Source organism: Bombus affinis, chromosome 15, assembly GCF_024516045.1.
Source record: "Bombus affinis isolate iyBomAffi1 chromosome 15, iyBomAffi1.2, whole genome shotgun sequence".
Taxonomy (NCBI): Eukaryota; Metazoa; Arthropoda; class Insecta; order Hymenoptera; family Apidae; genus Bombus; species Bombus affinis.
Window position 1 is genome coordinate 279,506 of NC_066358.1, and position 1,047,019 is coordinate 1,326,524.

Genomic DNA, 1,047,019 nt, shown 5'->3' on the forward strand with positions numbered 1-1,047,019 from the left:
TGAAGACAATGAAACTGTACAAGACAAGATTATGGCAATTTTCCATGTACAACCGGTTTGATTTTTGTAGGTCTAACAAAAACAACCTTCTAAGGTTCTTTAGGTTCCTTAGGTTTCCGCTCACTTCGCAGAATAAAATAGGTGAAGATATAACAATATTAAGTTTTCTAAAGGGAGTGTTCAGGTTAATGTCTTCGGCGCCTAAATACATACACACGTGGGATGCGACTATGCATCGTACTAGACTAGTTAATAAAATTTTATCCATTGAAAGAAATTTTCTGTTAGGACCTATCGCTAAAAGCGGCAGTTTTATTATTTAAATGCAGCCTAATCTTAAGTATTAACATTAAGTACAGTCTATAGGACACAAACCCTAGCGAATATAAAAATATAAAGCTATCTGATATTTACGTGACGTAGGAAAAATTAGAAATCAAAATTTCAGAGGCAATCTAAACGTCGTGGTCATATTTCGATCTTCATAAAACATATAAATGTGACTAAATCCTTAAGAGGTAACGTAAATAACTTATTTGTGGAAAAGCCACACGGGGCTATTGGGATTCAGGCAGTTAACAAATGGATTAAATCGATATTGGCAAAGAGCGGAGTTGATATGTCAATTATTTCAACTTCTTAAAACTTCTTAGAAACTTATCAGTTTTTTTATCACAGTCGAAATAATTGATAACCAAAAAAAGGTTGCACTTAATTAACTTCATCGGATACGAAGGATATTCTACATTGCGGAATTTATATCCACCACCGTTACTGTCTTCAGAAACATTTAAGGAGCTAATCAAGCTCGTGAAAAATCACCTACAGTCAAAACCAAGCATTATAGCTGTCGGGTTTTCGTTAGAAATTTTTGGCGCGTAATAATTAATAAGTATAACAAAAGCTATTAACAATGTTCCTGGGCTCAATAACGAATCCACGGTCAACGGGTAAACTCTTTGTACAATAGAATACATTTTGTAGCACGCAGACACGATAACTCAGACGCTGGGTTACTTTTAGACTGACAGCCAAGACGATAACAGTAAACTCTCCAAGGTGATTGCAAAATAAAAGACAGATACGGTCACAATTGTCAATTACATATTGATCGGGAATATCAACAAATTCCCAAGCACCGTTACTAGGCAGCTCCGCGTAAAACCAACATTGTTCCTGACCGGGGCTTGATTGTTAATTGTTGTTGTCCCTCAACATCCGTACTTCCTCTGTTAGATATATCGTTCATCCCGTAACTGTGGCTACGTTCGGCGACCAGTTATGTCACCTCGAGCCTAAGTATTGGGGATCTTCCCAAAGAAAGGACCGATGTCCCTACATCTCCGACATAGCCGAACGTTATGAATTCGAGAAATCTTTCCTATAAATCGGCAAAAAAGAAAGGATTCACACCGACTAGTACGACAAACGGGATAAAGAATCGGGAGGTGCCTACTCTTGCGGTAACCGAATCATATGTCTACAGTTATGTACAAATAGTATGTGGCAGATCCCCCAGGCTGCTCCACGACGCGTTGCTTCACCTTGAACTGTATCTCAGAACGAACCAACGAATGTCGATTCAAATCCTTACTCGCTTGTTTCTTTTACGTACTCTAAGTGACGGCACGAGACTGTTACTGGACGAGGCATCTTCGCGGATCTGTTTCGCATTGTCTGTACATAGCTTAATAGCTGTCGTTTCAAAGGCTAACATTACAATAAGTGTGATAAAGTTGGACACCTAGTTGTAATACGTATGTACGGCTAATGTACCTAATAGAGGTGAGTCCGAGAGCAAAGATGTGAATGTTACTTTCAAAAAAAGTCCAAATGCAGTAAATATAATTTTTTACAAGAATGTGATTATTTATCACATGGAGTTTGGTAATCTTCTCTATTAATGAAGGCAGTGGCAGTAGTGTTATAAATAATGCTACGTCATTCGAATACAAATTAGAAGTACAAGGGAAGATTATGAACTTCAAAATTGACATAGGTTCGCCAATTATAACAATATCCGAGAAGTGTTATAAAAGTACTATACTTATATAGTACCAATCATATGATCTTAAATATAATTCTTTTGTTCGTTTTAACAATTCTCTATATTTATCGATGTCCAACTTCCTACTACTGGCTATACTATGAAGAACTTTTCGATTAGTTGTTCATTAATTTCTGTTACTTCACAGAAATTAGAATTGAAAACAGATTGCAAACCGTATTTCCGTCGTTTGTTGATCGAAACCAATCTTCTAATTGTTCGATTTCTTCATTTATTGTAGCTTCCTTATTGCGGACAAGTTCTGTATTTTATTTTATGAATAGAAACTTTATTGCCTTACAAACAAATATTGATTCAAGACGCGGATTCACCCACAATACCAACCATTACCTAAATCAATCAATTTATGTAAGACGAATGCAATTGCACGTAAGTATATACTCATCAGTCAGTTGTGAATGATTAAGAACTGCTGTTAAATCTTCATTTGAATATTAATTTTGCAACTATATGGTTATTAATGGAAATTAATTTTAAAATACTGCTCATACTGATATTTAATATTTCTTGTAGTTGCATATGTGCTGATATTTTTATAATTGAAATGTTGTGAGGCAATAGTTGTTTTTTTGTTTCTTTTAATCATTACTGACTTCAGAAACAATCATGTGTTGCGCAATGTATTCGCGACTGTTCTCGGAAGTATATTGTATTCCCTTTCTGGTAGATCTAAATCAGAGCATAAAGTTATTGCCTGTGTCAGTGTAAGGCATTTATTGTTTTTCTTTTTTTTATGTAGATATTTATTCCCGTTACAGTACCACGCCAAAAGAATTTACTTATAATTCTCAATGAGAATTGATTGTAAATAGTCTACCAAATTAAAAAAGAAAAAGGGGATTTATTCCTTGAAAACGTGCAGATGTACCTGCAGCGAGGGAGAGTGATTTTATCATGACGGATTTTATCATGATCGGATCAGATCAGTGTACTCAAAAAATATAAACCAGATTGACATTGGTCTCCTTATATACGGCCCGAAAAAATCACTGACCCAAAAACAGTTCATAGCGCAGTATTAGCATAGGCGGACCTTGTTTTCGTAAAAATCGAGTTTGTCAAGTATGTTTGGACTTGTGGAATTCCGGAATGGACAGGAGTGTATAATCGACAAGAGGTTACGTGTGAAAATAAGTCGAAAATTTAGTGCAGAATTTTTTCATAGGACGTTCCATTTTTGAGAAAATAAGGTTTAAAAAATTCAAGCCTGTTTTGAACTAAGCACGTACAAATTTAATTTTTTTAAAAACGGAACTTTAAGCAGAAAAATTTTATTCTACTGTGGCGGCACTCAACAAGCCAAATACCACCACTTGACACTAACTAGTGTCGGACGACGGCAGCGCAGTGGTTACGAACGTTCGAATCCCAGCGACCGGAGTCCGATTTTTCTTCTACGCAACTAAATTAGCAAAAAAATCAGCAGTACCCCAGCAGCGACATCTACAGCCGTACGCAGAATCTATCTCGGTATCTCAGTCGGCCTCCACACATCTACAGCCCCTTAGCGACAATTACTCTGGACGAGGCCCAACAACTATCACGGACATATACCATCTCACTATATTTTTCACATATCTTTACATGTAGAATAATCTCCTGTTGATTATTTACTCGTAAATAGTTAATAATTTTACAAAATCATATATGCTAAACAAATTTCCAAAATTGATTTTCTCGAAAATGAAGCCTCAAATGAAAAAATTGTATTCTATATTTCCGACTTATCTTTTCATGTAAAATCATCTCCTATCGATTGTTCCAGAGGTTACAGGACCTGTATTAGCACAGAATTTATTGGCCTTAAAATTCATTTTATATATATCACTAATGATAATTAAAATATACAATTGTCACGTCTCGCGCCCCATACGAAGCGTAACGTGATACGCCGTAACTCGCGTATAGCACGAGCTACAATTCTAAGCAAATGGAATTAAAAAACAGAAAATTTAAAGGAAATAAGAGATATGGTACGTACAAATACTTTAATACCACAAGAAATTAATAAACATATACACAACATTATTATCGAACAATATTGAAATCTAACTAAGAATATCGAAATAGAAACAAGGAACAATGAAAAGTCCGTACACGACCGCCTTGCGCGCACTCTCCCCACCACAATATAGAGTACAATAAGCAGATAATGCTTCTCACACAACATCTGCAGTGACAAACAACTGCGCCAAATGATCAAGTATCGGCATCAACAAAGGTAACCACGTGTTTAGCAGAGTACGACCTATCATCAGCAGAAACTAATACTGCAAGAAGAATGCAACAACAAGGACTTCTAAAAAAAAGGAAAATTTCAATAATACTTCCACAAAAACCACATCAGCTGAAACCTTAATACTTCTGAAAGGACACTAGCAAAACCAAAGATTGCAGCGTCCACAGAAGTAATCGTATACCAAAACTCCGCGCTATTATGAAATAATCCGTCACGTGACAATTATACCATGATAGTCTTAGTATAAATTTCCGTTACACATTGTCCGTTACACATTGTAATGCTGTGTCGTTTATGCGTAATTCGCGTCAAACTCTGCCGTAGAGAGAAACAGTACTGCACAAAATTCAACCGTACCTAAGAAGTTAATTGTGAATTGTGATTAATACAATTAGTCTTGCAACAACTATACTAACTCGACTAATTCGTAATCGACTATACATATAAGCAAGGTGAGAAATTAAACATTGTAATTTTCTTCTTCGATTTCAGACTTATACATGTACGACTTCAATAAAATTATTCATTGATTATTATTGTCAATAATCAAGAATATATTGAAACTATTTATTTACTTCAAGAAAACTTTAATCCCTCCTGTGCTAGTACTCCTGCACATAGCGGGTAAGCCGAAACGTGGTATTTAATTTATCAGCTGTATTGATACGCTAATTAATGCTACCCATACGGTTACATCAACGAATTAAAACATCAAGGATACAACAGTTTGGAAATTCAAAATAGTGCCGCGCCTTCAAAGGGTGCGACAAGTTTTTGAATCCATTGCATTCAGTCGTTTGCCTTGTTTCAAAAATAATGAATGAGAGTCGAATCAAATCGAAATAGTTAATAACTATTTCTGGTGGCAGCAACTACCGTTTTGATTTAAATATAATTCGAGAAACCCGAGATTCGGCATCTAGAATAACATATAACGGTTACGAACACCGAAGATCAAGACCAAATCGTAACATCAATACTTAAATATTTAATAATTTTTTAATTGTAAAACACAAATTAATCAGTTTTGATAATTCTTTATTCTACTGTACAGTATTATAGTATTTTGTTTTATATTATATATATACAATTATGTTATACGACGCTTATCTTGTAAAAGATCCTATTATACGTTACATGAAGCTTTGTAATTTTTTATTTATATACAAACTTGGTAAGGAATTTATGGAACGATCGAGCATGGATCGTGATTACATGGACATGACTTTTAAATCTTAGATCGAAACTTACGTATAAACTACTTGTTTGAGTATTGTGAATAAGCGCACATCGTCATGTTGAAGTGTCTGAAATATTATTACGAAGCTTATATTTTAAGCTCTTTAACTACGTGTTTGCACTAATCATATATAATTTTGCTGATATATGAAGTATTTTACAATCCTTTCCAAGTAAAAATTTATAAAATTATAATCCTAAATATTTTATTTAATAATGAACCATTCTGTATATTAAAAATAACAAAAAAATTCATTTATACATAATTCATTATAGCTTTTAATTTATCTCACCATTTTTTTCTGTAATATTAATATTTTAAAAATATCTATTGTACATATTTTGTATAAATTCCATTTATTATTTGACTTTATTGAAGATCATAGAGAGATTAAAATTATAAGCAACTTTAACATGACGACACCAGGCATGCTCCAAAGCATAATAAAGTAAAATAACATAAAGTGCAACGCACTATCCTCCAATTTAACAACAAAACGATCACAATACACATTTTACAACTACCTAAAATGCAATTTTTTGTTTCCCCTTTTGATTAAACGTGATTATTGTCAAAACAACAAAATATACAATAATCCGTTTAAAAATGATATGAAACATAATTTCATGTGTACAACCATTTTATTTTTTTTCCTAAAAAATCTAGAGAAAGTAACCCAACCAGATCATTAAGCGAGTATTTCATTATTTTTGTCAACAATATACAGCAACATAATTAATTAACAAACGAATCTTAATGTATGTTCCGGATGAAACAACTAATGATACATAACTAAAAAATTCTATACTCTTTTTTTCGTCCTATTCATTTTCCTATTCATTTATTAACACATTGCTTTCCACTTTAACATTATTTGATAAAATAGCATACAATAGAATACAAATATAAATATAGAATACTTAGATATAAAATTTCTATATGATACATACATTGGCAAATTTATATTTTATAATTGAGGAGATAGAGAATCATTCTATTTCCAGTAAGATTAAAATGTAATAACGGATATTATATAAAAAGCTTAACGTTGAAAAATATATTAAAAGATACTCTTAGTTAATAAGCAATGTGTTAACAGAGATTAGAATTAAAGTTTTACATCCATGAATCTATGTAAAAGATGACACGGTAAACTTTTAAATTTGGCCACAGGTGCGAGTGACTCGCTATAAATTATTTCTTAATATGTATCAATGTCATGAATGTACACAATGAACACGTGTGAATACATACTTGATGTTTTGACTTTGGAACCTTGTATATTTTATGGTTACAGTCATCAACAAAAGATATTTAAAATTATTTCTCCTTGAAATTAATATTTTTTAAAAAATTAGATACAAAAGATATTAAATTTAAGGTGAATTGAAAATGAGAAATAGTTGTATTAAATTTTTTTACTTAACGAAATATTTTATCAATGCTTAAAATTCTTTAGAGTTAGTAATTCTTTATTTAAAATTAAATTTAATGTCTAATTTTAACTGTGTTTAATATTAGAATAAAATAGCAAGAAAGTAAAACGAAACCCCCAAAAATTTAGTATTATTGAAATTGTTAAGATTTTTTCAAAAATTGTAGTATACCCAAATAAACTCGTTAAACATTAAAGCTTATGACAAAAATATTATTCACACGTGCTTTACAAAGAATGAGCAATAGTACACTGGCTAATAATACCAAAGAACAATTTTTAGCAATGGGATGTGGTATTGAATGTCAGTGAAATGCTAGCGATAAAATTGTACTCTGAAAGCTATTTCTTCAAATTAGTGGAGTATTCTGCTTATCTTGATCATCAATTACATTAAAACTTCGAAGAAGCAGCTTGCACGTTAAAAATCAATTGTCACACTTCGAAACTTGTAATAAATAATTAAATCGGTTGGTCCATTTTTTCTTGAATATGCGCATAAATGTTTCTCATAATATATTACGTGCTTCTGATTTCGACTCGAACTACAATACACTAATTGAATTTCAAATTTTCCAAGAGAAGAAATATAAATTGCTAATATTAAGTCTTAAACTTTGACATTATTGTTTCTTGTAGCTCAGTACTCGTATAAGTAAAAATAAAAAAATCTTCGATCATATTTGATAAAAAAAAAAAGGTAAAAGAAGTAGTATTAACTAATAATGCAGGTATCTGTTCACAAGTGTGTATAAACAACGTATTAAAAAATTAATCGACCATTTTCATGATTTAACATAATATGATTTATGAGAATGGAGAAAGATTAAAATTAACAAATCGTAAATTTTTTCCTATTCTAATATTTCTCTCGACATTATATTTCCTATTATTAATGATTTCGATTAATGTAATAAATAATGGAACGTACAAAATTGATATTTATCTTGTCTAACTTATTAATTATTGCAATGTACGTTGTTTGCACGCTCTTTAGATATTCTGCTTACGGCAAAAATTGTAAAAAAACTAAATCCTTAGTAATAATAATATCAATAATACTAATAGTAATAACTAATAGGATCACATCTTTGGTACACGATACGTCAGTTTCAACAATCTTAACTAGTTTCTCTATCAATTATCTACGGCAAGATGGGCGAAATTAGATCATCTATCTTTGCACTGAACTCTTATTGTTATCAATATCATCAACTTTCGGAACAGAGAAAGATCTTTGTTTTCGTTATCACTCATATATCAACTTTCTGTCAAACAATTCATCATTTAAAAACGACTATTTTACATCAGCATAACAGTCTTCATTTGCATTATTAAATTTCTCTTAGATCCTTAATAGTAGGGTTTTACAAAGTTCATCATTTTTCCAATACTATAACATTTATCCTGTTCGCCTCGTATTATTTAGAATTTTATAAATTGTGCTGTTTTAAAGAAATGTATCCTACACGAAAGTATATGATCAAATTTAAGTTATTCTGTAATCATTTAAAAATAAAAATTTTATAAAGTGCAGCGTATTGCAAAAAATCCAACATATCTTACCTAATTATTGGAATGTTTATGATAAATTAACATATACTAGAAATTCCATGAGTCAAGCTCTTTTCAAGGACAATGTGAAATTCGCTTAGTGGTTCAAGAATGTGAATAAGGAAATTTAATAATGTAGTATTTCTTAAGAAAGAAGTTTCTTCATACATGTCTGCAGTAGAGCGTGCTTCACTCATTGGCCGAAGCATTGAATGAAGAAGCTGTTCTCTGGAAGAAGAAAGTAGCAATTAAATTTGCAGTAATATACCCAACAAATATTTAAGCTATTAAAATTATAACTTATATACCTTGCTGCTAAGCAAATGAATAACTGAAATTTTCCATCTTTACCAAGAGTTTGACTGAATAAGTTAATTTGATCAATAAGATGACAATAACATCTTAAAGTTGTAAATCTTTGATTGTTCTCTACGTGAATTCGTCTATCTTTATTCAGCCTCTGTGAATATTCGTCCATTTCTTCCAGCAAAGAAATTTCAAAATTTTCTTTTACACGTACTGAAACAAATAAAAGTTAACTATTTTATTTATTTGACAATAGAAGGTTTAAAATAAAACTAAAATGAAATAGCTAAAAATAATAACTTACAGAGATAATCCCAAACGTAAAAATTTTTCCCAAATATTCTTTGATTCTTGAAACCAAATAAAAATATCTGCTCTAAAGATGGCACAAGACCACCTTCTCCACAAAGTAAAGCAGTTAAAGAACCATCCTGACATTCTCTTCTATAGTGGAATTTGACAATAGCGTTTACGGATTCTCCTATAAAATTACGTAAATTTTCTTGAATGAAAATTTTAGAAATTATAAGTTACAATATAACTTGTATATAGGAAATAATATAATAATTTTGGCAGAAGGAAAAAAGGAGATTGTGGAGATCATAAAGAGCCTGAAGAGATACCTGAAAGAAAAAAGTCTGATGCTAAACGTAAAAGAATCGAATGTGATGAGATTGAAGACGAGAGGTGGAAAAGTGAAAAAAGTGAACTGGAAATAAAAAAGTGAAGAAATAGAGGATTTTACATATCTAGTATACAGAATGGAAAGAAATGGGAAAGAAAAGGAAGTACACATCGGAAAAAAAAATTAAGTAAGTGGCAGTTGTAAAAAGGCAGATATGAAAAAGAGTTGGGAAAAGGAATGTTTGGAAAAGATTGGAGAAAATGAATATGATTACTCGATAAACTAATCTGAACAATCACAAAATACAGAGTAAGATGTGGGCGTGGAAAGAGATAAAGAGACTCTGCATGGAAGATATTTTAGATTGATATATTCAAGGATACTTGGTAAGAGAGGAACTAAAAAGAGACATGACGAGAATGAGAGCGAGAATAAGGACATGGAGCTTTGAAAGAAAACTGAAGGGTGGAGAATATAAAAAACAGAGAAGGGAAATATAAGGAAGAAACTAGACAGAGACTGGTAAAGGAGAGTGTGTAGAAGAAAATAGAGGGAGTAGGAGGAAGAGAGGAGGAGGAAGGTGGAGATAAGCATAAAAATAGGAGATGGAAGACATAGAGAGAGAAAAGCAGAATGAAGAAAGAGGAAAGAAGATATACGAATTAAGATACAATAATTGATATAAGGCAAAGAAATGCCAGTACACCTGAAGAAAGGATGAAATGAGGATAAAGTGAGGAGACTCACAAGATTCAGATTAAGCAACGAGATTGGGGAAGGGAAATATTGGTTAAAGTAAGAGAAAAAGACTGTAGACTGTGTGGAAAAGAGGAAAAGACATAGGAATATGAGCAAGAGATATATTCGAGGAAGAACCGAAAGGATAGCAGGAAAACATAGAGAGGATATTAGGAGAGGAGAGGAAGGCGAAGAGTGGGTGGACAACATAGAGAAGGAAAGATTGAAAATGACTGAAGGGTAAAGGAAGAGTAAGAGGGAGCAGAGTAATGAAATAAAAATAAGGCCAGAAAGAGATGGTGTAGCCAATAAGTTAGATGGTGTAAGGCAGGTGCAATAAAGATCAAATTCGAGTATCAAACACGAGTATCTAGTGTATAGATAGGATAGAAATGAGACAATTAAATCTAGGTTAGCATAAGATAGAATAAGCTAGTTAAGTAGATAAAGAAATACAGAAAAAGGATTATTATAGAACAAAGGGCATTTTGTAATCCCAAAAGAAAAGAAATAAAGCATTATAACTACTATAACTTGCATATGTACAATGTGAATCACCTAAGAATTGAAATTGAAATATTTTTGATACTATTATATCGAAAATTTTTCAGATAAAAATTGTATGGTTTCAAGGGAGGCATGTTCTAATGTTATTAATTTTTCTGCAGGTGGGTGTTTACAGATTGTATGAAGCTTAGCTTTGTTTTTTTAAATGGAATCATGTATTTTTTAATGCATTAATCGATATAGTTTAGAGATTCTTTACAAAAAATTATTTAGCTACTTGTATCAAAAAGCTATTAGATCTTTTATATGATAAATTTTACAAAACAAAAGTTAAAATATCTACTAAAGTAATAGTTTTCGATACAAGTAGGTAAATGATATTTTATGGTAAATCTCAAGCTGTATCCCTTAAAGCATTAAAAAATATATGATTATATTTAACAAAAAAAAAAAAAACAAAGTTAATCACAGCACGACTTTTAAGCGCCCATCAATAGACTAACTAATAATAAATAATAAAGCTAATAATATTAAAATATCTAAAACATTTTTTAATACAATTAATAGTTTCGAAAATATTTCAATTTCACCTTTTAAGTGACTCAACCTGTATATAAGTGAAAATATATAAATGATTACATATGTATGTATATATATTATTTTTCGTTGGCATAATATAAACATTTAAATTTACTTTCTGAATTAGAAAATCAAAGATGTATGTACTTCAATAATATTTACCTAACATATGTTGCAGTTCGACTTGAGACACTATAGGACGTCTAGGTATACTAGGAGACCTACATCTTGGTGGTGTTGAACATGATTCAACCAATTCTTCACTATCGATATTACGTGGTACCAGGGCACCTACTAATAATCTTTCAGTAGATCCATCATCAATACCTCTGCCAAGCCATCTACCACAAGGGAATTTAAATGTGTGCCCTGTAACTTCATTTCTCACCACAACATGTTCTACCATCCATTTTGGCGAAAGACCTGTATTGTCATGTCCTATACGTAATGTAGAGAGCACGCCCAAATTCTTATGCTAAAATAAAAGTTATAAAATTATGTAAAGTCATGAAAAATAATTAATTCTCTTAACATTCTATATTTTCTAAGGTTCAGAAAATATTTGCAAATATAGTAATGCATACATTTGAAAAGTCATGAAATGTTAAACGTGAATTATAAATTTATAAGAACATACATGAAACACAAATTCCAATGCTCCCTTGGGAATTGGCACTGGATTTGTTTCACACAATGTACCAGAAATAGCGATCCAACTGTTTGCCGAAGTAGTAGCTGCGCTAGCTTTTCGACTAGGAAATATAACGACCCTGTATGGCAATTTTGTAGTTGGATAATTGTTTGTAAAGCAGAAGTAATCGACAGCATTCAAAGTTAAAAGATGGTATAAGAATTGTTCCTTTTCTTCTTCGCAACGCAAAAATGCCGAACGCTTATATTGACTTCTAAAAACAAAATTACATAAAAAATCTTCAATTTTATTACTTATATAATATTCTACAATATAACCAAAAATGTTAACTATTATTTATGTTAGTTGTAAAACAAGTTGTAACAACTAAAAGCCAATTTGTCAATATTATAAAACTTAAGTAATTAGTAGTATTTCTACCAATCTTACCTTAACAATCTGGTATCTGATAATAAAGTTTTCAAGTGACGAGAAAGAAGTTTCTTTTCAAGTGCTAATCGAACCCAGGCTCTAGCATACCCAATATGCGTTTTAATATCAGTCATTGCCTGCACATTCCGAATATCAAAAAGCAAAGAATTAGGCAAAGGCCTCAAATGTTCAGGGCCAATTTTTCTATCGCCAGGAGACTTGTGCTTGTCCGTGCCTCGTGTAGGCGAGTCGATCTCCAATGCCAGGTTTGGTAGATCTGTTATTGTTAACAAACATAGAAATTACACAATAATTTTAAATAGACAAAATAATTGACACTCATTTTTCATACTTTTATAAAAAAATACTTTTAACAATGCATGCAAATGATAATCTCATGCTTTGGACGAAAAAGAAATAGATGCATCCTGGAAGAATCATTTCAGGCATTCCATGTACAAAATACAAATGTTTTTATTTTTAATTTAAAATTACGTTATACATGCTAATTATTTCAATATTTTTGTACTCGATTCGTAGTACGTCACTAATAAATTAATAAAAGGAAATCGCTTTTGATATTACATATCTACAATACCTACAAGTTGTGTGAATATGTATTAAAAACAGTCTTTTAATGTTTAAGACATATATCAAATCATGCGATTTACTAATATTTATTATGATTATTAAATTTAAATATAGAAATAGTGTGTATATATGTATTAGAGAAAAAGCTGATCAAATTACTTGCGGCAAGCCAACGCTAGGGCTTACCATTAAAATTCTCCTTGATATAAGAAGCAATTTCAAAAATATTTTTGCCCTTTAAGGATGAAATTAAACGCTCTGGTAATCCAAAAAAGCTACTTGGTGATTTTTTGGCTATTTACAACAAAGAAAAATGAAACGCAAATAAAAATCAACTGAAAAAGAAACATTGATCCACGTTTTAAATAATATTGTGACTCAAAAAGCAATATTTCTAATTTCAATAAAGTAAAGAATTATACTTTATTTCGTTATGAAAAGAAAAAATGACTAAAAGATGAAATTATTAATTTGTATTAATATTACTTTGATACTAGATAACCAGCTCTTTGCTAGATCTTTAATATTTGAAACTACTTAATATTTGGAACTATTTATAAAACTTTAATATTTAAAAATGTTTCAATGATACTTTAAAATTATAGTTCAAAATATATTTACTCTTTGAGTTACATTACCATCATAAGTAGAGGACAATATATTTAATACAGTCAACCCTCCTATTACACGATTAATTCGTTTTGCATTGTACCGAAACCAGAACAAGCGAAATGAGAACAATGTAGTAATACATACATACGTGCTATATGAATGTTGTTCATATTTATTAAGTCGTGGTATATAAAATCGATTTACAATTTTTGTGCTGTGTTATATCGAAACCGAATTTTTATAGTGCCGTGTTATAAGAGGTTGAGTGTAATAGAACCTATAATAAATAAAATTTTAAATAAAATGAAAATGGATAAGACCTGTCAAGTAAACATGAAAAAGGAAGTAGCTAGCAATTTAATTATATAAAGAAATATTTGTATTATGTTCTGCAATTCTAAATTATAGTTCATAATAGCAAAACACTATATTTAAAACGTATAATTTTACAGAATCAATATTCTCTCGGAAATAACAGTCAAACATATTCACTATAGTATGTGCACGTTTAGCAAAACCATGTAGAATCAAATAAATAATTATTTATGAATAATGTGTCACTTACAACTAAGAGAGTGCAGAGTATCTACGTATGAGAAACTAATCTCTACTTTTAACACTTTATCTGAAATAGAATAAGACACGTACAATCGAGTCGTTTCCGTAGGACGCACCACGCTAACGCTGCATTTCCAAACGTCATGAATTTTAGTAAATGTTACAGTTTCGATGATAAAGTGCGATGTGTATAACAGATATCAAAGTATAACAAATTTCCACATACCAGGAGAAAGAAAATTTGGATCTATTGGTTTACTCGGGTCATTGCACTCTTCTTCTTGATACATGGCAAGATGCGACCAAAGAGCGCTTTTCCCTTGTTTATTTTGCAATCCATGACTCCAAACTCGTTCTAGAAGATCACAGAGACTGGCAACTAGCGTATTTTCTTCGACATCGGATAACGATTCACCGCCATGACCTAATGCAACGGCTTCAGAACCCATTTTTTCAACCAACATTCTTTTTGTTTTTGATTTACAATCCTTAAAATAAACACAAAAAAGCAAATTAACGTAACTTTCTCGTGTTAATAAATTTACTTATTTTATTTTCATTTTAGTAAATATACTTTGAGCAATTTTTCAACAAATGTCCAATTTGCTTGTGCTATTAATGCTGGACTCATATCTGCAGAAAGCTTAGTTTGAGGTCGAGGTGATTGTGTTTCTTGAGGTACTGAAGTTTTCCCATTTGACTCCATAGATTTCATTTTATACTTCCACTGAGTCTGACCTCTCCGACTACTGTTATAGATATAAAATTAATTAAACTCTAAGAATAGAAATAAAAATTAGAAATAAACGAATAAATAAAATATTTAGACAATTAATAATTATAATAGCTGATTTTCAGGATACTGCAAATAAAAAATAAAATAGTGAATCAAATTATATGATAATATATAGTAACCTCAGATATACATATATAATGCTGTAAAATTTCAAGTAAATTCTTACCGAAGTATACTACACGTGAAGCAGGGAATAAAATAATAAACGTTAATATTTCTTGTGTTGGTCTAATTGTCAAAAAAATGCATTTGTTCAAAATATTTACCTTTGAGTTGGCTCCTTATTTAATGCTACACTATCTAACAAGGGAAAACTTCGAAAATACGCTGCTCTATGAGGAACGATCTCTGTAGGTGGATTCGTTTCAAAATCTACGTTTGTCAATCTTTGTTCCAATACCTTTTGCGATTCTTCAATACTTGTACAAGGTTCATAACGTGTCGATCTTACAATACCTTCTCCAACTTTTTTCCTATAATAAACAAGAATAACTTTATCATTTGAGAGAATATCACAGAATAATGGTACAAAAAATTTATCTTTCTTATGCTTACCTTAAGAGAGAAATTCTTTGATCAAAAACTCGTGTGTTAAAGTCAAGCTCACTCCACGTTGACATAACTTTGCTGTCGACAAGAGATGCGAACATTTGTGTTTCTAGAAACCTTGATAAAAATGGCAAATGCTGTGTGGGTTGATCAGATAAAAATGTAGCCTTATCAAAAACATGCATACTATCCCTATTATTCAACCATTCATCTTTGTCCTGAAAGAAACAATCGTTTTTCTTTCTCAAATACAGTTTAATATTTATGTTAGATATTATTTATATTTTATAATTCATATTATATAGATGTCATTTATATTATTATAGATATTAGATATTAATTTATATAAATATTATTTTCGTAGATATTCATTTATATCAATATAAATATTAGTAGGTAAAAAAGGTAAAAACAGATCGAAATAAACATATTTATTCTTATTTTTAAATTAACGAGTAGCGAGATTGCTTTTTAACGAACTACATTTGCTTAATTTTATGATAGGGCTTCGAAATAATATCCTTGCGCATAAACATAAGTCTGCAAACGTTTTACTATTGTCTGTCCTACTCTTCTTATTTGCATAGCTTGAATTTGTTGAAAACTTTCTTTAGTTTTGTTGTGAAATATTTAAACACTATCAATGTATGTTTCACAAGTCCGATTTAAATCGTGGAGCGAGCACAATAGGAAATAGGATCTTCACGACTTATTCAACTACTTGCAAATCGCTTATTTCAAAGTAGCCTAACTGCTTCTAACTGAAATGCGTTAGAGCATCATCCTGCATAAAATATATACATCACATTTAAATGTGTATGTATTTAACAAATTAACACATGATTCTTCGGCTCATTTCCCATGGAGAAATGAGTTCGAATAAAAACTCACTGTAACTTAAAAATGATAATGAATAGAACATATGTTTATACGAACTTTTCTTATCTTTTTCACGTACTAAATCAATTTCTAAAGAGATTCTTATATATTATGAAGCAACTTATATGAATACTCTTCGTACCTGACTTGGTTGAATAACGAAGTGTTCGTAATTAGAAAAAATCTGTACAAAACGGTTCAGAAAAATCTCTCTAATGGCATTGTTAAACATAAGCATCTCTTGATATTCTTCTTGAGGTGAGAGTATCTGCTCTTTCACGTTATCTTCCACTGAATCGATATCTTCCACGTTCACTCCTATAAGAAAAATGGATACTAAACAAAAATTACCAAATGATGCTCTAAAACTAAATATATTTATATTTAGTTAAAAACCTTTACTATATTTAACATACAATGACTATAAAAATGTTTAATTCACCTAAGTAAATCTTCTATTATTAGAGCTCTTAGAAAGAAAGCAGAAAAATTTTATATAAATAAATTTAAAGAAATTTATATACAAGAATTTATATAAAAATATATACAAATAAAATTATATAAAATAAAAAATCTTTACCAGTTCTTTTAGCGATATCTACTATCCTTTGTAACGTGTCTGATTGTGGCGTTGGTTCCGGTCGATTCCAATCCAAGACATCGTGTAACGAATGTTTTCTGCGAGGAAGATGACATCCAGAACCAGGAAGCGTCAAACTACTAGTCATAATGTCACCGTTATAATGATTTATGACCGTGTTATCAGTCCTGAAAAAACATTTTGATCTTAACAGTTGAAAAATACTCATATAAAAAAGAGAAAGATGAACATTTTCAACTTACTTTCCCGCGTGTGGTACTTTGTACTTGTTTAAGAGAGCTCTAATCTCGGCAATAAATTGCATTTTATGTGGAAATACAGGTAACTCTTCTGGAAATTGGCTACTTTGCTTATCTATATCTACATAACAAAGATTTGCCTGTAATCAAGAAATAGAACTTAAAATAGCGTCATCTCAAACACAAAATAAAAAGAAGAAAAAAAGAGAAGACATTTTAACTACATCAGGCTAGATTAAATAATATAAAATAATCTTAAATACAAACTAGTTCACATGTTTCGCACAACTTGGATTAGACGATTTTAAAATTTTTGCCAAATTCTCTATCTTAGTAAATCTATTCTATCGTAAAACAGAAATGCATACAAAAGAAAAATGACTAATTTTTTAAATGCCCGCTCCAAATAACATATTCGGTGTTACTAGCGCATTTTTATTTTTGTATATTTCAACAAATAATTTTAGGAACACAAATAAAACAGTGAAATAGATACATTTTCAAAGAAAGAAATATACAACCCCTAAAGAGAGGTATTCCTTTATTTTAATAGTGGAGAATCAAATTTTTTCCGGATCTAAAGCATTTGATTTTCCATTTAATTTTCATAATAATTTTCAATGTACAAGATGATAGAAATTTTAAGGCGCTGATTTTGAAAAGCGCTAAACACTCACTTCGCTGGCAATTTTCAATACACCGCCCTCACTTTGCGCGTGCAAACCCATTATAAATGGTACCGGCGCGTCCAAGAAATGATGTAAACTGGCAGGCAATATCGGCACGTACACATGTTGCCAGGAAAACGGAAAGAGAAGCGCCGTTATGCATTCGGATACCACCATCAACTTGTGGAAATCTGAACTTCTGAGTAATACTTGATTCTCCAATAGGACACATGTAAACAATTGAATCACGCAATCCGCTCCAAGCCATGTGAATATATCCTTCAGAGGGTAATCTAGCATCTGTAACTCCTGCGATGGCGTTGGCTGATGGATAACCAGCTCTAATGGCGATTTCGCTGGCTCGTCATTGGGAATGAAGAACTTTAACGACTTTCCAGGCAATGGTACCGGCACATTGTACAGCAAATTGTATACGTATGACTCTAAACTAAGACCAGGTCCTGGATGTCTAGGAACACATCTATAAAGATAAATATTCTATTAGCTTCCAATAAGTAATGTATATATAATAGGAATGTAAGTTTCAATATTGCCTTAAATTTTACGTAGTTTTAAATGTATATAGCTCTAACTTTCTCTCACCCGGGGAAATTATAGTTTTGAAAAAACTTATATTTCTTGATAGATAATTAATTTCCTAAAAGAATTTTCTGATTCTATAAATTCCACTTAAAATGTGTGATGGTGTCCATAGTATATTAGTTATCCATAGTATATTAGTATAGCTTATTCTTTGATTTTTTGTAAGCAAAAACGTTATTTTGCGTTATCTATACTTTTTACTGCGTGATAGTATATTGATTGATTGGTTAAATTATACAAGCTTCAGCTTTCTTTAATATTTAACTTCATAAAAGTAATAAAGGAGTAAAATGAATTTTAAAGAAATTTACAAAAATAATACGAATCATTGGAAATTTTGAAAAATTTATTTGAAAACTAAAATTTCATACTTCTTGTCACTAAAAATGTTAATTTATAATATCTTCAAAGGAAACATAACTTAATTTGGTTTGGGATAATGGTCATTTCAAGGATGAAAGTAGTTTATTAACGATCTTCTACATTATCAAACTAGCGAGAGATGATGGAGTGTTGTAAGATGATAAGTTAGATATATACTCACTTGTAGAGATTAGTCAGGAACGTTTTCGCGGCATGGAGGTAAGGCTGCTGGCATAGCAAGGATATCGATTTAGTCACTAGCAACTTGTCTTTGGTGGAGTCGTAGTAGCCTAACGCAGCACCTGGCGAATGTGCTGATAGCTTGAAATGCCGTGGCAACGATCGCGTGTTATGTCCATCCTGGCCTTTTCTTGCCCTGCTAACGCATTTATATTACATCTTTATGCATTCGATTCTGCTAATCCTTATTTAAATTGAATTTCTTTCATTATTTTACGCTAAATTGATAATCTCAAGTAATACAGAATATTTAAAGTAAATTCCTACGTGGAACATTAAGGGGCAAATAGTAGAACGAACCCATTAAAAGTATTTAAACCTTTTAAGTATGTGTTTTACATACGGCATTTCTGCACAAAAATCCTAGATCACGTACCAAATGGAAATGTTTTGTTTTTATAGTTGAATATAAAAATATATCTATGTCATTTTAAATTTGTTGTAACTTTTAGAACGTTTAATTCAAGAATCATTGGTAATTTATTAAAAATGTATTAATCTACCTCGAAATAATTAATATTTGGTACCAATTTCTTTTGTCCTTTCGATAGCAGAAGCAGAAGTAGGATATTACCGAATAATTTTTTTTTTTTTTTATTAAACTTATTTCGTACATTCTGTGCAATCTTTAATATCTTTAGTTTGTACAAGGTTTAGTATTTCATACAATTTATTTGCGTTTATCGTTTCCTTTCTCATGAAACATTCTATATATATTTTACAACATTTAAGTTAGGACGCTATTTATCAAACAATTTAAAAGAAAATTTATAAACTAGAAAAAAGCAACAAACACGGTAATAATTAAAGATTCGCTTTTGCTAATATCATGTAAGAATATTTCCCGAATGAAAATATTTTATGTGAAAACATGATCAATTGGCAAAACGAGATCACTATTCTAGATGACTTAAGGATTTTGCACAGCAGTGTGTATTTATTACATATACTAATAATCTTCTGTTGTCATTCTGTTTCATATGTATATATCTCGATATTATAAATAAGCAATGTCTAAGGAACATTTTGGAATCGCTTATTCAATGAAAAAACGAAAACTCGAATAGTTTAATAGGAAGGTAGAAATATATATTGAAAATTTTAATTAGATACTGTCACGTCTCGCGCTCCACACAAGCCGTAACGTGATACGCTCGCGAATAGCTCGAGCCACACTCTAGACGAATGGAATTAAAAAACAGAAAACTTAAAGGAAATAAAAGATACTACACGTATAAATACTTTAATATCGCAATAAATCAATAAACCAATACACAACATTATTATTGAACAAAATCAAAATCTAAGAATATCGAAATGGAAACAAGGAACAATGAAACGTCCACTGATATATACTGCCTCGCACGCGCTCTCCCTGCCACAATACACAGTACACAGTACGATAAGTAGATAATGGAAGTTGAGATGCTACGACCTTCTTACACAGCATTAATGGCGACAAACAACTAGACGCGCCAAAAGATCAAGTATCGGCATCAGCAAAGGTATTTAGTTATTCAGCAGAGTTATAGAATTCAATCCAGTTAGTTGAAATTTTCGTCGAGTTGAGTTAGAGTTAGTAAGAGCTCAATCAATTAAAAATTTGTCAAGAGTTAATATCAAGTTCAGAAGAACAGTAGTCTTTGCGAAGACGACAATTGTTTTAATATAATCTTTGAGTAACGTCAAGAAATAGAACCGACCATTTATTAATCGTCAAAGATTCATACAGACAGTCTTCCAACAACTATGCTAACTCAGTACGATATTCCAAGAATGCGATCGACCATACATATAAGCAAGGTGAGAAGCTAAACATTGTAACACTTTCTTCTTCGATTTCAGACTTGTACCACATGTACGACTTCAATAAAATTATTCATTGACTATTATTGTCAATAATTAAGAAAATATCAGAAATATTTATTTATTCCAAGAGAACCTTAATCCTTCCCGTGCTAGTGCTCTTGCACATAGCGGGTAATCCGAAACGTGGAATTCAATTTATCAGTTGTATTGATACGCTAATTAATGATACCCATCAGGTTACATCAACGAATTAAAACATCAAGGATACAACAGTTTGGAAATTCAAAATAGTGCTGCGCCTTAAAAGGGTGCGACAAGTTTTGAAAAAATCCATTCGGTTGTCGCGGAAGTAATTAGAGCAAAACCTCCTGGGATATTCAGAATAATGCCACGCTCTAGAAGGGTGCGACAAGTTTTTGAATCCATTGCATTCAGTCGTTTGCCTTGTTTCAAAAATAGCGAATGAGAGTCTAACTAATCGAAATAGTTAATAACTATTTCTGGTGGCAGTAACTACCGTTTTGATTTAAATATAATTGGAGAAACCCAAGATTCGACATCTAGAGTAACACATAATGGTTACGAACACCGAAGATTAAGACCAGACCGTAACAAATACAGATATTCGACTGTATATATACTGTCGACTCTATATATACTAATATATAATATTTAAGTATACATTTAAAAAATAGTTATAATAAAGAAAAAGAAAGATAAAATACACATAAACATCCGTTTTCAGCGGGACAAAAGTATCGGCACACTTATGATTTTGCGGTATAAATTTATCGTAACATTTTATTTACTACTTATGCAATTCGTTTTTTTATAACAGCTTTCAGCTTTGCTTGAACGTAATATGATGTGTTTTAATCCTTCTGCCTAGTTCAGACCAAAGATCCTCTACAGGATTTAGAGCTGAGGGTTGTGGAGGAGTCGTCAAAATATCCGATGTATTAAAAATGATCCATTATTTAACAATATAGGTTATGTATTTGGAATAATTATCCTGTTGAACATAACAGTCTTGTCTTAAATTTCATTTTTCTCGCTCTTTTGCTTTAAAATATTTAAATACATATATTTGTGCATAGTATTATTTAATATGGTATCTAATAATAATGTAATGGTATATTCAATAAAAATAAACTCTTCTATAGCAAAAGACATTCCCCACTTGCTTATTACTACCCTAACATCACTGCATTTGACGCTTTGGATAATGCTTTTTTCATCTAATCCTGTTGAGGTTTTATATCTCGGAATAGAGAGAGCAAACGCGTGGATGAATATGTTATAGAAATTCTTTATTCAGAAATGTTAGAAATTAGGATTTCAATGGTTTCTATTCTATGTGATAATGTATTTGTATTTTCGAGCTATCGCGGGGAGACGCGGTCGTTAGAATACGCGTCAACGGGAGTCGTAAATTCCCGTTACGATTAGAATGATCGACACCACGAATAGTTCGATCCCCGTATTTCGGTTAAGATAATAGGGGTGATTCAGGTATGATAACACTGTGGCTCACAGAATTAAAGTATATATTTCCAACACTTAGTATACACGATTGAATAGATATAAACACTTAATAACTTATCGCACTGAAATAATATAGATGTAAAAGTAGCACGGTATGAGACTTAATGTTAGAAGTTAGGCGTTAGATCTTTGACTAATTGGGCGCTCTTGCGTTGAGACGGAAGAAAGTTCAGTGTGGGTGTGCCCTTTTGCATGACGAACGCGGATTCGTTGTTCACACTTTTCGTTAAGAAAAGTGAGGGTAACGATCAGCGATGTCGATTGGTTATGCCCTACGCTGATGCTTGAAGGGATGGGTAGAAGGCCTCCTACCATCGTGGTTGATAGGTGACCTTGTCCATGGGAAAACCTGATTGTTTTATTGACTAGCTATTCGATTCTTCCTAATGGGTGCGTGTTCGCTTTCTCCGTATTTTTTCAGCGCACCTAATAAACCCAAGGACCTCTCTAAAAACCAGATGTGCTTCGAAAAATATTTTTTGGCTTAAGAAATTCTTCAGGACAAAGGTATTGACTGAAGACGCCTGTTGATACAATACAGTGACAGCGAAAGACTATATTGGGTCCTTAGGTTTATTGAGGGTCGGAGTGACGTTACGCAGGCCGCTGGCTGTCCGGTCGCGAAGGCTGGCATGTAGATGTTTAGGCGACGTAACATCCTCCCCCCGTTGAGAGGGCACCGATCAAAATTCTGGCTGTGGAGTCAGGTGCGTCGTTGGCGAATCTCCTTCGCTCCGTGTGAGTGGTCGGAAAAGTCTGGATCTGGGTGAATGGGTAAGGGGACCAATCTTTTGACGCCACGACCCAGGGTAGTTGTTGCCGTCTGCACAGTAGCGGTCCGTATGATTCCGTCGACTCCTGGATGGACCTTGATCACGCGGCCCAAAGGCCATTGCATGGACGGTACGTTATCCTCCCTGAGAACTACTACGGTGCCTTCTCGTATATCGTGTTTGCCCTTATCCCATTTGTTGCGGCGGGTTAGCTCGTTGAGGTACTCTCGATACCATCTGCTCCAGAAATACTGTTTGATCTGGTGGATGCGCTGCCAACTTGATAACCGTCCTGATGGAACTGTCCTGAAATCACGCTCCCGTAAACTTGTGAGTGTGTCACCGATTAGAAAATGACCGGGAGTGAGGACAGGGGGATATTTCGGATCGGATGATATGGGAGTCAGTGGGCGTGAATTAAGGATGGCTTCAATTTCAACCACAAGAGTATGAAGGTGCTCAAAGGTCAATAGCTCCGTGCCGACGACGCGGATGAGATGGCGCTTGAAGGATTTCACCGCTGCTTCCCATAAGCCGCCAAAGTGTGGTGAGTTTGGAGGATTGAAACGCCATTGTATCTGTCGGTCCGCGAAAAAATTATGTACCCTCTCCTTGTGGTCGTCAGACTGCAATAGGGTCCCGAGTTCTTGCAGCACCCGGTTGGCCCCGACGAAATTGGTGCCATTGTCGGTAAGGATGGTTGCGCAATGTCCTCGCCGCGAGATGAATCGGCGTAGAGCGGCTAGGAAAGCGTCGGTGGTTAGATCGCTGACTAGTTCTGTATGGACAGCCTTTGTTGCTAGACAGACGAATATGGCAGCGTATATTTTTATTTTACGTCGGTTGCGATCCCTCCTCTCCTTGATGTAGAATGGGCCGCAGTAGTCGATTCCGACGTTCGTGAACGGCCGCGATTCGGTAATACGCGCCTCTGGCAAATCACCCATCAAATATTCCACTGGTGGCGGGTTGGCTCTGCAGCAGCGGACGCACCTTTTGATGGTACGCCACACTTGGCTACGACCGTCGATCGGCCAATAGCGCAATCTTACCGCGTACAGGGTAGATTGTGTCCCGGTGTGGTAGTTCTTCCGAAGCTCCTGGTTTATGATGAGCTCTGTAACAGGTGCTTTCGGTAATATAATGGGGTATTTTTGATTGAAGGGTATAGACGAGTTGGTTAGTTGTCCTCCGACTCGTAATATCCCATCTTCGTCGAGGAAGGGATTTAATGGCTGTAGTTTTCCTCCAACGTCCCTGCTTCGATCTTTCTGTAATGTCCGAATTTCCATCGCGAAATGACCGGATTGTATGATCTTGATCACCCTGTTGTGGGCCCTGGTTAATTCGTCTGTTGTTAGATGGGCAGATGGGTTTTGTTTATGTCTCCGTCGAAGACACCAAGCGACGACTCTGATTAGTCTGGTCCAGGACGAGTATCGGTGGAGGAGGGGGTTATCGTTGTTATTCGTCGTTAGACAGATCGTTTTTTTCTGTTCCGGGATGTCCCCCGACGGTGTAGGAATCCAGATCGGCCAGTTCTCCTGCTGCTGCTTGAGCCATTCGGTTCCGTGTTTCCAGATGTTTGGACGCAGGAATTCCTTGGGAGTCTGCCCTCGGGAGATCAAATCCGCTGGGTTGTCGTCAGTAGGCACATGCCGCCAATCGGCGATGTTGGTTTTCGTTTGGATCTCGGCCACGCGGTTCGCTACGAATGTTTTTAACGTATGTGGCGAGGACTTGATCCACTGGAGTACGATAGTCGAATCTGTCCAATATACGATCCGAGAAACGTCTATAGTGAGGGAATTCTTTACCACGGACATTAGGGAGGTGAGGAGCAATGCGCCGCTTAATTCGAGTCTTGGGATTGTCAGAGATTTTAGCGGCGCGACCTTTGATCGCGCGGTGAGTAATTGGGTTTCGATATGTCCATCCGAGCTGAGACTGCGCAGATATATACATGCCCCGTATGCCTTTTCACTGGCGTTGCAAAAACCGTGTAATTCCATCTGAATAGCTGCTTTGACCACCGCTTTGCGAGGGAATCGAATATCATTAAGCAAGGGTAGTTGGATATAGTATCGGTCCCATTCTGTATGCAACTCGGATGGCAAAGATTCATCCCAATCTAGTTTTAATGCCCAGACGCGTTGAAGCAATATTTTGGCTCTGACAATCACTGGCGCGAGCAATCCTAGTGGATCATAAATTCGGGCTATCACCGAACTCATTGATCGCTTTGTGACACGGGTGGTAGTCGCTGTGGGTTCAACTGAGTAAACTATTGTGTCGTCCTGGGAATCCCAATAGATACCTAGAGTCTTCAATGTCTGTGACTCACCCAATTGTAGTGTTCGATTTGTATCTCTCTCGGATAATTCACGCAGTATGTCCTTATTGTTAGATGCCCATTCACGGATGTTTAAGCCACCCGATCTGAGAAGGTCCGTGAGTTCGTGTCGTACCGCTATTAACTCTTCCTTTGTATCGGCCCCGGTGAGGGCGTCGTCGACATAGAAATCACGCTGTACAACCGATGACGCTCGCGGGAATCGATGTCCTTCGTCTTCGGCTAATTGTTTCAGGCAGCGGAGTGCTAAATATGGGGCAGCTGATAGTCCGAATGTGACGGTGTTGAGCTGATAAGTATCGATTTCCCCGTTGGAATTGCGCCATAGAATCAGTTGATATTTACGATCGTCTGGGCGTACGAGAATTTGTCGATACATCTTCTCGATGTCACCCGTTAGGACATACTGGTGTGATCGGAATCTCAGCAGAATTTCAACCAGATCTTCTTAGAGTTTGGGTCCGGTATGCAGAGTATCGTTGAGAGAAACTCCGGTGGTGCTGATTGCTGATCCATCGAACACTACCCGGAGTTTAGTGGTGTTGCTCGATTCCTTTATCACGCCGTGATGCGGCAAATAGTAACCATTGTTTGAGGGATGATTGTGCGTAATCTTGGTCATATGACCCAAGTCTAAATATTCTTGGATCACCGTGTTGTACGCGGCTTCGAATTTCTTATCGCGTTGGAACCGGCGAGAAAGAGCGGCGAGTCTACTCATTGCAACGGACTTTGATGTCCCAAGAGTGGGAAGCTTCTCGTTGAAGGGCAGGGCGACGATGTATCGCCCTTCCTTGTTGCGTCGGACATGGTTACGGAAATGTTCTTCGCATTGTAATTCCGATTCCGATAAATGTATGGTGGATGGTCCCTCATCGATTTCCCAGAATCGCGCGAGATCCGTTTGTAGATCGGCTGTGGTAATGTGAAGCGAATGTGTGCCCGATTGCGTGGGTGGTCTCCCCCCGATAACCCAACCGAAGCGAGTTTTTTGCAAACATAACTCAGTGTCGATGGATTGTGGTATTTTAATCTGCCCGACACATAATGATGCTAACGTTGGTCCCGAGCTTAATAATATTTCGATCGGGCTTGGTATGTGAAATGTTGGATCGGCTAATTTTAGATTTTTGGGTATCTGGAGAGCGGACCGATCGATTGGGTGGTCTGGGACTGCCGATGATATTGTTGGGATTACTAAGAACGTTGCTGTGCGTTCATATTTGCCATCCATAGAAACAATGGTTGCCGTTAGTTGGCTCCTTGCGATGGTGGTCAAGTCGTCGAGGGCTCCGATTGGGACCGAACATCTCTTTCGTTTTATACCGAGGGAGTTTGCGAATTTCTCAGTCATAAAATTCATACTAGAGCCAGTATCTAGCAGTGCTCTGGCTCGAATTGGTGATGCCCTCTTGTCTAGCACATCGATCTGTGTTGTGACCAGCAGATCATGATGCGGTGTAACGTCTGAAGATATATGTGTCACTTCGGTCCCTCCCTTTGCGGCCCGTTTGTCTAGTCAGTTTTGTTCTGGTTGGGTTTTGGACGAGGAATCTGGGACATTGCCCTTGGTCCGTGATGCGCGTGACTAATACGAAGTGTGAACTTTCGTATCGCTTGGAGCCGAAGGTGTATGGTTATTTGAATGTTTGGAGGGTCGTCTCGAATGGTGAACCGAACGCGACTTCGATGATCCGGATGGCGATTGTCCATGAGAGGATCGTTTGTGCGATGAACGACGTCCCGACGACCGACCGCTCGATGAACGACTGCCCGACGACCGACCGCTCGACGACCGAGAATTTTCTTGTATTTGTTCTCGGTGTAGGTACGTATGATGTCGTCGCCCACAGATATGACACGAACGCGCGGTGCACTGTGTTATCGAATGTCCGTTGCCTAGACAGTTTGTACACAGCGATGCCATTTTTACGAGTTGAAGGCGTTCTATGGTTGATTTGGCTTTGAAAACCTTACAATCTCTGAGTTTGTGGGGTCCGTCGCAGGTCGGACACACCAGCGCCCTGCTGGTTGTGGCATAGGTTCGTCCATGTGGTAGGTTATGTCGGTGACTATGATGTTTGGGGGATGACTCCTTTGTTTTCTTTACTTTAGAGAGGAGCTGATTCCCGTTGGCCCGTGTTTTTAGGAATTCCATCAGCTGATGGTGAGAAGGTACTTCCTGATTTGGCAACGTACGTTGCCATTTACGCATACTGGACGAAGGCAATTTTGACGCGATCAACTCGATAAGTACTACATCTGAAGTTACAGACTGTCCTAATCTTTCGAGCGCTTTGAGATTTACGCTGATGGTTTCCAGCAAATCCTCAATGGCTTCGGGAGTTTCCTTTTTTATTTCGGGATAACTGCGCATCAATTCCCAATGACGCATACAGATCCGAAGGGGGCAATTAAATTTCTCCTTCAATGTGTTAAGCGCGATGGGGAAGTTGGCATCTGTGAGTTCCAATGATTGGATGCTCCGTGCGGCCCGTCCAGTGATATCTATCACTGGAGCGTAGATATTGAAATTTCTGAACATTTGTTAAATTTTTATTGCGATCCACAGTGGATGAGAACGTGTCATAAAAATAGGTCCAGTTCTCGAGGGCACCGTCGCACTGAGGAGCGCGGACCTCTGGTAAGGTGATTGGTATCGGCTCGGGCTTCACGCATGAATCGCGCATTTTCGTTGGCGAGGGGTTTGGTGCGGGTACTTTATCAAGGAGATCTGTGAACCGTATGTCAATCTCCAGCTTCTCTTGATACAACGAGGCGGCCCGATCAACTTCCCCTTCATCTAACCCTTCTAACTCGTCTTGAACCGCGATTAACTTCTTCCAGACCTCGTCGAACGCTTGACGGCAAGCTACTAAGTAGCCGTTGTTTACTTGCCCAGACTCTTCGTATTCATCGAGTTGACGCTTCGTGATTGTAAAGCGGTTGGCGAGGCCGCTTCGTCTCCGCCTCAATGTGCTGATCGAGTCAGGTTGAGCCATATTTGATTTTAATGGTAGGAACGATCTTACCTTGATCAAATGAGCGTTGGTCTGAGAGTCGGTTTTGTACTTGCTACAGTGTGGCGTGGGCTCGTGTAGATGCTGAACGAAGGAGGTGTTCCTCTCCGGTGGCTGCTCCTTTGGTTAGTTGACTAAGGTGTTGGAATGTGGATTTCACGTGACACTGTATAGTCACTGGTCAGTGCACTTCTTTGATGGCACGTGATCCGGCTCGAAGGACCATGTATTTTCGAGCTATCGCGGGGAGACGCGGTCGTTAGAATACGCGTCAACGGGAGTCGTAAATTCCCGTTACGATTAGAATAATCGACACCACGAATAGTTCGATCCCCGTATTTCGGTTAAGATAATAGGGGTGATTCAGGTATGGTAACACTGTGGCTCACAGAATTAAAGTATATATTTCCAACACTTAGTATACACGATTGAATAGATATAAACACTTAATAACTTATCGCACTGAAATAATATAGATGTAAAAGTAGCACGGTATGAGACTTAATGTTAGAAGTTAGGCGTTAGATCTTTGACTAATTGGGCGCTCTTGCGTTGAGACGGAAGAAAGTTCAGTGTGGGTGTGCCCTTTTGCATGACGAACGCGGATTCGTTGTTCACACTTTTCGTTAAGAAAAGTGAGGGTAACGATCCGCGATGTCGATTGGTTATGCCCTACGCTGATGCTTGAAGGGATGGGTAGAAGGCCTCCTACCATCGTGGTTGATAGGTGACCTTGTCCATGGGAAAACCTGATTGTTTTATTGACTAGCTATTCGATTCTTCCCAATGGGTGCGTGTTCGCTTTCTCCGTATTTTTTCAGCGCACCTAATAAACCCAAGGACCTCTCTAAAAACCAGATGTGCTTCGAAAAATATTTTTTGGCTTAAGAAATTCTTCAGGACAAAGGTATTGACTGAAGACGCCTGTTGATACAATACAGTGACAGCGAAAGACTATATTGGGTCCTTAGGTTTATTGAGGGTCGGAGTGACGTTACGCAGGCCGCTGGCTGTCCGGTCGCGAGGGCTGGCATGCAGATGTTTAGGCGTCGTAACAGTATTGATAGATGGATTTATTACAGTGGATTAAACAGAAAACGATGATTATTTAACGTGAACTTAATGCCGTAGTGTGATATGACAACTCTCGATTAACGACTTCTGACTCTTGACTCTCGGGTGGTTAACTGAACATCAACTGCTGCTGTGCCGAAATATATTGATGGCCGTTAGGCCTATTGAAGTTTTCCGACCCTTTCGGCTTTTCGGCATTTGCGCTTTATCGTCGATATTGTCTGTATGTTGATGATCTTTCCGCAGCACTATAATAGAAACTAAAGAAGCTGCTGAAAGAGAATCGTTGTGCCAAAAACTAAACGCTAGAAATTTTTTTTTTTATTAGAATATTTACAATCAATTCTCGTTGAGAATTTTCAGTAACTTAATTTGGCGTGATACAATGACATGGATTATAATAGCTTTATATTGTTGGTTCTAGTAGAAACTAAGGATTTAATCTAGAGGGTATTTTCTTTTTAGTCTGCGGATCTGGTCCGTCGTGTCCAGTAGTTGGATGACTAGTGGGTTGTGGTGGTTGTTGACTCTTGTGTTATATCTGCTTCTGGACTTGTGTATTTCATCTTTCACTGTAGGTATCTTGAGGTCACGGTGGATTGTTTCGTTGGTAACATACCAGGGTGCATTTAATAGGGATCTCTCTGGAGTATTTCAATGTTGGAGTTACTTGCTGTTCCCCACAGTTGGATTCCGTAGGTCCAGACAGGTTTTATTACGGCCTTGTAGAGGGTTATTTTGTTCTGTATGTTTAGTTTGGAGCGTCGGCCCGTGAGCCAATAGAAATTTCTTAGTTTTTCCTTTAGTTGCTTTGTTTTTTCTGAGATATGTTTTTTCCAAGTTAGCCTCCTGTCCAGGGTCATGCACAGGTATCTTACGGAGTCCTTGCTTGGGATTATTGTGCTGTTAATGGTGACCTGGGGGCAGGTTTGTTCTCGGAGCGTGAAGGTTACATGAGAGGATTTTTTTTCGTTTATTTTAAAGCCCCATTTTTGGAACCACTTTTCCATGGAGTCGAGACTTGGCTGGAGAGTGGATGAGGCAATTGCCGGGTCAGCGTGGGTAGCTAATAGTGCTGTGTCGTCGGCAAATGTTGCTACTGTTACCTCGTTTGATATGGGTAAGTCATCAGTGTAGATGGAGAACAGTAGGGGTCCGAGAACACTACCTTGTGGTATGCCGGATTCTATTGGGAATGTTGCGGAAGTGGCGTCTAGGCATTTAACTATGAATTGTCTGTTGGTTAGGTAGGATTTTAAGATGGAGTAGTATGGATGGTGTAGGATCTTTTTGACCTTGTAGAGTAGCCCTTCATGCCATACTTTGTCGAATGCCTGTTGGATGTCTAGGAATACCGCTGAACAGTATTTTTTCTTTTCGAGGATTTGGCTGATCATGTGGGTTATGCGGTGGATTTGCTCTACTGTTGAGTGTTGTTTTCGGAAGCCGAATTGGTGGTCTGGGAGTGTTTTCAATTCTTCTAGGAGTGGAAGGAGACGATTCGTGAGCATCCTCTCGAATAGTTTAGACAGGGTAGGTAAAAGACTGATTGGGCGATAGGAGCTGGTTTCATATATTGGTTTACCGGGTTTGGGGTGAGGGTGATCAGTGAGATTTTCCACGCCTTAGGAAAGTGTTCAAGGTGGAGGATGGCGTTAAAGATTGATGCGATGAGAGCAATCCCTTTTATGGGAAGTTCCTTGATTGCTTTATTTCCTATTAGGTCGTGACCTGCTGCTTTCTTGGGGTTTAGGCGACTGATTGCTTCTATGATCTCTGCAGAAGTGAAGGGTTGAATAGGAGGGGACATTTGGAAGGGAGTGTGCAGGTATTCAGTGACGTCCGCTGCAGCTATGGAGGAATGGGGTTGGAATACTTCAGTCAAGTGTTTGGCAAATAGGTTGGCTTTTTCTATAGGGCTACGCGCCCATCCACCCTGCGGACGGCAGATTGGAGGTATTATTTGTGGGGGGCGCGTGAGTTTCCTGGAGGCTTTCCATAGTGAGTAGTTAGAGTCGGCTGTGGGGGACAAGCTGGCAAGATATTTGTGAAAACGGTCATTATTGTAGTTTTTTATGGTTTTGGATAGTTTTCTAGTTGCGTTGTTTAGTTTGCGTTTGTCCTCCGGTGTTCTATGGGTCTGCCATATCCTTCTTAGTCTACGTTTTTCAGCTATTTTTTTTTAGTATGTACTGGGGGTATTCGTGATTGCTGATGGACGTTTTTGCCGGTGTGGAGACGCGGATAGCGTTTATTATGCTCGCGTTTAGGTATTCCGTGGCTGCTTCGATTTCTTCATTGGTTTTTAGTGAGGTTGAGGCTGAAGTTGTGTGGGTAAAGACTTCTCTAAAGAGCTGCCAGTTGGTGTGTTGGTTATGAATGGAGCCATTAGGTGTATTCTCGATGATAGTTGAACTGACTGTTACTATCACGGGGGAATGATCAGAGGAGAGATCAGCCGAGGAATTGATTTGGACGTGTCTTGACGAGATATTTTTAGTTATGAGGAAATCAAGGAGATCGGGTATTTTGATTGTGTCGGTGGGCCAGTGTGTGTGTTCGTATGTGGTAAGCTAGTTGAGGTTGTTGGTTATTATGCTGTTGAGGAGGTTTTTGCCTCTTACTGTAACCAGTCTGCTGCCCCATTGGGTGTGTTTAGCGTTGTAGTCTCCTCCGGCTATGAATCTATTGCCCAGGGTGTCCAGGAAGTTGTCGAAGTCTTCTTTGGCGATGGAGTGTCTGGGAGGGCAGTATACAGCTGAAGTGGTGATTGTACCATGACAGTCTTCTATTGCTACGTTTGTTGCTTGGAGGTAGTCTTTCTGGAATGGTGGAAGTTCGTAGTGCTTAATGTTTGATTCGATTATGATTCCTGTGCCGCCGTGGGCCTTTCCGCTGGGGTGTTGGGTGTGGTAGAAGTTGTAGCCGTGTATTTTGAGGTAGTTTTTGTCGGTGAAGTGGGTTTCGGATATGAGCATCACATCGATTTGCTGTTGTTTTAAGAATAGTTCTAGTTCAAGTTTGCGTTGCGCTAGACCGTTGGCATTCCACAGAGCTATGAGTCTTGGTTTTATTTTGTGTCGGGGCGTATTAATTTATCCATGATGAGTGTTAATAGCGATAGCAAATTGTTTATTTGCTCTGATTGTTTCTCTATTAGCTTTTCAAGCCTAGAGACGTTATCTGAATTAGGTGAGGTGGGGGCACTATTTTGGGGAGGATCCCTGTGGCTATTTGGTGTATTTCGAGTGCCTTGTACCGCTTGGGCATAGGAGGTTGAGGGAGTGGTGAGTTTGGTAGGGCTGGGTGTTTGATTGGTTGGGGGGATTGGGGTAAAGGTGAATTTCGGCGAGCTGGGTGTTTGGTAGTTTACCTCTTTTGTTCTAAGTTTGGGGTACTTGTTTGAGTACAGAGTTTTGTAGGCTGAGCAGCCTTTGTAGTTGGCAGGATGGTCACCTTGACAGTGGATGCACTTCGCTGGGGTTTCCGGTGATTTCCTGCATTGGTCGGTGGGGTGTGTTCCTGCACATTTGACGCAGCGGAAGGTATGGTTGCAATATTTCTGCGTGTGCCCGTATCTTTGGCACCTTTTGCATTGCACTATCTCCTTTTTGATTTGCGGTGGTTCGAATTTTACGATGGCGTTCATTAGGCGACTGATGTTGTAGATTTCCTTGTTGTTGGGTTTCTGTTTTAAGTCGATAAAGAATAGGGATAACGGGTCTTTCGTGACTCTATGCCTTATGTTGCTGACATTGATGACTTCGTGGCCGAGTTTAGATAGTTCGGTTTTTAGCTCGTCGATGTCTGCGGAGTGGTGGATGTTTCGTAGCACCACCCGAAAAGGTCTTTCTTCTTTGAGTTGATAGGTGTGGAAATTGGCGTTCAGGGCCCTAAGCGTCTTGGTGAGCTTCTGTAGGCTTCTGGATTTGTCGGCAGGATTTTGACTTGGTTGTTGGTAATCTTCAGGTTGTAGTCCTCCTTGGAGATATCTCTCTCTAAGGACTTGATCATTGTCTGGATGTCGATGACATCATTAACAAATATTGGTTGGGGAGGGGGGCTTCTCTATGCGTGGTGGTTTGGTGGCGGGCCTGCGATTTGCATGGCGTCGTTTGAGGATTCCAGTATTGCGAACCTATTGTGAGTGTTAATTTGTGTTGTTTGCTGTTGGTTCGAGTTTGTGTTTGGTGATTCAATTTTGCGTTTTTTCGCCTTATTGACGTCGTTGGCGCGTGGGGATCTGCTGCACTTCTGCCACGGGGGGAGTAGTGCGGGGTAGTTGTGAGTTTGCGCGGGCGAGCCTGGTGGTGATTGCTGGGCCATCATCGAGCTAGCTATTTCAATATGAATAACTAGTCGTGAGGCTATAAGGCAAGGTTCGGGTTGGGGTTAGGTGCGTAGGCTTTTCTTCTTTCTGGCGGATAGGAAACACTTGGGAAGATAGGAGCACGCTGTGTTCACTTTCGACGGTTGGGTGACACGTGTTACTTTCGAACTTCACTGGGCACTAGAGACACGTTTGCACGCTTCGGCACTCAACAGCGAACTGAAACGCTAGAGATGTAGAGTTTTCCTAGAAGTGAGATTCACTTCAACAAATTCAGTATTCAGTTTTCGCTAATCTAAAGCCCGACCATCGCATTGAAAAGTATTAAATTTCGTTTCATTTGGAAACAGTAATTTTTTCTAAAATGTTGTATCTTCGTCTGCATAATTAGTAGTGAACTCCAATCTTGTATTATTATTGTTGTTGTTATTATTGTTATGGTTATTACTGTTCCGGTTATTAATTTCCGAGTAAGATTTTCTTTGCTTATATACACATATATTTAATACATTTTAATATAATCATATATTAACATAATCTTTCTTTTAGCTATTGTTGTTTCTTTTCTCATTTTATTTCCCATTATTCAGGTTTCTTTTTTCCGCAAAACAATCTTACTAACTAAAAAAATGACAATCAGTTTGAATGGTGAAACTTCCCGCGAGATAACAGATGTGACAAAATTGGGAATATTTAGGACATTTAATAATTAGGAATAAATAATATTAGGAATAAAAGGACATTTAGAATATTTAGAAGGTAGAATACACGTAATAACAAATTTTTTAAGTGTGCCAATGCTTTTATTCCGTTGAAAACGGACTATGATTAGTCCGTTTTCTATTTTCTTTATTATAACTATCTTTAAATTTCATAATTCATAGTATAGTTAAACTTTAGAGTCGATAGTTGTATTTTGCAAAAACATTAAATAGAGAATCACATTTTTTGCAGATCTGCAAAGAATTTTATACGAAGATACTTTTGTTTGATACTGTATTTGTATTGAATGAAACTGAAAATTTTTTTAATTAGTTTCACTTCATAAATATAATACTGTGCAGAAGTCTTACGATTAGGCTACATGTACATTGCTGATCTTATAATGTTAATCAAACATAATCTTTGCAATCGTCTTCACAGGCTGTTATACAAAAACGAATATTTAAACACCCTCTTCTTAGTGTCAAATCATTCCTAAGTTCAATAAATTTTTAGAAATGTAATCAATATAAACTTGATACAAACCTTACAGAACATATATGGAATTGTTCGAAATGAGCCATAAAAAGAACAAGTGTCAAAAAAATAAATAGCTTTTGAAATGAAGTTTTTCTAAGTAGAATGGTAGAAAATGGAAAATAAATTTATTAAAAAGGTGTTCGACAATATCCTCGAAAGGACAATGAATGTAATGCAATCGAGAAATTATTAATTTTTAGATTTATACTTCTTATTGAAAATTAATAATAAATGACCTTAAATTTTTTCAATAGAATTTAGATTAGAGAAAATAAATATAATAATAATAAATAATAATAATAGTAAATTTATCGTTCATTAGACTACATGCCTATTGCAAGAAATTTGTTTGGCATATATTATATAGTTTATGCTTATATACCTGCATCGATAGATATTTGCATAACAATTAATACTATTTTCTTAATCTAATCTAATCTAATTTATATTATAATAATAAATTTCTATATATTTAATACAGTATAAATTTATCCTTGAATCTTAGTTTCAACAAAATGATAGTTACACGATTAATGTACGATTCCAACCCTATTGTCTTCATTAATGCCTGGATAAAGTACACGAACTCTTTTGCTTACTGGATGTTTCTTAAAATCAGCATTTGTGGAAAATTCCATTCTTCTCCCCTCGCTCTATTGAGCTGTGGGCATACACTTAAAAGATGATTCAAATTTTCTACTTTGTCCATATTACAAAGTCGGCAAAGCTCAGTCATTTAATTTTAACGTACTTCCATTATCATAGTCAATCCACATCTCATGCCTCGTGGACAATCTTACTTGAGCTATAATTCTGCTATATACCCTTTGGGTCTTCAATTTTGGGTATTCTTCACAGTTGGGCTTCGTTAGATCTTTAATATATTAAAAATTGGCCAGGTTTCAATGTTCTTGTCGGTCCTCTGTAAAAAATTTAGTTTCCACTCTATTGCTTAAAAAATATACCAACTCCGAAAATTTATTTTCATGATTCAGAAATCCAGCAAACAAACTCCATCAAATACCTTAGTCTTCATTTGGACAACAAACTAAACTAGAAAATCCATATTCGAGAGAAAATTACGAACTCAGTTTCGTGCAAAACGGCTTTGAGAATTTTGGAAAATCTATGAATGCTGCTAGTAATTTCCCATTTCTTCCTTTTAGTTGAAGTGCTTTTTTGGTATTCAACATCAACAGGTTATCTTTGGACCCCTTTGTTTATTCTAACTCTTGCTTGTCCTTCCAGAAGGATTTCATAATTATTATGATTTATTATAATAATATAACTCTTGCAAATGGTTTTAACAACATTTTCCAATATTGAATCACAATCTGTTTCATGAATACAAAATTCTGATTAATCGTTTCCTTGATAATTTAATTTAAATGTTACATGAAACCGTACTTCTAAATTATTACAGATATATAAAATATATTTTAAATGGAACATTTTAATCTAATTTTTGCTTTCGATCTTATCTCAGGCAACCATATACATATTGTTAATAGATATTGACAAATAATTAGCAATAATTATAAATAAATAGCAATAATTGATATTAGTTAGTAGAATTAAAAGAGCAATAATCGAAGGTGAATGAATACTAGTCCTACAGAGATTAATAATCATTCAATGTTGGTGTGTTATCGCGATTGGAACAACTCTATGTTTCCAGCTACATTCTAAAAGTTTATATAGATTTTATGAAGTGTTAGATATTTAATAGTAATAAACGGGATTCCTGAGTGATGTAGATATATGTCTTGTTTTAATTTGAATTTTTCAGGGAATTTGACCCTACTTATAACAGGTAATAACAGTAAAGAAGCGTTCTTCAATCATATTTTTCGAAATATAAAAAAATATCAATCTTTAAGCGAATTGCGACAGTTGTCCAAATACTTGTGCACGGTATCGTACGTAGGTAAGATTTAAACTTCCTTCTGAACCATCTTGTACGATACAAAAAATATCAATCGATCTACTATAGAATGATCTAAGTTGATCGCTAGGCTGCAGATTTTTATGCATTGATAAGAAATTTGAAGGTACTGAAATACACAAAATGAGTATGATGTGCAAAATGAGTATAAAGTATTCAAATTAGAATATTCGTTATATTCTTTACTAGACAAAATGTTCTTGTGTCTCGTTTCTCTAATCGTATTCATAAAAATATGAATTCGCATAAATAGGTGCAATCTGCTAATCACGTTATCCTTAACGTAACAAAAGGCTCAACCGCATCATGGAGGAACTTAAGCAAAGGAAAATAAACAACGGAAAGAAGACTCACGTTGGTGGTGTACCGTTTTGCCCGCTGCTCAGTTCTGTGATGTGCATCGCTTGCAGAGTTTGCATAGCCGCGCATATCTTGCGATTTCGGCACTCCTCGTAGAAAACAAGACTAAACCCGTAGGTTCTGTGTCCGTCCTCCTTGGTGAGCACGAACGAGTGAAACGTCGGTTCCACCGAGTGTTTCTGGGTTCGGAATCTCAGGCCGCTCGGCAAGCAGAGCTGCAAGATTGAATATCTAATGAACAGACGTTGCATACAACGCCTTTTCATTTCTCCACTACTTCTTTCCTTCGTCTTTTCTTCCTCTACTTTTTAGCATTCGCAACTAGGATGCGTTAGCCTATATAACGCTGTTGATCGCGAACAATGTGTACCCAGTTTACCATATATACGTCGAGTATTTTGCACTCTTAATTTTACGCCCCAGTAATTCTGTTAGAGCTTGGCGAAAAGTACCTACCGTGCCTTTTCCTTTTTCTATATTCAAGGGTGTTTTCGAGAGAAGCCACTCGAAGTTAAGTTTCGTGGGATCAGATAGATAAATGAAAAATGGTTTCTCTATTGTAAAAGAACTTTTTAATTGTTACGAAAATAAATATTTCATCTCAAAATCAACTAAAAACATTAAATTTTAAAAAATCCTGTTAAAGAAAATGAAAAATAGCTCAGCATCTTGTCTCTTCGTGTAAGATATCAAATTTATCTGAAAAAAAGTCATTGATATTGTAAAAATAAAATTAAAAATATAAGAAATATAATTTGTATAATATGTTAAAGACAAGAATATAGCTTATATTCTTTAGGTATTTAAACGACCAACTATGAAAATATCTTCACTATATGTATATAAAATACTTCATACTTTTAATCTTTCAATTTACTGATTCTATCAAACTTTGTCAAAAGCATTGTTCCTCTTCTTTCTTTTATCCTTAACAGAATTTTCAATGGAACTACATGAAGTTACGCGATAAAGATGGTTGAATAAATAAAAAGCAGTAATGTTCTTTCTGTGTGAGTATATTCCGCGGTGAGGAACTTTTAAGAAAGTATAGTTTGAGAAACGTATATTTTTCGCGGGCACTTTTAGGGCGTATAGAGTGTTGAATTTTTATAATAATTATACGTTATTAGTATTTTATAGATACGTTTAAAAATACATAAATTGACGAGTAGAGTAAAAATATGTAGAAATTGGCATTATTAATACGATTCTCATTTTAGTTTTTAGATCGTGAAATGATGCATTAGTATGTTATCTGATGAAGTTTAGAAAGTATTAATATAAATTTACAAGATTTATATGAGTTTCATGCCTACTTGTAACTCCAATACGAATTTGAGCTATCTTTAAAGGATGAACACAATAATAATAATTCTTTTTTAACTTCAATATCGTTTAACATATAGGGTACAGGATATAAGATATCGAATAGGAAATATTATACTTATACCGAAGATGCTAAAACATAATCCATTAAAACATTAGGTGCAAACATTTTGACTGTTATTGTTCTCTTTTTCCTTGCCTTCATTGGTGCCCTTTGTTTTTAGATTTTGATGGTTAATTACTGTCTATATTTTTAACATTATATACTGAGACATTAAATGGTAAATGGTAAATACATATACAATTTCATAATTTTATCTGTACCATTCAAGAAATCATGGTATAATCATATAAGGATGTGACATCATACACTGATCAATTATGTGATTATGTAATTCGTATGAAGATTGGTAAAACATAATTGAAACAAATTTCGTTTATATTAAGCTAAATTTTCTTTGTAATCGCTTGAAACCATTATTTCTTTGTACTTTTAAATAAAATATGTTAATTGTTTCAACTTTTGATAATTATAATAGCCAATCATTCGTTCTTTACGTTCTTATAATGCATTTACACTTTGAAAAAAGAAATTGATGAAAACTGTTATTGAATATCACTCTGCCAAACAATATTTAGAAATACCCCATAATGATTATTAAAAACATGCACGAAAAGAAGAAAATCACATATGGTCCAAATGATCTGTGATAAAGTTCTAGGTAATACGAAATTCCCTAGTTTCTAAGGTTAACAAAAATTAAAATCAATTCGTGCGAATATCGTGAAATTTTGAAAAAATTGTGTTTCTCACATTATGATTCTCAGAAACGATAATTGTTGTTAATAACGTACCATGCACACAGCGTGTTCGTCGAAGGGGTTCCATGGTACAGAATCAGGATAATGCCCCAAAACTTTGCTTTTATACGCTCGATCCAGAGGAGTACATTGTAAGGAGTCGCCTGAAATAAAAAGGACAATATTTTGTTAAATTTCTAAGTTATATAAAACATTTTAATCACTCGCATACATGTGCATGTACATAATTACCCACATATAATTATGATATGAAAAGGATAATAATACAAAAAATTTATGTTTTCGTAATATTTTTTCTCTCCTCGGATTTCATGCTATTTTCTTCGTAATAAACATTAATTTATATTAATTTGCTCTAATTCTGTCTAACCTAAACAAATCCAAAGGATCCTTTCTTTTTCAAGGACGTTGGGCCAAAAGATAAAAATGCATGTATTGTATTACATTACATTATATTATGTTATGTTATATTATGTTATATTATGTTATATCATGTTATACTATGTTATATTGTATTATATTATATTATAACGAATATTCTTTGAAGAAATATTATTTCTTTAATAATTAATATAAAAGTGACAACATTTATGAAAACTGAATAATTTAGTTATTTTTATTTTTACTGATTAATAATTAATCCTCGACTGATATTGATGCGTTAAATGACCATAACTAACTAGATTAGATTCCTTAACTTTAAGGTATTCAGGGTATTTTTATTATTTTGTTATGTATATAATATATCGCGTAAAATATAGAACACAAAATAAAATTAATATTTTAATATTAAGCAATCCCTATTTTAATTTGTAGTGGTTATTTATGTCCCAACGATAGCACTTGAGAGATAAAATCAGATAAGTGCATTTATTAATCAATTTTTTAGTTTCTTTATAAGCATCGACTTTCTTTTAATACTAGATCTGCCAACTTTTCATATGCAATAAAATATATTATACATAGTTAACTAAGACTAAATATTACTATTAAAAAATATACTTGCAGGTTTTTGTAATTAGAAAGACAAAATATCTGATATTAATCATTTTGATTGGTTTGGTAGTTCTAGTGTTAATTATGTTAAAAATTTATTAATAGTGATCATGTTCTTTAAAAAAACATTAACAATTTAGGTGATGTAACTAATATGCTCATTGTTTGCCTTTTTGATTTAATAAATCTTTACAAAACTGTTAATTATTCCCCATTTCAAAGAAATTAATTATTTTGTAACGGTAAACTAAAAAAAATGCATGTTAGAGATTAATTAAATTCACATGTTGTGCGTACATTGTCTTCAAGTAAGTTAAAAGCCTGAAATTTATGATCATAAACAACATGTTACGAAAATGATGAGTTGTAATGCTTGTTAACGATAAGTGGAAACCGTGACCTTTTAACCAAATACTTAAACATGTTCTTCTTTTTAATCAATCTTCGGGTCTTTTCTTAGAGCTAAACGAAGTAGAATCTACATATGTTACAAATTTGTTCAAAACTTGTTCTTTCCGTTTCTTATAAAATCTTATATTGTACTTAAATAATTTTCAATGTCATACTAGAAAACAAAAAAATTACAATAACGTAACACAATTATTTGTCAGGAATTGCACGACTGCAATCTTCTGTGTAAATATTTTTAGCATATTGAACAAGTTGCATTGATCTTACAGTAATTGCATATTATAATCACAATAAAATGATATATTTTTTATGATTTTATATGTATCTACTATCTTAATTCAATGATAGCTATAATACATGAACTTTAAAAAGATAAAAGCCTAACCTAGGATATTAAATCTAAAAATTCAATTTAATCGCATCATAATATTTTATCATATACAGCTACGACGATTATACAGAATGATTATATACAGATTATACTGAACATTACAATTCGAGGCCCCGCATATTAGCGACAATTTGTCCTGCGATAGTTTTATCGTTTACGATTAGGGCAACTGTCTATATGAATGTGCGCGTATTTGACGACACGGTTACTGATCTTCTATTTTTGCTCTGGCTCGCATCAATCAAAGTTCAATTTTTTCCTCTAATAATGTCATACACAAATGCTAAAGCAACAGCTATTTTGTCACTAGTGCTAGCCCGATTCATCTGACCTGTAATTTTAGAATTAAAGATATGCACTCTACTTTTGAACACTAGTGTACATTTCTATACCCTCGATCGCAAAATATTCCAAAACATTATATAATTTTCAACGCCTACATTCCCACACAATAATGTCCAATCTCCAAACCTCGTAACACTTTCGATCCAAGTATTTGACAGAAGCCTCTTTTCATAGACAGAGTATCATCACAGCGAAATAATTAGTGTAAATTCCTCGTTGCACGAGAAACGTTCAAGTCGGTCAACCATTCTACGAGAAAAGTGATGTGCATACGTGTTCCAGATAAGACAAAAAAGACGCACACACATATAGAAAAGGGAGAGATTCAACATTTGAAAAAGAGTTTTAGCAGGGGTGCATTTACTTTATTCCAGTTTGCACATTGTTCCAAGAACAATTCAGTGCAGCCTAAGTTCATCTTGGAAGCTGCAATTCCTACAGCAAGAAAAGGAGTGAGTGAGAGAGAGAGAGAGAGAGAAATAGAGGAGGAAGAGGGCTCTCCTCCTTTCCTCAGAAAAATTAGAGTCTCTCCACGACAGCGTCGGCAACTTGTTATTGAATGTGGTACATATCCCAGAGCAGCTCGACCTGAATGAGACTGTTGAAAGTCTTGGCAATGTTCCAGTTGCCTCGCACACGATAGACACAACAGCACCCTTGTACAAGGTTAATCGTTCGTGATCGAACAACTGTCAGGGAAGGCAGTATGATGGAATGCATATGATGTGGGCTCGTCGAGCGAGAATTTGATTACACGGGGTGCATAATTGTTGGCTAACGAAAACGGATTCTCTGCGAAGACAGGACATTATCAGAATAAACTCTTATTCAAATATTTATTTAAATAATAACATATTTAGAAAATAAGTTATTTTAATATTTTTTATTCTATTTCAGTGATTTTTAACCTTTTTTATTTCGTGACGCCCACCTGTCGAAAGCGAATCCAACACACATAAACCAATTATTAAAATTTTGCGTCATATTATGTATTTTCGAGCTATCGCGGGGAGACGCGGTCGTTAGAATACGCGTCAACGGGAGTCGTAAATTCCCGTTACGATTATAATAATCGACACCACGAATAGTTCGATCCCCTTATTTCGGTTAGGATAATAGGGGTAATTGTTGTGGTATAACACTGGGATTCACAGAGTTATAAAAATATATATTTCCAACAATTTATACAATCATACTAAATAATAACACCGTTGATTAAGATACAGATAACGAAGCGAAGGATTATTCTTAGATGAGAGAGTGAGAGCTATAGGAGCTTTAGGCCCGTGAGAGCTGTAGGAGCTGTCGGACTTCTGGATACTGTGAGAGCCATAGGAGACTCTAAGCCTTGTAGGCACTTTGAGAGATGAAGGAACTCGGAGAGATATAGGAACGGTGAGAGCTATAGGGACTGTAGGAATTCTAGGCACCGTGAGAGATGATGGAACTCTGAAGTTTATTCTGATGGAAGAAAGGAGGACAGCTCGGTATGGGTGTGCCCTTTGAACGAAGAACGCGGATTCGTTGCTTACATTTTTAGTTAGGAAAGTGAGGGCGATGATCCGCGATGCCGATTGGTTATGACCAATGTTGGGAAGGAAGATAGGAGGAAGAAGTCTCCTACCAACTTGGGTCCTAGGCGACATTGTTTATGGGGAAACTCGGATTTTCCGTTAGGTAGATCTCTGCTTTTTTCGTTAGGCCACTACCCGCTTTCTCCGTAATTCTTAAGAGAGCGTAATAAACCCAAGGACCTTTCTAAAAACCGGCCGAAAACACTTCTAGAATTAGAAAATCTTTGCGGGCAAACAGATTGACTTAAACCATATGTGCGAACAATGCAGTTAGGATTTCAACTTTATGGTGGGTCCTTCAATTTGCTGGTGAGTGCCGAAGCGTGCAGACGTGTGTCCAGTGCCCTGTGAAGTTCACAAAACTACACGTGACGCCCACCTGTCGAAAGCGAATCCAACAAACCTAGTTAAGTGTTCACACAGCCTCTCGACTAGTTTTTTCATATTGAATTAACTAGCTCGATGATGGCCCAAACATTCCAAACAGGCTCTCCGGAGCTAAGTTATAACACCGCCGTTCTTCCTCCCCCGTGGCAAAGGGGCAACACATCTCTCTTTGCAAACGACCAGCACACGAAAAAAACGCAAGCTGGAAGCATTCAAGACAAATGTGAACAAGAGTCAAACCAACCCACCAGCTAGTCAAGTGACCACCCACAACAGGTTCGCGATACTGGAAGCAACAGAAGACGCAATGGACACAACCGAAGCGGCAAATACACAACATACCCAAAAAATTCCCCCTCCCCTGCAAATCTTCATTGACGATGTCATTGACATTCAATCAATGACATAGACAATCGAAAAAGAAATCAGCAAGGAGGAATATAAATTGAAAATCAGCAACAACCGTGTAAAAATTCTGCCGACCAACCTAGACGCCTATAGAAAATTAACAAAGTTGTTAAAAACCCTGAATGCCAACTTCCACACTTACCAGCTCAAGCAAGAAAGACCATTTCGTGTGGTGCTACGCAATATCCACCACTCAGTCGACCTAGACGAACTAAAGTTCGAACTTCAAAAACTTGGCCATGAGGTAACCAACATCAACAACATTAGACATGGAGTCACAAAAAATCCACTATCGCTATTTTTCGTAGATATAAAACAAAAAGAAAATAACAAAGAAATCTACAACGTCAACCGGCTGATGAACTCCATAGTTAAATTCGAACCACCTCTTGTAAAGAAAGAGATAGTACAATGCAAAAGGTGCCAAAGGTACGGTCACACGCAGAAATACTGCAATCATAACTTCCGGTGCGTAAAATGTGCAGGTAGTCACCCCACTGACCAATGCACTATATCCCCAGAAACCTCCGTGAAGTGCATCCACTGTCAAGGAGAGCATCCTGCGAACTACAAAGGATGCTCAGCCTATAAAACTCTACAAAATACTAAGTATCCAAAGCTGAGACCCAAGGAGATAACCATACAAGAACCAAGACCCCAAAAACTCACCATACCATCAATCTCCTATGCCCAGGCAGCACAAGGAAACATAAAAAATTCGAAAACCCACAGTGGATACTCAGAAAAGAGTGTTCCCACCCCACAAAACACAGACAACTTCACCAGACTCGAAAATCTTATCGAGAAGAAAACTGAGCAAACTAACAACTTGCTGTCACTACTCACACTCTTCATGGACAAATTTATACGCACAGAAGCAAAATAAAACCAATGCGAATAGCTCTGTGGAAAGCCAATGGTCCAGCTCAGCACAAATTTGAACTAGAACTATTCTTAAAACAACAGCAAATCGACGTAATGCTCATATCTGAAACCCACTTCACCGACAAAAACTACCTCAAAATACACGGCTACAACTTCTACCACACCCAATACCCCAGTGGAAAAGCACACGGCGGTAGCGGAATCATCATCAAATCCAGCATTAAGCACTACGAGCTTCCATCATTCCAGAAAGACTACCCTCAAGCCACGAGCGTGGCAATAGAAGACCGCCATGGCACAATCACCACCTCAGCAGTATACTGCACTCCCAGACACTCGATTGCTAAAGAGAACTTTGACAGCTTCTTTGACGCCCTAGACAATAGATTCATAGCTGGAGGAGACTATAACGCCAAACATATCCAATGGGGCAGCAGACTTGTCACAGCAAGAGGCAAAAACCTCTTGAAAAGCATAACCACCAACAATCTCAACTACCTCACCACATATGAACCCACACACTGGCCCACTGACACTAATAAAATCCCCGATTTATTCGACTTCCTCATAACCAAAAATATCTCGCCTAGATATGTCCAAGTCAACTCCTCGGCTGAACTCTCTTCCGACCACTCCCCCGTAATAGCAACAGTCAGTTCAGTAATAATCGAGAACCCACCTAATGGTCTTATTCACAACCAACTCACCAACTGACAGCTCTCTAGAGAGGTCTTTAATCCCTCAACCTCTGCCTCAATCTCACTAAAAACAACGGAAGATATCGAAACTGCCATAGAATACTTAACATGAGCATAATAAACGCTATCCGCTCCTCAACTCCTCAACTAAGACTACTATCAGCAAACACGAATATCCCCATTACATATAGAACAAAATTACAGAAAGAGGAAGACTAAGAAGAGTATGGCAAATCCAAATATAGAACACCGAATGACAAACGCAAACTAAACAACGCAACTAGGAAGTTAACCAAAATCATCAAAAAGTATAAAAATGACGGTTTTCAAAAATATCTTGCCAATTTGTCCCCCTCTGCCGACTCCAACTACTCACTATGGAAGGCTTCCAGGAAACTCACGCGTCCCCCCCCCCCCCCCTCCAAATAATCCCATCAATTCGTTGTCCGCAAGGCGGATGGGCACGAAGCTCTATAGAAAAAGCCAACCTCTTCGCCAACTACCTATCCAACGTTTTCAAACCCCACTCCTGAAATAACAGAATACGTGCATTCTCCCTTCCAAATGTCTCTCCCCATTAAACCTTTCACTTCTCTAGAGGTTACTGAATTAATCCATCGTCTGAACCCCAGGAAAGCACCGGGACATGATCAAATAAGTAACAAAACAATTAAAGAACTACCTTTAAAAGGGATTGCACTCATTTCTTCAATCTTCAACGCAATTCTTCGCCTTGAATACTATCCCAAAACCTAGAAAACGTCACAAATTACACTCATCCCTAAACCCGGAAAACCAATACACGACACTAGCTCCTATCGCCCAATTAGTCTTCTACCCACCTTGTCAAAACTATTCGAAAAGTTACTAACGAATCGACTCCTTCCACTCCTAGAGGATCTGAAAACCCTGCCAGATCATCAATTCGGCTTTCGGAAGCAGCATTCCACAATAGAGCAAATCCACCGAATAACACACAATATCAGCCAAACCCTCGAAAAGAAAAAATACTGCTCAGCGGTATTCCTTGATATTCAACAGGCATTCGACAAAGTATGGCATGAAGGGCTTCTTTACAAACTTAAAAAAGTCCTACTACACACTTACTACTCCATCCTAAAGTCCTACCTAACCAAAAGACAATTCATGGTTAAATACGTAGACGCCATTACCACAACTTTCTCAATAGAAGCGGGGATACCCCAAGGCAGTGTCCTCGGACCCCTTCCATTCTCCATCTACACTGCCGATTTACCAATATCAACAGAAATAACCATAGCAACATTTGTCGACGACAAAGCGCTATTAGCGTCCCACACCAACCCGATAATAGTCTCATCCACTCTCCAGCGAGGTCTCAACTCAATGGAAAAGTGGTTCCATAAATGGGGCTTCAAAATTAATGAAAAAAAAATCTACACATGTAACCTTCACGCTGCGAAAACAAACCTGCCCACAGGTCTCCATTAACAATATAACAGTTCCCAACAAGGACACAGCCAGATACCTGGGCATGACTCTGGACAGGAGATTAACTTGGAAACAACATATCGTAGACAAATCTAAACAACTCAGGGACAAACTCAACAGATTTTATTGGCTCATTGGCCGTCGCTCTAACCTAAACACGCAGAACAAAATTACGCTCTATAAGATCGTAATAAAACCAGTCTGGACCTACGGAATCCAACTATGGGGAACAGCAAGTAATTCCAATATTGAAATACTCCAACGCTTCCAATCGAAAACGCTAAGATCCCTATTAAATGCACCCTGGTATGTTACCAACGAAACAATTCACCGTGACCTCAAGATACCTACAGTGAAAGATGAAATACACAAGTCCAGAAGCAGATATAACACAAGAGTCAACAACCACCACAACCCATTAGTCACCCAACTACTAGACACGACGGACCAGATCCGCAGACTAAAAAGAAAATACCCTCTAGATTAAATCCTTAGATTCTACTAGAACCAACAATATAAAACTATTATAATCCATGTCATTGTATCACGCCAAATGAAGTTACTGAAAATTCTCAACGAGAATTGATTGTAAATATTCTAATAAATAAAAAAAATAAAAAATGGTGGGTCCTTGGGTCTATGGAGGGTTCGAAGGAAGGCACGTAGACTGTTGGCTGTCAAGCCGCGCGGGTTGGAATGCAGATGAGTTGCGCGGCAGAACATACTAAAAAATATATTATATTTGGTTCAAGACGGGACATTTACACTCTATAACTATGATTGTATTTGCTGTTACCATTTTTTTATTTGTCAATATAATTGAATAAATTATTACATACTTTAGAAATTTTAGAAGATCGCTAAGTTTTCGTTATTTTAAGTAATAAATGAAAATATTATGCAACAAGCTGAATCAGATGCTGCTAGGTCAATCAATATATGGAGATGATTCATAATTTCCCAGTCTAATTCTTGAACCCTTTTTGAAATTATAAAACTTATAGATACTTACGAGTTTTCAAAACAAAAAATACTCAATTTTACTATCTGAAATTTACTCAATTAAATAAATTGCGTCAATGTTTAGATATAGGTTTCTAATATATAGCTACGTCGGAGTTAATAGTTAACGTAGTTAACAGTGGTGTGCAAAAGTTTCCGATCAGATATCTCGCTGCATGATATTGTGCATAATTTCCTTTCTTAATTCAATTTTTAAAAGTGGACCAATCCTTTGAGCAGAAAATACGGCCAAAACCATTATATTTGCTTCATCGTATTTTAATACTGGTATCTAATACTGGTATATTTCACATCATATTTTTGCAACAAAACATCTCCTATATTGTCTTCTGCTATTCCAGAATAGATTAAATTTTAATTTACCAGAAAATGCCACATCTTTCCAATCGTCGATTGTTCAGTTTAAATTCGGATTCATCTTACTAATGAAAGGATATTTTGTACCTGATCTAGCTAAAAGATCTAAACGTTTTGTCACAGACGAGCGACTAATATTAGCAATTCCTTCCTCACGTATTTCGTAGGCTATTTAAAGAGTAGTCTTTTTTGCATCTACTGTAGATTTTCTTTATATTAGTTGGTCAACGCTCTTAATACTTTTTCATGGTCTTTTACATCGTGGTTGCTCTTCTAGGCTTTTTTCAGAACGATATTTTTTCATAATGTCATTTACGGTAGATTTCCCGATTGTTAATATTGCAGCGATCTCGTGTGACGGTTTGCCAGTTTTTGACAAATCAACTATTCTCTCGATAATCAATAGAAGTATTTTCATGTCTTCCTTAAGTGCTGCGGCGACGCATTAGTAACTAATTCTCATATGTTGACATCCATATGCAACGCAAATAGAGCGTAATAAACTTTGAATAGATTTGGAGATAGGCTTGGCAACTTTTGGAAGCGTCGTATTAACTCGAAGAGTTAATTAAGTAGTTAATTAACTCGAAGAGTTAACAAGCAACTATAAAAATCTACTGCAACTTGGTAAGAGACATGCAAAATTTGCATAATACTTCCGTCTAGACGATTTTTCTAAGATGCGCCTTCCTAAAGACGCGAATGTATCGGCCGCATAAGTTTATGAACATTTGTGAAACTCTTTGTAGAAATCTCTATTTCACGTGTAACACGTTCGTGTTTTATTTCGTGCAGTTTTTAACAGGTGCATGGGTGCACAGATATAAAAATATGCGGCTATACATGTAATAATACATAACATCCATATTTTATTTCGCGTGATTACTAATATAGAACAAAATAACCGAATATTTAAGAACGTTTATGCAAGTAATTTGTGAAACAAATATGTGGATACAAGCATTGAATTTAAAACATATATATATATATATGCCCAATTCACGACTAACTATTAAGAACTAAGAACTTGCTAAAAAATATTTAACGATACTAACAACGTCGATTATATCAGATTAGTGTTTCTCAAGAACCGAAGATATTGTTACAACGAAAATGAATCGTTTGTTGCCAGAATATATTAATAGATTATTTCTTTTTTGTAACAAAACGATTATATGATTAATCTTTGTTCACTGAAATTATATATTTATGCAACTTAGAATATCATAAGCCTTTTCTGCAAAATACTTATTTTAATGTATTTAAATATTGAAATATTTTATTATATGGAATCTTCGGAAATGACTTGTTACGATCACCATAACGTTATAAAAAAAATATAGCAGCGAAATTAACGTTGAGCTTGACCTTAAAATTCAGGGCGAAATTTTTTATTGCATCGTATTCTTCTCATAATGAGAATAAAAAGTCTGAAAAAGATCATGGGATGCAACTCAATCATTCTCTTGGAAGAGAATATTAAAGTTCCATTGATTCCATATATAAATGTATAAATGATTTTATTTATAATATATTTAGATCTCGCAGTCAGATAGACTTCACATAGTATACTTTTGATGAAGCTGCTAGCATCTACTATTACTTATTCTTATTCTTTAACACGTGAAATATACCGACAACTGGCAAGGAATAATGAAAGAACGCTTCGGCCCAGAAGAAGCTCCAATTCGTTGTGATTTCCAATGCTTGAATCAATTCAGTGAATCATTTCAGTTTGGATGTACGGATCATATTCACCGAACAATTAAAACATTAGATTGAATATTTAATCTTTCTTCTCACTTCAAATCAACGCATAATCTTAGACATAAACCTAGCCAAAATATAGAAATACAATGGTAAGTATGGCCATTACGTAGATCCGAAAAGACAGAAAAAAAGGAAAAAGTGGAATATCTAATAGTTTTTAACCTCGGTTTAAAACGGTTTTTAACCTCATGGAAAGTAAAATACGATGCAGTAAAAAATATTTAACCTTCAATTTCAAGATTAAGGTCAATTTTGCTGGTAGTTTCTATACAAATCTTCACCGATTCATAAGTGTAGAATAATGTTATAGTAGATGTGACAAATAATTTTCGAACACCCTGAACAACGCTTATAATCACACAAAATATATAAAATATGAATATGTAATTGCACTTATATACATGTATTTGTAACATACGTTCAAAATCATGACCTCTACTCTTTAGCAATCAATGGAGATGCGCAACGTGTTCCAACCAACGATATTATCACGTGTGTGACTTGGAAGTAATTTCGGAATCGCTGGGCGATCGGGAAAAACGTGATTCCTCGCGTAAACAGAAGTTAAAAATACAAAATAAAATTTGTTCGCGTGAAATTGCGTTTTTGATAATATCGCATTTGAAAATTTGCTACGAACGTATAATTACGAAAATTAGTATTCTCAATGATATCCATTAAAGTTAAGAATTATAATCATTCTTTTTTATGATCTTACTAGTACTTATGATCTTACTAAGTAGAGTGCAACATTTACACCACACAGTCTAAATTTTATATCATGAATCATAAGAGATTGACGCATATGAAAGTAATCCCGAAATGCTAAACAACTTTCAGCGATTCGAACACTTCTAACTAAATGCATAAATGTACGCTATTTATAATCTTTTCTAATCTAAAATCATCATTTTGATTTTAATTTAAATAAAAAAAATTTTCCACGATGTCTTTTCTTGCATGACCTCACATTTCTAGATTCAAGGTCATTTCAAGATTATAGTATAACAGCTCGTTAAACTCGTCTTAATATCAGGTATTACGCTGTGAAGTAAAAAATATATTATGCAATTTAAAAAAGTCATAGCCACCTCGTGATACCACCAAGGTATGTTTGCAGTAATTGTAAAGAAGAAAATCTGAAGTCCTTCATTTTGACGGATTTGATGGTTCTGGTGTTAAGGAATAAAATAACAATTGAATATATCCAATCCGGCATTTCTAAATTGTTCAAATTTCTGTGCGATCGGTGGATACGTGGTTTAACCCTTTGCGCTGTGGGCGCATATAGGTGTCTGGCGAAAGCTATCGGTGTGGACTAAGGACATATATATGCGTTTTCTGTAAGTGCCCGGCATGGACTAAGGACGCATGTATGGGTTTTTCAATTTTTCCGTACACCTACGCAGAAGTAATACTATTACGTTTATGTGAAATAAATATAAATGCATTCCTTACGGCAGTAAACAAATGCCAATAGTGCCTCGTTATTGTTGATGTGGTCACCACTTGTAAGAAAACTCTACATCTGGTTTTTTTAGTTTTCTCAAGCACTGAATTTTTCACACACAACTAAGTTATTAACTTGTGTTATATTTACTAAATTTAGTTTTCTAGTTTATTACCCAAATTCTAGTTAACTTTAAATTTCAATGTTTATAATAAACAATTAAAAATAATTAAAAAATAACGCTCTTGAATCATTTAATCTCGTGCAAAAGAATTACTATAACTTATTACGATTTTCGCTTTGAATAGTCAATCAACAGAGTTCAGTCTAACGAAAAAGTATTCCGTCCACAGCGATCGTCAGCGCTAGACGCGCGCCGTCCGTACGGACTCAGTATTCAGCACTCAAAGGGTTTTAAGGGTTGTCACCGTAGTTTCTCTCTTCCCGTCGAAATATCTGGTCCAAACACTTTTGGCATTCTTCCCCGTCGAAATTACCGAGGATTGCTACACCAGTCATGACAGTTATCATCGATGATGCAATGCTGCAAAAATCTTTATTCTCCTTAGGCTGAAGTTACGTGACGAGAGTTTCGTCTCTCCGTATTTCCTCAGCGATATTCCCGGTTTCTAGCCGTAATTCCAACTGATTGTTCTGAGGCTTTGAACAAGCCTTACATTGTATTCAACCATTCAGCGTAATTTCTTTATCTTTGCTTTAACTCGCAGTCCTTTATGCGATAACAAAGTGTTCGTGTGAATCTTATCAAGATTTTGGTTAAAATTTCTCAACTGCATAAAAGATTATGTTTTAGAAGAACGGAATGGAATTTTTATAGAATTGATAGTCCATTAAATATGTATAAATTATCTATAGGAAAACTTAGTAATTATATATTTTGCTATATACTATGTATACTATGCATATAATGGCTCACGAAAGTAATCGAACACTCTTAGAAATATTTTTATAAGTTATTAGATATTATATTAAAGATTTTGAAATCTCCTTAGCATTGTGACGAAACCTGACTATCGTGATTAAATTGATTAAATTTGAAACAGATCTGAGAATGTATATAGAAATTACAAGATATTTATTGGACGCATACACTTTTCAAAAATCACCAAAGTGTTTGATAAGTTAATTGTTCACTCCTGCTCGGACAGCCGAGGAGGACGGACGTGTCTAGACGGTCGTCCTCTCCAGGTATAAGTGAATAGTGAAAAAGTGCTTCAAAGTAATAGTGCTGCAAAGTGATAGTGAGGAGGAAATAAAATAACAATGCAGATACCAACTATAAACATAGCAACAAAAGGTGAAACATATTATATAAAAACCAAACAAATTAACATGGAGACAGAAGAAACAAAAGAGCATCGGGGACAGGAAGATAGCAATTCAGAATATGAAAGATACTACCAGGACGAAAGCTGGAAGCTAGCGAAGGCTAGCAAAAAACGCAAAACAACTACAGACATAAGAGCCATAGGAAACCCAGCTACAGAAAAGCAGCGATGCAAGAATTACCATTAAGTAACTCCTTCAGCTCACTAACGGAAGAAATAGACGCTGACCCCGTAAATAAAACCACTATCCAAACAAATCATATTACAAAACCACCAACAATCTTTGTTGAGGCCCAAATAATAGACCCGCTCATCGATCTACTAAATAATCTAGATGAGAAAAACAATTACACAATAAAGCAAACAAAATTGGAACAAGTAAAAATACAAACAAACACTCCAGAAACATTTAGGAAAGTTATAAAAGCATTAAAAGAAAAAAATGCTATTTACCACACGTATCAGCTTAAAACTGAAAGGAGCTATAAAATTGTCATAAGAGGATTGCATCCTAAAACGAACATACATAAACTAAGCGATGAGTTAGCTAAAATTGGTCATCAAACAAGAACAATAAACAATATAACAAGATTCGACACAAAGCAACCATTACCACTATTCTTAATAGAACTGGAACCCAGAAACAATAACAAGGAAATATATGATATCAAACAAATACTAAACACAATAGTAACAGTCGAACCACCACGATACAAAAAAGATATACCTCAATGCATGCGGTGTCAACAATACGGACACACTAAAAATTATTGCAACAGAAGCCCAGCTTGCGTCAAGTGCGCAAAATATCACTTAACTATACACTGCCCATATTCTGGAAAAATAGAAAAAGTTAAATGCTACAACTGTAACGGAAACCACCCAGCCAGCTATAAAGGATGTGAAGTAAGAAAACAATTACAACGTAAACTGTTCCCGCCCCTACGAAGCAGGACAAGCACTAACACACAAGCCCATCAGGACAGCACAAAACCTGAAATAATACCAAATACAGAGCAAGCAATAAACACCAAACCTATCAGCACCAACACCATTGGTGGTCTAAGCTATGCTCAAGTAACCAGCCAACCAACACATACACACAACCAATACCACAGCAATAGTAACAATGACACTGCAGAAATCAAAGAACTGCTCAAACAATCCATAAAGAACACCGAAATGCTAACCAGAATGATAAACGAACAAAACGCAGTACTCAAACAGCAAACCCAACAAATCACAGTCATGCTACAACTAATTACAAACGTGCTACGCAAAAAATAAAAACGGACACTCTAAAAATAGCAGCCTGGAACTCAAACGGCCTACGACAACGGGCCCTCGAAATTAAAACATTCATATACAATAATAATATAGACATACTACTTGTCTCAGAAACACACTTCACTACAAAAAGCTACTTGAAAATACCATACTACACCATATATGATACCAAACACCCCTCAGGAAAAGCTCACGGAGGGACAGCAGTGATAGTCAGAAACGATATCAAACATTATCTACACAGCCAAGTTAACAAAGAATATTTACAAGCAACCACTGTTACAGTTCAAACTAGCAGCAACTACTTCCAGTTGTCAGCAGTATATGTGCCTCCGCGACACAAAATAACAACACAAATGTGGGAAGAATACTTCCAGGACCTAGGGGACAAGTACATCGCAGCGGGAGACTACAACTCAAAGCACACGCTTTGGGGGTCAAGAAACATTACACCTCGAGGCAGAACACTGGAAAAATACATTAGAAATAATAACCTCAATATATTATCCACAGGAACACCGACACATAGGCCGACTGACCTGAACAAAAAACCAGATCTTCTGGACTTTGCAGTTACAAGGGGACTAAACACAAATAAACTAAAAATAACACCCAACTTCGAGCTCAGCTCCGATCATACACCCATAATAATTGAATACAGAAACAAACCAATACACTATAGCAAACCAGAAACACTATGCAACAAAACCACCAAATGGCAAACTTTCAAAGAAATAATAGAAAGCAAAATAAACTGCAACATCCCGTTGAAAACTCCTGAACACATAGAACAGGCAGTAGCAACATTGACAGCAACTATTCGAGAAGCAGCAAGGACAACCACTACACCCGAATCAACCAGCAGACAAACAATAACAATTCCGCAAGAAATACTCGACAAAATCAGAGAAAAAAGAAAGCAAAAGCAAAATAGCAAAAATACAGAACCCGAGAAAACAAAAAACACTTAAACAAACTTGCAAAGGAAATAAAAAACAAAATAAAGGAGCACAACGATAACGAATTCGCAAAGTTCATAGGGACACTCTCCACACACGAGAACACCAACTATTCACTATGGAAAGCCACGAAAAAAATAAGGAAGCCAATAATACCCGTCCCGGCAATCAGAAAAGCAGATAACACATGGGCAAGAAGCAACGAAGAACAAGCTGAAGAATTCTCCAACCACCTCTGCAACACATTCACACCACACATTATCAACAACAGCAACCTCAAAAGTCATACGGAGGAGGATCCACAAACCACTACTACCACAGCCGACAAGGAATACACCATACCTAAAACATCGGCACAAGAAATTAGAAACATAATTGATAAAACAAAAAACAACAAAGCGCCAGGAATCGACCTAATCAATGGTAAAATCTTGAAAAACCTTCCGCCAAAAGCAATAAGACTAATGACAATAATATTCAATGCAATTCTAAGAATTCAATACTTCCCCAAACCATGGAAATTAGCACAGATCAAAATGTTACATAAACCAGGCAAAGACCCGCACCAAACTGCATCTTACAGACCAATATCACTGCTTCCAGTATTTTCCAAAATACTGGAAAAGATAATATACGACCGCATAAAACCAATAATAGTGACAAAAAAACTAATTCCGGATCACCAATTTGGTTTCAGAAACAAGCACTCCACGATAGAGCAAATGCACAGGCTTATAAACGAAATAATAGTAGCACTAGAAAACAAGGAATACTGCACAGCCCTCTTTATAGACATAGAGAAAGCATTCGATAAAATTAACCATGAAAGTCTACTACAAACAATTAGGAAACAATTCCCGGAGCAAATACACCAATTAATAAAATCCTATCTAAGCAGCAGAACCTTCGTAATAAAAATCAAGGACACACATTCTCAAGTTAAAGACATCAAGGCCGGGGTATCACAAGGAAGCGTCTTAGGCCCAATACTATACACATTATACACGGCGAACATACCAACAACTACCAACAGCACAGTATTGACATTCGCGGACGACACAGCTATACTAGTCAGGCATAGTAACCCAGAAACGGCAGTCAAAATACTACAAGAACATATCGTAAAAATAGAAAATTGGCTACAAGAAAAACAAATAAAAGCAAACCCCAATAAATGCAACCATATTACATTCACGCTACGGATAAAGATACCACCAAACATCCTATTGAACGGCACGCATATAACGCAAACAAAGCATGTCAAATACCTAGGACTCCACTTAGATCAAAAACTCACCTGGAAACTACACATCAAATCAATAGTAGAAAAAATACAGAAAACAATGAGACAAATGCATTGGCTAACAAGCCGAAAATCCAAACTAAGCACAGAAAACAAATTAAAAATATATAAAACGATCATAAAACCAATCTGGACGTACGGAATACCACTATGGGGGACGGCAGCAATGAGCCATATAAACAAAATAGAGGTAATACAGGCTAAAATCCTCAGAACAATAGTAAACGGACCTTGGTACGTCAGAAACGAAGATATACGAAGGGACCTGGGAATGCCAACGGTCAAGGAAGAAATCAGCAGATACTCCGAGAAATACAAATCAAGAATAGCAACACACATAAACCGGCTAGCTGCGGAAACATACAAAATCATAAATATGGACAGAAGAATAAAAAGGAGGCACCCAGCAGACCTTATAAAGGACATAACCTAACAAACACGAGGATGGTACCCCGCTGGGGGTAGCCACCAACATGCTAATTTAACCGCTAAAAAATTCCACCAAATGTCCAAATTGGACAAATTGTGAATTTAAATAAATAAATTAAAAAAAAAAAAAAAGTTAATTGTTCGCTATATCTATTAATAAGCTACAGTATGTAACAAGACTGTTTTAGTTATACCACCATTAATTGTATATTTAAGATTATTATTTATGCTGTATACTAATTCTTCTCTATGTGCTTGCAATCAAATGTATTGTAACTTCTATATACACCTTCGGATTGTTTTTAAGTTTTTATTATATTATAATAACAATACATTTGTAGATCATACTTGTGAAGTATTCGACCTATAACAATTAGTTTCGAAGTTCAAAAAAATATGTGTAAAGTTTGAAAATTTCAATAATTGTGATGTGAAAACGAATCATCCCTTAGCGAGTAGCAAATGGTAATTGAATTATGAAAATCAAAAGAACACTATCATTTCGTTGATTTCTTACATGTTTAAGAAGAATTCAGATATTTACAGATGATAAATAAGATTCCAATAATTCTATTTTAATTTTTGCACTTGTAATTTCAAAATAATATTTCTTTTTTTTGTTCTTACTTCATTTCTCCTCCTATTTATTTATTTTTATCAGATAAAATTATAAATATTAGAATTAGAATGTATGTTTTTTCTTAATCTAATTTAGATTCCATCATGTTGATTTAATTTGAATAATTTTTTCTAGTTAGTCATTTATATTATATTTAAGATTATTATTTGCAGCATCGATTGAAGAAATCTCATACAATTATCATAATTACTAATCTCGAACGAATTCATTGTACTCATCTATTATGTGTCAATTAAGTTTTCTACTTATTTCATGAATGGCTTTATTCATTCCCTGATGCAAGCTACACAGGCAGAATCGATTCTAACTGATTGTTTTGAAAGGACACATAAGATAAAATTTGAAATTCTTCTTATGTATGCATTGTCTCAATTCTTAAATTAATTTTAAAACTTACCTTAAAATTTTATGTTCAATAACTTATCTGATAAGTTTTATTACCTGAAATTAAAATTAAACTTACTATACCGTAAATTCGACCAATCGCGGGGAGACGCAATTGCGAAGAAACACGTCAACGGGAGTCGTAAATTCCCGTTACGATTATAATAATCGATGCCGCGAGTAGATCGATCCCCTGATTTCCGTTAAGATAATAGGGGTGGTTGAAATGATATAATTCCGTGATTAACAGTGTTATAACTTATATATTTTCCAACAACTTCGTATAATCACACACTTTAGTAACGTCGCTGAGTATGAGGACTGCCTTGATTGGTACCGCCTTGATCTTGCTCAGATTCTTACTGACATTCTGATAGATGTAGACCCTCGTGTTGTAATAGACGTAGCGATTGATCTGATCCGACTTTGAATGAATCGAATCAACAGAACCAACCGAATGACCGAATGACTAAACGTTGACTGCTTGACTTCGACTGCTTGACTTTGACTGTTTGACTCTTCGTTGGTTGACTTCTACAGCTTGACTTGACTGTTTGTTGGTTATGCGTACCAGTAGAGTTGACCCTCTTGATGGCGTAGAAACAGTAGTAGCAGTAGTAGCAATAGGAACAATAGGAGCCGTAAGAGCCGTAGGAACTGTCGGGACTCTAGGCACCGTGAGGGCCGAAGGAACTGTCGGAACTCCAGGCACTGTGAGACCTGTATGAACTCTGAGAACTCGTTCTGATGTGATTACGGAGGAAAGCTCGGTATAGGTGTGCTTTTTGAACGAAGGAAGTTGATTCGTTGTTCATACTTTTCGTTATGAAAGTGAGGACAAGGATCCGCGCTACCCATTGGCTAAGACGTCGATGATTGAAGATGGGAGGTGTAAGCACCATACCGACGTGACTCGTGGGAAAATCCAGACATTTCTATTATATAAATATCTGATTTTCCCTACTATGTAATTATCGGTTTTCCCGTGATAACTACCAGCTTTCTCCGTAATTTGTAAGAACGTACAATAGACCTAAGAACTTTTTAAGTACCAGTTATGAACCGAAAATACTTGCAGGATTAAAGATTCCTGCAAGCTAATAAGACTCGGTTTATGATGGGGCCTTAGATTTATTGAGGGTTTCTCTAACGGTGCTTGGGCCTTGACGGTCAGACAATGAAGGACGTCGCGCGGACCTTTTCACGCGACGTAACAATACTTTTAAAAACATATAAAATCGTAATTGAACGGTGAACTTTAATCGTGAAGGCTTCATCTTTGTCTTTACACATATATGGTTGTGCCGTAAGTTCTCAATTGAGAATCATAGTTTTTTTTTTTTTTTTTTTTTATTTATTTAAATTCACTATTTGTCCAATTTGGACATTTGGTGGAATTTTTTAGCGGTTACATTAGCATGTTGGTGGCTACCCCCAGCGGGGTACCATCCTCGTGTTTGTTAGGTTATGTCCTTTATAAGGTCTGCTGGGTGCTTCCTTTTTAGTCTTCTGTCCATATTTGTGATTTTGTATGTTTCCGCAGCTAGCCGGTTTATGTGTGTTGCTATTCTTGATTTGTATTTCTCGGAGTATCTGCTGATTTCTTCCTTGACCGTTGGCATTCCCAGGTCCCTTCGTATATCTTCGTTTCTGACGTACCAAGGTCCGTTTACTATTGTTCTGAGGATTTTAGCCTGTATTACCTCTATTTTGTTTATATGGCTCATTGCTGCCGTCCCCCATAGTGGTATTCCGTACGTCCAGATTGGTTTTATGATCGTTTTATATATTTTTAATTTGTTTTCTGTGCTTAGTTTGGATTTTCGGCTTGTTAGCCAATGCATTTGTCTCATTGTTTTCTGTATTTTTTCTACTATTGATTTGATGTGTAGTTTCCAGGTGAGTTTTTGATCTAAGTGGAGTCCTAGGTATTTGACATGCTTTGTTTGCGTTATATGCGTGCCGTTCAATAGGATGTTTGGTGGTATCTTTATCCGTAGCGTGAATGTAATATGGTTGCATTTATTGGGGTTTGCTTTTATTTGTTTTTCTTGTAGCCAATTTTCTATTTTTACGATATGTTCTTGTAGTATTTTGACTGCCGTTTCTGGGTTACTATGCCTGACTAGTATAGCTGTGTCGTCCGCGAATGTCAATACTGTGCTGTTGGTAGTTGTTGGTATGTTCGCCGTGTATAATGTGTATAGTATTGGGCCTAAGACGCTTCCTTGTGATACCCCGGCCTTGATGTCTTTAACTTGAGAATGTGTGTCCTTGATTTTTATTACGAAGGTTCTGCTGCTTAGATAGGATTTTATTAATTGGTGTATTTGCTCCGGGAATTGTTTCCTAATTGTTTGTAGTAGACTTTCATGGTTAATTTTATCGAATGCTTTCTCTATGTCTATAAAGAGGGCTGTGCAGTATTCCTTGTTTTCTAGTGCTACTATTATTTCGTTTATAAGCCTGTGCATTTGCTCTATCGTGGAGTGTTTGTTTCTGAAACCAAATTGGTGATCCGGTATTAGTTTTTTTGTCTCTATTATTGGTTTTATGCGGTAGTATATTATCTTTTCCAGTATTTTGGAAAATACTGGGAGCAGTGATATTGGTCTGTAGGATGCAGTTTGGTGCGGGTCTTTGCCTGGTTTATGTAACATTTTGATTTGTGCTAATTTCCATGGTTTGGGGAAGTATTGAATTCTTAGAATTGCATTGAATATTATTGTAATTAGTCTTATTGCTTTTGGCGGAAGGTTTTTCAAGATTTTACCATTGATTAGGTCGATTCCTGGCGCTTTGTTTTTTTTTTGTTTTATCAATTATGTTTCTAATTTCTTGTGCCGATGTTTTAGGTATGGTGTATTCCTTGTCGGCTGTGGTAGTAGTGGTTTGTGGATCCTCCTCCGTATGACTTTTGAGGTTGCTGTTGTTGATAATGTGTGGTGTGAATGTGTTGCAGAGGTGGTTGGAGAATTCTTCAGCTTGTTCTTCGTTGCTTCTTGCCCATGTGTTATCTGCTTTTCTGATTGCCGGGACGGGTATTATTGGCTTCCTTATTTTTTTCGTGGCTTTCCATAGTGAGTAGTTGGTGTTCTCGTGTGTGGAGAGTGTCCCTATGAACTTTGCGAATTCGTTATCGTTGTGCTCCTTTATTTTGTTTTTTATTTCCTTTGCAAGTTTGTTTAAGTGTTTTTTGTTTTCTCGGGTTCTGTATTTTTGCCATTTTGCTTTTGCTTTTCTTTTTTCTTTGATTTTGTCGAGTATTTCTTGCGGGATTGTTATTGTTTGTCTGCTGGTTGGTTCGGGAGTAGTGGTTGTCCTTGCTGCTTCCTGAATAGTTGCTGTCAATGTTGCTACTGCCTGTTCTATGTGTTCAGGAGTTTTTAACGGGATGTTGCAGTTTATTTTGCTTTCTATTATTTCTTTGAAAGTTTGCCATTTGGTGGTTTTGTTGCATAGTGTTTCTGGTTTGCTATAGTGAATTGGTTTGTTTCTGTATTCAATTATTATGGGTGTATGATCGGAGCTGAGCTCGAGGTTGGGTGTTATTTTTAGTTTATTTGTGTTTAGTCCCCTTGTAACTGCAAAGTCCAGAAGATCTGGTTTTTTGTTCAGGTCAGTCGGCCAATGTGTCGGTGTTCCTGTGGATAATATATTGAGGTTATTATTTCTTATGTATTTTTCCAGTGTTCTACCTCGAGGTGTAATGTTTCTTGACCCCCAAAGCGTGTGCTTTGAGTTGTAGTCTCCCGCTGCGATGTACTTGTCCCCTAGGTCCTGGAAGTATTCTTCCCACATTTGTGTTGTTATTTTGTGTCGCGGAGGCACATATACTGCTGACAACTGGAAGTAGTTGCTGCTAGTTTGAACTGTGACAGTGGTTGCTTGTAAATATTCTTTGTTAACTTGGCTGTGTAGATAATGTTTGATATCGTTTCTGACTATCACTGCTGTCCCTCCGTGAGCTTTTCCTGAGGGGTGTTTGGTATCATATATGGTGTAGTATGGTATTTTCAAGTAGCTTTTTGTAGTGAAGTGTGTTTCTGAGACAAGTAGTATGTCTATATTGTTATTGTATATGAATGTTTTAATTTCGAGGGCTCGTTGTTGCAGGCCATTTGAGTTCCAGGCTGCTATTTTTAGAGTGTCCGTTTTTATTTTTTGCTTAGCACGTTTGTAATTAGTTGTAGCATGACTGTGATTTGTTGAGTTTGCTGTTTTAATACTGCATTTTGTTCGCTTATCATTCTGGTTAGCATTTCGGTGTTCTTTATGGATTGTTTGAGTAGTTCTTTGATTTCTGCAGTGTCATTGTTACTATTGCTGTGGTATTGGTTGTGTGTATGTGTTGATTGGCTGGTTATTTGAGCATAGCTTAGACCACCAATGGTGTTGGTGCTGATAGGTTTGGTGTTTGTTGCTTGCTCTGTACTTGGAATTATTTCAGGATTTGTGCTGTCCTGTTGGGCTTGTGTGTTAGTGATTGTTCTGCTTCGTAGGGGCGGGAACAGTTTACGTTGTAATTGTTTTCTTACTTCACATCCTTTATAGCTGGCTGGGTGGTTTCCGTTACAGTTGTAGCATTTAACCTCCTCAATTTTTCCCGTGGATGGGCAGTGTGTCGTGAGATGATTTTTTGCGCATTTAACGCATGCCGGGGTTCTATTACAATAATTTTTGGTGTGTCCGTATTGTTGGCATCTTATGCATTGTGGGATTTCTTTTTTATGCCTGGGTGGCTCCACTTTTACTATTGTGTTTAGTAATTTTTCTATATCGTATATTTCCTTATTGTTGTTTTTAGGTTCTAGTTCAACTAGGAATAGCGGTAGTGGTTGTTTGGTATCGTATTTGTTTATGTTATTTATTGACCTTACTTGGTGTCCGATTTTTGCCAGTTCTTCACTTATTTTTCCAGTATTTGTTTTTGGGTGTAGTCCCCTGATTACTGCTTTGTAGCTTTTGTCTGTTTTGAGCTGAAAAGTGTGATATGCTGCATTTTTTTCCTTTAGTGATCTTGTAATTTTTCTGAATGTTTCTGGGGTGTTGGTTTGTACTTTAACCTGGTCTATTTTTATCTGTTTGATGATGTAGTTGTCTTTTCCTGCGATGTTGTTTAGCAGTTCGATGAGGGGGTCAATTATTTTTGCGTCTACGTATATTGGTGGTGGTTTGGGTGTACGGTTTGTCGGACTTTCCGTTGGGTCCGTTGCTGCCTCTTCTGGCAGTGCGCTGAATGGATTGTGCAGTTTGATATCTTGTAGCCATTGTTTTTTTTCATATGTATCAATTTTCCTCGCGCTTGCGAGCGGGGTTACCTTCCGTTTTTTGCTGGAGGTTGCCACCGTCCAGCTTTCTTCCTGGTGTATTGGTATGTTTTGCTCTTCGTCGGATTGTGTTGTTTCCATAATGTCATCATTTTTCTCTACATATGTAGAGTCTGTAGCTTTATTTATGAAAAATGTTTCACCGGAGTTAATTATTTTTATTGGTGGAATCTGCATGATTCCACTTTTTGTCTATTTTTGGCTTTAACTTTGTCCCTATCTCTTCTCTCTTGCCGCACTTTCACTGGAGCACTGTTTCGCACGTCCGTTTAGGTCGCCTGCCCAGGCGGAACTGAGAATCATAGTGACGTAAAAGCTTGTTTAGACACAACTCGTAGTTCGGTCTAATAGCAAGTAAAGCCGAATTTATATTGTTCACTTTGTAGGATTATTGCAAATGAAACAAGGATGAAACCGACGTTTTTCAATGAATCATTCGCGGTAGTCATTTACTTGCTACTTGACTAAACCATGTCTGAACTAGCTTTAAGTCAAACAATTACTATTTTTAATATATAATAGTGTTACGTTTTATTATTATTTATCACATTTTTCATTATTTTTCAATGTATTTCTATGTGTTTTTATTATGAAATATATCTGAACAAAGAGTGAAATTATAATATAATTGATGATAAAGCTAAAGGAATAATGCTTTTAACAATTGAAATACATAATTGACCTTCAGTTCTCAAGATTTTTATTCATACCACTTTAATTCTCAGTCCGTCATTAATTCTATATGAAATTGTGATTAAATAATAATATTATATAAAATCTTGAAAATCGGTAGCTCGTTATTGTTTTATTAATTAAATGGATTTTCAGGAGCAAAACATACTTCTTTTGAATTCAATCAATTAACAGTTAAGACAAAACAAAATATCAAAACATTACCACTCTAAATGATAGGTTATAAACTTATCAGACAATTTTGGCAAAGATAGCGACGTTGACTCTAACCTGCTGATAAATAACATTAAACAAAATTTATTACGTGCTTATTATAATAATTTGTATCATTTATTGTACGAAGTAATAACTTCTTCTTTGGCATCCAAAATTTTATTTTCTAAGAATTTTATTTAAACTTTTAATTTGCATTATATATTTGAATCGGCATGTAACGTATGTCACAAAATGGCTTATGATTCTTTTATTTGTAAACGTTAACTAAAATGAAACATTATTTGGCAATAATTGTTAATTTGGTAAGAATCTGTAATTTTCATGTAGATGTAAAATTATTTTCTGCAAATTATTTTTAATATAATAAATATATAACGTAATATAATAAATAATATTTATTATTTATATTTATTATTATTTAATATTTATTATTAATATTTATTATTTATTATTATTATATTTATTTTATCTAATTTTCACGAAAATTATTATTGATTGCGAATGTTTATGCAATTCATAGGAAATTCAAAAGTACAAAACAAACAGAGTGCATATAACAGTATGTAAAAGTATATAAAATATTCAAATACTTGTTATAATATTTAACATATAAAGAAAATTTTGTTTTGCTCCTATCTTTTTAATTACGACCATTCAAAATATGAAGTTGTGTAAACATCCGCAATCTTATTACTTACAGTTATCAAAATGGTCAATATTACAGGTACGTGTCCCCACCTTGTTAATAATTATTGTATCTGCAATCCAATTATGTATATCATTTGGAAAACAAATTATGTCTACAGTAACTCACATTAATATGCGCGCGAGTATCTGAATATTAGTTTGACATAAAAATATGACAATTTTTGTTTAAAATTTTTTGTACGATAAAACATTACTGTTAGGAAGAAATTATTTACTTATCTTCAAGCTACAATAAACAGTTCATACTAGAATAAGTAATACGATATTTAAATCATCCTCGTATATAAAGGAACAAATGCAGAGATATAATGCTATGTTCGAATATTAATGATGTATAATGAGTAACAGTACATAACATACATTCTGTCATACAGGATGCGGCCAAATAACATGTACAAGCGAGTATAAAGTGATTCCTTATAAAAAAACAAGAAGAAAATATACAGTCAAATTTTTTCGTTTGGGTCTTAGTTTTCGAGAAAATTGTGTTTAAAAATTTATCATGTATGGATATAAGTAGTTTCAGTCAAGTAGAAAAAACTAAGTAGGAAATATAGAATAAAATGTTTTCATAAGACGCTTTGTTTCGAAGAAAAATAAATTTGAAGATTTATCATGCGCATATGTTCCTAAAAATGAAACCTTAAACAGAAAAATTGTATTCTATATTTTACACTTATAATATTTTCGCACATAGACTAACCTTCTTCTACTTGTTTACTTGTGCCTAGTCGGTAACTTGCTGAAGTCACATATGTCAAACAAATTTTTAAAGTCGGTTTTTTCGGAAACTAAACCTCGGACGAAACAATTTTATTCTATATCTTGTTTTTATTTTTTCATAAGAAATTTCCTTGTGCTCGCCTGTACAGGTTATGAAGCCACATCCTGTATATATCATTGTTCAATTATAACGAAAAAATCTGTAAGCGCTAATGATATAATTACGGAGAAACTCGGATGTTTACAACAATACCCTATAAGATCGTTCGATTTCGATTTAACTTTAGCAGGGTAATAATTCCCGTTCTCAACTTTGCAGTGTAATAAAGCAGCATCGCAAACGCGATTCGGTCTAATAAAATGGTCGTATTTACCAATTCAAGGAATCAACCGAAGATTAACTCCGCTTGATGACTTTGATTGCCACTATCAATTGCTCTACGGGCTAATCTCCGTTTGAAAATTTCATGAACGAAGTAACGACGATAATCCAATAGACCGTGCTATTTGGCAATCATCGAGGCATTTCGATAAATGCCACTTGCTTCTTTCTTTCATTCCAAATTCGTGATTCCTTCGTGCGATTTGATCGAAACATCGACCGATGATGGATCACTTCGTGACCATTGTATCATAATTTTATAACTGAACACGAAAATAAAAATATTGCGAATGGGTAGGAAAAACGAATAGCACGGAATATTTAGAATATGGTAATACATGTTATAAAAGACTTTATATTTCGGCTTCTTTATATATATTACTATGTATCATATTATATATCTTACTTCATATCATTATCTTTAATATTTGATATGTATTAGAGCCCTACCTATTTTATCGATTTCATATGGATCGTTTACTTTGGGATTATTATTTATATATAATAATTATTACTCTGTGTAAGTCCATTTTTTAGAAAAATCAAGAAAACGAAAAATTCGCATACACTTTAGTATGAACTTTTTATTTGTAAGCAATTTACAATTAAAGTCTTAGAATAGTTTCTTGTTTTAATCAATTAAAATTTCGATAATAAATGGAGTTGCATAGAAATTTATTTTGAAAGTGATAATTCACTAATTTTGAAAGTGGTGTGTAAATCCATTCGTTACCATGAAAAGCGGTATTGGTCTAGTTAATTCTCGAAAATACTATTTATATAATGAATTCACATCCACTCAAACACATTATAGAAACATGGCTAAGTAGACCTTATTAGGATTGTTCAGTTGATGGAAACTCGAACACTTCAATATCTCTAAATAAAGGAAAATGGACTTACACTATTTTCAAAGTAAATGGTCCACATGTGTTTTGTTGTACAATTTATCAGAATCATGTGTATTTATTGAATATGATTATTATTTGAATAGAAAATGTCTTACTTTAATTTACTAATTTCAGTTATATAAGATACTTTGTTCGATTACAAATAAAAAAATGTACCTAACAGGCCAGAAGTAATTGTCACATCTTTTAATTTATAATTATCTTCTTTAAGTATGAGATAGTTATTTTTTAAAAATTTCATTCAACAGAAAAAATATATATGATATTTGTAACCCTAAAAACAAGAAATATAATAAATAAATAAATATCTGTTTTTATCGTTTTATCATTATTAGACGACCAATATGTCACAATAGTATCCTTACGCAACGGAATTGTCAATCGCCGGTAAAATAAATAATACAATTTTTATTAAGACACTTGGAAAATGAATGAATGATTTTCGACTTAAGGTCGGTTTATTTTATCTGCACATGGAACGTATCAGTTCAACACCGATTAGACAAATATTCTTTAATGCATTTGAATTTTCATGCAACATAACATAAACATGTATCCGGTATCCGACATTCGCTCGAAGAACGCTTCATCTGAAGCGGAATAGGTTGGGACTTGCCGAAACGTATCGATGTTGACAGTGTGCATATATTTCGGTTCGATTAGAACCGATTAGACGTGATAGCAAGCTAATACTAATGATGGGTTCTGAAAAACTTATTGAGTTTGTCAGAGATTGTACTTACTAGATATATTTTTTTATATAACCAACAAGATAAAAATTTTTAATGATAATAAGGATTAGTGATAATGAGAGAAAAGGAGCAGCATGGAAGTTGGAAAGAAATTAGGGCAATGTGGTAAATATAATAGGTATATATTTATACACATAGTTAAATGAGAAAATATTTTTACTCGGTATTATATGCCTTTACAGATCGCTTTTTGTTGATTGTTCGATCGGATGCCATTGTACGACGAACGTATAGATATGGATAGTGTCCATATCAGAATAACCCCGATACTGAACCGTTCCATCCGAAAACAGGGATAAAAATAATGAAACTAGATTGGTAATTGAAAAACAGCAAAAGCATTCCATAACGCTTGGCCATCGTTGCCTTCAGGAAGATTTATAAAGAAAAAAGAAATCAGATATTACCGTAAATAGCGGACGCGCTTTTCCATGGCTAAGAGGACTTTTGTCGTCATAGACGTGTTATGTTATTGCGCTATCGCTTAGATTGCAGTTAGTACAGTCCGTGGCTCGAAGAGAAAGCACCTACGCGTTTCCTTCACGATGTACGCCGCGCGTTATGCACTTCTGTCGTCAGTGAGCTTAATTGACCGGAGAAAATTGTATGGCGATTGCTTAGTTAAACGATGGGTGCTGCCGGTGTCTTCGAACGCGCACGAAATGTAACATTTCCTTTTATTTCATAGGAAAGAGCCTCTTCTTACGTGAGAAGAATTTCTATTTCTTTCGTAGCCTTCATTCCTTTCTTAATTGTTTGCACTTTGAGAATTGTGTTCTACGATCGATCAAAAACACTGCCACATTTTTTCGATAAAGAAATCAAAAAACATTGTTTTAAAAAGAAAAAATATAAACATCTGTAAATTTACTTATTACTTACATAGTAGTCAGTTGTTTATTTTTCATGGATAAAAATAAAAACGAGTAACAATTTGCGTCTTATCAATATCGCTATGATACTGTTAGTTCAATATAAAAATTAGTATCGTAAAGAGTTCTGAAAACTTGAAGATCTCGAAGTCTTAATTTTTATTTCATTACAATATCCCATTTTTTCTACGCTATCCTTTTAGTTTCTAGTACAATTTTTAAGGCTTAACATGTTCTGAATTTCCTACATATATTCATAAAAGAAATTAAAAGCCTTTTGAGAAGAATCAATATTTTATAATAAAAAAAGATATTGATAATACATTATTTGAAATTACTACAATATCTTCCTGTTCTTTACTAATGTAAGAGTTTATAATACTTTATATCTATATAGTTAGATTTGTGGATGTATATGCATACATATTTTCGTGAACATAATTAAGATGTTCCTATTTCACCTATTACATATAATCATATGTATTATATTATATATAATGTGTATAATGTATATATGTATCCTACAAATTTTTTCATCTTCAAATTTCTCATAATGCACATATATTCACCGTCTAATAATAACAGTTAAGAACTTTGCTATCATGAATTTCTACATAATTTTTAATTCTAATAAATTATAAGTCTGACGAAATTCCATTTTAAATTACTTTTAATTCTATCAATTATCATTTTTCGTAAACTATGATGAAAATCTCCTAAAACTACGTGAAATTTATTATTGATTTCTCATTTATATGTTATGATTATAAAATGTGCTGCATTTCAAAATTTGTTAATTGAAAATCAATCTCAAGTATTCAAAAAAACATTGACGTTGTTGAAACTTGTATGCAAAATATTCATGATTAGGTATGGAAATATGAAGGTATTTCGCTCGAGTTTCTGGTACAATCGTCACGGATGACGTCGTACAATTTAATTATACATATATATAGTCGAGACAAAAAAGATTACTCTAATATTCTTGCTTTCCCCTTCGACTTTAACTCCAATCAAACAACAGATCGGTTTACTGATATATATATATATATATATATATAGATGTTAGTGAAATCTACACTAACTACAAAAAATATTTCTCCACCATAGTATTTATTACAGCATTTATATAGTACTAATTCTTTATTCTTTATTCAATTTTGAGTATTAGAGGTGTGCCTCGTCTCACTAAATATAATTAATTAAATTCAAGTACATATATTTTATTTCGGTGAACCTATCAAAAAGCTACCTCATCACCAATTTTGGTGACCATGAAATATATTGGCAAGATTATCGTTCTGAATAACTTTTTGCTATATGTATAATGGATGCTCTGTTTTAATCTTCGAATTATATACAAAAGTATGTACATATACAAAAAGTGGAAACACAAAAGTATCATATATGTATATATTTCCTTTCCATATACAAAATTTATACATTTTTATCTATTTATATACAAAATTGTACATTTGACAAATTTACTAATAGAGCACACATCATACTTATCCGTGAGCAACCCTGTATTCATCCTATTTTTTATATTAAATAGCTTAATCCTCCTGCAATTCAGAAATTTGGGCCGAAACTTTTATTATTTTACCTGTTACGTCGCGTGAAAAGGTCCGCGCGACGTACTTTAATGTCTAACCGTCCAGACCCAAACGTCATTAGAGAACCCTCAATAAAATTAAGGCCCACCATAAACCGATTCTCATTAGCTTGCAGAAACCGTGAATCCTGCAAGCATTTTCGGTTTATAGCGGGTGCTTAAAAGGTCCTTAGGTTTATTGAACGTTCTTAAATATTACGGAGTAAGCTGATAGTTATGACGGGAAAAATTGTTAATTATATGATAGGGAAAATCAGGCATTTAGAGATTAGAAATATCTGGGTTTTCCCACGAGTCATGCCGTTAGGATGCTTCCATATCTCAACTTCAACCGTTAACGTCTTAGCCAATGGTAACGGGGATCTGTGTCCTCATGTTCATAACGGAAAGTACGAACAACGAATCAGCTTACTTCGTTCAAAACCTCCATCGTCATTGACACAGGTAGACGTACGAGTCAGACAGTACGAGTTAGTCGTTCGAGTAGTACGAATCAGTCAGTCGTTCGAGTCAGAAGTCAGTTCAAGCCACTCAAGTCACACAGTCGGAGTCAAGCAGTCGACGTCTCCTCATTCAGTCGTTCGGTTGATCCTGTTGATTCGATTCAGTCAAAGTCGGATCTGATCAATCGCCACATCTACTACGACCCACGAGCCTTCCTCTCTCAGATTGGCAGTCAGAATCTGAGCAAGGTCCAGGCAATCTTCATACTCAACGACGTTACTACTGTGTGTGATTAAACGAAGCTGTTGGAGAAAAATATAATCATAACCCTACAAATCACGGAGTTATATTAATTCAACCACCCCTATTATCTTAACGGAAATCAGGGGATCGATCTACTCGCGGCGTCGATCATTAGAATCGTAACGGGAATTTACGACTCCCGTTGACGTGTTTCCTCGCGATTGCGTCTCCCCGCGATAGCTCGAAAATACATTCCCCATTGTTTATAGTTATTATGAAGATATTAAAATATTAAAACAGATATACTTTTACGTATAACTCGAAAACTAAAACCCATTATATGTATAGAAAAAAGTTGTTCAGAACGATCACCTCAACAAAATATTTCGAGAATACCGAAATCGATGAGGTGGTAGTTTTTCAATAAATTAACCTTTATATCATATCATTTAATAAAACAGTAAGGATTCGATTATCCCAACTAATTACATACTTACAAAAAAGGAGAATAATTGAATTTTTTTGATAATCAATCGACTAAAATTGTAATTGATTGTTAAATTAATAATTCTGCAGGACTACTTTTCATTCGCACTTCATACCACCTGTTGGCTGTTTCTGTAGCAATTCATCACTGTTTCTGCTATTGTACAATTTTCTTTTAATTGTTTCAATAATTTCATTGCTTATGCATCTATATAATGACGAATTGAGAACGATAACTTGGTTGAGGACTATATAGAGAGTATTATAGTTAACTATAATTAACTATAGATATTTGGAACATATATTTGTTTCCTTTTACTGCTCGACATTATTTGGACAATAGAATGATCCAGTAAGTGTTCGAATAGTGGAACGTTCGGAAAATCGGCGTTGTATTGTACTTTCATATGATTACAAAAAAGTGATATGTATTATGAAAATGAAACATTATAACTTACTAAAAAAAGCGCTTCATTGGAAAAATAAGTTGTAGTCGTTATAGCTACACACTTTCGTTACTTTCTTTATATCAAATTCACAAAAGAATAAACTCCAACTTTCTCAGATAATTGAATTCTTAAGTAAATAACGCATCTCTCCTTTCCTCTTTTTATCTCTCAATTTGGTTACCTCTTAATTCATCATTTTTATCCAATTATATTGTACTTTGTAATTGTACTTCAATTACAATTACGAATTGCATTGTAATTCAATTGAACGAGAGATCAAAATTATGAATTACAATGTAATTGAATACGATGTAATTGAATTATATACAATACCCTGTAATTATAATTCATTGAGTAATACAATTGTAATTCTGTACAGATTCTTTACATACATATATACATATGATGCTACGTTATATCGTCATAAAATCATAAGTATTAAAAGATACATCAATAATTATCTGTAATAATGCAACATAGATATCTAATTTCTGAAATAATATAGTATAATATTTCACCAACAGGTATGGAACCTAACGGAAGAACCGAAGATTCTATTACAATCGTATGTATATTATGCAAAACCGCAATATTGTTGCAAACAAGTTGAAAAACTGTAATGGACACATAACTCTTAACAACAGAAGAAACAGCATTTTTGAAAATGCACAATTTTAAACATGAATTATTATTAGATATTAGTTATAAGTTATTTTAAGTTCAGTTGTAAGTTGTTTTTAGTCAAATAAATTGATACACAACTCTACAAATAGTGGTATAATTATCTAATAGCTTAGATAGTAAAAAGTTTTTGTTTTATTTTTCTAAAAATTGAGGTACGTGAAATATTATGATGTAATATTACCATATACAGTTTAAATATTAAAAGTATAATTTTTATTTTTTATTTACCTTTTGCGGTACAACCAACTTCTAATACGCATGTAACTATACTATATTTCAATAATTATAACTAAGTGGTATGAGGAAATAAAATAAATGTGTATATGTATACGCATGACCATTTGTCAATCTTAATAAAAGTCTATATCAATGTTTATCAAAAGTTTCTATATAATATAATATCTAGTAAGAAAAGAAAGGTCAAAGTCTTTCATTATTTTGTTAGTTTGATGAATTTCATAGTTCTAGTGTTAAGATTTAACATTCTCCTCGCTTAAAATTAGATGTATCCAAATTGTATCCTTCAAAATCCAAATACCCATTGAAAATAATATTCAAAACATCGAACTTGATACAGTATAACTTAGGAAATATTTTTTATAATCCTTTCTGCTTCTAATTAAGTTTTCTACAGAAATAAAAATCAAGAATGTGTATTCGCTGCTTATCTATTTCTTTAGCTCACAAAAAGGCAGAGAGAAAAACGAAATTTATGTAGGAGAAAGAAGCTGAAACCACTTCGCTTTGTTTAACTCTTCAACACTTTCTTGGAAAGTTTGTTTCCTACAGTCGTTATACAACTTGAAAAAGCGGTAAATTGTTTCTTCGCCGAGTGTTAAAATCTTTCTGAATGTTACAAATCGAATAACAAAATAACACACGATATCTTTTATAATTTCTTTGATAGTAACTTCATAAGCAGTTCTCAAAAGACGTATTGTGAGGATACAGATGTTCTTATGAACATTTATATTGTACTTAAATGATCCTTATCATTAAACCGGCAAACGTATATATGTGTTTTTTTATGTAATTTCTGCATCTTAATTTTTGCTTCATAATTTGTTTACAAATTATAACTACCGATTAAAAAAAAAAAAGGAATAGTCTTCACCACGGTTGCTTCATATCAATTAGACTAAGAAGAAAAACAAATTGAACAAAAAAAATGATAGAAATTGTACAATTATTCTTATAAAATTGTAAAGTACGCACATGCATATGCATATGATACAATTGAAGTAAATTGTGTAAGAGAATATTATAAAATCAAAAGAAATGATACACAAACATATAATATTTAATTAAACACCAATGTAGCGTCGTACGATATACATTCATTATAGTATGATTATTTAGCTTTAAAATTATTTTAATTTCTCTATAATTTTTTATTTTTATTTTTCATTTATGTCGTTTTTTTTTTATATGATGATTTCATTATACAAATGTACTTTATCATAATAGCTAGTTTCCTTTGTTGTGTTATTCTTAACTTTGTAATTTTGCAAAGTAATATCCAAGGATCAGTTACTACTACGTAATGTGCCTATCATAGCGTATCAAACTAAAAAGATGTGGCCTCCGATACAACCGCGTGCACGACAGATCAGCAAGGATGAAATGTAAGAAGAAAAGAAGATTACAGCCGAAGAGGGTAACGAAAAACGAGCATTAAACGTTAGGCGTACTCCTATAGTGCAGAAAGTATTGATTCGAAGTTACGTTACACGCGTGAGACACTATGTAACAAGTATTATCCACGAACATAAAGGGCACATCCTGTTCGGGTCAAAATTTTGCAAAACAAAAGCGAGATACATTCATTATAACTAAATTTTTAACTTATATTTTTTATCTATATGCATATAGCTATTTTTTTATGAGCTTTTATTTTTATTTCCACAATATTCTCAGATACAATTACAAAATTAAATAATGATATTAAACAGAAGAAATGAAGATTGAAAAATACATATTTTTATGGTGTTTAGAAACTTTGAAATTTTATATCTCTATTTCTTTATTCTTCTTCGCACTATCCATTTTATCGCACCCTTTTAAAACACAACATTAATCTTACTTCCATTGACCCCGTTTCCGACTCTTCTCAAAATGAAACTTGATTTGAATGTGTTGGAACATTAATAATCTATCAAGTTTATTTACTACAATTATTGTTCATAATTAAAATAATTTTTATTCAGAAAGATTACACGAAAGTGTTACATTTAAATTAATTGCAATATTACCATAAAAATGGACGTTATACGATTCCATACGTTATTACATTACGTAATATAGCTACTTGTGTACGTCACTTATAAATTGCACTGCTTATTTTAGAATGATTTCACTTCGTAAACAGTGCTTTATCTCCAGCTCTCTTCATATGAAACACCGCAAAATATATACAGTATGGGATTCAAGACACTAATAAAAATCAAAAATAAAATATTAATGGAAACAATAAAAAGTTTGAATTCCACTAACAGACGTAAGTAGGTATTCAATTAATAGTTCCTCGTCGTTCCCCGCTTATAAATATGTGCATTACACTATCTGAATTAATATATTCTAATTAATACATTCCAGAATAATTTTGGTAATATTGTACAATGCGATATAGCAAACAGTAATAGTAATATTAGTAATATAGAACAAACACTGTAGAGACACACCTCAATCTTTGATTTTCTTTTTAATTACATTATATGATTCCTTAATTTAACCTTTATGAAAGTTACAGAAAATAAAAAATTCTATCGAATAATATTAAATAATAATAATGAGTCGTGACAAGAAAATTTGTGAAAACTCACTATAATTTTTTTATTTAATAACCTTTAAATTCTTTATCTTAAATATAGTTTAAGTAATTAACGTTTTACTTCTAATAAATTAACTCTATTCAAAATTCAACGTTTCTCAGAAATGATTTGCTACACATCTTCCACTCACATCTTCACGATAAATCATCCCCCTTTCGATGATACCACGAATTACATATTATATTTCTACCTATATATTCACACATATTTTCTTGTCAATTTAGTGCAATAAAAAATCATTATAGTCGAGTTGTATATATTTTTATCGACTTGTTGCTTTAAATTGCCTTCCATCATTTCACATTTACTCGACACACCCTTATCGAAATGCATGAATGGGTACATGACAATCGATAAACCAATGAAAGAGTTAAACTGTTTTTCATCGGTATCCTTCTTTTTGCGAACCTCGACGTGGCTAAAAATATTTTGCCAACTGGAGCACGATTTGTCCTAGTTCCTCACTTCATTCTGAGCTTGTGGAAACGAGACTGAACCGCATAACAAACGTTTGTTTAAATAAAGACTACGAGAAAACAATCCAGAAAGAAATAGCAAACAAGAGAATTTATAATTTAGATAACGATCAGATACAAATCAAGGTGCTAGAAAAATTCTGATATTCTACAAAACTTCAATTAGATAGATTGGGGTTATAGATTTATGTATATAAGGTATTGTATTTAGTATTGAAAAAAATGATGATATTTTTATGTCCTACATTTCTTTTTCAAAAAATTTGTAGTAAAAGCAAAACTTTTGATGGTTCCATTTATCATACTATAGTCCAAAAAGAAAAGATACAAATAATTTCCAAGTGTAAATTCTCTTCTGAAAAGTATCGAATTTCTATTTAATCCATTTTCATCTAAAAATAATGCACCTTAATAATATTTATATCTTGAACATAAGCCAGAATGATAAATTCAAGTCCTCTTTCACCTCCTACAGTTCGTTCCAAAACACAAATGATTAGAATGTTAAAATAGATGCTTCTTAATAAAGTGCAAATAAAAAGATCAATCTTTGAAAATAATTTTCAATTTTTATATTAATTGAATTTCTTTTCATTTTTCACGCTGTGTTATCAGTATATTGCGGGTTTTTATACACCTATGCGAAATTTGAGGTTGAAAAAATGCATAAAATTCATATAACATATAAAAATATATGAAATATCCAAAACATTCATAATTGTTAGGACGTGAAACAAATTCTATTTAGATCTTATTTCTTGACTTGTACAGATAAATAAGGAAGATCGATAAAAGTATAAATTTGCATAAAAATCCGTAGTTTATTTATTACATACAATGTCTCTTCGTACAAATTATGCTGATAACAATTTTCAATTAATACAGAATTAAAGTATCAACTAATTATTAATAATAACGTCGGTAGAATTTTTAATTATCATAAAACTATCTATCACTTCACATTTCATCCCTTTTCCTCCAAATACTACACCTTTTTCTCAATCTACGAAAGGGTTGTATTACCTTACCATACGTGAAATGTTTTTTTTTAGACATATTGGTTTCGAGTGGAAAGAAGATACGATTCTAGTTTAGACCGATTTCGACGAGAGTGTCTCAGTTACAGGATCATCCCCTTGTTAAACTTCCACTTTGGCTAATTCTCCCCATCTCTTAATTAACCTATTCAATTAGGTTGGTACGAAGTAATTGAAAAAGAAATTTATAAACTTTATCGTTTGATGGCATATGATTTTTACAAATAGGATACATTAACATAATTATCATTTATGAAAAATATTTGCGAAACTAAACGGGGCATTCAATTTGTTTAATTAAAAATTCTTACGTATGTACTAAAAAAGATGTACTACTTTTGTACTATGTACAAAATTATTAATTATTATTGACATATGATCCACACACACATTTTTAAGTAAAAATATATTTGTCGTGAATAGATTAGTAATTACAATAACATGATTGTTATTTCAATAATTATGTAAAAAATAAACTATATATAAGAAGACACGTCTTTTTACATTAATTCCTGTGATTTTTAACGATTAGATTATAATTTCAAAAGAAAGGGGTATTATATGTAAAATGAATCTATCTTCGCCACCACTCATGTAATAACGAATCTATACAATGAAAAAATTTTTTACGGCACTATGTACTTTCAGAAAACATATTTTTCGCGCTTGAGACATTTTCTCATGCCACTAAAGACAGCATTATTTTAAGCTCTACTACCAGATGACTCATTCTCTGTAATAACGTAGTAAACTAACAGTCTTAAATTTTTATATTAGAAAGATAAATCATATCTAATATCTCAATATGCTTAATGATCTAAAAACAAGATCTTCGTATGTAAGTATAATTTGTATAATTATTTTTAATGATATTTGTCTCTAACATAAATATATAATATATAGCAAAATAATGATACTACAGTAATACATCGTAACAATGTATTATATAAAATAATAACATAAAATTCAGTAGAAATAATTTTAAGAAAATGTGTTGAAATGAAACAAGCCTTATGTCATTAAGCCTTATTGTTGTTAGCTCGATACTATCTTTCAGAAAGAGTTTCGATTTCTATATTTGTAATAAAATAAGCGATAAGTAATATTATATAGCTGCGTTTTAAAGGAATCAATGTTCTGAGAACAAACTGTTTAAAAGCAATTAGTATAATAAAATATCAACATGACAAGACTGCATAAATTGAATGAACAATCCAAGATAAGAAGAACAATCCATGCAATAAGTGAATAATCCAAGTTTATAAGTATTTTGGAACACATAGGAATGATTGCTGGTGCAGCCCATACGTATCATATGAACTTGGCTTTGCAACTATACTTCCGCCCTTTAAATGCGCACTTAAATGACGTGGACCCTTCGTGCATAAATGACCCCGTTAATGATGACGTCACCCACGCTCGCAATGAGGGAGAAGGAAACATTGGGAAAGCACGAATAATATATTTTCTATGGTGAATACACCATAACGTGTTAGAAACTGACACTTTATCACCTATCAAAATACCTCTTCCACTTTTTACCCTTAATATACCACTCTTACCATATCAATTTTTTTCTAATTAAATTAAAATATTACCTTGCATGATGGACTATTTAATGTTCAGACGTAATTGATCAATATATAAATGTTAAAGAGAACAGAACATAAAACTATTGAAAAGCTAACTACTCACTAATCTCGATGATCTTTGGATATGTTGTAGAAATGGATATTTTGAATAACTTGTTCCTATATATGTAAGAAGTGAACTCATTTAGTTTCTGTGATATTCGCAAAAAATTCCTGGTGTCGCTACGGCGAATTCTGCCTATAGTTGTGCGTCTGTGTAGTGTATGCGTCAGTTTGGTTCCCTGCCGCTTATCGTCTGTTTATAAACGAGGGTCGAGAGAGCTTAAAGACCTCGTGCGCAGCGTGCATATGCGACGCTGTAAGAAACGTCTGTTACAACTTATAATTCAATTAAAAGTGTATATCATCAATGTATTGGGTTTGGCTTCGGCTTAGACTCTCCAATCTGGCCGCCACGAGGCAACGCTTGCGTAAAATAACAACAAATTAATTATAAAAATAGTAGGCGAATAAATAATTGATATTACTTTACGAAAGGAATAATTATTTTTATCTCACGGAAGCGTAGGCGGCCGCCTCATGGTGACCTGATTAAAAAAAGTAACTCAAACCCAACACATTAATGATATTCACATTTAATTGAGTTATAACAGACATTTATTATAGTCTTGCATTTCACGTTGTGCACAAGGTTTTCGAAGAAGCACGAATTCTCCTTTGTAAACAGAAGATAAGCAGTTAGCGGCCGGTAGCTAAACCGACGCATACACTGCCACAAACGCGCAACTATAGGCAGAATTCATTGTAGTGGTGGTACCGACAGTTTCTTACGAATATCTCGGCACTAAGCGAAACCGACGCCAATATGCATAAGAAAAAGTTGTTCGAAATCATGTTCCTCGGCACGTATTATCATCAAAACATCATCAAAATCGGCGCATAGTTAGCTTTTCTGCAGTTTTACCGAAAAGAACAAACGTGTAAAATACTGTACAAATATTTTTATACACACTGTACGCGTATATGTTATATAACCGCTGATAAGTATTCACTTGATAGATTCACGGTAATAGTACATACACATATATGAATTTTATTAAATTTGTAAGCAAGTTACAAATTGCGGACTAAAAGTAATTTTTACTATTCGAACCAATGCATTGTAAGTTTAAATTTTGTTTAAAAAGCAGCAGTAATGCAGATGTACATTGTTTAATTGAATTACAATGTAAATTAATTTAAAATTACATCATGTTTATTCACAGTTTGGAATAATGTCGCTGGTCCTGGTGTTAATAGAAAAAAAATCTTCATATGATTTATAATTCAGAAAATATAAATAGTTCAGAACTCTTCAAACAACAAAATAGTTCCGCAAGTTCCGACAAGGCAACGAATGTCAAGTAAGTTATAGCACGTTATTTTTCGCCGATTTCAATAATTTTTAAGTATGTGACAAGAACATGATTCTGAACAGCTTTTTATTGTTTCCGCCTTAGCTTCAAGAGATTCGCAAAAAAGCTGTCGGTACTACTACAGTGAATTCTGCCCATGATTGTGCATTCGTGACAGTTTATGCGCTAGTATTAGTTCTCGGCCGCCTTACGACAATGAGATAAAATAAAGCCTAATCCAAACCTAATTCTTATCTTTTGTTTATAATATATATAATAATATAAAGATTTGGGTTAGGTGACATTTTATTCGGCCATATTTTTAAGACGTTGTCACGGATGAACAATTATTGACAGAATTCACTGTGGTGGTATCGACAGCAGTTAAACAATGCGACGGTCCTATACATTTATATGTATAGGAAAGAATTGTTCAAAATGTTGATTTCTACAATATATTAAAAAATCATACATCATCAATGAGGTGAGGGACATATCGATAATTACCTAATATTCTACTATGTACAGTTGTAACTATGTAAATCAAAATCTCATCAATGTTTTATAAGAGCATACATTATGATAAAAAATATTACTGCAGTATTAACATCGTACTTAACATTAATGAAAGGTCCATTTCATGAAGACAAGTTTATTGATCATTAAATCGTCGTATAATAACTGACTTAATGCGTCTTTATCGATGCTCCTCGTGATAGTAATGGTGCACTATGCTACTATAAAATTAATCGCAATTCTAAATGTTAGGTTATAAAAATCTAACGATACATTATTGTGTCACCCTGTATAGCAATAAAAAGATAATCAAATGATTACCTACTATTTTACGAATATATACTAGTGACATAGATACATGTTCCGCGTACTTGCTAGATGAATGTGTTTTCCTTGCGTAAACAGCCATCGTTTACTGATAACCTATACTGTTTACCGGAAACAAGACTCTTCTAGACAGAATAGCTCTCCCTTTATTCCGTCGTGAAATAAAGGAAAAATAGAACAACGTAGGGACTAAAATATAAAAAATTCTTTGTGTATAACCAAATATGTATATTTTTAATTGATATTCACAGGCTAAGAATTGTAAATGTCGTTGATGTGAGTACATAGTACAATCATAACTTCAAAAGCTGTAATCATCTTCGGTTATGATGCAAGTATTTAATTGTGATTACACATCACAATGTATTTGGCCCCTAAAAAAGAATGCTGACTTAATTAAGGAAATGTATTTAATTTAACTTTTAAATAACTAATTAGATGCTTACCAGAAAATTGTCATACGTATATAACCATTCAAATGTAGTATACTATATATTATGTGAAAATAACTTAGTGTTAAGTTATATATTGTCCTTTAAATATAGTGATACAGCTCTCTATAAAGTCTAATCTAACTCTGCTGCATCGCTCGAATTTTTATATATGTACATACGTATTTCAATCTTACTTTTGTTTTAGTAAGCAAGAAACATTTGGAATATTTTAAGATGTTTAACATAAAATTAAAGCGAGAAATCGTACATATAGGGTATCGAAATAAGGACTTGTTCATGTTTTGTTCAAATTTCAGATATTTGTTAACGTTAAAAGAAACACAACTGAGTTGAAAAGAACAGAAAGAGCGGAACAAAATTAAAAAGAAAGAAATATTTTAAACAATTAACAGTAAGCTGCAAGTTCAGTTGAATTCTACTAATGGATAATAATTATTTCTACTAACTACAAGAAATTCAAAGAAAGATGACTACGATATTCCGAGACAAACTTAATCAGTCATCAACACAGCGTAACGTTATTTCCTAAACCCACCATTGGCATCGACATTCGTTCATATTAAATTCCAAAAGTCGGTGATCTTCAAATCAATGATACGTCATAGATAGTTGGTATCACGAGGCGATTCAATGAAACGTAAAGACCCGTAGAATTCGTGAGCAGACAAACAACGATAAAAATAAATGCGTTATATGAACACAAATCATTTTCCATGAAAATGGTGCGTGTACACAAGCGCTTTTTTCATCGAATATAAAAAAAAACGAATCAGAATCAAAGAGAAAGTGACGCATAGCCGAGTATTTTCATAGAGCTGATCAAAACCTAGAAGATATTCTCAAAATATGTGCGCATATATGTTCTTACTAAAAGCTTGTGCCATCTATATATTCTGCATCAAAATAATAAATTACTTTGCTTAAATGTAATTTACATACAAAAATAATTTTACGTAAATATCCTAAGAAATATTAGTTTCGATATAAAACATAATATTCAATTAAATGTTGATAAGAATTTAATATTTCTTTTTTTTTTTACATAGTTAAGTGAAGTAAGAAAAGTATTACAAGAATGATAGCAAAAGTAAAAGTAAAACTGATAGTAGCAGATTAATGCGATCCTTAATTTCCAACTTTATAACTTGTTACTTGAATTATAATTTTAAAATTTAAAAACACCCGATTTTCAGTAAGAGATACTCAAAATAAAAATTGTTAAAAATTTTCGGTGTTGCAAAATGAAATTTTCAATTTGAAACAAGTACTAAAATATGTCAAACACTTAAGGAAAGAAAAATTAATTCATTTGCAATATTGATGCCAAAATATTGTCAGTTTACCGTAAAATAAAACAAACGCTGACATTGGATGATAGATATCATCGTTTGTCTGAAATAATCTTTTACGTATCTATTGTATTGCCTCCAAGTCCAGCTATAAGTAAAAAATTAACATTGTAGATATAATGAAGCTGTTAAAAGCCTAATTGTAAAAAGAGTGGTTAAATTACGTGTTAAATGTTATAAGGATCTAAAAGATTAATAAAATTCTCATTGAAAAAAACATGAACATATCCCAAATAACAGCATATAACAGTACATACATAAAAGTTTCACGCTAGGATATCGATATAATAAAATTATAAAAGGAATTCGAGTAAATATGTAATACGTGACATATGATCAAACGAAGAAAGTCAGTTTATCAGTCATTATTATCAGGCTATTAAATGTTGATTATTTTTTCGAACAATTTGTATGTTTTCTGGCAAAATGGATATTCTAATACTTTCGTAATATTCATTCTCAATAAATTCACAATAAACTTGTATACATCTGTGTCAAAATTACATTTTATCTTGCCAAAGTATTAAAATGTCATGCTATGTGACGTACGCAACATCAACTCCATACATATTTACAATATTTAGACATATTTCGATAGTGCCTGCAATTCTAGCAAAATTGCTTTTTTGGAAAGTTTCAATTCTACTGCGATATAACAGCAAACATGATTGCACAGGTCTATATGTTTCCTGTTAAATTAAAGTGAATCGAGGACTGTTACATGTTAATGCAATGTATTCTTCCCTTCTTTTCATTATACCGTACGCCGATCGAATTATGTATGCTCAGTTAAACATACACGTACCTAACTACGTTTGCTTCAATTGAAAAAACAATTCGCAGAAACGAACGGCAATTAGATGATTTTATTGTGGATTAGATATTATACATAGATTATATGTTACCTTATTATTTGTTGCGTTAGTTCTTAAATTAACTCAATATCACTTTGGAAGCTTCTCTTTTTTTATGGATTATATGTGATCTTGAAGCTTCTAAATAATATACATATATATACTTCTTTTATAGCAAAAATCTATATTATCGTTAAATACATATAATCAAAGAAATAATACAGAACTATACTATTATAATACTATACATTGTACATTATATTACAACACCGCTGAAATACCATCCGTAACACTAATTTTAGGAGAAATAAAAAAATAAGTTTACAAAAATTGATATATGTACAATTACTATTTATATTCGCACTCTATAAAACAGAACAATTTTTTTAAAAAGGGATCGAATGATTTGACTTTTTTCTTTTTTTAATAAGCTAGAAGGTCTAGTTTATGTACAAGACATAAATTTCCAAAATTTGTTTAAATTTTCATTACAGAGCCATATAACAAAGTTGTAGAAAGTCTTTTAAAAACTTTTTTACGTCACCTAGTAAATAAATTCTTCTAACTTCTAAAAAAGAACTCAAGTCATTCGGTTCAATTCTGAAAATGTTATTCTGTTTTAAACAGTGTATATCATACGTACATCTACGTAAGCGATTCTCCTATTTAGCACAACATTTCTATCGTACTTTCTCCTGCATTTATTATGTCTTTTATTTTCATCGTTATCCTCATTTTAAACTATACGAAATAATTACCACACCGAATATGTGCGTATCTATAATTAAACTTTCCAGAAGTAATCACAATAAGAAAAAGTTTTCTTAAAACTGATCGAATCAAACGATTTCTTCAATATTTAAGAAACATGTGGAAACACAATTTACTATATTTCCATAGATACATATGTTCTTTAATAAAAAAAACTACGAAAGTTGAAAACTCTACTATCAAAACGGTACGTGTATGTAACGTTTGACAATATTCACAAAATATAATATAAGTAAAATATATTCCACTAGTTTATTAAAAATATCCAATTAATATATGCAGATACGTGATACGAAAAATCTATAATAATTTACCATAGATTTACCAATATCAGGGGGATTATGTAGTCCAAAATAATATTAACAATAATGCAAAAACGAGGAATAATGTGAAATAATCAAATTGCATTGATGTCTCCATTTTCGAGCAAATTGTGTTTAAAAGTAAATATACGAAAATTTAACTAATTTCTAACTAGATAGGAATAGACGATCGACCGAGGATTACATATCCTAGATACCAAAATATAATAAGTTAAAGATTGATGAATTGATTGAATAAATTGATAAGTAGAATAAAATTTTGTACTTAAAGCTTCGTTTTGACAAAAGGGAAGTTTGGAAAGTGGAGAAAGTCATTTTGGAAATATCGAGTCAAAAAATAATTCAGTACACATGTACTCGAAAAATTTTTTAATTCTAACATATTTTATCAAGAATGAAACTACAGGCGCAAAAATTTTATTTCACATTTTTGACTTATCTCAACATGTAGTATAACTTCCTGTTAATTGTTCACCCAGATGCAGTCAGGAATTAGTTAAATACAGATGTTACTTGCCATGTTTCCAATCTACTCAAAAGTGAAGCCTGTAACGTAATTTTCTCACACTTGACTTTCTTCTAATTTTGAGCTATGGAATTTCTCTGACATCGCCTATATCACAAATCTAAGCCCACAGTATAATTCTTATACAATATAATATATAGTAAATTGTTTCAGCAATCTTGTTTATTTTCATCTATCCCTGATGAAATGATAATTTTATCAAATATATTTTCTCGTACCATTTGCATGTTTAATGTTTTTTACAATATTCCTTTTATTTTCCTTTTAATTTTACCTTTCATAATAACACTTTGAAATTCACTTAAATACATATCGGTAAATATCAATAATGCAGATGCTACTAATAATTATCGGCAAGGTATCGCTACGATAAACATCGATTTCAATATTTATCGGTTCATATGAACCATTTGAACCATTTAATCATTGACGTTTCTGGTAACTTTAAAATATATAGACTCTCTTTTATAAGATACATTGCTCACAAATAGTTGCAAAGTAGAATTTAATTAAGAAAAGTCATTTTTCTGGCTTATTATCATCCTTCGACAAGCATCGTTTACCATAACGAAGCAGACGTATTTAATAACTGAACTTTGCGAGCGACTGGATCGATCGAGCCGTCTTACTATACCAACATATTAAATTGACGAATGGGTGAGTTTGAGCATACTGGCTGCCTCTATTGGGATTGAGAGATATGTGAATCTATTGTACCCGAAATCATCCAAACCACAAAGTAACAAACCTGTAAATGATAACTGTTTTATTCGATACACTACTATTCATTTTTAAAATTCAATTATCTTCTTAAAATAAATTGTATATAATTCGAGAACAAATAATATTTACAATATTTATAATTTACAAAACTATTTGTTTATTAGCAGATAGTATATATCTATCGATATAAACATCTTATATAAATAATTTAGAAAATTAACATGTATTATTTCAAATAGTAAATACTTAAAATAAAGGTTGTGGGAAAAAATACATAACGAGTACATCTTTGTTGATTTGTTGAATTTAATATCACCTTATAATTAATGCTTAAATATAAAATAGATAGAAGTGAAAAGAACCTGTTAGATTCAAAGATATATTTAACAATATGTAAAAGTTAAAAGTATAACTATTAAAGAAAAAAAGAAGCTGAAAAAATAAATATTTATTTTATTGTATATTTTATTGTAGCAAAACTAATTTTGAGATCAAATAGAAAGATAATTTTAATAACAGGGGATTAATTGACAATATATTGAACTTTAAAACTATCCATATATGAAAAATAGAAAGTGTGACATATCTTCTTCCGCAGTTTTCTTTTGTTAGTATGTTATTGTTAGTACATAGCAAAAATATAATTTCCCTTTTAATTTTCCGACACTTACGTCACTTGATAACTAAAAGATAAAGAAGAAAAGATATTTTAACATAAAATAATTGAAAGGGGGAATGACTTGATACATTTACAGACACAAGTCTTTTGAAAGTAGGAAATATATCTACGATGTTTTTTAAGAAATGAATAATATTGACATCGTCCTTATGTTAATTTAATTTAAGTAATACTAGTGTGCAGAAAGAATAATCTTATTAATATTTTTGTAATGTTCACAAAGATGATAAAAATACATAATCTGAAAGTCAAATGAAAATATAGGTTTGAAAATTGAATCAAACTACTTATTATGTTTTACACCAATGACTTTTAAGAAAAAAGAACAAATAAATATCTATTAAAAATCTAGCCTGTATAACATTTTTTAAATCTGCGTTTGCTATTTAAAAAATGTTTTAATATAATAAAAATATATTATTAGGAATATATTTGATATGATATCTTGAATTCAATTGACTAAAAAACCTTAGATAACATCCTAACTAGATTATTAATACCGCACTAAACAAATAAATGAACTTCGTTTCGAAACGCTCTTGTGTTCTGATTAATTTTGTTACCCTTGAGGGTGTTCAGGTTGCTCACGATGCATTGCGCTGCATCTGTTGCAGCTGCTCTCAGCGTGCAGTATCTTTAGAATTCCCCTCCGTTTCTTTGTCGCACCGCGCTTTATTCGAGAACTTTCTTTTTTAGAAAAACTCGAGGAAGCTACTATCACGAAATATATCATACGGAAAGCTACCTAACTTTTCCTTCTTTTTTTCCTTTTCTTTTATTCTTACAAATTTTCTTACAAATAAAACAAGTTGCTTTTGTTAATAATCCAAATGCTTTTTCATTGCTTATAATTATCCTAAGATACAATACGCATAAAACTATTTTTGTAAACATATAAAGCAAACAATTTTTTTTCATTAATAATTTGAATTCATCGTGTATTTGTATAACATATTACGACAATAAAAAATGTCTTTTTTTTACAAACCAAATACATTTCACGGATCGTTTATTTTATCAAAAATCTTTCTAATTAACAATTTCATTCAATTGTCAATTATTTTATATTTACATTTTACCCCAAACTTAACTTCATCCACTATATTCATCCACTATATCCATTCCAATTTACCATAATTTGTGTACCGTTCTATCAGAGTTCATATTTTAGCAAAATTATATTTGATATAACAAGGTGGCTACGCAATTTTGATATGATAGCTATTATGAAATGTTTGATATCTGAACATTAAATAGGTTTCATCAGCAACTCTTTCAACGCGTCACTAAGAATATTCATTTTACGCGACACGGCTAGACACGTCGAACGGACGAGGTCGAAGGTTACAATTCAACGAAAGCGGGAATTATCTCCTTCTTGTTGCCATTGTTCACAATTAGCCTTTGTTCATCGCGCAGAATAAGATACGCTTCTGGGGCGCGCCAGAATTACATTTCAATTTATAGCCCGAGTATTTTTCAGTCGAACGTTGGTAAAAGTACAAACTGCGTCTCGTTTCATGCCGCGTTTCTTTCAATTTATACTGGCAGTCTCTACACGTTCTTTTATCCCTTTCGGATAAGATTACAACATTTACTTCTGCATAAAGAAATTCGAAACAAAAGAAAAAAAAATTTCCCCAAAAAAAAAAATTGGAGAAGTGTAGAAACATTTTACGTATTATTTATTTTTAAAACATTCAAAATTAATCTATAAAAAGAAGTTAATTTTCGAGATCTTTTCAATATTTTGGATTTTCTGTAGTATTATAATTAGTATATAAATTTGGAAATTGAGGAATTTAGACTAAAACTGAAATTTTTAATGACAAAGAAAGTAAAATAATATCTATTGTAATCTAATTATGGTCTAAAACTTTTTTTAAAACTTTTTTCCAAAACATAAATAATTAAAACTTAAAAAATTTCAAATAAATAAATACACCTAAAATATTCTAAAAGTAAATTAAATTCCTTTCAGCAAAGATTCACCTAACTAAAACCTCATAATCGTCTCATTAACAACTAATTGCTAATCTATTGTAATTTTCTTGTAACTAGGAGCTTAATTCAGGTCAAAATTATTAATTGAAATCATTACTTTATATTTGTTAGAAACTTAAATCATAAACGTAGAATGTTAATGTATAACACTAGAAGCTAATGATAAATTGCGGTATAAAATAGTAGAATATAGTAGAATACCATACACCACGATGCACACACGTGTTGCATTTAACAACCGTAGAAATTCATAGCGAAACAAGTGTGTCGTAACTCAATACTAGCCACTTTCATCGGCTAGTGCGCGAGTTTTCAGGATTGAGTTACGCCTCACGTCCGTCCACCTTGGAAAACTAACGACATTACATAAATTCTTCCAAGAAGCTGACACGATCGACTAAGAACGACATTTGATGCTCTTATATGAGAACATATGTATCTCGTTTGAGTACGTCTGTTTGGAAATAGTAAGCACATATAACTTGATCAAAATATGCTTTTAAGGACAAAGCAATTACTCATTTGTAAATTGTTTTGTTTCATTGATATTCAACTGGAGATTTTATATGTACTTAACAAAAGAATTTAATAAATAATGAGAAATATAAAACATGATAATAATACTATAATTATGTATTGGTTGTATATATGATTAAATACAAGTTATATCTACATACGGTTTTAGTCACGAACATCTGTGTATACTTATTGAATTTTGTACATCTAACTTAACAAAGAAACTGAAAATGCATTTTGTCATAAAATTATTTATATTTACATAACAACACAATTATTATTATTATTATTATTATTATATATTTCTAACAGGAATGAAAAGAATTGAAATCTTGGGATAAAATTAGATAAAAAATTATACAACTTTTCAATTTTTTCAACATCGAGAAGATAATAAAATACTATTGATGCTTACGATAGACCTGCAAGATATTAATACATACATTGATAAAAATATAATATTGAGCCTACTATTTTTTTATCTCACGTAGATATAACACTATATGTATCTTTTGTAACAGGGTCTCTTATATCTCTTTTTAATTCTTATTTCTTAATGAAGGTGAAAATGAATAAATTGTATTATATTTTATCAATATGTGTCTTAGAGTGTCGAAAGACTTCGTAGGACTAATATTTTCACCATATCTAATATTCTCTATTTAAGAGGAGTACGTTTACTTTAGTAACTGACTATATATAATATGTATATAATTCAATAATAACTAAGACGCGCTTTATGTCTTTAATAGATATAATAAATTACTGTCTTTATCAGAAGCTTTGCTTCGTGTTTTGTAATATGTACGTGATATATCTGACAATGTATTTATGATAATACAAATACGTAATTCTTGTTTCGAATACAAATGAACAGAAATGGAGACAATAGTAAAAAGCGATCTTTAATTGTACTATGTAATATTTAAGCAAAAACCCGCAATTGAAATTTTCTCTAATTTTTTATTCAAAACTGCATTTTCACAACTTCCTATTTCCCACCATATAAAGGAAGCAAGTCTTCTTTCGAAGAATTAGTAGTAAATAGAGTATAAGGGAGAAACAAACATGGCCGTGAAATGCTAATCTAAATAAGCATTGCGCCAAGTTTGTAGAAATTACATAAATAAACACAAGAAGCTGCGGTCAATCGCTATAACAGAACGGATGGTCATCACTCCACACGTGCAGTTTCTAATGTGGAATTTTCTCAACGATGACATCCTACTATACTCTGTAAAACGATCTTCCGAGTCGTTCTCAGGAAAATTCGTTCAAACGAGAGAAACATCTTTCTTCCCAAGAAGATCCGTTGCTTCCTGTGCCCTCATTGTTCGCGTTTCCAGCGGTTTTGCACGGCTGAGTGTTGCTAACCGTCAGTCGACCAACAGTAAAATATTCAACAAAGTTGACTAACAAATTAGGCTAGTAATTGCATTTTCAACGACTCCGCCCGTTTTCTCATCTTGCTACGAACTATTAATCATTGCATATAAACAGTGATGTTTACAAGTTTTGTACGAAAATGAAGATAGTGGCTAATCAGACACGTGAATAACCGAAATATAATTTCGTTTCGTCAATTATCAATTTATCGATAACAATCAGTACACCTAATAAAGTATAAGCACCTAATATAAATCGAGACAAATTTTATTGCTTAAAATAATATATTATACAAATATTTCGTAATTTAATTAATAATTCTATTTATAATAATGAGTTATATTTTCGTGGCAAAAAAATCAACTGAATAGATAATACCAAAATCTTTCCTTATACTGATATGTTGATATTATATGATAAAAAATATTTATTAGACGAACGCAGTTTGGGAAATAGATTTTAATAAAATATACTGTACTACCGTAAAGTGTAATAAGTATTGTATAATTTTAACTGCTGTGTTGTAAATCAGAATAAAAATGTTTAAGACCTGTTACTCTATTTGTAATTAACTTGAAATTACGAGTAACATTAGAATTTATTTCGCCGAAAAATTATTTTAAGGTAACCTACATACTTGACACTGCTACAAAGTGGAATCGTTTAATTCTAATTATTATTTTAGTACAAATAACAAGATAATCTGAACATATTTTCCTCTAATGTATCTATAAATGCGTATATCTAAATTATCAAAATAATAATTATATAATAACGTACCAATGATAAACGAATACTGTTTATTGCACTTAACATTTAGTAATATTGATAATGGAAACATGTTGAAGCGTGCAACGAACATCCTCTTTACGGAAGATTAAAATACTCAACTGAAAATATCGATTTAAGTGGCATTAAAAAATATGAAAATAAAAATACACTATGAACTTGATTATTATCGAGCGTATAAGGTTCTATAAAATGTGGCTTCCTCCTATGTTACTAACTTAACAAGATTATATATGATATGTTGACATTGATGGCTATTTGTATTTGAAAACATATTAAGAATAACAAATTCATTCAGGAAAATATTATTACAGAAGATATTCTATCTAGCATACCTGAATATAAGACGAATATCTAAAATTTTAAAAAATATTTTATCACTTTATATTACGAGAAGATATTGACGATGTGTTTGGTAGAACTGTCAACGAGTCCGCTCAAAGAGATATATTTTATAAACGGTGCAATGGCATCGATTGAAATTCACGTGTCAATCACGTGCAAATAAAATAAGTAGTTATACAACTTATGCTTTACATAAACCTCGCATCTTAATTAACAAAGAAACTAATCTTACAAATAACAACAAAAATTCGATAAACCAAGAATGAAAAGATAATGAGAACTAATTAATCTTTTTGGACTCTTGAATACAAGCTATCTTACAGACGTAAATAACTGACAGTGCTCTGTGATATTATCTATCATTGCGCAATCTAGCGATTTCGAAAATCGCAACAGTAGCATAGTCTTTCTGTCAGACCATAAAAGCCACCGAACATTCATAACAGCGATTCCAACTCTCGTTGGAGATTAAATAAATATTAAATATTATTCGTATCAAGAGGACCATTGTTCATTTTACCAAAAATGCTCAGAAAAAGGTAGTGGAACTCACCGAAATACTTGTCTGGCTCTAGGCCTGAATCTTTGTCTAATCCGCATATGACAAAATAATCCGCGAATCTCTGAGGATGTTGCTCTGGTCCGCGCATTATTCCCAAGCTCCCGTTCATCTTACTAGGAGAAAAAGATCAGATACGGCTCACCTCCGCGGTAGATGAAGAAGCACCCTCACGAAAACGATTTCCACATTATGAACCTCCACGAAACTGTCATTTCACGCGACAGCGAAACAACAGCTGATGTTGACGCGCACAGAACGTAAGGCACGACTCCGCGGAGTGCGGATCTCTCGCCGCGAATAATTGATCTTTACTTCGTCACGTGAACTTGCCTACAAATCGATTCTCGTAGTCGGGGCTGAAAGCTGGCGCGTAATTTTAAATTATAGGATCCATCTGAATTTATAAATTAAAATACCGAATACATACAAATAAATAGTTTCACCATCATTTAGAGTTCTATATTTTTTCATTTTATTTGATTTGAATTTGTTCAACGAGTTCGAGTATTGATTGATGTTCATTGAGAAATAAAATTTATTGAAAAATAAAACTTATAATCTTTATATAAAATAAAATGCCTACGTTATTATTTTCCAACGTTATTTTTGTAAATGATAGATTTATGAAAAAGATAGAAAAGGGCAAAGTTTCACTATGGTTTAAATAGATTTTTTAAAAGATAATTTATATAATTGTTTAAAACACTATGAAGTAATAATCTGAACAATTTGTACATATTATATATATACATATATAAAACAATTTTTATCTTGATTTCTAATCAAATATTTTTGTACAAACATAAATAAAAGCAAAAATTAATTATTATCACGTGATAAAAAATGTTCAAGGATTTTTGGTACAATAGTAAATCTGGTTATTTATTTGCATAAAATACAAATTTAAGAAAAGATTTGTGGTTGCTTTATAACTTTATATAATATTACATTATATGTTATATATTATTTTCATTTTGTCTCAATTATGGTCATGAAACTTTATCTCTTTTTCGAGAATTATTATATAAATCACAGACGAGAAATAATGAAACGATTAATATATGTGTGTGTAGTATGAATACATTTCGCGTTGGTAAAACTGATAATTTATCGCGCCATCTGTATAATAGTGCACAAATGTTTGTTCACTCATGGACAGGTTAGATTTGTGCAATTCAAGTTAAATTTCTTTCAATAAAATAATATAGTTAAAGAGTATAGGATTTTCACATTTTTACGGATGATGGAGGAAGTTGACAATATAATTATTCATTCATTGCGTCAAATAGGCTGGTAAGATCTATTTTCTGCGACGTTTTATGCATTTAATAAATTCTTGATATCTGATGTCAACCGGTTTTATGGTGGGCGGTGATGTTTATACGAATTATATTTTATACTTACAAATAATAATTTGTAATTTATTTTATCAAACAGGAAAACATTACGATATTACCTAATATATATATAATAATTATTATATAATTATTATATAATAATTAATATATATATATAAAATATATATATAATATTTATTTGACATATATGTTATGTAAATTACACTACTTATCTCTGCTTTAGCAATTCAATATTAAATAAAGTATTATTCATACAAAAATACTTTGCAAATTTTTAACATTAATTTTTTTAGTGACATAACAGAGAATATAACAAATCTCAGTGGTTTTAACACAGAATTGGTAGTAGAAGCAACGGTAAAATGTTTAGACATAATAAGACCAGGACTTGGATTGTCAACAATTTTACCTATAAATATGGCAGCCAGATTTCGACTAGGTGCTACACTTGCTCAAGCATGTTCAGTAAGATTTTATAAACATATAAATTATTTATGCAATTTTGATATTTTATTTTTATTGACATCTTGTTTCTAAATTTAGGAATTAGGGTACAAAGGTGATATTGGTTACCAAACATTTTTATATAGCTCAGAAGCAGACCTAAGGAAAGTTTTCATGTTTCTTATTGAAAAATTACCGAAAGAAAGTGATAAACCTCTAAGCGAACCTGTTAGCAATATTGTATTACTAGAAAAATCTATAGCAACAGCAATAGCACAGAGTCTATCAGTTTCATGGTTACCACATTATTGTCATACAAAGGGATTTAGAAATAGAGGACGAGCAAAAATCCCTTATAAATCTGTGAATTTAGAAGTTCCGAAAATGGAGAGTAAAGAAGGTAATATTGCTTACATTTATTATATTTTAATATTATAATGATATTTTGATTAGAAAATTTTGTTTGTCATAGAATATCAAGATTATTGCATACATTATCTGCAATCTGTGCCTGAGCAAGTGCAAAATGAATCATCACTTCTACCTTCTTTGATATCTTACAATGCAAGAGCTCTTCATACACATTCAATGAGCATTCTTGATCAAATAAATTGGTTAAATAAACAATATTGCGATAAAATTATTGAGGTTAATATATCTGGTGATGTCAATTTTCTGAATGGGAATTCAATAAAAGATAGAACATTAGCTTCCAAAGTAAGCTTCAAAAATATTGGTAATGATGTTCACACAGTCTCATTCTAGACTGTTTTATTAATTTTGTATTATCTTTCTGTATATAGCAACCTCAGATAAAAGATAATGGCACTAAAGAAACTAAGATTATACAACAAGAAGTATTAAATAAGATGGAAAAACAAGACTTACAGATAGAAAAAATAAAAATAGAATGTGAGTGTTCCAGAAATGACATAGAAAAATTGCAAGATGCAATCAAGAACCTAAGTACCAGTGTAGCACAAGTAACAATAAATTATCAAAATGAGGAGAAAGAGTTAACAATTAATGAAGAACAAAAAAAGATTAAAGCAAAAATTTATGATCTGTTTCAAGATGGCGAAGAAAATATTAAAAAACTAGAGGCAGCAATTGAAGTTACTACAAATAAATTAATCAATTTAGGTAATCAGTGGGAGAAACATAGAGTGCCTCTAATCCAAAAGTATAGGCAAGAAAGAGAAAAGCATTCTACTAAAGCTGTAAGTACTATCATCTTAATATAAAATAAAATTCAAATTATTCACGTAAATTCAAAATTTCATGTATTGAATATATATATTTAGAGTGCAAGTCAGAAGAAGCTCGATGATATTAAGTTACTAAAAGAGAAGGAGAGAGAATTACAAGAAGAATGTCGTAATAAAGATCAACAATACTCACAATTAGTAATCGAAGTTCAAAAACTCCCTAAAGAAGTGAATAGGTCCGCATATACCCAACGAATTTTAGAAATAATTAACAATATTAGAAAACAAAGAGATGAGATTAATAAAGTATTAGCTGACACGCGTGAAATCCAAAAAGAAATTAACACACTTACAGGCAGATTAGAAAGGTCCTTTACTGTTGCTGATGAATTAATATTTCGAGATGCAAGAACGAATGAGGCATCAAGAAAAGCTTATAAATTATTGGCCACACTTCATTCTGATTGTAGTGAACTCGTAAGTTTAGTAGAAGAAACAGGTGCGACTATAAGAGAAATAAGAGACTTAGAAGAGCAGGTAAATATCGTATAGTATAAAGGTAATAATATCTTTGAAGATGACTTTTATATTGCTGTCAAATTATTGAAACTTAATATACTTAGTGTGTTACAATGGATTTTAGATTGATTCTGAAGCTACAAAAAATGTTGGAGCAAATTTGGAAAGAATAACTGCTGATTTGAGACAAATGAAACAAGAAACAGCAGAATTAACGGCACAATTACAGAGTAAAACTTCGTGATTTTTACATAATCTGTGATATTACGATATATTATTTGTAATAACAACGACCAGGTAAAGTTCCATTAACACTTTGACTGCCACGTTGGTCATATATGACCGGCCATGGTTTCTCTTGTGACGCCACGGTGGTAACCGGAGCTCTTGAACTTCTTACAATTGTAAAAATTGTATAAAAATTGACAGTTAGGGCATTTTGAATATAACCGATAAATAGAAGATACTTTGAAACAAAAATTTCCCCATTGAACAATTAAACATTTTTATTAGAATATCAAAAAAAAAGAAAAATGCGAACAAATCTTGCATCTAATGGTTCACTGCGTTTGCATCCATATCTTTGAGGGGTAATCTACGAATATTATTATAAACACAGCTTAGAAAATAATCGTAAATGCTGCTTTATAATCATATATGTAATTGAAGTTAGAAGTGTGCACATACCTTACCTTATATTATATACTGATGAATGAGCAAATACTGTTTACTAATATCTTCTACACGTTTCAACAATATATTCTGGACGTTTTGTTTACGACGAAATAACGAATGCGAATGGTTTGTTGAAATAAACGAAGCCTTGTTATAATATGTCGCTATCAACTATTACCAAGGCGACACCTTTTGCCATTATATGCTTTGAATAATAAAAATACTCCCGTAGTGTCTTGAGCGAAACATGTGATTTCGGCGTGGCAGTCAAAGTGTTAATGTTAAAGATAGAATGAACTAAAGCTTTAATTAGAAAATTTTTACCAAAAGTGAAATTATATTATTGTATTTACAGAACATTCCTCATAAACGAATACGATTACGAAGACCAAATTTTATAGTTATGCAGGATTTGATATATTGCTGCCTATAAAATAGTTTTTAACAGTTATTCTAAATTTAAACATAACTGTTAAAACTGTGCCTTGGCCCAAAGTTGTGTGTAACGTAAAATTATACGTAATTCGCTAATCGTGTTTATAAGAGGGCCAAGATGTAACATAAATGGATTCAATATCAACGCTCAAACAGAACGTTATTTGCTACAAAGCCTAATAATTTTTTTAGCATAAACTTTAATTGTACAGTTAACTTTCATATTTCTAAGAAATAAGTGGCTTTGGAGATCCGTTATAAACTTACATAATAAATATTTAAGAAAATACTTTAAGCAATTATGTACAAAATATGAGAGATAAATAATATGATAGATATTTTGACTGTTTTTTTATTATTATAAACCCTTCAAACATAGTTTTCGAAAGTATTTAATTTATTAAGGTTTTAACTATACATATTTATTAAAAAATTATAAATATGTCAAAAATTACTCTTTCTGAATTTAAAGCATTGGTGGTATATATTCTTTTTCTCCTTCTAATTTCTTCAGTTTCCTTTGAGCGCCATGTTTACTAAGGAGTTTTTCCATATTTTCCTTTTCCTTTGCTTCCATTTCTTCTATCTGTAGTTCTATTTCTTCTTCATTTTCAAAGAAAGTTAAAAATCGTTCTTGTTTCTTCATTTCTTCCTTCAACTTGTTTATTTCCAGCAATTTGGCCTGTCGATTTATTTCCTCGATCTGTTTATCTAATATTAATTGTCTTTTTTTTTCCCATTCAGTATATTTCTGAAATATTAAGCAAAATAATAAATAATAGATTTAATTAATACTCCTTTTGTATTTTTTAATGTATTTTCAATTACCTGCAACTGATCATTTATATCTATATTGTGTTGCCTTTCAACTGCAGATTTAACATTATTTTCTAATGCTTCAATTAAATTATCCTTACACAAATTCTTTTCTTTTAATGCATTGACTTCTAACATTAATTGTTCAAATTCATTTGTTGCTTTTTCTTTATGTACTTTCTCTTTGTCATTTTCAATTAGGTCAAAAACTTCATTGTAAACAATATCTCCTTCGACTTCATTTAACCATTGTTTTATTGACTTTGATGCATCTTGATATTTTTTATATAATATTAAACCTCTCAATTGACAAGTCCTTCCTAGTGTATTATTCATAAATTTTCCCTGGAAAGCCAGTGTTTTTCCAATTAAATCAATCGGATCAGTAAGATCAAAATGGTCATCAAAGAAAGGATTTCTAAGATAATTCACACGTATTTTTATTTCTTCTTTAGTATCTTCTATTGGTTCTGATGGCTTTTGCCATGTATCTGTATGTTCTAAATACTTATGACAAGCATATATGGATAGTGCATTAGTTATCAAGTTGTCAGTATCCTCTTGCAACATAGGCAAAACAGCAACTTTTACAGCACTGGCATAATCTTCTTTTTTTATATATGCATCCATGAGCATGTTATAACACACATAATCAGGAAAAATACCATATTTAAGTCTGTCATGTAACACATTCATAAGTTGTTCAGTAAGATCATTATCAAATAAATATCTTATGACAGCATGATGCGTTGAATCTAAGGTATTTGTTGTTTCTGCACTTTTTCGTAGTTTCTGGATTATACTCAATAATTCTTCTACCTGATCTTTGCTTTGTATGGTATTTGCAAATATATCTATGTCTATGGCACTAACTTTTCCATCAACAAAAAATTTATTGTCCAAGGTTATAAATAAATCCTCCGGTTTGTATTTTTGGAGTAACGGAAATTGCAGACGAGCTTTCCATGCATTGTCGCACCGATACGCTTCTGATAAAAAAGATCGTTTTTGCACCACAGTTTTGTAGAACTCATGATACAATTTTCTACCGGACCTAAATATTTTCAACATTTTGTATTCCATTTTTTATCATTAGATCATATTCTTAAAAAGGTAGCTTTGATATCTTTTTATTTGTGCAATCAAATCAAACAGAAAGGTTACAATTACAATTGTAATATAATGTATAAAAAGAAGTATGTTATGTTATTTTAGATGTGCACAGTACTAATAAGATCAAGCTGTAATTCTTATTTATGCGTTTCTATTTACATTACCCATTATAAACTATTTTATATATTTCCCAAAATTTTGAGAGTACTTTCAACATAAACACATTTGATTTCAATAAACCCAGCTGCCTGTAGTCAGCTGCTATCGCGCATACGCATGTGGTGAACTCTCGGATATTTAAGTTACGTATGCGTGTGTTTATAAATAGATAGTATGTATATATAGTTAGAGAACAGTATATTTAGTATTAGATCAAAATCGTTTTTAATCATTGTTTGGGAGATAATACATACTTTCTAGAATGGTGAGGAATATAAATGAATTTGCAAATTATTACGATATAAAGGTTATGTTATCCATGATATGCGACAGTTGCAAAGATGAATTAAAAATTTTTTCAGTATTCGATAGTTAATAAAACTGAAAATGCTCATGAAGATAGCATTTGGACCTGTGCTTGGGGCTGTTTAAAGAAGAAAAAGGAATTACAGCAGGATAATGAAGATTCACGGTAATTAATTTCGATGTATTTTTTATCATTTATATACTCCTGTACAATTTTCTTCATTATATGGCAGTGAATCGATGCAGTTTAATGGGAATGAGACAGTGGAATATTTAATAACCGGTTCAGTCGATGATGCCGTTAAAGTTTGGGAACAAAAAGACAAAAGTTTACAACTAAAATATAAATTAACTGGTCACTCGCTTGGTGTGGTATCTGTTGCAGTTAATTCAGATGGTTCAAGTGAATAATTAATAAAAACACAAAATTATTTGCATGTATCTTATTTTAATGAATATGTTAATGTTAGCAGAGCAATATGATATGTACACACATGCTTTCAGAATGTGCATCAAGTTCATTAGACTCAAGTTTAAAACTATGGAATTTGCAAACAGGAGAGAAAATATCCAGCATTGAAGTAGGTCCTGTAGATATTTGGACAGTGGTATTTTCTCCAGATGATAAATTCATTGTATCTGGTAGTCATTCAGGTAAAATACATTTATATGGAACAGACAGTGGCAAACAAGAACAAACTTTAGATACCAGAGGTGGAAAATTTATATTGAGTGTTGCTTATGTATGTATTTTAAACATTTATATTATATAATTTTATGTAAAAATAACACAAGATAGTTTTTGTATTCTATAATTACTTATTTCAGAGCCCTGATGGTAAATACATTGCTAGCGGTGCAATTGATGGGATTATCAATATTTTTGATGTTACATATGGAAAAGTTTTACGTACATTGGAAGGTAATAACAAATTTTGTTAATAAGTTATTGATGATTTATAATTATTAATATGTATTTGAAATATTTTAGGTCATGCAATGCCTATCAGGTCTCTTTGTTTTTCACCAGATTCTCAATTACTTCTTACCGCATCAGATGATGGACACATGAAACTGTATGATGTGTAAGTAATTCATAGTTTCAGTTCGCATAAAATAGGAATATAGTTAAAACATTGAAACATTAATATATTCCTTCATATTCTTACATATAGGAAAGATGCTAATTTAGCAGGAACTATGTCAGGTCATGCCTCATGGGTACTTGGTGTTGCTTTTGCTCCAAATGGTCAACAATTTGCATCTAGTAGTTCAGATCATACAGTTAAAGTATGGGAACTAGCCCAAAGACAATGCTTACATACATTTAATGAACACAATGATCAGGTGAGATATCGTATTACATACAACATTATGGAATTTTTATTGTAAATTTATAAAGCAGAAAAAGTAATCTGCGATTTGGAGTTGTGAACATTTTGCTTTTCTAGGTATGGGCTGTAAAGTACAATCCACAAAGAAATAACATGATTGCATCAGTATCTGAAGATAAATCCATTAATCTTTACGAATGTCCATTATATGACAAATAAATTTTTGTATAAATATGAATAATTATTAATAAAGTATATTTATGTATATTACAGAACTTTAAATGTTACATAACTTTAAGTGTTTTAATATGAATGTAATATTAAACAATATAGATATTAGTATCTATAAATTTTATTGTACTGTAATTATTAATATACAAATCATTAAGATGTCTGCCGAATCTAAAATACAGTATAACAAAAGATGAATACTTAAGATCTAAGTAAAAGACGAAGATTACAAAAGAACCCTGAAAAGGAATTCTGGTGTACAGATCAAATCCTGTATGAAGAAAAAAATATAAAGGTACCCTGATGTGGCTCCAAGTTGGAAGGGTTAAATCTAATTAACTCGAACTGGAACAGGGTATAAGACTTGTGTAACAAATACGTAAATAATGAATAGTAAAATCTATTCTATATCGTGTCAAACAGTTTCCTTCTAATGAAATTTTAGATCGATCGGGTGCATGTAGAAGGGAAGATGACGCGATATAGAAACAAACTTAAAGTATCGTACGCATTAAATGCTTCGAACAATAGCAAATTTTCCAATGAAACTAGAAAACAAATGAGAACGTGTGAAAGTAAAATTATTAAACGGCATGCCAATATCTTAAACCTTCCGAGCTATAAATACATAATTGATCCGTACACACTCTTAATTATACCTACATGTATTTTAGAAAGGGTAACAATCGAATCAGTAGACACTTGTTACATGCAAATCGATTTTTTTATGTAATACATATATGACCAAAATAGAAGCTATTTTAACTGTAAATTTTCAAGTAGACTAGAAACTTAAAGTAAGGGTTTACAAAATTTTGTCTCTTCACATAATGCCAGTTTAGCGTTACTTAGACCGCTACATCGATATAAACATCACTACTGCTTTTGTCGTAACATTTTGTTGCGCTGAAAATGTCCAAATTTCGTCCAATGTGTGTTTCTATCAGTCTTTAAAAAGTAATTAGACTTTGTATTCAATTAAAAGAATACAAATCAGTTTACGATGGAAACAAAATACAGATCTTATTCCTTGCAAATTTATCTATTACGAAGATGTATAGCGACATATTTCCATATACATCATGCGTCGTAATACATATCACTAAACTTTCTACATTCTTCATCGACGTTTAATATATACAAAATTGAATTAAATAATCCAGCATAATTACTACTACGTACTACCGATTTTTAATTTTCTTCGTAATTATGGAATTTCTCAATATATGTATATACAATACGCAAAGTGAATAGGAATGATATATCAGGATTTTCGGCTATGTCACATTTTAATTATACCTCTTAAAAAAAGGGGGGGAATAAAAATTGCATTGCCAATGCACATGCAACGAAGAAAAGTATTCAAACGGTTATTCTTCTTATCTTTAGTGTGTAAAAATTAATGAGATACCATGAAGATTTTCGGTGTCCTCTAAACGATGTGTGAGGTAAGAAAGAAACCTTCAACTTACTTAAGTATTCGTAATATATGTACTGCGTGTTGATTTACGATCAATACAGCAGTAAATCAAATGTACAATGACTAGCCTGAAACAGAAAAGCAATACTACGAAAAAAAGTTGTTTAGTTTATAACAGGCTTTCACTATACCGTTGTTACTCTCGTAGAAGCTGTGACTATGTCGCTATGACAATCTGTCACTCTGAATTTGCTTTCAGTTTCATCCGGCGTTACTTTGGCTATTTGCAAAGGGATATCTTGCTTCGGGTTGTAATTAAAAGGTGGGACAATAGCGGACGCGGGTGTACGCACACCGGACCCATTAACGTATGTTTGTGCAGAACCTTCTGTATTCGGAGAGTCTACTCTTATAAAGGAACCAAGACGTGATATTCGTTTCATAGGATCTACCTCTGCCGTGGAGGATTCGGTATGCTGTGATTTTCGCAGAACAACTGAGGTATCAACTACATCTACGATGTCTTTCTTGTACGTAGAAGCGTCACTAGACTTTACAGGAATCTTGCAAGGTGCGTCGTTTGCGTTCATTCCGCTCAAGTCACAAGAGTTTCTGTATTTCACTTTACTAGGTTGTACGCCCATTACCAATGGTCTCTTCAATTTCGATTTGTACAAAGCTGATTCGGGATTATCATTCTCTTGGGGCACTCCTTCGAACGTGGAACTACGAAACAACCTAAAAGCTGGCGGATTGCTCACTGGAGATGGAGTATCCATCTCGTTAGCACAATTACCAGGCTGTAGCCACTGCCTAGTATCTGGTTTCTCAAACCGTTGCTTATTTTTACTCTCCTCTACCTTTTTCCAAAGGCTTGCAATTTTACTAGTCGCTTCCTTTGCCAATTTTCTAGTTTGCATTCCGGTCGAGGAGTTGGATACAATACTTGAATTACTGTTAGATCTCTGACCAAGGGGACCTACCTTTCGAAAGACTTTACCGCTTTCTATTTGTGCAGTATTTTGATTATTGACTGATATTTTTGGAGTTGCAGTTGTTTTTCCTGTAGGTAATCGTTTTGGAGCCACCAGTAATGGTAATGCTTTCGAAGATTGAATCTTCTCTGAAGCGTTTCCCTTTGACGATTTTGATTGGTGCGCTTGATGTGTCTTTGGCGTAAGTTTTGGTTTCCCAGTTGTTGGATGTACCTTGGATGTTGCACCTTTAATGGGTTTTGCGATTTTCGTTTTTATCGGCGAAGGAGACGAAGACTCTACGGTGGGCGCATTCTTCACTTCTGGTTCGTCTTTGGTAAATGTTCCTTGTCGTTCCAAGGGCTTAATCGTTACGTCCGTCTTAGTTTCTTGTTGATAGTTCGAGGAAGAACACGTTGGAGGTGTGCTGTGCCTCTTTACGGACTTTGTGAAAGTTAATGACGATCCTTTCTGTGGAACTGATGCTCTTTTTGCAGCCACCGATAAAATCTTCGTTCGTTTGTCATCTGTTGAACTGGGATTCATTTTAGGACTTATATTTGATTTTGTTGATTCCTTCGTCGCTGTACCTGGACTATTGTTATTTTGTCTCAGCGTGGTAGCTCTAGTTGCTCTTACAATAGGTGAAGTGTTGCTACGACCTATAGGTATTCCACTGACAGGATTCACCTGTTTCAATGGAGATGATTGTGGCGTTGGTTTTCGCGTAATTGGATTTGAGTAGAGAGCTTTTCTTCTTCCGCGAATGGCCTTTGGACTTTCTGGGTCTGATTTATCCGTAGCGTTAGAATCATTACTGGGATCTCTCACCATTCCTGGTTTAATTATTCGGGGCCTTTTTGTTTCTCTAAGTGGTCCCTCGGTATTATTAGATTCATCCTCGCTCTCAGTTTCCACATTATCTGTATACCTGATGTCTTCTTGCGACCTGGGTTCTTCGATCTCGATTGTTTCCTTATGAGCGTCCTCTGGTTCTTGTACATTGTCCATTTGTTGAACACATGAACCTATTAGTCTTTTAGAAACGCCGTTGACAAACCGCATCCGTAGGTTCCGTTCTGATTCTGATTCATTTGATACTAAACTAATAGTCTCGCAATCTAGCAACCCATCCTCGCCAGTTTCATTTATGTTATTTGATTCGTTTAATGTATTTAACACGATGGTTGCATTCTGTTCCAACATGGTTTGAATTTCATCCGATTCGATAGTGTGCGTTGAATCTGGTAATCTATCTTCTACCGCGTTTGTAGTAGTATTACTTTCTGTATCTCTGAATATGCGTTCTGAATCGTTCAAAGTTCTTGTACGATATCTTTCCCTGTTCTTCTTTTGCTCGGCACGCTTTTTAATCAACGTTTTACAAGCAGATAGTTTTGACAATGTGGGGATAGCAGATTTTACCGGGGACGTTGCTCCCGTTGTCTTTTCAGAATTCTCTTGTTCATAAGTAGCATTAACTTCCTGTTGATTATTTTGATCTTGATTCATGTCGGGGAAGGGATTTTCCAATACCTGTGTTTGAAACCTGGCTCTATCTTCTTGTCTACGTTGTTTAGGTGTCAATTTGGAAAAAGGTGAAATTTTCCCCCGTGCAATCTTCTCCTGTACTACGTTTTCCTGTCGTTCTTCTTCCTTTTTGTCGAGTTCCGCAGCTATAGTATACGTCTTATATCTTTCCTTGGCCAAAGTTCTTTTCTGCTTTGGTGTTAAATTTCTGTGTAATCGCTTCCTAGGTGTGGACTCTGCCGAGCTAGTAACGCAGTATTCAGACGAAATTGGTGTAACTGCCTCATCGGTATCACCTGCTTCGTCGATTCTGTCTATCATCACAGGATGTGGAGCTTCTTCGGTATGTAATTCCGCATCAATACACAACGTATCGCTGCATATAGTTTCTGTAGCTTGTTCCACTGTTGACTCATCCATTTCACACACTTCATTGAACAGCGAAGGTGGATTGATGTTCTCCAGATATTCACTCAAACTATTATTTGCACTATTCTGCATAGCTTCGGCATAACGCATGCACGTCATGGATAACACATTTGCGACAGGTTTTAGTAAGTCAAAAACAGCGTCGCTCCCGCTTAAGTTCTGCGAGTCTTGATCCTTAGAATCTGCAACCTCTGATGTAATACTAGCCACGCTTAACATACTATTTTCCATATCGCCAACGTCTGGTAACTCGTCCATCATTGATGGTGGTTTGACACTTTCTAAGTGCGAACCAGTACATTCGTTCAACAAATTTTCGAGACTACCGGTGTGGCTTTGAGTTTGACTCAGAGCTCTTTTAGCTACGACACCCAAAGGAAGAGATTTCTTACGACAGCTTCGAGAATCTGTCGAAGATATATTCTTCGTCTGGATTGGAGGCAAGGACGTAGAATTACATCTGTCTCGATTAACGAATGACTCACTACAGTCACCTGAACCTGCGTAGCTAGCTGTCAGTGATAGTAAGCTTCCCATCGAGGAAGGTGGTTTTATTGCTTCTAAATCCATGGACGTCATACTGGTTGTATCTAGTTCGTTCTGTCGATTCATTTCTGCATCCACCGCTTCAGCCAATTTAATCGCTTCTCTTTGAATAATTTTTGAATTTGTCATGTGCCCATTGTCGCTACTTACTGTTTCATAACACTCTGAGGTGATTGTTCCTGGTTCTTCTGGTACATCGCTTTTAAATGAAGCGATTATAGGGGCACTAATACTTATGCTAGGAAAAGATACATCATTAGGAGAATCTTCATTCCATGTATCACTCAATATGCTCTGTTTCATTGCGCTTGAATCTCGTTCTCGAATTGCTTCCGTTTGTTGCACGAGAGTCGCAGTTAAGCGATCTAACGAGGCAATCATAGCATCAGGATCCCTTTGACGCCGATATACATCTTCCTTCTCCACATATTTCGTTGAGTCTGCAGGTTTCTGTGCCAGTTTGTGCTTTGAATCAACTTTTTCTTTATTAATGCCATCTATTTCACACGTGTCATTGTACATTTTACTGCTTTCATCAAAATTAGTAATTTTTCGTTCCCCAAATTCACTGTCGATTTCATTCATCGTGGTTTTGTTTAGCTGAATATTGTCCATAGTTTTCGTTAATCCAGGTTGTATACACAATTCTAAAAGTGCGTGTTCTGATTGTTCCACAGAATCAATCGATTCGCTACTCTCTGAATCTGTTACTTTAGTATAAGATTGTTGCATAGACGAATTCTCCATCGCTTTGTCTTTTAATGTTTTTGATGTTTTATCATTTTCCCACTTACTAGAATCATCATCTATATTTTGATCATTGTCAATAAGGTCATTATGTATCAGAGACGACATTTCTTCGTTCGATTGGGTATCGATACTAGATAGATATTGCTGCTGTGTAGGTTCTGTGTTAAACACTATTGTTTCATGTAGTATCGGGCTATTCCTCAAGTTCGAAGGTAATGAGAAATTGCACAGACTATCATCGCCTAATAATGAACCGCGTTCCGTGTTTCTTACTTTGTCCAACTCATTCTGCAAAACTTGATTCGATTGTTGCACTGGAATTTTAGTTTCTATCACCTGAAATAAGAAAATTCGACGTTTATAAGATATGCGCATGCTTTTGTACATTTCTATTGTAATATTTCAAATAACGCACGAAGATAATTAAATTCTGAAATTAAATTTATAAAAATATAAAATTGTGTGCACGAAATAGATATGTCACCTTTTGCATAAATTTGGCCGTACTTTGACTATAATCTGGCACAATATTCATATTCGATGAGTTATCATTAACGTTATCAGTACAAATATCAGGATCTACCATTTCTTCAGATCCAGATTGTTTTGTATCAAGACTGTTCATGGTAGAATCGACAGATGAATTGCACTCCATTTGATCTAGTGCAACGCTTGTTTGGTACCTGGCAAGATTGCTTTCATTTCGTGGAACTTTTTCAAAATTATTTCCTATAAACGAATGCCTATGCCTAAAAAAAGAGATAACGTAAGAATTATTTTTCAATTAAAAATTATTTTGTTTAGCGAAGATAATAAAAAAATGTGGTAAATATATATGTCGAACTCGACCTCTTCGATTTCGATGATTTTTTAATATATGGAGCATGTATTCGCAAAAAACTGTCGATACAGTATTCACTACAGTGAATTTTACCTATAATCATGCGTCTGTGACAGTGTATGCATCAGTATTGGTTGCCGGCCATCGACTGCTATCTTCTGTTTATGAACGAGACTATGGTCGAGCTTAAAGGCCCTGTGCACAACTATATGTATTTGCGAGGCTGCAAGAAATGTCTATTATAACTCAATTAAAAATTAATATCATCGATGTATGTATTGTGTTTAAGTCAGATTTCCCAATTCGGTCGCTGCTAAATTATAAAAATGATAGGCGAATGAATAATCGATATTATTTTACGAAATAAGGTAACTGTTATCATTTTATGCAAGCATGGCTGGCCGGATTAAAAATACTAATCTAAACTCTAAATTTTAAAAATGATATTTATTTTTAATTAAGTTATAGCAGATATTTCTTACAGCCTCGCTTACGCACGTTGTGTACGAACCTTCATCTCGGATACCCCATTCGTTCCACTCTCCTTTGTATACATAAGCAGAAAATTCCGACCAGGTCATTTTATTCGGTAGTTGGCAACTAAACAGACGTATATGTTGTCACAGATTTGTGCACAATTCAACGTACAATTCTCTGTGGTAGTAACGATAATTTTTCGCAAATATCTCGGAAATTAAGGCCGATCGCCAGTTACATATATAAGAAAAAGTTGTTCGGAATCATGGCTCCACCACATATTAAAAAATCATCGAAATCAGAAAGGTTGAGTTCGATCTGTACATTTACCAAGTATGTTGTTGATAATTATAGTACATTTATACCGAATCAAAATATTTACCTATTATTTTGCATTCCAATATTAATGCAAGCTGTAAGCAGATCTTCGTCGTCCTCATCGCCATCACTGACTTGATCTAAACATTCGGAAGAGTTGTTTATATTTAATATATAAGGCATGTTACGGGTATCTCCTTTTAGTTCAAATTCCTTACATCCTGAATCGTTAGAAGCCTTCAATGCACTAGTCACGTACGAATTAACACCGTTGCTAGGATAACTTTTATCAAATTTATCGTTTTTTTCAAACATGCCATTCTGTGTATCGTATTTTTTCTCTATAATAAGATAAATACATTTTTTAACTGTTTCAATAAAATCCTATATTTTTAGAGAAAATTTTTCAGTATCGTTGAATTTCGAATCGTGCCGTATCGAGAGTGAGTATAAACAATTTTTTCTGTAACTTTACCTGGTTTATTTTCTGTAGAATTGGGCGCTATAGTATCACTCTCAGCATATTGTAAGTTGCTCGAGGATACTTGTGTAATTGTTGTTCTTACGCTGCGAATAGGAAAATACAGAATTTTCATTTATTTTTTCATATATTAAATATGTAGAGTATCCTCAGGTTAAAGAAAATAACAAGTGATAGGAAATGCGTCACTTAGATGTACGTATATGTATATATTATATATAACTTATATTATATATAACATATAATATGTATATATAATATATATCATGATATAACCATGTGTAATCATATTACATATATAATCAAGATTATAGTTACGATCCAAACATTTTTTGTTAAGAAAATAAGTTACTAAAAATTTTCATTTATTTTTTAAATAAAATGTTCTTTTTGCTAATTTTAATATCTACATGAAAGTGTACAAACCTCAATGAACTTTTCATAGAAGTGTGATCATCTTCCTCAACATTATTATCCTTGATATTCGTTTCAAAGTACTGCAACATTTGACTTCTCTTCTTGTCACTCGAAACTTCCGTACATTCCATTCTGGTACATTCTAAATTCAATTCCTCCGTATCTTGCAGTTTACCTTGTTCCTGAATCTTTCTCAATAAACTTCTCTGTCGACTATCCTCTTGCAAGTCAGAAGCCGATGCCGCTCTGGAAGAATTTAAAGACGTTCCATGTGGAGTTCCTTCTGTGCAATAGGTCTTTACTGTATCTTCGTGGATAAGCTCTTGATCGTTACTCGGGAAATAGTGAGAATGTGGTTTTTCTTCGTCTTCCAGACTTCGTTCAGCATAACGCAAACTATAGTCAGTTGGTTGATCCAAATCCGTCTCGGCATAATCACTGAACAGATTTCCCTCTGTTCGATAACTGACAGTCGGTGAAATAGCCTGTTGTATAGTATTCAACGAACTGTGCTGATGCAAAACAGTCTTGTTGTAGACGTTTCCAAAGTTGATGTTGTCTTTCGCGGGAGAGCTGTTGTTAACGAATGATAACGAGGTCGAGGTTTCTATTTCAGGCTTCGTGCTCACGTACTCGGTTTTTGTGCAAACGTTCAACTCCGTTTCCTCGGAAATACTGGATTGACTACTAGTCTTTAGCACAGACGTGATGCTTTGTGGCAAGTTGTCTTCTACGGAAGAGTGTAGCAAATTCTGTGAACAGGCGGATTCTTGATCCGGAGCCGAGGACCAGGAAATGGTAGAATTAGTGCTTCTAAGGTCGACGAGGCCATTAAAACCGTCCGACGACTTCAAACGATCCGGGATGGCGTTTTTATAGCGTAACGTATACTTCTTCTCCGAAGAGGTCTTCGAGTGAGCGTCACTGGACATTCCGCTGTCGAAACCGACTGCGGAGTGTAGCGACGAGGACTGTTGTTTTATCTGAATATCAGTAGGAGATAGTCCATTCAATACGTGTCGATTTACCCTTTCAAACATGGTGTCAGAATGGGTGCTTGTTATGGAGCGCATAGAATCTCTACTCTCGCTTCTGGCGACTCCGTTGCACTTCATATTGGATGTGCTAGGTTGATTATGTAGTTGATAGGAGCGTAAAGTTCGCGTGTTGATTCCCAAAAAGCTATGTTCCACCTTGAACGAAAATTTATCGTCTTTGTTAGTCGGAGATGTGCTAGGTTCGATGTTATCGCAAGTTTCAGCCAAGCTTTGATCTATTTCTTGCTCCAGAGCCCTTTGTCTGCGTGCAACTAAAGTTGGTAGAGTTGGAAGTCCTAATCCGCGTGCTGTCGAGTCTAAGTGAACGAGATTATTACAGCCTGGTCTGGCACTCAGTAAATTCTTCAAGGCTGCGCTTGAACCCATTGAAATCATCTTGTGCTTGGAGTGAATTAGACTACGAAGCATTGGAACTGCGCCCAGGTCCCATAACAGACGCTGATCCTGTGGACATCGAGCAGAAAGATTCCACAGAGCTCCACAAGCGTTACTAACGACGGTTAAACTAGGTGATCGCAATTGTTGTAACAATACTTGTAAACATCCCCTCTCTCTTACAATGGCTCGGTAATCTTCTCTAACAGCAATGTGACTAGATACATTCCTCAAAATACCACCGGCGTTTTCAACAATGGCTAAAGTTTTAGATGGTGCTTTGTAGCTCAACATATCCACGAGGAATGCCAGTGCCCCATCTACGGCACAAATATCCACTTTATTCGTACTACAGTGTGCCGATAGGTTCCAAAGTGCAGAGAGTATTGACTTAAGAGTTGATTCCTTCCTACCCTCCATCGCAGCCTTCATCAAACCAGTTACTGCTCCCACTTCCCTCAACGTTTGCTTGCTACTAGTATCAGCTCGCCACGACAAATTTCTCAATACAGACGCTGTGACTTGTCTGAGATCGTCGCTTGGACTTCTCAATTGCGAAACCAGAGCCTTCATGAACTCCCGGAAGGAACAAAGCAATGCTTTATTGTTTCCATCGCCGAATGTCAGATTCGTCAGAGCCATTCCGGCATATCTACGCAATGTGATGCAATTTTGATCGTCGCATTCGCTTCCATGAGCCATATGATCCATCTCGATCAGCTCTGCAACTGCATGAAGTCCACCGAGCTGGCACATGGCGTGACGATGAGCTTCATCGAAGGAAAGTTTCATCAATGCCGCTATCGTTGGCCCGGGATGCCTCTCTAGGTCATCGGGAACCTGACCCGTTTCTAGGGATGTTCTTAGAGTCTGGCAATAGTCCCGTAACTGTTCTAGAAACCGGAGAACCCTCGCCTCCCGGCGTCCAGCCCTCTCGTCGCTTTTGGCATACACTATATTATGCAAAGCTCGAGATGCCTTTTCTCTGGTTTCTGGATCTTGTCCTGGAGCGTGAATTAGTTGTACCAACAGTGGAAGGCATCCTGATTGCCTCATTATGAGGCAATTGTCTATCGAATTGCTCATAGAGAGCAACGTTGCACTCATGTCCTCTCGGCCCTCCGTGCTACCGAGCATTCCCAGTAGATTGTACACTACGTCCACTTTCGCCCCTAGCCTTCGATCGCCTTGCATTTCCGTAGAACAGCCGAGGACCCCGCCCGAATTCGACGAAAAGCTCATCACACTGGCTACGTCCTATGGGAGAGGATGGAAATTAATGTTAGGATTTTGATTTAGGAAGAATACTGTCACCTCTGAAGTCCTTTCCTCTTTATTAAAAAGTAATAATTAAATTAGTTTTTTTAGTAATTAAGAACTCTTTCCTAGTTTTATAGGACTTACATTTACCAACAATCGAAGAATATTTCTTCTACTATCTTCGTAAGGTTTCCGAGGAAATTTAAACTGACCTTCAACTTATGTATTTACTTTATACACAAAGGGCTATCTATTCTATTTTCAATTCTTTATTTATATACTAAGCAAAGTTGTAAATTATTTATTAAATTGTAATTATTCACTCTTTCTAATTAATCGTTTCAATTAAATAACCGTTTAACGTTAACATATTAAACGTTTATAATGATATAAACTATATAAAATTATAAAAAACTATTAATTATTATATAAATGTTTTGAATATATTATAGAAAAATAGTTCAACTCGCTTATATAATATTCTATTATATAAAATATATTTATCACACCTTCATTACATTATTATATGTTAATATTCGCGTTAATTTTTCAAATATGTAATATTATATGTCTTATGACTTAATAAAATGGATTTCCATAGTAATAAGTTATTAAATCATTCATGGCGATTTTAGCTTCGCAAATCGATTGTGTAATAATGATAATGGTTAGTACGATGAGTCAAACTTCTTTTTCGCAGGTCATGCTCTCTTTTCAGCGTCGTCTTTATGACAGGTTACGTATTTATTAATGTCGTCCTGTTCATTCAACTCACGATATACATGTATGTTCCATATTTATATATTTATATCCTTACATTTTAGATGTATTTTCCTTTTTTTAATATAATTGTATTCCTTAGGATTCTTCAAAATATTAACAGTATGAAGGAAGAGTAATAATCAAATAAAGATACTGCTCAGAAACTTATTGTATGATAGCGTGAATAATTGCAGAAAAAGATAATTTTTGAGTCAATTAATAAAATATCTTTTTGAATGTAACTCCTGCACTTGTCACATCTCCAAAGTGAATAATGATATTACTCCTCTACGATTCTTCAAAAAATTACATGGCACATAATTTTGGAGATGTTTAGTAAAATCAGTAAAATAACAAAATAGATTTTCCTTAATGTAATATAATTTTGAGATTATTTGACTATCAAGATAAGAAATGGCCACTATTTTTCGTAAAATGCGATTATATAACGTATAATTTTGAAATCGATTTGTAAAACTATTAAAGTAATAAAATACTATTATTTTTCCCTAAATTCGATTGTGCGATGTACGGTTCAGAAAAACAGTGACTTACGTTGTGTACAGTGATTGATGTGCTTTGTTGAGTGGAAAAGCCCATTTGTTGATTGGCCCATATGTCTCTTCTAATGGGCCACGTTCCCCGATAAGAAGATGGTAATCTGTGGCCCTGTAGGGATGTATCTGGTTTGCTGTCTTCCTCGCTACTTCCACCTTCATTATAACGTTTATTTCTTCTTGTATAAATCTGCTAAACATAGTTAAACAATCCAATTAACGATGAATTCATTGTATGGCGACAAAAAATTGTATTCGTGAAAATATAAAACAAGTAAAACAGTAAACAAGTAAATATACAACAAGTTGATAATTTATTATTAACACTCGATAAAAAATATGAAAACAGACAAGATTTTAGTTATCCTCAGCACGAATCAAGAGAAATAATAATAATAGGAATTTACCAATTTTTATAAACTCATCTATTTTTTTTAGAAATTTTTAATCTACGACATGAACACCTTTAAAAATCTTTTAAAACATTGATATGTATGTTTAATACGATTATGTTCGTCCTCCAAAGAAAAAGGAAACAAAATAGAAACACTACACTCTAGAAACAATTCAAATTTCCCGCTAAAAACAGAACGGAAGCCATGGAGTTAACTCAAGTCTACTTGCCCATCGTGAAATTCGTACTCTAAGCGTCTTACGTTCACAGGCTACAGAAAACGTACGAAATAAATTCTTGCAGAAATGTTTAGGGTGACAGGGCGAGTTAAAGCGGGAGGTGGAGGGGCGAAAGAAAAAAGCGCAGAGATAGAAGCGCAAGCGAGAAAGGATATAGATATATGAGTAAACGTGTATAACCAAGGGTAGAGAAAGACAGAATGAGCTCTCCGTAAAATCAATACGGAGCTACGTTGGTAGAAGTGCATGTAGGAAGAACTCGTACTCTAAAAGCACGAGGCAATACCAGTGGTTTCCAACCATCTCTTTTTAATTACTCGACTAAGACAAAATAATATTAAATTTGTTTGAATAGCAGAAAACATCGCCGATGTATTGTAGACAACGTAAGATTTAACGTAATCTTTGTTTTTCAGATATTTCGGAAGTAGTTATATAAGAATGCAATAGTTTATTGAACGATTAATTAGCTATAGAGAGTAAGTAATGTGTGTAGAAATTTTAATTAACATGCAACCAACTAACGTTTTAATAAACGTACAACTTTTGTTGCTCGCTTAATGGAGAATCTTGTACGTCACGCATTTTCGTTTACACACTCTTGAGCATCCTCATAGGTATTAATTGATTTACACACTCGTTATGGCACGGTACTAGACGCTGCGCTTGTACTTTTAGGAACTGCATTAACTGTCTTCGATACAATTACCGTTGCCATCTGAAGATAGAGGTTTACATAATGTCGGACAACACGATGATATTTTGTCATCATAAGAGATAACGAAATGTAATGGTAAATGGTAATTTCACTTTCATCACTGACAGTTTATATACCAGTATACAGAAGCTACAAAACACTATGTAAGATTCGAGCAAATATGAAAAAGATCCAAATTAACATCGATAAACATCGATTTATTTGGCACGTCGAATCGTGCAAAAGAAGAAACGATAAAATATTGCCGGAGATTTTGCAATCGCTTATAAAGTTCTTCCAATAACAAACAAAGAAACCAATACACCACAATGTACAATCGCATTCCCTCGGAGTATTCGAATTCACCTGTTCTATCTGCGCATTACAGGCTTCTCTTCGATTCGGAAAAACGAAGCCACACAACGGCCACTCGACAAAGGAAAAAATATACACAGTCTAGTCCGATCAATTGCAGTGTCATCTCTCCGTAATTGTTCTATGCGAACCTATCAGTCACACGTCGTAGCATGCATCAACGAGGCTGGAGCAGAAAAGAAAAGAAAAAAGAGTATGCACGAGATAAGCAAGAAGATATAGATAGGAAGAGAGTAAGAATGGAAAGACAGTAAGAAGATAAAAGAATTACCTCGGGGCTCGGCGTGGACGACCTTCGTTCGTCCTCCTCCTTTACTTCTGGCTCCATGGCATCCTCCTTACTGGTCTCAGCGATCACGGAGCCTAGGTGCAACCTTGGCCTGATGTGGGCATTGACAGGCAGAGAAATGGAGGTGGATGACGGCGTTTTCAACGTGTTTTTCATCAGCGAGCATCTCGCGGATGTCGTCGCCGCTACGGCGACAGGGTTGAACGCTGCGCCGTCCACGGACAACTCCAGCTCGTGCGCCGCGACGCCGATCAGGGGCGTAGATACCTCAATGTCGTGAGGGCGCCTCCGAACCCTCCACGAGCCGACACCTTCCACGTCGACGCCTATCGCCCCGCGAAACACGCGACACTCCTCCGACAATAATCTTTCCTCTCTTTTTTGACAATCCTCCGCGTCTTCCTGCAATAATAATAATCAACAAAATGAGTAGTTTGATGATTCCCGGATAAAAACCACAGTATTACGCGATCGTTTTACAGACTACGTTGTGTGTCGGTACTTGGCATACAGTTTACAACCGTGTTCTTTTTAAAAATTCGTTGTTTATTTTGTAAAAAAATAACAATGCGAAATAAATCACAGACAAAGTTGGTGTTGAGATTTTCCATGAATTTTTTTACGATTATCTCTTTAAGTGTCTTAGTGTACTTAAAGAATTTGTATAGAGATTTTGTATAGAGACTGTATGATAGTAGGAAATAAATGGGAGAGAAAACTGAAGTCCAGGGTTGCTCGAGAGATTTTGAATGGATATTTGTTTTAGGATGATCTTTCCTAGTATTTTGGTTTAGGTAGGTAAATAATTTGCATGAATCTCGAGGGCAGATTGTGCGATAATAGAAATTTACTTAAAGAATTCAATTTTAATTATATATTCAAGCGATTCTCGTTTGTTTGCAATGATTTTTTGGACATCTTTGTTATTTCAATTTTTATTTAAAATCCGAATTTTTAACTTTTAAAAATAAAAAATTCTTTTATTACGGCAAATTCATATGCTAAATAATTATCATTGTTCGTTCAATAGATGTACAAAATATGTTTTCATCGTCCTTCCTTATTATTTACTTCATAACATTTACCGGCTTTGTGGTTTTTAATTTCAGAAGAAACACATATTTTTGATTTAAAATTACAAAATATACGAAAATTAAAGTAAAGGTTCTAACCATATGCAAAACAGAAATGAGAATTAGGAAACAGAATTATGCATAAGTATGCAGGTCTAATTGTTTGTTTCTGACAGATGCAAAATAATCATAAGGATAAGCTCACATACTGGCCGGAAGTGTCACATATACGTAAGCTATATAGCAACGTTTTCTTGTTGTTCCGCTAATCATCTTTCCAGCTCTGTACAGTACAGTCATAAAGGTTTCAAAATCTAAAACGAATGAAATTTTCTACTAGGTAGAAATATAACAAAAATCGTTATCGAGGAAACGAAAAAAAACAAACGTAACAAAATGTACAATTATAATGTACGAATATGTGCAAATATTCACTGTGTACGTGTTAATAAGATGTAGATATTGATATTTGTAATTCTAGAGGACTTTTCAGATACGCGTTAGTTGTAAGTCAGCCAAGAATAAGCGTAATTTTGGATAAAATATTCGATTTAAAAGTCAAATTGCGGAGAATTGATTAACAAGATGTAATGCAAACGTTTGGAATTTTTATGAAGATGTTCTTAACCTTATTTTCACTCATTTCTTTCGTGGCAATGATGATATTGTCAAAGATTTTTTCCCTTCTATTAAATATTTTACGCCTAATAATTTACCGTTTAGCCATTAATGATTGAAATTCGATTGACTGTATGACTTAGGAATGCAGTCGTTCCTTCGATTGGTATAGGACGGTACGCGTTAGCATAATATTCTGGTTCGATATTTCATAATTCAGTATGTAATAAGCCTAATATATCAGGCTATTTTAATAAAATTATATATTATAGGTTTTATAGGTATAAGTTTATTCTACTACATACCTGTAGTTGTCTTAGATTCCTATTTAATTTTTTTTAATTGTAAAATAAGTTTGAATTTTTGGCTCTGAATTTTTTGCTTTTTGTCAAGAGTTAAGTCAGAGTAAACAATTTAAATAGTACTTTACTTAATCAATTTGGTTTTGTTGTCCCGAGACCTACCATAAACCATAATCCATCCCTCGGTTAAGATGGCCACTATCTGTATAATTATATTAACTCGGACTCGTAATAATCCTAAGGAATAGTTATAAAATTCAACTTTTTATCTTTCTGTCAAGGCCCTTAATTGCTACAAACACTTTATTTGCTATCATCCCTTCGAACAGAATACATTTCAACTTGCTCTTAACGCTTCGCTGAAAACACTTGTATACGCATCAATCGCATTCTTAAACGTTGTTGGAAATAAAGAGTATATTAAATTCAGTGTTATAATCATTCAACCACCCCTATTATCTTAACTGAAATAGGAGATTGGTTGATTCTCGGCGTCGATCATCGTATCGTAACAAGAATTTACGACTCTCGTTATACGACGTTGAACGTGTCTCCCCGGGGAGCGGTCGAACAGATTTTGTAACAATTATAATAAGATATTATACTAAGATAATACTAACAATAAGATTGCGATATGTAAGATTAAAAACATGAGAATGCAAAGCAATTTGTACGTGCGTATGGTAGGTGTACACTTTTTGTACTACATTGCAGTAACTACAATAAATGAAGTTTGATAAATTGCGATGATTTTATGGTACCGAAACCGTTGTATACGAAACGTAAAACGTGAGAGAAAATGAAAATGTCAAGACAATATAAAAGACAAAGAAAAGAGGATATAAGATTTTATTATACCAATTTATCATATAATATATGATTTAAAAAATTTCAAGTGAAATTGTAAGAAAATGAATTATACATATATGTATAACATGTATAATGACAATTAGTATACGTTTCAGGACATAAGTTGTTATATAACGAAGCGTAGGCAGTGCGTTCTTAGCATGTAACATCCTCGTGCGGACAAAAGGCAACGCAGTGTCACTCACAATTGCCTGTGCTAAAAATACATTCATATGTGTAGACTATAAGAATTCTTTGAATGAATATCTCAGATATCAAACATTAACATATAATGAATCACCTTTTAATCATTCAGTATCCTTTCCATGAAAATCAGTCTCATTCTAATTAAATATTTTATTGCAGTAATATTAATATTTATGTCTTTAGGATATAATACCAAAAGTATAACACTGTTTCAATATAAATTATTAGAAAAGTTACTTATTTTAATTATTGGTAATATTTAATGTATTTGAGATATTATTAAAAATATTCTAGTATAAATTATAAAAACGTTCCTTATTTGAAGATTAGCTTTCAAAAAGACACTAATTGGGTATTTTAACCCCTTGCTTTGTGATATCGAATCACATTATAAATCAAATTTAGTGAGATGCCTTCAAAGGCAGGCGTCAACTGTATTAAAGTTCAATTCTAATTTTGACTTTAATACGAAACAAGACTGTGAATTAACAAATACAAATTGCATATAACATTTCAATGTTCTATTTTAAACATAGAGCTATTACTTCATTAATTGATACACATATGCTTATATGCAAGCATATGGAGTTAATTAAAAAAAAGTAAGATGCATCAGTTAGATTAGCAACCGAACCGATTACTATGCTATTCATAGAATTTAATAAAAATTATTAAAGAAGTATTTTATATTTTACTATTTTACATCGCTTAAATGCAAAATTGAAGTTTTTCTTTGTTCCTAAGAACATATTTCACATTACAATACTTTTTAATCTATATTAATTATTAATATATTATATTTTGAACGTGGCGCTGTTTGGAGCAGAGGAATGGAACTGGAACATGGAAGAAAGACTGGATAGAATACAAAGAAGATATGTGAAATAGATCTTAGGTTTAGATATGACAACAGCAAATTATACATTGATAGAAGAATGAAAGCTAATAAAAATCAAAGAAAAAGCATTAAAAAGAGCAGCAAGGTACGAAAAGAAAGCCTTAGAATCAAAAAAGGAACTAGTAAAGGAGTGTATAAAGGAAAAAGAGGGAAACTGGGGAAATGACCAAGAAGGGAAAAGAGCAAGAAAGAGAAAGAAAGGACTAGAAGAAGTGAGAAATGGAGGGACACAGATAGAAGCAAGAGAAGAGCCGAAAAGGATGATAGCAGACCAAACTATAGAAGAAAGAAGAAAGAGAAAAGCAGAAGAAAGGGGGGAAAGGATAAGGGAATCCAAATATAACATACATTACAGAAAAATCGCCAAAGAAGAATTAACAAAGTACTTAGAAGGGAGGATGAAGTAGAAGGACAGAAGAATATTAGCGAGATTCAAATATGGAAACGAGACCAAAGCAAGGGAATACTGGAAAGAAGAGGGAGCAAAAAGATTTAGAGAGATTCCTACGTAAAAGGAAGGAAGAAGACCTGAGGTATGTAATAGAAGAATGTGAAATAACGGGAGGACCAAAGGACATAGAAAACACACTAAATGAGACTGGAGAAAGTCTAACAGAACTAAAAGCAATAATAGAGAAGAGAAGGGCAATACAAGACGGAGAAGAACGATAGGAAGGAGGCAAAAACCCAAAGTTGCAATAGTTTTTTAGTCATTAGTTTTTAATTTTTAGAATTAGATTAATTAAGAGAGTGCAATATAATAGAGTGGATAAGAGGGGAGGTAGATATATAAGAAGCGAAATAGGTATAAGAGATGTAAAACCGAAAGTTCGTCCAAAGCCGAAAGGCACGGACTAAGCAATAATAAATAAATATATCATATTTTTTCAATTTTATAATTCAATTATCCTTACAAATAAATTTACAACTTATTTTTCTTGCAGATATATTTTTAAAGATATTAAGATACATGTTAAGCTTTTATTATTTGTCTTTTAATTATATGTAAATTTTAAAAACATCTTTTAATATTAGAATTTAGATCTCCACGAAATATTTAATCATATAAGTTCTAATAAAAGAATGATTTATATGGAAGTATTATTTATACAGCATGATTCATGTGTGATACAAGTGTTACGACGCATATGCGCAACTGGCTTTAAATAAATAAATAAATAAATAAACAGAGATTTGAAATGTGTATAATACATACATGTATCTCTTAGATGCATAAAATTAATCTTTATTATATCTCAGAATATATATACACTCCTCGTCAAAAAGATAACCCAGGTGTGCTATCTTTAATTTCTCAATGACGCGTGTAAAGTTTTTTGTATGTAACGTATAATATCAAAATATTATGAGCTCATAATATGCGGCTTGCTGGAAATAAGTCACAATGTCGTAGATGTTTGTATACAAGAAAGAAAAACTGTTCCATACTGAGGTCGAAATGATAACACACTCTGTTAATATGTTTAGAAATTGCTCAGTAGTTCATGATCTATCAACGAGTAAAGATTATAGTACAATATTATATAAATTTGTAAATATGGGAAGCGTAAAAAAATTAAACGAGTCTGAAAAAAAGCAAATTCCTCAACTAAAACAGCAACGGTTATCAGTAGCAAAAATATCGAAAGTAATAAGAAAAAGTCGTAGAGTAATACATAATTTCTTAAAAAATGTTGAGGGTTACGATAAAAAGAAAAGTACTGGTCGGCCGTCATCGTTATCCGATCGTGATAAGCGAGTAATTTTGCGTGTAGCTTCCAACTCACAGTTAACAAAGAAACAAATAATGGAAAAATGTAGTATTCGTGCTAGTGTTTCAAGTGTTCGTCGAGTTCTACTATCCTGCAAAAATATCAAGAGGTTAAAATTGAAAAAGAAACCTTCGTTAACAACGAAACACAAAGTAGAACGTTTACGCTTTGCAAAAGAAAGAATGTATTAGAAAAAGAAATGGAGAAGGGTACTATTTTCAGATGAAAAAGATTCAACTTGAATGGTCTTGATGGGTTCCAATATTATTTTCATAATATAAGAAAAGAGACAATGCCAGCAATTCAACGACAAATGGGAGGAGGCAGCGTGATGGTTTAGGCCGGCATCGGTTATTTCGGCAAAACAAGTATCAAGTTCATCGATGAATAGTGTCCGATACATAAATTTAATCAAAGAACAAATAAATAATCATGCAGAACGCATTTCTGAACCTGATTATATCTTTCAACAAGACAATGCATCAAGATTGGTACAATCATATTTTAATGAAAATAATATATCTATTTTGCCGTGGCCTGCACGCTTCCTAAACCTTAATATTATTGAAAATTGCTGGGCAGAACTTGTTCACGGCGTATACGCGAATGGGTTACGTTAAGTCAAAATCATATCCAGAAACTATATAAATCGATACCAAATCGTATAACAGAAGTACCCCCGCCACAAATCGTATAACAGAAGTAAAGGGGGATGTACCCATTATTAAATAAGTATATATGTTTGATAAGTAGTTATTGTTAGTTAAATTTATGTTGACTATTATTTTCTTGTTGTACATGTGTCATCATTTTGTTTTTAAAATAAAGCAATTTTTTTTGTTAGACACTAAACCTCATAATATTTTTAATCATTTTCGACGAACCACATATTCTGAGCTCATAATGTTTTGATATTATACGTTACAGACGAAAAACTTTACACGCGTCATTTAGAAATTAGATATAGCACACCTGGGTTATCTTTTTGACGAGGAGTGTAGCTAATATGGTCGAAATTTACAGAAATTTGATCAATTTACCACATATTTTTAATACAACTCTGTACTAAATAAGGTGTTTTACTAACAAATATACATTTGGATATACATAAAAAATAAATACTGCAAGTGTAAGCAGTATTCATCATTTTCTTTTAATATTTATTCTAATCTCAATCAGGAAAGGCGTATGAGTTGTTTCATTTGTGTGATGCACCTTATACATAAATATAGTCTATCACATAAGTCTGGATACACTTCTTAAATATAAAATATTGTAGCAAAAATGTCAGAAAACGAGCTTTTTTGGCACATTAAGACACATATGTATTATTAAAATGTAACACGATTTATTCACTATGATCTTAAATTAAAGAAGAAGTACTAAAATATAAAATACAACGTTACGAAAGTTATATACACCTGTTACATCTGTATGAAATCATAAAGATGGTTTAGTATTATATTAAGATCTTGTAAGTGACCTACGCAAAACGCGTCTATAATTCCTTTGATAAGTTAGATACACAATCTTCGATAACTGAACATACAAGGTGTACATTTTTTCATTTAAGGATTCGTTGTCGAAAAAGATAGGTTTGAAAATCTGCCAGGTAAGCGTACATTAGTTTTACTATTATTAAACATGGATAATGTTGCGATTTTCTTTCTATTACTTTTTTCCTAGTACTTTTATTTCCATGACGTCAATCTGCACTATTACTATTATTTACTTTTTTAATGTCTCCAAGCATAATAATAGCTTTGAAGAAGTATAATTCATTACAAAAAGTGTAGAATAATTTACTTCAAAGAGCAAAGTTGTATATACAACAACATGGTTAACATTTCGAGCACTCGTTAAGTTACGAAAATGATTTTTAAACAGTACCAATCTTATATATAATATTTTTTTAATATTTTTGAAACAATTCAAATTAAGTACAGAATGAAAGAAAGTGATAAAACGGATCGATATCGTAGAAAGTTAATACACGGATACGGTTGATGACGGATTCTCAAACTATCTTTTTTCAAAGCAAAACGAAGTCTTAAGTAAAAAAATATTTTTCTATTTTTTTCGATTTGTGTTTGCATGTAAAATTAGCACCCGACCAGCGTATCACAATTTTAGAATACCCCCGTATATTTATAAACCTTCGTGACTGATTACATTTTTATTTTTTTACGAATCACAATATCATACCTATGCTGACTGTTTCCTACCTCTTTCTCTCTCTATCAAAAAAAAAAAAAAAAAAAAAAAAAAAACAAGGAAGAAGAACAATGAACTACATGAAAGATATGGAAGTTTTCACTAACCAAACAGTTCAACGTTTGAAACCGATCCAAAAACTGAGAGCAGCCGTACGATATTGTCTGGCTTAGCATTATCCGGCCGGGAATTATTGCTTTCGTGTATTCCATAGGGTTCACTCATTTTGATCCCACTCAATTTAGCCCTGGCAGCCGCGTTCGTTTCCTCACAGTTTCGCTCTCTTTAAGCAAAGCAAACAAACATAGCCGGGGAAAGCGGTATTGCTCGAATTCGCGCTGAAAGACCTGGCAATTTCGATTGGTTGTACTTTCTCTCCAGGTTCATGGACGTTCCTCTCGAGCTTCCCGAGCTCATCATTACGACATGATCGAGATTTAAACGCCGCGCTGCGCCGTTCCATTAGACACCGTCACGAAACGTACCACTGCGTGCAACAAGCAATTAACCCGCCACGTTCCGGGCCAACGAAAGGTCATCGCTATCGCAACTTGCCAGGCACTTGAAAATGCCATCCGGAACATCTTACGGATCCGGAGGAATTTATATCGCGTCCGTATTAATGACGGCAAAAAAGTTAAATACTTAATAGAGAAGGAACCAGGGTTGTTGCGATGATCTGGGTATGGAGATATTTTATGAGAGTGCAGGAATTTGCGGATTGCACGATGTTCTAAAAATGGTATTCGCGATATTCTGCAGAACCAGAGGAATTTAAATATTATGCAGAAAAATCAAACACTAAATTAACGGCACGATACAGATTTTTCAGTGTTCTAAATATGGAAATAGGTGAGCACAACTTCATCGTGGCACAAGTGGAGTTAGGAATATTCTATTGGTGGGCCAATATCATTGGTGGCTTCATCTTCGAAAAAGTCAAGTTTGAAAACGCGTCAAGTATATGTGAATTTACCTAATTTCCAATTACATAATTGTTGGAAAGTAGAGATCCCTATTTTACGTATGTTTATATATATATTTAATACATGTATACACGTGTATTTAAATTTTACATTTAAAATGTTAAATACATGTATATCAACATATTCGTATTTTATTTCGCGTGTCTCTAAATATATGGATATCCGAGAAATCTAGGAGATTGCGAAATTAATAAAAGAATATTTCGATATATTTACTGGAATAATATGGGGAAAAATCACACGAATCAAAATATGGATTTATTAATACACGTGTATTTAGATACGCATGAAATAATACACGGATAACCATGTACTGAACATATATAGATTGAGATACGGATATTGAAGCATACGTGTGACGAGCCTTTTTAATAGATATACCATACCGTAATCTCTACTATCCTATATAATATGAAGGTTATCCTACATGCAAAAATAAATCGATAACGCAGTCGGTGATAGTATATAGAATAAAATTTTTATGTTTAAAGCTTCCATTAGGAAAAATTGTTATCCTTTATGAACTAACCTGGCACGCACATATTCGACGTTTTCAAATTGAATTTTCTCAAAAACAAGGCTTCAATTGAAGCAGTTTTATTATGCATTTTTGAATATATCTAGATTAACTTTCTGCCAACTATCCGTGCTATTTCAATCAGGTATGAGTCAAACACACATACAAGTTTTCAAATTCAATTTTTTATTCTTGATCTTCTTCTTATTCTGAACCACAGAATTTTTCAGACTTCGCTTGTACCACGAACTTAGAATCACAGTATTTCTTATCAGGTTGTAAGAATTTGCTTATGCGTGTACCACAATATTTTAAATAAGGTATCTGCGATATTGTACAAAATCAAAGGAATTTGCATTCTACAAATATTAGTCTTTTGCAGACAAGGCTATCTCCGTTTCTTTTACAGACGGACTATGTCATCGATACTCATGTCTATCTTTTTCTTACTATTCTAAGTTCTTATATATATATATATCTTATATATATATATATATCTGACAACATTCTAGAATATTAATTTAAGTTTTTCGTATATTATATAATCGTTTCAATGGTTTTTCGGGAAGAATAAAAATTCGCTTTGAAGAAAATCACGAGTGAAATTTCATTTGAGCCCATTTGAGGTTTCCTACGCAGAGTGATAATTATTTATTTTAGGGCACGCCTCATTGATTTTCATAATCTTGAAATACGTTCAGATCATCATTCTGAACACTTTTTTCTATACATGTTACCGCATTATTCGTAATGATATTCGTAAAAATCTTCAATAGAATTTAGATTAGGTACGATTATAGTTTATTCTGAAGTCGTCCGCATTTTTATATTTACATATAGTCCAACCTAAACTTATTGATGAGAGAGATAGCCATTCTTAATATTATATAAATAAAAAAGAAAAAGTAATGGGTTATGAGTTCAGCTAAATTAGTACTCGGTCGTCATTAGGCGACCAGCAATGCTGACATGAAATAATTTTCGATCATTGATATGCAGAATGTTACACTTCATTTTGATTTTCAAGTGATCAAAAGATGTATATATGTATGTTCTAACACGCAATCTGATGATAATGACACACGGTCTTAATTCGTGAGTTACACACAGAAGTATGTTTGATAGTATATATATGATACGTAAAAGTAAATGGTAGTAATCGGATTTACGATACATTTACAAAATTGAATGAAATAAAAATTGAGTTATGCTAGAATGGCCTCATGGCGACCGTATATTAATCTAATCCAACCTAAAATCCATTATCTTTCCCATTTATACTAAGGATGATTAATTTTTTATATTAGAGTCAGGTTTACGCTGAGGTTATACAAAAATGGGGTCTTACTTTAGCTTACTAGCACTTATATGCTAGAATGAAGTGTAATAAAAATTAAACTTAATTGAAGTATTTGTTGAGTATGTCGGAAATTAAGGCTAAGCAGCGGTAACATGTATAGGGAAAAGTTGCACGGAATGATCTTCATAACATATTTCAAAGTCATCAAAATCGATGAGGTATGCCTTGATGTAAATAATTACCCGCAAAGTTAATAAATAGAAAAATAAGTATTTAATCGAGAAACAGAGATTTTTTAATGTTCTAAATATCGAAATATTTCAGGGAATTAAAAAGTTTGTAAAAATCTATTTTACAACTTTCTGAATATGGTATCTAAGGCATCGTGCGAAACCGAGGAAATTTGTATTTCCTAGATATTAGTAAAAGAAGATTAAAATTGTTCTCTTAAATACTTCACAAAATTTGAATCATAGTAAATCGTGATCGATAGAAGACACATACTTAATCGGGCAATGGATTTTGATCATGTGCTAAATATGTTAATACTATGAGATTGATGAATTTGCATCAAATGCATCAAAATGGAAGCGAATTTGAAATATTAGGTCATCCCATAAGTTCGTGCCGACTTTTGTGTATACATTTCATGTGTCGATTTATAAACATACGGCGATAAGGGACCAATGCACTTGAAAAATGGGAAGAAGTTGTACAACGAGAGGGGGATTACATTTTTTCATGGACTAACTAACTAAAAGGTATGTAAACAATCTTAACATATATAACCGCTCGAAAAACGGAACGAACTTATGGAATGACCTAATACATACATTGTACATAGTACGTCAAATGTTCAATAACAATAAAATATTGAGAAAACAGCACAGAATTCTATCAAACTCATAGAAAAGGAGTTGAGCAAATATTAATATTAATTATTTTTAATTAATAATTAATTATTAATATTAATAATAGAATTAAAATTAAAAAGAAAATAAAAAAAGTGAGAGAGAAAACTAAACGCCATGTAAATTCAAGAAATAAATTGAATGATAATGAGAAAAAATCGTTAAAGATCATACGTATTAAACGTAATTAAAGATCAACGTAATTAAAAAGTAGTATTGATTATGATTAAAAAATATTTATTTTACGTTGTTCTTAAAATGGATATGGAATATTCACTCACAGCTCGCTTCAGTTGAATAATTACAAAAACAAACAACTAAAAATCATAGCAATAATTGAAAAATAGTTATTTTACAAGGTGTTGAAAATAGAAAAAATGTTGTAAATCTGACAGACCTTTAAAAGAAATAACAATGAGAGCAGATCGGCAGAGAATAAGTATTGTGGAGGAATTTTGCCACTTTCACTTAGTTTTCTCCAACATTCGAGAAGTTCAAGAACAATGAGTACGCTGGTAACACGGGTAACCACGCGTAACGTTGTTTCAAGCACGATCTTAGAATCACGTTAAATTATAATGAGTTAATTGTAGATGTGTTTGAAGATGGCACTAAAGATTGTTAAAGTACAGCTGGTCGTTAATAGAGAAGTCCATAAGAAACTGATTAGATGAGATTATATAAATTGCTTCGAAACCATTGATAAGTTACGGTTCAAGGTAGAATTTTGCGTTAGGTGATACAAATAATATCTACGTAAGAAACGTAAATCAGAGAGTCGGTTGGTGAAAATAATTTTATAGTCGAGGGTTTCTCTTATGGTTTATGGCTACGATTCTGGTTTTCCTGATTTTCACAGACTGTTACAATTTCTGATGTGAACGCTGAGAGTCGAGTAGTGTAACGATTTTTATCAACTGATTTTTACATAAAACATGGCCATTTAAATCGAGTATCTAGAGTCAGTCATAAACAGAATAGTTGAGAAAGTGGAATAATTTAATGCAGTGTTAGATTACTTATACGGCAAGAAATTATAAATGGTAATATAATAAATTGTGAACTTTATTTTTTTTCCTGCATTCTTCAAAAAAATATTTGATTACGCCTCGCAATCTTTTTTACAGTATGCTTGAATTAAAGTATTAATTTAAAATCCTATATTCAATATCATATGATATTAATTTAAAGATTAAAATATATGTATTAAAATAATTTCAATTGTTGAAATCTCAACAGTTCAATTCTCTATTTACTCATATTTACCAATGTACTATTGTATTGCATACACACACACATCACATCATGTTACGTTATGATTTATCATCTTCACGTTACTTATCATGTTATGAGTTTACTTATAGCCATTATTACACATATACAGTTTTACGAATAATTATCTAGATAGATAAGTAGATAGATAAATAGATATAGAGAGAGAATTTCAGTAATTTTACATTCTAACAAATTTAAAATAGAGTAAGAAGAAAATTGAAAAGAGAAAATAAACATGAAGGTCAAATTATAAAAATAGATATAGAAAGAAGCGTAGAAAGAATTAATCGATCCTTCTTTGGCTTGATTAATTATAATTCGATCGATCAATTATATATTTAATAAATTAATAAACGTCCCGTTGTTCATTAAAATCATTTATTCGTTTCACGCACTATTTTATCGTGAGACGGAAAAACTTTAATATGTACTAAACCACTGACTTTCATCGAGTTATAAACTCGTTTGCTGCGAACGATAGCAAATAAACGTAACAAGCGTATATTAGTTTCCTCGTGTAGCAAGTTTTCTAAAATTGTGTACGATACAAAATTCCATTCTGCAGGCGACAATTTTCCGTATAGGAGAAAATTTTCATTCAATGTAACTCCGCTATCGTCAAACTGTGAGTTATTATTCACCTCGTAACTTGCGCATATTAAGTAAGAAATTGACGTTCCACCGACGATGGTGAATCATTCTTAATTGGCTCGTGATTCACAGCAAGTACGTTCAGACGTTAGCCTCAATTTTGCATTTTCGTTTCATTTACCCCTTTAAACATCATCAAGTCGTTTGTTATCATCAGTGTAATTTTCGAAATACATTCATATCGTTTATCTTAGACCGAGAAAGATTTATTCTATTAAGAACTTTTATTACATAGTGCTGAGACATTTTTTCACGAAATTTTAAGTAGAAGAAAAATAAAAATTAGATTCTTACGTGTTAGTTAAGACGTTTACTATGATGTTAATAAGAAGTAACATTATTTTATCTTTATATTATTATAATTATAATTAATTATTATTATTATAGTACAGAGTGGTATATCTATGCTTTATAAGCATTAGGTATTTCCTTTCTTCAATGCTCTATTATTATATTGTATTATTGCATTGCTATCAATGTAAATTAATACATAGTAATAATATTCAAATAACTAGCAGTAATGATTTTTATCAATTTTAAAATTTTAAGATTAATAATTATAAGATTTACTTGTAAAAATTTATTTGTTTGATTATTAAATTTATTATTAAGTTATTATTATTAAACTCATTATTATTGCCACAATGTGCAAGGGAATTTGTTGATACTAATACTTCGTAATTTGAGATTTGTAAAATTTCACAAATAGTATTAAGAAAATTATACAAGAGGGTCTTGAGGATTCTTCGTGACTTCTAATCATGAAATTCTTTGGATGAAAAGGAGAAACAGTAATAGAACATAAGAGTGACATAGGAAATCCGGTATTTTAATATCTACTTCACTATTAGGTTATTTTACAAGTAATCCGGCTTTTTCAATATGTATACATATAAGGTAAAAGTGAACGGCTATCTGTTGGTAATTAATAGACTGCGTGTGTGTATGCCAATTCAAATTTATACGAATACATATAAATAAAAGAATAGAAATCAAATACATTTTTGTTTCATTCTCTAAATATTATAACGAGTATTCTATTTTAGACAAGTTGTACACTCGTGTATATTATGTGCATTTTTACATATTTAATTTTCTCATAAATGTATAAATATCCGTAGTTCAGTTAATTAATCAGTGGTAAATTTTCTTTTTATTTTCTACAATTGTCTATTACTTTTATAAAATTGTTATCACTTTGAGTTTCATTCTTGTAAGCTTTTAGTAAAATCGCATTATTGGTAATTACTTACTTATGATTGTAATAGCATTAACAACAAATTTTGTTAATTACCTACAAAATTTTTCATTAAAATCACCTTAATACTCTTGTTCTAAACAATTCTCTTAATCTTACAATTTCACTGATATCTGATTACAGTATTTTATCATCGATAATTGATTAAAATCTTATTAATTACCTACAAATCTTTTATTAAAATCACCTTAATAGTTTTACTCTAAAGAATCCTTTCAATCTTGCAATTTCTTTAAAAATATAATCAAACCGTTCATTTTCGTCTCTACTATAGTTTATTATTTAACTATCGATAATTTCAACTTTCTTTAATTATCCATAATTGTTTTACTCTTACTTCAAATAATTCTCTCAATACTATAATCTCCTTGAAGCAAACGTGTTTTCGAGCACAATATTCCTCGACTTCCGGCTCAGATCCAAATTGAAACCACGAACGAAGTTTCACCAGTAATTCCCAACGACTTTTCGCCAGTGGAATCCTTCGAATAAAAAGACTAAATAATAGTAGACAAGAGTAACCAAGGAATTTATCTAGCTTTCACCCTGGAACCTTCGCTTCCTTTCTCCTGCCTGCTTCTTATCCGGCCATCTTACTCTGCCATTGGAAAGATAAGTCTCTAGTTCTCATGTAAATAAACTGCTAAGGATACAGAGCCCTTGCGGATCGTGTCTGTGAGTATCAAATAATTACGTAAACCGTTTATCGCAGAATAGACAACTGTTTTTACAATTAAACCGATGATCAAAACTCGGATATACCTATAAATCGGGTTCTGGCTCATACAATTGTGTGCCGTTACGTTAGTGTCTGCATGGTTGAGGAATTAAGATAAAGAGGGCCGCTTTAGGAAGAGGAAGATGATGAAGCACAAGAAGAAACGAAGAATGCGAATAAAAATCGTACAGACGGCTTGGTACGTTGATGTCAATGAACTTTGGTGATTTCGGTGTTTCACGAGACTTTTGGTGTTATACACGTACATGTTATTTAATCCTGCTACATTCTTTCCTTCACTTACAATTTACAATCCCATTATATTTTTCTAACAGTAAAAAATACCTTAACAGTTTGAACGAAATATGAAAAAAATCTTATCGCTATGTATAATTTTCTCCTTCTACATTATATTCAATATCTTCCTAACACATTACAAGTACTTTTTGTTTGTTGAAATTAAAGCGGGATTGAAATATGAAAATTCGAGAATCGTGGCAGGGTTAAATGAAATATTTGAAAAGTTATTAATATATATTGAGGAGACAAAGCCTAATCCTTTTAAACTGTAAAACTGTGATAAAATATCCAGAATGAACAATTTAGAGAATAATTATTTACTTGTCATCAAGATTTCTTGCATTTTTGGTATCAAAAAGTGTATACTTGCAATTTTTTGTAAAAAAAAAAAAATATTAAAAATGTAAAATTCAATATATGAAATTTAGAATAATACATTGGATAGTTTGCCAAAGTCTCCCTCGAACTATACTATAAATGGGGTAAGATGATCATCTTATTTGGTTAAATGATATTACGGAATAATTGTACATTAATTTGTTTGAACAAGATGATCTTCCTTTGAATTATTTCTATCTATCAAATGGAATAACATTTTGTATAGTTTTTTAGATAAACAAATATTTTCCGAACTACTTCCCTGAATAATTTCTGATACAACTTACGTTAATTACGTCAGAAGTACAAATTTTTAAATAATCTAGATTTATTGTTTGTTATTCAAATACATTTAAAAAGAGCAATTAAAGCGAAGTAAAGAGTTATTTGAAGATGATTTCTTTGATTTCGACATAAAATAAAATTACAATTCCTGATTATATCTTATTTTTAAAATGCAGATGATAAATTGGTCGAGACACCTTAGTATTTTAAGATAATATGTTTTATTCCGATATTAAATCAAATTTGTCCACATCTGGTTCCCTACTGGAAACGAGAAATGAATGCTATTTCTTTCTGAGCGGTAATGAACTTGGAGGAAAATTACATATTTCCATATTGTTTTTAATTTTTAATCAGAAGTTTGTGTACCTAAATTTTTTATTTTTCATTTTTCCTCAGAATCTTTTTTATTTCCAAATTTTGTAGGTTGTTTGTTTCTTAGATCTTTAATTTCTAGTTGAAAATCTTTATACTTGTATATTTATTGTTTTCGACGAATGCAGAACATCGGAATCATGCTCTGCGAGTGCTATTCTTATTTTTGACACGACCAAGCAAGGAAGTGTATTTTAGTCACGTGCAACACGTATACGAGCAAAACACTTCACGTTTCTCATTGAACGTTCAGATTCAAAGACATCTTTCTTTCTTATCAAAGTTATCAGCGAAAGGAGAAATAAACTTCTTAATAACTCACAGATAAGTCAATTTTTTTTAAATTCCAACCACAACACAAAAACTAGACAAATTATAGTAATATATAGTGACATAAAATCAGAGCACGCTGAGATAAATATCTATATTTTTAATGGCTTTAAAGTTATTAGGATATTTAAATAAAGAAATCATCTATGAATAGTTTTAAGATATAAATTATAATTTATATAAGAAAATGTGTAATTTATAAAAAAAAATTTAATAGTGAAATAAATACCTATAATAAAGAACACATATAAAGAATTACAAATCAACAAGTTTGAAAAGCTTAAATTACGTGATGAGTTGTAATTAATTTAGAATAAAATATCAGTAAAAACAGTTAAAAATTTGTTTATCGGAAAGTTTGAAAATAATACTAGATAATACTATAATAATTATAGTTTATAAATGAAAAGAGAGGACATTATTTCCATATAATATTTTAATTCAAATTCGCGTAAATTCTTCCTTATATATGAAGAATATTAATATGTTTTCAATTGTGTTTTACTTTAGAACCTACTTTTGTGAAATGCGATACAAACTTAATTCTCAAAATAAAATTTTCCATTATTCCACAAATTTCTACGATATCGAAGAATTGGAATCATAGATCACGATATAAATTTAAATCCGAGCTGAGACTTGCTTTCGAGCGGTCACTCGAGGAATCCTCTACTATTTTAAACACGGTGCTAGCGTAACAGGATTAAATCTCTCGAGTATTCTTCTTTGCCCTACTTTGGTCTAATTCTAAGAAATAAAGCGACAAAGCCAGCGAATGTACCACGTATTGTGACGAAATAGCATCATTGTGAGAAGTAATGAAGAATGTACGCGATATGCCACAGTGAAGCTACAGCACCCAGTTTAAACTACTTTAATTCATTTAAGACATCGAAACTGCATATATACGGTGTTCTAATATATTTACAAATGAAACTTTATTAAAACTGCTTACGAGAAGAAATAGAGTAAATAGAAAAAATATTGTTTAAAGATTTATCGAAATACTATATGATATGACACTTTAAAACCAAAGTTTATTACTATTATATAAAGAACATATTAGCATACAAAAGTTTCAGAAAGCATTTCTTTCTATAAAAAATTGAATTCATTTTTCATCTTTTAAATATACATATAATTCCTAATGTGATGCCATGTACAGATTCTATCGTTCAAAAATTTATTACAAATACAAAAATAAATTTCTTTACGTATTATAAACATGCACTTATATAGTATTAAATATATAAATTTCTCTACACATAAAAGTTTAATTATCAGAGGATTTTCATTTATTGCTGCATTTTGAAAGTTATCTACTGTTTTATCTGGTGACTGTAACGTTTGCCATCATATCGTACGCTAACTGCAAAAATTTCTTAACCGTGTTATACGAAACTATGTTTTGTTAGTACCATGTTATACGAGAGTTTACTGTATGTAATTACATAGATTGTTGACTTATTTTTATCTTGTATTATAACAAGAGCGAGTTCGTTATCATTTCCTCCGTCTTCCAAGCTATTACATTTTTTAATGAAGACTCGAATGATTTATTGAAATGAGTTATATCTTCTTGTCTGATTTATATTATTCTATATTAGAACCTATAGAATAGACGAAATAAAAATTAAATAAGAATTTATAATTCACTTTATTTTCTTCATTTTCGATCATAAAATATATTAACCAAGTTTAGTCAAAAAATTCAAGAATACATTGTGTGCAGTTTATTGAAAACGTTGCTTATAAAGTAAGATTAAAAGTAATTAAAAATGGGAGACTTCAGCTAGTATGTTTAAAATGTTGAATCCAGAATGATGAAGAACTAAAAAACTTAGGTAAAAATATAAATAATCACAAAACGTACAATTGGTACACAATATCAGAGGAAAAACTAACAGAGCTATAAGAATCCGGAATGCTATAACTGGAAGAAGAGGAGGAGGTATCACACCAAGTAGCCAGTATAAGGAGCACAATCGAAATTACAGCATTTTTGGATGACAGAGATATAAAGCACTAAGCTTAAGCTATTGTCCGATATATCAATATATAAAGAATCTAACAGAATTAAACAGAGAAGAATATCTAAATTACATACTACGAATAGTTTACAATAGGACAATTGCTCAAATACGCCTAGCCGGAAGGCATGAATTTAGTATATCAGGAGAGAAAGGGGGAAAGAATAAAAATAAATGGCACAGGGCGTGCTAGCTATATAACATAGGAAGAAAAGAAACCTTGAAACATGTTATATCAATGTGTCCCCAGTAATGTGATATGCAAGGAGAAAGAAGTTCAAAACAGAAATGATTTCCCTAGATACTAATTATTAAGAACAAAGAAAAAACAAAAAACATTTTCAATTACGTGCAATTAGCCATAACGATCACAAGACTGTACTTACAATTAGATGCACAATAAAGCTTGACATACGGAAATGATATTTCTATATATATATTATTATTTAATACGTTATATTATATTTCTTAACTTTTTCTTAATATTTAGTATGTATTTATCTTTGTGTATGCAGCACAGTGGTGTATATATATCATAAATCTTGATATATATATCAAGATTTATTATTTATCTAACTATAAGTTCAATTTTCTTATGATTCATTGCATATAATTGAAAGTGTTTTTCGCTTCCTCTCTATTGTTAATGATTAGTGTCTGGAAGGAGTCTTTTCCTTCCTGAAATATTTTCTCCTTGCATATCATATTGTTGGTATGTACACAATACGATACAATACTATATGTATGTCGGAGATGGAGAGACACCGGAGCCTTCCCGTTGAAACCGGGGAAAAGCCCCTAATATTGTAATTTGGATTCTACCATAGCCGTAGTTAAGCAATCACCGTCCTTCAGCCCGATTGTAATTGTCTGAAATCTATGAGAATGAGTTTGGGTTCGAGGTGACAACCAGTCACCGAACGTAGCCGCGGTCAAGGGACGAACGTTTTGTCTAACAAAGTTATGGAAAAAGTCTATAGCCCTCCATAAAAAGAAATAGTTGTAACGTCACTCGACAGTAAGCATACTAACGGTCTCTGTCTCGTGGCCCGTCATACGCAGACCCTATTCTTTGGGTAGGTCGATTGCCGGTTGTCGAGACATATTCGCAAAATATCTTCAGCCAGCCTGATGACCTGTCATAAACCTTAAGCTTTAATTAACGAAAATAAGCAAACAATCTTTTCCGCGAATGACACTTCCGAAGACTGACCAATTAACAATAACGGCAATTTCCCTCACTCTCCGAACGAAGACTTGTCTCCACGAATATAAAAGACCTGGTGCCGCGAGAGAGTATTGCAGTTTTTCCCTGGTTTCAACGGGAAGGCTTCGGTGTCTCTCCATCTCCGACATGTATATAAGTATATATACGCAATTGTGTACACTAGCATAGATAGCATAGATAGACAAAAATTAAGTAATATAATTTAAGTAAATAAAACACAATAACATAACAATATAGTATAGTGTAAGAAAGTACTAAGAATGCAATTATCTCCTTGTAATAGACCCTAGGCTTTAAGTATAAATAAATTGTTATTATTATTAAGTAATTAAGGAAACAATACGGATCAATGATAATTAAAGACATAAAATACAGAAGTAAGTAAACATTATTTTAAGTACCACGTTTTAGCATTAATTTCTTATGTAATTGTAAATTTCTCTCGAATTGTAATATAATTGTAATAAAATTCTTTATAGTAAGATAGTTTGAGGTAATGTAGAAAAATAACAGAGAAATTATCATGTAATTTGCATTGTGCGCTTTTGTGGAAAGTCTGCACTGGAAGAAACACGTCTATCAATTTGTTCAACGAGTTATCAGAAGTTATTGAGTCATGCGTTGAAAGAGACGTAGAATAATCAAATAAAAAGACGTCTTTATGAATCATTTGATGCATAATCTAATTTACGATTTAATTGTCGTTTTAATTAACGATATTCAACGTTGCATATATTCTGTTACATACATTCTAAACGGAATTATCAATTTCGATTCTTTGCGTTCCTTTTAGATTCATATCGCTGAGAAATTAAAAATAAATTCCCTTGTTCCCAGCATGTTTAAATGTTTACAACATTTGCGTCAATATCTTTATATCGAGTATGGATAAAAAGTAAGTGTAGAAACTAGTATCACTACTATTAGTTTCACACCTCTATATCTGTGGAGATCTGTAAAAAGAAATCCGTGCAAAATTGACCGTAACCTTGAAATTCAAGATCAAATTCTTTCCACTGAGTTTCACTAGTTTTTGGACTCGCTTTATTTACGATATGATTACATATATATATGCCGGGTTCACATTATGATTAAGGCTAGGGGCTTGAAACGAATCTTCATTTGGATTAGGCATTGTTGTTATACAATAGAGAAAATATTTACTAGCGCAAATACGATTATTACAGAATTTGACAAATAACCGTGGTAATTAGATACTTGAGATGCAAATGACAATGATCTTAGGTTCAATAAAGAAACCGCGGTCAACGAGATAACTCGTCTACGGTACAAGTATTACTGAACTAATTCTTTGTTAAAACGTAGAATATCCACCGAGCGTAAAGACGCTATGTAATTCGCTAATGTGACCTCACGAGAGAATGGCTTTCCGTCACGATGATGCTGCAGAGGAAAACTATATGCCTTCAAGAAAAGCCTTCGTTCGGAAAGTGAGGGAAATTGACGTTGCTGTTAATTGGTCAATTTCCATGTTGGTGGTTAGAGAAAGATGCTAGCCGCCCTTGAGGGAAAGTTGCTAGCGGGAAGCGTCGTTCGTGAGAAAAATAGATTTCCCCTATCTTCCCGTAGTTGGGACAAAGACTGTTTGCCTGTTTGAAGGACTTTAGTTAACTAAATCTTAAGATTTGTAATGGGTCCTCAGGCTAGCTGAACATGTACTGTGGAGATGCATCGACATCTGGTAATTATCTTAACCGACGAATAGGGTCTGCGTGTGGCGAGCCACGAGACAGAAACCGTTAGAATGTTTACTGTCGAGTGCCGCTACAACTATTTTTTTTTTAAGGAGAGCTATACTATTACTCCATACCTTTGTTAGACAAAACGTTCATCCCTTGACCGCGGCTACATTCGGCGACTGGTTGTCGCCTCGAGCCTGTGGCGGCACTCGACACTAACTAGTGTCGGACGACGGCAGCGCAGTAGTTAGCGCCCGAAACCAAATAGACTAACGAACTGTCCTGTATTTACGACCAGGTTTTCAGGACAGAGATGGAAAGAAAAAAAAACAATATCGTACATAAGCACCGCTCTACAGCGACTTAAATTTAAGTTACAAGTGTAAACCTAAAAAAATGTAATATTGCATGGCTATGTCATACCGTCACGTATCGGTACTTTTGCCTGAACCACCTCACAACCAACGAATTCATCGTTTATAATGGAAAATACACATATGTAATGCACAAATACTGGTCAATAAACACTATAAAAGTAAAAAAAAAAAGCAGTAGTTAGCGCCTTAGGTTACGAACGTTCGGGACCCGGGTTCGAATCCCGGCGACCGGAGTCCGATTTTTCTTCTACGCAACTAAATTAGGAGGAACATCTACAGCCAGCAACAACTATCACGGACAGATACCACCTCAAGCCCAAGCTCACTATCACAAATCTCGGACAATTATAATCGAGTTAAATTATAGAGAATAAAATATTCAGTGTTTTCCGAAGAATTCCAAAGGGAGAAGGCATCGGTGTCCTTTCATCTCCGACATATATATATATATACACACACACTGTGTGCGTGTGTGCGTACGCGCGCGTGTGTGTACACCTGATATACCATTATATATCACATTTCTTCCTTTCTTTCTTTCTTTTTCAATCTACGTAATTGCGGTTCCTACGTGTCACCTTCTACATGGCCATCACCGTTGTTCAAGTCAACACTGAAGCAGTTCCGAATTTGTATTTCTATAATATATTTTGACCACGTTTTTTAAGAAAATTACGTGTTAATTTTAGGCAATGGAAAGCACGTTTAATCTAATGGTGTAATTATTCAATTCAATAGTAAACTTTATCCGAGATGTAAATATATTATAAATAACATTAGTTTTATATGAATATAAAATTAATGAAACTCTAACATCATTTTGTAAGAGAACGGTTGAGTTGCCTTGAATCTTAAAGTCGAGGTCAATTTTGAACGGACTTTTACAAATCTCTATCGATCCAAAGGTGTAGAATCCCGTTGTGGGGGTTACACTTACAATTTATATACCCTTTATACAAGAGACTTTAGTTTAGACCAGATTATAGTTTTTTAATGGGCGAAGACATAAGAAAGTATTTTAATCTTTTAATGATAGAAGTCTTCTAAAGATAGAAGAAAACATCGCAAAGTAAGATTAAACGATTTCGAATGGAATATTTCTTGATATGGAGTCTCTTTTAAAGGTGAAGGTATTTTACAAATTCATTTCGTGTTTTTTAAATATTTTTTCCAAGGCATAATTTTAAACGCGTTTATCTCAAAAAATGATTTTCACGCGTTTAATTCCTTTTTACCAGAGCATGTCATATATACATAGTATACATAGCATACATACATGGTATAGAAGCTACAACTGTTACAAGATATTTATTGAAAATATACATTTCGGAAAGTGCATCAAATTATTTGGATAGTCAATTATCCATTGCATTAATAAGCACAATATGTAACGAATAATGAGACAATCTTTATCATTAATTATATGGTTAAAACTACTATTCATGCTGTATTCTAATTTTTCACGAAATGTATGTGTAATTTGTACGTACGAGGGTAAGTTTAAGCTGAAATATTTTCGATGCTATTAATTATGTTGGAAAACGTTCCGGATAAAAGTTGAATGGCTTCAAAAGGAACAACATGTTTTAACGTTATGCAGTTTTTTTGTAGGTGGGCGAGCGAAGGAGAAAGATTATGCGGAGTTCAACTTCGTTCTTTTAAATGAAATCATATATTTTTTAATACATTAATCGACGCAGCTCGAGATTCTATATAAAAAATTACTATCCTACTTATGTCAAAAAGCTATTAGTTAAATAGATATTTTAACTTATAGTTTGTAAAACTTATCGTATGAAAGACAAGGAAAAACGTAAAGCACAACTTTTGTATTCGTTTTTCTTGTGTTTCATACGATAAGCTTTAGAGACTAAAAGTTAAAATATGTATTAAACTAATACTTTTTCTCAACCTGCATCGCTTAATGTATTGAAAAATATATGATTTCCGAAAGAAGCTTAAATTCTTAGATGTCTCACTCCGTATATTCGAATTGATTTCAAATTTTACTATTATAATTACGATAGTCGTATTTTATTATACAGCTAACAAAATTTAAAAAATGTTTGCATAATGAACATAATGTATTCCTAAAAAAATTCTGTGGTAAGTGTCGAATACTTTCACGAGTATATAAATAAAGACAAATTTCTGTTGAAACATTTATATACAAACAAAGGTTCGAAGGCGAAACTCAGACAAAAAACATAGCATGCTAATCAGTTGTGCGAAAAAGACGCAATCTTCCGATTGTCGTTTCAAAAAGTGTGACAATAAGCGTAACTCGATGTCGGGTGAAAGATTTAAGTAAATTCATTGAAGATCCCTTGTGAAACGCAAAATACTCTGAGAGAACAGTTCGAATCTTAAAAGTGCGGTGACTCACGGGTGAGAGAAGTGAATAGCTGTGGTTCAGAAAATTTTCAAGTGGAGTGTTGTCTGTGCGATGTATTTAATACATCAAATTAGAGACGATGAACGATAATTGAAGAAGTCAAGGCAAGAAAGAGATAAAGCGCATTTTTGGCGAAATTATGTCGTTAAGCGTTCCTTTGTGTCTGTCCGAGAGCAATTTCTTGGTACTGTGAAATAAATCAGAAATAAAAATGAGAAGTTTACTCTGAAGATATCGAATAACATTATTTTAAATTAATATTTGCAAAGATAATATGTTTAATTGGATATAATATCCGTTTAATATTTTAGTTGCCATAAATTTAATATCAATTAATATAAAGTAATTAAAAACCAATTTACTAACATAAACGAGAATAGTTAGTAGAAAGTAGAATACTAGAATATAAATAGTAGAATAGTTGAAAATATAATAGTAGAATAGAAAATAGAACAGTAAATAGAATAGTAAAAAGGTATTAAAAGAAGTATATTATATTAAAAAGTACAAAAAAGTATTAAATAGAGTGTTAGTATGAGTAAATCTATCTTGATAATATCGAAATATTATTTTCAATTAATTTTCACGAATTTGTCAATATCATAAATTCATCATCGACTAATATAAAATTGATTTAGTCAAAATCAATTTCCCTATATTGGAAAGAAAACATAAAGTCGAGCATTATTACCATATCTACTTTAAAAATGTTTAATGATATTATCCGCGATCAATATTTCCAAGAACGATAACCTACTCCCACAATACTACTTAAAATTTTAACTTTATTATGCAGTAACAAAAGCATCAGCGACCCAATATCAGACTATTAATAAAATATTGATCTCGGCATAAACTAGCTGCGTAAAACAAATAAAAAATATAAAGAATATCGATAAAATCTCATTTTGATACAAATCCAAAGTCAACGATTGCATAAAACGAATCGAGAAACAAAAAGGCAATTCACAAACGACTGCTACTAAGCAAAGATAAGATTTAAACTAAAAATTGGAAAATGAGAACTAATATAATCATTTCTATGAATATGATTTGATACAAAACCCAAAGTCAATATGTAATTACTTAATACATTTTATGAAAGATTACTACGAATGAAACATAAAATCCAAATAAAAGATCATTACAAAAAAGAAACGTTGAATTGGACCAACGTAATTCGATATAAAACACAAAATCAAGACTCGCGTGAAATAATTGCTAAAAGATCAACGTCGAAACAAAGACCATTCCAAAAAAACGAACCAATATAATCAACGCGGCTAACATAGTTCGATACAGAGGCAAAGTGAACAATCAGATAAAATACCTTGGAAAGCTAAACAGATATCTCAGGAATAACGAAAGATCATTATAAAAGGAAGAATCATAAAATTCACCTAGTCCGCTCCAGAAATTTGTTCAATAACCTGCCAGGAACGTGTCATATTCTTCCTCAGCTACAATAAACCCTTAAAAACCGACCACGTTCACTTATTATCCAATCACGAAACAAGGAATTGACACGTTGTAACTCTCACCCCAATGCCGTGGTAAATCCTATTAGTTTCTATTTTCGTCGATGACCGATGACAAAGAAAAAAAAAAAGGAGAAAAAGGAGAATCTTCAAACGAGGAGAATCACCAATCACCTTTCGTACAGGACATCGATACACGTTGCAGGATAGGTCGCAGTATCGCGGTGTAACCGGCTCCCTGATGGCAGACACTCGATAGCCCATCTCATCCTCGTCCACGTTGATCCTTCGTTCCTTCTCCGATGTATCTACAAATCCTCTGTTGTTCTCCATGATCAGTCTTAGACGATTCTTCTCCGTTTTAACGGTCTTTGGGTTCTGTGGCATCACACGAGGAAGAGGGATCATCGAGCTGCCGCGTGTTCTTACTTCGAACTCGCTCGTCTTTGACGGAGAAAGCTCCCTTACATCAGACGTTGTTTGTCTTAAGCTCCTTTCCCTATTTTCACCCGGCATAACTTTTCTTTTCTCCGATATTTTATTATATCCCGTATTGTTTTTCCACCTTTCTCTGTTTTGTCGTTTTTATCGTATTCTGTCTTCCTGTGATCAGCTGATCGGTCAAGGAGCTTCGATCGGACAGAGAAATCGAGAGGTTAAATCGAAAGTTTAAGTCGAGAGGTTAACACGAAAGAATGGTGGAATGACGCGTCGCGGCGCCCGGTGTAGCCTGGCTGGTCCGACGTCGATGCACACCATCAGAAAACCTCTCTTCTCCGGGTCTCGACCCTTCTTCATCCACCGAGGGGCAGCTTCATCGCGCTCCATCGGGCGTCGAGTGCGTCGGCACGCATGCGTCGAGGCAAAGATTTTCGAAATGTCCCTCTGGCATTTCATCAGCATCTCATCTCGACTGCGCCAAGAGCCTCCTTCATCTGCCGGTTCCTTTCCGCGGCTTGGTTAATTATTATTTTTCACGTGTCGTTTCGTTTGTACTTGTTGCTTGTCCGACCGCTTCTTGCTTCGTTACTCGAAAACGTAGCGACAGACCGTTTCTACGAGCCTTAATTGGTACGCTGACCTCTTGAGAATTTGTGGAATGTGTCGTCGAGCGAGGAACTATTTTTTTCTTTGCACTTCTGACGCTGGCGTAGAGAACGATCAAACGATACGATTTATAAAAAGGACCGGTTATTCACAGTGATCGCTATGCATCGTAAAATCTTGAAACTGGCATTAGGAATGTAGTTACGTACCTGTCAAGTACAGTCTTTTTCCGGATACAGTGCGAGGAACTTTCTTTTCCCTTCTTATTGTAATTTTTGTCTTTTAATGCGAAATTTTTTGTTGTAGTTAACCTTTATCACACTCTATGTTTGGAAGGTAATGAGTGATCTTAGAATTCTAATTTGTAGAATTTCGGACGCTATTTTATCGAAGGAACAATCTTTCCGTATACTTAATCTTGTATGCTTGGTATTACGCTTTATAATTCTTAGTATTATATCTATCGTAGTATCTAGCTGAAGTTGATCTAAGAAGAATTTCTGTTCTCATTCACGATTCTTTAAAAATTTCGTTTCCCTTCGCAATGTTATTTTCCTCGTGACACAGTCGATGGTTTGGCATTACAGGTTCCATTTATAGTTGCACGGTACCACTCGACCCGACTCGTTTACGACCCACGTTTTGCCATTCGTTTCGCAAATCAACCGGACGCGCCTTTTGCGGTGAGAGATAAAGAAGTAAAATCAGCTTTCTTCCTTGTCTTTCCTTCCTCCGAGAAAAATTTCAACTGGATATCAACGTCTTACTTGATCTTATTTTTCATTACCTTATTCGGTCCTTAATTCCCAAATAAATTTCTCCAAAAATACAAGAGGTGCATGGTTTGTCCAATGCATCTCTCACTTTCTTTAGGCTTTCACTGTTCTAAAAGAATCTTGACACCACGCGAAATCGTAGTTTGCTCTTCCAATTTCTTGCGAATTTTATTTTAAAAATTTAGTAGATCTCGAAAGAAAATCACTAGTTACCTCGATAAATCTCGTCATTCGATTTTCTTCCAGAATTTTTCGAATCATTGGTCGTAATCCAAAAAGATCGCCCATTCTATTCAAATCCTCTGTTCAAACATACATCCTTTTCAATTTCCGTACGAGCGTTTCTACTCTTGCCACGCTATTTCCCAAGGAAATCTACTGGTCTCTTCTTTACCGATCTGTGCTCGTTAAAGAAATTTCGGTTCCTTTTCAATTACAGGGATTGTCGAGGACTTCTTCGTACTGTGAACATGCTCCACTCCGATTCGACTTGAAAATACGCGTTATCCTGTGAACAATCACGACTCGCTGGAACGTCGCGTTCCATTCGTTATTTTCTCGCTCGAACGAGATCGAAAAGTGCCCGAAGGCAAAGGTATCGCGGTTCAAAGTGGTTCATCCGTCAAAAAAACCAAGATAACGACTGACAGAGTCGCGCACGTTTTCCCATAGCATGGAACACTCATACCGATATATCATCACGGGAAATTCGTTTTCAAGTACGATTCAATCGTCACTGTGGCTTCATAGCCGTTTCCGGGGAGCATGGAGCACCGTTCACAATCGATTCACTGTTTTATACGAATAAAGCGTTCTTATCTCACGTTGTTCGCACTTTGTCTTCTTCTTTTCCTTTCTTCCTTCGTTCTGCCAGTGAAATTACGAATCGGAACGAAAAAATTACGATGAAAAAACGTTAATGAATGGAAGGCGATAAAACCAGAAGATCGAGGGATAACGAGGTATCGACGGGTACATGAAAGCACGGAGCGCGTTCAGGACTACGTAGTGTTCGTAGCTGAAATAAACTGACGTAGGTTAGGGGATCGAAGAACAGCTGGGCTCGGCCTGGCTGCTGTACGCCATCACTGACTCACTCAACCTCTTCTCTCACTCTTCCACTCGATCCTTTATGCAATACCTCTCGCTCTTCCAACACTGTGTCTTTTTCTATCTCTCTTTTTATCCTGTTTTCTCTCTATTCTCCCTCCCTCACTCGTGCACACTCCATGGATCCGTGACTCTCCTTTTCCTTCTTACGCTACTGGATAAATTCGTTTCTCTCTTGTTCTGCTGCTGCCGATGGTACGTACGTTCTTTCTCCGCTGCGTGAAATTGTCCTGCCTTTTTTGACGTTTCGATCTGTATCTTTGATTCATTGGTTTTCACACAAAGGATCGTTCTCTTTGTCTATCAAGTAATATTAAGTTTTCTTTTCACTTTTACGACAGTTTAGCCTCTTTTAGAGCCGCTTTTTATTCTCTCTTATTTTTTATTTTCTTGGTTGCTTCTGTTTTATAATAAGCTTTAGAACACGTTATGTAATTGGATTTTTGCGTGCATCGTTTCGTTATACAAGAGGTTGTTTCGTTTTTAATTTTTAGTAGAAGTAACGTTACGTCATCCGTCATTTCATCGACTTCCTTGCTTTTTTATATTTATGTACTTGAGATTACTCCTTTGTTCGCATCATACTATTATTCTTATTTTTCTTCTTTTTTTTACAGTTTACACCATGCACAGCAAAATAGTGAATATTTACTCAATTTACAATGACCGATTTTATTACATATGACAAGAATTTGTTACTAAATTTCTGTCCTCAGCCTAAAATAATTTTTTCCGTGCTTCTGCGTAAATCGCAATCAATTTCAGGCGAACCTGTGAACGGAAAAATCTTCGCTTACTTACTTTTCACATACCTACTAATATAATGTATGCAAGGTTATTTATTTCCCCTCATTCACGCTTTTCTGTAAACTACATTTTCTCCTTTTTTCCACACAAATTCCTTTCTTCTATTTGCTGTATCTTTAAGAAACTACATACTATTTTATACTTAGAATTATTATCTTTCCTTTCAATTGTATCACCTCCATGTTTTACTTTATTCTTATCTTTTTTCTGTTATATTTACTCTGTTTCACGGTTATTGAATGTTTTATCTGGGATATCTAATCAAAATCTTCTTTTTCACCTCATTAGGGTCGAGTTCTTGAGCGTAGATTGATCAGGAAACGGATTGGCGCCTTGGTATATCGATTAGAATGCAACGTGCGTCAAGTGGAAGCTGCTTTCTATTGTTCTTCGTTATCGCTGGTTATCAAATACTTCGCATATTATTCTGTATACCGTATTTCCTTTATTGATAAAACGGTGTTTGTGATGTGTGATTTAATCAGTGATTTCGCGATTTATCCGTGAATTTGTTCCGATTGCTCTACTTTGTGCAATATGTACATTACGTTAATAATAATACTAACAGGAAAGGGTCGAAGATGATATTTCTTTTTCTATTAAAATTCATGCCACCTTCCTTAATAAAAAATCTTCGTATTTCAAATAAAAAACATATAAAAGGTTTAAAATTCTTTATATAAACAATATACTGCTTTGTTTTACTGTTTTATTTTTACTTGAAACGTTTGACCCGTAATCATTTATAAAGGCAGAATAATTGTATGCCTATTGTTACGAAATTGATGATACGATGACTGTTATATTTAATATTTGTGTCGCTTACATGTATTATATTAATAATAATATTCTAATCAATAATGATGATGATAATAATAATAATAATAATAATAATAATAATAATAATAATAATAATAATAATAATACACTTATAAAATAATAAATAAAATAAATATATTATATATGTAGTACTATGTAGTTCTATATGTAAATAATATAAATTTTATTTATGGGAAACAATTGATGTAAGCTTTCGAGATCTTTAGAAATTTATCGATGTATTCATGCATTTATCCTTTTTTTATATAATTTATATGATTTTTAATTCTTTATAAATTGCTCGTATTTAAGATTTTTTAACTTTATTTTTGCAGAATTCAGTTTCCATAAGATATCGTATAAACCCAAGTATTATTTTGCAAAATTAAAGTTACAATGTTTTTTAAACTATCGTTTCCAGACACAAAAACCTTGACCTCTTTTTTTTTGAGAATTAGATCCATCTTTAAAAATGGTATTGACCTGCTAATAAATACATAACGCGATATTCGTACAAAACCTCCATTCTAAAAAAAAATATTTCTTGAACGAAAAATATGACGATGACCTAATAATTTTTCCAAGTACATAGATATTCCAGAAAATTCAGAAGTTTATATCAAATCCAACAGCCACAGTTTCTACGCTGGAAGCAAGGAGGAAAAATCGTAGCTCGATTCCCCATGGCGTGATACACTTGAGCCATTTCGTGGGACAGAAGAAACTCTGATCAATAACATTACCCCAAAGAGAGGCGGCAACCCCTCTGCAACGACTACTCCCCCATGATGGTGAGCGCATGCCCACGAATTAAACGGCATCCCTTCTCGCGATTTCACCATGCTAGCTTCTCCTCTTTCCAAGAGGTAAAAGACGAAAAATAAATATGCAGCAGAGCAAGAACAAAGAGACGCCGCGTTTGTACGCGACTTTTATTCAGGCTAATCAGCTGACCTTGATCGTGAAAATATTTTTGATGAAGGAAAACCGGATATAAAATATGATTTCGTACAGAACCGTGTCAAATATATTTTCCATTGCATTATTGAAAACTATAAGTTGCAAGAAAATGTAAATATTCGAACGATCGGAGCGCTCACCTTCGTTAACGTCGATTTTTTAGAAGAAAAAATGAAAACACTCGAGGGACTATAAATTAGGCCCTTTCCCTTACTGCGAGGAGTCCTAGCGGGCTCTAACGATTTTACAACTGCAACGACTAGGATACATGGTATTCTTTGTACAATAGTCAACGCGGACGAATTTCAAGCAGTATTCTACGCGATTTCGAATATTACGAATTAACGTGGAGTTTTTATAAATTTTTATAAATTTTGCGATTTTATATACATCTTGTTAGTTTTCCACACATTTATCGTAAGAGTATGTATGTAAAGATTATGTATGATTGTAAAGCTGATAGTTGGAAGCGATTCAAAGTCAAAAGGCAAGAACGAAATAAATAAATATAAAAGAAAAAATAGTTTGTCTTATATAATCCCAATTCTGATATGCGCGAAAAGGGTCTAGTTTATGATATCTTCGAGTGTCTTCATTTCCTCTTCTTAAGCCCGACGGTGACGAAGACCAGATAACTGATCCCATTGTTGGGATTTTGAGTTTTCTTACAAAATTTATACTTTTTAGTTGAATGTTTTAATATGAAGAAACTTTTGCTTCAATTCTTTTCCTTTTCCTTATGTCAAGGTTGATCGATATAAAATTTCAAACTTTTACATGATATCATTGTATCATATAATTAGAACGGGAATGTTTACAAATTTATAACAAATTTAATGGCCAAAATGTATAAAATGAACTTAACGCGGTGAGAAAAGTTTGTAAAATGTTCGAAATATAGTACTTGTTACGATATTTAACAAATGAAACAAATTTCTGCTTATATTCTACTTCTTTGTACCAAATGTCCAGCTGGACAAATTGTAAAGTACAAATTAAATAATAAAAAAAATATATTCTACATGTTCAATCGTGTTCGTGAAAATACGAATTTGCATAAATATCCACAATCCGCGGTCTAATTATTAAAGTTGAAACTTTCGAATATGTGTCATGAACGAACTGCGAACTTGTATGCAAATTCATATTTTTATGAACACATTTAAAGAAGAAGTAAAATCTAAGTAAGCTTCTAAGTTTATAATTTTACTTTGGATATTTTATACATTCTTACATATTATGTTTGTTTCGTATATCTCTGCATTTTTTAATTTTTAATAAATACATAAAAAGACTAGTTGTGAAAGAAATATTCCAATTATAGATACTAAACGCACGTGCCAATTCAGTGTATCTTTCAAATCTTAATGAATCTAATTGAAACATTGAAACGTATAATCTTTATTTTTATATCGATTATATTACTCAAACTTAACTATACAATTTGTGATACTTTTAAGCTGAATCGTATGCAATACAGATTTTTCAATGTTTTGTACATTATAGTGATACTAGTGTTTAAATAAAGTTTATTATTTTTTAACATAGTGACAGCATGATGAATAAACGAAACAGAGAACGTTAACAGCAGCGAAGATTGTCACTTCTGAGCTATCACGAAATGAGTAATAATCTGCTCGAAATAACATAAATAAAGTCTACCCTAATCTGGACATCACACGAACCTTTCTCCGCTCCTTTCGTTCTTATTTCTATCTATTATCGCCAAAAGGGTGGTTCAAGGGTCGTTGACTTAAATCTATAATAAGAATGAAAAAACTGGGAAACCTAACAGGTATAGAAATATAACAACTAATACAATCGTTCTATACTTTTTATAAAGTTCGTTAGATTTCACTGTCTTATAATAATTTCGAACGAGTGATTTTGTGACGTTATTTTAATTGACCGATTATCTAGCTATTGCTAAATAATACGCAAATGTTACGTAAAGATTTCCATTTTCCATAAAAATTAAAAATATTATAATAAACAAAGCAAAACGTTCAACTTACTGATAATGATTTGTTGTTGAAAAGCAATAGAAACAACTAATAACAATAATGCAAACAATAACGATACTATTTAATTGTAATCAAAAATCATCAAATGGTTTGATATCGGTATTTCATTGTTTAAGGTCGTTTCAAGATCACAATGTCATCAAAGTCGTGTTGATGTCCATTATAACATGTAATTATAAGCAATATACTGAAAGCAAAAAAGTGTTTATGGTCTTAGAATAACCTTCAATATGAGTTTGAGGCACTTTAATTTATCGTGATCGTGTCTTGAACTCGTGTCAGTCCTTCATAGCCCTTTTTCCTTATTTTCAATAACAAATAATACAGTTGTTTAATTCAAGTCAGAAATCCTACGCAACACACATTTATATATGTGAAAAATTGCCGCCAATGCCATAAAAATCAATAGTGGAATGCTTAGAGGGTATCGTTAACGAGTGTGTATCGATTTTAAGTTAGTTCAAAACGAGGATTATCTATGATGACAAATTGCAAATTACAGTGGGACAGTTTAACGCGGATGCTGCGTATTATCTTGTTCGCCACTTCAGCGTATCATCGTCATTAATGTATAGCACGCCATGCTCGATACTTTAACGTGAGTGTATTAGTTCGCTAGCACTGAGAAAATTTTTACTGAAGTTTATAAAAAAACCAACACACAGAAAGACAAAAAGAGGGAGAAGAGGGAGAAGAAGAAGAAGAAAAACACAGCAGTGCAAACATACTTGACGTGAGTACCCTCGTTAAAAATCTCATCGCCGAGAGGTAATTTACTGCGAAATTATAAATCATATTTTGGCTTTGCTAATAAGCTCACGTTTCTCTCGCCTCAATTTTACTCTCGTTTGTAAAATTAAAAACGCAGGATAACGTAGCAGACAAAATTTTAATAACTCTAACAAATTATAACATTGAATATTCTCTTCTTTATTACGTGTATTGCTGGGAAGTATATTTGTTTTTTTAAATATGTCGGAGTTCTGTTTGTGGTTAGTCATTCTGTACGTGAAATATCTATTTGCTCCGTAAGGTATTTTCCATGTGGACTCGCACTGATCAAAAGGAAATATTGAACCAGCTTACCTGCAGCTTTATTGGACGATGGCTTCGACTTCTCCAAGTCAAGAGACGGCTGGTTAGTTCTCCTGCTCGTATGCCTTCAGTAGAATCTAAATTTTGATAAAACCTTGGTCGAAACCGGAAATTTCTGTAAAACAAATATAAAGAAAATAGGATAATATTGTAATATCAGGTTTATGTTGTAATATTGGAATATTAAGTTATGTAATATAAGATTAATTAAATATACAAATATCGAATGTAAACACTAAACAATAAAACTCAAACAAAATTTCATTTAGAGGGAGTGAACTTTATTTTATTTCTCTGTCATTATAGTATTGTACTGTACAATAAATCTATTTGTACTTCGTTGTTGGATTTTAAGGAATATTATAGAAATATTACTGGTTAAAAAACAAATAATATGGATAAATCTTTACCATTTAATGACAGGAGAAGCAAGAAAATGGATATTACGATATTTTAATAAAATAATTATTTGTTTTATATGCCATACATATGTATATATACATTAGACTACAGACTTTTTCATGACATAACAAAGATTAGATTTAAATATTTACTGTGCTATGAATATTAGAAACGAAAGAGTTTCTTTGCAATTATATAATTATGATATAATTTAGAGAATAAAGAAATATACATATCGAAAGTTTTTGATAAAGATACGAATATCTTGGAATAATGGAAAAAATAAGTTGCTCAATCCATTTGCAAAGAATAATAGAACAAGAATGATATATCTTATATAAATACGATGCTTTATTAAACTTATTACGCAATATGATATTGATATTATCATATTTCATTAATATACCATTATACTAGCGCCGAATTATTTATTTATAATAATTATTACTTATTAACTTTAAAATTAAAAAACAAACTTGTTATAAAGTATAACCATTTCCTCCCGTAAGAAAATAAAATCTTATACATATAAAATACAATTACAATTTTTTTCATTGACGAAGTAAACAAAATTTGGATAGAATTTCTGTGGTGATTTCAAGCATCTATCAATGATACTCGGTAAAACGGTGCAACAAGATGGCTACAATTTCCCGCATTAAGTAATACGCTTCTGTCGTAGCGAGTGCAATTCTGAAGCAGAAGTATCTTCAAAGGCAAGTTTAATGCTTGTACTCACTTGTATTCTGCCAATGGGTTCTGTCCTGCCTCGTCTTTTCTACTTCTCTCGCACTGCTGTATCACGTTGTCCGTTAGGTGTCTTCCTGAAACATGATATTTTATAGAAAGTTAGCGTTGAACTTGCAAAATAACGGGGAATTTTGAAATTATAACCAAATCAATTAAATTTTGCAATGCGTGCAAATGTGCAACCGTTTAGTGACACTAAAGTGGTTTCTTTTGTTTTATATCCTAAAATTAAATTTGCAGTTTATGACCACAGTAAAGTCTTATTATATTATTAAGATAAGGAGTTTGTTTTTTTAAATAAATGTCCAATATATATGGAAACAAACATACAGTACAATGTACGGTACAACAATATGAAATGATTTTTAAATTGCTTTATACATAATAATCGCTTAACAATTAATAGTCATCGATAAATTATATTGCTTCAGATTAATTTTTTATTAAAAGATGTATAACAAATACTTAGATGAATAAATGACAAAAATAAAATACTTTTGTTATGAAATCCTATTAATTGGTAAAGATTATCATTTTGAAATTATTTCTATCTTCTAAATAAAACTATATTGTTTGATGTGTACAAAATTTGATTTTTCTTTAAATAGGCATTAAATTAAGAAATATAGTATTTAGATTATATGATTTATAAAATAAAAGATTATTAAATTCTTTATAAACAGAATTTCGTCGATATTATGTTAATATGAAAATATAACTTGGCCGGAAACTTGTAACAATTACTACTTTTCGAAAAAAATTAATTAATCGCTATTCTTGAATAATACACATACAAATTTCTTGAATTAATAAAATCTTAAATTGAACAAAAACACAGTTCAAGGAATAGCAGGAGTCAGAAGCCAAGTTGGCAGAATCTACAAGTCGAAGACAGTCAATCGGCAGAAGATACCTCATCACAGTCGCCAACACGAAAGGAGTCTCAGGTCATACTCATTCGTAGCTGTTATTTCACATACGTAACCTTGTATCACATTGAAGTTGTTGGATCATTTAAAATATATATTAACCTGTCAATAGCAGCGTTATATTCAATCAACCACCCTTATTATCCTAAAAGAAATAAGGGATGCTTCTTCGAGATCACGTCTCCCCGCGAACGTCCGAAAGTTCAAAGGGTATGTTCTATCTTTGATTATTCGATAATTTTAACGCAACGGATATCCGCGGACACTTGAAACTTAATTGAATGCGCTTGTTCCGCAAGCAACAGTGCTTGCTTTTTACCTATCAACGCGCTTCACAAAAATAACCAAATTTTCAGGGAATAGAGAGAGAAGAAAAATAGTAAACCGTCAGAAGATGGTAGACAGAAAAGCGCGGTCGGTCGTGACGTAAGCGGTGAGAACTAAAAAACGGCGAGGATGCAACACTCCGACGGATGTTTCATGATTCCACGCTGAGAACTCCGAATTACAGGCGTGTACGTACTCTTACCAATTCTGTCATCGCGCAATACATAATTACGAGAAAGAAAAACAAATTCATATTTCGCTTGTATTTTTTTCATGTTTCTTGTGTCGAATCGAGCAATTTATATAGCAAATTTAATTTCATAAGTTACGAAGTAATATCGAAAACACTTTACGTAGCAAATGGAACATCAAAGATAGAGTATAAATGATACAATTTGTCATCCACTTCTATCACCGATAATACGAGAAATGCTTTTGTAAATATGGGGTAAATTAATATCACATATTTATACTTTTTCCTGCTTCTCTTCTGTATTTTCGCACCTAGTTTGTAGAAATAGCGTAGTTGTTTCTTCTCGATTAGTGTTTATCTTTTACTTAACCTTCGTCTTTATTATTAATATATATATAGTATAGTGTAGTATGGTGGATGAATTGCCTGGAGATATCGGGTGTATGTTGTAAGCGTATTATAAAGAGAACCGTTGTAACGAGAGTAATTAGTGGCGAATGGTGCTGCGTAAACATAGATTGACGGAGCATTAAACCATATTGTACCAGTCATACCGTTATCAAACCTGCTAGCATTATATTATTTCCTACATATATTATTATTATATCTCGTTCGTCCTTATTTAAGTGTTACATGGAGTTGAGCGTACCAGTAACTATAATATACTTTGTTGGATTTGATACACAATGTATAACCGAAATGAGTTTAGTTTACTTTTACTTTATTTTTGTCATTTTTAATTTGATAAATTAGATCGAATTAAAAGAAATGGATAATATAAGCGAAAATAGTCAATAACTCCATTTTTTAATATTCCCAAACATTATTCTTAAATTATTTATGGGTCGCAAACATTTGTCTGCAGTTTCTCTACTTATTATACATATTATATGTAATAAATAAGCTATTCGTACAAATACTTTAACAATTTGAAAACATGCAAGAGGAGGAATTATTTACAAACAGAATAAAATTTATCTATACTGCTATAGCTAGTTTCTGAGATTATTATTCTACTTGATAATTCTTTATGTGCAATGACTATCGTGGAAATAAGAGTGTTAACTAAATTTACCAGCTCATATTTTATTTGTCGTATATATTTTTTTAAATATATTCACCGATCCTTTTACACAGGTTAGTTTATTTCAATAAAAATTTCTCGAAAATTGATACTAAGAATGTTAATAAAATAACGAATCTACCAAACTTCTTAACATTTTGAATTTTCCATTTTGTATTTTTCAGCTCCTCGCGCATTCACTTCCTGAGTCTTATTCTACAGTTTATTTCAAGTAAATGATAATAATCTACTTCCAAAAGCTGTTCACAATTTGGCAGTATTTTAATCATTTCGTGAATAGTAACATATGCATGTTGAAATATTTCCATCAAATTAATTTATAACTCGAAAGAGTATGTTCTATGTGTACGTATATTAAAACTGGTATCGATTGAAACGCATGGAATTTCGAATCTTAATTCAGCACAGGACCGTAGAAAGTTGGTACAATAAAAAAAAGGATGTATTAAAAGCGTGTTTCACAAGTTGATGATCGATTTCCTGCTTTAATATTCATTTATCTCAGTCTGTTTCAACCGTAAACCGAAGTGCATTGTATGTGAGCTTTTACACACAGCACCGGTGACGAAAGTGCATAAATATGCAGTTTATTCACACGTTCGTATAATTGAATGCAGTTTCAGACGAAACAGCCAAGCGCTCTCCTTAAATAGAACAATCGAAAAGTATTCTCTAACGTTCCCAATGTAACTAAACTTTTGCTCGTAATAACAAACATAGAGGACACATAAATTTATCGAAACTACTTATTTAGAAATCTGCACGTCGTTCCATTTTTACTTCAAGTGTGTGTTTCTCAAGAAATGTATTTACTTTTGCGAAAGCTTATTACACACATCATTATAATACTAGAAGTACCAATGTTCTTCACTTGGTTCTGTCAAGTATGTTTTCTTTACATCTTCGAAACGAACACTAAAGAAAGAGCTTACAGTATTAAAAATAATTTGTTACAAGTAGACTACGAACATTCATGCAAATCTACAAATTTGTTAAATAGAGATTTGTTTTACCCACTAAATATTATGACTACTTTATTTTTAATATTTTCTGTATTTTTGCATACTATATGTATTCTGGATATTTTTGAATTTTTATCTGACATCTAAAATCTGACATCTGGTTATGAATTAGCGACAAGGATTATAATAATCGGTAGAAACGATGTTTGTGCAGAATGGTCGGCAGGGTACAGACTGATAAAAAGCTTTAATAACTTGAAAACGAAAAGCGATAACGTCAATTTTTTGTCCTCATAATACAAAGAAAATTGTCATCCCTATCCATCACGACAGTCACGAAATTTTTTAAACTTTTGATTAGATGATTCTGAACATTTCTTCAAACACGAAGAAAAATTCCTACACCTATTTTGCATATTACGATATGATTAAAATGCGAAACAAAGTACGATTGAGCAATACAAAAAATTTTCAACTAATCGAAAAATGGAGAAAATTAAAAATTAAAAAATTAAAATCGGTTGGTACTCAGGACCCTGCTGATTACCCTGTGAATGTTAAAAACTTCAGGAGTTCAAAATTTATAGGTTTATAGCACGTAAGAGACGTTATATAGCGTTAAGAGACGTAAAAAATGCTAATTGAATAAAGGACCTAAAATAAATTTTTCATAACAGAAGTAATCTCATATCATCTGTAAGAATCGTCATATATTATCAACTAAATGTAAGGATATGCACAGAGATTTCATAACATATAAATAGAAAAATTAGTTCGTAATTAAGAAAGGGTAATAAAAAACGATAGAGAAGATGTTTATAATTGATTATCGAAAAACAAACGAAAAAAATACAATATCGCTAATTTTCTAAACAATTGAGAATATATTTAATATTATTATTACATATTCGATATTATCACAATTTGACATTTGTAAGATCTTTGATAGAGTGAAAAAATATGTTTGGTCTCATATCAAAATAAACGAACAGTTTTAATAACACAGAACTATTTAATTTAATTTTGAAAATTGTGATCATGTGCTTTCCTTGTGGTTTTCATTTAAACTCATAATGGTTATTTTATGATTTCGTTGCAGTAAATGAAATTCTAGCGTACGATCAAAAATATAAACTTACTTATATATTGCATTAGAAACGACACGCTCATTTCCAGCGCGTGTCGCACGCGAATCGAACGTTGTTCCGAACTTTCCTGTTTTCACATCTCTTCCAGTGTCAGCCAGGAAAACGCGGTAACCTCGACGAGTTCTCCAAGATAGACCACAGCCTACGTGTTCTCAACGATCATCGTAAACCTTCCGACTCCGTAAAATAATGTTGAATTTATTACCGGCTAAATATAACACGGAAAGTATTCGTGAGCCGCTTGAATCGAGTACAAAACCGAATTCTCTTTCTAATTTTGAGGTTTTGACATCAGCATCGTATGAATCGCAACTGTTTCGCGCAAACGAACGCGTAAGTCGATTATGCAATTACTTGAAGATTGTTATATAAACAGGAAAAGTATGTATGCGGACAATACAGGAAATGGTTCAAAAATAAATTATCACTTCGAACTCGGTAAAAAGTTTCTTCTAATAATCTAAAACTAGATGTATGTACAAAATATTAAAAAGAAGAAATCTGATTGTAAGATTTTAATACGATTTTAGCGAGTTACGAGAAGAAAGAAAATCAAAAAGGTAAATAAAGTGTTTGAAATATTCAAAACAGAATGATACTATGCAACAAGTTTATGAAAAAATTATTTGCTAATTATTGAGAATAAGGACGATGTCGCTAATCTCAGTGACCTTGAAATATATCGTCATGGTCAATATTCCGAACAATTTCTGCCTATACATATAATCGTCGCTTGGCTTTAGATTTCAAGTTATAAGCAATTTATATTTAATACTACATGTATTGTTTAACGATTTCTTTCACAAATATTTGTACTGTAAATAATATTTCAATGACGGTAGGTCATATTTGTTAAGTTTTTAAGCAATTCCACATACCAATTTATCGAAAATTATTCCACGCCAGCGTTGCCCGCCGGCTATTGGCAGCAGGATATTACTCCCGCCCAATCTATAAGCCAGTGACTTTCTTTTTTTATTTATACAATATTAAAACTGGTTATCATTCTCATCAGTGGGTTAAGTTTAGATTGGTTATATAAAAATGCGACTGTTTACTTTAGAATAGGATGCAATCGTAATCGTAATTTAATCGGAGCTTTTTTGCAAATATCTTGAAAAAGAAGGCTGTGCAACGGTTGTTATTATTGTATTATTGTATTATTTGTATTTATTTGTATTGTATTTACAGAATTCTTGAGAACATATTTCAAGGTCATTAAAATTGAAAGCGAAAAATTCTTGCTTTCAAGAGAAGAAAAAAAGTCACACAAACTATTGTTTTAATTATATTAATTTTTCTAAACAGATTACCAACAATTGTTATAATTATAAAATATTTCCAATTTGTATGAGGCTTAAGATCTCTTCTATTAGAAGAACATAGAAATATCGAAAGAGAGAAATTCTGAAAAAGAAAATTACTGAGCATGCTAATTTTCGAACACGAAAGTTCTTTCAAGTATAATATCATTCTAGAGTATAATGCCATAAAAAACAGTAATATTAGATAGACCGCCGAAAAATAAAGTTTTTAAGTATGCTTAAATAAAAATAATCCCACCATGTTAGAGTCCTGTCCGCACAGAGAGCGCAACCTAATTCGAAAGGTAATTGTCACATTACAATTTAACGCACTGGATGTCGCTTTAATTTAAACGCGACGCATCGACCGTATAATGTATAATTCGTTCTGCACTGGATTGTCAACAGGAAATTTTATTTTTTACGTTGGGTGCTTGTGCAATGAGTATCGTTTGAGTTTTTGCAGGCTCTTGTCTTGTATGAATACTACCTAATCGATTATTTCATCAGAGGATAAACGAAGGTGCATACAAATGACCTATCACAATCTCGAATTCACAATATCCAATTCAGTCAAAATTAACCATTTTACTTAAAACGTATCCAATCGAGCATTTACAAATATATAAATAAGAAAAATAATTTGTATTATTTGATATATCAAATATATAGGTAATATTATTATTTTCCTTGTTACTAAGGATTACAAGAGATTTCGCTTCTTTGATTTATTTTACCACTATGTTTACACCTAGTAATTACTATATTATGTATCCGCTTCTTATTAAAATGATTGAAATACAAATCTTCTATCAAGCTTCTATCAACTACAATACAAGATACTCTTTAAACTAACTAGATATACCAAATATATATACAATAAATAATTAAACATCGACTTAAAAATAGAATTAAGCAATAATTTTTCGTTAATTGCTTATTCCCATCCCTGCGTGTAATTTAAAAAGGTAACTGATATAATACACATAATATAATATAATTAGCTTATTTTTAATTTGTAAAATTTAGTTGCAATATTTTATTTGTTTCGCAGTATTTTATCTAATTTGCTAAATTAACGAACGTTATGCAAAAGAATGGATCAGTACTAGTAAGTTGTGACTTTATCAACTGCATAATATTCTAACATTACTGCCCGATAATAATATGGCAACAATTCAACATTTTGCTTTTTTTACACATTTTATATTCTCTGCCAATTCATATCTTGCGTTAAAAAGAAGAAATATAACTTGTCCAATGAAAAACGCAGAGAAGTAAAGATACTCGCATCACAGGTGTTGTACGTGCAGTTTTTGCTTTTAAGCCTGTGAAAGATCCGGCAAACGCGTTTTTCTCTCGATGTCTCGCGCGGACCAAAAGTACATACGTACTTTGGCATGGTATGGCATTGGTCCCAACCGTTTTGCCTCTCTTGGACTCGAAGACGCCACTTTCCAGACAGCATCCAACTTCGTATATACGTCTCACGCTGATAATATTGAGGAACTGTGCAAGAAACGGAAAACGATTGTTCTCCGTCAAAGCAGACACGGAAATAGACGCGACCGAGATGAACATCTTCTGCTTCAATGAATTTTGTTATTCGAACAATATATTCGATCGCTTGCTTCGCCATCAAAGATAATATCTGCTTTTTATAAATTTTCCGTTGAAAACTTGAAACTAATTATCGGTGAATTCGTATCGAAACTAGTAACAGTAAATTCATGTTAAAATTAATAATTGATCGATTGACATTGAAATTAGCATGGATAATTCGACATAGCTGAAAACTATGCACAAATTTTCAAGGAAGAATGGTAAATCAGTTTTGTAAATCAAATTTTGAAACATTAAAAGCTACTAACGAAATTTTAGTTAATATTAACATTATTAATATATTGGTCTAAGTAAGGGGACAAAAGGAGAAACATGGGAGAAGAATGAGAATTTAGAAAAAAATAAGAGTAAAAGGAAAAATAAAATATAGAATTCAGTGTCAACGGAGGTGTATAACAACTGGATGATAGACATAAAAGTTGAATGTGTATTTATAGCAGAAAGGTAAGGGCATAAGGTTAAAATCGATTATAAAATTCAGAAATTGTAACGAGTAAGACATAATAGTTACTGGGAATATGAAAGTAAGAGAACATATCAACAGTTTCTCAAAGAGTGAACTAAAACTAAGAAAATACATGCAAAGGAAAAAAGAAGATTATATCACAGGAAGTCGAAGCTTGTAGTGGATGTTAAAAATGACCAAGTAGAAAAGAGGGACAAAATACAAAAAGCATGAGAAAGAAAAAGATGTGAAAACCGTATAAAATAAATAAGAAAGTGAGGCAGAATAATTTAAAGTAACATATACGGAGGTAAAATTATGTATCTTGCAAGAAGGGAAATATTACATTTAAAAATATATATTATAAAAGAAATTTATATGTCGTGGTCTAAGTTACAATTAGGTAAATACAAAATTTTAGTTAATTATATACCGGTAAGATAATAAGTTTTACTTATAAAATTGTAACACACGTGGAAGATTCATAGGGTGTAACGTAGTCATTTAATTCTTAAAAATGATTTAATTTATATGAGTAACTTATACAGATGTATAAGGTCCCGATAATATGTCAAAGTAATGTTTTAAACAAAAGTTAGTTAGTTTTCGGTTCACTACATATTTAGAAATGAAAAAATAAAACAAAATTTTTCAGTAAAGAAATCAAGAACATATTGATTTTTTTAAATGGCACCATATATTTTGGGCTTCACAGAATTATAGCTGATATCAAGATCAATTCAATGACCTACTACACTATGATCTTGAGGTGATTTTGAGATGAACTTTAAGTTCGATTAACAGCAATAGTTCATCGTAGCGCTCAATGCAAAACAATATTATTGTTACCTTTGCATATTTCTAATAAACTTATTTTATTTTTTCCTCTTCCTAAGAACGGATTTGTTCATTCCAACGAGCTTAGGTCAACCTAGAACGGGATATCGAATTTTGTTGTCTGTAGGAAAAAGCGAACTATGTTTCAGGTTCTTAAAATGATTCATATGATGATGAATGCTTGTGTTTATTAGTAGTTATTCGAGATGGTCTATTAATGTGTACGGTGTAATTGCTGTTATCGACATAATGAGTGGGTACTATTATCAGGTACTTGTTCCTGATTTCATATTTTTTCTACTTTATTTTTTCATTGCATTTTTCTATTACGTTTCGTGTTTAGTAGTATGGATATATTTATTAGGTAGATTATCTTTCGGTTTTTGTCTTGAAGGGTGATGATTAACCTGTCGTATAGTATTGCTTTGTCTGTATGTATTGTAGTGTAAGGTCACTTATCTCCAAGTATAGTTTGTAGTGTTCGTTTTCAAGAATAATAGTTGGATATACTTATAGTACGGTATGTCGCTGAGTAGTCTGCTTTTATTCACTATTACTTGGTGTACTATCTTTACTGCTGTTGTTATTATTATTAATAAAATTCAGATTTTATATTAAGAACATAAAAATTCACTATTTATGTATTACAAATAAACAGTTATGATAATTAAATAATTGATACCTGCTCTAATAATTTAAGAAACTGCCATTTTAAATTACCTATTACTTTACTATTTTTTAATGCGCACCAGTGTAAAAACGAAAACAAGGTTCATTTTCTCATATTAAACGCAAGATTAATGCTTAAATTAAAAAAGATTATTCAAATTAGGAAAAAAGCTTGGTTAAGTTGCTCTGGATTCTAACGGTATAATACTAACTCTTATCGTAAGTTCAACGGACTTTCAGCAATGTCGCGAGCTATATTTACGATGCAGTAAAAAACAATCGATCCAGTAACCGTTATGGCAAATATCCGTTTTTGTTCCGTAGAGGTATATTAAATGTAATAAAGATTTTATTGATATCAAATATGTTTCTTACGTGTTATATATGTACAACAGATCAATCGATTAATTAAAACAAGCTTCTAAGTAGAATTTTGTTGAAATTAACACTGGAAATGATAGGATTTTCTCTCTTTGATATTGCTCTTAAAAACAATTGTTGAGTAACTGTTTGCTACTATTTTCTTTTTTGTTTTTCTGTTATTATTTTAAACAAGATTTATTATTAAACTAAAATGTCGATGTTCTTTCTATGTTAATATATCGTAATAGAAGAGAAATAAATTGTCATTTCTTTTTACAAAACTTACCGTTTTCATAATTCTTTTGTCCGAGAGAGAAATTGTGGTTTACATCTGGCGGATCAGCATTGTCGAACAGGTCAGAAGACAACTGTCTTTGCAGACGGATCGTTTCATGCGTCAGCTCCCGAACCTGAATGAGCAATTCCTGATAATTCGATACCGGAAGCGTCATTGCTGTACACTGTATCTTTCACTGCGCCCGTGCGCCCAAATTTTGAAAGAACAGCCATCCGATTTGAATCTGTAACAAAATGAATGTTGCTTATCAATACAAAATGCATCTTATTTGTATAATTAAATTGTGAATGTTTACGTATGTTAAATATATAACAAGTATATGACATTTATACATGTAAAATATGCAAATATTCACGAAGAATATGCAAAATATGTTAGTAACATGTGTGATATAAGTTTAAAAATGCGAATATTATTTACGATACAATATTTAATAAGAAATATTTAACAATACTTTTGTAGTCATCCTGATATGTTACAGCTTATGTTACAATAAATTATAAGCTTTTTCCTCAAGTTTATATAATCGACAAGCGAATTGCCATACATGGTAAAAGTAATGGACTCAGAAAATAATATTAGCTTGCGTTATTTAAAAGAAAATAATAATATGATACTTAATATAAAATTTTATACTATAAAATATCAAGTGAAATGTCGATATATTAACGCCAAAAACTACAAGTGCTGCATAAGCAAATATAATTGACTGCTCGAGAATAAGAAGACAATTTCGTGAATCTGTAAATGGTAATCGGCGTATTGAGCGTTGCTCGTATATCGCTGCGATAATTTATTATTTATCATATGCTAGATAATGGCATTCATTATGAGGCTTGTTGAGATACTCAACAAAATCTTCAATGTGTTAGTAAATATAATGTAGTTAGTAAATACTGTGATCAACAACGACAGCGATGAAGATTGGTAATATTAGATAAGACATTTTAAAATTCACTCATTTAATAAAGGTAAAACTATTTAAAATTGCATATAACATACGATATGCACACTATATCAATTATACAAAGTGGATCAGTCATCCATATACGGTAAGAAATAATGGATTTCAATTTTTTTTAGCTATGACACGCCATTCCATGATCAAAAACCCCACAAAAATTATAATTTAATAAACATGTCAGGCAACTTCTAATAAATATATATAAAAATAAATAAATATAAAATAATAAAGTAAAAATATAAATGTCGTCATTTAATAACTTCGATAAAAAATTTGGCATTTTGAAACCTTCCTAATTTTTTAAAAGTAGGTTTTTCAATCAAAAGATCTGAAAAAATCCCTAGATATATAACACTGCAATTATAGTAATCTCAAATATTGTTACGTAGTAGGAGTAGGAGACTGAAATTTTGTCAAAATGGTTTTCCTAGAAAACTCTCTCGATTGACGTACCATAAATTTAAATTGGTTTTGGGATACTTTTATCGTGTTTATTCGGTTATGCTCTTTATATTTAGATTTCATTTCTCTACTAACCTTCTGTGAAGGTATGTATTTACATAAACACCCATAATATACAAATAATATATAAAATGTTAAACAAGTCAATAATTATTTTAAAAATTAACACTTGAGGAATTAATATTTCATTATCTTAAAAATAGCTACATTAAACGATCAAGTTTTATTAATGCATAATCAAGTAGTAAATAATTAGTACGAAAATTTTATTATTTTCGCTCAAGACAATATTTTACTTGAACCAAAACAAATTATCATTTATCTATTAATATACAGAACACGATAAGAATACAAAGAAATAGAACTAAATGATTTCTCTTAAATAAATCAATTCCGTGATATAAAGATATTAGAGTTAAATGATCGAAAACAAATTAATTCACAAGATATACCAAGCTTTTACAGAAAAATATATTCCTTTAAATTTATACGATTAAATAAAATATATTTGATAATTAATGTGACTAAGACTGACTAAAAACCAACATATAAATAATATGTTAAACTATATCAAGATTCTAAAAGATTTTAAATGTAGTGAGGAACCTTATACAATAAGCATCTTTTCTAATATGAAAGCTACTCGAGTTTATGGATAGAATTACGATGGATAAAGAAGCTGTTTACAATTACGTTTTATCAAAAAGTGAAATACCAATAAATATCAAATATATCAAAATATCAAATGGAAATTTGGAATGGAAAGATGGAATATTTCGTAAATTTTATTTAATTTTTGTTCGTCTATCCTTGATACTAATAATAGTGTATGATTACATAATAGTACATAATTGGATATAAATCCAAATCTAATGTAAGAAATCGACTAAAAATATTATACATACACAGCTGTAACACATTATCGTTACTATAATATTACTGTATTATTTTATTTATATTTTATATGTAGTAGTGATATTGTTATATTTGTTACAGTGGTACTTTATATCGATTGGGGTTAGGGTTTGTAGAATTTCGTGACTGGCTGTACATTACATGAAATTACAATTGTTAGTTTAAAATCTTATTAACAGTATATTGAAACTAAATGTATGACTCGTCGAAGTATAAATCGATTTCAAATATTATTGTTGAAATTGAGAAGAATGAACTTCATAATGTTTAACAATTACAAATGCCAACATTTAAAAATATATCTTGTTGTGTCATAATATTCTACGACAGCTCTAATAAAGAATAAATTCCATCCGACACCTTCTATTTGTAATTTTCTAATTAAATAACGTTTTGCCAAAAATAAACAACTATCCACATACTTTTGGCCGCTAGTGTGCATCATCTAATTTCGTTTTATAAATTTTATTCTATCTCTAATCACTATAAAAATATGTCTATCTAGAGATGCGAAATATTCTGTATTTGTAAAATAATTTCACATACTACACCTAGAAAACTAGATTACATTGTGAAAATCCATTCTAACGATTGTCATTATAGAATTACAAATGACATCAAAGTCTGGAAAACCGCGAAGAGCGATACCGTATACAGTATACAAGCTAGATTCTGAGCTGTACAAACTCGTCACTCTACACGCGGAGAACCCCTTTTGGTTAAAATGCTACGAATCACGAGTCGTTGCAATTGCAAGTCTCCGTGTTCCACGGTTATGCATATGTACGCTTAAGTACTGTACTCGTTCGTGTTTAAAAGAGCTTTTGTCGATAGGGAGGAAACGCTGCAACCCCTTCCATCCCCGTCGGTACTAGCTCGACACGTGAAAAGCGTGCGTGCGTGCACGCAAATCGAGGGAACCCTAAACTTACCACATTCGTTCGCGTCAACCGGTTTGTTTGTGCATCGTCTAAGACTTGGTAACCACGCTCAGTAGTTACTTCGTCTAATTTTGTGCTAACATTTCTCACGAATTTTTCCCATGTTTCTCACAAATTTTTGCTAATTTTTTCAAATGTTGTTATGGATGTCTTTGCAATTGCGCCAAAGTTTCATACAGATTAAAAATTACGTTCTTATTTTTGTGTAAATCGGTTTGTAATATGTTTTAATTTTCAAATTGTATTTTGAGAATTGGAAGCAAAAATGAAAAATAATCGTAATATGGATTAAGATAATTTAAAGATCATTTTTTCAAATTTTGATACTTGGAAATTTCAGTTTCAAACGTTTATACAGATATTGCGTTGTTTAGAAAATTTGTAGCAACGGCAGGGAAAATTTGTCCCTAACGGATACTGATATCGAATTATCTGATACATTTTCTGAAAATGAAAGTAGTTTTTTGTCATAAACTTCAGTTAGATAATAAGACGTATAAATATATTAATTGAAAAGCAACATCACTTGTTACATACAAAATAATCCAATGGACGAAGAGTTAAGGAATAGCTGATTTTTGGTTAATTACAATATTGTAAACAAATCCTCAAAGATTCATGTATAAAAAATTGCCTTCGTTACTTTATTTAAATATAACATTTAAAAATGTAATTATCTTTAAGGAAATCATCATTAAAGACTTAAATTCTCAATCCAAGTTATTCAAATTCCCAAAAATTTAACCGAAGGATAATAAAATACACAGTTGTTGTAAATACCATCATATAAATATCATCCGATAGAACGATGTAGTATACTTAAAATACCTTTTGATAATAGTACATAAGATGATTTTGAACGCAAGAACCATGAATTCTAGGTGAACCCATAGAAGGAACACAGTTTATAGAAAATAATGTCGCGGAATGAAGGCGTAGCAGGTCTGCCAGAGCGCGTCTGTCTCGCTTCGTGGTCCCCATGACTGGAACCAGTCTAAATTGCAATAAGAAACTTTGACTGAATGCATTCCATAAAGAGAGAGAGAGAGCTTTTCATTTGACTTTTCAAAGCCAAGGTCGAAGGTATTCAATCGATGAAGTACCATGGTAACTCATCGAGTAACAATCAAGTAACATAATTGTATAAACACGACAAGTACATAATTTTGTTACACAAACCAAGTTGCTTTTAAGTGTATTAAAGAAGAAATTTCTCGAGAAATCTTATATTACATTAAATTTTATAGAAATTTTATATTACATTAAAACTTAAAAAAAGAATTTAATTGCTCATAACTTCAATGAGGCACTTAAGGCTAGTAAATAATTGCAAATAGGTAATTATATATTCTGCTAAATAGTAATATTTAAATAATCAAAGAATACTAAATTTCTAATATTATATTTACATTACACCTACGAAGAATATTACTATACCAACTAAGTTATTGATGATAAATTATTCATGGTCAACTAACTTATTACAGTTGCTTTTATAGGATATCGGTGTAATATTAATATTAATGTTTAAAGAGTTAAAATGTAAAGTTGGTAGAAGTTAATGACTATTTAAATTTATAATTACATAATCAAGAAGCGTATAAAATTCTGGTGATGGTGATCGCCAAGTTATATGTAAATAAATTATCCGATTATAATTGACCAAGAAGAAATGAAAAAACTCATTAACTTGATAAATTAATTATTTTGATAATTTATTGTTATTCCTTTAGAAATTATATTAGAACAACTAAACTGGCAACTTTGCAGTATCTGCTACCTACGATGAAACCTTTTCAGTGCCATTATAAGGGAATCATGGAAACTCTCTTATGCAATCACACATAATTACCACTGATGTAAATATCATATTGCTGTGTTTGACAAAATATCGGGAATGAAATCGATGATTTCATTCATCATTCATTTATTTTATTCATCGCTAAGACAATGGACTTAAAAATTGTTATTTTACATATTAAAACGTAATATTTCAACAATTTTAATTTGGTTATTAATAATTCGGAAAGCATTCACTGTAATTGAAGGAAATTATTAAAAAATTCTCAATATAATTTTTTAATTTCAGCATATTGTAATAGGATTAACGTAAATATCGTTAATCTGTTTCTATCCTTTATTGACAGAATAGCGAGAGTCCATCGTTACTGTGTATTACTCTGTATTTCTGGTATAACTTTTCAAGAAGACATTTTCTCATTACTTTTACTCATATATCTTATACGTTAAATAATATGATTGTATACAAGAAAAGACTGAATAGACCTTGTGTAATTATTTGGATATTTAAATATGTGAACGTAGAAATTTATAGATATAGGTATTTTATAGATATGTTGATATTTAGATCATAATAGTATAATTTCGGAATCTATATTGATTAAATATACTTTATATTTTCGTAAAGTACAGTAAGCACTTAAAGGATATTCTGTACAATACTATAGTTACAGATATTCTTCAAAATAATCATACTTGTTCAATCATTAATTACAATGTCGAGACATTATTAAAAAATAAAGGAAAAATATTCAAAAATACCTATGTAAGATGACAGTTTAAAATACAATGTATAAACATGCAATGTGTGTACATATGTATATTTAACTAAGACTATTAGCTATTCGACGATTTTTCACCCTTGCAAATAGTTAAGTTCTTCGAGCGCCAAACTTGACCTGGTCACGTATGCGAAATGTATGTGCAAGATCTACGTTCTACATAGATGTAGACTTCTATTTCGTACGCGCTTAATGCCAAAATTGCGTTCTAAAAATACAGCATCATGTCAGCGTTGTCCTCTTTACCGTGTTACGTGGAATTTATTAACGCGGTCAACGCTCAGTCATAATCACTTCACGTGTCAAAAACACTCCTCTTTCCCCAGATATATACTATGAAACTTAACGAATTCTATTTCCTAAAATACTTCAAACTTTGAAGTAACTTCTGACGTAAATATAACAAAATAGTACACCTCGTCGAAAATATAAATTAAAACCCTTCCTTGAAGATAACTTCGCAGACGAAAAAATACGATTACTCCTTGTCTTCCTAGACAATAGAGTAAAATCGAATTAACGTTTTACACTCTGGAAATTTTTACGATACGATCGATTAGCACCTGCAGCATATTTTTACAGAGAAACTTTTCCAAATCAGGGGTCTCGTTTCGAAGAGAAAAATGTAATAAATGCGTTTAAATTGATTTATAAGGTGGCCTTCTTCCATTTTTTAATGATGGAAACATAATAGAAGATGCAATAGACAGGTTCACGTGATAAATGTTGTTGTAGTAACAACTGTGCAATACAGGGTTCTATGTTTTTGATGGAAATAATTCTATGCTTTTATAGAGAAAAGTTAAACATCTCTTTCCCTTTTTGCTAACGAATATTGTCTCAGCGTTCAACTTTTTATGAGAATTGGTAAATATTTTAGTAGCTAGAAATATTGAAAAATATGCTATTGAATAGGACTAAAACTGAATGTGATAAATGTAATGGGAGGTAACTGGGAAAGAAAAATAATAAAAAATCATAATTAAAGCATTTGCGTCGGAAGCGGTACAAGTTGGTATTATTCGGCCATATTACAACAGTTCAATTAATTTGAATTTTATTTTGTATTCTATGTATCTGTTTTACACGGTAAACATCGTCGTCAGTTTTTACCATGTAAAATATAAAATACAAAATAAAATTAACTATCCTAATATTCAGTAATGTAGCCAAAACTACAGTAATCATTGTGATACCAATTCAGAGTTCTAAGTTCATCATTACGGTTATCGCTCAGTTTTTCATATTGCACACGTGAAAACTGCAAAAGAAAGAAGATTAAATCACAGACAGACCGTAAACTCATCATCAGCAGATTAACATTTTATGACCATATTATACTATGGATGTTTAATTTTACTCTGCATACCGTTACGATTCGTTCGAAAGAAAAGTGCACTGACCGACGTGGAAGCCTTGTTATAACATAAAAGTCAAGCAGATAGACTTAGAAAAGACCATCTTCTAGAAAACCGAACTTGTTTACTGGCTCCATGCATGTTATTTTATGAGAAGAATAATCTGGCGATTATGAAATTATTTCATGCACTTGGTCTCAAATTTGGAGTAATGCAGATTCTAATATTGAATCACTACAAAAGAAAGGAATAAGAAGGAAAAATAATTTTTAGCGATTATGAAGGAAATTTAGGATAACAGATTTTGATACTTGATCACTAGCTTTCGCGCTGATACTTTAAGAGAATCAAAGATATATTTATAAAATGCATATAATATGTAAAGTGTAAGATTGTGGTTTAATATGTGAAAACTTTTTCTCATTAAGTGCTTCTATGCAAATCCACATAATCATGAAATATTAATCAACGCGTTTATGAAGCTAATCCCTCTGAAGATGCTGATAATTAACAGGACGAAGATTATACCGCATTGTGTAACGAAATTTGTAAATAATTACTGTAACCTATTTAAAGTTCCAATGTTGATTACTTGCTAGCCCGTAAAAATTAGTTGATTATTTTCATTTTCCTAAAATTAATTAATAACTACGATAAATATGCAATCTTTTTAACATACCTATACTTCCAGTTTTAAATATACTTCTAAGTACTATACTTAAAAATAATTGGAGCATTGTTCGCTTTATACAAAGAGTAAATCACTCGTGTTACAAATTTTTTATTTTTTTGTGAGATTCTCAAAGCTTAAAATGTACATTATCGAATCATTTACTGAAAAAGAAGATTAAAAACATTAGACAAGGTTGAAACGTCAAATTTTTAGTAAAAGTTTACAAATTTATGTAATCGATATTATTCAACATTTCCTGAGCTTTGTGTAAAACCAAATGCTTTTAATATTTTATAAAATATTAAAACAAAACAAAAAAGAAAATTTTTAGTAAATACCTTATGAATTTAAGTTATTTGACTCTCTGTTTAAAGTAAAATATATTCGACTTTTCTGTAAAAACATCGATCAACTGCTATTACAAAACCGAAGTTTTCTAAAAATGGAAACATTAATTCGGTGTAATATAGTAAAATAATGAAAAGTAAGAAATTTTCATTACAAATACAAATTTAAATAGTCCCATTTGTAAACTTCATCCTAACCTACTTATAAACAAACGGACCATCTATCATCACAATAATAAATACTATATGTACTTCAACGATGAAGAGTATATGCACTTCGATTTCCTAGTTCCCTAAAAAATACTAAAAACAATACGTATTACAATTTCCTATAAATTAGTAAAGAAAGAACGATTCTTAGTTAACTTCAAAACACGACCTTTCTGTTAAAAATAAAATTTACAATAGCAAAAACAAATCCTCTAAGAGATACTAATTCTCCAATTTTGTAATATCTTTGATCGCAATATATATAATTCCATAGCGATATCTAACCAGAGATTGAAGCTTTAAAATCAATTACCTTATAATTATCCGTCATGAGGATCTCAGAAATCATCGACTGTCTCAAAATGATCTTCGATCTTGAATCAGAAGTAAACGAATTGTCTCTTTCACAAGATGGCAAGGAATAACAGCTCGTGTCACATTCTAAGTTAAACAAGACGCTACGGTAGAATTATACATAGAGGAGAAATGCTCGACATACTGTGAGGCAGACACACGAGCAGAACCTTCTCCTTCTGCTGTCCAACGAAAACTCATGGTGCACGCTCAACGCGGCTACGAAGGCCCTTCCACCCCCCCCCCCCCACTCCAGCGATGAAAGTTAATCGTGGTGGAGAAACCCCTCGTGTTGTTTCTGGTTCGTGTTTAGCAAGGGACAGACTCGTTCTTCGAACATGTGACGAATGCCCTGAATCGCTCCAAATGTTATTCGAAATTAAGAGCTTCGAAAACCTTGAACCACCTAACTTTCTTAATAAATCTTGACACAACTGATACCTAAAATTTTACTGCCTAGTGGAACCGATATATAGTATTTTTAACTGTTATCGTAAATTTACTGACTGAGGTGTAATTTAAAGATATGCAAAACAATCAGAAGGAAATGAGATCTTATTACAGCAGTGAAAATGTAAAAATAGCTTATGATAATTTATGTGTAATTTCATTCGTGTAACAGAAAATGTAAATTGTTGATATAATATTAATTTGGATTTGATCCTTGGTGAAAAATTTACGGATAGACGACCAGTTGAACTACATAATAATAATAATGATATAATGATAAAAATATAAAGTATATGGTAATTCTGGAATACATGTGACAAAATAATTTATAGGTTTAATTAACCGTCCGTAATACTATTTTATTATAGTTTGTATAACAAATTTAAAAAGGAAACGCTTTTTATTATTTTGTAATAATGCTAACATCCCTCAAGTTTCTTTTCCTTGTTTTTTTAAATTTCCTATTTTTATCTATCGATGGAAACATATCACAGAATTCTATTTAATTTGCAGCCATGTATGTCATAAATTGAAGGAACATCAATTGTAGCTATTTTTGGAAAAGTATTAACATTTCCTAAACTTATTTCCTTCTCTTTTTCCATCTTTATGGACGGGGCATTAAACTATACGACTGTTTGATGGTACATCGAATAGAGAGTGACGATACAAAAGTGAAAACTAGTTCTACTTTCGTGCCAATTTTTGCTTTATACAACGAAGATCGTAAAACGTTTTCGATGACTCAGTATGCTTCAGAGTCTGATCGTGCTGAAATCGAGTATATACAGAAAACTATCAAGATTGGGGTATCAAAATTGTTGCAAAACCACACAAAAAGAACACAAAGACGTATATATACATATTAAATTAAAAAGACACAAATATAGTAAAGTAATAAATAAAGTAGGAATTGCCTCTATGCCCTTCGTTCGAAAAATTTGAATGTATTTCATTATCAAAATAAAAATAATAAGATTTGGAAACTAAACGCTATACGTTTACTGTATCATGTGATTTTGAAATGTAAATATTTTTTACGTTAAAAGGTAATGCGATGTTCAATAAAAAATTTACATGCATGTTTTGGATAAGAAAAAAATAAGAACTGTCCAGCTATTATTTAATTTCAAAAGAATTATTGTTTAATATTTAAAAAATGATAATGAAAGATTTTAAATAGTCAAGATTAGAATAAAATAATATAAAGAATTTAATACAGTAAGAGATAAAAAAAAGAGATAAAAAAGGAGATAAAAAAATTTTTTTAATTTAACTTAACTCAAATTAAGCTATGACTAATAAAATAAAAATTATATTACTATAAACATATAAAAAAGGAAAGAAAAAAAATTGACTCGGATGATTTTTATTTCCACTAAAATGTTTCATCTCCAAATGTCGAAACTGTACATTTCAAAACAACATTTATTATAAATCAAGCTAATATATTCTTCGATTAATTCGATTAAATTAATTTAAATGCATCTTTTTAATTAATTGCGAAAGGTAATTAAATAAAAAAAATGTTAAGTGCATTATCATTTCATGATTTAAAAGTTTGGATATTTTTTTATGGTAAAAGATAATTTAAATACCTAATAAGACAAAGAAGAAAAAAACAGAAATATCAGTAAATACTAGTATAATCGTATATAATATGATTCTCGTTGCGAAGGTTACATGCGTCTTTTGACCGAAAGAGAAGAAACGCCATCAAATTCTTCGTCGGTTAATTATAGTTACAAGGTTTGTTACAAAAACAGAAAATGCCTTGGTGGAAATGTCTACCGGTTTTCGTGGAACACCATAAAAGCACAAATTACCATGTGTGACCTGCAACTGGTTGATCATAAAGAAAAGTCTCTCGCATTCGACGAGACCTCGTTGCATCGCATTTGTAAACCTATGTCGAATGCGATCACCTACTACACATTCCTAATTCGAACAAGAAAACGAAGTGAAAAAGTTTTTTAAAATCTAGGGCAATATGTATCATCATTTTTAGACGAACAGGGAAATCATTAAAATGGTATTACATAAGACAAATAGATTTATGATACATAATCATTTTTTACTTTATTTTATTCGAGCAATAATAATCTATTTGTACAATTCTGCTAAATATTTATTGCAATTAATACCATTTTTAAGTATATTGCACCATGTTATTACAACAATTGTACAAATATTGTTCTTCACAATAATTTTAGATAGTATCATCTGTTTAATTTTTATTACAATAGGCTTAAATAGAAATTTTAAGTAGAAATAAAATAGAATTTAAAATTGAAATAGAAATAACATTAGAATTTTTTAAATTTTACTTCTTATCGAAATTTTCTTGCTTTCTTCTATTTGATTCGGTTTGGGTTTTAATTAAAGTCACAATTAAAATGCTCTTCGTATAAACTATGCTTCTTCTAATCTACTCAGATAATACTCAGGTTTTGATTAAATTACTGGTTTTAATAAACCTTTCGTACATAAAAAAAAGAAAAATACAGATGCACCTACGATTATTTGGAACGTTTTGAAGAATCATTTAAAAAATACACAGTAAGAACTTTCTACACCTTGTAAGATGTAATTTGTAAATACATTTAATTCGAAAAAATTACATTCGTATCTATGTAAAAATATTGTAAACTAATTCCTTTCTTGGTTGTGAAATCGAAAAAAACAAAAATATATATACATATATATATATATCAATACATGTACATAAATTACGTTACATTCGAGAGTGTATGAAATTCTCGCATTAACAGGATATAATACACCTTTTGCACCTGAATAATTACATATGAAATTATTTCACATTGTTTAGAAAACTGTTTAAAGCATAAATGCACAGAACAACAAATACAAAATTTCCAAGTAGAAAGGGATCCCAAATAGAAAATAACGAAAATTACATTAAGTTCAAGAATATCTTATGTTGCATTTAAGAATTTATATTCAAAAATTCATATTGAAATAATGTATACTACGAAATGTGTTTTAGATGTAGAAGACCAAAAAAAATTGTATATCGGTGGCTCACCTTCGCTAAACTCGCACACGTCCTCCAAAATCCCGTATCGTTCTCATAATTTCCCTCTTGATGTAGAAACAGGACAGAGCACTCTTCATGTGCGTGTGTTCTCCTGCGTACAGGAAATAGAAATCCAATACGGTCACGGTAGTCTCGAGCGAGAGGGCAACTTCGGTGTTTCACCTTATCCTGTAAATTAAAACACACACGTCTGGTTTAGACAAATAAGAAAGAAGAGAACACTATTCCTTAACGAACCGGGACGTATCGCTTTCTCGTTTTAAATCAGATGATATCGAAGCAAAAAGAAGATTACAAAGATAATATATGTATATTAATATAATATGCAATACATTGCATAACTTGTATATTTATAATAATAATAATAATAATGATATATAATAATATTCTTAAAAAGTATGTACAAAAATTCTTTGTTCAAATTAAATGTTAATACAGATTTTGGAATAAAACTTGTTTACAACATATAGCAGCTGAAATAGAAATATTTTGTTTTAATGGTGAAATAAGAATCGTAAAAATACTCAATATCAAGAATAAAATCGTAATATTTGAATTGCAGCTATAGAAAAAGGTTTTAACAGAAGCATATATGTACCTAAAAAGAGAAAGAATTCTTTTTTTGAACAACTAAGAATTTTTTTTCATAAATTCTTCTTATCATTTCCTGTTATTGTTATTAATAATTAAAATACATTTAAAATTACTCGTTATAATAAATAATAAATTCAATAACAAATATTGAATTAAATTATTTACATACACGATATTTTATCCATTTTGAATTCTTTAATATCTTAGCTACTTTCACCGATACAAGAGATTATGTCAAGATAAAGTCAAATGGTTCAAAATGACGAATATTATGATTTGCTATAGGATATTTTTTTCAGCATGACTAAATATTTTGTTATACACCAACATGTGGTTTTATTTCCTATAAAAAAATATTGATATATTTACTTGTATTTGAAAACTATTGATTTAAAAGATATTTTAACTCTAATTTTGTGAAATTTCTCATACGTATGAAAGCCAAGGTAAAATGCAAAGCAATATACTTGTGTTTATGTCCTTATTGTCTTGAAACTAATTGTTTTCAAATAATACTTTGCATAGAGAATAAAAATTCATATCGTTTGATAAAATAATATCGCCCAGTTTAAAATCTCGAACAAAAAATCATGAATCGCAATGTTCCTTCTTTTGAACCAGCTAATTTTGTTCTAGCAGAATTTGTTATGTCAGCAAAAGTATCTAAGTTGTTAAAAAAAAACAAGAATTCAAATACTCTGTATAATATATAAAATTGAAATAATTACAATGGTCACAAAATGTATCTGTACACCACTACATTTATTATTGCATTTATATACTGACAGTTTAGATCCGAGTGTGATAAATTTAGAAATAGATTTTTATATGATTACAAAAATTTGATGATGGAAATGATATATAGAAGGTGATAAAAAAATCTTTTCGTTGAAAAATGAAAGTATGTACAAATATTTGTTGTACTCACTGTGTATGAATATAATTAAATTAACATCTTGATTATTCGTTTAGAGTTGTACTGCTGGAAATCAAACAGAGCTAAAAGTAATTTAATTTGATTTAATATGATTCTCACACAATCATTATTCAAGCTATTGAGAAAGAATTCTCAAGATCGCTAGATTGATATAACAAACTAAAAATTAAATATACTTCCACTCTTTTTAAACTTATTCTCAAGCAATTTTCTAAACCAAATTATCTACTAAAAATTTTAAGATAATTTAAGTTATGTCCTAAATTATAACTATTATAACTATTTACTTAAATTATGACTATTATGATTATAAATTATGAATATATCACTAATAATAATTTATTGTATTTATGATTGATTATACAATGATCCTACAGGTCGACTTAATAACTCAAAGGTATCCCTGGAACAGTACATATATGTCTTCACGAAAAGTAATTACCTACGCGCGGCAAATTGAAGAGAACGAGGATTCATAAATTCATTCGCATCGCATTGTCTGCTTTATTATCGCCAGAACTTTAATTGCAACTTCAAACAAGCGGAGAACCGGCGAGATGCGTTTATTTATACCGTTCCAGAAGCTCGACGTTAATAAACAATTCATCACATATTGGCTGTTACACTCATTGTTGCGAAATCAATTCATGACGCAAATGGTCGCCTGCTTCTTCTGTTATTATTTCGTCTGGGGGGAAGGGAGGAGCTTGATTAGCGAATTCATTTGAACTGTAACGATTCTATGGTTCACAAGCGTATAATCTGGAATGGATCAAAGACACTTCCAACAAATTTACAATTGCAGATGCGAAATTGCAGATACGAGATAGTAAAAAAATTGATTAGAGAAGGAAAATCGTGCAAAAACAGAATTGATCAAATAATCAAAATAATTATTGTAACATAACTCATTGTTATTTATTGTTAGAAATTTTCAATGTGAATTTTTTGAATAGACTAACTTCAGTAGTGTATACCGCGAAATAGATAAAATGAAAAAGTTAGGAAAAGATTAATACTTTCTAATAATTAGGCGTATATCATTATTGGAATAAAAGTTTAAAAAGAAATTGTCATTTCTTTCATAGAAATATATTCCAGAAAAGAATAGAAAATTGTATGTAATAATACAATGAATAAAAAATAAAACAAAGGTACACGGATATCTTATTAAACATATAAGTTATATTTAAAAAGTTCAATAACCTATTCGATGTAATAAAAGATAATCAACACACCAATGGGGCAATAATTTTATCGATTCTATTAACATTTTCTAGTTTACATTGAAATACGAGATTTCACGACGTGTGCAGAGAAAGTTTTCCACTGTAAGATATTCCACTGCATTAGATCGCCGATTCCGGTTATCCGTTTAAATGCATGTGTCGCTTTCACGCTTTTTACATACATTTTACAATTTCTGCATTGAATACGCAAAGAATCGTCTTTGTTATAAACATGTTTCCTGTTTAGTATCTTTTGGATTAATATGAACATTTTGCTAATTAATGGATTTGCTCATTGTTTCATTGCGAATAATAATGGGCCTATAATGAAAATTTAAACAATACCTTTTATAAATTTACGTCAGTTATTGTTAATAGATGTTAATAGATTCAGTATACATATATGTAGTATCGTGGACAAAAGGCCTAAGATATCGGCCGAATCGTAAACAATGTCGCGAGAGCCGCGGCATCGTCGGGTACATCAATGTGTCGTCGGTCTTCTTTTTAAGTGGATAGTTTCGTGGAAAGGGCCTGCGTGACCCTGGCCACGGGCATTTCGGGACACGTGTCTCTAACGACGGGGAAAGACAAAGAGATGTTAAAGGCAGTGTTAGTTGAGAAGCCGGAGAGAACGGATGCAAAAGTGCAGTGTGAGTTGAGAAGCGAGAGCGAGCGAGTGTAGAAGCCGAAGAGTGTGAATCGGGAAGTCGGAAGCCGCGTATGAGAATAAGACGTACGACAGCATTGTAATCATTTCGTTGCTTCGAATATTATTAATTAAATCAAAACATCATTACTTGTCCTGTCCTCTAAGACCCATTTAGATACTACATATATGGAAAATTTAACCGAAATCTGTTGATGCGGAAACAAGCCATTGTGAGAAACAATTGGAATATAAACTTAAAAAGAAAAATATATTCTATATTATTACATGTAGTTAAATATTCTATGTAAATGTATAATATAGGCAAACATTATTTAGAATAGATTATAAATGTATAAAAACAAATACTAATGATATCATTCGGTAACTTATAATTATACAAATTTCAAATAACGGTAACATTTTATCGTAATATAGTCAGATAAGCCGTGTTACAATTAATATTTCATGACTCTTCATTTCAGCGAGTGACTGCCTGCAATCTATTGGACATTTGTAATATTAAATTTTTAACAAAATCTGGTTCTATATTTTCCCAATTTTTGTTTCCAAGTTTCTTATGATAATATGTATATTCAATATTATCTGACACAAGCTACTATATCTTTTTTCATCATCATACAAGCATCATGTATTCAATTATTGTTATATTATATATTTATTGTTATACAATATGATATATGTATATTATAATATTATTATAATTGTTATAAATATACATATTATAATTATACAGTTGGGAACAGAAATAAATGGACAAGTACACGTAGGTATAAATGAAGCTTAATCGAACGTATTTTTATTACATTGCATTGTAATACTAATATTATATATTTAAGTTTTATCTAATAAATAATTCAAGTTAATATTTACATTTTATGTAAAGAAGCCATACTGAATGGAACTTCATTGATATCTATTTCCATTACGTATCCACTTAGTTTCATTCCCGACTCTATTATGTTATGTACATACATATTTACATATGTAATATATGTATAACGAAAACTTTTGTTATTTTTCTTCTTTACAACGACAAAATAACACGTCGTTATACGAATGAGAATTGTCTATGTACTTACTATTTCAAACAAGACTAAGGCATTATTCAAACAGAACATTCGAAAAATGAATTTTTAAGGATGATTTGATGAAAATGATTTAAAAATGGTTATTTAAATGATATATTATCCCATTTGATTAGATGTCATTTTGAAATAATTATGTGTTGGTTTATTTGAATGGACAAATGATTTTTCTGAGAATTATTTTATTATTTATCTATCATATAAAATAAGTTTTTATCTTATTTGAAATTTTGCGTTTGAACATTGTTAATTGCGTCAAAAACACTGATTTTCTCACAACGTCTTATGTATATCATCTCAGACATTTATTATTCAAGGATAATTAAAATTAAAACAATACTGACAACGGATATCATTACATTGAAAAGTAATTAAAATTAAAAACATTTCATATTTCATCTAAGAGAGTTAACTAAATTGGAAAATTATTTGAAAATATGAATAATCTGATCTTGACACATAATAAAGTTATTTTATGTTATCTGTAAAAGGAAAATAATAACGTAATTGAAACAACTCATTTATTCATATTGCTATTTCTTATTTTTATGAAAAAAAATTACCTAACCGTGTTTTAAAGGAATACACAGAAGTGCTATAAAATAAACCAATGACTTATCTATAATGATCTCCCTAATTATTTATCTTCTTAAATCTTTTTCATAAATGTTAATAAAGCGATCTTACTTATTTCATTATTCGACGAGTCGTTTTCTACTTCATGCATCGTGTATACACGGTCGCGCTAATTAAGCCCCGTTTGCTTTCACGCGCGGTGACAGATGTTGGATTACGCTCCGGAAACTTTAATTGTAGGTAAATTCGTAGAAAGAAATGCTGTGGATGGAATGGGTAATATAATGCCGCGGAATGAAGGTATAACGAGTCTGGTAGAGCGCGTTTGCAAGTCTGCATTGCTCTGTGGTCCATAACTGAAACCAGACTACGCAGCAACAAGAAACAGGTAGATACGTTAGCTGGACGTGCCTCTCTCGAAAGAGGATCCACGTCAGTTTTCTTCCGCGGTTAGATGAATGGGGGGGGGGAGTCCTGAATCTCGCCGTCTGCAGTATCTAATAATAGCGGCACGTTGCATGTTTCTCTTTCTAGCCAGTGAGCCAGCGTTTCGAGAATCGATACCAATGCTCTTAACGTACGTGCAAAATGGTGCACGTGTACATTCTACATGCATATATACATGTATACGTATTGACATTGAAAATGAGTCAAGTATATCATGTCTCGTTTGTATTAGTTAAATTAGTCGAATCCAAATCACTTGACCTGAAGTTTGTGTTTGTACAAATCAAACATAAAACTAATTAAACAAGAAATAACAGTATGTTATGCATTGTAACGCTAGATTTATGATATAAGTAAAGTCAGGGAAAGTCTATGATTCGAAATAAGGTGAAATTGAGAATAACAAAATTGAGCAAGAGCCTTTACTTCAGAGAATTTGGAAATTTCTCTACTTTGAGACTAGTTCTTAATTAGACAAGAGTGGACAATTGATAGGAGATTTCTACATGACATAATAAGTTGAATACGTTGATTCAAATTTTTTCAGGTAAGTCAAGAATTATCCCGATACACATATAATCGATAAATTTTCAAATTTAATTTGAATTTTCAAACTCGATTTTTTAAAATATAAAGCCTACAACGTAATTTTATCATTCTTAATTTTAGTCTTATTTTGAGTCATAGGGTCTTCTTTTACTTCGCTTGTGCCATAAATTTAGGTCCACGATGTACAGCAACTGTTATTCCTTTCAAGTCAAGGCATATGTATTTGAAAGAACTTTAGTTTCATTCGAGATCGTATTTCAAGTCAAGCAAGATAATAATAAGTTCGCATTGGTAAGGTAGTATTAGTACTAATTACGCAATTAATATTAAGTAGTATTAAGTACTCGAACACAAGTAACCTGAACTCGAGTGTCTTAACTAATGAGAACCATCATAGAAACTTGTAGGAATATTTCAAAACACGTAAACACCAGGTTCACACTGGTAAAGTTGTTTGAATTCAGATGCTTGAATGAATTATAGTCTTTGTAAATATAAAGACAAAGTTCTTCCAAAGTTCTTCATATATATGGAAATACAATATGTTTTCACTGATGATCAACTTTAAAAATTGGAAATAGCAGTATTTTAGGAATTCCTTTTGTCATATGTACATCTTGCTGTTTTATCTTTCAAGTATGTGATTTTTTTGGCTAGGGACAATATCCAATACAATGCAATATTAATGCTTATAACAATTGCAAGAAATGATTAATAGTAAAATATAGAATGCTTTAAAATGCTAGAACAACTATAGTACAGCAGTATGGAGGGGAGCAAGAGGAAACAGGTGCAACGGGACACCAAGGCAATAGACGATAGTTTTGGTCTTAGTTTAGTCGTTAATTTTTAATTGCGAATTAGTTTAAGAGTTCTATTTGCTGTAAACTGAGCCAATTAAGTTCCTTTTTTAAGGCCATTGAACTAGAAAAGAAAACTCAAGCAGAAGAAATGCAGTATAATAGTATCATTATTAAAACATTAACTATAGTATATTTTTATTGTGAATATATAATAACTTGATACCGGTGTTATTTTTAGAAAATATAAGAAAATTTTTCTACAAATTGTTGTATTTTTTAAACTAATTGAAATATTGACATGAAAAAATATAATTGAAACATATAATAAAAACCTTCCAATTATTATTTGCACATATTATTTACTTAATATTATTCGAATTAAATATCGTTTGAAACAGTTATATGTATTTTATATTTACACATGAAAGTGCAATTATTATTATTATTCTCACACTTGGTGAATTTGTCAGGAAAATAAATGCGATAAACGGATACAAAATGTATTCTTTTATATATATCTTTAAAAAATGCATATAAAATACACAAAATATGCAAAATGTGCAAAATAATAAATAAGATTTTTAAGTTCCACTATACATATTATCTATTTTCTACAAGATGTATTTGCAGGAACATCCGTACTTTAGTGTTTAATCGCAAATATGACGTGTCACGATTTTCTCGAAGTGTTAGAACATTTCCATTAATAGCTCCAAAATTTTTCATAATCGAGTCAATGAAACATACACAACTATAGGAATACTAATACAACTATGTATCAGTGACACCTAATAGAAAATAAAAAATTTTCCCACACAGTGAACAACGCGATACCATCGCCATCCTTAACCCCTTAACCTACGGTTTACATTCGAGAATTTTGGGCCGAAAAGCTCATACAGCCTTCGAGCCAAGTTCGCACGACATGTGTAGTATGTACTACGGGCCGTGCCCGTAATATTTACGTTTGGTCTGATTATCTACTCTCTATAAAACTATCTTTATAAAACTACTAAATTAAATAAAACGTACAATACCTACTTATACTTATTCAGTAATAGTATTATTACGGAAGGCAATAATTGCTGCATAAATGGAAACACAGTAACGTGGATGGTAACAGCTGCGTCGATTGCAGCAGTGCTAAATAATAGCGACGCGACAGCAGCAAATACCGCAGCTGATCGAATACTAATTAAAAAACGTACAGAAGAATCTCGTATGCACTGTGTTTTATTTATCTTTTCATGAATTTGTTCATATTATCGTTACTCCGGTCGGTACAAAAAATTCTGTCAGAATTAAATTAATTAGTTCAAGACGACAAACATTGTAATTTCTTCCTTCTTGATAAAAAATATAAATACAGGTATCTGTGTTTGAAAATAATTGCTTGTATTTTTGCACCGTTTATTTTAACTTTATAAGTTAAATTATATTTTAATTTTATTGAATTTATCCTACGAAATGTAAGAAAAACATAAATATAAAAAAAGCTCTACGTCATTTCTCATTTTACATACGTAATAAGTACAAACTTCTAGTTCAAATATCTTTTAAATTAATTATTTTTAGACAAGATATTACAAACACTATTATTAATAATTTTAATAATTTCTTATAAAAAATCAAAACTTGCATTCATTAGCGTATAAAAAAGAATGTATTCTTGCTGAAGAAACTGATGAACTTGAAAACGGTAACCTTAAAGGAATAAAGTCGCGAATCGCAGTATTCACACTTCTCAATCAACAAACGTAATACAATTCTCTGCCTCGAAAGAACTAATGAAAGTACATATTTAGGAATCCAACTGCTGTTCAAAAATACTCAGATATGTGTCTATTTTTTACCATTTAATTAAAATACTGTGAATAAAAAAATCAGATATTATGTGGTTTATATATATGTGGTTTATTTAGGAATCCAACTGCTGTTCAAAAATACTCAGATATGTGTCTATTTTTTACCATTTAATTAAAATACTGTGAATAAAAAAATCAGACATTATGTGGTTTATATATCAGTATTGAAATAAAATATATAAATATATTAAAGTTCCGTTTTTTAAATTTAATGGAATTACTTAAATTCAAATTTTATTTCAAGTTTATGCAAAAAAAATTAGTTTAAAATCGTTTAAGATTTTTATAACCCGACGATGTTTCATGGTACCTCTCATATAAAAATGAATCGTATATGCTTTAGTATAAGATGGTACCGAATCTCAAAGGTAACACGTTTAACTCGACAAAGAGAAGATTTCATTGTGTACACGTGACTGAGGCTTTTTGATATTAGGTTAATTTATATTGTTACATTTTTTAAAGAATTTAGTGTTATAATCAATTTTTTCGGGATGGTAATTTTTATATTACCCACTTGTTTTATATTACACGTGATTGTTAGTTATCACCACCACTATATGCATTTATGCCCTACTGATTATGATAAATACTTATACTTAGGATATAATATTATTTGAACAGCTTTTAAATATCTAGAATAAGAATTGTAACACCTAATTGAATATAGATGTCAGAAGTTAATTTCGAGTGAAATGAAATTATTTTTGATTTAAAAGAAACAATTGTTTCTTTTTTAGATATCCATTTTCGTTATGTGCCCGCTTGCAGTCAGGTTACTTAAATTCAAAACTTGTATAAACAAGACATTCATAGACCCGAGTCATTTAAATTCTAGTAACTTAACCGACCTAGAGAGGGATTCAGTATTCTTATACTTGTAAACGGTAATATACATATACAGGATCCGGTAGAATAACATGTAAAAGCGGACACAATGTAATTGTATAAAAATAAAAAAAAAGAAAAATAAAATTTTTTAATTTTCGGTTTAGTTTTCGAGAAAATTGAGTTTGAATATTTATCAAGTATACTTGAACATGGCTAATTCCGTACCGAACAAAACTAAATAATCGACAGGAAGTCATATTACGTACAAAAACAAATCGAAAATGTAGAATAAAATTTTTTCTTGGGACGCTGTATTTCAAATAAATTGAAAATTTATTTCAAATAATTTGAAAATTTATCATACACATGTACTAGGCCTATTCTTAGCGAAACATGTTCAAACTACATTTTCTTAAAAATGAAGCTTTAAGCGGAAAAATCTTATTGTATATTTTCGATTTATTTTCACACGCAAAATGACCGCTTGTCGATTATTTAATCCTGACCAGTCCGGAATTAGCCATGTTCAAGTATAAATTTTTAAATTTGATTCTTTCGAAAACTACACCGAAAATTAAAAGAATTTTATTCTATCGTTTTTTCTTATTTTTACATAAGGAATTATATCGTTCTTGCTGTTACTTGTTATTTGATCGGACCTTGTATATAGCCATTTACACAACGATACTACGCGCATCGTGTATCGCGGTAAATTAGTCTGGCTAGAATAAAAGTCGTCAACGAAGCGTTACAAATGCACGTTTTTTTCAATCTACATTGGCTGTGGATTGCCCGCTAATTATTAAAGAAGAAATTCTCTCAATTATACGCCAGGACGTTGACCTGTCTATTTGCAAATGTCGCGACGGTGAAAAGTAGAGTTTATCGGACGTGGATGGTAAGAGATCGATAGAACAACGTGTATAACGTTCCGTTCACGTGCGAACATACTAAGATATAAGCAGGTACACTTTTATGACTTACAGTAAATTTATTTCACAATGTATTTTCCCTCCCTGGCATGGCCAGTTTTCATGTTTCTTGGTTACAATTTTGGAGAATTTGTAGTACTGTTACGAATGTTTCATAGTTATATGGTAAAGTAAGTTACGAATTGAATGGATAAATGTATTAGGTTGTTGCATAAACATGCCACTTTTCTAATAAACAAATTATTTGTATATTGTTTTGCTTAAAAAGCATCGATTTTATCAATTCTAAGACACCAAGATCCATTACTATCTTCATTGATTTGATAATATTTTTAAAGTAATTATATACATATTTTTTACTTTTTTCCAAGTATAATATACAGTTTCCAGATCATTTTTCCTTTTGAATATATACTTAACTGAACTGCTCCGAAATAATAAATGTATGGATACAGATGATTCTTACTATAAATAAAAATTTGTATTCTAACTAAAACAAATTACGCTATTAATGCCATAAAATAAGTATTACCGAGAATAGTATTTATTATGAAACAACCTGATATTAGATTATCCTATATGTATTGCAACTCTTTTCATATATGTATGTATTAAATAAAGATAAACAATTACGTATCGATAATTAATCACTGATATATTTTTTAGATTAATTTTGCTATAAAATCACAAAATCTTAGGCGTATGTTTCGTAACATTCTGCATATCATTACCTGAATTACGATAGCTTTTCTATCAGCTTAATAGAATTTTCTGTAAATACTTACTCCATTGCTTGGAAATTAGATAATAACAACAGAAAATACAAATATGATAACAAGAATAAAACAAACGACTTTTTTAATGTAATTATTTTAATATTTTTATATAATAATTTATTTATAATTTATTCAAGTATCACTTTATAAATTTTTAGATTTTTATAATTTCTATTAAATATTTGTTTGAAACTAGAATCATCGTTTACGACTCATAAACATATTATATTTATTAATATATATTAATCACAAAAAGCAATTGTATAAACATTTCGTTCACAATTTCAAGCTTTTTTCGCAAATTTTTCATTTATTATAATAACCGATGGATATAAAATAATTGAGTAAAGAAATTAATGTTTAACACGTTGAATGCCACGCTAGTTTTTCAGGGATTGCCCGTAGCGCCACGATGAATTTTTTAATATGCGATACATATATAATGTTCAAATATTACCTATAAGAAATATGTTACAATGGATTTATCTCACTGAGGTCACCGGTGACCCCCGTGGCGCTGAAATGCGATATATTGAAGAGTTATTGCTCATTAAGGTAAAACACGGAAAAATCATGAACAAAATATCATGATAACGAAATTAAGGTTTCCATCTTTCCATATGAAAGCTTGCTGAGAAAACCACGTCATGAATTAAAAGCAACATTGGGAAAGGCTAGAATTGTGCGACGATTTTGCAAAATATGTTATGAAAAAAACTAAAAAACGCTAAGGAAGACAACTACAAAAAACTGTAGTAAAAAAAGTCGTGACATATTGTGAAGACTGTGCTAGTTCACCCTTTCTTTGTTTGGAGTGTTTTCAATACGACACATCGCAATATGTACACATAATGGATCTATATTTCATGTATAAATAGAACTATTTTTATGTGTTTTATACTGCATTAATTTCATCACACCATTGTAGTAACGATATTAATGATAATGATGTTTATAACTATTAACATTTGTTCAAATTATATGTTTCTACTAATCTTGGCGCGTCGGTCACCGGTGATTCCCCTGGCATTCAATGTGTTAAGTATAAGATTAGGTAGTATACTGTCACTGTAGTTTTTACATTTAGATGCATATCCAAGTATGTGTGTACATTGAAAACATTGGAGAAAATTTATTAATAAACCGAGTATTTCAGCATCGCGTCCGTCAACCTTGTTTCGTTTATTTGCTATATTCGGCTATATTTAACGTTCGTTACATTACAGCACTCGCGATTCGTGATAACCCAACATCGCTACCCTTGATTAATCATGGAAATTGGCGGAGAAATCATAAAAAAGGACGTAAAATCAACATGATGATTGAAATATAATTGTAAGATGAAACAAAACAAATATATGATTATAAATTTACTAATGTTATATAGGTACATGTTATCTTAACTATCTTAGTATATGTAACATGGACATAAATTAATGTAAAATTTTTAGAAAGAACATTTAAATAAACTTCGTTTTTGCAAAAATCGAGTTTGAAATTTGTAAAATATACATATTTCAATATGGGTAATTCCGGATTGGGCAGGAACGAATAATCGACAAGAGGTTATTCTACGTACGAAAATAAGTAAAGAATGTAGTACAAAATTTGTTCATAGAGCGCTTCGTCTTTAAAAAAATAAGATTTGAAAATTCCAGGCCTATTCTTAACTAAACACGTTCAAATTCAATCTTTTTGGAAACGAAGCTTTAAACAGAAAGATTTTATTGTACATTTTTCACTTATTTTCATATGTAAAATGTCCTCCTGCTGATTGATTACTCCCACCCGGTTGGTAATTACACAAATTCATATATACTAAATAAATTTTCAAACTAGGCTTTCTCGAAGACGAAGTCTCAAATAAAAAAATTTTATTCTATGTATACATTCGATTTATTTTTTCATCTAGAATCACTCTATATATGCAGCCGTTTTAAAATAAATGTTCTAGTAAGAAGTAACCGAATAATCTAAAATGAACATTAGCCAACAAATTACATATACAATAATTATTTAAATTACAATAAGTATCGTAATTAGTTCGATCTTTAAACTTATATGAATATTGCTACTGATTTTTAATATGAAAGTACAGAAAATGTATTTTAATAATTCAAAGAATAATTTATTAATAACCATTCACTTCAACATTTGAAATATATATTTTTAAAAATGTTAAAATGGAACCGATTCTTTAATTTTTCTATTTTATGCAAATATACTATGTACATAAACCTTTCAAAATATTTCTTACTTTCATTTTGCAAAATGCCTCTGCAAAATGTTTTTGCAAAATTATTTACAGTTTGAACCCTAAATATTAATTAATTGTTAAAACCCACCAACCTACATTCTAAACTTCCAAAACATGTCGCACGATACAACGTAGAGACACTGATCCTATATCGATTGCGTCCGAAAGTGTAATTTGATAACAAAAATAATACTACAACAACGACGGGAAAATATCGCAATATCTCTTAAACTTTTTCAATACTATATATCATTTTACCACGAAAAATTAATACCAGTAGAATAAAAAATAAATAAATAATGAATTTAGCAATAAATTTAATAAGTATCGGAAACATAAATACAACGAATAATATTTCTAATATTTTATTTCAATACTGTATAAACTGGAAGAATTTTGCTGTTGGGCAGATTATTTCAAAATACTGTCATAAAGTCTTTCGTGTATTGCCTTACGGGTACATTCAAAGAAATATTCAGTAGGTAAAATGCTTCTTTGTGACACCAATTCAATTCTAGCTAAAACAATGCACGAATTTCAGAGGTCAGAAGAGTACTAACTCGTGAAAACCATCAACCAATTCTTTCAATATTTCTTCTACAATACTATTTTAAATATTAAAATATATGTAGAAAAAACAATTACTTGTCTTGAGTAATCACATGTAAATAAACACAAAAAAGACCAATAGAATAGTTATCGCTAAACTGCAGATTTCTATGCAATATCATGTTTTTATGAATGTAACTACAGAAGTAGAACCCAGTTCCTGAGTTTAATGTTTTATCCAACTGTATCTTTCCAACATCGGATAATATTTCAGAAAACAAAATATGGAAAAGTTGTTAAAGGTATGCATCATTTTCCGTTCAATTTTTCTTAAAACATTAAGAATCTTCTTTGACAAAATAAGAGTAAGATTGAATTTTAAAAATTCATAATCGGATTAAATAGAGATTTGTGTCATCCACCAAATATTATAACCAATACTTTATTTTACATTATATTTTTATATAGGTATTATGCACACTCTGTATATTTTTACACTGTATATGTTCTACGCATAGACGTTCCAGTGAAGATTATTCGCTTTATCTGAAAGGACTTACTTTATAGATGGCTAGCCTGAAGATTTTTCAAGTCACCGACCTATGTTAAACCAGATCAACATCTTCTGTCTTGAACTCCAATAATAAGTGTTTTTTTTCTCACGCGCGTTACTTTTTATCAGTTTTTCACGGTAGAAACTTAAAAATTGTTTTCACGTATAAATTTCTTGTAACTGTGCAAAAGAAACATTTCTCGATAAAAATAATACTGGCAAGAGACGAGAGAGGTGTACAAGAGACCTGCCTCCTACCGTTGTCGTTCGAAAACTCATGGTGCGAGCTTGATGCGATCGTGTGCTGCTTCCCCCACTCCTATGAAGTTAATCGTAGTGGAGAAACCCCTCATGTTGTTCGTATTTCGAACCTGACTCTTCGTGTATACACGAATACGTGTGTATATACACTATCGCTCAAAAGTTGAATACATATGTTACTGATAAAGGATTCTTCAATTTTGCACACATTACTTGCAATTGACACTTTTATTTTATATACAATTTTGTATATACATTTATTATTATTATTATGTATGCATAATAACGCCTTGTAACGCCATATTATATGTATACATGTACATAATTTCTAATTTCTAATACTACACCTCTAATTTCTAACCTACATTATCTAAACCTTATTATTCTAAATCTGTATGCGAGTTACAAATAATACGTGATATTAATATCTTTGCACATACAGAAATTGCTAAATGCGAATAAAATGAAAGTTCTAAAATTCTAATTGTCCTTTACACATACAGAAACTTTTGACGGATAGTGTATGTATGTATATACACAGTCTCAAACAGAACGTGGTCATTACATATTCACGAACCGTGTATGTGTACGACGTAGAGCATAGTGCTCCAAGATTTTTTATAAAAATTTATTTTTTGAATACTATTTATAAATAAGTATAGTAAAGACAATAAATATAGTTAAATCGTAAAAAACGTATACGTTCAATTATATGAAAAATAATAAGTAATTATATATGCAAATATTACTTAATTAATTACATATACATGTAAAATCATGACTATTTGTAGCGGTGGTACACGTAATAGATGCGGAGTATACGAAGACATCGATATACGTACATATAATAATCACTCTTTAATATAAATATATTAAAAATATAATCCTAAGAATATCTGTGTTTCAAAATATCAATACATATCAATTTTGCCTATTACGTATTTTAGTTTCTAAATGTTAGTTAGCATTTCTTTATTATTTTCAGAAATTATTTTCATCATTTTCAGAAATACTGCATGAAAACCTCCGGTACACTTTAACTTTGATTAAACTCACATTGATTTTGTGATTTACATAGTAACACAAAATTTAAAACTGCTTGCAGATATCATTAAGGATCATTCAAGCATGCTATGCGGAATTATAAAAAAAATCGTGACTGTTATTGCCATACCAGCAAGGAGTCTAGATTATATGATAGGACGTATACATATGTATGTATATATATGGTATTACATTACACAAGTATACACACGTATATGTATGTGCATAGTAACTATGCACATGTATACACTACACTGTCCGCTTATCTATACAATATAATCTACGTAATCGCGATTTCATTTTTCTGTCTCGAAAATATCAGATCTACTTCAGACATAGCTTTAACAATTACAGTTAAATATTTAATTATTACAAACTAGATGTTAATGTTTCAAGGGATTTTTCTTTTTTTTATAGTAGTTCTTTTATAGTATATTTTTAATTTTACAATCTATTGTATTTGCTTGAAATAATTTTTGGGGTGACATATATTTTTTCACATCCTTTCACGCTTGATTTCTTTTTACAATGAAAAGAATCTTTATACTGCTCTGCCCCTCTTTTGAACGCCCTCCGTGCCCTTCGATACACGTGATTTGTTCTGCAACACACTTCCATGAATAAGTAACATGACAGACGAGGAGACTATATTAGAATAGGAGGCGGGGCCTTAGGGCGCCTCACGTAAATACTACTTTACACATACACGTGTCTCCTTGCAGTATTAAAGTCTTTTCTATCTGATAGGAAGTATACACAAGACCTGCAAATCATTCTATATTCTAATTGCATACATGGAAATAAGTTACGTATGAAAATATATACATATAAAATATTTCACCTATGTAACAAAATTTAATCGCACCTAAAAACAATTATTCAAAACTGAAACTTTCTAAGATTAGACTTAAAAATTTATACGTTTAAATTTCTTAATATGAATAAATGTTGATTGAAGTTGCAATATATTGTTATTTAAACATTATTCATCTATTCCAAAAAAGGAAGTATTGAGAAATTGACACTTTGAAACAACTTCCGGTTTCTAGAATTATGCAATACACGTAGAGGAAACTATTTAATATTCTTCTAAGTCATAAGCACGTGTATTTATTAATACTGTGAAAAAAACGTGATAAAACTTATGTACCCATACCCTATAAATTAATCATTGATATTTGACATTCATTAATTTATGGATCCTTGTAATAATGATATATAAATGAGTTAGTAAAAGATACAGGAAATATAGTTTCTTAATCAAAATATATATCTTTTAAATGACGTGAACATGTCAAAAAATTATAATAAAAAGTAACCTTTTTTTAGGTATGTATTTTTTTAAATCAATAAAATATTTTATATATGTATGATCAAATTTTTCATTAAATCTTTCTTTAATTGTAACTTTTAATTAATTTCAATTTTCAATTGAAATTTACTCAAAAAGTTTATTTTAAATTTCTTAAAAGATGTTTTATGTAATGTAAAAAGAATTTGAGCATTTTTTCGAATTGGACGTCGCCGCAGTTAATTCCGTTTCAGCGGCGCTCCTGTCGTATTAACACAAGTAATATCCGGCCACGTTAAAATAGCTTGTTTGGTTAAAATATTGGCCGGGTCCTTGATCAATTAATTGAATAGTGTATCTTAAAATCTTTTCCGAATTTAAATGTGAATAATTTATAAAAGACACTAAACTAACGAAGAATGAACTACTGGTCAATTTGTTTGCTGCTTGTCTCGTTGTTTGGTACTATATTACGTACTGGTGGTGTCGAACTATCCTTCGAACTACCTGACAATGCGAAACAATGTTTCTACGAAGAGATCAAACAGAACACGACAGCAATGCTCGAATTCCAGGTACATAGATTATTTATTATTTAATAAGATACTTCTTTTGGTAATGTGTAGTTATTAAAATAAAATTTACAAGCAATATATGTAGTTTATTTCGACGCAATAATGTCAGCCACATTTAATTTTGTAATCGTTACCAACTTGTCATTGAAACACAAACATGTTGCAACTTTGCAATATTGACACTAAAATTTAACATGTTTTCCGAAGAATTCTTTTATAGGTTATAAAGATGATGTGATTTCAATCAAATAAATGTTTTTTAGGTTGTAACAGGTGGACAATATGATGTTGACGTAATTTTAGAAGCACCGAATACAGAAATCATTTATAAACAAATAAAAACACAATTTGATTCTCATCAATTTACAGCATCAATGTCAGGAGCATATAAAGCCTGTTTTAGCAATGAATTCTCAACATTTTCACATAAACTTGTTTACATGGATTTCAGAGTGAGTGATCAATTATTAGTTGGGGAGCATGTAACTGTTATGACACAGGTAATATATGTGTCAATTATTTTTATATTATATGTAAAATATAAAATATCTTGTTTGTAAGATCAAAATAAAAGTCATATAAATATTTTGTTTTAGATGGAGTCTTCGGTTGAAGAAGTACATAAGCATTTGAATAGTATTTTAGACTATCAAACACATCATCGATTAAGAGAAGCGCAAGGTCGTAAACGTGCAGAAGATTTGAATAATCGTGTGCTTTTATGGTCCGTTATGGAAACACTTACAATTTTGATCATATCTGTGGGGCAGGTGTATGTTTTACGGACCTTTTTCACAGAAAGAAAGCGTTAATACATTCATTAGTGCATCTGAAAATAATAATACATTCTTTGTTCGCAATACAATAATTAATCCGTCAGAGTAATGTGGGACACCATCATATTTAATGTTTCACAAATTCTACCAATTATGGTGCCATGTTAACTTTGGCCAGTTGTTTGTTGTGTCCATGCCTATTTTGGGCTGAAAAGTACAACTCCAAAGATACGAAATAATTTAGCAGCAGAAACATGTGGTTTCCTGGAGTATGAGGATGTTGTGTATGCGCGTTCATGTGTGTATAATTTAAATTAAGTTATATAAAGCCTAAGACATTTTAACAAGTACCTGCTCTATTACGAGCTATAAAGGGAATGTGGAATCAATTGGACTGTCTCTTTTAATGATAAATTTTTAAGTTATAACTGTACTTTGGCATTGACAGTGTAACATTGTCATGAAAAATACATTTTTCTTACTGTGAATGTGTAACAATAAACTAGAACATTTGCGTATGAATGTGTTACTTTTTACGATTACTTTTCCCATCTTACTGAAATATTAATATAACTTGTTACAATTGTACTTAATGTATTGAGTGACAAATAAAGAATATCTCAAATCTGCATTTTGTATAATTAACAGAGAAATATGTATAAATTTTACTTTCTGAGTTCTCCTATATATATCCTTTGCTTTACATAACTTAGGATTTATATAAAATAAAATGGCAAATCCTCGTATCCGAAGAATTAGTGCATTATCTTTTTTAACTAATTTATAAAAAAATAATTTTAGCATTTAAAGGCGTAAAATATAGTATATCTATTACTAATTTTTATCAATCTGTAATTAGAATATGTGGAATATGTATTCCTACATACACACAATAATATTAATATGTAGTAATCAATTTAAATTCCGTTTTCACGGAAATACGTATCTTTTAGACAGCCGGCAGAATAACCTTACTGTTACATTCACTTTAATATGTTGACACGACACAAGCAGACTAACAGCTGTTATAACCAAGAAAGAGACGTAAACAAATTTTAGTAAAACTATTAAAGTTTTATATTATGGAGGTAAATTTTTGAATTCTCACGTATCCAATTCAATATTTATTTTTATAAGTTATTAAAACCCATTTATTTTATTAAATGTATATATAATCAATAATTATTTTTTAACAAAAAAATATTGTATTTATTTAATGCAAGTATAATGATAGTATTTCCTTGTATTTTTTATCACAATAAGGCTTATAATCTTTAATTTTATAGAATTTATAGAATATACTTCTATATGTCATATACTTTATAGAATTAATTTATGATTAAAAATATATTAAATTTACTAATAATATTTCTAATGTGATAGTTTATTCATTAATGTTTTCATAATTTTATATAATAACTTTCTTATTTGCAGTATGTGTAATACTTAATACAATTTAAATTATAATTGATGTTATATCTTGTTTAGGAACAGGATATTCCTATTGATATTAATATTGGAAAATTATTAGAATGGTTAATAAACAGAAGACATTGCTCTAAGGACTGGCATGTAAAAGTTTTAAATATCAGAGAAAAAATTAACAATGCAATACAAGATATGCCTGTTCATGAAGAAATTGCAAAATTACTATCTGGGTCATGTATGCTACATAAATATTTTACATTTTATTTTGTTCATAATTCAATTTACATTTATTATTTAATTTTTATTCTTTCAGATATAAATTATTTTCATTGTTTGAAAATAGTAGAAATATTGAAAGAAACTGAAGCTGATACAAAAAATGTATTTGGCAGGTATGGCTCACAAAGAATGAAAGATTGGCAAGAAATATTACGATTATATGAAAAAGACAATTTATATCTTGCAGAAGTTTCTCAGATACTTATAAGAAATGTTAATTATGAAATTCCAAGTACTAAAAAACAAATTCAAAAATTGGAACAAATACAAGCTGTGGGTATTTATTATATGTACATTGTATATTATTATATTTTTATAAATAATATAACATATTTTTACCAGGACTTCGAAAAAAGAGAGGCAGATCATAAAAAATCAGAAAATGCAGCTAGGTCGGAATTTAACTCATTTTGTAAGCAGCTAGGTATTCCTGGAAAACAAATTAAACAGGAATTATCTGAAAAAGTAAAAGAACTTCCAGAAATTTATGAAAAAATTGCTAAAAAGATTAAGTCATTAGAAAAAGTTGTAGAATTCTATTGTGGTTTTGTTAATTATACTCTTGGTAGACAGTATGATGATGGTTGTGTTCCTATGATACGATACATAGTTGGTATGCTAAATTAATAAAAACATTTTTTAAAAAATGTCATACATATATTATGCTAAAAATATTATAAATTAATTAGATAAAGGAAATACTACTACATATGAATGGATTTATGGCGAAGCTCCATTATCAGTTAATGAACCACCTTTAAATATAAGCTTAGATAATGATGATCTGGAGAAGAAGAAAGTCGAAGATATTGATAACGTTGTATGTGAATCATTGTAAAATGTTACAAATAACTTAGAAAATTTTTCTAAATGTTATCGTCATTAATTTAGGGAATTGATTTTGGAGAAATTGACATAAATGGCGGCATAAACTTCGGCGCTGTTAATTTAGAAGCTGGGGGTGAAATTGATTGGGGTGATGGAAATGTAGAAGAAGCTGTACTTGGAGATATTGATTATAATATTTCTTTAGAAGAATCTGGTATAGTCGTAGAAGCAGCTGGTCATGAAGGTGGAATTGCTACTGGTATTGAAGCATACACAGTCCTTGATAATCCATCTACTAGAAATGATTTTATTAACCAGTTGTTTGAGGTATATATGTTTTTATCTTTTCTAGTTACAAACATAATGCTTTCAGTGATGATTAAAATTTATTTTCTAAAACAAATTATTTTCTTATAGCTGGAAGCATTCCTTAAATTACGTTTATATGAATTCAAAGGTGACGATAGCGTAAATTTCTTAAGCTTCAGTCAATTACAAGATTCATCTTGTATTGTACAAAATTCTACATTAGAAAATAGTCAGAATATGTTAGATAACGTTCAAGTTGTCTTATCTGAAATTTTGGATACTAAAGTTCAGCACTTACATAACATAAAACATTCTGCGAGGTAAACCAAATAATATAAACATTATATTTATATATTATTTTAAAGAAAATAAAAGTTTATTTTTTTTCATAGATATGTAGATGTCTTAACTTCATCATTAAAACAAAAATTAAGTTTAGTTGATAAAATGATAGCTTTACAAAAATCTGTGAGAGAGAAACGAGAAAAGTGTGCACAAGAAGTTACTACTGTTCGACCTCTTCTTCAACTTCTTATACAGAGAACGAAAGGACTACAAGTAGAGGTATCTGCAATAATTTTTGTTAATAAATTTCATCTGTTAGCATATATTTATTTATTAATTTTCTTTTTCTACTTATAGATTGAAAAAGATATCTCGAAAAAATATAAAAACAGAGTTGTACATTTAACTGGAGGTATAAATATGTTGTAAATAACTAAAATAAAAAGGAGAATATATCTACTGTAAATAAGATTTTATTGCAGAATATATAATATCATATACTATGTAAACAAATTTTCTGTATGCCTTTTTTACATTTTAATGAATACTTACTCCTTTAATAAAATAATAGGGATAAAATGAAAGACGACTGTTTCAATGTATTAGGTTGTCCCAAAAATTCCTTTCGTTTTATAAGGAAATAATAGATGCACAACATTTTTTGTTTTATATTATTTTATTGAATTATGTATGATCCATTTTGTTCTACTACTACGAAATTTGTTCTATTACTGCAAAGTAGATCATACATAATACAATAAAATAATATAAAACAAAAAATATCGTACTTCTATTATTTCTATATAGAACGAAAGAAACTTTTGGGACAACATAATATATTGTCTTGTTGATTTCTGATATTACAGAAAAATTTGTACCTTTCATAATAAATGTTACAATATTTATTAAAGTACGCTTCTTATCTTTGGTATGAACACAATATTATTAAATCATAAATTAATGTTCAATTCAGTTATTTATATTTTACAATTCCATACCAAATATTACATGATCATAAAAAGATTTTGCACTAATCTCCAAGGTGAAGAAGTGCATACAGCTTTGGTTGTTGGACACGGATAACGTTTTAAACATTCAGCAAATGAACGATCACATTCGCACAATCGCTGAGCACATGATCCAGATCCTCCCCAATTTCCATGTTCAACAGCTACGATATAGAGAAAAATATACTTCCAAATAAAAGTAAGTTATTTAAATAAAAATAATGTATTCTACGAAACTAACCGCATACTGGTTTGTAACCGCGATAACATCTCCAATAATATGGTACAAAGTATTCTGAAAATGTTGGACATTCTGTAGCATCATAGCACCAATCATGCATTTTACAACATCTATAAAAATAATTAAATTGTAATTTAAATTAATGTAATTTGAAATCTATGTTTACATCTTTTTATATCATTGTGAATTCAAATATTTATGCATAGAGAACTTACCTATCTATTCCATCTATTACATATCCTGAACCTAAAAAACCACAGTAGCATCCATATCCCTTATAAGCTAAAGGATTACATCCAGTGGCGCATACTACCATGTTATACAAATGTATCACACCTCTTTTAAATCTTTTGTGAGTTGAGATCTGTTCACTATACATTCTAAAACAATGTACATTTTCTGAATAATTAAAAATTATTTTTCTTGTAGTATAAAAAATTTTATACAGGGTTTCGGAAAGGTGAAGATAAGTATAAGTAAGAATAAATAAATTTATTAAAAATAGAAAAAAGAACTTATACTACGTGTTAATGAGATTAAGTAGCTAAAAAAAAGTTTACATGAATTTATGTCCAAAAATACTTCGTTGAAAAGTTACATAAGCGTTCAAAGATTTCTTTCTGGTAAAGTTGTTCTTAAGGATATTCTCAGATTATTGATATATGTAGATTGTCAATATTTCAAAGTTCTCAATTAAAAGGATCAGTATGTTCTGTCAATACAATATTGTTAATGGTTATTAATAAATTGCATTTTCGATGAGAACCTTATTGACAATATTCATGATTGGGGGCATCCTAAGACTCGTCATACAGATTCGTAAACAGACATAAATCTACCATTATTTCTACAACAGCAACAACAACATTCTTGTAGAAGAATGAAATTTCGAGCGTTTGTTATAACTGCCAAAACACTTGACAAAAATTTCTGAACGCTTATAACTGTTCAATAAAGCATTTTTGGACATAAATTGATATGAACTTTTTCTACCTATTTAATTAATAAGTTTTATCCCTACCTTTCCGGACACCTTGTATATGTATATGTAATTAAAATTAATATATCTTATATAAATATCTTTATTAAAAGAAGTAATGCTACACAAATTAGTATAATTTTATTAAAATAAAAGATTGCAAAGTATAAAAAGCATTAAACTCTTACGGTAGTTTATTGTCTCTTGTATGATTGTGTGTAAAATTAACAGATGGAGATTCATGTATATATCCATTTTTCTTTTGGTATTGTATAGGTATCGCATCCCATTTTTCATCATTTTGTTTTATATGAAGATTTTCTTTCTTCCGATCTTTCGTGTAGTTGAATAAAAGTTTATCTTCAGGTAACTTATACGATTCTCTATTTCTAATTAATTTCTGAGTACTTGGATTATTCTTGGCTATAACAAATATTTGGCAATAAATTAAGTAAGATCAAGAAACGTAATAGTTATTATGATATTATGCAAAAACAGATTAACTCGGATCACTTAATGATCGCCCTGCACGAAAATTTCTCTGCATATTTTCGAAGTTATTTTCAGAATAAACTATTCATTGCACGAAACGTACTTATGCACGCGCATCGTTTATTGTCATTACAAACTTATTTTATCTCCTTTCCAAGCTAGTTATCTTTGAAATTATTGTAATTTCTCTAGTAATTTTATGGTTCATCATCATTGTCTATATACGATTTCCATGAAATTTATAAATTTAAAATATACATATCACATAAAAATGTATTTATGTTTAGAATGTTATATATTCTAATCTATAGACGATATTAAAATTTCTAATACGAATTATTCATTTTTTTTTTTTTTTCGTTCCAATTGTTGATTTAAAAGCGGTCAAAAATGCACGTTTTCAACCGTTCCTTTTCTTTTCTTTCACGCTTACTGAATCCTAATCTCTAGCAACGAGACACACTTCCGTCTACGGCACATCTTCCGATTATGTCATTAAAAAAACTTATTCATTAACTGCTGTAGAGTAAACGCGTATTATTTTATGATTCGTTTAATATCAGGGGCTCAGTAAAGGAAGATACGAGAGATGGATTATTCATATAACTTAAGAAAATTGTGCGTAAAGCGTGCAAAAGCTTAATAAGGATATCTTTATGTTTTCAAACACTTAGATATTAGAATAAAGTTATCCTTTCCTATATTATTAAATTAAAATATTGTAGCTATTAGCATATCCCTATCGTAGAAACGTTTTGTAAAAACGTTTGTATGATCTTTTCTTTAGATGAATGCTGATCAACTGCTTCCTCTACTATTTCGTTTTTAAAAAAGAGTACCTGCTTGTACTACTTTTTCCATTAAGTTTCAAACTTCTTCTTAAGAATAATTTGCAAGAAAAAAGAATTTACAATTTGGTAAATTTCGTTGAAGAACCCAAATTATTTAACAAAATAATGTAACAATATTGTGATGTAATTAGATATAGCATGAGATTAGATTCTCATACGAAGATGGAGGAGTACCCATCATGGGTATAGGTAATAACATCGAAGTCGATGCATAAACATTACATTAATATATGAACATTGATAAAAATATATATGTAGCTTTCTTTTATTATTAAGTGGTCACAAAAAATATTTGCGCATACCATTATTTTTTTATCAGGTTTTACTTTTTATTCTCATAGTATCAAATTGTTATAGTCATATGAAAGCACTACCAAATGACACGAAATTTCATATACTTGAATCTAATTATTTAATATAAAAATACTATAACAAATATGCACAATAAAATGCAAATATTTTTTATAGCCACTGTAAATTATTATGACATACCACGACTTTGATAACAAGGCAGCGTTACAAATATCACAAGGGAAAGAAAGATGAAAATTTTTCGACGAGGTATCATCTGTGGCCAATTAGAGCTATAAAAAATTAACACGGCTTTGACTCTTCTGTGAATCATCGAATATATGTTTTCACAAATACGAAAACAAGCTTTTAATGTCAGCTACGAATTTTAAAGTTATTCAACATGTTACGACCCGTGGGTTCCAGTATCGAAGAATCGTAACGTTCCACACGTGAGCGCATTATTCACTACGCATTATCAATTACGAGGGATTCAGATTTATTGATCAAAATCGATGAAATCAAAGAACGTGGTAAATAACAATATCCTTTCATACTTTGAAATTATTCTCTTTTACACAATCTCGGACAAAGATCGTTATGTTCGTGAAATTCTTGAACATCCAAAAATCTTCAGATATCATTTAAAATTCATCTATGCAACCATCAATCTATATATTTGAACAGGTAAGTCTTCTTCCAAGCAATGTGATCCATCGACGATTTATTTAAAAAATACGCTCATTGCAAATATCACTTTCGTAAATATTTAAAAGTTATCAACCATCTTCATCTGTTGCACAAAATATTGTCTTTTTTATTTTAAAATCAGAACTTTTTTCGTTCGAGTAAATTTCTGTACCGCACTGTATCCACTGTTTTCCAAAATTAGAGCCAAAATCCTTTCATCGGCGGAAGAGTCAAATGAACACTGTCCAGCTTTATCAAATGCTTTTGGTTCATCGATTCCCTCTACCCTCTATGAAAATTTACCCCTTCCTACCACAAAACATTTGACGTGTCATGATTCACTGTTCTGCTGAATTCCGTGACTCCAAGTCTTTCCTTTGGAGCTAGCTACGAAGTACTCGAGGAACGGCACTTAGACTGGTCCTCTTCATCGAGGAGAAGAGACACGAGGCGCTTAGGCGCACTCTGAGAAACCTACTGTTATACTTTCGACGACTTCCTTGAAGCGGAGAATACTCAACAACTTATTCACCTTTTACTCGCTTTTTATTCATCTCCTATCTCGATCGCTGTTTCAATGGTTTATCTTTATAAGTATATTACTTCGTCTTCTTTTATTGTAGGTACCTTTTGATGGTTATAACTTCTGAAGAAGAGATAACTTTCGATATGATTATGTTTATTAGTCTCGTAATTTAATCCAGTTTCATTCACACACTATTTTTTATTTATTTTTGGGTAGTTTTATTTCTGTTTCTCCTTTTCAGATCTTTTAGCGAGTATATCCTTCATTTCACTATCTTGGAGTTGTTTTGTTAATACAGTGATATAATAATTTGATTTCTAATAAGTTTGTGTTGAAGTAAATATGTAACGAAAGCTATATAGAACGTTTTTATTTTTGTAAGATGAGATTTCGTTGTAGATGTGATCTAATTTTTAAGTAGTCCAGATCTCTCCCAAAACAAGCTCAGAGGTTAAAGGACAAGCGTAAATGATGCCGCAGAGATTGTTTTAAATTCAAATTCCACGATAATTTTGAACACAAGTAACAATAATTATTTTGCTGATAAAATTGTTTGAATGAATTTATGCCAAATTGTGTAACTTTTATAGAAGATTTGCATTTTTTAAAATTTACATTCTATAATCTTTGCAAAACATTATTTGTGAAATATCTACTTTTGTTAAATATCATTAAAATTCTGTGAAATTGATATCAATTTTTGATATATTATATAAATTTACATATATTAATAAGGTACAAAATTAAATATAAAACAGAGAAACAACGATGACATAATTTTCATTAAAAGTCCAAGATATCGGTCATATCCCAATAGTCAAGTATTGGGAGCAGAAAATTTACCCGTTGACCGACTGGCCGACGTAGTTTGAAATCGCAAAATAGTAGAACGGTAGAACCCAGCTGGTTCGTATTTACTGGTATAGTGAATGGATGTGCTACGTTGAATCTAGCGGTATTTCCTGTACTTGCAACAGATGTTTGATGCAGCATACATCAAATAATTTAAAAAATATAAGACTAATATTCATTTGAAATTTTAAGGTTTTATTACATACTCAAATTCTTTATCAAATTTCTGTGGAATACTATATCAAAATCGGGAAAAATTCTTTTGTATTCCATTATGGTTTCCTTAAACATGTAAAAAAAGTATTTAGCACGCCGTTCCATACCGAAAGTTGAAAAACTGACAGGCATACGAATCAGAATTGGACGTTATCAAAATAAATGTTGCTTTAAGTAGATATATATTATATGATCGTAAGCAATTTAAAGCAACGTTTATTTTGTATATATTATTGTTATAATATTATTATTATTATAATATTATTGTATATTACTATATATATAATATAAATACATATTATTATTTGAAAAATAAATTATCTTAATATTTATTATTTTAGTTGATATATATACGTATATCGTTGTTTGATTTAACCAGGAGGACAAACTTATTTTTCTGTGTTGCATTAGATTGCTACTGTAAAATTACGTACTTTCGGCAATTTTTTTTAAATTATTGGACAGTGTTTATTTTTACGAAAAATTTTCATATATAAATTTCAAAATCTGGGTACTTCCATCTTTTATACCCTGTTTTGTACTTTTTTTCTTCCCCGCCTTTTATGTTTCTTAATCCGATGAAATGTTTTGACATCAAATTTTTTAAAAGGTGAATATTTATAAATAGATATATGTATTCCTCATACATGTACCAAAAACTGTTATCTTGACTCCATCTTTAATTATTATTCGAAATAATCAAATATTTGGCAAATAAACGATTTAAACATAATCAATTTCTCAAAATAATATTTTGAAATTCCTTGACATACATATACTACATACTTTTATTTTCAAATGTACAATTATGGATAAAAATAAGCAAACAGGTAGGGAAAATGATATCAAAGAAGTTTCGTTAAATACAGCTTCTTTACACAAAAATGTAAATACTATTTTCAATTATTTACTAATTAGTACGTGTACTATAAGAATATGCAATAAAGAAAAGTTAGGTACACTTATTTTTGTCCTCGACTATACTTATTTATTTTCGTCAAAGTAATTATTTACCTTCTTTATCCATTTGTCATTTTCATATCGAACAAAAAGAGGCGAACTTTCATAGACTTTAAAATTTTTAAATGTTATTTATATAAAAGGGATGAAACAAAAATGATAAATAAGTAATTTTCGATTCACTTTTAAAGCATCCAAAATATTCAATGTACAACTTTCAAATCATAAAAGCATTTATGGGCGATTCTCTAATTACCACGTCACCATATAACAACTTCACCGTGTTACTAATCGTTAAAACATGTGTCTCCCATTTTTTATTTTTTATGCTTGACCTTCTCTGATAGAACTTAAAGGAGCAAGACGTGCAATTATTGTGAAATCCGTGCCTTTGAGTAACAATGCCTGCAGTGAGGATTTCAGATCCGATTTCAAAGTCAATCCTCCTGCACCACGAAGGAAAACATCCGTGACACGAGATTCACCGCAGGAAATTGCAAGATCATGCTTGTACACAACCGATAAGCGACAAATAGAACAATGGCCTGTCGAAGAATGAACGTCGTGAATAGTTTCACTACTGTTAAGTATCGTTTGTTGGTGTCGTTGCAGATATCATTTCCTGAATTACGACAGCTCTCCGCGCGTGACGATCAATTCGGATAAAATTTCCCAACAAGGTGTTGAACAATGTTATATAACAATGATTAAGATCATGACATTAAGAGAAACAAGTAATCTGAATCAACCACGTTCTCAGTGATCTTTACGGAAAATCTTTAAGTTACTTTTTGCTATACGTTGTAAAATAAATCTTTCTTTTTGTACATTTTACAATCTAAGTCAATCTAAGGGAATAAAAAATATTTATGCGATTTTAAGATAAAGGCAGGAAGATGTATTGGAGTATTTATTAAAAGTAATGACATTATCTCTAAAACTGAGCAATAGATTAAAAAGTTTATTTTGAATATTGTTTAGAAATTGAAAAATTTGTAAATAAATTAAAAACTTGCAAAGTGTATAAAATTATATTCCTATTATTACATTATGCTATATTATGCATGCATATTAATTCACATTACTCTTTTCTTTACAATATTAAAAGTAATTATAGAGTATTTAAACTGCGAATATTTGTGGGCGATAATTATACAATAAAGACATTTATGCACATAAAGTAAATAAATCAGCAAATATACAAATACATTTTATATACGTTTAATATATTATCTACGATATAATCATTATTTACAGAAATTTTATAATACTTTTGTGATTAATTTAGTACATACATATAGTATTACATTATATTTAGACTGCAGCTTTTACATATATATGAAAAATTTGAAGATGCAAAAATGTATACAATGCATACAGATAATAACTAAAACATTTAGAATACAGTATTTACAGATTATAGTATTTAACAAGGGAAACAAATTTCTATTTACGTTCCATTTCTTTAGCTACGTTCACAAAAATATTAAAAAACCTGCAGTCTAATTGTAAACAAATTATAAGCAATTTGTCCAAATTTGAAGTCGTTGACTACTTTTTCTTATAACGTTTACATAAAAAAAAATAACGCCTGTTTATCTTTTGAAATATTTGCTTCGAAAATATTTACGAAAACTATGTTCGCCATATATGTAATTTACAGTTACGGTTAAAATAGCACGCTAAATTCAATAAAACTAAGATATCCTAATTCACAACACAAACTGCTCATTATATTCTACGCTTAACCAACCAGTCAAAATTTGACACTAACATTGTTACGAACGGTACACAGTTATGACAAATTAAATTAATTTCATGAGATAAATATATCATATACGTAAAGTATACAATCAACAATATGTTTTCGAACATAAACGTAATGCGATATACGTGTGTTCTTAGATCTAAATGTGCAAAAAGCATGCATTTTAATTATAGGAAATTTTTACCCAGGTTTCATATCCTTACTCGCATGCTATAAAGATATGAATTTGCATGAATATCTATGGTCTACAGATTATTACTTAAATTTCATATAATTTTAAGTTTTTACGTAATATAAAATAATATTTTATTTAACCATTGGCTGAGAAAATATCTTGATTCACGTGACAAGAATTCTATCTCCGATAATTATCCTAGCATAAAAGAAACATTTAGATGTACACAACGCGTAAAGAAACATTTTACAACTTCAATTTCGTCTTTTGTATACGCGAAATTAATGCTGTAAAATTTTTTCCAATTACAAGAGCACTTCCGCTAATAAAGTAATGTTAATTGTTGCTCGGCATTTACCTCGGCATTTACCTCGGCATTTACCTCGGCGTTTACCTCGGCGTTTACCTCCTCCGTGTTTCGAGTTACTCTGTGTGCATCTGTATCTGTGCAATGAAATAGCTGTTAAAGGTCTACGAACGAACATCGTGAGAAAGTAGTCTCTAAAGAATGCGAATCAGAAGGAAACAGACCAATTGGTTAGCACGCAATCTATCCATTTAAGGTTGCACAACCTAAAAATATTTCCCGTTTGTCAGTGAACAAAGCCAACTACTTCATTTGTCACGATAAATGCGTTTCTTTCGAAATTTCATTGTCAAAATTACACATGTAACAGATAATTATCAGAGTTGTGTACATATAATATTATTTAAACGTCAGGTCGTAAGTAATATAGTCTCCCATTTTGCATTTTACATATTTAAGATAAAATCAAATAGAAGCTTCCGAAATGTACAATCATCGCCAGCAATTAAAAGAATTACAAATAATCGATACTAATGAAGGAGAAAAGAAATTCTGTTTCATCGTGTCAATGCTGGGCTGCAGGCAGCGAAAACAATAAATATAATCACGGAATGCAATTGAAAATTATACCATTCTTTCTATTCTCTAAACTTAACGCGTACGAATTACATTTATTCATTATTTCATTTTATTTATTTATTCGTTCTTTCTCGTTTCATTTATTCCGATCACTAAAGATTGGTGATGGAAGAAAAAGGTGATTTTATAAATGGTGGTATAATAATTCGTTAATAAATATTATAAAATTTTACAAACACGATATTATTTATGGAATGACCTAATACTTGGAATTGAAACAGGTTATCTTAAGTTATTATCTTTCATACTTATTTCAAGTAAAATCCTCCCACACAGGATTGCGCACTGAGATATGCTAAGAGATCATTGCAACTTTTATTTGCCTTCCCTCATCCTTGACATTTTATAGTCCCTTGCGATTTGCAGGTTCATCTAACAAATCTAATCTATTTCTATAACAATTCTATGTATAATATTAAAATGTGTATTATAAAACTTAAATAGAATCGAAGGAACAAATATCTTCTAAAACATTCATGTTAATGAATTGTATAGCAGAAATTAGAGCATGTAAAAATTTCGTAACATGTAGCGAAGCACTTATTATTAATGAAACATTTATAGAGCATAGGATAAGGATAAATAACATAACATAAATGTATAAATGAATGACATAATAATATTTATTCATTATGTATTTTTACTTTTAATTGTACGATATATGTATACAAAAGTCAAGTTCGTAGAATTGGAATTCAATAACCGTCGTGAAACGTAGATCTTCAAAATTTTAAATAATTAACATTTCACAGTTATAAATTAGCTTGGAATTGCTTGATCTCTGTGAAATTTTCCCAGATCGCGATTGCTTCCTTGAAAAGATTTTAGTTCGTCTTAATATGTAAATTAGATACTAGTTACCGCTCTCAAAAGTAGACCGTCTGTGAAGCCAAGTGTATCGTAGTGTAATTTTGCCAAGCGTATCAAGGCTCTACCTATTTTACCCTGAATTCAAGGCAAGCGTAATAGGATGGAGGATTCTAACGTCACGTTATCGTCAAATCAATTATATGCTTTCACCAACAATCTTATCAACCGAAATATGAAATAGTAAAACAATTCTAGGAAAGGCAAGACTTATTTACATCTTATGTACAAGGAAAATCACACGAAATCTTTAAGATTCCAACTTTCTACAACATTTCCTTACAGTAGCTCCAGTTATTATTAGCTTAAACTTAACATTAATCGTCAAATAAAATAAATAAAAATTTACCTAAACAGTAACAGAAAATGTCTGAATTCTTATAATTATATGATAACAAAGTAAAAATGGCGAAATATTAAAATAAAATAAAATAAAATAAATTATAATAAATAATAAATGAATGAATAAGAATAGTAAAATGAAAAAATATACATATGTTTTATTTATTAAATCGTTACGTTTAAATAAATTCCTCTATCCTTTATTTCTTAATGTAAACATCGCCCGAATAATTTAAAAAATTATATGAACACAATTTTTCTGTAAATAATTCGATAATACTAAAATAACGCGTTTTAGACATCGGCCATTCGAATTAAACCTATATCCTGGAAACGAAGTATGTAACAGATTCATCATTAAGTACTTAATTAAGAAAAATTGTACACATAGATATATATGTATATACCTACTTAGAAAATCCTTATTTTTGTAATAACTTGAAGTATTTAAAAAATGTGTAATAAGTTTCAAGCACAATCTGACAAAAGATCCACTAAAAGGTGTAATTGAGTTTAATCAATTGGCTCGATCGTTTTCAATGAAATTATGCAATTTTCGTGCATTTACTTTCAATGTCGGGACTCCATTAAGAACAGGACCATTAACTTTCGTTCTTTTTCAACGCTTTCTTATTCCTCGATACGGAATGGTTCTTTTCACTTTACAGTTATGGGCATTCTTAGAAAATGTTTTCAGTCAACCAATACGACGACGGTTGCTTAGACATTTGTTAAAAAAGGGACACGAAAAGAAAAATAGCTTCTTAGCGTGAAATGCAACGATCCTTTGCAATTTCGTAAGTAGTTGGTATCACTGAAAATGCCGGATTCGCGAATTCTATGCAATCGTGAAAACCACTGTCTGATTATCAAGGATTATACATACGTCAACTTATCGTCTTTATAAATGTGTGAATGCTTAGATGAAGAATGGAAACTGTATACGAAGTCAGAGAAATCGATCACGTTGCAAATTTTTGATGCTGCGATGTAGATATTATTTAAATAAAATATTTGGAAAATAATTATTTAAATAATAGATCATCTTATTTGGTCTTCATTATGATTTAATAGAAATATTTGAACGTGAATTTCTGCACAATATTACGCTTCGATTAAAATGAACATTTTAAAACAAGCTATTGAAAATAAAGAATTTGCTAATCTCACTTTTTCTACTTCACTTTTATTACAATATTATCTTAAATCGTATTTTTAATGTAAAATATTTATCATTTTTGTCCTTATTTAAACCAATGCTAATTAAAGTATACATATTTAAAGAATATATATATATATATCCTGGAAACATATATATATATATATATATATATATATGTTTATATGAAATATATATATATATATATATATATATATATATATGTGTGTAATAAGAATATTACAATTTTAAACACGGAGAACACATTAAATTAACAGAAAAATCAATAACAAAATTTTAATTAATTTGTAAATATTCCCCAATTTAATCTTTTAAAGGTTCAAAAGTTCAAACGTTAACAAAAACATTGAACTCGTTAATCATTAGAAAATAAAAGATACTAAGAAGTTGTTCACTTGCTTCTTTCCTTACTTGCTTCTCCGTTTTAAGATGGAACATTTCCTGTTCCCTCTTGAAAATACATAAACAATACGTACTTACGAAGCACATGAGATTTATTAGCAAAGAAGGTACATTGTTCGCAGATGCACATTGTTCTTTAATTGGACAAGAAACTCTTCAACAAGATGTTTCATAATCAAATTCAATCGTTAATGATCAACTAAGAATATAAATAGGTTATTTCACATTTGAATCCATTGAGAACTAGCTTCAAGCACAAAATTAAAAAAGTTGAATTAATACTTTCTAAAAAAATAAATATCTTTCATGAAATTTCATATCATATCTTTTTTACAGAAACTTTGTCCCATATCTTCATCTTATCATTTCGAGAATTGCTCAAGTAGAACAAATTTTAAAGATCATTGAGATCCTTAACTTTAAATCCTTCCTAAGTATGTCTCCGTGTGTTTAATCTATTTCCTCATTAAGAACTACAACTCCGCAACTTACCTTCAAAGGAGAGTTTCTCAGTTCCCACAAACAGTAAATAAAAAAAAATAGCAACAAACACTGACGTTAGAAAATAAAATAATTTTTTCATTATTTTAAATTTATATCAGTATGGTTATGATAATTGTGTCTCATCACAATGTTAATGAAATTATTTAATGTTGTTTTGAATTGTAAAATATTTTATATAATAATACATAAAAAGTTTCTAGGAGTGTTCGAAACTGAAATGATGTATGAAACTATGTATTTCTTTTGTGTTTCTTATTTTCTACATTTTATGTTTAATTTTAATTTAATAGTATATATATCAGTTATTCCCTCCTTAGATTTCTTTAATTGATCATTCAAATTTTGTTTTATAAAACAAAGTTAAATGGATTCGTTTATAAAATTTTTGCATTCTATATTCATATGATAATAAACCAATAGAGGGCGATGAAAGTCAAGAAAATTTAAGATCAAAATAAATAAGTTATCAAAGATGTATTAAAAAGTGGAAGAACTCTCAATTTCTACTCAAAATGCTCTGAATCATCTTTTCAAGATGAAGTGCAAAATTAACAACCACTATTAATATCTTCTATTAAATAATACTATTGAACGAAAATCGAATAGTTGCCTTAAAACAATATTGACGACTGGTGAACCATTATGTTAAATGTATGTAATTAAATGTGAAATTCCATGAAATTAATAGAAAATAATATTGACTGAAGCTTTAAAGCAAATATATATTAACTTTTGATGATATTTTAGCATAAAGATAGTATAACCTAAATTTATTTTTATGATTTATTGTTTTGTACCATGTCACTTTAAAATAATTGTAATAAATGTATAATATGTACTATAAAAAGCGGTACAAAATGTGTAGTAATAATGTTATATATACATTAAAGTAAGATAATATAAAAATACATTTTATAGTGTCATTATGACGCGCAAGTGTGTATTGTGCAAGGAAACCAATTACAGAAACACTTATAGCTTTTTCTCAGCACCAAAAGATCCAGAGACTCGTAAAAAGTGGCAAAATGCCATAGCTATTGAGAATTATGCTGTAACTGATGATACATATGTCTGTAGTAAACATTTTCACAAAGACGATATTATTACACATTGGGTCAGTGGAGTGCCACCATATGTTATAACTGTAAGTTATAATAGTTTTGTAGCTACTACGTTATATAAATATAAATTTTTAAATCATCACATATGAAAAAATTCTATTATTTTATAGATAAAATATAAAAAATGCAGATTGAGACCAGGAGCTGTACCTGGAAGAAATTATCATCTCGAAGAAAATGCACAAGCTCAAGAAAATTCTGGTGAATCTGATAATAATATAGGTAAATTTAATAAAGTAACCACAGTAGAAAAGAAAGAAACAGATTTCCTCATACCGAGAACCGAAGAAGAATTACAAATAAGTAATAATGGGAGTCATGAAATTACATCTTTACATTACCAATTTTCTCGTGATATTAATGATTGTATTCATAATTCTAAGCAAAACTTCCTAAACAAAATGGAATTATCGGAAAATATTTCAAATGTAAATAATACATCTTATAATGGATCTACAATTAAGGAATCTTCGAAGCAAAGTTTAAATCAAGTAAAACAGAGTAAATCAACAAATTTTATGGAGAACAGTATCATTTCTGATACAAACCTAATGAAAGACATAAATTCTGAAGACAGAAGGGAGAAACAAAATCAAGTATCCAAAGAGGATTCTTATTTCAATGTAACCAAGAAAGTCTCAGAGTCTCCCTTTAAAAATTATATTTCTGAAGAACATGAAACAATGATATGGAAGCATAAAGCAGTGAAAAAAGATATTGCTTCTATGGAGAAACCAATAGATAATAATTTTGAAACCACAGAGAATGTATATATAGAAAATCAAATAATGTATAATTTAAATTATAATCAGTTAAATAAGTATTATCCTATGAGTAATGAAATTGATGAAAGTCAAATGTTGTTCGAAGATTTACTTGAAATATGTACAGAGGTATTATTACCACGTGGTTGGTCTTGTTTAGTAACATCAAAAGGTCTCACAACAACGATAGTGTATTTGTATATGGGAATGACAGAAGGTGGAATGCCATTCACAGAGAAGCAAGTGTTTATTAAGAGTGATATGATGTTGCATTGTGCTGTTGTAAATAAAGAGATTAATCCACTTATTCATAACCTCATAAGAGAAGGAAAACATTTACAGGTACAGAGTTTATTAGATATAGAAGAACTTATTGATGAATTCAATCAAAGGACTGTCTGTCAAGGTATTTATATATATTTTTTATTCTTTGAATATTTTTAAGAAATAAAGCTTTTATTTTCTAAATTAGGTATATATAATACCGAAAGATTCCAAAATATGCATCGTATCATAGTTGCTTATAAAGATGGCATAAAATGGCGACATGCTTTATGTCCACTGATAGTGAATAACGATTCATCAAGATGTACAAGATGCATTTCTCTATCTCACACATTACAGCATAAATTGAAAAAGCTTGTATTTCCTCGCAATCCTCCAATATTTACAGAACAACAGCAGAATATATATTCAGTTCGTCGAAAAAACAAACATACAAACAAACAAGATCGCAGATATGAATTTATAAATATCTTCAAATAACTCTAAATAAAATTTTTTTAGAAGTACAAATTTTAATTGCGTCTTTTTACCTTAATTATCTCATTTCTAATTCCTGTAGAGGGTACACTAATTGTTTTAAAGATACACAAAAATCATTTAAAAAGTTTTCTTTAATCTCTCTCGCATTATCTTCCAAAAGAAACATTCTATAAATCTCATTTAATTTATAATAACTGAGTAACATGATTTCTTTACCTATGATATTTGCGTTCGCTTCTTTTCGTATTAGTTCTTTTTTTTTTTTCCTAAAACGATTTATAAAAGTTTATATGCTTATATATAGTTTAACTGATTAAATTATAGAAATTTTTTATTTTATAGAAAAGATTCTTTTTACCGTAGACCATTCCATTTTTAATTGTTCTAACATTTCTGGCGTTAGAAGACCTCGAGATATCAACGAATAAGTTAATGTATCTTTCCGCCTTTCATCTGCAATATATATGTAATATAATTATAGAATTATAAAAAATAAACACATAATGCTTTTAATATCTAACAAATTACCATTTGTTTTTAGATTTCTGTCCGAGTAATACAACCGTTCTTCATTAGCCTCAAAATCTATTTAATAAAAGCAAACATTATTCAACCTATTTTTAATTTCATAAATAAATTTTCAATAATGTCATAATTAATTATAAATCAATTTCTACATAATCGCATATAAATTTTGCTATGAACAGCATACTTTAAACAATCGATGTACCTGCTTTCGAGTTCTTAAATAATATTGTAATTTTTCTAATTCCTTGCTCAATAATTTTATCTACTTCTTTTTGTAATGTTCTAACTGCATCTGCATCAGGAAACAAGTCTGGCATTCGATAACTGCAAATAATATAATTCAATGCATTGTACATAATATCTCAGTAATTATGGTACAATTAATAAGAGGATGTTTCTGCGCTATAAATTTATTTATACAACGCCTTGTTTTCGAAATATGGGACATGCTGAGGAGAGTTTGAACACGTTTCATCAAGAATTAGCTTCGTACATGTGTAATTGACAAATTTTCAAGCTCGATTTTTGTTTTTTAACACTAAACCTACCAGCGGCAATTCTACGCAAATTTAACCATATTTAAACTTTATCATATCGCTTCATAATTTCTGACTTTTCCTAAAACATGCATATAATATATTTTTTGGTATTTACTTTTAGTTTGATCTTTTACTTTCTGAGAAAAATTTGTACTCTGCCTTGCCTATCGTGAGTGATCATTTTAACCGCCCGACGAAATATTTTAGTTATTCTTAAAATAAATGCAATCAATACAAAGGAAAGGCTATCTCAAGATCAAATGATAAACAAAATCAGTAATAACAAATAATAACAGCTGTTACACCAGTAATCTTGTCATAAAACATAATCCATCCCTCGATCAAGATGGCCACCAGCTGTCAAGACATATCAACTCAGACCCATAATAATCCTAAGGAACCGCCATAAAATTTAACATTTTTTAGAGTCCATTGTTACAAACATTTTAAAAGTCGAGAAGTTTCTTAGGGTTATTGCTCATTTCCCATCTCCACCCTCGAGTAACAGTTGGTGGAGAACGGCAAATACTGTTATTTTTAAAACTCGAACAGAAAGCATCTCAGAGCGTTTTGTGCAAAGTTGTTATAAAAGGAAAAGTAAAACATATCAAATTTGACAATAATTTTGTATTCTATACGTGGTATTATTCTGTGATAAATATTTATCCTAGAAATGTCAAGATTCTTAAAAAAAAAATTATAAAAAAAAAATAACAGACATAGGAGAAGACTTTTCAGTGTGCGATGAACAAGAAACTTCAGCAAATGAAAACGACATGAAACACATGAAAAGCTATTTACAATCGAATCAGAGTTGAATATTATAAATAAGCGTTTACGGAAGGACAAAAAGGAAAGAAATTATCGTTGACAGCAAAGGGTGAGACTGATGTAGAGAACTAAAGTATCGAAACTGGGCCCGATGGGACAGTTCAGATAGAATTAGATACAAGTCCCAAATCTGGCAGGACATCACTTTATAATATTTTTAGGGATATACTAAACGGCATATGATAAAAGGACAAATAAAGATGGCGTTTTATTTTACCATTGATCACCATATAAGGGATCGTATAATAAAATGTATGGAAGAAGGAGCATTTAGAGTATTGGGGACTAAGAGGGAGCTAGATGCAACAAAACTAGATGCATTTATTGCTCTGTTATATGCCCGCAGTGCATATCAGGCAAAAAATTTAGATGTCTCATATTTGTGGAATAAAATTTGGAGACCTGCATTTTTTTCAAAAACAATGAGCAGGAATGATTTTGCTGAAATTATGAGGTTTATACGATTTGATAGGAAGAGCGAAAGAAGCCAACGTTTACGAACCAATAAATTTGCAATGGTATCTACAATATGGGACCAGTTTACAGAGAATTTACAAAATTGTTACAAACTTGGTTGCATACATTACTTTTATATAAGGTATCGCGGGAAAAAATCCATGCAATAAAACTATCAACAAGTTCAGATTCATTACTACAAAAAGCTTGTCAAATAAAAAATTGTAAAGGTTACAAAATTACGAAAACTTGTTTAGGATGCGGGAAATATTTATGCAGCAAATATACATTTGATAATAAGATAATTTGTAAAAAATGCAGCGAAGTTGGATAAGATATATCTCTATATAAATAAAAGTGTAATTCTATTTAAGTCTATAATTGAAATTAAACAAAAGTAAATTTGGACGAAATTTTATGAAAGTTCATCATTTTATATATATTTAGTTATAAATTAACCATTATCTAAGTTAAATCATAAAAACTATTACTTCTTTAATCACCGGTCATTTTGACCGCACACAGTAGAATTAGGTATACACAAAGTATCGATAAGTTTAGTGTTAAACAAAGTTACAAATGACAAAATTATATCTCATATTTTCAGCTTATTTTTTTACAGAAAATCGTCTCTTTACTGATTATACCATAATTGCTAAAATGCTCTGTGTATTAACACAGATATTAATCTGTACATATTATTGTACAATTACTTACCTTAACCAAAGATAAACATCCAATACATCAAATATACTTTCTAAATGTAGAAGATCAGCAACATTCGATGGCATTCTAGGAGGCCAATTAATTTGTTTATGTAACCATAAAATAGTTGCTGGTTCATTTTTACTGCATTGTCGAGCATACTGTATAAAAAATACATAAAAATTTTTTAATATGAAGTTTTATAACTTTATTGATATTTTTAATTTACCTTTAAAAACATACTGCACGTTAGAGGCATCTTTCTATTGATTGGTGCACAACAAAACACATATCGTGTACGAAGAGGTAATGGTATATGTTGTATCGTATCAGCAAGAAATTTAAAATCATCTAAATTGCAAATAAAATATAGAGTGCTATCAAGTTTACATAACGCAATAAAAATATTCTGAAAAAGCAAAAGAAATATATTAAGATCATAATAAATTATAAATTAAATATATATTAAAATACATTACAATGAGATTTGACAATGGTGTATTTGGCAAATAATAGGCATATAATTCTATTTGGTCTGCTGTTGGATGAAGTCCAGCTTGTTCAATTTCTTCTGGACTCTGCTGTAGTAGTTTTTTTAATACAGGAAGATCTTCAGGTTTATAAGTTGTTACAAATCCCTAAAAAATACAAGATTAGTAATATTAAATTTCATCTACCACTAAAATGATTCTTAATTTATTTAAATTTGATTATAAAGTACCTTCGGCCATTGCGTTCCATAACGACCAGCCCGACCCGCTATTTGTAATGCAGATGATACAGAAATTGTATCCGTATCTGCGTCTCCTTTCCCACTTACAGTTGGTTGAGTAATAGAATAAAATATAATTCTACGAATGTGTCTGAAAAAATATAGACATGTTTTGTATTTTCGTTATATTGTGTAGAAGGATTAAAGTTTTTAATTATGATCTTACAAATTAAGGCCCATTCCTATTGCATTAGTAGCTACTAATATCTTACAAGAATCATTGACATCATTAAATTTTGCAGCTTGCGCTATTTTTGTGCCTGGTGGTAAATTACCATATATTACAGCTACTTTATGTCCCATTTTCTCAATAGCATTTGTTACAGAGAATATCTCATTTCTACTAAAACAAACTATACAGTCTCCTGGTTGAATATTTTGTAAGGAACAAAGTGCTGAGTTTTCTACTTCGAGTGAGGTTAATCGTTTATATTGTTTTATTTCTACCGACTCTCCAGTTGTGAGGCAAATAGACTGTACCTACATTATCACAGAAATTACTATATACTATAGTTTTAAAAATTTCTTGTTTCAATATGTTTATAAGTTTATAAAGTAAAGTTATATAACACACTATAGATATGGCAGCAGATTCACCACATAAATGTATTTCATCTGCTGCTAGTCCAAGAAGAGCCCTTGTCCATGCCCACCCTCTACTTGGATCACGTATTAGTTGAATTTCATCAATTACACCTACTTCATCTGTAACAATTATTAAAATATTTTTTGTTCAAATTATTTGATAAAATTATATAAATAATTAAATATAAAAGGTAATAATATTGTATAAATTGAAGATTATTAATTAAATTTACTTACAAACATTTTGTATGTTTGCCATTTCTACAGAACATGATACGTGGCATGCAGGAGATGTTTCACTCTTTGCATATCTGTGTTCTTCTCCCGTTATTAAATCACATGGTGTACCCTAAATTTATTCATGTTTAATAAGATAAGTAACAAAAAATAAAATAATTATTTTTTATACTAACTCTGGAGTTACATTTATTAAAAACTTCATGAGCTAATAACTTTAAAGGTCCACAATAAACACCGCTTCTTGCTGAGATAAATCTTTCTAACGCGTGATACGTTTTACCACTATTTGTAGGTCCAGCATGAAATATAATTTTTCTTTTCTTAGACCTAGCTATAGGATACCTAAAATAATAATAATTAAAATAGACCTTTTTCACGTACCAGCATTTTTAAATTTTATAAGTTAACAACTACCAATAAAGTGGATTTTGTAGATCACTGATTTTTCTCAATTCATCTAAACATTCAATATGTGGATACATTTGTTTTGCATGGTTCAAAAAGTATGGAAATATATCTGTAATATTTCCAGAGCCTTGTATAATGTCACTTAGAATAATATGAAGATCTGCAGGTAATTTGTCAGATGTTATACAATGTTTCCGAAAATCTCCCATAGCTGAGGTAAAAATTAAATCTACAAATTATTAGATAATTAAGAACAAAAAATTTTACAGAATTAATGTTTTATCACATGATATATAGATAACAAGAAGATTACCATCTAATCCATATTTTGCACTTAGCTCTTTAATCGATTCAATTTTTGCAAAATCACATAAAATTTGTATAATTTTACGTTTGTTTAAGGTACCACATAATTCAATTCCAACACTTGCAGTATCTGAATCTTTCTTTACAAGAGTTGGTTTAAATAAAGTACTTATAGACTGTGCATTGTCTTTGCTTTGTTTATTTCTTATACTTTGGGTAAACTTAACTCTAGAACCTAGCTGTCTAAAAATCATATTTATAAAATAAATTAATGTAATTACTAAAATTCTAAAAATACAATTAAGATAATTTCAAGTATAATGAAATACTAAAACACCTTAAAACTGATGACACTATAAAATTATTTCGCCGTTTTAATTGTTCCGTGACGAGATGTATAGCTGGTATCATTTTTATAACTAATTGTATTTATTTTCATATTCTATAATTTAGCACATATAAATTGTAAACCTCGTGTACTCGTGAATAGAAAAGGTTAAACTAGGTGGCGACATCTGTTGTTAAACAGATTGACAAACACTCATACAAACCACAATCTCAACACTCAATATCGGAAGCATAGAAGAAACCGTCTGAAAATTGAGTCGTGAGAAACTAACATGGAAGATAGGAAGGGTTTCAATTCTGAAATGCGTGTCATGTATGAATACCTCAGAAAGAGACTGTGACATTCTACTCATTTCTGTCCGTCTCGTAAGAACGCTAACTTTGTTATATTCCATGTTGATTTCTCACGACTAGTTACGACTCAATTTTCGGACGGTTTTCCCTAACAAGTGTCGAGACCTGTTTGTACAATCGTGATGTAGACTAATATAGAGGATAAATCGCTACTATATTTTTCATTTTAATTTATCACAGTATTAATTTGTATCGTTTACTTTCAAAAATTATATACATTGTTTACTTTTTATGTAACATGACCATAAATGTACAAACATAACATGATTTGGAAGATCAGGTAATTTTTTCATTTAGAACTATAAATTACGAAATCGATCAAATTAAAATCTATTCGTACATAGTTAAAATAAACAAAACTAGTTGAAATATACAAATTTCTCCAAAGGATCAATTTTTTGAATTTTCAATTTTCATCGAATCAATTAAATCATATTTAATTTTCTCATTGTCGTTTTTAACAGTGTAGATATTGCAATTAATATAATATTATATTTGATAAAAAATGATAAATTTCATTAGTTTGAACAACAAGTTTTGTGTATCAATATCAAAATTTATATTTATGGTATTATTTTCTAGTTGTTCCTGATATAAGGGTATTATTTCCCTCTTATAGTTATAAAAACTATAATATGTATAACTGTACAATCTAGTGTACAACAGTTGTTGCACTTGAAAATACTTCCCCCTTTTAATTTTTAAAATGTGATTATTCTATATTTGCATTGTATTTTGACAAATTCGTCTTAAAAATGGATTTCTTAAATGTAAAGTTTCTTAATTTTAACTTATTCAGAACTCTTGTTTTAAAATGTACTGATACGATTTTATCAAAAAGTATATAGAGCAAAATTTAAGATAAAAGTTTTTATTGATTAAGAATAAAATATTGTATGCATTATACTTTTACATTAAATTAAATTAAATATTATGTATATATATATATATATATATATATATATATATATATATATAAGTTGCATAACTATAAACTGTATAGAATTTGTATTTTTTTCAAATTTTATTATTATAAACAATATATATAGATTGTTATATAATATATATTATCGTCGAATATTCTAAATTTCATAATATTTCTAGTTGAGATAAATTATTCGTTCCTTTGTTTCCTTATTCCATTAATCATTTGTCATTCAGTCAAAAATATCAACTTGCAAGGTTAATTCCTTTATAAAATTAATCTCTTTATAAATTTCTCGTATATTACAAGATATTTTAAATACAAAAGTGATGCGTAAGTTGGGATATTAACATGTTTATTACATTGCTACTGCATCTTTAAATAGATGAGAGAAAATGAAATTGTTACAGATCAAACAACTCCAAAGTGTAATGTGAAACCGTGTTCGAACAACGATGTTCCACCTTCATCAGTAGTTCGCGCTTGTCTTGGTCCATCTTTGGCACAGGTGTTTTTCAATTATACTCATCATGATACGATAAAGTTGTTGGATGTATTGACACCATCGAAAACATCAAAAGCATGCTTTCCAATTCCATCTGACCATCATTTACCCAAAACCAAATTCATGCCATCAACAGATTATCAAATCGTAAGAGCATCCGTGCACCAAAATATATTAGGTAACATTATAGTAGATATATATAGGTGAATATATATCAAAATATATTAGATAACATAGAAGTATTCAAAATGTTGTATATAATTGTAATCTTAAATAAAATAATTAGAAATTGGTGAAGCTCTCTTAGGACGTGTGAAAAAGGAAATTGAAGAAAATCTAAAGGACAAAATAGAGAGGCAATCGCGAGAGAAATTTTATATGTATCAAGCGAAAAAAAGGCAAGAAGCTGAGCTGCACGTTCAACAGTTGCATGAAAAATACGAAAATTATATTGAAACTGTCCGACGTGAATTACAGAAACAACTTGAAGTAACGATTTGCATTATTTTTTATATTTCTTCTGTATAAATTTTATATACATATAAAGAGAGTATGAATATCATTTAATTAGTATTCATTCAGACCATAACACGTGACTATTTATTTATTTGTTTGTATAACGAGAAAAGAAATAGAAGGATATATTACTGAAAAAAGATTACATCTATTTTATTAATATAATAAATATTAATGTATTTTTATTAATATTATTTTATTAATATAGTTTTATTAATACAATTACATAAAATACCATTGAAAGAATCTAATAAGCTGATAATGCTTTGTAATAATCGGATGTAGAAGCAATCAAATTAATGATCTATTAATGACGATGATATATGCATTAAAGCAATAACGAAGGAATTCAAGATCGCATGATTCATATGAAAGAATTCAATGCAGTTAAATTACTTTTATATTTGTAATTGGAGTACAAGTAACTTCGCCAAATAGAAGAGCCTATTCTAAACACGTTTAATATATATGCGATTGTGTAACCTTGGATTACCTCAAAGATGTTGAGTACGAGAATTATCGAATATTTTCTTTATCTAGCCGGAATGGAATTGTTGTATAAATTAACATTTTTATCAAAAAGCATTTTTTGGACAGCATTCGTATATTCTCGATCGTGAAAAATATGCTGTTGAAAATACGCTATTGAAAAAGATCTAATGAGAAGTGAATATATGTACATATAACGTAGTTTAAAAGTTATGCAGGTCTACGAAAAAAAAAAAAAAAAATAAAAAATAAAAATAATTTACTTCTCAGAGAGAATGGTCTAAAGCAGCCGCAGAATGTGCTAAGAACACTCAAAAAGCAGTTGTACAAGAACGAATAAACGTGACTAACGAAGTGAAACGAAAAATGCGCGCAGAAATGATTCACGTTGTCCTATCGTTGTACAAAGAATTTGAAAAGCTGTTTTGCGCCAAAAGGGACGATATAATTGCCGATTTTAATCAGATAATGAGGTTCATAACTGCGCATCTCTGAACATAGCATTTGCATAAGTAATTTGAATTAAAATTCATACAGGGAGCAGCATGTGAAATTGAAAAAAGAAATGCTGGACTTTAAAGAGAAGATGAGCAGAGATTTACATATTCAGAGACATCAGTTTGAAATACAAAATGCCGCAGATTTAATCTATATCCTCTGTGTGGAACGATTACGAAGTAACAAAGAGAAGCATATCATGCATGAATACTTTCAGGTAACGAAATTATTCGAATTTCGCTTGTTATATGAGAAGAAATATTTCATAGGAAATTATGCTTTAATACAGCAACAAATCAATGAATTTTATGAATTAATGGTCCGCTTAAAAGATATAATTACCATCATGAAAAAAGAAATTGTCGATTGTCATATGGAGAAGAAATTATTGGGCGAAAAGCTTTGTAAAGTTACTAAACATTTTCAGAAGTTTATTAATTTTGTGTTTCATGCTATACCGGGCCAAGCAGACTATCTATTACCGTTATGATTGCAACATTTGATTAACTCAGATAAGGGTAAAGAAAAGAAAAGAAGAAATGGGAAGATAGTAGGAAAACAGAAAAGATTATAAAGCCGTAATCGTTAATTATGATACACATAAAGAACGCTCTGCTATAAATCTTACAAACTATTTTTTTGTAAATTTTTATAAATAGGTACATTTTTCTTGAAACAATGGGATTTCTATAATTCCTTCCTCCCAGTTTTTTAAATAAGGCAATATAACTAATATTTTTTGTTTAATGGATCTTAACAAATTTAACAAAATCTTTATTACTTTATATATCATCTTATTTAAACAATAGAAAAATACAGCTGTTTAGCTTAGAGGAAAGAATCTTAAAAAGTACGATTTACGAAAAAAACTGCGTGTGAGATGTACAAAATCTATTATAGAAGTATCGTCAAGCGTAAAATATTGTTGATTAAATATGTATTGTTTCCTTTAAAAATACAAAAAATGCAAACTTAAAGTATGGACTGTAATATTTAGTATTTGATGAAATGAACATAAAAATATATAAAGAAAAATAAATACCATAAAGAAATATTCAATACAGAAAGAATGTAAAATTTAGGATATTAATATTTTGTATATGGAAAATATTTACGTGATATCAACGAAAGAAACTTGTTTATTATTTATGAAAACTAGAAGTAGATAAAAAGGCAACAATTAATGAATCATAGTTAATCGTACAAAAATTTTGCTGTTTTTTAGAAAAGTACAATTGGTAAAAAATTTTCACAGAACACTGAAGTAAAAAGTTACCTGACTAAATTTCCGTCTAGTAGGAAACTAATTCATTTTATCATCACATATAAATGTTATTCTTCTCGAAGAGCGATACCATTCTGGATCCCTGTGAAGGCTCGATATTTTTGAATGATAAAATTCACGAAACATAACATTTGTTTGTCCAACTTTACTTCGTGGAATAGGTGGATAATCTATTAAGCGCCATCCGTATATCCAACTTGTGCAATCCGGATAGTAATAGCGATTTTCAGGAATGTCTTTTACTCTAAAATAATCAATGAGGATGTTAGCCCAAAATATCAATTTTGTTAATATATATTTTCAATGTAAGAAATCGAAATTAAGAATACCGATGCAATACTGAAATAAAGAAATGCAACATCAATATTTTTTATTTAAGCACGATTTTTGGCAGTCATCTTTTTTTTACTATATTTACAAAAAATTATTATTATGTGTAAAACCTTTCAGAAATATAATTTTCAGCGTTAACAAAACTCGGGGCATCTTCATACAGAATAGTTCTTACTTGCGGATCAATGGGTTTCGTTATGTTCATATTGATAGAACCATCAGGTTCGAAAGATCTCCAATTTGGTAAGGGTTTTAAATGTATCTATAAAATAGAAAATCTCATCTAACTTTCACTGTACAACATATATGGGAAGTTATTATTAAATATAACACAATTATATACAATATCCACGACTGGCTGTTTTTCTGGTTCATGTTTCGACGGAAGTTTAATTTCCTCCGTTTTTCTCAAATGATCTAATAATTTGTGTTGATTCTTCAAAAACCATCTAATACGTGTGTTTTTTTCTTTTTGTATCATTGCAGTGTGAAATGCTTGGCAGCGAGCATCACAGATTCCTCCTCTGGTTGACATATTTTAATTTTGTTATGTGCTTTAGTAGTTTATACAAAAGAGTGATTAAAATTTGAATATACGCCCATTGATTTAAGAAAAAGCTACATTTATAAAGAATTTTCAACGTAGCCTAACTCTGAAATAAGATTACATATCATCTCGATATTCTGATGTTTCTCTCATTAATGCTATAGGCAAGAAAAATATTTCCATGACTTGTTTTTATATCTTACAGAATCATTTTATTTACATCATTATTACATTAATACGTTTTACTGCATGTCATTCAATTACCTTTTAGTGCGCTAACATTATTAACTTATGCAATAATATCAGTGGGAGCATTATTTTACATATAAAGTGATAAAAAAATTAGTAAATTTAACAGATAAATAATGTTATATGTATATTACGAATATTAATTTTAAAAAAATGTATGAGTAACTTGCTCATTAATTTTTCAGGTAAATAGTCCATGAAAATCGATTGATCATCGTGATTGCCGCAAATATATGTAAGATTTAATTTTGAAGATAATAGTAAAAATTGAGCGGCTAATAGTAATTTTTACTCTTTACAACGTGAATATTTATTTCAACAATTAAAAAGAATATACAATTAATTTTGCGCGATAATTAAATTTGGGAGATTGAAGATTACTGTAAACACAAGATATATGTACGTACAAATTCATTAAACACCGGATATCACATGAACACATACTAATAATAATAAATAATGTAAAATGCTTATTCATTCGGTACATTAGTATTTTATACATACAACGTGTATATGTATAATATGTTTACGTGAATAGATTAATGTACCTAATTGTATTGTAAATTTTTTTCTTGTCAAAAATCATATCTTCGCACCATAAAAATAATTTAAATACCTTTTTCCTGCATTTGAAAAAAGATTCTATCATAAAAAATATATATATTTGCGTACATAAGAATCAGTGACATTTTATGACGTCAAATAATGATATATCGGTAACGATGAACAAGAATAAATAAATATGGCGTGAAGTATGAGTTTTCATATGATATTACTCCCTCTTAAAGTCAACATCAAATGACCCAGTAATCACAGCCATAGGAAGCAATATTATGTTATATTATAACGTTTAGATGCACTGTTGTTTATATTACAAACTGACTAAGGAGCAATTCTTAATTTGTACTTGTATAATCAAGGCGAATTGTACTTATCGCACAATAACGTTGCCGTTTTCTTTCTTCCTAACTTGTTTCTTTATACTGTACATACGCGTGTAATATTAACTTATCTACACTGTTCTACAAAATAATCTAAGTTCTTCTGTACCTTTACGCAACACTTATCTAACGTTTCATTCCGTAATTGATAAGTTTTTATAAACTTACATTTTATCTAAATTTAGAACCTGCGTTATCATTTCATGTAAATATCGAATATTAAAATTTCGTATCTTTTCTTTCAAAACATATATGGTTTCCAATTAAAAATTTTTAAGTCATATTTCAAATATATCCACTTGATTATGCTACACACATTTCTTGTTAATCACTTTTCCATGCATCCCACTGTTTTCTTGTAACTTAAATATATAGTACAATATTAAATATGCTATATAATCTAATTCACTATTCAAGTGGAGCATACTTCTCAAATTTAATGTATCTAAAAATATTCATACCAATCAATATAACTTTACTGTATTTAAGTGAAATATTTTCAACAATTTTTTTCTATGCAAAATACATGTATGTTCTTTTGATTAAAAATTACGTATGACTCACTTTAATAGATCATTATTGTAACATTCCAAGCTTTTTTACACATCACGTACTTTACGATCGCCAGAATTCATTCACACGAATAAGCTATAATGCAAATTACTTCATAACAAAAATAAATCATTTCATAAATAAATTGAATATAGTTTACACATAATTTATCGACAAAATTGTTACATTTTATATTTATAAAATAAATTCAATTTTCTAATTTACATAATAAACTTTTCGCTACTCCATATGAACAGTAGGATAGATGATAGCATGTTTAATTATCTCTGCACATCAGACAGTAGTCATCTATACTAGCATCAATATTTTATCATTCCAATAATATTGCTAATTAATAATTTCATTTCATTAGTTTTTTTTATAGTAATACATTGCTAGTTATTTAGTTCAATAGAACATAATATACAAGTAACTTTTCGATTTTATAGTATCAGGAAAAACGAAATATTCTTTGATACATAATTCATTGTTTTATATTTGCTATTAATTGATAATGTTTTAATTGCTTGGCAACGTGCAAATTCTTACTTGTTCTTTACTTTGACATATTAAAAAATGGAGTCATCATAATGTAGTTGATATATATTATTTAAAACAGTCATACACTAAGAAGTAACGTAAGAAATTTTCTGATACATTTATCTTATTCCGTTGGGCCTGCGTCCTGCACTTGGCTCAAAATGGATTTTTAATTGTACATGTACTCATTCGTTATGAATTATTATACATATGTAATAATACCATAGCAACAGATGAATTAACGAAATATTCTTGATAAACTCTCCAAATACGAAAAAACGGATACTTTATTCACCATCCAATAGTTTCTCAATGTGATGTCGATAAAAGATTCAAAAATACCTATCTTGTAGTCACATCAAGTAACACTGAAGCTGGAGCATTGTTGTTGAGGTATGCACTCATATCTTGAAAACGACTAGACCTAGAAGCACCTTGAATCTGATTAATGCCACTTGCATAATCGTTGTCAACTTCCGGACTGCGAAGTCCATCGCCTTGTTTTTTATGTAGTACATATTTGAAAAATTCGTATCTAAATGATTCATAAAAAATTCCTTATGTTTGATATCCTATATGCTATACAGGGTGTTATATTTAAATAGAACATCTGAATTATTTTTGTCAATGTTAAAATTAGGGAAAAATAAGTCAGAAAGGTTTAAAATCTCTTCAAGGTGACTTTAAAGATTATTTCAAGATCATTAATACTTTCTTTCTTTAATGTTGTACTCAACATCAAGATGAGTTCAGTGATCATGACATCATAATTTTGAAGAAGGAAAAGAAATTTATATTGGAACAATATAATAAACATAGTAAATCAGCTTATTCTATTTTTTTTTAATATTTATCATAATCCAATACCATATTTATATTTACTCCTTTGTTGTAACAATACATTATGCGCATAATAGTAATCTAATCTAATCAGTTGGATTTTACTGATCTTGAAATATTGTAATCTGACAGAATTTAGTATATAAAGTGTTTTTAAGAATGGGTTTATAACAGCCGAGAATTAAATATGCACAATGCATTATTCACCATTAGATTCATTTATATTTTTCAAGATTTTTCCAAGGACATATCAAAGTTATAACATTGTAGGTCATTTAATTAGCTTTACCAACTGCATCATCACATTATAAAAAACAACTGTTAATATACACAAAAAATATCAATAACTTAGAATATCCTTTAATTGACATTGGTGAGATTTTTATTATTACCACAAGATGCATGGCTTGAAATGATTTAAACTTTTCTTAGTCATTTTTTCTTACAATTAATGGTAGAGTAAATAATTTAGATGTTCAATTCAAGTCAGACACTTAATCTTTTATAGTTATGACTACTGTATTAATTTGAATAATCTATTTCAAATAATATTGTAGAAATAATATATATAATCATTATTATATTTCATAACATTATATTTACAATGTATACTTACGTTGACCAACAAATAGTGGTTGCTGGCATTTGATAAAGGACACGAGCATTCAAACCACGGAAATAACCACGTAAACCCCCGTATCTATAAATTGTTTTAATAGCGTCTATCATGCCTTGAACCTGGACTCCACTCTGTGTATTTAGAAGCGTTTTACAAACATCTAAAGGTGTTGTGACTGCAGCAGCAACAGCTCCTGCTAATGCACCTGTAATTTATATAATTCATTTTTAAAGTTTCAAATGTAATGAAATAAAATACTTTCTTTTAAAAATATATATTTACCTGATACCATATGTGCAATTGGATTATATGTGTGGTCAGGATTCGTGAAAACTTGTGCAATTTCATACGTCATGAAGTGAATCATTTGAAAAGGCACATTCATAGCTAACTGTGTTGTATAACTTCTATAAAATGCATATATACCTTCTTTTCGGTATATATTTGTTATACATGTTATAACATTTCGATAAGGGGAGTTATACATTTGTAATCGCTGTTTAACCACTGGAATAAGATAATTTTATTCTTCACTGAATAAAATTCTAGAAATTATGAATCATATTTAGCTTGTTGTGTTTCTCCCCTCACCCAAACAAATTTTATATGCTTTAAAATATATATACAATGCATAACAGCTAAATTATATAATAAATAAATAATTTATTTATTTGCTAATTGTAAGATGCTTTACCTTCTGCTGGATTCATTATACCATCGTGAAGAAGTGTTGCCAAACAACCAGCAGTTCCATATGCAGCTAAATTTAAATTAGGATTTGTTCTTGAACTCAAAAGTTTGTTTTTAATAAATTCATAACACGAAAAATATAATGCATGTGCAGGACCAGCTCCTACAACCATTACACTCATACCACGAATTGGTCTCAGAAAACCTTCTTGTTGTACCATTCTAATCAGAACTGTTCCTACTCCACCTCCTCCACCTCCTCCTGAACTTGGTGTTAATGCTTGCATTCTTGTCTAAATATAAATAAGATAAAATAAGGTAAACATCCATGTAAATAAATTCATTTATTTGCTTAATAATAAAAGTAAATATTACTTCTCGTAACTAATTTAAAATATTGATTTTATGCAGATATATATAAGAATATTTAGACTATAATAACATACAAAAACTGAAACTATTTAACCTCTATTACATTTTTAATATTCTAGAATGATTACTTGATGATGGAAAAAGATATGAAAGTATTATGATAGCTTTAAAACCATGTCTTGCAATTATTTAGAGATATGATTATTTTTTACTGACCTTTTTAATCATTATATCTTTGTCATTAAAAATGTAAGATGATAATAAATGAAAACAATAAATGAAAATAACAGATAATAATGCACATATTTATTATTTTGTAAATAATATATGGAACATATAGAATAACTCATTAAACTTTAAGGAGAGATACACTGTTTATATGAAATAAATTTTCGTGCTACTTTATATCTACATCTTTTTGCAAGTATATTTTCTAACAATTAGATGTGAAAGTAACTACTAATATAGATTGTAGGTTGAAAAGAAATCCAAAAATAGAACCTAATGTAACAGAACTAAGAAATGTGTTATGTAATGAATATTTGAATCTCATGTTCTATTTAATTATTTCATGTTGTCAAACAATAAATCTTTTGCAGTATCAAAAAAATACAAACAGAATGGTTTGGATATTGCCTATATATACTTGATCATTTAACATTCAATAAATTGTGTATGTTTATATATATATATATATATATATATATATATATATTCCAATATAACATAATATATAAATCAAATACTGAAATTGTCTTTATATTTAAAAAAAAATTACTTTATAAAATGTTATTCTTTTTATTGATTATAAACTAAATATTAAAACACAAGTTTCTGAATATAATAAGAGTTAAATTATATATTGTAATAATAAAGAAGGATCATGAAAAAATAATACTTGTATATTTATGAGTGAATTAAAAATAATTAAGTAGAGAGTAGAAAGTTTATTTTTTATTACACAAAATCTGTTTTATTCATCATTATCAGTTAACATATATAATTTCATCATTATTTAATTATGTAAATGGCTAAATATATAGTATCAGCAATGTTTTGTGACATAATAAATCGTATATTTGCTACTTTAATAAGTATTGAAAAATAGTAAACAATTATTACAGAACATTAATGCTAAATCATTTGGTGATTAATTCAGTCGTTTGTAAATTCTAAGAATTGGTACCTGGAAATAATTATGAAATTATATTGCTTAAACTGATTGCACAATAATTTTATAGCTGTGACATAAAACACGAAATTATACGGTGAAATGTTAATATCTCATGAAGATTAATTGTATTTATCTTGAAAATCTAAGTACTTCACTATTTACTTAAGATTACGACAATCACATAACGTAAAACTCGATTTCTAGATTTCGACGAAAGAAATGGTAAAATTCAGAGAACTGTTTTCGAAAATCACATTTATTACTATTCAAAGACTGTGCGACTTGCATTGTCATGATATTAAATGTCATTGAGCTTTATTAGAATGCGGCGGAAATGAAATTCCTTGAGATGATAATTAAGGTTATGTAAAGTACTGAAGAAAAAATGTGCGAGAAATAAAGCTATTACCTTAACACTGTCAAGTGGATACATCACACAATGTTCCATAATTCCGGCGATTGCACCTGCTGTCATGTGTATAGCTACAGAAGATGTAGGCAAGGTCTCATAAACTTCCGCATTCATATTTTTTGAAGACGTTCCACAAAATTTTAGTTGACGCCTTTTAAAATGCCGCAAATTCTATATGCACTCTGTGAAAGCAGACAACACGTTTTCGGCAATAGCTAATGCCGAGTTTACCGTTTATGTAGTAGCATTTGTCTTGGAATCGCCGAAACGTTCATTTGGTAGGATATGAGAATAACGTTCGTTCTTTAGAAATGATGAGACGTAATCGTACTCGTTGATCGTGTCTTAATGGAACCGTATTGGAATTGAAAAGGCTGCTACCCCGACAGGCAAATTTACAATGTATAGTCCCCTCCAGGTATTTGTGCCGCAAATAAATTATTCTACTTGCTTACACTACTTTCATGAAATACAGGGGCACATGGCGTTTATGTCTGGTTGTTTATTCGAATCGTTACGGAACTCGATACATACTGGCATTCTTCGCGATACGGTTATATGAAGTCGTCATACATTTGTTCGGTGAGGTTAGGTGTTCGTGCACGTGTCGCGCATGCGTCGTATTCAACCACGTGGTTGGTGCGTGTAGTATGCTACGCAGTAGCAGCTTAATAAGTAGTCTGATACTGTTACAAGCATGCTATTCATGCTTGTACACACACACACACACACACACACACACACACACGCACACACATATATATATATATATATATATATTGTTTCATATTCGGTAAAAGTTATCTCAGATGCTTAACATTTTACCTTAGGTAATGCACTTGATTACAAATTTTAAGGGTTCTCTACTCTATTCTATTCCTTTTAAAATATGATTAACGTATATTAGAAATCAATATAAATGTTTATTTCAAAGAAAATATTCATTTTTTGGTGATGTTCATTTTGAAAATATTACTACTTAATACTTATACGTTTTATATTATATTGATGCATATTTAAAACAACAATTGTTTTATAACTTACATTTTTATATCAATTACACTTATATTTTGTTAAAAAATCAACATTTGTCTTCGTTTAATGTTATAAAATCCAATATAAGAGCCAATGTCACAAAGTAAAGGTAAATGATCAATGTCATTGAAAAATTTAGTGTTTGCTTTGAATTTCGTGCTTTATAACAACATTCTACAGGCAGTTCTATAACACTCTAGACAATGCACGTGTTGTAAAAACACGTACAAGATCGTGTTACGCACCGTATGACAAACTATTCACATATTCTATTTATAGAAAATATCGTGATTACGAACTATCGCGTGCAATACTTTACACGTTGCAGTACTTTCCAAGATGATTCAATGGAGTCAATTATACTAACTTGTTCTTTTTGTATACTTAAAAATTCAACTTATGATATAATGTTTTGAATAATACATAAGGGTTTTTGCTCGTATTGCATATTTATATCAAGTATGATTAAATAACAAGGTCGATCGATATATATAGTTTTCTTTGAGTTGAAAGAAAAAACAGGCTAATTCAACAGATGTAACTAAAATTTCTTCAATATATAATTTAATTATTTAACCGCTAACTTCATATTTTGTATGATGTATTTCTTTGTAGTTAAATATTCCATACTACCATCGACATAACCACGCAATTATACACAATTTAATTTGACCTTATCATCTGTAACGTTTAAAATGAAATCGCTTTTTACATACTTAATTAAGGAAACTACAGCATTAATCTTAATTAAGAAAATTTCGGTTTAAATATATCATACTATGTAGTAGAACTGTTTATTTAAATATATAAAATTAAAGGTAGGATTTAAATATTTATAAATTGTTTAACATGTATACAAAAAGTCACTTTATTTTAAAGCAATTATAGTAATAATGGGTTTTATAAATTGTTAGTTACTATATTACATATAGCAATAAATATTTTAAAAAGTTGGAAAAAATATTCTACAATATTTTCACAGTAATAAAGTGTAATCTACTTCTATTTTATATACATATTTATACAAACTTATGCATGTACAGAATAAAGGACATGCTTATTAATAAATATAACATTCTTTGTAAAAATTTAATATTACAATCTTTAAGTATTGAGTTGGAAGTGAGATAGTGTGCAATTAGTCGTTCCCCTGCATTGCAATTTTCTCGTTGCTGTTGTTTCATACTTAAAAAAAAAGAAAAAACGTTTATAGAAACTATAGCTTATCTTCTTTTAACATCACAGAAAAATTGGTTTTAATTATTAACGCTTTCGCTAAATTAAAGTGCAATATATTTACCAATAGAATATGTCAAGAAGCAAACAACATTGTTTTACTTTAAATCATACATTATTCTCTAAAATAACTGTTCAAAAGTACCAACAATTTTTTCCCTTTAATCTTATCAGGCTTGCACTATTCTTATACATTCTTTATCAACATGTACACTTTAACGAGTAGTAACTTAAAAGAAAATTACACTATAAAATTTCTTATAAACATACATAAAACTTATATTATGAGTAATGTGTTTGTTTCAAATAATATGTATACAATAATTACCTAACTTGTAGTCCTATAAATATATCATGTACATTTTTAATGTAATGTATTGTATATCAACGAAAATTGCACACTATTAATTACACATTTGTGTATTTTTTATAAGAAGTTGAATTTTATACAATAATTTTCATATAAGTAATATAAAAAAATATTAATTATCTTTTTTTTTTATAAATAAGAATTATTCAGATGTAGTACTCAATATAATTTCAAATCTAACTTAAACATACATATTCACAAAATTTATATATATTCTTGAAAAAATAAATTTTTGCAACAATTTTAAATTCATTCATATACGTATTTCACATTGTTTACGTTTTCCTGAATTTTTCAAACTATTGTATACTTGATTATTTGTTAAATAAATGTTCTTAAAAGATCTTTACTTCTATTTCAAAAATATTTTGATGTGCATATTTTTCTTTGTTAATACTGTGTTAGATTTAATAATTTTACATAAGTAATTCTTATTCAAATTATAACATTATGTAAGAATTCCTTAAAATATATTTAGTATTCTTTCTATTTAGATGTAATGCAGATTTTTCTTTTCAAATTTACAATATATTTAAAGAATGCCAATCTATAGAAAATTTTCAAATTTTTCTAATTTAACATATACTTAAAGAAACATTAAATACATTGACTTAAATGTCTTGCATAAAAGATATGACTAAATTTTTAGAATAAATTTTAAATATGTTATAAGTATAATAGTTCACAAATTTTTCCTTGGTCACATCAGTATCTTACATTAATTAAAGTTTAAAAATATTTGATTCAAATATAATATAGGATGTGTTACTAGAATCAACAACTAGGATTTCTGTTTATATAAAGTAAAACAAGTCAACATCTGAGGCTATGAACTACTAGCTATACCTGATTAGATCTCCTACTTCTACGAGAAGAACTTGAAAATAATGGACGTGGTTTGTATAAGTCATCACTTGAATAACGTTGACTGCTTCTATGCCGGCTGCAATTACATAACAAACTAATTATAGTATAATTAGTGAAGATACATCCATATTTTAAATGAAATTTTTTAACATTACAAAAAATATGTAGATTTAACTTTTTACATTGTATGTTATATATAATTTGTTGGTATTTGATATCTCAATAGCTTCTAGGTAACTTGTTTTTTCATAAATAGAGACCTTAAACAAATTTATAATAAATATAAGATTTTTAATTTTTTACATATACTTATAAAAATAAAATATTTGTCTAGAAGTTTATAAAAAAGAAACTGGTTTTAACATTCTTTCCTATATTAACCCCTTGACGCTCACGTCCGTAACATATATGGATATGTCCAATTCATGAGCTAAGCCAATATGCCCACTGCTTGATGTTCAATCTAACCACGGATAAAATTGAAACTGTAACATTTTATGCTATTTATAAATTATATTGTATGTTGCTTTACTAATTGCTTCTTTTTATACATATATTAAATGAATAAAAGATAACAATATCCACAACTTTAAAGTGGTATGTCTTATTATATATATATCTATATTATATGTCTATTTTTTCAGTTTTCAAATAACTAAAATCCTTCCTTATGTTCTCTTTTAGATAGTTTAGAATTTTGTTTTATTGTTTTTATTGTTACATTTTATTCTTTCTATGATTATTATTGTGTTATTGTTGAATTATTACCATATTATACAAAAAAATAATACAGAAAATGATCTAATCATTGTATAATCAGGCATGTTAAGTACAATTCTTTACTTTTTATAATGACATCTTTAAAAATACAGAAATGTTTTCATATCCACATAAAATGAATAAATGAAAAATTTGTGCATTTTATAATGGTAAACTTGAGAAAAGCATTAAGGGGTTAAAAAAATAAGTAAAAATGAAAAAGAAATAATTATTCAACATACCCTTTGTCTTCTTTAATCAGATTTGAAGAGGGTATTTTTTCACTTGTTGCAGATACATCACTTTCTGGACTTAAAGGCATAACAAAATTTTCTCCATTTAAAAGTCCTTGTGGAGCACATATGTTTGGTTGAAGCCTTTGCTTCTTAGGTACCAGTTTTCTCTTTTTTATATTACTTAATGCTTCTTCATTAGGTAGACTCAGTCCTTTTTTGTGGCTATCGTTATTATTATTTGAATTATTTAATAATATATCTGTTAATGGGCTAGACGAATGTTTGCGTTTTGGTAAAGGTGGTGCCATAGCTTTTGGCACTGAAGATACAACTTGACCCCCTAAACTCTCTATTATGTCTTCTAAAGAACTGTTTTCTATCAATTCCAATGATTCTAAGAAACTAGAAAATTTTTCTGATTTTTCATTATCTGCTTTGAAATAACGACAATCTTCGTTATCTTCAGTTTCCATTGATGTTGATTCTATTGCCTCTGGTTGCTCTTTAGGTTTTATAATGCAATCTCTATTAATTATACAGCTATTTACATTAGAAAGACTACTATTTTGAGCATCCTGAGAAACATCTTCATCTCTAAATTTTGATGTTGTAGGTATCTCTATACTTTTATTATTGTTTGAACAACTCATGTTGTGTGTATTTATATTACTTAACTGTAATTGCTCTTTTTTCTCGCTTACATCTTTTTTATTAGTATCAATACTAAAATGGTTTGGTTCTTGAGGTACTACACATATTTTTATTTCAGATACACTGGTTTCTTGTTGCGTTTCCTTTTTAGAATATATGTTTACAGAATTATCTATTTCTTCTGCTTTTATCATATTGTTATCTGCTTCTTCTATGCTAGAAGACAATGATTCTTTATTTTGTGAATTTTCAACTCCTTTCTTATCAGACAATGTTTTTTGAATATTTGAACTCAGTGGTCGGATAGATTCCGTTTCTATTTTATTGGGGAGTGTTTCACTTAATGATTTTTTTATACACAGTTCCATGTCTGACAATTTCAATTTTAGATTAGAATGTGTCTTCAACAAATCTTTTGCACCAGCTTCAGTTTGTAACATCATTATTGATCTTTCTTCTAATGTTAAATTAGTATATTTCTCAGGATATGGTTCTTCATATTCTTCATCTGGTATTTCTATTATTTGAACACGTTCTTCATCTGGCATACTTTCAACATTATCATTATTTATGGTATTTGTTTGAATTGGTTGTTCTATTTTTTCACTAAGTTTCTTCTCTAATTTTTTATTTTCTTTAAGTTTCTGTTTCTCTATCTGTTTTCTAATTTTCATTAATTTTTTAGCTTCATGTATATTTTTTGCAAATTTTGGTTTCTTTACTTTCATTTCTCCTGAAATGCTATAGTCTTCTCCTAGCAATGCCCTTTTTTTTAGAGGCAGGTTAATGTCATTAAATTCTAATTCTTGTTTAATATGTATTTCATGATTATTAGTGTTGTCAGTTTTGTATTCTGTATGTAATTCTGTTGCTTTATCCAATTTATAACTTTGTTGTTCAAATGATAACTTTAGATCACTTGGATGTGATTCTTCAACATTGTCTGATGTTTCACTGCCTGAATTACTCATATGATTTGTTTCTTTAGAAAAAGTTGATGTGTTTGACTTATTATTTGTAATGTTAGATCCAGAATTACTAGATTGTGAACTTTTGCTACTTGACCCATTTGAACCATCTCTATCTGTAGAACGCCGATCATTAGAATTCCTTCTTAAACTAGAATGGTCATCTTTTGACTTGGACTTTTTCTCTTCTCTTCGCCTTTTGTCTTTATGTTGGGAATCACTTTTATTATCTTTCTTGCTATCTAATTTCTCATTTCGTGTTGAACTTTTACTTTGCGTATGATTTTTAGCATCCTTTTTACCATTTATCTTTTCATTATTTGACTTAATATCTTTTCTTACTTCAGGTTTATCAATCTTTTCTTCTTTTTCACTTTTTATAAATTTCTTTGCATCCTGTTTATCTAATTTTTCTGATGGGTCTGATTTCATACTAATATGATTTTTAGACTTCATATGATCTTTAGAAGTACGTCTCTCATCTCGTTTATTCTTATCTCTGTCCTTTGATTCATTTCTTTTTTCTTTCCCATCAATAACTTTTTCAGATGCTTTAATAGTTTTCACTTCATGAGAACTTGATGAAGAATTTTTGGAGGAAGTTTTATGATCTTTCTTATACAATTTTTTATCTTTTGGAGAATCCTTTTTGTCTTTATTTTCTTTATTTGATTTTGATTCTTTGTTGTCTTTATTTAATTTTTCTTTTTCTGTTAATTCTTTCTTTTCTCTAAGCTCCCTAATCTTTTCTTTGTAAAGATCTTTTAGATCTTTTCCTTCTTTACTAATATTATCTTTCTTGTCTGTTTCTCTTATTTTATCTTCCTTTGTTTTATTGTAGTTATCCTTTTCCATATCTTTAATTTTATCTATAGTTTCTTTTGGTTGATCGTTTTTATCTTTAGGTTTATTTTTATCATATTTGTCATACTTTGAACTGCTATGACTCCTTTCTTTTTTTTTGTCACTACTTCTATCTCTATGATGCTTCCCATCTTTTACATGATTTTTATCTTTTGATTTTGATTTAGATTCATGGTCTCTGCTTTTATCTTTATTATTTTTATATTCATATCTATCTTTTATACTGCTATCTGTAGCATCACGAGAATTTTCTTTAGAGGATAAATTGTTTTTAATAGTTTTAGAATCTTTAACATCTTGTACATCCTTATTCTTATTTAATTCAAAAATATTTTTATTACTTTTATTTTTACTGGATTCATATTCTCTGATAGCTTTAAAATTGTCTTTAATATTTTTAACATCATACCTATCTTTATTGACTTCATCTTTCAATGGATCATGTATCGGAGTTGATGCATGATTAGAAGATCCGAAATCAGTTACAATAGATAATCGAGAATCAGAAGAAACTTTGCTTAGTTGTGAATCTTGATTACTATAATCGAAGTTGTCTCTTGATAATTCGTTACAAAAATCAGGACTTCTAGATCTATGGCTAGTTAATTCTGATATACCTGATAAATGTGAATCATTGGAATTATTAGATTCATTTAGATTCATAATATCAATTGGTTCAAAAGTGGGACTGTCTTCTTCATCCTCCTCTGTTTTATCATCTGATTTTCCAGATGTATTTAAATTTAAAATACTACCAGTCTTATTAAAAATTTTATCACTTTCATCTAATGCTTTTTCTTCTGAAGAAACCTGTCCATTCTCAGATATACTATCTTTACCTTTTTCATTGGAGATTTCTTCTTCTAGTGGCTTTTGTTCATTAAATTTTATATCTTTTTTTATTTCTATATCTTCAATTGCATCCATAGACTCCAAAGATACATCTTTTAAACTATTTTTATCAGACTCTGGTGAAACAGGATCTAAATCTTTGGGTAATAAATCTTTAAGGCCACACAAACCATTTTTTTCTTTTGCCTTAGGTCTTTCTATTCCTAAAAATTTGTATACTACATCTTCAATCTGATGCATGAAGACAGAATATACTTTTGGATTTACTACTTGATCTACTATGCGTTCTACACCAGTATCTAAATAAGGAGCTTCATGTATGTGCTTCCTTAATGTTTCTCTCAACTGATTTTTATTTAAATCTGGTTTCCATGATTGTTTGCTAAGGAAAGAATTTACAGATCCTTCTACTCTTGTACGTAAATTTTGATATGCTGGCTGCAATGAAAACGATAAAAATTATTACCGACAATATATATGCCTATAAATAAGCATGAAAAATTGTTATATAGTATGTGTTTGAATATAGTAGGTAAAACCATATATATACATTACTTTAAAAATGACTATATTATGATTTCAAAATATTGTTCAAAATGTATATAGTAATAGTTATATTATTGCATAAGGTTTTAATAATGAATCAATTGTTTAAATATTATATACAAATATATTGCATACCTTGGTATCAACATCGGCAATACATTCTTTACGAAATTGATCAAAAATTCCTTGAGATTTAACTTCTCCTACAATGTGATCTACTAATCGTGGATCACCTGGTAATAACGTGTTAGGTAAACCCAACTCCATGATAAATAAAGTATTTAAAATGATTATAATTCACTTGAATGTTAAACAATCATTCATTTTCACTGACAAAATCATCCTGTGAAACAGTACGTAGCCATAATTCCGTACTTTACGTCTAGGTTAAATGTTGGATCTGTATGAATAAATGAATAATAATCAGTGATACCAATCTTTCTATAGTTTCATTTATAACAAGTATCATAGAATAAGATAGATATTGAAGTTGATAAAATATTTTGTAACAAACGTGGGAGAAAAGAAAAGAAATTAGTATTGTCACGTTATCACGTGAATTTGCTTTTGATATGATTATATGAAGTTGGTTTCGATGATTTTTACCTAGCTACAAACATCTCCTATAAGCCGAAACGAAATTTAAAATTGATTTAATATACGACTATGTGTAAAACAGATTGCTTATAAATTATTGTAGCACAATGCGCTTGTGAATTTTTGTAGATTTTCGTACATAGTGTAGCATAGTATAAATCGTATTGCTAGGTATAATAGTGTAAGCTGCAAGTAACGAGTGACTAAAATCATAAAACTTTTGAGTCCGACCGTACACACCACAGTGATATAGACAGTTTTTGACACTCGCTAGGGAAAACCGCCCGAATATTGAATCGTGAGTATTTATGAAAAATCAACATGGTAGACAAGAAGGTGCACATTTTGCGCACGCGTGACATGATATGAATCTATTTATTTCTATCTGTCTTGCAAGAACGCGGACTTTATTGACCTTTCACGTTGATTTTTTACGAATAAAAATGACTCAATTTTTGGATGATTTCTTTAAGTTTTGGTATATGAATGTTGAGATTTGTTTATATAATTGTGATTCAACGCCACAGACAGAAGTTTGTGTTCAGTGTTTTATGGGCATCCGAAACAATCTTAAAGTCCCCAGATTTCATCAAATCGAATATAACAACAAAGAAATTTCCTCTGATAACAGTATAATACACACTCATTTAAATTTGCATGCTTTCAGTAATAATAAATCACAGTTATTTTTATATTTAATTAAAGTTAATTATATTTAATTGAGATAATTAGATTGTTACATAATACGAAACATTATAAAGATATATTTTTCATATTTTATCTTGGTAATTATCAAAAAAGCGGAAATAAAGTACTTTAGATTTTCTATAATGTAATAATCAAAGCCTGGTAATAATTTTTATTCTTTATATGCAGTTATGAAAGCGTCAAAACTTTTCACTTAAGGCCTTTTCTCAATGAGAAATTTATGATTCACGTTTAGTTGTATGGCATTAACATCTGAAAAATGTATACCTCATATCTTTCAGCCATTTTTAACATGGGAAGTTGTTCGGTGTTAAATGCAATTTGCTTGTGATTTTATTTTATTTAGTATTGCTAGCTAATACTACTTTTTTATTACATAAAGATTTACAGTTTTCTAGTTATGAAGAGGGTAACACTTTTTGTCAATGGCACCGATGTTTCAAATGGCAAGGTGGCTGCGATTTTATTCATATGCATAATAAATTTTGATTAATTGTTTACTTTTCATTTTCAATCAATTCCTTCACATTATATTTTTTTAACTTTTGCTTTATATCGTAATTAAATTACATATTATTTTATTTTAAATAATATAAATTTATATATTACATGATATATTTATAGAGATATTAGAAAAATTTGCTACATATATATGCTGTATGTTTATTACATAAACAAAACTTTAAGTATATACTTGGAAATTATCTTCTTTTTTTGACGTGGACAGCTTTTTAGGAGATTTTTATATTTAACATTCTTATAATTTTTTTTTGTTTAAATAAAATATTTAATTTACAAAATAGATATATTTTTATTTGTATCTAAATGTGTTAGTAAATTTTGTTAATTATTGTTAATATGTTAATTAATGAATATTAAATATAAATATGGTTTATACATATTTATATTTTTTAGTTTTTGAACTGGAGACGGTAATATTTAAATAAAATCTTTAATAGAACAATTGAAATATAAGAAAGTATCCTTATAATTTCTAAAACTCATTTATATTTTTTGTATTTAATTTTTATAAAAGATTTTTATACTTATTAAAAAATTTATATAGTTAACAATTAAAATAAGTATAAAAAGAAGATTGTAAAAATAAACAGAATTGCTGTTTTATAATATTTCTATGTTATAGATGATAAATTTATGCTCATGAAAGATTTAATACATTTTATGGAGAAATGTAATTTAATTTTACTTGTAGGATAGAATTTATATAATTATATCTTTTTGTTTGACCGAATGTTGTTACATGTAATAACAAAGTTTTTCATTCAAAATTGATTTAGATGGTTATTTTAATAAATTACAATAAATTTTAAATATATAATTTGATATGTATTTATTTTAGGTATTTATAATAAACAGTTCATTAGATGAATTGCTAACAGCAGCTGGTTCAAAATTCAACATTGCTGCTAAAAGGATATTTAATGTTCAGGGTGGAGAAATCGATGATATCAATATAGTTCGGTAAAGAAAACTATATCAATAATCAATCTATTTTTCTATTATGTTCATAGCACACATAATTTAGCAGAATGAACTTCTTGCAGGGATGACGATGTTTTATATGTTTCATGTGGAGAAGATTTTATTCCAAAGGATAAGCCTTGTACTTGGAGTCAGATAAATCAGAATTCAATTAATTCAGAATGGATTACACTGAATGTTGGTGGAAAGTATTTCACAACAACCAGAGATACTTTAACAAAAAAGGAACCAACGTGTATGTTGGCCAGGTAAGTAAATATGTTTAATTGATTTATGGTCTAAGCAGAGTTGTAATTGCTATATCAGAAAATGTACTGGTACTGTTTTATTGATTTTTAGTTAGTATTTTTGCACATACTTATAATACAAAAACACAGAATGTTTACAGACGCTACAGACACAGAACAAAGAATCTTACCTAGTCGACAAGACAAAAATGGTGCATTTTTAATTGATAGGAGTCCCACGTACTTTGAACCATTGTTGAATTATTTAAGACATGGACAGATAATACTTGATGCCAATGTGAATGCAGCAGGTGTGATTTTTAGAATATTTTGTAACTCATTAATTTGTTAGTTGTATGAGTTTTTGGTGTGATTATGATTTAAATAATTTTTTTATTGAATATAAAATTTTTTTCTTTAGTTGTAATTTTATTTATATTTTTATATATTTCAATTTTTTTAGGTGTTTTGGCAGAAGCACGTTTCTATGGAATAGAAGGTGCCATTGATATATTGACTGCAATGGCAGATGAAAAAGAGCTTCACAGGAGTGGTTTGGTATCCCTTACTCGTAAAGATGTACTTAAAGCAATTATGTCAACACCTACAACTTCAGAACTTAGATTTCAAGGTGTTAGTTTTGTTGGTGCTGACTTATCAAAGTTAGATCTCAGGAATATAAATTTTAAGGTAATTAGAATTACTTTGGTGTTATAATAATAAATTAAGTTCATGTAAATAAATAAATGTAGTTGTCATAAATTTGAAATAATATTTCAGTATGCAATTATGCGTGGCTGTAGTTTAGCAGGTTCGAATTTATCTGGCTGTTGCTTTGAACGAGCAGATTTGTCTTATGCAAATTTACAAGGTGCACAGTTAATTCGCGTAAAAATGCTGTGCGCGAATTTAGCCGCTGCTGATCTACATTCATGTAATTTTGAAGACCCTTTAGGTTTCCCCACTAATATGGAAGGTGTAAATCTTAAAGGTGCCAATCTTGAAGGCAGTATCATGACTGCCGTAAATCTTAGGGTGGCAACGTTAAAAAATGCTATTTTAAGAAACTGTATTCTTAGTAAAGCCATATTAGCTGGTGCTGATTTAGAGGTAATATCTTGTTAATAATTATTCTTCATATAATACATATTTCTTTGTTTTTTTATGACACAAGTAAATTACTTATATTTGTTACAGTGCTGTGACTTATCGGGATCTGATTTACACAACGCGAATTTAAGAGGCGCAAATTTCAAGGATGCTGCATTCGATTTGATGTTAACGCCATTACACATGTCTCAAACGATACGATAAATATGGTTTAGGTTCTGTGATGTAAATATTATATTTATTTAATTCGTAGAATGATTTCAGTAATATCATTTTCATAGATGTACGATGCATTTAATTATTGTCACGTAAAATTATTGTTGCATCATAAATCTACGGCCTACCATTGCAATCGACAGTTTAACGGATTCATGATTTCATGATTTGTAACAAATATATTTTTAGAAAGATTTTTTAACTAAATATTGTTTTTCACAACGTAGTTTTATTTTTAATTGATAATAGTGGTAGCACATATCTGTATTAAGAAAAAGTTCTCTCATTCTTTTATACATATTTTTATGTAGGTGATTATCAAAACATTGTCAAGAATATGATTGATACTGAATTAAACTGCTTCTTCAATTTAATTAGAAATTCTACAGTTTCCTCTCATACATCATTTTTTTTTTTTTTCTATTAAAGAAAATCTTTCTCTCAAATATTTCATTCTTTTTTTCTATTTCTTTCTTCATTTAGGGGCTTTTTATTTTTTGGAAGATTTTTATTTTCTGACATTTCTCTTTGATTAATTATTTCGATACAGGATATGAAATGGCTAGAACATTTTAAATATTACATTAGACTATTAAAAATATTTCATGATATCTGATTCTTTTTTAGAGAATGATTTACTATGTTTAATACATAACAACATGTCAAATTTTGAATAGGATTTAAAAGGATGATAAAAATAAAAATGGAATAATTTTATAATATATAATAACAGGGAAGAGAAGTTGAACCTTATTTTAAATTTCTTATATTCTTCATTAAATAAAATGAAAGAATCAGGGCCGAAAGACTAAAGAATATGCACTATCGACTAGCAGCTAGCGACCACTGGATTCATTGAAGTAGATGAGCCCGTACGCTCTTGATCGCGGCAAGCAGCGAGTTTATAGCGATCACGGAAGCATGATCGACATACTGATGCCTCATTAGACATGGATTGCCGTTAACACGTTAACTGCCACGACACCCGTATTCGGGTGTCGTTTATTTGTTACTTGTGAAGGATCGTCGTAGGTATTTGAAAAGATATTCCATAATAATAAAACTGTTGAATTGTTATAAAAGTAATACTAAAATGGTTTATTAAAAGATTATTTAGAATGTAAAACTTTAAAGCATTTTATACATAGCTGAGGTTGGTCGGGACAACTTGGACAATAAGTTGTTGTTTTCTTCAAATTCTTTTGTACCTTTGTTTGGTCCATTCGACGTCTTTTATTTGCATAACATAGTTTGCATGCGCATCTAATGCTTCTTCCGGAATCATTATTCCGAACGGCGATATTATGCTGACTCCGTCGAAGACAAGGATCTTTTGTATTTTCAGATAATAATTTTGCAACTAATAATTGTCTAAATATTCTAATATTTATATTCTTCCTTGTTGCAATTTTGTAAACTGTCACAGCGTTTACAACAGAAATTCCCAGAAGGAGTTGAATATAAAGTTTTCTGTACCATTTGATTCCTATTCTAATTGTGGTGGCATAAGAAACCATTTGGTCGGAATAATCTATACCACACTTTCCTTCATTATATTCAACAACAGCTAGTGGTTTTAATGTTGCGAATGAACGAAACGAGAGATCATTCTTGAGACCATCACTTGAGCAACTCGCATTACTAAAATATCGATGGGAGCACCTAGCAGAGAACGCTTGGTATTGCTGCACGCGTGGCCTGAGGGATATTTCTTTGACAACACGCGTGGCAGTCAAGGTGTTAAAAAGTGTGTAAATTTCTTTCATGTGAGGTTCTTGCAAGAACGTACCCAAGGACGTACCCAATATTTCCCTTTCCCCCTTTTTTAAATTAACTTTATAATTATAACAGTTTCTTCGGCATCCATTCTGTTCGAGCATTTCTACAATGCTGACGACTTATGAGTTTTTGAATTGACGAGCTTCGGCGTCGAGTCCATTCGCATAGTTCTTGGTCGTCGGGCGACCAAGTGCGTAATGGCTCTATTCTGCGCATTTCTGCACCTCACAACGAAAATAATAATTGGTTAAAGCAAAGATAGATTAACGTCAAAATTATTAGGCCCGTCAAGATAACGATCCAGTACACATGTTGGTGTTTGACCCATAATTAAATTGAAGTCCGTATTTGGTATATATAAAATTAATAATTCGTTATAAAATTAATAATTAATAATTCGTTATAAAATTAAAAATGGATCGATGTTATTACTAAGAAAGCAAGAAAATAATTTGTTGATAAAAGAAGGAAATAAGAGAAACAGAATTACCCGGCAAGAACGGACAGACGTAGAATCGTGGATTATAGAATTTGTTAAAATATTGAATCCTCATGCATGGGATCCTGCCTCATCAATGCCTAGTTCAATGAATCCTGTATTCCATAATCCCAACTGAACCAAAAACTTTACCGACGAATATGCGAAGATCATTAATAACTGCGTTTTTCCCAAAAAAGACCAAACGATAATTTTGGAGTCAGTAGAAGGATTGCCCATTAAAGATTATGTAAATGTTATTGGTAAAATAGTGGCACCTCGTTCCATAAGATTCACTTCACATACACGAGTGTGCATTTACCTCGATTCAAAAGAAAAAGAATTAGTCGGATTATTTAATAGACAAGTACAAAAACGTTTTCATCGATAATATAAATGTGAAAGTAAGGCCACTGATCTATCAGTTTCAACGAATTATTCTGTTTAATATATCTTCCATTATTGTGCATGAAACTTTAGGAAAAAAACAATCACGTCTGAACTACCTTCAAGATGTCCCTTTTAAGGGTTAGCCTTCAAGAATTATGTTTTTCCCATATACTAAGCTTTAGGAGGCCCGGAAGATACATCTAAAATTTCAGAATCCTTTATTGTTACACGTGGAGAGACTTAGTATAGAGTATTCATAACTACGGATAAGTCTAACCGTTTCTGCTGTAATGAAGAAAGCCATATTACCAAGCTTTATCCAAAAAGAGAACACGAGTACATCTATTTATTTCTCACTATGGAAAATAAGAAAGTAAGTGAATCGATCGGCACAGGAACTTAAAGAACCTCTTGCTCCTTTGGTAACAGAGAAATCGATTTTACGATATATCTCAAACAATAGAGCGCACTCTACGTCCACAGAAAACACCAATATTACAATTATCCAATATTGTTATAATTATACAATATTACAGACATTGACAACACAGTTACGCCAACACGCCATTATCCATAGTATATAATACTATACCAGTTAAATCACGAAACAATACTGGTAAGTAAAAAATTAAAGTCAGAAAGGCAGACTAAATCAACGAAATGCTTGAATTTGCTAAAATCCTTGTCAACGCCAACCAACACAGAATGCCACTTAATTGCCAGTTCTGCCTGAGCAGCTGAGCTAAACAGACGTGTGAAACAGTGCTACAGTGAAAGTGGGGCAAGTGGGAAGAGAAAGCGGTAACGTAAACGCTCATCTTCAAATGGTGGAATATGCAGATTCCACCAATAAAAATAACAACTAAAGGTGAAACATACTTTATAAATAGAGCCACAGGTTCTACCAACAATAGACAACCAATAAACGAAGAACACGGAAATACAAATACAAACGAAACAAACGTGAAAATAACACAAAACAATGACGAGAACAATGAACTAACACACCATGATGAAAGCTGGAAGGTGGCAACTTCCAGCAAAAAACGAAAAGTAACACCGTGCACAAACGGCAGGAAAGCTATAGTAGCAGATAAACAACAATGGCTACAAGAAATCACGTTCCGTAACTCATTTAGCGCACTGCCAGAAGAGACAGTAACAGACCCAACTGAAAAGCTAACAACTCGCATCTCTAAACCATCACTAATCTATATAGATGCTAAAATAATAGATTCCCTCATTGAACTTCTAAATAACACGGCAGGAAAAGAAAACTACACTATAAAACAGATAAAAGTAGACCAAGTCAAAGTACAGACAAACACCCCAGAAACATTAGAAAAGTGACAAAAGCACTAAAGGAGAAAAACGCAGGATATCACACCTACCAGCTCTGTTAAGAAATGTTAAGTTGGTATGACTGCTAGTTACTAAAAGCTAAGTTGGTACGATTCCTAACGACGCTCCTTTGTCTTAGGAGTCGACCACGCGTTAATTGTTTAGACGCATCCTGTGTGATTAGGCGTTTTGTATAAGAAACAGAAATAAAAGGTGTGATAATCAATCCGTGTGAATCAGCTTGAATATCAACCCCAACCTATATAAAATAACAAGCTCAAAGCTGACAAAAGTTACAAAGCAGTAATCAGGGGATTACACCCGAAAACAAATACCGACAACATATGCGAGGAACTAGCAAAAATCGGACCCGATAAGATTAATAAACAACATAACCAGATACGATACTAAACAGCCATTACCGCTATTTTTAATAGAGTTAGAACCAAAAAACAACAACAAAGAAATATTTGAAATTAAAAAAGTTCTAAACACAATAGTAACAGTGGAGCCACCTAGACATAAAGAAGGCAATATGGACACACAAAAAATTACTGCAATAGAAACCCGGCGTGTGTCAAATGTGCAGAAAAGCACCTAACAGTAAACTGTCCAAACATAGGAAAAATAAACGAAATAAAATGCTTCAACTGCAATGGAAACCACCCAGCTAATTACAAAGGCTGTGTAGTCAGAAAACAACTTCAACGTAAACTGTTTCCGCCGCTACGAAACAGGACATACAATAACTTACAAGCGCAACAGGACAGCACAAAAACTGAGACAACATCAAATTCACAGCACGCAATGAACACTAACCACAGTAACACTAACACCTTTGGTAGCCGAAGCTACGCGCAAGTAATCAGCCAATCGCCAGCAACGACACTACAGAAATCAAGGAATTGCTCAAACAATTCATCGAAACACCGAAATGCTAACAAAAATGATAAGCGAACAAAATGCAGTTCTCAGACAGCAAACGCAACAAATCACAGTCATGCTACAACTGCTTACAAACATGCTAAGCAAAAAATAAAAACGGACACGTTGAAAATAGCAGACTGGAACTCAAACGGCCTACAATAACGGGCCCTTGAAACTAAAACATTCCTGTATAACAACAATATTGACATATTACTTGTTTCAGAAACACACTGCACTCCAAAAAGCTACATGAAAATACCACACTGCACCATATATGATACCAAACACCCCTCAGGAAAAGCGCACGGAGGGACCGCAGTGATAATAAGAAACGATATCAAACACCATTTACATAGCCAAGTTAGTAAGGAATATACATAAGCATACAGTTCAAACTAGCAGCAACCACTTCCAGTTGTCAGCAGTATATGGTACCACCGCGACACAAAATAACATCACAAATGTGGGAAGAATACTTCCAGCACCTAGGGGACAAGTACACCGCAGCGGGAGACTACAACTCAAAGCACACGCTATGGGGATTAAGAATTACTATACCTCGAGGTAAAACCCTGGAAAAATACATTAGAAACAATAACCTCAATATATTATAGTTAGCGCAGACAGTCCTCAAACCTATGAAGAAGTTTTAAGTGGAAATGACAGCAGATCATGGAAAGAAGCAATGGATGAGAAATGAATAGTTTAGTCAAAAATAAAACTTGGCAATTGGTAGAGAAACCAAAAGATAAAAAGGTATTAGATTTGAAATGGATATATACGAATAAATCTGATAACCATAAAAAAGCGCGACTAGTTGTTCGAGGCTTCCAACAAAAGGAAACACTGGAAGATTTATACTCTCCAGTGACAAAAATGCAAACGCTGAAGTTATTACTATCTTATTGTTGTCAATATGGTGATTTGACGATTATGCAAATGGATGTAGAAACAGCATTCCTAAACGGAATTATAAAATCGGAAGTATTTGTAAAACAACCTATGGGTTACGACGATAAAAGCGGGAAAATATGTAAACTATCAAAGGCGTTATATGGATTGCGTGAAAGTTCAAGAGTTTGGTATGAATGTTTCGACGAGTATATAAAAAAATTAGGTTTTCAAAGAAGTGAGAGTGATTATTGTCTATATATGAAGTATGAGAGCGATGATGTTATATACTTAATTCTATTCGTAGATGACTTATTAATATGTGGAAAAAACAAGAGAAAAATCGATGAAATTAAAAATAAATTGTCAAACAAATTTGCGATGAAGGACTTAGGTGAAGTAAAGGCTTATTTAGGAATAAACATTGAATACGATCATAAGAAATGTGAGATGAAATTAGATCAAAGTAGTTATATAGAGTCATTAGCGAAACGATATAGAAAATAGTAAACTATATTTTACACCAATGGAACAAAACTTAGGTTTAGAACCCGCACAATCAGCCTCAGACGATATAAGATATAGAAACCTTATAAGAGCTTTATTATATATTAGTACTGGAACAAGATTAGATGTTAGCTATAGTGTAAACTATTTTAATTCGATTTCAAAACAGTTACGACGGGACCCATTATAAATTGCGTTGAGAATTTTGAAATACTTATATTTAACCAGAAAATTAAGATTGACTTATAAAAGAAATTTGAACGCTGAAGTCATTGACTGTTTTGTTGACGCTGATTGGGCTGGAGATAAAATAGATAGAAAATCCACTACGAGATTTATCATAAGATTTTTCGGAAACGCAATTTACTGGAAATCGAGAAAGCAAAGCAGCGTGACAAAATTATCAACAGCCGCCGAGTATGTAGCTTTGTCAGAAGCAGTGAGTGAAATAAAATTTGTAAAGAAATTATTAAAAAATTTCAAAATAATGATGGAGAGGCCAATAAAAATTTACGAAGATAATTCTGGAGCGATTGCGATATCAAAATTTGGAAACTTGACAAAAAATTCTAAGTACATTGAAGTTCATTTCCATTTTGTAAGTGAAAGTTACGAAAATAAAGAGATTGACATTATAAAAGTAAATTCAGAAAACAATGTAGCAGATATTTTAACGAAGGCTCTAGGGAGAAATAAATTTGAAAATTTTAGATTACTTTTAAAAATGGTTTAATTTTCATAAAAGGAAATGAATATGCAGCACAAAAATTAAGGAGGTGTATTGAGATATGTATAATTTTTGTGCTGGACTAGGTCGAATGCGTAGTGGAGGTGTTTGTATGTGGATATCAGTGTGTGGAGATATGTGTGTGCGCGGCGACTGAGAAACAGACGAATGTAAACAGTTCTGTTGGTTAACTGTCTACAATTTGGATTCAGAAACAAACACTCCACGATAGAGCAAATGCACAAGCTTATAAACGAAATAATAGTAGCACTAGAAAACAAGGAATACTGCACAGCCCACTTTATAGACATAGAGAAAGCATTCGATAAAATTAACCATGAAAGTCTACTACAAACAATTAGGAAACAATTCCCGGAGCAAATACACCAATTAATAAAATCCTACCTAAGCAGCAGAACCTTCGTAATAAAAATCAAGGACACACATTCTGAAGTTAAGGGCATCAAGGCAGGGGTACCACAAGGAAGCGTCCTAGGCCCAATACTATACATATTATACACGGCTAACATACCAACAACTACCAACAGCACAGTACTGGCATTCGCGGACGACACAGATATACTAGTCAGGCATACTAACCCAGAAACGGCAGTCAAAATACTACAAGAACATATCACAAAAATAGAAAATTGGCTACAAGAAAAACAAATAGAAGCAAACCCCAATAATTGCAACCACATTAGATTCACGCTACGAAAAAAGATACCACCAAACATCCTACTGAACGGCACGCATATAACACAAACAAAGCATGTCAAATACCTAGGACTGCACTTAGATACACAATTCACATGGAAACTACATATCAAATCAATAGTAGAAAAAATACAGAAAACAAGGAGACAAATGCATTGGCTAACAAGCCGAAAATCCAAATTAAGCATAGAAAATAAATTAAAAATATATAAAACGATCATAAAACCAATCTGGATGTACGAAATACCATTATGGGGGACGGCAGCAATGAGCCATATAATCAAAATAGAGGTAATACAGGCTAAAATCCTTAGAACAATAGTAAACGGACCTTGGTACGTCAGAAACGAAGACATACGGAGGGACCTGGGAATCCCAACGGTCAAGGAAGAAATTAGCAGATACTCAGAAAAATACAAATCAAGAATAGCAACACACTCAAATCGGCTAGCTGCGGAAACGTACAAAACCATAAACATGGACAGAAGACTAAAAAGGAAGCACCCAGCAGACCTTATAAAGGACATAACCTAACAAACATGAGGATGGTACCCCGCTGGGGGTAGCCACCAACATGCTAATTTAACCGCTAAAAAATTCCACCAAATGTCCAAATTGGACAAATAGTGAATTTAAATAAATAAATAAATAAAAAAAAAAAAAAAATTTTCACCATCACTTTGGACCTCAATATCAACTGGCTCTATTCCCTTTTCAGGTTCAAAATCCTCAACATTCCATGTCCAATCAGAAAATTTCTTCTTGATGTTACTCGTGTCCACACCAACACCTTTATAGGGAAACATTTTCTTCGAACCGATCATGACAAAAGATTATTATTTTTCTAGTCTTTAGTAAATAGATCCTGTAACCCTTGACTTGTCGGTCGTAACCTACAAAAATCCCCTCATCTGCCCTACTATCAAGCTTCTTTCTACTTGGGCTTATTAGGTACCAAACTTTACATCCAAACGCTCTCAATCTATCAATCTCTCCTTGGATGTCGCATCCCTCACCTTTCCATAACTCCAATGGAATTTTATCTCCAATAGCAGCGGATGGGTACAAATTCCTTATATGGCATGCAGTACTGATGGCTTCCCCCCACAGGTAGTCAGGGGGCCCTTCACCCATGACTGGATGAGCAAACGCCTAGATATCTCAACCAGGGTCCTATTAATTCGTTCTGAAACGCCATTTTGCTCAGGCTTCTTAGGTACGGTCTTCCTGTGTAAAATATCCTTCTCCTTCAGATAGTTCTCAAAATTGGTCCTAGTGTACTCACCACCATTGTCAGTTTGGAAGGCACTTATCTTGGACTGATGCAGTGCTTCCACTTCCATCTGATATTCCCTGAGGCATTTGAATACTTCACTGTTCCTACTAATGATTCTAACGTGCATGAAACGGGAAAAATCATCAATAAAAGTTACAAAGTAATTTCCTCCATCTAACGATTTACACTAAACTCTACCACTGACACCACTGTGAACGATTTCCAAGAGACGTTGACACATATGATGCGCTGCCTTTGGGAATAGCACCTTTGTCATTTTACTCTTCACACAGACTCCACACAGTTCATCACATTTCTTCGAATCTTCTTTTACGTTTAATACAGGGATTTTGCTCATTGGATTTCCATGCAGATGACCCAACCACTCATGCCACGACACAGCACTCCTAAACGCTTTTGCCTCAATGACTTCAATCTTTTAGTCACTGTTGTCAAACCCACTGTGATCATTGTTCATAGAAACATTTGCAACATGTCTTTCATTAGGGACAGTCTCCAAACAGTTTACATCACTCTCTACTTTTGAGGTGAACACAACATCGTCATCATCATGCGTTCCAACAGCCTCATCTTTTCCACACACGGTGGTAACACCCTTCTTTGCTAACTGTCTGATCGAGATCAGATTTACATCTATCTGAGGTACCCACAGAGCATTTGACAAAGAAAAGGTCCAACCTTCACAGGACTCAGCCACTTTCACAAAGATTGTTCCCTTCCCCCTCACTTCCAGACGCCCTTTACCAATCTTAATATGTCCAGTTGTAGGTACGAAATCCACAAAGTGATACCTGTTCGGAGTCATATGGTTTGAAGCACACGAGTCAAGATAACTAATCCTCTCTTTTTCCAAACAGCCGATGGAGGATAAGGCTAATGCTGAGATGAGCCCTTTGAATTTTGGCTTGTCTTCTGCTCTCCTTCTTGTTGTCTTCTTGTCTCTTATTCTCCTTCTCCTTGGGTTTCTTCTCTTCTCTATCTCCTTTTCCCCCTAGACATTGATACGAAATGTGGCCCCATTTTCACATTTGTAACACCAACAGATTGCGAAACAGATTATGAATTTGACCAAATATTCATAGTTTCTTAGATCAAAATTAAATAACCAGTTATACGAAATGCCTATCACTATCATACAATAGAACTCTAATGGTTTCTTTCGCCGTTTTACCTCAACTGAAGATCCTAATCAATGAATGTAATACAGACGTCATCTATCTCCAGTAAACCAATTTTAGACCATTATTACAAAGAACCTAATTAAACCATATAACTGCAATTGGGAAAATATTGTATTTCTAAAAGTGTGGGAAAATGTCACAGTTATTCCGATTGTTAAATCTGATAAAAATCCAACAATGCTAGAGTGCTATTAATCCGTTTTACTTACTAATACCATATGCAAGGTAATGAAGAAGCTTATCAATTAGACTTCGTTGGGTTTTCGAAGTTAGTAATGTCCTATTTCTATACCAAAGTAGCTTCAGGTATTTTCATTCGACGTTTGATCACTTGGTCAGCACAAAGTCCAACATATGCAACGGATTTATATCTAAACCGGGTATTAGCGTGGCCAGGCCATTGGTAGCATTGAAAAGGCAACGACATGGTATGTAGAAAATGTTTACTAGCTGCTTTATATCCTTGGGGTTCACAGGGAACATCTTAATTTTCATTGAAATGTTCAAGACTCGACGCATAAAAGTGCGGTCCAATAATATCTTATTACAATCTTTAGAAATAGAGAATGGTATTCCGCGAGGATCAATTCTAAGCATTACGTTGTCCCTAATTGCAATTAACGAAGTAATGTCACTTATATCATCCCTAACAAAAGTCTCTTTCTGACCATTATCGCTAAGGAAAAAGTTTTAAAACAACGCAAAAGATTTTACAATTTACACTAAATAATTTCTATAAATGGAACCAACTCCTCTGGCTACAAGTTTTCTCAGATCAAATCCCAAGTTGTTATCTTCACCAAGCAGAATAAACAATGTAAACGTAAAATTATATTTAGGCAACGTTAAATATTCAACTGTGTTCGCGGGGAGGCGCGTCTGTTATGTGACTCGTCAACGAGAGTCCTAAATTCTCGTCTCAATTAGTATCGACACCATGAATCAGCAGAATTCCCTGTCTCGATTAAGATGATAGGGATATTTAGATAGAATCTGACACAGGGTTTTAAAGTTTAAATACAACTATATATTTCACAAAGAACACCTTCGAAGACTGAATGTGCGGATGAATGTTAAGTGTATGCGGAACGGTGTCGTTTTACTCTGTGTCTTGTGCTGATAGCTAAGTGCTAGTGAAGTATCGACGATGCAAAAGATAAAAACTTGAGATAGGGGTGTCTAGAACATGGGACAAGAGGATTTGTTAGTTACAATTTTTGGTAAAAGAGCAAGGGTATTTTTGCTAATTGGTAGAAAAAACTGGTAGATAAAATGAGAACAGACCATTCCTAGACTGAAACCCAGGTATGTAACGTACCCTCGTGTAACGCACGGGGAAATACTACGTGCCCCAACGTTTAACCGTTACGTAAAAATAAGGAACTCGACGGGAAATATTAAACCTTATGGCAGGTAGATGGAATCAAGATAATAAAGATTATTTAATCAATGTAATAAAAGTAATTAATTTGTGACACGGCAGTAACGGCTCTTTAGGGATTATTGCTGGTCCGAGTGAACATGTTAAGGAAAGCGTAGACAGAGAACACTGGAAAAAGGTATATGGCATCTTTAGAAATTAGAAATGACTATTCTTAAAAGGTTGTTGCGATGAAGAAATGGATGAGTGTGTAATGATTGGGTCGCGGTACGGAACATTAAACTTGGATAGTTAAACTCAATCAAAATTCTGAGATTAATCTTCGATCCCAAATTTACTTGGAAACCTCATATAGTAAATTTAAAAAGTGAATGCATCGGCCGCATTTTAAACGTTTAACAAAAAATTAAACATTTTAACATTTAAAAAATCATTGTAGTAGCAAATAACTGGGGAGCATTTACGCAAATTCGATACAAGTCCGGTAATATTTACCGCTTTGACTGATGAATTACCTAATAAATACCAAGGTTATACTCCCATCCACACTGACGATCCTAAAAAGGAAATAGATACAGGGTATGCAGTAATCACCTCGCAATCCACTATTAGAATCATCTTCCTGTAAGTTGCCAGTTATTCCATCGAAATATAATAATTGACGTGATCTTTGCAAAATAAAACCACCACTAAAATACAGATTTCATATAGACAAGATAAAAAACCTTACCAAGTTCTTAAATATAGCTAACCTAATGTCAAAAATTGTATAAAATAGTATAGTCGCTAAAGAGAGAAAAAATGTAACAGGAAGGAAAACTACTTCGCTGATCCATCAGATAGAGCAGATCTTGGCCTGCTTATGGATAGGTGGGAATAGAGGTAGAGGTAAATTTGAGTAAATCAGAAAGGATTCTGAGGAAAGATGCATGACAGAAATGTGCAGGCTATTTCGTCGTGCTTGAGCTCTTACACTGAAAGCTAGGAGCTGAATTCTGTACCTAGAGATAGTTATTTCGCAAACCAGCCTCTTTAGTTTGAATTCCTAAAAATATTGAGGGAGCTTTAAGACTAATATCAACCTGATTTGCTATTTCTGTATACACTGATCTGACCTCCCTGCAGTTTGGATATTTTATGTACATGTTTGGGATTAATTCCCGAAGTAGTTGAGGGAAGGTTATGGTCATGACCACTTAACGGAGGGTATCGAATTAATCTAGCATATTAGTATATTGTGGATATGAAATCTCGTGAAGCCACATAAACGAAGTGTCTATTGGTGACAAAGTGTTGACTACTGCGAGGCTAACGGAGAGTAGAGGAAAGTAAAGTACACCGATCGAATGATAGTGCCGCCACATACTAAAGCCACAATATGGCCGCGATTAAGTTGCTTCACACGCGGCATCACGGGTTCTCGTATCCATAAATATACATATGAGTGGTTTTTCACTCATTTGCTAGAGGGAGCAGAATACTTCAGTTACGGCGATGCCCGATAGAGGCGCTGGGTCTTAATTCTCAGCTAGACAAGAGTAGATAATCAGTAGAAGGTTATTCTGCGTATGAAGATAAGTCGAAAATGTACCTAGAATAATTTTTTTTAGAAGAAAATCTTTTAAATAGAAAATCGAATTTGAAAATTTGCTTAGCACGGATTAATTCTTCATTAACATTATTTCTTAAAAATTCTTAAATGGCAAAATTTTGTTCTTGATTTTGCGTTCTTCCATTCACTGTAATGTGTTACATTGCATGTAACTTAAACGTAATAACCGACAAATTGTTAATGCTTTCAAAGATATTTCTACTTGGCTGCAACACACTGTCTTCGATAATTATATATTGCACAGATAAGTGCAGTTACGAACTATTGCGAGATTCCTGGAACGTAGGTTCACCGAAGCTCCTGTAGTCATAAATTGCCGCTAAATTCCTTGGAGAATCGATAGACTAGCTATACATTTAATAATCGGCGTTGGGGAAAAGCCTGGCGCGTGTAGAATGTTCAGTCGAATTAAATTTGTCCGTGCCACGACTGTTTGCAGTTACACGAGACGCGTCGATGGGAGACTACGGTCGCAACTTGCTCGTGGAGATTTGTCCTAATCTCGTTTACCAAAGTCCAGAAACATTCGTCAGGCTGCTACGGAGTTACCCACTACCCAGAGTAACGAAATCACTTTAACGAGGCCATCGCAGACGCTCCTCAGGTCGACTATTTCTATTCTGATGGGAATAAGGTTTATTGGAAGTTGCTCTATTCTTTCTCTGTATCCTTCGTCGACATTGAAGTCTTTTGGTAGGTTTGGGGGGTTAGGAAAAATAAAGAAAAAAAGGTGAAACTATTACAACTGGGATTTGATACCTTAGTCAAAAGACGAAGTATTCTATTCAGCTATGGGAAAAGATCATAACAAAATGTAAAATGAGCTTTTTTGAAACTTTCAATAGTTATGAATATGTAAATTCTAATTCAATGCAAAGAAGTAATAGAATGTAAGAGTAGTATCCCAGGATTTAACAAACCAAACTTTATTGCACAGGGTGTTTGGCTACAGGTGTAAAAAAATTGAGGGATAGTTCTTGAAACTAAAATATGATGAATATCAAAAATAAAAAATTGCGTTTTTGGCTTTGTTTTTTAGTTATTGACAATTAAAAATCAGCCGAAATATCCCCGCGAGCGAGTAAACCTTACACAAACGAAATTAGGTCAGCCTAAGCAGCGGGACGCTCAGGAATCCTCAAGTTGAATGATACATTGGCAACAACTTATCTCGTACAAGTCGTAGAGGAGAATATTATATATATTGTATATATATTGTTATATATATATATCATTTGTTCTATGCCAAAGCTAAACTAATATCATAACTTCTAATATAATACATTTTGTTTGTATTAAATTTTAAAAATACTTTGTAAACAACGAAAATTTAAATCTGTTATGTTTTCGTTGTATGATTTTCTATATTACATAACCTTGTGTTTCTATATTTCTAAATTAACCAATTGATTAAATAAATTAGTTCCGCCTAACGGGAGATTTTGTATTTTGTAATTATAAATGTTGTTTTCAAGGTATATGTAATTAAATAAATTTTCGATATTTGCTTTTTTGTTGCTTCGATATGAAAAGAAAGTTATTTTAATATTATATTACGAATTGCGAATTACTAAATTTCGTACGTATTTAATCCAATTTTAATTATGAAAAAATGTTATTATGAATTATGTTTTATTAAATTTTCAAATAATTCTGATCGCGAATGTGGTGGTGGCAGGAATACAAAACGAACTCTCTGATTCTTTTTTGAACACCAAAAGTCCCGGCACACTCATTTACTAGCGATTTCTTTTGTCATGCGATGACTCGTGTACGGGGTCACATTTGAGACTTCTTTGATGTTAAATTGCTTCGGGAAACGAAGCTGCTAACCATTTTACCTAGTAGTTCAACTGTAGCTTAATTGTGCCACGGAGCAGGTCCCTCTATACCTTCACTACGCTCCTGAAACAGGGGCTCTCAGGATACCAAATGAAAATCTCGCGAAATTGCGATTATTTTCTATAATAAGAAGTTGCTATTCAAACATAACAAGAATTTAAGGAACGGTACCAGATTTTTATTTTATTGTAATATTATTGCTTGATTTGATTTTTAGTTTGCTTTAACCTATGAAATATCTTTGAATTGAAATCCTTGAATTGTTTTACTAATTTTATGCCTGAAAATCAGATTGATCGATTCTTTTTTGTCATTTGTTTAGTAAAGCTATTTATGTTTTAATATTTATTTTTATTCGTTATTGTCCAATAGGATATTAATAATTATTAGATATTTTTTGTACAGATGTGAATTTTTTTTACATAATTCAAGGAAATTGGCTTTATATTGTATTTGAATAATTTAATATTTAAAGCTTAAATGTTTTAGATTTAAGAGATAAGGAAAATAAGAGGAAATGCAAGCCGGAAGCCATCCTAAATTGAAAGAAAGGACTTATGAATAATAATAATAATATTAAAATATTTGGTACTAAAATATGATTTATGATTATAAGTATGATTTCATTTTATTCAATATGGCAAATTTAATATTAAATTATAAATTACAATTATTCTACTTTCAATTATTCTCTTTGTTTCCTACTCTTTGCAATAATACAACACGATGTATTATAATTGATAACGAAATAATTTTTTATATTTCTACTAAAAATTTTATGCAAATTGCACCAATTGCAAAATTATTCATTAGGATATGAATTATGATCATTAAAAAATAGTTCATTGATAAATAAGTATATGTGATTATAATGAATCGTAACATAAGAACTGTCTAAAAATTCTATTTAGAAATAATTATTATAAATATGATTTGTACTAAAGTATAGCCGTGATTCTTTCAAAAGCTGAAATATAAATATACATATATGAATTTCCAATTTTTCTTTACTTGTATTTTACGATTAGATCTTTTATAGATGGTATACATTGTGTGATGTGAAAATTTAACAATCATTTAGATATATCGTAGTCAATATCGATATTTTCCAATAGGAGAAATAAATCTGGAACATTATTGAATAATTGAATTGAATTGAATCTTACTCTTCCACGATATAATAATTACAAATGAGTCTACGAATTACTTTATAGCTTTTAAAGTAATATTTCATGTGTTTGTTATATTATTTTTTATAGTCTCTTTTAATCAACTTAAAATTGTAATTATTTGCTAGCTGTACTGTTTATTGATAATATACAGTAATTGCATTTAAAACAGTGCAAAAATTTCTTAAAACGTTTTTATAAAGTGATATTAGAGGTTGGGAGTAAAAATTTTATTTATTCTCAAATAGTATTAATTCTTTGGTAGCCAGATAAATTTTTAAGAGAAATACTTTCTTCTTCTTATATTTCAAACGATACACTTGTGATTTTTAAGTATATCAGAAATTTTCTTTCTACTTTGATTTTTTCCCTACGAAACAATATATTAGATAACTGGTTATATTCTACGTTTTTCTGTATATTCTAATCAGTATTCTAATTAACATATTCTAATCTTCAGAAATATTGAAATGTAGGTAATCTAATCAAAGTTAATATATATTTGTTGTATGTCACATTAATATTATATCGTTTTTTAATATTTTCTTCTAATCTATGAAGTTTTTAATAGAAGCTTTACAAGAATTTCACTCGATAAATAAACAGGATTTTTAACAATCTATTGGTATTGTTATTTTTATATAGGTACTACTTTTATTTTACCTGTTATTATTTATTATCATTACTAAGGGTTAAGGAAGGCGAAAAGGGTGAACGGAGAGAAGGAAGAGGGTGCAGAGGGCGCAGAGAGAGAGAGAGAGAGAGAGAGAGAGAGAGAGAGAGAGAGAGAGAAGGAGTGAGAGAGAGAGAGAGTCAAAGGAGGGGAGGGAGGAGGAAAACCAAAGAAGGGAAATAACTAGTTATAAAAAACTAAACAGAGAAGAAGCAGGGGACAGAGACGGAAGTTAGAAAGACTGTTGTGGATAATAACTGTAGATATTTGTAATAATAAGTTATGTGCAATATTAAAAAGTTTTAAAAAATCGTAATCCATGTCCTATTTGTAATTGTAATCCAAGTATGTCAGGCTGAAATAGAACTATCTATTATTATTACTTATTATTTATTATAATACTACTTAATATCATTATATATCATTATATATCATTATCTGTTATAATAATATTTATAGATACTTTTTTATGTAATTAATACTAATGATAATACTAATTTTTAAAACTATTACTATTCTATAAAAAATCAGAGTTAAAATTCCTTTCTTCCTCTTTCCATTCACTTAACAATTCTATCGATTATTTCCTTCTACCCACATTAAACCATAGTTAATTCTTAAAAAATATCGGTGTTCCCCGATTTATCGTTATGTTTAACAACCCGAAAACTTACGCAGACAAGAGATCGCAGTTCGTGCCGCTGAAAGGAATGAAAGTTGAGAGCCGCAGTTGTGACGTAACGTTAAATTGGAGACTATATTCCGGCGCACGAAATTGCATAGGTTCACTAAATAGTGGCACTTTAGCACGACCTTCCGTTAATAAGATCCTTCGAGTGATACTCGACTGGTGAAGTGTTTAAAGTTGAACGTTAACTCAGATACCTTGTTATCGGCACGCGTTTTACTCTTCCTCTCGCACCACCTTCGCTAGTTTAGATTCGGATCAGTACCGAAATTGTATTTATAACTTTCGTCGTCGAGGGTGAAAAAGGGAAACGCGACGGAGGAAAAAAAAGGCAGGAACGTTTTTCAAGGCGCTTTATATTCGCTTCTCAGCCGTATTAGAGATTTAATGCACGTAACGTACGAATGTGCATTACATCGACGTAATTACAGCGTGAAAGAAGTAGGGCAGTTTAAAGTGAACGACGGAGAAAAGTGTTCCAAATTTTTTTTTATGTTTAGATTTTCATTGTACGTTTTACGGCGTCTTCCGTTGTTTAATTTGTCTCTCGGATATTTAATTTTATTCGTTCTACTTTTCATGCGTATTTTTCTATATCTTTCTACATACACCATACCGTATCCTGCGCTATTTATACTATACTGTGTAGTATAATATATTACATTTATATATATATCTTTCTATAGTTCACAGTAGTTTTGTACTTTTTGTAAAAGTGCAAAAAAAGACAATAAAAGGAACGGCACCATTAAATGCTTTCTAATTAACAGTTGAATCTCGCGTTATCCATAATTGTATATAAATCTCACCATCTTTTTATGTACATGCGTATATAAATTATATTATACGTTCTTTTTTATTTAATGATAATGTTTCCCTTCTCGGAATACATGGTTCTACATAATTCTGATTAACACAAATATTATAAAACACAATAAAATAAGAAAAAGTTATCGTTTTATTAACATAGCAAATCTTTATTTTCTGAATTCACTTTGCCTTTCGTGACTTTTGCTTCTTTTCTCGGTTCATCTGTTTGTCTTTCTCTTTCCTTTTCTTTTCGATTTCACGCAATCATTTTATTACTTCGCCTTTTCCCCCATAATTGCTTCTTTCGTTATTACTTTATCATTTTTGACTCTTTAAGTTTCTCTCATATATGTCGCTATGATAATCCATATACTTTTTCATCTCAGTATCTATTTCCTACATATAAATTATATAAAATTATTATATACATTAAAATTAATGCAAATTGTCAAATATTAATGTAAGTTACTGTAGATTGTAAATGAACTTTATGGTTGGATAACGTAAAATAAATTAAAATATAATAAAAGTAAGATAAAAAATTCATAGATTGCTACCGCGAAATGTTAAATATCAAATTTTTCAATATTTATCTTTGCACGCTGTTCAAGAAGTCTAATTATCCATCATAAAAAACGTTTATACACGATCTTGCAAAATAAGATTCAAAGCACATACTTCACATCGCGTGATTCCATTCTGAAGTGCACCCTTTACGTAACTTCACTATGAAAGTGCACCTTAGATATTCTATAACAACGTGACACATTCTTGTAGGGATACGATAATATGAAATGCCACAGCCTGCATGTATGTTGCTACTTCATATAGGTATTTTTCATACTATCTTGCTTCTTATTTCTCAATTTGGACATTCCTTACATATTCCACAAAAATTTGAACATCCTCAAAAATACGTTGACTTGCGAATCAAACTTTTGTATCATTCTAAATTATATTATATAAGGTGTCCTACAAATTACATCCGAAAGTGGAGAATAAAAGTTTTCTTGAAAATAAAGAATAAAATATTTGTTTTTTTCTTATTAATATAATCGCCGTTTATTTGTCACGTGTCATAATTTCACAATAAACAGATATTTTTTAATTTTGTTTAGTATTTAGTTACAGTAGAGAATTGTAGATACTTTGCCCAATAGTTTACGGTTATTTTTTAACTAATAATACATATTTAGTTTTTAATAACAATATTACAAATTTCATTGTTAAATAAGTGATACGTACCTTTCCTGATGATCAGATAATACGTTAATAAATTTTAGATCTTATAAGTAATCTGCTCTAAAATATTTAATTACAAAAAACCACTATTATCCCAAGCATTTTCAGTTACCCTCGAATATAAAACAAGTCATTTAATTTTTTGCTAATTATATCTTTTATTGGTTGTAAATTCATTGGAAATAGGAAATACCTATGTTAATAAGGCATCTGTAGTTATTAAATATTTACACATCTGTATTTTATTATTCATGAAGATATCAAAATGACAAATCATTTACTCAAATCTATTAAAATTTATAACTTTTTAAATAAAAACAGTATATACTTTAATTTATAATTCTGGTATCCATTTATTTTCAACAAAAATTTTGTTTTTATAAAAGGAAGGCTTTTTCTTATAAAGATATTTTTTTCCTTAAGAAAATCTTTCCTACGAAAAGAACAGTTAATCTGTCCGTTAATTAAATAAAAAAAATGTTAAACTTATTTTGAATCTATAATGTCCTTAATTCTTTTCGATTGTGATATTCCATTTGGAATCATTAATTTATTTAGTATCTGTAATAATCATTATAAACCTAAAAATTCGATATGACGTCGTATCGTAATAAATTGAAATCATTTATCCTGAGATATATTTTTCATTAATTTCTAAGTTTTTCTGTTCTCTAAAGCATAAGAAAGAATTACTTGCAAAAAAATATTTGTCATTTGTGAGAAACAATTCAAGTCTGATGTTATAAAGAAGATTACATTAATAAGAAAGGGACAATGTTTTTGTCTATTAAACGGTTTTTTAATTATTTCGTTTACTGCTTCTTATAAATTTAAAACAAGCAACAAACATAACTATATATAACAAAAAATTAAACGATTTCTTCGAAAGTAAAGGGGCAAGGAAATTAAATATGCCAAAATATAAAAGTAACCTTCTATAACTAAATATTACAGTGCAGATTAGAGTAATCTGATATTAGAGCAAAATGGCAATATGTAAAATTGATTGTCATCATCATAAATTAAATTCGTGCTAACTTTTTTTAATCTGTGGATTAGATGAAAAACATTTTTATTTTATCTGATAAAAAACTTTTCTCTTTGGTATACATGGTAGGACTACCGGTGACTTATGTACTGTTACAGAACTTCTTAAAGATCGTTCCAAGGAACGTCCTGAAGATTCGATTCATCACATCGACGTCCCCTAGCGACGAGGGTCGAGGTCGGAAGGTCAGGTACCGTTCGCTATTTAGAGCAGGACCTTGGTGCTGTTCTTATCTCGAGCCGTGCGAAACGAGAGTGCCAGGAGAAGGAAGGGCCGGAGGGGAAAAAATGGAAAGAGGTACACGCGATGTCGTGTTGGGTGGGCAAAGATGCAAGGGAAAGTTTCCCGGGCAAAAGTGGTCACGTACCGGCTTTGTCAGACGCCGCCAATCTCCTCGAACGATCTAGCCTCGAAAAATTCTACTTTCTTAGGCACGCTGTTTTCCGTTTCTCTCTTTCATTTCATCTTTTTCTTCTTTTTCTTTTTTCCACGACTTTTCTCTTCGTGGAAGTCGTGAATTCTTCGATTTCTAACTTTCCCATTTTCTTTTTGTTTGGAATAATTTTTATGAAGAAGATATTAAATCGATGTGGTGAATTTTGTATACCATGTCTAGAATTTGTTACTTCTATGGAATTAAACAAATAAGCAAGTTTTATAGTTCTTATGAAAATAGGAAGCATTTAAGTCATTATCTTGCTGGTTTCAGAATTGTTTAAAAAATATGAACCGTCTAAAAGTATTATATGCATATCTCAATTATCGAAGATACAGATATCGCCATTTTGATTTTAATCGTAAATCCCGGAAATGTCGTTTTCTCAAATAAAACTTTAACCACATAAAACGTATTGTATTTAATTGAAATAATTTTTATATTTGTGTGATTTTCCTACTGGTTTTAAGATACACAAATTCTTTGAATGTATTACTTTATATTCTCTACATTTTAATTTTATATTATACAATTTTTTATTATAATTCCTTAGCTCTACAGACGAATGAATGCAATAGTTTTGTTTTTGTTTTATAAATTATCGTTGTTATAAACGATTACGAATGTTCGAATGTTTTTATAATAACTTTTTGGTCCTTTATTCTTTCAATACGTGTCCTGATTATTATCAACATTTAAATTAACAGAAAAAAGTAGAAATATTTGGATGAATAAAAACAAGAATAAATAAAGGAAAAGTTATTTGATAATAAAAAATACATACTTGAAAGACTTAACCTGAACAAATTTATTGTCAGACTACTAAACATTCGAAAATTGTTGGTGATCGATAACCATTCACGTTCTCCAGTTTCATATCCGTTCTGAATTGAAAATCCGGCATGCTCCATCAAATCGTGTCACCAGATATAACTACATAATCTGGCTCATCACAGCCTATTAACAGCGTGGTTTGTCTTATGGGTATAGCCTGTTGCGGGATTGATTGTCGGCAATTTATTTCACCCGCCTTAATTTTATTTCGCAGTACATTTTACTAGAAAACAGTTTTTCCATGACTTGGTTCCATTATACTATTTATAATAGAGAGAAATTAAGAAAAATGAAAATTACTTGGAAAAAATACAGGCTTGAGACGAAATGATTAAAAAATTAATTGAAATTTTTTGTTATTTTCAAAGAATTCAATAAATACATAATATAACAAGCAAAGAAGTTTTAAGGATAAAAAAGAAATTGCAATAATTTTGCTATTTAATTATTACACACATATACTGTTGAAAACGTGAGTTCGTGCTCGTCCTCCACATGTGGATGCGCTAGTTACAAAAGGCAGTAATTAAAAGATTGTTCTAGATGCAATCGATAGACTCGATCGGTATTTTTTAGATGCTCATATTTTTTAGTCTATGTAAGCGCGTGCAATAAAGGTTTTTTCGGCTCTGAACAGTGTGATAGATTTATCCGTGCAATATTGTAATAACTAATGTGATCCTACCTCTGAACATAAAAATAACAACATATACTTTCAGTTTTTATTATTATTAATCTATTATTAATATAACAAATGTGTATTTTCGAGCTATCGCGGGGAGACGCGGTCGTTACGGGAGTCGTAAATTCCCGTTACGATTATAATAATCGACACCACGAATAGTTCGATCCCCTTATTTCGGTTAGGATAATAGGGGTAGTTGTTGTGGTATAACACTGGGATTCACAGAGTTATAAAAAATATATATTTCCAACAATTTATATAATCACACTAAGTAATAACGCAGTTGATTAAGATACAGATAACGAAGCGAAGGATTATTCTTAGATGAGAGAGTGAGAACTATAGGAGCTCTAGGCCCGTGAGAGCTGTAGGAGCTGTCAGTCTTCTGGATACTGTGAGAGCCATAGGAGACTCTAGGCCTTGTAGGCACTTTGAGAACTGTAGGAAAACTCTGAGAGATATATAGGAACGGTGAGAGCTATAGGGACTGTAGGAACTCTAGGCACCGTGAGAGATGAAGGAACTATGAAGTTTATTCCGATGTGAGTACGGAGGAAAGCTCGGTATGGGTGTGCCCTTTGAACGAAGAACGCGGATTCGTTGCTTACATTTTTAGTTAGGAAAGTGAGGGCAATGATCCGCGATGCCGATTGGTTATAACCAATGTTAAGAAGGAAGATAGGAGAAAGAAGCCTCCTATCAACGTGGGTCCTAGGCGACATTGTTTATGGAAAAACTCGGGTTTTCCGTTAGGTAGATCTCCGCTTTTTACGTTAGGCCACTACGCGCTTTCTCCGTAATTCTTAAGAGCGCGTAATAAACCCAAGGACCTTTCTAAAAACCGAAAACACTTCTAGAATTCAGTTCCGCCTAGGCAGGCGATCTAAACGGACGTGCGAAACAGTGCTCCAGTGAAAGTGCGGCAAGAGGGAAGAGAAAGCGACAAAGTAAACGCCCATTGACGAAACGTGGAATCATGCAGATTCCACCAATAAAAATAACCAACGCAGGAGACACATATTTTATAAATAGAGCTACAGACTTTACACATGTAGAGAAAAAAGACGATAATATGGAAACAACACAATCCGACGGAGAGGACAATGAACCAATACACCACGAAGAAAGCTGGACGGTGGCAACTTCCAGCAAAAAACGCAAGGTAACCCCGCTCGCAAGCGCGAGGAAAACTGATACATTTGAAAAAAAAAAAAAAACAATGGCTTCAAGATATCAAGCTGCATAATCCATTCAGCGCACTTGCAGAAGAGGCAGCAACGGACCCAACGGAAAGTCCGACAAACCGCATTCCTAAACCACCACCAACATACATAGATGCGAAAATAATTGACGCCCTCATCGAACTACTAAACAACACGGCAGGGAAAGATAACTATGTTATCAAACAGGTAAAAATAGACCAGGTGAAAGTGCAAACCAACACCCCAAAAACATTCAGAAAAGTGACAAGATCACTAAAGGATAAAAACACAGCGTATCACACCTTCCAGCTCAAAACCGACAAAAGCTACAAAGCAGTAATCAGGGGATTACACCCAAAAACAAATACCGACAAAATAAGCGAAGAACTTGCAAAAATCGGACACCAGCTAAGGTCAATTAACAACATTAACAAGTACGATACCAAACAACCATTACCGTTATTCCTAGTCGAACTAGAACCTAGAAACAACATCAAAAACATATACGATATAGAAAAATTACTAAACACAACAGCAAAAGTGGAGTCACCTAGACATAAAAAAGATATCACACAATGCATAAGGTGCCAGCAATACGGCCACACAAAAAACTATTGCAATAGAACCCCGGCATGCTTTAAATGCGCAAAAAATCATCTTACGATACACTGCCCATCCACGGGAAAAATAGAGGAGGTTAGATGCTACAACTGCAACGGAAAACACCCAGCCAGTTATAAAGGTTGCGAAGCTAGGAAACAATTACAATGCATACTGTTCCCGCCCCTACGAAGCAGGACAATCACTAACATACAAGCCCAACAGGACAGCACAAAACCCGAGATAATACCAAAAACAGAGCACGCAACAAACTCCAAACCCATCAGCACTAACACCATTGGTAGTCTAAGCTACGCTCAAGTAACCAGCCAATCGACACACACAGACAACCAATACCACAACAATAGTAACAACGACACTGCAGAAATCAAAGAACTGCTCAAAAAATCCATAAAGAACACCGAAATGCTAACCAGAATGATAAGCGAACAAAACGCAGTACTCAGATAGCAAACCCAGCAAATCACAGTCATGCTACAACTACTTACAAACGTGCTAAGCAAAAAATAAAAACGGACACGCTAAAAATAGCAGCCTGGAACTCAAACGGTCTACAACAACGGGCCCTTGAAATTGAAACATTCATATACAATAACAATATAGACATACTACTTGTCTCAGAAACACACTTCACTATAAAAAGCTTCGCTGTACTTCACTACATGAAAATACCATACTACACCATATATGATACCAAACACCCCTCAGGAAAAGCTCACGGAGGGACAGCAGTGATAGTCAGAAACGATATCAAACATTATCTACACAGCCAAGTTAACAAAGAATATTTACAAGCAACCACCATTACAGTTCAAACTAGCAGCAACTACTTCCAGTTGTCAGCAGTATATGTGCCTCCGCGACACAAAATAACATCACAAATGTGAGAAGAATACTTCCAGGACCTAGGGGACAAGTATATCGCAGCGGGAGACTACAACTCAAAGCACACGCTATGGGGGTCAAGAAACACTGCACCTCGAGGCAGAACACTGGAAAAATACATTGGAAATAATAACCTCAATATATTATCCACAGGAACACCGACATATTGGCCGACTGACCTGAACAAAAAACCAGATCTTCTGGACTTTGCAGTTACGAAGGTACTAGACACAAATAAACTAAAAATAACACCCAACCTCGAGCTCAGCTCCGATCATACACCCATAATAATTGAATACAGAAACAAACCAATTCACTATAGCAAACCAGAAACACTATGCAATAACACCACCAAATGGCAAATTTTCAAAGAAATAATAGAAAGCAAAATAAACTGCAACATCCCGTTGAAAACTCCTGAACACATAGAACAGGCAGTAACAACATTGACAGCAACTATTCAAGAAGCAGCAAGGACAATCACCACACCCGAATCAACCAGCAGACAAACAATAACAATCCCGCAAGAAATACTCAACAAAATTAGAGAAAAAAGAAAGCAAAAGCAAAATGGCAAAAACACAGAACTCGAGAAAACAAAAAACACTTAAACAAACTTGCAAAGGAAATAAAAAACAAAATAAAGGAGCACAACAATAACGAATTCGCAAAGTTCATAGGGACACTCTCTACACACGAGAACACCAACTACTCACTATGGAAAGCCACGAAAAAAATAAAGAAGCCAATAATACCCGTCCCAGCAATCAGAAAAACAGATAACACATGGGCAAGAAGCAACGAAGAACAAGCCGAAGAATTCTCCAACCACCTCTGCAACACATTCACACCACACATTGTCAACAACAGCAACCTCAAAAGTCATATGGAAGAGGATCCACAAACCACTACTACCACAGCTGACAAGGAATACACCATACCTAAAACATCGGCACAAGAAATTAGAAACATAATTGATAAAACAAAAAACAACAAAGCGCCAGGAATCGACCTAATCAATGGTAAAATCTTGAAAAACCTTTCGCCAAAAGCAATAAGAATTATGACAATAATATTCAATGCAATTCTAAGAATTCAATACTTCCCCAAACCATAGAAATTAGCACAGATCAAAATGTTACATAAACCAGGCAAAGACCCGCACCAAACTGCATCTTACAGACCAATATCTCTGCTTCCAGTATTTTCCAAAATACTGGAAAAAATAATATATTGCCGGATAAAAACAATAATAGAGACAAAAAAACTAATACCGGATCACCAATTTGGTTTCAGAAACAAACACTCCACGATAGAGCAAATGCACAGGCTTATAAACGAAATAATAGTAGCACTAGAAAAAAAGGAATACTGCACAGCCCTCTTTATAGACATAGAAAAAGCATTCGATAAAATTAACCATGAAAGTCTACTACAAACAATTAGGAAACAATTCCCGGAGCAAATACACCACTTAATAAAATCCTACCTAAGCAGCAGAACCTTCGTAATAAAAATCAAGGACACACATTCTCAAGTTAAAGACATGATGGCCGGGGTACCACAAGGAAGCGTCCTAGGCCCAATACTATACACATTATACACGGCGAACATACCAACAAGTACCAACAGCACAGTATTGACATTCGCGGACGACACAGCTATACTAGTCAGGCATACTAACCCAGAAACGGCAGTCAAAATACTACAAGAACATATCGTAAAAATAGAAAATTGGCTACAAGAAAAACAATTAAAAGCAAACCCCAATAAATGCAACCATATTACATTCACGCTACGGAAAAAGATACCACCAAACATCCTATTGAACGGTACGCATATAACGCAAACAAAGCATGTCAAATACCTAGGACTCCACTTAGATCAAAAACTTACCTGGAAACTACACATCAAATCAATAGTAGAAAAAATACAGAAAACAAGGAGACAAATGTATTGGCTAACAAGCCGAAAATCCAAACTAAGCACAGAAAATAAAGTAAAAATATATAAAACGATCATAAAACCAATCTGGACGTACGGTATACCACTATGGGGGACGGCAGCAATGAGCCATATAAACAAAATAGAGGTAATACAGGCTAAAATACTCAGAACAATAGTAAACGGACCTTGGTACGTCAGAAACGAAGATATACGAAGGGACCTGGGAATGCCAACGGTCAAGGAAGAAATCAGCAGATACTCCGAGAAATACAAATCAAGAATAGCAACACACATAAACCGGCTAGCTGCGGAAACATACAAAATCACAAATATGGACAGAAGACTAAAAAGGAAGCACCCAGCAGACCTTATAAAGGACATAACCTAACAAACACGAGGATGGTACCCCGCTGGGGGTAGCCACCAACATGCTAATGTAACCGCTAAAAAATTCCACCAAATGTCCAAATTGGACAAATAGTGAATTTAAATAAAAAAAAAAAAAAAAAAAAAAAAAAAAAAACGTTTCGGGATCCGGGTTCAAATCCCGGCGACCGTAGTCCAATTTTTCTTTCCACGATACAAAAATGAGAAGAAAATCTACATCTACGCCCGCTTCAGAATTTATCTCCACACACTCCTTATCTTCAGAACTTAGCTTCCACACACGAACAGTAGCCGCACTATCACCACGAACAACTATTCTAACTATTACTATTACACCTCAAATTTGTATTTCTTATAACTATAAGACATATATGGATTGGTTGATTTTATACATTTTTTAAAAAATGGTGTTAGAACAGTAAGAACTAGGATGGCGAATATATATTAGATTCTCGTTTCAAACATATAGAATTTTCATTTACTGAAATAAAACTCTCACAAATCTACGCTTCGCGTTACTAAATTTAGTTATGATAATCCATTATAAAATTTCGCAAAATGCCGTAGTTAACGCTAAAACGCTAGGCTTTATCGACCGAAAATCAAGAATCCTCTAATCATCAAGAATAAGTGTCAAACCGGTATTCGCGTAAGACGGGACTTAAATGCCACATTGTTATACAAAAGTTTTATCGTTGTTTCCAACCTAGAACGAGGATAGTGAAAGGAAGGCTAAACGAAGAAAGGATTTGTTAGCTAATGAAGGAATTTTAAATCTCTGACTCGAATAACGGTAATTCTGCGCTGGGATAATTGCATAGATGCGTACGCGCACGCTCTCATAATTTCAGAAGTAGAAGTTTCTTGGTTCGTAAAAACGACAATGACCCCGTTAAAACGCGAAAATCTCGAACGAGATAATTCACGGGCCATGAATTGTTACAGTCTGTTTAATCAAGATATAGCCTTGTACACCGTTTGAGCGTCGTTCTCTTTGCTTCAGTTCGTTTCCTTTTACTCGTTGGCATGCGAACTTTGATGTTCGTAATGATTACAGCATTTCATTTCCTAGTTCGTGCCGTTTTTTAGAAAGATCAACTAACGTTCCCATTAATTTATAGCATTAGTTAGCATCACGTTTATAATAGTATATACAATAGCTATAAATCAGACCTTTGATTAGCTCTGCTGATTGTTTAACCATTTTTAATCGGTGATTAATCAAGTTCAAGTATACTATTATACAAATTTTTAAACTCGTTTTTCTCAAAAACTAAACCCCAGTTGATAACATTTTATTCTATAATATATTTTTTTACTTTTCCATAAGAATGCCCTATGCTCGCTTTCAAGTACATATTGTTCAGCCAGACACTATATAATGATTTACTGATTGTACTTGTGAAGTATAGATTTTTGCAAATTTTATGACCGTTTCAATGTCTGAATGAATCGAACCTGTTTCAAATAAAAGCAACAGGTAAAAAATACGATAAATTACATTTCCCATCTTTTATAGAAAAACAATATTCAAGAAAATTCAATATATTGTTAACCGATTCCATATCAAAATTATCTTTCCATCCGATTTGGGATTAAATACATGTTTTTGTCCTCTTCTTAAACGTTTAAGAAATATTAGTAACATTAGTTATATATTTCTACATTATGGCCAAAGAAAAATTACCAAAGTACCTAGAAGGGAGGATGAAATGGAAAGACAGAAGAATATTGGCAAGATTCAGATGTCGAAACGAGACCAAAGCAAGGGTATACTGGAAGGAAGAAGGAGAAAAAAGATGTAGACTATGCAAAAGGAATGAAGAAGACCTGAGGCACACAATAGAAGAATGCGAAATAACGGGAGGACCAAAAGACATAGGAAAAGCACTAAATGAGATGGAAGAAGGCTTAGTAGAACTGAAAGCAATAATAGAAAAGAGAAGAGCAAATGACAAGAAGGATGCACAGCAAAGAGACTAAAGCCCAAAGTTGCAATAATTTTTAGCCATTAGTGGTTAATTTGTAGTTCCTAGTTTTAGTTTTTAGAGAATAGAATAACTAAGGTAGTGCAATAGAATAGAGTGGAAAGAAGGGAGGAAGATATGTAAGAAAAGAATTAGACATAAGTAATGTAAAACTGAAAGTTCGTTCAAAGCCGAAAGGCACGGACTAAGAAATAATAAATAAATAAAAATATATTTCTACATGTTTCTTAACTATGACCTTTATTTCTTGTAAGAGGTTCGATTCATTTATGTAAATATTTAAATAGTTATATGTAAATACATTTCCGAATATTATAGGTTAACGTTAATTAAATCATAATAATATTCTTACCAAACATCATGAATTTATCATCTATTTCCAAAAGGCACACATCTTTAAATCTATTAAATTATTCCTTTCTTCAAATATTTCGCATTGCAATACTTTTTTTTAGCCACCAAAGAATATAAATGTTAGAAAATCAACAAAAGTGGACTATTCATATTTCTGCTGTATGATCTTTAAGTAGATATCAAATCATGAGTATCAGTAAGACATTACCATTTCACTGAATTCTTCTAATAAATTTAGGTGAATTAAACTGAGGTGTATGTAGTCGATAGAAGGTTTAAAAACACTAGAGTATATTTAACAATTTAATTTATTAAAGTATACTCTACGTGTACACTAGTCGTATAACACAACTGCTGGCTTGATTCGTGATTGCGAATATATCGGTGCAAGAGAAGTATCAACTTAGCTGCTACTGCTCGTGTCACTCGATAACAAAGGTTGCCTCGCTTCCCTGTTCGCTATATTTATAACCGTCGGAGTTGACAAAAGGCGTCGGGATTTTAACTTCGAAGGTGTTCTCGAAAGATCCCAACGGACGCTGAACTCTCGACCTTGTTTACGAATTTTGACTTTTCGGGTAGTGACTCGAAGGCCTATGATCACGACAAAAACGACGGATTTTGATTAACCTTCGATAACCGCGTAAGGTTGTCGGATCTATAATAAACTAATCTATCGGTAAACACGGTTTTTGTATAGCGGATTCACTGGACGGAAACCGTTATGAATTTTACCGTCAAGTGCCGCCACAAAACAATACTATAAACGATAAACAGGATTCCTACAAATTTTAACGTTTGTACTTGTAACTACTTAATCATGATAGCCGAAAAAAATGATTTTAGATAAATGAAAAATTTCTGGTAAGGTGCTCATAAAGTTTGAAATTTATTCGACCAGTGTACGATTGTATTTACAGATATTGGGAATACCTTTTTTATTTCCCAAAGTAGAGGATTCGAACCAGTTGCCTTTAGATTCAAGTATTTTTTCCAAATACTTATAAAAAGTTCGAATCTAGTCGATCAATGTTTGAATCTACTTGCAATAGATCTGAGCCCATCAGCAATTTTTAACAGCATTATATACGTATGTTTTTTGTAAGCCTGTGTATTTTCGAGCTATCGCGGGGAGACGCGGTCGTTAGAATACGCGTCAACGGGAGTCGTAAATTCCCGTTACGATTAGAATGATCGACACCACGAATAGTTCGATCCCCGTATTTCGATTAAGATAATAGGGGTGATTCAGGTATGATAACACTGTGGCTCACAGAGTTAAAATATATATTTCCAACACTTAGTATACACGATTGAGTAGATATAAACACTTAATGACTTATCACGCTGCAATAATATAGATATGAAAGTAGCACGGTATGAGACTTAATGTTAGAAGTTAGGTGTTAGATCTTTGACTGACTGTGGTAGGAAACTTGGAGAGATATAGGAACGGTGAGAGTTATAGGGAATGCAGGAACTCTAGTCACCGTGAGAGACGATGGAAAACTCTGAAGCTTATTCTAATGTGAATACGGAGGAAAGCTTGGTATGGGTGTGCTCTTTGAACGAAGAACGCGGATTCGTTGCTTACATTTTTAGTTAGTAAAGTGAGGGCAACAATCCGCGATGTCGATTGGTTGGGACCAATGTTAGGAAGGAAGAGAGGAGGAAGAAACCTCCTACCAACTTGGGTCCTAGGCGACATTGTTTACAGGGAAACTCAGATTTTTCGTTAGGTATATCTCCGCTTTCTTCGTAATTCTTAAGAGCACATAATAAACCCAAGGACCTTTCTAAAAACCGGCCGAAAACTCTTCTGGAATTAGAAAGTCTTTTCTGGCAAACTGATGTGCTTAGACCATGTGTGCGAACAATGCAGCTAGAATTGCAACTTTATAGTGGGTCCTTGGACCTATGGAGTGTTAGAAGGACGGCAGGTAGGCCGTTGGTTGGCAAGCCGCGCGGGATGGCGTGCAGATGTGTTGCGCGACAGAACAGCCTGAATTGCAAATTTTTTTTCAAGCAATGATGAATTATATGACAGCGTCAATGTGTCATCGACAGAATGGTTTTATTGTGGATAATGATCTTGTAAAAATCGTATTTTTCAAATTAATCAATATATTTATATAAAAATTCAAAGATATATCAGAGGCTTTGATTGTTATTTCTACGTTATTTATTTGATATTATTCAAATTCCATCAGCATTTTTATCTTAACTATTTTTTAGATAAATAGCTCATACCATTGATTGATAGTTGAGTAGATGATAGATTTATACGAATATGTTATTATAAAAATATATAAATATTTATATATATTTTTACATCTTTGTATAATAAATAGCACAACTGTAATAATCGAAGCAGAATAATAAATTGTATTTGTTTTTTAAATTTAAATAATAAAATATTATAATGCCGATATTTCGATCTCTATAAGAATTGAATTTTTCGAGTGATGTGTGCTTATATATATTCTTGATCAAATTATTAATATTACACGGTTGATATAGTAAAATTTAACAAATTTATGCAGAACATATAACATTTATTAATCATTTTATGTAAAATAATAAATGCTTTTCATAAATATTATTAAAAAATAAGAGGAAACAGAGAAAATAAACACAATGTCAATTGGCGTGACCTATTATTAAAATATTAAGTTCCACTTGCAGATGCAATATTCTGATGACTCTTGTTTTTGAAAGTGAAGCATAGAGTATTATACACTAAAAATGTGAGTTTATAGTATTTACCGAGAGAGACGAAAAATATTTCATCAATATATATCCTTTTCTTTTTATACGTGGGGAAATCCTCATGGACACCCCGCCGCTCTTCTGGGAAGCGGCAGGATAGTGTCAGACTTAGCGACTAAAATCCCACGATGGCCTTGGCATGACGACCACTATGACCTCTTAGGGCGGCGCAAAGCCACCCTTCGCCGCGGGACTCTAGAAGGATGAGAAGTGCTCACCCTCTGCCGTTCTGCCCACTCCTTTGCGAGTATTACTTCTTCGCAATAGGAACGGATCGTGAAGAACGCCTGTTGCCCCCTCAACATCGCTTTTGCGACTGACGAGGGGGCCAAACTCTCGCCAATGGCAAGTCGCAGGACACGGCGGGGAACTTCCCACGCCGGACAAAATTCGCCCTCCTCGCAGTGGTGACAGGTGTTTGTAACCCACTACGGTTCCTCCAAACTTTCCAGTTCAGAAGGACCGACCTAACGGCTCGGTGGCCCCGGACCTGATCCTCGGCGAGTAGGTCGGAGCGCCACCGCTCCCATACCTCCTGTTTGGCTTCCCCTCGAGCGTCTCGAGCATCTCGGGCCTCCTGCCAGGCGGGGGAGGAATCCCCGCCCGAGCTCAGGTCCCTCAGATTTTTGTACACCCGCCGGAGCGCCAAGGCCTGGAACTCAAACAAAGAAGACGCCGCTAGAACAGACATCTACGCATAGGATATCGTCCAGTATCCCCTTATGATCCTGATGGTGGCCGTTCTACGCATCCTCCTCAGAAAAAGCAAACTTCGACGACTCGTCATCAGATCTCCTGCCCACACCGGAGCCCCGCACAGGACCCGGAAACGGACAACTCGCTCGTATAGTCGGCGCACTTTGACTCCAGCCCCACCGATATTCGGCAGCAAGTCTCAAAAGGCGTCCATTGACTGTCGATGGTGATACTCAGATATTTCATCTGGTGGCCCACCTCGACATCCTCCCTGTTTATATCCAAACACAAGCCTATCCCCCCTACGCCGCCAATTGTAAAACCAAATAGCCTCAGACTTGGTTGAAGACACCCTAATAGCTCAGCCTTCGTATTACGCGCACTGTGCAAGCAAGGGCAAGCTCGCTGAGACGCAGTATCGAGACACCATGCCTGTATCCGGGGCAGGGGACGGCGAAGCACCGATCGTAGCCGATGATCCACAGGATTGGTCCCAAAACAGAATTCTATGGAATCAATATGTATCCTAGAATCAATAAATTCAAGGATATACTTTCAATAAAAAAATATAAACGCCTATTTTCACATTTTGTTCCGCCGCGCAACACATCTGCACTCCATCCCGCGCGGCTTGACAGCCAACGGTCTACGTGCCGTCCTTCGAACCCTCCATAGGCCCAAGAACCCACTGTATTTTCGAGCTATCGCGGGGAGACGCGGTCGTTAGAATACGCGTCAACGGGAGTCATAAATTCCCGTTACGATTAGAATAATCGACACCACGAATAGTTCGATCCCCTTGTTTCGGTTAGGAAAATAGAGGTAGTTATGGAGGTATAACACTGGAATTCACAGCGTTATAAAAATATATTTTTCCAACAGTTAGTCTACACGATTGAATAGATATAAACAATTAACAACTTTATTGCACGCAAACAATATAGATGTGTACAATATAGAGCAAGGCTCTTACAATTGAATTTAGTCTCTTAGTGGACGTAGCACGGTATGATACTTAATACAATAAGCGAATGTTTGGCAATGTCGCGGACCGACTTGAATTACGCTCCGTTGGCGTTCTATTCAGAGTTAGACGTTAGGCGTTAGAATTTTGACTCAATGCGTAACGTTCGACTCGTCAGAAGGAACTGTTCGTCTTTCGATGATTCCTTTGTCTCATTTTGAAGACGACCCCCACTATGCTCGGGTCACGCCACCGTTCGCGCCTATGATCACGTATGTCCGTTCTTGTGTGCAGAACGTAACGGACAAAATTCGACGTTTTGAGAGCTCGCTGCTTGGTGACAACTATGCGCTCGTCGATACATTGTATATGATCCGGCGGTCAGTTAAGACGATCTGCCTGCGACACTGTAGGGCCGTGAGTGACGGTTAGGAAATACAGCCTGTGGTAAGCCTCGTGGCGTAACACCCACCATAAAGTTGAAATCCTAACTGCATTGTTCGCACATATGGTTTTAGTCAATCTGTATGCCCGAAAAGACTTTCTAATTCTAGAAGTTTTATTTTTTTTATTTATTTATTGAAATTCACAATTTGTCCAATTTGGACATTTGGTAGAATGTTTTAACAGTTATATTAGCATGTTGGTGGCTACCCCCAGCGGGTTACCATCCTCGTGTTTGCTAGGTTATGTCCTTTATGAGGTCTGCTGGGTGCTTCCTTTTTCCTTTCTTCTGTCCATGTTTATGGTTTTGTACGTTTCCGCAGCTAGCCGGTTTGGGTGTGTTGCTATTCTTGATTTGTATTTCTCGGAGTATCTGCTGATTTCTTCCTTGATCGTTGGCATTCCCAGGTCCCTTCGTATATCTTCGTTTCTGACGTACCAAGGAACGTTTACTATTGTTCTGAGGATTTTAGCCTGTATTACCTCTATTTTGTTTATATGGCTCATTGCTGCCGTCCCCCATAGAGGTATTCCGTACGTCCAGATTGGTTTTATGATCGTTTTATATATTTTTAATTTATTTTCTGTGCTTAGTTTGGATTTTCGGCTTGTTAGCCAATGCATTTGTTTCCTTGTTTTCTGTATTTTTTCTACTATTGATTTGATGTGTAGTTTCCAGGTGAGTTTTTGATCTAAGTGGAGTCCTAGGTATTTGACATGCTTTGTTTGCGTTATATGCGTGCCGTTCAATAGGATGTTTGGTGGGATCTTCTTCCGTAGCGTGAATGTAATATGGTTGCATTTATTGGGGGTTGCTTTTATTTGTTTTTCTTGTAGCCAATTTTCTATTTTTACGATATGTTCTTGTAGTATTTTGACTGCCGTTTCTGGGTTAGTATGCCTGACTAGTATAGCTGTGTCGTCCGCGAATGTCAATACTGTGCTGTTGGTACTTGTTGGTATGTTCGCCGTGTATAATGTGTATAGTATTGGGCCTAGGACGCTTCCTTGTGGTACCCCGGCCATCATGTCTTTAACTTGAGAATGTGTGTCCTTGATTTTTATTACGAAGGTTCTGCTGCTTAGGTAGGATTTTATTAAGTGGTGTATTTGCTCCGGGAATTGTTTCCTAATTGTTTGTAGTAGACTTTCATGGTTAATTTTATCGAATGCTTTCTCTATGTCTATAAAGAGGGCTGTGCAGTATTCCTTTTTTTCTAGTGCTACTATTATTTCGTTTATAAGCCTGTGCATTTGCTCTATCGTAGAGTGTTTGTTTCTGAAACCAAATTGGTGATCCGGTATTAGTTTTTTTGTCTCTATTATTGTTTTTATCCGGCAATATATTATTTTTTCCAGTATTTTGGAAAATACTGGAAGCAGAGATATTGGTCTGTAAGATGCAGTTTGGTGCGGGTCTTTGCCTGGTTTATGTAACATTTTGATCTGTGCTAATTTCTATGGTTTGGGGAAGTATTGAATTCTTAGAATTGCATTGAATATTATTGTCATAATTCTTATTGCTTTTGGCGAAAGGTTTTTCAAGATTTTACCATTGATTAGGTCGATTCCTGGCGCTTTGTTGTTTTTTGTTTTATCAATTATGTTTCTAATTTCTTGTGCCGATGTTTTAGGTATGGTGTATTCCTTGTCAGCTGTGGTAGTAGTGGTTTGTGGATCCTCTTCCATATGACTTTTGAGGTTGCTGTTGTTGACAATGTGTGGTGTGAATGTGTTGCAGAGGTGGTTGGAGAATTCTTCGGCTTGTTCTTCGTTGCTTCTTGCCCATGTGTTATCTGTTTTTCTGATTGCTGGGACGGGTATTATTGGCTTCTTTATTTTTTTCGTGGCTTTCCATAGTGAGTAGTTGGTGTTCTCGTGTGTAGAGAGTGTCCCTATGAACTTTGCGAATTCGTTATTGTTGTGCTCCTTTATTTTGTTTTTTATTTCCTTTGCAAGTTTGTTTAAGTGTTTTTTGTTTTCTCGAGTTCTGTGTTTTTGCCATTTTGCTTTTGCTTTCTTTTTTCTCTAATTTTGTTGAGTATTTCTTGCGGGATTGTTATTGTTTGTCTGCTGGTTGATTCGGGTGTGGTGATTGTCCTTGCTGCTTCTTGAATAGTTGCTGTCAATGTTGTTACTGCCTGTTCTATGTGTTCAGGAGTTTTCAACGGGATGTTGCAGTTTATTTTGCTTTCTATTATTTCTTTGAAAATTTGCCATTTGGTGGTGTTATTGCATAGTGTTTCTGGTTTGCTATAGTGAATTGGTTTGTTTCTGTATTCAATTATTATGGGTGTATGATCGGAGCTGAGCTCGAGGTTGGGTGTTATTTTTAGTTTATTTGTGTTTAGTCCCCTTGTAACTGCAAAGTCCAGAAGATCTGGTTTTTTGTTCAAGTCAGTCGGCCAATATGTCGGTGTTCCTGTGGATAATATATTGAGGTTATTATTTCTAATGTATTTTTCCAGTGTTCTGCCTCGAGGTGTAGTGTTTCTTGATCCCCATAGCGTGTGCTTTGAGTTGTAGTCTCCCGCTGCGATGTACTTGTCTCCTAGATGCTGGAAGTATTCTTCCCACATTTGTGATGTTATTTTGTTTCGCGGAGGCATATATATTGCTGACAACTAGATGTAGTTGCTGCTAGTGTGAACTGTAACGGTGGTTGCTTGTAAATATTCCTTATTAACTTGGCTGTGTAGATAATGTTTGATATCGTTTCTGACTATCACTGCTGTCCCTCCGTGCGCTTTTCCTGAGGGGTGTTTGGTATCATATATGTTGTAGTATGGTATTTTCATCTAGCTTTTTGTAGTGAAGTGTGTTTCTGAGACAAGTAATATGTCTATATTGTTATTGTATATGAATGTTTTAATTTCAAGGGCCCGTTGTTGTAGGCCGTTTGAGTTCCAGGCTGCTATTTTTAACGTGTTCGTTTTTATTTTTTGCTTAGCACGTTTGTAAGCAGTTGTAGTATGACTGTGATTTGTTGCGTTTGCTGTCTAAGTACTGCGTTTTGTTCGCTTATCATTCTGGTTAGCATCTTGGTGTTCTTTATGGATTGTTTGAGCAGTTCTTTGATTTCTGCAGTGTCATTGTTACTATTGCTGTGGTATTGGTTGTGTGTATGTGCTGATTGGCTGGTTACTTGAGCATAGCTTAGACCACCAATGGTGTTGGTGCTGATAGGTTTGGTGTTTGTTGCTTGCTCTGTACTTGGAATTATTTCAGGATTTGTGCTGTCCTGTTGGGCTTGTGTGTTAGTGATTGTTCTGCTTCGTAGGGGCGGGAACAGTTTACGTTGTAATTGTTTTCTTACTTCACATCCTTTATAGCTGGCTGGGTGGTTTCCGTTACAGTTGTAGCATTTAACCTCCTCAATTTTTCCCGTAGATGGGCAGTGTGTCGTGAGATGATTTTTTGCGCATTTAACGCATGCCGGGGTTCTATTACAATAGTTTTTAGTGTGTCCGTATTGTTGGCACCTTATGCATTGTGGAATTTCTTTTTTATGTCTGGGTGGCTCCACTTTTACTATTGTGATTAGTAATTTTTCTATATCGTATATTTCTTTATTGTTGTTTTTAGGTTCTAGTTCAACTAGGAATAGCGGTAATGGTTGTTTGGTATCGTATTTGTTGATGTTATTAATTGACCTTACCTGGTGTCCGATTTTTGCCAGTTCTTCACTTATTTTTCCGGTATTTGTTTTTGGGTGTAGTCCCCTGATTACTGCTTTGTAGCTTTTGTCGGTTTTGAGCTGAAAAGTGTGATATGCTGCATTTTTTTCCTTTAGTGATCTTGTAATTTTTCTGAATATTTCTGGGATGTTGGTTTGCACTTTCATCTGGTCTATTTTTATCTGTTTGATGATATAGTTGTCTTTCCCTGCGATGTTGCTTAGTAGTTCGATGAGGGGATCAATTATTTTTGCGTCCACGTATATCGGTGGTGGTTTGCGAGTACGGTTTGTCGGACTTTCCGTTGGGTCCGTTGCTGTCTCTTCTGGCAGTGCGCTGAATGGATTGTGCAGCTTTATATCTTGTAGCCATTGTTTTTTTTCGTATGTATCGATTTTCCTCGCGCTTGCGAGCGGGGTTACCTTCCGTTTTTTTGCTAGAGGTTGCCACCGTCCAGCTTTCTTCCTGGTGTATTGGTATGTTTTGTTCCCCGTCGGATTGTGTTGTTTCCATAATATCATCATTTTTCTCTGCATATGTAGGGTCTGTAGCTTTATTTATGAAGAATGTTTCACCGGAGTTAATTATTTTTATTGGTGGAATCTGCATGATTCCACGTTTTGTCTATTTTTGGCGTTAACTTTGTCCCTTCAGTTCGCTGTCGAGTGCCGAAGCGTGCAGACGTGCCTCTAGTGCCCAGTGAAGTTCGAAAGCAGCACGTGTCGCCCAACCGTCGAAAGTGAACACAACGTGCTCCTATCTTCCCAAGTGTTTCCTATCCGCCAGAGAGAAGAAAAGCCTACGCACCTAACCCCAACCCGATCCCTGCCGCATAGCCTCACGACTAGTTATTCATATTGAAATAGCTAGCTCGATGATGGCCCAACAATCACGACCAGGCTCGCCTGTCCAAACCCATCACTACCCCGCGCTACTCCCCCCGTGGCAGAAATTCTGCAGATCCCCCCGTGCCAACGACGCCAATAAGGCGAAAAAACGCAAAACCGAACCAGGAGACACAAACTCGAACGAACAGCCACCAACGCAAATTAACACCCACAACAGGTTCGCAATTTTGGAATCCACCAACGATGCCATGGAAACCGCAGGCTCACCACTTAACCACCACGCACAGAGACGCCCCTCTCCCCCACCAATATTTATTAATGATGTCATCGACATCCAGACAATGACCAAGTCCTTAGAGAGAGATATCTCCAAGGAGGACTATAACCTGAAGATAACCAACAATCAAGTAAAAATCCTGCCGACGAATCCAGAAGCTTACAGGAAGCTCACCAAGACACTCAGGACCCTGAACGCCAACTTCCACACCTACCAACTCAAAGAAGAAAGACCTTTTCGGGTGGTGCTACAAAACATCCACCACTCCGCAGACATCGACGAACTAAAAATAGAACTATCGAAACTCGGCCACGAAGTCACCAATGTCAGCAACATAAGGCATAGAGTCACAAAAGACCCGCTATCCCTATTTTTCATTGATTTAAAACAGAAACCAAACAACAAGGAAATCTACAATATCAGTCGCCTAATGAACGCCATCGTTAAATTCGAACCACCGCAAACCAAAAAGGAGATAGTCCAATGCAAAAGGTGCCAAAGATATGGGCACACACAGAAATACTGCAACCACACCTTCCGCTGCGTCAAATGTGCAGGTACACACCCCACCGACCAGTGCAGGAAATCACCGGAAACCCCAGCGAAGTGCATCCACTGTCAAGGTGATCATCCTGCCAACTACAAAGGCTGCTCAGCCTACAAAACTCTGTACTCAAGCAAATACCCCAAACTTAGAACAAAAGAGGAAAATTACCAAACACCCAGCTCGCCGAAATCCACCGTTATCTCAATCCCCCCAACCAATCAAACACCCAGCCCTACCAAATTCACCACTCCCTCAACCTCCTATGCCCAAGCGGTACAAGGCACTCGAAATACACCAAATAGCCACAGGGATCCTCCCCAAAATAGTGCCCCCACCTCACCTAACACAGACAACGTCTCTAGACTTGAAAAGCTAATAGAGAAACAATCAGAGCAAATAAACAATTTGCTATCGCTATTAACAATCATAATGGAAAAATTAATACGCCCAGACACAAAATAAAACCAAGACGCATAGCTCTGTGGAACGCCAATGGTCTAGCGCAACGCAAACTTGAGCTAGAACTCTTCCTAAAACACCAGCTAATCGACATAATGCTCATATCTGAAACCCACTTCACCGACAAAAACTACCTGAACATAAACGGATACAAGTTCTACCATACCCAACACACCAGCGGAAAGGCCCACGGCGGCACCGGAATCATAATCAAAGCAAACATCAAGCACTACGAACTTCCATCATTCCAGAAAGACTACCTCCAAGCAACAAACGTAGCAATAGAAGACTATCATGGTACAATCACCACCTCAGCTGTATACTGCCCTCCCAGACACTCCATCGCCAAAGAATACTTCGACCACTTCCTGGACACCCTGGGCAACAGATACATAGGCGGAGGAGACTATAACGCTAAACACACCCAATGGGGTAGCAGACTGGTTACAGTAAGAGGCAAAAACCTCCTCAACAGCATAATAACCAACAACCTCAACTACCTTACCACATACGAACCCACACACTGGCCCACCGACACAAACAAAATACCCGATCTCCTTGATTTCTTCATAACCAAAAATATCTCGCCAAGACACGTCCAAATCAATTCCTCGGCCGATCTCTCCTCTGATCATTCCCCCGTGATTGTAACAGTCACTTCAACCATCATCGAGAATACACCTAATGGCTCCATTCATAACCAACACACCAACTGGCAGCTCTTTAGAGAAGTCTTTTCCCGCACAACTTCAGCCTCAACCTCACTAAAAACCAATGACGAAATCGAAGCAGCCACGGAATACCTAAATGCGAGCATAATAAACGCTATCCGCGTCTCCACACCGGCAAAAACGTCCATCAGCAATCACGAATACCCCCAGTACATATTAAAAAAAGTAGCAGAAAAACGTAGACTAAGAAGGATATGGCAGACCCATAGAACACCGGAGGACAAACGCAAACTAAACAACGCAACTAGAAAACTATCCAAAACCATAAAGAACTACAATAACGACCGTTTTCACATATATCTCGCCAGCCTGTCTCCCACAGCCGACTCAAACTACTCACTATGGAAAGCCTCCAGGAAACTCACGCGCCCCCCACAAATAATACCTCCAATCCGCCGCCCGCAGGGTGGATGGGCGCGTAGTCTTATAGAAAAAGCCAACCTATTTGCTACACACTTGACTGAAGTATTCCAACCCCATTCCTCCATAGCTGCAGCGGACGTCACCGAATACCTGCACACTCCCTTCCAAATGTCCCCTCCTATTCAACCCTTCACTTCTGCAGAGATCATAGAAGCAATCAGTCGCCTAAACCCCAAGAAAGCAGCAGGTCACGACCTAATAGGAAATAAAGCAAGCAAGGAACTCCCCATAAAAGGGATCGCACTCATCGCATCAATCTTTAACGCCATCCTCCGCCTTGAACACTTTCCTAAGGCGTGGAAAATCTCACTAATCACCCTCATCCCCAAACCCGGTAAACCAATATATGAAGCCAGCTCCTATCGCCCAATCAGTCTCTTACCTACCCTGTCTAAACTATTCGAGAGGATGCTCACGAATCGTCTCCTTCCACTCCTAGAAGAATTGAAAACACTCCCAGATCACCAATTCGGCTTCCGAAAACAACACTCAACAGTAGAGCAAATCCGCCGCATAACCCACATGATCAGCCAAACCCTCGAAAAGAAAAAATACTGCTCAGCGGTATTCCTAGACATCCAACAGGCATTCGACAAAGTATGGCATGAAGGGCTACTCTACAAGATCAAAAAGATCCTACCCCATCCATACTACTCCATCTTAAAATCCTACCTAACCAACAGACAATTCATAGTTAAATGCCTAGGCGTCTCTTCCGCTACATTCCCAATAGAATCCGGCATACCCCAAGGCAGTATCCTCGGACCCCTACTGTTCTCCATCTACACTACCGACTTACCTATATCAAACGAGGTAACAATAGCAACATTTGCCGACGACACAGCACTATTAGCTACCCACGCAGACCCGGCAATTGCCTCATCCACTCTCCAGCGAAGTCTCGACACCATGGAAAAGTGGTTCCAAAAATGGGGTTTTAAAATAAACGGAAAAAACCCTCCCATGTAACCTTCACGCTCCGAAAACAAACCTGCCCCCAGGTCACCATTAACAACACAATAATCCCAAGCAAGGACTCCGTAAGATACCTGGGCATGACCCTGGACAGGAGACTAACTTGGAAAAAACTTACCTCAGAAAAAACAAAGCAACTAAAGGAAAAACTAAGAAAATTCTATTGGCTCACGGGCCGACGCTCCAAACTAAACATACAGAACAAAATAATCCTCTACAAGGCAGTAATAAAACCTGTCTGGACCTACGGAATCCAACTATGGGGAACAGCAAGTAACTCCAACATTGAAATACTCCAACGCTTCCAATCGAAAACGCTAAGATCCCTATTAAATACACGTGGTATGTTACCAACGAAACAATCCACCGTGACCTCAAGATACCTACAGTCAAAGATGAAATACACAAGTTCAGAAGCAGATACAACACAAGAGTCAACAACCACCACAACCCACTAGTCACCCAACTACTGGACACGACGGACCAGATCCGCAGACTAAAAAGAAAATACCCACTAGATTAAATCCTTAGTTCTACTAGAATCAACAATATAAAGCTATTATAATCCATGTCATTGTATCACGCCAAATTAAGTTACTGAAAATTCTCAACGAGAATTGATTGTAAATATTCCAATAAATAAATAAATAAAAAAAAAAAAAAAAAACGTTTGCGAACGCTTGGCTTAGTTTGTTGGACTCGCTTTCGACAGATGGGCGTCACGTGTTGTTTTGTGAACTTCGCAGGGCACTGGACACACGTCTGCACGCTTCGGCACTCACCAGCGAACTTGTGAAGGATTTTCTGATCCTAGAAATGTTTTCGGTTTATGATCGGTTTTAGAAAAGTCCTTGAGTTTATTGCACGTTCTTGCAAATTACGGAAAAAGCGGGTAGTTACCTAACGGAAAAAGTGGATATTTGTCTAACGGAAAAGCCCATTTTTCCCATGGACAAGGTCACTCCTGAGCCACGTCAGTAGGAGGCATCCTCCTCCGATTTTCATTTATTACTGGTTAGCTATAACTAATGAGCATCGCGGATCGTTACTCTCACTTTTCTAACGAAAAGTGTGAACAACGAATCCACGTCCTTAGTTCAAAAGACACGCCACACCGAGCTTTCCTCCGTAATCATACAAGAACGAACTTCACTTGTTCTCAGTTCCGCCTGGGCAGGCGACCTAAACGGACGTGCGAAACAGTGCTCCAGTGAAAGTGCGGCAAGAGAGAAGAGATAGGGACAAAGTTAAAGCCAAAAATAGACAAAACGTGGAATCATGCAGATTCCACCAATAAAAATAATTAACTCCGGTGAAACATTTTTCATAAATAAAGCTACAGACCCTACATATGTAGAGAAAAATGATGATATGGAAACAACACAATCCGACGAAGAGCAAAACATACCAATACACCAGGAAGAAAGCTGGACGCTGGCAACCTCCAGCAAAAAACGGAAGGTAACCCCGCTCGCAAGCGCGAGGAAAATTGATACATATGAAAAAAAACAATGGCTACAAGATATCAAACTGCACAATCCATTCAGCGCACTGCCAGAAGAGGCAGCAACGGACCCAACTGAAAGTCCGACAAACCGTACACCCAAACCACCACCGATATACGTAGACGCAAATATTATTGACCCCCTCAACGAACTGCTAAACAACATCGCAGGGAAAGACAACTACATCATCAAACAGATAAAAATAGACCAGGTTAAAGTACAAACTAACACCCCAGAAACATTCAGAAAAATTACAAGATCACTAAAGGAAAAAAATGCAGCATATCACACTTTTCAGCTCAAAACAGACAAAAGCTACAAAGCAGTAATCAGGGGACTACACCCAAAAACAAATACTGGAAAAATAAGTGAAGAACTGGCAAAAATCGGACACCAGCTAAGGTCAATAAATAACATAAACAAATACGAAACCAAACAACCACTACCGCTATTCCTAGTTGAACTAGAACCTAAAAACAACAATAAGGAAATATACGATATAGAAAAAATTACTAAACACAATAGTAAAAGTGGAGCCACCCAGACATAAAAAAGAAATCCCACAATGCATAAGATGTCAACAATACGGACACACCAAAAACTATTGTAATAGAACCCCGGCATGCGTTAAATGCGCAAAAAATCATCTCACGACACACTGCCCATCCACGAGAAAAATTGAGGAGGTTAAATGCTACAACTGTAACGGAAACCACCCAGCCAGCTATAAAGGATGTGAAGTAAGAAAAAAATTACAACGTAAACTGTTCCCGCCCCTACGAAGCAGAACAATCACTAACACACAAGCCCAACAGGACAGCACAAATCCTGAAATAATTCCAAGTACAGAGCAAGCAACAAACACCAAACCTATCAGCACCAACACCATTGGTGGTCTAAGCTACGCTCAAGTAACCAGCCAATCAACACATACACACAACCAATACCACAGCAATAGTAACAATGACACTGCAGAAATCAAAGAACTACTCAAACAATCCATAAAGAACACCGAAATGCTAACCAGAATGATAAGCGAACAAAACGCAGTACTCAGACAGCAAACCCAACAAATCACAGTCATGCTAAAACTAATTACAAACGTGCTAAGCAAAAAATAAAAACGGACACTCTAAAAATAGAACTCAAACGGCCTCCAACAACGGGCCCTCGAAACTAAAACATTTATATACAATAATAATATAGACATACTACTTGTCTCAGAAACACACTTCACTACAAAAAGCTACTTGAAAATACCATACTACACCATATATGATACCAAACACCCCACAGGAAAAGCTCACGGAGGGACAGCAGTGATAGTCAGAAACGATATCAAACATTATCTACACAGCCAAGTTAACAAAGAATATTTACAAGCAACCACTGTTACAGTTCAAACTAGCAGGAACTACTTCCAGTTGTCAGCAGTATATGTGCCTCCGCGACACAAAATAACAACACAAATGTGGGAAGAATACTTCCAGGACCTAGGGGAAAGGACATCGCAGCGGGAGATTACAACTCAAAGCACACGCTGTGGGGGTCAAGAAACATTACACCTCGAGGTAGAACACTGGAAAAATACATAAGAAATAATAACCTCAATATATTATCCACAGGAACACCGACACATTGGCCGACTGACCTGAACAAAAAACCAGATCTTCTGGACTTTGCAGTTACAAGGGGACTAAACACAAATAAACTAAAAATAACACCCAACCTCGAGCTCAGCTCCGATCATACACCCATAATAATTGAATACAGAAACAAACCAATTCACTATAGCAAACCAGAAACACTATGCAACAAAACCACCAAATGGCAAACTTTTAAAGAAATAATAGAAAGCAAAATAAACTGCAACATCCCGTTAAAAACTCCTGAACACATAGAACAGGCAGTAGCAACATTGACAGCAACTATTCAGGAAGCAGCAAGGACAACCACTACTCCCGAACCAACCAGCAGACAAACAATAACAATCCCGCAAGAAATACTCGACAAAATTAGAGAAAAAAGAAAAGCAAAAGCAAAATGGCAAAAATACAGAACTCGAGAAAACAAAAAACACTTAAACAAACTTGCAAAGGAAATAAAAAACAAAATAAAGGAGCACAACGATAACGAATTCGCAAAGTTCATAGGGACACTCTCCACACACGAGAACACCAACTACTCACTATGGAAAGCCACGAAAAAAATAAGGAAGCCAATAATACCCGTCCCGGCAATCAGAAAAGCAGATAACACATGGGCAAGAAGCAACGAAGAACAAGCCGAAGAATTCTCCAACCAGCTCTGCAACACATTCACACCACACATTATCAACAACAGCAACCTCAAAAGTCATACGGAGGAGGATCCACAAACCACTACTACCACAGCCGACAAGGAATACACCATACCTAAAACATCGGCACAAGAAATTAGAAACATAATTGATAAAACAAAAAACAACAAAGCGCCAGGAATCGACCTAATCAATGGTAAAATCTTGAAAAACCTTCCGCCAAAAGCAATAAGACTAATTACAATAATATTCAATGCAATTCTAAGAATTCAATACTTCCCCAAACCATAGAAATTAGCACAGATCAAAATGTTACATAAACCAGGCAAAGACCCGCACCAAACTGCATCTTACAGACCAATATCACTGCTCCCAGTATTTTTTTTTTTTTTTATTTATTTATTTAAATTCACTATTTGTCCAATTTGGACATTTGGTGGAATTTTTTAGCGGTTACATTAGCATGTTGGTGGCTACCCCCAGCGGGGTACCATCCTCGTGTTTGTTAGGTTATGTCCTTTATAAGGTCTGCTGGGTGCTTCCTTTTTAGTCTTCTGTCCATATTTGTGATTTTGTATGTTTCCGCAGCTAGCCGGTTTATGTGTGTTGCTATTCTTGATTTGTATTTCTCGGAGTATCTGCTGATTTCTTCCTTGACCGTTGGCATTCCCAGGTCCCTTCGTATATCTTCGTTTCTGACGTACCAAGGTCCGTTTACTATTGTTCTGAGTATTTTAGCCTGTATTACCTCTATTTTGTTTATATGGCTCATTGCTGCCGTCCCCCATAGTGGTATTCCGTACGTCCAGATTGGTTTTATGATCGTTTTATATATTTTTAATTTATTTTCTATGCTTAATTTGGATTTTCGACTTGTTAGCCAATGCATTTGTCTCCTTGTTTTCTGTATTTTTTCTACTATTGATTTGATGTGTAGTTTCCAGGTAAGTTTTTGATCTAAGTGGAGTCCTAGGTATTTGACATGCTTTGTTTGCGTTATATGCGTACCGTTCAATAGGATGTTTGGTGGTATCTTTTTCCGTAGCGTGAATGTAATATGGTTGCATTTATTGGGGTTTGCTTTTAATTGTTTTTCTTGTAGCCAATTTTCTATTTTTACGATATGTTCTTGTAGTATTTTGACTGCCGTTTCTGGGTTAGTATGCCTGACTAGTATAGCTGTGTCGTCCGCGAATGTCAATACTGTGCTGTTGGTACTTGTTGGTATGTTCGCCGTGTATAATGTGTATAGTATTGGGCCTAGGACGCTTCCTTGTGGTACCCCGGCCATCATGTCTTTAACTTGAGAATGTGTGTCCTTGATTTTTATTACGAAGGTTCTGCTGCTTAGGTAGGATTTTATTAAGTGGTGTATTTGCTCCGGGAATTGTTTCCTAATTGTTTGTAGTAGACTTTCATGGTTAATTTTATCGAATGCTTTTTCTATGTCTATAAAGAGGGCTGTGCAGTATTCCTTTTTTTCTAGTGCTACTATTATTTCGTTTATAAGCCTGTGCATTTGCTCTATCGTGGAGTGTTTGTTTCTGAAACCAAATTGGTGATCCGGTATTAGTTTTTTTGTCTCTATTATTGGTTTTATGCGGTCGTATATTATCTTTTCCAGTATTTTGGAAAATACTGGGAGCAGTGATATTGGTCTGTAAGATGCAGTTTGGTGCGGGTCTTTGCCTGGTTTATGTAACATTTTGATTTGTGCTAATTTCCATGGTTTGGGGAAGTATTGAATTCTTAGAATTGCATTGAATATTATTGTAATTAGTCTTATTGCTTTTGGCGGAAGGTTTTTCAAGATTTTACCATTGATTAGGTCGATTCCTGGCGCTTTGTTGTTTTTTGTTTTATCAATTATGTTTCTAATTTCTTGTGCCGATGTTTTAGGTATGGTGTATTCCTTGTCGGCTGTGGTAGTAGTGGTTTGTGGATCCTCCTCCGTATGACTTTTGAGGTTGCTGTTGTTGATAATGTGTGGTGTGAATGTGTTGCAGAGCTGGTTGGAGAATTCTTCGGCTTGTTCTTCGTTGCTTCTTGCCCATGTGTTATCTGCTTTTCTGATTGCCGGGACGGGTATTATTGGCTTCCTTATTTTTTTCGTGGCTTTCCATAGTGAGTAGTTGGTGTTCTCGTGTGTAGAGAGTGTCCCTATGAACTTTGCGAATTCGTTATTGTTGTGCTCCTTTATTTTGTTTTTTATTTCCTTTGCAAGTTTGTTTAAGTGTTTTTTGTTTTCTCGAGTTCTGTGTTTTTGCCATTTTGCTTTTGCTTTCTTTTTTCTCTAATTTTGTTGAGTATTTCTTGCGGGATTGTTATTGTTTGTCTGCTGGTTGATTCGGGAGTAGTGGTTGTCCTTGCTGCTTCCTGAATAGTTGCTGTCAATGTTGCTACTGCCTGTTCTATGTGTTCAGGAGTTTTTAACGGGATGTTGCAGTTTATTTTGCTTTCTATTATTTCTTTGAAAGTTTGCCATTTGGTGGTTTTGTTGCATAGTGTTTCTGGTTTGCTATAGTGAATTGGTTTGTTTCTGTATTCAATTATTATGGGTGTATGATCGGAGCTGAGCTCGAGGTTGGGTGTTATTTTTAGTTTATTTGTGTCTAGTACCTTCGTAACTGCAAAGTCCAGAAGATCTGGTTTTTTGTTCAGGTCAGTCGGCCAATATGTCGGTGTTCCTGTGGATAATATATTGAGGTTATTATTTCCAATGTATTTTTCCAGTGTTCTGCCTCGAGGTGTAGTGTTTCTTGACCCCCATAGCGTGTGCTTTGAGTTGTAGTCTCCCGCTGCGATGTACTTGTCCCCTAGGTCCTGGAAGTATTCTTCCCACATTTGTGTTGTTATTTTGTGTCGCGGAGGCACATATACTGCTGACAACTGGAAGTAGTTCCTGCTAGTTTGAACTGTAACAGTGGTTGCTTGTAAATATTCTTTGTTAACTTGGCTGTGTAGATAATGTTTGATATCGTTTCTGACTATCACTGCTGTCCCTCCGTGAGCTTTTCCTGTGGGGTGTTTGGTATCATATATGGTGTAGTATGGTATTTTCAAGTAGCTTTTTGTAGTGAAGTGTGTTTCTGAGACAAGTAGTATGTCTATATTATTATTGTATATAAATGTTTTAGTTTCGAGGGCCCGTTGTTGGAGGCCGTTTGAGTTCTATTTTTAGAGTGTCCGTTTTTATTTTTTGTTTAGCACGTTTGTAATTAGTTTTAGCATGACTGTGATTTGTTGGGTTTGCTGTCTGAGTACTGCGTTTTGTTCGCTTATCATTCTGGTTAGCATTTCGGTGTTCTTTATGGATTGTTTGAGTAGTTCTTTGATTTCTGCAGTGTCATTGTTACTATTGCTGTGGTATTGGTTGTGTGTATGTGTTGATTGGCTGGTTACTTGAGCGTAGCTTAGACCACCAATGGTGTTGGTGCTGATAGGTTTGGTGTTTGTTGCTTGCTCTGTACTTGGAATTATTTCAGGATTTGTGCTGTCCTGTTGGGCTTGTGTGTTAGTGATTGTTCTGCTTCGTAGGGGCGGGAACAGTTTACGTTGTAATTGTTTTCTTACTTCACATCCTTTATAGCTGGCTGGGTGGTTTCCGTTACAGTTGTAGCATTTAACCTCCTCAATTTTTCTCGTGGATGGGCAGTGTGTCGTGAGATGATTTTTTGCGCATTTAACGCATGCCGGGGTTCTATTACAATAGTTTTTGGTGTGTCCGTATTGTTGACATCTTATGCATTGTGGGATTTCTTTTTTATGTCTGGGTGGCTCCACTTTTACTATTGTGTTTAGTAATTTTTTCTATATCGTATATTTCCTTATTGTTGTTTTTAGGTTCTAGTTCAACTAGGAATAGCGGTAGTGGTTGTTTGGTTTCGTATTTGTTTATGTTATTTATTGACCTTAGCTGGTGTCCGATTTTTGCCAGTTCTTCACTTATTTTTCCAGTATTTGTTTTTGGGTGTAGTCCCCTGATTACTGCTTTGTAGCTTTTGTCTGTTTTGAGCTGAAAAGTGTGATATGCTGCATTTTTTTCCTTTAGTGATCTTGTAATTTTTCTGAATGTTTCTGGGGTGTTAGTTTGTACTTTAACCTGGTCTATTTTTATCTGTTTGATGATGTAGTTGTCTTTTCCTGCGATGTTGTTTAGCAGTTCGATGAGGGGGTCAATTATTTTTGCGTCTACGTATATTGGTGGTGGTTTGGGTGTACGGTTTGTCGGACTTTCCGTTGGGTCCGTTGCTGCCTCTTCTGGCAGTGCGCTGAATGGATTGTGCAGTTTGATATCTTGTAGCCATTGTTTTTTTTCATGTGTATCAATTTTCCTCGCGCTTGCGAGCGGGGTTACCTTCCGTTTTTTGCTGGAGGTTGCCACCGTCCAGCTTTCTTCCTGGTGTATTGGTATGTTTTGCTCTTCGTCGGATTGTGTTGTTTCCATAATATCATCATTTTTCTCTACATATGTAGAGTCTGTAGCTTTATTTATGAAAAATGTTTCACCGGAGTTAATTATTTTTATTGGTGGAATCTGCATGATTCCACTTTTTGTCTATTTTTGGCTTTAACTTTGTCCCTATCTCTTCTCTCTTGCCGCACTTTCACTGGAGCACTGTTTCGCACGTCCGTTTAGGTCGCCTGCCCAGGCGGAACTGCGACCCGAAACGTTCGTAACTTAAGGCGCTAACCACTTTTTTTTTATTTATTATTACCAGATTTTGTGTATTACATATTTGTATTTTCCATTATAAACGATGGATTCCGGTTGTGAGGTGGTTCAGGCAAAAGTACCGATACGCGACAGTACGATATAGCCATGCAATATTACATTTTTTTTTTTTTTTAAGATTACATTTGTAACTTAAATTTAAGCCGCTGTAGAGCAGTGCTTATGTACGATATTGTTTTGTTTCTTTCCATTTCTGTCCTGAAAACCTGGTCGCAAAAACAGGACAGTTCGTTAGTATATTTGGAAAGAGATGGGAGAGGGTGGACTGGGAGGGAAAGGGAGGGGTGTCCTGTGGAATTATTACAATATTTATTTACATATTTACAGTATTTACATATTTACAGTTTTATACGGTGGTAGATTTGAGCGTTGCCGTTCTGTGGCTCTTTATCTTGTTGTTTTTATTATGGTTTCGGTATCCACCAATATATATTTAGGCTTTTTCTGTGCTTGTCTTCTGAGTCTTTTGGGAGAGGGCCATGTTGTATCAGGTCATCCCGTAAGTTCGTGCCGACTTTTGTGTATACATTTCATGTGTCGATTTATAAACATACGGCGATAAGGGACCAATGCACTTGAGCTTAGCTGATCGAAAACAGGCTAGAGCAGATCTTCGTGGGTATAAGATCGTAATATAGTGAACACAGTGACTTCTAACAGTAAAAAATCATGAGTGAAATGCGTATCCATTTTCGAAATCTCATGTTATATGAATTTCGGAAAAGAAGTTCTGTAATAATTGCCACGAAAAACATTTATGCTGTTTACGGAGAAAATGCGCTTTCATCTCGCACTTGTAGGAAGTGGTTCCAACGTTTTAGAGTTGGGAATTTCTGTTTAGAAGACGAGGAACGTGTCACGACCGGCATACTTCAAATTCGATGGACCGATGATGGAGATAGAGATGTGGCGGCCTTGGCGACAATGTATATCGCCGAAGTGCCTAATGAGTCATCTGTATCCTAACGGTCCTTCCACCGAATGTCCTAGAAGTGTGACAACGGTCACGTACGCCTACAGGGTAGTGGGGATATTGAGGGATGACAAACAAAGAAGAAACAGATGTTACCGAAAGTCAAATTGTAAGAGCTTCAGTCTTGGAAAGTCACGGCTGGAGCTCAGAACAAAATCGCAGTCAGTGTAAATTCAGAAATAAATTCTCTCGTTTTTTTTTTGTTATCTTAATTTTTTCTTTTCGTTCGAGCCTCCTGCTTTTTATTTTACGTGACAAACGCTCCGGGCGTCTTTCTCAGACAGACGAAGATAAAATTCGGGATCTTGTTGAAAAATCACGAAGTTTGACAGTTCAAAAGATGTCAAATGTTCTGAAAATACCTAAGACAACGATTCATAGGTGTTTAAAAAAAATGAGGATGGTGTCAAAGATGAACGTTTGGTTGCTCCATGAACTTACGGAACGGAACGACAGCGTGCATGTCATTACTTGTGCGTAATCAACATGAGCCATTCCTTAAACGCCTGGTAACTGGTGATGAAAAGTGGATACTTTACGAAAACCCTGAACAGAAACGTAGCTGGTCCCAACGAAATCAGCCACCTCAACGCTGTGCAAAACCAGTGTTACATCCACGTAAAGTTCTTTTGTGTGTATGGTGGGATTATAAAGGAATACTCTATTTTGAACTTTTATCTAGTGGTGATACTATTAATTCAGATAAATATTGCACTCAGTTAGAAAAATTAAGGGAAGCACTAGCTGAAAAACGACCAGGTTTAGTGAATAGGAGCAACGTTATCTTCCATCACGACAACGCTAGACCGCATGTCGCGAAAAGCGTTACAAAAAAATTGTCTGAATTTAATTGGGAAACTTTACCATATCCCACATATTCCCCAGACATTGCCCCATCTGATTACCACCTGTTCAGAGCATTACAACACTTTTTAGTAGGTAAAAAATTTGAAAATATTGACATTCTCAAAAGTAGCTTAGAAAATTATTTTAAAGAAAAACAAGAAAATTTTTATCGAGACGGAATAATGGCCCTACTAGAAAAATGGGAAGAAGTTGTACAACGAGAGGGGGATTACACTTTTTTATGAAACTGAAAGGTATGTAAACAATCTTAACAAATATAACCGCTCGAATAACGGCACGAACTTATGGGATGACCTAATATCTTCACCTAGTGTCTGCAGTCCGTCCATCTAAATTTTCCTCGTAGAGTATTGATTTAATCCCTATTTTTCTTTGTATATAATATATTATTGGGATATTATTTTGGTCTTGGAGATAGTTTCTTTCGTCTAGGTATAGAAAAGCTTCGGGAGGGGGGGATGTAGCAGTTATTATTAGTCTATTAACAGTGTATTTTTATAATATGCGTCGTTTAGAAATACGAAACCGAAGATTAAGCTATTTTCTTTTATCTTCGCAGCTTGCGCAAAGTGGTTTCTTGTTAGTTTTAAGATGTGACAGTCGATGCGGCAGATGTTGGCTAAGTCTTATATTTTTTAAGTCTTTTATTTTTTACGTATTTTTTGTATCCGCTGTGTTCTGATCTGTAAATACTCAGGCAAGGTCTGATGCATTTTTTTTCGAATATGCGAATTTTTTCCATTAGTGAAACTGGTATGTTGTACCAGATTGTACCAGATAGGTTATTATAGGTCTAATTAGCGTTTGGTAGCACAGGATTTTTACTTTGCTGTTGAGATGTCTGGAGTAAAACAATCAGTTTTTGTGTGGTATGAGATCTCCTTCGTTTGCTTTTTCTTTTAGTTGGAATTTTTTGCAGTGTTCCCTTTTTATTGGGCCGATTTTATTTGTCTTGGGTCTAAATAGTATGGTTTCGCATTTACTTCCATTGATTTTTAGTTTCCATGTGTAGTAGTAATCGCTAATTTTGTTAAAGAGTTCTTGCAGTTCTGTGCTTATCGTTTTGGTTTTGCGACCTGTTACGTAGATGATTAGGTCATCTGTGAAGGCTATGGAGCGTTTATGGGTGGATGTGTTGAGATTAAAGAGATTTAGTGTTATTTTATATAGGTTGGGGTTGATATTCGAGCTGATTCACACGGATTGGATATCACACCTTTTATTTTGTTTCTTATACAAAACGCCAAATCACACAGGAGGCGTCTAATCACACAGGATGCGACTTAGCAATTAACGCGTGGTCGACTCCTAAGAAAAAGAAGCGTCGTTAGGAGTCGTACCAACCTAGCTTTTAGTAACTAGCGGTCATACCAACTTAACATTTCTTAACATTTAGTAAGTCGCTATTGTAGATACTGAAAAGTTTTTTTCTTATTTATTAGAATATTTACAATCAATTCTCGTTGAGAATTTTCAGTAACTTAGTTTGGCGTGATACAATGACATGGATTATAATAGTTTTATATTGTTGGTTCTAGTAGAAACTAAGGATTTAATCTAGAGGGTATTTTCTTTTTAGTCTGCGGATCTGGTCCGTCGTGTCCAGTAGTTGGGTGACTAGTGGGTTGTGGTGGTTGTTGACTCTTGTGTTATATCTGCTTCTGAACTTGTGTATTTCATCTTTGACTGTAGGTATCTTGAGGTCACGGTGGATTGTTTCGTTGGTAACATACCAGGGTGCATTTAATAGGGATCTTAGCGTTTTCGATTGGAAGCGTTGGAGTATTTCAATGTTGGAACTACTTGCTGTTCCCCATAGTTGGATTCCGTAGGTCCAGACAGGTTTTATTACGGCCTTGTAGAGGGTTATTTTGTTCTGTATGTTTAGTTTGGAGCGTCGGCCCGTGAGCCAATAGAATTTTCTTAGTTTTTCCTTTAATTGTTTTGATTTCTCTGAGATATGTTTTTTCCAAGTTAGCCTCCTGTCCAGGGTCATGCCCAGGTATTTTACGGAGTCCTTGCTTGGGATTATTGTGTTGTTAATGGTGACCTGGGGGCAGGTTTGATTTCGGAGCGTGAAGGTTACATGAGAGGATTTTTTTTCGTTTATTTTGAAGCCCCATTTTTGGAACCACTTTTCCATGGTGTCGAGACTTCGCTGGAGAGTGGATTTTTTATGGGAAGTTCCTTGATTGCTTTATTTCCTATTAGGTCGTGACCTGCTGCTTTCTTGGGGTTTAGGCGACTGATTGCTTCTATAATCTCTGCAGAAGTGAAGGGTTCAATAGGAGGGGACATTTGGAAGGGAGTGTGCAGGTATTCGGTAACGTCTGCAGCAGCTACGGAGGAATGGGGTTTGAATACTTCAGACAAGTGTTTGGCAAATAGGTTGGCTTTTTCTATAGGGCTACGCGCCCACCCGCCTTGCGGGCGGCGGATTGGAGGTATTATTTGTGGGGGGCGCGTGAGTTTCCTGGAGGCCTTCCATAGTGAGTAGTTGGAGTCGGCTGTGGGGGACAAGCTGGCGAGATATTTGTGAAAACAGTCATTATTGTAGTTTTTTATGGTTTTGGATAGTTTTCTAGTTGCGTTGTTTAGTTTGCGTTTGTCCTCCGGTGTTCTATGGGTCTGCCATACTCTTCTTAGTCTACGTTTTTCTGCTATTTTTTTTAATATGTACTGGGTATATTCGTGTTTGCTGATGGACGTTTTTGCCGGTGTGGAGAAGCGGATAGCGTTTATTATGCTCGTGTTTAGGTATTCCGTGGCTGCTTCGATTTCTTCATTGGTTTTTAGTGAAGTTGAAGCTGAAGTTGTTTGTGTGAAGATTTCTCTAAAGAGCTGCCAGTTGGTGTGTTGGTTATGAATGGAGCCATTAGGTGTATTCTCGATGATAGTTGAACTGACTGTTACTATCACGGGGGAATGGTCAGAGGAGAGATCAGCCGAGGAATTGATTTGGACGTGTCTTGACGAGATATTTTTAGTTATGAGGAAATCAAGGAGATCGGGTATTTTGTTTGTGTCGGTGGGCCAGTGTGTGGGTTCATATGTGGTAAGGTAGTTGAGGTTGTTGGTTATTATGCTGTTGAGGAAGTTTTTGCCTCTTACTGTAACCAGTCTGCTGCCCCATTGGGTGTGTTTGGCGTTGTAGTCTCCTCCGGCTATGAATCTATTGCCCAGGGTGTCCAGGAAGTTGTCGAAGTCTTCTTTGGCGATGGAGTGTCTGGGAGGGCAGTATACAGCTGAAGTGGTGATTGTACCATGACAGTCTTCTATTGCTACGTTTGTTGCTTGGAGGTAGTCTTTCTGGAATGGTGGAAATTCGTAGTGCTTGATGTTTGATTTGATTATGATTCCGGTGCCGCCGTGGGCCTTTCCGCTGGGGTGTTGGGTGTGGTAGAAGTTGTAGCCGTGTATTTTGAGGTAGTTTTTGTCGGTGAAGTGGGTTTCGGATATAAGCATCACATCGATTTGCTGTTGTTTTAAGAATAGTTCTAGTTCAAATGTGTGCTGAGCTAGACCGTTGGCGTTCCACAGAGCTATTCGCATTGGTTTTATTTTGTGTCGGAGTGTATTAGTTTATCCATGATGAATGTTAATAGCGATAGCAAATTGTTTATTTGCTCTGATTGTTTCTCTATTAGCTTTTCAAGCCTTGAGACGTTGTCTGTATTAGGTGAGTTGGGGGCACTATTTTGAGGAGGATCCCTGTGGCTATTTGGTGTATTTCGAGTGCCTTGTACCGCTTGGGCATAGGAGGTTGTGGGAGTGGTGAGTTTGGCAGGGCTGGGTGTTTGATTGGTTAGAGGGATTGGGGTAAAGGTGAGTTTCGGCGAGCTGGGTGTTTGGTAGGTTACCTCTTTTGTTCTAAGTTTGGGGTACTTGTTTGAGTACAGAGTTTTGTAGGCTGAGCAGTCTTTGTAGTTGGCAGGATGGTCACCTTGACAGTGAATGCACTTCGCTGGGGTTTCCGGTGATTTCCTGCATTGGTCGGTGGGGTGTGTTCCTGCACATTTGACGCAGCGGAAGGTATGGTTGCAGTATTTCTGCGTATGCCCGTATCTTTGGCACCTTTTGCATTGCTCTATCTCCTTTTTGATTTGCGGTGGTTCGAATTTTACGATGGCGTTCATTAGGCGACTGGTGTTGTAGATTTCCTTGTTGTTGGGTTTCTGTTTTAAGTCGATAAAGAATAGGGATAACGGGTCTTTCGTGACTCTATGCCTTATGTTGCTGACATTGGTGACTTCGTGGCCGAGTTTCGATAGTTCTATTTTTAGTTCGTCGATGTCTGCGGAGTGGTGGATGTTTCGTAGCACCACCCGAAAAGGTCTTTCTTCTTTGAGTTGTTAGGTGTGGAAATTGGCGTTCCGGGCCCTAAGTGTCTTGGTGAGCTTCCTGTAGGCTTCTGGATTCGTCGGCAAGATTTTTACTTGGTTGGTTATCTTCAGGTTGTAGTCCTCCTTGGAGATATCTCTCTCTAAGGACTTGGTCATTGTCTGGATGTCGATGACATCATTAATAAATATTGGTGGGGGAGGGGGGCTTCTCTGTGCGTGGTGGTTAGGTGGCGGGCCTGCGGTTTCCATGGCGTCGTTTGTGGATTCCAAAATTGCGAACCTGTTGTGGGTGTTAATTTGCGTTGATGGCTGTTCGTTCGAGTTTGTGTCTGATGGTTCGGTTTTGCGTTTTTTCGCCTTATTGGCGTCGTTAGCACGGGGGGATCTGCTGAACTTCTGCCACGGGGGGAGTAGCGCGAGGTAGTGATGGGTTTGCACAGGCGAGCCTGGTCGTGATTGCTGGGCCATCATCGAGCTAGCTATTTCATTATGAATAACTAGTCGTGAGGCTATGAGGCAAGGTTCGGGTTGGGGTTAGGTGCGTAGGCTTTTCTTCTCTCTGGCGGATAAGAAACACTTGGGAAGATAGGAGCACGTTGTGTTCACTTTCGACGGTTGGGTGACACGTGTTACTTTCGAACTTCACTGGGCACTAGAGACACGTCTGCACGCTTCGGCACTCGACTGTGAACACAACAATTTCTTAATACGGCTATGGTGAAATCTAAATTACAGTACTAGGGGTCTTCCCAAAGTTCCGAAGGGAAGGTTCTGGTGTTCTTTCATCTCCGACATATATATAGGAAGTCCCATTTAAATCGAGCTCTGCAAGTACCTCCAAAACTATGATAACAGAAAATGTTTGCAACAAAAGTTAAATATTTTTAAAAGGGACACAATTTGACGTCAATGATATTTTCGTAGGTGAAATGTAGAAGACATACGGAGGTCAGTTTTACTTTTTGTTAATAGAACCATATATATTTTGTATATATTATGTAATGGATTAATACATTAATCGATTTGTCTTGGCATTTTGTATAAAAACGTTATTATGTCCGAGAACCATTAGTTTAGCAGATATTTTAGTTTTGAATTTGTAAACCTTATCGTATGAAATAGATGTAAGGCATTACTTCTATAATTGTTTCCCTTGTCTGACGAATATGCTTATAAACCTGATGATTCTTAAAAATACTATTTCCATATATGCATTTTCGACATAATAGTTGCAAACGCTATTTGTATGTTATTTGAAAAAATTTGAAATATCTAAAACAATGATTGCAATGAAAACTTAAAATAAGATAATTTAAGACATAAAGAGTTAAATCTAAAAAATTATTATGAAGAATTATGAATTGGTCATTTGGAACTTTCTAATATATCTAAAGTTACTGACTGTCTTACTTCTCTCTTCTTCTTTCCTTCTCTTCTATCTCTCTCTCTCTCTTTCTCCCTCTCTCTCGCTCTCCCTTTCTGTCGCTCCATTACAGCATCGCAATCTTTACCCTCTTGTACGAACACCTCAATTATTTTATTCCTTAATTGTGCCTACAATGATTCCGAATATCTATCCACGTATTTCGGATATCGGAGTTCTAATTTGTAAACTGCGAAAACTGAGTTTAAAGTTTATGAAGCTTAAAATTACTATACTAAAATAAATACTAAATAAAATTATTATGTATATACTAAACATTCGGTTGTTTTCTAAATAGGATTTTAATCATATTATTATGAATTTGTGGCGGCACTCGACAGCAAATAACACCGGACGACACCAACTAGCGTCGGACGACGGCAGCGCAGTGGTTAGCGCCTTACAACAGTAAATTACCCGCTACTTTTCAGTATCAGTTCGTTCGTGAGTGCCGAGGCGTGCAGACGTGTGTCCAGTGCCCTGCAAAGTCCACAAAGCAACACGTGACCACCCAGTTGCTGCTGAGTGCCGAGACGTGCAGACGTGTATCCAGTGCCCTGTGAAGTTCACAAAACTCCACGTGACGCCCATCTGTCGAAAGCGAATCCAACTAACCTAGCCAGGGGTTAACAGCCTCTCGACTAGTTCTTCCACACTGAATTAACTAGCTCGATAATGGCTCTATCATTCCCAACAGGCTCCCCGGAGCTAAATTATAACACCGCCATTTTTCCTCCCCCGTGGCAAGAGGGCAACACATCTATCCTGGTAAACGACCATCACACGAAAAAACGAAAGCTCGAACCAACCAAGACAAATGTAAACAAGAGTCAAACTAAACCACCAGCCAGCCAGGTGACCACCTACAATAGATTCTCAATACTGGAGTCCACGGAAGACTCCATGATTACAACCGAAAAGGTAAATAATCTCCATACCCAAAGAATTCCCCCTCCCCCACCGATATTCATTGACGACGTAATCGACATACAGTCAATGATTAAGACTATCGAAAAAGACATCAGCAAAGAGGACTACAAGTTAAAGATTAACAACAACCACGTGAAAATACTGCCGACCCACCCAGACGCCTATAGAAAGTTAACCAAGCTATTAAAAACGTTAAACGCTAAATTCCACACATATCAGCTCAAACAAGAAAGACCATTTCGAGTGGTGCTACGCAACATCCACCACTCAGTCGATCTAGACGAACTAAAGTGCGAACTGTTAAATCACGGCCACGAAGTAACTAACATCAGCAACAATCAATCGGCTGATGAACTCCATAGTTAAGTTCGAGCCACCTCTTGTAAAGAAAGGAATAATACAATGCAAAAGGTGCCAAAGGTACAGCCACACGCAGAAATACTGCAATCATAACTTCCGGTGCGTAAAATGTGCAAGTAATCACCCCACTGACCAATGCACTAAATCCCCGGAAACCCCCGCCAAGTGTATCCACTGTCAAGGAGAGCATCCTGCGAACTACAAAGGATGCTCAGCCTATACACTGCACAATAATAAGTACCCTAAACCCAGACCCAAGGAGATAACCAAACCAGATCCTAGACCCCAAAAATTCTCCACACCATCAATCTTCTATGCCCAGGCAGCACAAGGAAATATGAACAATACGAAAACCTACAGAGGATACTCACAAAATAGTGTTCCCACCCCACAAAACACAGACAACTTTACCAGACTCGAAAAACTTATCGAGAAGCAAACTGAGCAAATTAACAACTTGCTGTCACAACTCACACTCTTCATGGACAAATTCATACGCATAGAAGCAAAATAAAACCAATGCGAATAGCTCTGTGGAACGCCAACGGTCTAGCTCAGCACACATTTGAACTAGAACTATTCTTAAAACAACAGCAAATCGATGTGATGCTTATATCCGAAACCCACTTCACCGACAAAAACTACCTCAAAATACACGGCTACAACTTCTACCACACCCAACACCCCAGCGGAAAGGCCCACGGCGGCACCGGAATCATAATCAAATCAAACATCAGGCACTACGAATTTCCACCATTCCAGAAAGACTACCTCCAAGCAACAAACGTAGCAATAGAAGACTGTCATGGTACAATCACCACTTCAGCTGTATACTGCCCTCCCAGACACTCCATCGCCAAAGAAGACTTCGACAACTTCCTGGACACCCTGGGCAATAGATTCATAGCCGGAGGAGACTACAACGCCAAACACACCCAATGGGGCAGCAGACTGGTTACAGTAAGAGGCAAAAACTTCCTCAACAGCATAATAACCAACAACCTCAACTACCTTACCACATACGAACCCACACACTGGCCCACCGACACAAACAAAATACCCGATCTCCTTGATTTCCTCATAACTAAAAATATCTCGTCAAGACACGTCCAAATCAATTCCTCGGCTGATCTCTCCTCTGACCATTCCCCCGTGATAGTAACAGTCAGTTCAACTATCATCGAGAATACACCTAATGGCTCCATTCATAACCAACACACCAACTGGCAGCTCTTTAGAGAAATCTTCACACAAACAACTTCAGCTTCAACTTCACTAAAAACCAATGAAGAAATCGAAGCAGCCACGGAATACCTAAACACGAGCATAATAAACGCTATCCGCTTCTCCACACCGGCAAAAACGTCCATCAGCAAACACGAATATACCCAGTACATATTAAAAAAAATAGCAGAAAAACGTAGACTAAGAAGAGTATGGCAGACCCATAGAACACCGGAGGACAAACGCAAACTAAACAACGCAACTAGAAAACTATCCAAAACCATAAAAAACTACAATAATGACTGTTTTCACAAATATCTCGCCAGCTTGTCCCCCACAGCCGACTCCAACTACTCACTATGGAAGGCCTCCAGGAAACTCACGCGCCCCCCACAAATAATACCTCCAATCCGCCGCCCGCAAGGCGGGTGGGCGCGTAGCCCTATAGAAAAAGCCAACCTATTTGCCAAACACTTGTCTGAAGTATTCAAACCCCATTCCTCCGTAGCTGCTGCAGACGTTACCGAATACCTGCACACTCCCTTCCAAATGTCCCCTCCTATTGAACCCTTCACTTCTGCAGAGATTATAGAAGCAATCAGTCGCCTAAACCCCAAGAAAGCAGCAGGTCACGACCTAATAGGAAATAAAGCAATCAAGGAACTTCCCATAAAAAATCCACTCTCCAGCGAAGTCTCGACACCATGGAAAAGTGGTTCCAAAAATGGGGCTTCAAAATAAACGAAAAAAAATCCTCTCATGTAACCTTCACGCTCCGAAATCAAACCTGCCCCCAGGTCACCATTAACAACACAATAATCCCAAGCAAGGACTCCGTAAAATACCTGGGCATGACCCTGGACAGGAGGCTAACTTGGAAAAAACATATCTCAGAGAAATCAAAACAATTAAAGGAAAAACTAAGAAAATTCTATTGGCTCACGGGCCGACGCTCCAAACTAAACATACAGAACAAAATAACCCTCTACAAGGCCGTAATAAAACCTGTCTGGACCTACGGAATCCAACTATGGGGAACAGCAAGTAGTTCCAACATTGAAATACTCCAACGCTTCCAATCGAAAACGCTAAGATCCCTATTAAATGCACCCTGGTATGTTACCAACGAAACAATCCACCGTGACCTCAAGATACCTACAGTCAAAGATGAAATACACAAGTTCAGAAGCAGATATAACACAAGAGTCAACAACCACCACAACCCACTAGTCACCCAACTACTGGACACGACGGACCAGATCCGCAGACTAAAAAGAAAATACCCTCTAGATTAAATCCTTAGTTTCTACTAGAACCAACAATATAAAACTATTATAATCCATGTCATTGTATCACGCCAAACTAAGTTACTGAAAATTCTCAACGAGAATTGATTGTAAATATTCTAATAAATAAAAAAAAAAGAAAGAAAGAAACTGTTGTCATTCGATCCGACTGTACTTATTTGAGATTTATGATAGTGAGCTCGGGCTCGAGGAGACAACCCAGTCGCCGAACGTAGTCGCGGTCAAGGAATGAACGTTTTGTCTAACAAAGGCATGAAGTAACTCTATAGCTCTCCTTAAATGAAATACTTGGGACGGGGCACGACGGTAAGCATTTCAACGATTCCTGTCCCGTGGCTCGCCACACGCAGACTCTATTCTTCGAGTAAGATGATTACCAGATGTCAACACGTCTCTACAGTACATGTTCAGCTAGCCCGAGGACCCGCTATAAATCTTAAGATTTGTTTAACTAAAGTTCTTCAAACCGACAAACAATCCTCGTTCCAACTACGAGAAAGTAGGAGAAATCTATTTTTCTCACGAACGACGCTTCCTCTTCTCGAACTCTCTCTTAAGGGCGGCTAGCACCCTTCCCTAACCACCAACATGGAAATTGACCAATTAACAGTAACGCCAATTTCCCTCACTTTCCGAACGAAGACTTTTCTCCACGAATCCGATGATTTCGTGCCCTTAGGCACACCCATCATAGTTTTCCTCGACAGCGTTACCGTGATGGAGAAACACACTCTCCCGTACGATCTCAATGACGATTCAAGTAACCCTCAGATACGTAGTGATTACCCCATGCATTAACATTGGGTACAACTTAGACGTTGAAGAAAAGTAGAGTTCGTCATCCCGTTGACCGCGGATTCGTTATTGAGCCTAGGATCATTGTCATTAGCTTCTCGAGTATCTAATTATCGCGATTACTTGTCCAATTCCATCATAGTCATATTTGCACTAGTAAATATCTCCTCTATTGCATAATGATCACGTCTAACGCCAATAGGGATTCGTTTCACGCCCTTAACCCTAACTCTAATCTTAACGTCAACCCGACATATATAATGTTAAATAAAATGCAAAATATTCAATATGCGTCATTAAATATGCAATGTTAGGCTAAAGATTTTTTAAGATTTTTTAAGATTTTTTAAGAACATTAGAAGTCTTTTTGATAAGACGAAATCGAGGTTGGGATAAAGATAACGAGTAGGAGGGTTACGTTCACATGTGTCAAGGAAGACTCCACGACCTTTTTTCGATACGTGCCATATTAAGCCACATTGCCATCGCAATATTCATATTCAAAAGTTAACAGAGTATCCTTGTTTATCGATCGAAGTTCGAAATCCTCATAGGTTACAACGATTCGAGGGAAGTTGGACGTTTAGGTGATGGCAGAGATAACCGCAGCACTGCAATAAATTCGCTGTGTACTTTCTGTTTTACTGCGACATTAACATACTGCGACATATTAACCTGCCGGCTAGGGATGAATAACATGACAGTCGCGTAAACGAGTATAATAGTGTCTTTGCTGGAGTAGAGCGAAAGAAAAGAGAAAAAGAATGCGGGATGAATGAGAATGGGAAAGATTGTCGAGTTCACAGGAATGACGGGAAAAAGTGGACCGAATGGGGTGGCCGGTTCTTTGACATGGATGATGGCGATGAATGTTTAAAGCGCGTTTGAATATTTTTGAAGAAATTTTTGTGAAAAAAGGGAAAACGTGACAGTCGGGATTTTTTGAAGGATTAGAGATAATTATAAGGATTTCTGGTGGAACTGTATGTGGAAAACTATCGTTTTACTTTTCTATGCAGTGAAAGACGATTACGCGTTTTAAAATTATATTAAAATTAGCGAACATGAAATTGGAAGTCTTTTCTTTTGGATGAAGGGATGTTATTTGATTTTGAATTATTTGAGTTCCGATTTTCGGAAAACGCGATATATCTAAAAAATTGTCTCTTTTACGATGTCTATACAAATTGATTGTAAAATTGTATACTAGGATGGGGGTGTCATACTCGTAACTATTCGATAAAATTATATCATTTAACAAGAAGGATATCGAAATATACAAAAAACTGTCCTCTAATTTTTAATCGCAGTTGTAATATTGTAAGTATCATGATTGTTTCATGATTAGGTACGTAGAACGTTTCTTATTCTATGTTTTTCTGAAAAACGCCTGCATATTCTTCTTGGTGTTTATATTTCCCTTGTGTTCTCGTAACAAAAGACGTCTCTAAACGCCAATTAATAGTGACCGTCCTGCATAATAATTACTAATTAATAATATTAGTAAATTGACAAGACACAAATTATAGATTATAACTCGATCTTCATGATTTTGCAATCATTATTTACAATTTCAAACCAAATAGAACAATCAAATAACTTGTAAGTTGTAAAATTTATTTCCAAAATTTCATATACTTTATTACCAAGCTTGTTATTATTGTGTATTATAGAATTTATTAATACTAATAAGTTGTATCTTATGATTTGTAAAATTTCACTAATAATATTAATTTAGTTGTACAAGATTTTTGGTCCCAAATCTAAATCGAGGATGACCTTGATTCAATGAAGAATGATTCGTTTCAAGAGTGATCGAAATATCTTCGGTCAGAGGTTGGGCCTCCCTTCAACTATCCCAATCTTCAACTGTCCCGATTATTAAATACAAAACACGCGCACATATAGTTTTTTGTCTATTTCCGATTTTGATAGTAAAGAACATGTATGCTTATTATGAATAATGTTTTATTAGAAATTAAGAAAATTAAGAAATTAATTTAAAGAAAAACAACTTTTTCACAAACAACTTTTTTTTTAATAATTGAGTAATTAATAATTTGTTATTTCAAATGAATGTTGAAAATTTTACTTTTCTATTATTTCTACTTTGACAATTTACTTCTTTTGATTAGTTGTGTGTATATGACGATTTTAAACGGTTAGTGATTTTGAGGCTGTTAGCTGTATTCAGTTCGTATGTTCTTTGTGACTATGTACGAATTCCAGGTCTCGACTGTCATCATTTCTTGCTGAGAATCAAGCTAGTTTCTTCAGTCCAGGTTATTCTAAAAACATAGCAGTCAAAATTAATCGAACATTACTTTACATTGTAAAGTTGAAAGTCGGAGAATATACGTGTAAAATCTTTAATTCATCGATCCTATGGCTTATTTAAACAGTTCATAAAAATAATCAAAACATTTCTTAAATGAAAGGTAATATTAAAGTTTTTGTATATTTTGGAAATTATTGTAAAATTCTTTTGCAAAAATGCCAGGAATTAACGCATTCCTAAAACAAGACGTAAATATGATTAGGAATGTTTCATTGTAGTGAAACGACCTATGCCATAAGGAATATAAATTTCTCTGAATGAAATGTGACACAATTTTTTGACATGTTCTTTTATCATTTAGTACTGTTTTTGCAGCCTGCAAAAATTTCTGGTATAATAAAATAATGTAATATTTTTTAATTACTATATTTACACAATAAGTTTTAATATTTTTAGATGAAAAAGATTATATGAGGTACTTTACATCTTCCACCACTTAAAGGCTATTAAAAATTCAAAGTCCATTTAAAAAGGACTATTATGTAAATTTTGAAACATTTGAAAGCTTTTACGATTTAAGAATTTCATAGAGACATCTAACAAACTGTCGGGTTTTAATGCTGTTCATTGCAAAGTTGCAGGATATTTAAGGATTTTATATTTCTTATATCATAAAGACTTGAATATATTTGAGTAATTTTTAGTGCATTCTTATAACTACTCTCCTCGTGACTTTCAAGGTTTTCAAGTATCTCAAGTGGCAATTGTAATCAGTATCCTAAAATTGACACTCGATCTGATCGCCAAGTAAGCTACAAGTTAAAAATTCCCAAACATGAAATTATTTGCGAACTTGCTGAAACACGTTTTCAAAGGTTTATTGAGGTTCTAAATTTCTTACATCATCAGATTATTGACAAAATTTTAACCTAAAACTTTATTAAGCTCCGTGAAAAGTCTTATATGGTAAGCTGAAAGTATTCTTTTAAGTCCTACGTCCTTTCTAGGTATTTTTTCAATACCGAGTCATCGATATATTTTCAATAAAGATATTCATTCGTTCAATTTAATATCCATTCCGTTACACTTGTAAGGAATTTTTAAATTTTATATCCAGAATTAGATATCACATTTTAAAATTATAATTTTCTCGAAGGCATGTATGTTACATATATGTTACGTATGTGTATGTATATGATATGTATTTTTACTTTTATATATATGTCGGGGCGGCGTTAAGATTTGAGTTAGGGTTGAGGGCGTGAAACGAATCCCTATTGGCGCTAGGCGTGATCGTTATGCAATAGAGGAGATATTTACTAGTGCAAATATGACTATGATGGAATTGGACAAGTAATCGGATAATTAGGTACTCGAGAAGCTAATGACAATGATCCTAGGCTCACTAACGAATCCGCGGTCAAGGGGATGACGGACTCTACTTTTCCTCAGCGTCTAAGTTGTACTCAATGTTAATGCACGAGGCAATCACTACGTATCCGAGAGTTACTTGAATCGTCTTTTAGATCGTACCGGAGAGTGGTTCTCCATCACGGTAACGCTGTCGAGGAAAACTATGATGGGTGTGCCCAAGGGCACGAAATCATCGGATTCGTGGAGAAAAGCCTTCATTCGGAAAGTGAGGGAAATTGGCGTTACTGTTAATTGGTCAATTTCCATGTTGGTGGTTAGGGAAGGGTGCTAGCCGCCCTTAGGAGAAAGTTCGAGAAGAGGAAGCGTCGTTGGTGAGAAAAATAGATTTCTCCTATTTTCTCGTAGCTGGGACGAGGACTGTTTGTCGGTTTGAAGGACTTTAGTTAAACAGACCTTAAGATTTATAGCAGGTCCTCGGGCTAGCTGAACATGTACTGTGGAGACGCGTCGACATCTGGTAATCATCTTACTCAAAGAATAGAGTCTGCGTGTGGCGAGCCACGGGACAGAAATCGTTGAAATGCTTACCGTCGTGCCCCGTCCTAAGTATTTCTTTTAAGGAGAGCTATAGGGTTACTTCATGCCTTTGTTAGACAAAACGTTCATCCCTTGACCGCGACTACGTTCGGCGACTGGTTGTCGCCTCGAGCCCGAGCTCACTATCATAAATCTCAAATAAGTACAGTCGAATCGAATGACAACAGTTTCTTAATTCGGCTATGGTGAAATCTAAATTACAATACTAGGGGTCTTCCCAAAGTTCCGAAGGGAAGGTTCCAGTATTCTTTCATCTCCGACACGGCCATTCTGACTATCACACGTCCTCGTGTGTAACTAAAATATTGAGTTTCCTAACATTAGACTCGATACAATTGACATTATTCACAATTTAACTAGATGTTCGAATAAGGCAAGGGTCCAGTGTAGCAACAAATCCTGTTCGGGGGTTTGGCAGCAAAGAAATAAAAGATAATGAAAATTAGTAGCGTTATAGTTAGTACTCAAGGTGATAGTTGCATTCTGCAGGTTATTAGTCGGATCGTATCGGCATGATGGACCATTTTCGATTTCGCACTCCAAAGGATCTCGGTCTTCTAGATCGTGTGAGCACATAGAGCTTTGTTCCACGGTTTCACCGAGCTTTACCATATTGTTGCCCCGAGATGCATACGAACCACACCGCATGTTCTCACTGAGCCCTTATCATACTGTCGCCCCGAGATGCATGCGAACCACACCGCATGTTCTCACTGAGCCTTATCATACTGTCGCCCCGAGATGCATGCGAATCACATCGCATGTTCTCACTGAGCCTTATCATACTGTCGCCCCGAGATGCATACGAATCACATCGCATGTTCTCACTGAGCCTCATCACACTGTCGCCCCGAGATGCATGCGAGTCACATCGCATGTTCTCACTGAGCCTCATCACACTGTCGCCCCGAGATGCATACGAGTCACATCGCATGTTCTCACTGAGCCTCATCACACTGTCGCCCCGAGATGCATGCGAGTCACATCGCATGTTCTCACTGAGCCTCATCACACTGTCGCCCCGAGATGCATACGAGTCACATCGCATGTTCTCACTGAGCCTCATCACACTGTCGCCCCGAGATGCATACGAGTCACATCGCATGTTCTCACTGAGCCTCATCACACTATTACCACAAAAAGCGTTTGAACTACATCACACGTTCTCTCTGAGCTTTATCACATTATTTCCCCGAAACACGTGCGAACTCGCTCTGCCGGGTGTTACTGGCATAGTGCTACTGATCTTCCGAGGTCGAAGTGCTCATATCGTCATGGTCACTGTTATTGCCTTCACTACAGACATCCAACTCGGCAGGGGTGCAACCATCTGGCATTTTCCTTAACCTGTCGTGACTGTACTTGTACGGTCGCTTACCGTCTAATGTCCTTAAGATATACCTGTCCCCTTCCAAGACTTCTGCTATTACAAATGGACCTCTAAATTTTGGATCTAGTTTGGTTTGATTCCTTTCCTCATTCTTGCGTAATACGAAATCACCGAGATTAAACCTAACCGCTTAAGCTTTAGCTTTGTCAAATCCATCCTCATCATACCTAGCACTAGTTTCCATCCACTTTATTGCCTGTCGTCTTATATTGGAGATATCGATACTTTTGATGTTATCGGGTAACAACAGATCGTGAAGTCTTGCCGTTCTACCTATTAGTAGTTCTAATGAGCTCGAGTTTGTCACGCGGTTGGTGGTGCAATTCAAAGCCAACTGTATTTCCCCAATCGCGTCTTGCCACGGCCGCCCGGTCGTCTCTACTACCGTGAACATATTTTCCAATGTACCCATAACACGCTCTACCTGTCCACTGGCTCTACTACCACCGATCGCTATCAAGTGAACCTTAATTCGTTTGCTTTCGCAGAATTCTCGAAATTCTTTTACCCTTAAAACATCTTCCCCCGATCTGCTATTATCCGGCAGGGACTCCCGAATAAAATATAGCGGATTTAAGCGCTTTAATGGTGTTAAGGGAATCTATCTTACGAGTATGATGCAGGTATACGAATTTAGTGAAGACGTCGATCAAAACAATGACGTACTCCTTTGAATTGCTTTTACCACTCAACTTGCCTGTTATGTCCATGTGGACCGTATGCCAGGGTATGCTGGTCTTAGGTATAGGATGCAGTTCGGCTTGTATCTTACCTAAACTAGCTTTCGAAACATGACAAGCATGACAGTTCTCAATGAATCGGCGAACGTACTTCGCCATCCCTTCGAACCAGTAATACTCGTATAGTTTCTCCAGCGTTTTCTCCCAACCTAAGTGCATAACTGACTGGTACACATGGTTAATAACAGACTATCTAAAACATCTTGGGACTGTAGGTACACAGAGAATCCTGCCTTTTCTTTGTATCCTACGGTGCAGAGTACCGAACCGTAATTCGTATGTATTCGCGATGTCTTCCGCGAGTCCATCGTTTTGCAATCCCTTGACGATTTCCAAGGTTTGAGAATCACAACGTTGTCCCGCTAATAGCCAATCTTCCGAAATTTCGGCCAGTCAACTATTTTCTCTTTGATTTTGTCGAATTTAATAGGGTCAACGCCTGTGGGGTTTCGCGACAAGAAATTTGTGAGCCGTCCGTTTACTTTCCCGATACATAATGTCAAAAATAAAAGTCTGCAAGTAAGCCCATCGCCTATGGTCCCTGTCATTTAAATGTACTTTATTACTCGATGCTTTCAACGAGTTGCAATCCGTGACGACAAGAAATTCCCGTCCCTATAGATAGTGACAGAAATGTTTTATGGCGTTTACGATAGCTAATGTATTGTGTTCATAGGAGTGATATCTGGATTCCGCGGGGCTGGTTCTTTTACTGTAATACCCTATTACCTTGTTCTTACCTTCGGCTTGATGCGTCAAAATCACCCCGTAACTCTCCGAGCTAGCGTCAGTATGTAGTTCTATCGGGTAATTGGGGTTGAATATCGTTAGCACCGGCGCGTCGGTCAGGGCGGAAACTACCTGTTGTCTTATTTTCTCGTGTCTATCTGTCCAAGTTATATTTCTGTTATCTGAGATGAGCGCATACAGGGATTTCATCGTCTGTGAGAATTTAGGGATGAATTTTCGGAAGTACGGAGCTAACCCTATGAACTGCCTGAGTTGTGTAACGGTCGTTGGCACAGGTGAAGAACTTAAGGTGTGTATTTTACCCGGGTTAGGACGAACTTCTCCGTTATGAATTACATATCGCAAATGGAGCACCGATGTCTTTAGAAAAGAACGTTTCGCAAAATTAAAAGAGAATCCGGCTTTTACGAGGGTATCTAATACGGTGTTCAATCTTTCCAAAGCTCGATCTATCGAGTTGGCAATAATTAGGACGTCATTGAAATAAATAACAACATACGAATGAGCGAGGTCACCTAAGGCCTTGCGAATGACCCTCCGAAAGACGGACGGTGCAATTTTTCAGTCCAAACGGCATCGTTATCTACTCATATTGTCTGTCGGGGTAACGAACGCTGTAAACTTCGTTGGATTAGGATAAATAGAAATTTGGTGAAACCCGCTGGCCATGTCCCGGCTAATAAAATATCTCGCCTCTTGCGATCTCGCGACTTGATCCGCAATAAGGAGTAAAGGGTACCGATCCGCGACGATACTTTGATTTAGATCTCGGGGATCCACTCGTAATCTATCTGAGCCGTTTTTTTTTCTTCACGAGTTACGGCTCGCTAATGGCGAATTACTAGGCCTTATAATTTTTGCTTTAATTAGAACGCTTGTTTTCTCACGTACCGCTCTTCGCTCCTCCTCGCTAAGTCTATGAGGACTTCCTCCTACGGTGGTGTTAGGATCAGTTAATCGTATTTCTAACCGGCCTGCATTTACGCGAATACGTAGGAAACCCGTAACGAATGAATCTTTGAATTTGTCGAGAAGAGAAATTGATCGACTTTTATTATTACCATGTACATCAGCGTCAACTTCATTAACGACGATCTCGTTTGCAGTGGTTTCATTACAGACACCAATCATTTTTGTTTTACACATAGCGAGGCTATTTTGTGTAATGTTACGTCAAAAACCAGACTTAGAGTTCCGCAACTAATCGCGACATCATATTTCAAATAACTATCAGCAAGGACATGAGAAACTATCTTCGATGTAAAAATCATTAATACACACAATGAACAAATGGGAGGCGTATGTTTAATACAGGTATTCCCTACTCCTCGCATTACTAATATGTCAGTCATTCCTTTGCCAGAAAATCTCGAGGCCGCGGACACTTTAATTAGTGAACGCTCGGCTCCCGAATCGGAGTAAAATGGAAACGACTCACCCAGATGACTTGATCTATCCGTTGGTGCTTCCAGTACGTAGAAGTCGACTCGCCACTCGTTATTGAAATTATAGTTTCCTTCCATAATCAGGTTGGCAGCTGCGCCCCATGCAGCGGAGTCGGAGCACGCGATTTTAAGGGTTAAAACGTGGTAGCGATAATTGTTAGGTCTCACACTCGATTTGCACTAGCGACTGAATTGCGCACGACTTGCGACTTGAGCACGATGATCGTAAGTTCTAGCACTGTTATAATCGGCACTGATCCCACTTCTGATGTCGGGGCGGCGTTAAGATTTGAGTTAGGGTTGAGGGCGTGAAACGAATCCCTATTGGCGCTAGGCGTGATCGTTATGCAATAGAGGAGATATTTACTAGTGCAAATATGACTATGATGGAATTGGACAAGTAATCGGATAATTAGGTACTCGAGAAGCTAATGACAATGATCCTAGGCTCACTAACGAATCCGCGGTCAAGGGGATGACGGACTCTACTTTTCCTCAGCGTCTAAGTTGTACTCAATGTTAATGCACGAGGCAATCACTACGTATCCGAGAGTTACTTGAATCGTCTTTTAGATCGTACCGGAGAGTGGTTCTCCATCACGGTAACGCTGTCGAGGAAAACTATGATGGGTGTGCCCAAGGGCACGAAATCATCGGATTCGTGGAGAAAAGCCTTCATTCGGAAAGTGAGGGAAATTGGCGTTACTGTTAATTGGTCAATTTCCATGTTGGTGGTTAGGGAAGGGTGCTAGCCGCCCTTAGGAGAAAGTTCGAGAAGAGGAAGCGTCGTTGGTGAGAAAAATAGATTTCTCCTATTTTCTCGTAGCTGGGACGAGGACTGTTTGTCGGTTTGAAGGACTTTAGTTAAACAGACCTTAAGATTTATAGCAGGTCCTCGGGCTAGCTGAACATGTACTGTGGAGACGCGTCGACATCTGGTAATCATCTTACTCAAAGAATAGAGTCTGCGTGTGGCGAGCCACGGGACAGAAATCGTTGAAATGCTTACCGTCGTGCCCCGTCCTAAGTATTTCTTTTAAGGAGAGCTATAGGGTTACTTCATGCCTTTGTTAGACAAAACGTTCATCCCTTGACCGCGACTACGTTCGGCGACTGGTTGTCGCCTCGAGCCCGAGCTCACTATCATAAATCTCAAATAAGTACAGTCGAATCGAATGACAACAGTTTCTTAATTCGGCTATGGTGAAATCTAAATTACAATACTAGGGGTCTTCCCAAAGTTCCGAAGGGAAGGTTCCAGTATTCTTTCATCTCCGACATATACGTATACTGAACATAATAGTATTAAGTATTTATGTACATTCAAGATTTCAAAATTCTACAAATGCCAATATGAAGAATTAAATTTTTTTTACGTTTTATATCCTTTTGATTCTATGGATGAAACATTTCACATTTGAATAAGATATTTCGTGTATGGGATAGTTTTAAGTTAGACTTAGATAAGATTTTTCGACACATACAGTCAGGGTTAGAATAAGTGAACATGTAGTCGAAGTAGGTATTAACAAAGTTTAGTCGATCTAGTACTAGTATTATATACTTAAATTTTATTTTCTGTACAGAATGTCCCTACCTTCTCCGCAAAACGATGTCAGTATATTGTACGAGTAAAAATAAGAGAAAAGTTTTATAAACATAGGTTCAAGAACATGAAATAACAACGGACTGGTTTTCGTTTAATTCAGTATAAAAACAGATGGGCGATATTTATTTACTTCAGTTTCTTTAAACTTTTGTCTAGCACCATTTCTTTTAATTTAACGCTCTTCAGAAGCAAAAGTCCACTGGCGTGATATTTTTTTTTTTTTTTTAATGTGGAGGAAATTCACACGGACACCAGGCTGCTTCTGGCGGGAAGCGGCGTGGTAGTGCCGGACTCCAACCAACTAACACCTCCTCGATGATCGTCCCGGCTGCGATCGAGAGAGGCCCGGGAATGGTATGCGGTCACGTCACACCGCGCCTCGTCGCCGGAACCGCCGTGCAAGGCAGTCTGGTTCCCCTACCGGACTGCTTGGCGGTCCCGAGGCGCTGATCTATCAGCGTCTAAGTTTGACCCCCACCGGGGAGCGCAGTGGCCCTAGCGCGCCTCTTCGAAGCGCGTCCGCGGCCTCTGCCGCGCCCCCGCTGGCCGATCCTCTCGGGGTGAAAGTTCCGCACCCTCACCCTCTCCGTTGCTTCCTTCCGAAGCATAACCTGCACACAGAAGGAGGTCACGGCCCTCCTCCCTCTCACGCTCATCAACAATGCCTCGAGGATCGCCGACTACGAGATGTCCTATCCGATTTCCACGATGAGGTCGCGGCGCGACCGCGCCCACGTCGGACAGTGCTCCAGCGTGTGCTGCGGTGAATCCATGTTCGCATCACAGTGGTGGCAACGCGCGGTCGCCTCTTTCCCGATTCGGTGTAGGTATTCACCAAAGCACCCGTACCCGGTCAGCACTTGAGTCACCCTGTAAGTCAGGGGGACCCGGCTCCCTCCAACCAAACGTCCCAGTTTGGAAGGACGGCCTCGAGGACCCTTAACCCCGGCGCGCCTGCTTTCATGTCGAGGCTGGCGCGCCATCTGTCGAGCAGGGTTCGTCGAGCCCGACCCTTAACGTCGGCGGGCCGACCCCCGTCCGACAGATCCCGAGTGTGGAGGTAAATCTCGCGACACCTTAGGGCCTGCAATTCGAACGGGGAAAACCCGGCGAGCATCGTCGCTGCTATCGTCGAAATGGTGCGGAAGCCCCTCACTACCCTGATGGCCACCGTCCTGTGCAGCCTTCTGACTTTCAGGAGACTGCGGTGGCTAGCCATCAGGTCCTCCGTCCAGATCGGAGCTCCGTAGAGGAGCCTCGATCGTACCACGCCGGCGTACGGCCGGCGCACTCAGACGCCGGGCCCGCCCAGCCGAGGCAGCAAACGTCCTAATGCGTTCGCCGTCGCCTCGACAGACGGTGCCAGGCGCTCGAAGTGAGCGCCGAAGGTCTAGTGACTGTCGAGGGTCAGGCCCAGATATTTCATGCTGGTTCCGACCCCAATCTCAGCCCCCTCCAACTTCAGGCGGTAGCCCGCTGAAGGCGTCCCGTGATCGGCCCTGCGGCAGAACCACATTGCCTTGGACTTCTCAGGGGACACCCTCAGCCTCAATACCTTGATCGCGCCGATTACACAGACCACCGCCAGCTCCGTCAAATGGACGGTTCCGCTCCATGCCGCGCCCCAGACCAGCACCAACGTGTCATCGGCGTAGCACGCCAGCGCCGATGCCTCCGGGGGCATGCCGCCCGAAGCACCGCATCGTACGCGATGTTCCACAGCAGCGGACCCAGCACGGAACCCTGCGGGACCTCGCGGTACACCGCCCTCTTAGTCATCCCCCCGCCACGGACAGTGTAGACGATGCTCCGGTCCCAGAGGAATGCTCGGACCATACCCCGCAGGTACGCGGGTACCCGATGAAAGTCGAGGGCCCGACATATTCTGTCCCGGGGGATGCTGTTGAAGGCATTGACCACGTCCAGCGACACAGCCAACGCCACGCAACCGCGCCGCTCGGCCCCAGAGAGCGGACACGGGCTACAGCGTTGGTCGTAGACCGTTTCCTCCGGAAGCTAAACTGGCTGTCGTGCAGTCCGGGATCACTCCGGGACAAATGCGACTCGAGGTCGGCCGCCACCACACTCTCTCCAGTAGCTTGCCAGCCTTGTCCACACTGGCCGACTGACGCGATATCTGGCGATCTTAAGCTGCCTCAGACTCAACCTCGTACAGCAAACCCACCGAGAAAATCCAATCTTAATAAATACGACATTAGCACTAGATCGACTACACTCTGTTAATATCTGCTTCGATTACCTGTTCACTTATTTTTGTGTCTGGCTGTATGTCTCAGTATGCCAGAAAATTTTATCCAAGCCTAACTTAAAACTAACTGTTACGTCGCGTGAAGAGGTCCGCGCGACGTCTTCTATTGTCTAACCGTAAAGGCCCAAGCGTCGTTAGAGAAACCCTCAATAAACCTAAGGCCCACCATAAACCGAGTCTCATTAGGTTGCAGGGACCTTGAATCCTGCAAGTATTTTGGGTTTATCTATGGTACTTAAACAAGTCATTAGGTTTATTGAGAGTGCTTAAAGACTACGGAGAAAGCTTGTATTTATAACGGAAAAAACTGGTGATAGGGAAAACCAGGCATTTATAGAATAGAAATGTCTGGATTTTCCCACGAGTCATGCCGATGGGATGTTTACATCTCCCATCTTCAAGCGTTAACGTCTTAACCAATGGGTAGCGCGGATCCTTGTTCTCACCTTTCCTAACTAAAAATGTAAGCAACGAATCCGCGTTCTTCGTTCAAAGGGCACACCCATACCGAGCTTTCCTCCGTAATCACATCAGAACGAACTTCAGAGTATTTCTTCGGCTCTCACGGTGCCTAGAGTTCCTGCATTTCCTATAACTCTCACCATTCCTATATCTCTCAGTGTATTTTCGAGCTATCGCGGGGAGACGCGGTCGTTAGAATACGCGTCAACGGGAGTCGTAAATTCCCGTTACGATTAGAATGATCGACACCACGAATAGTTCGATCCCCGTATTTCGATTAAGATAATAGGGGTGATTCAGGTATGATAACACTGTGGCTCACAGAGTTAAAATATATATTTCCAACACTTAGTATACACGATTGAGTAGATATAAACACTTAATAGAGTAGCACGGTATGAGACTTAATGTTAGAAGTTCGGCGTTAGATCTTTGACTAACTGGGCGCTCTAGCGTTGAGACGGAAGAAAGTTCAATGTGGGTGTGCCCTTTTGCATGACGAACGCGGATTCGTTGTTTACACGTTTCGTTAAGAAAGTGAGGGTAATAATCCGCGATGTCGATTGGTTTTGCCCTACGCGGATGCTTGAAGGGATGGGGAGAAGGTCTCCTACCATCGTGGTTGATAGATGACCTTGTTCATGGGAAAACCTGATTGTTTTCTTGGCTAGCTATTCGCTTTCTCCGTAATTCTTAGAAGCACGTAATAAACCCAAGGACCTTTCTAAAAAACCGGCTGAAAACACTTCTGGAATTAGAAAGTCTTTTTTGGCAAACAGATGTGCTTAGACCATGTGTGCGAACAATGCAGCTAGAATTGCAACTTTATGGTGGGTCCTTGGGCCTATGGAGTGTTCGAAGGACGACACGTAGACCGTTGATTGGCAAGCCGCGTGGGATGGCGTGCAGATGTGTTGCGCGGCAGAGTTTCCTACCACTCCTAACACTCAGAGTTTCCTACCACTCTCAAAGTGTCTACACGGTCTAAAGCTCCTATCATTCTCTCATCTAAGAATAATCCTTCTCTTCATTATCTGTATCTTAATCAACGGCGTTACTAATTTGTGTGATTGTATAAAGTGTTGGAAATATACATACTTTAACTCTATGAACCACAGTGTTATACTAACTGAATCACCCCTATTATCCTAACCGAAATCAGGGGATCGAACTATTCGTGGTGTCGATTATTGCAATCGTAACGGGAATTTACGACTCCCGTTGACGCGTATTCTAACGACCGCGTCTCCCCGCGATAGCTCGAAAATACACTAACTTTAAGGCTGCTTCAGACGTAGCTGTGTACGGCGGTAATGCCAGGAAAATACCACCTTTAGATGTCACAAAAATTGATCCCCTTTGATCTATCTGTTATTGGAGATAGTATTTATTTAACCATTGTCTTTATTTAGAATTTTCATTAAAATGTTTTAGTAAAGCATTTTTGAGCTAGAGTATATTTATATGACACGTCTCTCTGATTTTTCCTGGTATTGCCTGTATATTCTTATAGTACCTAGATTATTTAGTAAACAATTGAAATTAATATTTAAATTTTTGTGTAAACAAGACGCATTTAACAAAACTTCGTTAACACCTATCACCACTATCTGTCCATTTATTTTTGCCCCCATTGTATAAATAAATCTTTTCTCTAGCACAATTCTAAAACATTTAAAGGTATAAAGATAAAATGATCACAATTATACATACTTCATGTTTCTCAGAGGCTTTGGAATATTCTCTAATGTTTAAATTAGATGTTTTTGGTATTTATTAATATATAATTACAACTAGAATTTCTATAAATTTCTAGATATTTCTATAAATATTAATATAAGGAAAAATATAAAGGACTGTAGTACAAAAAAGTTAATATTTGATACACTATTGCGATCGATTTTTTCTTATACAAGAAACAGTTGTATTTAAGGAGGATTAAATCAAATCTTTCTTATTTTTTATTCACGTGAAATGACATTCAGTCGTAAATATCAAAATGAAAAACAAATGCCAAAGAGTCGTCTAAATAACATCATATCATGAGGTAGAAGATAAGGTAGGATTATGTCAGTCAGTAGAATATTTGAGTCAAGATAAAATATTCGCTTTTTAATTTGCCAAATTCGGTTATTTGACTCGTTGTTAATGTCATGATAAATAGTGAAATTATATTTGTACATAGCCAAACGACCATTTCCTATCAGTATATACATCAAAAATTAAGAAGTTTGTTCGACGAATGTTAATATTCTCACAATCAGTTGTAATTCTCATAATTACAGTAGTGTAATTTAGTGGCGTATGTACATATATTATTTTATTTGATAGTTACTTTATTTTTTATTTTATTAGTTGTTATAAAATACCTCCTCACTGACACAGGTAACTCTATCGTAGGGTCAAAAACTAATAGTGTCTCATAATACGCAACAAGTTTATTATACTGCGCAAAGTTCGAGGTTGAATTTTAAGATGTTGTGGATTAACTGAATCAAATAATTCAATGTGTAATTTGTGGGTGAGATAAAAACTCATCTGCGTTGAATCCATTTTCACTAAACATTCCACCAGTTCTATCGAATATTGATAGTTCTACGAATATGAAAAGGAAGTAGCGTAAATAGTAAAGCGAACAAGGAAAGCAAGGTAGAGTGCATTTCGGTAGCAACAGCGACGCCGTGGGGGGTTGGAAATCGGAAAGCTGGGGGTAGAAAGCGACTTCGGGCCGTAGTGTCTCCGCGGACAGCAGCTACATCGCCACGCAGCTTGTCAAGCTTTCCATCGTAACTTCCCTGCGCATCGTTCTCTCGATAAACTTCGGTCGATTTTCCCGCGCAACCCCTTCAATTCGAGTTCATTATTCGCACGTGGTCAAGTCAGCCAAAACACCGTCTATCGTTCCAGTGAAATAAACGACGATTCAAGGGTCATCTGATTTTGTTTTGGCTCCTACAAAGATTCCGCAAGTAATCAACCGCCTTGAACAAATTACTGAACGCATTCGTGAAAAGATCGAAATATGATAAATCGTAAAAGTGGTTCGAATAAACGATAAAACGCAGGACTATAGAGATTTATGAATTGATTAAGGTTGAAACGTGATATAGTGACATTTGAAACATTGGGATTAGAAACTAGAAAAAGACGGCCGTATTGCAGGAAGAGAGAAGGGGAGAGAGAGAAAGAGAGAGTGTGATGGGTTTCGACGTTTGAACACTGTATGTCAATTGTGCGTTAAAATTACTTCTTCTTTTTTTGTTTTATTGCTTTTCTTCATAAAGTACAATCGAAGGTTTTTATTTTTGGGAGTGCAAGCACAAAATATTTTGACCATTGAAGCTGACGCTAGATAGAATCGAACGAATCCCCAACAAAACAATGATGAAAGTCCGGGGTTGCATCGATTCGACGTCTCGATAGCTTTCGAGCATTTTGCACCGTGGAACGGGAACTGGAATTCGCATGTCGATCTCGCCCGTCAGATAACCCAGAAAAACGTCTGTTCTTTTTTTGTGACAACGTTATCGTCCATTCAGGTAAGTCCCCTGTCACTTATTATTCCACGTTAAAAGTGTATCATGAATGACGCTTCACCACGTGGTATTGATCTGTCGAGGTAATTTTCAGAAGTCGTTTCATTGTAAATCGTTGAGTTAAATAGTTGGAATTGGAGAAATTTTTTGGCGGAAGTAATGGTAATTATGTTTCTTTAGTGGATAACTTAACAAATAAGAATTTTAGCTTAGTTCCTGGGTGATAACGTGAAACCAATTTTTATGTTTCAATATTCTTATGCGATTTTTCCTATTCGTTTCTTCAATTTTTTTAAATATATATATTAATATATATTTGTGTATGTACACATATATTCTATGTTTCCGTACGCAAACATTCTGTATATGTGTTCCTATATACTGTATAACATATTGCAAATTACAATTTATAATTTTTATAGAATTAAACAGGTATCGAAAGAAATTTGTAAGAATGGAAATCTATGGATCTAAAATATGTAACATAATTAGATAAAGAAAGGAAAGGATTGTATAGGTAAATGGGTATAGTAATAATAAAATTAACAGAATTATAACAAGAAATAATATATTATAATTATCAAAATATATAGACATACAACATCTTTTCATTTCATAGTTTTACTGTGAGGAATTTTGAATAAAATTCACTTCTTTTAACAATGTTTAATTATATCGGGTTCATCAAGAGTGGATAATTAAGCTCACCTTTTTGTGATTGATCGGTTAAAAGGTAATCCACTAGAAAATTCACTATTTTTGAAAATCAATAAAGTGTGTGTTTACTTAAATAATTTTAAACGTTCATTTCAGCATATCGCAAATATAATTTTTTCTTCTTTATAGTAAAAAGGAAGTTTTCATTATAATTATATGTCTTTATGTAATTATCGTTTGTTTATTTTTCGGAAGTTTCTTTTCCAATATATATATCTCACTCATAAAATTATCTTTGTAAAACAGATCCTAACAATCAAGCAAAAAATATTTTTTCTTAGATCTCATATCTTCGTTAGTTTTTAGTATTCTCATTTGACTATCCATTAATATTGAAAAACATCCGAAATTACTAGCAACCTTCGTAACCTAGATTTGTTCTTAACTTATGTTAAAATAAGAAGAAGAACAAGCGCCAATATTATTCAATTTTTATTTAAACAAAATTATTATTCATACAAGAGTTGACATTTATGACTCAAAAAGATATCGATTGCTTAAAGTTTATCTCAATATTGCCAATATTTTTAATATATCCTTGAAGAATAATGATGAACTGTATAAAAAATGTGCACAAAGCAGTAACATATAATATATAATGAAGTACATATAATATTTACACTAGTGAAGCATAACAAAAGGTGAAAAATATATGACATTTATGATAGTAAATTGTAATAAAAATTTGTAATATTTAAGATATTATTTAGTATCTAGTAAGATACTACTGAAAATAATAAAGAACCTATAATATTTATGATAAGAATATGTAATAATGGTTGGATAATCTATGATACTTACGATAAACTGTAGAGAAAAGGATACGTGAAATTTATATCATTTATAATACAACATTAAAAAGTAGTAAAATATAGTAAAAACGATATTAAAATATTGTAGAATTAAAATATGTAGTATTTAAGATATTAAAATAGATAGTACTAGGACATTTATAATACTATACTGATGTAAAGTATGGGTAATCTATTTATCATGAAGTATCAAAAAGTACCTAAATGTTCTCCCATATCCGGTGGTGCGGTTATCCAATGCTTTTAATCATCAAACTGCAATATCAAATTATTCTCCTGTTTTTCCATTGAGATACTTCGTCCAGAAGATCTTGATTACCGTCACGCTGCAAAGATTATGCTTAGCGATTAAAAGCTGGCTGCCTTGGATATCCAATGTACTGTTACAAGAGATCCCGAGGTTTGGGGAGAACACCAGGAAGCAGTAATGCTCGGCTCGCTTTGAGCCGCTTTTCACCCTCGAAACACGCTGTCGCGATGTCCCATGCCCTGTTACGCTTAAAAGCACACTTTCCTGAGCTCGCTGCTGTCCCTGAGGTCACCGCTCCGTATAATTAATTTCCCATTCAATGTCGGATTACATTGGCTGTAGCTAGAAAGCGTATCAAAATCCAATAGAGTCGGATACCATGGGAAGACAAGCTGCGGCATTATCGCTGCGTCAAAGTCGACACATTTCCTCGAATTTTCCGTCGAAAGCGGAAGATTTGATCGTTTCTACTGAACGAAATCGAACGAAACGTTCCAACGTTCCCACCAACGCGAATTTATCGTTTTCGGTTTAATTGAAAAACTCCCTCCTTCCGCCCTGCTTCACCCCTACTGCGAACAGAATCGAAATTTTCTGTTGGCTTCGGTTCATTCGCTTTTTCGTTAATCCAAGGAAAATGAGGGTTGATATTATGGAACATGGAAGACGTACGAGTAGACTTTGCGTGTTCTGTTTAAGATGTATATATATATATGTCGGAGATGAAAGGACACCGAAGCCTTCCCTTTGGAACCTTGGAAAAATCCCTTAACATTATAATCTAGATTCTATCATAGCCGTAATTAAACAAATTGTCATCACTCAATTCAATCGTATTTGTTCGAGATTTGTGATAGTGAGCTTGGGCTCGAGGCGACAACTAGGCAAAAACTATATGGGGTGTGTCTAAGGACACGAGATCCTCGGATTCGTCAAGGAAAGCCTTCGTTCGGAAGGTGAGGGAAATTGGCGTTGCTGCTAATTGGTCAATCTCCATATCAATAGTTAGAATAAGATGCTAACAGCCCTTGAGGGAAAGTTGCTAGCGGGAAGCGTCGTTCGTGGAAAGATAGATTTCTCTTATATAGATCTCTCTTGGAACAAAGACTATTTGTCTATTTGAAGGACTTTATATAACTGAAACTTAAGATTTATAACGGGTCCTCGGCCAGCTAAACATATTGTGAAGATGCGTTGACATCTGGCAATCATCTTACCCGAAGGACAAAGACTGCGTGTGGCGAGCCACGGGACAGAAATCGTTGAAATGTTTACTGTCGTGCACCGTCTCAAGTATTTCTTTTAAGGAGAGCTATAGAGTTACTCCATGCCTTTGTTAGACAAAACGTTCATCCCTTGATCGCGGCTACGTTCGGAGACCGGTTGTCGCCTCGAGCCCGAGTTCACTATCATAAATCTCAAATAGATACAGTCAGATCGAATGACAACAATTTCTTAATACGGCTATGGTGGAATCTAGATTACAGTATTAAAGGATTTTCCCAAAGTTCCAAAGGGAAGGTTCCGATGTTCTTTCATCTCCGACATATATATATATATATATTGGTTGAGGGAGAGAGAGAGATTTAATGTTACCGATAGTTTTTTCTGGTATTTTAAGGGGAAGCCTGCATGCAGAATTGTAAATGATTGATCTAAAATCTAATTTGGATTTAATAAGTAGTAGACTTAGTAAGTTGGATGCGTTCGTAAATGTTTCCTAAGTGATTGTATGTCTTATTTAAAATGCGTTCCTTTCTTAAATTTGTTACATGCGTCTTCCACGTTACTCTGCATCAAGTGAATATATTTAATTAAAATAATTTCCATATAAATGAATGCATTTTCCTAACGACTAATTAGTTTTAGTATTTCAAATTGATAAAAACTATCGGTTTTAAAATGTGAAAATTCTTGTAATAGAACAATTCAATAATTTCTATATTAAAAGAATTGTCCAGATGGGATAGATGATGTCCTTAACCTTCTCCAAATTACATTTTCAGAAACTTTTATAATATTTATTTAAAATTCATGGAAGGAAATCACGCAAATATTTTGATTATTCATGACGACTGATAATGAGATCTTGAGTATTAGTATATATTTATTATATTTATTTATCGTTTCTGTAAGTGATAGTTTCAATTTATATGGATTGGAATTTTTCAATTTTAATATACTACATTATAATACTTAATTATAATATCTTCATCAATTATAATATAATACATTAATAATCATCAAATATAATGCACTATAGCACTCTTTTCTAAAATTTTATGTTATAATGAAAATTATAATGAAAATATGAAAATTATTAAGTTTTTAATACAGCTTCTTTTATCTTACAATGTTATCTAGTTATTTACGTAAACCAAGATATTTTACGTAGTTCACCTTATTATAATTATTCTAAAAAATTCAGTAATGTTAGATTGCGACCGTAGTCAATGTGTTAATATCATTTAATTATATAATACTGAAACATTTATAAGGCGATTATAAAGCGACTATAAAGTTACTATAATGTGACTATAAAGTGACATAAGTGACAAAATATTTGACAATAAAAGTGTATTAATAATTACTAGACTAGTATAGATTTATAGACTAGAGATACTTCGCAAATATTTGTAAAACGTTTTCTCATATTACGATTTAAATCTAAAATCATAAACTAATTACTTGTAAATTCTCTAATTTTGACTGTTAAAATATTGAATAAGAATATTATGTATAACATCTCAAATATTAGTAAAGCTAAGTTAATGTAGTTTATATATCAATTCGCAATAATCACAGATTCGATTAATAGAGCTTCATCATATGCAGAAATTGTTTTCGCAAAAAATGAAAGTAAATTTCAATGAAGTTTGATTGAAGCAAGTTCTCGATAAAATCGAAGCTGACTTTACTATTTCTCCGTCTATAATATGTACAACGTTTGGTTATCGGAATGCTTGACCTTGCTAGCCCTGCATAACTTCAGGCTGTGGTATTGTTCGGAAGTATCTTCAAAGGTCTCGTAAGTAGATTGGTGCTCAAAACCATGTCATTGTGGTGGTAACGCAATAGACGTTATTGGGACATCGTCCAACGAAGTAAAACTTACTTAACAGAGTGGATATTTTCGAGGCGTGACGAATTGATAAATTGTTCGATTAACAAATTTTCAATTTCATTTGAATTCAATTCGTTTTGTTTTTCGAAGATACTGGGATATATTTGTTGCAAACCTTTTTATTTGGAAATAATGCTTTTTAAGGAATTCTTAAGATTCTTCTGCAATAGGTAGAATTTATTTGAATTTTACTTGTTTTCGTGATGATCATGAAATATATTTGCCTCAAATTTCTTCTGTTTGATAATAACATTATAAAGTGACATAATTTTACAATAGTTTTCGATTTTATCGGAATTCAATTTTTTATCATGTGGATCGTAAAATATATTTGCAGCAAATTTTTGTACTTGACAATAATTTTCCAAAGAGATACTAGTTTGTGAAATATATCGAATTTAATTTACTCATTTATTTTTATAACAATCAAAAAATGTATTCTTTTTTTGCAAATTTCTTTATTCCAGTTCTGTTCTTTAATAAATTGTTTCAATTTTTTTATGATTTATGGTTTGATTTTAGTATTAACGACATCTTATGTTATATAAAGTGACAATATCGAATTTTCATGAATTATCTTTATTGCGATATCATTTATACAATAATTTAATTGTAATTTCATTAACAAATAAAAAAGATTTTGTTTTGTCCATTATACTTTCGTTCAACACCAGCAAATTCAGAATAATCATCCTGTTGCAATTTTTGAAATAACAGATATATTTGAAATTTTGGAAAACATTTTCATTTTCGAAAAAGAAAATCACGTAAAAATTATATTTCTTTATATCAGGAAGTTTCTCTCGCATAATTTTTTTAATTTAAAAATATATTTCAGTAGAATAATCAATAATTCAGTGGACGTATTCCTGTAGGACGTATCTAGAGAGAAAGAAAATCATATTTTAATAAATATAACAATATTATGTTAGAAAGCAAAAATAACTGTATGCATGTGAAATATTATCTTTTAAAATAATTTTATGGAATATATCAAATTCAGTTGACCACATATATTTCTTTGAAAAATGAAATGATGTTTGAGATGAAATTTATGGCGCGCTTTGAGAGGTGAGCTTTAAAAAATTTAAACTCTATTAAAACTTAAACGTATAGTCGAAGGAGTTTTTCATTGAACAAAGTGCAATTACATTAAATATTATACACGTATATATAATGTAGCTCTATGCAAGGAAAATTAATTTTTAATGTTAAATCATTTTATTTCCTATACTCACACTTACATATGTATACTCTGTTTGTACATATGTGTCACATTTGTATATGTGTGTATACGTATATGTATGTATATGTTACATATGTATATACCTTAATTCAATAATTGTTATCCTATTTTAAAATATTATACTGTAAATTATTTGAATTTATTTCAATTTCCTAAATTTCACTTCTTAAAGAATATGTTACACAATTAAGTAGTTAACACTTAGAACAAAACATGATTGTTTAATTAAAAGATAGTTATATAATTTCTAAAGCATATAAACTTTTTCCTTTTTGCAAGTCACATAAGATATTACATTTATGAAATTTCGTGTGTAGGTTAAATACAAGCTATATCTTTGTTTCAATTCATTAATCAAAAAATTGATTTTGTGAACTGATTTATAACTTTATTTTTTATTTTATAAATCTCCTTTTTTATAAATTGGATTTTTCTACTTTTGTGCTTATAGATAGAATTAAATAGGAAAACAAATAATATCGAACAAGCTCCTTTCTCTCGAGAATTAATGTCAAGAAAGAAATGTACTACACTAAATTAGTTCTTATATAATATGCAAATTATTTATTTTTCTTTAAATATTTTGGAATGTGTTCCACGAAAAACATATAGTGACATAAACTCAGCATAACAAATGTTTACGAACATATTACGTGTATTATACAAAACTTTTGGAAATCGTATTAGTAATAAGATATTACTATAACTATCATGATTACATGTAGTGGTAGAATCGGAAAAAGAAGTTACAAGACGTTTACTACAAAAATATAGCTAATAAAAAACCGTATACCACGAGTTGCTTTAAACATATCATGAGTACTAAAGCTGCCCCCATTAAATATTAAGGCTTACTAATAGGTTTACTAACCAATAATTTACAGTTCAAATAATTTAGTGATCTTCCTGGATGTTTCGCATTGTGTTTGCAATAAATGTCTTGTAACTTTCATGTATATTTTGTATTTGTTTTAAACTTTACTATCTTATTGTATATATGTTAAACTATTTTATATTATGATTTTCAATTAAGCATTTATGGTCTTTTTCCTACATGGCATTTTATTCTTATTTTTACTTATAGAACACACTGAAAAAGCTCTACACTAAATTATGGGCCATCTTGTATATTGATTATTAGTTAACTGTTAATTCATAGGTATATTTTAATAATCGATGTATAAAACAACTAAAGTGTCTACATATAAAGCCTAGAAAAAGTATTATCATGCACTATCATTTTCCAATGAAGCGTTTTTTTATTAGTTTCTATGCATTTTATTTCCGTGGTACCAAATTTTTGTAATCACATGAGAGTAAATACGTATTATATGATACAAAATTGAACTATGATACTTGAACCTAATTAATTAGCAATTAAATGCTATGCTAAATACAATGATGTGTCAATACTCTTTATAACCACTGTACCTATAAGCCACGATGCATTTATCATAGCCCAGTAGATTCTTTTCCTCAAAAAAGCTTCTCAATTACTCTAAGAAAGACATAATAGCATTTTCCAGCATTTTCTAACAGGCTAAGTAGATTATCCTTTTGTAGCTACAAATACATTCTTTTCATTCAAAAATTGTACGCATCTATAAATCTATCGTTTTCGCGGATTTTTCAATATTCGAGAGCCATGGGTGGCGCAAATCCTAAATCAGAACGAATAAGATCCGAGGATAGCAAAAATATCCCCGGCATGGTCGGCCTCGAAACTTCGCCGGCAATAAACCACGCTAGGGAATACGATTCATGGCGTTGTTATCATTGATCTGGCCGAAATTCGCTACAACGTCGAGTTACCACGATCCGTAGAATTTTCAGCGACAGGATCAAGGAATGGGTTCCTCGAGCAGCTGGCTTTGGATTTGCATACGTTCTCGCGAATACGCCGGAAACACCAAATTATACAAGTTATTGCGATCTTCCAAGGAATATGCTTCGTTCGTACACCGGTATTGTATCATGGCTCGAGGAAATTGATACACGTTTCTGCTGATTCGAGTCGTTGCTTCTCAATATAAAAAGAAAGCGGGCGAATGAGGAAAATTCCTGAATGGAAATGAGGATATAGGAAGCTGCACGTCTAACCAAATTTTATTTGAAATAAAAATGAAAAACAATAATTTGCAATAATAAATCGTTTGAACCATTTTGTGACTTTTATCTTACAAGTAACACAGGTTCTTTCGTGTTAAGATTAAACAAATAATTTTCAAATAATTTTCCATTTCAATCGCTAATGTTAATTCTTTAAATTAAAATGACAAATAATTTGAATTTTAATATTAATTCGAAATTTAGATGTATTTTGCACACGCTCGAGGCATAATTTAGTCAAATTATTTCACAATCCAACAGTTAATCAGATTTATTTTAATTTCAATTGTCATTAAATAATGTCAGAACTTATATATATATGGAGGAGACTATAAAGAAATTAATGTTTATATAATAGAATTAAAAACCACTTAAGACGTTATTTTAACAAATATTTATTCAGACACAAAATAACAAATTATTTCATTTGATAGATAAATAATGAAATAATTCGAAAAAAGATCATTTGATCTTGGAGACCATGCAAACAGTCATATTTCTGCTTCTTTTCTTGTTTGTATAAATCCTGCATCTATGTATTTTTGCTTCATGTCGCTTATTAATAATATAAATAGGATTGAGCTTAGTGAACTTATCTCCTCCTGAACTTATGTAATTTCTATGTCATTCGGGTAGTTATTTTCTTGTATTCTTACTCTGAATTTTGCATCTATATATAAGGTAGCTTTCGTATTGTTCTTATAAACTATGCACTTATTCATCCTTCGTACATTTTTTTCTATAAAACTATGTGGTTGACTTTTACAAATACCTTCCTAAGATCAACAAAGCTGGTACATAATTCTGCTTTCTTTTTCATTAGTCCAATCTTTATTTCTGCATAAAGTGTAAACGTGTTCTCGCAAGATTTTCTTTTTCTGAATCCTGCCTGTGCTTCGCGTAACGTTTTGTGTTACTCACACCAGTCATTTAGCTTATTTACTAGTATTGTTATGAAAATCTTTTTATTGCTAGTGTTATACTTCTGTAGTTTTCTGAATTTGATTTTTCTCCTTTCTTAAAGAGTAGTATTTGTTCTAATCTCTTCGGATTTGTTCATCCGTATTATCCTGTCGAATAAAGCTGCTAAGAAGATTATCCATTGCCCTAATAAGTTTTCGAAGTATTCATTGATCAGTCCATCTGTTCCTTTTTATTGCTTTCTTTTTTATAACACGTTGGTTGTTTCAGATATTATTACTTGGTTATCCAATATAGGATGTCTATAGCCTATATAGAGAGTGGGTATTTCTTTCTGTGATAAGATTGAAATGTAATAGCCTATTATTTGATCTTTGATTTCTGTCCCTTTGATAGAATCTTTTACTCGTTTTCCAGGATGTTGAGATGTCTTTTATATTTCCAATTATTTCTTGTAACTTTCTATAGTTTTGCTCTTTCTTTTTCTTTATCTTGTTTACGCATTTATATACATATATCCTGTTTGTACATGTATATACTTCATAAAAAAGTTAAAAGATTAAAAATATTTCGCTTATAATAATCTTGGAACGAAATTACACTAGAATTTACGAATCTTTCGATTTTTATGTCAAGAAGATTGTATGCTATTCCTAAGGAAGAAATCATAAAAAAGATAGATTTAACATTATATTACTACTAATATATTATTAATGTAGGACATAATGTTATGTCTATCTTTTTTGTGACTTCATAGAGCTAGAAGCAGTATTCATAAAAATATTTATGATACGAGTATTATATAAATTTAAATTACCTATATATGTACACATTATTCTATATACATATAGTACTTACTATTTAAGTGTCATTGCTTGCATTAACATTGAAAGTCTTTCTATCAATTTAGATCTTTTTAATACGACCTATAATTAAAAAATTTAAGTAACAGGATAGTTCCACACGATTTTATTATTACAAATGCCAATTTTACCACTGCATTTTCGCTTGTAAAAATCAATGTACTTACGCCATAACATTCTATTACATTTAATTATAGTAATTATAAAAAAAGTTATAGATTTATCAAAAATTTTGTAGTTAAGAAACATTCTTACAAAAGTAAACAAATAATCAGATACTTTTCAGTGATAGTATACGTCTCCAATAAATTTATTGCAAAATAGCAAAAAAATTAATGTATTTGTCGTTTAAATCTTTACTAAAATTCTCTCATTATTAAACTTTTATAAAATAAGGAGCTTTTATTATTCAAACAAAATTCGCTTCTACGAGGGACGCGAGACGAAAAACAAACAGCAGAAACAAATTAAAACCCTAAAGTATATAATAAAACATCAACTGGTAAGTAAGTAATTTCAATTTAATTACGATGAATATATGATCTAAATTCTTTAAATGAAATGCTAACTATTAATACTAAATAATTTTCGTTGCATGGCAGAATAGAGAGACGTGTGAGTGCCATCGCTCCGTTTTCTCCGCTCTGTCCCGAGGACAAATTAATTGCCTGTTTATACAAGCCGAACTAACAAATCTATTTCACTTCAAACGCATCCTCTATACAACTTCTGTATCCTAATTACAACGTATCCTTTTGATCTTCCTTCGAACCAGTTCCGAAATGCACAGTAGTCACGACGTACCTATCGATTGTTATTCAGTCCCTGCCTTTACACTAAAGTCGAGTGCGTAGATATTTGTTGAATAATTCCGGCCACGGATTCATTCCATATATTATTTTCTTTTTTTTTTTTTTTTTGGTTCTATTATTGCTGACGCGTCTTTGTTCAAACGAGAATGTGAACGAAACTAGTGGGAAAGAAATTTAAACAGTTTCCTCCTCAGGGGGAAAATATTATCGTACTCCCATTGTAAACTTTCTCAATTTTTCGAAAACTATTTTGAATGTAATATTTTAGGTTCCTTTCTTAAAACTTTCCTTTTTATACTTACGTATTTTTTTCCGAAATTTCATAAGGGTGTTTGTGACATGGGAAAGCATATTAAGCTAAATAATTGGTCAAAACTTAAGATTACAGAAATAATCTGCCAATAAGAGAACAAACTCAAAATAAAAAATTATAAGACAAATTTTCACTTCGTATAAAAGGAAATTCAACATAAACATGAATGAACGAAATTCTATATCTCGGAAAATGTTACAGAATATCTTATGTCACTACTGAAAATTTACTTTTTTCTCGATTTGAACCCTTACAAATATAGTATTGCTATTTTTTATAAATAAACTTTTTATAAATAATATAAATTTTACCTCAAAATTTATATTTATTATTATTCATGAAAAATTTAATCCTAATAACATTATTTTAAAAACAAAATTTTTATAAACTATTAATAAATTAACATTAATATAAAAAATGTTTCTAAATAAATTTCCTTAAAATTAATATTATTAATGATCTAGTGATTATACAATATCTTATAACATAATCTTCATCTCAATAAATTAAATTAAATCTGCTAAATCTATCTGCTATTTTTAGTTTATATTATATTTTAATTATTTTAATTATTTTAATTATAAGTTTTTATAATTCGACAAGAATAAGATACAGTGAAAACTGTCGCAATAATTAAATTTATTAATCTACAAATTTTTATATTATTTAAAGCAATAACACAAATTATTGTAAAATAATAAAAAATGTACGTGTCCTGTCTTTGTTAACTTGTTGTGTTATTACTATTTAAGAACAATATATCGGATGTAACAGTTGCATGAAGTATTTGAATGTGTTCTTATTACTAATGTCTAAAGGGTAAATAAATTGTGTTCAATCTCTAAGTAATATAAGCCAAATATAGTTTTAAACCATTGTAGTACTTATCTTCTTTTGTATTTAGATTATTATTACGTTAAAATACTGTAAAAATGCGACATACAGCCATAAATTTGTATTTTTATATTGTATTTTTGTAATGATTCATTTACAAATTGGTTATATTTATTTTGTTGTTAGATATGTGTTTCTATTTGATGACAAATCTGTTTTAGAAATAAAGAAATACAAAACAACGATATGAGTTTTGTAACACATAAATTAGCAATTTCAAAATTTTCTATTATATTTGGAAAATAGGAATTAAATACGGTTAGTAGTAATAATAAAAATTATGAAGATTATTAACAATATAATATACCTTTAGTCATTTAGTCATTTTTAGTTCTACAATATTAATTGTGTGGAAACAATATATTTTTATAGATATCTTTATTATTTTTCCACATAGTTCGTGCGACGTCAAAAATGGAAATAGCGTTATATACTTTTATTTAGGAATAACATAGTAGATTATATTCCTATTTAGCAGAGATCCAAAATAACAGTTGCTTTAAACATTTTTTGGAACAAGTCATTGAGTAAAAATTAATTTTTATTTAGATGAGCCAATTGTAAATTAATTACAAAGAAATTTCTCAAAAAATGAAGTCATTGAAAAATATTAATTTGCAATTGTTCTGATTACGAATAACCATTATGAACGATTAAAATTTTTTTGGGGTATCGATAATCATTAACAATATTGGAAATGTTATTTTGGTTACCAGTAACCAGTATAAATGATCGATATTTTTTTCGTTATCAGCAACTATTATCGATGAACTGAATTTTGTTTTGGTTACCGATAAGCAATATCGACGGTAAAAAATTTTTTTGGTTACCATTTGTCAATATCGAAGACAACAATTTTTTTTAATTGCATTTGGCTATTGTCAATTGTTTGTAACATTAATAGTAATTTATATTCATAATATTAGGTCATCCCATAAGTTCGTTCCGTTTTTTGAGCGGTTATATATGTTAAGATTGTTTACATACCTTTCAGTTTCATGAAAAAATGTAATCTCCCTCTCGTTGTACAACTTCTTCCCATTTTTCAAGTGCATTGGTCCCTTATCGCCGTATGTTTATAAATCGACACATGAAATGTATACACAAAAGTCGGCACGAACTTATGGGATGACCTAATACAATATTAATACTAGTGTTAATTGCTCTACAATATCTTTTATCCTATTCTTTGGTTCATATATATGTTCATACATACATATTATTTTTTACTTAATAAAATACATAAGTTCTATAATTAATTTTTTTATATTGTCGATGAATATATACCAATTATCAGTAATGATAATAACAATTAATAATAGTCGAATGTAAGCAGGACAAATTTTTGACGTCGATAATGATTAGCGATAACCAAAATAAAATTCGAGTCATCGATAATCATTACTGGTAACGAAAGAAAATTCTGCTCAATTATTATGGTTATTCGTAACTAAAATTTTGTAATTGAAGATATTAACTCTTATACTATAACTTTTAAAATTTGCTTTATAACAGTTATGATATCTGTTATTTAGTAGAATAAACGATAATTTACAAATATATATATATTTCGTGCAAAAATAATTTTCATTCTGCGAAGTTAACAATCTCCCTTTCTTTCCTCTTTGTCCTCCTCTTTGAAGTTTACTTTAAGTCAACATCTTTTACTTCAAAAGTAACGACAAACTTTCTATTATGTATGTACCTTCTCTCGTGAAATGTTTGTCGAAGAAGCGTGCGAATGTGTAAAATCAACTCTTCTACCACAAATTTTCCGTTAACCAGATTTTCCTAGTTTCTTCCTTATTCTCTTGAATTCAATCTCTGATTCGATTAATACTTTAAGAAAATTTCAATTATTTTAACGAAGGTAACAGTGCTAATAGTACGTATGTTAAAGTTATAAAATTTTGTTCCATTTGTGACATTCGATTTCAACAATAAACTGTATTACCTTGACACCTGCAAGGAAAATGAATCACAATCTCCCTACAGAATCGAATGTAATTAGTAAAAATTCGATACTATTATTTTTATATTAAATCTTAATTCTGTCATTTTTATCTTCATAATCTTTATTATTTTATTTATTTTTAATATCAGTAAAATTTTACAAATCACAATGCACAATTAATAATGCTAATAAATTATCTTCAATAATAATAATATAATGAAACAAGTAAAGTCCTTCAGGCGAATTTTATAATTTAGTTACAAACAATTGATGGTCATAATCGATGTAAAATTGTAAAAGTTCGTGCAAAAATAGCCTATAACCCAAAATTTCTCATTTGTCAATTTAGTAGTACTATTAGAAAACTATTGTACAAAATAGCATACAAAGGATATTTTTCTAGATAAATCTAAGTATCGTCATTTATGGACCACATCTTACTCCGGGAAAAGCTTGATCATTTAGATTTATACGTGATGAATGCTACACAGGCTTAGGGTAGCCGTTTACGATCCTTTTACACTCTCTTGGAGACAGGTGGATCGATAACCCCAAAACCTGTGACCCAAAGAATTACCTACTACGGGCATGAACATCTATAAACTTATCTTTATTTAGGGTGAAAATAGAAAAGTGTTAAATTTCCAAGAGAAAGGATAGTCGATTTTAAATACGTCTGTACAATTACATAAATACCATAATTTATACAAGAAATTATATATTACGTACAGTATGATATAATTATCGCGATCATATTGATAAAATATGAAAATTTAGAATTGTATATAGAAGGTATCAGGTATTCAGACGTATACTTCACAAAGATCACTTAATTATTTAAACAACTGACTATCCATTATGTTAATAATCTCCAATATTTAGTGGGAGTATCACTAATACCAATTGCATATATGTTTAACACATCTACTTATTCTTGCTGTATACTAATACTTTTTGTAATAAATATCTCGCAATTTTATACTCATTTTCAGGTTGGTTTCAAGTTTTGTTCCATATAATTAGGATACTTGCGTTTCATATTCATGAAATTTCAAAAACTTTTTTATAACATATATAACATGAGCATGAAAGTTTTGTATGGAAAGCGTGCAAACACTTTCGCGAGTCATAGTAAATCTCTGATATTTTTATATAGTGATAAGGAAATAGAAAAACTTTTGCTGGATATTGTCATATGTTTATTCTTCGATAACATGGATGAACAAGTTTGCTAAATTTTATATATATACAAAAAATATAATCGGAATATTTCCATACAGTTATTCATGAATATGCATTCGCCTACAAGAACTGTATTTGTTGATATCATTTTTTTTATTCATTATAATATTTACAATCAATTCTCGTTGAGAATTTTGAGTAACTTCATTTGGCGTGCTACAATGACATGGTTTATAATAATATTGTATTGTTGGTTCTAGTAGGATCTAAGGATTTAATCTAAAGGGTATTTTCTTTTTAGTCTGCGGATCTGATCCGTCGTGTCAAGTAGTTGGGTGACTAATGAGTTGTGGTGGTTGCTGACTCTTGCGTTATATCTGCTTCTAGACTTATATATTTCATCTTTGACTGTGGGTATTTTGAGGTCGCGGTGGATTGCTTCGTTGGTAACATATCAGGGTGCATTTATTAGGGATCTTAGCGTTTTCGATTGGAAGCGTTGGAGTATTTCAATGTTGGAATTACTTGCTGTTCCCCATAGTTGGATACCGTATGTCCAGACAGGTTTTATTACGATCTTATAGAGCGTAATTTTGTTCTGCGTGTTTAGGTTGGAGCGGCCGCCAATGAGCCAATAAAATATTTTGAGTTTGTCCCTGAGTTGTTTAGATTTGTCTACAATGTGTTGTTTCCATGTTAATCTCTTGTCCAAAGTCATGCCCAGATATCTGACTGTGTTCTTGTTAGGAACTGTTATATTGCTAATGGAGACCTGTGGACAGGTTTGTTTTCGCAGGGTGAAGGTTACATGTGTGGATTTTTTTTCATTAATTTTGAAGCCTCATTTATGGAACCACTTTTCCATTGAGTCCAGACCTCGTTGGAGAGTGGATGAGGCAATTATCGGGTTAGCGTGGGATGCTAATAGCGCTGTGTCGTTAGCAAATGTTGCTATAGTTATTTCTGTTGATATTGATAAATCGGCAGTGTAGATGGAGGTTTTCGTATTGTTCATATTTCCTTGTGCTGCCTAGGCATAGGAGATTGATGGTGTGGAGAATTTTTGGGGTCTAGGTTCTGGTTTGGTTATCTCCTTGGGTCTGGGTTTAGGGTACTTATTATTGTGCAGTGTTTTATGGGCTAAGCATCCTTTGTAGTTCGCAGGATGCTCTCCTTGACAGTGGATGCACTTCGCGGAGGTTTCTGGGGATTTAGTGCATTTGTCACTGGGATGATTACCTGCACATTTTACGCACCGGAAATTATGGTTTCTGCGTGTGGCCGTACCTTTGGCATCTTTTGCATTGTACTATCTCTTTCTTTACAAGAGGTGGTTCGATCTTAACTATAAAGTTCATCAGCCGATTGATGTTGTAGATTTCTTTGTTATTTTATTTTTGTTTTATAAGGATAGTGGGATTTTTTAAGATTCTATGCCTAATGTTGCTGATGTTAGTTACTTCGTGACCGTGCTTTAACTGTTCGAACTTTAATTCGTCTAGATCGACTGAGTGGTGGATGTTGCGTAGCACCACACGAAATAGTCTTTCTTGCTTGAGCTGGTAAGTGTGGAAGTTGGCATTCAGGGTTTTTAACAACTTTGTTAATTTTCTGTAGGCGTCTGGGTTGATCGGCAGAATTTTTACACGGTTGTTACTGATTTTCAATTTATATCCCTCCTTGCTGATATCTTTTTCGATAGTCTTTGTCATTGTTTGAATATCAATGACATCGTCAATGAAGATTGGCGCGGGAGGGGGAGTTTTTTGGGTATGTTGTCTATTTACCGCTTCGGTTATGTCCATAGCGTCTTCTGTTGTCTCCAGTATCGCGAACCTGTTTTAGGTGGTCACTTGGCTAGCTGGTGGGTTGGTTTGACTCTTGCTCGCATTCGTCTTGAATGCTTCCAGCTTGCGTTTCTTCGTGTGCGGATCGTTTGCAAAGAGGGATGTTTTGCCCCTTTGCCACGGGGGAGGAAGAGCGGCGTTGTTGAAACTACGCTCCGTAGCTCCCGTTTGGGATGATTGGGCCATCGTCGATCTAGTTAATTCAATGTGAAATAACTAGTCGAGAGGCTGTGATTCGGGTCAGAGTAGCGTTAGATTTTTCACTAGCAGGTTTGCGAACACTTGGCTAGGTTTGTTGGATTCGCTTTCGACAGATGGGCGTCACGTGTAGTTTTGTGAACTTCACAGGGCACTGGACACACGTCTGCACGCTTCAGCACTCACCAGCAAACTTTTTTTTGATATCATGAATCGTTACGAGATAAGTTCATAGAACGTATGAGAATACGCAGAAAATTTTATTGCGAAGAGAAAGAATTTGAAGGTCGATAAAATTATATTTCCCTTTATAAGTGTGATTTTTATTCTTTTTTAAGAAAAATAAAGTGACAAAGGATTATATTGCTAGAGAATTTCTATCCTTCCTATAGTAAAGTTTTTTCACACTTTTATGCTTGTATTTCTGTAAATTTAATCATTACTATTATAGTGTCTCCCGTGTGTAGATATGTTCTGACATTATTTAATAACAATTGAAATTAAAATAAATCTGATTAATTGTTGGGTTGTGAAATAATTCAACTAAATTATACCTCAAGCATGTGCAAAATACATGTAAATTTCGAATTAATATTAAAATTCAAATTATTTGTCCTTTTAATTTAAAGAATTAATTTAAAGAATTAACATTAGTGTTATTTCGCGTGAAAAGGTCCGCGGGACGCCCTTCATTGTGTGACCGTCAAGGCCTAATCACTGTTGGAGAAACCCTGAATAAACCTATGGCCCCACCATAAACCGAGTCTTATTAGTTTGCAGAAAGCTTTAATCCTGCAAGTATTTTCGGTTTATAACTGGTGCTTAAAAAGTCCTTAGGTCCATTGTACATTCTTCCAAATTACGGAGATAGGATGTAGTTACCTAATGGGAAAAACGAAATATTGCCTAACGGAAAAGCTGCTTTTTCCCATAAACAATGTCGCCCATGAACCACGTTGGTAAGAGGCTTCTTCCTCCCATCTTCATTCCCAACAGTGTTCATAACCAATCCGCATCGCGATCATTGCCCTCACTTTCCTAACTAAAAATGTGAGCAACAAATCCGCGTTCTTGGTTCAAATGGGACACTCATGCCGTGCTTTCCTCCGTAATCAGATCAGACCGAACTTCAGAATTCCTTCGGCTCTCACAATACCTACAGGTCCGAGAGCTCCTTCGGCTCTCACAGTGCCCAGAAATCCGACAGCTCTCACGGTGCCTAGAGTTCCTAGAGTCCCTATAGCTCTCATAGTTCCTACACTTCTGGCTATTCCTACTGCTCCGACTGCTCCTACTGCTACTGTTTCTACGCCATCAGGAGAGTCACTATATTGGTTCTCATAACCAACGAACAGTCAAAGTCAACATATACACGGATTCTCTCATCTACGAATAATCCTTTTCTTCGTTACCTGTATCTTAATCAACGATGTTACTACATTGTGTGATTGTACAAATTGTTGAAAATATATATTTGTATAACTCTGTGAATCCCAGTGTTATACTACAACAACCACCCCTATTATCCTAACCGAAATAAGGGGATCGAACTATTCGTGGTGTCGATTATTACAATCGTAACGGGAATTTACGATTCCCGTTGACGCGTATTCTAGCGACCGCGTCTCCCCGCGATAGCTCGGAAATACAATTAGTGAACTAGCAAACAATATAAAACAATAGAAGTTGATTTGTACTAATATAACGCAACTGCGTAGCAAGAACCACCATGCACAGAGCAATAATATAGGCGATTTTACTATATGCAGCAGGATAATGGAGGCTTGGATTTACAAAAGAATTAGAGAAAATACAGCAGTCATTCTGCAAAATGTTACTAATGGTATCACTAATATATGATAAGACTATAAATAAATTTTATTTTATTATTTAAGGACAAATAGGGTAAATTTCCATTAATATACAACTTAAAATGAAAGTAGAGCACAGAGAAAACATACAGTTAGAGCAGGTATGTAACAGTCCTTATAAAATACCGTAAAGTGAATTTCTAAAACTATTAGTGCTAATGCCGAGGAAATCAGTACCAGCGCCGTAAGAGTTCATTGTATTGCATATGCAATTTACTAGGTCTAAATTCACACGGAAGCGGTGTGAGACTTTGTCAACCTAAATGATTTTGTTGTAAAGAAAAGAAAAGATGTTTTGTTTTAAAGAAAAGGCAAGTCAGCCTCGATTCTCTTTGACTCAAGCGAGCTATTTGTATTTAATTTGGTTAGGAGACCAGATTACCAGATAGAATTACCAGATAAAAAGTTGAAATTTTGAAAATTATGCGATTTTGTGGCACACAAAAATTGGTGATTTAAGAGTGTTTTATTAAATTCAAAAAAATTATGCATTTAAAACTTAAAGAAATTTTTGACATTGGTAACCCGCTTGACGGCAAGTGATAGCGGAAGTCAGTTTCGAGAACAGCGACACTTCCCTGGAGATTCGATACGAGGATCTCTGCTCGTGATTCTTCTCCGATACTTGTACGAAGAAATTTCGCTGTTAGTGATTCTATTCGGTTCGTTCGGCGAATATCGAGTTGGTCGACGTGGCTATTTTCAACAATTTTTAAAAGAAAGTTTTCGAGTTTTCGCAGAAATGAATTTTTATAGATAACCTTCAGGTGGATGGATACGTTTAAGGAATTTTAATCGAAAGAAATAATATTTAGAAATTTTAAATAATAAAGACGTAGAATAAGATAATAAATAAAGGGCTCAGAAAAAAAGCGTAAAATTTGCAACTTGTGTGAGCTATAGATAAAGTTCAATTTTGATAGAAAATACCTGTAAGTTTCCAAGCAACGAAATTTTTAGATAAATAAGTTTTAAATATAATATATCTCGTTTTCTCTTTTTATTTCGGTTCAAGGAAAAGCACACTTAACTTATTTTTACTTCAAGTTCTTCAATTATATATGTAGTATCTAAATGGGTCTTAGAGGAAAGGGCAAGTAATGATGTTTTGATTTAATTAATAATATTCGAAGCAACGAGATGATTACAATGCTGTCGTACGTTTTATTTTCATACGCGGCTTTCGACTTCCCGATTCACACTCTCCGGCTTCTACACTCGCTCGCTCTCGCTTCTCAATTCACACTCTGCACACCTTTTGCATCCGTCCTCTCCGACTTCTCAACTAACACTGCCTTTAGCGTCTCTTTGTCTTTTCCCGTCTTTCGAGACACGTGTCTCGAAACGCCCGTGGCCAGGATCACGCAAGCCCTTTCCACGAAACTATCCACTTAAAAAGAAGACCGACGACACATTGATGTACCCGACGATGCCGCGGCTCTCGCGGCATTGTTTATGGTTCGGCCGATATCTTAGGCCTTTTGTCCACGATACTACATATATATATAAATATGTAGGAACAGACGTATTTTGTTGTACCTGTAAGTTTAACAAAAACAATAAAAGGTAACAGTGGAAGGAAATATCTTAAACTTCGTTTCTGCGTAATAATATGTGAGAACATTTGCTTAAAATATATTTAGGTATCATTAGAAAACTAGCGACTACATACATATACAGATGATCTTAGATTTCTGCACAGACTTTCATACAGGTCTCATACTATAAACATAGATTTTGTAATAAAATTATTGGATATTATTATATTATGAAGTGCAGATCATAATCAAATTATATTATAAGATATTTAAATGTACGAAAACGTACAACATGCACAAGATATGGAAGAATATAGAACACATATAAAACAAAGTACTTTTAAAAATTGTGGTATACTTATGGTGTGTATACAATGAATAAAATAAATAATTATAGTATTTTTGCAATACTCACTCATATATTCTCTGCATGTTATAACTTGTTTTTATCAGCCAAAAGAAAAAAAAAGTGAAACAATTCTTTATATTGGTTTCATTGTTTTAGTGGTATTCATAAAGGTATAAATTTACATAAACATGTGTAATTTAATATTACAAAGATCAGCAGCAAACGTATGTTAATGTATTAATGTAAGAATCCACTAAAAATCTCAAGATTGCATTTTGCAATTTTCTTTCAAGTGTTGTTTAACAAACTTCTGTACCTTCGCAACGTATCTTTTTCACTATTATTAATTTCTGCGAATAAATCCTTCGCCATATAGACAGCCGAATAATGAAAATAAAATTTCAATCTGTAATCCCTTCTAACAACGATGAAGCACATGCCATGCGAATGCAGAGCATCCACGAACATGGTGAAACGTGCAGCCACACGAATAACGAAGATATAAATAGCTAATGAGCAGTTAAAAGAAGCGAAACACCATCAAGGGCGAGCTAATGAGTATTCTGTGGCTGTTGGCTATTAATGTATAAATCGTTACAAGCCCTGTTAAACGAGCTTTTTCGAAAGTGTCGAGACGTCGTATAAGCAACGTGTCGACACGCTTGCACGCTGTTGAACTTTCACTCGATCAAGCAAAACAAGCTTTCTCCACCTTTTTTCTTTCATTACTCTGTATATCGTAGTGCACAATTGGACAGATGCTCGTTTCATTGATATCTTGCATGATTTTGCGTGGTTAAGCAGATCGAGTAAAAGAATATATCTTTTTTCTCTAAAATACATTTTCTACGAAGTATTTATAATGTACTTTCTAAAAGATACTTAATTTTTATTTAAAAATTACTTAATTTTTTTCTATGCATAGTTTCGTTATATCTTTATTTCATATTTATATTTAATTCATATATAATTTATATTTAGTTATTTATTAAATATTATTATTTATAAATGTTTGTAGAAGTCCAAGCTATTATTACGTAAAATAAAAAGCAGGGGGCTCGAACGAAAAGAAAAAATTAAGGTAACAAAAAAAACAAGAGAATTTATTTCTTGTATTCTGAATTTACACTGACTGCGATTTTGTTCTGAGCTCCAGCCGTGACTTTCCAAGACTGAAGCTCTTACAATTTGACTTTCGGTAACATCTGTTTCTTCTTTGTTTGTCATCCCTCAATATCCCCACTACCCTGTAGGCGTACGTGACCGTTGTCACACTTCTAGGACATTCGATGGAAGGACCGTTAGGATACAGATGACTCATTAGGCACTTCGGCGATATACATTGTCGCCAAGGCCGCCACATCTCTATCTCCATCATCGGTCCATCGGATTTGAAGTATGCCGGTCGTGACACTATCTACGACGATAACGGATTGGATAAATCTACTATTTATAGTAAATGATATTACGTTCTAGGACAGTTTCTGTTATGATATAGTTAGATGAATTTGGGGACAAAGATATTTTGTAAGAATTTGTGACACTTTTCCAGTTTGATGATTTTCAGAGGTTTTGAGAAATTTCTATATAAATTTTTCATAGTCGAATTGATAATTTATTAAGAACTTGTTTAACAAATAAGTAATTTCAAATATGAAAAGTTGCTTCATCTATGAAAAAATATTTTATTATTTGAATTTTTAGTATGCTAATGGAACATATTTTTTATAAGATTCGTCTCTTTTCTAATGTTTAATATAAAAATGGAAATATTTTCAATTATATTACCGGGACATTTACACGATCAAATAGCCAATCTTTTATAATATAATTTCACAATATCTTGTGTGGGAGACAACTGCCACTTTCTACCACGTTAATTAAGTACATTTCGACGGATTTTCTTTCTAGTCGATATCAGAGCGTTACGAGCTTTACCATTTAACACCATTTCCGTTACGTTAATCAATTTAACCCTCCTATCGTTCGTGTCTTACCAGAGCACTCACGCTCTTCATAAGTGGTTCATTTACTTCAATCGTTGAAGTGGGTAATTATAGTTGATGGTACCTCATCTTAAGAGCTGTATTCAACCATTAACACTTCCTGTTGGCGGTTAGATTCTGATAATTTTGACGATTATTTCGATCCGTATTTTTTAATTGATCCTATCAATCTTTATTAATAAGGCATAGAATATAGAAAGTCTATAAAATAATTATTTCAGAAAGATAATATTACCTTTTATTTTAAAGGTAATTTTATTCATCTTAATTATACAATTTGTGCTATTTAAAAGTATTTATTGTTTTATTTTCTACATTTTATTCTTCAGTTACTTAGGTATTTAAATACGCAAATACTTCTCTGTCTTATATTAGTAAGTATATATTATATTACAACGTTCGTATTAGTTGGGTTTAATTTTACAATTATATTATACTTACATTATTATTATTATTCCTCGGAAATTTCGGATCAATTACTTGATATAAAAGTAACTTGAATTTTCTAATGGAAAAGTATGAATAGAGATTAGAACTTTAACACTTTCTTAGTTAATTAGAGTGCATCTAGAGTGTAACTACTGTTAGTTTATGTTTGTTTAAAATGTTTCAAGGATTTGGTTTTTGACAGAGTACCGTTAATTCCTTACCTTTATATTCCTATACAGTTAAAAATGACCAATAGTATGATGAGTTAATCGTTTAATAAGGTGAAATATTATGATACAGTGCATTAAAACAATGTCGGATTGGATAATTCTATAACCCGTGAAATTGCTTGAAATGTATGAATTGAACATAAGAACGAGGAAAAACTGTTATTTGCGAAAATATGTATACAATGGATAAAATCATCAAGAAACTTACTTTAAGAAAATGAAAAATAGTGCAGGAATATCAATAAAGAAAAATAAAAAGATTATTGTTACTAATACAAATAAAATATCACCACGTTCCTGCAACACAAATTTTTATCGACTTTATTCTCTCAACTTTTACATCATACTGTTTGCCGTTCCGTATAAACTATGAATATTAAAAGCGATGCTAAATTTGTATTGTATATATCATAAAATAATCATATCGTAAAGCAAGTGTCATGTGTAGGCAATACAGTTAAAGAAGAAATATCCAAATTCAGTAATATTAGATATAACATAAGAGTTAACAACCACCATAACCCACTAATTACTCAATTACTTGACACGATGGATCAGATCCGCAAGCTAAAAAAACATTACCCTTTAGATTTAAGCATTAGATTCAATTTGAATCAAACATACCATAAACACTTATTATACACGACATAGTATCACGCCAGAATAATTTACTTATAATTCTCAAAGAGAATTGATTTTAAAATTCTTCCAAATTAAGAACAAAAAAAAAAAAAAAAATGTGTAGGCAATAAGACGCGGAAACCTCTCTCGAGGACTCGTGTCAGGCATTGGTGTTCGCGGCAGACTGAGCGCCGATAATGTGAACATTCCCCGACATCGAACTGTCGACGATCGGTTTTAGTCAGTCGCCGAGAAAACATCAAGAGATTTCGGTCGCCTTCATCACATAAAATACTTATGTAAACGAACGTGATTCGTTTTTTTTAAAACCATTTAGACCTCTCCCTACACATATAACTCCAATACTCAACAAATTAAATAATTCGCGGTGTAAAACAAATGTGAGCACAGAATACTCAATGCAAGCACCAATTTTATTGCGTTATCTGGTTTTAATTTGAAAAAAATGAATTTCATGTTTGTACGATTAATGTAGTTAATACTATAAACTGACATTCTCAAATCTCTAAAAAATTTTTAAGTTCTTTACATTCGATGTTTCAATTACACGATTCTTAGATTATAGCCGAGTTAATTATAAAAAGATCTCAGTCACCAAATGAATTTTCATATTATCTATTTTTTGTAAATTTCATTTTTCTTGTACAGCAACCAACGACAGTTTCATGAACCTCATCGGTTTTCATCAAAATGCTATCTAACTTTTTATCATTGCTTCGTGCCCATTCGAAATTTACCGCGCAATCTTCCGGCACATTAATCAACCATCTTTCGCCAGTATAAAAAGCAAAGCCCGTTTCCACTGTTATCAAGCAATTTCGTTGGCGTTCGAGGGAAATGGGTCGAATCGGTTTACGAAAAAGAAAGGGAAGAAAAATACATGAAATTGGCTAGCCCATTGACATTCCACAGGCGATGTATTGACGTTGACCGTCGGGAACGGAAAAATATGCTCCATTTAATATCGGTTCAACGTGTTTCGAGTACAAAACCGTGTATAAATATTGCATTTCTCCCGTTTTATTCTGTGTCCAAACAGCTTTGTTAAAGATTATCGTGTCATTATTGTCTTATTATTTGTTGATTTATGTTGAATAAGATAAAATTCATAATGGCAATGCATTAAATGAAATTGGATATTATGTTGTGAAATATATATGTAAATACTGTATTAAATATTAAATTAATCAGGGAATTAATTTTTATTCTAAACGTTATATCAAATAATATATTTAATGCTTTTCTGAATATTGTACCAAATATCAGATCATATACAAAATTTTTAAAGGATGATTTGCCGGATTGTAATGGCCCGATTAGTCAAGTGCTATCCGGACGAAATACCGCGAGCTTTAGCCAATAACATCGAAGCCTCACATGCTTCTCCAAGTATCGATCACGTACCTCCCGTTAAAAGAGAGTTCAACCGTGAACACCATTCAGAGAGTCAGCTTCGTCGTCAGTTCAAATATCTTCTCCGCCAGATATGGAATGAAAATAGTTAATTTTCTCAACCTTCAGAGAGAGAATTCTTCCGATTCTGAGTGAATCGGGTGTATTCTGCTATTGCTCTATTTATTTCGATTCTGGATGATCGTACGTCTGGATTTCTACTTTTAAAATTTCAAATTTCTCGTGAACTTGATTGCTTGTGCTTAGTTAAAATGTTTAAAGCAATAAAAAATACTACTCTAATTTGTTTGTAAAGGCTGTGATAAATTAGTGACAAACTCGATTACATGCAATTCCTGTGAAATTTCATCACACATTGGATCCAAATGTCTAGCTACAACTAGCCATTCTTGGAGCAGCGGCAATATGATCTGCTGTGAAATTTCACCTGTCCTGTTATCATCTGAAGGCGTTAACGATCATAGTGACGACGATGGATTTCGCTAACAATACGTTTGCATTTGGTATTCTCGCCTTCTTTACCAATGAGTTCAGAAAACTCGGTGAAATTCTGACTGTCAAAATACACAGCGATCATGGATACATTCATGCTTCTCGTAAAGCCAAGATTACTGAACTTACCAATATCATATTTACATTAGAGATAGTAATGAGGCCTCATACAAGATAATTAAAATGGCAGATGTTATTATGGAACTCGAAGACAGGCGTGCGAGATTCAACAGTCTAATTCTACTAGATCTATAGAAAACTAACAATTTAGATGGATCTCTAATTTCAAATTACATATCTAATGATCGCCTGAGTGTTGTTAATACATTAAACAATACCATGCCACATTACTACTATAATCAACCCTATATCGCCGTAGACAAGATTGATAAAAATATTGCCAATGAACCAAGACTTTTGAAGATCACACTTCCGCTATCTTTTTCCACTATTGAAATATTTAAATGGAAAAATAACTACAAGAGCCCTGTTAAAATTTCATCTAAACAGACTGAACACAATAGAAAATTTATCTGCGCAATCTTAGAAATCAACTCCATTCTACCAATGATCCTTCTGTAACAATTCGCCATTGGAACGGAATGCTCACGTTGATACGGAGAAACACTGCTAACGGAGCGAAAAGCAGCGTGTCTGCTTTTGTGCCTATTACCTACTAAAATGTGAGAGGTCTTCGAACTAAACTTAGCGATCTGCACATGGGACTCCTTTTATACGTCGGATGCGTACCGCGTAAAGACAGCCGTGTAAAAAGATCATAGAATAATTGATTTGCAATACAGTATCGAACCTGTTTTAAACTAAAGCAAACAAGAGAAAAAGCAATTTAAAATATAGGACTGCATTCGAAAACAGTTTATTCGATAAACACACGAGAGAAAAGATATTGTGTTAAGGAAAATCAGAAAACCATTCTTTTAAAAAATCCACATTTTATTCATCGTCACTTTCTATTATATTGCAACGAATACGTTTTCTTATTACTGGAAACAGATCACTTTCGTCGCTCGAAATATCCTTTGGTCGTTTCGTATCAGTTGTGACGACATGTCTTTTTGTCTTTTTATGCAAATTTGAGGAATTTGAAACAATACAATCTCAATTGTTCAAATTCTAAATGTTCCAACTGATGCTTATTAAATAAATGAATAGCGCTTTTTAACTGTCTACACTCCTACTCCAGTTCTAAAACAGCTGCTTGTCTATATTACAGCGATAATAAAGTAGAATTTGTATGTTGACAAAACTGGTCTTCGAATGCAGTTGTCGATTTCCTTGACTTGAAGATAAAAGTAAGTAAAACGTGTGACAATATCGTGTAAATATAAGTAAAACGTATTAACAAAACTGTGTACATATGAATAGAACGTGTTAAAAAAATCGCATAATTGTAACCAAAACGTGTTAAATAAATCACGTAAAAGTTAATAACACGCGTTAAAAAATCATATAAAATTGAATAAACCATGTAAAAAACCACGTAAGAAAGTATTGTGTAAAAACAATCTCAGTGTTTCTATATCTTTATCAAGATCTGCCTTTTTTATTTTCCTCTACTTATCTTTCTTTAGAATATGATATTCTTTTCATTGAGACTTGGTTGTGTGACGATGATAGTTAGGTTAGAGTTACCTTTTAACAGCTATACGGTCTTTCGTTGCGGCAGGAATTAGTGTACGAGAAGTGGCGGGCTATTAAGTCGCGGTTAGAAATAATTGAGATGCTTACGTCGATTCCTTCACTAAATAAAACTTAATGTTTTTTTCATCAAAGTGTATTTACGAGAAACGAATTTTGTTATTGACGATACATGATACTCAACTTCTATATTTTGACCATTGTGTATGTATTGATGAAATATTGTCAGTTGCACAGGATTCATGAATATGTATATTAAGTGACTACAATCTATCCGACGTACGCTGCATTCACACGCCTGATGATACTTTGCCTCACGAGTTCCTGTCTCCTAATACAAATGTATTTCTCTCCTCAAATACGATTGCGGAATACTATAATATATATAATTTAAAGCAACACAATAATATTGCAAGTCTTTTTTTTTATTTATTCTAATATTTACAATCAATTCTCATTGAGAATTTTCAGTAACTTCATTTGGCGTGATACAATAACATGGTTTATAATAATTTTGTACTGTTGGTTCTAGTAGGATCTAAGGATTTAATCTAAAGGGTATTTTCTTTTTAGTCTGCGGATCTGGTCCGTCGTGTCAAGTAGTTGAGTGACTAATGAGTTGTGGTGGTTGCTGACTCTTGCGTTATATCTGCTTCTAGACTTATATATTTCATCTTTGACTGTGGGTATTTTGAGGTCGCGGTGGATTGCTTCGTTGGTATCATATCAGGGTGCATTTATTAGGGATCTTAGCGTTTTCGATTGGAAGCGTTGGAGTATTTCAATGTTGGAATTACTTACTGTTCCCCATAGTTGTATGCCGTATGTCCAGACAGGTTTTATTACGATCTTATAGAGCGTAATTTTGTTCTGCGTGTTTAGGTTGGAGCGACGGCCATTCAGCCAATAAAATATTTTGAGTTTGTCCCTGAGTTGTTTAGATTTGTCTACAATGTGTTGTTTCGATGTTAATCTCTTGTCCAAAGTCATGCCCAGGTATCTGACTGTGTTCTTGTTAGGAACTGTTATATTGTTAATGCAGACCTGTGGACAGGTTTGTTTTCGCAGGGTGAAGGTTACACGTGTGAATTTTTTTCATTAATTTTGAAGCCCCATTTATGGAACCACTTTTCCATTGAGTCCAGACCTCGCTGGAGAGTGGACGAGGCAATTATCGGGTTGGCGTGGGACGCTAATAGTGCTGTGTCGTCAACAAATGTTGCTATAGTTATTTCTGTTGATATTGGTAAATCGGCAGTGTAGATGGAGAGCAGCGAGGGATCCGAGGACACTACCATGGGGTATGCGGGCTCCTATCGGGAATGTTCTGGTAATGACGTCTAAGTATTTAACCACGAATTGTCATTTGGTTAGGTAGGACTTTAGGATGGAGTAGTAAGTGTGTGATAAGATTTTTTTAAGTTTGTAAAGAAGTCCTTCGTGCCATACTTTGTCGAATGCCTGTTGAATATCAAGGAATACCGCTGAGCAGTATTTTTTCTTTTCGAGGGATTGGCTGATATTGTGTGTTATTCGGTGGATTTTTTCTATTGTGGAATGTTGCTTCCGAAAACCAAATTGATGATCTGGCAGTGTATTCAGGAGTTAGTTTCGTGTATTGGTTTTCCGGGTTTTGGGATGAGCGTAATCAGTGACGTTTTCCAGGTTTTGGGATAGTATTCAAGGCGAAGAATTGCGTTGAAGATTGAAGAAATGAGTGCAATTCCTTTTACGGGTAGTTCCTTAATTGTTTTATTACTTATTTGGTCATGTCCCTGTGCCTTTCTGGGGTTCAGACGATGGATTAATTCTGTGACCTCTATAGAAGTGAAAGGTTTAATGGGGAGAGATATTTGGAAGGGAGAAAGCAGGTATTCTGTTATTTCCGGAGTGGTATTGGAGGAATGAGGTTTGAAGACGTTGGATAGGTAGTTAGCGAACAGGTTGGCTTTTTCTATAGGGCTTGGCGCCCATCCGCCTTGCGGACAGCGAATTGGAGGGATTATTTGCGGGGACGCCTGAGTTTCCTGGAAGCCTTCCATAGTGAGTAATTGGAGTCAGCAGAAGGGGACGAGATACTTTTGACGAGATACTTTTGAAAACAGTCGTTTTTGAATTTTTTAATGATTTTGGTTAACTTCCTGGTTGCGTTGTTTAGTTTGCGTTTGTCGCCCGGTGTTTTATGGGTCTGCCATACTCTTCTTAGTCTTCGTTCTTCTGTGATTTTGTTTAATATATAATGGGGATATTCGTGTTTGCTGATAGAAGTCTTAGTAGGTGGGGAGGAGCGGATAGCGTTTATTATGCTCGTTTTAAGTATTCTGTGGCTGTTTCAATATCTTTCTTTGATTTTAGTGAAATTGAGGCAGAGGTTGAGTGATTAAAGACTTCTCTAAAGAACTGCCAGTTGGTGGGTTGGTTGCGAATAAGGCCATTAGGTGGGTTCTCGATTATTGCTGAACTGACTGTTGCTATTACGGAGGAATGGTCAGAAGAGAGTTCAGCCGAGGACTTCATTTGGACATATTTAGGCGAGATATTTTTGGTTATGAAGAAGTCGAGTAAATCGGGGATTTTGTTAGTATCAGTGGACCAGTATGTGGGTTCATATGTGGTGAGGTAGTTGAGATTGATGGTGTTTATGCTTTTCAAGAGGTTTTTGCCTCTTGCTGTGATAAGTCTGCTGCCCCATTGGGTATGTTTGGCGTTATAGTCTCCTCCAGCTATGAATCTATTGCCTAGGGCGTCAAAGAGGCTGTCGAAGTTCTCTTTAGCAATCGAGTGTCTGGGAGGGCAGTATACTATTGAGGTGGTGATTGTACCATGGCAGTCTTCTATTGCTACGCTTGTTGCTTGAAGGTAGTCTTTCCGGAATGATGGAAGCTCGTAATGCTTAATGCTGGATTTGATGATGATTCCGGTGCCGCCGTGTGCCTTTCTACTGTTATGTTGGGTATGGTAGAAGTTGTAGCCGTGTATTTTGAGGTAGTTTTTGTCGGTGAAGTGGGTTTTAGATATGAGCATTACGTCGATTTGCTGTTGTTTTAAGAAGAGTTCTATTTCAAATTTGTGCTGAGCTAGACCGTTGACGTTCCACAGAGCTATACGCATTCGTTTTATTTTGCTTCTGTGCGTATTAATTTATCCATGAAGAGTGTAAGTAGTGACAGTAAGTTGTTAATTTGCTTTGTTTGCTTCTCTATTAGTTTTTCGAGTCTGGTGCAGTTGTCTGTGTTTTGTGGGGTGCGAACACTATTTTGTGAGTGTCCTCTGTAGGTTTTCGTATTGTTCATATTTCCTTGTGCTGCCTGGGCATAGGAGATTGATGGCGTGAAGAATTTTTGGGGTCTAGGTTCTGGTTTGGTTATCTCCTTGGGTCTGGGTTTAGGGTACTTATTATTGTGCAGTGTTTTATAGGCTAAGCATCCTTTGTAGTTCGCAGGATGCTCTCCTTGACAGTGGATGCACTTCGCGGGGGTTTCTGGTGATTTAGTGCATTGGTCACTGGGATGATTACCTGCACATTTTACGCACCGGAAATTATGGTTTCTGCGTGTGGCCGTACCTTTGGCATCTTTTGCATTGTACTATCTCTTTCTTTACAAGAGGTGGTTCGATCTTAACTATAAAGTTCATCAGCCGATTGATGTTGTAGATTTCTTTGTTATTTTATTTTTGTTTTATAAGGATAGTGGGTTTTTTTAAGATTCTATGCCTAATGTTGCTGATGTTAGTTACTTCGTGGCCGTGCTTTAACTGTTCGAACTTTAATTCGTCTAGATCGACTGAGTGGTGGATGTTGCGTAGCACCACACGAAATGGTCTTTCTTGCTTGAGCTGGTAAGTGTGGAAGTTGGCATTCAGGGTTTTTATCAACTTTGTTAATTTTCTGTAGGCGTCTGGGTTGATCGGCAGAATTTTTACACGGTTGTTACTGATTTTCAATTTATATCCCTCCTTGCTGGTATCTTTTTCGATAGTCTTTGTCATTGTTTGAATATCAATGACATCGTCAATGAAGATTGGCGCGGGAGGGGGAGTTTTTTGGGTATGTTGTCTATTTACCGCTTCGGTTATGTCCATAGCGTCTTCTGTTGTCTCCAGTATCGCGAACCTGTTGTAGGTGGTCACTTGGCTAGCTGGTGGGTTGGTTTGACTCTTGCTCGCATTCGTCTTGAATGCTTCCAGCTTGCGTTTCTTTGTGTGCGGATCGTTTGCAAAGAGGGACGTTTTGCCCCTTTGCCACGGGGGAGGAAGAACGGCGTTGTTGAAACTACGCTCCGTAGCTCCCGTTTGGGATGATTGGGCCATCGTCGATCTAGTTAATTCAATGTGAAATAACTAGTCGAGAGGCTGTGATTCGGGTCAGAGTAGCGTTAGATTTTTCACTAGCAGGTTTGCGAACACTTGGCTAGGTTTGTTGGATTCGCTTTCGACAGATGGGCGTCACGTGTAGTTTTGTGAACTTCACAGGGCACTGGACACACGTCTGCACGCTTCAGCACTCACCAGCAAACTCATATTGCAAGTCACGACGGAAACATGTTGGACTTATTGTTTCCGAGCTTCCATATTGAGAATCTGCTGGAATCGTCAGAATACTTACTGTCCTCTAACTCTTACCAACCACCTATTGCCTTTGATATTCATGGTATTGGGTTTAATTCGTAATAAAAAAATTCTTAATAATAATAATGCTATATTAAATTCATTCGCCCTTAAATATAATATAAACTATAATATATTGCTATTTGCCAATTATTCCTGATAATATAGAAAATAAACTTTCAATTGCACTTATTATACTAAAACGTTCCTTGCATCACTACTAGCTATTTAAATATTTATCCATTATCCATGATAATGCTGTACTAGTAACCTCTAATTATTGTTAACTCAACATGTGATGGTTAACTCTAACAATAATTACCGCAGTGCTCAATTATCTACGGTTATCTGTGATATTCGATCATGTAGAATAATATAGACACTTTCGCACCTAACTGATATTGCTAACGATATAATGTAGTATCGCGGAAAAATTTGGTATAACATTTTTTTGATACTATTTATTATTTATAATTTATTTACAATAAATTAGTTATACAGATATTAATGAAACAGAGAACGATGATTGTTTAATATGGAAGTGAATGTAACAGTCTTACTTTAATTCGATCACTCTCGTAACTGGACAACGGCAACAACTCAATCTCTCAGCTACGCTAGTAACTCACGCAACTCGACAACGCTAACAACTCCACTCTCAACAACGCTAACACCTCTCGCAACTCGACAACGCTAACCACTCTACTCTTCGACTCCTCGACTCACTCACCTTCACGATCAACCGTCCAACGCTTCTCGACCAACAACAACTTTTTTTAGATTCAAACCGTCCTGTTTACGCTCCGAAAGAACTAGGTGACTTTAGTCACATAGGCTTTTTTTTTCTATGTAAACTAACGACCGAAAGACAGGCGACATTGTTTTGGTCAGTTTCTAACCAGGTTTTTTCCTCATGATACTACAATAATTATATTGTTCTATTATTTAATACCATATTCTTACATATGTCATACTATGCCATTGTCATATAATGCTATTTTCTTGCATATTTCATAGATCTACATATTTCTGTGATTAAACATTTCGCTATATTATACCTTGTGATGTGCGAAATGTCGGTTTAATAAGAGGAAATGTTATCGTTAAAAATTGTTTCATTTTTTGATCAAGTTACATATTTTAAAATGGCGAGCTTCATTAAGAAAAATGTTAATCGTACGCAATATACAATAATAATAATGCGTTGTTAATAATACCAAATAATAATAAAATTGTTAATAATACAAAGAGAGCATAAGCAATGCACAGAAATAAATATTGTACATTAAAATGATCTTGATTTTTCTATAGAAGACACAATGTTTTAGACATTTCTTATATTGCAATTTGCAGTCGATTGAAAGTAATCGTCAAATTATCGGAAGTGGTTGCAAAATTGTGGTGAGAGTTGCGTGATACATCCTGTGTAACGAAATAAACTTAGGTAAATATCATTTGAAATAAATATAAAAGCTAACAATTTGAAATAAAGAATCATTACAATTATTTTAGCATTTCTATCTTACAAATAATAGACGTAACTTTATTCTGTGTTAATTTGATTTTTTAAACATTTTGTATTTTGTATACATTTAAGTTATAAATATTGTCGCTAAATTGCTAAATTGTTTTACAATATAATAATATTCGCTCACAAAATTGTTTCAATTTTAATTACTTTTGTATAATCCGTATTTGAATTTATGCACATAATACATTTAACCCCTTAACCTACGATTTACGTTTGAGAATTTTTAGTCGAAATCGATCCTACTACAGGCTATGCCCGTGATACTTACGTTTGTCCGATCATCGTACCACGGGCTATGCCCGTAGTTGTATGTTAAGCGGTTACTACATACAATTAACATCTCTGATGCAAAATGACACTATATATGTAACAGAACAGAAATGATCTAAGATATAGATAGATATAAAATAACATTTATGCATTTAGATATAAAATACGAAATAAAGTAATTGTTTATTTTATTGTTTATTTTATTGTTATTGATGTTATTGACATTGTTAAATAATTGAAAAATTTGAAGAAATATCGCTTGCTTTTTCACATAAGCGCATAATTATTTCAAAATAACATTTAATCAAATAAAATGATATATCATATAAATAATTATATTTCAAATATTTTATTTAAGTAATGCCCAAACGTATAATGAAATGACTAGAATTTATTTCTCAGGAAAGGACTACAACTATTTGCATATATATTTTTCGTATTTTGTGTCGGAAATACAATAAATCTGTATCCAGAAAGGAATAAACTATTTCTAAGTTTGACAATTGCAATTATTAAAGTTTACAACTCAGGAAAAGCCAAAAAGATCTATAAATTTTTATTTGCTGTCAGAAATGTAGGAAGTCTTGACAATAAGGAAGTAATTATTTTGCAGATCGTTCTTCCTGAATTCTTCGTTCTTTTATTGTGCTTTGAAAAGGTTAATTAATAAATGCACGATAAAACCCCTACAATAGAGACTATAATTTCACAATCAGTGTTTCTCGCGCGTTGTCGGCTACAATCGACAATCAGCTGTGTAGAAATTAAAATCGTGATTTTATTGGAGTCACTCGATTGCCGTTCGACGCTGCAAGATGGAGAGAATGGAGATCAATTAGCGTTACGTTCGCTGATTTTCGAGTTTGGCGGCCGTGTTGCAAAATACAAGCAGCAAAGAAAATTAGTATCGTAGTTAAAGTACATGTCGACCTACTTAGCACGCTTCCGTAATTTGAGAGTTTTCGTCGTCGTATACGGGAATAGAACAAAATATTTACAACCCCCAACTGAGAATTTCAGGGAATTTTTGTGCAAATATTAATAATATTATTATAATTAATAATATTATATTAACTGGATCAGATAGAATACTGTACTATTAAATGTGTAACTAAACGCAATTTTGACGGTATTGCGTTAAGATTTAGCCCCGAAAATTCTGAGCAGTAACTAACGACACAGATAGTTTTATCTCGGTTATTCATTAACAGGCATCAGTATTATCCTATAATAGGTAATAGGATCTTCTTGATTTATGAGGAACCTGTGATATTAATTTTCCTCACCATAAAGTATGACGATAATTCGAAACATGGCTTTCGGAATATAACAAACACACAGTACCTACCTAGCGTACGTATAATACGATATTCTCCTTAATTATGAATTGCTTGCAATTTAATATCTCTACATTCCTATATCATTAATATCCACTTTGTTTCTAAGGTTACAATAGGCTTACTATATTTTATCATTGTTATCACATGTACATTGCAAATAAACGAATATACAGTGGCCTACGAAAGTATTCGAATGCTTGCTATTAAAACTTTAAACAAGTAAGATATATACGTTAAACTTCATGTCCTATGTTAAGTATCAGAATTATACATCTCAAATTTGGAGCGAATGCGATAATATTTGTGGAAGTTATGAAACATTTATTGCAATGATGAACAGATACCAGATTACGAAAGTTATCGAACGGTATTAGTTATTTTTCATTAGAATGTTCATGCAGAAAGCTAAAGCCAAAGAAGACCCAACTAAATATTAATGAAAAATAAGGTGGTGACATAATTCTATGATATTTGTCACCGCTTGGAAACATCGCTGGATGTTGTGTACTAGCATTTCAGTTATTTTAGGTTCGATAGGAATCCATGCATCTAAAATATTTTATTTAAGTATATGTTTCGAAGTTATGTTGTAATTTTTCAATCTTTTATTGATTTCCTCCCATAAATATCCGATCGAGTTAAAGTCCGAAATTTTCTATACAATAATCATTTTTTCACAATTCTGGCAGTATGCTTGGAACCAATGTGGTGTCTGAAATAAAAATTGTTTAATAACCCCAATTTTGTAACTCTGTCTTTTAAATTGTTTTTAAAAATACCTAAATATTTATATTTATCTAAAATACCATCTACAAAAATGAGATTTCTCGTTGCCTTGAACATCACGGAACCATTGCCATACCTTATAGTGGGACGTAATTTTTTAATATTCATTTCTGAGTTGGTTTGCCTTCAGATATAACGATACAAACACATTATATTTGTTTTTATCTGAGAATGTAACTTTATTACCGTATAGCAGAAAGTAGTATCTTTATTTATAATTCCTTCGCAAATATTAAACGTCCAACTTCATTCATCTTATTAACGTATATTTTGTTGGAATTTTACCATGGAAATAATTGTTTCGCAAAATCTTACGATATAATTCTGCATGAACATTCTTTCCAAAGTAGTTGGCAACTATTTGAGTAAGTTTCATAGCCAAAGTATTTCGATCCTTTTTTATTTTGCGTATAATAATTTCTTTTTCTCTATTAGTTAGTTTTTTAGGTCTGCCTGTAGGGTGTTTGTTTGTGACTATTTCTTCGGTTTTTGATATTTTGATAATATAATGTATCTATATGTAGACACTTGATTTTTCATCTTTGTATAATTTTCATATCAATTCTCTCTTGAATATCTGTGTCTCTAGTTTTTCGGAACTCGTCAATACATTATTTATAGTGAAGTGCAAAACTCACTACATGATATTTCTACATCACCTGAGTGTACTAATGTTTCTACTTTGTATACAAAAGCATTGTTTATTCACTTAAGATTTAGGCCTTCGATTACTTTTTTGAATCTGTTTTTGTATATCATCGCAATGAATGTTTTATAACTTCTACAAATGTTATCGAGTGCATTCCAAATTTTAGATATAGAATCTTGATATTTGTATCTATATTTGTATAGTACTTATGACATTGATGTAGTATCGTGGACAAAAAGGCCTAAGATATCGGTCGAACCATAAACAATGTCGCGAGAGCCGAGGCGTCGTCTGGTCCATCAATGAATGGACCAGTAGAAGAGGCCTACGTAACCCTGGTCAGGGGTGTTTGCGGAACACATGCGTGGTGGAGCAAAAAAAAGACAAAGGGATGCGAGAAGTTGTGCAGTGTTAATTGAGAAGTCAGAGAGAGTGAGTGCAGAAGCCGGAGAGTGTGAGTGGAGGAGCCGGAGAGTGTGAGTGGAGGAGCCGGAGAGTATGAATCGGGAAGTTGAGAGCCGAGTGTGATAATAAGACGTACGACGATATTGTAATCAGTTTGTTATATTGAGTACTGCTTGTTAAACTAAAACTTAACTCCAAATAAAATATCATTACTTGTCCTTACTCTAAGATCCATTTTAGATACTACATTGATTTAAAATCTTGTGTAATTTGCATATCTCAATTGTTTACATTATTCAATTTGAATATTTTCGTGAGCCGCTATATGTTTTTAATATATTCTATCAAATTTATTAAGTACATAAATTGAGATCATTAAGTAAAGATCGTTATTTAATATGTCGTTATCTATTTTTACAGACTAATAATAGACTTATTATATTATATTTTATTATTAATAGATTTATTGTACATATATCAGTATATCAATATTTCATTATATTATATTATATATTATATTATATTTATTAAGTAAATTGATTGATACTATCAAATAAAGATTATTATTTATTATGTTTGCAGTTGTTTACTCTTGAAAGATAGATTTATTATATTTTATCGTTATCCAAAATATTATATCTATATCCATAAATTATATCCATAAATATTGTTGGGATTGACGCTTAAGTGAACTGGTCAATCATAAGTCAGGCATCGATCGAAAACTCGAAACCGGAACTATTGTCAGGGATATAACCGCATAAGTGGTTGGATATCAAGTGTACGTTCGTTGACGTGTTGGAAATGTAATTTGATATCAACAACAATGGCATTGCGGTGGCTATACCAGCTGCAATTTCGCTTCCGTAATCAATATTTCGTGTTTTCCACTTTGAACGTTCGGTTTTATGAATGTTTTTTTCTCTGATAATTGAAAGCTGAATGAAATGAAAAATAGTTGCTTTTTTGTTTTTATTATTTCATGACGGATGATATATTTTTAGAATTTTTCTTATTTCGAACTTAGTAAAAAAAATAGATAAACGCCTAAGCAAAAAAATAGATTAGTTACATAACAAAAATATTAATTAAAGTTCGTTTGTTGAATTCTAATTATGAACAAAAATTTCATTTATAGAGATTTTGTTAAACATGTTTCGAAAATGTTTCAAGTATCTAGAATAGTAAAAATGTTTCAAATATCGAATGTTTTAAATAGATATAATATATTTTTTTTTATACAAAAAGCATCAACTATCTTTAATTTTTTAAAAGTAATTCGATAATATTTTTTTATGAAATTTCTTTGTTGATTTATGTGTAAATTAAAAAACTACTTGTAAATTTAATACATTCTTAACTTATGTATCTTAACCGTCATTAACTATCTTTATCAATGAATGAATAATATTAATACTATTATTACTATATTATTAATGAATAATATTAATGAATAAGAAGAATAAGTAAATTATCTTTGGTACGTAAATACATACGCATGCAGAGCATTCTGCAAACAAGATTTTTATTCTATTTTTTAGATTATAATGGTTAAGATTAAAAATTCTATATAATAATTCCATATAATAATATATATGTCGGAGATGGAGAGACACCGGAGCCTTCCGTCGAAAACCGGGGAAAAATCCCTAATATTGTACTTTGGACTCCGCCATAGCCGTAGCTAAACAATCACCGCCCTTCAGCCCAATTGTAATTGCCTGCAATCTATGAGAATGAGTTTGGGTTCGAGGTGACAACCAGTCACCGAACGTTTTTTTTTTTTTTTATTTAGTAGAATATTTACAATCAATTCTCGTTGAGAATTTTCAGTAACTTAGTTTGGCGTGATACAATGACATGGATTATAATAGTTTTATATTGTTGATTCTAGTAGGACTAATGGTTTAATCTAGTGGGTATTTTCTTTTTAGTCTGCGGATCTGGTCCGTCGTGTCCAGTAGTTGGGTGACTAGTGGGTTGTGGTGGTTGTTGACTCTTGTGCTATATCTGCTTCTGAACTTGTGTATTTCATCTTTGACTGTAGGTATCTTGAGGTCTCGGTGGATTGTTTCGTTGGTAACATACCAGGGTGCATTTAATAGGGATCTTAGCGTTTTCGATTGGAAGCGTTGGAGTATCTCAATGTTGGAATTACTTGCTGTTCCCCATAGTTGGATTCCGTAGGTCCAGACAGGTTTTATTACGGCCTTGTAGAGGGTTATTTTGTTCTGTATGTTTAGTTTGGAGCGTCGGCCCGTGAGCCAATAGAATTTTCTTAGTTTTTCCTTTAGTTGCTTTGTTTTTTCGGAGATATGTTTTTCCCAAGTTAGCCTCCTGTCCAGGGTCATGCCCAGGTATCTTACGGAGTCCTTGCTTGGGATTATTGTGTTGTTAATGATGACCTGGGGGCAGGTTTGTTTTCGGAGAGTGAAGGTTACATGGGAGGATTTTTTTTCGTTTATTTTAAAACCCCATTTTTGGAACCACTTTTCCATGGAGTCGAGACTTCGCTGGAGAGTGGATGAGGCAATTGCCGGGTCTGCGTGGGTAGCTAATAGTGCTGTGTCGTCGGCAAATGTTGCTATTGCTACCTCGTTTGATATGGGTAAGTCGGCAGTGTAGATGGAGAATAGTAGGGGTCCGAGGACACTACCTTGCGGTATGCCGGATTTTATTGGGAATGTTGCGGAAGTGGCGCCTAGACATTTAACTATGAATTGTCTGTTGGTTAGGTAGGATTTTAAGATGGAGTAGTATGGGTGGGGTAGGATTTTTTTAAGCCTGTAGAGTAGCCCTTCATGCCATACTTTATCAAATGCCTGTTGGATGTCTAGGAATACGGCTGAGCAGTATTTTTTCTTTTCGAGGGTTTGGCTGATTATGTGGGTTATGCGGTGGATTTGCTCTACTGTTGAGTGTTGTTTTCGGAAGCCGAATTGGTGATCTGGGAGAGTCTTCAATTCTTCTAGGAGTGGAAGGAGACGATTCGTGAGCATCCTCTCGAATAGTTTAGACAGGGTAGGTAAGAGACTGATTGGGCGATAGGAGCTGGTTTCATATATTGGTTTACCGGGTTTGGGGATGAGGGTGATTAGTGAGATTTTCCACGCCTTAGGAAAGTGTTCAAGGCGGAGGATGGCGTTAAAGATTGATGCGATGAGTGCAATCCCTTTTATGGGAAGTTCCTTGATTGCTTTATTTCCTATTTGGTCGTGACCTGCTGCTTTCTTGGGGTTTAGGCGACTGATTGCTTCTATGATCTCTTCAGAAGTGAAGGGTTGAATAGGAGGGGACATTTGGAAGGGAGTGTGCAGGTATTCGGTGACGTCCGCTGCGGCTATGGAGGAATGGGGTTGGAATACTTCAGTCAAATGTTTGGCAAATAGGTTGGCTTTTTCTATAGGGCTACGCGCCCATCCACCCTGCGGGCGGCGGATTGGAGGTATTATTTGTGGGGGGCGCGTGAGTTTCCTGGAGGCTTTCCATAGTGAGTAGTTGGAGTCGGCTGTGGGGAACAGGCTGGCGAGATATTTGTGAAAACGGTCATTATTGTAGTTCTTTATGGTTTTGGATAGTTTTCTAGTTGCGTTGTTTAGTTTGCGTTTGTCCTCCGGTGTTCTATGGGTCTGCCATATCCTTCTTAGTCTACGTTTTTCTGCTATTTTTTTTAGTATGTACTGGGGGTATTCGTGGTTGCTGGTGGACGTTTTTGCCGGTGTGGAGACGCGGATAGCGTTTATTATGCTCGCATTTAGGTATTCCGTGGCTGCTTCGATTTCATCATTGGTTTTTAGTGAGGTTGAGGCTGAAGTTGTGTGGGTAAAGACTTCTCTAAAGAGCTGCCAGTTGGTGTGTTGGTTATGAATGGAGCCATTAGGTGTATTCTCGATGATAGTTGAACTGACTGTTACTATCACGGGGGAATGATCAGAGGAGAGATCAGCCGAGGAATTGATTTGGACGTGTCTTGACGAGATATTTTTGGTTATGAAGAAATCAAGGAGATCGGGTATTTTGTTTGTGTCGGTGGGCCAGTGTGTGGGTTCGTACGTGGTAAGGTAGTTGAGGTTGTTGGTTAGTATGCTGTTGAGGAGGTTTTTGCCTCTTACTGTGACCAGTCTGCTGCCCCATTGGGTGTGTTTAGCGTTGTAGTCTCCTCCGGCTATGAATTTGCTGCCCAGGGTGTCCAGGAAGTGGTCAAAGTCTTCTTTGGCGATGGAGTGTCTGGGAGGGCAGTATACAGCTGAGGTGGTGATTGTACCATGACAGTCTTCTATTGCTACGTTTGTTGCTTGGAGGTAGTCTTTCTGGAATGGTTGGAGTTCGTAGTGCTTGATGTTTGACTTGATTATGATTCCGGTGCCGCCGTGAGCCTTTCCGCTGGGGTGTTGGGTGTGGTAGAAGTTGTAGCCGTGTATTTTGAGGTAGTTTTTGTCGGTGAAGTGGGTTTCGGATATGAGCATCACATCGATTTGCTGTTGTTTTAAGAATAGTTCTAGTTCGGCTTTGTGCTGAGCTAGACCGTTGGCGTTCCACAGAGCTGTTCGCATTGGTTTTATTTTGCTTCTGTGCTTATGAATTTGTCCATGAAGCGTGTGAGTAGTGACAGCAAGTTGTTAATTTGCTCAGTTTGCTTCTCGATAAGTTTTTCGAGTCTGGTAAAGTTGTCAGTGCTTGGTGGGGTGGGAATTCTATTTTCTGTGTGTACACTGTGTGTTTTCGAGTTGTACACGTTTCCTTGCGTTGCCTGCGCATAGGATACTGTTGGTGTGGTGAGTTTTTGGGGTTTAGGTTCATGTATGTTTATGTCCTTGGGTCTCAGTTTTGGATACTTTATATTATGTAGCGATTTGTAGGCTGAGCATCCTTTGTAGTTCGCAGGATGCTCTCCTTGACAGTGGATACACTTGGCGGGGGTTTCCGGGGATTTAGTGCATTGGTCAGTGGGGTGGTTACCTGCACATTTTACGCACCGGAAGTTGTGATTGCAGTACTTCTGCGTGTGACCGTACCTTTGACACCTCTTGCATTGTATTATTTCTTTCTTTACAAGAGGTGGCTCGAACTTAACTATGGAGTTCATCAGCCGATTGATATTGTAGATTTCTTTATTGTTTGTTTTTTGTTTTAGGTCTATAAAAAATAAGGATAGTGGGTTTTTTGTGATTCTATGCCTAATGTTACTGATGTTAGTTACTTCGTGGCCGTGATTTGACAGTTCGCATTTTAGTTCGTCTAGATCGACTGAGTGATGGATATTGCGCAGCACCACTCGAAATGGTCTTTCTTGTTTGAGCTGGTATGTGTGGAATTTGGCGTTTAACGTTTTTAATAGCTTGGTTAACTTTCTATAGGCGTCTGGGTGGGACGGCAGTATTTTCACTTGGTTGTTGTTAATCTTTAGCTTGTAGTCTTCTTTGCTGATGTCTTTTTCGATAGTTTTAATCATTGACTGTATGTCGATTACGTCGTTAATGAATATCGGTGGGGGAGGGGGAATTCTTTGAGTATGGAGATTATTTACCTCTTCGGTTGTAATCATGGAGTCTTCCGTGGACTCCAGAATTGAGAATCTATTGTAGGTAGTCACTTGGCTGGCTGATGGTTTGGTTTGAATCTTGTTTACATTTGTCTTGGTCGGTTCGAGCTTTCGTTTTTTCGTGTGGTGGTCATTTACCAGGATAGTTGCGTTGCCCTCTTGCCACGGGGGAGGAAACATGGCGGTGTTATAATTTTGCTCCGGGGAGCCTGTTGGAAATGATAGAGCCATCATCGAGCTAGTTAGTTCAGTGTGAAAGAACTAGTCGAGAGGCTGTTAACCCCTGGCTAGGTTAGTTGGATTTGCTTTCGTCAGCTGGGCGTCACGTGGAGTTTTGTGAACTTCACAGGGCACTGGACACACGTCTGCACGTCTCGGCACTCAGCAGCAACTGAGTCACCGAACGTAGCCGCGGTCAAGGGACGAACATTTTCTAACAAAGTCATGGAAAAGTCTATAGCCCTCCATAAAAAGAAATAGTTGTAACGGCACTCGACAGTAAGCACACTAATGGTTTCTGTCTCATGGCTCGCCATAAGCAGACCCTATTTTATGGGTAGGTCAATTGCCGGTTGTCGAGACATATTCGCAAAACATCTGCAGCCAGCCTAATGACCCGTCATAAACTCTAAACCTTGATTAACGAAAATAGGCAAACAGTCTTTTCCGTGAAGGACACTTCCAAAGACTGATCAATTAACAACAACGGCAATTTCCCTCACTCTCCGAACGACGACTTGTCTCCACGAATATAAAAGACCTGGTGCCGCTAGAGATGGGCTCTCAGTTTTTTCCTAAACCGCGTCACCGAGAGAGCTTCGAGTACGATTTCATCGTTTTCTATAGAGTGCTTACTTCGCGTGCTAGCTGAGATTACCACATAGGCGTTGCCGACGAGTTAAGAATAAAAGAGTCCCGTTGACCGCGTATTCGTTATCGGACCTCAGACTATTGTCATTCGCATCGCGAGTACCTAACCGCCGCGGTTTATTTGTCAAGTCTCACATCTCCATACCTGTGTTAATAAACTCTGGATCACACCTTGACAATGGCTACTACTGGTGAAGATTCGTTGCCTGCCCACACCTCCAATCCTACTGACTCCCCGACATATATATGTCGGAGATGTAGGGACATCGGGCCTTTCTTTAGAAAGTTCCCCAATACTTGGGCTCGAGGTGACATAACTGGTCGCCGAACGTAGCCACGGTCACGGGATGAACGAAATGTCTTACAGAGGAGGTACCGATGTTGAGGACACGCTGTATAAACAATCGAGTTTCGATCAGGAGCAATGTTGGTTTACGCGGGACTGCCTAGCTACGGCGCTTGGGAATTTGTTGATATTCCCGATCGATATGTATTTGACATGTGTGACTGTATCTGTCTTTTATTTTGCAATCTCCTTGGAGAGTTTTCTGTCATTGACTTGGAGTGAGTCTGAAAGTAACCCAGCGTCTGAGTTAACGTGTCTGCGTGCTACAAAATGTATTCCATTGTACAAAGAGTTTACCCGTTGACCGTGGATTCGTTATTGAGCCCAGGAACATTGTCAATAGCTTTTGTTATACTTATTAATTATTTCACGCGAATTTTATATTAATATTAATATTAATTATTTCAAAATTTCTAACGAAACCCGACATATATGTATGTAGTATCTTAAATGGGCTTAGAGGAAGGACAAGTAATGATGTTTTGGTTTAACAAATGATATTCAAAACAACGAACTGATTACAATATTGACACACGTCTTATTATCATACTCGGCTCTCGACTTTCCGATTCACACTCTCCGGCTTCTGCACTCACTTACTCTCGTTTCTCAACTCACACTGTACGACTTCTAACTAAACCCCATGGGCTAGCATCCCTTTGTCTTTTCTTAGCCCCACCACGCATGTGTTCCGCGAAAGCCCGTGGCCAGGGTCACGTAGGCCTTTTCTACGAAACTATTCACTTGAAAGACCGACGACACATTGATGGACCCGACGGCGTCTCGGCTCTCGCGACATTGTTTATGGTTCGACCGATATCTTAGGCCTTTTGTCCACGATACTACATATATAGGTCTATTATTCTTGTTACTAGAGTATATTGCTGAATTTCCAGAAGCGGTTATTGTTAATTTTATCCATCACCTTTTCTTCTAAGTTCTTATCAGTTGTTTTGACTCTAGCAGTTTTTGTTCTAATTAAGGAATTTATAAACGTTAAACATTTTATAATAAACTTTAGCGGGCCCGAATTTTAATAATAGTAAAACAATTGAAAAAAACGAGAGTTTATAATTGTTATATTTTATTATATTTTTGTATTTGACATCTATAACTTTTTCAACTTTTATGTGTTTGCAAACAGCAAATATCACAAAAATACTTTTTCTGTTAATGTTTCATTATTTTCGTACCAATTTCGTTGGTATGTTTATGAAGTCGATAAAATGCTTCACAGCAATTTTTCAAAGGAAATAGGCATGGTTATTTGAATTGTACCACTTTCAAAAATGTTTCGCTTCAAGGGTTTCGATTGCTTTTCACCGTTGCACAGTTGGCCGGTTCCACGAAATCAAATTGAAACTTTCATCAGTGCTTTTCATTAATCGATTCGGTTCGTTTCTACAGTGCGACGTATAGCTACAAATGTTCTATGGTTTCGATTTCAAAATTTATCTAATTTTATCTATGGAAACTCATCGTAGCAAAGTAGCTTCTATTCTAGTACTCCTCATTTTGTTGAATTAATTTGTATTCCTAGATACACTATCGAGAGAATATATTAATTGAAACGGGTTAAATTTATATCATTAATTGAATTTACTGAGTTGTGAGTTGCTTGTATCGTAAATGTAATATAAACTACAATTGGATTATACTTGTGTATGATTTTCTGTAATTCTGGAATTAGCGATACTTAACGAATTGCAGTTAGTTTAACAATATGATCCAAAATTATGTAAACAAGGAAAATTGTTATATGTATAATCAATGTAGAATATAGAGTGGCTAAATTAAGTGATTGGAAATAAATTATTGGTTTTTGATTGGTAATACATTGTTAAAAGCAAATTACTATTTGTAGAACAGAGATCTTCTCTTCTATGTAAAATCGTAAACTGCATTGACGTTTATTTAAAATTATCTCATAGCGTCAATCATTGCTTATTTCGATAATTATACGATAACACTATACATTGTTATTATATAACATTATAATACCGAAATAAAATTTTATTCAGAAATTGGAGAAGTAAGTGAATAGTCATACCTTTTTAAACACTAATAATATTCAACGAAGATAATAATTTTAAACTCATTGAGTAGTATAGTAGCATATTATTCAGAGTACCTCATATGTATACATTGGGTATAATACCTATATTATAACATATATGTAACTGTTAGGATCTGGTCTTGATCTTCGGTGTACGTAACCGTTATGTGTTACTCTAGATGTCAAATCTTAGATTTCTCGAATTATATTTAAATCAAAGCGATACTACTAGAAATAGTTATTAACTATTTCGATTGGTTCGACTCACACTTGTTATTTTTGAAACGATGTTTCAAAAACTTGTCGCACCCTTTTAAAACGTGGCATTATTTCGAATATTTATCTTGTTCATTTCAAGGTTATGTTCTTAACACCTTCGCGTCAACTGAATGGAATAAATTCGGGAACTTGTCGCACCCTTCTAGAGTGCGTCACTATTTTGAATTTCCAAACTGTTGTATCCTTGATGTTCTAATTCGTTAATATAACCGTATGGGTAGCGTTAACTAGCGTATCAATACAACTGATAAATAAGATTCCACGCTTCTTTCGGCTTACTCGCTATGTGCAGGGGCACTAGCATGGGAAGGATTAAAGTTTTCTTGAAATAAATAAATATTTTCTTCTTGATTGTTGACAATAATAATCAATGAATAATTTTATTGAAATCGTACCGTGGATTTTATTAAATTTTATTAAATTGTACCGTGGATTCGTTATTGAGTCTAAGATCATTGCCATTCACATTTCGAGTATCTCATTACCACGTTTACTTGTCAAATTCTGTCATAATCATAATTGTACTAGTAAATATCTTCGCTCTTGCATAACAACAATGTCTAATCCAAAGAAAGATCCGTTACACGCCTCTAACCCTAATGAGAACGCGACATACATTTTATGTATTCTTATGTATTCTATGTATTATTCTATGTATTATATATATTCTATGTATTATTCTTTTATTCGTGTTACTTTAGCATAAAAATAGTAAGCAAGTATAAAATACTGATACATAGATATAAATATAATCAATTTCTCTTAATATATAAATGTCTATCTATCTATGATCTATTAATTACTTGGGGTTTTCACTTTTTGTTCCTTAGGAAAATGCACTTTATTTTTCATTATATCGAGTTTCACAATTTTCACTAAATAAATGACTAAACACTTAAACAAGTTAACGATTGATAGTAGTGATTACATTCGAAATCTATTACCAAAAACACATATCTTATTTATAAAAGTATAATATTATCGTATCAAATATCTTCGATATATATCGAATATCTTCATTATCGAATTGAGCTACGCAAAATTAATTTGAGTTAATTGTATAAAATGATCAATGCGAGAAAATGGGCCATATAAAATAAAGATAAATTGTTTATCTCTGCCAAGATAAAATTAATAAAATTAATCGTTACTGAATCTACGACAATTAATAAGAGCATACTTTTCATTTCTGAGAATATTGTCACATTTTTTCTGTTCAACGTTTCATGCAATGAATTACATAAAATAATATCACAATACTTCATATAGAATAACAGAATTATCTGCAAGTGTTGCAAATTATAGAGTAGCTTTGTTACTTAATCCTTTTGAGATTGATCTTTCATTTGAGAATGAAAGCAATAACATAATGGCACAGACTATAATAAATACACTCAAGTTAACGAAAAAATGTAGGTTAATTATAATTTTTAAAATAATTGTAATAAAATGTCTCGATAGCTCTGAAAGATGCGACCTGTAATGGTGTAAAATTATAACAATCTAGTCATTTTCGTAAAAGTTACCTTGAATTTTATATTTTATATAGTACTATTTCATAGGATCAAGGGAGTTCTGTAACCGTACTTGTTTCTCAAGTTGTAGATCAGATAAAGAAAGTTCTTTCAAATTGATAAAAACATTATCATCAGCAATAATGTTTAAAATTAGCAAGTATGTCAACAGATTGCGTATTTAATTTTAATGTATCATTGCCAAGTTTTTAAACAAAAAGATAGTGTTAATCCCCGTGGTTGATCGAATACTGCGATCGCACGAGGTTTGCTGGATTTTGCACGTTACTGGTGCGCCGACTAATTAAAAACTAGCTATCTAGGTCGAAGGACCATCTACTAATGTGGAAAATAAGTATTGGAACAATTGCTAAGGACAAATAAACTAGCGAAGACTAGATCTAATTCGAGAGAATAAGCTGGACAAATGACAATTCTGTGATGAATGATGACTAACAAGGACAATAAGCAACTAAGGATGATGATTGACAACTAACTACTTATTTCTAAGAGTCAACTAATTTTGGACCTCCCTCCAGTGGGTTTGTAGCGAAGCATACCCCTTAAGCGGGTGTAAAGAAGTAGGTCGCCAATGGACGACTTTTTGACAGCAGATGATCCTGCCAGGTCAAAGCTTGGCATTACAAAATACCTGAGGACTATTAGGCTCGATACTGAACATCTAGGCGCGAGAAGATTCTTTAGGATATGACTTTATTATAATTTTCCAGGAAGGAAATGAATAATGACCGACCTCTAACAAAACGAAATTTATTAAGTGCCACATGTGGCCTGGAGGCCGGCCTGCTAAGGAAATTTGTTGCATAGCAAACTAAAATATATACTGCAGGATCTTACTACAGTTAGTTTATTTAAAATGGATTAAACAGGTGTTGGTTAAACAGGAAAAGATGGTTGTTTAACGTGAACTAAATACAATAACGTACTATAATTAAGACAACTAAATAGTTAATTTGCAACTCTCATCACCAAGGTTCCAAAGCTCTCTCTCACGCGGACCACACTCTCTCGACGACGCAATTCGCACTCTCTGACTTCTTGACTAACACTGATTGTTAATTCGTCTTTCTCCCTTAGCATCCCTTTGTCTTTTCTCTTAGCCCCACCACGTACGTGTCCCGCAACCGCTCGTGGCCAGGGCCACGCAGGCCTTTTCCGCGTGACTATTCGATTGATGGACTGACGATATATTGTTGGGCCTGTCGACACTTAGGCTTTCTCGCGACGTTGTTTATAGTTCGCCCGGCATCTCTTAGGCCTTTCGTCCACGATACTACAATACGATGCTTTGCTGTATCATGAAATCACCGCGCTGCACTCCTTAACAGATACTAAGTGTTGGCTTGACTAATTATTTTGCCATTAATTTATATATCTTAGTAATATTTGTATATTACTCAAATAAATCGACCAAAGTGTCCACGTATGTATTTATGAGCGATAATGTACGTGTATAGCTTATTGTTTACAAATAGATTTTTTTTATTGAAACTTATACAGAATTCCTGAAAACATCCATGTTTCGAGTTGACTGAAATTTTAAAAATAAATTTTTCGTAAATATAAGAAATTTTTAAGAGAACGATTTTTGGTGACTCAAAAATTAGAATATTTTTCCATATTCCTCGAACCTAATCCAAACTACCTATTATTTCGACATATATTATCTGTTTCTTATTTCCATTTTTTACTTGGATTAATTGTATTTCTCTAAGCCACTCGATTGTTTCTTGATAGTCACTCAATTTTTGGCAAGAGAAAATAAATATTTGTGATCCAACGTTTTGAAAATACTTTTGAAAACGTTTGTATTGAGTAATCGCGAACAATATAAACAACGTGGAATTAAAAATCATGTTCCGTGATATACACCAAGAAAAATATTATCGCAACGTTGCACGTATTCCTAGGAAAAGCAAAAAAATATCAGAGGAATTTTAAATTTTAAATCCCTGAAAATTCTACTAATTTTATCTAAAACGAATCTATTTTCAAAAGTGCACTTAAATCAAAGCATGGACATTTCTATCAGAACAATCGAAGCTTAATTTAACCCATAGTATTCTCTTACTCTTATTATTTGTACTACTATTTTCTGAGCTTCTCACATAAATTAATAAGTAACAAAATTGTTAGGTTTTCATTTTTCTTCTGAGTATAGACTCTTCGTTGTTTCGTATATCTGGTTGCATACTGTCGACGGAAATTAGTATTGTTTGAAAGTAGTATTGTTAGTAGAACTTTTAGATTTTATGTCTCGTATTTCAAACTCTGAACAACGTATGACATGTTGGAAAATTAAGCGAAAAGTAAAGAGCTGGAAAGAAAGAAAGGAGTGGAAATTAAATTAAATGGGGATAGTAAAAGGATACTAAACTAGCACTTAATACCCCAAGCTTGTGTCTCTTAAGTGCAACAATCATTCTGTATGCTTTGTGATATCATACGTCTACATAGGAAGTGAAATTTAGATAGAAAATCGATAAACTATAATGCCTACAAATTAATAAGGAAAGAGTGCAAATTACATTTAAGCTCAAATACCTAACATCATAAACAAGAAATTCCGAAGAGTCAGTTTATAATGATGTAGGAATCGATAGGTAAAATCTTGGAAGATCTATTCGTCGAATCGTCACCAAAAAATTATTTGCCGCGTACCTTTACTACGAGAAACCGTTCTACTCCCTTTCATAAATAATGACAGAGGAAGAGAGGAGGTGATAATACAATACATACTGATTGGTAGTTTGGATTCGGAAAAATTATCCAATCGGCGTGCATTACTAATAATTAAATACTATTTTGTATTTCAACTTATTTAACTAATCTTATCACGAGATTGGTAGTTTTTAATCTATAGACGTGTGCAAATTTCATTAAGTTCGAATGATGTGTCACACATGTCAACCACAGATAATGTGGCTACAAAAAATATTTGTTCATCAATACATTTATTATAGCACTCACACACACTAATTAATTAAGTCCAAATATATTAAGTTTCATATCATTTAGTAGCACTATAATATGACTACCATACAGAAATTTAATATTGTGAAAATGAAATGTGGAATCGTAGTCATTTCCTCAGAAATTTTCCTTTAACATCGTATCAAATTACATCAAACAACATCGCTGTTAACTGGACTTCGTGCAGCCATAAAGCGATACGAAGGGTGAATGTGTCTACAGTCTACAGAGTCTGTATCGAGTCTCAATCGTTTGAGGACAGAAATTACCGTGTTGAGTCAATACTATTTTAGCCTACTATTAATTAAATAGTTGAACCAGTTTTCGATTACAACGCAGCCAGCCTTAAATTAATTCTAATTACAATCGGATCGTTTCTTGTTCGTCTTCCACGTCCCATATTGCCTGTACACTAATTTCGTCTGTATGCATATGTCCGCTATCTTGACCTGGTTACCGCTATTGTTTACGGTCTTATGGCCAAAACACTGTGCTGCCCTTGCGTCATATACATGCGCAAACATGTGTGTGTACGTGTACAATGGTGCTAGTGGGCGTGGGTTTGGTTTCAAGGAGAAGATCGATTGCATTAATATAGGCCTGCTAGGCTTCCAACTACCGTTAATAGTTGTTGCGAAATTGTTGGTCTTCGCATGCAGGAACGTTGTAAATTGCTTTCAAAGATTCTTCGGGAAGATTTTGAAATTCTAGTTGAAATTCTAGAATCCTAGTATTTTTTGTTTGTGGGGATATCATCGTTATTTGTGAAGTAGAGGTTTAGTTAGTTCTTGAAGAGAGAATATATAAGGTAATTAGAGGTTGAAGATTGCATGGAGAAAGTGAAAAATGCCAGTGGTAAAGGTGCTAATACGTATAATTTAGTGTACAGTCAATGGCGCTCATAATATTGCAGTGCTATTGTTATATATAATTATTACATGTTTAGATTTATATAGATGTTACAGATTTAGGCAACCAAGACACAAAATAAAATTCGAAAATTTATAAGTTAGCAAAACTAGATAATATACAAATTTGGCAATTTGAAAAATAAAAAATATAGACGCTTAGAAATTGTACAATTAAAGGATTTCAAATTTTGAGATTGTAAAAATTAAAAACTTTGGAAATTTGGAAGTTTAAAAATTCGAAAAGTCATATAAGCACTTATTATTCAGATTGTTATTTATATTATAACGGTACACTAAATATATATTTTAGACAAAAAAATATTTCACGTAGAATCTTATAGCTACAACACTATGGAACCATAACGTAGACTATAAAGTCATAAAATAGGCCACTTTTTAAAAGTTGTTGAAACTAATTCGACATATCTATAGAATGTTGCATTTAATAAAGTATTATAATTTTTACTCTCTTCTTAAATCAAAAACCTTTTATACCGTCTACAAATCGCTAACGTGCCAACCATCTAAAAATTGTATACCTTTCCTTCAACGATCTTTTCAAATATTTGTTTCTCGTGGTAGGAACCCTGAAGCCAAACAAATCTCTCCTTCCATTTCCCGAGCTAGTTTGAAACATCGTTCCACAGTTATTCGCTTGTTCCCCAAAGATTCTCGTAGAATAGGAGATCTTCGTGGTTTCTAGTCGCGTTGAATCTTTCCCTGGCGGAAAGTGCATCCATAATGAGCGAAAACTTTTCGAAGGTATTATTCTATTCTCGTTCCGCACCTGTTGAGTCTATATTACGTTGGTTGGTTCGTAAACATTAATGATAAGATTCTAAGTAAACCGTAATTCTAACCTGTGTTCTTCACCGGAACCTTCGCTCATGCCGTTAGTGTCGCATTGTTTTTTCACTTTTTATTTTATTACGTTTTAACGTCGCCTGAACTCCATATATGTATGTATATATGGTTATTAGAGACGATAATTAAAATTGAAAGTTTTAAGACTACATATAAAACTTCCAAAATTTATTTTTTCTCACTGAGATTTTCATTTAGTTTTTTTAATCTGGAATTTAGAATGAGACTTTCTTGTATTTAAGGCGATAAAGATTTAAATTTTTTTAGTGAGTTCCTTTAAATTTATACTTCTATTGTTTAAAGGTTCGTTAATATTATTTAAAGAATTAAAAATTCGATTAATTCGTAAACAAAACAAATACTACTTGGTATTAAAAATATTTCCATACTACATAATCAAATATTTGGAAAAGAAACTTAGAAATTGAAAACTTTATTTGTTTGTGGAAAAGAAAATGATATTCTTTAAAACAAGGAACAATGTATAATGTCACTTCAAATGTTAGGTACCAATATCTCGATTCTCTTCAGTTAAATCTGTTGTTTTATATTAAAAATCTTTCTCAGTTTTTTTTTTTTTTTTTTTAAATTATCAAAGTTATACAGCTCGTTGTGACATTAAAAACTCTTTATATAGATACAGATCTTTTAAGCAGATACTAATAACGTTTCGTCAATTAAAGCTTTTCCTAGTTGTTTCTAGTTGTCCTTAGAAAAATAATTATAATCATCAATATTTAAAGAATATTTATGTACAATACAATACTTCTTTTGCTTTTAATATTCATTTTACTCTAATTCAAATATCTTTTTGAATATACCAGGACACTGTATTTATTTGAACCTATATGCAATTGAATATATTGGTGTGTATGTACAGTAAATGAGCACGATTTTCTCAAATAGGACTATCGGGTAAGGCAACTATAAAAAAGGAACGGTTCATTTGATACAATTTACCAAAGCTCCACTAAATAATTCATTATTTACATTAAATAAATGTAGTATCTTAATGGGTCTTTAGAGAAAAGGACAAGTAATGATGTTTTGATTTAATAAATAATATTCAAAACAACGAAATGATTACAATGCTGTCGTACGTCTTATTCTCATACTCGGCTTTCGACTTCCCGATTCACACTCTCCGGCTTCTACACTCGCTCGCTCTCGCTTCTCAACTCACACTGCACGTCTTTTGCATTCGTTCTCTCCGGCTTCTCAACTAACACTGCCTTTAGCGTCTCTTTGTCTTTTCCCGTCCTATCGGACACGTGTCCCGAAACGCCCGTGGCCAGGGTCACGCAGGCCCTTTCCACGAAACTATCCACTTGAAAGGACCAACGATACATTGATGTACCCGACGATGCCGCGGCTCACGCGACTTTGTTTACGGTTCGGCCGATATCTTAGGCCTTTTGTCCACGATACTACATAAATATTTCATGAAATTAAAAAACTTAATAAGGACAATAATTGCTTAATGTTATAAGTTATAAAAACCAATGCACGACCTGAAGTAAATCGAAATCGGCTGATATAGAAGGAAGTGACAGACATCGATAAAGTCTTTAGATTTAGTATTGTAGTTCTACGCCGAAAGTCGTTTTCATCATTTTTAATAGTTATAAGCTCGCAGCGCAATTAGCACTCGTTAACCAATTCTGATGTCAGTATGTATATACCGGGTATGTAAATATGAAACCGGAATTTTTGTATAGAAAATACACGTTTATTGTATGAAAATGATTAAAAATATTTTATTCGAAGTATTGCCCATCGCTAGCTATACATTTTTCCCACCTGTCTGGCAATTTTTTTTTTTTTTGAGGCAAACCAGTCATCGAGCCATTTTCGTACATTTTCGTAAGAAGTGAAGTACTGGACAGAAAGTGCGTGTCCTATCGATGCAAATGAATAGTAATCGGACGGAGCTAAGTCTGGAGAGTAAGCCGCGTGCGAAAGTATTTCCCAACTGATCGCTTCAATCGTTTCCTTGACCGGTTTTGCTGTATGTGATGGTGCATTATCATGAAGCAAAATTACTTTGTGTTGCCTTTTTTGATATTCTGGTCGTTTTTCACGCAAAGCTTGATTCAAATCGATCATTTGTTGTCGGTACCGCTCAGTATTAACGGTTCCGCCAGGTTTTAACAGCTCATAATAGATCACGTTCTACATTCCACGTTCTTCGTTCCTGACGTCAAAATTGCCTTCTGAATTTTTTGAACCACTCAAAGCATTGTGATTTACCAAGAGCATGCTCACCGTAAGCTTCGACAAGCATTCGATGCGATTCTGCAGCAGTTTTCTTCAAATCAATGCTGAAAATCAATGCTGTGCGCAAATTGTAGTTTCCAGGCACAAAATTCGACATGTTCAACGCTATTACAAACTATGCTGTTGTATGAAACTTGTATTGTTCTGAGTCGAAAATGTTTGTGAGATATCAACAAAGACTTTTGGCATCAATGATGCAATTTAGTGATAACTACATTATCAGTTAGGGCCATCTATAGGAAAATTCCGGTTTCATATTTACAGACCTGATAATTGGCGTAAATCTACAAAACGTATGTTTTAAATTTTCATTAGAGGCTTAGATCAAAAAGCTGTAAAGAACGACTTTTACTATCATCCCCACAATTTCGACCAATTACAATTTTCTCGAAATTTTTTTAGTTTCACAAAGAAACTCTAACTGTTTGCCCCAATCTAAAAAATAAGTTATTTTATTTTAAAGTTTGTTCGGGTACTTTCATGAGCCATTGTACATATCTTTCATTTTTCATCCAAATCTTATTGTACATTTATATGATCTTCTTCTATTCTTTTTGAATGCTGAATCAGTTCCCGGAGAACTAGAAGAATGAATTTTTTATACAATCTTCAATATAGGATGGCGAAAAGAACGTGATGGATGGAAGGCACAATTATCAGCAGATTCCTACTTCTACTTCTTTTTCCCTATTATCGTTTTTTTCTTCTTCTTCCGAAATCATGCATTCTTCGTTTGCCTATCATCGTTTTACGAATACCTTCACGACGGAGTCGCATTAACATTTAAACTTTCCGTTTCCTTAGTCGTAAGTGGCGCTTCGAAACGGGCCGGTTCATTAAATTCGCGTCGTTAAAAGAGTCGAGAGGATGCTGGAATACTTTACAAGGCGCGCACGAATGTTTGAATATTCCTTTAAAATTAGCATTCGTTAACTAGGAAACTTTATTATTCGTCTAACTCCTACCTCTTTTATCATATCGTTTAACAATAAGCTTTCCAATTAAATTTAAACTGAAACATCCAATTAAATTGTATTTGATCGTAGTTGAGTATTCTCCATGAGAAAAGTCTTGTGGATGCCGCGTTTTCGTTACTTTCTTCCCTTGCTTCTTATATCGTGAAGAATTTAATTTTTTGGTTGTAAGGAGATTTTCGAGTGGTTTGTATAATAATTGATACTTTCAGTGCGGAGCTCTTGATACGCAAACGCTCTTTGTTGACGATACACAGCTTGCAGTAACAATCGCTATGAACTTATGTGAATTTCTTCGCGTATCGTGTATTCTATCGAAATACGCGACATATTAATTATCAATACAACGTCTAAGTTAGTTTGTTTTAATTCTTTATTTACACCATATGAAATAAAATATTTTCATTTTTCTCAAACACATGTATATGATTTACTTAAAAACGTTAATATTATAAACGCGATAACTTAAAAATTATAATGAATCTGTATCTGAAGCAGGTCGTATACACGTTATTACATACAGATCTGGCAACTCTTGTGGTGGAAGTAAGACTTTTAGTATAAGGCAAAAGTTTCTCAATTAGTCCGCCAAGCAGTAAGCGCTTCAATCACTGCGTTTAAGTTGCGTGTGAAACATGATCGTATACACATGGAACTCCCCACCACCCTTCCCCTACTATATATTTTCTTTTATAATTTTATTTTAATTTAATCGTTTATTTTGTTTCGTATTTTTCTATTTTGTTTTTCAGTGTTTGTCACAATGTGAGCGTGGATGTATGTTCTAGTTCCCGCATTAAAATTTTTTTATAAGTTTTTGCTCTTTCTAAGTATGATTAACTATTTTTATTTGATTACAGACAAATAGTAATATCATTCAAACGATAAGCAATATTGATAAGTTGCCTTATTTTACCTTTAGTTATTAAGCCAGATAGGCACACCTTATTTAGCCCATTAACGAAAAAAAGTAATTAAAAAAGCGATCATATACGCGTGGGATACAGCCGTGTCATATAAGCCGTGTATACAATATGTACAAACATATATACTATGATATACGTGCATATAATTACGTATTACAAACGCGTAAAAATAATAAACAAAATTTATATATATATGTTTTTACGCATACAGTGATCACAGTGTTCTATGGTTAGCAGTCGATTTGTAAATCACATCTTATGATTTCTGACTTATGAAATTACAAGCCTTACCCCCACCAAGGGACTTATTATGTATGACCTTGATGTGAAGACAATGTAAAATGACCGCGGAAGTGATTTTCTGGAAAACAAACGAAATCTCATTTATTGTCGTTGCTAAGGTAAATATAGGAACCTAAGTAGATAAGTATGTATATGGTCTAACGTACAACAGCGAGGCGATCTCGCAGCGGTGTCGCTGTACGATTCGGCAGGTCCTTGTTTTTAATTATGCAATGCACCCGGGCATGCAATTCTGCTACCATATCACAACTGACAAAAGATTATCGCTATGATTGCACGTCATTTACCGAATCGCAGAATTGCAAAGACCAAACATCGCTTTGCATATTGGATACTTTCTATATTCGGATTATGGATTGTTTGGTTATAGAATTGTTTATTGAGGAAATTTTCAAGTATCCCAAAATATAGAATGTATCTTGCCAAACACTATGATAAGAATAAAAAACAGTTGGTGTGGATTAAGCATGCGAGTAATTACATACCAAAGAAATGCCCGATACCGAAAGGAATGTTATTAGTAAGATTTATTTTTTTTTAAATTATATGTATGTGGCAAACAAATGCAAAAATTGACACTCATTCAATATTTCCGAACACTAATGTTTTTGTAAATGTGGCGGCACTCGACAAACCAAATACCACCACTCGACACTTACTAGTGTCGGATGACGGCAGCGCAGTGGTTAGCGCCAACCTAGATGGCCGTACTGCAGATACTAGGTGGAGATACAACATGGCCCTCCCCCAAAAGGATACAGAAGACAAACACAGAAAAAACACAAAAAAATATTGGTGGATACGGAACCCATAACAAAAACAACAAGATAAAGAGCCACAGAACGGCAACGCTCACCGAATAAAAGTGTAAATATGTAAATATGTAAATAGATAAATAAATATTATACTAATCCCACAGAACACCCCTCCCCACCCATCCCAGTCCATCCCCTCCCTAATAGGCTAGCGAACTGTCCTGTTTTTGCGTCCAGGCTTTCAGGACATAAATTAAAATATCGTACATAAGCACAGCGCAACAACGGCTTAAATTTAAGGCACAATAATAATCTTAAAAAAAAAAAAATGTAATAATGCATGGCTACGTCGTACCGTCGCGTATCGGTACTTTTGCCTGCACCACCCTACAATTAGAATTAAGCGTTTATTCTGGAAAAAAATCATGTAAAAAAAATATGTAAAAAACCTGGAGTTAATAAACAAAGATAAAAAAAAAGCAGTGGTTAGCGCCTTAGGTTACGAACGTTCGGAACCCGGGTTCGAATCCCAGCGACCGGAGTCCGATTTTACTTCCACGAAACAAAAAAAAAAAAAGGGAGGAAAAATCAGCAGTACCCCGGCAGCGACATCTACAGCCCCTAGCGACAATTACTCCGGACGAGGCCCAGCAATTACAACTATCACGCACAGACAATATATATACCACATACACCTCATAAAAAATATAGTTTTTATATTATACTGTAATATACACGGATACAAGTGCATGTTCTATATATATCTTTTATACAATCATAATTATACAAAATAATTGGGTACGTCAACACTACGATAGATATATTGTTCTTGCTACGACACTTTTCCATTATCATAAAAAAATATGCAGCAAAATTATTTCTCATTCGATTTATGTTTAAACCTCCTTGTCTCGATGCAGTTAAATTTTCAGTTCCATATTATAATACATTTGTAGTTAGGAAATCTTCTGGTCGTATTTAGTTTAATCCTATCTACTTCGAAAAAAATATTATAAAGAATGCAGCAACATTTTATAATATCTACAGCGGAAGATACTTTTACATTCAATGGCTTATTGGAAACTGTCACTTTATTCCATAGACTACCAAATGCATATTCTACGAAACGCCGATAATTTAAAATACGTATTTTATGAATCTAATAGTTTAGTAGTAGTAATAATAACTACTTTGTGCGAAAGAATAAAAGCTTTGTCGCCAATAAACACAAACGGCATGATTATAGATTTTATTTTGGGAACTGTTTGATTTCTTGAAATATTTAGATCATCAATGCATAATTTTTTTATAAAAGCTATGTAGATATTGTAGTATCGTGAGGAAAAAACCTGGTTAGAAACTGATCAAAACAATGTCGCCTGTCTTTCGGTCGTTAGTTTACATAGAAGAAAAAGCCTATGTGACTAAAGTCACCTAGTTCTTTCGGAGCGTTAACAGGACGGTTTGAATCTCAAAAAGGTTGTTGGTCGAGAAGCGTTGGACGGTTGATCGTGAAGGAGAGTGAGTCGAGAGTTCAGAGTTAATCGAGGAGTCGAAGAGTAGAGTGGTTAGCGTTTGTCGAGTTGCGAGAGGTGTTAGCGTTGTTGAGAGTAGAGTTGTTAGCGTTGTGGAGTTGCGTGAGTTACTAGCGTAGCTGAGAGATTAAGTTGTTGCCGTTGTCCAGTTGCGAGAGTGATCGAATTAAAGTAAGACTGTTACATTTACTTCCATATTAAACAATCATCGTTCTCTGTCTCATTAATATCTGTATAACTAATTTATTGTAAATAAATTACAAATAATAAATAGTATCAAAAAATTTTATACCTAAATTTTCCGCGATATTACAATATTGTAGCTGTCGGAAAAGAATCTGTTAGTTATATATTTGAAAGAAATGGAATAATATAATTTGAATTCACTACCTCAACTGATATTAATTTCAACTCAACTTTCTTAATTATAATATAATGATCCAGTTATTTTGGATTTTATTAGTCTCATATGCCAACTACGGCTTCTGATCGGAGACAGTTTGAGAAACTGATATATTTCGGAAACCCTCTGATATTTCTAACTATTCCTATTTGGAAAATACAGTAAAACATTCTATTTAAAGTAAAACCAAATAACTCTATAAACAGTTTTCACAATTTTAGCAATTGTTCCATTTTGTAGTTGTAATGTAGACCTGAAGTTATATCCACTATCTAAATATGTGCAAGAAAATAATACCTTTAACTTGAATTGCACATTAAAAATTATGTAATAAGTGGAAAAATATTAAAGACTCGTTTATGAGAAGTATATGAAGATCCAACCAATGTAGGTATCAATCAATGTAATCAACCAATGTAGGTAAATAATATATGTCACACAAATTTCATTTTCATTACGAGCTACAAATTTTAATTGACTCTTACAATAGCTTGCAAGAAGAAAATTTAGAATCGACACAACAAAAAGGATAAAATTCTGTTACAACACGCGATATTCCGAACAGACACAATAGACGCAATAACATTTCAAATACACATAATACACAGTCCAAATACAAACAATCGAAATGAACCATTTACAAAACGCTGCCGCAAAGAAACGGTAGAAGAATATTTGATAAATTTTATGAATACACCTATCAACATAAATGAACATACACCAATAGGAACAACAATAGATGAAGACACCTATTTTTTTATTTTCTACTACCAACGTATGTTTGGTACCACGTATGGTACGTTTATTCAATGAAAAGTACCATATACTCATTATGATTCGTTATTATACACTCATCAGAGATTGCGGATTTTTATCCATTTATGAGAAATTTGAGGATGCAAAAATACATAAAATATCCGAAATCTAATACTTTTTACAATATATAATCAATAAATCAATTTTCCACTAGTACTAGTATAAGTACTATCCTTTTAATTATACTCATAAAAATATGAATGTGTATTTTAAAAATAGGTTCTTACAAATTAATGGATGGTTGTCTAACGGAAAAGCTGGTTTTTCCCATAAACAATGTCGCCCATGAGCCACGTTGGTAGGAGACTTCTTCCTCCTATCTTCATTCCTAATGTTGGTCATAACCAATCGGCATCGGGGATCGTTACCCTCACTTTCCTAACGAAAAATGTGAACAACGAATCCGCTTTCTTCATACAACAAAGATACCCACTCCGAGCTTTCCTCTGTAAGGACACAAGACGAACTTGACTTCTTCTACTACACTAGGAAAGTCAACTTGTGCTCTATATTAGTTCTCACGACGACAGAACAGTCAACTTGGTCTCTGGAGGACACAGCAGTCACTTCATCTCTAGACTTGTTCTCATACCTACAGAGCATCAGTCAGTTAAAACCAGTTCAAGTCAAAACACAGTTCAAAGAACAGCAAGAGTTAGAAGTCAAGTCAGCAGAATCTAAAAGTCGAAGACAGTCAGCCGACAGAAGATACATCATCATAATCGCCAACACGAAAGGAGTCTCAGGTCGTACTCATTCGTAGTCGTCATCTCACATACACAACCTTGTATCACATTAAAGTTGTTGGATCATTCAAAATATATAACCTGTTAATAGCAGCGTTATATTCACTCAACCGCCCTTATTATTCCAAAAGAAATAAGGGATCGAACGATTCGTGGCTTCGATTAGTCAAATCGTAACGGGAATTTACGACTCCCGTTGGCGCGCTTCTTCGAGATCGCGTCTCCCCACGAACATTCGAAAGTTCAGTTATCCAATATGATCAATAGAATAAATCAAAATCCTTTTTCCTTATGATATGGTAAAATTCTTCTTTGCGTTGATAATTCGCAATAGGATAAGCTTCAACATTTCTCCTCACATAAAATTAACAAATTAGAATCATCATTAGAAAGCAATTGTATGTGTATAGGTGTAGGATTCAATGACAATGGCGGTTAAAGTAGCGTTTGTCGCACGATTCGCGCGTTGTTTAGCCGGTTTCGTAGCTGGTTGACGGTGGTTGTAACGGTTAATTGAATCGACCTCGACGTTCGCACAGCCGAGGTTGGCGAAGTCAAATTGAATGAGGAACTTGCTCGCGTGTATCTAAACATGCCTCTGTTTGCGAAGCCGCTTTATCCTCTAGCTTGTTTTCCGCGTCACCGGATCATATTGGCAGGAAAGCAGTTTTCTGTCTGTGTTCGAGCGATAGTCAACGAAACGACAATCTCTATAAACGTAGAAATCGCGCTTGCTACGAGTCAGTGAAAAGAAGTGCTCAGAGAAGATTACAAGCGTTCTTCGTTTTTCAGATACGTATAGCATTTTTTACACCTGTGTAAAAGTATAAGAATCACTAACCTCATTATACGTTCGTTTTTAAAGTTTGTTAATTTAGTTTCCTCAATAACGATAGCAAAGTTTGTTCATTATATTGGTCTTCCGTGATGAGTGATCTTCAATGGAAATAGTTTTTTTATATAAAAAAATAATTTCAAGTTAATCTTCATGTGTTTTTAAGTAGGGAGTCATTCGTATTGACATCAGCTACAACATTGTGAAGTCAGAAATACACAGTAAACAATTTAATGCGTTTTTTACTTTTTGTCTCATATGAAGAAAAAGATTTTTTATTGAAATATAAAAAGATAAAAATATAAAATATAGAAATATTGATTATTTGTGAAATGTATTCAAATATTCAAGTGTTCAGTTATCCAATCACGTATTCAAATATTCTATTATTCAACCGTAAAATATTTCAATCTTCCTGTTGTTTAAAAGTAAATTTTAAAATAAAATTTGGAGTATTTCTTTGAAATAAAATGTTTAAAAATATAAATTTAAAAATCTTTATCTGTGTAATTATAAGAGAAAAGTGTCCTCTTCAGAAATTGTTTGTAATTGTTTAAATTTTCAGCAATTGCTGTTTGCACAGTAGTATGTATGTATTGTTTGGAAGTATACAGACTGTTCTATTACTGTTTAATTTTATCTGTGATTTTCTTAAATGAAAGATTTCATTACTTTTTTCAGTTTTCCCTCAATCAAACATGATCAAAGGAATATTCATATTCTTAAACTATTTCCGGTCGGAGTCCGAGTATTGCCTGGCATTGTAATATTAGGAGAGCAATATCACCAGAAATTATGATCGGAATAAACAAATGCATTGATACACATGATAAAATTTCTGTAAAGTACTTTTAAGTTAAACGCAAAATGTAACCAACTAAAAATGTACTTGTTTCTAGACATTTAATGTGATTATTCGTTATATTAGAATATATTACTCCAATATCTGGATCGCTCTCAAACATCTCGGACTGCTTGTACGATGTACGGGCCCAAACCTCAAAGGATTAGAGGGTCAAAAGACATTAATTTTAAAATAAAAGCAATAAATTAGTAGAAATTGTAACTTATTTTTATTTTTATTTTAAATAAAATTCCCGAAATAAAGTTTTACTACGTGGCTTCCTTTGAATTACGCAGTATTTATTTAATCTAATTTTCACAGGAGTTATTATTAGATTGGGGATATTTGTGCGTTCGTAGGAAACCTAAAGTTACAAATATATAAAATATCTAAAATCTAGTATGCATTATAATATTTGATAAAAAAAGCAAAAGATATTTTCTTAATTACGTTCATAAAAATATAAAATTACATAAGTATCCGTAGTTTGTATTAATAATTTTTACATTGTATTGATTATTGAGATATGTATAATTTTATGTGCTAGACTAGATTGGCCGCGTAGTAGTGACACACGTATGTGAATATGAGTGCGAAAGTATGTGTGTGCGCGGCGTCTCGAAAAATAGATGAATGTAACTGTTTCGTTGGCAGTGTGATATGGAAGATGGTGAGACGAAGAGAGTGCTGAGACGCGTGCAAATGTATATCGACGAAGATCCTGGAAATCGTTTATTAAATAAATCTAAAACTATTTTAATATTAATTCTAAGTGTAACCTTAGTGTTCCTTTCTTTTATTTCGGTTATTAAGATCCACAATTCTCAACACTGATAACTATTCATCGAATGTCAATGAATAAATGAAAATTTATTATTATACAGCTAGAACCGATATTGTTTAATATTGCATATATAGGAAACATTTATTTACGAAAACGAAGTCTAGTATGTTGGAATTTTCATGTGATTTTTAAAAAGTCAAGACTACACGGAAAATAGTATTTGCAATGCTTTAAAATCGTTGTTTATGAAACACATGTGTTGTCCGCCGAATGTTTGGAAAATAGAAAATCGTATTTCAGGGGAAACAGAAAACCACTGGCCGCAATGCACAATAAATAGCCGAAAACAAATATAGAAATTCTATTTCATTGTACTATTTTCTACTTATTTTAGGGTAAAGTTTATCGATAAGAAATAGTAAAATAAATTAAAGCTTTTTATATTAAGCTTCAAATATTAACAAATGATCAGAATACGCGTGATATTAAAAACTATAAAAAGTAAAATATTGATTATAACATTTAGAGTTATAATTTAAAAATATAAAAACAAATCTTTATGTGGATTTCATTCGTTACCTTAGCTTATGTCATTTTTATTTATTTTAGCAAACGAGGAAACTAATTTACCCTTCATTATGAAATGAACTACTGTTATTAACTATTCGTTTGCTAATTAAAACTAGGTAGTTAACAGGAATTATTTCTTCTATATTCTTCGTATATTTTATAAATTAATTAAGGAACGGTACTCAAGTGAGAAACTTTGTGATTGAGTGAAAGTTTAATTAAATATGAAATAAATAGGCTGGGGGTGAGACGCTTTTCGGTCCCAAGCATAATTAATTTACGATAAGATGCGTGAACGATTTTCGAGAAATTTTCAAGGAGAAAGGGAATATTGATTACTGTTGGAACTTATCGCAGTATAAAATCATTGCCAAATTTCTATAAAAGCGCATATTTTCATAAGAACCCATTTAATCTACTTTTTCCTTCAGACTAATCAAATCAGTTGAATTCAAGCCGTTTGAGTTCGAATAATTTGATTTGAACAGAATATCTAATGGAAAATAAGAAAATAGTTCGTGGAAGGCAGTTTTTTCGCGATATTTCTTTTTCAGAAATGTCTACAGAATTTGTCTACAGACAATGTCGACATTGTATAATGTGGTATATAATGTAGTATAAATATGGAGTTTATGCTGCTGCAACTTTGTTGCCAATTTACAACTATTTGAAATAACAAAATATATTTTATACTGATATATCGATGAAAAAATCGTGCATCTTTACAAAAACTCATCCTTTTAAAAAATAGCGAGTGATGCAACAATGCTGCTTCCGAATTCGTGTTTAGGACGCGATACTTTACAAGGTTTACCGAATGGATATCGCAAAGACTGAAAAATGTTTCGTAAGACAGTGTAATACATCTAAAGTAAAAACATTTGACTTATAAACAATAAATTAACAAAAGTGATACAATTAACTTTTGTTAATAGCAAGTGATACAATTAACCTGCATCACAATTTAGAATATGTGTATTTTGGACATTTTGATAATGTTTCAGTTCGAAAAAGGACAATCTTTATATTATTCAATCACAATAATTGTATATGTAAGTTACGGGCATTTTATAAAAAGTAGTGTATCTCGAAAAAATTTTACACAAGTATTTGGAAATATCTATATTAATAGTTTCTACTTACGTTTATCAGTTGAATTGACACTAGTTGAACTTCGACACTTTTTGTATGTTACTGAAATCTACTGAAACAGCGATATGCAAAATATGACAGTTTTAAATTTTTTGACACAAACATGTTTACGGAACAACTGGTAATAACACGTTTCCATTTAATACAATATAGATTCATTTCAATTAAGAGGATAGACATACCATAACATTACCGTATCGGCCACATGATGGAAACGAGAAAACATTCTTCAATCGTAATTGATCCTGCGACCTTTTTATAATGATAACTCGGAAATCATGTTTTTCGAGTTGTCATTTTTGGAAAATGCACATTTCTTTCATAATTTCGAAACAATTTACAGACACTTAGAATTTCAATAAAGTTCCACAAATTTAAAATCTTTCACAAGGATTGAAAATCACAATTTAACGGTAGAACAGAAGCACGTGACAAGCCGCGTAATAAAGTTGACCATAATACGCCAATATCGAATGATGATAGAACAGAAAATGATGAGCAGAATATGTGGCTTCTTACTCGATATGTATACGTGTTTTCAATCACGTACGCCTAGATTCTTAAGGTTGCCCCCTCCAATGATAACGTTCGTTCAAGGTCTAAAGGAATCGCACGTTCGCAATGAGAAAGTTTAACAACAAATGGAACAGACAATGGCGCCAAGTGTTCGCGAATTCAACGGAAACATTTCTTCTTCTCTCAGTGTCTCATTGAAGTGAAAGATTAGTAATTATATATTTACGTTAAGACACGACTCAGCGATTTTGACAACTCTGAAATATGTTGTCAAGATTTTTTATTATTGCAACGTAATCTACTGATCATGAAAAGTCTTAAAAGAACCATGAGTAGCTAATGACCCCTTCACTGAGGAAAAAATGTTAAGATTTTAACAATTCTCAAACTGGTTTCATTCACGATATATTTATATTTACATTTATATGTTTGTATCTACATTTGTGTTATTATTGAAGCAGCAGAAAATTACAGATATATTAGAATACAGTTAGAATATAGAATGGAAGATATTTATGTGCCGAAAATTTAGTTAAAGATTAAGTTAACAATTTGGTGATCAAGAATTAATATTGCGACATTCAAATTCATATTAAAGATCAAATCGCCCCTAAATTTCTAAAGAAAAACAGGTTAATTATTTTTAAGGAAACTTACAATTTTATAAAATTCGTTGCGTTACAGCACTGTAAATTGTTAGGTTATTGGACTAAATTCTTATCATTGGATGCTACTTGAGTTGTAACTACATATGTTTCCTGTACCGTTTGATGAAGGCAGTAGCATCTTTAATTAACAAATGCGAAGATTTGGGCTTGTGAAAAAACATATGCAATAATTTGAAAGATATAATCAAGAATGGTGAAGAATTATATGCCTATGTCACGTAAAATAAAAAGCAGGAGGCTCGAACGAAAAGAAAAAATTAAGATAACAAAAAAAAATGAGAGAATTTATTTCTGAATTTACACTGACTGCGATTTTGTTCTGAGCTCCAGCCGTGACTTTCCAAAACTGAAGCTCTTACAATTTGACTTTCGGTAACATCTGTTTCTTCTTTGTTTGTCATCCCTCAATATCCTCACTACCCTGTAGGCGTACGTGACCGTTGTCACACTTCTAGGACATTCGGTGAAAGGACCGTTAGGATACAGATGACTCATTAGGCACTTCGGCGATATACATTGTCGCCAAGGCCGCCACATCTCTGTCTCCATCATCGGTCCATCGGATTTGAAGTATGCCGGTCGTGACACCTACATCGATAACAAGAGTATTGTAGTATCGTGGGCAAAAGGCCTAAGATATCGGCCGAACCGTATACAATGTCGCGAGAGCCACGGCATCGTCGGGTACATCAATGTGTCGTCGGTCCTTTCAAGTGGTTAGTTTCGTGGAAAGGGCCTGCGTGACCCTGGCCACCACGGGCGTTTCGGGACACGTGTCCGATAGGACGGGAAAAGACAAAGAGACACTAAAGACAGTGTTAGTTGAGACGCCGGCGAGAACGAATGCAAAAGGCGTGCAGTGTGAGTTGAGAAGCGAGAGCGAGCGAGTGCAGAAGCCGAAGACTAGAGTTGTAGACTTGTAGAGTTGCTAGCGTTGTAGAGAGATCGAGTTGTTAGAGTTATAGAGTTGCGAGAGTGATTTGAGTGGAATAAGACTTTTGTGTTTTAGTTCAAGTTGAACATTTATCGTTCTCTATCCAATTAATCTCTGTTATTTTTATTTATCTTAAATAAATAGTATTAGGAGAATTTTACAAATCTAAATTATCCTAATCCTACCCTTTTTTCCGATACTACAGTATTGTATTTACGACTTTTAGGTTCACGATTTCATAGCAAATTATGCAAGGTTAGAGATCGATCACCTGGTTCAGGAGATTCGGCACCACTGGACTTCATTCTTTGCGGAACAAAAGATACCGTATATAGTTCGATTTGATAATCTACATCCGTTGAACAGTAATGTCAAATCCAGTATAGTTTACGCCGTTGCGATGAAAAATAAATATATACAAAAAGAAAAAAATTTTAAGATTTTATTGTTTTACTTACGATTACGGATATCTACCAGCGTAATCATTGGTAGAAACTTGATATTACAAGGGAATATATCGAATTAAACATCTTTCTTACTACCTGAAGTAAGGAATTATACGTAATTTTAGAAGGAAATTTGACCGGAGTAAGAAGTGCAAGTTCGGTACCATTGATAAAAAAAGAAAGAAAGAAAACAAGGAAAAAAAGAAACAAAGAAAGGAAAATACTCAATATGTGTATAATTATAGATTTGCAGTATTAATCTGTATCAATAAATGTTACTTTTTTGTATCTGACTGCAGAATGTAAATACATTGTGAATTGAAAAGTTATTGAAACTATAACTTATTTTTTGGGAGAAAAAGTCATTTGCGATCTCTTGTTCCCCCTGATAAGTAGTACAATAAAGAATTTTGCAAATAAAAAAATGTGACCTCGAAAATCATGCTCGAGGTCAATTTTGCACTGAATTTTTTTTACAAATGCTCACCGATCTAGAGATGTAGAATCACGCTACAGTTCCTTTTACATTTATTTTTTTAGCGTCCCGTAGATGTTATCACCACACAGCTTCAATTAAATTTGGTTTTCATTACACATTATTTTAGCATATAGGTTGCCGCATCTTTATGTAGACGCACCTAAACTTAACTCATTGATGTTAGTCATTATTAATATATATAGAAAATGATAAATTACTGGCATACAGGATAGGTTAGATTATCATCCGGCTGTAGTGAGATGGTCTGTAACGCTAGCATGAATTAATTGTTATTTCATTCGATCTTGCAATTATATCATAAATTCAATTTATTATTATTTATTACTACCGAAAATACTTTTGTGTATAACTTGAAAAGAACGTGCGTGGTTATCGATAGATTGCATGTTAGAGATATGTATATATTTTGTATACATTATTTTGACCAATAGGAGATCAAAATATAACGCAACATTTGATATATTAATGTATATATCCAAAATTATTCCACACTAGCGTTTCCGGGTACTACTTTGACTCAATCCACAACCCATTACTTATTTTTTATTTATACAATACCAAAAATGGTTATCTCTCTTATCAATGAGTTAAGTTTATATTAGACTGTATAAAAATACGATCGCCTTACAGAATAAAATGTAATCGTAACGTAAATTCTATTGAATGTTTTTGTGCATATCTCGGAAACTAAAGTCGAGTGGCGGTAACAGGTATAGGGGAAAGTTGTTCAGAATAGTGGCCGTGACAACATATTTCTAAGTCATAAAAATGAGGTGTGACCTGGCGTAAATAATTACCGAACTACATATATCAAATTAAATTATCAATTTCTAGAACAATTATCAATTTCTATGAAAAGAATCACTTAATTTTCATTCGTTAATAAATGATCACATACATCATTCTTAACAATAGCGAATTTAGTTATGAGTGTCGCTTCTGACATTCTAATTATTAGAATGCGTTATTAGCTACAAGGTCGTTGGACCTTTTGAATTGACTGAATGTGGAAAAGAGAATTCGCGGGAAATTACGTTATGGTACGGATAGCCAATGAAAATTAAATCGGAGAATTTGTCCATATTTGCATGATGTTACGTAGAAATGTAGATGCACGTGGCAAAAATGTATCTTTATATATTATAAATATATATACAGTTATTTATATTATTTAGTGAACTTCCGGTTTGATTCGGGGCGAGGATAACACGCGGACGGAGAGCTCTGTGGGAAAAGTGAAGTGTGAAGGGAAAAAGGAGAAGGAAACACAGAGTGACAAGAAGAAGGGCAAATAAAGTATGAGCATACGAGGAGAAAGTAAAAGAAAAGCGAGAAGAAGACAGGAACGAGAAAAAGAGATACAAATAAGAAAAATTAGAAAAGGAGAGGTTAGGAAATCAGAAGCGTGGCAAAAAAAGTAAGGTAGGGAAACGACAGATGGCGATAAACAGAGGAAGACCAAGGAACACGGGTAAAGCGGGAGATAAGGCAGATTTCAAAAATACATTGGATAAATACAGTTTGTCAGAAAAAGAGACACCAACCAGAGAGAAAGGAATGGAGGTGATGATGGTAAAAATGGAGAAAATGGAAAGAGGATTCGAGGCAATGGTAAAAGAAATAAAGCAAGTGGAGGAGATGAAGAGGGAAATGAAAGAGGAAAGGGAAAGAAGGGAAAGAGAGAAAGACAGAGAGAAAGAAGAGTGGGAAAGGGAAAAGAAAGAACTATCGGACAGAATCAGAAGAATCGAGGAGGAGAAGGACAGGGCAGAGAGAGAGAGAGAGAGAGAGGGAGAAAAGAAGAAGAAACATAGTAATCAAAGGAGTAAACTGGAACGAAGGAAGCAATGAAGAGACAGTAAAGGAGTTCATAAGAGAACAAATGAAAATAGGGGCAGTGTAGAAAGAACAAATATGATAAGGGCGAGGGACAAAAACACAATAATAGTGGTGACGATGAAATCAATAGAGGAAAAAATGAGGATAATGAAGGAGAAAAGCAAATTGGAAAAGGGGGTATATATAGATGACGATCTGACAAGAAAAGAAAGGAAGGTACAGCAACAAATGAGAAGGATAGCCAGAGTAAGAAGGGAATAGGGCGAATATGTAAAGATTGGATGTAAGAAACTAAAAATAGAAAACAGATGGTACAGGTGGAACGAAAACGAAGAGAGGCTGGAGGAAGAAAGAAAGAGAGGGGAAAAAAGGTGAAAAAAGGGGGAATAAGAGGGGGGGACTACAAAGGGGATGAAAATGTGCTTCTGGAATGTAGCTGAGTTAATAAGTAAGGATAAGGAGGTGTGGGAATATTTGAAGTCATTCGACGTGATCGGACTCACGGAAACATGGATAGAGGAAGACAATTGGGAAAAATTAAAATATAGACTACCCAAAGAATTCGACTGGAAATGCAGGGCAGCAATGAGAGTAAGGAAGAGGAAAAGAGGAAAAAAAGGAAGAGCAAAGGGGGGAATAATAACGGGTACAAATAAGGAACTGAAAGAAATAGAATACAATGATATAAGTGATAATAAAGTGGAAAGAAAAATAGTATACAATGATAAAACGTATAGGGTAATGGTGGTTTATAATCAAGACACAAAAGGGACATGGAAAGAAATAGAGGAAAGAGTAGACGGAAGAGAAGAGGAAGTGATGATCATCGGCGGAGACTGGAACGCAAGAACGGGAGAAGAGGAAAGGCCGATAAACGAGGACCTAGGGAAAGAAATCAAAAGACAAGACAATAAACATGGAAGGAAGAACTCTGCTAAAGTACCTGGGAGAGAGAGTCCGGATGATAATCAATGGATGAGATAAAGAAGAGGAGGAGTGGACATATATCGAGGAGAGAGGAAACTGAGTAGCAGATTATGTGATTGGCAATCAGAAAGCGACAGAAGAAATAATCGACATGAAAGTAAGAAAAAGAACAGAGTCGGACCACATGCCGTTAGAAATAGAAATAGGGGGACCGGAATTACAAAAAAATGAGGAAAAGAAAGAAGAAGAGGAGGAGAAAAGGGAATGTACAAACGAAAGTGTGGAAAAATACCTGCAGGAATGTAAAGACTGGACCTGCAAGGGAAAAGCAGTAGAGGAAATGTGGAATGAAATCAAAAAGAAGATAAACGAAGCAGTGCCAAAGAAGAAAGTGAAGATAAGGAAATGGGGCATGAGAGAGAAAGTGCGATACGACAAGAAGTGAAAAGAGAGGAAAAGAGAGATGAGAAGAAAGGTGACAAAGTTTATGAAAAGAAAATGCAGTGGAGAAGCTTTCATAGAGGAAAAAGGCATTTAAACAGTGGTACAAACAAAGAAAGGAAAGACACGAAGAAGAAGAAATGGAGAAAATAAAGAAGATCAAAATAGAACAAGAAGCGTGGAAATACATAAATAAGTATAGAAGAAGAAGGGAGGATATAGATGAAGATATAAGCGAAGAAGAGTGGAAAAATCACTTTATGAAAATTTTAGAAGGAACAGAGCACAAAGAGGGCAGAAAAACGGAAGGGCATAGAGCGGAAGAGAAAATAATAGAGGAGAGAGAAGATAATATAAAGAAGAAAGAGGTGATCTACCAGTTAAGAAACTTGAAGGAAAAGAAAGCAATAGGGGAAGACGGGTTAGAAAATGAGGTATGAAAGTATGCACCGAAGGAAGTGGGGGAGGCGTTATGGAAGTTGTTAAGGAAAATATGGAATGGCGAAGAGATAGCAGAAGATTGGAAAAAAGGAGTAATATGTTTCAAGGGAAGCCGAATTAGAACTGAGCACGGGAAAGACCAAAATGGTAGTTTTCGAAAAAAAAGTAACAAAAGGAGACAAAGAAAATGGAAATGGGAAGAGCTACAATTAGAAGAAGTGGACGAGATAAGATATCTAGGGTACATACTACAGAAAAACGGAAGTGATGAGAAACACATACAAGACAGGAAAAAGAGAGCAATAATAGCAATGAAGAAAACATGGAGCGTGGGAGAAAGAATATTCAAACAGGACTACAAGATGAGAATGGAGCACTGGTAGAGAGCGTGGCGCTGTTTGGAGCAGAGGTATGGAGCTGGAACATGGAAGAAAGACTGGATAGAATACAAAGAAGATATGTGAAATGGATATTAGGTTTAGATATGACAACACCAAATTATATATTGATAGAAGAATGCAAGCTAATAGAAATCAAAGAAAAAGCATTAAAAAGAGCAGCAAGGTATGAAGAGAAAGCCCTAGAATCAAAAAAGGAACTAGTAAAGGAGTGTATAAAGAAAAGAGAGAGAAACTGGAGAAATGGCCAAGAAGGGAAAAGAGAAAGAAGGGACTAGAGGAGGTAAGAAATGGAGGGATGCAGATAAAAGCAAGAGAAGAGCACGAAAGGATGACAGTAGACCAAATTATAGAAGAAAAAAGAAAGAGAGAAGCAGAAGAGAGGGGGAAAAGGATAAGGGAATCCAAATATAACATACATTACAGAAAAATCGCCAAAGAAGAATTACCAAAGTACTTAGAAGGGAGGATGAAGTGGAAGAACAGAAGAATATTAGCGAGATTCAGATGTGGAAACGAGATCAAAGCAAGGGAACTCTGGAAAGAAGAGGGAGAAAAAAGATTTAGACTACGTAAAAGGAAATAAGAAGACCTGAGGTATGTAATAGAAGAATGTGAAATAAAGGGAGGACCAAAGGACATAGAAAACACGCTAAATGAGACTGGAGAAGGTCTAACAGAACTAAAAGCAGTAATAAAGAAGAGAAGGGCAATACAAGACAAGGGCAATACAAGGGGAGCAACGACAGGAAGGAAGCACAGTAAGGAGGCAAAAGCCCAAAGTTGTAATAGTGTTTTAGTAATTAGTTTTTAGTTTTTAGTTTTTTTTAGTTTTAGTTTTTAGAGATAGAATAATTAAGGAAGTGCAATATAATAGAGTGGGTAAGAGGGGAGGTAGATATATAAGAAGCGAAATAGGTATAAGAGATGTAAAACCGAAAGTTCGTCCAAAGTCGAAAGGCACGGACTAAGCAATAATAAATAAAATAATAATATACTATTTAATACTGTGGCGGCACTCGATAAGCCAAATACTACCACTCGACACTAACTAGTGACGGACGATGGCAGCGCAGTGGTTAGAGCCTTAGGTTACGAACGTTCGAGACCTAAGTTTCGAATCCCGGCGACCAGAGTCAAAAAAGACCGTATCAAAAAACGGAGGAAAAATCAGCAGTACCCCAGCAGCGACATCTCCTGCCAGCATTTACAATTATCCCGGACAGTCGACAACTACAATAACTACCACGGACCATACACCTCAATACTATCAATTATTTATCATATTTTTATTCATTTTTCTAAAAAAATAAAAATTCAGATCTGTGTAGCAACGGGTGGTTCATAGTTAAAGATTAGAAATAACCAGGAACAAAACATTTCATCTCAAAGTACGGCATCTTAATATCGTAATCTATTTCAGAATTACAGTTTTATAAAGAAATCAATTTAACGATCAAATCCACCACTCTATATTTTCATTCGCATCATTCTCATCTCAAATTCTTTTTTTTCCAATTTTCATTAGATTCTCGATAAATCCAACAAACCAGTTCTATTTAATATTTACTTTAATAACTTATTCCTTTTTCTCTCCAATTAGCGCCATTCCACGTATGCTGTGCTTTTCTCCTAAAAAGATTTAAAACAAAGGTCATGCGTCGAAATTCTACGTGCTATGCGTTGATTACATTCGCAAGCCGTTTTCGTGAGTTAAACGAAAGACGAAAATGACACGTCCATAAACGAGGATGACGTCAGCTGTGAGGGTCGAAGCATCAAAAAGCGACAGAGAATGGTGCACTGGGTTTTCCTCGTCGTCGAATAACTCGGTTAATTACTCAGAGCGATTCTGACCCGTCTGTGTCCGATAAATCTGATTTGCTCCAGCGACTCGGTCAATCGCTTTCTCGCACGAATGCTTTTTAGGCACGTCGGTATTTCTGCCGGTAATGGCAACACCTAAACCGAGAGACGATTACCTTTGTTTCAAATTTTCGAATCGAGTCGCCCATTCCCATTGCGAATCACAATCGATAGATTCCACATTATTTCATTTAGTTTCGAATTTTTACTTATTTTTTCCTTATTTTATCTGTTTCTATTCTCTCTTTTACTTCGTTTCTGGTCATGATAGTGTATTATTACAAGATTTAGAAATAGGGAAAATGGAATTTCTGTTAGATGACTTTTTTATCGAAAAAGTAGATTTTTAAATTCTTTATTTCATAATAATAAATCATATTCGTGACACAGATTATATGGCACTTAGATCGTTTTCGATCTAACTCATTACCCTCTCTAAATTATAAAAACTTTTTGAAGAAACGGCAGCATGAACATATTAGAAGATAGGAAGATTAAGTTGTTTCTTCTTGGCACTATATTATCTTTTTCAAAATGTTTTGTACCCCATCCTGTATATTTTAACAATACACTGCTATTTTGTAATTTTATTGTTAATTACATAATCATTATCACGTTTGAAGCGAAACGATGGATCAATATTTCCCGGCTAGTAAGGATCGACAGTCCTCTTGTTTCCCCTCTGATTCCAACTATTTTATACACACTATACAAGCTGTTTAAATCATTATTATCGATATAAAGTATTTCCTATCATATATATATGTTGGAGATGTAAGGGACACCAGGGCCTTCTCTTTGGAATTCTTCGTAAAATCCCCAATATTTTAGTCTCCATAATTTAACTCGATTATAATTGTCCGAAATTTGTGATAATGAGCTTGGGCTCGAGGCGACAACTAGTCGCTGAACGAGATGAACGTTTTTACCTAACAGAGGTATGGAGTAATTCCATAGCTCACCTTAAAAGAAATAGTTGTAGCGGCACGCGACAGTAAACATTCCAGCGGTTTCTGTCCCGTGGCTAGCCACACACCCTATTCACACAGACCCTATTCTTCGGGCAAGATGATTACCATCGATGCATCTCCACAGTACATGTTCAGCTATCCTGAGGGCCCGCTATAAATCTTAGGATTTAGTTCACTAAGGTCCTTCAAACGGATAAACAGTCTTTATTCTAACAGTCCCTAAATCTACCACCTACTACGGAGTACTATGGGAAGATACGGGAAATCTGCTTTTCTCACGAACAACGCTTCTCGCTAGCAACTTTCTCTCAAGGGCGGTTAGCATCCTTCTTCAACCACCATCATAGAAATTAACAGGAACATCCATTTCCCTCACTTTCCGAACGAAGGCTCTCCTCGACGAATCCGATGATCTCGTGTCCTTGGATACACCCCATCATAGTTTTCCTCTGCAGCATCATCGTGACGGAAAGTCATTCTCTCGTGAGGTCTCATTAGCGAGTTACACAGCATCTTCACGATCAGTGAATACTCTAACAAAGAATTAATTTAGTAATACTTGTACCGTAGATACTTAGACTTTGGAAGAAAGTACATTTGTTATCCCGTTGACCGCGGATTCGTTATCGAACCTAAGACCATTGTCATTAGTGTCGAATCACCGCGGTTACTTGCCAATTCTGTAATATCCACACTTGTACTAATAATCATATTTGTAGTAGTAAATATCTTCTTTATTGCATAACAACAATGTTTAATCCAAATGAAAATTCGTTACACGCCCTTAATCCTAATCATAATGCGAACCCAACGTATATAAACAATATTTTCGTTCTCCAAAATTTATCAAACATTAGGAATAATACAGAATCTTTGTTTTATATTTAATGTATATTTAGAATATTGTGAGAAATGCATTGAGAGAGGCAATAACAGAGAATACCATTTATACAGACCAATGAAATATAATTGAAATAAAATATTAATACGATAAACGTATAAAGTATACTTTCATATTATTTTTTAAGAAAATATCAATAAAATTATAAGGAAAATGTGATAAGTATATTTTTCTTATATTCTGATCTTCATATCACTTGGTGGTTAATAGGAATTATTTTAATGACGTAGATAACAAGAAAGCAAATATAATTCTTTAGAAAATAGGTGGTACATATACGAAATTTTATAATAAACCAAATGTATAATCAATATTATATTTTTTAACTATTAAACATTACGTATAAAAAACTACATATTCAATGCTAAAATTATATAAAAAAAACAATTTTCGAAATATCAGATTGATTCTGATCTTTAATACTGCTTCTCTATAAGGAGAAATGATAATTCATTATTTCATTGATCTCTTTTGTGAGAGATATTTGAAAATATGACATATATTCTATTATTTCACTTGTGATCTTCAATAACCACAAAATCGCAACTTTAAAACAAATCTTTCTACATCGTGCGTCATTATGAAATTTCATCAAAAAACTTTTCATCCCCATCTCGAACAGATCCTTCTTCAACAAACTAACGCCCCCATCTGACATAACATCGCCCAAGCCTCCATGGAACATAACCATTTGTATTCCATCCGTTTCTAGCTTTTTCTTTTCCCTTGAATATCAATTTACCCTCCAACCAGAGGTAACAGGGACACAAGGAAGACCATTGACTCAGAATCCATCCCAGAATCGATGGCCGTTATTCTCTTTGAAGTCGCGACAAAAAAGAAAAAAGAACAAAAAAGAAGGAAAGAAGAAGAATAGCGGTGAAGGAAACGGAAGCCTCCGATATCGACACACAGCCAGGCCACATTGAGGATTGAAAGAAAACAGACGAGCTGCAACCAGTCGCGCTGTAGTCCAGGGTGCGGGGGAGGGTGCGTTGTTATCCGTTAAAATCTAGGTTATGAGTGCTAGGGCAGGCCGCGAGGGAAAATCGAACCGAGAGGCCTGGACACCGAGAGGAAGAGTAACTTACATTTCTCCCCTCCTCTTTCTTTATCTCGTTCTTCCTTCGCTTCTCTTTTCTTATTTTATTCCCTTGTCACCCCGGTGTCATTCTGTTACTCAGCTGGTGTGTCGTTCGTTATTGGTTGGCTGACAGTGACTAGACGGTCCGAGCTTGTTCCAGGGAACAAGAAATTGTATTGACAAAAGTTGATCGCACGAATCACTAAGGAAGATGGGGAAAGAAACCGATGAAATATTCGGACGCTTCCAAAGAATGAAATTTCATGGAGAAAGAGATTATGATGTTTACAATGGATAATCGTTATACACTGACAAAGTGCCTTGTTTGCTGTGAGATCTTATTTTTGGATAATGTTTTATTGGGCAATAGTGTGAATTGATTTATTATAAGCTATTAAGCGATGAAGAATGTTCGTCTCAGTTTTATGTTATGGAGATTGTTTATATTGATGGAAAGGATGTTAAAATTATAACAGAAAGAAAAGTGAGAAAGGAAATGGAAAGATATGGAATTATAATAATAACACTAGTAAAGTAATAATAATATAGAATTATGATATGGTAGTAATAATACAATACGAAACTATAATTAATTGAACGTTTGAACGTTTTGAACGATAGTCGACATATCATTGAGTCGTACTACTACTATATAGTGTACTATTAACTGTAATAATAAATATTATTAATCCTAATAATGTATTAAATTATTGAATAACTCGCATAAATTTTTCCTTCCGAAACATATGAAATAAAATGATCTATGTACTTAATTTATACTTTCCCCTATTACTTGTTATGTATAGAATAAGTTTTATTATTTTAATAAAACTTTTTGCTTCATTATCGATTTTTTGGAGTATATTAGCATTATGTATAAGATTATACTTATACATAGTGTTTTATTGAAATTAATTAATCTAATATTAAATATTAGAAAAGTTATATTCTAAAATATTTCATAGAACTTTATTTTTAATTTCTTATTACAAATGTGAATAGCAAGAACAAAAATTTCAAAGTACTCTTATAAATATTTAATTGGTATCTTAAAGCCATAATTAATTAGAATATTTAGATTAGCTTCAGAAACGTTACTTAATTTTAACTTCGATTTATATTTATTATTTCATATGATAAAAATTATTGATGTTCTTTAAAACGTAAAATATAAATGCAAAGAGTATTAGTCGCAAAATTGTTGTAAATATGTAATAGTTGTAACACATAAAATACGATTAAATATTCTAACAATATATAATATTGAATATCCTAAAATTTGGCAACTTAAGTTCAACTATTCTAATTAACGATGAACCAGGAATAGTAATTGAAGTTTAATTTATTTATTAGTAATTTTATTGAAAAAACATTAGTATTCTTTAAAAGACATTGTTTTGCCTTAATCAATTTATTATTTTTCTTTATCTTATTACAACTTTATCATTATCACGGTGCTTAGACTACCGATCAATAGTTTGACATTGCTACGTGTTGTGTGGAACACAAAACCAATAAAAATTTAGATTTATTTTTAAATGTAATGTGCAATGAAAAGATTTATACTGATAAGTGTTACACAGTATTTTTATTTAGGTAGATTATTATACTCAGCTCGTCTGATCGTCAAGTTATAGGTAAGACAGAAAAGGATTTTCCTCATTGATTGAGAGATTACCCTGATTAGTTCCAACAATAACATTTAAGACCGTTTGATATTTCGACAGATCATGTATTTAATTCTAATTTTACAACCGATAATTGTAAATAAACAATTTAAATTTGAAACATTTCCTAATTTCACAAAAATATACTAAGTATTGCTTTTGATCATTAGTTTGCTATTAATTCATATAACCTTAATAACAATCAGATATTATTAGTAAAAATCGGTGAAAGTGTTCATATATTTAAGAGTGATAGATATGTAAGTAGAATTGGAAAAATGATTCCAAATTTCGATAGTATAAATGTAACAAAAAGATATGAAAAAAACTTTCACAACAAAAAAGGGCGTAAATTAAGGAAGGAAAAAGGGAATGGTGAGGTCTTTCAACATAAGGGATACAAATACATGTTATTGCCACCGCGTAACCGCTGCGGCGCGATGCGACGGCGCATTACGTTCAGAAGCTTTTGTATTTCGTATATTTCTTTCTTTATTTTTTCACTGTATCTGCGCGTATTTCCCTCGACTTTCTTCGTTTTTGTCGCTTATCGCATTTGAACAGGATTGGAACAGGATGGAGTTTCGCGAGATATCGTTCCTGTTCCTTTTGTTGCTGTTCGACCACGTCGGGACAAATGCCGAAGCTGCTGGGACACTCGATGAAGAATAACGAGTTGCAGGAAGAAGCTTCATAGTCGGTGGTAACCAGGGGTGGGTTCGTTTCTAGAGGAACATAATTCAACACGCTCGACGGATTTCTTGCTGTAAGAGATAGTAATCCTGTTTAAATCAAAGAGGTTTTGTCTATTGCTTTCTTTTTTTAAAGGATACAGTGAAATTAATTAGCTTTATGTGTATAATTTGTGGTATTCATAATGAAAGAATGATGAGCGTTATGAGGGTTGATAAGCGATTTTGCAGAAAAAACAGAGATTATGAATCTATGGTGTTGAATTTGAGATGTGGAAGATCTAGTAAGATTTTTTCATGATCTGGAAATATTTTAAAATGAACATGATTTTATTACATATTTTTTAAAGCAATCCTTTTAAGTTTTTTAAGGGGGTATTCTAGTCTAGAGGCATGAATTTCGGGCGTATTTTGAAGCTCTGTACAAACGAAACAAAAAATATTTTTACTATCCATTTTTTATCATTTGTTTATTGATATTTTAAGATTACATAAAAAGTCAACCGAAAAAGAAAACTCAAAATTCACAAAGTTATGAGCTGGCAAAGTGAGGGGTCCAAAAAAAAGGGTGTCCTGGCGTTCATGACTTCAACCCTTCTGGTCATCTGAAGCAAAAAAGCCGTATGGATTCTTAATTAGTATAGATGCGGCTATAGCCTGAACCTCGGAAAAGTCAAAAACATATTTTTCACAAAATGACGGCCGTTTGAAGAAAAAGTTTCTTTTTGGGCATGTTTCTTTGGCAATTCCGAATTATTTAAAAATAGTAAAATTAAGAATTTTGATCTGAGCGTGGTTCAGGCGACAGAGGAATGTATAAAGAACATCAACACCAAATTTAAAATAAATCGGTTCATTAGAACTTGAAATATCGTGCACGCCAACTCGAAAAAAGTAGTTTTGAGAAAAACGCGTTTAAAATTTTGAGACAAGTTTCCGGCAATTTTACTCATAGAATGGTACAGCATATTTACATATTTTTAATCGGCATTCCTGCTCTATACAAGAAACCTTCCTCTATTTCAAACTGCTCATTCTCCGAAGTTCTTTCATGGAGACGAGCAGTTTTGGCTTCCTTTGATGCCTCTGAAGCTCGGAGTTCAGAGCGCTCGATGCGAACTTCGTCTCTCCTAACTGCGAACGCATGAGCTTCTGGGCCAATCGTGATTCCCATGACACTTAAGATTTTCAATACGGGTATAAAACCTTCATTAAAAATGCATATTGCGAGGAAAGTGGAAATTTGGATTGTCTGCGTTCCTGCGTGGATGTGCTTCGGAGCAAAAGTCCATATTAACGAATTTAACGATTCGTTATTATTTTGGGTTTCAGAACCCAAACATCGTTCCAATCGAATTATTGAATTAAAAATACACTAAAAAGGGATAAAATACAATAAAGATTTTATGAGGGTATTCATACGTAGTTATTGGGGCAGAGTCTACCGTCTACTGTTCATTTGTTCCAGTCGGGCCGGAGTAGATGCCGCGTCACAAAAATGGCTGTAACTTATAAAATAATTGAAATTTTGAAAAATCCTTTTAAGGGCATATTTTTGAATGTCTGCACTTTGGAAATATGAAAGAAAAAAATTTTTCGATTTTTTCAAATTTGTAGACTAGAATACCTCCTTAAGTATTTCATTAATATATTTTTCTTATTTGTTACTTTGGTACTGCCCTTTATGACTTCCATACTTGAAGACTTCTCGTATCTTTGAGAAAAAAATACTGTATATGTATATAAAATTGCGTAGTTGTATTCATACTTCTTGAAAAACTGTGACATAATTATATGAATAATTTATTTGTATTTACCTATATTTTATTGAAATAAATTCTCTTTATAAATCATTATGTCTTTGTAAATTAAGATTAATTCGATAATTATGGAATTATAAATAAATCATGAGAATTACCTGAACCTTTCAAAATTATAGGATTACTAATTACTTATATCTATAAAGGCAATTAATATTAGCATTATATCGTATCACAATTAAAAATAAGGAGAAGCGTTAATGCTATTATTAACTGATTGCATGTTGAAAACGTATTTACTATCAATTTAGTCGATTAAGAAATTCACTTCCTATCACCATTTCTTAACCTTTTTATTCAACATTAGAAAGAGTTATAATTAGAAATCGAAGGAAGAAAACACCGTAGTCGAATCAATGTTCTCAGTTCGAAACGTTCTCAGAGTATCTCGTGCTTTTTAATCGTTTTAATAAATGATTATGACACGGTAAACCGTGTCGGCTCGATTTATAGTAGCCTCGTAATGAACACGTTCCATTCTCTCGTGTACAATACCGTTACTATTTTTAGCGACTTTTCATCAAAAGCGGTTGAATGAAGCCTTTTTCAGATCAGACTGGATTTCATTGCACGGTTTAATCTTTTTTCCTTTCTTTCCCTTTTTGTTTCTTCCTTTTTCTTCTGTCAGCTATGTACATATCTGTGATATATTTTCATACATTTCACATCCAGAAGTATCGACTTTTTCCAGATCTTTTTCTTCATTGGATTAATAATTCAAATAATTAATTTCAATTAATTAATAACAACCACGTATAAGAGAATGGGAACGTTTAAGCGGAACGCAGATTTGTAATTATCACGGAAATGTTTCCTACTTTTATAAACGAGATCCTATATACTTTGATGATAAGTACATTTGGTTAAAGGAAATGTCATCTCGTTTTAATATCTTTTACGATTGAATTTTTCATTATAAGCTTCTGTAGAGAAATAAATGTTGAGGAGTGAATAAAGTGATCTCTCTTTTTATGAATGATAGAGGAGGGCCGAAGGATTAAATTAATACTGCTATGGATTCTTTGAGGAGAACTTCAAACTTTTTACGAATGTGATATGAATAGTATAAAATTATTCTCCTTGATTTGACCTAAATGCTTTCGTGAAACTTTATTTATAATGTAAATTTTAAGCATTTAGTTGAAGTTCTAATGTTTTATAACGTTTTATACTATTGCGATGTTCTACAATGTTCTAATTTCTTTCTGCATTTTCATCTACGTAATTAAAGAAATGATACTTAAATAGTGATTTGTTTCACTTTCTAAATATTATAATGGGCATTTTCGGACATTTAAAATATTTTTACATGTTATATATATCCTACATAATAAAATTTTCCATAAATACATGAATATTCTCAGTACATACATAGCCATTTTCCCGCTTCCATTATTGCGCTATACTAGCTAGCACTATAGAGATACTAGCATTATTTTGTTACTAGAAAAGGACACTATTTCTTTTTCCTACTGAACATTAATTTCCTACTAGACATTACCATTTGCTATCGCTGTCACTTTTATTACTGAAAGGATATACTATTTTTCTACTAGAACTTTGACATTCACAGAGTTTTGCTTATTTCGAATTTCTTAATTGTTTCCTTGGTAGAGGTATTGTGTCAGGACATAGTTAATTGTTTCAAAATGGTGAACATTGTGATTCATGAACAATATCATCTTTTTTCGAGCTTTGAACTTATTTTGATATTAAAGTCTATAGCAACAATATATTTTCGTTTAATACTGAACGACATTTCTTTTTTAATTGTAATTTAGCACTTTGTCATAAACATTATGTATACACATAGACTTTCGTCTATGTTAAATAACATTCGATAATATTCCTTAGTATACAAATTGTTTTATATCGACAGCAAACTCGTAAATACTAAACGATGGATTATTAACAGAGTGGCATTAATAAATTCGATTTTCGTCTGGATTTTAATTATTGGACCGTTTAATAAGTGTTACACAGTTATGAGTATAGGAATTTATCGAATAAACATCGTTGATTAAATAACCAACGTTTAATACCTTTTACGGTGATTATAAATGTTCTCTGAAAGTTGTTACGAAATTCTTAAAAAAAAGAACATGTAGTTCATAAAATTAAAAAATACAATTAAATATAATCTGTTTGGAAAAAGGGTATTTTCTAAATAAAGCAAATACAAATCAAATGAAGTGTCTTGAATAGAAAATTCGGATGAAAATTGAATATTATTGAAATAATTTTAAGAGGTTATCAAAAGTTCGAGATAAAAGCAAGGAAATAAATTTAGATAGTCTGCATTTAACAATGAAATTATACCAATTTTGAGGAAGAATTAAAAGCTCAACGATAACTAAAATTGTAGAAACATATTGTAGAAACATGCATTGTAATTTAAGAAAAAATATCATACTTGTTAAATGTGAAACAAATTACATAGCAGGTATCAATAATTTATAGCATTTTAATTTACCAGAGTTCTTAATGTTAGAAAGAAACCAATTGACTTCAAATATATATTCATTTGATTTGCCGATTGCTTTTGTTCAAACGCTTTTATCTTAGAAATGTATTTTGCAAACCAAATGCAATATTCGATGCTTTACTTTTTAACTCCCATTACATTAAAAAAAAAAAATTGTTTATGCGGCAGTTCTGTATGTTAACGAAAAGAAATTTCGTTGCTTTGAATAAGACTATGTGGACGTTTGTTGAATGCCATGAGAGATTTGTGGTTTTTTTCTGGTTTTTCTAATATCGAATTGGTTGTGATGTTTTGTGTAATAATGAAGAGAAAAATGTTTTGAGATTTGGACACTTGAGTTTGTGATATAATGTAGAGTTATAACGTACAGTAATGTGCAGATTATTTATTAAAATAAAATAATATAATAAAATAAAAAGAGAATTTATTTTTTGACACTTCGTTTACACCAATTACAATTTGCTTCTGAACTCCAGCCGTGACTTTCCAAGACTGAAGCTTTTACAATTTGACTTTCGATCGGATCTGTTTCTTTTTCCTTTATCACCCTTCAATATCCCCGCTATCCATGCGTTTGTTAGGCGTCCGTAATCGTTGCCACGCATGCCTTCTTCTCGAACATTCGGCGGAAGGACCGTTGGGATATTGATGGCTCATTAGGCACTTCGGCGATATTATCGCCGAGTGCCGCCACATCTTTATCCCCGTCATCAGTCCACCGGATTTAAAGTGTGCCGGTCGTGACAATCTCATGATGACAATTATCATATCTTTAGGGAATATGTTCACATGGTGTTGATAAAAATGAATCTTTACTTATTTCCTTTGCGGCGTTAGTTGCTTTTACTTCAGCATTATATATAGAATATACTGTTATATATAGAATTTTAAATTTAAAGTTATAAGACACATGTAGAACAAGGCAGAAAAGTAAGTAGATTGTTTAAAGTCCTAAAAACAGAAAGTCTGGTAATCGAATAGGTTTATCGAATAAATAAGTAAGTTTATTCAAAAGTTCCCTAGAAAGCCCTTGTAATCAAAAGAACAATAGAAGTTTATACGAAATATGAATTATTTTAAATTATATTCATATCATTTTAACTAGCTATTAATAATTCTTGAGCCTAATACATTTTAAAATGCAGTGGAAGATTTAAAGTAGCATTAAATCTAATATTTATTCATGGAAATAAAGACATTTTCAACGGTAAATGACCTAAGATTTTTACATGGCACAAACTAGACTACTAACAAACCAGAGCATTATCTAAATAAAAAATATATACAATAATAAATAAAATAGAAAACTGTTATTTTAATAATACATACATACCTATATGGTAGAGATACATACATAATTATATGGAGAGATTTTTTCAGACAGATCTGACGAAATGTAAACAATGTTGCGTGAAAGCCTAAGTGCCGATAGGCCGAAAGGGTCGGGAAACTTCAATGGTTCAAGCGGCCTATCAATGTATTCTCGGTTCTTCAATTAAATAGTTACTCGAAAAAAGGCGTGACCATGGTCGTGAATGTTTACGGAACACGTGCGTGGTGGGGGCATGAAAAGACGGTAAAGGGATATTTGAGGGAGAAAGGCAATTAGCCGTCAGTTGTTAATTGAGAGTCTAATTGCAAGGAGTTAGTTCCGAGTCGAGAGAAAGTTGCGAGTTGGTTAATCATTAGTTGTCGAGTTATTATGAGTTGTTAATTATTAGTTGTGAGTTGTGAATTATCAATTTAGTTGTCTTAATTATATCATATTGCTGCATTAAGTTTGTATTAAATAACAATCGTTTCCTGTTTAATCCACTGTAAATAAATCCATTTATAAATAAATTTATCATATAGAATAAAAATCACTGAAAATCCTAATTTCTAGTAATTCTGATGATGATTCTGTAATATGCTTTCGGAAATGATTTATCTCTAATTAGTTATCAGATTATAATATAAATAAATATAATAATTGTCATAATAAACAGTAATATAACATCTGTTATATTTATATTACTTTTTATTTCAATAAATGTTTGTCGAAATAATTTCTGATTGTACTATATTAACGTAATGAAAATTCACTCAGCAATAAAGCTTTTAATTATTGTTTTATATTTTTGAATCATAACCATACAAATCAAATTAATTCGGCTCATTATTTTCGATCTCTACATGTAACTCAAATTTAATTGCTTTTAATAATCTCACTTAAGTGTCATTAATAAATTAGTAATTAATAACTCAATATACAATAATTGCTGTTGATCATTGTTATTATTCCTATGTATATATAAGAATCTATTTCAAGCATTTATTACTAATAACTGCTAATGGAATTGTGTTTTAGTCATAAGTTCCGCTTCTTGTCCTTAGAATTAGCACGTAATCATACTGTTACTAAATTTATTTTGAACTAGTGTATACTAATTTACTTATAATTCTCAATGAGAATCTATTGTAAAAAGTCTACTAAAAAAAAAAAAACTAGTGTATAAACATGAGAAGATCATTCATAGAGACATTTACCAATTTCTTATGAGCTAGGTTCTTATAATCAATTGCTTACGAACACCATACAGGATGCATACCATAGTACGGTGATTTTACATATAAACAAAAATAAGTAGAAAAAACGAATAATATTAATCTTAAGTGAGAATGTACTTAAGGCAATTATATGTTCCCTGACCTGCCAAAGTTGAATTTGAATATAAAGGATTTTCTTCGGTCAACTGTTATTAAGAGAAACGAGAGAATCGTTGATAACAGAAAATAACTGCTGTCATAGAGGTCGTCGGTATTTTGTTGAATGATTTGCTAAAAGAAAAAGAGATTAATATCTTACTCGTTGAGATCATGAGTGACGCGATCAGTGTGCTCACTGATTTACAACACGACGGAAATGTAATTAGGAGAAATTTGGAGGAGATTATAGGAGAAACGTCGCCAGATGAATTCTTATTTAGGAAAAGACTTGATGAGAGGTTAAAAGCTCGAGATCTCAATTAAGATTAAGCTTTAAAAACCCTGTTAAATTTCAGATGTAAAAAATGTGAAGGTCCAGTCTCGAACGAAGAACCAGAGAGCGATGCCATTGAGTGGGTACACAATATCGGCGCCGACCTGGAAGGACCAATGGAAAGACCAACGGAGTTAGAACGAAAGAGAAATACAGGTCACATCTTCAGATGAGGCAGATATAATTCTCTTAAATTCTATATCTGTTCGAATCAAAAATTATATTCATGAATGGTAGAAATTGACACAAGATCCGACGTGTTTATCCTGATTAAATAATTACAAAATATCCTTTCATTCTCATGTTTTTCAAAGTTATAGACCACTAAATGGGGATTGACCGATTAAAGAAGTGAATATAGTTACATATATGATTAGCCAATTGATAAGCAAAAATGTAATGTTTCCCATAATCAGTTTATTTCGGACATATTTTAACCCCCAAATCTATGGGAGGTTATCGATTAATTTTAATCCTAAGACAGCTAAATGAGTTTATGCATACCGAACATTTTAACTTAGAAGACTGGTGAACAGTATAAACATACAATCGATCTTAGAAACGTCTATTATTTAATACCCATAGCAAGGTAGGATAAAAAATCCACATATTTAGTTTTAATAATGTTTTATTTAAGTTCAAATATTTATCGTTTGGATTAAGCGTGGCATGTTTCGCTTTTATGAACATTTTTAACCTTTATGCTCGTAATTAAGAAATAAAGGTATTCATTACGTGATTTATTTACACGATTCGTTTGAGGAATGTAAAAAATTTGTTGAGTCAACGTATAATATTTTAAAGCGACTAGAATTTATCATAAATTTAGAGAAGAGTATATTAACTTCGAGTATAATAGCTATATAATAACTATATAAGAGCTTATTGTAAGTCTGCTGCCCTATTGCGTATGTTTAGCGTTATAGTCTCCTCCAGCTATGAATCTATTGTCCAGGTCTTCGAGGAATTTATTTCGATGAATAGACTTCGCTTCTTTGGAAATAGAATGTCTAGGAGGACAATATACTGATGATGTTGTGATCGGACCATCCCAATTTTCTATCGCTACGTTTGTAGCTTGGAGGTAGTCCTTCTGGAATGATAGAAGCTCATAGTGTTTTATGCTGGTCTTGATGCTAATTTCGGTGCCGCCGTGGGCCTTTCCACTGGGATGTTGGGTATGGTAAAAGTTATAACCATTTATTTTCAGGTAATTTTTATCGAATGAAATGAATTTCAGATATAAGCATTACGTCAATTTCTTGTTGTTTTAGGAAGAGTTCTAGTTCGTATTTATGCTGAGTTAGACCGTTAGCATTCCAAAGAGCTATGCGTATTGGTTTATTTTACGTCGAAGCGTGTTAATTTGTCCTCGATGATTATAAGCAATGATAACAAGTTATTAATTTGCTCTGTTTATTACACGATTAATTTTTCAAGCCTATTGAAGTTATCCGTATTTTGTGAACTGGGAACACTATTTTGTGATTGATCACTATAGATTTTCGGTCTGCTTTGATTTCCTTGAATCACCTGTGCATAAGAAGTTGGAGGAGTAGTGAATTTTTGTGGACTAAGTGCTGGGTTGGTTAGGTCCTTAACTCTGGATTTGGGATACTTATTATTATACAAGGTCTTGTAGATTGTGTAGTATCGCGAGGAAAAAACCTGGTTAGAAACTAAGCAAAACAAGGTCGCCTTTCCTTCGGTTATTAGTTTACATAGAAAAAGCCTGTGTGACCAAAGTCACCTAGTTCTTGCGAAGCGTTAACAGGATGGAATTAGAGAAAGGGAAAAATAGCGCTAATGGAGGGGAACGATTCGAATCCAAGGAGCGGTGAATCGAGAAGTGAGAGTGGGTCGAGAGGTCAGAATTAAACGAGGAGTCGAAGAGTAGAGTTGTTAGAGTTAGCGTTGTCGAGTTGCGTTGTTGAGAGTGGAGTTGTTAGCGTTGCGGAGTTGCGTGAGTAGCCAAGTTAGAATAAAATTGTTACTATTAGTTCCATATTAAACAACCATCGTTTTCTGTCTCATTAATATCTGTATAACTAACTTATTGTAAAATAAATTACAAATAATAAATAGTATCAAAGAAATCGTATACCTAATATTTCCGCGATACTACAATTGTGCAATCTTTATAGTTCGCAGGATGCTCTCCTTGACAGAGGATGCACTTCGCAGGAGTTTCTGAAGATTTAGTGCACTGATCTGTAGGGTGAATACCTGCACATTTAACGCAGCGGTGATTGTGGTTGCAATATTTCTGCCTGTGGCCGTACCTTTGGCATCTTTTACATTGAATTATCTCTTTTTTTATAAAAGGTGGTTCAATTTTTACTACAGAATTCATTAACGGGGTATTCTAGTCTAGAGGCATGAATTTCGGGCAGTTTTCTGTACAAAGGAAACAAAAAATATTTTTACTATTCATTTTTTTATCATTTGTTTATTGATATTTTAAGATTATATAAAAAATTAACCGAAAAAATTCAAAATTCACAAAGTTATGGCAATGTGGGGGATTCAAAAAAAGGGTGTCCTGACGTGCATGATTTCAACCCTTCTGGTCATCTGAAGCAGAAAAGCCGAACGGATTCTTAATTAGTATAAATGCGGCTGTAGCATGAACCTTGAAAAAGTCAAAAAAATATTTTTTCACAAAATGGCGGCCGTTTGAAGAAAAAGTTTCCTTTCGGGAAAAAAAACATGTTTTTTTGGCAATTCTGAATTATTTAAAAATAGTAAAATTAAGAATTTTGATTTGAGCGTGGTTCAGGCGATAGAGGAATGTATAAAGAACATCAACACCAAATTTCAAATAAATTGGTTTATTAGAACTTGAGATATCGTGCACGCCAACTCGAAAAAGTTAGTTTCGAGAAAATCGCGTTAAAGTTTTGAGACAAGTTTACTCGGACAGCGTCTACCGTCTACTGTTCATTTGTTCCAGTCGGACCGGAGCAGATGCCGCGTCATAAAAAATGGCTGTAACTCATAAAATAATTGAAATTTTGAAAAAATCTTTTTAAGGACATATTCTTGAATGTCTAAACTTTGGAAATATGAAAAAAAAAAATTTTCAATTTTTTCAAATTTGTAGACTAAAATACCCCCTTAAACGATTGATATTATAGGCTTCTTTGTTATTTGGTTTTTGCTTTAAGTCAATAAAGAATAAGGATAGCGGGCTCTTTTGTGATTCTATGCCTTATATTGCTAATGTTAGTTACTTCATGCCCATGATTTAATAGTTCAAGTTTCAGTTCATTTAAGTTAGCTGAGTGGTGGATGTTGCGTAGTTCCACACGAAAAGGTCTTTCTTGTTTCAGTTGATATGTGTGAAAGTTTGCTTTCGGGGTTTTTAGTAACTTTGTTAGTTTTCTATGGAAGTCTGAAATAACCGGCAGGATTTTAACCTGATTATTTTTAATTTTTAGTATACAATCCTCTGTTAATATCTTTCTCGGTGGACTTCATCATTCTTTGAATGTCAATAACATCATCAATGAAGATTTGTGAGGGAGGAGGATTTTTGTGTGTGTTGATTTGTTGTTGTTTCAACTACGTCCATAGAATCGTCTGTAGATTCTAATATTGCGAATCTGTTGTAAGTGGTAACATGGCTTGTTGGCGGTTCGTTTTAACTGGTGTTTACATTTTTTGACTGAATCTAGCTTACGTTTTTTGATGTTGTTTGTGTGGTTTGAAAGATGTGATACATTATCTTTTTGCTACGAAGAAGGTAGAACGGTACGGTTACAGTTTTGCTCATGAGAGCCTGATCTAGTTACTTGGGCCATCTTCGAGCTAGTTAATTCAAATTGAAATAACTAGTCGGGAGGCTATGATTTGGATTAGAGATTAGAAGTGTTGGATTTTCCACGAGTAAGTTTAGAAAACACTTGGTTCATTTCTGTTTCAACTCACTTTCGATAGAGGGTCGTCACTTGTTGTATTGTGAACTTCACTGAGCACTAGAAACACGTCTACACGCTTCGGCAGTCAACGGCAGTGAGAGATGGCTTTTATGGGGTGGAAATCTATTCCTTCCAATTTTGTAATTGTGTACTCTCGTGGACACATATCCTCTGGTGTTGCTGATTGATACCAGATGTTTACTTTAGAGTTTACGACTTGGGAGGTAAGAAATTCGGAATTTCAGAAAAAAGGGAGATGCGCTGTTCAAGTTATAAACGGACGACCACTCCAAATCTCGAACAATTCTAATAACTAAATAAATTCTAATAAAAATTAATATCTTTTGTGTTAATTTATCATCTATTACAATCTCTTTTATTAATGATAACAAGTGACACAAGGCATAATATCAAAAAGTAAACGTGTGGAAATACTAAAAATTCCTAAAAATATTACGGAACTTATTCTACACGATACACAAAATACGATAATAAAGATGCAATCTTTGATATTATATCATATTCCACTACATTACATTATATTACATTACATTATATTATGATACACGCACGCACACGCACACATACACACACGCACACATACACACACGCACACGCACACGCACACACAAATTGCGTATATTAGTTTTGTTATCGTTGCATCAGTATTTACATATATAGATTAACGAGACCTTTTTTTAGATTACCTCTAAATGTTATGAATATAATTCATAACGATGGTCATATATAATTGCAGTGCTAATAAAATTTCGAAAGATACATTCACATTGTAAATAATGAAACGTGGAAACCTCTCTCGAGGATCCGTTTCAGTCATCCGTGTTCGCGGCGGACCGAGCGCCGATAATCTGAACACTCTGCAATATCGATCCGTTCATGATCAGTTTCAATCAATCGCCCAGCGAATTCAAAAGATCCAGATTCAAGACTTTGGTCGCCTTCGCCACATTAAATAGCCAAATAAATTTTCTACATGTGTCTATATATTTTCTTGAATTATTGTGTGTCACCGTTAGTTTCTTCTGTCCTGTACGATAAAAAAAATTATTTATTCCTTAAAAATTATTCCTATTACTTTTTATTATTATTAAATTTTTATTTTTATTTTATTTTATTTTTATTTTATTATTATTAAATAATGATATAGCATATTTTATATCGAATGGAAATTAGCGGTTTCGAATGAAAAGAAAACCGATAGAGATATATAACCGATTAAGAGTAAATGGTAGATAGCTAAAATTTGCTACAGATAAAACAAATTTTATCAATCTTTAAAAGTTTGCGATTTATTAGAAAAATTGTACTGTTTTATAAAGATATGCATTTGTATAAAAATTCCAATTCATACATATTCTTCGTTCATAAAAGAAAAATAACAGTATTTATATATCGTGAGAAATAATTTTGTCTTGTTAAACATGCTCGTACACGTATTACATAGAATCTCCATTTTCCAAACTCAACTTTCACTTCGCTTAAAGATTCCTTTGATATTAAAATTACGATTAATCAATTTACTTTACACGTGTAAACAAGTACAAATCATTTGCCTGCGTAATTTGTAAATAGCGTCTAGAAGACTGTACCGCGTGAATGCCACTTTTCTTGATAAAATTATAGGATAGTTACCCCAGAAGTAGCCGCAAAATGGAGCAGCTTCATCACAGAGAGATTCTTTAAGGTTACCTTCATAGTGACCAACTATCCTTGTATGACGTTTTAGTGATTTTACATCGCTGCAGCAGAGCGATTAAACACGAGACGATTATACCGATTCGTTGGTCGTTCATCATATTAATGGGAACTCGCCATCAGCTATTTAATCTTCTATGAATTTTTCTTACTACAATGATTAGTGTATACAAGCGAAAATAGATAAAATTATTGAAATTGCCACTGCTATAGATTATACTGCAAATAATTGTTCCTAATAACTAGACTGCGTATTTTTATGTATGTATTGGTTGGAAATTTAAAAGTACAAAAAGTACAAAAATGGAAAGTTATGTAGAATATCTAATGTAAAATATTAACTATGATGTTTACTAGATGAAAGAAATCTCTATCTAATTTTCGTCTTTTTAATTACCACAATAAAAATATGAATTTACATAACTATCTATAGTCTACTAACAAGCAAGCAATTTATGTAAAAACGTTAAAGTTCACAAAGTACAAATTTTCTCGTTTATTTGAAATTCGTTATTCCATCTCATTTATTTGTGCCGAGTATAGATTTATTTGTCGTGTTTTCGTTAGAAATTTTAGGCGCGTAATAATTAATAAGTATAACAAAAGCTATTGGCAATGTTCCTGAGCTCAATAACGAATCCACGGTCAACGGGTAAACTCTTTGTACAATAGAATACATTTTGTAGCACGCAGACACATTAACTCAGACACTGGGTTACTTTCAGACTGACTGCCAAGACGATAACAGTAAACTCTCCAAAGTGATTGCAAAATAAAAGACAGATACGGTCACATTTGTCAATTACATATTGATCGGGAATATCAACAAATTCCCAAGCGCCGTTATTAGGCAGTCCCGCGTAAAATCAACATTGCTCCTGACCGAGGCTTGATTGTTAATACAGCGTGTTCCTCAACATCGGTACTTTCTCTGTTAGACATATCATTCATCCCGTGACTGTGGCTACGTTCGGCGACCAGTTTTATGTCACCTCGAGCCCAAGTATTGGGGATCTTCCTAAATAAAGGCCCGATGTCCCTACATCTCTGACATATTTTATATAAGATTTATGAAAATAATGAAAATACAGCTCTTAAAGTTTCTTCTTTTTTCTAATAAAGAGTGTTGATAATCTAACATGAATCTTTTTTTAATAAAGGCAGGAAGTATTAACAGCAGAAATAGTAAAGATACGGCGTATAATGGAAAATATTTTCAAAATTTCGTAAATTTTTATCATTTAATCCTATTTCGTATTAATCGAAGAAAATTTGAATCACGGATATTTCTTTATTTAAACGCCAATTTAAATTTAGTTTATTGTCCTTTTTGTATTCTTTAAATATGCATTACGTTCTTTTAATCTTTTAATTTTTTGTTTGAATAAAGTTGTTTGTTAAAATTTCTAAGCTATTTTTTGTTATCTATATACTATTGGTGTATATCATTTTCATCAAAAAACGTAATTAATTTACGTTATATATATTTAATATTTAGTACATGTATATTTAAATTTTGATGAATCCATATACAAACAACAGTTTCTATAATTATTAACAATTATATATATACTAAATTATTAATTTCAAGTGTAGACTTAATCTTATCTCAAAAGAATCACATTATTTCCAGAAAAATTTAACGAATTTATGTTGTGTACGTATAAGAGCGTGTGTACGTCCGATATCAATGACATTGCACTATATGTATGTAGTATCATGGGAAAAAAGGCCTAAGATATCGGTCGAACCATAAACAATGTCGCGAGAGCCGAGGCGTCGTTGGGTCTGTCACGTAAAATAAAAAAAGGGGTAGCTCAAACGAAAAGAAAAAATAAAATGTAATAAAAAAACAAGAGAATTTATTTCTTGTACTCTGAGTTTACACTGACTGCGATTTGGTTCTGAGCTCCAGCCGTGACTTTCCAAGACTGAAGCTCTTACAATTTGACTTTCGGTGGGATCTGTTTCTTTTTTGTTTGTCACCCCTCAATATCCCCACTATTCTGTAGGCGTACGTGACCGTTGCCACGCTTCTAGAACATTCGGTGGAAGGACCGTTGGGATATTGATGACTCATTAGGCACTTCGGCGATATACATTGTTGCCAAGGCCGCCACATCTTTATCTCCACCATCGGTCCATCGGATTTGAAGTATGCCGATCGTGACCCTGTCCACGGGTGTTTGCGGAACACATGCATGGTGGGGCGAAAAAAGACAAAGGGATGCTAGACACAGTGTGAGTTGAGAAGTCAGAGAGGGTGAGTGCAGAAGCCAGAGAGTGTGAGTGGAGGAGACGGAGAGTATGAATCGGGTAGTTGAGAGCCGAGTCTGATAATAAGACGTACGACGATATTGTAATCAGTTCGTTGTATTGAGTATTGTTTGTTAAACCAAAACATCATTACTTGTCCTTACTCTAAGACCCATTAAGTTACTACATGTATATATTTGTTACCCGCTGAATTACCCTCAGAAAACTAATTCACGAAGGAGAGTAGTGGTTGAATGACCAAAGAACAGTCAACAATGCTAAGAGTTATTATTCTCCGAACGATGAAAAGAGTTCGAACCATCATTTACTGCTGAGACAAGATTTACGAACGATCGTTACGTTATTCCACGAATACTCGGTGGTGAAGTTTGCAATTGAATGGCCCGGACTAGATTGCTCAACGATACTTCGATCTACGAATGTTTGGAAATACTGTTTCCAGTCGAAGAACTCACACAGGACTGTCAATTGATCGTTTCGACTGATTAATCGATACTTTCTTTATGAATGCTTGGAGATGTTGGCTATTCGGGAACCACAGATGAGATTGTTCTCTCCGAATGTTGAAGGATTAAAACGGTTCTTAATTCATGTCTGATGCAGAGGATGTTCGCCGTTGAGAAGCTCGCACGAGAGGTCTTCTCTCTAAATATTGAGAGGTTAAACTATTCTTACTCTACGTTTGGTGGAGAAGATGATAACGATTCAAGGATGAAATTGTTCTTCCCGGATGCTGAGAGATCGAACGACTTTTATTCCACGTCTGCTGGAGATGATGTTGAAGTTTCAATGCTACAGACGAGACTGTTTCGAGTCCCGAAAATATGCATGCCGTTTGGTTCTCAACACAAGAAACGCTCACTAGGCATCACTGACTACACTTTCGTACGCTCGAAACACGAGAGACCTTTGAGAGATCTTAAAGTGTGAGCGTAGGACTTCGAAGCTAATTAAGAGAGGGTCGCAGTAGATCTTCCGGGTGGCCGTCAATCGATCGCATACTTACAATCTATTTAAATCATCCTTCGGAAATAACCGCGTTTATGATACATTTGGCTATTGAGAACACGATGAATATGGAAAATTAAAAATACTGTTGCAATTATTGAAATAGATCTAACTGCTAGTCCCGTTTTCTGAAATAGACTTTTGATTACGAAGGTGAGCATCATGAATTTCCCAAGAAAATCCTCATGTTTTCTTGTTTCTTCGGACGGAATATGTTCAATTATAAAACTTTATAATACTCAATGACATCAATCATAATTTTGAATTATAAACTTTTCTTTACCAATAATAATAATTTTTATGAATAGTTTTGTTTCTTTTAAATTTTAAATTAATCTCCAGCAAATATGAAGTGATAACTGCTTTTTTTAGTTTTTAAAATATAAGAAAGATCATCTAATTATATCTTACCAATAAATTAAGTATATTAACTTTATAAACCTTCTTCAATGTATACTTGAATAATAAAATAAAATTCATTAAGAGATGCCTCTGAATTCGCGATTAGTATAATCCTAGAATGCGTTACAAATGTCTACTTCATGCAAAATTCATCATATGAGGCTTTTTAGAGAAACTTGTTCTTTTCATGGGGATGTCGTGAATTTCGACCAACAGAAAGGGAGAGAAAGAGAGAGAGAGAGAGAGATTGCTGAAATACATGAAAATTCTGGACTAACTGTGCGATTAATGAGGTTCTGGTTCCAGCGAGTTGCACAAGTTGTCAGAAACAAAGGTGAAATTAACGCGAATTTAATTAAGTGATGAAATATGAGAAAGACTTTTTTACGAAAATTAATTGCTACGCTAATGAATGGTATGAAGGTCCTCATTTAAAGGAAACGAAGACAAATAGGAAGTACGATTCTTTACAATAAGCCGGATCTATAACAATTTTTACAATTTTTATATCTCAAACCACATTTAAATATAATCTCTATACTCGGTTAATATTATAATATTGAAACTGGTTTTTATGTTTTTATTTTAAATATTAAACGAATTTAAACGTTTAGAAGATAATAATATATTTACGATAAAGTACAATTTATTAAAATGCGATACGGAATAAACTGATTATAATTCAAAGGCTATCATGTTTAAAATTACATTACAATATTTCAAATGCGAACAATATTTCTTTTATCATATTAAATTTTATATTGCGTCTGTTGTCAACACGAAAAATGTAACATTACTTTTACGTAATGTTGCAATATCTACATAGACTTTTATACTGAATTTTATATTCATATTTCGCTACTATTAGATACTTCTAGCAATACGTTTCTGACTAAACCTAATAGTACTAAGATAGCTAAAAATGCTTCAATTTTTAAGATATACAATGTTATGATAATTACACCGGTTAACAAATTTCAAATTTTTCCCGATTTTGCATTCATCAATAGGCGATTTTTGTAGACTTTCGTGAGCTAAACACAAATCTGTAATCCGTTTTTTGTTTGAATACAGCTTGCAAAAATATTTATTTCGAAAAAGTTTGAAAATTTTCAGCTTTGAAGACGTTTTGTGCTTTTACAGTAGCAACTATCGAGTTGCTGTTCAGACGAAAAAATTCTCTTACGAATAAAATGATACGTATCGTTATTGCATTATAAACATTTAAATGTTTACATAATGATCAAAGTAAAGGTCATCTACACGTCAACATTGAGTACCACTGACGTTGCCGCATGTTTCGTCAAACTGTTTCGTTTTTATATTGGAAACAAAACATGATTTTTCAGCTTTTCTTGATGTTTCCTTTAGCATAAATGTCTGTTTTATCGCGTGCCATGGTTAGATTTCTCCTAGACCTCTATTTTTTTAAATAAATTGGGAAATGCAAGCTAAAAGTGGTACGTTTTAGATGTCCTTTTCACTTTGGTCATTATTTAAATATAATAGAGACTTAGAGTCCATAGAATCTTTTCGTCTGAATAGCAACTCGATACTACAACTCTGCTACTGTGAAAACATTAACAGTTCTAAAATTGAAAATCTACATTTTTTTTTAATCGATTTGTTCGAGAACTGTGGATTCTAGGAAAAGCAGTTTGTAGATTCGTGTTTAGCTCGCAAAAGTCTACCAGAGTCGCTTATTAAGGTTGTAAGATAAGATACGTATTGAATAATGTTTTTGCCAGGTATCTTATTTACCATACGTCATCATTCAACATACATCATTCTCGATATAAATCTTGTAAAATAATATCAATTATTTGGAAATCGGAAGGCTACGAATATTTCTGTAATTCACTGCATAATCAATTAACCTGCAAATCAACAGTTCTACAATATCTGGAAAACGTAACGAATTTCTAACATATCGAATTTTAAAGCCGGAATGCGACGTTCAACGATTTCAGCCTCTAATTATGCCTCGGCTGCCACAACTTCCGTTTTAATGGCGGCTGAAGCGAAATGAAGGCGTTGCGGGCTAGAACACTTGTTCTTGATTGGCTCGTTTAGTCACCGGTGATAACAACTTTCCCGACAGCTACTTACGCTCTAACTAAGAACTAATAAATTGCAAGACAGCTCGCTTGTTGTAACTTTATCGAAGTTTCATCGGCACGATGTTAAGATGTGAAGATGCACGATGTGAAGATCACTTCAGATCTGTGGCACTTGATTGTCTAATTCGCTACTTTAACGGCGTTTGGATTATTTCTTCGAAGTAATGATTTGTAGAAATTTGGTATTTTGATGATAGAGAAAAATAGAAATAGCTGTGTTTTTGGTAATATCGACTCATTAACTGCGGATGTTCATGCAAATTTATATTTTTTTGAAACCTAAGCAGATATTCTTTATTATATATGTTATTCACGATTATCCAATTACGTATCTGTGTTGATGAATAAGTTATTTCTTATTTTTACGTCATAGAGAGCCTGTGAACTGTTTTTAACCCAATGGTGTTTATTATCTTAAAAAAATATGAATGCATTTCTTTTACTTTCTTTTGAAGTGGTATGTCGTGATAGGTGTAGAAGGAAGGCTCAGATGTTTCAACAAAAAACGTTTATTGATTTAGTAACAACTGACGTCCAATAACAACTGGCAACAAACAACAATTAACAACAATTAACAAATAACAATTAGCAACGCTTGGTAACGATCAATGCTTGACGCAGGTTATAGGAAGTAGAGCGCTCGTTTCGCGTAATCCTTCGCACTTCGCAGCTCGGGGCAGACTGAATCTCTTTGATTCAAAAACCACGCCGATTCTTTTTTTTGTTGGCCATCGATATCGCGCGCGTTTGTTAGAAGTCCGCGACGACTGCCACGTGTGCGGTCTCCCGAAAATTCGGCGAAGGAGCCGTAGGGATATCGATGACACCTAAGGCTTGTCGGCATAGCGCTTTTAAGATAAAGCGCTTTGTGCCGCGAAACCGTTGGAAATTTCCGAGGTCGAGTGTCGCCACACTTTTTTATTCGGTAGTAAAATAAGTTACAATAAATAACTTTTATAGATATTTTTTAGTTTTCCCGTATGTGCTATATTGTGTTTTTTCTTTAAACACTTGTAGCGATACTAGACCGCAAAGAACAATTCTCTTTCCAACGGTTTCTTCGGTCCATAGTATAGCATCGCTGGAAGACTGTTTATGAAAGACCGACGAAACATATACAATGTCGCGATAAAGCGTAAGTGCCGACAGGCCGAAAATGTCGGGAAATTTCAATAGGCCTAATGGCCCATCGGCATCCCTTCCGTTAAATATTCGGAAGAAGGCGTGCGTGACCACGACCGTGTGACATCTATCCACATTAGAGACCAGGCCATTGTCACATAAAATTAAGGCCTAGGTTTTAAAGATAAGAAGGTTGAGCTGTAACACAATTTTGTTTCTTTTCTTTCGAACTTTATTAAATAACACAACTTTATAAGCATAGATTACGCGACTGATCTGAGAGATGTTGACTGATGAGAGTTTGTAGTTTCAGTGCAGACGTGTTCTCGTATTATTACGGAGGAAAGCTCGGTGTGGATGTGCCCTTTGAACTAATAACGCGGATTCGTTGTTCACACTTTTCGTTACGAAAAGTGACGGTGGCGACTCGCGATGCCAATTGATTACAGCCTACGTTAATAAATGAAGATAGGAGGAGGAAGCCTCCTACCAACGTGACTTGCAGGTGACATTATTCATGGGAAAAACCAGCTTTTTCGTTAGACAAATATTCGTTTTTCCCATTAGGTAACTACCCGCCTTCTCTGTAATTTGTAAGAACGTGCAATAAACCTAAGGACTATTCTAAGGATCATCCATAAACCGATAACACTTATAGGGTTAATAAACTGAAAGTTTAAGTTTATGGTAGGTCCTTAGGGTTATTGAGGGTACGCGGTGAGGATGTAACGTCAATTCACATCAAAGACCAGGCCGCTGTCATGACCGGCTCACTTTAAAATCGGAGACAAAGATATGGCGGCACTCGGAGATAATGTATATCGCCGAACTGCCTAATAAGCCATCAATATCCCAACGGTCCTTACGCCAAATGTTCGAGGAGAAGGCGTGCGTGGCGGCGATTGCGGACCCCTGACAAACGGATGGATAGTGAGGATATTGAGGGGTGACAAAGGATCCGATTGGAAGTTAAAAAATTGTAGGAGCTTCAGTTTTGAAAAGTCACGCCTAGAGCTCGGAAGTAAAAATTGTGAACTGTGTTAGAAAAAAAATAAAGTTTCTTTTTTTTTATTTTTTCTATTTTTTGTGTGTTATTTTACGTGACAAGAACTAGCACACATCTGGCCTCAGATGTGGATTGACGTCACATCAGACACCGCTGGCAAAATGGCAGCCAGATTTTTTTTTTTTTATTTATTAGAATATTTACAATCAATTTTCGTTGAGAATTTTCAGTAACTTAATTTGGCGTGATACAATGATATGGATTATAATAGTTTTATATTGTTGGTTCTAGTAGAAAGTAAGGATTTAATTTAGAGGGTATTTTCTTTTTAGTCTGCGGATCTGGTCCGTCGTGTCTAGTAGTTGGGTGACTAATGAGTTGTGGTGGTTGCTGACTCTTGCGTTATATCTGCTTCTAGACTTATATATTTCATCTTTGACTGTGGGTATTTTGAGGTCGCGGTGGATTGCTTCGTTGGTATCATATTAGGATGCATTTATTAGGGATCTTAGCGTTTTCGATTGGAAGCGTTGGAGTATTTCAATGTTGGAATTACTTGCTGTTCCCCATAGTTGGATTCCGTAGGTCCAGACAGGTTTTATTACGATCTTATAGAGCGTAATTTTGTTCTGCGTGTTTAGGTTGGAGCGACGGCCATTGAGCCAATAAAATATTTTGAGTTTGTCCGTGAGTTGTTTAGATTTGTCTACAATGTGTTGTTTCCATGTTAATCTCTTGTCCAAAGTCATGCCCAGGTATCTGACTGTGTTCTTGTTAGGAACTGTTATATTGTTAATGGAGACCTGTGAACAGGTTTGTTTTCGCAGGGTGAAGGTTACATGTGTGGATTTTTTTTCATTAATTTTGAGGCCCCATTTATGGAACCACTTTTCCATTGAGTCCAGACCTCGCTGGAGAGTGGATGAGGCAATTATCGGGTTGGCGTGGGACGCTAATAGTGCTGTGTCGTCAGAAAATGTTGCTATAGTTATTTCTGTTGATATTGGTAAATCGGCAGTGTAGATGGAGAACAGCAGGGATCCGAGGACACTACCATGGGGTATGCGGGCTCCTATCGGGAATGTTGTGGTAATGACGTCTAAGTATTTAACTACGAATTGTCTTTTGGTTAGGTAGGACTTTAGGATGGAGTAGTAAGTGTGTGATAGGATTTTTTTAAGTTTGTAAAGAAGCCCTTCGTGCCATACTTTGTCGAATGCCTGTTGAATATCAAGGAATACCGCTGAGCAGTATTTTTTCTTTTCGAGGGTTTGGCTGATATTGTGTGTTATTCGGTGGATTTGTTCTATTGTGGAATGTTGCTTCCGAAAACCGAATTGATGATCTGGCAGTGTTTTCAGATCCTCTAGGAGTAGAAGGAGTCGATTCGTTATCAACTTCTCGAATAGTTTTGACAAAGTGGGTAGAAAACTAATTGGGCGATAGGAGTTAGTTTCGTGTATTGGTTTTCCGGGTTTTGGGATGAGCGTAATCAGTGACGTTTTCCAGGTTTTGGGATAGTATTCAAGGCGAAGAATTGCGTTAAAGATTGAAGAGATGAGTGCAATTCCTTTTACGGGTAGTTCCTTAATTGTTTTATTACTTATTTGGTCATGTCCCGGTGCCTTCCTGGGGTTCAGACGATGGATTAATTCTGTACCTTCTAAAGAAGACATTTGGAAGGAAGAGTGCAGGTATTCTGTTATTCATGAGGCGATATTGGAGGAATGGGGTTTAAAGATGCTGGATAGGTATTTAGCGAACAGGTTGGCTTTTTCTTTAGGGCTTCGTGCCCATCTGCCTTGCGGTTAGCGAATTGGAGGGATTATTTGCGGGAACGCGTGAGTTTCCTGAAAGCCTTCCATAGTGAGTAATTGGAGTCGGGACAAATTGACGAGATACTTTTGAAAACAGTCATTTTAGTATTTTTTAATCATTTTGGTTAACTTCCTGGTTGAGTTGTTTATTTTGCGCTTGTCGCCCGGTGTTCTATGGGTCTGCCATACTCTTCTTAGTCTTCTTTTTTCTGTGATTTTGTTTAATATGTAATGGGGATATTCGTATTTACTGATAGAAGTCTTAGTAGGTGTTGAGGAGCGGATGGCGTTTATTATGCTCGTGTTTAAGTATTCTGTGGCAGTTTCAATATCTTCCTTTGTTTTTAGTGAGATTGAGGCAGAGGTTGAGCGGTTAAAGATTTCTCTAAAGAGCTGCCAGTTGGTGAGTTGGTTGTGATTAAGGCCATTAGGTGGTTTCTCGATTATTGCTGAACGGACTGTTGTTATTACGGGGGAGTGGTCGGAAGAGAGTTCAGTCGAGGAGTTGATTTGAACATATCTGGGCGAGATATTTTTGGTTATGGAGAAGTCGAGTAAATCGGGGATTTTGTTAGTGCCAGTGGGCCAGTATGTGGGTACATATGTGGTGAGGTAGTTGATTTTGTTGGTGGTTATGCTTTTCGAGAGGTTTTTGCCTCTTGCTGTGACAAGTCTGCTGCCCCATTGGGTATGTTTGGCGTTATAGTCTCCTCCAGCTATGAATCTATTGCCTAGGGCGTCAAAGAGGCTGTCGAAGTTCTCTTTAGCAATCCAGTGTCTGGGAGGGCAGTATACTGCTGAGGTGGTGATTGCACCATGGCAGTCTTCTATCGCTACGCTTGTGGCTTGAAGGTAGTTTTTCTGGAATGATGGAAGCTCGTACTGCTTAATGCTGGATTTGATGATGATTCCGGTGCCGCCGTGTGCCTTTCCACTGGGGTGTTGGGTGTGAAAGAGTGTAAGTAGTGACAGCAAGTTGTTAATTTGCTCTGTTTGCTTCTCGATTAGTTTTTCGAGTCTGGTGCAGTTGTCTGTGTTTTGTGGGGTGGGAACACTATTTTGTGAGTGTCCTCTGTGGGTTTTCATATTGTTTATATTTCCTTGTGCTGCCTGGGCATAGGAGATTGATGGTGTGGAGAATTTTTGGGGTCTATGTTCTGGTTTGGTTATCTCCTTGGGTCTGGGTTTAGGGTACTTATTATTGTGCAGTGTATAGGCTAAGCATCCTTTGTAGTTCGCAGGATGCTCTCCTTGACAGTGGATGCACTTCGCGGGGGTTTTTGGGGATTTAGTGCATTGGTCAGTGGGGTGACTACCTGCACATTTTACGCACCGGAAATTATGGTTGCAGTGTTTCTACGTGTGGCCGTACCTTTGGCACCTTTTGCATTGTACTATCTCTTTATTTACAAGAGGTGGTTCGATCTTAACTGTAGAGTTCATCAGCCGGTTGACGTTGTAGATTTCTTTGTTATTTTTTTTTTTTTGTTTTGTTTTATATCTATGAGAAATAGCGATAGTGGGCTTTTTGTGATTCTATGTCTTATGTTGCTGTTGTTAGTTACTTCCTGGCCGTGCTTTAACATTTCAAACTTAGTTCGTCTAGTTCGGCTGAGTGGTGGATGTTGCGTAGCACCACACGAAATGGTCTTTCTTGCTTGAGCTGGTAAGTGTGGAAGTTGGCTTTCAGAGTTTTTAACAACATCGTTAATTTTCTGTATGCATCTGGGTTGGTCGGCAGGATTTTTACACTGTTGTTGCTGATTTTCAATTTATATTCCTTCTTGCTGATTTCTTTTTGAATTGTCTTTGTCATTGATTGAATGTCAATGACATCGTCAATGAAGATTGGCGAGGGAGGGGTTTTTTTTGTGTATGTTGTGTATTTACCGCTACGGTTGTGTCCTTAGCGTCATCAGCCTTCAGTATCGCGAACCTGTTGTGGGTGGTCACTTGGCTAGCTAGTGGGTTGATTTGTCTCTTGCTCACATTAGTCCTACTAGCTTCGAGCTTGCATTTTTTCGCTCTTAAGAATTACGGAGAAAGCGGGTAGCAGCCTAACGAAAAAAGCGTAGATCTACCTAACGGAAAATTCGAGTTACCCATAAACAATGTCGCCTAGGACCCAAGTTGGTAGGAGGCTTCTTCCTCCTCTCTTCCTTCCTAATATTGGTTATAACCAATCGGCATCGCGGATCATTGCCCTCATTTTCCTACCTAAAAATGTAAGCAACGAATCCGCGTTCTTCGTTCAAAGGGCACACACATACCGAGCTTTCCTCCGTACTCACATCAGAATAAACTTCAGAGTTCCTTCATCTATCACGGTGCCTAGAGTTCCTGCATTCCCCATAACTCTCATCGTTCTTATACCTCTCAGAGTCTTCTTACAGCTCTCAAAGTGTCTACAAGGCCTAGAGTCTCCTATGGCTCTCACAGTATCCAGAGGTCTGACAGCTCCTACAGCTCTCACGGGCCTAAAGCTCCTATAGCTCTCACTTTCTTATCTAAGAATAATCCTTCACTTCGTTATCTGTATCTTAATCAACGGCATTATTACTTTTTGTGATTGTATAAAGTGTTGGAAATATATATTTTTTATAACTCTGTGAATCCCAATGTTATACCACAACAACTACCCCTATTATCCTAACCGAAATAAGGGGATCGAACTATTCGTGGCGTTGATTATTATAATCGTAACGGGAATTTACGACTCCCGTTGACGCGTATTCTAACGACCGCGTCTCCCCGCGATAGCTTGAAAATACACGTGTTGTTTTGTGAACTTCACAGGGCACTGGACACACGTCTACACGCTTCGGCACTCACCAGCAAACTGAACCAAAATTGTCATCAACAAATCCGATGGTCCCGTGTCCTTAGACACAGTCACCCCTAGCTTTCCTCCGCCACAATGTCACTAGACTTACTTCTTCTCGATCCTTAGAATAGTCAACATGTCTTTACCGGTTTCTATCCTTAGACCAGTCTCGTACTTGATTTGGACATACCCATTAGTGTATACTCAATTGTGACTATTAAGTGCAAAAATAAAATTTAATAATGAACAAAGTTAATAGTTGTGTTACTGCTCAGCTATCTTGTTTTCATCATATAACCCTCAAGTTTACGTGACAATCGCGGACGGTTACGAACACGCGCGTGGTGGGGATATCAAAAGATAACAGAGGGAAGAAAGACGATTACCAGATCAGTCGTCAGTAGGAATCGTGAGTCAAGAGTTGAGAAGTGAACGTCAAGCGTCTACCTGCGAAGAAGTCGGTATCGAAAGCGAGTTGCGAATTGGTTAATACACCTTCGCAACGAATGCTTCTTCTAGTCAGACCCAGGCCACACGCGTTAGTCAAATTTTAATAAACAAACTGTTGAATAAAACGCCGAGTATTCATTTGGCACCTTTCACATTCTACGTTTCACATTTTAATTAGCCAATAAATTTGCTCGAGTTCTTTCCGCAATGATTGCTACAGCGTATTTAAAAAGAATGTTATGCGATACCCTTTTTCCTACAGTGCAATTTTAAGCGACAACATACAATTTTTCCACATTAATGTTTGTATGCAAATTGCTTAGAACAGAAAAAAGATTTGGAAATTTTATAAACAAACGAGTGTTACTAAAAGTAAAAGATAAAGCGCCAGTTTAATGTTTACGGTGACTCCTACATTTTTCGTCATAAAAATACAAATTCTATTTTGGATCATACGTTTTAGTATTTTGAGAATGGCATTTTTTATTTTTACTGCAAATGTAGCGAAACTAAATGGCGAAACTCCAGAGAATATGCACAGATATTATTCATTTATGTATGCAATACAGTGCAAAACGAAATCACGTATTTGATCTTCTAATGAACATCTTTATGTTCATTTATGTATGTGTATTCTAATGAACATACTTTAGCAGACGTCAAACAAAAAAGTAACAAGAGAAATTCCAAATAGCCTGCTTGCAACTAGGGCTACAAACAACCTACATAAAAATAAAGTTATAAAAGACTATGTAAAAGGCATGACAACATAAAAGAGTGTAATTCTTCGAGGAATTTTATGAGCTTATGCAGTATTTTGTTGTTGTAAATTTGTAAATCTGTTGTAATTTTCATGAAATTTTTGATATAATCTGAAGAAAAAAGGAAAGTCTCTCTGAACGCTTTACTTTAGACTGTCATTATCACATGTGAATAATGTAATTATTTGGTTTTGAGATTTTGACATTACATATACAGTGAGAGTCAAAAGCGAGTATACACTTTGAAGGAAGAAAAAATATTTACATACACAAAGTGCTTCCTTTATCTCGGAAAATCGAAATATCTTGTGAGGAATTGGTCTTATTAAAAAAATGTCTTTACAAATTTTGTTTGGTATGAAGAGGCGCAAATTATTTTTTCACAGATTCTGTAATGGGGAAGATTTTAAGGTTAACTTTATTTTTTTTAACCGAACCATATATTTTTTAATACAGTAATCGAACCATGAAAAACATTAACCATATTGAAAAACTGTTAGTTCAATAGATATTTTAACTTTGATTTGTTAAATTTAAAGTATATGTAAAAAGTTTTATTTACATAAATGATAATAAATGACCAATGTCAATGCTCAACAATTATGGTCATATTTTTTATTCGTGTAAATGATAATAAATTGATGAATAACAGTGATTGATAAATCTGAATATGTGTTTAACAATAATCTTACGTTTAATATAAGTCAGCAAAATTTGATTTCTTTATAATTTCAATTTCAAACTAATTCACAGTTACAAATAAATCCACAGAGATGAGAAAAATGTGACATATTTAGTTCGGAGATGACTACTAACTTTCATTAAATTCACCGAACTTCAAATTATTATTTAAAATCGTCAAGATAAACAAACTGATTCTCAAGATTTTATCAATTTCTCACACAAACATCCCGAAACGTAATGACATTTCAACACTGTCTCCACAATTTGCCGAACTTCCTCCTACACACCAGAACTCGTACCAGGATTTAACTTCACCTTTGACACTCGCCAAACTCTGACTGGTCGCTTAACGACCCCGGTAATCTGTTAAAATTACATGTTCTAATCGGCCGCACAAGTCGCTCTAATAACTCTAGTTTCGAACTGGACTCAATTTCTCGATTCAACTCTCTCTAACCGTTTAAAATTTAACTATTGCATTTCCATCAGATGTAATGTCGCCCGATTCAACAATGTTTGCCAAATTGCATTATGTTTAGTGATGGGATTTGAAACATTTCGAATCGGTTGGAAACTGTATTGTACATGTGGCGACAAATTCGAATTACTTCGAAAATGATTCGAAGCTTAAAATTTTTCAATGTCCGATAATTGCTCATAAATCTTGATAAGTACTGAGTCTTGTATTTATGATAACTTGGACTTCCCAATTTCTTAAATATTTTGTACACGTGATATTGCTTAGTTAAAAGTTATCAAAGTGCTTGTGAAATATTGAATATTATTAAAAAAATTTATCTAAACTCTCAAGATTTTCAAACCTATCAAGATTTTTAATAATTCCAAGACGAACATGATTTTCAAGAGTTTCAAGCTTTGAATCATGTTCCAAATGATTTTAACTTTTAACAGTTTTTAACTCTAATAGATTTAAAGCGATTCGGAATGATTATATTCGTTCTTCACTAATGGCGCATGATTTTAGCGCGGACGAAACGCGCGGCTTATAATTCGTACGTATAAGAATATGGCCAATATTCATATTCTGCGTTGCGAGCACGAGTTCACTAAGATATCTCAATCGATTCGCGCTTTTCGCGCTTTATGAATTACACGCGGATTGATGAAAAAATTACATTTTGCCTGCCGACTTTTTGAATATTGTTGAAAATTGTGGCGAATAATGAACTGATTTTGGCGCGACGTTAGGAAAAATAGACTACACAAAGTTTTCAATATATATGAAGCTTTTTTGTAATACTACTAGTTTTTTGAACTGGGGGTTTTCATTAGTGTTCATAACCTGTTCTTTCTTGGCAAAAATTATTCAACTAGAATAGAATAGAATAGTTTCGCTTTTTTAATTTTTACATTTTTTACGAAATTCATTTTTAACTATTTGTATTCTATTAAGAAAACTAAATTGTTATTTAAATTTCAACAAAGAACGGATAAAGCCTATGAATGAATATACAAAGTATATATGAATAAAGATATCTTTCTTATAATTTTTTTCCATTATTGTAAGAAATTTTCTTGGACTTTAAACTTTTGTCGACGGATTTCTCATATCGTATCGATGATGCATTTTTCACGTGCCAGCGTCGTTTGTTAGAAGTATGACTCTATTCTTCACATAAATGGATATTTTATTTTTAGCAATAATTTCCAATAGAATGTATAAAGATGCATAAATGATTCATGAAATTATTCTCGATTTCTGACTGTTAGAATAGCAAGTACCCATAAAGAAGATGTATGAGATATCGTTATTCTAATGTTTGGAATTTGCACGTAAATGCTATACTTTAAACTTGCGGACTGTTCGATTATTAAATCATTATCCGGGGAAACGAGTTGACTAGTCTTGGATATAATAATTTTATTATTTAAGAATACTTTCTTTTTCCTTATTATATTTGTAGGCGGCCGCCTAGTGATACTTGAAAATTTGAATGGAGGCAATTGCCGATAGCTTGGATAGTTTAATTGGGAAATCACTAGCTTGGCAAACGGAAGATTTGGGTTCGAATCCAGGTCCATTAACTCAATCGGTTGAATATTTATCACTGTATAATTTCAGAAGTGTGATGTATACCAACGCGATATCCAGCGTTAATGATTTGTGTATTTGTGCTTTGTGCGTGACCGGGGGCGGGTTACAATTGTCGGGCTGACCGAGTTGTAGGCGACCACCTGGTAATACTTCGGAATTTGAGAGAAGGTATTCGCTGACAGCCTGGGTAGCTTAATTGGGAAAGCACTCATATGCAACGTGTTATATTCCCTGATTTCCAATACCAAAGCAAACCAATCGAAGGCAAACCTATGTAGTACAATGCCACATAGAGCTACCCAAGTGTTATAGCCGTAGTATAAAAGCACATTACCATAAGCTTATGCATGTCATAGATTAGGAATCAATGTTAAAACGGTGCAGGCTTTGATTCAAAACCTTTAGTCTAGTGTTAAATGTCATTGTTGTTGTTAACTTTTAGTTATTTTAGTTGTTCTATATTTCTGTTATTACAATATTACTCTTTTTTGACGCAATAAAATGATCGTTACGAAAAAAAAAATTGTTGAAGTACCCGTCCGGAAAGCAAAAGGTCCGGTTTCAAATCCTGATCCAGCAATCCGATCGGCTGAATATTTCTGTTCCTACATATTAATACTAACTAACGGATATTTAGATACGCAAATTCAAATATTTATGAATACAATTAAAGAATGGAACCAAAACAGAGATTTGTTTTACCCAATAATCAAATATTATAACGAGTATTATATTTTTTTAGATATATTTTAGATATAGTTTTTAGATATTTGATATATTTTTGCTTATTATGTGAATTTTGTGTAAATGTAAACATCCGCGGTATAATCATTACAACCTAAATGATTATAGAATATGTGTATATGTATCAGGATGCAGGTAAAAACTTTGTAATAAAATATATATTTCGAGTTTTAAGAAGTTTTTTTTTATTTGTATTCACAATTTGTCCAATTTAGACATTTGGTAGAATTTTTTAACAGTTATATAACATGTACACCCAGCGGGGTACCATCCTCGCGTTTGCTAGGTCATATCCTTTGTGAGGTCTGCTGGGTGCTTCCTTTTTAGCCTTCTATCCATGTTTATGGTTTTGAACGTTTCAGCTGTCAGCCGGTTTGGGTGTGTTGCTATTCTTGCCTTGTATCTTTTCGCGTTACTGTTGATTGCTTCCTTGACCGTTGGGATTTCCAAATCCCTCCGTATGTCCTCGTTTCTGACATACCAGGGAGCGTTTACTATTGTTCTAAGGATTTTAGCTTGTATTATCTCTATTTTGTCTATATGGCTCATTAGTTGGTGAGTGCCGAAGCGTGCAGACACGTGTCCAGTGCCCTGTGAAGTTCACAAAACTACACGTGACGCTCATCTGTCGAAAGCGAATCCAACAAACCTAGCTAAGTGTTCACACAGCCTCTCGACTAGTTTTTTCATATTGAATTAACTAGCTCGATGATGGCCCAAACATCCCAAACAGGCTCTCCGGAGCTAAGTTATAATACCGCCGTTCTTCCTCCCCCGTGACAAAGGGGCAATACATCTCTCTTTGTAAACGACCAGCACACGAAAAAACGCAAGCTGGAAACAATCAAGACAAATGTGAACAAGAGTCAAACTAAACCACCAGCTAGCCAAGTGACCACCTACAACAGGTTCTCAATACTTGAGACTACAGAAGACTTCATGAACACAATCGAAACGGTAAATAATCTACATACCCAAAGAATTCCCCCTACCCCGCCAATATTCATTGACGACGTCATCGACATTCAAACAATGATAAAGTCCATCGAGAAAGATATCAGTAAAGAGGACTACAAGTTAAAAATTAATAATAACCACGTAAAAATTCTGCCGACCAACCTAGACGCCTATAGAAAATTAACTAAGTTGCTAAAAACCTTGAATGCAAACTTCCATACATACCAGCTCAAGCAAGAAAGACCTTTTCGTGTGGTGCTACGCAATATCCACCACTCAGTCGACCTAGACGAACTAAAGTTCGAACTTCTAAAGCTTGGCCACGAGGTAACTAACATCAGCAACGTAAGACACAGAGTCACAAAAAATCCACTATCGCTATTTTTCATAGATATAAAACAAAAAGAAAATAACAAAGAAATCTATAAAGACAACCGGCTGATGAACTCCATAGTTAAGATCTAACCACCTTTTGTAAAGAAAGGGATAGTACAATGCAAAAGGTGTCAAAGGTACGGTCACACGCAGAAATACTGCAACCATAATTTCCGGTGCGTAAAATGTGCAGGAAGTCACCCCACTGACCAATGCACTAAATTCCCAGAAACCCCCGGGAAGTGCATCCACTGTCAAGGAGAGCATCCTGCGAACTACAAAGGATGCTTAGCCTATACACTGCACAATAATAAGTACCCTCAACCCAGACCCAAGGAGATAACCAAACCAGAACCTAGACCCCAAAAATTCTCCACACCATCAATCTTCTATGCCCAGGCAGCACAAGGAAATATGAACAATACGAAAACCTACAGAGGATACTCACAAAATAGTGTTCCCACCCCACAAAACACAGACAACTGCACCAGACTCGAAAAACTAATAGAGAAGCAAACAAAGCAAATTAACAACTTACTGTCACTACTTACACTCTTCATGGATAAATTAATACGCACAAAAGCAAAATAAAACGAATGTGTATAGCTCTGTGGAACGTCAACGGTTTAGCTCAGCACAAATTTGAAATAGAACTCTTCTTAAAACAACAGCAAATCGACGTAATGCTCATATTTAAAACCCACTTCACCGACAAAAACTACCTCAAAATATACGGCTACAACTTCTACCATACCCAACATAACAGTGGAAAGACACACGGCGGCACCGGAATCATCATCAAATCCAGCATTAAGCATTACGAGCTTCCATCATTCCGGAAAGACTACTTTCAAGCAACAAGCGTAGCAATAGAAGACTGCCATGGTACAATCACCACCTCAGTATACTGCCCTCCCAGACACTCGATTGCTAAAGAGAACTTCGACAGCCTCTTTGACGCCCTAGGCAATAGATTCATAGCTGATGGAGACTATAACGCCAAACATACCCAATGGGGCAGCAGACTTATCACAGCAAGAGGCTAAAACCTCTTGAAAAGCATAACCACCATCAATCTCAACTACCTCACCACATATGAACCCACATACTGGTCCACTGATATTAACAAAATCCCCGATTTACTCGACTTCTTCATAACCAAAAATATCTCGCCTAAATATGTCCAAATGAAGTCCTCGGCTGAACTCTCTTCTGACCATTCCTCCGTAATAGCAACAGTCAGTTCAGCAATAATCGAGAACCCACCTAATGGCCTTATTCGCAACCAACCCACCAACTGGCAGTTCTTTAGAGAAGTCTTTAATCACTCAACCTCTGCTTCAATTTCACTAAAATCAAAGAAAGATATTGAAACAGCCACAGAATACTTAAAGACGAGCATAATAAACGCTATCCGCTCCTCCCCACCTACTAAGACTTCTATCAGCAAACACGAATATCCCCATTATATATTAAACAAAATCACAGAAAAACGAAGACTAAGAAGAGTATGGCAGACCCATAGAACACCGGGCGACAAACGCAAACTAAACAACGCAACCAGGAAGTTAACCAAAATCATTAAAAAATACAAAAATGACTGTTTCCAAAAGTATCTCGTCAATTTGTCCCCCTCTGCCGATTCCAACTACTCACTATGGAAGGCTTCCAACTCGCGCGTCCCCCGCAAATAATTTTACCAATTCGCTGTCCGCAAGGCGGATGGGCACGAAGTCCTATAGAAAAAGCCAACCTCTTCGCCTAATATCTATCCAACGTTTTTAAACCTCATTCCTCCAATACCTCTCCGGAAATAACAGAATACCTGCATTTTCCCTTTCAAATGTCTCTCCCCTTTAAACCTTTCACTTCTCTGAGGTTACTGAATTAATCCATCGTTTGAACCCCAGGAAAGCACCGGGACATGATCAAATAAGTAACAAAGCAATTAATTATACCTGTAAAAGGGAGCAATAAGTCCAGAAGCAGATATAACACAAGAGTCAACAACCACCACAACCCATTAGTCACCCAACTACTAGACACGACGGTCCAGATCCGTAGACTAAAAAGAAAATACCCTCTAGATTAAACCCTTAGATTCTACTAGAACCAACAATATAAAATTATTATAAGCCATGTCATTGTATCACGCCAAATGAAGTTACTGAAAATTCTCAACGAGAATTGATTGTAAATATTCTAATAAATTAAAAAAAAAAGAGAAAAAAAAATTTTGTGTCGCGGAGGCACATATACTGCTGACAACTGGAAGTAGTTGCTGCTAGTTTGAACTGTAACGATGGTTGCTTGTAAATTTTCCTTATTAACTTGGCTGTGTAGATAATGTTTGATATCGTTTCTGACTATCACTGCGGTCCCTCCGTGCGCTTTTCCTGAGGGGTGTTTGGTATCATATATGTTGTAGTATGGTATTTTCATCTAGCTTTTTGTAGTGAAGTGTGTTTATGAGACAAGTAGTATGTCTATATTGTTATTATATATGAATGTTTTAATTTCAAGGGCTCGTTGTTGTGAGCCGTTTGAGTTCCAGGCTGCTATTTTCAACGTGTCCGTTTTTATTTTTTGCTTAGCACGTTTGTGAGCAGTCATAGCATGACTGTGATTTGTTGCGTTTGCTGTCTGAGTACTGCGTTTTGTTCGCTTATCATTCTGGTTAGCATTTCGGTGTTCTTGATGGATTGTTTGAGAAGTTCTTTGATTTCTGTAGTGTCGTTGCTACTGTTGTTGTGGTATTGGTTGTCTGATGGTGTCGATTGGCTGATTATTTGCGCGTAGTTTCGATTACCAAAAGTGTTGGTGCTGATGTGTTTAGTGTTTATTGCGTGCTTTGTATTTGGTATTGTCTCGGATTTTGTGCTATCCTGTTGGACTTGTATGTTAGTGAATGTCCTGTTTTGTAGAGGCGGGAACAGTTTGCGTTGTAATTGTTTCCTGGCTTCAGCCTTTATAGCTGGCTGGGTGTTTTCCGTTGCAGTTATAGCATCTAACTTCCTCTATTTTTCCCGTGGATGGGCAGTGTATTGTTAAATGATTTTTTCTATTGCATCTATTGAATCGAGTTACGCTATTGCTTGCTATTGAGTATTGGTGACTCTTAGAACCAGTGTAGATGTGCGACTTCTTCTGTTGCAATCTCGCAGCGATCATATGTCTCACTTTGTCTTTACAGATAAAAACAACGAAGACAAACATATGATCGCAGCGAGATAGCAACGAAAAAGGCCGCACGTCTGCACCAGACCTCAGCGACGTATATTCCCGTAAAAATTGGTAAAAAGCGGTTCGTTTTCATTTATTAGTGTTTAGTTTTCGTTTCTATTTTTCAGTAATCTACTTAACTTTTCCAAGACATATATGTACCACTCAAAAAATTTGCTGGGACACATATTTCCCAATTTTTTAAATTGACATAAAATTTTCAAACTTGGTCCTGTACCTATCCGTAGTTTATTGTTAAATTTCTATATGAAAATATAATAAAATCCAAATATAGATAAGTCGACTCGAATGGATTAACGTTCACGCACGTGTCAGACACGAGCACAAATAATTTTTTTTCTTTTATTTTTCTTTTATTTTCTTTTTAACTTACGTTTTGTACCTTATTGTATTAAAAGCGCAGGATATAGCATTAGAATTATATTAAATGTATTATTATACAGCTGAGAAACAGTTCCGTTAAAAATAAAGTTGTGCATTTTTTACCAATTAGGTTGAAAAAAATTGTACGTTGAGGGGTTAAAAGTAGAGACGAGTGAAAAAGAGAACAAACGAGTGATCTACGAGCGACTAATACGAACAGAATAGTATAGTATTTTATGTTTCATCATTGTATTTTATACTTTTTATTGTTTATACATCTCACTCCGAAATTAATATCGTTCACATTAGTATTTTATCCATTATTGGGATCGTTTATCATACGATTAAATATCAGTACATATTTGTGTCGTTCTGATTAAAGATTATCCGTTTCTACTCGTTAGCTCAAATGTTGATCCATTCATTTTGTCTGACCACGCGGTGTCCAATTCTACTTGTCTAATGAAGCACCATCCCGTTGTACGTGCATGACAAGTATCCATTACACGTATCCATTCTGTATATGCAAATTAATGCGTATCATGGTACTTTAGTTAATATAGCATATCAAGTAAAATATTTAACGTAAACTATCAATTTCTATAAATAATGATATAAAAGACCAAAATTGTTTTAACAATCTTTATTCTAAAATTTAAACAGAAATATAGAGTTTAGCATTTTATTTTTTGATATATGAAATAATATAGATCTAATTTCTCTAAATTAACTGTTTTATATGTTTTATATGTCATATAAACGTATGTAGACGTATACAACAATTTTCAATTAAATGCTACAATATAGAGACTTAAAATTTAATAATAAACCAATTATTATATAATATAAATGAGTAGAATCCACGTTTTTGCCTAATCTGCCTAAGTAATTTAATCTTTTCCGAAAGGAAGTTCTCATAAGTTTTAAGAAAAATTTGTTCTATCAGTTATTAATAATAGAAACGTAGTGTTTCTGAGATATAATGCAGCAAAACTATAAGTTAATTTAGCCAAAATCAAATATGTTTATTACTTATTTAATAATTTGTAAACTATAATGTTACGTATATAAATTACATTATTATTATATTATAGTATTACAAATTAATATAAGCTCAAAAAATCAATATCGAAAAGCAATGCTATACACCAAAACAAAATTGAAGATCTTTAAGTCTAATGGGGCGATATGATCAAAGAGTTACTGTTAGTTAACGTTAACTTTTAGAAAAATTACTGGATTCTTATCATTTTTCTGACATTGCTGAGACTTATTGGAACATAGGATTTAAGTTAGTTTATTTTGTGTGCTCTTCTTTCATTTTATTAAATGTAAATCATAACACTTGTTTATTATCATACATAATTCTTTATTTTATTTCTTTGATTGTTGTTCCGAATGGTCCCAGTGGTCGATCGAGACAAAATTTGATGGATACCGTGGAACGAGATACTAGATCTGAAATATAAAATCTGTATTTTCAGAACGCATGATTTCCCGAGGCTAAGATTTTATATTTCAGGTCTACTGCCTCATCCCATGATATCCACCAAATTTCGTCCCGATCGGGCGCAGCTGCCATTTGAAGCTTTAGACTTGAATTAGACCTGTATCTTACGAACGTATGATTTCCCGAAGTTAAGATTTTATATTTGGGGTCTTCTCACATCCCTATAGCACCGACCAAGTTTCATCTCGATCGACCACTGTGGCCATTCTGAACAATATCCCTTTCTTTTTATATGTAGATGTGAAAATGTAAAACTTTATATCAAAAATATTGTAGCGCATCAAAACGTTGTATCTACGTTAGATATTATTTCAGCACAATAATGTCGAGCCTCAAGTTGGAAATTTAAGAAACATACCTCTTCAAATGTTTATTATGTAGGGATGATAGAGCGAATGACTATTACGGGAAATTGAACTATTATTTTATTTATAGGTAAACGAGACGTTCGTTAGGTAAAAAGAGACATTCGCTCACACTCGCTGTTTCCCTCGCTTACACTCGCTGATAACTCTCACAGAAAGAAGACTAAAAACGAAACACCCACCTGACCGCACTAAAGAAATAAAATAATCAAACTCGAAGATGGTATCCCGCTGGGGGTATCCATCCACATGTTATTTGGCAATTAAGCTAGAAAAATTTACCTAATGTCCAGCTGGATAAATTGTAAAGTATAAATTAAATAATAAAAAAAACTCGCTGGTGTTACGTAGGAGACACAAGAAATCACAAAATTGACAGATCACCAGTGATCTCCTCGCGTCGCAGTTCGAACGTTTCACAAATAAGGTAAAGAATTGAACTTTAGATATAGTAGTAAAATTTATCGTACGACTCCAGCAGAATGACGGTTCAGAATCTTATAACAAAGAACGCTGAGAGCTGATTTTAGGAAGGTTTATATACTATGATTTTGGCACCCATGAAGGGGGTGTCGCCGGGGCCCAGATCAGAGATGGTCATGCTGTTACTGCTTTCTGACACTGGAACACTCTGTACGTTGTCGTTTCGATGACCTGCGGGATGTTCGTTAGACCTCCTTGGTTTTTCTATCGCTAATTTATGGCTCGGTGACATTCCCCCCTTCTTAGCTTCGCTCATAGCGCACGTCTCTAGTGGATCGTCTAGGTTGAATGGTCCATTCATCTTTGTTTTCGGTAGTATTTTGCAGAGTGATTGTTTACTATATAGCCACTGTAGTATTCAAAGGTCAGAATTGTTAATACTATGTTCTTCTTCCTGAAAAGTAAGGTTTTAGTCTATCGCCGTGGATTCTTTGTGTTTGACCATTGGAATATTCAATAAGATAGGTGGGTGGATTAGATGAGAGGATTTCTGCCGGTCCTAGCTATTCGTGGTCTAGTTTGTTGGTTTTGTGATCGTTATGTACCCATACTTTATCTTTTACTTGGAATATCGTTTATGTTTTAGTGATTTTTCGTATTTGATCTCTCTGATATCGCTTTTTGTTTGATTCGGAGATCTGTCTTGCTTTGGCTATGTAGGCGTTATGTCGATTTTTCCAGACGTTAAGCAATTGTTCTTTAGTTAAGGTGGGGGTGTTTGATGTTGAGAATGGCATGTTAGCTTGTCGTCCAAATGTCAGTTCGAAAGGAGTATGTCCGGTCGCTTCGTGTACTGAGGTATACATATTAGTTTAATTTAGTGGTATTCCATATATATTAGTTTTAAATTTTCGTCCCAATCCTTTTGTCGGTCGGTTGTGCAAGTTCGAATAAGATCTTTTACTACAGCACGTGTTCGTTCAAGAGATCTGTTAGATTGCGGGTGGAAGGAAGTAGTTTTTATGTTTTGGATCTTGAAAGCTTTTTCAAATGTATCTATCAGTTTACATGCGAAATTTCGTCCCAGATCCGTGAGGATACTTTTAGGTGCGGAAAATATGCATACAGTGATCCAAAAGTTCGTTAATGATCGAGTCGGCTGTTTGGTCCTTTAAAGGTATGAGAACGAGGTATTTGGTCAGTTGATCTTGGATAGACAGGATAAATTGATTACCTTGTTTGGTTTTATAAAAGGTCCGAATATGTCCATTGCGATTTTATCATTAGGGTTTACGGATGTGTCAGTTATCTAGGTAGTATCGTTTGTTTTTGTTCGTTATTGTAGTCTACCGGCGGATCTTGTCCAAATATTAATTTAATTTGACGGAACTTCGTTGTTAAGAATCTTAGCATGAGTTGAATGTTTACCTTTTCTAACGTGCTGAAGCTATCATCGTTTATTCCTATTTGTAAGCGTTCAGTTCGGCGTTTAGTAAAGTATTTAGTTAATTGATGTAACCAGTGTTGTTCGTTAAAGTGTCCTAGTTCGGTTTTTGTAATTTGTTTAAAGTGTGGTCTATTAGGTTTTTGAATTGTGGCGGCACTCGACAAGCCAAATACCACCACTCGACACTAACTAGTGTCGGACGACGGCAGCGCAGTGGTTAGCGCCAACCTAGATGGCCGTACTGCAGATACTAGGTGGAGATACAACATGGCCCTCCCCCAAAAGGATACAGAAGACAAACACAGAAAAAACGCAAAAAAATATTGGTGGATACGGAACCCATAACAAAAAACAACAAGATAAAGAACCACAAAACGGCAACGCCCACTGAATTAAATGTAAATATGTAAATATGTAAATAGATATACAAATACTATACTAATCCCACAAAAACACCCCTCCCCTTCCCTCCCAATCCATCCCCTCCCATTCCTCCCCTAATAGGCTAGCGAACTGTCCTGTTTTTGCGTCCAGGCTTTCAGGACATAAATTAAAACATCGCACATAAGCTCAGCGCAACAGCGGCTTAAATTTAAATTACTATAATAGGCGTAAAAAAAAAAAAATGTAATAATGCATGGCTACGTTGTACCGGCGCGTATCGGTACTTTTGCCTGTACCACCCTACAATTAGAATTCAGCGTTTATTCTGGAAAAAAAACCCATGTAAAAACAAATATGTAAAAAACCCTGGAATTAATAAACAAAGTTAAAAAAAAAAGCAGTGGTTAACGTCTTAGGTTGCGAACGTTCGGAACCCGGGTTCGAATCCCGGCGACCGGAGTCCGATTTTACTACCACGCACAAAAACGGAGGAAAATCAGCAGTACCCCGGGCAGCGACATCTACAAGCCCCCAGTGACAATTACAGCAGACCAGGCCCAACAACTGTAACTCACTCACGACCACCTCAACAGAATTATTAGAGTTGGGGTGATATTAGTTTTCCAGTCGATATATTCGTCATAATAGTCTGGGTTCTTTAGGTCGGATACTACGCATCGAATTTCTTCGTCGGTGCAGCTGTATTTTCCTTTCCTTTTTTGTATTCAATTTCATAATTGTTAGAAAAATTTACCAAATGTTAGTAACTCTTTCTCGGTTGTGAAATAGTTTTTCTCAGGAGGGTTCAAGATTCGGGATACGTAACAGCATGGGTATCCGTCTTGGGAAAGAATTCACCCTAATCCTTCGTTATTTGCGTCTGTTATTAATGTAAATGTTTTTTTCAAAGTCTGGGTATTGTAGTACAGGAGCTTTACAGAGTTTTTGTTTTAGTGTGTCAAATGCAAACTGTCGTTTATCAGTCCAGTGGAATGGAGTGTCTTTCTTAGTGAGATCTGTCAGTGGTTTCGCGATTTTATAAAAATTGCGTATAAATTCTTTGTAGTACACAACGAGTCCTAAGAATGATTTTATGTGAGTCGCAGTTTTTGGTATTTTAAAATCTTTCACGACCTGAATCTTTTTGGGATTAGGTTTTACTCCTTCCTTTGTTACTACGTATCCTAAATATTATAACTGGTTTCAAAAATTCACATTTGTCCAGTTGTATTTTTAATCCTAAATTTCATAATCTGTCTAATACAATAGCTAGATTTCGGTTATGTCCTTGGATGATGCTTCCGAATATTATGATATCCTTGTGATCTTGTGAAATCCTGACGAGAGGTCTAGGGCTGAGAAAAATTTAGCTTTGCCTAAGTGATCGAGTATTTCGTTTGAATTTGGTAGAGGATACGCGTCTTGATCTGTTTGAAGTGGTATATGTTGTCCGTGATAATTGAGTTGCCGGTTGTAGATGTTGCTGCTGGGGTACTGCTATTATTCTTCTATTTTTGATGAGCGGAAGAAATATCGGACTACGGGCGCCGAGAATCGAACCTGGGTCCCGAACGTTCGAAACCTAAGTCGCTAACAACTGCGCTACTGTATTTTTTTTTTAATCTTTGTTTATTAATTCCAGGTATTTTACATATTTTTTTTTTTTACATGATTTGTTTTCCAAAATAAACGCTGAATTCTAATTGTAAGGTGGTACAGGCAAAAGTACCGATACGCGACGGTACGACGTAGCCATGCATTATTACATTTTTTTTTCTTTTTTTTTTTAAGATTATTATTGTGCCTTAAATTTAAGCCGCTGTTGCGCTGTGCTTATGTACGATATTTTAATTTATGTCCTGAAAGCCTGGACGCAAAAACAGGACTCTGCGCTACTGTATGCGTTACGTAGTAAGTGCCAAGTGGCGGTATTTGTCGTCGAGTGCCGCCACAGCTCATTTAATTTTCTGAAATCTATAACGATTCTCCATATCTGTTTGCCTGATACGTCTAACTTCCTTGGAACCACCCAAATTGGCGCGTTATAAGGACTATCTGATGTTTGTTTAACATGTCGTTGATTTAAGTTTCAATTTCTTTCTTATGACATTCGGGAGGTCTATGAGATTTGATGTTTATAAGCTTGTCTGTTTTGAATGTGATTGTATATTCGGTTAGGTTGGTGCATGGTAGTGAGTTTGTTTCCATGTTAAAAATGTCCAGGTAATTGATAAGGATTTTCTCAAGGGATTCTCAAAGTTCTGGATTAATATGTGTAGTAACTTAATGGGTCTTAGAGTAAGGACAAGTAATGATGTTTTAGTTCAACAAGCAATACTCAATACAACGAACTGATTATAATATCGGCGTACATTTTATTATCATATTCGGCTCTCAACTTCCCGATTCATACTCTGCAGCTCCTCCACTCATACTTTCTGCGGCTTCTGCACTCACTCTCTCTGACTTCTCAACTAACACTGTGTACGAATTCTCAACTAACTCTGTTTCTAACATCTCTTTGTCTTTTTTCGCCCCACCGCGCATGTGTTCCGTCAGGGTCACGTAGGTCTTTTCTACGAAACTATTCACTTGAAAGGACCGACGATACATTGATGGACCCGACGACGCCTCGGCTCTCGCGACATTGTTTATGATTCGACCGATATCTTAGGCCTTTTTGTCCACGATACTACATATGTTTGGTACGTATTATTTGTGCAAATTTATTGATTTGACTTAATTTGTCGGGTTTTTCTATTTCGTTTGTAATATGATAGATTTACTTACCAGTGTTGATAAAACATATTGGTGTGGGCTTTCCTTCAATGTATTGAGTTGAGATTAGAGTTTGATCTGGTCCTATCTTGTTGTTGGTGTTTTGGAATGGTAATATAATTTCGTCTAGGGTTAGTTTATCGTTAGTGACGTTGTATTGATATTTTGTAAGGAATGGGAGTCCGATTATTCCATCTTCGATTAGGTGAAAGTTGTTAGGGACTACGTGGAATTGGTGATTTTTCTCGAGCATGGTTAGACTGCAAATTTTGTCGGTGGTGTGTTTGTCATTTTCCATTAGGGAAGTCTTTGGGCTGAAGGTTTGGACGTTCAGTGAAGCCTTTTCTTTATAAGGTTTATTCCTGCTTCGGTATCAATAATAAATCTGGCTCTTCCTTCGTCTCTTCGTTGCAATACGAATAATAACCTTCCGGTAGTGATGCAGTTGACTCTTGGTACGTTTCCTCCGGATTCTCCGTTATTTGCATTACTCGAGGTGGGATCTTTCCTCGGTTGGCGAATGGAAAATTTCGAGAGTAGCAGTTCTCGGCTGTGTGCCTGATTCGTGAACACTTGGAACATTTTAGTTTCATGCGGTCGCCTGATGGATTGCTGAAAGCTCGTGGTTGTGGATCGGTAGCATTTCGTTTAGGTACGGGCGTAGTGTTAACAGATTAATTCGTTGGGTGGTTGGCAACACGATTTGTTCTTGTTCTTCTCCGCAGTCGTTTCTTGGTCTCATTGTGACTAGTTCGTGGTCTTTGTAAAGCGTCTGATCCGTCAGTTTCATCTGTTACGTTATCGGCACCGGTTTTTAACTGGCTGCTCATCTGTGGCTGGTTGATTTCAGTGTCGTGCTTCAGTTTTATAGCTTTTGCAAGATTGCGTATTTCTTTGGTCCGGTTTCTATCACTAGTTTCTATCACTATTTTATAATTTGTCCAGCTGGACATTTGATAAATGTTTCTAACTTAATTGCTAAATAACATGTGGATGGCTACCTCCAGCGGGATACCATCTTCGAGTTTGATTATTTTATTTTTTTAGTGAGGTCAGTGGGATGTTTTCTTTTTAATCTCCTTTCAATGAGAGTTTTGCTCGCTTCAGCAGCCAGCTGGTTTGGATGTATTGGCGTTCTTTCTTTCCATTTTTCTGCGTACCTGCTAATTTCTTCTTTGACCGATAGTATTTTTAAGTCTTTGCGTATATCCTCGTTTCTGACATACTATGGGTTGTTGACTATTGTTTTCAGTACCTTCGATTGTAGCGACTCTAGTTTATTTATGTGGATCATTGCTGTTGTACCCCATAGTGGTATTCCGTGCGTCCAGATTGGTTTTATTATCGTTTTGTAAATTTTTAGTTTATTTTCTATGCTGAGTTTAGAGTTTCGGCTAGTTAGCCAGTACATGTGTTTTCCTTTTATCCGTATTTTGTCTATAATTGATTTAGTATATTGTTCCCATGTAAGTTGTGTGTCTAAGTGGAGTCTCAGGTATTTAACTTGCCTTGTTTGTATTATGTGCGTGCCATTCAATTGGATATTTGGTGGTTTCTGTTTTCTTAGTGTAAACGTAATATGGTTGCATTTACTGGGGTTTGCTTTTATTTGTTTATTTTGTAGCTATTTTTTTTATTTTTGTGGTGTGCTCTTGTAGTAATGTAACTGCTGTTTCTAGATTGGTATGCCCGACTAGTACAGTCATGTCGTCTGCGAATGTCAGTATTTTGTTGTCGGTAGTTGTTGGTATGTCTGCCGTGTATAGTGTGTATAATATCGGTCCTAAGACGCTTACTGGGGGTACCCCTGCCTTGATGTCTTTGACTTCAGAATATGTGCTCTTTATTTTTACTACAAAGGTTCTGTTGCTTAGGCATAATTTGAGTAAGTGGTAGATTTATTCCGGGAATTGTTTCTTGATTGTTTGTAAGAGGCTTTCATGATTCACTTTGTCAAATGCTTTCTCAATGTCCATGAAGAGGACTGTACAGTATTATTTCTTTTCTATTGCTAGTAAAATTTCATTGACGATCCTGTGCATTTGCTCTATCGTGGAGTGTTTGTTTCTGAATCCAAATTGATGATCTGGTATTAATTTTTCTTTCTCTATTGTTGGTTTTAAGCGATCGTATATTATTTTCTCCAGTATTTTGGAAAACACAGGAACTAGTGATATTGGTCTATAAGATGCAGTTTGATGTGGGTCTTTGCCTGACTTAGGTAACATTATGATCTGTGCTAGCTTCCATAGATTAGGAAAGTATTGGATTTTTAAAATTGCATTGAATATTATTGTGATTAAACGTATTATTTTTGGGGGAAGGTTTTTCGAGATTTTACCATTGATTAGGTCGATTCCTGGTGCTTTATTGTATTTTGTTTTCTCGATTATGATTCTAATTTCTTGTGCTATTGTATTGGGTATGGTGTAGTGCTTGTTAGTTGGAGTACTAGTATTTTGCGCATCTTCAAATGTCTGAATGACATTTCGTTTTACTGCTGTTAATATTATATGAGGTAAATGTGTTACAAAGGTGATTGGAGAATTTTACAGCTTGCTCTTCGTTGGTTCTGGCCCACGTGTTGTCTGCATTTCTGATTACTGGGATTAGTTTTATTGGCTTCTTTATTTTGTTCGTGGCTTTCCGTAGAGAATAGTTGGCATTCTCGCGCGCAGAGAGTGTTTCTACGAATTTTGAGAATTCGTTATTATTATGATCTTTTATTTTACTTTTTGTTTCCTTTGCAAGTTTGTTTAGATGTTTTTTGTTTTCATGTGTTCTATGTTTTTGCCATTTTGCTTTCGCTTTCCTTTTTTCTCTGATTTTGTCAAGGATATCTATTGGAATTCTTTTTGTTTGCTTGTTGTTTGGTTCATAATTAGTAGTTGCCCATGCTGCTTCTTGTATAATTTCTGTCAATGTTGTTACTGCCTATTGGATGCGTTCGGGTGTCTTTAGTGGAATATTACAGTTGATTTTGTTTTCGATTAGTTCTTTAAATGTTTGTCATTTGGTCCTTTTATTGCAAAGCGACTCTGGTTTGCTATAAAGTATTGGTTTGCTTGTGTATTTTATTATTATTGGTGTATGGTCCGAGCTAAGCTCAAGACTGGGTGTTATTTTTAATTTACTATCTCAGGTGTTATTATTTTTTAATAATTAATGGTTTCAAGCTGTTACGTCCGGTGACTCTCAACACAAATCAGGTCGCGGGCAAAATGGCTGCCAGATGTCTACACACTCTCATTGCCTGCATTTAATAATCTTAAGGATTTACCATAAATTTTGGCATTTTCATAGTTAAGATCCTTCTGACCAAACAAGTATCTTTTTATTGAAGTGTTCCTTAAATTTATTGTTCACTCCAGAAAGGTGCCAGAAATTTGTTTTTTTTTCACGTACGGTGTCTCCCGCTATCAACTTTCTCTCGGGGGTGGCTAGAACCCTTCCTCACCCACTTTCCTACCCAACATTACTATCAACAAATCCGAGTCAACGAATCAACGTCCCGTGCGCTAGACACACCCATCAATAGCTTTTCTCCGCCACAGCATCGTCATCGAACTTCACTGGTTTTCCATCTTTAAATCAGTCAACATCTCTTGACTGGTTTTTCATACGTTGGCCAGTCAATGTCTTGACTGGTTTATCAATTTTAGATCAGTCATTTGTTTAACTTTTATCTACCAGGTATGTAAATATGAAACCGTAATTTTTGTATAGAAAATAGACGTTTATTGTATGAAAATGATTAAAAATATTTTATTCGAAGTATTGCCCATCGCTAGCTATACATTTTTCCCACCTGTCTGGCAATTGGTGGATGCCACGCCAAAAAAATTGTCGCTCTTTTGAGGCAAACAAGTCATCGAGGCATTTTCGTACATTTTCGTAAGAAGTGAAGTGCTGGTTTAGAAAGTGCGTGTCCCATCGATGCAAATAAATAGTAATCGGACGGAGCCAAGTCTGGTGAATAAGCCGCGTGCGAAAGTATTTCCCAACTGAACGCTTCAATCGTTTCCTTGACCGGTTTTGCTGTATGTGATGGTGCATTATCATGAAGCAAAATTACTTTGTGTTGCCTTTGTTGATATTCTGGTCGTTTTTCACGCAAAGCTTGATTCAAATCGATCATTTGTTGTCGGTAGCGCTCAGTATTAACGGTTTCGCCAGGTTTTAACAGCTCATAATAGATTACGTTCCACGTTCCACATTCTTCGTTCCTCACATCAAAATTGCCACTTCTGAATTTTTTGAACCACTCAAAGCACTGTGATTTACCAAGAGCATGCTCACCGTAAGCTTCGACAAGCATTCGATGCGATTCTGCAGCAGTTTTCTTCAAATCAATGCTGAAAATCAATGCTGTCCGCAAATTGTAGTTTCCAGGCACAAAATTCGACATGTTCAACGCTATTACAATCTATGCTGTTGTATGAAACTTGTATTGTTCTGAGTCGAAAATGTTTGTGAGATGTCAACAAAGACTTTCGGCATCAATGACGCAGTTTAGTGATAACTACATTATCAGCTAGGGCCATCTATAGGCAAATTCCGGTTTCATATTTACAGACCTGATATACGCACCGAGCGTAACTGTCTATGTCTACAAAGTTGTTGGAATAAAGTGTATATTGTAACCTGTTATTTCAATGTTATAATCAGTTCAATCACCTCTATTATCCTAAACGAAGTAGGGGATCGATCATTTTGTGGCGTCGATTATCTAATCGTAACGGGAATTTACGACTCCTGTTGGCGTACTTCCTCGCGATCGTGTCTCTCCCCGAACGGTCGAATACAAGCTATGAATATAAAAATAAAGCATATATAAAAATACAAATAAGAATAAAAGAAGATATATGAAACAATATATATTGGTGAATATAACCTAACAGAGATATAAAAGGTTATTTTATTTTTCTTGATAAACATCATTATTATTATTTTATCTTTCAATAATAGAGCACATGTTAATATGTATCACTAAGTAATATTTACGTGACTCACGAGCTCAGTTTGGTACTACTAGAAACCTCAAGTTCTACGATATCGTAGTTAATAACAATTTCAATATTCATGAGTATATAGAACTGAGTAAAAAAATTTTACGATTTTGTAGAATGATTCCGTGGTATAATTGGATGCAATATACAGTCAAGGAATGTTGATTATGTATCACGGACCATGGAATTGTGGAACAATTTCCTAAATTAGAGGCCTGTGCTATGTTTTTACATTATATATATGCATGCTGTATGCGGTAAATTTGTAGAATATGTATGTAAATTTCAAAAAACCGTTCGTATAGCCTTGTTATCTCTGTTTACAATTCATCAAGATCATCTGGCAACAGAAATTAGATCACTCTTTATTACGAATCCCAGATCTGTTTTTATTCATCTTCCTCTAATTAAATTTTTCTCACTTGATTGAACGAGCTCTGAAACATTTTGAACTATTATACTTGTGATGATCGACTTTCATTATTTGGATTTTTTGAAACATGGAATAGATAGTTTCTAGTTACGATAACTAATTTTAAGATACTTAATAATAATTTGTATTCTATATGCAATTTATAGTGAAATTTTACTTTCACTTTACTGCTTAACATTACTGCATTTAGCAATTAGCATTATTGCTTGCAAAAATAAAGGACAATCATGAAATATGTACAATGCAAAAATCTTTCTATAAATCTATTAAGAGCAAGAATAAATGAAATTATTTTGCATAACATTTTTAATATGAAAATTTCTATATCTTAGAAAATTTGTTAAAATTCGGTTCGTAAAATTCGTTCACACTCGCTCATAATCATACAGTCTCATCTCTTTCACACAATTCACTCTTTCACAAAATTTTCTAGAATTATACTAAAATGATATTCTATTATATACAATTACGAGCATCATAACTCGATAGACATCTGTTAGAAAAAAGTATCCTGAAAATTATTTTTTATTCTTTTTTGTTTATATCATACTCTATTTTTTTCGTATTATATTCTACTTATCAGGAAGAGTAATTTTGTCACAGGAACCACGCATCGAGAATAAAGCGTTCTCTTGAAAACTGATATTAAAATCCCATTATCTCTCACACTGACTTTACATAAATAGAATGAGGCATGCTAATCTCTTTAAGTTATTTGAGGATTGTTTATAGTATAAAAAAATGTTTCAAATAAAAGTTGAATGACGTCGAAGGAAATATGATCTAATGCTATTAGTTCTTTTGCAGGTTTCTAGAGGATATATGATTTCTAGAGGATATATGAAGATAAAGTACGTTTTTGTAAACAGGAGATCAATAGTGTAAATTTCATAATGTTCGAAAAATGTATAAAAATTTGCGTCCAGTTTCGACGTCTGTATATATGTATACAATTGTTTACGAAAGTATTCGAACACTTGTAGAAACCTTCTATGAATATATAGTATGTATGTTATACGAAATATTTTGAAATTTCACTAGTGTTAAATGAGATCTGGTTTTCATGAATGTATTGATACAGTTTGAGGCAAATCTGAGAATGTATGTAGAAGTTGCAAGATATTCAGTGCAAGCACATATTTCGCGGAGTAAAATATTTAAGCAATCAATTATCGCTTATACTATAACATATATTGTATATATTAATATGAAATATATACTGTATATATTAATATATAAAATATATTAATAATCTTCAACATTCAGTAGGGTCATCTTTCACACTAATATATGTTTAAGATGGATATTCATGTTATATACTAATTCCTTACTAAATATGTGTGTATATGCTTGTAGTAAATATACTGTAATTTCTATATAAATTTTCGGACTGGTTTCAAATTTTGGTCAATGTAAACATGTAGATATTTTATTAGCTATGTCTCATTACAATGCTAATGAAATTTCAAAATGTTTTATATTATTACACAATATAGCACATTAAAGTTTTCTATGGAGAGTGTCGAAATATTTTCACGAGCCCATATAGAAGAAACTGTTAAAAAAATCGCTGTCATTTCATTGAATTCAAGCGTATAAATTTGATGATGTTTCGAAGGTTGAAGATTCAAGAGAAGATGTTTTCAAAGATGCAATTAAAAAATTGATTCTTTGATCCCCTTAAATTGGAATACTTTTTTAAATATGCTAGCGTCTCATTTTATAATCTTTGTAATATTAGCTACGTGTTCTTAATTCTACGACTATATGTATGTTTTCATCTTGTCCCTTCAAAGCGAGTCAACAATGGCCTTAATAACACCGTGAAAAAGAGTTTCATATTCAGCAAACTATCCTCCAAAAGGATCTCGAGATCCTCTACGCCGTAAATCTACCCTCCAGTTGCTGATCGCAAAAAATTTCTCCGCTAAATCTCTCTTTTCAGTGATGCGTTTAGCTCCAACAGTTTCATTTAATGTGACTATATCATCGACGGCGGAGGAAGGATGGAAGAAAACGCGAAACGCAGTAAAATGTACAATCGGTAAGATGGAAACGGAAGGGCTTCGAAAAGATGGAATGGGAAAACATTGATGCAAATTAATTATGTTATTATATACAAAGGATGGGTCGGGTGCGTAAAGTGCTCTTCGACAAGAACGACATCTCCCAATGACAAATCTTGCCGTTGTCATGGCACATTGAAAATCACTGTCCAGATTCCATAAGCTTTAATCGAACTTCAACCTCAACCTTCAACTTCAACTTTCGCGACAGGCGCGACGCAATCTTGCCGGTGTCATGAGCTTTGACGGGTTGTCGGATTGAAAGTGGTCCGTCATGCTGGCAATAAAAGCCGTAGCTGAGATCTTCTCACGGAAGAAAAATTGGATCGTTCTAATCCTGTTCGATCGATCGAGCAGATACGATTCAACAGCGGTTTAGTTATTGATTTTGTGGTGAGCTTTGTGGATGTTGTATCGAATGAAATCTTGATGAGAGATGTTGACAAAATTGTTATATGGTTTTGAACAGTGGGTGGTATTGGTGTACGTTAAGAGAGCATGCGTAAAATACTGTTACAAGTATTATTTACCTTTTTAATATTTTATACATATTGTGCGAATGCTCTACAACTTTGTATTATGAAAGTAAGCGATGCAAATTAAATATCATACAATAAAATTAATAATAAGATTATTAGAGTAAAATAAGTATAGATTAACACATGTAATAAGCTCTTTTTACTCTCCAGGAATTTTTAGGAAACTTTATTTACTGATTTAATTTTTCATATTTTTCCTATACATAAAGTACACTTGTAAATAAATGAGAAGAATAGGGAATGAAGGTCGAAGTGATTTATTTTGTTTTATATTATTTTTTTTTTCAGATGATTTACTGATATAAAATGAATACTAAATCGGTATATTCGTTGGAAAAAGCGTTGCATGAAATGAAACCTAAAACATAGGTAATTTTTATGAAACGTCATACGTTTAATTAAAATAATTAATTGAATTGTTTATAGAATTGTTCACCGAGTTATTAATTTGATTATTCTTGATTTACAAAAATCTTTAGATTCTCGGAAGTAAACTTCCAAAATTTTAGAATTGAGAAATTATTCGAATATTGTTTTTGTAGTTTCTTTTATTTACTGTTTTATATATATTGTATCAAAAAATTCTTTTGTCATATTTTGCTGTTTTTTTTCTAAGCTTAATTTTATATAAAGAAACACACAAATATCTAACATTTTTATTACAAATTTTCTTAATGCTGCTCAATATAATTAATGATAATTGATAACAAAACAAAGTTTAATAAGCGAAATTAATCCATAAGATTGAAACTCTAAAGAAACGGTATTTGAAAAGAAGAAATAGGAAACAACAATAAAAAGAGTGTGCAAGATGGTGAATATAATAAAAGAATATGATAAAATTGAGACTATGGGCTTATGACAAGACAAGGATTATGAAAGGAATGGAAAAGATATATGATAAATAAAGTGCGTTATGATATTCATTTACACGAGATGAGCTTGAATATGAAATAATTGTGTTAAAAAATTTTAGTGGTGGTATATATATTGGTATTAGAGGGTACACTATCTGTGAAATATACACTTACCATTTATAGAAATTTAGACCCGTTTTGAAATATTGAAATTCTGTTTTAAATAAATATTTGTTAAGTATTATCTAAAGAATCATTTTTTTGAATAATGGGTGGATTTCATAAATTATGATTCCAATGTTCATAAATTTGATTCAAAACGATGGTAGTAATTGAAAATTCTTTCTACAATTGGGACGTGGTTGTACGTGGTTCGAGTTACACAGTAAAAACAGGGAATAGAAATGATGATAACGTACAATCACAGTAAAAGCAGCAATTCTTATCTCTTACTTTTGTCCTATACACGACGGATCAGCACTTTTTATTCATGAATTTTTATCATGTACATATGCATGTTTGGCGCTCCTCCTTTGTGGATAATTTAGCAAAAATGTGCAAAAGCGTAATTCTTTCTTTCTCCTGGAAATTAAAACTGGACGTTCACAACATGAAATTGAAACTGACAAGCTCGAGATTTTGCAATGTTAAACGTTTTTATAAAATATTTAATGTTTGTTGATCAATTAAAACTATTTATTGTTCCACTTTGGGAAAGTATTATAATTTTGTATCAAAATGCTATATAAAACTGTGACAATTTTATGCTGGAATATTGAGATGAAGTAGAATTTTGAAAATTTAAGAGTTTAAAGTTAAAGGTTTTAAGAATAAAAAATTGCAAAAATTATATATAATGGAATTAGGAAAATAAACCGTTAAATACATGAATTAATAATTAGAAAAGTAATTAAAATTTTTAAAAAGAATTAAAAAATTAGATAGTAAATATTAGGAAATTTAGGAGAAGATACTGATATTTTAAAAATATTAGAACTATCTACTATAATCAAACGTTTCTTCAAATGTTTATACATATAATATGTATATCATCTGAAATATTTTCTTAAGAACCTTGCACATAAATCTATTAATAGTATAAGCCGAATTTGAATTAAAATCTTACTATTCTTCATTTTTAGCATTTTCACCGATTTCTCTTATACATTGCAGTTCACATTTATTAATTTAGTGATAAATCTGTCCAAATTGCACAAACTTAGAGTACAATAGCATAAAGAACGGAGTTCGAATCGTCAGTTTCTTAGGCTCCTTAATATCAGAATCTTCAGTTAGTAGGACGTATGATCCCAATAAAAATAGATCCAAGAAAAAAATGTCGCTTGCAGATAGAGCTTCCTAATTCGAATATATAGTAATGGTTGGTCGCTTGTAATATTCTTAGTGCATCTGGTTAAATTGGAAAAGTTGGTCAGCCAGTCTCTAAAACTCATTAAAAGCTATGCTGCACGAAGGTATGGCTGGGAAGTGCATTCTCATTTCCGGTGTTCCTTCTGAAAATCCTGATATTTGGCATCGCTACGCGCTCGACTTCCATGACATTCTGTTTGCGATTGCTTCAACTAAAATTTCTCGCCTCAAATTTCCAATTGACTTGTACTAATCTGCTTACTAATTAATAGGAAATTTGTTGGTAAATTTACAAACGATTGAGGTTTTGACAGAAATACAGCATTAATAGTATAGTATAAATTCGACAATATACGAACTATATAATACGGTCGGGAACGCTTGGTATTTTTAAGAGATTTAATTTTTCTATCAGTTGAATAATAACAGTTAGATGATATGTGACTTGGCAGTAATTCAACGAACAGCATGTATTTTCAACTGTTCTACTTCCGCTATTTCCGGGACTCTAATAGTAAATATCGTGCCATGAGTCCCTACGATTTATGGAGTGACAGAATCAGTTTAGGTGATAAATCACAATCATCAGAATCAATATCGGTCATATGCATGCCTGGCAGCCAGTAACCAAGTAAAAGAAAGCACGGACTATCTTCCTACAAACTTCGTTGTCTAGCTACATCTTTTCTACTTCTACACATTTCATTTCCACAGCTATACTTCTTAAAATACATTAACACAGCCATCATTCGAAACACAACCAATAGGGAAACAAGTGTTTTTATCGAACTATAAACTACTAACAAGAATTCAACGAAATTTATTTAAGATTCTGTCAAACATTTAGTTCTCAACAAGATCCCACCTAATATCATCAAATTTCAATGCGCCTAAATATTTAAACTTTCATCAGTCTATTCAAACTTTGAACATCCTTAGCGGATCGGGGCACCGGGAAATTAGCGACGGCCCTGGTTTTGCATTCAGATGGTTGAATGTTACCGCTCTCGACGATGTGGCCCATAGACAAACATTGTATATATAATATGTATAATAGTAAGCTAGTGTATAGTTATAACTAAATTACCTTGTAAATTTAGTTTAAATAAAAAGATAAATAAAGAGATAAAAGAAATAAAAATTTGGCTACAACCCGAACCTGCAGTTTGTCGTGTAGCGATCTCATTACGATCTTGAATAATATTTATAGAGAAAAGCATAAAAATATAAAATGAGTTTCTTTGTATCCCTGAATGGTCGTAAACATTTTGTGTTTTCATTTAATGTAAAAAGCAGTAAAATCTATAAAATATTACTTATACAATAACTTATAATTACTTATACAATAACTGATTATTTATTCTATATTTTCATAGTAAACTATACATAATGTGATTCAAGAAAAAAATTAATTTTGGATTTAAAGGAAAATATTATGGAATACGATATATTAAAAAATGGAAATATTACGTAATAGTAACGTTTATTAAAAAGTATGTATAAAATAAAAAAAAGATCGTATATGCTGAAAATTGTATATAGAATAAAATTTTCGGAATTTTAGATAACATCACATCATATTTTTTTTAAACACATCGTGCAAGCATGAAACAAATATATATCGTGAAATTATCTATCAGTTTATTAAGTACTATATCTATCACTATGCATTATCAACCATATTAAACATATCTATCGACCCATTACATCTGTATGCCAGCATTAGAAACCATTTTGGCGACAACAAACAGTAAAAAATGTACAATTTTTCGCTTAGAACAGATATTGTCCAGACATAGAACAAAGACATCACAATATTGTAAAATCCCCCTCCCCACCACCAAAAAATGGAGAAGACAAAAGAAAAATAAAAGCAAAATGAAAAGCTCACATTTACGATGATTAATACTCGACTGTTTATTATATCTCTATTTTGAAAATTTCGACGACATCAATCAGGTAGGGAAGAAAGACATATCGTGACAGCATCTAATTCTGACAATAGAAGAACATAAAACGAAAGGCTCTACTTCCACTTGAAGTGATTGATACTATCTATCAGCCTATTATATCTTTGACGGTGTTTCATTGCAGCGTAATCTATCTTAGAAATGGTCGGATCAAATCGCTGGCAGCGCTGGGAGCTCTATGCTCACATCGGGCACGCTTCCATTAAGGACAAATGGTACGAGTGCTTTAGTCGCGTTCAATCCGTTAAGTGCGCCGCTAATTACGTCGTCTATTTCGGCCTAGTGTCCCTAATGAGCGGCCATGCACTCCACAATCGAATAGCCCCTTGTTAAATTGCGAATAAAAGACGGGTGCACGAGGCAACTGGCTTCTCACGATCGTTATAGCTAAGTCGTTAAAATCGCTTTCATTTCATGGATGGATCGAAGGTTTCCCGCAATCTAGATCTTACCAAGTTCACATTCGTCGAATTCGTTGAACTTCTATAATTAGAATATTCTTTTTTAATATGGTTAGTAATTGACGATAGGATGAAATTTAATGGTGTAGTGTATAAATGTAAATATATGATAGATCAAGTATTGATCCATCAAATTCAAACTTGGAAGAAATGTCATTTCATGTGCATCAATCCTTAATAATATGTATTAAGAGTATTGAAGTGATTAGGAAACGTTAATAAGAGTGATTTATTTTAATTTGAGACTAAGTATTACTTAAAGAATTGATATCTGAGCTTTCTTGTATGATTGTAGTGGTACTGTTAGCGAAATTTAATATTTCAAGTTGCAAGTAATGAATGTTAATAAATTGCTCTGACGAAATAAGTAGTTTGCAGAAGTAAATTTTACAAACTGCAAGCTACGTTATTGTCTTATTCAACGTAAAATTATAAAAAATAACTATACAACACAAGTCTATAATTCAAATAAATAATTTACATAAAAAGATAACGAATACTCTATAGTATTTACTGCAAAATATCGTGATTGGTTTTACGATTTTTAATTAGAAAAATAAGTTTACTGAACAATAGCTGAATATAATGTATCAATAATGTGGTGCGTTTATCCATTGCAATGTTTATCTATTTGCAATTGCAAATTATATTTGCATTGCGGCTAATTGATAACGATCAAATAAATTTCATATTTTATAGTTTAACAAAATATAACTAAATATTAAAGGATAAAAGAATCGTATATTAGCGTCAATATTTATCATGAATATATTGTGAATGTTTATGTATATTAATAATTGTGCAAGAAGTATATGATATTGAGAGAGAGAGAGAGAGAGAGAGAGAGAGAGAGAGAGAGAGAGAGAGAATCGTCTGATATGATTTATAGTTTTCATATTATTATTATTGAGTATATTGATATTCATATGGAATATCTCGTGCATATGATCTGAAACATAAATATGCAAAACATATGCATTATATAAAGATGCAGAATTATATTATATTCTTTATATTATTAAATATCAATGTTTATTTAATAATTTATTCAATTATCAGTGTAGTTTAACAATTATCGACTGTTAAAGGTTAAACTCTTTCTGATTATGTTTGAACTTGAGGTAAACGCATTGATCGTGTTCAATCGAGTCGCATCAAAGGGATACATCCGATTCGACGAGCTTGCATTGCCTTAAGCTAAGCTCGCGGCAGTTACACTTAGTAATTATTCACTTTGGATTCTGCTAGGAATTACACGTTACGATTATTTGGTCCAGAATTCAAGACAATTGCAATTTCGTTTCCACTTCTAATAATATCTTCCAGTCTCCCTGATAATCTTTACCCGGACGTCACGAAATGTGCCTTAGTTTTTCAGTTAGTTAGACATTCTGATACAGTACTTTCTGGACAAAATTATACGACAGTTTAATATTTGTATATTTCATATATTTAAAGAAAAGAAATGTACATTTTATACACCCTATATATTGCGTACCATCTCCAGAGTGAACATATAAACTCTTAAGTTCATATGATATACGATAAAAGGGTTAGAAAGAAAAATGTAAATATGAACTGATTTTTGTTGGACAAAATTATGAAAGACGGCTTATTTTGCATTCTTACGATTTCTGCCAGTATACTATATATCATAGTTATTCAACTGCGAGCAAATGCAGAAGTGAAAATATATCACTTACTTATAACATTAATAGATTTATTTAAGACTAAACCTACCGACACTTCGTGTATACCTATTCCTATCGTGTGCGGTAAAGATGATCGGTGATTAAAGAAGTAATAGTTTTTATGATTTCACTTAGATCATGATTAATTTATAACTAAATGTATATAAAATGATGAACTTTCATATAATTTCGTCCAAATGTACTTTTGTTTAATTTCAATTATTGACTTAAATAAAATTACTCTTTTATTCATATAGAGATATATCTTATTCAACTTCGCTGCATTTTTTACAAATTATCTTATTATCAAATGTACATATGGCGCATAAATATTTCCCGCATCTTAAATAAATTTTCGTAATTTTGTAACTTTTACAATTTTTTACTTCACAAGTTTTTTGTAGTAATGAATTTAAACTTGTTGATAGTTTTATTGCATGGTTTTTGCCGCGATTCTTTCTATAAAAGTAATGTATGCAGCAGGTTTATAACAATTTTGTGAATTCTCTGTAAATTGGCCCCATACTGTATATACCATCGCAAATTTATTGGTTCGTAAACGTTGACTTCTTTCGCTCTTTTTATCAAATCGTATGTACTTTCGAGCTATCGCGGGGAGACGCGATCGCGAGAATACGCGTCAACGGGAGTCGTAAATTCCCGTTACGATTGCAATAATCGACACCACGAATAGTTCGATCCCCTGATTTCGGTTAGGATAATAGGGGTGATACGACGTATAACGTTAATTTATACGATGTATAACGTTCGACTCGTCAGAAGGAACTGTTCGTCTTTCGATGATTCCTTTGTCTCATTTCGAAGACGATCCCCACTATGCTCGGGTCACGCCACCGTTCGCGCCTATGATCACGTATGTCCGTTCTTGTGTGGAAAACGTAACGGACAAAATTCGACGTTTCGAGAGCTCGCTGCTTGGCGACAACTATGCGTTCGTCGATACATTGTATATGATCCGGCGGTCAGATAAGACGATCTGCCTGTGACACTGTAAGGCCGCGAGCGACGGTTAGAAAATACAGCCTGTGGTAAGCCTCGTGGCATAACAAAATTCTTCAGGACAAAGGGATTGACTGAAGACGCATGTTAATACAATACCGTGAAAATGAAAGGCTATATTGGGTCCTTAGGTTTATTGAGAGTCGGAATGACGTTACGCAGGCCGTTGGCTGCCCGGTCGCGAGGGCTGGAATGCAGATGTTTTAGGCGACGTAACATCGTATAAGCCTCATAATTTTAGCAAAGTCATTCCTGTTCATCAAATTTTATTCCACAAATATGAGACATCTAAATTTTTTGCCCGATATGCACCGCGGCCATATAGTAAAGCAATAAATGCATCTAGTTTCGGAAGCCATCCTTAGTTGATTGTGCCGTTGAGAGGAACCACTCCTCCTAACGTCTCACTGCCTGGGCCGTCGTGCAAGTCCGAGGGGGGTGGGGCCAGATCCTCCTCGGTGTGACAGCATTCTCGATGGATGATGACTTCTCACACTTTCTCTCTCGACGCGCTACTTTACGAGCATGACTTGCTCGCAGTAGGAGCGGACAGTGATGTACTCCTGTTGCCCCCTCAGCATGGCTTCTACGATCGCCTCAGAGACCAGACTCTCGCCGATAGCGAGTTGTGGGACACGGCGCGGTTCCTCCCACAGAACTCCAGCATGTGCTGTGCTGTGTCTTCCTCTTCCTCACAGTGGTGACACGTGCTAGTCACCTTCCGCCGAATCCTTAGCAGGAACTCCCCATATCCTCGGTGGCGAGCTGAATGCGCCACCGTTTCCAGGTTTTGAGCCTTATCTCCTCCCGGATATCACAGACTGACAGGACGGCAGAGGGCTTATCCCCACCCGGGCGTGGGCTCCGCAGATGATGGTACAGAAATTACCCGCCGAAGCGCTAGGGCCCGTAGTTCGAACGGAGGAGACGCCGCTAGCATGGACACCGACATGTGGGATATGGTTCGATATCCCCTGACTATTCGGATGGAGGTAATCCTCTACAACCTTCTCAGTAGCAGTAAGCTGCGACGATTCCTCAGCAGATCTTTCACCCAACACAGGAGCGAACCACTCCCTCGTATATTTGGCGAACTTCGACTCCAGCTTCGCCAATGTTTGGCAATAGACCACATAAGGCGTTGGATGCGGCTGTTATTTTAGGGACCAGGAGCTCAAAGTGCGGCCCGAACGTCCATTGGCTATCTATCGTGAGGCCCAGGTATTTTATCTGGAGCTTCACCTGTACTTCCTCTCCGTAGATGTTCACACAGAGGTCAGGAGGAGGGATTCCCCTACGGTGTTGATCGAAGAACCACATGGCCTCAGACTTGGCAGGTGACACGCTCAAGCCTAGCTCCTGAATGGCTCGAATCGCGCACGTCACGGCAACTTCGCTGAGTTTGAGTGTCTTATAAAACCGTCGTCCCCCCGCCAGAATTAAAGTGTCATCGACGTAGCAGACGATGCCCATGTCCGGAGGCAGGGGGGCAGCGAAGGACCGAGTCATATACCGTGATCCACAAGATGGGCCCCAACAAAGAACCCTACGGAACACCCCGTTCAAATGACCTTCGTGCTTCATCCTCTCTATTGTCCCTGTAGGCGACCCACCTGTCGCTCAGATAGACCCGGATGACACGGACAAGGTACGGGGTATCTCGAAGAGTTCCAGCGCCTCCACTATCATGTCCCAGGGAATGACGTTGAAGGTGTTTGTTATGTCCAGCAAGACCGCCAACGCCACCCCGTTCCACGACACCATGGCCTCCGCCATGGCCCTTACACAATTCATCACATCGACGGTCGAGCGGCCCCGAAAGCCGTACTGGCTGTCGTGCCATCCAGGCAGCCGCTGGGATATATGGGTCTCCAGACGGGTGGCGATCTTTTAAGGAATTTGCCCACCTCGTCCAAAAGGCACACCAGTCTGTACGCCGCCGGTGAGTCCAAGGGGCGATCCTCCTCCTTCAGCAGGGCCAGTTTCGCCGTTCGTCATGCCCGGGGTATACATCCTCCCTCAGGCATCTTGTAAACAGACGTCGCAGACGGGGAGCCAAGATGCTCATCGATTCCACCAAAACCCGTCCTGGTATTTCGTCTGGACCCGGTGCCACGTCCCGAGAGGCCATACTCTTCGTTGCTTCCAACAGCTCATCGTCGGTGACCTCCATCACTTCCTTCCATTCCACCGTCCAGGTGGGGGAACAACGTTGGCAAGCAAAACCGAGTCTATACTTGCGGTCAGTGGGGGGCCCAGGAGCGCAACTTCTTCATCACTATTCGGTAAGACCGCCCCCACGAATCAGATTCGACCGTCTGAAAAAGGTCCCTCCAGGAGCGAGCTTTCGCGATCTTGATCTCCCGCTGTAAAATGTGTCGCGCTTTCCTGTACGCCTCGTAGCAGCGGGAGATTTCCTCTTCATTGTACCAAATCCGTCTACACCGTTCCCTCTGGAACATTCTGCGAGCCCGAGCACTTGCGACCCATCGCCGGTGTCCATGTTACAGCTACCAAGCCATTCAGGTCTCTGACTCAGTCGGGAACGTCGGGAATACAGTACGGCTCAGCCACCACCGCCAAGGCGACCCTGTTCTCCCGAATGGTCTGGGACAGCAGGTCTTATGTCCGTCTCGGCCGTCCCAGATTAGTCTGGAGAAGGCGTATGAATTCACTGCACCAAATCCATGGCCTCCTCCCGGCCTTCTACCGCTCCCCTGGTACTTCCTTCGGTGCAAGCTGGATCCGCCACGCTCTTCTTCGCGGCAGAGTCACGAATTGATGGCTTCCTCCTGTTTCCCTCTTCGGCGGGCAGCACGCCGTTCCTCTCATAAGGTGTGCGGCAGATACTCCAAGTGACTCGTAGAGGGGGCACTTGGGTGTCGAGGCCGTACAGCCTCTAACGCGATGTCCAGCTTTGCCACACCTATAACATAGGTATGATCGGTCCACCGTCGACGCATCGGTCACGCACGTCGTCTTGACGTGCCCTAGTTCAGGCATTTAAAGCACTGCAAGAGCCTCTTGGCGATGGCTTCGACCCTTGCAATGGACTATCCCAGTGGCACCTTTCCTCGCTCCGACTAGTGGACAACGCACCCAAGCTGAGACGAGACCGTTTCTAGTGGTCCCGATCTATCCGACCCGTACCTCCGCGCCGTCGCATCCCGCAGCCAACGCCAAGGTGTCCCGCAAGTCTTCCTTGGAGACGAAGACGTCTATCCCGACCACACGTAGCCCTGCCGTTCTGGCTGGAGCCGCAATTCTGACCGTGGCCGGGTCCCAGATCTGCGCCAGACGCGTCGCCAGCGCAGACGCCTTCTTCCGGTCTTTATCACCGGGGACCTCCAGGATGATAGCGCAATGCAAACTTTTGTGTTGAAGTGGTCACCACTTCTAAGAAAACTCTACATCTCGCCTTTTTAGTTTTCTCAAGCGCTGAAGCCATTGACAGCATATAGACAAAAGACTGGCACGAAGGCAGACCATAAACAATAGACAGGCGACGTTGGCTTCGGGGTTTTCAGTTATAAGGTAACACTACTAGCGTACGGATTTGGACCAGTTAAATTGTATTCCTATTTAATATTACACTTCTCTGTTAAATATATATTTTCTACCTTACACTTTATCCACGCATTTTCTCTCTTTATACATCTAATAATCTCAACATTCTGCCAGCAGAATTTTCTCCCTTGCCGACGCCAGCACTTCCGCGTATGACATCTTCGCCCAGGGTCAGAGTTACCGCATATGATCGCGGTGAGCGAGGGAGCGCAGCCTTCCTAAGCGCTTGCACCGGCACACCTTTTGGGGTTTTCGCCGTGGTCCCCGTTGGTGCGGTAGCCCTAGGTTTCGGGTGCCCTTTATCCTCCTCTCATCCTGAGCATCTGTCGCGGATGAAACCGTGTTGACTTGGTTCCCTACCGCCCTTTCTGTTACTTTCTTCACCTCTTCCTTCTTGTTTCCCTTTTTTCTTGGCTTGACCACCTTCCACTCTCCACCCTGCCGTTCCCTCGGTGGCACTGTTGGTTCAAGCCGAAGCCACGGAATCCTGCCTGGCTTGCGCCTCACGACTGTGTCGCCTACCTCCGAAGCGCTCTTCAATGGCCTTTGTGATGAAGAGTCCCAACTCCTCGACCTTTTTCTCCAGGGCAGTGAGACGCGCGTTGTCGCTCTGTCAGTTTCTCGGAGGACACCCCGACTCGGAAGAGCACCGAGAACACTCCTGGGGCGTGCTCACAACCATTCTCGCAAGCTCTTTCCGCAGGGGCTCGTTTTCCTTCTTAAGCGACGACGGCATCGCATTCGCGAGTCTTGGGCGGGTCTAAGCCTCCTGGACAACTCCATCATCCCGGTGTCAAGAACGGCTTGATATAGGTTCTCTTAAGCTTGGATGATGTAATCGCCACCATTATTATCTCCTCGACCCTCCTAATCATTTCAGCCTCGATGTCAGCAGTCGTGGCAGTCCTCATCTCACGCACGAGATCCTCGGGCATGTCCAGGGTAGTGCAAATCATCTTTCGTTTCTTGTCCCTGGACTGTCCAGATGCTATAGAGAGGTTCGACTTCAACGAGGCTATCGATTCCTCGTCGTCGGACCTCGTGCGGACCCTCCAGTATACTTCTAAAGAAGATGGTCCGGTATCCGGGATTATGGGGGGGGGGCACAAAGGTACTCTCCTGTCCGTCCGCCGATATCAATAATCTCCCCTCTTCGCCAGGCGCAGGAACCAATTCGGGGGCCCGACGGTCCACCCCCGAATGGCCGTGGTCGTGAGATGACGACGCAGCGGGGCCCACTTGACTACCCACATCTGCTCCGGTACTGGGGTATCCCACCCCTGCACCGTAAACTGTATTCCTTTTACTTTCTCTCTCCAACTTGTCCTTATAAATTTTGCCGAGGTCGTCACCATCAGTTCCAGTCCTAGTGCCACCCACTCTTCGGCACCCTACCCCGGTCAATGCCGGTGCAAGGTGACAGGAGTCCCCACGAGAAGGTGAGCTGAGTGGTCTTGGCAGGTATGAGCCCACCAACTTCTCCGGAATTCTCCGCACCGGACCTGCAAATTGACGAGGGCCAAAGGCACCGACCAGCCGCCACCCAGTTATAGAAGGATATCAGATCCATAGGGGTTTCCCAGGGTGTGGGACTACGGGAACCCATACCCGAATCGCGTTCCTCCTCTCCACTCCTTTTCTGTGCAAGCATCAACCTCGAAACCGCCTTACAGTATTACTTCATAGTTGGGTTTAACTACGCACCGCTCCCTCATATTTGAGTCCCACTTCTTCTTCTTCTTTCCCTAGTTCTCCTCCTCTCTTCGAATTTCTCTTGCGTCATTCTTGCTAACATGATTTTTCTGCACAAGGCCTGAAACCTTGCCCAATCGTCTTCCTTCTTCACCCAACTACCAGTCGCTTCGCCCAATTGTCTTCTCTGTAAATTCGCCACTTCTCCTTCCATTTATCCATGATGTGCTCCTCCATTACCATAATCCTCCCTTGATAGACCGAGGTGGCCCCAGCTCTTGAACGGGTATTGTATTGCTCCTGCTAATCCCCCTTTTTATTACGATATTTCTCGGCCCGTAGCTTCGCAGTGAAATAATTGGACGTAATGTCCATAAGCACGCACAATGCTGCATAGTTTTGTTGCATCTAGCTCCTTTTTAGTTCCCAATATTCTAAATGCTTCTTCTTCTGTACATTTTATTATATGATCCCTTATACGGTGAACAGTGATAAGATAAAATGCCGTATTTACTTGTCCTTTCATTATATGCCGTTTAGCCTATCCCTAAAAATATTATGAATTGATGTCCTGCCAGGTATGGGATTTGCATCTATTCCTCTCCAAATTGTCCCATCGGGCGCAGTTTTGATATGTTGGTTCTCTACATCAGTCTCACCCTTTGTTGTCAACGCTAATTTCTTTCCTTTTTGCCCTTACGTAAACGCTTATTTATAATATTCATCTCTGATTCGGTTGTAAATAGCTTTTCATGTGTTTCCATGCCGTTGTTAGTTGCTGAAGTTTCTTGTTCATCGCACACTGAACAGTCTTCCTCTATGTCCGTTATTTTTCTTTTTTAAGTCTTGACATTTCTAGGGTAAATATTTATTACAGAATAATACCATGTACGGAATACAAAATTATTGTCAAATTTGATATGCTTTACTTTTCCTTTTATAACAACTTTATACAAAACGCTCTGGGATGCTTTCTGTCTGAGTTTTAAACATATCAAGTTTAGATGCGGACTAATTGACTAGCAAACAGAGATGTATTCTAGTCAAAAGGACAATAGCAAGTAAGAATATGATCTGTGACAGCGATATTTATACGAAAATATTGATGAGTATTGGCTGTTCTCCACCAATGGTTACTCGAGAATGGAGTTGGTAAAGCTTTTCCCGTGTTTTATCGCAATGAGCGATAACCCTAAGAAACTTCTCGACTTTTAAAATGTTTGTAACAATGGAATGTAAAAAATGCTAAATGTTATAGTGGTTCCTACGGGTGTAACAGCTGTTATTATTTATTATTACTGATTTTATTTGTTATTTGACCTTGAAATAGCCTTTTCTTTGTACCGATTGCATTTATTTTAAAAATAATTAAAATATTTTGTCGGTCGGTCAAAATGACTGCTAACAGTAGCCAAGGCAGAGTACAAATTTTTCTCAGAAAATAAAAGAGCAAACTAAAAGTAAATACCAAAAAATATATTGTATACATGTTTTAGGAAAAGTCAGAAATTATGAAGCGACATGATAAAGTTTAAATATGGTTAAATTTGCGTAGAAGTTCCAGAGCGGTCAAGTTTGACCGCCGCTGGTAAGTTTAATGTTAAAAGACAAGAAAGTAGTGAGTTGAGGAGTGTTAGACAGGAATGTAGTCGACCGAATTGTATTGTTGCGGATGGAAAAGTATTGCACTAGAAAAATTGAAAGAAATAGAAAATATTGCGGCATATATGGAGTGAGTCAAAAGCAGGGATTATTTCAGCACATTACAATATGACGAAATATTCATATAAACACAAGCCCCATGTGACCTTGTTTTCGAGTTACAGCTTATTTTGTGATACTAGACATTTGTTAGATCAATTAGATCAACGATTTCTTAGCAAATGGATAGGTCGTATTGGCCTAATTTTCTGGTCAGTTCGCTCTCTGGATCTGAATCCATCAGATTCTTAGTTATGAGGGCATTTAAAATCTCTTGCTTATAAAACGCCAATTGACATTGTCGAAATTCTTCATCATCTTGACGATCAAAGTTGTTGACAAATCTATACTGTTCGAACAAGTTCGACAATCTATGATGCGATGTATTCACGCTTTTGGTAACGCTGGCCTGATCATCTCGAGCAATTTCTCAGAAATTAGGTAAGCAACTATTACAACTGCTAAAGCAGTTAAACAAGTCATTACTTGAAATTAAGATCATATCTGACATACGTCTATGTGAACTTTTCTACTTATTGTGCTGTGTTTCTACTTATTCTACTATCAGTTGCTGCGTACTTTTCACATGTTTTGACTCACTTTGTATAATATACTGTAAAATTTGGAAGTTTATGGAAAAATTAAGATTTTGTATCGATTTAAATGCAAGTATGCAATATGTTACAAAAAAGGAATTTAAAGGAATTTATATGTATTACCTTCTTTAGCTTAGTTGTCTGAACTTACCTAATTCTAGTATGTAAATAACTACTAGAACAGAATTCAACGAAATCGTAAATGATAGCGATCGTAACAACATAGTTCACCCTCTTATTGCATTTAATTAAGCAACAAGGTAAACAGTGTGAAACGCCGAGGACGCTGTTTTGCGCACTATAAAGCGGAATTAGGCGTGTTTACACGAAACAGCGGACTTACATACTTCAAAAGGCGGATGCTCTTGGCGCGTGTACAATGCAACAAAGAAGTATTGTGCGCGAGAACGAACCCGAGAGACCGTTGGAGGCTCCCAGAAATTACCAGCTCTACCATGGAAATTATCGCGATAAATCGCGTCCTAACTACAATGGAGATCCCGAAATATCCGTAGCGCTCCTTTGTTAGGCTGTCATTTCGAATGTTCTGGATTTACAAGCTACGAATTTTTCTAATTCTTGCTTTTCTATCATAGTGCAAACGGTTTGATTACCTTGATACAAGGCTGTTTCAGATAGCTTTGAGCATGTTTGGAGATGTTTGGGTGTAAGGTAGGAGTATTCTATCTATTGAAAAGGGTTAGGGAACGGAAATACGTAATTGAAATTTTTGAATGATATATTAGGTATATTATTGAATATATAATACATTTGTATTGTACGTGCGAGAGTGAGGGAACGTAGAGCAAAAACACACACAAGTACGTATGTCCTCCCTAGTATATACATATGTGAACGTTGCTTGATGGTCTAGGCCTCCGTTGGGAAGAAAGAGCGATGAGCAGTGTAAAATCTCGTGCCCTAGGCCTCCGACGAGTAGGCCACCTGACGAGCAAAGTTATGTGAATATTAGAATAAAGTTCTCTGTAATACCTCTTCAAATTAACTTATCCATAACTTATCATATATAAATAAATTTGATATTTTGGCAACAAAAATAATCATTTACAAGAGGGTACTCTCCATTGGCTTCGATGACCTTATGTATCATCAAGGTTATCATTCCGGACTTTTCCCTATACATACCATTGTTCCGTCTTAAATTTCGAGATATTCTCAAAAAACTTTTATTAAATTTAATTTCGATTACATTCCATTCTGGTATAGACGTCTTTATACAGTACAGCTAAAATTTAACTCATTGCTGCTAATCATCTCTAATATAAATAAGAAATGGGTTATGGGTTGCATTAAATAGAAAGTAACGCTAGCATTACTTATATTTTATTTTATTTGATTTTATAAATGTGTCATAAATTCGATTATTACCGTTTATTGTTATTTGTATGTAGTACCAAACATATTTTTGTGTATAGCTCAAAAACTAAGACCGTGTATGATTATTACTAGGTTGCGAGTGAGAAACATGTATACATATATATCTGCTGATTCATACACATCTGCTAATTGTTAATACATAAATAGGTGCTGAGTAGATTGTTAAGATTTACGGAACTCATAAATAATATTACGTTGGTTACATTGCAGAATTTTTATTTCTACGCCGACATAATTTTACTAATCAAATAACTGCATTTTTCGATACAATGGCAGAAATATTTCTGATTATATAATATCAATTTTAATATGTAGCAATAAATTTATTAATTATAAATTGTAATACACTGATTTCTTACTGATTAGTCATAATTTAAGCGAAATTTTTGGAACTGTCGGAACAGGAACTGTCGGAGTTCCGGATAAGTGAGAGCCTTAGAAGACTCTAGACCGTGTAGGCACCTTGAGGAATAATGAAGGAACTCAGACAGTTCCTATAACTCTCAAGGGCCTAGAGCGCCTAAAGCTCTCCTTCTCTCATCCAAGACTAACCCTTCTCTCGTTATCTGTATCTTAAACAACGGCGTTACTACTTGTGTGATTGTATAAAGTGTTGGAAATATACATTATTATAACTCTGACTCCCAGTGTTATACCGCATTAACCACCCCGATTATCCTAACCGAAATACGGGGATCGAACTATTCGTGGTGTCGATTATTCTAATCGTAACGGGAATTTACGACTCCCGTTGACGCGTATTCTAACGACCGCGTCTCCCCGCGATAGCTCGAGTAAACATACATGGTATTAAAAAATTATTTTTCAGCTCGGAAACTAAGGCTGAGTGATGGTAACATGTATAGGGAGAAATTGTTCAGAATCATGTGCTCGATAACATCAAGGTCATCGAAATCAGTGGGGATTTTCTTTCTGTAAATAATTACTAAAAATTTAAATTTTATTCACGTGTACAATAATAAACTTAATTTAAAATGCCTATTCTATTTAAGTAAATTCAAACAATGTTTCTTTTAAATGTGTTTTTTTTTAATTGTTGTAAGGTAGGAAAATACTTGAAATGATAATAAAACATTTTGAAAATCGATTATGCGTCAATAATCTATGGAGTAGGTGCGTCAGCTAAAACACCAGACTCTATCCAAAATATTGGCCTTCGTATTTTGCTACGTGCATTTTCTACCAGTCCAATTTCAAGCCTTCTAGCTGAATAACATTGCCCGTTGATGTAGGAAGAATGAAACTAACATGTAACTATGTATATAATATGTAACCTACTAGCTTCTGTTGATAATCCAGTGCGAAAACTCATATTTCGTAACAAGTTAAAAATCATTTATAACGAAGCTAAAAAACAACGTATGCCACTCATATATAGAATAGAAAAATGTTTGTATGGAACTACAGTAAGCAGTATAATTGAATCGATAATAACAGTTTCTGAATAAATCATTTTTCATCATTATAAGTAATAACAAAAATGAAAAACAAATTTTATGTACAATTTTCATGTTTACAATAAACGTAAAAATTTTTTCGGCATTATAATTTATTTTCTAATCTGTAAAAAAATTAATAAATCAAATTTTGCACCTTTCTAATAATGCAATATTTTAACATAAATACATTCTCAATACTTTGTCCACAACTGTTTCTCCTTTAGGAGAGTATTAATTCTTGCCTTAAATAAACCTTAGAATACTTCAACTAGTGTTTTACAATATTCTGGACATATTTGCTCCCATTGTTCGTCATTTGTGTTTTCCAATCCTGCAATTGACATTGGCGGTGCATTCTATGAAGCTCACAATCGTCTCTTCATTAATCACCATAGATTCTCAATTGGGTTGAGGCGGAGATCCATTCCAAAAATCTTTATGTTTTTAGCCACTCCTAGCTATGTTTTTGGCTGTATGTTTCGGACCTCGATCATGTTGGAATATTATATTTTCCTTGGCAATTTGCATATTATCAATAGCATCTATTCTCACAGAGATATCACTGCAAAATATTTTTGTATACGTGTTAATTCACAATACCATTAATTCGATTTAATGAACCAGCGCCAAAACCGCGAAACACCTCGAGAACATAATGGAGCCACCTCCATGTTTCATTGTCTGGGAGATTAAGGAAGTTGGTCTCTGTGAATTCGGCGCCAGGAGATTGTATCGAAGTACATTCTGTTAATTTTTGTTACGTGCGACCAAATAACCCATTTCTAATCAGCAATTGTTCATCTCTGGTATTTTTTGGCAAATGATAAACAAAATCTAATATCTTTCTCCGACAACATTGAGTTCTTTTTCTTTCAATAGCTTTAAAATTAGTCTTAACATTTTTTTAAGAGTCCTTCGAGCTGTCCATTTACTTATCCGTATTTTTGTGTCTTATTTCAATAACTCTGCAGCTATACTATGGCAGATGAAACATCATCGGATCCGATAAGATACACACAATTCTTCGATCGTTTTGCGGTGATAATACCTTCGGTCGTCCTTTCATCTTTAATAACATACTTTTACAATATTGTTATCTTAGTCTATGCATTGTTGGCTGGTTAACATTACATTTCTGGTTAACATTTTGTGTAGACAACCCATCGTTCAAAAAAGTAGTAAATTTATTAACAAATTTTGAACAAATTGACCTCATATTTATTTTTATTTTATTTGCATGCCTCTTTCTATGACTGAATGCAACAAACTGAATACTAAGACGTAGAATTCCTTTATGTAAACAAATGAAACTACTGCATGTAAACAAACTGCAAAGCCACACGAGGTATATTCCTTTTCTATGTGCGGTGCACAAACTGAGTCAATTGTTTTCTTTTGTCGACTATGAACAGAAAGGAATTTTCAAATAAAACAGATTGTCTTGTATAAACTGAAACCACAGCGAAAATATATATAATAATTTTTTTCACATTACTTATTATTTCAAGCAATAAATAATGATTGACGTAAAATTTCCTAATATTGATACAGTTTTGTTGTTCACTGTAAATGTAACGTTTCCTAACATAAAAAAAGTAACCTCAACTTTTTCCACACATTATAACTGTTGAGGTTATTAGATGTATGAACAGAGGAACGCGTGGATAAATTGTAAAGTAGAAAATATATTTTAATACAGAAGTGTAAGTGCAAAAGTGAATATAATTTCAGTTGGTCCGTATCCGTACACTAGTAGTGTTACCCTATAACTGAAAGCCCAGAAGCCATCGTCGGCTGTCCACTGTCTATGGTCTGTCTTCGTCCCAGTTTATTGTCTATACGCTGTCGATAGCTTCCGTACTTGAGAAAACTACAAAGACCAGATGTAGAGTTTTCTTAGAAGTGGTGACCACTTCAACAATAACTATTAAATTATCGCACCATCTAACTAGTGACAACTCAATTTTTTCATATATTTATGCATTCATAAAAGTGGTTAGTGACAATGTAATTAAAGGTGAAACAATAAAAGACAACATAAGAATCATATATACCTCCTGCAAGTTAATTTCAATGAAAACGTGATATACTTAGAGCATTTTAATCGCAATAAAAAATTCAAAATTCACCCCCAAAACTATCTACAGAATATCACAGCTAACCTATAATTATTTAGAGAAATTTCTAATCTTTACAGTTTAGATTTCTGAATAAACAATTTCCAATATATATATCAACATTATCATAATATATTATAGCTTTCGAGAAGAAATGCGACAACATACCTTGTATATTTAAGCAAAGAAAAGTGTGCGTTGACTTGTCTAATCTAGAAATTTCTATTGTAGATGCAAAAAAATTCTTGAAGGAATTAAGAAAGAAAACCTTACACAAATGGAATCAGAATTGAAAAACCAGTAAAGGTACCGAGCTCTTTGAAATAAGAAAAAATATCTATTCTCCAAGTCGGTCTCTATCTGAATTAAGGAAGATGTAAAAAATTATAACGAAACTGAGAATTAGACACATAATGAAAAAAATATATTTAAAAAATGAAATACAAATATTTCCGTCAATGCTTAATAACAAAATCCGGTCAACCATTCTGCAACAATTGTAATACTAAACTGTGCATAAAAGATACTTTAAGATTTCCGCTTTCAGAGCCTTAAGAGAAAAAGGAAAACTCCCTTCTACGATCAAAGAATATATGTGAGAAATATAATATCCTTCTTAGAACAACTTAAAGTAATAAACGAAGTATATACTAGCAATAAGAAACCATTTTTTGCTTACATTTGTCAGTTTATTTAAAAAACTAAAAGCCTAAAAAAGAATCTAGCTCTAATGCGCGATAGAGCAGATATTTTTGCTGTGAGATACATCAAGGAAAACTAGAAAATCATGTTTTGTTTCCAATATAAAAATGAAATAGAATCTGACAAAATTTGACAATGAAATTTGACAAAACACTTGCCGGCGGCAATGATACTCAACCCTTAACGCTCCGACCTTTAATTGTGAATATCGATCGGCAACTCCAACTTATTCTCATCATACTTCGACTTGCAAGTTTTTAAGTATCAGATTTTAAATGCTACAATAACGTATAAATAATAATATTAATGTGATTCAAAACAATCTTTATTCATCTTAGAAGAAATATAATTTTGATTACAATATTTATATTAATTATAATTGATTGTATGGAATTTTTTAAAACATTCATTGGGATGCAAACCGGGTTTGCGTTCACGGGTCTTACAGTAGAAAACTGTTTGTTTTTTTACCGCATTACTTCCTTTTGGTGAACAAACAAGACACTTTTTCTTTTTCCCTTTCGGCAACTAATTTATTATATGGAGTTTCGCATCTAAACGTTGTTCCTTATCTGTTCCGGAAGGCCTGCCATACACATTGTTATTCCAAAAGTTACTTACGAGCTGACTTACTAATAATTTGACAAACTTATAGCGTGACAAAACGTTTCCTCCTTTCCTTTCTTGAGCAATCTTGGAAAGTATATAAGCATTTATTACGCTCGTTTCTATTCTCCAAAAGAAGAATTTCCGCCACTATTTCAATGATTTACTCAGGAAATAATATATTAATGCATATTGATCGGCTTTATCTACAGTGCTTAAGAGGCACACTTGAAACATTAAGGGTCAATATTGCCTTACATGCCGGTCAGCACAGCAAAACTGTTAAACGCGCGGCTATTATCTATCAGCATAGAGTATCATTGCTACCGCCGCGCGTTCTGCTAAATCTTTTCATTTTTACATTGGAATCAAAACATGATTTTCTAATTTTTCTTCATGCTTTTCTTAGCAAAAATATCTGCTTTATCGCTTATTAGAGTTAAACTTTCTCCTAGATTTCTAGATTTTGAAACACAATTGGAAATTGTAAGTAAAAGATGATACGCTTTAGGTGTTCGTTTCACTTTGAACACTATTTAAACACGTTTAAATGCTTATAATGCAATAGCAATACATATCATTTTATTTGGGATAATAAACGGAATTTCCCAACCGCAACTCGAGAACCGCTACTGTAAAAGCATTAAAAACATCTCCGATGTTGAAAATTTGTAATTGTATCCAAAATTGATTTTTTCAAAAACAATAGATTCTAAGAAAAGACGAGTTGCATATTCGTGTTTAGCTCACAAAAGTACACAAGATCACCTACTGAAGATTGCAAAATCGAAAAAAAGATAAAATTTATTGTACATATATATTTGTGATTAAACATATAATTCATAAGTATTGTTTAAATAACGCATCCTAGTTCATAAGTATTCGGGTCTAAGATATATAATATTAAGTAAAAATGAGGAAATATATGTTGCAACCTTGTATAATAATATATTATAATGCAATATAATAGTGGTCGTTAATAGCGTTAAAATCTGATACGACATAAAATAAATAATTTAAAAGAAAATATGAAAGTATTATTTTAAATATTTGGATCTGATACTTCGTATCTCGATAGCGGGTGGTATGAAAGATGCAAGTTTTGTAGTGTTCTGTAAACATCTCAATGTCAGTTACAACAATATGTAATAAACTGTGCAGGTTTTCATTTGAAAATTCTAATATAATTTTCACAGAACACTTTAAGGTCATCGCAAGGTCAAATAAATAGGAGTATAGTATATTGTCCTATCATATAATTATAAGTATATCATATCATATAATTTTTATCCGACACATTTTTTCGTGCCATTTATATTTCGCCGCAGAACAAAATTACACTCTATAAGACCATAATAAAACCTGTCTGGACCTACGGAATTCAACTATAGGGAACAGCAAGTAATTCCAACATTGAAATACTTCAGCGCTTCCAATCGAAAACACTAAGATCCCTACTAGATGAACCCTGGTATGTTACCAACGAAGCAATACACCGCGACCTCAAGATACCCACAGTCAAAGAAGAAATAACAAAATGTAATAATAGATATATCAAAAGAGTTAACAAACATCGAAACCTCCTAATTACTAAATTACTTAATACGTCGGACCAGATCCGCAGGCTAAGAAAACACTATCCGTTAGACCTAGGCACTAGATTCAGCTGGATATTTCTAATAAGTAATATTTACTTATTTATAATATTATTATTTATAAATTATACTTATTTATAATAAGTTAATAAACTTATTAATAATTAGCCATGTCACTGCGTCATACCAGAGAAACTTACTCAAAATTCTCAATGCGAGAATTGATTGTAAAGTACTTGTAAATAAAATAAAAAAAAAATTTATACTTTTCGAGATATTTGAATGTCAGATAAACCGGGTGCTGTATACATTTAATTTTGGTAAATTATTGTTGAAGCGTTAGGTCAAAAAGTGGAGATTTATACAGAATTTAAGAAGTTCATTGTTTGCATGGAAGAAAGCAGTATATTTATCCGACTTTGCTTTCGTAAGTATGGTCATGGAGTTTCGTTGTTACTATAGAACATCCGAGCCAAATACTTCAGCAGCCATTACATATATTATCATCGTATATACTTCCGGACAAAAAGATAACACATGACACAAATTCGGAAAATTTCATTGAATAACAAATAAAAATGCAAAAATATATTTCATTAACTTAACAATTAGTTTTTAATATATCACTATATAATTCTCAAATGAAAATAAATATCTTTTTCTGTAAAATTGGGAATATGGCAAGAATTCAGTCGGACAAAATGATATAACATACTACATGAAAATGAAAATTTATTCATATTTACCAAAAATATTATTATGTAATACTTCATATACCTTCCTTTATATTTCACAACTGCTGTCATTCATTATGGTAATGATTTAGATTTATCATCTTTTTTATCTTATTCTTTGCTATTCTTTGACAATGCAGTTTTCTAACACATTTACACTTTGAAATTGCCGTCTATTTTAATAAACTGCTCTTGGGAGCTCATTCTAACAATTTTGTATTATATTTAGATCGGAAGAAGTTGCTGATAATTGTAAAACATCGATTTTTTTCTCAAAACGGTACTTCTTCACCAACTGTGCAATGTGGATCGCTACATTATCCTGTTAGAATACGAAGTTCTCGCCTGCAATACGCACTACGGATGTTTGTATTTGTTTGTTGATAAGTCGATATGCTGCATACAATAAAATTTACATTTTTTCCGACTGAATTCTTGTCATATTTCTAATTTTACAGGAAAAGATATTTGTTTTCTCTTCGGAACTATATAGTGTTACAATAAAAACTAGATGTTAAATTAATGAAATATATCTTTGCATTTTTGTTTACTATTCAATAAAATTTTCCGCATTTATGCCATGTGCTATCTTTTTGTTAGGAAGTGTACATATAAAGATGTAAATAAGACGTATTTTTTTATAAGTTCATGCAGACTTTTATTGCATTCAAGATTTTCTATGAAGTATACAATTTTGGAGAGGAAAGGAAGAGCGCCTTGCATTTTAGCTTCCGACAACAAGATTAAATTTCGTTGGACAGAATTTTTAGTAACACGATGATAGTGTATAAAATTATTATAGAGAATTATTAGAAGAAGAATCTTCATAAATTATATGTATTAAAAAGTTCCTGGATAATAGCACTCTTCTATAATTAAAAAGCCAATAGTAATCTCCATAACTTAAAAAGACCTCCTTCTTATGCAAAGAATGGAAATTTCATTTAAAGTAATCAGATAGATGTAGAATATGAACTTTAAAAGAATTATACCTCCTTTTTAGCTAAAAGGCGCTTTTTTTTTACCAAAAGACAAGACTGAAATCCATTAAATTCAAATTTATAATATTCGATATGACAAACTGCAATTAACTATCTTATGTTTTACGTCGACCTGTACATTATTACGGAATAACCATTGTGCTAATCTAAAAACAAGCTCAATTCGTCATCTACTATTGACAATACAAACATTGCGATATTCTGTCACAAAAGAATACTAGCAAGGAACTACCAAGTTTTAAGAACCTCTCGATTCGTTCCATGCATAATTCCTTTGATTTAAAAGAAGTATCACCTTCGTTCTCCTTTCCGTAAAGCGAGATACAGATCCCATTTGCGTAACAAAGCGTAATAAAGAGTGCGAACCACTTTCGAAGGGGACCGAGACGAAGAAGTTATTTCGGCATCGTTCGCCGCGAGGCGAAATAAATTCCTTAGATTAGCCGAATTGTCTGAGCCGTGTAAAATATGGTCGTTGAACGCGTTTTAATACCTTGGTCGATTCAAATTCAGCTTAAATAGGTGCGAAGATAACGACTTTCTTAAAAATCAAATGGAATCTCTTTTCGTATCGACTTTTCTCCGTTATTTTACTTTCCCAACTGAAATATTGCCTTACGTATGTTCCTTGGCAGTTTCTAGCGATATTTTAGTGTTTTATTTAATTTAAAGTGTGAGTTTTGGCGACTTGAATGTGTTAAGATTGTATTGCGTATTCCTCCTTCGTAAAGAAAGAGTTGTATTTGTGTAAAGATGAATTACGCCATACTTTTTCTGAATGTGTGAATTTATAAACTTAATTTATTCCAATGCGTTGTATTAATCATATAAAAGTGGAAGAATTTATTTGCTTCAAATCAAATCTAGACGAGATAATGAAATCACTCAATATTCTCTGTTAACATCTATTTTAATGGCGAATTAATCGGTTTGTTAGGTATTAGAGATGATAAACATTATTTTATATATATATGTCGGGTTGACGGTAGGATTGGAGTTGTGGGCGTTTAATGAATCTTCATTGGTATTAGCCATTGTTGTGGTACGATGCAGAGTTTATTGACACAAGTATGGATACGATAGATTTGACAATTAACTGCGGCGGTTAGTAACGCTAATGACAATGGTCTTAAGTTCGATAACGAATCTGCGGTCAACGGGACTCTTTACTCTGTACTCTTCGGCAACGTCTAAGTTGTACTCACTGTTAGAACGTGGAGTAAACACTGTGTGTAAGAACGATACTTCAATCGTTGATGAGATCGTACGAGAGACTCACTCTCCGTCACAATGACGCTGTCAAGGAAAACTATGATGGGTGTGTCTAAGGGTACCAGGTCTTCAGATTCGTAGAGAAAAGTTTTCGTTCGGAGGGTGAGGGAAATTGACGTTACTGTTAATTGGTCAATCTCCATGGTGGTGGTTAGAGAAGGATGCTAGCCACCCTTGAGGGAAAGTTACTAGCGGGAAGCGTCGTTCGCGGAAAAGACTGTTTGTCTGTTTTCGTTAATTAGAACTTAAGTTTTATAACGGGTCATCAGGTTAGCTGAACATATACTGCGGATATGCCTCGACATCCGGCAATCAACTTACCCGAAGAATAGGGTCTGTGTATGACGGGCCACGGGACAGGAACCGTTAGAACGTTTACTGTCGAGTGCTGCTACAGCTATTTCTTTTTAAGGAGAGCTATAATATTACTCCATAACTTTGTTAAATAAAACGTTCATCCCTTGACCGCGGCTACGTTCGGCGACTGGTTGTCGCCTCGAGCGCAAGCTCACTATCATAAATCTCAAACAATTACAATCGGATTGAATGACGGCGATTGTTTAATTACGGCTATGGTAGAATGTAGATTAAAGTGTTAAGAGATTTTCCCAAAATTCCAAAGGGAAGGCTCCGGTGTCTTTTCACCTCCGACACGGCCATCCTAACTATCACACGTTCCAAGGAGTAACTAGAATATTGGTTTTTCCCAACATTACATGATGGACCATTCTCGATTTCGTACCCAAATGAGTCTCGTTTTTCTAGGTCGCACGAGCACACAGAGCTTCGTTCCACGGTCTCATTGAGCTTCCTTACATTGTCGACCCAAAACGCATGTGAGTTGCATCACAAGGTCTCACTAAGCTTTATTACATTGTCGCCCCAAAACGCATGTGAACTCACTCAGATGTTATGGTCATAGTGCTACTGATCTTCTGAGATCGGGGTACTCATATCATCATGGTCACTATTCTCACCACCATTACAGACATCCAATTCAGCAGGAATGCAATTATCTGGCATTTTTCTCAGTCTATCATGGCTGTATTTATATAATCTTTACCCATCTAATGTTTTTAGAGTACATCTATCTCCTTCCAGAGTCTCTGTTATTACAAATGGGCCCTTGAATTTTGGATCTAATTTAATTTGATTTCTTTCCTCATTGTCGGATTATATAAGTAATTATAACTAGAAATTAGAGAGAATAAAAAGGAGGAATAAAAGGCTGAAATAGGTGATTTAATAGAGAATAAAATTTGTGAGAGAAGGAAATAGGAACGTATAAGAGAGGTTTGCAAGCAGAGAGGATTGTAGGAAAAATCCAAGAGAAGGGGTAATAACAGTGGAACTAAATTGAAGATAGCTGTTTGATTTAAGGTGACTCGTTTGTTAGATTTTTGGAAATTTCAAATTTACCTTGGCTTATGATTTTATGACCTCTCCTTCTTCAGCTCTGTTCAGTACAGGCAAATGATTAGCCAATTCCACATCCCCTCTTCTCACTTTACATCTCTTCAAATTTTCCAATTATCCCAACATACTTACATCTAAGAACGAAATCTTCGTTCTATAAAACCAGACGAAGTATAATCGAGCAGCCAATTACCATACCTAACTTATATTGGTCTCGAGCAAGCTGAAACTTATTTCCCTATTTTCGCGTGGTTGAGCATTCGAACTTATTAGGAATTCCATCCTTTCTATCTCAGCCAGCAAGATTCTCGCATCTAGGAAACTATGGCATTTATTTTGCGATCGAATAGCCCCACTCGTTATTTGTTTTATTTGGCGTGCTCGAGGCTCCACGCAAACCGGAAGGCAGTCGAAGGACCTGAATGGAAACGTCGTCAGGAGAGAGGCTAGAGTGGAAGGGGAGATAATTTAACGCTGAAAGCTCGTGAACCATTATGTCAGAGAGAAAATGCGAAGAATATATGTATGTATATATGTATATATATATGTGTGTATATATACATTCCGCCATTATCGAAATTCTATTATAAAACAAACGTCGTTTGTCATTGGCATTAAGGAATGAGGTTTTTTTTAAAGACAATGATTTTTGTCACTTTTATTGCGTTATTGGGTTTGGTTTTTTGTGAATATTGAGTGAGATAAATTTTGCGAGAGATATTTCAAAAGATTTACGAGGATTTCAAAATAGAAATATATTTTAATAGAATTTTAGAATATTTTTGTTGTAAATTGAAAAAATATAAACCTCTCTGGACATTTAAATGTAATCTCCCTGGATAATCAACATTTTTAATTACTAATTACATTCTTCGTTACTAATGTAGCGGCACTCGACAACAAATACCACTACTCGACACTAACTAAGCAACGGACACGGTAACGAAGTGGTTAGCGCTCAATAGACTAACGAACTGTCCTGTTTTTGCGACCAGACTTTCAGGACAGAAATGGAAATATCGTACATAAGCACAGCGCAATAGCGGCTTAAATTTAAGTTACAAAAGTGATCTTAAAAAAAAAATAATGTAATATTGCATGGCTATGTCGTACCGTCACGTATCGGTATTTTTGCCTGAACCACCTCACAACCAGAATTCAGCGTTTATTATGGAAAATACAAATATGTAATCTGGTAATAATAAACAAATAAAAAAGAAAAAAGTGGTTAGCGCTCTAGGTTCGAACGTTTGGGACCCGGATTCGATTCCCGGCGCCCGTTAATCATATTTTTCTTCCACGCATCAAAATAGAAGAATAATTAGCAGTACCCCAGCAGCGACATCCTAAGCCGGCAACTACTACTATCACGGACAACATATACCACCTTTACACTAATATCCATTTTTTCTCATTACCACAAACATATAGCTTATCAGATTATTTGGTTACTTAGTATAAGGTAGTATAAATTAAATTATTCTATTTTATTTACTTATACATACATATGTGTCTATTAATATGGATATATTCAGTATTTATGTAATTTATGTAGCATCATTGACGGAATAGTTAATGTTCGATTGAAATTGTTTGAGAACTTTGAAAATGTGGGTTATGAAATACGAAACTTTCCCCTAAGAATAGAACTTGGTTGTGAGTTGCCCTAAGGATTAATTTTGAGTGATTGCATATGGTTGAGTGACAATATTTCAGATTTGGCAAATGACGATACAAGCTTCAAATTCTATAGTGAATTAATATTCTAGAGTAGATTTAGTAGAAATATTAGATAGTATCGAATCAATCAGGAAATAAATATTAAATAATTCGATAGATAGCAATAAAACAATATATATTATTACCTATATTATAAAATAAGTAAAAATCGTAATAAATTTTAAGCTTTGTACTATAAGCAAAAAAAATTCTGATTATAAGGGATTGGAAAATTTATTTATTAACTATATTCGCTTTTATTTAATTCATTCAAGATTCTATTTACTGTTCCAAAATTTATATTTTAAATAATATTTCATTAGCTTTACTAAAGTAGACATATACTATATTTCAGATTCCTTTACTATTTTGACATTTATATTATTCAAACACCTTGAAAACTTTGGTGAACAAAATTTTCTTTCAAATTATCATATTCTATACGAAGAAAGTAAAAAAGCTAATGCACTCGTTTTTCGTTGATATCAACCGTTTAGCAATTATATATCTCTAATGGTAGTTATTTATGGGCATTCTGTACATATGTATTTACTATATCAAAATTTAATTTTCGTAAATAATTATACATTATACTACAATATTCGGAATTTTGATGTCACAGATAGAAATTCATTGATAATTTGATGAGCGAGTTTTACAATTTCCTTATAAATAAGCGAAATCTACGAATAATCTTATCAATGAAAGGAATTTCCAAAGTTTGAAGTATTTAACTGGAACAAACATTTACGCGCAGTCTGCTTCATAATTTCGAATGGAAACGTTGCTGAGGTACTTCTGATCTACTCGTGCAGTAGTTTGCCCGAAATTTCTCGGAATTTTCGAAAATTTCATTTAGCTTATGGATTTTGGTTTCGCTTAGACGAATTCAGCATAGTCATGACAAAATTCCATGATATCTCCACGAAATTTTGATATATCCCGATATTTCACGTATTGTGCATCGAAATAATATCCGATAAGATTGGCGTATTTAATAAAATTGAACGAACATTTGACTACAAGGCAATCTACATGCAAGTTAATCAACGTCAATTAACGAATCAATTCGTTTTCGATGAAAATAAATTTTATTGTCAAACGCTCTAATTATGTTCTCTATTATCAACAATTGGTCGTCGATGTGTTCATTTGCTCAGCTCGGCCAATTAATTCATTCAGTCGATGCGCACCGAAATCGATTATTATTTAACGAGTAATCTGATACGAGATATCGGATTGTGGGAATACACCAATTAAAAGTATCAAGTACAAGAATGAATGATGTAATTAATAGATAATGTGGGTAATATGGCTTCTAAAATTAAAAGTCGATGTGCAGAAATTATTCTATTCTAATATAAATAATATAAACAATTTTATGTAACTTTTAACGTGTTCAACGAAAGAGGGTGTTCAACGAAAGGTGTGCACATTTTTTCCTGTACCTGCTGTATAAATACAGTCATAGATTCATTTCAAATTTTACCAATACAATCATGGTGGTTGTGTTTCGTTCAGATGCTAATGAGATTTCAAATTGCTCTGTTAACTATACACATAAAAAGTTAATAAATTATTTTATTTACGTTCAGTTATTTTTAATTTTTTTCATTATACAAAGAAATACTTACTTTATTTAATTATTCTTAATAATATTAATTATATCTTTTGTATATTTTCATTTGACTGACATAATCAGGAAACTGTAACGAAGTTATTTTTAAGAGCTATCATACAATTAAATGTTATTGTTGGGAAGAAATTGTTTACGAAATGTTTTTCAAAACACAATAAATGATTCATGTTTTCGTAAAACAAGTAACACGATATATATACATGTATACTACACATATCAACCTCTCTTATACAAAGCAGCAAATATGAGTAATTGTATTTATATAAGCATCTACAGCTCGATAATAGATAATCAGAGGTAGAAATGTAGTCATAGTATCGAGAGATTTACACATCTTTACACGGAGGAAGTAGAAGTTTATCTATAATATATGTCTATATACGTCTCATATCAAGTGAGTTCAGGTCTTAGAAGTGTTGGAGATTTCAGTAGAAGTCACAAGAGATTTATTCGGTCGTTTACGTTGATATTCGGTGGGTCATGAGAACACGTTCCGATTGGTTCGCACCGGTTGCTCGAAGAAAATTGAATCCGTTTCCGACCGTGGGCACCGCCATGAACGTCTCGATACTCGTTATCGGTATTTACAAGAGTATATAGGAGTAATGCCGGGCTACTGTCGTCGCCGCGCTGTGCCGGCGGAATTACTTCAGTGGAAAGCACGGAAAACCCGCGATGTTGTGTTTAAGAGCCGACCTCATAATTTCCACGAGAACTCCTTCGCATTTATGTGCAATTCCCTTCCGCAGCGGTTTATCACGACACATGTTTTAAATTTCTACGTTGTTTTGATTGTTTTGTATATTCGTTCTGTCCACAAAACAAAATCCTCTCGTATCTTTAGAACTTTTATTTTACTGTAACGTAAGTACAATACAGGCTATCCAATTGGGACCATGTGGAGATGTTTGACTTTTATAGTTATTATAGTTATTATAGCTATTATTTGTCATATACTTTCCTTGGGGAATTGATTGCAAATACCATTCTATGAATAAAAGAAGAACAATTGTTATATACGATTGTTGTTCAAATTATTATTATAATTACAACTATTGTTTTATTATTAAATACCAAAACGATCATATATTGTATATCGTATAGATATAGATATAGCAATTGCATCATTTATTTAATTTATTACTATACCATATCAAAGAACATCTATGTATTCTCTTAGTTAGGTGAATCAATCAATCCGAACATTTGTCAACTCATCAACTCTACATTATTAAATTTGAAGACAAATATTTAGAATGTTTGGCAAAATAATGGGAACATGAAATACAGGTTGTCCTGAGACAAGCTATAGCCCTGAAACAATAGAAGACAGAAAAGAATTTCATGAAGAAAAATTAAACGATTTTAAATAATACATGATTTAGTGTAGGTGTCTACTCAGAAATTGACATTTTGAATATGTATAAGTCACCACTACTTTTTCAAATAGAATCATACATTTTTTTATATGAATTGACTAATCTTTGTATTCTCTAGTACTTAGATTGGAAATTGATCAGTATAAAAGGTATCTTTCTATTCTATTATTCAGCTCGGTTTGTTATACTCTGATTTATAACACTTAACACATTTGGATGTTCTGTTTTTAGGTGTTATCAATAAAATAGAACTTTAAAATAGAAATCGACTTTAATTAAGATAAGAACATGTTTATACATACACATACCATAAGCGTTAAACTTGAAATCGAGTAACTTAACTTACATGAAATTAAAATCAGATAACTTAATTTGTATGAATATTATTTTGAAGATGAGTAACTTGCATTATATGAACACAGAGTTGAAGTTAAACGATTTCGTTTGTATACATACAAACTCAAAATCAAACGATTAACTTGTATGAAGACAAACGTGAAATCAAGTAACTTATATTGCATGAACACAAACTCGAATTCAAATTATTTGAATTCTAGATATCTACATAACTACAAGAAAATTGATTCATTTGTACAGGTTTGGTAAAAAAGGCAGCACTTTTCTTTTGTATTATAGACGATGTCAAGACTTTCATAGTTATTCGATACAAAAAGATATTTAGCTTAGACATATAAAACGCCGTACAGATTGCATATAAATTTTGTATCATGATGAGATGCAATATTCTCGATGCTTTCCGCGCCATCGCAATTAACAATTTCTTTTTTTTATACGAAGATAAAGATGGGAGGTATTTTCCAAGGTATTTCTTTCGATTCAATCAAGTCGAGTCATTATTTGTGACTCGAACAAACTGTAAGTAATGTTTACTGAAAGACCCGTAAGGAAGGCAGTCTCTTCGAGCATGACAAGCTTATTGTGCCAGCTCCAACTGCGATTTTAATTTCCATAAGCAAGGGGGTGTGCAAGAACGTAACTCATAATTGCAGTTGTAGAGTTAAAAAGTAAGTGTTTAACGATCAATTAGAACTCTTCGAACAATTCGACGTTGAGTCGGATTTCTCGCGTAATTTATCAACATTTTACTTGCCAGACCCGATAACGACTTAATCGAAATAGAATAGATCGACGGTATGAAGAGATTCGAAGATACGATAGTTCTTGGCAGTTTAGTTCGTTTCGTTGATGAGTTTCCTAAGAAAGTTTCTCAATGTATCTTATTCGTTTCTAGATTTTAGGTAACAATGCAGATATAGGTATAAGAATAAGTACAAAGATCAGATTACATATAGGGTGGACATGATCTAGTTTCATGAATTAATTCTAAAAGTGATTATTTTGGAAAATTTATAAAGCTAATTATTTACATCGGGGTACACCTCACCGATTTTGATGAGCTTGAAACGTGTTGCCAAGGTCATCATACTGAATAGTTTTTCTCTTTACATGCCTCCGCCTTAGTTAGATATTCACATACAATCATCGACTAAATTTAGTTTCTCTTACACTTTATTCTGACGTATAGGTCACTCTGATTTTATATGGGTCCAAGTTAAACTTAATTCATTACTAATTGCTTTTAATATAGACAAAGAAATATAAATCAGCTATAGATTGGGTTAGATCAATATCCTGTTAACGGTGATATCAGTATGATTTAATTCTTATTTCTTTCGATTTTATAAGTACAGTATAAATTCAATTACTACCACTTATTATTATTATTATTAATTACATATTGTAAGGAGAGAAATAATATTTGATCAATCAAATATTGATGTTGAATTGAAATTCGAACCCTGATATTCCGCTTATATGATGAGGGCTTTCCCAATTAAGCTACCTACGCTTAACAAGATATAATAAACATATTACCTTTAACTTCTAAATCTCAATTAACTGCAGCCTACAATATATTACCTACTACTAAACATACTTTTGCGTATAACTCAAAAACTAAAACCATGCATGATAATTACTAGATTGTGCGTGGGAGATACGTATGAATTTTGTACACATTATTCTGATCAATTGAAGAAAACCATGCGTGATAATTACTAGATTGTGCGTGGGAGATACGTATGAATTTTGTACACATTATTCTGATCAATTGAAGATCAAAATCAAGTGCAACATTCGATACATCGATAAATTTGTAAGAAATTATTTTAACTAACATTGCCAGCCACTAAATATTTATGAAGGCCAAATATTAGTGTGGCCCAAATCATAATGCATTATTTTTCCCTTTATTTATACAATATTAAAAATGGCAATCAATCAGCTAAGTTTAGGTTGGACTATATAAAAATGCTATATAAAAACTTATTCCAGAACAAAGCGTAATCATAACTCAAATTGTGTTGAAATTTTTGTAAATATTTCGAAAACCAAGTAACGATAACGTACATAGCGAAAAGGTGTTCGGAATGGTGACATTGACATCACATTTCAAGATCATCAAAATCAGTGAATTGTGCGCTGATGTAAATAATTACTTTTTTAAAAAATATATACTTATATTTTTAAAGTTACTTTTTACTAAGTTAGATACTTATCAAGTACTATTTGCTAAGTAATCTCATACACACATATTTCGTAAAGATTAAGATTAGAGCTGTGTTTATTGCACCATCTTCAACAAATTTGTGAACTAGGAGCATGTAAATAAGAATATGAAAATAATAATCATTATATACGATGCTTCAAAATGGAGTAAAATGTTATATAACAAAAAGATGTCTAATAGAATTTTTGGAAAAAATATGATAAGTGAGCTGAAATGTCTATAAATATTTCATTAAATAATTATAACGTTTACTAAATATAAATTGTTTCTACAAATTTTCAATTTCTTTTCGTCTCAGTATTTTATATGCCTTCGATGTCATTAAAAAGTCGATTATGACAAGTTATTGGCAATTATGAAAAGTTAGAAGGAATAAGATAAGAAAATGATAAAATATGAAAGAATTGGCAACTTAATTCAGAATCCTAGATAGAACTGATGTTCTACTTCTTTACCTGAATGAACTATATGAAAAGATAAAAGTCAGTAGATATGGACGATATGGCAGTACGGAAATGAAAAATCTTCGGCCTGAATTACTTCCGGAATCAACTACGGAGAAATCTATATCTACATTAAATCGGTGTTTCTGACAAATATCCGCCTGATACACATTTCATTGTTCCATGAAAACATCCAATTTCTTTCTCCACCGTAAAATGTCTATCGGTATTGTTGTGTACACAATTTACGAACTTTTATAGATTCGGCGAATTTTTCTGTAGTAATACTTTCCGAAATAATGGATGCCTTAGAAATTACAGTATCGTGCAAAAATTTAAATCACCTATTAAATGAATATAAAGATACTTGATGTTGTTTTTAATTTATTGCTAACTCTTAAGAAATTTTTAATTCGAGATTTTGAACACTATTCTCTTCTCTCTCTCTATTAGTTCTAAAATTTCTCCATCTCTCGCTCCCGTGAACGCTTTCCTCGTCATCTTCATCTACTCCAACGGTATCTTGCTTCTTAGTCCTCTTATTAAGGAACTCCGCTATATCAGGCATATCCTTAGCCACTTTGCTTCCTCGAGTCCTCCATCTTCAATAGGTATTCGCTAACCATAATCTTTCTCTGTATTTCGATATTTTATCTGCCTGCTCTCACCTATTAAATATACAATTTCTAATCCCATACACCTTTTTATGAAATTATTTTAAACTTTTGCTATTTTGTCCATAATCCTGCTGCATACATTAATCGTGCTCCAATCAATATGTTCATCAGGTATTCTCTTCTTTCTAATGAACAAATAATAAGTAACGCTATAAAAGAAATATCAAAAGATTCCTTCCTACGTAATATTATGTAAGCATATTTCCTAAAAATATGATTGTTGCATCATGGGAGGATGGGTTCAAAATTGTTACTATTGAAGATAGCCCAAGATTTTTTACATAGTAATGTAGGTACATAGAAAGACAGAAATTGTCCAACTATAGGTTGTCCGAAAAGTTTCTTTGCTTTTATGAGGAAATAAGAGACACACAACGTTTTTTGTTTTATGTTATTTTGTCGAATTGTATACGATCCATTTTGTTCTGTTAAGATAGACACCACGACAATTCGCAGACTTGGTTTCGCGTTTGTATAAAGGTGCACTGTTGTAAGAAACACGTTTACGAAAGAAAGACACTTTTCGGACAACCTAATATAAACGGTTCTATTTCACTTGCTCACTTGCATTTGTTCATTCTTTCCTTCTATTACATATCTTATTTTTTGCGCTATTTGAAGTTGTCATTTTCAATAAATACATAATATCTTTATATTAGAAATGGCACAATTCAAAAAATATTATTTTTCCAAAAAAAGAATCTTTTTAAATATAACAGCACATTAATTTATTAATTAAATTTATCAGCTAGAAGAATATTGTTTATAAAATAGAATCAAGTGCCTTTCTATCATTTTCGGTTTGTTATGCTAAATGACCATCAATAATAATTAACTAATTTCCTCAAAAATACATTCTGCGAGATTTTTTCTCACTTTTGGATGGAATATCATTACGGAGGTAATTATACAAATTCGAAAATTACGAGTATATTAATTAAAGTACAAAATATTAATTTAATGAAAATTTTCAATAATATACATTTAATTAATGATTATTTTATATAATAATGATGAAATTATACATACAATTAATGATTGAGTGATGAATTTGAAAATTACTTAAATGTTTTTTCTAATTTTAAAGTAGCAAATGTTTCTTTCGTATTGTAAACTTGGGATGGAAAGGTTTCCTAAATATGTATTATTTTACTCCACAATTATTATAATTTTAAAACAAATGCTATTAATTACTAACGTAATTCAAAAACTGTTTATTGTAGTTAAATAAAACCACATTCACATTAGTACTACATACATTCTTATTGCAAGCTTTGCATGCATTGTTATTATCGTATTGATCAATCTTGGAAATTAATTTACTTCCTACCTATTAATAATTAATACTTTCTTTTTTCGATGTTTTAGTCTCACATATTTCATACATTATCGATAAGGATTGTTACGGGCAATTCTGAAAATCAGTACAATATTGAGTTTGTTATCTTACAGCGTGTATACCGACAGTCTCGCAGTTATTTTTATCATTATCCACTTGCATTATTCAATCCTCTTTTTTTTTACGAAATTGTCTCCTAGTTGAAAACAAATCTATAGTAAATGCTTTCAATAAATGCCTAAATGATTCTAATCATGTTCGAATTATACATATTTCTGTACTTAAAGTTCTCTTACAGTTGAAGGCCACAGGGCCAGGTTTCTATTTCTACATAACTGTTTGAAAATATATTGCCATCAATATTCCATGCTATCTAAATTGTCTTTTTATTTGGCTTTGAAATTAAATAAGATCTCATCACAATATTAAAATATTGAAGATATTAAAATATCGTTTATTACAATTTTCAATCATATTATGTAATTAAAATTGAAACGTCAATAAAAATGTACTTATTATGTTTTCTTTCTACGAGTCTAATATATTACCTGTATTAATGTATATTTATATAATATTTAGTCCAAGCGATCTTCATTATATCTGTATATACATTATATCTGTATATATTCTGTATTTATAAATTACCGTTGCAGGTTTATCTATTATACGAAATTTTAAGTAAGGTTTTTGAAGTTGATAAGAACTACCTATGTATAATGGCTGATGATGAGGAAACCCCATAAAACTCAGACTTAAGGCGATATCAGAGGCAGCCAGGGAACGCCAGCGGCGTTTTTGCACTCTCTTTAACGTACTTGACGAACGAGCAGGCTTTCAGCCTGGAAACCCCCAAAAGCTTCCTACTCAACGAGTTTCAGGAAGTTTGTCCAACTAGGAAACGTTTCAGCAAGTTTTTCTCTCTGCCGATTCGAATATCGTTGCTATTTATTCCAGTAAAATAAATCGCTAATTAGGCTGTATGGCTATACAGTTCGAGGATACATTTTGAATTATAGACCTGACAGATAAATTTTCTCGAGTGGTAAATCTATAAATAAATAGCCTCAATGTGAGAAGTTTGTGCCATTAAATGCAGTGGTATATGTGTCGTTCGAGTAATTTATTAACATCTGTATTTTATATTTCAAGGCACGAGGATGCTTCCGTAGATTTTCGGTAAGTTTCGTGGGAAATATTTGCTGAAAATAAATTTTACTTTTGCGTTTATAAATTAATAGCTTTTATTTTTATGTAATATTAATGAGTAATTACTACTAATATTATAGAGATTATTTGCATGAGATACAAATACAAATTTAGAAATACTTACTAATTTTAATTAATAGTTATACCTTTTTGTTGATTGATGTATTTGATATGATATTCAAATGTGTTTGGTATATAAATTTATACGTGTGGCAGGTTACACTAGTTCTTTTGATACAAAACTGAATAGTTGAAGTATTTTGAAAGAAATTTATAATTATTACATTGCTTCACAAGCAATAATGTGATATAATTGACAATAATAATTCGTAAAAATCTTCAGGAGTATTATATAGGATATTGATACTATAATAATATTGTATGTGATGTATAGGTACGTAACAATATGTAATTACATCATTATATGATCCATAGACATCACAAGAAGAACATACATGATACATACACAAAAAAGTATATATTTGGTGATTCTCCTTTTCTAGTGATATATTTGTAACCAAAAAGAAATACTTTGAAAATAATTAAAGATGGAAAATATCTGTTATGTTTAAAGATATAGTCGATAAAATGCAAGTCGATATAGTCTCTAAAGCTAGAGATATAACTATTGAAACAAACAATATTTTAATATGATAACAAGTAATATATCATGTTTAGTCCGAAAATCAAATAAAACGACAACTTTGATAACATGGGATTAATTGATAGCTATTGAATTTAATATACTGAATTTAAAAACTGCTTCCCTTAAAAAATGAAACATGGACTTATCCTGTTTTTCGTTCATACATAATGTTTATACATTATATTATATAATACTAACATAATATTAATATTATGTAATAATATTAATATACAGGATTCATAAAAGTATTTGAATTCTTAATGCGGGAAACTTTTATGTTTATTGTCTAAATTGTATGTGTCATATGAAACGCTTTTATAGAAAAGATTATATTATTGTAAAATTGTAAAATTTAACACAAATTTGGAAATGTACATAATTTATAATAGATAACAGATAATAGATAAATGTATATACAAATTGCAACATATTTATTTTAAACACATATATTTAGTAAACATGCTAGAAATGCATTAATACTAATAAACTAATGCTAGAGTTGGTGTCATTAAATATTGAAGCTTACTAATAAAATGGATAATTAACTATTTATATAATTTTGTGATTTTTATCAAGTGTATGTTTACGATAAATATCTTGCTATAAATAACTTCAATGTACATTTTCGGGCTTATTTTAAATTTTACCAATGTGATTGTGTTAAACCAATTCATGTGATATAAAATGTTTTGCACACATATAACATATTCAAAATAAGTTTTCACAAATGTTTGAACATTCACGAGCCTGTACATATATATGTGTACTTATATATTTGCGTATGCTATATTTTTTTATTAACTCAAGAAGATTAAAGACTTAATATGGTAGAAATTCCACGATACTAACAAATCCACAGATCAAAAATACATATTTCCTAAATTTTTTATTAAGAAAAAAAAAGAAAATTGAAATTCTATAAAACTCTGAAAAACATAACAATACATACATATTCTTGTAAACCATAATTCGTGATTTTATTTCTTTTACATCTTTTCATGTAATTCTAGTACAGTTCCTGTTCCTGTCTTTTAGATAAGCGTTGCAGCGAGTCGTGGCGTTGCACACGTGGAACAAGGAGATTTAATTTGACGGATTTGTATGCAGGAAATTTGTCGGATTACGCGCAGCTCTGGTCGCTGTTTTAATTGCGCTCGCTCTGCCATTAGTGCCAGAGTAATTGCTTATTTAAAAGTAATTTTATTTGCGTTCAATTTAGTTTAGCAAAGAGTTTGGATGTGATGGCATCGTGATGCAAACAACGTCGGTCAAAGTGATTGCATAATCGAACGCAGTTGTTTTGTCTAATAATCGTGGCTATTTTCCAGAATGCAAAGAATTTTTTTTTTTAGACCATTACAAAATTTCACTGTTACAGAATATTTTGTACGACTGGGACATGCTATATGTTTAACATAACATTATGTGTTGGTACAAAAAATTTTACGGTTTAAGTCCTATATTTTACATTTTTAATATTTTCATTATTTTTTACATTTTTTAAAGAGAAAAGTGGATAAATCACTTTTTTAAAACGATTCTCATATAATTTATATTTATACTAGCGATATTCTTTTTCGTTGCACAAGTTATATAATATTATATAACAAGATATATTAAGATACGAAAGTTGTTAATTGAATTGAAAAGTAATTAAAGTAGTTACAGATGGAAAATAGATGCTATAAGGCAAAATGATAAAGAATAAAATATATTCTTATTAGATTAGAACAGAAAAAAAGTATATTGGAATGAAATGTTATATTTTATTAATTAAATATATTAATTAATATTTTATTAATTAAATTTATTAATTAATAAATTCTTTATATCTGGAATGCTTAATTTCGTAACTATATATGAATTAGATAGTAAATAAAGTAATAAATAAAATGATTCCATTAATCTGATAAAAAAGTTATTTTAATAAATTCGCAATAGTATTTAGAACGATGGGTTTACATGTAAATTTCTAATATTAATATATTTGATTATTCAATAACTTATAAAGAAGTAATTAAGATATGTAATCTATTGATTCTGAAAGAAAGTAATAAAGATATATTTAGCTATTTCTTTGTCAGCAATTAATACATTTTAATAACACTCATATATTGTGATAAGATATAGATTGAGTTTTGATACTAATAATGGTATTTGTATATAATATATAGGAACTGTACTTTCAAGTTGCATAACTCTTTATAATTACAAATATCTGGAATTAGCCTTTTCTTTAATTAAAGTGATAAGGGAAGTTTGAAGACTAAAGTAACATTTGTTCGATACATTTTCCTATTAATAATCTTTTCTTATGTTAACTTCTTCCATATCTGAATCATACTTTTCCGTTTAATTTACGCTAGTCGTGTAATGTTATTAATTGCTACATCCCCAATAACTCAAATAAGTACGTGATTGCTACTGATACAATTTTCAAATAAAACCCAGCATTTAACCCAATTTTAATCTATCGAAATCTATATTAAATTGTTAAATCAAATTTTGAATTTTTATATATTCAACTTGAATGAAAATTTCGCAAAACCAAATTATATATGTGTATGACTTTAAATTCATATATTTCCATTCAATCCCAAATACTTCCAAATTTTAAAAACGATCTTTCTGATTTAGTAAATATATCACTTACAAGAAACAATTAGAAAATTGACATCGATTCACGAAAAGGATACAATGAGAAACATATAAAACATATATAGCTGGAAAATTTGTTCATTGCAAAATACAAAAAAAGATAGAAAAATTAAAAAATTTGATATGTTCGTAGGCGTTTGATTTCTGTCGATAACTTTCAGCGATATCTAACATTGCAGTGCATTTCTAATAAGAGGATACGAACAAATTGAAAGTGGATTTGTTTATAGAACGCCTGAATCGTTTTATGGACCATAAACCACAACTTCGTTTTTGGCCCGCGACAAATTGTGAACACGTTGCCAGCTCGATCGATGGATTTCAATGTACGAACGCGATATGCCATGCACCTTGAAATGTAAACTTTCATCGTTTTAGAATAGGTATTTCTCGAATAACCTTTGAAAAAATCACGAACGAATGAACATATCGCTCACTCGAGTTATGAATCGAAGTTTGTATGAAATTTTTCAAACTTGTGCTATTTGTTCAAGAAACTAAACAACATTCGTTTCCAATCGTTTATTCGTATGAAAAATGTCTATATTTGTTTTTGCAATTCGCGAATATTGTACGCGATTTTACTGGAATTTTACTATAAGCCGCTTTATCACGTTTGTAAGTTATGTTAATAAATTTCATATTTTTGAATTTAACATTTCAACAAAATTAGAAAATAAATTGAAAAGTACTTGCAAAGATAAGCTTCAAATAACATTTTTGTACACGTCATACGATATAATACAATAAAATCATACGATATACGCACATCGTTCACTCTTTTTTAATACTTTGTATATCCTAGGTAGTTAAAGTTATTTGCTGGTTCTGTATTATTGTGAGAGTGTCTTCATTACTTACCATTTTACAGTGTAAAATAAAATAATAATATAATGTTCGAACTATCTACAATAACGTTGACGTATGGAGTAATTGTCCTTTCATTTATGCTTTAACCACAAGCGATGAATCTTTTTAATATTTACACTATTTATGCAATAAAGCAGATACTGCTAGGACGATACTAAATTAAATTAAATTAAAGATGTAGATGTATATAATATATTATAATATATTATATACTATATTTTATATATATATATATATATATATATATATATATATATAATATGATATATATATACATATCAGGATTGCGGACCTGAGGTCTTGGTGTCGTCGAGGATTTCAGTCTCTAGTTCTTTTGGAGATTTATATACATTATTGATTGTAATGTTTCCGAGAGTTTCATCTCTGTCAGCTATACTCATCATTGTGTATTCTTAATTACATTTTTTAGAGATAATTTTTCTAACGGATAAAGCTTTTGTAAATAGTATACAGCTGCACTATGGATGTGTTCCAAGTATAAACATGCTTTGATCGAGCAGGCTTTAATTCGAAAATTCCTTTCAGGAAACGGGCAATCACTTTATCCTCTTTGAGCTTGTGACTTCAAATAAGGAAAATTGCAGATCTGTGAGGATTCAACATGCCATAAGGCGCTGTTGCGTTAGAACATCCCATTAGGAAACCTAGGGCGCTATTACGTTCAGGGTTGACGAAGTCTCTATTGAATCTTCCTGCAAAAACGTGTCATTGATGCAAAGGCGACTCGTACAGCTTCACAGTTGCGTGTGCCAGTGTCGCTATCATAATATCTGCTGTTGTCTGGTTCGCCCACCCTTCGTAAATGCTTAGCAGATAATCTCCTTGCTATTAAACTTAGATGTCCTGTCCGGGGAAGGTTCCTCAATCTACATGGAGACAAAACGAGATCAGAATCGAGTCTTCCGCGAGGAGTCACTTGAAAACCGGATATTAGTTTTGAATTGACCAATTTGGAGCGATCAAAATCCTTAACGCCCTCTACTTTTGTCTTATTTTATTTTACTAAGGTCTTTAATAGTAACATAAGGAAAAATGAGAAAAAGCAAATAACCTCTGATTGGACCACGACCTTATAGACAAGTCTAGACTTTTTACTTTTTTCTCAGGTAATAAGGAACAAAAACGATTATATTTACTATTTACTCTCATACAGAATAAATCTATTTCCCCGTTGCCAAATTTTCGAACAACTTTATTGAAAGCCAAATTATCCTATTCGTCATTCTCATTCTTTATTCGAGATAGAACACCTGCTCGTGTTCTCCTTCGAAGCAATGTATGACGCAAATAAAATTATTCTCCTCCTTTCGACCCATTGTCCTATCCCATTGACATATCCCTTTTACTAAATTATGGTATTTGACGAACCTGGTTTTGCCTATCCTGTTGATATGGGATATGGCGGTGGTATTGTCTATTCTCAAAACGATTTTACGATCTTTTATATTTACAGCCAATTATTTTAGAGATAATCCTATTATCAATAATTTGAAATAATTTATGTGTTTCTTTTTTTAAAGAATTATCTTATTTAAATAATTAAAAGTAATACAGTCTGAAACACTCGCAACATCTAGAGCACAAGGAAAGGATATGAAGATCATATCTTTTCAACATTGTAGGGAACAAGAGGGAATTATATATATAATCTTGAAAACCAGATTTTAAATATGACAGATATAATAAAATAATATTACTACCGAATTTTTATAACTGTGTGTGTTATAAGAACGTTAATTGTAGTATATTGTATTATATTTTAGACAAGAAAAAATTATCACTGTTCAGACAATGCGACACATTGTTTTACAATACTTTGAAACTTTCCTCTGGATTGACAAAAATTGTACATACCTATCATTAGGCGATTGATTTCATCTTTTAAACACAAAACATTGGACATTAGATTTTGTGTAAGTAACCACGCGAATAATTTGTGAGATAAGACACTAACATGGCACTCGCAGATCGCTCGGCGCTCGATGTAAGATGCAAACATAGCTGTTTTCGTTCTTTTTGATTTCGTTATCGAAACTTTTATTCGTCAAGTAACATCGAGTGCACCGAATAGGTAACAATATGTCACATACATGTGGCTTGCAGTAAGAACCGATTTACTCACAACTTACGTATGCAAAGCATTGTAAAATCCACCTGGATTGTCTACATAACATTTTTTATTATTACATATGAAAAAATATATGTTATATTATGCAAAATCTAAAAAATTTGAATTTTTGACCCTGAACAGCGACTTTTCCCTTAAATTTAACTTCTTCTTTCCTTTCCTACTTTCAATGACAGCGAAAAGGTTTTAGAGGAAATACTAATAAAAGCAGCACATAAGTAGGAATTAATCGACTGTTTTCAATTCAGGTAGTGGTCTTTAGAGGCGATTTCAATTTATCTAAAATTGTGAACAGGAGTGCCAAAAAATACTTCTGCCTCTTCACGTGACAGTGGTAAAAAATAAGGGTGGACGTTCGCTGTATGACAAAGGCTCGTACGCCCAGTTCATGCTGCTGAAAGCCTTGATAGCACTTTACCAGCGAAGCTATGTTAATTAAATAGATTGAACGGTGGGATGCAGTTTGGAAGCGTGGACCGTTTACCTTCGTGTCATTCCAGTAACGGTCACCTCTATACTTCGGTGATTCGACGACATAAGGATACAGAGATCATTATTAACCGCCGGTTAACATAATCGGCGCTGGCGTTATTAGCGTCACGATCGTTGTGATTATTATTGTTACGGATATTATTACTAGGTCGGTTGTATCGGTGCCGGAGATCGTGTTATTCGATATTCGTTACTCGAAATACTGTACGCGTTAAAACTATAATCTGTATTGAAATTAGGATACGTGTCGTTAGATTCGAATTTCAGCTGAATTTTATCGATTTAGTGCAGGGATGGCGCAATGAAATGAAGTTTGGAATGAAGGTATCAATTCGAGTTTTGGGAAAAAGGAAGAAAGATTGAAGTTGTGTGAACTTCTGCTTATTTCATTAGTTTTGAGAGTTTTGTAAGATCGATCTTGTAAAATTTACACTGTCAAAGGAGTAAGCATAAGAGCATTTCAGTATTTTTACAGAAAACAATTTTAGCATATTATATAAGTAAAAATGAAAGAAAAAAATATGGTATGATTGTAGTGCGGTATAATTAGACGTGAGATTTATCAAGAATTTCACTTTGTGTAGTAGAATCAACTCATTAAACTAATTATTCAATTAAAGCAATTGGAACTCGTTTATCCGTCAAAGAAGTTCCAAAATATTATATATTATAATAATATTAAAAGGATCATATTAGTAATTATCATGTAAATATTTTATATTATTTCTATATTATAACAAATTTATTTATATATTATTATGTTTCATTATTATTACCTTATTATTATTAGTAAACTATTATTATTATCTTACTATAATAAGAAGTATTAAATACTAGAAATATGAGAACAAGAAAACAATTAAACCTAACGAAATAATAATTACTGTGGAAGAAATAGAAATAAAGTGAATCGCAACAAAACTAATATTCCAATTCCCGAACTTTTTCTCAGTTTATATAACGTACCCCCAAAAAAACCATCGAATTTATACTAACTTCGATGAAATAACATATGCATATTTTGTTCCAATTCAAATGCTTTCAGCAGAAATTCTAATACGCGTGCGTATTTTTTTGTTCGTTTCTGGTCTTCAATATTATAATAGTACTGCGAATCGAACAGCGATGACTGGTCGATTAATTATCGATCTCTCCTTAAATGAATCGGAAATCAATCGAAGCTGCTGTATAATTAAATTCCTCTCATACGGGGATTGTTCTTAAATTCCAATTTAATTGCCAGACAACGTATGACATGGCTAATGAATAACACATTATAATTGCTGATCGCATTCGCGACCATTCGAGCGTTTTAATTAAATAGACAGATACAAAAGAGGCGACTGTGTTGAAAGATCGCTCCTTCGATGTGTATCATAATTTCTATCAGAAACATTATTAATGGTAGGCATAATACTTTAATTTCGATTTATTAATTAATATAAATAATATAATAGCAACTTATAATAGTTACTTACTTAATATTAATATGTTTATATGACAAGTTTTGTTTCTTTTGATCTATGGAATGTACTGACAACGTTTAGTAGGAAAAAACTGAGGCACCCTACATGATAGAATAATAGAATCCAATGAAAAGATGAAGAGAGAAAATTTCGAAAATTGAAAAACTGAAGAATGGAAAATTTCTACAAAGGTGTACCGTCTCTCTCTTTATTTTTCATGTCTTTTCTTGTTGTATAAGATTTTCTCCCCTTTTCCTACTTTTGATTTGTGTTTGCCACCGCCGCGTTTACGCATCCAATTTTTCTTGCAATTCATTAATTTGCCACTGCGTTCTGCGTTCGCAGGCAATAAATTGGAAGATGTAATAATCTCTTGTTGTAATAATTATTTCTTTATTTAATTTATGTTCAAAGAAAGAACGTCTATAGTTTAGATTGAACTCTTAAAAACTAACCGTCAGAAACGAAACAAAGGAAAAGAATATCGGCATTCATTGATACTAAACAAATAGTTGGCATAGCTATATAATCTATGTACAAAGATAACTTATTTTCAATATGTCGAATAATTTTTACTGTCGCATACTGTCACATACGCACTCATTTCCCATAATAATCCAACAGCTTTCATATTGCATATTTGCTCGGTTACAATTTAGACATGGATGCGATAATCCATTACCAAAATCAGAAAAAAATGTATTTTCTTTATATGTGTTATTTAAAAGTATATCAATCTACCGCGAAAAGGAGATAGTGGGCATATTTCTTCACTAGTATCAGGCTTTTCAAAGACGCATTTACTTTCATGTTTATATTATGTATTATCGATTTGAGAGAAAACGAACATTTTTTAAATTATTTTCGTATCACTGTGAAATCTTTTGATGAATCGAGTGCACAAGAACAATGAAAATTTGATATAGTGTCCAATTTCTGCAAATCGCTCGTGTGAATTGGATTATATAAAACAATACAGTGCTTCACTGCCTGGTGCCAGCATTCCACTCATGTACGCTCGCAGTACAAGCGTCCATTTTGATGAACACGAACTTACCGCGTAGTTAACGCAGCGTTGCCGCTGCCTAAAAAAAAAGGAGGCAAAGTCAGAAGATAGAAACCTCTGCATGTAAACAGAAAAATTTTATAAGAAAATACAAAAATTGAAAAAAAGAAGATATTTTACAAAGTCAATGACGAAGAAAGAGAGAATCAAAGAAGCTGTGATGAATCCTGCATGACAGAAAATATAAAAAATTTCATAAAAGGATCACAAAAGGAGAAAATAATGAGAGAAAAAAGAAAGAGGAAAAGGATAGTCTGTGAGAACATCGTTCCTTTGAAAGGTAATTGAAAATTTTCATGATACATAGTTTCAATAAACCGAACGAGGAGACAATGAACGACAAAGGCGAGTAGAAGAGACAATTTCTCGATTGCTTCGCGAGAAGTGGATGATTCGTCGTAGTCGCTTATTCAGCTAATTAATTAGTTACGCCACAGTATAGGACGTTGGCGATAAATTAATTTGAATAGAGAAATTAATTATCTGATATGCGACCGATAGGTCGGAACGCCATTTCCAATGATTTCGCGGATTACGTGATACCATGATTATATACATAATAAATGATTTTAATAAGCATACGTATCATCGTGATTATAAATCGTTCTTTTGTCCTATTCGTTTAACTATTAACCCGCCAGCAAGCTATTATTAACTAGTAGCATCTCGAGTATAAAGGTGGAGAATAAATGTTTCTTTGTTATCTTGGTACTAATAGGATCTTCTGACTTGATTTCAGATTTTTGATATCGTAATTATAATTTCTAGATATTTTAAAGTATACTTGTACATATAAAATTGACCATTAAAACGTACCTTTAAAAGCTTTCTTGTTAAGTGTTTCGCGTTTATTTCAAGCAGTAAGTGAGTGACATATTTCGTTAGAGATAACTGAATTTGCTTTCAAATATATTTGAGATAGGTTCTATTGATTCTTTCATTCTTATTCATTTCATGTAAAATCCGATAATTGATCGAGATTATTTATTACGTAATTTATTGCGTATTTGTATTAGCTCTTTTAGAATTATGGAATGATAATTTTTTTTATTATAGATTAGTAAATAAATAATAATAATAGTAACTAAATAATAAATAATTTGGAAACAATTTATTTCTCAAATTAAATTTCGAAATCTATCTATTTAAACAGCTTTATTTTCAAATAGATTCTTTTGTTACTTTATTTGGAATAATTATCCGATATATTTATTCATTATTTTTATTTCAAATAAAAGGTAATTACCCTGAAATTTAGTAATCAAGTGAAAATGGAAAAATATTAATAATATCAATATTTGTAATCGATCAGAAGAAACACTTTCTTCAACTGCAAACGACCGTACGTAAACAATTTGAGGAGGAATCGTCGTTTCTACGATCGAAACAACATCCGCAGTCCGCGGTAGTTAATTTCCGGGCACAGTTTGATTGTTGTTTAATCAAACAGAGTGGATTAATTAGAGGTTCGTCACCACTTTTCGCATAGCATAACTTCTGCCAGTCGTTTAAAATGTGCAAACACCATGGTCACGTGAACTCTTTTTCATGACGATGAGAGGTGTCGATACTTAAATCAATATTTCCAGCGAGTCTCAATCATTCGATGGCCACGAACGACAGGAAATCACGAACCTGCGACCATTTAATCGTCGCAAAATGTTAATTTCCCTGGGGCAAAGTCTAATTGATTACGTCTTGTGCTTCGATGCACGGAAATCGTTAAATCGACCCACGGTTAGGGACGGAAATAACAAGATTCGTATTGAGATAAATATTGCAAATTTACAACTTAGTTTATATACATTTACATAGGGTGCTGTTATTCTTTAGTTACCTGTTCTATTTCCAAAGATTTTATTTTTTTCTCTATTTATATCTCTAATAAATCTATTTCTTTATCAATTGTTATGTATTAAATTTATAATTGAAATTGAATAAGTTTTAGAAGAATATAATTTGACCGAGCAAAAGTGACGTTCGTGGAAGGAGATACAGTCAAGAAGTGGGAGGAGAATTTGTAAGATATCTTTGAACGTTAGCTAGCTAATCGTGATGCAAGACTTCTAGGCTCGTAATAAATTGCAGCAGTGAAAACAATTTCTACAAGACAACTTAACCAAAAGCACTATGTAAACTACATTAAAACTTCAGTATTGCTCGGTTAAGCCGTATGTACATTGATTACACAAAGTTTCATACGAAGCGCTTTTTTTATCAAGTTCTATATTTCATTTTTAAAGTGTCAAATTTTTGTAGTCGTATTAAAGTATTACCAAATAATACGAAATTTAATGTATTTGGATGAAAGTAATTCGTATGTAAATAAATAGAAAGTTATGTCAATACTTTTTGTAGTTACTATATATATAGTCAGTTTTCTGCTATTAGTGTAGGAATGGTATCCGGATAATTTCGGTATTGAATTATATTCACACAATTGCAGATATTGACATAAGGTTTAAAATATTACATTTCTTATATCGAATGGATTTGAAAATTCTGGAAGTGTAAAACATTGAATACTTTATATTAGACTTATCGCTTATATTAACACTTATATTAAACTTATCATATGTACGTTAATAAACTAATTCCCATTCTTGTATTCTCGAGACCATGGAAGTAGTCGTCTTAGTAGTCGCAGCTTGGATCATTAAACCTCTAGATTTATTCTCGAGACTTTTGAAATCTTTAACTACTGACTTATCGGATCTTTGGACTCCTCCAATCTTCCTATCGACTTTGAGTTCCTAGATTTCATTTTTGGCTGTTTTGGTTCAAATTTTTACAATGTCCGATCCTTCGAATCTTTTTATTTTTTTGAATTTTCGGATTCTTGAGCTTCTTGACTTCTGAAGCCCGAAATCACTGGATTTCTGGATTCTTCAATTCTTCCAACTTTAGATTCTTGAATGCAATAACTGTGAATTCGGTATTCAATTTCTATTGATTATTCGATCTTCTATCTATGTAATTGTTTCTAATTTTCATATATCAAATTTTTGTTATTATTGATATGCATTGTGGATTTCTTAAATTTTGCATTTTCAAATAAATCAATTAAACTTCATTTCCTGGATACATACAGTGTTTTATTTTATTTATCATATAATTGAGTAATAAAAATTATACTCAAAGAAACAAAACAAATATCAACAGGAAAGGATAAGATAAAAGAAGTTTCATAGGATGTGAATAACGAGGTAGATTGATACAGGTGTTCTGTAGATTTATTGGACTCTAAATCCGATACTCGTTTTCCATTGAAGTCCTCTTTTTTCCAGTCTTTTAGTCTTTGTATCTTTTCTCTCATTCTCCCTCCTTCTTCACAACCATTAGATTATTTTGCCACTGTACAAGTACAGTACCATAAAAAAATGCTTAACGATCTAACATTAAATAGAAATCAAATATATTTAATCAATATCATCGAATATTAGTATGTGAAAATTAATTGTTAAATATCTCCTGCATATTATTGCATTCTTTTTTGATTTCCCTGATTCATAATTTTTTGGAAATACTATCGTAAATAGACCTCTGCTCTGAATGTTTTAAAACATTTATTAAATTATTTAGATTAAATTAGGAAAGAGAAAAAGTAAAAAATGTAAATTAGTTATTTGAGTTTATTTAAAAAATTATCTTATACTTTATTACCACACTATTTTTCTCTCTTCCTTCCAGAAGAAACACATTATGAAAAGAGAAAAATATTAAATATATAAAATTTTCCATCTTTGGATTTTATAATTAAATATTATATTTTTAGATGTGGTTGTAGAATTGGTAATAATAAAATTAGAATAATTTCAACTATTTATTTTTAAAGAGAAAAACTTTTTCATCTTGCATCTGAGATTTTTGCATATAACTGTAAGTCCGTGGGTGTGGAAATAATGAGTTCCTACGAAAATGAGTGCCTTATGTAAAAGTATTCATAGCTGCATTGTGGTTTAAATGAGCCTCAATATCAGGTCTGTAAATATGAAACCGGAATTTGCCTATAGATGGCCCTAGCTGATAATGTAGTTATCACTAAACTGCGTCATTGATGCCAAAAGTCTTTGTTGACACCTCACAAACATTTTCGACTCAGAACAATACAAGTTTCATACAACAGCATAGTTTGTAATAGCGTCGAACATGTCGAATTTTGTGCCTGGAAACTACGATTTGCGGACAGCATTGATTTTGTTACCATATGAAGAAAACTGCTGCAGAATCGTATCAAATGCTTGTCGAAGCTTACGGTGAGCATGCTCTTGGTAAATCACAGTGCTTTGAGTGGTTTAAAAAATTCAGAAGTGGCAATTTTGACGTGAGGAACGAAGAACGTGTTTGGTGGGATCAAAAGGGTGTGATCTATTATAAGCTGTTAAAACCTGGCGAAACCGTTAATACTGAGCGCTACCGACAACAAATGATCGATTTGAATCAAGCTTTGCGTGAAAAACGACCAGAATATCAAAAAAGGCAACACAAAGTAATTTTGCTTCATGCTAATGCACCATCACATACAGCAAACCCGGTCAAGGAAACGATTGATGCGATCAGTTGAGAAATACTTTCGCACGCGGCTTACTCACCAAACTTGGCTCCGTCCGATTACTATTTATTTGCATCGATGGGACACGCACTTTCTGACCAGCACTTCACTTCTTACGAAAATGTACAAAAATGGCTCGATGACTGGTTTGCCTCAAAAGAGCGACAATTTTTTTGGCGTGGCATCCACCAATTGCCAGACAGGTGGGAAAAATGTATAGCTAGCGATGGGCAATACTTCGAATGAAATATTTTTAATCATTTTCACACAATAAACGTGTATTTTCTATACAAAAATTCCGGTTTCATATTTACATACCTGGTATATCATGAACATAGGAGGTGATGTTTATAATCATACTAAATTAAAGTTTTAAAGTAGCCAAATTCTAGAGATATATATTTATTATGGTAAAAGGACACGGATTTAGAACCTTTTTAGAATGTAAACGCTCTTTTTTGTTTGCATCATAATATTGTAATAATATTATATTAACATCATATATAATATACTATTACGTTGAAAAATATTTGTTTTTCTACAATTATATGATAGAGTACATAACTTGATTGATATTTATAAACATTTAATATTTCTATTGTTTATGACTTACAGTAACTTGTGTATTTAATGAGTATCGAATTCTTAAAATATACAAAGATTAAATTTCACAGCAAATGAATAATGCAAAAGCAATAATAGAATTATGCTACTATCAATGCAAAATCTAGGGTATTCATGCAACTGGATGCTATTGTACCCAGATGTTTATTTTTCATGCTGTAATTCCATTTATTCTAGAGATTTAACTACATTCAGGCATTGCAGCTGATAGAAAAAGAGTATCAAGAAAAAGTTAAAATACAGTGCGTGAAATGAAATAGACGGCAGCCCGAGGAAGTGGATGAAAGGGGATGGAATTTGGCCGTGTGTAGATACAGTTCATAACTGTATAGAATGCTCGCATTGTCCGTGATTGCAGTGGAGTGCAAAGCGTTCGCCTTGTCGACGTAATATGAAATACCAGAATGAAATATGGTCGACCGAAATTTGCGATCCCGCCTTGCTTCAGAAATTCAAGAAACCTTTGTCGTTCTTTCGGTTCTATTCGAGAGAACCGTGCAAAACGAGAAAGTGTTTTCAGATCCCCGTACCTCTTGGTTCCCTCGCATTTTTGACATCTTGAAGAATGGTTTACGAGTATTTTTGGATTTATTAAACGTTGAATCCTTTCAGGATAATATCGGAATATTGTATAGAGTGTAGAATTCTTGTGTTATAATATAATAGATGAAGAATGATCTCAGCTTTGTGAAAAATGGGAACAGATTTTTCAATTTCTTAGTTTCTCGTGAATTGATACTCTAAAGGTGTAGTTTAATGTAATCCTTTTCTTGTGGTATTGTTTTCAGTTAAGAATATCACTGAAATATAAGATGTATTAATATCATTAGTTAATAATGATATAGCTTGTAGAATTTGTGGATTAATTTTTATTAATAGCTTTCTTAAATAATTAAGATAAATGCGTCAGGTATGAACGATAGACGTAATCAGTAGACTGAAAATACATATTGTTATATAACGCACTGACTTTATTTTACACAACACGATTTGCGTATTTAAATCTAAAGCTCAACCTGCCAAATAGCTGTCTCTCATCGATTTCAATGCTGTTGAAATATTTTATTAAAGTCATCATCCTGAACAACTTTTTCCTATACATATGACGGATGTTCGATCTTAGTTTTCGAGTTATATATACAAAAATATGTTTCGTATCATATGTTGTGTGAAACTGTCGATGTTATCCCCTCGCGAATTTTAATGGGACCCTTTTTAATATGTTCATAGTAGCGTATAAACAATAAAAAAAATAAGAAACGTTCCAGTCACTGAATTTCAAATGGAGAGGAGTAGGTAGGGTTAGGCTATATAAGTGTCAGACCATGTAATTAAGCCGCGTGGACGGTGGCGATAATGATGCCACTACATCATACATTACATACATTATAATTTGAATACGCAATAATTATAGTATTTAATATACAATTTCGTATAAAATATAGAAAGAAAATATACGTGTATATGATATCAAACATACTTTCCTGTATAATTCAAAGACTAAGATCGAGTACCCGAGTAAATAATTATGAAACTCAATCCTTTTTTTAAGTTTCTCATAATATTAAAACAAAAATTAACAAGATCGTTTATATAATTTCGTGATATGATAGAAAGCAAAACTGAAGATACAACAAACGAAAATATCCTTCTTTTGAAGTCTGGTAAAAATTAAATTTTCTCCTAGAATTATGTTCTTAGCTATGAAAAAAATAAATTCAATGTTCAGTTTGTTACGTTTTCAGTCTTCACTCTTCAGTCTTCAGTCAGTACTTCTAGTAATCTGCTGGGTAGACTATCCATTAACTGATTTAAAGTTTCGTTTTGAAAATCCACCCACGTGGATTTCATCCTTCTTTTAAGTTCAACGATGTTTTCTATAGGTGGCTTCTCTGATCGTAAACGTGCCTTGCCAGAATTCTATACAGGTTCTCAATCGATCCCAGATCAGGATTCAATGCGATCCAAGGTAGTAATTCTATTCCGAAGTCGTGAAACCACTTTTTTGTAGCGGCGGCTGTATGAATAGGAGCATTGTCTTGTTAAAAAAATTGTCTGTTTGTCTTCTATTTGAATTATGAAAAGCAATAATTCAGCATATAGCATCTCCTGATATACTCTTTGAATTTACTCTTTAGAAAAACAATTTCTCTTAACATATTCAAGCATGATCAGTGTTTTCCTGGAAATATTAAGGAAATAATGCAGAAAATGTATTTGAGTCCATAATTACTCACAGTACTCTATCTATTGAAAAAAGTTGTTCGAAATAATGACCATGATGACATATTTCAACGGTATTGGAATCGGCGAGGAAATTTCATCAGAACCGTGTTACAAAATGCAATACGTAATAATTTACGTTTCTGATTAGGATCAATTTGTTGAGCTTATTGCTGCTACGTGAATTATATTGCGAACAAGAAGCAAACGTACCAAAAACTTCTTAAATGTATGTAAGATTGAACATTTCATAAATGGAGCTTCAAAATTAATGAAAACAAATCCACACATATAACCTTCACGCTACGAAAACAAACCTGCCCCCAGCTGATCATTAACAATATAACAATTCCTAATAAGGACTCAGTCAGATACCTGGGCATGACTCTGGGCAGGAGACTAACATGGAAACAACACATCACAAACAAATCGAAGCAACTCAAAGATAAATTTAAAAAATTTTACTGGCTCACTGGCCGACGCTCCAACCTAAGCACGTAGAACAAAATTACACTCTATAAGACCATAATAAAACCTGTCTGGACCTACGGAATTCAACTATGGGGAACAGCAAGTAATTCCAACATTAAAATACTTCAACGCTTCCAATCGAAAACGCTAAGATCCTTTATAAATGCACTCTGGTATGTTACCAACGAAGCAATACATCGCGACCTCAGGATACCCACAGTCAAAGAAGAAATAACAAAATACAGCAATAGATATAACAAAAGAGTCAACAAACATCGAAACTCCCTAATTACTAAATTACTTAATACGTCGGACCAGATCCGCAGGTTAAAAAAACACTATTCGTTAGACTTAAGCACAAGATTCGACTAAATATTTATAATAAGTAATATTTACTTACTTATAATAATTATTTATAAATTATACTTATCTATAATAAGTATTAACTTATTATAAATAATTAGCCATGTCACTGCGCCACGCCAGAGAGAATTACTCAAAATTCTCAATGCGAGAATTGATTGTAAAATACTAGTAAATAAAAAAAAAAAAAAGATTGAATATTTAACTTGGATCGACCTATTTAGAAGAAAGTTTTTCACACAGGCAAACATAGGGCTATGTATCTGAAGTGCTACAAATGTTTTGAGAATTTTTGAATTCTCTATCGAATCGTAAGTTTCCTCTACATATATCCAAGCATATTTGGACCAAGTATTCATTTTTCAAGAACGCATCGCGAATGTTCGATTCAATATTAATGAGAACATTTACAGTTGATCGATGCTAGTGGAATCCATATCGATAGGCAATCAAGATATTATTTGTTCCCAGTAACCATCTCAGTCGGTAAGTCATCGGTAATTTTCTCAAGTCGTTTACACATGGAGATTGTTAAAATAATAGGTCCAGTAATCCTCCGCTTTGTGTCTGTGCTTGTTCGATTTAAGCATGAGGACAATAACTGCTTTTCTCCATTCATCTGGAAATACTTGGTATGTCCATATGCAGTTATGGATTTTTGGGAGATATTTTAATCCAATTGGAAGGAGCTGTTTCAGGAGTGAATTAAGTATGTTATGTGGCCCTGGAGTTAAGTTAGAAAAATTTATCAAATATCCAGCTGGACAAATTGTAAAGTACAAATTAAATAATAATAATAAAAAAAATCTGGCCCTGGAAAAGGATGTTTTGATATTTATAAAGTGGTTACTAGGTTTCCTAAAGTTATACTTGCCTTGAGAGACGGATCTGTAATCAGATTTTTCGGGCAATTATTAGTCTTTAGTAAGTGTGGACTGTTGAAAAAATTTTTGAGATAAAATTAACTGTTATTATTATTAGCTGGATATCTGCAGAAAATTTCAGTTAGCGTATTAACTATTGTTTTTTGGTTGTACACGTAGTCGTTATTGTTTAAGATGAGGAATCGGATTACTTTTCTTTTATTGGATACTTTTAATGCTTCTTCATACTGTCTTTTTGAAGCTTGGTTAACGTGGAAAGATTACGTTATCTAAGATTTTGAATACCCAACATCTTTTGTTTTTTTTTATTCTTTTATGGAATTTTGCTCGTTTTTTTTTTTTTTTTTTTTTTTTTTTTTTTTTAAGTAAATTAGGTTCTATACTGTGGGATGCTTTTTGGCTGCGTTGAGTGCATGATGACTTTCTGTTCAAGTGGTTTGGCACTTTTTTTTTCCGCCACGGAGTGATATATTTTCTATTGGTGTCTTTTTTATGATTTTAAGCTTCCTCAAACGATAAACTGTAGCAATGGTCAAGTTGAAAATATATATAGTTTTTAAAAAATTAGTAAAAATATATAATTCTCTTTTTTAATTTATTGCATGGTCCATGGTATAATCTTTCGAAGAGTGTTAGTGATTGTTAGTTTGTAGTTGGTTCAGTCGATTCTATTTAAGTCTCGTGTAATGGCAGACAATTTTTATATCTGGAGAGTGTGGTCTTCAAATGATACTTTTATGCAAAAGTGGTTACTGTTATGGAGATCGTTAAAGGCTGGCCACTTATGGGTTAAGCTAGATTACCATTATAGATTGGTAAGTCTATTGCACTGAGATCCAGTACTTACGGTGAAGTGAGTTGAGCTTTCTACTTTGGGAAGGGATGAGATATGGATCTTCAAGTACCTTTTCTATAGTTTTTTCGCGGCTGTCTGTCTTGACTGAGCCCCAAAGATGATAATGGCTGTTGAAGTCGTCCATGAGCAATAGAGCAAGCGGTATTTGATTGATGAGATTTTCTAAGCCTTTCAGGTTTGGCATTTGGCTGTTAGGAATGTAAACATAGCATACATAAAATGTTTTCGGTAGTGACACATTTACTGTTAATACTTGAATTGTATTTGAACTATATAAATACCATAGAATCTCAGTTATCAGAGATCCATTATTCGAACATTCAATTGTCCGAACACATTACTTACTAGAATACTTTATATAAATATACACATTCCATTTTTTTCCGTTAGATGAAATCTATTCATCACGATTAAGTATGAGATTGATATACGCATAACAGTCGCGTTACTCGTTAACAACGTAATGTCGGCAAAACGAAAGCGTGTAATACTGATAACTGAAAAAGAATGCGAAATAATTAAGAAGCTTGAAAGTGGCGAACGCGTAACAATTACAGAAATATATTGGAAAATTAAATATGATTGGTTTGTAATAGAGTGATATCGATTCGATAAAAATTATAATAATCAATCCGATGATGTTAGGTTACAAAACATATTAAATTATAATAACTATTTTTTTTTACGTGGAGGAAATCCGCACGGACACCAGGTCACTTCTGGGGCGGGGGAAGCGGCGTGGTAGTGCCGGACTCCAACCGACTAAAACCTCCACAATGACCGACCCGGCTGCGATCGAAAGAAGCCCGGAAACCGGTGCGAGCGACACACCGGGCCCCTCCCGCGCACAGAATGCATCGTCTCCGGAACCGCCGTGCAAGACGGTCCCGAGGCGCTGATCTATCAGCATTGACCCTCAACGGGGGGAGCGGCGGCCGTGGACCGCCTTGTCCAAGCGTGCCCGCGGCGTCTGCCGCGCCCCCGCCGGTCGATCCTCTCGGGATGGGAGCTCCGCACCCTTGCTCTCTCCGCTGCTTCCTTCCGAAGCATAACCTGCTCACAGAAGAAGGTCACGGCTCTCCTCCCTCTCTCGCTCGCCAAGAGTGCCGCGAGGATCGCCGGTGGCGAGAGGTCCCACCCGATTTCAGCGATGAGATCGCGGCGCGGCCGCGCCCACGCCGGACGGAACTCCAACGTGTGCTGCGCCGAATCCACGCTCGCATCGCAGTGGTGGCAACGCGCTGTCGAGTAGGGTCCGTCGAGTCCGACCCTCAGCGTCTGCGCCCACCGGATCGACCCCGTCTGACTGACCCCGAGTGTGGTGGTAAATTTCGGGACACCTCAGTGCCTGCAATTCAAACGGGGGGAACCCGGCGAGCACCGCCGCTGCTGCCGCCGAAATGGTGCAGAAGCCCCTCACTACCCTGATGGCTACCGTCCAGTGCAACCTCCTGACCTCCAGGAGATGCGGCGGCTGGCCATCAGGTCCTCTGCCCAGATCGGAGCTCCATAGAGGAGCCTCGATCGCACCACGCCGGCGTACAGCCGGCGCACTCCGACGTCGGGCCCGCCCAGCCTAGGCAGCAAACGTCCTAATGCGTTTGCCGTGCTTCGACCGATGGTGCCAGACGCTCGAAGTGAGCGCGTAAGGTCCAGTGACTGTCGAGGGTCAGGCCCAGGTATTTCATGCTGGTTCCGACCCCGATCTCAGCCCCCTCCAACTTCAGACGATAACCCGCTGGAGGCGTCCCGTGATCGGCCCTGCGGCAGGACCACATTGCCTCAGATTTCTCAGGGGACATCCTCAGCCCCAATCCCTTGATCGCGGCGACCACGCAGGCCACAGCCAGTTCCGCCAGGCGGACGGTTCCGTCCCACGCCGCACCAACGTGTCGTCGGCATAGCACGTCAGCGCCGAGTCGGGAGGCATCGGCACTCGAAGCATCGCGTCGTACGTGATGTTCCAGAGCAGTGGACCTAGCCCTGCGGGACTCCGCGGTACACCGCCCTCTCAATCATCCCCCCCGCCCGGACGGTGTAGGCGATGCTTCGGTCCCAGAGAAATGCCCGGACCACACTCCGTAGATACGCGGGTACCTGATGAAACTCAAGGGCCCGGCATATCCTGTCCCAGGGGATGCTGTTGAAGGCGTTGACGACGCCCAGAGACACGGCCAACGCCACGTAACCACGCCGCTCGGCCCCGTCGACTAGGGAGCGGACACGGGCCACAGCGTCGGCAGCAGTCCGTCCCTTCCGGAAGCCAAACTGCCTGTCGTGCAGTCCGGGAACACTCCGGGACAGGTGCGACTCGAGACGGGTCGCCATTACTCTTTCCAGTAGTTTACCAACCCCGTCCAAAAGGCACACCGGCCGATAGGCAGAAGATGAGTCCGGAGAGCGTCCCGGCTTCGGCAGCAAGACCATTCGTGCCTCTTTCCACAAGACGGGGAATTCGCCCAGTCAAATAGGCGCATTAATCTCGGGGCCAAAACCCCGGCAACGTCTTTCCATAGGCGAGTCGGGACTCCGTCGGGGCCCGGAGCTTATGCTATTCTCCTCGTCCGTCGCTCTCGGGAACAGGGTGCCGACAACCTCCTCTAGGAACCGAGAATTCATGCTCTCCGTTGTGGGTGGCGCCCATGGACGAAGTTTATTCAGTACCGTCTTATAAGGGCGCCCCCAGGGGTCAGCGTCGAGGCTGGCCAGAAGCTCGCCCCACGCTCGCCTCTTCGCCTCCTTGATGGCTCGCTGCAGGGGCCTTCGCGCTTCGCGATAGGCCTCATACAGTCAAGCTACCGTGGCTTCGTCTTCTCACCGCCAACGGCGGGATCTGGTGTAACGGCGCCGAGCATGGATGCACGCCTCGCGGAGACGAGCGATCTCCTCGGACCACCAGTACACCGCGCCTCCACGGCGCGGGGCCCCGGGCCGCGGCATACATGAGTCGCAGATCGCATGCAAGTCGCGCCTCAGCCGAGTCTCTCCCGCCTCCGCGTCCTCGTTGGTCGGAGATTCTTCCGACCAGGCGACGGCTATAGCAGCCGCCGCCATGAAGTCCTCGTCACAATGGGTCGCCGCCCACCGCGGGAATCTTCTTCTCCTTCCCGGTGGGCCAGTTGGTCTGCTCGCATTGAGCGAAAGGTCGCCCATCACACCCCTAACCGCCACCTTCATCAAAATGTAGAGGTGGTCGGAGAGGGTCTCCTCTGGGGACACGCCCCATCCGGAAACATGGCGGGAAGCGGTTGGGCTTGCCCACGTGTGGTCCACTATGGACTCGCCCTACCACACCACGCACGTCCTGGTCGACACTCGGTTCATAAGCCGGAGGTCGAGTGCGGCCGCCCAGTCCTGCACGTCGCGCCCCCTTCCGTTGGTCCTACGGGAGCCCCATGCCGTTGAGTGAGCGTTGAAGTCTCCGAGGACCAGTGACAGACAGGCGCCCAAGCGTCTCACGCAAGCCACGAGCCCGTCCAGGAAGGAGGCGTACGCTCGGCTAGGTCGCCCCATTTCGCAGCCACGAAGCCCCGTCCCCGCTCGATCACCGAGCTGAAAGGACTTCCCGCGCTCCCGTTCCAGAATATGGCAACCGAGCCGATTAGGTCCCCAGCATCCCATGACGCGTCGGGGATGCTGTATGGCTCGGCCATCGCTGCCAGACCAATCCGCCGCTCCACCAGGCTCTGGAACATTAAGTCCTGGGCCCGGCGGGCGCGGTTAAGATTGCACTGCAGGAGCAGCTGTCCTCCTCCTCTTCCTCCGCTTACGTAGGGGAAGTCTCCGTTTCTATAGCCTCCTCCGGGCCGTTCCCCTCGCATTCGGTGCATCCGACTTCTCCATCCTCTTTTTTGGCCTTCCCGGGGCCAGTAGACGGCGGCGTCGTTTTCTTCCTCGCTGCCGCGTCCCCGCCCTCGCCTGGAAGGGTCCTTGACCCCCTGTGCGACCCTCTTCTTACAGGCCGGCGGTTGGCATGCCGGCGACCCCATGCGATGTGACGCTTGCAATCCCAGGTCCGTGCACACCCGTTGGATGCTCGTGCCGAGCAGTCCCTGGCACGATCCCGCAGGGAGGGCTCGCTTTTGCGAGCCTATGGGGGCTGGCAAACACACGTTCCGGCAGCCAGAGGGACCGTCGGGACAAGCGTCCCGCTTACGTGAGTCCCTATGTACACCGCAGGGAAGCTCGCCGGGAGTGTAAGGCGTTTAAGTACGGTTACATTCTCTCTAAGTGGCCTTAAGTAGTAGCGCACCCACGATCCTGATGTCAAGGATGGGACCGTCGGTATAAGTTCCCGGATACGCAAGTACCTTGAGGCCCTCGCTTACGAGAGTCCCATCTGGAACTGCCGAGCACGGTAAGCAAGTCGCCGGCCGGCAGTGACGTGGCCGTACATCCATACGATAGTCCCACCAATGACTAAGGTTGGTACCACGAGCGGTCGAGTTACAGCCCGGAGGGAGTAGCGACCCCTCTGCTCGGCAAATTAATGGGTATGGACTCGTGGTGGCAGTGGTTGATGGCCAAGATGCTGGCAAGAGGGCCGAGTTAAGGTGATTGGCTCCACCGAATGGCCTTCGGCGGGTGAGCAGCGTCCCACCTGCTCAGGAACCGTCCCGGGAGACGGGAGGGCTTAGAATGTGCCCCGTTCGACCTCAGACGAGCGACAGCCCCTGCAGGCTTAGCTAATCCAGAGAGCAAGGCACTGGGTGCCTTGTGCGATGGTTGGGCATTTTCTCCAACCCCTATTGGTCCTAGAGGACCCGAGTACTGTATGGATTCTATATCTGAGGAAAGCACGATATCCTTCTGTCGGGACAGCGGGAGCGGCGCGACGCTAACCAGGGATGTGAGGAAGGCGGGGTTGGCGGACCCATAATCGTTCCCGTTAGGTCCCCGGGGGCTTTTCCTTTCGTCCCCCTCGCAGAGGTGATCCCCCCCTTTTGCCCCTCGCTCTCGCTGTTAGAGCCCTCGGGTGTCCTCTCCGCGCGCTCCTTGGTTAGCCGTTCCACCATCTCCCGGAGTCGGCTGACCTCCCTCTCCAAAAGGCGCACCCTCCTCCGCAGGTATGCGCCTTCCTCTTCCTCCTGACCGTGGGGTGGTTTCGCGCTCTCTCTGGTCGCATGTTCCTCGACCGGTCCGGTCCCCGTCTCGTCGCTTCGCACCACGTCGCTGCCGTCGGCACCGCCGCGGTTGGCAGCGGCGGCGGCTGCCACAATAGCGGTGTCGGTGTCGGTGTCGGTATTCGCCCCGCGCCTCGCGCCTCTCTTCTTCCTTTTTCCGGGAGCCGGCAGCCATGCGGAGTCCGACTCCCCCGCGGATGTGTCCCCCCGCCGCGTGCGGCGTCCCGTGTCGCCGTCGCGACCGTTGGCGGCGAAGGTGGTAACCTCTGCGGTCCCTGTGATCCTCCGATAAGGTCGCTTGCCGAGCGCCCCGCAGCGGCCGGAGAGGGAGAACACAACGGCGTTTCGTCGTCGGATCCAACCCCCCCCCCCCGCCGCCTCCGCGCCTCCGCCGCGTCCCAACCCGTGAAGCTTCCGTGTCTTCCTCGCCAGACGCATGAGCGCGACCAGGGACCTGGCAGCCCACCCCCGGACGGCCACGGTTGCTCGATGACGACGCAGCGGGGCCCGCTTTATAACCCGCGGCTGCGCCGGTACTGGGGTATCCCTCCCTTGCACCGTAAACGATTTTTTGTTTTATCCTGTTGTTCATATTTCTTCAATGTTGCTGAGGTCGTCAACTAGAGTACCCATCCTAGCGCCACTCACTTTTTCGCACCCTACTCCGGTCAAGGCCGGTGCAGAGTGACGGGGAGCCTCACAAGAAGGTGAGGTGGGTGGTCTTGGCAGGTAAGGGCCCACCAACTTCTCCGAAATTCTCCGCACCGAATCGGCCATTGGCGGGTGCCCAAGGCGCTAATTCGCCACCGCCCGGCTATAGGAGAACATCAGATTCATCGGGGTTTCCCAGAGCGTGATCCTACGCCCTGAGAGCCCGCACTCCCCAAATTATAATAACTAAGAAATGGATGAAACAAACAGTGGCAACAGTGATGAGGACGTACTAAACACGGCTTAGATGGTTTGAATGCTGATTTGAATAATGATTTGATAGTATTGAGAAAATTATGTGATTTAGTTGTCAAGAAAATTTGAGATCCGTAAGTTTAATCTTCCTCCAATTTCATAAAAGGAAGTAAAATTAAACTAAACACAAATGCTTTTTGATTTTGTATTTAATAAATAAACTTATATACAAAGTAATATTTATTTTGTCTTAAGTATTTTACATAAAACTTGATGCTCTACACTTGTTATTTTAGTTTCCGAAAATTCTCTTATCCGAACACTTTTGATCTCCAATTAGTTCATATAATACAAGTTCTACTTTTTATGACTGTATGTGAATGTAGTATATGCATAAGTTTGTGAAATTTTATTAACATTGTTATGAGACTTAACTGTCGTGATTACATTGATACAAAGTTTAAAATAAATATGGAAATTTATACAGAGAGAACATATTATTGATTATAAGTATACACTTGTAGCTTGGAAAAGAGCGGTAAGTGCGAATTTCAAAAAAACAAAAGCTCTGGAGCATTCATGCCGGAAAGCTCGAATAACCCGTGTAATAAAAATTCGAGATATTTTTTTTTGTTGAATAATTTTTACATATAACAGAAGAATATCGCTTTTTCCCCAACGTCAAATAATTCTACTAAAAGGTCAGTAGTACAAAGTTTCATTGCAATTCGCAATTTTCTCGATGAGTTTTCCAATGACAACTGCTTGAAAAACGATCTTCAACCATTTATTTGAACAAATGAAACGTCAAAATTTGATCCTCGTAAAAATTTTAAAACGACTTTTGCTTTACCTATTTCGACGTGAAACAATATGTATTTTCGTGATTGTTCGCGTCGATTTCAAGAAAATTATGATTTCTAAACCACGAAGGATTTGAAATGGAAATATAGGAAAAGTTTTTTTAAGTTATTGGTATGTTTTGGCATTGAAAAATAACAAAGAAAAAGAATCTGAAGTAATAACAGAATTCTTTTGCAGTAAAGTAATAATGGAATTTCCCAAGTTAAACATAATGGATTATTTGATATAAATATTTAAATTAGTTTTATAAACATAAAATTATTATATTACTATATTATAAAATTATTATATTATTATATATTACAATTATTATATTATTATATTATAAAATTATTATAATATTACACAATATTATTTATAGGCATAAAAATAAAGATATAAAAATATGGAGAGATAAATTTAAGTGCTGAAGAAAGATAAATAAAAAGAAAGATAAATTTAAAGATAAATTAAAGTGGACAAAAGAACGAGGTTATGATTCGTGAAATATTGTAAATATGACTTTCCAAACGAATATTCGTACGTAATTTATAAACAAAATGTTTTGTACTTAATGCGAATAAATGTATTCCGTATACAGAGTTCGACCAAATAACACGTGAAAGTGCGCACGACGTGATCCCCTATGGAAAAATATGAAAAAAGTGTAGAATAACATTTTTTCATTCTCGGCTTAGTTTTCGGGAAAATCGAGTTTGAAATTCCGTAGTGGGCAGGAATAAATAATCGATAGGAGGCCATTCTATGTGTGAAAATAAGTCGTAAATGTAGAATACCATTTTTCTCATAAGGTGCTTTGTTTTCTAGAAAAATAAATTAAAATATTTATCATATACATGTACAATGCTAGGTAGATTCTTAACTAAACATATTCAAACTCTATTTTTTTAAAAATGGCACCTTGAGCGGAAAAATTTTGTAGTATCGTAAATATATATGATAATTTATTTACAATGAATCGATTGTACAGATATTGATTAAACAGGAAACGATGGTTGTTTAACATGAACTAATCGCAACAACGTACTATAATTTAGACAACTCAATAGTTAATTTGCAACTCTCGTCACAACGGATCCAACGCTCTCTCTCTCTCTCTCTCTCTCTCTCTCTCTCTCTCTCTCTCTTACGCGGACCACACTCTCTCAAAAAGAAAAGCGAAAGCAAAATGGCAAAAACATTGAACACGAGAAAAGAAAAAACATCTAAACAAACTTGCAAAGGAAATAAAAAACAAAATAAAAGAGCACAACAATAAAGAATTCACAAAGTTCATAGAGACAGTCTCTGCACACGAGAACTCCAACTACTTCCTATGGAAACCCACGAAAAAAATAAAGAAGCCAATAATACCCGTTCCAGCAATCAGAAAAGCAGATAACACATGGGCAAGAAGCAACGAAGAACAAACTGAAGAATTCTCCAGCCACCTCTGCAACACATTCACGCCACACATTATCAACAACAGCAACCTCAAAAGTCATACAGAGGAGGATGCGCAAACCACTATTACCACAACTGACAAGGAATACACCATACCTAAAACAACAGCACAAGAAATTAGAAACATAATCGATAAAACAAAAAACAACAAAGCACCAGGAATCGACCTAATCAATGGTAAAATCTTAAAAAACCTTCCGCCAAAAGCGATAAAACTAATGACAATAATATTCAATACAATTCTAAGAATTCAATACTTTCCCAAACCATGGAAATTAGCACAGATCAAAATGTTACCTAAACCAGGCAAAGACCCACACCAAACTGCATCTTACAGACCAATATCACTGCTTCCAGTATTCTCCAAAATACTGGAAAAAATAATATATTACTGGATAAAAACAATAATAGAGATAAAAAATTAATACCGGTACACCAATTTGGATTCAGAAACAAACACTTCACGACAAAGCAAATACACAGGCTTATCAACGAAATAATACTAGGGCTGAGGGCTTGAGGGCTGTGCAGTATTGTTTGTTTTCTAGTGCTAGTATTATTACGTTGATGAGCCTGCGCATTTGCTCTATCGTGGAGTATTTGTTTCTGAATCCAAATTGGTGTTCCGGTATTAATTTTAAATCCCCATAAACCCCCGCGAAGTGCATCCACTGTCAAGGAGAGCATCCTGCGAACTACAAAGGATGCTCAGCCTATAAAACACTACATAATATTAAGAATCCAAAACTGAGACCCAAGGAGATAACCATACAAGAACCTAGACCCCAAAAACTCACCACACCATCAATATCCTATGCTCAGGCAACACAAGGAAACATAAACAACTCGAAAACCCACAGTGAACACTCAGAAAATAGCGTTCCCACCCCACAAAACACAGACAACTTCACCAGACTCGAAAAACTTATCGAGAAGCAAACTGAGCAAATTAACAACTTGCTGTCACTACTCACACTCTTCATGGACAAATTTATACGCACAGCAGCAAAATAAAACCAATGCGAATAGCTCTGTGGAACGCCAATGGTCTATCTCAGCACAAATTTGAACTAGAACTATTCTTAAAACAACAGCAAATCGACGTGATGCTCATATCCGAAACCCACTTCACCGACAAAAACTACCTCAAAATACACGGCTACAACTTCTACCACACCCAACACCCCAGCGGAAAGGCACACGGCGGCACCGGAATCATCATCAAATCCAGCATCAAGCACTACGAGCTTCCATCATTCCAGAAAGACTACCTTCAAGCCACAAGCGTAGCAATAGAAGACCGCCATGGTACAATCACCACCTCAGCAGTATACTCCCCTCCTAGACACTCGATTGATAAAGAGAACTTCGACAGCCTCTTTGACGCCCCAGGCAATAGATTCATAGCTGAAGGAGACTATAACGCCAAACATACCCAATGGGGCAGCAGACTTGTCACAGCAAGAGGAAAAACCTCCTGAAAAGCATAACCACCAACAATCTCAACTACCTCACCACATATGAACCCACATACTGGCCCACTGACACTAACAAAATCCCCGATTTACTCGACTTCTTCATAACCAAAAATATCACACCCAATCAACTCCTCGACTGAACTCTCTTCCGACCACTCCCCCGTAATAGCAACAGTCGGTTCAGCAATAATCGAGAACCCACCTAATGGCCTTATTCGCAACCAACTCACCAACTGGCTCTTTAGAGAAATCTTTAACCGCTCAACCTCTGCCTCAATTTCACTAAAAACAAAGGCAGATATCGAAACTGCCACAGAATACTTAAACACGAGCATAATAAACGCCATCCGCTCCTCAACACCTACTAAGACTTATATCAGTAAACACGAATATCCCCATTACATATTAAACAAAATCATAGAAAAACGAAGACTAAGAAGAGTATGGCAAACCCATAGAACACCGGATGACAAACGCAAGCTAAACAACGCAACCAGGAAGTTAACCAAAATCATTAAAAAATTCAAAAACGACTGTTTCCAAAAGTTCCTCGTCAATTCGTTCCCCTCTGCCGACTCCAACTACTCACTGTGGAAGGCTTCCAGGAAACTCACGCATCCCCCTCAAATAATCCTACCAATTCGCTGTCCGCAAGGCGGATGGGCACGAAGCCCTATAGAAAAAGCCAACCTCTTCGCCAACTACCTATCCAACGTTTTTAAACCTCATTCCTCCAATACCGCCCCGGAAATAACAGAATACCTGCATTCTCCCTTCCAAATGTCTCTCCTCATTAAACCTTTCACTAGAGGTTACTGAATTAATCCATCGTCTGAACCCCAGGAAAGCACCGGGACATGATCAAATAAGTAACAAAGCAATTAAGGAACTACCTGTAAAAGGGATTGCACTCATTTCTTCAATCTTCAACGCAATTCTTCGCCTTGAATACTATCCCAAAACCTGGAAAACGTCACTAATTACGCTCATCCCTAAACTCGGAAAACCAATACACGAAACTAGCTCCTATCGCCCAATTAGTCTTCTACCCACTTTGTCAAAACTATTCGAAAAGTTGCTAACGAATCGACTCCTTCCACTCCTAGAGGATCTGAAAACCCTGCCAGATCATCAATTCGGCTTTTGGAAGCAGCATTCCACAATAGAGCAAATCCACCTAATAACACACAATATCAGCCAAACCCTCGAAAAGAAAAAATACTGCTCAGCGGTATTCCTTGATATTCAACAGGCATTCGACAAACAATGGGGAAGAAAGCACGAAGGGCTTCTTTACAAACTTAAAAAAGTCCTACCACACACTTACTACTCCATCCTAAAGTCCTATCTAACCAATAGGCAATTCATGGTTAAATACGTAGACGCTACTACCACAACTTTCCCAGTAAAAGCGGGCATACCCCAAGACAGTGTCCTCGGACCCCTTCTATTCTCCATCTACACTGCCGATTTACCAATATCAACAGAAATAACCATAGCAACATTTGTCGACGACACAGCGCTATTAGCGTCCCAAGCCAACCCGATAATAGCCCCATCCACTCTCCATCGAGGTCTCGACTCAATGGAAAAGTGGTTCCATAAATGGGGCTTCAAAATTAATGAAAAAAATTCCACACATGTAACCTTCACGCTGCGAAAACAAACCTGCCCACAGGTCTCCATTAACAATATAACAGTTCCAAACAAGGACACAGTCAGATACCTGAGCATGACTCTGGACAGGAGATTAACCTGGAAACAACATATCCTAGACAAATCTAAATAACTCAGGGACAAACTCAAAAAATTTTATTGGCTCATTGGCCGTCGCTCCAACCTAAGCACGCAGAACAAAATTACGCTCTATAAGACCGTAATAAAACCTGTCTGGACCTACGGAATCCAACTATGGGGAACAGCAAGTAATTCCAACATTGAAATACTTCAACGCTTCCAATCGAAAACGCTAAGATCCCTATTAAATGCACCCTGGTATGTTACCAACGAAACAATCCACCGTGACCTCAAGATACCTACAGTCAAATATGAAATACACAAGTCCAGAAGCAGATATAACACAAGAGTCAACAACCACCACAACCCATTAGTCACCCAACTACTAGACACGACGGACCAGATCCGCAGACTAAAAAGAAAATACCCTCTAGATTAAATCCTTAGATTCTACTAGAACCAACAATATTAAACTATTATAAGCCATGTCATTGTATCACGCCAAATGAAGTTACTGAAAATTCTCAACGAGAATTGATTGTACATATTCTAATAAATAAATAAAAAAAAAGTTTGAACTGTAACGGTGGTTGCTTGTAAATATTCCTTATTAACTTGGCTGTGTAAATAATGTTTGATATTGTTTCTAACTATCACTGCTGTCCCTCCGTACGCTTTTCCTGAGGGGTATTTGGTATCATATATGGTGTAGTATGGTACTTTCATGTGTCGCTGTTAATTGGCTAAATTCTGAGTTGGTGGTTGGGAACGGATGTTAACCATCCTTGAGAGAAAGTTGCTAGCGAGGAGCGTCGTACGTGAGGAAAAGCAGATTTCCTGTGTTTTCCCGTAGCGGATGGTATCTGTAGGGACTATTGAGACAAAGATTATTTGTCCCTTTAGAGAACCTTAGCTACATACATCCTAAGATTTATAGTGGGTCCTTAGGCTAGCTGAAAATATTCGGCGAACATGTATCAACATCTGGCAATCATCTTGTTCGAAGGGTAGAGTCTTTGTGTAGCGAGCCACAGGACAGAAACCGTAGGGAAGTTTGCTGTCGAGTGCCGCTACACCGTCTCAGACATTGATCTCCCCTAATCTGTTACTGAACGTTCGTTACCCTTTAACCATAGTTCACAACGTACAGAGTAACGGACTGAGTCCCGTCCAGAACAACAAAGTCAATCTTGAGTCGAAACCTACGGCAGAGGTTTCAAAATGCACGATGTTCGAACTATCCAGGAGCAGTTTCTTTTCGACCCACACTTCCACGATGAATGTCCATCAAAACGTGTCGACTTTCAATAATCTATCCTATATCACGCCGCTTGTATCACCTATTCTCCGGGACATAACGTGAAGAGGTCACTTCCGTTACCTCCGACATGAACCACACCTACGATTGGCCCCAATTAGAATCAAACGATCAGAATCATCGAACAAATCTCTGATCTCAAACTTCTCCCTGGAGTTATCCTCATCTCCAACGGAGCCGGCACACTCTCCAATGTCAAACCAAGTCCCGATCACGGACGCGACGACGCCCAACGTCCCTTAACCAACTATGACATCCAGTACAAGCAAGCCGAAAGAAAGACGAGAACGGGAAGCTCAAATGAACTCTCATCAAAGGATCTGATATTTTAGAGTCACACTATTGAAACCTTTCGAGAAGTATCAGACTACGAAGAAATTTGGAACCCTCCCGAGCAATCAAACTGTTCCACCTGGCCTCCCCAACGATGAACAGGCAGGACGAACCAGCACATTCCTTGCGCAGTCCCAGCATGATGACACCTCCCAGAAACAAACTAGGCTCAATGCTGACCAATTCAGAGCGCTAATGCTCCCTGAAACAAAGTCTGGTCAGAACAGTCCGTTTTACGCGGAATCAGCGAATGCTACCGCACATAATGCGGCGACAATATTAAGAAGACAACTTCGGAACAATCCAGCACCGAATGAACATCGACACAGGGAACTAGGATGGCTACAAACGCCAGCAGCTGTAAATTCTAATCCACTGCATCCGATCGAATGGAAGGAATCTGAACAAACGGAAGATAAGATGCCTCTGATTTCATTTTCCGCGGATAATTGGGTCGAGAGACTGCTCTAACGAGACAAAGAAGAGCTAACAAGCCAAACCAGTACAACCACCAAGGATCATCACCAAGAAAATGCGATTCGAATAAATCAGCGGGGAGAGCCCTGTCTCTCAACCAACCGTTAACATCCTTCACGCCTCTACGACGGATCTACATATGGACCATACAATGCTGCTGCATTTGGGTGTCGACGGGGTTGATGGTCGTTTGTCCTCCATGAGATTTCTTAGTCGACCATCCAGGAAAATGTACAAACGCTTTGCATTCCTGAGTGTACTCCTCTTCGTCGATGTCATCTAAATCTTCTTAGACGAGTAGGAACCGTTTCCATCCTTCCTCGAGTTGGGCTTGATATGACTTCAAAAGACCAACGTCATAATTGTTGGATTGTTGGTAATCGTAGATGCCTTCCTTTATGACGTTTAGGATGTTGTTGAGATGTTTATTGCGTTTTCGTCGCAGGGAGTTGACTTTTTACGCGATCGGCATGCTTCGTGATGAAGGTACTTCGTTAGCGAAGGTGATACTTGTGATGTGAGATCGGTGATTCCCGATGCGGAGTTATTCCGGCTGCAAGTAGTCACTCGTCACTTGGCGCAATATTGTTGGCATGTGCTTCGCGAGGAAGGTGTTCCTTGTAGAAGGTGACTCATTTTGTTGTGAGACTGAAGTGGTTGGAACTCGTTACGCTGATAATTGTCTAGCTGCGACGAGAGGCTGCGTGGTTACGTTCCCCGACCAACGGGTTATACCTCTTCGAAGGTGACGGTCCCTGAAATCAGTGACTTTGCTGTAGTGGTAAAGCTTCCGTTGCAGATTGTGATGGATACACGTGGCACTGTATGGTAGTGGGTGTTATTGGTGTGTACATGGACGAAATAATAATAATTAATATTCAAATATGAAATAAAAACATAAATAATCCTCAAATCAATCGCGATTTGTAGAAAATATATTTATTTCACTCAGGTCTATAACCACTCCGTAACTATCTTTCGATTATTTAGTTCGTATCAAACCCTAATCATTACGAAAATTAGCAGTATATTTGCCACTAAACCGTCCACTAATTCTCTCAAAGACCACTGCAACGAAAACAAATCAATATCACTCTCCTGTACAATACACAACTATGCCACAATATTTTCCGTTTCTATGTTCTAATGCGAAAACCCTTTCTTCGTCCTCTTTAATTTATTCACATAAACCTGATGTGAGATCGTGTTCATTTAACTTGATAGAGTAAAAAATAAAAAAAGAAATGCTCGTTAAAATGACCGAGAAGAAAGATAAAGCAGATAAAAGCGCGGGAGGATTGGAAAAAGGAAAGAAAAAAGAAAGACAAAGAAAAGAGGATTTCTTTTCATTTTCACGTTATATTTTAACGTTCGAGTTAAAAAGCTGAAGTGGCAAAGGAAAAATGCACCCGGAGGACGAACAAATGTCACGAGGACGAGGAACGAAGAAAAGACATCCCATTGTGTAACTGGTACGCAGGACACTCTTTATACGACTTGAAAACTCTTTGTTCGGCCGTCGTCCATGGAACAATGACGGAGAATACAACCGTGAAAACGATGATACGCTTTGTCCGTATTCCATCCGTGAAACAATAATGGGAGACAACTGTGAAAACGGCTGTACCACGCACAGTACGTCAATTACACCATGCTACGTATCCACATGAACTTGTCGTCTCGATGTTTCCCCACTGCTTTTCGAGAGAGCGTTAACTGTTCAAGTGCTCACAGAAGCGTGACGATAAAAGATTGTTCAGGGTTTATCTACGCTTTCTTTCTCTTTTCTTTTCTTTTTCTTTGTGAACTTAAAAATTCATCTTTAGTTATACGGTATGGTCTCCCAGTTTGTTTCGCCGTCTTTCGTTTACACTTGATGTACACAACTTTATTGATGTATTTGGCGAATATAATCGATGGTGACGTGTTGCAGATAAAAGATACTGTATACTGTTTTACGAAATTTGATTTCTTAGTCTTTTCAGAATCAAAAATTTTGTACATTGCGGGAAAATATTCCTCATGTCGGTTAATACTAATAAAATAAGTTATACCTGATACTTTCGTACACAAGATAGAATGTACTAAAATTAGGACCAGTATGGTTGAAAATATACATATTCATCGATTACTTAGTTAATAGCTTATTAAAACTCAATGTTGTGTGCATGCAACATTAAATGTGAAACGCTTCAGGAGATTTGCATCTGGAGAGATAAAAGAAGATAATTTGATTGTATTTTCTTAAAGTTCTACTTTGTAAATGTGTTCTAATTTATATATTCGAATTCGATGAAATTGCAAAAATTATATCGATTGTTATGTATGCACAAATTAATCATCATCAAAATCGAATTTCATTTAGAACATTTATATGGAGTAGATAATTAAAATTCAAAGAATAATCTCGCCCGGGAATAAAAAATAAATATAAATTTATTGCAGCAATAAGAAGTGTTTACGCAAAACAATTAGTCCTTTTCTTAGTGTCGTATATTTGATTTCCCAATGAGAGTGAGTCTGTGATAGTAAACTAGCCGTTGGCAAATCTATATTACAAATGGTACAAAAAAAGAATAGCAGTCTGCACTTAAAAATCATTAAAGCTACCGAAAAACTGTCTCTCATTAAATCACGAATGAATAACAGATGTAATGGAAACTGATACCCCGACAACTATAAACAACAATAACTATTCATCAAATAAAGAGAAAATCATTCCACCTGATAATTTGGTTAAAACAGTCACGGAACATAACAAGTGGTTGAATAATATACCGGTTAGTAATCCGTTTAGCGTATTGTCAAAGCTGGATGATGAACCTACAGGAAACAAGATAAGGGCTATCGAAGGCTATTGAAAAACAACAACCAAAACATCCATCAGTATATATCGAAGCTCAAGTCATAGAACCCCTCACGAAACTAATGAAAAAAGTAATCAATGATAACTATACTCTCAGACAATTAAAAAATGATCATGTCAAAGTACAATTTAATATTGCCGAAATTTATGGGGAACTTACTCTGGCATTAAAAGATAAGAATGAAAACTTGCACAGATACCATCTGAAGAAGAATAAAAGCCTAAGGAAGTACTTAGGGGAATGCATACTAGAACCAACACCAGTTCAACAATTAACGAACTGAAAGAACTAGAAAAGCAGGCAAATTAACAATATAATTAAGCACGTCACAAAGCAATCTCTGCAGCTGCTTCATTGAGCTTGAACCTAGGGAAAATAACAAAGAAATTTACAAAATTGATAGACTACTTAACACGGTAGTGTCCTTTGAACCTTCTCGAAATAAAACAGACATTCCGCAATGTTTTCGAGTCACTAGTTTTCCAACTATCCTGTTACAAGAAAAATAGCTGATATTAAATGTTACAATTGTCAGGGTAACCCCAGATGACAACAACGACACTCCCAAAAGGAGATACCACAACATAACAATCAATAACAAAACTTACGTTCAAGCAACTCGATTCCAGGAAAAGGAACTACCAGCTGTTACTACCAAAATCCAGATCCAACACCTGACTTAAAAAAGCTACTAATAGCGTCTCAATTGTTAGCTGAAACTCGAAATTACGAGCTCAACAATCACAACAAATCAAAATGCTAGAACCTAGAACTCCTTCCGTATACGCTAAAAAGCAATAATAAGTACAATAAAATGGGTATTTTAAAAATAGCAATTTGGGGTTACTATAAAGATTGCAAGAGCTGAAAGTCTTTATAAATACATGTCGGGTTGGCGTTAAGATTAGAGTTAGGGTTAAGGACGTGAAACGAATCCCTATTGGCGCTAGACGTGATCGTTATGCGATAGAGGAGATATTTACTAGTGCAAATATGACTATGATGGAATTGGACAAGTAATCGCGATAATTAGATACTCGAGAAGCTAATGACAATGATCCTAGGCTCAATAACGAATCCGCGGTCAACGGGATGACGAACTTTACCCTTCGTTAGCGTCTAAGTTACACTGTATGTTAGAGCAAGGGGCAATTATTACGTATACGAAAGACAGGTCGATTACTGATGAGATCGCACTAGAGAGTGACTCTCCGTCGCGGTGACGCTGTCGAAGAAAACTATGATGGGTGTGCCTAAGGGCACGAGATCATCGGATTCGCGGAGAAAAGTCTTCGTTCGAAGGGTGAGGGAAATTGACGTTGCTGTTAATTGGTCAATTTCCATGTTGGTGGTTAGAGAAAGATATTAGCTGTCCTTGAGGAAAGTTGCTAGCGAGAAGCGTCGTTCGTGGAAGGATAGATTTCTCTTATCTTCCCGTAGTTGGGGCACGGGCTATTTGTCTATTTGAAAGACTTTATATAATTGAAACTTAATATTCGTAGCGGGTCCTCGCCCAGGTAAACATATACTGTGAAGATGCGTTGGCATCTGGCAATCATCTTACCCGAAGGACAAAGTCTGCGTGTGGCGAGCCACGGGGCAGAAACCATTGAAACGTTTACCGTCGTGCCCTGTCCCAAGTATTTCTTTTAAGGAGAGCTATAGAATTACTTCATGCCTTTGTTAGACAAAACGTTCATCCCTTTGACCGCGGCTACGTTCGGCGACTGATTGTCGCCTCGAGCCCGAGCTCACTATCATAAATCTTAAATAAATACAATCGGATCGAATGACAACAGTTTCTTAATACGGCTATGGTGAAATCTAAATTACAATACTAGGGGTCTTCCCAAAGTTCCAAAGGGAAGGTTCCGGTGTTCTTTCATCTCCGACATACAAATAAAGTCGATGTACTACTCATCTCTGAAATTCATTTCACGGTAAAAATCTTTATCAAAATTCCGTTTTAGAATGTATATGACACTAAACATCCATCTGATAGAGGACGTGGTGTTCAACGATAATTATTAAACAAAATATTAAGCAAATCATTAGAAAATAAAATTATTGCTGGTGAGGATTATAGTGCCAAACATAAATTATAGGGATCAAAAACTAACATACCGCTTAACGCACCAAAACTTTCTTTGGATATAATACCAACTGGTGAGCCAACATACTGGCTGTCGGCGCTAGAAAAAACTCCGAATTTACTAGACTTTGCGATTATTAAAGGTTTACATAAACATCATTTCGTAGCACAGTACTACTTAGATCTTATTTTAGATCACTCTCCGGTTCTTATTGACTTTTCATCCAAAGCAATGTACACGAACGTAACAAATCATCTGTACAGCAATAGTACTAATTGGGTTCAATTTAAAAAATACCTAGAAGCTAAAATAGATAGTAATATGTCTTTAAATATACCTGAACAAATTAAATCGGTAGTAATGAACTTTGCTGATATAATACAAGATGCAAGTTGGATAGCCACCAAACAAGTGAAGAACGATAAAAAGTGTCTATCCTTTGCGACTTATATACTGCAGAAAATTAAGTTTAAATGTAAATTAAAAAGTAATTGGCAAAAACATAAAACACAGCTCAACGAAAGCAGATTAAACATTAAAACCACTGCAATATAAAATTTCACGTAAACACAACGAAACTATCACCCAATAAAGACATGGACTATTTTACTCTGGAAAGCTACGAAAAGTTTGAAAAGGACAACCGTTGTTCTACCTGTTATTACGAAAAATGACTCTAATTGAACTAAGAGTACACTGGAAAAAACAAACTCTTCCGCTAATCATTTTCAGGATACATTTAAACCAAATACAGGCAGCTCCACAATTGTTATTCCACATGGAAATTCGTTAGGCACCTCGTTCAAAATATTGCACCAACTACATAAAGAAAGTCATACAACTTATCAAAGAAACTCGAGATAAAAAATCTCCTGGATTTGGTATGATTAGTGAAAAGATTCTCAAAGAATTCTCACCAAAAACGGTAAAAATGCTCGCTATACTATTAGTAGGAAATAGCTCGTCATATTATTAGCAAAACCAAAAAAAGGTCACCACTTACCATTATCATATCGACCGATATGCTAAATTATTAGAAAAGATAATTCTAACTAGAATGAGAAAAGTAATAAAAAAAATTTAATTCCATTTCACCAGTTTGAATTCAGAAATAAATATGCGACAATTCAGTAAGTACATAGGTTAACCAATAAAATTTATTCAGCATTAGAATAAAAGAAGTATTGCACCTCTGCATTTTTGGACATAGAAAAAGCCTTTGATAAAGTATGGCACGAAGACCTCCTTATACAAAATTGCATAAAACTTTCTTCCACCTTATCACCAACTTTTGAAATCGTACTTGAAAATAGAACGTTTTTTATTAAAATACAAGACTCAATTTCAGATATCTGTAACACTGAAACAGATGTATTGCAAAACAATGTTCTGGGGCCAATACTATACACGCTACGACACGTTGGTCCTGGTCAGGGGACACTGGTGGCACGCTGCGCCACAGCCAGCTTGCCATCTCCTACGCGGTGCGTGCTGTACGCAGGCTGGGCCTGAGGGTATCCCTAGCCAAGTCGGAGGTCATATGGTTTTACAATTGGCGGCGTAGGGGAATTCCTCCGCCCGGCCTGTGTTTGGACATTAGCGGGGAGGATGTTGAAGTAGGGCCTGAGTTCAGGCGGGGACTCCTCCCCCCCCCCGGGCAGGCGAGTCATGACGTTCGGGGGAAGGTTACTCGCCGAAGATCAGGTCCGTGAACACCGGGCCATTATATCGGTCCTCTCAAATTGGGAGACTTGAAGGGACCGCGGAGGGCTTCCGTTATCCTTCCGGATGACGCAAGTGCTCGTAAGACATGGAGTATTCGGGGAATACCTGCAGAAATTTGGGAGAGGTGACGAACACCTGTTACCACTGTAGAGAGTGCGACGACACGGCTCAGAGCTATGTCCGGCATGGGAGGCCCCCCATCGTATTCTGCGACTAGCGATTGGCAAGAGAGGTCTAAACCTCTTATCGGTTGTAAAAGCGATGCTGGGGGGCAACAAGAGTTTCTCGCAGTCCGCTCTTATTTCGGAGGAGTAATGCTCGTAAAGGAGCGAACAGAGCGGGAGAAAGTGAGAACATCCCACCCTTGTAGGGTTCCACGCTGAAGGGCGGCCCTGCGCCGCCTTAGGTGGTCATAGAGTCGACATAGGTGGTCGACACGCTGAGGAAGATCTGGTCTCCTCAAACTTGCACGACAACCCAGGAAATAGCATTGAGAGGGGTGCCCCCCCCCATTGCCCGAACTAAGGAATGATCCCCCTCCCCCAGAATGGGAGAAGTCGCAGGAGTGCTCTGACAGTAATTCGAAAGAGGTCCCAGGGCATCCCTGTTGAGCGTCAGGCGGACCACCATGGTGTTTTAATCGGTAAAGCCTGGCACTACTCCGCCGCTTCCCAGAGTGGCGGTGTGTCTATGAGGATTTTCTCACGTATAAAAAAAGAAAAAGTGTTATACACGCTATACACTGCAGATATCCCTACCAGTGGAACCTCAATATGTACCTTTGCGGATGATACTACAGTTATGGCCACGCACGAAAACCCAAAAATTGCACACAATATGTTGCAACAACATCTTCTAACAATTAAACAATAGTTAAATTAATGGAGATTGAAAGTAAACTCTGAGAAGTGTAACCACATTACATTCACATTTAAAAAAGAAACTCTTCCTCCTGTTACTCTCAACAATGTTAGCATACCTCAAACTAAAACAGTCAAATACTTAGGTTTACATATGAACGAAAGAATGACATAGAAACATCACATTAGGGCTAAAATAGAACAAATTCGTATCACAAGACGAATAATAGTGAAATGTACTGGCTTACTAGCAGGAACTGCGAGCTAAGCATAAGTAATAAGCTCCTCATTTATAAAACGATAATCAAGCCAATTTGGACCTACAAAATTGCTTTAGGGAGACGGTTATTTAAAGCCATATTGCAAAAATGGAAGCATTACAGTCTGTCATTCTGAGAATTATTCTCAACGTTCTTTGGTACTTGCGGAACGAACAAATACGAAGTGGTCATATGATCAAATCAGTAGAGGAGGAAATATAATACCTATGCAACAGGTACATGATAAGGCTTGAAAACCATCCCAGTGATGTAGCGAATAATCTATATTTAGAAAACCTTCCTAGAAGATTACGCGGGACGCATTTAAACGACTTCCATTCCTCAGCATTAAGAGTGTGTGCAGTAGAGATGTATCCTACTGAGAAAGCATCTACGGAATAAGTATACAAAACACTGCTAAAACAATTTACGAAATATCCTTCCTTCCTTCCTGGACAAATTGTAAAGTGCATAAAAAAAAAACAGAAAAAATTCAAAGAGTTTAAATTTGCAACAATATTATTGAAACTAAGTAGAACTTCTTTCAATCAATATGAGATTAGAAAAATTTCCTTTACAAAAAACAATGAACCAAAGTATACGACCAGTGATTAATATCACATTTTAAATAATAAAATATATCCATGAAATCTAAAATATTATATTCAAATTCGAATTTATGAAACTCATAGTACTTGAACTTTTTTAATTAATTATACAAATTTGTATTACTTCCATTAGCTTATAATTTATAAAAGGGAGTAAATATAAACCAATAAATTTTTAATCGCGACTTGTTTAATCAAAGAAAACATTATTTTTCACTCTTTCCCATCTTTGTTTTTCTTTTATTTATTTACGATATTTATTTACGATGTTATTTTTATTTATTTACGAGCATATATTTTCGTGACAACCTCGAAAAAAGGCCTGACAACACAGCAGCGTGAAGAATCGTAAAAAAAGCGAAGGTAAAACGCGTCGAAGACAGAAGGCAGAGGTTTCTGTTAAAACGTCTAGCGTAGCTTTTGCAAATGCGACTTTATACGCAGTTTTTAAGCACGCTTTTATGTTCCCTTACGTATACACGCGTTTTTAAGCGTACTCTGGGATTCGAGGCAGACTGCGCGTGCTTCTTCAACGGCATACTTTGCCCTGAATCTCGTAGCAAAGAAATAGGATATTAATTGAAAAATTAATTGTGGGTGCTGACAACGAATTTTACTGGATTTTTAACTTTGCAATGAAGTATATAATGTCAAGATTAAATTAATTATGTGATTCACATGTATATATTATGTGATTATATATATATAGATTATATATATGCTATGTGAATTAGTTTTATGCTATTTATGGTATTTACTTTGTAATTATATTTAAACAACTGATATTTTCATAGACTGCGTCTAGAAATATATAGATAAGAATTTGTTGTGTAATTGGACGCTTATAAAAGTATGTTTCTTATTCTGAATTTTTTGTATAATGTATATGTTTTGTATACTTGTTTTGAAGAATATATACAAGAACATACTCTATACCTCGGACTTATGTAACTGACATATTTATTTAACGATAATCAATATTATCTATCTTTTGTTAATTGTTAATTAAACGTTACGTTTAATAGTTGGTATTTCATATTAAAGTAGTTCAGTGCGATTATGTTTATTAAGTTAGTAACTTACATCTGAACAAGCAAATTTATGGAAAGTTTCCGCATATTTTTCGACTAACATATACGAAAAAGCAGTCAAGCATTGTACTTGACAAACAAATATCATCAATTAGCAACTGAAGATTTAGAAAAACGCTTATAATTTATTGAAACGCGAACTATAATATACATAAGGTATTGTTAATATCATATCGTAGATAATATTCAATTTCTGGAACGTATATGTATATTTATTTATATATATTATTTATAATTATATATTTATTTATATATATTATATTATAATTATATTATTGTATAATATATAACATAATATGTAAGTAATGTATAATATATATAATATATATATGTGATAACAATAATATATATGTCAAGTTCACATTATGATTAAGGTTAGGGGCGTGAAGCGAATCTTCATTTGGATTAGACATTGTTGTTATGCAATAGAGAAGATATTTACTAGTACAAATATGATTATTACAGAATTTGACAAGTAGCCGTAGTAATTAGATACTCGAGATGCTAATTACAATGATCCTAGGTTCAATAACGAATCGGCGATCAACGGGATAACAAAATGCGTTTTCTTCCAAAGCCCAAGTTGCACTCAACTTGCTTGTCTACGGTACAAGTATTACTAAACTAACTCTTTGTTAAAACATAGAATATTCACCGAGCGTAAAGACGTTATGTAACTCGCTAATGAGATGATGCTGCAGAGGAAAACTATGATGGAGTGTGTCTAAAGACACGAGCTCATCGGATTCGTCGAGGAAAATCTTCATTCGGAAAGTGAGGGAAATGGACATTCCTGTTAATTGGTTAATTCCTATGGTGGTGGTTAAAGAAGGATGCTAACCGCCCTTAAGAGAAAGTTGCTAGCGAGAAGCGTCATTCGTGAGAAAATTGCTAGCGAGAAGCGTCATTCGTGAGAAAAGCAGATTTCCCCTATCTTTCCGTAGTTGGGACAAAGACTGTTTATCTGTTTGAAGGACTTTAGTAAACTAAATCTTAAGATTTGTAACGAGTCCTCAGTCTAGCTGAACATGTACTGTGGAAATGCATCGACATCTGATCATCTCACCCGAAGAATAGGGTCTGCGTGTGGCGAGCCACGGGACAGAAACCGTTGGAATGTTTACTGTCACGTGCCGCTACAACTATTTCTTTTAAGGAGAGATATAGAATTACTCCAAACCTGTGTTAGGTAAAAACGTTCATCCCGTGACCGCGGCTAAGTTTAGCGACTAGTTATCACTTCGAGCCCAAGCTCACTATCACAAACCTCGGACACTTATAATCGAGTTAAATTATAGAGACTAAAATATTAAGAGTTTTCTGAAAAATTCCAAAGGGAAGGCCCCGGTGTCCTTTCATCTCCGACATATATATAAATAGTATGTAGTATAAATAATAAGTATACATAGTAGCTATAAGTACGTTACTAATATATTTTTTGTATATTTTATATATTTATCGTGAATAAACATTCACATAACATAAATACACTTATCATTAATTTAATACTGTTACATTTTTATATATTTAATATTGATACTCTAAATTTAATTAATTTTAATAGTGGAAACATTCCTGTCCAAAATTACATTTGTCTACGTATGTACGCGTTAATCATAAGTATTTTGACTACAATGGAACTATTATCCGCTATTCTAATTTTCGAATGTTCTATTGTCAATGCTATGTAAATGACGACGTATAATGTCGAAATGATGTTAATTGTATGACTACATTATCATATTAATTACAATTTATATTAGCTACTACATGATCTAAGTAATTATTATTGTAATTAGGAATAAATATTGTTATAAAGTAGAATCTAGTTCTTTAATGTAATGTATTAATAGTGTGTATTATTTTTATTGATATAATAATGTAATGTAATGATTGATAATGTAATTTAAATGAAAAGAAGAATATCCTAAATTAAATTTGCAACATTAATTACATTCGTGTCCACCTAATATTATTTTATTTATTATGTTATATCATCTGTTGTTATAGTTATTTATTTATATGTCGGGTTTTCGTTAGAATTTTGGGCGCGTGATAATTCTTCATTTGAATTAGCCATCGTGTTGCATAACAGATATTGTATTTACACGTACAAATATGACTTTTACAAAGTTTAACGAATAATTAGTTTAACGAACAATAAGTTTAACGAATGCTTTTGACAATGTTCTTGGGTTCAATAACGAATTCACGGTCAACGGGAAAACTCTTTGTACATAGAATATATTTTGTAGCACGCAGACACGTTAGCTCAGACGCTGGGTTACTTTCAGACTGACTGCCTAGACGATATCAGTAAACCCTCCAAGGTGATTGCAAGAATAAAAGACTGATACGATCACATTTGTCAATTACATATTGATCGCGGATATTAACAAAATTCCAAGCGCCGTTACTAGGCAGTCCCGCGTAAAACCAACATTGCTCCTGGCCAGGGCTTGATTATTAATACAGCGTGTCTCTCAACATCGGTACTTCTTCTGTTAGATAAAACGTTTATCCCGTGACCGTGGCTACGTTCGGCGACCAGTTATGTCACCTCGAGCCCAAGTATTGGGGATCTTCCCAAAGAAAGTCCCGATGTCCCTACATCTCCGACATATATATTATATTAATGTATAATATTATTAATTTCATTTATACGTGTATTATTTCCATAATATTTCTATTAATGTTATAAGATAGATTATAAGATATATTAATAAAATTTAAAAACAATAAATCACTAGATAATTATGATATAATATTTTATAGTGTATGTAACTATATATTAGAGAGATTTATATACATACTATGGTAAACATTTAATATATCGAATTGCATCGGCTGAGATACTAATTTCATTGTTTCTGAAAATAAATAATATTTGTAATACTATTGTATAACTTACAAACATAGATTCTGTTCAAAATAAATTTAGAGCGAAATTAAATCAAAACTAAAACTGCACACAATTATGTCAGAATGCAGAATTTGATAGGAATTTACGAAAAGCATCGTTTGTAATAATCCCTTTTTCAATCCCCCTATAAATTCATGTATACACAGGCACGAATACACAGGCATTTCATATTTTAGCAGAAGAATAGTTTGCTTATAATTCTCTCGAGCAACATCCATACGCAATTTCGCATGACTTCGCAGAATTTACGTTTCAGAATTTCATACAATTATAATACATTGGAATTTCAGCGAAATTTTCCGGAATATTTCTAGCTAATAATAAATATATTTCGTGGAGTCAGTATGAAGGGAACTTTAAGGAGTGGTTGTTGAACTGCAATCCGTTTATGATGTAACTACTCGTCTGTAATGTTATAAACGGAGTTTCACGATCGTTCATGTTGTCGCTTTTCCATCAACGCAAAATTATCTTCACGGAGGCACACTGTTCCATATAAATACCAGCCTTTGAACTTTATCACGAATATAATTTTCATCGTGCTACGAGATGAAAGGAGATTCAAAATATTCTTGTGAATTAATAAAAACTTTGCTTATTACGAGGATTACGCTTTTGTCAATTAGCCACTACCGATCAACAATTTAGCACATATAATTAAAATCATTCGATGGAGGGTTAAAATGTTTATATTAAAGAAGAAATGGGTACTTACGTAGAATAGAATTAAAATTAAATCTATGTTACGATTATATGTACTGTGTCATCCTGGAGTAGGCGACCATATTTTTACATAGTCTAACTTAAACTTAATTCATTAATGTGTGTGACAATAACACTATACTTTAATACTGTACAAATAAAAAAGAAAAATCAATTAGTTATAGGTTGGATTAAATTAACAGCTCAATTGCTATCGACAACGCTAACATGAATTAATTTTCGATGAATCGATTGACATATGGAATATTGCACTTTATTTTAATCTTCAATTGGACAAAATTGTAACAAATATGCCTACTGTGATCGTAAAAATTATTTACAGAACAAATATTTGGAAAATGAAATGTTATGTAATACGTATAATATTAAAAATAAATTGCTTTATATTTGGAAAATTAAAGTTGAGCAGCTTATATTATATATATAGGGAAAAAATATTCGGAATGTTGACCTTGACAACATATTTCAAGGTGGTTGAAATCGGCGATATTTTCCCTATTTTGCATTATTACCGAAAAATGCTTTTTTCATTAAATTTTTTATTTTATATTTGGTCTGTTTTGTTTGTAAAGTCACTAACTGAAATTACACGTATCCCTCATTTATTCCTAAAGCTATTATTTTAAAATATACGTTCTTTTTGGGAAAAAATATTCATACGTTGAATTATAAAGTTACGTTTTTGAGATATAATTTGTTGAATTTAATATTAATGAAACCGATACACTGAAACATTACGAAGAACATTTTTAAGATTCGTTGGTTTGCCATAACGAGAAATTTATCGTAATTTTCAATGAATTTGTAATTTCATATTTAAATTTTCAAATTTTATTACACTTTTATTACAAATAATCATACAAAGAAGACATACAGGCACAACGCGTATGTGACAGACATGAAATATTTATATATATAATATTTTCTGCTGATACTGATATAAAATTAACATTAAAGCTACCAGAACAATCGTAATTTTTTATAGTTTGTTTGATTTTACGATTTGTTTTTCTCTTTGAATTACTCATATAATCCTGATATCTATCTTGTAATTTTATTTTCTTCTTACAATAATGCAAATTGCAATAGATACAAATGGCAGAAGGTTTATACCTTAGTTGTGATTCTACTGTTAAATCATTGAAAAATACAAACGACACATTTTTATATATAAAGCTTTACTTGTCGATGTATTTAAAATTATTCTCCTATAAAAAGAGAGAAATATGATCCATTTCATTTCAATATCTTATTTCATACAACTCGTTATCAGGAGTCAGCTCGATCCCAACTATTATGCAATCTTGATACGCTTTAAAATATCATACGAAATTAATCGATTCTAGACATCGCTTAACGACGCCAGGTAGTCGTCACGTTTCAGTTTTAACAAAGGCAACGAGAGACGAGAGTTTGCTTGTAGATGTGAGTCCCGGGACCTTCTCTCTTATTTACTTGCCCCGGAAACACTGGGAATGTGACAATCTTCGTAGGAACTTCCGTCGTAGTTGCTTGGAATTTCAGTGGTGGAGGATCTCTTTAAAGTTACACGTTCGAGAAGGGACATGAGTTTGCACGGAAGCAGTTGCACGGCTGTTGTCTCTTGCTTTATATTGACCGGCGCGACGCGGCGTGCGAGTAACAGTCGCGTAAAAATTACTATCACTTCCGGTCTACTAGGGTGGGTAATAAAAACGCTGATTTATAGCGGAGACACTTGCAGCCGCGATTTTTCTCGTGAAATCTAGTCCGATATTGAGTCACTTGTCCCGCAACAAAGGTTTTCCGTAATTTGTTATCGCCAGAATGTGAATTCGTTCGAAGTGTATTATTTCGAGGAATTTTCTTGCGCAGCTGTAAAATAGCGTGCAAAAGATTTCTACCGAATGAAGTTTTCATTTTATATTTCGAATGCGAATATGTTAATATTAGTTACCAAGACTTAGCATGTAGAAAAAGACAGTACAATAAGTAGATACTGTAATACAAGATATTTTATTTATTCTACATTGTTTAAGAAGTTGATTATCGGTGGTCATCACATAATATCATGGACTAAAAAATGTTCAACATAGGGAAGGACTTAAACAGTTACCTTGTCAGAATAATGTGCGCAAATACAATATAATATTTTGTAAAAATGAAATTTTACGGAGTAGAATATTTCAATTTATGGTGGCTCTCTTGGGAAAATGTGACTAGTTACTTTCATCGACATCAAAAAAACTACTCCAGGACAAAGCTGTTTGATTCAGAACGATGAATATTATGATTTATTATTTTTTGATGAAAAATTACCCATCAATTCGAAATTCGATATTTTCTGTTCACTAATGTACTTTTCATGTCACCTACGAAAATTCAACCTAACCCATAAGAACTATTTCATCATTACGATAAAAGTCCATTTGCAATTTACATCCAAACGTTTCAATAAGATCATAGCACAATACATTGTTATAAAAATATAGTAATAACATATTTTAAGTAATCAATAATTACGCTTGCCTAACAACATTCCTAATAATTATTCTATACAATAATTACTCTAAACATTCCTAAGTTACTTGATTTCATGATTAAAAGATATTCATTAAATCAAATTTTAATAATTATTATTCGCTAATGTAGATATTTCTCATTAAATTGTGTCATCAACTAAGAATTCATTTAATTCATAAATATTTCCTTCGCTTTACTGTTATAACGAAATGTCACATTTATAATCTCTTTTTTAACATACCTCAATCCGAAATTTAATAATCATCGCAAGCAATTTTAGAATGTCCCATTTCTAGATCCATAGCGCAATTATCCTCTAAATATATATTCGAATCTAATTTCAAATCCAATTCCAATAACAGCATATTTCAAATAGCTGAAAATACTTAATCACTCCAATAACCAGTCTACTTAATTGCCCATCAAATCAAATTCCAATAATTATCATCCACTAATATATGTAATATGTATTTAATTCGTAAAAAGCAAAATGCATTTAACTCGCAAATGCTTCCTCCATTTCACTAATGCAATGAAATATCATCGCCACCCTCTATTTTCCCAATTTCAAACTTAATAATCACTCGAAAGAACTTTAGAATCTCTCATTTCCGGATCCATTGCGCTCTAAACATTCTTCTTCCATGAAGTTCGTCTTTTTCGTCGTATGACGCTCCATCCAGGCCACGTCTTCACCTGAAATTAATCGTTGGCATTCCTTCGCTGAATTCCTTTCACGTCGAAAATCCAGACGCGTTTTTAAATGAGAGAAACGTTTAACCATGAAAAATGTCATCTACGGTACGCAGCTCGTGGGAAATCTTCGCAATTGAAGTTTTCATACCCAGAATTCTTTCCATCCGTGACGCTTTTCACGACCGACATTGCACCGGATCGTATTACATCCCAAGCTTGAAATTAAATTGCACCTGCTCGCAGATGCCAAGCTGGGATTGATCAATCTGTATCCTGATTACGAAACGTACAGAACAGACACGATTCCTGGGCCCACAGACAATATTCTCCGGAAAAAACGCTGGTAATTTGGTCCGTATTATCTTCAGATTCGAGATTGCTACCAGAGGCTGAAACATTGAATACGCGGAGTGGAGGAGGATTCGATGAGGCTCTAGCTTTGGTGGCGAGGGTTTCATGCGGAAAATCTAATATCTGACTCTTTTCTTTTTAACGGGAAGACGACTGAATGAGGTTTCAGAAGAAAGGTATTTTAGGTCTTCAATGATACTAATTGACTAGCTTTTCGTAGGGAAACACGAAATTACGAGTTTTCTTTCAAAGGAAGAGGCGTTTGTTTTAAATTCTGAATATTACAAGTTGACTAACCTTCAAATATAAAATTTTAAATTTCTAGATTTTTATTTCGACAGTGCGTATTGGACTGTGATTTATCTAAATAAATAAATCTCATTTATTTTTCGTAAATACATATTTTAATTTTCATTTCTTGTGTTTCGACAAAATAGATAACTTGGAGAGATAGCGTAACGTATTGAAACAATTACTACTACTTAAAATAAAGGTATTTCTCTTGATAAATATTTATAATTCGAAAGATGAGATAGCAATATTTTAATAGCAAGCGATTGTGTTAAGCTTCAACATAATTATTATGTTATAACTATATCAATAACATTATTTTCCTGTAACTTTTACTAAAGTTAGTAAATATTTTCCACTCGGTTAAATAACTCACTATATTTTCAAAACTAAACCTTTCACCAACAACTGACATCCTCGAAACAGAAAATCCGAGGAATCTCTTGAACAGTTCCTATACTTGGACATAACGATTCCTTGAAACGGTCCAACGTCATTCCAAGTACACTTTAAAAGGAAATTGCTTTTGCTGGGCAAAGAGAGAGAAAGGAAGAGAGAGGGGGAGAAAGAGAGAGAGAGAGGAAGAAAGAGAGACATCTCTGTGCGCGTCCGTAAATCATAATGGAACGCGAGAAACCGAACCTGAAGCCGGATAGAAATTCCAGAAGACGTTTCCAATAGCCTGGAAACGTGACCGTCCAAGCGAGCAACCCTTTTCCGTGGACTTCGTCCACGGATCGCGATCCCCTCCGGTATCGAATGGCCTCACATGAAATCCTCTGGCTATAATTCTTTTCCAATAGGCCAATCCATTCTTCTATACGAGCAGGAATAGCAGCCTCTATGAACGGGGGCCACAAACGACAGGATTTTATCGGTAAGCCCTAGAAAAGAGAAATTGCTTGGACATCGACTACTCCAATTATTCCTACCGGCGTGGCCTTCCAATTTAGCCGTTTTTGTTTAATCGGCTTTTTGCTCCGCCCACATGTCTGCCTTCTCTAGGCTATGCTATTCTTTAGATTACTGTTCTCGATATTCCTTCTCTTCTTCGAGGAACCTTTGTTATCTTTTTCTCGTTGTTTCCCCATTTGCTACAATCGTTCAACGTTTTTATCCTTGTTCGCGTCTAAATCACGTCTGTAAGTTTCTTGCCAGTATCAGAAGAGATTGCTTATCAGGATGATCGATTAGACTCTGTCGTGATTTTGAATTCGTACAGAATAGATTTGAGATGGAGTTTGGTGTATTTCTTGGTGTGAATGACGATTTTGGTAATGATTAGACTGTGGATTTTTATGCGTTTCTTTGTGCGTGTACGTGTGCGTGTATGTCTGATATCGATGACGCTGCATTGTATCTTGTTAACCGCCGAATTAGCCTTGCATAACTGATTCACGAGGGGAAGCAATGATTGAATGCACGATGAACAATCGATGATATCAAGATTTGTACTTCTCGGAACGATGAAAAGGTTTTGAATTGTCTCTGACTACGGATACAAGATTTACGAATGCTTATTGCGGATGATCGTGTGATACGATCCAACTGCTCCGCCGCGATATACGACCAAACGTTACGAATGGTTAATTTATTCCTGAACGAACGCGTGTCGATGCTGCTTGCAATTGAAAGACCTGCGCGACACTATCCACTAATCGTTCATTATATACCGTTTACAGTTGAAGATCCCGTACAAGATTGTCAGTTGATCGTTTTGATGGAACGATTCTTCCTCCACGAACCCCTGGAGATGTTGATGAGTCAGGAAATGCAGATATAACTGCTCTTTCCCAATACTGAGAGATTGAAATTTACTTTACTGCACGTTTGGCGAAGAAGATGTTAATGAATCAAAAGTACGGGCGAGACTGAACTAATCGTTTTAAATGATTACAAGAAACTGATCCTATGATTAATTTTCACGGTTGCGCGACTCGAACGAGAATGTGTCCGACGTCATGTTGTACTCGACCGAGCGTTTAATAAGGCTCGAAACGAAAGTACCGAAATACGCACACTGATTGGTTTCCATCAGACGTAAGAAAATGGTCAATCAGCATGTTCGTTTGCAAGGCGATGCTCACTGCAATTCCATGCGCTTGTCACAGGATCATAAAATGGTACTAGGATGGCCCTGTGTCCCAAACGTCCTGCAAGGTCACAGCCATCGAGACGATAATCAGCTAGTGTCCCAGGTCCATAACACAATAACGGGATAGCCACTTCTAACTGGCGCCCAGCGACAACGCCTCCAGAGGGCCCAAATTTTAGCATATAAACGTTCCCAAAATCAGCACCCGACACACTCCATTGCAAGATTCTGAATCGTTAACACTCTGTTATAACACTCTGAACCGTTACTCTGTTGGATTTGTACAATAAATTTTACTATCATAACTTCAGTCCGAATTTTTTACCTTATTTACGAAACTTTCGAACTACGACGTGAGGAGATCACCATTGTGTTAGTTTCGTGATACCTTGTGTCTCCTACATGACAAGCTCGAAGCGGGGAAACCCTTGGCGGAAAGCGTATGAGCCATACCTAAACGAGCATAAGGCGTTGATATTAATTAAATAAGCGTGGTGATACTTCTTTTGGGTGACACTCGATCGATCGGACTGTTATAGTTTGCTAAATTATCCTTCCACGGAAATAACCACGTTTATGACGTACTCAGTTATTGAAACTACGAATAACATGTTCCTTCAGACGGAACAAGCATTTATGCAAAATTTAAAAACGAAGAAATGGACAGAATACATATAATATAGCAAAATTTATCAAATATTCACAAGAAAAAAGAAATATTCGTTATATTTTTTAATAGGTACGACAAACCTTTATTTAAATTTTACCTTTTTGGTTGCATCCATTAAGATATAAATTTACTTAAAAATGAGCAGTCTAGTAATGATATTTGGCTTGAAGTGTTGTTATTTTTATATTCAGAGGTAGGATCACAATAGTTATTACAATATTGCACGGATAAATCTATCACACCGTTCTGAGCTGAAAAAACCTTTATCGCACATGCTTATATAGACTAGGGAAAAAAAACAAAGGAACATTTTAAGAACTATCGATCGAGTCTATCGATTGCATCTAGAACAATCTTCTAGTTACTGTTTCTTGTAACTAGCGCATTCGCATGTGGAGGACAAGCACGAACTTACGTTGTCATTTTCAACATGAAGGTATTTATCTTTAATTATTATTGTCAAATGTTATTTTAAGGGCAAAACAAAGTAGTGTTGAGTATTATTTTAAAGGCAAAAAAGGTCTCCATAAAATATTGACATAATGTAGGAGGGAATGATACAATATACGAATGTGTATGAAGATGTATGTATATGTGTGCGTGTAGATGTATAATTTTATTTTGCATCGATGTTAGAACAATAGGAAATGCAAAAACGAAGAACGAATACGGATCAATAAAAATCTGTTTTATTGTTGAACATTAACGCAATTAGTAAGAAAAAGAGATCAGAGGTGGCATCACGCGACGATTATGAAGTATTCTGTTTAATTGCATATCGTATTTAATTTTATTAAATGTTATTTCATTTCTACATAATCTGGTATTTTTGATTCCTCATAGAAGATTCCATTCTACATCTGTAGTTAGAAATAATAAGATTATGCAAACATATTTCTTTTCTTTTTATATTTTCGAATATTTTTAAACATATTTTGAACAAAACATTTTGCTATGAAATAAATATTATCACTTCTCATGACGATAAACAAATATGATATTACATAATCTCTCATACTTTAAATTAAGCTTTTGTAATATATTTGTTTGTTACATTCAATTTTAAAAAGAATTATTACACAAATTTTCGTACTTATATTATTTATAAAATGAATAACTTCATAAAAATGATCAATAAAGAAAATGTATTTTTATGTACAATATCATTAAAGGTACTATAATTAAAGGATCGGAAAGATCAAACTTAATTATACAATATTATTTATATTGATTTTTGTGCCTTTAAGTTAAATTCATTAATTTATATAGTATTTACGTAATACATTAAAAATTATCATTAAAAATGTACATTTTTAAGCAGTAATTGTACTAACTTCAACTATAATTTGATTCCGAGTTAAGGATGCTTTGATCTTAGGAATTCAATTTCTCTTACAACTTTCCGCCTATCGTCTTCAAAGGGATGATTCTAATAGCGCTGCTCGATGAGTTCATTTTATGTTTCGAACTAGGTTTGTGTTAAATCTTGCATCAAATTCAAATTTTAATTACGTTTTGCATTTCCCTAGTTCCTTTTTTAATATATCCCATATAATGCAGAACATTATCTAATTCGTCCAAAGGCGTAAATATTAGGACGTTAGCAAAAAATAGTTTTAAACCGAGTTTATGACGTCGACCTAATTTTTCTCCTATTTCTGAGTTTTTAATTATTTATAGACATTTTTAGCATATTTCATTTTAGTTTCGTTCATAACTAGTGGAAGTTTTAATCTTTTAGAATTAATGGACAATTCGGGATTCCTTCTTGCACTTTAAAAGTAATTGACGCATCACACAAATTCACACAAATTATATGTATTTAGATAATCATTTTCCAAAGATATTATTTGAATAATACCTAAAAAGTTTTCTTCACATTTTGTAATATTCGTTTAAACCATTATGCTTTTTTTTCTTTTTTTTTTATTGTTTATTTAAATTACAATCAATTCTCACGTTGAGAATTTTCAGCAATTTTTCTGGCGTGGCACAGTAACATGGCTAGTATTTATAATAAGTTGATACATATTATAGATAAGTATAATTTGTGAGTAAGTATTATAAATAAGTAAATATTACATTATTAAATAACTAATTGAATCTGTCGTTTAGGTCTAGCGGGTAGTGTCTCTTCAGCCTGCGAATGCGGTCCGTCGTTTCAAGTAGTCCAGTGATTAGGGGGTTTCGGTGTTTGTTGACTCTTTTGCTATATCTGCAGCTATATTTTGCTATTTCCTCTTTGACTGTGGGTATCTTGAGGTCGCGGTGTATTGTTTCGTTGGTAACATACCAAGGTGCATCAATTAGGGATCTTAGGGTTTTCGATTGGAAGCGTTGGAGTATTTCAATGTTGGAGTTACTTGCTGTTCCCCATAGTTGGATTCCGTAGGTCCAGACAGGTTTTATTACGGCCTTGTAGAGGGTTATTTTGTTCTGTATGTTTAGTTTGGAGCGTCGACCCGTGAGCCAATAAAATTTTCTTAGTTTTTCCTTTAGTTGCTTTGCTCTTTCTGAGATATGTTTTTTCCAAGTTAGCCTCCTGTCCAGGGTCATGCTCAGGTATCTTACGGAGTCCTTGCTTGGGATTATTGTGTTGTTAATGGTGACCTGGGGCAGGTTTGTTTTCGGAGCGTGAAGGTTACATGTGAGGATTTTTTTCGTTTATTTTGAAGCCCCATTTTTGGAACCACTTTTCCATGGAGTCGAGACGTCGCTGGAGAGTGGATGAGGCAATTGCCGGGTCTGCGTGGGTAGCTAATAGCGCTGTGTCGTCGGCAAATGTTGCTATTGTTATCTCGTTTGATATAGGTAAGTCGGCAGTGTAGATGGAGAACAGTAGGGGTCCGAGGACACTACCTTGGGGTATGCCGGATTCTATTGGGAATGTTGCGGAAGTGGCGTCTAGGCATTTAACTATGAATTGTCTGTTGGTTAGGTAGGATTTTAAGATGGAGTAGTATGGGTGTGGTAGGATCTTTTTAAGCTTGTATAGTAGCCCTTCATGCCATACTTTGTCGAATGCCTGTTGGATGTCTAGGAATACCGTAGAGCAGTATTTTTTCTTTTCAAGGGTTTGGCTGATCATGTGGGTTATGCGGTGGATTTGCTCTACTGTTGAGTGTTGTTTTCGGAAGCCGAATTGGTGATCTGGGAGTGTTTTCAATTCTTCTAGGAGTGGAAGGAGACGATTCGTGAGCATCCTCTCGAATAGTTTAGACAGGGTAGGTAAAAGACTGATTGGGCGATAGGAGCTGGTTTCATATATTGGTTTACCAGGTTTGGGGATGAGGGTGATCAGTGAAATTTTCCACGCCTTAAGAAAGTGTTCAAGGCGGAGGATGGCGTTAAAGATTGATGCGATGAGTGCAATCCCTTTTATGGGAAGTTCCTTGATTGCTTTATTTCCTATTAGGTCGTGACCTGCTGCTTTCTTGGGGTTTAGGCGACTGATTGCTTCTATGATCTCTGCAGAAGTGAAGGGTTCAATAGGAGGGGACATTTGGAAGGGAGTGTGCAGGTATTCGGTGACGTCCGCTGCAGCTATGGAGGAATGGGGTTAGAATACTTAAGTCAAGTGTTTGGCAGATAGGTTGGCTTTTTCTATAGGGATACGCGCCCATCCACCCTGCGAACGGCGGATTGGAGGTATTATTTGTGGAGGGCGCGTGAGTTTCCTGGAGGCTTTCCATAGTGAGTAGTTAGAGTCGGCTGTGGGGGACAAGCTGGCGAGATATTTGTGAAAACGGTCATTATTGTAGTTTTTTATGGTTTTGGATAGTTTTCTAGTTGCGTTGTTTAGTTTGCGTTTGTCCTCCGGTGTTCTATGGGTCTGCCATATTCTTCTTAGTCTACGTTTTTCTACTATTTTTTTAAATATGTACTGGGGATATTCGTGTTTGCTGATGGATGTTTTTGCCGGTGTGGAGAAGCGGATAGCGTTTATTATGCTCGTGTTTAGGTATTCCGTGGCTGTTTCGATTTCTTCATTGGTTTTTAGTGAAGTTGAGGCTGAAGTTGTGTGGGTAAAGACTTCTCTAAAGAACTGCCAGTTGGTGTGTTGGTTATGAATGGAGCCATTAGGTGTATTCTCGATGATAGTTGAACTGACTGTTACTATCACGCTGGAAGAGGAGAGATCAGCCGAGGAATTAATTTGGACTTGTCTTGACGAGATATTTTTAGTTATGAGGAAATCAAGAATATCAGGTATTTTGTTTGTGTCGGTGGGCCAGTATGTGGGTTCGTATGTGGTAAGGTAGTTGAGGTTGTTGGTTATTATGCTGTTGAAGAGGTTTTTGCCTCTTACTGTAACCAGTCTGCTGCCCCATTGGGTGTGTTTGGCGTTGTAGTCTCCTCCAGCTATGAATCTATTGCCCAGGGTGTTCAGGAAGTTATCAAAGTCTTCTTTGGCGATGGAGTGTCTGGGAGGGCAGTATACAGCTGAAGTGGTGATTGTACCATGACAGTCTTCTATTGCTACGTCTGTTGCTTGGAGGTAGTCTTTCTGGAATGGTGGAAGTTCGTAGTGCTAAATGTTTGATTTGATTATGATTCCGGTGCCGCCGTGGGCCTTTCCGCTGAGGTGTTGGGTGTAGTAGAAGTTGTAGCCGTGTATTTTGAGATAGTTTTCGTCGGTGAAGTGGGTTTCGGATATGAGCATTACGTCGATTTGCTGTTGTTTTAAGAATAGTTCTAGTTCAAATTTGTGCTGAGCTAGACCGTTGGCGTTCCACAGAGCTATTCACATTGGTTTTATTTTGCTTCTGTGCGTATGAATTTGTCCATGAAGAGTGTGAGAAGTGACAGCAAGTTGTTAATTTGCTCAGATTGCTTCTCGATAAGTTTTTCGAGTCTGGTGAAGTTGTCTGTGTTTTGTGGGGTGGGAGCACTATTTTCTGTGTGTTCACTGTGGGTTTTCGAGTTGTTTACGTTTCCTTGTGTTGCCTGCGCATAGGATATTGATGGTGTGGTGAGTTTTTGGGGTCTTGGTTCCTGTATCGTAATCTCCTTGGTTCTTTGTTTTGGATACTTGATATTATGTAGCGTTTTATAGGCTGAGCATCCTTTGTAGTTCGCAGGATGCTCTCCTTGACAGTGGATGCACTTCGCGGGGGTTTCAGGGGATTTAGTGCATTGGTCAGTGGGGTGACTACCTGCACATTTTACGCACCGGAAGTTATGATTGCAGTATTTCTGCGTGTGGCCGTACCTTTGGCACCTTTTGCATTGTACTATTTCTTTCTTTACAAGAGGTGGCTCGAACTTAACTATGGAGTTCATCAGCCGGTTGACGTTGTAGATTTCTTTGTTATTTCCTTTTTGTTTTAAATCTACGAAGAATAGCGATAGGGGATTTTTTGTGACTCTATGTCTAATATTGCTGATGTTGGTTACCTCGTGGCCAAGTGTTTGAAGTTTGAACTTTAGTTCGTATAGATCGACTGAGTGGTGGATATTGCGTAGCGCCACACGAAAAGGTGTTTCTTGCTTGAGCTGATATGTGTGGAATTTTGCATTCAAAGTTTTTAGCAACTTAGTTTATAGAACTTTCTATAGGCGTCTGAGTGGGTCGGCAGAATTTTCACGTGGTTGTTGTTAATTTTTAACTTGTAGTCCTCTTTGCTGATATCTTTTTCAATGGTCCTTATCATTGTCTATATGTCAATTACGTCGTCAATAAATATTGGCGGTGGAGGGGGAATTCTTTGGGTATGGAGATTATTTACCGTTTCGGTTGTATGCATGGAGTCTTCCGTAGTCTCCAGTATTGAGAATCTATTGAAGGTGGTCACCTGGCTGGCTGGTGATTTAGCTTGACTCTTATTCACATTTGTCTTGATTGGTTCCAGCTTTCGTTTTTTCGAGTGATGGTCGTTTACCAGGAGAGATGTGTTGCCCCTTTGCCACGGGGGAGGAAGAACGGCGGTATTATAATTTAGCTCCGAAGAGCCTGTTTGGAATGTTAGAGCCATCATCGAGCTAGTTAATTCAGTAGGAAAGAACTAGTCGAGAGGCTGTTAGCCCTTAGCTAGGTTTGTTGGATTCGCTTTCGACAGATGGGCGTCACGTGCTGTTTTGTGAACTTCACAGGGCACTGGACACACGTCTGCACGTTTCGGCACTCAACAGCAAACTGGATGGTCACGTGCTGTTTTGTGAACTTCGCAGGGCACTGGACACACGTCTGCACGCTTCGGCACTCACCAGCAAACTGTGGTAGAACTTGTATCCGTTTATGTTCAGGTAGTTTTTGTCGGTGAAGTGGGTTTCCAATACGAGCATTATGTCGATTTGCTGGTGTTTTAGGAAGAGTTCTAGTTCAAATTTGTGTTGCGCTAGACCGTTGGCATTCCACAGAGCTATGCGTCTTGGTTTTATTTTGCGTCGGGGCGTATTAATTTATCCATGATGAGTGTTAGTAGCGATAGCAAATTGTTTATTTGCTCTGATTGTTTCTCTATTAGCTTTTCAAGCCTAGAGACGTTGTCTGTATTAGGTGAGTTGGGGGCACTATTTTGAGGAAGATCCCTGTGGCTATTTGGTATATTTTGAGTGCCTTGTACCGCTTGGGCATAGGAGGTTGAGGGAGTGGTGAATTTGGTAGGACTGGGTGTTTGATTGGTTGAGGGGATTAGGGTAATAGTGAATTTCGGCGGGCTGGGTGTTTGGTAGGTTACCTCTTTTGCTCTAAGTTTAGGGTACTTGTTTGAGTACAGTGTTTTGTAGGCTGAGCAGCCTTTGTAGTTGGCAGGATGGTCACCTTGACAGTGGATGCACTTCGCTGGAGTTTCCGGTGATTTACTGCACTGATCGGTGGGGTGTGTACCTGCACATTTGACGCAGCGGAAAGTATGGTTGCAGTATTTCTGCGTGTGCCCGTATCTTTGGCACCTTTTGCATTGCACTATCTCCTTTTTGATTTGCGGTGGTTCGAATTTTACGATAGCGTTCATTAAGCGACTGATGTTATAGATTTCCTTATTGTTGGGTTTCTGTTTTAAATCGATAAAAAATAGGGATAACGGGTCTTTCTGACTTCGTGGCCGAGTCTCTCGAGGGCGGCTAAAGCCCTTCCTGGTCCACCAACCTTCTTATTATCCAATCGGAAGCGGTGTCTATTGCCCTCACTTTCCTAACCAAAATTGTCATCAGCAAATCCGATGGTCCCGTGTCCTTAGACACCCACCCCTAGCTTTCCTCCGCCACAACATCGTCACTAGACTTACTTCTTCTCGATCCTTAGAATAGTCAACATGTCTTTACCGGTTTCTACCCTTAGACCACTTGATTTATACATACCCATCAGTGTATACTCAATTGTGAATATTAAGTGAAAAATAAAGTTTAATAAAAAACGAAGTTAATAATTGTGATTTTAATCAAGTTTATGTGACACTACCATGGGTCTGTCTCAGGAAATGTGATTTTGAGTCAGTCCGAGAATGTCCGACTTTTTCCAAACTCGCTCGATTCCGTAATCTGGAACATCCGCACACGTCTAGTTTCCACATCTAATTCAACTATGTCTCCAGCTATGTCTTTGAATAAGATTGCTATCACAATTTTGCGGGCCATACACATATGTCTTCTAATTCGTAGGAGAAGAAATAGGAAAGTATTAAACGATTGTGGAAAGGTAGAATTTGGTCGGAAGTTATTGGTGTTGAAAACGATTTTCTTAGAGTGGTATCTTAGAAAATAGAAATAAGCTTAGAAGACGATTCTGGATTTAAGAATTTTGTAAACACGTCGAAAAGTGATTTCAAAATTTTATTACAAAATGTTGCTCCAGTAAATGAGAAGAAACGATACTTTTGTGCAACAATTACTGCTACTATAAAACTAGCTGTATCGCTGAGACATATAATCACGGAAGATCTATTTGTTAGTTTAATGTATATTTCTAAGATATCTAAGTAGTTAATATAAAACAAAATTATAGCAAAAGAGTCTTTTTAGTGAAAAGAGGTGTGTTGATCGTTTGCACATTTTTCCAACATTTGTACGAAGACGTCTCACATTTCCCAGTACAATGGAAAATGAAATACATACTTGCCCACGATCTTGCGTCTTACCTCCTGTTACGGAACGTTTAGGCGATTCATATTATTGCTAATATTTAAAGTTCTCAACGTTATTGGCAATATACAGAGTTTCCTATACATTTCTTTTAGGTTATAATCCCGTTAGCAGTGTAGTTACAGAAATATGTTAAAGGAGAGAGATGAATGGTTCAAAGAGAACTTTTTCTAGAAAATGCTGATGTATGAAGGTGCTCAAAGCTTCACTATGACAACGTTACAGAGCCATAAATTAGCAATAAAAAAACTGAGGGGGTCTAACGAACATTCCGCAGGTTATCGAAACTATAACGTAGAGAGTGTTCCAGTGTCAGAAACAGTAACAGCATGGCCACCTCTGACTGGGGCCCTGGTGACACCCCCTCCATAAGAGCCAAACCCATAGTATTAGGTCATCCCATAAGTTCGTGCCGACTTTTGTGTATACATTTCATGTGTCGATTTATAAACATAAGGCGATAAGGGACCAATGCACTTGAAAAATGAGAAGTTGTACAACGAGAGGGGGATTACATTTTTTCATGAAACTGAAAGGTATGTAAACCATCTTAACATATATAACCGCTCGAAAAACGGAACGAATTGGATGATCCCTTATGGGATGACCTAATATATAAACCTTCCCAAAATCAGCTCTCGAGATATTCTGTTTTAACATTCTCAACTGTCACTCTGTTGGATTCACATAATAAACTCTACCAGTATATCTAAAGTCTGAAATTTTCTTACCTTGCTCGTGAAACGTTTAAACTTACGCGAAAATATTCGAACGACACGAGGAAACGACCAGTGATCTCTTAATTTCGACATGACAATATTGTATCATATACATTTCAGATAACGCTTTTCTATCGTTTCTATACCTGAGTTAAGGTAATTTTTGGGTACAATGGTAAAAAAAATGATTAGTTATCAAGATATTTTAATATGTATCCGTTATTTAAGAGATAGGATTTTGTTAAATCCTATAAATTCTGTAGAGGATATTGTTTATTAGAAAAATTTTTTCTAACTAAAAACAGAAACCTACGCTTGCGCGCTTAAAGTCATAATACCTATCAAGAGAAAAAATTCTTTAATTAAAAAATATTATAAAGCGTTCTAGAATTACATCTAAAGTACAAGAAATTTATAAATTTTCAACCATATACAAGGAAATATGCTTGTCGTGTTTGAGGTTACTATGCTTATTAAGAGACAAAACTCCTTTAATTAAAAGATATTGTTGTACTTAAAGTGATAATACTTATTAAGAGAGAAAGTTCTACGAAATTCATATATGTTGTATGGCTTTTATGGTTAAAGAATTATTAGTAGCTTCTAATACTATTATTTAAACTTTCTTTAATTTACAATTCTTCTGATGAAACTAAAATTATTTTTACAGGGATTATAATTTAAGGATCGAATCCATACATGTTGATTTTGATAAAGTTTGTTTAAGAAGTAATACACGAAAACATGTATTCTTTTTATCGATGATTATTCATATCAAAAAGCGAAATCAACTCTTAAATTTGGATGTTGAAAACATATTCTTTGGAATGTAGGAAGTAAATTTTGTTTCATATTGTGTATCTTTAAACAAATAATACTATAACATGGCAATTTGTGTAAAAAATAAAAATTCGTTTATTTTCCAATTTCAATTATTCGACTAGTTTCATTTTTTTTTGCTTAAAGTGTAAATCATACAGTGAATTGCATAACAATAATTATATTATAATACAAAAAATATAAAATTACTTTATTATAAAAGAAGATTAAAAAACCGAATCTTTTTAGTGAAAAAAAATTTAATATTAGGAACATTCCTAAAATAATTAAAAATTCTTTAATTATAAAATTGCAACCACATGCCTATTAAGATCCAAGAAATCTTCCTCTTTAAATTTAAATTTCTCTTTCTTTCTCCCTGTTTATATGCCCAAAGAGAAGAATAGCACGAGCTGTAATATCTTCCACATATTACATACGTACCATACTTTCTCTGCTTAAGACTTCATATCCTCAAAGATTACAAATTTCGAAAAGATATTGCTTTCTCGTTGCCCACTTATGCAAAATCACTCCCTTTCCACCGACCAAATAGGTTCCGACCGAAGGAATCAGCTTCGACGAGTGCGAAGTCTTAGACAAGGGACCCGTGTTCGAGGTACGCGGGAACTTGGAAACGGGAACTTGGGACATTCCATTTGCTGCCGACAGTTTGTCCAAAGTGTATCAAAGTCGAGGAAAAAAGGCATCTGTAGACTTAATATCGCTGCTTAACAATTAATATCGACTGCTTTGCTTCGATAGTAGCACAACTTAAAAAAATGTAAACTTTAAAGGAGAGGCTTCTTAAAATTTACAAAAAAATTTTCGTAAGATATTATAAGGCTGACATAACGCAAGATATGGCATTATTCGTGAAAGCAGTATAACCGTCCAATTGTAGCGTCACAGAACGATTAAAAATCAGCTAGTATTATTATAAACTAAGCCCAAGTTGATAGCGGCATAAATAATAATTTTTCACTCTGAGGCAAAACTGATGGCTTTATAAATATGTATACTATTTTACATAATAAAATTAGACATTTGATAAAAGCAAATCTGAAATTTTTGGAGTTGTGTCACTACCAATGCCAAGCAGCGATATAACCTCCTACTTGGGAAATTTCTTAGGTACTATCGACTTTTATTGTTTTGTTTGCTTATTTCACACTCGACGTTACATATAAATAATGTTGTACTTTATTCTGCTATAATTTTTTTTATTTAAATATTTCTGTTATGTCTGCCTATTGGGATTATTAGCAACTACGTTAATTTACATAAAAGTAAAGATAAAGTATTAAATTAGATTAAATGAATTTTAACACGTTTCAAGAATTTTAATACACGAGTACGAATTTGCAATCCGAGTTATTTGTTTAGGATTTTCGTTGATTTGGTATAACTTTTGTTCACGTTGATATTTCGGGCAACGATGTGTGTCGATGTGTCTAATTGAATTTATTTTGTCGCTACTCATTGCTTTGTCTCTTGAAAAATTGTTAACGAATTATGAGCTTATTTTGTACCACTTTTATATTGCTCTTTGAAAATCTTTCGATTACTTCTGATGGCATGGGTTGACTTCCATAGGATTCTTTCATCATAATGCATTTCAAGTATCATTTTGAATTAATAAAATACATCAAAATATTTTTATGATTTTAGTAAAATATTGAATAAATCAAAATGTTTTTCCCTCATTGCAGTATTAAAATATATTATACTTTGCTCACAGTTTGCGATGGTTGAGTTTCAATACTCTGAAGCTATTCTCATATCTGCTTTATGTTCTGGTGAAAATATCACAAAATCATTTTGGACCTCCATTGTTTGAATACTTTTACATTGTCAGTTTTATGCAAAAGTTTGAAATATCAAAATTTTAATCTTGCTTAATACATCTACTGAATAATCGCTACACTTTGGTTACTAACACAAAGGTAAAAACTTTAATAAATACTGATATAAATTTTTGTGTGTAATGTATGGGGGTAAGTAGGAAATATATACTACTCAGTAAAAGTTCGAAAGCGCTACGTGTTCCATAGAATTCAAAATTGTTGAAAAGATCAGTTTAGAATTCTGTTATCCTAAAATTAGTAAATTCTTCCGTAAAAAACTAATTGAAGTAAAGGATATTTTTATCGATAGTTGTCACGTTAATTTCGAACTAATAATGGAAGAACAATATAACCGGTGATTCCGAAATTGTTGTCTATAGTACTTGTTTCTTGGAATTTTCTTCTTTTTAAACGTATGACAATAACTGTGTTATGTTATAAAAATTAAATTGGTGGTAATTTTACCCAAATTGGTGAGATATAAATGTAATAATGTATTATATTAATATTGTGAATAATTTTGAGTCATCTTAAACATATTTCTGAATTGTTTGGTATTAATTCTGTGTAGGCTATGGATAAGTGTGTTAGTGTGATTGAATTTTTAGTGTTGACGACGAATGATATGCAAGATGTTCTGCAATACAATAGGTAATACAACCAGTAAAGAACTGATTCTATAAAAAAATTAATAAAAAATATTTTCTGAATTGATATCTACCGAGAAAAAATTAATTTTTAGGCAGGAAATCGTTCTATATCATTATATATGATACTAAATATATTATTTATATAATATGATTTAATAATTCATTCTATTAATAGTTCGTAGTTCCATTCAACTTCTTATAAACAACACGTATATAAAAAAATATAAAATATCGCCCTTTCAGTAAATCTGTGATATAAATTCATAATGTATTTATATGAATAGATATAGAAAACATAAAGATAAATTCGAATATATCTTTTGATCATTTTCATATTTCGGAATATTATTCTGAACGACCAAATTAATCATTAGGTTTATCGGAAAGACATGCAGTTATAATTGATCATAATTCAATCAAATTCTTAAGTTCAGAAATATTTCATTTCAAATATCCAATTTTCAACATATCTAGTGCCTCTAAAACAACAACAAACAACACTCGATAATTTTCTCATTTCATTTTCGATCATTATAATGTACAAATTCTTCGATAATCAACTACATTTATACTTCGTCACTTTACAAAGAAATTCAATCAACCTGCAGCCATGATTTCCATGATAAGCAAGAAAATTCTCCGATCCAACTCTAGTCCTCTTTTTCCGCCTCGAAACGCTTCTTATATGTACCTTACGAAGGAGGTTTGATTCTTATGTTCCGAACCTAGCTCAACTGTCTTTTACCAACGGTGCAGTTTTACAACCGATTTCTAAAATCCTTCAACTTGACCAGAATGGATCAGCGTTCTTCGTTGTGTCATCGAATTTCAGCGCCACGATCTTCCCTGGAAATGCCCCAGGTTGGATCACAATCGGTGTTCCAAGTGGATGAAATGCAATCCGCTTGATTTCGAACTCCAGCCAGGCATTCAGCCGGATCTCTTTGTGAGTTAGAGAAATTACATAGCCCGTTCCTCCAGGTACTTTGATCTTTCGATGGAAACAGCCAAGTTTCCATGATAGAGTACAAAATGACGGAGTTGGTTCGATTACCTTCCAACGAACTGAAAGATATTATCACCGTATTAAGTTAGTCACTAATCATCAGTGCGTATAAAATGACGTTCTTTCAAATGAAGCTTTAACCGCACGTAGTTTCTTCGAAACATCCTATTATTCAAACAAAGTGGGATTGAACATTATCAAAATAAAGTTTTATTGAAACAAAATTTCTATTTTATTTGTTACTTTATTTTAGGTAGTATTATTTGATTTCACTAGGAAAATATAAAGATGTTTTCTATGATACAAAGAATTTACACTTCAAAATTCTGACAAGTAAGTCTAAGTATATTTCTTTTCGTATAGTTTTTCCAAAGTTTGGCGTTGCTTGACAATTTTCTTCTTCTAATAATTTTATTTGTGTTCTATTATTATTCCAAATGATCAAATACTTCGCAAATAAATTATAATATTTATATAATAAATTATAATTATAATATCTGGAAATAATTTATATCCCAAAGTAAATTTTTAATTTGTAAACAAATTTAATTTAACCAACTAAATTTATTTATTATTTGCAGTAATTATGTGATCTATTTATTCATTATTCTTAAAATAATTAATTTAAAATAATAAAATAATTCATGCATTACAAAATTGTGCGAGTACGATAGGAAATACCTTTCATATTTCTGGAAGATCAAATTATATGTTGAGCAACTTTTATGCCAGTTCCTCAACAATAAGAAAATCATAGTTATATTATTGTTATTATTATTATTATTTAGTCCGTGCCTTTCCGCTTTGGACGGGCTTTCAGTTTTACATCTCGTTTACCTATTACGCATTCTATCAGTCTTATGACGTTATCACTTTATTGCCTCCTCCCTTATATCTATCTAAACTCTTTTCCTTGTCTATCTCTCTTTTCTTATATATCTACCTCTCCTCTTATCCACTCTATTATATTGCACTCCATTATATATTCTGTCTCTAAAACTATGGCAACTTTTGGGCTTTTGCCTCCTTGTTGTGCTTCCTTATTGTCGTTCCTCCCAGTCTTGTATTGCCCTTCTCTTCTCCATTATTGTTTTCAATTCTATTAGTCCTTCTCTAGTTTCGTTTAGTATTTTTTCTGTGTCCTTTGGTCCTGCCGTTATTCTGCATTCTTCTATTACGTGTCTCAGGTCTTCTTCTTTCCTTTTATATAGCCTACATCTTTTTTCTCCCTCTTCTTTCCAGTATTCCCTTGCTTTGGTCTCGTTTCCACATCTGAATCTTGCTAATATTTTTCTGTCCTTCCACTTCATCCTCCCTTTTAAGTACTTTGGTAATTCTTCTTTGGCGATTTTTCTATAATGTTTGTTATATTTTGATTCCCTTATCCTTTTCCCCCTCTCCTCTGCTTCTCTCTTTCTTCTTTCTTTTATAATTTGATCTACTGTCATCCTTTCTTGCTCTTCTCTTGTTTCCAACTGTGTTCCTCCATTTCTCACCTCTTCTAGTCCCTTCTTTCTCTTTCTTGCTCTTTCCTCTTCTTGGCCATTTCCCCAGTTTCTCCCTCTTTCCTTCATGCACTCACTTACTACTAGCTCCTTTTTTGACTCTATGGCTTTTCCTTCATACCTTGCTGTTCCTCTTAATGCTTTTTCTTTGATTTCTGTTAGCTTGCATTCTTCTATCAATATATAATTTGGTGTTGTCATATCTAAACCTAATATCCATTTCGCATATCTTCTTTATATTCTATCCGGTCTTTCTTCCATGTTCCAACCACATACCTTTGCTCCAAACAGCGCCACATTCTCTACCAGTGCTCCAAACATCCTCATTCTCATCTTGTAGTCCTGTTTGAATATTCTTTCTTCCACGTTCCATGTTTTCTTAATTGCTATTGTTACTCTCTTTTTCCTGTTTTGTATGTGTTTCTCATCACTGCTGTTTTTCTATAGTATGTACCCTAGGTATCTTATCTCGTTCACTTCTTCTAATTCTCGCTCTCTCCATTTCCATTTTCTTTGTCTCCTCTTGTTCTTTCTTTTTTCGAAAACTACTATCTTAGTCTTTTCCGTGCTCAGTTCCAATTCGATTTCCTTCAAAAATTTTTCGGATCTCATAACATTTCCCTTAGCTCCTCTTCTCTATCCGTCATCAGCACAATATCGTCTGCATATGTCAATGACCATACTTTCCTTTCTCCTACCACTATGCCCCCGACTTGTCCTTTCCTTAATTTTTCTTCTTCTCTTTGTGCTCTGTTTCTTCTAAAATTTCCATAAAGTGATTTTTCCGCTCTTCTTCGCTTATTTCTTCATCTATACCGTCTCTTCTTCTTCTATATTTATTTATGTATTTCCACGCTTCTTGTTCTGTTTTGATCTTCTTGATTTTCTTAATTTCTTCTTCTTCGTATCCTTCTGTAAAGTTCGAGCTATCGCGGGGAGACGCGGTCGTTAGAATACGCGTCAACGAGAGTCGTAAATTCCCGTTACGATTAGAATAATCGACACCACGAATAGTTCGATCCCCGTATTTCGGTTAGGATAATCGGGGTGGTTGATGCGGTATAATACTGAGAGTCACAGAATTATAATAATGTATATTTCCAACAATTAGTCTACACGATTGAAAAGATATCAACAATTAACAACTTTATCGCACGCAGATAATATAGATGTATACAATATAGAGCAAGGCTCTTACAATTGAGCTTAGTCTCTTGGTGGACGTAGCACGATATGATACTTAATAGAATAAGCGAATGTTTGGCAATGTCGCGGATCGACTTGAATTTTGACTCAATGTGTAACGTTCGACGCGTCACAAGGAACTGATCGACTTTTGATGATTTCTTTGTCTCATCTTTAAGACAACCCCCACTATACTTAGGTCACGCCACCGTTCGCGCCTATGATCACGTATGTCTGTTCTTGCGTGGAAAACGTAACGGACCAAATTCGACGTTTCGAGAACTCGCTGCTTGGCGACAGCTATGCGCTCGTCGATACATTGTATATGATCCGGCGGTCAGATAAGACGATCTGACTGAGACATTGTAGGGCCGCGAGTGACGGTTAGAAAATACAGCCTGTGTTAAGCCTCGTGGCGTAACATCCTCCCCCCGTTGAGAGGGTACCGATCAAATGATATGGTGTGGAGTCAGGTGCGTCGCTGGCGAATCTCCTTCGCTCCGTGTGGGTGGTCGGACTCGTCTGGATCTGGGTGAATGGGTAAGGGGACCAGTCTTTTGACGCCACGATCCAGGGTAGTTGTTGCCGTCTGCACGGTAGCGGTCCGTATGATTCCGTCGACTCCTGGATGGACCTTGATCACGCGGCCCAAAGGCCATTGCATGGATGGTACGTTATCCTCCCTGAGGACTACTACGGTGCCTACTCGGATGTCGTGACTGCCCTTGCTCCATTTATTTCGGATGTTCAGCTCGTTCAGGTATTCTCGATGCCAGCGGCGCCAGAAATGTTGTTTGACCCTTTGAATGTGTTGCCAGCTGGAGAGACGATTGGATGGAGTGTCCCGGAAATCTCGTTCTCGAAAGCTTGTTAGTGCATCTCCGATGAGGAAGTGACCGGGAGTAAGGACAAGAAGATCGTTTGGAGATGATATTGGAGTCAGAGGACGGGAGTTGAGGATAGACTCGATTTCAATGATCAGTGTGTTCAAATTTTCGTATGTTAAGAGCTCGTTACCTGCGACACGTCTGAGATGTTTGAAGGACTTCACCGCAGCCTCCCACAGCCCGCCGAAGTGAGGTGAGTTGGGAGGAATGAAGTGCCATTCGATTCGTCGATCGGCTAAAAAGGACTGAATCTTTACCTTATGATCGTCGGACTGCAGGAGGTTTCGGAGCTCTCGTAATTCATTGTTGGCGCCAACGAAGTTGGTGCCGTTGTCAGAATAAATTGTTACACAGAATCCTCGGCGAGCGATGAATCTTCGCAGAGCAGCAATGAAGGCCTCGCTAGTGAGATCGGTGACCAGCTCGAGGTGGACTGCTTTAACTGCAAGGCATACGAAGATTGCTACATATACCTTGATTTTCCGTCGGTTGCGATCCTTTCGTTCCTTGATGTAGAACGGTCCGCAATAATCGATTCCGACGTTAGTAAATGGACGAGATTCCGTTATCCGTGCAGCTGGAAGGTCGCCCATTACGTACTCTACTGGAGGTGGATTGGCTCGGCAGCAACGTACGCACTTCTTCAGCGTGCTCCAAACTTGACTACGGCCGTCGATAGGCCAGTAAGATCTCCTTAAGGTATATAAGGTAGCTTGAGTTCCGGAGTGGAGATTTAGGAGGTGTTCATGCTCGATTATGAGTGCTGTAACTGAGGATTTGGGTAGAATGATTGGGTGTTTTTGAGTGAAGGGCATTGGTGAATGACTGAGTCGGCCTCCGACTCGCAATATCTCGTCCTTGTCCAGAAATGGATTGAGTCGTTGCAGCTTCCCCTTCACTGCAGCATTTCGATCTGTGCGGAGAGTACGTATTTCATCTGGAAAATAACAGAGTTGTAACAATTTGACCAATTTGTTATGCGCATCGGTTAAATCATGTGTGGTTAGAGGTCCCCCCCGATCCTGTTTTTGCCTCCATCTGAGGCAACGAGCGGCAATTCTTATCAGCTTGGGCCAAGAAGAATATCTCTCCAGTAGACTGTGGTCAGGCGGAGTCACGGACAGACATGTTGCCTTCTTTTGCTCTGGTATTTCAACTAATGGTATTGGGTTCCACGACGGCCAGTATTTTTCAGGTTGTTGGAGCCATTCTGGTCCATGTTGCCAAATGGTAGATCGCAGGAAGTCTTGGGGTGATTGGCCTCGAGATATGAGATCGGCAGGGTTATCGGTAGTGGGAATGTGGCGCCAATCTGAGGTGTGAGTCTTTTGTTGAATCTCTGTCACACGATTGGCGACGAAGGTTTTCAGCGTGTGAGGTGATGTATTAATCCAGTGTAGAACGATTGTAGAATCAGTCCAGTAAACGGTCCGAGAAATGTTGCTTGGTAACGCTTGAAGGACTGTAGTGGCCAATGATGCGAGAAGAAGTGCTCCACTTAGTTCCAGCCTTGGAATGGTTTGTGATTTGAGTGGAGCCACCTTTGACCTTGCAGTGAGGAGTCGTGTCCAAACATGACCATCCGGAGCGATGGTGCGAAGGTAGACGCATGCCCCATACGCCCTTTCGCTGGCGTCGCAGAATCCGTGTAATTCGATTTCCGCTGCAGTCTTGATTATAGTTTTACGTGGAAACTTCACGTTATTTAGCAAAGGTAGCTGTGAATAATATTTGCTCCATTCTGTGTGTACGTCAGCCGGAAGAGATTCGTCCCAGTCAAGTTTTAAAGTCCAAAGTCGTTGGAGCAACATCTTAGCGCGAACGATCACTGGTGCCAGTAGTCCAAGAGGGTCGTAGATCTTGGCAATTTCGGAGCTGATTGTTCTCTTCGTAATTCGAGAGGCGGTAGGATTGATTTTGACGGAATCTAGGATCGAATCGTCAAAGGAATTCCAAACAACACCCAGAGTTTTGAAAGTTTGCGATTCGCCTAGTAGCAGCTTATCGTTTATGTCCTGCTCGGAAAGTCCTCGTAGCAGTGCCCGGTCGTTCGCTGCCCATTTTCGGATGTTTAAGCCGGCTAGTTTAAGCAATTCTATGAGCTCCGTTCTCAGTAGTTGTGCCTCGTTCTTTGTATCGGCTCCTGTGAGAACATCGTCGACGTAGAAGTCTCGCTGTAAGACCATCGCTGCTCGTGGGTATCGATGTCCCTCGTCGTCTGCCAGTTGTTTGAGGCACCGAATGGCTAGATAGGGGGCCGCTGACAGCCCGAATGTCACTGTGTTAAGTTGATAGGTGTCAACTTCTCCGTCAGAGTTGCGCCACAAGATTTGTTGGAATTTCCGATCCTCTGGACGCACAAGAAATTGTCGATACATCTTTTCGACATCGCCTGTAATGACATACTGATGAAAACGAAATCTTAAAAGGATAAGAAATATGTCGTCTTGTAGTTTCGGTCCCGTATGAAGTACGTCGTTTAATGAAACTCCGGTGGTGGTTGGTGCAGATCCGTCAAACACAACTCGGAGTTTTGTAGTCCGGCTGGATTCTTTGATCACGCCGTGATGTGGCAGAAAATATCCGTCGTCCGTGCAGTGGTCCGTGGTGATCTTCGTCATATGTCCTAATTCCAAGTATTCTTGTATTACGGCGTGATAGTCGGCTTCGAATTGTTTGTCTCGTTGGAATCGACGGCAGAGGGAAGTGAGTCGCTTCATTGCCATGGCTTTCGAAGATCCAAGCGGAGGAGTTGTTTCGTTGAATGGGAGAGCGACAACGTATCGCCCTTCGTTGTTGCGTTGAACGTGATTTCGAAAGTGCTCCTCGCACTGTCGTTCCGCTTCCGAAATTCGTGCGGTGGGCGGACCCTCGTCGATTTCCCAAAAACGGACGAGGTCCGCCTGTAAAGCCGTCGTGGAGGTGTGAAATGCGTATGCTAATGATTGTGAGGTTGGGCTCCCCCCGATGACCCATCCGAATCTCGTCTTTTGCAGACGCAAGTCGGGCCCGTTTGCTTGACTGATATCAAGTTGGCCGACACAGAGTGATGCTAGTGTTGGTCCGGCGCTCAACAATATTTCGATCGGAGCAGGTCTATGGAATCTTGGATCGGCTAATTGGAGATTCCTAGGTATCTGTATTGTTGAGCGATCTACGGGTTGGTTTGGGACCCAAGACGCGATAGTCGGTATGATCAGAAACGTCAAGTTGCGTTCGTATGTGCCGTCAATAGAGGTGATCGTGGCCGTGATGTAGCGTTTCGAGGTCGTCGATAACGTGTTGAGTGCTCCGATTGGGACCGAACATTTCTGTTGATTGAGTTTTAATGAGTTAGCGAGCCTTTCGGTGATAAAGTTCATGCTAGAGCCGGTATCTAGCAGAGCTCTACAACGAACTGGTTGAATTTCATTATTCAAGATGTTGACCTGCGCTGTGACTAACAAGTCGTGTTGCAATGGTTCAAAAGGGAGCGGGGTCGATGAGTCCGTTTTCTGTGGTTCGGTCCCTAACAGGCTCGTCTGATGACGTCATTGTTTTCCGTGTCGTTTAGGACTGGACGATATGGTCGATCCCGATGCCGCCGATCGCGGTAACCGAGATTCGCGTGTCGGGGATGTTCGCGGAGACGTTCGGGGAGACTCTCGGCGAGAATACCGGCGAGACGCTCGGGGAGACGCTCGGGGAGACGAAGATGAGCGTCTCGAACGATGTGACGAACGCGGGGACGGTGAACTGGGCGAAGATCGACCGCTGGATGATCGGTCGCTTGACGATCGACCGCTCGATGTTCGGCCGACACGTGTTCGTGTTTTGCTATGCCCCTGGCCTTGATGCAGATACGTGTGATGTCGCTGTCTACAGATGCGACATGATCCCGCGGAGCATTGAGTGAGAGCGTGTCCCTTGCCTAAACAATTGGTACAGAGCGACGCCCTTTTGGCGATTTCCAGGCGTTCTTTGGGCGTCTTCGTTTTGAAGACATGGCAATTCCATAATTCGTGTTGTCCGTGGCAGTTCGGACACAACAACGTATTATGTGTAGTTACGAATGTATAGCTTGGCGGCGCGTCCTGTCGCCGACGGTCGTGTTGATCGGACGCCCCCTTTTTGACGGTTAATGATGAACACGCTCTGTCGCTATTCGTCCGTGTTTTCAGAAAATCTACTAAATGCGTATATGGCGGCAATTTCTTGTCCGGTAGGGTATGTTGCCATTCGCGAACAACGGCTGAGGGTAACTTCGACGTGACAAGCTTTATGAGAATGGCGTTTGACGTGACTGGGTCCCCGAGTCTTTCTAACGCTTGGAGATGTACTTTAACTGTCTCGATAAGATCGTCTATAGCTTCTGGTGTTTCTTTAGTTATTTTGGGATAGTCGAAAAGCAAATCCCAGTGACGCATGCAGATCTGACGGTGGCAGTCGAATTTTTCCCTAAGAGCGTCCATGGCGATTGCGCAATTTGCGTCGGTGATGGGTAATGACTGTATGCTTCGCGCGGCCCAGCCAGTCAGAGCTGTTCGGAGATGATGAAATTTCTGAACCGGTGCTAAATTTTCATTTCTATCTATCGCTGATGAGAAGGCATCGTGAAACGACTGCCAATCTTCGAGGGCGCCATCAAATGTAGGTATGCGAACCTCCGGTAGTTTGAGCGACGCGGACTCGCGGCCGACGGCTGATTCGCCGCTTGTCGACTGTGACGGCGTACTTCGTCGTGTATTGATTAATTGTTTGGCTACTCGGCATGGCAGCCTTTCGTATTCTTCCGCTAGCTCACTGCCGCGCGCGATCTCTCCCTCGTCTAAAGTTACGATCTGGTGTTGTAATGCACGGATTTCCTTCTCGAAGGTTTCTAGACGTTCTTTAATTTGAAGCAAGTCGATCTCGTCCGGACAGCCTGATTGTTCGATGTCTTCCAGTTTTTTTGCGAGGCGTGTAAACTGGGCGCTACAGTAGCCCCGGCGACGACGCAAGTTGGCGAGCTCGTCTCCGGTTGCCATTATTTTTTATGTAATTGATAGTGAAATCGTTTGGACTTACTTCTGTTGGCGATTGTCCACCTTGCGGTAGGAGGATGTGTGGTTGCGTTTCAACCACCGAATTATACCTCTTCAAATGTGTCGACCCTTAACGTTACTGACCTCGCTGGGGTGGTAACGCTTCCGCTGCTGGTTGTGTTGGATTCACGTGGCACTGTATTGTAGTGGGTGTCACTGGCGTGCACTCTTCACTTGACACTGAATCCGGCTCGAAGGACCATGTAAAGTTCGAGCTATCGCGGGGAGACGCGGTCGTTAGAATACGCGTCAACGAGAGTCGTAAATTCCCGTTACGATTAGAATAATCGACACCACGAATAGTTCGATCCCCGTATTTCGGTTAGGATAATCGGGGTGGTTGATGCGGTATAACACTGAGAGTCACAGAATTATAATAATGTATATTTCCAACAATTAGTCTACACGATTGAAAAGATATCAACAATTAACAACTTTATCGCACGCAGATAATATAGATGTATACAATATAGAGCAAGGCTCTTACAATTGAGCTTAGTCTCTTGGTGGACGTAGCACGATATGATACTTAATAGAATAAGCGAATGTTTGGCAATGTCGCGGATCGACTTGAATTTTGACTCAATGTGTAACGTTCGACGCGTCACAAGGAACTGATCGACTTTTGATGATTTCTTTGTCTCATCTTTAAGACGACCCCCACTATACTTAGGTCACGCCACCGTTCGCGCCTATGATCACGTATGTCTGTTCTTGCGTGGAAAACGTAACGGACCAAATTCGACGTTTCGAGAACTCGCTGCTTGGCGACAGCTATGCGCTCGTCGATACATTGTATATGATCCGGCGGTCAGATAAGACGATCTGACTGAGACATTGTAGGGCCGCGAGTGACGGTTAGAAAATACAGCCTGTGTTAAGCCTCGTGGCGTAACACTTTCTTTTCTTTGTTTGCACCACTGTTTGAATGCCTTTTTTCCTCTATGAAAGCTTCTCCACCGCATTTTCTTTTCATAAACTTCGTCACCTTTCTTCTCATCTCACTTTTCGTCTCTTTCCTCTCCTTGTCGTATCACACTTTCTCTCCCATGCCCCATTTCCTTATCTTCACTTTCTTCTTTGGCATTGCTTCGTTTATCTTTTTTTTGATTTCTGTCCACATTTCCTCTACTGTTCTTCCATTGCAGGTCCAGTCTTTACATTCCTCCAAGTATTTTTCCACATTTTCGTTTGTCCATTCCCTTTTCTCCTTCTCTTCATCTTTCTTTTCCTAATTTTTTTGTAGTTCCGGCCCCCCTATTTCTATTTCTAACGGCATATGGTCTGACCCTGTTCTTTTTCCTACTTTCGTGTCAATTATTTCTTCTATCGCCTCCTGATTGCCAATCACATAGTCTATTATTGAGTTTCCTCTCTCCCCAATACAGGTCCACTTCTCTCCTTCTTTATCTCTACCATTGATTATCGTCCAGGCTCTCTCTTCCAGATATTTTAGCGGTGTTTTTCCTTCCATGTTTATTGTCTTGTGTTTTGATCGTCTGTTTTTCCTTAGGTCCTCGTTTATCATCCCTCCCTCTTCTCCCGTTCTTGCATTCCAGTCTCCAACGATGATCATCACTTCCTGTTTCTACCGTTCGCGGAGAGAAGCGATCGCGAGATAGCGCGTCAACGAGAGTCGTACATACCCGTTACGATTAAACAATCGACGCCACGAACTGATTGATCCCCTATCTCTATTATGAGAATAGAGGTGGTTGGAATGAGTGCATACGAGAAACTACACTTGATTTGGTAACAAAAAGTTTAATAACAAGTAAAAAAACAACAATTTCAGTCAACGATCAAACGATTAACAATTAAGAAGAAAAGATAACAATCAAGGTTTTTGTGAACGGGTTTGCTTATTACGAGACCTTTCGTTTGAGTTTCAGTTTGAGATAGACTGACTGATTCTTTTGTTCGAAACCACAGATTCTTTCCTTTGTTGCCCTTCGACATCCCTACTACACACGTGTTTATTAGATGTAGTCCCTTTGTAGTCCCCCCCCTCTTTTTCCCCTTTTTTTATTTTTCTTCCCCTTTCTTTCTTTCTTCCTCCGGCCTCTCTTCGTTTTCGTTCCACTTGTACCATTTGTTTTCTATTTTTAGTTTCTTGTATCTCAGGTGTTATATGTTGTCCGTGATGGTTGTAGTTGTCGGCTGTAGATGTCGCTGTTGGGGTATTGCTAATTATTCTTCTAGTTTGATGCGTGGAAGAAAAATAGGACTACGGGTCCCGAATATTCGATACCTAAGGCGCTAACAACTGCTTTTTTTGTTTATTATTATCAGATTTTGTGTATTACATATTTGTATTTTCCATTATAAACGATGAATTCCGGTTGTGAGGTGGTTCAGGCAAAAGTACCGATACCCGACGGTACGACATAGCCATGCAATATTACATTTTTTTTTTTTTTTTAAGATAACATTTGTAACTTAAATTTAAGCCACTGTAGAGCGATGCTTATGTACGATATTGTTTTTTTTTCTTTCCATTTCTGTCCTGAAAACCTGGTCGCAAAAACAGGACAGTTCGAGGCGCTAACAACTGCGCTACCGTGTCCGTTGCTTAGTTAGTGTCGAGTGGCGGTATTTGTTGTCGAGTGCCGCCACATATGCTATCTTTACATATTCGCCCTTTTCCCTTCTTTCTTTGACTACCCTTCTTATGTGTTGCTGTACCTCCCTTTCTTTTCTTGTCAGATCATCGTCTATGTATACACCCTTTTCTAATTTGCTTTTCTCCTTCATTATCCTTATCTTTTCCTCCATCGATTTCATCGTCGCCACTATTATTGTGTTCTTGCCCCCCACCTTTATCATATGTGCTTTATCTACTCCTGCCCCTATTTTCATTTTTTCGTTTATGAACTCCTTTACTATCTCTTCATTGCTTCCTTCGTTCCAGTCCACTCCTTTGATTACTATGTTTCTCCTTCTTTTCTTGTCGTTTTCTTGTCGCCATCTGCCGTTTCCCTACCTTACTTTGTCTTACCGCGCTTCTGGCCTCCTAAACTCTTCTTTTCTATTATAGTTTTTCTTATTTGTAGCTCTCTCTCGTTCTTGTCTTCTTTTTCGTTTTTCTTTTGCTTTCTCTTCGTATACTCACTTTTTATTTTCCCTCCTTCATGCCTCTTTATGCATCCTCTTCCTTTCTCCCTTCACATTTTACTTTTCCACAGAGCTTTCCGTTCGCGTGTTACCCTCGCTCTGAACCGAACCGAAAGTCCTCATAGTTATACATATTCTGATTATTCACAACAGCCAATAATAAGGATTTGATATTTTTATCGAAAATCTTCGTAACATTCAATACGTAATTTATGAAATTTTTTTTATTCAATGTGATTGATAATTGACGATGCAACAAGATTAGCAAATGATATTAGCCAAATTTACACCTTCAGTAAAATTTTAGTCTCTCTATATCTCATATTTATCCATCCTGTCTGGAATATGTCGTACTGAACACATAATATACCGGGTGTCACACATAACGTGATCAATCAATTAGCGAGTGATTCGCTTTGAAGGCTTCGTTTCTGAGAAAACTGAATTTGTAAACTTATCAAGTGTATATGAACATAGAGACTCCGGACTGGGCACAAACACATAATCAATAGGGCGTTATTCTATGTGTGAAAATAGGTTGAAAATTTATAATAAATATTTCCGCAAGACGCTTTGTTTCGGAGAAAAATAAATTCGAAAATTTATCATACGTCTGCACTGGACCAATTCTTAATGCAATTTTCTCGAGAACGTAGACTTATTTTACACGTAGAATCACCTCCTATTCTGCTGATCACTTAATGTGAGGCATCTTGTACATTCTGATTTACTTCTTCAGTACTTCTTCACCGAAAAATATTAAAAAGAAAGAAAAAATAGAAATTTATATAAAAAGATGAAACACTGTCAAAAATTCTGAATGAATAATTGCGGAAAATTTAAAGTTATACAATTATAATTAAATTATTTATTATAGACATTGGATTAAAAGGTCTCGCTCACCTATTACCCTGTCGAAATTGAATTTATACGCTCGAGTTCAAATGAAATTTTCTCGAACCATATATACCGTTAAATTATAGTTACACGAGGCATATGTGCGTCAAATATGTGTTTAGAACCAAATAATGTTTGCACAGATATTACCCGAAGCATATTTACATCAATTATTACGCTATATTAGTATCGTGTTTGGTGATCTGCATTCATAAAGAATATTATATTACGTATACGAAATGATAATAAGATTACAAATAACGTATTACGAAAGTGACGTTTCATAAATGAAAATTTACATTTTTATTGAACATTGTTAACTGAACGTAAAAGAATGACACTTTTAAATCTATTATAGGTATTAGGTCATCCCATAAGTTCGTGCCGACTTTTGTGTATACATTTCATGTGTCGATTTATAAACATACGGCGATAAGGGATCAATGCACTTGAAAAATGGGAAAAAGTTGTACAACGAGAAGGGGATTACATTTTTTCATGAAACTGAAAGGTATGTAAACCATCTTAACATATATAACCGCTCGAAAAACGGAACAAACTTATGGGATGACCTAATACATCAGTCCATTTATATATGTTGTATAATTATTCTCGTTTTTGTTCTATACACTTCTGTAATACGTTTACTATCACGTGATAAATCATTTGATACAATATTTAATATACTTGAATTCCCATTATCTGAACTTTTTTTCGTGGAGGAAACCTTCATAGGCGTCCCGCGCCCTCCAGAGAGAGGGCGCCGGGTAGTGCCGAATTCGTACCGGCTAAAACCTCCACGGTGATCATCCTGACGATTGGTAGGAGAGCCTCGAGACCATCTTTTTCGTATAGCTACTGGGGCACTCCTTCGTTTTCTCTTTGATAGTGTAATCGGGAGTCATCCTTGTTTGATTGGGCCGTTAGGAGGGACCACTCCTCCTGATGCCAACCTACCTGAGCCGTCGTGCAAGTTCAAAGGAGAAACCAGATCCTCTTCGGCGTGACGGCACTCTCGATGGGTGTTGTCTTCTCACCCTTTCTCTCTCGGCGCGCTCGGCTTGCCAGCATGACTTGCTCGCAGTAGGAACGGACGGCGATGTACTCTTGTTGCTCCCTCAGCATGGCTTCTATTATACAATCGCCTCGGGGGCCTAACTCTCGCCGATGGCGAGTCGTAGGACACGGCGCGGTTCCTCCCACGCCGGGCAGAACTCTAGCGTATGCTGTGCAGTGTCTTTCTCTTTATCGGAGTGGTGGCACGTACTAGTTACCTCGCGCCGAATACTTAACAGGAACTCCCCGAACGCTCCGTTCCCGGTGAGCACCTGTGTCATTCTGTACGTCAGCGGAAGCCCGCCATGATCACTCCAGGCCCCCCAGTTAAGTAGGACTGCTCCAACGGCCCGATGACACCGCACCATATCCTCGGTGATGAGCTGGCTGCGCCACCGTTCCCAAGTTTCGAGCCTTGCCTCCCCCAGATGTCGCGGATCGATTGGCCGGCAGAGGGCGTATCCCCGCCCGAGCACAGGCCCTGCAGTTGATGGTGCGCCCGTCGGAGCGCAGGGACCTGGAGCTTGAACGGAGGAGACGCCACCAGAACAGTCGCCGACGCATATATCATTCGTTATCCCCTTACAATCCTGATGGCGGTCTTTCTATGAAGCCTCCTCAACAAGAGTAGACTTTTCATCAGATCCTCTGCCCACACCGGAGCCCCGTACAGGACCTGAGAACGGATGACTCCTTCATACAGTCAACGAACTCCGACTTCTACCTCACCGATATTCGGTAGCAGCTCATATATGGCGTTGGCTGTCGTCATCACTTTGGGAACCAGGAGCTTGAAGTGTGGCCCGAACGTCCATTGACTGTCGATGGTGAGGCCCAAATATTTCATCTGCGGTCCTACCTTAACCTTCTCCCCGCTTATATCCAGACATAGGTCGAGCGGAGGAGTCCTTCTACGTCGGTAGTCATGAAACCATATGGCCTTCGACTCGGCTGGGGACCCCTTCAGGCCCAGCCGTCGTATAGCCCGTATCATGAGCAGCAAGCTCTCGGTGGCGCAACGTCTCGTATCACCAGCATCCTTCGGCTAAGACCAATTTGTCGTCTGCGTAACACACTATACCTGAGTCTGGAGGCATGGGGCACCGAAGCACCGCGTCATCCAATGATTCACAAAATCGGACCCAATACCGAGCCCTGCGGAACTCCGCGTTCAGCGGGCCACCACTCTTCTCCGTCCTTCCCAGTGTAGTCGACCCATCTGTCGTTCAGATAGGCTCGTATGACACAAATGATGTAGGGAGGCACTGAAAAATTCAAGGACCTGCGTCCCAGGGTATGGTGTTGAATGCATTGACTATGTCTAAAGAAACTGCCAGCGCTACCCCACCCCGAGAAACCATGGCCCGTGACATCTCTCGTACCCGATTCACCGCATCCATCGTCGAGCGGCCTCACCGGAATCCGTACTGGCTTTCGTGTCAACCGGGCACTTGCTTTGACATGTGGGTCTCCAGACGGGCGGCAATGACTCTTTCGAAGAGCTTGCCCACTTCATCCAGTAGGCATACCGGGCAATATGCGGACGGCGAGTCTGTCGGTCGTTCCTCCTTCCGAAGCAGGACCAGTCTCGCCATGCGCCATATCCGAGGGTATGTATACTCCCTCCCTCAGACACCTTGTAAAAAGGTAACGTAGTGTGGGGGCCATGATCGCCATGGTCTCCGCCCATATCCGTCCCAGGACTCCGTCCGGATCCGGCGCCACGTTGCGGGAGGCCATCTTCTTCGTCGCACCTAGTATCTCCTCTTCCGTAACCCCTAGTTCCTCTCTCCACTCCATTGTTCAAGTCGGGGTAAAGCGCGGCTGTCCCGGGCTCCCATTATCTGAACTGTCAAAAAAATGTTCGAATAAATAATTTTATAATAGAATATACTATATTTGAGCAGATACTAATATTTTAACGATATAACAATAGAAATGAAGGATGATAAGGTAAACTTTATCTAACTATATGTTAACAATTTAATGCAAATAATATTTAATTTAAATTATACATTTAATATTTAGTGTAAATAATGTCTAAGAAATAATTCTTTTCATATCAATATGTTGATTGATTTAAAAAATACAATTTTTGAACAAAATCACTATTTACAGTAAAAGCTCGTGATCGACAAAATATTAAAGTATTTTAAAACAAGTTAAAAATATTTATAGATTTAACTCGTTTATATAACTAACTCAAATTTAATACTTACTTTATTCTAGTATATTTTTTATTGTACTATATATTTATCTTGAAATAAACTTATTTGCTCTGTTATACTATATATTTTATACATTGAGCATAAATTTCCATTTCAGAGAGAACCACAAAATATTAGGTCATCCCATAAGTTCGTGCCGACTTTTGTGTATACATTTCATGTGTCGATTTATAAACATACGGCGATAAGGGACCAATGCACTTGAGCTTAGCTGATCGAAAACAGGCTAGAGCAGATCTTCGTGGGTATAAGATCGTAATATAGTGAACACCGTGACTTCTAACAGTAAAAAATCATGAGTGAAATGCGTATCCATTTTCGACATCTCATGTTATATGAATTTCGGAAAGGAAGTTCTGTAACAATTGCCACGAAAAACATATGTGCTGTTTGCGGAGAAAATGCGCTTTCATCTCGCAGCTGTAGGAAGTGGTTCCAACGTTTTAGAGCTGAGAATTTCTGTTTAGAAGACGAGGAACGCTCCGGGCGTCCTCCTCAGACAGACGAAGATAAAATTCGGGATCTTGTTGAAAAATCACGAAGTTTGACAGTTCAATAAATGTCAAACGTTCTGAGAATACCTAAGACAACGATTCATAGGTGTTTAAAAAAAATGGGGATGGTGTCAAAGTTGAACGTTTGGGTATCCCATGAACTTACGGAACGGAAGCGTTACAAAAAAATTGTCTGAATTTAATTGTTTAATTTTACCACATCCCCCATATTCCCCAGACATTACCCCATCTGATTACCACCTGTTCAGAGCATTACAACACTTTTTAGTAAGTAAAAAATTTGAAAATATTGACATTCTCAAAAATAGTTTAGAAAATTATTTTAAAGAAAAACAAGAGAACTTTTATCGAGACGGAATTAATGGCCCTACCAGAAAAATGGGAAGAAATTGTACAACGAGAGGGGGATTACATTTTTTCATGAAACTGAAAGGTATGTAAACAATCTTAACATATATAACCGCTCGGAAAACGGCACGAACTTATGGGATGACCTAATAGTTAACTTAATAATCGAAGTTTTCATAAAGAAGATATGATGGGTACATTTTTGTTGATCTCCGGCATTAATTTTAGTCTGTGATTTAAAAAATAGGAGAATCTAAATATGACCTACATAATTGAGAACGAAAATAATCCATTAGATACAAAAATGTCTTTTAAAGATAAGCTAATAAGTCGAGGAAGTTTCGTGGAAGCCAAAGGTATAATTACTAATATAAGCAATAATATCTTCAACATTTTGATATTACGAGGAGTAGTGCATTAGAACTTTTATAGGATATGAAAAAATTACGCGTTTAACTCCAAAAACAATTTTGATAACATAAAATTGATTGATAATATATTGAATTTTAAAACTTTGTCACTGTGAAAAATAGGAAACGTAACTTAACGTCATTTACATTTATTAAACTTTATAACGTGTATTCAAGCCAATACACATGGACTGCCAATGATAATCGTTTAGTGGTAAATTGGCAAGGAATGTAATAACAATTAACGTTTATAATCACCAACTGAGGTCAAATTTTATCAATCGATCACATGAATTTTAATCTTTTACAATTAATTTTTTCTAATCCGAAAATAGTACAATAACAATTTTTGTACCATTTCTACCTTAAAATTACTGTACGATGGTGAAAATTAATGTGAATATTTTAAATATAAGTATTTTTTTAAAGAAGCTAATAAACACGTTTTATTTAGAATCAGTTTTATATTTATCGTTTGGTCACTTAAGAGAATACGTTTATTAATAATAGTTTATTAAGGTTAAAGTTTTTTATTGTTCGAACATCGTGCTTAGCTAAAATCAGGCTGTAACAAAGAACAAATCAGGGTCACGAGGCGAGACGCACCGTTTCACCGTCCATTTAGCTGAACCAGGATACCAATACATTAAACGCGAAGGCTGAAACGCAACAGGATCCCTATCTCTGTCAAACAATATAATTCAGTCTCAGACACGATATTCCGCCTCCTATCTGGCTCGTATGATATCTCTCACAGCCTGTTGGAATTCGAGTCACAAGCGTTGAACGATTACAGAGAGATGGTCGATCGGTTGATAAATCGCGATCGACGCAGCTATGAACGAAAATTCCAACAGCTGCAACCGAAATTAATAGAGCGTACGAGAATATCCATGATGGAGGTTGAAACTGGCTGATCATAGTAAACAATCAGGATACACGGATGAAGGGACGTCGTCTTGTCTGACTCTGATTAAATGATCCAGCTGTTGTAGTTCTTGCTGTTGTTTCAGTTTAACAGACCTTTCTCAGTTATTATAAAGACCAAAATAAGCGATAGTTTGTCAATGTTAGACTAATCCACTGTATAACTGAGAAAGGTAGATCTGTTAAACTGAAACAACAACAAGAACTACAATAGCTGGGTCGTTTAATTTTCTGTTGTATCAAGAAAGTTGTTATTAGATCGTGGATTTTCAGGGATTTATGAGAAACTTATGTAAAAATATATAATATATACCTAACATTCAAAAATACAGCGAAGAAGTATACAAAAAATATATAATGGATTGTTTGTAGCAGAACATAAGATTTCACTTATTCCAAAAGTTAAACAAGAATTGACTCTAGTCAAGTTTTGGAATTAACATAGAACCAAAAAGAATGGTTTTTAGAAATTCTGATTCCTTATACAGGTTATATGCTAAAAGTTTTGTATATTTGTTTTAAGAATCAATATCAATGACATAATTGTTTTCAATCCTTATTTGTTATGTATTTAAACTTTAAATTCGAAACTTATAATTTATAAAAGAATGAAATCTACGATCGTATATTTTACAAATTTATGGAAATTTTACATAAATTTATATAAGAAAAGCTGATTTATACCAATAGGTTTGTTTATCGTCGTACAGAAAATCACTAAAATGGTCTTCTTATTTTACTATTAAAATTTTGAGGAATGAAATAAATTTATACTTAAATTATATTTCTTACGTTGCGCTAACAGAAATATGAATTTATATAAAAATTAGTGGATTATATTATTACTAATAGTCTAGGTACTTGTAGAACCTACTTTAAGGAGTATAAATACGTCAAAAGTAAATAATATGTATATTACTTAATAAAATTCTAATTAAAAAAAAACACATTACGTCCCAATTTTTCTTTTTCGCTATAAATTTCCTGGCTAATTTGAGAATTTCACTTAATATTAGTTACTAGCAGTTAACAGTTAATAATAATATTATCATTAATATTAGTATTAATAGTATATTATATATTATTTGGCAATTCGTCTTAATTGATAGTTAACAATGATGGTGAACACGGGAAATTTTGATAGTTACTAGAAACATATAGTTATTAGTTATAGTAGTAGCAGATAGTATTTATTACTAATTAGATTTAGTTAATAGTTACGATTGATACTATTTAGTGTTGTAGTATTATGTATTAATATTAATAGTTAGTTATTTATATTACGTATGTTAGTAGTAATATGCAGTCACTGACAGCAGTAGTAGTAACAAATATTAATTAATAATTAACGTTAGTTAGAGATTGGCTCCACAAAATTGTCTCTTTTTTTGTTTTTCTTCTTGCATTCATTTCAAACAAATATAATACTTTAAATATAATTAAACTGTGGAAATCTTTCAAATCATCATTTAAATCAATGTTTCGAACTATGCTAAATCAACACTTGCTACAATTAAATTCACTGTTTAGGAATTAATAGTTTACCATTACACCAGGTCTCTAATTTCATAGTTACTACTACCACTTCCGTATAGCTTGAGCCATCATACCACGTCGCACGCGTCGGTTACTCCCGTTAAACTCGACAAGAGTCAGATTTTCTAACCAGTTTCACTTAGTAATTTATTGCGGTTAAACTACGATAATATATTATGAGTCAATTTTGAATTTATCATCAAAACTTGGTTTTAAGAAAGTTTATGTAAACCGCTTGAGATCTCAGTCAATTTCAATAAGATTCGTTTATATGCAACTATGTATAAGAAATACAGAATGAATTTATCCCACAGATATGATTGGAACAGTTGAAACGATAAGCGATAAACGGCAAAAAAAAAGGATCCAAAATAAAATTTGTTTGATGGAAGAAGATACAAATTCCGTATAAAACGTGGTGAGGAAGGTTATAAATAGACTGCAGATGTCTATTTAGTTTAATTAATTAATTTGTATAATTTGTTAATTTTAGCAGATTTAAAAGTACGAAAATGCACAGAATACACACAATATGCAAAAATACATCAAATATCCAAAATATTCGTTATAATATTTGATAAATTAAATCTTTGCATCGGTTCTTTAGTTATGTTTATATGATCTTTTGTTATAGTCGTTGCTATAAGCGTTGAAATAATTCATTCTAGATTCTACGGTTACAACAAGATAAAGATACAATCATAAATGGAGGATATTGAATAGTTTATTAAAAATATTGTGTAATATACAAATAAATAAATTCCATTGATCTAATTATACTCTTTGTTATTTATTCTCTTTCTAAGTTTATAAAGATGATAAATGCTAAAAGTGCATAAAGTTCAAGTGATCCAAGTAATATTAACAGAAATGAATTATCTTTTTCCATTGAAAATCTCCATTGTTGGCGCTTATATTGTTTACAATTTCAACTTTTTAATTTTTTATGAACACCAAACAATCGCAAATTGTATAACAATTTCGATTTTGTCACGTACGGAGTAAGAGTGGTTGTTCCTATGCAAATTCCCATTATCGAAATATAGTACAATTCCAATAATTCGGCGCATTTGGGATTTCGATAGCTCTGGGTTGTCAAATATATCAGATTATTGGACTATCTCTATACAGAGGCAGACTCGTGTGCAGGCAAATACATCCATACATTCTCTATCTGTCATTCAAAATCTTATGAAGTAGCTTATGATTCATTTCTGTGGATTTTAGTAAGTGGACTTAGTAAGTAACAAGATTTAATATATGATAATTCGGTGGTTCACTTACGGTTTTCAGTGGAATGTCGTATGATCACTTACGACACGAATTTCGGAATTTGTTATAGTTTATACGAGACAATCTTTCGTTAAATAAGAAAGTAAAAGTTCTTTTTTCAAGAAAACTGTTCAATAGTAATGGTATTTGGCACGGACTAACTTTTCTTATAAAATATTATATTTTGTAAACATGTCAATCTTCATTTAGTATTTTTTTATCGAACGTAATTTTCAAGGGTTAAAAACGGATATGATGATAGCGATCTCGATAGTCGGAACGAATATGTACAGGATATCAAAAAAATATTTGTCATGGCTTTGTAAGGAGATTCTATACCTTCTGATCGATGTAAGATCTGATCGATCTAAAAAGTAGATCATAAAATTGATCTTTGATGATTTTTAGGTCCAGTCATTTTTGTTGCATCGTATAATACTCATCACGGGGAACAAAAATCTCAAAGGGACCATGGGTCGCAAATGATCTGTTCTGTTGGAAGGAAGTGTTTACAGTTTCTTAGTCTGATATGATTTATTATATTGCTATAATATATAACAAATAAAAAACAATATAAATAACAGAATAAAGAAACAATAATATAATAATAATAATATATAATATAATAATATAATGAAAAGCAATAGAGTTTAGAGAGTGTGCTATTGATGAAGCTGTAGAGGATTGTGTAGGTGTTTAGTCTCTGTAGAGGTTGGTTGGTTTGTTCGAATAACGAGATAACTCGCTGTTGAAAACCGTCAAGTATATTTTAAAATAATAAATAAATACAGATAATGTCTTTAATACGCTCGTACTAACAAATTCGCTAAGACAGTGTTTAGTCGCTAAAATACTCGCTGATAACTCGTTGGTAATTGATAGATACTGACTTCCTTACGTCTACGTTTGACGGTTGCACGTAGCGGTGACATTGTTTTGCCTGGAGTTTATTTATTATTACGTTATGTGTATCCTAACGATATTGCTACTCCGAGGCAAAACAACAACATGATTTGAATCGTCCTCTAACTCGTGTGTCGCTACACAGTTGATGGGAATTATTCTTTGTTCCCTAGTATATATCAATAATCGGCAAAAACTAATGGAAGATCACAGCATCGAGGGGAAGTTTCAGATTGTCATGATTGCCAAATGGTTCAAGGGTGGATTGCCAAAGGTAATCTATAATTACTACACTAATTCCTCATTTAACGTTCATCGTGTTATTGTTTGTGTATGTAAGTATCCATTGATAGGTTTACGAAGAATCACTTATCGAATAAGGATTTCACACGAAATAGTGAAAAGAAGAATACACGAGAAGGGTCTACATTCTTACAAGGTTTATCACGTGCAAAAAGTCCGTAAGATGGATTATGTCACTCGACGAAAATTTTATCACTTGGTGCTAAGAACGTTAAACGCAATCCACGCGGTCTTGAAGATATCTTGTTTTCGGATGAGAGAATTTCTTTCATCAGCAACATTCGCAATCATCAGAATACCAAAGTTTAGGAGTATAGAAATCCTCACATTATGACACAGGGTCTTCTGGACAGGTCTAATTTATTCCATATATGACGTTAACATGTAAACAAAGCCAGTTTAAACATCAAACTGGTAGATATTATACATTCACGAGTGAGTAAATAATGACACTATCTTTATTTTTTGTATCATATCTGGGTTTGAAATATGTATAAAATCAGTTTAAGGATTAATGAAACTTTTTTTTCTAAGAGAACCGGTCATTTGCAATCCATGGCTCCTTTAAAACTGACAACATGTACTGTACGATGATGTATATGAGTACTTGTTGAGTACAATATGAGTATTTGATGACTATATGAAGATGCAATAAAGAAAAATTTTGACCTCAGAAGTTATGCTCAATTTCTTTCTTCTTTCCTTCTTTCATGTTTTCTTTCTTCCTATTTTTCTTTCTTTCTCGTTATTAAGTAGCTCCAGACTCTCAGTTTTACATTTCGGTCAAATTCTTCTCCAAAATTACGCATTAACTAGAGACGATGAAAAAATTGGTAAATCGATCGATGATAATGCTCCATCTTAGACTAATCGACCGATTTATTAATTTTTTAATAAAATGTTTGGATCGTGATTGATAGGATGCAAACTGCTTCTGCAACTTACTTATGGCTAATTTATAAAAATTATGAAAGAAATTGTTTATAGTTCGGGTAAATGGATCACATGCGTTGAACAAGTAAAACATTGGATTGAATATGGTTTTCATCCTCTAAAGTCAATGCGAAAAAAAATGCGAGTCTGAGGCTATTTTCTCTGCACCTGACTGCAAAATTTAAGTACATTACAAATAAAGTGAGTTAAAAAACTAATGGAACTATAACATCTTCGAAGAGTATAGTTAGTTGCACTCCATGGTTCGTTTGAGACTCTTTATCCGTGTGATAGGTAGAATCGGATACGATAAAGATTTAACCTTGAATTTCAACAACCTGAATTTCAAGGTGAAGAATAAGGTCAATTTTGCGGTTACTTTTTTGCAGATCTTCACCGATGTAGAAGTATAGGATAACACTATAAATCATTTTCGAACACCTATATAATTCTTACTTTGGATCATTATTCTGAGGGGTCGAAAATTTGCTTTCGTTATTATATCGCTTGTAAATTTTTTTCCTTGATTTATGTCTATGCCCAATTTATTCTAAGATAGATTCATATATGAATTTTGCAATAATTGAGATTTTATATGTCATTAGAAAGAGTTCATTATGTATTATTTATTCAGCACCATATTATTATATATTCTATATTATTTACTTTCTTTCTAAAGTTGTTCAACAATGATGAATTACGATCGTTGCATACGAAAAAAGCAGAAAAGACAAAAAAATTAAATAAACAGAACCTTATTCACAAGGCAAACCAAGCGACCAGAAGTACACGCTTATGCTGAAACAGGCTCTTTTATCGTAACGTACACCATTAACTGAAAACCGATTCTTTGTCCACTTTCGTAACGTTCTCTTCCCTATCGCTACGCATATGCGTTCACTTCGCCTTGCCGGATCCAAGATCTTTTCCACAAAAATGACATACTTATGAAAGTATAAACTTTTAACTTAAAAATTATATTTTACAAAGGAGTTTGATAAAAGAATACATAGCATATTTTATAGAATTCCACAGAATTTATAGGAAAATCTGGTCTGTGCTAATCTATTTATAAATATATGTCTACTGATATACACTATTTTATGGTATTACATTAAATTGTCTACATTTAAAAAGCGTCGTGCATGCGTATATATGTATATCCCGAATATTTTTCGTTGAGGGGCCTTGGCTTTGCAAGTGACATTGTGATATAACACTAAATATTTCCCGTCGCTCAGCCAAATTTTTGTGCTGGCATAAGATATATGCACGATGCATAGATATAGGTATTTTCAATGTGAACTTAAATTGCTTACAACTTGAAAAACAAAATTTAGCCGATTGTTAGGACTTTATAATTAAAGTAATGAAGTTCACGGCATGGAAGAGTGAAATGATATTTTTGAGAATTCGAGATTTGTTATTATTCAATTATGAGTTTATTGTCTTCCCCATTTTTTATCATTGTCATATCGTTCTTTGAACAAATTGCACTTAAAAAGTTATTTCTGATGGTTTGAAATGCCTTTCATCAAATACCTTCTTTAATTACCATAATGGATCTAAAGTATTTTTTTTTTTTAATCAATAAAATAAATCAAAGACTTTTTTTGTGTTTTTAATAAGGAATTAGATAAATCCAAATGTTTTTTCCTTATTTTATTAAAATATTTTATATTATTATTTGTCCTATATATATTAAAATATCTTTTTGCACGCATAATTCGCCTTAGTTTAACATGTTTTTACTTTAACCATGCGAATTTTCTATATTTCGATTTGAAAGACGCAATAGATTGAAACATACTATGCTGTAACATTTCACTTTTGCAAAATATTACATATATTGTATTTGCGCACTTTTTCATAATATTATCTAAAACATTCAGATTATTCAACAATTTTTAATTCATTATTTTAATCTTCGTAAAAAATTTAGAGACGTGGGTTTTCCATAATCACCGTGGCACTCAACGTATTAAACTTTAATTTAAGAAGCAAAACAAATAATTTTGAAGCTCTTTTCATGCTTGTCTAATCTTTCTGTCGAAATCAGAGTTGAATTTTGGAAATCATTTCGTGATCACTGAATTCTACAATTCTCGTTTTTGGACGTTCAAACCTTTTGTTTGCTATAAACTCGCACCTGAGCATTTTGATGCATTGGCAATCGGTGGCTCCGGAATTCTCCCTTCGGCCTGGTCAACATCCCCATGTTGTTAACTTCCGCGAGTGAAATAGCAAAGAAATAAGATCGCTATTGATTCACCAATTTTGTTAATGTTCGCGTTTACCAATTTTATGTGTAAAAAGTAGGATACTTCTAAAGAAGTTTTTGAAAATAGGTTTTAGAGTTAGTGTCCGCACACAATTTTTTCTTTATTCTAAATTTAAATTTTTAGATTACTTTTCCTATCCTAGAGTAATTAATGCAACCAGAAAAGGTCACGTCTTTCTGCTTGCCTTTTCTGTACTTTTGAACTTATGGTCGATCGAAATGTATACCCAGCATTCTGGCTTGCACAATGCTACGCCTCCAATAATACATTAATATCGCTGAAGTTGATTTAGTAAAATACGATATCCAAGGTATCTCTAATAAGCCAAATATTGTTAAATGTATTGGTGTCGATGGATCAGTTGGCGATTATTTTTCTTCGTCTCATTCACATTTCATTCATATGTAAAATACTTTATATCATTTTTTTTTTTTTTTTAATATATTTTGTAAGACTGTATATTCTTAAGGACTATACATATATTAGATACAATAAGGAAATGATATTATCTTTTTTTTTAACCGCGTATAACATGTTGACGAATGACTAATTCCAATCTCAGAATTGATGGCATTGTCACTCGAACATTTGTGATCCTTTAGTTCCACTTTCTATATCTCTTATTAATAAGATCTATCATATAAAGACATACATACATAGATTTTATACTTTAAATAATTTTTCTTCTCTATAATACCTATAACTTTTCTACAACCAACATCTTAAATCTTTTTTAACATACCACGTCTATTTTCACATGGCTGATTGCTAAAGCTAATTTATCTAACTGCAGAGGTTAATTTTCGTGAAGGAGTTCTAAATATTTGCGATATATTTGTACCAAAAGTTAAAGAGACAAGAATGTTTCAAAAAGTAATGTTATAGTGGAATTTACATATTACATACTAATTTCTTTCTGTAGTTATAATTCTACATTTATTATAACTTTTTATTTTTCTGATCCTGATTGTTTTAATTTTGCAAATGGCTATTTATTTATCTGTATTCTTTTTCCTAGTTTTAATATTGCTTCAATATCGTATTATCAACAACACTGTCTAAATTATGATCTTTGGTATAGCTCTCTTGGGGATACAAAATTAAGTGAAATTTATTAAATATTTTTCGTCTGTATTTAATATTAACCTTTTGTTTTCAATATATTTTAATAGATAAAAAGATAATATTCGAAGAAAATATTTGGAAAATATAATACAATAACGATTTACCGATATGCTAAAAATAAATTCCATTAATCATAGATATCGATTGCTCGATGAAGAGTTATTTCAACCAAACTTCCTTGCCTTTATGCGATAATTAAATTGATTGAAATGATTTAGTTAAATGTAAAAGTAACGAATCGTGTAATAACGTGCTTTGAAGATATTTTGTTCTTTTGATAATAAAACCTTTGAAAAATTTCATTATGCTGTTCCTGATATTATGTCAATTTTCATTATTCCGTTTTATGTATGAGGATCAAAAATTTTTCAACGAAAAAATCATAAATAATATTCATATTTGAGTAATTTTTTCAAATATTCAATCGCACTACTCTAGAACAATATTTCCCAACTTAAGAATTATCGTTACGAAATTATTATTAACCTCAACTATTCTCTGAACTACCTTAAAAATACCAGGTTTAAATACATAGGTATCTGAATATTTTATCTACAGATAATAAGATTTGAAAGTCAATTCTTTTTTCTTAAATATAATGTATTTTTAAATGTGTTTAGTACAACAATGTTTAAAAAAATATAGAATTCCGAATAATTGTGCATTTATTTACAGTTATTAAATTATAAATGTTAAATTTAATAATTAATAAAATACTTTTCTTACTTTATTAGAAATTTGCATAACATAAAGCTAATTACTAAATATCAGTTACTGATATTGAATTTTCAACTTGCTATTACGCAAGAGTAATTTTCAACCAACGTATTAATATATTTTTAAATATCTCATAAAATATTTAAAATGTTTACGTACAAGTTGTATGTATGTATTGTTATATTTGAAATATAAATTTCATAAATAACAACAGTTTTATTTTTTAGACTTCCTTCTGTATAATGTCTTGAAATTTTATTTTTGATTAATGTCCATAATTAGCCTTTAACGCTCTGACCTTTAAATGTGAATATCGACCGGCAACTCCAACTTATTCTCATCATACTTTGACTTGAAAGTTTTTAAGTGTCAGATTTTAAATGCTACAATGACATGTAAACAATAATATTAAAATCATTCAAAACAATCTTTATTCGTCTCAGAAGTAATATAATTTTGATTATAATATTTATATTAATTATAATTGAGTAATGTGTGGAATATTTTAAAACATTCATTGGGATGCAAACCGGGTTTGCGTTCATAGGTCTTATATTACAGTAGAAAACTGTTTGTTTTTTTACCGAATTACTTCTTTTTGGTAAACAAACAAGACACTTTTTCTTTTTCCCTTTCGGCAACTGATTTATTATATAAAGTTTTCCATATAAACTTTGTTCCTTATCTGTTCCGAAAGGCCTGCCATACATATTGTTATTCCGAAAGTTACTTACGAGCTGACTTACTAATTTGACAAACTTATAGTGTGATAAAGCGCTTTCTCCTTTCCTTTCCTAAGAAATTTTGTAAAGTATATAAGCATTTATTACGCTTGTTTCTAGTCCCCAAAAGAATGATTTCCGCCACCACTTCATCGATTTTCTCAGGAAATAATATATTGATGCATATTGACCGGCCTTATTTACAGTGCTTAAAAGGCACACTTGGAGCGTTAAAGGTTAACCCAGATATGTCTTACCCTGGCTGAAGTATAATTGCAAAATAATTTTTGTATCTATTTCGCAACTTTTAGTAACATTGCTTAGATATAACATTGATTTTCATTTCATTTTGTATTGGCTAGTTGATTTTTTGGGAAGAATCCTGTTTCTGAAAACATAAAAATAATTAAATCATGAAATTAGATACTTCATTCTATGTAGAATGATGACTACTTCACCTGATAAAGAATAGTTTTCTGCTTTCTCATATTTACTTTCTATCGGATTGGAAATGTACATATATTTTAAATATGTTATGTCAATGTAAGAACCAATGAAATTTTAAATTCATTTTTTAAAAGACCGACTCATTATTCATGCTTTATACTAATTTATTACTAAGTAGGTGTGTTGCTACCTATCAACTAGGTGGCGATCAGTCAGGTTACAACTTTCGGTTCAGATCGCCAACCTTGAACGATATCAACGCTCAAGATGAAGATAGATTAAAGATTTCTAGTAAGCTTGTGAGTAGTATGTTTATTTGAAGTAATTAGTACAAACATAAGAGTGTGAAATGTAAGTAACAAAGTTTAAACGTAGGGTAGTGCGTGATGAGTTTGATATCTCTTGAAACGTCTGTTGCTTATATTCTAAATGTCAGTCTGGGCGGTATGTTTTCGTCAACGTTTCCTGTGAGGTAGGAATCTGCGTCTGTCCAATCCTACAGTTGTCGAACTATCATGGGTATCTGACATATGCTGCATCTTGTGTGTAGCTGATCAAGGGTGCGTAGCGTAACGTCCAGTTAGTGACCTCATCCTTGTCTATTGTCGAGATCTCATCTGGTGTCGAGGTTTATAATACGTCATATTATATTTGCTGTTGAGCAAGCCCGTTAAGCGCTTAAGATACTAATTAAGTTCTTGACGTAGTCCGAGGTGCAAACTTTATAACGTGCAATGTGGGAAATTTCAACTTCTCAAAAAATAGCAGATATATTATCCATATCGTAAACTGAGGACAAACTTAAATCCTGAACAAAGTGTATATTCGTAGGAAAAGATGTGACCTTAAACATATTATATTTCAAATTAGTTTCGAATTTGACTAATATAATCAAAACAGTCGTTACTCACTACAGTGGTAATGGAATTTCTGAATGTTCTATATAATACATACGACATACATATATAGTTAGTTACAAAAATCTACCTACATTCCTTAAATATAAAATATTATACTAAAACCGTTAGTTCTACGAATTTTTTGACACATTGAAACACATATTGTCAAAATATGACACAATTTATTCGCTTTCACCTTTATTAAGAAATAAACAAATATAAAATATAATGCGCTACAAAAATTACATATACCTATATATCTGCTATTACATATACCTGCTATATCTTTATGAAATCATAAATTTAGTGGACTATATTATATTAATATCTAGTATAAGTCTGCGTACGCAAAATTTGATATGTATATGTAGACTTCCGTGACTATATATATGACTTTATATATATGAAAGTTATCTGTGTAAATGTTCAAATACTCTCGTGGGCCACCGTTTATGTTACGTTTACAAAGTTTTAGGACTGACTTTTTTTACAAAATATGTACTATTTAAACCATGTAGCGATTATGCAAACTTTTATTTATATCATCTATCTCTTTGCTCTGCACTTTGGATGTAGTTTTTTGTACAATTGTAATACCGCGTTATCGTGGATTCAAAGATCAAATAAGAAGTAACAGTTCTCATAACACGGCTGTTATTAAGAAATTGCATAGAAAACCTATTCGTTTATTTGGTACTAAAAGTAACGATTGACCCCACTTTGTTCATTTATGTCGTTTGGATCGTCAGTTTGGATGAAACACGAATAAAAACAATGTTTTGTGCATTAAATGAACATCGAATGAAAACATGTTCAAACAACATCATCCAATCATCCAATGAATCATTCAAAGTAAAAAAACGAACATTCGGTTTGACGAAATCATTGTTTCTGGGTGTCAGTCCCATTGATATCTTTGCCGATATCTTTTCGATATTAGTTCTCTTATTTATTCATTCGCCTAGATCCTTTATTAGTATTTTCTTCAGAGTTTAATTTCTCATCAACTTAAACCTAAACTTTCGCAAATGCACCATATATATTAATTACACATTTTTCATTTCTTTTGGTAAGTGCTATAAAATTTAAAGGCTTAGATCTTTTCTTAACATGCTGTATATTTCGATGAAGCCTAGAGTAGAGCTGATATAGAGAATTCCATACTATCTTTGAAACTATCCAAAGTAGCTTTCGTTCGAAAAGCTTCCATTGCAATAACGTTTATCTAGGGGTTTCCGATTGGAAACGGAATCCACTGAAAAGGAATTAGAGACACGGTAAAAGCGCGATTGGAAAGGGGCAGTAAATCTTGCCACTACTGTCTGGCCGGCCGCTGAACGATTCGCCGCTGGAAATGCTAATTCGACAAGGTAGCCGTGGAAGAAAGGCCAGGTCAGAAGCAAGGAATCCAGGGCTTCATTGATTTCGCCCATTTGTTCACCGAGGACAGACGTAAATTATATTCGTAGTCGAGTGCCGCCCGTATTTGCATGTTAAAGGAGTACACCGCTCGCGGTTACAAGATTAATGCTGCTGCAAGTTGCAGGAAGAGCGATCTCTAAAATGAGTCGTCGTCTGTGACACGCTAAAAGAAGTCGATCTTTGAGGTTTACAAGTTTTGCTCTTCTTTCTTGTTGTTGTGAGTATATACAGGATGCGGCTGAATAACATGTCAAACGGGTGAGAAGTGATTCCTTGTAGAAAAATAAGAAAGAAATAAAGAATAAAATGTGTTTGTCCAAGGATTAGTTTTCGAGAAAACTGGTTTAGTAATTCGTTTTATGAATATGGTTATATGAAATATATGTAAATCTGACCAGTTAGCGACTAGATAAACAATTAGAAGGGAGCTATTCTATTTGTGAAAATAAGTGAAAAATGTAAAATATAATTTTTCCGTTTAAGGCTTCATTTTGAGGAAAATTGAGTTTATTTATGTTTAGTCAGTCTAGTTCAAGCATATGATATATTCTCAAATTTACTTTTCACGGGAACAAAACGCCTTATGAAAAAAATTTTACTTCATATTTTCGATTTATTTTTACACACAAATAACATTCTTCCAATTATTTTCTTCTATTTAGTTCTGAATTAGCAATGTTCAAATATACTTATTAAATTTTCAAACTCTACTTTCTTGAAAACTAATCTTCAGTAGAAAAAATTTTATTCTATATTTTTTCTTGTTTTTTCACAAGAAATCATTTCACACCCGCTTGACATATTATTCGCTCACATCGCATAATGGTGCATAATGGTATACTTGTTGGAATATTTGAACATTTATCATAGAAAACTTTTATGTACATGCGAAGGTTTCGTAAGATATGGACAAGACCTCGTCTAGACATAATATAAGGTGTCAAAAATAGACACACATATACTCATAATTTCTCACGTAATGATCGGAATGCTTACTATCTACTAATCTTTTTCTTTCAAATGTCTCTTATGTTTAATCTCCAATGTGCACATAATGCCTCCTGAAAATGTTGAATATACGATGTAAAGAGAGAGATGCCATGTCTTTTTATTTCCGCATCGTACGTACAGCTATTTGTTTTGGCAAAGGAACACTCCACATATTCTTCTTAACGTATAACAATAGTTAATTCATGGAAAACTATGAACTTTTTTATATTAGTATGACAATCGAAACGTACAGGAAATAAGTATGAGGACAAAATGTGATGTACTTATCTCGAAAAAACTGTAAAAGCTTTGAAAACAATAAGTTAACAACGATATGCGAGCAACATTGGACAAATATAATTAACAATGCTAACCTATTATCAATTACATCTCAAGATATCGACAGTGCAGCATCTTTTCCGGTGTGGCATCTGCCTTGCAATTATCCTAACGATATTTGGTAATGAGTGTTCCATCTAAGAGGACACAAAGAAATTATTGGTGATTATATAGTATAAAATTGCAAAAGTTCTAAAGTTTTTAAAAATATATATTTGCTTGAAGTTTCGCCTTTACATTGTGTGAAAAAAAAAAAATAAAAAAATGAAAAATGTAACCAGATGTACCGAATGCAGAGGATTAATAAATCTACTAAATTTATTTTTACATAGCATAAGGAGTATTAATTATATTTTTTTCATCTATACATATATCCGCTTTCATTACTATCGTGCTTTCATTACTACTTTATAATTTTGAATATCCCAGCTACTAATAATTCGTTTATTATGTTACATGTAATATTCATCTACTCCCTGTATAATTACCCATAACTTTTATAACTTGAAACACTTTTTTCGAATTTAATAATCCTAATGAACCCAAAACTTTTCTATAAAATCTGTGTAATTGTAAGTCGAAAGATTGAGACAGTTATTTCATTAGTCTGATGGCAAAACTTTCCTGCAACTATTATGAATAATTTCTACAGACTTTCCTGAATTATTTATATTTTGGTAGTAAGATTTTTTAAGTATTCGTCCTATACCATGCACACAGAGCGCAACATAATTGAAAATGTTAAGTATCCATAATACTTTTAAACGCGGTTGTATATATTGAAAACTATCTATTCGGTACTCGATCAGGCATATCACGTTAGTTTGTAGCGAACATTGGCTTTAATAAGCGTTCATTCTCATACATGCGTTAGATTGCAGTATGTAACGTGAAATTGGATCCTGATAATCCACTTTCCAAGCCGGTCAAATGAATTGCGGCCCGTTTCGCGTTTCTGCTACATTGAGCGTTCACATTAACCTCCTTGTGCAGCCGTGAAGTTGTTCCCCTCCTATTGTCTTTCCGCGAGCAATCAAACAATAACATTGATTGTGAAACCATCAGTGAGAAAATCTGAATTTTCCTCCGGCGTTTGAAAATTTTTTTTATTATCATTAAGATTAAACGACTTAAAACAAATGAAATACTTATTTGATAACATATAGAGTAATTCAAATAAAGTGTTCTAAACTATTTTCTTCGAGGTCAGCATAGATATCCATTTTAATCCTTTTTCTTCTTAAGTTAAATGGGAGAAAAAGATTCTCTCATTTAATGCATAACAAATTTTTATAGACTGCGTCCACAAAAGAGATCATATTTTATCGTAATATATTTTTGTTCAGATTTTCCTTATTAAATGTAATGATATCTGCTTATAATTTCTTCATACTAAGAATATTTCTGTAGAATTTAATTCTTGAAATTCCCTTTTATAATCACTCTATCAGAAATCAGAATTTATTCATGTTAAATTTATTGTATAAACTGATTGAAAAGAAACAATAAATAAAATGTTACATTAACGCAATACTGGTTTTTAGTAAGTCAATTGTACCCTATGAATATAAATTGTTACATTACAATTGTAAACAAGTGATTTTTCAGGAGACCAAGAAAACCAATATCACTTAGTAAAAGTTGTAATTAAATAATGAAGGAAAAGTTTCATACTGTTGGCATAAACATGTTAGTCTGTAGGTACTTAATAAAATTGCTAACGTTAAATTAATATTGATTAAAAAAATGAACTAAGCCCAAAACGATGGACTATTTACAAAGAAAACATGCGGAATGTGCGACTGAAGCTATCTATGTATATAGCGAAGTTTTAGAAACTCGTGGCTCCTTCCGTTGGAGCAAAGAAATAGAAGCATGCGACGATTGCTTCTGGACACAATCCTTAAAGGTACAAGTGTTGGCAATCAAATTTGATCTTCTCGGCACGAAAGGTAAAACAATCCTGATTTCTATTCAAAACAATGAACGATGTGCGAATCTGTCTTGCTCGACTCGATTGGAGAGTTCAACTGTGATATCCAGAAATATGCATGTTAATTGGCTGGTTACTGAGCGCAAGAAAGTCTCAATCAGTATGCTTGTTAGACGTCACTCACGCATTTCCGTATACCCGAAACGCGTGCAACTTTCGACAGAAAGCTCATGGCGGAAAATTTAAACGATACCTGGGCGAACTGACGAATGACGAACATGGGGCTTCGAATAAACAGTTCAGTAAGGTCGGCGCTACACGATCGTTGAACCGACGATGTGTAACGTGGTCTGCGTTGTAGAAATGTATCCACGCAACACTAAATGTGCCATAACGCCTGTGTGTGAATGCATTTCCACAACGTAGTAACCAACGCCACGTAATGCAGCGTCGGTCTAACGCTCGTGTAACCTCGACCTAAGAGTCGTGGAAATTCCTTAAATTTGCCTTTCAGAAATAATCACATTTATGACATGCTTGATTAAGAATATATTTATTGAGAACACGATGGACATAGAAAATTACAAGCATCGCTACTGTTGTTAAAAGGAGCCGTCCTAAGTACTTATGTTCCGACTCACAAATAGCTTTCTGGTTTGAAGAGCTGATATCAAAATTATATAAGAAAATTCGCATGTTTTTGTTCCTTCAAACGGAACAGATTACGATACAACGAATACTTATGTTACGAAATGCGATAGCCAACAACGAATGTTTTAACAATAACGTTACAATCATTTAGTGGTCAGGAATGTTCGGAAAATTATGAATTTTTTCTAGTGGAAAAATAGGATATATCCGAGATTAGAATTATTTCAAAATTTGCCAATTTGAAGTTACATCATTATTGCACTGGAACGGTGATATACTTATTCAATTTTGGCTGTTGTAAAAAATACAATTACCCTGACAATTCTCATTCTACAGTTATTTTGTTACCAATTCTTCTTTAACTGTTTCAATAAGGATTGCTAACAAGCTAAAAACTGAGAAAACAGCCAAGAAATCAGTGTACATTATATTTTCCATACAGTAGTATTATTACAGTTGGGACGGAAATACAACGCGCCATAGCTTCTCACCTATAAATATTAATGTAGCTTTTGAATTATGCTGTAAGCTTTAACGCTTTCTGACCAACAACTGTGCCTAGACAGGCTGCGTTTCTCATATCTTGTTTACCCATTGGTTCGTTCTTGCTCTTACAATCCATTTGTGAATCCACAATTATTGTTATGAAACTAGAAATCATAATAATTATAACCAAAATTTAAAAAGTTGCCGTATACTTAGATAAGCATAATAAACAAACATTTTTTTCGTTATCAATAAATATTATCGATGACAGAATTTTCTTTAGTTCCCAATAAAAGGATCAATAACAAAATACATCCTTCGATAAGTAATAGTCTGAATACATTTTTTCAGAATATTGTTGAGAGCGAATTTCTCGGAAACAGTCAGGCATTTTTAGGAAAAATTTGGGATTTTGTATTAGGAGAATATGAAGGTCTGAATACTATAACCAACTTCAACATAGATGCATCGTCCAACAAATACAGATAAATTTCAAGTCGAAATAAGAATGCTTCAAGTAGCAGCGTTATGATTCTTAATTTACTTCAACCACCGTTTAGTTGTAATTACATATATTTCTGTCGTCTTTTTTTTTAATTCTCTGTAATCATAAATTCTTACCGAAAATTACGTCGCAAATCATAATTAAATGATCGTCAAGAAAGTGGTTGTATTCAAAGCAGGAAAGTTATATGGATTTTCACATTATTATATAGTACTTTCAACTTTGGGCTGGTTGAAAAGTAATTAATTCACTAATTTGTTATCAGAACACTAACTAATCCCTATAACACTATACATTTCTATTTAAAACGAAAAGTATATCGAAATTGAAATGATTAATCTTCAAACTTACGTCTGCTATGAATTAAATTGATATAGATTTTATGAATAGATTTCCATTAAACATTGTAAAAATGCACCAACAACGAAATTTTATAACTATATTAGATTACATCTTTTTGCAAGTAACAATTCAATATACATCTCATTAGAAAACAAAATAAAAATAAACAATAAATTAATAAGCAAAACATTGTCTGCTTTTTATTCTAATTCGCTTTTTTCCTTTTTCTTTCTAGTCTTCTTAAATACATACTTTATTAAAAGACATTATAACCCAAATTCGTGTCATTATCCATAATAATATTTATCGTTCATTAATTTCTGGGTAAAATACTTCCAACATTTGATCGTTGTAACATTTCAATTTAAATAATATCCGCTAATCAGTTATAATATATTAATATATCTTTAGAATTAACAAATTTGAAATAACATCTAGAATTTTTAAAACGATTTTACTATCGATTTATTCCTATTTGTTTATTAAATATTTATATCAGAAATGATGCAACAAATCAACGTTTATGGGATTTGGCACGATATTGGGATTAATTTTCTTTTTTGATGGAATTTACATTCGGGTTAAATAAATAACAATTTTAAATTCATAATAAGGAGGCTGACAAATTAAAGTTGATTTTACTAGTCAGTTTGGTCAATGTTTACGTCACGCGATGTGTACATATATGTAGAATCTTCATTTTGGTATTTGAGATTAAATTATGAAACAAACTGGATTTATGCGAAATATATGATAATATTTTCTTCTGTATTTGAGTAATTCGGATTTAATTAAAAAGAAAATAATTAGTAGTAGCTCGCATATATATGGATTGTTGAAATATTTCCATATTTCTTCTAATTATTTATTTTGAACATTTTTATGGGATGTCGCTTGTTTTTGTAGGTATGTATATGTTCGTACTTCGTTATATTTAAAGATTTATTATGCTATTATAAACTCTTTCTACTGGAGAAGAAATTCATCCAGCGAATTAAATGATCACTTCACCTAATCAGATGCAAATCTTTTAGTATTAATCGAAAAATTTTCCGCAATTATTCGATTATTCAAGTTAGTTATTCAACAGGTATTATTTTTTCACCAAGGATGTTCCAAATCGAAGGAATTTTGGATTTTCGACATTTAAAAAGAAAATTTAACAAAACTTTTCGTATTCTTGTTTATTGTATAATTTACTATGAATGACACGGTACTCTTAATCAAATTGATGCCTTCGTTCGCGGTACAAGCTACTGGATCTGACGTTTAATAAACAATTTACTATTTTATTATTTTCACGTGGTTTACAATTATTGTTGATTTACGTTGGGTAATTGTCATTAACCTGTAGCACTGTAGTAATAAACTAAATCAGTTTGCAAACATAAATATACATTATGCAATAACATAATCTTATAACCACATAACAGACCTAGGTTTAATTTTTTACTTCCATTATATGACAATATACATTCGCATAATCATTCTCAGTTTACTAATACCACAGCCTTAAATATAACAATTCCTTTGTTGGACCAAATTTAGTAGATTTTTGATCAATATTCTTTCCTGAACTCTATACTTACATTATATTTCGCACACACCTAACACAAAATTTATTTTTGTGAACTCTTATTTATTCGAAGGCACCAGTCTCGTTTCAGAAACGATAAAAGCATTTCCAAGATGCAAGACATCTGATCGACTTGTATGTATGCTCGAACAACATTCGTTTTCTACTGAATTCGTTTATCAGGCAATTGCTTTTTCGTTACATGGCGACATCGTTCCACGTGACGAGGTAGTTGCATATCGAATGAAACCTTTTTGCAAGGTGAACTGACTCCATGGTTACGCGAATGAGCCACAAGGCATAGTTTGAATACGTATGAGGAATTGCGCGTTTAAATTTAGATACCAAAATGGATTCACTTGAACCAACGTCATCCGGAACCGCTTTTCTTTTATTCAACCGGAAACGTTTTATGCCGGATAATTCATTCATGATTCCAGCTTTTATTGCCCTTCTTAAGGCACCTTTGGAATGTAACCGCATTACTCTTATCTTGTTAAGGAAATTATTTATAGAGGCGAGGTGCTTTCATTCGAAGTATTCCAGAGATTTAAGGGCATGGCAATTCGTATCTAAACTAAGGATTTATAATGTGAACACCAAGGGAAAGACATACCATATTGTAGTATCGCGGAAAAATTTAGGTATACAATTTCTTTGATACTATTTATTATTTGTAATTTATTTATAATAAATTAATTATACAGATATTAATGAGACAGAAAACGATGGTTGTTTAATATGGAACTAATTGTAACAATCTTACTCTAACTTGACCACTCACGCAACTGGACAACGCCAACAACTCAACCTCTCAGCTACGCTAGAAACTCACGCAACTCCACAACGCTAACAACTCTACTCTCAACAACGCTAACACCTCTCGCAACTCGACCACGCTAACCACTCTACTCTTCGACTCCTCGATTAACTCTGACCTCTCGACTCACTCTCCTTTCTCGACCAACCGCTCAACGCTTCTCGATCAACAACTCTTTGAATTCAAATCGTCCCCCTCCATTAGCGCTATTTTTTCCTTTCTCTAATCCCATCCTGTTAACGCTCCGCAAGAACTAGGTGACTTTAGTCACATAGGCTTTTTTTTTATATAAACTAATAACCGAAGGATAGACGACATTGTTTTGGTTAGTTTCTAACCAGGTTTTTCCCTCACGATACTACAATATCTATACAATATATTATACTTTTTACTCTTCATTTGAGAGCGATTTAAAAATACAATACTTCGTCGAAAAATTATATATTACTACGTTTCTATTAAATCTGATTACGAAATTGTATTGAAAAATATTTACTTTGAAAATATTGATTTCAACTCTGGAAAAATGTTGATATTGGGTATGGCGTTAGTTTTTCAAAAATCTTTATGAATTTTCTATCTGTTACTAAAAGGCTTACGTCTTTAGACTGAATAATTTACTCTTGTTTTTGAAATATGTACAATGGCCTACGAAAGTATTCGGAAGAGAAATTCGGACTTATCAGAGAAAAGTTTTATGAATGCATTACATGCAGCATACGAAACTTTTTGACATTTCATTAGCATTGTAATAAAGCACGACTATCGTGATGATAATAGTAAAATTTTAAATCAATTTGAAAATACATATAGATGTTGCAAGACATTTATAGCAAACATACACTTAGTGAAAAATTGATATATAGCATAAAGAATAATCCTAAACATATAATCAATGCTAAGAATTATCTCACTAAATATTATGGCTTATTAATATAGTGAATAATTGATTGTTCAAATACTTTGGTAATTTTTGCTAAGTGTACACTTCCAGTAAATATCTTGTAACTTCTGTATACATTTCCAGATTCATTTTAAATTTTACAGTAGTCGCATCTCGTTACAAATTTGATAGAAAGTTTTACTTGATTTATTATGAAATTTCTCTTTGTTATAAGAAAAAATTTATTATTACTGCTAATTTTTAATTTGCGATTTGTCAAATCGCAATCAAATTAATGATATCTATTATAGTAATTCAACTGTTTATAATAATTAGACCAAGTTTCAAGAGAGTGTTAATAGAAAGAAAAATATTTAGCCTTTTATACTAATTATAAGCTCGAATTAATAATTTCCATATTATTAATATGTTGGAGATGAAAGGATACCGGGGCCTCCCCTTTGGAATTCTTAAAAAAATCCCCAATACTTTAGTCTTTATGATTTAACCCGATTATAATTGTCCGAGATTTGTAATAGTGAGCTTCGGTTCGAAGTGACAACTAGTAACTGAACGTAGCTGCGGTCACGGGATGAACGTTTTTACCTAACAGGGAGTAATTGTATAGCTCTCCTTAAAAAGGAATAATTGTAGCGGTACTCGACAGTAAACATTTCAACGGTATCTGACTCTTGGCTCGCCACACACAGACCCTATTCTTCGGGCAAGATGATTACCAAATTTCGATGCATCTCGACAGTATATATTCAGCTAGCCTGAGTACCCGCTATAAATCTTAGGATTTTGTTAAGTAAGGTCCTTCAAACGGACAAACAGTCTTTATTCTAACATTCCCTAAATCTATCACCTACTACGGGAAGATACGGGAAATCTGCGTTTCTCACGAACGATGTTTCCCGCTAGCAACTTTCTCTCAAGGGCGATTAGCATTCTTCTTTAACCACCAACATAGAAATTAACTAATTAACAGGAACGTCCAGTTCCCTCACTTTCCGAACGAAGGCTTTCCTCGACGAATCCGATGATCTCGTGTCCTTAGACACACCCCATCATAATTTTCCTCTGCAGCATCATCGTGACGGAAAGTCGTTCTCTCGTGAGGTCTCATGAGCGAGTTACATAGCGTCTTTGACAAAGAGTTAGTTTAGTAATACTTGTACCGTAGGCAAGCAAGTAGAGTACAACTGTTGAGAAACGCTAAGGTGGTATAATCGCTAGTTCCTATAAGCTGAGGTGGTACGATTTCTAACGACGCTCTTTTGTCTTAGGAGTCGACCACGTGTGAATTATCTAAGTGTACCCAGTGTGTTCAGACATTTTGTACGAGGTGGTGAAATATAAAAGTAACATTCAATCTGAGTGAATCTATTGAATATCAAGTCTAAACCTATATTTAATAACAACAACTTGGGCTTTGGAAGAAAGCGCATTTTATTATCCCGTTGACCGCGGATTCGTTATGGAACCTAAGATCATTGTCATTAGTATCTCGAGTATCTAATTACCACAGTTACTTGTCAAATTCTGTAATAATCATATTTGTACTAGTAAATATCTTCTCTATTGCATAATAACAATGTCTAATCCAAATGAAGATTCGTTACATGCCCCTAATCATAATGAGAATCCGACAAATATATATTTTTGTAATATGCTTTTTATAACTTATTTTTCATTTATCATTTTATTTATAATTAATAAGCAATGCTAGTAAAATTTGTTATCAAAATGAAAGTGTTCTACAACCAAAATGAGTTGGATCATTAATTTAATAATAAACCAAATTTAGATGGTGTTAACATAATAACATTTGTTGAAATATCATTTTCTATCTTTTTTATATAATTAGTTAATATAACGAATAACTACATACATTACTGAATATGATATTTTCACATTATGATACCAGATATTGAAGCGTGTTATCGTTTCTAACGTTTTCTTAAAAAATGTAAATTCCAAATTAAAATTTCATACGATCGTTGTTTAAAATCTCATGTTCCTCGACAAATAGTAGATTTGTAATGTAAGAACCTCATATAAAAACTGATGTAACTCTCAGGTCATATAGCTCTTTATGAGAAGTTTTTAAAATGCGGGGGCTTAATAAAAAAGACGTAATTTATTCATTATAAAATAACATAATTTTTCGTTGTCAATTTAAGTAATGATAATAATTTGAATTTTCAATTTCCTACACGTAAAAAAACAATGATGATATATGATAGTAATGTATAAAATACGTGAAAATCACATCTTAAATGTTTGCTTTATATTTAATGGTAAGTAATCTGTCAATTTCTTATTTCTAATTCTTCCTCCTATGAATTTTAAAACGTGAAAATACCATCGACAAATTTTTTGAAAATAGTTTCGCAAGATTTGTTTTCCTTCGCATAAAATCGATAAATATTTCGAAATTGGTTTTTGCACATTATGTAAATTGCGCACTAAACATGCTTGTGCAACGCCGAAAATATTTTTCACAGAAATTGCACACGTATCCGCAAGAAATATGCAGAACCGTCAGCAAATATTGGAAAAAAACTAATAGCTTAGCAGGTAGCTTGAGGACTCCAGAGATTTCAGGTTTGAATTCCGAGATGGAAAGCAAGATTTATTCCGATTTTTTGAACATTTAACTTCAATACGAATTCACGTTTACCTTTACGAAATATGGTGGAGAAATTGTGGGAAAATTGATCTTTGAAGAAAGGTATACAGACAATTACCATAAAAATGCATGTAACACGACATTGGAAATTAAAGACATAAAAGAAATTAAGTAAATAATAATTTAATGTAAAAAGATAAAATATATTAATATAAGGATCATATCTGCTCTACAATAGTTTATACATGTACAATGTATTTATGTGCAAGCTGTAAAAAAAGTGTTTTGTCCCAATTGTCATAGCTGCATTCTACATTTCTGGATCGATGAAGTTCGCTAAAAGCAAGTAGCAGCAGAATTTTGTTTTGTCCCAATTGTCATAGCTGCATTCTACATTTCTGGATCGATGAAGATCGCTAAAAGCAAGTAGCAGCAGAATTTACCTTAATCTTGAAATTCAAAGACAAATCTTTTTGTTGCGTCGTATTCTCTTCATCATGAGGATCGGAAGTCTCACAGGAACTATGGGTTGTAACTCGATTATTCTCTTGGAAAAAAATGTCAAAGTTCCATTAGTTTACGAACTCACTTTATTTGTAATATCCTTATATTTTGCTCTCATATACAGATAAAATAGCATTGCAGATAAAGATCTATCATTATATATACCATATCATCCTTTCTTTCTTTTCTTTGAAAAATGTCATTTACGTGAATTTCTAATTGTTGGATATTTCTTATTTGTTGGTCCCATCTATAAATCAAGTCTCTCAAAAGTTTTTTGTACCTCAAAGACAAAAATTAAGAAAGTTTACATCGGGTGATCACAAGGTCTATAATTTTGGTGCGGGTCTTCGACCTATCTAACGTGATTACTTAAGAATTGTCGAACTAGTCTGCTAAAACGGTGGTGCACCATCGTGCACAAAATAAATGCGAGGGAATGCCTTTTCCACATAGTACGATTACATGAAAAACATTGTGGTAATTTCCATTATTTCGATGATTTGGCAAATAAATAGCAAATATATAATATATTATAGAAAACCAAATTATTGATTCTTGTTTAAAGTTTCGTATTGCAGAGTTAGAATTACGATAACTTCATATTCTAATGTTTTGCCGGTTGTGCAACGCTTAGTTTGAATTATTATTCTGATCTATAAAAAGCACGTTTTTAATTTGTAGCCTTCAATGATAATATTTCTTCCTAGCAGCGCGATCATTGATTCGAAGTGTCTGACCTCTTTGCATACTCCAAGAAGACTTGCAATCTAATTATGCGACTGTCATATGCGAAACACCAGCATGCTTACCTATTCTGCGTAAATCTGTTGATGGATGGGAACGTGTAAGTGCAATAATTTGTTTTTCACACAACAATACACAGAGAATGGGCTTACTTTCTGATAACCGCTGATAAAATTTCCAATAGGTTCTCCATTTCCAAACCGCTGATCAAATTTTTAAAAATTTCGTCAATCAGAAACTTCAGCCTCTCTACGATACTTTCCGCAGCATCCAAGCCGCTCTTTATACAATTTCACGTGCCATAATTATCTAATGCCTCATCAATTAAACAAAGCATTTGCCGAATAGTGACACATTTTGTACCATTATAGACATCAAATTGAGCATTACAGAAAACACAAAAACACAGAAATCATTCGAAAGCTGGATAGAGGCTGAGACATACGCCAATAAGGAAAACCGAGACATAAACTATCTAGCAAGGGGAGTTAATCTGAGAAGATAGAATTGTGTTTGTTTTTTAGAAGAACACAAAATAAAAGTGTGTTTTGTAGTATAATGTTACAACAGTGTCGATTTGTTACGCCTCATACACAGCAGATAAGTTTTAAATATGTATTAGATATGAAAAAAAATTTATCTTACAGATGACAATACTTCGTCAATTTCTGACAAAACGGTTGAGTTATAACCTGTGGTTCCTTTGAGATTTTCGATCCTCATGATGGGTAGAATACGATGTAACAAAAAGTTTTGACCTTGAATTTCAAGGGATGTAGAATATATCTATGATAACCATCAAAAAATTTGTTTACATCCTGTATATGATATGTTCGCATATACTGCGTCTAACAATAAATTAGTCGCTGTATGTTACGACCGTTCGCGGAGAGACGCGGTCGCGAAGAAAACGAGTCAGCAAGAGGCGTAAATTCTCGATACGACCCGTATAATCGACGCCACGAATTAGTCGTTCCCCTGTTTCGGTTAAGATAACAGAGGTAGTTTAATGAATTTAACACTGTATTAACAGGTTAATATAGTTCGTATATTTAATAATAATTTGATAACAATGAAGCGACACAATTATTTGGTGATAAATAATGTTAATGTGTTACAGAAGTTGACTCGATTTTGTGATATCTCTCGATATATTCGTTAGACTTAGCGACTTTATTCATCAGACCTCTCGACGTATGCTGTTTAAATCCTCAAAAGAGACTGATTCTTCACCGATCATTTCTTTGTCTTCTCGGGGAGACGACCCCCTCTTCGCTCGGATCACGCCACCGTTCGCGCTTATGATCACGTATGCCACGTTCTTTGTGTAGATGAAATAACGGTCCGAAATCGATGTTTCTCGAACTCGCTGCCTGGTGGCAACTATGCGCTCGTCGATACATTGTATGTTTTCCGTCGGGCAGATAAGACGATCTGCGCGCAACACTGTAGGACCGCGAGCGACGGTTAGAAATACGACCTATACTGAGCCTCGTGGCATAACACTGTACATAGTGGACCACAGTTTAGAATTCGTCCAAAAAATGGTATTACATTATTGATCAAAAAATATAGCTAGTATATAGTTTAAGAAAAAATTTATTTCAACTTAAAATTTTCTCCACAGCTGCATCTATAGAGAAACTGTTTACGCTTTATGTGTATGATATCTTCCTGTATAATAGAAAACTTTTGTCAGAATAATTTTTTAATATCGTCGTTCATTTATGAAGTATTTAAACATTTTGAATTAATTTAGGCATTCTATATGGAAACGTAATTCACATTCAGAACATTCTGACGACTTCAATGATAATAGTTACATAATCTTAAAGTTTATCGCCTGGCTGTCACTGATGGCGAACAGATTAGTATCTACATACTCCATATCGTGAGATAAAATTAATCAGCCATTAAGGCACAACTTTTTCCTTAAACAAAATATATCATTTAATCATTCTCTACACTTTGAACAACAACAACAATCAACCATCGTTTCGTTTCCATAACTATGATGTTATTCGAATTTTAATATTATTTGAACATTATTCAAATAATATGTCTTATATAATATATTATAAGTTCTTTTGAAATAATTGTGCGGGAGTTTATTTGATATAAATATAAATAACTTAACTATAACGTTAACTTTCTTTACATTATTTCATTATATAGCTATCAAATGAAATAACTTCTTACTTTATTTTTTATTGTGTATTTAAATAAATTGTTATTTAAATAATTTCTTGAATACTTCCCGAACCTTTTATATTAATATTTTAAACTGTGTCAGAAATACAGATTTTTTTACATTTGCGTTCCATATCGATGACACTACACTGTAACTTGTCGAATTAATCGAATTGATTTTGGGTAACTGATTGAACAACGAGGAAGAACAGTAATTGAAAGCGTGAAGAAAAATCAACGATACCGAAAGTTGTACTTCTCCGAGCGACGAGAAGGTTTCGAATTGTCTCTGACTACTGATACGAGATTTACGAATGCTTACTGCGGATGATCATGCGATACGATACATCTGCTGCGACAGGATGCTAGACTGGACGTTACGAATGGTCAAGGATACAACGTCCGCGAGCGCGTATTGATATTGCATGCAATTGAAAGACCCGCACCAACTGATCGTTGACTAAAACGATCTTCATTTCACGACTGCCTGGAAATACTGTTTATAGTAGAAAATTTCGCAGAGTTGTCAACTGATCGTTTCGACTGATGGAACGATTCTATTTCTATAAATAATTGAAGACGTTGACGAGTCGGGAAATGTGGTTAAAAAGACGGGCAATTAATGATCACGACTGATGGACTGATTCTGTTTCCACGAGCGCTTGGAGTCGTGTTCACGAAAGCTTGGAGATGTTGATGAGTCTGGAAATGCAGATGAAACTGCTCTCTCTGAATGCTGAGAAATTGAAACGGTTCTTCAATCAACGTCTGGTGCTGAGGATGTTACCATGAAAAGGAGGATCGCGTGAGACTCTTTCTTCTGTAGGTCGAGGGAATTGACTAGTCTTACTCGACGTTCGGAAGAGATGCTTAAATATAACGTTATATTGTCAACATCTGCTCGTGTGAAGATATTGTTTTCATTTGCTATAATGGTAAATTTATCACAATATGAGTGTCTTTCTGAGAAAATATTAAAGACAAGAACAAATATTGATGGTAAATGTGGTTATAAACAGTATAAAAATTCATGGATTCTAAATTGAAGGATTTATTGTGATGAAATAGAAGTTGATTTATTAAAATAAAATAAAAGGTACTCATCATAAGTTCTTATGTATCAGATTATTTGTTATTTTCTTTGAACAATTTAATTGATTGGAATGAGAAATTATTCAGAAATGCTCTGTTTGTATTTCACATAAAAAAAAGTTACTTTTTCTATATTATGCATAAAATAAAATAACAAATCAGTTGAAATAATTCATTATTTCAAAATGTTATTTTTTGTTTTATTCCATATAAAATGTGCTCAAGCTTGTCTATAACGTTTTCATGGACGCCATGGATAAAGCGGGCGATGCAATTAGAAGTTGGTGAACAAATAGAGGAGCCAAATAGATTTTCAGTTTGATAAATCAGAAAGTTTCACCTCTGGCGGAACTTACGCCCACGTTACGACGGATGATCACGTGATACACGTGAAACTTAGCAGCCTGTTTTTAAATAAAAGTGCTACAAAGCCTAATTTCAGCTCGTTACGTATTAATCCACTGGTGCACAACCCATGTCAGTGGTAATTAATTGGATTCGGATAATTCCCTACTATCTACGAGAAACTGGTTTCTCTGACGGATTTTTTCTTCGATTCATGATGGATTCCGGAAAGCTGTCATGGTGAAATTGGAATTCTTGATGAATTACACTCTATAGTCGCGTTAATGGGTATGAAAATCGCTGTTGATACCACAAAGAACTTTATTACACATAATAAGTTGGGATAATTAAAAATTTCGATATTGAATTAGCACTGCATTGTCCAGATAGGACAGTATCTTTTTAATGTTATTTTGATCTATTTGATAAAAATTTTGTATTTCAGTCGTCGTTAATACCAGTTGAAAAGTTTTTTCAATTTCACCATGAATTTTCCGAACAATTCAATATTTATAACTATCACATAATACGAATCACTAATTTCACGAATTGAAACCAAATGTTTGAAATGACATATCAGTTTCTTCAAATTGTAAAAAATTCGATTGTTATTGCTCTTTCGCTATTACCAATATCTGCATTTTGTCAAATCCGTATAAATAACGCGCTATATTATTATCTTCGTCGCAAATGACTAGCAATCCACTCACGCTGAAGTGGGTCGTCGATCGACGTCTTCGATATTCTTCCTTCCATCGAAGAGGATCGCGCAACTGTTCCATGTACGCGTTTCTCATGCAAATATTTCCTGATCAATCGCTCCATCGTTCCAGTACAAAGACAACACGATCCACATCTACCCGTTTCCAAGCCGCCAGTTTACTCTGGATACATTTCTCGTTGAGTGGTATCGAGATGCAGCCTTTGAAGTTTTTTTCCACTTCTTCCTTTCGTTTTGACCCTCGAGTTTCTTCCGACGGAAGCAGACAAAGAATTATATTTTGTTTTAACTACACGAATGACGGAAACAAGATAAAAGATCCATCTTTAACGTTTTTAAGAATTTTTAGATATTGAAGTCGAATATTAAGTATCTAAACATGTTCACATAAGTTTTTATTATATGTACCTTTGGGGCAGTTTCATATTTTTACAACAGTTTCTAATACTTTTTGCATAAGGAAGTAAATTAGGTTTATAATTGTAACTTATCTTAATAATATACATTGGGATTGTTGACTTTAGAAATGAATATATAATAATAAAACATTTTTAGATTTATACTTTTCGGAGGCTTAATAGTTTATTTAATTTAGTTTATTAAATAGGTTTTAATTTAATTAATTTTATTTAATTTAGTTTACTTTGGACATATCAATTTTATTGCCAACGCGAACATTTAGTTTATTAAATAGGTTTTAATTTAATTAATTTTATTTAATTTAGTTTACTTTGGACATATCAATTTTATTGCCAACGCGAACATCGAAAAACATGATTGCTGTTTAAACCTTTAATATTTAGCGCTTATTCAATAGTAGTATGTGAGTGTATTATAAACTTACATTTAAATTTAAGGCAGACAGGGCCAGACCGGCACAACAATTCGATCATTCGTTACTTGAAGAAGACTTATCTAAGGATTTAGCAACAAATAGAATTTTAAGAATTTCAAGAATTTTTAATCAGATTTTTAGATTTCGCGGACTTTCAGAATTACTCAAATTACTCAGGATTACAAATTATTCAGGATTACTCAAATTATTTATTTTTTATTATTATTATTTAAGGATTGTAAGACTCTCAGAATTCGTTACTAGAATTTATTTTTTTATTTACTATTCATATACTACTAGCCGCGTGTGGCCGGCGTTGTTCGGGCATTTTAGAGAATGATAAGATCTGGTTGTTCTTTGTACGGTATTTTTAAAGAATTCGAAGAATAACCGCATGTGCCTGATGTTGCTCACGTTTTAAGAGAGTAGAGAATTGGTGAGGGTGGGTTAAAGGAGGTTTCATTTTCTTTGTTGACGGGTAGCACTTGCCTGATGGATTTCCGTTTCCTTCTACATATTCTGAATCCAACAGACTAAATAAAAGAATTACAATAATATTCATCATACTGGGTGGGAAAATACTTACCAGATTAAACTAAAAAGTAGTGTAACAATATGCAGAAACGATGTTCTTCCTTGATAAATAATTTCGATATCAACTTCTTTTGTGCCTTACCTCGGTTACGTCGCTCTATCTTTGCCGTGTAAAATTAACGCAATGTGATATTTACTTCAAGTTATTTAACAGGTTTCGTTGCGCGGCCGTTCAGGGATTTAGGGAATTTGAAGTGGATTGTCCAAGGGGTGGACTCTAGAGATAATTGGAGATTTGGATATCCGCGATATTTTTTGTAAAGCGCCAACTTTGTTATATCTTAGGTAATATTTGATCCTAAAACTTATATCATACATATTGCTGACATATTTTCCATATTTTTTGTGCATATTTATATATTTTATATAATTGCCATATACTTTTTCCATATTTAACCTCTGTAGTGTCTCACAAAAGTATTCGAACGCTGTAACATTGTTGATAGTTTTTCATCTTCCTTTGCACCAAATATAAACATCATTGCTAAATGAAAATATTGCTACGTTCACTTGATGTTAAGATATGGTTTCAGTAACAGTAAAAGTGTGCATAATAGTATTTAAAATGAATACCAAAAAGTCTGAAACAAAAGTGTGAAAGAGAAATATAATATTCTATTATATGAGGACGGCAAATTATATAACGAGATTGCCGGAATTGTGAACAGAAGTAAGTCTACAATACATTATATCATAAAAAAGTCAAAGAATAAGGGAACACTTGCAAACAAAGCTCGATCAAGTCGACCAAAGAAACTGACTGGTAGAGAGGAGAAAGTTATCATTCGCGAATTAAAAAAAAAATCCTACTATATTCGCTCCTCAACTCGCAAGTATGGTAGCTGATATGTTTCATAAAGAAGTTCACCCGGAATTATGTTGACGAATCTTATGAAACAATGATTTTCATGGCAGAGTACCGCGAAAGAAGCCATATATTAATGCAGTTTAAAAAAAAAATATATATATATATATATTAATAAAGATAATTCTTTTTGGGATAAAGTCATCTTTTCGGACGAGTCAAAGTTTAACATTTTTGGCTCGGATGGTCAAAATTATGTGTGGAAAAAACCAAATACGGAATTGAAAATTCGACATTTACATCAAACAGTGAAACACGGACGTAGATCAGTCATGGTGTGGGAGTATATGGCTGTCAGTGGTACCGGAAATTTGATATTTATTGATGGAATACTTGATAAATGTAAGTATTTAAATATTTTAAAAAATAACCTTAAAGAATAAATAAAGTTCATAAATTAGGATTATTGGAAGATTTCCACTTCAACAAGATAATGATTCTAAGCATACTGCTAGAATTGTGAAAGAATGGATCGTATATAACACACCACACATGTTAATTATTCCACCGCAAAGTCCAGACATAAATCCGATTGAAGATATATGGGCTGAAATCGGAAAAAGGTTAAATAAATTTCAGATAACCTCAAAGCAAGTATTGAAAGATAAAATTATAGAAATATGGAACTCCGTTGAGTGTAGCTTTACAAAATCATTGGTTTACAGTATGGAACGTCGATTGAGATTCATTATTGCTGCTAAAGGTGGTCCAACAAAATATTAATATTAAATAATTTAATAATATATGTAGCGTTCAAATATTTTTGTGAGTCATTTACAATGCGTGTTTCTAATAAATGTATCATAACTTCTACCTACGTTATTGAATCCTTTTCAAATTTCACTGACATAATCTTAAGACTTCCATCTTCCTATTGATATCTGCTTGTCTAAACAAATTACTTTAATGTACATTATTTCGGCCATCCAAGTTTGCATATGTAGGCATTCGACTACTTTCGTGAGCCGCAAAGAAACATCCGCAGAGAAAGAAGAGAGTTTATTTATTATTCGATCACGGAGTTCAGATATTTGAGAACGGTAATATATGTATTATTACTAAAACCCGACCAAGGTATCCCTCTGTTTACGGATAGTAACGTGTACAAGCCGTCTTAACCCCGAAATCGTTACAAATGCATACCGTCGCTGTTCAAGCCTGCTATTTGATCCTTGTCGCCTGTTTTTTCCTTCTAAACGTCTGCCAGCTCCCGGGGGACGAAATTCCACCGGCTGAGTCGCTGTGAACAGAGTGAAAAGAGTGTCCTTTCATGGGAATTGGGGCACAACATTCGAGAACGAATGCGCTTTCTCACGGGAATACCGTCGGGAATACGGTGTGTTGCGGTCTTTACCTAAAGTGCAGTCGCGCCATACATCATTGCCGGTGCAGAGAACACGCGGAGAAGAGAATCGTCCCGGACCTCGAGTCGCGCGAGGACAATGGCCATCAATCGGCGCATCGTTGCCGGATACGTCGTCCGTTTCGTTTCTTTTTGTTTCTGTTTGCTGGATCGACCGGCTGGTAGGTCGAACGGAACGTTTTAGACGAGTTCGGTGGTGGGGAAGATATGTTTAAAATATGGTTCGAGCGAGTTTTTGTGGCAGAGTTTATGTATTTGGTTTACAGAGACGCTTTGTCGGGGAAACACGCGGAGTGAATCATTCGTTTTGGTAATGGAAATCAAGATCAAATCCTCTCAATCCAATGCATAGCAATTATAACAAATGCAAATCAACATTTTACTTTAACTCGTTGCATTGAAAAGTTAAAAGTAAAATGATGCCGAAAATGTATGTAATATGCAAAATTATATAGAATATCTGAACTAAAATACTCGCTATAGTATAGCTATATTCAATGGGTAAAACTGTTTACTTAATTTCCATTTCTCTAATTACTAGAATAGAAATATTATATATGAAGAAATATATAGAAATATTATATGTCAATTGACAGCATTGGAATGGTAAGGACTGATTGACCCAAACCTAATTCAAACCTGAATAAACTTAACATAGACCTAAGAAAAGCGTAAACTAAACCTAACTAAAGGTAATTCAAATCTACCCTAACCGAAATCTAATCCAGAACCAGCTTTTTACATAAACAAAAACATAATATAAACCTATCATAAACCTGCCCAAACTTGTCACAACTGACGACATTGGAGTAATAAGAAGTAACATATTTTGGGCAAAGAAATTTTAATGTACTCTTTGCATCCAAGATAAAGAAATGAAGTTTTTTAAAAATGTGGTAATAAATTTCATGATTTTCGCGAAAAATATTAAATCAGATTAATGAATTATATATTTTAAAATATGTTGTAGCTCTTAATAAAAATGTTAGTTATATAATGAAACATTAGTATTACACAGTTTCTTTCATGTAGTAAATGAAATAACTTTTTAATATCGTAAAATTCCTTTTCCTTGATACTTCTCAACTCTCGGGTGGTGGAGGTTGAGTCAATTCTGAACCATACAGATACTTTATGTTTGAAGCTTGTGATCTTATTGTCATAAAATAAACATTTAACGACCGAGACGAAAATAAACAAAGGCTAAAACTATAATATAAGCGTATTCTGTATAATTATAGATTTTTTCACTTATTCTAGTCCAATTTTTATTTATTTATTTATTTTTAATCTAATCTTTCTTATGTACAATTTGCAATGTGCTTTTTACTGGCAAATCAATAATACTTGTTAAATTATTGTTAAATAGTAACTTTCAGAAGAATTGCGGATCCAAAGGTTAACACTTTAAAGATGATAATCTAGGTCAGTCACCAGTTATTCCGTTTCGTAACTAATAGGTGTTTCATATACTTATGAACAAAGGTGTATACTAACATATTGAAATTCAATGTCGTTTTTATTACCACTTTTCTATAAAACTTAAAGCCTGCTATGATCCTTGAATTTTTATCCTAATTTTTGATTCTTCAATTGTAGGATCTTTACTACAATTAGTTTATTTACAATAAATGAATTAAACATATGTTGGTTAAACAGGAAACGAGGATTGTTTAACGTGAATTAATCACAATAACGTATTATAATTAAGATAACTTGATAGTTAATTTGCTCTCGTCACCACGAATCCAACGTTTCCTCTTTCACGCGGACCACACTCTTGACAACGCTAGCAACACTATCTCCCTGACTTCTCGATTTACACTGTCTAGCTTCTCAACTCGCACTAACTGTTAATTCGTCTTTGTCCCTTAGCAACCCCTTGTCTTTTGTCTTAGCCCCACCACGCACGTGTTTCGCAACCGCTCGTGGCCAGGGTCACGCAGGCCTTTTCCACGGAACTATTCGATCGAAGGACCGACAATACATTGTTAGGTCTGTCGGTACTTTGGCTTTCTCGCGACATTGTTTATAGTTCGCCCGATATCTCTTAGGCCTTTCGTCCACGATACAGACAATCTTATTTTTATTTCGATAAACAGAAAGACTTCTAATGTTTTTAGAAAATGTTTAAACAATGAAACAGAAAATCGTGTATATCAATAACAACTCCTTTATATTTTTATTTGAGAAATACGATTGGACCGATAATGGCCATTTTATGTAAAACCTACAAACTTCTTAAAAAGCTTCTAAAAACCAATCACTAGAATGTCCGATAGAAATTAAAGAGCTAATTTGATCAAGGAAAAGTACATAGCATATGTGAGTTATTTTTTCCAATCTAATAACCAATTTCTTTATGACTTCGTACTTGACTCTGCACGGAATTTCACAGTGGATCATTTAATCGGAATCGTACATCAATCCCACTCGAAGTGGCAGTCCTCTATTTCCAGCGTCATTCATTTTGCGTCGTGAAAGGATATCGAACGTGGAAGAGGTCGCGGGATAAAGGTTGGTCCTCTAGCCATTCAGGCCACGAAACAAAGATTGAAAAGCGATACAGCCAGCCAGTTATGCTTTGACGTTTTCCAATTTCTGTACCCCTTCACGACAGGGGATTTATTGAAAAAAAAAAAGAAAAACAAGGGCCATGATCTTTGTTTCGTTGAAGATGAATAACCAAAGTAATGATCGAAGCGTTTATATTGATGAAGATTAAATATACATATGTATATATCATTTCGTAAACCGAATCATATAATTTTTAATGCACCAATTGATTGTAACTTGTTATTTCATAGAAATGAAGAAACTATTTTATTATTATTTATTACATTAGATAGTAAGCATATTTACTTCTTTGCAATGGCACATTTTTTTTTGAAAAATGATAGAGAATAGCGAGCGAAAGGTAATGAATTTAGTTAAATGTTTATGTGATCTTCAGCATTAGTCGATACTTGTATTTTCTTAAAATAATTGTACATGGCATCTATATTATATATATATATATATATATATATATATATATAATATTTCTGATGTAATATCGCGAAATGTATTTCTAATCCCATATGTTCTGTGAAAAGATGAAAATATGTCACTATACAAATGTCATGTATTTTTCTTAACTCTACAATTTTCATACGTAATATTCTCTTTTATCATCTCCGATATAAAAAATATTTTAAATGAACAAAGTTAATGAAGTACTTAGATGTATAACATCTTAATGTCTGATCATTATTTTTCGATAAGTAGGAACAAGATTCATATTCCGAAGACCGAGGTATAGAAACGTAATTTGTAACTATCTTTTTATCAAACTTATAACATGTACATTTCACATTTTCACCAAGTGTATCTTCAAATTTTTTCTATGTCGAAAATCGATTAGTGAAACGATAATGTTGGACGAAAGCGCGTACATTATCCCATCCCTATGATTTCCGTTTGAACCCCAAACCTTATCTGAAAGCTACCTAATTATACGTAATCGCTACTTATCCTGTTACCATCAAATCCCTTAACCTTCTAGTTCCTCAGGCACCTCCAATGCTCATCAATATATCGATATCTACGAACCGGTAATTTGCATGAAACTTTGATTGCTTAACGTTGGCATCATCTTACGTTAACTTGCTCAGAAATGCGTTTCGTAAATTACGAAAGTTAAATCCGCTCATTAATTTATTCAATGATTTTCGAAATAAAATAAAGAGGAAAAATATGGAAAATCTTTAAGCATCTTTAGTGTATCAAATAATAAGCGAAAAGAATTTTAACTTCGGAAACTCGTATGTTTGTTGGTTTGACACGGTTGGAATAGCTTTTTATAGTTTTTTTTACTTTTTTTCCCTTAGCAATGCTAGGGTAATTATTTATTACTATTACTACCAGTTTTTTTATACCTTCCCAAGTAATAAAAGCTATGAAACTGTAAAGTACGAACATTATAAAATTATAGAAGCTATGCTTCAGGCTAAGAAATATGGAACTGGTGAAAAAAGCCATAAAAGTCATACTCTAAACTCTATAATGAAAATTATAAATAAAAATAAAACTATTAAAACTATATTGATTAACCCGTTAAGGACTAAGGGAGAGGCAACGCGTAAAAATTCCATAAACATGGTTAAAAAATATAAAGTAATTTACATATCATTTTATCACACGGTACGGAAAATGTATTAAAATAGTATATACTTTAAAAAAAGTCTTTAAAGAGAGTCCACTATACAAAATATAAATATAAACAAAATTTCTAAGATTAAAAGAAGTTCTTTGAACAATTAACCAATTAAAATACTTCCTAATCTTCATAAGATTATAAGATCCAGATGGATGAAACGATGAATAAAATAGTGATGAAAAAAATATTAGGCAAATTCTTGAAATCCTTTGTTATAATCACAATATTAAACATCAGAATTCAATGACGTGAGTTAACAGAAAAAATTGCGCATGTAACGCGATTATGATACTGCAATGTTAATCCTTAGTAGGTTAATGTATACTAAAATATCGAATCATATTATTAATACATATAAGTATATTTAATACATTTTTTGTGCAATATTGGAATCTTCTACATGAAAATTAAAAAAGTGTATTCATTTGTTTCGAGCATTATTTGGATCTGAAATATGTAATTCGTAATGGGTGGAAGTTAATATTTTAGAATAAAGTACTTACATAATTTTTTTGAAGAGATAAAAGTTGTCTGTTTGCAGATTTTGAAATAATATAGATAGTTTGGAAGATTGATATAATTAAATTTATATTATGGAAGGAGAAAAATTATTCTGCGAATCAGTATATAATATTTTACCTTAGAAATAAAACAAAATATATTTTGCAGAGCATAAGAAATAACTACGTCGATATAAATTCATTATTTTTTTAGATATTTCTAATACTTTTCATCAATGAAATATCAAGCTTAACGCCTGGAAAAGAGGCATATTTATGGTAAAGCAATTTTTGTTTGTCTGTTTGCCGTATTCGTGGTAACTGTTGGGTTACACTTTTCTGTGGACTGATCCTTTTATCCACGTAAAGGATAACACGCATGTAAACAGCTAACGTGGAGCTCCTTTATCAACGTCTATACATCAAAACCGTCGGTAGTGTCCCGATAAGTGAAATATGGCTTATAAGTTAAAGCGTCTAGATTTGTCAGGCAGATAATTTTACCGACGAGATTTCTTCAAGATTGATAGGAAATATATTAGGTTGCTCGAACATGATCGAAACTTCACATTGTATTACTTCGCAAGAAAAGAAGTCAAGGAGAGTTTTACCGTTATTTGAATCGTAATATAGGTTGCTCTATAAAATATTTTGTAATTTTAGCTATTTTGTTTGTATATTGTTTTCCGATTTCCAAGTTGAGATACAGTAGAACCTCGATTTTTCGAACAGAGGTGGATTTATATTGTCCGTTTCGACAGCGGTTTGTGCAAAAAATACAAGTAAGTAATGTTTTGAAAATGTTTTGTCGTTGGTTATAAAAATATATAGAACAAAAAAACATAATTCCCAACTAAAAATGCAAGCGGTATCTTCGCTGGGTATATTTTCAACGCGGTCACGAGAAAACGCGTCAACGGAAGTCGTAAATTCTCGTTACGATTGTAATAATTGACACCACGAATAGATCGATCCCCTTATTTCGGTTAGGATAATAAGGGTGGTTGTTGTAGTATAACACTGCGATTAACAGGGTTATAAAATTTATATTTCCAACACTTAATACCCAATGAGTTACACCGTTACGTATGATATAAAGGGCGTAGACGAGATTTTGAGATACGACACTCTGAGAGATGAAGGCCCTCGTGTTGTAATAGAAGTAGCGATTGAACAGACTGAACAGACTGCCTCTTTGATCTCATGCAATTACGGAGGAAAGCTCGGTGTGGGTGTGATTTTTGAGCGCAGAAAACGGATTCCTTGCTCACACTTTTCGTTAGTAAGGTGAGCGACAACGATCTGCGATGTCCATTGGTTAGTCGATATTAATGAGTGATGAGAGGGGACGGAACCTCCTACCAATGTTGCTAGTTGATGTCTTTGTTTAAGGGGAAACCCGGATTTTCCGTTAGGTACATCTCCGCTTTTTGTGTTAGGTCACTACCCGCTTTCTCCGGAATTCTTAAGTGCGCACAATAAACCTAAGGACCTTTCTAAAAACCAGCCGAAAACACTTCTAGGATTAGAAAGTCTTTCCAGGCAAACAGATTGATTTAACCATATGTGAGAACGATGAATTTAGAAGTTCAAGTTTATGGTGGGAGTTTGCTGTTGAGTGTCGAAGCGTGCAGACGTGTGTCTAGTGCTCTGTGAAGTTCTCAAAACAACACATAACGCCCATCTGTCGAAAGCGAATCTAACAAACCTAGCCAAGTATTCTCAAACGTGCTAGTGGAAAATCCAGCACTACTAATTTCTGACCCGAATCACAGTCTCTCGACTAGTTATTTCAAATTGAATTAACTAGCTCGATGATGGCCCAAACATCTTAAACGGGCTCTGCGGAGCTAAGTTATAACAGCGCCGCTCTTCCTCCCCCGTGGCAAAGGGGCAATACATCCCTCTTTACAAACGACCCGCACACGAAAAAGCCCAAACGCAAGCTGGAAGCAATCAAAACTAATGTGAACAAGAGTCAAACTAAACTACCAGCTGGCCAAGTGACCACCTACAACAGGTTCTCAATACTGGAGATTACAGAAGAATCCATGAACACGACCGAAACGGTAAATAAACTACATACCCAAAGAATTCCTCCTCCCCCGCCAATCTTCATTGACGATGTCATCGACATTCAAACAATGATAAAGTCTATCGAGAGACATATAGCAAAATAAGCAAAATAAAAGCAAAATAAAATCAATACGTATAGTTCCATGGAACGCCAACGGTCTAACTCAGCACAAATTTGAATTAGAATTCTTCTTAAAACAACAACAAATCGACGTAATGCTCATATCTGAAACCCACTTCACCGACAAAAACTATCTCAAAATACACGGCTACAACTTCTACTACACCCAACACCTCAGCGGAAAGGCCCACGGCGGCACCGGAATCATAATCAAATCAAACATTTAGCACTACGAACTTCCACCATTCCAGAAAGACTACCTCCAAGCAACAGACGTAGCAATAGAAGACTGCCATGGTGCAATCACCACTTCAGCAGTATATTGCCCTCCCAGACACTCAATTGCTAAAAAAAATTTGATAACTTCTTTGACGCTCTGGGTAATAGATTCATAGAGGAGACTATAACGTCAAACATACCCAATGGGGCAGCAAACTTGTTACAGTAAGAGACAAAAACCTCTTGAATAGATTAATCACCAAGAATCTAAAACTACCTCACCACATATGAACCCACATACTGGCCCACTGACACTAACAAAATTCCTGATTTACTTGACTTCTTCATAACTAAAAATATCTCGCCTAGATATGTCCAAATCAACTCCTCGGCGGAACTCTTTTCTGACCATTCCCTCGTTATAGCGACAGTCAGTTCAGCAATAATCGAGAATCCACCTAATGGCCTTATTCGCAACCAACTCACCAACTGGCAGCTCATTAGAGAAGTCTTTAATCACTCAACTTCTGCCTCAATTTCACTAAAAACAAAGGAAGATATCGAAACAGCTACAGAATTCTTAAACACGAGCATAATAAACGCTATCCGCTCCTCAACACCTACTAAGACTTTTATCAGTAAACACGAATATCCCCATTACATACTAAAAAAAATCACAGAAAAACGAAGACTAAGAAGAGTATGGCAGACCCATAGAACACCGGACGACAAACGCAAACTAAACAACGTAACCAGGAAGTTAACCAAAATCATCAAAAAATATAAAAATGGCTGTTTTCAAAAATATCTCGCCAATTTGTCCCCTACAGCCGACTCCAACTACTCACTATGGATGGCTTCCAGGAAACTCACGCGTCCCCCGCAAATAATCCTTCCAATTCGCTGTCCGCAAGGCGGATGAGCACGAAGCCCTAAAGAAAAAGCCAACCTGTTCGCTAAATACCTATCCAACATCTTTAAACCCCATTTCTCCAATATCGCCTCATAAATAACAGAATACCTGCACTCTTCCTTCCAAATGTCTTCTTTAGAAGGTACAGAATTAATTCATCGTCTGAATCCCAGGAAAGCATCGGGGCATGACCAAATAAGTAATAAAGCAATTAAGGAACTACCCGTAAAAGGGATTGCACTCATCTCTTCAATCTTTAACGCAATTCTTCGCCTTGAATACTATCCCAAAACCTGGAAAACGTCATTGATTACGCTTATCCTTAAACCCGGAAAACCAATACACGAAACTAGCTCCTATTGCCCAATTAGTCTTCTACCTACTATGTCAAAACTATTCGAGAAGTTGCTAACGAATCGACTCCTTCCACTCCTAGAGGATCTGAAAACATTGCCAGATCATCAATTCGGTTTTCGGAAGCAACATTCCGCAATAGAACAAATCCATCGAATAACACACAATATCAGCCAAACCCTCGAAAAGAAAAAATACTGCTCAGCAGTATTCCTTGATATTCAACAGGCATTCGACAAAGTATGGCATGAAGGGCTTCTTTACAAACTTAAAAAAATCCTATCACACACTTACTACTCCATCCTAAAGTTCTACCCGACCAAAAGACAATTCATGATTAAATACTTAGACGCCATTACCACAATATTCCCAATAGAAGCCGCCATACCCCAAGGTAATGTCCTCGGACCCCTGCTGCTCTCCATCTACACTACCGATTTACCAATATCAACAGAAATAACTATAGCAACATTTGCTGACGACACAGCGCTATTAGCATCCCACGCCAACCCGATAATTGCCTCATCCACTCTCCAACGAGGTCTCGACTCTATGGAAAAGTGGTTCCATAAATGGGGCTTCAAAATTAATGAAAAAAAAAATCCACACATGTAACATTCACGCTGCGAAAACAGGCCTGTCCACAGGTTTCCATTAACAATATAACAATTCCTAACAAGGACACAGTCAGATACCTGGGCATGACTCTGGACAGGAGATTAACATGGAAACAACACATCATGGACAAATCGAAGCAACTCAGGGACAAACTCAAAATATTTTATTGGCTCATTGGCCGTTGCTCCAACCTAAACACGCAGAACAAAATTACTCTCTATAAGATCGTAATAAAACCTGTCTGGACATACGGCATCCAACTATGGGGAACAGCAAGTAATTCCAACATTGAAATACTCCAACGCTTCCAATCGAAAACGCTAAGATCCCTAATAAATGCACCCTGATATGTTACCAACGAAGCAATCCACCGCGACCTCAAAATACCCACAGTCAAAGATGAAATATATAAGTCTAGAGGCAGATATAACGCAAGAGTCAGCAACCAACAACTCATTAGTCACCCAACTACTTGACACGACGGACCAGATCCGCAGACTAAAAAGAAAATACTCTTTAGATTAAATCCTTACTTTCTACTAGAACCAACAATATAAAATTATTATAAACCATGTCATTGTATCACGCCAAATGAAGTTACTGAAAATTCTTAACGAGAATTGATTGTAAATATTCTAACAAATAATAAAAAGAAAAAGAAGATGCTGGGTCCTTGGACCTATTGAGGGTCGGAAGGACATAACACAGGGCTTTTCAAGATCATTTCAAGGTTAAATAAGTATCGACATGATATGCTTCTCTGGAAATCCTACATTTATTCCAAACATTTTTTTTGCATCATCCATAGTTTTTGAGATATTTACGTGTTTCCGGAGGAAACGGACATATCGTATATGTATCTCCTTAAACAGATACTGAAATCTGTATTATTAATTATCACCACCTTATTCACTTATACATTCATACCTTTCTGGCAACGATATTTCTAGCGACGGCCAAAGGAACTATCCGCTAATCGTCGCAAGACGCTGATGGGATAGAGATGTTTACCGTTGCATTGCACCGTGGGTACGACAGAACATTGAAACGTACGGTTTAACGAGACTGTCTACGCGCTATTCGTCACCAACCGGTACGTCATGCTGCCTTTACGTGACAGTCCGTGCCGTATAGTATAAACCCATCTTAATTCTTACTTCAACATGCGACTATTATCCGAACAATATTGGGTGGTAAAAGAAAATAAATATTCTAAATATGCTTCTCTCTTCTATCATTCAAATATGCTTCTATCATTCTCTCTGTATATTCCTTAATTTGGTTATTGTTCTCAATTCATCATCAGACATGTATGTAAGTGATGAAGAGATCATATATTGAGAAAATTAAAGAGAAATTTAACGATAACAAGAAAAACGATGACCCGTGAATCAGAAGCATTCATATAAGCGCAAAAATAAGTCCGCAGAACTACTAATTTAAAGTAAAACTATTAATTTGCTATTTTGGAAAGATTGAAAAATCAGATTAGAAGGCCAAGATGAAAATAATTGCGACATACTTGCGCGATAAATTATCATTTTTCATATAAAACGCAGTCTCAATTACAGTTGTTCGATTATCCGAAAAATTCGTTTATCAGCTTTTCTGTAATTAATTAATTCGGATAATTGAGCTCTTATTGTATTAACCATAGAATCTTCTATATTTTTCACCGCCTTGTTTGTATATTGATCTTCGATGTTTTAGAGATAAATATATACACTATTACATTTTAGAGAAAAGGGAATTAATTTCATTATTATACTTATATATTAATTATTATTTAACGGATCAAGCAATTTTCCTGACAGTTATATAATCGGCGACACACTTTCGAAACAGTCTTTGTTCACAATGTTGCACGTGCAAGTACAAACGTCAGAAAAGCAACTCTCGCGCTTCCATTTTATTCATATTGCTTCACGTGGACCTAACCTTAAATATTCCTCTGTATTATTCTCACGATGCAGGTGTCGGCGGTTGTTCAACCACAAACTCGCATCGAACAAACGTTTCGTCAACTTGACCTAACTGTGCTGCGAGGCTTGTAATTGATAAACGAGCCGATCGTGCGAATATTCGCGACATCCCTCGATCTCGACGTAGAAACCGCCTCCATCGACCTTTGAACTCCAAGTATATACAAGAGACGTAACTTATGGCGATTGATATGTGGCTACAGGAGAGTTAACCCTTTACTGATTGATTCTGTATAATACATACGTTGCATATACAATATAGACGAAATATTTAACTCTAGAACTATCGATCTGTAACGCGCGTATTCAAAGACATTTTAGGTTGCATATTGGTAGAAAGTTGCGGAAGGGTTTGCAATAATTATTACTTCAAAAATATTTGATTACAAATTTATTTTATCTTAAAATAATAAAATATACTTCATGGGGATATTTTCGAAACAGAGACAAAGCAAAGTGTTATGAGCGTTGAAAGTGTTTGTATAATAATAAATACAAATGGGTTTGTATAAATTTGTATAAATCCTATATAACATTGATTTTGTCCCTTCAAAATTAGCTGTGCAGAATCTCTTTATTATATAACTTATATACAAAAATTGAGCTTCTTAAAGTCATTATTTTATGATTTTATCTCGGTCACCAACGAGTTTTGAATTAAATCTTGTATTAATTTGCAACAACTGAAATTTCATGCTTCGCTAAAACCAATTTATTACGTTCTACAAAAAAAGTTAATAAAGAATTGTATTACATAGAATAACTTCGTCTGTGCTAATACGTTTGTTCATTAGTCTGCACGTATGCATATACATATACATATATATAATCATAATTTTATTTCAATAAAAGCTCATATTTTTTAAATTTTAGCAAAAGCATCTACGGATATTTTTGGTAATTTCAAAAACAGGAAGTTTACAATTCGTCGTTTTGATAGATTTGGAAGTTCTTATTTTAAAGCAGCAAGGTATGTTCTTGACCTAAATACACTTTTGATTTCTTTAGAAAGATTGTGAGAAAAAGAATGTAAAAGTCAACAGAAGTACATAGTATAATAAAACGAACAACGCAGATATAAATAGCGATCTACTAATTTGTTTTGAGATAACAACAAATTATTACAGACCTCGAATACATATAAACGTCCATAAATCTCAACAGGAAAGGAATATTTTTCAACATATACGTATAAGTGTTCTTACTTAAGTCAGAAAATAGATCTTGTTCAATGCATATAGTTCGTAGGGTCGAAATGATTAATCGTACTTACTAGCATAAATATTTGTGAGATTAAAATTTTTAAAATTCTTTCGATCTTAATTTCTTCGAATTAAATTGAAACATCAATTCCTATATCCAGAGATAATAATCACATTTACTAGTTAAATCTATTATATTTTTTAATTTATCGTTAACTCCGAATTTTTTCAATAAAGATAATGACTAATGGTAAAAGCTGTTACATATACTTTTACTTTAATTTAATCATCAAGTTATTCAACAGAAGTAGGTTACAATTATTATTCATAGAAATTGAGAATGTAGATTTTAGATGGAGATTCTAAATTATATTAACAGGGTATTAAATTATATTAACATGTTATAATAACATTAAATTATATAAATTATATTATATTATATCGGGTTCACAAAAAATAAAGACTGTTTGTCCCTTTGAAAGACCTTAGTTAACAAAATCCTAAGATTTTAGCGGGTCCTCGGGCTAGCTAAACATATACTGTGGAGATGCATCGACATCTGGTAATCATCTTGCCCGAAGAATAGGATTTGTGTGTGGCGAACCTGTTATTAAATATAGGTTTGGTGTTGATATTCAATTGATCCACACTAATTGAATATTACTCTTTATATTTCACCTCTTCGTACAAAAAACGTCTGCACACACCGAATACGCTTAGGCAATTAACACGTGATCGACTTCTAAGACAAAAGAAGTCGTACCAACTTAGCTTATAGGAACTAGGGGTCGAAACTAGGGTTTACTGTCGAGTGTCGCTACAACTATTTCTTTTTAAGGAGAGCTATACAATTACTCTATGCCTCTATTAGATAAAAACGCTCATCCCGTGACCGCAGCTATGTTCGGCGACTAGTTGTCGCCTTGAGCCCAAGCTCACCATCACAAATCTCGGATAATTATAATCGAGTTCAATTATGCAGGTATCGGGGATTTTCCAAAGAATTCCGAAGGGAAGGCCTCGGTGTCCTTCCATCTCCGACATATATATAGAGAGAGAAATAATAATAATAAATAACAATACATATAAGTAATAATAATAATAAAAATAATAATAAAAGAAAAATAAATGAAAAAAAATAAAAACTATGTAAATACCATACAGTGTTAAAAGAAGATGTTAACAAATTTTTAAAATAAATTTATTGACAACTTTCTTCTTAATTTCGGATAACTAGTCATTCTTAGTTACAGGGGATTCCATTAATAACTTCTACAAATAGTAATTTAGCAACTTTATGACTTAATCCGATTTGACAGATACAAGGAGCAGATTAGCACAGAATGTCATTTTCTAGATCAAATTTCCGTCAGTCATTTGCTTCTTTCTTTTATTTTCAGCTATTTGCTAGTTTTAGTGGGCGTTCTATTAAACCAGCGCAAGAATTAGAAATGTTCTAGATTTTATCGGTAGCGAATCTTTTTTTCCATTACAGTGAGAGCAATGTTAAAAGATCTCTCGCAATTCAAATATTAATAGACTTAGGCAAATACAGAAAACATGATTTTTCCACAAAAAAAAGAAATGCTAAAAATAATTGGAAACTAAATCAAACTAGAATTTCTAATAGCAGTATCATGGACAAGTTTATGCATTATTTATATAATATATTTGAAAAATGATTATTTGAATAACATGTTATCTTATTTAGCTATACATCATTTTGAACTAGTTATGAATATGAAATGATTTTTCTCTAGATTATTTCATTATTTTGTATTTGAATAAATTTTGATTTAAGTAATTTATTAAATATTTTCTAATGCTTTTATATTAACATTTTAAATTGCGGCAGAAATACAAATTACCTTACAGTGCCTCACGAAGACAAACAAATTTACCACAATATGGATATTTTTCAAGAACAATTTTGAGTATATTATTTTGAAAATTTGATATTGTAAAAATTCAAGTAGAAATTAGTACGTCTAAATAGAATAACAGATAATCTCACCACAACCTTCTTATGTCAGATTACTTTTTATATTATTTGAATGATTTAATTAATTTAAGTATGAAATCATTCCAAAATGATTTATTTGAATTTTATGCAAAATGAAGTTACAGCAAAATAATAGCAAAATAATTAATTATTTTACATTGTTACTTTTTATTTCATTCCAAATAAAATGTGCCTAAGCCTGATTATGAATTTTACATTACAGTTCTAATGCATTCGAATCTATAAACTATTATCTGGCTTATGTTATAATATATGTATAATTTATAGAATATATAAATCGTGAGAGCTACAGACACTTATAGAAATAGGGCAGTTGAAATTTCATTTTTTGCTAAACCATCCACTTTGATCATTTTATTCACAAACTCTAAATTCATTAAACGATTCATTCCTAACCTAAAATCTCAATCGACCCGTAAATCCATTATTTGCCCCTTGTTACACGTTCCTTGTCCAAACTTGACTCACTCAACCTTTTTAGTTAACGGAACAAGATAGAACAAGAAAAGCAGCATTCGAAGAACAAACAACGAAGAAGCACGGAGCGGGAGCTAAATAACAGCGGTGAGAACTTGGTCGAAGGTGGAAAAATTCGTGGCACGTCGGGAGCTGAGGATTCGATAAATTCATGGGCTTTCGAGGAGGGTAAATGACGAGGCGTGCCAACAGCGCGATGCTGGAATCGCTTGGAGCCGCGTGCGTGCTCGACCCGACGATAAATTAATTCTTGCCAGTGAACGACGCGATGCCTTTTGAACACACGCCAGTGGCTTGGATCGATTCGAACCACCCCTTTAAGGAAACGCTTTGAACTCACCTTCTCAGTAGGATACTAGACCATGGAGTGGACAGGTGTCGGATGTACATACAGTGTAGGACAAAATAATAAGAGGCTTTACATACGATGAGCCATTCAGAAAAGATATTGATCAACTCCAAAATTGAAAAATAAAGAAAGGTGATTACATTATAAACATTATTCTTTAAACTTATCTTGGACTTTACTATCTATTATTTATATCATCTCCTTACAACGAATTTATGGAGGTAAGTCATTTCTTTTTTACGGATCGAACATCAATCCTGTGAATATCTTAACATCAACCGGTTGGACATTGAAATTAAGAAATTGACTTGAAGTGGAGTTGACCAGTTGGTCTTCTGAGAAACTTATATGTAAAGATGAACACAATACGTTTACATGATGTAGAAGTATCGCGCTAGCTAAGATTACTAAACCAATTAAAATAAATCGTGTCAGACTTTGTTGTTTTTGGAAAGTGTTTGCCAGTATTTTTGATGAAATTAATGTTTACTTTTATTGAGACATGATTACATGCGATAGATCACAATTGTGGAACCTGTTATGAATATGTTATGCTTGTTATTTGAGAAACATTGTTTCATTAGTACTGTGATAAGATCTGACTATCGTGATTATATCGGTAATATTTGAAACAAATAAGAAAATGCACATACACAATACAAGATAATATATATATATTAGTAATATAAATGTATATTTCATAGAGGTTACAAAAATACTTAAATAATCAATTATCCACTATATATGGTTATCTTTAACACTTATTATGTGTTTAATATAATGTTACATAATATGATCATAACAGCCATACACTTCCATTTCCTCTCCAATTTTTACTTTTCATTCATTTTCATTCATTTTATGAACATTTCATAAAAAGTCCATTCTTTTTCCTTCATATTCAAGTACTCTTTATTTCTTTCTTTTCTGTACGAACGTTTACTTCGTTGCAATTTGACGTAAAACGGACGTGATCTGTAGAATTCATAAAACGCGTAAAACAATCGAACGGAAAAATGTCGAATCGTTCGATGGAAGTTCTTAAAAGCGATTTTCAGTACCCATATCATGATGGATGAATACACCGAACCACGAGATCTGATGAAAGTTTATGAAATGTTGTTTCGGAACGACTGCCGGGCGAAAATTGATAAATCCTTGCTGGTAATTGCTATACTTAATCGTTGCGTGTTTACCCCATCAAAGATCGATACCGAATAGTTTAATCAACGATAAATTTGTTCTAAGTAGATGTAATTTAATTTGGTTTACATAATTAGAAAAGTTGAAGGAAGTAATATGTTATGGTTTTACCAAACACGAAAGTGGAAAAATTATCTTCTCTGTAGAAATGGAATCTAACGCAAATAAATATCTGTATATTAATATGAGAATTAGAATTCATTAATAAAATAAATTTTAAATACTTCTTGTTTTACTTTATTAAATGATTTTCTTTCATTTCGTAAATTTTTATTTCCTTTAATAACGATCATTGTGTATTAGAATTAAGGAGATAAATAAATATTATAATATTATTTTCAAATAATTAAAATATTTAACTCCACTTAATGAAGCCGTAAAAAATTAGAATTTGTTATAACGTAAAATTTAAAATACTTATTCCTTTACTCTACTAAGTAATTTCCTTTCATTTTATACATTTCAATTTTTCTTATATAGTCATTATATTCATATATAGTAGCCATTACATAATTAATGAGATAAATAAATATTATTTTCTAATATTTGAAATATTTCTCTCCTGTTTCTGAGATTATTAGAAATATAATTTTAATTTTCATTACTTCTCTCAAGGCTATGAATTTATAAGAAATTTATAGATTCCTATAAATTCATGTATGGAAAAATATATAATCGTCAACTTATGAATCTATGTGTGTATATGTGCGCGCGCGCACGCGTGTATCGTATAAATACTTGTCAGTCAATGTTTGTTGTAAGATTTTAATAGGAAATATATTAGAATAAATTAAAAAAATTATCTAATCCAGGGCGACACATAGCAAAAAATTTAAAATACACATATTGCCTATTTTCATCCATGGTTCGCATACGAAATTTCAAACTTAATCGATAAGAATCAATTAATATTTGACAAACAGAAAGAAAATAAAAACATGTTTCTAAAGTTCAAATTTGATATATATTATTTATTATAAAAAATTTACAGGATATCATTTTTCGATAAAAAATTTAAACAAAAATTTTTTCCTACGATCAACATTTTTCAAGATATTTAAAAGATATGCTTTTAATTTTTAACTTTGAAAGTTGTTTTTATTTCTTTAATATCGATGTTTGTAAATAAAGAAAGGAGAGTACCATTTTATTATTCATTGAACTCTGTGAGTAACGACTAACGAAACATTTCTCTTTGCATTATCTCTCAAACAAATTTTGCTAAAATCGGTACGTGTGGACTGACTATATTCTCTCGTTAGAACTGAAAGTGTTATATGATATACTAAGACATTTAATTTTTAATAACTTACACAATAGATAAAAAATGGAAAGTATGAAACTTTATTATATTGGGTCGCTATTGGAAAGTTTGTGCCGATTTTCAGTAGGTGGCTTAGGAGGATAGGTCTAAATATATCAGAATAATCGAAAACAAATGATATGTGTACATATTCTGAAAGGTGATATTTCAGGCATCTTTAGAAAAAAGTTTGATTAGGATACATTAACTTTTGTTAGTTTTATACGTTCTTAAATATGAAGGAAAACAAATTGCACTATAGGCATTTGATGCCGGAAAGGCAAAAATGCCACAAAAGTAGCCACTTCAAAAGCCGGTCTTCATCAGAAAGTTATGCTCTGTGTCTGGTGGGACCGGAAAGAAATCCTGTATCATGAGCTTTTACAAAATAACCAGATGATAAATTTGAAAAAGTATTGCTCGCAATTAAACAAATTACAGACAGCAATTGAACAAAAACGTTCAGAACTGGCGAATCGAAAAGGTGTCGTGATTCATCAGGACAATGCGTAGCCTCGTGTGTCTTTGACTACTCGACAAAAGCTGTTGGAGCTTGGTTGGGATGTGCTTCCACACCCACCGTATTCACCAGACATTGTACCCTCAGATTTTCACTTATTTAGGTCATTACAAAATTCCCTTAATGGCAAAAACTTTAATTCTTTGAACGACATAAAAAAATCACAGTGAAAAGTTTTTCTCCGAAAATGCTGAGAGGTTCTGAAAGGAAGGACTCATCAAGTTACGTGAAAGATAGAGAAAGGTTGTAGAACAAAATAGTACCTATATAATTCAATAAATGGATATCAGAATTTAAATGTGCTACGATTAAATTTTCTTTAAAAATCGGAACGAATTTTCCGAGCAAGCCAATAGAAGAGCTCGTTCTCAGAAATTCATGGATTATATATTCTTTTGTTTTCTATCACGAAACAGGAGGGATTGTACAATATGTGAAGCAGGAAAATGAAGCGGAAGATTTCAAAAGAGAACATTATTGACAGTCACTGCTCACAGAGTTTAATAACTAATAAAATGATATTTTCTTCCTTTTCTTTCAACATTATAATGCTAACACATGATTGGCTATAATGTTCAATGCAAAAGAGTTTATTCTCCTGAAAATAATGGATCACCGATTCTGTTACCTTCGACTCTTTCGAAATTATTGACTTACAAATTATAAACGATCGAGAATAAAACTTAACAATGTTCAGTCCTCAAATCAAGTAGTAGTAGTAGTTCACTATCAAACTGCATATTTTGATAGAAAAAGAACATTTTAAACAATCTTCATTATTTTATATTATCTATGAATTCCATTTAAAGTTTATAAATGCTAAACGATATAGATATTAATGGACTGTTAATGTAATTGCATAGAGTTGTGATTTTTGGAATACAAGAGATTATATAGGGTGTCAGATTCATTTCATAAAACATTGTTAAGATATTCCGTGAGTAAAGATAAAAATAAAATGTTATGATCTTACACAGACTTTATGGAAAAGTTATAATAAAAATACGCATTACTATCGGGCTTGCTTTTTGTCCAATAAAACGTAGAGGTGTTGAAATATTTTTCCATATGTAAATTTCTGGTGGCGTAATATCTGGTGATCTTAGATACCAAAAAACCAAACCACCTCGACCTTTATCGTTGAGATTTATTCCGTTATAACCCAAAACCAATCTGTTAAAACAAATTTGTTGTCATTTCATATTTTTATTATAACTTTTTAATAAACCTCTTATGAGTCTATTTTAACATGACATTTTCTTCTTATTTTTATTTATAGAATACATTGACGTCATTTTGCAGGAAGAGAACACTTTGTAACGACTTAGGAAGTGAACATAACGTTATTCGTAAAAGATAGGAAATGTTCACGCGCTTGTGAATTTATGTTATCGTCAAGATATGCAAATTCGTGTAACTTAAAAATTCGCAATGCGTTAAATATGTAAAATATACGCGTATCAAATATATAATAACCATAAAAATAGGTGAAATATTTTTTTTCACAACATATTCCGGTTTATCTAAGTATTTATTTATATTCTTGCATATCTCTGCATAATTTTACGTAATTAAGCATATTTTAACGCACTACACATGGTTTATTATATAGAATAAATTTTACAAAGAACTTAGAAAAACCACTATCTTTTAACAATCTTACACAATAAGTGTTAAATCAAATCATATAAACTATGGTTTACCTTGATACGTACTGTGATTAATTTATACGTAGTTTCCTGTGCAGCTAATCTTAAGATTGCGATATTTTTAAAACGATTATATTATGGATAGAAAAAAATATTGAAGAAAAATTTAATGCTTCGAAATCAGTATATATATATGAATATAGGAGTAATATATGATATATGAATGAAGGATCATTGAACCATATCAACCAACAAATATCTTCATCTTCTATAAGTACGTATGCCAAAAATTACTAGTTTAAAATTTATTTAAAATATTATTAATAAGAATTAATTTATTAAAATTGATATAATAAAAATTGAAAACTTTATTATGACTTGTAATTTACGAAATTATTCTAGCATACTATGTTAGCAAATGTAAAGATGACAACGGTTCAATGGTTCAATGGTTCAATTATCCTTCATTCCACTTTAGGCACGTTACTATCTCCTTTAGATTGTTGTATGGAAGATTTACTTTTATTTGTCATTACACCGAAATAATTCAGTAAATTTCAAATTGTAATAACTTTTAAACTAACAATTTTAAGATACATTATGTGTGGCTACCCTAATACCTATTTTGCAGAGGAAATAAAAATGCATCAATCCAGTGTATGTAAGAATATAATATCTATTGTATGTAGGAGGTCATGTTGCTTTTTTTAAATATTACGATGGACAAAAATACAAAAAATGTTTCAACAAAAATGTTTTATCATGAATCTTGTTATGCACGGGAATTTACTAGTATGAATTACTTGTAACTTATGGCTTTTTAAATTTCATTAGTAACAGTATCAGCTTAATTTTGCAAAAGGGTACTGTACGTTTACCCATATTAATATTCGAATATGCACACTACGTCTGTATTTGTTGCTTTGTAGAATTGTACAATTAAACGTTATTGTTAAGAAAACATTATTTACTATTTAAGCTGCGATAAATGAGTCATATCCTCGTAAAGTAGCAATACGATATTTAATTTATCCTCTCTTATACAAAGCTATAAATACAAAGATAATGTTGTATCTGAATATTTACGCGAGTAATGTACATATGTGAACCATTTAATTTCATCCTATAATATTCCATGTCTCCATCTATTCGTGGGTACAATACAGGGATAAAATAAAAAAATATATAAAAATACATCGGGCAGATCAAACTGTCATATTTCTCTAGAATTAACGAGGTTCTTGAATAATTAGAGTCTACGAAAGAACAAAGAACCGTTTGGTAAGAAGCAAACGTTCTAGTATACAGATACGTGCCTTCATGCAAGTTTGCCGCCGCTTTCACGGGAAGTTCAACATTCTTAATTACACGGGCTGTAGAACTTTAAAGACGCCGTTGGAGGTAAGCCCATCCTCCATAGTTCGCCGAGAATCCTAATTCTCAGGTAGACACAATGATCGCGTTCGCGGCATTAATTTTATAGGGGAACTTTCGTAATTTGACGCAACAACGTCGGTGAGAATGCGATAGTATCATCATGCTACCACCACTCTCGAAACTTAATATTACACTTCGTATAAGTAATACCAAAATTTGTCATTAAGCGGGATCCTCAGCTTTCGTTTCACTTGGATTACGTGCTATCGATTTATCGTATTTGAATTAGATTATTTTACAAGGTAAAACTTTCATCTGGAAATGGTATTTAATCTTCCGTAGACCGATTCACGATCCAAAGTCTGAACGAAATCTTACATTTAATTTTCATTGACAAAATTTTTACTTCTTTAAATAAAATTTTAACAAAAAGAGAAAGGATTAATAACAGCATGTAATCAACATTAGCTATATGTCACATATCAATGTATTTAGAATATTGGATTGTTGATTATACATTAGGTTTAGTAGATTGTATTTCGAACTGAAGTAAAGTTCAGTCTGATTAAGTTGTTATTTTTATAAAAATGCTGAATATCCAAAAAGACAGGCAGACATTATATCTTACATATAAACGTAAAAAACTGAGCCTAGAAAAATTCACAAACCGTCAGCGAAGATGAATGGATTACAGTTGACGAAAAAAAGTAGGTCACACATGTAAGTAGTAAACAGAAGGAAAACAAAAGAAAAGTAGAGTATTCACGATACGTAAAAAAATGCTGACTTTGCGTCTGCCGATTACTTCTGCTTGGCTGAACACGGCCCGGAGCGTGGACACCAGTTAAAGAGTGATATAACCGATACATTTTTCAAGGGGATGTGCTGTTTCCCGTTACGGGGTTGCAAAATGTTTCAGATGTAACTTGCTTCCTCGCTTGTTTTTATATCATATACTGCAGTTACTATTACTGCAGTTAATACTGCAGTTACTATTGGGTTGGCAACTAAGTGATTGTAGATTTTGTCATTAGGAGGTATTGATAAAGTCCGTAAACACTTAGTTGCTAATCTAATACAATGTATAAGTTCATCCACTTCGAATATTCACGTTATTTTCAAATATAAAAAATTTAAAGAGTGAAACATACAACCTTTTAAAATAACTTAGTGTAAATAATAAACTGAATAATCAAGAGATATTTATTTATAATATAATTTCATTATAATCCAAATTTTAAACGATAATTGTAGATTAAAATAATACCATTTGTGTAAACACATCAAGGAATTAAAAATTATCATTTAGTATTAATCTAAAATAATAAGTTAAGCGACTTAAAAACATTTATTCATGATACGATTCCAGTATAATTTGAATACTTATGAAATACTTATGAAGTAATCATTACAGTTCCATTTACATAAACCTGTCCTCAACTAAGAGAATATTGTCCAATAGAATTCCTCGTATTTACCATTTTTTTCTTTTTATATTTGCGTGTAAAATTTATTTCTTTGGTTTGCTGGTATTGCAATGATTATATCAATTACTAACAATATCAAGTTTAGCTTAATTTTAAATCGTGTATTAAATTCATATTCGTGAACCAGGTCTATGCGAATTTTTAAACTGTTGAAGATTCAAAGAAATTACTATAATGATGCATATTCGAATAATTCCATAAATGTGAAATGCATGCTAAATGTAAGGAAAATATCTTCTTTCTGCCACGTTTCCTGTATTTTTGAACGGTAAAATTAATTACAGGACGAATATAAATGCTTCTGCGGTAATGCGAAATTGAAATAAATTAAGAGCGTTAATGAGATTAATGATAATGTATTAACAAAGCAAATTGAAAGGAAAGAATTAATTAAAGCTCGGCCATAAATAAAAGTCGAAATGAAAGTTATAGAAGATTTGAACGTATTTATAAAAAGTAACAGCAGGTAATTAATTTAAGAAATTGCATCATTTCTTTTCTGAATATTTTCTGTATTTTTAGATAGCAACTTCAGTACTTTTCAATAATATACTCTCCTGATATTTATTCTCTTTCTTTGGCGAAATTGAAATATAGAATTTACTGTAATTAATTTTCTATTGTTGCAATGACGGAAAAGGTTGGTAATAATATACTTCGTTTCATTCGTTTCAGATTCAACGATATAAAATTTCATATCTGCTCGCAAAAGAATTTTTCAAGGTGAGTAAAAAATGCAATTTAATTCAGTTTTTTATTTCAAATAATAGGATTATTTTAAATTTTGATTTTTAAAGAAGTTAAATTAATTAATTAGGGGAACGAAACAAAATATCGAAACTAATGAAACAGATCGATTATTTAGTATAGGAGGCACTCTGTAGCAGATTGCAGAAACTATAGAGCATCTATTAAAATGTAGATAATAATATAATTAAGGATAATAATGTACTCTAGACAACAAAGTAATAAAAACAATTAATTTGCATTTTAGATATTAACAGAATGTTAATCAATAATTCAAAAACAAAATGATATGTTAAATAACTAACGTTTATACGTCATTTTGAACCGATTCAATCGACAAAATTAAAATTTGAACAGTTTAAAACCACAAACGATGTGTGGTGATAGATCTATTTAGCATCTCGTCTGTGTTAAAATATTAGGTCATCCCATAAGTTCGTTCCGCTTTTCGAGCGGTTATATATGTTAAGGTTGTTTACATACCTTTCAGTTTCATGAAAAAATGTAATCCCCCTCTCGTTGTACAACTTCTTCCTATTTTTCAAGTGCATTGATCTCTTATCGCCGTATGTTTATAATTCGACACATGAAATGTATACACAAAAGTCGGCACGAACTTATGGGATGACCTAATATATTAATATCTTAACTGAAATTTGTTAAAGAAGTCGGTGAATAAATTAAATTTTTTAAAACGTCAAGTATTTGCATACTTTTTGTATTTTACGCTTAAAGGAATAGGATTGTGCTATAGTGTACTTATACTACGTATGTACTACACGTGTACTACATACTTAAAAATGAAAGGCCTATTTAAAGATAAGATTGATTATCGAACGGTAATGTTCCTTCATTTCTATTTACGATTAATGCAAAAAAACTTGACTATTGTTAGTTTGAGAAAGATTGTTAGTTCATTTAGACTATTGATGAAAATTCTTATTCTTATTAAAGAATATAATTATTTGCAGATTTTGACTTTTAAAGGGAAATAATTGGTTTTCATATCTCGTTTAAAATAATAGTAGGTTATTTTCTAGCTTTTATTTCTAAGGTATAAGAAAAGGAATATCAGAAACCTAGAAAGTGTAGTATTTCTAGCATCAAATAATTTTTTCTTATTTCATCAATCTTGAAAGAAATAGAGACACGAGAACAAAGAAACTTTGAATAGCAACCTCGTCATTAATAAAGGAACGAGATTATACACTGTCGGCGAATAGCATGAAATGTCTTGGATTAATGAAAGAAAATTTGAATATATTTTAGAAATACAACTGTATTAGAATGATTCATTAAATGCTTAAAAGTACAATAAGCTGAAAAACAATTGTAAGAGTTAACCTTTTTACCCTCGAAATCGATATTGTGTATACGCAATTGTATTTGTATATGCTACTAATTAACTAAAGGGGAAATGTAAACTGTGTCCAATAAAACTCATTTTAAAATATAATACATTACGTCTCTCTCACGAAGCCATTCGAAAAATTTGTTTCTATTATGAATATCACACAAGAAATCATTTTTCTCAGAGAGTTAAAAGAATCGACCTTGAAAGGAATAAATAGTAATGGCATAATAAAAATTCACGTAATAATGCTTCAAAATATAATTAAATTTCACTTTATATAAAATAACACCTAAGTTTTAAAACAATAATAAAGCATTCATTTCTTTAGATTTTGAAAAATTTAATATTTTGCTTGTATTGGAAAAGGTGAATAGAAAATAAGGATAGAAAAGGCGTATATATGAGAGAAATAGAAGGCTATTGAAAGAAAACATAAAAGGAATGGGACGTAAAAATTTGGAGTCATGTTGCAGTCAAAGTTCTATGTGCCATTGCATATCAACATTTATTTGCCATTCGTACCATTCTATGAGTATAAATATATTTATGGTTTGAATAAAGTCATCTATTGCATTCAATGTCTTTGTCAGCAAATTTATACTTATCCCGCAACTTATAGATCAGTAAATTCAATTTTCAAATTATATAGAGTACAAATTAATTACAGTTTCTGGTACTTGCAATTTGTATTATAAATTCAATCTTTATAAGCTATACTATATCGTAAGTAATACTATACTTTTTATAAATAATAATAACAAAAATTAATCTATTAATTGTACGATTAAAGTCACCAGCCATTATTTCAAACGAAACATTTTCCAATTCATATTTCCTTTTTACAAAAATAGTTTCATTCTCAGTTCCTTTTACTCGCTTATACATTTCGAAGAGACTGACGGAACATATAGATTTCGACGTAAAACTTGCGTCTCATATCGTCAATTACAGGCGTCGGGGGTAAATATAAAAGGGGCGCTTAATGAAATCGTTCAGCGACTCGAACGATCGCCTTCGCTGTGTTATTTTTGTCAAAAGGTTGCACGAGGATTCGTTGCATCTGTTTGCAATATATCAGATCCGAAACAAAATACGTCCGCGAATCTTCTTTGGCGTCTTTTTGGACGACGGCCAACAAACGCAAGCCATTCCATTCGATACAGAGCCCGATAAGTGTTCTCGTTAACCTATTGAGACCGTACGACTGACAAACTCGAGACCAGGAATCGAGAATATCACAATTCGAAATTAACCGTTGAATACGTAGTTGAATCTACTATTAGTTGAAATATATGTACTGCCTGATTGTTGTTAGACTGTGGGTTGTTATGTATTTACAAAAAATGTAAAAGCACAACAATACATAGAATGTGTATACAATACTAATACTAATGGAAAATATATAAGGTGTACGATGTAAGGATCAACATTTTTGTAGATACCTATTTTTCTGTCCTATGAAGCGTTCGAGCCACATTGATCAACTTTATAAGTTGGAAAGTACAGAAAAATAATGATGTGACAAACACTATTTTTTAAATTTACCTTGTCATTTATTATTATTTGTGTTAACCTTTTTCACAGTGTAAATTTATGAAAATAAGTTATTTGTTTCTTGAAAATTAAACATTAATGGTGTATTTGTATAATGAAATTAAGAAACTTAACAAAAGGTTAAGTTGATCAGTTTGGCTCTTGAGAGCCTTATATAATAACAAAAAATTTGATTATCTCTCAAGATGAAATTCTATTTTCATTTATATCAATCAATTATTATATAATAACAAAATCAATCTTTTTACAATTCTAAATAATGCGCTGAACAAAAGAACGAAACTGAAAGATGAAAATGAAAGTTGAGTTTATTATCCATTACAATATGTTAATGTTGGACAAGAAATTCGAGAATTTATCAGAAATATTTTTTACGGATTGTTTAATTTACTAGTTTTCGATAAAATTATTGTATCGAATAGAAAGTCATTTTCGTTTATTTTCTCGTATTACAATTTACATTATCGGTACTTTCTGTTATTATCATTATTTCGTAGTATTGGCGTCGCAATTAATTAAAGAAAAAACTGAACGAGTTTACGTTGAACCGAACCGTATAATTTGAATAAATTCTATGAAGAAATCCAACAATGGCAAGTTACAATTACAAGCAAACAAGCAAATAATTGCTTGCAAGTTTTACGATTCAGCAGCGTTCAAAGTAACGGTATGTAGTTCCATCAGTTTGAAACGTTTTACGGCTTGAAGTGTAGAAACTAGAGAAAATACAATAAAAATGACGGGAATTGTTTACGTCATGCGTATTATCAACACTTCCACAGTATTTCTGCTATTTCTTGCTAGTTTATGTGCAAATGCTTTTAACACTTTACCGAATTTATTGCCGAAAGTTTCGTAAAGGTAAGATTGAGTTAATATATCTTTTTGTGCCAAAGGAGGCAGATAAGTAATTTAGGTCGCCATTAATTATATGTCTTTCTGGATGAAAGTTCAGTAAAATTTAGTGAAAAAAAGGAATAGAAAGAGATAGATATATTTTTTTATTAAAATTGTATAGATACTGTTACAACGAAAGGAAGCAAAAATGAAGAAAAAATTGGGTAATTTGGATCATAGAAAATAGAGAAATATTATGTTAATTAATATTATACATTGAAATTGCTTCAAGCGCTTATAAAAGGTATAAAAATGGTAGAATTATATATTTTTAGCAATTTTTACGAAATAAAAAAATTAAATTATCGTTGGCCACGAGTAAGTAAATTGGAAGTGTAAAAGGCATGAAAAAATAATCCGAGAGTGTCAAATTAAACAGTAACGTCTTCGCGGTTTATTTGAACCAATAATTATTATGTGTCCATTATACATATTTTTTTATAAAGCAATCACCAGACTACGAATGTTTATGCATTTATAGGAAATCCGAAGATGCAGTAATACATATAATATATAAATATGTATAAAAATATCCGAAGTATAGTACTCATAATAATATCTAATGGGTGAAATAAATCTATTGAGTTCCGTTTCTTCAATTGTGTTCCTAAAACTGTAAAACTGGATAAAAAATCCGCAATCCATCTCTATTTGCTTTAATTACAAAATGTCTTTAAAGATAGTTAAAAACGCGTAATTTCTTGACCGAATCTGAATAAAGTACAAAAAAGGCGGGTTATCATCTTGTTCAAGATTCAAAATACGAAATACCACTGAAAGAAATCCTAATTGTAATAAAAATTAGAGAACAACTGTCAGGTTCTCGCTAGTTCTCTGTTAGACTCGATACGAAAGTTTTCTTGGATTTCTATTAGACTTTTGCCAGTGTTGTCTTTAGCCACGATGGCACAGAATAGGCCTGTTAACCAGCATATGGCGGCAGAAAGCCACATGACTTTCGTACCACCTAGGGAAATGATCATTTCGTCGAAAGTCAGTGTGGCCATCAGCGAGATTAACCATCCGAAAGCAACTGCAACGGAGACCACTGGTGTCTTCAGTTGTTCCGGAAGCGTGTCGCCTAACAGAGACCAGGAAATTGGTCCAAGACCTAGATTGAACGAGGCAAAAATCAGAGTGATCCATGTGGGCGACATCCAGAAGTAAATGTCGTCATTTTCGGGGTCAGCGTCGCGTAGGCTAAAGAACCAACCTGGAATAGACAGAAGAAAGGATGTAAAAAGTAACGAGATATCGATTGGTAATTTAATGTTGATTGTAGATTGCTTGTTACGGTTCGTTCAATCAGGCTGAGCTAAATTAAATACATTTGATCGCTTTATATAATACAACTGTATATATACAAAAAGCAATGTATATACAAATACTCTTATTTTCCACTGAACCATTTCTTTAGCAGATCATACATTTAATTTCTACGGTATCAATATTTTGTAATCATATGAAATTTAATATATAAAATTTAATATATGGTCGTAATTAATCAATATATAAATCATATAAGAAATATAACGGTGTACAAATATATTTCTTAATTGCCATATATAGTGGCGGACAAAGAAAACTTTGAAATTGACACAGTATAAATTTTAGCAATTTTTGTACTATAAATTTGTTACCATATTGGGAACAGTCATCCATTTTACAGTAGGTATGTACTATATTTATTCATTAACCATATTAAATATAAATTCATGTTGTAAAATCATGGTGTTTATTTATACTTCCTGTTTTATAAACTTTCTTTTGTCCGCCATTATAGTATGCATAGTGTGGCAGAGCGCGTGATGTAATTAACCAAGAGATTATTTTAGATGTAAAAGTAAGTGGAAAATTTGAAATAAAAATGGTTCATTCGTTTTAAGATTTCAAACTGGAAAACTTGTCAAATACGTATGAACGTTGTCGGATTTGATTGAACGCAATTATACAATCGGAAGGAGGTTACTCTATATGCAAAAATAAATCGAAGACATAGAATAAAATTTTAGTATTTAAGTCTCATTTTCAAGAAAATCGAGCTCGAAAATTCTTCAAATACTAATTTCTATTAAGCGTGGCCAAGCTCGATTTTTTCGAAAATAAAGCATCAACCAAAGAGAGTTTGTTCTACATTTTTTATTTACTTTTGAATGTACAATAACCTTCTCCGATTATAACACATATCCTGTCATATCCTGTATGGCACATTATGGATTTAAAAAATATATATAATACCAATACGTGTTTTAAATACTAAAATCTAACTCGTTGATTGTTTTTTGTTGAATCGTGTTGACAAGTTGAATTGAGAAGAAGTATCATTTAACTGCTTCATGATTTGCTATACTATGAACATATTCTAAACTTATGATATACGTGTATTATAACTATTTCTTTAAACAATCAATGGGTTTCCTCCTACGTGGATCTAAACTGTTGATTGTTGTTTATCGAACGTTTATAAGTCCCCAATTAAGTGCAAATAATATTATAACCAATATCTCATTTTTTATTTTTATAAAATTAATGGGCTTTTTGTTGAAAATAACAACGTGAGTTCTCGCTCGCCATCTATATGCTGACGGCTAGTTACAAAAGGAGTAACTAGAAGTTGTTCCTAGACACGGTCGATAGACCTGATCGATAGTTTTAGGACCTCTCTTGCCTTTTTTCTTTCATTCGTTTGTGACCCTTCTAAGTGTGTGCAATAAAGGTTTTTCTGCTCCGAGAAGTGTGGATTTATTATCTATATAACATAATAATAACTAACGCGATCCTACCTCTAAAACATAAAATAACAACACTTTTCCTTATACTGATTGTTGGGTATATTTATTATCTATTGAAATATGCAGGATGATGCCAGACATTTGGTACAACTGGGCGACTCTACGTGAAAAAAGAAGTCGAAAATACTCGAAAATATAGAATACAATTTTTTCATATATTGTTTCGTCTTCAAGAAAATAGAGTTTGAAGATCTAATGAATAAACTTAAATTGGGCTAATTTGGACTGAACAGAAGTAAATAATCAACGTAATATTGTTGACTTATTTTTTTACGTAAATTCATCCACCTACTCGGTTGTACTACCGTCTGACCTTATTCTGTACGCGTAGATTACGGAATTCGGAAATATGGTGATGTATAACGATTGAATTGAATGTAGACAACGTCGAATAAAAGATATTCCTTTTTGGAAAGAATGAATATTTTTACCCCGATTTTAAATTGTTGTAAGTTCTTTAACACGTTAATGAGTTGCGGCGAGGGTAAAACATACAATATATGGTTATCCAAAGAATATTTTTTTTAAATGGATGTCTTCATCAACATGTAGGTGTTTGATCATATACTTTGTATATTTGAATTGTGTGTAAAGAATGGTCAATTAATCTTAAAAAATTAATACAAATATTTAAGATTTTCGAAAATAATGTAATATTTTGTTTTCTAAATCTGTAATTGTGTTTAAGCAAAAGATTCTATTGTTTCCAATATTTAATTACAAAAGAGTACAATCTTGAACCATCACTTTAAATACCATTCCTGTTAAGAATTATATTCATCATTTTAAATATTCTGAACAAATTTTATAGCATACACAAAATAAGAGCATAACACAAAAGAATGAAAACGTATAATAAATATATTATATAATGGATACAAAAGCAACACAGAATACGGTTGTTGTTCAATGTCAGAGTTGAAATACGTTTTTTCTTTTAAATTTTCTATGAACGAATGAACCAACAATCGATACACGGTCTATTTTAATTTCTTAATACGCGTTGTGTAGCTTGCTCCGGAAGTATTGCAGAAGAGATCGTATTTTAAGCTGGACCGAAGCCAGCCAGCATCATAGATGCGACCATTGAACGAGTCAATTTTTCTTAAGAAACTCCATCAGCTATGAATAAATAAAATCACGCGGAACAATATTTATCAGTTGTATATTTATACCAAATAGACTAAAACGATTTAAACGAAATTGTACAAGTACGTAATAAGCATCGATTATTCAAGGCAACTATTACTAATTAAATCACGCATCGGTCTAATTAATTTAGAACAAGTAATAATTATAGAATCGATCGGTGAAAATAACGTAGTGTGAATATGATTCATTCGGCCTTATATTATTCAGAGTTCCATTCGTGTTTTGATATATATCGAAAATTTCTCAATTATTCAATGAAAAGAATGACATATTTGATTCAATAAATTTAGATGATTCTTTCAGTTCGACATTTATTTACGATATAATATCGTATTGATAAAGCGTAATTGCATCCAATGAAAATAAAATTAATATATAAAATAACGTCGAAAATTCTACATTATTAATTTATAAATTATCTTTTATTTATCAAAAATATAACAAATTATATTATCAAGTAGAATATTTTACTCTAAAAGGGGTAAGTATACACTGTGCAATAATTCATGGTATAGGTATAGTTACGGAAATATGTTTCAAATGTTTCAAAATAAGAATAGTAAGAATAATTAGAATATCAAAAATGACAAAATTGTGTTGGAGGTTACGTTTTTGACAAAATCATGTTTCAAAGGCAATGTCACTTTACTACAGCCAAATAAATAGATATATTTTCTAAATCTCTCTCGAGTCAGAAATAAGAAAAAACAAATAAAAAATATACAGGGCACATAACTTTATCACCTGAAATATTTCCGTTGTAATACAACATTTGAAAAAATGTTTTCTACAAAAGTTGCATAGTTTGACAAGCAGCAATGTATGGTAAAAATAGTTTTATTGTGTTGAAAAAAATTAATAAGAAAAAAGATCAACTTAGTTTTTTTTTTAAATAGAATGTTACATTTTGTTTATTTGCAAATGATAGCCATTTTGAAGATAAATTCAACAACCTATGTGTAACACTCAGTACTTTAGTGTCAGCGAATGTTATATATACAATTTCTATTTAATTTCATATACATATAGTTTCTATTTAACTTGTGGTAGCAACGGTAGTCAGCAGTGGCAGTTCTGCTACTTTAAAAGCCAGAAGGTTATACCAAAATGAAGTACATATTTGTGAAACGCCGACTTTAATGCAATGTGCGTGATGTGGCGAATATTTTTGTTTCAAATTCAAATAATTTTATGAGGAATATGATTATTGTAACAATTACAAACAATGATTTTTATTATTTTTGTCGTTTGCTACCTAAGTAACTCTTTGGTATCTAAAAATATACAAAACGAAAATGCAAATATTTATTCATTTCATTAATGGAACTGTTATTACTGTTATAATTAAACTTAATATTAATAATTTTCATGTAGATGAACTTCACGAAGTTATTTACAGGTATGAAGAGAGAGCAGATAGAAGAGGGTAGATAGAAGTATTTCAGCATGTATAGCAAGAAAAAATTTTGTTAGCAGATGTTGGGGGAGATTAACTCGAAAATAATGGATGTTTCAAAATCTTTTTTTTTAATTTAGTAAATAGAAGAAAACAATGTAATTCCTGTTTAAACTCTCTTTAACTATTTCTCACCGTTTTTCAGATACTTCTCGAAAGTTCGAAAGAAATTCAGAATTTCCTTTTTTTGTAAAATATCTTAAGAACGGTGAAAGATATCTAAGGAGAATTTAGGCAATTATTTTATTGTATTTACTAAATTAAACGTAAGTAGTAAATTTCGAGTTACTTCAATAATTTATCTTATGTATAAAGATAATAAAAAATATTATTTATCTAAGTGAAATAACAATAAAAATTAATTAATTACAACAAAAGAAGAATCAAAGTCCCGAAAAATTATCCCTCTGAATGAAATATCATGAATGGAATTACAATTATAAAGTAGTGCTAGTAGATTATGATATTTCGAGTAGCATGCATTACAAAATGCTGTTCTATCAAGGATATTTCCGATTTCGCTACATCATGCATTTGAGAATGGTATTTACCTAGCAGTATAAGGAACAATCCCATGAGAAGGGAGGAGAGGGTGAGGAGAATTCGACGTCCAAGTACGTCGACGAGGAACGCAGCCAAGAGAGATACCAATATTTGAACGGCACCGATGACCAACGTCTGTTCGCTTCCGGTTAGTTCACCGGAACCGCTGGTGTCGAAGAGGATCAGGGCGTAGAAAATCATCATGTTGACGCCACACAAGTGTTGAGCCAGGATTACTCCAAAGCAAGTTGCGATGGAACGAAGTACTCGGCGATTTCTTACCAACTTCAAGCTAAACTGATATATCGAAAAAATCAGGTAATAATTACTTAATAATTAAGCACAGAATTTAAAAATAATTCAAATCTTAGCATCGGAAATAGCGAGTGGTGTTATGCTCGAGTATATTTGGATATTAATTTACATGAGTAAAATGATTCATTATTATGAACTGAAATTAAAAGATTACAAAAAATATATGAATAACTGATCTAGGAATTTGAGAGAGCAAGATATTGTAAAAATTGAGTCGCATAAATATATATCTTATTTAGATTAGAAAATCTTCTATTGTTTGAGATTAATATACAAAGTCAGTCTTAAAATATCAACTATTTTTGTGACATATCCAATAATCTAAGAAAAAGATACTTGACATAATAATTAATTAGCCATGATTTGCATTTTCAATAAAAAGTTAAGATCAACCTGATTTTTTTAAATAGCACTGTGTATTTGGGAAATGGATAGGATTGTAGCTGACGCCAAGTGGAATTCATCGATCTACTACACTATGACTTTCACGTGACCTCGACTTCAGAAACATTGGCTTAAATAAAATAATTTTCTATATTAGCGTTTCTATTCATTGAATTAAAGTTTCTGAAGTCAAGATCATGTGAAGGTCATAGCGCAGTACATCGTTGAATTCATCTTGGTGTTAGCTACAACTCTATCAAATCACAAATACATAGTGCAATTTGCAAAAATCGAGATGACTGACTTTTTATTAGAAAAGAAAATTTTGGAAAACATTTTTTATTGTAACTTGTAGCCAAGTCGAAGCTAATTAACTTTTCTTTCAGAGACATTTTTTTGTTAAATTATAGGAAATGCGACAAAAACCTGGTATGTATTCTTAACACTTTGACTGCTACGTTGATCATATATGGCCGGCCATGGTTTCTCCTGTGACGCCACAGTGATCATTGATGACTGAAGCGCTTGAACTTCTTACAATTGTAAAAATTGAATGAAAATCGAATATAACCGATAAATAGAAGATGCTTTGAAATAAAAAGTGCCCCATTAAACAATTAAACATTTTTATTAAAACATCAATAAAAAAAAAAAATGAGAACAAATCTTGCATCTCACAGTGCACTGTGTTAAAGCACTTTAAATATAAATGTGGCTCATCAATACAATCTGGACAATAGATGGTCACCTTTTTGGTCCGATTCTTAGCAATTTTTGATCCTAATTGTTTAAAATTTTTTTTATAGCACTTTGCAAAATTTTCGTGTCAGTTACCCTTGCCCTTCTTTCTTCTGCATTTCGTATCGCAACACTTGCCGAATAAGTATATTTGACGGCTCTGGTGAATGGCACTGTGTAACATGCATTGCGAGTGCCATTCTAAAAGCTGACACCTTGATTTTTGTTCTTGTTGCTTGTTTATACAGTATCATTGCGCTTGAAATTGATGTATTTAACAATAACTCTAAAGCTAATTTCATATACCACTTGAGAGTTCTTCTATATGATGTAGAATATGTTATCATTTGATCTGATAAATCTATAGCACATTTTCATCTGTTGTAATCTACTACTACCATTAGTTTATTACAAACATAATTTTTTTTGCGGACCTCTACCATTTCAGCCGAATGTTTCGTCGAAATCATAAAAATGTCACGCTTGTCTCTCTACCTTGCTATTATATATAGAAAGAGCAAATACTGTTTACTAATATCTTCTACACGTTTCAACAATATATTCTGGACGTTTTGCTTACGACGAAATAACGAATGCGAATAGCTTATTGAAATAAACGAAGCCTTATTATAATATGTCGCTATCAATTGTTACCAAGGTGCCACGGTGGTCACCCGTGATCACCAATAAGATAAACGGTCCATTAGGAAAGAGTGTTGTCTTACATTATGAATTTATTATTATTTTGCCATTATATGCTTTGAATAATAAAAATACTCCCGTGGCGTCCTAAGCGAAATATGTGATTTCGGCGTGGCAGTCAAAGTGACTGTATATCTTGTCAGAAATAAACAAGTGTTTGGTACATATCGTATATACAATAGTTAATCATGAAAGTCTATATATATTTACCGAATTTTGCGTATCTCATTTATCAAAGGAACTAAAAAACTGCTGACGATAATTAATATTGGTACTTTCGACAATATTATTTATAATTACATATCAATACAATTATCATTAATGTATGTCTGAAAGCAATTAGACAAGCTAACACATTTACCTCGCAAAAATGTTAGGATGAAACTACATCAGAAATGTTGTGTTGTAAAATATTTAATAGACCTTTACAATAAAAGTTATACATGCCCTGTCTTACGATTCCTTTAACGTATTAGGTTGTGATATTAAAAATTTGTATTTGTTTCAATTAACACCAAGGGCATAGCAAGCACTATTGACATTGACTTACAATATATTAATATAATATTAAGCTGATTTGTATGAGTTCATGTAAATAGAACAGATGTAAGTAATATCTGTAACATCGTATCTTATATTCTTTTACTTTGTCGTTTTTAATATAGGTGAAAATAAATAAATTGCGTTACCTTTTAACAATACGTGTTGTAATATGCCAAACAAATTTATAGAACTGACATTTTTATCATAAATTTCAATACTGTATATAGATTTTTAACTAATTGTATATACATTGTGGTTTATGGAATCGCTAAAATAGTCGCAAATGTAATAAAGTCAAATAACAAAATATTTCTATCAAATAATGTTATTGTAATGTGTTAATAATGTATTAAAATTTATTATTTCTAAAAAAAAAAATTTAGTCGAGGAACGGATTGTGCCTATTTTCAACATTCCACAAAAAGTAGATCTCAATCTATTTCATTTGTTATTCCACAAAATGATTGGCTTACATAAGAAGAAATCGATTGTTTGTACCTTTTTCGAGCTAGTCGCAAGAATGAGACGCTTCGTTTCGCTGATTTCGTGCTGGACATCGTAAGTATCGCCGCGATACCATCTCAAGGATTTTTCTGCATTGATCTCGTCGTTCCTCGACAAATAGTAGAGCGGACTCTCAGGTAATAATTTTACTGGCGCGATCGAAAGACACGCGAGCCCACAAATTGCGCTGTACCTTTACGAGAAAAAGAATTAATTTACATGTAGTTCTCAGAGAAATCGAACCGCTCAGATCAACCTTGATTTAATAAAACATGTCCCGATTGAGAGGAAGAAATCTTGGATTTTTTGAAGAACTAATTTGAAAGAAACAAGAAGAATTTATTTCTAATATTTTTATTATTGTTCTTGTGAATATACAATGGCTCGCAAAAGTATTTAAACATTGACAAAAACTTCTATGAATATACTACGTATGTTACACAAATCATTTTTAAATTTCACTTAACGTAGCATTGTAATAAGATACGACTATCATAATTATCGGTAAAATTTGAAACCAATGTGAACATGTATATTGAAATTGTAAAATATTTATTGGAAGCATACGCAATGCAGAAATTCTCGAAGTATTTAAACAATCAATTATTCAATAAATTAATACGACACAATATTTAATGGAATCATCTGTAACACTTATTATGTGTTTAAGATGTCTGATGCATTTTCATGTAGTATACTAATTTTTTACTAAATATATGTTTGTAGTAAATATTTTGTAACTCCTGTAAACATTTTCAAATTTGAGCAATATGCTTATGCTAGTTGTCTCACATTATAACGTTAAAAAATGCTAAAAGTAACCGGAGTGCTAGTAACCGGAGTTGTTAATGCAACTTTAAACCGACAATTAAAAAGAAACCTTAAAAATGTTTTATTTAACACTCACAATTATATACATAAAAGTTTTGTATGTTAATTGTTCCAAACCTTTCTTGAGTCACTATATAAATTTGAACAAAATAGTTAGTGTAGTAGAATTATGGACACATTTTTAACAAAGTCACGTTCTAAAGATTCGACATTGATTAATTAATCGATTCGTTCATAGGTAATTAGTATTTTAGTTTACAAAAATTATTATTACTGAAATATTTACTGTGCTAGATATATTAATTGTATTTCAACCAACAAAAAGATAATATTAAAATGGATTATTTGACGAATTAATTAATCCTAATAATCATTATCAGGAAACAGACAATTAACTATTCATTTTTAGTAAAAAGAGGTTAAGAAATTAGTTTTTTTTGTGCAGTAACGTATATAAGTTTTCGACAAACCGATTTTTTTTAGAATTTTTAATATTTGAAATAATTGAAGAATAATTATTAACAGTTTCTATTAATAATATGCCAATTCTCTGATATTCATAATGAAATGCAAACATTTAGTATGAAGTATTAACTTCAACATGATTTCCTTGTTTATTTTCTCAATAAAAACAAGTTTCTGTAAAATAATTTATATATTTTTGTGATTTATAAATATCTTATATATTTTAACGAATCAATTGATGTATAATATGTTATATCCCGAGCTAATAAAGTTATTCTTATGGTGTTTTGTGACTAAATTGCATAAATCGTGAAAAATAATTTGCATGAATAAACTTTAAAACGAATAATAAAGAAAACAAAAAATCAATTAACATTTTTTAAGCTCGTTCATCTTACAGTCATATATTTTTAAAGGTTTTTAAATATCAGATATTACGAAAATACTACACTTCCGAAACAACGTTGACCAGTAAAGCATAGCATAATTCGCATAATCGTGCGTTATATAATCTTGCAACTTAGGCTTCGATTTAATTAAACTTTGTCAATTAAAATCGCGAATAAACCACTTAATTTTACTTATCGCAGTGTTAAATTGAGGCAAAATGAAATTGCATCAATGTTACACAACTAACTACGTTGGAACGAGTTTTCATAAAATAGGTGAAAATAAACTTGTTGTAAAAAATATTGATATAAAAGGAGTAAAACACTTTTGAATCATATAGCATTGCAGAGAATTAATTCTACCTCTGGCAATAAGTTTTCAAGCAAACGTAACAACATTGAACTAACTAAATCTACTGAAATTTGTGTATGATAAATATAAAGTTTATGTATATGAAATATAAAATAGAACGATATGAAAATAAAACATGTAGGAAAGTTAACTCAGTGATATGAAATAAAAAAATCACGATTTTCATTTATCTTTCAATAGAAAATAGTAAACAAACAAAATATTATTGAGGAAAAAAGTAATTCTGAATAGAGTTTTCGTTCGTGATATACAATAATCATTTGAAGACGTGCCAGGTTTTATTAACAATTATTTTCTTCTTGGTAATAAATGAAAATTTTGATTATTTGTTTTGTTGACCGATTAAAGTTCTCCCGCATTTTAGGTTTATACCATCAAATTTTACATTTTATACACAAATTTTAGTATTTTTGGTTTACAAGTAGGTACTATCGCGTGTGATCGAAACTCTATTGCCAGGGATAGTGCACTGTTGAAAAATTTATGAATCAGCATAGTGACACAAATGTAATAACAAGCATGGATATAAAAAATTACTGATAAATGAAATGTAACGATATCATAAATTTAAAAAAAGAATTATGCTAATTATAAAAGTATCACATTTTTTTTATTACAGATAAAATATTGTGTAATATTCGTATACCTCCACACAGTTTCAACTTCAGTGATTGCGTGAGCTACGTAGAAAGCGTACATCACACCACAGTTAATAAGAAGTTGAAAGAACGCGAGCAAACGCCCTCGAGTTTCTTTGCTTGCTATTTCGGCCACGTATATCGGCGTTAGAACACAGAATACACCGCCACAGATGCCACAAATAAATCTTCCAATAAGGAATAATACCACCTAGAAACATAATTTTATTAATATTGCAAACGTAATATCCCAAAAAATTTGAAAGAAAAATATTATTTTATTGCGAGTTATCAAAAAGAATGATAAAACAAAGGATTTGGTGTACACATCTTCAGTGGTGTATGTACTTCGAAATCTTTTTGCAATGAGTAACCTTACGGAAGTAAAACATTTGTTTATTGAGAATTGAATATTATTCGTATACATATCGAATGAAATCAAGAAATTAAAAATGAGTTGAGCTTAGTTTAGCCTCTAAGAGGCTGATATATGAAATATGTACAAAATATAGTTTCAGTTAAATAGACACAAGTACCTATTCATATGCTTTCCACTGCCTATGCAGTATTCCATTTTATATAGTATAGTTTTTATTCTTTCTTATCACTAAATTATTCCTGTATGTTTAGCAATTACTTTTATTTTGAACAAATTAAAAAGTTATTTAATTCTTCAATTTAAATTATTGTAAAATATACAACTCGTATAGTTGGAGTAATAATTAAAATACTGTAGTATGGTTATTCATTAAGAATAATGTAGTATCGGAAAAGGATAGGATTAGGATAATTTAGATTTGTAAAATTCTCCTAATACTATTTATTTAAGATAAATAAAAATAACAGAGATTAATTGGACAGAGAACGATAAATGTTCACCTTGAACTAAACGCAAAAATCTTATTCTACTCAAATCATTCTCGCAACTCTATAACTCTAACAACTCGATCTCTTTACAACGCTAGCAACTCTACAACCCCGCAACTCTCACTGACTCTCTCAACTCTACAACTCTAGTCTTCGGCTTCTGCACTCGCACGCTCCCGCTTCTCAACTCACACTGTACGCCTTTTGCATTCGTTCTCGCCGGCATCTCAGCTAACACTGCCTTTAGCGTCTCTTTGTCTTTTTCCGTCCTATCGGACACGTGTCCCGAAACGCCCGTGGCCAGGGTCACGCATACCCTTTCCACGAAACTATCCACTTGAAAGGACCGACGACACATTGATGTACCCGACGATGTCGTGGCTCTCATGACATTGTTTACGGTTCGGCCGATATCTTAGGCCTTTTGTCCACGATACTACAATAATTATAATTCGCCATTGATATATACGTTACGTTGCTATGATTATGTTATTTTAAGTATACTATTGGCGCAATTGTGTTTTTGTTCTTGTGCGTCCCGAAGAAATAATTTATGTTAGAAGATATTTATATAATATTATATGATATAATACAAGATATTAATTTAACATTAAACCTATTATTTTTCTCCTTTTATTTCATGTAAATATACACGTATACGTAATTTTTTTAAATATTATATTTGATATCTCTTAATTTCTTTTTCCTTATTAAAAATGAAAATAAATAAATTGTGTTACATTTCAAAAATATGTATCTTAATGTGTCAAAGAATTCGCAGAGCTTACGTTTTTTTATAATATTTTATATTTGAGGACTATATTATTTGTTAGTAAATTATTATGCAAGAGGACGTAGATAATGGAATTTACAAAATAGAATCTTACATACATATTTACACAAAATGTCTTTAATTTATAGTATAAACAGTACCAGGTAGATATGATTCGAAATAGTACGAAAATCAGGAATTGCTAAATTGCGTTGAAAACTTCACTTTTAAGAAAATTGAGATCGAAAATTTCGAGTACACGTGAATGTGCCAAATTTTCTACTAGATAAAAGTGAACAATCGGCAAGAGGTTATTTTACATGTGAAAATAAATCAAAAACATAGAATAAAATTGTTTTATTTAGAGTTATGTTTTAGAAAAAAAGTGTACACGTCCCTGACAAAGTTTCGTGTTACTTGACAAAATCGACTTTTTCCAAAACGAAACTTGAAACGAAAAAATGTCATTCTACATTTTCGACTTTTTTTCGATTTGTAAAATAATCTGCCAATTGTCTACTCCCATTCAGTGAAGAATTCAAATACAGGTACATTTGACAAGTCTCCAAAATATATCTTTTATTTGATTGATTTTCATCTTATTTTAAACTATAGAATTTCCTTAACTACATTCGTGTCATAAATTGTGGTCCACTCTATAGATATTTTCTTTTTGAAACATATCTTTCGAGCTAAAATTTAGCAGGTAGATTTCATTATGAACCCTTAACTTTTATAAAACTCGGAAAATTCTAAAACGCAGTAGTGACAGATAGTTCTCTTTGTTATAATAATTATTATTATATCGGATGTGTCTAATTCGCCGTCCGTATACGTTCGTATATACACGAACAAACCAAAGTCTTCAAAATAAATGAAAATGGTTGTACTGCACTATCTGTACAATGTACACATTGGTCTTCTGATCAATTTGATTTCCTCGCCCGACTTCTTGCGACTAAGGATAGGTTTTTCGAACGAACGATTATTTCATTTATTAATTGTTCCTTTAGTTTCATGACGTAGAATATAAAAATATGTTTCAGAAATTATCTGATTAATTCAACAAATTTTGGAATAAGCTACAATAGTTTTCTTCTAAATTCCTTTTTCCTTCTTATAAAGAAGCCATTTTATTTTCTTGTTTTAATTTTCTATTTATTGATACGAATTTTTAATAAGAGCCTATCCAAGAAACAGTAAAAATTTGTTAAATCCGTGTCCATTACGTACAATGTGCATCACAAAACTGATCGGCCGAATACGCATCTAGTATAATAATATATATTATACTATATATCATATATAATAAAGGAAGCTTTATTGCACTTTTGAAATGAGATCATCGTACACTAACCTTCTGTCCACGATGGCTGATTATTAGAATCCATGTGAGAAGAAGAACCGGCATCGTCCAGAACATGATTTTCGTTCTAGAGACTCGTCCTGCAATAAACATCATCGATATCGCTCCTATACAGATGCCACCATTTAAAATGCCTCCGATCAATCCGATTTCAGTTGCAGTGGCATCGAAATAATTCCTCAGTACAACACTAGCCTTTGAATTCCAACCTAGTGAGATGCCAAGCGCAAAACCACCCAGGGACGCTGAAATTTTACCAAAAAACACAATTTTCAACTCTCTCATTCCCCTTTTCTCTTTTCTTTCGTCCCTTAAGTTTTCTTTCCTTTCTTCCATTTGTTTTCCCGTTCATCGCGCTAATTATGTGTTTTGCGGTTAATTTACTCGCGAATCTTGACGGGGACCGCACTCGTAAAAGAAAAATGTGTTCTTTTTATCATTTTTAATTTTTCTACAGTCGAGGAGAAAAGGGAAAATTGGATAACGAGCACCGTGGGTTTTGTGCACGCGTGTTCCTTTGTTGACAAAGTCGGTTGTATCTGACGGACGTTAGGTGGTTAAGCATATACAGTTGTTCTCATGCATATGTTAAGTTTATGCGTGATGAGCAGATTGCGGATGTTTATGTATTTATGCAAAATTTACTAAAATTATATAAATGTCACAAAATGCATGTAATGTGAAAAATATATGGAATATTTAAGGCAAATTATTCGTAATAATAATTGTTATTAAATGAAGCGAATATTTATTTAGGTGCTATTATTTTAGTTAAGTCTACAAGAATATGAATTTGCATAATTCTCTGCAGTATAGTAACGAACTTGGAAGTCGTCTAGTATAAGTATGATAATGAGCTATTTAGTTAGCATGAGTTAAACTGTGAAATATGGAATTTCTTGTATTAAATATTAGAACAGACGATTCAATTAAGAAAACCGATTTATTAGTGGAAGATAAAGGAACATCTTATTCTTTATATAGCTTTTTTTACCAGAAAGTTTCAAAAGAAAATACGAACAGCTTTTTACAAATATTTACATTACTATTCATATCGTAACATACAATAGTAGATTTCAAGGAAATGAAAAACCAAAAACATAATTTGAACCACGAATAAAAAAGTTGTATTGTACAAGTTGAAAAATATTATAAAATAAAATGTACAATAAGATATTGCAATAAAATAATTATGTGTTTAATATAAGATCTTTATGAATTTCTCTAGCAAGACCAAATATATTTTTTTAAAAATGATCTTTCCTTATTCTTCAATCTGATGAATCGTTTTACAAGTTACAGATTCTGTTATTTGTAATTCACAGACATGTGTCCATAGAGGCTTCTATATAAAGGTATAATATACAAAGTACCACAATTGTGATAAGTAAACAAATGAGGTATATCAAAATATATGCCAACACGTAGTTAGGTACCATATTGTGTGAATTCTTAAAATATCTATATAAAAATAAGAAAGAACTTAATTCTGATAATAAATAATTTAATCATTTGTTCCTATCGTTATTTTTTCGTCTATTCCAAAATCTTTAATACAACTGTTAGACAGAGTATTTAAAAGTTTACTAACAAGTACGTACAATCAAAAATTGGAGAAAACAATACTTTCAACCTCTTTTATAATTTTTATAAGAAATATAAAAGCTATAAATAGTTAATAATACAAATAAATCTAGATAAAGAATTAACAACTACATTTGTATTGTGAAATTTAAAGAATTATTTATTGTTTCGACAAATCAAATCAAGAAAACTAACTTTCAATGATTTAAAACAAATTTCTTACAATTTTAATAGATGATCGAAAGCTTCTTTAATTTAAAAGATTGTTATATTAGGAATTTGAATTTGACAAAGATGAAAAAGAGGTTAGCTCACCTACGAAGGCTCCGAGATATTGGTTTAATTTTCGGATCTCGACCAGGTTGTCGTTGATCGATGCGGTGGTCATGATCTGTTGAGAATGATATTTCTTTTTAAATAATTTTGCGTCGTCGACGATGGAAAAACAAGTCGGCTCTATGAAATGAGATCGTGGTCGAGCCGAGTTCCGATTTCGACGTGGCACAATATCGACTTGGGATCTCGTAAAATCAATCGTAGTCGCCGTTCGTTTTCTGAAACAAAACATAAATCGTGTTATGCCATTTGATCGAAGATTTAATCAGGGTTATATACTCGTGAGCAACAGTTTCTTCCGAAATATTTCAATAGTTCTTTTTCTTTTAATAACAGTATTTATTTACCATTTATACTTTATTAGTACATTAATATTTCGTCAATACTTTCTTAGAGAAAGTTCTATTTTTTCTTATTATAGCCACTCAAATGAGATTAGACTCCATCGAGGTTAATTGTTGATTTTCGAAAAATTAAACCGTTAACATACAAATGTACATACATAGAAGTTCATAGAAACTTACAAATTATAATATAGTATGACATATTTCTTATATTTTTTATATTGATTTGTTATGTTTTAGTATTTCTGTCATTGTCCTTCATTGTATTTTTTTCATTTTTTCTGGAAGGCAAAAGTATAAGTCTTTTCTTAAATCATCATCGACATTTCAATAAATTTTATAAAATTCTTCATCTAATATATTATCAATCTCTTTCGCAGGATATTTATTGCTTGTGGAAATTTCTATAAATAATTTCATACGCTCTTTACAATTATTCTTTTGTATTCTTTATGGGTATATATTATATTATATTATATGTATATACTTTTCAGATCCATATATGTTTCTCATATACTTTTATATTATATATACATATATTATTTAATTATCTTATGATATATATGTATATATAATATTATTTTTATATTACTTCCTCTTTGTTATACTATTTATGCATTTGAAAATATATTTATATTTGTTTACTTCAAACTTCTATTTGAAAATTTCTTTCTATTATTGTTATATATTTACTGTTTATTATTCCTGAATAACAATTGTGTATACTAGTGATATTGAACATGTGTAATAAAAAGATTCCATATTTACCCGATTATTTTGAAGATTTGTGTACGGAGATTCGTTTCGGTGCCTTTTAATAATTCGCAATATGGGACGTTTCATTCGAAAACAAAACGGTTTCAGAGATAATTATAATGATCAACAGTCGTAGAATTTATCACGTGATACTCGCGCGTTTGTATTATATGCGTACACACATATTAAAATTAACTGTGCTTATGCGTATAATTCATTAAAATTTATTTTGAAATTGATCGCCACTCCACAGTCCCACGTACGCGCGTGAGAACTCCATTAAAATTTATGTCAATGTCAAAACCCTACTCTACACAATTAACAAATACTACGCATTGCGTTGCTTGTATGCTTTTACAACGCAAGCGGAAAATTTATCGCTGACGATCGGATTTTTAAATTTTTAATCAACTTTGTTACAAATGATGCTAAACGAAAGATGTGCATTCAGTTAAAAGAGCGCTGGAACGTTTAACCTTGCATAATTATTTTATCAAATGTGGAAATATTATTTATAATTATCTTAAATTTTAGTGAGTAAATTTATATTGTATTTGTTTGATTTATGGCGTTTTATGTAGGGTGTTACGTTCAGTTCTAAATAATATAAATGTAATTCTGTCAAGTCGCTCATGATCTTAGTAATCAATGCGACTATAGATCTGAAATAAAAAAAATTCTAGACAATGTCGTTCTTTGAGATAAATTTTTAGACACGGTTTTAAGAAAAGGGTACTATTTATCTATTGCGATATACAGAACGCGACAAAACAAAAAATTACTCTACATAAAAAGGTAAGTTGAAAAACCAAAATAAAATTTTGCCATTCGGAGCGTCGTTTTCAAGAAAATCGAATTTGAATACTCATTAAGTACATACGAATTTGAACAATCACGATTAAATCTGCATGGCATGACATGGGGTATTCTGCATGACAAAATAAGTCGAAAATGTACAATACAATTCCCTTATTCATAAGATCACATTTCCTAAAGAATCAGTATACGCGTTGTCAATGAACTTTCGAATTTGGCTTTAAACTAAACAATTGTATACTACATTGTACTGTATACTACATTAATTATGTTTACATATAGAATAATCTCTTGCCTGACTATATCACGCACGTGATATAATCTTGATACATCTAGTATTGTGTTTTGTAATATATATTGTTATTTATTTATTTCACATACGGGGGATTTTTATTTCATTAGTATACAAAGGTTAATGTAAAATACGTAGAAAAATATAAGTGTATAAAAAAAGATGTTTAAACATAAGATTTATGAAACTTTATGAATGGAATCCGGAATATATGAGTAGAACCAAAGAAAAAATCCAATACATTGCCAAATGTATTTACGACATTGCAGTTGTGATTAAATGACAATAAAATATAATCTTCAGTCTACACAAGCATTTTTAATCCATCTCTTATCAATACGTTTTTATTAGTTTTTAATTTTTAAATTATTTATATATGTAATTGGACAGTTCTATTCTCGAAAAGTGTCAATATAGCATTAGTAAAACATATAGTAAAACATAAGAAGAATGCATTAATTTCCGAATTATTAAAATTAAATAAAACTATATACACATGCCATAATACAAGGTAATTAGTGAGAGAAAGATTAGTGAATGATTATTGTTAATACATTTCAGTCAAACGGTTATTGAAAACCATTTTCATTAAGCGTTAGTATACAAAATTACATAAAAAGAGGAAAAAGAGTTTTGTTATAATTCATTTGGTATATTTCTCACAGCTGCAACTATGTCTAAAAATTCACCTTCCTGCAGCGTAGAGTATATAACTAAGATAAGTCATATTTATTTTCCGGTTGCAAATCTCGTTTTTTTTTCAAAAGTACTTTACACAAACTGTTACTAACAACACATATATATTACGCAAATGAATATTATTATAATTTCGTATAACAATATTTTTTAACATACATAAATTGTCCTACAGCTGTGTATCAATAGATATATATTATATCAATACAGGGTGTCTCAGTATTAACGGTACAACCGTGGAGGAGATGATTGCACATGAGGAAATAAGTCGAAAATATAGAATACGTTTTTTACATTTGAGGCTTTGTTTTCGGGAAAATCGATATTGAATTTCCTCCGACTACGCATGCACTTCACCAAGTCGTGGTTCAATGGAACACGATACAAACTATATCCGTAGGTTTATGAATAATAATAAAATATGTCATTCTTAAGATTTACTTTTTTAATGGAAATATTTTTTAAAGTGCTGGCCATCATACTGCATACACAGGTGTGCTCTCCGAATTACATTTGATACGGTAACTTGGTATCCGCGATCACCGGATTTGCCACCCTTTGATTTTTATCTATGGGGTCATATTAAATCAACAGTTTATTCCGAAGACAACAAAAGTCTCCCACAATTAAAAGCGAGGACCATTTTGGCCTACGAAGGACGAAAAACCAAAAATACGTAGAAAAGCGTGCATGAAAATTTAATTCGGAGAATGTAGTTGTGTATGTAGTATGGTGGCCAGCATTTTCAACAATTTTTCCATTAATGAAATAAATCTTAAGAGTTCATGCTTTATTATTACTCATAAATTAACGACGTATAGTTTGTATCGTGATCCACGATAATAATCACGATAAGAGTAATCCAGGTTTAACCACGACATAGTCAAGTGCATGCATAGTCGGAGGAAATTCAAAGTTGACTTCCTCAAAAATGAAGCTTCAAATGAAAAAAATTTATTACATATCTCCGACTTATTTTCTAATGTACCTCCACATTTGTACCATCAATACTGGGACACCGTGTATATTATCAACTAAGATGGTTGAAAAGTGATTAGTTCGATTAAAATATTTCAAGTAAATATCTTTACTGAAGGAGATGGTTAACTGCATTTTTATTGTGTTTGTTATTACTTTTTCATTGTTTTCATGGAGCTGAAGTTAATTTTTAATTATTGCTGTACAATCTATTGTGACCTCTGATTCAATGTTTTAGGTTTTTTTAAAGAATAAAATGGATGCGAGTACTATATCTTACTTCTTACAAAAAAGTGAAAGAGACGCAAGGTAGATAAACGTAATATGACCATTAAATTATTTACCTAATATCTTTTTATGAAGAATAATGAAAGGATTCGATTCATGCAAAAATAAAATATATTTTATTTGTTTTATAATAATTATGCAATTACACGATGCATATACAACTTTACATTTGTAAAAATATTCTGTTTAAACCATTCCTGTTTCTTCTAACAATATCCTACTATTGTACCGTTCGCTGTGCTTAATCCGCGAAGGGGAGTCACGAACGACAAAGAAAATGATTTTTATTTTATTAGTGATCCAAAAGATATAAATCTTTCTGAATAATTCGATGTAAACTTTTTAAATTCCGAGTACAAGAGGCACATAATTTTTAATTTTTTTAATTGATTGAAATAAATCTCTGCTCCATTTTCATCCATTTTTATACATCGTTTTAAAATCTAAAATAGCAAATCAAATACAACTTTTTACAATGATTCTTAACACATTATCAGAACTTATGAAAGGAAAAACTTTGGGAACCCAGGTTGAAAAAATCAATGTTCATAGTTTTTCAATAACACTTTATTCAAAATTCAAAATATAATTATTTTTCTAAAAAATTTAAACAAACATTATGTTTCCAATTTATTCACTGTTGCATATTAACTAAGTACTTAGCCAACGAAAATTTAATTAAAAGAGCTTCAGTGATTTGGAAGAAAATGGGTCATGTAGCAAGAAATTTTCCTATGTTAGCTGGTTATGTGTTCCCTTAACGTACGCCTCTCTAATGTTACATAAGATGAAAGCTTCGGTTTTTGCAAGAAAAAATGCACAGATGCAACCTTCTACAAAATATATTTATTTAATACAAATTATTTTGTCTTATAGTAAAAACATCTCATTACGTTGATAAAGTGTTCAAGTTTTTAAACAATTTATAATATTTACTATCCTACGTTCATCTTAGAAACGCTTAAAACTCTAAAGGGTAGTTAGGTTATCGAGCTTTCTTCGTTTGCACAGAAACAGTTCATGCGAGAGGAAATAGAAGATTGGCAAGCAATTGGATTACCAATTACTCTGCGCAGCATTTCCGTGTACGGCCTATAGTTTACAAGCAATTAAGTGGGCCGCACAACAGTAAATGCAAACCCTTGATTATACTCCATTTATCAACGCTGTGCTCTTAACCAGAACCCATCAAGTCGTAGGTGTGCTCTCAATTGGCTCACTGGATGCAGAAGGATTACGCTTGCCATCAGGATGGCCAATTATGTCGTCAGACTGACCACGTAGGTACTACGAACGTATCAACTCTGATTGAGACATGTCTGATAAAGACCGTTTTCTATCGATTTTCTCAAATTAGTTTGATCTTCAAATGTTGATTTTAGAATCTACAACCTAGGTACATTATTGTTATGACATTTCATCTATTTATTTAATTTTCTTAGAAAGTAAATAATTTGCATTCGTTAATTATTTAGTAATCTCCGGAATTTTTAATATCTTTATCTTCTTTTCCTTTCATTTTTAATTAGATTAAACCGCTGTGAGTTAATAATAGATTTATCTTTTGAAGTGAAACGTAACAGTTTGTTGCGAATCTATTAATTTCTAAGGATATTTCCAAATTTTCCTACGTTCCGTTTCTAATTTTTAAATTAGAAGAAATTGTTGCATATTAACACTAAAGCTATGTCGCTAATCTCCTATAATCAGAATTTTAATTGCTTAAGAAAGACAAAGATTGTAACACATTATAGTTTCTCAATTTAATCTGAAATTTAAAAATTCATAACCGTTACATCTCATTTAATTTTAATAAAATAATATAGTGCAGTAAACTAAAATGTAATAAATACAAATACATGAATATAAACATAAGAGTTATAAAGGGCTAATTAATATAACTAATTACATAGTATTTTAAATCTCGGATGCCTTTTATCATATAGACTAATTTTCCTCAAACAAATTCTGAAACTTTCCCAATCAGTTATTTTTATTTTTATCGCAATTCACATTTTTTATATCAAGAATAGAATAAAGTATATTCATATTATTCAAATACACAAGCGGAGCATAAATGTTTTTGCTCTTCTAACGTTCTAACTTATAAGTTGCTCCGTTCCATCCTGTTGTCGCTTTGAGCCATCAAATAAAGCCGTGTCGACGCAACCAATTTTCGCATCAGTGCCACTTCAAGATTATCGGTGCAAGAAGGCAATTTTATACCGGACGTCAGGCTATTTCTATGTGTTGTCTGCAAAGTCGCGCGGCACCTGACGAAAAAGAACGCTTTAACCTTTAGGATTACTTTATCAATATACTCTTCAAAACAGACATTTGCTTGAATAACGAACGAGCTTCTCGATATTTTTGGCAAAGTAAATTCAATAAAAATATGTAAATAAGAAAATTATATTTCTTTTATGCTTATATAGGTTGTAAAATCTTTCTGTAATATCGTGCAACTTCAAAACAATATATATAGATTGCCATTCACAAGTATCAAAACATTCATTTGTTATGTTTATTCAAAGACTCTAACAAAGTTTATTGTTGAAAATGACAACGTGAGTTCATGATCGCCCTCCACATGCGGATGCGCTAGTTACAAAAGGCAGTAACTAGAAGATTGTTTTAGATGCAATCGATAGACTCGATCGATATTTTTAGATGCTCATTTTTTTCCTCTAGTTTGTGTAAGCACGTGCAATAAAGGCTTTTTCGGCTCAGAACGGTGTGATAGATTTATCCGTGCAATATTGTAATACTAACTAATGTGATCCTACCTCTGAACATAAAAATAACAACATTTATTTTACTTAATATACTCTATTATAAGATACATATTGCGCGAATGGTATATTAGATTTACAAACTTGATAATTGGCCTCTAAATACAGCATTACAAAATATTTCTAAAATATAAAATCATTATAAGGGAAAAGAGACAAATGTTTCGCTATCTGAGAATTCACTTAGTTTGATAATCATGACTTTCTATTAGTTGCTTCCAAATGTTGGGAAATTGAACAAAAATATTTACATATTAAACTAAATTTCACGTAATGATTTCTACAGAATAGCCGTACGATTAAACATACATATATATATATATATATATATATATATATATATATATAGTATCGTGGGCAAAAAGGCCTAAGATATCGGCCGAACCATAAACAATGTCGCGAGAGCCGCGGCATTGTCGGGTTCATCAATGTGTCGTCGGTCCTTTTAAGTGAATAGTTTCGTGGAAAAGGCCTGCATGGCCACGGGCGTTTGCGGAACATGTGCGCGATAGAGCGGGAAAAGACAAAGGAATGCTAAAGACAGTGTTAGTCAGTTGAGAAGTCGGACACAGTGTTAGTTGAGAAGCGAGAGTGAGCGAATGCAGAAGCCGGAGAGTGTGAATCGGGAAGTCGAGAGCCGAGTATGATAATAAGACGTGCGACAATATTGTAATCAGTTCGTTGTTTTGAATATTATTTATTAAACCAAAACATCATTACTTGTCCGTCCTCTAAAGACCCGTTTAAGTTACTACATATATATGTCGGAGATGAAAGGATACCGAAGCCTTTCCTTTGGAACCTTGGGAAAATCCCTTAACATTATAATCTAGATTCTAATCATAGCCGTAATTAAGCAATTGTCGTCATTCAATCCGATTGTATTTGTTCGAGATTTGTGATAATAAGCTTAGGTTCGAGGCGACAACTAGTCGCCGAACGTAGCCGCGGTCAAGGGATAAACGCTTTGTCTAACAAAGGTATGGGGTAATAGTATAGCTTTCCTCGTTTTATAACTTATTGACTATTTCTGAGATTTGGGGACCGCGGCGTTGTTCCGCTAACAGTCAATCTTCGGAGATTTCGGTCAGATTGATTTCTTTCTCTGTAACTTTGTTGATCGTACGGTGATCCGAGTCTACGGGATTCCGCAAAAAGAAGTCTACGTGGGCCATTCGTTTGTCTTCCCGATACATAATGTCAAAGGTAAAAGTTTGTAGGTAAGCATACCACCTGTAAACCCTGTCATTTAAATATACTTTATTACTGGATGCTTTCAAGGAGTTACAATCAGTGACGACAAGAAATTCCCGTCCATGTAGATAGTGACGAAAATGCTTGACGGCGTTTACAACTGCTAACGTTTTTAGTTCGTAGGAATGATACCTAGATTCCGCAGTTCTTTTACTGTAATATTCTACTACTCTATTTTTACCTTCAACCTTATGCATTAAAATAGCCCCATATCCCTCCGAACTAGCGTCAGTATGTAGTTTTATCGGGTAATTGGGGTCGAATATCATTAACACCGGCGCGTCAGTCAGGACGGAAGTTACCTTTTGCCTTATTTTTTTATCCTATCTGTCCAAGTTATATTTTTGTTACCGGAAGTAAGCGCATACAGGGGTTTCATTGCCTGTGAAAATTTAGGAACGAATTTTCGGAAGTAAGAAGTTAAACCTATGAACTGTCTAAGCTGTGTGACGGTCGTTGGCGCAGGTAAAGAACTCAAGGCTTGTATTTTACCCGGGTTTGGACGAATTTCTCCGTTATGAATTACATATCCCAAATAGAGTATCGACGTCTATGGAAAAGAGCATTTAGACAAATTAAAAGAAAATCCGGTGTTTACGAGGGTATTTAATACGATGTCCAATCTTTCTAAAGCTTGATCTATCGAGTCGGCAGTAATTAGGACGTCATCCAAATAAATAACAACGTATGAATAAGCGAGGTCGCCTAAGGCATTGAGAATGGCCCTCTGAAAAACGGACGGTGCATTTTTCAATCCAAACGGCATCATTATGTACTCATATTGTTCGTCGAAATCTCATTTCACTTAGAAATTGGTCCGCGGTCTGGATATCTTTCTCAAGTGCTACTTATTCAATGCGCTGATCATGTGGGCTCACTCGATGAAGGATGATAACGTTGATTACTTCCGCCATAGTTACATTTTGTCACTTCGTCTTCAGGAAGGAGCGGAGACGAATGGCGAAAGCTGCCATGTTTTCGCCCTTTTGTGGTTGTTCTCCGAATACATTCATTAGCGTCGAGGTTGCTGTATCTTTGCTACCAAAAAGCATAGTAAAGATTTCCTTAAATATTGGCCAGGTAAGCTCTTCGTCGGTTACTATTTGCGTAAACTAATGCGCTGCGGAACTCTTTAGAGCACTATTTAAAGCAGAAACTAGCGCGCTGTCTTGTAGAGAGTTGCTCTTCATAAGCAGATTAGCAGCAGCGCACCATGCGGCTAGATTGGCGCCTGTGATTTCGGGGTTAAAATATGACAGTACTATTTTTATAGGTTTCGCACTCGGCTTCAGCGCCAGCGTCTGAATTAACTCGCGCATGATAGTCATATGCTCTTGCATTGTTATAACCGGCACTGATCCCACTTCTGATGTCGGGTTGTCGTTAAGATTGGGGTTGTGGGCGTTTGATGAATCTCCACTGGAATTAGCCATCGTTGTGGTACAATGAAGATAGAGTTTATTAACACAAGTATGGATACAACAGATTTGACAATTAATTGCGGCGATTAGGCACTCGTAACACTAATGACAATGGCCTCAGGTTTGATAACGAATCCGCGGTTAACGGGATGGCGAATGTATTATTTTCGTCAAAGTCTAAGTTGGACTACATGTTACGGTGTCGCTGCGGAGGAAAACTATGATGGGGTGTGTCTAAGGGCACGAGATCATCGGATTCGAGGAGAAAAGTCTTCCTTCGGAAAGTGAGGGAAATTGACGTTGCTGTTAATTGGTCAATTTCCATGTTGGTCGTTAGAGAAAGATGCTTGCCGCCCTTGAGGGAAAGTTGATAGCGGGAAGCGTCATTCGTGAGAAAAATAGATTTCTCCTATATTCTCGTAGTTGGGACAAAGACTGTTTGTCTGTTTGAAGGACTTTAGTTAACTAAAACTTAAGATTTATAACGGGTTCTCAGGCTAGCTGAACATGTACTGTGGAAATGCATCGACATCTGATCATCTCACCCGAAGAATAGAGTCTGCGTGTGGCGAGCCACGGAACAGAAACCGTTGGAATGTTTACTGTCGCGTGCCGCTACAACTATTTCTTTTAAGGAGAACTATAGAATTACTTCATGCCTTTGTTAGGCAAAACGTTCATCCCTTGACTGCGGCTACGTTCGGCGACTGGTTGTCGCCTCGAGCCTAAGCTTATTATCACAAATCTCGAACAAATACAATCGGATTGAATGACGACAATTGCTTAATTACGGCCATGAGTAGAATGAGAGATTCTAATGATAAGGGATTTTCCTAAGGTTCCAAAGGAAAGGCTTCGGTGTCCTTTCATCTCTGATATATATAATTATATATATATATATATAATTTTGTATCTTTAATTGTGCGCCTATTATAAGATATACATATATAAATTATTATTATTATATTATTCATATAAATTATTGTTCAATTTGCGTAAAACCGGGGAATTTATTATTTCACGTTCATATTTTATAACAAAAGTTTCAGTTATTCGATTCAAGGTAGGACGAAAATAAAATTCTCTTCACGCAGGATGTGTCGAATCATTTCATAATCGAAGAGGACAATAAACAATTACGTACGATAGAGAGCGAAGCTAACAAACAATTCAATTTATTCGTTTAATGAATAGCTTTGCAATTTGTCGAAGAAGTTATTTAATTATTCTACTACTTCTATTCTTCGTTCTGCTTTGTTATTTAAATATCTTGTTGTCGAGATAGTTTTGTAACGTACACAAATATTCTTTTATATCTATTTTTTCGAAGATTATTCTTTTGCACTTACAAATTTTCGATTTTTCGCATAACTTTTTAATACGTTTTTTTATCGAATTATATTTGGATAAAAATATTTGGATAAAAATCTTTAACTCTATAGTTCTACGTCGAACACTATTCAATTTTTTCAATTGTGACATTGAAATGTATTGATCTTATAATGGTACATCAACCTAAATTTGTTACAAGATATGAAACTATAACAATACATTTTAATTACGAATAACATTTAAAAATAATCTGTTAATTCCAGATACATTCGTGATACCCATTTACATTATGTAAGTAAGTTCAAAATTAGATTCAAAGTACAATGAACATTTCAGCTGATGTTTTATACCTTAATAGATGAAGTCGATCAGTCGTTTTTTATTCCCGATGGCGATGAAGAACGCGGCACAATAATTTTGTAACGAAACAAACTAATACGCTGTCCAAAAGTGAAATAAAGGTACAAAATCACAACTCTCGATTAACTCAATTAAACTTCAACTACACAATTCGAATTATAACATGAATTGTATATATGAGCCATATACAGCAATTGTATAGAGCTATATTAGAGCAATTATGTTTTCGTCTTTTTTGTTGAGATAAAAGACTGTAGGAGGAAAAAATTGGTTGGGCGAATATCGTAATTCATGTTTTCTCCCTTCAAAGGAGATTCTATTCTTCCCGAGTTTTCAAAAGCTTCGATGATTTTTAAATAATGATGCCATATTTTCATCATCTCATTAGTATGGATGATAAAAAACGGATTGTAAACATGTACATATTGCTCTTGAAATGACCTTGAGTAAAAATTTCATGATAATTTGGAATTAATGAATTTATGTAAGATATCAAGCATTTTCTTATTTTTGCCCAAAATTCTTATTGTTTTATAAAAAAGGTTTGATATCAGCTTCATCATTTTCAAGAACCCAATAAATTATGTCCTTAAGAATGAACTTCGTTTGATGACACTTTTGGTGTTATTAATTCTAACGTTTATAAAGATCATACAAATCGAAACATAATCCTTATCAAGGCAATCGAAGATTTCCCTGCCTTATTTGTCTCACTATCGTCGACTATCGTAACTAATAGTCGATAAGAAAAGATTGAAATGATGCTAATTTATGGAGACGTCGGTAGGAATTCTGTAGATGCACAGCAGCTTTACCATTGCTCCAACTATGATCGTACGTGCCAGATCATCATTCCACTGTACCATATATGAAAATGTCTCGGAAATAATGGAGATCATTTCGAATATATCTTGTATAATAATACAAATTTGGGGAACAAATAAGAAAATGTTCGATTTCTTACTTCCCTTTAAATTATCATAAATCTTCTACTCAATGTTATTCTAGAGTCAACTTCTATATTTTTGAAATCTTTTTTTTATTAGCTACTATAATACCGTGGTAAAAATACGTCATTATTATTTAAAAATCATCCATAACTTTGAGAACTCTAAAAAAATTACCTTGATGCAGAATAATTACGATATTCGCTGTTCCTTCCAAAAAGTGTTCCTCGTACATTTTTTTGTATCTGCACAAATAACAAAGATATAAAAGTGTACAAGATAAACGGAACATTTTGTATACTACTCTATAATTTTTCATTCTCTTGCATTGCCAATAACCTATGTAAAATAGCAAAAATAAAAATAAAGAAATATAAAAAAAATTGACAGTTTGATTCCACGCTTATTTTCATCAATATTCGGTCGTTTATTCGTCAAAGCGAAAAGCATCGTCGAAACAATAGCCGTCGACCAGTCATGTTCATTGTCGACGTTATTTGTCAGCATAACGAATATCATCGATGTCGATAGAGCAGATATCTCTCAACTGATGCTAGCTGTCACGCGATTTGCCGGCGTAACGACGCGTTTGCGAGGGACACCTGTCGTCGGCATGTACTTGCTTGCAAAACTATTCCTGTGGACAAACCGCGAAACGGGCATCCGCGTTATGCTCTTTTATTACCGCTGTCCTCGTTATGTTTTGTCCGGTGCACGAGAATGATTATAAACTCGTTAATTGCCCTGGTTGATCCTGATTTGACATTAAATTCGGCTACTTTCCGTTTCCGAACCGTTTCCCTGATTGTAATCTAGAACATGAGGCGTATTGGATATTTGAGAGAAAATGTTTGGCGTAATTTTGAAGCAAGCCCTAATCGTTTCGAGCAATGAATTTATGAAGGTATAAATCTACATAATTTAAAAAATCTATAACGATTGTGTAAGATAACAAGTATGGAGCTTTACGAAGTAGAAGATTCGAACACTCACCGCAAGGATCAAATTCCAAAGAGGAAAAACGTGAGGACGTAATGGGACAATTATCAAAGGGAGAAGTTATGAAATTCGTTACAGTTCATAAGAATAATCCAATAGCGATATGATTTTCTCATTAACCTTCCTGTGGCAGGTGTCTCTGGCTGATGATCAAAAGCAATTACGCTCGTGTAGATGACACAACGTCGAAAGAATCTCCATCCTATGACGTCCATTAAATTAACATGTTACTGGAAGTTATAAATGAATTTGTCATCTGTTCTCTGTCGGGACATTTTGTCACACGAATTATTATTATATTATTTCTTTATATCAGCGAATTGTCATCTCTGATAATTTGTACACTACCGCTTAAAAGATTGGATTCACTTACAATATTTATGATTTATGAAAATAAATGATTTATGAAAAGAGAACGAAGAATAATGTAGTTCACCATGTCTTTGATATATTTATTAAAGATCTTTCTATTGTATCCATTGTATCGTCATGTTCGTATTTTATTTCCGCAAGCCCTTATTTTATTACTTTATTCTTCAATTGATATATGTAACTCCTGCGCAATAATTTACTTAATAATATTAGTAAATTGACACGTTGTAAATTGTAAATTATAGATTTCTCTTTTACGATCTTGCAATGTTACATTATATTTATAAATATAAGAAAAAAGTAAACAAGAAAATGATGAAGAGATAATTATAGGTTAACCCTTACAATTTACTGGTCTAAACCCCAATGACAGAATTTAGATTGAAATAGATAAAAAACTCCAATTCTGTATAGAATTTTAATCTGATTTATTGAATCATTATAGGATATATATAATCGTTAGCACAATGGGTAAAAAATTGATAAGTTTCCAAAAAAACTCAATAACATAATAGGAGAATTAATAAAACGAATGCTAAAAGAAATTAAGGCAATGGTCGAAAGCGATACATAAATGGGAGATAGATTGTATTTTATTAAACATAGTTGGTCAGATTGTTATTATATTGAGTAGTATAATACTTTCGTCTACAGTTTTAAATGATCATAATTTTACAAAGTTTTAATTATTTTCTAATAATTTTTTTGGTTATATTTAATTATCTTTAAGTATTCTAACATGTACTTATGTATAGAGATATATCCATTTCGAGTAATTTCAATTACAAGACTTTTCAGTGCAAAATTATTCTAAAACATTTTAATTTATAAGAGACAATTAGCATGAATACAATCTAGATTTGAGGAAAGCGAATCTACCTAAATAAATGTAGATTTCGCTCAAAGTGTAATCCTTGCATGGAATTTAAAGTGAATACTGCATAAACTGTATAAACGCAAATCAAACTGAATAAAGATAATATATATGAGCTAAAACTAGATCAAATTAAACAATGAATGATAAACTCGAAACATCCTGATCCCATAATCGACATTCAACCCTAATTCAATTTAATTCAGTATTATCCTTCTGTACTATTTGATTTAGTACTATATAGAAAAATCCATAATCGAAATATATCGATTGCAACAACAATTTCTCATAATTTGTTGCGAGCTTAATTGAATTTAAACAAAGCATTATGTTATGGGTTGTAGAAAATTTCCAATTTACTATAATTGTTCTGATTTTCAATCTTATTTTATACACGAGAGTAATAGATATAGTAATTAATAATGTAGAAATAATTTTTGGAAAGTTTTAAAGAACAGGGGTATTATAAAGCATATTTATATGTATATTCAGAAATTCAAAAAATAGCTAAATTACATTACTGCATAAAAAATGTCATTTAGAGATTCAGTCTTATTAATATTATAACTTGCTTAAAAAATAAAAATAAAAATTTATTTGATGCAACATCATATGATTCGCTACATTTCTATTCTTCTACAAATATGTTGCTGGATAGTATAGATAGTTAGTTACGGAATTCTACATGCACTCGCCGCATTTTATATATCTAATTTAGTGGGAGAAAGTAAAAGCATATGTATTTTGTTATAGTATCCTATGTCATATGCTTTTACATGCGCACAAAATAAGTTTGAATTCGCTTAGTATATTACTCCATTTTCAGATGAAATTAAAAAAATGTAAATTTTTAGTTTGCGAAGGTCCTGAAATGAAATTATACAAAATTTCATTATATTCAGGTATTTGTAGGTCTATAAAATATATATATAATTTTAAATATACCTTTTCTTATTACTTTATGGAACTATAATAAATGTATACATATACACTTTTGTAAACTTGTATTTTGTATTTTTGTACTTCTTCTGCTTAATATGTGTCATCCTAAAAACATGGTATCGATAAATATAACTTATTTTGAAATGAAAATTTCTAATCAATTTAAAAACCATAGGAACTAATACTTTTAATGCAATGAATACTTCACTCAATATAATCAACATTCTCAATATCTTTTTTCAAATTGTATAAATTTGTTAATTCAGTTTTGGGAACCTGCTACCCGTGGTCTTTCAAGGTAGTTTTGCCACGTTTATATTCATAAAGAAAAATGGACCGAAAGCTGTATTTCTGAAAGTTGCATTTTAAAAGCAAAACAACATAATTAAAAATGTCATGAAACCAGTGAGTCGAATAATATAGTATCTGCTGAATTCTTTCGAACGAAATAATACCCAAATAAAAACGATTGTCGAATGTTTTATAATCTAAAATAACTGAAATACGATTTGCATGAAAAGTCGCGTTTATTATACGACATAATAAAGGTTGAAAATGCATTAATTTAGAAGACAAAATTAAGATTGTAAGACATGACAGAAACGATCTTTGTATATATTTTCTTTTCTGCAGTAGATTAAATGATATTGTAACTGTTTAATTTTTGTTCAATATATTTCAATGTTTGAAAATAAAATATTCGTTATGTTATATAATTCTTATAACTATACTTGCAATTATAATGCAGAATAATTATATGTAATTAAATTTTAAAGTTATGAATCTTCTGGCAGAGACTTTTTAAGAACCATATAATTTTCATTTTAGAATAAATCAAGATACAAATAATTTTCATATTATCGATTTCATCATGCTGTGAGTTTAACTTCCGATTATCATTACAGTGCATTATTATCTAAAAAGTAAAAAAAAAAATGACTTGAATTGCTTTTGTTATAAGCCTTCCAGTTACATTCGATCATCGATTCATTGAGCATTCATTCAGGAGAGAATATCACGTCATTTCATGAGTTTTATTTCTGTTAATATCTCTATCTAAAATTATAGAAGGGCATTATGTTCAATCATAAACATATTTTCTTTCCTTTTGTATTACTTGTCTTTAATTAAAAACTCTTGTTTATCCCTAATTTTAAAATTTATGTGATTAAAATTTTGTACATAATTCCCTTCTTGAAAACTCGAAAGTTTCCTTCACGTGTTCTTATAGCCAAAGATTTCGGTTATTATCTTTCTCTACTGCAAATCTCCTCAAAATTAGCTTCTATTAAAGATTAAATCTTCAAGATTAAATGCTAGTGACAAACATATAATAAATAAATAAGTATTAATAAAGAAATAATGACAAAATAATCCAATACGTTCACAGAAAATATGCAGCGCAGAAAAGGTGGTTCACAGTTAATTCAATTACAATGAAAAATCGAACAGAGCTAACTACAGCGAGCCAAAAACCGCATCTCTTGTAAAAGAAAACCTTGGATGCGGATTTATTCGCAAGTCAGCATTTCCCTTCAATGTTCCAACTCGACGACCTCCATCAATCGAGCCTCAGAATGTGAATGTACAACCTTTTCCTCTTCTGCGCGTGCATATTTACATTCCACGTGAAAATTTAAGAAGGCGGACCACTGTAAAGCACGCGATCGTCTGATGCAGAGTCGATTCAACAGCTGCGCTCGCGCAGAAATTTATGTGGCCGAGAAAAATATCCGTGGAAAGGAGGAAAGCGACATTTGGATGGCTCGAAATAAACGGTGAAAAGAAGGTTCCTGTTGCGTGGCAGCTGTTGCGGCCGTCGACTTGAATGAGGAAGTTTCGCCTTTTCCCGTGACCATTCACCAGTTCTCATTGTGGTTTTCCAATATAAAATCGAGATAAGGTGATCGGAAGTACAATTTGCCAGCGAATTTTATCATGGCAGATTAATCTAGCATTTCAAATTCCATTAGGAAAAAATGCCGTTTCTCAAGAAGAACATAAAGTAGGGCCTCGATTATCCGAACCGATTACTTATAGAAAAATTGGATAATCAAATTTTTCGGATAATCAATCGACTGAAATTTTATTGTAAATGCGTTTCATATTGAAAATAATATAGATCGTTTACTACATCTTACTACGTACATATGTACTTACATATGTATATCTTAATCATTCTCTTCTTGATTTTTTAATTTGCCTTTTCAATCTCTCTAAAGTGACGAAATATATATGTTTTGTTTAAATCAGTAGTTCTGTAGGATTAACATTCTTGCTATTTCACACCAATTACTGTTGTTATGAATGCTTCTGATTTATGTCCATCGTTGTTTTTGCTATTGTGAAATTTCCTTTTTATTCGTTCAATAGTTTCTTCATAACTGACATATCTAACGATGAATTGGAAACGATAATCTAATTGATATAGTTAAGCATATTTAAAATATCCATTTTATTTTACTGTTCGATATTGTTCGGATAATCGAATATTCAAGTAAGAGATGTTCGAATGTTCAAACGTTAAAACAGTTATAAACTGTTCGGAAAATCGAGATTCTATTCCAATAATACTGAATTTCTTCTCAATCACTAATGTTGTCAGCGAAACACAATACACGACAAAAATTCAATTTTCTTACTCGAATTCTTAAACATCTGATATCCATATATTTGCAGCGCTTTCGTGCGAGCAGCATTCCGAATTATTGATTTTTTCTCGGTTGAAAGCCGCAAAAGTACACTTTGCCGTTAGTCTATAAATTGTCGTTTTCTATTCTCGCGAGTACATGAATATTCACGAGCGGCTCGCGGTAGCTTTTTACTCGAGAAACTTTTTTCCTGACCATGATGCGGCAGACTAGAGGCCTGTTGACACTAATAAATATGTCAGCTGTTGATTAGGATTATACAGTCGTTTCTTTGTTATTATAGCCGATTTTAGTGACCCGAAATGTAATTGTTCGATGATGCAACGAACGGTACGGCGACTGCTTTTTTCCCGATCCAATAGTTTTATCGTGGTCTCAGCTGTGATAATTATACTCATAATGTCGTTAGAGAAAATATCGTGGTCATGCACGATAATGCATGGATGCTGTTGCATAGTCGACACCATTAATTGTTTCTTACTTTTTATTAATAATTTGATATAAAATTACAAAAATACATTATGAGGTCAATTCCCAATATTCATTCATTTTCCATTACTTTTTCTCATTTAAAAATAAACTCTTGTATGCTTAATAAAATTTCTGCATTTTAGGATTTGATCAAAATTTTCCGATAAAAATTTTACATATAGAACTCGCAAATCTATCGAATTAATATTTTTAGTTGTCACTGTTGTTTTATCTCTTTTATTAAATTCGCGACACTACAGCAACATACTTTTACAAAAAAACCATTCTACTAACCTGCTTGCAATTTACACTTATTAAAAATTAAATACTAATTAAGAAAATAAGTAACTAAAAGAGAATGTGGTTTCGACAGATAGAAAATAGTTCTTCATTGAAAGTTGATTATGAAATAAGGATAAGACTTATGTAGCTACGTAAAATATACTACACTTCCTATAATACTTGATTCCATTGCATGCTATGTCTATTCCTAGATTATGACTATCTATATAAATGTATATTTTGATGGAAAATTGATAATGATGTGAAACTAAGGACTTTTTGGATTAAATCGCACTAATATCATATATTACTGTTGTTGTTTTTTTTAATTGCTCAAATTATAAATTACAAATTACGTATCAGTATAAATACATTTTTCTGCACAATAGGAACAATAGCACAAATGAAACTTCACAAGTAAATTTTATAAATTACGAATTAACTGACTATTTCAGGTTACTGCAACGATAATCATAAACAATTATTATTGAATAATTATAGATTAATTAGATAGATAGAGACAAATTACAAGTTATGTATTATAGAATTATATTGCTTGTAACTTGCAAAATCGTAACAATTACTTGTACAAAAATTCTATAAGCCACGATAATTCAAAGGTTGCAGAATCGTCTTGATGTAATATTCATTATTAGGGTAATATTAATAGTTTAACTTCTAACTTGTAAGATTCTAGAAATTATTTATGTAACAGAATTTTATAATCCTAAAATTGTTGCAGCTTATAGAATCTTGTTACAGAAACAGTTGTTACTATTGCACAAAGCACAGGTTAAACCACTAATATTATTAGCAAACTTCAGATTTTTAAGCAAAATGATAATAATATCACTAACTTCTATTAAATATATTAACAAAAATAATATTACTTAAAAAATGCAATTTCAATAGAGATGTGTCTCATCTACTAAATATTACAACGTATGCTTTGATTTTGATACCTTACATATTTTTTTATCATACGTACATTCTGCAAATTTTTGCTTCTGCAAAGTTTCCATAAATGTATAAATATCCATAGTCTGATTATGGCGCAAGATTATAACTTGTTTCACTGTGAAACAAAAAATGTTTGAGACTTGTACAATTTGAATACATAATTCGTATTCTCAGAATTTTCATACACAGCATTACTGCTAATGTAAATACACCGATACTAGTGAATCCTCTATATTTTAAGCACGTAAACATCCGCAGTCTAATTATACGTCGTAATTTTTGAAAAAAGTTTGCAACAAAATACAGTCCTTTTATCAATAACGTCGATTAAAAGTCATTATTCACTGGGCCACGATATCTCTTCCTTTCAAGATTGAAGCGACTAGCAAAGGACGATAGCATTGCAACGAGCAATTTCTGAAAGTTGGCAATCGGCCGTTGCTTCCTGCCAAAACGAAACACCAATATGCTCGAGTTTCGTGGCGATATATCGAACGGCGTTTCTCTGCTCGCGTTCTTTCCAGTTACCCTGGATTTAGAAGATTTAAAGGTTGTTTGAGTTATAACATCTCGTTTGCAAATTGTTTGTTCAATATTTTATAGAAGAACGAGAGCAACGTATGGAATGTATATTTTAATTATTGTTGTGACGTAGTTGGATATTACTTTATTTTGTTAGATGTTCAAAATATGGGCCAAGGACGTCAAAACATCTCTACACACAGTAAGTGAACGAAAAAATGTACAAAATATATGAAATATTCAAAATATAATATTTATTATAATATTGATAATATTAATAATGAAATGAGAAAATAATTTTTGACATAGGTTCCATTTTTTTAATTATTCATAAAAATATGAGTTTAAGTAAATATTCACAGTCTGCTTATGGTATTTCAGCAGTCACCAATAATGTGTACAAAGTATATTAAATTACATGTTTTCAAAACGATGATGGATAGAGCATAATGTAAACATTACCTAAGCAGTTCGGACATCCATCTTATCACAACTATATTATTTTTTATGGAGGGCATTAAAATCTGCTGCTTATAATGAAATTTCTGCAACACTAGGTGATACGAAAGAACAAATTTAAAATATATGTGTTGCAGTATGAACTGCGGGGGTGCCATAAGATTGCATGTAGAATGTGTGAATGTGATTGCATGTGTGAACATCGGACAGAATAAGGTAATTTACATGTATCGTAAAAAGCAAGTCTTAATATGCAAGAAAATTTAACTTAAAGTTTTTTATTGACAAGACTTCTTAAATTTCTGGTAATTGGAAGCTTATACAAAAATTTATAGTTTTTTACAAATTCTGCTAGGAGAATCAAGTAGTAATTATCAATTTAGTAATATTTCAATATGTCTTATTGCATAAATTTATTATAATTTTATAATTACATTAAAATATGATGATTAAATTCTACAATAATTCGACAACCATGTCTTTGAACCTAACAAATTCCTTTCATCTTTAGCTACTTTATATTAAAAATATTTTCTTCTAGTCATAATATTATATTGAAGTCAGAAAATCGACAAAAATATATTTGTTAAAATTTGTTTTGTATGATCTTCATATATTATTTATATTAATATATGTGATATTTACAGTATTTAAAAAGATATATTAATATTGTAATCTCTACCGATAACAATTTGAAGAACTATACAATATAAAAAAAGGCCTCTTCAATATTTAAGGAAATAACATGTTTACATCCATATTACAGTATTATAATTATTATATTTTATTTACATGTAAGAAAAATACTGATATCCTAACACCTCAACTTGTATATATTAATTGTATATATATATATATAATACAACTATATATATAATATAATAGTATATATATATAAATACAACTTGTATATATTAATTTCACGTAATTAATTTCATACTTTGATTCGATCAATGAGACTTATACATATAATTCTCTTAATTACATACAATTTATATAAAATACTTTAATCGACAACTTGTCTTACTGGTTTTTGTCGTGACTAGTGGGTTATTGTCATTAATAAGACTGGGTGATAAGAATTGTAACCGTTGACAAGTTAGTGCCAGCGAAGAATGTTCTACTTATTGGCAAATGGAAACAGCAAAACAAGTTGTTTCCCAGTTATTCTAATAATAGCTGCTATTGATTTATTGTATACATAAAACATAGACTAAGCAGTCTCATATTCGATGCAATACCAAAAGGAAGATAGATTAAAGGTTAAGTTAATAAACTTTACTTAATAAACTATGGTAATAAATTAAGTTTATCTGTATATTTTGTAAGACGTGTAATTGTTTTGATAAATAGAGAAAATTGACATTAGAGAATAACAATCATGTGAGTGCGGATATTCATTTGAACTTTCCGATTTGGGGAATCGATTTCGATAGCTAGCTAGCTGACTAGAAAATTTCTTTTGTTGATGCTATTAATTTGGTAGATGAGTTACGTTTTTAAAAAATCATCAATTTCTAGATGTCCATAAAAATTAAGCTTAAAAATGAATTATTTATTCAATTATATTTATATCATTCTTAATTGAAATAAGAATATTATAGAAAGTATGCCAATAGTTATAGTACAATCGGCAATAGTGCAATTCTGTGCAAAGAAACAAGTCGAAAAGGTAGAATACATTTTTCTTTGTTTTCGAGAAAATCGAGTTTGAAAAGTTGTCAAGTATTCTTAAATTTGGTTAATTATCGATTTGGTATGCAGGACCTGAATAACAAAGATAATGGCATATAGAAAGAATATTTTACTCTGGACCATCAAAACCTAAAGACTATTAATGGTTAAATAAAAGAGAATAAATTTTTTCGTTGTTAAATTATGGAAGAATTGGAAATTTTCCATAACATTTTAAATTCTTGTCTAAATCTTATTTATGTGGCTCTTATAGTAAATTGATGGCATGACAAAAGTTAAAAATAAATAGAATAGACTTAATGTTGATGAGCGTAAGATTAACTGAGTCGCTACTCACAGATTTTGCTCGTTTGCATAGCAGCACTGTCCAGGTTAAGCTCCTAAGCTTAGAGAGCTTTCTCCTCTCTATCCGGGTTAACATGGTACAGGAACGCCATAAAGTTAATGTCATCTGTGAGAAATACGTATTACTGAACATAATTGTCTCTTACCAAAATTTGTCGATTTCTGTCCCTTAAATATAAATGCATAAAATCTTTTTACATTTAGTAAAACACTAATTAAAACATTTAATTTTTTTAAGTACCAAAATACCTTTAATTTATACATTAAAGAGTTGCAAAAAGATTATTTTTCATCTTTTTAGCGTTTATGTCATTATTTCACCTGAATATAATACGTAGTAAATGTTGGGAGAATAATTTATTTTAGCGTCTATGGTTACAAAATAGAAATAAAATCTTAAATCCGCTGTATCTACGTAATATGGAGACTTCGCTCAATAGATATTAATAATACGTGAATGTTATTAAAATACAGGAATTAATGGCAAACTAATGATCAAAAGCGATACATAGTATATTCTTTTGGAAGCAATAAATACATACAAGATATATATAATATACACAGATTGAAGTTTTGAAGTTGTAAACGCAATCATCTCACGACTGTTCATTACTCAAAACAATGTTTCAGGCAAAACTTACCGTGTTTCAAGGAGAATATCGTGTTACGATCACAACTGTGTTCTAGGTGGACGTGTCTCCAATATTTCAAGGTGACTGACATATGTTTTCACTTCAGTAGACGTGTAGTCCGTTCAATGACGAATTCATCAATGTTCATCTTACAATGTCATTCAAGGTCATCTATTATTTTTCAGAACTTACCTTTACTGAAGTAAGTCAAAAATCTAGATTCTAGATAATAGTTCCATTCTCTTGAAAGCTATAAACTTTATTTATTGGTAAGCAACCCTAATACAATTCTTTATATTATTAAGAGTAGTCGGTTTCTCCCGACTAACTTAACCTTTCATAAAGCTGCAAAAAAAAGTCTAGGCTGTGAGGTTTTGGTGCGAAGGGGCCTCATCCTCTTTCTACCCAAAAATTCAGAAATCCAGCCTAACTATAGATATCCACTGTTCACAAACAAGAGTGACGATAAATCGTATCATTAGTGTGACTTAGATTCATATTTATTGCTAAATTGATGATATATTCCGATATACCAAATCTTGTTGACGTTCAACGGAGATAAGTTTCGAATGAATAAATGACTTCGAATGACCTTCAAGGACCAATATTACAGATCGATGAATTCGTCATGAAATAGACTACACATCTATTTAGGTGAAAACATATAACTTTAATTAAAAAGAACAGAGGTCGTTGTAAAATGACAGGGACATGTCCACTCACATAAGATTTATGACCATCGCAAGATATAAGTTTTGCTCGAAACATTTCTTTGAATAATGATTAGTTTAGTAGATAATATAATTAAGCGTATAATGCTTCAAATAGAACATCTGTCATCTGTATAACGTATGAAATTTATATATATGTCAGATTGAAGTCAGGATTAAGGAGAGGGGCGTTTAATGAATTTTCATTAGGGTTGGCCATTGCCGCGATACAATGAAGAGTTTATTAGCACAGGCTTATTAACAAGATTAGGCACTCGTAGCACTAGTGATAATGATCTTAGGTTCGAAACGAATCCGCGGTCACGGGATGATAAACGTATGTACTCGCACAGTTCAAGTCTAATTCTTTGTTAACTAGACGTGAGGTATTCACTGGTTGTAAGATAGTACTGTCACTCGTCAATGAGATCGCACGAAAGAATGACTCTCCGTCTCGATGATGCCGTCAAGGAAAACTATAATGGGTGTGTCTAAGGACATAAGATGCTACGAGTGCCTAATCTTGTTAATAAGCCTGTGCTAATAAACTCTTCATTGTATCACGGCAATGGCTAATTCTAATGAGAATTCATTAAACGCCAATCTTCATAATCCTGACTTCAATCCGACATCAGAAGTGGGATCAGGGCCATACGTAACGATGGAACAACTCATGGCCATCGTGCGCCAGATAACTCAGCCGCGAGAGCAAAGACCGAGTGAAACATCTACGATCGTGCCGCTTCCGCGTTTTAACCCCGGAAGCTTGGGTTCCGACCCAGCCGCATGGTGTGCGACTGTTGACGTGATCATGGAAGAAAAACCTTTGCAAGGCAGTGCGCTACTTTGTGCCTTGAGTGCCGCTCTAGAAAGCTCGGCAGCGCAGTGGCTTACACAAGTACCTGCTACTCAAATTTCCTCTTGGCCAAAGTTTAAAGACCGTTTCCTTACACGCTTTGGTGGGAAAGAAACAGCTGCCACGGCGCTATGGAAGATGAAAAATCGAGCACGACTGAAGGGTGAAACCCTGGGAGATTACAGCAGCCGTTTACGTTCCTTCCTGATGGCGAGGTGGGAAAGGTGTACCAAGGACGAGATAGTCAACGCTGCCGTGCTCCTTCATATAGGTTCACAGGACCAGCGCGTCCTACGGATAGCACTCACAAGCGATATCAAGACCGAGGACCAGTTCACAGGCGAAATGACAGTGCTCTCCGATTCTGTGAAGAGGCCGGCGTCTTCAGTAAGCAACTCCTCCGCGGGTCCCGAAGCTAAACGGCATAAGCCTTCTGACTCCCGACACAAGTGCTACCACTGTGGTAGACACGGACATAAAGCATCTGAGTGCCGCGAGAGGACAAGACTGGAGGCGGAGAAACGCAATCGAAAACCAGGGGAAAACCGGGCTGCCACGTCTTCGAAGGTGTCCTGCTACAGGTGTAACGAGGAGGGCCACATCGCGCCCAACTGCCCGACCTTACGTAGAGGAAACCCTGCTACGAAAGAGGAGCGCCAGGTTAACTTCTGCGTGGTGGAGGCCCCGACCGGTAAATTAAGTCACCAGGGTGAGTCGTTCCTGTTTTGCTTTGATTCCGGAGTTGAATGCTCATTAATCAAAGAGTCGGTAGCTTCAAAATTTTCCGGCAAGAGAACGACCGAGATAGTAGTAATGCGAGGAATTGGGAACACTTGCGTTGAGAGTACGACCCAAATTCTGTCCGCCGTATGTATCAGCGGTCTTACACTGGAGATAATTTTTCACGTCCTTGCCGACAATTACTTAAAACACGATATTATTATTGGGTGCGAAATTTTAAGCCAAGGCTTCGACGTACACATGACGCGCAATAGCCTCGATATTTGTAAGTCGAAAACGGTTAATGTCTGTAATAATATCGCCGAACCTGCGATCGATCTCAATGATGTAGACACCGAGGTACTCGGCGACGATAAAGACCGATTGATTTCCATTCTCGACAGATTCAAAAACTCGTTCATCACGGGTTTCCCACGTACCCGCGTAAATACGGGCCAATTAGAAATACGGTTGATCGACCCTAACATCACCGTCCAAAGAAGCCCCTATAGACTTAGCGAGGAAAAGCGGAGAATCGTACGAGCGCGAATCAGCGAACTACTCAGAGCTAACATTATAAGACCTAGCAATTCGCCATTCGCGAGCCCCATGCTACTCGTGAAGAAAAAGGACGGTTCGGATAGATTGTTCATAGATTTTCGAGCGTTAAATAAGAATACGGTCGCGGATCGGTACCCCCTACCCCTTATCGCGGACCAAATCGCGAGGTTACAAACGGCGAAATACTTCATTAGCCTGGACATGGCCAGCGGGTTCCACCAAATTCCTATACACCCCAATTCGGCGGAATACACGGCGTTCGTTACACCCGACGGGCAGTACGAGTACGTAACGATGCCGTTCGGATTGAAAAATGCGCCGTCCGTTTTTCAGAGGGCCATTTTCAATGCCCTGGGCGACCTTGCGTATTCCTACGTCGTTATCTATTTGGATGACGTCCTAATTATTGCCGACTCAATAGATCAAGCCTTAGAGAGGTTGGACATCGTGTTAAGTACCCTTGTAAACGCCGGGTTTTCGTTTAACTTTTCTAAGTGCTCTTTGTTACCGACGCTAGTTCCGAAGGGTTTGGGGCTATTTTGATGCACAAGGTGGAAGGTAAAAATCGAGTAGTGGAGTACTATAGTAAAAGAACCAGCCCCGCGGAATCCAGATATCACTCCTATGAACTCGAAACATTAGCTGTCGTAAACGCCATAAAACATTTCCGCCACTATCTGCATGGACGCGGATTCGTTTCGAACCTAAGGTCATTATCACTAGTGCTACAAATGCCTAATCTTGTTAATAAGCCTGTGCTAATAAACTCTTCATTGTATCACGGCAATGGCTAATTCTAATGAGAATTCATTAAACGCCCCTCTCCATAATCCCGACTTCAATCTGACATATATATATATATATAAAATCTCTTCAATGATATATCAGAACAATGTACGCTTCGTTGAGATATTAATCAGTTTTAGATATCATTGCTCGAATTAATCACAATCATCAAACGAACTGATGCCAATAAATTTCTTAAATAATAATATCTTACAAATGTCAATTATTTTATCACATATTAAGATTTAAAATTAAATTTTATCGGATGAAGGATTACTAAAGCATAAAATAATTCTGAACCGTTTCATTAATAATTGGACCGTTTAGTTTAATAGTGGTATGAATCCATTTTTTAAAAAATGAATTGAAATTTTGTTAATAAATAGAATTGCATAATCTTTTATTTTGAAAGTAGTGTAAGTCCATTTCCCGTAATCTTTACTCTGTTCAAACCATAGAGATATACAGATAGAATGCGTGAACCGATAGCTGAAAAAATAATATAGGAATAAAAAGGGAATGTTGCATAGAGACATCTTGTGTCCTTATCTAATAACGCATGTACATTCATGTAGTAAATATGGAAGTGTAACGTTGATTAACGAGCAGTGTTAGTGTACATGCTTGATTAAACTCTGACAGAAAGGACGCTTCTACGCGTGTTCTGCTTCTAATCTCGTGTCGCATCCACTTACACGGTAATATATGATTCGCGCACTCTATTTTGCTTTATATCTCAATGGTCCAAACCGTCGAGGGAAGCACCAATAATCAAACACAGATGATAGCAAATGTAACCTTAATCTCTGCATGTGGCATAATATTGTACGGATGTAAACAAGTTTAAATGTGATTCAGTGATATGTTCATAAATTATTATTACATTTATTAAATTATTATTATTATAAATTACATTGCTTAGTTTGTTTATTAAATGAATGATAATTTTATTTATATCGGGTCGTATCGAAGTGCAAACCTAAGATTCAAGAAAGTATTATGTGATGTTTTATCTTAGTTTCTTTTCTCAATGGATAATCACGTATTAAAATTTGATAGTAAAACAGACGCGTTTATTGAGTTTAATATAATAACATTATAATAATTTTAATTTATTTAGCTTTATTTTATATGTTTTCAAATATCTTATAGATATTTATAAACAAAAGTGGATTAAAGCATGAAACATAAATTATAAATAATTTATATTTAGTGAATCGTATAATTCACTAATTTTGGATGTAATGCAAGTTCATTCATTACTCTGAAAGAAGATATTAGCCTAGTTAATTCTCAAAACAATCATTTGTATAATGAATTTATATCTACTTAAACACATAGAGACGTGGATATACTAAATGAATTTTACCAGGATTTTTTAATGGACGAAAACGTAAGCATTTCAATATTTCGAAACAAAGGAAAATGGACTTATTTACCTATATACCTATATTAATAATAAATTACATTCTATCAAACATAAGCAAATGTTTACATATTTTTGAGCCGTAGTATATATGTAGCACGTGACATGACACTCGAAGTCATTAAATTCTACTCATTGAAATATTCTTTTCTGAAATTTCCCTTGTATCCTTCCTAATCTAGTACTTGGTTCAGCCATATTGAACGTTCTATATATTCTGTAAAAATTTCGCATAAGTAACAACATCCAAAAATGATTATATTTTACTATCATTCCTTGCCCAGGATCTAATACTGAAACATCCTGTACAATGTTCGAACAATGCTGGCTGTGTTTCGCTTTCGCATCACAGCAGGACTACTTTATTGATCCTGGACCTGGACAGCACGTGACGGTGCCATTATCAATTCGTTGTGACCGATTCGATCGGTCGTTTATCGATGGAGAAAAATCGTCCGGTGTGCTCGTTAATTCACTCTCTCGTCGGATGGAAATCGGTCGAACGGGGACGAGAGAATTGCATCACGATCGGTGCTCGCGCGTCGCGATTCAACTAGCACCAAAATGTAATTATGCGAAACTTAATTACAATCTGCAGATACGCGAGCTATTTGCCGACGTTGACACGTAGCCGCGGCTCACGCTGGCTGCGTGTCTGATAATTCGCCGAGATCGCTTCGACGACCTCCGATAAGGCCGATTTTCGCTGTGTGGTGCTGATCGTGTTGTTTATACATATAATCATTTTGAGGGAAATGGAGGTGTATGTTTCAACGTATTTCGAGGCTTGTTCAATTTTGCCGTGTTTTCTCTTTTGTTTGCATTTTGCAAGATTATTTGCGATTCGCGGGCGGTTGATGATATGAGTAATTATTGTTGGTATAGTAGAATCTACAGTATTCTGATTCAAAATTAATGAGGAAGGGTTCAAACAAGAAAACTTTCCATCAGTATAGTGGGATATAGTAATATACAAATAATAGTTTTATAATTAGAAAAGAACCTTCACTCGTATGAAATACTTTACAGATAAAAAAGTTCGGATTAGAGATTTTCCGCATAATCAAACAAGAAGTGTTTAGCATTGAGTTTTACATACAATAGTCAAGATGAAAAGATGAATTTGTTTTGTATGCAATTTTATAAATTGTATAAAAAATCAAGAAGCATCTGCTTTGCTCAATTCCATTTTTTTTTCGTGAAATTTGTAGCAGATCAAACTTATGAATCATAAATTTTGTTTAGCAGTAAATCATATGATTTTTTCAATACCATTAATATGTTATATTCATTTTAAACTTCAAATTATTTAAACCTTATTTTCAAAGCTGTAAATACATGAAAATAAGGTGGTACATCTTTCTCACTACTGTCACTGCTTGTTTCATCCATAATACTTCTTGGCTATTATAATTTAATGTGTTTTGTGATATAATATCGTCGGATGAATGTGCTTGATTATTATAATTATTATCGAAGTGAGGAATTCTCCGGGAGAAAAAATGCAATATATATATTTACATAGAGTATTCTAACAGGAAATATGCTGTTCGGATAATACAACGTTCAGATAACGGATATTCGGATAAAGGAAGTTCTATTCCACACATGGTATTCAGTAATATTCTATGGATATAATTAAGCAAGAAATATTATACATACACGTAGGGTTCATTTAAAACCTTCTTAAACAAATATGAAACAAATGTGAAATAAAAGTATGAAATACAAAGAAAACAACACTGTCGTCTCGAATTTCAACGTCACTCGACTTGTATATATTGTTAATTATCAAAAAGAAAGGAGCAGCGTTAGTACGCATGGTCAACTAGTACAAAGAATTGATTATTTCATTAAGATATAATGAAATTAAGATGCGCTACATAGGATAGTAAATTCAGTTCGTTATGAGTTTTGCACAAGTAGAAACATGAATATTTTTAAACGGAGTATTAACAACTAATAATTGTGTTAAATCTATTCTTGTCTTATAATATAATATAGCGTATATTTGTTACTCTTCTCTTCATATTTCGTATTTTTATTTTAATTTTTCACGGATGCTGTAAATGATCTGTGTCTGTATTATAACATATTTATGGTTGTACCTACAGAATATACTAACAAAGTTTGGTTGTTGAGGCATCCTATCTATAATTCAATTTGATATTGTAGAAAAACCTTCAAGGTATGAATAACTTACTTCATAATTATAGTATAGTGTACAAATTTATACTTATTTGATATAAAAAATCATTATTTTGGTAACAATAGCGAAAGATAATATGTAATATAAATGTAACTTCATTTTATACATCTCACATAAATGTTGCTGACAAATTAAACAAATTTCTTTCTATATACGACATATTATGTACTCTGTGCAAAAACAGAATAATTTCAAAGTTCGAGAGATGACGAAAGCAGAAGAAATTTACATTTGTGTATTGTAATAATTTATAATATACTATTGCTATTATATAAAACAAAATGTTTTTCTACACTATAATGTAACCACACCGTTTCCACAATAAACTCCAAAAGCTATAATAAGATACTTCCAAACAATCCAAGATTTTCTTTTTACTTTACTTTTGCATTTACAACCCAAATAGCCTAAACAAACTCAAAAAATTATACATTATTTTGTACACTCTCTCTTTCTGTTCTTTATTTTTAATGGGTTTTTAGCTTACCTTTCTGTTTGCCTGTCTATTTGGGTAGAATTTTGTAAGCGAAATTTCACTTACTTCCCAACTAAAAAGCTAAAATTTAGATCATATGCTCATTTCCGATGACGCTACAATATAAATAAAAAAATTGATAATTTTTTGATTAGAAATAATTAGTCTGGTTATCTAAGGTGAAATCTAAAAAAATCTTTTTATGCATCTATAGAGTTCAATTATTTATTGCCGGATAATAGTTAAAGCTAAGAAGTAGAAAATGAAATATATACATTGAAAAAGTAAGAAAAGATGGTTTTTATTTAAAAGTGTACTAAAAAGAAGAAAACAATTTTCTTAAATATAATAATAATATAATTACAGGGAAACCTGTATACGTTGAGCACACACGGTAATGATATAATAAGATATCAATCATCATAAGATAACACTTTAACTCATGTTACTAAAAATACAAATCTGACAAGCTCATATTAGTTCTAAAATTTTTAGAATTTTAATGCTTTCGGAGACCCTCTGTTTGATTAGATAAATCTCTAGTTATGATTTGAATCAAATATTCTTCCAATTTTACCTCCTCATCATTGAAGAATTGTTTTCCTTGGCTTTATTAGAAATTTGTTCATTCAAGAAGTTCGTCCAAGAGAACAGAAGAGGTGTTGGCTAAATGGAAGATGCATCGCAAGATTAATGCAGTGAGCCTGTTAGATTTTTATTTTTAGTAATATGAGTTCATTAATTGCGGTACCTTTATTATATGATTACCGCATGTGCTCAACATATATAGGTTTCCTATATATTATTATTAAACTCAATTACTTAATAATACCTAACTAAGAATATTATTTTCTTCTCTTTAATGCGTTTGTAAATAAAAAACATTTTTAAATGCTTTGTTTAATCTATATATTCTTTCTATTCATTCTTTTTCGACAACAGACTCGTCGCTTGAAAAACGTGTGTGCAATCGGTTTTTCATGCTGAGCTCGTGTATGTTGGCGTTTATGGCCTTTCACGAACTGTAACATAATGCACATCATGGGGATCGAGTATCGTTACAAGTTCATCTATTATGGGAATCTCGATAATCGAACGTTTTCCCGGGATAAGTAGCGCCGAACGTTTGTTGTCAGCTATTGACTCGTGAGTACTAACAATTAATAATGGCGAATCCTTTGGATCTACTCTAGAAGCATTTCGTGGTTGTGGGGTTAAATGTTCCTTGCAATCCTTTGGAATGTCTGAGAATTTAAAAAATTATTATCGAATAAGAATTGGGATAGAATATTGTATGGATATTTATTTTCCATAGATTGTCTTTTTTGTTTCTTTATTTGCTTTTTCGACATACTACATGTTAATTCGTAAAAAAATATCTGTGATTCTTCTGTATTTATTTCTTATACAGAGGCTCACTAAAGTATTCGAATACTTGTAAATATCTTTTATGAATATATTATGTGTGTGATACGAAACATTTTGAAATTTCACTGACTTCGTAATGACATCCAACTACCATGATTTTATTGGTAAAAATTTCAAGGATTCTGAAAATCTACATACACGGTGAATCACCTGATAAGAGTTGAAGCTGAAATATTTTAGATACTATTAATTATATCGAAAAATGTTTCGGATAAAAGTTAAATGACTTCAAGGGAGGTATATTTTGACGTTACTAGATTCCCTGTAAGTATGTGTGTAGAGATCATGTGAAGGGCAATTTAGTTTTTTTCAATGGAATCATATATCTTTTAAATACATTAGTCGATGCAGCTTGAAATTATCTATACAAAATTATAAACCTATTTGTCGAGTAGATATGCTAGAAAATTATTGGTTTAGTAAATATTTTAACTTTTATTTTGTAAAACTTATCCTCGAATAGATTATCTTCATCAAGAGATTCACCATCAGATTTATCAATAGATAGACAATTCTCAATATTCCGCGAGACCATCTTTAACCTTTATTATATGCTTAAGGTGACCATTTATGTTATATAATAAGCTTTTATTAAATATACGTTTACAACAAATATCTCGTAATTTCCATATACAGTTTCAGTTCAGTTTCATATTTTATAAATATAATCATAGCAGTCGTGTTTCATTACAGTATTAATGGATATTTCGAAATGCTCTATATAACATACAATATATGTGTACAGATACAATTTTTCTATGGTAAATGTCTAAATACTTTCATGCGTCAGTTTAAATCATGTATTTTTATAACATTGATTTGGTTGGGGTATTTATCGATTCAATTCACTTAACTATATATAATAAATTTCCTATATAGTGTAATTACATTCTGTTAATAATAGTTCGTATAATAGCTTTCTATTTGCAATATGTTTCTTTATTTCATCGATATATTTTAAAACTTTTGGCAGATGTAATATTTGGTTTGAATTTAATTTCATAATGGAAGAAATAAAATTAATGTAGAATGAATAATCTATTCTAATTCTGCAAATAATTACAACCGGGTTCTGCGTTGAAGAAAAGCTTAAGGATTTGTTTTTATAAAGATATTTTTCATAGTTAGTAAATATATATTTCCATTCCTTGCTTCAATCACTTAGGGACATATTAAAAAGGAGAAGAACTGTTATCCCTGATAAGAATATTAAGTGTATTGGATAAGTTTTATTTTTAGTCCGATTCAATTTTGTCACTATCACTTTCCGTAAGTGCTGAACGTAAACTGAAAACAAGAAGAATGAAAGAAAGAATTATCTTTGCTGTTTCTTTCATGTTGCTTTTCTAATCCAATTTTTAAGATTCAAGTTATTTCGAGTTTTTAAAGTAATTAGACCATTTAAATTGTTATAACAAAACACATAGAATTTGGAATTTCCATAACATATAGAAATTGAAATATTAAGATCTACATGTGAAATTTCGAAATATTATTTCATTTCATATAATATCATTTTTTAAATATCCTTTAACTGCTTAACAGTCAATTCTAATTTTTATAATCTATAATTAAAGATTTCTTCTAGGTTCATCGAAGATATTGCTCTTTTCAATTTGGCTACGCTTATCTACTTATAGCTTTCATCGAAACGCTTCTTTGCATTTTATTTCCTTTCCTTTTAGCTTCTTTATATTATTACCGTATCTAAATCCCCGCAATTCCCCTTCTTTCTTGTTCATCTTCTACCCTTGTACCTTTTGAAAGTATAGTCACTCTTTTTCTGTTAAACGTTACTTTTTTCCCTTTGTTTCCATTAAATTTTTGCCTTTCATTCTAGATTCTTCTTTAGCTTATCGTACCCGACATCACTGTTTTCTTTACTATATTCGTTGCTCTGCGGATATTCCCATATTTTTTATTATTGTTGTATTATAGTCTTGGTTTCTTTCAGATTATAGAATAGACTATTTGTTCCATTTTTCATTACCATATTAGTATTATTTCTACTTTCTCCTTTCTCTCATATTATTTTGTTCGTTTATTCTTTTCAAAGCTATTCTCGAATATTACAAAATTTCTTTTTCTTATCTTTTACGGTGCTTCTTTCATTTATTTTGTACAGATTTCTTTCCCACTGCAATTTTGTTTAATTCTTTTCATGTATTTTACACTTTTTTTATGAACTTCTATTATTTATTTTTTATTACTGTTATAACGCTGTTTCGTGTATTTTTTGTAAGACTAGGTATATTCCTTCAAGCTTTTATTGGTTTCCTATATGTTTCTTTCTATCTGCCGTTTTAAGCTCATATTTGTCAAATATCACATCATCATAGGTTTCTTCATAGACGAGTTTCTAACTTAGCTATTCTCTTTTTTGTTTCCACAATTTTCTTCATATTTCTTGCAGTGCATCGTCTTTCTGATACTCACGTCTTCGTATTCATTCAATGCATAAAAAGTTATTTATGCTAGTAATAAATTATACTAAAAAAAACAGTGCAGTACATTGAGTATGCATTTACAACGTTTCGAATATACCAGGTTGTGCATTAATTACCAATAGAGTATGGATATTTATGCATGTTAAATATGTAAGAAGCATATGACATGCATACATCTAACCTATGCAAAATATATCAAAAGTATACTTGATATCAATTTTAAAAATCGAATATTTTTTATAATACATTACTTATTTAAGAATAATTTTGTAGCCATTCTAATATATTATAATTTGCGTCGCAATAAATTTTAAGTGTTTTCTAAATTTACAGTTGTTTATTGTTGATATTTACATGTAAAATATAACACTTATTTGCCTTGTGATATTTTCAAAAAAATGATAAGAATTTTTAAAAGTATTAACATTCTTATTAATATTCAAGAAAACTTTTCGTATATTTGCTTATTAGTCACATAAATCATGATACTCATGTTAATCATGTTACTCATGTTAATGATACGATAAACTTAATAAAACTGAACTACTTTAGCTAGTAAACCTAACAGATGACAATCAGTGATTAGTTAACATTGATTACATATTATTGTTTTTTAGTTTTTTATATAATTATAATAAATTATATCATTTTGATAGGTTACGTGAGTTATTTGAAATTTTCGCGGCTTTACCTACCCCAAATTATGATAATGTCTCAATTCTATTTACACATACCGAAGTTGCATCTATCTTATTCATAATTTTTAAGTTTGACATTGATCTATCGTATAGTTTCTCGGAAAAATTAATTTAAAGAAAGCTTTAAATTTATTAATTAATTAAATTTATCGTTAAAAAAGACAACGCCAATAGAAATTTTTAATGAAATGAAAAATGTGTTGGATGATAGTACACCATTACATACTGCAATAAAGAAATGGATGGCAGAATTTAAACGTGATCGTACCAGTTTGGAAGATGACCCGCGTAGTGGACATCCGAAAACTCCATCAACAGAAGAGATTGTGAAAAAAATGTACGATATTGCTTTGTAAGATCGATGAATGGAAATTACCGAATTGCTAAGATTAAAAAATGAAAGTAATTTAAGTCTCAAAATAGTATGTTTTCATTTTAAAGCCGTAAACTTTTCAAAGGACCCTACTAAGTATGTCACATAAGCATGAAATATATAAGATATTTCTGTATATATTCTCAAACATAATTATATGAAATCTATATAAAGTATTGAAGTGAAATATTAGAATCATGTAAGGAAAGTAATAAAGAAAGAAAGCAATATATATATATGTCGGCTTGACGTTAAGATTAGAGTTAGGGTTAAGGGCGTGAAACGAATCCCCATTTGCATTAGACGTTATCATTATGCAATAGAGGAGATATTTACTGGTGCAAATATGATTATGATAGAATTTGACAAGTAATCGCGATAATTAGATACTTGAGAAGCTAATGACAATAATCCTAGGCTCAATAACGAATCCGCGGTCGACGGGATGATAGATGTACGTTCTCACAAAGTCCAAGTCTGACTCTTTGTTAACAAAACGTGAAATATTCACTGATCGTAAAGACGTTACTCTTTTTGTCGATGAGATCGCACGAAAGAATGACTTTCCATCCCGATGATGCCACCGAGGAAAAACTATATAGGGTGTATCTAACGACACGAGATCCTCGGATTCGTCGAGGAAAGCCTTCGTTCGGAAGGTGAGGGAAATTGACGTTGCTGCTAAATGGTCAATCTCCATATCAGTAGTTAGAAAAAGATGCTAACACCCCTCTTCCCGTAGTTTGGACAAAGACTATTTGTCTGTTTGAAGGACTTTATAGAACTGAAACTTAAGATTTATAACGGGTCCTCGGCCAGCTAAACATATTGTGAAGATGCGTTGACATCTGGCAATCATCTTACCCGAAGGACAAAGACTGCGTGTGGCGAGCCACGGGACAGAAATCGTTGAAATGTTTACTGTCGTGCACGGTCTCAACTATTTCTTTTAAGGAGAGCTATAGAGTTACTTTATGCCTTTGTTAGACAAAACGTTCTTCCCTTGACTGCGGTTACGTTCGGCGACCGGTTGTCGCTTCGAACCCGAGCTCACTATCATAAATCTCAAATAAATACAGTTAGATCGAATGACAACAAACAATTTCTTAATTACAGCTATGGTGGAATCTAGATTACAGTATTAAGGGATCTTCCCAAAGTTCCAAAGGGAAGATTCCGATGTTCTTTCATCTCCGACATATATAACATATAATAATAATAATAATATATTACATATTATATTATATATAATTTATGCATTATGCAAAAAGTATAGAATGAAGAACGTATAACAAATTTCTATGCAGGTTTCATTTCTCTACTCATTGTAGGAAATATATATGCATTTTAAGGAAATATACCGTCATTGTTATTAATGTTATTTAAAATCGCATTAACTGCCGAGATAATTAGCGACTACTCTATGTTAAACTCACCTGTATCTTGTGGCACTCGTGCACGAGGTTCTAGTATTCGAAGACGCAGGGCCATCTGTTTCCGGCATTAAGACAGCAGTATTCTAATGCCTGAATGCGTACATGCAGAGTAAGTAGCAATCATTTTTGGGAATATTTGGAGACATGTGGGACCTACAATATTAGTTAGATTCCCAACTGCCAGAGACTGTGCTGAAAGAAACCAAATACAATTACAAATAAGAAATGCACAAATATCAGAATTCTTGAGTGAAACATTCAGTAATATTTCATAAAAACATTCAGTAAACAATCAGTAAAATTACAGTAGAATCTCACTTATATGAAATCTCTAATATCCAAGCACGTCTCGTATGTATTAAACAGTTCAATGTAAATACACAACACGATGTTCTGTACAAATCAGTAAAGATTCAGTCTCTAGCATATTAACTAGTTACAACACAGCGTAATGTTGTCACGACGAAAATGTGTGGTACTATGAGCGCACAACACAAATTAATGAAAGAACTTAAGAATGCTAAAAGTGCAGCGTTAACGCGATATAATGGTTTCCATATAATAAAACTTCTTTAATTAACTATGATGCTAGTATTATGTGTGCTTCAAATAACAAATTGGAACATAAATAGAATGGTAATGGCGACTATTTTAACATTTTAAAGCATTTAAGTTTTTAGAAGTAGGACTAAAATGGTACAAAGTACGAAAAGAATACAACTTTATCGAATTAAATCTGCTGAAAGAATTATGTGATTCAAAAACTCAACAATTTTCATCCAAAATCATATTTAATTTTGTTATTTGTGATTGTTATTATTAATGTCTATGTTTTTTAAAATACATAAACATATGTATAACTGTTCTATTATTGGAAAATTCCTTTGTCAGAACATCAATCACATGATCCTCGATTAATTCGAGCACCCGAATTTCTACTGTATGTACATCTATTTAAATAAAGCATACTAGAAATATATATTAGCAACAGAATTTGTAAAAAAGACATATTTTGATATCGATAGTTTATATTTCAAGGCGAAATATGATCGAAAATAATAAAGTGGTATTTCTGAATAATAAGTTGTCGCTATTGTATCATAATTTTTCGATATCATGCCTAAATTAAAAGAAACGGTTTTAAAAGGAAGGCTTTAAGGATTTTGACATAGGCTAGTTTCACTGAATGAATCGTACATTCGTCGAATATTCAATGGTACATAAATTAGCAGCTCATTCATCGAATATTCAATAGTACATAAATATTGGGTTTACCTTGACGAAGGTGGACACTACTTTGGTACAAAACAATGTACTTAAATGCGTATTATATAAGAAAATTTACTATTACTGATAATTTTTGACTTGCAAAATTTCGCTCATAATATTAGTTCAACCGAGTGCAGGAAGATTTTGATCTATTCAATGTAAAATTATAAAATTATTAAATTATAGGAATTATTTGTGTAATAGAAATCTATGACCTAAAACCTCCATCTTCTTAATACAACCTTTTGAAAATTAAACTAATCAATCCAATTTCTTACAAACTTCTCAATTTTATTATATAATAAGCAAATGTAATTACAAGTATTACACGCAATACAGCATATGAGAGTATATTAAATAAATAAATGTCCAGTTCTCACAAAAAAAATGACTTCTATAAGTTTATTTGTGATAAGAAGATTGCATAAGCAACAGAGAAAGAAAATCTGGAACAAAATAATGATTCTAATATCATTATTTCTCTGTGTTTTCCAAGTTCTGATATTGATAGATGTTCCGAACATCTTAATTCGTAAATATTATTAGTACCGTCATATTATAGTTATTCTAAACAGTTACGCGTGAATTTATCTCTTCATTATGTCCAGATTTTATTTTGTTAGGAAGCATTATCCTTCTTATACATTTTAATAATCATAATTTTGTATTGAGAATAAGATTTAGAGGCATTAAATCAAACATCTGATAATTGGTACAAAGATTACGCACGCCGAAAGTTACCAAGTTTTTGCGTAAAACGATTTTGATAAGTGAACAATATTTCGTTTGTATGAGCACGGCACTACAAATTTTCTTCCTCTGTTTCTTTTCTTCTCTCTTTCCATCCCTCATCAGTATCACCATCCATCTCCCTCTTTCTACTACCCTATCCCCACTTCGTTGCCCCACTCCAACCCCAATCGCGGCACTGTTCGTCTCTCTCAGGCGCACTTCGGGCATCTCCGTTGCTCAGCCACGCTCATTCAAGCCCGACGCGTTCCGAGTCGACTTGGCTCGATTCAGTCGCGGCCGACCCGCCACGCTGGGAGCTTTGTCTATTACGTGTATGTTCGTGCTTCCGTTCGACGCGTCTTTGACTCAGTTACGTCTCCTTCGTGTTCAACCCCCTTTTAAAAACGATTCTCGGAATTTCCCAATTTAAAACTACCCTCTGCACAAACCTAAACAAAAGAATTGTCCAGAAAGCGTAGAAAAGAATAATCGGTGTGTTAATTTATTTTACTCTCCCGAGTTTTCATCCTCTGATAAGATCGTGAAATAAAGTTTCAAATATAGTTGACATTCACTGCTGTCCACAAGTCTCGTGCATCTTTAACCCGTGCAGAAAAAGGAAAACAGGTGTCTCGCTCGGGGAATAAAAAGGGTGAACATCTGTTGGGTGCGGTATAATAAGGGTTTACGAAGCTCTCTTCGAGGGGTGTTTGAACGAATGAGTGTAGTGAAATGAGACGTTCAGGGTCCACGGTGTTTGCGGTGTTCGACCGACATCGCAACAAGCAGGGATTCGTGAACGGTGGTATTTTGTGAACCAGCGACGCGTGTGAAGTAGTGTAGAAACAAAGTGAATTCTCCTTCATACCGGTGTTTTCTGCTCTTCTTCTAAGGGAATCAGAAAGTAAGTGAATTCATTCTCGTGTTTATCTACAGAACAGTAGTGAGATTACAGTTTTGAAATGTTTTATGTTATTACAAGACAGTCCTGTCGGGTTGGAAAGCTTTTGCACTTTTTATGGGGCGCCTCAGTAATATGAAGGAAATACATAAATACAAACATTCCCGGGGGAAACGATAAATATTTTCATTCATCATTTAATCTAGAAATTTCGAAAGGAAAATTGTCAACAATAAAACTATCGTTAATTTTCACCGATTTATCGTATAGATTTAATTTTAGAATACAAGTGTTTATAATTTTATCGATGAAGCTTTCTTCATGTAGTACAAGTAATATATTTGATTATCGATTATCCAATTATATGTTAAGCTACTAACGAAACAAGAAATTTGTGATATTACGTTATATGAATAAAAATGTTTAAAATGTGAAGTATTATGAGCATAATAACTTTCACGATTAACGTTTACGAAATTTACAAAATAATGTTTGTGTCTCTAACGTTGAAGCTAATGAATTTTTATTTCCATGTAAGTACTTAATAATTATATAAATGTGACTCCTTTTTTCCTTCATTCGAAAGATTTTGAAATTTCTAAATGATTTGGTTCATGCAAAAGAAACTATTTTCGCGGATTTAGTGAAGAAGATTGAAATAGGAAACGGATAATATGTACATGCTTATTCAGTTTAATTGAACTACTTAGAGCAAAAGTGATATAAGCGATAAAATATTTAGTGAAACGAATTGTGGATAGAATTAAACTTTAATTTCATATATAAACCATAAAATAATTATAAAAGACATAATCCTTTAGATATCTATGAATCTTGCGTAGATACTGATTTTATCTCGCTTTCTTTTGCAGAAAGATGTACCACTATCTCTTTTCTAAAGTGCCCCACAATTTCTAAGAAAAAATGAAAAACAACCAATTATCACACCGATAAAATAAAGATTAGATTACGTTAAGAATGATCTAAAAATCTGAGATTTTCTTATCTGATAAGTAACTGAATTATCAAAAAATCCGTTTTGGATGTTATATGGATGTTTGAGCTATGACTTTTAGGATTTAGATTTGTGTAGTGTTAAATTATCAAGAGGTTGCTGAAACGCCTGTTCAGAGGTGTGGTTAGAATGTCTGGCTACAGGAAGGGTAACTGCAGGTTTCTACGTGATGTATTACGAATCTGCCATTGATTTATTTAATTGGGGAAAATTTGTATGAGTTACTGTGTTTACGATTCCAAAAATATTAAATAAGCATGTTGTGAATGGTAATTAGAACACAGAAGATTTTATTTTTGAGTCATTTATTGTGGATACGTACTTATTAGAGCTTCGATGATTTATGTTAACTGAGTAGGATTTTTACTGTCTATTTGATGTAAAATTTAAATAATATAAATTGCTTCTTTATTATTTTAATAGCATTTATATTCAAATCAAGATATTTTGAACTCGGAGCATTTTTACAGTTAATTTGCTTAAATTATTTAGAATGTTTAAAATCCTTTTCGTTATTTATTCTGTATAATAATATTATTAGAATTGTTAGAGTCAAAATCATATGAAACTTTGTGGTTTATTGTCCATATGCGCAATTCGAAAAATGCCATAGATATTGAAAATTGTGCTTGAGATATTTCTAGTCCAAATGTTTTCGTTTCTATTATGAATACTATTTAGAGTTTAGATATGTGTAGTTTCGTCGTGCTAAATTTCTCCTCATTCGGTCGCTGTATTCAAAGTTGTGACGAGGTCATTCAAATTCGTAGAGCTTGCGTTATTTACTTTGAATTTGTTTCTAACATCTACTGCCTTCAAGGCTTTCAGTGTTTCATCCAGATTTATCTAAGCTTGAAATATACTTAAAATCATTCGGCTCTATATGTATTTTGTATTTCAAAATTTGTATATAATATATTACAATATATTACATTTTGTTTTATATATGTGCGACAACTACATAAAATGGAAATGGATATGATTCAATGGTATTTTTTTTTAATAATTTTTAGAAATGTTCTATCCGATTATATTAGATATATTTGAATTTTGTTATTATCATTTGAAGAACGAAATGTATTACATAATATTGCTGTTTGGAAACATTTATATTTCCTAATGTAATAGGTGTATGACATTTATCAAGTATGGATATGAGTGAATAAGTAGATAGTAGTTATTTGTTCACGAATAAATTAGTTTTTCTTTCATTAGCGTATTACAATTCAAACGTTTCATATGTTATTATTATTCGTAGTTCTTGTTCGTAACACTTCTTTTAGATATATTTAGAAATAAAATATTTAATATTCGGTTAAAATTCTTTAAAAATTGTATTGTGCAACCAATAATATAAAATAAATTATTGTATTTATTGTAGTTTGTGACACTGTATCTGAATAAAAAAATGTTTGAAATATGGCACGAATAGTTTTGTAATACATACATGGGAGTAACTTTATATTTAAAATATTTTGTCATATTTAGCGAAATTACGTATTTAAGAATTAAATTTCTATAATTTATTTTCCTTACCGACATTTTAAATATTCCCTTCTAGAAGTTATACACAGTTAAATATTCGTATATTTTACACATATACATTTCAACAAGTATTACTACTGCTTTTATTCTTAACTATAATTATTCTAATATCAGTATCTCAGTTAATGAAATTTAAAGTTTAATGATTAATTTTGTACATCCATCCATCTTATAGGTTAATTAAAACGAAGAAAAAATCTTATATCATGAAACATATTGTTTAGCAATGTTATCATTTTAGAGGAAAAATTATATCATATATAAATATTAAAAAATATATTAATTTAGCTATATTTATTCCTTCGTATAAGTATCTTAAAAAGCTAGAATATATTATGGCAGCACTTATACTTTTTTGTACCTTATTCCACTAAAAAAATCGTTCTATTTTAGCATGTACTTTGTTTGTCATCTTAGCTTCTAATTAATATAGAGTTTACACCAACAGCTAATTTCAACACTAAGATTATGAACATTCGGCATGAAGAACGGACGAGATCGTTTTCACGATTTAATTATCGCGTTAAGGAACGGAGGAACGCAGGTTGGTCTATCGATCGACACCGATTAGAGAAATTGGGCTGTTTTAGGGAAGCTTTCCGTGAGAAATGTGATCGAGTTCTGACCAGTAATTCAGTCGCTGATGTGGAATTCAGCTGGTTTTAGGAATAGATCCACAGTGAAGACAAGTTTCGGTGGTAAAGCGATGAATCCGAACCATTCATTCCGTTTTCCAATGGTCGAAAGCTTTTTGGTCAACGGTTTGCCTACTGGCAGAGATGATTTCACGTCGAGGGCAAAATTTCGGTGGTACTTCGACGAATCGCTTAGTCAATGTGAAAGGTTTAATTTATTTCTCTTTATTGAGGGAGGATCGAATGAATGGGAACGTAAAATCGACAGAAAATTGAATATTTAAACACGTCTTGCTATTGTAAATATAGATGTACTAAAAATAATGTAAAGTAAAAATATGCAATGATATACGAAAATATTCTGCCTAAGGGAATTCACACGTCTTCTTCGATAAATATGAGACGAAATAAAAAAGTAAAGGGAGAAGAGTTAGAAAATGAAAGAAGTGCCAAAGAAAATATATAAATATTTGATAAATTTTATTACATTTGACAAAGATATGCTCATCCAAGGGCTTTTATGCATCACTATCGATTTATTAAATATATAGATACATAAATAATGTTCTATCAGGGATGAAGAAACATTTGTCAGTAAAGAAAAATGATTCTGAATAGAAAATATTATGTAGACATATAATATTTGAAATTAATAAATGAAGAAATATCACTTTCAAAAGTATACAAAGTAAAGTTGCTAATTTTCGTCGATGTCGATTTGTTTCGTTGACATAATAAATTCTTATTATGGAACTATTAATTGTATAAATATGATATGTATTTTATTCCATTGAATAGGATTTGAAATTTTTAAATGTAGAAGTTTGAATATTAAATAATTTGTGTATACGAATTATAAACAAAAGAATGAAATTTTGGCGGAATCATTACATATAAATATAATTTATACCAAGCACGAAAAGTTATTTTTACAAACTTGTTGAAGGATATAAAATGAAAAACATAAGCTGAATTCAATTTCTAGAAAAAATGGAAAATCTGCAATCAAAAGATCGATGAGATTAAAATCCATAGATCTATTTTATTTAACAACCGAATTACTGACTGCTCTTTATGGGAAAGAAAAAAAATTGAATATTTCGTCAATGAAAAGTTGTCAATCAAGATTTCTGTAAAGAATCGAGTTTCATTCATTTTGTCAATTCAAAATTCTCTTAATTAAAAAATGAAGCGAATTTGATTTCAAATGGAGCTGAATAATTTCACTGGAATCACGGAATTTTAGTACTAGTTGCAATGACTTTAAGTAGATTGATTCAAGTTGTTAATGCAGTTAGAAGGAATACGCACGTTTCAAGTGGAAGAACTATACGAGAATGAAACTCGATCAATGGTTCAATTTCAACGAGGTCAAATTGAATGAAGCTCGATTTATTAGTAGAAGCAATCGATTTTGCTCTATTTCTTGGAGAAAAAGGATTCGCAACGTCGACAGATTTCGAAACGCAATTAATTCTCGATTATCTCCCCAGATTTACTGAGTTCTGCCATTCTATGTTCGAAGCGTTTCTGATGTCACTAAGCGATATTTCCATTTTTATTCAAGAAATTTACAAAATGATGTCTATTGAGATTTCTATTATGTCGTAAAAATATTTATAAGGAAAAGGAAACGTTTTATTACCATATAGTTGAAATATTATTATAAATTCTTATAGATTTATTCTTATAGATATTCTGTAGATTTATTCAATCAATCAATTTTGTAATATTTGCATAGTTATTCTGGTGACATTTTTTAATTTTTATTTCGTTGCAACTCTATTTTTAGTTGGCTTTAACGTTGCCTCAACATCAAAGATTTAAATTCGTTTGTATCTAAATCGGTAATTAAAAATTTTGTAATTTACAACCTTTGGCACAGTTCTGATGTGAATAGAGATCGTGTGCAATTTATTAAGTTTTTAATCTGAATTCTGTCTGAATTCGCTCTCAATTTAATAGGCTATTCATATTGTTCGGCAGATTCACTATTCCTCTCACAGCGTCGCATTGCATCGTAGTTTTTGCGTTCGTTGCATATGAAATTTTCAATTTCAGAAATATATAAGTAAATCATTCAGAATTCATGGTTATAAAGTGCTATTAAATAATATTTGTATTACATATCAATTTGAAGTTTGAAGCTGGCAGAGTACAATATGGTCGGAATTTTACAAAGTATGTTACAGTAGTACAATAGTTAACCACAATAGCAATAGAATAGTTAAATACAATTTTTACAGAATGAAATTAACGCGTATATTTATTATTATACGAATTTATCAACTAATAATAAAATATATGAAAAAAATGAGAATGAATAAACACAGCTTTCAACAGATGCGAGAAATCTATAATTTATTGACGAACAAATTTATTGGTGGATTATAAAATACGCCAAAAAATTCATATAAATAAACGTAATTTTTAGAGAATACGAGAAACCTACGATTTATTAACAAATAAATTTATCAACAGAAAATGAAATACGAGTTAAATTAATATTAAAGCTCAGTTAATATAATATGTTGTAAGTACCGTATTTTATATATTGTTTCATTCCTTTGTTTTTCAATATTTCTGCATAATAAAAATCAGTTTGATATTCTATACGTAGAATACATTATCAGAATCGTGTTTTACCGTTATTAAATGAAACAAATTGTACCCCATCCTAAATAAGTCGCATGAAATTTGTTCAACCGGAATCGCGTGAAGCTTTATTCGAAATAATCCAGTGATATTTGCTTTTTAGAGGAAATTCCCGTTCCTCACTCATACGCGCGCATATTTTTCAGCCTGGAAACGTGGATTCATTCCTCGCGGTGCTTCTGAAATTATGGGGCGACGAGAATTCGAACAATAAAATTGCTATGGAACATTGAAACCGTATACGCCGTTTATATTTACATTTTGATCTTCGTAGACGTCACAGTTCCATGGGGAAGGATTTCCGTTTATTTCTATTATTCGCTGGATCTTCCGTCATCGAAACAGTGAATTCGAAGTGTTTATTGTGTATTTGATATACAAATGCTTTGGTTTATCGTTTAAATAAACATTGAAGCTACAGAAATTTTCATCTATAATATATCTTAAACGCCTTATTGATTATTTTAAGACATTTTGAAATATTTGACTGTTCTAGGAATGATTTTGGACTAGTATTGTTGGTGGAAAAATACAATATTATTCATATTATTAATACATTATTTTCCCAGTTCAATCCAATATTATATAACATTGATACATCATATTTATCAAAATTTATAGTAGTAGAAATGTGAAGAAATAATTAGCAAAGGGTATTTAAATCGTTTAATCAAGCAAGCAATTACTTGTAGAAGATTCTTGCTTTCTTTATTATATTGTGCATTATACTGTGTGGATCTTCTTAAAAATCGTTTTCGTAATAGAAAAAGCTTATAGTAATATTGTAGAATAAACAAAAATGCGAGATTCAAAATGGCAGATATTTTACAGTAAATTGCCGAAACATTAATTCTCACATTGCAAGAAGATATCTACTTTCCACTTACATAAAACTTTGAATAGGACAAACGTTCTTTTATCAAGGTAATCTTTTCAATCAGTACAACGGTTAGTCGTATAAATCGAGTCGTATAAATCGTTGAAATACTACCGGTTCAATTAACGAGTTTGCTCAGTGCCCGATTAAGGATGTTCAGCTGTAATTTTTTATTCCATTATAAAATTAAATTATATTGTTGTGACTTGCTGGTGGGGGTATTTAAGTTTTCATGATTTTAAAACGACTGTTTCGATTACCGATAAAAATATTGAAGTATTTTAGTAATTTATTTTATCGTTGAGCTTCTGATAATTTCAAATATAAAATTATTTTGTAATATTTGCTTTATAAAATATCAATTGCGCATTTGGGATTGAACAAGTTTAACCCCCGATAGGAAGAAAATAATATTTTGATTGTATATAACTGTAATACATGATAATGCAGAAATAAATAAGAAATAGGACCAATAGAGTAGCAAAATATAAATATATGACAAACAATTATTAAATTATTATAATTTTAATTTTATCATGAGTTAACAAGCAAACAATGAAAATATTATAATATATTGAAATATGTAATGGATATTTAATGTCATTCTAATTACAGATCACAATCCGATAATTTTATAGCCTTTATGATTGTAATGACGCATGATTTCATAATTTCATAATCTTGTGCTTAAACCCCATAGACTCGCGGTTTCATGACTTCATAATTCTTATGGCCTCATAGCCTTAAGGTTTCATAATTTCATACCTTCACGACCCCATTGTTTTATAGTTTTCAGTTTCATGGTCCCATAATTGCTTCGTTTTAGAATCTCATAATCTCGTAATTTCATTGTTCTATTGTATAATTTCATATATAAGTCTACATTATTACGCTCAACATCGTCTCATAATTTTATAGTTCCTTATTTTTTTATAGTTTTATAATTCCAAAGTTCCACAGTCTTACAGTGTTGTAATTCAAAAGGCCCATAGTCTCGTAACCCTATAAACCAGCAGTTTTCAAGCTGTGATATGGATATGAGAAATAGTTGAGTGATATGTGCATAATAAAATGTATGAAATATACGCTATAAAAATGTTATCTAAAACTTTATGAATGTTCATTGTACGGTTGTCTCAGTATTAAATAACTATGTTAGAGTTCAGTTCAAGTATTCAATTATTTTATTAGAAATGAAATAAAAATATATGACATGAGTAATATAAATATATGACGGTAACCCAATTAAATGTATAGTCTTCAATTCCTACATACAAGATGTATCTTCCTTAGTAACACTGAAATTTGTTGTGGTTTTGGTTTTAGTGATATGCATTTATGAGATAGTTGGGAACCTCTGTTATAATCTCATGATCTCGGAATATACCTTATTGTAGTCTCCCTGGTTTGATGATTCTGTAATCTCATGGTACCATAATCCCTTTTCCCATTCATATTCAGTACGTCAGCAGGTGACGTCCAACTATCTCACAAGTCACATCGTCGACCGATGCCATCCTAATAGCGAAAAATGATGACATTGATTCGGTGTCGTGTCGGCAAACAATTTTGTTTACCGAGCGGACTCAGGAACGATGCGATACTGTTTCGCGTGACAACTGGAACAAGCGTTCCCAGCCATTTGTCCGAGCGCACCTGTTCTATATTTCTTTTGCGGCCCGTAATGCGGCAGTCGATGTGTCCTGTTGCGAATCATCGTTAACCTTTTAGCTGTGACCACCTCTAAATCGAAATTATTTTCCATGTGTGACACGATATTTGCGCATCAGTCGATCAAGTACATTAGAGCTGTTAAATTTCCCGTCACATTTGATGATCCGCGCAAACAATGAATTTTTTACAATGATCCAATCTCTTCTGAATTTATTATGTAACACGTGTGAATACAGTGATCGACATTAATATTCGGACACTTTCTGATACAATAAGCTATTTTTTGGACCAAACGACCTGAGTATTTTTAAGAAATTAGACGAATTAGTTTACTGGGTGACACGTAACAGAGTCTTGAAAATATTGCAACTGGTTGAAATCGCAAGGGAAAATGTAAAAGTCTTTTTACTGTTTTTTTATCTGAGCCTGCGATGAAAATTTAAACAGTGCTTCTATAATTAATTGGTAATATTAAGTGACAAAAATTACTAGTGAAATACTAATAAATAGAATACTAACAATATGTTCTATTATATTCTCCACGATAATTACTGCAATAAATAGCTTTGATGTGACTCTAATTTGTTTAATATGGTACCTTTTGATTTGGAAAGAGAAAGATTTATGAATAACATGTTTGTGTGTCGTATTCAATATTTCTTAGGATTAATTTCAACTTCCTCATTTATTGAAGACTGAAAATATTATATGATAAGTGTTAGAGGTAAAAATTTTCAGTATAAACAAATACAGTTAGTTAATTTTGATATTCACATCGTTTATTATCTAAAATGCTATAGACTTTTAATTATCTTTATAAATCTAAGAGGAAATTAAATGATAAAAAATGTATAAAATTTGCTTAAATTTGTTTACTTGTAACACTATTCATAATATATTACTTTTGCATCTACATATGTACATCGTTTATTATTCGAAGTCTGTAAACAAGTTACGTTATGATGTATAATATTAGCGACAAATGGTAAAACTTTCCAAGTAAATTCCAAGTTTTAACAACTTAATTATTTTTCTAAATATTTCAAATATACCTGCATGTGCCAAACGTGCAACTTTTATTACGCTATAGACATCTTTTACGAATGTATTATGTGTATTATATGAAATATTTTGAAATTTTATTAACATCGTAATAAGATAACATGAATGTCAATAGTCAATTTTTAAAGAAAGCTGAAAATTTACATGAGCATGGTATTTATTGCACGTATACGATCTATTCAAAATGTCAATTATCCGTTATATGAATAAAATATTTTAGACCATTTGGGATTATTTTCAGAAATAAATGTATGGTTATAACAACTGTTCATGCTATGCACTAATCTTTTCTGAAACGAGTGTTCGTATATATGTAGTAAATAACATGTATTTCCTACATATATTTTCGAATTGGTTTCAAATTTTACGAGTATAATCATGACAATCACATTTCATCACGCTAATGAAATTTCAAAAAGTGTCATATTACACATAATATATTCATAACAATTTTCGTGGTAAGTGTTCAATTATTTTTGTGAGTCACTGTACATATGACACATTGAGAGCAAAAGTGCATTAACCCCAATATTCAGCAGACTGAGGTATTCGTTGATTAAAATAGATGAACAGAAAATATTCAATGCAAGGACTGATTTCGCTACATTATTTAAATTTGATTTGGAAAAAATAAATTTTTCCACATTTGACTGATATTTAGATTAATTAATTAATTAGAATAATTAATGCTTTTATCTCACAATCAGAAAAAATATGGTTTTGCCTATTTTTTCTTGTAATACCTCATAGTTTAGTATTCTGTTTAGTATTCGGAACAATATTATAATCATTGTGAATATCTAAGCTTCTTAAAGCATAAACCTTACCGTATTAAATACTTTCATTCGAACCTTCCTCTTCACGAAAACTTATGACTGCTAGAAAATTTCTGTTTAATGGAATACACATATAGCGAGGGACAGAAAAATCTGTGCAATTCGTTTATCGCTGGAATAAAAGGAGAAATATTTTCCATATTACTAAATATGTTCAAATGTTCTGTCTTGATACAATGTTACAATTATGTGAATCTTGTCTCATAATTATACTACATAAATACACTATAAATTATAATTCCAAATAATTTAATTGACATTTGTTATTTTTATTCATTATCAAAAGAGTCTCTATAATATACAGTTAGATATTTTTTATTTATTTATATTTGGATATTTTTAATGACATAGTATACTCCAGCTATAGGTATCTTTTTGTCTGGCACTATCATGAAATAAATTATAATAGTAACTTTTATTTAACGAAAATTTGTTTTACAAAACCTGTTTAGATTGCTTGGAACATTGTTTTCTTCGTAAGAAACATGGTGCTCTTTTAAAGTGGTCGATTTATCAAGAAGTTATCGTTGAAGAACCTCCTTCACAGCTCAAAATTACTGAACGTGTGGTATTTAAAGGAAGATCGTATAGACGATTTGGTGTAAGCTCGATTAAATCGACGTGACATTTTTCTTCGCCCCTATTGCCAACTTATTTCGTGCTTTCCACGCTAGAAGGAATAAATAAAACGCGCAATTCAATGTTCTTTGCTTCATTCAGTCAAGTGTGACGATGTAGATTACTTCTTTGAGGGTATTTCATCGATTGCAAGGTATTGTTCTCCTTTCCTACTCGTATAACAAGCCACCATGCCTTTATTTTCTTCTTTTTTTTTTTAGTCTCTGTCGTTCCTTTGAGTCTGTTCAGTGGATGCGGGAGTAGAATGGGGAATTGTAAGTGGATCTTGTGTTAACTGTACTGTCACTAAATAAAACTTGGAAATTTGCAACTTGTATTTTTTTATAACATTCAACGTTTCTTTCATTTTTGTGAGACTAGATAAAAAATTTGTTAGTTAAGTTTAAGTATTAGATTGTCCGAAAAGTTTCTTTCGTTTTATGAGGAAATAACAGACGCACAACGTTTTTTATTTTATATTATTTTGTCGAATTATGTACGATCCATTTTGTTCTGTTGAGATAAACATCGCAACATTTCACGGACTTGGTTTCACGTTTGTATGAAGTGTTGTTTCACGTCTTGTTTCACTGTTGTAAAAAACACGTTTGCGAAAGAAAGACACTTTCCAGACAACCTAATAGCTATTAAGACTGTTTTAAACTATTTTGGGATCATTTTTACGAAAATAATTGCAAATTATATTATAAATAAATACAAATTTTGTAATTAATAATACAGTTTTATTTGTGAAATGAATATTTTGATATAGCTTACATATTGTAGTCACGGTTTCGAGTTTTTGTACTTTTCTATGAATTGTTTTCTTTCTCGGAAAATGTTTATTCGTAGATCTTTTCCTTTCCTTTGTAAATCTTATTAATCTGAACAATGCAATATACCAATTTCTTAAGTGTATGTGTGGATATAATTAACTCAAGGTTACAACTGCTAAACTATACATCTTACATTGTGTTTTTCCACTATGCGACAAACTGAAATTGATGTTGAATAGTACAAAATGAAACTCGAATCCCATTAGATAAGTTTTGGTTTATTCAATTTTAAAAAATTTTTGAATTATCAACTATAGATACTAACGTTGTTTCTATAATACATTGTCTGTAAAATAATATATGAAATCTTTTTTAATTTCATTAAATTTTGTAGTTGCTGACACATGTAATAAATAAAGCTACATACATATATTGATTCGTATTGATTCGAATTTCAGATGTTCGTTGATTAAAGATATTTGTATCTTCGATTGTTGATATAACTTCTTGAAAATGATTAAATTTATACACTTTACTGTTCGCGTGTGTTTCATCACTATTACAAAAAATAATTATTTAATTCAATAATGTAACCAGCAAGTGCACTAAAAGACTGATAAAATGCATCTTAAGCCATCAGATATAATAGGCAGATTTTCAAAGAGTAATATTAAAGTGATACATAACGGGGGAGGCAATAAGTTCATAATTCGCTGATAATTATCAAATCAAGAAAAACGGTTCTTCATATTAAGCCAAACAAAAGTAAAGAAGGGAGAAATGTAAGGTAATGAATGTCTTTTGTTATTCTCACTAAATTGTAATAAAATCGCAAATCTTCTAGCATTAAATACTTCATTATAATTTCCAAAAGGTCAGCAACATACTTAAATTTAATGATCTTCCATATTATATAAAGTTTCGAAACAATTCGAAGCTATTGCTTTAAACGACTCGTTTTACATTTCTCGATCTCAACGATAGTCCGACTGATTTAATGTCTCGTACCGTTCTTTTTTTCCCATTAGCCTCGAGGATGTTCTAGGATAGAGAAACGCGATTTACATTCTAAGACGTAGCCAAGATTGATGCACCGTGCAAGGTTAACGTAATTTCGATTGTGTAACGATATGTACATGTTATAAGTAAGAAATTGAAAATACGTGCTGTGAATTAACTGATTTCAGATAAAAATGTTATGGATGTTTCAATACGTGTATTGAATAATCGATCGATAATATTTTAAAGTTCTATTTTAAATTTCTAACAAGTATACTAATAACTATAACAAGTGTACTAATAACTATAACAAGTTACCTTCGTAATAACACATAAATATTCTATTATTGCCATAATGAAATCTTAAGATTAATAAAAAAGAGTCTTTGGAAAATTCAAAGAGGCATAAAAAATTGTTAATTTTTATTACAGTGGTATTTTCCTTTTCTTTCTTTTGTCTTAATATAAGTATAATAAGATAAGTTAGACATAACGTAACTATAATATTCTTCATTTATTTATGAAATTCTTTTATGTAATTAAATACTAACATCAGATTAATTGCATGATTATTAGCAACAGGATCGAATATTGTTATACTGTTATGTTATTTTGTTAATTATTCTGATTCCTTTAATGAATTGAAGAAAGTTATGAATCTTGTATGAAAGTAATATAAATATTTTAATATAATTCATTTGTGTTGAATGTAAGTGTCTCTTCTATCAACGTAAATGTTTCGAAGCGAGAATATTCCACCAACGTTGTACATTCTCGCGACTCTTGCCGTATATTTAGCATTTTTTAGCTTTTGAAGTAATATATTTTCTGTTTTAGTAGTTAGTATTGTATGTTTCTATTTTTATGCTACTATACAATATGTGGCGATATTGGAACGTAAAGTCAATGTCATGCCAAAGTGATAAAGGAAACATTGTTCAAATAATAGAGCATTGGGATGTTAGATGTTCAAATGCGGAAAGTTATGCTGTAATTCAATGAATTACATAATTCCTGTGAGCTACGATTCAACGATGGAAAAAAGCGGAGAAAAACTGAGATTGTTTTAAGAAGCAAAAAGTCGACATTATCTCTAGCATTATGCATAAGCTACTAACGTATATCAATATAGCATGCACATGATAGATCGAATAGAGTAAAATGTTTGAGAAGCGAAAGAGTTTAACATAGAAATGTTTGAATAGTAAAACAATCAAATAGTGAAATATTTGAACAACGAAACATTAAATTAAATTATATTAAACATTAGAACGTTCGAATTTGAATCGAATATTAAAATAGAACTAGTAGATGTAATAAAAGATATAAGATACATAATAAAAATAGTAGAACTTTTAGACAGGATGGGCATTATTAGAATGAATTTTTATTCAAATAATTATACAGGTAAAATGTTTATTTTATTTGTTATCTGCTTTGCTATTTTAACTTAAATAACGTTATTTAAATAACAATGTATTTGGAAAATAAATTGTTTGAATATTTGTTATTTTACTTGATATATAGATATTCTTTATTTGATTTCATCAAGAAAATATAAAGATATTTATCTATGATATACAGAATTCCAACTCTAAAGTTCTAATACGTAAATCTAGTGTATATATTCTTTCTTGAAATTCTTATCTTTTACATTGGTTGATCTAATGAAATATTTCAATACACAGTTGTCCCTAAGGTAAGCATTTCATGCGAATGAATATATATTGCATATAAACGAAAAACAATTATTTATTTTCGTTTATAAATTTATTCGTTATTCTGCTTGGGATAATTAATTGGTCTTTTTATGTATTATTCCTCATTTGAAGTAAAAAGGGCCCAATTCCGCTGTCAGACAGTAGAATATTTACATAATGAAACGTCTGAACAGTAAAAGGTTGGAGAATTATCCGAGAAATAGGAGAACGTTCGACTGTGAAATTTGAATAATATGTAGGACATTTAAACGGTATAATATTCGAATAATAGAAAATTTGAATAGTGGAACAATTAAACAATGCAATACTAATACGAAAATATCAGAATATTTGATAACGTAACGTCAAAATAGTAAAACATTGAGATAATTAAATATTCGAATAGCGAAACGTTTGAACAGTAAGGCCTTGATCATACAGAGAGCGGCGAGCGGAAAGAGCGGCCAAACATGTGATGACAAAGCTGTAGAAAATAAATCAAACTCATAGATTTATAGGAAATAATTCATACAGCAACTGAGCGGCAGAGTTCACCTCTCGCCACTTTTTGTATGATCAAGGCCTAAGATGTTCAAATAATGAAATATTTAAGTACTGGAAGGCCAGAACAGTAAAACATTTGCACAATAAAATATTCAAGTAGCGAAGTATTTAAATGGTACAATATTAGAATAGTGGAATTTTCATATAGTAAAACGTTTCATTAGACAACATCTGCATACATTACAACAACATCTGCATAGTAGAATGTTCGAATGGTACAACGCTCGAATAGAAGAACGTCAGAATGATAAAACGTTTGCATGGTATAACGTTGAAATAATGAAATATTTGCTCAGTACAATTTCCAAATAGTGAAACATTATAAAATGTTTGGACAATAATAGATATTCGAATAGAAACCATGCCCTATTATTCTAAAATTCAAGTAATCCCTGTACTCTCCATTCACTTTTAAAATTCAATGTATAACCTCTCCCAAAAACTAGTGATTCGTTCAAGTGCGTAAGATAGGGCGTAAGTAGGTAAATTGCCCAACTAAATTCGAACACTAAATATTTCAAAAAACAGACGCAGTACTCTCAAATAGATTCGAATCCTATGTGAGTACACCTATGTGAGTGACGAAAGAAATGAAGGAAGTAGGGCAAAGTGGGGTATAATGGAACACGTAACTTTGAATTGTAATTACAAAAATCAGAAGGCAATAGAACCATAGGGTTTCAAAAGGAGTTTTAAGTAGGCATTAGGCTAAAACAATTAAACACTTTGTTAAGAAAAGTATTTGACTATGAAGGAAAATAAGATTTTTCGGATATCTAGGAATATCCGCTTCGCTCAAGTGGTCTGGCAAAACGGAACACTCATTTAAGACCATTTAAAAGTGCGAAACCTTTATTCTTATCAATTAAAAGCACTTAATTTATATACATACGTGTTTTTGTTTTGTTCTTTTATGAACAAAAGTCACAGATAAATACATCATCTTCTTTCTCAGCATTGGTACAAATCTTACGGGCTCATCTTTGACATTCCATGCATTGTTTCAATTTTATGGGAAACTATGACAGCAATTAAAATTTTACTCTACAATCCAATAATTGCAAGAAATAATAATAAAAGCTAAAAGATATTTCTATTTTTCCGTATAGGTACGTAGACATTTCGTTTTCACCAAATGAGATATTTTAATAAACATTTAATGTCAGTGAACTAAAGACCAGGTAAAACATCAAATATAAAGATTACATAATTATAATATATAAAGATTACAGAATTCAGTACTGTACGTATTGTTCTAAATCTTAAAAATACAAATTAAAAAAGATGGCAGAAAGATCAACATAAAATAGAAAATTCGATACCGTAAATTTTTTCAATTCTATAAATTTAGTCTATTTCATTTTGTACTCCTTAGCTTTAACTATCATCCGACAATAAATAATTGAACTCTGTGGTTGCATAAAAAGATTTTTTCAGATTTCACCTTAGATAACCAGTCTAATTATTTCTAATCAAAAAATTATCAATTTTTTTTATTTATATTGTAGCGTCATCGGAAATGAACAAATGATCCAAATTTCAGCTTTTTAGTTGGGGAGCAAGTGAAATTTCACTTACAAAATTCTACCCAAATAGACAGGCAAACAGAAAGGTAAGCTAAAAACCCATTAAAAACAGAGAACAGAAAGAGAGAATGTGCAAAATAATGTATAATTTTTTAAGTTTGTTTAGGTTATTTGGATTGTAAATGGATTGTAAAAGAAGTAAAGTAAGAAGAAAATCTTGGATTGTTTGGAAGTATCTTATTATATATATATGTCGGATTGAAGTCAGGATTATGGAGATGGGCGTTTAATGAATTTTCATTAGAATTAGCCATTGTCGTGATACAACGGAGAGTTTATTAGCACGGGCTTATTAACAAGATTAAGCACTCGTAGCACTAGTGATAATGACCTTAGGTTCGAAACGAATCCGCGGTCACGGGATGGTAAACGTATGTTCTCGCACAGTTCAAGTCTAACTCTTTGTTAACTAGATGTGAGGTATTCACTGGTTGTAAGGTGGCACTGTCCTTCGTCGATGAGATCGTACGAAAGAATGAATCTCCGTCTCGACGATGCCGTCGAGGAGAACTATAATGGGTGTGTCTAAGGACATGAGATCCTCGGATTCGTCAACGAAAGCTTTTGTTCCAAAAGTGAGGGAAATAGCGCTGTTGCTAATTGGTCGATCTCCATATCGGCGTTTTGAAAGAGATGCTGGCCGCCCTTGAGGGGAGGTTGTTGACGGGGGGGCATCGTTCGTGGAAGATAGGTTTCTCCTATCTTCCTGTAGTTGCAACAAAGTCTATTTGAAGGACTTCGCTTGACTAAATCTTAAGATTTGTAGCGGGTTCTCACGTTAGCTAAACATACACCACAAAGGCATGCCGACACCCGGCGATCATCTTACCCGGAGGACAAAATCTGCGTGTGGCGGGCCGCGGGATAGAAACTATTGAAGTATTTACTGCCACGTATCGCTACGACTATTTTTTTTAAGGAGAGGTATAGAGTTACTCTGTGCCTTTGTTAGATAAAACGTTCATCCCTTTGACCGCGACTACGTTCGGCGACTGATTGTCGCCTCGAGCCCAAGCTCATGATCATAAATCTCGAATAATCGGAGCGGCATTTGTTTAATCTAAGTTACAGAGTTGCGGTATTCCCGCGAATCCAAGGAGGAGTTCCGGTGTTCTTTCATCTCCGACATATATATATATATAAATCATATAATCATAAACTCCGAGATTAACATATTATAACAAAAACTCAAAATAACGGCGAGGTTTTCGTTCCATACAGTAGAAAAACAGATTGGCGATATTTACCTACGTCCCATTTCAAAGCGTTGGCCATTCTTACAAATAGGGAACTGATATGTATCAAAAATTTGATTCATTACATTGCGAATTTCTTGTTGATTTCTTTCAATTTCAGCGAATTATATATGTATATATGGTATAACGTAATAATATATATATATATATTTATATATTATTATAAATATGTATTTATAATATAAACTTAGACTCAAAAATGTACACACACATACAGACACATATATAAATCATATACAAAAAATATATATATTTTTTATTCTAGTAGAATATACTGGTGTTTTACGGAAAAGAGTAAAGACGGTAAAAATATGTTACGAGTAATATTCGAACTCTCTGAAGTGAACCTTGGGTATCGGATTTCATTCGGATATATAACATCGAACTTAAATATTAAATTTCGTCTCATTATTAATTCTAACGCTCTTCTAACAAATATTTACGCCAAATTATGGGTTACTATATATTTTGAAGATCATCCATAGTTTTCCTTTATCAATCTCAAACTGGGAAGCTAATCGCGAGAGGCATCGCTCTTTCCAATTAATCCGCGTGAATCCACGCTGTTCTGCTCTCGGCCATTCAATTTGCCAACTGGAACGATATGTCAATCATAAGTTTATTACTCCCAAGATTATTTCCCGGTCTCGCGATGAAAGGATACAAAAACTGGGAAAAGAAGAAAGAACGAAAAGATGCAGAAGTTTTCGCGAAAACGACTCAATGAACTGCATGTTATCGGATAATTACAGAGCTCGCGGAAACCGATATTGCATACGTATGTGAGTCATACTTTATGCGCCATTACCAGGGGCGGACTGCGATTTAAATTTTTACTTGGAGATTTTACTTGGAGCGATACGATCGGTCCTCCATTTTAATTCATTAATTAAATTTTACGTAGAATGACCCCAAATTCCTATTGGTTCACCTGAAATTTTTTCAAACTCTTCGATGACCAGTCTACCCCTGATGTCTAGCATATATGTCTTTTCATTATTTACGACAATTAAAAAGAATTTACGACTATAATTTTATTCACACTGTTTCTGGTATAAAAATTAAATTGTACATAAAGCGACCGCAAATTTCTATCGACACATCGGCAATCTTTTTAAGCTCAGTAGTCTGCCCCTGATCGTTGCTGAATAATAAGTTGGCAAAACAGCGGTTTATCGCCGTTTGCCAGGCAAAGCTGACCGAATGGCAAACACGTGTCGAATCGTTCGACTCCTTCTCTGCCGATCTTTCAATTTTCCAGTCTAATAAAAAGGGTTCTTTAGAGACATCTTGTATATCTTTGCATTTTGTTTTAGCTTCAGTCTTCCTGTATTTCTTGGCTTTCTTACGTCTCCAACATACCTTAGATCGTTAGATGGGTTCAGTTGGATTAAATTTTCGAGTTTGATAGGAAATATTATAGATCCTTTGGATTTTTTAATTTCTTGGACTTCTATATTTTACGGTTTTCGCATTTTGTTTTAGCTTCAAGAATTTTCTGTATTTCTTGGGTTTCTTACGTCCCAAGAATTTCTTATATTAATCCTCTGGATTCCTTGTTTTTCTAGATACCCATGACATTTTATATTTTTTGTAATTTCTTGAGTTTTAAGAGCTTTTTTCTCGTTTCTTAATCCACTAAGGATCAAGCAACGAAATAATATGTAAAAATTACGTGAGTTGAACTTTACCAAGTAAACGTAAATAAAACGTGTCACGAATTAGAGGCAAAAAAGGAAGTTCTATGACTTGAAAGAAGAACAGTTTATCATTATATTACAAGATACTTCAATTTCTTTAAACTTTATAAAATCATAGGCTTTAAGCGGAAGAAAAAGTAGCAATGTAAAAATGTATCCAGTAAAGTTCTCAGAATTCCTCTTCGTAATCACAACACGAATTCAACAAAACTCATAATGTTAGTCCTTAGTAGATTGTGTCACTTGCGTTGCTAGAATTCTTTAGATTTTTACTAGATTTGGATTAGGTTAAACTATTCAATTAAATAAAAACTAAATCTTATAGATTTCGTGGCTTTATGTATATCTGTAAAATTTACATTTCTGGAGTTTTCCGGATTTTTAGAATTTCTAGGATTCTTTAAGAAGCCTTGTCACACTTTTTATACTGATTTCGTATAGTGTTTCTTCAGCTGTATTTATAAATTTTCGTCGATCATTCTCAATGATTTTTTATGTTCTGAAAGTTTCTGAATCTTATGCCTTTTGGATTTTCTTCGGATCTTTTATGGTGTTGCACCTCCACAGAGTTTCTTGTCTTTTTTATCTCTTTTGAGATTTTTCAGGTATATGAAGTTTCTTGCATTTCTCTGAATTTTTACAATTTATTTAGACTTCCGAAGCGTTCTGAATTTTGAAGATTTCTTTACGTTTTGAGGCGAAAAAGATGATTGAAATTTTTTTTAGCGTTTATCGAGATTCTTACAATTTTTAGGATGTCTTCTGCTTTGTCTAATCCTCAATTTTTTTTTTAATTTTCTTGAATTCTTTAGGTTTCTTTGGATTTTTATGAAACTTCTTACATCTTACGTAATCTTAAGAAGCTTTCTGAACCTTTTAGGCTCTTTTTTATCTTTTAAGCAGTTGATATTTCTGGAATTACTCTTCGAATTTTGACTATTTTCTTAATTACATAAAAGTTTTATGAATTCTTGAGATTCTGGAGAGCGAGTATATTTCTTTGAACATGCTGTTTCGACTCTGTGAATTTTTAGTGTTTTGGACTTTTGAAATTTGAAATTTTTTTGCGTTCTTAAAGCTTTTTTAAGTTTCTTCATTTTTCTGAAGTTTTGTCATTTATGTTTTATATTTTATGTTATTTAGGTTTTCTCGTGCGTTGTACAAATCGTAAGTTTCTTAAATTTTCCCGAAGACCGACGATGGTGGCTGGGGAATTGAAATGTTCGAAGAGAATGAGAAAGTTTTCGTTACTTTTGGCAAAGATGGTGATAAAGAGATCTCTGCACGTGTCTTAGACCTTTAACTTCGCTTTTTGTGTAATTTTCCTTTTCTTAGTAATATATTGCATTTTGTGGAATAGAGGCAAAGTAGAAATATCGAAGTTTGGTACATGGATTTCGTTCGAACTGGCCTGTAGTCGGGAGATTTAATTTGTTGAAATTATAGATTTATCAAAATTGTTATAACTCGAAAAGAATTTTCACAGTAGATATAATAGAATTCTGAGAGAGTAGTCAAGTTATGCTACTATTTACACTCATAAGTTCAATTAATCATTTGTGTTAAAAAAATTGTAATATTATCATATTTAATTGATTTTTCATTTATTAATTCGCGATGAAATATATTAGGTAATCCCATAAGTTCGTGCCGTTTTTCGTGCGGTTATATATGTTAAGATTGTTTACATACCTTTCAGTTTCATGAAAAAATGTAATCCTCCTCTCGTTGTACAACCTCTTCCCATTTTTCATTATTCCGTCTCGATAAAAGTTCTCTTGTTTTTCTTTAAAATATGAAATGTATACACAAAGGTCGGCATGAATTTATGGGATGATCTAATATTTTGAGCGGTCGATTACTACAGCTGTTTTTAATTTCATAAAAGAAAATTTACTTGGATATGTAATTACAATCTTTTTATTGATGATGGATTTATAAAACTGAAATTCAACCAAAAATTGATTAAATATTTTGTAACGTTATTGATATTTATATTCTTGAGTTGGATGCTCCCTGAAATGTTTTAAAATTATTTAATATCAATCAATTTTATCAGTTACATTCGTAGCATTACTATAATTTGTAAAGTATAGAAAATAGGTTAGATCAGCTTATTAACCTTCCCACGCTTTTACTTATCCCACTAAAAGATTAAGATCTTGAGAAATAATAATTAACACGTCATATAAGATTTATGATATGAGAGACTGTGTAGGATAAATATGGCAAGCCCATTTTTGGTGATTTAATGAATTTTATGTAGTAGGAAGTATTTTAATCTGAAATAATCGAAAGATACAAAGGTTTTGAAAACAGATGATAAAACTACGATATTTTTTTTTTACCAATACCTACATCTAAAAAGATTTGTTTCTTTTTAACTGAAAGTGGCAAATGACTAGAGTGCAGATTTTTATGCATTTATAGGAAATCAGAAAGTCAGTATAGGATGTTAGTATGAAAAATATATACAAAATATTCAAAATATAGTGCTTTCTACAATATTTAGTACATGAAACATCTTTTTTTTTTTATCGGAATTCTGTTTTCTAACTTATATTTTCAAAAATATGAATTCGTATAAAAATCCGCAATCCAGTTATAGCTCATTTCGTGCTTATAATTCGTAAACTCCGATTTTATAACTCATTGTTAAATTCCTAACGACGATGAAATTTATTTTCAAAATTGATCACAAGTGTCTGCATACATGTGAAATACGTATAGCCTTAGCTACTGCTAGATCAGCTCATGCGTAAATCCAAACACGAAGATTAGAAAGTGTATGTTCATCTCGAACTTTAAATTTTTGGACTAACGCAATCCACTACAGCTATAGTTAATGCATTGAATTTATCGCCGTTTTCCAGTTTCCGTCAAGACGCTGTTTTTGGCTAGTGTTCGGTGAATGGATGTATAATATATTTACTAACCGAAGCTATTTAGATATATTGCACGACTTAGGGAATGTTGTTGGAAGTAAAAAACAACCTTGCCGCCGTACTTGACGTGGGTTTTTAGCAGGCTAAAGAGTCTATTTATCGCTGCTCTTAGTTTTTGTTGGAAATTAAGACGCAAAATACCATTCACTGAGAGCTGATGTTTTATTTAAGGATCGAACTTACTTGGATGTATTTTCAGGTGTTGAAATTATTCAACTTGTGTAAGTTTAATCCAAATCTGACCTAAATCTTGTAAACAAATATATTGATTTTTCATTTAATTTGTTTGAAGGAATAACATTTTTTTCGAGGTATGAAACTTCTGTTTCTGTTCAGGTTTGTATTATTAAATCCGAAATATACTCCACACATAATAACAACGTAGAAGAATTGAAGCAAACATTGTTTTGGCTTTCGAAAATTTAAAGGTATACATAATATATTACAAGAACTGCATAACAATTTAGCTCAAAGAGTACAGCTGTGTGTGCAACAACATGGTCAAGATTACGAACACTTGTTACATTAGTCGAAGGATTCTTATAAAGTACTAATTTTATACTTATTTATAGAATTATTCAAATTAAATACAAAATAAAAGAAAGTAATATTACCTACAAACCGATATCGCAGAAATAAGATAACAGCAATAACAGGAAGCACATCGTGACATTGTTCGTGTTCAATAATACAAACACGAACAGAAACAGAAATGTCTTACTTCGAAACTTCCAATTAATACACGGTTACCCAACAGATTTTCAAACTCTCTTTTTTTCGAAAACGAAGCCTTCAATGAAAAAATGTTATTCTTTCTTTCGACTTATTTTTGCATATGAAATCACCTGGTCTGTTGTACCACGATTTTGAGGACCAAGTTTCCAAGATTTTATCTTGTTTTAGGTTTCTCCCATTTAATGAACGAACCAGAAAGAAAAAAACGGAAAATATTGAAAGCATAGATCATCCATAATATCAAGTCTTATCTTCATTAATACCATCTTTTGCCAATTTTCATTTCCAATGTACGGTTTTATCAAATCTGTTAATTCTCAATCGAAAAAGGTGATCGGAATTCGCGTGGAAACATCTTTTGACGAAACCTTTTCAAGAAATATATTCTTAACCCTATTATCATCATCCTCTCATATATCAAGGTCCAACATCGAATTTCGACGTATGTCATCTGTGATGTGTCAGGCACATTAGATGCGAGACATCGATGCAGAACCTTCGACAAAGCTCAAAATAACAATAACGCAGTGACGACACTTCTTCTTCCTCGCGTGCTCCGTTTGTCTTCGCAATGCATGCCAAAACAAAAACAGCTGAGTGCTATCAATAAACATTGCCATGCGAATTTAATTTGGGAGCTTCGTTTATGAGCTTGGAGCTGGTCTAGACCGGTGAAACGTTTCCAACAATTTCCGGTTGGATTTTCGCTGTACGCGATAAAGGGGAGCGATGATGGAAAGATTGAGTGTTTTGAATGATGCGATATTTAAATAGCTTTGTACTCGAAGTTCGTCTTGAAAGACATACGTAATTGGGTAATTTCTGACGTTTTGTTGGAAGCTTTACTTTCTTTGGTTGCAAATGATTGAATTCATTACTCGATTGACGAGTCCTTTTCAAGAAAAGTTCGACAAAAGGATTATATTTATTTTGTACGAATTTTATGTCTCTTTATTGTTGCATCGAGTAAATAATTCTTTTATGATTTTCCTCTATAAATTTTAGAATATTATTCAATAGATTGAATAGGTTATTATGAATAGATTCTATGAACTTTAGAATGCACTACTAAATTCTGTGTTCTACTTGAATTTTTGAACTATAATATAACTCTTGATGCATATTTGCAATTTTTTCCATTTTTCATAAATTACAGCATTTTTTGTGCTTTTTCATGGAATTTTGAAATTCTGTTCCCTTCAATCTTTTCCTTTCATCTTTTCTATCATAATTTTCAAACTTTTTCATATTTCTTTATAGAGTTTATATCTTACGCATTTAAGCACTTGACCTTTTTCATTTCCTTTCTTTGAAATTCCCAAATTTTTAAGGAATTTTCTTATGAGATTTATTACCTTGCTTTTACTAATAGCTAATTTCTTTAGCGAATTAAAAGCTTATTGCCTCCCCCATTCCATACCCTTTTATATACTTATTATTATTACGTTTTGAAGATTATTATTTCTGATGGCTTCGGATGATTTTTATCAGATACACTCTTCAGTTATCATTGATGCACTTCAAGCATCATTTTGAAATTGACAAAAGAAATCAATGTTTCTTTTGTGATTTTAGTAAAGAATTAAATCAAAATATTTTTTCCTTTTTTTCGTATTCATAATCCGTGATATTTAAGCTTTAACGTTCTGAAGTTCTTCTTACACTTGCTTATGTGTGATTTTAGAAAAATGATAACATTTTTTAATTCTTATTGGTCGAATACCAATGCTTTTCAGATTTCACACGGCTTGTAAATGAAATTACAAAATTTATTTACTATGTTCACTCTTGACTTTTGATACCAAAATATAAGCCAATGTCAATTACCCACTGTTCTTGAAACATAGCAAAAGACAAGAAATAAAGCAATAAAGTAGGTATGTTATTGCTAAGTTGAAAACTTACTCACACTTCGTCTCAGTTATCATGATATATGATCCTTCAACAATGCTACAGTGCCATGTCGTATGTCTATTAACGAAAATGATTGTTTTCACTCAGTATGTATTAATATTTTTGTATGAAGGTCAGAGTTCACTGACTTTCCTAACAAATTTTTCTTATAAAATCATGTGAATTGAAAAAAACGTAAATGAGGTATAAAAAGACTTTTGTAGGGTTGATATTGAAAAAATATACGTTTGAGCTAATATTAATACAAGCATTATTAATGAAGTATAAAAAATGCAATATAAAATATAACAATATAACATTTCTAACATTATTAAATTGAAGAAAAATTTTGTTGTACTGATATATGTAAGTAATGTTGTGCAATATATACATATATGTGCACATATGCAATAAGTGTTCAGTTTCACAAAAACCAAATTACTTACTTTCTGGAGGTTATTTATCGGAAATAAATGAGTCATAAATAATCCCAAATTCCAAAGTAAATTTAAGAGAATTATTTGTAGTATCATTATGTTTCTCCACTTTTTTATTTATGGAGTTGATCAATACAGTTTTTTAATGTCTCATACGTATCTGATAATTCATCTGGGATATCTCAAAAATTTTATAACGCTTTACAACGAAGAGTTGATATAAAAAACTACGAAATTCACATAAATCAAACTTTCTGTCAATGATAAACGATAGTCGTCACGTGAGTTCCTCGGTATCAATTTCACAAATCCCCAACAAATGCCACGAAAATACCATTTCTCTCTAAAAATAATCCTCAGCCCAATAATAATCTCGACCGTCGTTTATCACAAAACAAGGAATAGCTACCACTGCCAACAGACTGACTTCACAGCTAAATATTTCCGTGTCCCCTTTTCCTGATGGTCAATTAACGAATCGTAGTACCGCAACTTTTACCAGCCGAATCACTTAGTAAATTTGTTATTTCTAAAATAAACCGTGTTCAATTATCTGTACGCGGTCGTATGCAGATAAAATGGCCCAGAAATAAGTAACTCTGGACAGTGGAAGCTGCCAATTCGTTCGTGGCTCGATATCAATTCCTACAAGATGACACGGCCCGCTTAATTGTGGCGCTATGTTCCGTGAAATATTCCTCATCAAGATTTCCTAGCTTTGTTCTCCACCGCTTTGAAATTATCTTACTTTGTCGCTCTTATTTCATCGTTAAGCTTTAGCGTTTCGAGAGAGAAACTTACGACTTTCGTGTTTGATTTTTCTTCCGCACGAGAGACACTTCGTCTGTAAATTTGTATAACCCAAAGCTAAATAGAATTCAAAAAAATGATCTGCCTTTATTCATAATTCGTGAAACACGAGCAGTCTCGAGCAAATTTTTGATGTTATTAATTTTTCTAATTTGTAACATTGTAAGCGCATATTTTGAAATTTAAATTCCATTAACGAATAAATTATTTATTAATGAAATTTTACTCTGTATTTATCTGTTTTGAACTACTTTCTTAGGATGTGAAAAGACTAATTCAATCAAAGTTCATATGATGAAGAATTTTTAATTCAATCTGTAATCAAATAACAATTTAAAAAAGATTTATAAACAATTCTTCTGCAAAATTGAATTTATCACTCGTTACTTCAGAATTTAAAATTATACGTTCATTACAATTTTTTATTGTAATTTCCAATAAATTATTCAGTATGTCGAATAAAAGAATTTGAAAATACCTTGTCGGAGGGTAATTGTTCTCATTTATCAAATTTTATATTGAATTACCGTTCAACCATCAGAAAATTTTCCTTTGTGGTACAAATATCAAAATTTTTTTACGACGGTAAAGCTCATTTCCTCTTAAACCAAACTTTCATTTCACTTTTTTCTTTCTTAGCGAGGATATATTTTGGATTTAATTTTTAATTATTGACGGAACCTTCAATTTTCATGTATGAATATAATTCATAAATTTCTTTTTCTATCTCTGCTTTTATATGTAGATATTCTCTATAATTGAATCCGTAAGTTAGTCTTTTAATTATTTGCACAGTATCGGATTTGTATTTTTAAACCATGAGCTTTTCTACCTCTATATCATATTTTCCGTTTGAAATTTCTAACTTTAATTGTTCTTATTATATTCTGCCATAATTCTTCATTTTTATTTTTTAATCTCAACTTTTCGCTGAGTCTACTTAGAAATTCCATCATAATTTCTCATCGTCGTTCTTCTCTCTTTCAATAGAAATTTCTGCTTCGACTTTCGAATTTTTATCAAATTTTTACACGTTAATTTTACGCCCTTTTATCAAATCCTTTTACGCTCGCTAGTTATCAATTTTCCATTGAAACTTTTTTAACTTTCGTTCCCCAATCTCTGTTCGTAGAGATACTATTTTAATTTTCCGTATGTTCTATCACTTTCGTTTTTCAATAAAGATTTCTACTCCGATTTTACAACCTTTTCATGGGAATTTTTGTACATTCATTTCTCTCTGTTGCATAAAAATTCCTCATTTTCATTTTGCAATTTTATCGTATTTTTTATATTTTCTGTGATACAGTGAACTCTATTTTATCATGTTGCTATTTTATTGTGGTTTGTCCTGTAATTTTCTTCTCACAGTTTTACCGAATATGACAGTAATTATTTATAAAATAGATACTATGAATTGACGTCCACAAAAGCTCTTCTTGAATATGAATTATTTGGTGATGATTCATAATATGTTGTGAAAAGTGTCTTAACATTAAAACTTTGAAACTCAGAATGAGTTTTAAATCATTTGTTCTTACGGCTAGTGGAAACAGATATTTTTTACAAAATTGATATTGTTTTATATTGATTGCGTATTACTGACTTTATTATATACAGTACCATTCACAACTATTCGAAGATTTTAATGAAGTTATGACAATATTATGTATATGAATTTTATTAAGATGTATGAATTAATTGAGAATTAATGATCGCATGATATATAATATGTGCAATACTTAGCACTTTCTTATAGAATTAACATATTATATATTTAGCAGTGGTATGTATGTATATAGTAGGTACACGCAGTTCACAAAAGTATTTGAACACTTACGGAAAGTTTTCATAGATACATTCTATGTGTAGTACGAAATTTTCTAACTTCATTAGCACTGCAATGACTCATCAATAACAGGACTTTCGTGATTACACGAGCAAAATTTGTATATTTTCAAGATCTGTAGAATATTTATTGAAAATGTACTCTTCGCAAAGATCCCAAAGTGTTTATTATTTGTTCATTATATTAATTGCAAAAAGTAGTAAAAATGAGTAACCCCGATCACCTTCATGCTATGGGGAGAACATGTTTGAATTGCGCATCTCGGGCCATGATGGTGAATAAGGGCTGCTGATATCGCGATTGGTAGTTCGCTCCGGTATAGCACAGCGAAATGTGAAGTAAATGCCCTTAAGGGGGTAAGTCTACAAATTTGAAAATATCGAAATTTTTTTTTTTCATATTTCCAAAGTTTAGATATTCAAGAATATGCCCTTAAAAGAATTTTTCAAAATTTCAATAATTTTATGAGTTACAGTCATTTTTGTGACGCGGCATCTGCTCCGGTCCGATCGGAACAAATGAACAGTAGACGGTAGACTCTGCCCGAGTACCTACGTATGAATACCCTCGTGAAATCTTTATTGTATTTTATCCCTTTTTATAGACTTTATATGAATTTATCGAAGTTGTACCTTTCACAACTGAAGCATGTTATTTCGTTATGAAGTATATTTTTACAACATAATTTTTGACAACATGAATTTTGGAATAATATTTATGTCGAACATTAATTATGTTATATAATAACATATAATTGACTCATCATTGTCTTAAAAACATACACAAAAGTATGGAACGTAAAGCAATAATTAATTTGATTAATTAGAATTAATTATTATATTAGAGGAGGAGTTGATGCTTAATGGAGGTAAATATGCCGACATCTATTAATATTGATTTCTGAAAATTTTTAATGTTAATATGATACTGTGATTTATGTTCACGTCTAATAAACCATCAACTGATTACTCATAGTAATTTTAAATAATATTTGAGGATACTGGAGTTTAGTGGGTGTATTTTCGAGCTATTGTAGGGAGGTCGCGAGAAGACGCGTCAACGGGAGTCGTAAATTCCAGTTACGACACTCTGATAGATGATAACTAAAGGTGCTTTCGTAATAGAGCAAGGCCCTCGTGATGTAATAGAAGTAGCGATTGAACAGACTGACTTTTCGCCCTCATGCAATTATGGAGGAAAGCTCAGTATGGGTGCGGTTTTTTGAACGAAGAAAACGGATTCGTTGCTCACACTTTTCGTTAATAAGGTGAGGGCAACGATCTGCGATGTCCATTGATTCTAGTCGATGAGAAGGGACGAAACCTGCTACCAATGTTGCTAGTTGATGTCTTTGTTTAAGGAAAAACCCGGATTTTCTGTTAGATAAATCTCCGCTTTTTGCGTTAGGCCACTACCCGCTTTCTCCGTAATTTTTAAGAGCGCACAATAAACCTAAGGACCTTTCTAAAACCGGCCATAGGCAGAAAATATATGTCGAAATAATGACGTTAAAAGTTAACGTTTTACGGTGGATCCTTGGATTTATTGAAGATCGGAAGGACGGTACGTGGACCATTGGCTGTCAAGCAGCGCGGGATAGAGTGCAGATGTCTTGCGTGACATAACAGTGGATATATAATATGATAGTTTATTAGCTTGATAATAAGTGTATATATTTATAGGCAACTATAAGTACATCTTATAATAAAGGCAAGCTAGTAAGTGAAACAGGATCATCATTAGTCAGACATACCTTGGAACGAATATCGCGATAATAATCAATATTCATTGCAAAATGTTGTTCTGTAGTAATTACTTTTTCTTTTAATATAAATTTATTCTTGAAATCGCAGTGCAATGAATCTTCCATACATTAAAAAAATTCTGTAGCTTAACATGTATTGTAATTCATGCAACATTTCGTAAACATAATTGAACATTTTGAAATTGCCAATTTATGTATCACAAAGTCAGAGAATAATGGTATTTAATGGTATCTTATTGCGTTGTTGTTATATTTATTCTATTATGTTTATATGTTTTGTATCTTTCTAATTGAAAGAGGAAGCTATAATATACACGCAACATATAAATAAGTTAAATATACTTAATACTTAAATATTATGCAAACACAATAGCTACTTGTCTTATTAGTTATATAACATAATTTCGAAAAACCTTCAACATAATAATAGATATATTAGAAATATACAAAAAAACAATATTTGCAAATAAAATTAAAATATTCGAGTTACAAAAATAATAAGACAGTAAAGTAAAAGATAGTATAGCTTATAGATGAGGAGCTTATCTATTTATTTACATTACTTTAAACTTTAATAAACATATAAAAATATGTTTGGAAATATTATGCAATAGGAATTATGTGTTTACTATACACATATATAGTAAGAAATATAGATTTATTGGTAAATGACAACACAATATATTTGAGGGTCAATAGCATAATTGATAATATAGTGGTATAAGAGATAATTCTAATTATTCATGCTAATCCCAACGTTACACCGTCATTAATATTCAATATTAATCTTGAGATATTACGAATGAATATCGTCATTCATTTTCAATCCAATATCAACACCTCTAATACAATATACTCTCACATATCAACCACATATTATACTGTAACGAAAATTTGATATTAATTACAAGATTTACGATGGCGGATTAATTTAAGATGGCGTATGATGCCATGTTCAATCGAATAGCCATGCTTTTAATAGAAGTCTTCATATTGTTCGTATTAACTTCTGTATCATATTATCATTAAAATGTAATGATAATGGAAAAATTTGCAAATTAGTCTCAAAACTTTCTTTTGCACGAATCACAGTATCATATCATTACCGGAATTCAATATTAATCCCAAAATTTGCGAATCAATGTCATTTGTCAATCTATGTCACGACTTTCTCCCTATATTATTTATATTAATTAGAGTATTATATTGCAATCAAAATTGAATATCAATTCCAAAATTTGCAAATCAGTATCAAAATTTGTCTTTATTTGTAATAAAACATTATACTTTTGATAAAATTTAAGAAAAACAATCAGTTTTAAATTTGAGAATCACAAACAAAACGACAGATGTTATAGTTCTTTTTCATTATTACATTCTTAAACTTATTTCAAAATAGGATTATACTACCCCTAAGATTTAATAATATTACAATTATTACGATTGAAAAATTTAGTAATAAATATCGACCTTCTTTATTGCTCAAACTAATCATAACATAGCATTACATTTCAAGTAAAATTTAATACTAATCTCAAATAATACAAATCAGTATATCGAGTTTCTCTCGTCATATATTCTCAATCAAACTTCAACTATCACAATTCACTGCACTACCACTAAAATTCAATACCAATTACAAGATTCATCAATTAACTTTAACCTTGTATATTGTTCATGTTAACCATAATCATTACGTTACAATCAATACATTACAATCAAAATTCAATTGCCCTTGCAATATTTAAAGATCAACCTTCTTTCTTCATTCTTAAATCCATTGCTTATTACCACTAAAACTTTACAGTAGTTACAAAATTTGTTAATATCCTTCATTAAGGTTTCTTCAATAAAAACATATTAATTGCTACATTGTTCGTATTAATGACAATGTTATTTTCCCCAAGTGGCATACCAGCCAACGAAGAATTTTTCAACAAAGACCTACGACTGCAAATCTTGATTATAAATAACAAATAACATTAGACAGACATAGAATTGATTCACACATGCATATCTAATTTAATTTACATATAACCCACCAGTTGATGTAACTACTTGTAATATTTCTAATTACTAAATTACTATTAAACTCATCTTTTTCGACTGCCTTAAATATACAGGGTCTGCTCTTACATTTCAGATTAAAGAAAGAGATATCCTAGTAACAGAAAACAAATTTCAAAAGATCTCTTTTTTTCGAAAAATACGGTATTATATAAGAAAACTTATTTCCTATAATATTTTCAATTCTCATTATTAGACTGCATTCCTGGATCTTTATGAACGTATGTAAAGAGATACATTTCACCTACTAAACATCGTAATAAATATTCTACTACTTTTTATATTTCTGTATATTACATGCATTGGGTACATTTTTGGGTACATTCAAGTTTCCTGTAAATGTATAAAAATCTACTGAATATCGTCGCTAATAACTACATACGTGCATTTGATGCGACGTTAAAATCTATTTTTTAAAAAAACTTCAAATTTTTCTCGATATCCAGATATTAACTTTACCTTTTATTCACTTTTAATTCCGAATACCGATCATTGTAATAAAATCGTCATTGTTCCCCTCACCAGCGCCATAAAGCTTTTGTTTTCATTCTTCTAACGGTGTAGTTCTTTGATATGGTCTAAAAATTTATTCCCTGACCTTATCAGCGATTTTGCACGAGGGTTCCGCCACCTTTGTAGGAGCATGAAATTCAATTCCATCCGATTCTGGCAGGCTGTGGCCGTGTTATTACCGTTGCCTTCCTGGTGCGGATTAGGGTTGGATTAACGGTGTTGGAGTTAGGGGTTAAGGCTCGCGGATGCACAGCCTGTTCCAGCTTAACGGTAGAACTTGGTTTATCTCGTGCAACCACGAAGAACCGGAGAAATTTGGCGAACACCGAAGAATTGAGGATTTCTCTTGCTCCTCTCTCCTCATTTCCTTTTATTAAACATGTTCGCCTTGGTTATCGCTTTTCATTATTATTTATTATTATGGTAAGAGGATTTGGAAATGTAGAATTCGCTGCTAAAAGACTTCTATAAAATTTCATTCCGGTTAAATTTATTTTAGAATGAAAGCTGAAATGAAAGTATAATTTTGGGGATGAGTTTTGAGAAAATCGGGGAGATAAAATTTTTGGAAATGTGCGATATTGTTTTGATATTTGCTTAAAATTCATTGAGTCAATTTGTCGAAATTTTTATCTTTGTTATGATAGGTAGGTTGAAAAATGGAATAATTGAAAGATCTCTATAAAATTTCGTTTCAGCTGAATTTCCTCTGGAATGGAATTTGGAATGGAAGCGTGACTGCGGGAATGAAGTTTGAACCAGTACAACATATTTTACTTTATATTTACTTGGAATTTATTGAATTTATCTATGGAAATTTTTGTGTTGCGTGGTTAGTGGATTTGTAAATGTAGAGTTTACTGCTGAAAGACTTCTATTAAATTTTTGTTCGGTTAAATTCACTTCAGGATAGAATTGGAACTAGAGACAGGTTTCTGTATAAGAGGATCAATTTTGAGAAAATTGAGAAATTTGTATTTTTGTTGTGGCAGATACATTTAGAGATATAACATTTGCTGAAAGATTTTTATGAAATTCCATTTTAGTCCTTGCTTTAAAATGGTAGTTGCTATGAAAATATGTAGTATGACATTGGGGATGAATTTTAAAGTATTCTGTTTGATATTTATTTGGAATGTATAGAATTTTCATTCTTATTATAGTAAATAGATTTGAAATATATGATCCTCTACTGCAAGATTTCTGTAACAGGATGTGGAATAAAAATGAGATTCTACGGATGAATTTTGAATAAGGCGAATATAAGGCATTTGCTTAGAATATACTTCGTCACTGTTTATTTACTTTTATAAAATATATTTATCCATGTTTGTTTTCATTCGCTTTTATCCTTGCTGTTTTCAGTATGCAATGGAACTATACTTGATAAGGATTCACCTGTACCCATATACTCGTACTTTGCGACCTTTTGTCTATTGCTCTCGAATACACTTTCTGAAATATTTCTTTTAACCGTTATTAACAGACTACGTATTTTTATGAAAATTCGTATTTATGATTATGTAATTAATAAAACAGAAAAAAAGGCAAAAGATTGTTTTACCTACCAAATATTATAAAAAGCACTATACTTTAGGTATTTTAGACATTTTCTCATATTATGTGCATTTTGTGCAATATTGTACGTCCAAATTTCCTACAGATGCATAATCTGGTGCGCAATCCAATTATTAATATGTAATAAAAATCTTATTGTATTATAACTACTATAGTTTATAGTATGAATTAAAGTTCGATTAAATAGAGTAGCACGGCATTTTCCCGTACCTGTAAAAAGAAAACAGGAAACAAAGCTTTATTTCACAAATGAACATCGTTCATTTTTAAGTGCTTTTAAAACGTACTATGAACAACCGATCGTTCCTAACTCAGTCGGCGATTGTTTGTTTTGAAAAGCAGTCAGTAATAAAGGAATTATTGTAAACAACGAGTGGCTCGTTCATGGCGATTCAACCAGCTGAAAATAACTAACAAAAATAGATTTCGCAGCCCAGTTTACTATGCATATTCGCGGCGGAAAATTCAAATAGTGCTACGATGATCTTGTATACCCGTTATCTCCATTTACCTATCTATGTATCTCTCTATCTTTTTCTCTTTCGTTATTTAAATTTATGATTCGGTTTGTTCTCGAGATATGCTGATTTTGCATTTCTTGTAAGTCAATTTTTCAGCCAACTCGGTTGCGACAATATCCAACGAAGAACGATCCAATTTTTAATCATTTTTCCAACTTCTTTCAGGCTACTTACTAGTTTTGGTCGGTTTCTCGTTGCCCGCAAAATTTAGTGGAAAAATTGAAATGATGCTGATCGAAATTGCGAAGGATCGAATTTCAAAGAAATTTTTAGTGTATTTTCCTACAAGATGTTTGGATGTTTTGGTTTCAAAGGATGGTGTGCTCCAAAACACAAATAATCAAAGTTAAGTAGTCAAATAATCTTAATTAATTAATTATTAACAAATTCTATATTTAATTGTATTCTCACGTCGTATTACGCTTTTAACTTCCGCTGACTTATCTGCTGTCGCCTTACGTCTACTTGTGCTAGATACACTCGTTACCTAGTCACTTAACATTCGTTTGCTAGTCATTTAACATTCGTTAGCTAGTCAGTGCTGTCAGTCTTAATCTTTTGTTTTTAAAAATAATAGAGCTCTTGTAGAAAAATAATAAAAATCTCTCGGAACAACAATACCTATTTAAACCTTCACTTCCAACAAATATTCCATAACTTCCAATATACCATTATGTCGATAAGCAATTGAGTTCGATACCAATCGAGGAATAGATTGTAGTAACTAACAGGAAATACAGTGCAGTTTATAATTTAGAGATAGTTTTAGAGTAGGCTTGGGCTTTATTTGGAAGAAAAAGAGATAACCAATTTTCGATAGTGAGTCTTATGTGTTTTATTAATCCTTTGAGTGCTGTGGGCGCATATAGGTGTCTGGCGAAAGCTATCGGTGTGGACTAAGGACATATATATGCGCTTTCTGTAAGTGCTCGGCATGGGCAAAGGATGCATGTATGGGTTTTTCAATTTTTCCGAATACCTACGCAGAAGTAATACTATTACGTTTTTTATTTAGTCAGATTATTTTTAAATAATTTTGTATTAGTTAATTCTTCTGGATAAAATAAGAATGGGGTTATTATATTTTGAATACATTTACGTCATCAACAACATAGTAGAATTATTTTGCAATATAACGGTATTTGCCATGAGAACTGATTTTAATTCCAGTTACTCTTATGTACAATTACGTACCTGTGCTTGTATGCAAAATGTATCTTAATGAAATTTTTATTTATGCAGTTCACAATATTGACAATAGAATTAGAAACTATTCCAGAAATTATTTCAGGCAACATTATTCAAATACAAAATACTAAATAGAATGAAAAATTAGTTTGTTTAACAATTAAATAATAAAAGAATTAAAAAGATCATTGGCTTATTTAAATAAAAGAACGTATAATTATTTTAAAATAACATATAACTGAATAAGATCATATACGATATTTAAACAATCATTTTTCAAACATTTTATAAATAATGACTGAGCCTGGTTCAAAGAATGTGGTTTTATTTTTCTTAAATAAAATTTGGAAATTTAAATTTAAGGACGTCAAATTTTTAGATAAAATAGATTAAAATCGAATAATTAATCAATGAAAAATATATTTTTATAGAAGGTTTGTAAAGTGTTAATAATTACCATCGATTTTCGTCAAAGGTTTCGCTGACTTTGAAGTTTTGGAATTTGATGTATTAATTTAGCGAAATTCCTGTTTTTATGATGGAAATTTTTGTGGAAAACGTTTATGAAAAATTATAGCACACATACACTGCGAAATATCAGAAGATAATTTTGAAGCTAGAGATATCAGATTTTGAGAAACAAATCCCAAAATTCCTTTTTCAGAAAAATTTGCTAAATATATCAGTAAAATTTATCTGAAAAAGATGTAACAAATTTCATATGGAGTTTGAAACTTCAATTTAAAAGAATGATTCTAAAAATTCATGTAGTAATATTAACATCTTCTGAAAATTATACAATAATAACTCACTAAATGTAGAAGATTTTTGCAATTCTAAATTTTCAAATAGTGTAAAAATTTTATGTATAATCGTTGCTACAGTTATTCTAAAAATTCAATTTTTATAAACATTCGTTTTTATTTGAAACTGAGAGCTGATTTCAATACGCCGCTGAAAAGAGAAAGAAAGGAAACGAAAATATAAGAATTACCATGACATTTACCAAAATATTTGTAAAAAAACGTGGTCATGTATAAAAATTTTCAACCAAAGTCGTTATATTTTTATGATGCAATTTAAATATTCACTTACTAATTTTCTTGGAGCATCTAGAAAAATTCAATTTTCGCTCGAAACTGTTATTGATTCGACATGGAAAATTGTCGCGGTTCTAATTTTGCTATAATTTCGATTGCATATTCGCGACGAATTTCATGATTAAAAGCCTGCTGACCAGCAACGAAAATTTCGTTGATCTCACGTCTGGAAATTCACTACGGTATTTTCGTAACGTGAACGTTACCTTGTTACAGGAATTTACTTAAAAAATTAGTAAAGTTGAATTGATTTTACCAAAGGATTTTACCAAATAAATTTGGCATTTCTAGATAGAAATTCCCAGTCTTTTGATTATTTTAATTCTATTTTCTACAGTATTTTTTATATTTATTTTTTATCTCGTTTATGCTTAAGTACAATAAAATCAGTATACAAATCGATAATTTTGATAAGAGAACTTTTTCATTACAAAACACTTATCTTTACCTATAAAAATTATTCGAGGATAATATCGATAACAGAGGTACTTCAGAAAAAGCAATAATAACAACAAAGAAAAAGAATTGTTTTTGATAAAAATGTCATATTTGTATTTGCTTATGAATTTCAAGATGCCACTGCAGCTGAAATAATGCAAACTCTTTTACTAAGTTAAACTCAATTATTTCAATATGTTGTTACGTTGAATTGCAATCTGCTTGTACGAGAGCAAATTGAAAAGTTTCCGAAATGATAATAACAATAACGAATAAAATAACTAGCTACGTTTCTGGAAACTTTTCAATCTGTCCTTTACTGTATGTTACACTAGAGCTACACATAAAACTCATTAAAATGAAGAATTTGAGATTTTTTCTTTTCATAATTGATGGATATCGTATTTGTGGTCGAAGAGCCTGCAGTTCGAGTCTCAGTTGATTTTCGACTGGCACTTGTGTGACTCGCCTTATAGTCCGGTCAAAATAGACATTTCAAATAACAAAAATTCCGACAGAGCTAAATTTTGGTAGATACCTTGGGTACGGTTACAGACTTCTCACTTCTCAGATAATCAACAAACTCATCGCCTCTTTCGATACTTGCATCGATCAAAGTTTTCATTCCACGACTAACTGTAACAGTTTCACCTTCCGTCAAAAGTTTATTGCAAATAAAACACAATTGTGATATTTTTTAAAAATATTAATGGGTACAAACTGTAATAGTAGACGCTAGCAATAAATACATGTATTCATTCGAAAGAAACGTTCAACACTAAAAGTATTTCACTTAAGCCACTTCAGGAAAGCAGGTATATGAGCGTCGCCACGTGGACAATAGAACTGCAACTTTTAGAATGGCGATATCTTAGGAATGGTGATTCTTAGGAAAAAAGTGTATCTTCTTAGGAAAAAAGTGTATCTTCTTAGGAAAAAAGTGTATCTTCTTAGGGAAAAAGAAACATTTTTGTAGATAATTTTATGATCTACATTTTTTGTCTGGGCTATATTTTCGATAAAACTTACCGTTTTCAAGAAAAATTAAAAAAATCCGAAAATTTTGACTTTGACCTTGAATAACTTTTTTAGCACACATGGAATCAATGGGGACTTTTGGCACTTTATTTCTACTGGCGTACCCAAGGTGTCTACCAATATTTAGCTCTGTCGGAATTTTTGTTATTTGAAATGTCTATTTTGACCGGACTATTATTTGTAATTGTATGTGGTTGGAATTACGATCATTTAAAACTTTAGATTCCTCATGTTTAACTATTCCGTGTTACTTATTCTGCATGTAACTACTGACATATGAGATTACTAACACCTTAATGCTAACTATACAATATCCCTGCGCCTTGATTACTAGAACCTCGTACGCGAGGGCCATAATGATTATGTCAAAAGAAGACACTACATTGCTAGCAGTACTATCTAACAGAAACGAGAATATACAATGTCCCATTTAAATTGATTCCCGTGAATATTCCTGAAACTATCCACAATATCTCACCCACCGTTCAAGAGGGAAATTCAAACCATATCAATGCTCAACCAAACAAAATGAAAAATCACATGAACCTATTAGCGAAAACTATTCGGACATCTCCAGAAAACTTAGAAGAAAGCGCACGATTGATTTACTTACGAATATAATCAGAATATTGATTGATTCTAGTGATTGCCTGTAAATGTACCGAAATCGACACGCCCAATAAAATTCAATTAAAAGAGATGTAACTAATTGTACCGAACAATTAGGAATTAGAATTTATAAAGGAGATATAAAAAATATATTTGTACATACAGATGTTTTTGGCAAAATTAATGTGAACTTTATTGAGGCTCATTATCCACGAAATGTCGCTTCATGGAAGCGTAAGCTTTGTCTATTATACATGACAATACGTTTACGCCGGTGTTCAGTCTACAATTAGTAAGATACAGAAAGATAAAATTTGCCTGATTATTAAAATATCAAGCTATGAAGAAAACGCTTTCATCTTACATCACTACATTCGTTTATATATAATGCTCGCTGTACGGGAGCGTGCTTGTTGTTGTTATTGTTAATGTTTATTATTGTTATTGTTAAGCGTACTTATTGTTAGTTTCATAGTATTACTTGAATTATAAATTCATGCTATGTATATAATGTAACATGATTTGCTATATATTGCAAGCTGATCTAGTATTAAACTTACTTGAAGCGAGAATACCTTCAATATTATACAGGGTTCAAAATAACATGTACAAGCGGGCATGAGGTGACACCTTACGAAAAAATAAGAAAATACATGTGAGAACAACACTTTATCGTTCGACGCTTATAATTAGTCTTTGAGATAATCGAGTTTGAAAATTTGTGAAGTATACTTGAACTTAACTAATTACCGACTGGGTATGAGTAAACAATCAGCAGAAGATTGTTACATGCGAAGATAAGTAAGAAATAAAATTTGTCCGTTCAAGCCTTCATTTTCAAGAAAATACAGTTTGAACGTGTTTAGTTAAGGATTGGCATAGTATACTCGTGTGCGAAATTCTCAAATTTATTTTTCCATCGGAAAAAAGGCGTCGTGAAAAAATTTTATTCTACATTTTTGACTTATTCCTCGTTCCTTTACTTGTGTTCAGTCCGCAATTACTCACGTTCAGGTATACTCATGTATAATAGATTTTTCATTTCGATTTTCTGGAAAACGAAATATTTTATTCTCACTTTGATAAGGAATCACCTTATGTTACATGTTATGCTAATTCTATATGTTATTCGGCTGCATCCTATATATTTCTATATTTTATTGCTACATTATTACCATTTTCTATATTGTCTATTTCCAGTCTAGATTTTCTATTTTCTGAATTGGTTTAACAATTACATTATAATTAATTTAACCGTATTATTATACGTGATATACGCACGCACGTACACACGCACACACGCACGCACACATATATTATATTATAGCTATGTAATATCAGAAATAAAATATTATTGATGATGATTTATTTACAATAAATGGATTGTACAGATGTTAAACAGAAAAACGATGGTTGTTTAACGTGAACTAATCACAATAACGGACTATAATTTAGACAACTCAATAGTTAATTTGCAACTCTTGTTACCATGGATCCAACGCTCTCTCTTTCACGCGAACCACATTCTCCCGACGACGCAACTCGAACTCTCTGACCTCTTGATTCACACTCTCTGGCTTCTCCACTGACACTGACTATTCTACCATCCCTTTGTCTTTTCTTAGGCCCACCACGCACGTGTTCCGCAACCGTTCGTGGCTAGGGTCACGTAGGCCTTTTCTACGGAACTATTCAATTGAAGGACCGACGACACATTGATGGGCCCGACGAAGTCTCGACTCTCACGTCATTGTTTATGGTTTATCCGATATCTCTTAGGGCTTTTTGTTCACGTTACTGACACGACTGGCTCAGTTCAAAACCGGAAATAAAGATGTGGTGGCACTCGGTAACAATATATATCGCCGAAGCGAAGTGCCTAATGAACCATCAATATTCCAACGGTGCTTCCGCCGAATGTTCGAGAAGAAGGTGTGTGTGGCAACAGTCGCGGACGCCTAACAAACTCGAGAATAGTGGAGATATTGAGGAGTGACAAAAGAAAAATAACCGATTCCGATCGGAAGTCGAGTTGTAAGAGTCAGTCTTGAAAAGTCACCTCTAGATGTCGGAAGTAAATTGTAAATCAAATGTTAGAAAAAAATGAAGTTTCTTTTTTTTTATTTTTCATCTTAAATTTCTTTTTTTATTTTTTTGTTATTTTACGTGACAATACTATAGTTATATATATATAACTATAACATAACTGTAAATATCATTATAATACATATAATATCAACTTTTATACTAAGAAAAGGATAAAAATAATAAAATGTTTATATGATGTTAGAATAACAAGTACTCTGACAATAGAGGTTCTATTGTATTGTGATATGCAATTATATACTTTTATGATTGTAACTATAATATATAATAAAATATACATATATTTTATTAACTTATGGAAGAATATTCCTAACATTATACAATTATATATATGCGTTTGTTCATAAAATCGTCTGATACTTTAAGGATTAATTAATCACGAATGAGATAAGCATTTTGTACAATAAATTTATACGTTCAATGTGATTAATTTCGTTGAATAATCACGAAAGCTTATTTTATGTTGGCGTACGAATATTTTCATAATCGTTATTTACTTATTGAAATTTCCAGTTTCCGATATATTTACGGACGTAGCGAATTTGTTCCGCAATCGTGCATGATCTCCCCAATTTTATCCAGAATTACTTGAAAATATTATATATATGAAATGGAAAAATCGTGAAATTTTTCAGAAATTCAATTTTTGCGTCGCATTAAAACCATCGAAATTCTTATGCGCTCTCAACGGATTTCACGATTTTCGCTAGCAAATACATGAAATTATTTATTGCCCTATTTTAAAGTTCTATTTGAAAAAGGTTGTTATTAGAACCTTTTACTGTTTCTTCTGTGGCACTATTCGCTAATTTTTATGATTGAACAGATTTGTTAAATGTCCAATTGTATGAATTACTAATCTATAAATATAATATAATGATTTATCAGCGTTATTTTGTATTGGAGGAATTATTTTTAAAAAATATGAAGGAGCGTCGAAATATGCATAAATGGTTATTGTATAGTTTAGATTAAACAAAATTCGATACATGTATTATTTTAGTCCTTTATTTGAATTTTGTGTCTTTGCTTTTTAATATAGATATTATGTTCTTTATGAGAAAGTTTATAGATTTTCAAAGCATTTTATTGAATTCTTTGCAAGATCTTTAGGTCAGCATTTAATTTGTTGCTTTCACTTGAAACACGTGTATTGTATTCGAAGACTTGTTTATTATACAGGGTGGTTGGTAACTGGTGGTACAAGTGGAAAGGGGGTGATTTTACGCGAAAAAATATGTCGAAAATATAGAATAAAAATTTTTCGTTTGAGGCGTTGTTTTCGAGAAAATCGACTTTGAATTTTCGCTCGGTACGCGTACACTTTATCACGTCTCGTTATAACGGATCTTACTGTAGATCGTCTGTCAGGATGTCGACGATTGGGATACCGGTGTCTGTAATGATCAACTGCGGCTGATGCGTTACCACCACACGCACCTAACGGAGGTATCATGTCCGTATATTCCAGATTGCTGTATGTAGACATGATGGTAGACTAATAGGTACTGATAGTGGATAGCGATAAAAGTCGGGTAGTAAGTTAATAGGTAGGAAAACACTTTGGTCACATTGGAAGTGTTTATCAACATAACGTCAATCGATACAACGATATACAGTGAGATCCGTAATAACGAGACGTAATAAAGTGCACGCGTACCGAGCGAAAATTCAAAGTCGATTTTCTCGAAAACAAAGCCTCAAACGAAAAATTTTTATTCTATATTTTCGACATATTTTTTCGCATAGAATCACCCTCTTTCCGCTTGCACCACCAGTTACTGAAGTTTGGAACTTTGAACAACTCCTTAATACTGTAATCTAGATTCTACCATAGCCGTAATTAAGCAATTGTCGTCATTCAACCCGATTGTATTTGTTCGAGATTTATGATAGTGAGCTTGGGCTCGAGGCGACAACCAGTCGCCGAACGTAGCCGCGGTTAAGGGATGAACGCTTTGCCTAACAAAGGCGTGGAGTAATTCTATAGCTCTCCTTAAAAGAAATAGTTGTAGCGGCACGCGACAGTAAACATTCTAACGGTTTCTGTCCTGTGGCTCGCCACACGCAGACTGTATTCTTCGGGTAAGATGATTGCCAGATGTCAACGCATCTCCACAGTATATGTTTAGCTAGCCTGAGGACCTGTTATAAATCTTAAGTTTCAATTATATAAAGTCTTTCAAATAGACAAATAGCCCGTGCCCCAACTACGGGAAGATAAGAGAAATCTATCCTTCCACGAACAACGCTTCTCGCTAGCAACTTTCCTCAAGGACAGCTAATATCTTTCTCTAACCACCAACATGGAAATTGACCAATTAACAGCAACGTCAATTTCCCTCACCCTTCGAACGAAGACTTTTCTCCGCGAATCCGATGATCTCGTGCCCTTAGGCACACCCATCATAGTTTTCTTCGACAGCGTCACCGCGACGGAGAGTCACTCTCTAGTGCGATCTCATCAGTAATCGACCTGTCTTTCGTATACGTAATAATTGCGCCTTGCTCTAACATACAGTGTAACTTAGACGCTAACGAAGGGTAAAGTTCGTCATCCCGTTGACCGCGGATTCGTTATTGAGCCTAGGATCATTGTCATTAGCTTCTCGAGTATCTAATTATCGCGATTACTTGTCCAATTCCATCATAGTCATATTTGCACTAGTAAATATCTCCTATATCGCATAACGATCACGTCTAGCGCCAATAGGGATTCATTTCACGTCCTTAACCCTAACTCTAATCTTAACGCCAACCCGACATATATATTGTATATGCATGTTTTAAATTTATAATAGATATTCATAATAATTATAAGAAATATATTTATAATAAATTTTCATAGCCTAATTTCTCATTTAAATATAAATTTTGCAGATTTACTTATTTAACTAGTATTAACATATTTCGAAGCTTCTATATAGTTTTCACGTTTTGGAACTAACTTAGATTAGGACACCGATTTTTGGGTTAATATCTTTGACTTCTCACAGGTCCAAGAAAATTCTTCTTATTTCCATTGCTTTTTGTGTAAATTTGTGTAGCTATATTACATCTTCTTTATCGATTTTGAGTGTGTAGATTATGTGTGTTCCTATACTCTCTTGCCCTAAAATTTTGATATATAGAACAGTTCCTTGTTAGGAATGTTCAATTGTTTTAGGTCTGTTTTTATTGCATAGTTTACCAATGTCCTTTTGCATTTAATTGGAATATTTGTTTTTGTATATCCTTTCGCTTTTATATAACAGAAGTCTTTATTCTCTTTGTACTCAGCATTGTACGAAGATGCAGTGAATCTACTTACGTCTTCCTATATTAAGTTTATTTTATGTATCTTTAATTAATTACTTATATTACTATATATTATATATACTATTATATATAATAATATTTATTTAATATGTTCCTTAATATAACAATATTTGTTAATGCCGTACTTATAATAATAAAATAAATTCAAAGTCGTACATAGCATTCATTTGATTAATAATACAAGAGTCTGATAACTAACTTTAGTAAGTTTGTTTGCTTTTAATAAACACATCGTCTTTTTATATCGAGAAATTCTTTTTTCAGACGATCCGGAATATTTAAAGATCGAATTTATTTTCAAATCACGACCAGCAGCAATTTTCGCGTACGACTGCTGCCAAAATCGCATTAAAGTCCGGCCACAGCATTCAGAGACACTCGTGTCATTAAAATGATGCATGGCTGACGTCCAAAAACCTAGTTGCTCTGTACCAACTTAAAATATGCTTCCACGATCTGTCAGATTTTTATTTTCTCAATCGCATGATTTAGTTTGATTATAATTAAATTCTTTCCATATAAAAATACGTCGATGAAGGTTAACCAAAAATACATGTCTATTACATACTTAAAATTTGTGGTCGCAGTGCGTCATGTTTGGTGCGGATATACAAATTTATTCGTTATGATTCCATTGTGAAATGAAACTTATGTTTTCACGTGAATTACACGCGTAAATTAATTTCCATGATTTACGTTTAGCAATTGTTAGTTTAAATTTGAATAGTTCTGTTTTATGAACGTTTCAAAAAGGGACAGTGATTATAATGACAGACATTGTAACCTCTGCAAAATTGAATCCATAAAATTGCAATTACACTACGTCTTATTTAGATTATAATTCGTCGGATAAGGGGAAGCAGATTTTTTTTCGAAGCGCCATCCTCGATATACAATACAAAGAACTATTATTAGTGATCACCGCTATCATAGTTTGTGACACGGCCATGGTATATTTCGAGTCTCTTAGGGACTTGAATGAGAGAGCACTTGAAACTTAGAAAAGTCGCGCGCCACACACACCTACAGTATAAATCCGAAGGGTCTTGACTGGTGTTAAGCACTGGCATCAATTGTCGGAATTTGGAGGGAATTTCCTAGAATTTAGAGACCATTTCTAATGATTCCTGGAACGGATTTCTGGAAGAAAATCGTGAAGTTTCGCAAAGATGCTGATTGGCCGTTGTTTTTAGAGAAGTAGGCCAATAAGTGGCCTTGAAGATTCTTGATCAGAGTTTGAAGCTAGGATGATTCCTGGAGGGGGCGAGGGTCACTGAGAGGAGAGTTTAGTTGTCACAGTTTAGAGTTGCGTTGTGCTAAAGTAGAAAGAACCGCCGTCAGAGAAGTGAAGAAACGACTATCAAGAACAGAAGTAAGTAGTTCTCGCAAGTCAGAATAGTATTCAGATACCAATCAATTCAGTAAAGCTTACTAAATTTCAAAGTTCAGTGAGTTCAGTCAGAAGGCTCAATTAACACAACGTTTCCAATAACGTAAATTGGGTAGTCCTTCGGGAAGAGGCAACACATATTGTTCAATGTTGAAGACCAGAAGAAATTGCTTAAAAATTTGTTGAGCGAAGCAGCCCTTTGGTTCAAATAACTGTAGTCCGCTGGAGAAACCTTATACTACATATTACTAATATGAAATGATTGTAAAATGTTATATTATCGTTATCATTAACACATAAGGAATGAAGTATGCCATGTTTGAAATCATTCCTCGAAAAGAATGAATTGCATTCATTGGAGAAAGGATGCATTCCATGGAAGATAAGCTTATTTCTTGTTTCATAATTGTAGAACCAACATAATAGAATATTTTATTACCCAAAAATTGAATTCTGGATACAAGAAAATGTAATTGTAACAGTTATGTAGTTAGTAATGTCCCTCTATTTTCAGTAAGTTGAACTATTGAGTATTTGAGCGAAAGCTCATAAGACTATTCGATCTTGCTATAAAGAAATTGAAAATTTCAAGATGATTTTATAGATGGTAAAATGAATTGAAATAAAATGTAAGATGATAAATTTAAATTTCTTAAGTAATTTTAAACATTCCTAAAATGCTTCATCATAATCAAAAAGTATCAACATCTCAGAGAAAAAGTTCTCAGGTCCATCTTCATATGACCTTTTTTCATCTTTAGGAACAACAGAATGTGGACCAAAGTTTGATCACCTATGTGCTTGCCACTCCGTATAATAAAATAAAATCTCTGCCCGAGTCCTACTTTTAAAATTATTTTCACAAGAATATGAAATATAGGAAGTAAGCTAATTGAAATAAGAATATAAAAATTCAGTTTAGTTATAGGTATTGGAGAAAAAAAATGTTTTTTCATGTAAAAGTAGATTACTACAATTAGTATATTTATAGTATATTAGTAGTATATATTAGTATATTTTTCCATATGAGGCTTTACTTTCAAGAAAATCGATTTTGAATATTCATTAAATAAGCACGTATTTAAATAACAATAACCTTCATGCACATATTTAATCTTTCTCTTTGACAAATCTGGCTAGTGGACACTATTTCTAATTGTATTTACAAACACTGCGAATCAAAGCTTGGTACGATTTTCAAGAATTCAATAGTTTCAATAATTTATTCGCTTTAATAATTTACAGAATGCTGAAAATGTCGGCTCTGATGCCGTAGACAGATTTTTCCTGAACGAATAATTGATGTACTTAAATTCTTCGCTCCCTTGAGTGCCCGCATCCATTAATTTATGATAATTTTGAGTATTTTTAGCCTGAATTATTTCTGTGCTGTAGGAAGAATGAATAAAACAGTAAAATCATGCTTCTTTACTTCACTGAACACGAATGTATCTGCGATATCAAGGGTGATGTTTTCAATGCTCTGTAAATTATTCGAGCAATTTGATTCTATATGTATTTATGCAACGTTAGAAAATAAGAAGAGAGAAAGATAAAATGATAGAAATTATCACATTATTAAAAATTGTACCAAATTCATGCTGACATTATCTATAAACAGATATATTCCAGTTTCATAATTTCGTTCAATTTTGTAGAAAATTAGAAGAAATGACCTGAAAAATTATCAGGAATATATTACAAAATTATTATTTCATTTTATATATTGAGCTACAAAAATTCTATAGATATTTTGTATTCTAATACAAAATTCATTAGTTAAATAGTTCTTCTGAATAATAAAATTAAATTCTTTTCTATATCTATTTATTTTTCTCCATCACATTTACGTATACCATCATTATTTTTACTATTTTCTAATTCCATGCAATGTGTCAATCCTTAGCAGAATTTTCGGAATATTCTAACTAATTCATCTACAATCTTCTCAAAGCAAAACATTATGTGTCAATACACAAATATTAATCCATTACCAATCTATAACTTTCTATGTATGTAAATGGCTTTTAAAAAATTTTGAAGTCGTACTCTTACATGAACAGAATTTTTTAATCAATCGTTTCCCTGAAGATCTTGGTCAATTATTACATTTTAACATTGTAACAGAATAATGAGATAGATACAGGTGATAATTAGATTTAATCAATGCAATTTTGTGTACAATGTTTCATCACTCCAACCATAATTATAATTTATGACAATTATATACTCCCCTCGACCCCAACCTAACCCTCGACTACTTTCCTCCTCGTAACCACATTCAGGAACTGATAAGTTCGCTCACTCTATATTCATGTAACATTTATTTATTAAATCAGTAATCTATGCTTACATTGTTCACTTCTTATTAAATATCATAAGTAACATTTGTTAATATATATGAGCGAAATTTTTCAAATATATGAAATTGATTTCAAATCAAACTCTTTGATCCAATTTGGATGCTATTCTTTAAGCAACTATATACAGTTAGTAGATATCGATGGAAACAATAGTTAATATCAATTAGTATAAATGAAAAGGCAATACTTAAAAATGAATGAAAATTACTCTTGCAGGAAAATCTAAGTTAAGTGAATTGTGATGTTAAAGCAACTGAAATACGTGTTTCTTTCTGAAAATTCATATGAATTTACTGAAATATCAGTTACTCATTACAGACAAATATGTAACTTGCATGACGCAGATTGTTTCAGATTAAATTTTATTAAGTATTTTATTTTAATTACGATTGGAAGTAAGGAATGGACTATAGAAAAAGTATTGTTAAATCATAATTTTGAACAAAAACTTACAAAAATATCAAGATTTTGATGTTGATGTATTAGGCGTTTAAATACTTGTGCACTGTACTGTCTGTCTTTCAGTAGCAGTACAGTATACAGTAAAGAATAATTTTTTTAAATCATAGGCGCATATGACAAAATGTTATTCCATATTTTTAATTTACTCTTAATAAAGAATTATTTTATTTCTTGTTGTGTCACAATTTGAGAACCATTTAAATTAAATCGAAAAGTGTTAGAAAATTAATGATATAAAGTAAACGAAAATGCGTAGAGAAATTTCTTTGATAAATCCTGAATTCCATTTGACGTAATATTTCAACTATTTCATTTCAGTAAAATCACAAGCCGGTTGTTGATGATCATAGCTTTGAATATTACATGAAAGAGTGGTGTCTGAAGTGATGGAAAGAGTCTCTGAGGAATCATGCAGGCTAAGTTGGCTCCATCGTTCGGGATGGAGAATTTTGTAGGAAATGGAAACTGGAGAAGTATTTGTTCAAAGAATGCATGTTGAAAAGAAGGGCATTAAATAACGCAAAAATCGAAAACGAATGGTAAAAGCGATAGAAAATCTGATGGAAATAAAACCTTCTCTTCAAATCTGATGTAAAATAAATGTTTAGAGTATAATAAATCGAATATTTTGCTAATATTGATTAATTCAAATATTATTAAATATGTAATATTTATTATATATTTCAGAAAGGATAGTAGATATCACTATATTATTTATAAGGTAACTACTATCTATTATTATGAATTATTATTTATTCTTCTGTTATAGAAATTATTTAATACCCTTACTCAGCTTTTTCTTAAAACTTCTATATCTTGTAATTGAAAAGACTGCAAAAAACATATTTTTTTTTAATCAATTTTGAAAATATGAATCTTTCTAAATATCTTAATTTAATAATTTTGAATAATTCAATGTTTTTTAAAATTTCTAATACGATGGCTACATAAACCTTTATTTCGAAGATTGAATTACATTAGCAAAGCAATTATTCTAGACAATGTATGTATCATAAGCAGGTTTACTTTTTCCTTATTCCGAGAACACGTTTCTCAATTTTCTTCTCTCTCGTGATCTTCCCTCTCTTACCTGTTGATAAATTTTTGCCGCTGTTCTTATTGAATATTTTATTCAAATAAATTCTTATTTAAATTAGTTAATAAATGAATAATCGTTGTTTCTCAAAGAACTGTTTCTCCTGTAGAATTGTACGTTTTGTTCATTCTGATTTATTTTTTCAAGATTTCAAGAAACATATTCACTGAAATTTCTTGCGATTATTTTTAACAAGTTGCTGAATATACTAAACGGAGAAGTTTGAAAAGCAGTACATATATACATTGAGGAAAATATCATTTAATAGTGTCTGAATAATTCTTCATTAATTAGTTAACCTTTTCTACTTTAAGGTTTATGTATCTGTACACGTATCAAAAATGTCTATAATTTATTTATTAGCAGAATCAAATTTTTATCGGAGTTATTTAAGTAGTTAAAAACCACAATTGGTGGGCTCCTTCAAATTGCAAATAACTGCTTGAATTGTGATAAGTTTGGAAATTAAATACAATGTTTCAAAAAGTTTTAAAACCTATTGTCTAATAGGTAAATATATATAATTGTTCTGGGAAATCTTTAATTACATCCTTCTATCTTTCAGTGTCCATAATCTGTTACTTTCTAATACCTATTTTTTTATAATGGAATCGAATCCTTAACATTTTCAATTATCTTAATGTTTTTTATTTTATGTATACTTTCATTTTCAACAACGTAAAGTTTAACATACACGCGCCAATACATTGTACTGTATCATGTTATAATGAAGTGTATAGAAAATACTTCTGTTTCAAAAAATAGCAAAACATATCGTTGTAAAATAAAATACGTTCAGATAATAATACGTTTGAATAGCAGAGATAAAATCGTATTAGGACAATGGGAGCACGGATAATGGAATTTCTACTATAGCTGGAAAAAGTTGTGTAGTAAACGAAAATCAATTTTCTGCGGAAGAGAGGATCTCAGAGAGTAGTTCTGGAAATTATGAGGAAAAAATGTTAATGTTTTGAGTATTCTCAATTAGAAACCATGAGATTGGGAAATTCGAAGATCAACATGTTTTAGTATGAAACTTTAAAATTTAAATTTCAATATTTTTAAAGGTTACAGTTACAATCTGAAAATTTTGAAACTTTGAAGTAGATTTTTATTCCTGACCATTGTTTTTTCACAATTAAAGGTGAGTGCATTAAACTATTTCTTACACTAGTTACTATATTTATTACTTCCGCATAGGTCTGCGGTAAATACGTAGACGTTGAGTGTATTTTATAGAGAAATAATTAAATTACTTTGAAATTTACAATTATTTTATAAATATAAAAAAACATTTTCTTAAGAACTGTTGTAGTTAAAAATACAAATGTAAATGATGTGAAGAAATTAGAGCTAAAACGATGTGTTCTACTCGATTCACCATTTCATCTAATGAAAATCATCGTATTTGTGTTCCCAATTTTTAAATTGAGTAAAAAGAATGTAAGAGACAAGCAATTGAAGTCTGTATAGATCGAACATTCTACAAATACAGCGAATAAAATTTTATTTTTTTAATAAAAACCGTATTATATGAGCTTTATTCATTTGAATATATGAAGTCAGTATGTACATATTAAACTTTATTTTATCTATTTATTCCATAAATTAGTATTATTCTATAGACTATTTTTTCCAATTCAACATCTCTGTTGACAGATGGGCATTTCAATGTTACGGAAAGTAATTACCAAATAGCCGTTGTATATTTTGAATTATTCATTCATATATGTATAGAAATTTCGTATATATTACACATAGTATATTCAGAAAAATTATCCGCAAGTATTCGAATATTTTCGTAATAGTATTATCAACAAACTGCAGATTTTTATGCAAATTCGTATTTTTATTACAGAAACGAAATGTAGAAATGTATTTCATTCACTGAATATTATAATAAGTTCTATACTTTTGATATTTTATGTAGTTTTGCATGTTACGTGCAGTTTGTGCACTTTTGCAATTTTAAATTTCCTACAAATGTATAAAAATCGAAAAATTATATTTATGTTTTTGTTTATCTCATCAGTGGTCCTTTGTTTCTTCTATTTCAAATTTTCGGCATTTAATGGTTATTAGTGGTTGTTTTACATTATCAGTATGTAACATGTTATCTTATATTAGGTAGGAAGTTCAATAATTTTCAGGAACGCCAACATTTTTTTTAGAGTAGTTCTCTTTTTGTAAAATATTCAATGAATTGGACGAAAAGTCTTATTATGTTCATTTAGTTCCATATTACAGTTTACAAGGATGATTTCTTTTCTTTTTCCCATTCCAACGATGAGTAATAACAATGGTTTATTTCTAGAAAATAATACTTGAAAATATTAAGGATTTCTTAGCAAGCAAAACATACAGATGATTACTAAAAGTATCGCATATTACTTGGAAATAGCTGCTCGAATACCAAAAGTGAAAGCACAGCAATGACGAAAGGTGTACCGACTGACGGAACGCGTAATAGATTCCGGTAATTAATTTGAACACCGTGTGTCAGGTACTGGGAATGCCAGACAGGCAATTAACAATAGCACAGAGCCGGCTCGTCCATGATTGAAGAGCGATTCTCGATGTTAGAGCTGCACGGTGCATTTCGGTAGACAAAAGGAAACATGAATGTGAAATAGAATTGAAACGGGAGTTTCAATACAAAAACATTAAAAAGTTTGGTAGTTTCTTTCATGATGCTGCTAATGGGCATAGTTTCTTATTTGAATTTAGACGGAAGACATTAACTTTGCTGTGATTTTCGAATTTTCATATTTCAATTTTTATGTTAGTTCATATGTTAGCAAACATAAAAAACTTGATCAGTCATATCCTAATCATCTGTCCTATGTATAGTATGAGAAAAGTACGACATCAAATTCACTAAACATAAACAAAAGGACTCCTGTAGTCTTCCTATAGGATGTATATTTTTATTATCTAGTATAGATACGTATTTGTTTTATTGATATCCTGATCATGGACACGAACAACGTTGAAAGATGTATGTATCTTATATCTCTAATTAGAGAAAAAATGATTTCGTTTATTTTGCGATATTGCGATATTTCACGAAATCGAATTGTAAAATCATTGCCATCACAGTACCAACAGCAATTTTATCATACTTTGCTCAAATTTGAGATACTCTTTAATGTTACAAAAATGCAACCGAACGAAAATGATCGAATGAACGTAACAGGATTAAGAAACGAAGAGTTACAAGATAAATCATTTGATCTATGTATTTGAATAATTTCTAAATTATGTGTTGATTGATAAATTTTACACAAAAATTGCAGCATCTTGGGGAAAATATAATGTAATATACAGTCAGCCACGAAAACCTACATACATCTATATACTTTTTAAATTAGATAAATTATAACAAAGACGTTAGATATAGTATTCCTTTCAGCATCAAATTTCGTATTCATTAAATTGTCACATACGTTTAAAAAGATAACATAATCTATTATATTTTTATAAAGGAAAAATAAAAGAAAAGAAAATGCGATGTCAGAAAAGACATTAGGTATAATAATACCTAAAAGGTTATACATATCAATACATTACACTAATATGTTAATATCTTATGTTAATTTCTTCTGGGCATGTGGATTTCTTTTGTAGGTATTAATAACAGTTTGTAATATTTTTGGTGCAGATGAAGATCATGGAATTATTAACATGGAATTAACAAAAATGTATTAACAATTATTCGTCCTCAATTGTCTAATATCAGCAAAGACTACGTGTTTCACGAAGATTTTGTTGGTGTTGTTTTATTTATAATTAAAGGGCTATTTTTTTCATTAAAAGCACAGTATTTGAAACATTTTCACCTTTTCCTAATGTGAACGGTATGTTATTATATAGATTTGTTTGGAAAATTTGTTGTATTATATATCATATACTATTATTATTGACATCTCCAATAATACTCATGTTGTTCTATGCGACAAAATCATAAAGCAGCACATAAGGTATAAAAGTAAAGAAATTACAGGAAAATAACACGAAAATTAGCAAAATCACATAGGGAATTTCAAAAAATTTTCCCAAACTTAAAATTGTACAAGAATAAATAGTTTTAATTCACGTATAATCAATACAACACAAAAATATCTGATAGTTCCAAAAATATTTCCCTAGTATATTAAATTTATTGATTTATAGGATGGCTAGATTTTAATACCGAACATCTTCTTCCGAACATCATCTTCCACTTTATTTTAGTTATAATAAACAATAATGAAAAGAATATACGAATGAATAGTTTTCTTCCATATTATATTTCATAATGAAAACAGAATATTATAATATTTATAGTATTTCATTAGAATTCTTTGCGTTAATTAATTCTTCATTTCGATAATTATTCGAATTAACGTTATTTTTTAATTCTCTTATTCTATATCACATATTTATTAAAATATAAATATTTGTTCAAATCGAATATGTCATATAATGATGGAAATTTTTCGATAATTATATAAAATGCTAAACTACTTCTCAATCGAATAATAATATTTGGTCTAATATTTTTTATTGTGTATTTTCAGGTACTATGTAGGTACTCAGGTGATAGATCGGATAGTGTGTGGATAATAACCATTCTACAGCTTTAGTAAGTTAATCAATTCGTTAAATGATTAAAAATATTTTCTCATAAAAACAAATATGCATATTAGTTTCTAAGAATGAAACTTTATACATTTTTATTCCATGAAATTATTACTGCTATCTTTTCCTCATTTTTGCATATCTTACTTTGTACATAGATGTTTCTATGAGTTATTAAAAATACAAGAATAATAAAATAATAAAATGTATAAAAGATAACGTAACCTCGATAAATAATATTCAGACGAGAAAGACATATGTCATACCTACTATTATGCGAGTTCATTGTCTCAACATAGAGATATGTAAATTATCTCGTAGAAATTACGATTACGACGAGGTAGTATAACATAAATTAGGACAAATCATTAGAAATCTTGTATTAATTTTGTTTAAAGCTTTTGAATCTTGAGATAAAGTTTAAGAAATTTATTTTCGGAAAAAAGCATAAAAAATTTTAAAAAATTTGATAACTTGGTAAATTGTAGTGCGTTAAATTTTATATACAAAAGGCGATTTAAAATTTATTATATATTATTCGAAGATATCTTATTTGACAAGAGTAAATTAAAATTCGAAAAATAGGTTTAAAAATTCTCGAGAATACTGATTACTAATATAGTGAAATGTTAAAATAAAAAAATTTAATAAGTTGAGGTGAATTATGTTTCGAAAAAAACAAAATAAATAAGAATAAAAAGATGAATAAAATTAGGTACAAAGTACAAAAGAATTAACAATATTATATTTAAAAGTCGAATGGTTAAATATGAAAATAAAGAATTAATAATATTGTCAGTAAACCACACATTTTACTCTAATAATGTACACATGCCAATTTAAAATATATAAAACTTAATTGTCTATTTATAAATATAAGAACATATATATAAGAATAGTCACTTATACGTTTGCCATTAAACAATCCAATTCGTTTCTCTGATACACATACTAAACTTTTAAGCAGCAGATATATATTATGATATTCACAAATAAAAGATATCATTGAAAACTTTACTCTGTCTACAATCAGCTCTCGAGAACAATTGAATTAAATAGCAGAGCGAAAGTTATCGTAACAAAGCAAATGTATCGAACGAACATTCTGGAAATACAGAAAACTGATAAGAAATAATGCACGTGTTCAGTATCCGGGTATAACACATGCGATTATGCGATTTTAAATTAACTATATACATACTTAATGCTAGTCAACGTTTAGTTGTTTTATCAGAAATGTTGGCGAAGAACGTTCGGGAATTATCGAAAACATGTTTTCGTTAGTAAGTTACAGAGAATTAATGTTTCGCTGTTCGTTATTGCGAGGAAAATGTTATTCAATAATATCGTGCAGCGGCGTTCATGCGATGTTGCGTGATTTAACGGAAGTATTAGTATACTTTGGGAATTTGTTCGAAGCATGATGTTATTGAATTCTGGGAAATTAACGTTCTACGATACAATGTTGCAGTCTTAAAGGAATAACGATGAATGATTATTAAGATGTTATATGTCATGTGCTTTTAAATGGGGAAAAAATTAAAGACAAGTAATAAAATTATCTAGTAAGAATAAGTTGATAGTATTCTGTAAATAATATTCTGTATGTATATATACTGGAAAGAAATTAACGATAAATGTTAATATTGATAGTAAATTGTAGTGTACACAGTATTTTATATGCAAAATATATTTTTAAGTTGAAATTAGAGGTAGTGAATAAGATTTAATAACTTTTAATATCTGAATTAATGTCTTTTAATGGAAGCCATAAAAAAGTTGACAGAACATATATTTTGGAAATAACATTCTATAAGTATGCATAAAGAGTGTAAATATATTTAAAGAAAAAATTTGATTATATTATACGATTGAAAATCACTATATTGAATATTTACTATTTTTCCAAGTTACCTAGGCTTTTTGAACAGATCTCAGTTTATTAAAAGATTGCATTCTTTAAGGTCCGTCACGTTTCAGATTTTTAGAAATGTATCTTAATTTAAAGAATATGTAGACTATGTAATTTCCACTTTCACATTTTTTATTACTACTCAATTTGTAGATTGTTAAATTCCCAAGAAACATGTTTTTCTACTTTCCGAGATTTGTTGTTATATACAGATATATTTCTTAGCATTTATCTTTAATTTCGAAACAACTTTTTATTTCGCTTATCTTAATGCTAAGATATTATGCAGTTATTTCAAATTATCCGTATTTGAAAAATGTGTGGCTTTAAAGGTCGCGAAACCTAGGTATTTAAAATTTCCAAATTCGTAGTTTTCAAACTCTTTTCCCTCAAAATATCACAACCCCAATTCAGTGATAACGAAATTCTAGATTTCCAAGTATCCTGAAAATTTCCGATTTAAAATGTCCGAATATTTGCATTTTCGCAATTTAAATTTTCTGTGCTCTCCAAAAATCTGAAAATGACATACATGATAAATTATTATTTTCTATGACCATCGGTTCAATTTCAGAAAACCTGAATTTTAAGATTTCCAACTTTATATTAAGAAATTTCCAAACTTTTCACATGAAATTCTAATTTCTTGAAGTTCCGGAAACATTTTTTTAAACGAGTTATATCCAATTGTTCCTTGTATGTTATAATTTTTCACTTACAATGGCCATCCTTTCAATTATGTAACTCTATAAAAAATTCCTATGATTCATATCGAAAAATTTTTTAATTTATTTTCGAAAAGTTAAAAACTAATTACCTCCGATTATTCTCCATATGTTAGAACTTCTCATTTTACAAGGTCATTCGCTCAATTCCGTACTCTCAATTTTAATATTATTAGGCTTCACATTAGAAATGTTTAATTATATATATATATATATATATATATGAAGATATTTAATTATCTCCCATATGTTATGATTTGTTACCTTCTGCCACTATCCATTTAAGATCGCACCCTCAATTGAAAAATTCTCGAATTTCATATTCATGCATGATTTATGTACCATAAAACTATACTAAAATAATTTCAAGAGTATCCTATTTTATCATACTTACTACTCAGGAAAAGAATTTACTACTACATGTCTGACATGCATAAAACATATAAGCGAATCGTAAACGATATCGTGAAAACACAACAATTTTTTTATTCGTTATATGACAAGCAGTTTTTAAAATATTTGTCATTCTTCGATTTTCGATCGCATCTCTAATAGTACATTGCATTATGTTCCGACGTTTCGCGAATAAACCAGTTCACTTCTTGAACGCAGACTTGAAACTATTCCGACCAGACGTTCCGGACACTGAATTAGACAGTTTCAAGTTTGCTCTGAAGAAGTGAACAGAAATGTTTCACGAAATAGAGAGCAACGTACTACTAGAAATACCATCGAAACCCGAAGAACCACAAATGTGTCATTAAATACACATTGTAGAAGTTTGGAATCTAAAATTTTAAAAATACATTCACATAATATGATCTTAGATATAGAAGGACCATATGTATGCATGTAAACATAAATAATTTTAGGACATTCAGGTTATAGTGTAACTTAATAAAACCTATTGCCTATTTGAGGATAGCGGGTTAATCCATATTCGCTTACACCAACGTTTTGTACATTAATAGTATAAATGCATTCGACATATCACGCAATAAATGTTGTGACTGTGCTATATTAGGAAACATACAGTAATACATGAAAGTATTCGGATACTTACTACAGGATCTTTTTATCAATATGTTATGTACATTATTCGAAACTTTTTGAAATTTTATTAGCACTGTAATGAGATACGAGTATCGTGATTAGAATAGTAAAATTTGAAATCAATCCGAAAATGCAAATATGCACTTAGTAAAGTAGTATGCAACAGGAACAGTAGTCTTAAACATACAATTAATTCTAAATATAATTTCACTGTATACTGTGGTTTAATATGTAGTGAATATATATGGTAAATAATATAGTGAATAGTCGACTGTTCAAATACTTTGCTGATCTCTGTGAAATGTATAATATCCAATAAATAACTTTCATATATGTTTTTAAATTCGTTTCAAATTTTATCAATATAGTTATGATGGCCATATTTTGTGATAGTGTTAATAGAGTTTCAAAAGTTTTATATAATATTCAAGGTGTCCCGCAATTTATTCTATAAACTTTGCCAGTATATTCTATGAATAAAAATAAGACTAAAATGATATATAACAAAAAGTCCATAAATATTTTCTTAAAAAGTTATAATAAAAACATGATATATATATTGTACTTATGTGTGCATTTTGAAGTGTCGTTTGGTTTTATCAACGCAAGATTTATATCAAATTTCATAGCGATTATGTCTTATTTCTTTATAGTGTACATTCATCGTTGTATAATTCGATAGAATTAGGTATAGAAATATTAAACAGGTGTATCTTCTATCAACACGTATCATGAACATTATGTATCTTGTTTCTTTCTATGAAGCATTTATCGACTTTTTGCTATATGACATTTTATTTTTAAGTTTACCTATAAAATACACTGGCAAAGATTATCTATTAAATGTGTCTGTGGGATACTCTGTATAGATACATAACAAGTTTTCGACAGCGTTCGAATATTTTTATGGACCACTCTAGGTGCGTTACTAAATGACATCAGCATGCACTTTAGAGTTGCAAAATTACGTAATTTTATTCTCGAAATATTTCAAAACAGACTATCTTCGGTTATTCTTCGATTTTCCATTTTCCATTCTATTATCCACTCAGCATCAAAATATAAATCTCTGGGACAAGCCAGGATCGGAGGTGTCGTCTTCGAAGCGTCAAAACGCAACGTCGCGTCGCATCGTTTCGATTCAAGTGCCGTATATACATAGAAGAGAGTTAGTATTCCTCTCAAGTGAATAATAGCCAATCGAATAGTCATAGGTCATAATAAAACGAGCAGTTGGTCGTGGCGGTGTTAGCGCCTCTTTAGCACACGTCGCTGCGCTCTTTAAACTTCGGCATTAACTTGTTATTTCGTGGTCGACGGTTCAATCTTAAATAGCATTCTGCTTGTAGATCAGTGTTTATTTAATGAAACACCGGCATAGGCTATGAATAATATGATTACGAACGATAATCTGGGAAAATAAATTCCCGATACGCGGATTCGAAGACGCATGTATCGAAATTTATGCGATTACGGCAAGTTTGAATCAAATGGTTTATTTATCTACCAATGGATTGCCAGTGTTTAACGATTCTGGTCCAAAATGTTACAAATAAATGGTGGTTTAAATAGAGATCTTTAGGTTTACGATTTGCTTTTCTTTTTATCGAATGTTCTCTTTTAAAGGATCATCCCTTTCGTTCATAATCTTTACGTTGTCAATTTCCACATTATACGGAACAAGAGATTTGAACTTTCTTAACTCTGTTGCGTTCTTCCGATCATTTTCAATTCAATTAAAATTCTTCTAATATTATAAAATATTTCAAATTTGAGCAAAATATGGAAGAATTATCGATGTAGGGACGAATCGTACAGTATCAACCAATCTAAGTCTTTTTGTTATAGCTTAAGCTAGAGTTGTTAAAAATCAAACTTTTTTTAATTAGTTTATAGTACAAATAGTCATTTGCAAGAGTAAAAATGTTATAATTTGTAGAAAACGAAAAATTGTCGTCCAATACCGACAGATATTTAATTAATAAACTTTTCAGTCTAAATGGTCAATAATGTTAAAAAAAGAACATTTAGATGTTAGAATACACATGTTTATTCGAGTTTTATTTTTACATTATATTACAAGTAGAATAACTAATATTTTCTTGATTTGTGTATTCAATACGTACGCCGTCTTCACATAGTTGGTTTTTGGAACGTTGAAAGCCTCAGCGGCCTCTGTCCATTTTCCTTCTCTTTGCTTTGGAATTTCAGACATTTTTCTACAGAAAAAGATAAAAGAAAGATTATATCTCTTAATTTAATTGCAATTGTCAGTAAACAGATTTAATTTGCAAATAAAAAAAATTTAGTCTGTACCAGTCCACGACTGATAGGCGGTAGTGGATGACAAACACATAGGAACACAAAGAACATGTACGTTATAATATATATAATATACAAAGAAAATTGCAAAACTGAAACTGGTAATTACACCTAATAAATTGGATATACGTAATAGAGAAAGATCATTTACTCACTTGAGAAACAAGATACCAGGCCTAGAAAATAGTTTTTAATATGAACATATACGTTTAATGTGTCACTACATGATTTATCATTATGTTTACATTAAATAAATTAATTAATTATTTTCCTAAAATATTAGAAGCTTGCTTTATTTACGGGAAATATAAAAATTCAAGGATCATAATAACGTTAGGGAAAACTGTTATGATGATTACATTGTTTTATTATCTTTCTCGAATTTTTATAATTTGTGAAATTGACGTTTTTGTCAAAAATTTTGTAAATAAATTGGCTAATAGATCAACTTTATGTGTGATGTGCTGAAAGTTATTCATTTTGAAAGTTATTGCGAACTGAAAATTTCCAATATACAAGTAGGTACGGGGGATGTTCAAGTTCGAAGTTCGGTTTTCTTTTCATCGGAAATGCTGTTTTGAACGAATGCAGTTTGCTAATATTTTGTATATTATCTACCTATCTACTTTGTTTGTTGTGTATAGGAGAAGAAAATAGGAACTTTTTTAAACGGGTGAGAATATTTTTCTGTTTGTTTTTCTGTAAATCATCTTTCATCAGAGGACAAAGCTATTACTTGTACTACTATCTTCACTTGTTTTGTGACGCTCCATGGGAATACGCGCGAAAAGTCAACCTTATAATGTCATTGAAATAACTTACGAAGATTTCTGTGTAAATTTTAAAAAGCCACTTTTTTAAAACTTACATCTTTTATGTTAGGTTACTATCAATGCCAGAATTAGAATGTCTACACAATATGCCAGTCTTTCCTGCTTGTTTTCTTGTTGGAAAATATTTTCGTTGATATATTTTAATTTTTCTAACTCAGACATACATACAAATATTTCTGTTTCACGGAAATACGTAGGTTGGTTGCATCAAATCATGCAATGAAAATTATTCGTTTCAAAATTAGTTAGAAATGAAAATTTCTCAAATATAATGAGTATAATGAAATTTATGTTCATATTGTTGTAACTGTTGGATGATCTCGGAAGTTGGAAACTTTAGTTTTCACGATATTATTATAGTGAATTTACAGTGTTAATGTAATGCAAATTATAGTACTTCGAATAGTATCTAAATACATACTTTATAATGAATATAATAATAATATAATATATTAATATATTAATAATAACTGTATTAATAATATTTTTAAATATTGATATTTCTCTCTCCATGTATAGATCTATGTATTTCTCGCATATCAAATATTTTCTCATCATCAGAGAATTAAAAACTTTTTCATATCGCACAAAAAACTTAACAAAGAACTACAACTCAAAAAATTTGTTTACAGTTTTAATAATTACTTAATTACTTTTATATTCAACATTTATATAAAACATATATAACACAAATTTCTGAAATTACCAAGAAACAGTGGTAGTTTCAAATTCTAAATTAACCTACTAAACTCAGATTCTGTGCTTGTCACAGAACTTGTTACAAGTAACTCTAATCAAGAAAGCTTAACGTAACATATAGAAGTTCGTCACGGTGAATACTGATAGATTTCGTGATCATTTGAGCAGTCAGACAAGTTTTGATCTTCAGAATTGAATTTTTCTTCTGTGTGGCAAATATACGTAGAAATAAAAAAGATCAGAGACCTTCAACAGCGTGATTATATTCTTATCCGTGTCCCTTTGTCGACTAACTTGATTTGTCTGCATCTCCTGCGGACGATAATGGATCTGACTTGCGCGATGCTTAAAGTAATTACCACTTCGTTTCTAACATAGATCCATTGTCCGTGGAAACAGCAAACGTCACGGACTTGTAGTAACCGCCTTTTGAATTATAAAAATTGGTTTGACTTGTATTTAATTTATTTTCCGATTGTAACAGTTTATTTAATTTATTTGCTTTGTTTGCTTGATTAAATACCAAGAATGAATGTTTTTTTTTCTGTCTTTGATCTAACGCAAAAACACTAATTTTGTTTTTAGAAAAGATATTCAATTAAATATTAGGGAAAAATAATATGGTGGTACTTGTGTGAAGATTGAGGATTGTGAATGGAAAGAGATTGTGTTAATAAATTTTCAAATTTTTACAAGTAACAAAGTAGTGGTTTTGGCGATGGTTTTAAATGAAGTTCCGTTTGTGTAATTTATATAGAAACTTAAATTATAAGAAGAATATATATACAGAAACATTCGATAATTGCACAAAAAGATCTGCTTTTTTTGCATAGTTGTTATCCCTACCACAGAGATAGGTTACCCTGATGCACCGCGAAACTTGCTGGTCCGCCTCGATCGAGTTGTGTAACATGGTTCAATGTCAGGTATTGCTAAAAAAATACGTATGTAGATACTAATTTAAAAATAAAACATTTTTATTTGTGTCATTATTTAAATTAAACTTCTATTGATGTATTTGTGTAAATTAAACTTCTATTGATGTAATTTTTCCGATTAAAATGAGTTCAAACGCGGTATAATTTTCATTATATTTACTTATTGATACGTATTTAGTTATCATTCATCAGGTAAACAAATATGCTCCAAATTATATCGTGTTTGGTACTATTTTAATCAGAAAAATATAATAAAACATCTCGGTAAAGTCTCTATTGATCAGAAATCAAAAATAAAAACCTGCAATGTTTGCTGAACGCTTCGACTCTCTTTCTTTCTCTTTCACTAGCGTTATCCTTTTCTACGTTCGGCATATTTAAGATCTCAGTTTCGAGGAATAGAACCGTTTCTATATCTCCATAATTGTAACACTTGAGCCCCGATTTTTGTGCAATTATCGAATGTTTCCTGTATTGTATGTATCTAATATTTGTTTTATCGTTTTCTGGTTATTATTAAATATTTGTTTAAGGAATAATTAAGACTTTGAGGTATTTATAATTGTAATAAAATTAATATTGAAAATATGATAATTATTCTAATTTAATCAAATTAGAATAAAGATTAATGTAAATAAAGATGGCACTAAAGAGTACATGCACTGTAATATAATACAATAATAATATTACTTTACCGTTCTACAATATTGAACAAATCGTGGGTGTTATTTTATTACAAATAAGCTGTCTAATTAATATCTGTAACGTAGTTATCACCACTGTTCTGTAAAATCATGGAAACAAGCACTAGGAGAAAATTCTAGAAATCCAAATGAAGACGTTTGCTCTGCCACGTTAGTTATACAAAATTTCCAACGAAACCATCATACGTGTGTTTGCATTCGAGCTTTAAAGCTTTGAAGCAAAAACCACTTTTGCACGCGCTCGGACGCCACGCTGTCGCATCGTTCGCCATAAAAGCAAGCTTAACGATCGTTCAAAACCCAACGTTTTCCCAATGTGTCGGTCTTTTGTATTAATCGATCGATTACTAACGAATCGTAGTTGGAATTCGAATCGCTACAAAGAGACTCTTTAAAAGTGGCAACGACTAGAAAGAATCCGATTCTGGATCGATAGTTTGTTCAACGAGAAAAATCCGATGGTATTGGCGACTTCTGATATCAACGATGAGTGATGTTGCTTTGAGAGATTTCATACAGTAAAAGATTTGTGAGCGTGTATACTGATGGAAAATTAGAGAAAACATATATTTTTCAAAAGATGTTTTCGCTAAAACTTATTTTTCGATATTTAAATGTACATTGCTGGTCAAGAATTTAGAGTTACTTTTGCGGTTGGACTTGTGCAAACTTAAAACAAATACAGCAAATATCAGTAAGAATTTCTTCCATTTGGCCAGATATCCTAAAAGAGCTTTCTAACGTTTTTAAACATCTATCGCACATACAGGGTGAGTCAATAAGAAATATCTAAAACATCTGTCTAAAATAACTCCTTACATATTGGCTTTATCGAAAAATGTATTAAATGAATTATATTGTATTTTAAGGGAACCATTGGATGAATATAAATTCATTTTCTAATATCTTATATTTTCTACGATATTAAAATGAGTTTGCATTTTTTAAATGGCACCGAGTTTATTGTTAATCGATTCAACTGGACATTTGCTGCAAAAGAGTATTAACCTATTTATACCGAAAAACTATTAGTTTAGAAGATATTTTAACTTTAATTTGTCGAAATTTAATATACGAGAGACAAGGAAAGACGTAAAGCGGTATTCTTGTGCTTATCTTTGTTTTACATGCGTTATACTTGACAAATTAAAGTTAAAATATCTGCTAAACTAATGGTTTTTTTAGTGTAAATAAATTAATACTTTTTTATAGAAAATATCCAGCTGAATCGACTAATAATAAAAGCGATGCCATTTAAAAAGCTCCAAATCACTAATATCTTAAAAAATAAAATTACATTCTTCCGATGAGACGTTAGAAATGCAACATACTTTATCTAAGACGTTTTTCGATAAAACCGTTTTTCGTATAAAAATAGATAACGAGTTATTCTAGATAGTATTTTTTATTGATTCAACCTGTATGTAAGTACTGTAATTTGTTTAGTTTAGTAGTCACTTTAGTTTAGTCACTTATTTCAGTTCTTGATTTTTGTGAACACAACGTACAACTTTGTATGCTAGAATATCTATATGTCTTATAAAACTGATTTTTACTGTTGTGTTTTATTATAAAAATGTTTATTATACCTAGTACCTAGATATGAGAAAAATTCGAAATTAAATTTTTGCTAGAGGATTAAATTATTGGATTGTATAGCATATGTATACAACATGACTCGGGCAACTAGGACAAGCTATAACTCTGGAACTGTGTTGCATCCAATTTGATAAAATTAAGATTGAAATATCTTTTAAACTAGAAATAAACATTTTCAGGTAGAAATATCCTAATATTTTTGAATCGAGAAACGTATCGATTGATGTGTAAAAAAGTGTATGACTCTGTCTGAAAAAATAGAGGTGATTTCAAAATATTCAAAATGCAACCACTTTCGGAGTAAGCATCTACGTTAGATCATACACCATTTGAAACCTTTCAATTTTACCTAGCAAAATTATTTTTCATCTTCTAGCGTTTCAGTTTCAGCAATTGAGTAGGTTACCTCGTGTACTGATACTTTCGCATGTATAGAATCAGCACAGTAATTCACATCTGTATTGTATAAATTAAAAAAAAAGTTCAAACTCGTCGAACATTAGACAAAAAAGAACAGCTCTAAAATATGTAGAGCTGGTTGCAGATTTAACGTTTCGAAATTGTAGATAACAAATATAACAAAGATAACTTCTTGCGAGGACAAAATTATCGCGGGAGTCTGGGGGAATCACAACAGGTGTTCAGGAGTTGCAATGGTCGTTGTAATGCCTTTGAAATCAAGTCAGAAGCTCGGCTTTTCTGCGCGTTCACATGCAAATGCGTCCTTCCGATGGACGGATCGCGTGTAAACATCGCGCGAGCGGATTACTCGCGTGTTATGAACCTGTCATCGCCATTAATCGATTTTTCCATCGTAGCATCGAGTCCGCGTCCTTTGACGAGTCGACCTCCACCGAGGTTTATTTCTCCTTCGGAATTCATTGACAGAGTCCTTCAGCATTCTTAATGGGATATCTTAACGAGATTTTAAATAAGCTCCCGTTTGTTAGTTAATCTGTAGTTGTTATTAGGGAATAATAACAGTTTTAATGAGAATAATAGTAGGGGTGTTATTAGCATTGTTCCATGATAGGCTTAAAGCACGCAGAATTTGAAAGATTTTCATGAATAGTTAGAAGCTCGAAAATTTATTAGATATATGTTAGAAAGTGTTCAATTTCATAAATGTAAAAAATTAGATGACAGTGGATCATTAAGAAATTATTAATATCATTTAGAACTACTGTTTTATTTGAATTTCTAGCCGAAAGAACCCATAAATTCAATACATATTACCATAATAAACCCATTAGTTATGTATTATTAAATTTCTTCCACATCTGTATTCATTGATTCTTTTGATAACTGTTTCAACCAATTTTAAGACTCGTATCATAAACGTTCCCGTAGACTTCTTTGTTATTTAGTTTGGTGAATACTGTGGATGTTTCCATAAATCAGATTCAAATTTTAGGTAGAATCTTCATCTTAATTTTGCTTCAAAATTTTTCAATGAATTTAGATCAGGATATGCTACATTGATATTTTTTTATTAGTATTCTATTATTATACATTGACTATTTTTACCTTCACTTTTCTAAACTTTTAATTATTCTTTATGAAATTTTACTCTTAAAACACAAATTACAAGTTTTAATGTTAAAGCAAAAACAATTTTACAGATCTGTTAAAAGGTATGCTTCTCAAAAAATACATTGTTAAAAATAAGTAAGAACCAAAACCTAAAATATTGTATTAGTGATACAATATTTAACTAATTTTGCGTTACTAATAAATTAATACATTATTTTGCTTTGTATTAATAATAAATGCTACACTTTTAAATAAAATAAAATATTTAAATACTCTTTATCTAGTCTGTTGAGCTAGTTTATTGAAACTATAAAATGTTGGTAGTAATACTCAGTTAATTTACCAGTACTTTTAAGGAGTGAATTTCTCAATCAATTGATACCACTCGTCAATTGAGAAGTGTCCACAATTTTTCGTTTTGACGCGTATGATTTCTCAGGGCCAAAAAACAACGCCAATCAATGAAAGCGTCTGACCATAACGCAGTGGAATTTCCAGCCTTATTATTGTCGTCTCGTTGGTGAAATATGTGTCCTTGACGTAGAAAAAAATTTAATACCGTTCGCCGGGAGAATTTCATTGCGAACGAAAGGGGAAGAAACGAGGAAGTCGCGAGACTACACTGCGTTCAGCTCCAAGAAAGCTATTTCCCCACGTGTCTTCCGGGTGATTTCTATTTCGAATTTTATTTCATCACTGCACTTTATCGTATTCTACAAAGGTAGCAATTTAATCGCAAGCTATACATACACATTTATCGAACTACAATTTCTTAAATCTGAATTACAGTTACAGTAGAATTTCAATGATATCAGAGAATTGATCGATCAACGAAAATGGGGATTGCCTACTGTAAGAAGTGTTAGAAAAGAAAAATAGAACCTGCAAAAATTATTATATTTCGATTTAACCATTTTTCGTTTAGCTTCGATATTTATAAAATAATTCAGAAAATTATTCGATTATTGAAACAGCGTATAATATAATTAATTTGAATGATTAAAGTTCTCCTTCATTTTACATTCCACGTCTGTAGAAATGTTTCAACAAGCGAATTTCTTGATTACATTATATTCAAAACTCTTTCTTTCTTATTCAGTTAGGCTTTTCACCTTTCTTCAGACAATTAAAATCACCCATATCTTAAAGGTTTTTGAATAATATTAGAAAATCATCATCATAAATTAATTTTCTTTCAATAGTAATTTGATTGGAATGAAATTTTTCCCAGTATGAGCCTTTTGACATATTATTCTTCATACTTGATGCTTAATAAACGCTTGTTGAAGAATTACAATTAACATATTTTTTAATCCTAACAATAATGATAATAATCTTCTAGGAAAGTGAGTATAGTGTCTTTTATTCTAATCATCTAGTTGCACTGTTCAAACACACTAACGTTATATACATATCGCAAAATGCTTTTAAGAAATTTAATGTAATTATAAAAGAGTTATAGTTAATATACTTTTTGAATATAAACCAAATGTTACGAAATATTTAACTGTAACAATCAAAACAATTATATAGAAAAATAAGTTTCATTTTAAACATCTTATAACGTGAATATGTACAGAATGAAAAAGGGTTTAAAAGCTTTTGTTTTTATAACTATTCACTTCTTAGATAATTGTAATTAATATATCATTTAATCATGACAATCATAATATATTATTAACCCTTTTCACTCGAGAAATGCGTCTCACTTACCATGTGGTGTAATGCCGTAACTCGAGAGGTGAGTCTCGCTCACCGCTTGGTTTGCTGCGGTAAAATGGTGGCATAAACTGTTTTTTTGGGGTTTAGAAATTTGTTCAATAAATTCATATATTTTATATAAAACCACTAAACAACAGAGAAGCGAACAGCCGCGAACAGAAGCTATTAATCACTTGCGATATTTGAAAACCACCAATTGACTGGAGATTTTCGCCAACCACGCGATCGAGTCTCTACTTCAACCTCAGATTCCGAACATATCCGCTTGAATAGAAAGCTACACAATATTCTAACAGGAGTTACGAAGGATTGCAAAGTCTGTTCTCAGAGAAAAAAGCCGAAGAAAGGCATTAAACGACATATTATTCTAATACTTGCCCCGTCAAGCCGGGGATGCATCTTGGGAATTGTTACATGAAATATCATACACAGAAAAATTACAGAGACCAATATTTAAGAAATTATGTTTATAAAGGTGTAAAGATATGTAAAATATCAAAATATAAAAATTTTCTACATTAATTTGTGTGTGTAATGATTTTAAGTTACTGGTAAGAAATGCGTCAAAAAGGTTGCGAAACGTTTCGAGTTGCTGGTGCGCCGAACGAGAAAGGTCCCGAGTGCAATGGGTTAATTAATTACAATGTATACTGGAAAGAATTCCAATGTCCTCTATTTCGATCTAAAACTAAATTTCAGTCAACGATAATTAAGATCAATAAATTTAAATTAAACTAAACTGTCGTGAAAATTATCTCATTGAACTATACAATTTTCTCCTCATTGAAAATTACGCATTGAAAAAGCATAATTAACGAATACATGATTGAAAATTTTCCTTCCACATAGAATACTGTATTTGTACTTTAAATATTACTTTCAATCTGTTTACCTATAGTAAATATTATAAGACCAACGAATATTTCTTTATTGTAGTGCACCTTCTCAATCATTTCATCAGCTCTTTCAATAAAACATGTTCCAATGTTTACAACTGTTCGTGAAGGCTACTTTGATTTTTCATTGGATAGGAGTTCCTATAATAACTACAGAAGGTCAAGGTAGTACTCTTTATAAAACGTTCTTATAGCCCATCTTGTATATATACTCATTCAGTCAATTGCCTATTTACGGAATCCTCGTGACTGATAACGTTTAAATATTTAGAAGTTGCTAGTTCAGTGTGAGAATTTAAAGTAGACATAACCACGTAACAGAGATATGTATTTAATAAAAAATTTTACTACGATGCAATGCCTGTCTTTGCGAATGCTCTATCAATCTATTTAAGAAAATAATCGTAATAACCGTAATAAATTCTTATTATTATCGATAAGCTACTTTCCTTTCGTTCTACGTATACAGTTCTCTGTCTACAGTCTTTTATTTAGCAAGAATAGATTTTAATTGGAAGTGATTCATAAATAATTTTAGATGAGTTTATTTATTTATTCAATAAATATATTAAAGTTTATATAAATATGTATATCTAAAAGATATAGATTGTATGATGTAAGAATTTTAATGGCAATTCTGTGAGATTAGTATTTTTAGTCAAATTGTAACAATCCTTTTAATGAAAATGTGTTATATATAGATCTTTTATTGCAAATTTTTTTCTAATTACAAGGTGAAGGTTATTACAAGTACAAATCACCATTAAATTTTCGACTGTTTTTCAGAACACAATGATTCATACATTCAAAGATATCCTTCAATTTCCTCAAAGCAACAACCCGAAATTACACTTTTAAATCGGGTTTCGAGAGTTGCGTGTACGACGCGGTCGATTCGCTAGAAATCGATATTCAGAGCAATTCAGGGCGAACACCGATTGTTTCGCCTGCGAATTGATTTTCCGCGTTAACTGCTTCCCAACGAATCGTTCGATGATTCGATTCCAAGCACCATGGTATTGTTTCACCAAATTCACTTCATCAATCTACGCTCCTTTTCTGCACGATTAGAGTTCTTTCTTTCCTTTCTTACCGTTTTCAGATAAATAAATTAACCCATTAAAGTTTGCTTGTGATTCCATCTATGGAAGTTAAAATCCTTTTTAACGTTATGTCAGTTTCCTAATTCAATTCTTTTAATGAATTGCAAAGAAGAAAAGTATGAATTACACAAATAAAGTTGACTTCAACACATCTGAAAATACGTTTAGAAATTGCAAGATATTTACTGCAAACTTATGTGATCGATTGATGTATAGTATGAATAGTCACCTTAAGTTTCTAATAAGTGTCAAAGATAGACTCACTGAATTATGATTCATTAACATTGTGGATAATTGTCTGTTTAAATGCCTTTGTGATCTCTGCAAAATACATATATACTTGCACTAAATAACTTGTAATTTTTTTATACATTCTCAGAATCGCTTAAATTTTTACTAATGTAATCGTAATAGTTGAGTATCATCGCGGTGCTAATGAAATCTCAAAATGTTTCGTATAATACACCTAACATGTTCGTAAAAAATGTCAAGTGTGCAAGTACTTTCGTGAAGAAACTATAGATAGATCTGTACAACACAAGGTAAGAAAGAAAATAAATATCAAAAACAGCACAAAAGGAGAACAAATATTTTTAGAAACGTACTAGCAAGGGCACGACGATGATATCGTAGCTGTTACAATCTTGCATACTTTAATGAAAACTCGCGATTTGTTGCAGGGGGTTAACGAGAAAATGGATTAAAAGAATAGTGCTGGCGTAGGTAATTCACGAATAATTACCGTTATCTTTGGTGCCCGAGGGAACAGCCATGATAATGTAATAAAAAACGACGGACCGTTCCGTTTAGAACCCTCGAAAGAGGCAATAACAATAAAATATTATGCCTTCGAGGAAGACAATCTCATAAAGAGCTGCGTTTACGTAGGTTTAGTTTCACTGAGAAAGTGGAACGAATCACGATTCTTATCGCGATTTATGCATGAAACTTTGGAATCGCGTTTAACGATTTTTTGAAACCGAAGGAACAAAAGGGAGAAGGAGAGAAGAAAGGGAACAGACGGTTAGAGAAAAGAAACGTTCACGGTAATGGAGTTGACGTAACTTTGTTTGCATTAAAGAATTGCTTCCATGAAGGAAAGGATGATATTTAGAAGAATTTATATCTGACGAATTTATTTGAAAATTTTCATGGGTGTAACGTATTCGTTGAACATGGGTGTCTTAAGATTAATTTAATAACAATTGTTTTTAAAGTAGAATGTTGTATGTCTTTTATTTTTATCTCCTCTCACTTCTATATATTTCTATGATAAGGGAAAACATTTTTAGAAAATATATGTATATTTTGTAAGTTTTGTTCAAAAGGCGTCTTTGTGAATAAAATTCTAGGTACAAGTATTGATTTTTCCGACAAATTTTAGAGAGAAGTAAAACGTTAGGAGTTCTGCATATCTTATTTCAATATCAATAAGCCAAGAAAAAATTGTAAGTTAAAATTACAATTTTTTAATTCTCCTAACCAAAATCTAAATTGGAAATTGTAATATTTTCATAGCTATTCCGTTCTTTTAACTTTTTTTTTATTAATATATTACATTTTCATCATTTCATATATTTAGAGTTCAAATGAAAGTTATAGATTATCTTGACGGAACTAGACAGAGAACGAAAACAAAATATTTCAAATAGGAATGTTGGAATATTGTCTAAGTAACGGAAACAAAATATCAAAAAGGATAAAGAAATATAAAAATTTCTTTGATATACGAAAAAATTCACAAAAATTATAAAGTAAATTAGAAAATTTGAAATCTAAAGGTATTACTAAAAGATCTAACATAATATTGCTACGAATTCAACCACAAAATAAAGAGGAAATATTGAAAAAACTAATTTTACCTAGCAATTTATAGACATGACAAATTAAAATTAACACAAATTTATTTCACTTTTCTTAAGGAGGTATTCTAGTCTAGAGGTATGAATTTCGGGCGGTTTTTGATGCTCTGTACAAACGAAACAAAAAATATTTTTACTATCCATTTTTTTATCATTTGTTTATTGATATTTTAAGATTACATAAAAAATTAACCGAAAAAACTTAAAATTCCTAAAGCTATGAGCTGGCAAAATGGGGGGTCCTGGCGTGCATGATTTCAACCCTTCTGGTCATCTGAAGCAAAAAAGCCGAACGGATTCTTAATTAGTATAGATGTGGCTATAGCATGAACCTTGGAAGAGTCAAAAAAATATTTTTTCACAAAATGACGGCCGTTTGAAAAAATTTCCCTTTTTGGTGTTTTTTTGGCAATTCCGAATTTTTTAAAAATAGTAAAATTAAAAATTTTGATCTGAGCGTGATTGAGGCGATAGAGGAATGTATAAAAAATATTCACACCAAATTTCAAATAAATCGGTTCATTAGAATTTGAGATATCGTGCATGCCAACTCGAAAAAAGTAGTTTCGAGAAAAACGCGTTTAAAGTTTTGAGAGAAGTTTACTCGGACAACGTCTACCGTCTACTGTTCATTTGTTCCGGTCGGACCGGAGCAGATGCCGCGTCACAAAAATGGCTGTAACTCATAAAATAATTGAAATTTTGAAAAATCCTTTTAAGGGCATATTCTTGAATGTTTAAACTTTGGAAATGTGAAAAAAATTTTCAATTTTTTCAAATTTGTAGACTAAAATACCCCGTTAACCCATTTGTATCATGGCTCTACTTAAGAGGACTGGTCCCTGTCGCGCGCGGTCGGTCGTAGGTGCAGTAAATGACATCTGAATTCTTCAGGAAGCTGATCGAAAATTTACTGCTCAAAACGATTGATAGACAATGTTACTTCGCAAACATCGCATCTTACATTCTTTATAACAGAGGAAAATAAAAAAAATTATTTATTTAAAAAAATATAAGAAATAAGAAATTAAATCATATTATTTCGTGGAATTCTTTGAAATGGTCAATACAATAAACTGATATAGGCGAGATGCTGACAAAGGGGTCAAACGTGAACTCTCACATCTGAAGAATACTTAGCGACTGAAATAAAAAGCAGTCGCAACGCACGTAATAATCCGCGCTTGGTGATAGAAGACAGTCGCAGCGCGCGGATTAATCCGCGCTTGAATACAAATGGGTTAATACATATGTATACAGGAAAGAAAGCATAAGAAATTACAAAATAATTCGTCTAACATAACAAATCAAAGAAATATAATGAAACCCGCCTATATAATAGTAATAACATATTATATAATAAATATAATAATGACTTAAAGAAATTTTTCTCAAATTTATTTTAATTTTATAATAACAATTACAACCTCGTCATTATGTAGACATGGACATCTGGACTAAAGTTTTGTAGACTCTCATCACTGACCGGGACAGAAAGATGTATGAAAATTCGTGAATTTCCTGAACTAAATTGATAGCTGCACTAGCGACAATGAATAACTACCCAGAAAGTAATTCAATCTAGCTCTTACTTCATCAAGGTGCTTCTAGGTGCAATCTTGCGTTACAGGGTCATTGTCGTAGAATGCTTCACACTGCAAAATCGGACACACGGTTTCTTCTTCCATTAGTCGTTCTAATCATGACCAATCGGTGAATGGAACTCTGTGTTCAATCAGTTAAAATGACTGAGATCCAATGAAATCTTAGTGGTTCCAAATTGAATAATTGTCGTTACCCTCAGAGCTCGTCACTACTTTTACAGATTTTGTTCTCACCTTCAATACTTTTAGAAGCGAAGAATTTTCTAAGTCATGAAGGTAAGCTTGTTTTTTTTGTAACTACATATTAGACTTCGAACATTTTTGCATTTACGAGAAATTAAAGTACTCCTTATAATAATATTTAATGAATGAAACAAATATTTAGTCAAATTTCACTTCTTTAGCCATATTGTCAAAAATGTGATTTTGTGTAAACATACATAATTTACTAGTGATTAATAGTAGAAACATATATTTTTATAGTTTTGTACAGAATACATAAAGCAATAAAATTTAAAACAAGTTTTATCGAAGGCAAATAAACTAGGTTCAACGATACGTATGAAGGATACAGAGAGAAATAATGAATGTCACGAATTAGCTTAAAATAGTTATTGGATATTTATGATACTATACTTACGTATGTATAAGAATTTACTTTCATTATAAGTAGACCGCAGATTTTTACACAAAGTCATATTTTTATAAACATGATTAAAGAAATGGAATGTAAAGAAAAATTCATTTTCATTCTCTAAATATTATAACGAATATTTTATTGGATATTTTTTATATTATAGCACATAATTTATATATATTCTATACATTTCTGAATGTTTAAGGTATCCATAATGTCACTCAATTATTTTAATGTGCATATCAATTCAGTATTTAAAATATGTTGTTAGGAACATGATTTTCCTATACTTTTCTTATACATATAACCACCGCTCGGTCTTAGTTTCCAAGATATTTGAAAGACCACTAGTACCACACAGTAAATTCTGCCTATAATTGTGCGTCTGTGACAGAGTATGCGTTAGTATTGGCTGACGGCCGCCTCACAAGGACCGGATAAAATGACACCTAACCCAAACTTAATTCTTATCTTTTTATAGCTCATATAGATTTGAGTTAGGTGCCACTTTATTCGGCCCTCGTGAAGCGACCGGCTACCAATACTAACATATATACGCTATCATAAATGCACAATTGTAGGCAGAATTTACTATAATGATACCAACAGTTTTTTGCAAAAATCTCGAAAATTAAAAGAGTTCAGCTATAACATGCAATGCAAAAAATTGCTCAAAATGTTGGTCTACAACATATTAAACAATCATCAAAATCCAAGATGGCAAGAGTTTTCTAAATAATTTACATTCATCCTGTAATAAACACGACAAATTGCATCTTTCGTTTAACTTGTCAATACAGTCATTTTAGACGATTTTCTAACAATACTTTGTTAATTTTTATTACTGTTAAAGATATTCTTTTTCTCATTAAAATAATCTTTGTGTCACATAAAGGCAAAGGAGTGGCTCGTGTACTAAATTCAACTTAATTTACTTTCTAGTTGTTATTTAAAATAAAAATTTTTGAATTATCCTATATTTATAGCGTTACAAACTGTAATAAACGTATTTTTAAATTCTATATTATAGCAACAAAAATAAAAATAGAACTTTTGATATTATATTTGGATGAATTCATGAATAAGTATTTTCCTATCTACAAGCTCGTATCGATCTTTCAAAACGAATGCCTCTATGTCGCAATTTTAACTACAAACAGTTACGTATCAGTTGATCTTCAATAAATTGCAGATCCATGTCCTGAATTATTGACATTTACTCGTGGCTTATTCGGATAATTTATGGTGACAACTAACCCAGCTTGTAACTATCATTGATATATTTTGCAGTTTACATGCATGTCACTCATACTGTTTGGACAAGTATCGGAATTGGAATTGTATTGGAATTCCAACTTACAATACTTATCAACGTATTCATCAATACCCCGTGTCCTTATAATCGCTCTGTGTTCTGATAATAGATAGATATTAATGCAGTAGAATCTCTACAGTAGGACAAGGTAATTCGGATAACCGAGCAGTTCTGATAATAGAGGTTCGGGAGATAATTATCCTGATCAGCTTTTCTTGTTAGTTCAGTTACAATGGTTTATGTATTATGATCTCAAATGTTCCTTCATTGATACGTAGAATAAATATTGAACAAGAACAAATGATATATAAATATATTCGATGTAAGAATAACTGTACGTATTACGAAATTACGGTCCATCGTAGTTCAAATAGCAGATTCAGCATTAACTTGTTCGTGTAAAATGAAAAGTCATAAGAGGTATATATATGCATATATAGATAAAGAATTTGTTGAGAAAGTAGACATTTGTGACATTGTTTTAGAATGCAGCATTTGATCAGTATGGTTTAGCAAAAGGCTAATGTTATCAGCAACGTAGAAAAGTGTAGTCTAGCACTCTCCTACGCACAGTAGGAATGAGTAACACACAGTCACGCAATCAAGAAAAGAAGCAGCCATCTTATCTGACAGTGTTGAAGGATTATGCCATTATCATTGGTAGACTAATGGGAAGGCAGGTTATCTGCTTTATTTCCCGAATCTCTAACGATCGCATTTGTGTATACGTTGATAGTAAACAGACATCCCATCAACTCCTGTCAAATCGTAGCTCGATCATCGTTGCGAATATCAGTACTGTAATAAGGTCATGCATCTCCCCGTCTAAATGAATAATATTATCTAACATAGCCGTGTGCATTCCCAATGTTCACATAGACAAATTTTTTATTGAAAACAACATTGAAATGAATTCCAAGTTAACCTATCTAAGAGCAGCAATCGAAGATTGGCCATGTCTTGATTTTTAGAAGGCTGTGCGTAAGCCCAGAAGACGTATCAAAGGTTCTAAGATTCTTCAAGATAATCTATGACATCACTAGTACCGCATATTCACGCCTACAAAGAACCTCGATGTATCATATATAAAAAGGAAGGACATGTAGACGAAGAGTGTAACATCTACAGAAAAGTCTCACCTGTCACCAGTCCATCGCAGAAACAAAAGAAGCAAACAAAATCAATAACCTATTCCCACGAAACCCGAAAGTGGTCCCCACCTCCCATCTTGGAGTCAAAATTAGAAATTATGAAACAGATCAGCGATCCAAACTTAGTTACCAAAAGAACGCACTATACATGTACACTAAACTCTGCAGATCCGAAAATAAAGAATAACTCTATTGCCTCACCAATTCCAATACCATTCAAAACTAATCCAATCAAAGTATACAACTATACAAACATATAAGAAACGAAACAGACGACTTGACGCAGAAAAATATCACTAAACTTAATCCAAACCACTGACTTCGATTGAAACCGCAAAAAATATGGTAAACAACCTGAAATGAAACTTTTCATTAAACTGGACATAACTAGTTAGTTTCTTTGAAAATGCAATTGGAGTTGATGACCCTACAGAAGTAGCTCAAAACTATATCCACAACAAATCCGCTTTAATCAAAATGATGACTGAAATTTTAATGTTATACCAGTCTCGACAGACTGCAACTTAGATCTTGAATGTACAGGACTACCTATATCCTGTATCCGTTGGAGACATAACTTTAGAAGATCACAAACAAACTTAAGTAACATCATACACAATCGTACAGTGGACTTTAAACAACTACATTTCCCAACTACCTCACCTACAATTATTACTAGACCAATATGATCCTGACATTGTATGGCTCTAAAAAAGCCAAGATTTCAAGATACAACAAACCATAAAACTGCACAACACATTGCTAACCGCAAGTCTCAAATCGTAACGGAAGTATAGCTATATGAGTCAAGAACACAGTACATGGCGAATAGGTCGAAATAACATCAAACATGGGATAATTCGATAAATTCTACAACGGAACAACCCACAGTAACTAGAACAGAAGATCTCACTTCAACTAACGAACCTTTACAATAGGAGAACTAACAGATAAAGTAAAGAAATACAAAAATATTCGGTGCCAATAGCATCCCGAACATACTTTAATAACCTAACATACTAACTGAACATACTTTAATACCTACTATTTAATACCACTTTGAGGCAAAAACGTCATAAAGTTCGTTAGTTGAAGTGAAATCTTCTGTTCTAATTACTATGGGTTGTTCCGTTGTAGAAGTTATCTAATTTTGTTATCTATAATTTCTTCTTGCATCGATTTTCTCTGAGGCTTATGGCTCTTATAACTGAGGCAAAAACGCCCCAAAGTGGTATTAAATGGTAGGTATTAAACTGCTAACAATTACCTACTTGACATGGGTTTACGATTTGAAATGGTTTATTTCCAGACATGCCGAGGTGAAGTATCATTGATTCAATCATCGAACTGGAAAAAAGATCCTATGAAATCAGACAGTTATCGACCAATGTTACTTACGAATATTCTGTGTAAGCTAATGAAAAAAACGATAAATAATAGGATTTGATGAACATTCAGAACTAATAACATTATACCGCCCTAACAAAGTGGCTATACACCCTTTCACTCAACAATGAACGAATTAATTACCATTCAAATGCAAATTTGGCTCAATAATCTATGCGTCAGCGCAGAAAACCAGCCTGATGAAACTAGACACAATGCACAACACAGCCTTAAGAACTATAACAGGAACGTTCAAAACCAACCCCATTGCTGCTATCCTTCAAAAAGTAAACAAACCATTTCTCATATATAGCTACCTCCACAAATTAGTCTGTGACCAAATATACTTAATTCAAAACCTCAATCTTTATACTACAAAGTACATCAATGCGAGCACGAATTAAATCCAAAACGATTTTCCACTATGCTAATAGATTAGCAAGAAGATTACCAAGAATACTACTCTGGAAAATTCCCCAATCGAAATAAGTATAAGTCTAGCACAAGTCTAACACTAGACCAGGAACTTACCGCGGCCTAATAGTAATATTCTACACAACTACAAAGATGATAGACACATTACAGAGTTAGCTCAGAGACTGATCCGGGTACTGGATATTTGATCGTTATCCCTTTCCTCACTCCACATTTAGAATCAAACTTCCGAATGAACCACAGAATGAAACCTCAATCTATTGAGGCGAACTAATGACTATGCAACGTGCCTCCCAAATCGCATACACTAAACCCTACCAACAGATTTATGCCATATTTATGGACTCAAAAAATGCAATAGCGGCGGTACACAATAGCACATTAAATATTCTATAAGTTATAGATTTTATAAATCTAAGTATTCTATAAATCCTAGAAACACATCAACGAAAAATATTGCATGACAATAAAATTAAAATTATATGGATCTCGAGCCACATAGGAATCCCTGGCAACGAAAACGTTGACCAAGCTGCCAAAGAAGCTATTAATTCCCCGATTATCGACTGCTATAACAAATTAAACCTAGAAGACATGTTAAATACGCTCAAAAACAGACTATGACTACAATGGGAAACAGGATGGAAACAAACTGCATCTTTTCGCACCATAGATATCGACGACAGCTTCTTCCAAAAACACAAGACAACTACTACATGGCTAGTTTTATTAGTCGAATTCAAAAAGGCCACCCACTCATATTAAAAGAGTCATGTGAGAAACATCCATTGCAGCTACCCCTCGAGGAAAATCTAGAGGATGAAAAAATACACGACTTATTAAAATTCATCAAGGAAAGCGGGTTAGCCAATAGAATATTTAAATGTGAAATTCTACACTTCATCACCCTCTCTGCTGAGTCGCTAATAACCACGCTGATGATGCGACATTAAACCTTAATAAAAAAAAAAAAAAAAAAAAGGGAAAATAGAAAAAGTTTTTTTTAAACGAAGTTGACATGTCTGGATCTGTTGTGACAAACACGCCACTACTACCTACAGACAAGTGCTGCGTTATTTCATTTTTGATATGCGTTATTTTATTTTTCATATATATCATAATTCTTATAAAATTTCATGTTTTATTTATTCCATATTATAATAAATATTAGCAATCCGGTATGTCAACTTTATTAAAGTTCGTACCAATGTCAATTGTATAAAGCTGACAATTTTCATGAAATAAAAATTACAAAAAAAATTATTTGAAAAAATAGCACCTCTATTTCTAGTTTGAAATTTATTACCAATGTTAAATTTGAATACACTTATTCTATATAAATGCTTTAAACCAAAATATAATAATTTTTAATCATTCCCCTTCCTAAACTCATTTCAAATACATAATAGTAATTAATAGCATTTTTATGCATTTACAGGAAATTTGGAAGTAAAAAATATTGCATAGAATGCATATAATGTGAAAAAATATATAAAATATCAAAAGTATGGTACTTTCCATAATATTTGGTAGGTAATATAATTTTCTACCGAGTCTGTATTTTTTTTAATCGTATAGTCAGAGATATGAACGTGCGAATTTTCAGTTTATTAGAAATAAATAAACATTATAATAGAAGACCTCTATACGATAAATAAATAAAAACTATAATAGAATATTCTATTACCAGGAAATGATAAAAATATGCATTAAATTTTCCATCATTACCCATTGATTTCGATTCACGGATCTATTTTGATATCTTAATGCATCTGTTTTCGATAATCTTCAGAAAAGAAAAAAATGCGAATCTCAAATTCCTCGATAGAAGAAGATACCTCTACTCCTGTATTGAAATTCACAATCAAACCAGTTGCTGATAAGTATATTATTCCGCGCTTCAGACATATCTTATTTTTTTAAGAATGACTTTTACTTCCTTTAGACATACTTCATTCATAGATGCACCATTCTTACGGAGCATCCGTACGATACCTGTAAAAGTTTCAATTGAATGTAGGATTCCCGTGGAAAGATCACCCAGATGTACTCATCACTTGTTACGATTAAAAATATTTAAACCAAGGAATATTTATATACATATTCTTGTATTATAAAGAAAGTGTTTGTCATTTCTTTCTTTTTCTTTCTTTTTTTGGTCCTTCGTTTTCCAAAGATGAATTAAAATAAAATCTTAGATCAAGTATATTATAATTTTATTATTAACTACTACTGTTTCAATATTTTATATTGCTATCTTAAATATTAAAAATATCATGTATTTTCTAGTTATCTTTTTTAAGGCGTAGTTGCTTTCATGGTAATTCATATGCTTATAAGTATATTTCATATTTCTGAAATTAATGGTAATTTTTTATATCTTCTAACAATAACAAAAATTTTTCGAAAAGATGTGAAATAGTATGTTAGGGCTAGACTCCGTGAGATATTCGAATTCCTACATACTGCAGCAATATATAATACACAGCGTCTTGTAATTATAAAATTGCTTTAAAATCTTCACCTTTTATATATTGCATTTATTATGACAACTCATCATAAAGCAGATATGAAAACATATAAAAAAATAATGTTTCTTCAAAAACGTATAGAATATATTCATTGATATTATTAATATAATATTCATGGCAAAAGGCGAACTTATTCTCGTTTCATAATCATAAAATTAGCGTAATTGAATGTTTCATTAAGTAAACATTGAACTCAGAATATAATGAAATAGAATATTAACAATAACGAATGTAAGTCTAGCTGCCAGGTTTCGCAGATTTTTAGTCAGATATTGTCGTAATATATTTTGTACCTTGTATCTATGTGTATAAGAATTGATAATTTTAGGTTAGTTTCATAGTTATGAAACGCAACGTGTAATATAGTAATATATGACAAGAATAAGGATGTGTTTTTTTTTTAATAAAAAATGATCTTCTCTTAAGATAAAGTAACATAACCTAAGTCTATTTTAACCTTAACCCAGATCAGTATGGTTACCTATGACTCATCAATATCACTAAAGAATTAATAATTGAACTATCGATTATAATTATTTCTCAATGAATCAACCATTTTACGCATTTGATCATACCGATTATCATAAATGAGCAATTATCTCGAAACGCGAATTGAAGAGATCTATCAATAAAATTTTATCTTTTACCGTCTCGGTCGCTTGAGCACTTGAAAGAAACTTGTTAAGCGCTTTATAAAGGAAAAGTTGCCGGTAAGATCATACACTAAGAACAATATCAATCCTGAATACAACGATGAGAATTGTAAAATCGAGGGAAAGTAATAAGTTCTGAGCTTCGTGGCGCGTTCATTCGATCGATAAGAGTTTGCACCAGTGGAAAAGTTGGCAAAGTTGGGGAACGTTATTATAGCGCGAATAACGTTTCAGCATAGTTGGATCGATCTTCCAAACTTTTATTGCGACTTACCTTTGTTTAATCGTTACCTCATCGCGTACATCTTGCCGCGAATTTCCATGAAGTAGAAAATTCACGTTCAAGAAATTTAACGCTGCGCTTACTGTGCCTTTGTACCATGGAAACAATCGATAAATCAACAGGTATCTATTATTTATTAGGAATATGTATATATTTAAAATATTACTTATAACAATTGAAAAGATCATAACAAAATGACCTCTGTTTGCTTGTCTTCTAGGAAAACTGAAAAATACTCCTGCATCTTTAATTTCGGTTTATTACGTTTTAATTTTTTTCAATATTATTGCATATTACACAATTGTTATAATTACTAAACTGCGGATTGTTGTGCAAATTTATAATTTTGTGAGTATAATTAAGAAGATAGGATCTCAGTAGAAAATGACTAAACATAAAATAAAAAAAAGCACTATACTTTTGATATTTTATATATTTTTGCATCTTACGCGGATTTTGTACAATTTTGCGCTTCCAAATTTCCTATCAATGCGTAAAACTATGCAGTCTAATAATTATAGTGAGCAACGAAATTATTCGGGCGGTGTGATAGGAAATAATATAATACATCAATCAAATATGTACGTATGCACAGCAGTGTGAGTTATGAACGTCCAAAATTATTGCAAATACAGTAATGAAACTATTCAAGTGACAATTTATGTTTCTTGCTAACGTACGGCTTTCATAAAACTCAACTATGGATATTGTTTTTCCAGAAAATATTTTGGCATAGTATATGTACAAGTACTTTCTTTAACAAAAAACTGTAACAATAACTGATGGCAATTTCAGTGCATCTCTGTTCATGGTTAACAACTTTTGTCTAGATCGTGACTCATTTGCAATATTTCTGATCCTGTTCTATTTTCTTATTATATAATAAATTGTTGATTTATTTCTATTTAGAAGAGCCGTAATTTCTTTATACAATTTTCCTTTAAGCACTGTATGTAATATAACAGCAATTCATTTAGGTTTACTTGTTATCGATTTCTTTTCACTCGTGATCCTCAATTATATAGGAAAACGTCAAATTTCTACTTGCATTTACTTTCAAGTACTTTTAGGATCATACTGAAAATCATTTCTCTATATGTATGTATTTAGCTTTGGCTAGAACACATAGCATTCGAATACTTTTGTTATGTGTTATTTGTACCTAATTGTAATAAATATTATGTAATTTGCTTACAGGTTGTTGAATTTTTCTTTAATTCAACATGCATTTTGTGAATGTATAAATATAATTTGTTTCAACAATTTGTATATAATGTATTATTTCCTAACGCGCCGTTGGAATATTCTTCATTCATTGCAGGTATCTAGATCATAGAAAAGGTTATGTTAAGTTAAATCATGGAGTTGTAGGACCTTAGTAAAATTTGTAAAGTTATTTTATAATATAATAAAGTTTACTTTCTTTGTTACTTGTTTTCAAGAAAGTAAATGAATAGTAATCCAGTACCTTTAATTTTTGTTCAATACAGCGCAATTTTTTTAAACAAAATATTCATCATGTTCTATAATTTTTATGAGTATATCTATTATATCGCAAAAGAATTATATCTAATTAAAGCATGAAGTTGCTATTAATAAAATGTTTAAAAAATTGGGAAGCTTGAAAACAAAGATTGGGGAGGTTGATAACTGTTGTTTTATTATAAGTCCCTTAATTATAAGATTTAATACTGCACATAGTCCTTTTATTTCTTTTAGTGTATATAGAACATTAAAAAATATTTATATACTGTATTTATACAATACAATATCTGCTGAGCTCATACAAAATAACATAACTGAGATAAATTATTGAGGAAATTATTAATTGATGAAAATGTAAAATAAAATGCAAAGTCATAGAAGATAACAATTTCAAGCATGTAGTAAAGTTTATAAAAATTATAGTGACTATACAAAATACTTGTATACCATTATTTTATAATAAATAATTTTATATACTGATTAAATCAAAGTATATCTTACAAATCTAATCTAATAAAGAACGCTAAGAATCTAATAAAAAACGCTTTACTGTAAAATAAAGATATTTACAAATATTTTTTATATCCATTGAATTTGCAAGAATTATAGGAAAATAAATCCTCTAATCAAAAAATTCCACTGAAACAATGGAAACAATCGAAAATGGCGTGCGAATATAAATCTGCTTTAAATCTAACAAATTTCGAATGTCAAAAACACTCTGAAGCTGATTTATAGAATTATTTATAGTATGCACGAAAGCAAATAATAGATATAAAAAAACCTACTGATATGAATATCAAAATAGGTTTATATGTGGGGATAATAGAAGAGTGAACCATTAATAATATCATGCACTCGAAAATATTACAACTAGAAAAGATATTAAGTTAAACTTTCAGAAGCTAATAAAGAAACAAAATTCAAGAATCATATTACGAAAAGAACTCTGTCTAATTATATGTATATATATGAATATGATAACAAATAAAATTAAACAGGAGATCAGATTCACTTTGTATTATAAAAGAGCTATTATAAAGTACACAATCTTATTAAGAAAACTTCGAAGAAATCCAACAATTCTATGGTCAAATTCCTAAAGCTTTTTCAATTGTAGAATAATTCTGAGAAATATCCACATTTCCTATCTATCTTCTTCTGAACAAACATAGGCATTATTCCTCCTAGAAAATAAAGAACTGACCCTAAATCCTCATAAATCAATAAAGCTATATAACCGTTTCGATTCGAAGTAACCTTTAAATGAAATAAAATAGAGAAGGCAAGGTAAGAGTGTTAAAGAAACTCCGAAGTAATCGTAAACCAACCAATAATTTCGGGACCTCGTTTTCGCAACGACCTAAACATTTAATTTCCCCTCAAAAGAACGGATCAAAAGGGGGAATTGGACGAGAATGAATGGCCAAAAACAATAAATTCCGTTTTCACATTTCGTGATTCAGTTTCACGAACTCGCGTAGTAGCCAGAATGGAATGTATTAAACGAGAAAAAAAGTCGGAACAGTTGTATAAACGTGAATCAACGGAAGGAAATGCCGTGTATTCAGTTTAATAAATGACGATAAAGGCCGATGTTGGATCATGGAGGGCGTTTGATTTCATGCAGGATGGCCGAATTAATTATAATCCAATGGAACGTCTACAACGACGCGTTGAATTTTAATGAAAGTCTGTTCAATGGATAAACCAAATGATTCAAAAAACTTCAAATAAAACGTAATTTTCTCATATATAGTATTCTACATTTTAAATATACAGGTTTTATAGTAAAAGTAAAATTCGAGGAATAGTAAATATAAGAGTAAAATTCGAATATCGCGTAACGCTCATGTAATACATTTGTACGATATTATAAGTAATCTAATGATCATTTTAATTAAAAGGGAGAGTGTTGATTCTTAAATGCGTCTATAATTATATTATAGATGGAGTGTACTTAACTAAATCATGAAGTTATGAAATCTTAAGAAAGGTTGTTTTTGTAGAAGTGTTTCATTCTCATTACATTATAAGTTAATTCTATTTAAGTAGTCAAAAAGATTAAAAATGTCATTTCTGCTATAAATTCCTCAATTATAATTTAGTATTTTTAACTTCAGTGCAGGACAAAATTACGCCAAATTAAAGATTTGTTCACTTATGGTTTATAATATTTCCTTTCTAAACGCTTTAATCCCTCTAAGTGTAGTAACAATAATCCTTAGATTCATCTTATCTTCATTTTGAGATTATATTTCTACAAAAGACTGATCTTCTTGCAAAGGATCTCCGCTTCCTTTAATCAACCGTGCTGTATCTCTTCAGGTATTTCCATTCGAATCGTATTTTTATATTCTTAGAAGATTTGTCAAGTTTGAGGAAGATCAGAAAGACCTATTCCTAATATGCGCAATTTTTCATTTCAATTGTGTATTAAAATTTCTCTAAAACACCAATAGTTTTCTTCTCTATAAGAAAGAAATTAAGATATACGGAAGGTACTTATATAAGATATTATATTTATATAAGAAAACCAGAGCAGAATTAAAACAAATCCAGCCATTCCCTAAATAAAACATAAGATAAAATAAAATAGGATGAAGAAATGAAAAAATGAAGGAAGGATATTTGAATAAAAGAAAAATATAAAAGATGCAAGAAAGAGGCAAAGAATACAAGAGATAAAATCTCGAGAATCGGGACAGGATCAAAACAAATTTAACAACAGTTTCCTAAATAAAAGATCGAATTGAATAAAAAGTAAATAATAAAATAAAGTAGTAGAAAAGAAGCAAAAAAATAAAGATAGGACAAATGCGAGAAGTGCAACAAAGAAATAGACAATAAACGTCATTAGCGATTTCGCTGACCATCGCAAAACTGATACGGAAGAAACGGTGGCGGGGTGATGATGTGCGCGGTTTCGGAACGAGGTTTTCCGGTCTGACGATCCTTCCGGTAGCTTCTTGCATAACCGGCGACGGCGTTGCTCGTCGTTGTACCGTCTCAAGGTTTCCGCGCTGGATCCATTTCCTGACCATCATTGGAGAGAATATTACGCTGACGGCAATCATTAAATCGATCGCGGACGTGTTTCGACGATATGGAAAGGAAAAGTATGCGTCACATCGCGTCGTTCCCTTGCTCTTTGGAACGTCTTCTTTGTGGAAAACGTTTCTTCTAAACGTGCCTCGTTGGTTGTATGCTTGTTTGCTATTCTGAAATCACTTCACACTTTTGCCATTCCTTCAGGGACTAATTCTTTTTACTGTGTTAGCTTGCCACTATTTCGCAATTTTTTTTATTCGCAACGGTCGTTCGATTTTCTTTGACGTCTTACTCATTTGTTCATTTTTGGTTCCATCGTTTAATGGAAACTGAAGCATTTTTTGTTTAATTGTCAGCCAAAGAGGTAAATATTGAAATAATTGATGTATCGTGAAAAAATTTTAGATAAGGAATTACGTGATGAATGTTTAGCTACATACAGAATTGAATGCATTAAAAATGAAATGATCTTGGTTTCTTTTATAATGGTTATGAACAGTTATTAGTAACTGGAAGGATTTATACATTTGTAAACTGCACAATTTTGTAAAAAACAAATGCACAAAATTGTGAACTTTCTTTTATCCGCCATTGTAATTATTTCCTATTTCTAAATCTCATCATCTTTTTCTCGACCAGAAAACAATATTCATCGCTTTACATTTGAACTCTCCTGAAAATCACAATTTCCAAGGTGACTAAGTACAAAACAGTGGTACGTATAGTTTAATAAATTGCGCCATTAGTAATAATAATAATTATCAGTCAACGAGTAAAAGAAGTCATGCAAGTATAATTAATCGGCAAATTGTCGCTTACCAGATGCTGCAAAACACTATTATTACTTTATGTTTTATGTCCTATCATTTGCACTGACTTGTAAATACAAAATCCGTAGAAACATGTATTTACATAAACGTCAGTCGTACCATGCAATTCATGGAATTACAATCACCAGCTTTCAATGCGTACGTGGTGATTCGGTTTTTATAATTATAAACAAATGAAATCAGTATCCTTGTATTGTGGACAAAGTAACGATCACTAGAAGTTATGGATTGTTAATTGCTACAAAATATAGATTATATTACTTTTTCACCATCTATTATCCGAGTAATTTGTAAAAATTTATAATAGAATATTTATTAAAAGAAATGCGTTTTTCGACTATTTTTAAATTGCTAATTGAAATTGCCTATTGTTTCTTGTAAAACTTAATGCTTGGAATTTGAATTAATTTCAAGAATCGCTTTTGTAGATATTCCTTATAAAATATTAACTATCAAATTTTTACACTTCATTTTTATTTTCGATGTGAAATACTTCAAGAGATTGCTTCATAGATCATTTCAAATGTGAAAACTCTTGTGGATGCATTCTATGCTCAATATTTAATATAATAGTCACGATAGCTAAAAATTTTACATATAGCAAAATCACACCGTTTCGAGAAAATAAAAGTCAAAAGAATATAAAATATCAAAGGTAATAAAGGTAAAGGAAGATAAATGTATAAAACCTATGTCCGGATTGTATTATTTACTCAAAATGATTTCGTAATTTTATTAGACAAGCAATTAGCTATTCTTTGACCAAATATATTCATACATATACGAAAAATTTATTTTTCGTCTTCGATTCATTATTTTTGGAAAGAGCAAATTGCTTCAGCAGATAAAATGCAACCAATCATTCAATAAACCAATTATTTCAAAGATATAATAAAACGATTGAACTGTTTTCGATGCGTATGTATCTCTTAAACATATAACTCTAAATCAGCGGCAAGCAATCAGAAAGACCTGTATCTATACAGCTCTAACAAGTTTCCAATAATTACAGCTGTGCCATACGTACAACTCAGAATTGAACCAATTAAGTAGGTAACAATACAGTAACAATCTCAAAAACACATTCTCTATTCTGTCTGGCGTTCATCAATTTATTGGAGGTTCGTCTCGGTGCAATTGTAATTAAACGACTAAAACTTCGTTTGAATAAAGCGTTAAAATTATTAATTAATCAAAGCTAAACAAGAAAAGATTATTAGACGACAGTATACACATTACGTTAAACATTTTTACGTTTTATATTATATTAATATTCATGATTTATGCGTTTAAGGAATGTTGAGAAGTTTATCTGATTTCTAGTACTTATCTTTCATTAGATACTCTTTTAAAGTCATGTTACTTGATGTTGAATGATTTCAAGTTATGTAATTTCATTTTAAGCAAGTATCTAATGAAAAATAGGTACTTCAAGTAAGTAAAATTGAAACAATCTCACTTGTTTAATTCGAACGAAGTTTGTGGAATAAATTGTTAAATTATTTTACTATATCATTTTATGTGTCCAGTAATAATATCATAATGGTTTTTAATAATTTTACACAGGGGTTGGCCGAATAACATGTGTAAGCTGACATGAAATGATTCCTTATGAAAAAATAAGGAGGAAATATAAAATAAAATGTATACACATGATACTTCGTCTTCGAGAAAATCGTGTTTGAAACTTTATCAAGCATACTTGAATATGGCTAATTCTAGACTGAGAGAATGTAGAATAAAATTTACTGACAAAATGCTTTGTGTTCAGAAACTTAAATCTGAAAATGTATCATACATCCGTACTAAGCCAATTCTTAACTAAACATGTCCTAACTTTATCTTTTTAAAAATGAAGCCTTGAACGGAAAAATTTTATTCCACGTTTTTTTTTACTTGTTTTCGCATGTGCAAGTTCAAGTATGTTATATGTGAAATTTTGAAACTCGATTTTTCTGAGGACTAAACTTATTTGATTGGTTCTACATATCAGCAGAATGATCTTTCAAATCCGCCTTTCTATCAATATCAGCGATAAATAAATAAAATTTCCATACCCATGATTTTAGTATCAGAAATCAAAATATATTAATAGTGCTGATTTCTCACAAATCAACCAACTAACCTCGATACAGCTAATTAATTGCATTTTTTTTTATCCCTACCACATTTCATTCATAATTATTTTGTCTCTGAGGATGGAAGTCATACGCATAAATTAAACTAAATAATTGGCTCCAGTCGTCTCGTATCCAAAAACAATAATTAATTAATGATTAGTAATTACACATAAAGATTACCTCTTAGCCACCGTTTGGCTGAGAAGTTATTCATCTGTAAGAGTTCAGAGAAATCTGCTGACCTTTATAACCAATATAATAGTTCGAAATAGCATGAAGATTTCTTTGAATTACCTTATTTCACTATAGGTCAACTCCAATCTAATTAATTTGCCGTGAAAAACATAATGCAATACATACAAGAAAGTAATCGAGAACATAACCCGAATTAAATTCAGGTCTCAATAATCCTCTGAAATCTATGTAGCTTGGGTAGGATGGAAGGCGGATTATGATCAGACAGTTTTAAGATCCTAACGTGTGCTGTATGTACATACATTTTAGGTACAGTGATTCGCAAAAGTATAAATTTTATGTGTATATTGAGCGTATAAAATCTTTTAAAATTTCATTACCATTACAATGAGACGCGATTGCTATGACTATATTCACAAAATTTGAACGTAATCTGAGAATATATGGACAAGTAGCGAGATATTCTCTGCAATCTTGTATCTAGTAAAAAAGTTAACATAAGGTATGAATAATAATATAAATAAAAATTAAATATAATATAAGTATAATATAAATAATATGATATAAATATAAATTAATATAAGAATATGAATAATAATATAAACTAATGAATAGTAATATAAAGTATGAATATTGCGGATGATTGCTTATTTAAATACTTTTGTGATTTTTGCAAAATATATAGTTATAAATATGTTGCAACTTCTGTATACATTTCTAGAATCGCTAAAAAATTTACTCATTATAACCATAATAGTTGGGTGACGTTACAGCGCCAATGAAATTTCAAAATGTTTCGTATAATTCACATAATATATTCATAAAAGAAGAAAACATGTGCATGAATACTTTCACAATTTATGTTAACAAGATACAAATGTCACCAGAATATGACAAACTAATATGTTTTTACGCACACAGCGGTCACAGTGTTCTATGGTTAGCAGTCGATTTGTAAATCACATCTTATGACTTCTGATTTATGAAATTATAAGCCTTATCTCCACCAAGAGACCTATTGTATACGACCGTGATGTGAAGATAATGTAAAGTGACCACGGAAGTGATTTTCTGGAAAACAAATGAAATCTCATTTATTGTCGTTGCTAAGATGAATGTCGGAATTTAAGTAGATAAGTATGTATATGGTCTAATGCACAACACCGACGCGATCTCGCAGCGGTGTCGCTGTACGATTCGGCAGGTCCTTCTTTTTAATTATGCAATGCACACGGGCGTGCGATTCCGCTACGATATCGCAACTGACAAGAGATTACCGCTATGGTTGTACGTCATTTACCGAATCGCAGAATTGTCGTACATTGCAAAGACCAAACATTGCTTTGGATATTGGATACTTTGAACATTTGGATTATGGATTGTTTGGCCATGGAATCATTTATTGAGGAAAATTGATATAGTCGGTTATAATTTATTATAGTTGGTTCTAATTAGTTAGTAGTTAAATGTAATAATAGATATAATGGTATACAAATACCTTTTATAACCACTGTATATTATATTGAAATCGTTTGTTTAGAACCTTATCAGTAATGCAATGTAAATCCATATACAAGTCCTTGAAACATTGACCGGTTTTTAATATTACTGTCAGAATTATTTACGATATTCTCTTTATCAGTTTGGAAAAACCCTTGCAACTTTATTTAGAATTCGGCAAACAACCAAGAATAATGATATCTATAAATAACACATCGTTTAACACTTACAGATGATAAGATTTAATTTAAAAAATTAGTATGCAGTAAAAAGATTGACATCTGTATCATAATATTCTGTAAAAACTTTAATAAAGGCTATTTGCAATTTTGTAATTAAAGTACATTTTATAAATATAAACAGGCGCCTACATACTTTTCTATGAAGATTAGGATACTCACAGAGAATGAGATAAATTTCAAATATCGTTAGGGATTTTTTATAAGCTTTATGATTATTTCCATTTGGATTATGGAGAATCAACATATTATATGATGCATATTTTATCATAATATTAGGTTGATTTATATGTTGGTTCGTTCACATTTTTTTAAATAAATATGATGTATCTAATCAAGGAGTAACTTACCTATATAAATACATATATCCCTCTATAAATACATATCTTCCATCAAAAATTCAGAAAAAGTGTATTTTTATATTCTGCAAATAATTTTTATATCATTTTTTAAATCCATACGTTTGTGAAAGACGAACGAATTTATTACTCAACTCAATAGGAATCTCATAAATAATAATATCAACTCCTTTCTCGTACACCTTTTCAAATTTCATTCCTGCTATATTCGGTTTACGGAGTTTGATTCGGTTCTTTATTGCTTCCAAGGTTATTTTGCGAATGATTTTACGATACAATTTTTTTCAGAACCAATATATAATATACAAATATACAATCTTTATTATTTCTCTATAAATCTTGCAAATGACTCTTTCAAGCTATCATTGAATATTCCGAATCTTTATCCTTTAATAAGGATAAAGTTATAATCGTTCCTTTAATAATGTAGATTATCATTACATTCTGTATGAGACAAGTAAATGTTGTAATACCTTTGAACAGAGATGTACGTTCGACTAATCTTCAAACCTAGTTATACGAAACGGACAAAGTCGTAACTAATTATTTATTGTTAGTTATATTATATGTAGTATCTTAATGGGTCTAGAGGAAGGACAAGTAAAGGATGCTTTATTTGGTAACAAGTTTGTATAGTTCGTGTATTTAATAACGATGAATATAATAATAAAGAGTGACAGATTATTCAGTAATAAACAACGTTAACGTGTTCGTTCAGCTTAGCGGCTTTATACATCTGATTTCTCGACGTATGCTCTTAGAATCTTCATCAAGGACTACTTTTCTTAGATCATTTCTTGGTCTTTTCGGGGAGACGACCCCCATGTCACGTAAAATAAAAAACAGGGGGCTCGAACGAAAAGAAAAAATTAAGGTAACAAAAAAAAAAAAAAACAAGAGAATTTATTTCTTGTATTCTGAATTTACACTAACTGCGATTTTGTTCTGAGCTCCAGCCGTGACTTTCCAAGACCGAAGTTCTTACAATTTGACTTTCGGCAACATCTGTTTCTTCTTTGTTTGTCATCCCTCAATATCCCCACTACCCTGTAGGCGTACGTGACCGTTGTCACACTTCTAGGACATTCGGTGGAAGGACCGTTAGGATACTCATTAGGCACTTCGGCGATATACATTGTCGCCAAGGCCGCCACATCTCTATCTCCATCATCGGTCCATCGGATTTGAAGTATGCCGGTCGTGACACCCACAACGTTCGGATCACGCCATCGTTCGCGTCTATGATCAAATTTGTCGCATTCGTTTTAAACAAGCGGCCGAAATCGACGTTTCTGGACGTAGCTGCTTGGATGCGCTCGTTGATACATTGTATGTCCCTCGTCGGGCAGACAAGGCGATCCGCCTGCGACATTGTATGACCGCGAGCGACGACCAGAAACGCGACCTATACTAAAACCTCGCAGCGTAACAGAACGTACACTTCCCTCTTTTCGATACTACATATATAATATACATATATATAATTTATGATTAATATAATTAACCCTTTGAGTGCTGTCGGCGCATATAGGTGTCTGGCGAAAGCTATCGTTGTGGACTAAGGACATATATATGCGTTTTCTGTAAGTGCCCGGCATGGACTAAGGATGCATGTATGGGTTTTTCAATTTTTCCGAACACCTACGCAGAAGTAATACTATTACGTTTGTGTGAAATAAATATAAATGCATTCCTTACGGCAGTAAACAAACGTCAATAGTGCCTCGTTATTGTTGAAGTGGTCACCACTTGTAAGAAAACTCTACATCTGGTTTTTTTAGTTTTCTCAAGCACTGAATTTTTCACACACAACTAAATTATTAACTTGTGTTATATTTACTAAATTTAGTTTTCTAGTTTATTGTTTTCTAGTTTATTACCCAAATTCTTGTTAACTGTAAATTTCAATGTTTATAATAAATAATTAAAAATAACTAAAAAATAACGCTCTTGAATCATTTAATCTCGTGCAAAAGAATTACTATAACTTATTACGATTTGCACTTTGAATAGTCAATCAACAGAGTTCAGTCTAACGAAAAAGTATTCCGTCCACAGCGATCGTCAGCGCTAGACGCGCGCCGTCCGTACGGACGGCATAGGCCGCGAGTATTCAGCACTCAAAGGGTTAAGAATTCTTCATCATATGAACTTTGATTGAATTAGTCTTTTCACATCCTAAGAAAGAAATATATGTAATGACTCTATAATATACCAAGAAAATCACATCATTCACAAGCACTCTAATTTCTTTGTTAACGTATTTGAACAGTAACGAAAAACTTACTTCGGCTGTGAAAAGACTCACGATCACGATCACGCGCGATCGCGTGATAATAAGTGGCGTTGCTCGTTGAAAATGTCTGATCGGATCTAGTGAACAGAGGGACCAGACACACGTGTATCTTTACAACGGCGACGGGTTCGAGCTAGTCTATTTGCCGGCCCGTGAAAAAGTCCCGGCACAGTTGAAAATCATTGGTTCGGTAGCGAGAGCCATCGATGCACCGGAACGACTTCTGCACGGCCTTATGCATCGCGCGCATTAGATCGATCGCGGCCCTACAGAGGAAACTGCATTGCAGCTGCCGAACTCGCGGCCGAATCCGAAGTTTCCAATTTCGAATTCGATGGCGAACGTGCCCGTGATTTTAGTCGTTTAATTGCTGACTGCATTCAAACTGAATATCTGTCCAGGATTTTTTATTTATTCGTTTTTCTCTCTTTCCTTTTTAGTAGGTTTTAACTCACGTCAACTACGCTACGCTATTAGTGACGATAATGAGCATTGAAAATGTTATGAGGATTTGATTTTATTTTTAATACTCTGCTTGAAAACGGTTTTCTGCATTTATAGAAGAAATTTAGATTTTCCAGAATAAGACATTTCAATATTTGGATTATTATTTATTATATCATATATGTATTATATATCATTGTTCCTTCACAATCGTTGTTTCACTACGCAAGTGAAACACGATGAAGTGTTGTATTAAAATTAATTTTGTCTTAATTAATTAATGTTTGAGTCGTGGTATTGCGTATTGTATTAAAAAGATTGTCTAAAAGCTAATCAGTTTGTATGGTACTATGTTTAGATAGTTCTTTAAGAGGGGTAATTAAAATATTTAATTTGAATTTGTATTCTTTCTATTAAGTTATTCAGTATCTGCTATGTATTTTATGTTTAGGAATCTTAGGATACCTTCTGTTGCTGGTAGAACTTGATAGTATTTGAGGTAAATTATGAATCTCAAATTACAGTTGAGCCACGCTAAAATTCTGTTATCCAAATATAATATTTCCCAATAACAAGTACCTTTTTCAATCCCAGATATGTGCATATTTTATTACTGTTCACACGTAATGTATTCTTCCCCTTATTCCACTGAGTAAATTCTGTTTATCAGAATTTAGTATGAAATTAATAGCGTTTTAACTATCAAAGAAGGAAAAGAAAGAAAAAAAAGAAAGAAAAATACGACATAAATGAAAAACTCGAAAGTGACGAAAGTGCAACAGAATTAATAAAAATACATGCCGTTGAAAAAATCACAATCATAGACATTAAAAGACAAACACAATGAAATGGTTTCATTGCGATAAAGACGATAATAATGACGATTTTATAAAAATGAAAACAGAAATGAAGATGTCTTTCAACGCCGACACATTTATCGCTTTTGGAAAAGGATTTGGATGGTTCAAAGTGAAGAAAGTAACTGTATGCGGTTATTTATGTTGAAAAAATTATGTGACTGGGCAGCGAAAAAGGTATGGGATCCATAAATATTTAAAGAGACAGAGAAGTAATCTGTATTTGGATAAATGAAATTTCATATCAAACAAGTGATTGTTTCTATTACCTGAAAATTCCATTAGTCGAGCAGTTTTATTTCCTCGTTAGTTCAGATAAGGGATGCTCTACTATACACGTATCTCCTAGTAAAAGTTTTAATAGTCATCAGTCACAATCAGTTACTTTCATTGTATAAAATATTGAACTAAATGATATTCCACATACAATTGTATATCTATATGTATGTCTATATTGACATTTATTATATTTATAGCTTTTTAAGATTACTTAAATATTTGATATTTAATATTTAATATTTAAATATTAGTTTCGAGGTAAACATGACAATCGTTATAGACTTTTATGTAGATAGGTATAATAATGGTGTAAACAAATCCGTAGCTTCCACTAGAATAACCAAAAAGTGATATGTATGGAAATATGCTATCAACAAGTAATTATATTTAATGTGCTATGGTGGTGTATGCGAACAAATAATCTTCTTTCACTCGTGTTGAAAGTTACATTAATTTTGCTTTCGATTTTATAATTTGTCATTTTTACAGTATTTTGTAATGTCACGGCAGATCAGAATATTTTAATGTCATGAGTAGAAAAATATCGAATGAATTTCGAGAGACTACGATTGCAAAATATGTACCTGCGGATACAAGAGAATTTATTTACTATGAAATTCCCAGTGGCATGATGAAAAATTGCGAACAATACTCATCAGTCAAAGATGATTAAATTTGATATGACGCACTGGAAATAAATACATTTCTTTATTACATATTTATTATTCATATAATTTCTTTTAGAGCGTAATACGGATTTCTGATATACATAAGGAAACTAATAATTGTAAAAGACATAAAAGCGTTCTTTTATCTAAATTGATACAATCATGGTACACATGTGTATAAATTGTATACATATATGTGCTTTATAAATCTGCGAAATTTACGTTTACAAGATTGTTTGGACAGAAAATTTAGCAGATAATTGTCTGCAATATATTAGGAGCTTTAAAGCTGTATCAAGAATGGAGGATAAACACTCATGCTTTGAATCTAAAAAACTATATAAGAGTTTGCTTTGTAGAAACAGAATAAATAAATCAACGTCTGAGAACAAGTGCCAAGAAAGCAACGTACATATGTAGAATATAAGACAAAAGAGTATGATTTAGTGTACGAAAATTCATGTTGCAGATGTTTTTAAGTTCGTTGAAATAAATTTTCGTCATCTCTAATTATATTTAACTATAAAACAAGAAGAAAAGGTCTCAACGTCATTAAAAAATGCACGTAAGACATAATATTGTCAGAAGTATCCGTAACAAAATTTCACAGACTCGTTTTAAGTAGATACTTTCAGGAAAAGAAAAGTTTCAGCCATTTTAATATATATGCAAAAAGATAAAACATATAATATTTTTATATATATATATATATATATATATATATATATATATATATAACAATGTTATCAGAAATATTTAATGAGAATTCCCAACATCATTAAAAATATCTACTCATAAAAAGGGAAGAACTTTTGTCATCATCATTTATGCTCAGAACGAAAGAGAAGAAGAAATTCTCGAGCTAAAATATTCACGAGAAAGAAAGAATTTCAGCTATCGTCATTTATATTTACCTCGCGAGAAGAAGAGGAAAACTAATTTCTGCTCCTTCCTTACTAGAAATATGAACAAACCAAGGAAATTGTTAACATTGTTAAAAATATACAGAATATAAGAACTCTGGCATTTCAAAAATATTAATAAAAAAGACAGGAAATCTTTGCTGTCAAAAATAAATATAACAAAATTTATTTATTATCCGAAATATTCACAAAATTCCCCAAAAAAAGAGAAAGAAAAATTCCTTTTTAAAAGTATTGACAAAACCTGTCAAAAATATTCATAAACCAAGGAAAAACGCCAGGATCATGGAACACATTTTCTACAAGGTGAAAACTGAGAGAAAACAAAATAATTTTAATCAACGTCTCGAAGAAGAAGTTGCTGTCCTATGCGAATGCAACTCGAGGGAGAATCGAATTCGCGGCGTTGCATTAAACTTCGCGAAACTTCCGTCTTTGATGCAATCAAACGTCCTAGCTGAATAAATAAAATATCAGCTTCTTTTCGCGAAAAGCGCGTATGCATTCCTTTTCTTCTTTTGAAGTTGGTCGAAGTGAATCCAATAGCGGCGCGGCCACTCAGGAAAATTACCTCTTTCGCCTACTCGCTTCTGCTGAAAAGTCAACAAACTTGCACAATCCTGTTGCTTTGGAACGAAGCGGATTAATCCAACGTAATGAAGTTCGTTACCGGCTCGTGTTGATTAACGAGTCGCATGCGAAAATATGGAAAAACGTCATCGAGAGAAACGTAAGCTTGTGTTTCTATGATCGTGGAAGGATAAAATCGAGTTAGCGGTGCCGGGAATTATTTGTGATTTTATTTGATATCTGCTACGTTAGAATATACAGTCGATTAAAGTTTCATACTAGTACCTTTTTTATATCTTTTTTATATCTTTATATTACTACTTTCTAATTATATAACTAATTTATAGATACAATAATTAATCATGAAAGATATTAAAGTTTTCCTCTCTTCACAATTCGTTTGTTCATATATAGCCTCTTAATATCAAAGATAGAATTAATTTCACAATATCAAATAAATATCTTTTATTAATTATCTAAGCGCAATAAAAGTCCCAGAAATGATTGATTATAAACATATCAGATGTATTTCCTAAGAGAAAATTATTTTTCTAACGTTGACTAACTTTGATTGAAGAGGATTAGTCGCAGAACGTCAACGGAGGTTTAATTGAAAAATATGACGTCCTTTCTACAGCTTGCAATGATTGGTAATTGAAATCTCGAGAAACTAAATATATTTCCAACCAATGTAACTGAAACGGTAATGGATTAAACGAAAGGAGCAATGGGAAAATCTGTGATAGATATGTCTATAAGGTATATCTCGAAGAAGGGTATGCTTTAAGAAAAATACAGTAATTTGATATTTTGGAAAATATATAGCAATATTTTATCAATTATGTACCTAGTATTTCTGATACACAGATTCTCAATAGTAACTTCTTAATTGGACTTTTATAACATTCTTTTGCTCTTTATTATTAAAATCTATTGTTTATTATTAATTATTAACGAAACTTCGTTCAATGTGTACTGAATATTACTACCATCATTATGAAATTTTATTATATATTTTCTTATGGAAAATTGTAGGTGAAGAATTCAAATAAAGAATGGAGATTTGATATATCGAAATATATACATAGTGAAATTTTATTAATTTGTATTCTTCTTAATATTTTGCAATCAATTATGATGTATTCTTTTGCTTTTTATTGTTGGAACCTTGTTCGGCGTACACGTACGTTGGACATTACCATCATTGTTATGAAATTTTATTTTATACTTTTGTACAAATTAGCGAGGGAAGACTTAAATAGAAAGTAATGACTTTGACACTTCTTTGTTTGGAATAGTGCGAAATGTTCCATTCTTTATTGTTGAAATATCGTTCGATTGGACATTATTTTTATCATAAAATCTTATTCTATATTATTTTTGTCATAAAGTTTTATTTTATACACCAACTTATAGTTTTAGAGCATTTAAAATTCCTCTAAAATGAATCGAAACTTTTGCTTCTCATTCTAATTACTTATATCTAAAGATACTCCTTTACCACCTTCCTAAATTTGTATATTATCAAGGAACATTATTTCATCTATAAATATGAAAAAAGCACTCTTTATAATTTTTATAAAGAAGATATTAAACGATTTGTATAAATAGATAATAAACAATTTCTTGTGTAAAGAAAATATTCAATATTTTCGAATTAAATGTTATTTATGTTAAAATCAAGTAACAGATCAAATCCATTTCATTCGGAGTTAATAAATTGTTAGCAAAATTAGCAAAAAATACCTATTAAGAATAGGAATGAAATTAAAAATGCTATTAAAACTAAAATAAATATATCGAACTAGCTACACACGTAAACAATCATCTACTGCTCAAATAATGATGAACAATAATCTGTGAAATAAACTTTTGTGTTAAATTTCTTATTTCTTGTACCATCAGTAATAAATTCGCGAGGAATTCTTTAAAACAAGAAAGGAGATAGACCTTGAACCACATCAGCACGTAACAATTTCGTTGATCAACGCAGAAACATGAATGTTTATCGGGGTTACTGATTGTTAGAAATGTATGGCACGACGAGAAGGAACTTTTACGTTTGTTTATCACAGACATCGTCTAATGACGAGCATCGAGCGAATAGTAGTTGAAAAAGTTTTACTGTTCCGAGTTCATAAGTTTTCCAATCAGCGAAACGTTTCGACTGACGACAGTCGTTCCCAAACAGCTGCATTCGAGTAGAGTCGCGCTAAAAATTGATAGATTTCAACTTGATCGTCGCAAGTTTGTCGTTGATTGTAATCGGAAGATTCGCAAGTGAAACAGTGTATCTAACAGTTTCGTAAACAGTTTCAACATTTATTTGCTTCTCTATTTTAGAATCTCTAATTTTGAGTGTTGGAAACGTCGATATTTGAAATTTGCGTGAATTACATTGCTCTTTTCATTTTGGTCGTAAAACATTCTAAAGATCGCAGCTTTGCTATTTCTGGTTTCTTTTTTTCTGCAAATTTTCGCTATCGAAATTTCCAAATCCTAGCTTTTCAAACTGTAAATACTTTAACTCTCGAAATTTCCAATCTCTGAATTTTTCAACGCTTAAAATCTCCGCACTTTTAACCTTTCAAGCTTCGAATTTTTCAACTCTTGAAAATTTAAGATTTTCACATTGCGATTTCCAGATAAGCTATTACGATAGAAACGAGTTTCAATTCTAAGTTTTCCAAATAGCAAAATTTACGTTCGCAGGCTGAACTAGGCTGAACAGCTGCTTTGCACGCGAAAGCATGAGAGGCAGAATTTGCTAGCAGTTTAAGAATTGGCATATCATTTGAAAGCTTCCTCTGCCTTGTCTGTGGATACGGCTGATCGAAGGTCAATGTCGCAATCACACGTTGCAGCAAGCTGTATTATTTGCGGAAACTCTGGGACATTCTAAAAGTGAGTGTCGTGGTAATCTTCAATTACGAAATTGTCGATTGCATCGGCCGAGAAAATAGACAACACCCAGCTCTTCCACGAATTTTCATTTCTACTCAACTCTCGAGTCCAATTGGCTTGTGTAATAAACGTTAGCTTACCAGAGGGAGAGGGAGAAAGAAAGAGAGAGAGAGAGAGAGAGAGAGAGAGAGAGAGAGAGAGAGAGAGAGAGAGAGAGAGAGAGAGAGAGAGAGAGAGAGAGAGAGAGAGAGAGAGAGAGAGAGAGAGAGAACACTTTTACTCCTCATTTAATACCCATTTATTTTAATTGGGGAACGTACTACCGATCAAAAATTTGGAATGATTTTCGCAATTTTGGCTATGCCAAATCTCCTACTAATGTTCTCAGAACTTCCAAACTATCCTTTTTTCAAAAGAATTCTCTAAGATAGCAGAATTCTAAGCTTCTTTAAATTCTTGACTTTTATGATATATATAGTAATTCCAAACATTGATAATATATGTATGTTTAGATACTTTATTATTGTTTAGTTAAATATTCCTTTAACAAAGAGGATGGTCCACTTAAATTGAATGAAATATTTTTATAATGCTGAAAGACAAATACAAATTTCATATAATATAACATATAAATTATATTACAAAACTGAATTAAAATATTTTGAAATGAAATATTTTGCATTTACATTTTAGGCAAAAATACTTTTTGAAGGATAAAAGAAGGCACGGTATATAAAAGAACATTCAGTTTTGTTTGGACACATTATATTAATTATTATAAAATATTAATATTATAAAATATTATTATAAAAAAATGGCTCACTTCTTATCGTTTAACGTCCATTGTCTTTCTATGTCTATTAAGTTTTAATAATTAAGATATAAATACATAAAATATTAAACATATATGTATATATAGTTAATAATAATTAATTAGTTTGTGATTATTTTAAACTAATCAGTGCAAAAACTAATTACACAATAAAATACATAAAAATTTAAAAAATGAATCAGTTAAGCATTGACGAAGTTAAATTTAAATACTGATATGACATCAGATTAGTATAATGTTGATTGTTATTACACCTTAAATTATGTCATACTTGTAGTAGAGTAACGAAAGATATATTTTTACAATGAAATCTTACGAAGTATTATGAAAACCTGAGAATGCATTTGCCAATGTATGTTCCATGTACACATTCTTCTTTCCTACTAGTGACATTTTATCACAATTTTTTAGTCTGCTTTTCACTTCTTATTATTCATACATATGTACATATTTTTCTTCATTACCTCACATCACTCCGTCGGATTTTCCACTAAAGATACAATAATTATTCACCATCCCACGTGCTGGAATTTTTCCTCGCTCGTCATTGTTTCAACAAAGTCAGATTCTCATCATAATTCCACGTAAAACGCGCTTTATTCACGTAACGTGACGTGATTAAGTAACTTGCCCGGCAGAACTTTGTAAACCAGCGGGCGAAGAATTAATCGAAGTCTAATTAACCGTTTATTCCCAACTCATTTAACACGAAACCGTAATGGTGACTTTTTCCCATGTACCAATGGGCGAACCAGCGCCACTTTCTGCCTCGCGATCGTTAATTTCGGTCTCAGGAAGATTTAATTGCCGGCCACCGAAGTTCTGGCCCGTTCCCATGGAGCCTTGCGTCACGAAACCGCACAAATTGAAAGATTCCTATTTTGTCGAGCAAAGGTTTTCTTCCAAATTGAAATTCCGAAATGTTATAGATGGAAGATGTGAAAATGTTAAAGAATTAAATATTTGAGTATAACTAAAGTGCACATTTTTATGCATTTGTGGGAAATTTGAAGTAAATTGCGTACAATGAAGAAAATGAAACAAGATGAAGAAAATCAAGAGAAATGCGTAGAATGTACATAGTATGTAAAAATATATAGAACATTTAACATGTTTGCTTATAGTATTATAATATAATACGATTGTGTTATTATAATATAACACATGATTATTTATAATACTAGTAGACAATTATTATATGTCCATAATATGACGAGAAAAATACAGTCTAGAATTAATTCTTTAGTTTATTATATTCGCAAAGATATAAATTTGAATAAACATCCAAAGTCTAGTTATGTAACATATAAAATATTTGAAATATCTCAAATTTCTAATTAACCAAGTTCAAAAATAAATATCATATGTGATAGAAAAAATTCTTAGTTGCAAGCGATATATAAAATTATTCGCAAACAGGTGAAAATTGATGATTAATGCGCACAATTCTAACATCACAGGATCACATAAGGAATACAGTAAACTATATTAAAGAAACAAACATATACACTCCAAAATGTAACCCATTTAAAACCAATATCACCGACAATGAGCTCGTACTTGATGCGACATGAAATACAGGATAAGACGAAGAAGGAAAAATTAAATATTTTATATGTTATAAGTAAAATAATGTCCGAAAATCTTTGGCTTTCTTACTAATTAAATGATACTTTTTAGTTTTGATCTTATGTTAATTATTACTAAAAAGTAGAAAATTGAAAAAAATTGGGAAAAATTAAAATAATATAGATATTAAACTAATCATTATTAAACATTAGCTATTTTATTGTCGCCATTTGGGAATTTTAAGCACAAAACATAAACTTCATGTCAACAATCATAAAATCTAAACAAGAATATTCTTAGATATAAAAGATATATGCGGTTGGATATACAATATTCTGGAAATATGTCTTCACTCTCTAAGATACAATTAAACTTTATAAAATTATGTCAGAAATCAAAGAAAGTTTGCAATTTGTGAATTTAAAATAATTTACTGTTATGTATTAAATGATTCAGGTCAAAAAAATAAAAAAAAAAATATAAAAATAGGAAAATGTTTTTGTAATTTTTATGTAGTTATGTTTATTATGTGTTCCATGTATCTGATGCTACAAATTTATAAGACATATCTGCACTTTTAATTCAGGTTTTTCGGACAAATCCTTGATCGTGCACAATTTTTTAGAATCGAAATTGTTTATGCATGATCTTGTAATTATATAAACGTTATAAACAACATATTATACTTACGTTTAGAAGTATACATTTATATTCCATAGTAATTCGTAGTTATATTCGATTAAGTGGAATCACAAATTCATTTGCGAAAATAAGAAAACATCTTCTTGGAATTAAGATATAAACTGTTACAATATGCATAACATAAGACAACATATAGTACATAAACATATATGTATATGTACATATGTATATATTATTTTTCCTATCGGTAATTTATCTTCGAAATCTCAAATCATTCTGTTTTTGCTTTTCAATCATCACATCCTCGCTATTGCAGCAACGCGCTGACTTACACAAACTCAATTCAATTACTTTCAATAATCGATAATTGAATATGCCAATAAATTAATAACAAACAATATTATGTAACTATTCTGTTTTTAAAAATTATATTTATTCTTATATTTGTCTTCATTTTGTTACTTTCTGATTTGTTCAAAAAATAAATCTACAAATTAGTACGAAAAAATACAAATCAAAATAATAATTAAAAAAACGTAACGTGAGGGATTTATAAGTAAATATTTGTCTTCAATTTCTTAATTCCTGCTTGTTTCGTGATTGTTATTACTAACCAAATTTTTTAAAATAAATCCTTAATTATTCTAAGACCTAGAAAACTACAATTCTTAATAAATGTAATTTATCTTCATCTTAACTATATTTGTTTACACAGAAACATGACATGGTTATAATTTTTCCGTGCACTGAATGTTATTTGCTTGGCCTCGACAACACATGCGGAATCACTGATCTATGGATAGATAAATTACAGCGCGACGTGCGGCATTAATTAAGCGTAACTTAACAAGTGTACTGTGTCACTGCCAAGAGACCATATGACTGGTTCATTGTCACGGTTCAAGGTGCTGATCGTTGCATCACTTATCGGATGGAAATCACGTTCTATGTGAATATTTTTTTGTCTATATTTGGCAAATCAGTACCTGAATCTTTGTTTTCCATCATACGGTTATTTCTAGAAGGCAGTCGATATTATTTGAGAGTGAATACGTCTTTGGTGTAAAATTAAGGACCTCCCTTATGAATTTGATATGTTCTCAATTTTTTAATTTGTTTTTAAGTAACTTCCAAATTTTGTACTATCTTAATGCTTCAGTTTCAGCTAGTTTAATCTTAATTTCCTGTGGGATTTTAAATTTCTTTCTCTCTAATTGTATGTTCCATTTTTATGTTTTTGATGACCTAAATTCTCTTATTTCCGATTAAGCACTTTGCCAGATCATACTTTAATCTTAATTTCTCTTTTACATAATTTAACTAAAATTAATAAAATATCGTAATTGCTAAAATTTGTGAAACAGAACAATCTTCTTAAAAATTTTAAAACTCGACTTATGATTTTAACTGAATAACCTATACATATAATAATTCATGCAACTGCAAACTATTAGAGAAAAATATATTGAACTTTACATAATTTTCTCAGTTTCCTATTTCTCAATATTTTAGTATTATAATTTTCTAAGTTTTTAATGTTTCATATTTTTATTTTTAGGATTCACTCTGGGATTTCATTATAAACTCACAGCGTTGAATGTAAGTTGATTTTGATAATTCTGAATATTTTCCTACTTTTCCGTTTATTATTTACATAATTATGAAATTCTATTTCTTCATTTATCTAAACATTTAACTTTCTATTTTTTGTAATTCTGTTACTTTTTGAACTTTTACTTATCAATTCGATAAATTTACAATTTTTTATCTTTGTTTTTTTATTTTTTCATAAAATATATCTTAATTTCATCTAACATGTGACTTATTTGTGTTTTCAACATCGTGATCTCTTCTAACTTTCTAAGTTTCGCCCTTTCTAAACTTCCTGATCTGAATCATCCCGTTAATTTCTCAACCTAACCACTTTCTTACTTCCGTAAGACCAACAAACATCCGCCATAAATTAAGGAACCAACACTATAAAGAAGTAACTCTAACTTCCAATTCCTCGAACCACATCCCTCCTTCACTATTTTCTGTGTATCCGTACTATCCTATCTTTAAACTTTAGATTAATGCAGTCTTTTCTCAATTTAAAGGTATTAGGATGTTTTCTTTATCAAAATTTCTTTTTAAATTTAGCGAAGATTTAAATATTTTCATTTTCTATCTTTATTTCTAAAGAGTGACAAGTCGCCTGTTTTTAGTTCCACGATTTTGAAACTGAATTTGGTGCCAAATAATACTTATGATGAGACATCAATCACCACTAATTTTCAGGTTGAGCTGACAATTAGTTTCTGAGATATAGTTGGTCAAAAAATGTGAAGATTCATTAACTTAGATCATACGCTTGGATGTACGAATTTTGAGGTCAGTTTAATAACTTTAGAAATTGTTGGCAGTAGTTTTGCCAACAATTAAGAACGAATTTCTTTTCTAAACAGGAAGGGTATTACAGTCAATTCTCACAGATAATTTTTAGTAATTATGATATTGTGTTACTATAGCATGAGATGTAACCTCAAAATGAAGGTACTTCATTTTAATATATATCTTAGTATCTTTAGTAGATATAGAATACTTTGTGAGTTTAATTTGTTGTGTAGATACAATGTATAACGTCTTTCTAGACTTCGATTTTGCTCTATTAAGAAACTGGGACTAGAAAATTGGTATAATTGGTCAAGCGTGCGTTGACCAATGAACATTATTAAATTTCGATATTGCTTCTTTAACTGTAGATATTTTTAAGTCTCTGTAGTATAGTTTCATTGATTACGTATCAAGGAGCATTACTGGCAAACCTCAATGCTTTTGGCTGAGATTGCCAGACGAACTCAATGTTAAAATTGCTGACTGTGTTCTACAATTGAGTCCCATAGATTCATACACATTTTAGAGTGACTTTATATAAGATGAGATGCTTTCTAAGGATCACTTTGAACGCTTACGTAGGGGCCATAGAACTGTCTCACTCTTCCTTTCAAGAAGGTGCTTTTTGTCTTGATGTGCTATTTCCAAGTGAATCTTCTTTGTAGTGGCATTCCCAGGTACTTTATCGCGTATTTAACAGGGATTTCTGTGTTATTCAATGTTAGCGGTAGATACGCGTGTTTACATAAGGAGAAAGTAATATACGTAAATTTGGTTCCATTTGATGCGCTATTTATGGGACCACTTCTCGATATTGTTTAGATGCTTTTTGAAGAGCTGTAGAAGGTACTTAGGGATTTTCATGAACTTTACTATATACTTTATATAGCTTCTTTTCATCGTCTCCATTATCATATATCTTTATTTGTTACCAATACATGTGGCTGTGATAGTGTTGGTTATAGTGGGTAAGTTTGCCCTATAGATGTAGAAGTATAAGAGTGGTCCAAGGACACTGTCCTGTGATACACCAGTGTCAATAGGGAAGTCTTAAATTGTCTATTGTTTAACCCTTTGAGTGCTGTGGGCGCATATATGTGTCTGGCGAAAGCTATCGGTGTGGACTAAGGACATATATATGCGTTTTCTATAAGTGCCCGGCATGGACTAAGAACGCATGTATGGGTTTTTTAATTTTTATTCATCAATACATGATTAAATAGTAAGGCAACAAGGCAACATCTTTTTGAGCTTGTATAATAATCCAGCCTTGTTATACCTTGTCGAACAATTGTTTATTGTTCAGAAATACTGCTGCATAATATTCTTTCTTCTCCAATTTCCGACGGAATATTAGGTGTAATTCGATGTACTTATTCTGTTGTTGAATGTCATTTCCAAATTCCGAACTGATGGTGAGTCATCATTGCCTCTTCTAGTAGAGTATGTAAGCGTTTGTTTAACATTTCTGCAAGAAGCTTAGATAGAATTGGCAATAGGTTAATTGATTAGTATGATTCCATTTCCTTGAAGTACAGATTTTCTTGGTCTGTGGATGCGTGTGATAATTGACAGTTCGCGTAAGAACGGATAATATCCAATACGAAGAATAGTATTAAATATGCATGTAACAAGTAACCCTTTCTTTGGTAACTCTTTGATCATTTCATCACTTACCAAATCGTGTCCTGAAACCTTCTTCCGATTTAGGTTTTTGTCAATGGTTGCTTTGATTTCTTAGAGGAAAAATAGTTTAATAGAAGAGAAGAAAAAGTTTAATAGAAGAAAATGGCGATTGGAAATATGTAAATGTTTTGGTTTCACGAGAAATGGATTTGGAAGGAAATGGTTTGGATACAGTAGCTAGGTAGAAAGCGAATAAATTGTTCTTGTCTGTGGGACTCATTGAGTCTCTTGGCAACTCTTCAAAGAGAGTAATTTGCATCAGGTGTAGAAGACAGATTCTCCGAGCATCTTTGAAAACAATCATTTTTTAAATTTTGGAGAAATTTTTTGAGTTTTCTGATTGTGCTGTTCTATTTCTACTTGTCTTCAGGATATCTACTATTTTTCCATAACTTCCGTAATTTTCGTAACTTCAACTTTTTTCTTCATAACGTCTGGGTACTCATGTCAGATTACATATTCTGGTTTAGGAGTAGAAGAAGGGATCTCAACATTGCAGCAACTATATCTTCGTTCGGTTTTAAAGATACTAATGCTATTATTGAAACGTTAGGTCTTCACATTAATGTGATATATAAAAAGTTCAACGTTATCGAAATTCCGTAAAGTAAAACTAATCGGTTGGAGTTCTATACTGAGCTAATCCGTTAGCGTAATCCCTAGTCTGTTGAAGTTTCCTGTAGTTTGCACATTAGTTGTATGAATATCGTTAGTACCATCATGTAAAAGTGTACTGTTTATATTTCCTAGAGCTACCTGTGAGTAGAAAGCAAAAGGAGAGACAAAATCTGAGATTTAAGTTGTATTTGATTTCGACTTTAAAGAACATTTTTCTGTGAAATTATTTGTGCGCTGGGCAGCCTTAGCAATTTACCAAATTGTCACTTCCGCAACGAATGCGTTTTGCAGGAGTATCTCCTGGTTTTGTGTATTCAGTTTTCGGGTGTATGGTTGTGCATTTTACACAGAGAAATTGATGATTATAGTATCTCTGAATATACCTATATCTTTAACACCACTGAATTATTTTTATGCGGTGATTCGATATTAACCATGGAGTTCATAAGTCGGTCAATGTCATAATCAGTTTCGTTATTTGGCTCCTGCTTCAGATCTATAAAAAACAAGGACAAAGTATTTTGTGTAATTCTCTTTTTTATATTACTAGTATCGGTTGCTTCGAATTTATGCCACAGTAATTCTTCCTTTAATTCTTTCACGTTTGCTGAATGTTGCAAGTTGAGTAAAGCTGCACGAAAGGATCTCCCCTGTTTTAGTTAAAACGTGTAAAAGTTTGCATTCTGCATTTTTAGAAGTCCTGTTATTTTTCGGCATGGATCAGAGTTGACTGGTATTATCTTGACCTGGTCATTATTTATGCTCTACTTGAAATCGTCTTTGTTGATGACATTTTCTAGAGTTTACATCATCGTTTGTACGTCAATGACGCCATTAAAATAGATTAGAGGAGCTAAAATTTCTTTCTATGGTGGTCTTTCGATCTGATGTGTCTAATAATGCAAATTTATTGGGAATTGTTATCGCATCTATTGCAGGATCATCTCTGGGCCCTCCATACCTTCCTGTGCGTTAAGGACCTCTTTTTGTTTAGTCTTAAACAGTTCTTTAATTCAATCATCTTTGTACTACGGAGGTGGCATGCCGCTTGTCTGAAAGATTGGGGAATGTCTTGATTGTTTAAGTCATTTTCGTATAAAGCCATCTTCGAGCCAGGTATGACCGATTAAAGAGAAAAATCGCTACATCTCATCGAGTAACTCAATGCAATACCTATTAGGTCATCCCATAAGTTCGTGCCGACTTTTGTGTATACATTTCATGTGTCGATTTATAAACATACGGCGATAAGGGACCAATGCACTTGAAAAATGGGAAGAAGTTGTATAATGAGAGGGGGATTATATCTTTTCATGAAACTGAAAGGTATGTAAACAATCTTAACATATATAACTGCTCAGAAAACGGCACGAACTTATGGGATAACCTAATAGTTCAATTTTCGATTCTCAGTACAGTTACAGTTGTCCTTATCTAATGGTAATATACATATATTCGCTATTTATAAACTCGCAGAGCACATGTCTGTATACTACAGTAACTAGATCACGACCAACAACGAGTTTAAGCTTATATTTTCAAAATTTGCAACGGCAGATTCACTGTAGCAATCCATATGTCAAAAAATGTTCTAATTTTCATAATACTTTCATTTAATTATTTGTAAAGTAAAAATTTATAAAGTAAATTTTGTATTCAATATTAGTATAATATTATTAATAATATTAATATTAATAAGTAATATCTATTACTTTAATAATAATTTATTTTATTGAATAATAATTGTTTTATTATAGTGGAAGTTATCAGCACATTTTCATGCTTGCCGATATGGTTAAAACCGATAAGAATTAATCGGAGAGTACATATTACTGCACATACAGAAGTGGTATGAGAACTGTTAGCTGTTATAGTTACATCGCGTATAAGTCATGACAGTTGTCCATCTATTTCTAAGGATCAGAACCAGGAAAAAATATCGTTGTAGTAGGTGTCTTTTAAATATATTGTGAGAAAGTACAAAATGCAATTTTATTATGGAATTGTTAGATGCGTGGCGTCTAATCGCCAAGCGAATTGTCCACAGAATGTCGTAGAATTCTTTTTTGCTCCACTCGTTACCTCTCCGAACCTTCTCTTGTTGGGAAGATTCGCTGTCACCACCCAGTCCGCTGTAAAGACCGGTGCTCGCACCGTGGGTCAAGATATGCGTTTCCGCCATAGACGTACAAAAATAGAGCGCGTGAGCGAGCTAAGAAAATAATATAGAAATAAAAAGAAAACGCTGCACAGAGGCCACTTGTGTTCCTGTCTAACAACGCGCCCGCATTCGTATACTAAGTATGTTAGTGTAACAACGATCAATGAGCGGCGTGTGTATGTCTTCTCATTAAACAAGGATAGAAAAGGTACCTCTATGCAGTGTTCTCTTTCTATTCCCATATCGCGTTCATCTATATGGTAACATATGCTTGTGTGCTCTATCTTTACATGTATTTCTATGGTTTCGGCGACAATCAACAAACGACATACACATTGCAACGTATACAATAGTACAATGTATTCATATTTCCTATAATATCGTTCAACATATTGAATCGGCCATTGTGAATTTTGAAAATCTAAATTCAAATGCGCTGTTAGCAGTTGGAAAAATCTCTGGGAACAATGTTTTAAATAATCAGACTGACATAAGAATCTGTACATCATATGTATGAGCATTAATGAATTTTAAAACTAATTCAACTTGAAAATTTGTGGTGCCTGATATCTCGCTATAAGGTATCCTTTGGTATAAAATTTAGTTGCAAAATGGTGAAAGCAGAAACGGGCGAAAACTCCTCACATTTTTAGGTCAAATTCAAATATTTAAATTCTTCCCCCTTACTTCTAAATTCAACGATGATTCAAATATTTGAATTTTTCGTAATTTGAAATTCAGTGGCCATTCATAAATTTCCATTCTTAATTTTTACTTCTAAATTCTGAGATGAGTAAAAAAATTACTTTTTTTAACTTCATCTTTAAAGCGACAATTTCAACATTTTCGCCATTCAATCGTATCTCCTAATCTAGAACTACTTCAAATTTCAAACATTGTTTTGTTCTTATTTAGTTCCTGATACAAATATTCTCTTTCTCCAACTTTCGAATTCTATATCTATTTGAATATTTTCATTTCTCGGTTCCAAAGTTATTATCAATTCAATTCCTCATTTAAAAGGAGTATAAAACTCTGGAGGCCTAAAAAAATAGTAATTTTTTTCACCTACAAGTATTTGCTAAAGGATCAAGATTTTTATAAGAAACTTTAAAGAGTATTTTAATTCTGTGCTCATATACTTTTTCGTACATAAAATTACAACATGACGGAGTGGTGCAACGTTAACTGGTTCTATATCTAGCGGTACTTTGTTTACGTATAACCAGCGGCAAATGTGGATTGCAAAAAATAAAAGATCTTTGTGCAAGCTTATACAAAAATATATTATTTTCAATGAAACGTACGATCTTTCTAATTTTGAAAAATAAGGAAATGGCGGTTTGATAAAGATAAAATTTTATTTTTTGCTGAAAAAAGTTAGCTTTAAACATTTATAAAAATTCAACAGATTAAGATATCAAACAAATCTTACGCTGCGTTATAGATAATGTAACGCAAAATAATGCGTAAAAATGTCAAGTTAATCGAATTAAGGGTTTCAGAGATCTACTGGGTGCAAAGTCGAGAAATATAGTTGTGAGAAAAATGCGTTTAAAGTTTCAAGTTAATCTTTCTCTAAAATAAAACAATACACTCGCATTCAGTGTTGTAATCTCGCCATTTTTTAGAATTTGAAAATACCGTTTTACAACAGTATTCCATACATATCAAGCTTCGAGAAAAAAATCTAAAAAAAGAAATTTCAGCTTTTGAAGCAGACGTGATTGCGCCCCCTCTTAATAACGCTGAAAGATTTAACTAGTATTTGTCCAAATCTAGCGATTTAGATGACTCGAATTTTTTCATTTTTCATCCTCACATATTTTCAGATTCAACGATGATTCAAATATTTTTGTCCTTGATCCCTATAATTTAAATTTAGCGACGAACATATCCTTCATCCAAATTTCGACTTTCAAAATTCGTATATCTTCTGCATTCAACTTTCTCTTTAAATCCAATGGCAATTCAATGTCTAACTTTATTTCCAGACTCAACAATAGATCAAATAATTTTTCCGTTCTCGATATTCAAATTTAATGAAGATTTAAATTGTCTTCCTCCTTGAAACTTGTTTCTAAATTCACCAAAGCTTTGTATATTTCATTCCTTCACTCTTATTTCTAAATTCAACGACGACTCGAATATTTTCCTCGTTCAGCGTCTCGAAGTTGTGGAATAAAGTGTCCATGTTTCACGAGCGACACTTCCGCCACCGCATTTCCCCTTGAAAATATCGCGAACGGACTCTGGCGAGTTCTATCGTCGAAGAATAATATCGCAGCACGAGTGTCCATGACAAACTTCATATCTGCCGGATGTCCCGCGTTCACCGGTCGCAAGTAAGTTGGACGTGTAGCTCGAATGGCGGAAAAAGGCCGAAATATTGGTCCATCAGTCTACATGTAATAAGTATATCTGAAGCTAAGTTATGGACAACTGTCTTCTTTTTCTTATTGTCCATAAATGCATGATTCAATATATTTCTTTTTGGAAAAATTCTTGAAACTTTAAGAAATATCTTATAGAAATGCTGTAGAACTTTGTGCAAACGCAAACGTAATGTAATGAACATACGGTGGTTCGAAAAAGAATTCGTACATTTGCCACAGGAAACTCTTATGTCTATATTGTGCATGTTACATAAAATATATTGAAATTGTATTAACATTGTAATGAAATGCGATTGCAATGATTATGGTGGCAAAATTTAAACCCAATCTGATGATATACAAAAAATTCAAGATATTTACTGTAAACTTATATTTAGTAAAAACTTAGTAGATATATAGTATGAATAGTCATCAACTTTAAGCATGTAATATTAGAAATGGTCCCATTAAACACTGATATCATTGGACGACTGCCTGTTTTGGCACTTCTGCGATCTTTGCAAAACAAGTATGGATTAAATATCTTGCAACTTGTGTATACATTTTCAGAATCGCTAACATTTTTACTAGTTACACTAATGATGAACAACAAATTGAGAGTCATTACAACACTAATAAAATTAAAAAATATTTTGCATAACACATTTATTATGTTCATAAAAAGTATATAACTTTTGCAAGCAATTGTATGTATGCAATCAATTTTTCATATTGAGAGTAAATTCGATGTATATTGTTGAAAATGACAACGTGAGTTCATGCTCGCCCTCCACATGCGGATGCGTTAGTTACAAAAAACAGTAACTAGAAGATTGCCCTAGATGTAACCGATAGACTCGATCGATAGTTTTTAGGTGCTCCTTTGTTTTTTTTCCCCCTTCTAGTCCATGTAAGCGTGTGCAATAAAGGTTTTTCGGCTCAGAACGGTGTGATAGATTTATCCGTGCAATATTGTAATAACTATTGTGATCCTACCTCTAAATATAGAAATAACAACATATATATATATTTTTATTTATTATATATACTATCAATATCTACCAATATCTATATATGATTGCTTGAGATAAGATCAAAGATGAAAAGGTAGATAAAAATTCTGTATTTGAAGTACGTATATTTTATATATTTGCTTTAATTTGGAAGCGTCCAATCATTTTCTTTTTGATCTTCTAATGAGCTTCCCAGTCTCTTTGAAACGACAAATTACAAACTTCTCTTTTACGGGATTACTTTCTTTCTATTCTGTATTTCATACCATCTACTGGTTGTTTCTGTTGCTACAAATGCTTTTGATTCACAAATCAGTGCTGTTTTCGGTATCGTTCAACTTTCCCTTAATACTTTGACTAATTCCTTCGTCACTTACCTGTCTTATGATGAATACAAAACGATAACTTGATCGAGGAATGTGCAGAGAGTACATATGATATAGTTCAGTATGGCTGGAATAGTTGTTTCCTTTTACTGAATCGATATTGTTCGGGTAATCAAATGTTCGAACAGAAGAATATTTGGATAAAAGGTGTTCAGAAAATTCTATTGTAGTAGTTGTATTTAGCTTCTATTAGTAAAATGTGGATGTATTTGGTCTAATATTACTATACTACAGTATATAAGGCTTGACGGATGACTTTTTAGTCTTTCATATTATGTTAAAAAGATATGCACGATAACTTACTCACGACTAATCTGGGAATGTCTATGCAAATTCATATTTTTTTAAATAATTGTAAACAAAATTCGTGCCGCTCCGTAAATATTATAACGAACAGTTTGTTTAGATATTTTTTTATATTAAGCACATTCTGTGTATTTTTGCACATTTCAATTTCACGTAAATGCAGAAATATCCATAATATATTGAGAACGAATTATCATAAGATTTATTTTGATGCTATCTATATGTAAAATTGTAACTGAAGCACGAACAAACTAAATCATTATGCAAATTGATAATATTCTGAATTTGATTATCTTTTTACATAGATTGACATAAATTTAGATTAGGTAGATTTTTCAACGCGTGATTACATGGTATCGTCACAAAATATCATTGTCTGGATGAGAAATACATTGTCGTATTTGCATGAGCTAAAGTGAATTAATTCACCTTTATTATACTCTAGTTATTAAACTCCCTAAGGGGAGTTTCTGATTTAGGTTCTGAAAGATTCAATTAACAGGTGAACTGCTAAGTATGCCCTTATTGTAGAGTATTAATCTTGAAGTATTGGAGAGATTTCTCGTGCTAGGAAGAAATAAACTTGATAAATTTAGTGACACCGTTAGTATCATTATATCATATGAGTGGCATCATTCTAGATAATAGGAAAGTGCTTCATTCAATTATTTTTTAATATTCGATAGTATCGTATGCACATGTTAACAAAATTAATTCACATATTAAGAAATAAAAAATTTAATATGAAATAAAAAATTAAAATAATTTATAAATTAGATATGAATATTTAATACATTTCATCTTGATATTGTTGATATACCCACTTATAGAAGTGAATTAAAATATCATCATAATAAAATGTATAATAATAAAATCACCAAATATATAAGAGAATAAATGAAACCTTTATCGACGCCTGTCAGGGAAAGGACCTGTTGTTATTTTTATGTTCAGAGGTAGGATCACATTAGTTATTACAATATTTCACGGATAAATCTATCACACCGTTCTGAGCAGAAAAAAAACCCTTTTTGCACGCGCTTACATAGACTGGGGAGAAAAAAAATATAAGCATCTAAAAATATCGATCGAGTCTATCGATTGCATCTAGAACAATCTTCTAGTTACTGCCTTTTGTATCTAGCGCATCCCCATGTGGAGGGCAAGCACAAACTCACGTTGTTATTTTCAACAGGACCTTTGTCGAAAAAATTCCTACTTAAATAATCCTTCCACATTAATCACCACCTACAGTTTCACATAAAGAGTAAAGAGATTACAGAGCGCAAAGCATGCGTAACCCGCAAAACAGTTACAAGATAATTCTACACGCGCATTTCACCCTCAGTGTCGTTCGCACAACTTTACCGTAATAAGATTTCAGTTTTAGTATGGCGGACGAAGATGATATTCAACCCTCGTTGTTAATACGCCGCTCATGTTTTCTCGTATTAAGTTCGTCTTATTACGTAATTATTAAATGGCTACGGGCACAAACTAATATTGGAGTTGCGTTACAACTTCAATATTGCAACAGAGTTTGGTGTTATGCACAACTAACGGTTTGCCAATATAAGCGAAACCGAAAACTTTAAAACGATACCTACAACCTGTTAATGAATTCGCCGGATTGGATTTTCCCCGTCCGTTGTCCAGTTTTCATAAACAATTTGAGCGGAACGTTCGTTAAAAGTTGCGTAAATACACAGTCTCCCGGTATGATATAATTTAATATGTCTAAAACAAGGGTTGAGAACAATTGAGCTGCACCTAAAAATGTTGATGAAAGGTACGATACGTTAATTTAAATGGTATTGTAACATATCGGATCTTTATATTTAATCTATCTTTCGACTTTATTGGACTGGAGCCTGATTTACTCGGGAAAAGCTGTAGCTCTGTAATGGTAGAGGATAATATAATTTTATTAAGCAAAATTAAAAGGTTCCGAATGATATAGATATAATCTAATGTAGATGTCTACTCCGAAAGTAGTGGCGTTTTGAATATTTTAAGATTATCTATATTTTTTTTCAAATGGGATTATGAATTGCTTACGTATACAATCAATGAATCCCTGTATTCTGTACAAAAAGGTATTAAGGCGGCTAAATAAAAGATCGATTAATTTGAAAGATATTTTAACTTTAATTTTATAAAATCTCTCGTATTCATATTTTCTTTACCTTTCATATATTCAATTTGATGAAATTGAAATTGAGATATCTTTTGAACTAAACATTTTCATACAGGTAACTACCTTAATATAGGGAATTAAAATACGTATCGATTGGTGTATAAAAAGATTCATAGTTCTATTTAAAAAATGAAGACGCTCTTTAAAACGCTGTTATTGTCCAAATGATCACGATGCGCCATATGAAATCTTTTAATTTTGTCTAGTAAAATTTTTACTAGACAAAATAAATTTTACTAGACAAAATTTTAGAATATAAATTAAAATAAAATAATAATACTCTCCAAGAAGATATAATCCAAGTTGTATAAAAAATATTATCGAACTTAGATATCCGTTACAGTAGCGCAAAAAAATATTGTGCTTAATAATCTCCAAAAATTACGAAATTCAAATGATGATTTCAGCCGCGTCGTTAATAACTATACTGTATATTTCTATGTACGTAGCAAAAGAAATAAAGCCCAAATAGAGATTTGTTTCATCATCAAAATGTTACAAGTACTTTGAATATTTTACATCTTTTTAGATATGATACACATCCTGTACATTTTTGCACATTTAAATATCCTATAAATGTTCGAATATTCAGAGTTAATAATCCATTATAAGTTTCAATGCTTTTGTAAACAATCAATTAAGAAAAAAAAAAGAATTTTCAAGACAAAAAAGAGTAACAAAATTTTAAATCTCATTCTTGTTTAACGCTATTATATGGAAGTTATTAACACATGCAATCTTCTAACTAAAATAACGAAGGAAACGTGTTATTCAGGTAACAATTATTCAGATACGAATTTCAAAGCAACTTTTTTCATCCTTAATGCCAATGGACTTCATTCTAATGACGAAAAAACAAAAGAAAAACAAACTTAGTGTCTGTCTATCGCGAATTTGGCGGGGAAATGTACATTTAAACGGTGGAAAACGGCAAAGTGAAATAATTCCGCCTTATCGCTGGCTATTAACCGCGAGAGCCACGTTTTTAGGACAAAGTCGAAACGGTGCCGTGGTTCGCTCATTAGAGCCGTTATTGTTCGCCGGTTCGTGCTCATTATGGAGTCGTTTCACTTGGAATTTGAGGTTCCGCCGTTGGTTGCCCGTTGCAGGTGCGACAAAAGCACCGAAATTTTGACAGGGCTGCATGGATAGCGCAGTTAATTCGAATAGGGCGTGTGGAACGATAAACCACAAACATACATTGATCAGAGTTCTTGTCATAAAATTGTCTCATGGGAAAACATGCTACGTACGACGAAACGAGAAGTTTTTAGATAGATTTATGAATTTCGATGTGGTATGTGAAAACTATTTTGGCCCGACAATTTTTGAAAATTAATTTTGTACTTAGTAGCGAATGTTTAAAATGTTACTTGATTGAAGCTTGGATGCTATTTTGAATATCATTCGATTTTTATCTAAAAGATGATGCTTCGAATATTATTCGATCTTTATGTAAAATATTTTATTTAAATATAATATTTTTATAAAGGGACGTTATAAATAATAGGTTTTCACAACTTTCTTTTATATGTACATATCTATTTTTTATTATTTTTGACAACAAATTTCTCTTATAATAATATTACGTAACATTTTTCAACTATTATTTTAATTGACTTCATCAGCTGCACATATTCATTGGGATCATAACTTTCGTATATTTTTCTGTTTATATCGTAAAAGAGAATAAAGTACGAAGTATTTAATAAAACTTGAAATGAAGGCACTTGTCATGCGCCATATCTTAACGGAATATGTATTTCTATTTTGATATTTTGTGTAATTACTGATTTGTGAGCATAGTAATTTACATTTCCAATCCCTTTAATTAAATCAATAGTTAGATTCAACATGTTATAACACATGAACCGTTATAGTTATCTTCATAGTAAATATACACATGCTGATGATATAATAGGCATTGCAACTCATTGAAATCCGCATAGAATATTTCTGTTTAAAAAACAGATAGAATATAGGCATTTATATAATAGAATATTCATACATCAGAATGCTTTTGCAATGAGGTATTCATTATAACTCAATTAGTACCAAACTGAATAGGGGATATTATTGTATAAATTTTTGTATAAATTGTATAAATAATATTGGATATACCGTATAACAGAATCAGAAAATAGAATTTTCTAACAATTTCAAAAAGTAGTACAAATATTGCGTCGTTAATTTTAATAACATTTAAAACTTTTAAAATTATTTATTATTCTAGACAATACATTTAATAATATATGTTCATATATTCATTCACTAGAAATAGTGTCACATCAGAAATAGTAGTATAATCTCTCACTCAATAGTATTTAATATAATCTTATCACTTGATAAAATAAATTAAGTTTATTTTCACAGATCAGAAAATGCTATAATTAATTTTCTAAATGCAAGGGACAACCATAATTAGTTATGAAAATCTATATATCGGATTTTCTGTATCTGACGTACCAAATAAACTAAAAATGCACTTTCTCACTAAATTATTCATACTTGCATAGCAGCAAAATTATTATTAATGTATCACTAAAAGGAATTTAATCACTCATAAAAATATTGCCATGAAATTACATCAGAAGTGATAAAACTATAACTTTTTCAACGCAAAGGAGATAGCAGAATATTATATTATTGGTGTTTACGTAACGAAGGGGAACGGAGCTATTCGATATTATTATAATATTAAATCTACTATTTTTATGATTTCATGCAGATATAACAGGTGTATATAATTTCTACAACACTATATTTTATTTTATTTTTTGCTTCTGTGTTCTCGAGAAAGATGAATAAATTGTGTCATATCTTAACAATATGTATCTTGATGAGTTAACAAAATTCGTAGGCCTAATATTTTTACCTATAATAACTTATACTTAAAGCGTGTATATAAACTTTTGTAATCGACTAATTTATATGCAAAAAAGAAAAAAAATATTGTTTTCATTTGAGAGAAATAATTCAGATTGAAAAGGGTTAGTTTTTTACAAACCTTTTCCGACATTCCTTCAAATTTCATTTTCGTACAGTCGTGTAATTACCTATCGATCTTCGCTATCGGACTGTTGACACACTTCCTAACAAACCAACGCAGAAGTTGTACGCGATGCACGAGCGGGAGAAGCCGAATTTCCATCCGATCGATACCGCGGCATCGCGCCATTTCGAAAACTACGCGCACATGGCGTTGTGCATATTTCAAACGATCGTCAAGCAGATTTCAAAAGCCATTCGAATTCGAAATGCAGATATCGGATTCGCTTCGCGAGAGGGGTATGCGTAAAACGTATAAATGTTTTCGCGTAAACCGCGATTTTTCATATCTGTGTCCCAAAGGAAACGGGGTTGTCAGCGGCGTTGAAATAGCAACGAAAATGTGATAGAAAAATTGTGTACTGCGCGAGATTGGAAAAAAATATGAATGGTAGTTTTTCTTCTTTCTTTCTTTGCCATTTTATTCTCCGTGTTTTTAATTGGCTTCCAAATTTTTTTAAATCAAAGTTTTAAAACGCAGAGACTCAGGTTTTTGTGTTTTATATGTGTTTTTAGATTAACTGATGCGTTATACTGTACATTGTAGCGTGAAAAAGAGAAAATTGGATGGTTATTACAATTCAATAGAATTTTTAATAATTTATTAATGTTTAATTTGTTTTTTAATTTAAATAACCATTTAAATGAATTTCCTGAAATTGTGCAATACACTATTACTATGTTAGAAATAAATGGGTTCACTGATTCGTTGGAAAGACTAAGCATAAGTTTAAAAATAGTTTGACCTCGTTCTTAGAATTTTTTAGATTGTTTTCAAATATTTGAAATAAAATTTTAGACACAATGTGATATAAAAGTACAATTTTTTGTTTTAATAAAAAATCTGGAGACTAATAATTAAGAACCTCATTCTTATACAACATGAAATCAAATGAATCTTTTATCGCAAAAACAATCAGTATATACCATATTTATGTAGGAGATTTTTCAGCGAATTTCTAAGTCTATACTATTACGTATAATAATATGTTTATTGTTGTATTATATTTGAAAGCATACAGATTTTTTGTTCATAGTTTGTTAGTATAGTATGTTATGTTATTGGTCATAGTATGTTATAGACCATCTCGATTGTTACAGAAAATTTCGCGACAGTATACTAGCAAAATATCACAACAAAACAAAATAGGATTTAAAAAATATATAAAATGAGTCAAGTAAAGCTGTTTTCTCTAAAACCATTGTAATAAATCTTAATTTTATTAGAGCCATGAATTTAGTTGAATTGAATTTAATAACACTTATTTTAAACATTTTTATCTTATTTTGCATGGAATGCCAAATGATAATAGAATAAAAGTTTTCAAGTTGAAAATCATTTTATAAGATATTTAGAAAACTGTCTTGGATTTCTAGCTACTTATTAATAGCTATCAATAATTAACGTTATCATTGAAATCACACTGTTTGGTTTAAATATGTACATATACCTGTATAAGTTGTACATAAGCTAAGAAAAATAAACAAAAGTTCAGGAATGTAATTTTAACTCTGAATAAAAATACGGCTATCTGACCCTATCTTGTGCTTCGTTAAATTGCAAATGCCTAAACCACCCATATCTCGTGTTCTTGTCGATACTAACCAGGTCGCTAGAAAATAGTTGTTGAGAAAACAAGGCACGTTTTCGATAGAAACACAACAGGATCTATTCTCGAACAGCTGTAAACTCCCCTAAGATGGCTCGAGGATGGTTTCCCTCGGAACGACATCCTCTTTTTTCGTTATCGCGGATCCATCGCGACTAAAGACAACTTGAAAAATTTCTGAAAGACTTCGCTTATGTCATGCCAGCTCAGTAACAGTCAATGATATCGGATTTAAATCCACGATCACCAAATTTCCTTGCGTCACATGAAAAGATTACGAGGGAAAGATATTAAGAACAAAACATCTTCTTGAAATGGATCAGAAAATGGAAGTATAGTATAATAAATATTAAAATATATGTAAAAAAATTTCCTTGGCTAGTTATAAGATTAGCTCTAACAAGAAACGTAAAATCACAGGATCGTAATTTAATTCTTAAGGAAGTATTATTCTATTATTGAATTGTACTATTTTCAGTGATGTAAATATGGAAAAATGAATGGAAAATTTAATTTGTAATTTTTAAAGATCACCATTTCCAAACAAAGTTGACATTTTATCTTTACTTTTTAATTAGATCTAACTAACTTCATCTTTACCAATTATTTTTGTTTCATTTGTTCAACATACAGTATATTTGTTGTAAATTTATAATGGTGTAAAATAAATCGCATTCAATCAATCTTTCTGTTTTGTATTTTCTTTGGAATGAAAGGAATATCTTGTTGCACGTTAAAATTATAAAATGTCCAAATTTTTCAAAAATATTTTATAAAAGTATTTCGGTAAAGATGCTTTAAAAGATTGGACGATGTCATTTTGAATTTTCGAAAATAAAATTTCATTCAACACTATGCAACACAGAAACATTACAACTTTGGTTATGGAAACTAATTTTTAGGAAGAAAACTTTTCAGAGAACTAGAAAATGAAAGTTCCAAAGTTAAAAAGATCTAAACTATTATATTTAGAGATAAATAAAAATTTATTTCTTTAGTTAACAATCTCTTGACTAATTAAACTTTCCTGAAGGAAAAGATATTTTACACGCACGGTAGATAAACCAGGCCATATTCAAGCTTATGTAATTCTTTTTTTGGTCTAGGGTTTCCAAAATATAAGAAAAAGTTGAGATGCGTATCAAATTCTCCATTGCATTAAATCATTCCATAAAATCATTTAATAAATCATTTCGTTTAATAAAAATAAAAATTCTAAAAGAATTTAATGATTGCCTATAGAGGGCTGAATTACAAATTAAAAATATAATCACATAGAAACTTTCAACCTAAAGTTAGTCGGATATTTATTAGCACATTTACTTACACAAATCAGAGAAAGCTACAGAAAATTTTCTCTTAGGATATCTTTCTGGTATTTATTATGTACTTACGTTTCTACGTAATAGTTACTTTGAACCTTCTAAAGCCGAGTTACGGTCTACTGTACCTCGTCTGCGCAATGCCAGAGGTCCACTTAAGTTTTATCGATACGGAGGAATAGGAATTAACATCACTTTAAAGTTTCGAAAGGAGTTTATCCAAGTATTTATAATGCGTTTAATAATTAACGATGTCCGTGTTATTTTTAGTCTCACCTTCTACTTAGCTGTTAATCATCCTTGAAAATCTTACACGCAGTTTTAAATGTCCCTGTTTTAGAACTTTACTTTCGTTTAAAAATAATAGTCATTTAATAATAGTAAATGATCAACGCTTACTAGTTTGCGGATTTTTATGCAAACGTGCAAAAATATATTTAATATACAAAAATATATAAAATATCTAAAGTAAAGTGTTCTTTATAATATTTACTGGATTCTGTCATTATTATAATTGGGTTCATAAACATATGGTTTTGCATAAAAATATGCAATCTAGTGATAAAAGTTTTCAAAATTTATTACACCATTGTTATAATTATATTTGAAATTGATTTAACGACACTACGTTCTTAGCAAATTTTCTATCACAATTAATTTCATTTTACACAATACTACACGTTTTATTACATTATTTTGATTGATAATCGGTATTATCTATTATAATGTTAAATTATGATTTCAATAATGTAAGATAAGTAAAATAGATATATAACCTTGAGATGTAAATAGTTCTTTGTGTAACTCTAATAAGGTTTTATATCTATCTTTATGAGATCTTGATTTAAGTTCAAAATGATATTTTCCATTCTGATTTCCCCTGTAACTGACATACATCAATCTCATTGGCATACGTCAAGTGATGTGTATCAGTATTAATCAGATGCTTTATGACTTGCTATCATCTTAATGTATTAAAAAGATAAGATACGATATTACAAAAAAAATGTATTATTATATGATCAAAAAACAATTTTACTAATAGAAAGTGTAGGTTAGTGGATTAATATCTGCGAATGATCCGATGATCGTTCGAAACTTTCCATGTTATATGTCTCCTACAGAAAAATTCAAAAAATCATTTCGACAAGAAAAATACACATATAAACTCCCAAATGCAGTTTATGAAGCTACGTATATAGTGTGACTTTCGTTACATAATGACTTGAAATAATTCGCAAATTATTTGCAATACGAAAAAGATGTTTCAAACAAAAGTTGCATGGTATCTAAGCAAGCAGTGTTATAATCAATTTGCCGTTATTTTTCTTTTTTATACATAAAAAATAGTTCTGTACAATATACAATAGTACAATATATGCTAATAATACACATAATAATAATTCTCACATATCTTCAACCATTTTACACTAATACGTGTACTGAATAAAGCTAATGGTACATATTAAATAGAAGATTTGCATGAAACTGACGTGGCTCAAACAGTTTATAGTGTAAACAAACAGTATAAAGTGTGTATAAAATTTAAAAGGATAGTTGTATCAGGCATCCATGTCATTAACCTGGGCAACTTAAATGAAAAGATGTATCAATGATAAATACAATTTTTTAAAAATGATTTGATCTTCTTGGCCGACTAATAGTATGTATATCGCTAGTTTACGTATAGAAGCTTCGCAGTTTACAGACAACGAAGATACAAGAACGGCTGTAATAAAAGTGCATCATCTTCTGCCATAGTATTTTTATCCCCGTGGAGGAACGGCGCTACGAGCTTTCGATTACTTATTCATGAACGCGTGCCCGTAATCGACTCGAGCGAAAGCCGCAGAGTCGATATTAACTCCGGCCAGGAATCAGCTCCGGCCTTCGAATGGGCTAATTAATATTCACTTTGCCAGGAATTAGCGCGTTCCGCCATCGAGACCTCGTAATTGACGACTTAACCGAGTCCATAACTTGAAAGTTAAGTTTCGAAGCTCGAACCGTTTCAACCGTCCTCGGGTTTCTTCGATTAATCATGGATCGCCTGAGAACTCGATATGGTTTTCCTCGGTTTCAGTTACTTCTGTTGAGAGATATTCGTCCTATACTTTTGATTTATTATGTTATTAAGGCATTAAATTTTCGTTTTAATTATTCCTTAGGTTATCGTTTCTGTTCCATTTAGATAATTTTATTGGTTCTCCAGTCTTGTTTAATCCCTTGTCTTGTAATAGTATTATATTTAAGATACCGTAAAATAAGAAATATATTCAGGTTAAATCTCCATTCTAATTTTAAATTGGTAATTACAGTATTTTCTCTATAATTGATTGCTATTATGTTCTTCATAATTAATCGGTTGATATCAGTAATCGGTAGTGTTCGTCGGCTGAATAGTGTAACCTGATCCGAATTCAATTGTGCATGAAAAAATACTAATTAGCCATAAGGCAATAATTAAACTTTTCTATTTCTAATTTTTTTTTAATTAAGTTTTTACCAACGTATTTGTAAAAGTTCTGCAATGAAGCCAAACAGGATATAGTTTAAATCGCATTTAAATGTATATGTAATAGACGAAACTGAATCAGCAAATATGGTACAAATTACTTCGTGTTTGTTTGCGGACTGTTAGTTTGCAAGATATTTGCAAAAAGCTGTTGGTACCGCTGTTGTGAATTCTGCCTATATGTATGTATGTGTGACACAGTCCCACGTTCGCTACCTCTTTCTTCGCCGCTTGGCGATCTGTTTAGATCATCAACAATTGATCTCTGTATCCTGCACTATATACTTTACGAATCTAAATAATCATTCACAACTGCACATGCGAGACTGCAAAAAATGTCTTCAAAAATTTGTTCCGATTACGTCACGATTTTAATAGTCGGATAGTTAAATTCTTTGATATCATGACTGATATGTTCTTAATTTCAAATATAGAAATAAAATATAAAGCTTAATATGTATTACAATTGTTATTATTTATTACACAAACCCATGACCGGGCGCCTCGCGGCGACTGCATTTAGAAAGGTTAATCAAAACCTAAGCCAGACCATTTAATGGTAATAATTTTTAATATGCAGTTGTGCATGGAACTGTAATCCGAAAGATCCGTGAAATACTCAAGCTCGTTTATAAACATGTACTATATTTAAACAACAGGTAAGAGTTACGTTTGGATTAGCTTATTAAATCCGGCCTCCATGGGGCGGCCGGCAACCAATACTGACGCATACCTACGTTGCTACGAACGTACAAATGTAGGCAGAATTCTCTGTACTAGTACCAATAGTTCTTTGCGAATATCTCTGAAACTAAAACTGAGCAACGATCACATGTATAGGAAAAATATTGTTCAAAATTATGCCGTCGACGATATATTGAGAAATCATCGAAATTTAAGATGACAGAGCTTTCTAAATAATTTTCGTAACAACCTCCGAGATTTCTACGAGTTCTTTTTAGTATTGTAACAAAATAAACTAGGCATTAAGTAATAGTACGGAAATGATGTTCGTGAAATAAAATGTGTAACATATACTTAATAATTAAATAATAGTAATAATAACATTTTAACAATACAACGATTATTACTTTCGATTCCTTCAAAATTTTATATTTTTCCGTTTGTCTATTTCTCTTTATCCCTCTTTTTCATCTCTTGACTTTTTATACCTAACCGTGGCTCTGCATCCCTGTCATACCCACAATAGATATGCACAATAAAATGCTATGGTCGATTAATTATTTTATTGATGATCTGGGTCAATTATCACGTTTTGTATTTATCACTATTTTGCAGGGACCATAACCTGCTCTAATACATATAAATGGGTATGGTTGAGAATGGGGAGTGTATACATATATGTAAACATTAAATATTAGATTCATATACATGAAATGTCGTTTTCTCAAATGAAACTTCAATCACACGTAATTCAGTTAAGATAATTTCTACATGATTGCATATACAAATTGTTTTCAAATATTGTTTCCAAATAAAGTGAACTGAGATATTTGTCAGTCTTCGAATCTAAGTCGTGTTTTTAATAGTATTATGCGCTCTGTTGTAGTTACTCTATACTATATAATATATACTATATAATATGCACTATATCATACACTGTATAATATATTCTACATAATATATGTACAATTTAGTCATTCCGGAACGTTTTATTTTTAAAGAATTGTCTAAATATTAAAATGCCTATTCTAATCATTGAAGTTCTTCATACCCATTTTTCATATTTAATATACATATTCCTCTATATTATCTATTTCTATTTATTATCTATTATATATCTATTACGTATCTATTACTTCAATGTCTCCGTATGTATTTAGCATTCTTATTAACTATTATAAATATACATTAGGCCTTCATATTAAAGTTCCATAAAAGCTATATTTCTATTCTGCAGATTTTTCTGCATCTACGAAAGAGTGAGAAATACAAAAATTTCCAGAATATACGTAATATGTAAAAGTATAAAAAATATTTGAAGTAAAGTAATCCACTCTAAAGTCTAGATGGCGATTCAAATCTCTATCTTAATTCTATTTCTTTAATTATCTCCATAAAAATATATGTTTACATAAAAGTCCGTAGTCTAGATATTCCATATGTACTAATTTAATGCATAATATGCATTGTGATAGTTGATGACAAATAATCTCGACCAGCCAACACATTAGGCTTCTGCCTTAATCTCTACATTTAGATCAATTTGCAAAAACCCGTAACCTCCTTTTAGCGAAACTGCACGATGAAGCGATGTCTTTGTCCGATTTTAATCGCTGAATGCTAGGTTTGTTATCGTACACAACGAAGATAAGCTCGAGGTCTCGAATCAACTCACGGTTGCCGCAGGTCGCGTACTTGTACATGAAGGTGAGCTCATAACGTGTTATCGCGCGTTACGCTTAGCCCGTTTACATTACCGGCGGAGACGTGAGCCATAAAAGTTGTGAATCATATATCGTTTCTTGGGTTCAAAACTGCACTTTTGGACGAAACGAAATGCGATCGAGACGAAGAATTCAAACAATTGTTGTAAATTCTGCACGCTATAAGCTCGCTATCAAGGTCTGTATCGACCTTATAAGTTTCGAGAATTTATTGGATTCGAGAAACCTAGCAAGTATGCATAAAGTCTATGCTGGCATGAGTTACTGTTTCTCAGTTTGATATACAGTGATGTCGCTGTTACATAGAGTTTGTATAATATATGTGTGTGTTGTATACTTAGGTAAGGAAATGTGGAGAAAATTACATACTCGTAGATGCCAGCGGATGCTCTATATCTTACAATAAGTTCTATTCTCTATCGGATATCGCTACACATTACATACTTTCAGTAGTTTGCATTATATTCTAATTATTGTCATTTACGCGACCCTCGCGATTCTCAGTTGCCACACTTTTGGACAATTATACATATAAAGCAGTGTTCTTCTGTAAAGTCGATGAAGAAGTTTAATGGTCACTCTTGTTGAGTGTGTGTTATAAACGTGATTCGTTGGTTCGTTGTGATATTTTGAAGGGGATATTCGTTGTGATATTTTGTCAGCATTCGACAATCCATTTTTAGCAAACCGTTATATGTATTTCATCTCTATTCATCAAGTACTATCAGAAAATACAAAAAAAATTTTTTTAATTAAATTTAACCTTGGATGGTATTTTTTTCTTTTAGATTATTGGGGTATGATTGCCCGTTTTTATCATTCTGTTTTTCGTTATATGTTCGTCACAAAGTCTCGTTGTAGTATACAAGTATCCAACATCGTCACAGGTTATCACGAATGATTTATAATTATAAAACTATAATTGTAATTATAACAATTTTATAATATGCGAAGAGATAATATTCATTTCAAAATAAACAATATAACGAGCAAACAAAATCGTATATTCCGATAAATCTCGTGAAACGAGGCAATAGGTCCATTTATTAAACGAATCGCCGCACTGTCGGTGTACGTTTCATTCATTCGAGATCTGGCTTGATTTATTGTGCTCTTATCAACGAATGGTGGTGGGGAGGTTCCATCCAGCTCCAATCGTCGACTGTTGACCCTGAAAAAGGAATTACTCGAAATCAGCAGGGGTGAGGAGGAGAACCAAGTCTTCTGTGATTGGATATTTTTTTCGATTTCCGAAGACATATTGGACGATCACCCAGCAATCTCCTAGGAGCGATTTGTTTTATAACACTCGATAAAATTGTAATCTCCCGAGCACGATGAAACACGAAATTGATATACAAATATTGGTCCATTACGATACAACGAATTTTAATATCTCTGCAGACATTTTCAGTGGGTAATATTCATGTATTTTGTAATTTCAGTTGATTAGTTGCAGTATTGAAGTATATTAATGGTTAAAGACCGGTTATTTTATTCCGTTCCAATGTGCAGCTGAATATTTGAGTAATATAGTCTATTAATTAACAGTTCCAAATATTACTGTTTTACCAAGAGCAGTATGTAAATGTCGTTTAGCTTTAGTTGCCCACAAAAGTTTTCATTACAGTATATCAAACGGCTACTTTTATTCAAGCAAAGCGCTGGAAAGTACACTGTAAGTTTATTAAAAATAAGTTTTATATTGAGACAATTAACATAAATATTAAGAAATAAATATGACAGGGGCTTTAAAATATTGAAGCTTAAAATTTAAATTATGAGCATAAAAAATTTTAATATACACGGTGTCACAGATTTGAATAGTGAAATTTTGTGACCATTCTATGGATTTAAGTAGCAAAAAGGTATTGTATAAACACAGGGTCGTTAAAAAGTTTATTGAAAAATTATGGCAAAAATATGGCATGCAAAGGGAACAGTGATGAATTTGGGGTTAGGTACTGAAATACAATCTAAGAATAGATCAGCGATATTTACCTTCAGTTTATTTATGCTAACTATAATGACCATCTGAGCAGTACATCTCTTTCCTTCCGATGCTTTTTTTTTTTATTTTATGAATCAATCTGTTTCATTTCGGCCATCTTACTATTGGTCCAAGCAATATCAGATTATAATAGGAATTGTTTCAATTCCAAATAGCTCAAAGAACGTTATTATACCATTGCTGATAGTAAATATTCTTATCCAAATTATATAAATTACGATAATTATACCATACCATAATTATATAAATTATTATATTATTATATAAAATTGTATAAATATTCTATTATCGTGAAACTATATCAAAATGTATTTGTGGTCTAATTTACGCTAGTATGTTTAACGCACATGCTATCTACAGGTATGAATAGGTGGAAGACAAATCACGGAATATTTCTATAATTAGGTTACAAATATTTGTATAAATTCATATTTTCTGAAATATAACTAGAAAAATAGAACCTATGTACTGACTTTTTTTATCTATTAAATATTGTAACTAAATGTGCTTTCGATACGACATATATATGTCGGAGATGAAAAGACACCGGAGCTTTTTCTTTGGAATTTTGGGAAAATCCCTTAACACTTTAATCTAGATTCTACCATAGCCGTAATTAAGCAATTGTCGTCATTCAATCCGATTGTATTTGTTCGAGATTTGTGATAATAACCTTGGGCTCGAGGCGACAACCAGCCGCCGAACGTAACCGCGGTCAAGGGATGAACGTTTTTACCTAACAGAGATATATAGAGTAACTCTATAGCTCTCCTTAAAAGAAATAGTTGTAGCAGCACGCGACGGTAAACATTCCAACGGTTTCTGTCCCGTGGTTCGCCACACACAGACCCTATTATTCGGACAAGATGATTACCAGATATCGATACATCTCCACAGTACGTGTGTACAACTACGGAAAGATAGGGGAAATCTATTTTTCTCACGAACGATGCTTTCCGCTAGCAACTTTTCCTCAAGGGCGACTAGCATCTTTCTCTAACCACCAACATAGAGATTAACCAATTAACAGGTACGTCTATTTCCCTCACTTTTCGAACGAAGGCTTTCCTCGATGAATCCGATGATCTCGTGTCTTTAGACACACCCCATCATAGTTTTCCTCTGCAGTATCATCGTGACGGAAAGTCATTCTCTCGTGAGGTCTCGTTAGCGAGTTACATAACGTCTTTACGCTCGGTGGATATTCTATGTTTTAACAAAGAGTTAGTCCAGTAATACTTGTACCGTAGGTAAGCAAGTTGAGTACAACTTGGACTTTGGAAGAAAGCGCATTTTGTTGTCCCGTTGACCGCGGATTGGTTATTGAACCTAGGATCATTGTCATTAGCAGTTTGAGTATCTAATTATCACGGTTACTTGTCAAATTATGTAATAATCATATTTGCACCTGTCAATATCTTCTCTATTGCATAACAACAATGTCTAATCAAAATGAAGATTCGTTTTACGCCCCTAACCCTAATTATAATGTGAACCCGACATATATATTATTGTTATCACATTTATATATTATATATATTATACATTACTTACATATTATGTTATATATTATACAATAATATAATTATAATATAATATATATAAATAAATATATAATTATAAATAATATATATAAATAAATATACATATACGTTCCAGAAATTGAATATTATCTACGATATGATATTAACAATACCTTATGTATATATAGTATAGTATAGTATATATACAATAGGTATATGTATCATTTGTACATTTTCTATGCATATTTCCATATTTATATTTCCCATAAATTCATAAATGTACAAGTAGAATCAGTACAAAATTATTCAAGACTTTGAAATAGCATCATTAATTCCTCTGACAACTTGGTGCTCTTGTTGGAGAATTTAATAATTATCAATTAAATTCGATGCCATTGTAACTTCCTACCGACGATTCCTCAAGCAAACGACAAGAATCATAAATTGCCTCCGTATTCAATTTTTCATCTCGTATCTGTCCACAATTTCTATCTCGTTTTCATGAAAATCGAGGACCATCAAACAAACATCAACGTGCTCGCATGTCGACGAATCGTAAAATTGTGTTTCACGTCGAATCAGAAGACGGGCGTCTTCTTCGCATTGTGATTTATCCAATACAATGAATTGAACGATACAAGCCGAAAGTTCTACAGAGGACAATAAATCGCGCCATTTTTAATCCGTAAGAGATAAAGATAGACAGCGTCATTTCGCTACGTCCCGTAGTGCTTCGTTCAATTTCGATAAAGGTACCCCTAGCCAATTTTTTCCTTCGAACAATCGAGATACATGCGATTAAGGTGAAGGGGAGGATCAACAGTGATAACGTCGATGGAAGAGGAGAGTTCTTGCTTTTCTCATAATTCACTTTTTATACCTCCATTTCTCAACGTTCTTTTTTTAGATTGCCACTGAGAAATTTTAATTGAGTGATTTGTTATTTTCATATGGCGATTAAAATGACCTATTTTCAGAAGATTCTGCTATGAATAATTCATTCGAGTTTTGACAATCGTTTTTATTTATTACTGGGCAAATACAAAAGTTTTAGCGGCTTTTATCCATAAAAGGTTTGGAAAATTATTACTCGGAAAAAGCAATATAAATTTAAAAAAGTGCTGTTTACTTTGCTTTGTACTACTTTCTGTACATTTTTACAAGTCAAAAATGGAGACAAAGGATATCAAAAGATATATTTTACCGAGCTTTCCATTTGCAAGTCATATTTCATTTAACACGACGTTTGGCCATTTAGATTTATGAACCCAGTGGTATACTATGGCCTCATGTAAATTGTTTGCAATCTTGTTATTCTGTCTTGTAGGTCAACAAGCGTTAGAAATTATGCAAACAAGATCAAGGTGTAAACAAGAGCAACCTAGTCAATCCTTAAGCTTGTGTCCTAGGATAATTAGAAACTTACACAAATCCTTGTTTAAGGATATAACGACTAACCATTACTGAGATACCTTACTAGAAAGGAAAAAAATTGATAATTTTAATCTTCATCGTTAATTTGATATCGAAGAAGTCACTGTCTTTAAGATTCTTTTAGTTGTAGTGTAATACCTTTCCATCGACTTCTTGTTTACTTCAACTGTAATAATACCTCTGATTCGTTGCAAAATGTAAAAAGTAAATATTCAATATGTTAACAAATAAATCTCGTAAGAAATTATATAGTAAGAAATTGTAATTATAAAGCTATATACAATAAAGGCTAATAGTAGAAGACTATTTTTGATATAGACATTTAATTTAGAATAATTGTATTTAATATTACGACAATAAAATCAAAAGGAAGAAGAAAATGTTGAAGATACTGTTTATTTTACTTTTCTATAAAATTATTCTGAATACATGTTATTACAACACAAAAACAGACTTATAACGACATTATAACAATTTTAGTTTAAAGTTGCTTGCTAATTTTATTTCACATGCAGGAGAACTAGAATTGAACGTTACTGTAACAATTAAAGGCATAGTGCGGATTGCCTGCCAAAATCTACTGTACAGAACATGAAGGTATGTGATATATAGGACATAGTATACGCCACTTGAGTAGGTAAACCTGCCCACAATCCCGTAGTTTCTGTACTTGGCGTTCTCATGGATTTGCGGTACATTGATCCTTGAGAAAGAAATTTCTAGTTCTACAAAGTACACAGCAAGTTTGAGATATTTTTTAATCACCAATAGGAATTTAGACTGATTTAATTTAACGTTACAGAAACAATATTGAATGTTATTCTAATTATTAGAAATTCAAACGTTAATCGGGGTCATTCATAAAATTTATTACTAGAAATTATTAGGGATTAACTGCAGTTATATATATATATTTTTAAATAGATAACTTTTCAATTATTTTAAATGAAATTTCGAATTTTAAGGAATATATGCATTTAACCAGAAAGATTTCGCATAGAATAAATATAATTACATTATCTAAAAACTGAAACTAATTTTCATATTTTCGTTTTATTGTTTACAGAATAAAATACTACAAATCAAACATTTTATAACATAAAATGTTCTTAAGGAAGAATTTTTGATTATTAGAGAGTAATGGGGCATCATTGAAATAGTTGTTCGTTTAAGGAACCTTAAAATTTTCACTGAATTGCGCTTTGATGATGTTAAATTCAAATCTTCCTGTTACACATTCTTAATTGTTAAAAAGGGTGGCCAATATTTATATAAATTTTATATTTATATTTATATAAAATACAATTGTAAAAATTTATACATATAATTATATAAAATTGAAATGAACCTTGTACAAAATTAACGCGACGTGAGAATGAATGGTATTGAGAAAATGTTGGGATTAATAAGAATGACTAGAAACGATAATTCTGCTCTGCTGTATCTGAATCCTTATTATCAAAATACCTTATATCTATAAATACCTTAATATCTGAATGTTATACAATGCTTAAACCGCCTACCCGAATAGAATATCTGTGAACAACAGGTGTATTTTTCTGTTGCAAATAGCGCCGAATTTCGATTATCTGAACAGTTAACGGAACGATCAATTAACGGAACATCGATTAATAGAAAATTTAACTATGATCCCTTGTAGGAAAGATTGGGAAATAAAAATAGAAAATATAAGATTGTTATATAATTACTGAAGACATTTTATTCGTATTTGATGCTAGTTTTTATCTAATAGTTTAAATAGCAAAATATTTCACGTTATTTGAAATTTAAGTGACTTGACTAATGAAGATAGGCGTAGAAACTTGAAAGGATATTTCAAGTCGAGTAACTGATAACTTTATGCTGAAGAAGTTTCAAGTTACTCAAAATTAATTACTGAACCCAAATAACTTGACAAATTTGAACGAAGGTTTACAGCCGTTGTATGTTCTATGTATTATACATACATAATTCGAAAACTTCCATAAGTCTATAATTTTGTTCAATCTTTAATACTCCTCCGTAGAAGTCGTTACAAATCGAAATAATAGACTTATTTTGCTTCGAAATATTGATGGCATATTTATTGTAGGTGTGTTATTTCATCTCTGAAAGTCGAATCCACACAAAGAAGTCCAATTTCTGTTGATCGCCGCTTTCTCTATAATTCGACGTAATTTATTTGTATTTATATTCATCTATTTATTTTCTGTGCGGGAAAGAATCCTTATTAAAATACAAATAGTCAGTGCATAATAATACGCTAGTAATACGCAACAACAAAAGTATAAAGAAAAAATTAAGAAAAACAGATGCGAAGCTTCTAAAAAAAGGAAAGAAAGAAAAGAAGAAGAAAGAAGGAATGTAAATAAATAATTGTAACCTAATTCAAAACATATTAATCCTTGTACAAGGTCTTTTTATGTCATTTTCGTTTATCGCACTTTTATATGATGGAACCTTCGTAATACGAAGATTTTTATCCCCTTCAGATTTGAGTTACCAAGGTTCAACTGTATTATAAACGAATAAAACAAGGAGAGGAAATAGTTTTGTTTAATTCTTTGTTAAAGTCATCAAATATACTAACATTATTTATGTCTTTGAAATGATTTATAAAATCTTAATTCTATTAAATTTTGTAATTACTGCTATATATAATAAATAAATATTTATAGCTTCGAATGTTATGTGTACTGATACAAACATTAGTTGATCGTTCCGGACTGAAGAGATCTATATCTTCGAGTTCAAATGAAATGTAATGAACACATTAAGCCTACAGTATGCATTTGATTCATTTATAGTCGTTGCTGTAGTTTCTTCAAAACCACTGAACTTCTATTCTTTGCTATTTTTCATTTCATTATTTTCAGTATTTCATTAAATAGTAATAATATCATTATTTGTCAAAAATAGCTACTATTAACTCACGAATGTAACCAGAAAATGGACTAGAAGATTGATGAAATCCATCCCAAGCCACCAGACATGATACTACATAATCTTTCAAAGAGCTGTATACAAATTTTCAAGTTGTATATGTGGAAATAAGTGAAAATTGAATTACAAGACTTTTTTACATACAAATAAAGCTAAATAGAAGCGTGTAAAATGGTATGAAACGGAGGAGACAATACGCTCATAATTTGCTAAAAATAGACCAAGAGAAGGAAAAACTAAACACACGAGAAGATATTCCACGAAAAGAAATCAACGTCCGGAAGCGTGACGCAGCCAACAAGAAGTGTCGCCGGAATTCCATTCGGAGACCGGGAACCGACAGCCAGAATTCCCTCGTCTCCATTCCGTAGCGCATCGGCTAAATGGATTTATGGGGGTCGTGATGGTAGGAGAATTAGCGACGATACAAAAGCGGTCGACTCGTAGACGATCGGAAATGCGAGAAATTCTCATTAAGCGTCGCCGAACAAGACGGCACGAAGCCGAGGCTTCGTCATTGATCTTGCAAATTCCGCAAGCCTTTTCACTGTCCTTGCCTTTTTCCTCGGCACCCTCTAACTTCTTAGACTCTATGAGAATTCTACTTATACTTGAGACGCTTCGAGGTCAGACTTTTGTAAGTATATGGTTACTGCATCTTACGTGATGTGATTTACGGTTCTGATTGACTTCTTTTGAGTTTCTTTTAAATTTCGAGAACTTCCTAACACAATGATTTGTATTAATTTATTCTGATGGAATAGGAAATTGAGATACAAAGCTATCGATTGCCAACACTTTAACAATATCATTACTGAATATCATCACGTAAATCACAGTATCTATATTAAAATTTACCCTCCAGTGTTTAGGGTAAGATTTTGTAAATGAATTTACCATTATCATTTTGATAAATAAACAGACAAACAGATAAAATGTTAAATATAAATTACTAAATACATAGAAATGAATAGGTAAAGGAAGGATAAACGAGGGAAAATCTGTTCCGAATATTACATTTGTTGTGCCTTTTTATCTACCTGATACATATTACACATTATAAATAAAATATGTAGATTAATAATACATATGTAAAATATGTACATTAGAAATAAAGTATGTAAAACTTGTTTACGAATTAAAGATGATTTTATTCATATTTTCTCATATCTTATTCTAATATTGTTTTGATATTAATAATATTAATTTTATTTCTAATATGAAATTTATGTACTGTATGTTATAAAAATCACGTTAATTTTCTTTTATTAATGTCAAGAATTGATAATGCGAAAACAAATGTGTTCAAATGGCGATAGGAAAATATTCTTGACTTGTATTATTAGTTCACAAATATTTATGCAAATTTATACTTTTATGAACACAATAAAGAAATAGAAAAATATTTGCTTCGTTCCCTAAATATTATATTAAACACTGAATATATTTTATATTTTGTACATTTAGATACCTTGTAAATACATAGCTTTATTTATGGTAAACGCAAAAGGATTATGCAAAAAATCTTAATTTTAAAGAAAAATATTTGTTATCGAAATGACGGGAATAGTAACAAAATCGTTAACCGTTTTACTAATGCATGAAATAGTAACATATTCAATCTACCGATTTACTATGCGTTCAATAAACGATTTTAGAGTGCGATCAATCATGAGATATACATCAAATCCATTGATGCAATTATTAACTGAAATCGCCACCGGTTATTGTCAGGTTGACTCATCGCTAATCCGTGCGATCAATTTGTTTGGTGCGATGTCGATTCATTAATAAATAGCCTGTCCGGTGCGGTTATCCAGGCAGCCGAGTAAACCCTTAAACGATGTCCAAATGTTATTTATTCACGAATCTCATCGGAATTTTTCAGACCAATGGTAGATCGATTTCGATTCAATATATAACTCTTTTCAATCGATTACTAATCATCTATTATTGCGGGTTGAGATTAGAAATAGGATTACACTACGTTAAAAAATATACGTTACAACTTTTGGTAAATAGTAATTGAGATTGGTGTATATAACAGAGTATAGAATTTATTGTTTTGTAACAAGCTACACATTACGATTAATAAATTTAATATTACAAATAATACATTTGATTCACTCTAAAAAAGATGAATTATGTTAGTTTCTATTAGATTCATAATTAAAAGAAATTATGATAAAAAATTTTTCATTATTGGCTAATATCTCACTATACAAAGATCCAAGATTCAGTTTAATAAATTATTATATTCAAATTTTAGCTCTACCAGTTCATCGATATATTATGTGCAACTTGATATATTATGAATTTGTTAATTAATATTCCATTTTTCTTAGAATTTTTTCTAAGCGAACAAATCGGTTACGTTAATATAATTAATTAATTGTACCTATACCATGCGTGTTAAGGAACATTCAATCAACGTAAAAAGTAAAGAGTCTACGCAACATAATGGGAAAGATATACACGTACATTTTCGTTAACTGAAAGAAATACTGGCATATTCAACTCTGAAGAGAAATGGTATTGCAACATGAAAGAAAGATAGAGACACGTAAAGCTTATACATCACTCGTAATTACTATTGTAGAGTGAAATATACAAATCTGTGATAACGCCATAACCTCATAATAAAGGCATTGAAACACACACAATAAATTTTAATACTAATCATAATTAATCTACGAATTTGTATACACTTTTATATTTTTGTGAAGAGAACTAAAGAAATGAAACCTACATTATTTGTTTCAGCTATTAAAGATCATGACGAGTAGTCCAGTTTCGATAATTTATCTTATATTTTTGTACATTATATGCCCTGTGGGGTTAGGTTCCGCATCTGTAATTTTATCATAAATACGTAGAAAACTGTAGTCCAGTTATAACATAATAATACCGTCTAGTCATTTTATATAAACATTTAACACACAAATGACACATTGAAATTTATATACGTATCAGAACATGGAAGTATTTGCAAACATTAAAGTTACAATAAATTTCGCTCTTCCTTTTGAAACTTTGGAACAATTTCGAGAGGAGGGCGCATATCGATTTTAATGGAAACTTGTTCCCCATTCTCTTTGACTCGCGTAGTATTCTGAAAATGTTCTCCACAGCTATATGAAATCGATAAAATAAGAGTTTATATTTTTAACGTAGCATGCGTGGTATGCTACGTAACGAGTTCACAATTCGCGTTATACTAAACCCGGTATTCCAGTGGTGTATACGCGAGCGCTCCCATTATTTATATCTAAATCGAGTTGCAGTGTGTAATATAAACTTTGATAAAGATATACGCGAAGCAGGCCTGCGTATAACTTGAAACGCGTTTAAAATTCAAATAACAGTTTTCCATAATCGACCGGATGAATTTCGGCGTGATAAAAGTTTGTCGCCATCACGAACACTGATAAGATTCTTCGTAGAAGGTACACTTCGGAAAAGTTTGATGAGCCATGAGGACGATGTTATTTAATGGGAAAAAATGAGATTTCCACATTTAGCCCGGAATTCTATCTTTTTTCTTTTTTTTTTTTTTTTTTTTTTTTTTTAGCAAACGAAGAAATAGAAGTTATTCGGTTGGTTCCGTTAAAAATAAAAAGATCTATTTGTTAAAAGATGAAATATTACATGAATGTGTTGTTGTATCTATATGAAACTTTACTTCACTTTAAATTAGAAATAGTATTATAGCATAAGGACATATATTTGATGAGAAAAGATAAGAAATGGCTGATAGTTCATGTATGTAAACTAATGACTTTTTCTTTCAAAGTACATCTTTTAAAACAGACAGTATTGGTACATATATGTCTGTTTTTTATGATCCATATAACTTTTACAATGCTTCTTCGTAGAGTCTTCTATAATGTAAACGTGTAGCGAAGCACTTCGAAAAAAATTTTTTTTTTGGTTTGATATATTTTTCCATAATTTTGCGTTAAATTCGTACTTTTATTAATACATTTAAAGAAATGTAACCTAACTCTCCTTTTATTCACATTGTCTGTATAATGACGGTCGTTTAAGTCCATGCAGACTTTTTATGCTTTTGCGTTTTAAAAAATCCCCCAAAATCCCAAAATTCTCTTGCAAGTTACTAGAATATCATCCACTAAATTTTATTGCCAAGATGTTACTTTAATTTTTTTAAGCAAAGCAATACTTAAACAAAATATAGAAAAATTGAAAAATTATTTAAAATTACCGGTCGAAAACGAAATATACTATACTAAATATGTATATTGTAACAAATATTCCATTTTAGATATTTTTGCATATTATAAATTATTCTGGGCATTTTTACATCTTTAAATTTTCCACAAATATATAAAACTCCATAATATATTCATAAATAATGTAAACAACATATCAATTTATTCTAATTCTAATAAGATAGATTTAAATTGTAACGATAATGTAAGAAATAAAGAGTTTCATAACTACTTTTATTAAAGAAAATTCTGTACAGAATAACGTGAAAAATTCAAGTATCACACTTTTTAAGATGAAATTGAGAAATAAATATGTATTTACTAAGAAGAAGCAAGAAAAACGTGATAGTATATATACATAAACTAATAATGTTCTTCTCATAGTAACTTTATCTGGAACTAATTTTGAACAATTTAGAAATGTAACTTTCCAACTTGTTGTTTCATCTATCTTTATCTGCAACTGTCCCTAAAGATTTAATTCCTTGATATGTATCCCATTTTACGATCTTGCATTATTATATAAGATTCACGCACATACGGGTGGTTGGTAACTGGTGGTACAAGCGGAAAGGTCGAAAAAAAGTCGAAAATATAGAATAAAAATTTCTCATTTGAGGTTTTGTTTTCGAGAAAATCGACTTTGAATTTTCGCTCGGTACGCAAGCACTTTATCATGTCTCGTTATAACGGATCTCACTATAGATCGTTGTCTCGATGGATATTATCGCAGTTTAAGTTTGTTTTTGCCGTAACGGAAAATTAGGAATACATAATGAAATAATATGAAGTAATCATAAAGTTTATTATTACAAAAATTACTGAAAATTTTTCCCATTCTGCCGAACACATACAAATGTAAATGTTGAAGAGCAAATACTAAAGGACGTTTTGGAGTGCAAGTGCAAGAAACCTTTCTTTGCGGTATAATCTTAGTTGCTTCATTTATTGTCACTTTTTATTTTGCTTCTTTTACTTAAGAACTAATAAAACCTAATTATAATTAGGACGAATAAGTTATTATTAACTAAGTAACTGTGGCGGCACTCGACAACAAATATCGCCACTCGACACTAAGTAGTAACGGGCACAGTAGCGCAGTTGTTAGCGCCAGTTGTCCTGTTTTGCGACCAAGTTTTCAGGACAGAAGTGGAAAGAAAAAAACAATATTGTACATAAGCACCGCTCTACAGCGACTTAAATTTAAGTTACAAGTGTAAACCTAAAAAAAAAAAAAAAAAGAAAATGTAATATTGCATGGCTATGTCGTACCGTCGTGTATCGTACTTTTGCCTGAACCACCTTACAACCGGAATTCATCGTTTATAATGGAAAATACAAATATGTAATACACAAAAACTGGTAAAAATAAAAAAAAAATAAAGCAGTTGTTAGCGCCTTAGGTTACGGACGTTCGGGATCCCGGTTCGATTCCCGGCGCCCGTGATCCGATTTTTCTTCCACGCATCAAAATAGAAGAATAATTAACAGTACCTCAGCAACGACATCTACAGTCGGCAGCTACAATCATCACGGACAACATAATACCACCTCATAACGAATAAGAAACTCATCGTATATAATAGCGCACGTTATTTAGGATGTTCCATAGAGAATCTAAATTCTATAAGTTTAAGAAATATAAGGAATAAAAATAAGTGGACAAGGAACAAAAGTAAGTACATACTAATAAAGTTTAATCAAACAAATGCTAATGTTATAGGTATTAAAGTTCTAGTTATTATATATCTTTTTAATACATAAATTATCTAGTAAATGATTGAAATTAATATTTATATGTTTGTGTAAACAAGCTGTATTTAACGAAACTTTGTTCGCTTATTTTTGTCCTTCACTGTATGTATTAATAATTTATATAAAATTTTGTGGCGGTAAAAGCTTATTTAAAAAGAGAGTGTGAAAAATAGTGTCATCAGAGACATGCTATACATTTTTAAACAAGATGCAATCAAATCACCCAAAATATTCTGAACACATTTACCGTACCTAAATTTCCGAAACGCCTAAGGTATCGCAAACTTTTTTCAAATCTTGGAGGACATAGTTGATATGGAAGATAGGGAGTCACAAGAAGGAATATAAAAGGAAAGAAATGAATGTTGCACAGGTTGGCGTAGCTGAAGTGCGATCATTTTTTATGAACAAGCGACTTATGTCGTACGAAGCGTAGTAAGCTACAAGTCTGGATATAGCGAAACTTGAATAAATTGGGTGGCGTTACGAACCAGACACTGCGAATTTATCACGTCGATGTATGTACTTTATCAAATAAAATTAGATTGTAAACGTCGCTGATTTTCGTGTTATGAGCATTCCCTGTAATCTTCGCACGGATCATTGTGGACTTGGAACGTATTTTCACGACTAGAATGAACAAAGTAAAATAGATAAATATAATGGCCAGCAACCGAGCTAGGAGAAAGCTTGAAAATGAAACAGAATATACATAGTGAAAATTGTATATTGACTGAGAATACTTGTCTACTTGCGAAAAATTTAAATGTGCAAAAATGTAAAATATGTATTTGAATACTTACTGTAGAAAGCTTTCATGAATTTATGATATGTGTTACATAAACCTTTTTGAAATTTCATGGCCATTGAAATGAGATGAGGTCATGATTGTTTGGTAAAATTTGAATCCAGTCTGAAAATATGTGTACTTATAGAAGTTACTAGTTATATACTTGTATTTAGTGAATATACGTTTAGTAAAAAGTTAATATACAACACGAGTACATAGTCTTGAATGTATAATTAGTCCTAAAGGTTTGAATTGAGGCTTTTAAAATGAGTTCTATTAATATAATGTATAATTGATCGTTTATAAATATCTGCTTGTGTGACTACTGCCAAGTGTTTGTAGTTTTTATGTACATTTTCCTATTTGTTTCACAGTTTACCAATGCAATCATGATAATCGTTTCTTACTAAAGTGTTACTGAAATTTCAAAATGCTTTGTATAATTTTGTATAAATTACAAATTGTTTGTATATTTATACAAAATTTTCACGTATTCAAATAGTTTTGAACATGAAGCATCATATGTACATAATATAGTAAGGTACATATATATACAGTACCTAACGTAAAGTACTCATTACATAATAATATTAGATTGTACAATAAATTCATTGGCATTTCTTGAAAAAACCGTCAAAATTTGTTACTTTTATATAATATTTACTTAGTCAACAATGTACGTATATTTTTATTCTGTTAACCTTTTGCAAGGAATTGAGTAACTTATTTATTTTATCACTCCATAGCTTTTGTATTTATATGAAAAAATTCCGATATATATATATATTTTTACATGCTTTCAATTATTTAATGATTATTTGTTAAAAAATAATTACTAGGTACTCCAATATTTGCATCACGGCAAATATTCCAATAATCTGAAATGTAGGTATATCGAAAATCTTAAACACGTATTTTCGCTGTGTCATAAAAGAAATCCGTAATCTCATGTATATAGCGTAATAAATAGTTCTTTTGTTTTTCTTCCAGTGCCATTACTAAATGATGCTTGTAAGCAATATCTATCCATTATTTATGTATGTTATTTATCCTATATTGTCTATTGGAACTAACATAAGCAATGATTTAATAATACTCAAAATATGACATAAATGGGCGAATAAGCTCACTGCATATACTAATTCTTTGCGCTGGAGGACTTTTTCTACTGGAGTTGCAGCACGGAATGCCGTGGCGACTGAGAGCGCAGAGGGCTCATTACCATCCCTTTTTTAAAATTGCGTTCATTGTGTTTAATTTCAATAAAAGTATACATACTGATTAAGAAATTCCATAAGATACCATATGTATATTCCTAAAATACTAATTAATGCGATTGTACCCTGTACATATAAGGAAAGCATTAACGTATTTATATGTCATATGGAAACAAATATTTTGAAATATAGTTTAATATTAATTCTGTAATATCCAATATATGAAAACTATGACAAAAAAGAAAAATGTTCTGTATTCTAGTTGTGTATAGTTGTTTCTGGAGAAACGATAAATGAGAATGCGAGACAGAATCAGATTTCGCGAAATGCAGCCAGGCGATTGGGTACGTTTCGAGAAAATCGAATTGCACGCCGCGCGAAATGGAGCAAACGGATCACGTGTTGCGGACGTTGCATCCTGCAATTGCAGCAATGAATCGCGTTTCAATCGGAAGATAAATTGGTATCGATCGCGGCCTTTCCCGCAGGGTGACATTATCAAATTTTTCCTGTCCGTAGCAACGATCCATTTTTTTCCTTGGCACCGGTCGCGTTAGCGGTTTATCGGTCTATCGCGGGAATCGAAACCAATGGCGGATCAATTGGAGAAATATTACAGTGGAACGTGTACTGTTTTCTCTTGTTCGATTCGCTTCAGTTTGATCCACTTCAGTTCGATTCGATATTGATTTGATCTAGAGTGCACCAAATTTTTCTAACGCAACTGTTTCGAATAAAAAAAACAATCAGATATTTTGATAGTATAACCAGTTCCGTGGGGTTCTGGAATATTCCGTTATGTTATAAATATGTATTGTCGTAATTACAATCTGAAATGAGACGTTATATAGTGCCTTATTAATATACATTATATTAACGCCAAGTGCCTTATTAATAGATTGCAGATTTTTATAGATTTATGATAGAAGATATATAAATGTACAGTATAATGCATATAGTAAACAGAAATATGTAAAATATCTAAAAGCCGTACCATAATATTGAATGATGGAAATAAATTTTCAATTATATCAGATTTCTTTAAATATTTTAACAGAAATATGAATTTGCACAATTATTAAGAATTTCATATCAATTTTCGATTAGATTTAAGAAAAATGCAGCAATTGCATCAACAGCATTACATACATTTTATGTTAGGTCATTATTAATTAAAGGAATGCCATAAAATAATTATGGAATGATAAAAGGAAGGAAATTAATATTCAGGACTAAAGAAAAAATATTCGTGTATTTGTTATAAATGAAATACAATATTTTAATGTGTAGTATAACAAAAATTTGGACAAGAACAGACTTTTGAATGAATAGAAGAAACATGAGAATTATAATAGTAATTCCTTTTTAAACCAATCAAATCCATGTGTAATAAAGATTAATACGACTTTCTTAAACGGTTCTACACTTCTTTCTTTTTATAAAGATGCAACGATTTTCTATTGATTTATAGAAATAGCTTTATTGTTAAGGGTATTGCTATTGTCACTGTCATGTATATATGTCACGTTACTTTACACCCAGTTGCAAACTCAGTCCTTTGGGGTATAATTTTTCTTTCTCTTTTTCTGAATTGTTCTCCACGGCCCAATTAATTTTTACAATGAATAGAATGAGAGATAACGGATGATATACGAGAGAACTTCACTTATTGAATATATATATGTTTTATATTTTAATCTATTGATTGTAAGAGAATATTATACAATACCTGATTTCAATTAATGTTAGCATTAAATATCGATAATAATTATATCAATGTTACATATTATAAACTGCATGCTGCAATATTCAGTTTAAAAGTGTAAACTACGGCTTTAGATATATGGTAATATTGTCTTGTGTTAAGTCCAAAGTAAGGCTGTAAAAGATAAAATGGTAGAGAGAGAAAATTCGAACAGAAATAACAAGCGAAGAAGAAAACACTGAATAGAAACAGTATAGTACAGTATAGAACAGTATAGTAATAGAAATAGTAGAAGAATTTGGATAGAGATAAGTGTGTTTCATATGTTCTTTAAAGTAAGAGTGCTTTTCCTTACATGGAATGAAAACAGAATATGAAAATCAGGAAAGTTGGAATGAGTTATGCATATTGGGATTTGGAGAGAGAGATTCTGTCATGTCAATGGAATGCACAAAAATGGTAGTAGGAAAAGTTATTTATACATTATAAATATTATCATTGTTACTAGTACTTAAAAAATTAGTTAAAAGCTAATTTGAGACAAATAATCAGACGATTAAAATTTTCTAATCGAAATTAAAAAACATAGTGTCCTAAAGTTTCAAAATATTGATTGTCCTATTGTTGCAATCACTATTTTTGATTATCAAATGTGTGACTACTGCAACTTCATTAAAGCTACGAAGCTAAACCTCCTGAACAGAACAGGTATTTAAAGATCACTCGGTATTGCATCAAATTCCACAATAGGAAATCACTATTTTGTTTCTTGCCAAACGTGCAGCAATATTATTGGCACATATCGTTAGTTTTCAATGAAGCATCTTTTTATCAAATTCTATTCATTTCACTTTTATAGTATTGATCTTTGGTAGTCATATGAGAGAGCTGCTTAGTAAATGGTATGAAATCTAATATACTTCAATTAAATCAGTTAGGATGTAAATATTTCATAACAGATATGTATAATGCTATAACAAATATGTACAGTTTGCTAATACATCTTGTAGCTACGGTAAAGATTCTTTACCAAATATTTTTCTTTATCAAATAAAGAGCTGAATGCCTAAACATTTCCTTCGTTCTATTTCTTTCCATAAGTAAACTCTCCAATTTTCTCCAATTTATTAAATTTTTTCTACTACAGTTAAAATTTTGTCTTATTCAATTTTCAATTTATATAACTATGATAGAAACAGCGAGAACAGAAATGTCGGCTAGCAAACCTAGCTTAGACCTAGCACTGTCTGATACGTGGTCTAATCTTAGCTCGACGCTCTTTTAATCGTTCTAAATGAGGGTTATGATTTTCCTCGTGTGCAGCATACGAAGAGAGGTGGCACCCTCAAGCTTCGTTTTCGTCGACATCTTGTCAAGGCCACGTTCTCCAATGTCGCCCCAGGTGGCGCGTATTACGGTCACCGTATTAGAATGACTGTCAGCGTTATTTCTTAGACCGCCGGAAGAAAGAGACTTCGTGGGGAATATGGCGGCTTGATGGCACGTCTTGAGAAGATAAATGGACACTCGAGCGACACTCCGTTTCTGTGTTTTCGTTTCAGTAGATTACGTCGAGAACAGCTATCCAGTTTGAGAAGCAAATAATATACAGAGAAACGTTACTCGATCCTTGTTATGTGTACGTACACGAGTAGTTGATAATTTATCTGCTTTTATTTGGACATTTATGTGTGGAATATTTTAGTAGGATATTTGTATTAGTACGCAATAGTAACTTAAAACTTTGCATTTATATATTATAAGATTCCGGAAATTTTGGGTGATTCGTTATTTCCATTATTTAATTTGGATGTTTAATTTATCTATTATAAATTTTCAAAAATCTTAAGCGATTAATTGTTTTGGTTATTTAATTTTTATCTTTAAAGAGCCTATAGCAGATACTTGTTAATATAATAATTTACCAAATTAAATAACTTCGTTTATTTAGATAAGATAAAAAGAATACAAATTATTTAGACAGACCTTTCAAAATATTAACTTCGGAAATTTTAGTAACATACACTAAATACATTAAATGTATGTTTAACAATGCATTAAATATATACTTGAATAGAAAGATCACAGTCGATCTTCGATTCTTAAATGTCATGAAAACGATTGAAGACAATCGATGCAGTAACGAAACTACTCAAACAATAAACTATATGACAACTTAAGTATTTGGATGATAGCCAATTTCCATTATATAACATTGTCTACAACAATACAAACAATATGTAAGGTGTACTTACTTATAAATACTTTGTCATGGTGCGTAATATGTGAAAGTATGCGATGATATTATTTAGTACATCTTACAACATTTGTTTCTATTATTGCAATAATATTCCACTAATGCATTCTATTAATGCTTTAATGGAATAATATCATAGTACTAATATTACTAATCTGATATAAATAAAGTGAATACAAAAAATGGTATAGGATATTCGATACATCAGATATGTATGTAATTGCAATCGATTAATATAACAATGTTATTACGACAAACAACTATTAAATGTTTAAGCTAGTTATTTACATATAAGTTACATATAAATTACATATAAGTTAGTTACATATAAATGTTTAAACTATGTTATATATCATAAAGTATTTTATGTTATATAAACTGAAGTTGGAATCTACGATTAAAGTTCATGATCTAATTCCACTGGTATGTGTTATAGGTATATATGCGTGTACAGGGTGTCCCAAAAATCGCGGTACAACAACAAAATCAGGTGGTGTTCCTACATGCAAAATAGGTCGAAAAGAAAGAATAACATTTTTCCATTTAAGGCTTTGCTTTTGAAAACCCATCAGGTAACCGTGTATTAACTGAATGTTTCAAAATATGAAACTTTTGTTTCTACTCGTGTCATTCTCGCATCATTAAACATGAAGAATGCCACGATTTGCTTCCTGTTCTTGTTTTTATCTTATCTCCGTGATATAGATTATTGATTTCTTTTATTTAATTTGAATGGTTTCATAAATAAGGATAAGATTGGTACTTTTTAAGATTCATTTTATTAATCAAAAAGCAAATTATGACATTTTCCTTATTTAATAATACAGACACGAGCAGAAATCGAAGTTTTGTAATTCGAAACTTCCTGTCAAAACATGGATACCTGATGGGTTTTTAAACTCATGTTCTTCGAAAACAAAGGCCTAAATGAAAAAATGTTATTCATCTTCTTTTGACTTAGTTCTGCATGTAAAATCAAGCCGACCGGTTACACCATGATTTTTGGGGTAGTCTGTATAGAAAATTTTACAAATTATAATTCAAATAATCACTTTATTTAGTTGTAAAAGTTATATAAAATCGTAAGAACCGTTTTTGCAATAATGTTAATAATAATTATTAAATTGCGGATTATTTTAATATATAATTATAATAATGTTTTTTTTAGGTAATTGTAATAAAAATAAAAAATTAAGGTAATTGTAATAGTGGCGTTAAGATTATAAATTATTTGGTATGGAACGTTTCTTTTTGTTTAGGAATGGTAAATATCTGAAAAGGTAGACAAGTACATTATGTTATATTTTAATAAATAAATATGCATACTTATGGATATACTTATTATATAAATATATATTATATAATACTTATTATATAACAGTTTATATGAAAAATAAAAATGTGCAGGAAAATTATAATTCATTATAATGCAAATGAAAAAATGTCAGAGTGACCACAAAAGTATTATTAAATATTTGCTATTCTATATCGTATATCGTATCGTAGAAAATATTCAATTTTTAAATCTTATATCAAACACATTGCTGACATACTTTGTATATTTTGCATGTATAAAAATCAGTGATTTAGAAATAATAATAATTATTATATATCACTTTACTATACTATTTTGGTAATTGTAACATAGTAGGAGAAAGATATATATTTAGTTATACTACTAATTATGTACTATTATTAAGAAAATTACTGTACATGAGGAATTAATATTACTAAACATCTTTACTCTCATTACTAAACATAATTTTCTTTGAAAAGGATGTCCCATTTTAATATATAAGTGTAAATTGTTGGTAAACTACCTGCTGTATAAAAAAGATGTTCAGGCAGGCATTAAATGGTTTCGAAGGAGACATAATGTGGTCTAATTTTTCTGGAAAGATAAAGGTCATATGATGTTGACATACGTTCAAACACAATCATACAAATTTTAATGTACCAATTGATCTGTTTTCGCAATCCCTATAAAAAATTATTAATCTATCGTATCGAAAGACATTTTCCTTGTAATTTATATCATAGGTTTTACAAAATGAAAATTAAGATATCTGGTATAATCTAATGGTTTTTCGCTTAAATAAATTAATATCTTTGTAAGGCTAATAATTTTTTATATGGAATGCCAAGATTGAGCGATTTATATATTAAAAACTGTACTATTAATACATTTAAGGAAACGTGTGTCACTATCATGCGACTTTTACGTATCCATTTACAGAGAAACTAATTATGTGGATTGAAATGGGACACCCTGTATGTAACAAGGCGCTCCAGTCGTCTTTATCTTTATTCTAAAATAAGCGACGGCAATCGTATCACGAAAATCATATCACCATTACTTCAGTTCTTACTCACCACCCCTGATCACTATCCGGCGACCTATTACGCGAGGATCCTTGCTCAAAATTATCGTAAAACTCGCGAGAAACGTGACCCGGTAGAAGGCCAACAGACAGGATGTCGCATCGAAGGTCAAAACCGTAATCGAAGCTGTTGGTCGCGAATCCCTGGCGGGGTTGTCGATTTCACGGAGAAATAAAAGTGGCGTTCTCCAGGCTTTCGGCGTAATGACGGTGGTTGGGCAGGAGGAGGGTGTTGTTTATCATCGGTAGTGCCGGCTCCACGGCGCTAGCACGGCCACTGTCGGAATAATTGACCCAAATATACCGCAAAAATAGCAGATCATAAATTACATGGACGGAACGGGAGTGCACTTGACACGGCCCTGTCGCGACACAGTCAACGAAGCCGGAGACGACAGACGACGGCAGCAGAAAAAGAGGGTCCCATTCAAGGTTACTCATTCTTCCGGCGCGTCCTCGTTTCGAGTGGTGATAGTCGGGAAACTAGCGCCGCAATGGATGCAAAGGGAAAATCGGGGAAATGGTTGTTGATTCTTTATCGATTGTGTCTTCAAGGATTTTCAGACAGCAATTCAGAAACTTAGGAAAATTATCGTCGTTTTTGGAGATAAATTAAAGTTTTAAGTTACGTGATCGATTGTTTAGCATATTATAATCTTATTGTCACCCGCTTTTTACCAGTTTAATGTTGCTGTTCAAGAAAGTTTCCATTATTGCTATGATTCGGAATGGTTTTCATAATCTGATAAAGTGAATGTGTTTATATTCTTTAGATACCATTAGATTGCAGATTTTTATACATTTATAGGAAATTTGAAACTAGAAAATTGCACAGAATGCGCATGATATTAAAAGATATACAAAATATTCAAAGTATAGTGCTTTCTATAATATTTGATACTGTATTCTTAATTATATTTATTTTTAGAAATATGAATTTACATAAAAATTTGCAATCTAGTTATCACAATGCCCTTCGAGTATCATTTCGGATCAATATAATAAATCAAAGTGTTTTTTTGCGACTTTAATAAATTAAATAAATCAAAATATCTTTTCTTTATTATATATTAAAACTTATTTGTGTTTATAATTCGTGAAATTTTGAAGCTCTCCTCATATTCGTTTTTAAATAGAGAGAATGGTTGTTTATTCTCTATTGATTACATATCAGTGATTTTGAGAGAGTATCTAATTAAGTAATTTAGGAATCTTTTAATAAAAGGTGTGGCATTTCTTAACAATAAAATAAACTTTTAACGACTGATGAATTCTTTTAAATTATTATTGATTCCATAACATAATAACTTTATGTACGTAGAAAGTTTACTCTTACTGAAAATTAGAAGGAAGTACTAAATTTTAATAAAATCTATTCTGTAATAATACGAAGATCGTTTATCCAAATTAATACATATGCTATTCTAAGAAAAAAGTGAGTCACTATATTAAATATAATTTATGATTGGTTCAGGTATTATAATAGTTTTATAGTTTTATAGAGTTTTGTGTCTAATTATTCATCAATCTATATTCTTGTTATTATTTATAAAACACTTTGGGAAATTATATTTGATAATTTCAATATGTTTGATTTACCTCAATCCAGTGACAATTTATTGTTTTGCTAAAATCAGTACCACTAATTAAGAATTTAGGACATTCATTCGTCCACTTATTCTTCGATATAGGTAAAAGTGATTGTTGAACTAAACAACGTAATAGTACATTATATTCAAATAATATCATATATTTCGATTTATAGGTAATAATGTTTTTATAATAGCATTAATTTATGATTTGATCTTCGATAGTAGTTAATTTGAATGTTTTATATGATATAAAATCTTCCATTTCATAATTTGCTTACTAAATTTTACAAAAATTTAATAAACATATATACATAAAACTCATATTCTTTGACCTCATCATGTTTTAAGAAAAGATTCAATTGTAAACGAGAAGCTGTTTTGATAATATAATAATTTTGCAAAACATAGAAAAATAGTATAATTAGAAATTAAATGGCGGCAAATGTATCTATTAAAAAGTTTTAATTCATACATAATTTTTTTAGAGCATTATATATTTAATGAATGTAATTTTCACGTGTTAACTGATAAACATTTTGAATATCTAATTATTTCATTATATTAGATTTTATAAGAGTAAATTCTTGAAATAGAATTGTTTAAGTAAAATAAAGAACATTTTAAATTTTTTCTAAATGTTACTTAAACTAAAAGTTATAGGAAAAAATGATTCACATATTCTGATCATTCATGCCAATACTTAAATTTTAATATTAATGCACCTGATTGATAATTGAGGATAGAACAAAATTTGATAATAATATTTCATATATATTGATTTAATAAGTAAGTAAATAGCAATATATAAAACTCGGACGTCTTCCAAACGCGACGCTTTAAAAAAACCTTCTATGGAAAACAAAACATTTTTGAGCACATCTATTATTGTGTAAAGATGTAACAAAATAATATAATTGAAAATTTCCTATCGAATAATACCAAATATTTCTTAAGTGAAAAGTTTTCAAGATTTAAATTTCTATCAACGATTTTACAGAGATGATATTCCGTGAAAACATTCGAAACAATGCAAGCAATTTTATCGAATGCCATCATAGAACTCGAAGAATACAAAACTTGGAGCAAATAGATCTGCTGGCACTGTATTAGTGCCATATAGATGAATAAATTGAATAGTCCGAATGATTGTAATGGATTGAGTAGATTAAGCAAGTAGTACAAACAAATCGAATAAAGTGGGTCGTCTAGTGTGCTTGATATCTCTCTTGTGTCGAATACCTCAATCGAGTCGACAAGAACTTCAATATCACGTTAAAATACCGTGAAACCGTTCCATTCAATTCGCTATTCGTGTTACGAAAGTCGTGAGAGCTATGTACACATAAATCCTAAAAAACGATTACTTTCATCAAAATTTCTTCTCTATAAAAATGCAATTCAATCAATTGGATAGATGATTGAAAGGATGGATTTTCATTCATAATATTTGTAAAACCATAAAAATGCCGAAAATTTGAAATAATTGGAGACAGAAATGAGAATTACTCATGTTTGATATATTAAACTTTAGAAATTTGTTGTAGTCACGTATACAGAATATTAAAAAGTAAGGTCTGACATTTTAAGATCTTACTATTAGAATGCACTTTGAGTGAAATGAAAAATTCTTAGTTAACATCGAATTTAAAGCCAATTTTTTTTACAACTGATCTTAGTTATCTAATATTGAAACTAAAATCAATTTTTTTTGCAATAAAATTTAATTTTATATTTAAAAGCAATTTATGTAAGTCTGATAACAATGCATAAGGTGTAAATGAAGTAAATGTGAAAATACAGTCATTAATCATCAACAAATATAAATACTACGGAAGAACCTAAGTATTAAATAGATATTTCCTTCGGACGGCGCGCGTCTAGCGTTGACGATCGCTGTGGACGGAATACTTTTTCGTTAGACTGAACTCTGTTGATTGACTATTCAAAGCTCAAATCGTAATAAGTTATAGTAATTCTTTTGCACGAGATTAAATGATTCAAGAGCGTTATTTTTTAGTTATTTTTAATTATTTATTATAAACATTGAAATTTACAGTTAACTAGAATTTGGGTAATAAACTAGAAAACAATAAACTAGAAAACTAAATTTAGTAAATATAACACAAGTTAATAATTTAGTTGTGTGTGAAAAATTCAGTGCTTGAGAAAACTAAAAAAACCAGATATAGAGTTTTCTTACAAGTGGTGACCACTTCAACAATAACGAGGCATTTGTTTACTGCCGTAAGGAATGCATTTATATTTATTTCACACAAACGTAATAGTATTACTTCTGCGTAGGTGTTCGGAAAACTTGAAAAACCCATACATGCGTCCTTAGCCCATGCCGGGCACTTACAGAAAACGCATATATATGTCTTTAGCCCACACCGATAGCTTTCGCCAGACACCTATATGCGCCCACAGCACTCAAAGGGTTAAATATTTGGACGACTATTTCATTCTGGATATTTCATGTACTTTATGTACATTCTATATACTTATCCATTTTATATATTTTATATCGCGGAAATTTTTGCATATTTAAGTTTCTCATAAATGCTTAAACATTCGTAATCTATCACCAATATCAGAAGAAATCGTAGAAACAATAGTAAATTATGAACTTTTGAATTTTATTAAACTTATTAATTGTATAATAATTTTAAACACACTTTATTATAATATATTTTAATAAAAGTATTAATCTTAAAATCTATGTTAATTAAACATATTTCATCTTTCTTGGTGAATATTACAAGGTTTTAAACTCCTAACTTTTAATCACTCTATTTCCTTTTTATTATGAAAAGGCAGTTTTACATAATGTAAAATCTGAAGTCGTGTTCAATACAATAATTTAGCTATTAAATTAAAAATTAAATCAAAATTAAATTTTTCATAAATAATAATAATACATAAAATAAATAAGAATACTTGAGAATATTTTGAAAAAAAATTCAATGTGGAACGAGAATTTTTCTTAACAATATTACGATTTGAAAAATGTATCAAAATAATATAATTAAAATTTGTCTATTAAATGGTATTAGATATATTTCAAGTAATTTCTAATGTTTGATCTCCATATTATTATTAATAGAATGATTACTAGATTGCGGATTCTTGAGAAATATAATTTTTTATATTTTATTGAGAATATAATTTAAAAAGTAGAATCTCGCGGTAGAAAATTATCCTACTTACTGAGTATCATAGAAAACACTATACCTTGGATATTTTATACATTTTTTCATATTATGAGCATTGTACGTTTTTGCAACTTTTCATCTTCTATAAACGCATAAAAATCCGCAGTCTAATAATTACAATTGAACATTCATTGAATATAATACTTATCAAAATTATCGCTAATTCTGTATTTAATCTCAATTTTCCAGGTAACCACTAACAGAAGCCTCGTGGAATGTAAAACCGAGGTACCAAGCTCCCAGGCCACCGTACACGATTCTGATTAACTCTCGAAGCCAAACTATTCAGGAAAAAACCTTGGAAGAAGCAAACGGTGCACCCGCGTATCAGCGATTAACGCTGGCAAACGTCCCAGGGTACAAGGAACTTGGCAAGAGGCATCGCCCTTTCCCCGTCGGGAAGATGAAGGCTAGCCTGGTACGTCGGCTCGTTGGCACGTCCGTGACCTAAGGCCACCCGTCGAGTTTCTTCCGGACAGAAGAAGAGGAACAAGGTCAAGGAAAAACGTACGGTTTCGTGCGGTGGTCGAATATGACGACGATCGTGACGAGCTCCGAGTCGACGGAGGTGGTGTCCTCGATGGACGTGACGACCATCTTGAACGCCATATCGACTGAGGACAACCAATTCGCGAACAGCAGTTACTCGAACTATCAAAAGTGGTCCGTACCTATAACGATCGCAAAAGGGTGCGTCTTAGGCTCCATCATCGTAACCGCGGTATTTGGCAACCTGCTGGTAATGGTGTCCGTGATGCGGCACCGGAAGCTACGAATTATCACCAACTACTTCGTAGTTTCGTTAGCCTTGGCCGACATGTTAGTTGCGATGTTCGCCATGACGTTCAACGCGAGCGTTCAAATAACCGGCAAATGGATGTTCAGCTATTTCATGTGTGATGTCTGGAACTCGTTGGATGTGTACTTTAGCACCAGTTCCATCCTCCATTTGATGTGCATCTCGGTCGATCGTTACTGGGCGATCGTGAAGCCGCTCAAATACCCTATCATCATGACCAAGAGGCTAGCTGCTTACATGCTACTCGCTTGTTGGATTATGCCCGCGTTCATCTCGTTCATGCCTATCTTTATGGGCTGGTATACCACAGAAGAGAATAATATGCATCGACAGAAGCATCCTGAATTATGCGAGTTCAAAGTGAACAAGGTGTACGTAATATTCTCGTCGAGTATCTCGTTCTGGATACCATGCAGTATTATGACCCTTACGTACTTCGCCGTGTTCAAGGAGGCGAGTAGGCAAGAAAAACAGATGCACAGCCGTATGGGTAACGTGATGCTGTTGAGTCACAGGCCGAGTAAAGATTTGAATAATTTGAACGGGGAACTAAATAGTGCTGGTTCCTCAAAGACGCTGACATTGAACGAGATCAGCACCGATCATCTGCATACTCCCACCAAAGATAAGAATATCATGAAGATGAAAAGAGAGCACAAGGCTGCCAGAACGTTAGGCATCATCATGGGTACCTTCATAATTTGCTGGTTGCCGTTCTTCTTGTGGTGCGTGTAAGAAATCAGAAATCCAGAATTTCTAAAGGATAACCCTATTTCTTAATCTTCTACGGGCGAACATATTTTCATACTGCCCATAGGAAAGCTGAATTATTTATGTCCTTAATCTTTCCAATGTTCTAGATTTTCAAAAAATGTGAGAAAATATTGGAATACTTATTCAAATTCTTGCTGTATCGTATAATCAGTTTTAGGTCAATTGTTTAAAACTTGCTCCGGGAAAATTTTCATGAGTGAAATTATGGAGGTTTAAAATTTAATCTTTATTATTTTTTGTTTTTCTTTTGTTTCCTTTGGGCAGAAGCACTTAGAACGATCTTAAGAGTTTACGGAATTGTTGGTTTCTGTTAAATTGGTTATATTTTTGTACGGTTTCTTGATTTAATTATATCGTGCAAACTGAGAAAGATAGCGACGTTCATCGCGCTCAATTAATGGGTTTAATTACTCTTGTTAGGATAAGAAAACACAACTAAGTGAATACAATAGGAGTGACAGGTCTAGGTGAAACAAAGTTTGTTTCCGTTTTGTTAGTAGTCTGATAATGAATATTTTTATATTTATTTACTTCATCTTACTGTTTTTAGAATCACTTTGCTTTATCAAATTAAACAAGATAAACTGATATCTTTTTTTAGAAATATATATTATTGGATTGTAAGGATTATCTTTTCATCTTTGAAAATCATGTTAAAACCATAATACTATGTTAGCAGTAGAGAATAAAAAAGTATACGTATACTCTTTATATGATAAACGATCAGTCTTTTAAAAAATAAACATTTGTATTACATTGTGCTTCCCTTTCGAGATCATTGATATTAGGTTTCACAGTTGTTAAAATATTGAAAAATTATAAAATAATATAGAATCGAAGAAAGTATTTAGGTTTTTTTATTCTTCACCCCCTCTGTGTATTTTCCATTTAATTCTTTAAAAGTTATCAAATAACACGTTCCACGATAACAGAAAAATCGTTTTTGCAGTACTTTTAGTTCAGATGAAGAATTGAAATCAAGTAAAAACAAACAGTTAATCGGCTAACGTTACTATAAAGAACGAATAGTTAAAAATTATGAAAATCGCAGTTTTTCATTCGGCCTATATACGTAATAAATCTAAAAATTCTTACCTACATATTTTGATGCCTATCGCTTGTTTCTGCATCAACCGATTTTGATGAAGTTTTCAGTATGTACATATATACCATGTTAGGTCAAACTTCAGAATAGAATTTGAGAAAGAAATAACTTCCATGCTTGTTTGATTTCATGTTATAAGTTCATACATATGTTGGAACTGAGGCTTAGGATATGGATTATGATGAGTTACACAAAGGACCAACGCGTAAAAACTGTACAGTTTTGTTATCAAAATAATAAGTCCATTATTAGCTGTCACGTTCGTCCTATCTTTCGATCTCTGATTACTTCCCGTGGGACCATGTAAAACAGCGGGTATAGTAGAATAAACCAGGGAGACATGAATAGCTGAAGAAAAACGTTCGTGTAGAAATTCGAACATTAGAACCTCAGACATTAACCATTGTTATGAAACATGCCATCGAAAGAGCCTGACGTACCAAGGCAATAAGTGGAAGGCATTTGAAGGATGTTATCTTCCACACATAAACTTTATATTATAAGCTTTAAATATTGAACGATATCCTTATTCTGAATTTTGACTCAATCTGTTTATAATCTACATGAATCTACAAAATGTATTGTTTAAATTTCCATTAGGTACAGATTGAGACCAAAAAATTGTAAAAAACGATCTTTATTTTCTTCGCGATTCCAACTGATTGGAATTGTTTCAACATACTTGCTACTTTTTATCTAATAAACTAATTCTTTTAATTTCTCGAACAAAAAACGTCGTCGTTTAGACCAAATTAAAAAAATTATTCTGGAAAAAAATTCTTTTTTCGATTGAAACGAAATCCAAACTGAGAAATTCGGGGCTCGCAGCAGGGTTAATATATTATTTCTGTTTCTAGTGTCTTAATTTTCCAGTTTGTTCAAGGAACGTGTTAATTCAATCATTACGAACGAAATCTTCGCTGAATCCTGAAATCTTTGTTCACAGGTACGTTATTACGACTCTGTGCGGAGAATCCTGCCCATGTCCCAATATCGTTATCGCAATACTTTTCTGGATCGGGTACACAAACTCAGCATTGAACCCGCTGATCTACGCGTATTTCAATCGGGACTTCCGAGAAGCCTTCAAAAATACGCTGCAGTGCGCGTTCTGTTCGCTCTGCAGACGAGAGCCGTCCGACCTCGAGGCGCTCGATTTCCGTCGGCCGTCCCTAAGGTACGATCTGGTCTGACACGTTGAGGTACGCACTATATTCTATCGCTTTTTTCCCTCTTTCCCCTTTTTCGTCTATTTAATCCTTGATCGAACAAAACCTTTTCGAGTCTTTATTTTTGTATGAATGAGATGATTGTCTGGATGATTTGACGAGTGATTTACGAAAGAACAGTGACTTACGAAAGTATTCGAACATTTCTAGGAACTTTTTATGTATGTATTATACAAAACATTTCAAAATTTTATAAACTCCTTAACGAAATACAACCATCGTGATTCTATTGCTAAAATTTGAAACAAATCTGAAAATGTATATATATAAAAGTTATAAGATATTTATTAGATGTATTAAATTAGATGTGTGTACTATACATTTATTGGATGTATATATTTCGCCAGAGATCACTAAAGTAATATTTGAACAGTCAATTATTTACTATATTAACAAGCCATAATTCACTTATCCCTCAATTTATGTGCATTATTCGTTCCATGTGATATTTTTTTGCATGGAAGAAAATTGCGTAAATGAAGTCTGTCAAAACGGAAAAGATTGTTGCTTAGTCGCAAGAATGGCATGCTTTTTATCTTACATCTAAAATACATCCTTTTCTACATCTTGTCATTTCATATTTGCAGTATTTGCAAGTAGAATGGGAAAGTACCGTTGTTATTGCTCAATCGATCAAGTTCAAACATGCTCTCTACAAACCATAAAAAAATCAAAATAACGTCATTAGTACAATTAAATAAGAATTTTCGTCTCACTGATATGTAGTAAATTCAATGAAGATTATAGAGACATATATTTGCTTCCCGCGTAAAATGAGATCGCATAGATTAATACCGCATATAAAAACTCTAAAAATAATAAAACTCGTAGATAAAAATTATAGCGTAAATTAAGGGATGAGTGTGTAATATATATAGCGAGATTATCTTTTGTTTAATTGTTGTTGATGTTTGAATTGAAGATTCAATGTTTGAAATTGAAGATCCTAGTATTCATGACGTTTATTAATTTTTCAGTAAGTGTATGTTCACAATAAATATCCTGTGACATATTCTACATTTTCAGTTCGCTATGTATTATATTATATAGCATATATTGTTTCACATATTATCGTATCCTACTACAGTGATAACGCAATTTAAAAAATTTTCGTATAATACATATAATATATTCATAAAAAGACTCTGAGAAAAGTACAAAATTACTGTTTATATGAGAAATCCACTTATGAAGAGAGACGGTAACTTTAAAATTGTCTAGAATAAGATCCTTTTTATTTTTAAATACTTATGAACATTTTAGCATTGATTTAGTGCTAAATTGGAGTAAAGTATAGTATTCTGTTAAAAAAATTAGCTGTTAAACAAAATGTAATGACATAAACTATGATTGAAAATATAAAAATTGAATATACAAGTTAATAAATGTAACTAATCTGATATATTTTTTATCAGTTATTCTTTAAATTTGTAAAGCTGGTAAACGCTGCTTTCAAGTAATAAAAGATGCAAATTATAAAATTGAGACAATTGAAATGTTAACTACTAATTGTTAAATGTACGTTGATGGTAAACGAAGATTTAGAACATAATTGATCTAGAACAGATTAAGGGCGGTAAAGAGTGAATCATTTCCAAAGTTATCATCAAAGTTGGAAGGAACCATAATACCTCTATTTCTACCTCTATTTGAATATTCAATTTACTAAATTTACTCAACCCAATTCTAAGTCTGCATTCAATCTTTACTACATATTACTTCCTAAAAGAGTTGTCGTGAATTATAGAACTTGTTTAAAACTTTAAGTACATATTTCAAAACCATTTCGCATTCATAAAATAAATAAATAAACGTAATCGTTTTCGCTAGAATCTTGCAGAATAATTTCAGTAAAAAGGCTCATAAATCAATTAAGTACACGAATATAATCTAAAATTGAAATAGCAAGGAAATTTCATGCAAACATTTGCTTAATGAATTTCTTTTGAGTCTACGTGCATCTTATGCCGATGACGACTGATTCAACACAACATTTCAGACCTTGTTTGTATTTCAACCAGTCACAGTCGAACTCGCGACGATGTAGAACTGTCCGTAACTTGTTTGTGTCTAAGAAGTTTATCACGCGATGCTTGTTTTTCAACGTCATAGTTTGATGTACTTTCAAAGATCTGTGGTACATTCAATCCGATAAACGCGAAACAAAATTCTGGAAACTAACATTATCATTTCGAAGGTGAACAAACGGGAAATTCGAATAATTAATTTAATGTAATATCTCGAATAATTAATTTTATATTATTGTCAGATACGGAACGTCTAAGTTTTCGTTGTAAGAATAAAATTTCATATTCCTTATGACGATGATGATGAATTTTAGTTGATTCTAATGTTTTATTCGCCTTCTAAAGTCACATTATATACCTCGTCTATAAATATTAGAACACTGATGGTTTCATCAAAAGGTAATATCTGATCTACATTAACAAAGTAACGATTAGTCGACCAGAATTACTTAGTTCATGCAAGATAACGATTCGGGACATATGTGTAATAAAACATTTGAGAAGTTGTTTCTAATATATAGAGAGAAATAGTGGATTATGGACTGTAATATTGAGGCCGATAACCTTTGATCTAAATTTTATTCAGAAAATTGCAAATAGATTAGTTAGAAAATTCAATGAGGTCTGTAAAAATTTGAATGTAATGAAAAACCTAATGATACAAATATAAAGATTACTTTCATATTCTAATGTTAAGTATCGCAAAGCTGTAACGCTGTAAAGTTCTATCAATTTTATTATGACTTGCCATAATATTCACTACTCATGATCGGTGGTGTTTAGCACGTATAATGCAAAATACAAAATACAAAATAAAGTACTTTAAATACTTCTAAGTAACTTTGTATGTTGTCTACAATCCAATGATTTTGAAAACGTACACCATTAACCCTTAGAGTGCTATGGGCGCATATACGCGTCTGGCGAAAGCTATCGGTGTGGACTAAGGACACATATATGCGTTTCCTGTAAGTGCCCGGCGTGAACTGAGGATGCATGTATGCGTTTGTCAATTTTTCCGAACACCTACACATTTTTTTAATAGTATTTATAATTAGTGTTTTCTCTTTTACATAATATGTGTACAGTAGTATTTTCGGTATTCGAATTAAGAATCAATTGATTGAATAAAGAAATTTTTGAATAGTACAAATCATTTGCTATGCGTAATGGGTTATAAATTTGATAACTTGTCTGTAAATATATTTGTATAACATCATGATTCATTGTAATCTTAGTACTACAATCTACTACTACAAATCTTTAGATTTACAATTTCTCAAGATAGTTTATTTTTATTAATTTATATTTTTCTTCTCGTAAATTCTCTATATAATTTCGTAAGTTCTCTACCATTCTTTTAATAATAAACCTATTAACTTATAGTGTGTATTTAGATATACTATATGTATGTAATGATTATAATTATAATAACATAATAAATATATATAGAGAAATAGATTACATATGAGTGATTCTACAGAAGTGAGAACTATTTGACAGTGATTTTGTCCACAAATTTTTTCATTTAACTTATGAATTGTAATAAGCTTCAGGTATGGTAGAGGACTTATTGGTATTGCGACAAAAACGACCAAATAAATAAATAACTATATGTGATCTGTAGGGGACTGACAAGTTATCATGTAATCAACTGTATTTAAAACTTTTAATAAAAAAAACTTCATTTTTTATCAAAGAATTAGATAAAAGATAATTAATTTTCTCAAGAATTATTTATAAAATTTCTATATCTAACATCATACATTAATAATTTCCATAACTTCCAATCTTATCCTAATATCGGTCTTGATAATAATCTGCCAGTTAAACTTGAAAATGAGAACAAAAGTAGTTAAACATAAAACAAAATTAATATTTATTAATCATAAATTACCTAGTTATCAGTCTTGTCAAATGCTAGTTAAACTTAAAACAAAAATCATTAAATTTTTAAAACTAACGAATATTTATTCCCTACATATATAAACAAATGATCAGTCTTGCGTTCTTTATTATAAACTAAAACAAATAAATAGTACATTTTATTTTCTAACCTTTAGGACTAAATTATAACTTTACCTAAAAAATGCAAGGCATTCTTTAAATATCTATGTGACATAGATACAATCGACATAGACTTTTATCTTCTGGTCCTCTTAGAATACTTCTAATCCTCTATCATATTTTTTGACTGGAGACCGAAATCAGGGAACTGAGAATTTTGAGGTTAAATATTAAGTTCTCGCACGGTTTACTATTTCATTCATTAAAAATGAAGTTGAATACCAATATTATATTTATGTTACGTTAAATAAAATTTAGTAAAAATAGTAAACTTAGAATATAATACGAGCCAGGGGACTAAAAAGCTAATTGCAACAGGTGATTGTCAACGATTTTACAATCTTAAGTAATCCAAAATGGCCACTTGTTATGAAACGAAAGAGGAGCACTAATTCGCTTGATTAGTTTTGACTTACTTCGCGTGATTTCTTTCTTAATACCGCAGATATCGTTTCTTTTAAAAATAATTTCACGGAGAGAGAACTGAGACGTAAAAGGGGTGACAAAAATTGTAGATGTTTTTTGCCGATAAAATGAAGTCAATTAAAGTAAAAGATAAATTTGAATGATAAATATAACTATTGTAAAATATATATAAAAAGATTAATAAATCATTTGAAATTCATGCTCTGGAGATAGATTGTAGAGTAAATTTTGTAGGCATGGAACTTCCATGTTAACATGGCAGGGAACTGAGAACTTCACGCATAAAAGTTAATTTTTTAATATAAATAAATTAAATTGGTAATTCTTCATAGCTCGCCTATGAATTTACAGTTGTTATCTTTCTCTGTCATGCAAATATAATGCGATTTAACGTTTTTAAGAGCTTAAAAATGTGAAAGCCACAGAAAATCTCCATTTTTGTAAAATCACCCACATGTATATAATTATAATATAAATATAATATATTATGTACTTGCTCATATATAATTATATTTTTATCTCAATAAAAGTTAACATTCGTTTTTCCAAAAGCATTTACTTTTTAGTAATTCCAAAAAGAAAAACAAACATAAAAACTTCGGCATTCAACATTTTGACGTGTTTGATTATTGATGTTGGTATACTGTCACTCATAAATATCACAATTAGAGTTAATAAATCATAAACTTAAATTATCTTTTGAAAAGATATTGGTACTAATGTAGTATCGGAAAAGGATGGGATTAGGATAATTTAGATTTGTAAAATTCTCCTAATACTATTTATTAAGATAAATAAAAATAACAAGGATTAATTGGACAGAGAACGATAAATGTTCAACTTGAACTAAAACACAAAAGTCTTATTCCGCTCAAATCACTCTCTATAACTCTCGTCTTCGGCATCCGCACTCGCACGCTCTCGATTCTCAACCCATACTGCGCGCCTTTTGCGTTCGTTCTCGCCTGCGTCTTAACTAACATTGTCTTTAGCGTCTCTTTTGTTTTTTCCCCGCCCTATAGCGCACGTGTCCCGAAAACGCTCGTGGCCAGGGTCACGTAGGCCTTTTAGACGAAACTGTTCAGTTGAAAAGATCGACGATACATTGCTGTACCCAACGACACCGCGGTTCTCGCAACATTGTATACGGTTCGGCCGATATCTTAGGCCTTTTGTCCACGATACTACACTAATGTATTTCAACTCTTTAGTATATATATCATACAGTATATATACATGTCCTTACTGTTTATAAACATTGTTATTTGTATTAAGTTCGAAACTCTTTCGGTTAGTTTTATATTTCAGAAATGGAAGAATCTGAAGATAAAGAGATTGTCTAATTATAAACTGATTCTCCAAAATTTAATAATTACAAACGTCGACGTGACATCATTTGTTTATATACTTTTGTGCAGTACATATATGTATAAGTGTATATATATAACTACAGAGACTATAAAAAGTATTTGTAAACCATTATACGTATATATTTACATATCATTTTTATATTAATTAATTAGCTCCAGCTATATTAAATTCTGTATTATTTAGTAGTACTTTCATATAACTGCAAAAAATTGATACTGTGAAAATGAAATGTAGGATATGCTAAAGAAATGCTTCATTAAAAAGCAATGGCATGCGCAAGTACTTTTTTATAGCCACTTTGTAATGACTCTACACTTTTTAAATCACAATTTTTAGTATATTTCTTGTAGTAATAATTTACTATATTTATTGATAACTTGGTAAGTCATAGAAAGAAAAATGCAATATTCTGTCTTTACTGGCATTAATATAATTTTAATATTTTTTAATACGTAGTATACTTACTTATAGGCACATATTTATGTGTAGCATAATTATTACATAAAAGATTAAAAATAATAATTAGTATTTATTGAAATAAATTAAATAAGTACCAATTAATTAATTAGGTACTTTGGTCATTATTTCTTCATTTTATCGTAACAAAAACTTTTTAAAACGAAAAATAAGCTATAATAAAATAAATATAATAAACAATGTTCGAAAGTTTTTTCTTTGGGTCCGTAACACTAAACAATCATAAACCTGACGAGTTTTGTAGCGTTATTTGAAAATAATCGGTAAAGACAAGTAGTCGGCCGACAAGCCAGCTTCTTGAAAGCTGATCATTCGGTTAGTCGGTTAGTCGGCCAAAATTCTACTGGGTACATCTCTACTATTCACAAAATTATGAAATAAGACCAAGTTGCATAAACTAAAAATATTTCCAAATTATAATGTATAATCTAAAATAGTAAAACAAAAGGAATATTGACTAAAATTGCTGTCTTCAAACAGAAAGTTGCTTTAATATACACGAACTACCTCGTTTCTAAGAAAAGCAGTCTCGTCGATGTCTTACCCTTTTTTAACTATTCATCCGGATTATTTAGAGCTTGGAAATCACTACAGAAATCTTCAATGCCATTCAAGTTCCTGGCGCAAAGGGCCACCATAAAATGGGGTGATTAGATGCGGCCAGGAAAGGAAGGGAAGGACATTACTTTTAATTTCGTGCGGTGAAAGTAGAACGAGTTGAGAACCGGATGCTCGACTTTTTCACACGAATGCCAGCGTAACTCGAGGAACGCGTACTTTTTCCTATCTAGCGCATCTCTCTAACCCTCTCTTAAAGTGAATTTTCTCGAAACATGAAAAGGAAAGAGAAACGAGAACAGCCTCGAGCTTTTTCGAGCATTAAAGGCTCGATCACGAAATTTCTGCTTGATATTTTAATAACCTTGAAACGAACGCACGATTTCAGCAGTGTATTTCTCTGTATTCTTCGAATTTTTTTTTCTATTCTGTCCTTATTCTCGATGAAGTCTTTTTATCTATTCTTATTTTAAATTATATTCGTTCCAAACATGCTATTAATAATTAATAGACTATAATTAATGCGGATGTTTATACATTTACGGAGGATTTAAAGATAGAGAACTGTATAACATTTACATAATTCGTTATAACATTTGATGGATGAAATAAATTTTTCTATAGTGAACATTTCTTTTAACTGTATTCATGAAAATACGAATTTGCATAAATATCCGGTCTAGCAATTGGGTTGTTTAAAACAATTTCGATCTACAGTTTAAAACAAGTGATCAAAGAAAAGAATACTTGTATAGAAATGCTTTTTCTTGGCCGGTTCCTTATCATCAATTTCATTTAATACCAATTCTACTTTCTTGAATGAACTTGTTTTATTAAACGTTATGCAGATTGATATACTTCGTGTACTTAATGTAATTAAAAGCTTAAACTCCTAACTAAATTAGATTTAGTTTTATATAAATAAAATTTAATATATTTGTTCGATTTTTATTTCCATAAAAGCAATATTTAGAGGTTTCTACGCAGTGCTAAAGCTAAATTTGTTTAACACGTGTAATTTCTTTCGTCAAACCATTTTTAATACTGGCAAACCTTGAAAATATCTTCTTAAAAATATGTTTGAAACTGAAACAGTAGATTTTTTTCATTCATGTTATATAATGATGTGGCATTTTGCATCAGATACTACAGCAATGAATAGCCAATTCTGATTTAAATAGGTGTTAATGGAATCGTAATCAAAAAGATAGATTATTATTTACAAATTGATATTATTGAATAGTATTAAATACTGTTAAGATAACCGAATTAAAACAGCTGCTTCGATGTAAAATTAATGAAACGATATTAATGGTAAAATATTTACGGCTAATACTTCATTAGGTTCTAACGACCATTTAAAATTCTACTGTAAAACAACTGCAGTATAAAATAAACTATTCGGGAGCTGCGCGTAACGCGAACACATATCAGCAATTTGCATTGGCGGAAGTAGATCGCGTTTTATGTTCCGCCTGGTTGTCATAAACTTAATTAAATGTACTTTATGAATTTTACTTGAGTTCAACATTGTTAGAATTGTAAAATCTTCCTTCCAACTAAATTGTATCTTCTTTTAAGATTATGATATAAAGAAAGTAATAATTATGAAAGTATTAGATGTTATATAAATGAATCGATTAGAAGTTAATAGAATCTCTAAATATATTTGATTAAATTTAATTTAGAGTTAGTAATTAAAGAGATCGGTAATGTAAATAAAGAACAAATAAGACGATTCAAATATTATCAAACCTATCATTCTATCACTCAATGTTACTACATAGATATACGTATAATCAGGACAAATTAAGTTAGATAGAATCAAGTTAATGTAATGAAACATATTTGTATATATAAAAAGACTACAAATGATAATTTTTATAATTTATACTAATTTAAAGCATTAATGCTATGATGCGATTAATTTATGAAAGAAGAAATTTAACTTAATTAAAATATTGATTAATAGTTATTAAAAAGTTCTTTGAATTTAAAAAGACATTTCACAGATCATTTTCACTATTTGCATAATTACGTTAATTGATTCTGATACAATTCGAATGACATTGATAATTTTATCAATAAAGCAGAATATCAAAGAAAAATATCAAAATATAGTGGAAGTACGTGCCTATCAGATATAATCAATCAAAATTTCCGTTTTTTACTTTTTGCGATTGCAAGTCAATTACACGACATGACGAAGATAATTCAATTAAGGTCCAAGTAACGTGATCAAAGTACACCAAAGTGCATATCATGTTTAACAGGATTCACATACGTTTGTTTTATCTTTTTGTATGACATGTGCATAATTTGTATGCTATTCAAATTTGTAAATGAAATCATACAGTCAAATTTAAATAACAAACATAACTATAACATCTATATTATTTATACATATATTATATTTGTATATTACATATATTTAATATTTATATCTTGTGTACATTATAGGAATAGTTCGGATAATGCATTGATGTAATTTTGAAGATGCAAAAATTAAAGAGCGAAAACAATGTGATGTATGCATGTATGTGTATGTATGTTGTAATAACTTACAATATTTTCCTCCTTTTAGAATAACATGTTTTCTTTTCTTTGCAAATGTTTCTATATGCGCATAAAAGTTCTAGTTCTCAAAAATGTATTTTAGGAAAGAATATCATTTTTCTTCAAAATATTTGTACAATATTCTCTTATGAAATTAAAGAATAGTTAATATAAAATGTAACTTCTAGATATAGTTAATAATATGAAGACGACAGATAAAATGTATTATATAATTTTCTTTGTGGAAATTTCCTAATTTTTATGTTATTTGGTGGTTGAATGAAGTGCTTCAATACAGTAGTACTTCATCTATTTAAACTTGTCGGGAAACAAACAGCTTATATAATTGGAATTTATACAATAGGAGCTCACCAATTTTGCCGACTACCTAATATTTTGCCGTCACATAATAGGGGCTCATATTCAAATAACTAAATTCAGTCAATAAAAATTCAGTTAATCAAGCATTAACTAAAATTTCAACAAATGAAGTACTATTGTATGATATAATTAAAAAAGAGAACAGTCATTTAGGCTTGAAGATATAAACTTAAACGATAAATCTACGAATTTTTATATACAAAAATTATGGAAAACTGTCAGCAAATAAAAAAAGACGATACTTTATGCAGTAATTTACAGGCTAATAATATTAATAGTTCATAGATTTCTGTTATATGAACTATTAGCTACAATTTGATAATTTTATGTAAAATTTATCTACTAAGTTAGTTTAGTTATATAAGAGGAAAACTGAGATTGGTTAACAATATATTAAATTTCAAAACTGCTCCCATATATAAAAAGCGAAAAATATAACCTTTTCCCCTGTGGTCTTCATATAAATTTAGTCTATGTCACAAAGAAACAAAAAGAACAACTAAAATTCTCTTGATTCCGTCGACCCAAAATCCCAAACAATAATACTTGCAAACAAACTATCCCAAACCTGGAACCGCATGAACATCGTCGAAGCGAACAAAACGTATTAGTGCCACTGTCTTTTTTTGCTTGCAGGTACGACGACCGCACTAAGAGCATGTACTCGGAGACGTACATAAAGCACATCGACCGACGAAGATCGAGCGAGTACGGTAGCAGCCTCTGAGAGGAGAGCGAGTTTATACTGTGAATTGCAAATGGAAAAGAAAAAGAAGAAAACAAAAAGACACGCATAGATACGTACACACCCACCTAATTACACATCCGCATCGTCGCCTACACATGCAACAAATAAAACGACGCGTATAATCGTCGACTATATACGTAACGTGTAGCCCGCATCGAGAGATTCTTCGCCATCTTGCCAAAAACTCACGGAAGACGAATCTCATCAAGTAACTCGCGCTTTTAAACATATTTGGCTAGCTCGCGTGCTTACGGTTTCAACACAGTACTCGTATATTAAATCATGTGCATTTTGGATTGCTTGGTAATGGATAAAAGACTTTTCAAAGGTTTGCTTTAAGCCCGGTGCACGCATGTTTATTTAGTCAGTTGAAGAAACATTTAAAAATATATTCAAAAAAGAGACATTTGTATGTAATAAATCTGGCAAGGATTATGGAAATGGATGATCAAAAACGTAAATCAAACACGATCAATCAGCAGTTAGTAATGGTGCGTACATACCGCCAGCCATAAGTATGAAGACATCAACTGATACGTACTACAAATTGTATATTTCTCATTGTTTTTCATTTTCTAAATATTTTGTTATAGATCTATTATTTTATTTATATTGTGTGTGTCCTCTAATATAAAGTAGAATAATATTTGATAGAGCTTTTCAATAGATATAGTGACTTTTCAATAGATATAGTAATTAATATTTTTATAACTGATACTTGTGGCTGGCAGTATATATTATTATTTTTAAACCTTAAAGTTTCCTACGAAACTATTTATTGAAACGTTAACATATTTATATTTTGGTCACATCTTAGGTTCCATTATTTTCTAATTTACCTTAAAATTTGTCATATATGAGACTATGCCGAAGCCATGCAGAAAATAGTAGCCAGTTCCTTCGAAAGAGTCACAATAACAATAACATACCGTTTGAAACATCGAAACCTTAAAACTTCCTAAAAAAGCAGTGATAGAGGAAGAAACTAAATTTAAATATTTATCACGCCAGAAAGGAGACATTACTATACAAGACGGCTGAAGAAACCGGTAGCACGCGTGGCCAGAGAATACAGAGACACGAAGATCATATACTATCGCGAAACGATCACAGAGATGCACACAGAGGGCAGATAGACGCGCATGAAACGCGTAGGTCACATCGCATTGCCAATACTATCGATATTATTATACTTCTAAGCGACATTCTCGTGAAAAGAAAGGCACGCGCTTCACGCTGGTATCGATCGATCGACGGGTCAGGGAACGATCTTGGAGAAACTTACAAGAAACCATGTTTTGAAAAACATGCGAGAAAGAAAGAACGAAGATTTTCTTCAAAAAGATGTCTTGTCGATTCGTTAACCTCGTCAAGACACCTTCGCCTAATTTTTTTTTCAATTCTTGAAAATATTCTGTGTCGTATTGGGTGGCCAAGTGTGCTGTTCGATTCGTAGATAACTCGAGTTCCACATGAAATCGTTTATCGATAAGATTGAAGAAGTTATAAGAAAGATAAACTATAAAGAATAATGAATTATCGAAACTTCGAAGCAAGTAAATGTTTATTAATGTAATGGATTTGATTGGCAGCTCGAGAGTTAATATGTAATATATTTAGATAACCAATGAAGTCGACTACGCGATTTCCTAACCATTTATTCGAAGGCAAAGTGAATAGAATCGTTTTTAATAGTGAGAGCTCGCTGTGCCTGATATTTGGTGGTAGATAGTCAGATTCAAGGTTCGATGTTAAGTAATAGTCGACTTTAGTGTCGTTTCTGACCTGTATTCGAAGAAAAGACAAAAGAAATGAACACTGTAATCTTTGTTATTTTTAATGCAATTAGTATTATTGCTCACCGATAATGTTATTACATGACACGTTGCATGACATGATCCCGACGTTTCAACGGTATTGCGCATTTTCTTTTTCTTAAAAGAAAATTATGATGTGATATATAATTCCAAAGTGATCGTCGTTATTGTTATCGTTATTGTTTGATTAGTGCTATTAATCGTCGAGAAGCTATTTATTTTGTTGTTTACGCTTTGGAAAAGCGCCGCGTTTTAATATCATTGGTAGTAGATGATCGAGATAATGTTGATAACCGATAATATCGGAAAAATTGTTTTTTAATTCTTTTCTGTATTTTATTGTACGTTTTATCATTCATTGTTGTTATGTGATTTTATGTAGAGAATTTATAACATGTTGCGAAGATTTTTATAGATTTTGTGATATTTTTATTTTTTTTTCATTTTATAGTTGAAATATGTCTTCCTTCGAAGAAAGTATAATGGCTGCTTTTAAAATTAAAACGCAATACAGAAATAATTATAGCTCGTTGAACTTTCCTTCCGATTATTTATCTAATCTTATTTGAAAAAAATATTAACTTGTTTAATTATGTATATATTGGACTTAACAATCAAATTTTTGCAATAGCATCTTTATAATCGGACCATGAATTCAATTCGTTTTAATATTAGTTTAAATAACGAATATTTATGTACAAAAAATATATATTTTTTATCGTCGCAAATTTTATTTAAATATTAAGTGTTATGTAGATAATTAAGTAATTAGATGATATGATTATAGTCTGTTTTTCTGTCAGGAGTATTTATTTATTTTTCTTGTACGGTTAATAATATTTGTTTAGCTCCTAGTCATCTAAAAAATAGCAACAGCACAATTTTACAATTATATCCAAATATTCATACATTCAAAAATAATAAAATTTTCATTCGGCGAATGTAACGATTTATGTTTCAAGACGTTTAGGGTAAAACATGAATAAGATTTAAAAGATTAGTAATAATAATAAACATATGACCATCTATTGGTAAATAAAAGCAGCGAAATCCTATAAACGTTTAATAAAGCTCTAAATATTTAATAAAAGGCAAACAAATTACGCTTTATCCAAAATAAATTCACCAATAATGTAATACCATTTCAATTCGTACATTTTGATATTATAAAATATTAATATTTAACTCTCTGTGATCAATATTTCCTGTTAATTTTAAAAGGATAAGAGTTTATAAATATCTAAATAGATCAAATCGTTATGTCATAAACATTCGAATCTTAATAAAATTTTCGTTTCTCGAAATTTTCGAGAAGAATGGCCCAACTTTTACGCAGGACATAAAATGAGTCACAAATCAATTAAAAAGCCATTCCCTATTGTGGACTGAATAATTCACACTGCAAATTAGCAAAGGCACCTTGAAAACCCCGCGCGAAATTCTATTCGAATTAATTACGTGCATCTACGCCATTTCCATGTTCCGAAAAATAGTTTGAATAAGGAATCGTGAACGATTAAATCGATAGTAAAGTATGCCATTTAATCGATAGAAAGAGGTCGATTTGAAATGATCGAAAGCTCGTACTAACATAATCAAAGGAGCTTTTAATAATAAAGATAAGGTCGAGAGATATTGTACAATGCAATAACCTTTTTTATTAGAGTATGGTTAGGTAAGATTTCATTATATTTTAATTCGTCGATGTGCGTGTCCTTTAGTTGTTAATTAATATTAACTCATTGTCAGTGGAATATTTCGTTTAATTTATGCTTCGTTAATAGTCACGTCGATTGATCAGCAATAAATCAAAGTCTGATAATCTTATCTTATATTGTACGAATTTTTTGTCTTTTGTCTCTTCTAATGTTTCTTCCCTTCTCTTTTTTTTTTTTTAATTTTGATTCATCGTTTCTCTGTGATAAAATTCGCGTGTTAACGTCCGCTGTAAATAATTTGTAAATATATGTACGTCGTTTCAGTAACGCGATAATTGATAGCCAGAAAAAAGTTTTTCTCTCATATAAACGACTAGTGTTTAGTTTGTAAAAATGATGGGCTACGTGTCAACAATCGCATATGTAAAATAAATCAGCGATGAACAATGTGTCGGAAGAAAATTCTGTATCTAATATTAATTCGCGAATTTAGTACGTTTAGTGCGTTTCCGTTTATTTTTTGTTATGGAGTTAATGCTCCAGATACGATTATTTCTCAATTGTAAGATCGCGAGATAATTTAATTTTATTTCATGTATGAATTTATAATAAATTGTCGTTTTTTTACAATGTTTCGATGTATTTAGAAAACTTTATTACTTTGCTTCTTGTTAGTTTTGTTAATCTTAAAAACAATTAAAGTTAATAAAAAGAAGTAGGAAAATTTGCGTTATGAACGAAGTTTCAATTTGTTTTATTAAGTACTTTTAATTTGATAATCTATGCTAATCATGCTCATGTTGCATTTTTTGTAAATTTTGATCACCATTTGTTTTTGAAATATCTGGAAGGTTTAATATTATAAGAGAAATTCGCTGCATACCTATGCATACATATCTCACATGTACGTGAAATCATTTTTAGTGAAGAAAAGAAGAAATGTGTTCTGAAAAAATACGTTCTGGAATCTTTTTATAGTTTCATATTAATTTTTTGTATTAGTCTGCCAGAAATAAAACTTGATTATATTTCGACTGTCGAATATTGTTTTTCTTTTTTTTATTGAAGTAATATACTACGTATGTTACGAACTAATCTAAATAAGATAATATTAATATTACAAGTAATATAATTAAATTTAATCATTTTTAATTAATCTCAATTCGTAATAAAAATATGCCAACGTAATTTTAATGATATACAGCTCATTATTAAAATAAATTAAATAAAAAGAAAATAATTGTTCATAAGGATTTGAACAATTTTAATTAATTATTAAATTAATAAATAAAATAAGCATTCTGTTATTATTTCTGTTATAATCAGAATACAGTTCTTTTATTCGACAATATTAATAGCAATCTTTATTCCGTAAAAATTGCAGGAGTTTAATCAATTATCGGTTCTACTGCTATGAAGAATTAAAATCGCAGTTGAATAAGACACGCAGATATTTAAGAGTAATATAAAATGGACTATAAAAATAGCCTTACTTCCATAAAATAATAAAGCGATTTGGAGAACGCCTCGCAAATATCCATTAATTAATGATTAACTCCCTTATTAGTGAAATTTCTAAAAAGAGAAAGATTGTCTCAATACAATCATTTAAATGTTTAATTAACTACCTATTCATCGATCTCCATTTTCGTAAAAGACTCATGAGATAAAGGAAACGAAAAGGATAAAAAACATTATACAATTCTTCACATTTCTTTAAAACTTGTTAAAAAATTGTTTAATTCGCAGTAATAAAATACTCGACGAATCGAATTTCTCAAAGAAATAAATTTTTTGGTAACTTGATTATTATCGTTCCTTTTTTAATCAAAAATTTGACATAAACAAAATTTTATTCAAAATTTTGATATAGTTTGTTACTTAAGTCTTGGTGGTTCATATTCTTTCATTTATGATAATAAAACACACGACAAATGTAACTTTTTTTAGCATTCTCTTTTCTAACAATTCTTACAAGCATTCATTTTTTTCACCAATTAAAATACAAGAATTTTTATTTATAAATTTGATATAATAAAACGTCTGGTTATTTAAAATTTTAATATGATTTGTTTTTCTTATTTTTAAAACCTTTGTCCGGAAATTTATTTTGCCTGAAATCGTGGTGCATATAATAAGCTTACAGCGATTCCTTGTTTAATATATATTAATGAAACGGGTGACAATTTTCCAAGGGATTGCGACACGTAACGTACCCTCACGGATCAAACAATCAAGTTCGCTGACTGGCCTCATAAACGAATAGACGCAATGCGACGTTGTCTTTTATGAGCTCTTTACGACTGTATATTACACATTTTATACCCGTTATTGGACAAAATTTACACTGTAGTATTTCATATAATTACTGATTGACCGGAATGGAAGAAAAGATTTGCAAGTCGTGTTTGTTGAATATTTGAATCAAAACTATTTTGGTCTGAAATTAAAGACTAACCAGTTGAAGTGTGATTTCGTATATATAAAACAAATATATCTATGTTTTTGAATTATTCATATATCTCTTTATTCATTAATTGAAGTTTTCAGCTTTACAGATTTGGAAATTTCTTTCGAATTTTACTTAATTTCAAACGAAATAACAGATATTCTCTAAACGGTAAAATCTTAATTTTCCGTTTACTTTGTGTTATATCATAATTTTTCCAATATATCATATATCTTTTATGAAATTAGGTAAAGATTTGTTTAGGACGATTGAATGTTCTAAAAATTAATCTAAAAATTAATCTAAAGTTTTCAGTACCTGATATATAAATATTTTATGAAAAAATTATTTTTAAAATTTTTAATTCTATTTCAAAATTTTAGTTCTATGATAATTTTCCCAATTTTTATAATCGAAAGGACAACGAATGTATACTTGCAAGTTTTTATAAATTGCTTTTAGTTTAATATTTTAATTAAAAAAGCTCGAAAAATTAGTAGAAATAAATGTTATTGAATTTAAAAAGAATTGTAAATATTCGATAAAACATAATTTGTCAATTTTTTAATTTAATTTCAATTTACTTTAATTTCTTTTCACTCTCACCTTAATTTTTTCAACTTTTTAAGGCCAAAGAAAATTTAGAAATATATGTGATACTTGTAAGTTACATATGTTAAATCGTTCTAGTTCAACATTTTAATCTAAAAAAATATCGAATATTTTAGACTTGAAAAAATTTTCTCGAAAGTCTGCTCAAAAACAAATATAGAACTCGATGAACGATAATTTTCTAATTTTCTAATTTAATTTCGAAATTTTAATTCCATAGCAATTTTTAAGGCCAAATTCATCGTTTAACATAACTAAAAGACTACACAAGAAATACTTCAACTACCTTCTCCGATCTATTGCGACTGCAATTTACGTTGTAAAGTTGCACCTAATGTACACGTACTTCATATTGGTGAAACATGTACGTGATATGAATACACTCACTGCTATAACAATTTACCGAATGTCCCTTCTGGACAAACTGCAAAAATACTCGGAGTTAGTAAAAAAATCTAATAAAACAACGTAAACGACCAAAAATAGATTCGTTATAATACGTATATGCCAAAAAATTTACTATGTTTTTGTGAATAAACTATTTTTAGCAACTACTTTTCACAAATCTTCCATTAGAGAAAACTGTTGACGAAGTTCAATTGTCAAAGAGAAAACTATGGTTCACAACATTAAAATACATCAGTAGACTGCGGATGTTTATACAATATTTATGGCAAATGTGTAAGTGAAAAACTGCAAACGTACACAGGATATCCAGTAATTAAAGGCATAACCAAGAAAAAGATGATTCGTCATGAGAAAATAAATAAGAAAATGAAGAATAAAGTTTCTGTCTATGAGGCTTCAATTTCGAGAAAAACCATTTTGAAAATCTGCTATTAAGTACACGTGTATTTCAAACATATATATAATTCCTAAAATATTAATAAATTATTTATATTTATAAATACAAAAGTAACGAAAAAGTTACGTGATTTTAACCATTGCAAAATTAATAAAAAATCCTAGTTATCTATACAAAAAAATACAAATATACACTTTCCGCAAAGAAAAAGTTAAACAAAGAACTAACCTCAAACTTTAAAGAAATTAATAGATACACCAATAATTTATTTCCTCTAACCTAACCTCAAAGAACCGTATTTTTAGTACTTAAACACAAAATCAAAATATAAGTATAGATGTCATTTAATTAGTACAGAATAAGTCATTACCTTAATGCTGATTATTACAGGCGACGCTAGTATAAGTATAAAGTTGAAAAGATGATTAGGTAATGATTAAAAGAAGGAATGCCAGTCTGACTGGTTATTTCTGATAGACTTAATACAATTATAAAGATAAGCATGTTTATTGGCCGAAAGTGTCACAGTGTCACATATACAAATAAGACCCAGAAGGAGGCATTGTTCGAATAAACCTTTATCTAGATAATTATTCGAATAAATAATAAATTAATAATTAATTAATTAATTAAATGATTCGAAACTTTTATTCGCGAATATCTTATTCTTCGCTATTTGCTATTAAAGCTTACTAATTCCTATTTATCTGTAAATAGCGCAAATATTTATGTTCACACGCTTTTGTTCTCTCTACGCATTGGTTTGCTAAAGATTGATTGCAAATTTAATAATTATGTTCAGCGAGTTATCTTTATTCGCTCCACGGATACAAATAAATCGTAGTATTGGTGAAGACGAATAAATTCTGTAAATGAATAAAATTATTCATGATTCGCGAGTAATGATCACTTTGTTCATCTTTATTTGCTATTCGTTATTCGAATAAATTTTGACTTTTTTTGTGTGGCTAGAAAATTTCTTAAGTTTGAGGAAATTAAGTACGAATTTTTATTAATATATGTGATTTCTCGTTTCAATTTTATGCTAAAAATAGTTTCAAAACTTTAAAAGATTTTTTTCGATCGAAATAAAAACGAAATTGAAACACAGAAGGTTCAAGGATCATAGCTGAATTAATCATTTTTCCAGCTCTTCACGATTCATTATATAGACGCAATATCGACTACAGTTGACATTCGTATTCACTGATCCTTGCATAAACGGCGACTATAGGTATCGTTAGGAATGGGAGGATTAAATTAATCAGAACTCGATCGGTCCACGAATATTTCTAAAAAAATCAGAAAGAAAGGAACCATCAAGTTATATGAATTGAACATAATTTTCTTTTACGGTCATAAGATAGGAAAGATTAAACGGATCGATAAGCGCAACAAGCCCCCAATACAGATAATTCTAAGTGTTAATTAGAACCATCAGTCGGATCTAGGCGACGAGGACTGGTGCGGGCGAAATTCAATTGCTGAAGAGCTGAGAAAAAAAGAAACAAGTACGCTTCAATTCTTCAGAAACCTGACCGACAGATTGCGTAAAGCGTGAAGTAATATCTTGATAGAGTAAATTGACGAAGGCGTAGATTAATTTCGCCGTACGTACATCTGCGTTCGTCGAATTCAAGTTTTCTCTTTCCGGTTTCTCTCGTAGGTGTAACAATGCGAGTGTTGATGGGAATGTGATTAAGTTGGTAGAATCGCGGTTACGGTGGAAGGAAAGTAATTTGGTGATTGATTAATCTTTGGAACCTCAACAGAATAGAGTATTCTTTATTTCGTGTTTGAATTTATTTGAAAAATGAAAAGGAGATCGTAGAGATTTTGTTGAATTATTTATCATGAGATTGAACGAACGAACTTTGCAAAATTCTTTTATTTTTTCTTATGCTTCTCGAAATGTAATTTAACAAACAGAGAATTTTTTAACTGTAAAATTGAGTGGACCAATTTTATGGAATATTTCTATTTCTCTCGTTTCTCTGAATGTAAAATTGACTCAATGAGCTTCATAGAATTTTCATGTTTTCTTTTGTATCTTTATAAACGTACAGATACCAAATATGGATTTAGTTTGACAACTGGGAAACTGCTTGATGAGCGAGTTTTATGAATTTTTTCTTTTTTTTTCTTATACTCCTTATACTTTAGTAACTCTTACTTTAGTAAAGAGCTTTTATTGGGCACTGAACTATAAAATTTAATGAATGAGCTAAATGAAACTTTTTTATTTTTTCTCGTGCTTTTTTAAATGGACACAAGATTAAAACACAGATTTTACTCGGCATACTTCTGTGGAAATCAATAAACGAATAGTATGAAATTTCCTTATCTTTTTGTATTTTCTTTATATTTTTTGTATTTTGTACTTTGAAAGTGGAGAAAGACTAACAAAATTCTACTTTTAGTATTTTGTAGGGTCTTTCCAATACCTCATTTCGTGGGTTGAATTCCAAACATGTGAGATATCAAATAATAGAGATTTATTTATTTAACGCAAAAAATCCGTCAAAATAAGTTTTAGATTTTTCATTTTTTCAATTACTAAAAGTGGAGAAGTAATTTTGACACAATTAGCGCCGTTTTTTATTGAAATGGAAATATTATATACTATATCATCTGTTTATTATATATTTCGATTCATATTACAGGTCGATAGTTTTAGCATTAATAATTATTATAAATTTACAAAAGTGGGAAATCAAAATTTCAAACAAAACGTGGTTAAATATGTAAATATTGATAAATAAAAACTTCTTCAAAGCTGGAAAGAAATATTTAAAGAACTGAACCTAAATATAGGGACAAAGATTCTTGTTTTATATTTTTCAAATCTAATTACGCTTAACTAATAAATTTTAGTGGTTTAAATTAAGTTGATAAATTTTTGTAGTTCATAAAAAATAAAGGTGTTAAAACAAACTATTTTTTACACGTTGGTTGCCAAGTTACTAAATTTATTATAATGATTAAAATAAGATAAACTTTATAAATTAACGAATTTTCTAAGATGTGACTGACAGATAGATAACATTGTCAGACAAAAGTGCGCAAGGGCAATATAATATTTTACAAAAATTAAATGTTGTGGCGTAGTATATTTCGATGTATCGCAACTCCCAGGGTAAAATACATAGATATATAAAATTTGCGTGGAAGCCAACGTGTTAAAAGATGAAGCAAAGCTGAAAATTAGAGAGCGAGTTACCAACTTCCACCGTAGCTATCATCGAAGTAATACATGTATATAGCAATCATTTTCTCGTTCACGCTGAATCTTCATGATTCAGAATGATGAGCAAGCAATAATAAGCGATAATTATGTGTGATAAATAAAATAAAATGTGTCGAATCGTCGTGAGGTAATCGTTCATAATTGTTCCTTCGTATGCTAAGAGTGCGATAAATCGTAAAAAGAGAGAAGAGAATAGAATGCTTCGCGAATATAACAGACTTTTCACTAATATACAAAAGGTGAGTACGGTATCGCAAAAAAGAAATGCAGAGACAGGCTGTAATTCTTTTTGTTTTAATATTTTTCCCCTTGGGGCAGTCGACCAGATCTCGACATCTAAAACATACTTTCTAGTATAGGTATTTTAAATGTGTCACAATAAATACATTGTACGAGACGAGAAAGTTACGAGATGGTGGCCAAAAGTTTTGTAATGATGGAGAGTCACGGGTCGAGAAGAATGAAGTTTTATCACCGCTAAATTATACAGAATTAAAGTTCAAGGGGATCATAGAAAAATGTCATTTAAATTATGCTATTTAATGAATTTACTTCGTGTTGAGACCAATAAGTGTTAATTTGTTACGATATGTGGCGTTGAAAAATTGGCAAGTGATTGTCTGGATAAATTTTAAATTATGAAATTATATAAATTTTTAGACATAAAAATATTTCTTAACTAACGATTTCTGTAGAATCTTCCAATTATCTTCTTTTTCTGTGCTAAAGAAAGATTACTTTTAATTGGACTTTTAACTTTCTGCAATTAAAATCTTTCTTTTGCACAACGATGATTATACGTTTTTTAATTTGAAACCTAGAAACTTTTAACTGTTACCAAGGTACATAAATTGTTTAATGCAGATGTACTTATACAAATGAAGGAGTATTAAAACTCAAAGGAAGGATACATGTGGGTATTTTTGAGTCATACAGTGTTATGAAGGAGTTAGTTTAGTAAAGAATTATTATTGTATTTTTTTATATGGCCCATAAAATTGTTTGATAGCATACTCTTAAACATATTATTAAATTCTTAGTTACTGTATGTATAATGTTTAGAGTTGTGATACATTATTTCAAACATTTTTCTTCTGTTTCTTTCGCTTTTATGTTACATGGATACCCATACTACATACCACTGAAGATAATTCTTCTTGACATGTGGCATAATTAAAGAGTACGCACATCAAACTGCAGAAATTGCAAGCTCTCAATACAAAAATCATTCGTTCTCATATAAATTCTTATCGAAATAAATTACGCTGATATTTTGACACTATTACGCTAGATATTTAATACGAAAAGCATAACAAATAAATAAACCTTATTCTGACGTCAAAATTCAACATTTCATAATTTCTTACCAATTCAAACAATCATATTTATTTTAAATATCATCTGAGACCAAATTTTAAATAAAATTTTTGTTACCCATCAGAATTCTATAATTTCCTTTAAAAAATTCGTAATTTTGAAATCTTGCAGTTTCTCTATATTTAAAAAATCGCGTGCTTTCGCCAATACTGCGTGAAAAAAGCGATAGAAATGATAATAGGAGGAAAGAAACTTAGATGTAATCGTACGAAATACATACTATAGACAATCAAACGCGCGTCACAAAACAAAAAAAACATATTTATGTGACGTGCGATTTTCACATCGCGGAATTTCGCCTGCATCGCGTCGTTCAATTTCATGTGTACAAGCGTCAATGTGCTACGTTTACGATATAAAGATAATAATGATAATTGTAACGATAACGATAATTGATAATAATAACCGTAACGATTGATGAATATTATCGCAATAAAACGAGGACTAAATCAATGATAAGAAAGGACGAAGATAATATAAAAAATAAAAAGCATGTCAATGTCTTGTATGTAAATAGTAAGTGTATAAATTGTCATTGTATAGCGATCACGGTATTGTAGCTGGATGTACGATTGTATTTTAAATGTCCATTATTTCTTTTTGTTATAACTTATTTCAATGAAGATTAGTCGAAATAAAAATTGTTTCTTCGAAATCTACTCGATTGCGATTTTTATCGTATATAGTGAAACGAATGGTTGGACGAATTTCAGTTTTTCGGAATACAGGTACGTACATATATAAAATTCTAGTGAGCTGTGAAGAGAGAACTTATGTTTTTAAAAATATAGGAGCATATAGAATTGCAAATACTATTAGATGGAAGTTATTGCAGCGTTTCAACGTTTATGATTACTGGATATTAAGTTTTGGTTTAAATACAGATATTACTTTTAAAAACTATGTCAGAAGGTTTGGGATTCCTCAGAAGGAATGAAAACAAGCAAAAGAACTAATCAAAAAATGTTATAATAAGATAGACTTTCTCGTCGCGTGCCAATCGAAGACCGCCGCTTTTCCCCGTTGACCGCACGATCGCGCACGCGATCATATAAACAAGTCTCGACGCTCATATACCGAAGCCTAGGGAAAATCACCTCAAGATTGAGTCGGGAAAAATCAACATGGGAAACAAGATTCTCGTTCCCCATATGCGTACTACAAATGTCTCCCACAGAGACAAAAACACTCCACTCATCTCTTTCTGTCTCACAAGAACGCGAACTTTGTTGTCTTCTATGTTGATCTCTCACGATTAGTTACAACTCAATTTTCGGATGTTTTTCCCCAGAGATTTGTTTAACTGATCGTAATCGCAGACACAGTCACGATTTAACCGTTATCGTTGGTTCAAATTCCTAGACTCATTAAATCTCTTTTTCTGAAATAAATGTAAATCTTGTATTATGTTATTTTATTATCGTTTTTTCGCGCATTTCTTAATTTTGTATTTACAGTAGGCGAAACGTTTATTGATTTTGGAATTGTTAGAAACTTTATATGTTCGTAAAACTGTAGAAATAATATTGCATTGTATTAACATATTTCGGATATCTGATTGAATGATCAAAACCTACTCATATTCGATTCGAACAGTGAAACTATCTTAAAAATTTATTACAATTCTTGTGAGTGAAAATTCTAGAAAGTGAACTTTTATGTGTGCACTGTACATACATATATGTATATCATTCCCTATATTAATTCCTCCTTATGTACATTTGTATATCACTTCCCTACTTAGTTTCTTATTTTATATATAGAATGATATTTCTTCAAATGATTTGTTATTTTTCCAAGATGTCACATGTCCGCTTTTACATGTTATTCGGCCAAATCCTGTATATTTAGATGCATATCACAAAGTAACGATCACTGTCATATGTGCGACAATTGTATATAATGTATACAAATGTATATACATATATTTACCGCGAGCGGGCGATGATTTTTATTTGTCGCGAGTATGTAATTCTCTGTGCAGAATTCGAACAAATAACATGTACAAGCAGACATGAGTTGATTCGTTATGAAAAAATAAGAAGAAAATGGGGAACAAAATTTTTGTATAGGATATGTATCCGAGAAAATGGAGATTTTATGGAAAATAGAAAATGGAAACTAAAAATTTATCAAGTGAACTGAAACATTCCTCGAATGAAAAAAATTTATTACATATCTTTTTCCTTTTTTACTTTTTCTTTTTTCTTATAAGGAATCACCTTATGCTCATTTGTACATATTATTCAACAGGACCCTGAATAATATAATGGGGTAGTAAGATATTCGTTCGACAAAACTCGTTTCTTTGCATCAAGTTTAAAAAGATGAATCGGATGATTCAATAATACGGAAACCATAAACGTAATAATTTTGGTCTTATTAAGGCAGAATGTTCGTGTGCTTATCTATTGTTCGTTATAAATTAATATCATTTGATAATGTTCCAGAATTCCTACATTCCATTACACTCCATTAAACGCGTAATATAATCTTAATATTACAAACAGAATATCTTCACATCATATTGTATTCCTTTTTGCAGATTGGCTCAAAATATATCTTGGAAATGGTGGATTATATAGTCTCTTTTCTGTTATTACACTTCTAATCATTACGTAATACATACAAATTGCTGAAAATTTGCTCATATTTTTCTAAAAAAACAAAATGCATTTTTAAAATTTAGTAAATCCACTTCTTGCAATTATTCTCAATAATTCAACCCAGTCATAAAGAAAACTATCTACTAAAAAATATCCGTTATTAGAATTCTTCTTCATATTTGTACACAATACACATAAATATTTTTTCTAGAAATACACTTCTTTTACTCCTTACCACTTGTACCGTAAGAAACCTCTGCCCTACTATTCCTTAGAATTGTATACGACAACCAGATATCGATTTCCATGAAATGTCCGGTTATTCATACAACTACACACTTCATTGTATAAACTATAATATATATATCTACAAAAATTTTCCTATCACATTTTTATTTTCAATAATTCAAACTAAGGGGCAAGGAAGCTATATCTTAAAAGTTCACATTTTTCTAGAAAATATCCTGAACGACAATTTGGACAATACACGCTTCTCCATTCTCGGCCTTTTTTCTTCAAATTTACGTTTTTCACTCGTCAAGATATAGCATCATAAGAAATCGTTTCCCTCGTTTCGAAGGTTCGCTATAAAACTGTCTTAATTACCAACCTACCCCTCGTCCTTCCTTCTATTCTACTCATCTCAAGAGGCTAATTCGTCATATGAAACGTTTAATGAAATTCCTAAACACTCTGGGTAAAACGGTGTGGTCCTGGCGTGGTCGTTGCGCATTGCAGCAACCCCACTACAAATGCCGAGCCGCTACGAGCTGCATGTAGCTAATGCAGCAGCTGGCATGCGGTGCAGTTACAATTCCGCGAAACCAGCCTCTTTGATTGCAGGCCGTACCGAGGACACTTAATTGCGAACTGCATTCTTTTTTACCTTTTGCCTCAATTTTTTCTCCTTTACGTCCATTTTTTCGGGGCCGAGTACTTTTTACGGGCGAGGAGATAAAAACGAGTTTCTTTTCTTGTGTTTGCTTGTTGTGTCGAGGAATTTGTGATGTTGTAGGCTGAGTTTTTAGGTGTTCTTTTATGGTATAGGTTATGTCTGGTATGTTGAATTTGAAAGAGTGTAAAGATTCTGTGATGTTTAGGTAGAATGGAGTATATTTGATTATTTAAGTAAAAGGGGATATTTTTGAGCGAACTATTGTTGTTTCACGGGATTTTCCGAAGTTGTTGGCTTCTATTTCTAGAGGTAGATCTATGGCTAAAACTTATAAAGACAGAAAATGGATAATATATCAATAGTTAAAAGGAGAAAAACAAAATACAAAAGGAAATAAGAGAAAAACATAATATGAATGAGAATAATAAAAAGAGCATATTTAAGTATACTATGTATTGATGTTTCACGAAACTTCTCAAAATATTTATTTATTTTGGTTCAACAGATAGAAAATGGATAAAATAGCACTAGTAAGGGAAAAAGCAAGATATCAATAAAAAGGAAAGAAAGAGAAGAGAATTGAATTAAAGAATATGGGAATTGGAATGTGGATATATGAATGTTTATAATCTTAAGTAATTCTGAGTGTGAAAGGTAGAAAGAGGAGTTGAAATTTGAAATTAGGCTCTGAAAGAGGAATTCTGGGAAAACGTGACTGTATCTGTCTTAGGAATGTCTTCATACGTTGTCTGAAGTGAGTGAAAAAGAACGTGAAATGAAAAAAATGTGAGGACGTGAGTAAATAAATATTGTATTGAAAATTCGTCACAGTCTACAGAGTCATTTGTGTTGTGAAATTATATACAGTTACATTATACAGGGTAGTTGGTAACTGGTGGTACAAGCGGAAAGGGGGTGATTCTACGTGAAAAAAGAAGTCGAAAATATAGAATACAAATTTTTCGTTTGAGGCTTTGTTTTCGAGAAAATCGACTTTCAATTTTCGCTCGGTATGCGTGCGCTTTATCACGTCTCGTTATAACGGATCTCACTATAGATCGTTGTCTCGATTGACGTTATGTTGATAAACACTTCCTATGTGACCGAAGTGTTTTCCTACCTATTAACTTACTACCCGACTTTTATCGCTATCCACTATCAGTACCTATTAGTCTACCATCATGTCTACATACAGCAATCGGGAATGTACGGACATGATACCTCCGTTAGGTGCGTGTGGTGGTAACGCATCAGCCGCAGCTGATCATTACAGACACCGGTATCCCAATCGTCGACATCCTGACAGACGTGTTATTCAAAGAGCAGAATGAACCCTCGGCGAATATGGTTCTTTTGAAAAACTTAAATGATATGGTGGTCGTTGACGACGCGTTAGTGTAAATGTTGAAGAGCAAATACTAAAGGACGTTTTGGAATATCCTGACATAAGTGCACCTTTCTTTGCGGTATGGAAATGTAACGTCAGCAGCATATTTCGATTTCTTACAAAACAAACTACCGGAATTATTAGAATTATTAGGCCTTTAGGAAAGGCTTCCGAACGAAGGCTTTCCTCGATGAATCCGAGGGTCTCGTGTCCTTAGACACACCTCATATAGTTTTTCCTCGGTGGCATCATTGGGACGAAGAGTCATTCTCTTGTGCGATTTCATCGACAAAAAGAGTAACGTCTTTACGATCAGTGAGTATTTCACGTTTCGTTAACAAAGAGTCAGACTTGGACTTTATGAGAACGTACATTTATCATCCCGTTGACCGCGGATTCGTTATTGAACCTAGGAGCATTGTCATTAGCTTCTCGAGTATCTAATTATCGCGATTGCTTGTCAAATTCTGTCATCATATTTGCACTAGTAAATATCTCTTCTATTGCATAACGACAACGTTTAATTCAAATGAAGATTCGTTTCATGCCCCCAATCCTATTCATAATATAAATGCAACATATATATAGTCAAGAGTATACAATGGCATGTATGGCTGACAAGATGAGCTATTAATAGAATACCTTAGAGTATAGCAAAAGGGATATACATCAAAGATACTATTAGTCAAAGTTCCGTTACATTTCTGAATGTGAAGTAAATTAGAGATAGATAGATAGATAGATAGATAGATAGATAGATAGATAGATAGATAGATAGATAGATAGATAAATACATAGATAGATAGATAGATAGATAGATAGATAGATAGATAGATAGATAGATAGATAGATAGATAGATAGAGAGAGAGAGAGAGATTAGCGAAACTTTGATGAGGCAAGCAAATACATAGTAATGAGAAAATGTCGTTAAGTTGTGAGACAGACGAAGGGGGTAGAAGATTAATGAACAAACAAGAGAGACAGTATTCATCTCTTGTAACAGCTCGCTGACAATACTGGTATAATTACGTGGCTCCGATACATGCAGTTTTCGTGAAGGTAATCATATTACGTAGTAATGCTGAATGTTATTAAGTTCCAAGTGGTCTGATGAGAAAGCATCAACTGGCTTGTTTGTTGTCCAAGGATGCATTCAATTCTCTTTGTACCTTGGTAGTCAACCTTCTCCGCCGGCTAATTTTTATTTTCAGGAACATTTCTCGACCATAGAGATCCTCGTTAATATGCAGGGTTGCTTGAAATTAAATGGTGAAACTGTGAAAGGGGCAATTTTGCGAGTCGAAATATTTCAAAATGAAAGAATAAATTTCCCTTGGACAAACTTTTTCCTGGGTACGTCTCCATGGAAAAATGTGTATGCTCATCTGACCTTTAGTTGTAATTTCATAACTAAATTGCGAATGCTTTTGCACGTTAAATACTTAACGTTAATTGATGAAAATTTAATATTCATTATAGAAATAATTTGTAATATATGTCGACTTCCACGGTTTTCTAATTTAAATTCTTTGTAACTTCAAGTAGTCTATAAGATCAATGTCTGTATTGTGCACTTGTTCGTAACATACGTAGAACTGAATAGCAACAAATATAATAATAATTATACAATTGCAAATATTAGTAAAAATTATTATCGACAAATAAGTATATGCAAGATGGAAATTAATTGTGTCATATCAAAAAAACTGATGAGATTATTATAATAATATAGTATAATATTATATCTTTTCATATGAGAGAATGATCTTTAAGGCTTGTTAAAGTCTTCATAACTTGTTAATAATTTACTTATGTTGTAACTGTTTACACAGTCGTAAATAAGAGTGTACATATATTTCGTACATATGTAGAATAACAGTAGATATTCTTGAAAAGTTGTCAAAAAAGTCATAATTATATCAAAAAATAATAATTTGGGTTAAGTCTTATAATTATTAGAAAGAAAGAGCATATAGATTTGATTCTAGTCAAACACCTTATATATAATACATTCTTTCTAACAATTACCAGTTAACACGTTTCATCATAAACAAAATATAAATATTCTAATGGTACTATAGTTTTAAAGAAAGAAGGAAATGCAAAATGAAACTTCATTGCACTGAATTTAGATAATATTGTTACATCAGGATCCTCTTGCATAATAATTTGCTAACAAATGTTATTATATAAATATTACTAACAAATATAACACATATTATGTAATAAATATTAGTGAATCGACAAATGTTGAGTTATAAATTGTAGGCTTCTCTGTTGTAATGTTACAACTTTATGTCAGATAGTATAGAGAAATTAAAATTTCCCTTGTTTCGGGATCAAACTTGTCCTGATTACGTAAGAGAATCTTCATATCACTAGTAATTTGTAAGTTGTGACTTATAAAATTTCATTATTAATATTAATGAATTAAAGAAGACTACCCAGATATTCGTAATTTATATTTTCGACTACCCAGACATTCGTAATTTATATTTTCATGATTTTTTCATCAGTGTCATATTTCAACGTATGTAGTTTAACAATAAAAATCCTGAATATTCTTACTTAGCACCTTTTACACGTTACCTTCTATTACTCCTTTCATGCGAAAGATCGATAAACGTTATTTCAACGCCATTTTCTCGACATTGAAAGTCAAGACCCGATTAAATGACTTGAAGAATCGTCGAAGCTCGAAGAGACAAGCTGGCCAGATCGATACCGAACATCGAAAACTCAGAATACTTAAGTAAGAAGCTCATTTACGTCAGTAGAAAGCCGATGAGGCTGAAATATGTGACCTTGGTGAAGCGGAGAGGGTTGATTCCTCGCACTGATTAGCATGCAAAACTACCTCTTCTGCGAAGGTCTCGTTGCACATATCGTAAAACGCATTTCAAGCTCGAACGCTATGGAAAAATGTTAAATGACAGTTATTTTCAGCAACGCGATCTTAAACTTTATCGAAGCAATCTTGCTGCGCGATACCCGAGGAATTTTCTAAAGGTGTTCCTCTCGAAAAATTTCTCCAATAGATAAAAGGTCGAACGCGTTACGAAGAAAAAGGGCAAATGGAAGTAAGCCAAACGTCACCCCTTTTCTATGGAAACAAAAGTTTTTTGTATGATTATGGTAATTATCCGGATATTATAGAAGTTATAGAAGACGTAATAAAATAATATACGAGAGTTTTAGATTATCTACTAAGTGACTGCTTCACTTTTAATAACTAATACCAAAATATTTGCTGTTATCTTAATTTTTATGTCCCTGGCTTGGATTGACATTATTTATGATATTATTTATTATATTATTTATGATATTATTTATTTCTGACATAATACGATTTACTTAAAAAATTACAAATAAAGGACCTAGAGTGATTTTATTAGGTATTTACTAGAGCTGTTGCAAAATATAATGACACGATAAAATTTATTTTTAGAAGTCGCTGTGCAAACTCACAATAAACGAGCATCGTAATTATCAATTACTCAACAAATAAATAGTACAAGCGGATAAAACACGCGTTGCATCGTTATGACCGAAATTCCTGTTCGAGTAAATATTCTGCGAAAGATTTTATCAAAATTTTCCCATCTCGTCTTCTGTTTATCTTCCCAAGGTATAACTTGTAGCGGGTAAACGGAATTCTGGAGATTTGCGCACGAGAAACGCAAAAAAGGCATCTCAGCAACCGCGAGAATCCTTTTGGTTTGAAACCAGGTCGTCTATGAAGAGAAACGAAAAGAATTCCACGTTGGAGACGGAAACGAATGAATCTGAGTCAGTCGATTTTCGAGCAACGTTTCAAGTAAGGCTATTGAAAACGGATAGAAGCGCGAAATTCTGGAGAATGTATTGTATATGATAATTGCATTTTATGTTTACGTAGGAGATCGAATTCTTGATCTTATTTCTATTCAACAATCTGTTTATGTGAATATCATATCTTTCTTCTTACAGCTTCAAGGATTCGTTATTTTAAAGCATTGCAGTTATACGAGACGACTTACCTACTGGTAGTTTGAAGTTTTGTATATACGGTGAGGAATAAAAGTGTTGGTGCAGTTGGAATGTGGAAATAAAAAGAGAAATATTTTCTATATATTAAATGTATTTAAATATATGTAGCAATATATTATTCATAGATATTTACAATAATAATTTTACAGTACTTACTACAGTAATTACAGTAATTAACTATAGTAATTGACTTCTATTTATGTATATTTGTTATCGTAAATGTCTGTGACTATATAAATATAATGTAGGACTACTATCGTCTATTCACAGAGATATAATATAGGATTATATAGGCGACTATAAATAATAATATAGGAAATACTGCTTTCATTATTTCTATATTCTAACTGTACGAATACTTTTGTCTCTCACTGTATATATGAAACTTCCAACTATCAGCAGGCAGATCGTCCCGTATAACTGCAATGCTTTAAAATAACGAGTCCTTAAAGCTGTAAGAAAAAATATATAATAGATATTCACAGAAATATAAGACTGAGAATTCGATTGTATATAATTTCAGAAAATCAAATCAAATTGCAAAAAATGTCTAAAACAAATCAATTCTTTCTAAACATTATAACATTCAATCTATTCTAGTGATTTACACCATTATAAATAATCAATTAAGACACAAAAAGATTGCAAATTTCGAAATAAATTTCTGGAAACAATTATCACTTTCTTATAAGTATTTGAATTAACTATAACAGTCTGTATATCAATCTAAATTTGTATAGGTATATTCAATATATTATAATCTTTTTGATCTATACTTAACTTAAAAGGAAACATCTCGAATGTAGAACATATCGATTTTGATGGAACGTATCTAAATATACGAAAAATAGATCTCGAAAAAATATTCTTCACGCATTTTTTTACATCCGCTGTCATCTACATTAATGGAATAATAATATTCCTGAAAATTGAGGATGGAATATATATTTTTTGGAATACCATAACTCCTGCTAGATTCTTGCAATGGTTCATAGGTTTATATATAACATTAATAAATGTTCTATCCGAAGGAACATACGCGAAGATATTTGTAAGTATTTTTGTAACACACGTATTCGAATATAAGAGACATTTTTGAGTAAGAGCACTAGTTTAATTCTAGCTATTGCTAACGCTTTCTAACAATGCTTTTTATACTTTCAATATTTGTCCCGTCCCAATAGTCGAAAGTGTCATAAACCCGATCTTTAGAAACTGATCGGTAGTAATTAGCGTAGCGAATAACAAACGAAATTTCGAAACCTTTTCCTAATTATTCAGCGCAGGTATCTCACACCCGCTACAAGAAAAGGGAGTAAGTGACAATTAACGGGCATGCTGATTGGAATTTTGTACGATCAGTAAAAATCAATCCGGAATAATCAGAATGCATAATTCCAGAAACGCTCTTATATGATCTTTGTGAGATCGCCGCGTGGGTCTCACAAGATCAGAATTGTTTCAGTCGTCAAATAGAACATCAGAATACCGCAAAATACAATTTACCTGAAGACATTAGAATTCAAAAAGTTAAGACCTGGGGAATTGAATATGGTAAAAAGAATACTGAACGTACAAGACGGATGAAAAGAATTAATGGTAAATGTGGCAAAGGAGAATTCATTATTATTTGTAACATGATAAAGCATATAGCAGCACGACAATAGAGAAATGCAGCGGAGATATTTTTGATTAATTGGAGGACAATGGGGAGAAAGAAGCCAACCTTAGGTTCCTTACTGAGCCTTTGTTAAAAGGCCCTGTTATTCCGAGCCGCATAACTCCTAAATGCACTATATAGCTGCAGAAAAATTAAATGAAGGGTCACGGGAAAGGGGGACAATATCAAGTTCTAATGCTAAGCATTTCTCAGAAAACGAAAATTTATCTTTCAATATATAGTATAACGTCAAAACATCATATTTTCTCATATACCAAAATTATAGGGAGAGCGCTTAATGGTTTAAAAAAAACGAATCGCGTTCATTTGCTCAGCTATTTAATGTGACGAAGGCAACGGAATGTCGGATTTGGACCATTTGACATTTGCTCGTCGACTGACCGAAACTGATCATTAACAGTTCGATGATGGAGAGTGATCAGATTATCGGCGCCCAATCCATCGCGAAAACCGATGACTGACACGGATCCTCAAGGGAGGTTTTCATGTTTTATCACCTACAGTTCGGCCAGTCCTGATACTCGTGAGGTGTAAGTGTTGTCCGTGGTAATTGTAGCTGCTGGCTGTAGATGTCGCTGCTGGGGTACTACTGTTTTTCTTTTAATTTAGATGGATGGAAAAAAAATCGGATTCCAGTCGCCGGAATTTGAACCCGGGTCCCGAACGTTCATAACCTAAGGCGCCAACCACTGCGCTGCCGTCGTCCGGTACTAGTTATTGTCGAGTGGTGGTGTATTTGTTTGTCGAGTGTCGCCACGCTTGTGACTGACCGCGGGCACGGACAGATGATGACGAAATCTACACAATACTTAAATTTACGCAACTTACTTATTAATGCTTAAATCTAAATGTAACGTATACCTTAATACGTACTATAACTACTCACAAGACAATTCACGTAACGTTACCAATTGACACTTAATTCTAAATACACTAATTTGTTAATAACAGCTTTAGGTTATATCACAAGACCAACGTTTGATTTGGTCAGGGCCGATAATTCCGATAAATAGTACGCGCGCCTCTTGGAAACTTGCAATATCGTTGACGACATCTATCGTTGTCGAGTACTTTTATCATGACGTAAGGCGCTTTAAATTTTAGTAATAATTTCTTATTTACCCCAGGTGCAACAACATGACTTGAAATGACGACGTGATCCCCAACTTGATATTTTAGCGCCGGTTTGCGTTTCCGATCATACAATTTCTCGTTCCCAGTTTGTTTAAATGACGGAATGTACTCGAAAGTGTTTGGTTTTAAGTTAAGGATACTGCCGCAACGGCACAATGCGTCAACGTATGACATCTTCGTTCCGGCCCAATGTTCGATATCGTAATCGCATAAAGATAAATATTAAACCTTTTATTAAACCAACTTAAATATTAAACCAACTGTCAAAAAGGATATTGTACAACATATCACGAAGAACTAACGGGCGCAGAAGGAACGGTACGACAAGAGTAGAGGAGACGCCCAGACGTGTACTGTAGGAGAACTAGTACTGGTATTGCGGACCAGCGAACTTGCCACGGTGGCAAGGGACCGTTCCGGATTCGGACCATTTAGCTGAATGAACGCTATGACCTAAAGGATATGCGGAAAGGGGTAAGACGGTACTGGATAGTTGTCGCTGCTGATCGGATCAAGCCGTAGGTCACGATGCAAGGTAACGACCACGACGGCTCGGAGTAATCCGTTCCTTGGAGGAATTGATAGCCGAAGAAACTATCAAGGGTACGATCATGATACATAGTATGAATGTCGTTACATGTATTTTTTGTTCTGTGTGTAGAAAAAATGCTAAAGAAAGCAAGGTGGGATCCAGGAGTCGCTAGCCCCTAGAGTCGGCTCAGATCACGGAACCGTCGAGCAGGATGGACGTCGAGCAGGATGGAGGCCGTCGACCCGGAGGAGGCTATGGAAACGGAGCCTTTCCCTACGTAAGCGGAAGAAGAGGAGGAGGACAACTGCTCCTGCAATGCAATCTGAACCGCGCTCGCTGGACCCAGGACTTAATGTTCCAGAGCCTGGTGGAGCGGCGGATTGGTCTGGAAGCGGTGGCCGAGCCATACAGCATCCCCGACACGTCACGGGGTGCTGGGGACCTAATCGGCTCGGTTGCCATATTCTGGAACGTCAGCGCGGGAAGCCCTTCCTGTTCGGTGATCGAGCGGAGACGGGCTCCGTGGTCGCGAAATGGGGCGACCTGGTCGTGGTGGCAGTATACGTGTCGCCCAACATCAGCCGGACGGAGTACGCCTCCTTCCTGAACGGGCTCGCGGCTTGTGTGAGACGCCTGGGCGCCTGTCCGTCACTGGTCCTCGGGGACTTCAATGCTCACTCAACGGCGTGGGGCTCCCGTAGGACCAACGGAAGGGGGCGAGACGTGCAGAACTGGGCGGCCGAGCTCGACCTCCGGCTTATGAACCGAGGGTCGACCAGCACGTGTGTGACGTGGCGAGGGAGAGTCCATAGTGGGCCTCACGTGGGCAAGTCCAGCCGCTTCCCGCCGTGTTTCTTGATGGGGCGTGTCCCCGGAGGAGACTCTCTCGGACCACCTCTACATTTTGATGGAGGTGGCGGTTAGGGGTGCGATGGGCGACCTTTCGCTCGATGCGAGCGGACCAACTGGCCCACTGGGAAGGAGAAGAAGATTCCCGCGGTGGGCGGCGACCCACCGCGACGAGGACTTCATTGCGGCGGCCGCTGTAGCCGTCGCCTGGTCGGAAGAATCTCCGACCGACGAGGACGCGGAGGCGGGAGCGACCCGGCTGAGACGCGACTTGCATGCGATCTGCGATTCATGTATGCCGCGGTCCGGAACCCCGCGCCGTGCCGGCGCGGTGTACTGATGGTCCGAGGGGATCGCTAGTCTCCGCGAGGCGTGCATCCGTGCTCGGCGCCGTTACACCAGATCCCGCCGTAGGCGGCGAGAGGACGAAGCCACGGTGGCTCGACTGTATGAAGTCTACCGCGAAGCGCGGAGGCCCCTGCAGCGAGCCATCAAGGAGGCGAAGAGGCGGCCGTGGGGCGAGCTTCTGGCCAGCCTCGACGCCGACTCCTGGGGGCGCCCTTATAAGATGGTACTGAATAAACTTCGTCCATGTGCCCCTCCCACAACGGAGAGCATGGATCCCTGGTTGTCGGCACCCTGTTCCCGGGAGCGACGGACGAGGAAAATAACAGGTCCACCAATGAGGAGGAGCGGAAACCCCAACCGTCGAAAGAAGAGCCACGGGACCCCGCGGGAAGTTGGAGCCCGGAATCGAAAGTCACCGAGGAAGAATTGGCCGAGGCTGTCGGGAGGATCGGAGCACGGAAAGCTCCGGGCTCCGACGGAGTCCCGACCCGCCTGTGGAAGGACGTCGCCGGGGTCTTGGCCCCGAGATTAATGCGTCTATTTGACAGATGCCTGTCTCGGGGCGAATTCCCCGCCTTGTGGAAAGAGGCACGAATGGTCTTGCTGCCGAAGCCGGGACGCTCTCCGGACTTCTGCCTATCGGCCGGTGTACCTTTTGGACGGGGTTGGTAAACTACTGGAAAGAGTAGTGGCGACCCGTCTAGAGTCGCACCTGTCCCGGAGTGTTCCCGGACTGCACGACAGCCAGTTTGGCTTCCGGAGGGGATGGTCTACGGCCGACGCTGTGGTCCGTGTCCGCTCCCTGGTCGACGGGGCCGAACGGCGCGGTTGCGTGGCGTTGGCTGTGTCGCTGGACGTGGTCAACGCCTTCAACAGCATCCTCTGGGACAGGATATGCCGGGCCCTCAAGTTTCATTGGGCACCCGCATATCTGCGGAGTGTGGTCCGGGCATTTCTCTGGGACCGAAGCATCGCCTACACCGTCCGTGGCGGGGGGATGATTGAGAGGGCGGTCATCATGGTAGTGAGGGGCTTCCGCACCATTTCGGCGGCAGCAGCGGCGGCGCTCGCCGGGTTCCCCCCGCTCGAACTGCAGGCACTGAGGTGTCTCCACCTCCACACGCGAGGTCTGTCGGACTGGGTCGAGCCGGTGGGCGACGACGTTGAGGGTCGGGCTCGACGGGCCCTGCTCGACAGATGGCGTGTCAGCCTCGACATGAGGGCGGGCGCGCCGGGGCTAAGGGTTCTCGAGGCCGTCCTTCCAAACTGGGACGTTTGGTTGGATGGGGCCGGGCCCCTCCTGACTTACAGGGTGACGCAGGTGCTCACCGGGCACGGGTGCTTTGGCGAATACTTGCACCGAATCAGGAAGGAAGCGACCTCGCGTTGCCACCACTCGATGCGAGCGTGGATTCGGCGCAGCACACGTTAGAGCGTTAGAGGATAGGGAGCCAATAATGATGGCATAGTGGTTACGGAAGCGCACATGAGCATGCGTGGTGTCGCGTAGATATTACTTCATTTCAATTCGTTACAATTATAGCAACGAACTTCCCTTGTAGACGCTGGTGTATCCGCTGCACGTACAGGCGCTTCCCTTGTGGATGTAAACGTTCCCTCCTTTTGCAAAGTCTTCGAAATCCACAGGTTTGTCACCTCCTTGCGGTCTCGATTGTTTCTAGGTGACTCTAGGTGACGAAATGTTTCTGTATAAACGATGCGTTCTTACCCGATCTCTTAACCGGATATCTGGGTTCTTCTTGGTGGATGGTGACTTCATTCATCAGCATAACTTTGTTGAAATAATATTCGCAAAAAGATTCGTCTTTCGAACTCTTTGCGACACGGTTTCTTTACTTGGCGATTATAAAAAACGCGTACAACTTGTCAAGGAGATCCGTAACCATCATTCTCAAATGGTCGGGTTTCGAATGAAACCATTTTGCCGCTTTTCCACGTAAGCATAAATCCATTAAAATTCTGACACTATTGTCTTCCAGATGGTAAGTATCTCGCAGTAATTTCAACTGTTACTTCTAATTACGAAAATTATCTTTAGGTCCGCCAGAAAATTCAACCAAAAGATCAGCGATCATCTTGATTCTGATCGTCGAAAGGATGGAAAGAGTAATAGCACCCTCTATAGGTTGTGTAAATTGCAACTCTTGCCCATGTTGTGTGTTTCACTCTCGCTTTTTTGCGCGTTGAGCCTCTTGCTCGCGTTGCATGGCTGTCATTTCCGCACGCGTCATTTCCATCATTTATAGCAAAATTTACGTATCTAAGTTACTTATAGAACTTTCGGCTGCTGTATCTTCCAAAGGTCTTGCATAAACTTCCTCTGTACTTTACAATATCCGGGTTAGCTTGTAATAAACGCGTAGTCAGTTCAATCTTACTACCAGTCACAACCAAATTATGTTCGCGTAGTAATTTTTCTAATTGGTAATCCTTAATTCTTGCAATTTTCTCTTCTGTGCACTTGGCATCTTGATAAAAAGAAAAAGAAATACTTATGTGTACAAAGCTAAACGTCTAACAAAAAGTTCAATACAAATCTTGCACAATAAACGGGCTGCGAAATTAACTGTACAGATCTTCAGATTGTCATCATTATCATTCAGACTGTTATCATTAGTTACAAACTATTTTGAAATAGAATCCGCAGATGGTAATCGATGGCACATAAATGGCAGTCGCAGTTAAAACGAAAAATCGCAAATCCCACTAATATTTTCGATTATCCCACTTTTAAATTTGTAGGGAAAAAACTGAATGGTTTCAAAAGAACGAGTCACCTTTATTTGCTTAGCTATTTAATGTGTTATGGGATTATTACAAGTCAGGCTTTCGAGCAGTGAGAGAAGTTGGCGAGGATATTTTAAACTGCAAAGGAATACGATTGTAATGTGTTGGCAAGTATAATGCTTATACATTGAATCAGTTCGAGAAATTCCTGCGATGCGAGAAATTGCAAGTGGCTGAAAGGCAGGAGAACACCGGATGTGTCCATCATTGAATTCCCCACAATGATGTTTTTAATTAGTAAGGGTAAAAACATAGCGAGCAGGTTTATGTCACAGTGAATGTTACGTCATTGCTGAATATTCAGCTGACTGAGAGAACATATCAAGTAAAACAAATGCAACGTCATACAGAGAGGTGACTCAATTAAGTAATAGCTTTAACTAACCTCAAATAATCTTGTTTCGTCAGTTTGGTAGTTAGGTGATATGCGTAGTGTTCTACACTGCACATGGATTAAGGAAATGTAGTTCCATCCTAGTGCAAGAAACAGTGAATGTCTTTTAACACTTATTTGCCAAACATCATTTATATTTATCTAGACATAGTTAATGTTGCTAGTTAATGAATCAATAGTTTGGCTATTCATTTCCGATAGGTCAAAAATATAAGTGCGTTGCATCTCTTTTCGCAAGGACGAAATTTGACATACTAATCAATACTATCGTAAAACTCAGAAAAAAAGCAGTCTGGCTAGTTTCCGATTATGGAACCTGCAGTCTGGTAACATTCCTTAGATGTTCCCGATTTTTTAAAATTCGGGTTGATTTCAAAACGGGCTGCACTTATTTTCGCAATAATGAAAATTTTTGTACTAATTAATGTTATTATGAAAGAAGTAAAAAAGCTGTCTGGTTGATATACAATCATATAATTATACATAATGAAATGATAATTTACATTATGAAATCAGGAAAAAACACAGCTTGGCTCTTGTTAGAAGTCATTAAAGTATTTCTAGACTAACTGAAAGGCACACAACCCGTAAATATCTAAAAATACTAAAAAATATTTTAGATTTTGCATTTGTGGCGGCACTCGACAAGCCAAATACCACCACTCGACACTAACAGGTGTCGGACAACGGCAGCGCAGTGGTTAACGTCTTAGGTTGCGAACGTTCGGAACCCGGGTTCGAATCCCGGCGACCGGAGTCCGATTTTACTCCCACGCACCAAAAAACGGAGGAAAAATCAGCAGTACCCCGGCAGCGACATCTACAGTCCCCAGTGACAATTACAGCGGACCAGGCCCAACTACTACAACTATAACTCACTCACGGCCACCTCAACACATTTTTGAAGCCGTTAGTTTCACAATGTAATTAAATGTATCTGAGTTGATTCTTGAATATTCAAAAACTTTTCAGAACAATTTCTTATTTTCTTATATGTGGCGGCACTCGATGACGGAACTTTCCGATGGCTTCGCGACACAGAGCTTAACATTACCAAAGTGAAAGGCCGACATGCCTGATGTACCATCCACATCCCTACGGTCCTTCCGCCGAATATTCGGAAGAATGCGTATGCGGCAACGGTCACGATCATCTAATGAACGCGTGCGCAGTGGGGTTATCGAAGGGCAACAAAAGAAAAGAATCTGTCCAAAGATTCATTCGACTTTGAACAGCGAAGTGCGAAGGGTCAAGTGTAACAGCGAAGCAAACAAAAAAGGATCGAAAAAAGAGGATTGTTGATTGTTGGTTGTTAAATAAATTATATTATTGAACATCGAGAGTATTTCTTGGGCACTTACATTTAACACCACCTCATATATAAGTAGCAAAACTCGCTAAAATCCCGCCTTCCGCGTTAATTGAATGACCTCTATATTGATTCATTCAAACAGTATTTGTTAAAAATCATGATTTAACTCCTGAACTATTATTCTCACTATCATTACTATCCTAGCCTCTCGTTCGAAGCGAAGTAAATTCTAATCGACGGAACAATCGCGCTATTTTACCCAGACTTAACTTGACAGTCAGCTGAATAATCAGATACACCGCGACCTAAACCGGTACGCTATGTTTTTAGCCTAAGCAATAAAATAGGTAAAGAGATAAAGTAACATAATAGTGCCGCGAACTGATTAGTCAGCTGTCTCTCTGTGTGATGTCACATTTGTTTTACTTGCTTTGTTCTCTCAGTTAATCAATCGGAATAACCAGTTCTCTCTGAATAATCAACTATAACATGACCTATGGCCCCGTCACTATGTCTAAGGGTCTCACACTACGCTCCCATGGACTCTAGAGTGTCATTTTAAGATTCACACCACGTAAAAAAAGCTTATTGTGAAATTAAAGGTAACTTATGATATTAATATTGTTTTTTCGAGCTATCGCGGGGAGACGCGGTCGTTAGTCTACGCGTCAACGGGAGTCGTAAATTCCCGTTACGATTAGAATAATCGACACCACGAATAGTTCGATCCCCGTATTTCGGTTAGGATAATCGGGGTGGTTAATGCGGTATAACACTGGGAGTCAGAGTTATAATAATGTATATTTCCAACACTTTATACAATCACACAAAGTAGTAACGCCGTTGATTAAGATACAGATAACGAGAGAAGGGTTAGTCTTGGATGAGAGAAGGAGAGCTTTAGGCGCTCTAGGCCCTTGAGAGTTATAGGAACTGTCGGAGTTCTGGATAAGTGAGAGCCTTAGAAGACTCTAGACCGTGTAGGCACCTTGAGGAATGATGAAGGAACCCAGAAAGATACAGGAACGGTGAGAGTTGTAGGAAATGCAGGAACTCTGGGCACCGTGAGAGACGATCAAACTCTCAAGTTTTATTCTAATGTGAATGCGGAGGAAAGCTTGGTATGGGTGTGCCCTTTGAACGAAGAACGCGGATTCGTTGCTTACATTTTCAGTTAGGAAAGTGAGGGCAATGATCCGCGATGCTGATTGGTTATGACCAATGTTGGGAAGGAAGATAGGAGGAAGAAGCCTCCCACTAACTTGGGTCCTAGGCGACATTGTTTATGGGGAAACTCGGATTTTCCGTTAGGGAGATCTCCGCTTTTTTCGTTAGGCCACTACCTGCTTTCTCCGCAATTCTTAAGAGTACGTAATAAACCCAAGGACCCTTCTAAAAAACCAGCTGAAAACACTTCTGGAATTAGAAAGTCCTTTCTGGCAAACAGATTGACTTAAACCATGTGTGCGAACAATGCAGTTAGAATTTCGACTTTATGGTGGGTCCTTAGGCCTGTGGAGGGTTCGAAGGACGGCACGTAGACCGTTGGCTGTTACGCCGCGCGGGATGGAATGCAGATGTGTTGCGCGGCGTAACAAATATACATGGAAAATTTTTAAATATATTACTAAATAAAATGTGAATAGCTCCCTGCAATATAACTGATGACTTGTGTTTCAGATACTGCTTAATATGGAACGGAGGAAATGTTTAAAAAATTTACCCAAAGAACATTAAATGGAAAACATTATCGTGAAACAAGAGTCTCCTCGAAGGCGTTACAACGCCGGTCCTAGTTATCATTTATTTTCCATTTAGCCACCCTTGACAGCCGCGGAATGAAGAGCAGCTCATTAGGATTCTTGCAGCGTTCAGGTATTTCTCACTCGCCAAGGGATTACATAGAGTAGCATGGACGTCGTCTCTTCCGGTTTTCTTCGCCTTTTTCGCTCATTCTTGTTGCGTGCGGGCATGACGCATCGAATTTACGTGAGCTGACAGAACGCGACATGCGACAAGAAAAGAAAATATGTAAATCGAGTTTGTTTATGCAGCTGGAAAGCTGGCGTGGTAATCGAATTTTCACGGACCATCTCATATTTGCAAGTACAGGCTGGCCAATGTAACAGCCGCGAATGAATCGACGTGATCGCGTGAGGAAACCTGATTTTCGAACGATGGCAACGACAACGACGACGAAGACGAAGACGACAACGACGATTGCTACGATGCTACGATGTAGCAGAGGAAAGAAGGATGAATATGTAATCAACAATGAATTGAGTGGCATGATTGTGAGCTAACAGAACGGTAGAAAAATGACGCGGCAAGTAGGGATAGAATGTTGGAACTGATTGCCAATTGTTGTTGATTTGAATGAAATTTCTATAAGGATATATTTATTTTTGCACAGCATAGGGTAGTGACCAGGTTCAATATGTGCTTATAAATCCGAATCAAGCACGATATTCAAGGTTCACTTTGTAAGATTTGAATCATTGTATTTGCAAAATATTCGATCTTCAGAGACTCTTTTCAAATCTCCGAATGAGTACTAACGTTTCGAAAATATCTTTACTAATACTTCGATATTAAAATGAATCGATACCCCTACAAATATTTGTCGAATCATGAAAGTCAGAAAGCACTCTATATCTTATAAATTTGATTTGTGTTGGTTGGTTTTACGGCTGTTTATTACAATAATGTTATTATAAGTGTGTGGCGGTACTCGGCAAAAGGGATACCAGGCGTAGGTCCTGACAGTTTTTTTTTTTTTTTTTTTATTTATTTATTTAAATTCACTATTTGTCCAATTTGGACATTTGGTGGAATTTTTTAGCGGTTACATTAGCATGTTGGTGGCTACCCCCAGCGGGGTACCATCCTCGTGTTAGGTTATGTCCTTTATAAGGTCTGCTGGGTGCTTCCTTTTTAGTCTTCTGTCCATATTTGTGATTTTGTATGTTTCCGCAGCTAGCCGGTTTATGTGTGTTGCTATTCTTGATTTGTATTTCTCGGAGTATCTGCTGATTTCTTCCTTGACCGTTGGCATTCCCAGGTCCCTTCGTATATCTTCGTTTCTGACGTACCAAGGTCCGTTTACTATTGTTCTGAGGATTTTAGCCTGTATTACCTCTATTTTGTTTATATGGCTCATTGCTGCCGTCCCCCATAGTGGTATTCCGTACGTCCAGATTGGTTTTATGATCGTTTTATATATTTTTACTTTATTTTCTGTGCTTAGTTTGGATTTTCGGCTTGTTAGCCAATACATTTGTCTCCTTGTTTTCTGTATGTTTTCTACTATTGATTTGATGTGTAGTTTCCAGGTAAGTTTTTGATCTAAGTGGAGTCCTAGGTATTTGACATGCTTTGTTTGCGTTATATGCGTACCGTTCAATAGGATGTTTGGTGGTATCTTTTTCCGTAGCGTGAATGTAATATGGTTGCATTTATTGGGGTTTGCTTTTAATTGTTTTTCTTGTAGCCAATTTTCTATTTTTACGATATGTTCTTGTAGTATTTTGACTGCCGTTTCTGGGTTAGTATGCCTGGCTAGTATAGCTGTGTCGTCCGCGAATGTCAATACTGTGCTGTTGGTAGTTGTTGGTATGTTCGCCGTGTATAATGTGTATAGTATTGGGCCTAGGACGCTTCCTTGTGGTACCCCGCCCTTGATGTCTTTAACTTGAGAATGTGTGTCCTTGATTTTTATTACGAAGGTTCTGCTGCTTAGGTAGGATTTTATTAAGTGGTGTATTTGCTCCGGGAATTGTTTCCTAATTGTTTGTAGTAGACTTTCATGGTTAATTTTATCGAATGCTTTCTCTATGTCTATAAAGAGGGCTGTGCAGTATTCCTTGTTTTCTAGTGCTACTATTATTTCGTTTATAAGCCTGTGCATTTGCTCTATCGTGGAGTGTTTGTTTCTGAAACCAAATTGGTGATCCGGTATTAGTTTTTTTGTCTCTATTATTGGTTTTATGCGGTCGTATATTATCTTTTCCAGTATTTTGGAAAATACTGGGAGCAGTGATATTGGTCTGTAGGATGCAGTTTGGTGCGGGTCTTTGCCTGGTTTATGTAACATTTTGATTTGTGCTAATTTCCATGGTTTGGGGAAGTATTGAATTCTTAGAATTGCATTGAATATTATTGTAATTAGTCTTATTGCTTTTGGCGGGAGGTTTTTCAAGATTTTACCATTGATTAGGTCGATTCCTGGCGCTTTGTTGTTTTTTGTTTTATCAATTATGTTTCTAATTTCTTGTGCCGATGTTTTAGGTATGGTGTATTCCTTGTCGGCTGTGGTAGTAGTGGTTTGTGGATCCTCCTCCGTATGACTTTTGAGGTTGCTGTTGTTGATAATGTGTGGTGTGAATGTGTTGCAGAGGTGGTTGGAGAATTCTTCAGCTTGTTCTTCGTTGCTTCTTGCCCATGTGTTATCTGCTTTTCTGATTGCCGGGACGGGTATTATTGGCTTCCTTATTTTTTTCGTGGCTTTCCATAGTGAGTAGTTGGTGTTCTCGTGTGTGGAGAGTGTCCCTATGAACTTTGCGAATTCGTTATCGTTGTGCTCCTTTATTTTGTTTTTTATTTCCTTTGCAAGTTTGTTTAAGTGTTTTTTGTTTTCTCGGGTTCTGTATTTTTGCCATTTTGCTTTTGCTTTTCTTTTTTCTTTGATTTTGTCGAGTATTTCTTGCGGGATTGTTATTGTTTGTCTGCTGGTTGGTTCGGGAGTAGTGGTTGTCCTTGCTGCTTCCTGAATAGTTGCTGTCAATGTTGCTACTGCCTGTTCTATGTGTTCAGGAGTTTTTAACGGGATGTTGCAGTTTATTTTGCTTTCTATTATTTCTTTGAAAGTTTGCCATTTGGTGGTTTTGTTGCATAGTGTTTCTGGTTTGCTATAGTGAATTGGTTTGTTTCTGTATTCAATTATTATGGGTGTATGATCGGAGCTGAGCTCGAGGTTGGGTGTTATTTTTAGTTTATTTGTGTTTAGTCCCCTTGTAACTGCAAAGTCCAGAAGATCTGGTTTTTTGTTTAGGTCAGTCGGCCAATGTGTCGGTGTTCCTGTGGATAATATATTGAGGTTATTATTTCTTATGTATTTTTCCAGTGTTCTACCTCGAGGTGTAATGTTTCTTGACCCCCAAAGCGTGTGCTTTGAGTTGTAGTCTCCCGCTGCGATGTACTTGTCCCCTAGGTCCTGGAAGTATTCTTCCCACATTTGTGTTGTTATTTTGTGTCGCGGAGGCACATATACTGCTGACAACTGGAAGTAGTTGCTGCTAGTTTGAACTGTGACAGTGGTTGCTTGTAAATATTCTTTGTTAACTTGGCTGTGTAGATAATGTTTGATATCGTTTCTGACTATCACTGCTGTCCCTCCGTGAGCTTTTCCTGAGGGGTGTTTGGTATCATATATGGTGTAGTATGGTATTTTCAAGTAGCTTTTTGTAGTGAAGTGTGTTTCTGAGACAAGTAGTATGTCTATATTGTTATTGTATATGAATGTTTTAATTTCGAGGGCTCGTTGTTGCAGGCCATTTGAGTTCCAGGCTGCTATTTTTAGAGTGTCCGTTTTTATTTTTTGCTTAGCACGTTTGTAATTAGTTGTAGCATGACTGTAATTTGTTGAGTTTGTTGTTTTAATACTGCATTTTGTTCGCTTATCATTCTGGTTAGCATTTCGGTGTTCTTTATGGATTGTTTGAGTAGTTCTTTGATTTCTGCAGTGTCATTGTTACTATTGCTGTGGTATTGGTTGTGTGTATGTGTTGATTGGCTGGTTATTTGAGCATAGCTTAGACCACCAATGGTGTTGGTGCTGATAGGTTTGGTGTTTGTTGCTTGCTCTGTACTTGGAATTATTTCAGGATTTGTGCTGTCCTGTTGGGCTTGTGTGTTAGTGATTGTTCTGCTTCGTAGGGGCGGGAACAGTTTACGTTGTAATTGTTTTCTTACTTCACATCCTTTATAGCTGGCTGGGTGGTTTCCGTTACAGTTGTAGCATTTAACCTCCTCAATTTTTCCCGTGGACGGGCAGTGTGTCGTGAGATGATTTTTTGCGCATTTAACGCATGCCGGGGTTCTATTACAATAATTTTTGGTGTGTCCGTATTGTTGGCATCTTATGCATTGTGGGATTTCTTTTTTATGCCTGGGTGGCTCCACTTTTACTATTGTGTTTAGTAATTTTTCTATATCGTATATTTCCTTATTGTTGTTTTTAGGTTCTAGTTCAACTAGGAATAGCGGTAGTGGTTGTTTGGTATCGTATTTGTTTATGTTATTTATTGACCTTACTTGGTGTCCGATTTTTGCCAGTTCTTCACTTATTTTTCCAGTATTTGTTTTTGGGTGTAGTCCCCTGATTACTGCTTTGTAGCTTTTGTCTGTTTTGAGCTGAAAAGTGTGATATGCTGCATTTTTTTCCTTTAGTGATCTTGTAATTTTTCTGAATGTTTCTGGGGTGTTGGTTTGTACTTTAACCTGGTCTATTTTTATCTGTTTGATGATGTAGTTGTCTTTTCCTGCGATGTTGTTTAGCAGTTCGATGAGGGGGTCAATTATTTTTGCGTCTACGTATATTGGTGGTGGTTTGGGTGTACGGTTTGTCGGACTTTCCGTTGGGTCCGTTGCTGCCTCTTCCGGCAGTGCGCTGAATGGATTGTGCAGTTTGATATCTTGTAGCCATTGTTTTTTTTCATATGTATCAATTTTCCTCGCGCTTGCGAGCGGGGTTACCTTTCGTTTTTTGCTGGAGGTTGCCACCGTCCAGCTTTCTTCCTGGTGTATTGGTATGTTTTGCTCTTCGTCGGATTGTGTTGTTTCCATAATGTCATCATTTTTCTCTACATATGTAGAGTCTGTAGCTTTATTTATGAAAAATGTTTCACCGGAGTTAATTATTTTTATTGGTGGAATCTGCATGATTCCACTTTTTGTCTATTTTTGGCTTTAACTTTGTCCCTATCTCTTCTCTCTTGCCGCACTTTCACTGGAGCACTGTTTCGCACGTCCGTTTAGGTCGCCTGCCCAGGCGGAACTGTCCTGACAGTGAGCGCGTCATCTACACAGTATCCAGTGAGAGAGAGAAAAAAAGTGACAAAAAGTGAAAAATAGTGAAAAAATAGTGCTCGTATTACCTCGCTATAAATAAAAATAAAAATAAATAAAAAAATAGAAGACAAAGATAATGAAACCGAAATCAAGGAGACGGAACCCGTTATAAACTCAATAAAACAAGGGATTACAAAAAAAAATATCAAATCAAAAATCAACCAAAGACAGTAACAGCAGCATAAGACTTTCCGCACAAAAGACGCGGAAACAACCCTCCGCCAAACCTGATAAGCAGGAACAAAAAATATATAATAGCCAAGAAAGCATAAACCAAGAAGGAAACGATACACAAGAAGCGTATTGCGAAAACAACGAAAACATGCAGCAAACAAGAAGCTCTCCACCAATAGCAATACTAACAAAAAATAGATTTGAAGTACTGCAAGCATAAGATTCCAGCTTGTCTCAACTGCAGGACCATCCAAAATCAATATTAACGAAAAAAACAGAAATTCAAAATACGATTGTGGAAAGCATAAAAAAAAGAGTGAAATATTACGAAAGATTCTTGCGAGCCCTATGTAAACTATAAAATAAAAAAACTACAACGAGATAAAAGTTACATACTATCCAAATTAAACAATCTAAAATACAACTATTCTTACGACAAAAGAGAAGACATAGAATTCTTAATGTACCTGCTATACAAAATAAAATCACAACTAAAACAAGAATTCGCAAACTCTATAAACCAATACTGGACAAATAAAATAAAAAATACCTCCAAAAAAGACTCTGCTAGTATGTTCCCGCATATAAATCAAATTTTCAGACCAAAAGAATAAAATTCCATCCCGCTCCTCAAACTGCCCCCAGAAAAAGCCTCCCTCATCCAAGAAGCAGGTATAGAGATACACGACACCAACAAAGATACCGAGGGCAACTTCATAATATCCAAAACAGCGGAAAAACTAGACATTATCGGCACCCACTTTTCCAAAACACATACACAAAACAATCACATGGGTCGAGAACAATTAAACAGAATTATTATCGCCGAAACCAACAAACTCAAAAATAAAATAGAACAAGACATAGCGCTAAACAAAACAGTCTGCACATTCTCAAACGAAAACACATCGGACAACCCCAAACAACCAGAACCAGAAATAAATTACTTTACAAACTACAACCAACTAAATATAATCTTCTCCAAACTAAACAACAAAAAATCCTCCAGCTTCGATGGCAACCCAAACACATTGATCAAACGCTTACCAAACAAAATAAAATGGTACTACACAGTACTCTTCAACAATGCGCTAAATAACACGTATTTCCCCAGAAAATGGAAAAAAGCCAAACTAATAGTAATTACAAAAAAAGATAAATACGATTCATCACCTGCAAATCTACGACCTATAAGCCTCCTCCCCAACATAAGCAAAGCATACGAAATGGTCATAAACAACCCCCTAGCCGCCTTCTGCGCAAAAAATAAGGTAATCCCGGAAAATCAGTTCGGTTTCCGGCACAAGCACTCCACAATCCACGCAATAAATAAACTTACGTCGGACATCTGCTGGGCACTTAACGTAAAGTAACGAGTAGCCACCTGCTTAATAAACCTCGAAAAAGCTTTCGACACAGTCTGGATCCCAGGGCTTATTTACAAAATAATTAAAAAAAACTTTCCAGAATACCTAATTAAAATAGTCTGGGCATGATAACAAACAAAACATTCTTAATGACCGACGGTTCACACATATCAAGCAAAGAATTCTCCATGGAAAACGGTCTGCAACAAGGAACAGTAAATTCCCCGCTACTTTTCAGTATCTACAATAGCGACTTACTAAATCTCTTTAATCTCAACACATCCACCCATAAACGCTCCATAGCCTTCGCAAATGACCTAATCATCTACGTAACAGGCCGCAAAACTAAAACGATAAGAACAGAACTCCAAGAACTCTTTGACAAAATTAGCGATTACTACCACACGTGAAAACTAAAAATCAATGAAAGTAAATGCGAAACCATACTATTTAGGCCTAAGACAAGTAAAATCGGCTCAATAGAAAGGGTACACTGTAAAAAATTCCAATTAAAAGAAAAAGTAAACGAAGGGGATCTCATACCACAAAAAAATTTCGTAAAATATCTAGTAGTAAATATAGATGATAAACTAAACTACAAGCAACACATCGAAATCCAACTCTCCAAAGCCAGCAAAGCATTCTGGAAAACAAAAAGATTGTTCTACTCCAGACATCTCAACAGCAAAGTAAAAATCCTATGCTACCAAACGCTAATTAGACCAATTATAACCTACGGCTGCCCAATCTCGTACAACATACCAGCTTCACTAATGGAAAAAATTCGCATATTCGAAAGAAAATGCATCAGAGCTTGCCTGAGTATTTACAGATCAGAACACAGCGGATCCAAAAAATACGTAAAAAATAAAAAAATATACGACTTAGTCAACATCCACCACATCGACTGTCACATCTTAAAACTAACAAGAAATCACTTCGCGCAAGCTGCGAAGATAAAAGAAAATAGTTTAATCTTCGGTTGCTTATTTCCAAATGACTCATATTATAAAAATACACTGATAACAGGTTACATCTCCCTCCCGCCCCGAAGCTTTTCTATACTTAGACGAAAGAAACTATCTCCAAGATCAATAATATATCATATAAAAAGAAAAATAGGGATTAAATCAATACTCTACGAAGAAAACTTAGATGGACGGACTGCAGACACTAGGTGAAGATACAACATGGCCCTCCCTTAAAAAGACACAGAAGACAAGCACAGAAAAAACATAAAAAAATATTGGTGGATATCGAAACCATAATAAAAACAACAAAATAAAGAGCCACAAAACGGCAACGCTCAAATCTACCACCGTATAAAATTGTAAATATGTAAATAAATATTGTAATAATTCCACAGGACACCCCTCCTTTGCCCTCCCGGTCCACCCTCTCCCATCCCTTCCCAAATTGACTAACGAACTGTCCTGTTTTTGCGACCAGGTTTTCAGGACAGAGATGGAAAGAAAAAAAAAACAATACCGTACATAAGCACCGCTCTACAGCGACTTAAATTTAAGTTACAAGTGTAAACCTAAAAAAAAAAAAATGTAATATTGCATGGCTATGTCGTACCGTCGCGTATCGGTACTTTTGCTTGAACCACCTCACAACCGAATTCATCGTTTGTAATGGAAAATACACATATGTAATACACAAATACTGGTAAAAAATAAACACTATAAAAAAAAAAAATAAAGCAGTTGCTAGCGCCTTAGGTTTCGAACGTTCGGGACCCGGGTTCGTGGGGTTCCCGGCGCCCGTAGACCTATTTTTCTTCCACGCATCAAAATAGAAGAATAATTAGCAGTACCTCGGCAGCGACACCTCGCTACTCTCTCTCTCTCTCTCTCTCTCTCTCTCTCTCTCTCTCTCTCTCTCTCTCTCTCTCTCTCTCTCTCTCTCTCTCTCTCTCTCTCTCTCTCTCTCCTCTCTCTCTCTCTCTCTCTCTCTGTCTCTCTCTCTGTCTCTTTCGCCACTCGCTCCTATTAATCACTCGTCTTCCTCCTATCATTCACTCAACATTCAAACAATTACTTCATTGTTACCTAAAAGACATTTCTGGTTCCGCATTCGTGATCTCATTCTGGTTGATGAAACAATGTTGTGTTGTATATAATGCAAAGTTGTATTATTGTATTATCTATAAAACTTCTAATATTTAGAGACTTATTAAAAATAAGTTATTGTTCTAACAGTATTAATCTAACAGTATTTTCACTTGTCATTTTCCAACTCTTATAATCCTGAAGTTTCTATACGTTGTACCAATATCGTAGAGATATTTATTTCACTGAATTTCGATTGCGTTTTTCTCTATTTATACGAATACATAGATATGTGTATAGTACTTGTATATTTTATCGAAATGAAAATTCATCATACATACATAGATTTTTTACTAGGTGGAAGCTTCACAAAGTTCCATCAAATCTCTTCGTTTTCTTCGTCATCAGATCGCTATCCCATCTTTCCACGCGTAAACAAACTTCTTCGATTTTTTGTTAGTTCCAGAGTGGTTGGTATCTCGAGGAGAAATTGAAGCCGAGGCATTCCCGAGTAATTGCTGCGTCGAATTCCTACAAGAACAGACCTTCCTTGAAATTTTCTCTCTCTCTCTCTTTCTCTCCCTTTTTCTCTCTCCGTGAATCATTTTCGTGTCTCAAGTCTTAGGTTTCAAACGTACCTCGTAATCTTCGTATATTATATTCGACAAAATGTACCAAGGAACAATTATAGCAATTCATATCAGAGAACTGGGAATACGGGTTTCAAGTAAGACTACTTATATCAATATCCTGGCGTAGCACTATGTCTGTACTCGTTACTTTGTGTAAGAGGGAATGATTTAAATATCATGTTTCTTATTCTTTGAAAATACATACGAATCACTTAGTGCAGCTTGAAAATATGTCAATAGTTTCTTTGTAACAATATCGTATAATTATGTACAAGATGGAAAGAAATGTTTTATCTTCGCCAATACAGACGAATTTTACACCTCCGGTTCAGTGGAGATCTTTTGAAAACAGGTAGAGAGTAAATAACACGATATTAATAAGGAAACAGCAAATTATTCCTTAGACCATGAAATAGCTAATCATGATAAAAATGAAACAATTAATCCCGCAATTTTACATTATTATAAAATTACATAGGGCACATGAAGACATGTGACGGTTAACTGCGTTTCTTTTTTAAATAGTATCACATTTCTTTATGCGTTGATCCACGAATTTCACTATTTCGTGTAAGAAACTACGTACTTAGTTGTTCATGCTAAAAAACTATCTCAGGAGATGTTCATTAGTTTTGTTATTTTTCTTCAAAAGTATAATTTATTAAAATATCCTCTAAACTAAATTGCTTTTTGGCATGAGCAAGAATTCATAGAATTCAATTATTTAAATTATCCCTTCTTATACAAAGTAATAAACAACAGTAATAATCAACAGAAATTGCGCTGAGTCCGAATATTAATGTGAGTTATTAAAAAAGGCAATAGGCCGACTTCATGATAGTATCAAATGTGATGGATTTTTACATGGTCATTTACCAATAGCTTTAGAAGGTCGACCTGCAGCCAATATATAGCATCTAGTGAAATTCCATTTATTTGAGGTTACACTTAGTTCGGTTTAAGCGTTTGTGTTTAACAAGTATCATAATATCGTTTCCCAAATATGGATCTTTAGGAAACCAAATGCTCGGTACCTAACCTAATGGCACTTGGGTACTCAACTTCGGTAGTTCGATACTTAAGTACCAGTTCTCGGTACTTCGAAGTATCGATTGTTTAACTTAACGAGATTTTCTACCCTATTACCAAGTCTTCGTCCAGTAGCTACCAGCTTATTTACTTCTATTCTAAAGACAACGCGTTACGGATACACTGGAAGGTGGTGACTGAAAGTTGTCCATTTTTAAGAATAAGTTTAGTTAATCGTAGAATGTAGTTTAGCATAGTTTTAGCTTTAGTTATAGTTTCCAGTACGAAATGGCCCTTCGTGTAGTTTTCATTAGTTGATACCACATGCAAACAGCGATAAATTCCGACGGATCAATCACAAGAATATTTTTAAAATGTATTTTTAAAATGGAAAACTTTAACAACTCGTAATAATACATATTATTATTCGAAAGTATTTGATCACTTCCCATGGAAACTTTTATGTCCGTATTGTATGTGTTATATAAAACATTTTGAAATCACAATAGCACTGTAATGATGCACAACTACCATTATTATATCGATAAAATTCGAAATGTGTTTGAAATCTGAAGATGTATATTTAGCTGCATTTAGTAACAAATTAGAATAAAGCAAGAAGAACCACCTTAAACACATCTACGTATGAATAATAGTATTAAATATGATTCCACTGAATATTGAGATTAATGAGTAAATTACATTAAATACTTTTGTGACCGCTGCGAAATACACACTTGTATAAAACCAGTTCCGCCTGTGCAGGCGACCTAAACGGACGTGCGAAACAGTGCTCCAATGAAAGTGCGACAAGAGGGAAAAGAAAGCGGCAAAGTAAACGCCCATCGACAAAACGTGGAATCATGCAGATTCCACCAATACAAATAACTAACTCAGGAGAAACATATTTTATAAATAGAGCTACAGACTCCACATATGCAGAAAAAAAGACGATAACATGGAAATATCACAAGCCAACGACGAGGACAACGAACCAACACACCACGAAAAAAGCTGGACGGTGGCAACTTCCAGCAAAAAACGCAAAGTAACCCCGTTCGCAAGCGGGAGGAAAACCGAAACACTAGAAAAAAACAATGGTTTCAGGATATCAAACTGCATAATTCATTTAGCGCACTGCCAGAAGAGACAGCAACGGACCCAACGGAAAGTCTGTCAAACCGCATTCCTAAACCACCACCAATATATATAGATGCGAAAATAATTGACCCCCTCATTGAACTGCTAAACAACACTGCAGGGAAAGATAAATATGTTATCAAACAGATAAAAATAGACCAGGTGAAAGTGCAAACCAACACCCCAGACACATTCAGAAAAGTGACAAGATCACTAAAGGATAAAAATGCAGCGCATCACACCTACCAGCTCAAATCCGACAAAAGCTACAAAGCCGTAATCAGGGGATTACACCCAAAAACAAATACCGACAACATAAGCGAAGAACTAGCAAAAATCGGACACCAGGTAAGGTCAATAAACAACATAAACAAGTATGATACCAAGCAACCATTACCGCTATTTCTAGTTGAACTAGAATATAGAAACAATAACAAAGACATATATGATATAACAAAATTACTAAACACAATAGTGTAGTATCGTGAGGAAAAAACCTGGTTAGAAACTAAGGAAAACAAGGTCGCCTATCCTTCGGTTATTAATTTACATAGAAAATGTCGGTGTGACCAAAGTCACCCAGTTCTTGCGAAGCGTTAACAGGACGGAATCAGAGAAAGGGAAAAATAGCGCTAATAGAGGGGAACGATTCGAATCCAAGGAGCGGTTAATCGAAAAGTGAGAGTGGGTCGAGAGGTCAGAATTAATCGAGAAGTCGAAGAGTAGAGTTGTTAGAATTAATCGAGGAGTCGAAGAGTAGAGTTGTTAGAGTTAGCGTTGTCGAGTTGCATTGTTGAGAGTAGAGTTGTTAGCGTTGCGGAGTTGCGTGAGTAGCCAAGTTAGAATAAGATTGTTACTATTAGTTCCATATTAAACAACCATCGTTGTCTGTCTCATTAATATCTGTAGAACTAATTTATTGTAAAATAAATTACAAATAATAAATAGTATCAAAGAAATCGTATACCTAATATTTCCGCGATACTACAATAGTAAAAGTGGAGCCACCTAGACATAAAAAAGATATCCCACAATGCATAAGGTGTCAGCAATACGGCCAAACAAAAAACTATTGCAATAGAACCCCGGCATGCGTTAAATGCGCAAAAAATCATTTAACGATACACTGCCCATTCACGGAAAAAATAGAGGAAGTTAGATGCTATAACTGCAACGGAAAACACCCAGCCAGTTATAAAGGTTGCGAAGCTAGGAAACAATTACAACGCAAACTGTTCCCGCCCCTACGAAACAGGACAAACACTAACATACAAGTCCAACAGGACAGCATAAAACCCGAAACAATACCAAATAAAGATCACGCAATAAACACTAAACACATCAGCACCAATACCTTTGGTAGTCGAAGCTACGCGCAAGTAACCAACCAATCGACACACTCAGACAACCAGTACCACAACAATAGTAACAACGACACTACAGAAATCAAAGAACTGCTCAAACAATCCATCAAGAACACCGAAATACTAACCAGAATGATAAGCGAAAACGCAGTACTCAGACAGCAAATCCAACAAATCACAGTCATGCTACAACTACTTACAAACGTGCTAAGCAAAAAATAAAAACGGACACGCTAAAAATAGCAGCCTGGAACTCAAACGGCCTACAACAACGGGCCCTTGAAATTAAAACATTCATATGCAATAACAATATAGACATACTACTTGTCTTAGATACACACTTCACTACAAAAAACTACACGAAAATACCATACTACACCATATATGATACCAAACACCCCTCAGGAAAAGAGCACGGAGGGACAGCAGTGATAGTCAGAATCGATATCAAACATTATCTACACAGCCAAGTTAATAAGGAATATTTACAAGTAACCACCGTTACAGTTCAAACTAGCAGCAACTACTTCCAGTTGTCAGCAGTATATGTGCCTCCGCGACACAAAATAACATCACAAATGTGGGAAGAATACTTCCAGAACCTAGGGGACAAGCACATCGCAGCGGGAGACTACAACACAAAGTACACGCTATGGGGATCAAGAAACACTACACTTCGAGGCAGAACACTGGAAAAATACATTAGAAATAATAACCTCAATATATTATCCACAGGAACACCGACATATTGGCCGACTGACCTGAACAAAAAACCAGATCTTCTGGACTTTGCAGTTACAAGGGGACTAAACACAAATAAACTAAAAATAACACCCAACCTCGAGCTCAGCTCCGATCATACACCCATAATAATTGAATACAGAAACAAACCAATACTCTATAGCAAACTAGAAACACTAAGCAATAAAACCACCAAATGGCAAACTTTCAAAGAAATAATAGAAAGCAAAATAAACTGCAACATCCCGTTGAAAACTCCTGAACACATAGAACAGGCAGTAGCAACATTGACAGCAACTATCCAAGAAGCAGCAAGGACAACCACTACACCCGAATCAACCAGCAGACAAACAATAACAATTCCGCAAGAAATACTCGACAAAATTAGAGAAAAAAGAAAAGCGAAAGCAAAATGGCAAAAACACAGAACTCGAGAAAACAAAAAACACCTAAACAAACTTGCAAAAGAAATAAAAAACAAAATAAAAGAGCACAACAATAACGAATACGCAAAGTTCATAGGGACACTCTCTACACACGAGAGCACCAACTACTCCCTATGGAAAGCCACGAAAAAAAAATAAAAAAGCCAATAAAACCCGTCCCAGCAATCAGAAAAGCAAATAACACATGTGCAAGAAGCAGCGAAGAACAAGCTGAAGAATTCTCCAACCACCTCTGCAACACATTCACACCACACATTATCAACAACAGCAACCTCAAAAGTCATACGGAGGAGGATGCGCAAACCACTATAATCACAACAGACAAGGAATACACCATACCTAAAACAACAGCACAAGAAATGAGAAACATAATCGATAAAACCAAAAACAACAATGCACAAGGAATTGACCTAATCAATGGCAAAATCTTTCAAAACCTTCCGCCAAAGCGACAAGACTAATGACAATACTATTCAATGCAATTTTAAGAATTCAATAATTCCGCAAACCATGGAAATTAGCACAGATCAAAATGTTACCTAAACCAGGCAAAGACCCACACCAAACTGCATCTTACAGACCGATATCACTGCTTCCAGGATTTTCCAAAATATTACCGGAAAAAAACAATAATAGAGATAAAATACTATTACCGGAACACCAATTTGGATTCAGAAACAAACACTCCACGATAGAGCAAATGCACAGGCTTATCAACGAAATAATAATAGCGCTAGAAAACAAGGAATACTGCACAGCCCTCTTTATAGACATAGAGAAAGCATTCGATAAAATAAACCATGAAAGTCTACTACAAACAATTAGGAAACAATTCCCGGAGCAAATACACCAATTAATAAAATCCTACCTAAGCAGCAGAACCTTCGTAATAAAAATCAAGGACACATATTCTCAAGTTAAAGACATCAAGGCCGGGGTACCACAAGGAAGCGTCCTAGGCCCAATACTATACACATTATACACAGCGAACATTCCAACAACTACCAACAGCACAGTATTGACATTCGCGGACGACACAGCTATACTAGTCAGGCATACTAACCCAGAAACGGCAGTCAAATTACTACAAGAACATATCACAAAAATAGAAAAGTGGCTACAAGAAAAACAAATAAAGGCAAACCTCAATAAATGCAACCATATTACATTCACGCTACGAAAAAAGATACCACCAAACATCCTTCTGGATGGCACGCATATAACACAAACAAAGCATGTCAAATACCTAGGACTCCACTTAGATACACAACTCACATGGAAAGTACATACCAAATCATTAATAGAAAAAATACAGAAAACAAGGAGACAAATGCATTGGCTAACAAGCCGAAAATCCAAATTAAGCATAGAAAATAAGTTAAAAATATACAAAACGATCATAAAACCAATCTGGATGTACGGAATGCTACTATGGGGGACAGCAGCAACGAGTCATATAAACAAAATAGAGATAATACAAGCTAAAATCCTTAGAAAAATAGTAAACGCACCATGGTACGTTAGAAATGATGACATACGGAGGGACCTGGGAATCCCAACGGTCAAGGAAGAAATTAGCAGATACTCAGAAAAATACAAATCAAGAATAGCAAAACACCCAAACCGGCTAGCTGCGGAAACGTACAAAACAAAAATGTGCAGGTAGTCACCCCACTGACCAATGCACTAAATCCCCAGAAACCCGAGCGAAGTGCATCCACTGTCAAGGAGAGTGTCAGGAGTTAACCAAAATCATTAAAAAATACAAAAATGACTGTTTCCAAAAGTATTTCGTCAATTTGTCCCCCTCTGCCGACTCCAACTACTCACTATGAAAGGCCTCCAGGAAACTCACGCGTCCTCCACAAATAATCCCTCCAATTCGTTGTCCGCAAGGCGGATGGGCACGAAGCCCTATAGAAAAAGCCAACATGTTCGCTAACTACCTATACAACGTTTTTAAACCCCATTTCACCAATACCGCTCCGGAAATAACAGAATACCTGCATTCACCCTTCCAAATGTCTCCCCCCATTAAACCTTTCACTTCTCTAGGGGCTACAGAATTAATCCGTCGTCTGAACCCCAGGAAAGCACCGGGACATGATCAAATAAGTAATAAAGCAATTAAGGAACTACTCGTAAACGGGATTGCACTCATTTCTTCAATCTTCAACGCAATTCTTCGCCTTGAATACTATCCCAAAACCTGGAAAACGTCACTGATTACGCTCATCTCAAAACGCGGAAAACCAATTCACGAAACTAGCTCCTATCGCCGAATTATTCTTCTACCCACTTTGTCAAAACTATTCGAGAATTTGCTAACGAATCGACTCCTTCCACTCCTAGAAGATCTGAAAACACTGCCAGATCATCAATTCGGTTTTCGGAAGCAGCATTCCACAATAGAGCAAATCCACCGAATAGCACACAGTATCAGCCAAACCCTCAAAAAGAAAAAAATACTGCTCAGCGGTATTCCTTGATATTCAATAGGCATTCGACAAAGTATGGCAGGAAGGGCTTCTTTACAAACTTAAAAGAGTCCTACCACACGCTTACTACTCCATCCTAAAGTCCTACCTAACCAATAGGCTATTCATGGTTAAATACTCAGACGCCATTACCACAACTTTCCCAATAGAAGCGGGCATACCCCAAGGCAGTGTCTTCGGACCCCTTCTGTTTTCCATCTACACTGCCGATTTACAAATATCGACAGAAATAACCATAGCAACATTTGCCGACGACACAGCGCTATTAGCGTCTCACGCCAACCCGATAATTGTCTCATCCACTCTCTAGCGAGGTCTCGACTCAATGGAAAAGTGGTTCCATAAATGGGGCTTCAAAATTAATGAAAAAAAAATCCACCTTCACGCTGCGAAAACAAACCTGCCCACAGGTCTCCATTAAGAATATAACAGTTCCTAACAAGGACACAGTCAGATACCTGGGCATGTCTCTGGACAGGAGATTAACCTGGAAACAACATATCGTAGACAAATCTAAACAACTCAGGGACAAACTTAAAAAATTTTATCGACTCATTGGCCGTCGCTCCAACCTAAGCACGCAGAACAAAATTACGCTCTATAAGACTGTAATAAAACCTGTCTGGACCTACGGAATCCAACTATGGGGAACAGCAAGTAATTCCAACATTGAAATACTCCAACGCTTCCAATCGAAAACGCTGAGATCCCTATTAAATGCACCCTGGTATGTTACAAACGAAACAATCTATCGTGACCTCAAGATACCTACAGTCAAAGATGAAATACACAAGTCCAGAAGCAGATATAACACAAGAGTCAACAACCACCACAACCCATTAGTCATCCAACTACTAGACACGACGGACCAGATCCGCAGACTAAAAAGAAAATTCCCTCTAGATTAAATCCTTAGATCCTACTAGAACCAACAATACAAAACTATTATAAGCCAATATTACTAAAACTATTATCACGCCAAATGAAGTTGCTGAAAATTCTCAACGAGAATTGATTGTAAATATTCTAATAAATAAAAAAAAAAAACTTTCATGACTGTGCACACATGCTATACTGTACATCAACAATGGTTACATTGTCAGAGATGATCACAAGACTTGTATGATATACGATAAACAATAAAAAGAATCGGAATAAAATAATTACATTTGTTCTTCGAGACTATTTATTTGCATCCTAAAAAGATCTTATCCTGTAAAACCAATAATTAGTCTAAGAAAGGTTCATACTAAATCACATGCGTGTTTTTGGCTAGCAAGATACGTACAAATCCTGTCGTTCCAGATTCTACAGACATTAATCTGATATTGTTACGTCGAGTGAAAAGGTCCGCGCGACGCCCTTCATTGTATGACCGTCAAGGCCCAGGCACCGTTAGAGAAACCCTCAATAAATCTAAGGCCCCACCATAAACCGAGTCTTATTAGTTTGCATGAAGCTTTAATCCTACAAGTATTTTCGGTTTATAACTGTTGCTTAAAAAGTCCTTAAGTCTATTGTACATTCTTCTAAATTACGCAGAAAGGAAGTAGTTAACTAATGGGAAAAACGAAATAGTTGCCTAACGGAAAAGCTGGTTTTTCCCATAAACAATGTCGCCCATGAACCACGTTGGTAAGAGTCTTCTTCCTCCCATCTTCATTCCCAACAGTGTTCATAACCAATCGGCATCGCGGATCATTGCCCTCACTTTCCTAACTAAAAATGTGAGCAAGGAATCCGCGTTCTTAGTTCAAATGGGGCACCCATACCGAGCTTTCCTCCGTAATCAGATCAGAACAAATTCAGAGTTCCTTCGGCTCTCACAATACCTACAGGTCCGAGAGTTCCTTCGGGGAGTTTGCCTAGAGTTGCCTCACATTGCCTAGAGTTCCGACGGGGAGTTCTCACAGTTCATACGGCTCTCACATTGCCTAGAGTCTCTACAGCTCTCACGGTGCCTAAAGTTCCTTCGGCTCTCACATTGCCTAGAGTTCCTACAGTTCTCACAGTGCTCAGAGTTGCTTCGGCTCTCACGGTGCCTAGAGTTCCTACAGTTCTCACGGTGCCAGAGTTGCTTCGGCTCTCACGGTGCCTAGAGTTCCTACAGCTCTCACGGTGCCCAGAGTTCCTTCGACTCTCACATTGCCTACAATTCCTACGGCTCTTACGGCTCCTATTGCTCCTATTGCTACTACTGCTACTACTGCTTCTACGCCACCAAGAGGGTCAACTCTGTTAGTTCGTATACCCAACGAACAGTCAAGAAGAAGTCACACTGTCGAAGTCAAGCATTCGAAGTCAAGCTGTCGAAGTCAGACAGTTCAAGTCAACCAGTCGAAATCACTGTCGAAGTCAAGCAGTCGAAGTCTATTCATTGGGTCATTTGGTTGATTCTGTTGATTCGATTCAGTCAAAGTCGGATCTGATCAATCGCTACGTCTATTGCAACACGAGAGCCTTCATCTATCAGATTGTCAGTCAGAATCTGAGCAAGATCAAAGCAATCCTCATACTCAGCGACGTTACTAAAGTGTGTGATTATACAAAGTTGTTGGAAAATATATAAGTTATAACACTATTAATCACGGAGTTATATCATGTCAACCACCCCTATTGTCTTAATGGAAATCAGGGGATCGACCTACTCGCGGTGTCGATTATTATAATCGTAACGGGAATTTACGACTCTCGTTGACGTGTTTCTTCGCGACTGCGTCTCCCCGCGATTGGTCGAATTTACAGATACTAACCGAAGAAATTGCTTTAGTGATTGTCATTGTACATTCCTTGATGAAAACGTCATCGATTGTATCCATAACAATTACTTGTTCCTTAATCGGAAATAAGACAATCTACGAACTGCCGCGTACGTTGCGCATACATCTTCTGCCACAGCTTTCGCTGGATTGACTGATTTGTTTAACTAAATACTTGTGTAGTCAGAAGCATCCATGCTGCTTGTGTTATCTACAGGTGAGATCCGCCTGGTGCACAGCGAATGTCGTTGCTTTCCTTAATTGTAATTAATTCGTAAATGTAGCCAAACAATTATTTCACGAACATTCATGTACTAAACTACTGAAGCGGAACAATGATGTTCATTTTACAAATACATCTAACTGCTTAAACTGTAAAGTATAAATTAAATAAATAAAAAATGTGTACATGAAAAAAAAATTTTACAAATACGTCTAACTTGCTCAATGGTGTGATCGGGGATCATTCATCGTCTATCTTATAGTTCAGAAATCAGAGGATTTGAAAATAAAGAGCTTATTTAATAATAAAATAATTCTACAAGATTTGACAATAACAAATGCCGATTTCATTAGTACATGTTGATCTTAAAATGTAATCGAATTGTAATACATCATTACGCGCAGCATTTATCATTATAAAGGATAAAATCATTACAGTACAGACTTCTTCATGATTTTCTACCTAAAATACAAGTATAATAATGTAAGTATAATAATATATTATACAATGTATAATACTAGAGTTTGTAACAGGACAAGATATTTGCTATTAACAGACACTCTATTCCGATAGCGAAATGTTCGAATAATGGAGCTTCGGATACGGAATATTCTACTGCATCTAGCGATTAATAATTTGCAAAGACACACATACACACACATAAATCACAAAAGCGGTAAATCTCTATAGAATATTACATTCAACAAAGAGAATCATAGAATGACTTACGAAATTAAAGATTTACTACGAGAAGTACATATGTAAGAAATGGAATATATGATTTTAAAAGAAAAACGATCGTAAGAAGCTTAGAAAGTATAATTGGGTAAATTTCAGAAACTTGAACTAAAGTGAAATCCAAAGTGTGCATTGTATACAATGATATAAGAAATTTGTCGTTAAAGGTATAAAATATGGGTTTCAATTAAAATACCTAAGTCACAGAAAATTATAGAGAGTTTAAAAATTATATGAAACACTTAATAATTTAGTGATTTACAAGAATCACAAAAATATTAAAAACATATTGCCTTTACCGGATTATATTATAAATGTTTGTTGTTTAAAATTCATAATACAGGAGCTTCGTCATCTAAGAATTTAATAAAATATTTGTCCAAGAAATCTTCACACTGTTTGTCCTGTATCCTATTAACAAAGTACGCAGAGGTAAAGTGAAAAATATGTCTCAAAGAAGATTGTTTAAAGAAAGTCAAGTATTTTTATGGAATATTTAATAATAATGTTGAGCTTATAAAAATAATCTTATTAATACTGAACATATTAATAGAAGCTAAAGCTTGAAACTTGAAACGTGTTTGTAACAGAATTTGAAGAAAAAGGAGTAAAAACTTGGAAAAGCACATACAATATATTAGTATTAAAAAGAATAGTTAAAAAAAGAAGTATACGTGTCGAACACAGATACCTTTCTTCTTTTCTGAAATCGGTACAGCAATTTAGATAAAATTATAAGAAAAGGGTACAAAGTTATCTATTACATAGTTAATTATCTTTTATATTAAGTTTAACTTTGTTTCTTTCATTTTATTTTTGAGCACAGTAAGAGATTAATAAGTGAATGTTATGAAAAATTATTGTTAATAATAATAACATACTTCCATATCATTTAAACAATAAACTAAGAGAATAACATCTATACAAATAGATATAGACATTAACTATTTCACGCAACAATTTCAAAAATTTATTTGTAAAACAAATTTTTATTTATAAAGGTAATAAAGGAAAGGACAGTTTAATTTAAAGTTTTATTTTCTTATCCCAAACAAATTTTATTTATCCTGTCTTTTCGATTTGTTATCTAAATAAAATTAATATTTAAAACTAAATATTTATTTTACTTGAATGTTTAATAAAAGGCAGGACTGTTTGTTTAACGATTGTACTTTTCGTAGGAAGATTCACCACTCTCGAAAAAGATAGAAGGATCGTTATATAAACCAGACTTTTGGAATTTTTGCGATTGCGATTTTAAGCACGAACAGAAAAAGGGTATTTGAGAATTCATTTGTGACAAGTTTTTCTGTTCTCTTTAACATTTTTCTTATTTCCCTTTTCCTTTTATTTTCTGATCATGACACGGTGATAGAATGCAAAGTTCTTGTTTTTTATATGTGCGATGAATTTTACCTTTTTACTTCAAAAATAGCCGGTGTAGGCAAGTTTCGCTCGTGAATCATTTTTTCTCGTTTAAGCGAAATATTTTCTTTCCTCTTGGAATTCCTTTTTCTGCCGCAGGACGAATGTAATTTGTTCTTGTTCGAATGTGCAAGCGCGTTACGTCTTTTTGAAAATTATTCAAGCGTATAGCGACGTGTAGGAGTTGGAAAGAAATTAAATGCACACAAATAAGCACCTGCAAACTTTTGATAGATACGGTGTGTTTAAACAAAACTTTTTAAATGAAAGGAAATTAAATTGTGAATTTGATTGGAGAATATTGTAAATTAAAATTAGAATGTTAATGCCATATTGGTAAAAGAAACGTATTACATCTAAATTACGGTAGAATGACAGGAAGTAAAGATTCAAACTGGGTAGATATGGTAAACGAAAGTAGAAAAGCAAACCTGGCAAGATTAAATGAAATTATATGGAAAAGGAAAAAAGAAGAACAGGTCAGGAAAGAAGAAATATCAGATAGTTGAAAAGTAGAACGGAGGGAACAGGGAGATGATAAGAACAGTGTTAATAGAATCTAGGGTAGGGAAAATAATTCAGAGTAGGAGAGGGAAAGTGATATATAAAAAAAGGGAATAAAAGCTAGAGAAAAAGAGGATGTAACGGAAACAGACCGGATATAATGTAAGTATTCTATTGATTTGTACATTTTAGTAAAATTCAAATATTATAAGCAAAAAAATATAAAAAGTTTGGATATTTACGTATAATACATAGTGTATTAGATATTAAGTTTGTTTAAATACCATGTATATTTATTTATTTTTAAGTTTTAATATTTATCCAAATTCAGTAATAGATATAACATAAGAAATAACAACCATCAAAACCTACTAGTTACTCAATTACTTGACACGACAGATCAGACCGCAGGCTAAAACGACATTACCCTCTAGATTTAAACATTAGATTCAGCTAGAATCAAACATACGATAATCATTTATTATTCACGTTATAGTACCACGCCAGAATAATTTACTTATGTAATAATTCTCAATGAGAATTGATCGTAAACTACTTCCAAATAAAAAAAAGTTTTGATATGTTATACATATATGACAATATTTTATTTTACGTACGTAAATAATTCCAGGGTATTTCAAATTTAATGATGCCTTTTAGGATTGGAATAAAACTAAAATTCAGGAAACCATTAAACAAAATTATGTATTTAATTCACTTTTTGCACTTTTCACATTACAACGTTTTTTAAATTTTTGAAACGAATGTTTCTTTAATAATTCTTAGTTAATAGTTGGTGAACAAAATAAATAGGGCGTGTAAGAATATTCATAAAAACTGAAATTTATCTTCATAGAAATCATTGAGCTTTACATTTTTCCTATATCAGAGAACTATATACTATTCTCTCATAATCCAGAACGGTAATAATTCTAGATATATTCAATTAAATTAGTAAGGCAGTCGATAACATCGCAGAGCATTTTTCATTAACAAAATCCCCTGAATGATAAGTTATGTAGGATATAGGCAATATAAAGTAAAGAACAAAAGATTCGTACGATTTATGAGAGCGAATCTTTATTCTCGATAAATTATCATTGGTACTAAGAATAGATATTATTACTCATATTGTGATATATATACATATTGGATAATATTAGGATATAGATATGTAATATACATACATATTATAATATGTAGGAAAGAATTTCCTATTTTTAGTTGTACAATTTACAACAAATTTCAATTAAATTGAGCTATGTTACAATTAGCGTCTTTTAGTGTCTTTTATGACATATCTGTACTTCTTGTGATATACCTAATTCGGAAGATGATTGTAAGTATAATGACAGGCAATAAAATTCGTATGCAAATATGTTTTAACTAAGCAAAAATTATGTTGAAATTATTGATATAATTTGTTCTACTTGCTCATTAATACATATAAAAAACTTGCTACTAAACAACGGGTTTTTATTCATTTATGAGAAATTCGGAAGTATAAAAATGCAGAAATATAATACTCATTATTGTATTTCGTAATTGACTGCATAACTTCCATTTTTCTGGTTTTATTTATAAAAATACGTATTTACGTAAATATTGTTGAAATACGGACGCAGTTGTGAGCAGGTTAACGGAGGAAAAGAGTTGCAGGTCAAACAGATAGATTACAAAGTGGTCTATTTAAATTTTTTGGATTTTCGATTTTATAAATTTATTGGATACGTGACTAACAGAAGTACCCCTCATATACATCTTACTTATATAATATCAATATCAACTGTTGTGTCGTCTCAGTCGGTCAGACCGCGACCGTTGAACCTCGTGAGACGGAGGAGAGCGTATTCTCTACGACTGACTGTTGGTAGCTGCTCGATGAATCTGTCTCGTAGTGTCCGGTGGTCATATCAACATCCGGAGATGTCGTAAGGCGCGGGTACAACCCTGTTTTTGATAACTCCTTGGCATCTCTGCCCTTCTTGTGTGGCGACCAGACCTTGACCCTTGATTCTCGTAAGACGGAAGATATTAATGACTAAGCTTTCGCATTTGCCACGCAGTTGGTCGCTCAAGAAGGGAGTGAAAGTTAAACGTGAAAATTTGCTTCTCTTACTAAGTGGTTTATGATACTGTTGCTCCTTCAAGAATTTTTTCAGGCCTAGACCCCTCTGAGGATCCACTCAGCAGTGTCATAAAACCTTACCCGTTTCAATGGTCTCAAACAGTCCAATTGTTTTAAATATAAATCTCGTGTCAATAGCTCTAAAACTTCAAAATTAAAGAATAACAGAATCAATACTTAGAATAATTACAGAATCGAAAAGATTGAAAAATAAGGAGAAATGATTAAATGAATGAAAAACATTTGAATAATTAAAATTATATCAATATTTTAAAAATAAAGGTACGTTTTGTTTCTTACATGTTGTTGTCAACAACATTTGTCTTTATACCTAATGGATTTAAGAATGATGTAAATTATATTGATTGATTGAAATTTTGTGTCTTACTATTAATCTTTAGAACATGTGAAAATGTATTATTTATTTAATTTTTCGTTTACTGAGTACAGTGTTCTATTGGTAAATATTTATTAAAATTAATTTAAAATTAATAGAGAATGAAATATTTCGAACGTGTGAAAAAGAATTTAATGTAAAAGTCTAAATACAAATAAAATTTCTACAGTTTGATTACAATATAATAAATTATTACATAATTACTATATTATAGTCATTTGTAATTGAATAAACTGACCAATTAATTTGAAGCACAAGATACCCGCATACAAAATTCTTTTTGCTTTTTAAATGAGAAGTAAAGAGTTTAATTCGAATTAAAAATTCATATGGAATATTATCAAAAGGTGTAGGATTTTCTTGTTAATTGTGTATTAACATTGACTAAGATAAGTAAATGTTATCGATGGACGATAAAGCAGTATTATAGTCTTTCGTGAAAGTGTGTATAGTTTCCTGCTTCAGTTCTCCTTACAGAATAGTTACTAACAACTTAGTCAATGGTTTTAAAGAGATCGGAAAATTTCAAATTTCAATGTCTAGCAAAATTCTTCAAGGGAAAATATTCAACACATACACACACATACATTTACATACTGTTATATCTATATAAAAAATATAATTAACGACGTATAGATACCGCTGAAGTACAAATCGTCTGTCGTACCGGCAATATTCTGATTGTAATTATGTCAACCATTGACCTAATTATAATTCCTACCGTTCCAATGGCGCTGGTAGTTTATTCCACACTAAACCGATAATATCGCATTTGATAAGAATGGTCTGGCCGGGGGGGATTTGCGTTTAATTGACTATCTAAATAAAAATAAGTTAAATAAAAAAGAAGGTTCACAGAATCACGTCTAGTAATAGTACAAGGATTCCCTTTTCTGATGGAACCTAGTGCGCCAGAGATATGAGATACTCAGATAATCCTCTGTTCAATTTACCTTTATAAATAAATAGATGTTTAATCATGTAAAATTTTCACGTATTTTGTTTAAATAATTATTATTCGATTTCTTTTTCTTTGGCTTGTCTAGTTTTCATGATTGTGTAACAAAATATTTGGAATTTCTTCCATATGTTATCATTAGCCGCAACATGCAAAAGGCGTTGCCCGAACGTCCACTGGCTATCGATGATGAGACCCAGATTCTTCATCCGCGATTCCACTCCGACAGCTTCCCTTGCCATGCTTATGCACAGATCGGGCAGAGGAGTCCCTCGTCTGTTCTTGCCGTAGAACCAGATCGCCTCCGACTTTGCAGGGGCGACACTCAGGCACAGCGCGTATCGTGCAGGCCGTTGCGAGCTCCCCGAGATGCAATATCTCATGCCATCCGCACCCTCCGATCATGACCAGAATGTCGTTCGCGTAGCACATCAAGGCTGCACCTAGAGGCAGCGGACAGCGCAGTACCTCGTCGTACGCGACGATCCACAGGTAGGGACTCAACACCGAGCGGAACGCCGCACTCGACGGGCCGCCTTTCCTCCCCTTTCCTGCTGGCGTACCCTACCCAACTGTCGTCGAGGCAGGCGCGACTCAGCCGAACGAGGTATTCTCGCCTTTGGTAACGGGTGCTTTCCTTGGAGAAAATTCTATACAGTACCCGGGCACCCTTAGGGCCATAGAGGTTGGGGTTACGCCCAACCAGCGCACAAGGCACCCAGTACCTTGCTACCTGAATTAGCTAAGCCTGGCAGGGGCTGTCGCTTGTCTCAGGTCGAACGGGACACATTCTAAGCCCTCCCGTCTCTCCAGGACGGTTCCGGAGCAGCCAAGTATCCCTTAAATCAGCCCTCTTGCCAGCATCTTGGCCATCAACCACTGGCACCACGAGTCCAAATCCATAATTGGCCGAGAAGAGGGGTCGCTACTCCCTCCAGGCTTTCACTCGGCCCCTGGGTTTCGCCAGTCTGTAGACTCCCCGTGCTCAGCGCGGAGCGAAAGAACCCGTCCTCGGGAACCCCGCCTTCCTCGTATGTCTGGTGTCAGCGTGTGTGGGTTCAGGAGTCAACTCTGCTTCGCTCCTTTCTTTCGTAGTTTCCACCGCTTCTTCATACTCATTCATAATTTTGTCTTTGTTTTTCTTCCCATTAAGATCGAAGACGTAATGGCGGCACAAAATGACCGCTTATACCCGCTCTTGTCACTACCACTTTCAAATAGTCCGCGCGACGGCGCTGTCGGCCATTACGGTCCAACTAATTTTATTGACGTAGCGAGTGACCGCTTCGATCAAGGGATGATTCTGATGGATGTAAAAAGTCACCGGAAGGAACAGATTTTCTACGTTAATTCGTCATTTGTATAATCTAATCATTTGTACACCCTATAAATCGATATAAAAGTGGGACATCATATTATCTATAAGAAGTTGCATGACGTAAATATAATGTATACTACGGTCTCAAACAGCACAGTAATAACATTACGTGAATTGATAATCGTTTAATAATATTCCTCATTTCGTTAATTGAAAACGAATGATTCAATATTCGTTAAACTGACTAAATCGAGAATTTATGGGATTTGATTAAGAGTAAATTGCGATATCGAGCGATATTTCGAAGGGATGGCGTTGAGAGGGGTGACCACTCTCAATGCTCAAACTAGACCTGAGGAATGTCTCCCTCAGAATGGGAGAGGCCGCAGGAGTGTTCTGGCAGCAATTCGAAATATGTCCCAGGCACCCTTGTTGAACGTCAAGCGAGCCACCGTCGGTAAGAATCCGACACTACCCCGCCGGTTTCCAGAAGAGCTGCGAGGCGTTCATGAGGATTTCTCCACGTGTAAAAGAAGAGTAATAAAAAGGAAAAGATAAGAAAAAAAGTTTCTGCGAATCTTGATCAAATCTTTTGTCAGAGTCTACACTAATGACTTGTTGCCTTCTCCGAATTAACTTTCGAATCTCAATCAATCTTTCGTTATCTCTTGGTCATGAGGTGTATATTATTAAACGTGTTGGTTTGTTTATTAAAGAGACGAGTGATAAAATTGTAACAGTCCGTGTATATTAGAATTCATGTAAATACAGATACAGAGATAATGCATGCCGGTCATAATCGTCCCTCGCACAATGCTACTGTTCAACTATACGCTTGCTATTTAACTCTATGACTCGCTACAATGATTGTCCTAGAGAGCACGTTCGTTTATTTGTATTGACCAGTGTTATTATAAAAAGTTTAAATATAACTGCAGTTGACGATTACAAATAACAGCGATATTTTGTCCAGAGTTCGTTTATCTTTGAACCTAGCAAACCAAAGCAACGTTAGTATTCCAAGGCAGAATATTATGAGTCTCTCCTTATTCAATTCTTCTGTTGACTCATGTGTCGCGAGACGCATGTTACCTTTTGCCGACGGGCTGCTGTTTCGTCTACAAAATACAAACCACATCACATGAAGATCGACATCATGATTTTTCCCATCTGTATTACCTGACTCTATGTTCCTGAAAAATCATATAATGTTAAAAATTTGCGTCTTTGACTTCAGGCTTGAAAGCGTTTTTCCGAGATGTTTTCATGCTTTTGTAGCTATTTAATTTTATTACAAAATGTAAAAAATTACTATAGAAATCGAGTCGGTATTTTGATAAATAGTCCGAGAGGTTAATAAGTGAACAGAGACTGAAAGAAAGATCGAAAAGATGAAAGATCGAAAATGCGAAGATAAAGATTGGTATTGTAACCCACTAACACGAAGAACGTAATTTGTCACGGAATGGTTTAGTATATATTATCAAACGTTTCTCTTTCTTTTAAAATGTATATTGAATTCACCTATTTTCTTCTACTTGTATTTCAACTTCAACTTCAGCTTTTCTGCTTTGTCACTGTATTTATTATCATAGGATATATTAATGGTAGCATATTACCGTTGTAAAATATTTTCTTATCCCAATATATTATTATCCCGAAAGATTGTCAACAAATAAATGTGCATATTCGAGTACCCGTTATTTCGGGACCTGATTTGCGACTTCGTTGCTCCTTCTGCGCCCTAATTTCTAAAATGAGATGCATGTACCACGTTAAATTCCAATTATATTTTTCCCATCTAAAATTAATAAACTGTGATTTTTATGCAAATTCCAAAACCAACCTAAGTAGAACCAATCTAAGACATAAATGGGGCTGCCGTAACTGGCACTGCTGGCTCGTCACTATCAATCGGAGCTCGTCGGAGTCCATCACTGGTAAGACCGGTAGGTAGAGACTCATGAAAGCAAGGCCCAATATATATAGTATACTCAGTATACCATTACTGAGACTAATGTGACTTGCGTGGCCGGTTTCGTCGGAATAAGCCTTCTAGAAAAACTGTCACTGGTGTCCTTACATCGTTAAAATTTTTTTTACTAATCTATTCAGAAACTTAAATTAATATAAATATCTTCAGTGTGGACTAAGATGTGTGCCAATATCAATAGCTGATACAACTGTAACGAAGATAACGAAGAAATTGGTCAACAAGATGAGAAAATATTTATCTGGTAAAAACCTTCAAAAGATAGGTCAGAGCGATGAATAAGTATCTCAATCGATTATTTGACTAACTAGAAACAGTATATGAGTCCCTAATCAACAGGGAAGTTATTTGATAGAAGTCTTGCTTGCATCGTAATTCTGTTAAACACGCATCTCAGCGACGATAGTATCAACAAGGAAATAGCTCACAAGGGCACGAGATGTTTACCCGATAAAACTGGTAGAAAGTGTTGATTACAACATTTTCTTTTTCCAATTGATGGAAATGATGCAGTTGGGAGTTAGATAAATGATTTGGGTCAAGTAGTCACTTGTCTCTTTGCAATGTAAATTCTTGGAAGTAAATCTCAGTCGATTGTTACTCGACTTAGTGATGCTTGCACTCATTAGTGACGAACTCATCAGTAAGGAATTCATTCACAAGATGAAAACCTTACCCAGAAAAAATTTTGCTAATTGTAATATCATCTTCTGCAGAAGCAAATCTTAGTTAATTATTTAACATAACGTGAGTCAGCAAACGTAATTCCATAGAATATAGAGAAAAATCGTGATCAATTTTCGAATGACTTTTTCTCATCATCAATAATTATTACAATAATCTAAGTAGTAATAATTTTTTTTATTCTATTGTAAGAAATTAATAAGAACTTTCAATGTTATCAAATAATAAATGGCTAAAGTAAAATTGAAGAAACAACACTTATTTCCTTGTATGTTGTCATGTATCAATTTACTTTGATGAATATTTTTACATAACTTTTTAATAAAATATTTTAATCCACATATCTTTTAGCTTTCTAAAAAAGCAATTTTTAAATCAGTGATGGATGATTTATCTCAACGAGAAAGTTAGTTGCCATGAGATAAAATACTTTATCGCTTAGGAATTTTGATATTTTTTTTTATTTATTTATTGAAATTCACAATTTGTCCAATTTGTACATTTTAGAATTTTTTAACAGTTATATTAACATGTTGGTGGCTACCCCCAGCGGGGTACCATCCTCGCGTTTGCTAGGTTATATCCTTTATGAGGTCTGCTGGGTGCTTCCTTTTTAGCCTTCTGTCCATGTTTATGGTTTTGTATGTATCCGCAGCTAGCCGGTTTGGGTGTGTTGCTATTCTTTTTTTTTTTTTTATTTATTTATTAGAATATTTACAATCAATTCTCGTTGAGAATTTTCAGTAACTTCATTCGGCGTGATACAATGACATGACTTATAATAGTTTTATATTGTTGGTTCTAGTAGAATCTAAGGATTTAATCTAGAGGGTATTTTCTTTTTAGTCTGCGGATCTGGTCCGTCGTGTCTAGTAGTTGGATGACTAATGGGTTGTGGTGGTTGTTGACTCTTGTGTTATATCTGCTTCTGGACTTGTGTATTTCATCTTTGACTGTAGGTATCTTGAGGTCGCGATAGATTGTTTCGTTTGTAACATACCAGGGTGCATTTAATAGGGATCTCAGCGTTTTCGATTGGAAGCGTTGGAGTATTTCAATGTTGGAATTACTTGCTGTTCCCCATAGTTGGATTCCGTAGGTCCAGACAGGTTTTATTACAGTCTTATAGAGCGTAATTTTGTTCTGCGTGCTTAGGTTGGAGCGACGGCCAATGAGTCAATAAAATTTTTTAAGTTTGTCCCTGAGTTGTTTAGATTTGTCTACGATATGTTGTTTCCAGGTTAATCTCCTGTCCAGAGTCATGCCCAGGTATCTGACTGTGTCCTTGTTAGGAACTGTTATATTCTTAATGGAGACCTGTGGGCAGGTTTGTTTTCGCAGCGTGAAGGTGGATTTTTTTTTCATTAATTTTGAAGCCCCATTTATGGAACCACTTTTCCATTGAGTCGAGACCTCGCTAGAGAGTGGATGAGACAATTATCGGGTTGGCGTGAGACGCTAATTGCGCTGTGTCGTCGGCAAATGTTGCTATGGTTATTTCTGTCGATATTTGTAAATCGGCAGTGTAGATGGAAAACAGAAGGGGCCCGAAGACACTGCCTTGGGGTATGCCCGCTTCTATTGGGAAAGTTGTGGTAATGGCGTCTGAGTATTTAACCATGAATAGCCTATTGGTTAGGTAGGACTTTAGGATGGAGTAGTAAGCGTGTGGTAGGACTCTTTTAAGTTTGTAAAGAAGCCCTTCCTGCCATACTTTGTCGAATGCCTATTGAATATCAAGGAATACCGCTGAGCAGTATTTTTTTCTTTTTGAGGGTTTGGCTGATACTGTGTGCTATTCGGTGGATTTGCTCTATTGTGGAATGCTGCTTCCGAAAACCGAATTGATGATCTGGCAGTGTTTTCAGATCTTTTAGGAGTGGAAGGAGTCGATTCGTTAGCAAATTCTCGAATAGTTTTGACAAAGTGGGTAGAAGACTAATTGAGCGATAGGAGCTAGTTTCGTGAATTGGTTTTCCGGGTTTTGAGATGACCGTAATCAGTGACGTTTTCCAGGTTTCTGGATAGTATTCAAGGCGAAGAATTGCGTTGAAGATTGAAGAAATGAGTGCAATCCCTTTTACGAGTAGTTCCTTAATTGCTTTGTTACTTATTTGGTCATGTCCCGGTGCTTTCCTGGGGTTCAGACGACAGATTAATTCTGTAGCCCCTAGAGAAGTGAAAGGTTTAATGGGGGGAGACATTTGGAAGGGTGAATGCAGGTATTCTGTTATTTCCGGAGCGGTATTGGAGAAATGAGGTTTAAAAACGTTGGATAGGTAGTTGGCGAAGAGGTTGGCTTTTTCTGTAGGGCTTCGTGCCCATCCGGCATGCGGACAGCGAATTGGAGGGATTATTTGCGGGGGACGCGTGAGTTTCCTGGAAGCCTTCCATAGTGAGTTGTTGGAGTCGGCAGAGGGGGACAAATTGACGAGGTACTTTTGGAAATAGTCATTTTTGTATTTTTTAATGATTTTGGTTAACTTCCTGGTTGCGTTGTTTAGCTTGCGTTTGTCGTCCGGTGTTCTATGGGTTTGCCATACTCTTCTTAGTCTTCTTTTTTCTGTCATTTTGTTTAATATGTAATGGGGATATTCGTGTTTACTGATAGAAGTCTTAGTAGGTGTTGAGGAGCGGATGGCGTTTATTATGCTCGTGTTTAAGTATTCTGTGGCAGTTTCAATATCTTCCTTTGTTTTTAGTGAGATTGAGGCAGAGGTTGAGCGGTTAAAGATTTCTCTAAAGAGCTGCCAGTTGGTGAGTTGGTTGTGATTAAGGCCATTAGGTGGGTTCTCGATTATTGCTGAACGGACTGTTGCTATTACGGGGGAGTGGTCGGAAGAGAGTTCAGTCGAGGAGTTGATTTGGACATATCTGGGCGAGATATTTTTGGTTATGGAGAAGTCGAGTAAATCGGGGATTTTGTTAGTGTCAGTGGGCCAGTATGTGAGTTCATATGTGGTGAGGTAGTTGAGATTGTTGGTGGTTATGTTTTTCAAGAGGTTTTTGCCTCTTGCTGTGACAAGTCTGCTGCCCCATTGGGTATGTTTGGCGTTATAGTCTCCTCCAGCTATGAATCTATTGCCTAGGGCGTCAAAGAGGCTATCGAAGTTCTCTTTAGCAATCGAGTGTCTGGGAGAGCAGTATACTGCTGTGGTGGTGATTATACCATGGCGGTCTTCTATTGCTACGCTTGTGGCTTGAAGGTAGTCTTTCTGGAATGATGGAAGCTCGTAGTGCTTAATGCTGGATTTGATAATGATTCCGATGCCGCCGTGTGCCTTTCCACTGGGGTGTTGAGTGCGGTAGAAGTTGTAGCAGTGTATGTTGAGGTAGTTTTTGTCGGTGAAGTGGGTTTCAGATATGAGCATTACGTCGATTTGCTGTTGCTTTAAGAATAGTTCTAGTTCAAATTTGTGCTGAGCTAGACTGTTGGGGTTCCACAGAGCCATACGCATTGGTTTTATTTTGCTTCTGTGCGTATAAATCTGTCCATGAAGACTGTGAGTAGTGACAGCAAGTTGTTAATTTGCTCAGTTTGCTTCTCGATAAGTTTTTCGAGTCTGGTGAAGTTGTCTGTGTTTTGTGGGGTGGCAACACTATTTTCTGAGTGTATACTGTTCACTTGTTTATGTTTCCTTGTGTTGCCTGGGCATAGGACATTGATGGTGAGGTGAATTTTTGAGGTTCTAGGTTCTTGTTTGGTTATCTCCTTGGGTCTCAGTTTTGGATACTTATTGTTGTGTAGTGTTTTATATGCTGAGCATCCTTTGTAGTTCGCAGGATGCTCTCCTTGACAGTGGATGCTATTCGCGGGGGTTTCTGGGGATTTAGTGCATTGGTCAGTGGGGTGACTACCTGCACATTTTACGCATCGGAAATTATGGTTCCAGTATTTCTGCGTGTTGCCGTACCTTTGACACCTTTTGCATTGTACTATCTCTTTCTTTACAAGAGGTGGTTCGAACTTAACTATGGAGTTCATCAGCGGGTTGACGTTGTAGATTTCTTTGTTATTTTTGCTTTGTTTTATATTTATGAAAAATAGCGATAGTGGATTTTTTGTGATTCTTTGTCTTACGTTGCTGGTGTTAGTTACCTCGCGGTCAAGCTTTGGAAGTTCGAACTTTAGTTCATCTAGATCGACTGAGTGGTGGATATTGCGTAGCACCACACGAAATGATCTTTCTTGCTTGAGCTCGCATGTGTGGAAGTTGTCATTCAATTTTTTTAATAACTTCGTTAATTTTCTGTATGCGTCTGGGTTGGTCGGTAGGACTTTTACACTGTTGTTGCTGATTTTCAATTTATATTCCTCCTTGCCGATTTCTTTTTGAATTGTCTTTGTCGTTGATTAAATGTCAATGACATCATCCATGATGATCGGCGGGGGAGGGGTTTTTTGTGTAAGTTGTGTTTTTACCTCTGTGGTTTTGTCCATAGCGACATCAACCTCCAGTATCGCGAAACTGTTGTGGGTGGTCACTTGGCTGGCTGGCGGGTTGGTTTGCCTTTTGCTCACATTAGTCCTGCTAGCTTCGAGTTTGCGTTTTTTTCGTATGAGGATCTTTTGCAAAGAGGGGTGTATAACCCCTTTGCCACGGGGAAGGAAGAGCGGCGTTGTTGTAACTAAGCTCCGTAGAGCCCGTTTGGGATGATTGGGTCTTCGTCGATCTAGTTAATTCAATATGAAAAAACTAGTCGAGCGGCTATGTGAACATTTGGCTAGGTGTTGTTTTGTGAACATCACAGGGCACTGGCAAACTCAATCAGGGGATTACACCCAAAAACAAACACCGAAAACATAATCGGACACCAGGTAAGGTCAATAAACAACATAAACAAGTATGACACCAAGCAACCATTATCGCTATTTCCAGTTGAACCAGAACCTAGAAACAATAACAAAGACATATATGGTATAACAAACTTACTAAACACAATAGTAAAAGTGGAGCCACCTAGACATAAAAAAGATATCCCACAATGCATAAGGTGTCAGCAATACGGCCACACAAAAAACTATTGCAATAGAACCCCGGCATGTGTTAAATGCGCAAAAAACCATTTAACAATACACTGCCTATCCACGGGAAAAATAAAGGAAGTTAGATGCTATAACTGCAACGGAAAACACCCAGCCAGCTATAAAGAGTGTGAAGCCAGGAAACAATTACAACGTAAACTGTTCCCGCCGCTACGAAACAGGACATATACTAACGTACAAGTCCAACAGGAAAGCACAAAATCCAAGACAATGCCAAATACAGAGCAAGCAATAAACACTAAACACATCAGCACCAACACCTTTGGTAGCCGAAGCTACGAGCAAGTAATCAGCCAATCGACACCCTCAGACAACCAATATCACAACAACAGTAGCAACGACAATACAGAAATCAAAAAACTTCTCAAACAATCCATCAAGAATACCGAAATGCTAACCAGAATGATAAGCGAACAAAACGCAGTACTCTGACAACAATCGCAACAAATCACAGTCATGCTACAACTGCTTACAAACGTGCTAAGCAAAAAATAAAAACAGTCACGTTGAAAATAGCATCCTGGAACTCAAACGGCCTAAAAAAACGGGCCCTTGAAATTAAAACATTCACATATAATAACAATATAGACATACTACTTGTTTCAGAAACACACTTCACTCCAAAAAGCTACATGAAAATACCATACTACACCATATATGATACGAAACACCCCTCAGGAAAAGCGCACGGAGGGACCGCAGTGATACTCAGAAACGATATCAAGCATTATCTACACAGCCAAGTTAATAAGGAATATTTACGAGCAACCACCGTTACAGTTCAAACTTTTTCTTTTTTTTTTTTTTTTATTTATTTATTTAAATTCACTATTTGTCCAATTTGGACATTTGGTGGAATTTTTTAGCGGTTACATTAGCATGTTGGTGGCTACCCCCAGCGGGGTACCATCTTCGTGTTTGTTAGGTTATGTCCTTTATAAGGTCTGCTGGGTGCTTCCTTTTTAGTCTTCTGTCCATATTTGTGATTTTGTATGTTTCCGCAGCTAGCCGGTTTATGTGTGTTGCTATTCTTGATTTGTATTTCTCGGAGTATCTGCTGATTTCTTCCTTGATCGTTGGCATTCCCAGGTCCCTTCGTATATCTTCGTTTCTGACGTACCAAGGTCCGTTTACTATTGTTCTGAGTATTTTAGCCTGTATTACCTCTATTTTGTTTATATGGCTCATTGCTGCCGTCCCCCATAGTGGTATACCGTACGTCCAGATTGGTTTTATGATCGTTTTATATATTTTTACTTTATTTTCTGTGCTTAGTTTGGATTTTCGGCTTGTTAGCCAATACATTTGTCTCCTTGTTTTCTGTATTTTTCCTACTATTGATTTGATGTGTAGTTTCCAGGTAAGTTTTTGATCTAAGTGGAGTCCTAGGTATTTGACATGCTTTGTTTGCGTTATATGCGTACCGTTCAATAGGATGTTTGGTGATATCTTTTTCCGTAGCGTGAATGTAATATGGTTGCATTTATTGGGGTTTGCTTTTAATTGTTTTTCTTGTAGCCAATTTTCTATTTTTACGATATGTTCTTGTAGTATTTTGACTGCCGTTTCTGGGTTAGTATGCCTGACTAGTATAGCTGTGTCGTCCGCGAATGTCAATACTGTGCTGTTGGTAGTTGTTGGTATGTTCGCCGTGTATAATGTGTATAGTATTGGGCCTAGGACGCTTCCTTGTGGTACCCCGGCCTTGATGTCTTTAACTTGAGAATGTGTGTCCTTGATTTTTATTACGAAGGTTCTGCTGCTTAGGTAGGATTTTATTAAGTGGTGTATTTGCTCCGGGAATTGTTTCCTAATTGTTTGTAGTAGACTTTCATGGTTAATTTTATCGAATGCTTTCTCTATGTCTATAAAGAGGGCTGTGCAGTATTCCTTGTTTTCTAGTGCTACTATTATTTCGTTTATTAGCCTGTGCATTTGCTCTATCGTGGAGTGTTTGTTTCTGAAACAAAATTGGTGATCCGGTATTAGCTTTTTTGTCTCTATTATTGGTTTTATGCGGTCGTATATTATCTTTTCCAGTATTTTGGAAAATACTGGGAGCAGTGATATTGGTCTGTAAGATGCAGTTTGGTGCGGGTCTTTGCCTGGTTTATGTAACATTTTGATTTGTGCTAATTTCCATGGTTTGGGGAAGTATTGAATTCTTAGAATTGCATTGAATATTATTGTAATTAGTCTTATTGCTTTTGGCGGAAGGTTTTTCAAGATTTTACCATTGATTAGGTCGATTCCTGGCGCTTTGTTGTTTTTTGTTTTATCAATTATGTTTCTAATTTCTTGTGCCGATGTGTTAGGTATGGTGTATTCCTTGTCAGCTGTGGTAGTAGTGGTTTGTGGATCCTCTTCCATATGACTTTTGAGGTTGCTGTTGTTGATAATGTGTGGTGTGAATGTGTTGCAGAGGTGGTTGGAGAATTCTTCGGCTTGTTCTTCGTTGCTTCTTGCCCATGTGTTATCTGCTTTTCTGATTGCCGGGACGGGTATTATTGGCTTCCTTATTTTTTTCGTGGCTTTCCATAGTGAGTAGTTGGTGTTCTCGTGTGTGGAGAGTGTCCCTATGAACTTTGCGAATTCGTTATCGTTGTGCTCCTTTATTTTGTTTTTTATTTCCTTTGCAAGTTTGTTTAAGTGTTTTTTGTTTTCTCGGGTTCTGTATTTTTGCCATTTTGCTTTTGCTTTTCTTTTTTCTTTGATTTTGTCGAGTATTTCTTGCGGGATTGTTATTGTTTGTCTGCTGGTTGGTTCGGGAATAGTGGTTGTCCTTGCTGCTTCCTGAATAGTTGCTGTCAATGTTGCTACTGCCTGTTCTATGTGTTCAGGAGTTTTTAACGGGATGTTGCAGTTTATTTTGCTTTCTATTATTTCTTTGAAGGTTTGCCATTTGGTGGTTTTGTTGCATAGTGTTTCTGGTTTGCTATAGTGAATTGGTTTGTTTCTGTATTCAATTATTATGGGTGTATGATCGGAGCTGAGCTCGAGGTTGGGTGTTATTTTTAGTTTATTTGTGTTTAGTCCCCTTGTAACTGCAAAGTCCAGAAGATCTGGTTTTTTTGTTCAGGTCAGTCGGCCAATGTGTCGGTGTTCCTGTGGATAATATATTTAGGTTATTATTTCTTATGTATTTTTCCAGTGTTCTACCTCGAGGTGTAATGTTTCTTGACCCCCAAAGCGTGTGCTTTGAGTTGTAGTCTCCCGCTGCGATGTACTTGTCCCCTAGTTCCTGGAAGTATTCTTCCCACATTTGTGTTGTTATTTTGTGTCGCGGAGGCACATATACTGCTGACAACTGGAAGTAGTTGCTGCTAGTTTGAACTGTAACAGTGGTTGCTTGTAAATATTCTTTGTTAACTTGGCTGTGTAGATAATGTTTGATATCGTTTCTGACTATCACTGCTGTCCCTCCGTGAGCTTTTCCTGAGGGGTGTTTGGTATCATATATGGTGTAGTATGGTATTTTCAAGTAGCTTTTTGTAGTGAAGTGTGTTTCTGAGACAAGTAGTATGTCTATATTGTTATTGTATATGAATGTTTTAATTTCGAGGGCCCGTTGTTGCAGGCCATGAGTTCCAGGCTGCTATTTCTAGAGTGTCCGTTTTTATTTTTTGCTTAGCACGTTTGTAATTAGTTGTAGCATGACTGTGATTTGTTGAGTTTGCTGTTTTAGTACTGCATTTTGTTCGCTTATCATTCTGGTTAGCATTTCGGTGTTCTTTATGGATTGTTTGAGTAGTTCTTTGATTTCTGCAGTGTCATTGTTACTATTGCTGTGGTATTGGTTGTGTGTATGTGTTGATTGGCTGGTTATTTGAGCATAGCTTAGACCACCAATGGTGTTGGTGCTGATAGGTTTGGTGTTTGTTGCTTGTTCTGTACTTGGAATTATTTCAGGATTTGTGCTGTCCTGTTGGGCTTGTGTGTTAGTGATTGTTCTGCTTCGTAGGGGCGGGAACAGTTTACGTTGTAATTGTTTTCTTACTTCACATCCTTTATAGCTGGCTGGGTGGTTTCCGTTACAGTTGTAGCATTTAACCTCCTCAATTTTTCCCGTGGATGGGCAGTGTGTCGTGAGATGATTTTTTGCGCATTTAACGCATGCCGGGGTTCTATTACAATAGTTTTTGGTGTGTCCGTATTGTTGGCATCTTATGCATTGTGGGATTTCTTTTTTTATGTCTGGGTGGCTCTACTTTTACTATTGTGTTTAGTAATTTTTCTATATCGTATATTTCCTTATTGTTGTTTTTAGGTTCTAGTTCAACTAGGAATAGCGGTAGTGGTTGTTTGGTATCGTATTTGTTTATGTTATTTATTGATCTTACTTGGTGTCCGATTTTTGCCAGTTCTTCACTTATTTTTCCAGTATTTGTTTTTGGGTGTAGTCCCCTGATTACTGCTTTGTAGCTTTTGTCTGTTTTGAGCTGAAAAGTGTGATATGCTGCATTTTTTTCCTTTAGTGATCTTGTAATTTTTCTGAATGTTTCTGGGTCAATGAAAACAATGTTGGTCTGTACTTTAACTTGGTCTATTTTTATTTGTTTGATGATGTAGTTGTCTTTCCCTGCGATGTTGTTTAGCAGTTCGATGAGGGGGTCAATTATTTTTGCGTCTACGTATATTGGTGGTGGTTTGGGTGTACGGTTTGTCGGACTTTCCGTTGGGTCCGTTGCTGCCTCTTCTGGCAGTGCGCTGAATGGATTGTGCAGTTTGATATCTTGTAGCCATTGTTTTTTTTCATATGTATCAATTTTCCTCGCGCTTGCGAGCGGGGTTACCTTCCATTTTTTGCTGGAGGTTGCCACCGTCCAGCTTTCTTCCTGGTGTATTGGTATGTTTTGCTCTTCGTCGGATTGTGTTGTTTCCATAATATCATCATTTTTCTCTACATATGTAGAGTCTGTGGCTTTATTTATGAAAAATGTTTCACCGGAGTTAATTATTTTTATTGGTGGAATCTGCATGATTCCACGTTTTGTCTATTTTTGGCTTTAACTTTGTCCCTATCTCTTCTCTCTTGCCGCACTTTCACTGGAGCACTGTTTCGCACGTCCGTTTAGGTCGCCTGCCCAGGCGGAACTGATGACAGTTCAAACTAGCAGCAACTACTTCCAGTTGTCAGCAGTATATGTGCCTCCGCGACACAAAATAACATCACAAATGTGGGAAGAATACTTCCAGGACCTAGGGGACAAGTACATCGCAGCGGGAGACTACAACTCAAAGCACACGCTATGGTGATCAAGAAACAATACACCTCGAGGCAGAACTCTGGAAAAGTACATTAGAAATAATAACCTCAATATATTATCCACAGGAACACCGACATACTGGCCGACTGGCCTGAGCAAAAAACCAGATCTACTGGACTTTGTAGTTACAAGGGGACTAAACACAAACAAACTAAAAATAACACCCAACCTCGAACTCAGCTCCGATCATACAACCATAATAATGGAATACAGAAACAAACAACTACTCTATAGCAAACCAGAAACACTATGCAATAAAACCACCAAATGGCAAACTTTGAAAGAAATAATAGAAAGCAAAATAAACTGCAACATTCCGTTGAAAACTCCTGAACACATAGACCAGGCAGTAGCAACATTGACAGCAACTATCCAAGAAGCAGCAAGGACAACCACTACACCCGAATCAACCAGCAGACAAACAATAACAATTCCGCAAGAAATACTCGACAAAATTAGAGAAAAAAGAAAAGCGAAAGCAAAATGGCAAAAACACAGAACTCGAGAAAACAAAAAACACCTAAACAAACTTGCAAAGGAAATAAAAAATAAAATAAAAGAGCACAACAATAAAGAATTCGCATAGTTCATAGGGACACTCTCTACACACGAGAGTTCCAACTACTCCCTATAGAAAGCCTCGAAAAAAATAAAAAAGCCAATAAAACCCGTCCCAGCAATCAGAAAAGCAAATAACACATGGGCAAGAAGCAACGAAGAACAAGCTGAAGAATTCTCCAACCACTTCTGCAACACATTTACACCACACATTATCAACAACAGCAACCTCAAAAGTCATACGGAGGAGGATGCGCAAACCACTATTAGCACAACTGACACGGAATACATCATACCTAAAACAACAGCACAAGAAATTAAAAATATAATCGATAAAACAAAAAACAGCAAAGCACCAGGAATCGACCTAATCAATGGTAAAATCTTGAAAAACCTTCCGCCAGAAGCGATAAGATTAATGACAATAATAGGAATTCAATACATCCCCAAACCATGGAAATTAGCACAGATCAAAATATTACCTAAACCAGGCAAAGATCCACACCAAACTCCATCTTACAGATCAGTATCACTGCTTCCAGTATTTTCCAAAATACTGGAAAAAAATAATATATTACCTGATAAAAACAATAATACAGATAAAAAAACTAATATCGGAACATCAATTTGGATTCAGAAACAAACACTCCACGATAGAGCAAATGCACAGGCTTATCAACGAAATAATAATAGCAATAGAAAACAAGTGTTATGTCGCGTGAAAAGGTCCGCGCGATGTACTTTAATGTCTGACCGTCCAGACCCAAACGTCATTAGAGAACCCTCAATAAAACTAAGGCCCACCATAAACCGATTCTCATTAGCTTGCAGAAACCTTGAATCCTGCAAGCATTTTCGGTTTACAGCGGGTACTTAAAAGGTCCTTAGGTTTATTGAACGTTCTTAAATATTACGGAGTAGGCTGGTAGTTATGACGGGAAAAATTGTTAATTATATGACAGGGAAAATCAGGCATTTAGAGATTAGAAACATCTGGGTTTTCCCACGAGTCATGCCGTTAGGATACTTCCATATCCCAACTTCAACCGTTAACGTCTTAGCTAATGGTAACGGGGATCTGTGTCCTCACATTCATAACGGAAAGTACGAACAACGAATCAGCTTACTTCGTTAAAAACTTCCATCGTCATTGACACAGGTAGACGTCCGAATCAGTCAGTCGTTCGAGTCAGTCGTTCGTAGTCGTTCGAGTTAGTCGTTCGTAGTAGTACGAGTTAGTTGTTCGAGTAGTACGAATCAGTCAGTCGCTCGAGTCAGTCGTCAGTGCAAGTCACCCAAGTCAACCAGTCGGAGTCAAGCAGTCGACGTCTCTTCATTCAGTCTTTCGGTTGATCCTGTTGATTCGATTCAGTCAAGGTTGGATCTGATCAATCGCCACATCTACTACGACCCACGAGCCTTCCTCTCTCAGATTGGCAGTCAGAATCTGAGCAAGATCCAGGCAATCTTCAGACTCAACGACGTTACTATTGTGTGTGATTAAACGAAGCTGTTGAGAAAAATATAATCATAACCCTACCAATCACAGAGTTATATTAATTCAACCACCCCTATTATCTTAACGGAAATCAGGGGATCGATCTACTCGCGGCGTCGATCATTAGGATCGTAACGGGAATTTACGATTCCCGTTGACGTGTTTCCTCGCGATTACGTCTCCCCGCGATAGCTCGAAAATACAACAAGGAATACTGCACAGTCCTCTTTATGGACATAGAGAAAGCATATTACAAAATTAACCATGAAAGTCTACTACAAACAATTAGGAAACAATTCCCGGAGCAAATACACCAATTAATAAAATCCTACCTAAGCAGCAGAACCTTTGTAACAAGAATCAAGGACACACATTCTGTAGTTAAAGACATCAAGGCAGGGGTACCACAAGGAAGCGTCCTAGGCCCACTACTATACACACTATACACGGCGAACATACCAACAACTACCAATAGCATAGTACTGACATTCGCGGACGACACAGCTATACTAGTCAGGCATACTAACCCAGAAACAGCAGTCAAATTACTACAAGAACATATCACAGAAATAGAAAAGTGGCTACAAGAAAAACAAATAAAAGCAAACCCCAATAAATGCAACCATATTACATTCACGTTACGAAGAAAGATATCACCAAACATCCTTCTGAACGGCACGCATATGTAGGAAAAAACCTAGTTAGAAACTAAGCAAAACAAGGTCGCCTGTCTTTCGGTTATTAGTTTACATAGAAAAAGCCGGTGTGATCAAAGTCACCTAGTTCTTACGAAGCGTTAACAGGACGGAATTAGACAAAGGGAAAAATAGCGCTAATGGAGGGGAGCGATTCGAATCCAAGGAACGGTTAATCGAAAAGTAAAAGTAGGTCGAGAGGTCAGAATTAATAGAGGAGTCGAAGAGTAGAGTTGTTAGAGTTAGCGTTGTCGAGTTGCATTGTTGAGAGTAGAGTTGTTAGCGTTGCGGAGTTGCGTGAGTAGCCAAGTTAGAATAAGATTGTTACTATTAGTTCCATATTAAACAACCATCGTTGTCTGTCTCATTAATATCTGTATAACTAATTTAAAATAAAATAAATAGTATCAAAGAAATTGTATACCTAATACTTTCCGCCATACTACACATATAACACAAACAAAGCATGTCAAATACCTAGGACTCCACTTAGATACACAACTCACATGGAAACTGTATACTAAATCAATAATAGAAAAAATACAGAAAACAAGGAGACAAATGCATTGGCTAACAAGCCGAAAATCCAAATTAAGCATAGAAAATAAATTAAAAATATATAAAACGATCATAAAACCAATCTGGACGTACGGAATACCACTGTGAGGGACAGCAGCAATGAACCATATAAACAAAATAGAGATAATACAAGCTAAAATCCTTAGAACAATAGTAAACGCTCCCTGGTATGTCAGAAACGAGGACATACGGAGGGACCTGGAAATCCCAACGGTCAATGAAGCAATCAGCAGCAACGCGGAAAGATACAAGACAAGAATAGCAACACACCCAAACCGGCTAGCAACGGAAACATTCAAAACTATAAACATGGATAGAAGGCTAAAAAGGAAGCACCCAGCAGACCAAAGGATATGACCTAGCAAACGCAAGGATTGTACCCCGCTGGGGGTAGCCACCTACATGTTAATATAATTGTTAAAAAATTCTAAAATGTACAAATTGGACAAATTGTGAATTTCAATAAATAAATAAAAAAAAACCGTTATCCACTTCGTACATAGAATTTGAGATCCTTCTTAGAATTTTGAAAGGCCCTTTCCGGATTTCCTCCAATTTATTTCTGTTTAATTTGTTCCCATTGTGAGTGAAGACCATATCGCCAATTTTAAATTCATGCTGTCTTCTTTTTTTTTATCATATTTTTGTTTGTTAATTTCGACGTTTCTCATTGAGTTCTTAAATGCTTCTTCTCTGTCTCTTTCTAAGTCTGTCTTGTTCTCAATTATACCTTTAGGAGCGATCTCAATTCTTTTCCCGTACAGTAAGTAATTCGGAGCAAATCCTATGATACTGTGTCTGGTGTTATTGTACTCTTCCACATTTTCTTTTGCGATTTTTATCCAGTTTTTCTTTTTTTTTTGTTTGAATTAATTTTGCATCGGATCCTGTTTACTAGTACTTGGTTTACTCTTTCGTTTAATCCGTTCGAGGATGGACAGTCTGTCGAGGTGAAAATTAGTTTGATGTTCTTTTTCCTTGCGTATGCTTGGATTTCTTTGGATGTCAATACTGGATATCGGTCTGCGAGGATCAATTTTATAGAGTCGGTTTCCCTCGTCGAATCTATAACTTTTGTTATATCGTCTGAGCGTTGTATTTTTGATGTGAACATAAAAACGGCCCTTGAAAAATGGTCCATAAGAATGTGCATAAATTTCTTCGGTGAGTTGTTATTAGAAAAACCTTCGACCGTATCGAATGATATTATTTCAAACGGTTTCTTAGCTGGTCCTAGTTTCGACATAAATCTAATCGGTCTTCTTGTTCTGCTTTTATTCTTAATGCAGATTTCGCATTGTTTGCAGAATTTGTCGACTATCTGTTGAATCTATCTAGTCGATTATCTATCGACTATATTGTTGAAGTAGTAGAAAGGTCGGATTTTCTTTAGTATCTGGTTCCTTTCAACGTGACCGATGATGAATTTATGAACCTTTTTTGTGATGTGTTCGCTAAAATTTCGTGAAATCAATATACGTTGACGCCCTTTAATATTTTTGAAAAATATTTCCGATTTTTTCGTGAGGTTCTTTTTATTTTTAATGTCTTTTTCACCACGGCAGGAAACTCGCAGGGAAATGCGAGTTCGGACGTCGAAGAGCTGATGGTCTCCGACGTCCTGATGGCTGATGGGACCCCATCCTCATCAAAGATGTCCAGGGGAAGAAAAAGGAAGCTGACATCCACAGCTCCAGACATACCTATGGAACTGACCTGGGAGATGAGGATATCTTTCACAGCGGACATAGGAGCCGAACTAATTCGGCGCGTAGAGGAGATAATGAAGGTGGCGACAACATCGTCGAATTTAAAAAAATACCTACATTAAGATCTTAAAGGAGGCAGCAAGCACCATTGCCGCGGGCACAGTGGAGCTGACAAGGAGAACGGGGCCCGCCTACGGCACTAGAGCTGCCAGGATGACAGAGATGCGAGTGGAGGTACTAGAAAAGGAGATCAAGATCCTCCCGAAAGAGCAAGCAGGAAAGGTCGGGGGTGTCCGTCAGGAGAATGTACAGTGTCACGCCTCCACTTCAGAGCTGGGACACCCGTGGAGGATGACGGGGAGAAGAAGGAACGTCTCTCTGCCCTCGAGGGGAAATTCGAAGAGCTCGGGCCTTTATTAATGAGGCTCCTGGAAGAACGCCTACAGGACTGGCGTCATAGTGACGAATGGGGCGGATGGCCGGGGGAAGGCCATGGATATGGACTTAGTAAAGCAGATTCATGCGGCTCCTCCAGACCAACTTGGGGTGATCAAAACGGGCAAAGACCTGCTTTTCCAGGCGATAAGGGAGAGCAGGAGTGGAAGACGGCCAGAGTAATACTGCTAAGGAAACCGGGAAAGGATCCCAGTCTCCCTAACGCGTACCGGCCGATAAGCATACTCCCAGCTATGAGCAAGATCTGGGAAAAATGCTTTAAGAAGATCATCGAGAGATGCATCGGAACGGACCCGTTCCATCGGAGACAGTATGGCTTCAGAAAGAAGAGGAGTACGGTAGATGCCATCACGCAGGTGATGAAGTTTGCCAACATCTGCAAACAGAAGAAGGTAATATGCGTGATGATCGCCCTGGACATTAGCAATGCCTTCAATTCGCTCAGCTGGAAGAGCATATACGAGGAATTTGACAGGAGGAAGCTGCCATGGGAGGTCAAAAGGCTAATTGGCAGTTACCTATCTGGAAGGAAGATCATCGTGAGCAACCACCACGGCACGGTGGAGTACGAGGTGGCGGCGGGAGTTCCGCAGGGATCCATCCTCGGACCATTCCTGTAGAACTTGGTATACGACCGGTTGCTCGAGAGACTCGACAACATGCCAATGGTCAGAGCAACCGCCTTCGCAGACGATCTGGCCATCACGTGTTCCGTCGGGAAGAACGGAGAGGCCTCCGCCAAGGTCAACACGATGCTAAGGATCGCCAACGATTGGTGCACGAGTGTCGGGCTTACACTGGCGAGAGAAAAGACGGAAGTCATGCTCATCACAAGGTTGCGAGTGCCGAGAGTGGTGAAACTCAGGTTGGGCTCTTCGGACATCGAAACGGTCGACCGCATCAAGTATCTCGGAGTCATCATCGACACCAGTCGGAGGTTCGGTGCGCATATCGAGATGGTGTGTAATAAAGCCGACAAGTTAATAGGAGCCCTCAGGGGAATACTACCTAACAACAACGGACCGCCCAGCTTGGCTCGTAGGCTCTACTACAATGTGTGGGAGTCCATCGTAACTTACGGAGCACCGGTGTGGGCTAGAGTAGTGAATACCGATAAGAACAGGAAAAAGCTGAAACGAGCACAACGAACGGCCCTGTGCATAACAACGACGGCATACCGTACCGTCTCCCACGCGGCACTTTGCGTGTTGACCGGGAATCTTCCGATTTACATAAAGATAAAGATGCTCGGAGAGACTTACGAGAGGAATAAGATCCATGAGTCTAGGATTGGCGCGGTTGACGGCTGCAAGCTGAAGGAGGAACTGGAGGCGATTCGCAAGAAGGCCCAAGAGGAGTGGCAGAAGGAGTGGAACAACTATAAAAAGGAGAATGTCACAAGGAAATTAATACCGAGTGTGCTGCTATTTACCAAAAAGAAGATGGACATCGATCATCACACCATGCAGCTGCTAACCGGGCATGAGAGCTTCGGTGTCTATAGGAAGAGGATTGGCAAAAACAGCGACAGCAACTGTCTCGACTGCGGAGACCCTAACGACGATGCAGAGCACGCCCTCTTCGCGTGCCCGAAGTGGACGGACAGAAGGATCGAGCTGGAGAACGCTCTTGGCGAGAAGATAGACGTGGACAATCTGATCGCCACGGTGACCGCCAAGAACGAGAGCTGGAATAAATTCAGGCAATTCTGCAAGACCGTCATGTGTCACAGGAGGGTGACAGCGAGGGCCTGGGAAGAGGCAAGGAGGAGAACGAGCGAAACAACAACTACGCGGAGCAATGAGGGCAAGAACATGAAACAACGAAAAACCGCATAAGGAGACCAGCCCAGTATTCTGAACTGGCTGAGAGGACGACATGAGCAGTAACTGCCCGAAGAAGTAGATACTACGGGGCACGAAAGGACAACCCTGATGACTGCCGACAGGTTTTACCGGGGTTGTCTGCCCCCCAAGCGGAGGAAGAAGGAGGAGGGGTTTTTAGTGGGTATGGCAACGACATCCGACCGACTCCCACATAACCCAGTGATGCGGGTCACTGGGCATGCGTAATAGCATTTTCCCCTCCTCACGCGAAAAAAATGGGAGAGCAGGATTGTGCTGGCAGTGATAGTCGAGCCCTATCGTATACTAGACACCCCTAACTGGGTCGGAGATCTGGATAGCTTAGTCCCTATGACGTGGGCGTCAGCACCGGGCACACCCGCCGGAGGAACATGCTCGGGCAGGAAAAGGGGTATGCCGCGATCGTGTGGGCTGGAGTGGTAGGCATGTATGTCTCTCCGAACAGTGGCTTGGTTGAGTTTGAGGAGTTCCTGGACAGGATTGGCGATTGCGTGAGACAATATCTTTAACGACAGGTCATCGCCCTGGGAGACTTTAATACTCACTCCTCGCAATGGGGGAGCACAAAGACAGATGCTCGTGGTCGGATGCTGTCAGACTGGGTTGCAGGCCTCGGACTCCTCTTACTTAACAGAGGCTCGACCAGCACATGCGTGACGTGGAGAGAGTGTTCCGTCGTCGATATTGCATGGGGTACCCCCAATGCCTTTCGACGGGTCTCAGGCCGAAGGGTTTGAAACTCTCTCAGATCACCTGTATATATTCATGGAGTTCGGCCAGGAGACAATGCCCGCGAGAGAGACCCGTGACATTAGGGGAACTGAGCGCTCCCGACCGCCACCAAGATGACGCTTCAAGGATGGAGACAATGAGATGCTCCAGACAACAGCCGCTGTCACGGCCTGGAACTGGGGTGCCCGTACAGAGGAGACAAGCGTGGACGAAGAGGCGGAGAACCTTCGCCGAGACATGAAAGCGGCATGATGCGTCAATGCCGCACTCCTTGCCTGGGGCTAGACACAAGTGGTTTGTGCGTTTAAAGGCTCGACCTTTGGGCCGACCGCGCCATTCCTGGAGTATAGAACTCATACTGGCTTCGCAAATAGATGTTAGTTAGTGTCCAATGCCCGGGGAACGGCGCGTATAGATGTTCGGCGCGCAACTTGGAAAAATCCTGCCCTATCCTTTCGGGTCATTGGACAAATTGAACATACCCTTTCGGGCGGCAGCTCGCAGAACCGGCGCGGCGCGATACGTGCATCCAGCCACGCAAGCGTGTTACCAGCGGGGGCCGCAAGGAGGCGGAGCTGCCAGCATGTAGCTCGGTCCCAGCAGGTTGGCCTTGCAGCCGATTATCCCTGCATCGCCTCGACACTCATTTGCATGAGTACCGCCTGCGTTGACGATCACAGGTCTCCTCTTCGACTCGTACTGATCGTATTTTCTTCTTCTCCTTTGTTTCTTGTTTCTGTTTCTCGTACTTTCATGTTTATTGTCCTATCTTGAGTCCTGTGTTATTTGTTTGTTTGTTATTGCAGGTTTTCTTCGTTCAGTTTCCTCTTCTTCTTCTTCTTCTTCCTCTTCTATTGGCTGTTACCGTCTTCGTCGTTGTTGATGTTGTTGCTGTTGTTGTTATTATTGTTATTATTCTCTTTGTTTTCCGGTGTTGTTGTTGTAGTAGGTCCCTCTTCGTTGACTTCTTCTTCTTCTCTGCTTTGTTCGGGCACCCGCCGAGCCAGCCTTAGGCTTTGTCTTAGAGACCGACTTGTATGCTCCCCCAGTTGTGTCGATCTCCTTTCTGAAGGTCGTCCTAGCTGCGATGTGGACCCTTCTCTCGTAGGGTTCTCCTTCTCTTCCGTTCTTTTGTCTGCAGAACTCTTCTTGTGAACTGAAGTGGGAGTATACATCCTTCGTTAGGAACTCCCACTTTTCCTCCGGCTAGTGCAAGATCTCTTAATGCGCTCCGCAGTTTTTGTCTTTCCACATTGAAGGTTGGACAATCCTTTAGACAATCCAATTTGTCTTTGGCAAGCAGCATCTCCGTCTTCTGCGCCGATAATGCTAGTTTCTACCTGGTACACCAGATGGAAACGCGGGTAACTACTTCTTTTCCCTTTTCTTGTAGCTCGTTTCTCGCGTAACCTGCGACTAGGATCATTATGTCGTCCGCGTACGCGATAGGTTCACACTCTATCGCGCTTGTCGTTAGCTCAGCCAGCAGGTCATCGAATATAAGGTTCCAAAAACTTGGACCCAGTACTGATCCCTGCGGGCATCCTTTTGTGACAGGTTTGCTGACTGTTTCGTTTTTCCCGACGATTAGCATGATTCTGTCCGAATCGTTGGAACGTCGTATAGTATCATCCGGGGGAGCCTCCTCTATGGGGTGTATTGGCTTTTAGGCCGGCCTCCTTTAGTTTCGCGTTCTCCGCGAATGCTTTCAGGCCTTCCGGGTTCGTCGTTTCCACGACTAAGCCGTTTCCGCCGATCTTCCTTACTGCGGTAACCCGATACCCTTTTTACGTGGGTTTACAAGCGTGAACACCGCTTCCTTCGCTTCTTCACTCGTCTTGATCTCACTTTCTTTTTGCTCTGGGCGGATTATTACCACATTCCTCGGTGATTTTACCGCTAATTGCCCTATCTTTGCGTTGGTCATTCGAACCTTTTCCGCGGACGTGGACTGCTTCGGTTTTCTTTACCGCTGTTTCTAGCCGTTTACTGACTTGCAGTAACTTGTTCACAGCACTCAGGATCTCTGTTTCTTTGACCGAACCGGTGCATTGCTCCAGTTTCCTGGTCAGGTAGCTATTGTGGAGTAGGAGTTCCTCCACGATTCCTCGCATTTTCTTAAAATGCCGCATGATGGTTGCGGTCTGTTCTTTATTGATCTTTTTGCTGGGATCAAGACAGAAGGCTAGTACCTTCTTCTTTATGTCCTCAGCTTGTCCTCTTATGTCGGGTATCGGCCGAGTTATACCGGATACTGCTCAGGTTTCTTGTTTTGTGTCCATTTCTTCTTCTTCCGTCCTTTTCCTCTTCTTCGTTTCTGGGCTCTCTTTTCTCAGCGTTAAGCCCTCCAGCTTTTGTGTCCTCAGTGCTTACAGGACTACCCTTGCCTTTGTGGTGGATGGTGTCTGTTTACGTGACTACATTTTGAGTCACTTGGTTTTTGCACTATCTCATCGATCGGTGGTATCTCTTTCCCCGCACTACTATCGGCGGCGATCTGCTTTACTGGTTCTTCCCTCGCCGTTCGATGGTAAGGTTTACCGACCACCATGCTATCGACGGCGATCTACCCTACCGGGACTTTTCTCACCTTGAGATGGTAACGCTCGTTTCCGTCCGCAGTTTAATCTGCGACGATCCGCCTTATCGGCACTCTCCTTGTTTACCGACGGTAGGCACTTTCGGCTGTTAGCCCTGTGTTGTTTTGGTCCTCGTTTTAACAAGTTCTATTGTTTGGTTTTTGCAACGCGCTATTCGCTATTCACTCCCGCGCACTAAGTCCAGCGGCGTATTGCTTTGTGAACGCGTCCGACGGCGTAATGACGGCGTAATGACGGCACAAGATGGCCGCTTTTACCAGCACTTACACTTCACTTCTAAAATGTCCCGCGCGACGGCGCTCTTTGCCACTCCTTGGGTTAACCAAATAGCCCGTGCAGCGGCGCTGTGGTCGCGCGTCCCAAGATGTCTTCCTCTCTACAATCTCCACAACAATTTTCCTTCACTTCTCACGCATTTTTTCCAGGGAGCTCCACCAGTCCTTATGTCCACGTTTACTCTTGTGCACTAGCACTTCACTTTTTTTTCAATTTTCTCGCCCGACTACTTTCATTGATCCCGTGATCACGGTCACAGATTACGGAGCGATGTGCACGTGTCCTTTCTGCTTGCCGCCATCTTGTGGACTCAAGCTAGACACAACTAGTATTGTCTTTTGGTAACGGGTGCTTACCTCGGATATAGAATCCACACAGTACCCAGGCCCCCTAGGACCATAGGGGTTGGAGATTACGCCCGACTATCGCACAAGGCACCCAGTGCCTTGCTCCCTGGATTAGCTAAGCCTGCAGGGGCTGTCGCTCGTCTCAGGTCGAATGGAGCACATTCTAAGCCCTCTCGTCTCACCAGGACGGTTCCGGAGCAGGTGGGACGCTGCTCACCCGCCGAAGGCCATTCGGTGGAACCATCAGCTTTAATCGGCCCTCTTGCCAGCATCTTGGTCATCAACCACTGTCACCACGAGTCCATACCCATTAATTGGCCGAGCAGAGGGGTCGCTACTCCCCCCGGGCTGTAACTCGACCGCCCGTGGTACCAACCTTAGTCGTTGGTGGGACTATCGTATGGATGTACGGTCACGTCACTGCCGGCTGGCGACCTGCTAACCGTGCTCGGTAGTTCCAGATGGGACTCACGTAAGCGGGGGCCTCAAGGTACTTTTGTACCCGGGAACTTATCCCGACGGTCCCATCCTTGGCATCAGGATCGTTGGTGCGCTACTACCCAAGGCCACGTAGAGAGAATGTAACCATAATTAAACGCCTTACACTTCCGGCGACCTTCCCTGCGGAGTACACAGGGACTCACGTAAGCGGCACGCTTGTCCCGACGGTCCCTCTGGCTGCGGGAACGTGGGTTTGCAGCTCCCATAGCTAGACACAAGTAGTTTGAGCGGTTAGGGGCTCGACCATTGGGCCGACCACGCCATTCCTGGAGTATAGCACTCATACTGGCTTCGCAATCAGATGTTGTTTATATCCTACATTCTGACGTCCAATGCCCGGGAAACGGCGCGCATAGGTGGTCGGCGCGCGACTTGGAAAAACCCTGCCCTCTCCTTTCGGGTCATTGGACAAGTTGAACCTACCCTTCGGGCGCCAGCTCGCTTAGCCGGCGCCGCGCGATACACACATCGCACAACATCCGTTACCAGCGGGAGCCACGAGGAGGCGGAGCTGCCAGCATATAGCTCGGTCCCAGCAGGTTGGCTTTGCAGCCGATTGTCCCTGCACCGTCACAGCACACATTTGCATGAGCGCCGCCTGCACTGACGGTCGCAGATTTTCTCTCCAACTCGTACTGGTTTTCTTGTCCTCTCTTTCTTAGTTCTCATTTGCGTTCCCAGTGCTTTTGTGTATTGTCCTGTCTTGGGTCCTGGGTTGTCATGCGGGTTTTCTTCTTCTCCGTTGTTTTGTTCTTCGTCTCCTTCCCTCTCCTCTTCTATTGCGTGTCGCCGTCTTCTTCTTCGTTGTTGTTGTTGTTGTTGTGGTTGTCGCTGTTACTATTGCTGCTACTGTTTCCTTTGCTGTTGTTGTTGGTTACCTCCTCCCTTTCGGGTGTCGCTATTGCGGTGGGTCCCTCTGCGTTGGTTTCTTCTTCTTGTTCCCTTCGTTGTTCGGGCACTCGCTGGGCCAGCCTTGGACTTCGTCTTGGAGGCCGGCCTGCCTGCCCCTCTAGTTGCGTCCTGATCTCATAGGGAACTGTTTTGGATCGCTGCATGTTGTGCTGCAGGATCCTTATTTCCCTTCTCCTCCCATGTCCTCTTCTCTCACTGTGTCGCTCTTTATTCATAATGCGTCCTTGATATTAGTGCTTCCAAGGCTTTCGTGTACATCGGGCATTTCGCGCTGGAGGCCGCGTGATCGCCCTTCTTCCCTGCCTTCCTGCAGTTTACGCAGGTGGCGTGCCCATCTTTGTTTTTGCACACTTTTGTGCTGTGCCCACTCTCTGCGCAGTGCGCACAGATTTCATAGTTAACGCGGCAATATTTTACCACGTGCCCGTATCCTTGACACTTATAGCAGCGACTAACTGCTATGAAGTCCCTCACTTTACATGAATTCCGTGAGATTAGGATCTTTCCTCTTAACAGTTTCTCCCTTACCTGGGGGTGGGGGGCACTTCGATGACCCAGTTCGTCTCCTCTTGATCCTTTCTGCCAGTCCTGAAGCAGAACTTGATGGCTGCGACATCGTCCTCATTTAGCCTTTCTTGGTTCTGCTTCCTCATGCAGGCCAGGATCTCCTTCTCTGGGATGTCTCTCGGGACGTCATAAATGATCATCCTGGAGGGTCTCCACTGCGGCGTGCTGGCTTTTGGTCCAGCCACCTTTAGTTTCGAGTTCTCGGTGAACTCTTTTAAGCTCTCCGGCTTTGTCGTTTCAACGACTAGGCCGTTTCCCTTTATTTTCCGGACGGCAGTGACCTGGATTCCTCTCTTGCGGGGATTCACTAGGATGAACACCGCGTCGCGAGCTTCTTCGCTCGATTGGATCTCACCACCTTCTCTTTCCGGTCGGATTATGACCACATTTTTCGGCGGCTTTTTCACCGTCTGCTCGACCTTGTTACTTGTGATTCTTACCTTCTCTGCGTAGGTAGGCTCCCTCTGCTCATGCTGCGTCGTTCTCAGGACGGCTGTTTCTGGCCGCCTGTTTGCTTTGTTAACGGCGCTCAGTATCACCGTTTCCTTGCTCTTCCCATCTCCGGCACTCTGCTCCAGCCTACCTGTAAGGTAGCTGTTATGGAGCAGTAGCTCGTCAACAATGACCCTCATTTCCTTGAAACACCGCATGATTACTGCGGTGTGTTCTTTAATTATTTTCCTAGCCGGGTCTAAGCAGAACGCCGTGACTTTCTTCTCTATGTCACTGACCTGTGCCTCTATATCCGGCACTTGTCGTTTTTCCTCTCCGGCTGTTTTCCCCTCATCTCTGGGGGAGGGGTGTTTTCTTCTCCAGGCTTGCTCTCATCGCCTTCTCTGGTTTCTTCGGGCTTGGGGTGGCCTCGTTCCTTTCCTTCTGTTTTCCCAGAGGCTGGAGGACCACTCTAGCCTCTGCGCCTGGCGGCGAGTGCCCTCACGTCGGCATCGCCGGCGCCTTGCCGCCTTTTGCGGCTGCTGCTGCGGCTGTTCGCTTCCCGGTGACTGTGTCTGGCGGCGTATTGCTTCCCCGACGCAGACTTTAAAGTTTGACGGCTTTTGCCCAATCACTCTCGCACTGAGTCTAGCGGCGTATAGTTTTAGCCACGCAGATTCTAAGTTCGGCGGTTTGTGTCACTGCACTCCCGCAATAAGTTCAGCGGCGTATTGCCTTCTCGACGCGGACTTCAGAATTGACGGTTTATTTCCGCGAGCACTCCCGCACTGAGTCCAGCGGCGTATTGTCTTAATTCGCGAGATTAATATAGCGGCGGCAGCAGCCGCCTGCTTTCGCCCACGCTTCTCTATAATAGTTCTAATCGCACACTGACTCTAAGTCTAGAGCGGCGTATTGCTTCGTGAAAGCGACCGGCGGCGTAATGGCGGCACAAGATGGCCGCTATTGCCCGCACCGCACTTCACAATTCAAACTCACTTTAAATTTGCCGCCTGGCGGCGTTCTCTTGGTTTCCCAAGTTGCCCGGGCGGCGGCGCTTCGGTCGCCCGACCCAAGAAGGCTGCCACTCTTCCGCTAACCTCACTTTCCACACGTGGCACTTTTCTTTCGCTTTTCTCGCACTTATTTCAGCTATCTCCACTATTCTTTATATCCACACTTGTTCTTCAGCACTCAAACTTCACTTGGAAATAATTTTTTCACCCGAACTCTTTAATTTTCCCGGTTTTATCGTTTATAGACTGCGGAGCGACGTGCACGTGTCCGTTCTACTTGCCGCCATCTTGAATACCCCATAGCTAGACACAATCGGAATGTGTACTGGTGGACCCCGGAGATTGTATAGCTACGGGCGAAGCGCATTCGGGCTCGCAGGCGGTTCCAGAGAGTCCGCCGTCGGCGGCTTCATGACGAGAAAGAAATCTCTCTCTGCTATGAGACATATAGAAAATCGTGACATATCTTACAGCAGAGGACCAAAAGCGCAAAGCCCGAGTCTGGATGGATCTTGTCCTGTCAATCGAATTCGAGCCGTGGGGGTGACCGTACAGGATGGTGATGAAGGAACTGCGTCCACAGGCCCCACCACTGACGGCAGATATGGATCTGGCAGTGTTTCCGCCGCTGGAGGACATCCCGGGATAGTCGCGCACTACCTCGACTTTGACAGTGGAGTGGAGAGAGAAACTAGTGTATGCGGAGGAGGAGATGCTGGATGTGACGAAGAAGATGGCCTCCCGCAACATGGCGCCGGGCCCGGTCGGAGTCCCGGGACGGATTTGGGCGGAGACGATGGCGATCATGGTCCCCAGATTACGTCATGTCGTGTCTGAGGGAGGCAGTATATTCTCGGATATGGTGCAATGCGAGGCTGGTCCTGCTTTGGAAAGAGGGACGACGGACAGACTCGCCGTCCGTATATCACCTGGTATGTCAACTGGATGAAGTGGGCAAGCTATTCGAAAGAGTCATTGCCGTCAGTCTGGAGGCTACGGAGAGCTTGCCGCCGCTTTCGTGATACGGGCTATACGAAGGCTGGGCCTGAAGGTGTTCCCAGCTAAGTCGGAGGCTGTATGGTTTTACAATTGGTGGAATAGAGCGGCTCCTCCGCCCGGCCTATGTTTGAATCTAAACGGGGAGGATGTCGAGGTAGGGCTTCAGATGAAATACCTAGACCTCACCATCGACAGTCGATGGACGTTCGGGCCGCACTTTAGGTTCTTGGACCCAAAGGTGATGACGGCAGCCAACGCTTTATATAGCTTGCTGCCGAATATCGGTGAGGCCGGGGTCGAAGTGCGTCGACTATATAAGAGAGTCGTTCTGGGTTCTGTACGGGGCTCTGGTGTGGGCAGGAAATCTGATGCCAAGTCGTCGCAGACTACTCTTGCTGAGGAGGCTACATAGGACGACTGCCATCAGGATCGTAAGGGGATACCGGATAGTATCTTATACGTCGGCGACTGTGCTGGCGGCATCTCCTCCGTTCGAGCTCCAGGCCTTGGTGCTCCGACTGGTGTATGAAAACCGGAGGGGCCTAGGCTCAAGCGGAGAAACAGGATGTGCGTTCTCGCAACAATGGATATTAAGAACGCGTTCAACACTCCTAGCTGGAATAAGATTCTACTAGAGACTGAAGAAAGAGGGATGCTTCGAAAACTGTTGACATTTCTGGGTAAATACCCGGGAGATAGAAAAATAATTGTACACAACATTGGTGGGTGGGTTAAAAGAAATGTGTTTGCGGGTGCCTTACAAGGATCGATAATCGGACTGCTGTTGTGGAACATGGTGTATGATGGGTTATTGAGGAAACTGCAGGATATTCCGTACTTGAATGCGGCCCTCTTTGCCGACGATCTGTCGTTAATATTCGATATGGCTAAACAGGAGGAGATAACGGAAAGACTTGGTAGGACGATGAATACGGCCACGCGACGGTGTTTGGTTAATGGATTGAATATAGTCCAAGAGGAGACGGAGGTAATCCTGATTACGGGGAAACGGATTCCAAAGATAATGGAAATCAATATGGGTGGTTACTTCCTGAGGACTAAGCTGGAGGTTGGATATCTTGGGGTGCAGTTAGATAACCGCAGAAGGTTTTGTGCACACTTTGAAAATGTTTGTGGTAATGCCGATGAGCTGATGGGAGTATATATCCTATAATACCTTTAACATAACTAATTTATTTTATAATGATGGAAAAAATTTTCTACTGTAATAGTACACATATGTTTGGTTGTTAATGCTTGGTAGAAATTCAAAATTTAACGATTTCATTTCATGCTTTTCAATTTATCTAAAATTTTTTTTATTTAGTACTAATAGTATTTGGACATAAACAATAGATTAACAACTTTTTATAAGGAATGCCATAACAGATCGATTAATGTATCAAAAACTATAAGGTTCTATTAGGAAAGACGAAGTTGATCTTTGTTGGGTTCTCGGACGATTGTCACACCATATTCAAGGAGATTTGATGTGACACAAGATTTACGGCACGGTCAATGACGATTCCTGTTTTTGAAAGAAAGATATAATTTTGTCCTATTTTGGTAACAACAGTCAGTTAGTATACGACTTTGCAGTGATGCTGAGAAACAGCATGTATTTACAAATTTGCTGCCTTGGCCTTTCTTTGCCCAAATAGCAAATTCCTACCACCGTCCACATAGTAAGGTTGCACTGAGGTGACCTCGGAGACAAAACAGCATAAACGTGTTATTAAATATAGGTTTGGGGCTGATATTCAATACATTCACTCAGATTGAATATTACTTTTATATTTCACCACCTTGTACAAAACGTCTGAACATACCGGATACACTCAAGTAACTCACACGTGGTCGACTCCTAAGACAAAAGAGCGTTGTTAGAAGTCGTACCAACTTAGCTTATAGGAACTAGCGATCATACCAACTTAGCGTTTCTCAACACTCCCCTTTAATCGCTAGTTTTTACAAGCCCCATAGCTTTGGTAAAGTATTGAGTCTTAACTCTATTTAAACCTTTGGTGAGAATGTCGGCAACATTCTCAGAACTAGATATATAGGTATAATCTAATACCCCTTTCGACACGCAGTTTTTAACATAAAAATAACGCACTTGGATGTGCTTAGAACTCTCAGCAACTACTTCATCTTTGGACCATGAAATAGCTCCAATGTTATCACAAAAAATTTTGCATGGGCGAAGGCAATATGACAATTGACCCAACTCCCTTAACAGTAAGGATATTCACACGGTCTCCCTTGCTGCTTCTTGCATCGCTACATACTCTGCTTCGCATGTCGATTGAGATATAATTGGTTGTTTCTTCGACAACTAAGATGTTGCTCCACCAGCGAGTATGAAGACATACTCACTCCTAGATTTTCTATCTATTGCATAGCCCGCAAAGTCTGAATCACAAAACACCTTCAAAGGTTGTCCCGTCTTTTGGTACACTAGCTTAAGGTCTTTGGTTTTTAACTGTTGGGAACATGATGCATTTACACTGTACATGCGAATGTGTGTGTAAACGTCAGAGGGCATCCAGACCTTAGTTGGGACAAAAGACAATAGTCAGTCGTTAGAAGTATCTAGAGGAGTCGGCTGACAAGAAGCGTGCGTGCGAGTAGGATTTCAAGGTCTTTAGATTATAAGATATATGTATAACTGTTGTGTGTTAAATAAAGAAAATTTTTTGTATTTCCGAATCCCTCCTATATCTTTATATTAACAAGTACTTAAAAATCCGCTTCACTGCTTTCCAATCGGATACAGTCGGATTTGCGCATTTTTGGCTTAATTTTCCTATTGCACACGCGACATCAGGACGGGTTACTGTGGCGACATACATTATATGTCCCACAGCCTGTTCATACAACTTATTTTCAAAAGGTTCGTTATTTACAATGTCAAAATCAGCCTCGCACTCCTTGGCTAGCGGTGTTGACATTCCAGTCTCATGAATAATGTCAAACAGATTTTGCATCTGACTTATCTGTACAGATTGATCGAACACAACTGTGGCACTGTTTGGCTTACTCAAGTGGATGGATGGAAATTGAGTATCGGTACCCAACATCCTCACATTTAATCTCTCCTTAATCCTAGATTTAAACACATTAATCATAGCCTCCGTTCCAAACACAAGAATGTCATCCACATACACAGCTGCAATGAGATCTTTGGATGCATTCACATACACACATGGATCACTCGCACATGAGTTCAGACTCATACCTCTCAAAATACCGTTAATGTATTTAAACCACATTCTCCCGACTTGCTTCAGTCCATACAGGCTCTTTTTAAGTTTGCACACATATTGAGTCCTGTCTTTTCCTGGAACCTTAAAGAATTCAGGTTGCTGCATGTATATATCCTCATCCAAAGGACTGTTGAGGTATGCATACTCCACATCAATATGTTCATAACACCACTCATTCTCCACATACAGAGCAAGCAAAATACTTAGTGCCCTACGCTTTACAATTGGTCTAAAGTTTTCCGAATAGTCTACCGCGGGCTTTTGCCAGAATCCCCGAGCTACGAGTCTATCCTTATACTTATCAGGGTCCCTCTTTATAACTAATACCCACTTGCAGTCAATCACATTTTTGTCTAAAAGTCTTTGTACTATGTCCCACACATCTTTATTCACTACGTTTTCTAGCTCCTTCGTTATTGCATCGGTTCACTTTTGAGCATCTGGCCCCTTCAAGGCATCGTACACATTCACGGACACACATAAACCTTGATTTTTGCGAACTGTCACGACCTGAGCACAACTGTTACATGTCTTTGGCTTGTGCAATCTCGCTGATCTCCTAGGTACAGTCGGTGCACTCACAATCTTCTCCTAATTATTCTCGTTAGTTAAGGTGTTCATAAAGTAATCACTTTTCCCTTCATCGTTTTCACTATCACTTTGAGTTTCTACATCAATTGTATCATCACCCCTTCGAAGTTCGAAATCTTCAACGTCCCATATCCATTCAGAGAGTCTCTTTTTGATGTTACTTGTGTCCACTTTTACACTTTTGTAGGGAAACACATTTTCCTCGAACCTGACATGACAAAAAATTATTACCTTCTTGGTTTTCGGTAGGTAGATTCTATAACCCTTGACTTGTCTGTCGTAACCTATAAATATCCATTCATCTGCCCTGCTATCAAATTTTCTTTCGCCTTGGCTTCTTAGGTACCAGACCTTGCATCCAAATACTCTCAGTCCGTTGGATTTCCCCTTGGATATCGCATCCCTTACCTTTCCACAATTCTAATGGAATTTTATCTCCGATAGCGGTGGATGGGCATAGAGATTTCTAATGTGACACGCAGTGTTCGCAGCTTCTCCCCACAGGTAGTTAGAGAGTCTCGACTGGATGAGCAGACACCTAGACATCTCAACCAGGGTCCTATTCGCTCGTTCTAAATTTCCATTTTGCTCAGGGTTCCTTGAGACAGTCTTCCTGTGCAGAATGTCTTTCTCCCTCAGGTAGCTCTTAAAATTGATCCCTGTATACTCACCCACATTGTCGATTTGAAGGGCACTTATTTTGGACTGATGTAAAGCCTTCACTCCCATCTGGTATTCCTTGACGCACTTAAATACTTCGCTCTTCCTGCTGATGATCCTAATGTACATGAAACGACAGAAATCATCGATGAATGTTACAAAGTAGTTACCTCCACCTAATGACTTGCACTGAGCTCTGCGACTGATATGGCTGTGAACGATTTCTAAAGGACGTTGACACATGTGATGAGCTGTCCTCGGGAATGGCACCTTTGTCCTTTTTCGCTTCACAGAGACTCCATATAGTTCATCATGTTTCTTGGAGTCCTCCTTCACGCTCCTTATAGGAATTTTTCTCATTGCATTTCCATGCAGGTAACCCAATCTCTCGTGCCACGATGCAATACTCTTGTATGCGTTTGCCTCAATAACTTCAATATCTTCGTCATTATGGCCAGGCTCCTGCTGATTGTTTTCCACGGGGACATTTGCCACGTGCCTTTCAAAGGGTATTGTCTCTAAGTAGTACACATCGTCTCCTACGTTTGAGTTGAATACGACGTCTCCATCATCATGTGTTCTAACAGCCTCATCCTTTGTACATACTGTAGTAACACCCTTCTTCGCCAACTGCCTGATCAAGATTAGGGTCCAACCGCCACAGGACTTAACCATTTTCACAACGATCGTTTCCTTTCCCTTAACTTCCAGATGTCCCTTGCCAATCTTGATTTGTCCGGTTGCAGGCGCGAAATCCACAAAGCGATGCCTGTCCGGAGTCATATGATTTGAGGCACCTGAGTCAAGGTAACTGATCCTCCCTCTTTCCATGTGGCTGCTGGACAATAAAGTCAATATTGAGATAAGACAATAAAGTCAATATCCCTTGGACCTCGGTTTGTTTCTGATCCCTTCTCCTTCTTGTTATCTTCCTGTCTCTTTTTCTCCCTTTGGTTTTTCTCCTCTTGATACTGGTACGAAATGTGGCCCCATTTTCCACATTTATAGCACCTCTAGTCATGTGGGTCTGTGTTCTTTGGCTTCGCGCCATCTATGTTCTGTTATGACTTGGGCTTCCATTGTCTCCTGGTCGCTACTGCGCTGCCTTTCTCGGACGAGTCCGCAGCCGCATCGACCCTTCTTTCTTCGAGTAGAGGGTCGGATTTTACGGCCCTTGCGGTCAGATCATTATCATTCCTTGTTTCTCTGAGGTATGTCGAATAATCTGCATCCGCCACGAGGCCGGCCAAAAGGAAACATGCTATAACGTGGTCCTCAATTTTTATACCGGCATTGGATAACTTATCGCACAGTTCTTGGAACCGTCCGCAGTACACGGAGATATCCATGCTAGGGGTCTTTTCGATAGTGCCCAGTTACCGCATGCATAAAACAATGTCCATCGATTTCTCCCAGTGCTTTCCAGCACTCCCTCGCTGTTTTCAAGGCTCTGATATCCCCGAGATACTCAGGAAGAACATGCCGAAAAGTGTACGCACGTGCTTTGTTATCCATTTTTATATAGTCTGGTCTCAACCTTTCTGCTGACGTTAATCCTGGCTCTACTGTATCCCAGCAGCCCAGAAAAATCAATGAATCCTCCATCATCATCTTCCAGTATTCATAATTGTCCTTATTCAGGATCGGATTCGTTCACATCGTGTTCATATCACTCATCTACTCCTGGTCGACCATGGCGTGGTCACTTCTCGGATAATTTCTGAAAAACCACAAAAACTCAACAAATAAATGTCTTTACTGTTGCAGTTTACTGTCTTGGGTCCATAATCTGTTATGAAATATAGGTTTGGGGTTGATATTTTGTTAGGAACATGATACAATTACACTGTACATGTGAATGTGTGTGTAAGCGTCAGAGGGCAACCAGGCCTTAGTTGGGACAGAAGACAATAGTCAGTCGTTAGAAGTATCTAGAAGAGTCGGTTGACAACAAGCGTGCATGCGAGTAGGATTTCAAGGTCTTTAGAGTATAAGATATATGTATAACTGTTGTGTGCTAAATAAAGAAAATTTTTTGTATTTCCGAATCCCTCCTATATCTTCACATGGTAACAGAGCGTGGTTCATAGTTTTGCAAGTTATTTAGTGCGTGGTTTTCAATCTTGCAAGTTAGTTCGAGTGAGTTTTCAGTAAGAGAAGAAACGTTCAAAGGTTACAAAGAGGAACAATATATTTCGAGCACGTAGGAACGCTTGAGTAAGAGATAAGGAATCATTTAAAATGGAGAGATCGGAAATCATGATACCTGTATTCGATGGTGAGGATTACAGTATGTGGAAGCAAAGTATAACGATGTTTCTCAGGTATAAAGAATGCGAGATTGTCACAACTAGAGTGAAGACCGAAACAGACAGTGAAGATTGGGATAAAAGGGATCTGAAGGCAATAAATATAATTTATAGTGCCATCATAAATAGAGTATATTAGAGAATTGGAGTATATTAGAGAAGAAAAAACGGCGTATGAGATAATAAAAAAGTTTGATGAAATGTACTTGAAACAGTCGACGGCACTACGGATCGTATGCAGAAGGAGATTGGAAAAGATAAGACTTGAGAACTACAGTGATTCAGCATCGTTCTTTAGCGATTTCGAAGGATTAATAAACGAATTTAAATGTGCGGGCGCACAAGCGAGTGAGAGGGAAAAACTAAATTACATGCTGAATACATTACCCGAAGAATACAGTTGCAGCGGATATAACAGATGCATTGATAGAAGAAAATCAAATGGTAGCCTATGTAAAAAATGAAATTGAAATAGCGGAGAAGAAAGATAAATCAAATCGAGGAGAAATGCAAATCAACGCCTTTTCTGCAAAAAGGGAAGGATGCTTCAAATATGGAAGAGTAGAATATTTTGCGAGAGAGTGTCAAAATGGCGTCCAGACGGGACAGCCAGCTACGCTCGTTAAAGCCTAGAACTGAAAACGAGGCGTCGTGAGTTCGAATCCTGGACTTGAGCTATTGTATACAAAGGACCGAAGAAATACGAATTTCTGTTAAAAGCAATACACAGCAGGCAAGCGGCCAGCCCCTCTCTTGCGTGTGTTGTGTGGGAGTACTTCCTGGAAGTGCGCTGTATAAAGACTTAGTGTTTTAAACACACAGGGGCCCCCGACGATCACTCACATTAGTCTACCGACCCGCCCCTGGAGGTTTTAGCCGGTAAGAATCCGACACTACCTTCTGCCGCCCCCACAAGGTGGTAAAGTGCCTATGAAGATTTCCTCCACGAAAAAAAACATGGAAAGGAAGAAAATGTTGTTTATTTGTTAACATATGTAGACGATTTGTTAATTTGTAGTAAAAACAAAAGGAAGATACAAAGTGTAAAGAAGTTATTAACCGATAAATTTCAAATGAAAGATTTAGGTGAAGTAAAAGAATATCTTGGAATAACTATAGAGTATGATTATTTCAAAAATGAAATGAGATTAAGCCAAAAAAAAAATACATTGAATCATTAGCAAAATATATAAATTACAAAACAGCAAGTTGTACTGTACACCTATGGAGACCAACTTAAAAATTGGAAAAGCTGACGTAGCTGTTGTGGTGTGTGAAGAGGACGAAAGTCGTGTGGATTAATAACGAGTCCTTGTTGTTGTAATCATCAGAAGTATTTGAGACCAATAAGTTAAATATAAATGTAAATGTTAATCGTATTACGAAGTAGAAATCCTGATATAAAATCACGGGATGAATACTCGCAAACGTTATCACGTAATTTAATACACGCTCGTTAAATATTCAAAATCGCAAAGGATGCCGCTAAATACTTGCCATACACTTGGTACGTACTCGATATGAAGGTGTCTCGCTCGCGATCGTATCGGTCTATTTATACTAGTCGGGGGGGGAGGTGAAAGAATTCGTATTTGCCTTCCTGACGACAATTTCCGCTAGCGGTGACATTGTTTTTACATTAAGGTCTAGGTACTTCGAGGCGACAGCGACGTAATTAGCTTTGTCCTATGACTCATGTAACGCTACATCATCCCCCTACCAGTGGTAACGTTTTTATTGTATTTACCTGAGCGTCGCTTAATTTTAAAATTCCATGATATAACCTGTGTCCAATAATTATAATGTTTAGCCGAATCCTGGCTGCAGCCGATCGGGAAAACGGACTCTTCGCTCGGATCGCGTAACGTACCTATTGCTGGTGTTTTCCTCATTATTTGGATTATTAATAATTGCGCCGTTTCCGTTGCGGGTGTTCGTGTAATCTACCGTGATAAGTACGTTACGGGATTCGGCGGTTTTCGCTTCGAGGTCGTCAGGGACTGCGATGGCTGGTTTTAACCGATCTACTGAAACCGTTACGCCGCGATTGTTAATTCTAATCGTGTACGTCTTTTCGCCTCCTCGCATTACTTTAAGGGGCTCGTCATAAGGCGGCTGTAGAGGGCCCCTAATCGCATCATGTCGTAAAAATACGTATGGCGAAGATTTTAACTCGCAAAAAATAAATATCTTTTTCTAGCCGTGTCGAGTAACGGGCTGTGGCCTGACTTTCTCCATCCTTTCTTTTAGCAGGTTCGCGAATTCCGAATTGGCCTTTCGGTTGGTCGGTAAAAAGAACTCTATCGGCAATCGTATGCCGGTGCCATAGATTATTTCAGTCGCCGTTGCGTTGAGATCCACCTTTATCGCGCGTGGGGAAATCCTCTCGGACGCCCCTGCCCCCATCCTCGGAAATCGCCCTGCCCCCTTCTGGGTGGCGACAGGGTAGTGTCGGACTCAAACCAACTAAAACCCCACGGTGGTCTTCCTGACGCTTCGCAGAAGTGGCCCGGGTTCTCTTGCGAAATCCTGCCGGAGCACTTCTTCGTCTTCACCCTATTTGTTGTTAAGGGAGGCGTCCTTGTCTTGACTTGGGCCGCTAGGGGGGGGGGCACAAATCCCCTAACGCCTCTTCATCGTACCGTCGTGCAAGTCCGGGGAGGGCCCAGAACCTCCTCGGCGTGACGGCTCCTTAAACACACCTAGGGCGGCAGTAGTGGTGGTACCGCAACCCTGCGGCGTGCAGGATCCCTTGGGTACGGCAGCCTGACAGGATCCCGTCTCTTCTTCCTATCCCGCTCCGCTCGCTCCTTCACGCGCATAACTTGCTCGCAGTAGGAGCGAACGGCGATGAACTCCTGGTGCCCCCTCAGCATCGCCACGACGACGGCCTCGGGAGCCAAACTCTCGCCGATGGCGAGTCGCAAGATACGGCGCGGTTCTTCCTACGCTGGACAGAATTCCAGAGTGTGCCGCGCCGTGTCCTCCTCTTCCTTGCAGTGGCGACAGATGGACGTCGCCTCCCTCCGAATCCTTAGCAAGAACTCGCCGAATACTCCGTGGCCGGTGAGCATTTGCATCATCCAGTAGGTAAGCGGAACTCCGCCTCGGTCCCTCCAAGCCTCCCACTTGGGAAGGACGGCCCAAATGCCTCGGTGTGGCCGCACAGCATGATTCTCGAGCAGTCGAGAGCACCATCGCTTTCAGGTCTCTAGGTTCGCCTCCAACCGGACGTCCTGAGCCGGCCGCCCAGCGGACGGCGTAAGCCCGACCGAGCCCAGGCCCCTTAGGTGTTCGTACACCCGTCGGAGTGCAAGGGCCTGTAACTCGTACGGTGGGGACGCCGCCAGCACGGACGCCGACGCGTAGGATATAGTCTGATATCCTATCACTATGCGGATGGCGATCGTTCTTTGCAACCTCCTCAACAAGAGTAAGCTGCGGCGACTCGCCATCAGGTCTTCGGCCCATAGGGGAGCTCCGTAGAGGATTCTGGACCGGACCACTCCCTCGTAGAGCCGGCGCACTCCGACCCCTGCTCCCCCGATGTTTGGCAGCAAACCGCATTAGACGTTGGCTGCGGCTGTCACCCTTGGAACCAGGATCTCGAAATGCGGCCTGAAGATCCATTGACTGTCGATGATGAGACCCTGGTAATTCATCTGGCATCTCACCGGGACTTCTTCCCCGTTGATGTTCACGGACAGTCCAGGGGGAGGGTCTCCTCTACGGCGGCGGCCGAACCACATGGCCTCGGATTTGGCCGGCGACACGCTCAAACCGAGCATCTGGATGGTCCGCACCGCGCATGCCACGGCTGTTTCGGCGATGTTCAAGGTCTCGTGCCAGCGGCGCCCCCAGCCAAGACCAAGGTGTCGTCGGCATAACATACTATGCCCGTCGCCGGGGGCATCGGGCATCGAAGGACCGAGTCGTAGGCCGTGATCCACAGGATGGGTCCCAGTACTGAGCCCCGAGTCCACGCTCGACCGGCTTCCTCTCTTCTCCGTTGCTGCCGGTGTACGCGACCCACCTATCGCTTAGATACGCTCGGATCGCCCGAACGAGATACGGCGGCACCTCCAGGTGTTCCAGGGCTTCCACTATCCTGTCCCAGGGGATGGCGTTGAAGGCGTTCGCGATATCCAGGGAAACTGCCAACGCCACCCCGCCTCGGGAAACCATGTCTTCCGCCAAGGACCTCACTCGCCTAACCGCGTCCACCATCGAGCGACATCGGCGAAAGCTGTACTGGCTGTCGTGCCATCCAGGCACTCGCTCTGACATGTGAACCTCCAGGCGGGTGGCGATTATCCTCTCGAACAGCTTGCCTACCTCGTCCAGAAGGCACACCGGTCTGTACGCGGACGGCGAGTCCAACGGGCGTCCCTCTTTCTTCAGCAGGACCAGTCTTTCCGTACGCCATATTCGGGGTTAAACACCCTCCCTCAAGCATCTGGTGAACAGGTGTTGCAGGCGGGGAGCCAAGGTAGTCATTGACTCCGCCTAAACCCGGCCTGGGATTCCATCCGGACCCGGTGCCACGTCGTGGGAGACCATCCTCTTTGTCGCATCGAGGAGCTCTTCCTGCCTCACTCGCAGCTCCTCGTTCCATTCCGTCATCTCGCCGGAGGGGGAGGATAGCCCTGTCTGCCTAGCGTCGTTGTCTCGCCGTGGGAACAGAGTCCCAATGACTTTGGCGAGCAACGCCGGATCCATGCTCGCAGTCAGTGGGGGAGCCCGAGGTCGTAGTTTCTTCGTCATCAGACGGTGAGGCCGCCCCCACGGATCGGATTCGACCGACTCTATCAGCTCCGGGCTTTCGCGATCTTGATCTCTCGCTGCGGGATGTGCCTAATTTCCCTGTACGCCTCGTAGTACCGGGAGATCTCTTCCTCGTCGCGTGTCCGCTTACGACGACGTGCTCTCTGGAGCCTTCTGCGGGCCCGAACGCACCTCGCTCGGGTCTCCGCGATCTCGGGAGTCTACCAGTATACGCACTGGTCGCGTCTATAGTTGGGAACGGAGCGCGGCATCGAGGCGTCACACGCCGGGCTCATGTCCCTTCGGAGACTTTCTGCTTCCCCGTTGACGCTTCCCAACGTTCTTCGTGCGTCCCAGCTCTAGGCGAAGACGGAGACTGCCACATGGAGCATCTCTCTGTCCCTCTCCTTGAGACGCCACCTTGGTGGTGGGCGGAGACGGTTCGCTCCTCGGGGACTCCTGGCCTGTATAGCGGCAGACGTTGTCTCGTGGTGGGCCACCTCCATCAGTATGTAGAGGTGGTCGGACAGAGTCTCGACCCCTTCGGCCACTCTCCAATTGGAAATTCTCCTGTAGGCCTCGGAGGTAGCCCATGTGACGTCGATCACAGAGGATCCTCTCCACGTCACGCATGTGCTCGCTGAGCCCCTGTTCACCAGTAGGAGCCCGAGTCCTGCAGCCCAATCGGATAGACTTCTGCCACGAGCGTCCGTCCTAGTATTTCCCCACTACGAGGAGTGGGCGTTGAAATCCCTGAGGACAAGCACCTGGCGGGGAAGGCATCTTCTGACGCATTCGCCAAACCCGTCCAGGAAGTCCTCGAACGTGGTCAGGCCGCTGTTGGGAGAAACATAAACACCCACCAGCGCCATCCCATCCCACTCGACCGCGACGTAACCGCTGCCACGGTCGAGCACAACGCCGGGGCGCTCAGCGCTGTTGTCCAGGTTATGGCTGCCAATCCATCCAGATCCCCGACCCAGTTGGTCGCGTCAGGGATGCGATACGGCTCAGCCACCACCGCGAGGGCGATCTCGCTCTCCCGGATAGTCTGGAAGAGCAGGTCTTGCGCCCGTCTCGACCTTCCCAGGTTACTCTGGATGAGCCTCTTGAATTCATTGGGCCAACTCCATGGCCTCCACCCTGCCATCTACAGCTGCTTCGGCGGTGCTGCTTTGCGTTTTTGCCGCCGCCGCTGGCTCGCGGACGGGTAGTTTCCTCTTGGTTTTCGGGGGGAGCACATGCCACCCCACCCATCCTGTGGTTAGCGGGAGCCCCAAGTGACTCGCACAGGGGGCACTTGAGTGCCGAGGCAGGACAGCCTCTGGCACGATGTCCGCTTTCGCCGCACCTGTAACACAGGTGTCATCGGTCCACGGCGGACACGCACGTAGCCTGTACGTGTTCCAGTTCCAGGCACTTGAAGCATTGCAAGGGCCTCCTCGGGATGTCTATGACCTTCGCGGTGGACCAGCCCAGGATGACTTTGCCTGTCTGGGCTAGTTTCCGTGCTCCAGCTACGGGGCACCTGATCCAGGCTGACCCGAGGCCATTTCTAGAGGTGTCGATCTCCCCGACCTGCACCTCCGCGCCGCCGCATCCTGCGGCATGTGCCAGTGCTTGCCGCAGTTCCTCCTTGTTTATCGAGATATCTATCCCGACAACTCTCAGCTCCGCCATCCTCGTTGGAGCCGCCACTCTCGCCGTGGCCGAGTCTAGCACCTTGGCCAAGCGCGTCGCAAGCCGTGACGCCTTCTCCCTGTCTCGATCTCCAGGTACCGTTATCACGATAGCACCTGTCATTGCCTTCCTCATTGTTGAAGTGGTCACCACTTCTAGGAAAACTCCACATCTGGTCTTTTTAGCTTTCTCAAGCGCTGAAGCCATCGACAGCATATAGACAAAAGAATAGCAGGGAGGCAAACCATAAACAGTAGACAGGCGACGTTGGCTTCGGGGTTTTCAGTTATAAGGTAACACCGCTAGCGTGCGGATCTGGACCAGTTCAAATTGTATTCCTGTATTTCACTATTAAATCAAATATATATTTTGTATCTTACACTTTATCCACGCGTTTTTCTCTCTTTATATACCGAATAACCTCAACACTCGTGTTCAGCGACTCGACGCCGATCTCGGCAAGGGGGATGCTCTGCCTAGCCGTGTTTATTACATCGGCGTAGGACATCCTTGACCCCTCGTTCAAAGTTACAGTCACCGCAGATGGTCGCGGTGTACGAGGGAGGATGGCAGTCTCCGGCGTCTGCGCTGGTCCATTCTTCGGTGCGATGATGCTCGTTTTAGGCGCGCCTGTCATCCTCGTTAGGGATTGCTGGCCTCTCGCCGGCGGAGTCACAGTGGCCCCTTTCTTCGCCGCTTCTCCGGCGGTTGCCCTCCTCTTGTTTTCCTTTCTCCGGGAGCTTTTGGACTCCACCACCTTCCATTCCCCATTCTTTTGCTCTTTTGGGAGCGATGTCGTCTGGGTGGTACACCGGGTGGCTGAGTGGCTCGTCCCTCTTCGCGCTTCAGGGCTGTGATGTCGGACCCTGAAGCGCTCCTCGATCGCTCTTATTATGGAGGGTCCGATCTCTTCGACCCTCCTCTCCAGGGCAGCGTGTCGCGCACTGTCGCTCCTACCTTTTCGTGCGGTGCGTTCAGGCTCGGAAGTCAGGCCGACATCAATTGCGAGACGTGCCTCGTTAGTTCGGCGCTGACGTTCGCCGCTGAGCTCGTCCTTATTTGCCTCGCCAGTTCTTCGGAAACTTCCGGGACTGTGGTCGACGTAATCTTCCTTTTCCTTCCCCTGGAAGCCGTCGAAGCCACTGACGAGCGCGACGCGAGCGAGGCAACCGACTCTTCATCGTCGGACCTCATTCGTGTCCGCAGCAATCCTGCCATTAGTGACGTGGCATCAGCTACTATGGCAGAGGCGAGAAACAAACTCTCCGACATCTCCGAAGTTTTGCGGGCACTTCTCGTAGCTTTCCTTGGAGCCTCTCTAACCTCCTCCACCACCTCCATGATCTGTGTTGCGTCCTGGCCAAATGCATAAACACATCCAGGGGCCTGGCGGTCTACCCCCGAACGGCCGTGGTCGTGAAATGACGACGCAGTGGGGCCCACTTGACTACCCACAACTGCGCCGGTACTGGGGTCTCCCTCCCGTGCACCGTAAACGTGTTTCTTGTCCTTTCGTAAATCCATGTTATTATTAGTTGTTTTCGTCGGGTCGTCAACGTAGATATCCGTCCTGGTGCCACACACTCTTTCGCACCCTGCCCCGGTCAAAGCCGGTGCAGGCTGACGGGGAACCCCACGAGAAGGTGAGGTGAGTGGTCTTAACAGGCATGGGCCCACTAACTTCTCCGAAGTTCTCCGCACCGGATCAGCAAACTGACGGGTGCCAAAGGCACCGACCAGCCGCCACCCGACTATAGGAGAACATCAGATCCATCGGGGTTTCCCAGGGCATGGTCCTATGCCCTGAGAACCCATATGCTCAAATCGACCTGCTAACGTCAAATCTTCCGACGGGCGAAGATACGTGCCTGGTGACTTTACTGCGTTGACACGGTATACATTGTCGCGTCCACGTACGGCAATCCTTGTTTATGGACGGTCAGACAAAGCGTGTCGTCACCAGTTTTTGTGTCGCACGTATCCCAGGATGGGAAAGTCCGTGTATCGATTGAAATATATTGTATCGCAACGGTTTCGGTACGAACGGCCGCAGGGTTCCGGTTGCTATGTCGCAATATATCTCTGTCTCGGGAAATCGAATTTTTTCAAGTCGCAGCGAGCGAGAGTCGGAGTTGAGTATTTGATGCAGCTCATTATCGCATTGCTGGGCCGCTGCTAACGTTCGATGATCAACCGAGTTCTTGACCGTCTCGATACGGGATAGCGTGTCAGCTACCTCGTCCTCTACCTCGTGCTACCTCGTGCCTTTCGCGTACCGGATATCTATTGTAAATTGCGCTATGAAATCGAGGTAGCGAAATTGCCGTGGCGAGAAATTTTCCTATTTTTGGTGAAACGCGTAGGTGAGGAGTTTGTAGTCAGTATAGATTACAAAATCTCTACCCTCAACCGCGTGTCGAAAGCGTTTTACGGCGAAGTATATAGCGAGGAGTTCTCGATCATAAGCGCTATATTTCCGTTGTGCGGATGTTAAGGATTTTGTGGCAAACCCTAGCGGCTGCCATTTGTCCTTCGCAAGCTGGTGTAAAACGGCACCTACCGCATAATCGGACGCGTCCACCGTAAGGCTGATGGGCGCACCGAGTATTGGATGCGCCAGCATCGTGGCGTCTGCGAGGGCGCGTTTAGACTCTTCGAAGTTGTTTTCCGCTTGTTTAGACCATACGATGGGCGCGTTGCCCTTTTTCGCGCCTTTTAATGTTTCATTTAATGGTTGCAATATTTTTGCGGCCCCCGGTATGAAACGTCGGTAGAAGTTAATCATACCGAGGTACCTACGTAATTGCTTGATGTCAGCGGGCTTCGGAATTTTTAAGATCGCTTTGACACGTTCAGTGGGCGGCTTGATTCCATCGGCGTTCACCGAGTAGCCGAGAAATGTAATTTCGCTCACATCGAATTCGCATTTTGACGGTTTTATAAGTACGCCGTACTTATTAAGGCGGTTGAATAACTCTCGTAAATGCTCGCGATGTTGCTGTTCGTTTTCTGACGCGATGAGGAAGTCGTCGATGTACGCGTAAACAAAATCGAGACCGCGAATAATCTCATCGACGAATCTCTGGCACGTTTGCGTGGCATTCCGAAGCCCAAATATCATATTGGTCGCTTCGAAAAATCCAAACGGTGTTATTATTGCCGTCTTTTCGATATCTTCCGGTGCGATCGAGATTTGGTGGTAAGCGCGCATGAGATCAATTTTCGAAAATATGCGCTTACCGTATAGATGGTGTGCAAAGTGTTCTATATGTGGCGGTGTGTATCTGTCTGGTATGGTGCGAGCGTTTAGCGCACGGTAGTCGTCACATGGCCAAAGATTCCCGTCCTTTTTGGGTACGACGTGTAGAGGTGATGCCTATGGGCTCTTCGATGGTCGCATCACTCCTTGTTCGATCATCATTTGGAATTCTGCCTTCACTTGCCTGAGTCGATCCGGTGCAATGAGGTGGGGTTTGTTGTAAACTGGTGGGCTCGGTGTGGTTTTGATATGATGCACCACGCTGTGTCGGGCATTTCCCTTCCCGTAGTTCGGCGGACGGGTGAGGTCGGGAAATTCCGCCAGTAGTTGGTGATACGCAGAATCACCGCAGATAGTCTTTACTGAGGGCACGTTGTTTGTGGCCGCGTATCCACTGGAAATTAGATGGGTCGTCGTGTCGAGTAGTCTTTTATTCCTTGGGTCCACGAGAAACCCGTAGTGGCTTAAGAAATCCATGCCGATAATGGGCGTTTGAACGTCGACCACCGTAAAATTCCACGTAAAGTCTCGCCGAAGGGACAAGTTAAGCCGAATCGCGATGGTTCCGTACGTTGCGATTCGCATCCCGTTACCCGCGAACAGTTTGTACTCGCTCTTTTTCAGAGGTACGCGAACTTTACTGTGCGGATAGACGCTAATGTCGGCGCCGGTGTCTACCAGGTATGAAACGCGCGTATCTTTGTCTAATACGAAAATGCGGCGGGATATCAAGCCGTCATCGTTGGCCGCGTTTACGGACGGCTGACTCCGTTTCCCGAATTCCAGCTACATGATAGATTGCACCTTCTCGCGCATTCCCGGAATTTCGCATGGTAGAAGCATAATCCATCGGGTCGCGATTGATTTCCGGATCTTGAGCGGCGACGGTACCTCATACGAGAATGCGATCGAGGTCGCGATTGTCGGCTGTTATTCAGGCATAACGTGTTCATTTGGGCCTGTAACGCACTTATTCATTCCTTTAACGTGCTGATGGCGGCGGCGGTTGAATTGCTCGAGCTAACGTTTTGCGTATATGAATTGCTTACCGCCGTTGGTAGGTCTGTGCTGGCGGCAACAATCTGTCCAGGGTTGGTACGTACATCCAGGATACGATCGGCGATCCGGTATAGCGTTTCGGGCTTCCTATCCTGAACGCCATCCAGGATATACTGCACGTGGACCGGCAGCCGGCCTTCCCAGACGGTGAGAATGAAGTCCTCCGTTATTGTGTAAAGCGATCTGTCGCCTAACTGCTCGCTCTCGATGAGCTTCTTCACGCGTTTAGCGTCTGTCTCGCCCAGTCTCTTAGTGAGCTCCGACTTGAGGAACTCGTACTGTCCGGTCTCCGGTGGGTCATCCAAGATGTCTCGGATGAGCCGCACGTATGGTTTATCGATATTTGAGACGACTGCGTTAAATTACGCGTCCTCGGTCGTAATACGAGCGGATTTAAACTGTGATTCGAGCACTGTGAGCCACAACGAGACGTTGTCTGACCAAAACGGTGATATGCGGAGCAGAGCGTTTACCGCCTCTACATTGCCCCCAGTTATGCCGTTGCTCGCCATCTCGAATATTATATTGAAATTTGGTTGGTACTCACGGTTACCTCTTCCATTTGATCACGTCGGGGTCACCAATTTGTAGTTGTTGTGTTGTGTGAAGAGGACGAAGGTCGTGTGGATTAATAACAAGTCCTTGTTGTTGTAATCGTCAGAAGTATTTGAGACCAATAAGTTAAATATAAAAGTAAATGTTAATCGTACTACGAAGTATAAATCCTGATATAAAATCACGGGATGAACACTCGCAGACGTTATCACGTAATTTAATACACGCTCGTTAAATATTCAAAGTCGCAAAGGATGCCGGTAAATACTTGCTATACACTTGGTACGTACTGTATACGAAGGTCGCTCGCGATCGTATCGGTCTATTTATACTAGTCGTATTTGCCTTCCTGACGACAACTGCCGCTAGCCGTGACATTGTTTTTACATTAACTATAGCCTAGCGATCTAGGTACTTCGAGGCGACAACGACGTAATTAACTTTGTCCTATGACTCATGAACCGCTACACTGAGATAAATAGAAAGAATATTGGATACAAGAATTTAATTGGCGCATTGTTGTATATTTGTGTAAATACCAGACCCGATATAAGTTATAGCGTGAATTATCTGAATAGATTTCAAGATTGTTGTAGCGAGACATATTTTAAATATGCTTTGCGAATATTGAAATATTTGTACCGGACTAGAGGTTTAAGGTTACATTATAAAAGGAATGAAAAATGTGAAACGATAGATTATGGACGCTGATTGAGCAGGAGATCCTTTAGATAGGAAATCTATTTCTGGTTATGTAATTAAATTGTATGGAAATGTAATTGGTTGGAAGTATAAAAAACCTTTTAGTAAACTACTTTTAGTAAAAAAAAGTATAAAAAGGTGTGTGGCAAAAGCCTCGACGTATGCAGAGTATGTAGCTCTATCGGAAGCGATGAGTGAATTAATGTTTATTAGAGAAATTATGAAGATCTTCAATATAAATCTGGACGATAACCCTGTAAAAATTTATAAGGATAACTCTGGAATGATAAGTATAGCAAAGTACGGACATTTCACAAAAAATTTTAAACACATTGAAGTTCATTACCACTACGTTCACGAGTGCTTAAAGGTGTGGCGGCACTTGACAACAAATACCGCCACTCGACACTTACTAAGCAACGGACACGGGGCGGGGGGGGGGGGGTGTCCATGAGGATTTCCCCACGTATATATAAAAAAAAGATTGATCTGATTTGTAAATTATTACAATTCTTATAATACTACATTTACATTAAAATTAATTTTATTTAGATCAAACGTCTTTAATTCTTTGTTATACGTTTCTATAAATTTGAGTGTTCATTAGGTCTACACGAAATAAAAGCTTTGAAGCAAGGAAACCAAACCTTGAAGAGAAAGTCAATAAAAATGAAGACAACATTTCGAAACAAGGCGAATACTTTAGGACAACTTTCCGCGCCAAATAAAAGCAAACAAAACGCCGAGAAGGCGATAATGAAAGAATTGCTTAATACTAACAGCATATTGAAGAAAATAAGCACGCATGAAATACCATTGGACTTAAAGAAATCAAATCAAAAACATCATTCACAGGAAAACAAAAAACAAAATATAAAATTCAGAAGTCGCTGTACATTCGTGAATCGTGGCACGAAGAGATGGAAAATGTAAAATTAATACAGAGAAGCTGTACATGTGAGTTCTATATATATAATTGAGTAAGCACATATTCTTCTGTAGACCACATTTTTTCTTCGAAGGTTACTGCAAGCTTATCATCGATTCAAAAACTTTCTATTACCACCTGTTCTCGACCTCCACAAAGTCTCTCCCGTATAAATAGCTATGTACATATGAGCCGAGAATATCATTATAAACCATCTGTGCACAGTCTTCGCAAATAAAGTGCCATTGATATTTGTAAAGAGAGGATGATATTCGAAACATAAAAAAAATTATTTCCTACTAGTACTAGTACATTCTTCAATACGTCTAGTACATTAAATGCATCAAGCAATTGTGGCGGCACTCGGCAACAATGTATATCGCCGAAACGAAGTGCCTAATGAGCCATCAATATCCCAACAGTCCTTTCGCCGAATGCTCGTGAAGAAGGCGTGCATGGCAACGATCGCGGACGCCTAACAAACGCGTGGATAGTGGGGATATTGAGGGGCAACAAAAAAAAAGAATCTGTGGAGATTAGGTTGTGTTAGATGTAATTGAATAATGCGGATGAAAGGTTGTTGTCGCAATCCGTCGAGTATATTTGAAATAAATTACTCGTTATAATTCCTCGCGGCGATACTCGTTAAGCGCTGTTGATCTCTGTTGATACTCACTTGATACTGACTTGATACTGAGTCGCCCGCGATCGCGTCTGTTTATTTATACTAATCGGGAGGGAGTCGGAAAATTCAAATTTGTCTTTACTCGACAGTTGCATGTAGCGGCGACATTGTTTTGCCCGGAGTTTATTTGTTCTTACATTACTTATAATCTAACGGTCTTGATACTCCGAGGCAAAACAATAACATGATTTGAATTGTCCTCTGACTCATGTGCCGCAACATCACCCCCCCTTCCAGTGATAACGTTTTTATTAAGTTAAACCGAGTATCGTCGTTACTTTTAAAAGTTGCCGATACATCCTGTGTCTGACAATTTACGACTTTTTTTTACCCGAAACCTGCCTGATACCAATTGGGAAAGCGGACTCTTCGACCGGATCTCGTAACGTACGTATTCCTGGTGTTTTCTTCCGCGGTTTGATCGTCGTTGTTTGTGCCATTTTCATCGCGGACATTCGTTTGACCGACGGGAATCAGTATGTTACGAGATTCGGCGGTTTTTGTTTCTAAGTCGTCCGAAACAATAAACGCAGATTTTAGTCGGTCAATAAAGACTGTTACGTCGCGATTGTTTATTTTGATAACGTAATTTTTCTTATCTCTTTTTAGGATTTTAAAAGGTCCGTCGAACTGAGGTTGTAAAGGGCCACCCATCGCGTCATAGCGCAAGAAAACGTAAGGCGAGGACTCTAATTTTTTGAAAATGAAAATTTACGTTTCGCCATGACGCGTGCCCAGATCATTAATTCGGTTTTCGGAAGCAGCATTCCTCAATAGAGCAAATCCACCGAATAACACACAATATCAGCCAAACTCTCGAAAAAAAAATACTGCTCAGCGGTATTCCTTGATATTCGACAGGCATTCGACAAAGTATGGCATAACGGGCTTCTTTACAAACTTAAAAGAGTCCAATCACACACTTACTACTCCATCCTAAAGTCCTACCTAACCAAAAGACAATTCATCGTTAAATACGTAGACGCCATTACCACAACTTTCCCAATAGAAGCGGGCATACCCCAAGGTAGTGTCCTCGGACCCCTCCTGTTCTCCATCTACACTGCCGATTTACCAATATCAACAGAAATAACCATGCATAGCAACATAACTATAGCAACATTTGCTGACGACACAGCGCTATTAGCGTCCCACGCCAACCCCATAATTGCCTCATCCACTCTCCAGTGAGGTCTCGACTCAATGGAAATGTGGTTCCATAAATGGGGCTTCAAAATTTATGAAAAAGAATCCACACATGTAACCTTCACGCTGCGAAAACAAACCTGTCCACAGGTCTCCAATAACAATATAACAGTTCCTAACAAGGACACAGTCAGATACCCGGGCATGACTCTGGACAGGAGGTTAACATGGAAACAACACATCATAGACAAATCGAATCAACTCAAAGACAAACTCAAAAAATTTTATTGGCTCATTGTCCGTCGCTCCAACCTAAGCACGCAGAACAAAATTACGCTCTATAAGACCGTAATAAAATCTATCTGGACCTACGGAATCCAACTATGGGGAACAGCAAGTAATTCCAACATTGAAATACTCCAACGCTTCCAATCGAAAACGCTAATATTTCTAATAAATGCACCCTGGTATGTTACCAACGAAACAATCCACCGCGACTTCAAGATACCCACAGTAAAAGATGTAATATACATGTATTTTCGAGCTATCGCGAGGAGACGCGGTCGTTAGAATACGCGTCAACGGGAGTCGTAAATTCCCGTTACGATTAGAATAATCGACACCACGAATAGTTCGATCCCCGTATTTCGGTTAGGATAATCGGGGTGGTTGATGCGGTATAACACTGGGAGTCACAGAGTTATAATAATGTATATTTTCAACACTTTATACAATCACACAAAGTAGTAACGCCGTTGATTAAGATACAGATAACAAGAGAAGGATTAGTCTTGGATGAGAGAAGGAGAGCCTTAGGCACTCTAGGCCCTTGAGAGTTATAGGAACTGTCGGAGTTCTGGATAATGTGAGAGCCTTAGGAGACTCTAGGCCGTGTAGGCACCTTGAGAAATGATGAAGGAACTCTGAAAGATATAGGAACGGTGGGAGTTATAGGGATTATGGGAACTCTAGACACCGTGAGAGACGATCTAACTCTTAGAGAGGTAGAAACGGTGAGAGTTGTAGGAAATGCAGGAACTCTAGGCACCGTGAGAGACGATCAAACTCTGGAGAGGTAGGAACGGTGAGAGTTATAGGAAATGCAGGAACTCTCGGCACTGTGAGAGACGATCAAACTCTAAAGTTTTATTCTAATGTGAATGCGGAGGAAAGCTCGGTAAGGGTGTGCCCTTTGAACGAAGAACGCGGATTCGTTGCTTACATTTTCAGTTAGGAAAGTGAGGGCAATGATCCGCGATGCTGATTGGTTATGACCAATGTTGGGAAGGAAGATAGGACGAAGAAGCCTCCTACTAACTTGGGTCCTAGGCGACATTGTTTATGGGGAGACTCGGATTTTCCGTTAGGGAGATCTCCGCTTTTTTCGTTAGGCCACTACCTGCTTTCTCCGCAATTCTTAAGAGCACGTAATAAACCCAAGGACCCTTCTAAAGAACCAGCTGAAAACACTTCTGGAATTAGAAAGTCTTTTCTGGCAGACAGATTGACTCAAACCATGTGTGCGAACAATGCAGTTAGGATTTCACTTTATGGTGGGTCCTTAGGCCTATGGAAGGTTCGAAGGACGGCACGTCGACCGTTGGCTGTCACACCGCGCGGGATGGAGTGCAGATGTGTTGCGCGGCGTAACAATACAAGTCCAGAAGTAGATATAACGCACGAGTCAACAACCACCACAACCCATTAGTCACCCAACTACCTGACACGACGGACCAGATCCGCAGACTAAAAAGAAAGTACCCTTTAGATTAAATCCTTAGATCCTACTAGAACCAACAATACAAACTATTATAAACCATGTCATTGCATCACGCTAAATGAAGTTACTGAAAATTCTCAACGAGAATTGATTGTAAATATTATAATAAATAAAAAAAAATTTGAACATTAGGTCCAATTTTTCAGCAGTTATGTTAACATGTTGGTGGCTACCCCAGCGGGTAGTACCATCCTCGCGTTTGCTAGGTTATATCCTTTATGAGGTCTGCTGGGTGCTTCCTTTTTAACCTTCTGTCCATGTTTATGGTTTTGAACGTTTCCGCAGCTAGCAGGTTTGGGTGTGTTGCTATTCTTGATTTGTATTTTTCCGAGTATCTGCTAATTTCTTCCTTGACCGTTGGGATTCCCAGGTCCCTCCGTATGTCATCATTTCTAACGTACTATGGTGCGTTTACTATTGTTCTAAGGATTTTAGCATGTATTATCTCTATTTGGTTTATATGGCTCATTACTGCTGTCCCCCATAGTGGCATTCCGCACGTCCAGATTAGCTTTATAATCGTTTTGTATATTTTTAATTTATTTTCTATGCTTAATTTGGATTTTCGGCTTGTTAGCCCTTTTACGGGTAGTTCCTTAATTGCTTTATTACTTATTTGGTCATGTCCCGGTGCTTTCCTGGGGTTCAGACGACGGATTAATTCTGTAGCCCCTAGAGAAGTGAAAGGTTTAATGGGGGGAGACATTTGGAAGGGTGAATGCACGTATTCTGTTATTTCCGGAGCGGTATTGGAGAAATGAGGTTTAAAAACGTTGGATAGGTAGTTAGCGAACATGTTGGCTTTTTCTATAGGGCTTCGTGCCCATCCGCCTTGCGGACAACGAAATGGAGGGATTATTTGCGGGGAACGCATGAGTTTCCTGGAGGCCTTCCATAATGAGTAGTTGGAGTCGGCAGAGATGGACAAATTGACGAAATACTTTTGGAAACAGTCATTTTTGTATTTTTTAATGATTTTGATTAACTCCTGACGCTCTCCTTGACAGTGAATGCACTTCGCGGGGGTTTCTGGGGATTTAGTGCATTGGTCAGTGGGGTGACTACCTGCACATTTTTGTTTTGTACGTTTCCGCAGCTAGCCGGTTTGGGTGTGTTGCTATTCTTGATTTGTATTTTTCTGAATCTCTGCTAATTTCTTCCTTGACCGTTGGGATTCCCAGGTCCCTCCGTATGTCACCATTTCTAACGTACCATGGTGCGTTTACTATTGTTCTAAGGATTTTAGCTTGTATTGTCTCTATTTTGTTTATATGACTCATTGCTGCTGTCCCCCATAGTAGCATTCCGTACGTCCAGATTGGTTTTATGATCGTTTTGTATATTTTTAACTTATTTTCTATGCTTAATTTGGATTTTCGGCTTGTTAGCCAATGCATTTGTCTCCTTGTTTTCTGTATTTTTTCTATTAATGATTTGGTATGTACTTTCCATGTGAGTTGTGTATCTAAGTGGAGTCCTAGGTATTTGACATGCTTTGTTTGTGTTATATGCGTGCCATCCAGAAGGATGTTTGGTGGTATCTTTTTTCGTAGCGTGAATGTAATATGGTTGCATTTATTGAGGTTTGCCTTTATTTGTTTTTCTTGTAGCCACTTTTCTATTTTTGTGATATGTTCTTGTAGTAATTTGACTGCTGTTTCTGGGTTAGTATGCCTAACTAGTACAGCTGTGTCGTCCGCGAATGTCAGTACTGTGCTATTGGTAGTTGTTGGTATGTTCGCCGTGTATAGTGGTGTATAGTAGTGGGCCTAGGACGCTTCCTTGTGGTACCCCTGCCTTGATGTCTTTAACTTCAGAATATGTGTCCTTGATTTTTACTACGAAGGTTCTGCTGCTTAGGTAGGATTTTATTAATTGGTGTACTTGCTCCGGCAATTGTTTCCTAATTGTTTGTAGTAGACTTTCATGGTTAATTTTGTAATATGCTTTCTCTATGTCCATAAAGAGGGCTGTGCAGTATTCCTTGTTTTCTAATGCTATTATTACATCGTTGATAAGCCTGTGCATTTGCTCTATCGTGGAGTGTTTGTTTCTGAATTCAAATTGGTGTTCCGGTATTAGTTTTTTTATCTCTATTATTGTTCTTATCCGGTAATATTTTGGAAAATACTGGAAGCAGTGATGCACTGAAGCTCTCAAAGACCCAACGGGAACGATTATGGGTCCGCCACCCCCGCCTCCCCCACACCCCAGATCAGCGTCGCGCCGCTCCCGCTGTACCGACGGGCTAGGGGGTAGCACCAACAATAGGGAAACGGACAAATCGAGACTCGGTGGCCCGGGACCTCGAGATCCGCTAGAGAATATCAAGATCCTGTTCCTCCGCAAGTTGGAGGAGTGGTGGCGGGAAATAAGGCCAGCGATCCCCCTGGCTACGGGTGCTGCCGCCGCCGAAAGAACCGTGCAAGCACGGTCACGGGTGACCAGGGACACCTCGCGGTCGATCGTCGAGTCGTCGGCTGACGAGGTAGGATTCACGACCGTCACAGGGGGAGGAAGAGGGAGAGCTATGCCAAAGAACAGAGAGCCAGTAGCGCAACCTCTTCCAATGGTCCAGGCGCCAACCGAGGGCGCGAGATCCGAACCTGACATCAAGAAGCTGAGACTCAGGAAGGCAGTCACGGGGGCGATGCTATTCGAGATCTCAGGCCAGGACGCTGGGAGTAAAGCATCCCGACTGACCGAGCGAATGGCGGCCACGCAGCAGGAATTACCCGTCAAGGCAACGGTGCCGCGTAGGACAGCCGAGTTGAGAATGACCGGACTGGAGGATTCGGTCACCCCGGAGGAGGTGGCGCACGCCGTTGCCGAAGCCGGGGGCTGCCGCGCAGACGAGGGCAGTGTGGGACCCATACGCTACGCTCCTTGGGGCCTCGGGTCGGTGTGGCTACGCTGCCCGCTGACAGCGGCCAGGAAAATTAACACAGGAGGGGACACCCGATCGGGAGGTAAGATCACTATAGGTTGGTCAACGACGAGGGCTTCCCCCCTCCCGGCGTGACAGCTCCAGGTGCTTCAGGTGCATGGAGTCGGGTTACGTACGCAGGTACTGCAAGTCGGCGGTCGACCGGTCGGAGCGCTGCTGTCGATGCAGAGCAGAAGGATATCGTGCCAGGGACTGCTCGGCGCGAGTACCTAAGTGTCCGGTATGCACAGACCTGGGATTGCAGGCGTCACATCGCATGGGGTCGCCAGCATGCAAACCGCCGTCCCGTGAGAAGAGGGCCGCACAGGTGGCAAGGACCATTCCAGGCGATTGCGGGGACGCGGCAACGAGGAAGAAAACGATGCCGCCGTCTACTGACCCAGGGAAGGTCAGAAAAGACGATGGAGAAGTCGGATGCACCCACTGCGAGCGGAATGGCCCGGAGGAGGCTACGGAAACAGACCCTTCCCCAACGTAAGTGGAAGAAGAGGAGGAGGACAACTGCTCCTGCAGTGCAATCTCAACCGCGCCAGCCGGGCCCAGAACTTAATGTTCCAGAGCCTGGTGGAGCGGCGGATTGTGGTCTGGAAGCGGTGACCGAGCCATACAGCATCCCTGACATTTCACGGGGTGCTGGGGACCTAATCGGCTCGGTTGCCATATTCTGGAACGTCAGCGCGGGAAGCCCTTCCTGTTCGGTGATCGAGCGGGGACGGGGCTCCGTGTTCGCGAAATGGGGCGACCTAGCCGTGGTGGCAGTATACGTGTCGCCCAACATCAGCCGGACGGAGTTCTCCTCTTTCCTGGACGGGCCCGCGGCTTGCGTGAGACGCTTGGGCGCCTGTCCGTTACTGGTCCTCAGGGACTTCAACGCTCACTCAACGGTGTGGGGCTGCCGTAGGACCAACGGAAGGCGGCGTGACGTGCAGGAATGGGCGGCCGCATTCGACCTCCGGCTTATGAGCCGAGGGTCGACCAGCACGTGCGTGGCTTGGCGGGGCGAGTCCATAGTGGACCTCACGTGGGCAAGCCCAGTAGCTTCCCGCCGTGTTTCCGGATGGGGCGTGTCCCCGGAGGAGACCCTTTCGGTCCACCTCTACATTTTGATGGAGGGCGCGGTTGGGTGTGCGAGGAGCAACCCTTAGCTCGATGCGAGCAGAACTGGCCCACCGAGAAGGAGAAGAGGATTCCCGCGGTGGGCGGCGACCCATCGCAACGAGGACTTCATGGCGGGGGCCGGTATAGCCGCCGTCTGGTCGGAAGAATCTCCGACCGACGAGGACGCGGAAGCGGGAGCGACCCGGCTGAGGCGCGACTTGCATGCGATCTGCTACTAGTGTATGCCGTGGTCCGGGGCCATGGAAAGCTCCGGGCCCCGACGGAGTCCCGACCCGCCTGTGGAAGGACGTCGCCGGGGTCTTGGCACCGAGATTAATGCGTCTGTATGACAGATGCCTGTCTCGCGGCGAATTCCCCGTCTTGTACAGAGAGGCACGAATGGTCTTGCTGACAAAGCAGGGACGCTCTCCGGACTCGCCTTCTGCCTATTGGCCGGTGTGCCTTTTGGACGGGGCTGGTAAACTACTGGAAAGAATGGTGGCGGCCCGTCTCGAGTCGCACCTGTCCCGGAGTGTTCCCGGACTGCACGACAGCCAGTTTGGCTTCCGGAGGGGATGGTCTACGGCCGACGCTGTGGCCCGTGTCCGCTCCCTGGTCGACGGGGCCGAACGGCGCGGTTGCGTGGCGTTGGCTGTGTCGCTGGACGTGGTCAACGCCTTCAACAGCATCCTCTGGGACAGGATACGCCGGGCCCTCAAGTTTCATTGGGCGCCCGCGTATCTACGGAGTGTGATCCGGGCATTTCTCTGGGACCGAAGCGTCGCCTACACCGTCCGTAGCGGGGGGATGATTGAGAGGGCGGTCATCATGGTAGTGAGGGGCTTCCGCACCATTTCGGCGGCAGCAGCGGCGGCGCTCGTCGGGTTCCCCCCGCTCGAACTGCAGGCACTGAGGTGTCTCCACCTCCACACGCGGGGTCTGTCGGACTGGGTCGAGCCGGTGGGCGACGACGTTGAGGGTCGGACTCGACGGGCCCTGCTCGACAGATGGCGTGTCAGCCTCGACATGAGGGCGGGCACGCCGGCTCGAGGCCGTCCTTCCAAACTGGGACGTTTGGTTGGATGGGGCCGGGCCCCTCCTGACTTACAGGGTGACGCAGGTGTTCACCGGGCACGGGTGCTTTGGTGAATACTTGCACCGAATCAGGAAGGAAGCGGCCGCGCGTTGCCACCACTGCGATGCGAGCGTGGATTCGGCGTAGGACACGTTGGAGTTCTGTCCGGCGTGGGCGTGGCCGCGCCGCGATCTCATCGTGGAAATCGGATGGGACCTCTCACCGCCGGCGATCCTCGGGGCACTGTTGGCGAGCGAGAGAGGGAGGAGGGCCGTGACCTCCTTCTGTAAGCAGGTTATGCTTCGGAAGGAAGCAGCAGAGAGAGCGAGTGTGCGGAGCTCCCACCCCGAGAGGATCGACCGGTGGGGGCGCGGCAGACGCCGCGTACGCGCTTGGACAAGGCGCTTTAGGGCTGCCGCTCCCCAGGATGGAGGTCAAACTTAGGCACTGATAGATCGGGACCGCCAAGCAGTCCGGTAGGGGAACCAGACTGCCTTGCACGGCGGCGCCGGAGACGATGCATTCTGTGCGCGAGGGGGGGCCCGGTATGTTGCTCGCACCGGTTCCCGGACCTCATCGTGACCGGGACGGTCATCGTGGAGGTTTTAGTCGGTTGGAGTCCGGCACTACCACCTGGTGTCCGTGCGGATTTCCTCCACGTAAAAAAAAAAAAAGAAAAAGTTAGTGTCGAGTGGCGGTATTTGTTGTCGAGTGGCGGTATTTGTTGTCGAGTGCCGCCACAGTCCCAAAGGGAAAGCTTCGGTGTCCTTTCATCTCCGATATATTATTAATTTCCAACAATTAAATAACTTCAATAGTGGATACAATTGTGTGTGTATGTTGACTACCAAACTACGAGTGAGTACGGCCTGAGACATTTTTCGTGTTGGCGAGTGCGTTTTGACTTTGACTGCTGTCGAGATTTGACTCTTACTTGGCGACTGTGATGATTTGACTTCTGTCGATTGACTCTGAATGCTGAGCTTTGACTTCTGTCAATTGACTTGTAGCGGCACTCGACAGTAAACTTTCCTACGGCTTCTGTCCTTCGGACAAGATGATTGCCAGATGTCGGCACATCCTCACGAAATATTTTCAGTTAACCCAAGGACGCGCTATAAAACTTACGTACGATTTGTTTAGTTAAGATTCTCTAAAGGAACAAATAGTTTTTGTCCTTCACATACCACGAAAAATACGGGAAGTCTGTTTTCTGCACGTACGATGCTTCCAGCTAGCAACTTTCTCTCAAGGGCGGTCAGCACCCTCCTCCAATGACCAAAGAGAAATTAACCAATTAACAGCAACACCCATTTCCCTCATTTTTCGAACCAAGGTACTCCTCGACGAATCGGATGATCTGGTACCCTGAGACACACCCCAGGAGAGTTTTCCTCTGCAGCATCATCGTGAAGGAGTCAGTTAATAATCGGCTAGAGCCCCGCGACGCATCGTGAGCGATCGTCATCCGAACTGACACCGCACGTCCACCGGAATCGAACTATTAACCGCAAATCACGAACCGATAGTTGTAACCACCAGTTGTACGCCAAGTGTACGCATTGAATAAATATCTCAGTTGTTAAACATATTTGAGTGCTCCTTTAGTACCTATCACATACACCTCAGACTATCACTTGGCGACTGTGTTGACTTACTGTTACTGACTCTCCGCTCTCGTGTCATTGCGGAGGAAAACTCGTTGTGGGTGGGTTTTAGGTACGAAGAAAGCGGATTCGTTGCTCACGCTTTTCGTTAGGAAAGTGAGGGTAACGATCCGTGATGCCCATTGGTTATAACCAATGTTAATGAATGTGAATAGGTGGATGAAGTCTCCTACCAACGTGGCTCGTGTGTAACATTGTTCGAAAACCCGCTTTTACCGTTAGGTAACTACCTGCTTCCTCCGTAATCTGTAAGAGTGCACAATAAACCTAAGAATTGTTCTAGGAACTATCCATAAACCGAAAATACTTGGAGTATTAGTGATTCCTGTAAGTTAATAAGATTACGTTAAAAAGATTAACTTCAAAGAGTTTACATTTTATGGTGGGCCCTTAGGTTTATTAAGGGTCTGAATAACGGTTGCGTGGGCCTTTGACGGCCAGACAACGAGGGACCGCGCGCGAACTGTCTCAGGCGACGTAACAGTTTTAATCTCATTCTCGTAATTGTTTACACAAACAAAAACATTATTGATCTTTTAAAAAATCCTTTAACATAGATGCATTTAATTAAGTCTGTTAACAGTTAGAATACAAAATTAGATTTAAATGTAAGGCCTCAGGTTATATTTATCCAATCGAAAGAAAATAGGCAAACTGTTCATTTCTACGAGCACTGTGCTCCGTGTACAGTAAAATGTTTGTTTTTTTTTCAGCTCTTGTATCTGATGATTAGCTTCGGAATTGTTCAAGTCATTCTGGTAAGACTTATAATAAAACAAATATTCCAAAGAGTCTTTTCACGAATCGATAAACGTTGTAATATATGTACTTGGATCGGTTCGAAAATTTCTGTTGTGATTTCTGTAAGACTATTTTATTGTAGCTATAGAGACAGTTGTATCAGGTTCAGAGAACGAATCTGACTGCGCGAAAGCTCGATTCCTCGCGAGTAAATTCTCAGATCGACTCTTCTTCACCAAATTGTCCATCGATTTTACATTCACTTCATCGGTATTAATCGTTAGATCATTGGTTGACAATTCGCTCCAGTGAATTGATCAAATTAACAAACAAGGTCTTTGTTATCGATGGTCTTTTGATAGTCAGTGTATAGTGCATAGTCAGTGTATTTCATCATCTTCCTCATGAACTTTACCAAGTCTTTCAATTGCGTACGCATCAGTTCGCAATATTTTTTGGTCTTTCCGTTTACTTGTCACCGTATCTCTGTAGCGATATCCCGTTCCGAAACTAGCTTCAGTCACTGTATGTAATCGACTTCCTTCTCCATCTCATTTTTCAGTGGCGCAAGGTTCAGTACATAGCCTATCATGGTTTTTCACGTGTACGATCTCGTCCGCGTCGATGTAGTTCAGTTTGATCACCTTATTGATAAACATTACTTTGAAACCAATGTCCTTTAGTACATTAATTAGAATCGATAGCTATACACTTTCTTACATCATGTCTTTGTTCTTACTCCACTGTTTTGTGTTCATCAGCTTCTGTACGTTCTGTGTCTTCGCTTACAGCTCTTCTTCACTTCAAGATATGGGAAAACGTACTCTAGCTTAGTCGAATTTTCGACATCGCTTTCATCATTTTTTTTAATTTGTCAATTTCATTCATCTGATCTTGAAGTTGTTGCTTTATCGCCTACTTTCCGATCCTTAAGCCTACTTCTATCTTTTGTTCGCGTTCGCGGACGATGTACCGTTAACTATTCGTAAGTTTCAGTTGTACGTCACATAGCAGCAGTCGCTTTGTATCGCATATTCGCAGTTAGCATTCGTAAATCGCGTCTCAGCAATCGGAAAAATACAATTCTTGGTATCCTTATTTATTTTTCACGCATTCTACCACTACTCTCCTACTATTACTATTTTATTTTGAATCAGTTTACCAAAGTTAATGCGGTATTGTTACTACATGTTACCACAAGTTACAGCGTAGTATCATCGATATCGAATATACGCACACGTAACATATCTTCCGACACTTGACCCTCGTTTTTGCATTAATTGATTTCAATAAATTCTCAGTATATACGTATATAAGAACATGTTTTTATTATTTATAGAGAAAATGAAAAACTTTCAGGATTTGCAGTAAATTCTAAATGTACTAGGAAAGATTATGAGTTTAAAACAGACTCTGATCATTTCTTAGTAATAGTAATAGTAATAGTAATAGTAATAGTAATAGTAATAGTAATAGTAATAGTAATAGTAATAGTAATAGTAATAGTAATAGTAATAGTAATAGTAATAGTAATAGTAATAGTAATAGTAATAGTAATAGTAATAGTAATAGTAATAGTAATAGTAATAGTAATAGTAATAGTAATAGTAATAGTAATAGTAATAGTAATAGTAATAGTAATAGTAATAGTAATAGTAATAGTAATAGTAATAGTAATAGTAATAGTGTAGCGGCACTCGACAGCAAACTTCCCAACGGTTTCTGTCTCGTGCCTCGCTACACAAAGACTCTACCCTTCGAACGAGATGATAGCCAGATGTCGATACATTCTCGCCGAATATTTACGTCGAGCCTAAGGACCCGCTATAAATCTTAGGATTCATGCAGCTAAGATTCTCTAAAGGGACAAATAGTCTTTGTCTCAATAGTCCCTACACATACCACCTACTACGGGAGATCTGCTTTTTCTCACGTACGACGCTCCTCGCTAGCAACTCTCTCTCAAGGGCAGTTACCATCCCTTTCCAACCACCAACTCACAATTTAGCCAATTAACAGCGACGTCCATTTCCCTCACTCTCTGAACCAACACTTTTCTTAACGAATCCGATGATCCCGTATCCTTAGACACACCCAAACACAGTTTTCCTAAGGAGCATCATCGCGTCACAAATTCATTCTGATCTATCGCGAGCCGCGAAGCAAGTTGGAAGACGTCTATCGGAATTGTTCGTCCGCAGTCGTACATAATAGCGAATCTGAATCTCTGGACATCTGTGCAATCGTCTCGACTCGAACCACCACGTAAAGTACCGCGCCGAGTTTGAACTTGTAATCTCGAATCGATAATTGTACCGTGTTTTCACCGCGCTAGTGTATACCACGAACATAAGCAAATAAACAGTTATTGTTAAATAACACCGAGTGATTCTTCTATACCTATCACGCCTCATCACCTCAATAGTAATAGTAATAGTAATAGTAATAGTAATAGGCAAAGGCAATAAGAGAGGAAATAAAAGAGAAAGAAAGGAGAATGCATTTTAATACTTTTTACAGTGTGGTATCGTTCGATTATGACTTTATTTAGTCATAATTGGTAGTGTAACTTTTTAGTTAATTTTAACACCACGAAATAATGTGGATGTACCACAACACTACAGTGCACAAGAAATTTTACAGAAACCATCTTGTGTACACGACTATAATAAATTGATGGGTGCTATAAACAGAACCGATATGATCATATAAATTCTACCCGCAAAAAAAACAAAATGGTACAAAAAATATTTCTTCCATATGATTGATATGTTCTTATGGAATTCATATTGCCTATACAAATTGAAACCTAATAAAACAATATCAATTGGAAAATTTCAACTGAAATTAATAGATCAAATTTTTAAGAAATATCAGAAAAAACAACCACTCATCAAGACTCAGCGGAAGACATTTTCCTTCACTTTGTGAAGCTACAGGAAAAAATAGATAACGAAAGTGTGTTGTGTATGCGAAAAACGATAAGAAACGAGAATCTCGTTATCAATGGCAAGAATGTGATATCGGCTTGTACGTGTTGTCATATTTCAAAACATAACATACTGAATTAAATTATTAATCACTGTATGTTATTTTTTCACTATTTTCAATCGTTAATTAGACCTTTATACCTATTAAATAAGTTTATATCTTTTATGTAGAAATTAAAGTATATTATTTTAAAAAAAAGTCCCTTTTTTTCCAAGATAAACTATCCACGCGCAATGTGTAGACTTTCGGCGTGGGGTACAGTTCAGTGGCGGCGCTACGGCAGATCGAACCGCCTGCTACATTTTACAGAGGGGAGAGATCTCCCTATTCAGCTGGATAAGTGTTAAATTGAACAACGGCGCGGCGTCGTGGACTTTGGAGACTTCCAACCGGACCGGTGGCGTAACGACCAAGTGGGTCACTTCCCAAACGGGACCGTTTATCCTTCTGATGATCTTTCAGCGTTGAAGAAGAAGTTTTTTCAAGCATCGTCGCATCAAACATCTATATGTGTGAGCCCTGGCAGTGGATTATCGCCCCTAACACCGTTTTAAATAGGCACAAGCCTCAGATTAAGTCACTGGCCTCAAAAACAACTCAACATAGATGATCTCTTTTCCGTTGCATGGTTACGTTCCGTTTTCGGAACGAAGCATCTGCATTTCCACCTTACCTCCTTCTTCCTCTTCAATATTTGATTTCCTAATCCCACTAAAACAATCTTATAACGAATTAAATCACGGATATAGAAGTTGCATTTTTCTTGTTTCAACAATTTATTAATAATTATGTCATCATCAGTATCAATCATAGGTAACACTGGGGATTTTTTCGGGCAATCAGTTTCATAGGTCGGAGATTATAGATATTTGGAGGAATTGTATATATTTATTTCCTGTATCTTCTTTGGAAGTTAAATTAGTCGGCATTCAATGAATTGATATCATTCGAGGATTGGTGGGGAGACATAAGGATGGCGCATGCAGAGAGAACGCGTTCACGTCGCTCCGTACTCTGTAACCGAAATCACACGGAAAAATAAAAAAAGATGATAAGGAAAATTATCCAAAGTGTTGTGTTAATGATTGTGTACAAAAAAGCATAAAAGGACTAGTAAAAGTCGGGTCGAATAACACATGAAAAGCAAAGTAAATTCACTCGAGGCAGTAAGGAGGTCATATTGGGACGCGTGCAGGCATAACCGCCGCAGGGGCTATCTTCCGAAACTACCCAGGAGTACGTGCGTGCAAACGAGGCCATTTTGCGATACCATATTACTGTGCTGCAGCAACCTTCTCGTGCCCGAGGTATGGTGCGAAAGAAAGAGTGGCACCAGAATTGGAACTACTGGGGGGCAGGGGGAGTCTCCAGTACCGGCGTACTGGATGGCGAGTCGTTGCAGTCTGCTTTTGCTGAAAAGGTTACATAGGACGACCGCCATCAGGATCATAAGGGGTTACCGGACGGTATCTTATGCGTTAGCGTCTGTTCTGGAGGCATCTCCTCCGTTCTAGCTCCATGCCTTGGCGCTCCGAAGGGCGTAGGAAAATCTGATGAAGCGGTGATCCCTTTCAATACCAAAACTAGACATGAGGAGTGGCTTCTTCAAAATGGAAAAGGACGCAGAAGTGCTCCGGCAGCAATTCGGAAGAGGTCTCGGGGCACACCTGTTAAGCGGGCCACCGTGGGGTTTCAATCGGTAAACCCGATACTACCCCGCCGCTTCCCAGAGGAGTTCTCTCATCATCTACCCATCATCGGAAATCAACAACAAAATACATATCAGGGACACCGGAATTTTATTACCGAAAAACTGACAAAATCGCTTGAAATAAGGCAAAACAAATGTTCTAAGCGCTACATAACGGCTACGTTCACTTCCATTGGCGGTACTTACGAACGCACATTTACGTTCCTCATTATCTCGGCCATATCGACCTTAATTCCAAGTCAACCTATCGATCGCTCGACACTTAACATACCCGGACACGCCAGAGCGTCTATCCGCGAATGGTAGAACACCCCACGTATAAAAAAAAGAGAACACAAGAGAAAACAAAAAGAGAAAACAACAAAAAAGAGAGATGTTTTAAACTTTGGTGGTTCTGATAAGGGCCTATTATTTCATTTATTTTTTTAATAAATATTGGAAATGCCCGCACCTCCCTCCTTTGTTTTATGCTTTCTTTAATTCTCTTGATCATATGCTTCGAGCAACATCTATTCGTTATCCTGCTTTACACATCATTGTTTATTAGTTTTTTAATCATTAACAGTGCACGGGCTGTTCTTATTAACTTCACTTTTCATTTTTCTCAGAGGAGTAAATTCTCCGCGTTGTGGCTCCGACGGCGATAGTTCTTAGGACCTCCTAGCTCGTTGATTCCACGTATGCCGACGTCCCATCTTGTTTTATCCAATAATATCTTCCATGGATTTGAAGCAACAAATTCTGTTGCTATTATCATTTGTATAAAAGAAATTGTCCTAATTATGCACTTTCTTGAAATTCTCGTCCATATTAAGCAATTTTTTGCTGAGTGCATCGGCTTCTGCCAAATTTCTAGCGGATTTGAGGTAGACCATATCAGAATGTTCTATAAATTGATATGACTATCGAAATCTCCCTTCACTGAAAAATAAGATATCCAAAATATGGTCATTTTTTTCTTCTAGAAATATGAGGAGCCATTGACAATATCTGTATTTTGATACAAGTCTCGCTCTTTAAATTGGTGAATAGGACATAGCCGGTACTCATACGTGTGTAACATTTTTATTGCACGGTGCGTATTACCATATGCTGCGTATGTTGAGTAAGTATCTTGTCTTCTTCTAGACCTCTTCTCTTTTCTGCTAGACCTCTAGTAACTTAGTTGTGATCAACACCGCTCGCACTCGGCAGCATTTTCAATCGAGTGCACTCCCTGTCTCCTCCAACTCTTTTGTGATTCTGAAAATCGTACTTCTAGTCGATACCTGGGAATCTGGAAGGTACTCGTAGAAAGCGCGCTGACAGTTGATGTATGATTTCCATGTCAAATACTGTTGAACGATCGACGTTTTCTCTTCCAGCGAGTACATTTTCTTACGATGTTTTATGTTTTCTATCCGTTTAATTTCATTATGGCAAGTTGTTGCTTTTGTATAGTTTCTTTGTTTCACGTTCCGATCAATTCGATTGTTCCGATTAGTAAATGTGAGGGAATATCTGAGCGCTCGCGAGTTGAAAAGACGGCTGAAAAACGTTCAGCGGGCTCCAGGTATGTCACTATTATTCGGTTCTGATCGTGAACATAAACGAGTAGAGTAATTTCAAATCAGCTCAATAAAATAGATGAAAACATAGGATACTTTTAAGTTGATTTGAAAATATTTTAAGAACTTTACCTAGTGGGCAAAGTATAAAATTATAATAAAAGAAGTATGAACAACTAAGAATTATTCGCTGCAAAACCTTGTCCTATGAAAAACCCTAAAGTTTCATAGCCTTAAATTAGCATGCAAAAAACGTAACTATTCTACATTTTCGTGTAATAAATTTTTTCTGGTACTAGTAATGATATTTCTAGCAGTTCGCTCGTCACTTAGGTTGTAGTTGTGCCATTCATAAAAGATGTCACAACAAGCAACAGTTTCAATCTCTTTTAAAATATATTGGTCTTTTGGCCAGTGTATCAATTTTAAAGAAAATTTATGGGGAGACAATTAGACATAACAACGCGAAAAGGTACCTCTGGAAAAGGTGCATCTCGAAAAAGTGCACTCTGCCGGAAATACCAAGAATTTTTTAAAATCAAGAAACATACTTCTACTACAATGGGCTGCTATAAGTTTTGATAAATACGATGGAGAATGTTTGGGACATTTCAGCATAACAAATTTATTCAGCTGGTTCCTAATTTAAGACGATAGTGCAGCTCAAGAAATATTAATAAATCCGGTAGATCGGAGGCAGTTATGCGGAGGCACTAATCACCAGGCCAAGAGCTGCCCTGACTCCGTGCCCAGGTGCCCGCTCCGTGAGTCGCTCCGTGCGCCCGACGCCCACAGGAAGGGTGGGACGGCGTGCGTTCCGCCGAAAACTAAAAGGACGAACCGGATTGGGGAGCCTACTGCGAGCAGGAGGCCTACCGCAGGACGAGGAAGGGATCACGAGTGTGGTAGATGACCTGAGGGAAGCCATGGATATGGACTTGGTAAAGTAGATTCATGCAGCTCCTCCAGACCAACTTGGGGCGATCGAGATAGGCACAAGACTTGCTCTTCCAGACAATAAGGAAGAGCAGGATTGCCTTGGCAGTGGTAGCCGAGCTCTATCGCGTATTAGACACTCCTGACTAGGTCAGAGACCTGGATGGCTTTGATCGCTATGACGTGGATGTCAGCGCCAGGTGCTGTCAGATTGGGCCATGGGCCTCGGGCTCCTATTACTTAAGAGAGGCTTGACCAGCACATGCGTGGCGTGGAGAAGGTTTTCCGTCGTCGATATTACATGGAGCACCCCAACGCGGTTCGACGAGTCTCAGACTGCAGAGTAGCTGATGGGGTTGATACTCTCTCAGACCACCTCTATACGGAGAGTCGGGCTATGCAGACAGGGCGCGTTCGCGCCGCTCCGTGCACTGTGATCGAATTCTTGGGGAAAGCTGAAGAGTTCGGACAAGGACGGTTGATCCAACTGAGGTGGCAGTGCCTGTGAAAAAAGGTGTAGCAAAATTCGATCTGGAAGGAACGTGAGAAGTGGAATAAAGTTACATGTGAGGTTATGACAATGAGGAAGCCATATTGGGACGCATGCCGACATAGCCGCCGCAGGGGCTATTTCTGAAACTGCTCAGGAGCACGTGCGTGCAGACGCAGCCATATAGGGACGTGCGCCGAGAGCGCCGTCGCGCGGACTGTTCTGAAAGTAGTAGTGACAAGTGCGGACATAAGTGACCATTTTGTGCCGCCATTACGCCTTCGGACTTAATGAAAAAAAAAAATAAAAACAAATTCATGAACGAGGATGAAAAGGCGGAGGAAGCTACGAGAGGAAAGGGCGAAGCGGAATTGGCTCCTGAGCCCACAAACGCTGGCACCAGATATACGAAAATGGCGGCCCCTCCCAAGGAGGGGTTCTTCCGCTTCCCACTGAGCACAGGGAGCCTACAGACCGGAGAAACGTCGGAGCAAGTGGAGACCCCCGTTGTCCAAGCACGTCGCACGAAGAAAAGGAAGACCGGTGGATCTTCCGAGTTCCCCTTAGAACTGGCCGAAGAGATGAGAACATCTACCACGGCGGACATAGGAGCAGAACTGCGCCGTCGAGCTTCTGAGTTGGCCAAGGTTGTCAATGTCACGTCCCGCGCACCGCACGACTCGTAACGCAAAAACAAAATTAGAACGCGCGACCTGAGACTCGGAAAAAACAATATCTTGTGATAAATTTACCTAACGATATTAAGATAGTTAAAAATTGTAAATAAAGTCGTTAGTATGAACAAACATTGGGGATCTTCCCAAACATTTCAAAAGAAAGACCCCGATGTCTTTTCATCTCCGACAAATATAAATAAATGTAGCGACTTAGAGCAATTAATTACCATTTTGTCAACCGAAGAGTTTACATCCGTCAGTCAGTCAATCAATTGTTAATAGTTAGTCACAATCGAAACCGAGTTAGCTGAAAATTATAAGTGTTAAGTGCGACTATAGAGTCGAAATAAGGTTTGTTAAGGTTCGATTAACCGACAAGTTGTACATCTAAGAACGATCGACAACATACATATTCAAGATCTAAAAAAACAAGAAAGAATCGCAGACGTAAGGTTCACCTGAGCAGAAAAACGACCTGAACATTGGTTTAAACGGCTATTAGTTGCTGAAATTAAAAGAGAAGAAAAAGGCGTAGAGAAGGATTAGGATTATATATTATAACGATTATAATCGAATAAGATTTGAATAAATCGTTGCATATTGATAATTTATTTCGAACAACTTTAATTCTCTCCCGTGGCAGTATTCCCGCACATAGCAGGTTAACCGAAACGTGGAATTTATTGTCAGTAGCATTAAAACGCAAGTAAACGCTATCCGTGTGCATACAATTTATTGATTAAATCGTATCGTCACGTTCAAGCAAACGCGGCAACTCATTAAAACGTGACAGTCGAAACATCTCGCAACCTCTAGGGCACGTATGTGAAGATGCTGAGAGAGACGGTGAGGTCCATCGCTGCGGGTGCAATAGAGCTCGTGAGAAGGACGGGTCCCGCTCTCGGCGCCTGCGCGATAACAGAAGATCGCGTGGCGATGTTGGAGGCGAAGAACGAGGAGCTCCGAAAGGAGCTGGCCAGACTGGCCGCGCGCTACATGGCAGAGAAAAGCGAAGAATCAGCGCGTCTCGTAGTGATCGAGCGCAAGATGGAGGAGCTAGGCACCTCGTTGGCCAAATTGATGGAGAAACGCCTCCAAAACATTGATAGGAAGAGGGAAAAGGAGGTCGCATCTGATGAAACTATGAGAAGGATAGAGCCTGGAGTTTCAAACACTCACGTGACCAAGGGAGGACAAGTGGATTGGCAGACCGTAGAAAAAAGGCAGAAAAATAAGAAGATGCCGGCGGAGAAACAGCCGGTGAAGATAACGCCGGGGTCAGGGGCGAGGAGCCCGATGAAAGCCCCGGAGCGAAGATCGGAAAACGCGGAAAGAAGGGGAGACAAGCTGCTTCTGCCACGCACACTGTGAACATCGGCGGTGAGAATCGCTGTAAAAAAAGGATTGGGCCAGTCCTACGCGGAGGTGTTGACTGCGGCCAGGGACAACTTGCCTCTAGCCGCGGTTAGCATCAGGGCGGTAAGGACGTGCAAGGCTATGCCCGGAGGCGTCGTACTGGAGGTCTCCGAGGACTAGAAGAGGGAGAAGGCCGCTGCGCTCGCAGCACGGCTGACCTGGATCCTGGACCCGAGCAAAGTCCGCGTGGCGGTAACTTTCAGAGCCGCGGAAGCAAGGATGGTCAGAATAGACGTTTCGGCCACCACGGAGGAAATCAGGAGCGCACCCTGGTGGAGCACATTCAACTGAGAGGGGCCACTCCACTCGAAAGGGTCCCAGATCCGTATGGATGCGAGGCCCGGCCGGGACATTAAGGAAGCTAGCCGAGGTTGGTAAAGTCGTTATAGGATTGTCGATAGCGAAAGTCGAAGCCATCGGTCGAAGACCTTTGTGATGCTTCAGGTGCCTGGAGATTGAGCCCGTGAGAGAGACATGCACCTCCAAGAAGGACAGGGAGCGCCTGTGCTACAGGTGCGGCGGCTCGCGACACCGAGTCAAAGGATACACTGCCGCGAAAGCGAAATGCCGGCTCTGCGAGGCGCTCGAGGCATCGTCAGCACACAGAATGCGGGCACAGGCCTGCACCCTGTCGAGAAAAGAAGGATGAAGAACCACCCGTGGATCCGCGGTCGTAGTTGGTAATAAGGTAGGCTCGCCGTCGTAGGGAACCGCCCACCCTATACCCGCGAGCAAGGAGGCTGGCCCCCTTCAGACCAACTTGGGACGGTCAAGACGAGCGCAAGACCTGCTCTACCAAATCATTCGGGAGAACACGGTCGCCCTAGCGGTGATGGCCGAACCATACAGAGATCTGGATGCTCCAGAGTGGGCCGGAGATACGGACGAAATGATTGCTGTCACCTGGACATCAACGCTGGCGGCGTCCGCCCATGGAGTCCCGCTGCAGCGCGGCATCGGATACGTTGCGGTCGAGTAGGGAGGAATGGTGGTGGTGGGCGTATATGTGTCGTGCAATAGTGGATGAGCAGCGTTCGAGGAGTTCCTGGACGGGGTTGGCGACTGCGTCAGGCGGCGCCTTTCCCAGCAAGTGCTCGTCCTGATAGATTTCAGCGCTCACTTCACGGAATGGGGAAACCCTAGGACCAATGCACACGGCCGCGCGCGGTCAGATTAGGCCGCAGGTGTAGGATTTCTGGGTTTGGTTTCACAGGTTTCAGGCTAGAGAGTGGCCGAGGGGATAGAGACACTCTCGGACCATTTATGGAGGTAAAGAACACACCTAAATCTGGAACGACGCCGGCTGGTGATGTACGCGTCCCTCCGAGGGGAGGGCGTGCACGGTCGCCACCAAGGTGGAAGGTCAAGGAGAGAGGCAACGATCTGCTTGGAGCGGCCGCAATAGTGGCTGCCTGGAACTGGGTGGCCTCGACGACGTCGACGGAAAGAGAAGTGGAGGAGGCCGAGAACCTCCGCCGAGTCATGACTGCAATATGCGACGCAACCATGCCGCAAACCATGCTGGGCACTGGACAAACCACAGCCGTGTATTGGTGGATTCTCGACATTGCGGAGCGAAGGACGAGATGCGCTCAGTCCTGAAGACGGTACTAGAGGTTCCGCCGCAGACGACGCCGCGGCGCGGTAGAAATCTCCCTGTGCCACCGGGCATACCGCGAGCTACGGCGTTTGCTGCAAAAGATCATGATCGCGAAGGACCGTGCATGGTCGGACCTGGTTGAAGCAGTCGAGTGCGACCAGTGGGGAAGACCATAATGGACGGTAATGCGAAAACTTCGCGCAAAGGGCTTCCCGGCTACGACGGAGATGGAGTCGGCACTGCTACTGAAAGTCATCGGGACACTCTTTACTCTAATAATTCCTCTACTCTACTCTAATAATTTCCACCAGTCTTCTCGGTGACAACATCTTATTAACCAATTCCGGGGCATTCAAATTCCTTTTAATCGCCCCCAACAACGATTCAGATTGTGAGGGTAAACGATCCGAAGGTATCATCGTTCGTAAAACCAGACCTAAATGATCAAATTACGACTGCTTCATTATACCTTTTACCGGGTCGACAGTAATACGATCTATAAACAGCTGTACATCCGACATTTCCACCATCAATTGACCATTCTCAAATTCATTACAGGCAACCCCGGGAAACTTATAATCATACCATAATTGCAAGTATCTAATATCCTCAGAATAACAAGGTTCCTCCCACGGTCAATCGCGAAAAGATATTTTCTTCTTCCCATACAATCCATACGATTGTGTCTTAAAGATAGCCGTGGGTGTTTCGACCACCCTTCTTCCGGGATGCAACGCTTCAATTACATCATTTCGCTCTTTCATTGCATCCACACCAATATTCAACGCGGACATAACATTAACCGGACGGATCTTGGGACGGGATCACGGGCCGGATCTTGGGTAAGGCGATGGGGGGTCATGGCTCCGAAACTTCGGCGCCTCTACACAAGATGTCTGAGGGAGGAAGTCTACCGCCGGGCGTGGCGGACGGCGAAGCTGGTCTTGCTCAGTAAAGAGGGCCAACCAACAACCTCGCTGTTGGCGTACCGGTAGATATGCCTGCTGGACGAGGTCTGCAATGCTCCTCGAGAGAGTCATCGTCACCCGTCTAGAGCGACACATGTCAGTGCAGGTGCTGGGTTAGCACGAAAGTCGATACGGCCTCCGGAGGGGCCGCTCAATAATCGACGCGGTCAGACGCATGTGTGCCCTCACGGAGGATATGATTTCCCGGGATGGCGTGGTACTGTCAGCGTCTCCGGACATCGTCAACGCGTTCAACTGCATACCATGGGACAGGAAGTGGCGGCCATGGAATATTTCCGCACCTACCTCGACGACAGGTGGGTAAGCTACGCCAGCAGGGAAGGGGGTGGTTACGACGCGGTGCTTCGCTGTCCCTTGGCCCCAGACACATGCATGGTGTGTTACGTGGAGGACACGTTGATCCTGGCCGCCTAACCACATCGTTTACTGCTAAAAGATTTTCTTATGAAAGATTATACTTTTAGTAAAACCACCTGATATTGATGTAAAAATATAATCTAATAAAACTCTAAACTTTTTCACCTTCTGCAGATGGTGACAAAATTCGAAACCTTTTTCCATCCTTTACATAAAACTGTAATGGTTTGTCAAAACCGTGTTCCAAAAATTCTACACGTCGACAAGTTTCTCGTACTATACTTAATTGTGCGTTGCTGGAGAAATGACTAGCGGGACAATGCAGATGCAACAGGGAGATACTGCTCTGTACTGTACTGTTCTGTCACTGTGTTGTTTTGTTTGTTGCTTGTATATGACATTTGTTTGTATGTAATACATCCAACCAAACACGCGTACTTGTTTTAATGATTGCGTTGAGTCTATGCGAAATAACCAAGCAGAACCGCGTTTCTTACGTCTTACTTATCTTTCAAGCATAGTACATCAATTATTGCTGATATCTGTTTAAAATTATGGGAATTAGGTATGTAGCGGCACTCGACAGCAAACTTCCCAACGGTTTCTGTCCCGTGGCTCGCTACACAAAGACTCTACCCTTCGAACAAGATGATTGCCAGATGTCGATACATTTTCCCCGAATATTTGCAGCTAGCCTAAGGACCCGCTATAAATCTTAGGATTCATGTAGCTAAGGTTCTCTAAAGGGACAAATAGTCTTTGTCTCAACAGTCCCTACACATACCACCCACTACGAGAAAACACAGGAAATCTGCTTTTTCTCACGTACGACGCACCTCGCTAGCAACTTTCTCTCAAGGGCGGTTAACATTCCTTTCCAACCATCAACTCAAAATTTAGCCAATTAACAGCGACGTCCATTTCCCTCACTTTTTGAACTAACACTTTTCTTAACGAATCCGATGATTTCGTATCCTTAGACACAGCCAATCACAGTTTTCCTAAGGAGCATCATTGCGACAAAAATTCATTCTGTGGTGAGCCGCGAGACGAGTTGGAAGACGTCTATCTGAATTGATCGTCCGCAGTCGTAAGTAATAGCGAATCTGAATTTCTCGACATCTGGTGCAATCGTCTCGGCTCGAATCGCACCGCGAAAAGTATCGTGCCGAGCTTGAACTTGTAATCGCGAACAGATAATTGTACCGCGCTTTCGGCGCGCGAGTGTATACCACGAACACAAACAAATAAATAGTTATTGTTGAACAATATCGAGTGATTCTTCCACACCTATCACGCACATCACCTCAGGTATACCCAATGATTCTATAAGGGCGGAAACCAAAGGAAACGAAGCGATCACCAAATACAGAGTGGAAAGAGTTAACGATAAGAATAAAAATAGCTGGCAATAAAAACAGCCAAACCAAAGAATCTAGAGCGGATTGTAGGCTGGAAGAGGGTGAAGCGTGAGTGAGATAAAGAACAATGTAGCCAAGTCTATTTCAAGTCCGATAGCCCGAAATTAATAAATATAATAATAATATAGCTAAAAACTTTATTCGCAAAATATTGCTATTAATAAATGTTTGTCTTAAACTATAGTTCGTTAAACCTCGGTTCAATCAATAATTAGATTCCATTTAAATTAAGACCGTTGTTATAGCAAGATCACTTTGGAAGTGGGCAGTGCAAGATTAAAGTAGGTATCGCATGCCCAGAAATCACCACTATTTTTGCAGGGACAATTAAAGCGATAGTATTCGTAATCACTAGCACTTAATGCGCGCGACGATTTCTTTTTTTCAACGAATTTACCAAACAACACAATATATTTTTGAGAACTATCTTCTCTAAAAACTTCATCAAGATAAACGGTTGGAAACCTTTCTTGATAGAAGACTTATAAAAATTAACTAAACAGGAAGTACGGAAACCAGAAACTGTTATACATAGGTTCTAATAATAATACCTAAGATGCGGAATCAGGACATGTTGTGAGATCATACATATGACAGCAGAATGAAAAAATACAAAAATTATCTTTGATGAGGTATTCTGTTCATATGTATATGTCGGAGATGAAAGAACACCGGAGCCTCCCCTTTGGAGCGGTGGGAGGACCCTCTTAGTGCTGTAATCCAGATTTCATCATAGCCGCACTAAGAAACTGTTGTAATTCGATCCGACTGTACTTGTTCGAAATTTATGATAGTGAGCTCGGGCTCGAGGCGACAACCGGTCGCCGAACGTAGTCGCGGTCAAGGGATGAACGCTTTGTCTAACAAAGGCACGAGGCAACTCTATAACTCTCCTTAAAAGAAATACTTGGGACAGGGCACGACGGTAAGCGCTTCAACGATTTCCGTCCCGTGACCCGCCACACGCAGACTCTATTCTTCGAGTAAGACAATCACCAGATGTTGACGCATCTTTACACCACATGTTCAGCTAGCTCGAAGACTCCCTATAAATCTTAAGAATTATTTAACGAAAGTCCTTCAAACCGACAAATAGTCTTTGTTCCAACTACGGGAACTTGGAGAAATCTGTTTTTCTCACGTACGACGTTACCCGATAGCAACTTTCTCTCAAGGGCGGTTGGCACCCTTCCCTAACCACCAACATGGAAATTGACCAATTAACAGTAACGTCAATTTCCCTCACTTCCCGAACGGAGACTTTTCTCCGCGAATCCGATGACCTCGTGCCCTTAGACACACCCATCATAGTTTTCTTCGACAGCGTCACCGCGACGGAGAGTCACTCTCTAGTGCGATCTCATCAGTAATCGACCTGTCTTTCGTATACGAAATAATTGCCCCCTTGCTCTAACATACAGTGTAACTTAGACGCAAACGGAGGGTAAAGTTCAGTATCTGTTGACCGCGGAAACGTTGCCGGAGCCGAGACCATTGTCATAGTGCCGCGAATATCGAAACCTTGCGATTATCTATCGACGCTGTAATCTCCCTAATTTGTGTCAATAAACTCAACCATTGTTACACCGCACCTATGGCTAATTTCAACGAAGATTCACCGAACACCCCCACCCCCAATCCTGACGTGCATCCGACATATATATTTGAAGTCGTTGTCTATGATTAAATCATATTTTGATTTTTACATCAATCCGACATATAAATACTATACTGGACATATATATTTTTTTTAGCAACACGTTAGAAAACTTATGATATCAGTTTTCACGTTTATGTGCTAAGAACTGCAAAATGGAAAATATATATCTGTAAACTTAAATTACTATATAGTTAATGTTATATGTAATATGTATAATGTTACATCGATGAAGTACCCTAATGATAGGAAGTACTAAGATACGCAAAATACATTAAAACTCCATTTATAGGAAACAAATTGTGTTTAGTTCTCAATTAAATGAAATTCTGCGCAGGAATACATACAAAAAATTACTAAGAATGGACAGAAAAAAGATCCTATTATATAAACACCGGTTGCATGAAGTGTTTGTGAATTGATGAGTACACATAAATGAGCTCGTAAATAAAAGTTGTGCTTAATTACAATCAAATATATATTGCTATTCTTATGAATAAAATGAAGTATGAAGAAGAAGTATGAAGTATAAAATGAAGAATGTCAACTTTACATTTTCAATTTGGGTATTTAGCTTCATATATACATATATATGTCTTTAATCTAATTACTATAATTATATATGTACACACAAACACACACGCAACATTTTAATGAATACATATGTCGGAGATGAAAGAACGCCGGAACCCATCCTTGGATTCGCGGGAATACCGTAACGTTGTAACTTAGATTAAACAAATGTCACTCCGATTGTTCGAGATTTATGATCGTGAGCTTGGGCTCGAGGCGACAATCAGTCGCCGAACGTAGCCGCGGTCAAAGGGATGAACGTTTTATCTAACAAAGGCACAGAGTAACTCTATACCTCTCCTTAAAAGAAATAGTCGTAGCGGCTCGCGGCAGTAAATACTTCAATGGTTTGTGTCCCGCGGCCCGCCACACGCAGATTTTGTCCTCCGGGTAAGATGATCGCCGGATGTCGGCATGCCTTCGCAGTGTATGTTTAGCTAACGTGAGGACCCGCTATAAATCTTAAGATTTAGTCAAGCGAAGTCCGTCAAATAGACTTTGTTGCAACTACGGGAAGATAGGAGAAATCTATTCTTCCACGAACGATGTCCCCCGTCAACAACCTCCCCTCAAGGGCGGCCAGCATCTCTTTCAAAACACCGATATGGAGATCAACCAATTAGCAACGGCGCTAATTTCTCTCACCTTTGGAACGAAAGCTTTCTTCGACGAATCCGAGGATCTCATGTCCTTAGACACACCCATCATAGTTTTCCTCCACGGCATCATCGAGACGGAGAGTCATTCTTTCGTGCGATCTCATTGACGAGTAACAGTACTATTTTTACGACCAGTGAATATCTCACGTCTAGTTAACAAGAGTTAGACTTGAACTGTGCGAGAACATACGTTTATCATCCCGTGACCGCGGATTCGTTTCGAACCTAAGGTCATTATCACTAGTGCTACGAGTGCCTAATCTTGTTAATAAGCCTGTGTTAATAAACTCTTCATTGTATCACGGCTATGGTTAATTCTAATGAGAATTCATTAAACGCCCCTCCCCATAATCCTAACTTCAATCCGACATATATATATATATTAATATATCAAAATATATACATGCATATTGCATTTTAATTAAATTTAAAAATAATGCCTTCTAATTAATATAACTATATAATAATGTATTCGGTTTTGAATGTTAAATGTAAATATTGATACTAACCAGCGCTTCCGACTATACATTAAAGTATGCTTGTTTCGAGTCAGACTCGCTAAAGTACAGGAAGGGGCTAAACTTCAGTGTTACATTGATGAATTACTTTTCATAAATTGTTATCCGACGTACCGTTCGCATGTATTATATTATTCGCTATATCTCACGAAGTGCATGAACAATCTATAGTATCATTCATTCATACATATGTATCAATTGTACTGTTTCTTGCAACAATCTTAACTTTCGTATCATAAGTTATTACGATTTATTATCTTTAATTATCATTTATTATCATTATGTTATTATATCATTGCAAATATGTTATCGTTTTGTTATGTCATTGTTATTTTGTCATTATATGATTATCTCCTGCTAAATGATTAAAGTCTAGGAGACATTTTTTTTTAACAAAACACGGAATGGCAAGCCAAAGTTGATTCACAAAATTATCCAACTTCTGCCGTTTAAAAAGTGTAGGGAAATGAAGGAAAGTGTGAATTGTATTTTTATGCCTGGTATAAAAATTATCGAGCTTTATGTTTATGAAACATATGATTGACTGTTCAATAGACAACACTTTTGAATCTTGAAGCATTTAATAAACCAATTACACGGTTTATGAACTAACAATTTTTATAAATTCAACTTAATCCAGTGAACGAAGAGATTCCTTCACTTCTTCATTGTTTTCCTTCTTTCGGTATAGTTTGCATTTCATTATTTCACCTTCACTTTTATTCCACATAAATTGCGATCAGTTGTAAGACTTTTAGGTATAAATACTTCTGCACAAACATGTAGCTTTATTCGTTTCAGAGAAAACTGGAGAACTATATGTGTTCTTTCACATGGTGTATTTCTTTTCGTTTATTAAATGAACGATCTCCTGCTTTTAGTGTTGCGTCTAATATTCTTAGAGATTTTTGCGCTTGAGTCATACTCGATGGAAAAAGATATGCGTCCTTTTGCCAACATTTGGTGAAACATGCAGTTGACAATTAAGTTTAACAACTGCAAAGCCAGTTAGTATATAACTATCCTCAACTTTTATTAAGCATTACTAATCCTGATAGAATGGTAGAAGCTTCCAGTGAATAAAGCATATTTTATGCCACTTCTTTTTCCTTTTTTCGATACCTTTATTTTACAAATTAGGATTTTTCCCCTGCTTGAATGAGTACTTCTTACGACGATGAATTAAAGTTGTTGATAAATTTATGTGCAAACAATTACAAGGATTAATTATTTTTGAGCTTCTGTGCTACATTTTTCCTTAAAGAAATAATCCAACGATTATTAAATTTTTTTCTAGAGAATACGTTTGCAGAGAAAGTAGTCTGGCAATTACATTTCACACGATTCAATGAATCATGAATGAATCGTGGCTTTATTTATATTGAATAAGATTTACTTACTTATATTGAACAACTTGCGTAACAAATCTTCAATTAATTCACACTATTATAGAATTCTTGTATTACTGTGAATGTCAATTATTGAAATGATGCGACCATGAAAGAATACTGAATTCCCGTATACTTCTGCATTACGATAAAATATCTGAAGCTCATCTTCTCACTTGGTATTCGATGACAGATATATCTTATATATAATATAATCAACTTTATCATTCTTGGGAGAAGTAATTCACAGCTACAACTTCTCTGGTGATACCGAAATTCAATTCTTTATTATATCTGTTTCTAAAAGGTTGTAATAAAAATATACTTATAACACTTTCCTTCGGCGAATTTGAACACTATCTTCATACAACATCCAGTTTTTAAGTCAACCATAAGCTAGGAATTCCAACAATAACGTTCTGACCTCATTATTTACATCTATCGCACACCAAATTCTTTAAATCACGATCATATTGGTTTTTTGTTATTTAGCAGTTAATCTTTCGTTTTTATTTGTGATTTTTATCGAAACTTGTTCCCACAGTTTTTATGATTAATATTGTGAATTACAAGAAATGTGCGATCTATTACACCGATCCACAGAACAGTTATTGAGAATTGAAGCGGTTGCGAACGTCAGTACCGACAATAAATTATTAAATGATTCAATTTTTATAGTGTACATTGCACAAATCATTCACATACCACTCGATTGTGTCCCACATACCAGCGATTAAGAATCGTTGGTGTATTACAATGATACTACATAGTTTGTATGTATTACTGAATCTGTGTGATAAGTAAAGAAATGACACTTTTTTAATTTCTCTTGAGCTTTATATATGTAAATTGGTTGTAGCCAATTTGTTGAGACGGATCTTCAATCATAGTTACTAGAGAGATAGATACTACTTTTTGTTTGGGCTTCTTTTCATCCCTTTTCATGCCGATATCGATTTTTTTGGATACTTTATCAACTTGGAATATGTATACCAATCTACGTTCGGTTTAACTGTTAGTATCTTGCTTTACAATTTTTCTATAATCGTTGTTCGTATTGAACGCCATGTTTCAGTAATACTTAATAAGCAATCGAATCTTCAAAACATATTTGAAAATCAAAGAGAATATTGTGCACATTTTTCGTGTGATTTATCATCCAGTATCAACATTCGTCTTTGTCACATAACATATTCTTATGTTCTTGCAAATAGCAAGAAATTTCGACAAATATTTCGTGCCTGCAATGCAACTGCAAAATACACTGTCATTATTAACAACTGCGTAAAAACCAGTAAAATTTTAGAAATAAAGGTATAATTTTGTTCCTGTTACATATAATGTATGAATGAACTACGAAAAGGTGCACAAGAATTTTCTAGCAAAATTTTATACAGTTCAGCTCATGAACAACAGGTATTTATAACCAAAGCAATCTTTAGTTGTAATAATTGAATATGAAATACAAAGAAATGATTTACGCATTTAGTATATCGTTCTGTGTATATATTGTAGCATGAATAGCATAATAATATAGTTACAGTAAATCATAGCGAGTAAATATTTTAGTCGAACATTGTTGACTTAACTTTTTCGGTGAAAAGTAAAGATGAGGATTAGTAACATAAGATTGATTTTTACTTCTTGTAATCAAGAACGGCATATTCATAAGATTAATATCTATTCATAACAATTCTATTGCAATAATTTGAGTTTACAGTCAGATGTAACTTGTATAGAACGCTAATTGTATCACTAATTGTTTCATCATTTTTAGAATGATGTATTTTGCAAAAAAACAAATTGTACCCAGTATGTCGTGTGTGTGTGTGTGTGCGCGCGCGCGCGTGCGTGTGTGTGGCGTTAAATTAGCAAATCTTATATAAATATAAGGTTTGATTACATGCTTTACTTTGTATTTAATGTCAAGATCGTATTTCCATAGGGGCATCAACCTGTTGACTTATATTTGAGATGGTATGATCCGTAATGATAATCGATGGTCCTCGTCCGGAGTAATTGCCGCTAGGGGCTGTAGATGTCGCTGCTGGGGTACTGCTGACTTTTCTTCCTAATTTAGTTGCGTAGAAGAAAAATCGGACTCCGGTCGACGGGATTCGAACCCGGGTTCCGAATGTTCGTAACCTAAGGCGGTAACCTGTTTTTTTTTTAAATTATTATTTCCAGGTTTTTTACATATTTTTTTACATGGTTTTTTTCCAGAATAAACGCTAAATTCTGGTTGTGGAGTGGTTCAGGCAAAAATACCGATACGCGACGGTACGACATAGCCATGCATTATTACGTTTCTTTTTTTTTTTTTTTTAAGATTATTATTGTAACTTAAATTTAAGCCGCTGTTGCGCTGTGCTTATGTACGATATTGTAATTTATGTCCTGAAAGCCTGGTCGCAAAAACAGGACAGTTCGTTAGCCTATTTGGGAAGGGATCGGAGAGGGTGGGCTGGGAGGGGAGGGGAGGGATGTTCTGTGGAATTATTATAATATTTATTTACATATTTACATTATTCACATATTTACAATTTTATACGGTGAGCGTTGCCGTTCTGTGGCTCTTTATCTTGTTGTTTTTGTTATGGGTTCCGTATCCACCAATATTTCGAATATGCGAATTTTTTCCATTAGTGAAGCTGGTATGTTGTACCATATTGGACAACCGTAGGTTATAACAGGTCTTATTAGCGTTTGGTAGCACATGATTTTTACTTTGCTATTGAGATGTCTGGAGTAAAACAGTCTTTTTGTTTTCCAGAATGCTTGCTGGCTTTGCAGAGTTGGATTTCGATGTGTTGCTTATAGTTTAGTTTTTCATCTCTATTTACTCCTAGGTATTTTACGCAGTTTTTGTGTGGTATGAGGTCCCCTTCGTTTGCTTTTTCTTTTAGGTGGAATTTTTTGTAGTGTTCCCTTTCTGTTGGGCCGATTTTGCTTGTCTTGGGTCTAAATAGAATGATATCGCATTTGCTTCCATTGACTTTTAGTTTCCATGTATAATAGTAATCGCTAATTTTGTTAAAGAGTTCTTGCAGTTCTGCTCTTATCGTTTCGGTTTTGCGGCCTGTTACGTGGATGATTAGGTCATCCACGAAGGCTATGGAGCGTTAATGGCTGGATGTGTTGAGGTTAAAGAGGTTTAGTAAGTCGTTATTGTAGATACTGAAGAGTAGCGGGGAATTTACTGTTCTATGGAGAATTCTTCGCTTGATGTGTGTGAGCCGTCGGTCATTATAACTGTTTTGTTTGTTATCATGTCCCAGACTATTTCAATTAGGTATTCAGGGAAGTTCTTTTTAATCATTTTATAAATGAGCCCTGGAATCCAGACTGTGTCGAAAGCTTTTTCGAGGTCTATTAGGCAGGAGGCTACTCGTTGCTTTGCGTTAAGTGCCCAGCAGATGTCCGACGTAAGTTTGTTTATTACGTGGATTGTGGAGTGCTTGTGACGGAAGCCGAATTGATTTTCCGGGATTACCTTATTTTTTGAGCAGAAGGCGGCTAGGGGGTTGTTTATGATCATTTCGTATACTTTGCTTATGTTGGGGAAGAGGCTTATAGGTAGTAGGTTTGCAGGTGATGAACCGTCTTTATTCTTTTTTGTAATGGCTATGAGTTTGGCTTTTTTCCATTTTTTGGGGAAGCGCGTGTTGTTTAGCGCGTGTTGTTTAGCGCGTTGTTAAACAATACTGTGTAGTACCATTTTATTTTGTTTGGTAAGCGTTTGAGCGAGATGTTTGGGATGCCATCGAAGCCAGCGGATTTTTTGTTGTTTAGCGTGGAGAAGATTGTACTTAGTTGATTGTAGTTTGTAAAGTAGTTTATTTCTGGGTCTGGCTATTTGGGGTCGTCTGATGTGTTTTCGTTTGAGAATGTGCAGACTGTTCTGTTTAGCGCTGTGTCTTGTTCTATTTTATTTTTTAGTTTGTTTGTTTCGGCGATGATAATTCTGTTTAATTGTTCTCGGCCCATGTGTTCGTTTTGTGTGTGTGTTTTGGAAAAGTGGGTGCCGATAATGTCTAGTTTTTCAGCTGTTTTTGATATTATGAGGTTACCCTCTGTGTCTTTGTTGGTGTTGTGTATCTCTATACTTGCTTCTTGGATGAGGGAGGCTTTTTCTGGTGACAGTTTGAGGGGCGGGATGGAGTTTTGTTCCTTTGGTCTGAAAATTTGATTTATATGCGGGAACATGCTAGCAGAGTCTTTTTTGGAGATATTTTTAATTTTGTCTGTCCAGTATTGATTTATAGAGTTTGCGAATTCTTGTTTTAGTTGTGATTTTATTTTGTATAACAGGTACTTTAGGAATTCTATGTTTTCTCTTTTGTCGTAAGAGTAGTTGCATTTTAGGTTGTTTAATTTGGATAGTATGTAGCTTTTATCTCGTTGTAGTTTTTTTACATAGGGCTCGCAGGAATCTTTTTCTTTTAGCGTCGGTACGGATTCTTGTAGGGCGATTTGTATATGTTTTTCTATTTCGTCTCTGAATGAGTCGATTTGTCTGTCTCTTAGGTTGACATTGTTATAGATTTTTAGTTCGCAGTTCTGTTCGAGTAAGTTTTGGAACTTTTTCCAGTCTGTCTTTTTGTAGTTGTACCTGGGTGTTTCGGTCTGTGTTTCAAATGTTAGGCAGTCAGATGTGTTCCTGCTTATCTGAAATACTATGGCGTTATGGTCGCTGTCGTAGTCTAGGGTTCTGAGAGTGTTATTTGGTCGTAAATTTTGGAATTTTATTCGCGCGTCTGCTAGGCATATGTCCAGGTAAGAGCGTCCTTTTGGGAGAGGGTGGCTCGGAGCTGTAGAGGTTTGTTTTGTAATGTATGCTTTTATTGTCTAGCCAGTTTCTGATGAAGTTTCCTCTCATGTTGTTTAGTTCGTTTTTCCAAAATGTTTGGCATTAAGGTCACCGGCTATTATATGGTAGTTTTCCTGTTTGTAGAACTGTAAGAGTTCGAAGAGATTGTTGAATTCGTTGTTAAATTGTTTCTGGTTTTCGTGGGCTGCGTAGGCTGCAGTGATAAATAAGTTTTCCTTATTGTTTATTTGTATTTTTATAATCGTTGTTTCTAGGATTTTGAAACTTGTTATTTTGTCGTTTGGGATTGTTTTGAACTTCAGAGGGTTTTTTATGAGGATTGCCGTTCATTCTCCTTGGGTAGCGTTTGGTCTGTCGTGTCTTATTATGGAGTAGTTTTTGAAGTGTACTTTATGTCTATTGTTCAGTTTTGTTTCTGAGATAAGTACTATGTCGGGGGTTTCTTTCTTTATTAGGGTTAGCATGCTGTATCTTTTTTGGTTTGAAATTAGAGAATTGGCATTTATTGAAATTATTTTCAGATGTTTTACTTTTAACTGATTTGTTTCTTGCTGTCATTGATGGTTGAGTGGGTATTGACTATTCGTCATCTATATTATCGATAGATAATCGATGAAGATGGAGTCGTTTCTTTCTTCATGCGTTTTTAATGATTTTTTTATTTCAATTATTGCGTTTGTTGTTCACTTAGTGCTTTTAGTATACTTTTTTTGACGTCTTCAATGACGTTTATTATGTTTAGTTGGGGTATATTTACTATTGGGTTAGGGTTTTGATTTACGCGCGGAGCTATATTTATTAATTGTGGAGGATTCTCGCGTGCCTGGCTTATGCTTGTTCCTTGTTTTACTACGTCCGCGAACTTTAGCTCGGGGACGTATTTACGGCTTATTTGGGCGATCCGTTCGGTTTTTGTTGTTTTCGCTTTGATGATCTTTTCATTGAGCTTTTTACGTAGCTCGGCGAGTTTTGGGCATCCTTTGTATGATGCGGAATGCCCGAAGTTTTTGCAGTTTACGCAGTAGATTTTTTGCATACTGCGTCTTCTTTTTTTATCTTACACTCGCCTGGTCCGTGCGGCTCAGTGCATTTTACACAGCGGTAATTTAGGTTACAGTTTTGCACTGTGTGGCCTATTCGTTGGCATTTGTGGCATTGAGTAATATGGTTTTTTTAATTTTTTCCCATTGTACTTTTAGGTAATTTAATCTATTTATTTTTTGTATTCCCAATATTGCTATTGGGGCATATTTGAACTATGTAGATTGGGAGCAATATGTTGTTCTCCCTTGATTTTCATGTCGCGAATCGTGACACATTCGTGAATTGTATGTCGTCTATTTGTAGAGCTTGTAGGTCCTCTAGTATTTCTGATTCTGTAAAGCTATTGCCTAGCCCTTTTAGTAAAGAAGTGTGGAGTTTTTGAGATTTAGGTGTGTACGTGTAATATGCTGTGCTGGCTGCGGTCAGTATTTTTTTTTGCTTTGGTGTAATCGTTTAAGCTTACCTGTATGGATTCTTTTAATGTGGAAATTCCTAATTTTGAGAGAATTTTCCATGAGGGCGATCGTGTCTTTCGGGTCCTGAAGGGTTATGTCGATTGGGGGGGGAGCCTGGCCCCTTTTGCCGATGCGAGGGCGTCCGCGTGGTCTTCAGCGGGGTGGTTGATGGGCAGGCCCTTATGTGTCTGCCCCTTCAGTGACGTTGTAGGTGGTGATAGGCCTTTGGGTTTGTCTGTTTGCATGGGCTGCGCTTGTGATGTTGCTTTTTTCATCGATGCGGCGAGGGAGGTGATTGTCCGTTCGTCTTTGTTCTTGTTTCTGGTTTCTGGTAACGTGACCAGGGACGTAGGCTGTCTGTTTGCTTTTTTTCTTAGTATATCATCTTTTTTTTTTATGCTTTCAATAATCGTATTTTGAGTTTCCTGCAGTTGCGATGAGCTGGGTTCTTGTGCTTGTAGGGCTTCAAATCTGTTTTTTGTTGGAATTGCCGCTGGCTGGGGGCTTCTTTTTTGCTTCATAATTTCGTTTTTTTCGTAGTACTCTTCTTGTGTATCGCGTTCTTCTTCGTTTGAACTTTCTTGTCTGCTATTCTTTTTGTTTCTGCTTACCAGGTTTGGTGGCGGGTTGAGTTTTCGCGTCTTTTGTGCGGCAGGTCTTATGCTGCTGCTGCTATCTTTAGTTGTCTTTTGCTTTTCAATCTTCCTTTTAACTCCTTTTTTTGTTGGGCTTATGGCGGGCCTCCTTGATTTCAATTTCATTCTCTTTCTCTTCAATTTTTATTTTGTTTGTAGTGGCGGTAATACTATCACTATTTTTTCACTGTTTAGCACTTTTCTCTCTCTCTCTCACTGTATACTGTACACTATATAGATTGACGCGCTCACTGTTAGGACCTACGCCTGATGTTCCTTTAGGGCTGGGAGGTCCGTCCTGCTCGGAGGTGCACGGTCAAGTGAAGGCGCTAACCTGTGCGCTGCCGTTGTCCGACACTAGTTAGTGTCGAGTGGTGGTATTCGGCTTGTCGAGTGCCGCCAGATATTATAAGAAATGGATATAAGAAATGGAACTGATGGAACTAGAGATTTGTTTCACCGACGACATAAATGTTATACGAGATGTTCTATAAACGAGTATTCTAATTTGAATGTTTTGTATATTTTTGCATAATATGAACACTTTTTGCATTTTGTATTTTATAATTCACCGCAAGTCCACCAATATTTGCAGTGTAATCGTGAGTAAACTGTTTGCTAATTATAAATGCGTAATTTGAAAAGGAAAGTTCAAAAAATATGAAAATATTTATTTTAAATTTTCTAAAATTTGAACGTTTGAACATTAAGTGTGGAAAATAAAAGTATCTTTAATATTTCCATATGGAAGCGGGATGCGAGGCTGGAATGTGTCAGCTGAATGAATGAGTCTAACAGCAAACCATAAAGGCTGTAGCGGTACTCGTCGATAAAAATCATAATGGTTTTAGCCCAGTAAATCCGCTACACAAGAAATCGTGTTTACCCAAAGACGAGCTAATTATAGATCCGACGACCTTAGGCGGTTCCGATCGTTAGTCCAAATCCGTCGTTTTTGCCGTGATCATAGGCCCTCGAGTCAGCTACCCAAAAAAGCCAACAATTGTAAACAAGGTCGAGAGCTCAGCGCCCGTTGGGACGTTTCGAGAACATCTTCGAAATTCAAATCCCAACGCCTTTCGTCAACTCTGACGGATATAAATATAGCGAACAGGGTAGTGACGCATTCTTAGTTATCGAGAGACACGAGTAGCAGCAATTAAGCGATACTTCTTTGCGCCGATCTATTAGTGACCGCGAACCGAGACAGCAAGTGTATTGTACGACTAGTGTACGCATTGGGTATATTCTAATAAACTACGTAGTTAGGTATACTCTGGTGTTTGTGAAAACTAATCACTACCTTATCACCTCAACTGGTGACCCCGACGTGATATTTTTAGTGTAAGAGGTGACAGTGATAGACTAGTTGCAGAGTGAACAGTATTGTCCGCAACTCACACGATGGAAAAGGAGAGCAAACCAACTCCAGCCGGCGCATCGTTCCGCGTGCCGCCCTTTATGCCTACGAAGACCGGGATCTGGTTTTCTATTTTAGAGAAGTATTTCGGCGTAGCCGGCATCAGCCACGACGACGAGAAAGCCTTAGCCCTCATGGGATTCCTCGACCCACATTACCTCGCAAAGATAGAGGACACCGTGACCAACCTCCCCGCCACCGGCCAGTAAGACAAATTGAAGAGCGAGCTGACCCGCGCCTTGACCGAATCGGACAGCGCCAAAGTCGAAAGGTTAGTCGAACGCGAAGAGATGGGCGACAGAAAGCCCTCGCAATTTTACAACGATTTAAAGAAATTAGCCAACCCTAATCATCCTAAACTTGTGGAGGAATCGCCTCCCAGATCGTATCAGGGAAGTCCTGGCTGCAGTGGATGATACGAGCATCGAGAAACTGACCAGGACCGCGGATAAAATCGAGGAGGCGTACAATCGTATCGGGCAGCACGCGCACAAGGTGGTCACAATCGCCGAGCCACCGGCACCGCACGTAGACAAAAACGACGCGCTGGCCGCCTAGGTCAGCAGACTGCGGGAAGAAATTAAGGCTTTGAAAATCGGCGGGTATCGTCGACCGCGAAGACGCTTGAATTCTCTCACTCGACCCCGCCGCCGTTCCCGTTTGCGAGACAACCCGCGTCAGGACGGAATTTGCTTTTATCATGCGAGGTTTGGCGATCGCGCCAGGAAATGTAACGCCCCTTGTAAGTGGAAGTCGGGAAACGACACCAGCCGTCCGTAAAAGCGGCGAACGACAACGGCTTGGGATCTCGCCGCATCTTTGTTTTGGACCAGAGAACGAAGACTTCATTCTTAGTTGACACTGGTGCTGATATCAGCGTTTATCCCCGAAGCAGGCTATCCAGGGACGTAAAGAAAACAGCGTACGAACTATTCGCTGCCAATGGGACGCGCATCGCAACGTACGGCACTTTAGCGATGGAGCTAAACCTGTCCCTACGCAGGGCATTCAGATGGAACTTTACGGTAGCCGACGTGCAAACCCCCATCATCGGCATGGACTTCCTAAGCCATTACGGGTTGCTCGTGGACGCGCGAAACAAAAGCCTCACCGACACGGCAACTCGAATGTCATCGAGGGGATACACCGACACGACAGACGAAGTGTCCGTTAAGACCATTATCGGCGAATCACCATATCACCAACTCCTGGCAGAATTCCCGGACCTCACCCGCCCACCGATTTTTGGAAAAGAGAAGACTCGACACGGCGTGGTACACCACATCGAAACCACGCCTGGCCCGCCGGTCTACAACAAACCCCGCCGTCTCGCACCTGATCGACTTAAACAGGTAAAGGAGGAATTCGAGCTCATGATCGAGCAGGGTGTGATGCGACCATCGAAAAGCCCGTGGGCATCACCTCTGCACGTAGTGCCGAAAAAGGACGGAAACCTGCGACCATGCGGCGACTACCGCGCGTTGAACGCTCGCACCGTACCCGACAGGTACTCACCGCCGCATATCGAAGACTTCGCGCATCATCTGTTTGGTAAGCGAATCTTCTCAAAGATCGATCTCGTCCGCGCGTACCATCAAATTCCGATTGCGCCCGAAGACATCGAAAAAACCGCGATAACAACACCTTTCGGACTTTTCGAAGCAACAAACATGATGTTTGGACTTCGGAACGCCGCGCAAACATGTCAGCGATTCGTCGACGAAATCACACGTGGGCTCGATTTCGTCTACGCGTACATCGATGATTTCCTAATAGCATCGGACGACGAAAGTCAACATCGCGAACATTTGAAAATTCTGTTCGACCGCCTCAACAATTACGGCGTCGTGATAAACCCCACGAAATGCGAATTCGGCGTGCACGAAATTACTTTCCTCGGATACTCGGTAAACTCCGACGGAATTAAACCGCCGCCCGAACGCGAAAATTGTCGAAACCCGCGAACGCTAAGCAGCTACGTAGGTACCTCGGTATGATAAACTTCTACCGACGTTTCATACCGGGGGCCGCAAAAACACTCAAACCGCTCAATGATTTGTTAAAAGGCGCGAAAAAGGGCAACGCGCCCATAGAGTGGTCGGAACTGGCGGATAACAGCTTTCGCGAATCGCAACGCGCTCTCGCGGATGCCACGATGCTGGCGCATCCGATACCAGGTGCGCCTATCAGCCTCTCGGTAGATGCGTCCGACTACGCCGTGGGAGCGGTATTACAACAACACGCGAATAGCGAATGGCAACCGCTAGGGTTCGCAACGAAATCTCTGACCCCCGCGCAGCAAAAATATAGCGCGTACGATCGCGAACTACTCGCAATATACACCGCAATCAAACACTTCCGACACGCTTTAGAAGGCAGAAACTTCGCAATATATACCGACCACAAACCTCTTACCTACGCGTTCAGACAAAAATTAGAAAAATGTTCGCCGCGACAATTTCGATACCTCGACTACATCGGTCAATTCAGCACAGATATACGTTACATAAAGGGGCTAGATAATAACGTAGCCGACGCTCTGTCGCGCATCGAAGCAATAGGGAAGGCCGTGGACCATCAAACTCTCGCCGCCGCGCAAGAAAACGACAACGAACTAAGCGATATCGTCAACTCCGGTACAACCGCGTTACGGTTAAAGAAGATACGCTTTCCCGGTTACGACGCAGAAATATACTGCGACGTATCAGCCGACATTGTAAGACCGTACGTACCGAAATCCTTGCGGCGCGACGTATTCAATTCGCTCCACGGACTTTCCCACCCAGGGATACGTGCCACGCAAAAGTTGGTGACGTCGCGTTTCATTTGGCCGTCCGTAAACAAAGATTGCCGGACTTGGGCACGACAATGTATCCCGTGTCAACGATGCAAAGTCACCAGGCACGTATCCTCACTCGTCGGAACGTTCGAAACAACAGCAGGCCGGTTCGAGCACGTACACATAGACATTATCGCGATGCAATATTCGCAAGGCTACCGATATTGTCTAACGTGCATCGACCGTTTCTCGCGTTGGCCTGAAGCCATCCCCATCGCCGACATGGAAGCGACAACCGTTGCCTCGGTCCTCCTTTCTACATGGATAGCTCATTTTGGCGTGCCTGCAAAAATGACAACCGACCAAGGACGCCAATTCGAATCAAACTTATTTAACGAACTGTGCCGGTTGCTCGGCATTAAGCATCTACGCACGACAGCCTATCACCCCGCGTCCAATGGGATGGTAGAGCGTTTACATCGGCAATTAAAGGCAGCAATAAAATGTCACAATACGAGCAACTGAGTAGAAATCCTACCAATTGTTTTACTTGGCATAAGAACCGCTATCAAGGAGGACCTGAACGCGACGGCCGCTGAAATGGTTTACGACACCGGCATACGATTGCCGACAGAATTTTTCGCACCGACAAAGCAACAGCCCAACTCGGAATTCGCGAACCGTTTAAAGGAGCGAATTGAGAAAATCAGGCCTCGTTCGATTACGCGACACGGCGACAAAAAAACCTTCGTGTTCCGCGAGCTCGAAATATCACCATACGTATTCGTACGCCACGACGCGAGCGGTGGCCCGTTACAACCGCCTTACGACGGACCTTACCAGGTTATACAGCGTGGAACAAAGACCTTCACCGTCAAAATAAACAATAAAAACGTAATAGTCTCCATAGATCGTTTGAAACCCGCTTTTATTGCATCCGACGACATTGAACAACAGCAACGAGAAACCAGCGCAGAAACCCTCGTTACGTTTATACCGCGTAAAACCACAACTACGCAGAACGCCGAGCAGGCACAACAAAGCGAAGATGACTCAGGAGTTCATCACACCACGCGCGCGGGCAGGAGAGTTCGCTTTCCTGATCGCTTTCAGGCGGGTCTGCGATAAGATAATAGGTCATAACTACCTGCGAGATGTAAGAAAAAAAGATAAACGTTGTCACTGGTAAGGGGGTACTGTAGCGGCACTCGACAGCAAACTTCCCAACGGTTTCTCGACACAAAGCGCTATACCTTCAAAGCCGACGTGCCTAATGTGCCATCGATATCCCTATGGTTCTTCCGCCGAATATTCGGAAGAATGCACGCACGGCAACCGCCGCGGTACATCTAATAAACGCGTGTGTAGTAGGGATATCGAAGGGCAACTAAGAAAAGAATCCATTTGGTTTCGAACAAAAGAGTCATTCTGCCTCCAACCGCGAAGTGCAAAAGGTTCAGCATCATAGCGAAGCAAACACAAGCCGAGATACGCGATAGTAAACTCTCGATGGTTAATCATAAGTGTGAATCGTATAAATTGTTGATCTGTTGATTGTTAATAGTAATAAACTTTTTGTTGAACATCTGAGTATTCCTTCCGCACCTATCACGACACACCACCTCATAAGAAAGACCTTTTCGTGTGATGCTACGCAATATCCACTACACAGCCAATCTAGACGAGCTGAAGTTCGAACTTTTAAAACATGGCCCTGAAGTAACTAACATTGGCAACATAAGGCATAGAATCACGAAAAGCCCGCTATCCTTATTCTTTATTGATATAAAACAAAAACCAAATAATAAAGAAATTTACAACCTCAACCGTCTGATGAATTCAGTAGTAAAAATCGAACCACCTTTTGTAAAGAAAGAGATAGCGCAATGCAAAAGGTGTCAAAGGTACGGCCACACGCAGAAATACTACAATAATTTCCGGTGCGTTAAATGTGCAGGTAGTCACTCCACTGGCCAATGCACTAAATCTCCAGAAACCCCTGCGAAGTGCATCCTCTGTCAAGGAGAGCATCCTGCGAACCCCAAACCCAGAGCCAAGGAGATAACCAACCAAGAACCCAGACCTCAACAATTCTCCACACTATCAATCTCTTATGCCCAAACAGTACAAGGAAATATAAACAATACGAAAACACACAGTGGCCACTCACAAAATAGTGTTCCCACCTCATAAAACAGATAACTTCACCAGACTCGAAAAACTAATCGAGAAACAATCAGAACAAATCAACAACTTACTATCATTACTAACACTCTTCATGGATAAATTAATACACACAGAAGCAAAATAAAACCAATGCGTATAGCTCTGTGGAACGCCAACGGTCTAGCTCAGCACAAATTTGAACTAGAACTCTTCTTAAAACAACAGCAAATCGACGTTATGCTCATATCTGAAACTCACTTCACCAACAAAAATCACCTAAAAATAAACGGGTATAACTTCTACCAAACCCAACATCCCAGCGGAAAGGCCCACGGTGGCACAGGAATAATCATCAAATACAACATTAAGCAATACGAACTTCCATCATTTCAGAAGGACTACCTCCAAGCCACAAACGTAGCGATAGAAGATTGCCATGATATAATCACCACTTCAGCAGTATATTGTCCTCCTAGACACTCCATATCTAAAGAAGACTTTGATAACTTCCTTGACGCTCTGGGCAACAGATTCATAGCAGGAGGAGACTATAACGCCAAACACACCCAATGGGACAACAGACTCATCACAGTAAGAGGCAAAAATCTCTTGAATGGCCTAAACACCAACAGACTCAACTACCTCACCACATATGAACTAACATACTGGCCCACTGATACAAACAAAATACCTGACTTACTTGACTTCTTCATAACCAAAAATATCTCGCCTAGATATGTCCAAATCAACTCCTCGGCTAAACTCTCTTCCGACCATTCCCCCGTAATAGTAACAGTCAGTTCAGCAATAATCGAGAACCCACCTAATGGTCTTATTCACAACCAACTCACCAACTGGCAGCTCTTCAGAGAAGTCTTTAATCACTCAATCTCTGCCTCAATTTCACTAAAAACAAATGAAGATATCGAATTCTAGAAAATCCCAAATCCTAGAAAAGAAAAAATATTGCTCAGCGGTATTTCTTGACATTCAACAGGCATTCGACAAAGTATGGCATGAAGGGCTTCTATACAAACTTAAAAAAATCCTACACACACCTACTACTCCATCCTAAAATCCTAGCTAACCAAAAGACAATTCATGGTGATATACTTAGACGCCATGACCAGAACATTTCCAATAGAAGCTGGCATACCCCAAGGTAGTGCCCTTGGACCCCTCCATCTACACTGCCGACCTACCAATATCATCAGAGATAATTATAGCAACATTTGCTGACGACACAGCGCTATTAGCTTCCCACGCAGACCCGATAATTGCTTCATCCACTCTCCAGCGATGTTTCGACTCCATGGAAAAGTGGTTTCATAAATTAATGAAAAAAATCTACACACGTAACATTCACGCTGCGAAAACAAACCTGCCCTCAGGTCGCCATTAGCAATATAACAATTCCTAACAAGGACACAGTCAGATACCTGGGCATGACTCTGGACAGGAGATTAACATGGAAACAACACATCACAGACAAATTGAAGCAACTCAAGGATAAACTTAAAAAATTTTATTGGCCACTGGCCGACGCTTCAACCTAAGCACGCAGAACATAATTACACTATATAAGACCATAATAAAACCTGTCTGGACCTACGGAATCCAACTATGGGGAACAGCAAGTAATTCCAACATTGAAATACTCCAACGCTTCCAATCGAAAATGCTAAGATCTCTAATAAATGCACCCTGGTATGTTACCAACGAAACAATCCACCGCGACCTCAAGATACCCACAGTCAAAGAAGTAATGTACAAAGTCAAAAGCAGATATAACACAAGAGTCAACAACCACCACAACCCATTAGTCTAGTCGCATTTAGTCGCAGACTAAAAAGAAAATACCCTTTAGATTGAAGCATTAGATTCAGCTGGAATCAACATAATATAAATTATTATAAACCAAGTTATTGTACTACACCAAATGAAGTTACTGAAAATTCTCAACGAGAATTGATTGTAGATAGTCTATCAAATAAAAAAAAAAAAAATTTAAGAATCGTGGAAGAAAAATCGGACTACGGGCTCCGGGATTTAAACTCGGGTCCCGAACGTTCGTAACCTAATGCGCTAACCACCGCGCTGCCGTTCTTCGGTTTAGTATCGAGTGGTGGTATTTGTGCTGTCGAGTGCCGCCATATATAGAACCTGATTAAATTGATATATTCCGTCAAACGTGAATTCATCGGAATCTGCATCCACTAAGAAAGTACTCATAAAGAAAAACGTAAACTGGGTCACAGTTATCTGAGGAAATAAAGGGAAACCTACAATGTAAAGGCGCGATCGACCTCAGAAGCGATTGAGTTACATGAACCAAAATATTTCAAATCTCAGTCCAATCGCAGGCAAAGACGCAGTGATTTTTACCGTTTTCTACGCGCATACTGTCCGTATAAATACAAATCTCGACTGGATCATCCTGATTATATTTTTAATACGGCGGAAAATGAAAACGCATGAATATATGCATTTTGTAATAAAAATAATTAAAACGGACTCACCGTACCAGTATAGGAGAAGATTTATGACGATGTACCTCACTGAAGAATAGGTTTACCTGAATTTTACAAAGTCCATATATAAGTTTCTGAAGACCCAAACATCGAATGCCCTAAAAAATGACAACAGATTAGAAAAATTAAATGTAAGTATCTAAATTGAAACACAATTATTTTGTAAGAGCATAATTGAATTAATATTTAATACTGCAATTAAGTTAAGATATTACAACAGCGTATAATTATTTGTTTAAGTTTCATAAAATACTTTTAGATAAGAGAATTTTAATAAAAACAAATAGTTTATAGTACTAAAATTCTTTACTATTTTTACAGTATATTTATTTATAAGTTATCATTGAACTTATCGCTATAATATTCAAGAATCCACATAATATTCGCAGGATCTATCTCGTTACATTTGTTAAAAAATTTAAATTTTTCTGTAATTTGCATGCTTTAAGCAGATCCTTTTGTTAATCATCGATCAATCAAATTGATCATATTCTTAAAATCTGGACGGAGTTAAAAGAATTGATTTGAAAATACCGAGGTATAATTCTAGATCTAATATTTCATAACATGTATATAGAAAAAAATAATTTTAAAGCAATCCAATTTATATAAAAAAGAACATTGTTACAGTTTAACATTGTATTAGGTCATCCCATAAATTCGTGCCGACCTTTGTGTATACATTTCATGTGTCGATTTATAAACATACGGCGATAAGGGCACTTGAAAAATGGGAAGAAGTTGTACAACGAGAGGGGGATTACATTTTTTCATGAAACTGAAAGGTATGTAAACAATCTTAACATATATAACCGCTCGAAAAACGGAACGAACTTATGGGATGACCTAATAAATTGTAATATATTCACATTCATAGAACTATTCATAAATGTCAAGGAAATAATCCGTCAACTGTTAATGTTTCATTTGGATTGTTTTGGATGACAGAAATATAATTTCACTTCAACCAATTCTTGACAACTGAAACGATTCTAAAATCAATGGAAATGTATAATAATTTATAAGCTATGATGAAAAGTAGAAAATTCTACAAAAGTTCAATATTTCAATGTTCCATGCGTATTTATTACATTTATGACATATTGTATTTATTTTATTTATTTAAGGTTTATTATATTTATTACATATTATTGTTACTGATAGTGGTTCTGAGAGAGACAGTTTTCAACATGTAAAGTTTACTTTTAATACGCATTAAAGAGAATTGAGTAATTGTATTCTTAACATTATAGATATTAAAGGTGTACTAAATTCATTTAATATTTGTCACAATTTCTTCTTTGTATTATAAATAATACATTCGGGTACCAATCGCTTAAGTGCTCAAATTACAGAACATGATCGGACAGTGTTTAGTACAGATAGATACTTTTAAAATAATCAAATATACTACATTATTATTAAATATTTAACAAAAATGTTTAACATTTAAGTTGCGTCGTGTATTCTAATTCTAAATTAATACGTTTACACCTATAATAGAAGAAAAGAAAAAAAATTCGACAGATAAAAAAGGTACAGCATATATACATACCTCAAGAGTGTAATGTAACAAAAAATGTATTCAAACGCTTGAGATGAACGATGTTTATATCAAATGTCCGGAAAGAACGTTGTATGTTTAATAATTTCGGTTGATACTAATTCTATACATAATCGTGTATAAGACTTCAGGATTATTTTGTCACCATTATGTATAACCAATTATATTTATTCATAAATTATATATTTCAGTAATAATTTAAAAAATTACTTTGCTACTCTTAACATATTCAAATATACTAGTACATAATATACCATGAATATAACATAGATGCACAATTATTAATTATTATTAAACATTTAATAAAAATTTGTAACTTAATTTGTAAAATATATTCTAATTTTACATTAAACGTTTCTAGCTATACCAGAAGAAAATTTAACCAGTACGATAGGTTCAATATACTTGACACAAGGAATGTTTTAACGGAATGTTTCATGCGGACTATAATTTTTATTATGGATAAAGTAGAAAAACAGAATTACGAAGAATATTATAAAAAGGGTCTGTAGTATAAATAGATATTCAATGCATAAAATCGAAGGATACTTACCTTTTTAATATACGTTGCTGCTTTATTTCATCCTTATTTGTTGTAACAAGTGGATTTCTTGAAATAACAGCGGCATTAGTCCGTAATGCATTCAATCACCTCAAAAATATATATTTTTATCAATACATTTAACATATATTTAAAAGTAACATGGTAAGTAATATAATAAGAAAGTAGTATATATTATAACGCACAATGGAGACACAGTCTTGGAAGTGAAAATTAAGTTACAATAATAATTTATCACGACTCTACCAAAGAACGTACAGCGCAACGTAACGACTCAACAGTTACTGATATCGACAATCGAAATCGAGATTGTCTAACGTTGCCGGCTAGGTTCCCATTTCTAGTGCGCAGGATTATACTGCCCGCAACAAGAACCAATAGCAAAGCAGTTTAAAAGAAAGAACGATTCTAGAAAATATTTTATCTTATCTTCATTTGAATTTTTTAAACAAAAAGATATATAATTAAAGAATAATTCTAATTAACTTTGGGAAATATAATATACGCATAATATAATTTAATATTATAATATATCTTTTGAATTTATTATTTCATTAAATGCATGAAAGTATTGCCAACCTAAGAAATGATGAACATACTATACAAAAATGAAATCCTTCTTTTGTTTGAAAAAATATTTGAAAAAACATTTGAATAGACATATGAATATATCTTGCGTAAGTGAATCTAAAAAAATTAAGGATTTGGATAATATATGTATATTACAGAAAATGAATATGTAAAATGAAAATGTTCTTACAATCCCGTACAACGTGCCTCGGAGCGCCCTCTGAATTATTATAAAGTACTTCATTTTTAAAAATTTATAAAGTATATGGTTTAAATCTCTCTCTCATTCTCGGATCCTTACTCTATTGGCAAATTCAAAAAAAAAAAAAAAAAAAAAAAAAAAAAAAAAAAAAAAAAAAAAAAAAAAAAAAAAAAAAAAAAAAAAAAAAAAAAAAAAAAAAAAAAATTAACGGATTGCTTATTTCGAGTCAGTGGTCAGTTATACATTTCAAGGAAAAACTGTATGTGCGAAAGTATTAATTAAAACTGGAACTAGGAAATAATTTTTCCTGCTTCTAATATCATTCTTTCCTTACAAATATCAATGACGCTTTATTTTCGAAGACTGTGCACAGATGCTTTGTAATGATATTCTCGGCTCATATGTACGTAGCTATTTATATGGGAGAGACTTTATGGAGGTCGAAAGTAGTAATAGAATGTTTTCGAATCGATAATAAACTTGCAGTAATCTTCGAAGAAAAGATGTGGTCTACAGAAAAATATACACTTACTCAATCATATATATAGAATTCACATATACAGCTTCTCTGTATTAATTTATTTTAGATTAATTAATTTATGTTTAATTAATTTTCCTTCTCTTCGTGTCACGTTTCACGAATGTACGAAAATACTTTCTGACAGTATTTTACAAAACGCGACAATCGTCGCTGTCGTTGGTTAAATGAACAATTGTTTGAGACCTAATATGAATCGAACATATGAAATACAAAAAAATAATTAATAATTAATAATTAAATGAAAAGAAATGAACCGCGAAAAACAGCAACTTCTGAATTTTATATTTCGTTTTTTGTTTTCCTGTGTATGATGTTTTTTCTTTGAATTTTTTAAGACTAATGGTATTTCATACGTGCTTATTTTCTTCAATATGTTGTTAGTATTTAGCCATTTTTTCATTATTGCCTTCTCGACGTTTTGCTTGTTTTTATTTGGCGCGGAAAGTTGTCCTAAAGTATTCTCCTTGTTTCGAAATGCTGTCTTCATTTTTATTAACTTTCTCTTCAAGGTTTCATTTCCTTGCTTCAAAGCTTCTATTTCGTTTAGACCTAATGAACAATCAAATTCGTAAAATCGTATAACAAAGAATTAAGGATATGTGATCTAAATAAAATTAATTTTAATATAAATGTAATGCTATAAGAATTGTAATAATTTACAAATCATATCAATCTATAGTTATTGCAATATAACTTTTGAATTAAGTTGTAACAATAAAAAGATTTTATAAAGAGGTTAAATTTTATAAAGGTAGTAAATGAAATATGTAATTTTGTAACGTTAAGTTACCTTCTAGCGGCAAAAACTATTTGTAAATTCGACCAATCGTGGGGAGACAATAAAGGACGTCGCGCGGACCTTTTCACGCGACGTAACACTATTCGCTATCGATTTCTCGATCTAACCCATTGCTACTGCTATCATGTATCTTCATCGCTCACGAAATCAATCATGTGATTTTCAAAATGTCTTGACTGGTTTCATAGTTGTAATAATAGCATCATTTTCAGTCTTTAAATTCGGTGAATAACTGGATTTACTGCGTTCATTAATGGTTGAGTAGCTTGTGGATAACCAGTATTGCGAATTCTAAAATGAATACAAATTTCAATTTTAAGTTTTAGCGTTAATGTTAAGGTATAGAGAGGATTCGGAAATACAAAAAGTTTTCTTTATTTACACACAACAGTTATACATATATATTACACTGTGAAGACGTCGACAACCTTCTCATACGCACGCTTGTTGTCAACCGACTATTCTAGATTCTTCTAACGGCTTCCAATCGCTTTTTGTTTCAACTGAGACCTGTACGCCCTCTGACGCTTATACACATATTCACATGTACAGTGTAAATGTATCATCTACCTAACAATTAATGTAATTTAATATAATTTTCGATTAATTCTTAAAAATAACTAAATTATTAGATCATTATACAATTCTTGTTACAATCATAATATGGTATTGTGACTACATATTTATTTTATATAGTAAAAGGAACTTAAATATATGTTTATTTTGTCAATTATAGTTGTTGAAGTGGTCACCGCTTCTACGAAAACTCTACATCTGGTCTTTTTAGTTTTATCAAGGGCTGAAGTCATCGACAGCATATAGACAAAAGACTGGTATGAAGGCAGACCATAAACAATAGACAGCCGACATTGGCTTCGGGGTTTTTCAGTTATAAGGTAACACTGCTAGTGTCGCAACCGATATACTTCAAATCCGATGAACCGATAATGGAGATGGGGATGTGGCGGCCTTGGCGACAATGTGTGTCGCCGAGGTGCCTAGTGGGTCGTTTATATCCCAGCGGTCCTTCCACCGAGTGTTTTGGAGGCGTTGCAGCGGTCGCGTGCGCCTGTAGGGTGGTTGGCATATTGAGGGATGGCGGGCTAGGAAGAGGTAGATCCCACCGAGGGTCGGGTTGTGGGAGCTTCAGTCTTGGAAAGTCACGGCTGGAGCTCAGAACCAAATCGCAGTTAGTGTAAACTCAGAGTACAAGAAATAAATTCTCTTGTTTTTTTGTTACCTTTTATTTTCCTTTTCGTTCGAGCGTTTTTTTATTTTACATGACACTAGCGTGCGGATCTGGACCAGCTCAAATTGTATTCCTACTTATTATTACACTTCTCTATTAAATATATATGTCAGGTTGGCGTTAAGATTAGAGTTAGGGTTAAGGACGTGAAACGAATCCCTATTGACACTAGACGTGATCATTATGCAATAGAGGGGATATTTACTAGTGCAAATATGACTATGATGGAATTGGACAAGTAATCGCGATAATTAGATACTCGAGAAGCTAATGACAATGATCCTAGGCTCAATAACGAATCCACGGTCAACGGGATGACGAACTCTACTCTTCTTTAGCGTCTAGTTGTACTCAATGTTAATGCATGAGACAATCACTACGTATCTGAGAGTTACTTGAATCGTCGTCGAGATCGTACGGGGAGTGGTTCTCCATCGCGGTAACGCTGTCGAGGAAAACTATGATGGGTGTGCCTAAGGGCACGAAATATATAAATATATGTCGGATTGAAGTCAGGATTATGGTGAGGGGCGTTTAATGAATTCTCACTAGAATTAGCCATTGCCGTGATACAATGAAGAGTTTATTAACACAGGCTTATTAACAAGATTAGGCACTCGTAGCACTAGTGATAATGATCTTAGGTTCGAAACGAATCCGCGGTCACGGGATGATAAACGTATGATGATAAACAGTTCAAGTCTAACTCTTTGTTAACTAGACGTGAGATATTCACTGGTCGTAAAGATAGTACTGTTACTCGTCAATGAGATCGCACGAAAGAATGACTCTCCGTCTCGATGATGCCGTCGAGGAAAACTATGATGGGTGTGTCTAAGGACATGAGATTGTCACGTAAAATAAAAAGCAGGAGGCTCGAACGAAAAGAAAAAATTAAGATAACAAAAAAAAAACGAGAGAATTTATTTCTGAATTTACACTGACTGCGATTTTGTTCTGAGCTCCAGCCGTGACTTTTCAAGACTGAAGCTCTTACAATTTGACTTTCGGTAACATCTGTTTCTTCTTTGTTTGTCATCCCTTAATATCCCCACTACCCTGTAGGCGTACGTGACCGTTGTCACACTTCTAGGACATTCGGTGGAAGGACCGTTAGGATACAGATGACTCATTAGGCACTTCGGCGATATACATTGTCGCCAAGGTCGCCACATCTCTATCTCCATCATCGGTCCATCGGATTTGAAGTATGCCGGTCGTGACAAGATCTTCGGATTCGTCGAAGAAAGCTTTCGTTCCAAAGGTGAGGGAAATTAGCGCCGTTGCTAATTGGTCGATCTCCATATCGGTGTTTTGAAAGAGATGCTGACCGCCCTTGAGGGGAGGTTGTTGACGGGGGGCATTGTTCGTGGAAGAATAGATTTCTCCTATCTTCCCTTAGTTGCAACAAAGTCTATTTGAAGGACTTCGCTTGACTAAATCTTAAGATTTATAGCGGGTCCTCACGTTAGCTAAACATACACTGCGAAGGCATGCCGACATCCGGCGATCATCTTACCCGGAGGACAAAATCTGCGTGTGGCGGGCCGCGGGACAGAAACCATTGAAGTATTTACTGCCGCGTGCCGCTACGACTATTTCTTTTAAGGAGAGGTATAGAGTTACTCTGTGCCTTTGTTAGATAAAACGTTCATCCCTTTGACCGCGGCTACGTTCGGCGACTGATTGTCGCCTCGAACCCAAGCTCACGATCATAAATCTCGAACAATCGGAGTGACATTTGTTTAATCTAAGTTACAACGTTACGGTATTCCCGCGAATCCAAGGAGGGGTTCCGGTGTTCTTTCATCTCCGACATATATTTTATACCTTACACTTTATCCACGCGTTTTTTCTCTTTATACATCTAATAACCTCAACAATAGTGCATCAAAAACGTCAGCTATTTCATGAATTAGTTGCTTAAAAAGAATGAAATTGAAAATTATAAAATTTAGAAAACTATATCTATATTTTCGAGCTATCGCGGGGAGACGCGGTCGCGAGAAAACGCGTCAACGGGAGTCGTAAATTCCCGTTACGATTGTAATAATCGACACCACGAATAGTTCGATCCCCTTATTTCGGTTAGGATAATAGGGGTGGTTGATGTAGTATAACACTGCGATTAAATTTATATTTCCCACAACTTTGTACACTGATGAGTTACAAATCACAGTTTGTTCCAACAACTTTGTAATGAAGATAGTTACGCTGGTGCGTATGTATGAGTTAAGTAAGTGACTGATCTAAGGGTGTAAACCCGGTCAAAGGCATGTTGACTGTTTGAAACATGAAAAATCAGTGAAGCTCGACGACGATGACGGTACTTGAGGCTATTGAGGGTACGCAGGAAGGATCTGCAGACATCTGGTTGCCATCTTGCTGCGGTATGTGGCCTGGTCTAGGGAGAGTGTCGCCCGGCGTAACAATATCTACTTAATTATTATCCAATAGATACATGAGTCCCTGCAAATACATTCAAACTTTCAATCAATTCCCTTTTCTTGAATGAGCTGTTTAAGACTAAACAAGAAAATAAAGATACGTTTAATAAAAATGTAAAAGCTAAATTACGTATATACTTGATATTCTTGTACGATATTATCACATGTTTGCTTTAGCATAGTCTCTGTAAGTGTCGAAGAAACGTCACTAGAGTTTGGCACCAAAAACGACAAACGTAATGCAGTGAGGAATTCTTTTTTTGTAACGTATTTTATTTTACATTTTGTTTTTTATCTTAGCAGGCTATACAGCTGTTATCCCCAAACAAGAATGTGTTTAAAAGAAATAAGAACTTGCCGAAACATTACAAGATGATGATTTTGAAAATACCTGAACTTAAGACCATTTTTGCTCTGATTTCTTATCGTATTCTCAGAGGTAAATGACACATTGAAAATGTATTCGACGAAACTGTAACCTTTCTTTGCAACTACAGCTACTTTTTGATGAAAATCTCTTTTTATTATTATTTCGTTTTTTATTTATTCAATCCTTAAGCCGATTATTTGAGTCATTAGGACTTCATATGACTTTAAAGGGAATTTTATTTGGTATATGAGAGGAAATTGCAATTGTGATTATAATAACCATTCCTTGTCCCAAATCGTAGGCAGCAAATCTGGGAAATCTGTTGTATATTTCTTTCTCGTCGTATCGCAGTTTTGGATACAGTTAACTTAACTGAACTCGAAAATGAATTTTTCAGATCGATATCATGCTTTTGGAGGGAGAGTTTTATAACATATTCACAGTTTGATCAGTCTAACAATAATAGAGTTGGTGCTTGATATCGTTTTGTACGTCACGAGTAACAATGTTCTGGGGTGTATTGTCCGTGATGATAATTATAGCTTCTGGGTGTAGATATCGCTGTTGGGGTACTGCTGTTTTTCTTCCATTTTTGATGCGTAGAAGAAATATCGGACTCCGGTCGCCGGGATTCGAACCCGGATTCCGAACGTTCGTAACATAAAGCGTTAACAACTGCACTGCCGTCGTCCGAAGCTAGTTAGTGTCGAGTGGTGGTATTTGCTGTTGAGTGCCGCCACAGTTCGATACTGATGGTTATTCTCCTTATTATTTATTACTATTATCCTCCTTATTATTCTCCTCTCTATCAGGATTATTGATTTGACCGAATGATCAATGTCGCTTTTCTTCTTATTCGTTGATATCGTGCACTATGCTTTCTGATACAGCAGAACTCCATTTTTCTAAACTCGTCAAGGGACAAACAATTTATACAGGATCATTCTTATACTGTAACCGACTAAGCTTCCTTTAAAATGAAGGGAGGCAGAGCAGTGATTAGCGCCGTAGGTTACGAACGTTCAAGACCCAGGTTCAAATCCCGGCACTCGTAGTCTGATTTTTCTTCCACGATACCTGAAGGAAAAGAAAGCAGTAGTACCTCACAGCGACCTATACACCAGCAGCAACACTATCACCTACCGATACATCCACATCAAAACTACACGCAATATACTAACAGTAATCCTAATACTATATGTTTCTATTATAAATTAATACTAATACTTACTAATATTATATTGTACTAAACATCATCACAATATTTTTATTTCTAATAAATACATAATTATTCTCGGTGCTAGGAATTTCTCCTCTGTACCCTTTGCGTAGACGTGCTGCTTGGTCTTCGTTTCCACGATTTAATGTTTGCCTTAGAAAGGTACTGTCGAAACGTTCCAATACCGTTCCTGCCTTTAACAAAAGCCTATGTATTTTAAAGTGAATAACAACTTGGTGTTGCGGACTTTGGAGACTTCACAAGCTTAGTTGTCCATTCGACAAAGGTATCAAATTGGTCTTGCGGTCGCACAATTAAACTGTTCGTCGAACTATTAAATTGCCTCGGCCAACATGAATCATTTCTTTTCCTTTTCCGTTGCATGGTTGCGTTCCGTTCTCGGCCGCTGCGCGGGGCCTTTTTTTTCTTTTTTTTTTTTTTTCATGAGTAGGGGAAAATGTAATTACGCATGTCCAATGCTCGCGTCATTGGGTTAAGTAGGACTCAGCAGATGGTCGTTATACCCACTAAAATCTCCTCCTCTATTCGCTCTTCTTATGGTACAGGTACCAATCCCAAAACTGCGTTTCGGCATTACTTCAGGGTTGGCCCTAACCCTTCCCTCGCTATATCTTATCAATTACTATTTCTGTTAGCTCTTATTCTTCTTCTCCTCTCTACGTCCATCTCCTGCTTATGGCTCGTCGTCATAATTCTTTTGCATAGTGCTTGGAACTTATTCCAGTTGTCCTCTTTCTTAATTACCTCTTCAATAATATTTCCTGTCGTCAATGTCGTGCCAACATAGCTCTCCAGTTCAGCCCTATCGAGGATCCACCTAGGGCAGTGTAACAACGCATGCTCCGCGTCGTCTACGCGTGTTTTCACTAAATATTTTATCATAAATTTTGTCGAATCTTAAAACAACTTTATTTAAATCAGCATCCTTCGACGTGCAGCTAAAATTTTCTAGGTTACGCCTCGTCTTTTTCGTTCTAAAATCGTGCAGGACATACATGTGTTTCGACGTTGTCCACACCTTTGGTATTTTCTCTCTCACGTATTTCTTGGCCAATCCTCTATCGGTACTTACCACGTCAATGAAGCTCGTCTCCCCGTTCCTACAGAACGTATAGCTTACCTTCATGTTAATGGGTACGATGCCGTTCTTCACCAACATGTCATCAGGCTCGTACCCCTGCGATCAATTCTCTGGCTACACCACGCATTAGTTTTCGCGTAAAAATAGGTAGTCGTAAAATTTTTCTAGTTTGACATTGAGGGAACAGTACCCCCCAATGCCATACCATAACAATACCCCTCTGGTTGTCAGAGTACTTTCATCCCAATGTTTTCCTCTAAACAGGGTCACCCACAACGATGCATCACCTTTGCCATCCTTGCACCAGTAAGTCTGCTGTCGATAAGGCTCAGTGATAAAGACCACGTCGACTTTGGCTTCGCAGGCATACTGGTACATCGGCTCCTAAGCCAATCTACACCTATTTAAATTTATTATTAGGATTTTTATCTCCTGAATGTATTTCTTCTTCTCATCCTATCCTTCATCGCTGTACATGCCAGCGATCCCGTTATATGTCTCAGGTTGGCTCTTCTCTCCGCCGCGCAGATCACACGCCTTGGCTCCTTATCACAGCCGTTTATAGTGTGAATGCCATCGCCACACCTCCGACATAGCTCCTTCCTTGGACTTAATACCGTGTATCTCGCCCCGTTATGCTCCAGCATATGGCATCTATAACACTTGAGAACATTCGCAATAACTCTAGCTGTTGCTATCGTCAACCTGTTCTAATCCTGATGGTGGGTTTCTCCCTTGGAATGCTATTCGCCGGAACTACCACTACCGCTTGCTGAATTCCCCAAGATGCTATTCTCAGCGATCTCTCGAGTCTTCCTATTTGCCAACGGCAAAATTTCTATGTCCTTCTTCATGGCCGTCTTCAGCTTCTCTGCAACCTCGTCCGCCGATACCTTATTGTTTATTTCAATTAAGATGTGCCCTATCCTGGTCTTCCTTACATCAGTTGTTTCCCTCAGCAAATCCTTCGCTTCCACTATTTCTCTGTAAGAGTCTATCCAGTTAGCGTCCTGGTCAACTTTAACCAGGATCGCTTCGTTCCTTCTCCTTGCTACTATATCTCTTCTTTCTTTCCTACCGCCTTTACTTCTAGGTGCCTCCTCATCGGTCTTATCAGCTACACTCCTAATCCTTCTTCCATCGCCCATTCACCCTCTCTTTAAACATTTTCTCTATTCCTACCACATACTCCATATTAGCTCCTCCTGCCTCGGCTTTTTCCAATTAGCCGTTCTCCCACGGTGAGATCTCTTTCCTTTTTGCCGACTGGCCGACTTCTGCTTGGACGGCTACCGACACTCTACCTCGGTGTATTTCATCTCGCTCCTTAGGGGCCATTTGTGTAGCCACCGTTCTCCTGTCCTGTTGTCCCCTTTTCATTTCAGCATTAATGTCCATCCAACGCCTCACATTCATTATTTCGTTTACATTATCTGTCTTTAACTTCTCCAATATCGGATCTCCCTTGCTGGTATTGCTGATTCTCCCCATCATTCTCTCCATATTCCTTATAAAGAGTTTCAGACTCTTCATGAGACCCCCGACATCGGTTAGCCCTAACATTCGGCCTCTGCCTTCGTCCGCGGATGACCCATCCTTCATGGCTACCTCGTTATTTCTTTTGACTCCCAACCCTTTCTTTTTTGCCAACGTTTTCTCTTCTTCTTTCACTCTCCCTTTCTTTCTAGTTCTGCTCGTATCAGGTGTGAGGCAACTACTTTGTCCATACTTTTTTTCTTTTTTTTCAGATAACGTAGTCCGAGGATATTTTTTTTTTTTTTTTTTTTGCGTGGGGAGGGGAAAATGCTATTACGCATGCCCAGTGACCCGCATCACTGGGTTATGTGGGAGTCGGTCGGATGTCGTTGCCATACCCACTAAAAACCCCTCCTCCTTCTTCCTCCGCTTGGGGGGCAGACAACCCCGGTAAAACCTGTCGGCAGTCTTCAGGGTTGTCCTTTCGTGCCCCGTAGTATCTGCTTCTTCGGGCAGTTACTGCTCATGTCGTCCTCTCAGCCAGTTCAGAATACTGGGCTGGTCTCCTTCTGCGGTTTTCCGTTGTTTCATGTTCTTGCCCTCGTTGCCCCGCGTAGTTGTTGTTTCGCTCGTTCTCCTCCTTGCTTCCTCCCAGGCCCTCGCTGTCACCCTCCTGTGACACATGACGGTCTTGCAGAATTGCCTGAATTTATTCCAGCTCTCGTCCTTGGCGGTCGCCGTGGCGATCAGATTGCCCACGTCTATCTTCCCGCCCAGAGCGTTCTCCAGCTCGATCCTTCTGTCCGTCCACTTCGGGCACGCGAAGAGGGCGTGCTCCGCATCAGTCCGAGGATATAGCCAAGTTCGTCATAAATTCGTTCTTCCTTTCTCATGTCTATTACTGTTGCCAAGGTCGTCAAAATCGTTATACTCTTTCCATGTAATACTCTATCAAAGTCCTTAATAATATTTGTAACCTTCATCTACCAATATACACATATCTGACTGTCACTTTATAATCAAAACGGATACTCACAAATACTTCAACAGAGCCTTATTTGAACGTTTAACTCTAAGTAAAGGTGGCTCTCACCAGTTAACGTTCAATATAAACACACGGTGTTCTCTTAAAAAAAAATTGCGTCTTTGGTACAAAATTTTATAGTTTTAGTACACATTTCTAAGGCAATTGAACAAGTAAAACTTAAATAAAGACTGATTTTATCTTTTAAATCTTATAACAAATATGAATTAATATTATATATTTTTGTAAATCACCTACATTCTGTAACTTAAGCATTTATAATTTTTATAAATGCTTAAACATTCGTAATCTAGTCATTGGTATATAATATAATTCAAAAAGAAAGATATTTAATAGGCTTCTTAATCAGGTCCGTGTTATAACAAAAATTCATTTATAAAACAAATAATTTTAAATATTTTATTAAGGTCTATCAAATTTATCTAAAGTTATCTAAATGCTAAAAATAAAGAAGACAAATACTAAGAATGCTAACTAATTTGCTATACTAAAAAACCCCTTGAAATATGTGGATATAAGATATGATACATAGTGAATTATATGTCGGAGATGTAGGGACATCGGGCCTTTCTTTTGGAAGATTCCCCAATACTTGGGCTCGAGGTGACATAACTGGTCGCCGAACGTAGCCACGGTCACGGGATGAACGAAATGTCTTACAGAGGAGGTACCAGTGTTGAGGGATACGCTGTATAAACAATCAAGTCTTGATCAGGAGCAATGCTGGTTTATGTGGAACTGCCTAGTTACGGCGCTTGGGAATTTGTTGATATTCCCAATCGATATGTATTTGATATATGTAACTGTATCTGTCTTTTATTTTGCAATCTCCTTGGAGAGTTTACTGTCGTCGTCTTGGAGTTAGTCTTAGAGAAACCCTGTGCCTGAGCGAACGTTTCAGTGTGCTATCAAAAACATATTAAAACGTACGAAAAGTTTCCCGTTGACCGTGGATTCGTTACAGAACCCAAGAATATTGTCAAAAGCATTCGTTATACTTATTGTTTGTTATTCTAGTTAACCGTTAAACTAAATATTTATCAAACTTTGTAAAGAAATATTAATTTATGTAAATACAACCTTTATTGAACATCACGATGGCAAATACTAACGAAGAATCGTCACGCGCTCGAAATCCTAACGACAACTCGACATATATATATTTTTATATTATTATTAAAAATAACATCAAACCACACAAACATATTTCTTAAATTTAATAATTTACAATTCATTATCAATTAATACAATTTGTATAGGAACAAAAATAAACCAATAAAAAATATATGAGCGAGTTTAACATACAAATACATCAAACATAAAACATTTTAATAAGATTTCGGAAACTATATTAAAATATTAAATATACTTAAAAATACATAAATATTACATAATAATCGATGTTTGAGAAATCAATGATTAAAAATAAGTATTCTTTATTTTTATGATTTTTAATTTAAAAAGCGCTTGTATAAATAGTGTAATAGTGTTTACAATGTACCGAGATATTAAAATTCATCAGGCATAAAGTTTTATATGTTACAGCGTTTGAATGAATAAATTCATACAGTTCTTAATTTTGATCATAAAGTTTCTTATAATATAATATACTAATAAAAAAAATATAAAATACTTGTATACCTCATATATTCATAACAGTTTCTTGAATTAAACATTATCTATTTCACTATATCTTGAAGAATGTTTAATCTTTGTACAATGTTTAATAATTGATGCAGCAAATACTATACGTTCATGTATTGTACAATAAAACATTAATTCTCCATTCATTATACATCTTCCATTGATATATAGGCCTAAATCGTGTAATAAAACACAAATAATAAACACAGTAACTCTTCATGCACATCGTTATGAATAAATGAATATACATAATAGGATTTGGAGGCAGGCATAATCTATACATATCTGGTAAAATAAATTGTGGTGGAAATGGTCTTCGTAAACCCATTATATGCCTAGTTCCTCCAAAGTCTGCATTCTAATTGAAACCAAGGAGAAATCCAACCAATTACAGGAAAAAATGCTAACAACTGTAGCGGTACTCGTCGATAAAAATCATAATGGTTTTAGCCCAGTAAATCCGCTACACAAGAAATCATGTTTACCCAAAGACGAGCTAATTATAGATCCGACGACCTTAGGCGGTTCCGATCGTTAGTCCAAATCCGTCGTTTTTGCCGTGATCATAGGCCTTCGAGTCAGCTACCCAAAAAAGCCAACAATTGTAAACAAGGTCGAGAGCTCAGCGCCCGTTGGGACGTTTCGAGAACATCTTCGAAATTCAAATCCCAACGCCTTTCGTCAACTCCGACGGATATAAATATAGCGAACAGAGTAGCGACGCATTCTTAGTTATCGAGAGACACGAGCAGCAGCAATTAAGCGATACTTCTTTGCGCCGATCTATTAGTGACCGCGAACCGAGACAGCAAGTGTATTGTACGACTAGTGTACGCATTGGGTATATTCTAATAAACTACGTAGTTAGGTATACCCTGGTGTTTGTGAAAACTAATCACTACCTTATCACCTCACAACCAACAAAATTTAATGTCAGAAAAGTTATATTCCGCATATAACTTGGATACGTACTCAATAATAGACAGGAATAGGAATCTAGTTGATATAATGTGATGAAGATACCCTCTGTTTTCTAATCATATCTCTTTCTTTTGTTTTCTGGGACTGTTGTTACGTCGCGTGAAAAGGTCCGCGCGACGTCCTTCATTGTCTGACCATCAAGGCCCAAGCACCGTTACAGAAACCCTCAATAAACCTAAGGCCCCACCGTAAATCGAGTCTTATTAGCTTGCAGGAAACTTTAATCCTGCAAGTATTTTCGGTTTATAACTGGTACTTAAAAAGTCCTTAGGTCTATTGTACGTTGTTACAGATTACGGAGAAAGCTGGTAGTTATCACGGGAAAACCCGGTAATTATATAATAGGGAAAACCAGACATTGATGTAATACAAATGTCTGGATTTTCCCGTGAGTCATGTTGGTAGGGTGCTTACACCTCCCATCTTCAATCATCGACGTCTTAGCCAATGGGTAGTGCGGATCCTTGTCCTCACTTTCATAACGAAAAGTCTGAACAACGAATCAGTTTCCTTCGTTCAAAAAGCACACCCATATCGAGCTTTCCTCCGTAATCACATCAGAACGAGTTCCTAGAGTTCCTTCGACTCTCACAGTGCATAGAGTTGCTAGAGTCCCTGCAACTCTCACAGTACCTACAGTTCGGACAGTTCCTTCAGCTCTCACGGTGTCTAAAATTCATACAGCTCTCACAGTGCCTAGAGTTCCTAGAGTCCCCATAGCTCTCACAGTTCCTACATCTCTCAGAATTCCTACACTTCCGGCTGTTCCTACTGCTCCGACTGTCCCTACTGCTTCTACGCCATCAGGAGAGTCACTATATTGGTTCTCATAACCAACGAACAGTCAAAGTCAAAATATACACGGACTCTCTCATTTAAGAATAATCCTTTTCTTCGTTACCTGTATCTTAATCAACGGCGTTACTCATTTGTGTGATTGTATAAAGTGTTGGAAATATATATTTTTATAATTCTGTGAATCACAGTGTTATACTACAACAAACACCCCTATTATCCTAACCGAAATAAGGGGATCGAACTATTCGTGGTGTCGATTATTACAATCGTAACGGGAATTTACGACTCCCGTTGACGCGTATTCTAGCGACTGCGTCTCCCCACGATAGCTCGAAAATACAACTGTTCTCTCAATCTGTCTCAATACAGACTTTCACCTGTGAATGATCTGTTGTACCAATAATATCTGTAACATTTAATTTTCAAGAAACATGACATTCCACATGTCTTGTTATGTACCTGTGATTAGACTTTCTGGTCCATGCCCTTTATCCTTACTTTCTTAAATATGAATGACCCAATGATTTTTTCTTTCTCGTAAATGCTTTTTCTTCATTCTCTTTACTTCTGCCTTCAGTGAAATCTCTTCCCCTAATAAATTATATAACAATTTAGTAAAACTGGAAAATAAGTGTAGTATCTTAAATGGGTCTTAGAGGAAAGGACAAGTAATGATGTTTTGGTTTAACAAATGATATTCAAAACAACGAACTGATTACAATGCTGTCGTACGTCTTATTCTCGTACTCAGCTTTCGACTTCCCGATTCACACTCTCCGGCTTCTGTACTCGCTCGCTCTCGCTTCTCAACTCACACTGTCTTTAGTATCCCTTTGTCTTTTCCCGCCCTATCGCGCACGTGTTCCGAAAACGCCCATGGCCAGAGTCACGCAGGCCTTTTCCACGAAACTATTCACTTGAAAGGACCGACGACACATTGATGTATCCGACGATGCCGCGGCTCTCGCGACATTGTTTATGGTTCGGCCGATATCTTAGGCCTTTTGCCCACGATACTACATAAGTATATTAAACAAATACACAAGAATGTAACAAATAATTTGTACCTTTTTTTCTTTTTTGTACGTGGAGAAATCCCCATGGACACTCCGCCGCTGCGGCAGCAGTAGAGCAGTGTCGGTCTCTTTCCGACTATAACTCCACAATAGCCTGCCTACGCGTGTGACAGGAGTGCCCCGGGATTTCTTGCAAATTACTGCCGGTGCACTCTCAGCGTCCTCTTGATCGAGACAGTCCTAAAATTTCCTAACTGATGAATTGGCGCTAGAGGAAGTCATTGCCCCTAGCGCCATCCCCACTGCTAGTCGCGACTCGTTGGAGCAGCCCTGGGCCGCCTGAGCGCCATTACCCTCCGCCGCGTTATCCTACAAGGATGAGAGTTTCTCTCTCTCTCCCTTTCTGCCCCCTCCTTTACGAGCATAACTCGCAGAAGAAGAGGACAGCCTCGTATTCCTGTCGTCCGCTCAGCATCGCTTCCATGATTGCTGAGGAGGACAATCTCTCATCTGTGACGAGACGTAAGGTGTAGCGGGGAAACTCCCACGCCGCATACAACTTCAGCGTGCGCAGCGCCGTGTCCTTGCCCCCCCCCGCTGTGGTGACAGATATCCATCGTCTCGCGTCCGATCTTCATCAGGTACTCGCTGAACATGCCGTGTCCCGTGAGCACCTGAATCATCCTGTAGGTCAGTGGGCAGCGCGGCGGCTCCTCCATGCCTCCCAACTTGGGAAGACCGCCTCCGCGCCTCGATGTTCTCCTGCCTCGTTGATCAGCTGAGACCGCCACTAGTTCCACGCATCCTCCTCGGCGGTTTCTAGATCGTCTGGAGCCGCCTGCTAGGCCGCGTATTCCCTCATCCAACGCTGTCATATGGGAATATCTCCGCTTGAGTACCAACGCCCGAAGCTCCCACGGAGGAGACGCGACCAGAATAAAATAATTTGTACTTATCATTTGTGTAACCATTCCTGTCATCATGTTTTGAATCTAAAAGAATACTTAAGAAAATCTAGTTTTTAAATATTTGTTTATATATTACAATTAATATCTGGTACTTAATGTTTTAATACACAATATTATAATTTAGAATCCATTTTGTATTTTATCAAATGGTAAATTTATTTATATATACATGTATAGGTTATATTTGTAATTTTATATAAATAAATAATTAAATATAAATAATCATATTAATATATAATAGATAATTATCAAGTGTTAAGTGTTTGTCGTCATTAAAGTACTGCCAAATGATATAAAACATAACATGCTTGAAGTTAATTAGTATACAAATGCTATAATAAACACAATGTTGTACAAATTTTGTACCCATCTTTATTTTGCGGCCACTACACTGAATATTGAATACTAAATACAACGGATTGGTTGTTGTCTATTGTTCAAAATGTTGATTTGCGCAGTGATTACCAGGTCATTGTATTGTAGCGGCATATGAGCCAGAGGACGATGCGAATCAAGAGCGACTCATGTTGTTGTTCTGCTTCGGGAATGAATTAATAAATATCAATTCTGTCGAGAGACGCTCGTACAAACGTATTCGCAAGCATAGTGTATGATAGCTCGCAGATAATTCGATAACTCGTATAACTCCGTTAATCACTGTTAATAACTCGTATGATAACTCATATAATAACTGACTCGGTCGCGATCACGTCTGTTTATTTATACTGGTCGGGTGAGAATAGGAATATTCAAATTCGTCTTCATTCGACGGTTGCATGTAGCGGCGACATTGTTTTGCCCCGAGTTTGTTTGTCATCACGTTTTGTGCGTCAAGGCTGTGTCAATGCCCCGAGGCAAAACAACAACATGAGTCATTCTCGATTCGCCTCGTCCTTTGACTCCTGCGCAGCTACAGAACTAACAGAATTCAGTCTTCTTCAGAGTGAAGAGCTAGTGCCTGTGAAAAAAAGTTGGTGTAGGAACTAACGGAATTCGGACTGGAAAGACGTGATAGGTGAAATAAAACCGCGTGTGAGTTTATGACGGCGAGGAAGCCATGTTGGGACGCGTGACAACAGCGCCGCTGCATGAGCTACCCGGGGAACTACATGGACGCAGCCATATTGGCACGCGTGCCGAAAGCGCGTCGCGCGGGCCATTTGAAAGTGGCAGTGACTGGTGGTAGTGACAAGTGTGGGCATAAGTGGCTGTTTTGCGCGCCCAATGGGGAAAAGGGACACAACTGTGGAGGAGGATCAAGAGGCGAATGAAACCATGAGAGGAGGGGACGAAGCGGAGTTGACTGCTGAGCCGACACATATCAGCACCAGAAGTATGGGGAAGGCGGCCCCTTTTAAGGAGGGGTTCTTCTGCTCCGCACAGAACGCAGAGAACCTACGGATAGAGGAAACGACGGAGGAAGAGAGACCCCCGCCGTCGAAACGCCCCGCGTGAAGAAGAGGAAGGCCGGCGGATCTCCCGAGCTCCTCATGGAACTGGCCGAAGAGATGAGGACGTATACTACCGAGGCCGAGATACGGATGAAATGGTTGCTGTCACCTGGACAACAACGCCGAAGGTATTCGCCCACGGAGTTCCGCTGGAGCACGGCATCGGATACGTCACTATCGAGTGGGCAGGAATGGTGGTGGTGGACGTGTACGTGTCACTCAACAGCGGATGGGCAGCGTTCGCGGAGTTCCTGGACGGAGTTGGCGACTGCGTCAGGCGGCGCCTTCCTGCCAGTGCGACGAAGTCCTGGGAGACTTCAACGCACACTCCATGGAATGGAGAAACGCGCGCGGCCGCTCGCTGTCAGATTGGGCCGCGAGACTTGGACTCCTGTTGGCGAACACGGGCTCGGCCAACACCTGCGTGGCGTGGAGCTTCGTCGTTGACATCTCATGAGCCTCCCACGATGCATTCAGGCGGATTTCAGTCGAGACACTATCGGACCACCTCTACATATTCATGGAGGTGAAAAATACACTTGGACCTGGAACGGTAACCGCGGGTGATGATCGCGACCCGCCGATAAGAGGACGCGCGCGCCCATTATCAAGGTGGAAAATCAAGGAAAAGGACGACGATCTGCTTCAAGTGGTGCAATAGTGGCTGTCTGGAACTGGGTGGCCTCGACGACGTCGACGAAAACAAATGTGGAGGAGGAAACCGAGAACCTCCGTCGAGTCATGACGGCAATATGTGATACGTCCATGCCGCGAACGATGCTGAACACCGGGCGAAGCAGAGCCGTGTATTGGTGGACTCCCGACATCGCGGAGCTGAGGTCGGAATGTATCCGGGCCTGAAGGTGGCATCTAAGGGCCCGCCGCTGGCGACGACGCGATAAGGAAGAAGTCTCCTTGCGCAACCGAGCGTAGCGCGTGCTACGGCACTCACTACAAAAGGAGATCAAGATCGCGAAGGACCGTGCCTCGTCGGAATTGGTCGAAGCAGTCGAATCCGATCCATGGCGAAGGCCATACAGGATGGTGACACGAAAACTTTGCGGGAAGGACCTTCTGGCAACGACGGAGATGGAACCGGCGTTGCTGCTGCAAATCATCAGGACGCTCTTCCCCCCGCAAGAAGACAGTGCGGCGAAACAGTTGCAGGGAACAACCTGGACCCAAACGACCTAAGAACTGCCGAGGAGGACGCGTAGGGCCAGTGGCGATCCCAGCTGATCAACGCGGGAGGCGAACATCGAGGCGCGGAGGAGGTCCTCCCAAATTGGGAGACATGGAGAAGCCGCCGCGGCCTCCCGTTTACCTACAAGATGATCCAGGTGCTCACGGGATCCGGCGTGTTCGGCAAGTACCTGATGAAAATCGGACGGGAGACGACGGACATCTGTCACTACTGCGGGGAGGGCAGGTACACAACGCAGCACACGCTGGAGTTTTGTCCGGCGTAGGAGCTGCCCGCTGCACCCTGTGGCACGTCATAGGCGAGGGATTGTCCCCCTCGGCGATCGTAGAGGCGATGCTGAGCGGGCCACAGGTATATGAAGCTGTCCGCCTCTTCTGCGAGCGAGTTATGCTCGCAGAGGAACGAGCAGAAAGGAAAAGAAAGAGAAACTCGTTCGTTTCTCTTTCTTTTCCTTTCAGGCAGCCTAGAGCCGCTATATCGCTGTCCTAACGGACCGCGACTAGAAGGGGGGATGGCGCTAGAAACAATGCCCCCCTCGCCCCTAGCATCAAATTCAACAGTCAAGGAATTTTTAGGAGTGGCTCGAACAAGAGGACGCGGGAGGTGGTTGCGACGGAAAGATAATTCATAACAGGTTCCTGGAGCACTCCTATCATACGCGTAGGATGCTTATCGTGGAGTTTTAGTCGGTAAGAGTTCGACACTACTCTGCTGTTACCGATTATTAGCAACAGCGGAGTGTCCATGAGAATTTCTCCATGTGCAAAAAAGAACGCCTACTGCCCACGTACCGTCATTCCGACCCTCAATAAACCTAAGGACCCACCATAAACTTTAACTTTTTAACTTAATTGGTTTAACACATGTTTCTTAAGTTAATCTGTTTGTCCTGAAGGATTTTCTAATTCTAAAAGTACTTTCGGCTTTTTGGCTGGTCCTTTTTTTTCTTTTTTTTGCGTGAGGAGGGGAAAATGCTATTACGCATGCCCAGTGACCCGCATCACTGGGTTATGTGGGAGTCGGTCGGATGTCGTTGCCATACCCACTAAAAGCCCCTCCTCCTTCTTCCTCTGATTTGAGGACAGACAACCCCGGTAAAACCTGTCGGCAGTCATCAGGGTTGTCCTTTCGTGCCCCGTTGTATCTTCTTCTTCGCGCAGTTACTGCTCATGTCATCTTCTCAACCAGTTCAGAATACTGGGCTGATCTTCTGCGGTTTTTCGTTGTTTTGTATTCTTGCCTTCACTGTTCCGCGTAGTTGTTGTTGCTCTCGTTCTCCTCCTTGCCTCCTCCCAAGCCCTCGCTGTCACCCTCCTGTGACACATGACGGTCTTGCAGAATTGCCTGAATTTATCCCAGCTCTCGTTCTTGGCGGTCACCGTGGCGATCAGATTGTCCTCGTCTATCTTCTCGCCAAGAGTGCTCTCCAGCTCGATCCTTCCGTCCGTCCACTTTGGGCACGCGAAGAGGGCGTGCTCTGCATCGTCGTTAGGGCCTCCACAGTCGAGACAGTTGCTGTCGCTGTTCTTGCCAATCCTCTTCCTATAGACACCGAAGCTCCCATGCCCGGTTAACAGCTGCATGGTGTGATGATCGATGTCCATCTTCTTTTTGGTAAATAGCAGCGCACTCGGTATTAATTTCCTTGTGACATTCTCCTTTTTGTAATTGTTCCACTCCTTCTGCCACTCCTCTTGGGCCTTCTTGCGAATCGCCTCCAGTTCCCCCTTCAGCTTGCTGCCGTCATCCGCGCCGATCCTGGTCTCATGGATCTTGTTCCTCTTGTAAGTCTCTCCGAGCATCTTTATCTTTATGTAAATCGGGAGATGCCCGGTCAACACGCAAAATGAAGCGTGGGAGACGGTACGGTATGCCGTCGTTGTTATGCACAGGGCCGTTCGTTATGCCCGTTTCAGCTTTTTCCTGTTCTTATCGGTATTCGCTGCTCTAGCCCACACCGGTGCTCCGTAAGTTACGATGGACTCCCACACATTGTAGTAGAGCCTACGAGCCAAGCTGGGCGGCCCGTTGATGTTAGGTAGTATTCCCCTGAGGGCTCCTATTAACTTGTCGGCTCTATTACACACCATCTCGATATGCGCACCGAACCTCCGACTGGTGTCGATGATGACTCCGAGATACTTGATGCGGTCGACCGTTTCGATGTCCGAAGAGCCCAACTTGAGTTTCACCACTCTCGGCACTTGCAACCTAGTGATGAGCATGACTTCCGTCTTTTCTCTCGCCAGTGTGAGACCGACACTCGTGCACCAATCGTTGGCGATCCTTAGCATCGTATTGACCTTGGCGGAGGCCTCTTCGTTCTTCCCGACGGAACACGTGATGGCCAGATCGTCTGTGAAGGCGGTTGCTCTGACCGCGGCCCTTGCAACGGGAGGGTCCATGACCCATGGTGAATAGCCTTTGTAGGACTGCTTCCACGATGTCGATCGGCATGTCGTTGGTTGGTCCCTTGCTTTTGCATCTCTTCATGACCGTGCGATAGGATTTGCCCCAAGGGTCGCTCTCCAGTATCTTGCAGTTTTCTGCCCAAGCTGTTGTTTTGCTACGGGCGATCTCCTTTTTTAACTGCCTTCGGATCTCCTTGTAGGCGTCGACGAGGGGCTCGGTGTTGCCGGCATTCTTCTTTCTCTCTCTCGTCACCTTCCTGAGCTCTTTGTGCATCTGCGCTCTAAGTTCCGCGATCTTCGGGTTCCACCAGTAGTTCGCGTACTTTCCGCTCGCCGCACAGCCCGCCTAAGTCTGAATTACTCTAAACCTAACATTTATCGTTGCGCGAACCATTTATTTCATTGTACAAGTAAATAAAGAGTTCGATCTCCTGTTTTGAGATCGACATTTTTTCTGTAATTCGTTGAATTATTACGCTACACGTGCTTGGTTACTTTATTACGCTGGCACGGTATGCATTGTCGTGTCCACAATCTTTATATATGGACGGCCGGACGAAACGTTTCGTCACCAGTTTTTGCGTAGCGCGCATCCCCGGATGGGAAAGTCCATGCAGCGATTGAAATACGGTACGTCGCAGCGGTTCGGGAACAAAAGGTCGTAGCTCCTCGGATGTGATATCACAGTATAATCCGACATCTTGATCAGGAAATCGCACCTTTCTTAATTCCAGCGCGCTAGAGCCGGACTTAATGATTTCAGACAGCTCAGTATCTTTCTCTTGCGCTGCTGCTAGCGTTTGATGATCGACCGCTTTCCCTATTGCTTCAATGCGGGTAGAGTATCGACTACACTGTTATCTATCCCTTTTACATGTCGGATGTCGGTTGTGAATTGTCCGATGTAATCGAGATGACGAAATTGCCTTGGCGAACACTTGTCAAGATTCTGGTTAAACGCGTATGTTAGGGGTTTATGGTCTGTGAATATCACGAAATCTCTTCCTTCGACGACGTGTCGGAATCATTTCACCGCGATGTACATCGCGAGTAATTCTCGATCGTATGCGCTGTACTTTCGTTGCGCGGGGGATAATGATTTCGTCATAAAACCAAATGGCTGCCAAGAATTGTTGACGCGTTGTTGGAGTACCGCACCTATAGCGAAATCGGAAGCGTCGACCGCGAGGCTAACGGGCGCACCTGGAATCGGATGCATTAACATCGTCGCGTTTGATAGGGCGCGTTTTGACTCGCGGAAGCTTTTTTCAGCTCGATCGGACCACTCAATAGACGCCTTGCACTTCGTAGTGTCTTCCAACAAATCGTTGAGTGGTTGTAGAATTTGCGCGGCCCCCGGTATAAAACGTCGATAGAAGTTAATCATACCGAGGTACCTTCATAGGTTTTTAATAGTCGCGGGTAAAAGTACTTTAGCTATTGCGTCAACGCGTTCAGCCAGGGGTTTTATCCCCTCAGCAGTGACATTGTAGCCGAGAAATTGAATTTCGCGCACGCCGAATTCGCATTTGGCGAGATTTATAACGACCCCATACTCGTCGAGTCGTTTAAATAGAATCCCCAAGTGTTCGCGGTGTCGTTCTTCGGTTTCGGGCGCGATTAGAAAGTCGTCGATATAAGCGTAGACGAAATCACGAGAGCTCTCGTGGGGCAATCACGTAGGGACAAATCAAGGGACATAGTGATGGTCCCATATGTCGCGATGCGGGTTCCGTTCGCTGCGAACAATTCGTATTCGCCTTTATTTACGGAACCACGTACCTTGCGTGGATAGACGTACGTGTCCGCACCAATGTCGATTAGGTACGGGACGTTTGTTCGCTGGTCCCGAATAAAAATGCGGCGAGTTCTTAAGCCGTTTACGGACGGCTAGACCCGTTTCCCGGCTTCCATTTGCACGGGGATCGACACTTCAGCGCGCGTTCGCGGAATCTCGCGTGATAATAGCACAGCCCATCCCGAGATGTCAAACGACGGCGGTGTTTCCGGGGTGAGCGTGAACGTTCTCGCCGACGATTGTCTACATTCAGCGCATCAAATTTCGTGTGCAAGCGCTTCACATCCTCACATAGTGCGCTGATCTCGGAGGGGGGGGGAGGTATCGTCCGGCCTAGCGCTTTGGGTCGGTGGAATGCTAACGGCTGCGATGCCGGACGCGCGCTGGTTACTGCGCGTCCAAACCTCCTCCACTTGATCCGCGGCCTTTATTAACTTTTCGACGTTTTGGTCGTTGACCACTACCAGCATTCCTCGTATGCGGTCAGGTAGCCGGCTCTTCCAGAGCGTAACGATGAATTGTTCCGACGCGTATGGACTCGCGAGTTTCCTCAGGTCGTGGTAGAACTGGGACGGCTTCCGATCACTCATGACTTCATTTTCTATCAGTCTAGACACCCGTTCGCTGTCGGACTCGGCCAAGCTCCCGAGTAATTCGTTTTTAAGCCGTTCATATTGTCTGGGAGCCGGTGGTTCAGCTATGATTTCCTCGATATGTTCCAGATACTCTGTTTCCAGGCATATCAAAAGGGCGGTACATTTGTTCTCATCGCTTGTAATGCCTAGCGCCCTACACTGTCTCTCGAATAAGGTGAATCAAAATCTGATCTTCTGTGGCTTCATCGAAGGCACGCGGATTACTGGAGTCGCGGTAAAGGCGGGGTTCTTCGTCGACATTTTGCTGCATCCAAAAATACTCACTTCCTAACCGAGATCATGTTGGGGTCACCAATGTGGAGGATAAGTTGGTTTGGAATATTAGATAGTAATGAAGCAGATTACTAGCAACCGATCGTCACGTATATTTAAAAGTAATAAATAATACGTTTTGTACAAAGTCCTTGAGATACTCGTCAATAATTCGCAACTAATCACCTTGATCACTTATAACCGTCAATCGTGATCGCGTCCTTATATTTATATTAGTTGGGGAGAGCCGGAACATTTTAATTCGCCGTTGTTTTGCCCGAAGTTTATTTGTTTCTACATAATATATAATTTAACGGTTTGACAAACCGAGGCAAAACCACAACATGATTCAAAATGTCCGTTGACTCATGTGCCGATAAGGTAATATATATGTAACTGTATATATTATCAGAAGGTAAAGTTTTTACAATTAACACGTTGACGCCGGCGTGCGTCACCGGTGGGTCACGCGAGTCATGATCTTGTTTCTGTGAGAAACGACGCGACGCGACGCGATGCTTTGTTTCGACGCATGACTCATCTACGTATAGCAGGATATTTAATACGAGTCTTGATACAGGTTCAGACTAAATATTTCTCATTCAATGTCAAACGCATTATTAACGGAGAGGAAAGGCGTACCTACACTGGTAACAATTTGCATGAAAACTATAGCAGCCTATTTCCACATTGGACTTGAGTTTTGCAGATCCTGCAAATTCGTTCCTGCAGATCCGTTGCGATTTCGCCTATGTGCAACGTCTCGTGCCATCCGTGACCTCCGACCAAGACCAGAGTGTCGTCCGCGTAACACACTGTGGCCGCGCCCGGAGGCAGCAGGCATCGCAGTACCTCGTACGCGATAATCCACAGGATCGGTCCCAACACCACCCTGCGGAACCCCGCGCTCAACGGGCCGCTTTTCATCCCTGCTGGCGTAGCATACCCACCTGTCGTTAAGGTAGACTCGGATCAGCCGAACGAAGTAGCTGGGAACCTCCAAGTGCTCCAGGGCCGGCCATTATCCTGTCCCATGGCATGGAGTTGAACGCGTTGACGATGTCCAGGGAGACCACCAGCACCACGCAGCCCGGAAAACCATGTCCTCCGTGAATGCCCGCACGCGTCTGACCGCGTCAATCTTCGAGCGTCCCTTCCGGAAGCCATACTTGCTTTCGTGCCAACCTGGCACCGCCCTGCCATGTGTCGTTGCAGATGGGCGGCAACCACTCTCTCGAGGAGCTTGCCTACCTCGTCCAGCAGGCATATCGGCCGGCATACGCCGACGGCGCCGAAGTTTGGGAGCCATGACACCCATCACTTCCCCCCAAATCCGGGATTTCGTCCGCACCCGACACTATGTCGCGGGAGGCCATTCTTGTGGTCACCTTCCACAGCTCTTCCTCCGTAACTTCCCAGTCATCTGTCCATTCACAACCGTCCAAGTTGTTTCCCGCAACTGTTCTGCCGCACTGTCCTCTTACGGGGAGAAAAGCGTCCCGATGATCTGCAACAGCAGCGCCGGTTCCATCTCCGTCGTTGCCAGAGGGTCCTTCCCGCGAAGTTTTCGTGTCACCGTCCTGTATGGCCTTCGCCATGGGTGGGACTCGACTGCTTCGACTAGTTCCGACCAGACACGGTCCTTCACGATCTTGATCTCCTTTTGTAGCGAGCGCCGTAGCACGCGTGTTACGTCGGGCGACACTCTACCTAGAACAGGCCACACACCGCGGACAAGATGGCAACCAGATGTCTGCACATCTTCACTGCGTACCCTCAACAGTCTTAAGAACCTATCATAAATCTCAGGAATTTTCTCGCTAAAGTCCTCCAGACCAAACAAACATCTCTTTACTGAATCGGTTCTAAAGCTTATTGTTTACCACGCACAGACACGGGAAAGTTAGTTTTTCTCACGTATGATATTTCACACTAGCAAGTTTTTGTCGAGGGCGGCTAAGACCCTTCCTAGTCCACCAACCTTCCTTTATCCAATCAGAAGCAATGTCTACTGCCCTCACTTTCCTAACCAAAATTGTCATTAACAAATCCGATGGTCCCTTGCGTTAGACACACCCATCGCTAGCTTTCCTCCGATACAACATCGTCACTTTTACCTCACTTCTTTTTCATCGTTAGAATAGTCAACATGTCATTACCGGGTTTCTACTCTTAAATCAATCACTTACTTAACTTATACATATGCACCAATGTAATTATCTCCTTTACAAATTTGTTGGAATAAACATTAATTTATACCTGTTAATTCAGTGTAAGCTCAATTTGAACCACCCCTATTATCGTAACTGAAATCAGGGGATCGATCAGTTTGTGGCGTCGATTATCTAATCGGAACGGGAATTTACGACTCCCGTTGACATGCTTTCTTGCGATCGCGTCTCTCCACGAATGATCGAATTAAACAACGCGGCACGCTCGATAGCGCAGGGAGACTTTTTCCTCATCACGTCGTTGCAAGCGGCGGGCCCTCAGGTACCGTCTTCGAGCCCGGACACATCTCACCCTCAGCTCCGCAATGTCGGGAGTCCACCAATACACGGCTCTGCTTCGCACGGTGTCCAGCGTGGTTCGCGACATGGACGTGTCACATATTGCCGTCAAGACTCGGCGGAAGTTCTCGGCTTCCTTCTCCACGCTTGTTTCCGTCGGCGTCGCCGAGGCCTCCCAGTTCCAGGCAGCCACTACTGCGGCCGCTCGATGCTGATCGTCGCCCCTTTCCTTGAACTTCCACCTTGGTGGTGGGCGTGCGCGTCCTCTTCTTGGCGGACCGTGACCATCAACTGTGGTCACCGTTCCAGGTCCAAGTGTGAATTTCACCTCCATGAATATGTAGAGGTGGTTCGAGAGTGTTTCGACCCCCTCGGTTACTACAGAAGTCGAAGTCCCGCAGCTCAGTCTGACAGCATGCGGCCGCGTGCGTTGGTCCTGGGATTCCCTCATTTCGTGGAGTGTGCATTGAAGTCTCCCAGCACGAGCACCTGCCGAGGAAGGCGCCGCCTGACACAGTCGCGAACCCCGTCCACGAACTCCTCGAACGCTGGCCATCTGCTGTTGGGTAACAAGTACACGATTACCATCATCATTCCTACCCACTCGACCGCGACGTATCCGTTCCCGCGCTCCAGCGGAACTCCATGGGCGAACGCCCCCGACGTTGATGTCTAGGCGACAGCAAACATTTCGTCCGTACCTCCGACCCAGTCCGGAGCATGCAGAACTCTGTATAGTTCGGCTACCACCGCTAGGGTGACCGTGCTCTCCCGAATGGTTTGTTAGAGTAGGTCTTGCGCTCGCCTTGATCGTCCCAAGTTGGTCTGAAGGATGCGCATTTTCTCAATCACCTAAGGTCATTGCTTCCATTCCATCCTCCGTGCCAACCTCCTTGCTCGCGGGCATAAGGTCTGGGGTTCCCTGCGGTAGCGAGCCTTTTTCGTTGCCACTTGCGATCACGGATCCGCTAGTGGTTCCTCTTGTTTCCTTCTTCGGGGACGGCGCAGGCCAGCCCCCCATCCTGTGTACCAATGGTGCTCCGACTGCCTCGCAAAGCAGGCATTTCGGGTTCGCGGCAGTGCATCCTTTGACTTGGTGTTCCGAGTCGCCGCATCTGTAGAACAGGTCCCTTCTGTCCTCCTTGGAGGTGCATGTCTTGCTTATGTGTCCAATCTCCGGGTACCTGTAGCATTGCAAAGGTCTTCGCTCGATGGCTTCGACCTTCGTTATCGACCAACCTATGGCGATCTTGGCAGCCTGGGCCAGTTTCTTCACTGCATCAGCCGGGTCTCGTATCCACACGGATCCAAGACCGTTTCGAGCGAGGCGGATCTCTCCCAGTCGGGCGTCCTCCGCCTTGCAACCGCTCTCCTTCACCAGGGTGTTCCTAATTTCCTCCTTGGTGACCGAAATATCTATTCTGGTCACCCTTGTTTCCGCAGCTCAGAAGGGTGTCGCCACGAGGACCTTGCTCGGATCCAGGATCCGGGTCAGCTGTGTTGCGAGCGCAGCGGCCTTCTCCCTCTTCTGGTCCTCGGAGACATCCAGAACGACGCCTCCAGTCGTAGTTTTACGCATCCTTACCGCATTGATGTCGACCTCGGCCAGAGAGACGCTGTCATTGGCCGCGGCCATCACCTCCGCATAGGATTGGCCCGATCTATCCTTCAGCGTGATCGTTATCGCCGATGTTCGCGGTGTATGTGGGGGCAGCTTGTCTCCCCCTTTTCGCTCGTTCTCTAATCCTCCCTCTGGGGCTTTCCTCGGGTTCTTCGCCCCTATCCCTGGAATTATCTTCGCTGGCTGGTTCTTCTTTCGACGGTCTGCCATTCCATGTCAACCGCCTCTCCTTCCTTGGTCGCTGGAGTGTTTGCAACTCCAAGCTCCACCCTTCTCGTGGTCTCGTCGAAGACGATTTCCTTCTCTCTTCTTCTTTCAATATTCTGGAGGCATTCTTCCATCAGCTGGATCAGCGAGTTGCCTAGCTCCCCCATTTTGCATTCGATCGCGGCATCTGTCTCGCTGCTCTTCTCTGCCGTGGAGCGCGAGGTCAGTTTTTTCGGAGCGCCTCGTTCTCCGCCTCTAATGCCGCTATGCGTCCTTCCATAATCACAAAGGCGCCAAGGTCAAGATCCATCCTTCTCACCATCTCTGTTGCGCCAGCGACAATGGATCTCGCCGCTTCTCTCAGCATCTTCACATGTGTGCCCTTGAGGTTGCGGTATGTTTCGGCAACCTTGATCACCTCAGAAGCTCGACGGATCAATTCCGCTCCTATGTTCGCCGTAGTAGATGTTCTCAGGCCAGGGAGAGGAGCTCGGAAGATCCGCCGGATTTCCTTTTCTTCGCGCGGGGCGCTTCGACAGTGGGGGTCTCCTCTTCCGCCGTCGTTTCCTCTGTCCGTAGGTTCCCCGCGTTCTGTGCGGGGCAGAATAACCCTCCTTAAAAGGAACCACCTTCCTCGTACTTCTGATGCTGACGTGTATCTACTCAGCAGCCAACTTCGCTTCGCCCCTTCTCTCGTGGTTTCATCTACCTCTTTATCCTTCCCCGCAGTCGTGTCCTTTTTCCCCATTGGGAGCGCAAAATGGCCACTTATGCCCGCACTTGTCGCTGCCACCAGTCACTGCCACTTTCGAATGGCCCGCGCGACTCGCTGTCGGCGTGCGTGCCAATATGGCTGCGTCCGTGTAGTTCCCCGGGTAGCTCATGCAGCGGCGCTGTTGTCACGCGTCCCAACATGGCTTCCTCGCCGTTGTCACGTAAAATAAAAGGAAATTTAAAAGAAAGAAGAAAACTTTATTTTTCCTTCGTTTATACACTTATAAGACACTTCTGAGCTCTAGCCGTGACCGTTCGAGACTGAGGCTCTTACAATCTTTTTTACTTTCGGTGACATCTGTTCTCTCATTATCCCCACTACCCTGTAGGCGTACGTGACCGTTGCTACGCTTCTAGAACATTTGGTGGAAGGACCGTTAGGCCATAAATGAATCCTCAGGTACTCCGGCAATATACATTGTCGCCAAGGTCGCCATGTGTTTCCCTCATCGGTCCATCGGGTTCGAAGTATGCCGACCGGGACACCATCCTGCCCGCGGTGTGTGTGTGTGTGTCCTGGTCTCTGATGTGATTTACGTTACACCGTCATAAACTCACACACGGTTTTATTTCACTTATCACGTCTTTCCAGACCGAATTCCGTTAGTTCCTACACCCACTTTTTTCCACAGGCACTAGCTCTTCACTCTGATTAACTTCCTTGTCCGAATTCTTCAGTTTTCTCGGAGATTTCGATCACGCTCACGGCTCCGTCATCTCTACGACTGCTCCACGCAAATGTCCCAATGGAATCCATGGGCCGTAGGCTGCCAGGCAGTGAAGGACATAACACGTACAATGACACACAATCCAACGCATTTCAGTTTTAGCTTCACGTTCGGATTAGATCAGTTATTAAAATTAAATAGTTTGTTCGTCGCGATTGCGTTAAAACATGCACTTGACGTTCATAAGATTAACGAGGGAGTAAACAGATTGGTGAGCAAATATTTTCATTCGAATATTCATAAATATGAATACCTGGTGCTATTTCATCGTTTAATAAGGTTCTAGTTATGATTAGAAATAAGGGTAAGTTGAAAGTAACAGATTGTGGAGAATTGGTTGCGTAGAGTATTGATTAATAAAGAAAGCCGATATAAACTCGTAACCGTTCGTCAAGTATATTTAAAATGAATAAATATACGCGCACAAAGTTCCTGACA

General features: G+C 34.6%; 21 protein-coding genes and 7 long non-coding RNA genes across 67 annotated transcripts; 14 read left to right on the top strand and 14 right to left on the bottom strand.

Moving 5' to 3' along the window:
- Positions 1-3,662: 3,662 nt before the first annotated feature.
- Positions 3,663-11,795, top strand: LOC126924783 (uncharacterized). The gene is made up of 3 exons (XR_007713664.1): positions 3,663-4,041; positions 4,139-4,759; positions 11,470-11,795. It is a non-coding gene; the product is annotated as an uncharacterized LOC126924783 (long non-coding RNA).
- On the bottom strand, positions 5,325-92,435 carry LOC126924764 (DENN domain-containing protein 5B). 3 transcript variants are annotated; one of them, XM_050739587.1, is made up of 20 exons: positions 92,123-92,435; positions 39,686-39,795; positions 37,499-37,719; positions 18,995-19,189; positions 17,857-18,328; positions 17,183-17,319; positions 16,920-17,107; positions 16,482-16,657; positions 15,467-15,678; positions 15,178-15,384; positions 14,690-14,864; positions 14,342-14,603; positions 13,132-13,239; positions 12,373-12,631; positions 11,929-12,196; positions 11,454-11,766; positions 9,147-9,323; positions 8,845-9,055; positions 8,549-8,764; positions 5,325-8,447 (listed from the first exon to the last, which is right to left on the bottom strand). In XM_050739587.1, the coding sequence occupies exons 1-19, from the start codon at positions 92,238-92,240 to the stop codon at positions 8,575-8,577; spliced, it is 3,999 nt and encodes a 1,332-aa protein (XP_050595544.1). In that variant the 5' UTR covers positions 92,241-92,435; the 3' UTR covers positions 5,325-8,447; positions 8,549-8,574. The 3 variants fall into 3 exon arrangements, with proteins under 3 accessions (XP_050595544.1, XP_050595545.1, XP_050595546.1); XM_050739588.1 differs by lacking the exon at positions 13,132-13,239 and adding an exon at positions 14,206-14,241; XM_050739589.1 differs by lacking the exon at positions 13,132-13,239.
- On the bottom strand, positions 35,368-37,492 carry LOC126924792 (uncharacterized). The gene is made up of 2 exons (XR_007713697.1): positions 35,951-37,492; positions 35,368-35,873 (listed from the first exon to the last, which is right to left on the bottom strand). It is a non-coding gene; the product is annotated as an uncharacterized LOC126924792 (long non-coding RNA).
- Positions 92,436-93,241: 806 nt separating the features above from the next.
- LOC126924766 (coiled-coil domain-containing protein 22 homolog) lies at positions 93,242-97,108 on the top strand. Its single transcript, XM_050739592.1, has 8 exons — positions 93,242-93,424; positions 93,783-93,954; positions 94,033-94,333; positions 94,406-94,650; positions 94,737-95,153; positions 95,238-95,678; positions 95,785-95,957; positions 96,691-97,108. The coding sequence occupies exons 1-7, from the start codon at positions 93,372-93,374 to the stop codon at positions 95,902-95,904; spliced, it is 1,749 nt and encodes a 582-aa protein (XP_050595549.1). The 5' UTR covers positions 93,242-93,371; the 3' UTR covers positions 95,905-95,957; positions 96,691-97,108.
- Positions 97,107-98,931, bottom strand: LOC126924771 (28S ribosomal protein S27, mitochondrial). The gene is made up of 3 exons (XM_050739601.1): positions 98,864-98,931; positions 97,599-98,640; positions 97,107-97,521 (listed from the first exon to the last, which is right to left on the bottom strand). The coding sequence occupies exons 1-3, from the start codon at positions 98,914-98,916 to the stop codon at positions 97,237-97,239; spliced, it is 1,380 nt and encodes a 459-aa protein (XP_050595558.1). The 5' UTR covers positions 98,917-98,931; the 3' UTR covers positions 97,107-97,236.
- Positions 98,932-98,974: 43 nt separating this feature from the next.
- Positions 98,975-100,773, top strand: LOC126924776 (WD repeat-containing protein 61). Its single transcript, XM_050739612.1, has 8 exons — positions 98,975-99,123; positions 99,221-99,330; positions 99,398-99,567; positions 99,669-99,907; positions 99,993-100,086; positions 100,156-100,249; positions 100,340-100,511; positions 100,616-100,773. Exons 1-8 carry the CDS (start codon positions 99,121-99,123, stop codon positions 100,715-100,717), a joined length of 984 nt encoding a protein of 327 aa, XP_050595569.1. The 5' UTR covers positions 98,975-99,120; the 3' UTR covers positions 100,718-100,773.
- Positions 100,774-100,832: 59 nt separating this feature from the next.
- On the bottom strand, positions 100,833-188,557 carry LOC126924761 (uncharacterized). 11 transcript variants are annotated; one of them, XM_050739577.1, is made up of 15 exons: positions 188,293-188,557; positions 173,618-173,797; positions 161,304-161,538; positions 151,123-151,207; positions 149,973-150,096; positions 114,901-115,320; positions 112,923-113,117; positions 108,922-111,602; positions 108,490-108,581; positions 108,233-108,355; positions 108,079-108,154; positions 107,731-107,819; positions 107,313-107,442; positions 106,863-107,127; positions 100,833-106,714 (listed from the first exon to the last, which is right to left on the bottom strand). In XM_050739577.1, exons 3-15 carry the CDS (start codon positions 161,467-161,469, stop codon positions 102,335-102,337), a joined length of 8,826 nt encoding a protein of 2,941 aa, XP_050595534.1. In that variant the 5' UTR covers positions 161,470-161,538; positions 173,618-173,797; positions 188,293-188,557; the 3' UTR covers positions 100,833-102,334. The 11 variants fall into 11 exon arrangements, with proteins under 11 accessions (XP_050595534.1, XP_050595532.1, XP_050595536.1 ...); XM_050739575.1 differs by having other exon boundaries at positions 108,079-108,355; positions 112,923-113,114; XM_050739579.1 differs by lacking the exon at positions 108,233-108,355.
- LOC126924789 (uncharacterized) lies at positions 144,367-145,668 on the top strand. Of its 2 annotated transcripts, none has more exons than XR_007713694.1 (2): positions 144,367-144,471; positions 145,372-145,668. It is a non-coding gene; the product is annotated as an uncharacterized LOC126924789 (long non-coding RNA). The 2 variants fall into 2 exon arrangements; XR_007713693.1 differs by having other exon boundaries at positions 144,388-144,583.
- Positions 149,178-150,249, top strand: LOC126924784 (uncharacterized). The gene is made up of 2 exons (XR_007713665.1): positions 149,178-149,619; positions 149,920-150,249. It is a non-coding gene; the product is annotated as an uncharacterized LOC126924784 (long non-coding RNA).
- A 2,584-nt stretch (positions 188,558-191,141) lies between the features above and the next one.
- Positions 191,142-192,750, top strand: LOC126924781 (transmembrane emp24 domain-containing protein 7-like). Of its 2 annotated transcripts, none has more exons than XM_050739620.1 (3): positions 191,142-191,456; positions 191,720-191,908; positions 192,053-192,750. In XM_050739620.1, the coding sequence occupies exons 1-3, from the start codon at positions 191,301-191,303 to the stop codon at positions 192,266-192,268; spliced, it is 561 nt and encodes a 186-aa protein (XP_050595577.1). In that variant the 5' UTR covers positions 191,142-191,300; the 3' UTR covers positions 192,269-192,750. The 2 variants fall into 2 exon arrangements, with proteins under 2 accessions (XP_050595577.1, XP_050595576.1); XM_050739619.1 differs by having other exon boundaries at positions 191,145-191,456; positions 191,720-191,956.
- Positions 192,751-193,181: 431 nt separating this feature from the next.
- Positions 193,182-196,329, top strand: LOC126924769 (CDK5 regulatory subunit-associated protein 3). Of its 2 annotated transcripts, none has more exons than XM_050739597.1 (9): positions 193,182-193,320; positions 193,721-193,895; positions 193,974-194,212; positions 194,282-194,552; positions 194,629-194,759; positions 194,831-195,094; positions 195,185-195,396; positions 195,469-195,640; positions 195,719-196,329. In XM_050739597.1, exons 1-9 carry the CDS (start codon positions 193,315-193,317, stop codon positions 195,788-195,790), a joined length of 1,542 nt encoding a protein of 513 aa, XP_050595554.1. In that variant the 5' UTR covers positions 193,182-193,314; the 3' UTR covers positions 195,791-196,329. The 2 variants fall into 2 exon arrangements, with proteins under 2 accessions (XP_050595554.1, XP_050595555.1); XM_050739598.1 differs by lacking the exon at positions 193,182-193,320 and having other exon boundaries at positions 193,750-193,895; positions 193,974-194,052; positions 194,127-194,212.
- LOC126924779 (uncharacterized) lies at positions 196,194-200,855 on the bottom strand. The gene is made up of 5 exons (XM_050739616.1): positions 199,424-200,855; positions 197,777-198,011; positions 196,825-196,989; positions 196,610-196,719; positions 196,194-196,532 (listed from the first exon to the last, which is right to left on the bottom strand). The coding sequence occupies exons 1-5, from the start codon at positions 199,554-199,556 to the stop codon at positions 196,366-196,368; spliced, it is 810 nt and encodes a 269-aa protein (XP_050595573.1). The 5' UTR covers positions 199,557-200,855; the 3' UTR covers positions 196,194-196,365.
- Positions 200,856-209,053: 8,198 nt separating this feature from the next.
- On the top strand, positions 209,054-211,330 carry LOC126924768 (uncharacterized). Of its 2 annotated transcripts, XM_050739595.1 has the most exons (4): positions 209,054-209,301; positions 209,569-209,794; positions 209,882-210,941; positions 211,008-211,330. In XM_050739595.1, exons 2-4 carry the CDS (start codon positions 209,576-209,578, stop codon positions 211,298-211,300), a joined length of 1,572 nt encoding a protein of 523 aa, XP_050595552.1. In that variant the 5' UTR covers positions 209,054-209,301; positions 209,569-209,575; the 3' UTR covers positions 211,301-211,330. The 2 variants fall into 2 exon arrangements, with proteins under 2 accessions (XP_050595552.1, XP_050595551.1); XM_050739594.1 differs by having other exon boundaries at positions 209,054-209,794.
- Positions 210,937-217,238, bottom strand: LOC126924765 (ATP-dependent RNA helicase SUV3 homolog, mitochondrial). Of its 2 annotated transcripts, none has more exons than XM_050739591.1 (15): positions 217,008-217,238; positions 216,678-216,909; positions 216,371-216,593; positions 216,130-216,298; positions 215,954-216,065; positions 215,706-215,836; positions 215,298-215,611; positions 215,081-215,222; positions 214,839-214,997; positions 214,589-214,768; positions 214,372-214,520; positions 212,031-212,152; positions 211,829-211,885; positions 211,659-211,753; positions 210,937-211,566 (listed from the first exon to the last, which is right to left on the bottom strand). In XM_050739591.1, exons 3-15 carry the CDS (start codon positions 216,571-216,573, stop codon positions 211,513-211,515), a joined length of 1,887 nt encoding a protein of 628 aa, XP_050595548.1. In that variant the 5' UTR covers positions 216,574-216,593; positions 216,678-216,909; positions 217,008-217,238; the 3' UTR covers positions 210,937-211,512. The 2 variants fall into 2 exon arrangements, with proteins under 2 accessions (XP_050595548.1, XP_050595547.1); XM_050739590.1 differs by having other exon boundaries at positions 216,678-216,913.
- Position 217,239: 1 nt separating this feature from the next.
- Positions 217,240-223,286, top strand: LOC126924773 (uncharacterized). 4 transcript variants are annotated; one of them, XR_007713659.1, is made up of 8 exons: positions 217,242-217,652; positions 218,607-218,630; positions 218,708-218,980; positions 219,089-219,291; positions 220,078-220,280; positions 220,345-220,522; positions 222,056-222,166; positions 222,905-223,286. XR_007713659.1 is itself a non-coding variant. In XM_050739607.1 (7 exons), the coding sequence occupies exons 2-7, from the start codon at positions 218,627-218,629 to the stop codon at positions 220,793-220,795; spliced, it is 1,062 nt and encodes a 353-aa protein (XP_050595564.1). In that variant the 5' UTR covers positions 217,240-217,652; positions 218,607-218,626; the 3' UTR covers positions 220,796-220,801. The 4 variants fall into 4 exon arrangements, 1 of the variants encoding a protein (XP_050595564.1); XM_050739607.1 differs by lacking the exons at positions 222,056-222,166; positions 222,905-223,286 and adding an exon at positions 220,595-220,801 and having other exon boundaries at positions 217,240-217,652; XR_007713661.1 differs by lacking the exons at positions 218,607-218,630; positions 219,089-219,291; positions 220,078-220,280; positions 220,345-220,522 and having other exon boundaries at positions 218,708-218,805; positions 222,041-222,166.
- LOC126924782 (protein ATP6V1FNB-like) lies at positions 221,343-222,526 on the bottom strand. The gene is made up of 3 exons (XM_050739621.1): positions 222,267-222,526; positions 222,034-222,185; positions 221,343-221,834 (listed from the first exon to the last, which is right to left on the bottom strand). The coding sequence occupies exons 1-3, from the start codon at positions 222,456-222,458 to the stop codon at positions 221,609-221,611; spliced, it is 570 nt and encodes a 189-aa protein (XP_050595578.1). The 5' UTR covers positions 222,459-222,526; the 3' UTR covers positions 221,343-221,608.
- Positions 222,657-229,551, bottom strand: LOC126924775 (mitoferrin-1). Of its 4 annotated transcripts, none has more exons than XM_050739610.1 (6): positions 228,857-229,551; positions 227,086-227,194; positions 226,906-226,971; positions 226,494-226,718; positions 226,209-226,416; positions 222,657-225,287 (listed from the first exon to the last, which is right to left on the bottom strand). In XM_050739610.1, exons 1-6 carry the CDS (start codon positions 228,971-228,973, stop codon positions 225,095-225,097), a joined length of 918 nt encoding a protein of 305 aa, XP_050595567.1. In that variant the 5' UTR covers positions 228,974-229,551; the 3' UTR covers positions 222,657-225,094. The 4 variants fall into 4 exon arrangements, with proteins under 4 accessions (XP_050595567.1, XP_050595568.1, XP_050595565.1 ...); XM_050739611.1 differs by lacking the exon at positions 228,857-229,551 and adding an exon at positions 227,490-227,652; XM_050739608.1 differs by having other exon boundaries at positions 226,906-227,194; positions 228,857-229,550.
- On the top strand, positions 228,190-228,861 carry LOC126924790 (uncharacterized). The gene is made up of 2 exons (XR_007713695.1): positions 228,190-228,572; positions 228,652-228,861. It is a non-coding gene; the product is annotated as an uncharacterized LOC126924790 (long non-coding RNA).
- Positions 229,552-229,950: 399 nt separating the features above from the next.
- LOC126924786 (uncharacterized) lies at positions 229,951-230,989 on the top strand. Its single transcript, XR_007713666.1, has 2 exons — positions 229,951-230,431; positions 230,510-230,989. It is a non-coding gene; the product is annotated as an uncharacterized LOC126924786 (long non-coding RNA).
- Positions 230,735-237,994, bottom strand: LOC126924763 (myb-like protein X). 3 transcript variants are annotated; one of them, XM_050739585.1, is made up of 4 exons: positions 237,850-237,994; positions 237,379-237,643; positions 233,369-237,135; positions 230,735-232,443 (listed from the first exon to the last, which is right to left on the bottom strand). In XM_050739585.1, exons 2-4 carry the CDS (start codon positions 237,508-237,510, stop codon positions 232,341-232,343), a joined length of 4,002 nt encoding a protein of 1,333 aa, XP_050595542.1. In that variant the 5' UTR covers positions 237,511-237,643; positions 237,850-237,994; the 3' UTR covers positions 230,735-232,340. The 3 variants fall into 3 exon arrangements, with proteins under 3 accessions (XP_050595542.1, XP_050595543.1, XP_050595541.1); XM_050739586.1 differs by lacking the exon at positions 237,850-237,994 and adding an exon at positions 232,550-232,627 and having other exon boundaries at positions 237,379-237,757; XM_050739584.1 differs by lacking the exon at positions 237,850-237,994 and having other exon boundaries at positions 237,379-237,754.
- A 330-nt stretch (positions 237,995-238,324) lies between these two features.
- On the top strand, positions 238,325-241,826 carry LOC126924772 (BTB/POZ domain-containing protein KCTD9). Of its 5 annotated transcripts, none has more exons than XM_050739602.1 (7): positions 238,325-238,470; positions 239,909-240,030; positions 240,114-240,299; positions 240,429-240,589; positions 240,742-240,968; positions 241,059-241,388; positions 241,476-241,826. In XM_050739602.1, exons 1-7 carry the CDS (start codon positions 238,327-238,329, stop codon positions 241,590-241,592), a joined length of 1,287 nt encoding a protein of 428 aa, XP_050595559.1. In that variant the 5' UTR covers positions 238,325-238,326; the 3' UTR covers positions 241,593-241,826. The 5 variants fall into 5 exon arrangements, with proteins under 5 accessions (XP_050595559.1, XP_050595560.1, XP_050595562.1 ...); XM_050739603.1 differs by having other exon boundaries at positions 240,510-240,589; XM_050739605.1 differs by lacking the exon at positions 238,325-238,470 and adding an exon at positions 238,607-238,625 and having other exon boundaries at positions 240,391-240,589.
- Positions 241,827-320,864: 79,038 nt separating this feature from the next.
- Positions 320,865-864,660, top strand: LOC126925022 (octopamine receptor beta-2R-like). 8 transcript variants are annotated; one of them, XM_050740128.1, is made up of 8 exons: positions 622,033-622,297; positions 629,900-630,081; positions 630,291-630,338; positions 745,706-745,770; positions 796,984-797,024; positions 846,688-848,022; positions 850,123-850,353; positions 860,905-864,660. In XM_050740128.1, the coding sequence occupies exons 6-8, from the start codon at positions 847,031-847,033 to the stop codon at positions 860,993-860,995; spliced, it is 1,314 nt and encodes a 437-aa protein (XP_050596085.1). In that variant the 5' UTR covers positions 622,033-622,297; positions 629,900-630,081; positions 630,291-630,338; positions 745,706-745,770; positions 796,984-797,024; positions 846,688-847,030; the 3' UTR covers positions 860,996-864,660. The 8 variants fall into 8 exon arrangements, with proteins under 8 accessions (XP_050596087.1, XP_050596085.1, XP_050596090.1 ...); XM_050740133.1 differs by having other exon boundaries at positions 622,033-622,208; positions 850,123-850,378; XM_050740126.1 differs by having other exon boundaries at positions 622,033-622,208.
- On the top strand, positions 393,434-409,210 carry LOC126925067 (trichohyalin-like). Its single transcript, XM_050740237.1, has 4 exons — positions 393,434-393,673; positions 393,771-394,124; positions 394,421-394,695; positions 409,060-409,210. The coding sequence occupies exons 1-4, from the start codon at positions 393,434-393,436 to the stop codon at positions 409,208-409,210; spliced, it is 1,020 nt and encodes a 339-aa protein (XP_050596194.1).
- LOC126925014 (uncharacterized) lies at positions 558,512-563,973 on the bottom strand. Of its 2 annotated transcripts, XM_050740107.1 has the most exons (3): positions 563,670-563,973; positions 562,938-563,008; positions 558,512-562,820 (listed from the first exon to the last, which is right to left on the bottom strand). In XM_050740107.1, exons 1-3 carry the CDS (start codon positions 563,725-563,727, stop codon positions 559,092-559,094), a joined length of 3,858 nt encoding a protein of 1,285 aa, XP_050596064.1. In that variant the 5' UTR covers positions 563,728-563,973; the 3' UTR covers positions 558,512-559,091. The 2 variants fall into 2 exon arrangements, with proteins under 2 accessions (XP_050596064.1, XP_050596063.1); XM_050740106.1 differs by having other exon boundaries at positions 558,512-563,008; positions 563,670-563,972.
- On the bottom strand, positions 604,374-609,686 carry LOC126925036 (uncharacterized). 3 transcript variants are annotated; one of them, XR_007713786.1, is made up of 3 exons: positions 607,036-607,600; positions 606,825-606,921; positions 604,374-605,397 (listed from the first exon to the last, which is right to left on the bottom strand). It is a non-coding gene; the product is annotated as an uncharacterized LOC126925036 (long non-coding RNA). The 3 variants fall into 3 exon arrangements; XR_007713787.1 differs by lacking the exon at positions 604,374-605,397 and adding an exon at positions 608,786-609,686 and having other exon boundaries at positions 606,861-606,921; positions 607,036-607,202; XR_007713785.1 differs by lacking the exon at positions 604,374-605,397 and adding an exon at positions 608,761-609,686 and having other exon boundaries at positions 606,861-606,921; positions 607,036-607,202.
- LOC126925021 (facilitated trehalose transporter Tret1-like) lies at positions 634,539-652,138 on the bottom strand. Its single transcript, XM_050740125.1, has 7 exons — positions 652,030-652,138; positions 650,897-651,135; positions 648,989-649,242; positions 646,001-646,203; positions 643,291-643,489; positions 640,119-640,407; positions 634,539-635,380 (listed from the first exon to the last, which is right to left on the bottom strand). Exons 2-7 carry the CDS (start codon positions 650,967-650,969, stop codon positions 634,983-634,985), a joined length of 1,416 nt encoding a protein of 471 aa, XP_050596082.1. The 5' UTR covers positions 650,970-651,135; positions 652,030-652,138; the 3' UTR covers positions 634,539-634,982.
- A 166,203-nt stretch (positions 864,661-1,030,863) lies between the features above and the next one.
- On the bottom strand, positions 1,030,864-1,032,981 carry LOC126925068 (uncharacterized). The gene is made up of 2 exons (XM_050740238.1): positions 1,032,559-1,032,981; positions 1,030,864-1,031,013 (listed from the first exon to the last, which is right to left on the bottom strand). The coding sequence occupies exons 1-2, from the start codon at positions 1,032,979-1,032,981 to the stop codon at positions 1,030,864-1,030,866; spliced, it is 573 nt and encodes a 190-aa protein (XP_050596195.1).
- A 9,878-nt stretch (positions 1,032,982-1,042,859) lies between these two features.
- Positions 1,042,860-1,043,702, bottom strand: LOC126925069 (uncharacterized). The gene is made up of 2 exons (XM_050740239.1): positions 1,043,265-1,043,702; positions 1,042,860-1,042,907 (listed from the first exon to the last, which is right to left on the bottom strand). Exons 1-2 carry the CDS (start codon positions 1,043,700-1,043,702, stop codon positions 1,042,860-1,042,862), a joined length of 486 nt encoding a protein of 161 aa, XP_050596196.1.
- Between the last annotated feature and the right edge of the window lie 3,317 nt (positions 1,043,703-1,047,019).

Coding starts and splice junctions, on each gene's coding strand:
- LOC126924775 (XM_050739608.1), bottom strand. CDS start 228,973: ATGAATGCGGAAGTTTATGAGACCTTGCCTACATCTTCTGTAGCTATA. Junction 226,719..226,905: donor TATAATGAATCCAGCAGAAG/GTAAAGCATCTT, acceptor ATCTTATTCCAG/TGGTTAAACAGCGATTACAA. Junction 225,288..226,208: donor ACCACTATTTGTTGGTCAAC/GTAAGTATACAT, acceptor TGAATCATTTAG/ATACGAATTTTTCAAATATG.
- LOC126925068 (XM_050740238.1), bottom strand. CDS start 1,032,981: ATGACAGGAATGGTTACACAAATGATAAGTACAAATTATTTTATTCTG. Junction 1,031,014..1,032,558: donor GCGCTGCGCACGCTGAAGTT/GTATGCGGCGTG, acceptor GTTGGTTATGAG/AACCAATATAGTGACTCTCC.
- LOC126925021 (XM_050740125.1), bottom strand. CDS start 650,969: ATGACCACCGCATCGATCAACGACAACCTGGTCGAGATCCGAAAATTA. Junction 646,204..648,988: donor TCAGCCATCGTGGACAGAAG/GTTAGTGTACGA, acceptor TTATGTTTCTAG/GTGGTATTATTCCTTATTGG. Junction 640,408..643,290: donor TTGCGACTAGCTCGAAAAAG/GTACAAACAATC, acceptor TCGATATATCAG/TTTAGCTTGAAGTTGGTAAG.
- LOC126924769 (XM_050739597.1), top strand. Junction 195,095..195,184: donor TTATTAACCAGTTGTTTGAG/GTATATATGTTT, acceptor ATTTTCTTATAG/CTGGAAGCATTCCTTAAATT. Junction 195,641..195,718: donor CGAAAGGACTACAAGTAGAG/GTATCTGCAATA, acceptor TTCTACTTATAG/ATTGAAAAAGATATCTCGAA.
- LOC126924771 (XM_050739601.1), bottom strand. CDS start 98,916: ATGTTGAAAGTACTCTCAAAATTTTGGGAAATATATAAAATAGTTTAT. Junction 98,641..98,863: donor TATAAAATAGTTTATAATGG/GTAATGTAAATA, acceptor GAAAATATTTAG/GTCCGGTAGAAAATTGTATC. Junction 97,522..97,598: donor ATATAAATGATCAGTTGCAG/GTAATTGAAAAT, acceptor TTAATATTTCAG/AAATATACTGAATGGGAAAA.
- LOC126924763 (XM_050739585.1), bottom strand. CDS start 237,510: ATGGAGTTGGGTTTACCTAACACGTTATTACCAGGTGATCCACGATTA. Junction 237,136..237,378: donor TTGCCGATGTTGATACCAAG/GTATGCAATATA, acceptor TTTTCATTGCAG/CCAGCATATCAAAATTTACG. Junction 232,444..233,368: donor CTGATTAAAGAAGACAAAGG/GTATGTTGAATA, acceptor ATGTAATTGCAG/CCGGCATAGAAGCAGTCAAC.
- LOC126924764 (XM_050739587.1), bottom strand. CDS start 92,240: ATGAACGGGAGCTTGGGAATAATGCGCGGACCAGAGCAACATCCTCAG. Junction 14,865..15,177: donor AATAAGGAGCCAACTCAAAG/GTAAATATTTTG, acceptor TATCTATAACAG/TAGTCGGAGAGGTCAGACTC. Junction 13,240..14,341: donor TCCAAATTTTCTTTCTCCTG/GTATGTGGAAAT, acceptor TGTTGTAAATAG/CCAAAAAATCACCAAGTAGC.
- LOC126924782 (XM_050739621.1), bottom strand. CDS start 222,458: ATGTCAACCAGAGGAGGAATCTGTGATGCTCGCTGCCAAGCATTTCAC. Junction 222,186..222,266: donor AACAGCCAGTCGTGGATATT/GTATATAATTGT, acceptor TCTATTTTATAG/ATACATTTAAAACCCTTACC. Junction 221,835..222,033: donor GAAAATTATATTTCTGAAAG/GTTTTACACATA, acceptor TGATTATTTTAG/AGTAAAAGACATTCCTGAAA.
- LOC126925014 (XM_050740106.1), bottom strand. CDS start 563,727: ATGGCAACATACCCTACCGGACAAGAAATTGCCGCCATATACGCATTT. Junction 563,009..563,669: donor ATACGCATTTAGTAGATTTT/CTGAAAACACGG, acceptor TAGGGACCGAAC/CACAGAAAACGGACTCATCG.
- LOC126924761 (XM_050739573.1), bottom strand. CDS start 161,469: ATGACGCTTCCGGTATCGAATTATCAGGAATTGCTCATTCAGGTTCGG. Junction 108,582..108,921: donor TCTATGAAAAGTTCATTGAG/GTTTGTACACTT, acceptor TCCTATTCGCAG/CGTAAGAACAACAATTACAC. Junction 107,443..107,730: donor ATGGGGTATCCGAGATGAAG/GTTCGTACACAA, acceptor CATTTCTTGCAG/CCTCGCAAATACATATAGTT.
- LOC126924773 (XM_050739607.1), top strand. Junction 219,292..220,077: donor AATTACAGAAACAACTTGAA/GTAACGATTTGC, acceptor TTTACTTCTCAG/AGAGAATGGTCTAAAGCAGC. Junction 220,523..220,594: donor TCATGCATGAATACTTTCAG/GTAACGAAATTA, acceptor GCTTTAATACAG/CAACAAATCAATGAATTTTA.
- LOC126924772 (XM_050739602.1), top strand. CDS start 238,327: ATGTTGAGATTTGTTTATATAATTGTGATTCAACGCCACAGACAGAAG. Junction 240,031..240,113: donor GATGATATCAATATAGTTCG/GTAAAGAAAACT, acceptor AACTTCTTGCAG/GGATGACGATGTTTTATATG. Junction 240,969..241,058: donor TCAGGAATATAAATTTTAAG/GTAATTAGAATT, acceptor ATAATATTTCAG/TATGCAATTATGCGTGGCTG.
- LOC126924765 (XM_050739590.1), bottom strand. CDS start 217,081: ATGATACCAGCTATACATCTCGTCACGGAACAATTAAAACGGCGAAAT. Junction 215,223..215,297: donor ATAGGAATGGGCCTTAATTT/GTAAGATCATAA, acceptor ATATTTTTTCAG/ACACATTCGTAGAATTATAT. Junction 214,769..214,838: donor CACCATTGTCAAATCTCATT/GTAATGTATTTT, acceptor TTGCTTTTTCAG/AATATTTTTATTGCGTTATG.
- LOC126924768 (XM_050739594.1), top strand. CDS start 209,576: ATGACGCGCAAGTGTGTATTGTGCAAGGAAACCAATTACAGAAACACT. Junction 209,795..209,881: donor TGCCACCATATGTTATAACT/GTAAGTTATAAT, acceptor ATTATTTTATAG/ATAAAATATAAAAAATGCAG. Junction 210,942..211,007: donor TCAAAGGACTGTCTGTCAAG/GTATTTATATAT, acceptor TTTCTAAATTAG/GTATATATAATACCGAAAGA.
- LOC126925069 (XM_050740239.1), bottom strand. CDS start 1,043,702: ATGAGGGAATCCCAGGACCAACGCACGCGGCCGCATGCTGTCAGACTG. Junction 1,042,908..1,043,264: donor CCGACATTGCGGAGCTGAGG/GTGAGATGTGTC, acceptor ATTTAAGAGTAG/AAACCCGGTAATGACATGTT.
- LOC126924766 (XM_050739592.1), top strand. CDS start 93,372: ATGATGGAGGAAGTTGACAATATAATTATTCATTCATTGCGTCAAATA. Junction 93,425..93,782: donor TCATTGCGTCAAATAGGCTG/GTAAGATCTATT, acceptor TAATTTTTTTAG/TGACATAACAGAGAATATAA. Junction 93,955..94,032: donor CACTTGCTCAAGCATGTTCA/GTAAGATTTTAT, acceptor TTCTAAATTTAG/GAATTAGGGTACAAAGGTGA.
- LOC126925067 (XM_050740237.1), top strand. CDS start 393,434: ATGCCGTTAGAAATAGAAATAGGGGGACCGGAATTACAAAAAAATGAG. Junction 393,674..393,770: donor AATGGGGCATGAGAGAGAAA/GTGCGATACGAC, acceptor AAGCTTTCATAG/AGGAAAAAGGCATTTAAACA. Junction 394,125..394,420: donor AAGACGGGTTAGAAAATGAG/GTATGAAAGTAT, acceptor CATACAAGACAG/GAAAAAGAGAGCAATAATAG.
- LOC126924776 (XM_050739612.1), top strand. Junction 99,331..99,397: donor CAGGATAATGAAGATTCACG/GTAATTAATTTC, acceptor ATTATATGGCAG/TGAATCGATGCAGTTTAATG. Junction 100,512..100,615: donor TTAATGAACACAATGATCAG/GTGAGATATCGT, acceptor TTGCTTTTCTAG/GTATGGGCTGTAAAGTACAA.
- LOC126925022 (XM_050740130.1), top strand. CDS start 847,031: ATGACGACGATCGTGACGAGCTCCGAGTCGACGGAGGTGGTGTCCTCG. Junction 848,023..850,122: donor TGGTTGCCGTTCTTCTTGTG/GTGCGTGTAAGA, acceptor CTTTGTTCACAG/GTACGTTATTACGACTCTGT. Junction 850,354..860,904: donor TTCCGTCGGCCGTCCCTAAG/GTACGATCTGGT, acceptor TTTTGCTTGCAG/GTACGACGACCGCACTAAGA.
- LOC126924779 (XM_050739616.1), bottom strand. CDS start 199,556: ATGATTCACAGAAGAGTCAAAGCCGTGTTAATTTTTTATAGCTCTAAT. Junction 198,012..199,423: donor GCCTTGTTATCAAAGTCGTG/GTATGTCATAAT, acceptor TATTTGTTATAG/CCAAGAATAATCCAAGTACT. Junction 196,990..197,776: donor ACAAGAGACAATAAACTACC/GTAAGAGTTTAA, acceptor ACATTGTTTTAG/AATGTATAGTGAACAGATCT.
- LOC126924781 (XM_050739619.1), top strand. CDS start 191,301: ATGAACTACTGGTCAATTTGTTTGCTGCTTGTCTCGTTGTTTGGTACT. Junction 191,457..191,719: donor CAGCAATGCTCGAATTCCAG/GTACATAGATTA, acceptor AATGTTTTTTAG/GTTGTAACAGGTGGACAATA. Junction 191,957..192,052: donor ATGTAACTGTTATGACACAG/GTAATATATGTG, acceptor ATTTTGTTTTAG/ATGGAGTCTTCGGTTGAAGA.